The 1,153,433-nt window shown below is 46.2% G+C and overlaps 1 long non-coding RNA gene, 2 other non-coding genes and 1 pseudogene across 5 annotated transcripts; 2 read left to right on the top strand and 2 right to left on the bottom strand.

Moving 5' to 3' along the window:
• Nucleotides 1-308,578: 308,578 nt before the first annotated feature.
• LOC142765266 (uncharacterized) lies at nt 308,579-311,095 on the bottom strand (annotated as a pseudogene).
• A 47,363-nt stretch (nt 311,096-358,458) lies between these two features.
• On the top strand, nt 358,459-358,531 carry TRNAT-CGU (transfer RNA threonine (anticodon CGU)). Its single transcript has one exon. It is a non-coding gene; the product is annotated as a tRNA-Thr (tRNA).
• A 70,041-nt stretch (nt 358,532-428,572) lies between these two features.
• LOC119178518 (uncharacterized) lies at nt 428,573-450,319 on the top strand. The gene is made up of 2 exons (XR_005110725.2): nt 428,573-428,866; nt 450,199-450,319. It is a non-coding gene; the product is annotated as an uncharacterized LOC119178518 (long non-coding RNA).
• A 3,222-nt stretch (nt 450,320-453,541) lies between these two features.
• LOC119177784 (uncharacterized) lies at nt 453,542-1,137,770 on the bottom strand. Of its 3 annotated transcripts, none has more exons than XR_012895298.1 (5): nt 1,137,617-1,137,770; nt 929,236-929,335; nt 911,568-911,780; nt 834,784-836,172; nt 453,542-456,451 (listed from the first exon to the last, which is right to left on the bottom strand). It is a non-coding gene; the product is annotated as an uncharacterized LOC119177784 (transcript). The 3 variants fall into 3 exon arrangements; XR_012895304.1 differs by lacking the exon at nt 1,137,617-1,137,770 and adding an exon at nt 944,240-944,364; XR_012895292.1 differs by lacking the exon at nt 929,236-929,335.
• Nucleotides 1,137,771-1,153,433: the final 15,663 nt, after the last annotated feature.

The raw sequence follows: 1,153,433 nt of genomic DNA, 5'->3' as shown, positions 1-1,153,433 counted from the left end.
TGACTAAAAAAAGACGTCTAACCACTGCCCCGCATCAATGATTCCCTCGACAGACTTCGGTGGGCCAAGTATTTTTCATCAATAGACTTAAAAACTGGCTACTGGCAGATTGAAGTTGACAAACAAGATCGTGAAAAAACCTCCTTTGTTACACTGGATGGCCTATATGAATTTAAAGTGCTTACCCTCGGCCTCTGTTCCGCACCTGCGACATTGCAGAGAATGATAGACACTGTTCTTACCGGTGTGAAGTGGCACACGCGCCTAGTTTATCTGGATGAAGTCGTGTTTTCTGTGACCTTTGAGGAACACCTGAAGCGTCTGTAGACTGCGCCAGAAGCACTCCGTTCTGCCTACCGAACGCTGAAGCCAGAAATATGTGACTTCGGTTATAAAGAACTATTGTTTCTCGGCCATGTTGATATTGCGGATGGTGTTTGACCAGACCCTGACAAAAGCACTGCTGTGGCCTTGTTTCCCTTTCCACGTGATAAGAAGGCAGTACGTCGCTTTCAAGGGCTCTATTCGGGCTATCGCCGCTTTAGAGCCAGTTTTTGCAGGATTGCTGAACTGCTCACTCTAATCACTCGTGAAGAAGTGCCATTTGTCTGGGAAGAACAGGACGCAGCTTTTTGTGAACTACGGGAACGTTTGCAGATACCGCCAGTCTTAGCTCACTTTGACAAAGATACTGATACTGAAAAAGCGATAGAAAACTTTATTGAAGTGTCCCTGCTGGGGTCAAAGGTGGAGGGGGGGCTGGAAGACGGGCCCTTCAGTAACCCCCTTTTTCAGGCAGTGGCCAGGCCTTGAATCCTGGTGGCGTCTTCGGCCAGCTGGACAGCCCAGACTTGGTCCTCTGGGCACGTGGTGACCAGCAAAGCCTTTCACTGCTCGGCTGCGGTGATTGTAAATGTAGGATCTTTTGCTGTGTTTAATGGAGTGACTAGCTGCGAGGCAGGCCCATGTAATATGGTTGAGCTCGGTGTTAGGTGCACCGCACGCTTTGCACTGTGGCGTGTGAACAGTGGGGTAAATACGGCTGTACAATGACAGACAAGGGAAAGTGCGCGTCAGTAATAGACGTCAGGTAGTGGAATGCTGCTTACTAAGGCACTTTTTTGGTGGTGGGTGTTTATGTCTGGCCTTGTGGTAATACATTAGGATTTCTCCAAAGCTAATCATTCTGTCCCTCGCATTGTCGCGAAACGAGGAGACCATCATCTCTCGCTCAGCCGTGTCAGGTAGCCAGGGATGGTGCTCTGTTGGATGACGCGCCCGGTGGACGAGAGCTCGGGTGGCGTCATGAGCATGTTCGTTCCCAGCAAGCCCGAAGTGGCCCAGAGTCCAGATGATCTCAATGCGGCTGCAACGTAACAGAGGTGCACTTGCGAGAATTCAGAGCGCCGTTTGGGCGATCAAACCTTTGGTAAAGTTGCGGATGGCAGTCTTGGAGTCGCAGATGATGTAGGATGCTTGGGTTGATGCGTAAGTAAGAGCGATGGCTGCTTCTTCGCCTTCTATTGGTTTGTTTGGCGAATGGTGCCACTTGCGGTAATTATGCACTGCGGCCCGATGATGACAGTGAGGGCCACGGCCCGATGCGTAGGATATTCCGCTGCGTCTACATACAACACATGCGCGGCTTGCGCGCAGCGCATACCTAGTTGCTTGGTGCGATCTACTCATCTTTCCGGTTTATACTCAGGGTGCATATTGCGTGGTATGGGGGAAATCACGAAGAGGTCGCGAATGTCCGAAGAAATCGGGAGTTTCTGGCAAAACTAGGAGACGTAAGGTATGCCGAGTGTGCACATGACATAACGTCCTGTAGGAGTTTGGCCTAATCGTTTGTAGTGCGATATACGTTGGGCTTCAATCAATTGTTCTATAGTATTAGGAAGTCCTGGGTGATTGAATTTCGCATTAGGCACAGACATGGGGAGATGTAGCGTGAACTTGTAGCAGCGCCTGATCATTATGTGTAGTTTGTTCTTGTCGATCACCTTAAGTTTCATAAACGGAGCAACGTAAAGGATTCTACTCATGAAGAAGGCAGTCACCAGTCGTATGAGATTGGCCTCTTACATGCCCTGCTGTTATTTGGTGATGCGGGAAAGGAGCCTAGTAATCTGATAAACATGATGCTGTAGTGGTTGGAATGTTTCCAAGTGGCCGCCCATCTGCTGAATGTGGAAGCCCAATATGGGAATGGTAGGAACCTTTCTTATAGGGTGATGTTGCACATGCAGATTTATCGTTGGAAGGCCTCTGTTGTAGGGAGATCTAGGCCGATACACGAGTAGCTCTCACTTTTTGGGCAATCAGGGCAATCCTCGTAGTTCGGCGTAAGTTGCGATTCTATCAATAATCAATTGAAGTGCATGCTGTATCTCTCTGTCGCTAGCACTGGTAATCAACAAGGTTATATCTTCCGCGCATATGCTACGTGGACGAATGCTGTGGAGGTCGGGGATAACTTCTAGAAGTGTCGGAAGGTGAAGCATGGCCAGGTTGAAAAGAAATGGAGAGAGGATCGACCCCTGTGGTGACCCTTTCCCACCGAGAGTCATGGAAGGTGCAGGCAAATCGTTGACCGAGAGTGTGGCTGTCCTGTCCGTTAAAATGTTGTGGATGTAGTGGTTGGTACGGGCGCCTACATTGAGCGTGGCGAGGGCGTCAAGGATGGATGAATGTAGCACATTGTCAAATGCTTTGGTGAGGTCTAGTTCTAGAACAGCACGTGTCTCATACCGAGAGCCGTCTTCACCATTGATAATGTGACTCTTCAGTTGCAGCATTAGGTCTTGTGTCGAAAGTTTAGGGTAGAATCCGAACATTGTATGCGGGTAGAGAGCATGCTCTTCTATGTACTTTTGTAGTCGAGTGTGAGTAACGTTCTCGAGTACCTTGCCGACACACGTTGTGAGAGATATCGGCTGAAGGTTCACAATAGTGAGTGGCTTTCCTGGATTAGGTATCAAAATGACTGTGGCGGTTTTCCATATTGTTGCTATTTCTCCCGACTCCCAAACCATTTGCAGATAAGATGTGAGCATTTCAAGTGACTCTTCGTGAAGGTTTCGTAAGAATTTATTTGTAATTTTATTCGGACCAGGCGGTGATTGGGTCTCAGTTGTGAAACGGCGAACCTTACTTCCGCTTTTGTATTCTGGGAATCGAGGGCTCGATTATCCACCCAAGTGTAGCATCAACCAAAGTAGCTCTGACAATGTACCAACTAGATAGGTTCCAGGTAAGTTCTTCATTGGTACCTGGATAATTGTGCAGAGCAGCGATTAGGGAGTGGCGCTGAGCAGATTTTGTCGATGATAGTTTTATAATATGACGAAGAATACTCAAAGTATTGGGCACGTTAGGTAAACGTTCCATAACGTTACAAAGCTGATGCCAGTTTTGTGGGGAGAGTTGAAGAGCATGTTCTTCAATTAGACGCGTTAATATAGTAGTGCGTTTGCGTAATGAGCGGTACAATTTGTTGAAGATATAGCGCTTGTGCAGACCAGTGAGGGCCTCCCACATGAGAAGCAGTTTGGTGTCTACCGCGTCGCCTGCTGCGTCTTCTGGGGGAGTCTTAGTAGGACGCTTAACATCTCGTAGTAAGAAAGCTGTCCATTGGTCGATCGAGGTGGCACATTCTGGAAAGGCCATTGCCCGCGATTCGCGGAAGACATCCCAGTCAACCAGGGCAGGCTGTTTAGATTGCCGGCGCTGCAGGCCAGCCTTGACGATCGTTTGTAATATTGAGTGGTCGCTGCCGAGATGTTCATAAAGCTTGGACCACTCTGCATGCGTAATGTCGCAGTAAAAGTGAGGTCAGGAGATGTGTCTCTGGCAACACTGTTGCCCAGCCGCGTAGGATACGCCGCGTATGTCATAAGGGTGTAGCCAAGATCATGGGTGTCTTGCCACAGCATTCGTCCTTTTCTGGTGTCGTGGATGCAGCCCTTAGCGCGTGAGCGAGCGTTGAAATCCCCTACCACGAGAAGGGGGGAAAATATTGCAACTTCTTGAGATAAAAGAGGAGCTGCTGGAAGCGATGTGGTTGTTGTGTGCTGTTGTAAATATTCATCAAGAACATACTGGTGGGCGTCCGGCAAGATGAAGAGATCATTTCCATGATAATGTGCGAAACTGTATCAGAGAGCGAGAGATGTAGAATAACAGGAATAGTTCGTTTCACGAGGGTGGTAAGGACTTCGCGACTATCAGGGTCTTGAGTAGCCGTAAAGGAGGCTTATCCGACCAGCTTAGCTTGTCCACCCGATTCCTGTAAAGCCATAATATCTGGTGTATCTATTTGTTTGAGTGTCGATAGAAATCGTTGTAGCACGTTCCTCTTGCGGCGGTAGCCACGGCAGTTCCAATGCCAGATGCTGTACTGAGTGTGTAGATTACTCATGGCCATCTTGGTTAATGCGGACATAAGGATTCTGACGTCAGCGTGAGCTAGAGCGATGTGAACACCGTTCAAGCTCCACGACTCTGCTATTGTAGCTGGCTAGAAGACTCGAAAGTGTGGCTTCAAGGTTGTTCTGGGTAATTGTCGCTCAATCTTCCAGCTTTCCGTCGAGCGTTAAGATGAGGTGTACTCAAACTTTCCTGTGAGGATTGAATAGAGGGATCGCTGTAGCGCTTGCGCGATGGTTTGTTCAAGCATTAGCGGTAACTGCCGTTCAAGAACGGATTCAATCGTTGCGTTGAGTTGCTGCTGCGTTACAGATTCTACAGGTTAAATAGATGCTGAGGCGTTAGGTGGTTGCGATGATGGTGTGGCTGGTTCTTGTGTGTCTGGAGCCTTTCCTTTAGGAGGGTGGGGAGTGGGGGAAGAATTGGCGTGGAGGTTAGCAGAATGAAGCAAAGAAGAGGATGGAGGTGCTGGGGAAGTTGTTTCCGAAGAGCAGCATTTTCAACCCGAAGTTCTTGTACTATTGTACGGAGTGAATGCGGCTCCAGTGTGATAGTACTTAACATGGTTTCCTTATTAGGTGTAGTCGTGTGTGTAGCTGCAGGCGCTGTAATATGTATAGAAGGAGATTGGGAGACAATGCTAGCCCCGCTTACCGTAGGGGTAGCGAGGGTGAGACCGGGTGGCCGCTGTTGACGGGGGGGACCACCCGAAGCCTCGGGCGCCCCAGATACCAATAGGAGCTGCTGGAGTTGATTCCTGCACCGCTGCTATGATCGGCTGTGTGAGCCACGACGCTTCGATGTTGACCTGGGACTGCGGGGGCGGGTGTCTCTAGGCTTCACCTCCTGGCGTTTCGCAGGAGCATCTTGAATGGAATTCATGGTTGAGAGGTACTGCTGTTGTTGGAGCTTAGCTTTTTCTTGGTGACGATAAATGAGAAGGCGAGGTGTCTTGCACGTTGAAGGCAGCTTTTCTCACCTGTCTGGTTAGCTTGGCCGCACAGAAGACACTTAACGGTGCATGGGTAAGCGGTAGCAGGGTTGGCTGTGCCACACAGCGTGCAGATTACAGCATTTGGTTTGGGGCAGACATCCAAACGGTCACATTTGGTGTGTATGAAAGCAGGCATTTAGTGTGTAGCGACACCACCGACCTGAGCTAACGGAGCAGTTCTGACTTCCTTTCACACCTAGCCGTGCGTGGCTCCCCTGTGTCCGGGGAAAAGGGGAACCTGGGGGTTGAGTCGACGCCGGGTGATCGGGCCTTTAAGGCCCCCCAGCAGAGGCAACACACCCCTTTGGCGCCGGCATCACGTAGACAGCACCCCTAGGCTGACCCACCCAGGGTAAATCGGCAGTCGCCTTTTCCTATCTTTCTCTCCCTACATCTTCGTCTTTATCTCTCACTTTTTATTTATCCTGTCTTCTACTCTTTTCTGTTTACTTCCAAACTTCCTGGCGGCTAGGGTCAACAATGTGCAAATAGCCTACCTTGGTTTAGGCGCATTAGGTCATAGTTGCGTTGTACGGCTGGCGTCTGCAGGTTTTAGCATCCGCAATTTTGTAGCGTCCCCTCGTTATGCTCCGTGGTGGGTGGCCGCCAACACTTCTGAAGAAAAAGAAACCCTCATGCATACAGCTTTTCCTCCGTTAAATGATCGTACCACCTCAAAGCGCGTAAGCACCGAAGACTTGTGTTTTTGAACCGTTCAAAAGAAAACTTCCCCGATTTTCACGTCATACATAGTGAGAAAAGTGGCAAGCAAGCTAGAACTGTATCAACCTTTTTAGTAGCCAGGTGTCTTACAGAAACTCTTGAGGCCGGGTACAAAGTTACTGCAATCGCCAGCGGAGACCTCCTTCTCGAAATTCAAGAAAAAGAGCAGTTTGAGAAGCTACACAATCTTTCAACTTTTTGTGACACTCCAGTCACTGTAACACCACACAGATCTATGAACACAAGCCATGGAGTGGTATCTGATGCTGATTTCCTTGGCTTGACCAAAGAAGAACTTCTGGAGGTGTAGAAGAATCAGAATGAGACCAATGTAAAAATGATCATCATCAGAAGAGACATCAAGGTAACACAAACAAAACACCTAATATTCACTTTCGCTTCCAGTAATCTGCCAGAAAGTATTCAAACAGGGTACACGAAGACCTCTCTCACACCGTACATACCGAACCCTCGTCGTTGCTTCTAATGCCAGAAGTATGGCCATGGTTTTAAAACGTGTCGTGGTCGCCAGACTTGTGCACAATGTGGAGCTCTAGGCCACGTGTCTGAGAACTGCAAACAACCGCCACACTGTGTAAACTGTGAAGGAAACCATGCTGCATATTTGTGCTCCTGCACCTACTGGAAAAAAAGAAAAACGAGATAACTACATTGAAGGTAAAGCAGAACATTTCATTTAAGGAAGCACGGCAAAGAGTCTCACCCTTCTATGAACCTACATATGCTGATGCGGCGCGTCACGGGAAAACGCCGCACCAGCCCTCGCCACTCCTTCAGTCCGTGCATACCAAGCCGGCGGTTGTGGCACCTGCCCCCAAGGCGGCTGTAGTCCAGACTACACCGCCTACTCCCAAACAGAGACCGGAGACTCCAGAGTCCTCAGGTCTCAAGGCCTCACCTCACCAGGCTAGGCCTAAAATTCGAACTAACAGCTCGCACGTGCGGGCTTCCAGTGCCTCCGAGGAGGTAATGAATACGTCGGTACCTATGGTGCCAAAATAGCGGCGTGGCTCCTTTGAGCGCGCCAAGAAAATAAAAAAGCAGATAACAGGGCCTGGTGACGGCCCTGTTACGTGAATTGAAACTCTCTGCCTAAACAGCCACTCACTTTTCATACACACAGCACTATTTTACTTTCACAATGAACACTCAAATTATACAATTGAATATCAGGGGCTTTCTGAGAAACCTTGACGACGTGCAAGAGCTTTTACACGAACGTTCACGAAAAGTACTTTGTGTACAAGAAACACACCTTAATTTAAAACACACCAACTTTCTTCGTAAGCACATTATTTTCACAAAGGACCGTGATGATGCCATGAAATCATCTGGAGGTGTTGCGAATATAGCAAATCAAGGGATTGCATGCACAAACTTACAACTCCAAACATCCCGATGACGATAGTTATAGCACGAGAACAAAACGACGACACTGAGACAAGAAGGACACGGAAGATACGGAGACACTTCTTGTCTCTGTATTGTCGTTTTGTTCTCGCGCTCTAACTATCGTCATTCCATATCAACTAGCCCAAGCTGCCACACTTTTAAGTCCAAACATCCTTCGAGGCAGTGGCTGTTCAAGCGGTATTTTTCGATAAAGTGATCACAATCTGCTCTATTTACATTCCTCCTAGCTATCAGCTGCAAAAACTTGATTTACACTCTTTAATTGATGAACTTCCGGAGCCGTATATTCTTCTTAGAGACTTTATAGCGTATAGCAGGATATGAGGTGACTCTCGTTGCGACGCGCGAGGTCGACTGATTGAACAGTTCCTTCTCTCGTCGAGCGCGTGTCTCCTAAATCGAAAAAAACCAACTTATTTTAATCTCGCTAATAATAACTACTCGTCTATAGACCTAATCATAGTATCTCCATTTCTTGTGTCTCTACTCCAGTGGAAAGTCGTCAGTAATATGTACGGAAGTGACCACTTCCCCCTAGTTTTGAGCACAACTACAGTAACTGAATGTCCACCACGTGTTCACAAATGGCTCATAAACAGAGCCGACTGGGAACAGTTTTACACCATCGCTCGTTTAGCTTGGAGTGACATGAGCACGTTAAGCATTGATGCGACAGTCACCTACTTCACAGCATTTCTGATTGATGCATCAACAAAATTCATCCCACAAACGAATGCACACCCTGGAGAACGACGTGTGCCATGGTGGAATCAAGAGTGCCGAAATGTGCGCAAGCAGCAAAACAAAGCATCGAGGTTGCTTCGGAAGTCACCTACAGCCGAAAATCTTGACATCTTTAAGAAAATGAAGTCTCAGGCCAGGAAAACGCGTTGGCAGGCCAGCAGAGAAAGTTGGCACAAGTTTTTATCAGGGATCAATTCATACACCCAAGAGGCTAAAGTCTGAATCATGGTTGGTAGAGTAGCAGAAAGACAAGTCCATTCACTTCCACTCGTAAACACTCAAGGTGATACCTTGGAAGATCAGGCAAACTTCCTCGGTGCACACTTCGAAAGGGTGTCCAGCTCATCACACTATACTCACACTTTCCAAAAATACAGAACAAGAATAGAAAAACAGAAACTCGAACACAAAGGTACTAGATAGGAGGCATATAACCAAGCGTTTAGTCTAGCTGAGCTCCAAACATCACTAAACTTCTGCAGTACTTCTGCCCCAGGCTCGGACCGTGTGGTGTATGAAATTATAAAAAACCTACCAATCGAAACACGAAAAACCTTACTTTGTTTGTACAATGCTATCTGGTTTTATGACACTATCCCTACCTCCTGGAAAGAGGCTATTAATATCCCAATTTTGAAAGAGGGCAAGAACCCTCCTTCAGCATCGAGTTATAGGCCTATTGCACTTACAAGCTGCTTGTGCTAAGTCTTCGAAAAAATTATAAACTGGCAACTCGTACACTTCCTTGAAACAAACAATTTGCTCGACCTATTTTAGTGCGGGTTTCGAGAGAGTATATCGACCACAGATCACCTTGTTAGTATCGAGGCACAGATAAGAGACGCTTTCGTCCATAAACATTATTTTCTCTCTGTGTTTCTGGATATCAAAAAGGCTTATGATACAACGTCGCGTTTTGAAATTTTAAGAGATCTGTCCCACAATGGCGTGCGTGGAAGAATTTTTCACATGATCGAAAGTTACCTGTTAAACCGGACATTCCTTGTCCGAGTGGGTAGCATTCTTTCCAAAACATTTGTGCAGGAAACAGGCGTGCCGCGAGGTGGTGTATTTAGCTGCACTCTTTTTCTCATCAAAATGAATTCCTTGCGCTTGTCCATTCCTCGCAATATGTTTCAAGTCAAGGCAAGTCAAGTTTATTAAATAGTTCAGTTGAGTTACATGGTTAGCGTTATTACAGCAAGAGGTCCCAAAGTTTCAGAGAAACTAACAGGGGGACCTCCTATGGCTACGTGGATGGGGTAATTACAAAAAATACAGCAATAGTATACGGGCTTGTGAGTAATAATGAATCATTTTGATTAACAATAAAAATACGGTCAATACACAACATAAATGTAATACTCACTAATGAAAAATAACATGAAAATAGTCAAAAGCAAGTGAAGACAAAAAACTATAAAAATGAACTCTACGTGACAAATGCAACACGTTTCATTATCAGTGTTATTAATTATACAAAGGCAAATTGAAGTAGTAAAAATAGCATCGAACTGTGGAGAGCTATTAACAGTTAATTACACAAATCGAATGAGTTGATTAATTCCTGAACGTAAGATTTCTTACTGCGCGAAGTGAAATTATGGATGTTATGCGATGATTTCAATTCGAAAGGCAACGAATTCCAAATGGCTATGCTAGTAAATAAGGTTGAGAACTTGCCGTACTTTCTCCTTACGGCCGGCAAAAGAAGATTATTGCACTGGGAAAACCGGGTGATGTTACCATTAGTTAAGTGACGATGATCAATGCATGCAATAAAAATGTCATGCGTGATGAGTGTTAAGGCGAAAATGAACTATCTATGACAAAATAATTGTATCAATGGGAGTATGTTAAGCTGAGAAAACAACGAGCTGCAGGAAAAGTAAAATGGGCTGAAAGTCAATAATCTAACTGCTTGATTCTGAAGTCACTGCAAACGTTCGACGTGCGTGAAATATGTGTTGGCCTAAGATGATACGCAATACGAAATATGGCTATGAATATAAGCAAAATACAAAGTACGTATGATGTGAGGCGGAAAATAAGTTCGTGTCTTGATGATAACGTGAATACCAAATGCAATCTTTTTCATTGTACATATGTCGATGACGCCCACCTTGGCTTTAGATCTTGCAATCAGGCAATGTGTGAGCACCAGGTTCAGTTAGGTTTAAACAAGGTCTCCAAATCGACAGAGGAAAACGGATTGCGACTGAACTCACAAAAAAGCACGTGTGTCTTGTTCTCCCGAAAGAGAGGCATGAACTTAGAATCCGGCAATGAACTGAACGGTCAACGTCTGTCTGTCAATGCGGCGCATACATTCTTAGGCTTAATCTTGGACAAGTTGACCTCCGTACCCCACATCAAGTATTTAAAAACAAAAAGTTTAAGCCATGAATGTTTTAAAAGTGTTTTCACGTACTACGTGGGGTAGTGAGAGGCAATGTCTTATGAATCTGTATAGAAGCCTCATTCGCACCCACTTAAATTATGGGGCCGTTGTTTATCAGTCTGCGACTAAAAGTGCTTCGAAGATGCTAGAGCCCGTGCACCTTTTGGGCATCCGCCTTTCTACGGGCGCTTTCGCACCAACCCCGTAGAAAGCCTTTACGTTGAGTCAAATGAGTGGTCGCTTTATCTCCAGAGAACTTACATGTCCTTTTTATATTTCCTTAAGGTGAAAGCAGACAAGTAGAACCCCTCATACTCTACTATTATTGATTTGTCGAGCTCCATCCCTATTGAAAATCTTGGGTTGGTGGATGCTGGAATCATTGGTGGATATGGAGAAAAGAATAGTGGATGTAATGGAAGTATTAGTGGATATGGTGGAAACTGTAGTGGGCATAATGGCTGATGGCGGCGAAAGTAGAAAATGGTGGCAGATGGTGGTGGTGGTGGCGAGTCAATGGTGGTGACGGTGGAAAATGCCGGCTTAAGGTGGCGACGCAAAACGTGTTTGGTGGAAGGCTTGGTGAGCAAGGTGGATGGCGGTGGCATGATGTAAGCTTGGTGGATGATGGTGGCATGATGAAAATCACAACACGCTATGTGAAATCACTTATTCGTAGTGTTCATTCGTAAATGCGCAGAGATATATGTTTACGGTCTAAAGAAACCAATGCTCCTGATTATGTTTTCTAATACGTTTTTTTTATTTCTGTGGTGTCAACAACGCTTCTTTTTTTGTGGAGCATAGAATTTGCGGCCGGAAATATGTTTACATTTCGTGCACGTACTTACATCAGTTTTACATCCACTATGTGTTTTTTGTTGTGTAATTTAGGACACTAGAGTTGTCACTGTGAACATGACAATAAATGTTTTACGTCGGCGAGCAGTTGTCGGCAAATTAATGGGCTCCAGTTCGCAATTGCCTCTTTCAATGTTAGAGCAGAACACAGTGCTTTGTTGATGTCGCCACGGTAGAAACGCAATTCTGGTGATTCTTGCACGCTGTATTGTTTGAGCCGTACCTTTAGGTTGACCAAGTGCATGCGAATATGCATAAACTTTCACTTTTGACATGCGTCGTGATGAGCCCCAGCGAATTTAACTTTCACCCTTCTGTTCTAGCACCATGATTTAAACCAAAGGTTAGTCAACCCGACGGAGCCTCTACAAATGATTTTGGCGCGTCTGGTTTGACGAATACACAATTTTGACGAGTAAGATTGAGAATGCAGCACAGCCATGGCATCATTTACCCTAAATGAACCTTTTTTTATGGTGTACGGTGTCCGCGCAAGATGCGACAAACATCAATGCGACGCGCTTGCAGCACTTCCACCAAAGGTACGCCTCGCCTCACCGACAGCCGCCGATCGCAATCGCCGGCGCTTCGCTGGCTTTTATGCGAGAACATAGACTCATCAATTCGTATGCTTACTAAACCAATATGACAGCATAATGCTTCTGGAACACTGCATTCGTTTTGGACTACCCATTATGTAGCTGTTCCTAGTGACGCAGCAACAGCGGTGCGCTGGCATGACGGCTGTGTGCGTTGCGAAACACCGAAATCAATCGTGTAGGCGTATCTATCGATTGAGCATAGAAGCGTCATAAAGCCTGAACTAATATAGCTCTTTGAAAGTAGCGAGAAAGGGATAATAAACTTGGCAGTAACCGCCGATAAACTCTACCTGCTATTCAGTCCACTGAGTTTTTTTTCTCTTGCGGTTGTATATTGTAACAAAAACTTAGCGCTGTTGCCACTATTGCAGCGACAATTGTTACAGGCAGAAGTTGTTCGTGTTTATCAAATGTGCAAATTTTAGTAGCAGGTGCTGACCCCGTCTCTCTCAAGTAAACGACAAACAGAACTGAAGTTAAACAGTGACTCTGTGAGTTGACTACTTCTTTACCACCCGCACCACCATCTATCAACTTGGCGCAGTGTCAATGAAGAAAAAAAAGTAAGCATGGCGCAGTGGCTAGTGTACACAGTTCAGAATTTGGATGTGCCAGGTTCGATCCCACGCTGGCGCACCTTTTTTACGGGTTCTTGATACTTTCTTTTTTATACAATTGTGTTTATTATTTCTTTAGCGTCAGCTAGTCATGGTGATTCTGACGCTGCTTCGCACTCTCGCATTGCCGGCTAGAGCGCGCCATTCACCATCTGCTCAACCATATGCCGCCATACACAATGTGCCATCATTTCCACCACCATAATCCAACAAAATGATGGATGGTGGAATCCACTATTCCTATGGTGGACGTTTTTTCAATGGGGATTCTGTTTCAAAACAGGCCTTCAATGAGGCAGCCCTTCTCAGTTTGCCTGAAGAACTAGGTGAGGAACCTCGAGTGTCACTTGAACACAGTTTAATGGCTTTTGTAGCATACCCGCCACCGTGGCAATGGCAGACTATAGACTGCGATGTGTCTTTCCTAGAAGTTACGAAATATGCGCCTATTGCCCATATTCGAACATACTTTCTGGAACTTCAACACAAATGCACACGCCCTGAGTTCATTACATATGCCTCAAAGTCTAACTCCTCTGTGTCTTATGCTGCTGTCGCCTATCCTTTTTAGATGCTGGCCCTCTACATCCAGACAGAAGTATCTTTACAGCGGAAGCTTACGCTATACTTGTGGCGGCTAAACACATCATGCAATCACAAATACAAAAAATTAGTCATTTATACGGACTTCCTCACGGTGGTAATGGCTCTGCACACTCTTAAAAAACAAAAAACCCTGTCCTCGTCTCACTTTACTCCATTTTATGCACACAATACACACTCAAACAACATGTTGTAGTGTGCTGGGTGCCAGGGCATCGTGAGATCCAAGGCAACGTGATGACGAATCAGCTTGCTGCATCCGTCCACGAGATGAACTGCTACTGCACCCATATCAATTCCAGCCCTTGATCTTAAGCCGTCTTCTAAACGAAAGCTCAGGGACTACTGGCAGAGCAAGTGGGATAGACACACACAAAACAAACTACACATTATTAAGCCACACCTTGGCCTTTGGCTGCCGGTATCAAAATCGCGTCATACAGAGGTAATGCTAACGAGGCTCAGTACAAGACACACATACACGACACACACATCTATTTTGTCCGGTGGCGATCCAGCGTTGTGCGACAGATGTGGTGAAGCTCTAACAGTTCTTCACATTTTAATCCAGTGTAAACAGTTAGAAACTCTTAGAAAACAACACTTTTCATTACCCTACCGAAAACATATACCTTTACACCATAAATTGTTCGTCGGTAGGGAACCAATTTTTAGTCATAAATCATTGTTAGCGTTTTTAAAAGAAATTTGTAGTTTTCATATATACCCGGGCATTCCGTCGCACGACCTCTCTAGAGAGGTTTTCGCTGCGTTGGCTAGACAACAAAGCACTTGCCTCACGGCCCTTGGACGCAAGGGTATAAACGAGTGAGGCACTTGTGCTAATGCCATACATGTTCACCATCGTTTTCTATTATCACAAACTTTTGTCATTTATTCACACCACACACACCTTTCGCAGCATGGTCTTGATTTTATTGTATGTTTTTACCCGCCTTACCGCGAGGAATTTCATGGTCCTTATACAGCCGCTTAACACAATCATTGTTCATATCTTTAGTAAGATGAACTGGTGCTCTTTCGCCGTGAAATGGCCCTTGCGCCACAGTACATCAAGCATCATCATTAGATTTTTGCGTTGGATAGATGAGGTCTGCTTATTACGATGAGATTAGCTTCAACGCATGTGCGGTAAAGTCCTATTTGAGTAGGGTTGCATGCAGATCCACTTCCTGTTGAATACCATCACGCAGTTTTGCTTCCCCCACTTTGGAGAGGTTGAGGCCGTTTCTCGGGTGAATCAAACTTTTACATGATCATCTAGAAGACGCGGTTGCCTTGGTTTGCGAGGGAGACGCTGGGCAGATTCGTTCGGCATTAGCGTATCGGACGCGCTTCCCTGGCCAGTTGGTGATGCCGGAGTGTTCGATGCATGCTTGCGTTGCTTGTTTCGGTGGTTAGAGATCCATCCGGCTTCAAGAGTGGCGTCTTCAGGGGTGACCTCAGTTCCTTTGACTGCGACCACTTCTATGGTTAAAGAAGAACAGCTATTTGGGCTAGTTGGTTAAATTCCAAGGTAATAAGGGTTGCAGCGCAAGCACGAAGGTTCTAGAAGAAACGAGAAATGAAAGGCGAGGCAAGAAAAGCAAAGAGGACAACACGAGCACTCGTGTTGTCCTCTTTGCCTTCCTTGCCTCACCCTTTGTTTCTCGTTTCTTCTAGCACCTTCGTGCTTGCGCTGCAACCCTTATTACCAAGGAATTTAACCAACTAGCCCAAATAGCCATTCTTCTTCAATGCATTTCTAGTACACAGGGCAGTCCTACCAGCGCTCATGTTGTACTCTTTGCTTTCCTTGTCTCGCCTTTCATTTCTCGTTTCTTCTAGCCCCTGCGTGCTTGCGCTGCAACCCTTATTTCCATGGTTAACACGGCTGCGATTTCAGAAGGTAGAGGTCAACGTGGGCGAGCCAGATGAAGTTGGGTGGAACCGGCGTCGCAGCAAGGAGCAGCTGTTGTGACAGCCTCCACGTCAGCGCCGGGCGGCGCGAGCACTGCGAGTTCGTCATTACGGTTAGCGTCCTCTATCACCTGGGTCGGGAAAAGCTCACTCACTAAAAATATTCCGTGTACAGTGGTTGGCGGCTGATTTTATTGGGTGCTGGGGTGGTTCCAGTCGTCTACAAAGGCGATTGAGCATATACAGAAGTAGGGTATCAACGCTGCCTCTTTCACATGCAGCAGCGAGTGAGTGAGCTGCTGCTCTGCATCATGTCCAAGGCGTTCCTCTACTGATACTAAGACTCACAGTGACGCTAGCAACGTGGGTCTTGGTGCTGTCCTCATCCAACTACAAGAGGGCACGGTGCGAGTGATAGCGTACGCTAGCCGCACTCTTTCCCGCTCCGAGGTCAATTACTCTACATCAGAGAAGGAGTGCCTCGCTGTTGTATGGGCCACGATGAAATTTAGGGCTGATCTTTATGGACGCCATTTCAAAGTAGTGACTAACCATCATTCGTTGTGCTGGTTAGCCAACCAACGGGACCCGTGCGGGTGACTGGCACAATGAAGTCTTCGTCCACACGACTTTCATTGCACGATCGCTCACATTTAGGGTCGCAAGCACGAAGATGTTGATTCATTGTTCCTAGCCCCTGTAGAAGTTGGTGGCCACGACACTGAGGATGATGATTGTTTTCTTGGGGCACTCACTACAACAAATCTGATTACAAGACAGCGCGTGGATGACGAAATCCACACAGCTATCACAAAAACCTTGAAGGACGTAACTCTTCCATACCTCAGTGTATTTCTCGAAGTCTGTCGTCGCTCTGCCTGCGAGATGGGGTCCTGTAAGAAAAATGGCCCCGTATCTGCATGTTACATTGCAAATGTTGTTGAAAGATGATAATGTTGCATCGGGAGAGAGTAAACGAAACGTTTATTTGATGTTCTGTGCAAGAAAAGTGTTGCATGGTATTCTGAAGGCGCCGCGTGCGTCGAGCGTGCAGTGGAGGTGAACGAGCGCATCAAGTCACGTCACACAGTAGACATGAGCGCTATCTGGCAGTTCTTTTGGAAAAAAGGGCGCGCACCGTGCGCGCCTGTCTCTGAGGCAATAGTATTCTGGAGGCGCTGCGTTAGAGTGCCTCGAGCGTGCAGTGGAGGCGAACGAGCGCATCAAATCAAGTCACAAGTGAGACGTGAGCGCTATGTGGCAGTTATCCTGGAAAACGAGGCACACGGGCGCGGGCCCGTCTCTGAGGCCATGAGGTGTAGAACGCAAGGCGACGGGTAGGTGCCAACACCTTGTCGTCTTTGCAAAACGTTGGACACACTTGCAGTTTCGTGCAAGCGTTGCATGGCCAGCACAGCACAGGCAGACGAAGTGAAGAATCACTGGGCGTGAGTTTCCTAGCGCTGCTGTTTTTTCGCCAATTTTCTAAGTTTTCTTACTCGTCTTCTGCACCTTACTGCCAAGATTCGGCCACCACTTTCGCGGTGCACCAGGCGCCACGTCCCCAAGGCGCCGAAGCCTTATGTTAGGGTGCCATGACGTCCGAAATCTTCGGCTACTGGTGGCGGCCATTCTTCTCGGCGCCCATCAGATGAAGACGAAGTGATGAATGCGTCCGAACAGCAAGATAATCACGTGTTTTGCAGACCCTAGGAGGATTGTAACGGCCCCTCGACGACACCTAACGCCGACGACGAGTGTGTTATTTCGAAGAAGGCACGAACTGATAATCAAGAGGATTACCGTGATGCAACAATCATCGACTCCACGGAAATAAACTGTGATGTAGAAGCAGAATACAGACCTTTCACAAGAATCACGTACAAAAAAGTCCGACCAGTGGGGATACGCGTAATTTTCAAGCTGAGAGACCCTAGTGCCTCGTTATGGAAAGTCAATCCGAACAAACTGGCCAGTGAAGTAGTATATGCTGCTAAAGAGAAAGTGGAGTCGTTCCATGTCAACAGAGATGACAATTTTTCCGTAAGTGTCTCTACAGTTACTGCATCCTCCAGACTTCTTGAGTTAACACATGTTGCTGGTCTTGAAGTGGCACCGTATATACCGCACTCGTATGTAAGGAACCTAGGAAAGATTACACAAGTACCAGTGCAGTACAGTGAAGATCACCTGCTTGAATATTTAAGAGACAGCGGTGTAAAATGTCTGAAAACAGACTAAATGGCTCCGTCGGTAAGATGGTTCAGTATAACCACATTTACTCGACAGTGTAATTCTTGAGATCTCCCCCGACAAGCCACTGCCGCCTCGTATTCTCCTAGGCTTCGCAAGTCATCCAGTGGAAGAGTAGCTACAGCCCGCTACACGATGGTACAAGTGTCAACGATATGAACATGTTGCCAAATCGTGCCATGGACAACTTTGCTGCAAAATATGTGCAGGAGCACATGATTACAAAGAATGTACGTCGAGGAATCATCCCAAATGTGTCATTTGCAATAGAGACCAGGTAGCGTCATATGCTGGTTGTGCGAAACACCAGGCAGCTACTCGACCAAAGTGACAAGCAATTTTGCTTGGAAGAGCTCCAAAAAAGGTATCGGCTTGTCCAAATCCTGAAACTGTACATCCTCTACCTGTGTCTTCAAAATCACAAAAGAGTACATTACCACTGTCGTATGCAGCGGTAGCCAAGCGTGCTTCAGCTCAGAAAAACAAAATACAGCCAAAACGGACCGTAGAGGACGATCACCAAGCGTTCAAAGGCAGACAAGCGACAGCAGGACACCTAAACCGTCAGCCACTCAGGATAACCAAGCGTCTACACCTTTCACCTCGCCAAAGCTAAAGGCACAACAGCAACGTGCACCGAAAACAAGTGATGTGGATATGGTTATGCCGATGTTCTTGCTTGCTTTGAAGGCAATCATGCGTGCATTTCCACAGACCAATGACCTACCAGAGGCGAGCGCAGTCCTTTCGTTAGAGCCTCTAGCAGTACAACAAAAAATTGTTGTATAGCAAAATGGCTCTACAAATGAATAACTGTTTCCGCAACACAGCTGTGTTTCAGTGGAATGCTAATGGCCTTAGGTCCAAAAGTGCAGACTTTAGAAAGCTGGTTGATCAGTCTAGCTTCCCCGTTCTGTGTCTAAATGAAACCAACGTTGGCCCTGACTTTAGGATTTCTAACTGTGTTACATATGCATCAAGAAGAAATCCAGGCTTAAGCAAGGCACTGTTATGCGTACGACGCGAAGTACCCTCTTTTGTTTTATACTCGTTGGACTTTGACGTGCCATTATTTTTAGGGTGCGAGATTCAATTCCAAAAACTTACTATCACGGTATTTGTGTTTATTAGCAACCGTCGACAGCATCTCCGAATCATCTCTGGATCATTTCTTGGTTAAAGCCCAGAAACTTACCCTCATCTGTAAAGATTTCAATGCGCACAATACCACGTGGGGCAGTACTCATACCGATTCACGTGGAAGAACACTCGAAAAAGCAATTGATCAATGTGATCTTGTTGTACTGAATGATGGAACAGTAACGTTTTTAAGTGGTTGTAATAATTAAGCCAGCTGTCTAAATTTGGCTATAGCCTCTCCTGACATTGCACGAGATATGAACTGGTGTACAGACCTCGAAACACGAAGGAGTGATCATTACCCAGTTCTTATGCAACACCCAAAAAAGCAAGTGAAAACTACCACAATGATTTCAAAGCTAACCGACTGGAAACTATTTCGTGAACATACTGGACGTGACTTGATGAAAGTCATTAAACTGGATACACTTATGTACTGCAATAAAAGCAGTTACTCCCGTGCGACAAGGTTTACAGCTGTCCCAGCAGGCCACTCAAGTGTAGATGCAGACTTTGAGCGCCTACGAGCTATTAGAAGGCGAGTAGAACGTCGCTATCGCCGCACTGGGAGGCTTGAAGATTATAAGAAGAGTCAGGCCACACACATCCCATCTAACCGGCACATGCAATAGCTAGGTCGGAAAAATGGCATGATTTTTGCAATTTATTGATCCCGTTTACTCCACCTCCGAAAATCTGGCAAACGATCACTGCTCTCAGTCATCGAGCATCCCAGCGAAACCCATTCAGAGCATTGGCCATATCTCTTGAATTATCCCAGCGTGATGTTTCTAATAAGTTTTGCACAATGCTGACTAGAACTGGGCAAATGATTCAGAACACTACTGCACTGCCTAGTTCTGTAAAACAGCAAATCCAAGAAGAATACACTTTATCACATGCTCAACAAGATAACACGTATTCTCTACTAGAGTTGCGTACTGCTCAATCACTAACCCGCGTAAGAACGGCTACCGGTGCCGACAACGAATCGTACAGTGTTCTGAAAAATCTAGGGCCCAATGGCATGTCAGTTCTTCTACGGATGCATAACGACATGTGGACGAAGGCGTACGTTCCAATGTGTAGGAAGGTTGCGAGAATGGTCCCATTACTGAAGCCCGGTAAATCACCGCTTTCGCTTGACTCATTCCGACCAGTCAGCCTCACTAGCGGTGTATCTCAAGCAATGAAAAAAATGGTTGTCAGAAGATTAGAGTGGTGGATTGAAGCTAACAGCTCACTTCGAGAACAGATGACTGGCTTCAGACGACGGTGATGCACCATGGACTGCGTCTTCGACCTCGTTACATTTGTAGAACATGAGATGAGCTGTGGAAACACGGCTGTTGCAGCGTTCATAGATATTAAGAAGGCGTTAGACTTCGTTAGCCACCTTTCTGTGCTACACGGGCTTACCTCACTTGAGGTTCATGGTCGTATCCTTCAATGGATCGCCAACTCTCTATTTAACAGACAAATATATATTTCAACCAATAACGTAGACAGTGATCACTTCAACATGAGCAGATCTGTACCCCAACGAAGCGTTTAAAGGCCTCTTCTTTTCAATGCTGCAATGGCAGGTCTTCCAGAAGTACTGCCCGAAGCCTTGAACATATCCATGTATGCAGACCACATATGCACATGGACGTCTCACAAATCACTAGAACTGATCGATCATTGGCTTCAACAAGGACTAGACGCAATAGGTGATTACCTCAAAAAGCGAGGCACGCAGATTTCTCACGCCAAATCTGTAGTTCTGCCATTCACGAGAAAAAGAGTGAAAAACTTGAAGCTTTTTGTGGATGGTCAGAAAATCGAAATTGCACGAAAGCATCGCTTCCTTGGCGTTACCTTAGAGAGCCAACACAGATGAAGTCAGCATATTGCTGGTCTGGAAAATCAAGTGAACAGCACCATATATGTTATACGTCGCATTACGGGAACAAAACGGGCGGTACATCAGCGTCTCTTCTCCACGTCCATTGTGCTCTAATCCGACAGAAAATTGCCTACTCTGCGCCAGTTCTCCACAACATCTCTCAGACGTCGTTACACCGACTTCAGCTGTTAGAAGCACGAAGCTTACGCTTATGTCTGGGGATTCCGCAGACAAAATCAAGTTCTTTGACACTGGCAGAGGCAAGAGAACCCAACTTTATAGTAATTAGAAGTGTGCCGACATGTAGGCACCTCTTTCGTCTAGTCACGCAACACCCTTCCCATCCGTTCATATCCAACATGGTGAACCGTGCTGAAGCGCAAATACACCATGTGTACCAACAGTACATTTCCAGCCTTCCTGTGTCGACACATTGGCCACAGGACAGAAACTACCCTCCATGACTGCTTTAGCTACTAACTATTGAAACGTCACAAGAAGGACTTCGCAGAAACATGAAGTGCCAACCATCGCCGCTTAGCAGTTGGCATGACATCATCTGTTTGACAGGTACCAACGATACACTCCTATGTACACTGACGGCTCCGTCACCGAAGAGACAATGACATCAGCATTCATGATTCCGGAATTGCACGAACAATATGCATGCCGCTTGGGCCACCTCTCTTCTGTAACAACGTCGGAGCTCGTAGTGATTTTGCGAGCCATAAGCTTTATTAAACTCTCAACGATACGAAGAAAATGGGTGGTAATTTCAGACTCTCTGGCAGCACTGACATGTGTGCAAAGTGCCACGTCAAGACACATTGATGTGCGTATAGTATACGCTATACTAAAAGAGCTCTCAGAAGCTACTAAGTCGAATCATCGAGTGGCATGATGATGATGATATATGTTGTTTAATGGCGGAAGGGCCATAGATGGCCAGAGCCCCAGGAAATGATATCGAATGAGAGCAATGGTTATGGTAAATGGCTGTAAAAAGGCCTAAGATTCTACGCTCCAAAGGTGCGTAAGACACATATTTATTAAAATCATGAAAGTGAAATGAAGCATGCCTGGTGAGAATTAATTTTAAGTTATCATAACATCATAAAATAGGAGCGTTATACTAGCACTGATTTTTCGCCAGCGCCCTTGGTCCCAAGGGGCGGGAGTCAGGTGCTCTTTTTGGATGTAGCATCCGCAGCAGCAGCCTCCTTTCAGAGGCCGTGCTACCGATCACTTGAGTAGATAACATGGAAAGTATTTTCTTCCTTTAAGAATGTATTCAATGCATTATACATAAAAAGAGGTTCGCGACCAATAAACATAGCTGGATGAAGGAGTATGTGTTCCTTGTACGCTAGTGGAAAATGTTTTTTTCTGTTAGCCTCCAGCTCAGAGAATTCAAGGAGTATGTGGAGTATAGTAAGTGAACAGCCATATTTGTGACAACTGGGTTGGTCACCACCGGACGAAAGGTGTGTGTGCATGATGTGTGTGTGTCCTATTCTGAGCCGACAGAGACTGACCTCTGTATGGTGCGTTTTCGACATGGCTGGCCAGTTACCGAGGTATGGTTTAATAAAGTGTAACTTTTTATGAGTTTGTAGATCCCATAACTTCTGCCAGTAAGCCCTGAGCTTTTTTCGTATGTTTGTTTTTAGGCCCATTATAGGGTCAGCAACTGAAGAGTTGGCAGTGCTTCTGTTAATTGACGTGGCGAGCTGGTCGGCCAACACATTTTCTTCGACTTCGCGGTGTCCTGGCACCCAGCACACGACGATATGTTGCTTGGAAGCATAGGCCACGCAGAGTATTGAATAGAGGGTTATAATTATAGGGTTTCTGTGTTTTTTTAGATTTTTCAACGCTTTTACGACACTCAGGGAGTCTGTGTATATAAGTACCCTTGGCGTATTCAATTTTTTTATGTGTTTAACGGCTACAAATAACGCATAATCCTCGGCTGTAAAAATACTTGTGCTGGTGGACAGAACGCCGGCATCCGAGAAGGACGGGCCGACCGCCGCATAAGACACGCCAGTATGGGACTTAGATGCATCAGTATAATATTCTGGACAGTCATATTTATGTTGCAGCTCTAAGAAATACATCCGAAAGTGTATGGGGGAGGCATGCTTTGTGACAGCTACGAAAGATGTGCCACAGTCTATAACCTGCCACAGCCATGGCGGGAGCGGCAGAGCGCGGGGGGGGGGGGGGCTGAGGTGGCATTCAAGCAGTGGGACATCTGTTTCTTCAGCTAGGTCTCTAACACGCAGCGAGAAAGGACGTGCCATTGTGGGCCGATTGCAAAAAAGTTGAGGGCTGGACAGGTCGTTGATGGTGGAATATGCGGGTTGCTCACTGTTCGCACTTAACTTAAGGAAATATATGAAGGAAGAATTTGTTCTCTGCAGATGGAGTTACCACTCATCTAATTCTGCATAAAGGCTTTTAACTGGGCTCGTTCTAAAGGCGCCTGTGGACAGGTGGATACCTTGATGATGAACAGGGTCCAAGATTTCCAGAGCACTTGGCGTAGCAGAGTGATAGACTATCGCCCCCTACTCAAAGCGTGAGCTTATAAGACTTCTATACAGATTCATGAGACACTTTCTATCGCTGTCCTACGTTGTTCGTGACAGCACCTTTCAGATATTCATTGTTTTCAAGCATTTATTTTTAAGATGTTTTATGTGCAGTACAAAGGTTAAGTTCGCATCTAAAATTATACCTAGGAACTTATGTTCTGTGTTTACGGGTAAACGCTCACCTTTTACGACCAGTTCAGGATCAGGGTGCAAGCCTCTTTTTCGTGAAAAAAGGACACAGGTGCTTTTCTGTGGGTTAAGTTTAAACCCGTTTTCATCAGCCCATTTGGATACATTGTTAAGGGTGAGCTGAACCTGTCGCTCACAGGTCCTAAGAGAACACGATTGAAAACCTATCTGCACATCGTCGACATATGTTGAATAAAAGATAAAATGTGGGATGTACAGATGGAGAAAATTCATTTCTATAATAAAGAGCGTACAGCTGAGCACCCCACCCTGTGGCACTCCGGTTTCCTGTACAATTGTTCGGGACAGAACATAGCTCACTCTAACGCGGAATGTACGATCAGACAGATAGATTTCAATGACACTGAACACATTACCGTGTATACCTATGTGTGAGAGGTCTCTCAATATTCCAAACCTCCACGTAGTATCGTAGGCCTTCTCCATGTCGAAGAACACAGATAAGAAAAACTGTTTATGAACAAAAGCCTCACGTATGTGTACCTCGACACGTATAAGATGGTCGGTGGTAGATCGGCCCTCTCTAAACCCGCACTGGTATGGGTCGAGCAATTTGTTTGTTTCTAAGTAGTAGAGTAAGCGGCAATTAATCATTTTTTCAAATAGTTTGCAGAGGCAGCTTGGTAACGCTATAGGTATGTAACTTTATACAGTAGAGCGATCTTTTCCCTGCTTCAAAATTGGAATTATAACAGCCTCCTTTCAGGAGGAGGGGATCACACCTGAAAACCATATGCGATGATAAAGAGAGAGGAGGGTTTCTTTAGTTTCGGAGGGTAGTTCCTTCAGCATCGCATACATTAATTACGTTGTGCGAACCTGGGGTAGATGTATTACAGCAGCTGAGTGCTGTTCGCAGTTCTGCTAAGCAGAATGGTGCAATATATGCCTCATTTCTTGCAGATTTTCTTTCTAAATTTTGTTTTTCTATTTGTGCCTTGTAATTCTGGAAGGATTCGGAGTAGTGTGAGGAGCTCGATATGTGTTCGAAATATGTGCCAAAAAAGTTGGCTTGATCCTCCAAGCTTTCACCGAGGCTATTTACTAGTGGAAGAAAATACGTTTGTTGGCCCTTAATAGTCTTTACCTTATTCCACACTTTTTCCTAATCTGTGTATGAGTTGATACTCATTATAAATTTTGTCCAGCTCTCTCGTCTAGCTTGTCGACGCGTTCTCCTTGCCTGCGATTTGACCCGCTTGAAATTTTCTAGTTTTTTTTGCTGTAGGGGAATTACGAACCCACGCTCATGCTTTGTTCTGGGTGGTCCGTGCTTTCCTGCATGCGTCGTTCTACCATGGGACTCGCGATTCAGCAGGCATGCCGTTCGTTTTGGCAATACATTTAGATGCAGCATCAAGTATGAAAGCCGTAAAATACGTGACATCGTCATCTATGGTCAAGGCAGACAGCTTAGTCTATGTCATGTTTTTAAGAGTTCTATACCCTTCCCAATCAGCTGAGTCAATCTTCCATCGAAGAACTTGCAGGGGAAGTTGGTCCTTGTTCGGTGCACTCAGGATGATTGGGAAGTGGTCACTCCCATAAGGGTTCTTAAGAACGTTCCACTTGAAAACAGGTAAAAGGGAGGGTGAAAAAATGCTAAGATCTATGGAGGAGTGCGTGTTGTTTGCAAGGCTTAAATACGTAGGCTCCTTCACATTTAAAAGGCATAAACTAGAAGAGAAAATGAGCTGCTCAATGAGACATCCTCGTGCATCACAGTGAGCATCGCCCCACACGACATTGTGTGCAATAAAATTACCTAGAACCAGAAACGGCTCTGGGAGTTTATCTATTATTGATTCTAGATCAGGTCTGTGTAGCTGTTGATGCGGTGGTATGTACACAGAACATATGGTAATGAGTTTATTAAAAAGTACAGCTCGAATGGCCACTGCCTCAAGGACTGTTCGGAGCTTCAAGTGCGGGCATGCTATACTTCGATCAGCTATAATTGCCACATCACCAGATGGTACGACAGCATCCTCCCGGTCTTTTCGAAAAATAATGTATTGCCGTAGGAAGTCCTTGTGCTTAGGAGTTAAGTGCATTTCTTTCACTTTTAGCACTTTCGCGTTAAACTTACCCAGAAGTTCAAGGACGTCATCTAAATTTCTAAGTATACCCTTACTTTCCACTGTATGATTTTGTCTATAGTGGAAAAAAAGGGAAAAAGTGGTGTGTGCAGCGAAGACGGAGATTAGCTCATTTTACAGGGCCTTTGTCAGGCCCTGTAATCGGCGTTTTGTCCTTTTTAGGGCAGTCGAGAGAAGCTCGCCGCTCCTTCGGCGCTTCCTGCACCGTTTGGCTTGAACTGGTGTCCATAGCCTTTTGCGAGGCACTGGACGCCCACTCTACAGAGCGATATGTGCGTCGCTTAGATTTCGCCTCGATCGACGAAGTCTGTCCCCACCGAGCTGGTGGTCGATGAAGCTCCCTTGGCCTCGTGATTGCCCTGGCTGCTGCCAGAGCTTGTAGAGGTCACTGGTGTGAACAGGCTGAATGTGGGCAGGGCAGCGCTGGCTGCTCCCGCCGTAGGGGCTTGTGGCATTGGCCTCGGCACGCTAGGCGCGGTCCGGGCAACTGCCAAGGGCCTTTGTGGTGCCGCCCCTCGTTGCACCACTTCGGCAAAAGGTGTTTTTAGTGCCAGTGATAACGAGATCTGTTGTCTTGCTTCCCTGAGTGTCATATTTTCCTTAATTTTTATGGTTAATATTTCTTTTTCTGTTTTCCAGGCTGGGCACGCTCTGGAGTATGCGGGGTGACCAACTTCGCAGTTAGCACAGAGGACCTCGTCATGACTATATTCATCAGCACTGTGGCCATTTGTGCCACACTTAGCACACATCAGCTGTCCTCGGCAGCTCTGGGATGCATGACCAAATTGCTGGTGTTTGAAACAACGCCTTGGGTTTGGTATGAAGGCTTGGACATGGAGCTTTATATAGCCAGTTTCGAGTCTCAGGTGCCCCGCCGCGGTGGTCTAGTGGCTATGGCACTCGGCTGCTGACTCGCAGGTCGCGGGTTCGATTCCCGGCTGCGGCGGCTGCATTTCCGATGGAGGCGTAAATGTTGTAGGCCCGTGTACTCAGATTTGGGTGCACGTTAAAGAACCCCAGGTGGTCAAAATTTCCGGAGCCCTCCACTACGGCGTCGCTCATAACCAAATGGTGGTTTTGGGACGTTAAACCCCACAAATCAATCAATCAATCGAGTCTCAGGTAAAGTAGTTGAGTTGATGGTGAGTATCAAGTGCTTTGTTGCTATTTCGTCCTTGTTACGTCTGATTTGATGCGCAGGACATGTATTACACCTTGGTCCTTCCTTCCATCAAGGAGCTCTTCTTCACTCAGTGTCATCAAATCTTCGTCCGATACCACGCCCTTCACTGTATTCATGGTACGGTGTGCGCTCACAGAGACAGAGATGTTACCAAAGGCTACAAGGTGCAAGAGTTTATTGTACTGTTTCTTGTCTTTTAATTCGAGAAGCAGATCTCCACTTGCCATCTTCGAGGCCTTATAACCGGTTCCACTGGTCTCTCTCAAGCACTTGGCTACAAGGATGGGTGAGATTGCTCTAGCTTTTGTAGATGATTGTTCACAGTGGAGGACATGGTATTTTGGAAAAGTTTCTCTGTTTTTTTGCGAAAGTAGTGAAATTGCGTCGGCGCATACCCTTTTCGAGGCACGATCAGTTAGAGAGGGGGTTGAGGATCCCTTGGTAAAATGTGAATTTTTCGGTAACGGCGCCTACCACCCACCACGAAGTCCAACAATGGGACGTGGCAGAGCATGTGGGCATGTCTGCGCAACGCCAGCAGTACGCTGTTACTTTAACCCAATATGATTTACCCTAGCTTCAATAGCCACACAAAGTTAACCCTTGCCGACAGGAAAAGACAGAAGTAAATTGAAGAGAGGAGAGAACAGAAAAGATTGAAAGTAAGAGGGGAAGATGAAGATGAAGAGAGGGAAAGACAGGAAAAGGCGACTGCCGGTTTCCCCTGGGTGGGTCAGCCCAGGGGTGCCGTCTACGTGAAGCCGGGCACAAAGGGGTGTGTTGCCACCACTGGGGGCCTTAAAGGTCCAATCAACCAGCATTGGCTCAACCCCCATGATCCCCTTTTCCCCGGACCCAGCAAAGCCACGCATGGCTAGGCGTGGGAGTTAGTCGAAACACCCCCGTTAGCTCGGGTCCGTGGTGTCGCTACACACCAAACGCCTGTTTTCACAGGCCCCCCGGCGGGAATCAAGTGGCATTTTAGTTAGTTCCCAGGCACTGCGGATTTAAGGAAAATGAAATGGCGGCTGAGTTGGCGAAAACCGCTCATAATTCTACGCGAACGTGCCTCGTTCCGGTAACTCAATTAGATGTAAATAGAATTTTAAGAACAACAAAACGTGACTTATGCCTGTCTACCTGGTTCACAGACAAAACAAAGGAATCGATCCTATATTCTGTTGATCCTAATGTTGGTTACCAATCAGACCGTGAACTCCCAAGACGTATCGACACATTCATTCATCGCCTACGACTCGGAACTGCTTACACAAAGCATTTCCTACTTCGTAATCATCGTGCAACATCGTCAGCATAATCATGCGGTCAGGACGACGAGGATATCTGTCACCTCTTGCTCGACTGTCCAAAGCACGACACACACCAAAGGCGACTAGAACAAGAACTGCATAGGTTAGATCCTGAGCGACCATTCGCGTTGATTAAAATACTAGGACCATGGCATTCCAAAACAAATGGCGAAACAGTGAAGGTGCTGCAACAGTTCTTCGAAGAAGCGAAGATTTGTGACGAATACTGAGCGGAAGAAAATTTAAAAGTGAGCGTGTAGTCTACGTGTTTGTTCTGCCCATATAGGAGAACTCTTGCTCTCACCCATGTGGGACTTTATATATGTATGCATGCTATTGTTTTTTTCATAGTTTTGTTTGTACCAAATAAATGGAAAGGGGTAGCCATCGCCAAGTAAGGGTGACAAAAACTCCTTCGTTTATTTTATATTTCAATAAAAAACAGCGTTATAAAGGCTACAATTGACAAAATTTCCTTTGTATGCTTTTCTAGTAAAAAATACCCATAAATAGTATTGATGTGTTGTTATGGTGCCTCAGATATTACCAATTATTGCTTTTTATATTGACAGTTGCACAAGTATGAACCATAAACCTTGAGCAATACTGCTGGGCGCTGCGGATAGGGTTGGCCGTTTGGAGTATTGTTTGGTCACTTTGGTGCTGTTTAGGGTACCGTTAAGTTTGTACAAACAGACAACTGTACAGACAGACAGACAGACAAAAAGACAGACAGAAGGACAGAACAAAATGTGTCGAAGGTCCCCAAGAAAGTCTATCGTCTTTAAAACTACAACAGCAATGAGAGAACCTATCTTCTGATCGTGCCAACTGACATGCGTGACGACATTCTTATAGCCTGCCATGATGAGCCCACATCTGGTCACTTAGGTTCCTCTCATACTCTCGCTCGACTTCGACAAGCGTACCACTGACATAAGGTTTCCGCATCCATTAGGCGATACGTGAAATTCTGAAAGTCAACGCCGCAAATCCCCGCCACTGAAGGCAGCGGGGCTTCTTCAAGTAATTCAACCACCAGGGTGCCATTCGATCGAATAGGAATGAATTTACTGGGGCCCTTTTCGCTGTCATCTTGCGGCGACAAGTGAATCGTACCAGCCGCAGACTATTTGACGAAGTACGCCAAAGCAAACGCGCTACAACGTGCTACGGCTTTCGATGTTGTCCAATTTTTTATGGTCCCGATTGTTCTTTGACGCACCCCGTCGTGCGTAATCACAGACAGAGGAACAGCAATCACGATCCAGCTCCTTCATGATGTATTCAAGCTCAGCTACACGAGCCATCGCAAAACCACGGCTTATAATCCGCAGACTAACGGCTTGGCATAGCGGCTCAACAAAACCATCGCGTATATGTTATCCATGCATGTAGGTGTCTACGATAAGAACTGGAACCAGGCGCTACCGTACGCCACATTCGCCTACAATACCGCCGTCCAGGAAACTACGGGATTCACGTCTTTTTGTCTTGTGTATGAATGTGAGGTCCAGAACTTGCTGTATGCATGCTTCCGCACATTTGAGACGCTTTGATCAAGCTTGACGCTCTGCAGCTTACCCAGTACGCGGAAGAAGCGCGCCAGTTAGCCCGCCTACACATTGAGCGCCAGCTGATTGCCAATGCATGCCGCTACAACGCTCGCCATCGAGAAGTTGACTACCATCCAGGCGATCAAGTTTGGGTATGCACTCCTATCTGATGCCAAGGATTCTCAGAAAAACTGCTCAGTCGCCATTTTGCACCGTACAAAGTGTGCGACGCGTGAGCGATGTGAACTACGAGGTAGTCCTTGATGGGGCCTTCTCGCCAAGACGCCGAAGGCACCCCTCGGAGGTTGTGCACGTAGTGCGACTGAAGCTGTACTTCACGCAGTAGAGTGACTGCACATGAACCTTATTGCTCTGTTTTTGTGTAAGCACGTAGTGTCTGATGGTTTGCCCCACCTTTTTTTTGTACTTTAGAGCATCGAAGTGGTGCCCTTTTTTTGGAGGGAGAATAACGCCACTTGCCTACTGAGTACGGTGAGCGTGAGCCATGGCTGCCCGCTATAATGGAAGATGATATTAGGCAGCGCGCACTCTGGCTAATTGTTTGTTATTTAGTCAGCCATCTTGCCAATTTGCTGTGCGTCTCCCTGCCGGCTCAGTTCTTCTGAGTAAGAGACCTTTCGTAGCACGTGACAATTTATATATATATATATATATATATATATATATATATATATATATATATATATATATATATATATATATATATTTGTATTGATGAATGTAGTGGGTCATGCATAGCTCGGAAAACACATCGTCAGTGCTAAGCATGAGACGCTCGCGCCAGACGTTATCGCTGCTTGCGCTGAATAGGCCTACGCTTCTACCTAGTTTCAAACAACAGTTCTGACTGTCACAGTTCTTTATTGTATTTGGTGCAGTTTGCTTGGTCTTCTCGCAATCCTGGAGTTGCGAAGCCGGACTCGACCTGCCACTATGACCACTGCATATGCCACAAGCCTTTCGCCTATATGGGTCCCCAGGCCATCGTATGCTCTGGCGCGGTCCGTCAGCGGAACCCTCCCATATTCAGCGGCACGCACGATCACGACGTCAACGACTGGCTCGCTACCTATGAACTCGTGAGTGTCTTGAACAAATGGGACGAAGCCATGAGACTGGCCACTGTCAGCATTTACCTAAGTGCGATTGCCCACTTGTGGCTTCAGAACCATTAAACCGATGTTCCAACCTGGACAGAATTGAAGACAAAGTTCAGCGAAGTCTTCGGCCATCCTGCTGTTCGAAAACTTTGTGCGGAGCAGTGCCTTCAGTCAAGATCTCAACTGCCTGGTGAGAATTTCACCAGTTACATAGAAGACGTCATTGACTTGTGGAAACGCGTCGATGCGAACATGACAGAGGTGGACCGCATCAAGCATAATTTCAAGGGTATCGACGAGGATGCATTCCAGATGCTCATTTCAAAAAGCCCAGCAACTGTCGCTCAAGTTACCGAGTTATGATGAGCTGCGCCGGCAACGTCTCGTCAGCCGCCGTGCTGTCCCCCATCAGGAATCGATGTCCGGCTTGAATCTCTCGCAAGATCCCGTCCTCCTCTCGCAGGTAAAAGATTTTGTGCGCGAAGAAGTTGCCCGCCAACTGTCACTCATATCTAGTCTACCTGAGCGCAGTTCACCGCTTAGCCTTACACTGCGGACTATTAAACAAGACCAAGTGTCTGAGGCCCTTCCTCCACAGCTGGTGCCACCATTCAATGCGCCATTGACGTATGCCGAAGCATCAGCACGACCACGACCACACACGTTCCGTGCGCCGCCTCCACTGCCTGCTCCTGTTTATACTACCCAGTCGCCACGACCTCCAGTCCACCGAGTCCCTAATCCATGGCGCACTGCCGACAACCGACTGATCTGCATTTCGTGTGGTCTACCCGGACACGTCGCACGTCTTTGCCGCCGCCGGCCGCTCCATTCACGTGAAAACCCGCGTTCATATGAGTATGACCACACGTTTCCGTACACTCCAGACCACGAATTGCACCCTCCTCGACCATGCCAATGACCACCTTCTGATCGCCGATTTTTTTCTCCACGTCGTCGCTCGCCCTCCCCGATGCGCCGACGCCCCCTGACTATGAAGCGGAAAACTAAATTGCGTGGTTCATGAGGCAAGAACTGCGTCCTCGTCGCAAAGCATTAGCCCTCTTCGTTCGCCGCCGAATGTGAATAATGCTGTTCTTGAAGGTTTACCTGTACTTGCCCTTATTGATACTGGTGTCGCCATTTCTCTCATTTCCGAAAAAGTTTGCCGTCAAATTCGAAAAGTGACAATGCCTTACTTGGGTTTGTTTCTTCATACTGCCACTGCACAGCCTGTGCAGCCTGCGACGGAGTGTACCACCAGACTTGTAATTCAAGGAGCGCTTTACACAGCGCAGTTCGTAGTACTCCCGCACTGTTCTCACGACATCATTTTATGCTGGGATTTTCTCTCCCATCACCAAGCCATCATTGATTGTGGCCGTGCCGAAGTTGACTTTTCTCCTCTGGGTGATGCTCAACCTGCAGATGATCACCCTTCCTACGCGAAGGTGGTCATTAGTGACGACACTCGGATCCCTCCGCGCGCTACTGTCTTCGCACCTGTGTCGTGTTCCGCCGTCGTTGACGCTACCGCATTTTTCACGCCTTCCGCTGCTTTCGTTCATCCCCACCTATCACCGCTCCCAACCGCTTTTGTGACTCTTCAAGGGGGTGCGACCAACGTGCCTGTGTGGAATCCTTTCACATTTCCGATTTTGCTGCTTCGGGGCGAATGTATCAGCTCAATCGAATCATTCAAAACCATCGCTACACTTGACGTTCCTGATGGATCATCGGAAGTCAACGCCCTCTCCTGTAGTTCCGGGAATGGCTCTACCACTTCCGACATTCTCAACCGTGTAATCGACGAAGACCTAAACTCACAACAGAGGTGTGAGCTTTTGAGCCTCCTTCAGAGTCAGAGTCAGAGTCAGAAATGATTTTATTATGACATCAGGAGTATTACAAATTATTAGTATACACAGCAAAGGGTACTCTTCTACAAGTTTCAGCCATCTTCTGACGTTCACAGCGCTACCTTAGTTCGAACATCTACTGTATGCCACCAGATCGACACAGGTAATTATCCACCACCACAGCAGTGACCGTACCGTGTTTCACCGACTGAACGCCGTGTCATCGATGAACAAGTAGGTTACATGCTAAAGCGCGGCATCGTTCAAATATCAAATAGTCCTCGGGCGTCGCTGGTTGTTTTAGTTAAAAAGAAGGATGGCACAATGCGCTTTTGCGTAGAATATTGTCGCCTAAACAAAATAACACAAAAGGATGTTTATCCTTTGCCGCGAACCGATGACACCCTCGACTCTTTACAAGGCGCAGAGTTCTTTTCCTCCCTTGGTCTACGCTCTAGGTATTGGCAAGTGCCCATGAATCTGGATGAGAGTCGAAAAACTGCCTTTGTTACACCAGACAGCTTATACGAATTTAACATGATGCCATTCGGCTTACGCAATGCACCGGCAACATTGGAGCGCATGATGGACACTATCTCACGAGGCCTCAAATGGAACACGTGTTTGTCCCTCTTAGATATCGTAGTGCTGTTCTCGCCCGATTTTTCCACGCACCTTCGTCGCTTGGAACAGGTTCTACGCAGCCTTCCTACAGCTGGCCTCCAACTAATCTTGAAGAAGTGTCACTTTGGACCTTGCAAGGTGACCATTCTTGGACACGTCGTGCCGAAAAATGGCGTTCTCCCGGACCCCTCTAAGCTACGTGCTGTTAGTGAGTTCCCGAGGCCCGCGTCTCTCAAGGAGCTGCGTATATTTCATAGGGCTTTGCTCATACTTCAGCAGCTTCGTCCGGGATTTCGCCTTGATCATAGCACCTCTCACATACCTACTTAAGGGAGACCGCAATCTACTTGCGTAGTCTCCAGAATGCGACAGTGCTTTTGCGAAGCTCCGTGAACTGCTAACAACACCACCCATACTGCGACATTTCGATTCAAGTGCTCCCACAGAAATCCACACGGATGCCAGCGGTTTCGGTCTTGGCGCTGTACTCCCCCAACGGAAGCCTGGTTACCAAGAATATGTTGGGGCGTACGCGAGCCGCACTCTTAGGAGTACAGAAGCAAATTATTCGGTAACTGAGAAAGAATGACTAGCAATCATCTGGGCCAATACCCAATTTCGGCCTTATCTGTACGGCGACCATTTCAATGTTGTTACCGATCACCACGCGCTCTGCTGGTTATCCTCCCTCAAGGATCCCTCCGAACGCTTGGCACGGTGGGCTTTACGGCTCCAAGAGTACGACATCCGTGTCATTTATCGCTCAGGTGAAAAGCATACCGATGCCGATGCTCTTTCGCGTTCGCTTGTTTCTGCTGATATTGCGAGTTTCTCCATCCAAGACAACTTACTTCAACTATGAGGACCCATCGACATGGCTTCGGAGCAGCGCAAAGATTCGTGGACTGCATCTCTGATAGATTGCCTATCTGAAACACTCGTCCACCCGCCATCTCGGGCGCTACACCGACAAGCCTCTCACTTCGCGATCCGTCATAGAATACTTTATCGCTGAGACTACCACCTTGACGGCCGCAAATGGCTACTCGTCATACCCAGGCATCTCCGTGCCAGCATATGTGCTGATTTCCATGCTGATCCGCAGTGTGCACACACCGGTTTGTTTAAAACCTACGCCAGGCTACGTTTTCGGTTATATTGGCGCAGCATGTACACATTCATTCAAAAGTAAATTCGATCTTGCACAGAGTTCTAACGCCGCAAGCCCAATTCTAGCCGTCCTACTGCACCAATGCAGCCGTTACTGTGCCCAGTGCGACCATTCAATCGGGTTGGGATAGACCTCTACGGTCCTCTGCCATACACATCAGGTGGGAATCGCTGGATTATTGTAGTGATTGACACCTCACGAGATATGCAGAAACGGCCGCTCTACCAGCCGCGACGACACGTGGCGTTGCGTCTTTCCTCCCGCAACATTTTCTTCTGCGTCACATCACACCACGTGAACTTTTGAGTCACCGAGGCCGCGTCTTTCTAACGGATGTTATTCAAGAACTTCTTGCTGAATGCCACGTGATTCACCACTGTGCTACCGCAGATCGGCCACAAACAAACGGCTTGACCGAACGTTTCAACCGCACTCTTGGCGACATGCCTTCCATGTATGTTGCCTCCGACCACACCGACTGGGATCTTATCCTTTCCTACGTAACATACGCTTACAACACGGCACCTCAAGCGACGACAGGCTTTTCTCCTTTTTTTACTCTATGGTGAAGAGCCATCATCTCCAATCGACACCATTCTCCCTTACCGACCTGACTCATCCGAAGGAACACCAGTTTCCGAAGTTGCTCGGTATGCGGAAGAATGTGATAAATAGCTCGCGCTCTTACAACACAAGAACAAGGGCTACAAAAATTTCGTCACGATGATGAACGCTCCCACTACCAATTTTCGCCCATCTCTCTTGTTCGGCTGTGGGTGCCTCCCACTGCTGCTCTTGGTACATCTACAAAATTCGTCAGCAGGTACCATAGGCCTTATCGCGTCATAGAGAAAACTTCCGCTGTCAACTACCCCATCGAACCGGTCACGCCTGCTCCGGACCTGCGTCACCGAGGACGCCAAATCGTACATGTGGATCGTCTCAAACCGCATCACGAACCACTTGTTCTCACGACACCTTAGAACAACTACTTGGCTCTGTCTTCAACGAGGGGGAAATATGTAATGATGAATGTAGTAGTCATGCAAAGCTCGGAAAACACATTGTCTGTGCTAAGCACGAGACGCTCGCGCCGGACGTTATAACTGCTTTCGCTGGCTAGGCCTACGCTTCTACCTAGTTTCAAAAAACTGTTCTGACTGTCACAGTTCTTTATTTTATTTATTTATTTATTTATTTATTTATTTATTTATTTATTACCTGGCTGACGAGTGACGTAGGTTTGCTCCCCCTTCACTCGCGAAATAGTTCGTACGCCACCGTCGGTAGCCTGGCAGTGTTGAACGGTAGTGATCATACTAAGTATGGTTTATATGCATGAATGTTCGTACCTATCACTCTGATGTTTTGGCATTAGTGCTTTATTGTGCGCTAAGTACGATGATAATTAACCGCCACGATCCGTGCGTAGCCATAGCTTAGATGGGGGCACTGGCGGTTGTTGCTCGATGCGTACAGGGACTTGATTTGAAAGGTAACACACAAGGGTAATTACACACAAGGGTAATTTATTGCGCGAACATCGGCATCGTTGATCAGACGAACGCAAGGAATATTTGTCAGAGACCCAGCAGGAATCAATCCCAACATTCTACGTGGAAATGAAGTATTCTACCACAGAGCCACGCCAGGCCTTGAAACTCTTTTTCAAATAAACACCAATGGTCGTCAACCGTCCGTTGTAGTTCCAGTGCTGGCTAATTTTATAGACATCACATGTGCACACCGTTGACACATTCTTCAGGTCGGGTTATTGTCTAATAGAGTTAGGTGCCATGCGTCGCAATTGATTTGTGTAGCAGTGTCCAGGGAAACCATCCTCGTGTGCTCCAGAGTTTCATATCAGCTTACCACATTGATTGATGCTAATATTTGTACTGCCGGTTGAATCATTACGCAGCTGCAAACAACTGTTCATACTATAAAAAATATGAGGCTGTTAAACGCAGGTTTGTGGCTGCCTTCTACATTTATTTAGATACACTTTGTAAGGTTTCACATACACAAAAATGGCAGATCCCACATGAAGCGGAAATCAATTATACGCAAAGCACACATGAAGAAAGTTGACATGTCACTTTAAAATCAGCCCGACGTTACAAGGCGGACGTAAAATATGCCATACATGACTTCCATAACATGATAATTATGTTTGAATGTGTCATTTATTTTTTCGTCTATTCACGTCACGTGATACCAAGTTTTCCATATGTGGAGCTAGCTAAATTACCGAGAGCACGCTATATGCGTAGCAGGCAGTCATGTCTTACGTGACCAGCATATCAGGATTGTAATATTTGGACGTGTCATTTATCTTCGTCGTCTATTAAGGTCACGTGATAAGAAATTTGGTATATGAACAAGCGAAACGACCGCGAGCGTGCTATGAGCAAAGCATGTAGTCATTTTTACATATAACGCATGACAAGTTTATTATGTTTGGATATGTCATTTAGCTTCGTCACGAATTCACGTCACGTATTACCAAATTTGGTATATGTAAAGCTATCAAAACGGCCGCAAGCTCATCATGAGTGCGGCATGATGTCCTGTTGTTACATGACAAGCATCTCATCATTTTCATGTTTGCATCAGTCATATAACTTCGTCACTAATATATGCGAAGCTTGCGGAACGACCGCGAGTGAACTATGAGTGCAGCATGTATTCATGTTTTACATGACACGCATGTCATAATTTTTTTGTTAGGTTACGTCGCTTGTATTCACTATGCAGTCATGTCTTAGCATACTAGTTCAGAACATGTCATGTGAACGAAACCACCGCAAGAGAAGCCAGACCATGAAACGTAAATTATGTAGTCATGACATATATATCATGATTTTTATGTTATGACTAATCACTCATGCCTGTCACACAGTCATGTTATGGCATCCTATTTTTGGTATCGATAGCATTATCAAAACGGCCAGAGCGCTAATTGTCATAGGCGGCTAGATAGATAGATTGATAGAAATATAGAGAGACGGTCAGACAAATAATTTGATAGATAGATAGATAGATAGATAGTTAGATAGATAGATAGATATATATATATATATAGATAGATAGATAGATGGACAGATTATGTAGATAGATAGATAGATAGATAGACAGATAGACAGATAGATAGATAGATAGATAGATAGATAGATAGATAAATAGATAGATAGACAGATACATAGATAGATTTAAAGTCGCTGAAATTCACAAAGAAATGGTTCGCATTTAAAAAATTACAACACAGCCAGCTTCCATCTGCAAGCTTCGCATGACATCGACCCCCAATGTACTTGGTATCTGCCAAAATTTTACACCCAATGTATGCCGACTGCACGTTGTAAGTGCTATAAAAGATTTTTCGTTTCATAATTGCAGCGAACTGCACCGTGTGCTTTCATGCTGTTGCTATCTCACGTGCGGCCCCTGATTGAGCGGCATGTGCATTGTTCCAGGAATTGAAACTTGAACAGGTTAGCACGTACTCATCTTGATTTGAGCAGCACACTGGAGGACGAGGACTATGAAGTAAAGAGTGTGCACAGCATTCCCGCGTTATATTTCCTCTAAGTAGACAAGCCCCGCATAAGCTTTAAGCACTCGCCACTGAGACGCTCTTGAGATATAAATCTCAAGAGCGTCTTTCGAGATTTCTTCTGTGTGGTATTGCGTTGTGCTGCCCTATAGCATTTTTTGACATTCTGTTTGGTGTTTCGCTTTGATTAAGGGGAGGAAACAGAAAACAGCCTCGCCATCTTTCTTACGGATGCAACGACGTCTAATTCAAATATTCCGAAGAACCTCATCGCAGTGGTATCTTTTATCGGGTTCCCTTTCATGCAGTGGAGACCACTGTAAATGTATGGTTTTGTGGGCTTATCGTGCCTTCCGCAACGCTTCAGTAATTCTGGCCACACATGTCGTGCGCAAAGTTTCAGCTTGTCTGGCGTTTTGAAAATATGCCCATTGATTGCCGATTCAGGAAGCGCAGCTTGTCGCCTTCGATATAAAGCCGACACAGAGCGTCTTCCTTTTTGCGCATTAATGGGAAGTTACAAGGTGTGTACATACGGAATATTTTTCGTTCTCTTTCATTTAGTGCCGCATGCGTCATGGTTGGACTTTTAGGTTCTTCAAGACAGATTTGCCGCGTGCGGCCGCTTAAGCAAACTAAACCACTGGTGTGCAGAAATTACCTGTGTTGCATGCTGGGTGTAGAAAACCTACCTTCTTGGAAACATATGTGCCAACTTGTTAGGCATGCATACATAAGGTTTTAGAAGATGACACATTAATGAAAACTTACCGTATATACGAAGGCATCGATGATGCTCTTTGGAAACACGCCTCTGTGAAAGAAATTTTTTTCACGTTGTAAGACTGCAGCAAAGTTTGAGATGCGTATGTAATTGCGTGCGATGTGCAAGTCGTCTCAAGCTCTGTCAAAAGCAAAGTGCCGTCAGAAAGGAATCGAGATGATCGTATACTGACCACGCTGGGCTATTTATGAATGCCTCTTCTCAGAAAGCGCAGCATTTTAATTATTGCCTAAATAGACGAAGTTTTAGCGCGAAATTCTATAGCAGTTTTACAAATATCAAACCAATTCGTTTCCTGTGAGGTGTCTCACATAGCCTTTTTTACAGTGTTACAAAGAAAGCTTGCCAGATGGGGAAAGAGCCTGCGTGATGGCAAGCTTGCGCACTGGCTTGGTTTTGCTCTGCGACATGCAATCGGTAAACCAGATAACCTGTAGTATTTCATAGACAAAATAATGCTTTGGTGGTACTGGGCCACAGTCACGGATAAGAGCCGCCATCAAAGAATCCCGAAGCCCAGACGCTGAACGCCAGCAAAACGCTCTGCCGTTGTCTTGAAGCACAAAATGAAGAGGGTTAAATTGTTATTTTGTCATTGCAACATCAGATACATTTTCTAATCTCCTATTTATTGGCTCTGTAGCTACTGTATCTGCATATAGGCAACATCTTTCTGTGGTCAGAGTGTCATATCAAGTAATGTAAGGTGTTTAACACCAAGCTTCACTAAGCTTCATGGCGCAGATTACGAATGTGCACTGAACATGTATCTGGTAAACACTTATTTAATTTTATTTCTCCATTTGTGCGACAATACAAGATTGCCAAAGTGCTGGTGACAGTCAGGTGACGTTTCTCACAACGTCACCTGACTACGCCTCTAGCTTCTATACGCGCCCACTGCACCGACTAATCCCGTGCGTATGGTAAGTAATTAACCAAAAATATTTGCATGCATAAACAAGCATTAGAAATAACATGTATACAGTGATGTAACTGCATAAAATGAAAATGCGGCGGGAACACACTGCAAGATACATAATATACACAAATCGAGAAAAAATGGTAGGAAAGCAGACTTACTAACATATCGACAATATTAGCATTGCAAGGCACAAATTACAAAAAATTAGCGAAGAAATACGTAACACGTAGTGAAATTTCTAGACGCCTAAACCACGACAGGCGTCTTGTTTAGGCTTCTAGATGTTTTCCCTCAGTATGGCGAACCAACTAGCTCAGCAACAAGTACTTCTAATATACGTTATAGTTAACCAAATGAAGCTCTCAATCAATAATTTTTCGAAAATCCTGTTTATGAAAGTTCACGAGCATCACAGTAAAAAATTATTTTTGTATTGCTTGCGTAATGCTGCCAGCGTGTGACTTGTAATGTACAGGACATTAAATAGTTGTGGGTATTTAGGAGATTTGGAGTTTCCCAGTTTAGTTACTGTGGTACATAAACTGATCTGTTGTTCGGCGTAACGTATGCAGAATGTCTGAAGTGGTACTTAAGGCAACTGTTTGTATAGGTGAACAGAAACGCTGGATAGTGGGCTGCATATAGAGAACGAATGAGCTCAGAGGGTCAATGAGCATACAATGCACGAATACTGTGTACTGACTCATAATAAAATAGTACGTGATGTGTTCTTGATATGATAAAATATAAACAAAACGGTGAGATTTCTTTTGCAAAATTAGGTTCGTAAAAGTGTTTTGAGATGTAACCCCCCAAACAAGTACTCAGTAGCGAAGGCGAGAATGTAACAAAGAAAAGTAATGCAGTTGTTTGAGGTATGTAGGCAGTATATTGCAAATATAAAAATAATGAAAAGAATGACTGAGGCGAAATAAACAAGGTATGACACAATAAAAACTGCTTCTACTTATGAACTTGCCTAACTCAGATCGGCCAACTCCCTCATGAGTCGACTCATTTGGGCTGACTCAGTTTGAGCCTTGTGCGCGAGTTAGTCCGGCACGCAAAATTTCGGTAAGTTCGAGTGAACCTTGTGATAAGGGACTGTGGGTTATTTGTTAAATGAATAATCATACACATTCCCGCAAGAAGTCGGCCAAGCATAAATAAGTTGGTGTTAGAGTTTTTAAACCCTTTGTTTCATTTTCATCATCATGGACCAACTGTTCTGTCTTCATATAGAACTTGAAACTGTGCAAAACGTTTCTTCTTGATTATTCGAACTTTCGCGGCCTATAGGGGGCACTCGTTGGAATTCACCATGGCTGTCGTTTGGGGGATCGTGACGGCGCGGTACGGGCAGCTGTGTGTCCGTTCCTTCGGACCGCATTGTCGTTCCGGGTACAGCCGTGGTCTTGTCATGGCTTTATTCGGAAGGCCACTGAGCTTAGGATGTATCATGTCCCATATTAGGAGCTCAAAAACGCGCGTGCGCTGTTTAATTGAAGGCGAAGAAGTTCTGAATGCCGGGCACCTTATTCGCTGCGGAGTGAAGGCGTGCATACCATCGTCGTACACCTTACAAGAATTGTGCCTGCAGACATCACAGGTGCGGAAAAACCCACACCAGCTGTGGTTTGAATTAAGCAGCGGCGAAACGATCAAGGTAAGCCCACAACTTTGCTTGTTTGTCCGCACTTATGGGAGTTGTTTTGTTCACCACACAGAGATATTTAAGAAACTCTTGTTGCCTACTGGGCCAGGGCGGATCAAACGCTTGCTGCTGATGCGTGTATGCACAGTCGTTCTCTCCTGGCTCGAACATGCGAGCGGATTGCGGCCCCCTTCAGGAAAGTACGGCTGAAGCACCGCGCAGGGAAGCAAAAGCAGCATATCGGCTGAGTGAGCTGGAGGTCTTATTTATTGTCTTTTCGCCTCGATTAGCGGCTCCGACGGAAGCGCTGGTGCTCTGAAGAGTACGGCCACAGGCTCGCGTGGTTTGAAGTAAACGACTGTGCACAGTTTCGCTCGGCCAAAACTACATTTTCATGGGCTTGTTAACAGAAGACACTTGGTTGTGTCCTACTGTTGAAGCGTGATCTGTTCGGTCGCATTGCACATGGTAAAACTTAAGGCATCCATGTAAGCTGATTTCTACGCCGCACGAGCGCTAATTTCAAATTGAAATATTGAACAGAATTTGGCATGTTGGGAGTCGATTTTTTCAGTACGACTGCATAACAGAAAAAAATAAAAAAGGCTAACAACAATGAAGGGGCACCAATCTAAAAAAATGTTTATTGCACTCATGTGTAACTTCACAAGTAGAGAGCAACGAAGATTTGAAAATCCCCGCTTATTTATTGGCGTGTAGGCTACAGCAATAAAAACCAGTCGCTGAACAAGTGTTAACAGTTGTACATGATCAGTGCAGAATAAATTTTTTCACATAATTATACCCTATGAACCATTAATGCACTGTTGAATATACATGCCTTTCTGAAATGCAGCTAGTGCAACTGTTTTTCTCTCTTGCAGGGCCACTGCTCATGCAAAGCTGGAAACTCTGTGAGATGCAAACACATGATTGCAATGTTATTTTTTACACACAGGTATTCATGCCTAAAGGAGATTCCCAATCCATGAGTATCATTGAAGTTTTCTTTGTTGTTTTTTATACTCAATCAATCAAATTTTTATATCCAGGATTTTGTCACAATTTCTTAGTGTTCCTGCCAGCAAAAAGCTGTTGTAAACAGTTTGAAAGTACCTGAAGGTCGTTCAAAACAGCACAATATACAGCATGAAACAAAATAAAGTAAATAAGCATTCAGGGGTTGTGTAAATCAAAACACATAACAATTAATGCATGACAGCGGTGATTTCGCAAAGTTATTGATTAGTAAATAGCAGCAAAACAATGCGATTTCACATAATCGAAACTAGAATAAAGACAATACCACAAGTGTACCCAGAAACAGGGTGATACGTTGGCAACAGTGCATTAAAACCATGCACTTGTTTTCGTACACAGGTACCACGGATCAGTGAAAAACGAAAAAAATGCTTCCTCAATTTTTCTTGGTTAAAGCATAATGCATGAAAACCTTTGTTTTCATGTTGATTGAAAAATGAGGAGACATTGTAGACTAGTGATTGCATTCGGTAATAAGTACACCTTTTCGGGACAAGCCATCTGTCTTGGTGACAGGTGGGTTGGTCATAAAACTGCTGTTGTAGTCCTGACAGTGGTTTTAAAAAGAACGTTATGGGAAAATAAAATGGCTAGAGATGGGGATAATGTTTGAAGATATGAAGCGTTGGCTATAATCGAAGTGCCTGCTTCTGAAGAATAAGAAGTTTGTGTACGTTGGTATTTATAGTAATGCTTCACACAAGCATGCAGTTGTTACTGTGCGACAAAAATAGTGCGGATCTAATTTTATCTTTTTCGAAAGAGATGATGACATTCTCAAGAGGCACTTGTTGCTGATACCAAGATTTTCGGCATGTTCACATGGGGTGGTTTAATTGGGTGCAGTATTGAAAACGACACCAAATACCTTATGCTTGCTAAATATCTCAGTTGGTACATTATCGAGTAGTAGTTCATCACATGAAGGTAGCTGCCTGACACTGGTCCTAAATTGGATTACTCTTCATTTTTTTAGTTTTGAAGAGAGACGAAAAGGAGCGCATTTCGTTTACAAATGGCCATGCCAACCCCTGAACCAGAGACAAACAGGCTGCTATCCACGTACAGAGCAATTGTTGCCTTGTCCTGCGTGTATATCATGTAGTTAATGTAGATGTCGAACAGAAGGGGACCTAATGTGCTGCCTTTTAGGGCACCTCACCCTATTGCCCTGTAAGAGAGAATTCCACTTCTTACGATCATGCACTGTCTATGATTAAGCAAATATGAGCACAGCAGAGAATGAGGTTACCCGCATACTCCTGCACAGTTTGCGTTTATCGTTGAACGTCAAAATAAGACAGGTCAGTGGACTGCTTGTCGCGAGGAGGTGGAGGTTGCCGAAACTTCCGGAGCCCCTACTACGGCGTCTCTGATATTCATAGGGTGTTTTGGAACGTTAAACCCCACGTAATATACAATCTATTAGTTTTTCCAGTGTGTACTTAAATACCCTATTCCCACTTGGTTCTTGCTTCTTCATTGAAAATGTTTTGTTTACATGTAGTACATTTGTTCATGGCTGCATTGCTGTTCATTGCTGCATTTTGTTCATTGCTGCATTGTTCATTGATGCCATGCTGGCATACACAACATGGACCAGCTCACATCCACCGGTTTGAAGCAGGCGTGGGGGAAACTGAAGACGAAGAGCATATATAAAGCAAGAAAAGTGTACAACAAACACGAAGAATCCAAATGGACTCTAAAACTTGCTGCAATCCGACAGCAGCTGATTGCATCTGCTACACAAAGTTCCTTGGTGAGGCATATGGAGGGACGCTGTCTCTAAAGTTCTAACACAGAAGAAGGTGCCGAGAGCATATTGAATGGCAGCAAATGCCGTGAACCTCAATATTTAATACGGCACTATATTGCAAGTCAATATGTATAGTGATTTGAGGAGCTGCAATTTCATGAAGCCGTCCTTAGAGACCTCGACAAGTTTAAAATATATAGAGCCTCTAAGAAGCACATGAGCCCTGTGAATCTAAAATTTTATGAAGAAATGGTAGCTGTAAGTTCAGAAGGAGCAGCTACTATCCGCACACAGACTGCAGATCAGAACAGCTCTCAGTAACAAAGATAGCGAACGCTTCGAATTACAATGCAAATGCCACGCTATATACAGATTTGTGCCATCACCAGAACGCAGGTGGCCAAAAAAGATAATCAAGCTCCTGACCCAGGACTTTAGAAAGAAAGATGCCATCAGATATGGAAAGGCTTGTCAGCAGCAGCCATTGAAGAATACAAATTGAACACTGGTGAGGAAGTGTTCAATATGGGCCAAGTTATATACCCAATACTTCCATGGCTCGGATTCAGCCCAGATGGAAATTTTTTGTCAAGGAAAGCCATCTGTATTGCTTGAAATCAAAAGCCCAACATATGGGAAAACAGCGAATTTGTGACCTTGTGAATCAGAAAAAAGTGCCTTACATTTTGTGTGACGGCGAAAATTATTCGTTGAGACCCACTCAATCCTATTATTCACAAGTACAGTTAAGGCTATTTCTTTTCAACTTGGAAGAAGCACACCTTATTTTGTGCAGCCAGGCGCATTTACTGGTGATTGTTGTGAAGAGGTCTCTGTCATTTATTGACAGTTTGGTTCAGCGACTACAGTATGTTTATTTTGTGCACTATTTGCCAGAATTAGTCAAGTTTACCACATAGAAGGTCATTATTACCGTCTGTACTTCTTTCTAGCACACCTCTTTTGTCAAGGAAAGGACGCTGCGGTGTTAAGAGGGAGACTTCCCACAACTGATTTTGAGGAACGCTATTGCTCCAGCGCTTTCGGCCACCTGAGGCTATAGACATGTCTTGGTGGAATGCATCACTTGTGCCTATGTGTACACCACAAAAGTAATTCTTTGGCAGTTGACGTTGAACCAGTGAATTGTACGACCATCGGTGTCATGAACCTCGCATGAACTGTTCCACACAACAGATATTCTGCTGAAACACCAGACCCTCCTCATCTAAGCTGGAAAGACCATCAGCACCACTTTCTTCAACTTCCCTACAAGCATGATGAGCAGGCAAAGTCAGCCCAAAACTTCCTAATGGGACTATTTTGTTAACATATTTTTACATTGTAACTAGCTTCAAATACACTTGTACAAGTGCGCTTTGTGATGCACAAGAAACTCCAAAGCAGAAGCATGATCTTTCTCATAATTTTTGTTTGTCTATCTCATGGAGTTTATTAGCATATCACAATGTCTGTGCATTTTTTAAATAATTCTTCATTCAGTGTATAATACTATTGGTGAAGACAACCCAACTAGACTGATTGGTGTTAGCACTGTGTATGTCGTTATTTATCTGTCCATACTCTACTGTTTGTCCTTGTCTTAACTTTCTATATTTCTTGTGCTCCTCTTTTTTATTTCACATATATTTGTCTTTCTCTTAGCTGACTTTCTTATCTCTAGCCAATAAACTTTTTTGATTAAATACTTGTTTGTTATTTGCACAAAATCTCCCTGCCTGCTCAATGAGTTCATCAGTCAATTCGAACAAACCCGTATGATTCAACTGGCTACGGAAAATTTTAGGTGCACAACTTCGAGGCCTCTCGGACGTCACAAGCCTAAGCCAAAGTGGCAGCCACTGCTAGTAATGAATGCCACAAAATATTTTCATGTTATAGAAATACTACCGTAAAAAGCAAGCGAGCCCCCCCTCCCCCTACAATGAAGGATAATCCGACGACGTTTGTCGAGGGGCACTTGCTTGGTCCCGAACCGAAATTCGAGATGGTGGCGGGAGAGCCGCTAAAAATATAAAAGGGCTATGTTTCTATGGAAATATTTCATTTATTTACAGCAAAAATTTTTATAAACAAAATACACAATCAGTGTGCTCAATTAGTGGTACTTTTTGTACTAGCAATGCTCGTGTTGAAGAAAAAGTGGCCGCACTTGCTCGGTCATTGGTGCTTATTTTAAATGATATCATGAAGAAAGGAGGGGGAGTTTGCTCAGCATTTTACGGAATAGAAAGAGAAGCATTGATCTTTCACTCAAATAGCTATGTTTTAACCTGCTTTTGTGCTACCACAGTTACAAAACGTGGTACGCATAGCATAAAAAAGGACGGAGAAACGTGTGAGGGTCTGTGTAGGGAGTGTATATAAAGAACACAGCCACGTAAGGATAAGGCAAGTAAAGAGATGGTGTCACGATGTGGATAGTGCCCGGCATTATTTGCCCGAGTCTGTGGGATCGACACATGAAGGGGACACAGTGTGGCCGAAAAACACACTCAATTTCCCTCAACCTAATACACCTAATACAAATAACACACACAGGAGACTAAAATTACTTAGTATGGACTAGGTTCCCCTAAACACAATTATTAACACATTCTAGCGGGGCCAAGTCGCACGTGCATCTCTAAACACCTCTCGTCTTTCACGGTAACTACCGACTAAATTTATGCCGTGTCGGCCACCTCCGACGATTATTGGTTGCGCTTATATTCAACCGTTGCTCACCACGTCCGTCGGTCCTGGCGTCTCCGCTAGTGTAAAAGCAGCTCCGCAAATGAGGCAACGTGCACAGCCGTTGGTAATGGGACTCATGCCGGCAGGTACTCCATGCACGTCGCAGGCCACTCTGGCTCGTGCGCTGTTGGTATGGCAGACGAGTGTCTGCAAGCCCGGGCTTGTTCAAGGTTGGCGGCGTGATACTGGCCGGTTCCAGCCGCTCGTTGCACCGTCAGCCAACTGGACAACCGGAGCACGAAGACACCAGCTTGCCATGGTGGGAACTCGGGCAGCTTTCGAAGAATTGTAGTGCATGGGCAGGACCCAGGCTGCCTCAACCATCAGCCGTCTTGGCCAACATTCTTTTCTGCACCCACCTGCCTTTCAAATATTATGTTCCTGCACACACATTTCCTTTTTCTCCTCTTATATTTTTTTTCTTGCTCTCGTTCCGGGTTTTTATTTTGTCCCTTTCTACTGAGACTTCACTTGTCAACCATGACAGATGAACAGTTGGCTGAGGTATTTCATTCTTGTTTTCTATATGTATGCATCACAGTATGATGTCGGCATAACATTGACTCGAATATTTAGCTGCGATTCCACATACAAGGTTCACGTTGACAGAAAAAAACTACTGAAATCTGCTGTCCGCGAGCACAGATAAGGAGAGATTAACAATGCCGGCTATAATAATCATTGATTCATCAATGACAGCCAACATTTTCTAGGACAATGGGCCTTTCAGTATTCGGAACAGTTTCAAACGCTGAATTGTTCTTTCCACATGCACGCGTGCCCTAGTGAATTGCAGCGTTTTGGCCGCATTCTGTTTAGAGAACTGTGTCTGCATCCACAGAAACAGAAGCTGCACAACACCATTTCCCATGCTTGCACATGTATCAATGTTAAATCCCTTATCGATCATTACAATGTCCTTGAAAGGTTCTAGATTATTTTAAATATCTTAATCATCCACACACGAATTATCAGAAGCACGACCTCCAAAACAGTCACTCAAAAATGTAACCAGAACACCTGGAGATACTCCAACTAAAACTTTTACGGTATGAACTGCCTAGTAGTGGGAATATGTTAAAATGCGGCATGATGCACAGTGAGATTTTTCCACTTCAACTTCTGTGCAGTCACGCATGATTTTAACATCCCTGTATGCCTCAAAGCATTGAGGCTGATTCTGTTTCACTTCTGCCTTGCCTGGCCTTGAAATAGCTGCTTTTAGGACAGCCGCCAAGGAGCTTATTGTGCCATAAAAATAACGATGCACTGTGTCTTCAGACACTGAAAAAATTGTTGGTAGGCACCTAAAGGATAGAAAATTCTTTAGGCCCCGAGTACTATAGGTACGCGTTCTAGTACACTTCTGTCTGCCTTAAGATCGTCGATCTGTGCCACATGAATAGCAATAGTGTTTAAAACCTCATACTTTCTACACCTGTGAACGCTTTAACACAAGCATCACTGTGAAACAAATCCGTGAGTGTTCGGTTAGTGCTAGGTGCTGCATCTGTGTTGAGCTGCACAGCTTTATGCAGAGATTCCGTCGTCTTGTTCTGATTTAACTGCAGCAGAGACACACCTGCAACACTATCAACGTCGTAAAACTCTGCTGGGTGGGCACCGAAGAGAAGAAGAGTTTTAGCGGCATCATCTTCCTTCGTGTCCTTTGCAGTGCTTTCACTTTCTGAGGCTTACTGTTAGGTAGAGCGGTAATTAATGAACATATTCTATAATAATGTAAGAAAATGTTATATTTTCATTCAACATAAATGAGAATGAATACAGAAAGAATGCAAAATTAAACAATGCAAATGTTTCTGAATAACAATGAAGTTATCACTTGTCTCATATAACAGCAAATGTAGAAGCGAGTTGAACGTTTTGAAAATGAAACCTTTTCAGCCAGTCATGAACACTTAGGAATAGACCTAATTTGTTCAACATAATCAGCTGTGAAGTACGCCATGTTGAGCTTTGAAGGCATGACCACACGCTTACGAGTCCAAACGCACATAGGTGAGGCTGGTGTCGCTTCGTGTTGGTGAAGAAGGAATGTTTTGAACGCCATCAAGTGGATCAGTCGTGAGGAGCCCTGAAATACACATGTATAGCAAATGTCGACATCAAGTGCACTTTTTTGACCTGCGAATAATGACTAGAAATTGCATTTAGAGAATTTCAAAGGTGCATTTCTTGCGTCAAAATGATACCGGAAAAACAATGTTTTAGGCACTGAAAATAGGCATACAAACACGCCTGAAGTCTCCGAGATCTTAAATGTGCAGAATAATTTTTTTTCATAAATGTGAATACTTCAAAATAAAAGCGTGCATGACCTGCATCTACGACAGGCAAGCAAAAAATGTTAATACTATTAACGGCACAAAGTCGCTAACATTGGTCACGTACTGGTCCTTTTTCCACACGGTTGTCAGAATGCTGTTTCTCTCTATATTCTTTAGCATGGTGAGTCAAGTGTCCCCTGTTGAGCCTTGAAAAATCTTTTGTTTCACTTTATTACAACACTTCTGTTTCACTCACAGGTTTAGTTATGCGTGTGGCAAGGCTATCGGTGAACTTCCATAAACTTTGGATTGATCATCTATCCGCCAGCCTGTAACATCAACCATGTGTCTTCGCATTTTACATCTTTCAGACTATATATTTTCTGTTATTAGTAGACACTTGTCTCATGATTTATTATTTTAGCACTCCTGTTTTTTGCGTAAATGTCATTCACAATAGAACACTCTAATACTTTATGGTAAACTTTCCCCGTCCGTGAGCGCCTGAAAGTGCGAATCACTTTTTTTATCTTTGCTCTCCTTTTCCCTGATGACTCTCCGCGAAATGTAACTTAAAATGGCTATTGAAACAGAAAAAGCAGGTCTATTTCAAGCACCACGATTTCTCTGCTGGAGTGAAAAGCTGCCAGCCTAAACTCTCTACAAGCTCGCCAGAGTATGTGAGCAAAGGGTGGCTTGAATTAACGCTGAGGCTCTGCTAGCCCCAGTCGCTTCCCCGAAGTGCAGCAAACTGAATTTCTTGTGTGAATGCAAGAGTGGTAAGATTAGGCTGCTGCACTACAACACTTCTGCATGTACAGCAATGGAGAAAAGTCAGCAACTATCACACTCCGTGAAAGTGCAAAAGCAGTAAAGCTGCATAAAATATTTATGAGAGTCCGTTTTGAATTAAGTATGACTTCTTATTTTAAACTATGCCAATTCAGCAGCACCATGGTACTTGGACATTTTTGCTGCAGTGTGCGATTGGAGACGTTGGTTATGTTGAACAGCTTGCATAGGTGTTGTACCACACCGCAACTCGCTGCCCCGCTTGGCTGCATTACAGTTTAAGACTGCATATTCAACATTCGATCACCTTTGATGCATACCCCCATATGGCAGCCTGGGGCATGCATCACACACTTTTACAAACACAAGTAAGCTGAACTTGAGGTTCACTGTTTCAAAGGCTGAAAAATGTAAGAACCTTTTAACAGGATCGAACTATTTTGAATATCTTAATTTATACTGTCAGTAGCTGCACCTACGCGCACTGATCCCATATCACTCTCACGGTCCCAGTTTTCATGTACACGCTGTCCTAAACGTGCTAGCAAAGCGACTGGCAAAACTGAATCTGATATCAGCTCCAATTTGCTCAACTCGCATAGTAACAAAAATTGTACAGTGACTAAACCCTATACAGTTCTCAGCAGTCACTGTAAGGTCGACAATATAAAAACAGTTTGAAAGGGGACCTAAAATCAAAGTGTGAAGGTAAAAAGGGTTTATATAGGTACCTACGTTGAAAATAGGGATTTTTGACAATATCATCATCATCATCAGCCTGACTACGTCCACTGAAGAACAAAGGCCTCTCCCATGTTCCGCCAGTTAACGCGGTCCTGTGCTTGCTGCTGGCAATTTAAACCCGCAAAATTCTTAATCTCATCTGCCCACCTAACCTTCTGTCTCCCCCTAAACCGCTTGCCTTCTTTGGGAATCCAGTTAGTTACACTTAACGACCAGCGGTTTTCCTGTCTACGCGCTACATGCCCGGCCCAAGTCCAATTCTTCTTCTTGACTTCAGCTATGTATTCCTAATTCCCGTTTGTTCCCTAATCCACTCTGCTTTCTTCTTGTCTCTTAAGGTTACACGTACCAATTTTCTTTCCATTGCTCGATGCGTCGTCCTCAAATTAAGCTGAACCCTCTCTGTAAGTCTCCAGGTTTCTACTCCGTAGATAAGTACCAGCAAGATACAGGTGTTATATACCTTTCTCTTGAGGGATAGTGGCAATCTCCCTGTCATATTTTGAGAGTGCTTGCCAAATGTGCTCCACCCCATTCTTAATCTTCCATTTACTTCAATCTCGTGGTCCGGCTACGCAGATATTACCTGCCCTAAGTAGACATAGTCTTTTACAACTTCATGTGCAAGATTACCTATCTCAAAGCGCTGCTCTTTTCTGAGGTTGTACATTACTTTCGTTTTCTGCAGAATAATTTTAAGACCCACCTTTCTGCTCTCCTTGTCTAACTCCGTAATCTTGAGTTGGAATTCGTCCCCTGAGTTACTCAGCAATGCAATGTCATCGGCGAAGCGCGGGTTAATAAGGTACTCTCCATTAACACTTATTCCTAACCGTTCGCATTCTAGGCTTCTGAAAACCTCCTGTAAGCACGCGGTAAATAGAATTGGATGATTGTGTCCCCCTGCCTTACACCCTTTTTGATTGGTATTCTGTTTCTTTCTTTATGAAGCACTATGGTAGAAGTTGATCGCCTGTAGATTTCTTCCAGGATGTCTATATATACTTCATCGTCACCCTGATTCCGCAGTGTCGGCATGACGGCTGATATTTCTTCTGAATGAACGCCTTCTCGTAATCTATAAAGGTTATGTATAGTGGTTGGTTTTATTCCGAGCATTTCTCCATTACTTGATTGATAGTAGGAATGTGGTCGACTGTTGAGTAGCCTATTCGTAATCTTGCTTGTTCCTTTGGTTGATTGAATTCTAATGTTTTCTTGACACTGTTAGCAATCACCTTTGTAAATAGCTTGTATACTACAGAGAGCAAGCTAATCGGCCTGTAATTCTTCAAGTGCTTGTCATCTCCTTTCTTGTGTATTAAGATGATGCTAGCGTTCTTTCAAGACTCTGGTAGTTTTCCCGTCAGGAGACACCTCGTAAACAAGGTGGCTAATTTTTCTAACACAATCTGTCCTCCACCTTTCAGCAGATCTGATGTTACCTGATCCTCACTAGCAGCTTTGCCTCTTTGCATGCTCTTCAAAGCTTTTCTGATTTCTTCTATCATTACTGGTGGGGTTTTATTTGGGTTACTGCTAGTTCTTATAGTATTAAAGTCGTGGTTGTCCTGGCTACTGTACAGATCTCTGTAAAACTCCTCCGCTATATAAACTATCCCATCCATATTGGTAGTTATGTTGCCTTCTTTGTCCCTCAGTGCATACATCGGATTTTTGCCTATCCCAAGTTTCTTTTTCACTGCTTTGACACTTTCTCCGTTTTTTCAGAGTGTGTTCAGTTCACTCCATTTTAAACCTTCTTACATCAGATACCTTACGCCTATTAATCAACTTCGAAAGCTCTGCCAGTTCTAGTTTGTCTGTTGTACTTGAGACTTTCATGATTTGACGCTTCTTAATAAGATTCTTCGTTTCCTGGGTAAGCTTGCCAGAGTCCCGTCCAACTACCCTGCCTCCAACTTCCACTGCACACTCCGTAATGATACTCGTCCGATTATCATTGATTGTATCTATGCTAAGGTTGGTTTCCTCACTAAGAGCCGAGTACCTATTCTGAAGCGAGACTCTGAATTCCTGTACTTTCCCTCTCAGTGCTAGCTCATTGATTGGCTTCTTGCGTATCAGTTTCTGTCATTCATTTCTCAAGTCTAGGCGAATTCGACACCGTACCATTCTGTGGTCACTGCATCGTACCTTGCCTACCACTTCCACATCCTGCACAATGCGTGGGTGTGCACTCATTATAAAGTCTATTTCTTTCTTATTTTTGCCAGTAGTGCTCCTCCATGTCCATTTGCGGTTTCCTCGTTTTCGGTAGAAGGTATGCAAAATCTGTAAAGTATTGCGTTCTGCGAATTTAACTAGTAGCTCTCCTCTGGCATTTCTAGTACCGATGCCATAATCTCCTACTGCCTGGTCTCCAGCCTGCTTGTTCCCTACCTTTCCGTTAAACTCTCCCATCAGTATTGTATACTGTGTTTTTACCTTACTCATTGCCGATTCCACGTCTTCATAGAAGCTTTCAACCGAAGCGCCATCATGGCTGGATGTAGACACGTAAGCCTGTACCACCTTCATCTTGTATCTCTTATTAGGTTTAATTTTGATACCTACGACACTTTCATTAATGCTCTAGTATTCCTCTATGTTGCCAGCTATGTTTCTGTGAATTAGGAGTCTCACTCCCAGTTCTCTTCCGTCAGCCAAGCCCCGATAGCAAAGAACGTGCCCATTCTGTAGCACCGTATAGGCCTTATTTGACCTCCTAACCTCAGTGAGCCCTACTATATCCCATTTAACACCCTCTAGCTCCTCGAATAGTACAGCTAGACTTCCCTCCCTAGATAAGGTTCTAGCGTTAAACGTTGCCAATTTCAGGTTCCAATGGCGGCCTGTCCGGATCCAGAGATTCTTAGCACCCTCTGCTGTGTTGCAGATATGGCCGCCGCCGTGGTCAGGTGCTTCGCAGCTGCTGGGGACTGAGGGCCGTGAGTTATTTGACGTATGAATGTGGGAGGTAGTGGCCAAATACTGCACCAGGGTGGCCAATCCTTCTCTGGTGAGGCTGAAAAATGTAAGAACCTTCTGACAACTGGACACTTTTCTGAATATCCTAATTTATACTGTGTGTAGCTGCCCCTACGCGCACTGATCCCATATCACTCTCACGGTCCCAGTTTTCATGTATACGCTGTTTATATTGTATTGACACAATAAAACACTAAAAAAGCGTTTTTAACCTGTATTCGTAACTGTATGTCTACGCAGTCATAGAAACAGAAGGAACAAGATTGGTGTTCGCCTATTATTTGGTCTCTAGTAATGACAATGCCTTGGAAGATTCTTGGAATGCTCTGGGACCCTAATTTTACACTAATCTTCCAATGCCTTGGAAGATTAGTGTAAATTAGGGTCCCAGAAAAAAGTTTTACTATTAAAGATGTCAAGCTACATCTTGTAACAAAATTTTTAAATGCGTTTGAGTGTACTTGGTGTGTGATCAACACCATACAACATAGACTTCCAAGTGACTATTTCATGGAAGTTTGTGAATTGCATATTCGCTAAAACGTGGCTTACTTGCTGTTTCTCTTGACGCTGCTCTCAAGGCCCTTTCAGCTGATGCCTGGTGTCTTACTTGGTCCTCGTTATCAAGGCTGCGCACAGGCAGACACTTTGATGGTACTGCAGTCTTCTTCAGCTGCCTCCTAGCTGATTTCCAAATTTGTTGCGCTTAAATATAAGAGATCACAGTCTTCATGAAATAATTTCCACGGTTCCACCTAAAGGCACACACTGCATGCAATCAAAATGAATATACGAGTTGCTTTTTTAGTGCTCTTTAGGCAGTTCTACAGAAATGTTCCTATTCTAATTCACAAACTTCTCACAAATATATTTGAAGTGAATTTAGGATTCACATTTTCAAGAAAGATTGAAGGCAATAACCAGAGACAGGAAGCTGTAACAAATAAAAATAAAGAATACCAAGAAATGTGGTCACATCTACTTAGCATAGATGGCTAGAAACAACCGCACTAATTATGTTTTTTTTCTGGGGTATCACTGAAAATCAAGCACACGCATTTTTATATATTTAGGAGCAGTCATGGCACCTGCTATTCCGTACTGGCGCGCGTGCGTTTGTACGCATGAAAAATTACGTTTGTATGCACGAAAGCAGAAAAATTTCGGGGAAGGCGAGGGGTAAACATTATCTCTCACAGCTTCTGGGTACACCAGTGGCTAGCGCATATACATTTCCTAAGATAAGAAAGGACCTACGAAATGTCCGAAACTTATCGGCACCCTCCGGGCTGCATGCAGCTTATTTATTTTTGTGGTTCGTAAAACCACGCGATGTTGGCTTTCGTTAGAGCTGGTAGCGAACATCTACGTTGATCAAACATGGGTGCTCGTACACTGAACATGTACTTTGGTCCTGCCAAAGGAAACTGTCCCCGTGAAACCTATGATGCATGTGAGTGTGAAAGATTCACTTACCTGCTGTACCCCAGAAGAAATCTTCTGGTACAAAGTGCGTGCTGCAGACCATCATCGTCTTCGTGACTGGCTTTCCGATTCGTAGTTTCAATATCCACTCCTTTTTAACTCGATTGTCACCAGGAAACGTGTGCAGGCTCACCTCGGCATTGACTGCTCGACGCAGCACATTTTGTCACTCTTGTACATCTTACTTATTTTGAGGAATTAACGCAAGTAATAATTGACAATGCGACTCTCAGTACTTTTCTGGTTTCGGTGGTTCACTACCAGGTTGAAAAAACTCACAAAACATCTTCGAGGACTTGAAAAAAGTGATGCCGACCGAACGCAGCAAGCTCGCCAAGCACGGGCAACGAGGACATGGGAGCGGGCTTCCCCGAACCACACTTACGACGGCTGCCGCATGTCGTCGCCACCATCTGTGAAAGTTGCGAATAATGGCCTTGTGGTCCATAAAGTATACCTTTGATAGCTTTTAAAGTAATGGTTGTAGCTTCAAGTAGGAGATTGCAATGTCAATGCACGTTTCTCTGATAGTGGTAGGATGCTTGGAAAAGTACAAAATACACCAGCGAGCGTGACAGAACTCCACATGTTCGACTAGCCAGTATAGTCAATCATGTTTTTCACGTTAAAGTGCCCGGTGAGTACGGAGAGGTTGGCTTTCTATTGAGTTCCAAAACTGCATAACCCGCTAAGCAGTGGCGGCATGGAAGCGCAGCATAACAGACAAGCAGGCGGAACGGGCGCGCATCGGCGCTGCCGCAGCCGCGCGAGCGCTGGGCAGATAGCAAGTGATACTACCACTGCGCCTCTAGCGGGTGCGCCTAGGACAAGCCGTTATGCGTGGGCGACGAGTGGGAGAGGGCTCGTTCATAAGCTGCTTCACATCTAAAAGTCAGGGTTTACGCGGAGGTTAGAAGTGTGGTGGTTTAGGCTAATTGGTATGACAGGACGATAGTTATGGCACGAGAACAGATCACAGAGGATTTCAAGCTGATCGGTTGTTCCGCCCGTGATTTCCGACGCCAGCGTAGCTCAAGCCAACTGGTTAGCCATCCGTAACCTTCTGACGCCGTGCATCCCTCACCGCGTAGTGCCCTGTCCTCGGAGTTCTTCGACCAGCTCCCAAATTTCCTATCTCCTTTTTCTATCGCCTCTTTGTCCTATTTGTTAATCTGTACCTTTTCTCTACTCTTTTAACTGCGAAGCATTTCTCAGCAAAATTTGACGACTTTGAGCCTATCTATCTATCTATCTATCTATCTATCTATCTATCTATCTATCTAGCCACATACGACTTTTAGTTCTCCTGATCGTTTCGATAATGGTACTGATACAAAACTTGGTATCGCATAACTTGGCTGCATGACGAGCATTAGTAACTAGTCTTACATAAAAATCACAAATTATATGTCATGAATGTCATAATTTACACTTCAAGGTCCTGCAGCTCTTGCGGTGGCTACATTCACACGACATGTTGCAAAACCGGCATGGTATGACATGACTGTATGACGAGCACAAGTGACAGACCCTAGCATGAGAATCATGATATGCGTGTCGTGTAAAGACATGATTACATGCCACACTCCTGATGCGCTCGCGGCCATTTCGCTAGCTTCGCATATACCAAATTTGGTAATACGGGGCATGAATAAATGACGAAGTTATGTGACTGGTGCAAAAATGATAATAGTGAGTTGTGTGTCATGAAAAAATATGACTTCATGCGACACTTATGATGCGCTCGCAGCCGTTTCGCTAGCTGCACTCATAACAAATTTGGTATTACGGGACATGAATGAATAAAAAAGGTATGTGACTGGTGCAAACATGATAATAATCAGGTGCGTGTCAAGTAACAATATGACTACATTCCACGCTCATGATGAGCACGTGGAAGTTTTGATAGCTCCTCATATTCTAAATTTGGTATTACGTGACGCGAACGGATGACGAAGGTAAATGACCCGTCCTAACATGATAATCATGGCATGCATTCCATGTACATCATGACAGCATGCTTCCCTTAAAGTGGGCGCATGGTCGTTTCGCTAGCTTTACGCGTTGAAACTTTGGCATTACATGACGTCAATAATTGAGAAAGGTATATAACTAGTGTAAACATGACAATCATCACACGCGTTTCATGCAAGAACATGACAACATACCATGTTCATGGTGTGCTCGCGGCCGTTTCGCTAGCTCCATATATAGTAAATTTCGTATCACCTGATGTGAATGGATAGCGAAGGTAAATCACACGCCCAAACATGATAATCATGACATGGAAGTCGTGTATAGCATAATTGACCGCCGCCTCGTAACATTGTGCTGACTTTAAAGTGATATATTAGCGTTCCTCATTCGTTCTTCACATATCACCGATTCCCACTGTATGTGCGCGTCACTCTGACCGCCCCGGCGTACTCTATAAAAGGCGCTTCACTCCGATCGCCCCGGCGTAAGCTATGTAGACGTCTTGGACCCTTCCACAATAGGTCATTACACAGCTGTTGTGATCACAGAGGGCCGGCACGTCGATAACCTCTCCTTTATAGCCGACACTGCAACTCAAGCAGAGGAGGTTGTCATCGCTTTGGTCGATTTGCATCCACTGCTGGCACTACCTTACCACACTCACGCTCAGCCTGTTTTCGATACTACCAGGGTTACATCACCGTATAGGCTGCTCAGCTCCTTCAAACTGCTACCTGGCGCTTAGCCGCACTCCGTAAGAGTAGCATAGACTCCAGGCCCCACAAGTCTTCCTGGCCTCGAAGGGGCAAATGACAGTGCCCACGCTTCTCTTCCCTGGGCCACCACTCTTCCATATCCTGAGCCGGATCCTGGGAACTGCAGTCTCATACGCTACCGTGATATTCTAGATTATTATCGATGTTGGCGCCAACTTTACCCTGGTCTCGCACGGATTCTCGCGAAAGCAGACGAACGACTGCTACCCCGCCTTCAGACTCACACTTTCCCTAGTCCTGCGGTCGCCCGGCAATTCATACCAGAAATAGCTGGCACGTGGCCAAATTGTCAAGTGTGAGCTGACACTTTCCACGTTGTGGCTTCGTGTCCTGCTACTCCACTCTCTTTCTCATCCCCCATTCTTATTTGATGTAAAAAAGGCTTGGGAGGAGTACTTGCTCGGCGGCTCTACCTTGGATGCGCCACGCTCTTTAGTGGCGCGCGCCCGTGCAGCGGCGATCTCCAATGACGTCCCGAACTAGGGATTGCCACAGAGGCGCACAAAAACTCTCTAGTTCACTTCAAAATAAAAAGTTTACCACCACCGTTTAAATGTTGTTTCGAATCCTGCGCAACACGTTTGTGACAAAAGTGTTTCTTGATTCAAGAAAGTGAGTTGCGCGCGCAATCTTCGGTTCCATTTGTGCCACCGGTACGTATATTGTCGTTCATAGGGTGAACGCGCGAACGCGTAGCTGCTCTCCGCGAAGCGCCACTGCCGTCATCATCGCTGCGCATCGAAAAAAACCTGCACAGGTGTGGCAGTGCCTGCAGGCGTGGCTTTGCGTTGTGTGCTACAATGCTGGGGCTCTTGGGCGCGCCGAGCTTCCACTGCCATGAAACAAACTTTGGTTAGAACGCCATGTACTATCTGCAGTATACGCAACTTTTAGTTTCGCATTATAAAGATGTGCCCGGTGCGAAGCCACCTCCACTTTATCTACACAAATACAATAGTCCCTTCGTGTGCACGTACACATTGTGACAACGGGGAAAAGAAAAGGGCACAAGGCTTCGTTTCGACGAGAATAGTAAGGCTGTTTCCGAACACATGAACACGACGCAAGAGCCGACGACCGACGTCGTCTTCCTCAAAAACGCCAGCAACTGCCGCTCGTGATGCTCGCTTCGTTGTCCTCTGTTGTGCCGATGACTAATAGTAGTGATATTAGCCTCCCTTTCGAGAAGGCATTGTCCCGACGCTTCATCGTCATGGTGCATGGTTTGTAGCCACTGGTGGCCCATGGGTTCATTTGGACAAATACGGCTTCATCTGAACCACGTGCACAACTTCTGGTGCATGTCTTTGACGCCTTGAAAAACGTGGACTGTCGGAAATAACCGCCTAGTTAACATCATTGAAACGTCGGAGGGCTTTACACGGCCCGAAGTATCGTCTTAAGAGCTTCTCTAAGAGGCTACGATGGTAAACTAGGGTCCAGATCCAAACCTTCCCTCCTGGCTCATAGGAGACTGGTCGGTGAAGAAGATTATAGCGCTTTGTGTCATAGTCCTACTGGCAACGAATACGTACGCGGCCAAGAAGTTGAGCTTCTTCAGCAAGCTGAGTTATGTAGTCTGCACTTGTTTTAACACCGTCGCTTTCATGCGGCAACATAGCATCGAGCATAGTTGTGACTTTTCGGCCATGAAGAAAACGAAATGATATAATCTGTGTTGTCTCTTGGTGTGCTGTATTGTAAGCAAACTGGACATAAGCATATCTCGTCACATCTTTTATGTTCCACATCGACGTACATGCAAAAAAATATCCGCAAGTGTTTTATTCAGCCGTTCAGATAGAGCATTCGTTTGTGCATGGTATGCCGTTGTACACCAGTGAGATGTTCCAATTAGGCTTAAAAATGTGCGTGATAGCTCCGCTGTGAATGTTGTTTCCCTCTCAGATATTACTACGAATGGACCACCACGCGTAAGGAATATATTCTCAATAAAAAAACCGGGCTGCTTCACTTGCCGTGCCCCGCTCCAGAGCCTTCGTTTTGGCGTAGCGAGTGAGGTAATTCGTGGCCACAATTATCCATTTGTGACCAGCAGCCGAGTTTGAAATGGTCCTAGGAGACCCATCCCTAATTGAGCGAATGGAATTTCCGGTGCAACAATTGGGTGAAGGAGCGCTTCTGGTTTGATGGCTGGCAGTTTCCTACATTGGCATTCAAGGCAAGCCCGAACGTACTGTTGAACAGTTGCTGTCAGCCTTGGCTAGTAATACTTCTGTCTCACTTGGTGGCAGCAGGGGCAGCGCAAGAAAGCCGTGTTAAGCACGTTCTGTATTTCTTACACAGATAACAGTTCACTAGCACGGATCATCGAAGCAAGACAAGGCAGCGCTTACGAAGCAGGAAGCTGACGACGACGCACCCACCAGGGGATCAGTCCAGCTACCGCTACAAAAAGGCCTGCAACGCCGGTGGAGCTTCACTTAGTGGCAGCAGGGGCAGCGCAAGAAAGCCGTGTTAAGCACGTTCTGTATTTCTTACACAGATACCAGTTCACTAGCACGGATCATCGAAGCAAGACAAGGCAGCGCTTACGAAGCAGGAAGCTGACGACGACGCATCCACCAGGGGATCAGTCCAGCTACCGCTACAAAAAGGCCTGCAACGCCGGTGGAACTTCACTTGGTGGCAGCAGGGGCAGCGCAAGAAAGCCATGTTAAGCACGTTCTGTATTTCTTACACAGGTTAGCACTTTTTTCTCCGTTGGGTTCATGAACCTTTTGTTTTTTTTTGCTGCCTCTCTTTGCTGCCCAATATAGCGACCGTGTGCATGAACTATTTTTCCTTTTCTTTGTTTGCAATTTGTCACCTGAAGCGATGCCGGAAGATTTCCGAGAAGAGCTCAGGAAAGAAATGCGCGATTTCAAAACAAAACTGGAACGCGAACTCAGGACAGAAATGCGTGAATTTAGGAAAAGTTTGGAATTCATGAATGATGAACTTGAAAAGACAAAGAAAGAACAGAAAGAACTTTTCAAAGAAAATAAGGCGCTCAAAGAAGCAAACGCGAAGCTAGCTGCAGATTGTGAAATGCTGAAAAAACAGAGCTCTGAACATGAGCAGCGGCTCACTGCGTCGGAACAGTACTCACGCAACCGAAACATTGACATTAAAGGCTTACCCCAATCGAGTGATGAAAAGCTTCTCGAGACTCTTCATCGTGTTGGAGAACTTTTGAATGTCCCCATTGATGAAAGCGACGTCGAAGTTTGCCACCGTGTTGTCTCGAAGAATGTAAAGGACACTCCAAACATTGTTGCACAATTTAAAAGCCGCTCTAAGCGGGACATGGTTCTTCAAAAGGCAAAGAAAATGCGCATAACAAGTGAAGATTTCGGTCACTCGCAAGGAACGCCTGTGTTCATGAACGAACACCTAAGCCAAGCCATGAAGCACCTGCTTGGCATGGCAATTGCGAAAAAGAAGGCTCAGAACTGGCGTTTCGTGTGGACGAGCAACGGAAAGATTCTCGCCAGAAAGGAAGAATCCGCTCCGGTAGTGCGCATTCGCACTGCGCAGGATGTTGAAAAGATAGTGTGATCCACACCACCCATTTCTATGTGTTTATCTCGTCTTCAAGATGGCTCAATCACCCCATGACGTCAATCAGTTATTCAAATCTCATGCAGGTATCATGCTCACATGTTTTCATTTAAACATTAGCTCGGCAAGGCATAAAGAGGACGAATTATCGGTCCTTTTAGACGCTTTGGATTTTCAGTTTGACATAATCATGTTAACCGAGACCTGGTATGACACAAACAGCAACATATACGAACGTAACGGGTATCGCAGTTTTTTTATAAATAGAGCTACACGTCAGGGTGGTGGCGTGGCTATCTTAGTAAAAAACGAACGAAAATCTGAAATTATTGCGGAAATCTGTACCATTACGAGTGATATTGAGTGTTTATGTATATTATCCCCCCAACAAGTTTTCTGTGTTGCATATAGACCACCAGACGGAAACTCGGCTTGCTTCATCAGTCATTTAGATAAGATGCTAGGCTATGTAAATGACAATAGATATAAAGTAATACTTGGGGGTGACATTAACATAGACCTATTGCAACCTTCCCATAATCGAGCGGCCCTTCTCAGCACTGTCGAGTCAAATGGCTATACGCTTTTAGGAAACACTGCGACGCGCGTCACTCCTTGCACGGAATCATTGCTTGACGTGTTTATCACAAATATGAGCACAGAAAACGTGATATCAGGAGCCTTGTGCTCCGGTATCAGCAACCACTTTCCCATTTACATGCTCGCAAGAACATCAGTAAAACATAAGCTGCAGGATGCAGAAGCAAAAATAACAACTCCGAAAATCACCGCTGAAACATTGCATGCTTTCCTTTCAAAGCTTCGAAAAGAAGACTGGGACGACGTCAGACGTAGTGAAACTGCAGATGCAGCTTACGAGGCATTTATTTCCATTTTTAAACGTATCTACTATGAGCATTTTATCCTAATGACGCAGAATATAAAAAAGGGTAAAGGTCGTAAACCATGGGTAAACCGTGAATGCATAAAAAGAAATAAACAAAAAACGAGATTGTTCAAAAAGTTTCTTAAGAGTAGACTGGATACTGACTTTGATATCTTTAGGCAATATAGAAATAAGCTAACCTCTTTCCTTAGAAGTGAAAAGAACAAATATCTGCATGACCAGTTCCACAGGGAATACTGTAATCAAACAGGAAATGTATGGAAAAAACTAAATAAACTGTTAAACCGTACGCAACCGCCATCGACTGTCGATGATCTCGTTATAAACGGTAAGCGCATATGCGGAAAAGAACTTGCTGAAGCGTTCAATAAGTTCTTTCGGGATGCGGTTAGTATCGGACAGTGCATCCCTCCTGCAACCTATGGTATTAAGGAAAATAAGCACAGTATTTATTTAGAGCCAACGGATGAACACGAGGTGCGAGATATTTATGCGTCTTTCAAAAACAGCAGAGCTAGGGATATTGACGATATACAGATCGAGCCGGTAAAGTTTGTGCTTGACGTCATTGCTTCTTTGCTTGCCCACATATACAACCTTGCAATAGCAACAGGCTGTTTTCCGAAAATGATGCAGATCTCTAAAGTTAGTGTCCTGCACAAAAAGGGCGATAAGAATGAGTTGTCGAATTACAGGCCGATTTCTGTATTGCCTATATTTTCAAAGGGCCTTGAGAAGATTATTCATAAACGAATAACAAAATTTAGTCACGCTTTCAATTTAATTAATGAGTCTCAGCATGGCTTTCTCCGCGGCAAATCAACTGAATCTGCACTACTAACCCAGAAGGAAATCATTCTTAAGGCTTTTGAATTAAAACAGATATGTGTAGGCATTTACATAGATTTTTCTGAGGCCTTTGACCGGATTCAGCATGCAACCTTGTTAGAAAAACTGCAACTATATGGTATTCGCGGCATGCCACTGCTTTTGATAAAATCCTACTTGAAGCATAGGTATCAATGTGTCAGCATAGGAACGGCCGTTTCATCGTTACAGCAGGTAGTCACTGGCGTTCCGCAAGGAAGCATAGTGGGTCCTTTATTGTTCATCCTTTACATAAACGACATGAACACTATCAACAAAACACCAATTTATGTAATTTACGCTGATGACACCAGCTTATTTTTAACTGTAAAAAATTTGCAAATTTTAGCACCTGAAATAAATAACGCCCTTGAAGACATACAAAAGTGGAGTAAAGAAAACTCGCTGTTGATCAATGATAAAAAGACAAAGGCCGTTCTTTTTCATCCGCGTCAGCTTTCAGTCACCATTGATAGTTCTTTATTTTTAGGCACGGCGCCTATAAAATGTGTGAACTCAATAAAAATTTTAGGTGTGCTGTTTCAAAAAAATATGTCCTGGGACGATCATTTCGACCACGTTCAATCTCACGTGGCTAAAAGTGTGGGTGCCATTGCAAAATTTCGACACATTCTTCCTGTATCGATAAAACTCATGCTGTACAACACGCTTTTTTTATCTCACATAAATTATTGTTTTTTGGTGTGGGGAAATTCCACACAGAGAAATAATCATAGAATATTAATGTTACAAAAAAGGGCTCTTCGGTCCATAGCTAACGTTGAATATCATGCGCACACAAAGGATTTGTTTCATCGTTTTAACGTTGCACCCATAGAAAAATTCTATGATTGGAAACTAGCTATCAGATATAAAAAGGCTGTTTATAAAAATCAGCATGACCTTCTAAATCTTGCTAATCTAAGAGGAAATGCTCCTTTCTATTCTCTCCGCAAACAAGACTTCTGGAACATCCCCTTCTGCCGAACTGAATACGGACGACGAATGTTACAGTATTGTTTGTCTCACTTGCTAAATACTCTCCTCAGAAGCGAAATAGAAGTAGAGAAACGCAGTATAAGTCATATTAAAAAACACTTCCTGTAACCAATCACCGTAAAAAAAAAATATTTGCTGTACTGTATGAAGAGAGATATATTTACATTGCTTTTGTTTGTTTGATGTTTGCCTGTTGTTTTTGAATAAATTGTTGGGTCAAATCATTATCTCTATCGATTGACTATCGGCATGAACATTTACACATACCTTGTATCATTGTTGTAACGCGCTGGTATGATTCCGTGAGAGTATCTGTGTTAGTATTTTTTTTTCATGTATGTAACGGGCTAGTTTGTTTTCTGATAGCGTTTTCACATCTTTGTGTGTCTCTACTGTTATGCCTCGTATATGGGGGCTTGGGCTTTCCTCAAGCGAATTGTTTCGCTTTTTCGCCCAAGCTTGCCCACATCTTCAGGTTGTAAATAAACTTTGATTTGATTTGATTTGATTTGAAATAGCTTTCGTGCGTAGCCTAAATTACCAAATGCGGTTCGTCATGGCACGCCTGTACTACTTCTTTCCTGAGTGGCATTGGGATGACAAGTAAGTAGGTGTTTCCACTCGAACAAAAATTTACCTTATGTAGGACCTCGATGCGCAAGCAAAACGATGTTAGCTCTCTTGTGAAGAGCTTTGACATGGCAGATGTGTGTCCCTCAAATAAAATCAATAATGAATTGTAACTCGAGGTAGTCGCGTTGCTGCTGTGCGATCGTAGACGCGTTGACAACACCGACAAATGCGGCAGCGCGTTCTCTTTATCTTCGACATTTGCGTCTTCCTATCAGGTATAATAAAGGCAATCGGCATCAGCATGTCACTTTTCTGACGTGTAAACTATAGCCATATCGAATTATTGAAGCTTAGAGCTCCAGCGCCCCAATCGTCCGGACGTCTTCTTTAAGCTTATAAACCAGCAAAGAGAGTAGTGGTCACTGATCACTTTGAACGGGCAGCCGTACGAATATAAACGGAACTTTATAACCGCCCTCACCACCGGCAATCTTTTTCAGTGGTGAGGTAACTCTCCTCTGTACGGGAGGAAGCCCTACATGCATAAGTAATTACTCTGTCGGCGCCATCTTGCCCCTGCACGAGACAGCTCCTAAGCCGACATTGCTGATGTCGCTGTGAATCGCTGTCGGAAAATTATTGTCGAAGTGTCCGAGAACTGGCGGGCTTTGAAGACGACGTCGCAGCTCGTTGAACGCTGTCATCTGCTCTTGACCCCACACGAACGTGACGTATTCTCGAGGGAGACGTGCCAAAGATGAGGCAATACTTGAAAACTTCTTGATGAAGCACCCGTTATAGGCACAGAAGCCAAAAAATTTTCACACTCCCTTCCTCTCCGATGACGTGTGAAAACTTGCAACAGGGGCTATTTAGTGTGGATCAGACCGTACGCCTTCACTGCTTACAAAGTGTCTCGAAAGAAATAAGTTCTTGGAAGCCAAAGTGACACTTTTCTGGCTTAAGCGTTAGTTCGGCCGATTGTATCGCTTGAAATACCGTGTGTAGTTGCTTCAAGTGCTCGTCAAATGTCGCGGAAAATACAATGACGTCGTCCAAATATACCAAGCAAGTTTCCCTCTTCAGGCCTCATAGGACTGTGTCCATGAGCCGCTGAAACGTTGCCGGTGCTGAGCACACGCCGAATGAGAGAACTTTAAACTCATAAACACCACCACGTGTCATAAATGCTGTTTTTTCTCGATCTCTTTCATCAACTTCTATTTGCCAACCTCCGCTTCGTAAATCCATCAACAAAAAATAACGTGCATGGCGTAGTCGATCGAGGAAATTGTCTATACAAGGTAGCGGGTGAACATCCTTTTTCGTAACTCGATTGAGCTTGCGGCGATCTACACAAGAACGTAAGGTGCCGTTTTAAATGCGAAGCGTTTCTTAGAGAACTTCAGCGACTTTGAGCGTATCTATCTATCTATCTATCTATCTATCTATCTATCTATCTATCTATCTATCTATCTATCTATCTATCTATCTATCTATCTATCTATCTATCTATCTAGCTGCCTACGACTTTGAGGTCTGCTGTGCGTTTCAATAATGATATTGATACTAAACGTGGTATGGCATAACATGACTATATGAAAAACATGCTTGACTGGTCATAACATGAAACTCATAACATACATGCCATGAATCTCATGGTTTACATTTCATGGTCCTTTAGCTCCTGCGGTGGTTTCGTTCACAAGGCATATTGCAAAACTGGTACGGCATGACATGATTGCAAGGTGAACACAAGCGACAGACCCTAACATGAAGATCATGACATGCGTGTCATAAAGCAACATGACTACATGCCACGCTCAAGATGCGCTGGTGGCTATTGTGTTAGCTTCACTTATACCAAACTTGGTATTACGGGACGTGAATGGATGCGAAGGCATGATACTGGTGCAAGCATGAAAAACATGAGATGCGTGTCATTTTACAACATGACTACATGCTACGCTCATGATGTGCTCGCGGGGGTTTTCTAGCGTCACATGTACCAAACATGGTATTACGTAACGCGAACGGATGACATAGGTAAATGACACATCCAAACATGATAATCATGACATGCGTGTCATGTAACAACATGACTACATGCCACACTCATGATTTGCTCGCGACCGTGTCGCTAGCTTCATATATGCCAAATTCGGCGTTACGTGGTGTCAATGGATGACGAAGGTGTGTGACTGGTGCAAACCTAATAAATATGAGATGCGTGTCATGTCAGAACATGACTACATGCCACCGCCAAGGCGCCACTGCATTCCGACATGACGCGGTGTGCGTGCTCATCGGCGTTAATTTCGTCCCGTCACGTTGGCGTTGCCACGCCAGGCGCTGGTCCTGCCATATAGTTGCAGGTGCGCACCGTGCTGCGTTGCTTTGACGCATGAGCGTTTCAGAGCGTCCAGCATCCCTCCTTTACGAAAAGAAGGAGAGGCAGTGTTGCCTGGGTAACGCATCGGCATATAGTAATGGTACTCTATAGCACCGGCACGAAATGCAGTATGTAACATTTCGCACCGGTTGCCGTCGGGCCACGCTGACACGCTGGTCACGCCTGGCGTCAGACTACAGAGTTCTCGCGTTTTGCTAACGTAGCGTCGCTGTGTCCAGCATGCGCGCGTGGCAAGGCTACATCGTAGTTTATCGGGCCCTTCATTATGCGCTCGCCCTCGCTTTGCTAGGTCCACATATACCAAATTTCGTTTTACACGACATCCGTGGATGACGAAATGTATGACTGGTGCTAGCATGATAACCCTGATGCACGCGTTATGTAAGAACATGACGACATATAACGCTCATAGCGTGCTCTTTGTCGTTTCGCTAGCTCCGCATATACTAACTTCGTCACGGCAGCAGCAAGCACAGGACTGAGTTAACTGGCGGAACACGGGAGAGGCCTTTGTCTTGCAGTGGACTTAGTCAGGCTTCTGCTTTTGATGATGATGATGTTGAAGACGTGAATCGATGACGAAGGTTAAAGACACAACTAATTATGATAATCGTGACACGGAAGTCATGTACGGCATCATTTACTTCCACCTCATAACGTTGTGCTGATTTTAAAAGGATATATCAACATTTCTCATTCATGCTTCACATATCATCGATTCCCTTTGTTGTACGTGGGAGCTGCCAATTTTTTTCTCCAACAATACTACCAACGATACTCAAGAACCTTTCGATGGCTGAATAACGTTATCCTGAAACATTTTTTGCATCTTACTTATTATGGCTTCACGTTCCCGCGGAGCTACTAGTTGTCTTGTATTGTGTGAGTTCTGCCGTATAACTCCGGCCATTTCATCCGTAATGATGCCGTGTTTTGTCAACGGTGTTTGGCGAACTCTGGACATCAAAGTAAAGAAGCCCTGAAACAGATTAATCAGCTCCAGAAAGATTTGCTTCTGCGTGAGCAGTAAACTTGGGCCAACATGGATGGATAGAGGGGCTGCTCCGATGAAATCAACTTCCTTCCAAGTCAAGCAGCCTGCAACCTCAGTGAGCTCCTCCACGTACGTGACTGCCATACCTCTCGCAAATTGTCGTCGCTCAGCACTTAGGTTCATAACCAAAACGTGCGTATGTCTGCAATTGATGCTTACGGTAGCTCTTGCGAAAAATAGGCCATGGCTGAACAGCAATGCTCGAATTGGTTCAGTGATGTGGTTGAAGTTGCCTGGCTTGTCGCATGTTAGAGCCACGAGAGTACTTGACCGTGATGGAAGGGTCATGTGACCTTTGAAGACGCACAGATTTTTGCGTCGCCGGTGGGTACATATCGTAGCCCAAACTTCATCTGGGGCCATTTGAAATGAACTGACCTGTCTGGAATGTATATGCCAGCGCCGTTTTCGCACCGACAATTCATTCCCAAGATCAGGTCTTTGCAGCACTTGGGAGAATTAACGATCATGGCAACGAAATCCGAATCACTGGTATCAACTTTGGCAGTAACTTTTCCAGTCAGCTTCATCAGTTGGCCCCACGCGCGCTTTGTATATTAGGCCCCGTTCACGGAGTTTTATTTTTCAAGCCAATCGGCAAGCTTTCGGCTGATGATAGAGAAATGTGCGCCAGTATCTACAGTGCTGTCACAGGATGACCGTCTATGTAAACATCTTGGGCTTGCGATTTCTTTAGGGGTTGGTGGCGTTGCATCGTTCGTCGTATCGTCGTTTCGTACTGGAGGTATGTAGACGTTCTGTAGGGGCAAGCGCAATCTCCAGACTTCAATAGTATTGAGAACACGTGGAGCCGCATTAAAGCGTCGATGTTATCCCAGCAGCTCCTTCGATTCTCGGCGGATGCACTGTGGACCACTGTAGCAAGAAATTGAGAGCAGCTAGAGCCGACCCCGGCCTTTACACATCCTGTACAGCTCTCTTCCAGGCAGATTGGGTACTGAGGGCTTTCATTTACGCTGCCGAAGGCGTCTCTCTTAATCATATGATGGTTTTGTGACGTTGAACCTCACGTATCAAGCGCTGCAGGAGACGCCACACGTCAATAAGGTAAAAAAGCACTCAATATAAAATTTATCGCAAAGCCACGATTCGTGTTGATTTGGTGTCATATAAAAGCACACCCGCAGTTTTTCTCACGTTCATTCTACGACGTCAACAGAAAGTATGTGTGTCAGATAGCCTAGATTTGTTTTAGCCGTAAAAATCTTGGCCATAATGGTTCTTGAATAAACTTTCGATGTCGGTTTTATAACTCACCAATGAGGCATTTTATTGTTCTTGTGAGAAAAAGACGATACATTTGTGGTTATAAAGCACGCAAATGAATAATAATTTTCAGTGAGTTGTGTGCCAAACAGTTGAATTTTCGTAACTTATTTTTGCGCTTTCAAGTGAACAGTCCACCTGTTTTACATATTATTGGATGGTACCACTCACGCCATCCCACGCCTGTGATCACGACCGTAAAACAATGCCTAATAAATAACCCTAACAGGCCGTCTGTAAAAATTCACGCAATATTCTCGTACACGCTAGGCTCGTTAGAGTCGACATATCATTGTCTGTGCCAGCATTGCCTTGCGAAGCATTCTTAATAATGTAGAATATGTTGCCACTTCTCAGTAAAATTTTACTTTTCATTCCCTTCAATTCAAAGCTACAAAACTGAATTTTTCTTACCACAAAATAAACTTCACTAGCGTTCATATTGTGGTCGTCTCCAAATTGCGATACTAAATCCAAAGGCTGTTTAGGCTGCAGGAAAAGCGTCACTTATGTTAACCACAGTTCATTCTATGGCAGTGCAAGCTCGGCACACCATATAACGCGAGCATTGTAGCAGACGACGCGAAGCCACGCCTGCAGGCACTGCCGCGCATGCGCAAGTTTGCTTCGATGCGCGGCCGCGCCAGCGGCATTGGTGCGCCGCAGCAACGTTGCGCCACGGAGTGCGGCCACACACTCGCGCATTCGCCCTTGCAGTGGCGAATACAGTATTTGTATTCGAATTCAGCGCATGTGTGAGATAGGGTGAAAATAGCAACTTATGCTTGTTATTGTAATATGTTGTGTTCGCTAATTGCTTGAAGCTCTTTTAGCGAGCGCATTAACAGAGAAGTGGCGAATCTAGAAAAATATCTGTGAGCTAAAGCTATGACGTAATCATCTGAATGGACACTGCTGCCGCGTAACAGCTGGCTTGATAACTAAAATTGCTTTGTTGTAGCGGCGCCTACTGCTGCTGAATGTTTTTCGCGAAAGAACGATGTGAATTGTGGAGAAAAAATTGTGTGAAGCCGGGAAAGAAAACGTAGCCAACATTTTTTTCACTTCATGCCGTCCGGAGTCAAGTGCTGCGGCAACTACTGCAGTGTTTCGTTGTGCACTATTGATGTGCGCTTACTGCCGTTTTAGTGTTTCAGATCTTTTTATAATCTTGCCTATATGATTATTTCATCTGTGTGTTGCAGGTAGTTATGGGATAGAAAACAAGAGAAAAGTGAGCCCCGTAACTGTCTGCATCAGGGTGCGACACCTCAACAGTAGCTCACAAGGACTGGGGGTGAAGAGGGACTAAAAGGGTTGCATAAAAGGTATATAGAGAGAAAAAGATGCGCGGGGACAGTGAGCAAGGACATATGAGGGTTCTGAGAGATAGGAAAGATGGAAACACGGTCACAGGAGTTCGAGGCCGGGGCACCACTTGCGAGAGCTCTTGTCGGCGTCAGGAGATGACGTAGGACAAGTGCAGTAGGTCAGAGCTACACTGTCGTCGGAGATCGGCGTCAGGAGACGACGTAGGGCCAGCCCAGTCAGCCAGAGCTACGCTGACGTTGGAGATCACGGGCACAATTGGTCGGCACGAAATCCAGCGAGGGAGTGTGTATTCTATGTATTCTATACTCGTCATATGAACGCTGTATCATCGCTTTCTGGGCTGCATTGATTCTATATCTTCGTACCTGCGTTCATTAAACATTGAAAAAGAAAGTGGTCATGGGCTTACAAAGAATGTGACTTCAAAAACATTGTTTTCGCACTTCCTATGAGTCTGCTGTTTCATTTAAAATGTGTGCCTAAACAAGCAGTGACATCGTGTGCTTAACCACTCTGGTGGTGCATCTGACACGAAGTTATTCGATGCATGCAAATGACGTGTCAAAAACAATAAAATATTTCCTCAGAGATGAGCACGATCACAGAATCGGTCTCGCAGGGTGTGTAATTTTTCTAATCGCTATAAAATTGCCTTCATGATTTTAGTTTCTGGGGTCCCTGTCTCTGAGGCTACATAGTTTCCTCACGCCCGCTTGGTGCGCTGCGAACCCAAATTAGCCACAGGGGCTTATGGAGTGTCCTCTCCTAACATTTTATATATACCTTTGTGGTGAAGTAACGTTAACAGTCTTGAAGTACGCACCACTGAGATAATTTAAGACGACGAGGCAGTAGAATCAGGGCATGCGGTGGAGGAAAACCGAAGCAGGAGACGCTAGGCAGACGTGTCTGAATTTCGGAGAACCAGGGCGCGGGAGCAGTGACCTGTCGGGCTGCAGCCCTGGGGCCAAACCAGCCGCCCGATCATCTGGGGTCTGGCCTGGTTGAGACTTTACCAGGACGTTCCCGCCTAGTATTTCTCACGTCTACCGCAGCGAGAGTAAGCCAGCGTGCATGATCAGCGTGGCAGGAGCCATGCGTGCTCAAGGTCTGAAGTAACCAGGGCAGACACTGGCCGGGACCGCAAGTACACTCTAAAAACTGCGGAAGGTATCGTGGAGCAAAAAGGTCAATTTATTCTTCAGTGCTCTACTCTCGCGAAGCACCAGATAGAGGGAAATTGATTTTCAGTATGTATGAAAACAGAGAGTGAAACTGTGTTCTACTCTACATCTCTTTGAAAGAGTTAAATTTCCATTTACTCTTCAGGCACGAGAAAGTAAAACGTGGTTATACTTTTGCTCTTGATTACATTTGTATGCTTCAGCTCACCAAGAGTGATTAGCACCACTATATAACCACAAATATATGCAGTAAAACGTACTGCATTTGTTTGGTGAAGTCTCAGAGAATATTATTAAAAGGAACAGCATTTTTAGAGCACGTCAGTGAAATTCACTGCCCTGGGAAGCACTTGGAACTCTAAATAGTAGCGTTCTAGCCTTGCATCTGTGTAGCGAAATAAGCGAATACTGTCTTATTCATTCGGTCACGATCGAAACTCATTGCAGATGGTTATGAAATGCTGTGTATAATAATAGTCATCGTTTTCACTACGACCACTGCAAACAGCGGACGCGTCTGCAAGCCTAACGCATTGTGTGAATGCAGTAAAGTGTTGTTTTAGTTTTCAAGGTGAACGAGAACGTGAAAAAGAACAACTGAAAATATTGTTGCCCTATGGTGGCAACGTGTGAACAAAGAAGAGGAGAACAAAGTGGTGCCACACTGTTGCAAGAAATTGCGTAACTAAAAGTGCTATAATAGTTTTTTTTTTCATTTGTCGTGGCAGTGAATATTTTTTTTTCAGTACCATCAATAAACAATTCCACAAGTTGACTCTTAACTATCTGGATGTATTGTACGATCAAAAACTGAGCTGGCGTGATCACATTGAACATAATAAAATTAAGGCTACACGCGCTGTTGGGATAATAGGTAGACTTGACCAGCTCCATTCTTGTCTTCGCAAAAATTCGCTGATCATGATTGACGGCATGTATGTTTGTCCTATTCTTGAATTCGAATACGTACTATTCTCTGGCTCACCAGCATATAAAATAAACCCCTTGATTCATTCAGAGCGGGGAGCTCTCCAAAGTTGTTTAGGTGTGCCAAAGTTCACAGCCAGCAATTTTTTTTATCAAGAAGCTCAGATACCCACTGTTGCTGGCGAATTCGGTATTTGAACAGGGAAAACCATTTTAAAATTTTAGAACCTACTTTAATAAGGCACCATTTAGTATTCTTTGCTGATCCCGGTAATTTTTCATTGAGAAGTGGTCCCATGGATATAAACCCCTAGAAGCTGTTTCTTCAAACAATTCTAGAAGCTTTCAATGCTAATATATACGAGATCATACCATCTGAAAAAACAATCAGCTAAGTGTAAATAGATTTTGACGATTTTTTCTCAACGAATGCTAAACACTTGCCAACTAAGTATTTGACTAGCTTATTAGAAGAAGACCTGTCTCAATTAGGTACTAATATATTAATTGCAACGGATGCATCTATCAGTTGCGAGAAAGCACGTGGGTACACACATTTCTGTCATCATTCTGGTGTTTTTCATTACACCTCCCAGATTATACACCTATAATTGAAGCGGATTTACCTGCGGTTATACTAGCTCTTCGAAAAATTCCTGCAACTCATTTGACAGCTGTGATAGTGACTGACTCACTATGCTTGTGTTCATTTTTATCATTTTCATTGGCATCACCAGTACTGAATACCTTTAAATCATTTATCCCTGCGAAAATTCATCTTCTGGGATTGATACGGGTACCAGACCATTCTCACTGACTTGTGGGGTTTAACGTCCCAGAACCAGCATATGATTATGAGTGACGCCATGGTGGAGGGTTCCGGAAATTTGGACCACCTGAGGTTATTTAACGTGCACCCAAATCTGAGTATTTGGGCCTACAGCATTTCGGCCTCCATCAAAAATGCAGCCGCCACAGCCGAGATTTGATCCCGCGACCTGCGGGTCAGCAGCCGAGTACCTTAGAAACTAGACCACCGTGGCGGGGCTGCCAGGCCATTGTAGTATACTTATAGTTCAGATGACTGGCCCACTTGTGCGAGCATCTCTTGAACTTCTGATTATGCCAGTCATTCCTCTTACAGCTAATGTAGCTGCCGCGAGCTTCAGAAAACTTTACCTCCTTCTTGAGGACACATCATTGCTTACGATATAGAATCCAGATTTGTCGCACCTGCACTTCGCATGAAATAATAGGTGATGTCCCACGCGTAGATTGGAAGCTTCCGTAACGAAATCACGTTGCCATGTAACACCTCATAATTTCTACTTAAACGGAGTTGTCTGGTCTGGTGCCATCTCCTCAGTGCTCCAGCTGTAATGAACTTGAAAATATCAACCGTTTTCTTCTCGCATGCCACCACTCCAAAAATCTCAGAAAAACATGTTTCTAAATTTTGTTTAAAAATTAGGAATTTCACTTACTACTCCGAGTATCATGTTCTTTGGAGCTGCTTCATTAGCAATCAGCGACAGGAACGTCTGCGGGAAATTCTGCGAATTGCTATGTGACACAAGGAGATAACCTTGCTGAGCTGACGATCAGCTCTCAATTTTTCACTAATGAATCCCACATTAATTATTTCATTATTACACTGTAATAACATAACCTTCAGAAGAAATTCATATAACGACTACACCTCCGTTATTCAAAAAAATTTTATTATTTCTTTTTTTGCACTTTTTTTAACATTGTGCCTTAGTATACATTCCCGCCATGTCAAAAAGTAATCATTTTCCCAGCCTGGATAATCCTAAGGTATTGACTTACATTAACCACCAGCTTCTTGACAAATCTCTCTTAGTGGTTAAGAGTCACAAGGGAGGATCAAGCAAACAAGACAATTGCTACAGACGCATGAAGACGTGCGAAAAGTCAGGGGTTAGTATATTCAGCCTGGTTTCAGAGTGGTCATTATCCCTTCGACTACCCAATTTTGCATCCGTCTTTGGGGCTGAATTTCTGGCGGTAGTGCTCGCCTTACGCATGTGTGATACGGCAAATACATCAACTGTTTTAATAACCGATTCTCTTCCTCTTTGTGCGGCACTTTCTGGTGGTGCTGGTAACCAAGTAACAAAAGCGTTCCGTGCACTAGTGGCTGCGTATTTGAGAGAAGTCCAATTAGTTTCGATGCCTGGAAACTGGCTTATTTTTTAACAAAATAGCCGATTCCTTAGATCATTAGCTAAGTTGTCATTGAGTGAACCAATTCTACCACACTTTCCATCATCTGCTAATGTGACTGCTGCTTGATTCCGCAGACGTATGCTTATTGAAGGCTTGAGAGGTATAGCGCTTACGAGCTCTACAGAATATCGCCATTTATTACATTTCTGGCAAAGAGCCTTTTGATGAACTCGTAAAGAAGAAGTACCTATCACAGGGCTGCGTTGCTCGGCACCAGGTCTAAATTTCTACAAACATAAGTCTCCTCTGGCACCTTCACCACTGTGCACGTTCTTTGGTGAACTTGAAACAATAGATCAATTCTTTTGGACCTGAAGAAGATTTAAGAAAATGCAGAAACCCTTTTAGAAATACCTTTACGTGGTATTGGTATAAATTTATTAGTACCTGTTTTTTGTCTTTTGGAGCTTCCATTTCTGGGTTGCCTAGTGCAGCAGTATGCGTGGCCAACAAGGACTGTAATAATGAAACTGATAGGTTGACTAATTATTCTGTATTTTTATTCTAACATGTGTACACAAGTATATAGGTGAGAAAGTCACAGTAATTCCCTACTTTAAAAATAAATTCCTTTCACTATTTAAATAAATATATGCACACAATTTTCTAGGTCAACGGTAACCTGCATTATTTTAAAACGACACAATATTTTATAAAAGGACTCAATTCTTGACTAATATTCCAGAGTGTGTATGCACCACAGACAATAGGTGACCAGGAAGAAGAAGAAGATCTACAATAAGTATCACATTATGCGTCGATTTAGCGAGCACTGTGAATTCAGCTTGATGAACATTATCAGAGGATTAGACTTTCACGGTACACACACTAAGAGGTCTCCACTCTTGGTGTGGTGCCGCGAATGTCTATTCTACACTCACTGTCTGAAACTTGCTCGCAATATACCACTTGAACATCACCTTAAGGCCTCATTCGTTTTAAATACGTGCTTATAACGGAGAAAGTCGCTCCCGCGTCCACTAAAGCTTGCATTGTAACATTGACCACAGAAACACATATCTTGTTATGACGCATGCTCGGAGGCCTAGGAGCGTGTAGCTGAAGATTACTGGCGAGCTACACTACATCGGTCACGCGGCCTAGTTTCCTCGCGGTGGTGAAGTGGGGCATCGTCGACGAGATGGGAATCTTCGGTAGCATGAAGGTGGCGGGCGTCAAGCTCTGCACAGACGCCGGTGAGGCAGGGCGGCAATTCGCCCGATGGTTCGGCCTGCTGTTAGAGTCTGAGGGCCAGAGTGTCTCGTCAACGCTCCCATTGCTGCGTCCGTAGAAAGTGTATCACCCATAGAATGGCACGGCCGTGCGATAATGATCAGGTCATAATCAGGTGACATGGCCGCGGAATCTGCTATGAAAGCGTATGGGTCGTTCACGGGGTGTGCTGATGTCCGCAGACAGACGAATCACGCAGCCTTACTACTCCTGAGAAACCGCAGGTCAGATACAAGCGTAGTGACCATACAACTGGTAATACGGACGCATAGTGGGGCTCGGCCCTCAAGGGCGAGGCGTATACTTGTAGGCATCAAGGGAAGCGGCGCTGGTAGTCGTCGCACCAATGTTGCAGGGACGAAAGGGCTGTCGGATATTACGGACTTTTACCTGACCGTATTTTGCCTCCTGCTCTACTCAGCCAGTCGGCGGATACGCCACTGCGCATGCGCTATGCGATCAGGCGCTGAGTGTGAACGGATTGTCGTAGCAAACGAAGGGTCACGTGACACGAGAAGAAACGACCAAATTGGCAGCCTCCTGTGCTGCGAGTCCACGTCGCTCGGGAAACGCAGTGGTTTTTCGGCAAACACGCAAGTGCCGATGGCACTTCAAGACACACAAGGGTCTGTTCCCCCACCGAGAAGTTACCGTAGCTAATCCCTTCGAGAACCCGCGCACGCGGGAGGAAGTTCCACGAAATGATCTAGAGTTGACACTTCAGACCATTAAAGAGGATTTCGATATGCTTCTTTGGTATGTTCACCAAAATAACTTCGCGAATCTTCGATGTAACAATGTAACAGTTTTGTATTTAACAGCAGGAACTCTTCCAACTATTACGAAAAAAAACTTTTTAGTTCGATTTCCCACAAGAGAACGCGGTGAACACTCTGTCTCAGAGCAGGGCGTTTGAAACGCGTTTGGGCTGCCTTCAAAGTTTCGACTGTTGTACATCTTCAAGTGAAGGTAACAAAAAATAATAAAAATGCTCATGCGTCAAACGGTAAATTATTTCGCACTCTTTTAAAAAAATTGCTATCTTGCTGCAAAGTGAGAATCATGTTCATTTGATTTTGAAACGACTTTCATGCACTGTTAGCGTCGCGATAGCGTTGACCGAACGACGCTTGGCTAATACGGAAAACGTGCGTTGCACTACCGTAACGTTGAGCTTTTAAGCGGAACGAGAAGTGCAGTGCTAAATCGGTCAGCTAAAACTGTCGTTTAGGTGCCGGGCGAAAAGCCGCCCCTTGCAGTCGAGCACTTCAGGCAATACTTGTCGAATCACTGACACGAAGTCCGATGGGGCTGTATTCACACCGGCACTGGCGACATTAGTGACGTTGGGCAGGCGGCCAAACTTTACTGTGATTTGCCGTGCTTTCTTCGCTTCAAACGTACGGCAGTGCTTGATGACATCACTTGCAGACTCAGCCTTAAGAATGAGCCCCATATTGTTGAACTGGCCGGTGGCATCCAAGCCATTATACCGACTCGTCCCTTGGTAGGAGCTAAGCCCTGCGTCGACATCTTCTCCAGCTTACTCGGCGAAGGTTGAAGGCTCGATGAATGGTTGCATGCCATAGAAAGCGGGAAGCATGTTGCTCTTTGTCATTGTTTCCTTGAGGCCCCTTCGCTGGTGACAGACGAGCGAGTCGTCGACTTCGGCGAAGCTCCACGTTTTGCGCCTCAGAGGTCGATCAGTGATTGTTCTTCGGGGGTGCCGTTATCGTTCTTCGGGGGTGCCGTTACCGAAACTGTTGTGATGGGGAGTGTTGATTCAAGGATGAATGACGAAGGGTAGCCGCGCCTACACCCAGCTGCTTCTGAGACAGACCACTTTGTTCCCCTCTTCCTTCTTTCAGACGTTGCCGCTTCAGCGTGACAATATCGTAACGTTAAAGTTCTGCAATGTTAACTTTGCGTCTATTGCGTGAGGCAGCCAGAGGGGTCATGAAGACCAACCAACCAACATAGTGAATGGTGGTCGCAAACGATCATGAAGTGCCATACAGGGAACATTTGCACAGCAAAACTACTGCGAGGTGCTCTAGTTCAGTGACAGTGTAATTCTTCTGTGCCTTGCTCAACGAACGACTGGCGTAGGCGATGGTATGCTCGGCGTCATCGAAGTGCTGGATGAGCACGTCGCCCAAACCAATACCATTCGCGTTGGTGTGCACTTCTGTCACGGCAGTAGGGTCGAAATAGCGTAGTATTGGTCCAGACAAGAGAAGAACCTAAGTTCACAAAACCAGGAATTAGAACCCGCTGCCCAGATGAAATCCTTATCCTTATACAACAATGATGTCAAATGGTGGGCAGTATCACCAAACGTGGGCAGAAAACGTTGGACGTATGAACAGAGAAACAAAAAAACTCTCTAGCTCGCGTTGTGACTGCGTCTTTTTGAAATTTCTAACTACAGCAACCTTGTGAGGGTTTAGGCGCACATTATGTTTGTCGACAAGATGACCAAGTACAAGTGCTTCTTTCGTGGAACGCTGAAGGGGCAACAATATGCCCAGGAGGGCGAAAAAGCACTGAATTGCTTAGTGTACACTTCAGAAACGCAATGTTTCATACACAAAAATGACTAACCACTTAGCGAGGTCATTGGGGAGCTTGCATGACCGGCGGCGACGCTATGTACTCCTAGTAGGCTGCCATTTTTTGTCAGAGTCCGTCAGAGAGTGCAAAAGCGCAATAGTGTTTGGAAGCGTTAGTGTAGCTTGCTGGCATGATCGAGGGCGAGCGCAACAAAAATTTAACTGCAGAGAGTATCGTGCACGATGTCAGCCTCACTGGAAGTTTACACCACAATTCTGCGCCAGAAAGAGCTCGAACGGCAGGAAGAAGAGACAAGAATTTGCTAAGTGAACTCTTTGCTCATGTTTGTCCGATATTCACGAAGATCTCGTTCCGTGGACTAGCTTGATTATCTGGGAGTGTTTGAAGTTGAGAAAGACCCTGTAGAGCCACGACTTTGTGACGAGGGACTGGTAGGATAGCCGTGGTGAAAATTCTACTGCCGATATTGTGATCTGTTGTCACTCAAGTAAGACATGTCTAAACATTTGATTATGCCGTAGGTGCTAATTTTTCTTTCTGTCCAAGTTAGCCCCTTCCAGCGCACTAACAAGTGCCCAGTCGACGTCCTGTTCATGGACAAGAGTGATGGCGAGGTCCTCGCCATGCACTGCACAAGTATGGCTGAGAACGGCGAAGCCTGCTCCCATCTCACAGCGCTGTTATTCTACGTGGAGTACGGCGTACGTGCACGAGAAGAGCGCTCCTCAATTTAACACGTCATACTTGACAGACGACAACGATGGCATACGTGGCGACTTTTTTTTCAGCCACGGCTTCCACACCCTGCTGCTCGTCACAAAGTCGTTGCCCTCGAGGTGCTTTGTCGACTTCAATCGCTGTTGGGTAACCAAACTCGTCCTCAGAACAAGAAATTTGTGAATATTGGAGCTGTCGACGCACGACCATAAGTCCACGTCACTTACACAGTCACCCGCCCGAAGCAGCAATGGCTCCACTCAGAAAATTCTTGTCGCTTTTTCGTACCGCTCGAGGTCTTTTTGGCACAACGCTGCGGTGTAGTGAGGCTGATATAGGTCGCGACACTCCTTGGTGCTTAATTTGCGTTGCGTTCGCACTCAATCACGCCTGCAAGCTACGCCAACACTCGGAAACATGACTGCGCTGGTGAAGTCTACAGCTTAGCCACCATACCTCACCCGCCTATGACAAAACATTACTGCCTACCCAGAGTGCATAGCGTTGCCACCGTTCGTGCAAGCTCCCTATAATAGGTCGCGCTATTTGTTCTACTGTAAAAAACATGTCGGATATACATTCTGATCTGGCAAAGCAAATAACAAACACATTAAACACATTAGCTATAGACTGGTGGAATTTCAGAAGCACAGAAACACTAATCTTCACTTCTAAACAAGAAAATGCAGACAGACCACAAACATTACTTATGACAGAAAAAATTATTTCAGACAGTTCAAAAGGGAGAAAGTTTGGGCGTTTTGGTTATTCATAGTGCTGATGATTAATATGAAGGATTCAACGTCCCAAAATCACTATATGATTATGAGAGGCACCGTAGTGCAGGGCCCTGGAAAGCTGGACCACCTGGGGTTCTTCAACGTGCATCCAAATCTGTGTGCATGGGCCTACAATCTTTCTGCTTCCATCAGAAATGCAGCCACCACAGCCGAAATTAAATCCCGCGACTTGCGGGTCAGCAGCCGAGTACCTTAGCCACTAGACTACTGCGACAAAACTAATCATAGTTTTTCATAAAACAGAGCGCACAAAACACGGGACAGAAAGAGATCAGGAAAAGAGCTCACTCTACACTGAAGTTTTTTTTTGCAGAATCAGAGCACATATACACCAATTAACCAAAATAAAGAGGAGAAATCAAGAAAAACAGAAAAAAAGAAAGAAACCGGAACAAAAAACGCTAAACCTTGAGCAACATCGGTGGTCGCTGCGGATGGAGTCAGCTGTTTCAAATAACCGGTGTTGCTGAGAGTGGACAAACAGACAAAAGTACAGACAACAGACAGATAGACCAAAATTTTTGCGTCGAAGGTCTCTAAGAAAGACTATCGTCTTTAAAAACGCCACGTGTCTATGCCAAGAATTCGTGCTCTTTAACAGATAACAGGATCGACGGGATACTAAAACACCTGGCACCTGCGCTTGCTATCTCTGCCACCTCTACGATTTCCCTAGTCGTTTTTTTTTCCGGTGCCGATACAGTTCAACTCTCTTACCGAACAGTGGAACACACTGTGGCCTTGCAAGGCACTTCTTACACTGGCCGACAAGGTGTCCGTATCACCTGGAGCGAAGTTTTTTTTCTTGAAAGTGCACGCAGGAACCCTGCTGGTGGAAACATGTATGCAAGAAAAAGGCTAACTCATTCCTTGGGGTGATGATTGTTTTCTCTGCGACAAACCCGAGGCAATCAAACTAGCTTTCCTTGAATACCTTAATGCAGTCTTTTACTTGAATGCACAAAACAGTCTCTTTCCAACCACGGTGTTCTAGTGGCTAAAGTACTCGGCTGCTGACCTACAGATTGCCGGATCAAATCCCGGCAGTGGCGGCTGCATTTCCGATGGAGGTGACTATGCTGTAGGGCCATATTCTCAGATTGGGGCACACGTTAAAGAACCCCAGGTGGCCGAAATTTCCGGAGCCCTCCACTATGGTGTCTCTCATAATCATATGGTGGTTTTGGGACGTTAAACCCCACATATCAATCAATGAGTCAGTCAATCGAATTTTTTACAAAGGCATTTGAAAAAGGGTCTGCCTCTTGATGCCTACAGCATCAGATTTCTTCCGCTATCAAATGAAAAAATAATACCTGTTGACCTAGTTATATTACGGGGCCTGCACACTATATGGTAATCTAAAATAGTGGTGTGGCATGCTGATGTTAATGCACATCCGGTTCGACAATACTTCTTTCAACTTCTCTATTCATTCGCCTAATCACAAAAGGTTCAACAATATGTGCCAGAATGGCTTCATCAAGTAGAAATAATTCTACAAATGATGGAATTTTAGAAAACCTGTTAACTTTGGCGCTTTTTACCTCTTTTTTACTCATGTTTGTCCTTTGTTTGATATATATTTCTCTTTGAGTATATTATGTGATTAGGCAATAAAAACACAAAAAATTATAAGCTAGTGGACCATCTTTGTGTGTGGTGTAGTTGTTAGTGTGCCGGGCTCGCAATGTTGCAGTTTGTCTAGAAGTCAAGGGTTAGAGTCGCACTCCGTCATGAATTTTTTAACCTTTTCGTAGCATTTTTTGTTGTCGTAGTACTCGTATTTGGCCATACTTACAATCTGCATGCGTGTAAATCCAGCAATATAGTTAAAAGGCTAATGGCAGCTTACTTCCTGCTTTTTTGTGAGATGTACTCTTACTCTTTTCGGTTTGGTCATGCTTCTCTGCTTTGGGCAGCATTGTGTTACGCAGTTGAGCGGAAGTTCTTTGACCATTCTGAAGGAATCATTCTACTCTGCCTCAACAAAAGATAATTTACTCTTGAAAAGAGAGTAAAATATGGGAGAAGACAGTACTCTCCAAAAGAGATTGCCTAGAGCTCCGCGAGTTTTTAGAGTGTAAAATGGTGTATTGCTGAGACATGCAATCGTCGTCTTTGTCAGTCTATGAAGACCTTTGTGCGCACGCCATGCTGAGGTAGGTGCGCAAACGCAGTTCCGCAATTAGCGCAATACAGCAAGGTCAAGATTATGGGAATGGAGTGACAACCACTGCTGCTAACACATCCACCACGTTACAACACCGTCAACAGCGTCCTGTGAACTTTCATACATTGAGCCTTATCTCGGATCTTAACCACTGCTTCACCCTCAGTTGAACTTGCTCTTTTAAATTCGTAGCAATTCTGAGCGAACTTCCGCGAGTTTGACCGTATCTATCTATCTATCTATCTATCTATCTATCTATCTATCTATATATCTATTTATTTACTATCTATCCGCCTTAACGAGGGGAAACCAAAACCAGCATGGAAGGGTAACACGCACTTACGTTTATGACTCGCTGTTTATGACATGCATAATGTCACAATTCTATTGCGTCAAATACTTTCCTGATGAGGTGTGGCACAAGCTTGTGACACAGCTACATGACATGAATGACGAGAATACACATGGGCAATTCTAATTCACAAGCGTTAACAAATGGCCGACATCGATCGGATTCACTCGACGAATGCGAAGTAGAATTGCCAGAGTGCCAGGAGGAATCGAACCCTAGCATGCCGCGTGGCAATCAAGTATTGTACGATAGAGCCATGCTATTTCACGGAACTATTATAAACTCTAATCTTCGTGAAAAGTCCATTGCGCACGGTTGCAGTGCTGGCTAATTCTAGAAACATTACAAAAGCACTGCTACGATGCAGCACTCACATTGGATTAAGCTAGTCGAGCGCCATGTGCTCACGTAGATTTATGTATAGTTGAAAAAACAGGTCACTGACCAATGTCAAACAAAACAATGACGTTTCGGGACCCGTACGGGTCCCGAAACGTCATTGTTTTGTTTGACATTGGTCAGTGACTTGTTTTTTCAACAATGCCTTTACCTGACCAGACGGCATTCCGTCGAACTCTCGACTAAGATTTATGTATAACAGTGTACAGAGCTACCGTTCTCGCGAGTATCAACGCTTTATACAAGCTTGCCGTTTCTATTGTTGCTAATATTCATGTTATTGTAGGCATTGTTACGCAACTGGAAAGAAATGGTTATGTAAAACTTATGCGGATATTTAACTTATGTCTGTGCATGTAATTTGCACACATTGTCGCAGTACAACGCGAACAAAGCACAGGTACGCCTTTGGACCGCAAAAAGCAGCATGTTCTCAACAGCTCAGTCACAAGATTGTCTTCTTCGTTCTCAAGTCAAGCCAGAGGCCCACTACCTGGTGTCCTTTAAATCCCCCCATCATCGTGTTCATCCACATGTAGACACGAGTCATTTGCCTCCCGCTCAAAGAGCATAGATCCGACGCGAAGCCAATAATGCAGTTTTTTTTTAAAAGTACCGTGCAATCACTCGCTGACGTAAGGCTTCATTCACAATACGTGAACGAGTTCAGGATAGTGCTGGCGACGCTTGGTACTACACGAACTGTCGGGAACATCTTTGTAAGCGACATCGCTCAGTTGTCGTAGCACTCGGTATGGCCCGAAGTATCTTCTTAAGAGCTTTTCGTAAAGTACTTGTTTTTGTACGGGCGCCCAAACCCACACATTGTCGCAGTTTGATAGACAACTGTTCTGCGGTGAGCATTGTAGCAGCCTGCATCGTACTCTTTCTGCTGGCGGATCCGTACTTGTGCAAGTTGTCTATTTTCATCCGCGCGTTCCGTACACGTGTTGGCGTATGGGTTGATGTCGTCACCTTCATGCGGTAGCATCTCAACTAACATAGTTTGTACTTCTCGTTTATGAACGAGACTGAACGTGGTCATGCGGATTGTTTCTTGCTTGACTATGTTGTACACCAACGTTATGTATGGCAAGATTTCATCTCAATTTTCGCGTTCAATGTCTGCGTACATTAAAAGCATGTCTTCAATGGTTTCGTGCAGACGCTCTGTCAACCCGTTCGTTTGTGGGAGATAGGCGGTGGTCTTACGATGCATTGTTCCACTCAGCATCGGGACGTGACCCAAAACAGCTGCCATAATTGCGGTTCCTCTATCTGTGTTCACGACGGTTAGTGCACCATGACTCAGTAATTTATTCTAGATGAAAAAGCTTGCCACCTCTACTGCTGTACCCCTCTAGATAGCCTTTGTCTCGGCATAACGGGTCAGATAATTCGTCGCGATGACAACCCAGCGGTTCCCTGCAGTAGAAGTAGGTAGTGGGCGAAAAATGTCCATGCTGATCTGGTAGAATGGAGCTGTTGGGACCTGCACGGGTTGCAGGAAGCCAGCTGGTTTAGTCGGTGGTGACTTGCGTCGCTGGCAGTCGAGACGGGTACGAACGGGGAGCTTCACGGCTGTGGTTAGTCTCGGCCAGTAATAGCTTTGCTGTACTCTGGCCAACGTTCTCGTGTAACACAAATGGCCAGAGATCACATCGTTGAGGCATGCTTTGAGTACTTCGGTACGAAGGGCTGCTGGGATGACGAGCAGATAGGTGGATTCCGTCGACGAAAAGTTTCTGTAGAGTACTCCGCCCCATAAACAAAACGATGACAGCACTCTTGCGAAAACTCTTGGCGCCTTCTGAGATCTGCCATCCAAGTAGTTAAGCCAAGCAACTCAGTGTCGTCACGTTGTTGCTGCGTAATAGCGGTCGTGTCGAGGACACCGAGAAATGCCGTTTCCTCCTCCTCAGGTAGAGTTACCGACTAAGTGGGTGAACAGGACAGGCAGTCAGCGTCCATATGTCGCTTGCCTGACTTGTGTACGATCCTCATGTCAAACTCTTGCAATCTTAGGCTCCAACGCGCTAATCGGCCGGTGGGATCTTTTAGGTTAGTTAATAAGCAAAGGGAGTGATGGTCACAAAGAACTTTGAAGTGCCAGCCATACAAGTACGGGCTAAATTTCATTACTGCCCATACTACGGCAAGACTTTCTGTGTTGTTGATTAGTTGGCCTCTACACGTGTTAACGTTCGGCTTGCGTAGGCGATCAGTTTTTCTGTGTCCTCTTGCCATTGCACAAGCAGAGCCTCCAGACCTACATTGCTAGCGTCTGTGTGAAACCTCGCCGGGGCTTCTTCGTTGAAGTGGGCAAGCCTCGGTACGTTTCAAGACGTTTACGCAGGTAATTAAAGGCAGGCTCCTGTTCTTTCCACACAAAGACTACGTCGTGTCTTGTGAGACGAGTTAGTGGCGATACGATGCAGTCGAAGTCTGCGATAAACCGGCGATAATAGGCACAAAGACCCAGGAAGCGTCTGACAGCCTCATTATTGGAGGGTATTGAGAACAGTGCGACGGCGGCCAATTTTCCAGGGTTGGGCCAGACGCCTGCGTTGCTGACAACGTGACCGAGAAACTTAAAATCGTGAAAACAGAATCGTGAATGACACTTTTCTGGTTTCAATGTTAGGCCCGCGGACCGTATGGCACGTAAAACAACTTCCAGTCTTTTGAGATGCTACTGAAAAGTGGTCGAAAACACTATAACGTCATCCAGACAGACTAGGCACGTCTTCCACTTCAATCCAGAAACTAACGTGTCCGTAAGCCTTTCGAATTTTGCGGGCGCGGAGCGCAAACGAAAAGGCAAGACTTTACATTCATATAAAACATCTGGCGTCACAAAAGCGGTTTTGTCTTGGTCTCTTGGGTCTACCTCGATCTGCTAGTATCCACTCCTCGAGTTCAATGAAAAAAAGTAGCGAGTGGGCCGAAGTCTGTTAAGGGAGTTAACAATACGTGGGAGCGGGTACACATCTTTCTTGGTCACCCGATTCAGCTTCCTGTAGTACACGCAAAAACGCAGGGTGCCGTCCTTTTTCTTTACTAGCATACAGTCGATGGCTAGGGGCTCTGTGACAGTTGAATGACGTCATATTCAAGCATTTTTGTGACTTGTTGTAAGGCTTCGAGTTCTTTTAAAGCTATACAATAAGGGTTCTGCTAAATAGGTCTCGTCATAATCTAGGTGATTATTCGATGCTTTGTCAAAGATGTTCGAGCAACTCGTAATGTCGATAAAAAGCAGTCGCAGAATTCGGCCAGTAGCTGAAGAAGTATCTCGCTCGTCTTTTGACAGAGTGCTGCCAACGTCAAGAACGGATTCAGGTTCTTGATTAGGCACTGCGTTCAATACCGACAAACATACACTGCCTCGCAATTCTACGATATTTTCGTACTAAGCGATAGCTCTGCCCTTTGGAAGGTGCCGGCGCACAACACTGAAGTTGGTCAGAAGTAATTCGTGCGTCCACCAGTGAGACGGACGATACCTCGTGCGACCGAAATGCAACTACTTTTGTTGTTGGCATTGTTACGCAACTGGAAATAATTGTTTATGAAAAAGATGTGCGCATACTTAACCTATGTATGTGTGTGTATTTTGTACATATCTTTAGCGCCAGTTACAACGCAATCACAGTACTTACAACACTATCACCTTCTATCCGCATGCTTCGCATAACGTTAGTTGTCAAGGTACGTGGAATTTTCCGAACTTTTTCTGTGGCATTACCAGCCTATGTTCTAATTTTGTTTACTGGATTTCTTATCAGACCTCCATGAAACATTTCACAAAATTCACTCAAAAGTCCATCAACACGCAAGTAGCTTGCAGTGTGCGGCCATCAACAAACAAACGTACAAAAACAAGTGGTGGGCGATTGGCCCATTTGCGATTGCTCGCTAGCCCGCGTGACCTTCTGCGTGCAGTGTTATGGTGGTCATGCACTACAAAAGCACTGACAAATTCTATATGCCCAAAAAGCAAGGTGAGCTTAAACTGAACAGCTGAGACGATAACAATTAAAGGGGTATATAGTGACAGCTTTTTCTGGAGGAGGCAATGTTATGTATACAGAGAGTGCTCTGAGCTCTGAGTGTGACGCTCAGCAGATGCTAAGATATATATATTTTTGCACTTAAATATTTTCTCGCCGTTCACTTACCGACATCAAACAGTATGTGGGCAACTGTGTGCGCAGGTTAGCCAGATGAGGACAGAGGACGTTCCAGGACAACGAGAGACTTTTATATACACGAAGACGGACAAGGCGTTACACTACATAAACTCACACATATATACACGCGTTCACGGTCCTACGCGGAAGGGAGTTGTTGTTCTTGTTCGTCCACTCACGTTCTACTCTTTGAGCGTGAACGTTGCGCTTGAACTTGAGCTCTCTGGTAGTCAGGAGGCGGTGTGCCTTGTGCTTGCGGAGTTCGTACCGAGGCGGGGCCAGGCCTAAAATATAACCACCAGGGGCATCCCAGTACGGTGGTCAACGCCTGGGCTCGCCTGTACACTACCGAGAACAGCATACCACCGACTACCGGGAACAGACCTGGGACAGCGTCTAGCTCCGAGACCAGAACAACAGCTGGCCGTGACCAACGTTGCTTCAGACCAATCCAGGGTGAGGTGGGGCGATGCCCAGTGCAGGACGCACCCGAGGACTTCAACGCCGAGACGAGGCCCGGACACGAAGGGTCAGAACGAGCAGTCGGGGCGTGGTCCGAACTTGTCCTTGCGCTCTGCCCTCTGGGGTTACCCGAGATGTCCCCGTGGCTCAGCAGCTTTTTCACGAGGTACGCGCAAGAGCACGCACTTAGGCAATCTCATAGCTTCACCTCTATCACGATCATTATGATTCCCGGGCACCTTTAAATACTAAATCGGCCCCGCACACCGATCACAAATAAATCGGCCCCACACACCGATTTCCTACGTCAAAGCATGTCGCACACTCTCCAGGGCACCGTTTTCCCCCACATCTTTCCCCCAGTTGAAGAACAGCGAAACCGTGGGAAAAGAAGGATAGGCATGTGCATAGAGTAGACGATGTAATACTCGCGTCATGAGTTCTTTGTGTGTCTATACGAGTAATCGGACAGCCTAGTCAGTAGTAAGAGATGTGCGGCTAAGATAGTCGGCACCGACATTATCTGAGACCTGAATGTATTCTACGTGGAAGTCGTAGTCCATCAAGAGTAGATTCCCGCGTAGCAACCATTTATTGATTTGTCGGGCCGAGTTTATGTATTTCAGCGGCTAGTGGTACGATTGCAAAATGAAGGGCCTACCTTAGAGGTACACATGAAATTTCTGGACACCCCACACAATGGCGAGGCATTCTCTCTCAATTATAGAATATGCCACTTCACGAGGTAGCAGCTTTCTATTAGCGTAGGATGCTGGATGGAAGAGACCATTGTGTTCTTGTAGGAGGACGGCTCCCAAACTCCGCGATGAAGTGTCGATGCGCAACACGAATGGCCTTTCAAGGTTGGATTCTTTCAGTATGGGTTGCCTTGACATCATTGCCTTGACCTTTCAAATGCATACTGATGCTTGCACGCCAGTACAGCTTATTACGACTTCCTTTTTTGTGATCTCGGTAAGTGGATGTGGAAGCTCGGCATAGTTTGGCACAAACTCTCGGTAGTAGCCGGTAAGTTTGAGAAAAGCTCGATGTTCGTTCTTATTTTATGGCCGTTTCGCTGACACGATTTCGTCTGATGTGTCCTTCTGGGGTTGTAGCAGCCCTTGTGCCACAACGTGACCAAGGAAGCTAGTCGTCGGAGAACCTATCTCACTTTTCTTCGGCTTGTTAGTTAAACGCGCCTCGCGCACACGTTGAAATGCATGGCGTAATGTGACCATGTGTTCCTCACATGTTGCGGTCACAACAAGAACATCATCAAAGTAGTAATAAACATTGGGAATGTCGCCGACGACTTTTCGCATCAATCGGTTTAACACGGCAGATGCAGTCTTTATGCCAAAAGGCATAACCCGGAATTGGTATAGGCCCGAGTCACAGGAAAGTGTTGTAGCTTCTTTTGACGTACTGGCCATGGATACCTGCCAATATCCTTTTGTGAAGTCAAACTTCGAAAAGCATTGACGCCCAGTAAGTCGTGCAAACATTATGTCAGCGCGGGGAATCAGTTCTGCATCCGGAACGACCACATTGTTAAGTTGACAAAATTCAAAGCAGAGGCGCACCGTGCCATCCTTCATCTTGACAACCACAATCGGCGCTTGATAAGCAGATGTAGACTTCTCTATTATGCCCAGCCGTTACATTTCCTGGATCTCTTTCTCAATGACTTCTTTAAAAGCGAAACGTATGGGGTATTGTGGGATATGTATTGGCTGAGCGGTGGTCAATTTCAGCTGGCACTTCACATCATCAGTCTTTCCCGATAAATCAGAAAATAGGTCGTGGTAGGCGGAAAGGAGCTCGTTGACTTGGTTTCTTTGTTCTCTAGTAAGGATAGGTGCTACAGCCACATCCTTCTAATTCTGCGTTTGTGCAATTGCATTTGCGTTTGTGCAAATGAATTCTCTGTGCCTTCAATTTCCACTTGATGGATTGACGTTACAGCAGCAGCTGTCGTCATTGACGTGTCCGAGACATTCCGCAGCTCGTACTTTTTGAGCATGTTGATGTGGAAGACAGTTGTTCTGTGACCGAGGTTCACAGCATAATCCAACGGGCTTTTCTTGTCTATGACAGTAAATGGGCCCTTCCATGTTAGTATCAGTTTGTTGTGATCGGCCGGTAGCAGCCCGAGAACTTTGTCACCCACGCTTAAGTCCCGCTTCTTCCCCTTGCGATTATAGTAAGTCTTCTGGTGAACATGTGCCTTCGCAAGGTCCTGAGATGCTATTCCACAGGTTCGTTGCAGACCTTCCCGCAATTTTACGATGTATTCGTAGGTTGACTTGCTTGCGTCATCCAACTTCGGGTTAGTCCACAAGTCTCTCAAAATCGTCATTGGGCCACGAACGTATCGGCCATAGAGTAACTCGAACGGTGAGTATCCGGTAGTCTTTTGTGGCATCTCCCGATACGTGAAAAGGAGAAGGCCGAGTTAGCGGTCCCAAGTTTTCGGGCTTTCCTGACTCATTTGGCGGAGCCTTTGCTTAAACGTGCCGTTGAATCGCTCCGCTAACCTGTTTGCCATCGGATGATAAGGGGTTGTCGGTAATTGCCTGATAGATAGTAGCCGGCTGAACTCCTTCATAACCGACGACATGAAGCTTGTTCCGCGGTCACTTACAATTTCGCGTGGTAGACCAACTCGCGACAGCATTTCCATTAGTCCCTCTGCCACGACCTTGCTTTCAGTCGAAAGAAGTGCGATAGCGTCTGGATATCTCGTTGCAAAATCCACTATGGTTAGAATGTGCGTGTTGCCCTTGGAAGATGTCGATGACAAAGAACCGATGATGTGGATGCCCACACAACGATTGGCATGGTACCTAGCGGAGACCAACCAAATGGCGTGGGACAGTCCACTGACAGATATGGCAAGACTTCACCAACCTCTTGGTTTCTGATTGAACACCTGGCCAGAAGAACTCGGCAAGAATACGGTCAGTTGTTCGGGATATCCCTTGGTGTCCGGCGAGGATACCTTCATGGGCTAGTTTAAGCACAGTCTCTCGCAGTTGTCTCGGTACGACCAGTTGCTCGAGTTCCTTCTCCGAGAGTAACTTGTGCTTCCGATACAAGATACCGTCGACAAGAAACAAGCAGGTTTCGCGATTCTTTATAATCAACTTTTTACCAAGACTCTCATAACAATGCCGTAAGGACGGGTCATTTCTTTGGTATTTCTCAAGCGTCACTTTATCTTTGTGGCAGTGGCTTTCAGAACAGGTAGCCTGTTTGTGGCGAGTGTTTCTTTCACTGCTGCAGCACTAACACCTAGTGGTACTTGATCTACGGGTCCGTGAGGTGTGCAAATTGTCTCTACTGTCATTGGTAAGTAGCCTCAATTGTTTTCAATATCACTTTGCGTGTTGTCCGCGATGATGGGTGCGGGCGAGTTAGCGAGTTTTCTGCCTACCTTCCCTCCGCTGTAATCACAATGCCTCTCACGATGCTGCTGAGGTTTGTGCGAATATTCTAGCTCTGTAGATCAGGCACCTTCGATGTTGCCTAGCACGACATCGTTTAGAGGGTTCTTCATGCATTTAACTCGCACGACACCGGTGAAGAACGGTGTCTCAATAGAAACGATTGCCTCTGGCAAGTAGTGCACTGTTCTATCGAGCAGAAAAACAGGACTTGTAGTGCCCGTAAACTTCTCTTCTTGGACAAGCCTTTCTCGTACTACTACTGTGTTGCATCCCGTATCTTGAAGTACAGATACAGCTTTGCCCTCAAGCAATCCTCTCACTACAGGCAGAGTTCCGACATCAGCCGCAGTTGGGGTAGGCGTCGGCGTCGTATTCACGACTGGGATAGTCTCCCCAGTCTGTAGTACGACGTACGCCTCATCTGGTCTTTCCGGTGTGTCAGCGTTGTCTCCTTCTTTGGGTGACAGCATGCACGATGCCAACCGCTTTTGCTGGGTTCTAGGTGTCTCTGCAGACGAACCGTTTCTGCCACTCGACCAGCCTGTTGCTGACTGGTTATTTCTTGTCCGAGACCAACATTCAGACGCACGGTGCCCTGTCCTATCGCACAAGAAACACAGACTTTGGCCCTTAAACTGGCGCTTCGCAGTTTCTGCTCTACGAGCATCTGCTGAGCTCTCCTTATACAGCTTGCTCTTGCCCAAATTGAACAAATCTTTGGCCTCCAGAAAGCAATCTGCGTTCTGCGCTAAAGAGTGCAATTTCTTACAGTTCCTCTCCTTCAGAAATACCCTCAGGGTGGGTGAGCATCCCTTCATGAACTGTTCTGAAATGATTACGTCGCGAAGAGCGTCATATGTTTTCTCGACATTTGCCAACTCCATCTAATGGTCGAAATGACCCGCTATGCGAGAAGGATATTGAAGCCCCGTCTCCTTGTGGTTTCGTCTCGCCCTCCGAAATTTCTCGCGGTATCCTTCAGCCGTATACCGGAATCGTAACAACAGTTTTGCCTTCACCTGATCATAGTCGGTGGCGGAAGTAGAGTCAAGTCGACTAATCACAGATAGCGCCTCTCCCGTCAGGCACAAGCTGAGCGGAAAAGACCATTTGCTCCGAGGCGACTCCTGAGACACCGCGACGCGCTCAAAACGCTGCAGATATGCGTCGAGGTCATCTTGCATCTCGTTCAATGGTGGCGATAGCTTGTGCGGGCCACAGCTATCCATTACAGCTGATGACGCTGCGTCGTCACTTACTGGTCACCCTATCTCTCCCGTATTCGAACCAGTCGTCTGCTCTTGCAACTTTAGCTTCAACTGCAAAACGCGGTCCTCGGCTTGCAGCCGTCGTTCCTCCAGTGATATCTTTTCTCGCTGCTCGTCGCGAACTTGCGCACGAAGGCTCTTTCAATAACGCGCTCCGCGTCAACCCATTCCTGTAATGCCGATCCCGGGAGACCCATGTCCGTTCTGATCGCGTGCAATTTCTCTAAATCTATCGGTTCGTCCCGCCCGTCTGGCTCTCGGCAAGAAGGTAAGGTCGATCTATCCTGGCAGGCTCGCCCAAAATTGTGGGCAACTGTGGGCGCAGGTTAGCCAGATGAGGACAGAGGACGTTCGAGGACAACGAGAGACTTTTATACACACGACGACGGACAAGGGGATACACACAGTATAAACTCCCACATATATACACGCGTTCACGGTCCTACGTGGAAGGGAGTTAATGTTCTTGTTCGTCCACTCACGTTCTACTCTTGGAGCGTGAACATTGCGCTTGACCTTGAGCTCTGTGGTAGTCAGGAGGTGGTGTGTCTTGTGCTTGCGAAGTTCGTGCCGAGGCAGCGCCCAGCCTAGAAGATAACCACCAGGGGCATCCCAGTACGGTGGTCAACGCCTGGGCTTGCCTGTACATAACCGAGAACAACGTACCGCCGACTGCCGCGAACAGACCTGGGACAGCGTCTTGCTTCGAGACCAGAACAACAGCTGGCCGTGACGAACGTTGCTTCAGACCAACCCAGGGTGAGGTGGGGCGATGCCCATCCCAGGACGCACCCGAGGACTTCAACGCCGGGATGAGGCCCGGACACGGAGGATCAGAACGAGCAGTCGGGGCGTGGCCCGAACTGGTCCTTGCGCTCTTCTGTCTGGGGTTACCCTAGCTGTCCCCGAGGCTCGGGAGCTCCTTCAGGAGATACGCGTACGAGCACGCTAATAGGCGAGCTCTTAGTTTCACCTCTATCACCATCATGATGATTCCCGCGCACCCTGAAATACTAAATCAGCCCCGCATGCCGATCTCAAATAAATCGGCCCCGCACACCGATTTCCTATGTGAAAGCATGACGCACACTCTCCAGGGCACCGTTTTTCACCACAAAATGATGCAGAATGGGTACTTCTATTTCATTCCAATTCTTTCTTAGGGAATTAAAATTTGCCGAAATTCCATTCATATTTATTCCTTGGAATGAAAAAAGTTAGCGCGTTCCCACTCCTGGAATGGCCACGCAGGTCAACATCATTCCTACTATTCCTCAAATTATACGACACGTATATTTCGATAGTTTTAATTAGCTAAAAAACTGAAAAACTACTCTAAACACGTTAGCACGGTCCTGGATTAGTAACATGTTGACCTACGTCGTGCAGTGCCACACAAACATTTCCCATAGGGGCGGTGCTCCCGCTATCTATGGTGTTTGCATGGTCGGCACAATCTTAAAAAGTAAGTAAACAGTTGGCAACGCATGCATTTACTTGTTTCAGGCATATTCTGCTACCGATGAGGCATCCTGTTATTATGGGCAGCAGCTAGCTAAAGTTCAAACTTCTGCCATTACTGACTAGAAATTATTTCTTTTTTTTAAATAAGCAACTCTTAAGCCACATACGTTGCCAGATCTCTCGAAAAGACCATCGCATGTTTTACAGCAATCGCGAAACTCCTAAGGAATAACTCTTTAAACAAATCTTATTTTGTCATATACATTAGAATAAAATTGTCAAGCTAAGTCATGACACATATATATATAATGAGGCATGCATTCATGTGTAGAAAACGTCCACTGTTTTCCTAAATTATATCATTGCTAACCTGTAATTGATATGCGAGGTTGATCGTCCCAAAATCACCATATGATTATGAGAGACTCCGTATTGGAGGGCTCCGGAAATTTTGTCCACATGGGGTTCTTTACCTTCCACAAAATGTGAGCACACAGGCTAACAGCATTTTCGCCTCCATCAAAAATGTCGCCGTCGCCACCAAGATTAGATGCCACGGCTTGAGGGTGAACAGCTGATTACTTAAGCCACTAGGCCACCGCATAGGGCACTGCTAATCAGTACACCGTGTGCTATTTCAAAATAAGAGTAATGTTAACCTTGTTAGGAACCCCCGACGCCACCACCCTCCTAAAGGCGCAGCTGCTCCGAACTCCGCCTCCAAGGTCACCAGCCGTTTGGTAGCGCGTATTACTCAGCTCGCGACTGCTTCTGCGCAGAGCTGATAGACGAGCGGATGAGATGAGGGTGATATTATGTGAGTTTATGGGTGAGTTCATAAGTGAGACGAGTGGATGAGACGAGGGCAAGGTTTATGTACAGCATAGAAATAGAGGCGTTACAAATTCGGTGCTGGCGCCGACACCTTAGGGACTCAAAGAGCCGAGATGTCTTCTCTCGAATTCATCCGTTGGTATCTCTCTCTGTTACGAAGCGCACCGCTGACGAGGTTACGAAGGGCGCCACTAAACTCGCCGCTGCCAAGGACACCGGCTGTGCAAACAGCGAAAGGGGCTCTAAGCAACCGAGAGGCTTCTCTAACACCTACGTCTACTGCCGGCGGCGCGACGCAGGGCCTTTTTTATAGGCACCGGTTGGATCCTTTTCAGTCACTAGCGTCCAACCAGAAGCGCCCCTGGCCGTGATATCAGAATCCTCCAATGGGGCCCAACGCTGGGCCGCGTCATGCTCGTCAAATCCTCAGCTCCTGTGCTTCGATGAACTCACGGACGAGTGACACCGCCACGCATTGCGTAAGACTCTCCAGACTGGAAGGCGCCGATTGCTTCAACGAGCTCGAGGGCTGAGGAAGCTTTCTGTGTGTTGCGTGACAGACCGGCGCCACCACTTGATGACGTCGTTCAGTTGATCTCGTCAGGCGAGTTCGACTTCTGGCGTTGACACAGATTGCCTTTGCAGAGGCATTGACGTGCGGTGTACACTCGCACGCGTAACAGCACACCCGTCACAAGACAATGCGCCGGAAAGACGAGCTGCTGCCATGTGGCTTGGATGTCGGGCGCGCTCGTTCGCCAGGTCCTTCCAGGTTCACCTCCAGGGCCATGTGGAGAATGTAGCTCCAGACTCTGTTCCTTAAACACATCCCATTCTTGAGGATGAATCTCACTTCCACTAGCTTATCACCCCAACTTGCCCGCCAGCTTCGCTCGTCTCTTCTGACAATTTTCGGTCTGAGCACTTGATGATGATTCTGGAACCTTTCAAGAACGGTTCGACAACAGACAACACATGAAACAAGCAGGTGCCCTCGTCACCCGACAGAACACCAGACAAAGTATAGTACAACATATATACCTAGCTACGTGTCTATCGAAATTTTGTTCCCTCTACATCAAGAGGCACATGTGGGACACAAGACTTTTAAAATGAGAACTCGAATTTGTATACGTACAACAATGTAATGAAATAGAATACAACACAAATTTGGCACTTTGAGATCACTCTGGATGACAGTGCTCAGCCACGGCCGTGATGAGGTGAAAATTTTGCCCCGAATCACCAGCGAGAAACCCAAAGGTGCAGGAAGTACTAACTAAAATGCAAGGTTCAATGCGTCTGCATTAGCGTTTAGCTTTTCTGTTTTGTAGCGAACGTCAAAGTTGAGCTTTTGGAGTATCATGCTCCACCTCGGTAACTGGCGACTTTTAGGCGACATGTTATTTAACCAGGTTTGAGGACAGTGGTCCGTTTCGGCCACAAACCTTGAACCGGAGACATAACAGGCTAGCTTTTGAAAGGCCCACACGAGGCAAGTGCAATCCTTTTCAGAGGTACTGTATGCCTCTTCCCTGCAGCTGAGGTTTCGACCTAAACACAAAACTGGCCTTTCGTTACCAGCATTGTCTTCCTGCCACTCTATAGCTTCCATGCCCAGATCACTCGTGTCGCATTGAATGACAAATCTCTTATAGAAGGCGGATGCAATGAGAACGGGCTTTTTTCTTAGGGCCTGTTTCAGCTTCCGAAACGAATTCTCCTTTTTTTGGGTCCCATAATACTTTAACCGGCTTTAACGCACTTTCTAAGTGCGTCACTTAGAGGGCTAGCAATGCTAGAGTAGTTTTGCACGTAATGCTGATAATATCCAGCTAGGCCAAAGAATGCCCTTATCTCAGATTTAGCGGACGGTCGTGGATAGTTCATGACGGCGGCTACCTTAATTTCTGAAGGTCTACGCTAGCCACGCCCCACAACGTGTTCTAGGTAAGACAGCTCGCCGCACCCTAGGTGACATTTAGTAAATTTCACGGTAAGGCCAGCTTCTTTCAACCTGTTAAGCACGACGCAAAACAGCTCGACATGTCCTTCCTAGTTGTTTGAGATGATGGTGACATCGTCAAGATACGGCAGAGCAAAGTCAGATAGGCCTTTAGGAACGCGGTTCATTAAGCCTCAAAAACAAAAGCGCGCAATTTTCAATTCAAAGCTAAGCTTGAGTGGACGATACGTTCCGAATGGAAAAAAGACTGCGGCAAAGTGGCTAGCACGTTGTAAGAGAGACTTGCCAATACCCTCGCACGAGGTCTAACGTGCAAATATAGCTGAACCCTGGCACAGTTTCGACATTCTTCTCTTGGTTTGGTTTCGGGTAAGTTTGGTCCCGAGTTATGGCTTTAAAACACCGATAATCCATGCATGGCTTCGGATCTTTTCCCGGCACTTAGACCAAGAATAAAGGGGATGTATAGACACACTTTCTACCGGTACTATGACTCCCAACTCCAGAATTTATTGATATCCTCTTTCGTGATATGCTTTTGCACAGTGGAAACACGATGCGGCTTGCTACGGATTGGCCCCTTTCAAGTTAGCTCGATATTGTGTTCAATCACCGTCGTGTTACCAGTATGGTCCAAAAACACGTCTTCCAATTCGGAAACAATCCTTCTCAGGTTCTCCTTCTGGACTTCACTTAACCTAGGCCCTAGGTTCAACTGCTCCAAGATTACATTTGATCCCCTTTCAATTGCTTCACTAGAACTCAAACTTTCTGCTCCCTCTTCCTCTGAAGCATTCAAAAGCGGTATACGACCGCTTGACGTTGAACGCATGTTTTCATCAAGTACTGTGCTAAATTTTGTTCAACCGCCTTCCTAATTTTACTTCATGATTGGTATCAAAAAGCTTCGATAGTACTTTGGCGGGCCCTTCCCAATGAACCTCAAGCTTGTTTTTTTTGAACGGCCGCAGCAGCATTACCTGACCACCTACTACTAAGCTGCGCTTTTTCGCCGATTTGTCGTAGTACTCCTTCGACAACACTTGCACAGCCTTCATGTGACTTTCCACAAGGTCTTTTGTTTTTCAAGCCTCTGAAGGAGGTGTAGAGCATACGCAACTACATTAGGGTCCTCATCAAATCTCTCCCAAGACTCGCGTAGCATTCGCAAATGTGTGCTCAAACTGCTGCCACACACAAGCCCTGCAGGGCTAAAACCAGTGCTCTCACGAGGAGCTGATCTCAAAGCGAACATAGCGGGAGAAATACACGCTTTCCAGTCGCATTTGTGCTCGTAGCAAAAAGTTCTCAGTATCTGTTTCAGAACGGAATGCATACGCTCTACCGGATTAGATTGGGGGTGATGGGTCGAGCTGTGGACTACTTCTATTCCGCATTTATCCAAAAAGTAGAGGTAAGGCAGCTGGTGAAGACACTACCATTGTCGCATTGGATTTCAAAAGGAAATTCGACGCGTGCAAATATAGATAGCAGCGCATCTACGACATGAGAGGATTAATTTCCTTAAGTGGTATCACTTCCAGAATTTTGTGGCTACACAGAGGGCCGTCAGGATCTACCGACAACCTTGCCTTGACTCAGCAAATGGCCCGACGACAACAATTACCAAGTGCCGAAAAGGTTCTGTGATAATGGGCGCAAGCTTAATGGGTGCCTTCCACTTGTCCGTAGATTTCCCCGCTCTCTGTCAAGTGTCGCATGAGCGTACAAAGTCTTCGATATCCTTCCAGCATTTCGGCCAGTAAAACTCAAGGGAAACTCTCGCCTTGGTCTTTTCTATGCCGAGATGTACTGTCCACGCCTTTTCATGCGCCAGTTCAAATAGTTGGCGACGATACTTTTGTCGCAACAAGAGCTGCTCATACATCCTACCTTGCACATATCTGTAGCTCCAATACACGAGCCCTGCCTCTTACAAAAAGAAAACTTTCTTTTTATTTTTTCACAAGTTTACACTTTACATTAGCATTTTATACAAGAGGTCCTCACGCTGCTCTCGAATGAGCATTTCTCGATCAACTCTGGAGCTCACTCCAACTTTCCACTACAGGCGAGAGCGTTGCACCCCTCATGCTCTGACTGAATGGCGCCATGTCGTCTCCTCCGCCGACACAGACCGCGCCAGTCGCTTCAGCCACGGGCCGCGCGAGTGACTGCTCAAACGACACACAGAGAATTTCCTGTCTGAGGTCCCGTCGACTCGCCGCCAAGGCCACACAAATCAGCAGCTTTTGAAGTTGGTGCTTCGTCACATTGAATAAGATCAAGTTCCTTCGAAAGCTTTCGCGCTTGCGATCACGTGAGGGACATGTACGCTAAGAAGAAGAAGAACGATTTGCCCTGTTCTTTGAGAAGCTGGTCCGAGGTATTGGAAAAAAGATAAGAAAAGCGTTCGGGAAGCGCGTCAGACACAGCCGCTTCGGTGCAAAGCTTACCGGTCGGGCGTTCAATGACAAACCAGCGATTAGTAAGCAAGCACTCTGCTCATCGGCGACTTGTTTGATCCACGCGCGTTTTCCTGTAAAGTCATCCGCAGACAAAAAGGAAGGATGGACAACGTCTATGGTCGCCGCTGAGTCTTGAAGGGCTGGACACGTTTTCCCATTCACACCAATTTCTCGGAGATACCACTGTAACAACCGCATGCTCTTTTCCGAATCTCGGATTGTTGCGAAAGCAAACTTTGGCTTACAGTTTACCGCGATGTGCCCTTCCATTTTGAAGTTGTAGCAGATTAGCTGCTTCCGTGATTCGAACTCCCGTGTGGTATCAGTGCGTTTTTTAGGAACCTCACTCGATTTCTCCGCTGCCGTTTGCCCTTCCCCTACAGTGTCCTTCGTAAGAGATGGGTCTTTCGTGAATTGACGGTGCGGAGTGGGTTTCCGCTGATCAGGTTTCTTTGAAAAGCCTTTTTTCCTTTCATTCTTTTCAACGCGCACTGTCCTACTGTGCAACCTTCGGCGAGTGTAATCCTTCTCAGCTAACTCTGCTGCCTTGTTTAGCTGTACTTTGCCAAGCTTGTCCTGTAGCCAAAGCTTCACATCCTCCTCGAGGCAGCGATAAAGTTGCTTCAATGCGATGCACTCTACCACTTTATCGCGATCGTCATAAACAGCTTCGCCCTTGAGCCAATTAACTTAAGTGGCTTTAAGACAAAACGCGAAGTCAATGTGTGACTCATTTCCCTATTTAGCTTGCGAGAACCTTTGCCTGAATGCCTAGGTTGGCAACTTATAACGTCTCAAGAGCACTTCCTTAACCTCGTCACAGCTCTCAAATACTTCCCTCGACAAGAGCGTTATCACGTCGGACACTTCAATGGGAAGGAGGGCTAACAGGTTCTGCACTCAAAGTGACCGCTCCAAACCATTTCGCCCACAGACGTGTTCAAACTTGACAAGATACTTCGCCATGTCCTCGCTTTCTACGAAAGGTCGCAGTTGGTTCCTAATTCTATAACCACTGACCTTAACTGTCGCAGAAGCTATGCTAGGCGCCTGCGAACACTGTATGATTGTCAAATCTATTCAACTCTAGGCGCTCTCTGTCTCTTGGCCTCCTCACGCTCGCAACATTCGCGCCTTCCAGCTTCTTCACGTACTCGAACTTCTCGCCTTTCACCTTTTTCGCGTTCGCGAACTTCTCGCCTTTCAGACACCTCGCGGCGTGTTTGATATCCACCCAGGCCTCGTCGACTTCCTCAGCCGACGTTTCTTCATCCGTTATGATCTCAAGGATCGCTTGCTTTCGTTTCACAGGGCCCAAAGTATTGCCGATTTCTTGAGAAATTTCGATGAGTTCCTTCACTTTTGTGTTCCCTATCGTTCACACTAACATCTTGATTTTTGCGCCTGTTAATAATCTACTTGCCGTGCCCACTATAAGTCTACTAGCTAGACGGGCAAGCAATTTTTTACACTGCCGTGTTTACACCCTCCGCTGTAAATTTGGTTTCAAAGCGCACTGACTTGGCTTGAGATGATCAAAGCTCACTAGCCAAGCTTCACACAGCCCTTCTCTGAACTACCATAACCTCTACTACAGTAGTCTGGTGAACTGAGGGGAAAACATCAGGCACTCACCACATCAATGTCGCTGACGCCAGCCGATCCCGCAGCTGTTATCCACTGTTACGAAGCCGCGACGCCAGCGTGCTCTCGAAGGCGCCACTGCTCCGAACTCCGCCGTCAATGTCACCAGCCGTTTGGTAGCGTGCGTTACTCAGCCCGCGACTGCTTCTGCGCAGAGCTGATAGACGAGCAGACGAGACGAGGTTGAGTTAAGGCAAGGTTTATGTACAGCGTAGCAATAGAGGCATTTCAAACTCGGCACTGGGGCTGACACCTTAGTGACTCGAAGAGCCGAGATGTCTTCTCTCTCTACGCATCCGTCGGCTTCTCTCTCTGTTACGAAGCGCACCTGCGACGACGTTACGAAGGGCGCCACGAAATTTGCCGCTGCCAAGGACACCGGCCGCGTAGACAGCGAAAGGGTCTCCAAGCAACCGAGAGGCTTCTCTGACACCTAGGTCTTCTGCCGGCGACGCGCCGCAGGGCCTTTTTAATGGGCACCAGGTGGATCCTTTGAGTCACCAGTGTCCAAACTGAAGCGCCGCTGGCGGTGAACAGTGGCAAAGGCAGCAGCAGCGACAACACAATGCTCACGCGGTGCTTCTTTTTTGTGCAGTGTCTGGCCAGCCTTGTGGATTCCCCGGCACTCTGCGTGGACGGCGCGGCAGCTCGAAATGCGTCCACTTGCCCAAACGAACACGCTGATAACCGCAGATATATGCAGTCCACCCATCCTGTCTTGCAGCCAAAAAATCGACTTAGTTCAACAATTGTGCCTGCGCTATCCCCAAATATCTACGCTGACTATCAACTGAGTCAACGAACCTTGATCAAGGCCAACTTGACCGCGTCACCAGCATCGGATATAACTGGCTTCCAGCCACAGCGCAGCTTCAGCGGGCAATGCAGCAGCAGCGACAACACAATGCTCACGCGGTGCTTCTTCATTGCGCAGGTACGTTATTTGGCCAACGCACACTCGAACCGTTCAAATGATCGTTTCTTGCTGCTGCTCTGTTGACCACAGACCGTTGTATTACTATATGGTTCCATTTATGCCCAGCTTGTGTACTGTTTGAGTTCTCTGTGCTTGAGTGGAGACGTTGAGCTAAACCCTGGGCCAGGGGGTATAAAAAGTACCTCTGCTAGTAATTTCGGCACTTACTCTGGAGTATCTACTCTTACTCAGTAGGGATGTGCGCGGAGTCATTAGCTACGCGGTACTCATAAATGGTGAACCTTATGTTTATGCCATGTTTCCCAGACTGCTAGCTGGGCAAAATAAAATAGCCCAGAATATTGCTGAGCTTCGTTCTTCAGTAAGTTCGCATTTTGAGGCTGTTGAGTCGCGACTTAACGCTCTAGAGTTGTTCAGTACCATGTCTAACGCATCTAAAAATATCGTAAAAGATTTAAAAAAGCTCAATTTGTCTCCTAATAAAAAGGTGATTACGCTCACGGCTCAGAACGTTGACCTAGAAAATAGACAACGCCATAACAACTTGAGTCTTCATGGTATTCCTGAATCTCCAGTTGATGATAATAAGGCACTGACCAACGTGATCTCAAAATTTTTCACGGAAACGCTGAGCATGGATTGCCCACAAATTTAAAGGTGTCATAGGTCAGGTAGACGTCACACAGGCCGCACCCGCCCTATCAATTTCAGGCTGCTGGATTTTCGTGAGAAAACTCATATTCTTCAAAACGCATCAAAGCTGAAGGGCTCCGATCAACGCATAACCGAATACTATTTTGATAATGTACGTTTCATCAGAAAAAGCTATGAGAGGCAACCAGAAGCCATCGCAACAGCGGCTCTTTCGTGCGCATTGTTTACAACCACGGGTTCATTGATAACATACGCTACAAATGGGACGCGTAGTCTAACACAATTTTTCAGTCCCGTAATCGTGATACCGTGGTGATTGCATCTCTTTCGGCCACTACTACTTCTTGTTGACGCCCCCATGATTTCAATAATAATCTTCGTCTTTTAAATGTTAATGCAAGAAGTTTAGTCAACAAGTTTCCTGGTTTCTTGTCACTAACTTTGTCCTACTTCCCTCATGTCATCGGTGTCACAGAAACTTGGTTTCATAACAAAATTTGTGATGCCAAAATTTCGCTGCCGAGCTTCAATGTCGTAAGAAGTGATCGAATTGATGGTAGAGGAGGTGGCGTTGCTTTATATTTACATACTGATTCCAAGTTTTCTGTTCTTGATGCTCCGTCTCAAACTGAAGGTTTGCTGTAAAGTTTGCTTTGAAACATGGACTTGTGGTATTGGTGTCTTTTACCGTCCACCTAACCTGATCGCAAACTCTTTCGTTTCCCTGAGTGCATTCGTCCAAGAAATAGGTGCTCATTCGTCAAATATAAATCAAAGTTATCGTCCTGTATCTCTAATGTCATTCTGCTGAAAATAATTGAACATATAACTGCCACTCATATAGTAAAGTTTTGGCCCTGCATTCTATTTTGACACAAGTTCAACACGGGTTTAGTAAGAGGTATTCAACAGTAACACAATTGGTTTCAGTAATCCACTCATTTGCACTAAATCTTGATAACAATAAGCAAACTGACATAATTTGCTTAGATTTCAGTAAAGCTTTGACAGAGTACCTCACAATAAAGTGATTCAAAAACTTAAGCGCATTGGCCTTCCAGACATTCTCGTAAACTAGATTCCCGAATATCGAACTAACTGGTCACAGTTTGTTGCCTTTAATGACCACCGTGCACCATTTCATCATGTCTCATCAGGTGTGCCCCAGGGAAGAGTACTGGGGCCATTGATTTTTCTCATTTATATCAACGATATTCTCAATGTCATAACACCTACGGTACAAATTAGATTATTTGCCGATGATTGTCTTGTGTTTCATGATATTTACTCCATTCATGATCAAAACGAACTTAACACAAATCTTTCCAAAAAAGATCAGCGGTGTAATGAATGAAGAATGACCCTCAACGTAGACAAAAGTCCAAAAAAGATCAGCGGTGTAATGAATGAAGAATGACCCTCAACGTAGACAAAAGTGTCTGTATGCGTCTGACGCGTAACAATATCCGCAAGACTATAACTACCAACTAGGGCCGTCAACCCTCCGAGAGGTCACTAGCTATAAATATTTGGGTTTGACCATAACTAACAATTTATCTTTGAAGATGCACCTAGACAACGTATGTTCAGCTGCGCTCCCAAAACTCAGATTTTTAGGACATAAACTGCGTAACTGCCCTCGAAATGTAAAGCTTCTTAGTTATTTTTATTTTGTAAAACCTAAATTAGAATACGGCAGCACAATATGGGATTCTTACACTAAGTTTAATACTGATGAAATTGACCGGGTTCAAAGGAAAGCAGTTCTCTTTATATACAACGAATACTTACGATCTGATTCACCCTCTGCACTAATGACTGCAAATGACACTCAGCCACTTGCTTCGCGCACACTCAAACAACGGCTTGATTTAGTTTTCTTGCTACTTAACAATAAACTCGCCATTCATCCATGACCATATCTATCTTTCCTATCAACTTGGCAGACCCGACATCACCATCCCAATTTGCTTACACCATATTTCGCGAGAACTGATGTCTTTATGTATTGTTTTCTTACGGAAAGTGTCTGATTGGAACAAATGATGTGATCCCCATTCCTTGTGAATTAAGTAGAGTGAGTCGTATTATGTATTGCGCATGTTATTCTTGTTTTTTATTTGATGTGTCCTGCCTTCTTGGACCATTTATGCTTCGCATTATGTGCTAAATAAAATAAATAAATAATTGTAAGGAAGATTTTAATGTCCCAGATATAAACTGGACGTCGTTATCTCTGCTAGATCATGCTTCTCAACCTCACAGAGAAACATTGAACTTTTCACTAACTTCCGGCCGGCCTAAACCAAATAGTCAGTGACGCCACAAGGTGCACGGCGATTTTAGATCTTGTATTCTTCAGCCCTAGAATCTGTGATTATGGTTATGTGTGCAGTGTTGTGCATGGCATATCGGATCATAAAGCTGTCTTTCCATCTATTTTGTGTTCTGTACCGAAAGCCCGATACATCTATTCTACTTTCGGCAAAATGAGACATGCTGATCGTATTAGTATTATTGATACACTTAGCACTTATTTTACCCAGTTTGAAGCGATTAGTATTTCCGAAGATGTTGATACTTTAAAAATTTCTTCAGTGATCTTGTTTCAAAGTGCATTATGCGTTTTGTACCATTAAAAACAAAAAAAAAGACGAATTCAGAGTTGCTTTGTATCACACGAGTAATTTCGCACCTATCGCGTCGACTTGGGCATTTGCGGTGTGCTAAACGCACTGGTGAAACTGTTCTTTCCGCACAGTTCATTGCTCTGAAAGAGGAACTTTGAAGCAAAACAAATGTTGCTCGTGATTTTTACTATCAAATTCACGCTCCAGTTTGCTTAGAAATAATCCACGTGAATTTTGAAAGTCTGTCCTACCAATAGACTCTACCACTGACACATTTGAAATCAATGACACACTTACAGGCGATACAGCTCTTATTGCAGATGCATTGAATCAGTACTTTCAATCTGTTTTTACACTTGATAACTCCGTTGTTAATCCTTTTACTGGGCATATTCGCTGTTATATTGACCATTACGTTGTTTCAAACCAGGGTGTGCTGAATCTCAATTATAAACTTGATCCGAAGAAGAAAAGTAGCCCTTATAATATAGACAACAAATTCCTCATTAGGTACTTCTTATGGACTAGTCGACATTTAGCCATTATCTCTCAAAAATCTCTCTCGACGTTTGTTGTTCCTACAACATGAAAATTGGCAAAAATAATTTTGTTATACAAGTCCAGAAAAAAGCAGTTCTTATTGAATTACAGACCCATATCTATCACATACCATTCTTGTAAAATATTTGAACACATATTTTTTAAGCAAATCCTAGAATTTTTAGATTGAAATAATAATTTATCTGATTACCACTATGGTTTTCGACGCGGATTTAGTACCATAACCCAGCTCAGTGAATTTGCTCAAGACATCCTCCAGGTCCCTGATGCTAGTGATCAAATTGACGCAATATTGATAGACTTTTCCAAAGCTTTTGACACTGTTTTACATTACAAACTGCTAAAAAACCTCTCTGTTATTTTTTAAAAAAACGAAGCATTAGTAAACTGGATTTCTTCTTTCCTATCCTATAGGTGTCAGTACGTACTATTCAAGTGTTTTCATTCCTTCTCTTCCACTGTAACGTCTGGCGTCCCTCAAGGTTCAATATTCGGCCCTCTCTTATTTATAATTTTTATTACCAATCTGCCAAGTAATGTTCGTGTTAAAATCCTCATGTACGCTGATGGTTGTGTATTGTATTATACGATTGAAACTGCTTATGATCACATCATCCTTAACTATTCATTTGCTTCATTTCATTCATGGTGTGACACTTGGCAAATGCAAATCAACTTCCGAAAACGGTATCTATGTCATTTTCTAAGTGTTTTCCTCCTTCTTCGTTTACCTATTTGTTTCATGGTTGCCCTCTCGGAATGGTTTCACAATACAAATATCTAGGTCTCCTTTTCACTCCGGATTCATCTTGGTCTCAACACATCGATCTCATGTGCAACCATGCGCTTAGAAAATTAGGCTACCCACAACGCACTTTACGGTCAGCACCACTCAGCATACGACTCCTCACTTATAAAACACTGGTTCATCCAATATTGGAATATGCATCTGTTGTGTGGAACCCACACAAGATTTCTGACATCAAAAAAATTAAATCTGTTCGGAAGAAAGCTGTACGCTTCATTTATCGTCGCTTTGACAGGTATTTTTCACCAAGTTCCCATCTTCCTATCTTACAGCTTACCAGTCTCTCTTCCCGTCCCCGGCTGCGGCGGCTGCATTTCCGATGGAGGCGGAAATGTTGTAGGCCCGTGTGCTCAGATTTGGGTGCACGTTAAAGAACCCCAGGTGGTCAAAATTTCCGGAGCCCTCCAATACGGCGTCTCTCATAATCAAATGGTGGTTTTGGGACGTTAAACCCCACATATCAATCAATCAATCTGTTCCCGTCGACAAGTTGAATGTTTGAAGTTTCTTTATACCTTGATTTATTCCCCACGGTTCCATCTACTAAGCAAATTTATTGTGCACCCTAGACCAACGACCACCCGAAATTACCCTGAGTTAACATGTCTACTTTTGTTCATCGTACGGTGGCGTTTAAATATAGTTTTTTGTTCATTCTATTGAATTGTGGAGCTTACGTTTGATCTTTATCACTGGATAAATTATTATTGTATAGTACTAACCATTGATGTAGAGCGCACTTGTTATGCTCTTCTATGTATGTACTTGCCCACTCCTGCGATAGCCCTGCGGGGCTGCAGTATGTTGAAATAAATAAATAAATGTCAAAACCCTACAATGGGCCCCACGGCTGGGCCGCGTCATGCTCATCAAATCCGGAGCCATTGCACGTGGTTTCACAAAAGGATGGGTGACGCAGCCATGCATTGCGTAAGACTCGTCAGACCGGGAGACGCCGATTGCTTCAACGGGCTCGTGGGCTGAGGGAGCTCGCTGTGCATTGCGTGACAGACGGGCGCCGCCACTTGATGACGTCGTTGAGTTGATCACGTCAGGCGGGTTCGACCGCTGGCCATGACACAGATTGCCTTTGCAGAGGCATTGACGTTCGGTGTGGACTCGCAGACGTAACAGCCTTCAAATGGCAGCTGTGGTGTACGATACCAGATAAGTGTTGATATTATATGCATACTATGGGCGCGTCTGTGTGTATGTCCTCGTCTGTGATTCTTTCAGGCCTCTATATATGTTGCTGTGATGTGTACTTGTCATAGTACGTAAACGATGTAATTATTGCTCACTAATCAATCCACCTGCACAATTGCACTTCACTTATTGTAACATCTTGATGTGACAATGAACATGCTTCTATAAACACCTGTAAACTGAAGATTTGGTATAGTAATATTACTCGTATTAAAACTAATATTAAATTACTTTGCAAACTGGCACGTTTCACTGATCAGCACTTTACTACCTTCATTTTTAAGAGGTCGGAGTTTTTGTGACGAGTAAATGATTAGTATTTAGTTAGGAAAGGGGGACGAGAAAGCAGGGTTTTTTAAAAAGTACATGTTACACGATTGTTCTAATAACTTTGCCCCGCCGCGGTGGTCTAGTGGCTAAGGTACTCGGCTGCTGACCCGCAGGTCGCGGGTTCGATTCCCGGCTGTGGCGGCTGCATTTCCGATGGAGGCGAAAATGTTGTAGGCCCGTGTACTCTGATTTGTGTGCACGTTAAAGAACCCCAGGTGGTCAAAATTTTCGGAGCCCTCCACTACGGCGTCTCTCATAATCAAATGGTGGTTTTGGGACGTTAAACCCCACGAATCAATCAATCTAATAACTTTCAAGCTTAAGCGCGTTAATACTAACATGACGACTCATTGAATCGTCGCGCAGGCGCTCGAAGAGGCGCCGCATTGGTTACATAGGATTGCCTACTTTCGCTGTGACTCGAACGAATACTTTCAGAAGTCAATCTACCTCTCTCGGTATGGTTCATTTTGTACAACAGTTTATCGCACACTGTTCACAAAGTGCACAATTCATTGTCTACGAATGTGTGCTGCGCTGACCTACAGACAATTTCGAAAGAGCTTCTGGCAAAGGCACCAATGTGTGTGCAGGAGGAAAGTATTGCAAAAATGTGGGAGGAGGTAATATGCAGCGAGATGGCACGCAAGCTGGTATATAAAACTGCAGTAAACAAAAGCATCCAGTATGCGTCCGAGTCGCCGACAGCAGCAGAAGCAAAAATGAAGTGAAGAATACGGAGACAACAGGCAGCTCAAACACCACAAAGGGGAAAAATTCCCAAGATGTATCGTGCAAATACCATGGCCTAGAGCCATGGTTAGGCGAAGAATAAAGGAAAGCTTGCAGCATTATAGTCTATATAGGAACAGAAATATACTAGGTGTGTTGTTTATTAATGTACCATGCTTGTAATAAACCATGCCTTTGTCATTTACCGCTTTATTTTTAAATTCGAGGGTCTGACTTACTAGAATTTGAAAATTCAAAAACAGCCCGTTGACTAAATTGTGTTCTATTATTGCGAAAAGGCGTAATTCCATTCCCTTTGCATTCCGTGAAAAAAAAAACAATATGCCAATATTTCCACTCCTCCAAGCTTTGACGCCTTTCCATTCTATTTCCATTCCGGAGTCTCAAATTTGTGTAATTACTCAGGGTTAATTTGTATTCCGGAGTGACTACTCCGAAAGACCGACATCAACACTATTTTTATGTTGGGCTACGGTACTTACCCTGGTGTCTTCACGCTGCAGTATGGCAACACATTTGATGACATCAAGCACCAAAACACAAAAGAGCAGCTTGCGTGTGATATTGTTGATCGTCTGCTTGTGCCAAGCGATCGTGCGATCACTATCGTCGAGCATACCTGTGAAGCGAGCGATATGGCAGTCTCGAATAGTGTACGCACACGCGAGCACAACAAGTACCCTTATCCGAGGGCAAAACAATTGTTTAATTTTGAATTGGTCAATCAGGCACCAATGTTTTGCCTGATGAAGTCTTGCGCCATTGATACGAAAATAAGAGAGGTAAGTCCCACCGATTTCCGAGAAATCCGGCTAAGAGAAGTGGGGGTCAATGCCGTATGCCGCGACTGAGTCGGACACTAGACGCCAACAGAGCGAACTTCACTGTGTTCGTTCCGAACGCGTAGATGCGCAACATGCAGTTGCTCACCGACTTAGCATTGTCGAAGAAGAACGTTGTGATTCCTTGCCTCGACAGTTCTTACACGGGCGGCACGCAGCAGAAGATGCAGACAATAGAAGAGGCGACGCGTGTACGAAGATACGTCATGAAAACATTAGCGTGCACATACTACCGCTTGGTGGCTCCGGTCACCATGTTGTTCAGTTTGAACTGACACGGTAGATCGACGTGTTTTGCGAGGGCTCCCGATCGACTGCGCAGATGATTGTTTTCGCATGGTCTAAGCTCGCTTTTATAATTATTAAAGCAGCAGAGTAGGACTTAACAACACCCATTATATTGTCACCTGGTACATACTTGTCTGTCTGCGCATGTGTTCTTTGTCCTGCCACCACGTGATGGAGGTACACGTACACCAAATACCCAAAACTTTTAGCATCGCTTAGACTTTTTTGCAATGGACAGGGTTCGTCTTACGCTTCCTTTTGGTACTTTCCTTTTGGTACTTTTGGTGATCGAGTGGTACTATTCAGCCGGACGATTGGTGTCAAAAAGACAAGATTAAAAAGACTGTAAATTGTTCAGAATGCGGTGTGGGTTTCAAAATGAAGGCTAGTGCAGACGCAAATGCAGAGGAGGCTAACGCCAATTGTTGGCAATGTGAAGTCCAGGAAAAAATGTGGAAAATGATGGTTGCCCAGAGTGAACTGCTTACAAGGGTCACCGGGCTGGAGACTGCGTTATCGACAGGAAAAGAAAAATCAAGGGCTATGGAAGAAAGGCTTGGGGCCGCCGACAATGTGCTAGCGAAGGTGAACAAAAGAATGGTCGATATAGAGAACAGAAGGGCACCGGCCTCTAGAACGGCGGGGATGAAAGGGAAAACAAGTTCGAAAAAACAAGCAGATTCAAGCACTTCAACGGTCACAACACCCAGCTTCAGCGAAGTAAGACTGGGGATGGAAGGGGACAAGTAGCCCACGGTACAAGCGCAAGTAACCTCCAGATGCAGGACCCTCTAAGAAAAGTCCGAGCACGGAATAATTGCCGGACACTCAAATTTAATTTGATAAGCAGAAGCAATCAAAAAGAGGGTTACAGGTGACAAGAGGGTTGCAGTACCCGCGTTTCGAAGACACAAGCCGGAAGCAGTGATGAGGCACGCGAGCGCACAACTCACAACTAAAGCTAATGTACAAAACGTCGTAATAATTGCGGGTGGTCTAAACGATGCCATAAATGAAGAATCGGCAGGAGCAGTGACCACACTGGCGAAAGAGGTCGATGGCACGTGCGCCATTTTCCCTCAGGTACAGATAGTGAATTTTTCATTAAAATGATGGTGGCGCAAATGATTTTTTTAAATGAAACGAATTGAGCAATACACCAACACACTCATCGTCAGACTCTGCTACAGATAGTGAAATGTACAATATTTGAGGCGCTGGAGGCGCCGGTGCCTGACGGCAACCTACAAAGTGCGGTCTTCGATGCAAACAAAGATATATGTCAGACGAGTCAATAAAAAGACTTTCAAGTAGTGGAAATGAACCGAGATGCATAGATTGGGTGGTTTTCTAAGCGAGAGAATGCACTTTGATAGGAGGCAAGCTCAAAATGTAGGTTGGTGACTTTCGGGACGCACAGTAGCTTTTTGGGGGAGCACGCGGGCCCTGCGGTGCCAAAGACAGCTAGTAACGAGGAAAACAACCAAGGGGACTCTTTGACAGGTGGTATAGACAAATAGGATTCCGAAATGGCACCAATATCTAAGACAAGTGGAGTACGAGGGAGAAATCAACATAGGCACGAGAAAGGGGGCAGTCTGGGCTAGTGTGCATGACATCACGATAGTAATAGCTCGAGAAGAGAACGACGACTTCATGTCTTTTTTGTACTTCTATTGTTGTTCTGTTCTCGCGCTATAACTATTGTTGGCACGAGGGCAGAGCAAATTCAGATAAGTGACTTGTTGGCTGAGTAGGTTCATTGTTAATGTAGCTTTGCACAAAATAAACACGGGAGGCGGACAAGCGCTTGTACGTCTCTCGTGTTTATTTCGCGCCAAGAGCTACGTTAACAAATTCAGACGTAAAATATATTAACATGCAGGGTGACAGCAAGAGGTTGAAGTGGCGGAGATAGAATAACAGCTAAGGAAGGAGAAGCTAATGGTATATGGGTTTGTAGAAACACATCATCGGGACATGGAACCATCACCTAATAATCTGGACTATGCATGGGAATATTGTAATAGAACAGAAGGCAGCAGAAAGAGGGGTGGTATTGTGGCATTTATTCATAAAAGTACAGACTCGCAAAGGGCGAAGCAGGAGCGCAGGAAACTTTTATGGCTAAAAAAAAAGTGGCAAGGCAGATGACGGTCCTGGGTTTCGTATACTTGTTGAACAGGGCAAAAGTCAGAGAGAAAAACCAAGAACTAGGAATTGACATTGATGAACTAGGAAACTATTGCGTGCTAAGTATATTAGGACATAAGGCTGCGCAAATAGAAGACATGAATAGATATACTGATCCAACGGGCAGAATGCTAATGGGTATGTGTGAAAGGCATGATTTATTCATTTGCAACAGCACCGAGAAATGTGAAGGGCAAATAACATGGGAGGTGAGAAGGCTGCAGTCGACGATATATTACGCAATAATATCATATAGGATGTATGATCAGCTAAGGTTAGTGAATATGGATGAATATAGGTCCAGAAGCTTAGGTAGTGATCACAAACGTATCAAGCTGAAGTTTCGAAGAGAAATTGAATTGGGAAGGCGGCATTACGAGCGACCACACGGTCATATTTATTCAGAAAGTCAACTAAATGTGGCAACTAAAGAGATTGAGAAAACAACCACCGAGGATACTAGCAAAATAGTAGACCTACACAAATCTCACTCGATTGTTTGAGTTAGAGCTTGTAAAGGGACGAGTGAAATGAACCAGGAAAAACAGACACAATCCCAAGAGCTTGTGGGATGAGGAAATTACGAGAGCTATAGTAAGACGTCAGGGAGCCTCCAGGGAACACAGGTATTCTAAACAGAAGGGTAAACCCAATCATGTCAAAAGAAAATAGGATTACTTATTGAGTCGCAGAATGGAAGCTTTCAATCTGATGAGTGAAAACATTAAAAAATGGGGGGCCCAATAAATGGCCGAAGTAAACCAAAAGGATAGAAGGGCAGCTGAAAAGCTTTAGAACCATCTAAATTCTCTGAGTAATCAAACAAGCATGAAACAGAGCTTTATAACTACAGTTCAAGGCGTTAGACTAGAAGGGGATGAGCCAATGGAACATATAAGAACAATGATGGCAGAAAAACCTAAACATTAGGAAAGCGCTGCATGCACCATGCACGATGAGAACGGACCAATTAACGCAGTGGCTGTACAGGGACGAGAGCGGGAAATGGCAGAGAAGAGGGTAATATGAAGTTCAAAGTTCAAATTTTGATCAAAGTTCAAATATTAGATCACAAAAAAGTGTGTACAAGATTGGTAATACATAAAAAGCTCCAAAGTTAAAAGCTGTCGGGGGGGGGGGGGGGGGGGGGGGGCTCTCATACAAGATGGGAACCAAAAAGGAAGGTGTACATTCAATTCCATTCAAATATTTATTTGCAAACTATGAAACATACAGAAACATCACGACAAGTTGGAGCCATAGCCGAAGGCTGGTTAGGGGTCCAAAAAAATAAATAACTAAGGGTTCCATGTACAAAAAAGATATATCACACGCATACAGATAGTTATCATGAATCCTTGATTTACACCAGCGAATCAAAGGGAGAGCGAAAGTGTCGGTAAATGCACGATCGTTTTTAACCGTTTTAACTTACGAAAACACAAGGAAACAAAGCAGATTGTTGCATTGTTATGAAGGTTAAAATATGCATGGCTAATACCGAAAACAAAAACCAAATTACTAGGTGACAATGGTATTTTTATACGATTTCACAAGTTTCTGGCAGACACACATGCATACACACACACACACACGAATGACATCATAATTGTTTTTATTGATAAATATTATACTGTGTAAGTAAGTATTTCTTGAGCACTGATGAAAAATTATTCGACTGTTTTATTTCTGCTGGTAGTTTATTCCAAATGTCTGGCCCTGAAAACTGCAGCAAACGTTGTCCGTAAGTATTCTTAGTTGGAGGAAGATTGAAATTTTCCTATATTTGATTTCTGGTTACACGGATGTGCAAAATAAAGAAACATGAAAAGGCAGGTTGTTTTTGACAACACTGAAAACACACGTGGCAATTTTTAATTCGTGTACCTTATCATAGGGCAAAATATTCATTTTCATACACAAAGGGAGACTTGGCTCATTGTAGCAAGATTGGGGGATTATTCTCAGGGCTAGTTTTTGAAGTTTGCCAACAGGTTCAAGAAACGTTTTATATGCCGTGTCCCATGATTCATTGCAGTATGAGATGTGGCTGTGAATGAGTGAAAAATATAAAGTACGCAGAGTATTGGTATAAAGATGATGACGTGCTTGTGAAAGCGCGTAGTATCCCGAAGAGAGCTTTGTACAAACTGCGTTTATTTTCTCTTGCCAGTGCAGATTTTTATCAAATATCAGGCCAAGTTATTTAAATGAGCTGGCTTTGTCAAGTTGAAATTCGTTTATTCGCAAATCTAGTGATATAGGAGGCATGATATTGTTGCGTGGTCGAAACACTATATATTTAGTTTTTTTGACGTTTATAGTAAGTTTGTTCTTCACGAATCATTCACTTCCTTTTTTAACTCCTTGTTTGCTTCAGTTTGCAGATCTTAAATGTTGTTCACTGTTATAACAATACAAGTGTCATAGGCGTACATCATGAGGTGGTTACAGTATCTTCGTTGAGAAAGAAGATAAACAGTATAAAAATAAATGCAAAATCAAACATAGATATATGTTCAACAAACACAAATAAAAGGGTAAGACGGATAAGTACAATCAGAAGTCACAATACAAAACCTAAATTCAATATAATACGTTTCAAACAGAACTAAATTGCGAGAATGAAGACAGTTGTTGCAAAAGTATTTCTTTTCTTGGTTTTTTAATGCATATTCTGTGCTTGATGGCTCAATAATGTAAGGAAGGAAATCACATAGCTTGATTCTCATAAACGTGGTGGTGAACCTGCCATAGTTCATGCAAGTCTTCGGCAGGAGACAATTATAGAGCTAAGAAAACCTAGTAACGTTTTTATTTGAGAGGTTATCCGTGATAATGCAATCAATATGTGCAATACCACAAAAAACCCTACACATAAAAATGGATAACTTCTGCCTAAATAGTTGATGAAGTGGATGGATATTTAAATTTTCATAAAGTGGCGTTGCGTTGGGTAAAAAAGACTGAACGTCATGAGACGAAGTGCTTGATTTTGTATGCGTTGATGTTGGTTTAGGTGGGTGAAATATGTTCTGCCTCAGGCTGATATGCAATAAGATAGATGGTTCTGAATACGTGTGTGAGAAAGGGAATGAATAATTTGTGGCTGAAAATATGTACGAGTTTTGATTATGGCACGTATTCCGTAGGTTATCTTGCAAATAAGTGATTGCACATGAAGATTGAACTTCATATGACTGTCTAGGATTATCCCAAGAAACTTTCTGCGATCAGACATTGGCATTAGGTTATCGGCCAAACGGACAGATGTAGATTTTGAAAGTACTGACAGTAAGGTATGGAAGACTATAAAAAATGGCAGATTTCACGTACAGTGGAAATCGTTGATATTCGTAGCACGAATGAGAAAATTTTTTGATTGAATGATATGTGGGGTTTAACATCCCAAAACTACCATGTAATTGAGAGCGACGTAGTGGAGGGCTCCGAAAATTTCGACTACCTGGGGTTCTTTAACCTGCACCAAAATCTGAGCAGACGGGCCTAACATATTTGTGCCTCCATCAGAAATGCAGCCGCCGCTGGCGGGATTTGATCCTGCAACCTGCGGGTTAGCAACCGAGTACCATTAGACCACCACGGCGGGGCGAGCACTGTTGATATGTCACTTTAAAACCAGCACAAGGTTATGGGGTGAAAGTAAATGAGGCCGTACATGACTTCCGTGTCATAAATATCATGTTGTATGTATCGTTTACTTTCGTCATCTATTCGCGTCACATGATACCGATTGCAGCATATGTTGAGCTAGCACAACGGCCACGAGCACGCTATGAGCATGGTATAATGTCTTGTTCTTACATGACCCGTGTGTCAGAATTATGAAGATTGCACCAGTCATTTATTTCGTCATCCATATAAGTCACATAGCACGAAATTCGGTATATGTGGAGCTAGCAAAACGGCGCCTGGGGTGGCAACGCTGGCGTGACGCGACGAAATGAACGCCGGTGAGCACTCGCTCCACGTCACGTCTAAATGTACTGGCGCCTCGTTTGTGGCACGTAGTCATGTTCTCAAATGACACGCATCTCATGATTATTGTGTTTTCACCAGTCTAATACCTTCTTCATTGATTGGCGTCACGTAATACCAAATTTGGCATCTGTGAAGCTAGTGAAACGGCAGCTAGCATATCATCAATGTGGCATGTAGTCTCGTTCTTACATGACACCCATGTCGTGATTATCATGTTTGTGTGTGTCATTTACCTATGTCGTTCGTTCGCGTCAAATATTACCAAATTTTATATAGGTGAAGCTAGCGAAACGGCCACCACAGCATAGTGAGCATGGCATGTAGTCATGTTGTTACATGACATGCGTCCCATGATTATCATGTTTGCATCAGTCTTATATTTTCGTCATTCATACAAGTATTTTATAACAAATTTGGTATATGTGACGCTAGCGAAACGGCCCCGAACGCATCAAGAGCGTGGCATGTAGTCATTTTGTTACATGACACGCATGTCAGGATTTTCATGTTAGGGGCTGTCGCTGTGTTCGCCTTGTAATCATGTCATACCATAGCAGTTTTTCAACATACAATATGAACGAAGCCACCGTAAGAGCTGCAGGACCATGAAATGTTTATCATGACATTCATGGCATAAATGCCGTGATTTTCATGGTATGACCAATCAAATATGCTCTTGATACAGTCATGTTATGCCATACCAAGTTTGCTATCGGTACCATTATCGAAACTGCCAGGAGAGCTAAAAGTCGTAGGTGGCTTGATAGATAGATAGATAGATAGATAGATAGATACATAGATAGATAGATAGATAGATAGGTAGATAGATAGATAGATAGATAGATAGATAGATAAATAGATAGATAGATACGCTCTACGTCGCCGAAGTTCGCTAAGAAATGATTTGCATTCAAGGTGGTTTGGATAGATTAAACTTTAATATGTCCTTTGGCACAACGAGCTGATATCATGTAGATCAACATCGAATTTTTGTTGTAGGTCATCGATGTTATTAGTGCAAGTGTAAATGGTTGTGTTACCTGCATATAAGATTCAGCCTGAAGTACTCAAAATATTAGGTAGATCAATAATAAATAACATAAAAAGCATTAGGCAAGGATTCGTCCTTGAGAAACACCTTGATTTACATTCTTAGCAGCTGAAACTGCCGTGAGTTTGAACAACTTCAGTACGGTTGATAAATAGCTGAAAATAGAAAAAATTGATTGATTGATTTGTGGGGTAGAACGTACCAAAACAACCATATGATTATGAGAGAACCCGTAGTGGAGGTCTGTGGAAATTTCGACCATCTGGGGTTCTTTATCGTGCACCCAAATCTGAGAAAACGGGCCTACAACATTTTCGCCTCCATCGGAAATGCAGCCACCACAGCCGAGATTCGATCCCGCGACCTGTGGTCAGCAGCTGAGTACTTTAGCCACTAGAACACCGTGGTTGGGAAAATAAATAGAATGAAGTGGTGGACCAGTTAAGCCATATGATTCAAATTTGTGTATAAGAATATTGTAAATAATTGGGTTAAACGCTTTTTATTAACTTACAAATACGCCACCAACCAGGCGCTTTTGTCAATTGCCTTTTTTTATTTTATCGACGAGGGTTAGAATTGCAAGCTAAGGGGAGTAGCTAAACCGAAAATCATCATACCGTTTAGATGATAATAGGTACAGTTTGTTAGAATGAATACGAACCGTGAATGCATAAGACTTTCGATTGCTTTGCTAAAATAGGAAGAATGCAAATTTGTCTGTAGTTACTGAGAAGTTTGCGGCAACCTTTTTGTGGACAGGTGTTATTCTACCAACTTTTAAGAATTCAGGAAGTACGCCTGCTTTAGGCATCTTCTTAACAATATCTGCAATGATATAAGATATCTCACTGGAGTTATCTAACTTGATGTGGGATGGGTTAATGGAGTCTAGACCGGGTGCCTAGGCCTGAGCGAAGAAATAGCGTGAAAAGCTTAATCAGGATTTGTAGGTCGCGAGTAGAAAGAGTGAGGTTGACGTAGCAATGATGGCAATTGGGGATTTGCCAGAGAAACACAGGTACTGCTAAAGTACTCACTGAATGCATTAGCGATGTTAGTTGGATGGCTGTAAGTTCGAGCTTCAGTTTTATTTCCGTTATTTCCTCACAAATTTTATTACTTAAAATTCATATATGACCTTCCAGTTGCACAGTGGTTACTATCATTATCCAGGATTTTTTTTCTGAAGGTAATCCTGTTTTGTGGACTGAAATGTAGCTGCTATATTGTTAGATTATTTTTTGAACCAAACTCGAAGTTTAAGGTTGAATGGCTCACAATTCACTCGTTTGTGAAGCTGGTTTTTCTTAAGGATGCAGTGAAGTAGCGCTTTTGTAATTGAAGTTTCTTTAGGAGTACTAAACCGGTGAGTGATGGTACTCGTGCATTTGTTCATGCGTTGAGTCAGTAAAGTAAAAAAAAAAGCTGATAGGCCTTCTCTGCGCTGGGTGAATTTATTACTTCAACGCGTAACAATACCACATCAACAGACCCTGACGACCTGCCTATCATGGTAATAAAGGAAATAGGACCAAACTCTAAGCAAATATTATTAGAGGCAGCGAGCAAAGCAATAATAGATGGTGAAGCCACCGATGGGTGGAGACTGAGCAGGATGAGCATGATCAATGAAGGAAAGGGGGACGAAGTTGATATAAACAACTGCCGACGTATAACAAAGACGTCCGTAGTTTACAGGCTGGTGATGCAGATAGTAAAGGAAAGGCTATAGACATGAGGGGAGAGTGAGGGGTTTATGGAAGAACTAAAAAATGCGTTCCGTAAGCGAAGGATGTTGGAGGACAATCTGTTTTCATTGATGTCGTGTATTCAAACAGCAAAAAAGAACACATGTTACTGTTACAGACATTTATAGATATCAAGAGAACTTACAATAGTGTGGTCCATGAAGACTTGTCGGAATACTGGAAAAAGTTGGAAGATGGTATAACTAATCTTCTAAAGGACATCGATAAAAGGAACGAGCTAGGTAAGAAACGGGAAGAATAGGTATCCGAACCTAAAAAAATAGAACACGGGCTTCGACAGGAATGTCCCTTGTCACATTTGGTTTTTTGCTGTGTCTACAGGGACTAGAAGCCAAAGTAGAGGGCAGTCGACAGGGCTTCAGCTTTTGTTTTGCCAAGCAAGGAAAACACGTTCAACAGTCATTGCCAGCATCGATGTATGCAGATGATATAGTATTAGTAACAGACAACAAGGCAGATTTGCAGAGATTTACAAAAATCTGCAGTACTTATCGAGATAGGTTAAATTGGAAGTTCCGTATGGAAAAAAAGGCAATCATAATATTGAATGATAACAAAGGAAGTGCGCATAAGATTTAGGAAGTCATACTAAAAGTAGTGGATGAATAAAAATATTTGGGCGTACGGATAAATAACGTGGCTGAGTACCTAAAGGAGCACGAAGTATACGCAATAACTAAGGGTGGCAGAAATGCAGCTGTAATGAGAAACAGGGCGCTGTGTAACTTCAATAGCAATGACGTTGTGAGAGAGAGTTGGAAAGGTGTCATGGTCCCAGGTTTGACGTTTGGTAATGTGGTCTTGGGCATGATATCTGAGGTATAAGCACGATGGTAAATTGAACAACGTGGCGTAGGTGGACTTGTTTTGGCAGTACAGGGAAACACCCCAAATCATGGGGGGTACAGGTTGACATACGATGGAAGTCGTGAGATTGCAGGAAAGCTAGCAGCAAAGCGTAATTTCAGGAGCGATTGAGAAAAATGGAGAAGAGATTCGGGCAAGAAACATTTCAGCTACACTCTACACTCTAAGGCAAAAGGGTGTTAGAAGAGTGTGTGGTTCCTCCCTTCGGGAACTAATGGGGCTGCCAAAACCATTAATTCTTCAGGGACTAACGGCACATGGTCTAACATTTAGTCCCCACAGACGAGCTCAACGGGCAGACATTCGGTCCTCACATTTACACCTTAGTGAGTAACCGCTAGTCTGACAATTCACCTCAAAGGACTAACATATATTCCTCACATTTGCCCCTACAGGGCACCTACAGGGCAGCTGTTAATCCCCACATATACACCTTACAGGGCAACCGTTAGTCCCCACAGTTGCACCTTGCCGGACGAACGGTTGGTCCACTCAAATACTCTAATCGGATGAACTTTTTGTCGCCAGTTCAAACATTGTTTTTTGTTTATTTTCCGCCAGACCTGATACTTTTTTGCCTGTTTTTCTATGCACTGAGCAACAAATTGCGCAGAAAAGAACACGCCAAAAATTAGTTAGCCACCTCTGTGTAACTGCTTTCACAGTCCCGGCTGCAACAAAAGACAAAAATGACACATCGAATTCATTTATTCTTTTAAGTGAATTCTTAAGTGAATTTCTGGGGAAGTGTACAAGTCCGTTCTTTTAAGTGAATTTATGGGGAAGTGTACAAGTCCAGTCTCGTTGTCAAATCTTGTTCACTCTTTGTGGAGTTACTCCGACAGAAGCGATAGAAGACAGACATTGCAGACGCTAGGGCACGCTGCCTTCCGCCTGCTGTGTTCCCATGGCTGCTCGTACAATAATATCGTAAAGATAGCTAGACACACATGACAGAAGATGAAGATGCACGCATACGGAAAGTACGTGCACGTTGATATAAAAACATGCGTGTAAATTATGACACACAAATAACTTTATCTTCATATGTCTCACAGTTCTTTTGAAGCTGCTCTGACGAAAGAGATGGATGACAGGCAACGCACACGCCAGCGCGCACAGTCTTCAGCACGGTGTGTACCCACGTCTGCAAAATAGGTATGTTTTATAGTGACTCACACGTGACAGAGAATGAATACAAATGCATATAAGAAATACTTGCAAGGTGAATTGAAAACATGAGTGAGATAGGACATGCTAATAATTTCACCTTGATGTCACACATCGTTCAAGGCTTATTTCTGTCCCCGTAGCGACACAGCTGAGGAGGGGTGGCCGCAGCCACAACTCCTCGAACCACCGTGCCGCTAACAAGTCGACGAGTCCTAAGCGAGCGCATCGTTAACCTCGAACAAGCGAACACGAGACCAAACACGGCGCTGCACGCGGAGTGTCTGCCGCCAGCGAACTTCGAACAGGAAAGCGAACGTACGCTTGGCCACCGCCACAAACAGCGGTGACCTGGTTTGGAGCCAGCGCCGAAGAAATCGACGGTAATGCGGCCCTTTTCCACAAACTCGAGCGAGTGCAGTGCGCAAACGCGAGTCCGCCGCCGCGGCCAACGGACGGCGCCGAGCTGCTGCGACCGACTGAGGGAAAGCCAACTATAATGACCACCAATTTTCACTGAGTCCCGTCGTTAGCAAAATCCCCCCCCCCCCCCGCCCGTGCTGGTGCACCTAAAGCGCGACATACTACAATGAAGCTCGTTACGAGAACTCGCAACGTGTTTTCGACGGTTCCCAACACAGTGACGTCTCAGCCCAATATCACCAGCCCGGATGATGATGATGATGATGATATATGGTGTTTTTTGGCGCAAGGGCCATTTGATGGCCAAAGAGCGCTAGTTCATGAGACAGGAATGTGGACAATGATTGTGATTAGCGGCTGTATAAGGGCCATAAAATTCCTCGCAGTAAAGCGGGTAAAAATATACAAATAATAAAATCATGACCATGCCGTGAAAGGTGTGTGTGGTGCGAATAGATGGAAAAAGTTAATGATAATAAAAACGATGGTGGACATGTATGGCATTAGCACAAATGCCTCACTCGTTCATACCCTTGCGTCCAAGGGCCGTGAGGCAGGTGCTTTATTGTGTAGCCAACGCAGCGAAAACCTCTCTGGAGAGGTCGTGCTACGGTATGCCCGGGTATAAGACATGAAAGCTATGAATTTCTTTTAAAAACGCTAACAATGATTTGTGACTAAAAAGCGATTCCCTACCGACGAACATTGCAGGGTGTAAACGTATATGTTGTCGGTAGGGTGAAGGAAAGTGTTGTTTTCTTAGAGTGTCCAATTTTTTGCACTGAATTAAAATGTGAAGAACTGTTAGTGCTTCACCACATCTGTCACACAATGGTGGATCGCCACCGGAGAAAAGATATGAGTGTGTCGTGTATGTGTGTCCTATCCTGAGCCTCGTTAATGTTACCTCTGTGTGACGTGATTTTGATACTGGTGGCCAATGGCCAAGGTGTGGCTTGATAACATGTAGTTTGTTTTGTGTGTGTGTATCCCACTTGCTCTGCCAGTAGTCCCTGAGTTTTCGTTTGAGAGACGGCTTAAGATCAAGGGCCGGTATTGATGAAGGTGTAATGGCGGTGCTTTCGTGGGCGGATGCAGCAAGCTGATCCGCCATCATCTTGCCTTGAATCTCACGGTGCCCTGACACCCAGCACACAACAACATGTCGATTGAGTGTGTAGAGTGTGCATAAAATGGAGTAAAGTGAAACGAGGACAGGGTTTTTTGTTTTTTAAGACTGTGCAGAGCCGTTACCACACTGAGGAAGTCTGTATAAATTACTGCTTTTTGTAATTGAGATTGTTTGATGTGTTTAGCTGCCACAAGTATCGCGTAAGCTTCCGCTGTGAAGATACTTGTGCCTGGATGTAGAGGGCCAGCATCCGAAAAGGAAGGGCCAACAGCAGCGTAGGACACAGAGGAGTTAGACTTAGAGGCATCTGTAAAAAACTCAGGACGTGTGTATTTGTGTTGAAGTTCCAAGAAGTATGTTCGAATATGGGCAATAGGCGCATGTTTAGTAACTTTTAGGAAAGACACATCGCAATCTTTAGTCTGCCACTGCCACGGTGGCGGGTATGCTACAGGAGCCATTAAACTGTGTTCGAGTGACACTCCAGTGTCCTCAGCTAGACCCTTCAGGCGAACTGAGAAGGGCTGCCTCATTGAAGGCCTGTTTTGAAAATGAATGGAGCTCGACAAGTCATTAATAGTAGAGTATGAGGGGTGCCTCTTGTCTGCTTTCACCTTAAGGAAATATACAAAGGACATGTAGGTTCTTTGCAGATGAAGCGACCACTCATTTGACTCAACACAAAGGCTTTCTACGGGGCTGGTGCGAAAAGCACCCGTAGAAAGGCGGATGCCCAAATAGTGCACGGGATCCAGCATCTCCAAAGCACTTTGAGTCGCAGACTGATAAACAACGGCCCCATAATATAAGCGGGTGCGAATAAGGCTTCTATACAGGTTCATGAGGCATTTCCTGTCACTACCCCACGTAGTACGTGACAACACTTTTATAACATTCATGGCTTTTAAACATTTTGTTTTTAAATACTTTATGTGGGGTACAAAGGTCAACTTGTTGTCCAAGATTAAGCCTAAGAATTTATGCTCGGCTTTCACGGACAGACGTTGCCCGTTCAGTCGAATGTCAGGTTCCGAGTGCATGCCTCTCTTTCGAGAGAACAAAACACACATGCTTTTTTGTGGGTTAAGTCGAAATCCGTTTTCATCTGCCCATTTGGAGACCTTATTTAAACCCAGCTGAACCTGCCGCTCACACATGGCCAAGTAGCATGACTTGAAGCCAAGCTGAACGTCGTCGACATATGTACAATAGAACATACTGCGGGGAATGGACAAGTGCAAAGAATTCATTTTAATAATAAAAAGTGTGCAAGTAAGCACACCACCTTGTGGCACGCCTGTTTCCTAGACAAATGTTTAGGAGAGCACACTGCCCAGACGGACATGGAATGTCCGGTTTTACAGGTAACTTTTGATTATATGAAACATTCTTCCGCGCACACCAAGGTGGGACAGGTCTCTTAGAATTCCGAAACGCCATGTTGTATCATAAGCCTTTTCGATATCGAGGAACACAGAGAGAAAATATTGTTTATGGACGAAGGCGTCTCTGATCTGTGCCTCGATACGAACAAGGTGGTCTGTGGTGGATCTATTTTCTCGAAACCCGCACTGAAATTGGTCGAGCAAATTATTTGTTTCAAGAAAATGTACAAGTCGGCAGTTTATCATTTTTTCGAAGACTTTGCACAAGCAGCTTGTAAGTGCTATAGGCCTATAACTCGAGGGTAGAAGAAGGGTCCTTGCCCTCTTTCAAAATGGGAATAACACTAGCCTCTTTCCAGGAGGTAGGAATACTGCCAGAAGACCAAATAGCGTTGTACAAACAAAGTAAGGTTTTTCGAGTTTCGTTTGGTAGGTTTTTTAACATTTCATACATCACACGGTCAGAACCTGGGGCAGAAGTACTGCAGGAGTTTAGAGATGTTCGGAGCTCAGCTAAACTGAAAGCTTGGTTATATGCCTCGTATCTAGTGGATTTGTGTTCGAGTTTCTGCTTTTCTATTCTTGTTCTGTCTTTTTGGAAAGTGTCAGTATAGTGGGACGAGCTAGATGCCTGTTCGAAGTGTGCACCGAGGAAGTTTGCCTGATCTTCCAAGGTATCGCCCTGAGTGTTTACGAGTGGAAGTGTGTGTACTTGTTTTCCTGCTATCCTACCGACCATGTTCCAGACTTTAGCCTCCTGTGTGTATGAATTAACCCCTGATAAAAACTTCTGCCAGCTTTCTCTTCTGGCCTGCCGACGCGTTCTCTTGCCTTGAGACTTTATTTTCTTGAAGGTTTCATGATTTTCGGCTGTCGGTGAGTTCCGAAGCAGCCTCCAAGCTCTGTTATGCTGTTTGCGCGCGTTTCGGCATTCAGAGTTCCACCATGGCACACGTCGTTTTCCAGGGTGCCCATTTGTTTGTGGGATGCATTTTGTTGCAGCATCAATCAAAAACGCTGTGAACTAGTTCACAGCAACATCAATGTTCAAAGTACAGATGTCATTCCAACCTAGACAAGCGATAGTATAAAACTGTTCCCAGTCGGCTCTGTTTATGAGCCACTTGGGAACACGTGGTGGACACTCAGTTACTGTCGTTGTGCTCAAAACTACGGGGAAGTGGTCACTTCCGTACAGATTACTGACGACTTTCCACTGGAGTAGAGGCACAAGAGATGGAGATACTATGCTCAGGTCTATGGAGGAGTAGGTGTTATTAGCGAGGTTATAATAGGTTGGTTCTTTTCGATTTAGGAGACACGCGCTCGATGAGATAAGGAACTGTTCGATCAGTCAACCTCGCGCGTCATACCGAGAGTCACCCGATAGCCTGCTATGCGCATTAAAGTCTCCAAGGAGAACATAAGGCTCCAGAAGTTCATCAATTAGAGAGTGTAAATCGCGTTTTTGCAGCTGATAGCTAGGAGGAATGTATATAGTGCAGATTGTGATCAGTTTATCAAAAAGGACCGCTCGAACAGCCACGGCCTCAAGGGATGTTTCGAGTTGTAAGTGTGTGCATGCAATTCCTTGATTCACTATGATGGCAAAACCTCCGGATGATGTCATGGCATCATCACGGTCCTTTCGAAAAATAACGTATTTACGGAGAAAATTTGTGTGTTTTGAATTAGGGTGTGTTTCTTGCACACACAGCACTTTGGGTGAGCGTTCGTGTAAGAGTTCTTGGATGTCGTCAAGGTTTCTGAGAAGGCCCCTGACGTACCATTGTATAATTTGAGTGTTCATGGTAAATGTAAATTAATGCTGTGTGTACGAAAAGCGAGTGGCTGTTTAGACGGGGAGTTTGAGTTCACTTAGCAGGGCCGTCACCAGGCCCTGTTATTCGCTTTTTTGTTTTTTGGCGCGCTCCAAGGAGCCACGCCGCTCTTTCGGCACCAAGGGTGCCTACGTATCCATTGCCTCCTCGGAGGCACTGGATGCCCGCACGTGCGGGCTGTTAATTCGTATTTTGGGCCTCGCCTGGTGAGGGGAGGCCTTGAGACCCGAAGACTCTGGAGTCTCCGGTCTCTGTTTGGGAGTAGGCGGTGTAGCCTGGGCTACAGCCACCTTGGGGGCAGGTGCCAGAACCGCCGGCTTGGTATGCGCGGGCCGAAGGAGTGGCGAGGGCTGGTGCGGCGGTGCCCCCTGACGCGCCGCATCAGCGTACGTAGGTCCATAGAATAGAGCAACTCTTCGCCGTGCTTCCTTAAACGTAATGTTCTCCTTCACCTTCAATGTAATTATTTCTTTTTTTTTCTGGTATGTGCAGGAGCGTGAGTATGCAGCATGGTTTCCTTCGCAGTTTGCACAGTGTGGCGGTTGTTTGCAGTTCTCAGACACGTGGCCTAGTACTCCACATTGTGCACAAGTCTGGCGACCACGACAGGTTTTAGAGTCATGGCCATACCTCTGGCATTGGAAGCAACGACGAAAGTTTGGTATATGCGGCCTCATAGATGTCTTTGTGTACCCTGTTTGAATGGAATCTGGTAGTTTACTGGATGCAAATGTGAGTATTAAGTGTTTTGTCGGTGTTTCCTTATTATCTCTTCTGATGATGATTATCTGTACATTAGTGACATTTTGGCTCTTCCACCCCTCCAAAAGTTCAGTCTCAGTCAAGTCAAGTAAGTCCATGTCAGATACCACTCCACGAGTTGTGTTCATTGAACTATGTGGTGTTATGGTTATAGGTATGCCACCATAATCTAAAAGACGGTCTAGCTTTTTAAATTGTTCTTTGTCACGGATTTCGAGGAGAAGGTCTCCACTAGCCATTTTGGTTACCTTGTATCCTGTGCCAAGAGTTTCGGTAAGACATCTAGAAACTAAGAAAGGAGAGAGGGTCCTGGCTTGCTTTTCAGTTTTTTCGCAGTGAATGACGTGGAAATGGGGAAAAGTTTCTGTTGGCGGGTTGAAGAAATTTATGTCGTCGGTGCGTACCCGCTTTAGGCCGGTACGATCAGACAGAAGAGGGAATGCTCCATGCATGCCTGTCTTATTTTTGTTCAGCAGCGTTGGCGACCACCCACCACGGAGCCCAATAAGGGGACGCTGCAAGTCTGCAGGTGCTGAAAGCTTGCAGTCGTCAGCCGTACAACACTGCCATAACCCAATGCGCCTAGACCAAGGTAGGCTATTTGCACAGGGTTAACGCTTGCCGCCAGGAAAAATGGAAGTAAACAGAAGAGAGTAGAAGACAGGACAGATAGATAGTGGGAGATAAAGACGAAGATGTAGGCAGAGAGAGATAGGAAAAGGCGACTGCCGATTTCCCCTGGGTGGGTCAGCCCAGGGGTGCCGTCTACGTGAAGCTGGTGCCAAAGGGGTGTGTTGCCTCTGCCGGAGGGCCTTAAAGGTCCAATCACCCAGCGTCGACTCAACCCCCAGGATCTCCTTTTCCCCGGACACGGCAAAGCCACGCACGGCTTGGCGTGGGAGGGAGTAGAAACTCCCCCGTTAGCTCGGGTCCATTTTGTCGCTACACACCAAACGCCTACTTGCGCAGGCGCCCCTGCGGGGACCAGCCCGGATCTCATCGCGGTAGCGCAGACAGGCGAGCACTCGATGAGCGAGCGTACGGGAGGCCGACGGCAATGGCGGCCAAATTCCCGGCACTCGCAAAGCACAGGCGAACTGCAGACGCCCAAGCTGACCTTCGCGGTGCATTTCGTGCGTACGATATACAACACGACCGAGCCCGTTGCGGGCAAGTGCAATCCTTATCACACACGCGAAGAGTAGAGTAGAACAAATAATGATAACCTGCTTGTGAAAGAATCCAGCGCTGATTTCTGCCCTGAGTCGGACTGAAGAATATATCCGATAGGCCTGCTGTCTTCTCGGCCGCCATAATGGCCTTTCCATTTGTTGCTGTCGTGTTTTGGTTGTGACTGTCTTGAAGCTAGAAATATGAACCGTGGCATGGTGACGTGTCGATACTTGCTCCAGATGTCAGAGGTGCAGCGAAACGTAAAAGCAGCAGCCCACGCTCGTCCAAGCATACACAGAAGCACCACGTCGTAATTCCTATATCGTCGAATCTAGGCGGTTGTCGAATCCAGCGAGCGCTACCTAGGCAACGCTTTGCGCACTGCCTGCATTCTCCGGAGTGGTTCATCTCTCTGGAGCATGTTTGGAGACTAAGCGGTTTGTACGTGGCAGGCTTCTTTCTGTGGTTCCTCCTCAACGAACTATCCGTTCTTTGCACGCGCCTATTGGGCTTCGTTACTTGTTTTTCGGGTAATTTTGCCTTAGAGTGTACTTGTACATGAATATTGTTGAAACTAAATGCAGGAAGACAACTCGAAAATTGTCAAACAAGTATTCAGAGAACAATATAGTACCAAGCCTGAGGGAAACATCGGTTAAAAAGAAGGCGAAGGAAACAAAGAGGGACAAGCGGAAGGTTGAAATGCTTACGATATCATCACTTGAAACCTACCGACCTTTCAAGCAAGAAATTGTAAAAGAAAAAAATCTACCATAATTTTAGGGGCACTTCTTTTTTGTTCGAGGCCAGAACAGGAGCATTGTGGACCAAGACGTACCGAGCGGAATACGAAGGAAGAGACACGTTAAGTAATGCGTGCGGGCCCCGCCGCGGTGGTCTAGTGGCTAAGGTACTCGGCTGCTGACCCGCAGGTCGCGGGTTCAAATCCCGGCTGCGGCGGCTGCATTTCCGATGGAGGCGGAAATGTCGAGGCCCGTGTGCTCAGATTTGGGTGCACGTTAAAGAACCCCAGGTGGTCAAAATTTCCGGAGCCCTCCACTACGGCGTCTCTCATAATCATATGGTGGTTTTGGGACGTTAAACCCCACAAATCAATCAAGTAATGCGTGCGGAGAGGTAGAGCAAATGGCGGGACATAAAATGCACCATTCTAAGGTCCATTCTAATGGTGCGCCATTTTTCTAAGAATTGTGGTTTAGGAACAAGTAAAGGCAAACTAGACTTTAATGGTTAGAAATAATTAGGAGAAGGACAACTTATTCGTGGTTACAATCAAGACATGAATGAAATTCAATCATTGACCACATGGTGGTAGTACCTGAATTTATGGCTAGGCGGAATCACTGGTATATGCGTAAGTGTATGCGTCAGTTGTATAGCACACGCATTTCGGATATGACAAAAATAGAGTTTACTCCGTCAAGAAAAAGGAATCAGAATGATTTCTAGGAGCCAATCTCCATAGCCCAACCCCCCTTACAATCGTTGGCGTCGAAAATGTCCGCAGTGCCATCAATGCTCCCGACCCCAGCGTTTCTAGAACCAGGTAAGTTTCGAAGCTCCCAAAGGCCGCTTGCTCTGCGAAGACAATGCGAAGGCCTAGAATGCTGTTTTTTCATCTTTGATGACAGTAAAAGATAGGTGGTCAAAGAACTCACGCATTTGCTTTGCCTATCAACAGCTTCTACCACCTGCGATATTCGGCGAGCAATAAACTGCAACGTGCCAAAAGAGAGCTCAGAAAATTCGCTGCTGATCACAGTTGCCCGATTGAGCGCACAAGGAGGACATCACATCGCTATTACATACTGCCAGCCGTTGGACACGGGTGGTTTTCCTGTCAGCGTGCCCGGACACTGCGTTTTTTGGCGTAGCCGGCATCGCCACACTGCATAGAAGGAGCTGTTCAGTGGCCGTGCACCTATTTTGGCAGCAGTGGTAGCGCAGTGGTCAAGCAACTCACGTATCTGCATTGCCTATTTACAGGTTAGTTCTGGTGCATGGATGGCACTTTCTGAGTCATTTTTCTCGCTGCCTTGTTGCAGGTACTGTTCCTTCGCTTACTAATCGTTTTAAAGGCAAACCTTCTTAAGCCGTGGGTCGTGCGTCCACGATATATGTAGTAGTAGTAAAAGTAGTAGTAGTAGTAGTAGTAGTAGTAGAAGTAGTAGTAGTAGTAGAAGTAGTAGTAGTAGTAGTATAAGTATTATTAGTAGTAGTGGCAGTCATAGTTGGTAGCCGCACCTCGTTTAGTCCTTGGATAGACCGGATGGACGGATTGGATGGATTGATATGGCTGTACCTTTTAGATCAGGCAGTGGCTCATGCCACCAAGCCGTAATACTTAGTTTCCATTGCACAAAAACCCTATTTCAAAAGGGCGCTGTAGCGCAACGGACGCAAACTACATTCTGCCGCCATTGTGAGGGCACTGTAGCAGACGATGAAGGCTGTGTGTCCCAGCGACGCTGATGCGCGTTTCTTGCAGTGCACACAGACACCTCTTGCGTTCCTGCAGGACGCGGACCGCTTCGTGAGGGCACGCCGATGAAAGTCTCTTGCAGAGGGATCCTTGCATTACCAGTCGTAACAAGCCAAACTGCTCGTACAAAACATTGAAGGGTACAAAATATTAGTCATTGTGCAGTGGAAGCAGCTCAAAAAGCTGATCGTAGAGTACTAGGAGCTCGTTCAAGCTAGACAGTGGTGCGATTGCAGCGGATGATAGGGAGAACTAGCCGCCGAAACAAGCATCAAAGCCATCACGCATTTGACGGCTCGCTTTACATGCTCTCATGATGGCACTAGCCATGCGACGCTCCTTTCCGAAGCGAAACTTACGAAAAGCTTACCGTCAGGTGGCGTATTATTGAAAAAGGTCTAAAATTTGGTTTGGACTGTCACGGTGGAGGGACGTGTTTTTTTAGTGCTCCCGATCGACTGCGCATATAAGTTGTTTTGCATGTTTCGAGCTTGCCCTTATAATTATGGGGCAGCAGTTAAAACCCCGGTAGCACTTGTTTCATTGTACGGCTCTTTCGGGGGTCAGTCATCAGGAAATTATTATTTCGTGTGATTTTTGTTGTTTTTTTGTTGCTTTTCTTTTTCTTTTGCCACCCCGTGGAGAGGTGCACGTACACTGAACACGCACTTTTTGTAGTAGAGCTTAGACCTCTCTTTTTCGTAGGGCAGGGTTCGAGTTTTGTAATTATCGAGTGAGACAAGTCATAGAACAATTGGTGCCGGAAGGACCTGGGTAAAAAGACTGTGAAGTGTTCAGAATGTGGGGTTGGTTTGAGAGTAAACCCAAGTGTAGAAGCGGAAGGAGAAGAGGCTGGCGCGATGTGTAGGCAATGTGAGGTCGAGGAAAAATTGGAGAAAATGATGGTTACCCAGAGTGACAGGCTGTTGAGAATCACCAAGCTCGAGACTGCGTTGGCGACAGAGCAAGAGAAAAGGAGAGCAAGAGAAACGAGCCCGCCAAGGAAGCACTAGCCAAGGTAAACAGAGGAACGGCCTACGGAGAGAACAGTAGGGAACCGGCAACCAGAACTGCGGAGAAGAAAGAGCAAGCAAGTTTCGAAAAAACAGGTTCAGCCAGTTCATTTGTCGCAAGGCCCAGCTTCAGCGAAGTAGTGGTGGGGCTGGGAGGGGACGAAGCAGCCGGCGTCACAGGTGCTAGTAACCCCCATGTGCAGGACGCTCCAGCTGAAAAGTCACAGCAAGTGATAATCGCCAGAAACTCGAATTTAAATCGATGCACAGAAGCTATTAAAGAGAGGGTAAGAGGTGACACGAGGGTTGCAGTAGGGGCGTTCCTAGGATGCAAGCTGGAAGCCGTCATGAGGCAAGCGAGTGCAAAACTAAAAACTACAGCTGATAAACGACACCTCGTGATAATTTCAGGCGGTTTAAACGATGTCCTAAATGAAGATACAGCAGGACTAGCAACCACACTGGCAAGAGGCGTCGATGACATGTGCGCAAGTTCTCCTCAGGTACAGGTAGTGATATGCACAATACCGGAGGTACCGGCGCGTGATGGCCCCGCCGCGGTGGTCTAGTGGCTAAGGTACTCGGCTGCTGACCCGCAGGGCGCGGGTTCGAATCCCGGCTACGGCGGCTGCATTTCCGATGGAGGCGGAAATGTTGTAGGCCCGTGTGCTCAGATTTGGGTGCACGTTAAAGAACCCCAGGTGGTCAAAATTTCCGGAGCCCTCCACTACGGCGTCTCTCATAATCATATAGTGGTTTTGGGACGTTAAACCCCACATATCAATCAAATCAATCATCAACCGGCGCGTGATGTCAACCTGCAAAGAGCGGTTGTCAACGCAAACCAAGAGATATGGCGGATGAGTCGAGATAAAGGCTTTGAGGTGGTGGAAATAAACAGAGAGGTGCATAGGTGAGGTGGTTTTCAATGAGACAGAATTCACTTCGATGGGCGGCTAGGTCATGAGGTGGGTTGGCGACTTGCAGGCTGCGCAGTAGCTTTTTGGGGGGGGGGGTGCAAGCAGGTCCTTCGGGGTGCAGGATAGCTAGTAACGAGAAAAACGACTAGGGAGACTCTTTGAAAGGTGGTATGGACAGATATGATTCCCAAGTGGCACCATTATCTAAGATAGCTAGAGTCCGGGGCAGAAACAAACGTAGCCACGAGCGCCGAGCCAATTCAGACATAGAGTATATTAACATTCAGGGCGGTAGGAACAGGCTGAAGTGGGAAGAGTTAGAATAACAGCTTAGGGAGGAGAGGCCGATGGTATATGGTTTTGTAGAAATACATATCAGGGACATGGAACAACCTTCTAGCAATGCAGACTACGCGTAAGAATATTGTAATAGAACAGAAGGCAGCAGAAAGGGGGGCGGTATTGGGGCACTCATTTATAAAAGTACCAACTGGCAAAGGGTCAAGCAGGAGTGCAAGGAACATTTATGGCTAAAAAGTAAAGTGGCAGGGCAAATGACACTCTTTGGTTTCGTGTACTTGTGGACGGGAGCAAAGGCCACAGAGGAAAACCAGGCAGAGGTAGAGTGTATTTTAAAGGACACTCAGGCGTTAGGAGGAGAGTGCGAGATAATTATTGCTAGGAGATATCAATGCACACATAGAAAATATAGATGAGTATGCCGACCCGACAGGCAAAATGATCATGGATATGTGTGAAAGGCTGCATTTGATCATTTGCAACAGTACCGAGAAGTGTGAAGGGCAAACAACATGGGAGGTAGGAAGGCTGCAGTTGACGATAGAATACGCACTGATGTCACATAGGATGTATGATAAGCTTAGGGGAATGCACATAGATGAAGGTGGCTCCAGAAGTCTGGGTAGTGATCACAAACATATAAAGCTAAGTTTTGGAAGAGCAGGGAAAGTGGGAAGGAGACAAGATGAGCAACTACAGAAAATTTTTTATTCAGAAAGGGAAATTGAAATAGCCACTAAACAAATTTAGAAAGTAATCACTGAGGATAATAAAACAGTTTGGACATACACGAATCTAATTAGACTGTTTGAGCTAGAGCTTGCTAAGACACGTGAAAAGTCATCCCGGAAAAAAAGACCCAAACCCAAAAGTTGTAGGGATGAGGAAGATAAGAGAGCTATAGTAAAACGCCAGGAAGCCTCTACGGAAAACAGACCTGCTAAGCAGCGGGGTGAACCGACAGATGATGTTGAAAGAAAATGAGAAATCTTTTTAAGATGTAGAAGGGATGCATCCCTTCTGATCAATGAAAAGATTAGAAGAAAGGAAGCCCAGTGGCTGGCAGAAGTACATAAAATGATAGAAAGGCAGCTGAAAAATTTTGGAACCATCTAAACTCCCTAAGAAATGAGACGAGGCTAGAGCAGAAGTTTATGACTACAGCTCAAGGTGCTTGGCTAGAAGGGGACGAAGCTATTGAATATATAATAACAAGGGTGACAGAAAAATTTCAACAAAGACGTGGTTCGTGCACCACAATAGACAAGGATGAATCAAGGGGCGCAATGGCTCCATTTTCAGAACAAGAGTGGGAAAGAGCTGAGAAAAGGGTTCCTAGTAGTATATCAACAGGCCTAGATGGCATTCCAATTGTGCTGATAAAGACATTAGGTCTGAAGTCTAAGCAGGTTTTGTAGAGAGGCAGTGAGCAAAATAATAATCGATGCAAAAGTTCCCAAAGGATGGAAACTTAGCAGGATGAGCATGATCTATAAATGAAAGAGGGGCAAAGCTGACATAAACAACTACTGTCCTATAACAATGACATCAGTGGTCTACAGGCTGACGATGCAGATTATAAAGGAAAGACTGCAGGCATGGTTAGAGGATGAGTGGATGCTGGGGGAACTGCAGAATGGGTTTCGGAAACACAGGAGGTTGGAAGACAATCTGTTCTCACTAACGCAGTGCCTCGAAATAGCAGAAAAGGAACACAGGCCCCTGTATATCCATTTTTGGATATCAAGGAAGCGTACGATAGCGTGGTTCAAGAGGAATTGTGGGGAATACTGGACACACTAGGCGTGGAACATGCAGTCACTAATCTTTTAAAGGGTGTCTATAAAAATAACAAGGTAGTTATAAAGTGGGAAAAACAGGTATCCAAGCCTGCAGAGGTAAAACGGGGGCTTAGGCAGGGGTGCCCCCTGTCACCCTTATTAGTCATGATGTACCTACAAGGATTAGAGGCCAAATTAGAGGGAAGTGGACTGGGCTTCAACCTCTCTTTCGTCAAACAAGGAAAACTCATTTAACAGGCACTACCAGCATTGATGTACGCAGATCATACAGTGCTAATGGCCGACAACACGGAAGATTTGCATAGATTGGTGGACGTCTGCGGTAATGAGGGAGATAGGTTAGATTTCAGATTCGGTAAGGAAAAATCAGCAGTCATGATTTTTCATGATAATGAAGGTAGTGAGCTTAGAATACAGCAAGCCACGCTAGAGATAACAGATAAACACAAATATCTGGGCGTATGGATAAGCGATGGGGCCGAGTACCTAAGGGAACATGAAATATACGTGTCGACGAAAGGTAACAGGAATGCAGCGGTAAGAAAAACAGGGAACTGTGGAATTACAATAGGTATGATGCTGTGAGAGGAATATAGAAAGGGGTCATGGTTCCTGGTCTGACGTTCGGCAACGCGGTCTTGTGCATGAGATCAGAAGTTCAAGCAAGATTAAAAATTAGGCTACGTGGAATAGGTAGGCTTGCCTAAGGAGCTCACGGGAATACACCAAATCAGGGAGTACAAGGTAATATGGGATGGACGTCATTTGAAGGCAGGGAAACTAGCAGCAATATAAAATTTTAGAAGCGATTGAGAGAAATGGGGGAAGAGCGTTGGGCTAGGAAGGTAATCAGCTATTTGTACATGAAGAATGTCGATACAAAATGGCGGAAGCGAACCAGAAAATTGACTGGAAAATACTTGGAAAACAGCAGTGGCCAAACAAAAAAGATTTATCAGTTAATAGGAAGGTGAAGGAAGCTGAGACCGATATGTGAAGAATCGGCATGATTAAAAAGTGCGCTCTAGAGATCTATCGATTTTTTAGGCAGGAAATTGCCAAGGAAAGAATCTATGGTAATAGTTGGGGTAGTTCTCTACTGTTTGAGGCCAGGACGGAAGTATTGCGAACAAAGACATATCGGGCCAAATAAGAAGGCGTAGACACGGTATGCAGTGCGTGTGGAGAGGAAGAAAAAACTGCGGAACATTTGATGATGTTCTGTAAAGGGCTTCACCCTGTAGTTCAGGTTGATGGCGCAGAGTTTTTCAAAGCACTGGGGTCTAGGGACAGTGAGGGCAAAATAGACTTTAAGCGTGTAGAATTAACTTGAAGGGGGTTATCTGATTGGTGGCTAAAGTCAAGGCACGAGTGAAAATTGAACCCTTCGCTGCAAATTACGAATCCTCAACCTCACTATTTAGGGAAAAAATAATTCTAGTATTTGGTTCATTAAGTATTACGGCTTAGTGGCGCTAGCCACCGCCCGATCTAAAGGGTACAGCCATACCCATCCTTCCATCCATCCATCCATCCATGTATTGTTCGCTGAATGGCAGTACTTCTATATGACTAATATATTGTTACGAGTGACTGTATTTATTTACAGATGAGGTGAAATGGCGTTGTGAAATAGCAAGGTACTTCTGAGACAGGCCTAGAACGCTTCCAATCAACCACACAGTCCAGGCGCCGCTCCACTACTCTTCTTCTTCTTCCGCGCCCCGTTGGCTCGCGCGTCTTCGTTTCATCTCCCCCGGCGGCAGACGAAGCTCGCCGAGCGAGTTAAATAGGCCTATGATGGTACTGTTTGAGGCGGGCAACGTGAACAATTTGCGTAGTGCGCGAACGCCGGTTATTGGCTGTGACTCGGGCGACAACGTAATTCACGTCACTGAGACGAGTGACTATCACGAATGGGCCGGAATAGTTTGCTAGAAACTTCCGGTACAATCCTTTTCTACGAACAGGAGTCCACAGCCACACGTAGTCACCAGGAGAAAACTCTACGGGGATATGCTTGGCATCGTAGCGACTCTTGCTGTGTTCTTACGAAGACAATGTTCGAAGGCGCGCTAGTTGACGTGCTTCTTCAGCGCGACACAACGTCTGAGCGATGGACAGATGAGCGATGGACAGATCTTCCTGATGCGAGAAAGGTAATAGAGTGTCCAGAAAACTCTGTGGATTTCATGCGTAAAGCAGAAAGAAGGGCGAATGTACAGTCACTTCATGCTTGGCGGTGTTACACGCGTAAGTAACAAACGGTAAGACGGCGTCTCAGTTCCTGTGGTCAGCATCAACGTACATTGAAAGCATATTCGTGAGAGTTCGATTTGTTTTCTCAGTGAGACTGTTAGTTTGCGGATGGTAAGGAGTGGAGTGGCGATAAGAGGAGCCACAGAGGCGCAAAATTTCTTTAACCACATCGGCCATAAATTGTCATCCACGGTTACTGATGACAACCCGTGGAGCACCGTGACGCAAAATGACCCGTTGTAACAGAAAAGAAGAAAAGCGGCTGCTGTGGCCGATGTCAGTGCGTCCGTTTCCGTATAACACGTTAAATAATCGACGCACACTATAACATATCGGTGGCCCGATGGGGTCTTAGGAAGGGGTGCGAGCAAGTCGATGCCGACTTTTTCAAAAGGGGATGTCGGTGGAGGGATGGGCTGCAAATAACCTGCCGGGGCAGTGGTGGATCACTTGCGGCGCTGACATATAGCGCAGCTGGTGACGTATTGTTTTGTGGTCTTCCACATTTTCGGCCAGTAGAACCATTCACGTAGTCGATGTAGCGTACGTGTGAAACCGAGATGACCGGATGTTATGTCATCGTGCGCAGAACGAAGGACGACCTGGCGCCGGCTTTCCGGCACCACTAGAAGCAATGGGAGGCCATCGGCTGAATAGTTTCTTTTATACAGCAAGCCATTTGAAGTTTTAAAGTGCTTGTCAACGGAGTTATGTGCAGCTTCAAGAAAGAGTTTCAGAGTAGGGTCGCGCTGCTGCTTACGTTTGAAGCTGCGGGTATCTGGGAAGTCGGACGAGACAGAAAATAAAGAGTCATCAATGTCATTGTCGTCAGCATTGGTGTGTACTGAAGGAAGGCGGGATAAGAAGTCGGCATCTGGTTGACATCATCCGCTCTTATAGGTAACAGAAAAGCTGTACTCCTGGAGGGGCAACGCCCAACGAGCCAGCCAGCCAGACGGGTCACGAAGTCCCACAAGCCAGCATACTGAGTGGTGATCGGTCACTATTGTGAACTCGCGGCCATGTAGATACGGTCGGAACTTCTGAATGGCGAAGACGACTGCTAAGCACTCGAGCTCGGTGACGGTGTAGTTCGTCTCTGCTCGGGTCAGTGTCCGACTGGCATATGCTACGGCGTGCTGGCGACTGTTGCAGAGTTGGACCAGCACAGCACCAACACCTAGTCCACTAGCATCGGTATGAAGTTCAGTCAAAGCATCAAGATAAAAATGTTTTAGGATGGGCCCTGAAGTCAATAAAAACTTCAGTGGTTGAAATGCAGCCTCACATTTATCATCCCACAAGTACGGTGTGTCTTTATGAAGAAGGAACGTCAGTGGTGAAGCAAGTTGTGCGAAGTTCTTAATAAATCGGCGGAAATATGAGCACAGACCCAGAAAACTTCGCAGGTCCTTCACTGTTCGTGGTGGTTCAAAGTTGCGAACCACTGCGGTCTTCTGTGGGTCTGGTCACACGCCTTCTTTATCCACGAGAAAGCCTAAAACGAGGGCTTGACGTTCTTCAAAATGACATTTCTTTGAGTTTAAAACAAGGCCAGCTTCGCGTAAGCATTCAAACACAAGCGACAAGCGGTGGTTGTGCTCTTGAAAAGTCGTGCCGTAGATAATCACGTCATCTAAATAGCACATGCAAATTTCCCATTTTAGTCCACGGAGTACTGTATCCATAAATCTCTCAAATGTCGCTGGAGCATTGCACAAACCAAAGGGCATAACGTTGAACTCAAAGAGACCGTCTGGTGTTACGAAGGCCGTCTTCTCTTTATCTGAGGAATGCATAGGAATTTGCCAATATTCAGAACGCAAGCCAAGAGAAGAAAAATAGGAGGGAGAATGCAAGCAGTCACTGCGTCATCTATACGTGGCAAAAGGCAGACGTCTTTTTTGTGATGGCATTTAGGCGACGATAGTCTACGCAGAATCTCCATGAATTATCCTTTTTTCTCACTAGAAGGACAGGAGCTGCCCATGGACTACACGATTCTTGTATGACGCCCTTCTTCAGCATGTCTTCAACTTGCTCAGCGATTACTTTCCTTTCAGAAGACGATACACGATAGGACTTCTGGCGTATTGGCGGTGCTTGGAATGTATAGATGCGGTGTTGCGTACGTGAAGACGGATGCGTAACGGTAGACGTCTCGTCTTGGGCAAAGTCAAAGGCTGAGGCGTAGCGTGCGATCACCTCCTGCAGCAGCGACCGTTCATTTGATGGAAGAGACTTGTTAATCACACAGTCAATGCTGGCAGAATAGTCGGGGTACGAGTTGGCGTGGGGTTTCTTTACATCCACTGACAGTTGGAGTGACCGTATGGTAAGAGTACTTTGCTCTTGAAAGCTTGCCAATTTAAGTCCTGAAAGCAGATATATGGGCTGCACGGAAACGTTCACAGTACACAATTAGGCACAACCATCGACGGTGAGCACGAGGCAACGAGGCACAATAACGTTTTTCTTAAGTGCGTTACTGAAGTTCGGCTCGGCTAAACCGTAGTAAGAACCCGCACAAGAACGCGAAGAGTTTACACGCACAAACATTGCGGTATGTGGGGCCAAGCAGACGTCTTCAGACACGGAAAACACTTCCAAGCAGTCATCAACGGTATCTTTCGTCAATGGAGACGGCAACACAGAACGAAAAATAATTCCACCACTACCACAATCTAGAGTTGCACCACATTCCCGCAAAAAATCTATACATAGAATGACGTCATGGGTCGCTCGTGCAAGCACCGTTAGTTCAGCTCGAAACGTTTGATGTCCTACAAAAAGTAAAACAGAAAAAACTCCAACCGGACTCAACGTTTGTCCCCCTACGCCGTGGAACGTAGCACTCCGATTCCAAGCAAACATTACTTTCGTCCCAAGGCGACTTTTAAAAGACATGCTCATTATGGAAACGGCAGCACCGGTATCAACTAGTGCAACAGTACTCACCATGTCTAGAAAAACACTCACTTTGTTCTCAACCATTACAACACAAGGGGGTCTTGCGGAAGATGATTTTGCGGCCTCGCCCCCATTGGTCGCACCAGTTAGTTTCCCAGTGGTGGTGGCGTCCCCGAGCGGCGACGCGGAGACGGGGATCGCTGTTGGCGTGCTGGTGGTGGGGTAACGCTGCGGTCGGAGCAAGGCGAGTCAGCACGTGCTGCGTTTTGCTGTTGGAAAGAGCCCTGAAATGGTCGAGACTCGCCAGCAGGTACATAGGGCGTGTACACGTTGAATCGTGGAGCTTGCTGCTGGCGACGGTAGCAGTACCTAGCGATGTGTCCAGGTAGCCCGCACTTGTAGCAAGTACGGGTGTCGCGCCTAGTCGTCCCCGGTGAAGTAAACCTCGTCGGTTGATAAAAGCCGGGTGATGGTGGTCGAGGAGTAAATCGCTGTGACGCAGCTTCCCTGCGTTCCTGGTTTTCGAGTGGTCGTTCACTCCTCCGTTCGAACCGATCGGTGTAATTCGGGCGAGGCTCAAAGTAGCTCTGTCGCATCCGAGGTACCAGTGGTTCACGGGGCCGTTGGTCGAATGCACACTGATGGCAGACACCAGTGGTGTCCACAGCTTCCAGTTGAGCAAGTTCTTCCTTAACCACTCGTCTTATAAGAGAAGAGATGTCGTCCTGCGATGGAAGGTTGACACTTGCAATCGTGGGCACATTCTCAAGATTCCCAAATTTCGGTAGCACTCTCCTCCTCTTTAGCGCTTCAAACGCTCGGCAGTGTCTCCTTAGGTCGGAAGGTGTGTGTAGGTCTTCCTTAGTGATGAGGAAATTGTACACGTCTTCCGTGATTCCCTTGAGCAGATGACCTACCTTATCTTCGTCACACATGATCGCACTCACGATTCCGCAAAGCTTCAAGACGGCCTCGATGTAGGTGGTGCATGTTTCGCCAGGTAACTGAGCTCTGCGTGAAAGCGTTTGCTCCGCCTGCTTGACTGTTGAGTCACCAAAACACCTCTTCAGCTCGTCCACAAAAATGTCCCATGTGGTCAATGCACTCTCATGGTTGTCAAACCAAAGAGACGCGGTGCCGACGAGAAAAAACACCACGTTCTCGAGCTGCTTAGCAGTGCTCCAGCGGTTGCTGCTACTCACTCTTTGGTAGTGCTTGAGCCAGTCGTCAACATGGTCGTCCGGCTGCCCCGAAAAGGTCCTCGGCTGACGTTCCGGCATGCCGCAGCGATCTTGTCCTGGCGGGTGAGCGTGTTGCTCATCAGCAACGAGGTTGTTATGGCCTGCTCCCGCGTCCTCCATGTCTGGTAGATGTGGTGGCAAGCTTGCCAAGCGTCTGCTCCGTCGCAAAATTGGTAGAGCCGGGTACTCCACCGTTTGGTGGAGGTACCCAGCACCTCCACCAAACTGTTACGAGTGACTGTGTTTATTTACAGATGAGGTGAAATGGCGTTGTGAAATAGCAGCGTACTTCTGAGACAGGCCTAGAGCGCTTCCACCCAACCACACAGTCCAGGCGCCGCTCCAATACTCTTCTTCTTCTTCCGTGCCCTGTTGTCTCGCGCATCTTCGTTTCAATATTAAGAAAGTATGTGAGATGGCGGTACATGGACTGTTCACTAGATGGACGGATGGGTGGATAGATAGAAAGACAAGGAGACAAAAGAATGAATGGACGCCTGAACGGATGGATGGACAGGCAGACAGAAAGACAGATGCATGAATGGACGCATAGATGGACGCATGTATAGATGGACGGACGGACGGATAGATGGACAAAAGAACGTACGGACGAACGGATGGATGGCCAGCTGCGTACGCAAGGGTGGACGCACAGGGAGAGGTACGGACGAACACCCGGACGGACGGACGCGAAAACAAACGGCCCGAGAGAAGCGCCGACGGACTGATGGACGCTTTTCTCCACTGATCACCATGCACTCCGTGGATATGCTGCGATATTTTTTCACGTGTATCTGATCCCGTTTTGAGTTATGCAGTAGTTGGTCAACGAGTTGAGGGATGAGCTGAAACAGAAGCTAAAAACTGCTAGCGAGGCAATAGATAGTGACTTCCACGCGCAAGAGAAAGCACTGCGAGCGTATCCTCGTGACCATGCTCGCCGCATCGAAAACACGAATGATGTATTTGAAGATGCGCGGCAGAGTTATGACGCGATCAAGGCAGCAAACGCTGAGCTCACGGAAGAGAACAGTAATCTACGCACTGAGAATGTATAAATCGAGAAATGGCTTGCAGGCGTGGAGTTTCTTTTGCAACACTCTGAAATATTCAAGCAACAAAAACGCTGAAATAAATGTACTGAAAGAGCAACGAGAATGTCACTGCTGTTGCTCGCAAACCAGCAATGCTTGATGATTTCGGGAGTAAACAGAGAAATGTCGCCGCATCGTTCATGCTAGGAACAAGCGAAGCTGCAGTACTCGAAATGGCAGAACTGGCCTCCGCTACTCAACTCCTATGAATCACTTCTCAAATCACGGGAAAGCTTATTTTGTGTCTGCTGTTGAACCCCTCGCGGTAAGGTTTCTTTTTTTTAGCTTTGTATATTTCCTCCTAGAATTTATAATTGTTTTCTATATTACATATCTTTGGTTGGCGATGTTTCATTAGTTTTTCGAATGATAATTCCAATGAAGTGAATTTTAATCCCTCTGTAAGGAAGAGGAAGTACTCCGGCGCAGAGGCAGCAGCATCGAGTCTGCAGCAGCGGCTCGAGCTCGGAAATTGCGGCTGGTGCATTGCCTTCCAAGCCTTCCAAGCATCATCCTTTCTGCTTAATAAATCTCCTTTATAATTGGTGGAGGTGCTGGGTACCGTCCCTTACACCTTCCCGCTACCATCCTGGAACTCAGTTCTCGACGGCTACCTTCTGCTATGCCGGACGCCGATCAGCAGACGCTTCTATCTCTTCCGGCCACCTGTCCAGGCAGTGTTCCTCAGCGGGAGCCTCCAATCTTCAGTGGAACAGATGACAACGACGTTGAAGAGTGGCTCTCGACTTTCGAACGGGTGAGCGCTTTAAACAGATGGACGGACGCGGACAAGTTGACACGCGTTTCGTTCTATCTCGTGGGTGTAGCCAGCCTTTGGCTTAGAAACCACCAGGCAGACGTCCGAACGTGGCCGCTATTTAAAACGTCGATTGTAGCAGTCTTCGATGGACCTGCCGTCCGAAAACTTCGTGCCGAGAAACGTTTACGCACACGCACACAAGAAACGGGTGAAACCTTCACAAGTTACATAGAGGACGTCGTCAATTTGTGCAGACGCGTGAACGCCGAAATGACGGAAGCTGAAAAATGTAAGCACATCCGCAAAGGGATTGACGACGACGCTTTTCAAATGCTCTTGGCGAAAAGCCCGACCACTGTTAACGACGTAATTAGCCTCTGCCAAAGCTACGATGAATTGCGGAAGCAGCGAGCTCTGACAAGACGTCCTCCAGCGCATGATTTGGCATCGCTGTCTAGTGTGATTAGTGGTCATGACCACGCGTCCCTAATGGTCGAAATAAAAGCATTTGTCCGCGAAGAAGTTGCACGACAGCTTTCCTTGGTGCCTTTCACACCAGAAGCTACCACAATTTTACCATCGTCTCTACGTGACGTCATTCAAGGAGAGGTCGCCGAGGTCTTACCAGCTGCTCGCGAGACTAATCTTGTGGCTGCTCCTCTCACCTACGCCGCGGCTGCAGCCATGCCAACTCGCAAGGCGCCTGCGCCTCCGTTCCAGCCTCGCGCGAGCTATCCCCCAGCTCCAGTTCACTGTACCAGCACTAACACCGCCAATCCGTGGCGCACCCTCGATAATCGCCCGATATGTTACACTTGTCGATACCCCGGACACGTCGCAAGGTATTGCCGCCGCCGGACGCATATCACCAATGAAAACCGCCGTGAGCCTTTCTTCCCGCTTGACTCCAACGCGCGATACGGTTCCTCCACTCCAATGCCAGCCCGCTACCAGGACGACCACCGCCCTCGGCCGGGACGTCTTCGCTCGCCCTCTCCACGCCGCCGCTCGCCTTCTCCTATGCGTCGACGGCCCGCACCTAATGAGGAGGAAAACTAGACGACGCAGTTCCTGAGGCAAGAACTGCGCAAGTTTCGGTTTGCCCAAGTCCTCATTTGTCACCTACCATTGTTATTGATGTGTTCGTCGAAAACATCAATAGTGCCGCTCTTGTAGATACCAGTGCAGCTGTTTGGTTATAGATGCTGGATTTTGTCGCTCAATTTGTAAGGTTACGACGCCTTTCTCCGGATTATCGCTTCGAACAGCCAGTGCTCAACCTGTTCAACCGACCGCAGTATGTACAGCCCGCGTGACAATTCAGGACGTTCTGTATACGATAGAGTTCGTGGTTCTTTCATCATGCTCCCATAATAATATTTTAGGATGGGACTTTTTGTCGCGTTATAACGCCGTAGTCGACTGTGCTAGGGCTGAGGTCGAATTTCGCTCACTGGATGACCAAGCGTCCGTCGACTCCCAGTTTGCCGCTAAACTTGTCGTTAGCGATGACACCTACATCCCTCCATGCTTTTTTGCGTTCGTGCCAGTTTCATGCAGCGCCATATCCGACGGCACGGTCTTCTTCACACCATCTCCAATATTCGTCGCCCGAAGAGCCCTCCCCCTGCCTTTTGCTCTCTCGATCTTGTAGAAGGGTCAACCACAATGCCAATTTATAATCATGAGTCGTCGTCTTTATTCCTAATTTGTCACGAGTGCCTCGGCCACGTCGAGACAATCAGTTCTTCCAGAATTACATCCGTCCCCGATGAGGTGCCTTCTACCTTCGTCTGTGAACTGGCTGTCGTCTCAGCGCCTGACTCAACGTCAGCAAACATATTTCAACCATTCATCGCTGCAGATTTGACATCTTCGCAGCGTTCACAACTCCTCACCATTCTTGAGAGCTACCACCACTCTTTCGACGTTGAACAAACATCTCTCGGCCGTGCCTTAGCAGTAGAACACCACATCGACACTGTGTCCCACTCACCGCTGCGACAACGACCATATCGCGTGTCCGCTACAGAACGCCGCGTCATTGCTGACCAAGTAGACGACATGCTTCGCAGAGGCGTCATTCGACCTTCACAGAGCCCATGGGCGTTTCCGGTGGTTCTCGTCAAAAATAAAGACGGTTCTATTCATTTCTGTGTCGATTTCCGGCGATTGAACAAGATCACGCTGAAGGATGTCTATCCACTACCGCGCATTGACGATGCTTTGGACAGTTTGCAGGGTGCCGAGTTCTTTTCGTCGTTAGACTTGCGGTCAGGCTACTGGCAGGTGCCTATGGCGGAGGCCGATCGCCCCAAAACCGCTTTTGTCACGCCAGACGGCTTATATGAATTCACCGTCATGCCCTTCGGACTTTGCAATGCACCTGCAACGTTCGAACGAATGATGGACAACATCCTGCGTGGACTAAAATGGAAGATATGCTTGTGTTACCTCGATGATATCGTGGTCTTCGCCCCTAACTTTGACACACACTTACGTCGCCTTCAGCACGTCCTTACTTGCTTAACTAACGCCGGTTTGCAAATAAACCTCAAAAAATGTCGATTTGCCATGCGTAAACTGAACATTTTGGGCCACGTTGTTTCCAAGGAAAGCATCCTCCCGGATCCCGAGAAATTGCGAGCTGTTACGGCGTTTCCTACACCTGCTACCATCAAAAAACTTCGAAGTTTCATCGGCTTGTGTTCGTATTTCTGGCGATTCGTCCGAAACTTCGCCTCTCACGCAACTTCTCAGCAGCTGTAAAGACCACTTATTGTGGTCCCCTGCCTGCGACGAGGCTTTCACCACCCTGCGACGGCTTCTTTCGACGCCACCCATTCTACGCCATTTCGATCCTGAAGCTCCAACTGAAATCCACACCGACGCCAGTGGTGTAGGCCTGGGTGCTGTGCTCGCACAGCGTAAACCGGAGCATCTGGAATACGTCGTGGCATACGCTAGTCGCACACTTACCAAGGCTGAAAGCAACTACAGCGTCACAGAAAAGGAGTGCTTGGCCATTGTGTGGGCCCTTGGAAAGTTTCGCCCATATCTATATGGTCGTTCTTTTGACGTCGTGACCGACCACCACGCGCTGTGCTGGCTTTCGACGTTAAAAGACCCATCTGGCCGCCTCGCTCGCTGGGCGTTGAAAATTCAAGATTACGATATACGCGTGGTTTATCGGTCAGGACGGAAGCATGCTGACACCGACGCCCTTTCCCGTTCCCCCCTGTCCCAGAATGCCACAGCTGACTCCGCTTGCGATTCCACATTGTCATCGCTTGACTTTGACACCATTGCTGTCGAACAACGCAATGACCCTTGGACTGCGTCTCTCCTCAATCATCTCTCCCACACTTCTGAACTCCCAAAGACGCGAACGCTTCGGCGCCAAGTTCCACACTTCTCGATACGTGACACGCTTCTCTGTCGACGTAACTACGCACCAGAGGGACGCAAGTGGCTGCTCGTCGTTCCACGAACCTTGAGGTCGCAGATTTGTTCCTCTTTTCACGCTGACCCACAATGTGGCCACGCAGGAGTCTTCAAGACCTACGAAAGGCTTCGACATCGCTACTACTGACGTGGCATGTATACCTTCGTCCGCAACTTCGTCCGCTCTTGTGCCGAATGTCAGCGCCGAAAATCTCCACCACACGCCTCCGCCGGTGAACTGCAGCCTTTACCATGCCCTTCCCGACCCTTCGAACGGGTTGGAATAGATATTTATGGGCCACTTCCATTGACTCCGACTGGCAACAGGTGGATAATAGTTGCTATCGACCACCTAACGCGCTATGCTGAGACCGCTGCTCTTAAAACGGCTACAGCACAGGAGGTTGCCACTTTCCTACTGCGTCATTTTGTGTTGCGTCATGGAGGTCTCAAGAACTCCTCAGTGACCGCGGCCGCGCCTTCTTGTCTGAGGTCATTGAAAAATTGCTCGCTGAGTGTGCTATTGTACATCGCACATGTTCCGCTTACCACCCACAAACTAATGGGGCTACCGAGCGCTTTAATCGTACTCTCGGTGACATGCTATCTATGTATGTGACGCCTGACCACTCTAACTGGGACTTAGTTCTCCCATTCAGTACATACGCCTATAATACGGCAACGCAAGTGACAACAGGCTTCTCCCCTTTTTACCTCCTCTACGGCCGTCACCCCTCCCACACCATTGACACCATCTTGCCCTATCGACCAGACGCGTCCGAGTGCCTACCGATCTTGGACGCCGCCAGACACGCAGAAGAATGCCGCCAGTTAGCTCGTCGCTTTACCTGTGATGACCAAAACAGGCAAAAAGCAATTCATGATGCCCAGACCTCAACTTTCGTTTTTCTTCCGGGTTCTCTTGTATGGCTGTCAGTGCCACATCGCACACCTGGGCTCTCTTCCAAACTTCTGCCAAAGTACGATGGGCCATATCGTATTGTCGAACAAACTTCGCCAGTAAACTACCTCATTGAGCCTCTTACGCCACCATCAGACTTGCGACGTTGCAACCGCGAGGTTGTACACGTCCAGAGGCTCAAGCAATACCACGGTTCAACGCCGCCTGCCCAGGACTAAGTCGCCAGGATGGCTCCTTTTTTCCTCCGTGGGGCCATTGTAAAGAAGGGGAAGTACTCCGGCGCAGAGGCAGCAGCATCGAGTGTGCAGCAGCGGCTCGAGCTCGGAAATTGCGGCTGGTGCATCGCCTTCCAAGCCTTCCAAGCATCAACCTTTCTGCTTAATAAATCTCCTTTATACCTCTTACACATTTGCAACTGGCAAAATGTAATGGCTTCTCGAACGCGAATGACCACGAGCACAGAAACACTTATTGATCCCTTTATTACCAAGTTTGATGAGACATGTGTAAACACTCGTATCATTAACTACTTTACCAATGATTACCTTGGCGTATTTATACCTGTGAAAATCTGATCTGAAGTTCATCACCACTCTGAATTAGCCTTAATCTTCTCGTAAAGTGTAATGATCGATACCTGGATAACTACTTTTCTTCAGTCTATCTTACATGAAAATTGGGACGATGTTCTTGAGAAAACAATCCAGAAATAGAGTGATACATTTCTGAAAAATATCACGCCAAATAAGCATGCACACCTTTCACAATAAAAAGTTTAGCCGATCAAATAAAGCTCGTAAGCCATGGATAACGAGTGAACATTTGCTGCTCTTAAGAAAGCGAGACCAGGTGTACAAAAATCTTAATTCAACTAGGTGCCTTTAGGTGCTTAGTGCCTTTAAAATATAAGAATTATGTAACTAAAGAGCTTCGCGCCGCTAAAAACAGGTATTAATATTATCGTCTCATTACTTGAAGCCAAAGTATGGCAGCTTGGGCTAGTTGGTATGGCATGACGATAGTTACAGCGCGAGAACGAAACGATGACACAGAGACAAGAAAGACACGAAGGACACGAGCGCTCGTGCTCTTCGTGTGTTTCTTGTCTCTCTGTCGTTATTTTGTTCTCACGCTATAGCTATAGTCAATGAATTCAAATCTCTGTGGCCATGGGGCGCAAATTCAATATGATAAAGGAAGAGGAACTGAAGATAATACTAAGATAATAATGAAAAGCTTGTAAGTTCCGGTGCATAATTAGAAGGTCCGTTTATTGATTTCTTTCTTCGCATCACACCATTATCTTGCCGAAGTTACAGCTTCCCCTACAAGCAGCCACATTGTGAGCAATGTTTCTGTGGCCTACATCTCAATTTGAAATTTCGCAAACCAAAGAGCGCAGTTACAGATAACAGTGCTTTAGATAAAACCGGTAAAATTTGTTATTGAATTACTCACGCCTTTCATGCTCAATGCACTTACTTAATGGCTCTATTTCGTTTGCTGTATTTCTGCGTCAGATGAAATGTGCTAAATGTACAGCTATCTACAAGAAAGGGATATAAATGACCGGGGATGGATGAATGGTAAAACTTTATACCATCAGCAAGCAACTGCGGACAATTCCATGTTAGATGGCCATCAACCCAAGGTTCACGGCGACCTGTGTGGTCCACTCCATGACCCTTAACTGGACGACTGGATCTGAGCTGGTCAACAATGCGTCCCAGTGCTCAAGAGAGGGATCACGTATATTATCCACCGGCGGCGGCACTATGCTACATTCCTAAAGTATGTGATCATATGTTGCCACAGCCTGGCATCATTTTTATGGTGGCTTTAATTCCTTTGAGTATATTTTGTTCAACACGTAAGGGTTGGGTAATGATCGCGTCTGCAGATTTCTCCAGACGCATTCCTGCACCTTTGTCAAGCGCTTGCGCGGGAGCAGGTAAAACCCCCACTCTAGTTTATAATGATTTGTTATGTCGTTAAAGGACACCAGCTCATCTTTCGCGGACCTCCCAGTAATGGGCGGCTCCTCTGCCCAGCTGACCAAACTTCGAGCATACAGGTGAGCCACATCGTTCCCAGGGTTTCAAGAGTGTGCTGGTACCCAGACAATTTCTATTTCTCAAATTGTTTTTCCCGTGGCCCCGTGTAGAAATCCTGCGGTGGTCGCTGATATCCTCCCCTCGCCAGATTTCGGATGGCTGTCTTTGAATCACTGAGAATCCAGCCAGACTGTGAATTAGTTATAGCTAGCGCTATTGCCGCTTCCTCTGCAGTTTCTGAGGTGCGGGTTTTGACCGATCCAGAAGCGGCTAATCGTCCCAGCCTGTTCACCACCACAATCACAAAAGCGTCTTTGTCCCTATGTTCTGCGACATCTGTACAGCCTGCCGCTTTGTACTCGCCGTACTCCACGTGTAAAACTCTTGCCTGCCTGCGCTGCTCATGGTGAATCAGCTGAATATTTTTGGGCAAATGGTTTATGTGAAGGGCCTTATGTAATTCTCGCCACACCTGAATTTCAGTGTCCCCAACGGAAGCCTCAGCCCCAATTCCAAGAACTTCCAATCTAACCCTGCCCACTTCGGTTGTCGAAAGTCTACACGGGGCCACGGGAAAAACAATTTGAGAAATAGAAATTGTCTGGGTACCAGCACACTCTTGGAACCCTAGGAACGATGTAGCTCACCAGATGCACCTCCCCTTGTTCGTCCAGGGTGTTGTGCACCCTTAGTTTTAACAGCCTTTCTGTAGGTGCGTCGTTAGGCAACCCAAGCACTGCCTTGTAAGCTTGCCGGATCGTAGCCTCGACCTTGTCTTTTTCTGCAGCATCCAACTTCATATAAGGTGTCGCTTAGTAATCCTGCTGAGCACAAACCCCTGTACCAGCTTACCGAGTTCTTTTTCTTAAACTCTGCTCTTACGGTTTGCGATACTCCTGATTAGCCCGACAGTAGCATTGACCATGGTCTCAAATTTTTCAAGGACCACCCAATTCTTCCTGTTAGTTTGCAGACATAGGCCGAGAATTCTAGTCGTTAGAACTTCTGCTACCAGCCTACACACTATTTTTACCTACAACGGCAGTGTCGAAATAGAGTGTCTTGCATGTAGCCCTCTGGGGTTTTTTCGCGTCACAAATAGCTCAGACTTGGGCTGAGAGCATGAAAGTTCCGCCTCCACAGTCAACTCTTTGATGATATTCACTGCCTGTTGTAGTGTTTTTTCCAGATGCGCGTCACGGCCCTTGGTTACCCTTATAGTAATATCATTCGCATAATATGGTGTTTGAGTCGCGGTATCTCCTCCAGCCTAGGCGGTATTTTAATTAAGGCGAGCGTAAAGAGGAACGGCGACCAAACTGAACCGTGCTGCGCCCTTTTGCTTCCAGTGCGAAGGAATTCGATTTGATATGTTTTATTGAAATTTCTGTGGTTCGGCCCTCCAAGAATAATCTGATGTAGCGGAGTGTCCTGGCCCCTGCGTCAATTTTGATTGGTTATTTAATATTGCCACAAGGAAAGCATTGTAGAAAGCTTTATTCAGGTCAAGCCCCAATAAAGCTTTGGTGCCCCTGCCATGCCCGGTATCAACTGCATCATATTTTAACTGTATCATGACATCCTGCGTGAGCAAATGGGCCCTGAAACCTACTATAGTTGGGGGAAAGATCGCATTGTCCTCTGCATAACCCTGAAGCCTGTTGAAAACCACGTGCTCCATCAATTTGCCCACGCACGATGTCAGTGATATGCGACGCAGGTTCTCCAAGTATAATTTCTTGCCTGGCTTAGAATTAAGTATAATTCTAGCGTAGCATTGAGCTGGGATCTCCCTGGCCACCCAATGCTCATTTATCAAGTCAGTTAACGCTCCAACCAATTTGAAACCTAGGTTTGTCAGCATTTTACTACTAACCCCATCTGCGCCTGCGGCAGACATAGTATGCAGCTGCTCCTTGGTAAACTTTACTTCCGCACTTGTAGGTTAATCATCTAGCTTCGAGTTTTCCACCCCCGAGTAGTGTGGTAAGCAACCGCCTACTCCATCAGTTATGTACTCATTCCGTAGTTACTGTATATTCTCTCTAATTCTGCCTTCATATTGAAGCATTATTCGAGTATTTGTCCCCGTTGCGCCGATTTGGTTGCTGCTGGTTTCAAAAGATACCTCAAAAACCGCCATGTCTTTTTGCATCCAAACTGTCCATTCATGTGACCACAAATTGGGCCCTGCTGCTTGACTTGCAAACTCAATTGTATAAATTTCGATTTCACGTTCATACTTGGCAGTCCTTGTGCGAAAGACGCCATTATGCTTTTGCTTCTTCCACCTTTTCAAAAGACTCGCGTGCGCTTCCCACATTTCTAATAGTCTAGAAACCGCCGTAAAGTCCTCCTTCTTGAATGGCACTTCTACCACGGTATTCTTTACATCCTCCTTGAGCGCCTCTACCCATGCATCGAGGTCTTTAATTTTTTCCATTCACTGTGTCTGCTTTGCCTTTCTTAAATCTGTTCCAACCATTATTCTATGCCCCTTCACTTTGTCTTTATCCTTCACAGCAATAAAAGTTGTGGGAAGGATATAGTAATCAGTTCCTAGTGCTTGCTCCGTGTTAATACCTTTTGCATTACTGATACCTCTAAAGAACGTAAGGTCTGGAGAAAAATCTATGCTTACGCTGTTGCCTATCCTCGTATATTCTTGTGAATTGTTTAACAGCGTTCATCGCAGATCCTGGGCAACTTGCCAAATCCGATTGCCATTTTGGCTGGCTCGAATATAACCCTGCTCCGGGTGAGGCGCATTGAAATCTCCCACCACTAGAAACTGAGCACGAGCTACTAATCGTTGTATTTGAAACAGAAGTTGTGGCAGGCCCAATCCTTTATTTTTTGAAGAAATATACACATTTGGTAAAAACAGACTCTTCTCATCCTTTCGTTTAGGCAATATCTCTAGCAGAATTAGGTCTTCCCTGCTGCAATCACGGAATGCTGAATGGCAGTGATGATGCAATGGACAAGCATGGCTGTGAACACGAGTGATACGCCCATTGAATAAATCTCCAACGCTGCAAATGCCTTATATCTGGGTAATTTTACGGAAGCACAAGCCTCCTGTATCATGTCCAGTATACTTTCCATATTTTGCACGTGCAACTGCAAGTTACCCGCTTGTGACGGAAGCCCCTGAAGTTCCACTCCCAAACATCAATTTGCTGGCGAGGCGCCATGACGAGGTACCAGGTTGACTTATGGTGCTTGGCCACCTATGGGACACAGTCTTGCCTCCAATGGGGTACGAAGCTGCTGAAGGATGTCCATGACCAGGGTTTGAGAAGCCCTAAACTCACTGGCAAGCATGCCGATACGCTCCTCTATTGTGTCCAATCTCACTTCAATTTTTCGACTCGAGCCTCCAGCCTATCGTGTCTTTCCCGTTGTTTACCTACTTTATCCCCATTAGTAGTCACATCCGCCTTAGTACTAGTGACCTTAAAAGTAATCTGTGGCGTGTCCACTGGATACGTTTCGGCTAATCATTTTGCGTTAGCTTCCTCATCTACCTGAAGTGGTCTCTCTGCTGTTCCCCGATTCTCTACTTTCATAGCCACACACTCCTGTACGCGAGCAGACGCCTCTTGCATCTTTTTCTGTAGGCCATGCACTACTTGTGCCTGTGTTCCTTGCTGTTGGTGGTTTTTAGGTGTGCGTTTCATTTCTGCAATTCTAATTCCCATTATTTTGATCAAATCGCCCTGCCGCTGAATCAGCGCTTATAACTCCCTCTATCAAGCAGTTCCGTTCTGGGAGGCCGTGCCTGACAAGCTCACCTTTTTGTTGGTGTCGCGCGCGTAGCTGTTGGGACTGGATACTCGTCCGCGATCTCGGCTGCCCCAGCGCCTTTGCAATGGCGGGAAGGAACTCGACCGGTCTCTACTTTTGTTTCTGCCTGCTTTACCCCTTGCTGAGCGCTCCGTTGCCCTCGAGGACCGCTCACCATTGTCAGCTTTGCTCTCTCTTTCGATGCTCTGCTGACGGCTTGTCAGGGGCTTGCGAGCCAGGTGAATCTTGCAGTTCCGCCTCCCTGTGTGATGCGCACCATAGCACATGATGCAGTCATGCGCGCACGTGAGTGGCTCTCTTTGTGGCAGGGCAGCATGGTTCTTCCCGTAACGGTTACATAGGTTTCTCTTTGGACGATAGCAAACGTCCGCTCGATGTCCGTTTCGTCTGCAGTTGTAGCAGGTCTCGACTAAATTTTTATACGACATCACAGCGTAAAGACAGTTCCAGTAAGTAACCTGCCAAAGTATGCATTCTCCCCTGAACGTAATCTGAATCGTCTTTGACTTTCCCAGTTAACTTGCAACTAGAATATCTATGCCTTCATTCTTCTTCAGCCATATCGCCCGAACTTCTTCCACTGGGCATCCATCACAAGCGTTGTAATCATTCCCCGCACGCAGTTTTCCAACGGCGCCACGAACGCTGAAACCGGCCGGTCACGATAACCCAGCATGAGCGTCTTTACAGTCGCATATGCCCCAATGTGATTCCCACAGTGTACTGACCGTCAACGTGTTGTTTGTGCCATTATTCCGCACAATGTCTTCTTCGGCGGCAATCGCACTTGTTAGGCACGCTGCTGCTTTCAATGCAGATCCGAGTTTTTTTGTTGTCACAACCCTCAAGTCCCAGTTATTGGGCCTGTACAAAACCTTGAAATCCGTGGCTGGCATCTTAGAAAACTGTCCATGTTTCTTCCGCACCGGCGCTTTCCCCCGCTTGACTTGCTGCAGTTCGTGCGTCTTGTGCCCGTCGCTGCCGGCATGCGTCTCGCAAGAAGACTCTGCATGGCGTTGTTACCATTCAAATATTCCTAAATTGATCCTGTGCCTTCAGCACAGGTGCGCACTCTCCCACTTCAAAACCTTCGGGCGTTATAGTCACCCCTTCAACGTTGTATTCCATCTTCAGCCTACCAAGGCCCACGGTCACCAGGCGCAAGCCGGACGTCCGGCATCACCGTCCAGGGTAGACCTATAGGAGATTGTCTAGCCTTGCCACCGCGGGGTTGATACGAAAATCTTGAAAACTCTTAAAACGCGGAAGAACTTGCCTATACGAGTGGTGTCCGTAGCTAGAGGGCAACCTGTTGAAGACGAGCTCACTAACAGCAAGTCCAGAACAAAGCGCATCCGCCGATAGTCGGTCACCGGGTTGGAGCTCAAGTGAAGCACGTCCGGACAGCGTCTTCCCGGAGCCGCTTCTCTTGAAGAAGGGTGCTGCTTTCTTTCACCCTCAGCACCTGCTGCAGTCTCAAATGATCCTGGAAATCGTTGTCTAATCTCCATTCTCTCTATGATTTTGAAATCTTTTAGGGGCAAAGCTCCTCAAGGCATAGGCCGAGTGTTCCGTCATAATCGTACGTAGCCACCTCTTGTTAGTTCTTGAACTGGCCGTAGAGTGTGGTACTTGTACATATAATGAAATGTATATACGCTGAAAAATTCAAATGGTATGACAATAGAGGGCGATACTTGTAGTATGAATAATTATGAAAAATCACAGTATATCCAAGAAGTGAATGATAATGAGTGGGGTGAAGTGGTCCGTCATTCTGTCCGTGCTTCCGGCCATCCGTTCGTTGTTGATTCCGCCATCCGTTCGTTCGTGCGTCCATCTGTTCGTTTATCTATCCATCCTTATGTTCGTCCATTTGTGCATCTCTCCATGTGATCGTCCGTCCTCTCGTGCATTCATCCATGCGTCCATCTGTGCGCCAGTCCGTGCGTCCATCCGTCTGTGCACCCGTCCCTGCGTTCGTCCATGCGTCTGTCCGTCCGTGCGTTCATCCATTCATTTGTGCGTACGTCCATCCGTCCAGGCATCCATCCATTCATCTGTCCATGCGACCGTCGTCTCGTGCGTCCTATCCAGACTTCCGTCCATCCATGCGTACATGCGTCGAACAGACAGACAGAGAGACAGACAGACGACGGACGGACGCGGCCATTGGAGGATTCACAAATTGCCGATAAAAAGTATGCGCTGCAACGCGGAGGCGGCTTGTGCTCGAAGTGCGAATTTTGATACGCGAGTGCGCGAGTGCTTCAGAAACTAGGAATGACGTCACACGAAGGCGTTGGCGATCGCGTGTTCGTTGGTGGCGCCATATGTTAGGAGGCGCGTTGTAGTAAAATTGAAGCTGTTTCGGCATGCACGCGCGTTCAGAAGGTCGGCGCATGAACAAGGCTGCAGAACGGTGTGTGCGCAAGGCGGTGACAGCTCGCTTCGAAGACGGAACCCCGATGTGTGGACGCGCGAAGCGAAATCATGCCGTGAAGCTGCTTGGCGGCGCCGAGAAGATGCCGGCGTACGAGAATGAGAGGTCGATGTGGCCCGGCAGTGGCGTGCGGACCACCTTTGCTCCACTCTTCATCATTCACCCCGTAGATATTCTGTCACTTTTCTACATTTAGCCCAATTAGCTTGAATGACTTATCGTTGAAATATATTATGGAATTTACAGGATGGCTTTCGAAAAGATTAATCTACTGAGCTGGCGTTGCTCATGCTAAAAAATAATTCTTGAAATGCTTGAAAGTCAGAACTTGGTCCTTGGTATATTTTGGATCAGCGAAAAGCTTTTGATCTTATTAACCAGTACATACCAACAAAAAATTGGAGCACTCTTGCATTTGGGGAAAAGCTTTCTTGCTTATTTTATTCTATCAGCAGCATCGTTCACAGTTTGTCATGGGTAGTGATCATTACAAGGTTTGAACGCAATGAAAACTTCGTGGTAACTCAAATAAGTATTATTATGACAAGCAAAGCGTCCTTTTTTGATTCATTGTTGTTTAGAGTTCCATACACTGAAAATTCATAATTAAAAAAAACAATGAAAAGAATATATTCCTTCAATCTCCAATTTTTAAGTATCTTTCTATCTTGTTCATAAAGAATTCTTATTTATGACAAAGTTTTTTATCTTTTTGTGTGTTTTTTTTCAGTCTATCTTTGTTGAACCTGAATCGTTTCTATTTTCACACTTTGTAATGCGTATGTTTTCATTCTAATTACAATAAAAATAAAAACAAAACCGAAATGCAAAAGAATATTCTTCATTAAACTAAGAAATATAGGTGTATCAAAGTGGAGAATTCCAGGTCATTCTTTTATGTTCTTCATAATAGCGATATTGTTAACATTGATTATACAGCAAAAGATATATAATATGCCCTTTATACTAGCTTCTTTTTCACTGGCTCGGATGTTTCACGTCGCTCGGATTGGCAAAATGAAGTGCTTCATTCCTTTCACTCTTACGCTACCAACAATGATTTAAAAGTAAACATCAGTAAAACCAGAGTCTTTCAATACATTTACTGGTTGTTAAGCTTCACTGTAACACTAATGGTGAGCTTTGTGCGCTGCAAGCGGATGTGGCGCGGTGGCGCTGCATCACTGCGCGGAACATCTGGCAGACCGAGGCAGCTGGCTACTGGTGCAGCTATGGGATAAATCATCAATGCATAATATCGTGGCGTGCCATCGCATAGTGTTTCACCTTATGAGAACTATTGTGTCTAGTGCGCTGTGCCTGAAGATCGCGAAGGATACCGTATACCCGCTGGGTTGTCTATCTGGCTGGCTTGTCTATCCAGTTACAAAAAAAAAGATTTACAAGTCTCTGAGTTCTCGCTACCTACAGTGATCTGTGGGAAAAGTGGAAGCGTGAAACGCCGTAAAACTTGTGGTTTCATACTTGTTTCCTCAAAGGTGCGGGTGTGCAAAAAGCTGTACGATAAAAATGAGATTGTTCGCGTGGACCAGTGACTTATGGACAGTTTGCAATTATCTGCTAAGCGGCTTTCGTGTAAGGCTTGTATTCCATCAAAAAATTTTCATTCAAAGACTGGTTTGCTCGCTCATTGTGCTTTTAGCTCTCCTAATTTCAGCAAAGGCACGCGAGGACGTGAGTACAAAAAAAATGTCATCTCTCCAATTTCCAGCGAATGCACGTGAGCAGGCGAGTACAACAAAATGTCACCTCTCTGAATTCCAGCGAAGACACGCGAGCACGCGAGTACAACACAATGAGCGAGAAAATAAGTCTGTGGGCGAGAGTTTCTGGTTGGTAAACAAGCCTTACAGGAAAGCCGCCTTGCAAATTATTGTAAACTGCACATTGGAATGTAATTGTTCTGAAACACTCCAAAACGTTTGCCGACGATGTGCCGATGGTTTTCCTCGGCCTCACAGCGTATTTGCATTTTGCAAAAAGGTGCAGATCGCGCCCACCTGAAAGCGTTGACGAGAACCATCACCGAACTGGGTACTGTTGAGGCTGCATTGGACTGTGCATGAGCCATCTTGACAAAGCTGCTATGAATTATGACGCATTTAATAAAGGTGAGCATGCCGACCGCCTCTTCTTTGTTCCATGCCAGTAGGCAATACGGTACTACGATGAATGAAATGGTCACCGTTTTCGCTTATACAGGAACTGAGATGGCCAAAACTGTAAAGGTGATATGCCCAACAGGCGAGGCTGCATGCAGCTCCTCGCAACTTGAAAAATCAAAGCACACATCTGTGGCGTGAAACAGAGGCTTCATCACTACCAATAGACGTTTGCTAGGGTAATGGCGCAAAAGAGGTTGCACCACAATTCTGTTCAAAACCTGCGCAAGGCGTAAAAGCGTAAAGAGCGATTTTCAATATCAATGCGTCACGAGCACGAGAAGATAACTTTTTGCGTCACATGTAGAGGCCTCCAGTGCCAGACGCAGTCGGCAATTACCCCATTTGAGGAGGCTTGTAACCCTTCCGCCTTTACAGCAAAAACAATAAAGGAGGACAGAGGGAACACAGCACTATAAAGCGACACAGTAGAATAAATGACCGAGAAACTTAAAACGCGCTACGTCACCGTGTGATAATTTAACGTAAAACAAAACACTAAAACGAGACATACGTCATATGATGTCACGCTTAATCCTCATCACTTGCTAAATTGGTTCTATAAGTGCGTGGCAGTTTTAAGATATATATCTCCGTATATAAAAACACCGAATGTACATATATAGCATGGAACGTTTGGTATGTGCTGTCGAAAGGTGCAACCTCTGCACTTCCGTGACACGTTAAGAACCACTAAAGTCGTTGAAGAAGTATGTATTGTATACGAATGTTCACTAAATGCTTGAGTAAAAAAAGCATGCTTTTATAGCGGTAGCATACCTTATAATAGAATCGCCATGCCATCAAAGTTCTAGCACCTAGGCCTCATTCGACGCTAAATTTCTCTGTATTGAAGCTTTCCCCCATTTCCCTCGAAGTTAACATCACGCTTAAGGCGTATTCAACCTTCATGGCTTGAATAATTAACGTTTCAAAGCTCCGGCGCGTGTCATACAATTCCAGCGCTGCGGCTGCTCCGATGCCCCGCCATGGTCGAGGGTGCCCCTAGCGGTCGCTCCTGTCTCTACACTGACCTTTCGCCAAAGATTCATGACCAGGTAAATGATTGAAGTACTCTGGTAAAACTAATGCTCTTTTGTTTTACTGACGAAAGAAATGCTGTGCAGTCCCCGGATGAGTGCTCAATGATTCTGAAATAGATGTTCTGAATACTTTCAAAACGCTGGCACATTTTTCTCGAATAAGTTGTCCTGGGATGATCGCCTCAAGTACTTGCTTAAAAAGTTGCCAAAGATACTTGGCCTCATGCACCCACATTGTTTTACCCTACCTCTTTTAGTTAACAGTATTTTATGCAATGCTGTATTTCCCTTTACTATGACCTATGGCGCACTGATGATTGATATGTGGGGTTTAGCGTCCCAAAACTACCATATGAATATGAGAGACGCCGTAGTGAAGGACTCTGAAAATTTCGACCACCTGATGTTGTTTAACGTCCACCCAAATCTGAGCACACGGGCCTACATCATTTCTGCTTCCATCGGAAATGCAGCCGCTGCAGCCGCCATTTGAACCCGTCACCTGCGGGTCAGCAGCCGAGTACCTTTGCCACTAGACCACCGCGGCGGGGCGACCTTTGGTGCACTGATCTGGGAGACTACAACACAATGAAATATAGAAAAAACTTCTCTTACTTCAAAAGCGTGCAATAGGCATAGTTTTTAATGCTACTTGCTTAAGTCATGTGCACACACAGGCCATGTTCGATCAGGATAAATTGATAAGCTTACAAAACATTTGCAATTTCAGATTACTTATGCTACACAAGTTGGAAACAATAAGAAAATTTTCTTTCTAAAGACATTGGCAAAATTGTCAAAAGCCGACCCTGCATACAACACAGCCATCCGAAGATATGAATAATTCGGAAACGCCGCACAATGTATGGAAAGCAAATGCTCAGGTACACATTGCCTACACTATACTAAAGAATTTACTTCACTTTTGATATGTGCAGAATATATCAATTACAGAGAATTAAAATCTATAAAAGTTCTTGTAATTTTCTTGCGTATATGTGGTTTTCCTTTATTGATCCATATGCATGCCTCTTTTGTGCGTTCTATTTGTTTGTGTGTTGCTTTATAGCTCTATTTTTGTTCCAAGTTGCAATTCACACCACTGTATGCTATAGTCTGGTACGCAGATGTAATGAAGCCTTTTCAGGCTCTCTGTCCGAAAACCAAAGATCTTTCAGATGTTGAATGAAATTTAATTGAACAAAAGTTGATTAGAACCTTGCATCATTCCCGACGGGTTGGCCAATCAAGCATCAAGTACGAAGAAACGCAAAACGCGTCAGAAGTGGCTACTCCTCTCGCGTCTCGGCAAGTTGGGGCGGCAGATGCGTGTGGTGGCTCGAAAGTAGAGTGGTGATGCTGTACTGGTTCTAAAAATCTTGCGCCACCCTATCACCTCAATGAAAGCCAGGGCAATCAAGCACTTAGCCCGTATATTGATTTGCGCCCCATTACTAAGGAATTTCGCTAATAGAAGTTTAACTGCAGAAAATACGGAGCATGCGTGCAATGCAGTATGGCCTTTGCTTCTCGGGCAGCCAAGTTTGCTCCGAGCTCACTTGCGGTGGCCGCAGTATGAAGACAGTGCAGAGCGTGTGATAGCAGCATTCATGAAAATGGCTACACGAACGCGCGTGGCATTGGAAACGTATGCGAGACATTTGCAGCGGCTATCAAACAAACACCATAGAGCAACATAGCAGACGTAAAGAGCGGACAGGCTCATTGAACGATGCGGCCCACATGACTGCTAGATCTCCTAGCGGCCTTCGTTAAACTGTCCCAAGGTTCCTTTGCCAGCCTTGCCAATGCGCCATTGTGGTTTCCGTTTCAATTTTATCATTCTTGTGCGAAGGTCGGGTGTTTCGCCTGTTCTTCAGAAGTGCAATCGTTAGCTCTTTTTTAGGGCGAAACAGGCTGCGGGCACGGCTATTGCAAGTACGTTCGTCTGTTGGAAGTTTTTGCGTGAAAAAAATTGCACGCCCACTTTACAATTGAATCGTGTTAAGACAGCATTACCTAAAACCATTATAAATCAGCTAAACAGGCGTTTTTAGTACTAAATTACCTCCCTATGGGAAGTTTGAGAAAAATAATGCATAACGTTCCTTATCTATACAAACTGCAGTGTATTGTGTTTCTTTAGGAAATAACACTGCTATGTAAAAAAGCATCATTACATTGAGTAAGACGTAAAAGAAGGGGCAAAATATTCGCAAGCATACTCATTGTCAACACGAACAATTCAACACGTCACTAAAAATTAAAATGATTAGAAAGAAATGTTATTTATTTTATTTGTTTATATATTTCCAGATACTGTTGGCTTATTGGGCCGTTAAAGGCTGGGGCATAAATTTAATCATTGTTTACATGAAACAGCAAGGCACATCTAATACAAAATATAAAAACTACATTGCGTCTTTACATAAAAACAGTGAACAAAATCTGACATAATAACTATAATGCCAAGCATAAAGAAGCAATGAATAGGCAAAAATTACAAACGTTTTTCATAAAATTGCTTTGATCTACCACCTAGTTTATCCATAATTCATTCACTGCAGAACAGAAATAAAATCTACAAGCCACACTATATGTGTGTGATTCATTCGAAGAAATTAAGAAAAAGCGCTAGCATTCACGAAGATTTAGTTAAAAAATCTTCTGTAGTTTAGAATTAAAATTTTTCACATTCAGTTTTTTATGGTTCTAGAAATATAGGAGTACGCGTATGTGTTTGCACGAAATGAAGGGATTTGAAAGTTGCTGCGGTAGACACTTCCTGGGTTCCTGACCGGTCAGGAAATGAGGTACTGCGCTACATTAAAGTTAAATGTATTTTGAAAAACCAAAAACGAGAATTGCAGTCTGGCTACACGACGGTGCTCAAAGACAATGGGTAGGTTTAATTGTTGTAACATCTCTGTCGCAGAAATAGTTCGAGAGTATCTTGAAATAAAAAATCTAGGCGCTCTTATTTGTACTGTCTCAACTTGATTGATATATATGTGGGGTTTAACGTCCCGAAAACATGATATGATTGTGAGAGACGCCACAGTGGAAGGCTTCGGAAATTTTGAGCACCTTGGGTTTTTTAACTAGCCCCATATCTGAGCACATTGGCCTTCAAAATTTTCGCATCCATCGCAAATGCAGCCACCGAAGCCGGAATTCACTCCCATGACCTGCGGGTCATCAACTCACTCAAATTTATTCTTTAGTGTTTTCTGAAAGTGGTCTCTTATGATACTTGCATATTCTAATGTAAGTCTTACTATAATAAATTGGCTGTTAACTTTACCGGTCTTGATGCAAGAAACAGCGTCAATAATCAGACAAGCTGTAAAAAAGCAACAAAAAAAACTAAAACTTCATGAGTAGTGCTCTTAAAAACAATATGATTCTCACTGCCCCCGACAGCAAGGTTATTGCAATGTTTGATGGTGTAGGCGTTGTTGTCCACAGAATTAACTCCTACTTCTTGGCCATAGGTGCGCTGTAGCTCCTTGACTCCTTGTTTCCGGTAGTTGAGGTGAAATTCAGGGTGGGTGTTTCTCGGTAGATCTTACATGCGTCTTCGAAGTAAGTTGACGTAATTTCTTTCCATTACGGTGGAGCGTAGTGCAGCTGTCTCCTAATGCCATGGCCATTTTCAGTGGTGTGGGCCTGTGGCATTGTGATGGTAAATGTGCCTCAGTTATTTACACGTGTATTCATTTGTGCGGCTTGAACACGGAACCATAATGCTTAAGAAGATTACCTTCAGTATTGTGGTAATATCAGCATTTTTCAAAATTTTCTACAACACTAGGGCGCACGGCTGTCCCAAGATAGCTAAAAATCAATACGCTACCTCGGAAAGCTATCGCCCGTCAGCGCAAGCCAAAGAGAGTGTGCTTTTCCTGCACCCCGCTGATGCAGATGAAGAATAGAGGGGAGAGGGCATTACAACTCACTCACAGCACGTTTGGTTAGTATTCCACATGAGGGCAAGGGTAGAGGAAATTATGGCTCTACCCATGAGTTCTGCCCTTTTCTTTCGCTACCTCTTGCGTGCAGCACGCCCCGCCGTGGTGGTCTAGTAGCTAAGGTACCCGGCTGCTGACCCGCAGGTCGCGGGTTCAATGCCCGGCTGCGGCGGCTGCATTTCCGATGAAGGCGGAAATGTTGTAGGCCCGTGTGCTCAGATTTGGGCGCACGTTAAAGAACCCCAGGTGGTCGAAATTCCGGAGCCCTCCACTACGGCGTCTCTCATAATCATATGGTGGTTTTGGGACTTTAAACCCCACAAATCATTGAATTGCGCGCAGAGGAGGAAATAAGAGGAGGAGGTCATGCGGTCACTCTATTGGCTATTACGAATCACGCCATGAAATTGCACACACCTGCGGCCACGGAGCAAGAATTCTTGAGGAGGCAAAACTGCGCTCGCTCAGGCTCCCTGAAAACGCCACAGAATCGATGGATGGATGGATAGATGTATCCGACTGTGCCTTTTAGATCCAATGGTGGCTCACGCCACCTAGCCAAAAAGGTAAGTACTTTCACTGTGTTTGAGGATTGAAATTCACTTGCACCTTGACTGTAGCCACCAATCAGGTAGCCTCCTCGTGGTTATATTTACCCATTTATTGTCTATTTTTCTTTCACTGTCCCTAAACCCCAATGCTCTCAAAAATGTGGCACCATTATCTTCGACTATAAGGCGGAGCCCTTTACAGAACATTATCTAATGTTCAGCTGTTTCCTCCTTCTCTCCACACGCACTACAAACAATGTCTTGGCCTTCGTATTTTGCTCGGTACGTCATGGTCCGCAATACTCCAGTTCTAGCCTCGAAGAGCAGAGAACTACGCCGAGAATTATCGTAGACCTTTTGCCTTGCAATTTCCTGCTTTAAAGTTCGGTAGGTCTCCAGTGATGCTTTCGTGAGCAATTCCATCTTCCACACGCCCCTCTCTGTCTCAACAACAGAGAGGAACATGGCACTAGCACGCCTGTCATCGTGAAATTCGGCAAGCGCAGGAAGACAACCGTGCACGCGCCTCTCACCGCGCTCACATTCAAGGCCAATCCGCTTCGAGTCGCCGTTCGCACTTGGTTCGCGCTTCACGTCCTCGCGGGCTGCAAAATTTGACACGACAGCGTTAAAAAGCTCGTTTCGCAGAAAGGCCAGCGTCATTGGTTTTGAAAGAAATATCAGCGTTGTCCACGAAATTGAGAAAGGTGCAAATGTCTTACGCATTCGCCGTGGAATGCAACTGTTTGATTAACACTACTGGAAGCTGCATCGAAAAAAAGACAACTACATGAATGTCATGCAGTGTCATGTAACATGACGAACGAAGAAGACTCGCGCACACGCTTAACTTTGAATTAATGTTTATAGTACAGACGAGGTTGCATTAAAATGGTTCAACAACAACAACAACCACACCACCAGCACAAACAACAACAACAATAACAACAACAACAACAACAACAAATGTTGCTCTTAATGAACCATTACTCCTCAAAAGTCTGTCTTTTGATAGCTTTCGCAGCTCTTTCTTTTCGTGCGCCCCTCTCTGCTTGTTTCGCGCTTTCTTTGCGAAGTGTTGTCTCACGTGCATTCACAAGCAGTAGTGAAGAATTTTAGCGACAGCGTCATTTTGTGTGCGCGGCACGAAAACGCGAGGTCGAAGTTTTGACGAAAATTATCAACAGTTTCCCCCAAAACGACGTAGTGGTTCATGTTCTTGGAGAAGAAATCTTCTGCACCAGCGAATCATCTTGTAGAGCCACATCTTTAGATGAGCTAACCCACCTCTTGATTTGCAGATTGTCAGAGATGCATGCGGTAACGTTTGTGTTACCGCAGGAAGTGACTTTTTGCAGAGTTTACACGGCAGTATTGTTTTTATCTTTCTTAACAGAAATCCTGTGATGTAATACGAGACCGCATCGACGAGTTCAGAGCTTCTTTGGCTATCCTGGACAACATCGTCCAAGTCCCAACCTCCTGTTTCAACAAGTCCATTTAACTTGGCCTTTAGCTGTTCAAAAGTGCGAGGGGTCACTGCCAGCTTTCTGGAAGATCTTGCGGAACTCTGAAAGGTCGAGGGCAGGCTTTTCTTCACTAACTTCGCAGTTCCCCAACCTCGGTGGCTTGAGCATGCTGAAGACGGAAAGCACACGGTACGATTGCAGGAACGTTGGCATGTCTTTACGGTGATTTTCACAGGCTGCCTGTCTTGCCTTGCCAAAGTATATCTCAAGGATATCCTGGTTGAATTTCACTGTTAGAACGTATTTGTAAGTGCACTTGCTTGACAGGTACTCAGCGCAAGCGGAAAAGGCATTGTAACACCGAGGACTTGCGCAGTTGTTGGTGTGAGAAACATTTCCTTCATGATTGCGCCCGACTAGAGCTCCCGTTCCCAGTCATCCAGCCACTGAATTGAGTGTCTCTGGGCACAGTGATAATACTGCTACCGTGTCGCATCCCTTCTGTTCAATGTCGTCTATTCATGGAGTCAGAACGATCATTCATTCTTCCACTGAACATGATTGTTCCTGCAGCTTCTTGGGTATTCCAAACCTTTTGGTCAGCGTAGAGCTTGATGCCAGAACACATAGACCAGCTGAAGGTTTGCAACGCTAGCCTAACGCGCATGAGCTCCTTTTGTGACGGGTATATATGGTAGTTAGTTATATTTGGGAAAACCTTCAGGCTTCCTGCTTTCTTGCAGTCTTCTCTGTACACGACCGTGTGCACATTCCATTTCACCCACTGTCCGTTCACCTTGAGGAGACGCTGTTTAAGAAATATGTTTCTTATGCATTTGAATAGATGCGACACATCGAAAAAGGAAAACACAAGGCGCTCCTTATTTACGGGATGCAAAAAAAAATTCTTCGCCTCACTACGGTTTCAGCTGACGCCCAATTGCGTCCACATCTTTCTGCTCATCACCGCTTCGTCACAGATAATTCCATCAAATAGTGCACCAACGTTTTCAAGCATGACGATCACCTGGAGGACTAACTGGCTAAGTACTCACACTATAGTACTTCCTTTTGATGCAAATACACCGATCGGTTGCACGTAACTATCCCCGGAAGGGCGCGTGATTTGCGAGCTCGGAACAATGCGCATCAGCTTCACCACAGTCCACGAGCCCCGTGTAGGTTAGAATTTCGGAGTTCGCACGCTTCCGTTCTCTTCACGAAATTTCGTCAAAGAGAAGCATGCCGTGTCTCACGAACTCAGTTTTGGAAGCCAGTTTTCTATTTAACGCTTGAAAAAAACTAGGCATCGAAGTCACATTGCATCCCAATTAGGCAAGAGACTTTTCGATGGTTTTCACACTATGGGCCGAGGCATAATGTTGTTTTCGCGAAGAAACCGGCAGCCTGATGACGTCCGAATGTGCAAAAGAAGACAGAGCAATCTTGGTGGTAACGGTCTCCTTGCTTCGATACAGCTTTTGCAGCTTTCACACATTCTTTCAGCAGCAAGCAATGCGCAAAATATCATTTTCGCATGAAGTCATCTAAGCTGTTCTCACTCACTTCTCTCAACTGTTCTTTGTATTTCACTAGGTCTGCCTCCAGAGCTTCTTTCCTTCCTAGAACTCTTTTTTAGAGCGAAAGCAGGCACTATACCGATTTCGCAAAGCCTAAGTTTTGCGTTTTTAGATGGACTCACAGGTAGTCTTTCTGTTTTTCTCGGCACTTTTCCTTCAAAATTCGGTGGACCCATAGTGTGTTGTGTAAACTCTTGCACGCACCGCACTGATCTTCTGAACCTTCGCGGAAAATGGCACACCTTCTATGACGCGAAAATCCGGTCGCGTCGACGGAACTACACGCAACTTTGATCCCAAAAAATTTCTCCTGCGTCAAACCACCGCGAAATTCTGGTTTCTTGTTGAAAACCTAAAGCATATGCGTGACGTTGGTGGCAAGCTTGGTTGCTGTTCGAAAGTTTACTATTGTGCTGCTAACTTCTCGCTGAAGCAGGCTTTTTTGTCACCTTTGCACCCTCTTTGCATATTGTGAATTCGAGGCTCTTGTTATAAAAATTGGTGTTTTTTCTGATGCCTTTTTTTAGCTGTATGAAAAGATGATCAGAGCACACGAGCTCCCTCTACTACGTCTCGTCGGCTCTAGGAAGCGCTTGGCATGAAGACACATATGAGATGAATTAGGTTGCGAAGAGTCGATTTGCGTGCCCGTCATTAGCCCTTCAGTGTATCTAGAACTAGTGGCACAGGGACCTTCATCATCGCAGAAACCAGTGCTTTTTTCTTCATAGTTCCGTGCAGTACACTAATAAGAAAAGGAGGCTACAAGACACACATTCTCAATCTCTCCACTTTTGCGAGCAGCGGGCGTGTTTGTACCTTGAGCCACCGAAGCATCTCTTCTTGCATGCTTTCCGTATTTCATGTCAGGTGCAGTTCGTTTTCTTTTTATTTTTTGCGAACAGCAGGCAAGTAGCTAGGACAGCACAGAAAGATGGAAGGCATAGCGTCGGTAACAACACTGGTCGTTTCAGTTCGTCAAGAGGAACTTCACCACCAAGCTCGCCATAATAGCGCCACCAGTCACTGTCCGCGAAGTGCTTCTCACAAACGTAGTCATGAGGTGTCAGCGCGCGGTCTTTCCTTGGTATGGCGCGAGTCCACACTTCCAAAGTCGCAGGGTCACGGAAGGTAATTACCTTCTCCATGAAAGATGCGTCACGAATGTTTCAATTCGGTACAACATATTTCCGCCCCATCCTGATGAAAAATTGCTCAAATTTGGCAAAGCACTATCCTCATTCGTGGTGCGAAAAGCGCGCGTAAATGGTCGCAAAAAGTGCGCGCAAATGGTGAGCGCCACCCGCGCAACTGAAGCCACAGAGGACACTAAAAAAAGAATAGAAAGACGTGACTTCTTGGGGGAACTTTCACTCCCAAGGCCACCCACGCATGCGAAGCCACAACCTGCGAGCGAGGAGCGAGAAGCGCGTGCATGCGGCAGGCGTCGTCTGCTCCAGGCAACTTCTAGCAGCTCGTTTCAAACACTTTGCGGCCGTAGATTTGGCCATATCAGCTAGTAACTACCGTTGAAATATTTTTAAAACCTAGTTATTCGTGTTACACACAAAAATTTAGACATTTTGTGGCCTACAAGGCGTTATCACAATTTTTATGCGTTGCGTCCATAGAAGCGCATGTGGAGGAGGAATAAAGTTTATTATTCAGAAAAGGCAGGGGAAATGGGAGGGAAACGAAGTTTGACGGGGGCTAGGCTGGGGCCCAAGGGGCCACAACACTAGCAGACCAGTTCGCAGCTCGACCTGTATATGCAAATTCGGGCTCCTTAAAGACCCCTTCAAGGCTTTTGGTGAGGGAGATGGCTGCAGGAGCTCCTCGAGTGGAGGGTTGTTGGAGCAACCCCATAGTACTTGGTCATGTCTTGTCACAGAATTTTGTCGTGTGCCTTCTTTTTGTGTCAATATTTCTTAGCGCTATTTTTAGTGCTGCGCAGCATTCCAAACGGCTGTTCTTTTTAAAAGCAAAGTATTTCTTATCGAGCTTCGGTGACGTTAGCGTATCTATTTATCTATCTATCTATCTATTTATCTATTTATCTATCTATCTATCTATCTATCTATCTATCTATCTAACTATCTATCTATCTATCTATCTATCTATCGATCTATGCACCTATGACTTAGCTCTCCTGGCCATTTCGATAATGGTATCGATACCAAACTTGGTATGGGATAACATACGACAGTGTGACGAGCATAATTGACTAATCATAACATGAGAATCACTATTTGTATATTATGAATGACACGATTTATTTTTCATGATCTTGCTTCGATTGTGGTGGTTTCGTTTACATGACCTGTTGCGAAGCTGGTATAGTATCACATAACTGCATCTCGAACACAAGTGGCAAACCCTAACATATATATCATGACATGCATGTCATGCAAGTCATGAGCCATGACTACTTTGCACACTCATGATACACTCGAGGCTGTTTCACTAGGTTCACGATTACCAAACTTGGTATTACAGGACACGAGTGAATGACGATGGTATGTGACTGATGCAAGCTTAATATCAATTGACAACGTGGCTGCATGCTAAGCTCATGATGTGCTCCCGGCCGTTTTGCTAGCTTCACATTCACCAAATTTGGCATTACGTGATGCGAACGAACTGCGAAGGTAAATGACACGTCCAAACGTAATAATTATGGCATGTGTGTCATGTAAAACATGACTACATGCTACGATCATTAGGCGCTCGCGACCGTTTCGCTAGCTTCACATATACCTAATTTCTCATTAGGGGACTCGAATGAACGACGTATATATGTGAGTAGTGAAAACATGGTAATCAAGAGATGCGTGTCATGTAACAACATGACTGCATGCCACGCTCATGATGCGCTAGCGGCCGTTTCGCTAGCTTCACATATATGAAATTTGGTATTACGGGATGTATCATGTAGTCGTGTAGAACACGACTACATGATATGCTGATAGCGCGCTCGCCACCCCTTCGCTAACTCCACATACACAAAATTTGGTATCAAGTGACGTGTATAGACGACGAAGGTAAATGACACGTCCAAACACAATATTCATGATATGCGTGTCATGTAAAACATGACTACATGCTACGCTCATAGCGTTCTCGCGGCTGTTTTGCTATCTAAACATATTGTTACACAAGGCAAGGTAACTTATGGAAGTTTTTAATGGGCCCTGAGTCCGCGATCACAGTATAATGATGATGATTTCCACCGCCATGGCTCGTACCCACTCAAAGGGATCGCAGTGGAGGCAACGTCGTCTTCATTCTACCAGCGCTTCCCTTGTTTTTCCTGGTAGTGATACTTCTTATCATTCCTCCGGTCTCAGACAAAGCCCTCTGGGCGAGTCATTTTTATTTTATTTATTTATTTATCACATACTGCGGACCAAGTATGGTCCATGCAGGAGAGGGCGATACAGTTCAAAATTCTTCTACATACACACACTTCCGCTGCAGTATACATTCACTGCAGAACAAAATTCATGTACATTAAAAATTCGTGAAAAACAAGGGACAAATACAGGCAAAGAAGCAGACTTAAGCGACAAGAAAAGGGTATAGTATCATCTCGGCGTGTCGAGCATAGGGGAATCAAGGGGTAGAACATTCCAATCAGAGACAGTTCTCGGGAAAAATGAATACTTGTAAATGTTCGTGCGTGCAAATATAGGTGTAATGCTACGACTATGGTATGACGTGAAGCCCTGGTTGTGTCCTGTGTTATGTAATCTGGTGCATGCAATCCTGAACCGGAAAAGTATAAAAGGCGGAAAAAGTTAAGCCGTGCAGTTTTCCTTCGATCGGCCAAAAGTTGGAGGTTGGCATCCTGCAACAGGGCTGACGGCGAATCGCGACATCTACACCGGTTGTATATAAATCGAGCAGCTAATCGTTGTAATTTTTCTATTTTCTGTATATTACCAGCTGTGTGGGGGTCCCACACAATGCTGGCATATTTAAGAGAAGGACGAACTATGACTTTATAGGCTCTAAGTTTTAGTGAACTAGAAGAGCGACCCAATTTATATTTTAGAAAGCCTAATTTTCTCCTGGCAGCAGAACATATACCATCAATATGTGCTGTCCAGCTAAGCTTCGATGTAATCGTTGCGCCCAAGTACTTGAATTCTTCTACTTGCCTGATAGCGTATCCACCTACATTATAAGTAAACTCCAGTTTTCTGATTTTGTTACTCAGACATAAATATGCAGTTTTCTCAAAATTGATTACCATTTCCCACTTTTTGCGCCATTCTTTTATGTAGATTAAGTTCTCACACAAGTCACGCTGGTCAGAGATAGAATTTATGGTGTTCAAAATTATGCAATCGTCTGCAAATAACTTAACAGACACGCCAGGTCGGATGGCTTGAACTAAATTGTTATTATAAATATTAAATAGTATTGGCCTGAGAACTTACCCTTGCGGGACTCCAGATAACACCCCCAAATAACCAGAGGTGAAACCGTTTATATCTACGTACTGTTTTCTGTTCGTTAAGTATGCTATGACCTAGTTAATTATTTCCGAAGAAATGCCAATATCCTTCATTTTATCTATTAGCTTGATATGCGGGACCTTGTCAAAGGCCTTGAAAAAGTCCATAAAGATGACATCAACCTGTCCAGACTTGTCCAAAACTTTGGAGAACTCGTTAACAGTTGCTAATTATTGTGTGGTGGTAGATACTCCCCGTCGGAAGGCATGTTGCGTGCTATGAATTACATTATTTTGTTCAAGGAAAGTATTAAAATATTTGCTATAACATTGCCACATTCCATTTCACAAGTTTTTGTTATCGTTACGAAACACCACACGATTCTCGGCGCAAACCGCGCCTGCAGGTTTCGAGAAGGTTCCGGACTGTAGTAGATCAATTCGATAAGACCACGCCCACTGTGCGAACGGTACAGATTGTTCTGGAACCTACGCCACCGCCAACGATAACGCTAGAACATTTGACGGCAAGGGTATAAATGCCGACGCGCTTCGCCGCTTGTCAGTTGTTGATCGAAGGCCGACGCTGCGTTCGCCGCTATCAGTCCGAGACTGCTATCTGTGCAAGACTGCTGCTGTAATTAGACTTTCCCTTTACCGGACACAGGTTCGCTCAAATAAACAGTTAAATCCCAACACGAAGTTTCCTGTCTTTGGCCACGTCACGACCTCGTGACATCTGGTGGAGGTGCTGCTTCGTTCATGTACCGGACGCCCCCGTCAAGCCGTGAACCCAGCCCCCGTCGCGGAGAAGACACCGACGCCAACCAAGAGCAGTGAACGAGCCGCCGACAGCAAGGTCTCCCACCGGAGTACGGCCTTCTACAAGACAAGGCGTGGAAGACCAAGACCATGACCTCGACTGCAGCGACAATGACAACCGGAGCGTCCCAGCCCGCGATCGTCATTCATCAACCCAGGAAACCACCAACGTTCCATGGCTCATCGTTTGAAGACCCGGAAACCTGGCTAGAAACATACGACCGTGTGGCCGCCCTCAACCACTGGGACAACGAAGAAAAGCTCCGTCGTGTGTACTTCTACCTGGAAGACACCGCAAGGACCTGGCTAGAGAATCGAGAGTCCACGCTCCGAACGTGGGATGTCTTCTGCGGCGCATTTCTGCAAACGTTCGCAAGCGTCGCTCGCTAAGAGAGGGCCGCTGCTCTACTCGAGACCCGGGTTCAGCTACCAAATGAAATGGTTGGAATTTTCACAGAGGAGATGACCCGCCTATTCCGTCACGCTGACCCAGACATGCCTGAGGAAAAGAAAGTTCGTTTCCTCATGCGAGGGGTCAAACAGGAGCTCTTCGCGGGACTAATGAGGAATCCACCGAACACCGTCCAAGAACTTGTATCCGAGGCGACAACCATCGAAAAAACGCTGGACATGCGCACCAGACAGTATATTCGTCGCCTGACTCCAGAATGCGCTGCTGCTCAAGCCAGTGACTCCGACGACCTGCGTGAAACGATCCGAGCGATCGTGCGGGAAGAGCCGTGCCTTCGGCGCAGCCTCAAGTGGATTCGATCGCCGACATTGTGCGAGAAGAAGTCCGGCAATCACTTCGAATGCCCGAAACACCGCCGCCCGAGCCAGAAACTGTGAGCTACGCCGCTGCAGTGCGCCACAACGCTCCTCCCAGTCCACGCCAAAACGCCGCCCCGTCACACTTCCGTCGCCAGGCGCCACCGCCGCCACCACCCCAACCGACGTCCTACCGTTCCCCAGCGGGCCAGCGCAGTGCACCGAGGAAAACGGACGTTTGGCGTGCACCTGACAACCGCCCGCTCTGCTACCACTGCGGCGAGGCCGGGCACACATACCGCCGTCGCCAGTACCGACAGATGGGACTGCGTGGCTTCGCCGTCAATGCACCGCGTCCGCAGCCAGGAGATCGGCCACGTGACATCGCCGACTACCTGGCAGGAACTCAATGGACACCACGAAGTCCTTTCCGTTCGCCGTCGCCCAGCCGCCGCATGTCACCGCACCCCCGGCAGTACTCTGGCCCAACGCGGGGCCGGTCTCCTAGCCCGTATCCGGGAAACTAAGGGCAGCAACCGATGGAGGTGCGGATGCTGTGCGATGAACTACCGAAGATCCTCCGACGACGACGCCGACGCGACGGAGCTTTTTGAACACAACACCAACCAGGCAAAGCCCTGAAGGCAAAAGCTCACTTACCGAAGGTGGCCGGACGACGCAATATGGAAGCAGCGGAACAAGCCGACGCAGCCGTGACCCGACGCCAAGCCCTAACTGTAATGCGAGACGGCGAACTAGCGACCTCGACGTTCTTATCGACGGCCACAGTGTGACTGCTCTCGTCGATACTGGAACCGACTATTCTGTCATCAGTGGGTCGTTCGCCGCGAAGTTAAAGAAAGCTAGGACAGCTTGGAAAGACCCTGAAATCCGCACAGCCGCAGGTCTTCTCGTAACGCCTGCTGGAATCTGCACAGCGAGAGTCACCATCAACGGCCGTATTTATCCTACAGACTTCGTAGTCCTACAGCATTGCTCGAGAGATGTCATTCTTGGCATGGACTTCTTATGCCTCCATGGTGCTGTCATCAACCTAAAAACAAGGTCGATAACGTTATCCTCAGAAGAAGCACTACCACCGCGAACGCCGTCAGAACACCATGCCTTGAATGTGCTGGAAGAACAAGTCATCATTCCGCCTCGCTCAAGCGTCATTATTTCAGTCGGCGCTCCTAAATCACCTGACTTGGAAGGCGTCGTTGAAGGCTGTCAGCATCTGTTGGTCACCCGAAATATATCCGTCGCAAGAGGAATTGCAAAGCTGCGGGGAGGCAAAGCAACGGTTATGCTCACGAATTTCAGCAATGAGTACAAACATGTGAACAAAGGAACAACGGTCACATACATCGAAGAAATTGTCGAAGCCAGAAGTGCTTTCGCCCTCGCCGATTCTGTGGAACCTGCTCAGAGGAACCAAGCCCCTCCCATAGCTTTCGACGTCAATCCCAGACTTCCGAACGATAAGCAAGAACAGCTCAAGGCCCTGCTCCTGCAATACGAAGATTGCTTTTCGTCGTCATCGAAAATTCGGCAGACCCCAATCACGAAACACCGAATCATAACCGAAGAAAATGTTAGACCACTTCGTCAGAGTCCGTACAGGGTTTCGACGCGAGAACGTGAGGCAATGAAGAGACAAGTTGATGAAATGCTTTCCAGGAGCTTAAACATCGCCTCCAGACGCCTCCGTTACTTGCCCATTTCGACGAATTCGCCGAGACAGAAAAACATACTGACGCAAGCAGCGTAGGTCTTGGCGCCGTTCTTGTGCAGAGGGCTGACGGACTTGAAAGGGTTATTAGTTACGCCAGCCGATCGCTATCCAAAGCAGAAGCAAATTATTCCACAACAGAAAAGGAGTGCCTCGCCATCATCTGGGCTACGTCGAAATTTCGCCCCTACCTCTACGGCAGGCCCTTCAAAGTTGTGAGCGACCACCACGCCTTGTGTTGGCTAGCCACCTTGAAGGTCGCCTTCAGGTCGCCTCGCAAGATGGAGCCTGAGACTTCAAGAATATGACATTACTGTCATTTACAAGTCCGACAAAAAACACTCCGACGCTGACTGTCTCTCTCGTGCGCCTGTCGACCAACCGCTGCTCGACGACTCGGATGATGACTACTTCTTGGGAACGATAACTACCGATGACATCGCTGAACGACAGTGGGCCGACCCGGAACTTAAAGCCCTAATAGAATACCTCGAAGGCAGGACCGCCGAAGTACCGAAGGTATTCAAGTGCGCACTTGCGTCGTTCTTTCTACGAAACGGTCTTCTACAAAAGAAAAACTTTTCACCGCTTCGAGCTAAGTACCTCCTTGTGGTGCCTTCAGCTCGGCGACCAGAACTCCTGCAGGCCCTGCACGACGATCCGACGGCAGGGCACCTTGGTGTTTCCCGCACGCTCGCGAGGATACAAGAAAGGTACTACTGGCCACGTCTTACCACCGACGTCACTCATTATGTGAGGACATGCCGGGACTGTCAGCGACGCAAGACACCGCCGACAAGGCCAGCGGGACTTCTGCAGCCAATTGATCCACCTTGCGGACCTTTCCAGCTGATTGGTATGGACCTACTGGGGCCGTTCCCGACGTCGGCTTTCGGAAAGAAGTGGATCGTGGTAGCTACCGACTACCTCACCCGCTACGCCGAGACATAAGCGCTGCCAAAAGGCAGTGCATCCGAGGTAGCTACGTTCTTCGTCGAAAATATCGTCCTACGTCACGGCGCCCCGGAGGTCCTTATCACCGACAGAGGAACGGCATTCACTGCCGACTTAACTCAAGCGATCTTGGCATACAGCCAAACAAACCACCGCCGGACGACAGCGTACCACCCACAGACCAACGGCCTCACCGAGCGGCTTAACAAGACGATCGCCGACATGCTGTCACTGTACGTCGATGTCGAACACAAGACGTGCGAACGGTACAGGTTGTTCTGGAACCTACGCCACCGCCAACGATAACGCTAGAACACTCGACGGCAAGGGTATAAATGCCGACGCGCTTCGCCGCTTGTCAGTTGTTGATCGAAGGCCGACGCTGCGTTCGCCACTATCAGTCCGAGACTGCTATCTGTGAAAGACTGCTGCTGTAATTAGACTTTCCCTTTACCGGGCACAGGTTCGCCCAAATAAACAGTTAAATCCCAACACGAAGTTTCCTGTCTCTGGCCCCGTCACGACCTCGTGACAATATGTTCAAGTAATTTGCAACAAATACAGGTAAGAAAGATTGGTCGATAATTGCTGACTAATAATCTGTTACCTTTCTTAAATACCGGAATTACACGTGCTAGCAGCCAATCACTGGCACTGAACTAGTTTTAATCGAAACATCAAATATTATTACTAGGAATCTACATATATTTCAGCATACCTCTTTAGAAAAAGCTGGGATACCGTCATGGCCGGTCGATTTTTTTACGTCTAGCCGCAATAATAGTTCTGTCACCCCTTCCAAGGATATATTTATTAGGCTTGAAGGACCTGGCACCGTCATAATACTCAAGTTTTGTGGTCTTGAGAAAACGCTCTGAAAGTAGGAAATAAATGCGTTTGCTATTTCGTTTTTATTTGTGACAGCGGTTTCTCCGTTCATTATTTCATCAGGGATACGATTGTCTTTGTTTTGTGAGAACTGGTAAAATTTTCGTGGACTCTCTGACGCAAAGCGGCCTAGTGTCTCGGTGTAATAATGTTCCCTAGCCTCCTTCAACTTGGATGCTAAAGTATCTCTTAGATCGTGCAGAACTACATCATTAGCTATTTTTTGCTTTTTTCGCCTTTTAATTTTGCGTTTTAGGTGAATTAGATCGCGCGTTATCCAGGGGTTTGTACGGCCAACTTTTTTAAGTTTATCTGGAACGAAATTGCGAACGCAGAAGTGGCAATAAAATTTGAAACGTGTCCGTAGCGAGTTAACACTGCCGTCGCAAAATGATAGCAAAGCTTCTTCTAGGTAGTGAACAATCTGGAAATCGTCTGCAGCAGAATACTGTTTTACAACTACGGGCTCAGGTCTACATGGCCTTGTTCTACGAGGTAAAGAACAATTGAAATTGACCAATTTGTGATCAGAAATGCCATCCAAAACTGTTACTATACAGGATTCAAAACTTGTGGAACTGAAAACGAGATCTAGTATTGAAGAAGCTGAACGTGTCACGCGCGTAGGATCAAGGACTGTTTGCGTAAGGGAGTAAGCAAGCGACATGTCTAGTAATATTTCAGCACTCTGCACATCAATAGAACCACATTTCATTGATTCGCAGTGCATGCCTGGCATATTAAAATCACCTGCAATGATGATTTTGATTTCGGTATTTTTCTAAGTGCTCGTACACGTCTATCAAGAAAGCCGGTGGGGCGCCAGGGGGCCTATAGACTCCCGCAATAATAATAGGGTTACCAGCAATTACAGCTTTACAACAAAAACACTTTCGTGGCAGCTATTAATATCAGGCAAGGAAACGGATGATACCTCGCGTTTAACAAGGATAGCAACTCCGCCCCCTCTTGTCTGACGATCTTTCCGATAACATGTGTATGAAGGAGGAAATATGCAATTATCTGGAATTTGAGGGTGCAACCATGTCTCCGATATTACTGCTACGTGTGGGTCGTAAGAAAGCAAAAGGAGCTCGAGGTGCTCTTGCTTGTTGCATACACTTTGAGCATTCAGGCACAGCAATCGGAGAGTCTTTTGCGCATGCTCAGTTTTATTTTGGGTTTTTCATTTTTCCGCGCGGGAAGACTTACGTAGAAACACCCTGCGACCAGCTGTGTCGTCCCACCCATAAACGTCATTGTTTAGAAACAACTTGTCATGCACCAATTGCATCTTATCACCAGTACGCTTGTCCTGTAATACAGATTGTCACAACTTATTTCTTATGCGCTGTGTGGCTTGAGAATAATCGTGGGAGATCAACACTTCAAAACCTTTGAGCTTTGGGCAGTTCCTAAACAATTCCATTTTTTCGTTGTAGTCGTACAGCCGGAGGATAACTGACCTGTGGCGGTCTTTTTGCAGCCTTCCTATTCGGTGAATTCGTTCTACAGACCTGACGGAAACACCAAGTGTTTCGCCGAAAACCTTACGCAAAACTTTATCCTCTAGATCCTGCCTTGTTTCTTTTGGTTCCCCAGGGATTCCGAAGACGACTACATTTTTTCTGCGTGAACGATTTTCATAATCGTTCAGTCTCCGGTCCTGCCCAGCCAAAGCCTTCTCCAACCGCTGTACTGTTCCCTCCAGTTTCTGTATCTTTTCTTCGTTTGCCTTCGATATTTTCAGAACCTCGTCTAGTTTTGACAGCTTCGCATTTACCTCAGAAAGTGTGGCATCGCGCTTTGTGTCCGCTTCCTTTAGCTCTTTTAACTGAAGCCTAATATCCTTCAACATTTGTTCTATCTCGGGACCAGGATTACTTCCCACATCGCCACATAACAGGAGCAGAAAAACAGACCAGCAATCTATGACAACATGAATACATCATTGAGGGCACGGCAGCACTATAGCAGTGTATGAACTTGAATGAAATCCAGAAAACGTGTTGCAAAAACTGACCTGCACAACAAGCCAAGCAGAATCAAACATGCTGCTCCGACGAGTGCCGCCATGCCCTCTGAGAAGACAGGGCTCGACCGGAGACTTTATATCCTGTATGGTCGACGTCACTGAGTTGTGCAGCCAATTCGATGTTCCGTCCGCTGAGTCGATGAAAAGATGATCAGTCCGTGCAGGCGTTTTCCACTTGAGCGATAAATCGGCAATCCACAGCGCAGGCCCAGAATGAGCGGGTCATTCTTGTATCCTTCGTGTAAACGGCTTCACGTGGGCAACATGCGTCACCTCTGTCTTGCATGAACATCGGCCACTAGTGGTGACACGTGCAATTTCATAGTTGACCTCGCTGAGACGATGGAGCATCACGAAAGGAATGGCGTAGTGTGCCAGTAGCTTTTGGCTCAAGCCACGTCTGCGTATTGGGGTCCACACCAACACAAGATCACCGGGGGCATAGGTTACATGCATGTGTTGACTGTCGTAGCGAGTTTTGGAGGACTCTTGCGCTGCCAGTGTACGTAGGCAGGCAAGTCGACGTTGCTCTTCCGCACAACACAAAGTTTCCGCAATTGTTAAATCGTCATGGACGACGAAAGGAAAGATAGTGTCCAGCGTGTGTCGAGGTGAGCGAGCGCAGAGCAGCTAGAAAGGGCTGTAGCCTGCCGTTTCGTGTTTCTACGTGTTGAAGGCGTGCATGACGAATGGTAAAACTTCATCCCAGTTTTTGCGGTTGGAGGCGACGTACATTGACAACTTGTTGATCAACGTTCGGTTTGTGCGCTCGGTGAGGCTGTTAGTTTGTGGATGATACGCAGTTGAGTGTCGGATTTTAGAGGCACACAAACGAAGTAAACATTCGACAACATCAGCGGTAAATTGTCGTGCACGGTCACTTAATATCACGCGAGGAGGTCCGTGTCGAAGAATGACTAAATGCAACAGGAACCCTGAAACCTGGACTGCCGCGGGTGGCGGAGCATAAGGCAGCCATCTCGCAGTACCGCGTCAAGTAGTCTGCGCATACAATTATCGACCGGTTACCTTTTTAGGAGCGTGGAAATGGTCCCATAATATCAATGCCGAGCTTTTCAAAAGGGGAACCGGGAGGCTTTACAGGTTGCAGGTGACCAACTGGACCCGAGGAGGACCGCTTGTGGCTCTGGCACTGCGTACAGCTGGCCACGTAGTTCTGCATTGTCTTGCTCATTTTCGGCCACTAAAACCGCTCTTTCGTGCGACAAAGTGTTCGCGTGGTGCTTAGATGGCCAGAGGTTGGGTCATCATGCGTGAAACGCAAAACAGACATTTGGAGGGACGCAGGAACAACTAGCAGAAAGCGGGCGCCCATCGTGGACAATTTTCTCTGGTAAACAAGACCCTTTCGGACGTAGAATCGGCCTCCGCTTAATGAATTTCTCGCTCCAGGGAAAAGAGCTTTCAAGCTTGGGTCATCACGCTGCTCAGCGGCAAAAGTCACGGCATCGGCTAAGCCAGACGACAGGGAAGCAATAAGGTAGTCAAGTTATCACCTTAACAATCTGTCGATGGTAGCGGCATTCTGGAGAGGCAATCTGCATCAGAGTGTAGACGACCATTCTTGTATGAAATGGTGAAGACATGTTCTTGCAAACGAATGGCCCACCGTGCGAGGCGGCTGGATGGGTCACGAAGGTTGAACAGCCAACACAAGGAATGGTGATCTGTGACGATAGTGAATGGGCGACTATAGATGTATGAGCGAAACCGTTGCACGGCAAAGACTACCGCTAGGCATTACTGTTCGGTCACTGTGCAGTTGCGTTCAGGCTTGCTTAAAGAACGACTTGCGTACGCCACAACGTGTTCCTTCTTGCCAGAACGCTGAACGAGAACGGCACCGATACCGATGCTACTTGCGTCTGTGTGAATTTCCGTGGGCGACGAAGGATTGAAATGCCGCAGTATTGGCTACGAAGTTAACAAACACTTCAGCTTGTGAAAAGCGGCATCACAATCGGAGGTCCACTAAAACGGGCTGTTCTTGCGTAGAAGGCTAGTCAGGGGCTGAACGACATCCGAAAACTTGGGTACGAACCGGCAGAAATACGAGAAGAGCCCGATAAAGCTACGCAGTTGTTTCACAGATTTAGGACGCTCGAACGATTCAACGGCTGCTGTCTTTTGTGGGTCAGGTCTAATGCCATCTTTGTCGACGAGATGTCCTAACACCAATGTCTGTCGCTCGCGAAAGTGGCACTTTTTTAATTCAATACAAGGCCAGCTTTTCCAATGCAGCTGAGCACGAGGTCTCTGCGAGTGTTGTGCTCCTCAAATGTACGTCCAAAAATTACATCATCAAGGTAACACATGCATATATGCCATTTTAAACGACGCAATAGAGAGTCCATAAATCTTTCGAATGTCGCAGGAGCATTACATAATGCGAGTGGCATAACGTTGAATGCCGTCTTTTCTTTGTCAGTTCCGTGCATCGGACTTGGCCAGTAACCTCATCTCAGGTCGACATAGAAAAAGTAGGACGTGAAATGCAGGCAGTCTAGAGCGTCATCGATGCGCGGCAGTGGACACACATCTTTCTTGGTAACAGAATCCAGTCGGCGGTAGGCAACGCAAAACCTCTACGTACCATCCTTCTTCTTCACTAGAATGACGGGAGCAGCCTACGGACTTGCCGATTCCTGTAGTATTCGCTTTTCAAGCATTTATTAGACTTGCTCGTTGATGATCGTGCGCTCCGATGGTGCCACTCGGTAAGGTTTTTGCCTAGTGGGATGCGCCGACTAGGTGTGGATCTGATGAAGTATCCGGGACGCTGGGATTAAGGGCCTTTGGCTGCAATTAGAAAAATCGAACACTTTCGAGTGCTTAAATAGAACGTCGAGCAGTGTATGACGTTCACATTGGTCATGTGACAGGCTGACCATTTGTAGTATTTGGGCATCTTCTGAACCTTCTAAGCCTAGATGTTCATTTTAGCTTGTAGCATCAACAGGCGCAACCAGCGTCGTACATGACTCGGGTCTAAATACTGCAAGTTTCATGCCACCTGGCAGATTTGCAGGCTTCATGGAACTGTTCATTGTCCACATACCTGCCCGTCCATCAACGACTGACCCTATACAACAGGAAATGAGAATGTTCTTTTTCAGGCATGCCAAGGGAATCGGTTCGAGCTTGGCGTCAAACGTGCCACAGTTGTTGCTGGAACATGTCACGGGAACACACACAGCAGAAAATGCAGGAACGACTCTATCCACGGAGACAAAAAAGATGCATTCCTCCGGACAGGAATTTTCCAAGAGTGCCGTTGGGAAAGTACCATGTATAGGAAAATGCCCACTTCTGCAGTCTACAGTTGCCTCACACTCACACAAGAAGTCAATACTCAAGACAACGTCATGTGTAGACCACGGAAACCGCAAACTCTGTGCAAAACACCATACCACACAGTGAGACGTCCACAGTACAATATCCCACCGGACACAACACATCACCACTTACACCACGAAATGTCACCCCACGGTTCAGGCGAAACATCACTTTTGGTCCTAGCAGGTTTTTAAAATTTACACTCATCACCAAGACTGTCACGCCTGTATCCACAAGTGTCATAGTAGCCACTCCATCGACAACTACATGAACTTTGTTCTTCAACAAAAATGCTGACGGGGGTATATCTGTAGGTAGCACCTGTGATGTCGCGGCCTCACCCCCACTGGCAGGACAGACTACCGGTTTTCCCGCTCAATTTATTCCAAGCGCCAGCCAAAATAATCTAGGCGCCAGTCAATTTAATCCAGCCGCCACTCATATTATCCAGGTGCCATTCATTTTAATCCAAGTGCCACTGAAATTAATCCAACCGCCAGCCGAATTAATCCGGATGCCAGCCAACTTAATCCTGATGGCATTGTGACTTCAAAACGACCCAGAATTTTCGGGAATGCGTGGAGTGAATAGCTTTGGAGTGAATGTAACAGGTAAATACCGTGAATGAGTCACTAGTGACACAATGTGACTCGCGCGACTTTATCACGTCTATAACCCACGTGAGCACTATTCACACCTTCGACATGCATATCACACGAAATGCCGTCCACACAGTAATAACTTGATACTTATTAACCAGGCCAATGATCTCATCACGAGTGACTTAGGTGACGTCCTCACGCATATCACCCACGCACGCACTGTCTTAACCTTCTGTCATGCATATCAAATAAAACGTCTTTTAAAGGGCAGGAGCTTGATACCTAAAACTTGGCCAAGCTACCGGATCACCAGTGAGTCAGGGGACGTCATCACAAATATCACTCGTGCACGTAATTTACTCGCCTGCCGATATGCATGCCAAACGAAACGTCTCTTGAGAGAGCAATAACGTGGTACCTATGACTCGGCCAACTGACTTGATCACTTGTGATTTAGGTGACGTCATCACGCCTATCACCCACGCAAGCAATGTCTAACCCGCCATCATGTGTACCAAATGAAACATCTTCGAGAGGCTGATAAATTGTACGCTGTGAATCGGCCTAGTGATGTGATCACTAGTGACTCGTGTGACGTCATCGCGCCTGACACCCACACACGCAGTGTCTAACCTGAGTTCATATATATCAAACGAAACGTCTTTGAAAGGGTAATAACTTGAGCGCTGGCACTAGGCCTAGTGACGTGATCACTAGTGAGTGATGTGACGTCATCATGCCTATCAGACACACACACGCAGTGTCCAAACATGTCTTCATACATATTAAACGAAACGTCTTTGAGAGAGTATTAACTTGAACTCTGTCACTAGGCCCAGTGACGTCATCACTAGTGACTTGCGTGACGTCAGTTCACCTAAAAATCATGCAAGCACTCTATAATGTGCTTGATGCATATCAAACTAAAAGTCTTTGAAAGGGTAATAACTTGAACAGTGTTACTAGGCCTAGTGACGTCATCACTAGTGAATCACGTGACGTCATTACGTCTATCACACACGCACGTGGTGTCCTAACCTGTCTTCATGCATATCAAACGAAACGTCGTTGAGAGAGTAATAACTTGAACGTTTTCACAAGGTCCAGTGACGTCATCACTCGTGACTAGCGTGACGTCATTTCACCTAAGACTCACGCAAGCACTTAATGTGCCTTCATGCATATCAAACAAATCGACTTTGAAAGGGTAATAATTTGAACGATGTCACTTGGCCTCGTGTCGTCACACTAGTGACTCACGTGACGTCATCACACCTATCACACACGCACGCAGTGTCTTAACCTGTCTTCATGCATATCAAACGAAACGTCTTTGAGAGAGTAAAAACTTGAACATTGTCACAAGGTCCAGTGACGTCATCACTAGTGACTTGCGTGACGTCATTTCACCTAAGACTCACGCAAGCACTCTCTATTGTGCCTTCATGCATATCAAATAAAACGCCTTTGAGAGGGTAATAACTTGAACAATGTCACTAGGCCTAGTGACATCATCACTAGTGACTCAAGAACGTCATCATGCCTATCACACACGCATGTGGTGTCCTAACCTGTCTTCATGAATATCAAACGAAACGTCTTTGAAATTGTAATAACTCGAACGCTGTCACTTGGCCTTGTGACGTGATCACTAGTGACTCGCGTGACGCCATCACGCCTGACACCCACGCAAGCACTCTGTAACCGGCATTCATGCATATCAAACGAAACGTCTTTGAAAGAGTAATAACTCGAATGCTCTCACTAGGCCTAGCGACGTGATTACTAGTGACTCATGTGACATCATCACGTCTATCACACACGCACGCCGGTCCTAACCTGTCTTCATGCATATCAAACGAAACGTCTAAGAGAGAGCAATAATGCCATACTTATCACTCAGCCAACCAACTTGATCACTAGTGACTTACGTGACGTCATCACGACTAACACTCATGCAAGCACTATCTAACGTGCCTTCATGAATATCAAACGAAACGTCATTGAGAGAACATTCACTTGAAGGCCGTTGCAGGCAGCGTCTGCTAGTGAAAAACCTACTTTTCGCACTGCACAGCCGTTCACCGGCTAACCGGTATATGTAGGCACCAGATCGCGCGTTTCGAATTCAGTCAAAGGCGTCTTTACATGGCTTTTGTTTGACTTGACGCTTTTCTTGACTCGAGTAGATGCGAGGGAAGCAACAGTACCTTCAAGCAGCAGTGAGGTACAACCCAACATCAGCGTCCCACCACTCGTTGAGGGCAACGCTTCTCCTTCATTCAATAAATAGGAATAATAAAGGTGAAATGGCAATTAAGCATTTTCCAAACCATACTTCATTACGCAACATTGAACCGATACCCTGACCTCTCTGCAACGCATTTACTCCTGCTCGTCGTGTGGGAAGATGTAGGCGTCTTTTTTGTTGCATCTGGTGTTTCGTAGAATGCCTTGAAAATGCGGGCAGCCAGGCCGCACTACCGTGAACGGACAGGCGTTCTACACTAAACAGGCACGCTTATTCCAAGAACACTAACGTATAAGAAACGGCGTGGTGTAGAATGTAGAAAGAAAGGCACGAGTCAAGCACAGCATTGAATGGTGCATCAGCAAATGGCCACTTTCAAATAACAATAGTATGTATCTCCAGTATGGGGACTGCCCTGTGTTACAACGGATTTATTTCACAGGATAACCAGACGAAATATTAGTTGGGCCGAAAGAGTGGTAGACAAATCTTTTTGTAGCAAGTTTTAGAGCAGGCAGACCATGCGTCTTATGCTTGATTACGGATATACAGTGTTTTGACTAGAGGCCAGATTAAATGCAAATGTCTGTTTCGTTTCTTGCGCTCCTGTCGTGTCATTGTGACACATGAGCAAAAACTAGTGGGCAAGAAGAGCTTTTATAGTGCTTTTATAGTGCCTATATATGCCTATTTCGGACGTTGTAGCCTCAATTCGTCTAGGTGCCTGTAAATGCTTCTTTTCAAAATCGATGCCTATATAAACGCTAATTAACCTGAAATTTCGCTTTCAAGTGCCACTGGGGCCCGGTATTCATGCTACCCGGCAAAATATAGACTTCTGGACACTGTGGGGTGCAAACTACACTTTATTTCACGAGTTACGTTTAGAACTGTCATGCCCAGAAGGCATTTTGGCCAAAAGGAGGGTACATTAGGCTCTACACTTGTATGCCATCAATGTCGCGTCGTCTGCTCAGCCTCTTTCCAGCGTCCGTTCGGATGCGTAGGGAGCAGGAGGTGCTTCTGTGCAGCAGCAGGATGATGAAGAATGAATGCGAAACTGTGGAGAGTCATCATGGGAAGTAAAGTGCAGATAAAGAAGCAATATCTATGTAGTTTTAGTTTTATTCATCATTTACATGCGGTGGTTTACTGGGTCACCTGAAAATTTTTACTTAGGCAGTGGAAATCGTTGCGTGTCCAATGAAAAGCTTTGTATCACTAGAATTTGTATCACTTGTATCACTTGTATCACAAGTGGCTACCGCGAGCACCAACTTCAACATATGGTGCTCGCGCAGTTTCGGAAGGGCGAAACGAGGTTCTCCAGCATGGCGTTTGTCAACTAGTGCGAAGGGGGCGAATGTAAATGTTATAGCCTGCATGTAAGCGAATGGCATTCTTCATTGGACAATTGTCGACAACGTCCACTGGGCTGTCTTCAATGACTTTCTCGCAGAAGTGTCGAGTAAACTTTCACAGCAGGAACCAGGAATACAGGCAGTGTTCCTGTTTGACAACGCACCAGCGCACCACCGCGCCGAACAGGCTGTCCTCGCGGCAAGTGACCACACAGTCAAGTGGCTACCGCCATACAGCCCTTTTTTCAATCCGATTGAGGAGCTCTTCTGAAAGTTCAAGGCAGGTGTAAAGGGATTCCTAAGTGAGCGGAGGGATGATCTCTTCACGACACCGGGAGAGAACTTCAAGAAAGAACATACCCGTGCTCTGCTGGTTGAGGCCGCGGGGCGCTCTATGCAGCACATCCAGAGTGTGGACTGTGCCACTTATGATAGGCACAATTACACTTTTGTACAAGCTGCCCTCGACTGCCTTGATATGTAGAACACTGCTCAGCAGCACAACTACGGGTGCGTGTTCATGAAAACTTCTTTGCCTGTATAATAATAAATTTTGTTTCTCACGGGCTTGCCGCGGTTCTCTTTCATCACCCATTTCATAACCAATTTAACAAGCTTGACGTTATCAGAACAACATTTTTTTCTTGAGGTACGGTGGATGTTTTAACCAGGCATCATCTTTGCTTCGGCATTGCGAAAACATGTCAGGTAGGTCGCACCTATAGAGGCCAGCTCTATAGGCACCAAAAAACCGGGATTTAGGCACCGAAAATGGGCATCCAAAACACTGTTTTAGGCTTCCGATATTGTGAATAACAGCACAATAAACTTTGACAAAACTCAAAGTTTCCAATAAACAGGTGCGGGACCTGTCTCTACGACATGAAAGCAAGCAAAAATGCTTTAGTTTTTAATGGTACAAACGCGTAATGGTTCAGCGTAAACATGCGTTTTCCCGCGGGGTTCGCAGAACACAGTCTCTCCATTTCTAGTTGAGCATGGTCAGTTAAGTGTGCATCGTCGAATAAACATGCTTCTGGGTCTCTTTCTGTTGGGCATAGCTGAGAAGGGCTTCACATGCGCAAATAGTCAGAGTGCAAAGCACCAGATGGATTTTTTGCGGCGTATTGAATTGGCCTAACCACACAGGCTCAATTTTTTGTCTGTCTGTGAACACCTTAAGGGTCGTTGCACAAATGCAAGAGTTTTGAGAAGCGAAAAGGAATGCATGCACTAGACGCTCAAGATCTCATTTACCAAGATTTGCAGTACTACGCACGTCATAAAGAGGTGATATGCCAAACTGAACACGGCTTCATCTCATGGGCGTGCGCCCCAACATGGTGAAGGTGATAGAATGGTCCTGCATATGTCAATGTAGTACGTGACACTGCGAGAACTATTTGAGACAACGTGTGTAATTTGCACAAACGGTTGCCTAAATAGGAGCTCGAAAGTTGACAAAAATGTTAGAACACACAGACGAAATCTATTCGCCTTATTTATTTAATTTCATATCGGATGCGATACTAAGGTGCCTCCAATTAGTTTGCGTTGGTGTTCTCGCCGTTCGCGCGTCGTGTCGGTGCCAGCATTCACAACGTTGGGCGTGGTTTTGGTGCATCGTCCCTAACCGAAGTTGCAGGGGTGTGACGCTGTGTATCGGGGTAAGGATACGTTATCCAAGCCAGCCTCTCCAAACGTGCGCGCAGATAGGGATCCATCCCAAAAAAACTCGCAGTACAATACAAAAGAACATCGAGACGGCAGAAAACCGCTTGCGCGCACGGGCTGAGATGGGCATCTCATGCGAGTGTAGTTTACGCGCGCATGACGTGCTCATGCACGTCGTGTGATGCTCCAGCTCCGAGTGACTCTGATACCAATAGCGCGGAATGGGGCTTGCGAAGTCTACATAGAGTTAGTGGTGAAGGTTTCAAGCTTACCTCCTGAGATCTTGCTTTCGCAGCTTCTAATGATCAAATTAAAAATTGTAGTGATACAAAGCTTTTCATAGGACACGCAACTATTTTCACTGCCTAAGTAAAAATTTTCAGGTGACCCAGTGAAGCACCGCATGTAATAGACGAGTGAAACAAAAACTACATAGATATTGCTTTTTTATCTGAACTTTACTTCCTATGATGACTCTCCACAGTTTCGCATTCATTCTTCATCATCCTGCCGCTGCACAGAAGCACCTCCTGCTCCCTACGCATCCAAACGGACGCTGGAAAGAGGCTGAGCAGACGACGCGACACGACATGGATGGCATACAAGTGTAGAGGCTAATGTACCCCGTTTTGGCCAAAATGCCTTGTGGGCTTGACAGTTCTAAACGTAACTCGTGAAATAAAGTGTAGTTTGCACCCCACAGTGTCCCGAAATCTATATTTTGCCGGGTAACATGAATACCGGGCTCCAGTGGTATTGAAAGGGAAATTTCAGGTTAAATAGCGTTTATATAGGCATCGATTTCGAAAACAGCATTTACAGGCACCTATACGAATTGAGGCTACAACGTCCAAAATCGGCATATATAGGCACTATAAAAGCACTATAAAAGCTCTCCTTGCCCTCTAATTTGTGCTCATGTGTCAAAATGACACGATAGGAGCGCAAGAAACGAAACAGGCAATTGCCTTTATTCCGGCCTCCAGTCATAACACTGTATATCCGTAATCTAGCATAAGTCGCATGGTCTGCCTGCTCCAAAACTTGCTACGAAAATATTTGTCTACCGCTCCTTCGGCCCAACTAATATTTCATCTGGTTATCCTGTGAAACGAATTCGTTGTATTAGAGGACAGTCCCCATACTTGAGATACATACTATTGCTATTTGCAAGTGACCATTTGCTGATGCGCCATTCAATACTGTGCCTGACCCGTGCCTTCCTTTCTACATTTTACGCCACGTCGTTTCCTATAGGTTAGTGTGCTTGCATTAAGCGTGCCTGTTTAGTGTAGAACGCCTGTCCGTTCACGGTAGTGCGGCCTGGCTGCCCGCATTTTCAAGGCATTCTACGAAACACCAGATGCAACAAAAAAGACGTCTACATCTTCCCACATGACGAACTGGAGTAAATGCGTCGCAGAGAGGTCAGGGTATCGGTTGAATGTTGCGTAATTGAATATGGTTTATAAAATGCTTACTTGTCATTTTGCCTTTATTATTCCTATTTATTGAATGAAGGAGAAGCGTTGCCCTCAACGAGTCGTTGGACGCTGATGTTGGGTTGTACCCCACGGCTGCTTTAAAATACTGTTACTTCCATCGCATCTACTCGAGTCAAGAAAAGTGTCAAGTCAAACAGAAGCCATGTGCTGGCGCCTTTGACTGAATTCGAAACGCGTGATCCGGTGCCTACATATACCGGTTAGCCGGTGAACGGCTGTGCAGCGTGAGAAGTCAGTTTTTTACTAGCAGACGCTGCCTGCAACGGTGTTCAAGTGAATGTTCTCTCAATGACGTTTCGTTTGATATTCATGAAGGCACGTTAGAGAGTGCTTGCATGTGTGTTAGTCGTGATGACGTCACGTAAGTCACTAGTGATCAAGTCGGTTGGCTGAGTCATAAGTATGACATTATTGCTCTCTCTTATACGTTTGGTTTGATATGCATGAAGACAGGTTAGGACAGCGCGTGCGTGTGTGATAGACGTAATGACGTCACATGAGTCAGTCACTAGTAATCACGTCGCTAGGCTTAGTGAGAGCATTCGAGTTATTACTCTATCAAAGACGTTTAGTTTGATATGCATGAAGGCAGGTTACAGAGGGCTTGCCTGGGTGTCAGGCGTGATGGCGTCACGCGAGTCACTAGTGATCACGTCACTACGCCAAGTGACAGCGTTCGAGTTATTACACTCTCAAAGACATTTCGTTTGATTTTCATGAAGACCAGTTAGGACACCGCGTGCGTGTGTGATAGGCACGATGACGTCACGTAAGTCACTAGTGATGACGTCACTAGGCCTAGTGACATTGTTCAAGTTATCACCGTCTCAAAGACGTTTCGTTTGATATGCATGAAGGCACATTAGAGAGTGATTGCATGAGTTTTAGGTGAAATGACGTCACTCTAGTCACGAGTGATGACGTCACTGGACCTTGTGACAACGTTCAAGTTATTACTCTCTCAACGACATTTCGTTTGATATGCATGAAGACAAGTTAGGGCACCGCGTGCGTGTGTGATAGGCATGATGACGTCACGTGAGTGAGTAGTGATGACGTCACCAGGCCAAATGACAGCATTAAAGTTATTACACTCTCAAAGACGGTTCGTTTTATATGCATGAAGACAGGTTAGGACACCACGTGCGTATGTGATAGGCGTAATGACGTCACGTGAGTCACTAGTGATGACGTCACTAGGCCTAGTAACATCGTTCAAGTTATTACCCTTTCAAAGACGTTTTGTTTGATATGCATGAAGGCACATTAGAGAGTGCTCGCGTGAGTCTTAGGCGAGATGACGTCACGCAAGTCACTAGTGATCACGTCATTAGGCCTAGAGACAGCGTTCAAGTTATTACTCTCTCAAAGACATTTCGTTTGATATATATGAACCCAGGTTAGACACTGCATGCGTGGGTGTCAGACGCGATGACGTCACGCGAGTCACTAGTGATCACGTCACTAGGCCGATTGACAGCGTTCAATTTATTAGCCCCTCAAAGACGTTTCGTTTGGTATACATGATTACAGGTTAGACATTGCGTGCATGGGTGATAGGCGTGATGACGTCACCTAAATCACAAGTGATCAAGTCAGTTGGCCGAGTCATAAGTACCACGTTATTGCTCTCTCAAGAGACGTTTCGTTTGGCATGCATGTCGGTAGGCGAGTAAATTACGTGCACGAGTGATATTTGTGATGACGTCCCCTGACTCGCTGGTGATCCGGTAGCTTGGTCAAGTTTTTGGTATCAAGCTCCTGCCCTTTCAAAGACGTTTCATTTGATATGCATGACGGAAGGTTGAGACAGTGCGTGCGTGGGTGATATGCGTGAGGACGTCACCTAAGTCACTCGTGATGAGATAATTGGCTTGGCTAATAAGTAATAAGTTATTACTGTGGGGGCGGCGTTTTCTGTGATATGCATGTCGAAGGTTTGAATAGTGCTTATGCCGGCGATAGGCGTGATAATGTGGCGCGAGTCACATTGTGTCACTAGTGACTCATTCATGGTTTTTCCCTGTTAAATTCACTCCAAAGCTATTCACTCCACGCATTCCCAAAAATTCTGGGTCGTTTTGAAGTCACAATGTCATCAGGAATAAATTCGCTGGCATCCGGAATAAATCGGCTGGCGGTTGGAATAATTTCAGTGGCACTTGGATTAAAATGAATGGCACCTGGATTAATTTGAGCGGCGGCTGGAATTAATTGACTGGCGCCTAGAATAATTTGGCTGGCGCTTGGATTAAATTGAGCGGGAAAAACCTGTTGTTTTCCGTCGGCGGTGTACGTGCGCGTCGCCGTGGCAACGGCGATCGTGGAGCACGGTGAGCTGGTGGTGGCGTCAAACTTCGATCAGAGGCCCGCGAGGGGTAGCCTGACCCGGTAGGTGCGCGTGGTTTCCGTGACGTGGAGTGCGGATGGTCGAAAGGTTGGTGAGACATGTGCCAAGACTGTCGCTGATATGAGTGGTGGTCACGAAAACGTGCAAGATGACCCGGGACGCCACAGTTGTAGCATACCGGAATTGGTCGAGGGGTACGTGGCTGCTCAGAGTAGCGACTCCTCTCGGAAGGCATGGAATAGTGGTGCCACCCTTCAGGGGCACTGTTGGCAGGCGATGTTGGGTAAACAGGCGGGCGAAAACTTCGTTCGTAGTTGGGAGGTGGTTGACGGGGGAATTCGGCCTGCCATGTGCCTTGATATTCATAAGCATCTGCTGCGTTGATCGATGGTTGCCATGGTGGAAGAGAAAGAGGAGTCCGCACACGTTCTGGTTCGTTTGCGCACACATCCTAAAATTCGCTGGGGCGATAATAGGTCTGTTGACATCGAAGCACCTCTTCCCTGACGATCTGCCGTATGGTCAAAGCAAGGTCGTTAGCCGGCACAGTTTCAACACTAGCCAGAGTGGGGACGTTGGACAGGTGGCCGAATTTCGGAGAAATTCGTCGCATTTTGAGGGATTCAAAGGTACGACAGTGCTTCATCACGTCGGACACGGAGTTCAAGCAGTCTTTCCTAATGAAGAAATTGTACACGTCTTCGGCTGTACCCTTAAGAACGTGTCTAACCTTGTCTTCTTCAGACATCCTCCCATTCACGATCTTGCACAGCTTCAATATGTCTTCAATGTATGTCGTACATGTTTTTCCTGGAAGCTGTGCCCTCTGAGACAATGTCTGCTCCACGCGTTTCTTCTTTCCAATATCCGATTCCAATATCCAAACATATCCAATTCAGTATCACCGACTCGAATAGAGGAAGGTACATGACTCGTCCATACATAAGAATTATGACATGTAAGGTATCTATGGCATGATTTACGTCTTCATTTCTACGTTGCGCTGATTTTAAAGGGCCCGTAAACCACCCAGACGCAGAAATGTAGATGTGGTGTTCCTGATGTGTATACGAGTGTGCAGTGAACGCTGGTGGAATTTCACGCATTTCCTCGTTTAGCCTTTTTCCTCACTAGGGAGCGTTCCTGTGACCACCTCTCCTGTGCCCTTCCTTAGCGTCCCAGGTGAAACGCTACAGGCGCGTATGTGCTATAGCAGGAAAAAGGCTTTCTGTTGCCCAATGACAGTTTTTCTGGTACGGAACGTCATTTGTAATATACGCAACGTCAGTTGACGTCATGTCGGCTGTTCTCGATAGAAGAAAGGCACAGAGAGCAGCATGCGAGCGTCCGCTGGTGGTTTACGGGCCCTTTAAAGTGACATATCAACCATCTTCATTCGTGCTTTGCATATCATCGATCCCCAATGTACGTGAGATCTTTCAATTTTTTCTTCTCCTATGTGCGTGCACGCGTTTCTCCTGACACGCCGACTGTGTGTCACAGCGTTCGTGTGCGATTTGGACCACTTGTCACTAGAACGCCAGTGCACGTTCTTTGCAGTGCACTTGGGAGTGTTCCCACACTCTTGTGGGTCGCAGACAACGTTCTCGTCTAAGAGCAACGCTTCAGAGACCTCAGCTGTTATGCGTTTCTTACCCTGCAAGTCCCCAGACATGACAGGGTGATCCTCTGATGGACAATTAATCATTCCTTGAAGTTTGCACACGCCATCAAGCTCGCTGAAACCTCTAGGGACTTCGAGCTCCCACTTGCACAGGGCGCCGAAATAATTGTAGAGTCCCTCCCAGCCACCTCAAATTCTCAATGTGTCGACTCATCTTAACTGGTCCATATCGCTACACCAAAAACCTCAGTTACTCTTTTCAATTCAATGGAACTGTATAGACTTCAAAGATAGGGCCAAACGGGCCCATTTCCGCCTCTATCTTGAAACATTTGAGCACATGTGCGCTGCGCTGCCATTGCCCTTCAAGAGCCCGGTCACGCCGTGCGTTATAACACTTTTAAATGGCACCCATTTACTTGCCTTCTTGTGCATAAAAGCTTAACTACGCAAGACATCGACCTCGAAACTTCAATACCGTACTCGTACACTATGGTCACGGTTCTTCTTCTGCGCAGAACCAAACCCCCTTGCACATCCTCAATATTTAATGCAAACCTAAACTCAAAAACATCACATTCGCTGATATCTTCAGCAGGGCACTGAAGCTCGCCGAGCATGACCCCCTTTTAATGGTGGGTGACTTCAACGCACGTAGCCGGCTTTGGGGCTATCGCATGGAAGACGCGTGGAAGGAAACTTGCGGAGGTTACTTCCATGCTGGGCGTGACTCTTCAATCAGACCCGTGGAACTAACTCGTGTAGGTAACTCTGTCAGCCGCAACACCTGCCTATCATTCACGAGAAACGTCTGACATGCCGACTGGTTCAATACCGAGAAAACCCTCGGTAGTGACCAGTGCATTTTTAACACTACATTTTCTACATGGCCCCTACCATGCCCAATCGCACAGGCTCACCTAGCAAAATGGGAAGCCTTCCGGTGGTTCTTACCTGACTCTCCCACCCTGAAGATCGGTTATTCCCAGTGGGCTCACTTTGTGCTGGAAACAATGAGAAAACACAGGACCAATGTACAACTCACGGATAGTCATCCGGATGTAGATAACCATCTCCTCAATCTTTGGGAGGCCCGTCACAGCATCACAGAGAAACAGTGCCGGAAAAAACACAACCGCAAACTCCACATGCGGATACTGAATCTCACATAGAAGGCGGCCGAGTACGCTGTCCAGCTCGCCGACTCAAATTGGGTAGATCGCTGTAACACTGCCAGCAGGCAAATGTCCAGTTGCAATACATGGAAACTCTTCTGCACTCTGATTGATGCCACTCAAACGTGAGGTCAAACGCAAAAACAATTGCACCCAGCCTTTCACAATTTCCACGGCTCTATAACACAACTAGCCTTATCAATATGGAACCAACATCTTTGCCCTCAGCACGACACGTGAGGCATAGCGTATAGACAGAGAGAACTCGGCACTGGATGCCCAATTTCAATTACACGATCTTCGCGCCGCTTTAGCCATAATGATGCGAGGTACGGCTTCCGGGCGAGAAAAAATTACTGGTAAAATGCAGGCAAATCTACACAATGCAGCACTTCAGTCGCTTCTCGACTATCATAATGCGGTCTTGTTCGGAAAAAACACCCCTCATACTAGACAGGGAAAATGTCTCTCGTAACCTTTATTTCAAAGCCATGAAAACCGATCAACACTGAGAATCGCAGAGCCATTTCTCTTACATCTTGTGCGGGGAAGCTAATGGAATCCTGGTCCTGGATTGTGTCTCTCCCTTCTTGGAAGAACGTCACGATTTCGCCGAATCTATGTGTGGCTTCAGGCCCGAGAAATCTTCGCAGATCATACTCCTACAACTACGCCACGAAGTTTATAATCCCGTAGAACACCCCACAATGGCAAGATCATTCTAGCGCTTGACCTTAATGGGGCCTTCGATAACGTCAAGCACGAACTCATCTTAGCTCATCTAAGTGCTACCAACTCCTGCAAGCGCACCTTCAACTACAACTGAAACTTTCTTATTGCCAGAGCCGCGTACATTCACATCCAAGATTAGGAATACGGCCCCTATTCCCCGGGCACGCGAGGCACACCACAGGGCGCTGTGTTGTCGCCTCTGCTGCTCAACTTAGCCATGGCACAGCTGCCGGCCCGCTTGGCTGTTCTCGACGGAGTAAAGCATGCGCTTTATGCCGATGACATCACTCTGTGGGTCACAGAGGGATGCCTGGGCAGCATGGAGGAGAGCCTGTGAACCGCAGCCTTAATAGTGCACGAATATGCGGTGTACTGCGGCCTCCAGTGCTCCCCACTCAAGTCTGAATTCGTGCACCTTCGGCCATCAGTGAAGTGCACTTCGTCCATGAACCTTTCCTTGCATAGTGGACCTATCAACGAGGCACAGGAGATCAATGTCCTTGGACTCCACATTCGTCGCCGAGACAACACTTCGCAAGCTTTGTAAGTTTGAAGAACAGGTGGGCCACACAGTCCGCAGAGTCTCCAACAAGCGGAGAGGTCTCAAACGAAAGGTTGTGCTTCGTCTAGCATATGCTTTTGTCACTGATTGCATCTTGCATGCGACTCAGCACCTGCACTTACGAAAGCACGATGAAGTGTCCTTGGAGGTTACCCTTCAAGAGAGCCCTAGATCTCCCGATCACTGCTTCCAATGCAAAACTTCTTGCGTTGGGAGTGGTAAACACCTATTGGGAGCTCCGGGAGGCTCACCTAACAAATCAATACACGCGTCTGCCACAGACCCCATCAGGCACACGACTCTTAGATCGCCTACACATTCGGCATGAATTCCACACAGATGAGCGGGTACGAGTGCCCGAACATTGGAAATACGCGATTCATGTTGGACCCCTTCCCACCAATATGCCACGTGAGTCGCACTCTGGCCCTCGAGAGGCAAGGACTCTTGCTCTCCGCAGCCACTTTGGCTCTAAACAAAACATATTTTACACAGACATCGCTGGCCCTTACCGCGGGGGTTGGTATACGGCCGCCGTGGTCCACCAAGATAGGCAGGTGTCTGGACTGTCCTTCCGCGCAACCAATGCTACCCATGCAGATAGTGGTGGCCATAGCTGCGGCTATATCACACGATAGTTCTCAAGTTTTATTATAAGACTCCAAAGGAGCTTGCCGAAATTTTCAACTGGGATGTATCACACCCCTAGCTGCCATAATACTTAAATCTTGTCTGCGAGTAGGTTACCTCTCTCCGCGTTTAATAATCTCGACTCCTGGCCATCAGGGCCTCGCAGGCAATGAGGGGGCACACGTTGTCCCCCAAGCACTCAATACCCATGCCACTGCCTCACCCATAGATGACCCCGGTGTTCCAGAAGAAAGCGCTCCTCTGGTAACCTATAGAGAGATAATTACCCATTACCGACACTCCCACTACCATAATCCTCCGCCCTGCAAAGGACTTATAAAAACAAAAAACATATAAAAGACATCGTTATTACAATTTCGCATTTTCTGTTATACTATCTACTTCGCGCTCACTGTTTCAATATGCAAAGTATCATCATATTGTGCATCATAGTCATTTTATTAGCAGTGCTTTTCTTAGTGTTGTAAATACTATTGTTTCTTATGTATCACAATGTACTGTCACATCTCTTCTCACATATGTATTACATTTCTGTGGTAATTTGAAGTACCATGAGTTCGTGGGAAATCTCTAGTGTTAATAAACATGTTGCAAGTTCCTAGTTTCAATTGAAAATGTGTATTATACTTGGATATATGTTAAACATCTGTATTTATGTTGGCTTTAGTGTTACTGCTGCCATGTGAGGGCCTTCAGGCACATTTCACCTGATAGACCCCCAACAATTTCGCTGGAAAATAAAAGCGTTTCTGATTTCTGATTTCTGACTTAGAAAGGCGGACTAGAGTATTATTCTCCGGCTATTCACCAGTACTTTACTTTGCCCGGCAGTGCTTAAGGACTTTGACTCTTCCTTTTCCGGCCTCTGCCAGTACTGTGTGGAGGTGGCTAACACCTACCACGTGGTATGCGAATGCCAGCTCAATCCTTCTTTACCCCCGAACCCAAATCCAACAAGAGAGGACTGGGAGGCGGTCCTGATCGGTTGCCAGGACTTTGCGGCCCAACGAGCCATGGTCCAGCGTGCCAGGACCGCGGCCACGACCAATGGAGTCCCTGACCAAGGACTCCACTTAGTACTGCAGGGAGGCGGACTCACTAGAGGCTGGTTTCCCTAGCAACCCCTGTTTTTTTTCTAAAGAAGCGTTTACCACTAATACTACAAATTCTTCTGCACTCAGAAAAATGACAAAGAAATGAAAGAAGATGCCTCTGGTTTGAAAACACCGCCTAGCTTAGTAGACCATCCTTGACGCGATGACTGGTGCCATCGTAACCAATAAACGCAGTGCGCTGAGAGGTGTACTTTACTTTTTCGTACTGTTGGCTCATTCATAAGGGGGTGTTGCCAGAGCTCGGGAAGATCCCTAGTTTCGCGAACTCAGGCGAAACTCGCCCTATACTGCATAGTGCCCCATGTTTCAGTCGCACTATGCTGCGCTTCGGGGTCGTCACTTGTGCCGCCTACACTCCCACAACGCAGGCTCATGTATCGCGTTTCGTGCTGACCCAGGAAGACACTCAAAAAACTGTCACTCCGTGAGCCATTAGAGTATTAGACAACACCGAGTATCCAGCAAGTCAAACGAGCGCAGTGTGGATGCGGACCTCAATTATATGTAATTATCTCCCTCGAACGCGGGTGGTGTGTATATAACCAGCGAAGCGCGCGTTGGGAATTTAGTTAGGGCGTTCCTACTTGGATTTCGCTTGACTTGACGCTTTGCTTAACTCGAGTAGATGCAATAGAAGCTACTATACTTTCTTGCACTGGTCGGGCACAACCCTACATCAGTGTCCTACCACCCGTTCAAGGCAACGCATCTCCTTCATTTAATAAGTAAGAATTTTAAAGACGCAATAGCAATTAGGCATTCGCAAACCATACAAAATTACGCAACGTTCAGGCGATACCATCTTCACTCTGCGAGGCACATACTCGAGTTGCCCCCGTGGCAAGAAGCGGTGGCATTTGTAATTGCTATAACCCTAACTTCTACCTTTCAAGAACTACAATGTTTTATCACTGAATGATTTAGAAGTCCGACGTATGTGCGATGGCCCTAAGTTACGTAACGTTTTACTCAAACCTAGCGTCATAGCTGCAGCCATTTCTTTCACAAGTCTTAATACCAATGTGACCCATCAATACAAGCCGTTAAAAAGTGGCATTGAGATGTTTTAGGGATTGTAATGTAGTGAAGAAAATTAGTGCTACTCAGACAAGTAGGGGTATCACTCATCTTCTTCACTAAAATAAATACATTTATCGTTCACATTAGAAACTTTGAATAATCTGGACAGTTATTCGCGATTTCTACCACATGCCCAGTTTGTGAAACAAGTGTCCGACTATGTATTTTTATGTTTTCGCTCTTTGTTGTTCTTTCTTATTGTGTTTCTTGTTACCACTCCTGCAAAGTTTCAAACATGAGACGGGAGAATCTGCAAAAAAGAGAATTGTTAAACCAGCACACCTTAAAGCTCCTACATACCTGAGAAACACCAGTATGGCGTCCAACACAACTTTCGTTGATGTCGGCTTGACAGGTAGCTTGAGGAGCAGGGCTCGGACTTGTCGTCCAGGCTGCAGAGCAAAGGTCAGAGCAAAAGAGGCCCCGTGCGCAGTGAACTGAGTGACCAGCGAGAAGAGAGCGCTCCAGCCCAGGGCTCTGGCCACCAGAGAAGGACCAAGCCTGGCCACGGCGACGGACACACAGCACAATACCAGGAAGGGTGCAATAATGTTCATTGCCTGTGTCAGGATAGGGAGGGTATTTCCGCTATAAAAGAAACAACTTGAGGCCTCCTAAACAATCACTAATAGCTCCACTCTGAGACTATCGCATCATCTGCGGTATTTTGGAAAAGTATCATAGCACAGTGCAAAACTGAGGAGCCAGAGAGAATGCAGCATAATTGACCGGGCGGTAATTGATCTTACTGAAATGGATGAGGAGCGTAATGGTTTCTAACGCTGACCTGAGAATTTTCAAACATCAGAACTTTTTTGCTTGAGCTTGGCTGATGCATTCGACGCTGCCGCTCTCGCACCTATGAAATGCTTTCTTCTGGGATCACGGCTTCTTCCTCGGCAGTACGTTCAGGCGGCGCTTGCTTTGTGTTCGTCGTCGTTTCCACTTCGAACACCATGCTGCTGCCTGCTCCACGATCCTACTTCGAATTCAATCATTGTTTGCTAGTTCTGTTGAGGTCGAGGAAAGACAAGAAAGCCGGAACCAGGCAAGAAAGAGTCCATGGTAATGGATAGAAGTCTCTGCTTTTAAAGAAGAAACGAGGTACCGGTGACAAGGATACAGCTTTCCGATATACATTTGTCATAATTTTCGAGCAAGCTTTTTATTTATTCACGCCACCCCGGCAAGCCCTGGCACTGGACGCCAAGGTCTAGCGACGCTAAACCGGACGCCATTGTTGCCGCCGCCGGGACACCAGCCGACATGGAAATCGATGTCGATGGTGTCGAAATCTTTCTCGAAAAATGAACAGACGATTCCTGGAAACCACCTCAAAATTTCCGAGCACAGGTGAAACGTCCGCACGCTCTGAAGCAAAATACCAAATGAACGACGTGCAAGCAAGGAAAGCCAGAGTGCGCCCATATCAGGGCGTCTGAGATGGCGGGCGTGTGGCGTGTTTCTCTCCGGCAGTCCCGATCGCCGCGCTCCCAAGCAAAATGAACAAGTATCGCCTGGCGCGCCCGGCTACCACAAGAAGGCGTGGATGCTGGAGGCGGTGGACACCGCGGCCGACAGCAGAGCGCATGGAATTCCAGCGTACGCATGTTTTTTTCGCATACGAGCAAGAATCACTGCTAGAATCTTCTGACAGAACTGAAGCAAAGAATTTTTTGTAACTGCACTTATTTTGGTCCAATTTATGGAGAAAACTATGGCCACTGTGACATTTTCCTGGTAGGTAATTGTAGGACGTATCAAGTCGTCTGTGGCAGTATTACCTTTTCGTTCATTACGGTCCGTTTGGGCTCTGTAGTAAACTCCTCGATTTGAGAAATATAGAGTTATTCTAGCATTTCTATTTTCTGGGTACTTGTGTAGGGAGAAACTGGGCTAATTATCGTCGTTGATTCATATTGCTCTTCTATCCTGTCTCATAATTTTACTTTTATATAGCGTGCAGATATTTATGAGGTGGTCAACCGAAGCGCAGTTACGATCTAAGTAACTGAGTGCCCTGGTCATGTTATTGAAATAAGGTGCGTGCGAAGTAATGTTGCCGAAATATTGTATAAGGCGTCGATACAATGTTGTATAGGGCTTCGTGTCTTGGCTTACACGCAAATTAATGGGTCACTTTCTTGTTTATCTCGTGGAACTACCCCTGATTGGTCGAAAAATATGGTTGAAAAATTGACAGATCGAGCGAAGAATCTGATCGTTCGCTTTATGCGTCAATCGAAACATAACGCCGTTTTGGCTAAAGCCAGGAAGGGGCGCCTGACTGCTCACTCTCTCGAGTATGAAGGTCAATAAAAGCCTATTTTTGTGAATGGTCAACAAACACGCGAAAAACAAGCAAGCATGTATGGAGCAGCAATGGCAGAGTGCTTGCGTGTCGAGGGGATTCAACACCTGTAAATTGGCCTAGAAATCGCACTACGTACATTGTATGATCCGAAGTACCATCGTAGATGTTTTTCACTGAGGCTTCGTCGGTATTCGGCGTCCATACTCAGACACGTTCCCCCTGCTGTTATTCCAGGAAGCATCATCGAAGATTGTAAACGCGGCAGTCAGTCGTCTGCTGAATCGTGATGCGCAGGCGGGCGTGTTGACGAGCTTCTTCAGCGTGCGAAAGACAGAGGGTGACGTCAATGTTTTCTTCGTCAGCGACGTTGGGTTGCAATGAGTAGAGCGTCGTTGCCGGGCTCCTTCCATTGATGGAATTGTCCGGCGGCATCACCGTCGTCTTCTACACGGCCGTGTCGCACGCGAAGGTCATGTACGGAATGACGGTGTGCCACGACTTCTGTTCGACGTCGACGTACATGGGCCGAATGCCGCTGATTGTATACTTTAGCCGCTCAGTGACACCACTGGTAATCAACATATTTGCACAGTGCAAAACTACGAGTAGTTATGTCGTAACTACAGAAGAGACAAGGACAGAAAGAGTGCAGCACTGGTGAATGGGCGGGAGGCGTTGGTGCAGTGGTGGCTTGTCTGGCTATGTCTCAATCTCACCTAAGTCAAATCAGCAGTAAAGGCGATACCTCTATCGGTGACTAGAACCTCTGGGACGCCATTGCGAAGGACGATGTTCTCAAGGAATAACTTGGCTACCACTTTGGCACTACCTTTGGGCAGGGCCTTTCTTTCAGCGTAGCGGGTGAGGTAGTCAGTAGCTATGACCGTCCATTTCTTTCTGGAATCCAACATCGTATACGGCCTTAGTAGGTCAATCCCGATTTGTTAGATTGGTCGACGAGGTGGTCCGGTCGGCTGAAGAAAGCTTGCTGGCATATTCGGTGGCCTCTTGCGTAGCTGACAGTCTCGGCAGGTTTTCACATTGTGGGTTACGTCGGCAGTGAGGCGGGGCCAGTAGTTCTTTTTTTATATCCCCGTCAGCGTGCGGCAAAAAACCAAGGTGCCAAGCCGTCGGATAATCATGCAGAACATTCAGAACTTCTGGACGTCACGCAAAAGGTACTACTGGGTGGTTGATCATCCGATGTGGCGAGAAGTTTTTCTTGGCAAGGAGGCCGTCCGGAAAAAAAATAAATCATACCAGTCATCCCGTAAACACCTTTGGAACAACGGCAGCTTTGTCCTCGAGGTACACCACAAAGCCCTTGATTTCAGGGTTGGCTGTCTGTCGTTCAACGAAGTCATCGACGCTTAAGGTTCCCAAGAAATAGTCAGTGTTCTCGTCAGTCTGCAGTCATTGGTCAATGGGGCCACGGGACAGGCAGTCGGCGTCACAGTTATTCGGTTGGGACTTGTAAACGGCGGTGACGTGGAATTCCTGAAGTTGCAGACTCCAGCGTGCGGGGTGATCTGAAGGGTCCTTCAAATTAGCTAGCTAACAGAGAACGTATTGGTCGCTCACAACATTGAAAGGGCTGCCGTAGAGGTAGTGGTGAAACTTGGAGGTAGCCCCGATAATGGCAAGGCACTATTCTGATGTTGTGGAATAGTTGCCTTCTGCCTTTGTTAGCGACCGGCTTGTATAACTGATAACGAGAACAGCGCCTATGTCTACGCTGGTTGCGTCAATGTGGCTCATCGTAACGACGTATTTCTTGCAATACACAAGTATTGCAGGGGTCTACAGGCATCGATCGTTTGAGTTTATGAAATGCTTCAGTTTGCGCCGTTTTGTATTTGAAGTCCACGTCAGTCTTGGTGAGTTGTGTTAGCGGCTCGGCGATCTGTTAATAATCCTTGAAGAAGCGTCTGTAATAGCCGCAAAAGCAGAGAAATAGGCCCACAGCCTTCTTGTCTGTGGGGGGGCGGGAAGGCGGCGATGGCAGAAGTCTTCTGCCGCATAAGGCGCTCTCCCATCTTCCTGATCATGTGAGCCGAAAACAGGAGCTCTTAGTACGCCAAGCTGCATTTCTCTGGCCCGCAGGGGCGCCTGCGCAAGTAGGCGTTTGGTGTGTAGCGACACCACGGACCCGAGCTAACGGGGGAGTTTCTACTCCCTCCCACGCCTAGCCGTGCGTGGCTTTGCCGTGTCCGGGGAAAAGGGGATCCTGGGGGTTGAGCCGACGCTGGGTGATTGGACCGTTAAGGCCCCCCGGCAAGGGCAACACACCCCTTTGGCCCCGGCTTCACGTAGACGGCACCCCTGGGCTGACCCACCCAGGGGAAATCGGCAGTCGCCTTTTCCTATCTCTCTCTCTCCCTACATCTTCGTCTTTATCTCTTACTGTTTATCTGTCCTGTCTTCTACTCTCTTCCGTTTACTTCCAAACTTCCTGGCGGCTAGGGTTAACCCTGTGCAAATAGCCTACCTTGGTCTAGGCGCATTGGGTTATAGTGGCGTTGTACGGCTGGCGTCTGCAGGTTTCAGCATCTGTAAACCTGCAGCGTCCCCTCGTTGGGCTCCGTGGTGGGTGGCCGCCAACGCTACCGAACAACATACAATTAGCATGCACAAAGCATTCCCTTTACTAAGTGATCGTGCCTCCTCAACTTTTTCATGCGGCCAAGACAAACCTTTCCTCGATTCCATGTTATACACTGTGAAAAAACTAACAAGCAAGCCAGAACAGTATCCCCCTTCGTAGTGGCTAGGTCCTTAACCGAAACTCTCGGTGCCGGGTACAAGGTTACCAAAATGGCCAGTGGAGATCTACTCCTTGAAATACATGAACAAAACCAATTCGATAAACTGAACACCCTCACAACGTTTGGAGACACACCCATCAGTATTACACCACACAGGTCCATGAACTCATCTCGCGGGGTCGTATCAGACGTAGATTTGCTTGAGCTGACGGAAGCTGAACTTCTGGAAGGATGGAAGAGCCAGAACGTGACAAACGTACAGCGTATTAAGATCAGAAGAGATCAAAAGGAAATCCCAACCAAACACTTAGTACTGACCTTTGCTTCGAGCGATTTGCCGGAAACTATTCAGACTGGGTACACAAAGACATCCGTGAGACCATATATTCCCAACCCCCGCCGTTGCTTCCAATGCCAGAAATATGGCCATGGCTCCAAAACGTGTCGTGGTCGCCAGACTTGTGCACAATGTGGAGTTCTAGGCCACGTGTCTGAGAACTGCAAACAACCACCACACTGTGTAAACTGCGAAGGAAACCATGCCGCATATTCACGCTCCTGCACATACTGGAAAAAAGAAAAAGAAATAATTACGTTGAAGGTGAAGGAAAACATTACATTTAAGGAAGCACGGCGAAGAGTCGCTCCATTCTATGGAGCTACATACGCTGATGCGGCGCGTCAGGGGGCACCGCCGCACCAGCCCTCGCCACTCCCTCGGCCCGCGCATACCGAGCCGGTGGTTGTGGCACCTGCCCCCAAGGCGGCTGTAGCCCAGGCTACACCGCCTACTCCAAAACAGAGACCGGAGACTCCAGAGTCCTCCAGTCTCAAGGCCTCACCTCCGCAGGTGAGGCCCGAAATTCGAACTAGCAGCCCGCACGTGCGGGCATCCAGTGCCTCCGAGGAGGCAATGGATACGTCGGCACCCTTGGTGCCGAAAGAGCGGCGTGGCTCCTTGGAGCGCGCCAAGAAAACAAAAAAGCCGATAACAGGGCCTGGTGACGGCCCTGTTAAGTGAAGTCAAACTCTGTCTAAACAGCCACTTGCTTTTCGTACACACAGCACTATTTTACATTCACCATGAACACTCAAATTATACAATGGAACGTCAGGGGCCTTTTCAGAAACCTTGACGACATCCAAGAACTCTTACACGAATACTCACCAAAAGTGCTGCGTGTACAAGAAACACACCTTAATTCAAAGCACACAAATTTTCTCCGTAAATACGTTATATTCCGAAAGGACCGTGTTGATGCTATGACATCATCCGGAGGTGTTGCCATCATTGTGAATCAAGGAATTGCATGCACACACTTACAACTCCAAACATCCCTTGAGGCAGTGGCTGTTCGAGCAGTTCTTTTTGATAAACTGATCACAATCTGCACTATCTACATTCCTTCTAGCTATCAGCTGCAAAAACATGATTTACACTCTTTAATTGATGAACTTCCGGAGCCCTATGTTCTCCTTGGAGACTTTAATGCGCATAGCAGGCTATGGGGTGACTCTCGGTATGACGTGCGAGGTCGACTGATTGAAGAGTTCCTTCTCTCCTCAAGCGCGTGTCTTCTAAATCGAAAAGACTCAACGTATTATAATCTCGCCAATAACACCTACTCCTCCATAGACCTAAGCATAGTATCCCCATCTCTTGTGCCCCTACTCCAGTGGAAAGTCATCAGTAATCTGTACGGAAGTGACCACTTCCCCATAGTTTTGAGCACAACTACAGTAACTGAGTGTCCATCACGTGTTCCCAAGTGGCTCATAACCAGAGCCGACTGGGAACACTTTTATACCATCGCTCGTCTAGGTTGGAATGACATAAGTACTTTGAACATTGATGTTGCTGTCAACTACTTCACAGCATTTTTGATTGATGCTGCAACAAAATGCATCCCACAAACAAATGGACACCCTGGAAAACGGCGTGTGCCATGGTGGAACTCTGAATGCCGAAACGCGCGCAAACAGCAAAACAGAGCTTGGAGGCTGCTTCGGAACTCACCGACAGCCGAAAATCTTGACACCTTCAAGAAAATAAAGTCTCAAGGCAGGCGAACGCGTCGGCAGGCAAGAAGAGAAAGTTGGCAGAAGTTTTTGTCAGGGATCAATTCATACACACAGGAAGCTAAAGTGTGGAACATGGTCGGTAGGATAGCAGGAAAACAAGTACACACACTTCCACTCGTAAACACTCAGGGCGACACCTTGGAAGATCAGGCAAACTTCCTCGGTGCACACTTCGAACAGGTGTCCAGCTCATCCCACTATACTGACACTTTCCAAAAATACAGAACAAGAATAGAAAAGCAGAAACTCGAACACAAATGCACTGGATACGAGGCATATAATCAAGCGTTCAGTCTAGCTGAGCTCCGAACATCCCTAAACTCCTGCAGTACTTCTGCCCCAGGTTCTGACCGTGTCGTTTATGAAATGTTAAAAAACCTGCCGATCGAAACGCGAAAAACCTTACTTTGTTTGTACAATGCTATCTGGTTTTCTGGCACTATCCCTAACTCCTGGAAAGAGGCTATTATAATTCCCGTTTTGAAAGAGGGCAAGGACCCTTCCTTACCTTCCAGTTATAGGCCTATTGCACTCACAAGCTGCTTGTGCAAAATCTTTGAAAAAATGATAAACTGCAGACTTGTACACTTTCTTGAAATAAACAATTTGCTCGATCCATTTCAGTGCGGGTTTCGAGAAAGTAGATCCACCACAGACCACCTTGTTCGTATCGAGGCACAGATCAGGGACGCCTTCGTCCATAAACAATATTTTCTCTCTGTATTCCTCGATATCGAAAAGGCTTATGATACAACATGGCGTTTCGGAATTCTAAGAGACCTGTCCCACCTTGGCGTGCGCGGAAGAATGTTTCACATAATCGAAAGTTACCTGTGAAACCGGACATTCCGTGTCCGAGTGGGCACGGTTCTTTCCCAAACATTCGTCCAGGAAACAGGCGTGCCACAAGGTGGTGTACTTAGCTGCACACTTTTTCTCATCAAGATGAATTCCTTGCACTTGTCCATCCCTCGCAATATGTTCTATTGTACATATGTCGACGACGTTCAGCTTGGCTTCAAGTCATGCAACTTGGCCATGTGTGAGCGGCAGGTTCAGCTTGGTTTAAATAAGGTCTCCAAATGGGCAGATGAAAACGGATTTCGACTTGACCCACAAAAAAGCACATGTGTCTTGTTCTCTCGAAAGAGAGGCATGCACTCGGAACCCGACATTCAACTGAACGGGCAACAACTGTCCGTCAAAGCCGAGCATAAATTCTTAGGCTTAATCTTGGACAACAAGTTGACCTTCGTACCCCACATAAAGTATTTAAAAACAAAATGTTTAAAAGCCATGAATGTTATAAAAGTGTTGTCACGTACTACGTGGGGTAGTGACAGGAAATGCCTCATGAACCTGTATAGAAGCCTTATTCGCACCCGCTTAGATTATGGGGCCATTGTTTATCAGTCAGCGACTCAAAGTGCTTTGAAGATGCTGGATCCCGTGCACCATTCGGGCATCCGCCTTTCTACGGGTGCTTTTCGCACCAGCCCCGTAGAAAGCCTTTACGTTGAGTCAAATGAGTGGTCCCTTCATCTGCAAAGAACCTACATGTCCTTTATATATTTCCTTAAGGTGAAAGCAGACAAGAGGCACCCCTCATACTCTACTATTAATGACTTATCGAGCTCCATTCTTTTTCAAAACAGGCCTTCAATGAGGCAGCCCTTCTCAGTTCGCCTGAAGGGTCTAGCTGAAGAAACTGCAGTATCACTTGAACACAGTTTAATGGCTCCTGTTGCATACCCGCCACCGTGGCAGTGGCAGACTATAGATTGCGATGTGTCTTTTTTAGAAGTTACAAAACATGCGCCTATTGCCCATATTCGAACATACTTCTTGGAACTTCAATACAAATACACACGTCCTGAGTTTTTCACAGATGCCTCTAAGTCTAACTCTTCTGTGTCCTACGCTGCTGTTGGCCCTTCCTTTTCGGATGCTGGCCCTCTACATCCAGGCACAAGTATCTTCACAGCGGAAGCTTACGCGATACTTGTGGCAGCTAAACACATCAAACAATCACAAATACAAAAAGCAGTAATTTATACAGACTCCCTCAGTGTGGTAACGGCTCTGCACAGTCTTAAAAAACAAAAAAACCCTGTCCTCGTTTCACTTTACTCCATTTTATGCACCCTCTACACACTCAACAGACATGTTGTTGTGTGCTGGGTGCCAGGGCACCGTGAGATTCAAGGCAACGTGATGGCGGATCAGCTTGCTGCATCCGCCCACGAAAGCACCGCCGTTACACCGACATCAATCCCGGTCCTTGATCTTAAGCCGTCTCTCAAACGAAAACTCAGGGACTACTGGCAGAGCAAGTGGGATACACACACACAAAACAAACTACACGTTATCAAGCCACACCTTGGCCATTGGCCACCAGTATCAAAATCGCGTCTAACAGAGGTAACACTAACAAGACTCAGGATAGGACACACATACACGACACACACACACCTTTTGTCTGGTGGCAATCCACCATTGTGTGACAGATGTGGGGAATACTTAACCGTCCTTCACATGTTAATTCAGTGTAAACACTTAGAAACTCTTAGAAAACAACATTTTCCAATACTCTACCGACAACATATACCTTTACACCCTGCAATGTTTGTCGGCAGGGAACCACTTTTTAGTCATAATTCATTGTTAGCGTTTTTAAAAGAAATTCACAGCTTTCATGTCATATACCCGGGCATACCGTAGCAGGACCTCTCCAGAGAGGTTTTTGCTGCGGTGGCTACACAAAAAAGCACATGCCTCACGGCCCTTGGACGCAAGGGTTTGAACGAGTGAGGCACTTGTGCTATTGCCATAGATATCCACCATCGTCTTTTATTATCACCAACTTTTGTCATCTGTTCACATCACACACACCTTTCACGGCATGGTCATGATTTTATTACCTGTATGTTTTTACCCGCCTTACTGCGAGGAATTTTATGGCCCTTATACAGCCGCTTATCACAATCATTGTCCATATTTTTTAGTAAGATGAACTGGCGCTCTTTGGCCGTGAATCGGCCCTTGCGCCATAAAACATCAAACATCATCATCATGCATTTCTCTGCGTTCTAAGGGAGTCTAGCGCTCCTAATCGCTTGACGTACGGATTCAAGGCGCTAGAGCAGTTCGTCGAAGCTCAAGAAAAACACAATGACGTCGTCCGAGTAAACGAGGCAAGTGTGCCACTTCATGCCAGCCAGGAAGGTATCCATAACTCGTAGGAAAGTTTAAGGAGCCAAGCAAAGGCCACAGGGCATGACCCTTTACTCGAACGGGCCGTCCACTGTTCAGAACGCAGTCTTGGTTTGTCTCATCGACTTCGATTTGGCAATAGCCAATCTTGAGGTTCATCAGCTACGTCACAATGCGGAGTCGATCTAGGGCGTCATCTATTCGTCGGAGCAGGTACACCTCTTTTTAGGGGCGAAGCTCCTTAGGGCGTGGACTGTGCGTCCCCTGTAGCCTGTATGTAGCCATCTCTAGTTTAGTTCTTGCAGTGTTCACTAGATGGCGGTACCGTCCCCTGTATGTAGCCACCTCTAGTTTAGTTCTTGCAGTGTTCACTAGATGGCGGTACCGTCTCCTGTATGTAGCCACCTCTCGTTTACTTCTTGTAGTGTTTACTAGATGGTGGTACTTGTAGCTGATGATGAAAAGATGCAAGATGTTATAAACTAGAAAGCGGTACTTGTAGTTGATGAAAGATGCGAGATCTTATAAAATAGGAATGATGTCACATATGGTGCGTGTCATTGCGTTACGAAATTATGAGAACAAATACAAGAATGGACCATTTGTACTACTTGGAGACTTTAACGTGGCTATCATAGACAATAATTGGCTTATCCAACATATGGCTTCTAGATTTGCACTCAGACGTATATCGTTTGACCATATGAAACATACCACGATCCGAGGAACATGCATAGACCTAGTATTTGCAAATTGCCCAGTGAAACCCATACAGGAACCGCTCTCCCTTCATTTCATAGACCATAAAGCCGTCATAATGAAGGGACATCGCAAGCCATCCATTGTCTAAGAACAAATAAAAGTTGATTTGTGTATATACAAACACAGCGTTTCTCACGTCTTTACATGATGATCGACTGGGCGAATTATACGGAAGATTCACAGTTTACCGATAAATCCCTCCGGAGCTTCGCCCATTCATCATCATTCAACCCGTAAATATGCCGTATTTTTTTTCATGATTTTGTTCAGGTGGCGATAGTCAACGCAGAAACGTAGAGTTCCGTACTTCTTCGCTAACACTACCGGTGACGCCCATGGTCTTTTTGACAGCTGGATGATTGAATGATTTCGTTGCGCAGCAATTTGTTGACTTGTTTCTTTATGGCCTCGCGTTTTCGCGTGAAGCTTTCATACGGGCTCTGACAGAGTGGCCAGGCACTTTCTTCTGTTACAGTTCCATGTTTCTGAGCAGGTTTCTGAGCTCTTGTTTTCATTCGTCGGTAGGCCCGGTTTATCGGCGAAAGCTGTCAGAAGGGATTGAGTTGTAGTAGGTGTTTCAGCACACTGGGCCAAGGTGAAAGCGTTGCTGGCTTCCAATATTTATTCGATATACGCAACCGTTATGCCTTTGCTCACGTGCTTCTACTCGTTGGTGAAGTTCGTGAACATCACTCTTGCAGTTCCTCCTCGCAACTCGGCTGTTCCTCTCTCCACTCGAAATTTGCAGCTAATAGGTGCTGGTCACCTTCAATGATGCCTTGCATGTCTCTTGATTCTTGAGTGCCGACGGACATTCCCACGCTTGTGAAAGAAGGATTGGGAACGCCCTCATACAGCACATTCAAGGCACGCCTTTTTGTTGGCGTTTGTCTGCAGTGCTTTTCCTGTAGATAGTATATTGACTCAGACCTCAGGTCAATCATAGCGCTGTGGTGACTTACGAAGTCTACCCCAAGTATAACGTTTGGAGCAATGTTGCAGAATTAGAAAGATCGCAGAATATTGCCACGTTCTTTTCTCAAGCTTTATTCTCACCTCGTTACGCTGTAAGCGATTTTCAACGCGAACCGCCTACAGTTATTGAGAAGCTTCAGGACTGCAGCAGATCTTTTATTGCGATAGCAATTATATAGGTACTATCGGCTGCATTTCGCCGCCGGTATCGGCATCACACCAAGGACATCGTTGTCATGTACCGTATATATATATATATATATATATATATATATATATATATATATATATATATATATATATATATATATATATACATATATATATATATATATATATATATATATAGATGAAATAGATGATCAGAGTTTCTTCCGGCTACCGTAATAAAAGTTATAAACTTCGAGAATAGTGCAGTATAGGAAACAAAACAATAAAATATTTATTTAATCCTAACAGTTTCGTCTGGTGGACCAGCCTTCTTCGGAGGATGTAAGTGAAATGATACAAGTTCCCGTAGCAGAGGGTCACCCTCACAGTTTAAAAACCCTCCAAAAAAGAGAGAGAAAAAGACAAGCGGGCGAACGAGGTAGCAACAGACAACAAGAAGCAGAAGAAGGAGAGGAACTAGAAAGGAGCGACGGAGAGCCGCCGGAAACGAGCGGGTAATTCTGGCATTGTTACTTGGTATAGGTAAGACGCGCCGCCAGCGGAGGCGACCAAGAAAAACGGAAAAATGTGGAACATGTTGCCGCTTACTCGCATCCCACACATGGATCGAGTTTAAGTTCACGTGGTTCGGCGGCTGGCCCGTGGCATCGGGCCACACACACACACACACACACACACAAGAAGCATACGACCCACTCCAGCTTCCGGAATATAATGGCCACGTTGGAAAGCTAATGTGCCCTCTCCACCTCCCTCCACCTGCCCTCTCTTGCAGAAAAATGTACAACCAGTCATACTGAAAATAAATAAATGGGTATTCTTGTAAAGGATGAAAATATATAAAAATAAATAATACTAAAAAAGTACTCAGAAAGGAAAATAAAGTATAATAATACTAACACAATCCCTTTGGTTCACGTAGCATCGAATTCGTTTAGTTTCGCTATATTGACCAACTTGCGTGTGCAACTTCACGTATGTATAAATAATATGTATTTATTCATACGTGAAGTCGCACACGCAAGTTGGTCAATATAGCGAAACTAAATGAATTCGATGCTACGTGAACCAAAGGAATTGTGTTAGTATTATTAGACTTTATTTTCCTTTCCGAGTACTTTTTTAGTATTATTTATTTTTATATATTTTCATCCTTTACAAGAATACCCATTTATTTATTTTCAGTATGACTGGTTGTACATTTCTCTGCAAGAGAGGGCAGGTGGGGGGAGGGGGAGAGGGCACATTAGCTTTCCAACGTGGCCATTATATTCCGAAAGCTGGAGCGGGTCGTATGCTTCTTGTGTGTGTGTGTGTGTGTGTGTGTGTGTGGCCCGATGCCACGGGCCAGCCGCCAAACCACGTGAACTTAAACTCGATCCATGTGTGGGATGCGAGTAAGCGGCAACATGTTCCACATTTTTCCGTTTTTCTTGGTCGCCTCCACTGGCGGCGCGTCTTACCTATACCAAGTAACAATGCCAGAATTACCCGCTCGTTTCCGGCGGATCTCCGTCGCTCCTTTCTAGTTCCTCTCCTTCTTCTGCTTCTTGTTGTCTGTTGCTACCTCGTTCGCCCGCTTGTCTTTTTCTCTCTCCTTTTTTTTGGAGGGTTTTTAAACTGTGAGGGTGACGCTCTGCTACGGGAACTTGTATCATTTCACTTACATCCTCCGAAGAAGGCTGGTCCACCAGCCGCAACTTTAGGATTAAATATATATTTTATTGTTTTGTTTTCTATACTGCACTATTCTCGAAGTTTATAACTATATATATATATATATATATATATATATATGTGTGTGTGTGTGACGTAAGAAGGCGGGGATGGTTAGGAGAAGTAGAGGAAGAAAAGTCAGAACGGAATAAACATGGCGTATGAGCCAGGCCACGTCGCCCATTCATCATAGCGTCACACTAGTCGACAGGATGAAGACCTGGTGGCCACTTCATCAACCGGCCACCATCTTCGAACGTCTCAGCAAGACACAGTGACCGAACGTGGACCACAAAAGTACATCCCAACTCTACACCAAGACCAGCATCATGACAGCACCATCAGACGACCTGGACATCCCCAAGTACACCGGATCAGCGGACGACGGACCCGTACAGGACTGGTTCAACCTGTTCGAGCTCCACGCTACCGCTGCATCGTGGTCGGAACGGGAGATGGTTACGAACTTCAGCGACTACGTCACCATTGAGGCATTTAAATTTTACCTAACCCATATATTTGAGAACGACGAGTCATGGCAAAAAATCAAAGAGGAAGTGATTACCCGTTTTAACGACTACGACCAAGACCTACTCATTGCCGACCATCTAGAGACAACCGTACACTATTGTCAATTTCCTAAGCAGTCATCAACCATTCGAAAGCCCAGCGCGAATTGACAACTGCCTCAAGACGAAGTGGCACATGAGTTTGCTTACAGAAGGCCATGCGTATATTGGGAAAAAGCCAACCGCCAAGCACGCCTCTCTTCTGCGTGAAAGTCGGCATTTCCGAAGTCATCGCTTCAGCATATGACACGAGACGTCGCTCACCCTACTGATGCCTTTCATGCTTCGTCTCGCATACATGGTCCACCACCTAGGTTTCGACGACGCAGCTCTTCAAAGGCTCCTCAGTCACTATTCGTGTCATAAGGATGCCTTGTTCATGGTAGACCAGCTGACACATGGCGAAAATGCCGAACAACCCCATGACAACCCGAAGAATGAAAATCAGTCTTCACACATTGGATCAGCTTACTTTCCATCTAGCGAAATCGGGCTACCTCCTGGCTTTCCGTCACTTTCCTTTTTCGTCGTTCACAAGGCCCACCTCACATCTAGCACGCTCACAACGGTCGCGATAGAGCTGCGGAGCTCGGAGAATACTCAGCCAAGCCCTGAACCTACCATCCACTATCAGGCGCACGAACCACTCGCAGCAAACAGCGAAGAAGAAGCCCCTGATGATGTATCTATTAACTCTGACGCATTACCTTCATTACCCGAAATGCAGCACAGCAGCCTAGAGACTACTACCTGCCCACTTGACACCACATTCAGTTGCCCAGATAGTCAGTGTCATGGTCAAAAAGGGCTGTCACCGCAGCTCTTTTCGCAGCAACATCATGAATGCCAACAAGTCCAAGAACAACAGAGATTGCAAGGGCTATACGAACAAGGACAACGACGAACACAAACATCATTGGACGATCACTCAAGGGTTAAACGAAGGCGTCTACAAGCTAGTCAAGTGAAGCGACGACAAATTCAATATGTCTCGCTTAAGACAAACAAGTCTTCTGATTCACGATGTTTTCGCAAAAAGAAACATCGCACAAGATTTCTCCAGGAGAGATCAGAACCCAGTCTACAAGCAAAGCTGTTGAGAAAACAGGCCACAAAATGACGAAGAAGGTGCAAAAGCACACCCTGTATTCCGGAAGGACGCAGAAATCAGCCCATCAGTCTTGGACAACAAACACGCAGATGGGGGGCGCTGCATGTGTACCAATCAAAGCAAAGAACACGACGCCTACGCAAATCATGCTGCTGGTGCTCCAAAGCCTTCACACCACGTTCATTCTTTGCAAGTATACAAGCACTTTCGTCATCTGCAGTTTCCACGTTCAAGGTGTACTCGTGTTTTCCAGTACGCAACAGTCAGCCTCGCCCACCAGAACTCCAGCACTTGCCGGACTGCTGCACTCTCCTGTGAAGCTAAAGTATGTTGACGAAAACTTTCTGGGACATGGAACGATCTTCCCCTTTTAACAGTGTTCAGTTATAAGCCATGCATGTTCAATTTTCGTTTCTGTTCGGCTGACGTGACTTCTTTCCGGGGAGGGGGAATCCTGTGACGTAAGCAGGCGGGGATGGTTAGGAGAAGTAGAGGAAGAAAGAAGTCAGAACGGAATAAACATGGCGTATGAGCCAGGCCACGTCGCCCATTCACCATAGCGTCACACACACACACAGATATATATATATATATATATATATATATATATATATATATATATATATATATATATATATATATATATATATATATATATATTGAAACGGGGTGTTTAACCAGCAGGAGTTGACTCGGCGAACGAAAGCTTTATTGAGAGCAAGGGCTAACTGAACGCAAGACTGCGATCACAGCAAGTCTTCTTCCTTTTCTATATTCGAGCTCCATGCCCACTGCCCTCGTTACAATCACCCCCGGGCGATGAGGGAGCCATCCTGGCGACCTAAGGACAGGTGTACACAGAAGGGTCATGGTATGGCTTGAGCCGAGAAATGTGTACAATTTCTTGTCCCCGACGGCGCTTGTCCGGAGATGCATCCAGCGGCTCGACCAGGTAGTTGACAGGGGATGTTTGGCGTATAACTCGATAAGGGCCATGGTACCTGAACGAAAGCTTGTGGGAGAGTCCTGGAGGAGTAGAATGAATCCATAACCACACCAGTGAGTTCGGTGCAAAGCTCATAGGCGTGGCTGATGCGCCGTGGCGATGTTTTTGGCGCGTCTGGTCATGTGACGTGAACGCACGAGCAAGCTTCCGACATTCTTCAGCGTGTGCTGCTGCTCGAGAAACGGTAGTCATCTCTGAAGGGTCCGGTCGATAAGGAAGAATAGTATCCATTGTTGATGATGGCTCGCGTCCATAAAGAAGAAAGAAAGCCGAAAATCCAGTGGTGCTTTGCGTTGCAGTGTTGTAAGCATATGTCACAAAAGGCAGTATGCTATCCCAATTTGACTGGTCGGATGAAGCGTACTTGGCCAGCATATCCCCAAGTGTACGATTAAAACGCTCTTTCATCCCATTAGTTTGCGGATGATAGGCTGTGGTAGTGCGGTGTATGATGCGACACTCGCTCAACAACGCTTTGATAGCATCGGAGAGAAAAACGCGGCCGCGGTCGCTTAGTAACTCTCGAGGTGCTCCATGCCTTAAAACCAGGTTTTGCAGTATAAAACACGCAACGTCTTTTGCGGTAGCAGAAGGTAACGCAGCTGTTTCAGCGTACCGCGTTAGGTGGTCGATAGCGACAATGACCCAGCGGTTGCTACTCGAAGTATAGGGAAGCGGACCGTAAAGGTCGATTCCGACACGATCGAAAGCTCGTGCTGGACATGGCAACGGCTGCAAGGGACCTGTGGCATGCTGAGTGGGCATTTTGCGTCGCTGGCACGTAAGGCAAGACCTTACGTAACGGCGAACGAAACGGTACATACCGCGCCAGTAGTACCGCAGCTGCAAGCGAGTGTATGTTTTTAACACACCAGCGTGGCCACATTGCGGATCATCGTGGAACGTGGCACAGATGTCAGAGCGCAGATGTCGGGGAATGACGAGCAACCACTTACGACCCATCGAACTGTAGTTTCGGCGGTAAAGCAGGTTATCCCGAATAGCGAAGTGTCCTGCTTGACGGCGAAGCGTCCTGGAAACTGGAGCGGGCGTCCGGTTTGAGAGCAAGTCCAAAAGAGAAGAAATCCAAGCATCTTTGCGTTGCTCGGAAGGCATGTCCGAAATGCTGATGGCCAAGGCAGCACTGGTGGAGATAAGCGAGCCGACAGGTTCTGAAGCCAATGGCGAACGTGACAGGGCATCGGCGTCGGAATGCTTACGGCCAGAACGGTAGACAACACGGATATCAAACTCCTGTAACCGCAATGCCCAACGAGCGAGCCGACCATTACGATCTTTTAGTGAAGATAACCAGCAAAGCGCATGGTGGTCTGTCACAATATCAAATGGACGTCCATATAAATAAGGCCGAAATTTTCCAATTGCCCAAATAATGGCAAGGCACTCCTTTACAGTTACACTGTAATTCTTCTCGGCTTTACTGAGAGTGCGGCTGGCATAGGCAACGACGTACTCGTCAAAGCCATCCTTGCGTTGGGCCAGTATGGCCCCTAGCCCGACACCACTAGCGTCTGTATGAAGCTCCGTTGGAGCAGATGGATCGAAATGTCGGAGTATGGGAGGCGTGGCGAGAAGCCGTCGGAGTTCCAGAAATCATCATCACACGCCTGCGACCACGCTGACAAATCAGACCTTCCGGCAAGAAGATTGGTCAAGGGGGCGATAATGGAGGCGAAATGGCGGACATAGCGCCGGAAGTAAGAACATAGGCCGATGAAGCTTCGAAGCTCTTTGACGGTGGTTGGCTTTGGGAACGCCGCGACTGCATTAAGTTTCGTAGGGTCCGGGAGAATGCCGTCCTTAGAAACCACATGGCCGAGAATTACAAGCTTGTGAGCGCCGAAGTGGCATTTCTTCAAGTTAAGTTGAAGTCTCGCCGTTGAAAGGCACGTAAGAACTTGCTCGAGGCGGCTGAGGTGGGTCGCAAAGTCGCTTGAAAATACCACAATGTCGTCTAAATAACAGAGGCACGTTTTCCATTTTATACCTCGCAAGACGGTATCCATCATTCTTTCGAAAGTGGCAGGCGCATTGCAGAGGCCAAAGGGCATAACGGTGAATTCATATAGTCCATCCGGTGTTACAAAGGCTGTCTTCGGGCGGTCACCCTCTGCCATGGGCACCTGCCAGTAGCCGGAGCGTAAATCTAACGAAGAAAAGAACTCTGCCCCTTGTAGGCAGTCCAAAGCATCATCGATGCGCGGCAGAGGGTATACGTCTTTGCGCGTTATCTTGTTGAGTCGGCGGTAGTCAACGCAGAACCGGATGGATCCGTCTTTTTTTTTACGAGAACAACCGGTGAAGCCCTGGGACTGTTGGAGGGCTCGATGATGCCACGTTTCAACATGTCGTCCACTTGTTCGTCGATGACACGGCGTTCAGCAGATGACACACGGTACGGACGCTGCCTTAGTGGGGCTTGTTGACCGGTGTCAATACGGCGAACGACCGCAGAGGTTCGGCTTAAGCCTGACTGGTCACAATCGAATGAAGAACGAAAGCGGAGAAGAAGATTTATGATTTCTTCGCGCTGAGTTGGTGTGAGCTCAGAGTCGATGGCATCCGAGAATACGTCCAGAGCATCATTAGGCGCGTTGGTAGGAGTGACAGCACAAATTGGGAGTGAAACCGTTGAATCGGGTATTGTAGCCGGAAGAATGCACTTGCAAGGTTCGTAGCTTCCCAGGCATTCTCCACGTAGTAAGGATGACGGGCTGTCCGAGGGATTGCACACACAAATGGCAGCGTGACCATTGCTAAAAATGACGACGGCAAACGGAAGCATGATATTTCGACGGCACGCAGATGGGACCGATGGCATAAACAACACAGGCGATTTCGGGGGGGGAGGCACACGACACAGAGACAACAACAGCTGAGAAAGGCGCAATGTCAACGTCAGAAGCAGCAAACACTCTACACGAAGCGCCATCGTCGGGGTCATAGCACGGCACAGATAATGCGAGTTCGGAACGAGCACAGTCGACCAAAGCAGAATTTGACGAAAGAAAGTCCCATCCAAGGATAACGTCATGCGAAGAACGGAATAAAACTACAAATGAGACGACGTACATCGCACCTTGAATGACGACTCGTGCAGTGCACAAAGCTGAAGGCTGAATATGATGGGACGTAGCTGTCTGCAAAGATAGGTCGGTAAGTGGCGTGGTCACTTTCTTCAAGTTTCGGCACAGTTTCTCGCTAATTACAGATACGGCAGCTCCAGTGTCAACAAGTCCGTGCACCTTTATGCCATCAATATAGAGTTCGATTTCGTTCGGGGGACAGCAGTTAGGTCTTAAAATTTTCGCTGCCAACGCAGTTCTTGCCTCCGGAACTGCGCCCGTCAGTTTTCCCCTCGCGGTGGGCTGTTGCGACGTAACATTGGAGAAATGGATCTGCGACGAGGAGAAGGCGAACGGCTTGAGCCGGATGGGCGGCGACCGGTAAGTACGTCTAGAGGTGGATCGGCAGGAACGGGATATCGCGGCTGAATGGGCATGTAGTGTGAGGCCCCTGCAATGTCATGAGAAGGGAAGCTGCGACGGCGGCAGTGACGAGCTATGTGGCCTGGGATGCCACATGAAAAACATATTGGCCGATTATCCGGAGTGCGCCATTGGCTGACGGTAGGGGCACTTGTCGCTGAATAAGGTACCGGAAACGGTCGTGCAGGCGGCGGCTTCATATAAACGTTCCAAGTTGTTTCGTATACAGCCGGAGACGGGACAGTCAGCGGGTGGGCAGGTGGCGTCGACGAATAAACGTGGCGAGTTGCTTCATAGATAACCGGAGACGATGGAGCGCGTGGCCGAGCAACAGCGGCTGCTTATGTTAGTGGTGCGGTAACAGATGGTGGAGCCGGAGCTTGCGGCAATGCTTCGGCAACTTGCGATTCAATGACCTGACGAAGCGAAGGCGATAAGGGTGCCATTGGCTCGGTAGTTCTGGTGATTATAGATAGCTGCCTGGCGACCTCCTCGCGTATGAATTGCTTTATGAGTGGCATTAAAGCAGAGTGGTCGGCAGTGTCATGGCGATAGTCGAGGGATGAAAGGTCCGCGGTGTCTTGAGCAGCGCAACGTGTGGAAGCACGTTGCCTACGCAGCTCATCATAACTTTGGCAGAGCTGAATCACCTCGGCGACTGTCTGGGGACACTTCGCAGCAAGCATTTGGAATGCACCATCGTCGATTCCTTTCATTATGTTTTTTATCTTGCCTGCCTCATCCAGAGTCGGGTTGATGAGCTGGCAGAGGAAGAGCACATCTTCGATGTAGCTCGTGAAAGTCTCATCTGTTCTCTGTACTCTGCCACGCAAGCGCTGTTCAGCACGAAGGCGGCGGACAGCAGGACGTCCAAAAACTTCCAAGAGGGTTTTTGCCAATTCCGACCACGTACTGAAATCACTTCGATGATTTCTGTACCATAGTTTCGCCACGTCGGTCAGGTAAAAATTCACATTTGTGAGCTTATCGGTTGCGTTCCACTTATTGTACGCGCTCACCAGTTCATACTCGGCAATCCAGTTGTCCACATCTTGGTCCTCTGTGCCACCAAATATTGGGGGGTCGCGCTGCCGGAGAGCGCCAGCGCAGAAGACAGGTATGAGTGCGAGAGCTGGAGTGGCGGCCTGAGACGGTCCCGGATCAGTCATCGCAGAAGGTGGTTGGAGTGTGCGGCTACGAAGCTCCAGGGTGAGGACCAGATGTATCCCAGCACTTCCACTACTTGAAACGGGGTGTTGAACCAGCAGGAGTTGACTCGGCGAACGAAAGCTTAATTGAGCGCAAGGGCTAACTGAACGCAAGCCTGCGATCACAGCAAGTCTTCTTCCTTTTCTATATTCGAGCTCCATGCCCACTGCCCTCGTTACAATATTTATATTGAATTAACTTGCAGATAGCACATAAGAAAAGGATCGTATTTACTAACGTTTCGGCCGCGGCACGGCCTTCGTCAGAGTAAGTAGGTATGATACAATGCAGCCACTTTTATAGGCTCACGTGATGAACTCTCGGTATAGCAGCTAGGATAATCAAAGTAAAAAATGGTAATCTGTCAGAACCTTGTGTTGACATGACTGACATGTGACGGGTGCATGAATATACAAGTCTCAAATTTCCTTGCGCATCGACACGCGGGGCACAGTATGGTTGGCAGGACATGCAAAAGAGTTCTGAAGTAAAGAAACCACGGTTGACTAATATACATTCTAATATACACTAAAATATTTTACTAATCTAATAAGTCGTGTTGTTATAGTGCGAGGCAGGTGAGCTTTCCTACGTTTTCATTGATACCTGAACGAATGGTGTTAAATTTATGGATCAAGAAGGATTCCCTCACTTCCCTATCGTGATTTGTCTTGAAACCGGACTGAATAATAGTGGCCCTAATTTTGTCGAAACCATGGCCAGGCATACTGACGTGCTTCGACAGCGGTAGATTAGGGAGGCTTACGGCATGTGCACGGTGATTATTAAAACGAATTCTGAAACTTGTCTCTGTTTGACCAATGTACTGAGCTCCGCATGTTGAACACTCGAGAAGATAGATGACGTTGATACTATCACACGTGTAGTTCCCATTTATCTTTAAAGAAAAACTGGACGATGTACTTAAAACTGTTTTAGATGTCGTCATGTGCGCGCACACTTTGCAACGTGGTTTGTTGCAGGGATGACAGCCTTCATGATGTGAACACGTGGTTTTAGATGAGGTTAGTAAATCACGAAGGTTCCCCGACCGCCGGTAGACCACGCGTGGTTGTTCTGTAAAGATTCCTTTGAGCCGCTCGCTCTGTATTAATATGTTGAAATGTTTCTTTAAGATATGGTTCACATTTGGAGCTGAGGCCGCATGTGTCAAAATTAGATTAGTACGCGAACAGTCTTTGGGTCTTTTGTTAGTACTCAGCAGGTCTGAACAGTCAAGCTCTTCGGCACGTTCGACGGCGTCTGTGATAATGCTGGCCGAAAAGCTCTGTTTTTCGAGCGCACTCCGAAGTTGTTCACAGTGGCGGGAAAATTCGCTGCTATCAGAGCATATTCTTTTAAAACGGACTGCTTGGCTGTAGGGAATACTAGTTTTGTTGTGTTTCACGTGACTACTGCTAATGTGAACATATTGCTGCCTATTCGTGGGATTTCTGTAAAGATTAGTTATCAGCTTCCCGTTACGTAGAGTGACCATGACATGAAGGAAGTTTATGTTCACAGTTGAATATGAGTGCGAAAAAGAAATCGCCGGATGGGCGTTGTTATATCTGCTATGAAAGAAAGAAGTTGCGATTCAGTATGGTGCCAGATTAGGAAAATGTCGTCACTGAACCGCTTATAGTAAAATGGCTTATATTCACAATTTGCAAGAAATTTGTTTTCAAGGAGTCCCATAAATATGTTTGCGTAGTTTGGTCCGATTCTTGTGCCCATAGATGTACCGCTAACTTGAACATAATGTGCCCCATCAAATTCGAAATTGTTAAGTTCAAGAATGAGCTTAAGTAACGTAGCTAACGTAGATGCAGAAACTGGTTTGTTGGCGTCGCAATCGTTGTACGCGCAGATAACTGCCTCGATGCCATCTGGATGAGGGATATTAGTATATAGTGACGTGACATCTAACGTAACGAGAAACAAATTTTGAGGAACCTGTAGGTCAACAATATCTGATAGAAAGTGATTGGTGTCTTTAATGTAAGAAGAAAAGCTGCACGGAATGGTGTTGATGAGGCTGTCTACATAACGGGAAAGGTTCTCAGTCACTGTTCCAATACCAGAAATTATCGGTCTACCGGCATTATCTCTCTTTTGAATTTTGGGAAGAAGGTAAAACCTAACAGCCACTGGCCTCAACGGTATTAGGGATTTCAGAGTGCCATAGCTCATTTCTTTATTATTAAAGAGCGCAGTCAAAGTATCACGAACAATATCTTTGGACTCGTTTGTTGGGTCATGATCTTGCCGCTTGTAATATGATGCATCACTGAGCTGCCTATGGCCTTCGCTGATATATTTGCTTCTGTCCATTACAACAATGGCGCCTCCTTTATCTGCAGGTTTTATAATTATGTCATTACGACTAGCGAGGGATTCAATTGCTTGTTGCTCTCTGTCAGTATGGTTGCGGTGCAATGGTGTACGTTCTTTATATGCCTGCATGACATCGCGTTGTACAGCTCTGATATAAAGGTCCAGACATTTGTCTCTTTGAGAGGGGGGTGTCCAATGCTTGTAAGATGGCAATGATGAGCTATCGGTAGTGTGAGCCGAGGACCGATTGTAAAAGTACTCACGGAGGCGCATGTTACGTTCGAAATTGTGAAGATCCTTCACCAACTGAAATGCACTATAGCCTCCTGTTGCAGAGCAAAAATTAAGTTCTAGAGATAACACACTACGTTCCTCAATTGATAGATCGTAACATGACAAATTTATAATGTTATCCTGTCCAGAAGATTTCCTTCCCAGCTCGGGCTGGCGCATTTCAGCTGTAGTTAGAATGTTTCCGTGAATACATATATATATATATATATATATATATATATATATATATATATATATATATATATATATATATAAGGTTGATTGATTGATTTGTGGGGTTTAACGTCCCAAAGCAACCATTTCATTATGAGAGACGCCGTAGTGGAGGACTCCGGAAATATTGACCACCTGAGTCACCGAAAAGAAAGAAAAGTGGGTGAAAAGATAACTTTCCTTGGGCAGGATCCGAACCTGCGACTTTCAAATAACGCCGTGATGCTATTGACCTGCGATGATATTCGAAAGTCGCAGGTTCAGATCCTACCACGGCAAATTATCTTTTCATCCACTTTTCTTTCTTCTCATTTACATTACAATTGGTCTAATAACTTCCACTATACCTTCCTTGGCATTATTGTGTGTGAGATCTCATTATATTGTGTAAACCCGAAAAAACTAGCCCTTAAGTATACACTTATTTCCCTTATATAATTATATATATGTGTGTGTGTGTGTGTGTGTGTGTGTGTTTTAACGCAACGTTTTGGCTACAAGACCCTTTTCTTACTTGCCGAGCCTCTGCCCCACAACACTGGTCAGACTGATGATGATGAGTATGTACATATGATAAGATGACGCGTATGAATATTGCTCACACCTATTTTCCCCACACGCGTGAGCGGCCAGCCCGGACGCGTCTTAGACGTAAACGGAACGTCGAACGAATGGCTTCAGACGCGATACGTGGACAATCTCCGAACTACGACAGCGACAAGCCGAAGAAAGGTCAACGGGAGTGACACGATAGTTCACTGGGGACGTTTGTTCATTGATTGTATAGGGTCCAACGTAACATGACTGAAACTTGTCACACAGTCCTGGAGTACGAATAGGCGTCCAAAGCACTACTTCATCTCCCTGACTGAAGGAGACGTCGGGATGAGAGCTGTCGTAGCTTTGCTTGCGATCTTGCTAATTGGCTTCTGTATTAGGGCGAGCTCGTTGCCGACATTTCTCGAGCCTTGTGATGAACAGCTCTGATACGGTCGCCGGGGCGTCAGTAGGCACATTTAGGAAAGAGACGTCAATGGTGAATGTCGGTGAACGGCCGTACACGAGGTAGAAAGGCGAGTAGCCAGTAGTTTTTTGAACAGCGCTGTTATGGGCAAACGTCACGAAAGGCAAAATCGTATCCCAGTTGTCGTGGTTTGGTGCGATGTACATCGACAGCATGTTTATTAGTGTCCGATGATATCTCTCTGTCAGCCCATTAGTTTGGGGGTGGTAGGCTGACGTCGTCTTGTGTACTGTGCTACAAGTTGTGAGCATGGTTTCGACTATGGTGGACAAGAGCGTCTTGCCATGATCGCTCAGGGGGAAGCAAGGTGCACCGTGACGCAATACGAGGGCGTTGAGAAAGAAGTCTGCGACGTCTGAAGCAGAACTTGTGCGTAGTGCAGCAATTTCTGCGTACAGTGTCAGGTGATCGACATCAGTCACAATCCATCGATTACCTGCTGGCGTGATGGGGAGAGGCCCGAGTAGGTCTATGCCTACGATGGCAAAAGAAGTCTCGGGACATGGGATAGGTTTCAGAAGCCCAGCAGGAGATGAAGTTGGTCGCTTCCACTTTTGACGCACATGGCAAGATGCAACGTACTTAGCCAGAAAAGTGGAGATGTCCAGCCAGAAGAAACGGTTTCTGATGCGGCTTTGTATTTTGTGAAATCCCAAATGGCCCGCATATGGGTCGTCGTGAAAGGCTTCTAGGACTTGATGACGTGGAGAACGCGGAAGTAGTGGAACCCCGCAGTGTGCTGAGTAGTGTACACGTAACGATGAAGCACATTGTTATTTAGCTTAAATTGCCGTAGTTGTCGGCTCAATGTGAGGTGTTTTGCCATTTAGGCGTTAGATACTACGAATGCAAAATGGATCATCATGGTGGCGTGTGGCGAACTTGGTGGAGCGATTATATATATATATATATATATATATATATATATATATATATATATATATATACCAAAAACAAAAGTGATGCTGGGTCCGGGAAATATTATTCGTATAGGAACAATGCCCTGTTCACCGGGAAAACGACTGGGGTTGGCGACGGTGAGCACATGCCAATCACCGGCCAGCGTTGCATCAACCCCGTGGTTCTCTAACTTTATGCCAGTCTTTGAAAACCTATTGTGGCTCCTCGTTGGCTACGGCTTGTCTTCGAAGCCAGGCGGCGCCACAGAAGCCCCGAGGCCGGGTGTTTTGGTCTTCACATCATCCAGCCGCCAAGAAACACAGCCACGGGAAACCTTCGACAGAGCAACGCATGCCAAAATGGACAAAGCTGCATTCCTTTGATAACTACTAGATGAACGACCGCCTAACGCTCCAGCAAAGTTCACTCCACCCGATAGAAGCCACGGTGTACTAGACAAAGGGGTGAGAGATCTTCCGTCCTCGTTCACTCCTCTCGTTGACCACGTGGATAAAGCGCCATTGGTGATGGTTCCCGAGGCAGGAGTAAAAGTCCCAGCTCTTCTAGATACTGGCTCAGGTGTTTCTGTTTTCGTTGATCGCAACAAGAACGCCTTTAAGGCTTGGCTTTCCTAAGGGTACACACTAATCTGCGCGTGGCCTCTATTGTGCCTGATACACTTGCAGCTCGTTTAGTGGTTACAATCGATGGGCAAAAGCTTCGGCAACGTTTCCTACACCTAGCGGGACTTTTTGCCCCATGATTTTGGGACGAAATTTTATCGCAAATTCGAGAATCGTGCTTGATATCCGTACCGACAGCTACAGCCATGACATCAATGCATAACCATTCACGTTTGTGCCTACTTCACCAAAACCCCTGTCTGATCAGCTTACAACAAATGTGCACACGTTCTTGGACCACAGAGGACTTCTTGACTGTTATCAAGCCCTTCAATGAGACAACAGAGCTAAACGACAGAATTGAAACAGTCCTACAGGCCTTTGCGGCAATGTTCACAGAGGCTCCCGGCAAGGTTAAAGTATTGGAACACAGGATCGAGGCAGGTGACGTCCGCCCTATTCGTTTCAATTCATGTCCACTGAGCATCCACAAGCATGAACGTCTGGACGGCGCCTTCAACAAAGTGCTCGCGACCAGTACTGTAGGAGCATCCAACAATCCTTGGGCGTTCCCAGTTGTTTTGGCCCCCTCCCCCCAAAAAAGATGGCTCCACGAGGCTGTGCGGTAGCTATTGGCGGTTAAACACCAATAAAGTTCGAGGCTCGTTCCCATTTCCATCAATTGACTCCGTTATGTGCTTCCTTGGGGCGGCGAAAATTTTCACTACCCTTGACTATAGCAGAAGCTTCCTGCAAATTTAATTACCAGAGTACGATGCTGACAAAAGTGCATTTACTTGCCACAGGGGATTGTTCGAGCTTTAGAGGTTACCTTTCAGGTTGTGCAATTCACCGTCCACATTTCAGTGTGTCATGGAGATTGTGCTTTGAGATGACAAATTCACTTATGCAATGGCTTACGTGGACGGCATGTTAGTGTTTTCACAAACCTTCAACAACCGCATGATCCACTTGACCACTATAGTGCAAGGAATGCAATACGCCGGCTTCACCATCAATCCGCGGAAAGTTCCGTTGGTCTCAAACAGAATCAACCTCTTAAGTTTTATAGTCGAAAAGACACAATACGGCCAGATGAATAAAAACTTCAGGCCATCCTGCAGTTTCCACCACCAACGGGCGTTAAGAACCTGCAGTGATTTTTCGGTATGATGGGCTTCTACCACCATTTCATTCCTCACTGCGACGATCTGGCAAGATAACTTCGCCAGGTCCTGCGCAGGGGTACCCATTGTTCTTGTACTAACAGGGAACAGGCATCAATCCAGGCTCTGTCAGAGGCTATCGCTGATACAGCGTGGCTGCGCCTCCCTGACCTAAAATTTCCCTTCACTGTGCAGACCGACGCAAGTGAATATGGCCTCGGGGCTGTTTTGCTCCAAAAAACATCAAGGAATGCTTTACCCGCTAGCCTTTGCCAGCCACACGCTAACCGGCGCAGCAAGGCACTACAGCGTAATGAGAAGGAGTGTCTCTCAATACAATAATATTGAAAGACACTCGATGAGGAGGAGACACGTAATGAGAAGGAGTGTCTCTCAATAGTATTCTCAATAGTATTCGTGGTGAAAAAAATTGACATGTTTCTGGATGAAGCCGCATTTACGATTCAAAGCGATCACCACGCTCTGTCATTCAGGATCAGAATCATCCTAGTTTTCACGTCGAAGAAAGGACAGAATACATGATGACTATACACAGAAAGACGTCCCATAGTAAGAACTGAATTGGGACCTGCTGCATATCATAACAAAGTCAACATCACAAATAAATTGGCAATTAACGTCTCAATAGAAGGAATTATATAATAATTTTGGCTAGTTTGAATCGAGTAAGGAAATAACTAACAGCGCTAACAAAAAGCATCGAACATGTAATGTGCCATAGTCAAAGAGAGTAAAAACAAAGCGGGAGACATTTCAAAAAGAATAAGCAGTAATTCAACATAGTAAAGCTCGAACTGATAACCAAAATAAAAAGACAAATGGAGGAAATCACAGAAAAGGGACAGAAGAAGTAAGAAAGATGAGAAGAGGGACAAAAACTAAAGAATGGGAACACGTAAAGCAGTGAAGAACCGGAATCGCACAAATCAAGCAGAAAATGTTTATGTTCAGATTGGAAGTTCAGATCGCAACCTATAAGCATTTAGTGATTTTAGAGTAGATGGTAGCAAATTTTTACAAAGCAAGTGGTGAGAAATGTAGCGCCTGCTTGCCTTATTTGTGCGAATGATGGGTAAAATGAAGTTATTGTTTCTAGCAAATCTACTAATATTAGAAATAATGAGGGATGCTTAGGTATTATAGACACCGGAATATTGTTCTGCAGTGCCCTAAAAACAAAAATGGTTAGATTATATTCATTTAGATTTGACACCCTTACAATATTGTAGGAGGAGTGCAATGAATGATTCGCGTTAACAGAACACGATAAAAACGGTATCAGATGATTGGCCCAGTTTTAAATGGTCTGCAAAGATGCCAGGTGACTGCTGTATGTGCTGCGCCATGAAGCGATGTTGTAGTTAAGGTCATAATGAAGAAAAGCATATAAAGCAGTAGTAAGAGTGTAGGAAAGAAGAAATTCAATTGCGCTTTGATAGGAACGCGTATACCGTGAGCCATTTTCTTTTTTACATTAGACACGTGAACATCGAATTCGAGGTGGCAGTCAAGTTTCATACTAAAAATGTACAGTGATCAGCTGGAGTGGTAATGTGACGGCTGATGGGAATGGATTGTGAAAGACCAGATGGACGTTAGCACGAGGTGAAAATGACAAAATTAGTCTTATTATGGTTTATTTGCAGTTTGTGCTATGTCCCCACGAGCAAATTTTCAAAACATCTTTATTTAGCATAATTGTTACTGTGGATAAGCAGCCGTTAGAAATAAATAATGTCGTGTCGTCCACGTATAGAATACACTTAGATTAGGAAAGGCTAGTCGGCAAGTCATTGATTTAAATTAAAAACAGTAGGGGACCTAAGATGGACCCCTGCAGTGCGCCTATGTTAGTAGTTTCTTCTTTAGAATAAGATCCGCATACATCAACTATTTGTTGTCTGTCCTGCAGATAACTATTGATTAGAAGCAAAGGTAGACCGGTTATTCCAAAGCCTTTAATTTAGGCAAAGTAATGGAATGAAAAATAGAATCGAAGACCTTAGTTAAATCTACAAATATTAATGCTGCAAATTCAGCTCTATCAATTGCCTTTTTGAGGTGATCGGTAAGTGTTATAAGTGCTCGACTTGTCGAAAAGGCAAAACGAAAGCCGAATTGATGGGGGAAAAATACTGAATTTATTCAAATATATTGTAATGCTCTTCTCGATTATTATTCAATAACTTTACTTGGAAATAAGAGAACGCAAATAGGTCATTAATTCTGCAACAACGTACAACCACCTTTCTTGAAAACAGGAATGATGCGTCCGCATTTGAGTTTACAAGGAAAAATACCAGATTTAAAAACAAGGTTGAAGATTGATGAAAAAACATGAGCAATGTGTTCAGAAATCATTTCAGTATTACAAGCTTTAATATTATCAAGGCCAGCAATCGTGGGCCTAAGGATCTTAATAATCAGAATTTCTTCATCAGGAGTAGTCTGCAAAAGAAAGAATGAATGAGGTAGGTGGTTCAAATGCATTTCACAACATAAAGCGGAACCAGAGGCAGTATTTGTAAAGCATCACAAAAGGCATCTGCAATATCCAGTGAATTACTATGCGTCACGCTGTTATTTGCAATCCTCGATATAGCATTCTGGTTACTGCAGTTAAGATACGATTTTCCGTTTCTCGGTAGCATTATTACCAAGCTCAGCAATCTTTACCTCGTCATAAATCCCCCCTTCGCATTCTTCAGCTGAGCAGAAAGCGAGTTAGAAGGTTTCCTATAACAGGCAAGTAATTTGGCATTGAAAGGCTTTCTTTGTTTATTATACTTTCTTTCTTTGTTTCTTTCTTTGTTATACATATTTTCTCAAGACCGCGTAGCTTTCAGAAGGTTATCTGTAAGGCAAAGGTTTTTCGGGGATGCTATCTTTTTTCTGCACTTTTGCTTATCACTATGCGAGCTGAAAAGTGATGATAGTATAGCTGAAAACTGTGAGAACGCTTTCTAAATGTCGATGCACGGTATAACATCTGACCACTCAGTTTTAGCCAGGCTATTCATTAGCTTTGGTTCATGAAGTATATATCTGTAGTACGTATTGTTCTTTGAAGGTGATAGATTTTAGAAGCTTAAAACAATAGGGTAATGATCGGTGATATTAGTTGCAACAACTTTTGCATCAGGTTGTTCAAGTAAATTAGATAATGCATGATCCATCAAGCTGCCATCAGTATTGATTGTTCAGCGCATAGCGAGAGTAATCAAACATTCGTAACCATAGCTATGAAAAGTACAGGACTACTAGTAGAATTAGGTAAAGCAGTATTCAAGAGATTGATGTTGATGTCACTTAATATTATTACGTTGCACTTAGCATGCCATGTTTTTTCCATATCGTGATCAAGAGCACTGCAGAACTCAGATATTGATGAAGAAGGAGAGCGTTCAATACAGCCTACGAGTACGTTCTTGCTGTCTATGTTGAAGACATGCGAATGGAACTCAATTAAAACCGATTAACAACTGAGAATACAAGTTCAAAGTCATGAGGACGTTTATAGGGAAAAGTAGGTGAAACTAAAATAGACGTGCCACCGTGAGCACTAGTCGCTTGATGACAGTATTCAGCAGTAAGATTTATTACAATATAGGTCCTTATTATCATCAGCAAGCCATGTCTTGGACACACACATAACCTAAAAGGCCTTATTAGGTGTCGAAAAAATGTCATCAAATTCATCATGGTCTTTGCGAAGACTTCCAGCGTTCAATTGAATGACACTCAAACGTCAGGAATGTATTCATCGTGGATGGTGTCAGGTAAAAAGCCATGATTGGTGAAGAATGATTATATGCGTGGTGATAGAGGCTATTGGTTGAAAACGGAAAAGTCAGACTCGTGAGCAATACGACAGACACGGCTCTCATTAGCTTTTCTCGCCTTAATCTGGCAATTCTCAGTCCACAGGTGCTTCCAGTTGTTCAATTTTTAATGCAAGTGCCCTGAAAAATATTGCCTTATTCTGAGGTGTCAAGTGGTCAGTAATGAAAATATGGTGAGTGCCATCAAACATCTCGATGTCACCGATACAGAGCCTTGCCTTTCGCGCCTTCCTGGTGAAATCATTCTTTTTTGCCCGAGAACAAAATCTCGCGATTAAGTTCTTCTTTCCCTTATTTTAAGTAGAAACTCGATAAACAACGTCGAAATCTGAGGGAGTAACTAGACATCAAATTTTCTTCGCAATTGTTTCCACTACGACAACAGTCTTCACACTGAGTGCAGGGGATGCTCCTTATGAGCCGAGACTTTGCGAGCAAGTGAACAATTCTCATTTTAAGGGCTTTGTTTTCGTCTACCAGTGCACTGTTAAGTTTGTCAACCAGATCATTCAGGAATTTAAAGTGGACACGAACCTGTCCACGTGCTTCTTTAGCTCATACACATCCACCCCCGGGGACTCCATTTTCTCAGTGATATTGTCAACGATGCGATTGGTCATAAGATCAGATATGCTGAGCAGCCTCGACTCCAGTTCATCGATCCTCTTAGCAAGTTCAGCACAGGCAGGCATCTTAGCAGAACAAAACAATGAAAACCACTGTAGATACAAGACACTAGTAGAAGCAGCAGCTAAAAACTGTTCATGGCAGCAGCGACAGAAATCGGATAAGAATTACAATTGCTATCAAAGCTAAAGATTCATCCAGTCGTCTGGCCCGGTTGGCTTTTTTCTCTGCAGAAGTATAATAACGTAGTTCTGTACAAGAAATACACCAGAAACAATGTGGCTGAGGCGCTTTCCCGGGCGCCATTTTCTGGGGATGGTAAACCAGCCGCCGAAGTCCTGGTCTCAAAAGTGCCTCAAGATGCTTGGGCACCACTAGTCTCACGACAGCAGTTTTTTGACGCTCAGAGAAGTGACAACCAGTGAAAGGAATCATGCAGTGGCCTGGGCGCTGTCAGCCCCACCGGGAACACATGGTCCACAAACGCCCATGGCAAATTCTTGCCGAAGAAAGCCTTCTTTTGCGTTACATGCCCTTACTCGATACGCAGGATGACAAATCCCCGTTCCACGTTTTCATTCCTCGAACTCTAAGTAAAACTTTCTTGGCGTAGTTTCATAAGACACGCCTCGCTGGTCACAGTGATATCAAGAGAACTTTTAAAAAGTTTTGTCGGGTTGTCACATGGCCGCAAACGAGAAAAGACGTCATAACATACGTTCGCACATACCCTACATACCAGACAGCAAAGCCGAGCGGAGGCAAACCACCGGGCCTCATACAATCTGTGGAAAGCAGGTACTCATGAGAAATCGTTGCCAGTGACGCAATGGGCTCATACCCGAGATCAGCTAAGGGGTGTCGGTGGTTGTTAGTAGTCAATGACCATTTTTCGAAATCGGTAGAGCTGTTCCCGTTATGCCGGCTCGAAAGTTATTTGGGAGTGTCTGCTGCCGACATATACTCACTTCGGTGTCCCTAAACAGTTAATAACAGACAATTCCACATATTTCACAGGTAGAATATATTCGGACACTCAACGAAACGACCCTTTACCACCCTCAGGCTACCTTACTGAGCGCGTCAACAGAAACCCTAAAAAAATGTTGGTGGCTTTCACAGAACAGCACAGGGACTGCGAAACCCGCGAACAGGAAGTTGCCTTTGCCACGCGAGCAATGGTGAATCGTTCAACTGGCTTCACTCTGGCAGCCATTCTCTAAGGTCGCGAGTTCCAATTCCTCACCGAACATGCGCTCACCTTTGACTCCAATTCACCGCGCTGCAGCTACGTGATGTTCGTGCAAAACCTTTCCAATTGCTGGAAGGGAACTTTGAACGAACCCAGAGAGAACTTGCAACTAGCCCACCTGGAACATAGCAACCACTATAACAAGGGCAGGCGACCTCTAGAGTTAGCGGTCGGCGATGAGGTGCTCCGCCGCACGCATTCACTCAGTGATGCAGCAAAACGGTTGGCTGCCTCCCTCGCGCCACGATGGGATGGTCCCGACGTTGTAGAAAAGCGAACTTTTACGTTGGCAAACCTTCTCGAAAACAAACGTGTTGGTCAAGTGACAGGCCCTGTAAAGGTGTGTAACCTCGAAGCTTACACTACGAGCGCCCACTAGACGCGAAAGCACAAATCCCCTATCGTAAACATTGCTGCCCAGCGTATGAGTTGTTTATGAATCAAGAGATGTTGCGTTTTTGTGGTCCTGCACTGGTAATCTTGCCTTTAGCAGCACACCCGCAGCAATTTCAGTGTATACAAGCCTGCGTGTGCGCAGGTCCCGTTTAGTACAAATCACGACAAAGACATGTGACGAGTTGTGATGTGGTGCCTGAAAACCTGTGTCGACAGGGACACGCGACTAATAATGAAGTGTTGTGTTGCCCGACGGGCTTTATAGACTAATCAGGGACTGCTTCCTCGTTCACCGTTTTGTATTTTCATAGAGTTCATTACTGCGATCCGTAGTCTGTGCGCACGACATTCAGTGAAGTGTCCATTCTTGTGTATGTTGGGTGAAGGGGGGTGTCGGGTTGACGGGCCCTCATCTGCAGCACGCACAGTGCAGCAGGGCGAAGAGAGCACATGCCCATTGTACATGCAAGAGACGAGCATCAACATTGGAAAAGGCCGCAGGGGGTTGAAAAAATTGGCAGCATATCCACGGAGTGAATGATGGAGAGTGGGGCGAAAGGTTTGTCCGTCCATTCTTTCTTGCTTCCGTCCGTTCGTGCGTCCATCTGTGTGACCGCCCATGCGTCCATACGCCCAACCGTGCGTGCGTCTGTTCGTGCGTCGGTCCCTGCCTTCGTCCATGCATCCGCCCCTGCGTCCGTTCATGCATCCATCCATGCATCAATCTGTGTGTCCGTTATTCCATCTATTCAACACTCCAAGTACCACCATCTCGCATCTTTTCATCATAAATTCCCCATGTAGAAGCACCGCCATCCAGCGGACATTCCAAGGACTAAACGAGAGGTGGCACATGCACACTTTCTTACGGCCTGCGCTTCGTGTCTACTTCCCACCTTTAACAACCTCCAGTTCATGGTATATACTAGTTCACTCTATTCATGGCACTGCGGCCAAACACTCGCTAAACCTTTCTAAAACCAAGGAGGTTACGCCCAGCGAGTAGAACGTAGCAACCTTTTCCTGTCAGATAGTGCTCAATGTACTTGCCAATGGCTGCTAATGGGAAATGAGAGACAGGAGAATTCGGCTTTTACTTTCTAACGGCTTGCGCTTCGTATCTACTTCCCACCTTTAATTACATCGGGTTCATGGTATGTACTAGCTCATTGTATTCTTGGCACTGCGGCTCAACGTTTGCTGAACCTTTCTAAATCTAAGGAGGCTACACCCAGCGAATATAGGGTAGCAACCTTTTTTTGTCAGATATTTTTCAATGTACATGCAAATGGCTGCTAATGGGGATCGCAGCGTGCGCGTTAACTAAAAGCCGAACGCTCCTGTATCTCATTCCCCATTAGCAGCCATTGGCATGTACAATAAGCACTATGTTTATTGTTCAACAACGCACAGAAGGAATATCTTACCAGCACTACTTGGCGGTCAAAATGTTATACTTGTTACACACTACAACGGCTACGCCGGATGAACGGGTGCCGCTATAAGGAGCTTCGACCCTAAAATGGCGGCAGGTAAGAAGCCGTGCGCGACAAACCCGAGGGCTTTGGGCTGGCAGGCGAGCAAGAGGATGTGGCGTCGGTCACTCTAAACGCGAGGGCTGTTTCTTCCGTGCGTGCTACAGAGGCGAGGCTTTGGTGGTTTTGGGGGCGTCGGCCAAAAGGCGAGTCGATGGCCCCTTTTCTACGGCGAGTTGCGTGTGAGTTTTATTTCTTTCTGTTATGTTTCCTTCTGGCTTTCTTGCCGTTGTTTCACTGCGTAAGTTCGATTGACCGCCAGTTTGCGGTGATTGTTCTCTACAGGTTTTGGTCCTTCTGAGTGCGTTAGTGCTGTGTTGAGCCGGTTCGAAAGGCTGTTCGTGACTATCTTGAGTTGCGCCTAAAAAGTGGTTCTTGTTTTCAGCGTTGCTTGCTTGACTCTGCGAATTTGAGTGCTCTGACCCCCCTGAGCGAAAGCGGAGCCTTCAAGTGTCACACTTCAAGAACTCGACGTAATCGTCGTTTACAAGTCTGGAAGAAAACACTCTGACGCCGACTGCTTCTTTCGCGCCCCCGTAGAACCACCGCTGCCCGAAGGCCTACATGACTATAGCTTCTTAGGGACGACAACTGCCGATGACTTCATCGAGCATCAGCGAGCTGACCCGGAACTCAGAATCCTTGTGGAATACCTCAAGGGTAACAGCACGACCGTTCCGAACGTTTTCAAGAGACAACTGGAGTCGTTCTTCTTGCGAAACGTAAATCTCTTAAAGAAGTGCCCACCCCTTCTAGCCAACCGCCTTTTCGCGGTTCCTTTAACAGTGAGACCAGCAGTACTCGAGGCCCTACATGATGACCCAACGGCTGGACACCTCGACGTTTTCCGCACGCTATCAAGAATACAGGAAAAGTACTAGCGGCCTCGACGTACTACCGACGTCACAAGTTACCTCCGGACCTGCCGGGGCTATCAGCGAAAAAAACACCACCTAGGCAAGCCGGACTTCTCCAGCACATCGAGCCACCTCGCCGGCCGTTCCATAAAATTGGCATGGACTTACTGGGGCCGTTCCGGATGTCGAATTCCTGGAACAAATGAATTGTCATAGCTACTGACTACTTCACGCGCTACGCCAAGACAAAAGCCTTGCCCAAAGGAAGTGCCTTCGAGGAAGCAGGGTTCTTCATCGAGAACATTGGCCTACGTCTCGGAGTTCCACAGGTCCTTAATACTGACGGAGGTTTGGCCTCTATGTCGGACCTAACTCAAGCCATCCTGAAGTACAGCCAGACAAGCCACCACCGGACCACCACCTACCATCCACAGACCAAAGGCCTCACCCAACGTCCTAATAAGACCATCGCTGGTATGCAGACCATGTACTTCGACGTCGAACACAAAACGTGGGTTGCAGTACTTTAGTACGTGACCTTCGCGTACAACCGTAACGAGCAAGAAACGACGCAAATGACGCCGTACAAGTTGGTGTATGGAAGCAGCCCGGCCACAACCAGCGGGGACATTTTACCTAACGTGAGCGACGAATAAAACACCGACGTGACTGTCAACATGCAGTGAGCCAAAGAAGCTCGACAGTTCACCTACCTCCGCACCAAAACCAACAGACGACCAACAGCCACCATTACAATCTTCGACAACGCTTCGCGAAATACCAGCGCAGGGAACGTCAATACGTCGACGAGGAGTCAGTGAAAAACTTCTGCAATGGTACTTCGGACCATACCTGATAATACAATGTCTGTGCCCACTCGACTACGAGGTTGTACCCGATGGCATTACGAACTCTGAAACGGCACCAATCGCGAACTAAAGTCGTCTGTGTTGCGTGCCTGAAGCCGTTTTATGAACGTTATTGAACTTACAAAACATATTTTGTAGTTGTTATTATTTTTTTATTGGTTGTTTCTATGGTTGTTGGTTGTTTATGTTGGTTGTTTTATGGTTGATGGCTGTTGGTTTTTTAATGGTTGTTTTTATGGTTGTATCGTGCTTTATTGCTTGTGCTTTGTTGCAATAATAATGCAGTTTTACTGTTTGTTAAAACATCGGGAAGATGCTTTTTTCATAGAGAGGCAATGCCACGTTCCTTCCTCGAGCTTTCTTGTTACCTCATTACGCTGTACGCAATACTCAGCGCAAAACGCGCCTACACTGTTCGAGCAGCTTGAGGACTACAGTAGGTCTTTGTGAAGAAGACTGAGGCGCAAAAAACATACCGTTAAGAACGAAGAGCAGAAGAGTAGAAAGAATAGCGCCGACTACCAACTGTTTAGTGACCATCTAGCAAACGCACAGGAAAGAAGACAAAACCGCACATACGTGCACAGCGAACAAGCTTCGCACAGCGTCAAGATCAAAGCACTAAGTTACCCAAAAACTGCATTTTTGTCCAGTACAACACAATAGATGTATCACTGATACAATCGGGCCCTTTCTTTTTGATAAAAAAGGCTTCTAAGGGCTCTTTAGTTGTTTGTTTTTGCTCCTACCAAGAATCACCGTTTTCTCAAACAATGCCACACATCCCCAGGCTTTACAGTGCGCTGGAAGATGCGCATGATCACTTTTGCCTAAATTATTGGCATGCTCCCTCAGTCTGTCATTAATGCAACACCCCGTTTCACCGATATAGAACTTGCCACAGCCTAAGGGAGTCCCATATACCGCGCCTGGTGCGCAGTGCCTAAAAAGTCTTGTGTGCTGCTTCTGGCAGCCCCTTTGCTCATTGCATGTGATACGCGGGCACAATTGAGCAAGTTTGTTGGAAGCTGAGAAGATGACCGGAACGCCGTACCGGGAAGCCACCTTCTTGAGGTTATGGCTCACACGGTGTATATACGAGACCACCTCAGGCTTAACCCGCTCCTCCTTCGGGTACGCATTTGCATTAGCTACTCTGCCTTTCACCCTCTGCAGCAGGGATTCCACCACGGAACCAACTACGAACTGAGGGTAGCCGGCCTTGGAAAGTCTTTGAAGTTGACGCATAAAGCTAGCTTGCATGACATGCTCCCGCGATCTGCGTAGTGCGAACTCTAAACAAAGTAGAGCGATTCCGCGTTTCAGTCTTTGAATGCGCTGAATCGTAAAGTAGCAACTTCTTACTGCGAGGGAGTCACATAGCATACATGACCAGCAAAAAGTGTCAGGTGTTTTTTGCGCCTCAGTCTTCTGCACCAAGTACGCACCAACTAGCCCAGAAATAAGTCCTGTTGTAGTAGGTCTTTTAGTTAAGAATACGCCCACTTTGTGAGTGTTTCAGAAGATTCTGGAACCTACGTCACCACTGGTGATAACGCTAGAATGTTCGATGCCAACTGCATAAATGAATGCCGACACTCTTTGCTGCTTGTCAGTCGATAGATGGCCGACGCTCCGTTTGCCACTATCAGTGCCAGTGGGCATCTCTGTAATGTGACTTTTAGTTACGGGCCAAAAGATCAAATGAATAAATAGTTTAATCTCGCAATTACAGTCTGCTTCCTTTGTCCACGTCATGACCCCGTGACGACGTGCTCGGTTATTGAGGGTGACTCTTGCGGCGCAAAATTTTGCCAGCGTAACTAGGTGACCTCCAGCAGCACGGATTCCGGGGGCCTTCCCAGGCGGTCCTTTCTTTCTTCAGCTCAGCGGAAAACGGCCCACTTATGACGGAATTGTCGACTCCGGTGTCGACAAAAGCTGCTACGCTGTGGTCATCGATGATGACGTCAAGGTCGCTAGTTCGTTGCCTCGCGTTGGAATTGGGTCATGACATCGGATCACGGCTATGACGGTTGGTACCGCTTCTTCGACGTTGCGTCGTCAGATATTCTGTAGGCTGTGAAGTATCGACGTTGGAGCTGTGCTCGTGGTGTAGCAGGTTTTTGAGGCGTCGTCGCATCGTTGTCGGTGCGGCGGTGGAGGATCTTCGGTATTTTGTTATACAGCAACCGAACCTTCATCGGTTGTTGTCCTCAGTTTTCCTGTAAGGGCTTGAAGATAGGCCACGAAAAAGACTGGCGTTCTTGCGATACGGTGAGGGAGTTGGGGCGTCCGCTGTGCGCTTGTGAGGTAGTGTGCTATGTCGTGTAGTCGTTCGCCCCTTCGTGGACATGGCACGTTCACGTCTAAACCCCGTAAACCCATCTCTGTGTACTGACAACGGTGGTAGGCGTGGCCGGCCTCATCGCAAAAATACCAGAGCGGGCGGTTCAGGGGTGCGTCAAACGCCACATTCACTTGGCGCGTAGCGCTGGCCTTCGGGAGGGCGATAGGACGTCGACGAACGTGGCCGTGGCGGCGGTAGTGTCTGACGGTGGAGCTGCAGTGGGGCAGCGTCTTTACGTGGGCGGGGAGGAGCGTTGCGGTTCCCTGCAGCGGTGTAGCTCACAGAGCTCTTCGCTGGCAGTGGTGGTTGGGAAATTTGAAGCGACTGTCGAAATCGTCGCACAATGTCGGCGATCAAAGGCACTTGAGGCTGCGTTGACGGTAACAGGTTGCGCAGCTCTTTCCGCACAATCGCTTGGATGGTCTTGAGCAGATCACCGGAGTAGGATTGTTCAACTTCTGCGTACTCTAGCGTAGAGTGGTGAATCGATTGTCGTGTGCACACATGCAGTGTCTTTAAATCGTCGTCACCTCGAAGATGAATTCTTGGACACTGCTTGGTGGGTTCTACAGCCGACCCGTGTACAGCTTCTGCTTTACTCCTCGCATGAGGCAAAAAAACTTTTTCACCTTGAGGCGTTTCGGGGTTGCCGTTGTGGAATAGTTTGGTTGCCTCTTTCATGAAAAGCGGCAAGCTCTAATGCTGCAGGCCAATGTGCTCAGATTTGGGTGCGCGTTAAAGAACCCCAGATGGTCAAAACTTCTAGAGCCCTCCACTATGGTGTCTCTCATAATCATATGGTGGTTTTTGGACGTAAAGCGCCACGTATCATCATCGGCAAGTTTTCAATGCGAAGCATTTCATAGCGAACTTCAGCGATATCGAGTGTATCTCTCTATTTACCTATGCTGGAAGAACAGGGCTCGATACCGCTGCTGGGATGGAGCACTCACCCTGTTCCCTCTTCCAGGTTGCCCTGTTGTCAGCGCGTATTTGGCATTCTGTGCCAGCGATGCGCCCCATAGCAGGCGTTGCTTGGATGTATCCGAAGACTCGACGCAAGCGCCGTGGCTAATCAACCAACTTGGCAATCAGCTCCATCTACCGGAACAGATACGACTATCAGCGCTGGCTGGATGCTAGCTACATAAGACGCTTCCCAAACGGAACCCACCGGGGCTCGATACCGCTGCTGGGCTGGAGCACTCACCCTGTTCCCTCTTCCAGGTTGCCCTGCTTGTCAGCGCGTCTTTGGCATTCTGTGCCAGCGATGCACCTCACAGCTGGCGTTCCTTGGATGTATCTGAAGACTGGACGCAAGCGCCATGGCCAATCGACCATTCTTGGCACCAACTTGGCAATCAGCTCCATCTACTGGAAAAGATACGACTATCGGCGCTGGCTGGACACTACATAAGACGCTTGCCAAACCAAACCCACCGTGGCTCACTACTGCTGCTGGGATGGAGCACTCACCCTGTTCGCTCTTCCAGCTTGCCCTGCTTGTCAGCGCACCTTTGACAATCTGTGCCAGCGATGCGCCTCATAGCTGATTGATTGATTGATATGTGGGGTTTAACGTCCCAAAACCACCATATGATTATGAGAGACACCGTAGTGGAGGGCTCCGGAAATTTGGACCACCTGGGGTTCTTTAACGTGCACCCAAATCTGAGCACACGGGCCTACAACATTTCCGCCTCCATCGGAAATGCAGCCGCCGCAGCCCGGATTTGAACCCACGACCTGCGGGTCAGCAACCGTGTACCTTAGCCACTAGACCACCGCAGCGGGGCGATGTGCCTCATAGCTGGCGTTGCTTGCATGTATTCGAAGACTGTACGCAAGCGCCATTGCTAATCGTCGATTCTTGGACACCAACTTGGCAATCAGTTTCATCCACCAGAACAGATAGGGCTATCGGCTCTGGCTGTACATTCCTTAAGACGCTTCCCAAACGGAACCCACCGGAGCTCAATACCGCTGCTGGGATGGAGCACTCAACCTGTTCGCTCTTACAGGTTGCCCTGCTTGTCAGCGTGTCTTTGGCATTCTGTGCCAGCGATGCGCCTCATAGCTGGTGTTGCTTGAATGTATCCGAAGACTGGACGCAAGCGCCGTGGCTAATCGATCGTTCTTGGACAGCAACTTTGCAATCAGCTCCATCTACCAGAACAGATACGGCTATCGGCGCTGGCTGGACACTACATAAGACGCTTGCCAAACCAAACCCACCGTGGCTCACTACTGCTGCTGGGATGGAGCACTGACCTTGTTCGCTCTTCTAGGTTAGTTACTTGGATCGCTGCTCTTGTGTCAAAAGTTCAAACAGAAACCTTTTAGTGGTATCGTGCCCCAGCAATTAGTGTTTTGTTTTTGACCGATGCAAATGCCGTCTTATGTCTAGCCTATGTAGCCTACTCCTAATCTTGTCGGGTAATATTGAAACCAACCCTGAACCGAACACTAATGCTACCCTTGCAAAAGTTTTAGAGACAGTTGAACGAATAGAAACTGGTCAAGACAATATTACGAAGGACTTGCAGGCCCTTAAGCATTGGTAGGCTTCCGTTGATGTGAAAATCAATCAGCTTTCGGCTAAAATTCATGCCATAGAAATCGATGCTGCTAGCCAAAAAGCTAGTCCGGTTGCTGCATAGCTCGAATCAAGTGGTTCCACGTACAACTTATTTGATAAGCGGAAATCGATCGAGAATCGTTGTGACGATGCCGAGAACAGGCTTCGTCGTTCACATCTGCTATTCTTTGGAATTCTTGATAACCCTTCAGAAACATGGACTTGGTCTGAAGGCCATATCATTGAATTGTGCTCGATGTATCTTGAGATCACAATGGAATCATCCCAAATAGACCGTGCTCCTCGGCTTGGCCGATCTCAAGACGGCAAATGCAGGCCTATCATCGCCAAGTTTGTGTTTTGTAAGGAGAAACAGCGTGTGATTGAAAAAGATTTTAAGCTAAAAGGCAGCACATATGTCATACGGAAAGACTTTTTACTTCAAACACGTATCGCAAGAAGGAAGCTGCTGGGATTCGCGAAATCAAAAAGTTTCACTTTGAAGCTTGCCGTCGACAAAATGCGAATCGACAATTCAGTGTACGTGTACGATGCAGCATCGGATACTGTAAGAGCATTAACGCGATTACTATCGCGAAGGTTGAATTCACGATCACCCAACCAACCCATCGTGTCACGTGCCGGAGCAGAAACGAAGCTATATGTATCATTTACAAACATTACAAGCTTGATTCCAAAGCGCATCGAATTATGCTCCTATCTAGGTAACAGTGACTGCGACATTTTACTGCTAACAGAAACCTGGCTTCGTAGTGGCATTACTAACTCAGAAGTGCTAATGGCACCGACAAGTATGTTATATACCGAAAAAACCGCGATATAAGAAGAGGCGGGGGCGTGCTCATCGAGGCTAAAAAGCACGTTTCTAGTTTTCTTGTTGATGTAAGCAGTCCATCGGAAACTCTGTGGATCTGTATTGCCTCTCCATCTTCTAAGTCATTTTTCGCGGTAAGCTACAGGCCACCAGACCCTTGCGATTACTTTTTCTCTGATCTTCATACCAACCTTGCCTCCCTTCGACAAAAGTTTCCTAATGCTGTTATAAACTTCTTTGGTGACTTCAATTTCCCCGACGCTGATTGGATCGACTTAACGTCATGCTCAAGTAGCAATCGCGAATTCATTAACACGACCCTCTATTTCTCGTTCCGCAGCTGGTTAATCAAGCCACACGAGAAGAGAACATATTAAATCTCATATTTACATGTGCTCATCATAACCTGAAAGTATTATCTTATAACTCTGAATTTGGTGACCACTTGCTTCTGTCCGCTGCATTCGAGACACCTATATGCTCACGTAATATATTATAAAAACATGTATTCAATCACAATAAAGCTCAATTTGAAGCCATTAACCAAGGCCTTGAAACGTTTTGTGAAAATGTCTTGTCATTCTCCTCTCGCTCAGTCACGGAAAATTGGTCTCTTTTCAACATAAACTAACCGAAATGGTTCATGCGCACATACCACGTATCTCGCTTAGAGTAACCTTATCTAAGCCAGGGTTCCACAAATCACTTCACACAATGAGAACTAAAAAAAAGGCTCTTCAAGGCGGCAAAGCTCAGGGGAACACCACAGTCTCGCGCTAGACACGAAGCTGCGGAAAAGGCCAGCGGTCGCGCTCTTCGAAACGCCGAACGCAAATTTATGTTCTGTGACCTTCAATCACTCATTAAAAAGAACCCTAGAAAGTTCTGGAAATGCATCTCACCTACTAACGCCATTGGCGACATTTCATTGGTGAATGGTGGCGGGATAAACGTCGACTCCAATGATTATGCCGACATGCTCAATAATTATTTCACGAGTGTTTTCTCTAAGGAAGACCATTCCAACATTCCATTAGCAGAAGTTGATTACAGGTACATAGATACCATAGTCTTCAGTACAGCTGAAATTTCGGCACTCAATAAAGATCTGAAAATATCAACATCTTCAGAAGTCGATTTTATCAATACTAAAATTCTTAAACAGACCGTTATGTTTGCCAGTGTCATACTTGCCTACATCTTCAATCAATCATTATCAACGGGTGAGATACCACATTGTTTGAAAATTGGCAAAATTTTACCTGTATTGAAGTTCGAAAACAAATCTGATGTCAGTAATTATCGCCCCATATCTCTAACTAAAGTCCCGTGCAAACTGCTAGAACATGTCATCGCCTCTAACGTCGCTCAGCACCTCGAAGCTAACAATTTTTTTACTGGAACCAACATTGGTTTAGAAAACGCTTTTCATGTGACCCTCAACTAATGGAATTCACGAATGATATGTTCACGCTCATGGATAAATACCTTGACATTGACTGCATATTCAACGATTTTTCTAAAGCTTTTGATTGTGTCTCACATCGTTGCCTAATATCTACACTATCATCAATAAATATGGACTCCTTAACATTATCTTGGATAAGAAACTTTCTTTCATACCGTAAACAGTATACCGTTGCTAATTCATCTTCATCTCCTCTAACCGATATCACCTCCGGTGTGCTGCAAGGTAGTGTTCTCGATGCTTTGTTATTTTTAATCGACATCAATGACCTACCATCGAATATCTCCTCTAACATACGACTCTTCACAGACGATTGTATCATCTACCGTAAGATAACTTCAACATCAGATCACGTCACTCTTCAGATAGACCTAGACCTCATAACTAATTGGTGCTCTCACTGGAAAATGTCGCTTAACACTGACAAATGCAAACTCATGACATTTACCCGCAACAAATCTTTTTCACTTTTTACTTATACTATTAACAGCTGTCACGTGAAGCGCACATCATCATATAAATACCTTGGCATGCATGTTTTACCCTCAATATCATGGTCCACGCATATAGAGAAAATTTCAGCACAAGCATCCTGCACTCCCGGTTACCTCAAACGTAACTTTCATGACGCCCCAACTTCGACAAAAGCACTTGCATATCTAACCTTCGTTCGTCCTCAACTTGAATTCGCCTCATCAGTTTGGTCACCTCAACAGGCCTACAAATTAACGCCCTCGAAAGTGTTCAAAACCGCACCGCACGTTTTATTGCAAAAGATTACAGCCGACATTCCAGTATCACTCACAATAAATCAGCACTGACAGTTCCTGCCTTAGATTCTCGCAGAAAGATCGCCTTGATCTGCCTGTTTCACAAAATAGCATCCGGTTAGCACGAAACCACCCTCCCTTTCACCAAGCCAACACACACTTCTCGCCGTTTGCACAATAGCCGTTCTTTCAAACGCACTTTCGGAAACACGAACGTATTCAACTCTTCAGCATTACCAGTAGCTCTTGAAATATATATTGGTCTTCCAGATAATGTTGTCAACAATCATGATTCCGTATCGTTTCGTCACGAAGTAACAACAACTTTTTCATCGCCTGTGGCATCAACCTCCCACTAAACTATGTATATTAGTCTTCGCTGTATTTTGTAGTATTTGTTATAGTTATGTGTTGCACGCTTACAAATGAGTTTATCTGCATTTTTTTTACTAATAGCATGTCATGCCCGCTATCGCTAACAAATATATAACGTTACTTTATATTATATAACGAGTATAATCATGTTTAGGTATTTCGATTAGTGTGAATATTGTCACGGGGTCGTGACCTGGCCAAAGACAGGAAACTTCGTGTTGGGATATAACTGTTTATTTGGGCGAACCTGTGCCCGGTAAAGGGAAAGTCTAATTACAGCAGCAGTCTTGCACAGATAGCAATCTCGGACTGATAGCGGCAAACGCAGCGTCGGCCTTCGATCAACAACTGACAAGCGGCGAAGCGCGTCGGTATTTATACCCTTACCGTCGATCGTTCTAGCGTTATCGCTGGCGGTGGTGTAGGTTCCAGAACAATCTGTACCGTTCGCACAGTGGACGTGATCTTATCGAAATAATCTACTACAGTCCGGAACCTTCTCGAAACCTGCAGGCGCGGTTTGCGCCGAGAATCGTGTGGTGTTTCGGAACGATAACAAAAACTTGTGAAATGGAACGTGGCACTGCCCCCCTCTGAAAAAAGGCATCGTCCCGATGCTTTAACTAAAGATGAAGGTACAATAAAAATGCAAGAAAGTACAACGAATAAAAAACAATACAACAATAATATAAAAAACACTGTTTCAGTTTGTTAACGTGCATGAAACGGCTTGAGGCGCGCGACATGGACGACTTCAGGTCGTGATCGGCGTCGTTGAGAGTTCGTGATGCCGTCGGGGACAACCTCGTAATCAAGTGGGCCGAGACGTCAAACCACCTTGTACGGTCCGATGTACCGTCGCAGAAGCTTTTCACTTAGTCCACGTCGGCGTATCGGCGTCCACACCCAAACACGTTCACCGGGCTGGTATTCCACGAAGCGTCGTCGAAGGTTGTAACGGTTGCTGTCGGTCGTCTGTTGATTCTTGATACGGAGACGCGCAAGTTGTCGGGCTTCTTCGGCGCGTTGAAGGTACTCGCTCACATCGAGGTTTTCTTTGTCGGTGACGTTGGGTAACATGGCATCGAGCGTCGTTGCCGGGCTCCTTCCGTAGACCAATTTGTATGAAGATATCTGCGTCGTCTCCTGCACCGCCGTGTTGTATGCGAAGGTCACGTACGGAAGAATGGCGTCCCACGTCTTGTGTTCGACATCGACGTACATTAACAGCATGTCGGCAATCGTCTTGTTAAGCCGCTCGGTGAGGCCGTTGGTCTCTGGGTGGTACGCTGTCGTCCGGCGGTGGTTTGTTTGGCTGTATGCCAAGATCGCTTGAGTTAAGTCGGCAGTGAATGCCGTTCCTCTGTCGGTGATAAGGACCTCCGGGGCGCCGTGACGTAGGACGATATTTTCGACGAAGAACTTAGCTACCTCAGATGCACTGCCTTTTGGCAGGGCTTTTGTCTCGGCGTAGCGGGTGAGGTAGTCGGTAGCTACCATGATCCACTTGTTTCCGAAAGCCGACGTCGGGAACGGCCCCAGTAGGTCCATACCAATCTGCTGGAAAGGTCGGCAAGGTGGATCAATTGGCTGCAGAAGTCCCGCTGGCCTTGTCGGCGGTGTCTTGCGTCGCTGACAGTCCCGGCATGTCCTCACATAACGAGTGACGTCAGTGGTAAGACGTGGCCAGTAGTACCTTTCTTGTATCCTCGCGAGCGTGCGGGAAACACCGAGGTGCCCTGCCGTCGGATCGTCGTGCAGGGCCTGCAGGAGTTCTGGTCGCAGAGCTGAAGGCACCCCAAGGAGGTACTTAGCTCGAAGCGGTGAAAAGTTTTTCTTCTGTAGAAGACCGTTTCGTAGAAATAACGACGCAAGTGCGCGCTTCAATACCTTCGGGACTTCGGCGGTCCTGCCTTCGAGGTATTCTATTAGGGCTTTAAGTTCCAGGTCGGCCCGCTGATGTTCAGCGAAGTCGTCGGTAGTTATCGTTCCCAAGAAGTAGTCGTCATCCGAGTCGTCGGGTAGCGGTTGGTCGACAGGCGCACGACAGAGACAGTCAGCATCGGAGTGTTTTTTGCCGGACTTGTAAATGACAGTAATGTCATACTCTTGAAGTCTCAGGCTCCATCGCGCGAGGCGACCTGAAGGGGCCTTCAAAGTGGCTAGCCAACACAAGGCGTGGTGGTCACTCACAACTTTGAAGGGCCTGCCGTAGAGGTAGGGGCGAAATTTTGACGTAGCCCAGATAATGGCGAGGCACTCCTTTTCTGTTGTGGAATAATTTGCTTCTGCTTTGGATAGCGATCGGCTGGCGTAACTAATAACCCTTTCAAGTCCATCAGCCCTCTGCACAAGAACGGCGCCAAGACCTACGCTGCTTGCGTCAGTATGTATTTCTGTCTCGGCGAATTCGTCGAAATGGGCAAGTAACGGAGGCGTCTAGAGGCGATGTTTAAGCTCCTGGAAAGCGTGTTCCTGTGGCGTTTCCCACTTGAACTCCGAGTCGGCCTTGGTAAGGTTAGTGAGAGGATCGGCGATGCGGGCGAAAATTTTCACGAACCGCCTATATTAGGCGCACAGGCCCAGAAATCGGCGCACGGCCTTCTTGTCAGTGGGCGGCGGGAAGTCGGCGATGGCTGCTGTTTTCCGTGAATCGGGACGAACTCCAGACTTGCTGATAACGTGCCCCAGAAGCAAGAGCTCCTCATACGCAAATCTGTACTTTTCTGGCTTCAGTGTGAGTCCGGACGTCTTTATGTCTTGAAGTACAGCTTCAAGGCGCCGAAGATGCTCGTCGAAACTCGAGGAAAACACGACGACGTCGTCCAAGTACACAAGGCAAGTCTGCCACTTCAATCCTGCCAGTACTGTATCCATAACGCGTTGAAAAGTTGCAGGCGCTGAGCAAAGGCCGAAGGGCATCACCTTAAACTCGAAGAGGCCGTCCGGTGTTATAAACGCCGTCTTCCCTCGGTCTCTTTCGTCGACTTCAATTAGCCAATAGCCAGTCTTGAGGTCCATTGACGAGAAGTACTTGGCGTTATGGAGCCGATCAAGTGCGTCGTCTATTCGTGGGAGAGGATACACGTCCTTTCTTGTGATTTTGTTCAGGCGGCGATAATCGACGCAGAAACGTAGGGTCCCATCCTTTTTCTTAACTAACACCACGGAGAATGCCCACGGACTCTTGGACGGCTGGATAATGTCATCTCGCAGCATTTCATCAACTTGTCTCTTCATTGCCTCACGTTCTCGCGTGAAAACCCTGTACGGACTCTGACGGAGTGGTCTGGCATATTCTTCGGTTATGATTCGATGTTTCGTAATTGAGTTCTGCCGAATTTTCGATGACGACGAAAAGCAATCTTCGAATTGCAGGAGCAGGGCCTTGAGCTGTTCTTGCTTATCGTTCGGAAGTCTGGGATTGATGTCGAAAGCTATGGGAGGGGCTTGGTTCCTCTGAGCAGGTTCCGCAGAATTGGCGAGGGCGAAAGCACTGGTGGCTTCGACAATTTCTTCGATGTATGCGACCGTTGTTCCTTTGTTCACATGTTTGTACTCATTGCTTAAATTCGTGAGCATAACCGTTGCTTTGCCTCCCCGCAGCTCTGCAATTCCTCTTGTGACGCAAATATTTCGAGTGATCAACAGATGCTGACTGCCTTCAACGACGTCTTCCAAGTCAGGTGATTTAGGAGTGCCGACTGAAATAATGACGCTTGATCGAGGCGGAATGGTGACTTGTTCTTCCAGCACATTCAAGGCATGGTGTCCTGACGGCGTGCGCGGCGGTAGTGCTTCTTCTGTGGATAACGTTATCAACCTTGTTTTTAGGTTGATGACAGCACCATGGAGGCATAAGAAGTCCATGCCAAGGATGACATCTCTCGAGCAACGCTGTAGGACTCCGAAGTCTGTATGATAAATACGGCCGTTAATGGTGACTCTCGCTGTGCAGATTCCTGCAGGCGTAACGAGATGACCTCCGGCTGTGCGGATTTCAGGGCCTTTCCAAGCTGTCGTAACTTTCTTTAACTTCGTGGCGAACGACCCTCTGATGACAGAATAGTCGGCTCCAGTATCGACGAGAACAGTCATACTGTGGCCGTCGATAAGAACGTCGAGGTCGCTAGTTCGCCGTCTCGCATTACAGTTAGGGCGTGGCGTCGGGTCACGGCTGCGTCGGCTTGTTCCGCTGCTTCCATGTTGCGTCGTCCGGCCACCTTCGGTAAGTGAGCATTTGCCTTCAGGGCTTTGCCTGGTTGGTGTTGTGTTCAAAAAGCTCCGTCGCGTCGGCGTCGTCGTCGGAGGATCTTCAGTAGTTCGTCGCACAGCAACCGCACCTCCATCGGTTGCTGCCCTTAGTTTCCCGGATACGGGCTAGGAGACCGGCCCCGCGTTGGGCCAGCGTACTGCCGGGGGTGCGGTGACATGCGGCGTCTGGGCGACGGCGAACAGGAAAGACTTCGTGGTGTCCATTGAGTTCCGGCCAGGTAGTCGGCGATGTCACGTGGCCGATCTCCTGGCTGCGGACGCGGTGCATTGACGGCAAAGCCACGCAGTCCCATCTGTCGGTACTGGCAACGGCGGTATGTGTGCCCGGTCTCGCCACAGTGGTAGCAGAGCGGGCGGTTGTCAGGTGCACGCCAAACGTCCGTTTTCCTCGGTGCACTGCGCTGGCCCGCTGGGGAACGGTAGGACGTCGGTGGGGGGTGGTGGCAGCGGTGGCGTCTGGCGACGGAAGTGTGACGGGGCGGCGTTTTGGCGGGGACGGGGAGGAGCGTTGTGGCGCACTGAAACGGCGTAGCTCATAGTTTCTGGCTCGGGCGGCGGTGTTTCGGGCATTCGAAGCGATTGCCGGACTTCTTCTCGCACAACTTCGGCGATCGAATCCACTTGAGGCTGCGCCGAAGGCAACAGTTTGCGCAGCTCTTCCCGCACGATCGCTCGGATTGTTTCACGCAGGTCGTCGGAGTCACTGGCTTGAGCAGCAGCGCATTCTGGAGTCAGGCGACGATTATACTGTCTGGTGCGCATGTCCAGCGTTTTTTCGATGGTGGTCGCCTCGGATACAAATTCTTGGACGGTGTCCGGTGGATTCCTCATTAGTCCCGCGAAGAGCTCCTGTTTGACCCCTCGCATGAGGAAACGAACTTTCTTTTCCTCAGGCATGTCTGGGTCAGCGTGACGGAATAGGCGGGTCATCTCCTCTGTGAAAATTCCAACCTTTTCATTTGGTAGCTGAACCCGGGTCTCGAGTAGAACAGCGGCCCTCTCTTTGCGAGCGACGCTTGCGAACGTTTGCAGAAATGCGCCGCAGAAGACATCCCACGTTCGGAGCGTGGACTCCCGATTCTCTAGCCAGGTCCTTGCGGTGTCTTCCAGGTAGAAGTACACACGACGAAGCTTTTCTTCGTTGTCCCAGTGGTTTAGGGTGGCCACACGGTCGTATGTTTCTAGCCAGGTTTCTGGGTCTTCAAACGATGAGCCATGGAACGTTGGTGGTTCCCTGGGTTGATTAATGACGATCGCGGGCTGGGACGCTCCGGTTGTCATTGTCGCTGCAGTTGAGGTCATGGCCTTGGTCTTCCGCGCCTTGTCTTGTAGAAGGCCGTACTCCGGTGGGCGACCTTGCTGTCGGCGGCTCGTTCGCTGCTCTTGGTTGGCGTCGGTGTCTTCTCCGCTGGGTGCACGGCTTGACGGGGGCGTCCGGTACATGAACGAAGCAGCACCTTCACCAGATGTCACGGGGTCGTGACGTGGCCAAAGACAGGAAACTTCGTGTTGGGATTTAACTGTTTATTTGGGCGAACCTGTGCCTGGTAAAGGGAAAGTCTAATTACAGCAGCAGTCTTGCACAGATAGCAGTCTCCGACTGATAGCGGCGAACGCAGCATCGGCCTTCGATCAACAACTGACAAGCGGCGAAGCGCGTCGGTATTTATACCCTTGCCGTTGAATGTTCTAGCGTTATCGATGGCGGTGGCGTGAGTTCCAGAACAATCTGTACCGTTCGCACAGTGGGCGTGATCTTATCGAAATAATCTACTACAGTCCGGAACCTTCTCGAAACCTGCAGGCGTGGTTTGCGCCGAGAATCGTGTGGTGTTTCGGAACGATAACAAAAACTTGTGAAACGAACGTGACAATATGCACGCTATATACCCCCCTCACACAATACTCCTGATGGAGCCTGTGGGTGTTTTGTGAATAAATGAATAAATAAAGTTAAGCTCAGCGTAGCGTTTACTCGAGTAAACGTTTTGTTGAAACGCAAAGACATGGTAGGTGGCACGCGTTGACGACGCTTGTGCATGGCTTCCTTGCCTCGCGTCTCGTCAGTATTACTACTGAGCCGTCTGTATTTTACAACTTTATCGGTGTACTTGTCTCGCACTTCATCGGTGTCACTGGCCTTCCACTGCTGAACTTGCGTTCAGATTCCCTGGCTCGCAAATCGATGGCTTGAAGCCACCATTCGCGAATGCCATCGGCTTCGCTAAACCTCGCGACGCCGGTGACAGTAGGTAAAGGAACGCACACAACTGCGGAAAGCATGCCGTGATGGCGTTCCACCCGTCGGCGCGATCACGCGTCAAGCAGCAGCACACTTTCCACATTGTCGGCACCGCGAGATTCTCGAGGCGCGCGCAGCGGGGCCACCCGCCGGCTCGCAACTTCTTCAGGCCAACAGAGGTGAAGTGGGTGAGATGATGCCGACGTGGAGGAGTGGCTCGAGCATTGCGAGCGGTGGATAGGGTGAAGCGAGCCAGGCTGTGAGCACACAGCAGGCGAGAGAGAGAGACGTAACCGCACACTGCAAGAAGGGCATGAGCTACTTGGCACTGCTCCAACAACTGCGGCGAGGGTAGCGGTGCGAATGGAGGTACAGCGTTACACAGACTACTCAAAGAGATGCTTCGCATCTAATAAACAATCTGTCTGTAGAATACTGTTAATTTTAGATTGTGAGTCGGTGGTGAGCTGAAAGTGTTGAGTCTCGAATGAGGAACCCTTTCGACAACCGTGCGAGGTTGAGAAAAAGAAATTGTTAGATTCTAAATAAGCATCAACGTTAGAAATTATGGTAGTGGAAGGAGCATTTCTTTTTCCATTTTTGTTTTCTCAAGTTTTTGCCTATAAAGCCTATTATGAATTGAATGATTGAGATGTAAAACTTAACATCTCAAAACTAACATTTGAATATGAAAGACGCCGTAGTGGTGGGCTCCGTAAGTTTCGACCACCTAGGGCTCTTTATTATGCAACCAAATCTGAGCACATCGGCCTACAAGCTTCCCGCCTCCATCAGAAGTGCAGCCGCTGCAGCTGGGATTTGATCCCATGAACTGCGGGTTAGCAGCCGAGTGCCATAGCCTTTAGACTACCGCGGCAACGCGGCCTATCAAAAATGATCAGCGCGAACCGTACCTGCCGTGTTCGAGAAGTTTCAGGAATGTAGTACATCGTTTTATATTAACGTCCACTTCTCGAACATTACAGATTATTCCAGAACCTACGTTTCTGCTACTGATAACGCTAAAATATTTGACGGCGTGTGGATAATTGCCGACACGCTTCACCACTTGTCAAGTGATCGACGGCTGATGCTCTGTTCGCCACTATAAGTGCCAGTGGGTTGATGTAATCTGACTTTTATTTCGGTGGCCAGACGTTCGGCCTAAATAGTTTCATCTTTCATCTGAAGACTGCAGCCTTCGTCAACGTCACGTACAGCATGATTGATTGATTGATATGTGGGGTTTAACGTCCCAAAACCACCATATGATTATGAGAGACGCCGTAGTGGAGGGCTCCGGAAATTTCGACCACCTGGGGTTCTTTAACGTGCACCCAAATCTGAGTACACGGGCCTACAACATTTCCGCCTCCATCGGAATTGCAGCCGCCGCAGCCGGGATATGAACCCGTGACGTGCTAGTCAGCAGCCGAGTACCTTAGCCACTAGCGTACAGCATGACATCGGGTAGAGGTGCTCTTTTTTCATGTTGCGGATGCACTCGTGATGCCGCAAACACAGTACAAATGACAAAGAAGACACTGACGCCAACCCCGCACAGCGAACAAGCCACCGGTAGAGAGGACTGCTACCAGAGTACAGGCCCCTTCCTGAAACATACAGGCAGCCCCGGATCCCGATATCGACAAAAGCAACGATGACCGTCCCCGTGCATCTGCCCCAGACGTTCTTCGGCCGCCCAAAAAACCACCAACTTCCCTTAGATTGTCAATCGATTACCTTGAAACTGGATCGAAATATTGTCACGTTACACTGTAACTGCAACCTGTAGATAATGGCACACAAGGACGTCAGACTGATTTGATCACCGTCAACACGACTTTATCGTCTACCCTGCAAGTTCATCTTGTCTTCTTTCAACAGTGGAACATACAAGCCTGCCAGCATATTTGAAAAGAACACTTGCAGAACTTGTTCTAGTGGCATCACCCACCTTCCTAAAGAACTTCGTCCTAATGTCACAACATAGTTACCAGATGAAAAAAAAACATATACGATAAGCAGTACACAAGAATGTGCTCAAAATCACTGTGTGTCTACTCAAGAAAGTTTGACGAATAGTCAGCGTTGGTGAAGCGGTTTCATTCTCGAAACAAGAACGACGTGTGGCTGTTGTGAATGGCGAGATTAACCAGCCATGTCCTTGTCAAAAACTTCGTAGTGCACTTCGCTGAGACGATGGAGAACTCTATACTGACCAAATAGCGGTGTAAAAACTTTTCCGACCAGCCCTGTTGTGAAATGGGAGTCCAGAACCATACTCATTCTCCGGGTTGGTTACAGACATCACGACGATGAGCGTTGCACCGCAGCGAGTCGATGCATTGTTGCTTGCGGATTCGTTCGAATGCAAGCTTACGAGCTGCGTCCGCCAGTTGGATAAATTCGTTCGTCTTGACACTAATTTGGTGCCTGTCTTGTAGAAGCATGGTATTCAGCATTGCAGTGACCTCCCAGCCGTGAATCAACGAGAATGGTGTGAATCCAGTTGTTTATTGCACATCGTTGTTGTAAGCGAACGTGACGTAAGGGAGGATGTCATCCCAGTTTTTGTGCACATGGATAGCATGTCGGCGATCGTCTTGTTTGGTCGCTCTGTAAGGCCGTTGCTCTGTGAATGGTATGCAGTAGTTTTTCAATGTACTGTGCCGCTAAGTTGCATAACTTCTTGTCATCCGGGCGGTAAAAGCTGTGGCACGATCAGTTATGACAACTACTGGCGCTCCATGTCGGAGGACGACGTTCTTCATAAAAAAGTGGGCATTCTCAATCGCGGTGCCACGTTGTAATGCCTTCGTTTCGCAGTAGCGCGTCTTGTAATCAGTAGCGAGAACAATCCAGTGGTTGCCGTCACGAGACTCGAAAAAAGGTCCAAGCAGATCCATGCCAATTTGTTGGAATGGTTGTGTCGGAAGAGCGATGGGCTTCAAAAATCCGGCTGGTCACTGATGTGGTGCTTTATGGCACTGGCACTTGTGACACGTTTTCATGTAATGCTTCACGTCCCGATTGAGCTTAGGCCAGTAGTAGTGTTGGCGAATCCGGGCCAAGGTACGTGTGAATTCTAAGTGGCGTGACGAAGCATCATCGTGACAGGCGCACAAGACATCGGCTCGTAACGTTGGTGGGATGACGAGGAGGTACTCAGTCGCGTAAGGGTCAAAGTTTGTTTATAGAGGATTTTTCTGCGAACGCAGAACGATGATTGCGAGCGTACAAATGCTGGTGGTGGATGCGGTGTATGGCGTTCAAGATATTCGATGAACTGCTGAAGCTCGGAATCGTTCTTCTGCTGTTCAACCAAGTCGGATACACTAATGGAGCCGAGCAAACACCCGTCGAGATCGTGATCATTTGACGCTGTCGTTAGAAGAGCTCGGGAAAAGCAGTCCGCGTCAGTATTCTTCCAGTCAGAGTTGTACACCTCTGTCAAATCGAACTCCTGACGGGGTGCGCTCCACCTGGCCAGACGTCCGTAAAGGTCTTTAAAGTTCGCCAACCAACAGAGCGCATGATGATCGGTAACAACTCTGAACAGGTGACCACACAGGTGCGGTCAAAATTTTGCTATTGCCCCGACAGCAGCTAGGCACTCCTGTTCAGTGGTTGTGTGATTCGCCTCCACAGATGATAATATCCGGCTCGTATAAGCAATGGGACATTCGACGCCACACTGCCACTGCACGAGGACTGCACCAAGACTGATGTTACTGGCGTCTGTTTGTAGTTCAGTATCGGCATCCTCGTCATAGTGTCCGAGTAAGGGCTCAGCCTATAGACGTTGCTGGAACTCGAAGAAAGCGCGTCTTTGCTGAGAGCCCCGCACGAAGGAAACATCTTTTTTTGCCAGACGAGTGTGGGGTTTGGCAATATTTGCAAAATTTTGCACAAAACGTCTGTAGTATTTGCAGGGGTCTAAAAATTGACGCACATCGCGTTTGTTGGCAGGTAGTGGAAAATCTGCGGCAACCAATGTTTTTTATCTGGGTCCGGCCGGATGCCATTGTGGTTAACAAGGTGGCCGAGGAATTTTAATTCATTGTAACCAAAATGACACTTTTCTGGTTTCAGTGATAGGCCTGCTGCGCGAATCACCAAAAACACAGATCTAAGTCGCTGCAAGTGCTGCTCAAACGTTTGGGAAAAAACAACGACGTTGTTTAAGTAAACAAGGCATGCTTCCCACTTGAGACCGCACAGCACTGTACCCATCATCCTTTAGAATGTCGCAGGAGCAGAACACAGACGGAAAGGCAGCGCCTTGAATTCGTACAGACCATCAGGCGTAATGAACGCTGTTTTCTCTCGGTCGCGTTCATCAACTTCGATTTGCCAGTAGCCGCTGCGTAAATCCATAGAGGAAAAGGATCGGGCAAGTCGGAAGTGATCTAGTGAGTCGTCGATGCGCGGAAGAGGATAAACGTCTTTCTTTGTCATTTTGTTGAGTTTGCGGTAATCGACGCAAAATCGAAGAGTGCCGTCCTTATTCTTCTTCACTAGTACTACGGGAGACAACCATGGACTGTTCGAGGGTTGAATTACGCCATCTTCGAGCATATGCTTCACTTGAGAACGTATTGCCTCTTTTTCCTTTTGTGATACTTGGTAGGCGTGCTGGCGTATGGGCCGTTCAGCATGGTCTGTGACGATGTGGTGCTTCACGGTTGGCGTTTGCTTTATCTTGGTTGTAGACGCGAAGCAGCCGCTAAACATACGAAGCTGTCGCTAAAAATATTTTGCTCTTTCTGCGCACACGACAGCTTCAGATTGACATCGACTGTATCGACTACTGCAGTGTCATTTTCAACGGCTGCAAAAATTTGGGCAATCGTCGTACACGTTTCATCGTCAATGGATTCGAAATGAGCGATAGTTGTTCGCTTGGCCTAATGTTGGTATGCTTCACTAAAATTGGTGACCAACAGTTCAGTCGTTCCACGTTGAAATTCAATTCTGCCGCGGGCAGCGCAGATTTGCTGAGACAAGAGCACCGAAAGGTTGCCTTTAGCGATACCACTACTGTCATAATTTACGTCGCCATGTCCAGTAACGAACATACTGGTTCATGGGGAAGTGTGACGGCGTCGTCGACAATGCGAAGCGCAGTCTTCTGCGGATCGGTATCTCTAGGCTTCGAACCAAGGTGATCAGCAAACGTTACAAGGCAGTCTCGGAGATTGGTAACAGTGCCTTGCTCGCGGAGGAAGTTCATGCCAATGACAACTTTCCGGGGGCATTCTGGAAGCACAATGAAAGAAGCATCGAACGTCGTATCACAGATTGGCAGCCTTGCGGTGAATCTCCCAATTAGTGTCAAGAGATGACAACCTGCTGTTTGAAGGTTTGGTGTATGCCCCCAAGGAATCGTAACTTTCCTGAGTTCAGCCACAAGTTCAGCGCTGATAACTGAGCAGTCGGCACCGGCATCTACAAGAGCAGTTACCGGATGATTGTCGACAAGAACGGCCTTGTCAGCAGAAACGGGTTCTTCGACGATGAGAGGTGTCGGCTGAAAGGAATCGTCGAAGGTCAGTGGATGGGTCGGAGGAGGTTGTTTTGACGATAGCTTAACAGCGGTCCCACGCCTGGAAGCTGCGGATCCTGACTTCCCCAGCGAGTACTTGGGGACCTAGCGAATCGTCCCAGAACAACATCGGCGAATGTGGAGTTTTATTTTATGACGTAGAGCGTCGAGGAGGCGGAGAGCATGATTGGCATCGCTGAAGATTCAGAGACGGTAGGCTTGCCAAGTATCCTGCGATAGCGCGGGGTCGTACCCCATCCCTGGGCTGACGAGCGTCTGGCCGAAAGTCAGGCCGGCACATCTGTCTGTACGAGCACTCCCGATACAAGTGAACTGGCTGACCACAGTGGTAGCAAAGTGACCGATTGTCGGAAACGCGCCACACGCTGGATTTCCGCACATTAGGTCGCGGATTCTCATAGTGTGGCGGGCCCGAGAAGTACTGCAGCATCTGCAGGCAAGTCGGTCACGGGTTTTCATAGGGCGGCAGGCCCGAGAAGTGTTGCGGCGTCTGCAGGCTGGTTGGTCGGGGAAAATGGCTGGCTGCCGGCACAGGAGTGCGTACAGCTTCCGCATACGTTATCACACGACCTTCGGTTGGAGGCGCCAGAAATAGTCGTACCAGCTGCCGTACCTCTTCACGGACAACGTCGGCCAGAGCAGCCACTTGAGGCTCTGAAGGCACTGCGCGAAGCTTTTGCAGCTCGTCGCGCACTATGCTACGAACTAGCTCAGCAAGGTCTCTCACGCTCGTGACGTCGGGTGTTGCCAAGGGTGCTGAAAGACATGTAAGGTTGTCGGAGAGCTCATATTGTGAAGACTGCTGTATTAGCATTCGTCTCCTTGTTGTCGCTTCTCGGAGGAATTCCGCCACGGCAGCGGGAGGTTATTGTATAAGTCCAGCAAACAGCAGCTCCTTGACACCCCACATCAGAAAGCGGACCCTTTTGTCTTATATCATTGCGGAATTAGCTCAACGGAACAGACGAGACATCCCCTCAATGAATATGGTCAAGCTTTCATTTGGTTTTTGAATGCGAAAATCGAGGAGACGTTCTGCTTGTTTTTTCCGGTCGGCGCTACCATACGTGCTCCGCACCTGAGTGCAAAACACCGGCCAGGTTTTCAGGGTAGCCTCGTGGTTCTCAAACTAAATGCGAGCTGAATCCTCTAGGTAGAAATTGACATACCGGAGTTTCCAGAGCTTGTCCCACTCTATGGCGACGGCGACTCAGTCGCATTGGTTCAGCCAGTCTTCAAAGTCGTCGTACGGCTCCCGTGGAAGGGCTTCGCGGTTCGAGGGGCTAGTGACCCTGGAGCTGGCGGGGTCGCGGTCTGTTCAGTCTGGCTTGGAGTTGTCGCACTTTCCATGGTTCTAGAGTCTTCCGGAAGAGGGCCAATTTAGAGTGGTAGGCATAGTTGCCACCGACTGCTTCGAAGGTCGGCTGTTTCTACAAAAGCGTCAAAGTTGGGGCCAAGACCTTCCTCACGGTAACAGTGCATAGACTGTTACCCAGCATCTCCACCGGTGTCACGTTACGCCGTAACTGCAACCTGTAGATAATGGCACACAAGCACGTCAGACTCATTTCATCAGCGGCAGTACGACTTTATCATCTTCTCTGCAAGTCCATCTTTGTCTTCTTTTAACAGTGGCATATACATGCCTGCCAGCATATATGGAAAAAACACTCGCAGAACTTGTACTAGTTGCAATAGACAACCAAGTCACCACCCTGAACAGCTGGGACCACGAAAAAAATCTACGCCACGTCAACTTCTACCAAGAAGACGCCGTCAATACATTTTCAGACAACCGGGAATCCACGCTACAAACCTCGAATCTCTTCCGAACGAGGTTTATGAGTATTTGACAAGTGTCCTCCGCAAGAAAAGGGCTGCCGCTTCGCTGGGAACAAGTGTTTAACTCCCTAACGAAATAGCGTGAGGTCAAGCAAGATTTGTGTGGGGGACTTGTCCGTAACTCGCCCAAAAAAGTAAATGAATTTCTGTTATAGAATTTCATGCTATAGAAAAGGCGCCTGAGATATGAACAACGCAGTACAACCACCGCTCAGTACAACCGACATCTATCTTTGGCGCACCTGCGCCAAAGTGTAATAAAATCAGTGTCGTATGCGGATAAATAATACGGATCCTGGGCCCATATTTATTCACTTATACAAAAGAACTCGCCACATCGGGCCAACTATCTCTTTGTAGTACCAACAGCTTTACGTCAAGAATTTTCGATGCTGTGCATGACGACCTAACAGCTGGAAGTCTTGGATTTTCCGCACGCTTGCGAGAATACGCAAAATTACTACTGTTTTCGCCTCAGTGTCGATGTGCACCACTACATGAAGCCTTGTAGACACGGTCAGCGACGGAAGAACCGCCGACAAGGCCGGCTGGGCATCTGCACCCCATCTAGCCACCTCGCTGGCCGTTCCAACAAATCTGCATGGACTTACAGAGGCGATTCCCGGCTTCCAAATCTGGAAGCATGCGGAACGTCACACGCACTGATTTTCTAATCCGCTACGGCTAAGCAAGCAGAGCCACCAGCAAAGTTCTTCGTCGATAACATTGTATTGCATCCCAGTGCACCTGAGGTGCTCATTATGGACAAAGGTACAGAAAGGTACAGCCATTACGGCGAATGTCACTCACACGATCCTGATAGACAGCCAAACATGTCAATGCCTGATTCTCCCCCCTCCCTACCATCCGCAGACCAATGGCTTCACAGAGCGTCTAAATAGGACCGCCGACGTCGAACACAAGACGTGGCCATTCTACGTCTTTAGTCTTGGTTCGCCGGCATCCAACCAAGACGTGGACGTGGAACGTATGCTGCGGTCTGACGTGCCAGGGCAGCCATGACGATCAGGTTAGTGAGGCGCGAGCTGTGCAAGTGCTTGGACAATGAAGTGAATTCATTGGTTTTTCTGCTCTAATGCAGCAGCCTCTTCTCTCTTTGCCTCTCTGCTACAGTGGTGACTGCGGAACATAGAGCACCTTGTTCTAATAGCTCTCACCGGGTCGCTATTGAACACAGGTTCACCCCAGTTCACGCTACCGTCACTACACAGTGTGGATGCCTCAGTTTGAACTTTAGCATCTAGATATTTGTTTTATGCAAGTAGAGTCCAATATACAAGTGCCTAATGTTACCTCACAGCAATCAAATTACGGCTATGTACTTCGTGTTTTGCCCCACGGTCTTGTTGTGCAACATCCTATTGGTGCCACTGAGTCAGACGCCTTATGGCACGTTGAAGAAGACAATACTTAAGCGCACAATGCCTTCAGAGCGAAGGTGGTTTCAGAGAACTCTGTCTTCATGAGAGCTTGGATCACCTTCAATCTGAGCTCTTAAGACAGATGAAAGCACTTCTCGGCGCTCGGGAGTCATCTTTTGACGACTTACTCTTCATTCGGAACGGTTCATTCGGCAATCGCAACCCCAGGTGCAGATGATTTTGTCAACAGCGTAGGAGCTGTGTGTGTCCTTTTTGGCTTCCCTTGCAGACAAGTCATACGAAAAAGCACCTTCTCAGCTACCGATAGCTGACAAAAGTTCCAAGAATCGCGCATCTACCACGCTTACAGCGACGTTGGCTGTCAGTCAGTCGTCAGCTCTGAATACTTCCTCGTCAAGGCAAGACGACGTCACTAACCTTCGTGTTAACATTCAGTATCTCACAGATGTCATAGCCGGTAACTTCACCACAACGGCGGACGAGCTTCCGGGAAACACTTAACACATGAAAAACGCTGCAGCCGAACTCGATCTGATTCGCCTGGGCATTTCCGCATCCATTTGTGGTGTGACAATCATCAGGCTCTCCGCCATCATGCTGGTACCACCGACGTTTTGGAAGATCTGCAGGATTCTGCGAAATGGCGCCGAGAAGCGCGGACATGTCTGTGTCGGCTTCCTTCTTTATGCTATTTCTTCATTCTGATTGACAATTAGCGCCATGTTTGTAGACTTTTGTGAATCGCCTTTTAGCACTCTTTACGAGGATATGACCATTTCCGCAGTGAGTGCCTTTTTCAAGACTTTATCAGGCTTCCACCAGCCTATTCAATGCGTCGGCTTCTGAGCTTGACCGCGTCTAGGCTTAGCGCAAATAGGACATTGGACCTGACCCCGTCTTTGGCTTGCACGTGGCAGAGCCCGGCCCGGTGAGGTCCGTGTTAGATGAAACCAGACGCATTGCTCGAGACGATCACAGGGGATGGAATGAACGCTACGCAAGAATATCTTTTGGACGCAGGCTGAAATACCACTTATGTTAATCGAAGACAGACGGATCAGTTGAAGAACGCGACGCCTGCGTCTGGCGCGAAAAACGAGCATGCAACCGAGAAAAAAGGACATTACAATCGTACCCGATCTACATTTCAGAGGGTTCTGGTCGGCTCCCGACTCCCCAGAAGTCCGCAAGAACACCTCTATAGTATCGTTCATTTCAAGGGAGGAATGAACGTTTGCAGAGTGGACCTCTTTGCACTCTCCAAGTCTTTATTATGGCCGTAACTCTCGTAGAAAAACAGGCAGAGCAAGAGTCCATTTACTTGAACAAGGTAGTAACATTATCGTCATTTCTGCTCCCGTGACAACCAATGCCAATGCTTATGTGACCATACTAAAAATACGCACAAACTTTGAAGCCTTCGAGGTATCTGCCTACGTAGCGGCACCGCAGAATACTTGCAAAGGGGTACTTGAAAGCATAGATCAATCTATCACTGAACACCCACTCAACGAGGGAATTGTCAACAGCCACAACCCAACAGTAATTGGCGTGAAGAGATTCAAGAACCAGCGAGCCATGATCGTACTAATTGAAGTTTCACGCAGACCGAGGTACGTCGCGTGCGGATCAGCGTACATAGAATCCTTGCTCTACAGAAGGCAGGTGAATGTCTGCTACACTTTGTCACGTCTGGGAGTCGACATCGAACGTCAACGCCTCTGTAAAGGCAACCTGTATCAAGGCCAGCGATCGAGCCCGCCTGATGCGATCAACTCACTGGCGTCATCAAGCGGTGGCACCGGTGTATCTTGCGCAACGCACAGCAAGCTCCCTCAGCCCACAAGCCCGACGAAGCAATCGGCGCCTTCCAGTCTGGCGAGTCGCGCAATGCTTGGCAACATCACTGGTCCTAGGGTGCAACCCATGCAGCGGCCCTAGTTTTCATAATCATGAAGCAGCCCAGCAGCGGGTCCTTATTGAAGGATTCGGACCTCACGGCTAGCGACGCTTCTGGTTGGACGTTGGTGACGCAAAAGGTCCACCCGGTGCCTATAAAAAAGGCCAAGCGACGCGTCCCCAGCAGTTGACCTATGCGCCAGAGAGAAGCCGACGTATGCGTGTGAGAGAAGGCATCTCGTTGCTTCGAGCTCTTTCGCTGTCGGCGCGGCTGGTGTCTCTTCGTAACGGTGGATTGAAGCTGCGGGATCGGCCGGCGTCAACGACATCGATACTGTGTGTGCCTGATGTTTTCCTATCAGTTCACCAGAGTACTCTATCACAGGTTATAGTCGTTTAGAGAGGGTATGTGTGAAGCATTTGTGAGTGAGATTTGGAAGTTTCAAGCCAAGTGGAGCACTTTAATACCAAAGTTAATGCGGAGGGTGTAAACACGGCAGTGTTAATTATTGCTTGCGCGTCTTGCTAAGAGACTTATAGTCGTCACAGTATGTAGATTCTCAACAGAGGCAAACAGCGGCAGGCTAGTGTGAACGATGGAGAACATTAAGGTGAAGGAACGCATCGAAATTTGTGAGGAAGTTGGCCTTACTTTGGGCCGTGCGAAACGAAAGCAAGCGATCCTTGAGATCATGAAGGAGGAAGGAGTGACGGCTGAGAAAGTCGATGAGGCATCGGCGGATATCAAAACTCTTCGCCAGAAGGCTAAAAGGCGTGAAGTATAACATCACGAACGTGAAGAAGCTGAAAGGCATGAAGATCGCGAGCGTGAGGAGGCCGAGAGATAGGAACGCCTCGAGTTGAAACGAATAGAATTTGCAATTCTACAGTGTTCGCAGGCGCCTAGCGCTGCTTCTGCGACGGCTCAGGTCAGATGTAATAGGATTCGGGACCAACTGCCACCGTTCGTAGTAGGCGAGGACATGGCGAAGTATCTCGTCAAGTTTGAACACGTCTGTGAACGAAATGCTTTAGAGCGGTCTCTTTGGGCACACAGCTTGTTAGCTTTTCTTCCCTGTGAAGTGTCTGACGTGATAACATGCTTGTCGAAGGAAGATTATGAGAGCTAATACGAGGTTGAGGAAGTGCTCTTGAGACGTTATAAGTTGCCACCCGAGGCTTTCCGGCAAAGGTTCCAGTACGTAAAAAAGGGCAATGAATCACACGTTGACTTCACATTTCGTGTTGAAGCTGATTTACTCGAATGGCTCCAGGGCGAAGGTGCTGATGACGATCGCGATCAAGTGGTAGAATGAATTGCATTGGTGCGATTCTATCGCTGCATCGTGGAGGATGTCAAGCTTTGGATGCAGGACAAACTTTGTAAAGTACAGCTAAACAAGGCAGCAGTGTAAGCTGGCGAGTATTATATTCGCTGAAAATTGCATGGCATGGCAGTGCGCATTGAAAAGGATATAAATAAAGAGGGCTTTTCAAAGAAACCTGATAAATGTAAACCCACTCCACACTGTCATTTCAGGAAGGACCCGTCTCTAGGGAAGGACACTGTAGGCGAAGGGCAAACGGAAGCGGAGAAATGAAGTGAGGTTCCTAAACAACGCACTGATAACAAACGGGCGTTTGAATAACGGAGGCCGCTAATCTGCTACAACTGCAAAAATGAAGGACACATCACTATCAGCTGTTAGCAAAAGCTTGCTTTCGCAACAACCCAAGAATCGGAAAAGAACATGCGGTTGTTAGAGCCGTATCTCCAAGAGGTTAGTGTGATTAGGAAAACGTGTCGAGCACTTCGAGACTCAGCGGCAACCATAGACGTTGTTCATCCATCGTTGGTGTCTTCGGATGATTTTACAGGAGAATGCGCGTGGATTAGACAAATCGCCGAGGAGCAGAGTACTTGTTTAACAATCGCTGCGGTTGTCACAGAAGGTCCGTTCGGTAAGCTTCACACCGAAGCGGCTGTGTCTGCCGTGCTTCCCGATCATTTTCTTATCTTTTTTCTAATAAATCACAGCAGCTTCTCAATGTGGAAAGTAAATCGTTCTTCTCTAACTTAGCGTACTTAGCCCTCACGCGATCGCATGCGCGGAAGCTTTCGCAAGAACTTGTTCTAATTCAATGTCACGAAGCACCAACTTCAAAAGCAGCTGATTTGTGTGACCTTAGCGGCGAGTCGACGGAACCTCAGGCAGGAAATTCTCTGTGTGTCGTTTGAGCATTCACTGGACCGGCCCGTGGCTGAAGCGACTGACGCGGTCTGTGTCGGCAGAGCAGACGACATGGCGCCATTGAGTCAGAGCAAGAGGGGTGCAATGCTGTCGCCTGAAGCAGAAAGTTGGAGTGAGCTGTCGAGGGTCGAAAAAGAGTGTTTCTTTTTTTGAGGAGGTAGGGCTACTGTATCGGAGCTACACAAATGTACAAGGTCGCGATTATGAGCAGCTCTTGATTGATTGATTGATTGATTGATTGAATGATATGTGGGGTTTAACGTCCCAAAACAACCATATGATTATGAGAGACGCCGGAGTGGAGGGCTCCGGAAAATTCGACCACCTGGGGTTCTTTAACGTACACCCAAATATGAGTACACGGGCCTACAACATTTCCGCCTCCATCGAAAATGCAGCCGCCGCAGCCGGGATTCGAACCCGCGACGTGCGGGTCAGCAGCCGAGTACCTTAGCCACTAGACCACCGGGGCGGGGCTTATGAGCAGCTCTTGATGCCACAAAAGTATCGTCGGGAACTATTAGAACTGGCATAAGAAAATGCGTGGGCAGGGCATATCGGTATAAAAACGACCAAGGCTACAGTTTCCCTTGAGTGTTATTGGCCGAAATGCTGGAAGGATATCGAAGACTTTGAACGCTTATGCGACATTTGTCAGAGAGCGGGGAAATCCACGGACAAGTAGAAGGCACCAATGAAGCTTGTGCCAACAATAACAGAACTTTTTGGCGCTTAATTGATATCGTCGGGCCATTGCCAGAGTCAAGGCAAAATTGTCGGTACATCCTGACGGCCCTCTGTGCAGCCACAAAATTTCCAGAAGCAGTACTATTTAAGAAGCTTAATTCCCCTCATGTCGTGAATGCGCTGCTATCTATATTTGCAGGCGTTGTATTTCCTTCTGAAATTCAATGCGACAATGTTAGTGTCTTCACCAGCTGCCTTACCTCTACTTTTTGGATAAATGCGGAATAAAAGTAGTGCACAGCTCGACCCATCACTTCCAATCTAATCCGGTAGAGCATATGCATTCCGTTCTGAAACAGATACTGAGGGCTCTTTGCTACGAGAAAAAATGGGACTGTAAAGCGTGTATTCCTCCCGCTATGTCGCTTTGAGGTCATTTCCTCATGAGAACATAGATTTTTGCTCTGCAGAGTTTGGCAGAAGTTTGAAAACACCATTCCGAATGCTACACGAGCCCTGGGAGAGAATCGATGAGGACCCGAATGTAGCTGCGTATGTTGTGGGCCTCCTTTATAGCCTTGTAAGAGCGAAAGATCTTTTGGAAAGTCACATCAAGGCTGCACAAGTGTTGTCAAAGGAGTACTACGACAAATCAGCGAAGAAGCGCACCTTTGAAGTAGGTAGTCAGGTAATGCTGCTGCGGCCGTAAAAAAAAAGCTTGCGGTTCATTGGGAAGGGCCCGCCAAAGTAACGTCGAAGCTTTCTGATATCAATTTTGAGGTGAAGTAACGAAGGCGGCCAAACAAAACTTACCACCGTACCTTGATGAAACCGTACGTCCAACGTCAAGCGGTCGTAAACCTGCTTTTGAAAGCTTCAGAGGAAGAGGAAGCAGAAATTTTGACCTCAAGTGATGCAATCAAAAGGTGATAGGAGATAATCTTCGAACAGTTGAACTTAGAGCCTAGGTTAAGTGAAGTCCCGAAGGAGGACCTGAGAAAGATTGTTTGCGAATTTGAAGACGTGTTTTCGGACCGTCCCGGTAACACGACGGTTATTGTACACGATATTGAGCTAACTTGAGAGGGGCCAATCCGTAGCAAGCCATATCGTTTTTCCCCTGTGCAAACGCAGATCATGAAAGAGAAAATCGATAAAATTCTGGCGTTGGGAGTCACAGTACTGGGGCGAGAGTGACTATGCATCCCCTCTAATATTGGGTCAAGTGCCGGGAAAAGATCCGATGCCATGCATCGATTGTCGGCGTCTTAACGCCATAACCCGAGACCCAACTTACCGGATACAAAACCTAGAGGAGAGGGTAGAAGCTGTGTCACAGTCCAGTTATATTTCCACGTTAGACCTCGTACGAAGGTATTAGAAAGCCCCCTTAAGGAGCATGCAATCCGCTATGCCGCATTCGCTACTCCATTCAGAACGTATCGAACACTTAAGGAGAGCTATGTATTGAAAAATGCGCCCTTTTTGTTTTTCAGCCTTAATGAACCGCGTTCTTGAAGGCCTCTTTGAGTTCGCTCTGCCATATCTTGGCGATGTCGCCATCTTCTCAAACAACTGGGAAGAACATATCGAGCATTTACGCGTCGTGCTGAACAGGTTGAAAGAAGCTGGTCTTACAGTGAAACCTACTATATATCACCAAAGGTGTGGCGAGGTGTCTTACCTGGGACACGTTGTGGAGTGCGGCTCGTGTAGACATCCAGAAGTTAAGGTAGCCACCGAGGTAAACTATCAACGACGAACCACAAAATCTGAGATAAGGGCATTCTCGGGCCTAACAGGATACTGTCAGCATTACGTGCCAAACTACTCTAGCATTGCTGGCCCTCTAACTGACGCTCTTCGAAAGTCAGAGCCGGTTAAAGTATTATGGGTCCCAGAAAAGGAGAATGCGTTTCGCAAGCAGAAACAGGCCCTAATCAAAAAGCCCGTTCTCATTGCATCCGCCTCTTTTAAGAGATTTGTCATTCAATGCGACGCGAGTGATCTGGGCAATGAAGCTAAAGAGTGCCAGGAAGACAATGCTATTAATGAAAGGCCAGTTTTGTATTTAGGTCGAAACCTCAGCTGCAGGAAAGGGGCATACAGTACCTCTGAAAAGGATTGCACTTGCCTTGTGTGGGCCATTCAAAAGCTAGCCTGTTATGTCTCCGGTTCGAGGTTTGTGGTCCAAACGGACCACTGTCTTATAACCTGGTTAAATAACAAGTCGCCCAAAAGTGGCCGTTTACTGAGGTAGAGCATGATACACCAAGAGCACAAGGTGTTTGGTCAAAACGGACCACTGTCCTCTAACGTGGTTAAATAACACGTGATCGGTTAGTGAGGTGGAGCATGATACTCCAACAGCACAAATTTGACGTTCACTACAAAAAAGAAAAGCTTAACACTAATGCACACGCATTGAGCCGTGCGTTTTAGTTAGTACCTTCTCCGCCTTTGGGTCTCTCGCTGGCGATTCAAGGCAAAATTTTGTCCTCATCCCGTCCTTAGCTGAGCGCCCTCGTCCAGAGAAATCTCAAGGGGCCAACTTTATATTGTATTCCATTTCATTACGTTGTTGTACGTGTAGCAATTCGAGTTCTCATTTTAGGAGTCTTGCGTCCCACATGTGCCTTTTGATGTAGAGCGAACGAAATTCCGATAGACACGTAGCTACGTATATGTTGTGCTAAAATTTGTCTGGTGTTCTGCCGGGTAACCAAGGACACTTGATTGTGCCGTGTGTTGTCTGTTGTGAAACTATTCTTGAGAAGTTGCAGAACCATCGACAAGTGCTGAGACCAAAAATCGTCAGAAGAGACGAGCGAAACTGGCTGACAAGTTCTGGCGACAAGCCAGTGGAGCTGAATTCCGTCTTCAAGAATGGAATGTGTTCACGATACTGAGCCTAGAGCTACATTCTCTCCATGGCCCTGGAGGCGAACCTGGAAGGTCCTGGTGAACGAGCGCGCCCGACATCCGACATCCACGTGAAAGCAGCTCATCTTTCTGGCGCGTCGTCTGGCAGCGGGGGTGTTGTTACGCCTGGTATTCCACACCAAACGGTAATGCCTCTTCAAAGGCAATCTGTATTAAAACCAGCGATCATGCACGCCTGAGGCGATCAACTCAACGACGTCCTCAAGCGGCGGCGGTGGTCTATCTTACGCAACGCACAGCGAGCTCCCTCAGCCCCCGTACCCAATGAAGCAATCGGCACCTCCCAGTCTGGCGAGTCTTAGACAATCCCTAGCAACATCACTTGTCCTTGGGTGCAACCCCGTGCAGCGGCTCCAGATTTGATAATCATGATGCAGTGCAGCAGCGGGTCCCACTTGGAGGATTCTGACATCTCGGCCAGTGGTGCTTCCGGTTTGATGTTGGTGACACAAAAGGTCCACCTGGTGCCTATAAAAAAAGTCAAGCGGCGCGTCGCCAGAAGCTCAACTATGCGTCAGAAAGAAGTCGACGTATGCGTGCGATAGAAGACACCTCGGCTCTTTGAGTGCCTAAGCTTTTATTCTCAGTGCCGAATGTGTAGCGCCTCTATTTATATGTTGTACATAAACCTTGCCTCAATTCACCATTGTCGTGTGAACTCGTCAATCAGCTCTCCTCTGAAGCAGTCGCGAGCTGATTAGCACATGCTACCAAACGGCTGGTGACCTTGGTGGTGGGGTTTGGAGCAGTGGCGCCTTCGGGACCATGTTGGCGTCGCGCCTTAATAACACCTTGTGGCCAAGTGCAGCACAGAGCCGATGTCTCAGGTGTGGTCCTGTCATGTGAAACTCACTTGTTTGCTTTGTCATGGCAGAAACGCCACTAGCATGGGTGACCCAAACTATAAGAGGCCAAAAGGTACCATTACTTTTAACAGCAAGAAAGCTATTTTGTCAGCTGATACTGTACTAAGACATAATCAGTCATCGGCAGTCTATCTAAGACGGACAGCGGAGTATGCCATCAAACATTCTGTGCTTGGGCAGGTCATGACGATAACTGCCGATACATAAGGGGTATCTTGGATGGTGGCAGTGAAAAATAAATTATCAAGGAAGATCTCGCCACTAAGCTACGACTCAAGATCGTTCGGTGGGCCAGAATCGGCTTCAACGTTTTTGGAAGAACGACAACTTCCAGAGCTGTAAAGTTGAAGGTTGTGTAAGTGCCTATTTGTAGCCAGCACAGCTCGACAGTCTGCATTGCACAAACCATCACAGTGTCATTTATTTTCCACGACGTTTCTACGCCGACCAACGACAACAAATTCATGAAAAGGCTGCGGCTTTAAGGAAACATTATCACTGAATAACGATGCTTCCTTGGAGCAGATGAAGAACCCGGGCTGTCTTTACTCATCGGCTCACATAACCTTTAGAAGATATTCACTACTGAGTGCTTGTGCAGTGCAGATATTCATGGTTTGGTCGCTATGAATTCCCTAGTTGGATGGACTTTCCAAGAACTAACCAAGGAAAGGCTATCCATAAGATGCAATGCGAATTTCATCATCTGTGCACTACACGTCAGTACCCAGCCTGACGACGAAATTTCATCACAGAGATAACAGTCTCCTGGGAAACTCGGGGCAAGTGGTGTCAAGGACGAAAACGACTCTGCAAAACTCAAGACTCTCGACGCACTCGACCATTCAATAGGCCAATCACATGGGTGTACAGTTGAACCGCCGCAGAGTGAAGATAACTAAAAGCAGTCTCTATTCCGATTACCGAAGCAAGGTGAAAGACTTTTTCTGAACCGAGGGCTCCAGAGATACGATGAGATCATAACACACCATCCTTTCTTCAGAAACGTGGTGTTAGTTTCTAAAGATGTGTTTTTCCGAGCCGACATGTCTGTCCCTCATAATAGTGACACCGCAGATCGCGGGATTGAATCCCGGCTGTGGCGGCTGCATTTCCGATGGAGGCGGAAATGTTGTAGACCCGTGTGCTCAGATTTGGGTTCACGGTAAAGAACCCCAGGTTGTCGAAATTTCTGGAGCCCTCCACTACGGCATCTCTCATAATCATATGGTGGTTTTGGGACGTTAAACCCCACATATCAATCAATCAGAATAGGGACACAAAATTTGCTGACAGCAACGCTGAGCGCGCTTGACGCAAGATCTGATGCTTCACCTTTCCCATCTCTCAATTAATTTCTGGACAAAAGGAATAGGCTCAAGCGTTTTAAATCGCAAGATCCGCCAAGATCCACGAGGCCTACCGAGCCAGACGGATATGCTGTTTTCGACAAAAACGTTTCGCCAACGTTTGAATTAACGACCCTTTTTCTTCACGCGGGAGAACCTATGCCAATATACTTGCGTATTTTCTGGTCGGGTGTTCATGATTGCTTCATCAGGTACACACAGCTCTGAGTATGAAGCTAGCTGCGCACAAGCAACAAGGAGCGACCTTACTAAGAAGTTGAGGTATCGTCTGCAACTGCTTGATAACTGATGGATACGATGGAGAAAAGAGCACCTGCTGGAGCTGCGAGCCCTTCATCAGTATCCGTCGCGTATTAGCAAGGACCTAAAAGTGAACTACATCCTTTTCTTGGAGCAGTCATTTGTTTCAAAGTACATTTGGCCTGGCCTCTTGACCATGTGGTGGAAGTTGTTCCCGGTCAAGACGGTGTAGTACGAGCCCGTCGAATCGAGACACAAGGCAACATTGTGTGGCGACCAGTACAAGAGCTATATATGCTACAGATTACCGGCAACTCCTTGGGCCGCGAGGATGAAGAATAGGAATAAACATGCGCAGCATAAGTCTACGACAGAAGACGAGGAACTTGAGGATGCTAAGGCCATGATGGTTTCTTGTCTGCGTTTTCGTGTTGGTGCATACCTTTCTTACACCAACATTGCAATGCACAACCTGTCTGAGTGGCTCGCCGACGTTCCGGGCATTGACCATGCAATCAACGCTGACGAGATCACCATATGTTCCGGGGAAAAACATCTTGGGAAACTGCAGGGCATTCTACAACGAGCACTCGATGTCACGGAGAATTTTCTGAAGATCACGGGAACGCAGTTATCTCCTGATAAGTCAGAACGCCTCCTCCACAAGCGCTTTCCCATGCGGGGGCCGCAAATTGATGGGCAGCCTATTAGCCGGCGATCCAAAAGTGGAAAACTGATTCGCATCTGTGATTCTGGTAAGGTTCTATGCATGACTATTAGAAAGTACTGCAACAACAACACCGAGGCACTAACACGTCTAGAGAAGTGGGTTGACAGCTTCAGTAGTGTTATCACCAGAGTGGGCAACAAAAGATAGGCGCTCATGGAGGATAATCTTATGAAAGCCTTCCATGCGTTCCTCCTCGGCCGCATTATTTACACCGCGTTTTTCCTAAAACTGACAAAGAAGGAACTTAATGGGATCGACGCCCTTATCAGAACGGCACTAAAGTGAGTCCTCAATCTCCCGAAAAGCACCAAGAAGGAGCCGCTCTTACAGCTCACACTGTACAACGCAGTAGCGGAGCTCTTTGCAGCTCACCGAAATGCGCACCTATGCGGATTGTCACTTACAAAAGCAGGCACCAGGATCCCCTGATAAGCTAGGCTACAATCCCCCTTAACGTACCAGAAAAGCAAAGTATATCTGCTGAGATAGAAGGTGCCATGCGTGTCGACCTGGTTCCCAGGAACAACCATCTGGTGCACAACGAAGGGTGCCGACGAGCAAGATTCGAGGCCATCCTGCGGACTATCGGGCTCGCAAGTTCAGCTGCCCTCTTTTGTCGATGACGCCCAATTATGGAAGAGGGATGCGTATGTTGTCAATGTTGTTGATAAGAAAGTATGCCTAGCCAACGCTGCCAGGGTGATCACGCGATTCACTCATGAAGCTAAGTAACTCGCAATCATGGTCGCTCTGAATGACCGAAGAAGGGATGTCACCAACTTTTCGGAATCAAGACCAGCCATCCGGTTCTTCTGAACCAGTTACCTCCGCTGCTCACATCACAATTAAGGTAGGGTCATCACCCTACCTTACGCTACTCGTCGCCCTACACAGGAAAACGAAGTGGAAGCTCTACTGACACATATCGCATGGTTTTTGGCCCATATGGGTCATCTGACGTCTTGTCCGACAAGCAACTCAAACGAGAGAATCAGCAGCTTGCGCGCAAACTAGCTATTCGCGGAAGTAAGCGACCATCTTGGAGGGGTAACGAACGGACACATATAGACTTCAAGTATCCATTGGTTACATTTTACGAGATCACAACTCAAACTATGGCATTGGGTTTCTCTTTTTCTTCCCTAATTTGAGTAAAGGACAAGCAGTTACACTGCGGCAACAGATGCAAGCATACGTCACGCCAACCATATAGATAAACCCGACCTGCATTTCTTACCCCATTGACCGCCCTGCAATGACGAGCACTGTAATCTTGAACACATGCTCTGGTTGCGCTCCTTTCAATCAGGGTCAGAACTACCAGACCGAACCTCCTAGGAGGTTGCCACGAGCAGCACGAAACTCGAAAACCATCTCCTGGCTTTCCGGTGGGCCTGGGCATCACCAAGAGACTTCACCTCCCGGCACCATCATGTGCAGAGCCACCTTGCTGAGCTAGCAGGGCCTCTAGTCCCGTCTAGTATCTGCCATCCTTGGACAAAAATAAAGTTCTCACTCACTCACTTGGGTGATCCGCGTGGCCATACAGCTGTATAGGACCCCGTATCGGTAGCCACTGACAGTGACGACTCACTCCTGGCTGTCTCCCTGTCACCTGTTTTAGGGGCGAATCTCTTTAGGCTGTGGGTCCTTCTCGCTTTTGCAGCCATAGTAATACTATGTAGCAACCTCTAGTTTATGAGTTGCCCCGTAGATCGCGTTGTATGTATATAGTAAAATCCACTGTACACGAGAGGCCAAAACGCCGCAACCCTACAGAGGCTTACGGGTACTGCGAATCGAGCCTTGCTATGAAAGATTATTGTAAAACTACTGACGCCTCCCAGAAATTCATTCCTTGCCTGACGCATCGGGAAGACGCGTATAAGGAGGGGAATTATGCCGCGACATCTTGCCTGCATTAAAATAACGCGTCCATCACCGCGCGCACAGGGACACACATGTGCGACACGTGTTGTACGTCGCAGAGACGAGGATGGCATGAGCATTCAGCTGGACCTGGCTGATATATCCACTTTCCTCAAGTTGGTTATCACCCCGTTACACTATGTTCAATGCAAACTTCTCCCACGATGTTCAAAAGGCTTCGAGGCTGTAGTATATCGTTTTGTTAAGAATACGTTCACAACGTGAAGATTACAAATTATAATGGACCTTCGGGCGCCGCTAGCGATAACGCTAGAACAATCCATGGCAAGTGTATAAATGCCAACGCACTTCGTCGCTTGTAAGTTGATTGACGGCTGACGCTCCGATCGCCGCTATCAGTGCAAGGCTGCTACTGTAAGCCGGCTTTCCGCTTACTCGGCAAAGGGTCGTACAAATAAACAGTTTGTTGTCCGACCTGCAGTCAGCTCCCTTCGTGCACGTCACGACCCCGTGACATCTGCTGGAGGTGCTGCTCCTTTCATGTACCGGACGCTCCCGCCAAGCCGTGAACCAAGCCCACGTCACAGAGAAGACACCAACGTCAACCAGGAGCAGCGACTAAGCCGTCGGCAGCAAGGTCTGCCACCGGAGTACGGGCCTTTACAAGACAAGGCACGGAAGACAAAGGGCATGACCTCGACAGCAGCAACAATGACAACCACTGCGTCACAGCCCATGATCGTGATGCACCAACCCATGGAACTAGCAACATTCCGTGGGTCATCGTTCTTAGACCCGGAGACCTGGCTGAGGTATACGACCGTGTCGCCGCCCTCAACCACTGGCACACTGAAGGAAAGCTCCATAGAGTGTGCTTCTACATAGAAAACACTGCAAACACCTGGCTCGAAAATCGTGAGTCTGCGCTTTAAACGTGGGATGTCTTCTGCGGCGCATTCTTGCAAACGTTAGCGAGCGTCGCTCACAAAGTGAGGGCCAATGCTCTGCTACAGACCCAGGACCAGCTGTCAAATAAAGATGTTGCAATTATCACTGAGGAAGTGACCCGCCTATTCGGTCACACTCACTCGGACATGCCTGAGGAGAAGAAAGTTTGTTTCCTTATGCAAGGGGTCAAACACGAGCTCTTAGCGGGATCGATAAGAAACCCAACGAAGACCGTCCAAGAATAGTTCACAGAAGCGACAACTATTCAAAAAAACTTCACAATGCGCACACGACAGTTCAACCGCCGCTCGGCTCCAGGCTATCCAGAGGTACAATCAGTATGTTTCCATGATCTGCGTGAGACCATAAGGGATGTTGTGCGCAAAGAACATTGCGGAATGTTCTCGTCATGCCAGCTTCAAGTTTAGTCAATCGCAGGCATTGCTAGAGAGGAAATCCAGCAATCCATAGGTATCCCTGAAACATCACTACCGCAACCCATGAGCTACGCTGCTGCTGCCTGACGCTATGCTCCACATCCACGTCAAGAGGCCACGCCGCTGCCTTTTTGATGCCCGACATCGCCGCCGCCAACGCCGACACTATACCATGCACCCGCCGGCCAGCGCAATGCTCCTAGAAAAACCGAAGGGTGGCATGCCCTCGACCAACAGCCTCTCTGTTACCATTGCGAGGAAGCTGGCCAAACCTACCTCCGCTGCCAGTACCGCCCATTGGGACTACGCAGTTTCGCCATAGACACGCCGCGTCTCCACAGTTGGGCGAAAGACCAAGTGATATCATCTACAATCTCGCCGGAACGCAGAGGACACCCTGAGGATTTACTAGTTCACCTTCACCCGGCCGCTATATGTCACCGCACCTTCGTCAGAACACTGGCCCAAGCCGGGGCTGGTCGCCTAGCCCATATCAAGAAAAATAAGTGCAGCAATCATTGGAAGTGCGGTTTCTGCACGACAAACATCCGAAAGTCCTCCACCGCCAACAACACCGCCACGACAAAATTCAAGAAACCGTCTTCACCTCAAGTTAGCCCCGATGTCGAAACTTCGCGACAAGCAGAAGTCCTGATTACGCAACGTCGAAACAGTTGTGTAACCCGTCATACCCGGGATCCGACGCCACGAACCATCCGCAACGCAAGGCGACAAACTAGCGACCTCCACATTTTTATCAACGGCCACAGCTTCACAGCTCTCGTCGACACTGGAACTGACTATTCCGCCATCAGTTGGACTTTTACCGCGAAGTTGAAGAAAGTTAAGACTGCTTGGGATGGCCCTGAGATACGTACAGCCGGAGGTCACCAAGTGACACAAGCGGGAATTGGCGCAGCTAGAGTGACCATTAAAAGTCGCATTTATGCCACACGCTTTGTGTAATGCATCATTGCTCGAGAGATGTCATTCTTGGAATGATATTCTTCAGCCTCCACAGCGCTGTCATCGAGCTGAGAGCAAGGTCAATAACACTATAAAAAATCACTGCCGCCGCACACGTCGTCAGGAAGGCACACCTTGAATGCGCTGGAAGACCAAGTCAAAATTCTTCCTCGCTCCAGCGTCAGCATTTCTGTCGACACTCAAGAATAAACAGACATGCAAGGCGTCATTGAAGGCGACAAACACCTGTTGATCAGCCTCAAAATTTGTGTCGCTAGAAGAATGGCCGAGCTGCGAGGAGGCAACGTAAGAGTGATGCTCACGAATTTCAGCAACGAGAACAAGCACGTGAGCAAATACGCGACGGTTTCCTACACTGAAGAGATACTGAAAGCCAGCAGCCCTTTGGCCCTCAACGTTTCCACCGAATCTACTAGGACGACTGAAACTCTTCAACCAGCTTTCGTCGTTAATCCGAGCCTTCCGACGGGCAAACAAGAGAAGCTCGGGAACCTGCGCCTAAAATACAAGAATTGCTTTTTGTCGTCATCGAGAATTCGACAGACACCTGCCTTTAATCATCGAATCATAATAGAAGAAAATGACAAGCCACTCTGTCAGAGTCCGTACTTAGTTTCGACGCGCTAACGCGAGACCATGAAAAAACAAGTTGACGAAATGCTGCACGACGACATTATCCAGCCTTGAAAGAGTCCATAGGCGTCGCCGGTAGTGCTAGAGACGAAAAAGGATAGAACGATACGCTTTTGCGTTGACTATCGGTGACACAACAAGATAATGAAGAAGTACGTGTACCCCCTCCCCCGATTAGACGATGCCATTGATTGACTCCACCAGCCAAATAATTTTCATCGATGGACCTCAAACGAGGCTATATGCAGATCAAAGTAGACAAGAGAGACCGAGAAACGACTGTGTTTATAAGACCAGATGACCTTTTTAAGTTCAATGTCTTGTCCTGAGGTCTTTGCTCAGCACTTGCAACTTTTCAGCGCGTTATGGACACAGTGCTGGCAAGACTAAAGTGGCAGACTTCTCTAGTTTACTGGGGCGACATCGGCGTGTTTTCCTCAAGCTTGGACGAGCATGTTCGGTGCCTTTAAGCTGTACTTCCGGGCTTCGGACTCTCCCTGAAGCCAGAAAAGTGCCACTTTGCGTACAATGAACTATTGTTCTTGAGCCACGTGATAAGCAAGTCCACAGTCAGACCTAATCCGCGGAAGACAGCCACCATCGCCTGTTGTGACTGGCGCCAGAGCTGACGAGGGAGTAGCACTCTTTGGATCCTCAAAAAATACCCGACTGGCTGGCTGCCTATGACCGCCAGGTATTGTCCCTCCTAGCCGGAGGGTAAGACGTCGTGTCGCCACGACGCCGTGCGCCGTTCGAGAGAGGACAACAAATACATCTTCCTTGGAAGAGACCGCGGCAGCCACCGCAAATCGCTCCGCTAGTTAAGCGAGCAGTTCGGCGGACGATTTGATGTATGCTGTAATGAGCTTGGGACCCCTCGACCAGTTGCCCACACACGACGAGGACGAGCCCCGCTGGCGCCGCCTTGTAGTGCGGTGATCGCGCCCGCAATATTCGACGTTCACGTGGGTCGTGCATGCTCGTCCCCCTCGCCAGTTGTGTATGATCTGTGAATGGACAGTACCAGCTGCACGTGTTCCCCAATTAAGGGATCTGGGGCGATGATACCCTTTATAACGAGCCACCCGGCTTCTTCGAAGGAGCGCCATGTAGAGGAATGTGAGATTTGAGAGCTCGCCTTGTGAGAAAAAGCTCGTCATGTACGAGAGCTCACAATGTACATAATGTAAATAAACCTTCTTCGAGGCTTTCTTCCTCCTGCCTCGACAACTTCATCCCGGACCTCCGGTGCCTGCAAACCGCGGTCGCAACAACTGGTTGGCAGCGTTGGGATACAAATCAGAGACGAAAAACGGCATGGACTGGAGGTCAGCCGAAAGCCCTGGAATTCGGTGGGATTGACGCAGCGTACCACAACCGCATGTATTGGGGTGAGCGTCTGGCTTTGTGCTTGAGTTGTATCTAGTCTTTTAGCCTAGACTCGGTAAAATATAGATATCAACAACAACTGCTTGGCTACTGTGGTTGTTATCTCGCTACAGAGCAGCACCAGATGATTATATAAGCAAGTAGATTAGACAAAAAAGCTTCAATCATTCAGTAGGAGCAAGTATTATTTTGCTGAATGTGTAAGGGTAGGTTAAGGGGAAACATTGAGAAAGAAACAGGAAACAGGTTAAAGAGGAAGGTTGGCCACGAAGTGGTACTAGTGTGCTTAAGCTTGTGGACTCCGCTGTGGAATTCGCCATGCTTCAATTTCTCTAGACCTAGAATTGAAACGCTGGTCGGTGTGTATTTTGTCACCGCTGAGCCAAAGCAAAGCAGTAGTCATGAACCTCATCATATTAATGAGAGATAACTTGCTGAGCCTCCGCTGGGATCTAGATCTAAATTTTGGCGACAATATGCCAGCATCTAAACTCCATGAAGTAGTTCTCAAAAGCAAGAGTAACAAGGAGGAAATCGATCGCAGGAATGAAGAACGTAGAAAGAAGATGCAGGAATTAGATGAGGACATAAAAATAAAGTATCGTAAAGTGGGAGCATTGCAGCAAAGAGGCCAGACATCCGTAGATGTAAAGCAAAAATGGCGCGATGTAGTGGCAGTGCCGTTTAAAGCCGAGGAGAAGGCTATAGGTCGGACATTCGCAAATGTAGCGCACGAGCGGTGTGATGCAGCGGCGGTGTTATTTGAGTCCGAAGAGAAATCTAGTACCTGTGAAGACATGGTTGATATTCTAACCCGTTACGCGAAAAAAGAGCTCGTGGTCAAAGCAGAGTGCGAGGGTTATGTGGTGGTTGAAACGAAGTTGAGATTAGCAGAGCGTTTCACGAGAATTTTTCACAGCCATATAGACGATGTTGATGAGCGTCAGAAGTGGACGAAAGGCTCCAAACTTGGCACCAAAGAGTGTTCCAAACGGAGAAAGTGTCTGAAAAACCGAAGCGTTTGAAAGCTCGCGATCAGAGTGGCGCGTTTGTCGAGGACTTTCAAAAGCGTGGCGGATTCACCAAAACAGGCCCGTTGTCTTCTGATGCTGGCTTGAATCGCATGCGTCTGAGCAGGCGGAGAGTAAGGAAAAGAAAAGCGCAATCTGCACGGCAGCGGTCTAAGGATGAACTGATAGGCAATCATCAAGATTGTCCATTCGAGTCAGTGGAGGAGCATATCGACGATGATAAGCCTCAGAGTGGGATAAAAGGCTCCCAGGTTCATGCAAAGAAGCGTGCGCATGGGATAAAGTGTCTGAAAAGCAGCCGTAAGGCGAGGCTCGCAATGAGCACAATGCGTTTGATTAAGGGCTTCAAACGTCGGTGCGAAACCACGAGAGAAGTGCCGTTGTCATCTTTGACGGGTCTGTATCGTATGCGTCGGAGCCGCTGAAAAAAATCCCATCGTACGCGGCAGTTTTGGAATAATAACTTGCTAGGTAATCATCAGGACAGTGCGCGTGAAAGATAAGAAGCATGTGGGTGCTGATGGGCATCAGATGTGGGCGAAAGGCTCCGTAGATTGCACCAAGAAGCGTCCCCGCAGGGGCGTCTGCATAAGTAGGCGTAGCAACACCACGGACCCGAGCTAACGGGGGAGTTTCGACTCCCTCCCACCCCTAGCCGTGCGTGGCTTTGCTGTGTCCAGGAAAGAGCGAATCCTAACCTGGTGGTTGAGCCGACGCCGGGTGATTAGACCTTGAAGGCCCCTCGGCAGAGGCAACACACCCCTTTGGCCCCATTTTCATGTAGACAACACCCCTGGGCTGACCCACCCAAGGGAAATTGGCAATCACCTTTTTCTATCTCTCTCATTTCTCACTTTCGTCTTTCTCATACACTTTTTATCTTCTTGTCATCTTCTTTCTTCCATTCACTTTCAACTGTCCTGGCGGCAAGAGTTAACCTTGTGTAGGTATCCAACCTTGGGTAAATACATTAGGTTATAGCGACGATGCATGGCTCGTGTCTCCAGGTGTTTGGGAATTAACTTTTGTTGGCCTCGGTGGTGGGTGGCCACCATCGCCACCGAAAAAATACTCTCCGTAAGGCAAATGCTTTTCTTTCCTTTCCTGATCGTTCCCTAAAAAGGTGGCGCACCGAAGAAGCGATCACTCTAACCAAACCAAAGCAGAGCTTCCCAAAGTATCATGTCTTTCATAGTCAAAACGAAAAGAAGAAAGTCTGAGATATTTAACCATTTCTTGGGTCCAAAACTTTTACGGAACAAACTGACCCAGGGTAGAAACTCACAAAGAGGGGAAGTGGCGGCCGCCTAATAAAGGTTCGAGAAAAAACACAATATGACAAACTATCCAGAATTGCATTATTTGGGAACACTCCTGTTTCAGTGGGCCCACACATGTCTATGAACACTGTCCATGGAGTAATTTCTGATGATGACCTTATTGATCTGAGAGAAAGTGAACTGTTAGAAAGATGGCGAAATGGAAACGTTGTGAAGTTACAGAGAATGATGACCAGGCGTGACTAGAAACAGACCCCAACAAAACAAATATTAATCACCTTTGGAACAAGGGACCTACCAGAATCAATAAAAACTGGCTATTGCAAGTTGCGCGTAAGACCCTACATCCCCAATCCTCGTCGATGTTTCAAGTGTCAACGTTTCGGGCATGGATCACAGAGCTGCAGAGGGTGCGCCACTTGTGCCAATCTGTGCATCCATGCAACACATATCCGACGACTGCAGCTCAGAAACAACCCATTGTTCGAACTGCGAAGGAGATCGACCTTCCTATTAATGACCATGCCCCACATAAAAAAACAAATAGTAGAACTCAAGGTCGAATTCAATCTGTCATTCCAAACGTAAGCGTTTCGCACTTCACAACCCCTCTTACCCCTCCTACGCAGATGTGACGCTCCGGGGCGCCGCGCCACATCTTTCTGCAACCGCGATTGTCACACAGAGTGTGACCGCGGTCGTGCCATCAGCGCCGCCGGGTGGAGCTGCCTGTACTGCTCCGCCACCTGACAAACAGGGCCGGCACATCCCCGTGTCTGCTGATTCTCGGACCACTACACAGTTAGGTCCGAAAGTTCTGTGAATGTGCCTGCCCAGCAGGCACCATTCACCAACTCACAAGAGGTGATGGATACAAGTCCCACTCCTCCGGCGCCTCAGACGCTGAAGGACAGGCGCAACTCTTTGGAGTGCCCCGAAAAAGAAAAACCTGGAATCACAGGGCGCCCAAAAGACCCTGTCCCCTAACGTAACACTTTTTTACACGCAGAACCACATAACATATAAATGACACAAATACTACAAAGGAATGTCAGAGAACTGTTGAGAAACCTCGTAGATATCCAGGAACTTTTACACGAACATACACCTAAGGTGCTGTGCGTACAAGAGACACATATGAAACCTCAATGCACCAATTTTTTACGTCATTACGTTATCTTTCGGAAGGACCGGAATGATGCCATTGTGCTATTCGGTGTTGTTGCCATTATAGTCAATCAAGAAATTGCTTGCACACACCCACCATTACAAACCTCCCTTGAGGCGGTGGTTGTTCTAGCAGTTGCTTCGAATAGGCTCGTCACCATCTGCTCTCTCTCTACACACCTCCACAACACCGTCTTGAAAAGCATGAATTCGAGTCCCTCATAGACGAACTTCGAGAACCTCATATTTTCCTTGAAGGTTTCAATGCACATAGCAATTTATGGGGTGACTCTCGCGGCGATGCTCGAGGTCGCCTGATTAAACAGCTCCTTTTTTCTTCGGGTTCGTGCCTGCTGAATCGAAAAGAGCCAACATATTACAACATCGCTAACAATACGTACTCAACAATATACCTCAGCACAACATCCCCATCACTCCTGCCTCTACTTAAATGGGAAGTCATTAATATTCCATATGATAGAGACCGTTTTCCTATCGTTATCAGCACATCAATAACAAATACATGTCCTGCAAAAGTTGCCAAATGGCTCACCGACAAAGCCGATTGGAAAAAGTTCCAAAAAATGACTATTATGTTGGACTGACACGGCGACATTGAAAATAGAGGATGCTGTATGCTACTTTACAGCTTTCTTGGTTGATGCATCAACGAAATGTATTCCCAAACATGTGGACCGTCAAGCAAACGACGAGTCCCATGGTGGAATAATGAGTGCCGTGATGCTCGAGAATAATAAAATAAGGCATGGAAGTTGCTTAGAGACTCACCCACAGCCGAGAATCTTGTATACTTTAAGAACGTCAAGTCGCAAGCAAGGAGGATGCGCCGACAGGCGAGAAGGGAAAGGGCACAAATTTACATCCGGAATTACCTCATACACGGATGAGTCGAGAGACTGGAACAAGGTTGGTAAGGTGCCCGTACGAAAATCACATTCACTCCCTCTAGTGAACACACAAGGGGAGAGTTTGGGAGACCAGGCAAATACTCTCGGAGCGCACTTTGAACAGGTCTCCAGCTCATCACACTATAGTGAAGCGTTCTGAAGATACAAAACCACAATAGAAAAACAGATTAGAGCGCAAACGCACACCACAAGAGGCAAACAATGAACCTTTCTGTTTGGCTGAACTATGAGCCTCACTTTCCTGCTGCAATAAATCTACCCCAGGCCCGGACCGTGTGGCATATGAAATGTTAAAATACCTGCCCACCGAAACCCAAAAAGGTCTCTTCTCCCTGTATAATGCGATATGGTCTTTCGGCGAGCTACCTTCAGCCTGGAAGGAAGCTATCTTTATCCATTCTAAAACAAGACAAGGACCCGGCCTCAGTTTCAAGCTACAGGCCAATTGCATTAACCAGCTGTCTTTACAAGGACTTCAAAAAATATAAACAGGCGTCTGATGCACCTTCTTGAAACTAATGGCCTACTTGACTCATACCAGTGTGGGTTTCGAGAGGCTCGGTTCACCACTTACCACCTCGTTCGTATCGAGGCACCAACTCGCGACGCTTTTGTTCATAAGCAATTTTTCTTTTCTGTGTTCCTCGATATGGAAAAGGTATATGACACTACATGATGCTTTGGCATATTGCGATACCTGTCACGTCATAGGTGTGCGGGGTAGAATGCTGTCAATCATCGAAAGCTACTTGTCTAACCGAACAATATGTGTCCGTGTTGGTACTGTCTTATCTCGAATATTTGTTCAAAAAACAGGAGTGCCACAAGCAGGTGTATTGAGCTGCACACTTTTCATAGTTAAAACAAATTCCTTGCGCCTGTCTCTCCTACGTAACATTTTATTGCATACATGTCGATGATGTACAGATTGGTTTCAAATTGTGCAACATCTCACTGAGCCAATGTCAGAGTCAACTCGGGTGGAACAAGGTATCTCAATGGGCAGATGAGATCGGTTTACACTCAATGTGCAAAAGAGCGCTTGTAATTTGTTTAGCCAAAAGAGAGGCCTCCATCCTGACCCCGACATTGACCTGCATGGTCAGTTAAGACCGAGCACAAGTTTTTTGGTCTCATATTAGACACTAAACTAACCTTCATCCCACAAATCAAGTATTTAAGAGACAGGTGCTTAAAACAATGAACATTTTGAAAATGTTCTCATGCACTACATGAGGAAGTCACACGATGATGATTTGTATAAAAGCCTCGTATGCACACGCATAGAGTACGGTGCTATAATCTATCAGTCGGCAACACCAACAGCTTTCAAGATTCTTGACCCTGTCCACCATCTAGGCATTCGCCTCTCTACGGCTGCTTTCCGAGCTAGCCCTGTGGAAAGCCTGTACGTGGAGTCGAATGAATGGTCGCTTCACCTACAAAGAAGTTTCCTGTCCTTTTTTTGGACTTTTTTAAGGTGAAGGCAGACAAAAACACCCTTCCCATTTCACAATATTGATTTGTCTTGTTCTGGGTTGTTTGAAAACCGCCCTTCGTTTAGGCAGCTCTATGTGCTCCGTGTAAGGGGCCTGGCCGAAGAAACAGGTGTGCCTCTTCTAGAACACAGTTTGACGGCTCCTGCAACATATCTGCCACTGTGGCAGTGGCAGCTTATAGACTGTGATGTCTCTTTATTCGAAGTCACAAAGCACGCACCACTTGCACACATACATGCATACTTCCTAGAACTACAAGATAAATTCACATGCCCTGAGTTATTTACCGATGCGTCAAAGTCCAACACTTCCGTGTCATATGCCGCGGTGGGCCAATCCTTTTGCAAGGCCGGCGTTCTTCATCCTGATGCAAGCATTTTTACAGGAGAAGCTTACGCAATACTGGCGGTAGTAAAACACATCAAACAGATAAAACTACAAAAGGTGGTAATATACATAGATTCCCTAAGCGTGGTCAAAGCCTTGAGAACTCCTAAAAACACAAGAACGCCGTGCTGGTGTCACTTTACTTACTTCTGTGCACACTGTACACATCAAAAAAAATTGCCCGCAGCTTCCCTCGGGGGAACACTGAGGAGGATGCGGAGCGTAACTCACGCTAGCCGAGGGAACTTGACCGGCAATCAACGACTGCTTGCACGTAGCACACACGACGTAGTCGGCATAGTCGGTGCCCTTTCCAAACGTATCGCAAAGAACCGACAACGCTTTCGAGTTGTTCTGAATGTTGCCGATCCGAGTTGAGTTGTTATCGAACCAAAGATGATCACACACCTTGCAGGTGTGGCCGAAGCTTCGGTCGAGGAAGTCGCGCTTGAAGCGAGCGTTGGACGTGGCATACTGCTTGGCGCGCCACGCCGCTACCTCGGCGCGCTTGCGCTCGCGGGCAGCATCGGGATCGGCCTCTCGTCGCCGACGCTTGCACTCGGCTTCCCGTTTACGAAAGTCCGGGTCCTCTTGTCGACGCTTACGTTTCAAAGCGGCCGAATCCGGTGCTGCTGCTCGACGCTGACGTCTCTCAGCGGCTTCACGTTCTCTAAGTTGAGCATCTTCCACTCGACGCCGACGTTTACGTTCGGCGTCGCGAGCTCTTCTCCGCGCTGCCTTGTCTTCGGACGACGACTTGGTTGCGGTTCCGCCAACACTTTGGCCGGCGCTGGTCGAAGGGACGTCGATCATTGCGACCTCGGACGTCGACGCGCCGTACAAACCAACCGACGAGCGGCAACTGAGCGAGCGAGCACCGACCTTGAGTATATATACAGCGCGACGGCGCATGCACTGTCAGCTGTCGAATGTTCGAGAAGGGGGAGAAGCGCAACGGCGCTTGCGCGCGCGTCAGCTGTCGATGTTCTCGAAGCGCGACGGCGCATGCGCGCGCGTCAGCTGCCGATGTTCTCGAAGCGTGACGGCGCATGCGCGCTACATTATACAGCTAGCGAATGTTCGTGAAGAGGAGAAGCGCACGCGGTGTGTAGAGGAGGAAGGGTGCACAGATGGTGGAGGAGTGAAGCGCGCGCGGTGTGTAGAGGAGGAAGGGATGCACAGATGGTGGAAGAAGGAGGAGGAAGCTTGCGGACGGCGCCGCACTACAAGCCTCGAGTATTAGATGCTCCGCATCTAAAAAGCATGTCGTTGTCTGCTAGGTTCCATGGCACCGTGAGATACAAGGGAACGTATCTTGTATCTGGCCCGACTTACCGTCTTACTGGCCCGACTTACCGTCTGGCCCGACTTACCGTCTTACTACAAGGGAACGTTTTGGCGGCCGACAAGCTGGCTGCTTTCACCAAACACACTACTTCCAATGCATCAATACCAATCCCTGCACTTGACATAAAACCTTTTCTAAAACGAAAGCTCAGGGGATATTGGCAGAGCACGTTGGGCAAACACATGGATAATAAACTCCATGCTATTAGGCTGCTTCTAGCTAATTGGCCTCCTCTATCAAAATCACGACACATAGAAGTAACACTAACGAGGCTAAGAACAGGACATACACACTCTACACATTCCTTCCTTCTATCTACCGGCAATCCACCATATTGTGACAGATGTTGAGAATTACTTACAGTTCTCCACATTCTCGTCCAGTGCAATGAGCTAGATGCTTCATAAGGGATCCACTTAAAGATTTTCATAGCTTTCACCACATATTTCGAGATTCTCCATCGCACGACCTCTGTACCGTGGTCGTGGCTGCGGTGGCTACATCTCTAACATGGTTTTATTATCATGTCGTTTCGCCATCCACTTTCAGTGCGCACATCTCACGCCACTGTCATGATTTTATTACTTCCATGTTTTTACCCGCCTATGCGCGAGGACTTTTAAAGCCCCTTTACAGCCACGCATCATATCCTTGTTCACATATCTAGTCCTTCGAAATGGCGCTCTTTGGCCATCAATTGGCCGTTGCGCCATTAAAATCCACTCATCATCATCAGCAGCAGCAGCACTAAGAAGCGTGCAAAACGGAAAAAGCTTTCTTAAAACAGGCGTGCGAAAATCGCGACGCGTTAGAGGGATACAATCCAATGGGGGAGCGAAATTGCGAGAAAATGCCATTTCGCAAGCGTCCGAATAGCCGGAGAGCAAAGAAGAGAGAAAAGTATTGTGCGTGTAAGTGGTCAGATGGTAAAGAACCCTTCCGCTGCTCTCGCGTCGCCTTGGACGGGGTACAGATCACAGAGGTCGGTGGGTTTCGCGAAGTAGCAGGAAGGGACGATGGCAAGTGTGCTTCGAGGAACGTCGCGGGGTTAGGTAGCAAGGCGATTTACTTATACGTCTGCTGTACATCCGCTTGTCGAGAAGATCGTTCCGGGCGTGACCACCACGAGTTCGACTTAATGTTGTTGAGAACAGCTGTTAGCTTCTCAGAGATATTGACTCAGGGCTGTTGAAACAAATGTTTTGTTTGTTACATTAGTTGATTAGTACACAACTATTTTGAACTTTGTTTTCGTTAGCGCTCTATCGTTTTTGGGGCCTATATGCGTTGTATATATATCTATCGACAGAATAGTGATACGAATTAGAGCGAGTTGAAGGGCTTGAGAGATGAGCTCCTTCAAAAAAGGGTGAAGGCAGCTGACGGGATATAGTGCATGGTGTTTCTGTTGTGTGTCATGCGTAGACACAAATAAATAATATGTTAGTGTACCACTAGTTGAATAGTGACTACGTCGCAGTTGAAATCGAAGCCGTATAGCAGACTGCGCCACCTATGAGTGTAACGGCAGGTTCCAGAATGAACTGAGTTTGACAACTGCGAATATTGCTACGCTAAGAGAAGAGGCCGATGAAGGCCAGAATAAGTACAACGAGACGCTGTGCCAGGGTATGTCTAGCGAAACAGCTAAGATAGCTTTAGAACATATGGCACAGACACAGTGCGGCTGTCCTGACGATGAATTTTGCATGCAGGATCCAGACAGATTTTGACCCGCTAGGCAAGAATGCCAGCTTAAGTTAGTAAAGTTCGTGGGCAGTTTACAGAATTAGGCGTTTGTCGTCAGCGCCGGAATTGGTTTGTATGCGCCCGAGTCACCGGACTAAACAAAAACGAAAAAGTGCGTTGGGTGAAAAGGCAAACGGAAAGAAGGAACAGTCAGCCTTTTGTCGCTCTATCGACTGCACGTTTGATGAAACAAGGGAATGCAAGGTCCATGGCTCTCTAATAGTAACTGAGCAAGAGTAAGCACTCTGGTTGCCAGCGAAGAGCTAGGCGGGGGTTGTATGCGAAGCGAATGGGTTTTGCCATTGTTCCACTTTCCGTTCGCCAAGACCGATCCACAGGACGTGATACCACGCGTCCCTATGAAAAGAGAGTAGGCAGCTGCAGGCTTCTCACGATGGTCACTAGTGCATTTGCTTCGTTTTGAGGTTTGCTTGTGACGGTTTAAGCGTGTTTTGGTTTTCCAACTATGTTCTTTAAATATGTCGCCTGCTAGATAGTGTTTTAGTAACCCATTTTCGGTTTTGCTTATTTCTTTGGCAGTGTACGTGTTTCTAAGATAAGTATTGTGCGATTGCATAAACTACACGCATAGAATCCTGCGTCATGGAAGAGACGTGTAAATGAGCAGGGGCGCTGTTACGAACAAGTGGGACTGAGCGCAGAGACGCAAAGATTTTCCTTGCGAGTGTTTCAAGGTTCAAGCGAAAGTTTTTTTTGTTGTTATTTAATGTTTTGCTCGCGTGTGTCCAGTGTGTAAGGAAGAAAAGCTACAGTTCACGAGTTTATGTGCATGCTTTGTGAGAGTAGTAACCGCAAGGAGAAGTTAGGTAGTAGTTTCTTTACGCTGGAGCACTATGACGTGCGTTTGTGGATGTGTAATGTGGATGTTCCTGATGCAGGTGCCGCATGACAGTTGTCTGTTCGTCAGCCCTGAGGGAACTGAAAATTACCTTTGGTGGCACAAAATTTTGGAAACTAAAAGATAGCGCGAAGCAAGAGGCTTTGTTTTATGAGAATGAAGCCTGGTGAGTCACAGCAGACTGCTCACGCTAGCACACATGTATGCCACGAGGAGCACATCATTTCACAGTTAGCTTTCTTGAAGCAGTTAATAAGAAGAATATTCTCAAAACGGGATTCGGAGTTTTGGCGAAAGCTCAGAGAAACGTTCCGATTGCTGCTTAGTGTTTGGTGATGCTTCTTGCGGAAGGTCGTTTTAGAAGATTTTCAGGACTTGATGTGTCTCAATGCAGGCAGGGCGCTCTCACGTGCCTGTGGTGGTGTGTATGAATGCTTTTCCCAAAAGAGAGCCACAAGGAACCAGCGGAAAAGAGTTCTTGACCGGGCGTCATCGGCAGTGGCCTGGAAGACGGGGCCACACTAAGGCCCTTCGGGCAACCTGTGCAGCTGGTCACCCTAAGGTTGAATGTCCCGCCGGCAGACGAGCTGTTGTGACTAGCGCCAGACCTGACGAGGGAACGGCGCTCTTTGGATTCTCAAAAAATAGCCGACTGGCCGGCTGCCGATGACCGCCAGGTATTGTCCCCCTTAGCTGGAGGGTGAGATGTCGTGTCGCCACGACGCCGTAAGCCGTTCGAGAGTGGACAACAAATACAGCATTTTTCTTGGAAGAGACCGTGGCAGCTGCCGCAAATCGCCACACTAATTAAGCGAGCACTTCGGCAGACCTTTTTATGTATGCTGTCATGAGCTTGGGACCCCTCGACCAGTACCACATACATGACGAGAACGATCCCCGCTGGCGTTACCTTGTAGTGCAGTGATGACGGCTCCAATATTGGACGTTCACATGGGCCCTGCATGCTCGCCCCCTCGCTAGTTTTGTGTGATCTTTCATTAGACAGTACAATCTACACGTGCTTCCTTATCAAGAGATATGGAGAGCACATACCCTTTATAATGAGCCACCCGATTATTCGGAGAAGCGCCATGGAGAGGAACGCTGGATTCGAAAGCTCGCCTTGTAAGAAAGAGCTCGTCATGTAAGAGAGCTCAAAATGCACATAATGTAGATAAACCTTCATCAAGTCTGTCTTCCTCCAGCATCGACAACTTCATCTCGGACCTCTAGTGCCTGCAAACCCCAGTCGTAACATTGTGCGCCTGATACGGCCGCTTTCTCAAAAACTGCTCGTATCATTGAACCACTTACTAACCTTACAAGGACTGATGTTGAGCTAAGTGGGAAACCCCACAGAAGGAAGCATTTGGGGAACTAAAACGACACCTAAAGATGCCTCCGTTACTCGCGCATCTCGACGAAAATACCGAAACATAAGTGCACACTGACGCATGCAGCGTAGGACTCGGCGCCGTCCGTGTGCCGAAACCTGACGCACTGGTGAGGGATATTATTTATCATAGCGGGTGACTATCCAAGGCAGAAAACAATTATTCCACAACAAAAAAGAGGTACCTTGCCGTCATCTGGGCGACGTCGAAGTTTCGTCCTCGTCTCTACAGCAGGCTCTTCAAAGTTGTGAGCGACCACCACGCCTTCTGTTGCCTAGCTCACTTGAAGGACATCAAGTCGCATCGCCCGGTGGAGCGTGAGACCTCCAGAATACGACATACCGTCATCTACAAGTCCGACAGAAAACACTCTGACGCCGACTGCCTGTCGCCAGCCCCATCAACCCAGCACCATCCGAAGACCTGATTGACGACTTCTTTTTGGGAACGATAACTGCCGACGACTATGCTGAACGCCAGTGGGCTGACCCAGAATTAAGGAGGCTAATGAAATACCTCGAGGGCAGAACCTCCGTCGTTCTATACGTATTAAAACGCGCATTTACGTTGTTTTCACTGTGAAACGACCTGTTGCGAAAGAAGAACTTCGCGCCGCTTCGAGCAAAGTACCTTATTGTGGTGCCTTCAGCTCTACAACTTGTACGATGACCCAACAGTAGGACATCTTGGTGTGGCCCGTACGCTCGCGAGGGCACATGAAAGGTACTACTGACCGTGACTTACCACCGACGTCGCTTACGTAGGGACACGCCGGGACTATCAGCCACGAATTACACCGCCGACAAGGCCAGCAGGCTTTTTCAGCCGATAAACCATCTCGCCCAACGTTCCAACAAATCGGAATTGACCTAGTAGGGCCGTTTCTAATGTCGAACTCGGGAGACAAATGAATCGACTACATCACCCGCTACGCTGAAACAAAGGCCCCACCCAAAGGTAGCGCCGAATAGGTAGCTAAGTTCTTCTTTGAGAACATGGCTGTTCGTCATTGTGGCTCACAGGTCATTACCAATAGAGGTATGGCCTTTGCTGCTGAATTGAGTCAAGCGACCTTGAGACATAGTCAGACAAGCCACCACTGCACTAACGCCTACCACCTACAGATAAATGGTGTCATGGAGTGGCTACACAAGACAATCGCCGATATGCTGGCAATGTACGTCGATGTCGAGCACAAGACGTGTGACGCCATCCTTCCGTACATGACCTACGCATACAACACGGCCGTACAGGAGACGACGCAGATGCAACCAGAGAAGTTGGTCTACGGAAGGAACTCGGCAACGACACTCGACGCAATGGTGCCCAACATCGCTGACGATTCCCTTCGGGGAGGTAGGGGCATTCTATAGCTGCTATTGTAAGTCATATCACCCTCGTTGCATACTTTCTTGCGCACTACTGACTCCTGTTTGACAAGGCAAAGAAACAGATACTAGATTCCAGATACTGATTTGGTCCAGATACTACTGGATCAAATGCACCTGGCGTGGTTTTCTTCATGGAGTGATTTGCCTTCACGGTAGGCACTCTCTTCCACAACCTTACACCGCAATAAATAAAAAGTTTTTATCCCTTACCCGAGTACCCATCTTGGCTAAAACTGTCCACCACGATTTCGAACATCACCTCATGACTAGAAGCCCACCATGCCGTGCATCACCTCATCACGTGGCACCAGAAAAATTCATCATAATAATAATAATCATCATCATCATCATCATTATCATCATCATCATCATCATCCTGACTACGTCCACTGCAGGACAAAGGCTTTTCCCATGTTCCGCCAGTCAACTCAGTCCTGTGCTTGCTGCTGCCAATTTACACTGGCAGATTTTTTAATCAGATGTGCCCAGCTAAAAAATCTTCTGTCTCCCCCTAACCCACTCGCCTTCTCTAGGAATTTGGTTAGTTATACCATATTGACCAGCGGTTATCCTGTCTGCGTGCTACATGCGCGGCCCAGGTCCCTTTCTTCTTCTTGATGCCATTTATGATATCCTTAACGTTGGTTTGTTCCCTAATCCACTCTGCTTTCTTATTGTCTCTTAAGATTACACCTACCTTTTTCCTTTCCGTTGCTCGCTTCGTCGTCCTCAATTTACGCTAAAGCATCTTTGTAAGTCTCCAGGTTTCTGCTTCGTAGCTAAGTACTGGCAAGATGCAGCTGCTACATACCTTCCTCTTGAAGGATAGTGGCAATCAACCTGTCATAATTTGAAATTGCTTGCCAAATGTGCTCCACCCTATTCTTATTCTTCTAGTTTCTTCACTCTCGTGATTCGGCTCCGTGGGTATTACCTGTCCTAATTAGACGTAGTCTTTTACAACTTCAAGTTCACTATTACCTATCTCGAAGCGCTGTTCTCTTCTGAAGTTGTTGTACATTACTTTCGTTTTCTGCAGATTAGTTTTAAGACCTACTTTTCCACTCTCCTTGTCTTACTCCGTAATCATGAGGTTCAATTCGTCCCCAGAGTATCTCAGCTATGCAATGTCATCGGCGAAGAGCAGGTTACTAAGGTACTTTCCATTAACTCTTATGCCTAACTGTTTAATTCACAGTAATTAACCATAGCCAAAAACGAGTTCGGACATAACTGGGAGTTTGATATTGATCATCGTTTATGTAATGCATGTTCCTCACCGCTATACCTAGTGCCCAAAAAGAGCTGTGACTGTTGTCCATGTGTAGTTTTTCGCGCTTCGAATTCCGCCACAATTCCTGATAGATACCTTTTATCACACATTCAGGATTTTACGGCCAGTCTTCACGGAGCCAATCTTTTATTCGATTGATCTGGTTAAGGCGTATTATCAAATTTCCATGGCTCCGGAAGGTATCCCCGAAATCGCCATCCCAATGCCATTTGGATTCTTGGAATTTCTGCGCGGGTCATTGTGTCTCAAGTATGCCGCACACAAATTCCAACAATTCACTGACGTAGTCATCCGTAAGCTGCATTTTTCTTCAGTTTTATTGATGACATTTCGGTAGCCAGCTAATCAAAAAAATTCATCATGAACTGCTTATCTTGCTTTTAAACCAAACTCAGGCATACAATATTGTGGTTAACTTGCAGAAGTGTCAATTTGATGTGGGCTCCCCGGAGTTTCTTGCACATGTTGTAAACAGCGATGGCATCAAGCCCATTCCTGCCAAGATTTAAGCCGTAGTAAATTACCGGTGTCTAATCTCAATCCAGCCACCCCGAAGTTTTCTCGGCTTAGTCAATTGTTACATGCATTTCATACCATCTTTTGCCACAACGCTTAAGCCGCTCGAAGACCTGCTTGTTCACACAAAATAAGCGGCATCAACTCCAGCCTGAACAAACGTCGTGGAATATGCTTTCTCTGGCATAAAAGACCAATTGGTTGAAGTCACGCTTTTAACGCATGCGAACCACGATGCCTGCACAATTTTTTGCGCAGATGCTTCTGGTGTGGCAGTTGGAGCACTTAAATAACGGCTAATATTAACTCTCTCGGACTTTTCTCGAAAAAGTGTCCGCACCCGAGACGCACTACAGTGTTTTCTGGTCGGGAACAATTTTCTGTAACCTCGCCGTGAAGCACTTTTACTATTTTTTCGAATGACGTCATTTCACGTTGTTTACCGAACATAAGTCACTGACCTGTACGTAGAACACTGGAGAAACAAAGTATTTACTGGGAGAAAGCAGGTAGTTAGTCAAAAATGTTACCTTGCCAAATTTTCAAAAAGATTGAGCCCATTAAGGGCGCAATGAGTATTCCGACCAATGCATTGAGCCGAGACGAAGGAACAAAAAAACGCGCAGGTGAAAGACGTACAGGTTGCATCAGCACAGGTGGAGGATGAAGAACTTCTGGGCATACATACACCTAGGGGTTGCAGTTCAAAAACCTCCCTTTATCAGGCACTTTCCTAACGCTAGTGCGCGACATGCGGTCAGTGGTGGCGCGAGCAGTCTAAGCACTTGAACTTCAAGATAAATCAGTTGGTTTTCGTGTTACAATGTAGCAGCATTCTTCTGCCTCTCCACTACACGTTTAACGCAGCCGTCCAGGGAACGACGCAGATGACGCCATGCAAGCTCTTCTACGGAGAGGCCAGCGACTACGCTTGATGCCATGCTACCGAAAGTGACCGACAAAGTAAACCTCTACGTGACTGTCTACGTCTAGCAGGCCGAAGAAGCCCGACGCCGCATGAGAAACCAACTGACGACCGACAACGGCCGTTGTGATGTTCGATGGCGCTTCATGAAATATTAGCCCGGTCACATGTTTGTGTGTGGACACCGATACACTGAAGTGAACGCAATGAAAAACTTTTGTAACAGTACTCTAGATCACACAGGCCGTCCAACATCTCGACTCAATCGGACTACCAGGTTGTCAACAATGGCATCACGAACTTCAAATCGTGCCACGCGAAACACGAAGCCATTCATGGCGTGCACCTCCAGCCGTTTAACGCGAACGAACCTAAAGACTGCATTTGTTGTTGCTGCTTTTTATCGTACTTCAGTGCATTCACTTTGTTGGTTTATTATTCTGCTTCCTCATCTCTGAAAGCAGTGGGACGATACTCTTTACGATAGGGCAATTCCATTCGTCTTTCTTATGTTTCATTATTGCACCATTACGCGTTTAAGCGCTGCATTGCGCGAATTACGCTGATAGGCTAAAACCACTGAGATAATCTTGCAACCTTGCAATGCGAATACGCGCACAAGGCACCACAACAGACTCTTTTGGAACTTACTTGGTCCCTAGCGTTAACGTTAGAATATTTGACAGCCCACGTATAAATGCCGAAGCGCATCATCCGCTTGCGATTTGATCAACAGCTGAGGTCCTGTTCATTGCTATCAGTGCTAGTGTGTTGCTTTAATCTGACTTCGTGTTTTCTGGTCCTAGGTTTGGCAAAATCAACAGTTTCATCATCGACAGACAGTCTCCTGCTTTCGACAACGTCCCAAGCAGGTATAGTCAGCCAACACTTTAGCTATTGTGTGCAGCAGCAACTTTTTGTGCGTCAGGGACATATTACGGAATGGTTCCAAAACATTGCTTCGTGGGCTTGTGCTTTGTGGGCATACCAATGTCCTCTCCTTTTTTAACTTAAGTCAGTTTTATGACAAAGATACACAAAAAAATTGCCAATGGTGCACAGTACCTAAAGGTTTGGTGGATTGTACGTGGCAATATCGCCAATGTTGAAATTGGGAATTCTCAAGCTTTATTTCTTTTTGTCTCCTTAATAGGTTTAATCCCCAGTCGGTTCATTTTAACGCATATTCTTTAAAGAACGCTTACTGTTTTTTTCACTGCCTCACTGTTTAATTCACAGGTTTGCAATTTTAGTTTTAGTAGTAATATTTTAGGGTGTAACGTTCACACAAACCCACGGTATCGTTAGGAGAAGTGCCGTAGTGAAGGGCTTCAGAAATATTGATCCCCGGTGATTCATTATCATAAGGTGGTTTTGGGATGTTAAACCCCGCATATTAGCATCTAGACCACCACGTCGAGTAACAAAATTTAGTCTGTGCTTTTTGAAGAGTTTTCTTATTACGGCATTTCTGTCTGGTTTGCTAAAACATCCAGTTGTACTGTATTTTGGTTTGATTTTATTACGCCTGCTGGTCAATACCCCTGATAAAATATGCTAAAAAATCATTTTGTAAATAGATCTTACAGCTCTGGAGATGAACACTGATTATCTAGCCTTTTCGAAATTGTGAAATTCACTTCTAGTTATTATTTGAGTGCTTGGATTTTAGCCTTGGCGTGATGGCACATGCGCCGACCCCTTTAATTATAAAAAACACGTTTTGTGTTTTTCGACTTATTACGCGTTCTGGTCGTCGTTAGAATTTCAGTGCAACAAGTCATTTCTTGTACCATATTTACTCGCATAATTTGGACAATTTTCTCGCGATTTCGAGGCCTTGAGAAGGGGGTGCGCGAATTGCGCGGAGATTTCGCAAGCGCATAAGAAATATTGTGTCACAGTGCTAACACGCACAGCTTATGCATTTAAAGAAAAGAAGAAATAAATCCGAACGAAGAAGACTTCGGAATTTTTAAACATTTAGTGCGTACATTATTCAGTCGCATCCTGTCACGCATGGTCTAGCACGAATCACTGACCGCGAAGTGCGGTTGGGAATCATCGTCGCGGCCGCTGTCACCACAGTCCCTTAGCGCGTAGTCCTCGGTTTAGTCGAGCACGTTGGAACGCTTCAATTTCAAGCTGTTTCGATGAAGCTGGGAGAACCTAGGTCCCAAGACACGGCGATACTGGAAGAACTAAGCATCAGCACATATTTGAAAGACCTCCTTCAATAAAAGAAAACTTGAATTAGCGAGAACGCACTCTTCTGCTTTCTCACGTATACCGATTGCACTGGCCATCACGTTGAAGTACGTCTCCTTGAAGTGCTTTGCGGTGGCATGCTTCCAGTTTTCTTTGGCAAAATTTACAACAGGAACATTTGGTTCCGCCGTATAAGCAACTACTGTAGCACATTGCAAGAGAACTGTCAAAATGCGTCGGCCGGATGGCGAAACCTAAACTTCTATGTTTTTACCTGCCCAGGCGCCAGAATTTTTTAGACCTTTACAGCCTCTTATCACAATCATTTTTCTCATCTCTAGTCTCGTGAACTGGCGCTCTTTGGCCATGAAATGGCCCTTGCGCCAAAAAGTACCAAACATATTCATCATCAGCTCACGTCTTCGATTCTGCCTGAAAAAAAAATTCTTACCCCAGCTATGTCTTCTAGTGTGCTAGTAGCCGATGGCTGTCGAACATCAGTTCTTGATACGTGCACTGCCCGCGTCACTATCACCAGCCTTCAAACTTCACTCTCCTTCGCTGCTCTAGACGCTTGCCCACACGACGTAACTGTCGGCATTGACTTCTTGACCACCCACTCGGTCCTCATTGATTGTTCAACCGGCACTTTACGGGTATACAACTGCCTTTATACTCTGATGTCCCTCCTGCAAATCGCATAGAAATTCCACGGGTAGAGTCCGTGGAGTGTCTACGATTACCGCTTCAGGCCACTGTGCAACTTTTGATGTCAGCGTTCCCATCTGTTCCCGATGGCGACTACCTGGCCGCTCCAGTCATTGAACTTATCCTTTCCCGGAACAACATATGTTCTCATACTGTAGTGAGGATTAGTGACCGCAAGGCAGTTCTCCCTGTCCACAAGTTCTGTGTGTTGACCCAGGTCATTCTTTTGAATATTATCGCAGCAGAACTCTCCGCACTGGAGAAATCTACAATTTGATCTTGATCCTTCATTCCTGACGTAAGACCATAGTCGAACCTGTCGCAGCCGCGCAAAATAGAGCTTTCCTGGACAAAATATTATCAAACGACCTGTTGCCGCCCCAAGTTGCAGCACCCCGTAGTCTTCTATTTTATTTTCTAGACGTTGTTGATATTAACGGCCGTACCTTGGACAGCATGACCGTCGTCGCTCACCGTATCAACACTGGCAACGCCAGTCCCCTTCATAAGCGCCCTTACCGGGTGTCTCAATAAGAGCGCTAAATTATCCAGAAGACGGTAGAGAAAACCCTCGACAAAGGCGTTATAGAACCTTTATTCAGTCCTTGGGCATGAACTCTTGTAATTGTTAAAAAGAAGGAGCAAACGTGGCGGTTCTGCGTCAACTATCGCCATCTCAATTGAATAACCAAGAAGGATGTCTATTCTCCCCTGCGAATTTATGGTGCGCTTGACTGCCTCCATGGTGCCAAGTATTTCTCTTCACTAAACCTATGATCTGCATATTGGCAAATTTCAGTCGATGACCGTGATCACGAGATGGCAGCATTCCTTACACCCGATGGGCTTTACCAAATTAAAGTCATGCCTTTTGGATTGTACCAACTTTGAACGCACGATGGACTTCCTCCTTCGTGGTTTTAAATGGTTGACGTGCTTTATCTAGAGGATGCGATTGTTTTCTCGTCAACGTTTGAAAGCCATTGTCTATGTCTGCTGGCCAATATTGATGTGTTTTGCTATGGTGGCCTACAGCTTAACGCGTCAAAGTGCACCATTGAGCACCATCAGATCAAAATGCTTGGCCACTTTGTTGACGCTACTGGCGTACGAACCAACCCTTACAAAGTGCACTCTTTACGCGAGTTCCCGGTCCCACGTTCTACGCAAGAAGTCCGCAGCATTTTTTTAACTCTTCTCATATTTCCATCGTTTTGTCAGCAACTTCGCGGAAATTGCTCGGCCTCTCACGGATGTCCTTGTGGCTTTTTCATCGAGTGAAGACCAAGAACATTCCGTTGCGTTGCTGATTTCTGCACTAACATCACCGCCTGTTTTGGCTCATTTTCAACCAACCACTCGAACCAAGCTTCGCCCCGACGCAGGTAACCAAGGCTTAGGGGCAATACTCGCTCAATTGCAGAATGGCACAAACCGTGTCATAGCGTACGCTAGCCGCCCACTTTCCCAGTCAGAAAGAAAATTTTCTATTACTGTGTAGAACTACCTGGCTCTCGACTGGGCTATCTCAAAATTCTGTCCATATTTATATGGATGCCCGTTCGCAGTCATCACAAACCACCATGCGCTGTGCTGGCTGTCAACACTTAAAACTCCTACAGGAAGACTCGGGCGATGGGAATTTCGATTGCAGGACTACACGTTTTCGGTAGTGGACAAATCTGGCAAGCTTCACAGCAATGCCGACTGCTTATCTCGACACTTTCTTGATCCACCCAACTTCTCTGAGTTGAAAGCCGATGCCAACATCCCAGCCAAAGCAGATTTTCTTCACATGACCGACAAACAACGCCGAGATTCATCGATGCTATCTATGATTGACCGTCTTCAATCCGGCCATAAAGGCCCTTCACAGAGCCTGTTTTTTTTTCTTAAAGACAACGTTTTGTAGCACCGCATCTTACAGCCCAAAGAGCGCGGTACCTTTGCTCGTCATCTCACGTCATCCGCGCAAGGACATTTTGCAAAAACATCACGAAGCCCCAACGTCTGCACATTTAGGTGTCTCCAGAACCGAGACCGCGTCTGCCGACGCGTATTCTGGAAGCCTCTTTATCGTTCTGTTCACCGCTATGTTGCAGCGTGGGGTCTGTGTCAGCGCCGGAAGAAGCTTATATCTCTCCCTGCCGGTCACCTACAACCTAATAAAATCATAGCCCAGCCATTTCATCAAGTGGGTTAATATTTGTTAGGTCCCTTCCCAACATCGGCACTGGGAAGCAAGTGGATAGCAGTAGCTATGGATTATGCCCCTAGGTATGCAATTACTCGAGCGCTAGCGACCAGCTGCGTGACGGACGTCGCAGATTTCTTACTCTGTGACATCATCTTTCAGCATGGCGCTCAGGGACCGGGACCACTGCCTCCTGTCTCGTGTGGTTGACAACCTTCACGAAATTCACAATGGTCGGGTTCAGTTGATTCTTCTTTCTAGAAAGTGTAGGAGCCAGTGGTAAATCACCTTTTCGAAAAGTTTAGACAGACACCATGCCAATGCGATCGGCCTGTAACTGGCTACAAAAGATAAATCATTTTCTTGCTTTACAATCTTAATATTGATGGCTTCTGTCGAGGCAGGCGGAATCTCGTCAAAAAACCACACGGCAATATAGAGGGAGAAAAGTGCTTTTCGCATTTGAGAAGGGAGGTGTTATAACATTTCATTTACCATGCGGTTGGAGCCCGGGACTGAGTTACTGCTGCAAGTTAGCTGAGCTAAGACAGCTGTAGATAGTTAGCTGTAGCTGAGCTAACACAAAAGGTTCATCTTATGCTTCATGTTTCATGAATTCACGCTGTAATTTGTTTTTTTTTTGTTATTGTGTTGTATCATTGGAAATATGTGGTATATTGTGACGAGCAGGATACGTATTGGAAGCGTGTGCCGAGAAAGGTCGCCTGGTCTTCCAAGCTGTCTCCTTGTGTGTATACAAGAACTAAACGAGATTGCCGTCCTGGTGCATCATCTACCATGTGCGGCACTCTGGCTTCTTGTGTATATGAATTGAGTCTTGATAAAAATATTACGCCTGCTAGCACTTCTCGCCTGTCTGCGCATTCTTCTGCCTTGAGACTTAATGCTCTTAAAACTGTCATGGTTCTCCGCTGCATGTAAGCAGTGATGCAGCCTGCGGAATCATTTTGTTTTTTTGAGCGTTTTGACGATCATAGTTCCACCAAAGGACACGTCGTTTGGCACACAGTTCTGTTTATAGGATACACTTCATGACAGCATCAAAAATAAGAGGTGTAGAGTACTCTACAGGTGCACCTGAGCCTTATTCACGCATATCAGACAAGCGTATGTTAGTAATTTTTGGAACTGTGGCCAGTGAGCATCGCCTATCAGTCTTGCGGGAATCTGCGCAGGACCTTCATAATCAATTTGTTTGCTCAAAATCATAGCAAAGTGGTCACTAGCCTAAACATTTTAAAAGACTTCCTTTTTATTTGAGAAGGCATACACGCGTTGGGAATATGATGCTGAAATTTACGAACGAGTTCGTATTTTTCACCAGGATACAATATGTTGCAGAACAGTTTCTTGAAGGGCTAGTTGGTACATGATACTGAGGGGAACAGCGCAAAAACAGGGCGGAAAACGATTGAACACGCGACACAAGTGCTTGTGTCGTGTGTTCAATCTTTCTTCATCGCGTTTTTGCGCTGTTCCCCTCCCTACATTGAGTTGGCTGCTCACGACTCAGAGGACACGTGCCGGAGAAGAAATAATTTTGTTCGATTAGACGTCGTCGTGCAACAGAACGAGAATGACCCGATCAACACTATGTGCTATAAAGTGCCCAAAAACCAGATAAGGTACTTGAAGCTCATTTATTAAGACCTGGAATTTTTGTGTGTGGACCTGATGAAGTGAGGTTGTGTAGAGAGAGGAAATTGTGATGAGTTTTATGAAGAGGACAGCTCGGGCAGCGACTGCCTCAGGGCACAGTTTCAGTGGTAAGGGTGAGCATGCAATTGCTTAGTTAACATGCCTTGCTACGCGACAAGATGACGCAGCAGCATCATCCCGATCCTTTCAGACAATAACATAGTGGTGAAGAGAGATCGTGTTCTTGGATTTCAAATATTTCTTACACAGACATCCCTTTCGTCAAATGTTGCAGTGAAAGTTCTTAGACTTCATCGGGGTTTCAGAGTAGTCTCCTGACATTGCATTGTAGAATTTCTGTCCCCATTTTGTGTGTAAATAATTCCTTTGTGTACTGCAAGACCTGAACAATATTTATTTTCGGGACACTTCTTAGGACCCGTTATAGTGATTTTTGTTCTCTTGACGAGCGCCAATGAGCTGCATCAGTCATTCGATGCTTCAGACGCTGTCGAACTTGCTGTTATACCCATCGCTTCGACAGAGGCTATTTATGCCAGCAGGTGGGTTACGTGCGCAGGTGTCATACTTGTGGGTCTTCCTCCTCGATCGGGAATTCAGATCCGCGTACCTGCATGTTTTTAATGGCGGAGAACACGGACTGTTGCTTTCGCTGTTGGGGCGCACAGCGCTGCCACCCGCCCACTGTGTGGTACGTACGGGCACCGCCAAGCTTTGTGGCGCTGTCCCATTGCGTCACACGTACGCGAATGAAGCATTCTGACCAAACGTTTGGCGTTTCAGCGTTTCCTTGAATGAAATGTTTTCTGTTACCTTCAGAGTTTTGGAAAAATAACTGTTTATTTCATCATCATTCATAAGTGTTATATTTATTTTTCTTTTTTTCTTTGGGGGGGGGGGGGGGGTATTAAGACGATCGAGACCAGGGACTGCTTCGAACGAATACGGTTTATTAGAAGTAAATTAGCGCGTGCTCGCTCCAGGCAGCAGTCTTCTTTCTTCTTCTTCCGGCCTTTGATGATGATATTTTATAGGCTCCCGCCCGCCCAAGTTGAAATGTGATAAGCTCTCGCGGGCTATTTGAAACAACTTTCCATTGGGTATGTGTGGTTCACCGATCTTCTTAGAAGGTCTTTTTTGCCTGCGCGAAGGACACAAGCTCTTGTTTTTCCGTCTCGCCCAGGGTAGAGTTTTTCCATCCAGCACATTTTCTAAAATGTTCTTGGAGCCTTGTCCTCAACCAACACGCAGTCACCCTGTGAGACTGGTTTTGCTTGCCGTGTCTTGACTTTGACCATAGGTCCTATTTCCTTGATATGTTCTTGATGTCATCTTTTCCACCAAGCGCGCATGAGTTTGCATCTGCGGCGCTATGCGTATTCAATGTCACCGTTGTACAGTCTTGTTTGTCCGTCTTGAAGCTGTCGCCGTTCACCTATAATGTCTGCCGGCGTTAGTGGCATTGGATCGTCAGGTTCTCCATATACGTAAGTCAAAGGCCGATTGTTGAGTGCTCCTTCAACTTCTGCTACAATAGTTCGTAGCTCCTCTACCGAAGCTGCGCTTTTCTATATTATTTTTTGCATCGACGTCTTCAAGCTTCTTATGAGGCGCTCGTAATCCTCCCCACCATGGCGCGCACTCGGCTATCGTTTTCTATTGAATTTGTTGGCCACTGCAGTAATTCTTTAAGACCTCTTTTTTAATTGTTTCGAGCATTCTGTTGATTTCTTTTCCAGCTTTTATAAGTGTTTTGGCGTTGTCCGAGTATATTACAGCTGGTATTCCCCGTCGAGCTGTAAATCGTCGGAATGCTTGTAAAAAACTTGACGATGACAAATCATTGGTACCTTCCAAGGGTACTCCTTTTGTTACCGCGCAGGTGAATATCAGTACATATCGCTTCACAATCTGGTACTTGTCTTCTGCGTAAAGAGGTCCTGTGAAGTCAACTCCCGTAACTTTAAATGGCTCTGCTTCAGTGACTCTGTCTCCCGGAATCGGAGGCATGTCTTGAGTCGCCGGTCTGGAGTTATGCCTCTTGCAGACGACACATTTGTTTAGAACTCTTTGCATGTCTACCCTGCAATATCCAGAACTTAGTTCGAAGTTGCGCTAGCGTCACTTGAACTCCTCCGTGTGATACCATTTTATGCACGTGAAATATTAGCAGTTCCGTGATATGCTCATCCTTTGGAATTACTATTATGTGCATGTTGAATTCTTGGCTGCACTGGAATCGTCCTTTCTGTCTGATGATTCCATCGTCATCAAGGTAGACTTCGTGTCCATTAATTACAAATGTTCGATTGTTTGAATAGGCCTCACCCTTTGTTTGTTTCAGTGATATTTGGGTCTGTCTTATCCAGTATTTCTCTGCCTTTGTTACCTCTTTTCCTGTCAACGGCCCTTTGTGATTTTCCTTTCTTATGTTGTTTATAAATCTGAACACCCATGCTGTCACTCTTATAAGCTGTCCGCATGATGAATACCTTTCGATTTCCAAGATTGGCGCAATTTCAGCTCTTCCCTGCATTGGTGACATTGTGTTTTATGCTGGTCTTCCACGTCTCTATTTACGCCAGTTATGCTTACTAAGTTCTTTTCCAGCGATGTTATCTATTCGGGATCGTTCCACCATAACTTTGACGTTATCAATGCCTTTGCGCTTATTCCTCGTGTAAGTAGGTCAGCAGGGTCATCGTCACTTTGAACGAATGACCAGCTTGCTTGAAGTGTTTTTTCTCTGATTTCTGCGATTCTGTTGCAACAAACGGATCTCTTTTGCTTGTTCCCTTGATTCAGTGCAGCACAATCATCGATTCCGTCCAGCAGTGTATTTCCTGAAAACTTTCGTTGAAGTGACCTTTGATGTAGTCGCATAATCTTGATGCTACCACTGCTGCCATCAGTTCAAGTCGCGCAAATGTCAGCTTTTTATTTGGAGCTACGCGGCTTTTTGCTGTTACCGGCCTTGATTTTTTGCTTCCATCGTGGTATACTGCTATCAAGTATGCTGCCGCTTCGTATGCTAATGGGCTCGCGTCGGCAAATACATGCAGCTTGTATGCTTGTACTGGTTGACTCTTCTTGCGTAGCATCGTGGGATTTCTAGAGCTCGAAAGTCCTGCGCTTCAGACATAAGGTTCTTCCATTTGTCGCATTCATCTTTAGGCAGCTCTTCGTCCCACGTGACGTTCATTTTCCACAGTTTCTGCAGTCCTATTTTCGATCGTACTGTGAATGGCGACAACAAAACGATATGGTCAAATATCTTCGCTGTGGTTTGTAACACAGCCCTTTTTGTCAAGTGCGTTGTATCTGTTAATAAATTCCACTTTTCCATAGGGAAGCAAATCATGTCCTTAGAGTGTTTCCATATCAAGCCCAGAAACATTGTAAATCCTCTAGATCGAATATTTATGTGTAAATCGTCTCTTTCGTTTTCATCAATTATTTTGTTTAATCGCTCTTCATTGGATGTCCATTTTCTCAAATTCATCGCTGCTTCTCTGAACACTTGCTTTGCCTCTTTGTACAACTTACCTGCTTCATCAAGCGTTGCTGCTCCCAGAATAACACCAACCACGTAGATCGCTTTCTGCAGTGTCCTTGTCGTACCAGGAAACTGGTCTTCCACTTGTTTTAATTGGTGTTTAATTGTATCTGCCAGTATAAACGTGCTTGGTGTTGTTCCGAACGTTACTCTTGTCATGCGCCATTTTTGCACTTCATTCATAAACCTTCTTTCAGCGTCATGCTTCCACCACAGAAATCTCATTGCATCTCTATCCTCTTCATGTATAGAGATTTGTAGAAATGCCTTTTCAACATCTCCAACTAACGCCACCTTTTGTTTTCGGAAATTAATGAGCAACAATAGCATGCCCTCATTCAAATTGGGTCCTGCCTCTAGGTTCTCGTTTAAAGACATGCCTTTTCGAGAATGTGATAAGGCGTCAAACACTACTCGAACCTTTGTTGTGGCTCGGTCCTCTCTAATGATCGCATGATGTGGCATGTAGTAGCAAAGTGCATTTGGCTGTGATTGATGGAGCTTAACCCCTTTAAATGCAAACTCGTTTCTTTTCAACGCCAGCATAATCCCTTGCATTTTTCTTACGTAATAGCTAACTCTACTCTTGAACAAATTAAATCCTATAAATACCTAGGCGTCACCTTATCCAGTGATCTTTCATGGCACATGCATATCACGAACGTCATATCATCAGCGAACCGAAGTCTGGGTTTTTTGAAGCGTCATTTGCGTCATGCCCCACCTGACATCAAACTTCTCGCCTATAAATCTTTAATCCGAACTAAACTACAATATGCAGCTCCCATATGGAGCCCGCACCAGGTATACTTGATAAATGAATTAGAGTCTGTGAAAAACCGCGTCACTAGGTTCATACATTCTTCATATTCATATAACATAAGCATATCATCCCTTAAACGTGAAACTGGTCTTTTGAATCTTTCAGTGCGCCGCCGCATTACCAGCCTTTGTTTGCTACACAAGTTCTTTCACAGCCCTCTTAATCAAGCACCCTACATCGTCTCACCGGCACGCATATCTCACCGCACTGCCCACGCGTTTCAAATTGCCCGTCCACATGCTCGCACTACTACTTTTTCTGCCTCTTTTTCCCCCGTGTAGCAGTGGACTGGAATGGCCTTCCCTGTGACGCTCCAGCTATCACGTGTCCATCAACATTTAAAGAGAAGGTCACGACGCACATTTCCATTTGAAAACCTGTGTACATTTACCTGTAACCCACCCCTTATGTAATACCCCCTACATGGGGGTCTTTAAGGTATTAAAGTGATGTGATGGTGATGTGGCTGTTCTGATGGCTCTTGGACCTCCTCTGCGACTCCTAATGGCATATACTCTGATATAGCTTTGTCGTAGCGATACAGCATGTCTTTGTTTTTTTGCAGCCTTTTAGTGAGTTGCTGTAGTCTTTTTATCGCAATTTCCTTCTTGCTTTCCAAGTTTGCGTCCTGTTTCCATGGCAAGCTGATTTGATAGCGACCGTTTTGTTGTACAATCTTGTGCTCGAATTCTTCGACCACTTCATCTCCGGTGTTATCCAAACTATTTCTTGTTATCCCCTTTGACATCAGGCTCCAGAACTTCTGTAGCTCTTGCTGGAGTTCTGTCTCCGCAGCTTCGACCTTCAGAACCATGACTGCTTGATTATGCGTTAGTTTTGTCTTGCTTTGCTCTGACGGCCCTTGCAGTACCCATCCCAGTATAGTTTCTACAGCCATCAGTCTGTCCTTGATTCTTTGAGTTATACCAGTAAAGAATTCCCAATAATAGTCTGAGCCGATCAGTAGTTCTACAGAATTTGTTGCAGTCGTCTTGTTCCTGTGATCAGCCACTTGCATATTTAGCTGGTTCACTTTCTCGCTGAGTTTCTTAGTTGGAGTGGGTATACAACTGTGCGAGATAATGTCGACTTGTAACGCTTCAATCAATGTTGTCGTGCTTGTTTCTCGTGATCCTACAGTCACTTGCATTACGTTCATTGGTTTGACCTTTTCGTCTCCTCCAAATGAACCAATCGTCAGCCTTTCCTGTCGCAACACCTTCGCACCTATTTCTTTCGCTAATCCCACTTCAATAAATGAACGTTGACTTCCGCTGTCTAATAACAAACGGCATTGTCGGCCACATGTTTCTCCTTCTACGCACGCTACAGCCGTCTGCAAAAGCACAAACTTATGCTTGATATTTTCGGTTGCTTGTAGCGTAGACGTCGTCGCTTCGGCTTGCGCTGTTGAGACCAGCTTTGCCCTTGTTTTCTGCATAACCGTTCTACATACTGACGTGGCATGTCGTCCCTTGCATTGCTTGCATTTTACTTGGGCCTTGCAAATGCGTGCAGTGTGGTTTGGTCGCATGCATCTGAAGCATGCTCTATTCGCGGTAAGCATAGATTTCTTTTCATTCATTAGAATGCTCCTACGACAGTTTTCAGTTGCGTGGGTTTTCTGCTTGCAGAATAAGCATATTCTGTCCGCCGAGCTATAAAAGCTTGAAGTTGTGCGCATCTGTCCGCGGTTCTCTCTTGGTTTTGCAGTTATCCTCTCTTGTTCACGTTGGATTTCTTCACGAAAAGCCGCTTGCTCTCATAAGAATAACATAAGCCTGTCCAGCTTTTCCTCGCACGCTTTTCCCGTTGCGTTGTTTTGCTCGCCATTTTCTGAAGCTGAGCTGTTTCTCATAGCCTCTTTTGACTTGAATTGCACAGATAATTCTGGTGGAATTTCTCTTTTCAATACCGGTAAGAACATCGTCGCATAGCTCTCGGTTTCCACATTTAGTGACTTGAGTGCCAATATGTTAACTCGCACTCTCTGCACTTGCCTATTTAAGTCATTGGTATCTTGAACAGACCTCACTTTCTCCAAACTCAAGAGCTCATTCATGTGCATTTCAATGAATTGTTCTCCATTGACGAACATTTTTTGCAGTATTTTGATTGCATTACCATAATTTTCCTCTGCCGAGTACTGAAGCCCTTCAATAGCAGCCGCAGCTTTTCCGGTTAGTGATGCTAACAAGTAATTGAACTTCTGTCCCTTGCTTATGTTCGGTCTCAGGTGAACTGCCTACACGTACTGAGACCAAAAGCGGTTCCACTCTAAAGTTTTTTTGCTCAAACTTTATCATTTCAAGCTTTGGTAGCTTAACTAGTTCGATTGCTTCTTGTCCTGTGCTTGAGGGCGTCACCTGCCGTGTCCTATTGCTTGAATCTGATTGTTCAGGCTGTCGAAGTCTTATTTCTAATGCAAATAAGATCGTCGTTAAGTTCATGTCGTACTCTATGACGCTTTCGAATTCAACTTCGGCATTGTCTTCTATTAGAAACGTTTCCATTTGCTCGTTCACGCTCTTGAGACTGTCGCTTATTGCTTTAATCGGCGCCTGCTTTGTAAGCAGCTGCTCCCGGTTAGCTCAATCATTAATTTGCTGCTCGGCTGCGTTAATCAGTCGCACGATCTGGGAGTGAAGCGCTTTCCTTTTCTTCGTTATCACTTCTTTGCTCATATTGAGGCGGTCAACAATTACTCCTTACTTGTCAATCGTTCGTTCTGATGCTCGTACTGTCCACCGTGGTCTCGTCGCTCCATCCAGGTCGATTCTCTGCTCCTCCGCCGTTTTCTTCTCTGCTGCTCTGTGGCAGGTTGACCTTTCTTGCCGGCGAGGAGGTGGTATCCTGGTTCACGGCACCATTATTAAGACGATCGAGACCAGGGACTGCTTCGAACGAATACGGTTTATTAGAAGAAGTGAAGTAGCGCGCGCTCGCTCCAGGCAGCAGTCTTTTTTTTCTTCTTCCGGCGTTTGATGATAATATTTTATAGGGGGTACTCGAAAGAAACCCACCACCTAACTCTCTACACATTAGTAGTAAGAAGGAGTCCAGGCTGCTATGTGCAGCTCGGCGACCGAGGTCCAGAAATAGGTCCTAGATTGGGCGAAGAGAGTAGCGGAGACCTACGCTGGGTAGGCTCCGCTGACACTCCGCCACCACACATTTTCCTCTTGGGATAAATAAAGCATTTGTACTCTTCTTGATGAGGAACAGGACCGGGTAGACATTAGATGCCAAAAGTCGCAATTCGCACCATTGAGGGGTTTCACACAGTTATCTTCAGAGTTCATTTCAATAAAACTTAGCATAGGTTGGTGGATGGCCGCAACAGCTGTGGAAGCCATGAACATTACGTTGGTACTTGGAGCGATGCTGTAGGTCGGGTATGTAGGGCTGCACGTTCAACTTCAAGTAGCCCGTTTTGACATAAACGGGAAGGTACTAGTGCGAAAATGTCTCAATAGGCGGTTTTGCTACGGCTTTTTTATTATCACGCCTGCTTTTTGGTCTTCGTACTTTAACACGTGCTGGTACTTCCAACCAACCAAGAGCTCATCTCTTCTTATTGTAAGATAATTAGCGCAACCTCGACTTTCGCAAACACTCACACAATCACTCACACAACCACCCGAGTAACACACGCAGCATACAGCGCTCACTACCAACTGTTTATTGCACCGAAAGGACCTTCTTATATACGGACAACAGAGTGCACAAAGCCAACAAAGAACAAAGCTGTGCATGTGATAAGCCTTTAACAATCGCGCAACCACAACCGCGTCAGGCAATCGCGATGAATATAGCACCAACACACAAAAAAGAACAATAAGAAAAAATACGAAAAGGAGGAAACACCAGCTAGAAGCACTAAATCCTCGCGTCGAGAAAATATATTTCCTGTTTATGATCACCAAAGACGGCTTGCTAGCACAGATTTCCTTATTTTTGTCTATAAAATATGCTTACAACAGAACGTGCAGATAAATTGAAGCTTCTTTCGAGAACCTGCGTGTCTGTGAATCGTGGTTCACACCCACATTCGGCGGTAAGTGCCCCAAGATGTCCGTACTTATCCTCGTTTCTCTCAATTTTTAGCAAACGCTCCCTAAGTCAGTCATTTAGGCATCTCTTGGTTACGCCGATATACACATTTCCATAAGATAAAGAAATGGAGTATACAACTCCCATGGAACACTTGACAAAGGCTTTATCATGTTTGTTTTTTTTTCGGCAACCGCGTCTCTTGCCATTGCAAATGCGCGGACACAACTTGGCTAGCTTCTCTGGCACCGTAAAGACCACAGCGACACCACAGCGACCTTCTTAAGGTTATGAGAGAGCTCGTGCAAGTACGGCAGACTTGTGGCTTGGAACCCAATGGATCCCAAGCAGCTTCATCTCTTTGTGTTCCACGTTTCATCTTCTGCATTAGTGACTCGGCGACCGCGTTTATGACCGACGAAGGGAAGCCCGCCGCCGTCATTCGGCTGATCTCATAATAAAAACTAGTATGCATGTGGTGTGAACACGACTTCTTCAACGAAGGTTCAAGGCAAAGTGAAGCGATTCCTATTTTAACTATCTTAGAGTGCGCAGAATCATACGGCAACAGCCCCCTTTTCACACGAGGATGGTAATACCAAAAAACGTGCTCACTGTCCCACAATAGCTTGAGGTCTGAAAACTGAAGAGAAGTCTCTGTGGGTACCTCGGTAGTGAAGTTAAGTCCACGTCCAAGCTCTTTAAAAACGCTTAACACTTCCTCACAATAAATACGCTCTACTTCATAGAAGGCATTCTCACGACACACACTTGTCATGAGAATATATATATATATATATATATATATATATATATATATATATATATATATATGACCAGGGCCAAATACGAAGGGGTAGACCAACACCACCTAGAGCAAATTCTTTCCAGGCCGGGGGGCTGCCTCTGTGACGTAGCCGGGATGGGGCTGACGGAAGCGGGGAAACGCTTGAACAGAAGTCCTTATATTGTTCATTGAAACACCCTCAGGGCGCCGGAGGGCATTACGGAGGGCATAAGATGTACGCTTGGCTGACGTTTTTTGCTGCTACACGTGTAATATACTAATATAACAATATCTGGGGTTTAACGTCCCATAACCAAGATATGATTATGAGAGACGCCGTAGTGGAGGGCTCCGGAAATTTTGACCACCTGGGGTTCTTTAACGTGCTCCTAAATATAAGTACTACACGTGTAATATACTGAATAAAATTAGGAAGGAAAAGACAGAAGAGACCACTGCTATTTACACCCTTCGCCATTTTATTCATTTATTTCTTAGAGTTTGCAACTTCCGCTTCTTAGACTTGTTGTCCGGGTCCGAAACTTTGTTGTTCAATCGCCGGCAAAAGTTCTTCAGCAGAATGTTCGTGCTGCACCACAATATATATTTGAGCACCACTTCACTTGCGTGTCCCTTTTCACAGACGTCGAAATCTGAAGGCTCCTCGTCGCTGAGCAGTTGCAGTGTTAGTTCTGTGGCCACTTGACGTTGGTTTTGAACTTTCTAAAATTCGGCACATTGCGAAAGCTCTTCCACAACAACGTAATTATGAGCCACCGCATTCACAGCTGGCATTGCTGGGTAAACAAGCCCTCCCCTGTCAATTTCTTTGACAAGACTGTACATGCGATTTTCCGGAGAAACTGCGAACGTCTTGTCAATTGAGAGGATCTCTCTGCATTTTTCACATTTTAACCTCTTCAGAGCGATGTGCACCGAGTAACCAGGAACATAAGTAACCACTGGAATGACATGCTTCAGTTTTGATAGCGCCTCCTGGGTTACAACAACGTTGAATTTTCCACGTCGCACTGCTGCCTGCGTTTGGAGCTCTTCCCAATTTTCATTTTGGTCGTTGTCGATTGCGGACGCCGTGCTGATTTGTGGTAGTGTGGTTTGCAGTCGCAACTTGTTCTCGCACTCGTAAATCTGTCTTACAGACAAATGATACTGCGAGCCAGCCAGTCATCGGTAACAACCTAACATTCTCCCAGAAGGTCTGTTTGGAACTTCCCAAGAAGCACAAAGGACATCTTGAGCTCCTCAAAGCAATATGCGCAGATTTCAATGAACGACCGAGTCGTCTGAATAAGAGCCCCATCTGTCTCATCAGACAACTTACAGGCATCCGCTCTCCTTTCCTTCCACTCCTCCAACCAGTCCAAAAAACGTTCAAGAAGGAAACCTTGGGGTCGAATGGAGAAGGGTAGACTGGCTTTTGCAAGTCATCCCTTAGTCTCAGTCCTTTGAAAGGAGTCTTTACGTTGACAACCTTCCACCATCTCACTATTACATCAATTAAACTGGCGGTTTCTTCGTAGTGCTTCAGGTTGTGTTTGGCTCCAATGACTCGAAGTGCATTCGGTCCGTACTCGCTGAATACCTGCAAAGCAGGTTTAACATCCTGTTTCTCAATGTCCATTGGGAAAACAGCTTTTCTGGACAAAGTGTAGCCGTACCGGAGTAACTGCTCACTCTCTAATTTATATGCGTCTTTAACTGTCTTGAAATACGCATACTGCATGCGCCGCTGCCCCGTTGTGCTTGGTTCGAACTGAGGTAACCAGAAACACTGGTCATTTAGTTTTAACCAGTTGCTGCGCACGCACTTCAGTAAATGCACTGGGTCGATGACGAAGAACAACGGCCTGTGGGGATCTGATGGGGGCGGACACACGAAATCATTTGCCAGTGATTTTTTTAAACGGCTTGAGCGGCCTTGCTCACCGAATACCTAAACGGCACCATTGCGCTTCGATTCACGGCGTTGTTGTCGGTCACGACACACATTACTTTGTATCCAATTTTTTCTAAGCCACGAATGACGTCTCCTAAAATGTTGTGCAGAAATTCTCCATTAGCCTTTTAAACGGGAACAATGTGCGCTACCTCCTCAAACTTACACATGAGGCTGTGTACCATAAATACAAATGCACTATTTGCTGCTTCTGCGTTGTTCAACGTGATACCAGCGATGTTGCCTCCCTTATAGTCAAAAAATGGCTTTAGATGAATTTCGTCCACCATCAAAGTCACGTAGCGTTGCTGCTCATTCAACTCGAATATCTATTTGGCCGTGTAGCGGAGGAATGTATTGTCTTGATGCTCTAGTTGGGGGTTCATTCCGAAAGACGAACATATTGACTTAATGGTTCTTGGGTGTGGCATGATGATGCTCCCGTGACTGCGCATGTACTTGTACGCGTGAGGCGGTATAGTAAATAGTATGCAGCAGTACACCATAAATTCTACAAAGTAGTGCCGTCGTTGTTTTTTTGTTGACATTAACTTCACTTTCTCAGTGAGCAGTTGAATGATCGGGGTGTTATCGCTTTCTTGTGCTGTGTATATTTCGTTCAGAAGAGAAGCGACAGTCTCGAAGATGTCTGCGGTTGAGTTTTCAGAGCTTGACCTCTAGGCACTGTCGAAACCCTCGATTCCTTCCAGCAATTCCAGCAGCCGTCGTTTGCTGTCGATCACGGACGGAACTACCGTTTTGGACCCGAGCTGCTTCACTGATACTTTTGCGACGTTTACCGTAAGAGTTAGGTCAGTTTTTACGACAACAGAGTACTTAATCAAAGGAGCGTCATCATTGCAAATGTGAGCCAAAATGACGTGGTCACTGCATTCGATGACATGCGAAATTGTCAGCTTCTTGCCTCGAACAAAGTTTGCGACATCTTTCCAATCGCAAAGCTTTTCTGCTTCTTCCTCTTTTTTGGCAGTGAGAATTGACTCGGCGAGCACTTTCTCAAGGGAAGCGGCCTCTAAGCGCATTCGCTTGCTATCTGGGTCCTCTCTTCTAGAGCTTTTTATAGACAGGTAGCTTGGGAAATCAGGGAATACCGGCGGTACTGCCTCAGCTCGAAGCCGCAAACGTGAGAGCAGTGCAGTAACTGTGCGGCTGGTGGCTTGGTCAATATAGCTTGTTTTTCGATCGATGTCTTCGGCTTTAAAGTGACGTTCGCACACCTAAACAAAAGAAACATATCCTAGAATCAGTACGGCTACCTCGAAGCAGCAACAGTATATTCAGGCCTTTGCGTGAAGCGTTTAGGCGTAACATGCTACAAACTACAAGGCTCGCCAGGCAACGGTAGGACCAACCTGCATGAGAAAATTTAAAGCATTCAAAAATTCTTACCCTGGCATTCGCTGACACGACCAGGTTTTCACGTGGAATGGCACGTATCCACGCTTGCCTTGCTTCGTCGGCCTGAGGGATCAAAAATACGTGCACCTTGGGGCCTGTCTTGTAATTGTGTTGCACCGTGGCACACAACACTTTCCTGGCATTTCGGCACTGATTCTAACTCTGCACGAGCCTGTTCGCCCCACATAACACGCGATAAACACTTAGGTCACTCGCCGTTGCCTAACTACGCACAGAAACGAATATCCAAGCAGCAACGTGCATCCGCTCCACGAACGCTCACAGCGCGTCCAAACGTGCCCGCCACGCCGAGGCTGCCGAGGCCCCGCTGCTCAGGGGACCAACGCCATCTAGCGGAGACGTGTGACTGGGCCCCTTACTGATGACGTATATTCACGGCCCCACGGGAGCCCCCGGCCTTGAGTCAGTCTCAGTGGTGTTGGGTAGACAGGGTATGCAGTGCGTGCGGAAAGGAAGAGAAAACTGCCGAACACTTGATAATGTTCTGTAAAAGGTTTTACCCTATAGTTCAGGATGATGGCGAAGAGTTTTTTTAAAGCACTGGGCGTTGGAGACAGGGAGGGCAAAGAAGACTTTAAGCGGGTAGAAATAACTAGAAGGAGGCTATCTGATTGGCAGCTAAAGTCAAGGCACGAGTGAAAATAAACCCTTCACTGCAAAGTACGAGTCCTAAACCTCACTTTTGAAAGGAAAAAAAATTTACTTTTGGCTCACTAAGTATTAAGGCTTGGTGGCGTTACCCACCGCCCGATTTAAAGGGTACAGTCATATCAATCCATTCATCCATCTTTCTATATGGGGTCCCGGCGTCGCCGCACGGTAAACGCCTGTCTGCACAGATCCACTTCCGAGGCATTTAAAATCGGATGATTTAACGTCACTGTGCCCACGACTCAATGGGATTCGATATTTGTAGCTGAAGAAGTGAAACGAGAGAATTGTCTGAATTCATTGTTGGCGGCTGGAAAACGAGTAGACTGATGTGGTTTGAAAACCGGTGAATACGTCCCCGTGCTCATAACGAAGTTGGGTACGACAGTTTCACTTTTGATGATGATCTTTCTGTCAAGTCGGAACTCTTCATTTGAGACAAAAATGCTAAACCACAGAACAGGTTTGCTTCTCCCCGCAGGGGCGCCTGCGCAAGTAGGCGTTTGGTGTGTAGCGACACCACGGCCTCGAGCTAACGGGGGAGTTTCTACTCCCTCCCACGCCTAACCGTGCGTGGCTTTGCCGTGTCCGGAGAAAAGGGGATCCTGGGGGTTGAGCCGACGCTGGGTGATTGGACCTTTAAGGCCCCCCGGCAGAGGCAACACACCCCTTTGGCCCCGGCTTCACGTAGACGGCCCCCCTGGGCTGACCCACCCAGGGGAATTCGGCAATCGCCTTTTCCTATATCTCTCTCCCTACATCTTCGTCTTTATCTCTCACTATTTATCTGTCCTGTCTTCTACTCTATTCTGTCTATTTCCAAACTTCTTGGCGGCTAGGGTTAACCCGTGCAAATAGCCTACCTTGGTCTAGGCGCATTGGGTTATAGTAGCGTTGTACGGCTGGCGTCTGCAGGTTTTAGCATCCGAAAACTTGTAGCGTCCCCTCGTTGGGCTCCGTGGTGGGTGGCCGCCAACGCTTCTAAAGAAAATTAAACTGGTATGCATAGAGCATTTCCCTTATTAACTGATCGTACCGCCTTAAAGCGCATACGCACCGAAGACATAGGCTCTTTCAACCGATCAAGTGAAAACTTGTCCCATTTTCATGTTATACATAGCGAGATAAGCAGCAAGCAAGCCAGAACTGTATCCCCCTTTGTAGCAGCCAGATGTCTCACAGAAACTCTTAGAGCCGGGTACAAAGTTACCAAAATGGCCAGCGGAGACCTCCTCCTTGAAGTCCGAGAAAAAGAACAGTTTGAAAACCTACAGAATCTTTTAACTTTTGGGGACACTTCCATCACTGTAACGCCACACAGATCTATGAACACAACCCGTGGAGTAGTATCTGATGCTGATTTCCTCGGCTTGACTGAAGAGGATCTTCTGGAGGGGTGGAAGAGTCGGAATACGACCAATGTACAAAGGATCATCATTAGAAGAGACAACAAGGTAACACCAACGAAACACCTAATACTCACGTTCGCTTCCAGTAATCTGACAGAAAGTATTCAAACAGGGTACACGAATACGTCGATCAGGCCATACATACCTAACCCACGTCGTAGTTCTAAATGCCAGAAGTATGGACACGGCTCACAAAGCTGTCGTGGTCACTAAACTTGTGCACAATGTGGAGTGTCAGGCCACAATTCTGACAATCGCGAAGAACCATCACACTGTGTGAACTGTGGCGGAAATCATGCCGCATACTCACGGTCTTGCTCATTTTTGAAAAAAGAAAATCATCACATTGAAAATAAAGAAAATTACACATTCAAAGAAGCTATACGAAGAGTGTCTCCAATTTATGGCGCTACATATGCTGATGCGGCGCGTCAGGGGCCAACGCCGCACCAGCCCTCGCCACTCCTTCGGCCAGCTCAGAGCGAGCCGTCGGCTGTGGTGCCTCCCCCGAGGCGGCAGTAGTTCAGTCTCCTCAGCCTCCTAGCGAATTGAGGCCGGAGACTCCGGGGTTCTCTGTTCTCAAGGCCTCCCCTCACCAGGCGAGGCCTAAAATCCGAACCACCAGCTCGCATGTGCGGGCACCTAGTGCCTCTGAGGAGGCAATGGACACAACGGTATCCTTGGTACCAAAACTACGGCGCGGCTCCTTGCAGTGCGCCTAGAAAAATAAAATCCAATAACTGGGCCGGACGACCGTCCTGCCACCTGAATTAACGAGCTCACTCCAACACAGGATACTCTTTGTACACACAGCAGCATCTCTCTTGTTTAAATATGCAGACAGAAATATTACAGTGGAACATTCGAGGCCTTCTTCGAAACCTCGATGATTTACAAGAACTCCTCCATGAACACAATTCAAGAGTGCTGTGTGTACAAGAGACACACTTAAAACAAACAAACAAACTTTTCACGTAACTACGTAATCTTCCGAAAGAATAGAGATGATGCCATGCCACCATCCGGTGGTGTAGCGGTTATAGTTATTCAAGGTATAGCATGCACACAATTACCCCTTCAAACTTCACTCGAGGCGGTGGCTGTCCGAGCAGTTATTCTAAAAAAACTTGTCACTGTCTGCTCTTTGTACATACCTCCGCACAACCGTCTTGAAAAACTTAAATTCCAGTCATTAATAGACGAACTACCTGAAGCTTATCTGGTCCTTGGGGACCTGAACGCACATAATAGTCTGTGGGGTGACTCTCGCTGTGATGCACGAGGTCGTCGCATTGAACAATTCCTCATTTCATCAGGTGCTTGTCTGTTAAGTAGGAAAGAGGCAACATACTATAACCTTGCCAACAAAACTTACTTTTCCATAGACCTCAGTATCGCATCTCCTTCACTTGTATCATTACTTCAGCGGAAAGTCATAAATTATCCATTTGTAAGTGACCATTTTCCTTTAGTTTTGAGTACACCAATAATATATGAATGTACTCCACATGTTCCCAAATGGCTGGTAAACAAAGCCGACTGGGAACAATTTCAAAAGATTACTCACTTAAGTTGAACTGACAAATGCGGATTAGGCATAGATGAAGCTGTGCAGTACTTCACGGCTTTTCTTGCTGACACAGCAGCCAAGTGCATTCCACAAACATCAGGACTGCCCGGCTAACGACACCTCCCATGGTGGAACACTTAGTGTCAGAATTCGCGAAAGAAACAGAACAGGGCATCAAGGTTGCGGCGGAACTCGCCGACAGCGGAAAAGCTTGAAAACTTTAAGAAAATAACATCTCGAGGGTGGAGAACGCATCGGCAGGCCAGAAGAGAAAGCTGGCACAAGTTTTTATCAGGAATAAATTTATATACACAAGAGGCTAAAGTCTGGAACATGGTTCGTAGGGTAGTAGGAAGACAAGTACACTCACTCCCACTCGTAAACACACAGGGTGACAGCGTGGAAGATCAGGTGAACTTCCTCGGTGCACACTACGAGCAAGTGTCTAGCTCTTCACGCTATACTGAAGCTTTCCAAAGATATAAAGCAAAGATAGAAAAGCAGAAACTAGAATACAAGTGTACAAATCATGGGGGATACAACCAACCTTTACACTTAGCTGAGCTACAAACATCACTAAACTCTTGCAGTAATTTTGTCCCAGGCTACGACCGTGTCACGTATGAAATGTTGAAAAACCTGCCGCTCAAAATGCAAAAAACTTTACTCTCTCTGTACAATGCTATGTGGCTTTCTGGCACCACCCCTGCTTCCTGGAAAGAGGCTATTGTTATCCCTATTTTGAAACAGGCCAAGGACCCTTCCTAAGTTTCAAGTTATAGGCCCATTGCACTAACCAGCTGCCTGTATAAACTTTTTGAAAAAATGATAAACCGCCGACTTTTATATTTCCTTGAAACACACAATCTGCTTGACCAATACCAATGTGGGTTTCGAGAGGGTAGATCCACGACCGACCACCTGGTGCGTATCGAGGCACAGATCCGAGACGCTTTCGTCCACAAACAATACTTCCTCTCTGTGTTTCTCGATATCGAGGAGGCTTACGACACAACATGGCGTTTTGGCTTATTAAGAGACTTGTCTCACCTGGGTGTGCGCGGTAGAATGCTTTTCATAATCGAGAGTTACTTGTCCAATCGGAAATTTCGTGTCCGTGTGGGCTGTATTCTCTCCCAAACATTTGTGCAAGAAACGGGAGTACCGCAAGGTGGTGTACTTAGTTGTACACTTTTTATTATCAAAATCAATTCCTTGCACCTGTCTATCCACCGCAACAAGTTTTATTCCACATATGTCGATGACGTCCAGCTTGGCTTCAAGTCATGCTATCTGGCAATGTGCGAGCGGAAGGTTCAGTTAGGTTTAAACAAAGTCTCCAAATGGGCAGAGGAAAACGGATTCCGACTGAACCCGCAAAAAAGCACGTGTGTCTTGTTCTCCCGAAAGAGTGGCATGCACTCAGAACCCGACATTGAACTGAACGGTCAAAGTCTGTCTGTTAATGCGGAGCATAAATTCTTAGGATTAAACTTGGACAACAAGTTGACCTTCGTACCACACATCAAGTATTTAAAAACAAAATGTTTAAAAGCCATGAATGTTTTAAAAGTGTTGTCACGTACTACGTGGGGTAGTGACAGGCAATGCCTCTTGAACCTGTATTGAAGCCTCATTCGCAACCGCTTAGATTATGGGGCCGTTTATCATTCTGCGACTCAAACCTTTGAAGATGCTGGACCCCGTGCACCATTTGGGCATCCGCCTTTCTACGGGTGCTTTTCGCACCAGCCCCGTAGAAAGCCTTTGTGTTGAGTCAAATGAGTGGTCGCTTCATCTGCAGAGAACTTACATGTCCTTTGTTTATTTTCTTAAGGTGAAAGCAGACAAGAAGCATCCCTCATATTCTACTAATAATGATTTGTCGAGCTCAATTCTGTTTCAAAACAGGCCTTTAACGAGACAGCCCTTCTCAGTTCGCCTGAAGAGTCTAGCTGAGGAAACTGGAGTCTCACTTGAACACAGTTTAATGGCTCCTGTAGCATACCCGCCACCGCGGCAATGGCAGACTATAGACTGCGATGTGTCTTTTCTAGAAGTTACAAAACATGCGCCTATTGCCCATATCCGAACCTACTTCCTGGTACTTCAACAGAAATACACACGTCCTGAGTTCTTTACAGATGCCTCCAAGTCTAACTCCTCTGTGTCCTACGCTGCTGTCGGCCCATCCTTTTCGGATGCTGGCCCTCTACATCCAGACACAAGTATCTTCACAGCGGAAGCTTACGCGATAGTTGTGGCAGCTAAACACATCAAACAATTACAAATACAAAAAGCAGTAATTTATACAGACTCCCTCAGTGTGGTAACGGCTCTGCACACTCTTAAAAAACAAAAAAACCCAGTCCTTGTCTCACTTTACTCCATTTTGTGCACACTCTACACACTCAAACAACATGTTCTAGTGTGCTGGGTGTCAGGGCACCGTGAGATTCAAGGCAAGATGATGGCGGATCAGCTTGCTGCATCCGCCCACGAAAGCACCGCCATTACACCTTCATCAATACCGGCCCTTGATCTTAAGCCGTCTCTCAAACGAAAACTCAGGGACTACTGGCAGAGCAAGTGGGATACACACACACAAAACAAACTACATGTTATCAAGCCACACCTTGGCCATTGGCCACCAGTATCAAAATCACGTCACACAGAGGTAACATTAACGAGGCTCAGGATAGGATACACATACACGACACACACATATGCTTTGTCCGGTGGCGATCCACCATTGTGTGACAAATGTGGTGAAGCATTAACAGTCCTTCACATTTTAATTCAGCGCAAACAATTGGACACTCTAAGAAAACAACACTTTCCATTACCCCACCGACAACATATACCTTTACGCCCTGCAATGTTCGTCGGTAAGGAACCGCTTTTTATACACAAATCATTGATAGCGTTTTTAAAAGAAATTCATAGTTTTCATATCATATACCCGGGCATTCCGTAGCACAACCTCTCCAGAGAGGTTTTTGCTCCGGTGGCTACACAACAAAGCACTTTCCTCACGGCTCTTGGACGCAAGGGTATGAATGAGTGAGGTACTTGTGCTAATGCCATACATGTTCACCATCGTTTTTCATTATCACCAACTTTTGTCACCTATTCCCACCACACACACCTTTCACGGCATGGTCATGATGTTATTACTTGTATGTTTTTACCCACCTTACCGCGAGGAACCTTATGGCCCTTATACAGCCGCTTGTCACAATCATTGTCCATAATTTTAGTTAGATGAACTGGCGCTCTTTGGCCATGAAATGGCCCTTGCGCCACAAAACATCAAACATCATCATCATCATCATCATCATCATCGGGTTTCCTTCTTTCATTGTAATTCTAAAATTTATTGAGTTGTGCTGACATCTCCAGATTTGCTCAAGCTTATTAACATAAGTGTGCGTAGCACTATCAGCAAACGGACAATGCTAGAACCTATGTCTTATTATGTCTTGATCTCTTTCTTAAAGAGTAACATTTGAACAGCTGAGCGCGCCAGCGGGCCTAACGGAGTAGTAGAGGGGCCAGCGGAGCGCTCGACAAAAGAAAGAATGATAGCCAATCGACTGCTCCACTTGTTTCAGCGAAGACAGCTAAGTGCATGGCTGGGCCACCTGTGAACAAGATTGAAGCTACTGCCGATCTAGCAGAGGCTTTGCTTGGAGAACGCTCGCATTATGGTGCGCTCGCTTGTCTCCACCACGCTCCGCTGAAGGAGCGAAATGGGTGTGTGAGCAGCTGGTTACGGCTGGCTAAGCGTGCCGCACATGCGAAGTAATCATCTCACTTGTTTGCTCGGCCGCAGACCCGCCCAACCACCACTCTATATTAACCTCATCATGGATCCGTGGCTTCGCGATGACGTGGATGACACTGATCTTTTAATGCTCTTATATTGCCACGTTCCTTCCTCAAGTTTTGTTATCGCCCCGCTGTGCTGTTCATATTTCAAAGCGCAAACCGCACCTGCAGTGTTCTAGAATGGCTTTCGGTCTGTGGTAGGTCGTTTTGTTAAGATTACACCTACATCGCGAACACTACATATTATTCTGGAATCTACGTGGCCGCTAGCGAGAACGCAAGAATAATGAATGGCACGCGTGTGAATTCCAACGCGCTTCACCGCTTGTCAGTTGATCAACGGCCAACGTTTTGTTCACTGCTTTCAGTGTCAGTTTATTGCTGTAATCTGTTGGTTCTTTTTACGTGGTCACAAGTTCGACTGAATAAACGATTGAATCAGAACATCCAGTCTGCTCTCTTCGTCTGCATCACGACCCCGTGACATCTGATGAAGGTGATGCTCCTTTCATGTACCGGGCACCTCCATCAAGCCATAAGCCTAGTGCCAGTTTCGAAGAGATGGACAACAACCTTAAGCAGTAAACGTGCCACAGGCAACAAATCTGCCACCAGAGTTTGGGATTTTACCTGAGAAGACCAGGCAAACCAATGTCATGTCTTCAACCGCCGGCATAATGACCACCGCCATGCCACCTGCACTAATCGTGCTCTGGCAGCTCAAAGAGTCACCAACATTCGCCGGATCATCTGAAGACACAGAAAGCTGGCTGGAGACATACGACCGAGTCATTTCCTTGAACAGAAAAAATTGACGGCAGATCAACGAGGTGAAAGGTGATGAGATTGGGCAAAGCTCATAGAAGTAATACCGTGAAATTTTCTTCCGTTAATTCACCTGGCAATATGCGCGCTTCCTCGCCGCTTCCCATTGTCGAATGTTTTCAAGACCTGCTTCGCGACGTTGACGTGCTGCCTCGGCCTCTCGTTCCCGTACGGAAGGATCTTGCCGACGCTGACGAGTTGCTGCAGCTTCTTGTTTATGTACGGTGGGATCTTGCCGACGCTGCCTTGCTGATATGACTTTTTGTTCCCGTACTGCAGGATCTTGGCGGCGACGTCGCGCAGCTTCCCGGTGCGCTTCTTCCTCGCGTGCTCTCACATCAGGGTCCTGTCTGCGAGCGAGCGCCGCAGCTGCCCTGCGCGCCCACCTTTCGGCATCCTTATTCATACGAGCACACACCGACGGCAACGATCAACGGCAACTACAAACCTGCATAGATATGGTTTTGATTATAAAACCATTGCTTTAGAAAACACCTGGCGTCTTTCATTAAAAAGCTGGCGTCTTCTTTTTGTTTTACTTTAGAAACATCTGGCGTCTTTTCATTTTGCTTTTAGAAAACATCTGGCACCTTTCGTTGGTTTATTTAATCAATCAACGGCATTTTGGACACAAGTTTTTTATTGTTTATTCACGCACAGAAGAAATCTCACCAGGCACTACCTTGGAGGTAAACAACGACTGCTGCTGGGAATGAGAGACAGCAGAAGTCGGCTTTTAACACTCCTACTTCTACTAACATTTCCTGCTGGAACATGCCAATGGCCGCTAATGGGGCATGAGAGACAGTAAATTTGGCTTTTAGGTAGCGCGCACGCTGCGAATATTTTTATTGTTCAACAATGCACAGGAGCAACGTCCCATTGGCACCACCTTGGAGGTCAAAGCATATGACTGGTTACACACTACGACTACGACTATGATGAACGAAAGGGTGACGCTATAAGAAGCTTCGCCCCTAAAACTGCATAGCGTGTACTTTTATCTGGAAGATGCCGCAGAGACGTGGTTAGAGAGCAGGGAATCCCTGCTACGAAGCTGGAATAGATTTCGGATGACGTTCTTCAGGACGTTCATGAGCGTCATCCACAAGAAACGTGCCGCTACTATCTTTGAGACGCGTGTTCAACTCCCCAACGTAAACGTGACCGTCTTCGTTGAATAGAAGACACAGTTCCTCGGTCACCATCGCCGAGAAGAAAAAGTGTCGATTCCTGGTGCGAGGTGTCAAGAAAGAGTTGTTTGCGGGGACTGTATGCAACCCGCCAAAACGGTTGGAGAATTCCTCACCGAGGCAACCACAATCGAGAAGGCACTTGAAATGTGCACATAGCAGTATAACGGCCACTCAACACAGTCAACTACTCCGAGGCTCATGTCCTAAGCACCAACGACCTGCGGAATACAAAGCGAGTGATCGTGTGGAACTAACTGCCGAAGCCATTACCCTCATCACAGCCGCAAGTGCTCTCCGCTGCCAACGTGGAAAAAATCCAGAGATCGCTCAGCACTCCTGAACCACCAGAATCACAGCCGAAATTAGTGAGCTACGCTGCAGCAGCAAGACTTCGCGCTCCCCCTCCGCGTCCACGTGAAGTAGCCACACCGTCGCAATTTCGGCGCAAGACACCGCCGCAACCGCCGTCACACCAAGCATGCACGCACCAGCGCAACGCTTCAAGAAAAACCAACAAACGGTGTGGCACTGATCACCGACTACTTTGTTACCACTGCGGAGAAGCTGGCCACACCTGCCGCCACTTCCAGTACCATCTAATAAGACAAAATACACGCCTAAAGAGGACGTGTATTCTGTCCCCATATACACGACGCACTGGAATGGCTCCACAACGCGAAGTACTTTTCGTCGATGGACCTCAAGACTGGCTAATTGCAAATCGAAGCCGACGAGAGAGACTGAAAGAATATTGTGTTTATAACACCAGACAGCCTCTCCTAGTTAAGGGTCATGCCCTTGGGTCTTTGCTCGACATCTGAGACATTCCAACGTGTCATGGGTGCACTACTGGCAGGATTGAAATGGCGGACTTGCTTAATACTTAGACGACGTCGTCGTGCTTTTCTCGAGCATTTTCGGCGATTTGAAGCAGTACTTCAATTTATCAAGACCTCCAGGCTAACCCTGGAGCCAGAAAAGTGCCGATTCAAGTACGAGGAGCTCTTGGTCCTCGCACACGTGAGTAGCCCGTCTGGAGCCCGTCCCGACCAACGGAGAACAGCCACCATCGCAGAGTTGCCGCCACCCACCGACAAGAAAATAATAAAATAACTAGCTAGAGCTTAACAAAAATGACAAGGAAGAGTGCTTCATTTTGATAGGTTTCATTGAAAATGGCAATAATTTCTCGTGTGCAAATAGGAAGGTCGTGATAAGTGTCATCTTATTTAGTTGAGTCCGAAGTATCATGGTTTAAATTATGATTACATTAGTAAGGTTTCATTATCATGGTTTTACTTAGTGTGCTCGCCGCCTCTGGATTGATGGCTTGTCGTTGTTGACGGCTAGCCTGTGCCGCTTCCGGTTCTCGAACTCTCCTCTGTGAGTTTTGGCCGCAAGCCCACGCTGCACAGCCGTGAGCCCTCTGCTCCGGCGTCATGTATCCTTCGTGCTAATATGATTATTAGAGACGTGCACAGACTGACAAGGGCCGAGAGAGAGGGAGAGAGAGCACATCCGGGGGCGCGTATACGAGTGGTTTGAGCGCCGCAGAGACGTCTAGTGCGCGCTCGAGTACTAGCGGCTGGCTACGACGCAACAATAGACATGCCTCAATATCAAGGTGCTTCGCCCTAGATAAGTTTTGTAGGTGAAGTTGTGAAACGAAAATGATGATGATGATGATGTTTGATGTTTTATGGCGCAAGGGCCATTTCACGGCCAAAGAGCGCCAGTTCATCTTACTAAAATTATGGACAATGATTGTGATAAGCGGCTGTATAAGGGCCATAAAATTCCTCGCAGTAAGGCGGGTAAAAACATACAAGTAATAAAATCATGACCATGCGGTGAAAGGTGTGTGTGATGTGAATAGATGACAAAAGTTGGTGATAATAAAAGACGATAGTGCATATGTATGGCATTAGCACAAGTGCCTCACTCGTTCATACCCTTGCGTCCAAGGGCCGTGAGGCATGTGCTTTCTTGTGTAGCCACCGCAGCAAAAACCTCTCTGTAGAGGTCATGCTACGGTATGCCCGGGTATATGACATGAAAGCTATGAATTTCTTTTAAAAACGCTAACAATGATTTATAACTAAAAAGCGGTTCCCTACCGACAAACATTGCAGGGTGTAAAGGTATATGTTGTCGGTAGGGTAATGGAAAGTGTTGTTTTCTTACAGTGTCCAATTGTTTGCACTCAATTAAAATGTGAAGGACTGTCAATGCTTCACCACATCTGTCACACAATGGTGGATCGCCACCGGACAAAAGGTGTGTGTGTGTCGTGTATGTGTGTCCTATCCTGAGTCTCGTTAGTATCACCTCTGTATAACGCGATTTCGATACGGGCGGCCAATGACCAAGGTGTGGCTTAATAACGTATAGTTTGTTTTGTGTGTGTGTATCCCACTTGCTCTGCCAGTATACTCTGAGGTTTCGTTTGAGGGATGGTTTAAGATCGAGGGCCGGGATTGATATGGGTGTAGGGGCAGTGCTTTTGTGCACGGATGCAGCGAGCTGATCCACCCTCACGTTGCCTTGAATCTCACGGTGCCCTGGCACCCAGCACACTACAACATGTTGTTTGAGTGTGTAAAGTGTGCATAAAATAGAGTAAAGTGAGACAAGGACTGGGTTTTTTTGTTTTTTAAGACTGTGCAGAGCCGTTACCACACTTAGGGAGTCTGTATAAATTACTGCTTTTTGTATTTGTAATTGTTTGATGTGTTTAGCTGCCACAAGTATCGCGTACGCTTCCGCTGTGAAGATACTTGTGCGTGGATGTAGTGGACCAGCATCCGAAAAGGATGGGCCAACAGCAGCGTAGGACACAGAGGAGTTAGTCTTGGAGGCATCTGTGAAGAACTCAGGACATGTGTATTTGTGTTGAAGTTCCAAAAAGTATGTTCGGATATGGGCAACAGGTGCATGTTTTGTAACTTCTAGGAAAGACACATCGCAGTCTATAGTCTGCCATTGCCACGGTGGCGGATATGCTACAGGAGCCATCAAACTGTGTTCTAGTGAGATTACAGTTTCCTCAGCTACACTCTTCAGGCGAATAGAGAAGGGCTGCCTCATCGAAGGCCTGTTTTGAAACAAAATAGAGCTCGACAAATCATTAATAGTAGAGTATGAGGGGTGCTTCTTGTCTGCTTTCACCTTAAGGTAATAAACAAAGGACATGTAAGTTCTCTGCAGATGAAGCGACCACTCATTTGACTCAACATAAAGGCTTTCTACGGGGCTGGTGCGAAAAGCACCCGTAGAAAGGCGGATGCCCAAATGGTGCACGGGGTCCAGCATCTTCAAAGCACTTTGAGTCGCAGACTGATAAACAACGGCCCCATAATCTAAGCGGGTGCGAATGAGGCTTCTATATAGGTTCATGAGACATTGCCTGTCACTGCCCCACCTAGTACGTGACAACACTTTTAAAACATTCATGGCTTTTAAACATTTTGTTTTTAGATACTTGATGTGCGGTACGAAGGTCAACTTGTTGTCCAAGATTAATCCTAGGAATTTATGCTCCGTATTAACAGACAGACGCTGACCGTTCAGTTCAATGTCGGGTTCTGAGTGCATGCCTCTCTTTCTGGAGAACAGGACACACGTGCTTTTTTGTGGGTTCAGTCGGAATCCGTTTTCCTCTGCCCATTTTGAGAGCTTGTTTAAACCTAACTGAACCTGCCGCTCACACATTGCCAGATTGCAAGACCTAAAGCCAAGCTGGACGTCATCCACATATGTACAATAAAACATATTGCGAGGGATGGTCAAGCGCAAGGAATTCATTTTTATGAGAAAAAGTGTGCAGCTAAGTACACCACCTTGTGGAACGCCTGTTTCCTGGACAAATGTTTGAGAATGAACCGTGCCCACTCGGACACGGAATGTCCGGTTTGACAGGTAACTTTTGATTATATGAAACATTCTTCCGCGCACGCCAAGGTTGGATAGGTCTCTTAGAATTCCAAAACGCCATGTTGTATCATAAGCCTTTTCGATATCGAGGAACACGGAGAGAAAATATTGTTTATGGACGAAGGCGTCTCTGATCTGTGCCTCGATACGAACAAGGTTATCTGTCGTGGATCTACTCTCTCGAAACCCGCACTGAAATGGGTCGAGCAAATTGTTTGTTTCAAGAAAGTGTACAAGCCGGCAGTTTATCATTTTTTCGAAGACTTTGCACAAGCAACTTGTAAGTGCAATAGGCCTATAACTCGAAGCTAAAGAAGGGTCCCTGCCCTCTTTCAAAATGGGAATAACAATAGCCTCTTTCCAGGAGGTAGGAATAGTGCCAGAAGACCAAAGAGCATTGTACAAACAAAGTAAGGTTTTTCGGGTTTCGTTTGGTAGGTTCTTTAACATTTCATACATCACATGGTCAGAACCTGGGGCAGAAGTACTGCAGGAGTTCAGAGATGTTCGGAGCTCAGCAAGACTGAAAGCTTGGTTATATCCCTCGTATCTAGTGGATTTGTGTTCAAGTTTCTGCTTTTCTATTCTTGTTCTGTATTTTTGGAAAGTGTCAGTATAGTGGGACGAGCTGGATACCTGTTCGAAGTGTGCACCGAGGAAGTTTGCCTGATCTTCCAAGGTATCACCCTGAGTGTTTACGAGTGGAAGTGTGTGTACTTGTTTTCCTGCTATCCTATGGACCATGTCCCAGACTTTAGCCTCCTGTGTGTATGAATTAACCCCTGATAAAAACTTCTGCCAGCTTTCTCTTCTGGCCTGCCGACGCGTTCTCCTGCCTTGAGACTTTATTTTCTTGAAGGTTTCAAGATTTTCGGCTGTCGGCGAGTTCCGAAGCAGCCTCCAAGCTCTGTTTTGCTGTTTGCGCGCGTTTCGGCATTCAGAGTTCCACCATGGCACACGTCGTTTTCCAGGGTGTCCATTTGTTTGTGGGATGCATTTTGTTGCAGCATCGATCAAAAACGCTGTGAAGTAGTTCACCGCAACATCAATGTTCAAAGTACGGATGTCATTCCAACCTAGACTAGCAATAGTATAAAACTGTTCCCAATCGGCTCTGTTTATAAGCCACTTGGGAACACGTGATGGACACTCAGTTACTGTCGTGCTCAAAACTACGGGGAAGTGGTCACTTCCGTACGGATTACTGACGACTTTCCACTGGAGTAGAGGCACAAGAGATGGAGATACTATGCTCAGGTCTATGGAGGAGTAGGTGTTATTGGCGAGATTATAATAGGTTGGTTCTTTTCGGTTTAGGAGACACGCGCTCGACGAGAGAAGGAACTGTTCGATCAGTCGACCTCGCGCGTCATACCGAGAGTCTCCCCATAGCCTGCTATGCGCATTAAAGTCTCCAAGGAGAACATAAGGTTCCGGAAGTTCATCAATTAAAGAGTGTAAATCACGTTTTTGTAGCTGATAACTAGGAGGAATGTAAATCGTGCAGATTGTGATCAGTTTATCAAAAAGAACCGCTCGAACAGCCACTGCCTCAAGGGATGTTTGGAGATGTAAGTGTGTGCATGCAATTTCTTGATTCACTATGATGGCAACACCTCCGGATGATGTCACGGCATCATCACGGTCCTTTCGAAAAATAACGTATTTGCGAAGAAAATTTGTGTGTTTTGAATTAAGGTGTGTTTCTTGTACACACAGCACTTTTGGTGAGTGTTCGTGTAGGAGTTCTTGGATGTCGTCAAGGTTTCTGAGAAGGCCCCTGACGTTCCATTGTATAATTTGAGTGTTCATGGTGAATATAAAATAATGCTGTGTGTACGAAAAACAAGTGGCTGTTTAGACGGGGAGTTTGAGTTCACTTAACAGGGCCATCACCAGGCCCTGTTATTTGCTTTTTTGTTTTCTTGGCGCGCTCCAAGGAGCCACGCCGCTCTTTCGGCACCAAGGGTGCCGACGTATCCATTGTCTCCTCGGAGGCACTGGATGCCCGCACGTGCGGGCTGTTAGTTTGGATTTTGGGCCTCGCCTGGTGAGGGGAGGCCTTGAGACCCGAAGACTCTGGAGTCTCCGGTCTCTGTTTGAGAGTAGGCGGTGTAGCCTGGGCTACAGCCGCCTTGGGGGCAGGTGCCACAGCCGACGGCTCGCTCTGCGCGGGCCGAAGGGGTGGCGAGGGCTGGTGCGGCGGTGCCCCCTGACGCGCCGCATCAGCGTATGTGGGTCCATAGAATGGAGCGACTCTTCGCCGTGCTTCCTTAAACGTAATGTTCTCCTTCACCTTCAATGTAATTATTTCTTTTTCTTTTTTCCAGTATGTGCAGGAGCGTGAATATGCGGCATGGTTTCCTTCGCAGTTCACACAGTGTGCCGGTTCTTTGCAGTTCTCAGACACGTGGCCTAGGACTCCACATTGTGCACAAGTCTGGCGACCACGACAGGTCTTAGAGCCATGGCCATACTTCTGGCATTGGAAGCAACGACGAGGATTTGGTATATACGGCCTGATAGATGTTTTCGTGTACCCTGTTTGAATGGAATCTGGTAGTTTACTGGATGCAAACGTGAGTATCAAGTGTTTCGTTGGAATTTCCTTATTATCTCTTCTGATGATAATTCTCTGTACATTATTGACATTTTGGCTCTTCCACCCTTCCAAAAGTTCAGTTTCGGTGAGCTCAAGTAAGTCTGCATCAGATACCACTCCGCGAGTGGTGTTCATGGATCGGTGTGGTGTTATGGTGATCGGTACGTCACCAAACGTTGAGAGGCTGTTTAGCTTTTCATATTGTGCTTTGTCCCGAATTTCTAGAAGAAGGTCTCCGCTCGCCATTTTGGTTACTTTGTATCCAGCCCCGAGAGTTTCCGTAAGACACCTGGCAACTACGAAAGGAGATACGGTCCTGGCTTGCTTTCCGGTTTTTTCACTGTGAATGACGTGGAAGTGGGGAAAAGTTTCTATTGGCTGGTTGAAGAGTGTTATGTCGTCGGTGCGTACCCGCTTTAGGCCGGTACGATCAGATAAAAGAGGAAATGCGCCTTGCATGCCGGTCTTATTTTTGTTCAGCAGCGTTGGCGGCCACCCACCACGGAGCCCAACAAGGGGACGCTGCAAGTTTACAGGTGCTGAAAGCTTGCAGACGTCAGCCGTACAACACTGCCATAACTCAATGCGCCTAGACCAAGGTAGGCTATTTGCACAGGGTTAACCCTTGCCGCCAGGAAAATTGGAAGTATACAGAAGAGAGTAGAAGACAGGAAAGATGTAAAGTGAGAACAAAAGACGAAGATGTAGGGAGAGAGAGATAGGAAAAGGCGACTGCCGATTTCCCCTGGGTGGGTCAGCCCAGGGGTGCCGTCTACGTGAAGCCGGGGCCAAAGGGGTGTGTTGCCTCTGCCGGGGGGCCTTAAAGGTCCAATCACCCAGCGTCAGCTTAACCCCCAGGATCCCCTTTTCCCCGGACACGGCAAAGCCACGCACGGCTAGGCGTGGGAGGGAGTAGAAACTCCCCCGTTAGCTCGGGTCCGTGGTGTCGCTACACACCAAACGCCTACTTGTGCAGGCGCCCCTGCGGGGGCGTGTGAAACGAAAAGATTATCTCAATAAACAGTTGGCACCAGGAACGACAAGTAGACTGATGTTATTAGAGATTTTAGTCTGGCGCCACACACTTTACTGTTGTTCTCCTCAGAATTAGTAGAGGAAATGCAGTCATCTACCAAGGTATATGCTCAGCCTATGTGATAAATTACTCTCTCATAAACAAAATGCGTGAAGTTATCGGAAAAAGTGGAGATCCTGCTGCGTCCTCATCAAGCCATGATTTGGTACCAATCTTTACACTTGGTATAGCTCATGGTGAAAAAAATTCTCTACAAGTCCAAAGGCATAGTTTTCCATGAAAAGTGCTCTTTTAATAGGTCATTGTCGCTCGCTATGATATTTTACTTTGTTTCGTCCCGACGCTGCTAAAGTGTGATTTGTAAATTAAGAGTGCTGACTAATCCCATGTTTTCTGTTGGCGCTTCGATCATTTACATAATGATGGAAGCATCTCACGATTACACTCGCACCAATGTGTCGGTGGCAGCACCTTACCTGAAGGAAAATCGTGCCTGGGAAATAAGCGTAGCTGACGAGGTGGGGCATCGTCTCGTTGAAACGGGTCCTTTCGATCGCTCCCACAAACAGCCCAAGCGCCAGAGCTACAAGGATGAGTAAGGTGAAGGTCCATGACATCAGAAAGGCGGGAATAGCACTCGCCTTAAATGGGGCCTGGTTCTTTGTTGCGAGAGCACTGTGCAGCCTTCCATCTATGTAGAGAAACGGAAAAGAACATGTCAATCATCTTCGCACCTATGCTGGTCGACTAACGTTAAAACTTAATCTGGATAACTCCACGTCTGTTACACCCTTATGAAGCAGCGAATTATTACACGAATAATTTCAACATGAGAAGCGTATTCATCGGAATAATCATACGTTACTGGTGGTCGAGAAATATAGCCAGCCAAAACCTCTTACCCACTACGTTGCACATAGAAAATATTATACGCGGTGTGTATACCCCGCAGACATATCATCTTGTAGTTCGACATCATTATTGAGACACAGTGACAGGTGAGTTATGGGTGCAGCTATTTCATTTGAAGGCAAATAATAGGCGCTATTGCATAGAGGTACCCAGCATTGCTTTAGTTGTGATAACAGATATGTTTTAGGCGACAAAGATGGTTTTTAAATTGCAAATGAATGGATGCAATGAAATATGTTGGCAAGTTGTACACGGCTTTGAGTACATTTTCTCTGCTGGCGATAAGTAGGTTTACCAGTAGTAACCTCGGTTTGCATGTCAGTATATCTCGTAGCCTACCAAACACTCGTCAGGCGGACCGAGGCTACGGAATTACAGTCTGGTTTTCCCACACCCAAACTAAAATAAAGAAAAGAAAAAGGAAGCATATGTGCTATACAGAATAGCCCGACGATTTTGGGCCCATGAGGTAGCTACGAGCTTGCACTACGGTGGTCAAAACACGAACACAGGCAAAGCGCGGAACAGCAGCGTTGATCACTACGGCTAAAACTGCGCGAGGTGTCAGAAACGCATGTTGGATATTTGCAGCGATTATCACAGATACAGCACGTATGAACACTTAAGCGTCCCGATTCAGTCAATTATTCAACGGTGCAGTGACGTCGGCGTTATCTTTTTGCCAACTCAACATCGCGTCTTCCACAGGCATGTTCGTGGCCATTTTTCCTTTTACGGGCAGGTTCTTTCGTCGATTTGCACATACTTTCAAAGGCAGCGAGGGTGCACACGCTGCACTCTCATGCTGCTCGTTTCGCTTGTATCAAGTACTTCTGGTAACTGTAAGCAGAATATGTCACCAAGAGCACTCGCAACACGGCGGCAATGCGGCTGTGAGTGAATACGTCGTGCGTGGTTGTCACAGAACGAGCGCTAAACAAGAGCGCGCCGCCAAATCCTTGCGACAACGGGCGGCAGAAACGCCGCGAGGTAAAAAGAAAAAAAAAGAAAGCCAACATCCAGGGCTCCCGGGCGCGCGCTCTCCCCGCAGAAGCACGGCTTCGCAGACGATCCTCCTCACCCCACATCGGCGGCCCAGCAAGACCGCGATTTTTCTCGAACGAAGGAGGCGGGGTCAGACCGAGTGAATCATCCTCGGGAGAGGGCAGTCGAACCGTCTCGTGCCTCTCCCCAGCCTTCGCGGCGTATCGCGCCGACGAAATGACGAGAAACATCTGGAAAGTCGCGCGCAAGGTATTTAACCGAGCAGCCGAGACGAGAAATGAGGAGGAGACGGAAAGTTAGCGCCGGAGCGCGTAGGAATTCCGCCGTGTAGTCGGCGAAGGTTCTGCCCGTAGTGACAGAACAGGAGGAGACGGAAGTGAGCGCCAGAGTGCGTAGAGAGTCCGCCGTGTAGTCGGCGAAGTTTTTGGTCCGTAGGGACGGCTCGAGCTACAGGCAAGAGCGTGGGTTTACCGCTATCGAGCGAAGACGCGGGCAACAGCTGCGTGTGTGAAGCCGACGGATTTCCGGCGAAGAAGTTTGAAGCTTGGAGAGTGGCCATTTGAGGACGCGAGGTTTCCTGGAAGAGAAACTTCGAGAACTACGGAACGACAACAACGCTGGACTTTGAGTGAGTGATTCTCGGAAGAGTATCATTCAGACTTTTGTTCCAAGGACTTTGGACTGAATAGGTTTTCTATCTCTTTAGTCCTTAAGTGTCTTGGTTGTTCAATGCATGCGACTGCATTGTAGTGCGTATGGTTGTCTGTGTCCGTTGTTTTGAGTGTGGCTGATTGTGCTGTGTAGTACGTTGTCTGATTGGTGACGTATTGTATGTAACTATTGTGGAGTGTGCATTTTTGTGTATTATTTTCGATCTGCCATTATTGAATATAATTTTGTTTGTTTATCAACTCTCGGCTCTGTCTTGTTCTTTGGGCCACAGCCGGCGTCCGCTGGCGCACCAATAAGGACCACTTCTAAATTGTCCACGCTTTCGTGGTGCGGTTCGGGGGGCCGATACTTCGGCTCTTGGAATTAGCCCGGCGATCGCCTCCCTAATAAACGGGACAGGTGTGACAATTAATCTGGCGTCCGCGATACAGGACCTTTTGGTGCACAGTGTGTCCAAAGTAGTGAGAAAGAGCCTCGAGTTGTTGATAGTGCTATCGGAACGATTTTGTGTGTTGTTCAGTGTTCTCGTTAACGAGTGCAGGGGAGTGTTCCGATAGACTGATTTAGGCAGATACTTTTTGTACGCGGCAAGGTTTTATTTGCGAGTTGCGAGACACAATGAATCTCGAAAAGTTAGTTGCGCTTGGTGAGAAGATGGGTCTTTCTGGCGCCGAACTACGGAAGTGGGTAAGCCAGAAGGAGAAAGAGGCGGTGGAGAGAGAGAGGTTGGCAGCGGAGAGAGCCAAGGAAGAAAAAGCCGCTGAGTTAGAACGAGAGAGGTTGGCAGCGGAGAGAGCCAAGGAAGAAAAAGCCACTGAGTTAGAACGAGAGAGGTTGGCAGCTGAGAGGGCCAAGGAAGAAAAAGCAGCTGAGTTGGAACGAGAGAGGTTGGCAGCTGGAAAGGCGAAGGAAGAAAGAGAGCAACAATTGAATCTGGAGTTAGAGAGAGAAAAGCTTGCAGCTGAAAGGGCTAAAGAAGAAAGAGAGCAGCAATTCAAGTTGGAGCTGGAGCGAGAAAAGTTGGCAGCCGAAAGGGCGAGAGAAGAAAGAGAGGCAAAAGAGCGCCAGCTGAAAGAAGAAAGAGAGGAAAGGGAGCGGCAGCGGCAGCACGAGATGGAACTCGAGCGGCTCCGTTTGCAACAGCGAAGCGAAACTCCCGTCCAAGCTAGAGTTGAAAGCAGCGAACGGGAAGATCACGGCTTCCGCTTGAACCCAAGCAAGCTGCTCGTAGCGTTTGATGAAAGGAAGGACGGCCTTGACGCGTACCTTCACCGATTTGAGACGATTGCGAAGAGCCAGAATTGGCCGGAACATCAATGGGCAACTGCTTTGAGTACTTGCTTGAGTGGTGAAGCGCTCAGTGTGTACGGTAGGCTGACGCCGACCGATGCAGCCAACTACGCAAGGGTGAAAGCTGCTTTGTTGAAGCGTTTTAGATTCACTGTGGAAGGATTCCGGGACAGATTTCGGACAGGAAAGCCAGCTGATGGTGAGACGGCTACGCAGTATGCCGCCCGACTTTGCCATTATTTCGACCGATGGATTGAACTTTCAGGGACAGCGCAGGAGTACGATGAGCTTAGAGAGCTCCTAATTAGAGAACAATTTCTTACTAGTTGCCACCCGAGCCTGTCGCTGTATTTGAAAAAGAGGAAGGCGGAGTCATTTGAAGGAATGCTTGAATTGGCTGATCAATTCTTAGAAGCGCAAGGAGGAACTAATTTGGCCAAGGTCAAGAAGGATTGTCCCGATGATCCGAAGAAATTGGCTCCTGAAGAAAAGAAGCGTGCACCAGAGAGCATTCCGCGATGTTTTCTGTGCAACCGAGTGGGTCATCGCGCGAAAAACTGTCGAATGATCTTTACGAGCCCTACGGCTGTAAAATGTTTCAAGTGTGGTCAGACTGGGCACAAAGCAGATGCATGTCGGAACGGAGTGAGTCAAACTCACCAGGTATCCTGTGTGCAAGCAGCACCGAAATCTGATAATAATGCCGTCACTGATGGATTCGTAGAGTTGAAGAATGGGGAGAAAATTCCTATTGTGGGGGCTGTAGTGTCAAAACAGCCAACCGGTGTTACGAAGGGAATGCCAACACTTCCTGGAAAGATTGCTGGCAAGAAGATTACGGTTCTAAGAGACACCGGTAGCTCCACGGTTATCGTGAGGAGAAATTTGGTACGGGAAAGAGAGTTGACAGGCAGAACGAAACCGGTTTGCCTAATTGACCGTACGGTCCGGATGCTTCCCGAAGCAGAGATTGAGGTGGAAACCCCGTTCTTCAGCGGGAAGGTTACTGCTTTATGCATGGCGACCCCCCTGTATGACCTTGTCATCGGAAACATCGACGGGGCGCGAGGGCCAAGTGATCCAGAATGTTTGGGAGAAGACCCGAAGATAGAGCCCTCGCCAACACAGCGGCCGCGAGATAAAGTGGAGGAGCATCCCGTGACGGATCTCACTAGAGCCCAAGGTGAAGCTGCGGCGCAAGAGACAGCGAAGGAGAAGACGATCGTGTCGAATAAGTTCACGGGCCGAGCAACCGGACTTACGTCGGCACGACCTCAACCGACCGACAGTGTAAGGGAGACGGAGTCGGCCAGCCGGGAAAAATGTAGAGGCATGATCAAGCGGGTAAATAAACAGACAGGACCCGTCGAATGTAATGACGCGTTAACGGTGTCGGAAGAGACAACGATGGCTGAGACGACGCCTCAGATATCGTCGTTGGAAAGGGCTCGCCGAAAAGGAACGTGGAAACACAAGAAGAGATCGAGCGAGCACCGCAAAAAGGGGCGCAAGCGCTGCTCGAAGTACTCAGGATAAGTGCCGAGGTCGAATCAGAATATGTTTGGCAGTGCTGAGTGCCATATGTTGCGTTAATGTTGTGTTATCCTGTGTCACAAGTGTCGAAGTGTCTGTGCTGTGATGTGATGTATAGTATTGTATAATTGTGGTAATGAGAGAACTTTATGCATTCGTATTGTTTGGAATGTGTGGTGCAATGTTGTACTCATGTGCTTGTGGTGGTGTTTTCACGTGTTGTTTAATTGAATTACAATGTACAATTGTATTAAGTGATCTATTGTGAATGTGAAGTGTCATGAGCGACTGATGGTGTTACAGTCTGTGAGAGTGTGTGGTGACTTTTCGCGCTCGTTTGTGTGGTTTTGAATATTATGAGATAATATTCTTAAAGTGGGGGGCAGTGTCACAGAACGAGCGCTAAACAAGAGCGCGCCGCCAAATCCTTGCGACAACGGGCGGCAGAAACGCCGCGAGGTAAAAAGAAAAAAAAAAGAAAGCCAACATCCAGGGCTCCCGGGCGCGCGCTCTCCCCGCAGAAGCACGGCTTCGCAGACGATCCTCCTCACCCCACATCGGCGGCCCAGCAAGACCGCGATTTTTCTCGAACGAAGGAGGCGGGGTCAGACCGAGTGAATCATCCTCGGGAGAGGGCAGTCGAACCGTCTCGTGCCTCTCCCCAGCCTTCGCGGCGTATCGCGCCGACGAAATGACGAGAAACATCTGGAAAGTCGCGCGCAAGGTATTTAACCGAGCAGCCGAGACGAGAAATGAGGAGGAGACGGAAAGTTAGCGCCGGAGCGCGTAGGAATTCCGCCGTGTAGTCGGCGAAGGTTCTGCCCGTAGTGACAGAACAGGAGGAGACGGAAGTGAGCGCCAGAGTGCGTAGAGAGTCCGCCGTGTAGTCGGCGAAGTTTTTGGTCCGTAGGGACGGCTCGAGCTACAGGCAAGAGCGTGGGTTTACCGCTATCGAGCGAAGACGCGGGCAACAGCTGCGTGTGTGAAGCCGACGGATTTCCGGCGAAGAAGTTTGAAGCTTGGAGAGTGGCCATTTGAGGACGCGAGGTTTCCTGGAAGAGAAACTTCGAGAACTACGGAACGACAACAACACTGGACTTTGAGTGAGTGATTCTCGGAAGAGTATCATTCAGACTTTTGTTCCAAGGACTTTGGACTGAATAGGTTTTCTATCTCTTTAGTCCTTAAGTGTCTTGGTTGTTCAATGCATGCGACTGCATTGTAGTGCGTATGGTTGTCTGTGTCCGTTGTTTTGAGTGTGGCTGATTGTGCTGTGTAGTACGTTGTCTGATTGGTGACGTATTGTATGTAACTATTGTGGAGTGTGCATTTTTGTGTATTATTTTCGATCTGCCATTATTGAATATAATTTTGTTTGTTTATCAACTCTCGGCTCTGTCTTGTTCTTTGGGCCACAGCCGGCGTCCGCTGGCGCACCAATAAGGACCACTTCTAAATTGTCCACGCTTTCGTGGTGCGGTTCGGGGGGCCGATACTTCGGCTCTTGGAATTAGCCCGGCGATCGCCTCCCTAATAAACGGGACAGGTGTGACAGTGGTGAATTTGAATGCAAGGAATCGTATTCACGTGACAATATAACATTTACTTCTGCGCACGTGTGTCCACCGTCTGCGTGATAAAGCTCGTTGATTCTTAAACTCGTTGCTTCTGAAAGGCCCAAGTTTTATTCATGACTGCCATTACGACGGCGTGACTCTCAAGCGTTTGATTTCATGGACGCTTAGCAGCAGCTTCTTTTTATTGTTATTCCATAACCGCTGTCTTCGATCGAAAACGTTTGATTTCACTAGAACCAGCGCAGTTCCGACGAACTCTCCCCTCTCCCAGCGCCCCTTCCACGCAGATGGCGGTGAGCTATCGTGCAGTTTTGGGCAAAGCGTCGCCTCCTCGGCCGAGCCACGATGCCGTTCCAGAGAAAGCTTAACCTTCTCCGCCAGGCACCGGAAAACTGGTCTCGTAGAAGAGACCAAAACATTTTTTAAGGCCGTGCCGGCCACATTTTTAAGGGATTTTGCTGCAGCCGACGTTGTTGTGCTGGCCAGCTCTGTACGAACTATAACCTGCTATATTAAACGTTTCTACGTGTTGCTGTTTTCAAAACCGATTGCCTCCCTATTCCGCATCTGGGCGAAGGATTCAGCCAAGTTCGTTCGACTGCTAACTGGTTTCGCCTACCGCTATCATTGCAACACAGCGAATGTTTAAAAGAGGCGTTAGCTGTTGGATATCATTGAATCCGACTTTATAACAGTAACTCGCAGCTTCGGGATACGCTACGCTACGTTTGGTACACTGTATCGAGCCCCTTAAAACTCGAGCACGACCGACCTGAAATCAGCGTTTGGATAAGCTGGGATACGCTACCCCTGTACTCAATGTTTTGCTGCTCTGGGACTCGCTACCCCGAACTCAACGGCTGAAAAGTGGGATCAGATCCCTGAAAGCCTGAGGACGACCAGCCTGATATCAGCGTTTGGATATGATTGAGTACGCTACCCATATCTTCAACAATTCCCTGCTGTGGAACCCGCCACCCCAATCTTAACGGCTCGAAGTTGGAGCGGATTCCTGCTGGCCCGAGGACACCCACGACACTGTTCGAAGGCAGCCATCAGTTGTATCTCATTGTCGGCTACTTTGGTGGAGCGAGTGCCCAACGTTTACCAGACCTCTCTAGCACAGGCAGCTGTTAAGACAATGTTTTGAGTTTTGTTGGTTGTAATTTAATATTCACCTGCTTTAAACCATGCGATTAGTTTTAGAGTACGGTGAACATCAGTAGTAGAGCATCACGATGTACGAGATCGCGATAGAGCAGTACCTTGCGCAAGACCTCCTTGAAATTCGTGGAGGCATGGGGATTTTCGCGGGGTCCGGAAGTAATTCTCGAGATGATGCGGGCAAGTAAGGTGATGGCCGAGGAAGCTAGAAAGTTTTGGAAGCTCATTTGTGAGGGGAAGCAGAAGGCCGAAGAGCGAGAGGCTAGAAGTCACAAACAGTGGAAGGCCGAGGAGAGTCAAAAAAAGACAGAACATTCTCTCAAAATAGAAAAGCTTAATTGTGAAACTCATGTACTTAAGTGGCAGCAAGCGAAACACCAGCTCCACAGCTTTGAGATAGGCGAGAATATCGCTGGTTCTCTTGTTGCTTTTGAAGATGTCTGCGGTATGGTTGGTCTTTACCGCGACGTTTGGGTGGAGAGGCTCGTCACGTTGTGTCCGCGCAAGATTGAGCACATTTTGCATTGGTTACCCTCTGACGAAGCAGGAAAATTTAGTCATGCTAGATTTGCTTTGATAAGATTTTTTTTCTTTCAAGTCTTGCTGACTGGGAAAGTCCGAGCTATAGAGACTGTGCTTAAGCGCGTCGTAAAGCGCCAGAGGTAGACGCTCGCCGAAAAGAGCGAAACAATGAGGTGCATTGTAGAGCACTGCAGAACTACGCGCGGTGTAGAGCGATCGAGGCTGAGGACCGTCGCGTAGCACTTGAAGAAGACGCTCGCCGAAAAGCGTTAGATGATAAAGAGAGACGGAGAGCGCAGGAGACTGAGTCCCATCGCTACGCACAAGCCGCTGAAGTGCCTCGGACAGAGCCGAACACTGAGGAGCATCACGAGGAGTTAGGGGCGGAGGCCCATCGAAATCCTTGGGATGCAGGGGCGCATCGTAAAGCGCTAGAAGTGGAGGCGCTTCGCTGAGCACGTGATCAGGATGAATCACGTCAAAGAGAGCGTGAGGCCGACTACGAAGACCTGTGAACAAGGGTTATTTCTGAAAGGGAAAGAGAAGCCTTACGAACTGAAGAGACACCTTCAGGCAAGATGGTTAGCCTCAAAGGCATCGGGAATCCCGTTCTGTTGCAAACAGAGACAGCTAGCAACAGGCTCGAAAAAAAGCTAGCTGACCAGTCTGGAGCTTTGACTCCACAAAGTGAAGGCAGCATACATGCGAGTATGACCACCATTGTTCTGAGCACGGCTAACGGTTTCGTTAGGAATAGTCGTCGGCGAAAACATAAGACAAATTCACTGGTCACTGGGTTACTGGGAGTCAAAGGTCACTGGTTTACAGGGAGGAGTAAACGATGCAGTACAGATGCCCCCTTGTTCGAGTTAAGCGGCTGTACGTCTAAAGTCGCTCCTACTAAGTTCAGCGAACAATTTCGTTCGTCGTCCCTTTGTCCAGACCGCAGCGCTCGAAAGCTATAAAGTGCGCGACTCCCCAGAGTTCGTCTGACAGGCGCCCATCTTGCTATCACTAAAAGCAGATCTTGTATTAGGTTTTAAGAATTATTTTTCTAATTTTGTCATCAGACGCTGAGCAAGGAATGCATCTGAAGTTTTACCTTCCTTCTCATCGAAGACGCTGACATTGATATGTTTGTTTGACTAATTTTGTTTTCATAATATTTCGAAAGGCAACAGTTAGTGTGTTTTACTTTAACAGAGGAGGCTGTGTAAGAGCCCATGTCAAAAATACCTTTTGTGTTTGGCATTACGTCTTATTATGCGCGTCAGTGTAAATTAATTTTTACTTTGCTTTGAACGCTGCAAGTTAGATATACAGTCTTATTTTCTTGTGTTTTTTTTCAAGCGTGTTTTCTCTTGTTGTGAGGATCATTGGCTACGCGCATTGAATGAGAGCTTGTCGGAGGGCTAAATTTGTTATGATTAAACACTCTGACGCTTTGAAGCGACGCCCATGTGCGTGATTGAAAAGTGCTTGATTTCTAAATTGTAGTTTCAGCGGAAAATTGAGTTAACCTCAGCAGATTCTATGGTCCCTAATCTGCCTGAGTCACAATCAAGAATCGGTCACCGAAAAAAATCTGTTTGGTTAAGCAGTGTCCTACACTGTAAAGGAGTGTTGGCATTGTGTATTACCCCTGAGATACGTTTCTCGTGATGGTATTTTTATCTAAGCTCTATCTCGACGAAATGTTTTTGTTTCTGCTGGTTTGCGATTTGATCAGCATATGGAGGGCACTTGCTTTGGCCAGAATTGTTTGGCTTTGTGATCGACTCCGTCGTTGCAGCGATCCCCTGCAAGGCTTTGAAAGTCACCATGGGTGGAAAGAGCAGAACAGCTACAATTATCAATGGGCAACCAGCTCCTTCTGAGCCGCGCTAGACAGCTCTAAACGTCGGATGCATTGTCTGGCGGCGGGGGTGCTGTTATGCCACAATCATGGCCCTCGTTCGGAAGCGCTTATTCCCACGAGAACCAGCGCAGTCCCGGTGAACTCTCCTCCCTCCCAGAGCCACCTTCCACGCAGATGGCGGCAAGCCACCATGAAGTTTCGGGCAAAGCGTCGCCTTCTCGGCCAAGCCACGATGCTGTTCCGGGTTAACCTTCTCCGCCAGGCACCGGCGAACTGGTCGCGTAGAAGAGACCAAAACGTTATTTAAGGCCGTGTCGGCCCCGTGTTTAAGGGGTTTTGCCCCAGCCGACGTTGTTGAGCTGGCCGGCTCTGTATGAATTATTACCTGCTATAAAAACGTTCCTACCTGTTGCTGTTTTCAAAACCAATTGCCTCTCCACTCCGTCTTTGGGCGAAGGCTTCAGCGAAGTCCGTTTGACTGCTCGCCGCTTTCGGCTACCGCTACCCTCCTAACACAGCGAGTTCCTAACAGTAGTGGCAGTGGTGGGATGCATCAAACCCGACTTCATAACAGTATATAAAATAGTTTGGTCATGTTGGACTACTTGTGCAAGGCTGGAGCCATAGGAAAGATTGTGATAAAAGATAATTTACCTTCTTCCAGCTTTTTAAGTCAGTCGTCTACTCATCTGCTTCATCCGCTATGAAGTTAAGACTGCATGAGCTCTGTGTTAATTTTGATTACACTAATTGAACATAACACTGAAGAGTTTTGTCTTTATTGATATAGTTTCAAATAAACGGTAATAATTTCTCTGGTTCAGTGTTGTGTGCGAGTCTGTTCAGGCCACACGAGATTCCACCGCCAGTAGACCACCACCAGAACGCCGAGCAGCAGCGCATGCGCCAAGGGCACGCTGCCATCTCCCCCGAAGCTCTGCCTTTAGGTATTCCAGTGTACTTTTAACAAATGAATCAAAGAGGCGTATGTAGCCAAAAACGTCGTCGCATATAGCCATGAAACGGGCCCCACTACAGTTTCTGCGCAAAAATCATAACGGAAATTTTCACCTTTAAACGCATGGTTCTGACTCTTCCGTTAAGCTCAATAAAGGCCGTGATAATTCTCTTGAAGTATGTTACAGTGAAATTCAAAGCGTCAAACTTGACGTCATCGATGACCGCAGAACTCACCATCATACATGCAGCACTAGAGTTTTTTTGTTAAATAACCTTCGAAAGTTTGGTTTATCTACTCGGACTCTAAAGCATCTTTTTATAGTGTCATGCCACCCTTTTGCCATGAACCGAATGAGCTGTTAGTAGCCTATATAAGGCTTCACCACCACCTAGAACTCAAAAAACAACACTGCGTCACGTATCAAACGATTACAGGTTATTGCATCATATGTATATGACAATTACCACGCAGATCAAGCCACTATATATGACCATGACGGTATGCAATACTCTGTCATACCGTTTGAAAGAACCAGAACAGCTACAAAGCTTTGTTTGCTGTCGCCTGACCTCAAACTGGCACAGTGAAATTTGTTTAAATTCCAAACGCTCACCTAAAATTTGAATCTGAACCTCAAGCTTTTATTTCCCTCAGAATATATTGACCCTAGGAAAAACTTCGACCACCAACGGTTTTTGAAAGAGCACCCTAAACTGAGCACACGGGCCTACAACATTTCCGCCTCCATCGGAAATGCTGCCGCCGCAGCCGGGATTTGATCCCGCGACGTGCGGGTCAGCAGCCGAGTACCTTAGCCACTAGAGCACCGTGGTGGGGCACCTTGAAAAGCAATACTCTGTCATACCGTTTGCAAGAACCGAAACAGCTACAAAGCTTTGTTTGGTGGCGCTTACCTAAAGCTGGCACAGCGACACTTCTTTGATTTCCTAAACGCTCACCTAAATGATTTGAATCTGCACCTCAAGCTTTTATTTCCCTGAGATTATATTGACCCTAGGAGAAACTTCGACCACCAAAGGTTCTTTACAGTGCACCCCGAACTGAGCACACGGGCCTGCAACATTTCTGCCTCCATCAGAAATGCAGCCGCCGCAGCCGGGATTTGATCCCCTGACGTGCGGGTCAGCAGCCGAGTACCTTAGCCACTAGACCACCGCGTCGGGGCACTTAAAAAAGTAGAACGCGATACCGATATCCTGTACCAAGTGCATACTCTAAGCTCTTAAAGCATGAAATATTTTCGAACTCTCTATGCACCCAATAAGCGGCCTTAACTGAACAGGTACAGTAACGTGTGTGCCTCTTGTACTGGTTGGCCGACATTATACCATCAAACCATTAAAATAATCGCATATTCGGACACCCGGTGTCAATGTACGCTTGTACCTCGCATTATTACTGCAACAATTCATGTTTTATTGTGAAGCACCTATTCAGGCCGCGTGTGTTTGTAAGGCATGAAAGTTACTTTCACTGCATTTCTAAACAGAGCAGTTCAGTTTCAGTGTATTCGGAAGCCTACGCGTGCCTTGTACCAAGAAAAAGACTGTACAAAGAATTGATTATTGTATTGATGCCAGCAGCTGTATAGAAATAACTAAAGAATAACTTCCCCGGGCAAGTCGTGCGAAAGAGAGGGAAGAGACTGACAGGGGATCTAAGCTTCTTCATTTAGGGGAAGGCATCCGCTTGAATTGGTCATTTCTTGCTCTCTATGCCCCGGCGAAAAAAATTCGGGAGGAGGGGGGGGGCATGGGACCGGCGTTCCACCCACTGGCTACGCTCCTGCATGAACGCAAACTGCACTCTGTGTAACAAATGGAAAATGATCGAACACGACGCATGAACTTCTGGGATTCAATCTTTTTAGCGTATGTTACAAAGAATCTTGCAGCTAGATATGCCAATAACACCTCATGGATTACGTTGTATATATTTACAGAATCAGCGTGGTGTTCTATATAATATGGCATTGTTACTGCGCCTTTGCTGTCTATAGATAATATGCATGACTATAAGGCCTATGAATTTTAAAGCAAAGTCAGCAGGGGAAACTTTCCTGAATGTGTAACACATTTGCGCGAGATATATCAACCGTTGAATGAACCTCCAGATTGTATTGAGGTGTTGGATAAATTAGTGAGAATGAAGTATTTTTAAGTCATCACAGTGGTGGAATGGACCAATATGTGGTTTTTATGAAGATAAATTTCGTAATTTTGAAATTAAGATGCTATAACAAAGAGGTGCGTGCCTGTGTAGTGTAACACCAGCTTTCTGTGCAAACACCCCGGGTGGATTTCCAACTGTGATCCAAAGTTTATACCTTTCGTTTCATTTGAATATTTCTCAATTTTCACGTCACGTACAGTATGATAATGTTTCATTAATAACCAACTACGCCGACGCCAGAATTCCTGCTAAACGAGCTTTTTAACGTTGTCGCGTTAACAGTGGGCACGGATGCTGAGCCGCAAGAAAAGGCAGCTCATTCACAAGTCCAAAGTATGTGAAGAGTATATTGAGGTGCACGATATTGTAAAATATTATAGCACATTATAAATACAACATAAATATTTTTGCTTCGAGGAAAAGGGGTGCGAGAGGCATTGCGTCACCTTTATCCCGGTCGCCAGAGCACATACCCACAAATGATGACAATGACAAAGAGGTCGCCAAAAAAGTGCGAGGATGACTTGATGACAGAAAATGAAATAGGGCTGTGATCGAGTCGGTTGAGTAATTCTTGCGACGACGATTGTTCAGGCGTCTCAGACGTCACGTGAGCTACACCGTTCGCGTTCAATGAATTCAATGGTCAATGTCTCGTTGCTTTCCGCGTTTTGACGCCAAGATTTCACCGGTTACGCCGTGTCTGGGATGACGTGAGGTGTTTTATACTGCGAAACTCTTGTTCCTGGAGAACTTCTCGTACAAAAAACTATTATTGTTGAATGAGGTGGCAGCTGCACTAATAACGGCTACAACAAAGTGCACAAGCAGCCATTGCTCACTGTGACTACTATCGCCCATTCGCGATGTTTAGGTAGACTTGCTGAACATCTGTGGAGGCATACCACGAGCCGAGAATGTGAGCACAACCGTTACTGCTCATCATAAACACTACACAGTGTTTACAAAGTGGCCCACTTGCTTTCTCTGCTGCGTGTACAGAGACGATCGCGAAGCTCCAAAGGTGGTGAAAACCAGAATACAAAGGTTCGCAACTTCTGAGGTATGCACGCGTGCGGCTGCTGCAAAAAAGAATGAGGAGATCGTGACTCTTAAGCGACAGCTTTCCGCAGTTTCAAATGACGAAATAAAAATTGCCCTCACTGAGCTTTCTCCTTTGTTAAGGCTATCATTTATGACGCGTCTGAAGTAATGAGTGACGGGTAATAAACAAGCTGAAGTATGCGAAAGAGATGGCTAATATTTTCGCAATCTCTCTCACGAGTTATGGCAGATAACTGCGCTCTCTAATTAATCTCATGAAGTAATTCTTGCTCGGCAAAGAGGGCCAATCGCTATGCGTTGCAAAAAAAATGTTACTACTAGAAAACTGGATTTAAAAAGTGCTTCCATGATAGCACAGCGGTCATTTTTTGAGGAATTTTACAGGCTCAAAAACACCAGAGAAGACATGAAAGATGTCCAGCTAATTGGAAAAAATATAAACCACGCTTAAGATGAGTGACCAGAATAAGAACGACCGCGGACTAACAACTCGTTCAATGTACTTCTATTCTTGTGTCTCGTCTTTGGCGCAGTATATTTTTCTAATTATGTCTTACTAACTAGCACGTAACGCAAGGTTCTCGGGCCCAGCCAATTTCGCCTAAAAAAGCGTTCCGGGGACTGTCGAAAAATACGTAAGTAAAAAATAAATAAAAATAAGTTCACCGTTTAAGAACGGTTCCTGAATGTTAGTGGTGATTATGGAGGAAATGTTTTACAAATTTTAGTTTTTGAAGCCGCTGAGTTCACTGCGCAAGTGTCCATGACGAATCTCGGTTCTCACGACTGCCTAGAGCTGCGACAATAACGCGAACCATTCGCGCAGCAGGAGACGACGCGCGGGGCTTGAAGCAATAAGGCACAGCAGCGCCACTAGTTCTCGTGTCAGCCACCGCGGCCACTTCAGAGAGCGCGCACCTACGGGGAACTGCGAAACTGTCCTGGTTCTAGTAACGTTGGTTCACAGGGTGCTGGATATAAGGACAGATTACGGGATGGGGCTAGACGTCAGCTAAAGACTAGGCTGGCTGTAGCCGTCTCAACTTGAACGGTACGCGCACGGGAGTGAAATACCTCTATGGCCCATACTGTATTCGCGCACTGAGACGACTTCATGGCGCAAGACAGCTGTAGAGCCCTTGCGGAACAATTGCTAACAGCTGATGCACACTGCAAGAACACTCGCGCAATGTGTTTCAAGCACAAGTGTAGAATAATAACTTCACCTTTAGATGGAGCAAGCCGCGGCAGCAACTGCGGACTCTGCATCATTTCTTCTTTGTCTTCCCTCTGCTACTGCACACACTATTTAACGGAGGCTGGGTTTAACGACATGATTTATACTTTTCGCAAGTGCGTATTCTTTTAGAAAAAGCTGCTTTAAATGACCGAAAGACAGAAAGAACCAGCAAGACATATTTAAACATATTTTTTTCACAAAGACCTTTGTCTCACATATGCCCAATAAAGAGGCTGGGGGGATAGCCGCCGTGGTAGCTCAGTGGTATAACATTGAACGCGCTATTCGAAGGTCACAGGTTCGGTTCCTGCTCACGGCAAATTATCTTTTCACCCACTTTTTGTTCTCCCCATTAACATTACAAATTGGTCTAATAACTTCCCGTGTAGTTTCTTTGGCATTATTGTCTGTTATATCCCCTTATTATTGCGTCAAAACAAGTGAAAACGAAACATAAGTATACACTTCTTTCCCTTATTCATTCACGAGGCTCTCGTACTGGAAGACATGGTGCCTATAGGTTGTATACGAGGGCCTATTGGTCAGCTACCAGCTCAAAATGAAATCACGTGCAACGTGACGCCAAAGCAGGCTCGTAAAAAGTGTGCCACACTCGCCGTTATGGCTACTGGTAGCGCAGACTGACACTCCCACGTTTAAATTCACAAGTATACCCAATAACGTATACCAATAAAGTCGTTGGGGGGACAGCTGCCATGGTAGCTCAGTGGTAGAGCATCGAACGCGTTTTTGGAAGGTCGCACGTTCAGTTCCTGCTCACTGCAAGTTATCTTTTCGCCCACTTTTTCCGCAATAGTATTACCATTTGGTCTACTAACTTCCTGTATATTTTTCTTGTATTTATTGTCTGTTAACACACATATATATATATATATATATATATATATATATATATATATATATATATATATATATATATATATATATATATATATATATATATATATAACGTATGATGGAGTGAATGAATGCTTCGTAAAAGCAGATGAGGAAAAAGTGATACTAAAATAAACATGGCGTACAAGCCAGGCTCTGTGTATCTTCTGTAAGGAGGAGGAAACAATCAGTCTTTGGTTTCTATTCTGTCGCCGGTATACGTCAATTAGAAAAAGATACATAGCACCACCACTTCGAAGCTTGGGTCTGGAAATATCTGAATCAATTGTTCTATCATGCGGTGCCTTTACTCTGGGCTACAGTCACAGCAGTGTTTACTACGCCACAGAGGACTTTATCAGTCAGACTAAAAGAATATAGAGGCCCTGCCGCGGTAGTCTAGTGGTTAATGTACTCGGCTGCTGACCCGCAGGTCGCGGGTTCGAATCCCGGCTGCGGCGGCTGCATTTCCGATGGAGGCGGAAGTGTTGTAGGCCCATGTGTTCAGATTTGGGTGCACGTTAAAGAACCCCAGGTGGTCGAAATTTCCGGAGCGCTCCACTACGGCGTCTCTCATAGTCATATGGTGGTTTTGGGACGTTAAGCCCCAAATATAAATCAAAAAATATAGGGCTAAATTCTTCGTTCTTTTAAACATTTAACTATTATTATTGAGTAATTATTTCTCGTGAAACCTATTGCTACCGTATACGAGTAGTATTGCGAAGAAACAAAAAATCACTAGCACTCGGCCAATCCCCTTCATTGGGTAAGATCCATGAGAAGAAGAAGAAGAAGAAGAAGAAGAAGTCAGGCCGAGCCATCTCCCTTATCCAGCTTTTGTACAGATCAGGAATCAATAGACCATTATTTTTTGTCATGTCGTCGTTACAGTCTATTAAGAAAACGTCACCTTGTCATCCCAATTGCTAACCTTGGGCTGCCCTTCATCATTGAGAATATACTCTCCTTTGGTGCTTCTGTTCTGGGCCACAGCCGAAGGAATGCCTTTAATGCCGTTTGCAGTTATCTTTGTGAAACAATACGAATGCGCTTCAAAATTTCAATTTGCACATTTCTTATTTTAATACTATTAAGCAAATTCTAAACTTCAATTTTAAACGTTTTCAAAATTACTGAAATTTCAATTCGAGATGTATATTATTTTGTCTGGTCGAAATTGCAAAAAATATTGCACTCTTTCTGTATTTACGTGTGCTTATCCCTTTTCTTTCAGGATTAAGTGTCATTAGAAAGGCCCTAACTTTTATATCTTCCATTCTTGGCCGATCCCCCTGAGTGGGCAAGAGCCATAGTGGAGGTATCGTCATTATCATCACCATGAATTGGAGGCTACAAACAAACAAACAAACGTCTTCCAGTCAACATAGCGTCACACAAGTTGACAGGATGAAGACCTGGCAGCCCCTTCATCTGTCGCACATTATCGACGAAGTCCTCTACAAGGCTCTCTCACTGTAAGTGGACTACCAAAACAGCTCCTAGCAGCAAACAGTGACCAACATTATGACTGATTAATCGTCTAGGCTTTGACATCCGCAAGTACACCAGATCAGCGCACGATGGACTCGTACAGGACTATGTCAACTTGTTCGAGCTCCACGCCACTGTTGCCTCCTGGTCGGAACGGGAGGTGGACACCAACATCAGTGACTACGTCACCGGTGAGACCTTCAAATTTTACCTCACCCACACCTTCGAAATCAATGAATTGTGGTAAAAGATAAAAGAGGAAACGATCACCTGGTTTCAAGAATACAATCAGTATTCGATTACAACACGCACTCTGAGTGCATTACAACTCATTCATCGCAGTCTTAGGCAGCCTTCACGCATTCGAGCACAGAACATGAATTTAAAATTCCCGCCAGGTCAGGTTGGCCACATGCTCACGAAAAGACAACGTGGTCGTTTTCCCAACCTTCCACATTGTTTCACATCTGCGCAAATATCGCCAATGCTTAAAGCTTCAGTGCATAGAAGAGACGTTGGATCACCGGATTTTTTCGAAGCGACGGCCACCCTTGAAAGCAAGCAGTACTGGAGGAAAAGGTTATTACTCGAGTCGTGGTACATACAAAGGACAGCCCATAACATCAACCGCTCTCTCGGAACCCTTCCCCCAGTGTATACACATGGACTACGCTCAATGGCAAAACAAGAGAGAGAGCGGGGGTGGGGGGTCATATCCGCCCCGCGAGTGCTTTGAAGACGCCGCTGCTACGTAGTCCCGCGATCACCCCTGAAGAAGGAACCAAGTCGGTTTCTAAACGTCGGGTTTCTTCAAAAGTTTTGGTCGTGGTCTAAATCATTTCCCAAGAATTGAATCCACTATGGATGACTCAGATTCATCTATTACTTTGTGCCGCATGCGTACTTTGCAAACTGACTTGACATTACCTGTCATCAACATTACTGACAAACCTGATGAAGCACCTCATCAGATCGTTGCATTTGCGCATGACGAGGTACTAAATCAGCACGAAACCAAACCAGACAACGCATGTTCACACAAATCTCATTTGTTCAAAGTATTCAGCTCAGCAGTTCCTAAACCACATAAGAATTCTCAATCAGCACATCGTGAGAAAAAGTCTTCTGCAGAAGCATCCAGTGTTAATCAATCACAAGATCGAAGCTACATAAATTTAGTATAGAGCCCCACTGCCAACAATGTAAACAAAAGCACAGGTGCAAGTTCTGGCGACAAAAATACCCTTCATGCAACCGCCAACGATGAGTGCTTTATAAATACAGAAAATTCAAGTGCACAAAACCTCCAACATCGCCTTGCCCAAGAAACAGCTGCATTGGTTGGCGTCGTAGAAGCCTGCGGAGGACTTGCTAGGAAGGCTGGTACAACAAGATCAATGTCACACCACAAGCAAAACGAGGAAACCAAGAAACTACAACGTCAACGTTTACATCAACACTGTAAATGACGAAAGAAAACTTCATTGAAACCACTCTTGAGGCTTAAAGAGCTGACGATAATTATAGCGTGAGACCACAACGACGACAAAGGTACAAGAAGGAAACGAAAAGGAGACGAGCGCTAACCCATTTGTCACCGTTGTGTTCTCGTGCTATCACTATCGTCATGTCATACCAACTAGCCTGAACTGTCACACTTCTAACCTTAAGGATTTAGCATTGCACAAAGACAGATAGTGGTGGCTATATTCTTCACCAAAGATCAAGATCGCGCCTTCGATCAAAAGATCTGCGACATCGCCATAAGAAAATCCCAAAAAGCCACAAAACATTGGGAGACCCTTAAGGTTCGCCTTCAAGAGTTGAACGCGATAGCGAAACCCGGCCCCTAGTCCAACCTTCAACCAACTTCAATACTTATTCATATGTTTATTACATACACACACGAACAAAAACATGCACACAGTAGATCGGACGAGAGCGCGCTATTATTGCCAGAAGGGCTCGTTCTTGTCTTGACACCTGCCGAATACAATGGGTTGAAGGGGCCATGAAACACTTTTTCAACTAACCACGGAATAATTTGACTAGAAGAGCTCATTGTCTCTTAAATTTAACTTCGCAAAAGTTTTAAGAATCCGTCCAGTTCGAGTGAAGTTACCAAGGTTTATCTCATGCTGCAATCACATTATCTCTTTTTTTGCCACGACGACAGCGCTAGAAGCTAAGCAGGGAGGGGTGGCATTACTATGAGGGCCTGGTGACATAGAGCCCTTTTTTTCTTTGATTGCGCGGCTTTCTCAGAGTGGTCGCGCGCGCATGCGTGGACAAGTAGCGGACTGCCGCGGCTATCTCGGTAAATTGAGTTTTCGGTCACAGACGCACAGACGATTTTTCGCTAACAACAAACGGGGCCGACGCTGGCGGTTGGTTTTCTGCGACACGAGCTCTTTAACGATATCGCGTTAAAACCACTCCTTGTACTCGGCAGAAACACAGGCGGCGCCCAATAACCTCAATCAACGCGCACGCAAGCTTCGTTCGATTTTCACAAAATGCCCGCAGTGATTTCCCTATCTCTACGTCCAAAGCACTCTTCTGTTGCCTAAACCGCAACCACCAGATTCGCCCGCATGATCTCTTATTGATATCACCAGACTGCTGCACTCTTTCATCAAGTTTCTGGGACGAAGGTTATGACGCGTGCATTTTAAAATTTTATGAATTATCTATTGCTTTTGGCGTTTGTATCTTCTAAGCCACTCCTCATTTACTTTATCTTGTTTGTAAGTTGTAACTCATACCTTCTTTCGGGGAAAGTGGAATCATGTGACGTGGTATGGAATGGATGGTTTGTAGAAGCAGATGAGGAAGAAGTGAAAATAGAATAAACATGGCGTACGAGCCTGGCCACGTCTCTCAGTCATCATCATGAAACACACACACACTTACACAGACACACACACACACACACATATATATATATATATATATATTATATATATATATATATATATATTATGAAGTCTTGGTTTGGATTACCTTTTATTAGGACCGAGGAACCGGCAGGCGACAGCTACGATGAATGAGCCAAGATGATGATGCTACGCGACAACGATGAGGATGCATGAGCCATACATGATAATGATGATAATGTACCGGTGAAGAGGATGCGTATACTAAATGCCCACATCAATTCCCCCCACGTGAAAGCGGCCAGCCTGGCCGCGGCAAGTCAAGGGGACAAAGAACGTCGCATGAAGGGCTTCATACGGGAGACATGGACGACCTCTGTAGTTCGATAACGGCGATCTGCTGGGGCTACAAGTGGCGTCACGCGATAATTCACTGGTGAAGTCTCTTCAAGAACTGTGTACGGCCTAATAAACCGAGGCTGACATTTGTCGCACAAACCAGGTGTGCGAACAGGCGTCAAAAGGAGCACTTCGTCTCCAGGTTGGAAGGATATATCACGATGCGATCCATCATAAACTAGCTTTCTGTCTTGCTGGCGGGCTTCAGTGTTTATACGAGCTCGTTGGCGGCACTGTGCGAGTCGTGAAACGTATTCCTCTGAAAGGATGGAGATAAATTCGCTTGGCAGGTAAAGAAGGAGACGTCCAGGAAAGAAGTAGGGGAGCGTCCATAAACTAGGTAAAATGGCGAGTAGCCGGTTGTTCGCTGAATGGCCGTATTGTAGGCGAAAGTGACGAATGGTAGAACAACGTCCCAGTTTTTGTGGTCTGGTTGAATATAGGCGGCGATCATATCAGCAAGAGTGCCGTGGAATCGCTCAGTGAGGCCGTTAGTCTGGGGATGATAACTAGAGGCAGTCTTGTGAGTTGTGCCGGAGGCCTGAAGAAGTTCGTTCACTAGTTGTGAAAGAAAGGCCCTTCCACGGTCACTGAGCAACACACGTGGAGCACCATGACGCAGTATATTGGCTCGGAGGATGAAATCAGCAATCTCAGAAGCTGAACCTGTAGTAACGGATGCCGTCTCGGCGTAGCGCGTCAAATGGTCAATGGCTGTTACTATCCACCGGTTTCCACCAGCACTGACTGGGAGGGGGCCATAAAGATCGACGCCTACATTTTCGAATGGTGTGGCTGGGCACGGAAGAGGCTGTAGTTTACCAGCGGGAGCAGATGTTGGTAGTTTTCTACATTGGCAGGTAGTGCAGGACCCGACGTACCGAGCTACACTAGTGGTAATGCCTGGCCAATAAAACCGACTTCGAAGGCGATCGTAGGTTTTATGGTAACCAAGTTGACTAGCAGTCGGATGGTCATGAAGTGCCCTGAGGACTTCGGACCGAAGCGATCGGGGTAGAACGGGAACCCAGCGCTGAACGTCAGGATGGTAAATTTTGCGGTACAGTACCGAGTTGTCCAGCCTAAATTGCGAGAGTTGGCGACGGAGCCTTGCATTAGGTGGACGGGAACTGCCAGTGAGGTAGTCTATAATACGTCGACAGTATGGGTCAGCCAACTGTCGAGAAGGAAAATCGTGCGGGTCATCCGAAGGCAGCTGGTCCATAGAGGCGAGAGAGGAAACCGCCGTAGACGTGGACTCCGAGGGCGTGTTGTGCAAATTGATTGCGGAAACCCCGAGTGGAGTCGCTGGTAGTGGGCAGCGAGAAAGAGCATCGGCGTCGCTTAGCTTCCTGCCACACTTGTACAAAATCTCAAAATCATATTCTTGGAGGCGTAGAATCCAGCGTCCGAGGCGTCCCGACAAGTTCTTGAGTGTCGAAAGCCAACATAAAGCATGGTGGTCGGTCACAATGGTGAAATGGCGGCCATGCAGATATGGACGAAATTTCTGTACTGACCAAATGATGGCGAGGCACTCCTGCTTGGTGATCGTGTAGTTCCTCTCGGCTACGGAGAGGACGCGGCTGGCGTATGCAACGACTCGCTCTCGCGAAGAGTTGTCGCGTTGCAGGAGCACGGCTCCTAAACCGCGGCCGCTAGCGTCTGTGTGCAGGAAGGTCGGTGCATCATCGTGAAAATGAGCAAGTGCAGGGTCGGTCGTAAGGGCACTCTTCAACCTGTCGAAAGCCGATTCACATTCCTGAGACCACTGAAAGGGCATACCGGAAGCAAGTAGCTTATGAAGTGGTGCCGCTATGGAGGCAAAGTTTTGTATGAATCGCCGAAAGTAAGAGGCGAGACCAAGGAAACTTCGCAAATCTTTTGGTTTGTCAGGGCGAGGGAATCGAAGCACTGCAGCAGTTTTATCAGGGTCTGGGCGAATTCCGTCCTTGCTCACAACATGACCGAGTACCTTGATAGATCTGCTGGCGAAATGGCACTTCTTGGTGTTAATTTGAAGACCAGCGCCCGCAAGACAAGTCAGGACCTCGTCCAAGCGTTGCAGATGTTGATGAAACGTCGATGAAAAGACAACAATGTCATCGAGGTAACATAGGCAAGTCTTCCATTTCAGGCCACGCAGCACGGTGTCAATCATGCGCTCAAAAGTTGCGGGCGCATTGCATAGACCGAACGGCATAACATTGAATTCGTATAGGCCGTCCGGGGTTGCAATCGCAGTTTTTTCTTTATCATCTTCGTGCATGGGGATTTGCCAATAGCCGGAACGCAAGTCGAGGCTGGAAAAGTATTCAGCACCCTGTAAGGAATCTAGGGCGTCGTCGATGCGTGGCATGGGGTATACGTCCTTTCTAGTGATCTTATTGAGTGCTCGGTAATCGACGCAAAATCGTACGGAACCGTCTTTTTTACGCACCAGAACCACTGGAGACGACCAAGGACTGGTTGAGGGTCGGATTATCTCCCGTTGCAGCATATCTTCTACGTTTTCCTCAATGATTTTCCGTTCGGCTAGGGAGACGCGGTATGGACGATGATGCACAATGGATGTTCTGTCGGTCTGAATACGATGTGCTGTAGCAGTTGTCTGGCCCAGGGTGGATGAATGAACGTCAAAGGAGTTTGCATGCTTTTCCAACAAATCAAGCAGCTGCTGCTTCTGTGAGTCATTCAAGTCTTTGTTGATGGCTGCTGTAAAGGCCGAGGAGCTAGCATGATCTGCAGGATGGCCTTTAGAGGAGACAGGGGTAAGAGGCACAACGCACACAGGCTGCAGATCGGCAACGCAGGCGACAGTAGTGCCCCGTGGTAGTAAAAGTTTATCTTGTGTGGTGTTGGTAGCAGCGAGAACAGTTGATCCATTGTTGAACCGAGCCACACCTGATGCGAGAGCTATGCCTTTATTAAGGCAACACGGTGACGGAGTGACCAAAATGTCACCAGAGTCGACGTCGTTGGACAAAACTGTCACTAATTGATGTTCGTTTGGTGGTAACTCAATGTGTACTGCAGCGATGAGTCGAAGTGGCCTGTAGGTTTCGTCGTTGAGCAAGTGGTCCGTGTCAGTAAGATGGACGACACGTTGTGCACAGCAAATAGCCGCAGAAGCAGAGGAAAGAAAGTCCCAGCCTAAAATGAGTTCATGGGAGCACGGGGATAGCACAGCAAATTCTATATGATGAAGAATTTCGTCGATTAGTACACGGGCAGTACAGAGAGCGGAAGGGTGAATCATTGTTCCCTGGGCTGTAACCAGTGTCGGTCCATCATAAGGCGTTGTGACTTTTCGGAGACGGGCACACAAATCAGCACGAATAACAGAAAACGCAGCCCCAGTGTCCACCAAAGCATCAACGTCCACTCCCTCAACTGTGACCGCAATCATATTGTAGGGGCGCGCTGGAGGAATTGGAGTCCTGTGTTGGAATGCAGTTTGTCCTCCAAAAACTGCATCGCTTAGTTTTCCGGACGCCGATCAGAAGTAAGGGAAGCAGGCTGAAGAGGAGAAGAAGAGCGCCGATAAGGCGACGGTGAACGGCGTCTGGTTGATCGATGACTACTGCGCAGTTCACCCGATGCTGGCGGAGATGGAGACCGACGCGGTGGTGACGAATAACGGCGACCCTGGTACAAGGCTCCTGCGGTATAGTCCCGTTCGCGTATGTCATACCCTCGGCGGTCGTCTTGCTGGCGCTTGCGGCAAAAGCGTGCAATGTGACCACGATAGCCGCAATAATAGCACGTAGGCTTAGTCGATCGATGAGGAGGGTAGTAGCTTGCGCTAACTGCACCAGGAGAGAGAGAAGTCAGAGGGACAGGTGACGGCTCACGCGGTGGTGATTAAAAGCCCGTGGGAAAGCTTGTGGGAGGTGCGGCAGCAACCGACGCGTACGTTCGTGGCGGGGACGTCGAGTTGACGGTGCCTGGTGGTGCGGCGGCGGTGTGCGGGAACGATGGTAGAGTACGGGAGACAATGGGCTGCAGGTTGGCCATGTGGGTCATGGACGTGAGCTCCTCCCTGATGACATCCCGCAATGACGTTGAAGAGGACTGAACGGGACACACTGAAGGTAGCGTGAATCCCATTGATTCTAATTCTTCACGTATAATCGCCCTTATCGTGTCTCGCAGGTTTGGATCAGTCGTAATACGGGTCGCGTCACTGTCTGATTGTAGGCGCATAGACTCAAGTTCTTCGAGGCGCTGACAGGTTGTCGCAACGTCAGCAACGGTAGCCGGATTCTGGATCGCTAGGGCATTGAATGCGGCGGGTGCAATCCCCTTAAGAAGCTGGCGCACCTTGTCTGATTCAGTCATTGGTGTGTCAACCCGACGGCAAAGTGAAAGAACATCCTCGATGTAGGATGTGCACGACTCCCCGATGTGCTGTTTCCGAGTCGCGAGAGCTTTCTTTGCGAGAGCCGAACGAACAGCCGGTGTGCCAAAGACATGACGAAGCTGATCTTTGAAGGCTGACCAGTCGGGGATGTCAATGAAGTGGTTGAGGAACCACGTCTTCGCGACACCCATGAGGTAGAACGACACGTGAGCGAGTTTGTAGGTGTTATCCCACCGGTTAGCAGCGCCGACACGTTCGAAATCGTCCAGCCATTCTTCCACATCTTCCCCGCGCATACCAGCGAAGGGATCGGGCTCACGCTGGAGGCTGTTGATGACGTGAGAAGGCGCGGCACGCGGTGGTTGTGTGGGAACGGCTGCAGCACCGGCCTCATCTTGGTGCGACATATTTCCGGACACCTGGCCCAAGCGGCGACCTGAACGTAGCTCCAGGGGGTAGAGTGGTCGAGAGGATGGCGAGGATCTAACAGCACTCTCCACCACGTATGAAGTCTTGGTTTGGATTACCTTTTATTAGGACCGAGGAACCGGCAGCCGACAGCTACGATGAATGAGCCAAGATGATGATGCTACGCGACAACGATGAGGATGCATGAGCCATACATGATAATGATGATAATGTACCGGTAAAGAGGATGCGTATACTAAATGCCCACAATATATATATATATGTATATATATATATATATATATATATATATAATGAGATATAACAGACAGTAATGCCAAGGAATGTACAGGGGAAGTTATTAACATTAATGGAATGTAAAATAAGAAGAAAGAAAAGTGGATGAAAAAATTACCAACTGTAAGCAGGAATCGAACCTACGACCTTCGAATTACGCGTTCGATGCTCTAACCACTGAGCTATTACAGCGGCACTCCCTCCATCCACTTTTTTTGGGTTTATCTGTGAATTTAGAAGTAGGAGCGACAGTCAGCGCCATCTATAAGCCAAACAACGAGTGTGAAAACACTCTTATGCGCATGTTTGGCGTCACGTAGCACGTGAACTTATTATGAGCGGGCAGCTGATTAATTGTCTCTCTTATACAACCTAAATACACCAAGTCTGCCAGTACGAGACCCTCGTTCAATGAAATAAGGGAAAGAAGTGTATACCTAAGGGCTCGTTTTTCCGTGTTTTTAACACAATAATAATGAGATATAACAGACAGTAATGCCAAGGAATGTACAGGGGAAGTTATTAACATTAATGGAATGTAAAATAAGAAGAAAGAAAAGTGGATGAAAAAATCACCAACTGTAAGCAGGAATCGAACCTACGACCTTCGAATTACGCGTTCGATGCTCTAACCACTGAGCTATTACAGCGGCACTCCCTCCATCCACTTTTTTTGGGTTTATCTGTGAATTTAGAAGTAGGAGCGACAGTCAGCGCCATCTATAAGCCAAACAACGAGTGTGAAAACACTCTTATGCGCATGTTTGGCGTCACGTAGCACGTGAACTTATTATGAGCGGGCAGCTGATTAATTGTCCCTCTTATACAACCTAAACACACCAAGTCTGCCAGTACGAGACCCTCGTTCAATGAAATAAGGGAAAGAAGTGTATACCTAAGGGCTCGTTTTTCCGTGTTTTTAACACAATAATAATGAGATATAACAGACAGTAATGCCAAGGAATGTACAGGGGAAGTTATTAACATTAATGGAATGTAAAATAAGAAGAAAGAAAAGTGGATGAAAAAATTACCAACTGTAAGCAGGAATCGAACCTACGACCTTCGAATTACGCGTTCGATGCTCTAACCACTGAGCTATTACAGCGGCACTCCCTCCATCCACTTTTTTTGGGTTTATCTGTGAATTTAGAAGTAGGAGCGACAGTCAGCGCCATCTATAAGCCAAACAACGAGTGTGAAAACACTCTTATGCGCATGTTTGGCGTCACGTAGCACGTGAACTTATTATGAGCGGGCAGCTGATTAATTGTCCCTCTTATACAACCTAAACACACCAAGTCTGCCTGTACGAGACCCTCGTTCAATGAAATAAGGGAAAGAAGTGTATACCTAAGGGCTCGTTTTTCCGTGTTTTTAACACAATAATAATGAGATATAACAGACAGTAATGCCAAGGAATGTACAGGGGAAGTTATTAACATTAATGGAATGTAAAATAAGAAGAAAGAAAAGTGGATGAAAAAATTACCAACTGTAAGCAGGAATCGAACCTACGACCTTCGAATTACGCGTTCGATGCTCTAACCACTGAGCTATTACAGCGGCACTCCCTCCATCCACTTTTTTTGGGTTTATCTGTGAATTTAGAAGTAGGAGCGACAGTCAGCGCCATCTATAAGCCAAACAACGAGTGTGAAAACACTCTTATGCGCATGTTTGGCGTCACGTAGCACGTGAACTTATTATGAGCGGGCAGCTGATTAATTGTCCCTCTTATACAACCTAAACACACCAAGTCTGCCAGTACGAGACCCTCGTTCAATGAAATAAGGGAAAGAAGTGTATACCTAAGGGCTCGTTTTTCTGTGTTTTTAACACAATAATAATGAGATATAACAGACAGTAATGCCAAGGAATGTACAGGGGAAGTTATTAACATTAATGGAATGTAAAATAAGAAGAAAGAAAAGTGGATGAAAAAATTACCAACTGTAAGCAGGAATCGAACCTACGACCTTCGAATTACGCGTTCGATTCTCTAACCACTGAGCTATTACAGCGGCACTCCCTCCATCCACTTTTTTTGGGTTTATCTGTGAATTTAGAAGTAGGAGCGACAGTCAGCGCCATCTATAAGCCAAACAACGAGTGTGAAAACACTCTTATGCGCATGTTTGGCGTCACGTAGCACGTGAACTTATTATGAGCGGGCAGCTGATTAATTGTCCCTCTTATACAACCTAAACACACCAAGTCTGCCAGTACGAGACCCTCGTTCAATGAAATAAGGGAAAGAAGTGTATACCTAAGGGCTCGTTTTTCCGTGTTTTTAACACAATAATAATGAGATATAACAGACAGTAATGCCAAGGAATGTACAGGGGAAGTTATTAACATTAATGGAATGTAAAATAAGAAGAAAGAAAAGTGGATGAAAAAATTACCAACTGTAAGCAGGAATCGAACCTACGACCTTCGAATTACGCGTTCGATGCTCTAACCACTGAGCTATTACAGCGGCACTCCCTCCATCCACTTTTTTTGGGTTTATCTGTGAATTTAGAAGTAGGAGCGACAGTGTTTAGGTTGTATAAGAGGGACAATTAATCAGCTGCCCGCTCATAATAAGTTCACGTGCTACGTGACGCCAAACATGCGCATAAGAGTGTTTTCACACTCGTTGTTCGGCTTATAGATGGCGCTGACTGTCGCTCCTACTTCTAAATTCACAGATAAACCCAAAAAAAGTGGATGGAGGGAGTGCCGCTGTAATAGCTCAGTGGTTAGAGCATCGAACGCGTAATTCGAAGGTCGTAGGTTCGATTCCTGCTTACAGTTGGTAATTTTTTCATCCACTTTTCTTTCTTCTTATTTTACATTCCATTAATGTTAATAACTTCCCCTGTACATTCCTTGGCATTACTGTCTGTTATATCTCATTATTATTGTGTTAAAAACACGGAAAAACGAGCCCTTAGGTATACACTTCTTTCCCTTATTTCATTGAACGAGGGTCTCGTACTGGCAGACTTGGTGTGTTTAGGTTGTATAAGAGGGACAATTAATCAGCTGCCCGCTCATAATAAGTTCACGTGCTACGTGACGCCAAACATGCGCATAAGAGTGTTTTCACACTCGTTGTTTGGCTTATAGATGGCGCTGACTGTCGCTCCTACTTCTAAATTCACAGATAAACCCAAAAAAAGTGGATGGAGGGAGTGCCGCTGTAATAGCTCAGTGGTTAGAGCGTCGAACGCGTAATTCGAAGGTCGTAGGTTCGATTCCTGCTTACAGTTGGTAATTTTTTCATCCACTTTTATTTCTTCTTATTTTACATTCCATTAATGTTAATAACTTCCCCTGTACATTCCTTGGCATTACTGTCTGTTATATCTCATTATTATTGTGTTAAAAACACGGAAAAACGAGCCCTTAGGTATACACTTCTTTCCCTTATTTCATTGAACGAGGGTCTCGTACTGGCAGACTTGGTGTGTTTAGGTTGTATAAGAGGGACAATTAATCAGCTGCCCGCTCATAATAAGTTCACGTGCTACGTGACGCCAAACATGCGCATAAGAGTGTTTTCACACTCGTTGTTTGGCTTATAGATGGCGCTGACTGTCGCTCCTACTTCTAAATTCACAGATAAACCCAAAAAAAGTGGATGGAGGGAGTGCCGCTGTAATAGCTCAGTGGTTAGAGCATCGAACGCGTAATTCGAAGGTCGTAGGTTCGATTCCTGCTTACAGTTGGTAATTTTTTCATCCACTTTTCTTTCTTCTTATTTTACATTCCATTAATGTTAATAACTTCCCCTGTACATTCCTTGGCATTACTGTCTGTTATATCTCATTATTATTGTGTTAAAAACACGGAAAAACGAGCCCTTAGGTATACACTTCTTTCCCTTATTTCATTGAACGAGGGTCTCGTACTGGCAGACTTGGTGTGTTTAGGTTGTATAAGAGGGACAATTAATCAGCTGCCCGCTCATAATAAGTTCACGTGCTACGTGACGCCAAACATGCGCATAAGAGTGTTTTCACACTCGTTGTTTGGCTTATAGATGGCGCTGACTGTCGCTCCTACTTCTAAATTCACAGATAAACCCAAAAAAAGTGGATGGAGGGAGTGCCGCTGTAATAGCTCAGTGGTTAGAGCATCGAACGCGTAATTCGAAGGTCGTAGGTTCGATTCCTGCTTACAGTTGGTAATTTTTTCATCCACTTTTCTTTCTTCTTATTTTGCATTCCATTAATGTTAATAACTTCCCCTGTACATTCCTTGGCATTACTGTCTGTTATATCTCATTATTATTGTGTTAAAAACACGGAAAAACGAGCCCTTAGGTATACACTTCTTTCCCTTATTTCATTGAACGAGGGTCTCGTACTGGCAGACTTGGTGTGTTTAGGTTGTATAAGAGGGACAATTAATCAGCTGCCCGCTCATAATAAGTTCACGTGCTACGTGACGCCAAACATGCGCATAAGAGTGTTTTCACACTCGTTGTTTGGCTTATAGATGGCGCTGACTGTCGCTCCTACTTCTAAATTCACAGATAAACCCAAAAAAAGTGGATGGAGGGAGTGCCGCTGTAATAGCTCAGTGGTTAGAGCATCGAACGCGTAATTCGAAGGTCGTAGGTTCGATTCCTGCTTACAGTTGGTAATTTTTGCATCCACTTTTCTTTCTTCTTATTTTACATTCCATTAATGTTAATAACTTCCCCTGTACATTCCTTGGCATTACTGTCTGTTATATCTCATTATTATTGTGTTAAAAACACGGAAAAACGAGCCCTTAGGTATACACTTCTTTCCCTTATTTTATATATATATATATATATATATATATATATATATCTGTGTGTGTGTGTGTGTGTGTGTGTGTTAATGCGTCTTTAGCCGGAGACACGTTTATTGGGGAGAACGCAGAGGCAACCGACCAGCCGTCAAGCGCAACGAGCGCGAGCAGCAACAACACTCTTCCTTCTTTTTCCTCGCTGGTACTCCTGCCTGTGTCATTTATGAATGCTACAAATTATATTTGTTGTAACAAGACAATATAATGTAAACAGTCAAAAAAAAGAGATAACGCCCTCGCTGCGAGCCAGCTCTTCTTATTCTGATCATTGTCTTTCTCTTCCAGTATGTGCTATGGCCAAGGAATCGCATGCACCCGAGCCCTGCTTCTCCTACATTACACTTGGCGCGCTGCGACACTGCACAGGAAGCACGCTTAGTGGTCTCTGGAGCCTAAAGTACGCATTTTCGGGTCGGCTTGGCAACACGTGTTCACGCAAGACGCTCGACAACACGTGTCCGTGTTGTCAAGCGTTATGGATCACTGAAATTAGGGTAGCCTTGGTTGTTGCCTGCTAGATGGGCTGGTTGTGATGTGCTTCGATTTTAGGAAAAGCTAGTTTCTGTTTCACGTTAAATATTTCCGCCTTTAGGTGGCACTACCTTGGGTATATATGCGCGCCATTGTATATAATATAACAGTTCCTGCGTGGCTACCGGCTACTCCGTAAGTCTTGTCGGTGGTGCTTCAGCGCCGCGCCCTGTGTTCTCCATGCGTCATGTCCGACGCACGATACTACAATTTGGCGACGAGGATCTTCAATTCACGAGCATCAGAGATCACGTGGACATTCAGCCTTCTTCCTCGGGCTGTTAACTCAGCACGCCTTCAAGTTGTCCCACCGGTACTGTATTGCCTGCATCCAATTCTACTTTTCTACACCTTCCGTGCCAGTCCGGTCACGAGGCCTAACGACGCGCGTGTCTCTCCTGAACTGCGTTCTCAACGCTCTCTTCGGAAATCATGAATGCGGCTATTCCTTCGCCTCCGTTTCTTCAGTGCCCCGGTGTACCACTTATTCCATGGAGGCAGTATCGTCCTGTGTTATAGGGGTACATCGACGCCATTGCGAGGGACGCCACGCCGGAGCACAAAAAAGCGCTGCTCCTGAACGCCTTGGGCGTCGAGGGACTCAACACTTACCTGCGTACGGCCAAAGAAGAGCAGCAGCCGGGAGCTTACCAGCGAACTCAGGAGACGATACCGGACGTGTTCGCCGTAGCCCTTCCACTGCCTAATGAACACTTTGACCTTTAACTGGACGTGGCTTGTCTGTACGCCCACTTCAAAGCCTTGTGTCAGAGCCCAGACCAGTCGGTAGAAGAATTTATTCAGGAAGCACGCCGAGTAACCAAGCTGTGTGGATTCGGCGTGGCGGGCAATATCCTCGCATTCGACAAGATCATCTCTGGCATCACGTCGCCACACCTTCAAACAACTTTTTTCAAGATGGGCAAGGACTTCACCCAACAGAAGGTGCTTGACATAGCGAGAGAGGATGAGCACGTTGACCGTGCGTTGCTACCGTTATCGGGAGTACAAGTCGACGCCGTGTCATCACGTCCAGTTCAAGCTGGCGGCTCAGCTCGCCGAATTCTTCGAGATGCCAGGCCAAATGGCGGCCGTCCTCCACAAGCTCCGGTGCAAGATGGCGCCGGCTGGACTTCTCCTGTGTGCACCTCCTCGCCCTTCGCTGCTGCGGAACCTCCTCTCCAGCTTCGCCACCGGCTCGCGCGGGTGCCTGTTGCCGCTGCGGCTCGACGCGGCATTGGGCCAACTCAACCACTTGCCCTGCCAGGAGCCAGACGTGTTCGCGGTGCAGACGTCGTGATCACTTCGCGTGGATCTACCTCACTGCTACGGAGTCTACCAGTAATGCTCATTGACACTGGGGCAGCTGTTTTATTGCTCGACGTCCGAGATTAGAAAAGGAACCCTTCACATATCGGGCTGGTACTTTCGCACCTTGTTCTACAGAATAGCATGGCTATTTCAAGGCAACGGTCTTGTACAACGGCAACGGTGCCACGATTATCTTCTGCGTCACGGAAAAAGGCACCTCGCTTCTAGGATTAGATGTCATCCGAGCTCTGAAAATAATCATCAGGGGTGGGACCCTCACTTGTTCTCTCGTCGACTCCTCGGTGGCCCCGGCGAACGCGCCACCGGAGTATCACCACTTGTTTTCGTTGGACAACGCCACCGTCCGGAATCATATTCACCGCGTCCAGCGTCGACCTGGTGTGCAGCCAGTAGCGGCGAAACTGAGTCGTCTTCCCTTCTTGCTGAGGCAACAATTTCCCAGCGAGCTGCAACGACTATAGTGGACTGGCATTATTGAGAGGGTAGATGCTTCGAACTGGGTGTCTCCTTCCATCGTCGTCAGCAAAAAGGACAATTTCATCCGACTGCGTGTTGATCTCCGTGAGCCGAACAAAGCCATTGTGGTGGATGGGTTCTCTCTGCCTTACATCGAGGAACTATTACAACAGGTAACAGGCGCTAATTTTTTTTCTAAACTTCATCTTTCAACCGCATACCACCAGGTCAAGTTAGTGGAAAAGAGTCTGATCTTACTACTTCTGTAACACATCAAAGACTTTACAGACATCGTAGTGTGTGCTTCGGGCTCGCATCTGCTGCAGCTATATTCAAAAAAATGACGAGCGATGTACTGAAGGGGTGCCCAGGTGTCGTCTGTTACTTAGACGACATTTTCGTCTGGAGCCCTATACGGGAAAAGCATAATGTTCACTTGAAAAATGTGTTGCCTAAAATGAATTTCTGCGGCATGAAGCTTAATGACAAGTGTGTATTTGCTGCTGCTGAAATCGCGTTGTTATGACATAAATAAAGAGCTGGCCGTTTATAACCAGTTGAGCCTAAGGTCACTGCCATTCCTGATGCCCGTGTTCCTACTCATGCTAAAGCACTTTATTCTTTCTTGGAGTTTGTTGGATATTATGCAAAGTTCCTACCACAACATGCTAATGTTGTTGAGCCTCTGCGCCACATGCTCCGGCAAGGTCAGAGTTTTAAATATTCCGCTGAGGCCAATAACAGTTTCAGCCAGGTTAAAGAACTACTTGCCGACCACCCGGTCAAAAATATTTTGATAACCATCTTCCGCTGGTGGTTACCACCGATGCATTCAATGTCGGCATCAAAGCAGTCCTTCAACAGCAGAGAGAAGATCAGCTTCTGACTGTTGCTTTTGCATCTAGAACATTGTCCTCGGCGGAACACCGGTATTCAGCAGGAGAACGCGAAGCTTTTGTATGTTCGCGTAGAAAAATGGCATGTGTATCTTTAGTGTCTGTATTTTACAATACGGACTGAGCACCAGGCTTTAACTCCTTTGCTGTCAGCTGGCGTGGGGTGGCGTTGCCTCTTGCGAATTTCTCGATGGTGCCTCACGTTGTTATATATAACTTTTCTGTACAATATTGCATTGGTGCCGATAATGTCGTAGCGGGTGCTTTTATCCCGGCTGCCAGTCCACGTTCCACCAGCAGAGGTGCAGGAAAAAGAGAAAGATTCTTTAGTTGCTCCTTGCTTAAGTAGGGACGAGTTACAGGCGGCAACTGCTGTTGATGGTACCTCCCTGCATGCTATTCAGTACATTGCTGAGAGTTGGCCTCCAAAGAATCATTTGACTTCAGTACTTGTACCTTACTTTGCAGTGAAAGACGAACTGTCTTATGCTGATGGGCTCATTTTTCGCGGACAACGTGTTGCTGTTCCAGAAACTTGCAGGGGGCAAGTATTTCAGTTATTCCACGAAAATTATCTAGGCATAATTCGTACAGATCAGCTGCTTCGTAACATGTATTGTTGGCCATGCCTTAACAAACAAGTGGAAAGTGCAGTTCGGAACTGTTACTTATATCAGGCTGCCAACAAATCGATGAACTTGTCTTTCTACCCCTACAACCAGTGTCTTTTCCTGAAAAACCATGGGAGAAGTTAGGCATGGACAATATCGGTCCTCTTTCAAATGTTCCCTCAGATTGTCGCTTTGCAGTCACTTAGATTGACTATTACTCCAATGGCCTGAGGTTTGTTTTGTTCGAGGCGCTATATCTGATGAAGTCATCACCTTCTTGACTTCAGTCTTCTGCCGTGAAGGTTTTCCAGCATGCTTAGCAACAGACAACGGTCCCCAGTTTAAGTCTCGTTAGTTTGAAACTTTTCTTTCCAAACGAGATATAGCACCCCTGTATTTCCAACTACTGTCCTCAATCGAATGTGCAGGTTGACTGATTCAACAGGGTCCTGAATTAGACACTCAAATAGCCAAACCATAACAAAGTCCTCCAAAGATTGCAAATATGGAGTAATTGGGTACATGCCGTTTTTTTGCTCAGGCAACTACGGAATCGTCTCCCACGGTGTTGCTTAATGAGCGTCAACCTCGCACTGCGGTCAACATAACTGATCTGCCGTTACCTTCTACTTTGCAGTCATTTTCGAACAATACCATAAGGACGCGAGTTTTTTATAGGCAAGAGTAAATGAAGATTTATGGGAATCAGAAGTGAGGATCCAAACTTTCAGTCATTCAGGTTGGTCAAAGATTCAAAGTACGTGTTCCAGGGGGAAACACAAGTTTAGAGGTCCTTTTACTGTTAGGTCTGTAGTGGTATTTCAAGCATTTAAGCTCATTTATGGGTCGCTTTGGAATGCTTCTAAACATGTAATTATTCATTCCGAACGGGAACCCCCTTCACGCTTGCACCCTTCGATACCTTTGCAGAACCAGCCGCAATACTCTGCCTTGGTTCTTCCAATGGTTTTTATCCCTATTCTTGCAGCATCACTATTTTTCGCGAGAGAAAATGGTATTCAGGCACCGGTTGCAAGTCCAGATATGGTGCTCAGCCACCAGGAAGTTTAACCGTTCACCGAGTATGCTTCAACGTCCTCGGACTTTTCTCAGGCTCTGTATAAATACTTCAATGACGAGCCTGGTCTCCATGTCAGTGCCCTTCCTAACACTAATGAACATGCATCTGGACCTTAAGCTTCCCATGTTTTGCGCCAGGGTTCTTCGTCCTCAGCTGCAACTCAGGGACGTTTAAGCGACTCGTCGGATTCCAGTATTTACTTCACGCTCTCGGCTGTGCCTGAGCAGTGCCTAAGCAAGCCAGTAGGCTCATCCTCACATACTGAACTTGCTGCTCCACAGGGGAGCATTTCAGAGCGATTGATTGATTGATATGTGGGGTTTAACGTCCCAAAGCCACCATATGATTATGAGAGACACCGTAGTAGAGGGCTCCGGAAATTTCGACCACCTGGGGTTCTTTAACGTGCACCTAAATCTGAGCCCACGAGCCTACATTTCCGCCTCCAACGGAAATGCAGCAGCCGCAGCCGGGATTCGAGCCCACGACCTGCAGGTCAGCAACCGAGTACCTTAGCCACTAGACCACCGCGGCGGGCCATTTCAGAGCGAATGGTGCTTCGGTGTTTTAAGCGTTCACGTAACAAACCATCCAAATTTAAGGGCTTCGTGTCCTAAAGTTGTCTTCTTACTTGTACGTTGGAGCCTGCGCCATACGTACGATGTGGTGTATTTCGGTTTCAGGAAAAGCTAGCTTCAGTTTAATGTAGAGTATTTTCGCCTTTAGGAGGCGCTACCCTGTGTATCTATGCGCGGTATTGTATATAATAAAACAGTTCCTGCTTGGCTATCGACTGCTGCGTACATCTTGTCGGCCGGCGCTTCAGCGTCGTGCCCAATGTTTTCTGTGCGTCGCGTCTGACGCACGGTACTACACTGAAATACGCAGGGACTTGACTGGATGAGATGCGAAACAAGCTTCTGGTGGTCGGCCTTGGCTGTGCCTTGAAAACAACATTAAAGGCGGCATGCTCGGAAGAAGCTGCCCAAACTGCATCCTAGGAGGTATGAGTGTCTATGTGGCTTGTCGATGCTTCTTTTCCACGTTTATGAATTCAATCACATCCGCACCACTGTAACAAGCGGTAGGAGGAATATCAGGAACTTGATCCAAAAAATTAATCAGTCATGGCTTTGGGGTAGACGAGGAAGCGTTTTCTGCATTCTCAATATGCACGCTAATAAACAAAGTGCTCATAGGCTAGTCAGTTCGCAGTAGTTGTAGTGATTCTGAAGCTTCCTTGCACTTACCAGACTGATCTGCTATGCTCAGTGGAGCTTGATCATGTGCCATCGACAGTTTTGCAGATGACTCTCGAAACTGCTGAAGCTGCTCCAGTTTGTCGGTAAGCACAGCAATGAAAGCCACTGGTTCATTTGTGGCCTCGTCTGTAGGCGTGCCGAACACAACAGGAACTGACAGCTGCTCGTGTAAACACAAAGGTGACTCTGAAGTTCACCTTAATTTCTTTGGCTGAGGAGTAGTATAGCTCTCTCGGTCCGGCGTGATGTCGGATGCCAGTGTGCGATTGCGACGAGCAGTGGGGCGGTTTCGTAGGGCGGCGAGGAGACGTCTTTGTTTTGAGGCTCGATGTTATCGATATGCGGCAAAGGTGGTGTTTCTCATGATCATCATCACAGAGAGCAGCACAGAGGGGGATGATTTCGGCTCTTCTGGCTGGACAGGGACCATTGAGTCTACACGCTTTTGTGTTGTCACACTTGGAGCTGGGTTTCCCAAGTGTTGAGGTTCAGGGGTAGTCACGTTGTACAGCGTTGGGTTGGAATACAGCAATGAGCCATCAAGCTGGCATCCTACGTGAACTCGATGCCTGCAAGTAGGTATGTTGGTTAGCTTGAAGAGTGCGAACACTGCTAAGTCGCACTATTTACAATCTCGTTCACCAATAAAAGGCAGGGGGGGTCAAGAGCCGAAGTGCCTTCACAGTGCATCCTTTTCCTGCAGTATGTTTCAACTAGCCCTAACACAAGCTTTTCTTAATGCAGTGATGGCTATCCGCAGTTTCGTAAACATTACATATTGCCGCTCATATGTGCCAGTGGGGAGGACAAACTATAAGTGCGAGAAAACTGTGTGCCAATCAAGGATCTAGCAATTGTCACTGCTCTTTTTGCAGATTATGATAAAGCCTATTTGTTTTTCATCTTCCGTGTGATCATCAGTCCCACGCCGACACACTGGTGGAGGTGCAGGGTGAGCTTCATGCTTGGCGTTTCTTCGCGGGGCCGACCATCAAGCCAGAAATCACCCTGAAGTGTTGAAACACCGGTGCACTGTTTGAATAGACATCTACTAGGCTTTGCACCCGAGCTTAATTTTGTACCGGAAGCTTCCAGCAATTGTCTGCCAAACACCATGAACATTTCAGTTCCGACGCACTTGAGCCTGCCAAATCCTATGAATCCCGCATTGTTTGATGGATGAAGCCTATGAAGACGCCAAAGACTGGCTGGACCAGTTCGAAGGCTGCGCGAAGTACAACCAGTGTGCCACCCGAGAAGGCAAGTTTTCGAATGCCTACGTTATCTCAAAGACAATGCCTAGACATGACGCATCAACCGGGAGAGAAGCTTGGCTACGTGAGACGATTTCTGCATTCAGCTGCTCAACACCTTTACTAGTGCCATTAGAAAGGTCAATCCGCAACGTCTCCTAAAGTCTCCTAGATTGCGAAAACCAAATAAGAGCGTTGCTATGTTCGCCGACAACATAGGCCGTCTTTACTTCAGGGCAGATCCCGAAATGCCAGAATGAAGATAGTTGCAGTATCTTGTGCGAGCAGTGAAAGAGGAGTCATTTGCTAGGCTAATGAGAAAACCAGTGACAATTGTAGCCAAGTTCACAAAAACAGAAAAAACAGCATATCCGCAAAGTGAAGGATGATTAGTGGGGCGAAACGCTGGAGGGTTGCATCGCTAAACCGTGAACCATCCACGAATATCACCCACTACATGATCAAAGACGTGACAAGCACTCTATATATTTACAAAAGAAATTTTATTATTCGTAAGTGGTAACTATACTTCGCTTGCGTTCCCCCTACATTATAACTGCTTTATGGTAGGTGAAGTGATTGTTCGATGAGAGGGCGCAGTAGAATGTTTGCAAGGACAAAGTAGTGCGCACGGTTCAAAGATGGAGCTATAGGTGGTTACAAACAAGGAATAGACACAATAGCACTTTCTATGGTTCTTTACCGCGCACCTGGATACAAGTACACGACTATCGTACATTTCATATTGTCTATTTTTCAACAGTATTTGCTTTATGGTCGGTTAAGTGGTGGACTGTTGATGGGGCGTTGTGGGATGTTTGCAAGGACGAAGCATTGGAGAGATGGCAAATGTAGAACTGTAGGCAGGTGGTCGCTTTACATACATACAGACATACATACATGCATACATACATACATACATACATACATACATACATACATACATACATACATACATACATACATACATACATACGTACATACATACATACATACATACATACATACATACATACATACATACAAGGAATGGCCAGACGTCCACCTTCAGGAGCTTCGCCCCTAAAAAGCCCCAGCGGTTGAACGGGCCCTACAGCAACGTTACTGTCAGCATGACAATTAAGACGGACGACTTCTACACGAATACCTCTCCTGGGACTGCGACAAGCCTCTGGGGAAACGACAAGCCTCTACCTGAATTTATCTGACATTCTGTGAGAGCAACTTTTTCAGCTCGGTTTATACCACCAATAGAACCGAAGCTAGCATTGTCGTCTGTCGCTGACACTGACCAAGAAGAGGTTCGTGAAGTTCTTTGTTCACCGGGCTGTCGCCACATGCGATGGCACCTTACCTATGCTGATGCTTTCCGATTTTCAGTCGTCGCTGCTCGGTCGATGCCGCCTCCAGCGACACGGCTACCACTTATGCATCGTCGCCGCCACTGGTTTTCATCTCACCGACACGAACACTGCCGTATGGTCGACACCTGACCATTGCAAGGTGATTCAATGGAGAACCCTCCATTGAATCAGGAGTGCCGGAAAACCGAGTTGTGGTGCACCGCTGCCCGTCTATTGGTGTGCTGTCATTGTGGCGAAGCGGGGCACGTTTACCAAGTTTGCCGCTATCGTGACACTAAACACTGGCGATTTTCTCCTCAGGCGAATCACGCTGCGTATGACAGTCTGCATACATACAACCCCAGGCAGCACACCGGCGTTGGATCAATCTTGGACCCGTGTCAGCTAATGTCGGCCGCAATATTGGCCCAAGATTTTCAACTCGGCCAAGAGCAGCTTCTTCCCATGCAGGAACGATGTTCAATCCGAACTGGGGCCGACGTTCTGCCGTTGCATTTGCCAATATCCGCCGACACCGGCCCACTCTACACATGCCAATGAAGGCCCCTCCTTTCACCGACGTAAATGCCAACATACATCAAGCATAGGACCATTTTCGGGCCACTTTGTTGCCAATGAAACGCCATGATTACGCCAGCATTCCCTTTACGACGAATGCCGGCTACCATTGGCTTACCAGTAGTCCACTGTTATTATTATGGGCTTTTTACCACTGGCATTCCTTAGCAGGTAAGCTTCACATTATGCCCCCATAACTTCCCCTAGCAACTTATAGCAGCCCCGTACGAGTTTCACGGTGTAGTATACTTCAAGGCGATTGGCCACTGAATGACTAGTCTAGAAACACTACACCATTTCTCTAAATTGTGCATTTTTCGATTTTTTTGCATTATCTATTACCCTCCCCAAATGTAGAGCATAAGACTGCACAAGTCTATTTACTGTCTAGTTTTCTCCTCACACTCCTCTTCGGTTTCGCGAGAAATTGTAACAGGCTGTTCTATCAAGTATTAGCTAGAAAACCATAACTAAAATAACTGCTTGGTGCAAATATTCCACACACAAGCAATATATAAATAAGAATACAAGAACACAATTTTTGTAACTTTATACCTGAACATACCAAGTCAAACCATTTATTTTTTAGTTCAGTTTTTCAAGTTAATGCTGTTCAGTTATGCAGCCCAAACTAGGAGGTGAGTTGAGCAAGACTTTATGGGCATAGGGCTGGCCAGGGCAGCAGAGGTGGGGCGACGATTTAGAGGCTGCAGCAGGAGATGAGGCAATGACGGTGGGCTACCCAGGGTCCTGCAAGCAGCGATTGGGCAGGAAACCAACCGTCACAGGCTGCCGCAGATCATGCTCTGAGGGGCATCAGCAATCGGGCTGCAAATCTATGAACACACGTGTGAAGTGCCTTTCCTAACCTCCTTCGAGGCCAACAAACTTCAACGGCCACGTCTTGATGAAACGCTAATTTTTTTCACACACCTGCATACGTAAATAGGAATAAACACCTTGAAATAAGCTCTAAGCATTGCAGTATAGCATAAATGCAAGCTAAAACAATAAAAAACAATAGAGAACAATGACAGCAGGCGTTATAATGAACTATCAAAATCAAATGCCATGTGGCCATTATGAAAAGAAATGAACAAATACTTCAACAGTCACTGTGCAAAAAAAAATCTGCCACAGACAAAAATGTTTAGGAATAGGTTTCAATGAAACTTGATTAAAACAAGCTTGTTTGACTAATTTACAAATAAACACAAGGTATTTCATGATTTATAAATGTAGTGAAGAAGAGGAGCTTCAGTGGCAATTCTCGGCGCCTCAGGGGCATCGCCATCAGCATAAGCTCGTGCTTGCTGCGCTTGGCCGGACGCTGCTGACTGCTTCGCTTTCTGCGTTCTGCTCTGCAAATAAACCCCGTTAAAAGTGGTGGAGTCTGCTAGGTTTCGATCACCCTGGAGCTTCGAAATCGCATTTTACCATCCATTATGCCTACCAACGCAAGCGCCGCTCCAACTCCTCCACCGGCACCGCCTACTATTCTCCACGCCGGTTCTCTGCGTCTGCGAGATCCCCCTGTTTTCTCAGGCACAGAAGACAAGGACGTTGAAGACTGGATTTAAATGTACGAGCGAGTAAGTACTCACCACAGATGGGATGGCACCACCAAGTTGGCCTACGTCTTCTTCTACCTGTCGGACGTGGTCAAGCTGTGGTTCACAAACCACGAAGTGGAACTCCCTACATGGTCTGTCTTCAAAACGAGCCTCACACAAGTTTTTGGACGGCCTGAGGTACGCGAACGCCGTGCCAAACAACGCTTGCATACTCGGTCCCAGCAGCTTGGTGAGAATTTCGCAAGCTATACTGAAGACGTTCAGGACCTTTGCGAGCGAGTCACCGAGTTGATTTCCGAAGAGCTTAAGATCAAGCACATCATGAAGGGCATTGAGGACGACGCTTTCAAAATGTTGCTTTCTAAGAGTCCTCACACTGTCGTAGAACTGACAGAGTTATGCCGGAGTTTTGAAGAGTTGCGCAGGCAACGTCTTTCCACCCGACCTCCCTCGGTGCTCGACGACTCTTTGTCCAGCCCAACAACCCTTGGCATATCAGAAGACCATGCTCCTCTTCTCTCTAAGATCCAAGAGTTCATCCGAGCTGAGGTCACTCGTAAACTCGCTTTGAAGTCCTGCGTACCCGATCAACTACGCAGATTGACGCCCACATTCCGCGACTTCATTCAAGACCAAGTCGTACAAGTTCTTCCTCCCGCCCGTGAACCGCCGCCAGTTGCCGCACCTCTCACGTATGCTGAGGCCGTTGCTCGACCTCGACAGCCTGCGTTCCAGCCAGCGTCTATGTATTCACCGCCACCCTTTTCGCCGCCGACCTATTCACCGCCGCCTATGTCAATACCACCTCGGCCAAAGTTTTCTGCCCCCTAGCCGCAAGTCGGCATCTACTCCGACCAATCTCGGACCTACGACAACCGTCCGATATGTTTTGCTAGTGGCGGTGTTGGCCACGGGGCACTTTAATGTCGTCGTCGCCAGGCTGTTCAGAACATTCGACGAATGCCCTCTTTCGACCCTCAGTTTTCTTCTACGCCTTCAAGCCCTCCTTCCTCTTCCTTTCTTCCTGATCGTCCACTCGGCCCCACCCACCGCTTCCCATCTCCACGTCGACGTTCGCTTTCCCCTATGCGTCGCCAATCCAGACCCACCGACCAGGAAAACTAACGCCGCATTTTCCGAGACACGAACTGCGTCCCCGTTGCCATGCACAAGTCCTCGCCCCTGTCCAGCTAACGTCAATGAAGTGTCAGTCGATGGTATCGTCGTCGTGGCGCTTGTCGACACCGGAGCCGCTCTATCCGTCCTTTTCATCAACCTGTGCCGCAAATTCCGCTAAGTTCTGACGCAATTATCCAGCCTCTCTCTTAGAACGGTTAACGTACAAAGTTAACACCTCTCGCAGCTTGTACCACACGAGTCGTCATCGAAGGGATTGTGTATATCCTCGAATTCGTAGTGCTGTCCTCGTGTTCCCATGACATGATACTCGGCTAGGACTTCCTTGTGAATAATAATGCCATCAGTGACGGCTGTCGCGCTGAACGTGAGCTATCTGCACTTCCCGATGTTGGTGCTGTTGAAGCCTCCCTGCAGTATTATAAAATCTCTGTTTCCGACGACACTACTGTACCACTGCGCTCTTCTCTGCTGGTGACTGTGTCGTGTGATGCTATTTCCAACGGTCATGTTCTATTTACGCCCTCTGCCCTGTTCATTCAACGGAAACGTTCTCCACTGCCTGTTGCTCTCCTTACTCTCCACCATGGCGTCACGAAGACGCTCGTGTACAAAATGCTAGAAGGGTCTTTACCTTTATTCCAAGGAGAATGTCTTGGTCACGTGCATCCGATCGACGCCCGTCACATTTTTGACGCTCCGTCTAGTTCACTTTCTATGGACCTCAGCACGCTAATTTCTGACTCTGTTGTTGACCAGTCACTCCTTGACGGTTTCCGCCGCTCCATCAATGTCGCAACGTCTTCTTCAGAACGAAGCCAGTTGTTCAACCTGCTGCAAAAGTTTCGTACTGTTTCGACAGCTACGCTTCTGGCCTCGGTTGCACATCAAACATATCTCACAAGATTGACGCAGGAAGCCATACGCCTCTTCGACAGTGTCCCTACCGAGTCCCAGCGTCGCAGCGCCGTGTTATTGACGACCAGGTTGCTGACATGCTCCAGTGGGGTATTGTACAGCCTTCTAACAGTCTCTGGGCGTCACCGGTCGTTCTTGTTAAGACGAAGGACGGCTTCATTCAGTTCTGTGTGGACTACCGACGTTTCAACAAGATCACCCGTAAGGACGTTTACCCGTTACCGCGGAATAGACAACGCCCTTGACTGTTTGCAGGCAGCAGAATACATTTCTTCACTGGATTTACGGTCTGGATACTGGCAAGTTCCTATAGAAGCATCTGACCGAGCGAACACGGCATTTGTCCCGCCTGATGGATTATACGAATTTACAGTTATTATGCCTTTCGGCCTTTGTAATGCTCGAGCCACATTTGAAAGAATGATGGACACTATTTTACGAAGCTTCAATCGGAACGCATGTTTATGCTACCTCGATGACGTAGTTGTCTTTTCCATGGATTCTGAAACCCATTTAAGTTGTCTCGAGCACGTCCTCACACGCCTCACCGACGCCGGCCTTCAACTCGATATCAAGAAGTGTCGTTATGGTGCCCGGCAGCTCACCAATCTTGGCGACGTCGTATCGCGAGACGGCATACTGCCCGACCCCACGAAGCTTTGAGCAGTCGCCGATTTTCCGAAGCCAAAGAACGTAAAGGAACTTGGAAGTTTCGTCGGCTTGTCGTCATACTTCCGACGCTTTATTCGAAATTTCGCTTCCGTATGTGCGTCCTTTACGGGCCTTGTTAGCGGTGACAAGGACCTCTCCACCTGGTCACCTGCATGCGACGATGAAATCACCAAACTACGCCGCCTGCTTACTTCACCACTTATTCTCCGCCACAACTATCCTGCCGCTCCCACGCAGGTTCACACTGATTCCAGCGGTGTTGGACTTGGCGCTGTGCTCGCGCAACGAAAGGCAGGGTTTGATGGATATGTCGTCGTCTACGCAAGCCGAACTTTGACGAAAGCCGAGGCTAACTACTCCGTGACCGAGAAAGAGTGTTTAGCTATTATTTGGGCCCTTGGAAAATTTTTCCCTACCTGTATGGTCACGCACTTGACGTCATCACTCACGACCACGCCCTTTGTTGGCTATCCACACCTAAAGACCCTTCCGGACGACTTGCTCGCTCGGCGCTCAAACTTCAGGAGTACGACATCCGCGTTATTTGCGGTCGTGATCACACGGACGCCGAGGCCCTTTCTCGCTCACCAATATTGAATGAAGGTGTTTGCCTCACTTTCCTCGAGCCTGCACTGGCGTCATCTGCTTTGTGCAACATGGCAGTGGAATAACGAAAGGATCCCTGTATCAGTGGCCTCGTAAGCATGATTTCTGATCCTCTCACTCTTTCGCCGTCTCGCGCTCTCCGCCGCCAGGCTACCAACTTTTGCCCAAGGGATGATCTTCTTTATCGACGCATCTACCTTTCCCATGGTCGCAAGTGTCTCTTTGTGACACCCCGCCATCTTCGAGCTGTTATCTGCGAAGGTTTTCACGCAGACCCACAGTGCGCACACGCAGGCCTCTTCAAAACGTACGCTAGGCTTCGACTCAGATTTTATTGGCGTGCCATGTATAACTACGTGCGGAAATTCATTTGCGCGTGTGCTCAGTGCCAACGACCAAAGTCACCTCCCTGGCAATTGTACCCGTCACCAAGTCTACCCGTCACCTAGTCGACCTTTTGATCACGTCGGCATTGACATTTACGGACCACAGCCTTCAACTCTAGCTGGTAATCGCTGGATTAATGTTGCGATAGACCATCTGACACGCTATGCCAAAACAGCCGCGCTGCCGACTGCCACAGCCCGTGACGTTGGAACGTTTCTGTTGCAACGTTTCATTCTACGTCATAGTGCCCCTCGCGAGCTCTCAAGTGACAGAGGCCGTGCCTTCCTTCCTGACGCTTTGAAGGCATTACTCAAAAAATGCCTAATCGTGCTCCGCACAAGTACAGCGTAGCACCCTCAAACGGATGGCATGATGGAGCGCTTCAACCGTACTCTTGGCAATATGCTGTCGATGTACGTCGCCTCTTATCATTCAAATTGGGACCAAGTTTTCCCATTCGTCACTTACCCCTATAATAATGCCGTACATGCTACTACTGGGTTTTGCCGTACTTTTTTCTATACGGACGAGAACCTTCAAATACAGTAGACACTATTCTTCCATATAACCCTTATGAGTACGAAAGTACAACTCTGTCTGAAGCTGCCCGACATGCTGAATAATGCCGCCAGCTTGCCCGCTCTTTTTCTACCCAGGACCAGTGGCAGCAGCAATCCCGCCAGACTGGAGACCGTTCGGCTCCAAACTTTCCACTTGGTTCAATGATATGGCTTCGGGCACCTGCTAACGCACCTGGCCGCTCCGGAAAACTTCTTCCCAGATGCCTCGGGCCATACCGCGTTGTAAAGCAAACGTCACTCGTCAACTATATCGCGCAGCCCATCATCCAATCCACAGACCTACGCTACCACAGCCGCGACACTGTCCACATCTCTCGCCTCAAGCCATACTATGATCACTAGTCGTTTCTTCTCCCTAATCCGCCAGAATGGTGCCATTTTCTGCGGAGGGGGATTGTAGTGAAGAAGAGGTGCCTCAGGGGCATCGTCATCAGCATAAGCTCGCGCTTGCTGCACTTGGCCGGACGCTGCTCAGTGCTTTGCCTTCTGCGTTCTGCTCTGTAAATAAACGCCGTTACATAAACATGACTTACAAGGTTGCAAGCCAGGTGAACTCGTCTGCAGCTATAGCCTACGCATATAAATTTATAACAAGATACACGACTGCACAAACTTTCAACTTTGAATTATTCTCGAGCACACATCAGCTTATACTGCACAAGAGCATGACTGACCACCAGATAGACAACACAAGATGAAAGAATCTATGAAAACCCGATTCCAGCACTGACACTAGTGGATTATTGCAAGACTCCGGTATCAATTTTAAAACGGTATCTCCAAATGCAATGAAAGATGCGCTGATGTGGTTTTCAAAGTTGTTCTTTTCGCATTAAATAGAAGTCCGAAATTTCACATGCTCTTTGAGACTTGCTTTGATCCGAAGTCTTGGTTTCATAGGAGACCAGGACTGGATAGGTGGCTCACCAAAAAACAGCACTTGGCAGAGTGTCGCTATGCAACTCGGCCATTCGCGCCCAGACCACCGGCTGCAGGAAGAACACGCATTGTGGCTCTGCCGTGCTTCAATTTTGGAACAAACAACTCTAAAAACCATTGCGCCAGTAATGTTGCACTGTGGTTTAAAAAAACTGTTTGAAGGCTACTCTCACATAAATAGCACTTGAAAACAAAAAGAAGCTCTGCAAAGCGGTCTGCATCTATGCATGTGGCATTAAAGAGATAGTGTTGTGCAGTGATGGCAACTCCCTCGCGATCATTTTCTGGTTTGAATTTCGTGTTATGGTAGTACCGGCTTATATGCCCGTGCGGCGAGGGTACTACACTGCGCACTTCTGTAGTAAAAAAAATGAATAAGTAGTGGCTGTGGCATCACTTTTTTTTTCTGGCGGCATATTGCTACCTGGAGCTGGCAAGCCCTAGCGAACCGAAAAGGGCAAAGAGAACGAACAAGTGATTGTTATGGCTTCGTTAAAAAGATACACGCTCGTGTCTTTCGGCCCCGCTGTTTCTGTCTTGTCTTCATGGTCTTTGGTGCATGACAAACTAGTGGACAGGCTGGGTAATCTATGCACCATATCCCTCCACATAGCTAGAAGTAGAGCGTCGTACCGGTGGTCACTCCTGTGCACCACGCCAGCAGAGGAATTCGAGGGTAATCTCCTGAATTTGGGCTGCTCGCAAACAACATGACAGCTGCAACCAGCTCTACTGACAACAACCCAAATGGTATGAACGGCACAACACCGCTTCATTGCACCTTACTCACACCGCGAACGCCATATCCTTTTCATGGCACTGCACTGGAGGATGTCGAAGACTGACTTGTTCCTTACGGGTTCGTTACAGTGCACAACCAGAGGGACTACGCAGACAAACGGCGGCACGTCTATTTCAGTCTTTTGGACGCCGCACGTGTATGGTACATCATGGGAAGACTTCAAACGCCAACTTCTTGGGACTTATGCCAGCCCATACCGTCGGGAGAGAGCTGAGCGCGATCTGCAGTCCGCATACAACTGCCGAGTGAAGAGATTGCGATGTATGCCGAAGACATGACGCGTCTTTTCCACCGAGCTGACCCCGGCAAGCCAGAAGTAAAGAAGGTACGGTGCCTCATGCGCGGGGTGAAAGCGCAGCTTTTTGTTGGGCTTGTGCGCAGTCCGCGAAAGGCTGTATCATAATTTCTCACAGAAGCCATCACCTTCGAAAGCACTCTCAGGCACCGGGCCCCGTCATACAAACGGCACGTCAGCGCTTCAACTACGCACTACTTGTGAACTTTCAGTGGCCAAATAGATTTCTTCTTAGAGCTCATATGTTCAGTCATCCGCGAAGAACTCCAGAAGCTGTCAGTGCCCTCGAAGCCCACTATCTCCTCGTTGTCCAGTGTTGTCCAAGATGAAGTTCAGCATGCCTTAAGAGAAGTGCCTTTGATGCGGGATTATCAACTACCCAGTGACTTCCCCCGCATATCGTATGCTCAAGCTTTGCGGCAAGCAATTACAACTGCAATTGCGCCTCCCATCGTGGCTCCAGCTATGCTGCAGACGGTACAAACGGCGTCATATTACAGCACACCTCGCCTGATCTCGCGGAAATCAGACGTCTGGCGTGCGCCAGATAGACGTCCTCTAGGTTTCCACTGTGGCGAAGCTGGGCATCTTTACCAACACTGTTCTTACCGACAACTTCGACTACCCGGATTTTTGACAAACTCACTGCCACCAAGGTTCGGTCAGCGGTCCCTTGAAATTCAAGAGTATGTGGCTCAGCAGCTCGGAACTTCATTATCCTTGCAGCAGTCACGCTCCTCGTCACCGCGGCGACTTTCTTTTAGTCGCCGTACCTATTCAAGCGTGGCGCCGAGTCGGTCACCCAGTGTACGCCGGGGAAACTAACCACAGCGACCTTCGGGTCGAAGCCGCTCATACTGGAGAAGCTCAAGACCTCCTACCAACGCTTCCGCAAACTGACGATACCCCCCCTACGACGACACCATCTGGTTCCGCAAATATTTCATTAGACAGTCCAGTGCTGCTTTACGGTTGCAAAATCAGTGCTTTAGTTGACACGTACGGGCGTGGATTTTTTGTAATAAGGGGAAAACAGGCTGCTCTCCTGAAGAAAATGACGATGCCTTGAAACCTCAGGCCAATTCATACTGCTGGCGGGCATATCGTCACGCCACTTGGCGTTTGCACTGCACGAATACAGATTCGGGGTTCTACCTTTGTTGTCAGCTTGAGCGTTTTTCGTCAGTGTTCTCGAGACCTGATAATTGGCATGGACTTCCTGAGGAAACACGGTGCTATGATCGACATCCGACAACGCCTCGTCACGTTCTCAAAAAAAGCACCACACCAGAATATAATCCCAGCCCCGATTGAGTATGTCTGTGTGTAATGGACGATGCTGTGACGATATCACTGCGCTCAAGTGTTATGGTTCATGCGGCGTGTAACAAATCAGCACACGGTGAATTGATGGTGGAAAGCAATGATACCTACTCTTTTCACAAGGTGTCTGCGTAGCATGAAGCCTAGTAGACCTCCAGGCTGGCCACTGCGAGGTTCTTGTTACAAACTTCAGCTACGAGTGCCAACACTTTTCCCTGGTACTGTCATCGCCTATGCCTACCCAGTAACCAATGTGACTGAGTGTTTTGCTTCCGAGGCAACCGATAATGCCGAAACACCTCTCTGGTTTGTCCACATAAATCCAACGCTTTCTGACGAAAACAGAAGGTGGCTTAACAACCTGCTGATACAATTCCACGCCTGTTTTGCACGTTCATCGAGAATCCGTCAGACATCAATTACCAGACAACGTATTATCACTTACGGTGACGCGCACCCTATACATAACAGCCTTACAACGTTTCACCAACCCAACGATGCGTGATTCAAAATCAAGTGAAGGAAATGCTTCAAGACGGTGTATTACAGCCATCAAGCAGTCCTTGGTCATCGCCAGTGGTCCTTGTAAAGAAGAAGAATGGTACACTTCGCTCTAATGCCGATTATAGGAAGCTAAATAACGTCACAAAGAAAGACGTGTACCCGTTACCTTCAGTGAGTGATTTTTTTGTCAAGCTGAGGTGAGCAAAGTATTTTCCCTCAATCGATCTCAAAAGTGGTTACTGGCAAATCGAAGTCGATGAACCTGACTGCAAAAAAACTGATTTTGTAACTCCTGACGGTCTGTATGAATTCCAAGTGCTCCCATTCGGTCTCTGTTCCGCTCCAGCCACATTGAAACGAATGATGGATACCGTTCTCGCTGACCTCAAGTGGAAGAGTTGACTAGTCTATCTAGATGATGTCGTTGTCTTTTCAAGAACGTTTGACGAGTACCTTCGTCACCTTCGGAGTGTTCTTGAAGCTATACGATCCGCTTACCTTACCCTCAAGCCTGAGAAGTGCCATTTCAGCTATAAAGAACTGCAGTTCCTGGGTCACATTGTGAGCGCTGCAGGCGTTCGGCCCGATCCCGAGAAGACTGCCGTTGTGGCCGCTCTTCCACCTCCGACAGACAAGAAAGGTTTTTGATTTCTGGGGCTCTGCGCATATTATTGTCGCTTTATTGAAAACTTCTCTAAGATTGCCGAGCCACACATCAGACTTACGCGTGATGACACCCCATTTCTGTGGACTGACGAACAAACGACTGCCTTTGCGGAACTGCAACAACGATTGTCATCCCCTCCTGTATTTGGTCATTCCGATGAGGATGCTGACACAGAGGTTCCCACTGACGCAAGCAACAATGCTCTCGGAGCTATCTTGGTGCAAAGACAAGATGGGACCGAACGTGTGATTGCCTACGCGAGCCGCACTCTGTCACGTGCCGAAACCAACTATTCCACGTCAGAGAAAGAAAGTCTGGCGGTAATATGGGCGATTACAATGTTCAGGCCTTATCTCTATTGGCGCCCATTTAAAGTTGTGACTGATCACAACGCTTATTTTGGTTGGCTAACCTCCGAGACCCCTCTGGGCGATTAGCACGATGGAGTCTGCGACTTCAGGAGTTGGATGTCACCATCGTTACAAGTCGGGTAGAAAGCATAAACCCGCCGACACGCTACCACGAGCACCTCCGGAATACGACCATAAAGCTGTAGAAGATAACAGTTTTTTCCTGGGGACTCTCAGTGGGGCACACCCCCTCAGTAAGCGACGAGCGGACCACAATCTAAGGCTCATAAGCGCTGCCTCATGGCCCATGGTGCCTTTTTTGCGACACGTGGAACCTGCCAATAGAGTGCCTCCGGACTGCCCCGTCACTCGTCTCGGTGATGGCCATGGCGTATTCAGCGGATTTTCGAATGGCCTGCCACGTGCTGAACTACTGATTGAGGTCATTGTTGTTCAGCCAATCACCGGTCACATGCGGACAGCGACGTCTACATGAGAGACTATAAAGGACATCCCGTCAGCACACTCCTTCAGTGGACAGAAAAGCGGTGACGCCGGAACGATGCCTAATCACTGCTTGTTCTTCGTGCAACTCCTCGGATTTTTCCATGGCTTCTTCTGTGACGGCGCTGCCTCATCGTCTATGGTGCCTTTTTCGTGACACGTGGAACCTGCCGATAGAGTGCCTCCGGACTGCCCCGTCACTCGTCTCGGTGATGGCCATGGCGTGTTCTGCGGCTTCTCGAACGGCCTGCCACGTGCTGAACTATTGATTGAGGCCATTGTTGTTGGGCCAATCACCGGTCACCTGCGGACAGCGACGTCTACATGGTAGACTATAAAGGACATCCCGTCAGCACATTCCTTCAGTGGGCAGAACAGCGGTGACGCCGGAACGATGCCTAATCACTGCTTGTTCTTCGTGCAGATATCGTGCATCAAGCATGCCTATTGTAATCGATCAGATGACCGCTTTTTGTTACTGCTGTTCTCCTCGAGCAGTCTTGTTGATTTCTGTTTTCGTATGTTGCATTGCTACGATGACCTTCTCTTGAGTGGGGACGTTGAGCTCAACTCTTGGCCTAGTGGGATGCCTTCAACAAATACATCAAAGGCACAGGGGGCTAATGCCAATAATACGAGTGTCAATCACTGCTCAGACAATCCCACTCCAGAAACGGCTAATCTCCTCGCGCAGTTGTTGGCTGGTCAAAAGCAAATTGCTAGTGACACAACTGATATAATAGAGTCTTTTAATTCTCGCTTTGATGCCCATGAAGCGCGCGTATCTTCACTGGAATCTTCTACAGCTGCTGTTGACTGCAGTGCAGTGTACGACGAGCTTAACTCTGAAATTGTCTCTCTTAGGCAATCAGTCTGTAAAAGCGCTTTGAAATCCCATGGTTTAGAAGACCGTTCGCGCCGGAAAAACATCCTTTTGCATGGTTTACCAGAAACTCACGACGACAATACTGATTCTTTATTGCATACTGATTCGCAAATAATAACAGAGCATCTTAAACTAACATGTTCAGATATTGAGCGCTGTGACCGTGTGGGCCGACCACGGGATGGGAGACCACGTCCTCTTATACTGAAAATTTTTGACTTCAGGGAAAAAATGCGGGTTATGAAAAACGTTACAAAACTGAAAGGTTATGGTTTTCATATCACTGAGGACTTATCACCAAACGTGCGCGCCTTACGTAAGAAACTGGGGGACGCTACGGCAAGTTTTCGTGATAAGGGATGCAGAGTTAAACTACGCTATGATCATGCTTATTTTGATGATGTACGTACGCTACATGTGGGACACTGATACAGACACGCTAAAGCGCGTTACCAACAAAGTTGCTTAAAACACTTCTACTTCTACGGCTGGAGCAAGTTCTTGTTGACTGCAGCCATGTAAAAGCAGTATAAGTTTTTTGTGTTTGAATGCAAGAAGCATTGTGAACAAGTTTACACCTTTACTCGCTCTTGTATCATCAGATTCACTCCATGTAATTGCGAAAACAGATACTTGGTTACACAGCGACGTGTACGATTGCAAATTTAAACCCCCAGGCTATGTAGCAATACGGAACGACCGATCTTATTATTTATTTTATTTAATAATTTCCAAATACTGTTAGCCTTTCGGTTGTTACAGGGGTGGGACATACTAAGAATGACAAACATTAATACATTCAAATCATACAGCAAGTTAAACAGCAACACTAGAACTTGGAAATGTTACAAGACATACATTGGAAACACCAGCATTGAGGCTGAAGGAAAAGCAGTGCTGTCGTAGTAAGCATACAAATGAATTGCAATAAATGAACATAGTAGACCATGCTTACAGAAAAATATCTTTCAGCCCGTTCTCAAATTTTTCCAGTGAATCAGAATGAACCAGTGGTAATGGCAAAGCATTCCACTGACGAATTGTTTTTGGAAAAAATTAATTCACATATACATTGACACGCTGTTGTGGCACTTTGTATGTGTAATCATTTACTCTTCTTAGGTTTATTCCGCGGCGTGGCGTTGAGTATTTTGTTGTGTTTATGTTTAATTTATTTTTGACAATAAAAACAAGAACTTCATCTTTGCTAATTGCCGTCGTTCAGTTAAAGTGGGCAGTTGAAGAGTGGGTAGCATTTCTGCTACTGACTCAGTTGAGGAGTACTTTGAAAGAATAAACTTGGCAGCTGGCCTTTGTACTCTTTCTAGCATATTAATGAGGCTGATTTCCGAGGGATCCCACACAATGCTGGCATATTCCAATGTTGACCGAATATACGTAAGATATGCTGCTAGCTTAACGGGAGCCGTAGCAAGTCTCAATTTTCTTCGCAAGTACCGTAGTTTTCTCTCCGCCACCGCACAAATGTTTTCCAAATGGGTCCCCCAATTTAGATTACTGGATATTGTTACACCTAAATATTTTATTTCATTGACCGTAGACAGGCGGGTAGAACATAGAGTGTAATTGGAATAGGAGACACGATTACTTTTGTTTGTGACGCGCAAAGGAACTGTTTTCGTTTTATTTATTTCCGTTTTAGATTCAGTGCACCAATTACAGACAGCATCAAGATTATCATTAAATGTTTTTTGGTCAGCTTCACTGTGTATTTCTTTATAAATTAGGCAGTCGTCTGTAAAAAGTCGCACTGTAGTACTTCTATCTATGCCGCATGAAATGTTATTTATGTGTGTTATAAATAATATTGGTTCTAAAACGGAACCTCGCGGTACCCCTGAGGTAACACTTAATAACTCATATTTGAAGCCGTTTATTTCTACATATTGTGTTCTGCCTGTCAAGTACGCACTTATCCACTGTATTAAGTTATAATTTATGCCTAGGTGTGCTAACGTATTGATTAACTCCCTGTGTGGAACCTTGTCAAAGGCTTTGGAGAAGTCGAGACATATTGCGTCAATCTGAACCCTTTTAATTAGGGCACACGTGAAGTCATTGACTGTTTTTATTAATTAGGTTACAGTGGATAAATTCTGCCGAAAACCACACTGATGAGGAAAAAATGTTTTTGTGTCCTCAAGATACGTATACATAGCTTACTTAGTATACATACGTAGCAATCTTGTGGTAAAGGGGGTGGTGTTGCTCTTCGTCTTCGATCGGACATAAAATTTTCTGTGCTCCCTGATACGCCTAATATCGAAATTACTTGGTGTAAGCTATGTTTAAAAGGGCTGTCTATAATTGTTGCTTTGTGCTATAGAGCACCTGGTTCTCCAATAAAAACTTTAGAAAAGCTTACCTTGTTCATGCACGAACAGGGCTTCGGCACTTCGGAGATTGTGTTCGTGGGAGATTTCAATGCTCCAGGTATTAATTGGCAAACTTTGTGTTGCTCCGGCCATGATCCGGCCATTTGTAGAGAACTTTTATCTCTTTAATTATCGCTTGGTCTTACTCAAATCGTGCTATCACCTATCCGAAACACATCTGTCCTTGATCTGGTCTTCTTAAGTTCTCATCTAAAGGAAACTGGTTTTCAGTACGAAGTAATCAATGGTATTTCTGATCACAAAGCTGTGTTCGTTTCAATTCCCTCTCCAATGACTAAAGTACAGCGCATTATTACTCAATTCCCTGACATTTCTCGTGCTGATGACGCGTCAATAACGGACACCCTTGCATTTAGTTTTGATTCTTTTCAAGCGCTTCGTGTTCTCGAAAACGAAAACGTTGATAAAATGGTTGTAGAATTTGAGCGCATCGCTGAACTATGCATTAATAACTTTGTCCCCCTTAAGTCTAAAAAAAGAAATCCCAAAGTCCTTTGGATGAATCGCACTCTACTGCATACATTATGTCGCGTTCGTCGTTTGCGGCGCCAAAAAAATACGCAAGATTCTGACGGTATCGTTTGATTTAATAATACCGTGCTGCAACTACGTACCGAATTGCAAAAAGCTAAAGACTTTTATTTTCAAGTTGAGCTTCCAAGATTACTTCAATCGAACCCACGCAAATTTTGGACTTCCATATCACCAACTAAAACTGATACCATATCGATTATGCTAGACGGTAAGGCTATTTCAGACTCACTTGAAATAGCTAATGCTTTCAATGTCTACTTTCAGCCTGTATTCACGCATGACAACAGTTCTCTCCCAGTAATCAGAAGTCCTAATCCTGAGCTGGCTATTGATGTTGTCTTGAGAATGGCATACTTAACATGATACTTAAGTAAGACACAAAAAAGAGCACCGGTCCCGACGACATTCCGAACAGCTTTCTCGTACGATACTCTTTGTGGTGTGCAAGTTTTTTGTCAATCATTTTTTGAAAATCTGTATTTTCAAGCACTGTCCCCCAGTCCTGGAAACTAGCGAAAGTCTTGCCCTTGCATAAGTCTAGTAACAAGCAAGTCCTGTCCAACTACAGACCGATATCACCTACTTCAAATTCCGGTAAACTGCTTGAGCATGTCATTCACAATCATATAACGGAATATCTTGAGTAAAATAGCCTACTCTCGAACATTCAACATGGCTTTCGTCGTGGTTTCAGCACACAAACACAACTGGTCGAATTCGCGCATGACATATCCAGCAATCTTGACATTGGCAATCGGATTGACGCGTTATTTATAGACTTTTCCAAGGCCTTCAACACCGTTTCACACAATGAGCTGCTAAGTAAAATTGATGCTATTTTAAACTTTCCTCGATTAACCAACTGAATAGCTAGCTTTTATAAATCTCGATCTCAATATGTGTCATTCCACTCCTCTTCGCCCTCAACTGTCGATGTAACTTCGGGTGTTCCACAGGGATCCGTTCTAGGACCTTTATTATTTTTAATATTTATAATTGACCTTTCGAACAGTTTGAAGTCTCAGTTCCGTCTTTATGCCGACGACTGCGTCTTATATCAAGTAATTTCTTCTCCTAGCGATCATGCCTTACTTGAGGATTCCTTCACCAGCTTTTGCACATGGTGAAGGCTTTGGCAGATGCGCATTAACTTTCAGAAAACTGTAGTGGTATCATTCTCTAACAGCCATTCTCCGTAGCTGCGTGATTACACTTCCGAGAACAAAATAATTCCCCGGGCACAAGAGTATAAATACCTTAGGATTAACTTATCACACAACTTACATTAGTCGCGGCATATTGGTTACATCACATCCAAAGCGCTGAAATAATTAGGTTACCTGCGTCGTACGTCATCTAAATGTCCAAAATGCACCAAGTTACTGTTGTATAAAACGCTCATACGCCCTATGACTGAATATGCTTCATGTGTCTGAAACCCGTATATAAAAAGCGATCAACAAAATTGAATCTGTTCAAAGGAAGGCGGTTCGTTTCATTTGCCATAGCTACGATCATAACTTTTCACCTTGTTCAGCAATGACTTCCTTGAACTTCCCTTTCCTATCCACCAGACAGGACACCGATTCTTTGAAGCTATTGCATTCATTTCTTCACTCATCTTGTCGACTATCTTTAGATGATTACATCTAATATGCTGATACTCTTTCAACTATACGTTACCACAGCCTCAACTCAAAGCCTTTTTTACACACACGAACATTTTCAAGAACAGTTTTTTCTTAGAGTTATTGAAATAAGGAATGACTTACGCGGTAGTATTTGTGAATTATTTTTGTCAGAATTTGTAGACGCACTGTTATAATATTTTTTTTATGTGAACCTTGTAATCTGTGTATTTTGTTCATGTAAATGCACCCCCTCCTGCATTGGGCTGCAGTATTTGAAAATAAATCAATAAATGAATAAATTTAGAAGGCAGCACCGCGCCTGTTCCTCGTCAACTTTCCCGTACGTTGCCATAATTTTGCTTACGACACGGCATATTATACAAGAACAACGCCATTGTCGGCAGCAGATCTTATCTTGTAGTCGTTCCACAGGACCTTCGTGATGACATCCTATTAGCCTGCCTCGATGAGCTGACATTCGGCCATCTTCGGTACTCACGGACGCTCGACCGGTACGACAGCTATATTTCTGACCAAAACTCGCAGCTTGTGTCAAACGCTACGTGAAAGGATGATGCGGGTGTAAGCGTCGCAAGTCACCACTTGTAAAGCCTGCCGACCTCTTCCTACCCATTGAGCCACCACGCACGCCGTTTGACAAAGTTAGGATGGACCTCCTTGGACCATTTCCTTTGTTTCACGCTGGAAACAAGTGGATCATCGACGCAACTGATTACTTGATGCGTTACGCTGAAACGAAGCCACTGCCACGTGGTACAGCATCTGAAGTCGCCAAGTTTTTCATGCACCACATAGTGCTTCGTCAAGACGTCCCTTCATTCATTATCACTGACTAAGGGACAGCGTTTAGCCCCGCCGCGGTGGTCTAGTGGCTAAGGTACTCGGCTGCTGACCCGCAGGTCGCGGGTTTGATTCCCGGCTGCGGCGGCTGCATTTCCGATGGAGGCGGAAATGTTGTAAGCCCGTGTGCTCAGATTTGGGTGCACGTTAAAGAACCCCAGGTGGTCGAAATTTCCGGAGCCCTCCACTACGGCGTCTCCCATAATCAAATAGTGGTTTTAGGACGGTAAACCCCACAAATCAATCAATCAAGGGACAGCGTTTACAGCAAAACTGTTGGACGACATTTTCAAGCTCAGTTACACGAACCACCGTAAGACCGAACCACCGTGCAAACCATGTTGATGCCATGATTCCTTGTGACATCGACCAGCACGAGCTGCTAACTCCTGATGTCAAGGATTACATTTAGCGTGCAGTGGAAGAAGGTCAATTAGCTCGCGTGCACATAAGATCACAGCAATGCGAAGACGCCCGAAGGTACAATATCCACCAACGATCAGTCACCTATCAACCTGGCGACCAAGTCTGGGTTTGGACTTCTGTTAGACGGCGAGGTCTCAGCGAGAAACTCCTGAGCAAGTATTTTGGACCCTCCACTCTAAAAATTTTTACACCCGTAAGGGTGTATTTGTTTTGTCCCATGGGCAACACCCTGTCAGGGTGTCTAGAAACCCCCTAACAATAAGGGGTTCCGAAACACCCTGAAACCGTAGAGTGTAAGGAAACATTACACCCTACTTTAATAGGTGTTTATGAACACCCTTAAACTATGGGTCTTGGATGAAGCTACACCCATGCGAGATAGGTGTAACACTAAAAACCCCCTTGAAACGATGGCAGTTATATGTATAAGCATACTTGATCAAAGAAGCGCAAATAACGGGACAACAAAAGCAGAGACACAGAAGGCGACGCTTAGTCTTGTGTGTTAAGGAGAGCCGTTCATAACACTTCATTTCATCAAATATGCATCACCAACTGGCCCAAGCCTCAATTTGTCTCAGGGAGAAGCATATATGAACCTTCTTCACGGCTGAAAGGGAAGAATGAAGATACTGGTGTCACCCGCGGCAATTATACCTGCATGCATGCAGCTGATAAAATAAAGTGTCGTGGTCTTGAATGAGCTGCATAAGACCAGTGTATATATATATGTAGGTAGACCGGGCCGAAAACGACAAAGTAGGACACGGAAGGCACTTACACATACAGACGCACACACACACACAAACACACGCACCACACCATAGTATTGGAAGCAGTAACCTGTAGCTTAAGGTTCAACCGAAGATAACGCCGAAGCAAAAAACAATTAAGCCCTTGTATTCACATCTTATTTATTATAAAAAACTGCAAGTCTGACAAACAGGGCTTTATTAGCATTCTGCAAAAATTTGAAATATCTCACGTGACCAAGTTTTTTTCTCTATATACAAGAAATTCATTGTTTTCAATACAATAAATCCCCACAACTTTCGAAAACATTTGCGCTAGTCGGACAAACGACTGAGATGTATGGCGTTGATTGACACCTATACAATAGAAAAACATGTAGAAAGAGTAAGCGAGTTTCTGCAGTCCCATTTACAACCTATTATATCTCGCAGTACAAATTTCGACATTAAAAATTGAGAACATTCGACTAGGTAGTGTAAATGAGGTTGTATCATTGTAATGTCCTTGGTATATATCTAACTGCAAAACCACTTATCAATGCGGCTGGCACAATCATCTTCAGCTGCTGAGATGACTGGTGCCTTCGAGAGAAGTGGTACGAAGCTGTTCTTTCTGTACAGGAAATTCAATCCCGGAAACCTAAATAAATACACAAGGAAGAATGACCGAAATTTCACAAAGAGTGGTGCAACATACAGTATGCACCCTGCATAACTAACTGCTTTCTTATGTGTAAGAATAAATTGAGTACATAGGAAGCATACGCAGTGGCATCGGGCTCCGCTGTAGTGAGAAATGCTAGAAAAGGTAGGCTGAGCAATAAACGTGATAAAAAGCGCGCTGTGGCAGAATCATTATACCTTTCGTGCCGTAGATATGAACCTTACTTTACCCTTTCAGTTTTCTCGCGCAGGCAAATATCTGAGGAGTGAATACTTAATCAACATTAGGTATGTTTGGAGGAAAAAACGTTTTAGACCTCTCAATCTGTCAAACTTTACAAAACATATCGCGAATTTCATAAAAAAGTTGTTCTGTCTATAATGAGACGCAACTTGCACCATTTGGTGGTTGAAATAAAATAGACTGTACCTAAGTCGAAAGCAAATAAACAGTGCTTTTCATGCACCAAATTTTGTCATAGGAATTTATGTTTTGAGAAAAAGATCACAGCATATCCACGGAGTGAATGATGATGAGTGGAGCGTAGCGGTGGTCCGTCCGGACGCAAAAACGGATGGTCAGACAGTCTGACGCTAGTATGGACGGACAGAAAGACGGACGGACTCACGGACAGACCGACACACGGAAGCCCAGACGGATAGATGCACAGACAAACGGGCGAAAGCACAAACGTACGGACGAACGATTCACCCCACAAATGATCATTTTGTCTGTGTATAAGCTGTGAAAACCCCAAACGCAATCTATTGTGCAACTCATAATGTGGATACATATTACTAGTACGACTACAGAGAAGGGAACGACCCACGGCCTCATGAGCTTTGCCCCTAAATAATTTTTGAAGTTCCAAGTTACCCATTTATTCTTTGGTCATACGGCAGCCGACGCCTCAAAGTTCCCCAACGCGGTTGGTGGGAAAGTTCAAAAAATGTTACCTACAAAGAACTGTTTATTTGCTTTCAATTTAAGTAAAAGGTGATTTTTAATTGAATCACCACATGGAGCAAATTGCGTCTCAATACGGACAAAAATCACAATTCCGTGGAATGAGTCATCTTTTCTCGTAGAGGTTAACAGCTTAAAATGTCCAAGAAGAATTTTCTATCAAAATATCTTTTCTGCGAAGTAAGTAGTCACAGCTGCGATATTCATACAAAGTGCAGTATCGCAATGAGAAAATGCAAACATAATACTTTTTGGCTAAATTCTTGCAGACGTATGTGGCCGTAAATTTGTATTATTATTACTGGGTTTCAAACACCTTACATAGCCACTTTACCTAACATGTAACAAACTTGGTATAAAAAAGAGCAGTACCTGTAAAATTATTTATTTTTCACAAACAACACTCAAATAACATTCTGGAAAGTTTAAAAAGCAAGCACGTGTCCAAAATTTTTTTCTCTCTGAAGTATTCAAGCAGTTCGCTGTTTTCAGTTCATTAAATCAGCAGAAATTTTTTTCAAACACATTTGCCATATCCGCAAAATTGGCGGGGAAATTTGGAATAAAGTGACCCTGTTACTTTCACTCAATGATCATCGCATACTGCTAAATTAGGGCCATTTGTTTCAATCATGCTGGCAGGCTGAGAAAGCATAACTCCTTCCCGATGCAGCGTAGGCTGTCCAGTGGCTATGCGTGTTGTGCTTCCATGTAAATATGCTGCCAAGTCTTACAATTTGGCTTCAACACATGCTTAGATACCATGCAGTGTGTATAATATAAAAGTGTTTTTGTGCAGCAAAAGAAAACTAATATTACGCTTCACATAGCCGAAATACCTTTAACATCTGAAATACTTAGCGAAGTTAAATGCCAAAGCGAGGCGAAGGCACTAAAACTGTAAATAATAAAAATATTTTGAAAGTTACACATGATGGAAACTATCTGAATAAAACGTGCTTGGACTTCAGCAGTTAAGTTCAAACAACCTTTTGCACTTTTCAAAAAGGTGATAAGGCCACACACACAGACGAAAGGTCTGTTCAAACAAAAGTCAAGCTTTAGTGTTCGATACGCTAAACCAATTTAACAGACCAATTTAACAAAGACCATTTGAATTGAAGAGCAATATAACAAAATTGAATGTATTAGCAAATAGACAAACTTCGCGAGGCGCACCTAACGCGAAGCAATATGCTGTGTTGGCACCCGATGCATCAATCCGAGTTATTATGGTAGTGTTACCGCACAAAACAAAAAATAAACAAAAAGAACGACATGGACACCACGCCCTTGTTTTCCTTTCCCGGTCTTTTTGTGCCATAAGTAATAAAAGAGAGCAAATGAACTAACAACATGCCCAAGCATATGCATCTTAGATACGGTTGATGCTTAGATATAAAAAGCGCCGTCTCCACACATGCATTAATTAGTAAACTAAAATTGATCTGTCCCCCGAGCGAGCCCCGTTAAAAACGGCTGCCAACAAAGGGCACCGAAAAAATCTGTTCAATTTCTTTGCTAAACCTCAGCTGCGCACGCTCACTCTGCTTTGTACTTCCAACAACTTAAACAAACTAACAAAAAAACTTGCCCACAATCAAACTTCACCGTCATCTGCGTAAAACAGTTCGAACAAATATTCTCGCTAAGTAAAGAAATGCTGATTTGTCATCAACTAGTTGGAAACAAAATTGTTTGAAAGCGTTATTCTCGTGCTCACGCAGTTAACAAAGCGCTGAACGGAACAACGTGAGAGCAGTAGTCACTCTTTCACTTCGAGTGCTCTACAATATGGATTCACAGGTCCAGTCTTCAGGATGGTGCACCTTCGCAATAATCAGCACTGACAGAACACACAGGTCGAGCACAGAGCACTGGCACATTTCAAACTAAACACCGAATAATAAACTCTACCGATCGAGAAGCGACGCGCACCACACGCACACAAACGGGAGGGTTTTTCGCCAGTGCACGCAGTGACATGTAAGACGATGCCGCTCCCTTTCCCGCGCTCTGCGCCGGGCGCGCAGCAGTACCGGGCAGCCAACGTTGTCTAGGCGACGAGACTTCATGGCGTCGGTGCGCTCTCAGACCGGCTAGATACGGTTTAACGCTAGCTCCGGCCCGCTACTGATAGCGCGGGTGCTGATTTTTTCTTCAATTTTTGCGGCAGTGATCTGATGCGTTATACTCGTTCTTTAACAGTACATCTGAATCGCAGTGAACATTGTGACGGGGTAGTGCGACCAGCACGAGCTACTAGTCAGAACGCGCATTTGTGATATTCAGGAGCAATATTTAGCGCACCTTCACCGACCTAATGTAGTGAATACTGGTGAAAAAGCTAAGCTGATGCTTTTTGTTTAGCTACGTAGTCGATAGTTCGACGGAATGCCGTCTGGTCAGGTAAAGGCATTGTTGAAAAAAACAGGTCACTGACCAATGTCAAACAAAACAATGACGTTTCGGGACCCGTACGGGTCCCTGGTTCACAATGGAACGACGGCTGAGCAACAGGTTTTTATGTAACGTTGAGCGCATGACGCAAAGTCCGGGAGTACACGTGGTTTAGTGTGCCAGATGATCTATTGATTGTGTTACTTGTCGTCTGAATGATTAGTGATTCGAGGTTCAGTCTGGTTGTAAAATTCTTCTCCGTGGCCACGATGCGTGCGTTGTCCCAGCTTATCTCGTGGCCCGTCTTCTCGGCATGCTCTGCGAGTGCATTTGTCACTGTGTGGCCCTTGGCGACGTCATTCTTGTGTTGCATCAGACGTTTGCAGTAATTTCCACTCGTGCCGATGTAAACCGATTCGCAATCGGCGCATGGTATCTTGTAGACCACACCAGGAAAGTGTTGCCGAGAGAGAGGATCCTTCACATTTAGCAACTCAGCCTTAAGCTTGCTTGCTGGAACATGCGCGATCTGTACACCACATTTTCTGAATAGACGGGCTAGGGCTTCGCTTATATTTCGAATATAAGGAATCGATGCACGCTTTTTTGTAGACGATGTGTTATGCATGGCTTGACTAGTTGACTGCAGTTTATGCATGACGGATTTAGTTGTTTTCCTAATAAAAATCTTGGGGTATCCATTCTTGATCAGGTCATCTTCAATGATCCGGAGCTCCTCCTGCAGGCTTTCTTCATCGGAACAAATGCGAATCGCACGTTGAACTAAAGACCGAATCACTGAGCGTTTGTGGGCTACCGGGTGGACTGACTCAAAGTCGAGGTATCTACCGGAGTGCGTTGGCTTTCGGTACACAGCGAAGGCGAGGCCTGTGGGAGTACGTTTTACAACTGCATCCAAGAAAGGGAGGCAACCGTCTTTTTCTTCTTCCACAGTAAACTTGATGGAAGTCTCGACGCCATTTAGGCAGTCAAGGAAAGCTTGGACGTCTTTCTTCTTTATCACGCAGAAGCAGTCGTCGACGTATCTCAGAAAAACCTTGGGTCTCGGCTGAAATGTTCCCAATGCTTTCTGCTCAATTGCTTCCATTGTGATATTCGCAGTTGTGACCGAAATCGAAGCTCCCATTGCGGTACCGAAAACTTGCCTGTAAATTCACACTTGTACGAGAAGTAAGTGTTGGATAGTCGAAACCGTAACAAGGTGCATAGCTCGGTGACGTCGAACGGTGTGCGATCGGCCAATGTCGTGTCCTTGTGAAGCAATTGTCTGGAAGTGTCTACAGCAAGGTCGACGGGAACACTTGTGAAGAGGGAGCAGACATCAAATGAAACCAGTACTTCGTCGACATCCACACTGATACTCTTCATTTTGCTTATGAAGTCATTTGTGTTCCGGAGGTTAGTTTCAGTCTTGCCTGCAAGGGGAGCCAGAATGCCGTGAAGATACTTTGAGAGGCTCTATAGGGGTGACCTAGTGAAATCTACTATGGGCCTTAGAGGCGTCCCGTTTTTGTGAATCTTCGGTAAACCCTATATCGCTGGAGCAGAACCACTGGTGCACAGCAGCTGGAAGTATAACCTTTTTGCTGATGCAGGAAGCGTCTGAAAAATACTAGAGAGCATCTTTTGCAGGCCCGTTTGGACTTTTGAGGTAGGATCCTTGTTAATCTTGGCGTACGTTGTACAGTCCCCCACTATCTCCGTCATCTTCGACTCATACGTCGACCGGTCAAGCACAACCGTCACGTTGCCTTTGTCCGCAGGAAGTACGGCAATCTTCTTGTTTTTGTGCAATGCCTTAATCGCTTTTTCCTCGTCTTCCGAGAGGACTTGCTGGCAGCCAGAGTTTCCGGAGCTCTCCGCTATGCAGTTTAGCTCCGCTTTTGTTTAGCTTTATGGGTCTTTAAGGACTGCACACTCAGGGTCAAGCAGGCGATATTTATTCAGCACTTTCATTTCGTTAAAGACATTGCAATCTTGCATGCATCGGCCGTCACACTATTTGATGAGAACATATTGCCACGACCATACTGCTAGGAAGACGAAGAGGACAGCGCATACGCGCGTCTGCACGCTTTTATGCAGCAAGCAATAACAAGAAAGAAGAGGAACGCCCTCGCGCGCAGTAAATAAAAATACTGACCTGCTGCTACTTTCTGAACCGGTTAATTGCTACTTCTGTCTTCACGTTGCGACAATACATTTGTACTTAGCTTGTTAGTCCTTGGAACAAGACCACGCCTAAAATATTTCATCAATGTTGTTTTCTCACTACCTACAAAGTTGAGGCTTTGACCAAAGCACGTCTGCTGGGGAAGTTACACAAATTAAAAGAAGGGGATCCACAAAATAAAACTGTGAGAGAGAGAACTAGAGAATGCGTTTCGGCTCCCCTGAGGGGAGCTTCGTTCGCAATTTAGTCAACAAGGTTCCCGCCATTGTGACGAAGGCTGCGTCAAGGTCACCAAGATATTTTTATTCTACATTTTTTTTTACGGTCGGTGTCCTCTTCCCAATTTCTATGACGCACTTTTAAGGACACATGAAGACGAACATTCGCTACAGTAATTAAATAAAACGTGCCTGCTAAAAATACATGACGTCAATGTTCATTTCTAAGGGACCGGATGGCCTTCTGACGTTGTGGTTAAGGCTAAACAACTGTGCTGTTTTTTTTTTGGCAGGTGGCGTACGTTTTATCCCCAGCTTTACAACCTGAGATCTTATGAATAACGGAGGGAAGGGGAGTGTTTTAAGCATTTCTACACTAATGTGGGCAACTTCACTTTGTTCAGGCAAATCTGTGCCTTTTGTGAGTGTTGACTAATCACGTAAATGACACAGATGAAAGAAACAGATACAGGAGAATTGACCCTTGCTCTACTGAACAAGCGGCGCTTCTATTGTATCTTCCGTCTTATAGTAGTTTGCGTGCTTTATCGATGAAAACTGCGTTTTCGTCACAATACTTCCTGCTTCGAATCATTACTAGACCCGCAAGCAGCTAGTAGTAGTAGCCTTGCTGCTATCAAGATCGTTCATGTTTACTGACAGTATAAGCCAAAGTGCCCGAAAATGTCGTGCATTTGTAGCCTTGTAGGCACGTGTGCTCAAATTTGTGTGCACGTTAAAAAACCCCAGTTGGTCGAAGGTTCCGGAGCACTCCGCTATGCAGCGGCTCTCATAATCATATGGTGGTTTTGGGACTTTAAACCCCACATATCAATCAATCATTTGTAGCCTTCTTCATAACACCCCAAATATAAGGGTTACATTGGGTGTTTTTAGGATGTTTTATTCACGAACACCTCAGAATAAAAAATAGAGTGTAAAAAGGTTGTTCATACAGGTGTTTTATAGCGTACAACCATTTTGCACCTTTCAGGGTGTAAAACTTTTTAGAGTGTACAATTTACTACGACGGTTGAACGAGGTCAACTATGAAGTCATTCCAGACGGGGGCTCGGCAATGACCCAGCGCCGCTCACCAGCAACAGAGACTGTGATATCGCCCACCTAAAGCTTTATCTTACGCGGTAATACTCGCCTTATTGTGCCCGGGCAGCAAACATTTTCTTTTTTGGTACGTTGTCCGTAGGGTCTCGAACGAACTTTGAACTGTGTTAATGTTTTTTTTTCTTTATGTTCAACCACAGACTTCTTTGCGCGCCTGCATATGCCCTGTGCACTGTAAGTATCGTTTCTCTCTTTCTTTATTTTTTCTTTATGGGCCCTGCTCTTCCCTTATGTATGAGCATGGAGTTGATACTCTAGTGAGAGGGGGAATAACGCCACCTAGAGTTGTGAGCCGGCAAGCCCTAGCGAACCAAAAAGGCAAAGAGAACGAATTAGTGTGTGTTAGGGCTTCATTAAAAAGATACACGCTCGTGTATTTCTGCCCCGCTGTTCGTGTCTTGTCTTCACGGCTCTTGATGCGTGACAATATGCACACCCTGTCTGCAGTACGTAGACGTTGATCAAGCAAACCACTGTGACAGCATAGCACGGGTGCTGTCGCGGTCTAATGCTTGGTAGCGCGGGATGGGTCTCCGACCACAATGGCTGCATTCAGATGGGGACAAAATATAAAAAGAACACCCGTGAACTAAAAAATATGTGCGCATTGGAGAACCCCAAGCGGTCACAATCTTGGTACGCACCCTACAGCATACCTCAGAATGATATCTTGTTGGCGCAATAAAGCCTAGCAAGAATCGAGGTTGAACAGACATGTTCATTTTAGGCCGACACAGGCAAGCGGAAAAAACTGAAACTGTGTGTTAGGTGAACTAAACAACAAGTGAACATAGAACACATTTGCTACTTCTCTAGCAACGCATAAATTCCGATGTTACTTAGCCACGGCACCAAGTGAGAAAACGCTTACCGAATTGGCTGGCTCCATAAAGCTAAGCTCTGAGTAGTCGACTTCTTCGTTCGTAACAAGAACCCTGTTTTTAGCAAAAATTAAGTTAAACAGAGGCACTTCGGCATTGATTTTTCACCGCTAGAGTATCTTTTATTACAGTTCATATGCGCATGAACGTGGCCCTGCACAAGTGTTGTGGGCAACGCAGCTTTCCTTTACAAGCAACTGTTTACAAAAAAAAGACTACCTTCCTAACGTTTCGTTCACTACACGCAGTAGCATCAAATAGTTTTGTGGTGATGGTGAAATGTACGAACGCTTGAAAACTTTGTTAGTCTTGAAGTTCACTACTCAACGCTCAGTGGGCGAAATAAAAAAAGTTTACAGTGCCGTTTGTTGCATACTATGCTCCTTTCATTTCCTACAAAACAACATTTAAACTCCACTGTTCGGCCCTGGTTTCCACTGATGGCTGTCTTCACTATCAAAAAAGTATAGCAGACACGTGCCATCCTATTTAAAAACGAGCCCGACAGCACTATAAAGGAAAGCGAGAGCATAATTTTGCTCGGCTGACCGCTTGGATGCAACGCTGCCTCCTCTTTCTACATTCTCTCTTTCCTCTATACGTCCTCCTTTTTACATACTGTTGCTCTTGAATACGCAGCAGTACCGCCAGCGCCCTTTGTTTCTTTTTCTTGAGAGAAATATATTTGCTTAGTGTGCAGGGAACGTTTCAGAAAGAAGATATAGTATTGATTGATATGTGGGATTTAACATCCCAAAACCACCTTCATTATGAGAGACGCCGAAGTGGAGGGCTCCGGAAATTTCGGCCACCTTGGGTTCTATAACGTGCACCCAAATCTGATCCCACGAGTTTATACCATTTTTGCCTCCATCGGAAAAGGAATATATAGCAGAGATATAGGACAGAGCGCACACTTACAGCAAATTTTATTACACAGATGGCGGGAATATATACACGATCAAGAGGGCGAGGTGATCACGCACAGAAAAAAAGACAAATGATGGCGCATGCACCAAACCACCTTATTTCAGTCTTAAAATGACAACTTAACTGAAAAGATACCTGTATTCATTGTTCGACAGATTGGCAGGTATCTTTTCAGCTAAGTTGTCATTTTAAGATTGAAATAAGGTGGTCTGACGCATGTGACATTATTTGTTCTTTCTTCTGTGTGTGATATTCTCCCCCTCTTGGCTGTATAATTTTTCCCGCCATCTGTGCAATAAATTTAGTTGTAAGTGCGCGCTCTGTCCTATCTCTCTGCTATATCTTTCCTCTAAAACATTCTCTGCACATTAAGGAAGTACATTTCTCTAAAAAAAAATGCAATACCATCCAGCCCAAGAAGCCACTTGTTTGGTTCTGTTACGACGATGCGCGCACGCACCATCTCTACCAGCCACCCCTCTCGTCTGCGGGAGCAGCTGAAAAGTGCGCGCTCTAACCGCCAGGGTGGGCGTGGCAACTCCAGCGCTGGTTTTCTATACTAGCAACGTATAGGATTCGATGGTGTGGGTTACGGAGAAAAAAACCTTCGAGAAGGACAACTTCAACATAGCAAACATTGAACGACCCCTTTATCTGGGAAGAGCGACACAAGTTGTATGTAATGGACACATCATCAGCACTATAGAGAGGACCCTAAAGAACTGGAGATGACCGGACTGTGATGACGCAATTTTGCACTCGATTGAATTCACTAGGCAAACAAGGTATCTTTGAGGTAAAACATCTTGATTGAGGAGGTATATGTATGTATAAATTTTCATACATCTTTGAAGCTCTAGAACAAAAACCAGTTGTAGATAACTCAAACGAGCTTTTCATTGTGTAACTTTGTGCTAGCCTTTATTTTCCGAACATATTCAACCAAAACAACTTTATCACAAAGCTGCCCCACACGATGTAGAGTCATTCGCCCCACCTCACCTCCCCACTTCAATGGAGCCATTTGTTATATTAAAATGTGGATCAGTAGAACCCTCCGTAGTGCGAGCAAAGGTTTTATAAAAGTTCTGCCATTAATTATTTGCCTTTATGTTGACGATTCTTCAGCAAGAGAAACAAAACATCAAAAATCTGTCACAAAGCACCCCATTTCACAGTAGTACAGGTCTTTGACATCTAAGCTAAATTCACTGCATGTCTTCGGATCATTCTGCCGCAGAAATATCTCAATCGCCCCTGAATCGGGCAGAAGAGAGGGATCATAATAACGCTATGCCATGCCCCAAAAAGAACTCATGAATGCTGTTAAGGCGCTACAGCATGAAGTCAACGACAAGGCCATGTTCAACGAAGTGATAGGACTAAAATGTCAGTGAACCTCTGATGTTTTACTTGAATAAAATCAAATATTGCTTCAAAGCAGTGTTTGCAGGGACTGGTGTTGCACCAACAGTTGGCAATATTTTCTTAAAGGTACACTTAAGAGAACCAATGTCTCAGTTTAGACTGGCATGCTGCACACTGAGACCTCTCATGCCACAAGTTCATTATCAGCGGAGAAAATTAGGGTTGAACTGTATCTTTTAATTTTGTGATGCTGAAATTTTGAAAATGTATTGTATTTTTGCAACATTGGCTTAATGAATATTTCTGAAACTTCGTATCTTAGGTCCATTACTCCACCAGATGACAGTGTACTTAATTTTGATGAAATAATATTTACGTAAAATCCAGTACACGCATTTGAATTTTATGATGTCATGTGGTTTCGTGCGAGAAGATCAAGGCGGCATCTCAACCCACATTTCTTTTTCGCGCGTTATTTTGTTCACCAAGCGACGTTTCGCGGTAAAAGTGGTATTTCCTGGATTGAGAAATTGTACTTGACTAATACGCGAAAAACATTTTTGGTTTTAACGTTTTAAAGGTGTATCGAGACAATTCTGAGACATCGCAAAAGGGACATTTTTAGTTCCTTCGGTATTCAAGTAGTATTAGCACTTAGTACACAATGTTCAGGCAGCATACATAAGATAGTTACTTTGATTTCAAAGTTTTTGTTCCAGAGTATCGGCAAGCAATGGAGTGGACATTATCATGAAAAGTCAACAAGGTTCCTCCGAGTTTGCAAATGGAGTTTCCATGCAGCCTGAATCACAGAAATTGCTTTCATGGTCATAGGACAATGCACTCATGGTTGATATGTACCACGAGCAGATCACTTATCTGCCATTACTACGTAGCGAATTCCGAAGTTTCTGCAACGTCACACTGCCTTGTCTTGTCATGTAGAAGCCACCCACTTGATATCGAAACTGAAAGTGTTTTTTAAAGGTAGAAGTATTAAAAACATATGCAATGCTTTTCCACGCAACACAAACTCTCTTTTTGAAACCAATCGTCTTCTATAGAACAACAATTCCTAAATATTGAAAATTCGTCTCCGTAATCTTTTAAGTGATGCCAGCAAGATGAATTGGGACAGTAATATTAGATGGTTTGGCAGTATGTATTTCGGTACATGCACAATTACCTGATAAATTGTGAAGGGAACACTATTAACGAAAGGATGGTAGGAGGGACAGCATACGATGGGGAATCTCATTGCTGTTGTTTTCCCACCTGTTCGAAGCGTACCGTGGCTGAATATCAACATTGACAGTGAAGCTGGCTGCACCCAGCGCCTTGCAAGAGTGCTGCACTGGCCGACCAGCTACGTTTTTGCGCCCGGCACCTTACCACGTGACAACAACCTCCCCCGGCCCTTCAAAAAGACAGTGGCAACGCCTCCCTCGATGACTTCGCAGCAGGGACAGCATACGACGAGGACGCTCATTCCTGTTGTTTTCCCAGGTGTTCGAAGCGTACAGTGGCCGACTCTCAAAATTGACAGCAGAGCGTGCTGCATCCAGCGCCTCGCAAGAGTGCTGCACTGACACACCAGCTATGTTTTTGCGCCCGGCACCCTACCACGTGACATCAGCCACACCTGGCTCTTCAAAATACCGCGGCAATGCCTCCCTCGATCACTTGGCAGCAGGGACAGCGTGCGACAGGGACGTTCATTGCTGTTGTTTTCCCAGGTTAGGCATTTGCCCTCCTGTTTTGTATAGTTCATCCGCTATCCTGGTTCTCTCTCTGTTGCCTAATTGAAAGTTCGTACTTGAATCTGTAAACTGGCCTTTAATCAAGGGTACTGAGTTCTTGGACATAAAACGCGACATTCAGAAAGTAATCAGAGACTTAAATAAAAGCCCTGACAACATGAACAAAGACTATGAAAATATGAAACAACTGTGTGCTGAAATTAGGAAGGAAAACGCTGCTCTCAGTGCGTCCGAAGAGGCAATGCAAAGTGAGATAGTTTGAGAAAGTTGGTGCACGAAAATTCCACGCACCTATCTTCTCAGGATCAACACTCTCGAAACAAAAATATAGAAATCAAAGGGATTCCACGTGCCCCTAATGAAAACCTTGTGCAATTGCTTGCCAAAAATGGGGATGCCTTGGGGGAGCCAATAAGTGAACAGGACATAAAAATAAGCCACCGTTTGCCAGCGAGGAGTGCCGCATCACAAAGTAACATTGCACCAGACACAGGTGTTGCAAAGAGCAACGAGGTACGCCATCGTGCAAGCGCTGTTCCCGATCGGGGTAGCAGAGCAGGCAGAGACGCCCCCTTGAACGAAAACATCGTGGTTGTTTTCACTCGCCGAGCTAAAAGGGAGGTCATTGTTAGGAAAGCATGGAGAACTCAACTCACAGCTGAGGAACTGGGATTCACAAGTAAACAGTTTGTTTTCGTAAATGAGCACCTTTGTCCCCAACTGAAAAATTGCTTGGCATGACGATGGCTCGGAAACGGGAAATGAACTGGCGCTTCGCATGGGCATGTGGTTGCAAAATATTTGCGCGTGAAACAGAAACATCTCGTGGAGTTCAAATCACATGTCAAGCCGACTTGCATAAGATGCGCACGGCCGCTTCAAGCAGCCGCGGGACGTCTAGCATGCCGCAGGCATATCTGATTAGCGCTTTCGTTTTTTCGGCGCGACCATTTTATTTTTACTTTGTTTTCTTCCTTCTTTTTCCTTTTGTGAATATTACGATATTACCACGTGATATCCGTATACCTAACGCTAGTGAATATTGCAGTATCATGCACTTAAATGCTTCATCAGCTCGCAACAAGCACGGGGATATAACTACGTTTCTCGACGAATTCTCGTTTCAATTCGACATCATCATGATTTCTGAAACCAGGTACACGTTCAATAACGAGGTACTACGCTTGCCAACGTACAGATCGTTCTTTCTTAACAGGCCCTCTCAACAAGAGGAGGTGTGTTGCAGCTAATTGCTGACCATTTAGTTTGCAGCCTTTTAGTTTGCAGCCTTCTCTCAGACTTTTGAGTGATTACACCAGACTATGAAGCAATATCGCTAGCAAGTAACAAGATATATGGTAGCTTATCATCCACCTGACAGAAAAACAAAAGTTTTTTTTATTTATTGATAATATGCTTACGTATGCGTGCTCTAACGAGTTGCACAATATCGTAGGGGGCGACTGCAACAATAACCTTCTACAGCAAACTAAAAGATCTGGTAACTTCATACTACTACTTGATTTTTTGCGTGTGCTAATATTATTACTAAGCATACACGTGTCACTTCAGGTACTGAAAGCCTTATCGACTTACTTATTACAAACTACATAAGGAATGGAACCGTATCTGGAACAGTTATTGCCGATATTAGTGATCACTACCCTATTGTCACGCAGCAAAGGACGACGCAGTTGTCTATAAGGAAAACAAGTTTATTGGAGCGAACTTGTGCTCCCCTAACAACTGAAAAAATACACAGGCGGCGAAGCAGCGGTCGGCAAAACGACGTGCATGCTAGTGAGCGCCGGCGATCGAATGTCGCGACATCGGCTGTGCGGGAATTTATATTCCTCGGCGCGAAGGTTTCTCGAATAGTCGAATTGTATTGAGAACACTTTAGAAGAACTGAGATTATGCTAAACGGTTCAGGTTTGTTCGAAACGCTATCCCTATCACAAGAGATAATACATGCCGCGCACAAAGAACAGAATACGTGCTTGACACACAGCCAACAGTGATAGCACAGGCTGGCCCAGCCAGGACGAAAAAGCAAAACACAAATAAACCAACCCAATGCATGCTTTGCGGCACTATATACATGCTTCAAAATCACAACGAGTATTTTAATCGTGGAAAAGTATCAACTCCAGAATTTTACAAAATACAGGAAATTAGTAACAAAACATTAGACACATTTAGGCGTGAAACTACCCAGATTAGTTGGGATCCTGTCTGTAAATCAGTTAACGCTAATGAGGCGTATGAAATATTCATGTGCCTGTTAGCAAAGACTTACCATAAGTGCTCTAAATCTAAAACGGTCAAAACCCTCAAGAAAGGTCGGAAACAATAGATGACGTGAAAATGTCTAGAAATGATTGAGAAAAAAATCTACTGTACGCGAAATTCGTTACAACAAGACTTTATAAAGATCTTTCGGATTCAAGCGGTACAGAAATTTCGTTACGCAGAACCTGATAAAAACTAAGGATGCGTACTATGAAGCTCACTTCAAGAGGAATAGCACTCGTGGCGACTTGCTTTGGCGAGAAATAAAAAGCTTCTAAATAGTCGTTGCTCTCAAGAAAACGCACTTGAGTTCAGCATAGTTAATAAAATGGTAAAAGTGATGAACTTGCTAATAAATTTAACGAATACTTCACAATGCTGGTGTCCTCCGATATATCAAACTCTTCTCTTGCTTGTAATAGCGACTACAGGGATGTTTTAGGTGTGCCGAACTTGAGCACGGCATATTTTTTAAACACAACTCCTGAAGAAGTATTCTCTCTACTTATATCACTATAGACACTACTGCTCGGGACATAGATGACCTACAAATCAAGCCTACTAAAGCAGCACTTTATCTTTTTTTACCCGTTCTTACCCATCTGTTTAATACCTGCTTATCTACGGGAGTTTCCCCAGAAAGAATGAAGCGTGCGAGAGTTAGTGTCTTGTACAAATCTGGTGACCGAACATCTTTTCTAACTATCGTCCAATCTCCATAGTTCCTGTTATGTCTAAAGGGCTAGACAAAATCATATATCAACGTGTCATGTCTTTTTGTGAAGAATACTCTATAATATCACCGCATCGATTTGTCTTCCGACGGGGCATGTCCACGGAACTGGCTCTCCTCACACACACACAAAAAAAACTCATACTTAACTCATCTGAAAAGAAGCTGTTAACACTGGGTGTTTTCATTGACTATCCCAAAGCATTCGACAGAATCAACCACGAAATACTCTATGCAAAATTGCGTCATTATGGTTTTCGCGGAACCCCACTTGACTTTTTGAAATCGTGTTTATTACACAAAAGGGAATCTGTAGATAAAAATGAAAGCCAATCCTCCTTACTAACAATAACCTGAGGTGTACCTCAGGGCAGCGTATTAGCGCCCCTACTGTTTAATATTTATATAAACGACATAACAAGTGTCAGCAAATGTGTGGACTCTATATTTTATGCAGATGACACTAGTATAATTTTTCGTGGTAATGATTAGGGTAAGATTGAAGACACTGCAAAAAACCTTCTTACCGACATCTTCATATAGAGCACTGCAAATTATTTAATGATCAACACAAAAAAATCCGAAGCTGCGGTATTCGCACCAGTTCAGAAGGCTGTCTGTCGTGGTTTGAATATACACCTTGGGCCTGAAACAATTGAGGTTTTCAAGAAAGTTTCATCATTAGGGGTAATTTTTATAAAAATCTTAGTTAGCACGAACACGTTAACAAAGCAACTAGAATGATAGCTAGTACGTGTGGTACACTCTCTGAACTTCAACAGATGCTTCCAGTAAATAATAAGCTTTTACTCTATATTATGTTGTTTTCATCTCACATAAACTATTGTAGTCTTGTGTGGGCAGATACATCTAAAGAAAATCAGAACAAAATATTTTTGCTGCAGAAAAAAGGGATTCATCATATTGTAAACGTACCATACGACGCACATACGAGTAATTTATTCAGAGAATATAGCAGTTTACCGATCGATCATATACACAATTTTAACCTTATTATGAAATACGAACAAAGCTTGCTACCAGACAACAATTGTTTCCTTCACGTGTGTAACCTCAGGAAAACTACACGATCTCATTATGACATTCGGAAAAGGCCTTCCTGGTTCGTTTCTTATTCGCGAACTAACAATAATTTGAGAAGACTTGAACACGGTATTCCTGCTTGTTCTAATATGTTTGAAAATAAGAACATCGTCATCTTTAATATACATAAAAAATAACTTAGGAAGCTTCTCATCTAGAATGGTGGCGTGTAGTTTAGCTTCTCTTAATTGTCCGGCTAAAATACTATATCTAAGAGAAACACCCTATAGTAGTGCTCGTGTGTAACATGGTATCCTATCATGTTTGCTTTCTTTGCCATTTTTTTACAAGTAAAACATGTAACATTTCACTCATCAGTGTTTCTCTTGTACATCAAAACTAGTGCTTTTCGGATACCCAGTGTTGTAGACATTTTATAATTATTTTGTAATACTTTTTTATCCATTTAGCAACGTGTGCATTGTTTTGTAATTGACCGTACGCTGTTTTCTTGCTTTATTTCTTTTTTTTTCTTTTTATGGTTTGCTTATTTTATGTAAACCTGAAACTGATGTAATTTGATGCATTTTCTTTTTATTTCCTAACTTCTTGAAGTTTGAAAATCGACGTCAAATTGCTTTTTCATGTTTGTGCTCTGCGGATTTGTAACGCCAAGTGAAAAGGGGTAGGAGCCTGGTCATTCTGCTCACATAGCAGCTTTTTGCTCTTATCTTTGCTTTTTCTTACCGTAACTCTGTGAAGAAAATGCTAAATAAAACTGAAACAGATTACGGCCAGTCTATAGGCGCTCGCTCGCTCCCTGTTTTTACGGCCTAGGAAGCAGCCGGGAGTAAAATATAGTTGTTTTTATACAGTGACAGTGCACTCAGCATGAGGGCGTCGAGAGCCTACTCTTCAAAACGCATTTTGCCGCATACGCATTGCATTGTAAATCAGCTGTCTCCGGCCAATTTTGTGTGCCAATTACTTTTCAATTTGTAGGAAGCAGTGAGAGTAGTAGAGGTGTGTGGGCACAGCCTGCATTTTTCGGAATTTATTCGCTGGGTAATGAATACGCACACGCAACTGCACAAAATCTTTTTTAAGGCTCAAACACATTCTATTTAAGGAATTCGAAAACGTTTGAGGCTCGTGTGGTTGGATTTATCATTTAGGTGCACGTTAAAAAACTTCACATGGTGGAAAGTCCCAAAGCCTTCCACTATGGCGTCTTTCATAAACATATCGGTGAAATACCTTCTTCGAAGAAAAATCCTTGACAATCACAGTTGATTTTCGAGCCATACATTGAAAATTCACTGCTACTGGCCTGTCCGTATAGTGTGAACGAGAGTCACGCAGAAGCGTCCGCGCTAATTGCTTCTGAAACGTTTCTCCGGATAAAAGTGAAACGAATCCAAACGACATGTCGTCTGGCTTTGTTTACAAGCCCACACAAAAGCATTTCTGGTTAGAAACAATGTCGCTACTTCAGCTAAAAGCATCACGACAAAGTTTTGCCAACAGTGTTTTTTTTCCTTCAGCTGCAATGAAAATATATTAGTACTAATGAGAACATTTTCAGATTCTCTGAAATTGTATTGTTCCCCTGCGTCTCTGGCAACCTTATTGCAAAATAAAATGTTTAACAATTTTTCATCGGCACTGAAGATTGCATCTGGGATTGTGTGGGCTTGGGGTTTTTTTCTTACTACAACTACTACTCAAAACTGTATCACTACATGCTCTTTCATGTTTTTGAACTTTTTTGTTTCATTTTGAGCAATTATTATTTTCATTGACAATCTTATTACTATTCCTATTACTCCTGCTATTGTGTGTGCTATTCACACCTACTTGTGAAAAATAGTGACCATCCCTATTATGCTTCACTTTCACCTTTTTGGAGTACTTATTTCAATAAACACGAAAAGTGATACCTGAAACAAAAATGTGCAAAAAATTATCATTTTCATGGGCACTGGTGGACGGCATGTGGATTAGAAATAAACGTTCCCAAAACTATTTTTCTCAGAAAAAAAAGATTACGTTGTTTGTCGATTCGTCTGCCAGGCAGTGACGGATCATGTGGCCCAGCCTTCTGAACGCGACGCACAATTGCACATGCGTGCGGAATGGAATATTTATCAATTTACTCTTGTCTTGAAGTATCATAAAGAGTTGTCATATAAGCTTCCTACCATGTGTCTATTGCATTGGTACCACCAGGAAGTGTGACAGTGGAAATGAACCAGAGCATTATTTGAGTGCGCCAGCCTTTTTTTTCAATCGACGGTGGTGAGTTAGTTTGGAACGAGATTGTGGCGATAGGTAGAAGCACAGCCTCCTTCCTGTACGCAGGCCGTAGAGAAAGCGAGCGTGCTCCTCCAGACCGACCGCAGGTAGATATGCTCGGGACAATAAAGAGAAAGAATGATTTGACTTAGATTAACAAACCGTGTTCTGAGAAATACTAATGCTACAAGTTTCACTATCATTTCGGTAATAATGATGAAAATGAAGGTCAAAATTTCAATGTTAAACTTCGTGCTTAAACATTTGCCAGGGGTGCAACAGCCGAACTAGAATTTGGAGCAATTTTAGGAGCAGCAAAATAATACTTTTGCATCACTAAAACTGAAATTCGGAGCAGGCTACAAGCGAAAAAACATTCATTTTTTTTACCACGAAAGATCGAATTTCGAGCAGCTTAGTAAGAAGGCTTTTATATGTATATATATCCCCTGATGAAGGGAGGACCCCTCCCGAAACTGTTGGGAAATAAATATATTTATCCTTGTTGACAACGCTCCCGTTGTGCCAAATCCCATACCTTATATATATATATATATATATATATATATATATATATATATATATATATATATATATATATAGGCAGGCATGGTGGTTGAGTGGCCGTAGCGTTGCATATAGTCCAGTAGATCCTCCGTGAGCGGTCACAACGTGGTTTATTTCGATGTTTCGGCCTAGAGTCTGGCCTTCATCAGGATTAAAGATACAGTTTGTTGGTGCTGAGCATTATACAATCTCATATCAGAGGGCAAGAAAAGAGGGGAAAAAGACAGAAAAAAAGAAAAAAAGAAAATGAAAGAAAAAAACAAAAAAGAGAAAAAGAATACACGGTGGACGCCCCTCGGGTGCCCCTCTTCCACTCTTCCTTCCACTTCCCCCCTCATCTCTCTCCCTCCTCTCCCCTTCACCTTTCTGATAACAGTCTGTGTATGTTTCCGTTCACTAACGCATTCCTCCCGATCAGACGGCCCCTCCTGGCACTGGCGGTTCGGTGTGGGGCAAAAAAGAGCTTTTCAGGAAGTCCTAAGCCTTAAACTACTCGGGGTCCCGTAAACAATTCGTCGTAGAAGGACGGGGGCCGCGTATTGTGGCAGAGGCTGGTAAGCGGGCATTTTAGGAAGTTCTAAGCCTTTAACTACTCCGCGCCCTGTCAACATTTCGTCGTAAAAATAGGGGTGCCCCGTATTGCGGTAGGCTGTGCAAGCGGGTGCAATGCGAATTCCTTGCGCGCTTCTAAATTACGCGTGTAGTGGGGGCCTCCCGGCTGTGCACAGGGTTGCTGTTGGGCATGTCGTGCATGGCACAATTAATTGGGTAGTAAAATAAAATAAAACAGAAAACAGACGACAGCTGCACTTATGAAGAGTAGTTACACTTGGAATTGTTTTGGGTTGTCCAGTGCCCTTCGCAGCTGCAGTGCCGTGAACTCAGTTGCTATTTTCATTGTTGCCGTTATTGTTTTCTAATGCATAATTTGCTGCAAGTGTACCAGGATTCTCATTTATTCCTCTATCGAGGGTGTTAAATCGGTGGACAAGGTATGACTTTCGTTGTTCACGTTCTCGATTTGATTTAAATCCCGTCTCTAAGAGTGTTACTGATAGTTTGTTGAATGCATGGTCGGGAAGATTGAGATGTTTTGATAGAGGTAGACTTGGGGCTGATTTCGCATGGGCTCTGTGATTATTGAAAGCAAATCCTAAATGGTGTTTCTGTTTGTCCGATGTAATGCATACCACACACGTTGCATTCGAGTAGGTACACCACAATAGAGGAATCGCATGTTAGGTTTCCTCGTATGTTAATCGAAAACTTGGATTGCGTGCTGGTTGCTTTGTCTTTTTTTCGCATCGCCTTACATACAAGACATCGTGGCTTTAAGCAAGGGCGGCATGAATTATTGGGAGGTGATGTGTTAATTTGGGAGTGGACAAGGGTGTCTTTGAGGTTACGTGGTCGTCGGTAAACGACGCCTGGAGCGGATGGGAATGCGCGTTTCAGACGTTCACTTTGTTCCAGAATGTTGTAATTTCGTTTAAGGATTTTGTTTACATTGGGGAAGTTTGTGCTGTAAGTCAAGCAGAGGTTTGTTCGTCGTGGGTCTTCTCGTGGTGGTCGCTTCATAAGTAAGTCTTCACGCTTTAGTTTTTCAAGCTTTTTGAACAGCGTCAATAATTACATGTGCGGGGTATTTCTGTTTCTCGAGCATAAGTTTTAGCCTTTGTGAGCTCGTGTCAAAGTCAGCGTCTCTAGAGCAGATTCGCTTAAACCGGTGAGCCTGGCTGTATGGAATACTGTTTTTACAGTGGCGTGGGTGATCGCTTTGGTATTGAAGGTATTGTTGTCGATCCGTTGGTTTGAGATATAGGGTTGTAGAGAGCTTCTCTTCTTCTATCGTTATGGTCACATCAAGAAAATTTACGGTAACTTGCGAGTATGTGTGTGTGAAGTGTATGTTCGGATGTACAGCATTGTAAGTGTCGATAAAGCTGAGAAGTTCGTCCTCGCTGTGGGTCCAAATAAGAAAGATGTCGTCTATGTATCTTCTGTATACCATTGGTTTCAAGGAACTTTGTGCAAGAAATTCAGATTCTAGCTTTCCCATAAATATTTTGGCACAATTATGTGCCATTTCGGTGCCCATAGCGGTCCCGCTGATTTGTCGAAAACACTCTTGGTTAAATTCGAATGAATTTAATTCGAGGACCATCCTCGTCAATGTTGCAATGGCAGAAAAATCTGGGGCGTTAGATTGTCTATGGTTTGTGTACATGTTTTGTAATGCAGCTATGCCGTCATCGTGAGGAATATTTGTATATAATGAAGAGACATCAAGAGTAACCAAGAACGAGTTTTTCGGTACACAGATACCCGCAATGTCTCGAAGAAAATCTGTGGTGTCTTTTATGTACGACGCGAGGGTGCATGGAATGTGGCTTATTAGTTTGTCCACGTACCCTGATATGGGTTCAGTTATTGTACTGATGCCTGATATGATTGGTCGACCTGGGTTACCGGGTTTATGAATTTTCTGGAGGATGTAGAAGTAACCTGGACGAGGGTATGCTGCTTGCATCAGTTTGTGGTCAGTGTTGGTCATCTTTTCTGCATCCAACAGTTTCTTTAGTTCTGTTGATACGATACGTTTGTATTCGTCTGTCGGATCACCTGGAAGGCGTTCGTAAAATCTTGAGTCGTCTAGTTGGCGGTATGCTTCTTGTAAGTAGTTGGCTGTATTAAGGACTACAATCGCTTCTCCTTTGTCAGCGGGTTTTATTGTTATGTCTGTCCTAGATGCCAAATTTTGCATACTTATTTTTTCAGATTTGGTCATATATATATACTGTATACTTATGGACTCGGCTGCGGCGGCTGCATTTCCGATGGAGGCGGAAATGTTGAGGCCCGTGTGCTCAGATTTGGGTGCACGTTAAAGAACCCCAGGTGGTCGAAATTTCCGGAGCCCTCCACTGCGGTGTCTCTCATAATCATATGGTGGTTTTGGGACGTTAAACCCCACAAATCAATCAAATCATACTTACGGACTATATATATATATATATATATATATATATATATGTATATATATATATATATATATATATATATATATATATATATATATATATATATGTTTGTGTGTATGTGTGTGTGTGTGTGCGCGCAAGCCATTCAATATTCCCTAAATCATGCACACTGAATATGAGCACTGATATTTCATCGAAATATTATGTTCCTTAATCACCCAACTCAGCAAGCAATGATGAGGTCCAGATTAGAAGTCACCAGCCCTGTCAAATTGTTTGGGAATTCAAATGTGGATTTTCCAATATGGTGAACATGAGATTCGTAAAACTGAAAAAAAAACTGTTTGACTTTTTAGAGCTGCAAAAATGTCATATTGTACTCAAAATAATTTTGCCAGTAACGTTTTTATACATCAGTGAGCATATTAGTTCTCACAAATATGTGACATATACATACATCAGTCATTGTACAAACTGTGCAGTGTCTAGAGACTACAACTATCAGGACTTTCTAAATATTATAACGCTTTTCCGCAGGCCGCCCATGTACAATGGCGAAAGTGGCTTTAGCGGTGTTTCTACACAGGTTAGAAGAAAGCCAAAACATTTTCGAGCCACAACCCTTAACCCCCCTCAATTTTTTCCATGAAGAGGTTAGGTTTAGGGCACAACTTTTTGGCTTGCTTGCAAGGCGCGTTTGACCAAATAAAGTAATTATGGCACGTGCCAGTTGGCCTCGCAGTGGCACCGGATATATATCGCATGTGGCGTTGCTATGGCAACTGACGTGGTCACAGCATGAACTAAAGCTGGTAGTGTACAAGATCGATATGCTGAGAGTTTGTAAACTTCCACCTTTAGTTCCTTGTGATTCCTAACATGCCATGGCCGCACTTGCTGACAAGAAAATTTATATTTCCAACTAAGTGTTGCTGGCTACGGCAACACATCTCTTGTGTTGTAGTTGCATCGTCCCGTCGGTAAATACCTGCTGTGGTCAGCAGACCGACAGGCACGCGGCGTTGTGACTTCATTTCGTCGATCGAGTTTCGCGAGTGTCTTGACCTAATGAGGAGCTATCTTACACTGCGGTTTAAGGTTAGGGTCTGCCAGCATAGATTCATGATGCAAACTACAAGTGGCTAAAGTGGTCTTCATTTCTCGCTCAAATTAAGACAAATGACAAAATTTGGAGGCTGGTCGGGCATTTTGGCACAGCGTGGTGCAATTTAGGCAAATTTCATGGTTTTCGCACAGCTCGGCGCACAAATGAGGAACTTTATTAAATTGGCGCAAGCAGCACAGCTGTTGCACCCCTGCCTTTGAGCATCACGTAGCAAATTTCAAATTGGCTTTTTTGTATTTTCACGACATTGCCTCAATGAAATTTTACAAACCATCGTATGCTAGGTCTAGCACCCACTAAACACAATGTACTTCATTTTTATTGAGTAGAAGCTATGTGGAACTCCCCCTGTAGACACCTTCAATATTTCGTACGTCTATGTGTTTGGCACGGCAATCTCAGTGGAATCTCCACCCAAATTTTCTTCTTGCATGTTTTCTCCGTTGCCGAGCATGATGTCGCGGCAAGAGAGGTGTTTTTGGGATAGTAAAATTACAGTTACTTATATGCGAAAAATTGTTTTGCTCTTTAGTGTCTCTTTGAATAGAATGAAAGCGTACTTCACTTTAGGACAGAACTGCCGCAGGAAGTAAACCTTCAATTTTTAGACCCAAGGCTAGCGATTTACTCAAACTGAGGTGAGACGGCTGAAACTAAATTGGGAGCAGTTTTTGGAGCAGCAAAGTTTCGATTTTGGACCAGTTAGCAGCCTTTACTAATTTGTCCCAGGAGCTTAAACATACCAATGTTTAGCCACGTGGGGACACCAGTGCATATTTTAATGGTCCTATAATACACATTCCACTGAAACAGATTTGGAAGGAAGTTTTTGAGCAGATTATTGCTAGGTATGAACAGCACTACTTTTTTCACATACCACAAACGTGACCTATCTAGCCCTCGTAACACGTGAAATAATATCTAAAAAAGGTTTTGTTGAAAGCTAGGTTCCGTGGAAACATAAAAAACACATCACCCCCCAAAAAATTAAAAAATTGTGATTGCACAAGAATCTTAGTCGTTCGCTTAAAAAAAGCCTTACGTGATCGCGTCAAGAGCTTTTGACAAACAAAAGCATGCTGCACTGCCGTTTGCGGCCTACCTCATGCAGGACGACCTCCAAGAGTGCAGCGGGTGAGCCAAGAAATTTCGCCGCCAAGACTATCTCGCAAAGCACGTGCATATGGAACTAAGTGATAAGCGAGTGCTACTGATAAGGCTTCTCTACATGAGCAACCACGTGCTATTATTATAACCCTAGTTGGCCACTTTTATATTTTTTCAATATGTATAGGTCATCACCGTCGATGAAGAACTCCCAATAATTCATCGACTTGAGTTTGCTGCCCGCGCCGCTCCATGACTCGCGTAAAGTGCTCGCGCACCATGGCGAAAAAATTCCTGTCCACGCAAACAAACCGCTGATCCTAGAGAGGCAGGTTTTATTGCAAAAAAAGAAGAAAAGAAAGAAAACGAAGTCACTCTGCCACTGACAGAAACACCGGTTGAGTTAAGCCAAAAGCTCGTGCAGCCCTGGGCCGGCATGCAAGCAGCGACACCTGTTTAGGCACTTTTTGCGAGTTTCAATTACAAAAAGAAGCAGTGGCATATCGCCAATAATGAAAATTGTGCCAAGTGATTGCCGATGCGTAATGAGTCACGAATAAAACACAGAGGGGCCCGTTAATATCATTTACAATGGTTTGAACATTCGTTTTGTCACTGCGACTTCGCATGTAACCAAGTGTTTCTCTATACCTGCAGACACTGATGTGCGGATTGCACTTGCAATGGCTTTTTTAAATGCAAAATGCAATGAGAACTCACCTGTCTAAATAAAGTAGTAGCTAAAGGGTGTAAACCGGGAATAGGTTGCACACAATCTGCCACTCACGGAACACATTTTGAGAGCCCATGTGCACGTGCCAGAGCATCCGAGGGACGCGTCAGATGCAGGGAAAAATTTACAGTTATTCACTCACAGCAAACACGTACTCATAGGTGACCGCATGCAGCAGCGTCGACATGAAAACACACTTGTTAAGCTCGAGGACAAAGGCAAAACCAAAAATACGTGTTTAGTTCAAATGTTTGAAAAAAATTATTGGAGGTAGTTAAGGGGCCCTTTAAATGGACTGGAGCGGTCACTGGATTTTAAAATTAGGATTGCTTTAGTTATTTGCTAATAATGGGAAACAATGAAGGGCGGCTGAGAAGAGGCTATAGCGAGACTCTGCTGGAGACTAAGGAAGCTGTGTTACACCATCGCAAAGCGTATTTTTACTAGAAACGGCCTATGTCTACGTGGGGGTTAATTTGTAAGCGTTTTATTCGGAATAGGAGGAGACAGATTGAAAGAACAAGAGGAATCAAAAAGCTTGTAGGCAAGCTAAGAGAATTTGGAATTGCTTTCAACACACGCAAAAATATAAATGAATACAGCACATCATCATCAATATTGGCACGTATTGTTTTTCAAAGCTTGAGATAGTGACTGGGATGGCTTCGGCCATTTATTTGTGTCTTAAGTAGATGCTAGGTGGTGTTGCAATTAGGAGGAGTCATCTTGTTGTGATTTTCGCAGCAGGATTGTGGTAAGTAAGGTGCAAAACAGGCTAATTGGATTCTTTGGGCGCAAGCGCTTCATTTCAATCGAATACGTGTTGTTCGGATGCCATTTTGTCTCCATTTTATTGACGCAATGTGGCCTCCACCCGCTCTATGCACCTTCCGTGGCTGTTCTCATGTCTTGACCATGAGAATAGCCTTGACCAATCTAGTGTGGCTCCATTTCATTGTTTTGTTTCGTGTCTGCCCTGTTCTAGATAGAATACTTACAAAATAGCCCCTCCGATATATCACACATCGAACTTGAAATGAAACTTTTTACTACTTGTTTATATTTCAAATAAATAATGCTTTGCTGCTGTAGTAATCAACGTACGCTATATATAGCATTACCGCACAAGTAATTTTTTTTAACTTTTAGTCTTCTGTGCGTGTAAAAGAAAAATGGAAAGCATATCAATAAAGTAGGTGCTGAGTAGCTGATATTTCTATGAATACCCTTTTTTGGGGGGGTGGGGGGGCAGTGGAGGCATGTGCCCGCAAACAGCACAGTAGATGTAAAATATTTGGGTTAACGTCATAATTTTCGGGGCTTATTTGCACCTTAAAATCTCACGCCGTTTGCAGCAGGGCAGTTGTGTATCGCCTACTGAACATTTGCAAAACCACCTTTGTGCGTAAACAGTTGGAGCACACCCAGAGTTAAGGGTAACAAATTAGCCAGAACAGCATTTTTTCAGTTTTGAACAATGTTAACACACTTGAGACACATATTACCGATTTAGGGCACACGAAGGTGGATACAAAATTTCTTATGAAGAAGGATCGTCATTTGGAATAACATATTTGCTCTTCTTGGGCGGTAAAACATAATAATAACAGAGGGAGGGTCACAGCATTAGGTTTGCCCTTATTGAATTAGCTGCCCCTCTGAATGAGCACATAGAATGCTTGAAAAGCACACATAGTGAAGTAATACGCGTGCAAACCACACCACCAAATGTTACCTTATTAATCTCCACAATGAACAAGTAACAACAAACAACATGTTCGAGCACAACCAGTCCATTAGATGAGAATCGATGACATGCAGAAGTTACGCGGCTAAGATATAATTGTTATCGCAATGTAATCAACAAGGTTATGCTGTAAACAGCACCATAGGTAAGCACTAGTGCCCGTGATGCAGCTTTGAAGCTTGTGCACAAGGCCGGTTTGTGTGTGCCTGCATTCACACGATGCAAAAACTGTTTCTTTCGGGCATGGCATGAAAGAGCGTACTGTGATGAGTGCCTATGCTGTCCCACATCTGGATAGAACGGGGAACATATATAGGCATTTAATTGTAAGCAGCAAAATGAGCAACAGATCTGGCCCTTCGCGTCAGCCACGAGGAAGTCAAATAACTTAGAGAATAATTTCCTGTAAAAATTTTACCATCCCAATCTCCTCAGTCTGAGCAACATGGCACACGAAAATTTGTTAGCACTGCCGCCCCTATCTGCCACCACACGTTAATATGGACATTCCGTGCCTGCACAGGTGGAGCGCGCCCAGCCTTCAACATTGCAGAAATGCGCTCGGTGTCTGCTAGATGGCAGCAGATTCTACACAAGGTCTGGACAACGCTGTCGGGTGTTTCAAAAACACATCAGTTATCAAATTATTCTTTTTTAGCCTAGCAAGTATTGTCGTCCTGCCATGATAACAAGGAATTCCTTTTTTCTCGTACAGTTGGCCTGTGGTTCGCATTGCAAGGCTTGTTTAGTGCAGTGTGTCGGCTATCGCTTGGACACCAATGCTAGTACAGAGTGGCAAGTTTCAAAATGTCTCGTAAGTGCTTTCTATTCACAGAAACCAGAAAAGCTGAAGTCTTAAAGTGACGCTTCCTTTAAGAGCTGAGCTCCTGGTAGTCGCTTTCTCTTTAAAGCAGAGCATTTTTAGCGAACTAAAAGCCCCTATTCATATCTGTCTGTCAGTCGGTCTGTGTAGTATCTATCTGATCGATCGATTTAATCTAGCATAATGAGTTTGGGTGCTCTGTGATCGTCTCCTTAACTTGACACCTTAGGTCAGCAACTTACTTATGAGTTTACTTGGTCGGGACTCCCTCATACTCAAATTAGGCAATGTGCTTCAGTGAGTAGAGTCAGTAATATTTTAGCGAGCTTGAGGCCAAGCGAGTCTGGTTTATGAAAATTTTGGTGGGTCAGAATGAGCCCCAGGCGCCAAGTATGTATAAGTGAGTTTGAGTGAGCATTAATTTTTTGCAACTAATGTTTGACGTGAACTAAAACTTGCATGACAGGACAGAATATCTTAGAAAACGGTTTGATTCAGCAATGCACTGACATTTGGTTTGTATAATATACAAAATGTTTATTTACAGTACGTACAAATGCTTTAGACAGCCAAGAATCTTTGATTGACTGTTTTCGAAAAGCCTCTTGTCACTGTCTTTTCGACCACTGATTCACCCTGCACCGACCACTCTTGTCTTCCTCTATTGCTTGCTGCACCGTCCAGTGTACAAAGGGTCGGTCATGCAGTTTCCCTAACACATTGGGCGTGAGGCTCATCACCGGAGGCACGAGTGCTGCAATCGCTGTGACGTGCAGGGTCGGATCACGTGATCTCGCCTCGCGCTGGCAAAGGAAAGCCGGCAGTTGCATATGTGAATTTACCGTGTCTTTGCAGTGTCTTCATTTTCGAACAGCGTTGTTTTGCTGTGGCTTCATGTGTGCGGACTTCTGCAGACTACACAATCCGGAAAGACAGCAAAAGTTACTAGTGGCATGCCACACTGCGCTACATACGTGACGGTACTGTGACGGCGGCTTGCAGTGCCACTGTCACCTCTCTCTTTTTGTGTTGTGGTTGATATTCAACTATGGGGTTAACATGAGCACCGACCATGAATGCTCGCATAAAAGCGGAACATTTAGGTGTCCGCATGGGAGCCACGCTCACACCTAAAAATAAATGTGCGAACAGTTCAATTATGTATATTTCAAAATAGGATGTAGGTGTGTATATCTCGGGGAAGTTGCTGTCATTTCCATTACACACAAGAATGTGCCCCGTTGTTGTCCGAATTGTCAGAGAGTCTAGATATAGCCCAGAAGACCAATTCTTTTCCCATTATTTTAGTAATTTCACCTTATTGCAGTCGATTTTGTTATCAGTTGCTTCTGTGTGTTCGGCCAGTACGTTGGATGAAACCTTCTTTCTTAAATCATACATGTTCCGCTCCAGTTACAGCTACTTCTTTCGCCAAGGTAACCTAAAAGTAGCCTGTGCCACTACGACCCTCCTTCCCGGCTCTCCTTCTATGTGTGTACTCGACCACACTGGTTTCCATCCACCAGTAGCGTAGCCAGGTGGTGGCACACCAGGCCCGTGCCTCTGTCCTCCCTATATTTTTCTATGGTATATAGGGGCGCAGAAAATAACGGTCTTACACATCTACTTGCCTAGCTAGGACCCATTCTAATCAGGGTTGCGCCCCCTTCGAAAAAACTTTTTGGCAATGCCTCTGCCATCTGTGACCTTAGCTGACAGGGTTCTTTGCTTATAGATGACGTCTGTAGGATGGGCTCATAGCCACTGTCACTTCCTCTCAATGCTGTTTTGATCTACAGGCGAGAACTTGGTAAGCTTCGAAAACTGACTCATCTTCTCAGAGCTGCCGTAAAATATCGCCCAGTTTGTGAATAAAGCTTTAAAAAAACTGGATATTTACTATTTAATTGAAAGCTCTGATCCCCCCCCCTTTTTTTTATTGACTTGCAGTTGCGTCGGGCCGGCTATGGTTCTGGCGCTCGAAAACTGTGGTACTATCGCTAGGTCAACAGGTGCACGCCTTTGTTACTTTACCTGGTCGAATGCGCCTTCAAGGGAGAGCAGAAGCGGTACCTAACCCCACGTTAGAAAAAACAAAGCAAAAAACAAGGTGGAAAGTTGGGGAAGGGGAAGTGTAGTGAATAGAAAATTTCTTGACTTGGGATTCTAACCCATGCAGGGAAACGTGAATAGGCCACCTTTGCAATTTTATAACGGTGCTTTTCGGAAAAGCGTATTAGGATTTGGAAGGGACTATTACCCATAGTCACGCGACACTGCCCATAATGTTCACTTACTAATGCATTTGTACGCTGCCTAATTATGAGTATCAGCGCAATCACTAATGTTTAAATATGCTACTGGAGTTAATTTGAAGCAGTGTATGACATTTCTGCTTCCCTTAAAAACAACCTGAATTTCGCACAAGTTTTTTTGTTTTTTTCTCACCACCTGTGCTCTTCCGTTTCAGGAATCTCCCAAATTTCACGGTCGCAAGCTTGACAGATCCGTATTTAAATTCGTGGTGTCTGTGAAATGATTTTACAGGCACTGCAAATGCTAATATGAACTTTATCATTGTTGGCTCAGTGGGGTGATTAAAAATACCACTTTCATTGAAGTAGCAGTGCTCATGTTCACAGTGCGCCATTTAGGTAATGTCGAATGGTTTATACATATTTTGTTTCTAAATGTAAGCCTTCTTTTTTATACTGCTCAAAACTTGGTATCTAGTGATGAAAATCGCATATTTTGTTCCTGTAACCTGCTCGAGATTTAGTGCTCCAAAAGTAATATTTTGCTGCTCCTAAAATTGCTCCAAGTTGTATTTCGGCAGTTGCACCCCTGATTTTGTTAAACAGTAGCTTTCAGTGACGCTGTGTTCAATAAGCAAACAAGTTTGATATTTGGACATTCTTTTCGCATCTTTTCTGGTGCCCCCGTAACCTAACATGCACCTACCAGTCTCGCATGACTGAGGAATCTTGTACACTACTCCTGTAACACAAGGAATGGAAGAGCTTCGGTGTTTCTGACCACATGTCTGCAAAATGCTGCATGATCAATGATTCTCCACGTGGCAGCGCAACAAACCGCCAGTGCTCCACAAATTCCGAGAAACAATCCCCCATGCCTTTCAGGCTGGCACGTGACATCAATAAGTTGAATCTGACGTGCAGAATAAATATGCTGCTATTGGTAAAGCAAGTACCTATGACTTCCTGTTAGCTTGCAAGAAGCTGTCCACGCCACTCATCGTTTGTCGTGATGCCCACATGCATGCACGTGCTTGCAAATGAGTACTGCGGTCCATAGCACAGGGTTCATACCGGCACTATTCGTATAAGCACTGGCTGGCACAGCAACAGCGATTCGCCAACAAGCACACAGTTGACAGAGGGTGGAGTCGCGGCAACCGTAACAAGGCAGTGTTTGGAGCAATATGTCATCGATGATGTATGCCGCGCAAGAATGAGAGAGGTGCTCGGCACGAGTGCACAGCGGCTTCTGGAAAGGTACCAACGGAGGGTAGTGAAAAGAAGAATGAAAAAAGTGATTACTGTGCTTAGATAATCAAACGCATTTAACTCCGCTATTACAGCACCGTTTTAAAAAAAGTTTACGGCTTTATGGTTGTTGTGCACTTGCGCACAACTTCTTCACCACAACTAAATTTCCACCTCTGGGTGGTTAAATAATGCATATGGTTTCTGGCTGCATGCAGTATAGCACGTATTGCGTGCCAGCACTGTTCAGGTAATAAAATAATCCTTGGTGTATGGCTGTGAGATTGGTGGCTTCAAAATCAAGCGGCAAATGTTTATACCAGCAATGCTATTTCCACTGATACACACTGTCAAACGTGAGACTGTGGTGCAGCATGACATAATCTACATTGATTTTATTAGGATGGTGCAGAAAACTTATTTTGGCTCATTTGAGCGCAGAAGCAGCATCACTCTATGAGGAATGGGGGGCGTTTACATTATTAAAACCACACGAAGTTAACAAACAAGGCAAACATAGGAATTCAGATGAATTATTACTTGCAATTTCATATTTTCTTTTTTACTCGCCACAAGTGAATTTTCAAAACAAACCGAGAGGTCTTGTTGGTCTTGCAAAGTAAAAAAAACGGGAAAGTAACCCAGACCTCTTTTTGTTGTCTGCCAAGCTAACCCCGCTAAAAGCAACATAATCACCACCACAACTTTCTTTGCTGCGAAGTAACTGGCCTAAATGATGATGCCACTTTTATTTACTCTTATTGATATCACGAAGCTTTTAAACGTCTCTGCTCATTATATCTAATGTAGCTAGCAAGTTTCATAAGCCTTGTCTAGCGTACTGACCTCCCACACAGAGAACTGCCTCTAGTTGCAATGGGCCACGCTCCACTTAATGGCCACGCTGAACCCACGGCAAACTGCAGTAGTTGGCCTTCTGTTAATTGCATTGTAAAGACGCGGTTACGCAAAATGGTGCGACATGCGCCACGTGTATGCACCATTTAGCTCACACTGCCGATCCACTGCACAAGTTTGACACCCAGGCACATAAAATTACCATTGGTGACAGGCAGGCACTTTTCTAAAAGATACCCACAATATAGGCAGATGACATAGGCTCCCGTCATGTTGCGGTATGCTTAGACAAATTGCAAATTAAAGATTACCTGTACTCTACAATGTAGCCTCGAATCGAAAGAAAAAAGATTGATCTCTCGGGTCCCACGTACGCGACTAGCCGCAGCTGTTCGTCCTGCTTACTCACCAAATACCCACAGACTACGGAGAGTGGTTAATTAAGGTGCATTTGACAGGTATGAACAAGAAGGCACTCGTACTACAGAACAGTAACTTATACTTACAAATGTAATCCTGCTCGCCGCTGGCGTTGCTGAGGCAGCAGATATTTTCTTTTCTCTAGCCAGAACCTGGATGACAAAATCAGTGTTGCCAGTTCTTGGTAAGAGAGCGTCGACGTAATCGGACAAAATCGCCCGAAATGTGGCCAGGAAAGTATTTTCTCACAATAAAACTAAAGATGAGTTAAAGCCTCGTTAACAAAAGTGATATTTAGCACTCAGAAAGGCAGCGACGGTGTAGTCAACCAGCAAATGTCAAAATTTACTGTCGCTCAGCTTGGCGAGCTGGTATCACGACCGAGGTCGTGGTTGGCGCAAAAGACTGTGAAACGAAATTTTTTCAATGAAGTAGCATGTAGGTAATAGCTTTTTATACAGCACCAGCTGTATTTAAAACCAACTAAACAAGCGTACTTGTGTAGTACTTTTTACGACTGCGCTAAGCTTGCGTTGCGGGTCACACGGACACCTATTACAGCGGAGGGAATAAGGTGGTCGCAATCTGCGCATCGCAAGTTCTGACTTTCACGCCATGATTCAGCGAACGTATTTGCCAAAAATTTGCTTTATTTTGCGCCAAACACAACCTAAGGGTCTGATCATGATCTAAAGACTCCGTTAGAAAAAATCGACAAGAAAATCAGGTGATCCTCGCAAAATCGCAAAAACCAGCATCAGCTGATTCGATTGCAGCATATATTTTATTTAATTGTGCCGGAGTTACGGACGATACGCAGCTGCAGTAGTTTTGAACTCGACATGCGTGAAAAGCCACGGTTGTACAGCGGTGAGCACTGTTGGGGTGAACACGCGAGCGCGTGGCCGATGGCACTGTCAGCGCCCGTTACGGTCATCACTGAAAATATTGCGCATGCGCATCACGCCTTCCGTGAAATAATTGTTCCACCGCGCGCATGACGTCAAGAATGCACTTGTTCGTCGTCTGCTAGCCGCATTTTTGTTTTCCAAGCCCATGCATCCTGCATTTTAAGATTTCTTTAAACATCTGTGCTTGAACAGAACAAGACAGAAAAACTTGTATATCTATGCGTGGTGTCCATGCATTTCCTTCAAAGTTGTTGTGCATGCAACGCCGTATATAAAACAACCAAACATCTTTTTCAGCCGTTCATTCTGTCGCCAGATCGTGTTATGGCTAGGGTTTCTGATGATGAACGGTGCTCAATTGTCGATCTTTCCCTGAAAGGTTATTCCCCGCGGTATATTGGCACTTTAGTTAATAGGCCCCTGAAGACTGTGAACAGGATAATTCAAGCACACAAGTATGAAGGTCGCATTCAGGATGCACGCCGCGCGCCCCGCTCTAAAGCTACCACAGACTACGAAGACGCCCTCATAGTTGCAGCTGCTGTTCGTAACCCTTTCTTGCCAGCCCCAGCAATACGTGAGGGCTTGGATTTTGACGTTTCGGACACTACTGTTCGACTTCGCCTGACTGCGGGCCTTCGCAGTCGCGTCGCAGCGCAGAAGCCATTACTAACGGCGGCACACAAGGACGCACGACGGAAGTTCGCTGAGTTGAACAAAGCATGGACATCAGAAGAGTGGGGTCGCATCATCTTTTCGAATGAGTCGATGTTTTCGGCGCGACAACACCAAAGATTGCGTGTTTGGAGACTACCACGCACACGGTGAGGAAAACTTCCTGCTTTGAAAAGCAATTTCTTTAGTCAACGTCCAAATGCCACGCAGGAACGACCCAGACAACGTGCATGGTGTTTGTGCCAGTGGGAGATTGAGTGTGAGCGTGTGGTGTGCTGTTTCAAGATATGGTTTTGAGCCCCTGTAACTTATACCTGGACACTTATCGTCAAAACTTACTGCAACATTTTGAACAATGTGCTGTTGCCATATGCGAGCAGTTTATTCCCAGACGGTGATTACCTGATCTAACAGGACCGGTCCCCGTTACACATGGCGCGGGCTGTCAAGGAGTTACAGGCGAAGCAGCACATGCAGCTACTGGGATGGCCTCAGAAAGTAGCGGACCTGAATTTGATAGGAAACGTGTGGGGCCGTCTGAAAGCTTCTTTTGCAAGAAAGCCCCTTTATTCCCCGACTTCGGACCAGCTGTGGGCGCAAGCCAGCAACGAGTGCGAAAAGCTGAAAGCCGATCGGGAATATGCTCGATCACTTAACGACTTGTTACCGTCCAGAATAGCTGCAGTCGTTGCTGTAAGTGGTCACATGACTCGCTATTAGATTTTCTCATGTTCTTATATTTGTTCTCATGGTCTTGTTTAACTTGAATTGCTGCAGTACAATTTTCTTGAATAAAAGGTTTAATAATTATCTCTCTTACACTCACTTTTTTCCTTCACGCGCCAATCTTCAATCCAGATGGACCTTGAAATGCAGAAGGTATCAGCTCAGCGAACAAAAATGCGGCTAGCAGACGACGAACAAGCGTATCGATGACGTGATGCGCGCGGGGGAAAGTGTGTTTCGCAAAGCACATGCTGCACATCTGCAATGTTTTCAACGATGGCTGTTACGTGACGCTGATAGTGCCGTCGGCGACGCGCTCGGGTGTTCACCCTGACCGTGTTGACCACTGTACGTGCGAGAATGACGCGTAAATACCAAGCGAGAACGATGGCCGTACATTCTAAGGCAAAATAGTGTTAAAAGGTTGTGTTGTTCGTCCTTTTGGTGACTAATGGGGCTGCTACAACCATGAATCCATTCAAGAACTAACGGCACCGGGTCTAGCAGTTAGTCCCCTCAAGGGTATAACATTTAGTCCTCACGATTACACTTTGATGAGTAACCGTTAGTCCCACTGTTCACCCCAAAGAACTAATAATTATTCCTCACACTTGCACCTTATACAGCAACTGTTAATCCCCACATTTACACCTTACCGGGCAACCGTTAGTCCTCACAGCTACACCTTGCCGGACGAACGGTTGATCCACTCTTATACTCCTATCGGGTGAACTTTTTGTCCCCAGTTCAAACATTGTTTTTTGTTTCTTTTCCGCCAGACTCAAAACATTTTTCGCCTGTTTTTCTGCGCAGTGGGCAACAAATTCCGCAGAAAAAAACACGCCAAAAAGTAGTTAGCCACCTATGTGTAACTGCTTTCACAGTCACGGCAACAACGAAAGGCAAAAGTGAGACATCGAAATCTTTTATTTTTCTACATACACAGGAAGTTTCCCCATTCTTTTAAGTGAGTTCATGATGAAGTGTACAAGTATAGTCTCGTTGCCATCTCTTGTTCGCTCCTTGGACAGCTCCTCCGACGGAAGCGATGCAGGCGCCAGCGCACGCAGCCTTCTGTCTGTTATGTTCCCACGGCTGCACGTACAATTATATAGTAAAAATAGTTAGGCACACGTCACACACGTCACAAAAGATGAAGATGCACGGATACGACTAGTATGCGCACGTTAATATAAAAACAAGCGTTAAATCATGACGCACAAATAACTTTAACTTCACATCTCGCACAATTTTTTTGAAGCTGCTCTGACGAAAGAGATGGATGACGGGCATCGCAGACGCCAGCGCACAGTCTACAGCACGGTGTGTGCCAACGGCTGCACAATAAGTTTGCAAAATAGTGAGTCACACGTGACGGAGGATGAATACAAATGCATATGAGAAATACGCGCAAGATGAAATAAAAAGATAAGAGAGATATGACATGCTATATTTCTAAAAGCTGATTCGAGCGCGAAAACTTGACACGATCACTCACATACGCACACACCCATGCATCAAACACACAGCGCTCACTTCCAACTGATTTAGTCATAGCTCGAAGGCTTGAATATATACAGGACACATTGCGCGCACACAAACCAAAGAAGGCCAACAGATTACATTATCAAAACGTACAGTTAATCAATGTCATAGCCTTAGAGCGATAAACTGAAGCTCGCTTGGTAACAACGAAATGGAAGGGGCGCTTACACAGTGATCTTTATTTTTTTTTTCAATGAAAAAGGCCTCTAACACTTCACGTGCAGTTTTACTTGCGCTTCTGCCTAGAATCTTCGTCTCAGAAAATCGTGCGTCACAACCAGACGAGATGACATGCGCAACCAGGTGCGCATACTTGTCTCTTTTCGTTAATTTTTGGGCGTGTTCCCTTAATCGGTCATTAATACACCGTTCGGTTTGTCTAATGTTCACTTTTTCGCAGGATAAGGGTATGGAGTGCACAACCTCATGGAACGCTTAACAAAGGCCCTCTCATATTTCTTCTGACAGCCGCGCTTCTTTCTATCGCACACACGTTGGCACAGTCTTCCAATTTTTTCTGCTGCGGAAAACACCATCGGTACGCCGTGCCTGGCCGCGACTTTCTTAAGGTTGTGCGAGATCTTATGGATATATGGCACAACTTGTGGCCTAATCCTTAAGGGCTGGGTAGCAGACATCGCTTCCCGTGTTGCAAGTTTAGACTTCTGCGGAAGTGACTCAGCAACGGCCGTAATGACCGATCGAGGGAACCCAGCAGCCTCTAGTCGGCTCACCTGTTTAAGTAAACGAAGTTTCATGCTGTGTGGGCTAGACATTTTTAGCGCTGATTCTAAACAAAGAGACGCAACGCCCCTCTGCACAATCTTTGAGTGGGCAGAATCGTACGGCAACAGCTGCTTCTCAACACGAGGATGATAAGACCAGCAAAGATGCTCATCGTTCCACGTGAGGCTTAAGTCTAAAAACTGCAAACGAGCTTCTTGAGGCAATTCAACAGTAAAGGAAAGCCCTCGTGCTAGTCTTATGAAAACGTTTAAAATAAAATCAGCGGATGTAAGGTCACCCTGTTTATCTAAAAGAATTAAAAAATCGTCGACGTACCTAAAAACCTTTAAAACCTCCCCCCCACCCCTTTGAAAGAATTGTCCAAGTCCCTATCTACATCCGCTAAAAAAACATCGCAAAGGACTGGTGTGACACAGGAACCAATGCAGATTCCTTGCCGCTGAAGAAAGGGCTTTTCGTCAAACATAATAAAAGTTTGAATTGAGATAAAATTCTAAAAGCGATAAAAAATTGTCTACATTAACGCTCGCGTCATTGATAAAATCGACGTCCCCATTCTCTTCTATGCAGGATTGTACAGAGGCTGGAAGCTTGTCATGCGGCACGGAATAAAACAGATCTACAACATTCACTGAAAAGGCGTTGTCTGTGGTAACGCGAGACCACAAAAAGTCGCACACATCACTTGAGCCCTTTGTAAGGCAAGGGTCATTCACCGCGAGATTCTTTAGCTTGCTCTGAAGAAATCTGCTAACGTTAATCTGCCAAGACCCTCCCTCACTAACAATAGTGCGAAAAGGTACATCCGGTTTGTGTGTCTTGGCGGAGAAAAAAACGTTCAGGTTGCTGCCTTTGCTGTTCTTTATGTCATTAGCTAACATTGTAAGCCCAGCATTCTTGCAAAAATGAGCAAACATGGAACTAACGCGAGTCGCTCCCTACCTAACTGGGCGGAAGTTCTTCTTGATAGCAGCTAAAGCCTTTTCTTTGTAAACTCCTTCAGGCATGACCACAAAGCAACCTTCTTTGTCGGCTTGCAATAACGTTAATTTGTGGTTTTTAAAGAACGACACGATGTTATTCAAGCCTTTAACTTTAGGTCTATCTTGATTCTGCGGTAAACATTTTGATACACAGTTCATACCATCTTGTAGGCATCTGTTCCGGTCTTGGTTGGCCTTCACAGACAAGTCCCTGTTTAGTCCTACAAGTTCATGGGCAGAAATGCGAGGCGAGACGGCAAACTTTGGTCCCTTCCGAAGCCATCCCTCGATTTCTGCTGGAATGTATGCGTCCTGTAGCACCAAAATGCGCTTCTCTTCTTCCCTTCTTTGCTTGTCAAACACCTTGAGCAGCGGGTTCAAGACCTGCTTCCACCTCACTTCCGTGAGTGCGCCCAGTTGCTGCCCCAGCCATCGAAGGTGTTGAGCAGCCTGCCATTGCGGAAGAAGACTGTAGTGGACCACGTGGAGCGAGTCTTGAAACAAACGCACCTGACGTCAAAGTTCCGCTTTGAGAATCTTGAAGACTCTTTTGACATCTCTCCAGGATGGTTGAACACCTCCGAATAAGGCACAAACTTTCTCAGCTGGAAAACCCTTGCGTATGCAGAAGGCACACTTTCTAGCTTGGAATGTGGCCTCGATGATGTTGCGCACAAGTCCATCAATAATTGCCACAAGGTCTAACGAGTTGAAACAGACGCCCACTGTACGAGAAACGTATTCTAAGAGAACTTGTTGTTGGGCTAGTTGGTAGAGCATTTCGAAAAGTTAATTCGAGCACGAAAACTTGACATGATCACTCATACACGCACACACCCCTGCATCAAAGACACAGTGCTCACTTCCAACTGATTTATTCATAGCTCGAAGGCTTGAATATATACAGGACACATTGTGCACACACACACACACCAAAGAAGGCCAACAGCATACATTATCAAAACGTACAGTTATTCAATGTCATAGCCTTAGAGCGATAAACTGAAGTTCGCTTGGTAACAACGAAATTGAAGGGGCGCTTACACAGTGATCTTTATTTTTTTTCAATGAAAAAAGCCTCTAACACTTCACGTGCAGTTTTGCTTGTGCTTCTGCCTAGAATGTTCGTCTCAGAAAATCGTGCGTCACAACCACAAGAGATGACATGCGCGTGTGCATACTCGATCTCTTTTCGTTAAATTTTGGACGTGTTCCCTTATTCGGTCATTAATAAATCGTTCGGTTTGGCCAATGTTCAAAGAGATGACAAGTATGCGCACCTGGTTGCCCATGTCATCTCGTGTGGTTGCGACGCACAATTTTCTGAGACGAAGACTCTAGGCAGAAGCGCAAGTAAAACTGCACGTGAAGTGTTAGACGACTTTTTCATTGAAAAAAATAAAGATCACTGTGTAAGCGCCCCTTCAATTTCGTTGTTACCAAGCGAACTTCAGTTAATCGCTATAAGGCTATGACATTGATTAACTGTACGTTTTGATAATGTATGCTGTTGGCCTTCCTTGGTGTGTGCGCGCACAATGTGTCCTGTATATATTCAAGCCTTCGAGCTATGAATAAATCAGTTGGAAGTGAGCGTTGTGTGTTTGATGCATGGATGTGTGCGTGTGTGAGTGATCGGGTCAAGTTTTCACGCTCGAATTAACTTTTCGAAATGCTCTACCAGTACGCCCAACAAAAAGTTCTCTTAGAAGACGTGCTATAAATTTAATCGTGATATCGCACATCGTCAAAGACTCAATTCGATCCCCGTAGCCCAACAGCTTAGGAGCGGCAGCCGCAGTCACAACTCCGCGAACCGCCGTGCCGCTAACAAGTCGGCGAGTCCTAAGCGAGCGACGTCATTCAGCTCGAGCAAGCGAACGTGAGACCAAACACGGCACGGCACGCGGAGTGTCTACCGCCAGCGAACTTCGAACACAAAAGCGATCATACGCTTCGCCGCCGCCACGAACAGCGCCGAGCTAGTTTGGAGCTAGCGCCGAAGAAATCGACGGTAATGCGGCCCTTTCCCACAAACCCGAGCGAGTGCAGCGCGCAAACGCGAGTCTGCCGCCGCTGCCAACGGACTGCGCCGAGCTGCTTGCGACCGACTCACGGGGAAGCCAACTGTAATGGCGACCAATTTTCTGTGAGTTCCGACGCCAGTTAAAGCGCCGCTAGCCCATGCTGATGCACTAACAGCGCGCGACATACTACAACCAAGCTCTTTACGAGAACCCGCAACGTGTTTTCGACGACTCCCAACACATTGACGAGGCCCCCACCCTATATCGTCAGCGCGGAGCTCATCGCGGCGGCGAAGACAGGTGAGCACTCGGTGAGCGAGCGTACGGGAGGCCGACGGCTTTGGCGGCCAATTGCCAGGTGGTCGCAAAGCACAGGCGAACTGCAGACGCCGAAGCTGACCTTCGCGATGCATTTCGTGCGTGCGATATTAAAACACGACCGATTCCGTTTCCGGCAAGCGCGATCCGTATCGCACACGCGACGAGTAAAATAAAGAATGATAACCTACTTGCCTTAGAATCCACCGCTTTTTTCTGCCATTAGTCGGACTGACGTATATATCCGACAGGCCTGTTCTTCTCGGCCGCCATATTGGCCTTCCCAACTGTTTCTGTCGTGTGTTAGCCGTGACTATCTTGAAGCCAGAGATATACAGTGTGGCGTGGTGACCTGTCGAGCCTTGCTCCAGACTTCATGGGTGCAACGAAACGCTAAAGCAGCAACCCACGCTCATCCAGGCGTACACACAAGCACCACGTCGTAACTCTTCAATCGTTGAATCCAGGCCGCCGTGATCGAGCACCCCGAGTGCGACACTACGCAACCGGCGCCGGCCAAATACGGGGAAAGACTGAGCCCACAGAAGAGGAGAATGACATGTGTTCTGTGGAGAAGGAGGGTTGATCAGCTTGGCAAAGCTTTTCGCGCTGCATGGAATGGCCGGGCGGTTCATTTCTAGTGGAGAGTAAGTGGTTTTGCGCCGCACGCTTCCCTCTGTGGTTGCTCCTCAACGGTCTATCCGTTCATCGCGCGCGCCTATTGGGCTCCGTTACTCCTTTTTCGGGTAATTTTGCCTTAGAGTGTAAAAGGCGAAGAAGCGCACAATTTTCGTCCTAATTAAATTAGGTGGTACTATAGGGTGCTAGTCGTTACCACAAATTTGGGTTCAAGCTATACAAGTAAATACAATAATACCGGTTCAGCCACACCGTGGGTTCGACGCCTCACCCAGATATAAACACTGGAAACCCTTGAAACCTAACCTAGCATGGTCGCATGTGTGTGTACTTTCAATCTCAGATACACCTCGCTCTGACTGCGATGTACGCCAGACCGCGTGAACACAATACGGCAGCTGATAAAATACAATACCAAACTGGTTGCATGTGTGGGTACTTTCAATCTCAGATACACCTCACTCTGAATGCGATGTACGCCAGACCGCGTGAACACAATACGGCAGCTGGTAAAATACAATACTAAGCGTATGTACGTGCATAGTTTATTAGTAAGAAATGCGCAAAGCCACAAGAGCCCACCTACGCCTGTCCGTTATTAACTTCGTCCTACCATTATTATATTTATACGCTCTAGAAAAATACGTTACTATGCTACCAGCGAGAATATAAGCAAAACATCGCAAAAGTAACGAGGACTATGTTAGAGTGTGCAAAACACGAGCGCTATTTTAAACATTATTGACAGCTTAACCACCAAGGAAAGCTATGCATCGGTGTGAAGCGATCGGTCAAAATATTACTTGTGTTTCAGGGCATAGCAATTTTACCTGCTTCTTTTTGTTGCAACGATAATATAGCATACTACATCATCACTGTTTCATATATTAAGCCGCGGAGCCACTACAACAGTATGGGATGGTTCTTTGAGAAAGAACCCCAGTCTCAAGATCTGATGACAGAGAAACAAAGAAGAAATAATTTTGCATATGACAACTCAACCATGAAATTGGTGTGCTACATAAATTATATTAGAAGCACTATCTCGATTGGGCTGCAATTCAAAAGAATTTTTGAGGCAGCCATACAAATTTAAGCATATATTTACAGATTTCGCCAACTTCACTAAGCCCAATGTGTGCTGTGTGTTGGTGTTCTTGTGTTCTGCAAGACACCTTATGCTGTTTGCCTGGGAAAGTCTTTGGATTTCCCGTTTTCTTGGGTGTATGTGAAAGACTCTCTAATTGTGGTACACCTAATTGTGCTTACAAGTGGGCATCAATGGTAAGTGCTTATGTCATTACATTATTACATGAAAGAAGTTACGTGATTTCTTTTTCATAGACTACGTGAGTACATCTCTTATCACCACATGTTACACTCCCTTAGTTACAATCGTTGCATTCATATTTTCATGAACTGCAGCAGACCAAACATATCCGCAACATATAATAGTAGCTGTACACATTGTCGTTGATGCCCTGTCACATAGCCCAAACAACATGTTAGCCTGTCCCAGAGAAATCTACACCTTAAAAAAGTGGGGACTGGTTGACAAGACAACAAATTCTGCCATCTGCAAGAAATATAAGCTTCGACGCTGCTAGACATTAAGAGGTGCAGGGTCGTTTGCCAGTCACAGGAGACATAGTAGCTTCAAAACATGCTGTAACCCAAGAACTGACCATTTATGCCCACTTGCAAGCAAAATTAGGCATATTACTAGACTGTCCTTCATGCCCAAATCCGCGGGAAATCAAAGGCTTCCCCTGGCAGGTAACGTAAGGTGTATGGCATTGCGTGGGTTTACGTACCACCTGTGTTGAATGCTTTGCAGAACTTCAAGATTCAGTCACATCGTGACATTGCTGGATATGTTTGTAGGCCTAACCACATGATTCAGCGACGTTTCTGAGGATCTTATTGTGCCATTGACTATACTGATGCCTCCTAAAAGACAAACTCGTAGACTTGTGTTGATTGCTTGGTTCAGCGTTGGGTAGAATATATTCTTACTCCAGACATTTCTAGGTAACGCAAGGTTGCTCCTGCTTTTGTAGCTGCTGGCTGCATCACTGATGTCATCCTTGGTCCCAACAGATAAAAAAAGGCAATATGGAGCAACAGTATTCCACCAAGCCCTACCTCCCAATGAGAAATGGAATTATATAAACGTATATGCATGACATTCAAGGCAGACATTTGTTGCAGCACTGTAAAACTTGCTTTAGGCATGGCTGTAGGTCTACCCAGTGACCGTGTTCTTTTACTCTGATCGAAAAGAAGCATACCTTCCTGCCAGTGACTACACATCTCGTCTATGTTACATCATAAAGAAGCTCGACCTATAGCTGTGTGACAGCGCATTAGAAGGCACATATGTTAGAAGTGAACTTGACTCTTGTACACGCATGCATAATGAAATGATATGAGCTAACCATCCCTCATTGGTGTCAAGGTGCCAATTATAAAAAAAACCTTTCTCTCAAGTAACTTTTACTGAAGTTTCATTAAAACAGGGCAGATGATTCACTTCCTATGCAGAAGCTATGATCAGAGCACAAATGGTCTGAATCAGCAAAAATATCCCAGTTACATAACGTCAATAAACATTTCCCACATTGGCATGCATAAAAGTACATGTTAACTGGTTGTCAAGTCAAAATAGCTAATAAAAGCTATACCAGCAACATTTCTTCAGGCAAAGTGAAAATATTTTTCTGTGTTTTATATATTTGTTATATTTGAAGTTATAATTTATGTGCGAAACCCATGCCCCATTGAATTTGTGACACCTGAGTTATGATGGCTACAAAAATTTTTGATTAAAAGCTGTAATGTTATCATATGATTCAGTAAATATATCTTTTGCAAGGGTTTGCAAATGTGCTAAATCTTGAGTGCCACAAATAGAAAGTAAGAATGTAATTTCAATTTTTTATTGCCTGGTACTTACGCTCAAGTGCTATGAAGAATAAAGTGTATCTTCATGTTTGCTGTAAGCTTGACCCCCGCAACCAGGCCTCACTTAAAAAAGGTTGAGGCACTATTCTAAATACCTGAATTTTTATTCAGTTGGATTAAAAGATGGCGTAGTGTTGTATCTTGAGCTTTGTTTCATTTGTAGATCAACAAGCTCGTGGTCGTAGGTCATGCTTAATTGTCTTTCCTAACTCATTCACATCATAAAAGCACTCAAGCCACATATGCAAAAATAAAGAATAGGACCATGCATGTGCTCGTGAAGAGCAACAAGTATTGTTCACGTACCCATTGTGATGAATGCTGTGAAGTCTGTCGTACATCAAACGGCCCTCTGAACATTTTGGGAAGGTATGCTTGGTCATAACTCTGACATGGTTTAGTAATACAACTATAGGAGCCAGAAAGCTTAAATATGACTGACAGATTAAGTTGGTAGGAACTCATGATAATAGAACAGTACAACGAAGAAGTTTAAAAACAAATTAGCCACAGGAACACAAGCGCCGATTCACGGCTGGAGTTTATTCAAAATTACAGAAAAGATATATGCTACACCCGCATGAAAATACGCAAAATTCACCAGCAATACCAAAAAATAAAAACAAGTTGTATAAAATACTGAAAGATTGGTTTACCCTGCAGTATACTCGAAAAAAAGCTGATGCATGATTGTTTTTCATTTCGACTGTACCTTCTCAAGTAGTTCCTTTTTTTTAAAACTCGGAAAGCCTGTGCTCGCGCACGTTACTCAAAGGTCTTTTTTTCCTTCTTTGTCGTGCCAATCTGAAAACCAGAAAGCTTATTGGATCTCAAGATTAGTTATAGTAGTTCTTTCCCTACTTGTTTATGTGAAAATCTACTAGTATGAGCTCTTTTCCACTCCATTGTTGCCATAATTGCTGTGTATCTTCTGCATGAGTAGTTCTTTTTTGAGTCAACTCTATCACACTGAAATTAAGCTAATATTTAGAATTCCGGCAGCTTTAGTGCAATGAGCTGAATTTGTCCCTGACAGTAAGGCAATGCAGCAAATTTTCCTACAGTTCACTGAATCAAACATACATTCACGGCAAATCAAGTAAGAGGACAGCTAGTGATGGCATTTATCAAATCGAAAAAGTTTTTGGAGGAAGGCACAGCATTAGATTTTAAGAAAGGCCATATAAATTGAGGAACATGGGAGCCCTATCTTTATACAATTAATAATAATATTCATTATGAACATGAAAGCCGAGTCTGACAGAGGCTATACAAGAAAACACGATGATTGTCATTCTCTGATCATCTTCCAAGCCTCACTTTAGCTTAAGCAAGCCAGGCTTTATCCACTCATTCCTTGTAGAAAATAGTAGAAACACAGTACAAATATTTCTTTATCATATACACAGTGTCCTTATAGCAACAATGTGGTTTTTTCATTTCTAACACAGTTTCAATTTGCAATAACTAAAAGATTTTTCAAAGTCTACATGCCTCTCTTACTGATCATTATGTCTTTCATGCCATTCATTAGGCACAACTACCACACTAACATGTCAACGTGAATATAACAAATGGCTCAGACGTGAAAGGTGGTCAAAAATTACCATGAAGGCCATTGCTCATTTATTCGAAGAACGCCATCTGCATGCAGCCCCACAAGTGCCTTGTGTCTCCTTTAATTTGAACACACTCCCAGCAACGATGATGGTGGTGAGCTTATTATAGAGAAATTTGGTGAGACGGTTTCTAAAAATCTGGAAGCAAGAGTATTTTATACATCAAAAGATGAGTTGTGTGTGTGTATATGCCCCTGTTTCACATCATGGAAATGGGCAACAGGTCATCGTAACATTCTTATCGTGTTTGTGAGGCCAACATTTCGGTTGGGAACATTGAGCGTTCCCAGTGTTCAAGATTTCTTGCGGCATCCACTCTAGCTTAAGTGCATGCTTGGTGGTTGACGTGTTCCTTGTGCCGCATTGTAGTCTACCTTCATGTCTTGTCCACTTGCAGTCAGCACTTTAAAGGTATGTTCAAAAGTTGTACTGAAGTCATTGTTAGGAAGCCAGGTCCGAGTATCTTCCATCAGTGGATAAGAGCCGGATTTGAGTAATGGCTTTCTTCTCCATCAGTGTGTATTCCTTTTATTGTTCTTGTGCAAGAAATGCATTGGAGGTTAGATTTAATGACTTTTCAGTGCTGTGCATGAATTGCTGACATGTCTGAAAGGTTTTTCTTTTTGTTCTGTTGTTGTCTCAGTCAGGGCCGCACAGCCTCCTGTTGCTTCATTATATTTCACTTCGTAGAATTGCTGTTTGCATGCTTCTTCAATACTTTGTACTATTAAGAAAGCAGGTACTAGCAGGTGTTGACTGTAGTGCTTTTAATTGGTGTTCCACATGCTTCTCGCTTGATTTATTTACACACAAAGCAAGAAGTCAAAGTATGGTAGTAACATTTGCTTTGAGTTTTCTGTTCTTCTTATTGTATTTTAGTCAGGGTCGGTGCCAGGATTGGTCCATACCGGGGGTGCACTAATGATAAGCGAGGTCCTTAGGAGGAGCAGAGAGGTGGGGAACTTGGCCATTGTGTTACGAAAATGTTTTTTCTTGGGAACATTGTCGTAGCACATAGCCATAACACAACACAGGGGTCAGGAAAAAGTTGAAGGAGGGGGGAGGGGCTCCAGACCAGCCTCCTTGTGCCTACTTTGGCACCACCCCCGATTCCAGCCTGTGTCATTTGACTGCTCACGACCTTGTGTGACAGCTCTCCCTCGCGCACTCATTGTTTGTCAGTTTACTTTCTCGCCTTATCAGTTGAAAGCTGTTCATGTGATGAAGACTAACCTCCGTCGGTTCTTGTTTTGTCATTACCTGATGGCGTATCGTCAGCATCTTTTTTCAGTGTACCCTTATTTTACTTGGCTGGAAGATCAGCAACGTTACAAATTTGAACTCTTAGCATGTTTTTATGGACTCTAAAATTAGTCGCCGCTTTTTTCTCTGGCATTTTGTTTTGAATGGTTGGCACGTCGGTACTTCTCCTATCAGCTGGTGAGTGTTTTGTAAGTAGGATTTTTTCGCTTCAGCCTCCTGGTACTGGATGCAGTGCTCACTCAGCCAGCCTTATTGGCACAGCAGAAGACATGAAAAGTGTGGACCAAGCACTGCAGGTGTGCCCTTTATTGGTTTCGGCTGGTATATCTTTGCAGTGGGGATGTCCTCAGTATGTATTACTAGCTCGGCTGACATAGCCTCTTCTTTTAGTTAGCTGCAAATCACGTGCAATGAGTACTGTTAACACTTTCTAAGATTATAGCCCCTTTTTTGTGAATTATGAGGCACTGTCAACAATTATGGCGAAATCAGATAGCACAATCACAAGGCACTCAATATTTCATTCCAAGGAAGAAAATGATGTGTTCTTCTGCGTGAGCTTCAGCAAGCCATTACAATTTTTATGAAATTAAATACTTCATCATTCTGCTGTAAGTTATCTTTAATTGTAATGTAAAAAAGAGTGAAATCATAAGCTCCTGATGTGTGCAATTTGTTTTTCATTGCATTAATTTCGGAAGAATAAAAGCAACAGTCGACGTTTGTTTTAGAACATGATTTGAACAACCCATCAAAAATAACAGTTTTTTCACTAGAGTGATCAGCTACGGTTGTGCGCAATAGACTGAGGTCAAGTCAGAACACACTGACTAGCGGGAAGGTTCATTTCATCTAACGAACTATGTATTACACTCGATGCTGGCCTCAAGTTGACAATGCTAGCATAAACATATTGCTTACACAAATGTGGCCACTGATGCTAAAGGATTATATTTTTTTCTCCTAGAAAAACGTTTTCATTTGAAATCATAAGGACGCATAAACCTTTACAAATTGCTTGTACATGTGCCATGGACTTATAACCTGTGATATAGGTGAAACTTTGTGTGGTGGAGGTATGGGGGGATGACGTGCTTGGTCTTCAGCGCAGGCAAGTCGAGTACGTGTTATTTGGTTCTCGGTATCTCATTGCTGAAAACTTCAGGGGTGAACCATTGCCCAGTGTCTCATTTCTTGGCTACTCCACTGCATTAACTACGAAATGCTCATCTTGCACTTTTGTGCCTTCAGTGACTCACCAATTAAACTGACTCTCTGGTGGACGTGACCATTCCAGCCGTTGATAATACAGATAAGCTAAATATCTTGATCTGTATGTCAAACTGAAAGTGAAAAGGGTCGTTTCAGATTGAAAAGCCTTGAGAAAACATAATCATATGTCACATGAATATAAAAACCAATCAGAACTTCGTGTGCGTAGGGCAATATAAGTCAAAAAGATATAAAATATGGGAAGAGTGATATGCGCCAGCCACTTTGGTCAACTGAGCCGTTCCTTGCTTTTAGTTCTGTTTCACTCTCCCACTGATTATAGAACGTCCTGAAGAGACATACACCAGAAAATCGAACATTGAGTATGTGATAATTAAGACAAATGAACTAGTTATTCGTTGATCACAACAATCCTGTTTGCTCTTGTGCACTGAGTCTGGAGAAAGGAAACTAAAAAAGTATGACTGAGCTAGATTGAGAAACACTGTGAGAAAGAAATTACGAGATCTCACATGCCAAATATACGAAAAATGCACAGCTGCTGACAACACAGGCAACAGTCTTCAGTACTACAAACAGTCTCTCACTTGTATCTTAAGATTTATTCAATGATATTGCCTTTTTGTTGTGAGGACCAGTCCTGACAGCAGCTGTCAAATGATCCTCCTCATGTTCTGAAAATTACAGCAATTTTTGATACATTTTCCGGTTTGTAACGTGTACGTCCATTGATTTCACAAAAGACAGCCAGCTGGCCTTAGCCACCCCTCTAAACGAAATAATAATAAAGGACAGCGAGTTTGAAATAAAACTCTCTACTTTACAGGAACCAGATTGCCAGATCTGTGCAGAGCACTTTTCTTTCCACAGACATAAAAAAAGCAGGAGGAAGGAGAGCGGAGAGGGGTCCGTGGTTCTGTATTTGATAAAACAACACGACGCCGTAAGCGTGCGTGTTTCTTGTTTATAAACGATTTAGCCTACGTGTTATGTGTTCTGTGCATCAGCACATAAGAACTCACGGAAACGTTTTTTTTTCGCGCGTCGTACTGCGGGTTCAATTACGTCTACATACTGAGTAAGCTAGAGATGATGTTTTGGCTACAGTAGGGCAATGTATATATATCAAAATATTCAACAAATAACGTTCCACAACAAAATTGTTACTCGCGACGACCCACGGAGACAAGGTACCCGACGCCAACGCACTCCACCGCACTTTACCAACCGCTCGCAGCAATGTTGTAGGTAATTCGTGTGGTCATTTCGATACAGGATGCGAGCTTCAGTGCGTGTGTCAGACTACGGCAAATGCGTGTGTTCTACGATTCATTCACCGTAACGCTGCTGATAACTCCAGTTCCCACACGTCAAGAACTTTTTTGCCGTAAACTGGTACAGCGCTGTGACCACGAAAAAAAAAAAACTAAATTGGTCGTGGTGATAGCATAGCAGCACACACTACACGATGAGCTTTGCGTCCGTTATGCAAGAAATCGAAAGCGCTTGGCGTGGCATCGCCGGCGTGATGCGACGGAACGAACGCCGGCGTACGCGCGCGCCGGGTCACGTCGATGTGGGTCACGTACCGCAGTAGTGGCATTCGCGGTTGCTTCATCGCACAGATCTGCACGATTTTCATCTGGGAAAGCACGTGATCGGGCGTCTAACAGGCGACAAACTCGATTATTGTTTATCAGTAAAAGAGTCTACCTTGCGCAACTTCAATGAACAATCATGCATATCAACTAGGTGTGCATGGTTTAATGACACATATATATTACTCATGCGCCCGGCGTATTACTCTCTCGAACTTGAAAAATCGACACGTGAGTGAGACCAGAACAGCGCCAAAAGCAGCAGACGGAGAAATTAGTTCATACCGGTCCATTATTATGCCAAAGAAGTCGATTCTTTAGCCGTTACCGGCAATAACGTTCGAGCGACGGGCCAATAATGCCACCGTATTTGCATGGCTCCGCCCATATTGGCTGCTGGTTGTACAACTCGGTCTAATGTGGCCGTTCTAATACGCTGGCACGGGTAATAATGGTAGGAAGTTCTGAATGCTGGTCCAACATTACCGTTCTATTCGGCTGGCACAGCCATTATTGACGAAACGTTGTCAATGCTGGTCGAACATCGCCGTTCTATTAGGCTGGCACATCCATTACTAGCGTTACGTTGTCCATGCTGGTCCTACATCGCCGTTCTCTTCGGCTGGCTCAGCTATGGTTGCGGTACGTTGTCAATAGGCCATTCTCGGGCCATGAACTGTCAATCTATCCCCAACATTGGGCCAATGTTTTGTGCTGCATGAGACGATGACGCTGCGTGTGACAGTCGGCGCATATACAACAACGACGCTACGTTTGACGCTCGGCGTACAGACCATGACGCTGCTCCGAATTGCGCACCGCGAAATAAAACCACACATTTATCATGGTCTCCATCTGCAGTGCGGTACAGTCTACCGTATTGTTGCAGTTTCGCTGTCATCACTCAGCACCGGTCCCCTATCTAGCAGTAAAACTAGACGCAGCGACCCGTTACAGACGAACGACCAAGCGAAGACACTGAACCTGAAGATGATGATTACAACGAGGAACACGACAACTGTAGATATACTTAGTCTCGAGCGCCATCAAATGACGACTCTTGTTGACACCGGCTCCCACTTTTCGATAATATGGCAGCAACTGGCCGACAGGTTAAGGAAGGTAATGATGCCATGGTACGGGCCCAACATAACAACCACCGTAGGCCAGTTCATAACACCTGTGGCTGGACTCATAGCGCTGTTGAACCGTCACGCCAACTTCGTCATTCTTCATAAATGCTGTACAGAGGACGCATTGGCAATATATTTTTTGCGAGAATACGGAGAAGTAATTAACGTCCGTGCAAGGGGCGTAACGTTTCCTACCAACTCGGGCACACCTGACCGTGAGGAAAATCAGCCACCTCGTTTAAGTATCACTAATGACGACGTCATATCTCTGCAACGAAATTGTTACCTCGTACCCGTGCATTGCGACAGCCTACAGAGCCAAACAGGCGTTGCTGAACGCTTCAATGACCTAGCGTTCACTTGTGGCACTTCTATCGTCAGGGCTGTCATTATTGCCGTCGATGGGTGCACCTCGGTTTTGTTGACAGATTTCAGCAAGTCACGCTGACACACTGTGGAGCCATTGCAATTACGTATTTCGATGAAGTTGCGCAAATCAAAAATTGCCATCTCGCAGAGGAGGTGGCACCATCTGCTATCTCAACATCAATACGAGCTCACTTTAGTCCGACTTTATCAACCACAAAGCAAGACCGTATTACTCAGTTGATCAACAATAGACCTCTTCCTGTTTGTAAACAGTGTGACGTCACTGCGGGCACCCCGCCCACCATACCCTCTCTTACAGCAGGTGCTGGTTGGCAAGAAAGCTCCACCAGCGGCATCTTTCTGCATAGCAAAGCTGCGTGTCTGCATTTCTGCGACAGAAATTTCTACATTTCTATGTCTAAAGTCACAGCTTTTGAAAGAAAAGGGTCGCGAAAGGGTAACTGTTCATGGTGTGGAAACTTGATCGTCGTAGATGGATTGGTGAAGAAACTTTATTGAGTGTATTGAGAGACGCGACTAGCACGCATTTGGCTTCACCCACATAGATGGCAGTCATAAAAAAATCTTCATCTTTTTTGAAAGCGAATGTTTTGAATGTACACGGGGACTGGCACTTTGAGAAATATTTACATTGCATGGGTGTAAACTTATTCAATTTCCTTCGTTGCATGCGCGATGCAGTTTTTAACGAAATACAGCCCTGGCGGCAGCGTTGTTCTGAGCTTCTGTGCGCGACGTCACGGATAACATTCTTACTCTTTGCGCAAAGGTCTCATCGGAGATGAATGAAAACAAAAAGAAGCACTTCTCGCCGTGCGTTAGGTTAAGGTCAACATATCCTCATGAGAATAAAGTAAAATTCTGGAGCGGCGTTTCCCAATCACCCAGCGAAAATTCATGTGATGTAACACCCGACATCTCAATCATATATAGTATTTTCTGGTACAGTTGCCTTGCTGCGTTTGACACCTATAACGTGTTTTCATACTCATATTGCTCCTTTAGGCCTGATACACGAACTTCTTATGTGCGTTGGGACGTTACAAGGATCGAGTCGTAAAAGCACAAAGTAGATAAAAAACTAAAATTTTCGCCGTTTCTATTAACACGTATCAGGTATCCAATAATATGCGTTTAAGCCATGTTGAAGCACAGATTCAGCAACGCTACAATACTCTTATAGCTCTTGAGTAGTCGTACATATCACCCGAAGATCATGCACTTCTATTTTTCTGCACACCGCGCATATTCTGAGATGTACCCACTGGCAGATGAGTGGGTAAAATGCAATTTACCTTGACTAAAACGTCGTATTTTAAAGTTCCATTGACAACCAGTTACTGTAACCAGCTCACAACGAATATCAGTGTTTGCGCAAACAGGACGCATTGCGTTATTCACACTGCACAAACCACGCACAATTTTCCCAGTTTCCCCATTTGTAAAGGTGTACCAATAATGTCGATGCCTTTCAACGCACATTACACGCCACAGTTAACACAGCACATTTTCGAAGACCATGCCAAAGTTGCTAGCACAGGCCGCCGGGTGTATTCACTCCTTCGAGATAAACAGCCAGCCAGTGTAGCAAATAATTATTCACGCACTTCACCGCACACGTAGATGTTCTCTGACACATACCACAGCAAATATTGCCACTGTGAGATCAATATTAAGCGTTCAAATTGAAAAAAAAAAACTTCTCCCAAGCCAACAAACGTCGTACCAAGCACCAATCGACTGCACTCCACTCAGCCACCAGCAAGAGTGTTTTGCCAACCACCGCCTTGCACGTGCACCGGTGACATCACGCTGTGACATAGCCCGTTAGAGGTCTATTTCCGTGTCCACTTCTCCTGAACTTTCAGAGTTAGCTAAACACCGCTCACGAAACCCCGCTTTTTAACAGAATCTGAGGCCAAACCCATCCGGCCAATTCCTTTTCACGTTGCACTAAGGGAGCGCGAAGTAATTAAAAAAAATTCACAACATATCTACGGAGTAAATGATGAGTGTTGCAAAGTGTTCGTCCATCCGCCCATCCGTTCATCTGTCTGTATGTCTATCTGTCTGTTCGTCCACTCCCTTCCCAGTTGAGCACACTTGGACGGACGCATGGGCGGAACTTCGCCCCACTCACCACCATTCACTCCGTGGGTAGGCCGGGAATTCCTTCTTTACAGCGCCAACCATTCTCTTTATTCGTACAATATAGGAAAACTACCAACCTCATCTAATGATATTATTTTCATTGGCATATACACACAACGCTACCTATTGAGCTATTCATAACCTAGATGTGGCCACATACATACTACATGAAAACGGACTACATTCATACGGATAAGCCAACGACCCACACCCTAATTTCTTTCGCCTCTAAAACAGGTTTGAAAATGATGCTGGAACACGGCGTTATTTAGCCATCCTTGAAGTATCGCCCGTAATACTTGTTAAAAAGAAGCATGCCAGCTTGTGTATCATTGTCGACTGTTGAAAGATAATCCAGATCACAAAAAATTGGCAGATCCCATGTGCAGTGGGAATCCATGATATGCGAAGCCAGAATGAGAAATGTTGGTATGTCACTTTATTATCAGCACTACGTTTCGAGGTGGAGGTAAATGATGTCGTACCTAACTTCCGTGTCATGATTACGATGCTTAGATATGTCGTTTACATTTGTCATCTATTTACTTCACATGATACCATATTTAGCATATGTGGAGCTATCGAACAGCCGTGAGCACGCTATGAGCGTGGTATGTTGTCATGTTCTTACATGACACGAGTTTCAGGATTATCATGTGTGCACCAGTCATTAATTTCGTCATCCATTGACGTCACGTAACACGAAATATGTGGAGCTAGCGAAACAGCCGCGAGCGCATTGTGAAAGTCCCATTATGCTCCAATGTAGCGTCGATGCGCACGCACGCTGGGCACAGCGACAGTACGTTAGCAAAACGTGAGCACTTTTTCTAATAGTCTGACGCCCGGCGTGACCAGCGTCCGTCAGCGCGGCCCGATGGCAACTGGCGCGAAGTGCGACATGCTGCACTTCGCGCCGATGCGTTACCCAGGCCACAATGCGTCTCCCTCTTTTCATGACGGAGGGACGCCGGATGCGCTGAAAGGCGCATGCGTCAAAGCAACGCAGCGCGGCACGTGGCTGCGAGTATATGGCAGGACCGGCGTGATGCAACGAAATGAACGCCGGCAAGCACGCGCACCGGGTCACGTCGAAGTGTATTACCGCCTTTACTGTGGCATGCGGTCATGTTCTCACATGACACGCGTCTCATAGTTTTTATGTTTTCACCAGGCACATACTTTCGTCATTTATTGGCGTCCCGTCATAACAAATTTGGCATATGTGAAACTAGCAAAACGGCCGCGAGCCCATAATCAGTGTGGCATGTAGGTATGTTGTTACATGACACCCATGTCATGATTATCATGTTTGGATGTGTTATTTACCTATGTCGTCCGTTCACGTCACGTAATACCGAGTTTTGTACTTGTGAAGCTAGCGAAACGGCCACCAGCGCATCATAAGCGTGGCTTGTAGTCATGTTGTTACATGACACGCATCTCATGATTATCATGTTTGCAGCAGTCGCATACCTTCGTTATCCATTCACGTACAGTAAAACCAAATTTGGTATAGGCACCCGGCAATGCAGTATAAGAGATCTGATGGTAGCGCCAAAACACAGCCTATAGCGAGTAGGCACAGTAAAACCGAGTTTCCCAATGCATAGCCTAGCGAGAAGACGCAGCTAAACTGAACTTGCACGTGCCTATCATTTTCTTTTCTAATTGTGAGCAAGGGGGTCACGGCTGATTATGTAAGCGCCCAGGAAGCGTTCTTTAAAACCGTGCGAAAAAGATCACTGACACTTCAGCGTGTTGCTGTGTTCAGCCCATGTTCCATTTTCTTAGTATCCCTGGCTGTCGGTACCGACAATGCTGAGAGGGCCCGAAGAGCTTTGTCGTGCCCTCTATGCCAGTGTCGGGTGCCTATACGTGACGCTTGCAAATGGCTGCGAGCGCATCATGAGCGTGGCATGTATTCATGTTTTTACATGACACGCATGTTATGATTTTCATGTTAGGGTTTGTCGCTTGTGTTTGCCATGCAATCATGCCATACCATACAAGTTTTTGCAACATGCCATGTGTACAAAACTACCACAAGAGCTGCAGAAGCATGAAATGTAAATCATGACATTCGTGACATACACGTCATGATTTTGATGTTATAAATACTCAAATATGTTCCTCACCCAGTCATGTTATGGCTTATCAATTTTGGCACATGTCTCTTTATTCAAACGGACAAAAGAGCGATAAGTCGTAGGCAGCTGGCTAGACAGATAGATAGATAGATAGATAGATAGATAGACAGATAGATAGATAGATAGATAGATAGATAGATAGATAGATAGATAGATAGATAGAAAGATAGATAGATAGATAGATAGATAGATAGATAGATAGATAGATAGATAGATAGATAGATAGATAGATACGCTTAAAGTCGCCGAAGTTCGCTAAGAAATGCTTCGCACTTAAAAGGGCGTTTATCCGATGCCGCATATTGATAAATCCTGAAATAGGTTACGAAAGGCGCACTACTTTTCGCACATGGACTTGATAATCGGCTATTGGCAAATTGAACTGGATGAAAGAGAACGTGAGAAGACCACCTTTGTGACGCCCGATAAGCTTTACAAATTTCAGATGCTTTCCTTCGGTTTGTGCTAGGCACCAGCTACGTTTCAGTGTCTAATGGACACAGTACTTTCAGGACTTAAGTTGCAGGCCTGTCTGGTGTACTCTGATGACGTGATTTCTTTTCTGGGATGTTCGAGGATCTCTTAAAAAGGCTAGAAGCAGTTTTTGGCGCATTTGGTTTGGCCGGCATTACCCTGAATACCGGAAAATGTCACTGTTGCTTTCATGAACTGCAACTCTTCGGTCACGTCCTCAGCAGCCAAGAGATCCAACCCGATCCAGATAAACTTGCTGTCCTGGTGAATTTCGAAACCCCGCCCGACAAAAAATGGCGTTTCTTGGGACTCCGTGTCTATTTTCGGTGATTTATTGACAATTTTTACGCATCGCATGGCCTGTGACACAATAGACTAGGGAAAATATCTTCTTCTCACGAGGCGACGACCAATTAGAGGTTTTTCATAAATTTTTACAGTGCAGGCAAACGCCTCCCGTTTTCGCCCACTTCTAAGAAGACGCGCCGTGCGTGTGTATTCTGCTACTAGCGAGTCTAACCCCAGGATCATCGTGCACACACAGCTGACATGAGGTGCTGCAGGATCAAGCCGGAGCTTGGCAAATAAATTATAACTCGGCCGGCTAGCCAGCAGTCCAGCCCAGCCCAGCCCAGCCCAGCCCGCTAGTAACCGAACACGCGGCCGAGCTTTCTTTGCAACACTAGAACCAGATATGTAACTGAACACGTGGCTGAGCTTTCATTGCAACAATAGAACCAGATATGTAACTCAACACGTGACCGAGCTTTCAATGCAGCAATGGAACCAGATATGTAACTGAATACGCGGCCGACCTTTGATTGCAGCAATGGAACCAGATATGTAACTGAACACGTGGCTGAGCTTTCATTGCAACAATAGTACAGATATGTAACTGAACACGTGACCGAGCTTTAATTGCAGCAATGGAACCAGATACGTAACTGAACACGCGGCCGAGATTTCATTGCAGCAATGGAACCAGATATGTAACTGAACACGCGGCCGAGCTTTCATTGCAGCAATGGAACCAGATATACAACTGAACACGCGGCCGAGCTTTCATTGCAGCAATAGAACCAGATATATAACTGAACACGCAACCAAGCTTTCATTGCAGCAATGGAACCAGATATGTAACCGACTCAACGGCACTATTCATATGAAGACGTCTTGGTCCTTGCTTCACCATACGTTATACCCATGCTCCTCGCGATCTGGAAGTAATAATAAATTACTAAACACTTGTTTGAAGCAGAAAAACAAGGGCAAGATGTTGAAACAGCCCTTGAAACTACGTATTTCTCTGGCCCAAGGTGACAATCGTTATCTACCTACAATGGAGCTCCCAATCCAGACTTGCACGCACAGATTGCAGAGTCGGAAGTTTGGGCTGCACTAAGCAAACTTCGCAACACATCCGCTCGAGGACTAGATTGAATGATGGATAAGACACTCCGAAATTTAGACTGCAAGTCAGCGGCCGCTCTAACCGATACATGAATCAACAATGGAAGCAGGGCACGCTGCACGAGGAATGGAAATCAGCTAAGGTGACTTTCATACCCAAACATAATAAGCCGTTATACCTTAATATTTTGAGACCGATCTCTCTTACATCATCTACAGGAAAACTGATGGAGCTTGTAATTCTCAATCACCTTTTTCTCTACATGGAACAAGAAGAACTCTTTCCCTCCACCATGTATGGCTTCCGACCGGGACTTTCCACTCAGGATGTCATGCTGCATCTTAAGGAGGACGTGCGAAATCCTACTTTCCAACGCATCATCAGAGCCATCCTTGAATTGGACCTGACTAAGGCTTTCGATGATTGTGTCTCACTTTTCAATTTTACAATCTCTTAGCGAACTAAACGTAGGCTCTTGCACGCACAGGTATGTCGCTGCCATCCTCAGCAACAAGTTCCTCCGCCTACAATTAGGCACTTTCAAAACCGATCCCTTCACGCTAGGTAGCATGGGAACGCCCCAGAGATCGGTTTTGTCCACGTTCCTTTTTAACGTTACTCTCATGCCACTAGCGTGAGAACTTGCCAAACTTTCTTTCATCAAGCACTCCTTCTACGTGGATAACATCACCATCTGGGTCAATGCTGGCAACCATTGCGAAATTGAATCGAAGCTTCAGTTGGCCTCTGACGCTGTTGTTTAACTTGCCAACAGTATTGCCCACCTGCTCGGCAGCTAAATCGAAACTTCTAGTAATTCACTTTAAAAAACAAGATACACGTCACATTGAAGTCATGCTTGATGACACCCCTAATCTCAGCATCAATAAAATCAAACTTGAGGTCTTAACTATTCTGACAATGGTTCGAACGCTGACACCATAAAGTTAATTAGCACTTCCGTTATAATACAGCTTCTCTCATTAAGCGCATTTCCAATCGTCATCGCGGCATGAGGAAAGCAAGCACACGCCGCCTCATTCAGGCAACTTACCCATGCAGAATTACCTATTTCAACACCTACCTCTATCTCACACCAATGGAGACTGAGCAACCTAACAAATTCATTTGCACTGCCTATAAAACTGATCTCCATCGCCCTAAATGAACAGCCACGAATAAATTACTTCAACTTTGGGTGCACAGTATCTGGGAGAGCTTTTAGAGGCGCATCTTTTAAGCCAGTATCAAAGACTATCACTCACAGAAACAGCACAAGCACTCCTGCACCGAGTTAGAATCGACGTTCCTGGTCACACCATGGCCACGCACGCAGTTGCCGTCTTTGTTGGCAGAAACTTATTAATCCTGCCTTCTCCTCAAAAATACTCACCAAGATCATAATCGGGTGCGACCGGAAGCTCGAGCCAAGTCCCTTCACAAGCGCTTCCCTCCTAGTTTCCCCGCACTCTATGAGGACGTGGCCGAACATGCTGATCATCGAGCTTTCAGGATAGCCGTTGTAAACTGATTTCAAAAGCTGGTCGCTAGTGCGTCCCTTCCAAATTCGAGAGAATCCCTAGAAGCAGAGGACGCGGCAATTGCTTTAGGCATTGTTCACTGCTCCGCTGAGTATATTTTTTTCCGATTCAAGAACTGCAATACAGAACTTCGCCACATTAAAAATTCATTCTCCGGCTGCTATAATTCTTGAATCACCTTCTCCGCCTGATCGCCTCATCACCCTCCTCTATGTCCATGCGCACAGTGGACGCCCAAGCAACACGGCCATTCGCACCGAAGCCCGAGCACTCACCAACCGGACTCACAGTGACCTGCTTTCGATTCGAGGTGCCAGGGAGCGACTCCTCAACTATCATGCTATCACGCTATTTTATCAGGCGTCTACTTTGGCGCACTTAAAGATGATGGACAGAAATGATAAGCGTGAACTTCCACTGCGACAAACCAAAAAACTTCACGTGGCAGTATAAGTGAAGCCAGTGAATCGACGGTGGGTGCACCATGTACGTGGCGTGTTGTCATGACTTACATGACATGCATGTCATGATTTCTACATTCGGTGGTCTAGTGGCTAGGGTACTCGGCTGCTGACCCGCAGGTCGCGGGTTCGATTCGCGGCTGCGGCGGCTGCATTTCCGATGGAGGCGGAAATGTTGTAGGCCCGTGTACTCAGATTTGGGTGCACGTTAAAGAACCCCAGGTGGTCAAAATTTCCGGAGTCCTCCACTACGGCGTCTCTCATAATGAAATGGTGGTTTTGGGACGTTAAACCCCACAAATCAATCAATTGATTTCTACATTAGGGTCTCTCACTTATGTTCGTCATGCAGTCATGCCACACATTATCAGTATTGAAATATGTCTTGTGAACGAAACTACTGCAAGAGCAGGAAGACCATTATTTGTACATCAGGACATTCACGACATACACGTAAGGATTTTTAAATGCGACATTCCTTAGCGAAATTCGGCGACGTCGAGTCCGTCCATCTATCTATCTATCTATCTATCTATCTATCTATCTATCTATCTATCTATCTATCTATCTATCTATCTATCTATCTATCTATCTATCTATCTATCTATCTATCTATCTATCTATCTATCTATCTATCTATCTATCTATCTATCTATCTATCTATCTATCTATCTATCTATCTATCTATCTATCTATCTATCTATCTATCTATCTATCTATCTATCTAGCTAGCTAGCTAGCTAGCTAGCTAGCTAGCTAGCTTAGCCGCTTACGTTTTCGTGCTCTCGTGGTCACCTCCTTAGCGTGAACCAGAATTAGCTTAGTTTGACAAATATTACGCTCTGGTCAAGACATGAATAATGCACAATCCCATCGCATACGTTGTCAGACACTTACCGCCAGACAGTAGCACATATCCATGGGGAAATATGTGCCGTTGTTATGCGGATATGTGCCACAGGTGATTGACAGTATCTACGCAGGAACGACGAGAGCACTCATGGACAATATTAACGCGCAATTGTTAAAAAATACACGACATCGCTGGCGTCGACTACTTCTCTTCTTCAAGGCTGCAGCTTTCAAAAAGACAAATAAGGTTGTGGAAATCTCGTGTCAAGCGACAATGCATAATCATGAATTTTCCAACAGAAATGTTGTTTTTCTTTAGCCTGACTTTATCTGTAAGCTGTGTTATATGCAGATGGTGATAGGGATTTTTGGCAGTTTCAATGTGCTCTACTAATGTATCACAGGTAAGATGCACCTAAAGTTTAAGAATGAGGCTACCTCGAAATATAAAAAATTCAGTGTTTTTCCATATATATGAATAATTAGGTTCACCAGCCACTTTTGGTCAAAAGACCCAGCCACACAGATTTCTGTCGAATACATTTACCTTTAAATTGTGTCACTTAACTCATGAATGACTTGTCCCATAACACTGTGCCTATGTCAGCAAACTGGAACTACATTCTGCATTTCTAATAAAGATGGCTTTTTCAAGAAGCCTATGATAGTTTTTTGCTGCTCATCGTTGTTTTCTTTTTATTTTTCATGCAATATGTGTTTGTAAAGCTATTTCCACTGACAGGTGTTATGTGTTTATCTAAGGGTAACACCTGAGTCATTCTAAGCCAAGTGTTCCAACCATTTTGGTGGCCATGTCAAATGTATGTCATATCAAGCGTACCTGGTTGATTTTTGACCATCTCCGATTATGCTAAAAAAACAAGAAATGTGCAGGTATATGTAAACGTGAGTAGTAGTTGTTGATACAATATATTTTGCGAAATAATTTTGTGTTGCCTAGGTAGATGGCACTTTAGCTTTTAGGCACCTAAGTGAAACTGTGTCACACTAAATAATTCATATAATATTGCTGGTTTGATCCCTTATAATGATACAGTGTTTTCGTTAGTGCCTAGGTGTTGCTCTTTCAAGACTCTGATAGGTTACTGATTTTATCTTTTTTTTTGCTTTGGCAAAAAGTTGCAATATGCTGCTTGTTTAGCATTCCTATAAAAAGCACAACTTGTTCGCAATTCTGCAATTTATTATTGTTTTCTGTTTTATATGTTCCTATATTTTCAGCTTACGACAAAAACCATTACATTTACTGCACAAAATTTCTGTCTGGTGTTCTTTAATTTCGTAATGCAGTGTCTGTATCACACAAGTTAGTTAAGATGACACATTTCCGGCGTTTCACTTCTGAAGCCCAAATATGTGATTGCCACAGTTTATAAGGCATGGATTTATTTTGTCATTCTATTTTTGTTCCCAGGTACAATGGGCAGATCATCCCGACTAAATGCTGTGGTAAAGGCAGAGTCAGTGGAGTGGCTCGAAGGGTGCTCAGCCTTCTCAAAATACTTTGAAGAATAAATGTGCGAGTATTCACAAAAGCTTTTGTTGCATATTTTAAGCAATGCTACCCACGTCCAATGACAGTGGCATGGCGAAGTGAACTACTCTACAATTCATAATGACACAGAATACAATTGTTCTCATGAGCCATTATTGACAGTGCATTGAGAGCCTGCTGTCACCTTACGAAGAAAATGCTACATTGATGGTCTAATAATAGCTTTAATTGACAAGGCGATGTTAAATGACACTAATTAGTAATCACTTTCCTCTAAAATGTAATTTTTGACGGTCAAAGGTTGTCAATCGGACAGTTCAGTTGTGTATGAAGTTCACTAAAAAACATCAATATGATGAAAGAATACCGTCATTTGCAAATGATGACCTTTAGGTATTTTCACGTAAATGTTATCTGCTTGACGGTTTGCTTATATTTTAAAATGACGGGAAACACATCAAAATGACAAAATTGTGTAGTCATTTGAAAATAGTGGCCTGTGGTTATTTTGATGTTTATGTTATCAGTTTGATGGTGTGTTTGTATTTTAAAATGACGGGAAACACATTAAAATGATAAAACTGCGCTTTCATTTGAAAATGACGGCCTGTCGCAATTTTGATGACCATAAGCTTGGAAACAGAGCTGCTGGTATATTCACCGTCAATTTGACAAAACTTTTTACACTGTTCTGCATGACAATGTAGCATTTTACCATAGAGCCACACCAGGTCTCGGGACTACTTTTCAAATAGACGCTAATTCTTGTGAAATGTCAATAGTGGTTGCAGTGCTGCCTACGCAATTTTATAACCATTACATATGAACTCTGTTGGGTTCGAGCTTGGTGCGTTACCCGCCCCGCTGATTATGAGCCCACGCCGTGACGGAAGTGGTAACACTGAATTAGCGGAACGACGGCTGTCTGTTCATCATAAAAGATGCGAAGACTCACGTCTCCCAAGGGGCTTAGTGGTAGCGCCTTACTGGAGACAAGAGCCGAGTCCGGCTGCAAGGGAGGAAAGTGTACTTGGAAGGTGGCAACCGAAACAAGCGGCAGTGGTGGCATTGATACAAGGGCCAGTTATACTGATGGCCTGTCAGCCCAGCATTGCAGGCGCGTACCTGGGAGGTGCGTTCTCATGGCCCGTCGACGCCGGACGCCGATAGTTCTGGGAACCGAATTGAAGGAAGCTGAACGGCAGCGGCGGCGAAGAGTCGAGTGGGTGAGAGGCAGTGGTTCTTAAAGGAAGATCCGAGGAGGTAGGACACTGCCTGACACTTTCGACGGCTGCCAACCAAGAGTCAAAGAGAGAGACAGTCCTGTGTTCCTATTAGATTGTAAGAGTGTTTGAATGGGGAGTTATGGGATAAAACCAGGGGTGCAGGGGACAGACCAGAAACGAATTAACGTCTCTATAGAAATGATGTCCGAGCAGTGCTTTCCTCAAGGTGCCAGCAGATGAAACATCTCGTCTTCAGCTTTCTTGGCAGCAGCAGTAAATGTCGCAAAACCAGCGAGGCGAGTGGAAGAACTATAAAACGGAACTTGCACAGTCGAGCAGGATCTACGTGGCTGAACTGACGAGGACGGTGACGAGCGGCATTGACCGAGACTGGCTACAGTCACTTTAACTGACAACTACGCTGCGGTATCAACAAAGCAAGGCTAGTGCACTGGATTCCGAGGAGGAATAATGCACTGCATGGCTGCTTCAGGCTGGAACCTCTTGATTTTCTGTTGGGGGCAGGCTAACTCGGAAATGGACGGCGATGGGGCAGAAAACTGGAAAGCGTTGGCAGTTGGCGACACCAGCTTGGAGGGTCACGGTAGTGCGTCACATACGGCGTCGGAACAGCAGCTAGCACTGCTTCAGCTGCAATTGAAGCTTTCTAAAGCGGAAACGAAGTAGCAGCGCTTGATGCTAGAAAGCCATCAGCTATGAGCCCACTAGGGACAGAATTCAACGAGGTTGGGGACAGCGTATCACTTGGAAGAAGGCTACAGGAAGACAGGTGACTGAAATGTGCAAGCTTCCTAAAGGGTGTACTGGTACCAATGGCGAACCAAATGGCACTTGCGCCAATGTGGTTCAAGGATGTTGAGGCAAGGCATTGTATACCGATTCGTATGAAGCCCCGAACGAATGGTAGGCTGGGCTAGTTTTATCACAGTTGAGTGAAAGGACACGTGGGAAGGTTGACTGCAGGTGAGTGAAAAGTTTACGTTAAGCTTAAGTCGATCATTTTGGAGGGTCTGAGGTTTTTGGCGGTGGATACAAGAGACTATTTGCAGGTTAAAAAAGGGAGACAAAGAAGTCCTGGGATCAGTTTGCCGTGCACCTTGGAGATTATTTCGAGTAATATGTCCAGAGTTCAAAGGTAGGCACGTTCGAAGAACTCACGCAGCTAGTTGTCGCGAATCGCTTAAAAGAATATTCGATATCGCATTTGACATGTCGCAGTTGATATGTCACAGTTGGCACCGTTGTTCCATGGGCAAAAAAAACTGGTTATATAGACTTCTGTAACTGTTCAACATAAGTCTGTGCGTGCAGCGTTTGTACATATATTTAGTGTCCATTCATGACGTGTCGCGCAATACAAAATTGCTACATGGTCCCCTTCCTTACACATGCTTCGCATAACGTCTATTCCCAGGTACGTGGTATCTTCCCTTTTTTCTTGTTGTGAATAGTAACTTATGCTCGTCAAACAGTCATGTTAGGCCATACCAATTGCGGTGTCGATACCATTATCTTAATGGCCAAGACAGCTAAACGTCATAGGCGGCAAGATAGATAGATATATAGCTAGATAGATAGATAGATAGACGCCAAAAGTGCCTCCATTAGGTAAAGAAATCCCTGAAATTCAATGTGAAAATATAAAATTTTGAAAGGTTTGAGCAGTGAACCTGACCAAGCAGATCTCCACTACGCTCAACCTTCTACGCAGATGTGCGTGAAACACAAACTATAGACGTACACCAGGATACACAAACGTGACTACCGATGCTAGACACCGAAAATGAGAGTCGCGTATACAGAAATATGTATTCTCCTGCAGTGTCAAATAATAGAAGGACGCACAAGTTTTATCTAAGTTGAAAAGATTATACACGCTATCGTCATTTTTATTACCAAGGCGTTGCGAAGTTTTTAAATGGGCACTCGTCTTGCTGAAAAAGCTCCTCGTATAACTCAGTGAACTTAGTTTCCAGCAATGCTAAGGCAGCCAGCTCTGTAAGGCCAGTCACAAACCATAATTTTTTCGTTAAAATGCAAGTTTGCCGGGCATTTCTTGATGAATGGCACAAAATTAGAACAATGAACAAAGAGGTTACAGTCAGTGGGGTGGCGAAAAAGTCCAAATGTGGATTTGCACAAAGGAGCCCTTGTTTTCAGCAGCATCGTCCCCTGCAATGTTGACCAAGTTTGGGGTGTTTGAGTCGTAGCGGCATATGTAACAGTCATTTCTGACGTAGTAGGACCTCGAGGTTCCAGCACTGCCTTTCCACTGTACTTTTCTCTTTGCGTTGTTAACTGAATCTTGGCTTGATCACCCGTTGTAATAAATATGTTTTCGCTCTTGGGAGAGACAGTACGCTCGCCCTTGCGAATGGTACGTTCCGGCGAGAGCAAAGTGGCAGATTCACTGGTAGAAGACGCACTTAGCTTTAGGTGATCTTCATCTTCCCATTCTTGGTTACTGGGTGACGTTAACTGTGACGCTATAGATGACTCAGAAACCTGTAGTTTTGTTTCTTCGTTCACATCTGATTCTGTTTTTCTAGCACTTTTTACGAGGAGAATGTTTGCGCTTGTTGACGTGCCCTTGACTCCGGTAGTGAGCGCTTTTTTTGAAAAAAAGTGTAGTTCTTTTGATTGATCAGTTACCCTTTCTTCAGAAGTGGCAGTGGAAATTTTCGTCGCCGTCTCGGTTTCGGAACTTGTTTTTTCTCGGAAGCGTGCCGACAGATGAACAGTGACTGAGGGCTTAATGATTTGATTTTGCCCGGAAGATTTTAAGAGGTGCAGTTCAGACAAGGATAGCGAAGCATTGTGATTGTCTTCTTGAAAAGTCTGTAAAATTGCCGTATAGGTGCTATTCGTTTTATTTGCTGTTGCCCCACTTGTGAAGGGCTTTTGCTTACTCATTCCTGCAAAATATGGCCTTTTCGTTGTAGGGTTGCTACGCGCAATATGCGGCACTTCTTTAGTTCCGCTATCAGGGCCAAAGAAATCAAAATCTGACCATTTACTCACAAAAAGATTAGCCACTTCAGTTGTCGGTGAATCCATGAAACTTCGGGTTGCTCTGTACGTTGGCAGCATATCAAGCTGATTGCGATTACCAATAGTGGCTAGCTCTAGCGAACCATTATTTGACAGGGAATGGCTATAGTCGTCTGAAAGCTCCAGCGATGATGTGGGAATGCTTTCAGAACTTGACCATTGAACTGCCGATTGAAGATTTGAACCGCTAATTGGTTTCATGGTAGCAGACGCACTTGCTCTCGAATTTGGGATTAAACGTTTCTTCTCCCATTTTTCATTGTTGTCCAGATAGTATGCTTTGGTTGGGTAATACAGTGCTAAGAGGTTTCCTAAGTTATTACTTTTTGTATTGATTGCCACATTTACTTCATTTTCAAACTCTTCTTCAGACTCAGTTTGAGAAAGCCGTGGTTCGTTTTGTGTGTTTCTCTGAGCACCTGTTATGACTTCACCATTGTTCCTATGTAGTTTCGCAGTTTGCATTGTCACTATATATGAGTGACAATTAGATCGAGAAGGGCTAAAAGTCAGGCCTCTCGTACTCATTGGTGTGCTGAGTGCAGCGTTTAGCAGTGTGCGGCGGGGATACAAAGTGACACCATCTTGACTATCACTACGGCCATCCTTAAAATGTTTTACAGGAACTGGCGACAGCCCTTTTGGGCTTAAAATAGTTGCTTGTCTTACGTCACCTTCCCTTCTAACTTCAGCTTTGGTGTGAGAATGCATTGGTGAGTCACTGTTTAGAAGTGATGCGAGAAGACTGCCAGCTTTTAGTGTTGGCGTCAGAACCGGCATTGCGGTTTTTTCGTCAGTCCAGGTAAACACACTGTTAGCACCATTATGCCCTTCGGGAGATGTTTTGCTGAAATCGGTTGCCACAATCTGCGGATTTATTATAACTTCTGTTTTAGTGACATGAGCCTCATTTTTTTGTTGTGCACTTCCACCGTTCACCTGCAGTTCACTAGTAGGAAATGAAGTGCCTTCAGTGTTTCCACTAGTCTGCCTTGGTAGTGCCGAAGCAAGTTGTGGTGACGGCGATGTAGACACTAACATGTCTACGTCACCACTAGAAGCAGTTGGAAGTAGGGTTGTTTTTGAAATGGATTCAATAAAAAGTGGAAGAGTTGTCTTTGTGTACTGACTACTGTATGGTATTTTGTCATGCGTAACAGAATACTGTGCTGCAAAAGCAGTGCCGACCTCAGTGGGTATTGCGCGGTAGCTTTTAGTGTATTGGTTGTTTACATTATAGATATGCGCTGACACGTAGCCTTTATCCTCTTTTGTCGAGTTAATATTCTGGAGTAATGTAATAGTGGTGTTCGTAGCTACAGATGATTGAACAGATTTGTTCACTTCCACATTATCGGTTCTCCGAAACACTGCTGATGGTGCAACAGTGGTGGTAGAAGCTAAGGTGGCCTGTGTATCCTGAATGGAAACGTGATCGGTAACAGCTGGAGTGGTTGTCTCAGTAGTGACCTCTTGATCAGCTGAATTCATCGAAGTTCGTGTCAGTTTCGTCTGTTCTGAATAATGACTGTGTGTGCCCTTCGGCGTTGCCCAAGTTAAGTTCGTTGATTTCTGAGCTTGTGGCACTGTTGTAAGCATGTGACTCGTCTTAGAAGTTTTGCTTGTGCTACTTTCAGTACTGGGGAATACACTGTCAGCTGTAATTGACAGTTCTTCAACTGGGTTTCCCGTCACCTGTTCCGCATTTGTTGCCTCGATGGAAGGTTCTTCAGACGTGACTCCTACAGACGATTTTGTGGCAGGTCGGATTGGCTCTGGATGGAACAATGTGCCCAGTATTTCATCGTTGACACTTTCTTCACTTTCATACATTTTAGATGTTTGTAATGGCACCTTGCCTGAGTTGTCGGTATCTGAAATAAACAAAAATAAAAATAAATGGGCATTTATACTACGCATAACGATGTTTGCTAGGCTGGAACGCTACAAAGGCACCACTTGCAACGAAACAAATATGTTCCCCTCACACTTTCTTTCCCTTTAACAAATAGAGACCCTGACAGCCAATCCATTATTGTGGCGGAAAATTTTTCACCAGCTGTTAGGAACGTCGGTAAACACCATGTCGTCTTTGCTAAAGATAAATGTGCACCCTATTCCTCCCGTTTCAAAACATTCTCCATGGGCCCAAAGTGGCACATACAAGATGAAACTTCTCAAACAGTCAAAAAAGCATAGCAACCACAAGGCAAAGCAAAAATAATCCGTCGCCCCAAACCAACATGCAAGTCACGTCTTCCTATCTCAGTAATCTTCACTAGTATACGCAGCTTCATTTCAAAACCCGAACAAGTTTAAAACCTTGCACTGACTTCTAATAGCAACATGTTAATTCCTACCGAAACTTGGCTTGGCGACCACATTGCAGACTCGGAAGTACTGGCCTATTTGCCCAACTTCAGCGTGTTTCGTGCTGACCGTCTGGATACACGATGAGGTGTTCTCATAGATGTCAGCCAAAAATTATCGTGTTCCATTTTAAGTATCATGTCAAACTTACAATTACTTTTCATTCATTGTCACACAGCTCCGCAATCACTACTAGTGGGTGTTTGCTATCAACCCCCTTTCCCTCGCGGTAGCCCGGATTTCACCATTGAACTAAACAATGCCCTCTGCGATATAACATCAAAGCACACCAAGGCTAGCCTTCTGCTTTTATGAGACTTTAATTTTCCCGACATTGATTGGCATAACTTAGCTCCCCACTTAGTAACTCAGACAGAGGTAAAAAACTTTCTTGACCTTTGTCTTGATTTTAATCCTTGTCAACTAGTGTCCCAACATACACATATCACACAAGACACAGCTAACACATTAGATATATTAATAACAAACCAACCAAAATACCGTCAATCATCTATCCTAAAGAAATCAGTGACCGTAATGTCATTCACGCGTCCTTCGAATTCGGGGCGATTCCGTGCCTGACATGAAGTACAAAAAACTATACAAGTTTACAAAACAGGAAACTACGAAGCTATGTCGAATAACCTGTGTGAGTTTTTAAGCCTCATTTTAGGCGTTTTACAAGGAACTTACTATCAACACAAACTGCGAAATAGCTACAGAAACATTAAACAGCCTAGCAGACAGGTATATTGCAAAGATAGCATTACGAACGCAACCAGAAAAACCATGGTTCAGCAATTCTTTGAAAAGGTTGGATAACAAAAAAAAACGTTTATACCAAGCAGCAAAGGATACAACAAATGCATGCGCATGGAATAAATATTACACAGCGGAACGCGCATACTTATCAGCTGTCCGGCAAGGGAAAAAATCGTTCTTTCATGAAGACCTACCCAAAATGCTGGTCAACAATCCGAAAAAACTCTGGCAGGTGATTAGTCCTCGAGGTAAAAAAAAGCAACACGCTAATTAACAAAGACGACGAAAAAGACGGTTTGTCTTTATTAACAACGGTCAACGACGAAGAGTGTGCTAACAAATTTAAAGCAGTATTTGGGTCAGTTTTCACCAAAGAAGCTAGCCTACTGTTTGTTTATGCAGCGACGAGCACACGTAATTGCATGCCAGCGATAACTTTTCATGTCGATGGTATCTTCTCTTTGATTGACAATCTCAAACTATCATCTTCAGCTAGAGTCGTTAACATAAACTCAAAAGTGTTAAAAACTAAAGATATCAGTGCTGCTTAATTATGTCTATTGTTTTCTCAGTCACTTTCCACCGACATCATACCTCATGATTGGATGGTGGGAAGGGTTATTCCAATCTATAAATCAGGGAACAAGAATTCCCCATTTAACTATCGCCCCATCTCACTTACCAGCGTACCGTTCAAAATTATAGAACATGTCATTCATACAGAAATCATTAAAATTTAGACTCGAATGATTTTTTTATCTTCAACAACACGGACTTCGCAAAGGACTTTCTTGCGAAACCCACTTGGCGGCGTTTCCGCATGATTTTCACACAAATCTCGGTACTAATCTATAGACAGATGGCATATTTTTAGACTTCGTGAAAGCGTTTGAAAGGTACCACATCAACGATTGCTACTATAACTATCTTTGGCAAATTTACACCTCAATATCTTACGATGAATCGAATCATTTCTTGATAATCACTCTCAGTTTGTCTTTATTAACAACAACACCTCTGATTCACTACGAGTAACTTCCGGAGTTCCTGAAGGATCTGTTCTTGGGCCTCTCCTCTTTTTAATATATATTAACGTTCACATAACTTGTATTATCCGTATGTTTGCAGATGATTGCGTCAATTACAAAACCATTACTAATACATTTGACCAAATTTCTCTTCTCACAAATAATAATTGTCTGAAACAATGGGGTGAATGTGGGCTAACAAAACTAAACCCCGCTAATTGCAAAGTTTGGACATTCTCCCGACGACGTAACCTTTTGTTCTATTCATATTCAGTCAATAACATAGCATTAGAAGCTTCGCCCTCATAAAGATACCTCGGTGTTACCTTAACTAATTTTTTTATCTTGGAACGCACAGATTACTAACGTCATCTCATCTTCTAATAAGGCACTTGGTTTCCTTAATCGCCCCACAAAACAAGCCTCAAAGCATGTCAGACTATCAGCCTATCAAACCATAACTCACACTAAACTCGAATACGCAAGCGCAGTATGGAACCCTCCAAAAACTTATATAAGCAACGCTCTCGAAACCGCGCAAAACCGTGCTGTGAAGTTCATACACTTTCAATATTCATATCATGTCAGCGTGTCATCATTGCGAAAAGACTTGGGTCTGCCGACCCTTCCTTCTCGTCGCCGTGTATAATCCTTATCTCTCTTTCAGAAGTTTTATCATTGTTCACTTAATCAACCACCGTATATTATTCCCGCTGGTTGAACTTCACATCGTACTGGCTACTATAACCGTGTGGGTCGCCCCCGCACTCGTACTACCTTTTCAAGTTATTTTTTTCGCACAGCTACATATTGCAACAGCCTGGCTCACCGAATTGCTACCCTAAGCAGCGCCCCCGCATGCACACAAGAGATATCTCACCATTTTTCATAAGAAAAATTACTGTATGTCCTTTTCATCATTCCAACTGCTTGTGTATATCACAGAATCACGTACGCGTGTATATCACAGAATCACGTACGCGTGCACCCATACTCTGTTTAATATTGCTTACTGAAATGGTGTTTCTAACAAGTATAATAAACATACATAAACCTACCCCTTATGCAATGCCCCTGTTGGGCTTTCAAAGTAATAAAATGAGTTGAGGTTCTAAAGTTCTCTGTAACAGATTCACCAAGAAAGGCAGGCATAACGAATATGGTGCATTCTGCATTCTTTTTCGAAACTTTTAAACAACAGCAACGCGGAAATGGACGTTTTGCGCTTCAGCAAGACGTTGGAGCCATGAAAACGCGTACTGCGTGTGGCTCGTGCACTTTCTGCTGGCGGCATGGGCCGCACTGATGCCTTTGTCATGAATTTTTTTAGGATTTTTTGTCAATAAATATGTTCTTTGGTTACGCGGACATGATTGGTTCGAAGCGCGCTTTTCGGGAGGCTTTCCGTCCTGTCACCATGTGTGAAGACCGGCGAAATGGTTGAGGGCTGTGTATCGTGTGACGTCAATGAACCTTAAAAAACACCGGGTGGCCAAACTTTTCTCAACTCTCGACAACAGCGTCCCTCGTAATCATATCGTGGTATTGGGAGTGAACCCTGTGTAATGATATTCTGCGTCAAGAAACACGGAGCGACAACTCTTTGATTCGCCTGAAAAGACAAGGCATGATGCAAACACGGACGCAGAAGAGAAGGCGCCACAAATACCGACTAACAACAATGGATAAGTAGAGAGGCATATCTGTGAACGCTCATGCAGAAGGCGAACCTATCAATACGGCATGCGTGGGGGTCCATGGAAAGGATTCGTTTATTCGTTTATTCATAACTCAAGGGTCCTGAGAAACATCACATGATGGGTGGGCAATAAAATTTTAACAGATGAAACAAAAAAGAGCAAGTTGGCATAAACAATAACAAAATATAGAAAAAAATTATAAAGATACAATATGGTGTTTTACGGCTTTTTTAAATTGATTGAACTGAGATGACATGGCGTTGTGGGCGGGAAGGAAATTCCATTCATGTGCTGTCTAGAGGAAAAATAACTTCTGGAAGGTCTTTGTTTTTGGGCGTACGGAATATACTGCTTTGGGGAGATGATATCGTGATGTCTGATGAGCAGGCCTGATTAATGTATTGCCAGGAGACGAGGAATAAAAAAACTTATGATACAAGCACAAGCGTGAAATTTTATGGCGAGAGGCAAGATGAGGAAGCTCAAGCTGGTGTTTGACTGCTGACACACTTATTTTATTTGAATAACTTGAGATAATAAATCTGGAAGCATGGTTCTGAATTGATTCGAGCATAGTGTTAAGGTTAGCTTGATGAGGATCAAAATTGGCATTAGCATACTCCAGTTCAGGCCTGGTGAGTTTTTTATAAGCTATTAGTTTAGTAGCAGCAGATGCCGAAGCAAGGTTGCAACGTAGGTATCCAAGAACTTTATTAGGTGAGATAGTTATGCTAACGATGTGTAAAGTCCATGTTAGATCACATGAGATGTGAACACCTGAGTATTTGGTAGTGTTCGTAGCGGCTAAATAGTAGTTGTTTAGAAAGTAAGTGTTAGCGATGTAGTTATTACGATGATGAATAGTCATTAGGAAAGTTTTGTTGACAGTTAGCGACACTAACCAATCTTCACACCATTGTTGTATAGTGCAAAGATCTGACTGTAAAACAGAAGAATGTGAGGCATTATTTACAGGGTGATACGACACGCAATCATCGGCGAATAGTCTAATAAATGAGGTGATGTTACGTGGCAAGTCATTATTGTATATTGAAAAGCGAAGGGGACCAGTACAGTACCTTGTGAAACGCCAGAGTGAACGGGAGAAAGGCGAGATTAGCAAGAGTTAGCGATAACAAACTGTCGGTGACTGGTTAGAAATTCAAGAATTCGGTTCAGCACGGACGAGTTTAAGTTAAGACATAAAAGTTTAAGCAGTAAGTGACGATGGGAAACCTTGTCAATTGCTTTTTAAAAATCAAGGAATACCGCATCAACGGGATATTTTTATCAAGGTGAGAATGAATTTTATGCAAAAAAAAGGCTCGTTGGGTTTCACTAGAATGGCAGGGACGAAAACATGCTGATTGGGATGGAAAAAGTTATTAGTAGACAAAAAAAAATGCGCTACTTCAGAGTACACTATATGCTCCATTATTTTGCAAGAGACACTAGTCATACATATTGGACGGTGATTGCTAGGAGAGGACCGATTACCTTTCTTGAATGCAGGAACAACCTTCCCGATCCACCAGTCCTCTGGAACTGAACCTGAATGTAATGATTGCTGCAATAATAGTGATCAATTGATACTGATTACATGTTTGGTGTTTTTGAGCACTTTGGTATTGATACCATCAGTTCCAGCTGCGGACGAGTTTTTCAAGTTGTTGATGATGTGCACAATGCCACTCCGAATAAAGGTAATACAATTCATGAGCGAATGCACGTAAGGCGAATATGAAGAAAGCTTCTGAGTGAACTCACGGGTGAAAACCAAGCAAAACGTGTTGTTTAGTACAACAGCGACATCCTCTTCGGCAATGGGACAGCCATCGGAATCTATTAGCGGAATACCTTCCGTTTTTTCGGGTTAAACAGTTTTCCAGAACTGTTTATGATTGTTGTGCAGTGAAGAAGGTAGCGTGGTCCCGTAAAAGTGACTTTTGACCTGCGCGGTGGAAGTTAAATACTCGTTAGCTGCAGCGAAATACTTAGCTCAAGCCGTTTCAGTATTGGAAATCTTAGCCGATCTGAATTATCTTTTTTTCCTATTGTTGAGTTTTTTTTATTTTACCGTTAAACCGCGAGGACTGTGCTCGCTCTTTAGCAATAATAATGGGTTTATAATATGTGGTTACACGCAAGATCTAATTTTTAAACATAGACCAGTTAGTTTTGATTGAGCGTGATTGATAGTGATTTTTGAAATCATCACTAAGGACAGCTAACTCATCAGTCGTGGAAGCGTAGTCCCCTTTGTCATACAAAATCGAGGTTTTATAGTTTTCTTGGTATTAATTACATACCTAGTCAAGGTGCCATAAACTACACAGTGATCACTCAGTGGTGGGAGATAAGTTAATGAGGAACAGATGTCGGCGTGCGTTGTAAAAAGTAGGTCGGCAATGTTTGAAGAATGAAATGAAACACGTGTTGGCAGCGTGACTTGTTGAGGTGTGAGACGCGTGTGAGTTGAGATGTATGGGAGAGTTAGGATAGGCTTCATTTATGGTTTGCAAGCATACATGGAAGTTTTCAATAAACGAGCTGACACTATTAGGGGGTCGATAACAGACACTGATATGCCTATGCAGCAATATAGCATCACAACATATCCATAAGAATTCTAAATTTGATGATACGTTTACTAACGTGCAGAGCAAAGATCGGTTAGCAGCAATAAGAACGCCACCACCACGCGAACCATCGGGTCTATTTTTACGAAATATATCAAAATTAGGAAAGGCTGGTAACAACTCAGAATCAAGGATAGACGTGTTAAGCCACGTTTCGGTTTGCATGACTACATCGCTTGAGGATGAAGAAATTAGGCTACGAAGCAAGTAATGCTTGGGTATCAAGCTACAGATATTTGTGAATAGGAATGACAGGGGTGTTATAAGAATGACAGGGGAGTAGTTGGACTTGCCGCGGGAAAGCGTCCTACCAGCATATGCGATCATCCGCTCAGCTGATCCTTGCCACTGGACGAGTACAGCGCCTAAACCCACGTTGCTGGCATCTGTGTGGACCATAGTAGGAGCGTCCTCATCAAATTTAGCAAGCACAGGCGGTGTCTGCAGGCGTTGTCAGAGATCGTCAAATGCCCCTTGTTGATCATCGCCCCAAATGAACGAAATGTCTTTTCTTGTTAGTCGTGTTAACGGCGAGGCTATGCGTGAGAAATTGGCAATAAACGTTAGGTAGTATGCGCAGATGCCAAGGAAACGCCTGACTGCTTTCTTATCTGTTGGCGCCAGAAATTTTCTGACGGCCGCAATGTTATCAGGATTAGGTCAAACACCATCGTGGCTCAAAACATGTCCTAAATAATGGAGCTTCTTGACACCGAAATGATACTTCTCGGGTTTTATCATCAGACAGGCAGACCTTATTGCCCTGAATACCGATAGCAGCCTGCTCAGGTGTTCCTCAAATGCTTTTCAAAAAATACTGACGTCATCCAGATAGACCAGACATGTCTGTCACTTAAGGCCTGACAGAACGGTATCCATTAGTCTCTGAAATCGTGCGGGGGCTGAGCACAATATGAAGGGCGACACTTTAAGTTTATTAAGCCCGTCAGGCGTTACATAAGCCGTTTTTTTCTCTATCTCGCTCGTCGACCTCAATTTTTCAATACTCGCTTTTTAAGTCCATTGACGAGAAGTACCGTGTATACCTCTGCCTGTACAATGGATCATCGATGCGCGGTAATGGGTATACGTTTTTCTTTGTTACATGGTTGAGCTAGCGGTAGTCGACACAAAATGACAAGCTTCCGTCTTTCATTTTGACCAGCACTACCGGCTATGCCCAAAGGCTTCTTGACGGCTGGATGACGTCATCGTCGAGCATTTTCTTCACATGTTCCTGAATTACTTCACTCTCTTATGGTGCTACACGGTATGGGTTCTGTCGTATTGGTCTTGCCATCCCCTCCGTTATTATCCGGCGCTTCGTCATTGGCGTTTGACTGGCCCTCATGGTGGATGAAAAAGAGTACTTGAACTGTTGAAGAAAATCTAGGAGACGCTGTCTCTGCGCTGGTGATAAATTTATGCTTACGTTAATGGGTGGTGGGACTGATGTGGCTTGCGGCTCGTCCTGTTTTACTACGCAGCACTCGCGCATTCCGGTGATCTCGTTGAAGTAGGCAACAGTAGTGCCTTGTGTAATGTATCGTCACTCGTTGCTGAAATTCATCAAAAGAACCTTTGCTTCATCGCACACAACATTGACGACACTTCTGGCAATTGCAACACCGCGAGAGAGTAGAAGCGTCAATACTTGTTCACCAATTCCTTCCCCAGTATGCTCCGCGCTGCACGTGACCGAAACAACGTGGCACGATTATGGAGGTACGGCCATGTCGTCAATGACGCGCACGGATTTTCGGTGTAGCGCTGCGCTTTGATCTGCTGAAAAGGTCAGTAAACCGTCCAGTGTATTGATGATGGCACCATATTCACGCAAAAAATCCATCCCTAAGATTGCCTGTCTGCAACACTCGGAAAGAATAACAAAAGTTGTGACGAAGGATGCATCCCCTATCTTATTCTGGCGCTGCACTTACCGGTAGATGTGAGTAGCTGCCCTCCAGCCCCTCTAGTCTGTGGTCCCATCCATTTCATTCTAACCTTCCTCAGCTTGTCTGCCAGACTCTCACTCATTATTGAGAAGTCCGCGCCAGTCTCGACCAATGCCATAACATCATGTCTGTCAATCGTAATTGCAACTTCGACAATAACAACCTAATCTTTCGTCGAGTCATTGAAAATTAATGTCTCTTCGCTCAGCAGTATTGGGGATTTTCATCAGTTCGACGATTCGCAACCATCCCCTTTGTGGTTCCTGCTTTTACTTTCCCCGTCGTGGACTGGGAAAGTTTCCTCTCGGCATGTCAGTGGTGCTCCGTGTAGAGAATGGAGAAAAACGCCCAGGAGAGTGTGAGCGCGACCGAAACCCAAGAGGAACGTCGCGAGAGGTCATGACAATCGTGTAGACGTCAGGCGTTTCATTGAAATGGCGCCGACAAATAGTGGAAAGGAATCATTAGTACGCTTCGACACAATATGGGCAATACCGAACGATGTGGCCTGCTTCTCCACAATGAAATCACCGGGGCCTATGGTCAGGGGTACGCTAGATGTCAGTTTTATGAAGTGGTGGCCGAACACGTCGAGGAACGTCTGTCGGAACTCGTCCCAAGACTACCACACGCGATTCGTAAACCATGTTCGGGCTCCGTCTTCAAGCGGAAAATACACGTAGCCCAATTTCTGTGTGGTGGTCTACCCGTTCGCTTTCGCTGTGTGCTCGTATTCCTCGAGCCAGTCATGTTTCCGTGGAAGTCCACCGGAGTTCAAGGGTTCAAAACAGTCACCTGTGTCATGCTTGGGCTGGACATGCTGAGACCAGTGCTTCAAGGCACCGTCATGCTTTCTGTCATGGTTACCTTTTCCGGCAATGGACCGAACTCTGAGCTTAGGCCGAACAGGTGGTGGCTGCTGCTGTGAACGGGAGTGTCGATGCGTGGAAGTCTTTCTGGGCTGGATGCGGGACGGTTGTCATGTGTACCGACTGTGTAACCAGCACCTCCACCAGTATCACAATGCAGAAACACCAGCAGTTAAATACAGAACAACTCACTTTATTATACCAAAACACTGAAAAACTGATCAGATGAGAACCTCGTCTTTCTCTCTCGCTGCGCGTGCTCTTCATTGTTCTCTTGGTGCACCATATTCAATGCGGCAATATGATTATGAGAGATGCCGTAGTGAAGGGCTCCGGTAATTTCTACCACCTAGGGATCTTCAACGAGCACCCAAGGCTCAAAGCACAGCTCATCAAGAAGTGAACTTCTTTGACGCTAACAACACGGAAAATGAAAAAAACAAAGTTGAGGAAATAAACAAAGCGGCGTCAATCTGTTTCTTTCCTCACCTTCTTTTTTTCTCTCTCTAATTAGTCACCTTCTTTTTTTTCTCTTTTTCTGTATTGTTCGTGATAAAGAAGTTCACCTATTGTACTATGTACCGACTAAACCCAACGCAATGTTTGCTGAACGCACGGGCCTACGGCAGCTTCGCCTTCATCGAAAATGCAGTCCCCGAAGCCGGTGTTCACTTCTGCAACCTGCGGGTCAGCAGCCGAGTACCTTAGCCACTAGACCACCGCAGTGGGGCGAGTCTGTTCCAACTAGCCCAGCACTTGTGTAGTGCAGTCTTTTGTATTTTTTTGTTCTTTTTTGTGCGCTGATCATAAGGGGAAAAGTGACAGCCACAGCAAATAAGCAAAGCTCAATAGATGAAGACTGCAAGCTCTTTACCAAGAAATTAAGTTCCAGAAAACTGCGCAGCAGCTGGCAGACATGAAAGAAGCGAAACAAAACAGGTGAGTGCACGATGTGACGATAGTTATAGCGCGAGAACAGAACCACGACACAAACAAAAAGGACACGATGGACACGAACGCTAACTTCCAACTGAGTTCACTGCGCAGAGCACGAAAACTTATAGAAGAGACAGTAAGCAATGTGACAAATCCATGTGGCACAAAGAGCAGTACATTGGTAAGGGAAAAAACGAAAGCAAAGAAAAAGGCGAGAAAAGTATACAAAGAAACAAAACAGAAAAGGAAAAGTAATATAACTACTTGCGCACACCGAAACCTTCGAAGAACTTAGAAGTGTGGCAGCTTGGGCTAGTTGGTATGACATGACGATAGTTACAGCGCGAGAAAAGAACGACGACATAGAGACACGGTGTCCTTCGTGTTCTTCTTGTCTCTGTGTCGTCGTTCTGTTCTCACGCTATAACTATGGTCATCTTCGAGGAACCTCAGTTCCTTCTCGGACAGAGACACAGAGGGCTTGGTAATGCAAGACACCTGTTCGCGTGCCATCTGCACGGCCTCGACGATGACTCGGGTGCGCTAATTCTTATGCTTGTACCGCATCACTGTGACGTTGAAAAGGGGCACACAGTGACTCAGTTAAGTGCTGAGCAAGAAAATCACCTGTCCGTTTCTAACATTGTTAGCGTGTTCTCTCAGTCGATCGTTTAGGCACCTTCCGGTCGTTCCGACTTAACCAAAACCGCATGAAAGGGGGCTTCTATAGACAGCTTCCCGGGAGCATGCCGCATACCTGCTTCGATGCTGAACTCTACATTCCTTTGATTACTGCGTTTTTAGGGGGTTTGTAGATTTTGTGAGACTGATTATTGACTCATTTCTGACGAGAATCTAGTAGGCACTGATAGAATTTTTCAAACAGTCAAATCAATCTAATGTATTCGGTTTTTCAATTGACATAAAGACCTACGCTACTCACTGCCTCACGAGGAGGTATTCGAATGAATAAGGGATAACAAAAAGTCTTAGGGGAATTGAAATTACAATAAAAAATTGGCATCAGTGCGCGAGATTTTCTTGACCATGTTTTGCTGTACGTTACCTCTACTGTTGTTCAATAGAATGATTGCAATTATCTGAAGAAAAAAGGTGTTTCAATCGACTCATGCATAGCACCTCTTCTCGGTGATCTAATGTTGGTGAAAATGGGCAATAAACTGCTGAAAAAGTTAGAGGGCACACATGTCGTATAAGTATCCAGACACGAGGATGACTTCTTGGCTCTCCTAAATTGTAACCCTTCTACATTCCACTCGATTGTGGCTGAAATGACAGGCGTGTTTGAAGATTGTTTAAAGTCTCTTGTGTTGACCCAGAAATGCCCGAGAGTGACAAGTTACGCTTTCTGGATTTAAGACTCTTATTTAGCTCACACTACATTTGTTTGTGTTATGAACCACGTGCGCAGAAACATTTACTTCTTTTTTCTTCCGCTCACAGCAACTTAGTTAGCAAGGCATAGCACAAACCTGTGTTTAAAATGCCTTAAATAGGTCGTGCGTTCACAACATCTCAGCAAGCTTCAAAGCTCGTTTCCCGGCTTAAGGCTTCGGGTATTCTTGAGGCCTTTATCAGTTATGTTGCTGAGACTATCTTGCGGACTAATAGGGCAGAGCAGAGACAGCGACAGAATCTGAGCAACACGGATACAGAGAGTGAAAGAATATCTGCGGTTCCATACAAACACAAGGTAACTCACAGCCTCAAGGAAATCGGAAAGCAAGCGGGAGTTCAGGTTCTGTTCTCTACACCGTTCAAATTATTCTTCCTCACCAAACCTACAAACCGCCTGAAAACGCAGTCAGCAACTGAATGTACAGTTCAGCATAGAAGCAGATATGTGGCATGCTCCCGGGAAGTTGCCTATATGATGTCACAGAACGAGCGCTCAGAAAGGGCGCGCCGCCAAATTCTTGCGACGAAATGCCGGAGTGGCACCGCGAGGACAACGATGAAGAAAAAAAAGAGAAAACAAACATCTAAAGACTCCCCGGGTGCGCGACCCTCCCCTCTCGGAAGCGTAGGCTCGCCGACGGACCTCCTCACCCCACCACGGCGGCCGAGCAAGCACTCAAATTTTCTAGATGGAAAGGCGCGTGGTTTATGCCAGGTTGAGTCAACCGTCACGGACGGCATTCGAACCGTCTCGCCCTCTCCCCAGCCTTCGCTGCGTATCGCGCCGACGAAATGACGAGAACTTTCTGGAATCTCGCGCGGAAGGTATTTAATGAAGCAGCCGAGGTGAGAGATCAAGAGAAGACGGAAGTTAGCGCCAGAGCGCGTAGGGATTCCGCCGTGTAGTCGGCGAAGGTTTTGTCCGTGGAGCCAAAGCAGGAGAAGATGATTTCCACCTGAGAAGTGACGACTCGAGCTACAGGCAAGAGTGTGTGTTTACCGCTATCGAGCGAAAACGCGTGGCAACAGCTGCATGTGCGAAGCCGACGTGTTTCCGGCAAAGAAGTTTGAAGCTTGGAGAGTGGCCTATTGAAGGCGTGAGGTTTCCTGGAAGAGAAACTTGGGGGGCCGCGGAACGACAACAACGCTGGACTTGGAGTGAGTGATTCTCGGAAGAGTATCATCAAGACTTTTGTTCCAAGAACTTTGGACTGAATAGGTTTTCTATCTCTTTAGTCTTTAAGGGTCTTGGTTGTTCAATGCATGCGACTGCATTGTAGTGCGTATTGTTGTCTGTGTCCGTTGTTTCGAGTGTGACTGATTGTACTGTGTAGTACGTTGTTTGGTGGGAGACATATTGTATTCAACTATTGTGGAGTGTGCATACTTGTGTATTGTTTTGGTCTGCCAATATTGAAAATATAATTCCGTTTTGTCTATCAACTCTCGGCTCTGACTTGTTCTTTGGGCCACAGCCGGCGTCCGCTGGCGCGCCAAAAAAGACCACTTCTAATTGTCCACGCTTTCGTGGTGCGGTTCGGGTTGCCGATATTTCGGCCCTTGGAATTAGCCCGGCGATCGCCCCCCTAATTAACGGGGCCTGTGTGACAATTAATCTGGCGTCCGCGACTAGGACCTTTTGGTGCACAGTGTGTCCAAAGTAGTGAGAAAGAGCCTCGAGTTGTGTATACTGCTATCGAAATGATTTTGTGTGTTGCTCAGTGTTCTCGTTAACGAGTGCAGTGGAGTGTTCCAATAGACTGATTTAGGCAGATACTTTTTGCACGTGGCAAGACTTCATTTGCGGGACACAACGGATCTCGAAAAGTTAGTAGCTCTTGGTGAGAAGATGGGTCTTTCTGGCGCCGAACTACGGAAGTGGGTAAGCCAGAAGGAGAAAGAAGCGGTGGAGAAAGAGAGGTTGGCAGCTGAAAGGGCCAAGGAAGAAAAAGCAGCTGAGTTGGAACGAGAGAGGTTGGCAGCTGAGAGGGCCAAGAAAGAAAAAAAGCAGATGAGTTGGAGAGAGAAAGGCTGGCCGCTGAAAGGGCGAAAGAAGAAAGAGAGGCAAACGAGCGACAACTGAAAGAAGAAACATATGAGCAATTGAAGTTCTAGTTGGAGAGAGAGAAGTTGGCAGCCGAAAGGGCGAGAGAAGAAAGAGAGGCAAAGGAGCGACAGCTGAGAGAAGAAAGAGAGCAGCAATTAAAGTTGCAGCTGGAGAAAGAAAGACTGGCAGCTGAGAGGGCGAAAGAAGAAAGAAAGGAAAGTGAACGCCAGCGACAGCACGAGATAGAACTCGAGCGGCTCCGTTTGCAACAGCGAATCGAAACTCCGGTCCAAGCTAGAGTTGAAAGCAGCGAACGGGAGGACCACGGCTTCCGCTTGAACCCAAGCAAGCTGCTCGTAGCGTTTGATGAAAGGAAGAACGACCTTGAAGCGTACCTTCACAGATTCGAGACGATTGCAAGGAGCCAGAATTGGCCGGAACATCAATGGGCAACTGCCTTGAGTACTTGCTTGAGTGGTGAAGCGCTCAGTGTTTACGGTAGGCTGACGCCGACTGATGCAGCCAACTATGCAAAGGTGAAAGCTGCTTTGCTGAAGCGATTTAAATTTACTGTGGAAGGATTCCGGAACAGATTTCGGACAGGAAAGCCCGCTGAGGGTGAGACGGCTACGCAGTATGCCGCCCGACTTTGCCGTTATTTCGACAGATGAATTGAACCTTCAGGGACAGCGCAGGAGTACAATGAACTTAGAGAGCTCCTAATTAGAGAACAATTTCTTACTAGTTGCCACCCAAGTGCGTCGCTGTACTTGAAAGAGAGGAAGGCTGAGTCACTTGAAGGCATGCTTGAATTGGCTGATCAATTCTTGGAAGCGCAAGGTTGCACTAATTTGGCCAAGGTCAAGAAGGATTGTCCCGAAGATTCGAAGAAATCGGCTCCCGAAGAAAAGAAGCGTGCACTGGAGAGCACTCCGCGTTGTTTTCTGTGTAACCGAGTGGGTCATCGCGCGAAAAACTGTCGAACGATCTTTACGAGGCCTACGGTAGTAAAATGTTTTAAGTGTGGTCAGACTGGGCACAAAGCAGACGCATGTCGAAACGGAGCGGGTCAAACTCACAAGGTATCCTGTGTGCAAGCGGCACCGAAATCCGGTAATAATGCCGTCACAGATGGATTCGTAGAGTTGAAAAATGGGGAGAAAGTTCCTATTGTGGGTGCTTTAATGGCAAAACAGCCAACCGGTGTTACGAAAGGAATGCCAACGCTGCCTGAAAAAGTTGCGGCAAAAAGGCTACGGTGTTAAGAGACACCGGTAGCTCCACGGTTATCGTGCGGAGAAATTTGGTACGGGAAAGTGAGTTAACAGGCAAAACGAAACCGGTTTGCCTAATTGACCGTACGGTTCGGATGCTTCCCGAAGCAGAAACTGAGGTCTAAACCCCGTACTTCAGCGGGAAAGTTACTGCTTTATGCATGACGACCCCCCTGTACGACCTTGTCATCGGAAACATCGACGGGGCACGAGGGCCGAATGATCCAAAACGTTTATGGGAAGACTCGAAAATAGAGCCCTCGCCAACCCAGCGATCGCGAGATACAGTGGAGGAGCATCCCGTGATGGATCTCCCTCGAGCCCAAGGTGAAGCCGCGATGCAAGGGACCATGAATGATAAGATGATCGTGTTGAATGAGTTCACGTGCTGGGCAGCTGGACGTACGTCGGCACGACCTCAACCGACAGGCAGTGTAAAGGTGACGGAGTCGGCCAGCCGGGCCAAATGTAGAGACATGAACAAGCTGGTAAATAAACAGACAGGCTCCGTCGAATGTTATGACCCGTTAACGGTGTCGGAAGTGACAACGATGGCTGAGACGCCGCCTCAGATACCGTCATTGGAAAGGGCTCGCCGAAAAAGAACGAGGAAAAACAAGAAGAGGTCGAACGAGCACCGCAAAAAAGGGCGCAAGCGCAGCTCGAAGTACTCAGGATAGGTGCCGAGCTCAAATTGGAATGCGTTTGTCTGTGTTAAGCCTCAATGTGTTGTGTTTTGTTATCCTGTGTCACAACTGTATGTCGAGTGAGTCAAAATTTCTGTTACGGTGATGTGATGTATAGAATTGTGCAATGATTGTAATGAAAGAAATTTGTACATTTGTGTTGTCTGGAATATGTGATGGAGCATTGTATTCATGTACCTGTGGCTATACTCTATGTGTTATGAGATTGAATTGCAATGTACAGTTGTATTGAGTGATATATTGTGAATATGACGTGTCAAGAGCGACGGACTATGTTACAGTCTTTCAGAGTGTGTGGTTACTGTTCGCGCTCGTTTGTGTGGTTTTGAATATTATGGGATAATATTCTTAACGCGGGGGGCAGTGTCACAGAACGAGCGCTCCAAAAGGGCGTGCCGTTAAATTCTCGCGACGAAATGCCGCAGTGGCGCCGCGAGGACAACGATAAATAAAAAAAAGAAAACAAACATCTAAAGACTCCCCGGGCGCGCGACCCTCTCCTCTCGGAAGCGTAGGCTCGCCGACGAACCCCCTCACCCCACCATGGCGGCCGAGCAAGCACTCGAGTTTTCTAGATGGAGAGGCGCGTGGTTTATGCCGGGTTGAGTCATCCGTCACGGACGGCATTCGAACCGTCTCGACCTCTCCCCAGCCTTCGCTGCGTATCGCGCCAACGAAATGACGAGAACTTTCTGGAATCTCGCGCGGAAGGTATTTAATGGAGCAGCCGAGGTGAGAGATCAGGAGAAGACGGAAGTTAGCGCCAGAGCGCGTAGGGATTCCGCCGTGTAGTCGGCGAAGGTTTGTCCGTGGAGACAAAGCAGGAGAAGAAGATGATTTCCACCTGAGGGGTGACGACTCGAGCTACAGGCAAGAGTGTGTGTTTACCGCTATCGAGCGAAGACGCGTGGCAACAGCTGCGTGTGCGAAGCCGACGTGTTTCCGGCAAAGAAGTTTGAAGCTTGGAGAGTGGCCTATTGAAGGCGTGAGGTTTCCTGGAAGAGAAACTTGGGGGGCCGCGGAACGACAACAACGCTGGACTTGGAGTGAGTGATTCTCGGAAGAGTATCATCAAGACTTTTGTTCCAAGAACTTTGGACTGAATAGGTTTTCTATCTCTTTAGTCTTTAAGGGTCTTGGTTGTTCAATGCATGCGACTGCATTGTAGTGCGTATTGTTGTCTGTGTCCGTTGTTTCAAGTGTGACTGATTGTACTGTGTAGTACGTTGTTTGGGAGACATATTGTATTCAACTATTGTGGAGTGTGCATACTTGTGTATTGTTATGATCTGCCATTATTGACAATATTATTCTGTTTTGTCTATCAACTCTCGGCTCTGACTTGTTCTTTGGGCCACAGCCGGCGTCCGCTGGCGCGCCAAAAAGACCACTTCTAAATTGTTCACGCTTTCGTGGTTCGGTTCGGGTTGCCGATACTTCGGCCCTTGGAATTAGCCCGGCGATCGCCTCCCTAATTAACGGGACCTGTGTGACATATGACCCCCCTTTTATGCAGTGCTTGTTATGTCGGATCGACCGGAAGGTGTCTGAACGATCTACTGAGAGAACACGATAACAATGGGGTGCTTCGACTTTTAGGCCTCTGGCAGCTCTCTTGCAGTCAGAGCTAGCCAGCGGGTCAGTCAGCTAGTTCCGGTCTTGGCAGGAAACGGCGTCGTGGTCATGTGTGTGGGGATCCCAAGACAACCCGAAGCTGCCCGAATATCAGAAAATGGAACGCTGGCACAGCCAGCGTAAACAACAAACTCTACCGCTGTTGAAGCAAAAGAAAAAAATGCGCTGCATGAGTGTTGGTGTTTTTCTGATTTGACCGCTTGGAAATAGGTGCCTAAGGTAGCCAAAATGCTGAAATAATATCCTTGAGCATGCACTTCGTACATTCGCAAGATCACTCGTCGCGTCCCGGAACAAAACAGCCTGCTGGCGCACGCCGCCTTGAGAACGATGCAAGGTGAGCTGCTGTGATGCTGACGTCTTAACAAGCTCACGTCTCTTCAATACTTGTAACAGTCACGTCACAAAACAACGCGAAGGTTATCGTGTCCCCAAAAGAGCTTGAGGATATATGCTTGCTCAGCTATCCTGTAATATACGTCCAAGCACGTGTTTACCAACGTAGGTTTTTGGCTAAAGTTTAGACATTCACAGGTATCCGTACCACGAGTGCGCGACGTATATAAAATGAACATTTGTAGAACACAATTTCAACCCATTTTAGAACTTGCTTTGGCCTGTTTTTTAGTTCTAAGTGGCAATTACCAAATGTCATGTGTATCAGCTTTGATTTGACCCACTAGGTCATAGTACATAGTGCCCCGCCGCAGTGGTCTAGTGGATAAGGTACTCTGAAGCTCACCTGCCGGTTGCGGGATCGAATCCCGGCTGCGGCGGCTGCATTTACGATGGAGGCGGAAAGGATGTGGGCCCGTGTGCTCAGATTTGGGTCCACGTTAAGGAACCTCAGGTGGTCGAAATTTCCGGAGCCATTCACTACGGTGTCTCTCATAATCATATAGTGTATGGGACGTGGAACTCCACACATCAATCATAGTACATACTGCGCGGCATTATTACAAAGAGGTGAAAAAAGACAAAGCCAACAATGAAGTGGGTAACGAAAGGATGCATACAATTCTGAATCCAATCTTCTTTTTTTCTTGTCGTATCGTATAATATCATGCCACAATAAATGGGTTCGCACACAGCTCGCAACCCGCGAGCACCACGAACAGTTGCAATCTAGGGCTTTCTATTACCTTCGAAGATCAATCGAGTAGTGAAAACAGGGGTTTTAAGAGGTTCACGTGCTCAAACATACAATGGGGCGAGCTAGTTCGATCACAGTTGTCTTCGCTAAGTGTACAGAAAGCAGGCACTGCTCCACAAACGACTACTACAAAAAAAGAAGATTCCGAAGTTTTTTTCATGCGTGCATTCGAACGTGTAGTACATAACTTTTGAGGCATTTTCACGGCGCAGTCAGCAGGCAACAGTTCGCCGCGTTGTTCACAGGAGGAATCTTCACGAGAAACGTAACAAAAGCGATGAACAGTAGCTTCAAACACTCGCCGGCACTCGTAATCGCCTCATATTCCAAGGCGGAACAGGCTTTATAAGATAACGCCACGCGTAATGACAAGCGAAGGAGCAGTTCTCAAGCGCCCACATTGCAATCCATAGAGTCCTCACAAAGATGGAACCGAGCGCATATCGTAACTATTCGGCGTCTGCTAGCCCGAAACCTGCCCAAAACCTTCCAGAGAGCTTCCACGACTAAATTTTCCTGAAAGCGTCTGGCGATCCTCGGGCTCCCCGCGGGTCGCCAGAACCGTCCAACCTGAGAAAAACGAACGCCAACCGGAAGTGCGCCGCGGGGGGGACGGGCAGCCCGAGAAAAACGAGCGCGCTTTGGTTGGCTTCGGCAGGAAGCGGGTAGCCAGAAGTGGAAAATCGAAGAGCCCCAATGTTAGAAGCGGGAAAGATTGTTTCTTTGCCCAGCACTACACTGAGTGCAACTGTGTGCGCCTTTTCAAGGACACAACGATGCGGTACAAGCACAGGAATGAGCGCACCCGAGTCATCGTCGAGGCCGCGCAGATGGCACGCGAACAGGTGTCATGCATTAGCAAGCCCTCCGTGTCTCTGTCCGAAAAGGAACTAAGGTTCCTCGAAGTGTGGCAGCTTGGGCTAGTTGGTATGACATGACGATAGTTATGGCGCGAGAACAAAACGACCACACAGAGACAAGGACACGAAAGACACGAGCGCACCGAAACACGAGGTTTCTATGCTCGCAAGTAATATGACTTATTTTTTCTGTTTTGTTTCCTTGCAGATCTTTCTTTGCCTTTTTCTGTGATTTGGTTTTTTCCCTTACTCATGTATAGCTCTTTCTGCCACATGGTTTTTGTCACATGGTTTACCGTCTCCTCTATAAGTTTTCGCGCTCTGCGCAATTAACTCGGTTGAAGTTAGCGCTCGTGTCTTTCGTGTCCTTCTTGTCTCTGTGTTGTTGTTCTGCTCTCGCGCTATAACTATCGTCACGTCATGCCAGCTAGCTCAAGCTGCCACACTTCTAAGTTGAGAGCAGACTTCAGATTCTACTTATTCGAAACCAAGTTCACGCTAGTATCTTGCAAAGAGCAACGTGTCACAGCCAAAATTGATCAGCGTACCGCAAAAAGCGCGCACACACAAAAATACTTATAATAATAACAAACAAGTGCAATTGTAAGGCCGATTATGTCAACGGAAGCATATATACCTCAGATATGCATGTTGTCATCTAGGTGACGGCTAGCTGGCCGTTGCACTGACTAGGAAAAGGTAGACTACAACTGCAATAAAATAGAAGTACTTATTTGGGCTGACTGTCGCGCAAAAGCAAGCTTCGTAGCTGTCATAGCGTATGCTTCTCACGACCCTGTGGCGCTAAAATTGACAATTGCGAAAATAGGAGGCCGTGAAACGCTTCTTTGGCTTGTTTTTGCCACAAAACACAGCAATAGACTTTGCATGCTGTCATCGAGAGACTCTTACCCCCGTATACTCAAACACTCCTCGACTCGACCCTTGACTCGAAGCGCTTCTTGAGTAGCGTTTTCCCATTCACCAACCGTCCTTCACTTGAAACGCTTCCTTCAATTGAGAAAATCTCGAGCGTTTCCTCCAGATTGTCAAGGAAGCGATCGAGCTACCTTGAATCGTCCCTCGAGTGAAGTCTCTGCGCCAACATCACGTCCATGGTGGAGCCCGTCTCGCATGGATGGCGTTTCTTGATAATTTAGGCTGCCACCGCCGCGTTATTTCAACAGTGACGGTGCACGTTCGCCACAGAGCTGTCTTGAAACGGTTCGACAACGGCTACTGTGGCGCCGGGACAGGCAGGCGTGGTGTCAAGTGGAGCGCTCACCAGTGCCGTGATGTGTTGTGTTTCATGCATAAGCCAGAGGATTACCGGCCTTCGGGTGTGCGTATACTCGTCGTGCGAGTGCTCCAAGGCTTACTGCGGATGCCAGTGCTTTCAAGTGTTTTGATGTAGCTTGCACACCACACCAGTTCAAGCGTGGTGCGAAAGCTTGACAAACAAGCAGAGAGGAAACGTAATAGCAAACTCTTGAAGCACTGCATTCACCATAGTCCTGAGCGGCTTCCTCTCCAGTGAATCTTTGCTACTCTAGCCGAAATATACGGCGAAGCACACTTTCGTTAGATGATCGTCTGTATCTACGAGAAGGTAACTTCTCGCTTTCCTTTTTTTTGTTCACCCCCCCCCCTCCTGCTCAGGTTAGATCACTATTAGAGACAGTTTAGGAAGAACAAAACACAATGCAATTGGGCCCAATGCGTAAGCTGTTGTTTGTACTACACGTGAAACTTAGCTTCAATATACAGTGTCTATGCAGCTCACAATACGAATTAACAACCACACCCAGCTTTAGAGAATCAAACAGAGGCTCGTGCTCTGTGAAACGTGCAAGCACGCACGCATGCTTGAGGTGTCGTATAAAAACGCAAGCATACGAAATAGAAATACAGCAGATACATTATAAGGTTGTTTTTTTATGATTGAACCCCCTCCCCCCTCCGAAGAGACATTGCTGACTACGCCATAGATTCGTGCAATTAGGTGATCGAATTACATAACCATATGCCTGATGAGCTGCCCAAGTGCCTGAGCCAAACATGTGTCAAAAATGCCAAAGCTCAATAACTCAACCATGTTGGTTCTTTAACGCAAGAAATATTATGAATGATTGCATCACGAGAAATAAAAAAAATGCGGCTTTGGTGTTCGGGCTATTACGTTTTTCTAATATTATTTCTCGCCTCTTTTTTGCAGGGGACCAGCTGCCGACAGAAGCACACAAAGCAAAGATCTCTTTAATTGTGCCGTATTATCAATGTATTGCAGGGTTTTCACGACTGTATACAAACGCACAAAAACTGCAGCGAATGCGTGCAGCTACACTGCATTAAGCGCACTATGGTGGCTACTTCCTCGATCTTATTTATGATAATCTCCGAGCTCGTACTTTATCTTTACAGTGGGTAGGTGTCTTACGTTTGATTGATGAACACTTTGCAGTTGCATTCTTATGTTTGCCACGTTGCTCTTCATCAGCCACATGTGATAAAGGTTCATTTGCCATTCACATTTTTTGTTTTGTTCATTTATCAATACAGAATTATCGTCGTGTTTGTCTTTTCATGATGAGGCAGGACTGCAACAACCATTTCTCCGATTTTTCAGGAAAGCAGTTATAGAAAAACCAAACTTGTTATATATAAAGCAGCACCACTCCTCTTCCACGGAACTGAGATGGCGTGGTTCTAACGGGTAGACGTGCTAATGATGCACCAATAGCGGATATTTTATTTACAATGTTCTTATCAGATGTATCCGCGATGACTGAAATACTCTTGAGCATTTTTTACCACTTTGTTGCACTGGCCTTCAATAAATCAGCAAAGTAAAATGCGCTGCTTCTTGACAACGCTTTCTCGAAGGTTGAGAGAACCCACAAGATTTTTTTTTAAACAGAGCAGCGGCAAAAGTCAGACGCGGCTTCAATTTTATAATTTCCAAATAAATAGAACATCCTCTATAAATTGTGTTGTGCCGGGGCTTTAGAATGCAGCACAGACACCGCGACCCTTTTCAACACGTTTTTCCAGTAACTATATATACCAAATAAAATGCAAAACATTAGTGCGAAGGTTATTCGTACACTACTGAATATGCTTCTGAGCTTGCATATGAAGGAGACGGGAAAAAAATTGAAGACGTTGCCACTGTGTGAACTTGGAGACGAAAGCTACACAGATTTAAAGGTTACGCCTATGCCAATTTGTCAAATCAGACGCACAACAATTGTAGGGCAAATAGAAGAACAATGCAAAAACAATAAGTGATTCCTTGAAACTCTAAAATGTTAAAGTTGGCACACACACACACATACACACACCAGTCTCTGTTAACCAGCTAAATATGCTGACACTTGAAGAAAACGACCTTAAAATGCATTTTTAGCCAAGTTCAAGAAACGCACACGATCGCTTTTCTTACTTCTGTTACAGTCTATTTTGAACGCTCTGCTACGAGTAAAACATGTCTTGTTTTTAGCTACCCTGGTATAACCTTGAATAGCAGTTGCGAGCATTGTCTTCCAAATTTCCTATTATACGCAGAGGAACAACTACGAAAACTCCACGTTCAAATTCGCAGTATATGAGAAAAATAAACATTGCACAGGCCCCTGAAATGAAGAACTGTGTACATAATCCTGTTGCGAGAACAAACTTACGTAAGAGTAGTCCTTATACATATTGTGGTGGTGAACTCTAAAGCGCACGATATATAGTAAAAAATATTCACTCCACCACGTTATACATTTGGTGGCTACATTAGTGATCAGAAGGCTCTCATTTAAGCGAAAGTAAACAAAGCAACAAACCATCGGTTGCGCTTTCTGTAATCACTTACGTAGTTCGTTAGTCACCCCGGCGAAAGTCAGCTCTCAAACGACACACACGCAGACACTACCATAAATATAAACTGCAATTTATAGACACATACGGGACAAAATAAACTAAGCAGGTAGACACGTTCAGCAGCAGACAAAATGCCATCAGCTATTCGTTCAGCTGCCTGGGTGCGACTGTTGCCAGACTTGAAGCGGGGGTTTCGCTAACTCTACCAGCAGAAGGCTTTGGAAAACCACGCTACCACACTAAATGGATGCGTTTCGCTGTAATGTGAATTTATAAAAAAGAATAACTAGAAAAAGCGTTCGTTTATTGTACAGAGATAGGCAATTCCTAACTATAACTACGAATACTCTCGTTATCAGGCGTTTTGCTCAGCGAATGCAGTTCACTCAAGTGAAGGGAGCATTTCCAAGGCCTCCCTTGGCGAAGGAAGTGTGGAGGAGTGTTCGTGAAGCGCAACGGCCCCTTGAGCGTGCTCCTCCACTCAAGGAGCCGCTGCATTTCATGAACGCTCCTCCACACTCCTCCAAAGGACAGCTTATTCTGTAGTACAGTATAGGCCTCATCTGTCCTCCTGACCTCACTGAGCCCTATTGTATCCCATTTAACACCCTCTAGTTCCTCGAATAGTACAGCTAGACTTCCCTCACTAGATAAGGTTCTAGCGTTAAACGTTGCCAAGTTCAGGTTCCAATGGCGGCCTGTCCGGATCCAGAGATTCTTAGCACCCTCTGCTGCGTTGCAGATCTGACCACCGCCGTGGTCAGTTGCTTCGCAGCTGCTGGGGACTGAGGGCCGTGAGTTATTTGACGTATGCATGTGGGAGGTAGTGGCCATATACTGCACCAGGGTGGCCAATCCTTCTCTGGTGAGGGAGTGCGTTTTCGGCGGTGGTTACCGGTGAGGCCGCACCCCAGGCCTCTTAATGCAGTTCCATCAACACGCGGATTTTTTTTTTAAAGTCCGGTTGGGAACTGCGCGGCACCGGGATTTGAACCACGGACCTCTTGCATGCGAGGCGGATGCTCTAACCACTACGCCATCGCCGCGCCATGTTTTCAGTGGTGCATTCTAAAGCTTTGGCAGTACATAATTTATAGGAGATGTTTTATTCTTTTGGAAATTTTAAAATTGAAGGCGCTTCTGACTTTTGGCGCTGTAATGTTTTAAAAACGACCGTGGTGGTTCCCTGAAACTTGGAAAAAGCGTCGTCAAGAAGGAGAGTATTTTACTCGGCTGATTTCACGAAGACCAGTGCAACAAAGTGGTAAAATTGCTCAAGAGTATCGCAGGCTTCGCGGACACATCTGAGCAAACCCTTGTAAAAAATATTCGCTATTGTTGCAAATTTAGCATATCTACACGCTGGGACCACGCCATCTTACTTTTGTGGAAGGGGAGCAATGCTGGTGCATATAAATCAAGCTGGATTTTTGTAGAACTGCTCTCCGATAAAATCAGATAAAAGGTTTTCGGGATTCTGTCTCATCTTCAAAAGACGAACATGACGATAATTATGAATTCAAAAACGAACAAAGTAGAAATCTCGAATGGCGAAATAAAACTTTATTACATTTGGCTGATAAGAGGCATGTGACAATCACAAGCGTGCAACTGTAAAGTGTGCATCAATCAAGCATATGCAGCCGACACAATGTCGAAATAAATATCCAGATCGTACGACATCATAAATAAGATCGAGGTAATGGACAACATAGTGTCTCTTATGTAGTGCAGCTGCACGCATTTGCTGCAGATTTTGTCCTTTTGTACACACTCGTGCAAACTCTGCAATGCATTGCGAATACGGCACGTTTTAGGAAACCTTTCCTTCATGTTCTTATGTCGGCAGCCTGGCCCCTGCTCAAAACAGGCAAGACGTAATATTAGAAAAACGCAATAGCTAGAACACCAAAGCCGCATTTTTTTATTTCTCGTGATGCACTGATTCATTATATTTCTTGCGTTTAAGAACCAGCATGATTGAGTTAGTGAGCTTTGCCAATTTTGACACAAGTTTGGCTCAGGCACTTGGGCAGCTCATCAGGCATATGGTTATGTAATTCGATCACCTAATTGCATGAATTTATGGTGTAGTCAGCAATGTCTCTTCGGAAGGGGAGGGGGGTTCAACCATAAAAAAACAACCTTATGTTATATCTGCTGTATTTCTAATTCTTATGCTTGCGTTTTTATACGAAACTCCGATCAATCATGCGTGCGTGCACGTTTCACAGAGCACGAGCCTCTGCTTTATTCTCTAAAGCTGGGTGTGGTTGTTCATTAGTATTGTGAGCTGCATAGACACTGTAGAAGCTATGTTTCACGCGTAGCACCAACAACAGCACACGCATTGGGCCCAATTGCATTGTGTTTTGTTCTTCCTAAACTGTCTCTAATAGTGATTTAACGTGAGCAGGGGGGAAGAAGAACAAAAAAAAAGAAAAGGAGAACTTACCTTCTGTAGATACAGACGATCATCTAACGAAAATGTGCTTCACCGTATATTTCGGCTAGGTTAGCAAAGATTCACCGTAGAGGAAGCCGCTTAGGAGTAAGGTGAATGCAGTGCATTCTAAGGTTTGCTATTACGCTTCCTCTCCGCTTGTTTGTCAAGCTTTCGCACCACGCTTGAACTAGTGTGGTGTGGAAGCTACATCAAAACATTTGAAAGCACTGGCATCCGCAGTAAGCCTTCGAACACTCGCACGACGAAACACAGCATATCACGGCACTGGTGAGCGCTCCACTTGACAACACGACTGCCTGTCCCGGCGCCGCAGTAGCCGTTGTCGAACCATTCCAAGACAGCTCTGTAGTGAACGTGCACCGTCACTGTTGAAAGAACGCGGCTGTGGCAGCCTAAATTATCGAGAAACGCCGTCAAAGCGAGACGGGCTTTGCTATGGACACGATATTGGCGCAGAAACTTCACTCGAGGGACAATTCAAGGTAGCTCAATCACTTCGTTGACAATCTTGAGAAAACGCTCGATATTTTCTCAAGTGAAGGAAGCGTTTCAAGTGAAGGGCGGTTTGTGAATGGGAAAACTCCACGTAAGGAGCGTTTCGAGTGAAAGGTTGAGTCGAGGATTGTTTGTGAATACGGGGTTAAACTTCTCGCAATTCTTGGCTATGCTTGCGATAGTTTTCAATCTAAGAAAAATCACACTTCATCGCCCACAGGTGGTTGTAGCCATCGGGACGCGATAGCAGGAAGGAGCAAGTTAGTCGCTGTCGCAAGTCGCTATCACACGAAAATCGCATGCATGTGGTTGGCCATTAACACGCACCTCTGGGCGATGACGAAAAGAGAACAGCGTGCTCAAATGGTGGCTACCAGACTTGATTGCTTGATATGGGGGGGGGGGGGTGGATTAACATCCCAAAACCACCATATGATTATGAGAGAAGCCGTAGTGGAGGGCTCCGGAATTTTCGACCAACTGGGGCACTTTAACGTGAACCCAAATCTGAGGACACGGGCCTACAACATTTCCGCCTCCATCGGAAATGCAAAGGCCGCAGCCGGCATTCGATCCCGCGACCTGCGGGTCAGTAGCCGAGTACCTTAGCCACTAAACCACCATAGTGGGGCGTGAATACCAGACTGCCCGCCAGCGGACGCATGGATTCCTCCTCTATTGATTGCGTCGCGACATATTCGGGAATCATAATGGCGGCTACGCTCGATGACATGCGAGGCACGGGGGAGAAACGCGCTAATTATGCTTCCTGTGGCGCAAACTTAAAAATTGCGCATCCTGAAACACAAGCTTTAAAAAGCGCCATCCAACCTAAAACTGCTATGCCTTGATACCTTAATGATAACCAAATTAAATTATGCATGTATCGCTTGGGATCTGTACACTAAAACAAATTTCAACAACCTCGAGAGAGTGCAGCGAAAGGCAGTTAAATTTGTATTAAACAAATTCTCAAGCAGAATTTTTCAACAGAACTCATAGAAGCTAACCGCATTGAACCACTCGAGTTGAGGAGACGGAAGCACAGACTGGAATTTCTTAAGGAAAGAAGCTCCTCGAAAAACTTTCTCTTGAGATATTCGTAACAGCTTCATGAAACTTTCACCAGTTATAGAGTTCAAGCTCCACTTTTCAAATCTACTTCTAATTTTTATGGCTCATTTAGCTAGTTTTTCGCAGACCATGCATTTTTAAAAACAATGCATTTTTGTGCGAGCTTAGGCAACAGTAGTAAGCACAAGAAAGCTCGAAAGATTAGCAAATGTTGCTACTAATAAATTGCAGAATTTGACAAAGCAAAGAAACATTGTGTAACATTTGTGCGCTGGCCTAGAAAAAAATTGTCATGCTGAATTTCAGTTTTACCATATTCAAGAAACAAGCTTCTGAAAGTATTTAGATGAATTAAACTTAGGCAACAGTAGTAAGCAAAAGAAAGCTTTAAAAATTAGCAAACGTTGCTCCTAATGAACTACAGAATTCAACAAAGCAAAGAAACATTGTGTAACATTTATGCGCTGGCATAAAAAAATACTAATGCTGAATTTCAGTTTTATCATACTCAAGAAACAAGCTTCCGAAAGTATCTAGCTGAATATGTTTTGTAGACTTCTGAAAGTTGCTTATTTGAATTCAGGACGTGCTAAGCTTTAAGCATGCCAAGTTTCATAGCAATCCGACTACGTGAAGCGTACAATGTATAGTGCACAAGCTCTAAAAATACGGACAACGAGGAACTGAGAAAAAGAGGTTTGAAAGTTCGAAAACATGTTTAACAATATACTCTTCCACCAATCTGCATGAAATTCACAGAGAATGTAAGCAAAACTATCTTGAAAAAGTTGAGTTTCAGAATAATCTAGCACTATGTATTGGACCTTTACAGTCTCTGCAAGCTGCTTCCTCCCCACGGGCTTTTTTTTCGGTACTGTGGCGATGGGCTGTCTCTCTCGGGCGCGTGCGAGCTTTTCGGCGGCGGTATGCACTTTCTTTTGCGAATGGCAGTTCGTGTGACGCATTGGTTTTTGAACTCCAATGATTACACAAAACCGCACAAGCTGCTCGTGTCCGACGCTGATCGCACGCGTTGCGACCACCGACTTAACGCTCACAGCGAAGCTGTCCGGGGCACTGCCGCTGACGGGCGTCTCCTCGTTACCGTGTGCACTGCATGACAAATACACGCGACTTGACGTGTACGTAGATGAAACAACAGTTGCAGCACATGCGTCATTTAAGCACTCATGTTCCGAAAAATATGCCAGCCCTTATCGTCTACTTGCCATTACTCGAAGGGACAGCTCGCACTGCCCGCAGTTGGGGCATACTGCGCCGCTGACGAGGTTCTGCATGGCATCGGTCTCACAAATATATGTAATTCCCCGTTCGTCCGGACACTTGCTTTTGTCGTCGAATGTATTTATCTTTCACTCTGAAGCACTATACACGAAGTCATTGGCGCTAGGAATGAAACTCAAACAATCTAAATCGGGTGCGTTGCTGCTGCCACGGCTAGGCTTAGAAGCAGACAAACCTTTCGTCGGCACTCACTGGGCCTCTTCGATTGTCGGATTCCTGGGCTGGTTCTGGAGACCCGCGGGCTGCCCGTGGGCTCCACAAAAGCTACCGCTGCAGCCGGCTCTTATAGGAAATGACGTAAGCTGGCTACGCGCCCGCCCGGCGACAGCCCGAAGGTCGCAAAATCGAACGCAGGACAGCCAGCGTGTCCCGAAAAGAGCTTGAAGATATATACCTGCTCAGCTATCGCGTATCGTACGTCGCAAACACACGTTGACCAACTTACATTTTTGTCTAAAGTTTATGATATGCGCAGGTATCGGTACCACGAGTGCACATCGTATATAAAATAAATATTTACATGACACGTTCTCGACCCATTTTTAGAACTTGCCTTGGCCTGTTTTATTGTCCTAAGTGGCACTTAACGAATGTCATGTATATCAGCATTGATTCGACCTACCAGGTCATAGTACGTACTGCGCGGCATTATTACGAAGAGGTGAAAAAGACAAAGCCGACGATGAAACGGGCCACGAAAGGATGTATACATTTCTGATTCCATTCTGCGTTATTTTTCTCGCGCCGTATCTAATATTATTGGCACGCGTCTTCGGCGATGGTCGAGCTGTATTACCGTATGCTACATTGACACCATATTACCGTATGCTACATTTGCATACAATACCGCAGTACAAGAGACAACCCACTTCACGCCATTTCAACTTGTTTATGGTCGGACAGTAATAGCGACATTAGACGCGATGCTGCCTCTCAACAGCACGAATGAAGAGGACCCTGACATAAGCGAATATGTAGAAAGGACAGAAAGGCGCGACAACTAGCACGGAATCGCATCATTCAACAGAAGGACGTCGACGGGCACTGTTACAATCTAAGAAAAAGGGACGTTCAGTACTCCCATGGAGACCAAGTGTGGGTCTGGATGCCTGTACGTGCACGTGGCCTATCAGAAAGGCTTATGCGGCGCTATTTTGGCCCTTACTTCTTCGTCAGCTACGCCCATTAAACTACGAAGTGATCCCTGAAGGTCAAGTATGCACAACACGACGCAGGAATCTCCCGTAAGTTGTACATGTAGTACGGATGAAACCGTACTATGACAGGAACTGAACAAGTAAACTGACTCACGTCGTCTAACACTAGGACAAGCCTATTGTTTAGAAACTTTCAGCCGGCTCTACGCATCGGGGCGATGCGTGCTAGGAGAGGGACTAATGCCACAGCGCGACCATCGCAGAAGACGCGTGCCACCATTCGCGTTCGTAATAGCCACCAAGCAAGTAGCAAGAAAGCCGCGCCATGGAACGCCGTCTCGCACGCGCCACGATGCTACGCAACGGGACTGGCACGAGACTCGAGGGGCAGAGGAAGAGACCAACGAAATTGGAGTCAGCGAGCAAGAGACAATTTTGGCTGACCCATTTTAGATTTGAGTTTACGGGCACAAGTTCGCCCTAAATAAAGAGTTTATATAGTACCAGGTGCTATATTTATTCGTAAACATATCATACCACCTATGCTGGCTCATAGATGGAAATGGGTTCGCACACAGTTCGCAACCAGCGAGCATCACCAACAGTCGCGATCTAGGGCCTTCTATCCCCATCGAAGATCAATCGTGTAGTCAGGACAGATGTTCTAAGAGATTCACGTACGCAAACATACGACGGAGTGAGCTAGTTCGATCACAATCGTCTTCGCTAAGTGCACAGAAAGCATGCACAGCTTCACAAACGGCTACTGCGAAAAAAATTAACTCCAAAGTTGTCTCCATGCGTGCGTACGAACGTGTACAACGTATTGAGACATGTGCACGATGCAGTCAACAGGCAACAGTTCACCGCGCTGTTCACAGAAGGAAGCTTCACGGGAAACATAACAAATGCGATGAACAGTATAGCTTCAAACACTCGCCGCCACTCGTAATCGCCTATCACAAGGCGGAACAGGCTTTAGAAGATAATGCCATGCGTAATGACAAGCAAAAGCGCAGTACTCAAGCGCCCACATCACAATCCATCGAGTCCTCACAAAGATGGCACCGAACGCGCATCGTACTTTTTCGGCGTCTGCTAGCCCGAAACCTGCCCAAAAGCTTCCAGAAAGCTTTCACGACTAAATGGTCCTGGAAGCGTCGGTGACCCTCGGGCTCCTCGCGGGTCGCCAGAACGCCCAAACCAAGAAAAACGAACGTCAACCGGAAGTGCACCGCGGGGGGAGGCAGCAAACCGAGGAAAACGAACGTGCTCGGGCTGGCTCCGGCTGCCCGCGGGTAGCCAGAAGTCGAAAATCGAAGACACCCACTGCTTGCGTTAGGGGCGCCTTCTCTCGTACTGGTGCGGCGTAATGAAGTTCCGTGAACGCAAGTAGCGTTTATCAAAGGCAACCATGGCGCGGAAATAATAAATTGTTGTGTTCGTTGATGTCTCGGCAAAAGCAGAAGGAAGTGAGCGCTCGCATCCGAGTGCGCTGCGGAATGCTCGTAACCAATGGCAGGGCAATGATCATACCACGTGACTTTAAAGGCCCAATCGCCACGCTACAATGCAGTGAGAAAACTATTTTTTGCTGTATTTTTAGCGTAAATGCTGCTCTGCTGAAGTGGGCTCTGGGAAAAAGGGTTAGGCCTACATGCCGGCGATGTACGTGCGCAAAAATTGGGTAATTTCGCACTTCCATGAGCTACCATAGGTGCTTTATTGTATGTTTCGATATCTTCTTGTTGATTCCCAACTTTGATTTTTTTTATACTAAGAAGGCGTGGAGGAATAAAAAACACAAGAAAACACAAAATCAACATTTCTGAAAAAAATTGCGGTTTTTACACCCGTATCTTGAAACTAGTTTATACGGACAATTCACCACTAAACTGATGCCTATATCTATCGCACCTATTAACCCGAACCACTCGTCACCACAGAGAAGATGTTTTAACGCTCTACTTCGCGAGGGTGAACACTTCTGGGAACTGTTTTTCATCTCGTACAATAACCAAATGTAATTATGTAATCGAATTAACGCCAAAATGCTCATTACTATTACTTAGTTCGTATAGTGTTTTGCCAAACCCATTAACTGCATTTTTATTAGTGTTCTATTTTCATTTCTTCTTTTCAAATGTGAAATAATTTCTTAGTCGGGCTATGTTGTCCAGCGCTGCTAAGCTATCCGGCGATGTCCGCAGCGGTCTCCTTGCGCCACGAGATGTTATCTCTCTGCTCTCACTCCCTCTCGCATAGCAACAGCTACAGGTGCGAGCGCTTATCCCCAATCTAGCAACCGGAGCATGTCTTGTGAGAGAGTGTAGGAGAGGGTTGGTGCTGTGCTGCGCCATTCCTCCTTTTGCCGTTTGCTTTCTCCCCTCCCTGCTCCCCACTTTCCCGTCTGCTCACGCCTCACTTTCGACCATTCGCTGGCTGGGTGCGTATGAGGAATATCCGGTAATGTGTGCTCGAGGGGCCACTGTCAAACGCCAACGCCAAGCCAAGAACGATCTTTTTCTTCACTTCGTAGTACTTTTTAACCGTGCACGCTGGCCACTAGAGCTCAAAACGCATATAGCGCTTCTGGCGACAAAAAACGCCACGTGCGGCAAACGGCGCTAATGGCTGCATAGTTTATAAAAAAAAGAAAGCATTATTCTTTCGATGCTGGGTACTCACGTTCAAAACGCCGTTATGAACGCTATGCAATACACTCGTATTTCGTCACGATTCCCTTAGGAGAAGGGGGGGGGGGCATGTGTTTTTTTCAGCGTTTTCATTATTGTACCACTTTATTTGTCCTCCCTGCTTGGCCTACGTTTCCGCAGTATTCGATAAATAAACAAACAAATGAATACATATTCAAATAAAAAAAATATAGTTTAGTCCACTTCGGTGTTCTGAACGCACGAGGTAATATACTCTATATCTGATATTGCCACGTGCGCACCTTTTTACACTTATCTTTTATTTGTTTAACGCCCACAAAGCCTATCTGGACTGCTCAGCGAAAACTAAACACACCATTCTTGATGGCTCACCCCATGACATCTGGTGAAAGTGCTCTTTCGTTCATGTACCTGACACCCCCGTCAAGCCGTGAACCCAGCTCACGTCGCGAAGACACTGATGCCAGCCACAAGCACTGAACAAGCCGCAGGCGGCAAGGTTTAACACCGGAGTACGGGCCTTCTCAAGACAAGACTTGAAAAACTAAAGGGAGCGACGGTTGGAAGTGCGGTTGCTGTACGACGAACTGCCAAAGATCCTCCGCTGCCGACGCCCCGCCGCGGTGGTCTAGTGGCTATGGTACTCGGCTGCTGACCCGCAGGGCGCGGGTTCGAATCCCGGCTGCGGCGGCTGCATTTCCGATGGAGGCGGAAATGTTGTAGGCCCGTGTGCTCAGATTTGGGTGCACGTTAAAGAACCCCCGGTGGTCTAAATTTCCGGAGCCCTCCACTACGGCGTCTCTCATAATCATATAGTGGTTTTGGGACGTTAAACCCCACATATCAATCAGTCATCCGCTGCCGACGACTACGCCTCGAGGAAACATCGAGAACTCGCCGCAGCGTCAACGTTTATATTCTCAATATTCAAACGTCATAGCCAGATGACGACTTGCTAACACAACGTCGAAGGAGCAGTACAAACCGTCGTAGCCGTGATCCGAAGCCATGACCTAACTGCAACGTGAACCGATGAACCAGCCACCTAGGCATTCTCATCGACGGATACAGCTCTCGTCGACACTAGTACCGGCTATTCCAACATCAGTGGGACGTTCACCGCGAAGTTTAAAAAATATCACAGAATATCCACGGGGTGAATAATGACGAGTGGGCGAAGCTCCGGAGAAAATCACCAATACAACCGTGAATCTTCCGTGTGTATATCCCCCAGTCGATCAGAATTTAAAGACATTTTGAGAAACACTATGTGTGTGTATATATAGAAATCAACTTTTATTTGTTCTAAGGGACGATGAATGGCTCGCAATGTCTATTCATTACGACAGCTTTATGATCCGTGAAATGAAGGGTGAGCGGTTACTGGGTAGGTTGCAGTGGGTATGTTACTTGCATCGTGGTTGGTTTCTATGGTCATATGATAAACATCTGAGAGCATATCTAGAACTCACTTGTTGGATAAGCCAATGATAAGCCACCAATGATACGCAACATATGTGACCTCATTCATATTATATTATCTCGCATCTTTTATCATCGACAAGTTCGGTCATGTAGTTTTACATTTATCGTTTTGAACTTATCAACTACAAGAGAGATAAAATAAAATATTTATTTCGAACCAAAGAAGAAATGTCGGTGAGTGGGGTCCTTAGTCCGGGACCTCATTTGCACGGGTCGCTGTCCTCGCTCGTCTCAAGAGGCCCTCTTGAATCCTCATTAACCACAAGTATAATCATTTAGTTTAAATTTTATCAAGTACAAGGTTTATAAACTACAAGTACCACCCCCTGGTTCCTCATGCAACCACTTCAGAATCACTCAACAACTCCAAGCACGCCAGCAGCGAGTGCATGTTACTACAACGCTCTCCATGGGAGATGATTTAGACTCCAACCAAAAGTTTTAAAGAAACCCGACGTTACGAAACCAACTTGGTTCTTTCCTCAGGGGTGACTGCGGAGACTACGTAGCAGCGGCGTCTTCAAAGCACTAGCAGGGCGGAAAGTTACCCTCCCCCTCTCTCTCGCTTGTTTTGCCATGGAGCGCAGTCCATGTGTATACACTGGAGGAAGAGTTCCGAGCGAGCGGTTGATGTTATGGGCTGTCCTCTGTATGTGCCACGACTCGATGATAACCGACTCCTCCAGTTTGCCTCGCTTTCAAGTATGGCTGTCGCTTCGAAATTTATCTGGTGATACGACGTCTCAGCATGTTCGGCGACTGCGTTGCGCTCTTTGTTGGCGTGTTGCTTCTGTCGTTGCGGCAGGTTTTTTGTCTTGCCGATAAACAAAGAGAGGCACTCGGCACACGAAATTTTCTAAACGACACCGGGGCTCCTATCAATTGTTGGCCGGTCTTTCGGGTCGGGGGAGGAGGCGGAACAGCGTACACGAAGGCACGTGCGCGATTTAAAACCCCTTCCTACTTGAAGATCCTTGCCAACATCTAGCTGGTTCTCTGAACGTATGGAACCGGTACGCGTTTCGGGAGGCTGCCAGTTAAGGTTGATTGGGATTTTCGTACCCTCTGTTGCTCTGCGCCATGGGTGGCGGCACGAACAAAATTTTTGGGTATCCGCTTTTTCTGAGGCCCGCAATTACGCCGGCCTCTTCTTTCTTTCGATCTGTGTCATTTGAGCATACGTTCTTAGCTCTCTCGAGTAGCGTGGTTACAACTAAGGTCTTGTGACAGGCGGTGTGGGAAGAATCAAATTGAGAGTAGCGGCCAGTGTGCGTTGGCTTCCTGTGAATGGAAACTTCAGGCCGTTGCGGTTTCTTCCCACCTGGACGCCGAGAAAGGGCAGGCAGTGGTTGCTTTCACACTCGGTCGTGAATTTTATGACTGGGTGCACGAAATTTAGATGTTGTTTGAAGCTTTCAACTTCAGACGTCTTAATTTCACAAAACCAATCGTCCATATAACGCAGAAAAGGATTGGGTCACGGCGATAAGGAGCTGAGTGCTTTCTCATCTATGTACTCTATGGTCAGGTTTGCCATCGTGACGAAGATAGAAGCTGCCATCGTGGTTCCAATATTCTGCATGAAAATAGTTCCTTTGTAGGAGAAGTACATCCTGGACAGGCAGAACTCTAGTAGACGGCTGAGCTCGTCAACCGCCAAACCAGTCTTTTCCTTCAGGCTTGCATCCCCCTCAAGTGCAGAACGGGCAGAGGAGACAGCTAAGGGAACTGGTGCCAGTTCTCTTAGCTCGCAGCCATACAATTTCGTGCACCCAGTCATACGATTCACAACCGAGTGTGAAAGCGACCACTGCCTGCCCTTTCTCGGCGTCCCTGTGGCAAGAAAGCGCAACTGCCTGGAGTTCTCTGTTCATTGGAAGCCAACGCAAACTGGCCGCTACTTTCGATATGATTCTTTCGACACCACCTGCCACAAGTCCTTGGTTGTGACTACGCTACTCAAGAGAGCTAAGAACTTATGCTCCAATGACACAGAGAGAAAGACGAAGAGACCGGCATCATTGAGGACCTCAGAAAAAGCAGACACCCAAAAAACTTCATTCGAACTGCCACCTGCCACGCAGAGCGACAGAGGATACGAAAACCTCAATCAAACTTAATTGGCAGCCCCCCGAAACGTATACCGGTTCCATACGATCATGGAACCAGCGAGATGTTGGCGTGGATCTTCAAGAAGGAATGAGTTCGCATCGCGCACGTGCTTTCATGCACGCTGGGCCGCCTCCTCTCCCGCCCGAAAGACCGGCCAGCAATTGACAGGAGCCCCATAGTCATTTACTAAATTCCGTACGCCGAGTGCCCCTCTTTGTTTATCGGCAAGACAAAAAACCTGCCGGAAAGACTAAAGAAAAACGCCAACGATGTACGGAAGTTCTACGAAGAGCGCAGTGCAGTTGCCGAACATGCGGAAACATTAAATCACCAGATAAACTTTTAAGTGACCGCCATTCTTGAAAGCGAGCAGAATTGGAGGAGAAGGTTATCACTCGAGTCGTGGCACATACAGAGGACAGCCCATAACATGTACCACTCTCGCGGAACCCTTCCCCCAGTGTATACACATGGACGGCGCTGCACGGCAAAATGAGAGAGAGAGAGAGAGAGGAGGGGGTCATCATCCGCCTCGCGAGTGCTTTGAAGACGCCGCTGCTAAGTAGTCTCCGCAGTCACTACTGAGAAAAAACAAAGTTTCGAAACGACGGGTATCTTAAAACATTTGGTTAGAATCTGAATCATCTTCCAGTTTCATATCCAACCTGACAGACTTCTGTTGAATGTTTACATTCAACGCTTCCTCTAGCATACATCGCCGAATGAATGCCTTCTACCTACGATACGCGCCATATGTGACGTCATTCATATTTTAACATCTCGCCTTTTTCATCATCAACGACAATTAGGTACCGGTATGTTGCTTTAAATTTCGTAACTACAATCCTTATCAACTAGAAGTATCGCCATCTAGATTAAGGTTTGTTAAATACGGAGAGAATAAAACATTTATTTGTGACCAAGGAAGGAATTGCAACAGAATCGAAAGTTGGGCTTGGTATACGAAGGAAGGAATGTCGGTGAGTGAGATCCTTAGACCGGGATCCCATTGGCACGGGCCGCTGTCCTCGCTTGTCTCACGAGGGCCTCTTGGGTCTTCGGAACAGAGCTGGACTCAGCTGCCTCCCACCCTACAGTGTTAAGTTGTGCTCTGGGCTGTAGAGGTGGATTGTGTGGGCATTTCCATACCACGTGGTACAGATTGGCTGTTTTGTTGACGCAGAACCTGTACTGTGGTGCGTATGTGTCGGCATCTATCTCAGACAGTATGTATGGATTGGGGTACGACAAGGTCTGCTGGTGACGCCACGCTACCTGAGATTCTTTACTGAGCTTTGGCCTTGAGGGTAGAAGTTTCCGTCTTTCAAATCTCTGATGTTTTAAAATATCTGTGTATGTTAGGAGTGGGTCCATACATATAGCCGAGTGTGGAAGCTATATGCCAAGGTCAGAGAAGCCGCAGAGTAATTCTCGGGCCGAGGCATGGGTGAGCTCATTGCCTCTAACTCCGCAGTGGCCGGGTATCCATATTGTCACGTGGTCGCGACGTGAACAAAAGGAGCAGACTCCTCGTCGAATAAAAAACTGTTTATTCAGGCCGAATTTATGGCCACACAAAAGGAAATTAATACACTGGCACTGATAGCGGCGAACAGACCATCGGCCTTCGATCAACAGACAAGCGGCGAAGCGGGTCGGCATGTACACCCTTGTCATCGAATATTTTAGCGTTATTGCTAGCGGTGACGTAGATTTCAGAATAATCTCTATCGTTCACGAAGTGAGCGTAATCTTTACGAAACGATCTACTACGTCCTCGATGCTTCTCGAACGTCGTAGGCATGGTTTGCACTGAGCGTAGTGTAATGAAGCGATAATGAAACTTGAAAAAAGGAACGTGGCATGGCCCGCTCTGAAAAAGACATCGTCCTGATCCGTTAAAAAACGACGGTACATTTAAAGACAATAAACAATAGGTACAGGCGATAAAGCACAACAACAACAAAGTGCAGTCCTCAGGTTTGCGCATGAAATGGCTTGAGGCGCACGACATGGACGACGTCTGGTCAAGCACGGCACGATTGAGAGTTTGTAATGCCGACAGGAACAACCTCGTTGTTGAGTGGGTTTAGACATCGAACTACTCTGTACGGTCGGAAGTACCGTCGCAGAGGGATTTCACTGAGCCCACTCACGTTGGCGTATCGGCGTTCATATCCAGACTCAACGAAGCTTCGTCGAAGATTGTAGCGGTGGCTGTCGATTACCTGCTTATACTTGATGCAAAGGTGGGCGAGCTGACGAGCTTGTTTAGTGCGCTTAAGGTAGGCGGTGACGTGGAGGTTCTCTTCGCCATTCACGTTTGGAAGCAGAGCGTCGAGCCTCGTTGCCGGGCTTCTTTCATTGACCAACTTGTACGGCGTTATCTGCGTCGTTTCTTGACCGGCCGTGTTGTACGTGAAGGTCCCGTATGGAAGATTTTCATCCCACGTCTTGTGCTCGACGTCGACGTACAAGGCCAGGATATCAGCGATGGTCCTATTAAGGCGTTTGGTGAGGCCGTTGGTCTGAGGATGGTAAGCAGAAGTGACTTGTCTGGCTATACCCCAGGATCGCCTGAGCTCGGTCCGCAGTAAAAGCCATACCTCTATCAGTAACGTTGACCTGTGGAGCTCCGTATAGCAGAATAGTGTTCTCGATGAAAAAACACGCTACCTTGAAGACACTGCCTTTGGGCAGGGCTTTGTCGCGGCGTAGTGTGTGACGTGGTCAGAAGCTTCGACGACCCATTTGTTCCCCAAATTCGATGTCGGAAACTGCCGTAAGTCCATGCCGATTTTTGGAACGGTCGGCGACGTGGGTCGATGGGTTGGAGAAGTCCGGCTGCCCTAGTCGGCGGTGTCTTTCGTCACTGACAGTCATGGCAGGTCCTGACGTAACGAGTGACGTCAGCAGAATGTCATGGCCAGTAGTACTTTTTTGTATTCTTGCGAGCGTACGGAAAACAACGAGGTGCCTAGCCGTCGAGTCATCGTGTGGAGCTTCAAGTACTTCAGGTCTCACTGCTGAAGGAACCACGAGAAAGTGTACGGCTCGAAGTGGCGAGAAGTTTTCCGTTAAGAGAAATTTGTTTCGCAAGGAGAACGACTTGAGTGCCCTCTTAAAAACATTCGGAACATTTGTTACCCTCAAGGTATTCTACAAGGCTTCTGAGTTCCGCGTAAGCTTGCTGTTGCTCGGCAAGTTGTCGGTAGTTATTGTTCCTGCGAAGTTGTCCTCATCAAAGTCATCGGCGGCGTTGGTTCGATGGGGGCACAAGAGAAGCAGTCGGCGTTAGACCCTTTTCTTGTAGACTGGTAAGCGATGGTCACGTTGAATTCTCTGAGTCTAAGGCTGTACCGTGCGAGGCGACCCGAAGAGGCGACTCGAAGACCTGCCGTAGAAGAAGGGGTGAAACTTTGACGCTTCCCAGATGATGGCGAGGCACTCCTTTTCTGTTGTGGACTAGTTGGCTTCAGCATTCTATAGCGACCGGGTCGCATAAATGATAACCCTTTCCACGCTATCAGTCTTTAGCACAAGAACTGTGAGGAGTCCTCCGCTGCTTGCGTTGGTGTATACTACTGTTTTGGCGTATTCGTGGAAATGCGCAAGTATCGGTGGTGTCTGGAGGCGTCGTTTAAGTTCCGGAAATGCTTCCTCCGGTGCCGCTTCCCACCTGGATCGACGTTGCTTTTCCTGAGGTGAGTTAGCGGCTGGTCGATCTGTTAAAAACGTTTGACGAAGCGTCGTTATTAGGCGCACAATACGAGGAATCGTCGTATAGCCTTCTTGTCAGTGGGCTGCGGGAAATAGGCGATGGCGGCAATTTTTCGCGGGTCGGGATAAACTCCAGACTTGCTAATAACGTGTACCGGGAATAACAGTTCCTCGTACGCGAAGCGCCACTTTTCTGGCTTCAGGGTTTGTCCAGAGGTGTTGATAGCTTTAAGTAACGATTTAAGGCGCCAGAGAATATCTTCGAAGCGAGGTGAGAACACCACGGCGTCATCCACGTGCACGAGGCAAGTCTGCCATTTAAATCCAGCCAGCACGGTGTATATAACGCGCTGCAGCGTCGCATGCGCCGAGCAAAGACCAAATGACCTCAAACTCGAAGAAGCCGTTCGGGGCGATAAAGGCCGTCTTCTCTCGATCTCTCTCGTCAACCTCAATTTGCCGATAGCCCATTTTGAGGTCTATTGAGGAAAAGCACTTCGCGTTGTGAAGTCACTCAAGGGCGTGGTCTATACGTAGAAGAGGCTACACGTCCTTCTTTGTAATATTGTTCAGGCAGCGGTAATCGACGCAAAAACAAAGACTCCCGTCTTTATTTTTCACCAATACCACGGGTGAGGCCCACAGGCTCTTGGACGGCTGAGTGATGTCGTCGCGTAGTATTTCGTCCACTCGTTTTCTCAAAGCCTTGCGTTCGCGCGTCGAGGCTTGGTACGGGCTTTGTCGAACTGGTCGGGCACTTTGTTTTGCGACGGTGCGATGTTTCGCGACTGGGGCTTGTCGAATTCGTGATGATGACAAGAATCAGTCCTTGAATTGCAAGAGCAGGGACTTTAGCTGGTCTTTTTTGCACTACGAAAGGCTCGCGTTGACATAAAAATCTGGTTAAGGACCTCGAATCGTCAAAGCACCATCGGCAGCATGAAAGAGGGAGAGTGAATTGCTGGCCTCCACGAATATATCGATATAGGTGACCGTCTTACCCTGGTCGATGTGACTGAACTTTGTCAACACCACCTTTGCGTTGCCATCACGCAGCTCAGCTATGCCTCTTGCGACGCAAATTTGACGGTCCAGATGATGGCGCTGATCACGCTCGTCAAGGCCTTCAAGGTTTCCGGCTTTTTCAGTGCCAACAAAAATGACGACGCGGGAGAGGCGGCACGGTGACCTGCTCTTCCAGCTCATTCAATGCCTAATTACTGGGCGTTGTAGGTGTCGGTAGCGTGTTTTTTGAGGTTAGGGGGATTGACTCAGACCTCAGGTCGACGACAGCGACGTGTTGACTTCAAAAGTTCATTCCAAGTATAACATCAAGAAAGCAATTTTGTAAGATGACAACGCTCACAGGATAAGTCTGGTTATTTATGGTGATTCTAGCTGTGCACACTCTATGAATAGATGGATGGATAGATGGATGGATAGATGGATGTGGCTGTACCCTTTACATCGGGTGGAGGCTCACGCCACCTAACCATAATACTTAGTAAACTACCCATTAGATTTATCTCATTTTCCCTTTAAATAGTGATGTTGAGGATTTCTACTTTGCAGTGAAGGGTTTAATTTTCACTCGTGCCTTGACTTTAGCCACCAACCCGATAACCTCCTTCTAGTTAAGTCTACCCGCTTAAAGTCTATTTCGCCCTCCTTGTCCCTAAACCCCAGTGCTTTGAAAAACTCTGCGCCATCATCCTGAGCTATAGGGTGAAGCCCTTTACAGAACATTATCAAGTCTTCGGCAGTTTCTTCTTCTGCTCCACACGCACTGCATACTGTGTCGACCACCTCGTATTGGGCCCGATATGTCTTGGTTCGAGATACTCCCGTCCTGGCCTCAAACAGTAGAGAACTACCCCGAGTATTATCATAGATCCTTTCCTTGGCGATTTACTGCTTAAAAGTTTGATAGATCTCTAGTGCGGACCTCTTAATCATGCCGATTCTGCACAAGTCAGTCTCCATTTCCTTCACTTTCTTCTTAACCGATAGTTCTTTTTAGTTTGGCCACCTGCTGTTTTCTAAGTACTTACCAGTCAATTTCCTGGTTCGCTTCCTTCATTTTGTATCGACATTCTTCATGTACAAGTAGCTGAAAACCTTCCTAGCCCAACGCTCCTCCCCCATTTCTCTCAGTCACTTCGCAAATTTTATCTTGCTGCTAGCTTTCCTGCCCTCAAATGATGTCCATCCCATATCCACTTGTACTCCCTGATTTGGTGTATTCCCGTGAGCTCCTAAAGCAATCCTACCTATTCCACGTTGCTTATTTCTAATCTTGCTTGAACTTTTTATCTCATGCACAAGACCGCATTGCCGAACGTCAGCCCGAAACCATGACCCCTTTCTGTATTCCTCTCACAACCTCATACCTATTGTAATTCCACAGTGCCCTATTTTTCACCACTGCTGCATTCCTGTTACCATTAGTCGTCACGCATATTTCGTGTTCCCTTAGGTACTCGGTCCCATTGCTTATCCATACGCCCACATATTTTTATTTATCTGTTATCTCTAGCGTAACCTCCTGTATTCTAAGCTCACTACCTTCGTTATCATTGAAAATCATGACTGCTGATTTTTCTTACTGAATATAAAAACTAACCTATCGCCCTCATCACCGCAGATGTCCATCAATCTCTGCAAATTTCTTGTAGTCGGCCATTAGCACTATATCATCTGCGTACATTAATGCTGGTAGTGCCTGATCAATAAGTTTTCCTTGTTTGACTAAGAAGAGATTGAAGCCCAGTCCACTTCGCTCTAATTTGGCCACTAATCCTTGTAGGTACATCGTGAATACTAAGAGTGACAGGGGACACCCCTGCCTAAGCCCCAGTTTTACCTCTGGAAGCTTGGATACCGGTTTTTCCTACTTTATAACTACCTTGCTACTTTTATAGATATCCTCTAAATACTAGTGACTACATTTTTCTCGCCTAGTGTGTCCAGTATTCACCACAATTCCTCTTAAACCACGCTATCGTACGCTTCCTTGATATCTAAAAATGATAGCCAAGGGGGCCTGTGTTCTTTTTCTGCTATTTCGATGCACGGCGTCAGTGAGAACAGATTGTTTTCCAACCTCCTGTGTTTCCGAAACCCATTCTACAGTTTTCCCAGCACCCCCTCATCCTCTATCCATGCCTGCAGTCTTTCCTTTATAATCTGCATCGCCAGTCTGTAGACCACTGATGTCACTGTTATAGGACGGTAGTTGTTTATGTCAGCTTTGTCCCCCTTTCCTTTATAGATCATGGTCATCCTGCTAAGTTTCCATCCATCGGGAACTTCACCATCAATTATTCGTTTCCTCACTGCCTCTCTCAAAGCCTGCTTAGACTTCGGACCTAATGTCTTTATCAGCATATTTGGAATGCCATCTAGGCCTGTTGATGTACTACTAGGAACCATTTTCTCAGCCCTTTCCCACTCTCATTGTGAAAATGGAGCCATTGCACCACTTGATTCTTCTTTGTCTATTGTGGTGCATAAAGCACTTCTTTGTTGAAATTTTTCTGTCACCCTTGTTCTTATATAATCAATAGCTTCGTCCCCTTCTAGCCTCGCACCTTGGGCTGTAGTTATGAACCTGTGCTCTAGGCTCGTGTCATTTCTTAGGGAGTTTCGATTGTTGGAAAATTTCGTAGCTGCCTTTCTATCTTTTTTGTGTACTTCTGCCAGCCACTGAGCTCCCTTTCTTCTAATTTTTTTCATTGATTAGAAGGAATGCGTCCTTTCTACAGCTTAGAAAGGTTTCCCATTTTCTTTTAACATCATCTGTCGGTTCACACCACTGCTTAGCATGTCAGTGTTCCCTAGAGGCTTCCTTACTTCAGTCGGCATTATTAAGCGACCTCTAGCGGTCCATATTTCAAGGCCTTGCCATGCAGTTCTCACGTTTTTCAACATCGTCGCAAAAGACCCTTTGACGACGGAATAATTGGCTCCAGTATCGACGACAGAAGTGACCAGGTGGCCATCGAATATTACGTCGAGTTCGCTGGTTCGTCATCGTGCGTTGCGGTTGGGTCGTGGCGTCGGGTCACGGCTACATCTATTTGCTTCGCTGCTTCCACCTTGCGTCGAGCCGTCTTCATGGTGTGAAAGTTCGACGTCAAGACCCTTTTCATCTTCCGAGGGTGCTGCAAATTTGTTGCGGCGTCGTCGTCGTCAGTGGTGGAGGATCTTCGGTAGTTCGTCGTAAAGCAACCGCACCCCCATCGGTTGTGCCCTTAGCTTTCCGAGTATGGGCTCGGAGAACGGCACAGAGTAGGACTGGTGTACTGTCGGCATTACGGTGACATGCAGTGGCCTGGCAATGGTGAACGATAAGGTCGTAAAGGTGTTGACTGCGCTCCCGCGAGGCAGTCAGAAACGTCATGCGGTCGTTTTTCCCGTTGTGGGCACGGTGCGTTGAAGTTGAAGCTCCGTCGGCCCATTTATTGATACTGGCAACGGCGGTAGGTCTGCCCGGCCCCACCGCAGTGGTAGCAGAGCGGGCGGTTGTCAGGTGCATGCCAAACATCGATTTTCCTCGATGCGCTGCGATGTCCCGGTGGCGAATAGTCGGAAGTCGGTGGTGGCGGTGGCGGCGGTGGCGTCTGGTGACGGAAGTGTGACGGAGCGGCGTCCTGGCGTGGACGTAGAGGAGGGGCGTAACGCGGGCTGCAGAAGCGTAGCTTAGTACTTGCAGCTGCGATTCTGGAGGCTAAGAAACGCCCAGCGCTTGCTAGATCTCCTGGCGTACGACGTCCGCGATGGAGTTCACGCGAGGCTGCGCTAAGGGAAGCAATTTTCGCAGCTGTTGCACGATCACTCGGATCATCTCACGCAAGACGGCGGTTCCTAGCGCATGGATGTCAGCGTAGTTCGCAGACAAGAAGCAGACAAGAAGTTGTGTTGCCACGCCTGCATCTCGAGCGTCTTCTCTATTGTAGATGTTCCGAAATGAATTCGGTGACAGATTTGGAAGGGGGGGGGGAGGTTCCTGATCAGCCTTGCGAAAAGTTCTTGCTTGACTCCTCGCATGAGCAGATGAACGTTTTTCTCCTCGCACACGTCGAGGTCAGCGTGGCAGTAAAGGCGGTTGATTTCTTCCATGAAAATAGTGACGTTTTCACTGAGCAGCTGGATACGAGTCTCCAGCAACGCAGCGGCCTTCTTTTAGTGAGCGACTGTCGTGAATGTTCGCAGGAATGCGCCGCCCGAAAGATTCCACGTTTGAAGCAAATACTTCCTATGCTCGAACCACGTGCTTGCTGCGTCTTCCAGATAAACTAAGACGCGACAAAGCTTCATTTGTCCGAGTAGTTGAGGGTGGCCACTTGGTCATGGGTCTCTAGCCAAATGTCTAGTACTTCAAACGATGACTAATGATAAAGAGATGGTTCCCTTGGCTGCTGCATCACAATAGTGGGCTGTGGCGCTGCAGTCGTCATAGTTGCCGCAGTCGAGGTCATGGCCTTGGTCTTCCGAGCCTTGTCTTGTAGAGGCCCATACTCGGGAGGTAAACCCTGCTACCTGTGGCTTATTCTGTGCTCCTGGCTGGTGTCGGTGTCTTCTTAACGCCGTGGGCTGGGTTCACGGCTTGGCGAGGGTGTCTGGTACATGAACAAAACAGCACCTCCACCAGATGTCACGGGGTTGTGACGTAAACAAAGGGAGCGTACTCCACTCCGGAGAAAGAACTTTATTCGGGCCGAACTTGTGGCTATGCAAAAGGAAAGTAAGACACTGGCATTGACAGTGGCGAACAGAGCGTCGGCCGTCGATGAACTGACAAGCGGCGAATCGCGGGAGCATTTGTACCCTCTCCATCGAATATTCTAGCATTATCGCCAGCGGCAACGTGGGATCTAGAATAATCTGTAATGTTCACGAAGGGGCGTAATCTTGACAAAACGATCTACAAGGTCCTCGCAGCTTCTCGAACAGCGTAGGTGTGGTTTTCGCTGAACGTAGTGTAACGAGGCGATAACAAATCTTAAGGAAAGGAACGTGGCAATATCAGCTGTTTCCATTCGCCGTTTGAGCGTGAGGACGAAAGTTGTGTAAGAAGACGATGCGCAATAGGTGTAATGTAGCCTTTACAAAAATTTCGGTATGCCGCTTTTGATTCTGTCAGAATTAAGATGGACCTTGGGTTTCCTAGGGTGGTGGCATCATCAACTACAAGTACGGCCATCTAGTTCTTCATACAATCACTTTAGAATCACTCAACAACTCCGTTTGCGCACCTATAGCGAGCGTATTTCATTACAATGCTCCCCTAGCGTACGTCGCTGAACGAATGCCTTCTACAAATTATACGCGCCATATGTGGTGCAATTCATATTGCGACATTCAACCTACAGAGAAGAGCTCGAGCAGCAAGAAAGAAAGACGAAGTTCTTGCCCAGTTCTCTTTACGAGCACCTTTCTTTTTCAAAAAAGTGAGCTCTTCTACATCAGATTTCTGCTGTGTCTGCATTGTGACACTGGTGGAAGAGCTGGATACATGTCCAGGACACCCCCAACAGCCCGGGATCAAGTCCACAAAGGCTACCACTCGTCGAAACACTCGTTCACCGCGTCAGCCACTGCCTGTAAGGCCTGAGCTTAGAGTTCGGTCCTTGGACGGAAAACATTACCGCGCCCGAAAGCAATTTCCCCGCCATGACCAGCCGAAGCACGACACAGGTGACTGTTTTCACCCCTAAAATTTCTGTGGAAACACATATGAGGACGCAAATGAATGGCTTGAGGAGTTCGAGTGCACAACCAACGTTGTTGGGTGGAACGCCGCACAGAAAATGGGGGACGTGTATTTCCCTGTGAACCCTGTGCGTACAGGGTTCACGAATTGCGCGTGCTCAACGTGAGACGAGTTCCAGCGTAAGTTCCTAAACACATTCGCAAACACCGAAAGGCGGGAGCATGCACAACAACTCCTCGAATCACGTATTCAAAAGCCAAAATAATCTGTTGCTATGTTTGTTGAAGACTTGTCTCATCTCTTCCATCGAGCAGACCCCGATATGTCCGAGAGCAGAAAGATCCACCGCCTCATGCGCAGTGGTGAAGAGCAGCTCTTTGCTGGTCTCGTGTTGCTGGTCTCGTGTGTGAACTGGAGGACAGGTCGCGACGCAATAACATCGTCCTACGAGGTATGCCGGACGACCGCGAAACGTGGGAGGAAACCGAGGTGCACGTAAGGGAAGTCTTGCGTGACGTTTTAGACCCGTTACCCGAGACTGCAATTGAGCGTGCGCATCGCTTGGGGCAATATCATCCAGGTAAATGTCGCCCAATTTTTGTGCGATTCTTGAACTTTAAGACTAAAAACAAACTACTCTCCGTGCGCAAAAAACTGATGGAAAAAGACGTCTCAGTAAGCGAGGACTTTCCGCCTCCACGCGTCACGCAAGAAAGAAATTGTACGAATTTGCCAAGACTCACACAAACGACTTCCAGATTCGGTACAAGAAGCTCGTAATTAACAAAAAATACTATATTTACAATTCTGTAACTGATACCGTGAGTGCAACCGCTACCCCTGTAGCGCCAGTAAAACACCAAGGGAGTGCTGCGCATTCGTCTAGCGCATAGGGGGCGTGAGGGGCGGTGGTCGCCACATTCCTTGCGTATCAGTTCTCTTCACCAACATTCGCAGTGTGATTAACAAACGCGATTCCTTGGCTTCTGCCATAGATACGACTTGCGCCGATGTTTTCGTATTAACGGAAACTTGGCTGCACTCGCAGGTACAAAACAACGAAATTTTTCAAACCACTCGTAACTTCACAATTTATCGCTGCGACAGAAATAACCGTCAAGGAGTGGTGTCCTTTTGGCAATTTCGGAAGACCTCAAATCCCACTATATTCATATCCCAAGCAACTTGGAAATTTTATGGGCCATCATTGAACTTGGTTATCAGAAAATAATCGTGGGCGTTTGCTATCGTCCCCCTGATCACACTTCCGACTTCATAAATGACCTTCATGACATAACACATACAGTTTCTTCTCGTTGTCCTAGCCTGCCTTTATTTTTATTGGGTGATTTCAACATTCCTAATATTAATTGGGCTACCGAGCCACCTACCGTACTTCCACTATCAATATTAGCCAAAGAATTCGTCGACCTGTGCTCTGTATTTTCTTTCTCTCAAGTAGTTCACGAACTGACAAGAACAACATTTTCAACAGCCAATACCCTTGACCTCGTACTAACAACCAGTCCTGACGTTGTTTCGAACATTACCTACGTACCAGGCCTTAGTGATCATTCTTTATTGTCGTTCAACATTAAGCTCCCGCGTCCGAAGCCGCTTAAGAGCTCCAAAATAATTCGCGATTATAATAAAGCAAATTTTGAAGGCATTAACAATGACCTGTGCAATTTTCTTGACACTTTTCTGGAGGGTTTCGATGAACGCACAGTCCAAACTGATTGGAATCTGTTTATACGTAAGGTAGATGAACTGACCAACAAATACATTCCCGTCCGCTTTATCACTACAAACCTACACGCCCCCTGGTTTAATAACCACATTAAACGGCTATCCAACAAAAAGAAGCGTCTATACAGATTAGCAAAGCGTTCTAACAACGCTGCCCGATGGAATGCCTTCAAATCAGCGTCTGCTGAGTACATCAGGGTCATCCACTCTGCTAAAGACACATTTATCAATACAGCTCTTCCATCCATGCTATCCAACGATCCTAAAAAGTTTTGGCGCGTCATAAACCCAAGTAGTGAACAAACGATAACCCTTATCAATGGCTCTGGAGACGCTGTAGCCCCTGAGCAGTGCGCTTCATCTCTCAACATCTCTTTCACTGGCAATTTCTGTGGCACTATTAATGTTCCTCTGCCACCTAAGATATGTTATAACTACCCAATCATGTTACCAATTATGATAGATTCTGTTGGTGTAGAAAACATAATTAAGTCCCTCAAACTTTCATCCGCCCCGGGCTGCGACCTGATTACCACCAAGTTTCTTAAAGGTACCTGTGCTTACTCATCCATTATTCCTACTAAAATTTTTCAACAGTCTCTTCACGAAGGCGTATTGCCAATCGAATGGAATATTGGCAAAATTGTGCCATTTCACAAGTCCGGTGACAAGCATTTCCCATTAAACTATAGACCCATCTCACTTACTAGCATTCCATGCAAAATACTGGAGCACATTTTGTACTTTAACCTTGCAACCTTTCTTGAGTCTAACTCGTTGTTTACGCGTCACCAACATGGCTTTAGAAAAACATTCTCGTGCGAAACCCAGCTTGTAGCCTTTACACACAAATTAAACGTTATTCTCGACCAAACTAGCTCTGCCGACTGCATAATCATAGATTTCTTCAAAGCTTTTGATAAAGTCTGTCACAACTTGCTGTTGCACAATTAAATGAACTTAATATAGATCTCAGGCTTCTAACATGGCTCAAATGTTTTCTAAAAAATCGTTCTCAATTTGTTTCAGTTAATAATGTAAGCTCTGAACCAAGTGCCGTTCATTCCGGCGTAACACAAGGCTCCATACTAGGCCCACTGCTCTTCCTTATATACATTAATGATTTACCGTCTTGCATTACCTCCAATATTCATTTATTTGCGGATGACTGCGTAATCTTCCGAGAGATAACTTGTGATGGCGATATTACCTCTCTTCAACATGATCTTAACTCCATTTCTCTTTGGTGTAAAACATGGCTCATAGAATTAAACAATAAGAAAGGCCAATTTTTACGTGTTTCGAAAGCGAACCATCAACATCCAAACTATTACCTTGATAACACCTCTCTTCAATCCGTGACAAACTATAAATACCTTGGGGTGCATATAACAACTGATCTGACCTGGACTGTTTACTGTAATTACGTCATTAAAAATGCTAACCGAATGTTAGGTTACCTCCGCCGCAACTTTTCAATGGCCCCTTTTTTCTTGAAACTTCTTTTTTACACTACACTAATACGACCGAAACTTGAATATTCCGCTGCAGTATGGGATCCTAGTCATGCCAACCTAATACACTCTCTTGAAATGGTAAAGAATAACTCAATTCGTTTTATACTTTCTAATTACAACAGGACAGCTAGCATAACAGCCATGAAATCTAGCCTCAACTTACCTTCACTTTCATCCCATCGTAAAATGTTTCGTCTCCACTAGTTTCACAAGCTGTTTCATCACACATCGCTGCGGGACGGTCTTATCTTGACTCCTAGTTATATCTCACCCCGGCTGGATCATTCCCATAAGGTCGGGTTGCCTTCTTGCAGGACTCGCGCCTTTTCTCAGTCTTTCATACCTCGCACCTCTGAGGACTGGAACCGGCTTCCCGCATCAGCGGCAACCATTGTAAATCACCTTCATTTCAAAAGTGTCTTAGCTAGTTATGTGTAATTACAGCCAACAAAGTATTGTAGTACCCAATGCTGTATTGTTTCTGTACAGTATTTATTTTCTTGTCGTTTTTTCTGTCTTGATGTAATTCTCATCATTCCCGCGTTTTTGTTTGCTATAAAGCTTGTTAGCTAACCTGTATAAATAAGATTTCTGCTCGATGGAAGATTCGCCGCTGCATTTGTAAAAATTTTTGTTTTTTCTTTCGCAACCACTCCCCTCTGTAATGCCGTTTGGTCCTGAGGGTATTGCAAATAAAAAAAATAAAAAAACCCACCTTCAAGCGTCGAATAATTTCCGAAGGAGGTGACCGCAGTCGAACGCGCATTACAGCTACGCTACCGCTAGTACGACCGCCCAAACAACAGTGGACAAATCAGCGCAACCGCCGTGACCACTGCGACACCTGACGAACCTTCTTTGCGTGACCTGATACTTGAAATTGTGCGAGAAGAGATTAAGAAGCTCGCCACCACACCTAATGACGGCGCGATTGCTCGGTCACCGATATTGTTAACTAAGAGATAACACAAGCGCTTTCACTTCCCGAGTAGAACACTGGCATAGTTAGGCCAACATATTGTCACGTTACTCTCGACAAACTTGATAAAAAATGGGCTCGTTTAGTCGACTACTGAAGCAGCGGCTCAGAGAGATCGTCTTTGTCTTCTTTCACTCTTCGATCTCACCCAAGCAAACCATGTGGCAATAGTCCCCCCCTTTGAAAGCATCGACTCGATGCTCGTAAATAAAAAAAATGAAGGTATACACACGCAGATATAGAGAACCAAAAGAGGGAGAGTGCCACTACTCGCAGCGCAAATGAGAAAGTTTCGCCAACGCTTCCGCCAAGCGCAAAAAGAAAGGGCACAAAAACACACGAGAACACAAACAGCAGCGGCAACGCAATGTCACGGCATGTCGTAGCATGTGAAACCACAAGGGCTACTGTGTGAAGTAGGGCTTCAACCGAAGGACATGCACGGTTTCGGGCCGAAGCTGTCGACGAGAAGACGCTGCGCCGTCCGGATATACCTCGTAGGTAAGATCTGTGATTCGTCTAAGAACCTTGTACGGTCCAAAATAACGGCTTAGGAGTTTTTCGGATAAGCCTGGTCGCCGGACAGGGATCCACACCCACACACGGTCCCCAGCGTGATAGGTGACATTTCGATGGCGGAGGTTGTAACGTCGCGCGTCTGCATCTTGTTGGTGCCTGGTGTTTATGCGAGCTAGCTGACGAGCTTCTTCGGCGTATTGAGTGTATTGCTCAGCATCTTGAGCAAGTTCATTGCTTTCGTCGCACGGAAGCACAGCATCGAGCATGGTTCGCACGTTGCGTCCGTAAAGAAGTCGGAAAGGCGGAAATCGCGTTGTTTCTTGCGTTGCCGTATTATAAGCAAACGTGATGTATGGAAGAATCTCGTCCCAGGTTTTATGTTGTACGTCCACGTACATTGACAGCATGTCCGCTATGGTCTTGTTAAGCCTCTCTGTCAGTCCATTGGATTGCGGATGATAAGCCGTTGTTTTCCGATGACTTGTGCAGCTCAGTTTAAAAATGTCCTCCATCATTCCGGCTGTAACCGACGTCCCTCTGTCCGTAATCACGCATGACGGGGCACCATGCCGTAGGACGATTTGGTGCACGAAGAACTGCGCGACTTCAGAGGCCGTGCCACGGGGTAACGCTTTTGTTTTAGCATAACGCGTGAGATAATCTGTCGCAACTATAATCCACTTGTTCCCAGAGGACGACAAAGGGAAGGGCCCGAGAAGGTCCATTCCCACGAGGTCAAACGGTGTCCGTGGTGGTGCGATCGGCTGGAGCAGGCCCGCGGGTCTCACAGGCGGAGTCTTGCGGCGCTGGCACTCACGGCAGCCTTTCACATATCGATGTACACTAGTTGATAGTGGCGGCCAGTAATACTGTTGGCGTACTCGGGCGAGAGTTCGCGAATAGCCCAAATGTCCTGACGTGGGCTCGTCGTGGCACGCCAGAAGGATTTCATCACGCATGTCGGTAGGAACAACGAGTAGGAAAGCCTTGTCGCTACCACGGGCGTTTTTCTTGTAAAGAATGCCTCTTCTTAGGCAAAAAGAGGACAGTTCGCGAGCAATGTGTTGAGGGACCTTAGAGCTGCGGCCTTCCAGGGAATCAATGACTGGGCGTAATTCATCGTCTGCCCGCTGCTTTGACATAAATTCGGAGTCACTAACTGCTCCGAGAAAGGCATCTTCATCTTCGGAGCCCCTGACAGCGTTCCCCACAGGTGCTCGAGAAAGCGCGTCGGCGTCTTCGTGTTTGCGCCCTGACCTGTACACAATCGTAATGTCAAACTCCTGCAAACGCAAACTCCACCGTACGAGACGGCCGGATGGATCTTTGAGATTTGCCAGCCAGCAGAGCGAGTGGTGGTCAGTCACCACTTTGAAGGGACGACCGTAGAGGTAAGGCCGAAATTTGGTCGTCGCCCACACGACTGCGAGGCATTCTTTTTCTGACGTAGAATAGTTGGTCTCAGCTCGAGAAAGAGTACGACTGGCGTAAGCTATCACATGCTCAACGCCGCCGTGTCGTTGTACAAGGACAGCGCCAAGTCCGACGTTGCTGGCATCTGTATGAATTTCTGTAGCAGCGTCCTCATCAAAATGGGCAAGAACAGGGGCTGTTTGCATTCTCTGTCGTAACTCTGTGAACGCTGTATCTTGTTCTACGCCCCAACTAAAGGGTACGTCATCTCGGGTGAGTCGCGTAAGAGGTTCAACTATCTTAGAGAAGTTGGCGATAAATCGGCGATAATACGCGCACAAGCCGAGGAAACGGCGTACTGCTCTTTTATCTGATGGGACAGGGAAGGCGGCGACAGCAGCAGTTTTGTCTGGATCAGCTCGCACTCCGTCTGCACTAATGACATGTCCCAGAAATTTCAGCTCTTCATAGCCGAAATGGAATTTTTGGGGTTTCAGCGTAAGTTCAGCTGTGCGAATGGCTTCCAGAACCTTTCTCAGACGCTTCAGATGTTCTTCAAAGCTCTCGGAAAAGATGACCACATCATCGAGGTAGACAAGGCAGCTTTGCCACTTCAAGCCAGCAAGAACTGTGTCCATCATCCTCTGAAAAGTGGCTGGTGCAGAACAGAGGCCGAAGGGAAGAACTCGGAATTCGTAAAGTCCGTCTGGAGTCACAAACGCGGTTTTTTCTCGGTCTCGTTCATCCACTTCAATTTGCCAATAGCCACTCTTTAGATCGATGGACGAAAAATACTTCGCACGTCGTAACCTGTCGAGGGAGTCGTCTACTCGTGGAAGCGGGTAGACGTCCTTTTTTGTGACGCTATTAAGCTTCCTGTAGTCAATACAGAATCGCAGCGTTCCGTCTTTTTTCTTTACTAGAACGACTGGCGAGGACCAAGCGCTGCTGGATGGTTGAATAATCCCGTCATTGAGCATCTCTTTTACTTGTGTCTGAATAGCCTCGCGTTCTTTGGCAGAAACGCGATAAGGCTGCTGCCGGATGGGGCGGACGTCATCGTCGGTAATAATTCGATGCTTCGTGAGGTGAGTTTGACGGACTTTAGAAGAAGAGGCGAAGCAAGATCTAAACTCCCTTAAAAGGTCATGAAGTGCAGCCTTTCTCTCGTCTGACAGCGTCGACTTGATGTCGATGTGGTCTAGAAATTCCTTATCCTCATGCGTTTCCTCGGACGCGAAGCACTCCGTGACGTCGGCGACAGGTTCTCCATAGGCTAGGGTGGTTCCACGGAAAAGATGCCGGTGCTCGTAATTGAAGTTCGTAGCTAGTATCGTTGACTGTCCGTCACGGACGCGCACTACACTTCGGGCGGCGCATACACCTTGGAGCAGCAGAAGTGATAAGTTGCTTTCCGCCACCACGTCGCCGTCTTGGAAGTCTTCACAAGTGACTTCGATGGGAACAGTTGCTCGAGGTGGCAGCGTCACACTGTCGTCAGCAACACGCAGCGCAAGTCTACGGCAGTTATCGGCGTCTTGATCTGTTGCGCCTTGAGTCGAGAAGGTCACGATGCGCTCACGGAGATTTATGATGGCACCGTATTCCCGAAGGAAGTCCATGCCGATAATCAGCTGACGCGAACAGTCGGGGAGAACGAGGCAGCTGAGCACAAACGTTGACGCATGAATTTTCACTCTTGCGGTACAGCGACCCAGCGGTGTTACAACGTGTCCTCCAGCTGTTCGAATTCGCGTTCCATTCCACGGCGTGATCACTTTTCTGAGATCTTTCGCTAGCCTCCCGCTGATGATCGAATAGTCTGCACCAGTGTCTGCCAATGCACTGACCTGAAGACCGTCAACCAGCACAGGTATGTCGAGCGACACGCGGTCACTAAGTTCAGATGCGGATGTCGGCGTTTCTTCGGCACTGCGATTATTCTCTGACGAAATGCCTTCGGCATTGCGTGCAAGCATCGATGGGAGGTCTTCCGCACTTTGAGTCCCAGCGACCTTGCCCCCGAAGGCCGCTGCCTTCAGTTTTCCCGACGAGGGCTCGGGGAGCGTTCCCGTGCCGTCACCCCGAAACGTGGCCCAGTGGCTGCGGGTCTCCTCGGAGATGGTGACCGCGATTGCCGTCGTGTAAAGGGTGCACGCTGTTGCGCGAGATATTCTTCGATATCCCTTGGCCTTTGACCAATTCGGGGACGAGGGGAATTGACGGAAAATCCGCGCAGTCCAAGTTGCCGGTATGGGCATTCGCGGTAAATGTGACCAGCCTCACCGCAATGATAGCAGAGGGGTCGTCTGTCTGGCGTACGCCAGAGATCAGACTTGCGCGTCGGTGTACGGTGACTATCGATGTCCAAATCAGCGTGCGCTGACTGAATCGCGACTGACGGCATCATTGTCTGGATTGGGACGTATGGCATTGTCTGGATCGGGACGTGCGGCACTGTCTGGATCGGGACGTGCGGCACTGGCTGGATCGGGACTCCTTGACCCGAAAGAGGAGTGGCAGATCGCAAGGCTTCCGCGTACGTACGACGGCGACTGTCAGTAGACACAGGAGCCGTTTCCGGATCAACCGACATCAGCGGAAAACGATGGGCGTGCAACACCTGTTGGACCTCGTCACGGATGACACTGGTGATAGAACCAACATCGATTGGTCTTGTCCCGTACATCTTTTCCATTTCTTCCCGGACGACAGATCGAATGATCTCGCGAATCCATTCGGGGCTCTTGCTCCCAGGGGTGGCGAAAATCTCGGGAGTTGAGGCAGCATTCACTTGACGGTCAAACTGGGCAGACCGTTGGTGCAGTACTCGCTCCATTGTTGCCGCTTCAGTAAGGAACTCAGCAACACTTTTGGGGGGACTACGCACCAAACCAGCAAAAAGTTGCTCCTTCACACCACGCATGAGGTGGCGCAACTTTTTTTCTTCTGCCATAGCAGGATCCGCTCGCTTGAAAAGCTGTGTCATGTCCTCGACGTACATCGAGACGGTCTCGTTGGGCATCTGGATGCGTGATTGAAGTGCACGCTCCGCCCGTTCGCGGCGGTCGGGACTCCTGTAGGTCTCCAGGAGGCGACGCTGGAACTCGCGCCAAGATGTCAGAACATCAATCCTGTTCAAAAACCACGTCTTGGCACCGTCTTTTAGGCACGTGTACACGTTCCGGAGCTTCGCGGCATCATCCCAGTAATTGATCGCTGCGACACGTTCGAACTCACTCAGCCAGTCGTCAACATCTTCATGCTGCGCTCCGTGAAAGGGGCTAGGCATGAGCGGGTTCTGGACGGTGCAGTAGATCGGCGTGGAAGGTGTCGGAGCTTGCATGGGATCTTGTGTCGAAGTCATAGTCGCTGCGTCAGTGGTTGGTGTCTCAGGCGGTAGGCCTCGTTGGCGGCGGCTTACTCTATGAACAGGAGTGTCCACGGGTGCAGGGCTTGTGTTCCGGCTGCTGGACGGGGTCTTGGGCATCGGGTGGATTGCGAGACGTTGTACCCAGCTCCTCCACCAGTCTTGTCACGTTACTCTCGACAAACTTGATAAAAAATGGGCTCGTTTAGTCGACTACTGAAGCAGCGGCTCAGAGAGATCGTCTTTGTCTTCTTTCACTCTTCGATCTCACCCAAGCAAACCATGTGGCAATATGCAGATATTATCCGTCGACAGCCATCTAACGTACCACCACGTCAGCATGACCACCAGCAATAGCCGGCGACAGTGCTTTGGTATTACAGAGAAACGTTGACGCCGATGCGACCCCCACTCCACAAATCCGACATCTGGCGTACCCCTGACTACAGGCCCTTTTTTTGTGGAGAAGCAGGCCACATCGCACGGAATTGTCCTCATCGCGTCTCCGGGTACCAAGAATTTCTATCCACTAACCCTCAGCGCTATTTCGACGGAAGACGCAACGTTGATACTAGCACGATAATCCCGCGGAACGTTTCTTCTGTGTTCCGGTCACGCTTGCCTTCTCCTGGTCATTTTCCTCAACCTATAGAGGTAGCACGGACATGCCGAGAAGAAGATTTCCCAGTCCACGCTGGGGAAACTAAAAGCAGCGACCTGAGGGGGGAAGCTTGTGAATTGCCGAAGAGTTGAAAATCCCCCATTACCGCCGCACGAAGCGCCATACATTTCGAATGAATTGACGAAAGACTAGATTGTCACCGCCAACATTACAGTTTCAATTGACGTTCACGACGTGACGGCACTGGTCGACACTGGTGCGGACTTTTCCATAATGAGTAAAAATCTGGCTGACAAACTCCAGAAGGCGAAAATAGAATGGACGGGGCCGCAAATTAGAGGAACCGGAGGTCAGCTGCTGACGCCTACCGGAAAGTGCACCGCACGAACCAAGATCGGGGATTCATCATTCGTCGCAACCTTCGTTATTTTTTCTTAATGTTGTAAACAGGCCATCTTGGGTATGGATTTCTTGCGGTAGTACGGTGCCATCATAAATATACCCGACGGTGTACTGACCTTCTAAGCAGACCATAGCGCAGCGCTGCAGCACAAGCCCATGTGCGTCATAGACTACGTGACCATGCCACTGTTGTCATGCCGCCTCGTCTCTGTCGCTTGTAACACGAAGCATACTGGAGAAGGTGTTGTGGAACAAGTATCGACGCTTTTACTCTCTCGGGGAATTCCTACTGCCAGAAGTCTCGTCAGTGTAGTGTCTGGGCAAGCAGAGGTCCTGTTGACGAACTTCAGCAACGAGCGTCGACACATTACAGAGAGTACAACAGTTACTTCGAAGACATTGTAGAATTCGGTGCGTGCTTCGCAATACAACAGGCTGAGACTCCGGGCGCTTCAACAGCACCGCCTATCGACATGAGCACAGAATTTTCGCCAGCGCAGAGGCAGAGTTTTCTAGATGATCTCGGCCAGTTCGAAGATTGTATTTCATTGACCTCGAGGGTTATTCAAACGGCACTGACAAAGCACCGAATTAAACGGTAGAGACATCAAGACCGATTCGACAAAATCCATACCGCGTAGCACCAAAAGAACGCGAAGCAGTCCAAGAACGAGTCCAGAAAATGCTCGATGATATCATTCAGCCGTGAAAAAGTACTTGGGCATCACCGGTAGTGCTAGTTAAGAAGAAAGGTGGCAGCTTACGCTTCTGTGTGGACTACTGGAAGCTGAACCACGTGACAAAGAAATACGTATACTTATTACCGCGTATGGACGATTCGCTTGACAGGCTGAGGCATGCACGCTTCTTTTCGTCGATGGACCTGACAAGCGAAAATTGGCAAATGGAGGTTGATGAGCGAGACAGAGGAAAAACTGCTCTTGTTACGCCTGACGGGCTTTACTAGTGTAATGTCTCTTCCTTCGGATTGTGCGCAGCACGAGCAACATTTCAGAGACTGATGGATACCGTCCTATCAGGCCTTAAGTGGCAGAAGTGTCTGGTATACCTCGAGAATGTCATTGTTTTCTCAGCAAAATTCGAAGAACATCTAAGACAGCTGCAATTAGTATTTCGAGCAATACTGTCTGCCGGCCTAATGCTGAAACCGGAGAAATGTCATTTCGGTCCCAAGGAACTCCGATCTTTAGGGAATTTGGTGAACCATGAAGGTTTTTGTCCGGACCCCGACAAGATTGATGCCGTCCGAAAATTTTTGGTGCCAATGGATAAGAAGGCGTTGAGACGTTTTCTTGGCCTTTGCGCCTACTACTGCAGGTTCATCGCCAATTTCCTGCACATAGCGTCGCCATTAACATGCATAACGAGAAATGATGTTCCATTTTTATGGGGTGAAGAGGATTAAGTAGCATTTCACGATCTACGACAGCGACTGCAGACACCACGTGTGCTTGCTCACTTTGACGAGGACGCTTTTACCATAATCCACACCGATGCCAGCAACGTAAGTTTAGGCGCTGTACTCGTCCAGTGGCAAAACTCAGCTGAGCGAGTGATTGCATATGCAAGTAGGACGCTTTTCCTTACCGTCCCAATATTCCACAAAGGAAAAGAAATGTCTTGCTGAAGTATGGGCGGTTATGCAGTTTCGCCCATACCTCTACAGCCGTCCCTTCGGCGTAGTCAGCGACCACAACTCTCAACTTGGAGGACTCAACTAGTCGGCTAGCGTGCTGGAGCTTAAACCTACAAGAATTGGATATGACAGTCGCCTATAAGTAGGCACGGCAGCACTCTGATGCTGATTGCTTAAACCCGTCACCTATATAGCAAGACAATGTCTCAGAAGAGGATGACATGGTGTTTTTAGGAGTGGTTGACACGGTCACCATTTCGTCTTAGCAGAAAGAAGACAGCGAGTTGCTCCCTCTTAATAATTTTCTTAACGGCAAGTCTACAAGCGTTCCCAAGACATTTGCAAGGAGCCTGCCATCATTCTGCTTGCGCAGTGGTGTCCTGTATAAGAAGTTTTCCTCCAGCGGAATTGCTCACTTACTTGTTGTCCCGACATCCAGTCACGATGAGATGCTGGGCGCTTGCCACGATGAGCCAACCTCCGGCCACCTCGGATATACGTGCACGTTGGCCAGAATCCAACAGGAGTACTACTGGCCGAAGCTTCCAGGCACTCTAACGCATTACATCCGCACGTGCCTCGATTGTGAATGACGAAAATCGCCACCTTAAAAACCAGCCAGATTGTTGCAACCAGTTTAAGTGCCCACCATACCTTTTCCACAAATCGAAATGGACTTCCTTGGACCATTTGCGACCTCGCATACTGGAAACAAGTTGGTAATTGTTCCTACCGACTATCTTACTCGCTATGCAGAAACAAAGATGTTACCAAGCGGAACCGTAGTAGAAGCAGCACAATTTTTCTTTAAAATATCGTTCCGAGGCATGGTTCTTCTAGAATTATAATATTGGGCAGAGGTACCGCTTTTACGGCCATGCTCCCTAAGTCAGTGCTTGAGCTGAGTGGAACAGCGCATCAAAAAGTACCTCCTAACACCCACAAACGAACGGCTTAACAGAACGCCTCAACAAGACGATTGCCGATATGCTGAGTATGTACATCGACATTCATCATAAAAATTCGAATGGCGTTCTGCCATACGTTACCTTTGCCTACAATACGGCATAGCAGGAAACTACCCGAAGTACGCCATTTACTCTTCTCTATGGCCGTGAAGTGACGTCAATGCTTGATACCATGTTGCTGCACAACTGCGACGATACAGACACGGATGTTCAAGCCTTTACCCAATGAGCTGAAGAGGCGTGGAAGCTAACACGCGTGCGAATCGCCAGGCAGCAGAGTTACGACGCACAACGTTCCAACCTGCAACACCGATACGTCACTTATCAACCAGGCGAGAAAGTGTGGCTCTGGAGCCCTATTCGCTGACACGGCTTTCTGAGAATTTACTGAAGAAGTACTTTGGTCTCTAAAATGTTGTACGGTGCCTAATTGACGTGAATTATGAGGTCATCCCTGGTAGTTCCTCGCGAACTCGCCAGCAAAAATCAGAAATCGTACACGTTCTGTGGATGAACCCATATTGTAGTGAGCCAGTTGCATAATACGTTAATACACCGCAGATTTTGTAGCAGAGCATTGGGACGATGCTCTTTCTGGAGGGAGGCAAATGTCACATTCCACATGCAAAGAAGAGCTCGCGCAGCAAGAAAGAAAGATGAAATTCTTTCCCGGTCCTCTTTACGAGTGCCTTTCATTTTAATTAACGTGAGCTCTACTATATCGGACTTCTGCAGCGTCTGCGTCGTGACAATATTATAACATCCTGCGTCTTTCATCATCAACGACAATTAGATACCGCCATGTTGTTTTAAACCTATCAAGTTTTAAATTTTTCTACCACAATCCTCACTACATACAACAATCGCCATCTAGTTTAAATTTTATCAAATACACAGAGAACAAAAGATTTATTTGTGACCAAGGAAGTAACGTCTGTGTGTGGGATTTTTAGTCCAGGATCCCATCGGCACAGGCCGCTGTTGTCGCTCGTCTGATGAGGGCCTCTTGTTTCTTCGGGTCTGAGCTGGACAGAGCTGCCTACCACCCTGCAGTGTTTTGTTGTACTCTGGGTTGTGGAGGTCGATTGTGCAGCTATTCCCATACCACGTGGTACAGGGTGGCTGTTTTATTGACGCAGAACCTGCACTGTGGTGAGTATGTGTCGGGATCTATCTTGGACAGTATCTATGCATTGGGGTAAGACAAGGTCTGGAGGCGATGCCACGCTACCTGATATTCTTTCATGAGTTTTGGCCACGAAGCGAAAGTTTCCGTCTTTCGAGCCTTTGATATTCTAGAATATCCGTGTATGTTAGAAGCGGGTCCATAGCCCCACCTCAGTGGTTTAGTGGCTAAAGTACTCCACTGCTAACCCGCAGGTCGCGGGATCAAATCCCGGCTGCGGCAGCTGCATTTCCGATGGAGGCGGAAATGTTTTAGGCCCGTGTGCTTAGATTTGGGTGCACGTTAAAGAACCCCAGGTGGTCAAAATTTCCGGAGCCCTCTACTGTGACGTCTCACATGATGATATGGTGGTTTTGGGACGTTAAGCCCCAAATATCGATCAAGGAGCGGGTCCATACGCATAGCCAAGGGTGGGTGCAATATGCCGGAGTCGGAGGTCTGGAAGAGTAATCTTCACGCCGAGGCATGGGCGAGCTTATTGCCTCCAGCTTCGCAATGGCCGGGTATGTATATCAGCTGTTTCAATTTGCGCTCTGAGTGTGAGGACGAGAGTTGTGTAAGAAGCTCATGCGCAATGGGGCCAATGTAGTCTTTACAAAAATATTTGCAGGCTGCTTTTGAATCTGTTAGAACGAAGGTAGACCTTGGGTTTGCGAGGGTGAGGGTGATTCCTGCTTCTTCCGTACTAGTTGTGTCTGTGTCATGGACTGATATGCAATCAACTTGTTTTCCACAATGAGCGGCACTTGCTGTACATTTGCCGTTCACTGGTCCAGCTGCATCAACAAAGAAGGCGCCCTCAGTATATGAGTAGTTGTCGTGAACTAAAATCCTCATCAGCTACAAGTATCGCCAGCTAGTTTAAATTTTATCAAATGGAAGCGTCATCAACTGCAAGTACTTCCATCTAGTTGCACAAACAAATACCAAAGTTGGTGACACATACCTGCTCTACAGCGGGTATGCGCCACCGGTAGCTGCGTATATCACCAACAACAAACCCCATGGACTATACACAGTCACGTCCTAAGGAGCTTTACCCCCCAAATGTTATGACAGCCTGGAAAGGCCTCGACTTCCGTACAGATTGAGAATACTTAGTTACGCCGGCAGGAATCTGCACAGCCAGAGTCACTATTAACAGCCAGATTTATCCCACAAACTTTGTCGTACTACAGAAATGCTCGAGAAATGTCCACCTTGATATTGACTTCTTAAGCTTACATGGTGCTGTCATTAACCTGAGAGCAAAGTTGATAACAATATCTACCGAAAGAGCACTGCCGCCGCACACGCCTTCAAGAGGGCACGCCTTAAATTTGTTGGAAGCTCAAGTCGCCTTTTCTCCTTGCTCCGGCGTCAGCATTTACGTTGGCAGTGAAGAATCAACAGACATGCAAGGCGTCGTTGAAGGCTACCTGCACCTATTCATAAGCCGCCAAAATTGCGTCGCCGGAGCAATAGCCTAGCTGCGAAGAGGGAACGCAGAGTGATGCTTCTGAACATCAGCAGTGACTTCAAGCACGGGAGCAAAAGGATGACGAGAAACTGGAAATCAGCAAAGTTTTCGTGATCACTGATTCTGCCGAAAGTACACCGACGACTCAAGCCCTTGAAATGGCCTTCGACGTTATTTCGAGCTTTTCGATGCATAAACAAGAACAACACAAAAACCGGCTCCTGTTATAAAAGAACTGATTTTAGTCACCATCAGGAATTCTACAAACTCCTGTTGCAAAACATCCAATCGTACCAAAAGAAAATGCCAGGCCACTCAGTCACGGCACGTACAGAGTTCCGACGCGTAAGCGTTAGGTCATGAAGAAGCAAGTGGACTAAATGCTGCGGGACGACATTACCATTATTCAAAGAGTCTATGGGCGTGACCGGTGGCGTTGGAGAAGAAATGGGATAGACCACTACGCTTTTGCGCTGACTCTCGGTGCCTCAACACGATTATGAAAAAGGATGTAAACCCCAGTAACATATTCTTTTGGGCTAGTTGGTATGTAGCTGTGTTGGTGGTGTTCTGTGGTGTGGTGTACAGCTGTGTTGAAAGAAGTCTTTTGTTTTCATTTAAATTTACGCAAATGATGTTTTACATGAGGACGTATACCCTCTTCCCTGAATAGATGATGCCTTTTACCAACCCCACAACGCAAAATACTTTTCATTGATGAACCTCAAGACAGGCTTTGGCAGTAGACAAGAGAGACAGCGAAAAGACTACCCTCTTGTATTTGCTTGGCACCTGTGACGTCACAGCAAGTTTGAACACCATGCTGACAAGATTGAAGTGGCAAAGTTGCCTACTGTAATTGGGACGATGTCATCGTGTTTCCCTTAAGTTTCGGCGAGCACATCAGGCGTCTCGAAGCTGCCCTTCAAGGAATCAAGACCTCCAGACTCACCCTGAAACCAGAAAAGTGCCGCTTAAATATTAAGAACTGTTGTTCTTGGGAGATGTTATAATAAAGTTTGGAGTACGCCCCGACCCACAGAAGGCAACAGCCATCACTGAATTCCCGCCACACGCCGATAAGGAGGTCGTGCATCAATTTCTTGTCCTGTGCATATTATACAGGGGTTTTATATAAAATGTCGCCCGCGTCGCCGAGCCACTCGCTAACCATACAAAGACCAACATGAAGTTCAATTGGGGAACGCCGCAGAAGAAAACAATTCGAGAACTAAAACGACGCCTGTAGACACCGCCGATACTTGCGCATTTCGACGAAGAAGCCGACACGAAAATCCACACTGACGCAAGCAGCGTAGGACTCGGAGCCACCCGATGCAGAAGATTGGTGGACTTGAAAGGGTCACCTGTTATGCGAGCCGGTCACTATCTGATGTGGAAGTCAAATATTCTAAAAGAAAAATACGTCGACATTTTGCCATCATCTGGGCTACCCCCAAGTTTCGCCACTACCTCTATGACAGGCCTTTCAAAGTTGTGAGTCACCACCATGCCCTCAGTTGGCTAGCTAACTTAATGAACGGTGGAGTCTGCGACTACAGAAATTTGACATCACCGTCGTTTACAAGTCGGGACGAAGGCATTCCGATGCCCACTGCCTGACCCACGCCCCCGGTGACCCACCACCAGAAGACAACGCTTTTTTGGAACCCTAAGTGTCGATATCCTTGCAGAACGACAACGAGCCTACCAAAAATTAAAGGCCTTGTAGAATACCTCCAGGGCAAGGCTGCTGTTGTTCCAAAGGTTTTCAAGCGAAGACTAAGGTGGTTTTAGTTGTGTAACTGCATCCTCATCAAGAAATACTTCTCGCCACAACGAGCCAACTACCTCACCAAGGTACCTTCGGCATTATCTCAGCATGGCGACCCGACTGCTGGACAACTTGGATTTTCACGCACAATAGTGAAGATAAAGATAAAGCATTACTGGCCCTGCCTCCCCGCTGACGTCACCCACTACGTCAATACCTGCCGACACTGTCAGTGACGGCAGACACCGCGAACTAGATGAGCTGGACTTTTTCAGCCTATCGAACCACCTCACCGGCCACTCCTGCAAACTGGCATGGACATAAAGGGACCTTTCCCGAAGTCAAATTCTGGAAACAAGAAAATCGTCATAGCTACTGACTATATAACGCGCTACGCCCAGACAAGCGCGCTGCCAAAAGGCACTGCCACCAAGGTAGCAAGGTTCTTCATCGAGAACATCGTCCTCTTTCATGGTGCTCTTGAGGTCTTTATTACCAACTGAGGTACGGCCTTCACTGCGCAGTTGACTCAGGCAATCGTGGCATAAAGCAAGATAAGCCACTGCCGAGTGACCGCGTACCATCCACAGACCAATGGCCTCACCGTGCACTTAAACAAGACCATCGCCGACATGCTGGTGATGTACGTTGACGTCGAACACAAGACGTGAAATATCATCCTTCCGTACGTTACCGTCACATACAACACTGCCATACAAGAAACGGCGTAGATGACACCATACGGATTGGTTTACGGAAGGGCCCTGGCATTCACCCTCGACGTCATGTTACGCAACTTTACCGACAAAGAAAACCTCGATGTGAGTGAATACCTTCAGCATACCGAAGAAGCCCGACCACTCGCCCGCCTCCGCATAAAGAAACAACGGACGACTGACAGCCGCCGTTATATTCTTCGACGACGCTTTGTTGAATAGCAGCGCAGTGAACGTGTTTGGGTATGACGCTGATACGCCGACGTAAAGACTCAGTGAAAAAATTGGCCCCGTATCTGCGTGCAATCTGCAAATGTCGTCGAGAGCCAATAGCCTTGCGTGTGGAGAGTGAACAAAACATTTACTTGATGTTCCACGAAAGAAAATTGCTGAATGGTATTCCGGAGGCGCTGCGTTAGTGCCTCGAGCGTGCAGCGGAGGCGAACGAAGGTATCAAGTCACGTTACACGTGAGACATGAGGGTCATTTGGCAGTTTATTTTGGAAAAGAAAGCGCGTGGCCTTGCACGCCCGTCTCAGAGGTTATAAGTGTAGAAGTGAGGCGACGGGTAGGTGCCACCCCTATCTCACCTTAGCAAAGCGTTGGAAACACTCCCCATTCCGTGCCAGCGTAACATGGTAAGCTCAGCGTGATAAGCGCTACGGTCCCTAAAATTACTTATGTATGCATTTTCTAGTAAGAGATGCATATGCAGAATATATGCGTGTTGTTATGGTGCATCAGACATGCGCAATAATTGCTTTTTAATTGACAATTGCACAAACATGAACGCTCAACCTCGAGCAATATTGGTGGTCACGGCTGATAGGGTCGGCCGTTTCTAGTACGCGATGCTAGTAGGAGTGGACAAAAAGACAAACGTACAGACAGACCGACAGACAGACAGACACAGACAAAAATTTTTGCGGCGAAGGTCCCCAAGAAATACTATCGTCTTTAAAGCTTCTGTGACGGTGCTGTGGACCACACAAGGTAGTTCAACGTCTCGGCTCAGTCGACGTCTCGGCTCAGTCGACTACGAGACTACGAGTCGACTACGACTACGAACTCTCAACGGCAGCGTGCGCGACCCGAAGTCGTTCATGTCGTGTGCCTCAAGGTGTTTCATGCCCGGACTGTGCTCTTTGCAGTTATTTTTATTGCGACAGCAGTTGTATGGACACTCTCGGTTGGAGTTTACCGCCAGCGTCGGCTTTGACGTCGATGTCATGCCCTGTATATGTATACGCATCTATATATGTGAATACGCAAGAAAGAGAAATCTAGAAAAAAAAACGCTCCACCGAGTGCAATCGAACGTTGGACCTCTGCGTCGAGAACGCGAGGTGTAAACCACTGAGCCACCCATGAAAACGTTGTTCACCGTTGACATGGCAATCTAAATATATCTACCACTTACAACATGCTCTTGAAGGTGTTTTCAACACTTTGCTACGACACCACGGTGGTGTCACCCACCCGTCGCTTTGCGTTCCACACCTTATCACCTCCCAGACTGGAGCACATCTTTTTCCGCGGGCTGCACGCCTGCGTTTTCAAAGATAACTTCCAGATGACGCATGTGTCTAACGTGCCTCATTGCGCTCGTTCGCCTCCGCTACACGCTCGAGGAACTCTGGTATGTGGGTTTTAACGTCCCAAAACCACCATATGATTATGAGAGACGCCGTAGTGGAGGGCTCCGGAAATTTTGACCACCTGGGGTTCTTTAACGTGCACCCAAATCTGAGCACACGGGCCTAAAACATTTCCGCCTCCATCGGAAATGCAGCCGCCGCAGCCGGGATTTCAACCCGCGCCCTGCGGGTCAGCAGCCGAGTACCTTAGCCACTAGACCACCGCGGCGGGGCTCAGCGTAGAAACAAATGAGACGCTTATTCGTGTGCATCCGTACCTGTCAATACGGTTTGTGCGTAATTTGTGCGCGAGAAACGCGGGGAACATTTCGATCTGCTTTCCATTTTGCGCGTGACCTTTCAAATTGTTGCTCTCGTGTTCATTGCTTCGCCTTTGCGGCAAAGCTGCTACCTTTTCTATTGTGCTTTATTGTTTGTAAGAATATATTGTGCTTTTTTACTTCATTAATGTTTTTATTTTAATTATTCATGTATTTACCCCGGTGTAATTTTTTTTTAAGCATCGGGACAATGCTTTACTAGAGGGGGGCAATGTCACGCACGTTTCTCATTTACACTAATGCTCATTCGATTTTCGCCCCCAAAGCCTGCCTGGAAGGCTCAGCGCAATCTGCGCCTCACTGTTTTAGAAAGTTAACCATTATTGTGAATCAGTTTGGTAAGATTAAAGCCACTTTGTGAACATCCCGGTTTGTTCTCAAACCTACTTTGCTGCTAGCGATAACATTATTGAATATTCGATGGCAACTATTTAAATGCCGACACGCTTTACCGCTTCTCAGTTGGTCGACAGCCGACACTCTGTTCACCGCTATCAGTGCCAGTATCTCACTGTAATCTAACTTTCCTTTTGCGTGGCCACAAATTCGGCCAAAAAAAAGTTTCTTCTTCGACCTGAAGGGTGCTCTCTTCGTTCACGTCACGACCCCGTGACCTCGTGCGGACAATTATAGGCGGCTCACATGCTTCTTCTTTTGCTATAATGTAGAAAGGCTCTATTTAAAAAAAAAATAGTAGTTGAGTCGTCTGTCCCATATGTTCTTTTCCTGTGTCCCTTCCACTGCGCAGTTTGCTAGAAGATGAACGCTTGTTTTTTTTTATTTGGAAGATGACTCGCAACGCCACCTTAGGTATTATTGCAGGGGGCACAGTGCCTCGTAAAATGAATCCGCAGTCCTACGGCCAACTAAATCAGCTGGTAAAATATTTTATTTGACAATGGCTTGCGGAAAAAAAGAATGCTTAAACAGATCCGTTCTGTGGTTCTATGGCCGTACTTTAAATTTGTGGTCATGACGAGAGGAATGATAATGCGCTGGTTTTAAATATTCTGAAGGATTAATGCCTGTTTTAATGGTATAGATTGAATAAAATAGTTTCAATCTCAGATTACTTCTTCGATCTTGTTAGTATTACCAAATAGGTTCTCTTTACATACATTGTGAGCTTTCAGTTTGGTCATATTTTCCCAGTACAAATCTTGCTGTTATCGACTGAATGCGCTCTAGTGCATGAACGTGTACTTTGTGAAACCAATCCAACACAGGACAGGTGTATTCCAGTATTGGTCTGACATAGGAGTAATTTGCGGCCTGTTTAACCTCCTTGGTTACATGTTTAAAATTTCTTTGCAAGAAATTTAGGGCTTTTCCAGCTCTGCTTAGAACACTGGCAATGTGTTCTGACCATTCCACATCTTCAGAAAATGTGACACCCAAGTAATTGTATTGGTGTTCTTTCCTAATAAGTTCATTGTTTAAGATGTACTGATTTGTAAACATGTTGACCTATTTGGTGAAACTGGCGTGAACGCATTTATCAGTATTTAGTACCATATCATTATTTTTACACTATATCTACACGTAATTAGGGACATTCTGAAGCTGGGCGAAATTCGTTTGGTCGGTCAGTTCAGTGTACAACACAAATTCATCAGCAAGCATAATATTACGACACTTAAGTGAGTCCGTAGTGTCATTATTAAACACAGGAAACAGAAGTGGGCCGAGTACGGAACCCTAAGGTACCCCTGATGTCACCGAAACTAAACATGAACATTATCCACCTTACACAACCTTCAGTTTTCTTTAAGTTAAATAGTCCGCAATCCATCGGCAAAAAGTTTGTTGAATGTTCAAGTTCTGCAGTTTTTGAATCAGAATCGAGAGTAATACCGTATTGAAGGCCTTTTTGAAGTCAAAAATAAACAATCAATCTGTCCTAGATTATCTGAAACTGATGCTATATAATAATAGAATTCAACTATTTGCGTTGTACATGAAAAACCCTGTTTAATTCCATGTGGTTTAGGAATAAAAAGTTATTTGAAGTCAGGTGATTAATTAAAGCAGAAAAAGAACATGTTAAAGTACTTTACAACAAATCGGCGTCAGAGAAATTGGTCTGTAATTTTGTACGTCGGACTTTGAACCATTTTTGAAAATGGCCTTAACATAAGCTATTTTCTAATCACCAGGAAGCTTGCCTTCATTTAGGGATTTTTTGTAGATAACACAAAGATAACAAGCACTGCCTGAGAGCAGTGTTTTAAAACTCTTGATGAAATGCCATTTGGGCCAGTTTCTTTACTTTCGTCAATGCGATGCAACAACCTCACTATGCCGTTGAATGTAAACTCTATCTCACCCATAGGCAAACATTGTTCTTTTTTATTCTCGACAATCACTTGTGTAATTGGGCGGAAAAACGGTTTAAAAATTGTTGAAAAGTGTGACTTTTTCTCTATCTTCAGTTACAATCTTGCCACCGTTACGTAGATTTGGTGGGTTAACCTTCTTACTACCGCATTGTCTTATATACTTTCAAAACCTTTCTTATAAGGAAATTCAGCAGCCAAACTTCTAAAATACTTTTTGCTCCTTTCAGTTTAATTTTATAGAGTGATGTCCGATCTTTTATTTTGTTAAAGTTTTCAGTGGTTTTATTATGGCTATATTGGGGAAACGCCCTATTGCGTTTTTTGATAAGCTTAATAAGACGTTCTTTAATCCCATATTTCTTTATTTTGGTTAGTTAATTGCTTGAGACGCTCGAAACATGGCACCGACAGAGCCCAGTAATGCGTTCCTTAACCACATGCCATAGCTGCTGAACAGTTGCTTCGTCTACACTGCATTAAAAAGACAGAAATTGATGCTCAAGTCCCGGTGATATTTGCTCATAGTTTGCTTTACTATAAAAGAAGATTTTCCTAGATTCACATATCTTTGCATTTACACGAGATCTTGTTAGCTTTGCAAAGACAGCGTTGTGATCACCAATACCGCGAATAACGCGTGTCTCATTAACGACGTCAGGGGTATTGCAAAACAACAAATGCAGAACGTTGTCACCCCGCGTAGGACTTGAGGCATACCGCACAAGGCCGAGCACGTCAGTCAAGAAATGAACAGTTAAATTCGCTTATTAGGGGCTAGGCCATCGTGGTCTGTCTGGGTAAACTGCTCTCAGTGTTCATCTTACAAGACTTGCTCCTGTTGCTGTGACTTTGTTTTTTCTTGTCGATACGTGCTGAATATTTTTTACGCTTTTAAGGAATAAAATTTTGTTGTTAGTCAACGCCCATGCCTTGTGTTTTCCATTCGTTACCGTCTAGACACGCTGTTGTCGCCGTGGCAAGTACTTGGCAATACTTGTGCTGCTCTGCAGAGAAAAATTGCGCAGTTAATAAAAAAGAACATGCGGACTAACCAATGTTTTCTAAAGCACACCGTTGAATTTACTGATTAGCGGCAGGTGCGGTACATAAGGTTCCTTTTAGCTTCAGGCGCTTTTACCTGCGACAGAGAAGTCACTTCGTTAAGCAGAGGTTACTAGAGTATAGCGGATCCCTAAAAAGTGGATAGCCTTCTATTCTATGATAATATATACAAAAACGTAATTATGCACCAAAATGTGATAAAGTAATAGTTTTTATGGGCATAGGCTTGAAGACACTGGTCTAAATCAAGTTAAACTGGTGCGTGCATACAAGGACAAAGGCAGGCCCAGCCTGTCCCTGTTCTGTCGTTCTGTGTCCTTGTCTTTGCTTGCGCACACCATATTACAGTAGCTGTATGAACCAACTCTCTCCGCTGTGAATTTTACCGAACTCGTCTAAAGCTTTAGGCATTACATGTTGACAACAGCAGTAGCGTCGACCTTTGGTTAACTAGCATAAAGAAAAAATCTATTGTCTTGAATAAAGTTGTCTTTCACGTAGACCCCCACAAATGCTACAATTAAAGGTTCACTTTTTAAATATCCATGCGCAGATAAGTTTTTATGCCTTCTTTTTTTATCCGCAAATGTCCGTCTCTTCACTGGTTCTAAAAAAACAGTGGAAAGGGGAACATGGAAGCTTGGGATGAAAGATCCGCAAACAGGAGTTGTGTCAAGCCGAAGTTTTGACAAGCGGACTTGTCTTCCGCAAGGCTAGAACAAAAGTGATTCCTTTAGCGCTAGCGTGGATATGCTTCATATTCTCTCTTCCAACCTAACAAACAAGAGGAAGGTAAACATTGAAAACGAGGCTGTGCGATAGCAAGGGAGGGGCGGGGAGAGGCAGCGCTGTGACAAACTGTATGAGTCGAGGAGAAATAGGTATTACGTTATTAAAAAGAAAAAAAAGAAAGCCGTGAGAAGGTAAGGTGTACACGTGTCACTGAGTGCCAGTTGTCGAACTGATTCGAAGAAGTTAACAATGACATGTTCAAAATGTTTACACCTAATGCTTAACTCACGGTAATTTTCTCTGAATATGTACAATACCGAAAGGATTCAAGAGTTCTTAGAGACGTGTAAATGGTGAATGTTACGGGGAAAAGTCGTCGGAGAAATATATTTACTATCGAGAAAACAAACAGGCATACAAGATGGAATCCAATCTGCGCGAGAGCTCGCACTAAAAATTGTCCACTTCCCTATTATGTTCATCTGTGGCACCCCGTAGAAATATCTACTGGCAGGAGTGTAATCAACTTGTGAATGAGGTGCGACTTTGGAATTTTTTTTTGTCTTGCGAACCAAAGGCTTCACTGAAGTATGCAGAGTTTTCGGTTGTCAAAGTTGTGTCCTACTACTTTAAATATTTGTGCCACTGCTTTCGGCCATTTCTTCGCCGTGTCCGCGCGATGAACATTTATTATAATGTTAACAAGATGTCTTGTTTTGCAACTGTACTGTTTATCAGAGCATGGACCTTTCGTCATTTAGATAACGTTTTCACTTGTTCAAAACATTTGGCTAGTATAAAACTACATTTTATATATAGTGGACCTAATCACTTCCGGTGCTTTTAAGTATGATGACATCTTGAAGTTGTTTGCAAGTCTTGCATCTTGGGCAGGAGCAAGACGTTATTTGGCGCCATTGGAATCAGAGGTCACTCTACATGCAGTTACATGTCCTTAAAATTTTAATATGTCGATTAACGACCTTTGGTACTTCGGGTAATGCTTTTTAACGCGCTTGTTGCTTGCCAGCATTGGATAATACTTACAAAGGATATATTTGTCTTAGAGCTCATTTGAGTATTGGGTGATAAATGCTGGTGGTTGGTTGGTTCTGCTATGGATTTTCTTTTGTTGCTACTGTTGCTTTCCATTCATGTTTACATGCTTCGTTGTAGAATTCGGTCAGGTGATCTTCTGCGTAAACTTTTTCAACTCCCGTTTTGTTTAGGTAAGGTGAGTGGTGCAGGTATCCACCGTCATCGCATCAGATTCTTATTGTATGCCTCACTTGTCCGACAAAAATTTCCTTGTTTTCAGTATCGCTGGTGGGCACTAGTGTAATTTGGATACAGTCGGCTGCTTATTCAAATTTATAAGGTTTAATGACTATTTGAAATAACAACAGGTTACCTCTTATTGTTTGAAATATTACTCATTCCTGATTGTTTTGAATTTAATTTATCCTATTACTGACAATGTTTTGGCACTAGTATGGGAACCCATTTTTCGCCAACATACAACAACGATAATATGCGACAATTAGAATCAGCTCGCTCGATATCATCTCTATCAAAAGTTGAATAAGTGAGGCATTTGGTACGTTCTTACATACTGAAACCTCTGAAATATCATGAATGCATGAAATTCGGGCACCCCAGATAAGTTTGCAAGAGTGTGGTAACCTGCAAGCATTGCGGTGGATTTTGTGTTGATGATAACCGTACATCTGCGGCTAAATGTTCAAACTGTTCAGGCGCCCACGAGACAGCGTCAAAGGAATGTTCTGGAATAAGAAATGAAATAGGTATTTCGAACAAGATGTTTCGAGACCACTGCACTCACAAAGAAGTTGCACATATCCAGCTTTTCTGGACCCCAGTGGTTTAGTTCGCGTGAACGGCACCACGTGGCGTTTCAACCTTGAAAAATTCAAAAGTCCCGCCATGACGTATGCAGTGACGTGCAAGGAATAAAATATGAAAAAATGGTACACACACCCTGTGACGGTCGCTTCGCCTCAGTGCGCAGATAAAAGTGCGGTGTGTCTGCGTTATCTCGATGGCGACGACTGGCAACGATTTGACATTTTTTCTAGACCTACCGTGCCAAACAGCCCGCAACATTCCGCGCGAAGTATCTGGCCGTCATAGACGCACCCTTGATGTATCAGAAAAAGCGTATTTGTTTTTTTTCTTGTTTTTAGTTTCTGAGCTGCCGTATCAGTGGGCATACTAGAGAAGCATGCTGCTTTCAGGGTTTTGTGTTCACTGAGCGTGAGGCATTATGCTTGGGTACAAACAGGACATTGCGGTTGTTGAATAACCAATTTTTTATGCGCGCTACTTAAGTTATGCTCGGTTGCTCATTGCGTTACGGTTAAGTAAAACTGGATAACTATGAGAATGCCAGAAGTGAGAGTATGAAAACGAAGTGTAAGATATCTGTTTTTTGTTTTCAATTAGCTCTTGTCGAAATGACGCTAATACCTCCAGTATGGTGCCGTCAAAGGGGCTGTGGCTCGAACTTACGCAGTCAGGTTTGCTTTCACACCGCACCATGACCTCGGTGCCACACGGGCATTTTCGCTCACGATCAAGGCTGGTACGGATGGAGTTCGGTTAAGAAGTTAGGCACTCAGTGATTGAAAGTCACCATTGCGTCATGTCAGGGGAATAACAACATGGAGCAGCAGTGCTCTGACCCTGACAAACATCACCTCAGACTATGTCGTGATCAAACCTGCGATCAAGCGTGGCCATGTCAGCCAGTCAACGCTGTTGGGTCCGCGTGCTCCACACACTGTAGTTCCTAACCACACGAGCAAAAAAAAAGAGAAAAAGTAACAATGATCGCCTTAGTTAAAAGCTTACAAAAAGGAAGAACATAAAATTATATTGGATCATTCGCAATTTTTGAAAACCTCCATTAATATAGTAGGGTACTTGAGGGAGTTTTTATCTAATGAGGGAGTTTTATTGTTTACTAAAGTGTCATTCTTCAAAAATACATTCCAGGTTACGAGGAGTTCTTGAGGGAGCAGTAACCTTGCTTTTTCTTTTTAATATATTGCTAAGCACAACTCCCTGTCATGATGAAGTGTACCCACATGTATATGCAGATGATATAGCATTTTGTGCTTCAGAAAGTGATATACAATCGATATATAATTGCTTACAAACGTATAAGTGAGCAAATAATAACCGGTTGCAGGCTACTCATTTAGGTCTTAATGTTTCAAAAACGGCAATTAAAATTTTACCTTTAGATAATCCAGTCACTATTATCTAGAATAACTTGCATCCTGCGAAATATATCACAGTTGAAATTGGTAAAATATTGGAGAACATCTTAAGATTACCACCTCCTTTAGCATGCGACCAAGAAAGAAGTACGGGTACTGAGAATCTTAAGATGGCTGTGCCGTCTTCGATCAGGGATGCGGAGAGAACCAGTAATTATGTTTTACAAAGTCTACAAACATGTATCATTTCAGGACACCAGTGGTTTATCCCCGTATTAGCATTCGGATGTGTTTTATATGCTGGCGCATTGGCTTAAAAATTCCGGAAAGGGAGGCCCAAATTTATTCTTTGGAGAACCGAAATTCACATTCAATAAGGTACTCTACTTAGAAGCGAGGTTGTCCTCTCGTTTGTGCAGATTTAGGATACTCACTGTGCATTCATTCCCTAAAATTTATAGGAATTCTATAAAAATAAAAATTATTCTAATGAGTGCTCTTTATGCATCCTATTGACTTCAGTTTCATACAGCATGGTTGGGCTTCGTAGAAGCATTTGTTGAATCATTAGATGTTAAACTGAGTGAAGTTCCTTGCACGGGCAATGAAAGACAGAAATTTAAAAAGGTTTTTAAGATATATATTCAAATCTTGCAAACAGTTTGCATTACTACATATTATTCTAGCATTTGCAGAGGCATTTATAGCGGACAAATGTAAAAAAACAAATATCACAACTACAGATGCGTCACACTAGGGAAAGAAACCGGCGTTGGTATTTTTTCTGCGATGTTCAATTGTACACTCTCAATAAGACTTCCAAATTTTTTATCAAATTCTTCAGCGGAATGGCATTATGAAAGCTCAGCCCATCAATCTGAAGTGTGACCATAGTTACAGATACAATATCTGTGTTCGGCACTCAATAAAAATAGGTTTTTTCATTTATCACGTGGCTTTGGGACGTTATTAATATTTTATGCTTAATTACATCACGATCTTTTCATTTTCTGTTTCTTACCCATATAAGTCTAATCAGGTTAACCATGGTACTGGGCCACAAAATGACAAAGATTAGTGAAAATGACGAAATAGCGGACGCTCTGACGAAAGGCGCTCTCAGTGCTCCGGTATTCTCAATGATTTTGACAAGAGCCCTCACGATTCGTGACATATTGAGAAGGCGAGTGATAACTTGACCCTGTGCAGTCATTTATCACTCACCTATACGAGTACTGACACCTATGGTTCCCTTGGCGTAGCAATTTCCGTTCAACGCAAAAGTAGTATAGTTACTTTTACCAAAATATGTATGCTCTCAGTTTTCGAAATTTAACTATAGTACATATGCACAGAGGTGGTCTAGCTCCCTCCCCTATTTTCTAGTGTTGTAACAAGGACGATACAACTGAAAATTATTTCTTATCACGCATCAACTTCAATTTACTAAGGGGAAACATATTCAAAACAGCGTTTATTCGAAGCGAATTGGACATCGTCAGTTAAAATATTCTATCCTTAGGGGCCCCTCATCGTCATTTCACCGTAGACCTCCATTCTACAGTGAAAGTTTTTGAATCATTCAGGGCGATGTTGACCTGAACTATCTATGTTGGCCTCATTAGGTTGGCTTAGCTGTCATATAGTTTTTTAGTCATACAAATATTTCGTGAACAGTTTTTAATATAATTAATTCACTTCTTGGCCAGCCCAGAAGAATGGGCGCGAGCCATATACCAGTAATCATCATCACCATCATCACCATCATCATCATCATCATAAAAAAGTGGAGCAGCTCTAGGTGGAAAAAATAAGAAAAGCGATGACGAGAAACAAACAATAGCAAAAATAAAAGTGGCTTTGTCCCGTATACATTAGCGTACCTCCAGAAGAGGAGACTAGAAAACGAGTAAGCACCGCTTGACGCAGGCTGCACCAGAATGTTTTGCCACTTTAGCGATTGTTATAAAATGTTCTGGATAAGATTGAACGCAGGACACGAGTAGTAAATCTTGTTCTCGAACTTACGTGAACACCAGAGATTACACTAAAAAGTTTGATCACAGGTGTATAGAGTATTTAGAGAAACCAACAATGCGTTTTGGTACCGGTTCAATCACGACGCGCATGTGCTCTCTATGCTTTATTAGCCGATACATGAGTCGTTCCTACCACAGGGCATACATTAGAATTATTTTGGGCTGACGGTAATGCAAGTGGGAATCACTTCACAATATAAGCATGAACTGCATGAGTAAATTTTAATTCACAAGTTGAAAGCGGCTTCTAGGAGCCTAAATGAAAACGCTGGTAAATTGTCTAGCGTGCTTGCATAATACAGCAACGCTTCCTTGAATTTGACAATAGTATTCAGTGCTGCCCCACCGTGGTGGTCTAGTGGCTAAAGTACTCGGCGGCTGACGTGCAGGTCGCAGAATTGAATCGCATCTGCAGTGGCTGCATTTCCGATGAAGGTGGAAATGTTGAAGGCCCGTGTGCTCACATTTGGGTGCACGTGAAAGAACCGCAGGTGGTCGAAATTTTCAGACCCCTCCACTACGGTGTCTCTCATAATCATAGGTGGTTCTGGGACGTTAAACCCCACACATCAATAGTATACAGTGCATGCAAAGTTTCATGCTGCCACAGACTATCTCTGTTTGTGTGGGCAATCATTTTGTCACAAAAGTGTTACTTTTTGTTGTAGTGCATTGTCTGATTTTGTTCGCAGAGAGCAGTCCTTTGCTATGTATACGCTTTTCACGACACCAATGAATCTAATAAGTGCTATGTCTGGCAGTATCTCCTTGGACAGAGGCACGGTTTTTTATCTAACGGGTTAAAGGTTTTTGTGCCATGGCGATTCCCATTGCAGTGTTGTGTCCAACACGCACTGCTCCCTATGCCTTACATCTTCCAACTTAAACAGTGTGTTTAGCGAAAGCGCCAAGTAATATTAAATTACACGAGAACACAACACGTATCTAATTAGTGCAGTATGCTTCTGCGCCATATAGAGCATGTCAGAATATTTTTTTAGTCTTTCAAGCTTTGCCATTCACAAAAATTGCCTAATGAACATTGTAAAAGTAACTCTAGAGAAAAATCTTATGTCCAAAATTTGTAATGCCTAAACAGAAATAATAGAATTATCATTGTTTGGTAAGACAACTCCACTGCCTAACTTTCGCCAGCTTTGTTTTAAAATTCCCGAAATTGAAACATTATCACATCACTGCCGTCTGGCGCACTGCGTTTTCAGTGTCCTCAAATATAGGTTCAAGGAATCATAAAGTACTGTTCACGAAGGAAGGTCGTTTTAACAGACAATGGGTGACTAAAATGGACGTTAAGCGATGGCAGAATGGTAACGATATAAAGAAAGAAACAAAAACGTCGACGGAGAAGCGGCCGCCACGTGCGTATGTGATGAGAGACCGCTGGCAGAATTTGACAAAGCGCCGGCATTTTTTCTTTCTTTACAGCAATTAGCAAGCAGCAGAACGTTGGTGGTGAACTCGAGGCAGACAAGCAATGTGCGCTGATTTGTTCCTGAGCTGATTGATTGATTTGTGGGGCTTAATGACCCAAAACCACCTTATGATTATGAGAGACGCCGAAGTGGAGGGCTCCGGCGATTTCGACCACCTGGGGTTCTTTAACGTGCACACAAATCGGAGCACACGGGCCTACAACATTTCAATTTCCATCGGAAATGCAGCCGCTCCAGCCGGGATTCAATCCCGCGACCTGCGGTTCAGCAGTCGAGAACCTTAGCCACTACGCCACCGCGGCGTTCTTGAGCTGATGAACCATTATTGGTTTGGCTCACGAACACTGTGTGGAGGGCGGTCTAATGAGCATCGAACACTTGGCTTATTGAATCTATAGGCAGAACATTATTGCGAAAAGTGCTTGTTGTGTTCAACCTTCATTTTCGTTGTTCTCATTTACTCTGTTGTATAGTGCTGACATACGTATCTGTCCCGAGTAAGTCAGAAGATATGATGCATGTGATCTTGCCTGAACTCAGCCTCTTATATAGGGATTACTCTTTGAACGGCGTAAAATGGCATTGCGGCAACGAAACTAGAGTGTCATCGGCTAACAGTCTCGACGAAAATATGCTGATCAGGAGATCGCCGCATTGAAGCAGTGGTTGTGCAGCTCGGCTTCTGACCTAGAGGTCCCGGGTTTCATACCGTCTGGGGCGGTCGCATTTCGATGAAAGCGAAATGGTAGTGGGCCGTCAGCTGTACAATGTCAGTGCACAATAAAGAACACCAGATGATCAAAACTACCAGAGCCCTCCACTGAGGCATCTTTCACAATGGTCTAGTGGTTTCGGAACGTAAAACCCCAGATAATATTATGCTGATCAGGAAAGCAAAGTAGACTAAAGAAAGAACGTGTTCAACGAGTGTTGCTCCGCCTCACAAAAATAGTCTTTAAATATTACGTGCCTCTCGATTGTAATATTGACGCACTTCCACTACTTTAACTCACGAATGGCAAGCATGTTATCAGCTCGAGAAAATTTCTTTGTTTGATAGGAAAGTGGCAAGCACTGAGAATTCAAGGAACGTAACACAAGCCAGCAGCAAGGAAGCCGATGGAATATATTTTTGTCGTTACTATGGCAACTAGTGAGTGGGCACGGGAGCAGCGCATCAAGCATGATGCCTGATCTGCGTGTTTTTCTAATGCAGGCTGCGCTTGCGCTGTTGGTGGTCTGGCTACCGGCTGTCTCTTCTGACTCGGCGTGTTCGCATCTGCTCTGGCAGGTGCATTGTTATGGCGTCAAAACCACAAGCAGTGGCATATTCTTCAATGCAACCTCATCGGCGAAGCTCGACCATCATCTACCAACAGCATCGACAATGACATCGCTCCCCGGAAAGCACAAAAGCAGCTTGCGGACCAACCTGTTCCTCAGTGGGCACGGGAGCAGTGCATCAAGCATGATGCCTGATCTGCGTGTTTTTCCAATGCAGGCTGCGCTTGCGCTGTTGGTGGTCTGGCTACCGGCTGTCTCTTCTGACTCGGCGTGTTCGCATCTGCTCTCGCAGGTGCATTCTTCTGGCGTCAAAACCACAAGCAGTGGCATATTCTTCAATGCAACCTCATCGGCGAAGCTCGACCATCATCTACCAACAGCATCGACAATGACATCGCTCCCCGGAAACCACAAAAGCAGCTTGCGGACCAACCTGTTCCTCAGTGGGCACGGGAGCAGCGCATCAAGCATAATGCCTGATCTGCGTGTTTTTCCAATGCAGGTGTGTAGAAAATATTCTATTTATGCTAAAAAATCGAATAATACCTGCCTTTTGCTGTTCCCGTGCCCATGGGTTTTGTTTGATACCATTTGTGACTGCTTTTCCACTGCCTTCCTATTATTGTGTTGCGGGGATATTGAAGCTAATCCTGGGCCAACAACGCGTTCTGAAGCGCTATTGCAACTTGAAACGCTACCCGAGAACCCCGCTGAACAAATGAGTGTGCTATTTCAGCTCCTTAAAGACGTTCATGCGCGTTCTGTTTAAAGTTCGAAGAATCACGCTGATCTAGCTGCTGACGTAAAAACCATAAAAAACGGTCAAAAGGACGTCAAGACGAAAGTAACCGGAATACTAAAAAGACTAGATGAACTAGAAAACAAATCCAAGATTGTCGAAAACTTCAAAAGTGAGCTATCAAGCATGCGTAGTAAGGTATCAGAAACTACTGCTCAAAACAGCTTGTTACAGGCTCGCCTGGCCGAGCTTGAAGATAGGTCTCGACGTGACAATTTAATTTTTCATGGGTTTCCAGATGTCAAAGAATCTTGGGAAGAAATTGAAGCAAAGGTGGTCACTGAAATTACGTCCGTCATGAGGGCATTTTCGCCGAACTCGATTCATCGCGCACACCGACTAGGCTCATTTTCGTAAAACCAATGCCATTCCATCATTGTAAAGTTTAGCGACATTAAAACTAAAGATAAAATATTGTCTGCACGCTCCCAATTTAAAAAAAAAGACATAGGCATTAGCGAAGACTTCTCGCCCGCTACGCGCATCATCCGAAAAAAGCTCACTGCTTTCGCAAAAAATCTGTCAGAATCCCCCCAATTTAACTCGCGTTACAACAAGCTATATGTTAACAAAAAGGCTACATGTTTGATCCAAACGCTGGACAGGTTATTGAAGTAGAACGGCCTGGTCGAGGTTTCGAAAGTAACATCCAGGCACGTGTCCCTTCCTAGGAACGCGCGAGGGGTAGTGGCCCTAAATCTAACCCAAGGATTTCTGTTCTGTTCACGAACATAAGAAGCCTTCTTAACAAATATGATTCTTTATCTTCCGCAATAGATACCAGCGATGCTCAAATAATTGTGCTAACCAAAACGTGGCTCCATGCGCATGTGCAGGACTCAGAAATTTTTAATCAAGCGAATCATTTTGCAATTTATCGTTGTGATCGAACTGCGCATCGGGGTGGTGGTGTTCTGTTAGCGATATCCAAAAACATATCTTCTTTTTGCATACACATTACCACCACTCTTGAAACTATCTGGGCTTTGCTCACTTTAGGCCATCAAAAAATCGTCCTAGGCGCATGCCATCGTTCCCCTTTGTCGTCCTCAACATTTGTTAACGAACTCCATGACGTTATGAACCACATCGTAACACATTTCCCCAGTTATCCCTTATTTTTACTCGGCGACTTTAACTTTCCGAACATAAATTGGACTACACAACCAGCTTCCATTTCTCTTTTTTCGACACAAGCTTCTGAGTTTTTTACCTTTTGCTCTATCTTTTCTTTAACGCAATTAGTAGATTATTCAACAAGAATATCATCTCACGCAGCTAACACTCTTGACTTAATCCTAACTACGCGGCCCGATTTTACTTCCGACATAACGTACTTGCCCGGAATCGGCGATCATTCTCTTCTCAGTTTTTCTTTTAATGCATCATTCCCAAAAGTTTCAAACAAAAAAAAGTAATTCGTGACTACAAAAAGGCGAACTTTCAGGCTATTAATCACGAGTTATCCATCTTTCTTGATACTTTTTTGGCAAACTTCGATGATCATTCTGTTCAAACTAACTGGGACATATTTGCGTGTCGGAGGCGGAAATGTTGTAGGCCCGTGTGCTCAGATTTGGGTGCACGTTAAAGAACCCCAGGTGGTCTAAATTTCCAGAGCCCTCCACTACGGCGTCTCTCATAATCATATAGTGGTTTTGGGACGTTAAACCCCACATATAAATCAATCAATCATATTTGCGTGTAAAGTTTACGATCTAACAGAAAAATTCATACCGAAACGCACTATCACGTGTAATCATCGCGCCCCGTGGTACAACGCCCACTTGAAAAGGCTGTCTAACTGTAAGAAGCGCCTTTATCGTTCTGCCAGGAAATCGCCAACTGATTCCCGATGGGAAGCTTACAGGTTAGCATCGAACGCTTACATATCTGCACTAAAAGCTGCTAAATCTTCATTTTTATCCCGAACCTTGCCATCCATGCTTAATAATAACGTTAGAAAGTTTTGGAAAGTCATAAATCCGCCACATGATAACAGTATTTACTTAGATGACGCATCGGGCAATTCCATTTTCTTGAGTGATTGTGCGGCTGTGCTCAATGATACATTCACGAAAAACTTTTCTGTTCCTTCCACAATCAATGCTCCTAGCGTGCAGACATATAATTTTCCTGTAATGTACTCCATTTATATCGAAGCGCCAGGTGTGGCTAAGTTGATTGCTGGACTTAAATACCATTCTTCTCCAGGTTACAATTTAATAGACTCGAAGTTTTTGAAAAATACAAGTTCATTTAGTTCTATTATTTTAACAAAAATATTCCAGCAATCACTTGACACATCTACGCTACCCATACAATGGAAAATAGGTAAGATGGTTCCACTCTTCAAATCTGGCCAAAAAACATCCCCCGCAAATTACCGCCCTATATCTTTAAGTAGTACCTGCTGTAAACTACTGGAACATATTGTCACAAGCGTCCCGCGAAAAAGACGAAGGCGACAGCGCATACGCGCATCTGCACGCTTTTATGCAGAACGCAACAACGAGAAAGATAAGGAACTCTCTCTCACGCGGTTAACAAAAAGACCGACGCGCTGCTGTTTTCTCAGCGTCTTCGAGTACGACCTCTCTCTTGACGTCGCGACACTGGTGGAGGTGCTGGGGCCTGCAACCTGATGCAAGAAAGCGTTGTTCGGGACCGTACACCCAGTCCGGAGCCTCAACGTCTTGTTGCGACTCCAGTACATCGATTCAGCCGGCGCCTATTAGGCCTAAGCCCAGAACTCTTGACGGCATCTCCTGTTACCAACATGGCGGCCCCTTCAGCGTCTGCGAATCTTCCCCCGGCCCTGACGACTCACCCTTACCAGGTAACTTTTGAGACTCATCGTGTTCCCGAAGTCTTCCGTGGAGAACCGTATGAAGATGTCGAGGACTGGCTCGACCAGTTCGAGCAGACCGCTGTGGTGAATCGTTGGAGCGTGCAAGAAAAACTTGGCCGTGCCTACTTCGCAATGGAAAATAGCGCTCGCACATGGTACGAGAACAGGGAGTCTACTTTCCAAACCTGGGACAATTTCCGCCAAAAGCTTCTCGAGACGTTCCTGAGTGCGGACCGACGGGATCTCGCAAAGCAGATGATCGAAGCCCGCATGCAAAAGCCGAACGAAAGCGTGGCCATGTTCGCTGAGGATATGGCCCGCCTATTTCGCCGCGCTGACCCTGACATGCCCGAGGCAAGGAAAGTTCGTCATCTGATGCAGGGAGTTAAGGAACCGCTTTTCGCCGGCCTTGTACGAAATCCGCCAACAACAGTGGATGAATTCATCAAAGAGGCGACTGCCATTGAGCGGGCGCTCCGGCAACGAGGCCGCCACTTTGACCGCCTGCCCGACCAAACGCCTGTTGGTGCCTCCGCTCAAAACGCCGCCGTTTCTGAAAACTCTTTACGGCAAATGATTCGACAAATCCTGCGGGAAGAGCTGCGGGCCCTCGGCCTTCCGTCTACCGATCCCCCAGTTGCTTCTGTTGCAGAAATCGTGCGCCAGGAACTACGGCAAGCCTTTCCTTCAACGGCGCCACCACCCGAACCACGTCCACTGACCTATGCTGATGCCGTCCGCCGTCATCCGCCTGCCTCAGAAGAACCACCCTTTCAGCCACGGCCCGTTACCTTGCCGTGGTGGCAGCGTGAACCTGTGCGGCGACCACCAGTACGTCGGACCGACTTGTGGCGCACCGCCGACCGTCGACCCCTTTGTTTCCACTGCGGCGAACCAGGCCACATCTCGCGCTACTGCCGTCATCGAGAAACCCGGTTTGGAAACTTTTCTCGGCCCGCTTTTTTTTTATTCTGGAGACCCTCGTGACCATGGTGCTGATCACCTACCGACCAACCAAGCGTCTTCACCAAGTCGTCGCTGGCGGTCTCCCTCACCTGCACGAGGTCAGAATTCTCCGAATCGCCAAAGATACGCGGACGCCATCAGAAACCGCTCCCCAAGCCCGTGCCAGGGAAACTAACTGCCGCGACCTCCGGGGGCAAGGTTGCCAATTGCCGAGACGCCAAAAAGACCCCTTTGCCTCTACACAAAGACGACGTGACGATGGTGATGACGAAGACGACAACAACCACGAGTACTACTGCCAATGAATTTGTACGTGCCGACCTCACCGTTATTATAGACGGACACCACGTAACAGCACTGGTTGACACTGGTGCTGACTTCTCTATTATGCGACAAGAGCTCGCCGACCGCCTTAAGAAGGTTAAGACGCCGTGGAGTGGGCCGAGCATAAGGAGTGCTGGTGGGCAGCTAATGACGCCAACCGGTAAATGCACCGCTCGGCTCGTAATCGATAATTCGAACTTCGTCGCCACTTTTGTCGTTTCACCGGACTGTTGTAAAGAGTTGATTTTGGGTATGAATTTTCTGCGAGAGTACGGTGCTGTCATCAACATCCCAGAACGTATCGTCACCTTTTCCGCCCATCCTTACGTCGACGCCACCACTGAAGAACAACTGCAACGTTTACGTGTAGCCGATGATGTGATGCTCCCGCCGAGATCTTGCTGCCTTGTGTCGGTGTTGTGTGAACGGCCATGCCGTAATGAGGTGATAGTGGAGCGAATAGACACGCTATTGCTTACGCAAGGTGTTTCAATAGCGAGAGGCATTCTGGCACTAATTGATGGGCGGGCAGAAGTCCTCATCACCAACTTCAGCAACGAGCGTCGTCACATCCAGAAGGGCACCGCGATTGCCTACTACGAGGACGTGGACCAAGCCAGAGATTGCTTCGCTTTGCAACCGGACGAGGCGACCATCCCAGCCTCGACACCTTTGTCTGTCAACATTTGCTCAACCCTGTCAGCCTCGGAAAAACAGCGCCTACTAGAGCTGATACACCAGTTCAAAAATTGTTTTTCGTGCACGTCGAAAGTCAAGCAAACACCACTGACCCGGCACCGAATCATCAATGAAGAAAATACGAGACCGATCCGTCAAAACCCATACCGTGTGGCTCCGAAAAAACGTGAGGAGATCCAAAAGCAAGTTCAGAAGATGCTCCAAGATGACGTAATACAGCCTTCCAAGAGTCCCTGGGCATCCCCCGTGGTATTGGTTAAAAAGAAAGACGGCAGCTTGCGTTTCTGTATAGATTACCGCAAGTTAAACCAAGTAACGAAGAAAGACGTCTACCCACTGCCACGTATAGATGACTCTCTTGATCGGCTGCGGCATGCACGCTATTTCTCATCGATGGACCTGCGAAGTGGCTATTGGCAAATAGAGGTCGACGAGAGAGACCGTGAGAAAACTGCTTTCGTGACGCCCGACGGTCTTTATGAATTTAAAGTGCTTCCATTCGGGTTATGCTCAGCGCCAGCCACTTTTCAGCGTTTAATGGACACTGTGCTATCAGGACTTAAGTGGCAGACATGCTTGGTTTAACTAGACGACGTTGTCGTCTTCTCAGCTACATTCGAGGAACACCTAAGTCGATTATTCGCAGTTCTAGACGCTATACGTTCGGCTGGCCTGACTTTAAAGCCAGAGAAGTGCCATTTCGGCTTCAACGAACTTCGCTTCTTAGGCCACGTGGTCAGCCACGAAGGTGTTCGACCTGACCCGGGCAAAATCGACGCTATCGCAATGTTTCCCGCACCGCATCACAAAAGAGCAGTGAGACGCTTCTTAGGCCTCTGCGCTTATTACCGACGATTCATCGCCAACTTTTCGTCTATTGCGGCGCCTCTGACGCGGCTCACACGAGAGGATGTCCCCTTTCTTTGGAGCGAAAAGGAACAAACAGCGTTCAACGAATTACGCCAACGCCTCCAAACACCTCCGGTTCTGGCGCACTTTGACCAGGAAGCGCCAACAGCACTTCACACCGACGCAAGCAATGTAGGCCTGGGCGCCGTACTGATACAATGGCAAGATAACTCCGAGAAAGTGATAGCCTATGCCAGCAGAGCTCTCTCTCGCACGGAAGAGAACTACTCGACTACCGAGAAAGAGTGCCTCGCCGTGGTTTGGGCGGTTCTCAAATTTCGACCGTATCTGTACGGCCTCTCATTCAAGGTCGTCAGTGATCACCACTCGCTTTGCTGGCTTACTAACTTGAAAGACCCATCCGGCCATTTAGCACGCTGGAGCCTTCGGCTTCAGGAGTTTGATATGACCATTATTTATAAATCAGGGAAGAAGCACACCGACGCAGACTGTCTCTCGCGGTCACCCGTTGAGCCTGCCGCTATTAATGACGAGTCTATGGACGCCGCATTCTTGGGAGTCATCAACGCGGCCACTATCTCACAAGAGCAGCGCCGTGACCCTGACCTGCTTTCGCTTATCGATTTCCTAGAAGGACGACGGGAAGACGTGCCGCGAATTTTTGCGCGAGGAGTGCTATCTATTTGTTTAAGGAACGATGTCCTATACTAGAAAAACTTTTCTCCCACCGGCAGCCCATACTTGCTCGTCGTCCCTGCATCACTGCGAAAAGAAATTCTGGAAGCCTGCCATGATGAAGTCACCTCTGGTCATCTAACGCGGTTACACTCGAACATTGTCCCGTCTGCAAAACAGTTACTACTGGCCTAACCTACCTGCTGTGAAACATCATGTCCAAACATGTGCCGACTGTCAAAGACGCAAAGCACCACCCGGCAGGCCGGCAGGCTTATTACATTTCGTTCAAGTGCCAGCAAAGCCATTCGCCCAAATCGGAATGGATTTCCTGGGCCCATTCCCAACTTCTACCACAGGGAACAGATGGATCATTGTCGCCACTGATTACTTGTCTCGCTACGCAGAAACTAAAGCCATGCCGAGGGCCACAGCAGCAGAAGCGGCTCATTTCTTCATAGAAAACGTCGTCCTTCGGCATGGTGCTCCAACAGTTCTCATCACGGATAGAGGAACTGCGTTCGTGGCAGAACTTTTGGAGTCGGTTCTCAGGCTCAGTGGTACAGCTCACCGGAGAACAACGGCGTACCACCCACAAACGAACGGACGAACAGAGCGGCTTAATAAGACCCTCGCAGACATGCTCTGCATGTATGTCGACACAGCACACAAGAACTGGGACGAAATCTTGCCTTATGTGACCTTCGCCTATAATACTGCCCGGCAGGAAATCACCGGAATGACGCCGTTTAGTTTAATACACGGGCGCGAAGTCACTACAACGTTGGACGCTATGCTGCCGCACGAGTGTGACGACACTCACGCTGACGCCGAAGAATTTGGTCAGCGTGCCGAAGAAGCCCGACAGCTAGCCCGCGTGCGTATTTGTCACCAGCAACACAAAGAAGCGAAACGGTACGACCTACGACATAAATTGGTAACCTACAAACCAGGCGACAAGGTATGGGTCTGGATCCCAATACGTCGACGCGGACTTTCAGAAAAGCTATTACGATGATACTTTGGCCCATATCGAGTCACCCGACGATTGAACGACATCAACTACGAAGTTATTCCCGACGGCGATCGCAGTTCCAGTCGCCGAAACTGCTCACCCGAAATCGTGCATGTCATCCGGATGAAACCCTACTTGTCCAGCTAACTCTCGTTTGTCCTGTGCGTGCCGGTGCATATGTGCGTTTTTATAAGTAGAGTGCCTTGGCTGCGCATCGGGACGATGCCATTTTTGGAGGGAGGCAAATGTCACATGCGTCCCGCGAAAAAGACGAAGGCGACAGCGCATACGCGCATCTGCACGCTTTTATGCAGAACGCAACAACGAGAAAGATGAGGAACTCTCTCTCACGCGGTTAACAAAAAGACCGACCCGCTGCTGTTTTCTCAGCGTCTTCGAGTACGACCTCTCTCTTGACGTCACGACAATATCATATTCTCACATCTAGTCAATTTCCTTGAATCAAATTCGTTTTTTACATCTGCACAGCACGGTTTTCGCAAATCGCTCTCATGCGAAACACAGTTAATATCTTTTACTCACAAGCTACAACGCATTTTAGACCAATCATCAAAAGCTGACTGTGTTTATTTAGACTTTTCCAAAGCCTTTGACAAGGTATGCCACAAGCTGCTACTACACAAACTAAGCAAACTCCAACTTGATGACACCATAATGAAGTGAATTGTATGTTTCCTTAAAAATCGCTCGCAATTTGTTTCAGCTAATAATCATAACTCTTCACTCAGCCAGGTTTCCTCTGGTGTCCCCCAGGTATCTGTTCTTGGACCTCTTTTGTTTCTTATTTAAATTACCGATCTGCCTTCTCTTATATCCTCTAATGTTCATTTGTTTGCTGACGACTGCGTAATTTTTCGGGAAATAACTGCTGACAACGACTCCTACTCTCTCCAATCAGATCTAACTAGTGTAAGCAACTGGTGCAAAGAATGGTTAATGGAACCTAATGTCACTAAATGTAAAGTAATGCGTGTATCGAGAACTACTAGTTGTATGCCTATACATTACCTGAACAATACACCACTAGAAATCGTTTCCTCTTACAAGTACTTAGGTGTTCATATAACCAACAATTGAACTTGGACGAAACACATCGAATACATTATTAACAAGGCAAACCGCATGCTAGGTTATTTACGTCGAAACTTTTTTTTCAGCCCCGTCTTCTTTAAAACTTCTTCTATACAAAACACTAATCAGATCAAAACTAGATTACGCAACACCAGTATGGGATCCTTGCCACAACAACTTACTCACCGCACTTGAACTTGTTCAGAATAATTCAGCCCGTTTCATTCTATCAAATTACAATAGAACGGCAAGTGTAATGGCAATGCAAAGTAGTATCGACCTCCCATCTTTAGCATCACGACGTCGCATTTTTCGCCTAACTTTATTTCATAAGGTTTATTACCATGCTTCTCTCCATGCTGAACTGCTTTCACAACCTCAGTACATATCATGTCGAATTGACCATAATCATAAAGTTGGATTTGTTTCATCTCACACTAAATATTTTGCTGAGTCTTTCATTCCAAAAACATCCCGAGAGTGGAACCACCTTCCCGCCGATGTTGTTTCCATACGTGTTAATCACCTGTTTCATCGAGCCTTAACTAATATTGTATAATCAGGATAATCTATGTTTTTTCTATTTAAACACATGCTTTGTTTTTTCTATGTTTGTACATCTTGTTACTCCCACTCCCCTCTTCAATGCCCATGACCTTGAGGGTATAATAAACAAATAAAATGAATAAACTACGTGCATTCACACTTTGTCGCGTTTCCGCGTCAGCTTGCCTTCCGTTTCGCGGTCTGTTCCGGCACATAGGCCCTCGCCGCCGTCGCAGCTGACCTCCGCCAGGCAGCGAGGCAAAGGGGGAGGGTATTTGTACATATTATTTACGCTCGTGCGTTTATTTGTATATGTGCCTGTCAACACATAGGAAAGTTTCAAATATTCATAGGAGTTCAAGCACGCCCTCCTTTGTCTATACGTTTATGTTGACAAGTGAGGAGTACATCACAGCAACGCGCCATCTCTGACGCCTCAGAGCGGCAAATCTACGTGTATGTACATCGTTACTGCCACCGTTTTCGAATAGTAGAAATCGCCGTAGGTCGTTAGTTTTTGCCAATAATGTTATTATGTGTTTTGTCCTACATTCGCATACGCAATTGCCTTTTTTGGTACCCTCAATGAGTACAGGAAAGATAGAAGCAAAGTGAGCCTGTTCGCCACGGCAGCTGGTATTGCAGTTAACTTAAAAACCTCCGCTTCACATCCGTTATTCTAACGAATGTTCTGTAAGTAGGCTCTACTTTGTAGAAATGCTGCTTTTATACCTGCAGGTCATTTTTTCACTTACGTCATGGACGTGGATACGGTAAAATAAATGTAATACTGTAGGCACCTCCAGAGTGATCGCAAGGGCGAGGAGTTGTCAGCAATGCACCAGTGGCGCCCGCTTTCTATCCAGCTTCTGCCGTGGTGGGATTGGGTACGTTGACACTGTCATGGCACCATATTCACTCAGACAATGAATAAGCGCGGCATAAATATTTATGAATATAAAGTGTGACTTTAACCGTGCACATTAGGCCTGGAACACCGAGGATAATGACAGCTTCATCCTCAATGTGTGATATGTTACAATTAGGGCTCCGTGACTTCGAATAAATAAAAAAACAATGAACTCACGCCTGTAAAATGTTTCACCATTCTGTTTTATTCATGAACTCCCATTTTAGCGCAACAGCGTTAAATAGCTCGTTTTGCAGAAATTCCGGCATAGGTCTCGGCTTCGGCGTCGTTGGTTGTGACCGAAAAATCATTTGCGTCACCGAAGTATCGATAACGATGCAAATAGGATACGCTCTAAAACTTTTACACCCATAAGGGTGTATTTGTTTTGTCCCATGGGCAACACCCTTTTAGGGTGTCTGGGAATACCCTAAACAATAAGGTGTTTAAAAACACCCTGAAACCGCAGGGTGTAAAGAAACGTTACACCCTACTTTATTAGGTGTTTATGAACACCCCTAAACTATGGGTGTTAGATGAAGCTACACCCATGCGAGTGGGGTGTTCTCTGAAAACCCCCTTGAAACGATGGCAGTTATATTGATGAGCATACTTGATCAAAGGAAGCGCAATTAACGGGCAACAAAAGCAGAGACACAGGAGGTGACGCGTAGACTTGTGTGCTGAGAAGAGCCGTTCACAGCGCTTCATTCTATCAAATATACATCACCAACTGGCCCAAGCCTCAATTGTTTTCAGGGAGAAGCATATATGAACCTTCTCTGCGGCTGACAGGGAAGAAGGAAGATACTGGTGTCACCCTCTGCACTTATACTTGCATGCATGCAGCTGATAAAATAAGTTGCCATGGTCTTGAATGAGCTGCATGAGACCAGTGTGTATATGTGTACGTAGACTGGGCCGTAAACCACAAAGACGAGGAAGTCACTTACACACATGCACGCGCGCACACGCGCACGCACGCACGCACACACACACACACACACACACACACACACACACACACACACACACACACACACAATGCAGTAGTGCAAGCAGTAACCTGTAGCGTAAGGTCCAACCGAACATAACACCGAAGCAAAAAACAATTAAGCCCATAGTTTAACATCTGGCTTTATTATAAAAAAACTGCAAATCTGAAAAATAGGACTGTGATGGCCTTCTGCAAAATTTTGAAATATGTCAACAGGCCAAGTTTCTTTCTCTCTCTACTAAAAATCCATTGTTTTCAATACAATAAATCCCCACAACTTTCAAAAAATTTGCGCTAGTCGGGCAAACGACTGAGACGCATGGCGTTTGATTGACACCTATACAATAGAAAAAAACGCGTAGAAAGAGTGAGCGAGTTTCTGGAGTCACATTTACAAACTGTTACATCTCGCAGTATAAATTTCGACATTAAAAAAGAGAACATTCAACAAGGTAGTGTAATTGTGGTTGTATTAATGTAATGTCAGTGTTGGTATACTTCTAACTGCAAAACCACTCGTCACTGCTGCTTGCACAATCATCTTCAGCTGCTGAGATGACTGGCGCCTTCGAGAAAAGTGGGGCGAAGCTGTTCTTTCTGTAAAGGAGATTCAATCCCGGAAAAATAAAATAGATACACAAAGAACAATGACTGAAATTTCACAGAGAGTGCAACATACAGTGTGCACCATGCATAACTAACTGCTTTCTTATGTGTAAGTATAAATTGAGTGCATAGCAAGCATATTCAGTGGCATCAGGCTCCACTGCAGTGAGAAATGCTAGAAAATGTATGCTGAGCAATAAACGCCATAAAAAGCGCGCTGTGGCAGAATTATTACACCCTTCGTGCCGTAGATATGAACCTTACTTTACCCTTTCAGCTTGCTCGCGCAGGCAAATAAAAAAATGCTGCTCCAAGTTGATAATGCTCCATAAGCTGCATGCAATGACCAATCTAAGTGAATGTCAAGTTTTATGCTTAAGTATGCATCAACACAGCTGCATGTGTATTTCTGCAGATCTACCATGGTACGTATTCGATTAGTTTATTAAAACGAATACAGTACGACGCGCAATAACATATACATATTCTATCTGTATTGCAAAAAACACAATGCCACTGAGAATCCATGACGGTATGTGCATTTAGAAGGTATTCAGTGCAGGTAACTTGTAAAATTAAGTACTGTACAGTTACTTATTAAAATGCGAATGATACTAGTGTTTTCGAACGGGCTCACAATGACACGATTGTATAATGGAAGAATTGGCTATTGGGTCATTCCACATCAAACGTCCCAGCCATTTTGGTGACCACCAAAAGGTAGCTGCTAGAATATTTCACAGACAAATAATTTATTGGTCACGTGGCTGCCTCCTGAACTTCCTGGAATCTCGTCTGGGTGTTTGTGAAAAAAAAGTATTTCATAAGTATCTCTTTCTCCGTGCCAAATTTGGTCCACAAGTTAAGTGAAGGGCTTGCGTAAAGTGTTTGTAGCTCAGTAATATAATTACCATTTTTCGACCACATACGCCTCATATAATTTAGCCGAAATGGGTTATATCTGCATTTTTATATATCAATACTGCAGTGTGAACGAATATCTGAGGAGTGAATGCTTAATCCACATAAGGTATATTTGGAGGAAAAAATATTTTAGACCTCTCAAACTGTAAGTTTTACGAGCAAAATCGCAAATTTCACAAAATAATTGTTTTGTCTAAAATGAGACGCAACTTGCACCATGTGCTGGTTGATTTAAAATAGACTTTGTACCAAAATTTAAGCAAATAAACAGTACTTTTCATGTGCAAAGTTTTGTCAATTTTTTCAATTCAATTTTGAATTTTCAAAATTTGTTTTATTGTTTTCTTGTACAAGTCACAAGAAACAAAAGAATGTTGGGGCTAAAGACATATAGCCTGACAGAGGACCCAGCACCCTTGTACACAGTTCGTACATCAAAAATATAGAAATAAAAAACAGCTTTTGCGGCATCCAGACCTTCTTAAACAAAAGAAGCAACAGAGCAAAGAATAGCTGACAAAAATATCATGTTACATTGAATCTGACTGATTATACAAATCTTGTAACATACTTACTACATAACATACCTAAATAACAATCACTCGGGAAGGAATGAGACCAGAACATTAGAGACATGTGATACATACCATTATATTTTATAGTTATTAAAATACATGCAGTACAAGATTTCCATCGCCCGACTACTACCATTGCTAACATTAGTATTTTTTATGATCCATCAAAAAGTATGTTTTCCTGCATTAGCACTTTGTTAACTTTTACCTAAATGCTTTTTTCTGTACAGTCAAAATTAAGCTTATGTTCTAATTTGCTTAATATGCAAGTTTTTTGATGGTTAAAAGTTTGTTTACTATTATTTGTTCTTGTTCGTTGTGGACGGCGTAAGATTTGGCGGATTGGATAAGTGTGTTGTCTAGCTCCTTCGTTGGGCTCATACAGTTTTCTGCTGTATATGATTTGCAATATTTTCATATAATAGGCTTGATCGGCCCGAAGCATATGATATTTTTGAAATAAAGGTGCTGTCCTCCAGTTTGCGTAATTTCCTTGGTGTTTGCAGTATATGCGCAGAACCCTTTTTTGTAGAAGTACAAGTTTCTTGTAGTTAGTTTTGGTAGTTGTTCCCCACACCAGAGCTCCATAGCACAGCTTAGAATAAAAAAGGCAATTGTATAGCTGTTGTTTCAGCCACTGGGGAATCAGTTTAGAAATTCTGTACATAATACCAATGGTTTTTGATAAGTCTACACGTAGTTGGCTAATATGCGCGTTCCAGCTTAACTCTTCATTAAACATCACTCCAAGAAACTTCTGGTATGTCACTTGCTGCAGTTTCATTCCTGCATAAATATTGGTTATTTCCTTATCGATGGGTGTATTGCGCGACCTGAATATAATGTATTTTGTTTTTCAGCGTTTAATTGCAATTTATTTCAATTCATCCAGCAAGCTAGTGATACAAGGCAGTGATTCACACTGTATTCTAATTCATTCAGGCCCCGTGATTTAAAAAAATAGATTGGTGTCGTTGGCGTACATTATTAGTTCTGGGGAATGAGGTATATTAACTATATCGTTTACGAAAATTATGAATAATAACGGACCTAGCTTAGAGCCCTGAGGGACGCCTCGTTCAAGCGTTAGATAACTAGACGAAACATCCTGCATACGTACGAACTGTTGACGATTATTTAAATAGTTTTTCGGCAACCGACTTGCAACACCCCTAATTCTGTACTTCTCTAAATTCTGTAACAAAATTTTGTGATCTATACAATCAAATGCCTTCTTTAGAGCTAAAAATAGACCAAGCGTTTAATTTTTGTCTTCAATATTACTTATTTTATCTTTCGTCTACAAGAGTGCTTGTTCAGTGGATTTATTCTTTTGGAAACCATACTGACTCGTTGTAATTACCTTGCGTGCGTTAAAAAATGTAACTAATCGGACGTAAATTATATCTTCGAAAATCTTTGAAAACACAGTTAAGATAGATATTGGCCTGTAATTACTAAATTGTCCATTATTCCCCCTTTGGGTATTGGCGTAACTCGGGCTATCTTCACTTCTTCCGGGAAAATCCCACCACTTATTGTTAAATTTAGTAAATATTCTAGCACTTCGCTGATCTCATGCGCGACATGTATTGCTGCATTCGAAGTATTTCCGTCTATACCCGCAGCTACATTTCGTTTTAGCTTTTTTGTTACTGCTACTACTTCATTGGGATCTGTTGGTCTCAAGAAAATAGTTTCATTGACATCGGTTATAACTTCAATATTATTTCTACTGCTTTCTGCACCAGGTGGATAAGCCCCCGCTTTTATGAAATGTCTGTTCATATCGTCAACTAGTTTTGTGTTTTCTGCTGTCGTCAGGGCTGTGTGGGATTGGTCACTTCTTGTTCTTCCTGCTAAATTGTTAACTGCTTCCCACAATTTTTTTGGTTGATTTCACAGCCGATAGAAAAGTTCCTCAAAGTACGCGTCTTTCGCCCTTTTATTATCGCTGTTTAATTTATTTCTATATTTCTTATACTCCTTTAGCACTTCTGGATCACGATTTCTAAGAATTTCGTTAAATATTGAATTCTTATGTTTTATACGTTTATATAGGTTTTTATCTACCCATGGCTTTCTTGCTTTTTTGTTTCTGTGATAAGCTTGTTGCAATGGAAAAGCAATGTCATAGTATTCACGCATACGCTGCAAGAAGATACTGTAAGCCCTCCCAGCCTCGGATTCACAATAAACATCTTGCCATCGTTCTTTTGACATCAACAGCCTAAAATTCTCCAATGTTTGATCATTATTCTTGCGATGAAAATGAGCTGGGCGACGTGCATTTCCGATACTGTAGCTGATTTTGATAATTCAGAAAATCGGAAGATGATCGCTTATACAGAAACTAGAACACCTGCTTTGATGTCACTACTGCATATGTTTGATAGGCATACGTCTATTAAAGTACCAGAAGTTGCTGTTATTCTTGTGGGCAAATCAACAAAGTTTTTGAAAGCATGACAATGAACAAGATTACTTATCTCTTGTGACCATGTGTCTTTTGAGGTCATGTTTATGTTAATATCACCCATGATAATGGAGAGTTCACTTGTTTGGTATTGTTGTTGAAGTAACCGCTCTAAAAATTATTAAAATTAATTTTTTGCCCGTTCGGGGGCCTGTAAATTTCAGATACTGTTGTTTTTCCTATTCGCAGCGTTAAACACTCGCCACCCTCAATAATTTCTGAGCGTTCTTCAGCCACAGAGTAAGAAAGGGTGTCTGTGACATATATTGCCACTCCGCCCCCTTTCTTTTTGTTCCTCACCAGGTGTTCAGAATGATAGGCAGGAAAAAATGAAGTTTGATCATGTACCATCATCCAGGTCTCGGTTATACAAATAATACCAAATTTTACTGCTGTCGATTCGAAATAGATGCTTTGAACTTCTACTTTATTTCTCCTGCTTCTCGCATTAATATGTACGGCTCTCAAAGCATTCTCTTCATTCAACTCTTTCGCAAGTCTACCCAAGGTGTAGTATCCGTTTTTTTTTTGTTTTCGATTGCGACTTGGAAATGCCTCTCACACACTGCCCGTCTATTTTAATGGTGCCATTTTGGACAGATCGTCTAGACTAGTTATGCGCAGAACAGAAGTGTTGTCGTCCCTTCTTGCGCATACCTTACCTCGACGTCCAAACGTACTTCCACGCTACTTCTCTGTTTCTTTGTTTTGCGGCTGCAAGCAACTTCTTGTTTGCCTGTGTCAGGTGCTCATTGACGAACACATTATTTGTAGTCGTATATCCCAGTGTTGCTGCAATCAACCTCTTTTTCTTTGCCAGTGTGAAAACCTCATCTCGCTTACTTCTTTAAACAAAACGAACAATTATATTCTTAGTTCTTGCCTTTGGAGTCTGCACCCAGTGGCAGGTGTCAATATCAGTCGGACTAATCGTGGCACCAATGCACTGCCCTATCCGTTCCACAACTTTTATGGGGTCAGCCTGTTCTGTTATTTCCTTCTTTTTCCAGATTGTTCATGCGTTGAAACTGTTCAAAATCGTCAATTCGTTGTGACAGTCTTTCATTTTCCGTTTTCAATTTTCTGTTTAGGGTTGTCATTTCCCTCACTCCTCTCTGAGTGCTGCAATCTCTTTGCTCAGGCCCTTCACATCATCACATCTGTCCGAGCAATACTTCATGGTGTCCTTCAATTCCCTCATTTCTGTTCTCAAGTCACGCTTCAGATTTTCAATGAGCTTCCCAACTTCTTTTATGTCCTTAATATCAGATGGTGCCAAGACTAGTAACAAGAATGGCAGCACAACAAGAGAGAAAAAAAGACACTTTGTTCGGCAGCAGTGCGTTTTGGTAAAGACAGCTACGCAGTACAATAAATATTTAGGTAATTCTCACCTGCAAGTGCAGACAGCTCAGACTAGATGCGTGCTGTATTCGCACCGCTGCCGAACTGTTGAACGGGTCAGTCAGTCCATCATATTTGAAGCCGCGTCTCTATGGGCGTAGTTTCCAGACCGCAGTCGGTCACGTGTCGTGGATATGGTGATTGCTCTCACTTCTTGGGTCGTAGTGGCTGTCACATCAAAAACGACGCCTCTGCGCTCCGGATGCGTTGGTCGCTGCTATCTGAGATACCTGCAAGTACAGACAGCTCAGATTAGATGCGTGTTGTATTCGCAACGCTGCCGAACTGTTGAACGGGTCAGTCAGTCCGTCATATTTCAAGCAGCGTCTCGGTGGGCGCAGTTTCCGTACGCAGTCGGTCACGTGTCGTGGATATGGTGATTTCCCTCACTTCTTAGATTGTAGTGACCGCCACAACGAAAAACGACGCCTCTGCGCTCCGGATGCGTTGGTCGCTGCTATCAGAGATACCTGCAAGTGCAGACAGCTCTGATTAGATGAGTGCTGTATTCGCACCACTGCCGAACTGCTCATTGCATAGCATTGTGTGTTTGAGAAAAAGATCACAGCATATCCACGGAGTGAATAATGACGAGTGGGGCGTAGCGTTCGTTCGTCCGGATGCAGAAACAAATGAACAGACAATCTGACGCCAGTATGGACAAACAGAAAGGCGGACGGACTCACGAACAGACCGACACACGGAAGCCCGGACGAATGGATGCACAGACGATTGAACGAAACACAAATGTACGGACGAACAATTCGCCCCACGAATCATCATTCTGTCCGTGTATATGCTGTGAAAATTACTAACGCTTTCTATTGTGCAACTCATCAAGTGGCTACATAATACTAGTACGACTACAGAGGACGGAATGACCCACGGCCTCAAGAGCTCTGCCCCTAAATGATTTTTGAAGTTCCAAGTTCCCCATTCGCCATATGGTCATACAGCAGCCGAAGCCTCGAAGTTCCCCATTGCCGTGGATGGGAAGATTTAAAAAATATTTCATTCCTTGAAATAGAAATTGTAATGATGAAACTTGTCACATACAGAGAGCTGTTTCCTTGCTTTCAATTTAGGTTAAAAGTGATTTTTCATTGGACCACCAAATGGTGCAAATTGCGTCTCAATAAAGACAAAACTGACAATTCTGTGAAATGAGTGATCTTTTCTCGTAGAGGTTAACAGTTTGTGTTGTCTAAAAATAATTTTTCATCAAAATATCTTTTCTGTGAAGTAAGTAGTCACAGCTCAGATATTCATACAAAGTGCAGTATAGCAATGAGAAAATGCAAACATAACACACTTTGGCTAAATTCTTGCAGATGTATGTGGCCAAAAATTCGTATTAGTATTGCTGAGTTTCAAGCACCTTACATAAGCCCCTTTACTTAAAATGTACCAAACTTGGTATATATAAAAGGAGCGGTACTTGTAAAATATTTTTTTTCAGAAACCACATTCAAACAACAGTCTGGAAATTTGAAAGGCAACCACGTAACCAAAAACTTTTTTCTCTCCAAAATATTCAAGCAGTTCACTAAAATCAGCAGGATTTTTTTTCAAACACATTTGCTATAGCCGCAAGACTGGCTGGGAAATTTGAAATAAAGTGACCCTGTCACTTTCACTCAATGACCATTGCATACTGCTAAATTAGGGCCATTTCTTTCAATCATGCTGTCAGGGTGAGAAAGCATAACTCCTTCCCGATGCAGGGTAGGCTATTCAGTGGCTGTGCGTGTTGTGTTCCCAGATAGATATGCTGCCCAGTCTTACATTTTGGCTGGAACACATGCTTAGATACCGTGCAGTATGTATAACATTAAAGTGTTTTTGTGCACCAAAAAAAAATAATACGCTTCACCTAGTGAAAATACCTTTAACATCTGAAGTACTTAGCGAAGTTAAACGCCAAAGCGAGGCAATGGCAATAAAACTCTGAAAACAAGAATATTTTGAAAGTTACACATGATTGAAACAATCTGAATAAAATGTGCTCGAGCGTTAGCAGTTATGTTCAAACAAGCGTTTGCGCTGTTCAAGTAGGCAGTTCGACCACACACACAGACGAAAGGTCTGTTCAAACAAAAGTCAGGCTTCAGTGCTCGATCCGCTACACAGGCACGGCTGTCGGCAGTGTCACGCTACGTTGCGGGTGAACGAAAAATACCTGTGAAAACAAATTTAACAAAACTGAATGTATTAGCAAGTAGGAAAACTTCGCGAGGCGCACCTAACACGAAGCAATATGCTGTGTTGTCACCCGATGCATCAACCCGAGTTATCACGGTAGTGTTACCGCACAAAACGAAAAAGAACCGAAAAGAATGACATGGACCCCCCGCCTTTGTTTTCCGTTTTCGGTCTTTTTGTGCAATAAGAAAAAAAAGAAAGTAAATGAACTACCGTCATGCCCAAGCATATGCGTCCTACATACGGTTGATGCTTAGAGCTAACAAGCGCCGTCCGCACACATGTAATAATTAGTAAACTAAAATTGATGTGCAGCATATGTGGGGCGTGGAACCGGCAGTGCAATGGCAGTGCCGTTCACGCATGTTCTGCTTCTTGTGCAGGTTGCATATAGTTCCGGGGTGCTTTCAACGGACCACGCTGTCAACTACGGCATTATCGTCGACGTCGCCGAAGGATTCACAGGCAACAGCGAGAAAATCTGCGAAGCGCTCAATGGGGAACCGTTGACGCCCACTGCAGCTGAATCCGACATGTGTCCAGCAACAGTCTACGAACCTTGGTTCACCGCTATCACCGCCCTACAAAAGACGATCGACTGCAGTGCATCTTTGGGGCGTGGAACCGGCAGTGCAATGGCAGTGCCGTTCACGCATGTTCTGCTTCTTGTGCAGGTTGCATATAGTTCCGGGGTGCTTTCAACGGACCACGCTGTCAACTACGGCATTATCGTCGACGTCGCCGAAGGATTCACAGGCAACAGCGAGAAAATCTGCGAAGCGCTCAATGGGGAACCGTTGACGCCCACTGCAGCTGAATCCGACATGTGTCCAGCAACAGTCTACGAACCTTGGTTCACCGCTATCACCGCCCTACAAAAGACGATCGACTGCAGTGCATCTTTGGGGCGTGGAACCGGCAGTGCAATGGCAGTGCCGTTCACGCATGTTCTGCTTCTTGTGCAGGTTAGTGAATGTTCCCTTTGTAGACAATTTGCTCTTGTTATCCAGCCGGTTCCACCCCATATGTTGTATAACTGTGTGCGCGTGCATTCCGATGCTGGAAACCACTCAAAGCGTCGGATTTTGCTGCTGCGTCGTTTTTGCTTTTATTTTTTGTTATTAATTCTCTGCGGGGATATCGAAACGAATCCTGGCCCTGTCGTTGATGCGACGCTACAGAAAATTTTGGATGGGCAAAACGCGATTGTTCGAAAGCTTAATACCATTGAAGCGAACCAAGCGGAACATAAGGCTGCTATAAATGACTTGAGTGAACGAGTGTCGTCAATAGAAGGAAAAATGTCAGTGCTGTCAAAATTAGAAGCCGCTATCACTGAGTGTACTGCGCGCTGTAATACCCAGCATGGGGTGATACAGTTGCTTCAAAATAAGATTGATGATCTTGAAAATCGTAGTAGACAGCATAACTTGGTATTCTATGGCATACCTGATACAAGTGTCCGCGAATCTTGGTCACAATCTGAATCGCTTGTGAAAGAAGTATGCTCGACAAAATTACAAGTTAACCCCGAAACGATAGAAAAAGCTCATCGGCTCGGGAAATTTCGAGAGGGAAAAACGCGGCCCGTGATCGCAAGGTTCGGGTCATTGAAAGAAAAGCACCTGATTTTAGGAAAGGCCAAGAATTTGAAAGATACAGGTATCGGTATGTCGGAAGACTTTTCTGAACCAGTGCGAAAGAAAAGGCGAATTTTGTGGCAGTTTGCTAGAGAAAATAGAAGCGGGGACGCACGAGTACAGCTAAAACACGATACCCTTCACATGGACGGCATCAGGTACACTTACGATGATACCTCAGGCAAGGTTGTGCAGTGCAAGTGACCGACTAAGTTCTTATGCTCTTCACTTTCCTTTTTGTTAGTAAACTGTAGGAGCATTAAAAATAAAGTTGACATATTCGATGACTTAGTGCGCATGACCAAACCAAGTGTAGTTATCGGTACTGAATCATGGCTGAATGAAGACGTGGCAAACACCGAGGTATTTCCAGATAACTTTACTTGTTACAGGAAAGACAGGAACTATCATGGAGGTGGTGTATTTATCTTGGTAGATCAGCGCATTCCGTCTATAGGCATAAGCACTACAGACGATACGAGTGAAGCTGTTTGGTGTCAACTTAAGCTCTCGAATGGCAAATCACTATCAGTCTGCTCTTTTTATCGACCGCCAACTGGTTCAACTAAGGAATTTAGTGAATTCACTGCTACAGCTACAAAAATCGCCTCTGATTACGTCGTTGTAGGTGGGGATTTTAACCTGCCTGATCTCGACTGGAATGAGCAACCAATAGCTTCTGGAAGTTCTCTTAGTTTTAAATCTGAAATGGCTGATTTCATGAACCTCTTGTCTTTAACACAGACAGTGTTGAAACCAACTCGAGGAGGTCATATCCTTGATCTATTTTTCACAAATATGCCAGAAATGGTAGAAAACACTGAAGTATTACCAGGGATAAGTGACCACGAGGTTGTGCTAAGTGAGATAAATATGAAACATACGAGTGCTTACAGTGAAAGGAGTCGGTGCATGTACAATTACGCGAAGGCTAATGTCCAAGGAATCAACACTGCATTGGAGGCATATTTCATTGTTTTCGAAACACTTGCCGATGATTATTCAGTAGAAGAGCTGTGGAATTTGTTTAAAGACAAGATTCTAGAGCTGAGAAACCGATTTGTTCCGACATGGGTGCTAACTAGAAGGCGTAATAAAAGTAAACCATGGTTTTGTAGAGAACTCGACGTTTTGGTCAAGCGTAGGCAGAGAATTTACCGTTCATTTAAAAGAAATCCCTCGGAAGAGAACTCTTGCAAACTGAAGCTGGCAACGCGTGAAGTAAATAATGCTACAGTCGAAATGAAAGTAGCCTACTTTAAAACAATTGAACGTAAAATAACGCAAAACCCGAAAGAACTTTGGAGGTATATCAAACGAAACAAGAAAGACAACATTTCAATTCCCGCTTTGACCAGCGGTGATATTACCGTGAGCGATACGACAGAAAAGGCTAAGTTGTTCAATTTATATTTTACGTCAGTGTTCTCAGCCGCTACTGACCCCCAAAAAGACTTGAAATTGTTGGTACACAAATCCACATCCATGCCTGATGTAGTACTTGACGCTCGTGGCATTGAATTACTACTTAGAGATCTAGATTGTGCGAAAGCAGTGGGTCCTGATTGCTTGCCTAATTTTATGTTGAAGTCTTCTTCCCATGCAGTGTCTATGTACTTGAAAGTTATTTTTGAAAAATCGTTAAAACAGAGTTCTCTCCCAACTGATTGGAAAATGGCGTCTGTTGCTCCTATACATAAATCTGGCCCGCGCAATGCTGTGAATAATTACCGCCCTATCTCACTCACTTCTGTGTGCAGTAAAATTCTTGAACATATTTTATATACTGCGATTGTAAAGCACATAGATAGTAATTCCCTATTCAACTCTAACCAGCATGGATTTAGGCAGGGGCTATCATGCGTCACACAACTGGTAGAGTTCACCCATGTTTTAGCAGCAGCACTGGACGACAAATTTTCGGTCGACTGTATTTTCCTCGACTTTCAAAAAGCGTTCGACACTGTATCACACTTCTTATTGCTGAAAAAACTAACCAGCTTTAATATTAATCACCAAGTTATTGCATGGATTGCTGAATATCTACATGAGAGGCGACAATATGTAGTTGTAAACGGCGAACAGTCTGAAATAACTAGTGTTACGTCAGGGGTACCTCAGGGATCAGTTCTGGGACCATTACTTTTCTTATTATATATGAATGACATTAACGAAAACGTACAATCCCATATTAGGCTATTTGCAGACGACTGCATTTTATATCGTCAGATTACCTCTGAAACTGACTGTTCCGTAATCCAAAACGACCTATGTGCAATATACGCGTGGTGCCAGCGATGGGAAATGAAACTGAACCTTAAGAAAACTGTATGCATGAGGTTTTCCAGAAAAAGAAACCCAGGTGAATTTGAATACACAATAAACAGCTCTCCGGTAAAAATGGTGCGCGAATACAAATACCTAGGTGTTTTCTTTTGCCCCTCTCTATCATGGAATCGGCATGTGGATTACACTGTAAATAAAGCTTGTCGGAGCTTAGGATTCTTAAAAAGAAACACACGTGCTTTTCCACAGCAAACCCGAGAGGTACTATACAAAACATACGTGAGATCAGTACTGGAGTACGCATGTTGTGTGTGGGACCCTGCAACATCATCAAATAAAGAAAGATTAGAAAAAGTTCAGTCTATGGCGGCGAGATATGTGTTTAATGCACCTATGTACGACAGACAATTCAGTGCGACGGAAGCTAAGCTGAAGTTAAAATGGAAGTCTCTGCAGCACCGAAGGGCATCGTTTCGACTGAAGCTATTGCACAGCATATTTTATTCTCATACTCGAATTCCCTGTGACGTATACATAAGCCGGCCTCACTACATTTCAGCCCGCAAAGATCATGAACACAAGATAAGAGAATATAAATGTAATACATCGTCCTTCAGCAACTCTTTTTTTCCGAGAACTATCAGTCAGTGGAATCGACTTCCTCCCACAATTGTAGAAATTTCTTCAACGGATGCGTTCTTTTCTGCAATAAAAATGATTGAATCTTTGGACCGCTAAGCCCTGTAGACTACGTGTGTGCGCCTGGCAGTCGCCATGATCTATACGGTATCTTGGTTGTAAGCTATGTTGTTTTGTTTTGGTGTTAATTTGCCCTTGTGCTAAACGAATGCTGCACTTTGTCTTAATTAACATTAGATTTTCATCAATTTTTTTTGTGGTTTTTTTCTCTAATACATATGACTCTTCTGACGCATCTGTGCTCGGTGCAACTGTGTATGTTTTTGTATTTTGGAAATCTACTTCTTTTCTCTTTTTTACCTATGTGAATGCAATTATGTGAACTTATGTGAACCTGCAATTTTCATGTTCTTTTCTGTACCCCCCCCCCACTATAATGCCTGTATGGGCGCTGTGGGTACTAATTAAATAAGTGGGCCTCGTTAAAAACGGCTGCCAACAAAGGGCAGCGCGAAAATCTGTTCAATTTCTTCGCTGAACTGAGCGGCGCACGCTCACTCTGTACTCTAAACAATCTAAACAAACAAAAAAACTTGCCCACAATCACACTTCGCCATCTTCCCGTGAAACAGTTCGGACAAATATTCTCGCTAAGTAAACAAATGCTGATTTGTCATCAACAAGTTGAAAACAAATATGTTTGAAGGCGTTATTCTCGTGCTCACGCAATTAACAAAGCGCTGAACTGAACAACGTGAGAGCGGTACTCGCTATTTCACTTCGAGTGCTCCACAATATGAATCCACAGGTCCAGTCTTCAGGATGGTGCACCTTCGCAATAATTAGCACTGACAGAACAGACTGATGGAGCAAAGAGCGCAGGCACATTTCAAACTAAACACCGACTAATAAACTCTACCGATCGAGATGCCACACGCACCACACGCACACAAACAGGACGGTTTTTCACCAGCGCACGCAGTGAATTTTAAGACGATGTCGGTCCCTTTCCCGCGCTTTGCGCTTGGCATGCAGCAATACCGGGCAGCCAAAATTGCCTAGGCGACGAGACTTACTGGCGTCGGCGTGCTTTCAGACCGGCTAGATGCGGTTTAACGCTAGCTCCGGCCCTCTGCTGATAGCGCGGGCACTGCTTTTTTTTTTTGTGGCAGCGATCTGTTGCGTTATACTCGTTCTTTAACAGTGCATCTGAATCGCAGTGAACTTTGTGACGGTGCAGTGCGGCAAGCACGAGCTGCTAGTCAAAACGCGCATTTTTAATATTCAGGAGCAATGTTTAGCGCAGCTTCACCGACCTAACGTAGTGCATTTTGGTAAAAAAAGCTATGCTGATGCTTTTTGCTTAGCTCTGTAAGTCTTTAGCGACTGCAGCCCCGCCGTGGTAGTCTAGTGGCTAAGGTACTCGGCTGCTGACTCGAGGTTTGCGGGTTCAAATTCCGGCTGTGGCCGCTGCATTTCCGATGGAGGCGGAAATGTCGTAGGCCCGTGTGCTCAGATTTGGGTGCACGTTAAAGAACCTTAGGTGGTCGAAATTTCCGGAGCCCTCCACTACGGCGTCTCTCATAATCACATGGTGGTTTTGGGACGTTAAACCCTACAAATCAATCAATCTTTAGCGACTGCACATTCAAGGTCACGAAGGCGATATCTTATCAGCACTTTCATTTCGGTAAAGACATTGCAACACCGCATGCATCGGCCATCACACTATTCGCTGAGAACATATTGCCACGTGCGTACTGCTAGGAAGACGAAGACGACAGCGCATACGCGCATCTGCACGCTTTTATGCAGCAAGCAATAACAAGAAAGAAGAGGAACGCTCTGGCACGCAGTAAATAAAAATACTGACCTGCTGCTACTATCTCAACCTGTTAATTACTACTTATGTGTTAACGTTGCGGCAGTACAATAGTACTAAGCTTGCAGTCCTTGGAACAAGACCACGGCTGAGAATATTTCATCAATGGTGTTTTCTTACTACCTACAAAGTCGAGGCTGTGATCGAAGCACGTCTGCTGGGGAAGTTCCATAAATTAAAAGAAGGGGATCCACAAAAGGAAAACGAAGAGAGAGAGAGAGAACTAAAGAATGCGTTTCGGCTCCCCTATGGACCGCTTTGTTCGCAATTTAGTCCACAAGGCCCCCGTCATTGTGAGCAAGGCTGCGTCAAGGTCACCGAAATGTCCTTATTCGGCATTTTTCTTTACGGTCGGTGTTTTCTTCTTAATTTTCATGACGCACTCTTAAGTACACATTAAAAGGAACATTCGCTATAGTAAATAAATAAAACGTGCCTGCTAAAAATACATGACATCAATGTTCGTTTTTAAGGGACCTGGCGGCCTGCTGACGCAGTGGTTATGGCATGTAACTGTGCTGTTGTTTTTTTTTGCAGGTGGTGGGAGTTTTATCTCCAGCTTTAAACGCTTCGATCTTATGAGGGATGGGGGAGGGGGGAGTTTTCTATTCATGGCTACACCAATGTGCGCAACATTACCTTGTTCAGGCGAATCGGTGTACTTTTTGAGTGTTGACTAATCACGAAAATGACACAGATGAAAGAAACAGGTACAGGAGAATTGGCCCTTACTCTATTGAACAATCGTCGCTCCTATTGTATCTTCCATCTTATAGTAGTTTGCGTGCTTTATCGATGAAAACTGCGCTTCGGTCACATTACTTTCTGCTTCGATTCATGACTAGAATTGCAAGTAGCTAGTTGTGAGAGCCTTGCTGGTATCAAGATGGTTAACGTATAGTAACAGTATAAGCAAAATGGCCCGAAAATATTGTGCATTTGTAGCCTTGTAGGCGCGTGTGCTCAGATTTGGGTGCACGTTAAAGAACTCCAGGTGGTCGAAATTTCCAGTACCCTCCGCTACAACGTCTCTCATAATCAAATGGTGGTTTTGGGTCATTAAACTCCACATATCAATCAATTATTTGTAGCCTTGTTCATTGCACCCCGAATATAAGGGTGTAAATGGGGTGTTTCGAGGGTGTTCTTATTACGAACACCTCAAATTTTTAAAATGGGGCATAAAACGGGTGTTGATATGGGTGCTTTTAATGCGTACACCCAATTTACACCTTTCAGGGTACAAAATATTTAGAGTGTACATAACGAAAACTCCTAGACCAGAGTGGAGATCAAAACCGGGTCGTTTGGGTTCAATTGGAAATTGAACTAGCGTCATTTTAGGGTGAAGCGGATGTTCTACCACACAGCCAATTGTCTGCTTGCAAATACACAGAAATTTTTTCCTCTGCTTGGAAATGCAGTGAAAGTGACACATGCTTTACAAGAATACGCGCCCTTTATACATGCTTCGCAATGCAACATTAAACATTGCAGTAATATTTTTTTCTATCAATTAATAAATTGTCATTTAAATGTTGACAATGCAGGCATTCTTCGGTATTCTTCCGGTTACGCAACTCGCAAGCGACATAGTAAAACGATAACTCCTTTACCTTCACGGATTAACTGCCACAAGTATTCGTTCTTCCCTAGAACTATTAATGACTGGAATAGCCTGACAAATGATGTCGTTTTACAGAAGAAACTGTCATTGTTTGAAAACAGCATCGCCTAAACCATCACTACACATTGCATTGTATTATTTGTTTTATTGTAATTATTGTGTTAGTCTATAACCCGTATTCTACGTGTTACGTTAATATGTGTTATGTTACTCGAAAAATTTGTTGAAATAAGCGTTTGTGAACCTTCGCCTTGTATATTCAAATCGTACGATTTATTGTGTTTTCATTATTTTTTTGTATGTACCGATTCTCGAACATTTTTTTCCCACCCTGCCATGATCTTTCAGCTGAAGGATCGCAGTATTTATAAACAAATAAAATAAATAAATATTGCGTGGTACAAGCGCCCATAGAGATTAGGTGTCAGAACTTGTGATTATCATAATGACTTCTTAGTTTAAAGGCTGTAACACACTAGAAAATGCACACACGATACTGCGTCTGTTTCCTTGAGCTATGTAAAGGGTGCATAGGTGGTTTGAAAAAAATCATGTCTTAGGTGTTTGAAGTTGCACTATAAGAACAGAAGATCGCTATCACGGTGAACTCCTAAAAGTGAAGCTTTATGATCCCTTTATGACCACTGTAATCTTGTTCCGCTTTTATGCAATGAACATGATCTAAAACGTCAGCCGCAAGGGCATAGACAGATTTTTTTTTTGGGGGGGGGGGTAGTTGGTACTTTGATATGGGCCTGTTAGGTCGAGTATGTCATAGCGAAGAAAAAGTTCGGGAACGAAGCGGGGGACTGGGGGTACACGGGCCGGGTGTGGGGCGGCGACATGGCTATGCCATCGGTCTACCCATTCCCATTCGGCTACTATAAACGTCACCTTAGTTTTGCTTTGATTCAACGGAATTTGGCTGATGGATCTTTTGAATCCTTTCATATGAAGTGTCCGGTGGCACGCACGATGCCAAGTACTGAATAACTGTATCAGTAATATAAAAAAGCAAAGAAAGTGCAATATGTAATCTTGCGAATAACAATACGTAAACAGGGCTTGTGTCGAGACTTGTCTTGCTCGAAGCTATAACAGAACTGATTTTGTGCCCCACCGCGGTGGTCCAGTGGCTATTGTACTCGGCTGCTGACCCGCAGGTCGCAGGTTCAAATCCCGGCTACGGCAGCTTCATTTTCGATGGAGGCGGAATTGATGTAGGCCCGTGTGCTCAGACTTGGGTGCACGTTAAAGAACCCCAGGTGGTCGAAATTTCCGGAGCCCTCCACTACGGCGTCTCTCGTAATCGTATGGTTGTTTTGGGAGTTAAACCCTACATATCAATCAGCTGATTTTCTAGCGCTAACGTGTCTACGCTTCACACCCTCTCCTCCATATATAAGTAACTATATGGAGATGATGCGAAAGATATTGTGTCAACAGAACCTTGTATAAAAAACTGCCCCATCATCAAAATCGACGAGTCAACGAGGGTTCGCGGACAACAAGCAGAGGCAGTTTTTGCAACCATATGTGGCGAGGAGATTTTTAGGCGTAGGACCACCATGATGTACTAACTGGTGGTTCAGCACAGCAAAATATCACTTAGTGTATGTTGATGCCCCCCCTTTTTCAGAGGCCGGGAATCACTACTCGAAAGGAGTGCGCTTCCATCACTGACAACAGCCTCGTAAAATACCCTTGCATTGATTACACGTATACATTTGCGTATATTAGGATTGTTATATTGACAAATTACTGTGTTCAAGTATATAAACTTAATTTTACTTGTGTTTGTGCGTGCCTCCCTGACAGGTAAACTATACTCCAATTGTTATGATGTTCTTGTCTTGACATACCAAGAATGCGATTTTGGAGCAAAGTTGGAATACTGAGAAACAGACGAAAATTTTTCACACAATTGAGGATATGTAATATATAAACTGCGATGAAATAGTAAAAACCTCCGAAAAACACCGTGAGAATTTCAAGAAATTAGCAACTTAAAGAACATATATTAGGAAAAGATGCACCCCGAACAGCGATAGTTTGTTAGCCCTCATAAAAGCCTTTCTCGTTCATTGAAAAGGCGTTATCCCATTTGGGGGCGCCTCAATTCTGGGTGGCTCGGAGTTGAAGCCACTCTCATCAGTTTAACCTTCGCTCAGTTGGAATATTGTGTTTTTTTTGGACAGACGTTGATTATTTCATTTGTTGTGCTCGTTCCAAAGGCAGTCGCTGTCCATTATTCTGTCAGCAGCATCAAAAGATATGTAGAATGGATTATTCGTTGTCACAGTAGTCACAGACTGCGGTATCAGTCACCTCAATGTGGAAAGCGTAGGACAGCTGGCTATACTTTCGAGCATAGATATATGTATACGCGCTTTTCACTAAAGAAAGGAAAGACGGAATAGAGCAAATGAAACAAGCAAAAATGTAGATACGATCATACAAGTTCACGAAATTTGGAAACGCGATAAAAGTGCGCTTGTTTCCCTGCTCTTTTGAGATATGAAAAAAACTTAATCGTGATCGTAAAATATGTTCTATTGTTGACGGTTTGTTGTTTCCTCTAACAGCTCCAGAATCTGGAACTTTCTAAAAGCTTTGATCTACATACGTCTTATCACACAGAATTATCTGATGAGGCGCACAGAGCTTTATGATGGTCAAGATAGAAGTCATGCACAACGTTTTCTATTCACGCACCACTTTATATATGACAACGTATGACATAATATCACAATTTCACCGCAAAGATGATGTAGTGAGTGCGGTAGCAACAAATTAAGTACGGCTACGTTTTTACATCCAGCGTTGCGCAACTCTACAAACGCAGCTGGAACAGAACAGAGCCGCTCGCGGTAAGAAAGAGGAATCCACACAGTCGCTTATTGTTGAGAGCGAAGAACGTAGAAGGGTATACAAGCCATCCGCTGATGCCTATCAGTATAGCATTTGTCACCGCGTCCTTATAGTCAACGTTCAAAGCCGCTGCTCGAACGCTCCTCTCCCATCCCCACTTTCACCTCCGTGTCTTTTCATGCACCTTAAAAGCAAACATGGCGTTTACCTTTTGCTTCTGCAGCATTTGATGACATGCTTCACCCACGGGTTAATTTTATCGCATGCGCCCTCTGATAGACGGAGATGGGCCGATACGTTTGATCAGCCGTGTCTGTTCCCGCCGTTCACGCGCTTTTACGCGCGCGTAGATCATACGGTACACAGGGGAATGACGTCGATAGGGACTTTTTTATAAACATGATGGCGGTTGCGACGTCAATGGCGATAGCCTATCGATAGTGTCCATATGGTTGATATCGCGATAACACACGGTTTAGATAAAACACGAAATTATAGGTTTTCTACAATGCTATTTTTTAACCTCTCCGAAGAAGCCCTACATATTGGCATAAGTTCCGATTCCATAGACAGAAGGAACTTTTCGTCATTTTAATTGGCAGATCCCACGTAACATGGGGGTCAATGTAAATCGAACCATCTGCAAGGAGTGTGACCTTGTTGTATTTTTCTGTTATGCCAAACATTAAAAAATTGTGCTAAATACATGTACAAATCTTGTCGCTCAGGCAAATGGTAAACAGTAGCGTATGTTTATATAACCAGATGTTTACAGCTGTGCAAGAATGGCAGCAGCAACATGGTTATTACCAACACAGAACAGGTAAGCGAATACGCAGCGCTTGTGCTTGCGAGGATGGTAACTCTGGTTAGCGGTGCTGAGACCAAATTCAGCAGATGACGATGAACTGCACAACTGACGCTGAGCTGACGTCAATCCTGTGTCATAGGAGCACATATATGACGTTTATAAATTTCCAAGGCGAGCAGCGCAACCAAAATTGCCATTTCGCTAGCAATAGGGTGTTTTTCCAAAGCAGTTTGGAGACCTAACGTGGCGCTGTGGTACTGTACTTCTTCGCCACACAGAATGCTTGGTTCAAATTCCTGCTGGGACCCTAATAATTAACTTTTGAATTCAGCGGGTCTCCTCATTTCAGTTTTTCTTGGCACTATTGCAGTTCAATTACAAATCTCTGTTCCCACCGCTCCAGGGTAAACAAACTGTCAGTCCCCTATGCCGTATACCAGCATACTGCCACATGGGGCATGCGGGTATGTGCCACAGATGTGTGGAGAAAAAGGTTGCTTGACGAACGTACGCAACGGGACTTGAGGGTTGATGATGTCGTGCATGACCAGTCAAGCTTATTCGTCAAGCTTTCTTACCCATCAGTACAAATTCTGGTTTACCTCAAGATAAGGAGGCGATACACGTAGTGTATATTACGGTATATGATAAACGGCAATTTATACTACGTGTATCACCCTTTAAGCTTGCAGACAAATATTAGTATTGGATACACGGTAATATATACACTCCCAGCTAGATAGATAGATAGATAGATAGATAGATAGATAGATAGATAGATAGATAGATAGATAGATAGATAGATAGATAGATAGATAGATATTACGCAAAGAATCACTTCTCATTCAAAAAGCAATGCCAAAATGTATGATTTCACAAATACTATGCCTTGCTTCTCTGCCGTCTTAGTTCGTGTTCTTTACATTTGTGAATTGTAGGGACCTGAGAAGAGCATAACAAAATCACGAAAACGGAAACGTTTAGGCCACAAGCGTACAAAAAAAAAGAAGGAGCTTTGTTTACCTTACTTGAACGAACATTGTTTTTCTTAGGATGTGTAAAAGATTGATTGATTGATTTGTGGGGTTTAACGTCCCAAAACCACCATATGATTATGAAAGACGCCGTAGTGGAGGGCTCCGCAAATTTTGACCACCTGGGGTTCTTTAACGTGCACCCAAATCTGAGCACACGGGCCTACACCATTTCCGCCTCCATCGGAAATGCAGCCGCCGCAGCCAGGATTTGAACCCGCAACCTGCGGGTTAGCAGCCGAGTACCTCAGCCACTAGACCACCGTGGCGGGGCATGTGTAAAAGAATAAAGTAAGAATTACAAATGTACATTTTAAGACTGTGATGTGTGTGGATTTAAAAGTACACTAAAAGTAATGAAAATGAAAAAATAGAGGACTCCTCAAAATCACAGTGATGAATTGAAACTGATACAGAAACTTGTTTGGTTTGTGTTGGTGGTGACATCTTGTGGGATTCTGTAAAACTAATGCATCGGCTGAAAAAAAATAATGCTCTGACGCTTGGCATCCAACTTATGACGACGCTCTGATGTTGCGCCCCCGCCACTACGCTATTAGGGCGCTAGGCCATGAATGCCGCTCAGTCGCTGGCGATAAGAAAGAGCTTAGTAATATGCCACAGGAATTGAAGGACTGCGTCACAAAAAACGCGTTATGGAACAATGATATGCCAATAGCCGAACGTTGAGAATGGCTTCAATCAAAAGCTGAGTGTTACGACTACATACGGTGCACTGATCAGTAATAGAGCCTGCTTAGTTTCACTGCAGTGAACGTTTTTATCTAAAAAAAAAAACGGCCACTTTTTTGCCGTTTCCATACACTCCCATTGTACGATCTTTAACTACTAAGAGAACAGAATTGAAACTTACCCCAACATGATCACTGCAGCCTTGTCGTTTGTTTAGGTTCTCAGACGTGCTCTGTTATCTGCGTTTTTCAACATTCACCCTCTAAAATAATTATTCAAGAAAAACTCACTGCTTCCATTGAAAACGTGCTAGCTTCGAGCAGGTACCGGTAGGGGCGCTGGCTGTTGGTGTCCAGAAAAGCTGGATATGAGTGCTGTACGGTGTCGAAAACATTTTCGTTAGACCAACATAAACGAAGCCACAGTGCCCATAGTGTATAAATATATATATATATATATATATATATATATATATATTTATAGAGAGAGAGAGAGAGAGAAAGAGAGAGATAGCTTTATTTACCGAAAAGCAGAGAGGTCGGCCTTTGCCATAGCTTGCTCTAGCCTGCTACTCTACACTGGGGGAAGGGAACGGGGAAAAAGATGAATGGATGACGATGGTGAGATAGAGAGGTGAGTATGTAGTACTCTTTCTAGCTGAGACAAACTTTATAGCCGCCCATGTAGGGCAGTTGCTTCCAAAAAGGTTTTAGCCGCTCCTATGACCACAATTTTCTAACACAATCTGTCCTCCATCTTTCAGCAGGTCTGATGTTACCTTATCCTCACCAGCAGCTTTTCCTCTTTGCATGCTCTCCAAAGCTTTTTTGACTTCTTCTATCATTACTGGTGGGGTGTCATCTGGATTACTGCTAGTTCTTATAGTATTAAGGTCGTGGTTGTCTCGGCTACTGTACAGATCTCTGTAAAACTCCTCTGCTATTTCAACTATCCTATCCATATTGGTAGTTATTTTGCCTTCTTTGTCCCTTAGTGCATATACCCCACTTTTGCCTATCCCAACTTTCCTCTTCACTGCTTTGATGCTTCCTCCGTTTTTCAGAGCGTGTTCAATTCTCTCCATGTTATACCTTCTTACATCGCATACCTTACGCCTATTAATCAACTTCGAAAGCTCTGCCAAACTATTTCGTCTGTTGTACTTGAGACTTTCATGACTTGACGCTTCTTAATTAGGTTCTTCGTTTCTTGGGAAAGCTTGCCAGTGTCCTGTCTAACTACCCTGCCTCCAACTTCCACTTCCCACTCCGTAATGATACTCGTCAGATTATCATTCATTGTATCTACGCTAAGGTTGGTTTCCTCACTAAGAGCCGAGTACCTGTTCTGCAGTGACACTATGAATTCCTGTACTTTCCCTCTCAGTGCTAGCTCATTGATTGGCTTCTTGCGTATCAGTTTCTGTCGTTCCTTCTTCAAGTCTAGGTGAATTCGAGACTGTACCATTATATGGTCACTGCATCGTACCTTGCCAACCACTTCCACATCCTTCACGATTCCTGGGTGTGCAGTCATTATAAAGTCTATTTCGTTCTTATTTTCGCCATTAGGGCTCCATGTCCACTTGCGATTTTCTCGTTTTCGGTAGAAGGTATTCAAAATCCGAAAATTATTGCGTTCTGCGAATTCTACTAGTAGCTCTCCTCTGGTGTTTCTATTGCCGATGCCATAATCTCCTACTGCCTGGTCTCCAGCCTGCTTCTTCCCTATCTTTGCATTAAAGTCAGCCATCACTATGGTATACTGTGTTTTTACCTTACTCATTGCCGATTCCACGTCTTCATAGAAGCTTTCAACTGAAGCGTCATCATGGCTTGATGTAGGCGCGTAAGCCTTCATTTTGTATCTTTTATTCAGTTTAATTACAATACCTACCACCCTTTCACTAATGCTATAGTATTCCTCTATGTTTCCAGCTATGTTTCTGTGAATTAGGAACCCTACTCCCAGTTCTCTTCTGTCTGCCAAGCCCCGATAGCAAAGGACGTGCCCATTCTGTAGCACAGTATAGGCCTCATCTGTCCTCCTAATCTCACTGAGCCCTATTATATCCCATTTAACACCCTCTAGCCACCCTGTTTACGAAGTGTCTCCTGACGGGAAGGGTACCAGAGTCTCGGAAGAACGCTAACATCATCCTGATACATAAGAAAGGAGATGACAAGGACTTAAAGAATTACTGGCCGATCAGCTTGCTCTCTGTTGTATACAAGCTATTTACAAAGGTAATTGCTTACAGAGTAAAGAAAACATTAGAATTCAATCAACCGAAGGAACAAGCTGAATTTAGAACAGGCTACTCAACAATTGACCGCATTCATACTGTCAATCAGGTAATAGAGAAATGCTCGGAGTATAACCAACCACTATACATAGCCTTCATAGATTACGAGAAGGCGTTTGATTCAGTAGAAATATCAGCCGTCATGCAGACACTGCGGAATCAGGGCGTAGATGACGCATATATAAACTATCTGGAAGAAATCTACAGGGGATCAACTGCTACCATTGTGCTTCATAAAGAAAGCAACAGAATACCAATCAAGAAGGGTGTAAGGCAGGGAGACACAATCTCCCCAATGCTATTTACCGCGTGCTTACAGAAGGTTTTGAGAAGCCTAGAATGGGAACAGTTAGGGATAAGTGTTAATGGAGAATACCTTAGTAACTTGCGCTTTGCCGATGACATTGCATTGCTGAGTAACTCAGGGGACGAATTGCAACTCATGATTACGGAGTTAGACAAGGAGAGCAGAAAGGTGGGTCTTAAAATTAATCTGCAGAAAACGAAAGTAATGTACAACAACCTCGGAAAGGAGCAGCGCTTCGAGATAGGTAATAGTGCACTTGAAGCTGTAAAAGACTATGTCTACTTAGGGCAGGTAATAACCGCAGAGCCTAACCACGAGATTGAAGTAACTAGCAGAATAAGAATGGGGTGGAGCACGTTCGGCAAGCACTCTCAAATTATGACAGGTAGTTTGCCACTATCCCTCAAGAGGAAGGTATTTAACAGCTGTATCTTGCCGATACTTAGCTACGGAGCAAAAACCTGGAGACTTACAACGAGGGTTCAGCTTAAATTGAGGATGACGCAGCGAGCAACGGAAAGGAAAATGGTAGGTGTAACCTTAAGAGACAAGACGAGAGCTGAGTGAATTAGGGAACAAACAGGGATTAAAGATATTATAGTTGGAATCAAGAAGAGGAAATGGACATGGGCCGGGCATGTAGCGCGTAGACAGGATAACCGCTGGTCATTAAGGGTAACTAACTGAATTCCCAGAGAAGGGAAGCGGGTTAGGGGGAGACAGAAGGTTAGGTGGGCAGATGAGATTAAGAAGTTTGCGGGTATAAATTGAAAGCAGCAAGCACAGGACCGGGTTAACTGGCGGAACATGGGAGAGGCCTTTGTCCTGCAGTGGACGTAGTCAGGCTGATGATGTTGATGACCACAATTGCACTGTGGGTGTCTGGCCAAGGGCACAACACAGTCTCATCAGGTAATTACCTACTGCGTCATTGTTCAGTAGAAGATATCAGTGTTTGTCGTTCATGTGCGTGTGCTGGGCAGACACAACACACGTGCTCAAGTGTTTCTGGCACATCACAGTGTTCACAGTTAGGACTGGTGTTGCTGCAACCGATGATATGTGCGTAACGTCTGGTGTACGCCACACCAAGACGAATGCGGTGGATCATACTTGTGATTTTAATGCATAGAAATCAACACACGAAGCTATGCCCTCACGAACTCCTAGCTTACTTTTGTCGGCCAGAAAAAACGAGACAGATGCTTAAACGAGACAGATTACAATCCATGTGAGTTTATTATTTATTTATTGAATACCTGCATCTCACGATTGGGCATTACAGCAGGGTGGTTACTTACAAAAATATACAAAGCAAACACTATCATGTTTACAACGTCAGGTGATAGAGCGTTTCATTCTCTAATGGCTTGTGCAAAAAAGAATAATTGGAGACATCACCTTTAAAAGAGAATTCGTGAACTTTCAATGCACGATCACGTCTCGACGAGATTCAAGTGGACGACTCATTATACTTTTCTCCCTCAATGCCGGTTTGATAATGGTGTACAGCGTGAAAAAAATTTAGTCCTAGGTTTTTCCACTGATCTTGCAAAGCCTGACATAATAACTTACACTTGCTTTCTCTCATTCTTCAATCTTCTTTAACTGGTGAGTACAAACCGAACCGCCTTATTTTGCACGCTTTCAAGCTGCTTTGTGAGATAAGTTGTTGTGTGCAGATCCCAACAAACAAAACCGTAATCAAGTATGCTGCGAACGTACGTGAACTACAGATGCTCTTTCAATTTCTGTGGTAACTGACTAAAATTACGGTGAAAAAAAACACAGTCAACTTTTTGTTTTACTATTATTGTGTCAAATGTGTCTGTTTCCCCTACAATCAGACGTTATAAAATACCTAGATATTTATATTCTTCAGATTTACAAGGGTCATAGTATTCAGCGTATATCTGCATGACTGAAATATCCGTTTCCCTGAAAAGGGAACATGAACACATTTTTGAGATTTAAGGACATTTCCTATTGATCACACCGTGATGCTGTAGTGTCTACATCAGCCTGTCGTAAAATTATAACACTGTTTTTGGTCTAAATCTTTAAATCACACAGTCATCCGCAAACATTCTAAATAAAACTTGACGTTATTTACACAGTTTGTATTAAAAAGAAAAACAAAAAGGAGACACAGAACCAGGCTGTATGATACGAACACTTTAGTTGGGGACACTCGCGAGACGCGATCAACCTCATAATGTAACAGCGACGCGCGTCCATCGGACCACTGCCGGCAGCGTTGCTATACCAAGCGGTCCTTCGCGGTAAATTTGAATTTATTTGACCAAGAGGGTTGTTCCTGCCAAAGAGTGAAAACTGATTGCTGTTGTCTGCAAGCATGACAAGAGCCTGAGTCACGTGGAGAGCACGATCTACATGCCTCTCTAGTGAACGCATGCCGATATTTAAAGTGGTTCTCATACGTCCTGAGAAATTATTACTGCTTGGGGCATAACGGGTACGCACTTAACTGACATGCTTTCCGAAATTTCGTATCAAGTGGTTCTTTATTTAAATGCGCTAGTTTTCATGCACTCGCTGGTGGTAGGTGGGGCACTCGTGTCGGTAAGCTCGATCTGCGAAGCGCGCGAACGGCGTGGGGAGACGCACATTCTTTTGATGACGAGCAAAGCAGAACTTGAATAAGATGACGTGACTGCTCGTAAAAAGGGAATCAACCACTAAGATACCTTGACCAATTAGTTGGCTTGCATTGTGTAGATACTATGCGGTAATGCGCCAACTTGTAATTTTGAGGCACTAATGATAGCTATGCGGCGAAAAGTTCACGACCATGTGATTACCCGCTGGGAGACAACTTTACCGGGGACCCTGCGCATATCTTCTCGCTGATTTCACCATCGCTTCTTACCGCGCACGGAAAGAGGATTACAGTATTTTTTTTTTTCGCGTTGAACATTGAGCGGACCTTTTCAGGAGTACTACTGAAAACTTGCTCACGAAAAGCACTCAATGCACAACGTTACACAGTAAAAAAAAGCTCAATACATCTGTAACAGAAAAAACACTATTGCACGAACCATTGCGTCGCATAAACATAAAAAAATGGTCGTGCAGCGAAAATATTCCTTCACATTTACGACGAATTATCTCATCTGTGAAATGTTTGCTGCAGACTGCATCCTTTGTGCAGAGCGGATGGTCCTTCCTGGGAACCACTTGACTGCGTGCTTTGAGGCGTTTGGGACCAGAAGGAACATTGAATAATATTAAATTTTTTCTTAGCACGTAGGGTAACCTGACTGCCAGCCATTAGCGAAGCGCTTTATTACCATATTCACTCACTGTGTAAACATCTTCTTTCAGCCGATTTCATTCATGGTGCTCACCACATCACAAGTTCATTTCGCAAACGAGAAGGAATAAACGCCACTTATTAATTCATGAAACGCGCTAAAGGCGTGCTAGCGACTGAAGTGGCCGAATGAATTGTTTTTGCGAATGAAAAGCGCGAAGCTTTCGAAACGCCGGCATTGACACCAGCCTCACCACTCGCTATAGCGATGGTGCGTGAATTTTTCTTTATATTTTTAAGTGGCAATGGCTGGCTGATACGTGCGCTGCCAACAGCGGTTCAATGGACGCGTGTCTCTGTTACTTTATCTGGTCGATCGCATCTCATAAGAAAGCCGAGAAGTGTTCCCACCTAAAGTGCTTCTATCTTATAGCATGCCCAGAACTGATGTTCTTCTGGTGTTCCCTGTGAAACACCAAAAGTTACCGGAGCATATGCAGAAAAGCAACCATTGAGCCCCACTGATTGCTGCCTTGCACAAAGATGGCAGCGCATGCAACAGCACTATCATCTAACTTGTATGATTGTAGTTTTCAGATGAGAACATTGTTCGCAACTACATGAAACGCTTTTCTAAAACGGAGGAATATGCAGTCAATTTTTGGCGTCTTATCTATCCCTCAAACCTGATCATCAAGAAATTTCACCAGTGAGGTGGAGCTTGAAAGACCTTGACGAGAATCATGCTGGCTAAAGCTTAGAAAGTTGTTTTTTACTAAATATGAACTAATCGAAGTATGAATTACGTGCTCCATTAGTTTACATGTTATATTTGTCAAGGACACCAGTCTGTAGTTTTCAACGGTAATCCTCTATCCACCTTTGTGAATCGGTGCAACACGTGCCAGCTTCCAATCGTGTGGTAATGAAGACTCAGATAAACAATTTTAGTAAATGAACAAGGAAAATAGAAACACAATTACCCAGAATACTTTTCAAGAATAGCTGCTGGATTATCATCCGGACCGCATGCAGTGGAAGGCATCATTTTCTGTTATAAATTACTCGAATCATCTACAACGAAAACAACCTTGGGCAACCCCGCCGCAGTAGTCTAGTGGTTAAGGTACTCGGCTTCTGACCCGTAGGTCACGGGATCGAATCCCAGCTGCGGCGGATCCATTTCCGATGGAGGCGGAAACGTTGTAGGCCCATGTGCTGAGATTTGGGTGCACGTTACAAAACCCCACGTGGTCAAAATTCTTGGAGTCCTGAACTATGGTGTCTCTCATAATCATATGGTGGTTTTGGTACGTTAAACTCCACATATAAATCAACAACCTCGGGCATTGGGTTATTGCAAGCCTGCCAGGTTACAATAACGATTCGAGAGATTTTAGCCGGAACACTGAGGAGAAAAAATACTATATATTTTTATTTTATCACTAACTGTAGCTTCAGAGAGTTTTCTATGGAGGAATAGAAACTTTATCGTTACCGTTACACCCAACAAACTCAGAAGTTCTTTGGAGACCCTGACAAGCTTTTTGCCAAGATCTTTCTGGAACTGATAGGTTTTGAGCATTTTCATCAGCATGAAAACTTGTTGGTTGCTTAGACCAGGCAGCATGTTGACGGTCCTTACAATACCAGGAAATTACATGAACGCAACTTGGGTATATTTTCTGTACCGTCATCACGTGATACACCATGAATGTATTGCTGCAGTGCAAAATCACTGATAATATCAAAAAAAACGCTGAATAACTAGAGCCAGGGACAGATCCGGCAGGATAACCGCTAGACCAGTCTACACTTGGAAGATTGAAATCTGCGCCCCTATAATAAATGATTGATTTTTGGGGTTTAACATCCCACAACCACGCTATGATTATGAGAGACGCCGTAGTGGAGGGCTCCAGAAATTTCAACCACCTGGGGTTCTTTAACCTGCACCAAAATCTGAGCACACTGGCCTACAACATTTCCGCCTCCATCGGAAATGCAGCCACCGCAGCCGGGATTCGATCCTGCGAACTGCGGGTCAGAAGCCGAGTGCCTTAGCAACCGTCCTATATTATGATAATATTGTTACGAGTGGATGTGTTTATTTATAGATCGGATGAAATGACGTTCGGTAAGAGCAGCGTACTTCTGCGACAAGCCCAGTACGTTTCACACAGCCACCTCTATCGCAAAAAAAAAACAGTGGCACTGGCCCAGCATCATATCTGATTACTGGACCAGTGTCCGTGTGGCTCTGACGCTGAGACAGTGCCACGCTGCACGAGGCACGCTGGTACTGCACACTGGGACACGCATTATCGGCAAAAATCTGGCTTTTAAATTGTGTTTAAAATTTGTAATCTTGTGCACATTGTAATTAAGGCTGAAACACGCATTCAGTCAAAAAAAATCCACTGAACCGGAGAAGAGCAGTCGGTTTTTCACCTTAACATCATATTACACCTCAGCACATCACATATTGTAAGCCAGACATGCTGCCCACTACTCCACACCTGAACCACGAGAATGAGTTTATTTTTCTTCATCTTAAAAGTAATTCAGACATCCTTTATTTTGAATTTGTCGTTTACATACGCAGTGTTTCGTCTCTTGATGCTCGCGCCAAACTTGTGCTTGTTAGCTCATTCTTTGCGGGTTGCCTTGGATAACATACATCTGGCACGTTTTGCCGCAAAGCTTGTTAGCGTAGCTGCAGATGTGTTATGGCAATCGTAGTGACTCGCTATGCGGTTAGTCATACCTATGTATAAAACAGAGTGCATCTGAAGTGCTCACTGAACACTGTAGATTTCACCCCTCGATAGTTTGGAAGTATTTTCGGTCCTCCTTGTTTACGTTGCACGAACGACAGCTGCAACAGTTCACTCTAGCCGAAACTACCACTAGGTTTAGGGCAGTACTTCTTGTGCCACGGTTGCTGTGAAGGTCGTAGATATTCAGTTAGAAAGAGTCTAATAATCGTTACAATGTAGTTTTAATCATAACTGACCCATGAATGGTCATATTTTCAACCGATTCACAAATCAGTACATTCGATTACACAAATCAGTAGCTAAAAACACCAAGATTGGGCAATGCAGTGGATAACTGTGGCCGGGGACGTGCGGCTTTCTACGGTACGAGCCGCAACGACTCACTGCTAGAGTAGTATAGTCTTGATCATCAGAATGATATTACTGTCATAATGTATTCTGAATGCTCAGTTCTATCGATGCCGTTTACCAAATACATTGACGAAACTCAATCAAACTTCAAGGAAAACGCACCCGCGCCAAGAGGGGTATCCATAGGTGTCTGGAACCTTGTTTCCTGAAATTCTAGCATGCCCCCCGACCTTTGCCCTCCACCTCCAGGAGCAAGCATAGATAAATCACGATGCACAAGTTCTGTGCTCCCTGCCTCTTGCAGGAACAAAGTTGTCGTTTGTCTCCTCAAAAAATATCCTCGCAGCGCCTCTGACCCATGCGATCAACATATCAATGATTTAGCGTACTCGTATTCATTGCCTAAGTAAACTGAAGCTATATATGTGTAGCACATAGATGAAAATACCGTCATATTCGGTGAATTTTACGCTTGATATATCGCGATTCAATATGATATCTTACAGAGAGGGCGCCGATCGCACCTAGTTTCTACCAATGTGCCGCTATCGTTATTAGTATGCGGTCGAGACTGTACAGCGTGACCAGTGCCTCTCAGCGCCGCTACGCTGTACAGTGTGGCCCAGTGCGTTTCAGCGCACTGGGTGACACTGGCCACGCTGTACATTGTGTCAACAGAAGCGCGCTGTAGTACATTGGGATACACTGTACAGCGTTTCCAGCGTCACCCAGCGCACTAAAACGCTGTTTCAGTGCGCTGTTTCAGTGGGGATACTCGTAACGCTGTTTTTTTTTCAATAGGGACACAGTCCAAGTGCCGGCTTTACTACTCTTCTTCTTTTTCCGCGCCCCGTAAGTTCGCGCATCTTCGTTGTACTTTGAAGTCGGCTACGTGAACAACTTTCATAACGCTCGTACGCCGGTTATTCGCTGTGACTCTGGCGACAATGCAATTCACGTCAACGAGACGAGCTTTGAGCACTAATGTGCCGGAAAAGTTTTCTCGAAACTTGAAGTACAATCCTTTTATGCGAAAAGGAGTCCACAGCCAAACGTAGTCGCAAGGAGAGAAATCTATACGGGTATATGATGGGCACCGTAGCGACTTTTGTTTTATTCTTGAGAGGACAATGTTCGAAGGCGCACTAGTTGACGTGCTTTTTCAGCACGACACAATGTCTGAGTGATTGACAGATCTTCCTGATGTGAGAAAGGTAATAAGGTGTTAAGAAAACTGCGAGGGTTTCGTGCGTAAAGCAGAAAAAATGACGAATGTCCAGAAACTTCATGCTTGGCGGTGTTATATGCTTAAGTGACAAACGAGAAGACGGCATCCTAGTTCCTGTGGTCAGCATCAACGTAAATCAATAGCATATTCGCAAGAGCTTGATTCGTTTTCTCGGTCAGATTGTTAGTTGGTGGATGATAAGGAATGGAGCGGCATTAAGAGGAGCCACAGAGGCGGAAGATTTTTTTAGCAACATGGACAATAAATTGCCATCAATGGTCACTGCTGGCAGCCCGTGGAGCACCTAGACGCAGTATGACCCGCTGTAACAAAAAAGAGGAAACAGCGGCTGCTGTGGCCAATGTCAGTGCGTCCGTTTTCGTATAGCGAGTTCAAGAATCCACGCACACTATAACATATCGGCGGCCAAATCTGCTTTTAGGAAGGTGTCCGAGCAAGTCGACGCCGACTTGTTTTCAAAGAGAGATGTCGGTGGTGAGATGGGTTGCAAATAACCTGCCGTAGCAGGGGTGGATTTCTTGTAACACTGACATATAGCGCAACTGGTGACGTACGGTTTCGTGGTCTTCGAGTGTTTTGGCCAGCAGTACCTCTCACGTAGTCGATGTAGTGGATACTTGTAAAAGCAAGATGACCAGATGTTATGGCAGCATTTATTCAACGAAGGATGATCGGGCACAGGCTTTCCGTCAGCGCTAGAAGGAACGGGAGGCCGTCGGCTGAATAGTTTCTCTTGTACAGAAGCCATTTGAAATTGTGAAGTGTTTGTCGGTGGAGTTATGAGCAGCTTCGAGCAAGGGTTTCAGGGCACGGTCGCGCTGTTGTTCACGTTTGAAGCTGCTATTATCAGGGAAGTAGGATGAGATAGAAACCAAATAGTCATCGATGTCAACGTCGTCAGCATCGGTGTGTACTGAAGGAAGGCGGGAAAGCAGTTGGCAGCTGTGTGACATCTTCCGCATTGTTAAGCCACAAAAAAGCTGTACACTCCTTATCAACTCCTGTTTAAACTACCAGCCTATAGCCTGTAAGCGAGACGAAAATTCTAAGGCCTATACATGGTTCGTTTAGCCGGCTAGATCTGTAAGCGGCATCTCTGCTCAGCAGTCCATGTCATTGGCGGAACTGAAATAGGCCGGAGATTTTTCGCCTCGTGTCCCGGCTAGCCAAGGGGCTCACTACAGCGGTGTCCTGCGTACGATTCGTCCCAGCTACTGCTTGTCCTAGCTATAGGCGACCTTTGAAGCGGCGAAAAAATTTTTGAACCCAATATAGGGTTCCAACCAGGCTTTGGGAGGTTCAGGTGCATTGTTAATTACATAAGTAAGCCATGCGCGCGTTATGCAATCAGAAATATACCACAGAAAGTTTACAACAAACATACCGTGATTAAAACTCGCAAACATTGAATCAGCAAGCGCGTACGCTAACCACTGAACCACATAACGCCACGGCGGGGGACAGTAAAATTACGCGGTTGCATAGACACTAATAAGTCGCTTCGCGTTGTGAAGTATTAGTGGAGTAAATTCGTTATTATTCGCGAGGCGTTCAAAACTATACGTAAAACAACATCACCGTGTTTTAGATATACTTTCGCTGGCAGCACCACGCCCACCGTTGCTGGGCCCCAGTAGCCGACTAAGTAAGCCTATTCACTTTATTTCGGAGCAAAGTATTCGACAGTGCCTCAGAAGAAACTTCTGACGCTCATAGGCCTTGTTGTTTTACTTTTGACTGTTGTTATCTCGACACTCTTCTCGCGATAACTGCATAATGAAACAAATCGCGCTCGCAATCGTGCATGGTATTGTCGGCAATCTATATATGCGAACACACCCGTGCAGGTGCGGTGCGCCGTGAACACACTGCAGCTGCACTTCATTCGCAAAGAAACTCTCATTTGTTCTAAACATTTCAAAGTGAACATGTCCTTCCTCACAAATGAAAGACACAATCCCCGCAGACTTCATATATCCTTCAATAAAACGCGCGGCCCCCGTCCGTTTCAACCGTCAAAGCGAGATGCTGGCGCTGTTTGTTGGTGGCTTCTACGATGCCTCGATGCCCGCTCCTAGCACGCATAAAGGCTCCCTAGCGTCTTCTCAATCGCTCGGTGGCCTTAGTCCCGGAATAAATGTAGTTTCCTTTGGACGCCACTCTTGTGATAGACATTGCTTATAAATTGGGCTGGTGGTTTTTTTCTTGCCCTTTTTTCTTCAAGGTCGAAACATTGCGCGGCGTCCATGAAGAAGCGAGCTGTCACCGCTTGCAAACCGGCAGCTCGTCCTTCACTAATCTCAGGCACGTAATACGCGTAGGCGGCTATGGACGTGCTGCTGAAATGAAGTGGAGCTCGCGTGTGTCTGTCGCAGCTACACGCATTTATGAAGTCGCAGGGTACTCGCATCACATCTTTGACATCGAGAGAAATACATTCATCAGCAAGCTTAACTTGAAAATTACGACGCGAGACTTCGATTACTTCGACTGATGTCAGCCGCGAAGCACTGGGCCCTGTTGCCGAGGTAATATATCGGTATGCTTGGATAGTATGTTTGCATGCATAGGCAACATCTCGGAAACAGATCTCAAAGCTATGCGTTGCTAGCTTAAATCAAGCTGCTTCAGGGTACGCTGTGAAGCGTTTGTGTTAAGCTTGCTGACAGCTGTATGTCCTTGCAAGATTGCTAAGTACCGGCCCACACTGCACGCTCAATGAACCATACCTGCTTACAAACGTCCGGCGCTGATGTGGAATGTGCCACAACTTACCCGTTTCACGCCAAATACGCAACTTTGGTAGCGGCGAGGACATACTGTGGCGCCATCTGCCGAAATCGTTCTGTGAAGTATAAAACGACATCACGTAGTACCGGCTGTGCAAAGTGTTCGGCAACTCTTGTGATTCAGGCTGTTCACGCTTCGCTAGTGTCGCTTGTGTTTGTATTAGCTGCCAAACAACCTGGAATGTTTCCCAACAAAAATTTTTAGGGAGCCTACATAAGGTCATCGCCACGTCGTGCACTTTGGATGGAGCTCGTACGCTTGGTGCCATGGACGCACAACTTGAAGAAGCACTACAGGGAACGTGCGGTACCTACAGGTGGCATGCTGATGCAGTGCGCCAGCGCACCATCAGCACCACGATTGGCCTTTGAGTTGTTAACTGACGTGGGACGCATTCTCGTCTCTCCTTCTGCTGCACCCGCGTTTTGCCGACGTGCGTGCGTGCGATGGCTACTGGTGTTATAAAGCGCGCCGTCTTCAAGGAAGTAATAAGCGCAGGCTTTTCCAGACCCTCAAACGAAGACAAAGGAGGCAAATTATGCCGCAGCAGGCACGTTTTCGACGTGACTGAAGAAACCACGTTCGGACAGAGTGTTCTGAAAGGACGGTGTGTTCGACAAGCAACGTGAACCAGGAAGCATACGCCGTCATCATCGAGGTTTGTGCAAACGCCTTTTCATCATTTTACCTGCCTACTACCGAGCAAACGATGGAATTAACGTGAGACATGTGCAGTTGTTTGATGTTGTCTTGAGGGCAACAGAGTGTGATTGGCGCTAGTACGTACTGTACAATCGCCTTCCGTGTTGCGTTTAGCGACTTCGTAAAGATTGTGCGAATCTTACTATGCTGCATTTCCGTATGTGGACGTTGCCCGAGCTGCACGAGTGATTCATTAAATCTGTTACGAGTCCTCTTTGCAAGTGATATCTCAGCCGTCGCGTAGCATAAAAACATCGTGTTATGGCTCTGCTTGTATGCGCAGCGCTGTCAAGGCGCAAATGCAATACAGGTGCAATAAATGATTCGCGAAGTCCTCTGTGCATTGTGCCGCGCTTCCCGATCTTGTTTTTTACTGCTGCCGTTTACGAACTATGCTGTCTGATTGTACGTAGAGCGTTTAAGTGACTTTTTTTACCTGAAAACGAGTGTGAATGAATAGTGCCAGCCTTTGGGCACTAATTAACTGTCTGAACAACGCTCCACGTAACAATAACGCACGTTAAGCCAGCGACAGTGTCCAGTAAATTGACATGATCATCACCGTGAACTACAAGATAACTGTTGGCTGATGCAAGTCACTTTAACTGCACGCGCTTTTTAATATGCATGTCGGTACTTTTCAGCAGTAATTACTTAAGGCAGCTAAGACCGAAAATGCGTCTTTTCAGTCACGCTGCCCGTAGGCCGGGTGTAACTACGTATTCTATTTTTCAGCTTGATGCAACTAGCCTGATCACCAGAGCTCACTGCAACTGTAGGAGTGGTGTTGAAGGTCATTGCAAGCACGCAGCAGCAGTTTGGCTTTTATCTACAATGAAGAGTCCATCAACAAGACGTTACAACCAAACAAACGGAAGTCACCATCGAACAACTAAATGAAGCTGTACACAAAAGGCGTCGGATTTAAGAAAATGTTCCAAATAAAGAACATCTCCCACAGTTCTCCCTTCCTATATACGACAAGATGTCGTCAATATGAACAGTCCACAAGAACTTATGCTGAGAGCATTTCTTGATTTGAAAGAAAATTTAAAGAGGCTTGAAGAGCTACTTTCAAAGATTTTGTGTTCAGCCATTTCTTATTATTCACAAGAATGTGAAATAGAAGATGTTGGAAACATGGAACACATCGTGATTTACACGGACATGTGCTGTGCTGCAAAGACCATTTAGAAAAGCTCGTGCCCAGAGTGGCACGAACACAGGAAAGAAAGACTTCCTGCGAGCTCCAAAGTCCACAGGGTTCGCAAACGGGAAAAGGATTTTGAGAAGCTCGCCCACGACCTTGTGCGCCATAAGCACTTCTACAATGAAACTTGCAGGTATGTAACTGCAATGGAACCCACTGCCAGGAAATTTGAAATCAGCATAAAAAGTTCCATAAATAGCTCAAGTTTCATTGCTATAGGGTAAATAATTAAAATAAGTGTCTTCGAGTAGCATCTCCCCTTAAACAATAAGGGCCAAACAGAATGGTTACTATGATACCACGCTTCGGAAATCGTTTTTTTAGCCTGGTGCAAAGGCAATTGGCTCTATTACCTACATATCGGCAAAGTACACCATCATACTTACCGAACAATTGCGAATGCACGGGTGCTTAAAAAAAAAGTGGCCCCCGAGCCAGCTTCACGCTTTAGGATAAAGGTTGAGTTCTTTCATAATGACAACCCAGCACAAAAAACAGCAGAAAAGAAAGGAGGAGACACGACAGAGCTCTTGCCTAAGCTTTAACCTTCGCAAGTTTTATTTCTAGTACACAGGACAACGCTCTGTCCTGTCTACTCCTTTCTTTCCTGCTGTTTTTTGCACGGTGTTGCTATATATGTGAACCAACTCGCCCAAGCTTTAAACTTGGTGAGTTTTTTCGCCAATTTCGGTTCTATCAGTCCAGTGTATCGGTGCTGCGACGTTTTGGGAGGGCTCATTCACTATAGGGCTAACTCTAATGCGTCCGGCACTGCGGCAACAGGCGTATAAACAAACCTGTAAGTTAGAAAATGAACTGACTCGAGGTTGCAAGCACTCGCTGCACTGACGACGGCATTGGCAAGTCACGTAATGTCGTTTGCTACGTCGCAGCGACAGTATAGCGCTAGCCTCTCAAGTGGTCGACTTCCCTCACAACTCCTAACCCACAATCTCACCTTCTTCCACACGTGTTTTGTTTTTTCTTCAATCCACGCATGAGAACGATGTGCGATCACGCGCTCATTGTCACAAGGGTGACTCTCCTCCTCTTCACGCGCACAGGAAAGGGTGTATAGTCAGCCCCGTGTATACCTCCTTGAAACATTCCTTCACCCTGCGGCTTACGCTACTTGCGCATGCGTATCACCGATACTTGCACGGTATGCCCCGACAAGAACGGCAGCTAAATAAGAAGCACTCATTTTGAAAGGGCAACGCAACGACACGAAGAAAAAACACAGAGAGGCAAAGAGTACTGACTAACAACTTATCATTTATTGCCGTCACCAGTGCATATATATGTGCCACAACAAAGAGAGAAAAACGTGAATATGATGAAGGTAAACTCAAAAAAACATGACAGCTTTCAAACAGATAATGAAAACGATAAGCTAAATGATAAAAAACATTTTCAAAATTCATGCTAGCGTTTGATGAGAAACAACAGTCTATGACAAAACAGGAAAACAAAAATAATGATCGATAATCAAACAAAGCTTCTAAAAAAACGCGATTTCAGCATCAGAAAAAGATATGAAGGCCTGCTCACGCATTTGTCACATGCTTGGTGAATGAAAAAAGCCTCGACAATCTCACGCTCTAAATTATCTCTTCCCCTCATTGCCCCACAGCGAAGGTCTAGTGGCTAAAGTACTCGGCTGCTGACCCGCAGGTCGAGGGATTGAATCTTGGCTGCGGCGGCTGCAATTCTGATGTAGGTGGAAATATCGTAGGCCCGTGTGCTCAGATTTGGGTGCACGGTAAAGAACCCCAGGTGGTAGGAATTTCTGGAGCCCTCCACTACGGCGTCTCTCATAATCATATGTCCCGCCGCGGTGGTCTAGTGGCTAAGGTACTCGGCTGCTCACCCGCATGTTGCGGGTTTCAATCCCGGCTGCGGCGGCTGAATTTCCAATGAAGGCGGAAATGTATTAAGCCAACGTGTTCAGATAAGGGCGCACGTTGAAGAACCGCAGGTGGTCGAAATTTCCGGAGCCCTCCACTACGGCATCTCTCATTATCATATGGTAGTTTGAGGACGTTAAAGTCACATATCAATCAATCAATCCCTTTCCCTCACTAAAACTGAGTGCTGCAAACGCCAGGAGAACACCCGCAACGCCGGCATTGGTCAGCCAAAAAACCACTAGTCCTCTTTCGTACATTAAAAGCATGCTCATTCACCCTTTCATTAAAACGCCTACCAGTCTGACCCATAAACACACGTCCACAACTCAAAAGAAACCTGAAAACCACAATGAAAATGCACTCAGTGAACCTTTTCCTGTGTATGGTTGAGCCACCAGGCCGTTTACCTCTGTTCGTCATTCCACATAGCCTTGAAAGTTTGCAATGCTCGGACATTAAAAGCTGAAAATCATGCTTTGATGCCAGTCTCTTAAAATTATGCGACATTTTATGAATCTATGAAATAATGTGAATATGCTTCATTTTTCTACTAAGTTTCTCTTTTGCTTGATCACGTTTTATGTCTTGTATTGGGGTTTCACAAGCTGAAGAAATTCATTCAGGGGGATATCCCGCCTGCTTTTGTCTGGAAACCTGTGCAACAAAGCTAGACGGCTAAGCATGCACACATGACTTATTCAGAGCCGAGTTCAAAGAGTTCATTGTGGTGGTCCACTTAATAAGCTTAGAATGAGCGCTCTCTAGAGGTAACGAAGGTTTCTAGGATCTTGGATTGTACTTCCAACAGATATGGTTATCCGCAAAAACAGGCAAATATCAAGAAACTGCTACGTTTGCTTATCAGGCTTTCTTGCGCGAATATTAGGCTTTAACTTTCAATTCGAAATACATGCAAGAGGTCATCGTTGAAGATGTCAAGGTCCGCCACTTCATTCAAAGTCACTAGAAAGTTATCAACATATATAAATATTTTGACAACTTGCGGTACTTGCAGTTTATTTTGAAAACGGCAACCAACAGCCGACCGGAAAAGACCACACAGAACTGGAGCCACCGCCGACCCATTACATATGACCTTTCTTTGAACATAGAAGTGAAAATCATCAATAACAACTGTAGACGCCAAAGAAAATTTCAAGAGTCTGACAACGTCATCGGCAGAAACACCGGCTTCACCTGAGAACTGCAGTTCACCTTGTTCCTTAACTCTATCTCGGAAAGCAAGTAGCAATCCTTCGGGTGGAACTGAATAATAAAGTTCTTCAATGTCAATGGAGAAGCCATTAAAACAACCAGAATTCAAACCTTGAGGATTTAGCAGAAAATCCTCAGACTTGCACATGACGAAGGTATCATCCATCACCAAGACTTGAAGGTTCCAATACAGCTACTGGCTAAAGTGGCGTTGCCAGATCACGGGGATGCTCTCAAGAAACAAGCGACTGCATCTGCTGGGTTGCTGGGAAGACCATCTGCTGGGAAGACCAAGGTAATCACCTCGGCTGCAGCGACAATGACAACCGCAGCGTCCCAGCCCACGATCATCATGCATCAACCCAGTGAATTACCAACTTTTCATGAGTCATCGTTCGAAGACCCGGAGACCTGGCTGGAAACATACGACCGCGTGGCCGCCCTCAACCACTACTACAATGAAGAAAAGCTCACACATGTGTACTTCTACCTGGAAGACACCGCAAGGACCGGGCTCGAAAATCGGGAGTCCGCGCTTTAAACGTGGGTGGTCTTCGGCTTTGCATTCCTGCAAACGTTCGCGAGCGTCGCTCACAAAGAAAGGGCCGCTGCTTGACTAGAGACCAGAGTTCAGCTACCAAATTAAAATGTTGCCATTTTCACAGAAGAAATGACCCCCCTATTCCGTCACGCTGACCCAGACATGCCCGAGGAAAGAAAGTTCGCTTTTTCATGCGAGGGTTCAAAAAGGAGCTCTTCACGGGACTGATGAGAAATCCACCGAACACCGTCTAAGAAATTGTAGCCAAAGCGACCACTATCGAGAAGACCCTGGACATGCGACACAGACAGTATAATCATCGCCTGACTGCAGACTGCACTGCTGCTCAAGCCATTGACTCCGATGCCCTGCGTGTAATGATCCGAGCAATCATGCGGGAAGAGCTGCGCAAGCTGTTGCCTTCGGTGCAGCCTCAAGTGGACTCGATCGCCGACGTTGTGCGATAAGAAGTTCGACAATCGCTTCGAATTCACCAAGCACCGCTGCCCGAGCCGGAAGCTATGAGCCACGCTGCTGCAGTACGCCACAACACTCCTCCCCGTCCACGCCAAAACGCCACCCCACCGCACTTCCGTCGCCAGAAGCCACCGCCGCCACCACCCCCACTTACGTCCTACCGTTCGCCAGCGGGTCAGCGCAGTGCGCCGAGGAAAACTGACGTTTGGCGTGCACCTGACAACCACCTGCTCTGCTACCACTGCGGCTAGGCTGGACACACATACCGCCGTTGCCAGTACCGACAGATGGGACTGCGTGGCTTCGCCATCAATGTACCACGTCCGCAGCCAGGGGAACGGCCACGTGATATCACCGACTACCTGACAGGAACTTAGTGGACACCACAAAGTCTTTCCCGTTCGCCGTCGCCCAGCCGCCGCATGTCACCACGCCATCGGCAGTACTCTGGCCCAACGCGGGGCCGGTCTCCTAGCCCGTACCCGGGAAACTAAGGACAACAACTGATGGAGGTGCGGTTGCTGTGTGATGAACTACCGAAGATTCTCCTCCGACGATGATGCTACGACAGAGCTTTCCGAAAACCACGCCAACCAGGCAAAGTCTTAACAACGAAACCTCACTCATCAAAGGTGACCTGACGACGCAACATAGAAGCAGCGGAACAAGCCGACGAAGCCGTGACCCGACGCCACGGCTTAACTGAAACGCGAGACGATGAACTTGCGACCTCAACATTCTTATCGACGGCCACACTGTGACCACTTTCGTCGATACTGGAGCCGATTATTTCGTCATTAGTGGGTCGTTCGCAGCTAAGTAGAAGAAAGTTAGGGCAGCTTAAGAAGGCCCTGAAATCCGCACAACCGGAGGTCATGTCGTAACGCCAGCAGGCATCTGCACAGTGAGAGTCACCATTATTGGCCGTATTTATTCTGCAGACTTCGTAGTCCTACATCATTGCTCGAGAGATGTCATCCTTGGCATGGACTTCTTATGCCTCCATCATGCTGTCATCAACCTAAGAACAAAGTCGATAACGTTATCCACAGAAGAAGCACTACCGCCACGCACGCCGTCAGAAAACCATGCCTTGAATGTCCTGGAAGAACAAGTCACCATTCCGCCTCGCTCCAGCATCATTATTTCAGTCGGCGCTCCTAAATTACCTAACTTGGAAGGCGTCGTTGAAGGCAGTCAGCATCTGTTGGTCACCCGAAATATTTGCGTCGCAAGAGTAATTGCAGAGCTTCGGGGAGGCAAAACAATGGTTATGCTCACGATTGAGTACAAACATGTGAACAAAGAAATCACGGTCGCATACACCGAAGAAATTGTGGGAGCCAACCGTGCTTTCGCCCTTGCTGATTCTGCGGAACCTACTCAGAGGAACCAAGTTCCACTCACAGCTTTCGACGTCAATCCCAGACTTGCGAACCATAAGCAAGAGCAGTTCAAGGCCCTGCTCCTGTAATACGAAGATTGCTTTTTCTCGTCATCAAAAATTCAGCAGACCCCAATCACGAAACATCGCATCATAACCGAAGAAAATGGCAGACCACTATGTCAGAATCCGTACAGTTTTTTGACGCGAGAACGCGAGGCCATGAAGAGACAAGTTGATGAAATGCGGCGGGATGACATCATTCAGCCGTCCAAGAGACCATTGGCGTCCCCCAGGAGTTAGTGAAGAAAAAGAATGTGACCCTACGTTTTTTTGCGCTGCTTATCGCCGCCTGAACAAAAATCGCAAAAAAGGACGTGTATCCTCTCCAACGAATAGACGACGCACTTGATCGGCTTCATAACGCCAAGTATTTTTCGTCAATGGACCTCAAGACTGACTATTGGCCAATCGAAGTCGATGAAAGAGACCGAGAGAAGACGGCGTTTATAGCACCGGACGGCCTCTTCGAGTTACAGGTGATGTCCTTCTGTCTTTGCTCAGCGGCTGCAACTTTTCAACGCGTTATGGATACAGTACTGACAGGATTGAAGTGGCACACTTGCCTTGTGTACTTGAACCACGTCGTCGTGTTTTCTTTGAGTTTCGACGAGCGTCTTCGGTGCCTTGAAGCTGTAGTTCAAGCCATCAAGACGTCCGGACTCACACTGAAGCCAGAAAAGTGCAGACTTGCGTACGAGGAGCTCTTGTTCCTGAGGAACGTGATTATCATGTATGGAGTTCGTCCCAATCCACGGAAAACAGCCACTGTCGCCGACTTCCCGCCGCCCACTGACAAGAAGGCGGTGCGCTGATTTCTGAGCCTGTGCGCCTATTATAGGTGGTTCGTGAAAAACTTTACCCGCATCACTGATCCACTCACTAACCTTACTAAGGCCGACGTGTATTTCAAGTGGGAAACCCCGCAGTAACACGCTTTCCAGGTGCTTAAACATCCCCTATAGACGCCTTCGTTACTTGCCTATTTCGACAAATTTGCCGAGACAGAAGAACACACTGAAGCAAGCAGCGTAGGTCTCAGCACCGTTCTTGTGCAGAGGGCTGATGGACTTGAAAAGGTTATTAGTGACGCCAGCCGATCGCTATCCAAAACAGAAGCCAAATATTCCACAACGAAAAAGTAGTGCCTCGCCATCACCAGGGCTACGTTGAAATTTCGCCCCCCACCTCTAAGGCAGGCCCTTCAAAGTTGTGAGCGACCACTACGCCTACGACCACTAAGCGGCTAGGTACCTTGAAGGACCCTTCAGGTCACCTCGCACGATGGAGCCTGAGACTGCAAGATTATGGCATTGCCATCATTTAGAAGTCCGGAGAGAAACACTCCGACGCCGATTGTCTCTCTCGTGCGCCTGTCGACCAACCACCACCCGACGACCAAGATGATGGATACTTCTTGGGAACGATAACTACCAACGACTTCACTGAACGACAGCGAGCCGACCCGGAACCTAAGGCCCTAATATAATACCTCGAAGGCAGGACCGTCGAAGTCCCGATATTATTCAAGCGCGTACATGCGTTGTTCTTCCTGCGAAACGGTCTTCTCCAAAAGAAAAACTTTTCACCGTTCAGAGGCAAGCGTCTCCTTGTGGTGCCTTCAGCTCTGCGGCCAGAACTCCTGCAAGCCCTGCACGACGATCCGATGGCAGGACACGTCGGTGTTTCCCACCCGCTCGTGAGGATACAAGAGAGGCACTACTGGCCAGGTCTTACCACCAACGTCACTCCTTATGTGAGGTCATGTTGGGACTGTCAGCGACGCAAGACACCACTGACAAGGCCAGCGGGACTTCTGCAGCCAATTGAACTGCCTCGCTGAACATTCCAGCAGAATGGTATGGATCTGCTGGAGCGGTTTCCGCCATCGTCTTTCGAAAACAAGTGGATTGTGGTAGCTACCGACTACCTCACACGCTACGCCGAGACAAAAGCCCTGCCCAAAGGCAGTGCATCTGAGGTAGCTAAGTTCTTCGTCGAAACTTTCCTACATCATGTCGCCCCGGAGGCCCGCAACACCGACAAAAAACGGCATTTACTGCTGACCTAATCAAGCGTTCTTGGCATACAGCCAGACAAACCACCACCGGACGACAGCGTACCACCCACAGACCAACGGCCTCACCAAGCGGCTAAACAAGACAATCACCGATATGCTGGCAATGTACGTCGACGTCGAACACAAGACGTGGGACGCCATTCTTCCGTACGTGACCTTCGCATACAACACGATGGTTCAAGAGACGACGCAGATATCTCCATACAAATTGGTATACGGAAGGAGCCTGGAAATGACACTCGATGCCATGTTACCTAACGTCACCGATGAAGAAAGCCTCGATGTGAGTGAGTAGTACCTTCAACGCGCCAAAGAAGCCCGACAACTCGCGCGTCTTTGTGTCAAGAATCAACAGGCGACCGACAGCCGCCGTTACTATCTTCGATGAAGCTTGGTGGAGTAGCAGCCCAGTGAACGTGTTTGGGTGTGGACGCCGATACGCCGACGTGGACTCAGTGAAAAGCTTCTGCGACTGTACTTCGTACCGTACAAAGTGATTCGGCGTCTCAGCCCACTTGATTACGAGGTTGTCCCCGACGGCATCACGAACTCTCAACGACGCCGATCGCGACCTGAAGTCGTCCATGTCGCGCGCCTCATGCCGTTTCATGCGCGTTAATAAACTGAAACAGTGTTTTTTTGTATTGTTGCTGTATTGTAATTTAGTCATTATACTTTCTTGCATTATTGTTGTACCTGTAGCATCGGGACGATGCCTTTTTCAGAGGGGGGCAAGGCCACGTTCCATTCCTCAAGTTTTGTTATCACCGCAATGCACTACACAACTCTCAGCGCAAACCGCGCCTGCAGTTTTCGAGAAGCCTCAGAACTGTATGTAGATCATTTCGATAAAATCTTGCCCACTCCGAGGACTGTACAGATTATTCTGGAAACTACGCCACCGCCAGCAATAACACTGGAACTTTCGATGGCAAAAGTATAAATGCCGACGCACTTCACCGCCTGTCAGTAGCTGATCAACGGCTGACGCTCCGTTCACTGCTATCTGTGCAAGACTGCTACTGTAATCAGACTTTGCGCTTACCGGGCACAGGCTCGCCCAAATAAACAGTTGAATCCCAACATAATGTCTGCTGTCTTCGGCCACGTCACGACCCCGGGACAATATTGAAGAACTTTATTATACTGTTCCACCCGAAAGATTGCTACCTGCTTTCCGAGATGGAGTTCAGGAACATGGAGAACTGCAGTTCTCGGATGAAGCTGGTGTTTCTGCTGATGACTTTGTCAGCCTCTTAGATTTTTATTTGGCGACTACAGTTGTTATTTATGATAAGTTCTATGTTCAAAGAAAGGGCATATGTATCAGGTCGGCCGTGGCTCCAGTTCTGTGCGGTCTTTTTCTGTCGGTCATTGGTTGCCGTGTTCAAGATAAACTGCAAATACCACAAGTTCTCGAGATATTTAGATATGTTGATGTCTTTTTCGGGATTTTGAGTGGTATAGTGGGCCTTAAAATTATCATTTATGAAGTTTTGCATGTATTTCAGAGTGGAAGTCAAGGCCTTATAATAACGCATGAAATGCCTGATAAGCGATCGTTGCAGTTTCTTGAAATTCGCCTGTTTTTTTTTGCTGATAACTATATCTGTTGGAAGTACAATTCTAGATCTAAGAATCCTTTTTTACCCCATAACAGCGCCCATTTTACGCTTGTTAAGCAGAGCATTGCAATGAACTGTTTGTATTCGCCTCTGAATAAATCATGTGTGCATGCTTAGTCGTCTAGTTTTGTTGAACAGGTTTCCGGACTGAAGCAGGCGGGATATCGCCCTGAGTTAACTTCTGCAGCTTGTTCAACCCTATTAAAGGATGTATGACTTGATGAAACGAAAGAGGAACTTGGTAGAAAAGTGAAGCACGTGGACATTATTGCATACATTCATAAAATTTCGCATAACTTGAAGAGACTTGCATCAAAACATGACGTTGACCTTTTTCTGTCCGAGCCTAGCAAACTTTCAAGGCTATCTGGCATGCTGGCATGACGAACCGATGTAGACAGCCTGGCTGCTCAAACAAACACAGGAAAAGGTTCATTGAGTGCATTTTCAATGCGGCTTTTAGGTTTGTTTTGAGTTGTGAACGTGTTTACGTTGGCCAAACTGGCAGGTGTTTTAATGAAAGGTCGAACGAGCTTGATTATAATTCACAGAATACAACTAGTGGTTTTCTGGCTGACTATTGCAGGCGTTGCGGGGGCTCTCCTTACTTTCACAGCACACGGTTTTTAATGAGGGGAAGAGATAATTTAGAGCGTGAAAGTGTCAAGAGCTTTATTCATCATCAGGTGACAAATGCGTGAGCAGGCCTTTCATATCTTTATCTGACGCTGAAATCGCGTTTCTTATAGGTTTTGTTTGATTGTCGTTCGTTATTTTTCGTTGTCCTGTTTTGTCATAGACTGTTGTTTCTCATCAACACGCTAGCGTGAATTTTTAAATGGTTTTTATCATTTTAGCTCATTATTTTTATTATCTGTTTGAAAGCTGTCAGGTTTTCTTGATTTTACCTTAGTTACAATCACGTTTCTCTGTATTTGTTGTGGCACATATATATGCACAGGTGACGGCAATAAATTATCAGTTGTTTGTCAACGCTCTTTGCCTTTCTGTCTTTCTTTCCTCGTGTCGTTGCGCTGCCCTTTCAAAATGAGTGCTATGAAATAGCTAGCTCAAACCAACGCACTTTTCGCGTAAATGAGAAGAACTGCGCTCACGTGGCCCACATTTTCAATGCTCGCGGCCTATAGGTGGCACGCCGTGCAATTAGAGAAGGCTGCAGAGGGATGATCAACACGTAAACTCACATAGGAAAAGTCAGGACGCTCGGACGTACTTGCCGTACCGTTTTTACCGAATGAACTCTTGATATTCAAATGAGTACATATCGGACCAAAGTACTTTCCCAAGCTATGCCCCGCCGCAGTGGTCCAGTGGGTAAGGTACTCGGCTGCTGACCTGCAGGTCGCGGGTTCAAATCCCGGCTGCGGCGGCTGCATTTCCGATGGAGGCGAAAATGTCGTAGGCCCGTGTGCTCAGATTTGGGTGCACGTTAAAGAACCCCAGGTGGTCGAAATTTCCGGAGCCCTCGACTACGGCGTCTCTCATAATCACATGGTGGTTTTGGGAAGTTAAACGCTAGAAATCAATCAATCAATACTTTCCCAAGCTATAGGAACTGGTGTATGTTCGCTACCTCATTTCTTGCCGCAGTTGAAGGGTGATGGTGCCAGCTGATCATCTGTGTATCAACGATGCTTTGCGTAATCCTATGCGTGCCACAGAAAACTGTGTGAACTAGAATACACGTATCAGCTGAACGGCACTCCGAGATAATTTGTGCCAAGCCTGCTTGGTGAATTTACCGCTGTAGTAGGCCACAAGAAAGTAGTGCGCCGTCGCGACTCCACAGGACCGAATGTATACTGTAGGGATGGTTTGCAAACATTACGCTGTCGTCATTACTTACGCTGTAATGCAGCTGCTTCTTCAGTAGAGCGCAATCCTTGATTTACCATTATGGAGCGCTTGTGTCACAACCATGGTCAGACTCCAACAGTGCGCCATTCGCGGCACTCGGATGTTGCAGGTTCCATCGGCGTAATCGAAACAAGTATATCGAAACGAATGCACGCGTACGCGATTCATGCACTACAAAAGCACTGACGAATGCTCTACGCACGTAAAGCAAAGTGAGTTTCAACTGCACATGTTAGACAGTGACATTTACCCGTCAAACGTGGCTACACAAAATCTCGCGAAGCATATATGTGTACTCTACAAGGTATATTCGAAAGCGCAATTTTCTACGTATTTTCACGAAAGCTCCGCCTCTCACAAGAACGAATCAGATTTATTGTGCCACGGATTATGCGGTACAATCAGTGATACACGCTAGATGAAAAGTGGCTTGTGTTCGTTTCCTACAAACGCGTTAACACTGCGGCTAGCACCGCCAAACTAGAAGCGTTGGGAGCGTCTGCGTTCCGATAATCCTTGAGATGACGCTCCTGAATTCCACTTGGCGGAGCGACAGTCTATGAACATTGCGAATAGCAAGCGCGGAGCTGTCGGTCACCTATAAGGCGTGCTTGGAGGGTGCACCCTTTTCTTTTTGCTCTGTCACGGCTAACTCTTGCCGCATGGCCTCCTGCAGCCGTGACTTTTTCTAAATTTTGGAGCATCCCACCTACAAGACGGGCGCGAGCCAGGACTTGATTAAGAGTTTACTCTTGGAGGCGCTACGCCCAACGAGCCAGCCGGCCAGGCGAGCCGTGAGGTCCCACTGGCCAGCATAGTGACTGATGATGGGTCATTGTTGTGAACTGACGGCCATGTTGATAGGGTTGGAACTTTTGAATGGTGAGTAAGACTGCAAACACTCGAGCTCAGTGACAATGTAATTTTTCTCTGCCCTGGTTAGTGTCCGACTGGCATACGCTACGACAGGCTGGCGGCCGTGGCAGAGTTGGAGCAGCACAGCACCAACACCTAGCCCACTAGTTTCAGTATGCAGTTCAGTGAGAGCATCAGAATTGAAATGCTTCAGGATAGGTCCTCAAATCAATAAAAACTTCAGCTGTTGAAATGCAGAATCACATATATCATCGCACAAGTACGTTGTGTCTATGGAGAAAGACGTTAGCGCGGAGGCAAGTAGTGCGAAGTTATTAATAAATCGGTGCAAATATAAGCACAGACCCAGAAAAATGCGCAGGTCCTTCACTGTTAGTGGTTGCTCAAAGTTTCAATTTACTGTGGTCTTCGGTGGGTCTTGTCGTATGCCTTCTTTGTCCTAGACAAAGCCTCATACGAGGGCTTGACGTTCTCCGATATTGCACTTATTTGAGTATAAAACAAGGCCAGCTTCGCGTGAGCATTCAATTACAATAAACAAGTGGTGGTTGTACCTTGAAAATCTTCCGTAGATAATCACGCCATTTAAATCATAGATGGCGTGCAGCCGTAGATAATCACGCCATCTAGTCCACGGGGTGCTGCATTCATAACTATCTCGAATGTCACTGGAGCAAAGCACAAATCGAGAAGGGCATAACGTTAAACTCCTGAAGACCGTCAGGCGTTACGAAGGCCGTCTTCTCCTTGTCTAAGGGATGCATAGGAATTGGTAAATACCCAGAACGCAAGTCCACAGAAGAAAAATAGGAGATAGAGTGGAGGCAGTCCACGGCGTCAGCTATACGTGGCAAAGGGTAGGCGTCTTTTTTTAATGACATTTAGCCGGCGATAGCCTACGCAGAATCTTCATGAATTGTCCTTTTTATGACTAGAATCACAGGATCTGCTCAAGGACTACACGATTCTTGTATGACACTCTTCTTGAGCATGTCTTCAACTTGCTCGGCGATGACTATCCTTTTGAAGGCGATACGCAGTGTGGCTTCCAGAGTATTGGTGTTGCTTGGCCTGTATAGATGCGGTGTTGCGTACGTGAAGACGGTGCCGTGACGGTAGACGAGACATCTTGGGAAAAGTCAAAGACTGCTGCATAGCCTGTGAGCACTTCCGTTCAGTTGAGGGAAGCGACTTGCTGATCCTGCATTTATTGTTGGCAGAATAGTTGAGGTACGAGTTGGCGGAAGGATTTTTTATGGCCGCCGACAGTTCAAGTGACCAGATAGTAAGAGTACCTTGCTCTAGAAAGCTTGGCAACCTAAATCATGCAGGCAGACATATGAGTTGCGCGGACTCTTTCACAGTTGGCAAATCGGCACAACCATCGACGGAGAGCACGAGGCAACGATGCACAATAACGTTATTATTAGGTGCGCGACTAAACGTTGCCTCGGCTATACCGTAGCAAGAACCTGCACAAGAACGTGAAGAGTTTACGCGCAGAAATATTGTCGTATGCGAGGCTAAACAGATGTCTTGAGACATGCAAAACACGTCCAAGCTGTCATGAATAGTATCTTCCGTCAATGAAAAGGGTAACACGGTACGAAAACAAGTCGCACCACTAACGCAATTCAGAGTGGCACCGCGTTCACACTAAATATCTAAACCAAGAATGATGTCGTGTGTCGCACGTGCAAGTACCGTTAGTTCAGATCTAAACTTTCGATTTCTTAGAGAAATCAAAACTGATTATACACCAACCGCGCCCAACATTTCTCCCCTTACGCCGCGAAAAGTAGAACCCCAATTACAAGCAAACATTACTTTCATCCCAAGGAAATTTTTAAAAGACATGCTGACATTAGAAACCACAGCACCAGTATTAACTAAGGCAACAGTACTCACACTGTCTACGAAAGCACTCACTTCGTTTTCGACATTTACAGCACAAGGAGGTCTTGGGGCAGATGATTTTGCGGCCTCGCCCCCATCGGTTGCATCAGTTAGTTTCCCAGTAGTGGTGGAATCCCCGAGTGGTGACACGGGGACGAGAATCACTAGAGTTTTAGTGCTGTGTACAGAAGCTCTTGGAGCGTTGCGGGCTTGGGGCTGCGCGGCGTTGCGTACCCAACCCGTACCCAATGGGAATGCCTTATAGCAGTGCGCGCACAAACGCGAGCCGCACGAAGGTCACATACGTTCACAGCGCCATATTGTCTTGTCGCGTATGTATTGTTTATTCAATTTTACGATTTAAAATGTTGAAATAAACATACATAGTGACATGATGTAAACTACTTTCAACAAATTATTTTATTTAATATGACAGTTATCGACCGGAAACAAAAAAAGTTTTTTTTCGTATGTGCCGCAGTTGCGACTGCAGCCAGCACCGTCGATGCCAAGCAATCCAGACGGCCGGTCGTAGTTTAACAAGCGCGACAACAGAACAACAACGTAACGTGTAATTCTGTGTAACTTTTAACTTGTACATATACTTGTTTACTTTAACGTGTAACCGGATACCAATTTGCGTTTACTGTCTTAACGAAACGCATGTCTTCCAACGTTTTGAGCTCCTCATATGTAAACGTTTGCGTACGTACGTAAACGGATATATCTTTACGTTATCGCGAATCATAAATGGTGATGCTAACTGCATTTAACTTACAAAATTTTGAATCGCCGTTGGTGGTTTTGGGACGTTCAACCCCACGAATCAATCAATTGAATCGCGCGGGGGCAAAATACCGAGACTTTTTTTTTATCGTGTACAGTATCCTGGTATAGGCAAAAAGGTGAAAAATACAAGGTTACTGTAACGATAGCGTCGACATCTCGTGACAATTCGTCCAACCACAGTCATCAACACGTTAGCTTGCGCGTAATGTTTTCGAGGTGAAAATGATTAAAATGGTAACTCATTTTTGCACGAGACATACAATGCAAAATGTTTCCGCAATAACAGTTTTGTGAATTCTGGTTCATTATGGCCCTGCTAGATGGTGCCACCTATTCAGCTGGTTGAGGGCTCGCACGTTTTCGGCTTGTGTTCTAGGTCATTCTAGCTTTGGTAATCTGGCTGAAACAATTCAATCACTATTGCTCGAGCGCCAGCACCTCACGTAACAGAAAAATGCCCACCTCGGGCGTGAAGTAAAACCTTGCTCGCGCTACTTCGCCCGAGGCGGCATCTTAGAAGGCGGCCGATCTGTGCTGTCAGAGATTTGATGCCTTTTTGCTATGATAATTGTGTCAAGTTGGTAGCTATGGTCAGCCTTGGCTTGGCTTGCCGTTAAGGTGAATGACATCACGGTTAACATGATGCGCCCGCATGAGGGCCAGGGCAGCCTATATCCGCCAGGGAGCGAGTGGTGGCAGCGTTGTTAATGGCCGCGCGGACGCATGGCCCCAGTGCCCCAGCGATCTTGCGAAGCATCTGCTTGGGATATCGCGCATGCACAGTGCCGCCACCCTGACGTCCTGGGTACGCAAGCCGCTTGGGTACCCAGCACTAAAAGTCTCTACTGTTGGCGTGCCGGTGGTGGGGTAACGCTGTGGTCGGAGCAAGGCAAGTCAGCACGTGCCGCGTTTTGCCATTGGAAAGAGCTCGGAAATGTTCGTGACTCGTCAACAGGCACACAGAGAGTGTACACGTTGAATCGCGGAGCCCGCTGCTGGCGACGGTACCAGTACCTAGTAATGTGTCCAAGTATCCAGCAGTTGTAGCAAGTACGGCTGTCGCATCTGGTCGGCCCCGGCGAGGTTTCAGTTTATTCAGTTTATTCATTCATTCAAAATACAAAATTCGTAGAATGTAGTAGGAAGACGAGGGTCCCAAAGTCAAGCGACTGCACTAAATTTCGCAAGGAGTGTGAATTCGTGTTCATAGTTTTTTAGAAGTACTGCGCTTTATATACTTTCGACTTTTGTACTTCACAAGGACACCTTCTACACTCAGCGGGAAGGAGTGTGCATTGGATCTTGTTTAGCTCCGGTTTTTACTGACCTTTTTCTCGCGCAATATGACACAAGTCTGGTGGCTAACCTTCCTCAGACAAGCACAGTGAAAGTGTTGTTCCGCTACGTTGACGACTTTTTAGTGTTTTACCCCATCGACCAATTTGAGCCCCGACGAACCACCAGCCAGAATTTTTACGTATATCGGCATGAAATCAAGCAACTTAAATTAACGTTGGAGCTGATTTCTGATGACAAGCTACAATATCAAGACTTATAAATGCTTTTTTTGGTGGACCATGTCTGTTGGCGGTACGAGCCACGCTCAAAGAAAAGCCTTCTTTCTTTTACGTTGGCCCTTTATAAGCTAGTCAAGCGTGGCATCGTTTTTTCTTGCCTAAAGGCAGCTCTAACTCGCTCTTGTCACCACCAGGTAGAACGTAGTCTTTCTAACCAAGTTCATCGCCTTCACCAAGAAGGTTTTTCTAATCCCCTGCTAACTTCCATCACCGGGACTCTTCTTACGTCTCTAAGAGTGCCTGATAAGGGACAAAGCAACAGCCTACTGAAAAAACCACATTCCAGCACGGCTGTTATTCCTTACGTACACGAGGTTTCCCATAGGCTAAAGAAGGTTGCTGGCAAAATAGGTGTACAAGTTGTGTTCTGCGCACGCGACAAACTTGCCGGGCCAAGTGAAGAGTTAATATTGAAGGACCAAAGAAAGAAGCATGCGCTAAGGAACACTCTACGCGCTATGTCGAATGTGTTTTAGTGATTGTATACAAGATATTGTTTACATGCGGGCTATGTTACATTGGCCAAACAGGCCCATGCATTAATGATCGCTTGAGGGAGCCCGCTTACTCTCTAAAAGTCTCCGTTACCAGCCACTTGGTGAACCATTATAAAAAATGTGGTTGCCAGCCAATTTTTGACAAGTGTTTGATTAGGGGGTGATATAAAAATCAGCGCGAGCGCGAGATTAGCGAAGCCTTCCCCATTCAACAATTCGGGGCTTCCTTTGTTAGTGTACCTTCGAATTATTTTCACGGCTGTGAATTTTGTTATATAATGTTTCCTGATATGACTGACGTTAACCACTGAACCACAGTGGTTAACGTGGTTCAGAATGGGAACAGTTAGGATAAGAGTTAATGGTGAGTACCTTAGTAACCTGCGCTTCGCCGATGACATTGCATTGCTGGGTAACTCAGGTGACTCATGATTACGAAGTTAGACAAGGAGAGCAGGAAGGTGGGTCTTAAAACTATTCTGCAGAAAACGAAAGTAATGTTCAATGACATCGGCACTGAAGAAAGAAAAGCAGTGGCAGTTCCTATGGGTGGACAACTTCGCATCAAAGCAAGAAAGTTCATGGACAGCCAAGTGTACCGCATCTCCGGTGTTAGTGATCTGGCCATTTTTTCATATAGCATTTAAGCATTTAAGCATGATGATTGTGAACCATTATAGCGACACACACTGTCCTCGAACTGAAGCAACTTCTTAGTTCGTTTAACACCCGAAGCTTACCGAAAAACTTTGATGACGTTGATAATTTCCTTTCTTTGACCGATCATCACTTCTCGCTCATATGTCTACCAGAAACATGTCTATCTGCAGCTGATGGTAGCATGTTTTCCATTCCGGGCTATCGTGCTGAATTTTTTCATCGCCTCGGTGACTATCATGGTGGATCAGCCATGTTCATTTCTAACGCATTGTCATATAAACGACGTACTGATATCGCGTTTTCTGTGTTGAAATGTGAATCAGTCTGGCTCGAATTTGACCGTGATTTCCTTCCGTCAAATAAAAGAACTATCATTGGTTCAATTTATCGGTCTCCATCATCATTTTACGGTGACTTTTGTGTTGAGCTTGATAATTATACTAAGCTCGTTTATTTCCGAAAATTATAACGTGATCATTTTAGTCGAAATTAACATTGACATTACAAATATTAACGACGGTTCTTGTGCTCAATACTCTAACTGCTTCAAGGGTCATGGGTTCACATCTATGCTGAATTCTCCGACACGATGTGCTCCTTCTGGTCGGAACACGCTTATCGACCATATAATCAGTAACGTTATGTCAGTTCAGGAGACCGGTGTGGTCAATTTTGATCTAACAGATCATTATCCAATTTTTCTGTAATCAAAAACACAAACTAATTGTAAAAATGAAATGATCAATGAATGTCGTTTCGATTTTGCGAAGTTCGTTGATTTGGTATCCCGCTTTGACTGGGGGAAACTATCTCAAGAACCTTATGTTAATAAAGCGTTTAGTACCTTGACTGAAAAACTAACAGGTATCATAAACTCGCGTACATCTGTATCCACCAAATCGCGTTGGTACTCAGCCCCTAGAAACCTATGGATTACTAGAGGACTGCTGCGTAGCATAAATAAAAAAAGATAACCTTTACAAAAAGTAAAACTTCAGCCATTCAACCTGTCCCTCAGGACCCGCTCTAAACTAACTCTATTCACAAACTCTTACTGTCTTACTCAAAAAAGCCAAACGAACCTACTATCAAAATAAAGTGCTCGAAAACGGGAATGACAGTAGGAAAAAGTGGAACGTCATGAAGGAATTCTTGCATCCTGATCAGCCAGACGCACTTGAGACCGAATTTTTGGATGACACCAGCGTTCAACTTGCCCTGTCACTATCGCCAATTCTTTTAATGAATCACTTTTCAGCAACTCAGTATCGGCTGTCACTAACTTACCTTCGTTGTCTCGCTTGCCTCACTCTTTTTTCTTAAAACCCACGTCACCTGCTGAGATTCTTTGCACTATAACAAGTTTGAAGACGACAGGATGTGGCCTTGATTCAATTTTGCAGCTAAAATCTGACTTGTTGCTTGTGAGTTATCTCCTGTGCACTCAGAGCTTATTAACACCGCATTTCGTTCAGGCATTTTTCCTACAATCCTCAAACAAGGAAAAGTAATAGCTGTGTTCGAAAAGGGAGACCGAAAAGTTTTTCTAATTATCGGCCTATAACAATCCTCCCATTCCTTAGGAAGGTAATTGAGAAGCTCATTGTGAATAGCCTAATGGACTACCTAACAAAATTTAACATTTTGTCACATAAGCAGTTTGGTTTTCGTGCTAAGTTTTCTACCGAATTAGCACTGAATAAACTAACAGATAGCATAAAACAGTCCATCGATAAGGAGCTCAGGGCAGGGGCGTTATTTATAGGTTTAAATAAAGCCTTCGACACTATAAACCCCTCTATTTTGTAGGCTGAACTTAATTTCTTGGGAATTTGTGGGCCTACTTTAGTCCTTTTACGAAGCTACCTCGCCAACAGAACCCAGGTTGTCAATTACAGCGGTGTTTTATCCTCACCAATAATAACTAACCAGGGAGTCCCACAAGGCTCAATTCTGGGACCTCTCATGTATCTTATCTACATTAACGACTAACCATCATCACTTAACTCATCTGACTGCAACCTTTATGCTGACGACACCACGATATTTTCAAGTGACAAAGATCTTAACAATATACTAGCAAAAATAAACACTGATGTCGCGAAACTTGTTTCATGGTGCAAAAACAACTTATTGAAAATCAACCCTGTTAAAACAACTTTTATGTTATTTCCTTCTTCCCAAAAAGCGTTACGATTTCACCTGAAATATACATTGGTAACTGCGTCAGCACCCCATGAAAGTTCACTACTTTTTTATTTGTCACATTAGACCCTCAACTTAAATATAACAGTCACGTGAATTCTATCGTCAAGAAGACTGCTTTTGGCATCCGCATACTCATTCACACAAGGCATAGTTTTCAACAACACATTTTAAAATCACTTTGCTATGCTTTCATTAACAGTCACCTAACCTACTGCATTTCATCCTGAGCCAATACCTACGCCACACACCTAAAATTTCTCATTCACTTTCAGAAAAGAGCAGTCCAAATTATCACACATAGTTCCTACACAGCATCAGCAGCACCCCTCTTTTGCACACTCGAAATTTTACCGTTCGTTTCCATCTTTCAATTCAAACTTGGCATTTCATTATTCAGAAGTAGAGTCGGTGACATTACCACTGACATACTTCCCCTCACACATCTCCACAATACTAATAACACACGGTTTTCCGGAAATAATAACCTTCTGCTTCCAAAAGTAAGTACTAACTACGGCAAATTGACAGCCTTGTTTTTTGCAATTTCTTTCTGGAACTCACTACCGTCAATTATTAAATCAAGCCCCTCATTACAATTTTTCCGGCGGCATCTAAAACAGTTCTTACTAACAACATGCGAAACCTGAATATATATGTATGTATATATATATATATATATATATATATATATATATATGTGTGTGTGTGTGTGTGTGTGTGTGTTTATATACGGTTGTATGCATTTATGTGTACTTGTATAGGTTCTAAAGTGACACTGTATTAGTTAGTGATATGTATGTGTTATGTTATAGTAATTTAATGCAATTAGTTATCCCCTGTTTCATCACTTACATGTAAATATTTTGAACTACCATAAGTTTCAATAATAATTTTCATTAAGTTCATTTTGTTTTATTCGCTTGCTGTTTTTTCCTTAGTTGCCAATCTTTGTTCTATACTTTTATACATGAATTCGCAGGAGCTCCCCCTGACAGTTTTTACTTTGGGACCTCCTTCTGTATTATATAAACTTTTTACTTGCACTGTATTGTACTGAATAAAGAGCCTTATATGTAAAAAAACAACCTAGGAAGATAGGTATTAGTGCACTTGAAGTTGTAAAAAGACTATGTCTACTTAGGGCAGGTAATAACTGCGGAGCCGAACCGTGAGATTGAAGTTAGTTACGTTGGGTTTTATGGCGCAAAAGCAACAATGGCTATGATGCACCAGACACTGGGTGATTTTGATAATAAGGTTAAAATGTGAGGTGAAAAACAGATTTCTGTTCACAGTTTGTTTAGAAGACCTGCGGCCTCTAGAAACCTAAAAACATCGTGTATGGGTTTGAGTGCATTTTCTGATATAATTAACAATAGGTGTAGAGGTGTTTGTGTTCTGTAAAATTCTTTAAAATAAACGTGTCTACTTTTTTCAAAGACTGGGCATGTTATTAAAATGTGATTGATAGTCGGAAGTTCTTTGCTATGTTCGCATTTTGGCTGATCTTCTCCGCGCAACAAAACGTTGTGGGTGAGGTGAGTATGACCTATCCGCAGGCGGCATCGTGTTACTTTGATGAAGCGCTTTTGGTGATTGCAAGAATTCCATTCTTGTAGAATAGGCTTGACAATTTGAAGCTTGTTATGCACTTGAGCCTGCCACTCTTCTTGCCATTTTGCCCCAAAGGCTGTCCGACAACTGTTGAAACAGTTCTGAATGGTGTCCTTATTTCTGCTATGCTTTGTGACCTGCCCTTGTTGCTACCCTGTCTGGCTTTTTGTTTCCTGCGATACCAACATGGCTCGGCACCCATAAAAGCCGGATTGCCTTGCCATTTTTCTCAGCTCTTTCTAGCTTCTGCAAAATGTCCCCGAAAAACGGTTCGTTTTCCGACCTTAAATGTAGGACTCTTAATGGCTAAAAGAGTCAGTGTATATGACAGCTTTTTCGTGATTTCTTGATAAAATTTCTTCGAGAGCAATCAAAAGAGCATTTACATCTTTTGTGATGATAAATACCAATGGTGGCAGTCTTATACATGTTTCTGAGTGTTTTGGTATGACAGCACTTGCTGTATAATCTAGTGTTTTGGATCCATCAGTGTAGTATTCAAACTGTGTGTTATATTTTTCTTGTACGGCTAGGAATTCCTGAATAATTTGTTCCCGTGGAGTTTCCTTCTTCCATAGATGAGCTAAGGAAAAGTCAGTGTAGTGCGAAAAGTCCAACCATGGAGCCAGTCTTTCCGGCATTTGGACAGCGCTTAGTGCCTGATTCGGTACTTCGTAGTCTAGACATATTTCTTCAAAGCACAGGAGAAGTGGTCTTAACGTGTGCGGTCTGTTGTATTGTATTCCGGTACCGATGTGAGAGACAATAGTGTGACATGTGTGGCTTGGTTTCGATCTGGTTCTTAAAACATAGGATACAGTAAGTAGCGCCCTTCTTTGTTCTAGGCACGGCTCGTTGATCTCAGCATATAAGCTCTGGACAGGTGAGGTTCCATACGCGCAAGTTGCCAAGCGGAATTCATGATGATGTATTGGGTCAAGACGTTTGAGGTAAGATTTTCTGGCTGAACTGTAAATAACGCTGCCGTAATCAAGTATGCTGCGCACGATCGAGCGGTATATGCGTAAAAGGCAGACTCGAGTGGCGCCCCAGTGTTTCCACAATAGTATTTTCAGAATGTTAAGCGCTTTGTTTGTTTTTCTTTTTGTGTAATTTGAGTGGGAAATGAAGTTTAGTTTCCTGTCAACGACTAAGCCTAGGAACTGGTGTTCTGACTTGAGCGGCAGTACACTGTTGTTGATTTTAAGAACGGGGTCCGGATACAAGCCGCGCTTTTGTGAGAAAAGTAGGGTAACGGTTCTCTGGGTAGAAAAGCGAAAGCCGTTTTGATCTGCCCATTTGGTCAGTTTGTTGATGGTTAGCTGCAGCTGCTTTACACGTGTGTATATGCTTGAAGCTCGGCGTGCTATCTGAAGATCGTCAACGTATAATGAGTGCATGATGAAGGGTGGTATTACTTCATTAACTGACTTAATTTTGACTACGAAGATTGTAGTGCTTAACACGCAACCCTGCGGCGCACCATTTTCTTAGACAAAAACGCGCGATAGTGCGGAGCTCAACCGTACCTGAAAGTTTCGGTTTGATAGAAAGTCAGGCAGGCAATTAAGCATTGTTCCGCGTATTCCGAGATTCGCCAGGTCTCTCAGTATAACGCACCTCCACGTAGTGTCGTAGGCCTTCTCCAGGTCAAAAAACACTGCTAGGCAGTGTTGCCTATGTAAGAAGGCCTCACGTACTGTGTGTTCGAGGCGAACAAGATGATCGATCGTTGAATGGCCTTTCTTATATCCACACTGATGATCATCTAGTAGGTTGTCTATTTGAAGGGTGTACGTTATTCTTATGTTTATTATGCTTTCGTAGGATTTTGCCATGCAGCTTGTAAGTGCTATGGGCCTATAGCTACCCGGTGATGTGGGTGATTTTCCAGTCTTTAGAAATGGCACTATGGTTGCCATTTTCCATTTTGTGGGCAGTTTGCCAGTTTTCCAAATCACGTTAATGAACTTTACTAATGCTTGCAACGGCAGCTTGAGACAGGTGCGCGAGCATTGTGTCATGAATTCTGTCTGGCCCGACTGCTGTCTTTTTTTCCGCCGAAAGCACAGTGCTTAACTCTTGGAGTGTCAAGGGAGCATTGTACGGCTCATCTAGGCCACCGGTTACTGGTAGTTTTTGTTTTTTGGTTGTCTGTTTGTATGCCAGGAAGGACGGCGTTTAATTAGCGGAACTGGATATAGTGTAAAACTGTTCGCCTAAAATGTTAGCCTGCTCCTCTAGAGATGTCTGTGTGCCTGGGTCTGTAAGTATGGGTATTGCGTATGAGTAGTCGCCGCTGAATCTTCTAACCTGGTTCCACATTTTCTTGGAGGTGGTTATGCTATTGATTATAGATATGTAGTTCTGCCAGGACGATTTTTCTGCATCTCTACGAATATAACGTGCTTTTGCTTTAGCTTGTTTGAACGCGAGGAGGTTGTCACATGTGGGGTACCTATGGAAGTTGCACCATTCTTTACTTTGTAATTTTTGGGCTTTTGCACACTCACTGGTCCACCATGGTTTTAGCTTTCTTCACACTAGTCCTGATGACTGGGGAACAGCTTGGTCTGCTGAAGACAGTATGCAATTGGTGAACTTGTCATTTATTTCATTTACTGTTAGGTGTTCAGAGAACTCATCCGGTAGATTAGTTCTTTCTGTAAACAAAGGCCAGTTAGCTTTGTGAAGCTTTCAACGCTGTGGTAGAGAGCGTATGGTCTGAAGTGGTGATGTTTGTTTTATTATCGACAGTAGATGGTCGCTACCGTAAGGGTTGTTTATTGTTTCCCATGTAAAATCAGCAAACAGTGACCAAGAGCACACTGCGAAATCCAAGCAACTCATAGCTCCTGGGCCTGGAGAGCAGTATGTTGGTGATCTAGTGTTTAAAAGACGCACATTATCCCAGCTGCGGCGGCTGCATTTCCGATGGAGGCGGAAATGTTGTAGGCCCGTGTGCTCAGATTTGGGTGCACGTTAAAGAACCCCAGGTGGTCTAAATTTCCGGAGCCCTCCACTACGGCGTCTCTCATAATCATATAGTGGTTTTGGGAAGTTAAACCCCACATATCAATCAAAAGACACACATTGTTAGTAAGAATAAAATATTCAATTACCTGCCCTCTACTGTCTGTCTTTACACTACCCCATAGTTTGTTGTGCGCATTGAAATCTCCTGCCATTAAAAAAGGTCCGTGAGAGTAAAGTATTTAGAAGAATAAGAATGGGGTGGAGTACATTTGGCAAGCACTTTCAAATTTTGACAAGTAGATTGCCACTATCCCTCAAGATGAAGGTATATAACAGGTGTATCTTGCTAGTAGTTAGCTACGAAGCAGAAACCTGGAGACTTAGAGAGAGGGTTCAGCTTAAATTGAGGACGACGCAGCGAGCAATGGAGAGAAAAATGGTAGGTGCAACCTTGAGAGACAAGAAGAGAGCAGAGTGGATTAGGGAACAAATGGGGGTTAAGGATATCATAGTTGAAATCAAGAGAAAATGGACATTGGCCGGGCATGTAGCGCGTAGCCAGGATAACCACTGGTCATTAAGGGTAAGTAACTGGATTACCCGAGAAGGCAAGCGAGTTAGGGTGAGACAGAAGGTTAGGTGGGTAGATGAGCTTAAGAAGTTTGCGGGTACAAATTGGCAGCAGCAAGGACAGGACCAGGTTAACTGGCGGAACATGGGAGAGGCCTTTGTCCTGCAGTGGACGTAGTCAGGCTGATTATGATGACGATGATGATGATATTGATGATGGTGATGATGATGATGATGATGATGATGATATGACTGGCTCTTGATTAGGTGAGCCGTTCGGCACATGTATGTCCGATTTTGCTGATGTTGCGTGGTTTTGAGCAGATTATGTTTTCCTATATATTGCAGTTCGATTGCATTAAGCTTTGGTTGCTAGTTCAGCGCTCTGCTCTCGTCTCTTCTATTCCCTCCTGTCGTTTGCGCTGTTAAGCACTTTCTTCGTCTACCTACCTTATCTTCGTCAGACATGACCTCAATCACGAATCCGCAAAGCTTGAAACAGCGTCGATGTAGGTGGTACATGTTTTGCCAGGTAGCTGAGCTCTGCGTTAAAGCGCTTACTCCGCCTGGTTGACCTTAGCACTAGAGTCACCAAAACACTTATTTATCTCGGCCAAAAAATGTTCCGTGTGGTCATTGCACCCTCCTGGTTGTCGAACCAAAGAGACGCCATGCCAACGAGAAAAAATGTTACGTTGTCGAGCTGCTTAGCAGTACTCCAGCGGTTGCTGCGACTCACTTTTTGGTGGTGCTAGAGCCAATCCCCAACATCGTCATCCAGCTCCCCCGAAAAACTCCTTCCGCGTCTTGTACGATCGCGCATATTCGTTCCAATATTATTTTCAAGTGTATTGAAAAAGGTACACAGATGAACAAAGTAGTCGTGTGACGATCCAGAAATTATTATGATTTAATAGCTGATACTATGATCCAATAACTAAAGTTATTCCAGTACGCAGCCTTAATTTGCAAAAAATACAGTCTATCAGGTAGCTGCGGAGCATTCTAGTGGCACATATGACAAGGCTGAACTAACAAGAATAAATAGCCTCCCTCTCTTGCTCCTCGATCATGTCTGAAACAATAGTAGGCAGTGCGCCTGCAGTCCACTACCAAAACACTGGGGTCCTCCTTAATCCCAGCATCTGATAATGCTCTCGTATGCTTTACTTCGTTGGTCACGCTATGAACTTGATAAGTTTGTTGCCCATGTAGAAAGTGTCAAACTTGAGCGCTGCTTTGTTTCCGTTTTGCCTATACTGTTTGCAAAGCAGCAAAAACGATTTCTTTTATCTCTCACAACTCGGGAAAAATCCACCTAAACGCTGAAGTTCAAGACTTTTAACTCACGCGCATCTGTTAGTACTAGCTGACGTTTCATGTAAGAAGAAAACTTGGCGATAATCAGGTGTTTTATCTGCTTGATAGGCTCCGATCCTATAAGCAGGTTCAAGTACAGCTGAATAGAGATTAAGTTTTGCAGTGCACAGACTCAACACAAGGTTTTTCACGTTCTCATTTACATGAGTATGAGCTAGACCTTGAAGATAAGTTGTCCCATCTTTGATGATTCTCAAGATTGTCGATTTTCAAACGCAAAGCCATCACAGCTGTCTGATCCCGATGTCACTGTGCTTTAACGTTAAAGGGTCATGAAACGGTCGCTTTACAAAGACAATGCGGCACCATCGGCAGCCACATGCGCTAACTATATCATCAGGCCGAGTGGACCTGCATAGACGCTTTGCCTATCAAGGAACGCGGAACTATATATGGCATATCGAGCGCGCGGAAGAGGCGCTCATTGGCGTCTGCCATACGTCATCCGCGTCCCACAAAAACGCTGCTTAATATGAAGTCAGAGTTCAAGGTAGTGCCGATTGCGTATGACAAAAACGCTGATGGGTGTCCCGGTTTCACACACTCGCAAGTACCGAAGAGTTCCGCGTTCTTCGATAGGCAAAGCATTGCTTATGATGATGTCACCTAGATAGTGCGTTGAACGCCGGTGGCTTCGCACTGTCGCCTTAGAGCGAGCGTTTTACGACCCCTTTAACTATTGCTGATTGAATGCCATCCACTTCCGAGATTTTTTCCTCAAGTGCACAATACGGGTCTTTAGTTCTTTGATTTTAACTGTGAACTTGCTCTCCATTGCAGTGAACACTTCCACTATTGAAATCACGCTCTCGGTGTTAAGAAAGCGCTGACAGCAGAAATGTAGTACATGCTATCGTTTAGTCTTTGGATTTCCTGCAGGATGGCGGTACTTGTATATGATGTATATATGATAAAAAGAAGCGAGATGGACGTACTTGAAGTGTACACTAGCTGAACAGACAGATGCATGAACGGGCGCACGTACGCACGGACGGGTACACGAGCAATTTGACGGACGCTTCGCTGCACTTATCGTCATTCATTCCGTGAATATACTGCGATTTTTTGTTTCGAAGGCAGCATTTCATCGGCACTGCACACACAAACGAGAGGTGTATCGCAAAGATTAGCGCTGTTATCGGTGCTATATATTGTGCTAATGAGCATCATATTGATTGATTTGTGAGGTTTAACGTCCTAAAACCACCATATGAATATGGGAGACGCTAATGAGCATCATAGGTAGCCAGGATATAACAACTTATGTTTATGCAGACAATACCACCTTCTTTGCAACGGCAGAATTCGTTTAGACGTTATACAACCGCCTGCAGTCTTATCCTAACACCCTGAAGAACTGGCTTGATGACAATCACTTCTTACTGAATCCGAGTAAGTGTGCACTTCTTGTTTTCTCCTTGCAGTACCCCGTTCACATCTCATACCACAGGTGGAAGCTACTAAAGATCTTCGGGTAATTTATAAGGCATCTTTTAACAACACAATGAACACATAGCTGAAAGGGCGCACGAGCCATCGACATGTTACGTAGGGTAAGCAACTATCGAATAGGCATGACTAGAAATACACAAGTGTTGATATATTGAATGTATGCTCGTCTTATTCTGGAATTCGGATGCGAGATTTTAGCTGGTGCTCTAGCTTACAAAACCCGGCCTCTCGTTCTTTTAGAACGAGCATTGTTACGCTTATGCTTTGATCTCTCAAATACGGTTTACAACTGCAGTTTATGCCTAGCATCTAGAGTTCTTTCTCTTTAATGCAGGTGTTGTATCTTGACAGTTCAGACGTTTTTTCAGAATTTACGAGTCACCACTACAATAGTCGGTGACACTATGCATACCAACTACTTTTCAAAAATAATTCTTTCCTCGAAGAGTGCGCAGATGGCACGCACTGCCTGATGAAGCTACATCATCCAAAACTGTTTCTTCTTTCATAAACGCGATAGCGAATGTGCCAACTATAATTTCGTTGATTTGTTGTCGTCATTATTATTATTTTTAATATTATTATTATTTATATTATTATTATTTATAATAATATATTGGCACTTCATCTAAATTCTTCTGTGTGTATGAGTTCTGTTGCTTTATCTTGTTAGGTGCTAGCTCGTACTTATGTTCCTTCGTGCGCATTTTTTTCCTCGTTGTGTCAATTGGTTAATTTGCTCGTTTTCACGGAGGGCTTTGCTGTATCATTCGCTCATGCTTTTTTAGGCAAAACTCGCTCATGCTGTCCAAAGGGGGCAAAGCGTGTTACATTGACTCATGTTTTTACTGTTGCTAACTTGTAACTTTCCTAGATTTTTTCCTTGACGCATTGTTTTGTTATTAGTCATCTCTGTTGTTGTCTTCCGTGGTAAAATGCTATATCAAATGCACATATATATATGTGCATGCGACTCATGCCAACGAATTTGTGTAAAAGTTTGCAGTATTAACTAAATAAATATATAGATATCTTTTTCGGAAATATTTTTGTGTTAGATGGGCACGGTTTCATACCCCACAAATTATATTTGTCAAACGCTTACTGGAGCCGCTGATTCCACATGCAGGCCAACTAGAGATTATTCCCCTCATGTGGATATTGAATTGGGCGATATTTTTCTTAATAATGCAAAGTTACTCCCCCAACACACTGTAGATAGTTTCATTCAATGACACTTGCAGAGTGTGAAAACAAGTGTAATTACTGGCACAGATACGTCATATTGTGACGAAAAGTCAAGTTTCGGTATATTCATCCCGGCCTTTGATTGGTCCTATTCGCTCCGACTACCATGCTTCATAACCGTATTTGTGGCTGAGTTTCTGGCATACTCGACCTATGAAAGTGACACGCAACGTGGAAACTACATTGGCTGTCATAAATACAGATTATCTGTTTCCTTGCGCTGCACTTTTTGCAAGTGTTAAATCACACACAATAAAAGCGTTTCCTGCATTAATGCCTCCACATTTAAAAGAAGTTAGGTTAGTTTGGGTGTCGAGTCATAAAGAACTGCTCCTAAACGAAATGGCCCATTATTTAGCAAACTCGTCAATAAATGAACCAGTTTTATTGTGTTTTCCACTATTCATCTATGTTACGGCTGTGCCACTTCACAAGCGTACCATTATGGAAAGCTTTGCAGGTACATTACTCACAAATTCTACAAAATATCGGCCCTTTTATATCCCCGGCACCGATCCTTTTGTGACACATGTAAACTAGAAGTCGCAATAGCAGGCATGCACTGCGGGGGGCGGAAACTAAATTTCTACCAACACAGGTCTGGTCGGGCTCTTTCTCTAATGTACGCTTCTTGTTGTGAGCTAGAATGTACGGATCATTCCTTTTTGACCTGAAGGCAATTTACTACAGCTCGAGGATTCAAGTTCAAAAGTCGTTCACATGCTGTTGAATTGATTTTATCCATGCCAATGGTTTTGTCTTTTGTAGCCTCTATTTCTGGGTTTGCCAGTGCGACATTTTGCCTGGCCGTGCGGAACCTTCTGAAATAAACTAAAAGAGTAACAAACTGATCTCTATTATTTTCCTTCTGTGCCAATTTACACATAACGTTTCTTACTTTTGAAGTTAGCTTTTGATTTGTGTTTTCATCTATACAAAAACTTGTTAGGTAGATTTCAGTGAGCATCAAAGTTTCTTCTAATATTTGCAAGTTTTCTTTTTAAAACTTCCTTTACTCCAGAACTGAATAACATTTTATAAAACTACTTAATAATTGGCCAGTCCCCCAAAGTGCGTATGAGCCACACGAGAAGGTCAATACGAACAAGAACAAGGCTGTATGCCCGCTTATAGTGGAATGTTACATTTGCGCAGTCTCGCAGAGTAGCGGCCTCTACTATGTGGACAGCGCTGAGAGCATCGAGAAACGCAAACCACCAATCGTATTTTTCAACGTGTGAAGTGAATTGAGACGTGAGGTATGTTTTGCCTGAAAGCATTTGGACTCTCAAGCTTCGTGAGTTCATCACTCAGAAGGCAGGAAAGGCACTGCAGGAGATCAGTGTTCAAGCATTAGTGAAGATATGATGAAGCATTCCAAATTCCAAGAACAAATTATGGTGCCGCTGGGGCAGCTGGAATCAAGAACTTCATCGAGCCAAACAGGTACCTCCTTAAACTCGGGCTTCTAGAAATGCTTCGCTTGCAAGAGCGACACGCCGAGTGACAACAGAACTGATGGAAAATCTATCAAGAGCTATTCGTGCCCGCCCACGACAAGACAAGCAGAGGGTAAATCCCAAGATCTTCGACGGGAATCCTCAAGCCCAGAGATTTGAATGGAGGTCTATGAGCTAGCGTGTAAGGAGAACTCCTGGCATGAACCTTACGGGCACATTAGAAATATGTGCCAGTTTCTCAGTGGACTTGCGAAGAGGTGGTGCGACATCCACTACACTAGACATAGGACAAATACTTGAAGCCAGTGTAGAGCAAGTTTTTTTTGGCAGCCTTTGAGGAAAACCTAATTAAAAGGCAGGAACAAGCTAATTTTCTATAAATATCGCTCAGGAAAGCCCGTAGAATATTTTATGAGAACAAGCTAATTCCTCGCATGGTAAATGCAGACAAACCAGAGTCTAGTTTAGTGCCATTGATTATCTATGGCTTACCTAAAGAACTGCAGAGGCAGATGTAAGTAAAGTCACCTAAAAGCGTCGGGTGGCTATTGGGATGTTTTTGAAACACCTGTACTGATTTCACACCGCGAAATGTGCGTCGGAATGATCATACTTTTCAAAGAGCACCGTGGAGGTCTTCCGAGCACGAAACTCGTCATGACTGAAATCGAGTGGTCAATTTGATCTCCGATACCAGCAATGATGTGGAAGAAGCCATCTCGCATTTAGAAGCAAAACAAAAAAAAACTACTAAAAGAGGGTGTCCAGAGCCACCTTACGATGAAAATTGAGAGTGTTTTTCTAACCGCCCTTAACCCTGTTTATATCAATCTTATTATCAATGGTAACAATGTTTATGCATTGGTTCATAGCGATGCCCCTGCAATGGTGATAAATCGGGCACTTCTTAAAAATGAGGAAATAATTAGAGGGAAACCAGGGCCGGCAAAGAGTTTCGACGAAACAAGACTAGTATACATTGCATGGTAGAAAGGAACTGTTTCTTACCAAAGCCGTACGGCTAATACTGACGCTTTTGTCGTTAGTAAATTAGATTACGAATTCCTACTTTCAAGGCCTTATATGCAAACGCTGAAGGTAAATCTTTATTGGAACGATTAAGTAACTATGGCACAGTGAGCGTGCGCGTCGTTTAACGTTCCGGACCACCTTGTTAGTGCGAGAAAGAGGAACGTAAAAAATTTGCTGAACTTGCCTGTCTAGGCCACTAATCATCGGCAACCTTTGCTCTTCCTTTTAAGCTGAGAGATATTACGCTGGTCAGAAAAAAGTCTTACAGCACACGTCCCACAAAAAGAAACTTTGCTTTAAATCTGAAATCCAAATTATGTTAGATGCCGGAATTATGCGGCCGTCGGTATCTACGTTCGCGTCGCATTACTTTGGCTTCGAAAGAAGGTAGATGTTTGCACCTGTGCACTGATTACCGGTTACTATATAGCTAAACAGACATATTTCCTTTTTTAAGGTCCAGAATTCATAAAATAAATGAAAAAAAACAAGATGTTGCGAGATATTTTCTTGTATAGACCTCTGCAGAGGATTTTGGCAGATTCTGCTGCAAGCAAAATACGAAATGTACACGGCGTTTGTCACACCATTTGACATGTACGAACACAATCGTTTACCTTTCTTGAAGGAAAACAGCGCAGCACGGTTTGTAATAGTGTTTTCAAGCCATTCCTCAAATTATTCTGCAATTTATACGTAGACAATAATATAGTTTAATCGAAGGACGAAACATCACACGCAGAGTACTTGACATCTGTTATGATGACATTAAAGGATGCCAATTTGAAAGTGAACTTCAAGAATATTGAATTGTTTAAACAGAGAATTACATTTCTCAAAAGAAATTTCGACGGCTTTGCAAAGAGTACAAAAGAAGAGTCGAAGCAACGTGTACGATTGATGAAGAAGCCAGACAATGTACAGGCAGTCAGAGTGTTTCTTGTCCTCGCCGGATACTTTAGAATCTGCACAAAAGATTTGTGTATCTTTACACATTGTGATTGGCGGCTTCAATGCGCATTATTCTTCTAGGGGCAACACAGCAATGAATGGTTGCGGTAGAGATTTCGTCAAGATTATGTGCAACTATGAATTGAGTGTGCTCAATGACGAATTACTTACATTTATTCGTAGCAGGGCCTACAGCAGCTGCCTCGATTTTTTTTGTTTTCAGAAGCCTTCTGTCTTCCGCATATTGGGGCAAAATTTGGAAACTCACGGCAGTGACCACGTTTCAAGTTATGTTCAGTTTAGGTGGTTTCACCGCACACGCACACACGCTGCATCAGTCAAACCATGTATACACTGTTCAAGACATTTGTAAAGACCGGTTGTGAGCATATGACTGATCCATTCGAGGTAGAGGACATCATTGCGTCTTTATTACGTGACACAACCAGACAGGTTAGCTTACCGATACAGAGATCAGCAGTTGACTCCAAATACGAGGCCCTTCGTGAAATTTGTCACCGTTCAGAACGCGACACAGACGAATGAAGTCGCCTTCAGACCTTTGCATCTGTCAACGAGCTCAACGACACGTTTTTTTGGCAGGCTGACAAAATTGGCAGGCAGCGTTGGAGAAAATACTGTGGATCTCTGGGCTCTAGACAAGCTCTATCAAAGCTGTCAAATATTTCAAGCGGGGACTCCACATCAAGCTCGAACAGAAGTTTAAGTAGCCAATGACTACTGTAGCCTCATCATAGACACCACTGATGATCTTACCACCAATGAGCCTCTTACTACCATTGAGCCTACATCTTCTAAGCAGCGCCTTTATTAACACGTTACAATGCACGAGCTTGACGCTTTGAATTTAGCCTTCCTACGCTCATTGGCACCGGGACCTGACAAAATTACGTATGCTACACTTTACCATCTTGGTACAGAAGCGCGACATATCCTGTTGGCTCACTGTACCAAGCTGTGGGAGCCAGGCGAAATCCAACCTAACTGGAAATTCAGTCCCATTATTGCCTTGCTTAAACCGGGGAAACGTCCTTATGCACTTTCTTTCTACAGACCAATCGTCTTAGCCAGCTACGCCGGGAAAGTATAAGAAAGAATGGCATGGTCAAGATTAGAGTTGCTTCTGGAGAGCAACAACTACTTTCCTGAATTTATAAACGGCTTCAGCAGAGGCTGATCTGCCATTGATGGTGTTGTCGACTTGATTGCGAGCGTTGAAGAGGAAAAAAGGTGCCGCAGACTACTGGTGGTGGTCTCCAAGAGTGTCTACGATAATATGCTGCATTATACGATTCTTGTTGCACTGGAAGATGTGGTAATCCGTGGACGGACTGTATGCTTGGATCGTTAGTTACCTTAATGGTCTCGCCATTTTGTTTTTCAGCAAGTAACAGAGACACCGATCGATATAAGATTAATCCTGGTTTGTCCGAAGGGGGAGTTCTCTGTCCAATTTTATTCAACGTCACAATGATCAGCCTAGCAGTTGAACTTCCTTCGTGGAGAAGATCAGTGTTTATGCTGGTGACATATGCATTTGTGCATCTGGAACTACTCACCGGCGATTGATTGTTCGACTATAGCGTGCAGTAACAATCACAGCCAAAGACCTACGTCGTCAGGGGCTCACTCTTTTAATTGACAAACGCGCAGTGCTTGCGTTCACCCGCAGGCATATGTCACAATACCCAATGCTTATATTCGGACAGCGATAGCTGTTGTAATGCACAACAGGTTTCTCTGGCTTGTCATAGAAAGAGATCTATCATGGATGAGACACTTCGCATTACTTAAATCCAAATTGAAGAGCTTTATTTTTGCCTTTCGCGTCCAGGCAGGAGCAATGTGGGACCCATGAGAATCATTGCTACTTCGATTGCACAATGCCCTATTTCTGGGATGCTTACGATACAGCATGCCGGTGCCCTCCAATATGGGACCTAGTTGTGTGAATACGCTAAAGAGTATTGAACTTCAAGGCTTGCGATGAGGGTGCCAATGCTGGCTTGTAGGTGTGGTAGCGTGATAATATATTTTAGCACATACAAAGGACCTAGACAAGAGAAAAGCACATTCAAGACAGCACAATGCTAACTTTCACCTAAATACACACCTAAATTTAAGAAAGCGGTTATCATGAGTAGAAGTGCGAAATGACATGGTCCTTAATGGAGGCTGGCAGAATTTCAGCGATTGGTGACGCTTGCGTTATCAGTGCATCAGTGATGTTGACAAATAAGGAACTCGAATACATGTCTTCACGATAAACGGTTTTTTTTTGGTTACGCATTAGGAAAAAGGAAAGCGTGCGATACAGTGTTGTCAAGTGTTGATATAGGCGCGTTGGTTGCTATGTATGTTTGTGAGATCAATGCCCATGTGACGTATGACGTTGTGGTGCACATGTACAGGGGATCTGCAAGTAATAAAGTGTTGTTGAATGTTAGCGCTGTGTTCTCTTCAATGTGCCCTCTCTTGTCCGTGTACTTTGTCTGCGCAACCATATATTGTTGAGCCTTGAGAAGATGCTTGGATCTACCACACTGTACTTCATAAATGGAACCATCGAGAAAGCTCGGGCTTGGCCCATCGATGTATACATGCTCTACCAGCCACTTAGAGTTCACGTTCAATCGCTGAGCCCACACAGGCAGCACCCACTATCGGCACTACCCAACACTCACTCAGGCTGCAGTTTCTCAAGAGTGACATCGCGACGTGAGAATATTCTACCATCAAGGTTTTCTCCGTGGAGTGTTCCTGCAGTGACTCGACTGGTCCTCACCTGTTAGTCTTACCATTCCTGGGATTACGAAGAAATCCCTCGTTTCTTCTGCCGGCCTCAAACAATGGGCCATAGGTTACATTTATACAACGTAAGGTGATTCTCTGCACGTGTACAATGACGGGTCTCCTGCACTAGACACCTCTGCTGCACCCTTTGTCATCAAGGACATGAATATCACTCAACGATTCAAGGTAAATCATAAAACCACATCAACTGCCGCAGAACTTGTCGCTATCCGGGTGGCAATAATATTTACATCTGTATAGCAACCTCGAGCCCGGACGATCTTATGCGATGCCGAACTCGGTTTGCAAACAAGAAATTGCGTCATGAGGTAAGGTTTGTATTACTTCTTGGCTACAGAGATTGCAGAACTTATTCAGGTTGTTTCAACAAATGACCACTTTCCTGTATATTCCACACACTGTAGCGTGATGGGAAATAAAGTGCCAGTCGCTGAAGCGAAAAGTGTCTTGACAGTGCGCCTGAAGTACGCATTGTGTTTTCGCACGCTGAGATGAACGCCCTGCTTCGCTGCGTGATGCGCAGCTACACTTCACTTTTATTTCCTTAAAGACCCCCTGTAGGGGTGATGCATAAGGGGTGGTAGATAACGAAAAAGAGAACTATACAACAGTGTTTTAATGGCTTCTACAAACATAGATGGCTTGGTGATGGCACAGATGGCGTGAGGAAGGCCGTTCAAGTCCTTCGCCGGATGAGTCTTTTTCCGGTTCGGTTCGTTTCAGCAATGAACCGAACCGGAACGGCGACAACAGTGACTTCACAAAAGGAACCCAGATTGAGGTTCTAAATGCCTCCTAAATCGAAGCGGTACACCGCAAGTCCACCGCGTCTGTTTTTGTGTGGCGTACATCAGAAGTTGCGCACATATCATTGGCCACAGTTACATCGGTCCCAATTGTCAACACTTTGATATGCCAGAAATATTTGGGCACATATTTCTTCATTGCCCACAATAGGCACATGAACGACAAACATAGGTCATTAGCTCATGAGACCGTGTTGGGCCCTTGGCCTGACATCAACGGATCAACTGTAGTCAAAAGAACGGCTATAGCCTCTTTGAAAGCAAGTGGACTATATGCGTGGCTATAATATTTTTCCTAGGTGGAAAAGATTGCCTATACTCCTCTTAACCTCACCATCGTTATCCATTAATTTTTCTCGTCCCCTTTCTCCTCTCCCAGTTTAGAGTAGCAGGCTAGAACTGACTGCCGCTTAGGCCAACCTCCCTGTTTTTCTTTAAATGAACCTGTCTCTCTATCTATCTGTACTAAAGCTTTCTACCTATCTCCGCTACATAGACGGCATATTTACTACACGGAAACATGGCATAAGTGAACTAAATGAATTCATTGATCACTGTAAGAAGTTTCAAGCTAGTATAAATTTATTATGCACCATTCGCCCGAATAAATTATCTTTCTGGAAAGGACAGTATCTATTGAAGCAAAAAAGATAAACACGACCCTTTACAGAAAACCGACCGGCAACAATATGAATAATACACTAGTCACCATCCGCAACAATGCAAAAAAAGGTTTTTGATCGGTCAAGCGAAGCCTATAGGAAAGATCTGTAGTGATGACGGTGAATACGTTCACTACTTAAGTAACCTGAAAGAACCAATACTAGTTGAAAGAAATTACCCAGAAGACACCCTAAAGAAGGCCGAATACAAAACAAGTAAACTGGATAGCAAACCAGCACTAATTAAGAAAATCCCCGTAGAGCAACCCAAGTAGCCGCTAGCATTTAAAACAAAATACTCAAATGTGCTAACAAACCTAAATAGCATCCTTCGTAAATATTGCCCCGTTCATTTTCTCAAGTTTTGTTATCATCCCGTAACACTACGTTCAGCGCAAACCACGCCTAGGATGTTTGAGAAGCTTTGAGGCCTTAGTAGATCACTTTGTTAAGATTACGCCTGTTTCAGGAACGTCACAGATTATTCAGAAACCTACGTCACCACTAGCGGTGACGCTAGAATATTCGATGGCAAGGATATCAATTCCGACACGCTTCGCCACCGGTCAGGTGATTAACGGCCGACGCCGTTATCAGGGCAAGATTGCTACAGTATTCGACTTTCCATTCTCTGGGCACAGGTTCGCCCAAATAAACTGTTTCTCACACGACTCGCAGTGTATTTCATTCGTTCACGTCACGACCGTTTGACATCTGGTGAAGGTGCTGTTTCTTCCTTGTACCGGACGCCCCCGTCAAGTGGTGAGCCTAGCCCACGCCGCCAAGAAAACACCTACGCCAGCAACGAGTTAGCCGCAGGCAACAAGGTCAGGCACCGGAGTACGGGTTTTACCGGACAAGCCTCGGAAGACCAAGGTCATGACATCGACCACGGCAAGGACGATAAGAGCTGCCCATAGCCCGCAATCATCACGCAGCAGCCAAGAAACCACCGATTTTCCGTCGGTTCTCGTTTGAAGATCCAGAGACCTGGCTGGAGACCTACGACTGGGTGGCCGCCCTGAACCACTGAAACACAGAAAAAAGCCACGCCGCGTCTACTTTTATATAGAGGACGCGGCTAGGACCTGGTTTGAGAATCTGGAGTCTGACCTTCAAACATGGGATATTTTACCCGGCGCATTTCCGGATACGTTAAGGAACATCTCCCGCAAGCGAAGAGCCGCGACGCTGCTGGAAACGAGAGTGACGCTCCCGACTGAAAATGTCACAATCTTCATATAAGAAATGGCGCGACGTTTCCACTACTATGACACCAACATGCCCAAGGAGAGAAAAGGTCGTTTTCTTAATCCAGGGGTCCAGCAAAAACTTTTAACTGGACTAATCCGAAACCCCCTGCATACCGTTCAGGAATTCTTTTCGGAAGCAAGTTCAACCGAGAAGACGCTGTAAATGCGAACGCGTCAGTATAATCGGCAAACAATGGAAGACAACCCAGCTCTTCATGCTCTCGGCTCTGATGACCTTCGCGAAACGATACGAGTGATCGTACGGGAAGAGATGCGTAATCAGTTGCCGGCCTCACAGCATCCCGTTGACCCGATCGCAGACGTTGTACGCAAGGAAGTGCAGCAATTTTTCCGGACACCCAAACCAGCACAGCCTGAGCCACAAGCCATGAGCTATGCTGCGGCAGCCTGCCATCACGCCCCTCCTCCACGCCCACACCAAAATGCCGCCCTGTCGCACTACCGTCGGCAGACGCCACCGCCACCACCTCCTCCACCAACGTCCTATCATTCGCCTGCGGGCCAACGCAGAGCGCCGAGGAAAAACGACGTTTCGCGGACACCTCACAACCGCCCGCTCTGCTAACACGGCTGCGATGTCGGGCACACCTACCGCTGTTGCCCGTGCCGACAGATGGGTCTACGGCGCTATGACATCGACCCGCTGTGCCCACAACGGGATGAATGACCGCATGAAATCGCCGACTGCCTCGCGGGAGCGCAGTCGAAACCTTGACGACCTTATCGTTCGCCGTTTCCAGGCTACTGCATGTCACCGCGACTCCGACAGTACACCAGTCCTACTCGGGGCTGTTCTCCAAGCCCATACTCGGAAAACTAAGGGCAGCAACCGATGGAAGTGCGGTTCCTGTACGACGAACTGCCGGAGATCCTTTGCCGCTGACGACGACGATGCCGCAACGAAATCGCGAGCACCCGCCGCAAGATTAAAAGGGTCTTGACGTCAGACCTTCGCACCATGAAGACGGCACGACGCAACGTGAAAGCAGTGGAGCAAATAGACGTAGCCGTGACCCGACTCCATGGACCAACTGCAACGCACGATGATGAACAAGTGATAGCGTAATATTTGATGACCACCTCGTCCCTGCTCTCATCGGTACTGGAGCCGACTATTTATTTCATCGTCAAAGAGTGTTTCGCGACGAAGTTGAAAAACTGGCAGATCCCACGTACAGTGGTAATCGAGCATATGCGAATCACGAATGAGGAAGGTTGATAGGTCCCCTCAAAATGAACACAACGTTACGAGGCAGAGGTAAGTTATGTCGTAAATGACTTCTATGTCATAATTTTTTATCTATTAAAGTCAACTGATACCAACTTCGGTATATATCAAGCTAGCAAAACGGCCGCGAGCATGCTATAAGAGTAGCATGTGATCAAGGTTTACATGACATCTATATGATGATTATCATGTTTCGACATGCCATTTACACTCGTCGTCCATTCACGTCACGTAATGCCAAGTTTAGTATATGTGGAACCAATGAAACGGCTGCGAGAACGCTGTGAGTGTAGCATGTAGTCATATTTCACATGAAACACTATGATTATCAGGTTTACACGTCTCTTGTACTTTTGTCGTCTATTCCTTCCCGGTAATACTAAATTTGGTACATGTGAAGGTAGCGAAACAGCGGCGAGCGCATCATGAAGGATCCAGTATATTTCGACGCAACGTTGACGAACGCGAAGGCTGGGCACAGCAACGCTACGCTAGCGAAACGCGAGCACTCCATAGTCTGACGCAAGGCACGACCAGTATCCGTTGGCGCCAGCTGGTGGCAACCGGCGCGAAATGGGACATGCCGCATTTCGCGCCGACGACGTTACTTCGACAACACCGCGTTGGCCTCTATTTTAGACGGAGGGACACTGTGTGCGCTCAAACGCGCATGCGTCAAAGCAATGCAGCGTGGGCCTGTGAGTACATGGCAGGCAGATCTACAATGGAGGTCTGTGGACAGATCCACTTATCTCTATTACAGGGATATTGGCGCCTGGCGTGGCATTACAGGCGTGATGCGATCAAATGAACGCTGGCACGCACGCGCACCAGGTCAAGTCGAGTGTAATGGCGCCTTGAGCGTGGCGTGTAATAAGGTTCTTACACGACGCACATCTCATGTTATCATGTTTGCACCAGTCATATGCCTTCGTCGTCAATTCATGTGACGCAATACCAAATTTTGGCATATGTGAAGGTAGCCAATCGGGCACGAGTGCATCATGAGTGCGGGACGTTGTCATGTTGTTACATGACATGCATGTTATGACCATCAATTTTGGACGTGACATTTAACTATGTCGTCCACTCGCGTCACGTAATACCGTTTTTGATACATGTGAAGCTAGCAAAAAACTACAAGGGCATCATGAGCGTAGCATGAAGTCATGTGCTTACATGACGCGCATCTCATGATTATTATGTTTGCACCAGTAAAATACCTTCGCCATCCATTCACGTCCCGTAATGCCGAATTCGGTAGATGTGAAGCTAGCAAAAAGCCCCCAAGCGCCTCATGAGATGGCATGTAGTCATGTTGTTACATGACATAAATCACATGATTATCATGTTTGCACCAGTCACATACCTTTGTCATCACATCAATTCATGTCCCGTAATACACAATTTGGTATATGCTAAGCTTGCGAAACGGTCACGAGCACATCATGAATGTGGCGTGTAGTCATGACTTACATGTCACGATTACCACGTTGGGGTCTGTCACTTATGTTCGCCGTGCAGTCATGTCATACCATGCCAGTTTTGCAGTACGTCATGTGAAGTAAACGACAGCAGGAGCAGTAAGATTATGACATGTAAATAAAAAAAATTCATGACATTCAGGCCATGTTTTTCATTTCTTACTAGTTCGTTATGTTTGTCATACAGTCATGTTATGTCATACCAAGATGGTATTGATACGATAATCCAAACGGCCAGGAGAGCTGAAAGTCGTAAGCGGCTAGACAGACAGATAGACAGATAGATAGATAGATAGATAGATAGATAGATAGATAGATAGATAGATAGATAGATAGATAGATGGGAAGGAAGGAAGCAAAAACTTTATTCTTAAGGGTTCGGGACAGGGTCATGAGCTTGATGCGTGGGGCCCCAAGTCAAGGGCTCCACTGGCGTCTGCCGCCTGCCCGACGTGACGCAGAAGTGCAAGCTGGACGTCTTGGTCAGATTTGGCGAGCTGTGCCTGCCATTGCTCGAAAGTATTACAAAGCTTGTACTGACCTAAAAAGGTATTTAAATTTGGTGGTCGGTTTAGGCATCCCTACGAAATGTGGTAGAGCCGCCACACCACGGACACGCATGCCCATACAGCGTTGAAACATTTTGTGTAATCTTTGAAGATTTAGAAAGATTCCCGTTTGAATTCTGCGGATGTCAATCGTGTCCTGCGTTTCGAATGGTTTGTAGGTACGCTGTGTTTTCGTCGCATGCCTCGTGGTTAGAAAGAATTTCACGAGGGGCCCTTCAGGATGACTCATTATCCTCCTCGATAGCTTTCTCCTGGAGTGTTTGAAATGATGAAATGTGCTGTCGAAGCTCTGCTCAATTTGTGAGCACTCGAGCACGAGCGTCGCCACTTTTGTTGACCTCCAGGCCGGCGTGTCCTGGACACCAGATCAGCCTGTATTTCTTCGTCAATCTCCCGCCTGAAAATTCTCTTATTTTTTATCGAAAGGCGGCCTCTCAAAAAGAAACGGCACGCTTCTTGCGAGTCGGAAATGAAAATTTCTTGTTCATCTCTCTGTTCCTTCGATTTGATTACAAGGGCAATGACAAAGCATTCCGCCTTGGCGATCGAGGACGTGTACAGCGATACGCATGTCACCTTGCAGTTGTCGTTGCTAAGTTCTGATGCAACTTACCATTTCAGATTGTACCTTTAGGCGTCCGCATACAAATTATTTGATTTGTTTTTTAATGTTTTTCGGAGCCATCACACTCTCTTCTCTCTGCGCTTCCTGTTTGTTTTCAAGTTCATGTTCCTGGGAAGCGGTGAGATCGAGATCTTGCTGCGGACGGGATCCGGAATTTCTACGAGAACCTCGTCGAGGTTCGGGGTGTATGTATGGCGGAAAGCTCACCCTAGCAAGTATCTCTCTCCTCACTTTCGTTTGACTTAGACGATTTCTGTGCGCAGTCAGTCCCGCTGTCTTTAGCTCCTGGTATGTATTATATATACCGAGATCGAAAAGCTTTTGCGTTGGTGTGCTTACCAGTAGCCCTATAACCACTTTGTAGGCGCCCCTAATTATAGACTCGATGGTTTCTTCTGTTTGTTCAACGCGTGGAAAAGTAGACTATGCGTAACTTTACACAGTACAAGTGCCTGTACTATTTTAATTATGTCTCCTTCCTTCATTCTCTGTTTGTGGTATGTTATTCTATGGATGACTCGTGTAACTTGTTTCGTGGCTGATTTTATAGTGTTTAATGTACGGTTCACTCGTTCATTACTTTGAACCCAGTAACCCCGAATACGTGTGACTGTTATCTAATGTACTTTGACACCTAAGAAGTGTATGTCAATGTTTCCATTACTTTTGTACCTTTTTCCATGGACCTGATAATTTCAGATTTTTCTGGGGCACAGCTGAGCCCGCTTGCCTTCGCAACGTTTTCAACTGCTGTTGCAGCCTCTTGAAGTGCCTGCTCTTTGTTATTCAGAGATCCACGTGTTACCCAGAGGGTGATACCATCCGCATAGTGAGTGTATACTATGTGCGGCACTTCATTCAGAGCTCGCATGAGTTCTAACTTGGCGATATTAAAGAGCAGGGGAGAGAGATGGCTCCTTGAGGGGTACCTTTGTTTGGCATCTCAAAAGCGTCTGACGTGACTTGTACTACTCTTATCGAAGCCCACCTTTCTGTGAGGAATGCATTGATGTAATTTTGGGTGTTTGCCCCATCTCCGATGTTGTTTAATTCTGTTAGGATGGCCTTATGCGAGATATTGTGGAATTCTCTTTTTAAATCAAGGGCTAGTATTAGATGTTTTCCTCCCGTAGGTATATAGCTGAAAATATTCTCTTGTAATAGGAGAAACGCGTCTTGAGTGGAGAGGCCATTGTGTAAACCCAGCATAGTGGCTAGAACAAGGCCATTGTCCTCTATAAAGTTTTGGAGCCGATTATTAACAGCCCTTTCGAAAAGATTTCCAATGCTTGACGTCAAACATATGGGTCTGAGTGCCTGCAGAGATGGCTTCTTCCCGGCTTTCGGTATCGTAATAATTTTGACTACTTTCCCTTCCTCCGGTATATTTCCTTTGAGTAAATAGTTGTCATTAATATGATTTGTCAGTGCCTCTGTGACCTTGACGCTGAGGTTTCTTACCATCGCATTTTTGGCCAGGGGCAGAATTTCTCTTGGCTACTTGGGCAGACGCAAATATCTCTCCCTTGGTTATTGGGGCGTCGAGTTTCTCGTTTTTTGCACCAGTGTTCTCATTTTCAATACTGAAACTATCAGTATTCTCTCCTAAGTATCTGTCCCTAAATTTTTGTATTAACTGCTTCTCCGTGCCCGGAAAATCATGCATAATTGGTTGTAGTGTTTTGATCGTGGCCGATATTAATTTTTCTGGGTCAAGCATGTTCTGTAGGATGGCCCAAGTTTTCGCAGTGGTCAGAGTATCCTGCAGTGAACCGCAGAACAGGATCCATTGCTCACTTGCAATTTTGTTATCGTATTGATTTACCTCCTCTCCTAGAGCAACAATTTTGCGGAGAAGGTTCCGGTTGAGTCACTGGTTTTTGCACCTTTTCAGGATACGCGCCTGCTCTCCCACAGGTGGAGCAGGTGCCTGTCGACTGCTGGTGTTTCTGCTGTTCCTGCAATACGTTTAGATGTTTGTTTGTGAACTGCGATTATGTACTCTGACCATTCCTCAATCGAATCTGGTTCAGAGTCAGGTGGGGGATCGCGTTGTCTGTACCATTCCCAGTCAATGATCACCACGTCTGCTATGACCCTACGTAGTTTTGGAGTGCATATATTTTTTTAATATTTTTTTCAATACCCTCAGGGCCCGAGGGCATTACAGAGGGGAGTGGGTTACATTTTAACACAACCTAATGAAAAAGCAAAAAATTGATGGTTACATGGATCAGTGAAAGAAACCAACAAGAAATAGTGCAAATTATAAGAACAAAAACAGGCATTACAGAACTACATAGCTTAACAGGTATAGTACTAAAAAAACCTAAGATCTAAAAATTATGGTGACAGGTTAGTTATAGCAGCCTTAAACATGGAGTTATTAGTAATATCGACTACATATCGGAAAAGGTGATTCCAACTTGATGACGCACGAGGGATGAATGAATTGTAAAAATGGTTATTGTGGCACGTGGGAATGCCAACCCTATGACGATGGTCGATGAGAGCGGATACATAAGAAGAAGGGGTTATCAATTTATTCCTAAGGACTGAATTGTCATAATATATCTTGTGAAACAGGCAGAGGCGAGATATTTCTCTACGTTGGGAGAGCTGAGGCAATGATAGAGCTGTTTTCATGGAAGTGATGCTTGAGTGGCGATGGTAGTTAGAAACAATGAAACGAGCAGCCCGACTCTAGATGGATTCAAGCTGATGAATGAGTATTTCTTGGCTGAGGTCCCACACAGATGCAGCATATTACATTTTGGAACGAAGTAATGATTTATACAGAAGTAATTTTACTGGAAAGGAAGAAAAAAGATGAAAATAACGGCATATAAAGCCCAGCGTGCGATTAGCGTTATCGGTTACATGTGTTACAAATATCTTCCAGGAAATATCAGAAGTGATGAGTGCGCCTAGACATTTGCAACATGACACAAGTTCTAGGTTAGTATTATTAAGATGATAAGAGGGTAATGTTGTATCGCGACGTGAAAAACGCATGTGCTCGCATTTGTTAGTGTTTAGAAATTGCAAGCACATGTTCCTCGTGTTAGTCCAGTCACAAACACGGTGTATATCTGATTGAAGAAGATCAACGTCAGACTCACTGTTAATAACACGGTATATAACACAGTCATCAGCGAACAGGTTTATTGAAAAACATATATTATCAGGTAAGTCGTTCATCTAGATAGGGAAAAGCAAAGGTCCAGCACAGAGCCTTGAGGCACGCCCGATTGAAATGCAGATGTGATGTAGGAGGTGTCATTCACAGTGACAAATTGGTAACGATCAATGAGAAAAGAGTGAAGCCATTGAAGAACGTTAGGATGTTTACTGAGTTTTAAAAGAAGCAGTTGATAAGAAACCTTGTCGAACGCTTCTGAATAGTCTACGAATGTGCAGTCGACAATGGAACCTCTGTCAAAATTGGAATTCAGGTCATGCGTGAATATCAAAAGATGTGTTTCACATGAAAATGACTTGCGATATCCATGCTGGTGATCTGTTAAAAAAGGAGTTTGACTACAGAAAAGATGCGAGATGAGAGCAAATAACATGTCCCATAACTTTACATGAAATGCATGTGGGTGAGATTGGTTGATAATTATATGGAGAATGCCTATCTCCCGACTTGTGCAAGGAAATAACCTTCCCTACCTTTCAGTCATCCGGAATGCAACCGGTATGAAGTGATTGCTGAAATATATTAGTGAGATTAATGGCACTGTACACTTCAGTACTAAGTAAAAACTTTGAATTGATGCCATATACACCACATGATGATGAAACTTTTAGATTTTTTATGATTTGTTTATTACCGGCAGCATCAAAGACATTGGGGTCAATTGTTAGGAAATCCAAACTAGCATATGTGGGAGTTACGGAACACACAATGTGTGAAAAAGCACAAACAAATGCAGAGTTTAGAACACTTGCGGATTCAGCAAGTTTGATTATGCGATTGTTTGCATCTTTAAGGGTGATTGATGAATTGTCTCTTTTATTCATTAGATTCCAAAATTTCTTATGGTTCGTAAATAAAAGAGATGGTAATGTAGTATTTAAAAAGAATTTTTGGCATCTTTTAGGGCTTTTTTGTATTTCGTAGCTACGGCCTGATAATCACTCCAACGTTCTTGAGTGCCAGTTACCTTTGCAGAGCTGAAAATGCGTTTTTTCTTATTGCGTAGTCGTTTAAGCGTTTGACTGAACCATTCTGATTGCAGGTTAATTGTGATGACTATGCGTGGCACATATTTTTCTGAGTGACAGAACCTTTTCTTTGAATAAAGTACAAGTAGTGATAACGTAGCGATCATAAATTTGTGCATGTAATCACTTCAAAATGCTGAAAGATCACGATTAATAGCATCAAAATCTGCACGCTTATAGTTCCGGATATATTTTTGTGGCTCCTACTGTGAGGTACTGTGCAAGTCAAAGAAAAATGAAAGAGGAAGTGGTAGCTTAGCCCCTGTAAGTAGGATATAGAATAGAGCAGATCAGGCGCAGTGGTGAGCACTAAATTCAAGCGGTTAGATGTAGTTGACCTAATTCTTGTTGCCTGTGTCATTAGCTGGGACAAGTTAAAATCGTTGCACAAATTCAAAAATGCGTCCCCGCTCCAGAGAAAGGATGACAAGTGGAATGCACCTTTGACTAAACTATGATCGCGAAATTGAAGTCGCCTAGTAAAAGGAGCGGACTATTCGGATATCGCACTGTTAGCATGGAAATGACATCATGAAGCTCGTCAACAAAAGTGGATGAACAGGATGGTGGTCGATAACAAGCGCCCAATATCAACTCTTGGAACACGTTTGTATTTCAACAAAAACAAGTTCCAAAGCACTACTAAAATGAATAGGAAAAGACGAAATCGTGTCTGAAACCGCAATAAGCACACCGCCGCTACACCGAACACCTCTGTCACAACGGTAAATGTTGTAGTTTTTTTTGCCATCAAATAATTCACTGTTATCAACTTGCGCAGACAACTTGGTTTCAGTAAGGCAGATTATGTCGGTGTTAGAAGCATCGATAACAGAGCAGAGATTGTCGCGTTTTGGAATTAGGCTTCAAATATTTGTGAAAAAAAACAAAAGTTGGTTTGCGACTGGTAGCTTTGATCGAATTTCCCTCGCGTGGCGCTATTCGGCGTTGTGCGACACAGATGCATGCGACGACTCATGTGAGAGATGTGAAGTTTTGACTGATGACTTGAAGGATTAGGAGATTCCACGCACGCAATCATCAGAGGGGTTGTAGATGTAGAACTTTCTATTTACGTACAGTTCGTTAAAGTGAAGCTTTAATCTTGAGGATTGGGTCATTCCAAATTCAGCCAGTGTCTTTCTGGCAAGGTGAGTAGCTGGCGAATAGTCCTCACTAACGGCAACATTCACTTCTCTGAGCTTCGAACTACTCATAAGTATGTGCTGCTTGAGCTTGAAGGAAGAAAATTTGGCAATGATTGGCCGGCACTTATTGGAAGAATAACCACCAAGCCTGTGTGGTCGTTCGATTAGTATTTCAGAGGGTGCTATTTCTAATCTGGATGAAAACACATTCATCAGCTTTTCCTCTGACAGGGCCCAGGACTCTGACTGGGCATCAGGTAGCCCATAGAATAAGAGGTTGTCTCGCCGCTGCATATACTCGAGCTCACCTTGCCGAGCAGGCACTTGATCGTTTTCGCTGCTAACATGGCTAATCGAATGGTGAAAACGCTGTATCTCTTCCTGAACTTCCTCAAGCGTGACCGTCTTGCACTCTACTTCAGTTGATCGTTTGTCTAAAACAGTGAAATTTTCTTGAAATGTCGCCTGTGTTTTTTAAGCTTATCAACAGATTTGATTAGATCGGTGTGGACTTCTCCATTTTTTCGGTACGCGTGTTTACAGCTTGTAATCTCTTCAACATATAATTAAACTTCTTAGTCTGTGAATCAGTAAGAAGACTTTGAACTTGGGCTCTAGTGTTAGGTCCGCGATTGAGCTCAACATCACCGGGCAACATAAGTAATTGAGTTACAACGTCAAAACAATCATGAAAAACAGAAAACAAAACTGCCGGCCATGGGAACAGCAACAAACAAACGTTATTTGACTTTTTAGCATACAGAGATGTAACCGAACTAACCTGAACAACAAAGCAGAATGGATTAGTGAACTGCATCGTAGGGCTGTTCACACGCCTACTAAAGGCGCCGGGAATCCACCAGCTCAACATATAGGCAGCCGTTGATGATGTTGTCGTCGATCCGATTCCTTCGTTTGGCAGAGGAATGACCGTAAACATGTCGCTGTAGCACGCGCAGGCTGATACTTTTATATCGTTGAGATGGCCGGACCACCTGCTGGTGTCGCTTATTGCTGAAGATATTGGTACGGCGGTGAAGTGAAGCCATGCCGTAACCTGAACGACAAAGCAGAATTGATTAGTGAACTGCATCATAGGGCTGTTCACACGCCCACTCCGACTTGTGACAGGAAACGCTGATTTTGTAGTGATCGCTGCTGAGATTCTCTTCCATGTTTGTCCAGTTAATGTCGTTAATATTACGTGTGAATGTCAGATCAGGGAACGTGTCTCGGCTTAGGCTATTACGCAGCCTCGTAGGTGTTGTGGGTAGAGTAATTAAGGTCAATCCTAGTTTGGATACGGCATGTTTGAGACGCGTTCCCTTAGGGGAATCTCTCGAATAAGCCCAGGTGGTGCTGGGTGCGTTAAAGTAACCCGATACCACAAGTCGATCTCTCGCCGCTGCAATGCCGACGAGATCTTTAAGCAGTGAACCAAAGTCCTCGTGTTTATCTTTGGGAGGGCTGTATATATTTGATACTACGGTTTTCACTTTGCCTCTTTCAGAGGAAGGAGGGTGATTATATGATGATTTATCCGCAAACTTTCAATGTGCTCAACCTTTGCTGCAATTACTTTTGCTTAGCAGCGAGGCTACGCGGGGATAATTTGAATCTTTTAAACAATAATATCAATGCAGTTTGACCATACTAGGTCCAACCTCCTGGAGGCATATTACGTCTGGCTGAATCGGCACCGAGTTCATGTAATTTTGGAGCGCTATGGTGCGCTTGTAAAAAGTGTGACAGTTCCACTGCCAAATCTCTAAATGCTTTAGAATTTTAATATTATTTTTGGCCACGCTGCCTGGTCATGTCCACGTTGTCGCGACCCACTTTAAATGATTTGCCAGTAACTGATACTGACAGAGAGCGTTTGTTTAGTGCCCTCAACAAGCCTGCCATTGCATCGTTAACATACTGCCTGTGAGTTTTCTGATCTCCTACGACAAACGTTTTTATTTCCACCTTGAAATCAGCTAGAAGTTTATGTAAAGTAGCTATGCTTTCCCTGTTTGCTTGTACCTGCGTCTGTACTTGCTTTACTAGTTTACTGCTTTCTGATTGGTTAACGACCGAGTCTTGGTCTATCGTTTCCTCGCTCGTTTACACGCTATCCTTCATGTCGGCTAGATGCTCTCGCACCTCTTTATCGCCCTCAGAGGGGTTACCTACCGACCCTGGTTTTTTATTTTCTCAATTGCAATTTCTAATTTGCTTTCCATTGACGAGATGGCCAGTTTATACTCTCTACACTCCACAGCCATTTGATTAATAAGCTGTTTAATTTCTTGTGTTAATCTTTTGTTCTCCTCTAGAATTTTCTTATACTGGGGGCTATCAGTTACCGGAACACTGGGAGGCACTGGACTTGCCAAGCTAACCTTGTTTGGTTGGTTGTTTTGTACGTCCTCCGTACTAATTAGTTGATATGTGGAGTTTAACGTCCCAAAACCACTATATGATTATGAGAGACACTGTAGTGGAGGGCTCCGGAAATTTAGACCACCAGGGGCTCTTTAACGTGCACCCAAATCTGAGCCCACGGGCCTACAACATTTCCGCCTCCATCGGAAATGCAGCCGCCGCAGCCGGGATTCGAACCCACGCCCTTCGGGTCAGCAGCCGAGTACCTTAGCCACCAGACCACAGCGGCGGGGCGTCCTCCGTACTAAGGCCAGTCGTTGCTGCTGGTGCTTTCTTTTTCTTGGCATGGGCGGAGCCTGTTTTCGCAGCTGCTGCTCGGAGTTTTTTTCAAGTTTGGCTTGCCAGGGGCCTCCGCAGGCTTGCTAATGTTTCGCTGTTTCGGGTTCTTTGATGTCTATCTCGATCTGTATCGTGATCTCGAGCTAGATCTAGATGTCTGCCGCTTCTGGAGCGTCGCTTCCTCCCGGTCTGAGCTGAACCAGCGAGGAGGTTTCTGCTGGTGTTGCTCAAGTTGTGGGAATTCTCCTCGGCGTAAGTACACTCTGTCTTCGAGGCGTCTCCACTCGTGATATTCGGCGAGCCACAATATTCAGTTTCTTTCTGCACGATTTGTCTCCTGTAGCATGCTCTTCACCGCATATGGCGCAGTTCAGGGCACATTCGTAACCTTGAGTAGAATCACACGTTTCAAACTTAAAGCACACGCTGACGTTCGAAGTCGGGCACACATCGGTTCGGTGTCCAGTTGATCGATAAATCTTGCAAACCTGTACGGTAGGCTTGTATGTATAACAGATCACTTCTGCACCCGTAAAATAGACACACCTGGGGAGCACGTCACCCGTAAAATTTATTATTGCTGACTTCGAAGAGCCCATCATCCTGGCTTTCTCTATCTGCACCCCTTGTGTCCGTATTCGTCGTTTTGCCATCAGGTCAGCCTGAGTGGTTCCGGGCGGTAGTCCGTGAGCGATGCCTTGCAGCGCGTCTTCTGGGTCGGCCACGTACGCATTGAAGGGGCGAATCCGTCCTCTGATTTTCAAATGGTTTATTTCTATCAGCCTACCCGCCATTTGTTCGTGTGGCGTGGACAATATTGTCACGTCGCTCCAGGGGTGTCAACAAGGTTTATTGACGTCTGAGCAACAGGGCTCTGACCAAGCACGTCGGTTGGGCTTGCTGCTGCCGATGATTATGAAGATTCTTGATACTCTGGCGCACACCCACAAAAGGGGATCGGCCAAGAACCGGGCGGCAGGATCCTAACTCAAAGGCTTATGGTTTTTCAAACACAACGTATTTTGGGCTGAAAAAATATATAGAAAGAAAAGCCGAAAATCAAAAAAGGAGTATATCTGAGCAGGGAGCGGTGCAGGCTATCAGATGCGACTTGAGACAGAGGTAATGGTGGGTCTAAAACGATATATATATATATATATATATATATATATATATATATATATATATATATATATATATATATATATATATGCAGATAAAAATGGCAATCGCTTTGTTTCAATTATGTATTCAAATACCGCAGAGCAGACGTCCCTGTGGCTATAACCGAATTTAATGCTGCCAAACGACAAAATTACTGCCACATTTAATTCTAATCCCAATTTTTCAAGTGGAGCTACCAGGTATCTTTTCCGCTGATGAGAATATCGGCGACAGAACAAAAAGAAGTGATCAATCGTTTCCATTTCTTCGCAAGTCTGACATAAAGGTGACGCCTTTAGACCAACTTCATGCAAATAATAATTCAGTTGCGGAATTCTGCAACGCAATCTTGTAAAAGTAACTTCAAAGTGCCGTGTTGCACAACACTGTCTATTCCAGCGGTATCTTAGATGTGCGAATTCTCAATATTTATCCAATGAGTAGCAGTCGTACTCATGCAAACAGAGGTTTCTAAAGCTTATTGCTGTCGCGTAAGCCGTATCAGGCAAAATCCGGATAAGGGTACCGCTAAGAGATACCGTGGCTAGTTCATCCGCCATCTCATTGAGATATATGCCACGATGGCCTGGTACCCATAAGAGCTGCAGTTTTTTCAAGTTTGTCGGTATGAGTTGTCGAAACATGTGCATAAGTGTTAAGTTGGCTCCTGAAGACAGAGCAGCACATACTGAAAAAGAATCTGTAATTAAGACTGCTTCCGATTCTCCCAATTAAAGTTTTCGTAGTGCCGGTACAATAGCAAATAATTCTGCTATGATTACTGGTGTGTAATCTGGGAGTCTAACCGAAAAGGACCAGTCAAGGGAACGTGAGATGATACCTGCTTCAGCCTTTTCATTTGATACGGATGCATCAGTCGCAATTATGTTGTTCATGCTCACGTGTGCCAAGTAACCCTGCAGCCGATCATTTAAATATTGAAATGGCATTTGCTTTGCGTTAGAGGAATAAATATTCTTAAATTCTATCTTAAGATCTAAATTAACGTTTCTTGTTGGGAAAATATGTTTGATTTTGACGTTCAGCGGTTCTAGCAGCGCTAGAACGAACAAGATCTGTGGGTAGTGGAATCGCGACCACCAAGTTTCAAAAAGTAAGCTTGGTTCTTTAATAAACGCATAAAACGGTGCTCTTTTTGGCACAGTGAATAGTTTTAAAAATGTTTGGATAGTAAACATTTCGAATCTATTCAACATTGACGGTAGACGCGCTTCCATGTATAGCACATTGTTAGCAACAAGCTTGCGCAGTCCAAGGCACAGTCCTAAAGCCTCCCTTCCTAATAGTATTAGCGGTCTCATTTTATATGTCCCACTGTACCGAAAATAAGACACAGCCGAATTCCATGATAGGACGAATGTACATTTTATAGACCATTACCAATGTATTTCCGCTCAACCCCCTTTTTATGTTGCTGAGCTTGCGTAACCACCCCATGGCTCGTGTTGCTCTGGACGCAATGTGATTGATGTGGCTTTTCCAATTTAACGAGCCGTTATATATGATGCCTAAGTATTTGAGTAAATCCACCTGGGCAATCTGTTCTGTGCCATACATCAAAGAGATGTTGACAGGATCCCTGAACGATAACGCTGGAAGCGCGCTTTTTTTACGTTTAGAGACATTCCAATTTTTTCAAGTCATTCCTCTGTCATGTTTAGGTAATTCTCTAATGTCTCATAAAGTAATTGCAGATCACTGTTTGTCGCAAAGAAAGCAATGTCATCTGCATACATATATAAATCAATATCGCTATGTGTGGGAATCGAACTGAGGAAGATGTTAAACAACACCGGTGAGAGCACTACCCCCTGAGGTACGCCACGGTATTGTCGATATCTGTTAGAAAAACAACCCCTTTGAAAGCAATAAAACTCTCTCTCCCTTAGAAACTCTGCTACCCTTGCTGTCATGTAGCTTGGTAAGTGTAACGTTTCTATCTGCTCTATTAGTATTTTATGCACCACTTTGTCATACGCCTTGGCCAAATCCACAGTAACTAATGCACAATACTCTCTTCTACTCCTAGCCAACTGTATACGACTCTCCGAATCCGCGTGTGCGCTTCATATGGAGCATCCTGATTTAAAGCCAATTTGACTGGGGTTCAGTATTGATTTCTCCTCAATGTATTTTATTACACGTGCATTCAAAACTTGCTCGCCAGAGTGGGGGCCCACGCGCACTTCTTTCTTTTTGGTGGTGTGAGCCTTCGCTTTGGCACACGACTCACTACTAGAAGTAGGTGGCAATATTCCTCTTCAACAAAAGAGTAAGAGCATCGTCCCTATGCTGTAATGTTATTGCAAAAAAACCAAAACAACGTAGCTTAAACATTGAAAAAGGGCACTAATAATCAAATGTTACACGCGATAAGTTAACCAATCATGAAGCAATTTTCAGAGCAAAAAAAAACACAGAAAAAAAGTGGTCGTTTAGGAACGCGCAAAGGCTTCATGCGCACCATGTGAACTATGTCAGAGGTCAGTTGTCTTCGTTGTACCCATCGTGACGACGTAGCGTCCGGAACCACATTGTAGTTTACGTCACTCACGTGGCGTAATACTTTATACGGACCAAAGTATCTGCTGAGCAACTTTTTGGAGAGGCCACGTCGACGAACAGGGGTCCAAACCTAAACTTGTTCTCCCGGAGTGTAAGATACGTCATTGTGGCGCATAATGTAACGTCGTGCATCGACCTGTTGCTGCTGACCACTGTGTAGCCGGGCGAGCGGGCGAGTTTCCTCGGCACGCTCTGCAAATTCTTCTGCGTCAGTGGTTAGTTGATCAGCGTCTTCACAAGGAAGCATTGACTCCAGCATGGTCTGAACTTCGCGGCCGTAGAGAAGGCGAAATGGTGTACATCGGGTTGTTTCTTGAACGGCGGTGCTATAGGCGAACGTCACATAAGGCAAATTGCGGTCCCATGTTTTGTGTTGGACGTCGATGTGCATGGAGATCATGTTTGTGACTGTCTTATTTAGTCGCTCGGTTAAGCTGTTGCTCTGCGGATGGTAAGAAATCGTCGTTCGAGGCCGAGTGTTACTTAGGTCAAAAAACTTCATCAATAAGCTGTGCAGTGAACGCTGTTCCTCTGTCGGTTATCACTAGGCTTGTGCGAATATTTGAGTGCTTCGAGTATTCGAACGAATAGGTGAGTATTCAAATTCGCTTCGATTCGAACTTAAATTATTGAATATTTTCGCAGTATTCGCAATAAACAAATGAATGTACACTAGTCTGCCTGTAGAAATAGTTTCACTGCAATGTAGTAATGCAAAACCATGAAAGCACCTACTCGAGAGAAATTTGCTTTGCCGCGAAGCCCCCTTCAGATTTAAAGGGGTCCTGCAACACTTGTGGAGCATGGTCAGAAAACGCTGCCGATCGGTAGTAGAGGCTACCGAGAACACGCGAGGCAAGAATTATTGCGCAGCACGCGGCCTGAAATTCACAATAATTTTTCAAAGTTAAAAATTGCTCTCTTCCCTCAGCAAATGACACTACAAGCTAAAAAATCACTTGTCACAGCCAAGAAAGAAAATACGGCTCTGGTTACAGTCATTGGCTCATTTGAGCATGGCGCGCTCATCGTTATCGGACCGCCGCGTGAGGCCGTTGCTTGTCCACAAGCACGTGCACGATCGCACTGAAAGGCCTCGTATTCGAAGAAAAAAAAGAGAGAAGAGATGCTCAAGGTCGGTAGGCGCTCATGACGTTTTTTTATATTCTCGTGCCATCCTTCCATACTTAGCTTCCAAATCTTTTGACGAGTCGAGAATGGAGAATGCAATTGCAGCGTGTGACAAATTTTCGGAACTCCGCTCGTACTAGACCAATTCTAGAAACTTTGAGGCGGTATATTTGTGAGGCGACAAGCATGTGTACTGGCTCCTTGGATACTTAAAAAAGTGTTGCAGGGCCACTTTAGAGGAACATGTTACCCTCAAATTAATCCATTTTATTAAGCTTGTCATGATGGTATATATGATTTAGGTATAATAAATTTTAAAACGTTACATATCTTACAGGTTATCACTCGGATCCTAGCGAAACTATAATCAAGGTTGTTTCGACTTCCTTTCAATGAACAAAATGGCATTTGCATAGAGCCCCTATTTATATTAAAAAGAAATATCGTGCAGGTTAGTTAGGTTATGATAAATATACCCTTTTTTATATGTCATACAAACAATTCAAATTCGATTCAAAATTATTCGACCAAAATCACTATTGCCTTCGAATTTGCTCCGACCCTGAACTTCACTATTCGCACAAGCCTAGTTATCACTGTAGATGGAGCACCGTGGCGCAGAACAATGTGGCACATGAAGAACTGTGCTACCTCAGAAGCCGTTGCTCGTGGTATCGCCTGTGTCTCAGCATAGCGTGTCAATTAGTCAGTTGCAACAATAACCCATTCGTTGCCGTCGGACGATAAAGGAAATGGGCCGAGAATGTCCATGCCGACTTGGTCAAATGGCTTGGGAGGTAGATCAATTGGCTGAAGTAATCCAGCCGGTTTGCTTGGTGGCGACTTTTGACGCTGGAATTCACGACAGCTTTTGACGTACTGCTTCACGCTTGCCGGAAGTCCGGGCCAAAAGTACGCCTCACTTACTCTGGCGAGCGTTTGCGAATAACCTAGATGACCAGATGTGGGCTCGTCATGACACGCGGAGAAGATTCGTCCCGCATGTCCTTCGGAACGACGAGGAGGTAAGCGCGGCTCGGGGAACAGGCGTTTTTTTTGTACAGGAAATTATCTCGGAGGCAGAAAGACGTCCTGATGCGAGATAGATGGCGAGGTATAACGGCGCTATGACCCTCCAGATAATCAATGAGCGGTCGAATCTCTCCATCCTCTCGCTTGCGTCTGCTCAAGTCAGATGAGCTAAGGGCGCCCAGAAAACCGTCATCGTCCTCTTCTTGATTGACTAAAGGTATGGGTGCACGCGGCAGTGTATCAGCGTCTTTATGCTTCCGTCCAGACTTATATACGCTGGTCACATCAAATTTCTGTAGACGCAAGCTTCATCTGGCCAGTCGTCCAGAGGGATCACGTATGTTTACCGACCAGCAGAGGGCATGGTGGTCCTTCACCACTTTAAATGGACGACCATAGAGGTACGGGCAAAACTTGGTGATCGCCCACATTACTGCGAGGAATCTTTCTCTGTGGTCATGTTATTATCCTCGGTACAGGACAGGGAGTTGCTGGCATAGGCTATGACTCGTTCTTTGTCGTGTTGATGCTGGACGAGCACTGCGCCGAGGCCGATGTTACTGGCGTCAGTGTGCACCTCTGTGTCAGCATCATCGTCACAATGCGCAAGAACAGGGGCTGACTGCATCCGCTGTCGTAGCTCGGCAAAAGCAGCCTGTTGCTCGGTGGCCCATACAAACGGTGTGTCGTCACGTTTAAGGCGAGTCAAGGGTTCCGATATCTTAGAAAACTCTCCAATAAAATGTGGATAGAAGGCGCACCTTCCCAGAAAGCGCCGAACAGCCTTTTTGTAGGATGCGGAAACGCGGCTACAGCGGCAAGTTTGTCGGGGTCGGGTAAGACTCCTTTCGCGTTGACCACATAGCCAAGGAATCTGAGCTCTTCATAACCAAAGTGTCACTTTTGCGGTTAGAGTGTAAGATCTGCTGATTCAATAGCCTGTAGCACACTCCTGAGGCGGTGAAGATGTTGCTGGAAGGCTTCAGAAAAAACGACAACATCATCAAGGTATACGAGACATGTTTGCCACTTCAGACCAGTAAGCATAGTGTCGATCATTCGCTGGACAGTTGTGGGCGCTGAGCACAAACCAAAAGGAAGTATTTGAAATTCACACAGGCCATCAGGGGTCACAAAGGCCGTTTTTTTTGCGGTCTTGCTCGTCAACCTCAATCTGCCATTACCCGCTTTTTAAATCCAAAGAGGAAAAATAGTGGGCGCGGCGTAATCTGTCTAACGAGTCGTCGATGCGTGGCAGGGGGTAACGTCCTTTTTAGTCACGCTGTTCAGCTTCTGGTAATCGACGCAAAAACGTAACGCTCCGTCTTTCTTCTTGAATAGGACGACCGGAGAGGACCACGCACTGTTTGAAGGCTCGATGACGCCGTCATCAAGCATTTCTCGAACATGCGTACGAATGGCTTCGCGTTCTTTAGCTAACACGTGGTAAGGCTGTTGGTGTACTGAGCGGGCGTCGTCGTAAGTGATGATTCTGTGCCTAGTGATCGAAGTCTGGCGCACCTTAGAGGAAGTAGCGAAGCATGACTTGAATTCAAGCACAAGTTTTCGCAGTGCTGTCTGGTTTTCCGGCGTGAGGTTAGAATTAATATCGATATTGTTTAGAGACGTATCGGCGGCCTCCACTGCGTCCGACGAGAAGAAGATGGGAACGGTTCCTAATTCTTCTGCACAAGCTAACGAAGTGTCATGGAAAAGGTCTCGGTGTTCGTTGCTGAAATTTGTAACGAGCAGTTGAGATCGGCCATCACGTAGCTGTAGATACTCCTAGCCACACAAACACTTTGACTCAGTAGCTGTTCAAAATTACATTCTGCAATCGCTTCACCATTTCGCAATCCACAACATGTGACTTCGACTATACCACTGGCTCTTGGAGAAAGCGTTACACTTTCAGCAAAAACACGAAGAACGGCGGCACGTTGTTGGTCGTCCTGCTTCTCGATTGCTCGGTCGGCTGAGAAGGTGATGTGATTCTCTTGAAGATCAATGACAGCTCCATACTCATGCAGGAAGTCAATACCAAGAATAACATCGCGTGATCATTCACGGAGCACAGGGAAACTTGCTAAAAAAGTATAACCGCAGACCCGAACTCTACTCGTGCAGGTTCCAAGTGGTGAGACGGTGTGGCCACCAGCCGTTGAAATCATGGAGCCATGCCAGGGCGTGATTACCTTCTTTAGTAGTCTGGTCATTTTCCCGCTTAGTATCGAATAGTCAGCCCCGGTATCAACTAAAGCACCTACTGCGTAGCCGTTCATCAGCACCGGCATATCCAAAGAAAGCCGCACATATCGCTCAGTCGAATCTACACCCCTTTGTTGTCACGTCGCTCCAGGGGTGTCGACAATGTTTATTGACGTCTCAGCAACATTGCTCTAACTAAGCGTGCCGGTTGGTCTTGTTTGCCCAAGCGGGGGCCCACGCACACTACTTTCTTTTTTGTGGTGTGAGCCTTCCGCTTGCCATACGACCCAATAATAGAAGTAGGTGGCAATATAATGACGTTCGATCCGGGGTGGACCCACAGCAAAAAACATTTTCTTCCAAAGGTGTTCCGGCAGGCCTCTATCACTGCCATAGAGAGCTCTGATCCAAATAGATTTTTAACTGTGAGGCCCTTGTGCGGTCTCAGGATAACCTTAATGTCTTCTTCAAGAAGGGGCGTCAGGCCTCGGCGTTTTCTGCGCCGGAAATTCCGCTTCACTTGGCTGTCCCGTGCTGCGTCGACTGGTGGATGGCCTGCTGACTTTTCGTTTTAGGGGCGAAGCTCCTTATAGCAGCACCTATTCGTTTCTCGTAGTCGTCGTCGTAGTAGTAGTAGTAGTGTAACTAGTCTTACATTTTGACCTCCGATGTGGTGCCGGTGGAAAATTTCTTCTGTTCGTTGTTGAACAATAAAAAATTCACAGCGTGCCCGTTAACTAAAACCAAACTCTTCTGTCTGTCATTTCCCCTTAGCAGCCATTGGCATGCACATTGAGCACTATGTGACAATAAAGGCTGCTACGTTACACTCACTGGGCATAACCTCCTTGGTTGTAGAAAGGTTTAGCGAGCGTTGGGCCGCAGTGCCATGAATACAGTGAACTAGTATATACCATGAACTCGAGGTGGTTAAAGGTGGGAAGTAGACACGAAGCGCAAGCCGTAAGAAAGTGTGCGTGTGCCTCCTCTCGTTCAGTCCTTGGAATGTGCGCTGGATGGCGGTGCTTCTATATGAGGAATATATGATGGAAAGGTGCGAGATGGTGGTACCTGGAGTGTTGAATAGGTGGACGAACGGACACACAGACAGATGCACGCACGGATGCACGGATGGCTGCACGGACGGATGGACGCATGGACGGACGCAGGAGCGGATGCATGGACGAGCGCAGAGACGGATGCACAGATGGACGTGCGGACGCACGATCAGGCGCACGCCCGGATGGGCGGATCGACGCACTGGCAACCACACAGACGCGCACATGGACGGACAGAAGCAAGAACGAATGGACGGACGGATGCTTCGCCCCACTCTCCATCATTCACTCCGTGGATATGCTACCCTTTTTTTATTCTCTTATTCCTTCTCGGATTCTTTCCGGCTTTGTTTACGATTCTTTTTTTTTCTGCGTGAGAGGACGTGTGCCTACCGTCCTCCGTCCTAGTAAGAGACAGACCCGCGTCGTCGTCTTTCTTGTTATCGATAGACGCGTCGCTACAGGAATATAGCTTTGACGTAACAAGCTACAGGAATATAGCTTTGACGTAACCTATAGGTCGGGCCGAATGCACCAGGATGCTGACTGTCTATCTCGCCATCCCGTCGATCCCTCTGACCTGTCAGAGCACCATTCTGATGCCCGTGTTTTCACCATTTCTGGTTTCATGGATATACGTAGGAAACAAATCAGTGATGCCAATTTGCGGTCTATCATACACCGTTCTCCTTCTGACACCTCGGATTTTTCCTTTCGCTTGTTCACGCTTCATGACGGAATTCTCTATCGGTGCAGCAAAAGCACTGAAGGCCCACAACTTCTTCTGGTAGTTCCTGCATTGCTTCGTTCCACTGGGCTCGAACAACTTCATGATGCCCCAACCACTGGACATCTCGGAGCAGCCCACACGTATCACCTCGTACGGCTTCGATTCTTCTGGCCCGGCTTTTACCGCTCTGTGCGCCGATACGTTGCATCACGTGAGTCTTGCAGCGCCGCAAGCATCCTTTTTTGGCACTACTTGGCCCACTTCAGCTTATCAAAATTCCAACAGACCCGTTCTACCGCGTCGGCTTTGATCTCATGAGACCATTTCCAACGTCTCTCAGTGGAAATAAGTGGGTAGTGGTGGCTACAGACTACTCGACACGGTTCGCCACCACGCGAGTGCTACCAACAACCTGTGCTACTGATGTCGCGGATTTTATCCTTCATGACGTTATTCTTCACCATGGAGCGCCACGTCAACTTCTGACCGACCGGGTTGTTCATTTCTCTCTAAGGTCGTGGACGACATTCTTCGCTCGTGTTCCACACGTCAAAAACTCACCACAGCCTACCACCCGCTAACAAATTGACTCACCGAGTGCCTTAACCGCACACTGAAGACAATGCTATCTATGTATGTCTCCGAAGATTATCATGATTGGGATGCCACTTTGCCTTACGTGATGTTGGCCTACAACTCGTCACGAGACGACACCGCTGGCTTTTCTCCCTTCTATCTCTTGTACGGCCGTCACCCCACTTTGCCTTTTGACGCTCTTCTGCTGTCGAAAACTGACACTCCGACCAAGTACGCTCGCGATGCAACTACTCGGGCTCGAACGGCCCGCCAGATTGCCCGGTATTGCCTTTCTGCCTCGCAGCTCTCTCAAAAGGATCGCAACGACAGTCGTCAGTGAGCTGTCTCTTACTCCCCAGTATTGTTGGTGTTGCTCTTGACTACCTCCCGTCACGTTGGCCTGTCGTCGAAGTTTCTCGGTCGCTACAACGGACCTTACAAAGTCTTGCGCCAACTGACCGAGGTTATCTATGAGATCGCCCCCTTGGACACTCCATGCTCATCGTCTCTGCCGTCCACTGATATTGTACACGTCTCCCGCCTTAATCCGTACTTTTCTGCCCAGGATTGCACGTATTCCTAAGCGCAAAGACGGCGCTTTCACCGGTGGCAGCTATATCATACAAGTCATCATTAACATCAACGAATGCACCATAAAGTGACAAAGATGATGATTGAACAAAAACTCGTGTTGTTGTTGCCACTCCGCCTTCTTGGTTCAAGGACACTGTGTACTCCGTGTACAATCTGTAAATATATTTCTACCCTCTGCCTACTCTCAGCGCGTGACAATATGGTGGTTTTTGGACGTTAAATCCAACATATCAAACATTGATATTCGAAAACCTTCGAGGCCCGCCGATTACACCCACTTCAGGAACGTCACAGATTATTTGGGAACCTACTTCGCTGCTAGCTATAACGCTTGAATATTCGATGGCAAGGGTATAAATGCCGACAAGTTTCGCCACTTGTCAGTTGATCGACGGCCGACGCTCTGATCGCCCCAATCAGTGCAAGACTGGTACTGCAATCCGACTTTCCGTTTACTGGGCACAAGGTCGCCCAAATAAACAGTTTATTATCTTACTCGCTGTGTCCTCCATTCGTCCAGGTCACGACCGCAAGACAGTATTATCGAATCCTGACAAAGAACGAGTGCCTTAGAAAAGCGTTTTCCCAAAGTACCAAAGGTCAGGTGTCGCCGGAAAAGGAATCGTAAGGACACAAGAATGTCTGGTTGGCAAGTTGGTACTGATCAATAATGTATTCCGCAAAAAGAGAACGAAAAAACGCAGTAGAGAAAAAGGTCAGGCAAGAGCAGACTATCAACTGAAGGTTTACTGAAAGACCAAGGCAATATTTAAAAGATAAAAAGCAAGGGAGGGCAAAGAGGGGGGAGAAAAAGGCACAAGGAGCCAAATAAACAAGACCTAGGCAACAACAGGAATAGCACACACGTAATCAAAAACCTATAAATCTCAACTTCTTATCGTGCATGGTCACAAAGGGAACACTGACGCACGACTCAGAAATGTTGTGAATATGCGCAGACTCAATGAATTCGCACACCCTTTGTTTTTTTGTATCGAAACAACTCAGAAGTATCGTCAAAGAGCGGCACGCAGCCGCATTCTCTACAGTGGGCTGCTAGATCGAGGGAGGAGAAGCCTTTCGGAAAATAAAATGTTGTCGAAGTCCAGCACTTACACATCCACCTGTCTGATCCACGTATTCACTATTGCATGACAAGGGTATGGAGTAGACAACAGGATACAGGATACATAAATGTGATTATGTCTAATATTGCATGTATCTTGGTGTACATATATCTGATTGGTGACTCGTCTACCTACTTTGGCACACAGAAATAACCACTCGGATGTCATATCTCAACTTCACCTTATTTAGGTGGTGGGTAAAACAGTGTGCATATGGAAGAACAGCAAATTTCCTATGCTTTGAATTCTCATCCAAGTTGCAACCAACACCAGGGCCTCTTTTTATTTTCCTACTCCATTGTTTACAGACGTTTAACAATACATCCTGTGGAAAGCCTACTTGTCTAAATTTTCGCACCTGCCCAGCAAGACTTTCCCAACTAAATGGGTGCAGGATTTCTTCAGTGCAGAGCTAAACAACAGAGTTCAGTGACATTTTTAACCAGTTTCGTATCGCCTGACTTACAGTTCAGCACAGGGTACACAGACCTGGGGGTACAGCACCAACACACATGCGTGGGAGAAAACTATAGCTGAAGATCAAAAATTGGATGCATTGGTCCTTTAGGTAATCCGAAGCAAACTTCTGGCCAAAACCTCGCTGCTCAACCCTCTTTGTAATACCTGCTGACTTATCTTCAGTTCTCTTACTAAAAAAAGCAATGTAGTGATCGATATAACAACAAATAATTACGGAGGCCTGTAAAACCTGTTAATGCACCCGATCAACCCTACATAGAAAAATATTGCTTAAAGCCGGTGCCACCCTAGACCCACTAAATATACTTCTCTTCTGCAGGTACACCTCTCGTGGCACAGAAATAAATAAAGACCCCATGCAAATTACCACAACTTCCGTGAACGATTCTACTGACATGCCACTTTACACCTATGAACGCAGGTTTATCATTGTGACACGTAATGCATTCTTTCACTGTGGTCAAAAGGCAATTATGCGGGAGAGAATAAAGAAGGTGCTCTACGTCAATGCTCACGGCATCACAATAAACGGGGTTGTCATCAAGCAGGAATGGCACAATTGTTTCTGAGTGAGGTGCGACGTATGGGTCATATACGTGTAGAGGCGATAACAAGGCCTGCAGAAAACCAGACAAGAAAAACTGCCACGTGTCACGTTCCCTGATAATTTTGCGAAAAGGCACCCCAATCTTGTAAATTTTCACAGTGTAATATGCGGCCAGGACCGATTTGTCTGCTCATTCTCAGAGTGCGCAAGTTTCGGCAAGTTCATTCCAGCAACATGTCCACAGCATGTTTTTCCTTTTCATTGGCTTGACCGGCGTTGTGCAGTAATTTTTTCACACAGCTTGTAATGCCATCTCGCAATACACGCCTTGCGGCAAAACAACGAACTGACCTCCTTTGTGAGAAACAAGTAATCTAAGTTCATTCTGAGCTATAAAATCCGCCATTTCTTTCCAGTTAAAGAAGGCCCTGGTCTTACCATCGCCCCATCGATAGCGTGTATACACTCTTCAATGCAACGGTGCTTTTCATACTCAGGTACTTGGCGGGAAATATCGTGCAAAAGACTGACCTGTCTACATTCTACAGACGAAGCTCAAAAGCAAACTTAGGTCCTCGCTCAAGAACCCGCCTGTGTTGAAGCAGAAGTCCTTTCACGCGGAGGCAACCGTCAAGGAACTATATTCCAGAGCAACCCAGTAGCTAGGTCGGCTATAGCACACCAATGTCTGTGGAGTCGATTCCTGTAGAACTGGTGGGTGTGCGCACCGCTCCTCACACTACACCATACACTCAGGCAATCCTTGTAGTACCGGACCTGACGCCACCACTCCAAGCGCAAGATGTGGCACAACCGCTTCGAGTGGCCTGGGGACGGCTGCATCCACGCACATCAGGCTTCAAGCTCGGTCGGGCACGTGCCATGTCTGATGTGCCAAGGTTTTCATAGGTCTTCGGACGTGCCGTTTTTTTCCCTAAGAGAACTGAAGATATGTCAGCAGGTATCCTGAAAAGTTTTCAGCAGTGTGTTTTTGCCCTGAAATTCACTTTGAAAAACTTAAAAAACCAAAGCATTCCATTTTCTCAACTTCAGCTAAAGTTCTCGCCGACGTATGTGTGTTGGTGCTACACCCTTACGTCTGTGAAACCTGTGCTGAACTATAAACGAAGCCATACAAAACTGATCAAAACTGCGAATCAATCTCCTGGTATATTTATTTATTTATTTATTGTGATTTACAGATACTGCTGAGTCATGTTTGAGATATTGCAGGATTGTTTAAAGAAACAATAAAAAACAGCAGAAATAAAAAAAACAGAAAAAACGTAATTAGTCACCTGTTCAACAAACCATAATTGATCAAACAAAAGGAACAACAGCATAATAAAAACATCGAATTATATAATTGGACACTTGTTTAACAAACAGCGCATGTGGTAGTCGTTTCAAAGTAGTGTCAAGATTATTCCAAGTGTCAACTCTGCACGAAAAAAAAAGAGTATTGCTAACAATCAATAAAACATCAGAATGGCACAATGTCCAATGAACTGTATCGGTGAGTCACATTGTAAGGATGATTGGTGAACGAAATGGGTGGGGGTACGCGCACAGAATTGCGCACGATGTTATGTACCATGGTAAGCCAATCACACATAGGTCTGTGTTCTAAATGGTTTAGCGATAAAGCATGGTAGTGCTCCGAAGGGTAGAAATCACGGTCATGGAGGTTAAAAATGAATCTAAGCGCTAATCGCTGGATGGCCTCAAGCTCATTTATGTCAATTGCAAGATGTGGTGACCACACAACAGACGCATATTCACGAAGAGGCTTCACAAGGCATTTGAAGGCTATAAGCTTGCATTCTTTTGTGGCGCCCTTTAGCGTTATTCTTAAGTAACCTAGTTTCTAAAGCAATTTTGCAGAAATAGGTTCAATGTGTTTGTGCCACTTCAAGTTTGGAGAAAATACAACACCAAGATAACTAAATTCTTGAACTTTTTCTAGCGTGTGATTGGAGTCGCCATATCTATAGTGCAATGACTTGTTTTTAATTGTAAAAGTTATTGTCACGGTTTTCTGAAAATTAAGCTCCTTTTACCGAGTTCTACTTCATTCGCAAAGGAAGAAAACACATCATTCAACAAAACTTGGTCAGTTATGCTACGTATATTGGAATACAATACACAGTCATCGGCGTATAGGCGGAGCTTAACTGGAGTGTTAATGACAACCTGAGTGACATCGTTAATGTAAAATATGAATAGAAGGGGTCCCAAGACAGAGCCTTGTGGAACTCCTGAGGAAATATGAGCTTGTGACGACAGTTTGTGGTTGTAGCGAAGAAATTGACTCCTCAGATGCAAATAATCCGTGATCCAATCAAGTAATTTGTCAGCATATGGACCTGTGAGAAGGTTACGAAGATTGAGCAGAAGTTTTTTATGACATATCTTGTCAAAAGCTTTACAGTAATCAATAAAACTGGCATCGACTTGTTCGTGGTAATTAAGTGATGAGGCGATGTCATGTGTGAATTGAATCAATTGTGTGAGAGTGCAAAAACCGTTGCGGAAACCATGCCGATGCAGTGAAAGGATATTGTTTTCAGGTACCTATTGAATAATGTGCTTGTGAATGATGTCTTCGAGTAGCTTGAAGCGCGTGTATAATAATGAAATCGGTCTCTAGTTTGAAATGAATTCCTTCTGACCCGATTTGACATCGGGTAAGAAGAAACTTGAGGAATGGAACGGGCAAGGTCACGTTCCATTCCTCAAGTTTTGTTATCACCGCAATGCACTACACAAGTCTCAGCGCAAACCGCGCCTGCAGTTTTTGAGAAGCCTCAGAACTGTAAGTAGATCATTTCGATAAGATTACGCCCACTGTGCGAACGGTACAGATTGTTCTGGAACCTACGCCACCGCCAGCGATAACGCTAGAACATTCGATGGCAAGAGTATAAATTCCGACGCGTTTCGCCGCTTGTCAGTTGTTGAACGAAGGCCGACGCTCCGTTCGCCGCTATCAGTCCGAGACTGCTATCTGTGCAAGACTGCTGCTGTAATCGGACTTTCCGTTTGCTAAGCACAGGTTCGCCCAAATAAACAGTTAAATCCCAACACGAAGTCTCCTGTCTTCGGCCACGTCACGACCCCGTGACACTATATCCAAATCGGGTAGGAAGGAATTCATTTCTAAATAGAGACCGATTTCATTATTGTACACGCGCTGCAAGCTACTGGAGCACATCATTCACAAACACATTATTCAATAGCTAACTGAAAACAAAATCTTTTTATAAGCATCAACATGGTTTCCGCAGCGGTTTTTGAACTGTCACACAATTGATTGAATTCGCACAAGACATCGCCTCATCCCCTAATTAGCACGAACAAGTCGATGCCATTTTTATTGATTACTGTAAAGCTTTTGACAAGGTATGTCATAAAAAACTTCTGCTGAATCTTCGTAACCTTCTCACAGGCTCATATGCTGACAAATTACTTGATTGAATCACGGATTATTTGCATCTGAGGAGTCAATTTCTTCACTACAACCACGAACTGTCGTCACAAGCTCATATTTCCTCAGGTGTTCCACAAGGCTCTGTCTTGGGACCCCTTTTATTCATAATTTACATTAACGATGTCACTCAGGTTGTCATTAACACTCCAGTTAGGCTCCGCCTATAAGCCGATGACTGTGTATAGTATTCCAATATACGTAGCTAACTGACCAAGTTTTGTTTAATGATGTGTTTTCTTCCTTTGCGAATGAAGTAGAACTCGGTAAATGGAGCTTAATTTTCAGAAAACCGTGACAATAACTTTTAAAATTAAAAAGAATGCATTGCACTATAGATATGGCGGCTCCAATCACACACTAGAAAAAGTTCAGGAATTTAGGTATCTTGGTGTTGTATTTTCTCCAAACTTGAAGTGGCACAAACACATCGAACTTATTTCTGCAAAATTGCTTTAGAAATTAGGTTACTTAAGAAGAGCGCTAAAGGGCGCCACAAAAGAATGCAAGCTTATAGCCTTCAAATGCCTTGTGAAGCCTCTTCGTGAATATGCGTCGGTTGTGTGGTCACCACATCTTGCAATTTACATAAATAAACTTGAGGCCATCCAGCGAAAAGCGCTTAGATTCATTTTTAACATCTATGACCATGATTTCTACCCTTCAGAGCACTACCATGCTTTATTGCCAAACCGCTTAGAACACAGACGTATGTGTGATTGGCTCACCATGGTACATAACATCGTGCACAATTTCGTTCGCATACCCCCACCCATTTCGTTCACAAATCATCCTTACAATGTGACTCACCGATACAGTTCGTTGAACATTGTGCCATTCAGATGTTTTATTGACTGTTAGCAATACTCTTTTTTTTCGTGCAGAGTTGACACTTGGAATAATCTTGACACTACTTTGAAACGACTACCGCATGCGCTGTTTGTTAAACAAGTGTCCAATCAAATAATTCGATGTTTTCATTTTGATGTTGTTCCTTTTGTTTGATCATTTATTGTTTGTTGAACAGGCGTCTAATTACGTTTTTTATGTTTTTTTATTTCTGCTGTTTTTTTATCGTTTATTTAACCAATCCTGCAATATCTCAAACATGACTCAGCAGTATCTGTAAACACAATAAGTAAATAAATAAATATACCAAAAGATTGATTCGCAGTTTTGATCAGTTCTGTATGGCTCCGTTTATAGTTCAGCACAGGTTTCACAGACGTAAGGGTGTAGCACCAACATACATACGTCGGCGAGAACTTTAGCTTAAGTTGCGAAAATTGAATGCTTTGGTTTTTTAAGTATTCCGAAGTGAACTTCAGGGCAAAAACACACTGCTGAAACTTTTTAGAATACCTGCTGACATATCTTCCGTTCCCTTAGGGAAAAAAACGGCACGTCAGAAGACATGAAAAACTTGGCACATCAGGCATGGCACGTACCCGACCGAGCTTGAAGCCTGACGTGCGTGGATGCAGCCGTCCCCAGGCCACTCGAAGCGGTTGTGCCACATCTTGCGCTTGGAGTGGTGGCGTCAGGTCCGGTACTACAAGGATTGCCTGAGTGTATGGTGTAGTGTGAGGAGCGGTACGCACACCCACCAGTTCTACAGGAATCGACTCCACAGACATTGGTGAGCTACAACCGACCTAGCTACTGGGTTGCTCTGGATTATAGCCCCTTGACGGTTGCCTCCGCGTGAAAGGACTTCTGCTTCAGTTAGACACGTTGTTACGTTGGGGAATGTGCATCTTCCGAACAAACCAAGGCGGGTTCTTGAGCGAGGACCTAAGTTTGATTTTGAGCCTCGTCTGTAGAATGTAGATAGGTCAGTCTTCTGCACGATATTTCCCGCCAAGTACCTGAGTATGAAAAGCAGTGTTGCATTGAAGAGTGTATAGACGCTATCGATGGGGTGAGGGTCAGACCAGGGCCTTCTTTAACTGGAAAGAAATGGCTGATTTTATAGCTCAGAATGAACTTAGATTACTTGTTTCTCACAAAGGAGGTCAGTTGGTTGTTTTGCCGCAAGGCATGAATTGCGAGAAGGCATTACAGGCTGCGTGGAAAAATTTCTGCACAACGCCGGTCAAGCCAATGTAAAGGAAAAACATGCTGTAGACATGTTGCTGGAATGAACTTGCTGAAACTTGCGCACTCTGAGAATAAGCAGACAAATCGGTGCTGGAGGCATCTTACACTGTGAAAATTTACAAGATTGGGATGCCTCTTCGCACAATCATCAGGGAACGTGATACGTGGCCGTTTTGCATGTCTGGTTTTCTGCAGGCCTTGTTATCGCCTCTACACGTATATGACCCATACATCGCACCTCACTCAGAAACGATTGTGCCATTCCTGCTTGATGACAACCCCATTTATTGTGATGCCGTGAGCATTGACGTAGAGCACCTTCTTTATTCTCTCCCGCATAATTCCCTTTTGACCACAGTGAAAGAATGCATTACGTGTCATAATGATAAACCTGCGTTCATAGGTCTAAAGTGGCATGTCAGTAAAATTGTTCACGGAACTTGTGGTACTTTGCATGGGGTCTTTATTTATTTCTGTGCAACGAGAGGTGTACCTGCAGAAGAGAAGTATATTTAGTGGGTCTAGGGTGGCACCGGCTTTAAGCGATATTTTTCTAGGTAGGGTTGATCGGGTGCATTAACAGGTTTTACAGGCCTCCGTAATTAGTCGTTGTTATATCGATCACTACATTGCTTTTTTTAGTAAGAGAACAGAAGATAAGTCAGCAGGTATAATAAAGAGTGTTGAGCAGTGAGGTTTTGGCCAGAAGTTTACTTCGGATTACTTAAAGGACCAATGCATCCAATTTTTGATCTTCAGCTACAGTTTTCTCCCACGCATGAGTGTTGGTGCTGTACCCCCAGGTCTGTGTAGCCTGTGCTGAACTGTAAGTCAGGCGATACGAAACTGGTTAAAAATGTCACTGCACTCTGTTGTTTAGCTCTGCACTGAAGAAATCCTGCACCCATTTAGTTGGGAAAGTCTTGCTGGGCAGGTGCGAAAACTTAGACAAGTAGGCTTTCCACAGGATGTATTGTTGAACGTCTGTAAACAATGGAGTAGGAATATAAAAAGAGGCTCTGGTGTTGGTTGCAACTTGGATGAGAAGGCAAAGCATAGGAAATTTGCTGTTCTTCCATATGCACACTGTTTTACCCACCACCTGAATAAGGTGAAGTTGAGATATGACATCCGAGTGGTTATTTTTGTGTGCCAAAGTAGGTACACGAGTCGCCAATCAGATATATGTACACCAAGATACATGCAATATTAGACATAATCACATTTATGTATCCTGTATCCTGTTGTCTACTCCATACCCTTGTCATGCAATAGTGAATACGTGGATCAGACAGGTGGATGTGTAAGTGCTGGACTTCGACAACATTTTATTTTCCGAAAGGCTTCTCCTCCCTCGATCTAGCAGCCCACTGTAGAGAATGCGGCTGCGTGCCGCTCTTTGACGATACTTCTGAGTTGTTTCGATACAAAAAAACAAAGGGTGTGCGAATTCATTGAGGCTGCGCATATTCACAACATTTCTGAGTCGTGCGTCAGTGTTCCCTTTGTGACCATGCACGATAAGAAGTTGAGATTTATAGGTTTTTGATTACGTGTGTGCTATTCCTGTTGTTGCCTAGGTCTTGTTGATTTGGCTCCTTGTGCCTTTTTCTCCCCCCTCTTTGCCCTCCCTTGCTTTTTATCTTTTAAATATTGCCTTGGTCTTTCAGTAAACCTTCAGTTGATAGTCTGCTCTTGCCTGACCTTTTTCTCTACTGCGTTTTTTCGTTCTCTTTTTGCGGAATACATTATTGATCAGTACCAACTTGCCAACCAGACATTCTTGTGTCCTTACGATTCCTTTTCCGGCGACACCTGACCTTTGGTACTTTGGGAAAACGCTTTTCTAAGGCACTCGTTCTTTGTCAAGATTCGATAATACTGTCTTGCGGTCGTGACCTGGACGAATGGAGGACACAGCGAGTAAGATAATAAACTGTTTATTTGGGCGACCTTGTGCCCAGTAAACGGAAAGTCGGATTGCAGTACCAGTCTTGCACTGATTGGGGCGATCATAGCGTCGGCCGTCGATCAACTGACAAGTGGCGAAACTTGTCGGCATTTGTACCCTTGCCATCGAATATTCAAGCGTTATAGATAGCAGCGAAGTAGGTTCCGAAATAATCTGTGACGTTCCCGAAGTGGGCGTAATCGGCGGGCCTCGAAGGTTCTCGAATATCAATGTTTGATATGTGGGGTTTAATGTCCTAAAACCACCATATGGTCACGCGCTGAGAGTAGGCAGAGGGTAGAAATATATTTACAGATTGAACACGGAGTACACAGTGTCTTTGAACCAAGAAGGCGGAGTGGCAACAACACGAGCTTTTGTTCAATCATCATCTTTGTCACTTTATGGTGCATTTGTTGATGTTAATGATGACTTGTATCATATAGCTGCTACAGGTGAAGGCGCCGTCTTTGTGCTTAGGAATACGTGCAATCCTGCGCAGAAAAGTACGGATTAAGGCGGGAGACGTGTACAATATCAGTGGTCGGCAGAGACGATGAGCATGGAGTGTCCAAGGGGGCGATCTCATAGGTAACCTCAGTCAGTTGGCGCAAGACTTTGTAAGGCCCGTTGTAGCGAGCGAGAAACTTCGATGAAAGGCCAACGTGGCGGGAGGTAGTCAAGAGCAACACCAACAATCCTGGGGAGTAAGAGACAGCTCACTGACGGAATAGATGAGCCTCGGCTATTGGCAGGAGCCGACATCGTGCCTTCCAACGCACTTTTTTTTACTTTGATAGCCCACCGCGGGTGTGGTTCCAGACGTACAAAGCCGAACTACCAGCTGGGACACTTTCAAGGAGAAGCTCAGTGACCTTTTTAGAAACCCAGCAGCACAGCATATGGCTTCACGAAATCAGTTAGCTGCTCGGGCACAGACTCCTATCGAATCGTACGTCACGAATATTTACGACGCCCTTGCGCTTTGCTGCCTTGTTTCCGATCACATTGCAGAGAGTGGGAATGTATCGCATGTGCTGACCTGCTTGTCTACGCTAACGTTGCCACCATCGATAAAATTATCAAATAGTGCCGGCGGTTCGAACACACCAAGAGCCGCCGTATCACGCAGAGCTTCACACGACTGCGCAACATGGCCAGAACTTCGTCATGTGAAGTCACGAGCCAGCCACCCACCTATGACCACGTAACTCGAATCATTTATCGAGAGCTTGAAGCTGCCTGTTCAGCTTCGACTCAAAAGCCTGTTTTTACAACCCGAGCCACTGCCCCATCACAGCCATCAGTAGCGTAATTTCAAGCTGTGGTCAGGCAAGAGTTTGCTTATCTTATTCTTTTGTCAGCGTGTCCTCTGACTCACTCTAAATTGCACCCTTACAATTGCTCACCATCTCCTCCAACAATGCCCATCTGGAACTTTACGGAATGGCGAACCCCTGACGACTAGCCTATTGGCTTTTCCTGTCGTCAACCTGGGCAAGATTCTCGTTATTGCCTTCGCCGCTCGTCCTACCCACCATGCCAGAGCTGCCCTACTTATACGCGCTCTAGCAATTCTAGACGCCCAGCCGCTGCACCTTCCAACTACTACTCGCTGCCTTCGAATTAGCCTTTCCTCACTGACGCCCCTTCCTCCGGTCGCCGCTACTCACGCCGCCACTCCTACTCTCCCACTTGAACGCTTTTCCTCGCCCAGCTTCTCTAGACAATTGCAGAAAGAAAACTGGATAGTTATCTTAAGAAAATGAAGCCGCAATATTAACGACCCCCGCAAATCCTCTTCTGACGCTTCTTACACGCCACAGACTTACCGAAATAAAACTCGACAATGTTCCTGTGACTCCCCTTGTTGACACTGGCGCCCAACTATCTATTATGAGCGCTCGTTTACGCCACCGTTCGCCGAAGATTATGACGCACTTTACGACTCAAGTCATGCCTGTAGCCGATGGCGGCACCACATAAGTCGTCGGAAAGTGCACTGGTCATGTCAGCATTGCTGGTCGTCACACTGTAGCTCTTTCTGTCATGTTTTCTCGCTGCTTTCAAGACCTCATACTTGGCCTTGATTTCCTTTCAGCACAATCAACCTTATTTCACTGTTCCTCTGGCATGCTCAGCCTTGACCTTACCATTCTCTTGTATTCCTTTGAAAAGCCTGTCAGCCGCTTGGATCAAACCACTTTTGTTCACTTGTCGCCTCCAGCAGTGGCATACGTCTGTTTGTCATTGACTCCTCCAGTTCCCGACAGAGACTAAATAACCACACCGATAACAGACGCACGACTGACGCGTTGTTACAGTTCCGCATAACATCGCCACCGTAGTGAAAAACGATGTGTTCCTTCCGCTCCTAAATTTCAGCGTTATTCCTTAAGTGTTGCGTAATTAGATGTTCTAGACCAAGCTGAAGTCTCACGGTTCTACTGTTCTAACGAAGTCATGAATGTTTCAAATTATGACTTTGTCAGACCCTTCACCTGACGAGGCCGACGCTCTGCTTCAAGTTTTCGCCTTCTATAGTGACAATTTTGATATCCGTGGTCGTCCCTAGGGCCAGACTAGTATTGTGAAGCACCGAATCACCACTGGTGACTGTGCACCCGTCCACCGCCGGCCTTGCTGCGTGTCCGCATCAGAACGAGCAGTAATTCTGAAGGAAGTGGTCAAAATGCTAGCAAAACGCATCATCGCACCATCATCCAGCCCTCGGGGCTCCCCAGTGGTCTTGGTAAAAAAGAAAAACGACTCCTGTACTCCTGGCTTTCTGCATTCGTTATCGGCATCTCAACAAAAACCAAGAAAGACGTCTATCCTTTTTACGCATTGACGACGCACTTGACTGCCTTTATGGCGCCACCTTTGTTTTTCATCTCTCGACCTCCGATCTGGCTACAAGCAAATTGCTGTAGATGAAATTGATCGTGAGAAAACTGAATTCGTTACCCCTACGATCTTAACCATTTCAGTGTCATGTCGCTTGGTCTCTACAACGCCCCAGCGACTTTTGATAAAATTATGGATACGCTGCTTCCAGAATATAAATAGGTGACGTGCTTGTCCTACTTGGATGACGTGGTAATATTCTCTTTTACCCTCCCCACACACCCTGAACGTCTTTATACCAATCTATCAAAAATTCCAACAAGCCGACCCCAGCTAACTTCCTCTTCGTGAAATTACTGTGTCGCCTTCCTGGCGCTATCGGCGTACGACCAAACCCAACGAAAACACGTGCTGTAACAACTTCCCTGTCCAACGCTCTGTCTATGATTTTCGCAGTTCATTGACCACTGCTTCTACCTTCGGCGGTTCGTGAAGAACTTTGCGCAAGCGCACGGCCACTCACCGACCATCTCAAAGAAGACGTCCTATTTTAATGCAGCCCTCTACAAGCTGACGCTTTCTCTCAGCTAATCACCACTCTAACGACACCTCTTGTGCTTGCAATTTTGAACCGTGATGCCCCTACAGAAGTGCACACATATGCGAGTGGTCCTGGCATCGGTGCAGTACTGGCGCCAACTCAGCGCGACAACAACCATGTAATTTCGTATGCAAGTCGTCTCCTTTCGAAGTCTGAATGCAGTTACTCTATACAAAACGGGAAGGTCTCAAACTCCTCTGGGTGATTTGGAAATTTCGTCGTCACTTGTACGGCCGCCCTATCCGTGTCGTCACGAGTCATCAGTCACTGTGTTGGCTTTCTTCTCCGAAGAACCCTGCTGGACGACTTGGTCATTGGGCGTTGCGTCTTCAAGAGTACTCCTGCTCAGTTGACTACAAGTGGAGGCCTCCATGTGGACGCCGATTGCTTGTCGCGCTACCCTGTTGACCAACCAGATGGATTGATTGTCGAGCCTAGCCCATGTGTCCTGCCCATGTCTAGCTTTCTTCAGATTGGTTATGAACAGCGTCGTGATGCTTCCCTGCGGTCACTCATCCACCATCTCAAATCTGCTCCAAACGAGGCGTAACTTCGCATGTGCTTCCTCCTGAATGGCACGCTGTACCGTCGTAGCCTCCAGCCAAATAAGCTCCTTTTAGTCCTGCCGGAATATCTGCGTTCCACCTTGCTGCATGAGCTCCACGACAAACCAGCTGCTGGACATCTGGGCGTATCTCGCACGTCTGACCGTGTTCGTCGCCACTCCTTTAAGAGCGGTCTCTCAAGGTTCGTTCCCCACGACGTGTCCTTCTGCGATAAATGCCCAGTGAAAAGCGACCTACTGCGCCTCCTGCTCGACTTCTTAAACCGATTTCAATCCCAGTCGAACCTTTATTTCGGGTTGGTATAGATCTTCTTGGTCGTTTTACTGAGACAAACTCTGGTAACAATTGGGTCGCCGTTGCTATAGACAATTTGACTAGGTATGTCATCACTTGAGCGATGCCCACCAGCACCGCTACTGACCTTGCGGACTTATTGCTCCATGATGTCATTGTGCACCGTGGTGCTCCTCGCTGCCGCACATATCTGTCACGAGTAATAGGTGGCCTTCTGCGCTCTTCCTCGAAGCAACACAATATGAGCAGTTCCAACAATCCCCAAATAAATGGCCTCATCGAGCACCTAAATCGCACCCTCACGGACGTTCTCACGATGTATGTGTCGTCCAATCACCATAACTTGGACCTGGCACCACCTCACGTGACCATCGCATACAATTATTCGTGCCTGACACCACTGCTTATTCACACTTTTGTTTTATGGCCGTGATCCCACGTTGTCATTGGACACTACTTCTAACCATAACAACCCCGCCAACCAAATATTCATGCCACGCTACTGCTCGCGCCAGCCATGCACGTCAGATTGTCCACTGTAGACTTTCGGCTTCCAAAGCCACCCAGAAAATCATCTATGGCAGCCGGTATGTCGACGCTCGCTTCTCAGCCGGTTATCTTATTCTGCTGAGGTGCCCACTTTGTCAAGTTGGATTATCAGGGAAATTGTTCGCTCTGTACATGGCTCTTTACCGTATTGTCCGCCAGATGACCAACGTCACCTATGAGGTCATTTCTGCAATTGACACCACCCTGCCTTTAACCACGCCCAGGGTTGTATAGTGCACGTCAGTAGGCTAAAAACCTACCGCTTGCCTTCTGAAGACCGTACTTATAGTGCACCGAGACAGCACTTTTACCGCCTGGGGGTAATTTTAGGTAGCTAACATATATACGAGTGATCAGAAGACGACAACAAAAAAGTGAACTGGCTCACCCGCTGTGTGTGCTGTGCTTCGTCTTGAATGGTGTCAATACACTGGTGAATGGTCACGTCTCGTCTCATTTTGGGTAACAATGTTATGGTTCTCCTTTAAACCAATAAATCCAATGAGTCATAAAGATCGCGCACACAAGAGGGCAAATGCTTGCTAATCAGCAAATGGAAGGAGGAGCTGAACTTTTTGCAAACTTTTTTTCAAATGGCTATATAAACAGTAACAAAGTGCAAATATTGAAGTAACAGAATATTAAAAAAAGACGGTTCTGACAGGCCAGCTGTGTTTTCTGAGTATGTACGCATATGGTCTAAGAAAACTGGGGAGCCTCTTACACTACTGGATACAGATGGTGTTCAATTGCATGCTGTGGCTAAATGCTTTTGAAATGCAACTTTTATTCATTTATAGGGCCTCAGATTCCAGCGCTGAGATCGCACAACACCCGCAGGCCGATGGATTGAATCCTAGCCATGGCAGCCGCATTTTCGGTGAGAGCGATAAAATTTGAGGGTCGTGTGCTTAGGTTTAGGTACACGTTAAAGAACTCCAGTCGCTCGAATCTTCTTCACTCTTCAGTAAGGCGTCTTTTATATTCACATAGCAGTTTAGGGTCCTTGAACCTCACCAAATTTTATTAATATAGTAGGAGATCAAACAATAGCCCAAGATCCGCTTTCACGTTGTACAGACGTGACGTTGTATTAACTATAGAATATTGGAACACAAGAGATCGCTAACCACAGAATAACCTTTTCAGAACGTACGCCCACGTCAATCTTCGATGTATCCGCAGCTTTGTACTGGTATAACAATGAAGAAACGAGTCTGATGATTCAGGCATAGTATATCGATAATAGTGGTAGCGCACGCATGAGCTCATCGTCAAATAAATGGCATAAAGAATAAACACAATACCTTCATAAAAACCGAATCATGTAGACCACCTGCATGCCAGATTGTTAGGTTTGCGTAATATATGGGCATGCACAGGTAAGCTTTCTTTTATTCTTTCTACTCTTCACAAAGAAACAGTTGGCTCGTTGATCGAAAACTCACGCCACCTTGTTTTTGCGCATTTTTGCAGCGTGAAACAAGATTCCGCGCTAAACATAGGTTCGGTTCATGCAGCAGTGGTCATCATGGTAGCCGCGAGACATTGCGCTACGAGCTTGCACAGTCATCAACCTGTCTCAGTCCAATTTCTCAGCTACAGCTGCGTTGATCCTAAGGGAAGACTTATTGCATGGTTTCGAACTCACCTCAGCTATTGGGTTGCAGGCAAAGTTGTCCGTATGTGGAGGCTGCACTTTGAAATGAATTTCGACTAATTTTGCCATCTGAAAGAAGATTGCGCTGGGAGATTTTTATGGTGCATTGACAAATCTAGCTAAATGGCAGTAAACACAGACGCTCTATGTCGAGAGAACCACTTCAAATAATGTATTTTCTATATCTGCCACTTGCGCCAATGCTGAAGGGGCGTTCAGCATCAGATTGGCAGAAATATATTTATGTTCACCGTCGAAGTGAGAGATATCTGTATGGTGATTCTGAAATAGAGATCAGAGGACAAATCGGAGATTTGGAGGTAAGTGTTCGTTCCAATAAAGTGGGCGTGCAAAGGCGGACACAAAATAGAAAGGAAGACACCACATGAATGAAAAATTCGTGAACATGGGTTGTGTGGAGCCGACGTTTCGACAACGGTGTCGTCTTCCTCAAAACTAGACCAGGACTGATCTCTCTAGCGCTATTGTGTCCACGCTTCGTGCCCTGTGCTTCATGCTAACAATAGAGGGGAAAGGGCAACATTGAATACGCACGTAAGAGACCGCCGAGGAGGAGGGGGGGTGTTGCGACAAATCGCAAAGAGTAAGCAGAAATAGGTACTTCGAGAATAAAAAGAAAAAAAAATAGTTTGTAGGTAAAGATGTACATGTGTCGCCTAATGCCAGTTTTTGAACTGGCTGTCAGTAGTTAACAATGGCACGATAAAAATTTCTGGATGGAGGGCTCAACTACAAGTGGTTTTCTTTGTACACGTACCATATCGAATGCATTCAAGAGCCCCGCTGGAAACCTTTATACCAAATGGCTAAAGTGTATTAAACTTGCAATTGAGGCTTGACTCTGTGTTCCAAATGCCACGGGCTGTATAGTTAGCGTGCCGTGGAATTAAAAATGACTGCCGGAGGATGATCAATCGGTGAACTCGCATAGAAAATATTGCCACCATTTATGAACGAACCACGGTGGCTCATACTCGTCTTGGGCTGAGAAGAAGAGAACATTTTCGCTGCTCTTGTTCAGGTGAACTCCTGGCTGTAGGTCTTGTTTTCCTCGTGAAATTACTGGTGGAGATGCTGGGTACGCGTTCTTCGGCTGTGTCGGCCATCTTGGAGACACCTACGTCTCCCTAAGCAAAAAGCAGCCACCGCCTGCGTGGATTACCCCCTGATTTCGGTGCCTTGGCATCGACACACAGAAAGATGGCAAATGCAACGACAAGCCAGGCGGTCCAAATCAGCGATGCCCATGGTTATCTTCTCGCGCATGTTTTTCACGCACCACAGACACCAAAGCCGTTCCATGGAGACATCTTCGGCTTTTGTGTATCAACGAATGGGACGATGTTCGCAAGCTGCGCCGAGTTTACTTCTACTTGGAAGATTCTGCAAAGACGTGGTATGAGAACCACGAGGGCTCCTTTGCAACCTGGCAAGAGTTTAGCCGACAGCTCCGTGACCCCCATCGCAACACCGAGAGGAAGAAAATGGCCGAATAAGCCATCTGCAGAAACCAGCGACTGAACGAACGAGTATTCATGTTTGTCGAGGTTATGCTTCGGCTATTCAGGCGCACGGACCCTGCCATGCCGGAGGAAAAGAAAGCGCGGCGTTTGATGCGCGGAGTAAAAGAACAGCTTTTCGCTGAGCTTGTGCGTTATTAAGCGACGACAGTCGCCAAGATTATCGACGAGGCAACCACGATGGAACGTACTCTGCAGCAGCGGTTGTCACATTACGAACGCCGGATCCCAGCCAGCGCATGCTCTATCGGCTCTGACACTGAGAGACAGGCCCTCGCAGACTTCATTCGAAGTATCGTTCGGGACAAATTGCCACAGCTCAGGCAGCGGGATCCCATATACCTGTGTCAGCCCTCGGGGATGTAATCAGAAAAGAAGTCTGGCAGGCCATCACACCCCTGGCCCCAATTGTACAACCAATTCCCCAGGCCCCAGTCTTGATATACGCAGCATTGCGATCCCCTGCGCCACCGGCTACAGATCCTACAATGCGGCCAAAGTACCTGGCTATGCAACCATTCCAGTACACTACTTCGAGCCCACCTCTCGGCTTGAGGTTTCCGAGCACACCCCCCTATCTGCCGTCTGCCTCAAGACAAAGTGGCAGCAAGGCAAGCACGTAGCGCACCTTGGATTACCGTCCACTCTGCCATCACTGCGGCGAAGTCACGTATACCGGAACCGTCAATACCGGCAACTAGGTTTCCGCGACTTCTACCGTGATGCTTGGTGCCCACGCTACGGTGAGTGCCGCCGCGAAATCGTAGCCTTGCTCACGGGTCAGCGAACTCCTTCGTTTATTCAGTACCACCAGTAGAGGTCACCATCGCCTCGCCGGTCCACGTCAACCCGTCTGCCATCATCGTCTTCCGCTTCTTTCAGGAACCGATCATCAAGTCCCCGAAGGGGAAATTCAGAACGGTAACTTCTGGGAGTAAAGTCGCGGTCCGGCGAACTGTAAACGACCCTCCTTCGACGCAATGACCCGACGATGACCATTCCGGTTTCGCAGTGTTCTCCTATGCAGAAAGATCGTTTTGGCCGAAACCACCGTCTTCAGCGACAATCATGCTGTCAACGCTTTCATCTACACTGGCGCCGACTATTCTGTAATTAGCGCCACACTGTCATCTGAACTGAGGAAGGTTATCACACCGTGACAAGTACCCCGGTTGTGCAAGGCAGGTGGCCATCTGGTGATGCCTACTGGTCTGTGCACGGCACGCATTTGAATACGCACGTCGACATTTGCGGGTTTCCTTCTTCGTATTGCGCGTGTGCTCTCGGCCAATCATTCTAGGAATGGACCTCCTTCTTGAATACGGCGCCTTCATCGACCCGCGTAAATTACTTGTGTCGTTCGAGGATCTTTTTTGCACTGCAACTGACAGTACGCAATTCCAGAAAAGAGTACTCCGTGTTACAGACGATTCTCGACCCTCCCACCTCGAAGCAGCCACTTTGTCAATGTAGAATAGAGACAGGACGTCTCTGACGCAGTAATTGCAGAGGCCAATTTGGATCTCCTTATTTCGCAACAAATCTGTGTTGTCCGTGGAATCATTAAGCCTAGCAACAGGCGTGTTCACCTGCTGGTCATGAAATTCAGCGACGAAATTCACCACATAACGAGACACACTGCCATTGCATATTTTGAAGAACTTGCCGATGGCAAAGGTTCGTCCACGCTACCTTCATTTTAATGGATTGATCACCCTGACGAGGCCTTCTCGAGCACTCTCGACGTAAGCGAGACTACCTTCGGCTCAGCGAAAAAGCCTTTTGCGTATACTAGGTTTATTTCAAGACTGCTTTGCCACTACGTAAAGGGTTAAACAGACACCACTTGCTCAGCAGAATATCATCACGGAACCCACCGAGAGGCCCATCCGACAACGTGCTTATAGGTTTTCGCAAAAAAAGCAAGTACGCTATTCGTGCCAAGTCTAGCAGATGCTTCAGGACGACGTCATCCAGCCATTTACCAGTCCCTTGGCTTCGCCAGTTGTGCTAGTAAAGAAGAAGGACGGTACGTTGCACTTTTGCGTTGAATACCGTAAACTGAACAAGGTCACCAAAAAGGACGTTTATCCTCTACCCCGGATAGATGATTCGTTGGACCGTGTACGCAACTCTAAATATTATTCCTCCATGGATTCTCGCAGCGGCTACTGGCAAATCGCAGAGGATGAGCGCGACTGCGAAAAGACAGCTTTTATTACTCCCGACAGCCAGTACGATGTTAGTGTTGCCTTTCGGTCTATGATCAGTCCTAGCTATTTTCCAAAGAATAATGGATGTGGTTCTCACGGGGCTGAAATGGCAATCATGTCTTGTTTACCTTGATGACGTCGTGGTCTTTGCAGACATGTTTGAACTACACGTCCACCGCCTTCAGACAGTTCTTCAGGCAATCAGTACAGCGGGGCATATCCGACCAAAGTACTTTTCCAAATGATAGAAACTGCTAAATTTTCCCTACCTCGTTTCTCGCTGCAGTACGAAGGGTGGTTGTGTTGGCTGAGTGACCATGCAACAACGATGCCTCGCATAATCTTGTGCTTGCTACAAAAAACTGCGCGAAGTAAAACTGACGTATGTGCTGAACGTCAATTCAAAATAATTTTTGCCGAGCCTGCTTGACAAATTTGACGCAGTAGTAGGCCACTACAGAGTAGCACGTTGTCGCGCCTGTACTGGACCGAATGTTTACTATAGCGATGGTTATTAAACGGAACACAAGACTTTAGCTTCCCTTTAGGTGGCTCTTGTGTCACAGTCGTTATCAGACTCTAAAAGTGTGCGATTTGGAAGTTGCGGGTTCTATAAGCGCAATCACAACAAGGATATGGAAACGAACACACGCGTGTGCTTTCCGCAACGTCGAAATAGTGAAAATTGGTCGAACCACAACTCCTTTGGGCTGGTACCAGTGAAGTGCAGAAGTTAGCAGAGAGGCGTGGATTGTAGTCGTAACTGCCCGTTTCATCGCTCGAACCATTTCGATTCACTGGTAATAATCATCATCATAATTTATTTACTCTTAAGGGCCCCTCATCAGGCATTACGTAAGGGGGGGTGTAACGATAAGTAACTCCGGGTCACAAGGAGGCATAAATACTGCTAGGAAAAACAAAGCAGACAAACAAGAAAAAACAAGAAGAAAGAAATAAGAAATAAAAAAATCAGGAAATAGATAAACTCGCAAGTAACAGGGCTGCTATTCGGCCTGCTGACAGTAGTGGTGCAAATATAAATCTTTATATTTAACGTAATTACTTTCAATAACGATATCGTCGGCAAGTGCAATCCAATATGATATGGCAGTCGGGGGAAATGATTTGTTGAAGGCGTTAGTCAAACCAAGGATGCGTTAAACACTTTGGCAGTTAAACAGACGTCGTGATGATCTCGTGGAAGGTACGTTTAGGCTCTCGCGTAGTTAGAGGATGTTAGGGGAGTTAGGGGGATGGAGCTTATGAAAAGTCAGAAAGTGGCTATTTTGCGAGGGGTCCAGGAGTGTTAGACCAATCGAAGTTTTTATGCTAGTGACACTCAGTCTTAAAGTCATATTTTGAGGTTATAAAGCGAGCAGCTGTGTTTAGACCAACTCAAATTATCTGAGAATGGTAGGCCGAGATACCTATAGGATTCCACCTGTGCTATCATGGAATTTTTATTGTGTATGAGAAGTGAAGGTGATGGTTCTTACGGGTGACGTGCATAAACTTACATTTTGATACAATTACCTGCATGAGCCATGTCGAGCACCAGTTTTGAATAAAGGCTAAATCATCCGGCAGTAACGCCTGATTGTTAATATTCGGCACAAAACGCAGTCATCCACAAACGAACGGATGGTTGATGAAATTTGAGCAGGAAGGTCACTCATGAAATTTAGGAACTGAAACGGGCCAAGAACGGAGCCCTGTCGGACTCCGTAGGTAACGTTTGTAGCTACAGATGGATGGTCTTCAATGATGGTGTACTGAAAGCGATCAGTTAAAAGCAGTCAATCCAAGACAATAACAGGAGATTGATTAAAGCAAGAAAGTTTAGTCATGAGAAGCCAATGAGGAATGCGGTCAAATGCCTTGAAAAAATTAAAGTAAATGACATCGGTCACGAAGGATGAGTCTAGGTTCAAGTGCAAGCCAGTTGTGAATTCAGCAAGCTGAGATTCGCATGAATAGTGGGACAAAATCTGTGTTATTTGGGAAGACGAATGAATTTTGGTCCAGGTGCTTTGTCAGGTGAGAGTAGATTATATGGTCAAGTTTGCATGCAACACATGTTATTGCGATTGGATGGTAGTTAGATGCATCAGAGCAGCTTCCTGCCTTTTAGACGGGTAAAACTCTGCTAAACTTCCACTCGGACGGAATTTCGCCGCTGAAAATATATTGCGTGAAAATGATTTGTAGGACGTGACTAGACATTACTTTTGTACTTTTATTAATTTTGAAGGTATGTTGTGAGGTCCAGGGGCACTAGTTATCTGTAAGTTATCAAACAACTTACAGATTTCTTCAGCCGTAATACTAACTGGAAACATTTGAGAAAAATTTGGACCATGCGGTACAGCAATGTTTTCATCTACTTTGTGGGTGCAAACTGAGGTGAAGTAGCCATTCATAGCTTTAGAACGAAAATCCTTCGGAACGACAGAACCATCTTGATTTACTAAAGAGGTGGTATGCGAGACACTGTGGTTGGGAGTTAACAAAGTCTAAAGCTTTTTTGGATTAGTTCGAAGAATGTCAAGTAAGTCTGTGTTGTTGAAGCACCGTTTAGGGCTCCTCTGTAATTCAGTATATTCATTCAGACATTCGAAGTACTTTCCCTATTTGGTTGCAGAAGAGAAGTGCTTCGCTTCCCTGAATAGCGGCCTTTTCTTGTTGCACAGTTCTCATAATGAATTTGGAAACCATGATTTCGGGACATCACCATGAATGCAAAATAAAGGTGCATAAGATCCTATTGAAGAGATATTTATTTCTTTACACAAAGACCATCTACAGTTCTGTAAGAAGCCGATTTTTCAAAGTGTTGAAGAAATACTGCCATTTTTTCATTTATTCTGAAAAAAAATCAGCTTTTTGGTAGTCATGAGTGTACTTGACTGAACGCGGTCATAAAAGAATTGAAATTGCGAGGCCGAAAACTACTAATTTATTTTCCCTAAGACCATAAATGAATGATAATTGGGTTAGCTCATGATTTGGCACAAGGACGAGATCAAGAGTGTAACTGCCACGAGTTGGTATTTCCACAGATTGAGCAAGATTAAAAGAAAAACAAGATCACTGAAAAATCTCTGGAATGACGCGAAGGTGCTTTGAAAATGACTCTATTGATGCCTGAAAAGTTGAAATCACCGCAAACCATGAGTGTTGCTCTAGGAAACTGTTTCTGCATATAATGTAGAATTCAACTGAGGTCGTCAAAGAAAAAGTGATCAGAATCAGGTGGCCGGTAGCAGGCTTTATTTATAGTGTTGCGATGAGCTATTGAAATGTTCGCACAAAGAAGTTCGCTTTTACTCACAATTGCGACAAAATAAGAAATCAGGGTACCCTTAACAAGAACCATCAAGCCACCTCCCCTGCGATCAAGAGTGTCACGCCGAAACAAAGTGATCGATTGATTATCTTGCAAAAAGTTCGTCATTTCGTATATCAATTGTGAGCCAAGTTTCAGTAAATACGGCAACATCGGTTCCGTTAGCTTTCAGTACGCCTTCGACAGCGTCTTTTTTTTTGGGAAGTAACTTCGTATATTCGTAAGTAAAACAGATACCGACTTATCTCTTGAGGCAGGGGTTGTAGGTGTTGTAGTTCCCAAAGGCTGTAGTGCGAAAGACATGGGTAACTGTTGTGAGTGCTATGAACTAAACTCGACAAGGTAATCAGTTCCAGCATCATAAGCAACATATTTGCACAGCTAAAGACTACGAGTAGTTACCACGTAACTACCAAAGAAGAGACAAGGATAGAGAGAGCGCTGACTTCAACTGAAATTCTATTAGTGGAAACGCAGAAAATCTATACTCGTGACAGAACATCACCGCGCAATGGCGCAACCTATTGCATCACAGCAAGATAATGATCATCTCATTATATGGTTGCAACGCCACAGCTAAGAATAAATTCACAATCTATTGTGTCAAAGTCAGAAAATCGATTTCTTTTTTATTCCGTGCAATCGAAGGCATGCTGATACATCGATCACCAAGCATTTGCATTTCATTCGCCTCCATAATCTTTCGCAGTTTTGCGCTGTGCAAATATGTTGATTTTCAATAACCCAAGTAGCCCAAGCGTTTGTCTTATCAATAATAGCAAAAGTTGGGCTTCCCAAATCTGTCTCATCGTAAGCAAACTGTTTGTTGCTCACGATGAGCTTGTCAAAGCGGATTTTAAAAGAAGTAAGACTCTGTTGCCAAACGGAAAAAAATTCTTTCTTGACAACCGACACGCAGGAAATAATCTTCCCGGATAGAAAAAGGCGAGCTTTTTTATTTTGAAGTAGCAGACAAAATTTTCCCTTCATTTTCGCATCATGAATTTCACAACTATGGGGCGTTTTTTTTTTCGACTAAAATGGCGATGTCTGTGTACTCGCTCAATATATTCACTTTCAATGGGGATGTCGAGCTTCTGAAAGCATAATGAAAGGATACCCGACTCAGAATGGGACCACGTTTCATCCTGCTTATCGGCAATACCGAAAAGCAGCAAATTCTAGCGTCTCAGAAGACCCTCAGCACTGTCGCACTTGATCGAAAGTACCCTGATATCTTAGGCCAGTTTATCAATAGTTGTGTCGGCTGCAGAGCTTGGGCTGTTTGACCGATTTATTTGTGCTGTTTTTCCGAAGGCCTCAACTCGAGAAAAAATATTGGAAATTGGTTCCTAAACAATTGACTGCGCAGCGCGAATCAGCTCAAGTTCGGTTAACACAGTATTTTGCGAGCTTTCAATGTGGGTTATGGCTCTAGCGATAGACTCGGACGAGGGCTGAGGGGTACTATATGCTTTCGGTCGAGGATTCAATTCAACGTCCCCCGCTAATACCAGCAGTAGGGAAACAACATAGGCGTTGATACAATGGTAGCAAATAATCGACAATGATTTCCTGTACAATTTAATGGCGTCAGTGGGGCACAACATTGCAAGGAGAAATCCAATGTCGGAGCGAATGCAGGTCGAAATAGGCAAGTAACAAACCTGCATAAAGACGAAAGGCATTTTCGTGACCAGCGTAGGGGCGGTGGCATGCCTCGAGGGCTTATATCGCGTAGGCAGTATTTGTAGTCCTTCCGATGCGGCTGCGCAGAGCGTTTCATTTGGATGCCGGACGTGGAAACGATCACTGGTTAAAGGCAGCGGGTAAGGCACGGCATCGCTTGCGTTGACCTAGGCGTTAACCAAGGCGAAATGTTAAAAGACTTGGTCTTCCAACATTTCGTTGGAAGACCAGGTCGCAATCGCTGCCGCGGAAGAGCAAGGGCGTTGATGCAGTGAGCTCGAGCGTGTTCGTGGCCTGCGGCGGACCTTAATATCCTCTGTATACTAATAACACTCATTGTTGGGCTAGTTGGAGCATTGCTTAAAAAATTCTAATCAATAAACTAACGAACACAGGAAACGAAAAAGGATACAGAAAAGCGGCTAGATTACGAACTGTTTATTAACGTACGCATGGCTCAAGTATATGTACTCACCCAGTCTCATGGTCAATCTACTAGCTCTTAACAAAAACTGCAAAATACAATAAACTGACGCACATTACCTTAATGCAATCTTCGCCACACTAATAACTGAAGATTACAAAAAAGATTCCAGGAAAGTTTTTTTCCTGGAATGGCAAATAATGGTGAAGCATTGTGCAATAATAGGTCCATGGCACTGCGCAGGAACAAAAACTTACCTGGAATCTTCATTTTTTGTAATCTTCAGTGACGTACGTGAATAAACAGTTGAAACACTCTTGGTCGAATCCTGGCTAGACTACACGCCTGCAGGCAGAAAATCAAGTCAAATTATCACCGCTTCCACACGGTTCAACAGCCGTGTCCCAGAGAAACCCGGTCGATTTCAAGTGGCCTTTAGAATAGCCGGGATCCTAGGTACAATTTTTTCTGGCAAAATAAGGACTGCGGTTAGGCGCCACATTTCCTTTGGCGGCCAGTTTCTGGTGCGGTGAAAAAAAGCATTATTTTACGCTTTTGAGAGCAGTTTCTCGCCGATAATGCGGCGGACATAATGAATAAAGGTAATTGGAAGTTCAGTAATCTCACAACTATCTACATTTGTGAGACTGACATGCAAAGCACGCAGAGCCCTAGAATCGAACTTCAGACCGCATGCACGTGAAGCAGATATGTTGTCCATTGCACCCCAGCGCAACCACATGAAGGCGAGTCTTTTGGCGGTGTATATATCTACCAAGTGGCTTTTTGCAAACCGTCGGTAGAACCTTGAACTGTTTTTGTGCCAAATGCCTGCATTTGATCAGCAGAATAGTTTGTAGGGCTTCACGAACTTGAGACAACCACGGTGAGCGCTTTCGGCTAAGACTTCGGTTCAAGGTGCGCTGTTCCGCAAGAACGAATAACGTGTATTTTTGAGTCGTTTTAGCACTTCCCCGTGAACCACCGGTTTTACGCTCACCAAAATTCGCGGACGAGGCTGTGTTCGGCTGTCGAAACCTACGTATGTTTCTCGCACGTCAGTGTGCTGTGAGCAATTTCGCTTAATTGTGTCGGGAGGTACGCGCGTGTCAATGAGAGCAGCCTATTTTCCGCTGTTTGAAAACAATACGCGTTCGCACGTAAACGTTGCATAGTTGTTTTAGCGTGCCTACTCTAATATTTGCATTTCGTACGCGCGAACTGCCGCGAGCTGCACGCTGGGGCAGTAGCGCCTTTTTAGCTTTTCGACGATTACTTACTTATGCAATCGCAATTTGTGCGCAATTATTCGCGATATAAAGTGGTTTTACTCATTTTAATTTTTAACTGATCTTTTTTGTGGGGAGTGGCTACTCTTACCTTTATTCATCATCCCACCGCTGTTTAGGTGAATGCCGAAATGCGCGCCAAGGTCAATTATGACGTACAAAAATTAGCGACGGACGAGTTGGTCTTCCTCGAAGTGAATAATGCTTCTGCATATCTCTTTCACGAACGTCGGCATGCAGTTGGGGTTAAGAAATGGTTCAGAACAAACCTCAAAATCTTTATTCTTAATGCAGGCAGTTGCTCTTCAGAAAATGTCGATTTTTATAGCTGGTACATTATCTCCACAGCAGCACACTGGTCGTCTTGGTCTGGTTCACTGTTATGAATTCATGCTGGAATAAGAGACCTGTACTTATTATTCAGAAGAGTGAGCGAATGTCTGTGACACAGGCTCTCTTGCTGACTTCTGCACCTGACTTCTGTACTCGATGTTCATCATCAATTTACGCGACCACTGATCAAACATCAACAAATCAATTTTCAATTTCAATCTCTCTCTCGCTGCCTTCAGTTTGTTTATTTTTTGCCATGCCTTCCTGAAATCATCAGTTCAACTTATTTCGTAGAACACCAGCGTCAGTGTTTCCGTAAGCAACTGCACATGCACTAGTACTCTTTCATTAAGTGTACGACAGAATGTCATACCTCGGCAACTGATACACGAAAAGTTCTTTGTATTCTTTTATTGAAATTGAAAGGGTAACACGGGGACTGCACATCCCAGTGTTTGCCCGAATGCTAGGAGACGTATAATATCTTGAATAAAGTGTTCCATAAGGCACTGGAAGATCTTTCCGTCTCAGACCATCTTGTGAAAAAACGACCGTCACAAGACAGCGGAACGAAACGACGCCGCACAAAAGCCATGGTATGCAGGCGACACTGAACGTGATGCCGGCGCCGCGCCAAGCTGGCAAGGTGGTGGCAGGTCAAGGGGGGGGGGGGGGGCGTTTTTTTACAGTTTTTTTTTCGCACTCGCGCTTGTCGCTGAACAGTTTTGCGCAAGTTGATGATGGCTCCTGGCGCCGGGCTGGTGCGACAGAGACGGTGGCTCTCCTCTTTTTTTTCCTTTTTTTTTTCTTGTGCCGTATCTTACCGGCCATAGGCGTTACTTCCAGGCCGCTCGCTGTCGCGGGTATTTTTTATGACTGAGCTTTCTATGGAAATTATTTTAGTCAGCACGCAGGAGCGTGCCACTATAAGTGGTTTGTTATCCGGCACATCACCGAGAGAGTAGTATAGCCGCTTTCCTGTCTCCTTCTTCGTTTCCTGTGTTCGTTAGTTCATTGTCTAGATTATTTTTGAACCAGTCTTTATTTGGGCTACATGCAATGCGCAAGAAAGGCTAGGCTTTTATTTTGAACTTGCTGAACAATATTACACATTATACGGAAAGACGGGCTAGTCGGTTCTAATGTATACTGAACATTATACAATAAATGCAATCAAAGTGACTTGCGAGCATAGAAAAACTAACCCACGAGGGGAGTTGTCTAACTCGCTGCTCGTGAGTAAGCAGGTACTCGTCATCATCGTTCTCACTTTCGGTGCGTTCTACGTCCAGTGAAAAATTTGCGAAGTCAAGATTGTTTCTTTGAACATCACTGTTGAAAGTAACCTGAAAAATTATCATCGTGGAAGGACTTTGATAACACCAAGAACACGTCACTGACCACCCACAACAGCAACACGGCTTATCACCATGCTTATCTGGGCGCGCAGAACATTTCGTTCTATTACCCGGCAAGAAGCGAATCACTTGCAGTGTGCTGCCACCTATCTACGAACGTAAAAAAGAAGTGGCGCAGCGTTGGCCACGTTTGCAAAAGCAAATCGCGAGCATGCGCTACTTTCCGCGTACAGAATGTTATAGAATTGATGCATTATAAAATCACTGACGAACGCTACGCACACCGAAAACAAGGTGGGTTTCCGTTTCACTGATCAGACGATAACAAACGCTTGGGCTAGTTGGGTGATTGAAAATCAACATATTTGCACAGCGCAAAAGTGCGAAAGATTCTGGAGGCGAATAAAATGCAAATGCTTGGTGATCGATGTATCAGCATGCCTTCGCTTGCTCGGAATAAAAAAGAAATCGATTTTCTGATTTTGACACAATAGATCGTGAATTTACTCTTAGCTGTGGCGTTGCAACTATATAATGAGAGGATGATTATCTTGCTGTGATGCAATAGGTTGCGCGAGTGCGCGGTGATGTTCTGTCACGAGTATATATTTTCTGCGTTTTCACTAATAGAATTTCAGTTGAAGTCAGCGCTCTCTCTGTCCTTGTCTCTTCTTTTGTAGTTACGTGGTAACTACTCGTAGTCTTGAGCTGTGCAAGTATGTTGCTTATAATGCTGGAACTGATTACCTTGTCGAGTTTAGTTCATAGCACTCACAACAGTTACCAATGTCTTTCGCACTACAGCCTTTGGGAACTACAACACTTACAACCCCTGCCTCAAGAGATAAGTCGGTATCTGTTTTACTCACCAATATACGAAGTTACTTCTCCAAAAAAAGACGCTGTCGAAGGCATACTGGAAGCTAACGGAACCGATGTTGCCGTATTTGCTGAAACTTGGCTCACAATTGATATACGAAATGACAAACTTTTTGCAAGATAATCAATCGATCACTTTTTTTCGGCGTGACAGACTTGATCGCAGGGGAGGTGGCTTGATGGTTCTTTTTAAGGGTACCCTGATTTCTAATTTTGTCGCAATTGTGAGTAAAAGCTAAATTCTTTGTGCGAACATTTCATTTGCTCATCGCAACACTATAATTATAGCCTGCTACCTGCCACCTGATTCTGATCACTCTTTCTTTGACGACCTCAGTTGCATTCTACATTATATGCAGAAATAGTTTCCTAGAGCTACACTCATGGTTTGCGGTGATTTCAACTTTCCAGGCATCAATAGAGTCATTTTCAAAGCACCTTCGCGTCATTCCAGAGATTTTTCTGCGATCTTGTTCTTTCTTTTAATCTTGCTCAATCTGTCGAAATACCAACTTGTGGCAGTTACACTCTTGATCTTGTCCTTGTGCCAAATCCTGAGCTAACCCAATTATCATTCATTTATGGTCTTAGGGAAAATAAATTAGTAGTTTTCAGCCTCGCAATTTCAATTCTTTCATGACAGCGTTCAGTGAAGTACACTCATGACTACCAAAAAGCTGATTTTGTTTCAGAATAAATGACAAAAATGGCAGTATTTCTTCAACACTTTGAAAAATCGTCTCCTAACAGATCTGTAGATAGTCTTTGTGTAAAGAAAAAAATATCTCTTTAATTAAATCTTATGCACCTTTACTCTGCATTCATGGTGATGTCCCGAAATCATGGTTTACAAATTCATTATGAGAACTGTGCAACAAGAAAAGGCCGCTATTCACGGAAGCGAAGCACTTCTCTTCTGCAACCAAATAGGGAAAGTACTTCGAATGTCTGAATGAATATACTAAATTCCTGATGAGCCCTAAACGGTGCTTCAACAATACAGACTTACTTGACATTCTCCGAACTAATCCAAAAAAGCTTCAGACTTTGTTAACTCCCAACCACAGTGTCTCGCATACCATCTCTTTAGTAAATCAAGATGGTTCTGTCGTTCTGAAAGATTTTCGTTCTAACGTGATGAATGGCTACTTCACCTCAGTTTGCACCCACGAAGCGGTTGAAAACATTGCTGTACCGCATGATCCAAATTTTTCTCAAATGCTCCCAGTTAGTATTACGGCAGAAGAATTCTGTAAGTTGATTGATAACTTACAGATAACTAGTGCCGCTGGACCTCCCAACATACCTGCTAAATTTTATAAAGGTACAAAAGTAATGTCTAGTCACGTCCTACAAATAATTTTCGCGTAATATATTTTCAGTGGCGAAATTCCGTCCTAGTGGAAGTTTAGCAGAGTTTTACCCGTGTAAAAGGCAGGAAGCTGCTCTGATGCACCTAACAAGCATCCGATCGCACTAACATGTGTTGCATGCAAACTTGTTGACCATATAATCTACTCTCACCTGACAAAGCACCTGGACGAAAGTTCATTCTTCTTCCCAAATAACACAGATTTTGTCCAACTATTCGTGCGAATCTCAGCTTGGTGAATTCACAACTGGTTTGCACCTAAACCTAGACTCATCTGTCGCGACCGATGTCATTTACCTTAATTTTTTCAAGGCATTTGACCGCATTCCTCACTGGCTTATCATGACTAAACTTTCTTGCTTTAATCAATCTCCTGTTATTGTCATGGATTCACTGCTTTTAACTGATCGCTTTCAGTACACCATCATTGAAGACCATCCATCTGTAGCTACAAACGTTACCTACGGAGTCCGACAGGGCTCCGTTCTTGGCCCGCTTCAGTTCCTAATTTTCATCAGAAACCTTCCTGCTCAAATTTCATCAACCATCCGTTCGTTTGTCGATGACTGCGTTTTGTGACGAATATTAATGATCAGGCGTTACTGCCGGATGATTCAGCCTTTATTCAAAACTGGTGCTCGACATGGCTCATGCAGGTAATTGTATCAAAATGTAAGTTTATGCACGTCACCCTTAAGAACCATCACCTTCACCTCCCATACACAATAAAAAATTCCATGAAAGCACAGGTGGAATCCTATAGGTATCTCGGCCTACCATTCTCAGATAATTTAAGTTGTTCTAAACACATCACATCACTTTCTGCAAGCGCTTCCTAGATCATCACGTTTCATTAGACGGTTACTTACATTTGCTTAACCCACAGTCGGACAAATGCCTCACCAAACATTCATACGCACTAAACTTGATTACGCATCACCTATCTCGAAACCCCCTCAGGAGTGCTGAACCATGAGTTAGAGGCAATACGAAATCGAGCTGCTCGCTTTATAACCTCAAAATATGACTTTAAGACTGAGTGTCACTAGCATAAAAACTTCGATTGGTCTAACACTCCTGGACCCCTCGCGAAATAGCCAGTTTCTGACTTTTTATAAGCTCCATCCCCCTAACTCCCCTAACATCCCCTAACTACGCGAGAGCCTAATCGTACCTTCCACGAGATCATCACGACGTCTGTTTAACTGCCAAAGTGTTTAACGCATCCTTGGTTTGACTAACGCCTTCAACAGATCATTTCCCCCGACTGACGTATCATATTGGATTGCACCTTCCGACGATATTGGTATTGAAAGAAATTACGATAAATATAAAGATTTATTGTTGCACCATTACTGTCAGCAGGCCAAATAGCAGCCCTGTTACTTGCGAGTTTATATATTTCCTGATTTTTTTGTTTCTTATTTCTTTCTTCTTGTTTTTTGTTGTGTGTCTGCTTTGTTTTTCCTAGCAGTATTTATGCCTCCTTGTGACCTGGAGTTACTTATCGTTACACCCCCCTTACGTAATGTCTGAAGAATGGCCCTTAAGAGTAAACAAATGATGATGATGATTATGACCAGTGAAGCGAATTGGTTCGAGCGATGAAACGGGCAGTTACGACTACAATCCACGCCTCACTGCTAACTTCTGCACTTTACTGGTACCAGCCCAAAGGAGTTGTGGTTCGACCAATTTTCACTATTTCGACGTTGCGGAAAGCGCACGCGTGTGTTCGTTTCCATATCCTTGTTGTGATTGCGCTCATAGAACCTGCAACGTCCAAATCGCACACTTTTAGAGTCTGATAACGACTGTGACACAAGAGCCACCTAATCGAAGCTAAATTCTTGTGTTCCGTTTAAGAACCATCGCTATATTAAACATTCGGTCCTGTGCAGGCGCGACAACGTGCTACTCTGTAGTGGCCTACTACTGCGTGAAATTCGTCAAGCAGGCTCGGAAAAAATTGTCTTGAAGTGACGTTCAGCACATACGTCAGTTTTACTTCGCGCAGTTTTTTGTAGCAAGCACAAGATTATGCGAGGCATCGTTGATGCATGGTCACTCAGCCAACACAACCACCCTTCGCACTGCAGCGAAAAACAAGGTAGGGAAAATTTAGCAGTTTTTATCATTTGGAAAAGTACTTTGGTCGGATATGCGCCGCTGTTCTGATTGCCTGAAGAACTGTCTGAAGGCGGTGGACGTGCAGTTCAAACATGTCTGCAAAGGCCACGACGTCATCAAGGTAAACAAGACATGACTGCCAATTGAGGCCCGTGAGAACCACATTCATTATTCTATGGAAAATAGCTAGGGCTGATCATAGACCGAAAGGCAACACTTTAAACTCGTACTGGCTGTCGGGAGTAATAAAAGCTGTCTTTTCGCAGTCGCGCTCATCCTCTGCGATTTGCCAGTAGCCGCTGCGAGAATCCATGGAGGATTAATATTTAGAGTTGCGTACACGGTCCAACGAATCATCTATCCGGGGTAGAGGATAAACGTCCTTTTTGGTGACCTTGTTCAGTTTACGGTATTCAACGCAAAAGTGCAACGTACCGTCCTTCTTCTTTACTAGCACAACTGGCGAAGCCCAGGGACTGGTCAATGGCTGAATGACGTCGTCCTGAAGCATCTGCTAGACTTGGAACGAATAGCGTACTTGCTCTTTTTGCGAAAACCTATAAGCACGTTGTCGGATGGGCCTCTCGGTGGGTTCCGTGATTATATTCTGGTGAGCAAGTGGTGTCTGTTTAACCCTTTACATAGTGGCAAAGCAGTCTTGAAAAAAATCTAATTTACGCAAAAGGCTTTTTCGCTGAGCCGAAGGAAGTCTCGCTTACATCGAGAGTGCTCGAGAAGGCCTCGTCAGGGTGATCAATCGATGAAAATGAAGGTAACGTGGAGGAACCTTTGCCATCGGCAAGTTCTTCAAAATATGCAATGGCAGTGTGTCTCGTTAAGTGGTGATATTCGTCACTGAATTTCATGACCAGCAGGTGAACACGCCTGTTGCTAGGCTTAATGATTCCACGGACAACACAGATTTGTTGCGAAATAGGGAGATCCAAATTGGCCTCTGCAATTACTGCGTCAGACACGTCCTGTCTCTATTCTACATTGGCAAAGAGGCTGCTTCGAGGTAGGAGGGTCGAGAATCGTCTGTAACACGGAGTACTCTTTTCTGGAATTGCGTACTGTCAGTTGCAGTGCAAAAAAGATCCTCGAACGACACAAGTAATTTACGCGGGTCGATGAAGGCGCCGTATTCAAGAAGGAGGTCCATTCCTAGAATGATTGGCCGAGAGCACACGCGCAATACGAAGAAGGAAACCCGCAAATGTCGACGTGCGTATTCAAATGCGTGCCGTGCACATACCAGTACGCATCACCAGATGGCCACCTGCCTTGCACAACTGGTGTACTTGTCACGTTGTGGTAACCTTCCTCACTTCAGATGACAGTGTGGCGCTAATTACAGAATAGTTGGGGCCAGTGTAGATGAGAGCGTTGACAGCATGATTTTCGCTGAAGACGGTGATTTTGGCCGGAACGATCTTTCTGCATAGGAGAACACTGCGAAACCGAAATGGTCCTCGTCGGGTCAATGCGTTGAAGGAGGGTCGTTTACAGTTCGCCGGACCGCGACTAGTTGCCGTTCTGAGTTTCCCCTGCGGGGACTTGATGATCGGTTTCTTAAAGAAGCGGAAGGCGATGATGGCAGACGGGGTGACGTAGACCGGCGAGGCGATGGTGACCTATACTGGTGGTACTGAATAAACGAAGGAGTTCGCTGACCCGTGAGCAAGGCTTCGATTTCGCGGCGGCACTCACCGCAGCGTGGGCACCAAGCATCACGGTAGAAGTCGCGGAGACCTAGTTTCCGGTATTGACAGTTCCGGTATACGTGACTTCGCCGCAGTGATGGCAGAGTGGACGGTAATCCAAGGTGCGCTACGTGCTTGCCTTGCTGCCACTTTGTCTAGAGGCAGACGGCAGATAGGGGGTGTGCTCGGAAACCTCAAGCCGAGAGGTGGGCTCGAAGTAGTGTCCTGGAATGGTTGCATAGCCAGGTACTTTGGTCGCATTGTAGGATCTGTAGGCGGTGGCGCAGGGGATCGCAATGCTGCTGCGTATGTCAAGGCTGGGGCCTGGGGAATCGGTTGAACGATTGGGGCCAGGGGTGTGATGGCCTGCCAGACTTCTTTTCTGATTACATCCCCGAGGGCTGACACAGGTGGATGGGATCTCGCTGCCTGAGCTGTCGCAATTCGTCCCGAATGATACTTCGAATGAAGTCTGCGAGGGCCTGCCTCTCAGTGTCAGAGCCGATAGAGCATGCGCTGGCCGCGATCTGGCGTTCGTATTGTGACAACCGCTGCTGCGGAGTACGTTCCATCGTGGTTGCCTCGCCGATAATCTCGGCGACTGTCGTCGCTTAATTACGCACAAGCTCAGCAAAAAGCTGTTCTTTTACTCCGCGCATCAAACGCCGCGCTTTCTTTTCCTCCGGCATGGCAGGGTCCGTGCGCCTGAATAGCCGAAGCATAACCTCGACAAACATGAATACTCGTTCGTTCAGTCGCTGGTTTCTGCAGATGGCTTATTCGGCCATTTTCTTCCTCTCGGTGTTGCGATGGGGGTCACGGAGCTGTCGGCTAAACTCTTGCCAGGTTGCAAAGGAGCCCTCGTGGTTCTCATACCACGTCTTTGCAGAATCTTCCAAGTAGAAGTAAAGTCGGCGCAGCTTGCAAACATCGTCCCATTCGTTGATAAACAAAAGCCGAAGATGTCTCCATGAAACGGCTTTGGTGTCTGTGGTGCGTGAAAAACATGCGCGAGAAAATAACCATGGGCATCGCTGATTTGGACCGCCTGGCTTGTCGTTGCATTTGCCATCTTTCTGAGTGTCGATGCCAAGGGACCGAAATCAGGGGGTAATCCACGCAGGCGGTGGCTGCATCTTGCTTAGGGAGACGTAGGTGTCTCCAAGATGGCCGACACAGCCGAAGAACACGTACCCAGCATCTCCACCAGTAATTACACGAGGAAAACAAGACCTATAGCCAGGAGTTCACCTGAACAAGAGCAGCGAAAATGTCCTCTTCTTCTCAGCCAAAGACGAGTATGAGCCACCGTGGTTCGTTCATAAATGGTGGCAATATTTCCTATGCGAGTTCACCGATCGATCATCCTCCGGCAGTCCTTTTTAATTCCACGGCACGCTAACTATACAGCCCGTTGGCATTGGGAACACAGAGTCAAGCCTCAATCGCAAGTTTAATACACTTTAGCCAGTTGGTATAAAGGTTTCCAGCGGGGCTCTTGAATGCATTCGATATGGTACGTGTACAAAGAAAACCACTTGTAGTTGAGCCCTCCTTCCAGGAATTTTTAACGTGCCATTGTTAACTACTGACAGCCAGTTCAAAAACTGGCATTAGGCGACACATGTACATCTTTACCTACAAACTATTTTTTTTCTTTTTATTCTCGAAGTACCTATTTCTACTTACTCTTTGCGATTTGTCGCAACACCTCCCCCTCCTCCTCTGCGGTCTCTTACGTGCGTATTCAATGTTGCCCCTTCCCTTCTATTGTTAGCATGAAGCACAGAGCACGAAGCGTGGACAAAATAGCGCTAGAGAGATCAGCTCTGGTCTAGTTTTGAGGAAGACGACTCCGTTGTCGAAACGTCGGCTCCACACAACCCAAGTTCACGGATTTTTCATTAATGTGGTGTCTTCCTTTCTATTTTGTGTGCGCCTTTGCACGCCCACTTATTTGGAAGGAACACTTACCTCCAAATCTCCGATTTGTCCTCTGATCTCTATTTCAGAGTCACCATACAGATATCACTCACTTCGACGGTGAACATAAATATATTTCTGCCAACCTGATGCTGAACGCCCCTTCAGCATTGTGGCATGGGGCAGATTTAGAAAATATATTCTTTGAAGTGGTTCTCTCGACATAGATCGTCTGTGTTTACTGCTATTATCTAGATTTGTCAATGCACCATAAAAATCTCCCAGCGCAATCTTCTTTCAGATAGCAAAAATAGTCGAAATTTTGTTCAAACTGCAGCTTCCACATACGGACAACTTTTGACATCTACGCAATAGCTGAGGTGAGTTCGAAACCCTGCAATAAGTCTTCCCTTATGATCAACGCAGCTGTAGCTGACAAATTGGACTGAGACAGAGAGGCTGATGACGGTGCAAGCTCGTAGCGTAATTTCTCCCGGCTACCATGATGACCACTGCTGCATGAACCGAACCTATGTCTAGCACGGAATCTTATTTCACGCTGCAAAAATGCGCAAATTACGGTGGCATGAGTGTTCGATCAACGAGCCAACTGTTTCTTTGTCAAGAGTAGAAAGAATAAAAGAAAGCTTACCTGTGCATGCCCATATAATACGCAAACCTAACATTCTGGCATGCAGGTGGTCTACATGATTTGGTTTTTATGAAGGTATTGTGTTTAATCTTTATGCCAATTATTTGACGATGAGCTCATGCCTACGCTACCACTATTACCGATATACTATGCCTGAATGATCAGACTCGTTTCTTCATTGTTATACCAGTACAAAGTTGCGGATAAATCGAAGATTGACGTGAATGTACGTTCTGAAAAGTTATCCTGTGGTTAGCGATCTCTTGTGTTCCAATATTTTATGGTTAATACAACGTCACATCTGTACAACGTGAAAGCGGATCTTGGGCTATTGTTTGATCTCCTACTATATTAATAAAATTTGGTGAGGTTCAAGGACCCTAAACTGCTATGTGAATATAAAAGACGCCTTATTGAAGGGTGAAGAAGTTTCGAGCGACTGGAGTTCTTTAACGTGTACCTAAACCTAAGCACACGACCCTCAAATCTTATCGCTTCCACCGAAAATGCGGCTGCCATGGCTAGGATTCAATTCATCGGCCTGCGGGTGTTGTGCGATCTCAGCGCTGGAATCTGAGGCCCTATAAATGAATAAAAATTGCATTTCAAAAACATTTAGTGACAGCATGCAATTGAACACCGTCTGTATCCAGTAGTGTAAGAAGCTCCCCAGTTTTCTTAGACCATATGCGTACATACTCAGAAAACACAGCTTGATTGATATGTGGGGTTTAGCGTCCCAAAACCACCATATGATTATGAGAGACGCCGTAGTGGAGGGCTCCGGAAATTTTGACCACCTGGGGTTCTTTAACGTGCAACCAAATCTGAGCACACGGGCCTACAACATTTCCGCCTCCATCGGAAATGCAGCCGCCGCAGCCGGGATTTGAACCTGCGACCTGCGGGTCAGCAGCCGAGTACCTTAGCCACTAGACCACCGCGGCGGGGCAGAAAACACAGCTGGCCTGTCAGTACCGTCTTTTTTTAATATTCTGTTACTTCAATATTTGCACTTTGTTACTGTTGTGAGGAGCTTTATTAGCCGTTAAAGACAGCGACGAGACAGCGTGAAGAACCGTCCAGCGATCGGCACAGCAACGATTCGAAGCACGAGCCGAGAGAGCCGGGCGTTGGCAATGCTGCTCGCTGCAGGCACATCTTCTTCTTCACAATCGCCCCCGCTGAAAGAGGAGCCATCCTGGCGACTTAAGAAGTTTCAGGCAAAAGCTCATGGTACGGTTTCAGTCGGGAAACATAGACGATGTCACGTGCACGCCGGCGCATGTCGTCTGATTGGGAAACTGGTTCCATTAGGAAATTAACCGGAGAGGTTTTCTCCAAAACGGTGTAAGGCCCCTCGTACCGGGGGACAAGTTTCGAGGAGAGTCCCGGTGTTTGGTATGGGATGGCAAGCCACACAAGAGACGCTGGGGCATAGCTGGGATCCGAAAGAGAGCTGCTACGGGTTTCTTTCTGGCGTTGTTGCTCTTCCGAGGTGAACGCACGGGCGAGCTGGCGGCACTCTTCGGCTTGTCTAGCAGCATCGAAGATAGGTGGACACTCGGAAGCATCAGGACGGTAAGGAAGTAGGGTATTAATTGTATGGGAAGGCTCACGTCCGTAAAGAAGAAAGAAAGGTGAGAATCCCGTGGTGGTTTGTATTGCGGTGTTATATGCGAACGTGACGTATGGGAGAACACGGTCCCAGTTGCTATGATCAGATGCCACGTACATTGAGAGCATATCACCTAGCGTGCGGTTGAACCATTCCGTTAGTCCGTTAGTCTGCGGGTGGTATGCTGTCGTTTACCGGTGAATGACGTGGCATTCCGGAAGCAGAGTTTCAACGACTTCGGAAAGGAAAGCGCGGCCTCTGTCACTAAGGGGCTCTCGAGGTGCACCATGTCGAAGGATAAAGCGTTGCAAAATGAAACAGGCGACATCCTGAGCTGTAGCGCTCGGCAAAGCGGCTGTTTCGGCGTAGCGTTGATTGATTGATTGATAAGTGAGGTTTAACGTCCCAAAACCACTATATGATTATGAATGTTTCGGCGTAGCGTGTCAGGTGGTCAACCGCCACTATTTTCCACCGATTACCATCTCGTGTCAATGGAAGGGGACCGTAGAGGTCAACGCCGACGCGATCAAATGGCTTGGCAGGGCACGGAAGTGGCTGCAGTGCGCCAGTCGCACGTGGCAGTGTTGATTTACGTCACTGGCAGTCAGGACAGCACTGCACGAATTTACGTACAAAATTGTCCATGCCGCGCCAGTAATAGCGATGGCGAAGGCGTTCATATGTTTTGAACACTCCGGCGTGGCCACATTGCGGATCGTCGTGAAGGGAGGCGCCTACTTGCGATCGTAAAGTGCGTGGAATGACCAGCAACCACCGGCGGCCATCGGGAGCGTAGTTGCGTCGATGAAGAAGTTGATCGCGGATGGCGAAATGGAAAGCTTGACGTCGGAGGGATCGAGATACTGGAAGGTTGGGCGTGCCAGATAAATATTCGATAAGAGAGGCGATCCACGGGTCACGACGTTGTTCGGTGGCAATCGAGTCGAGATCTAGCGATGACAAGGTCTGGAGGCAAGTGTTTCCGCACGTCTGATCTGGTGGTAAAGGTGAGCAGGACAGGGCATCAGCGTCAGAGTGTTTGCGTCCGCAGCAGTATACGACGCGAATGTCGTATTCCTGGATGCGGAGTGCCCATCGCGCAAGGCGGCCAGAAGGGTCTTTCAACGTGGAGAGCCAGCAAAGCGCGTGGTGATCAGTTACTAGATCGAACGGGCGGCCGTATAAGTACGGCCGGAACTTTCCAAGCGCCCACACCAGGGACAAACACTCTTTTTCTGTCACGCTGTAATTAGTTTCGGCTTTCGTCAGAGTGCGGCTAGCGTAGGCTACAACGTATTCTGAATAGCCAGGCTTTCGTTGAGCGAGGACCGCGCCTAGCCCGACGCCGCTGGCGTCGGTGTGCACTGCGGTAGGAGCCGTCGGGTCGAAGTGGCGAAAAATAGGTGGCGAAGTGAGCAGATGGCGCAGAGTAGTGAAGGCAACGTCACATGCAGGGGACCAGGAGGTGAGGTTCACGTCACCACGAAGAAGCTGGGTTAACGGTGACATGATAGATGCAAAATTGCGAAAAAAGCGCCGGAATTAGGAGCATAGGCCTACAAAACTGCGAAGTTTGTAGGCCTATGCTCCTAATTCATGGTCGTCGGCTTGGGAAATTCTGCGACTGCTCGAAGTTTTGCTGGATCTGGTATTACGCTGTGCTTGGACACGATGTGGCCTAGGATGACGAGCTCGCGTGCAGCGAAGCGGCATTTTTTCAGGTTAAGCTGCAGACGAGCGTTGGTTAGACAACTCAAAACGTGCCTGAGGCGAAGGAGGTGCGTAGGAAAGTCATGGGAGAAAACCATGACGTCGTCGAGGTAACTTAGGCACATATTCCATTTGAGGCCACGTAGCGTATTTGAGGCCACGTAGCGTATTATCCATAAGACGTTCAAACGTGGCAGGCGCGTTACAAAGCCCAAAGGGCATGACGTTAAATTCATATAGTCCGTCTGGTGTAATAAATGCCGTTTTTTGGCGATCGGCTTCTGCCATTGGGACCTGCCAGTAGCCAGACCGCAAATCTAGCGACGAGAAAAATTCCGCTCCGTGAAGGGTGTCAATGGCGTCATCAATGCGCGGCAGAGGATAGACGTTCTTGTGGGTTATCTTATTCAAACGACGATAGTCCACGCAAAATCGGATAGATCCGTCTTTCTTACGCACCAGGACGACGGGAGACGCCCAGAGACTGTGAGATGGTCGAATGACGTCTCTACGAAGCATATCTTCGACTTGATCGTTGATGACACGGCGCTCATCAGCGGAGACATGGTATTTTCTTTGACGCAGTGGTTGGTGTAGGCCGGTGTAAACATGATGTTTGACTTGTGATGTGCGGCCCAGTTGAGGTTGCGACACATCGAACGAACTCCTGAACTCATGCAGAAGATCCAGCAGGTCGGCATGTTCGGTGGGAGTGAGAGTGTCGGCGATGGCGCTGGAAAACGTATCATTGGACGACTCCCCGAGTGCCGACAGTGCTTTCGGGTGGTCGCAGTAGTCGTCCGGGACATCAAACGAAAACGAAGGGTCGAGATCCTGCACGCGGCCGAGACATTCCCCCGCAAGCAATGTGACAGGTGTGGAAAGCGGATTGCTTACGAACATGTTGCTTCTTCCGGCGGCAAGGTCAATTGTTGCGAAAGGCAGCGGCAAAGCTCGACGACATTTGAAGATATTGGAAGGCGTAAAAAGAACTGTAGCGTCAGTGTAGGCGTTGCATGAAACGGGAACAAGGGCGAAATTTCCAGGCGGAATATCGGTATCTTCATGAACGAGCAACTTCGGCGACTGATGAGGAGCGTCCAGTAATGGGACATCACACAAGGGTGAAAACTCAACTTCGGCGCGTGCACAGTCTATGACGGCATTATGGCGGGATAGGAAGTCCCATCCGAGGATGACGTCATGCGAACAGACAGGAAGAACAATAAACTCCACGATGTAAAGATTGCCTTCGATGGAGACTGTTGCAGTGCAGGCTGCGAGAGGTGTTACTTGCTGTGCGCTTGCGGTGTGAAGCGACAGTCCCGAAAGCGGCGTTGTTACTTTGCATAATAAACGGCAGAGATTAGCGGCAATAACAGAAACAGCGGCGCCAGTGTCCACAAGGGCGAAAGTACAATAATCTTCAACAGTTACTGCGACCACGTTAGCAGGAGAGGAGCGAGGGCTTAGACAGTTCAAAAATGGCGCAGTTCTTGGCTCTTGAAATGCGTTGCTTAGTTTCCCTGGTCGGAGGGTCCGGGCCAGCGACGCAAGGGGGAAGGCGATCGCCGACGAGGAGAGGGTGCGCGTTGCGGCTGGAAGGCAAGGTGGTCAGTAGGCGCATAGCGAGGTGGCAAGATCGGCTCGTATTGGACGAAGGGTTGGCTGCCAGGATGCGACGACCGGGCATAGTTGCCGAACGTCTGAGGTCGACGGCGGCAGTAGCGAGCAACGTGTCCGGGAGTGAAGCAAGCGTAGCAAATCGGTCGGTTATCGGGCGTCCTCCAAGAATTGGCGACTGGTGCTGCCGCCCAAGGTGCAGTATAAGCAGCCGGGCGTGCGGGCTGTGAGCGCGTGGTGTAGGGGGGTTGTGGGAGCCTACGTACAGCGTCTGCAGATGTGAGCGGCGCGGCTACGGGCTGCATCTCTTGCGAAAAGGCGACAGGAGGAGCCACAGGCTGCGTTGCATAGGTTAGGGGCGCGGCCACAGGCTGAACGGCTGGCGGATAGGCGACAGGAGCACCTACCGGCTGTGTGACACCCGGGCAGTGACCACAGCTAGATAGAGGGGGCTCGTAGTGCGCAAGAGGAACAGCTTGTGCAACCTCTTCCGATATAGCAGTGCGAAGCGGGGCAGGTAGACGGGTGGTGGTCTCGTGAGTAAAGGGCACTAGGGAAAGTTGGCGGGCGACTTCCTCACGGACGAAGGCTCGGACTTGCTGAAGCAATGGTGAATTGTCGGGCATGAAGTCGAAACTGGACAGCGACTCGCCACCAGGCACAGGCTGCCTAGTCAGAGTGCGTTGCTTCTTCAACTCGTCGTAGCTCTGACACAAGCTGACGACTCCAGAAACTGTGCTTGGATTACTTGCCAAGAGCATTTGAAATGCGCCGTCGTCGCTACCCTTCAGGATGTTTTTGACCTTGTCAGATTCGGGCATGGTGTCATTCACACGTCGACAAAGGTCGACGACGTCCTAAATATAGCTGGTAAAGGTCTCGCCAGTCTGCTGAGAGCGGACGCGCAAGCGCTTTTCTGCCCTCTGCTTGCGGACAGCCGGCCGACCGAACACTTCAGCACATGACGTCTTGAAGACGCTCCATGTGGGGATGTTGTGTTTGTGGTTATTGAACCACAATTCGGCGACGCCAGTGAGATAAAATATCACGTGGCCAGCTTGTCGGCTTCATCCCACTTATTGTTGGCGCTCACCAGTTCGTAGTGCTCGAGCCAGTCTTCAACGTCGGTCCCATCCGCACTGCTGAAGACCTTCGGCTCCCGTAGTGTAGGATGGCCAGGGCAGTTGAACTGGAGCGAAGGCGTCGATGTAGTGGCGTTGGCAGTCATGACAGGTGGTAGCGTGCGGCTTCGCAGCTCCAAGGTGTAGCAACAAGGATTAACAGCACCTTCCACCAATTGTGAGGAGGTTTATTTGCCGTTAAAGACAGCGACGAGACAGCGTGAAGAACCGTCCAGCGATCGGCACAGCAACGAACCGAAGCACGAGCCGAGAGAGCCGGGCGTTGGCGATGCTGCTCGCTGCAGGCACATCTTCTTCTTCACACTGTTTATATAGCCATTTGAAAAAAGTTTGCGAAAAGTTTAGCTCCTCCTTCCATTTGCTGAATAGCAAGCATTTGCCCTCTTGTGTGCGCGATCTTTATGACTTATTGGATTTATAGGTTTGAAGGAGAACCATAACATTGTTACGCAAAATGAGACGAGACGTGACCATTCGCCAGTGTATTGACACCGATCAAGACGAAGCACAGCACGCACAGCGGGTGAGCCAGTTCACTTTTTTGTTGTCGTCTTCTGATCACTCGTATATATGTTAGCTACCTAGCATTACCCCCAGGCGGTAAAAGTGCTGTCTCGGTGCACTATAAGTACGGTCTTCAGAAGGCAAGCGGTAGGTTTTTAGCCTACTGACGTGCACTATACAACCCTGGGTGAGGTTGCAGGCAGGGTGGTCTCAAATGCAGAAATGACCTCATAGGTGACGTTGGTCACCTGGCGGACAATACGGTAAAGAGCCATGTACAGAGCAAACAATTTCCTTGATAATCCAACTTGACAAAGTGGGCACCTCAGCAGAATAAGATAACCGGGTGAGAAGCGAGCGTCGACATACCGGCTGCCATAGATAATTTTCTGGGTGGCTTTAGAAGCCGAAAGTCTACAGTGGACAATCTGACGTGCATGGCTGGCGCGAGCAGTAGCGTGGCATGCATATTTGGTTGGCGGGGTTGGTATGGTTAAAGTAGTATCCAATGACAACGTCGGATCACGGCCATAAAACAAAAGGGTGAATGAGCAGTGGTGTCAGGCACGAAGAATTGTATGCGATGGTCACGTGAGGTGGTGCCAGGTCCAAGTTATGGTGATTAGACGACACATACATCGTGAGAACGTCCGTGAGGGTGCGATTTAGGTGCTCGATGATGCCATTTATTTGGGGATTGTTGGAACTGCTCATCTTGTGTTGCTTCGAGGAAGAGCGCAGAAGGCCACCTATTACTCGTGACAGATATCTGCGGCAGCGAGGAGCACCACGGTGCACAATGACATCGTGGAGCAATAAGTCCGCAAGGTCAGTAGCGGTGCTGGTGGGCATCGCTCAAGTGATGACATACCTAGTCGAATTGTCTATTTGCAACAGCGACCCACTTGTTGCCAGAGTTTATCTCAGTAAAACGACCAAGAAGATCTATACCAACCCGAAATAAAGGTTCGACTGGGATTGAAATCGGTTTAAGAAGTCGAGCCGGAGGCGCAGTAGGTCGCTTTTCACTAGGCATTTATCGCAGAAGGACACGTCGTGGGGAACGAACCTTGAGAGACCGCTCTAAAAGGAGTGGCGACGAACACGGTCAGACGTGCGAGATACGCCCAGATGTCCAGCAGCTGGTTTGTCGTGGAGCTCATGCAGCAAGGTGGAACGCAGATATTCCGGCAGGACTAAAAGGAGCTTATTTGGCTGGAGGCTACGACGGTACAGCGTGCCATTCAGGAGGAAGCACATGCGAAGTGACGCGTCGTTCGGAACAGATTTGAGATGGTGGATGAGTGACCGCAGGGAAGCATCACGACGCTGTCCATAACCAATCTGAAGAAAGCTAGACATGGGCAGGACACATGGGCTAGGCTCGACGATCAATCCATCTGGTTGGTCAACAGGGTAGCGCGACAAGCAATCGGCGCCCATATGGAGGCCTCCACTTGTAGTCAACTGAGCAGGAGTACTCTTGAAGACGCAACGCCCAATGACCAAGTCGTCCAGCAGGGTTCTTCAGAGAAGAAAGCCAACACAGTGACTGATGACTCGTGACGACACGGATAGGGCGGCCGTACAAGTGATGACGAAATTTCCAAATCACCCAGACGAGTTTCAGACCTTCCCGTTTTGTTTAGAGTAGTTGCATTCAGACTTCGAAAGGAGACGACTTGCATACGAATTACACGGTTGTTGCCTTGCTGAGTTGGCGCCAGTACAGCACCAATGCCAGGACCACTCGCATCTGTGTGCACTTCTGTAGGAGCATCACGGTTCAAAATTTCAAGCATAGGAGGTGTCGTTAGAGTGGTGATTAGCTGAGAGAAAGCGTCAGCTTGTAGAGGGCTGCATTAAAATAGGACGTCTTCTTTGAGATGGTCGGTGAGTGGCCGTGCGCGTGCGCAAAGTTCTTCACGAACCGCCGAAGGTAGAAGCAGAGGTCCATGAACTGCGAAAATGATAGACAGAGCGTTGGACAGGGAAGTTGTTACAGCGCGTGTTTTCGCTGGGTTTGGTCGTACGCCGATAGCGCCAGAAAGGCGACACAGTAATTTCACGAAGAGGAAGTTAGCTTGGGTCGGCTTCTTGGAATTTTGATAAATTGGTAGAAAGACGTTCAGGTTGTGGGGAGGGTAAAATAGAATATTATCACGTCATCCAAGTAGGAAAAGCACGTCACCTATTTATATTCTGGAAGCAGCGTATCCATTATTTTATCGAAGGTCGCTGGGGCGTTGTAGAGACCAAACGACATCACACTGAATTGGTTATGATCATAGGTGTAACGAATTCAGTTTTCTTACGATCAATTTCATCTACAGCAATTTTCTTGTAGCCAGATCGGAGGTCGAGAGATGAAAAACAAAGGTGGCGCCATAAAGGCAGTCAAGTGCGTCGTCAATGCGTAAAGAGCATAGACGTCTTTCTTGGTTTTTGTTGAGATGCCGATAACCAATGCAAAACGCCAGGAGTACAGGAGTCGTTTTTCTTTTTTACCAAGACCACTGGGGAGCCCCGAGGGCTGGATGATGGTGCGATGATGCGTTTTGCTAGCATTTCGACCACTTCTTTCAGAATTACTGCTCATTCTGATGCGGACACGCAGTAAGGCCGGCGATGGACGGGCGCACAGTCACCAGTGGTAATTTGGTGCTTCACAATACTAGTCTGGCCCTAGGGATGACCACGGATGTCAAAATTGTCACGATAGAAGGCGAAAACTTGAAGCAGAGCGTCGGCCTCATCAGGTGAAGGGTCTGACCAAATCATAATTTGAAACATTCATGACTTCGTCAGAACAGTGTAACCGTGAGGCTTCAGCTTGGTCTAGAACATCTATTTACGCAACACTTGAGGAATAACGCTGAAATTTAGGAGTGGAAGGAACACATCGTTTTTCACTACGGTGGCGATGTTATGCGGAACTGTAACAACGCGTCAGTCGTGCGTCTGTTATCGGTGTAGTTATTTAGTCTCTGTCGGGAACTGGAGGAGTGAATGACAAACAGACGTATGCCACTGCTGGTGGCGACAAGTGAATAAAAGTGGTTGGATCCAAGCGGCTGAGAGGATTGTCAAAGGAATAAAAGAGAATGGTAAGGTCAAGGCTGAGCATGCCAGACGAACAGTGAAATAAGTTTGATTGTGCTGAAAGGAAATCAAGGCCAAGTATGAGGTCTTGAAGGCAGCGAGAAAACACGACAGAAAGAACTACAGTGTGACGACCAGCAATGCTGACACGACCAGTGCACTTTCCGACGACTTATGTGGTGCCGCCATCGGCTACAGGCATGACTTGAGTCGTAAAGTGCGTCATAATCTTCGGCGAACTGTGGCGTAAACGAGCGCTCATAATAGATTGTTGGGCGCCAGTGTCAACAAGGGGAGTCACAGGAACATTGTCGAGTTTTATTTCGGTAAGTCTGTGGCGTGTAAGAAGCGTCAGAAGAGGATTTGCGGGGGTCGTTAATATTGCGGCTTCATTTTCTTAAGATAACTATCCAGTTTTCTTTCTGCAATTGTCTAGAGAAGCTGGGCGAGGAAAAGCGTTCAAGTGGGAGAGTAGGAGTGGCGGCGTGAGTAGCGGCGACCGGACGAAGGGGCGTCAGTGAGGAAAGGCTAATGAGAAAGCAGCGAGTAGTAGGTGGAAGGTGCAGCGGCTGGGCGTCTAGAATTGCTAGAGCGCGTGTAAGTAGGGCAGCTCTGGCATGGTGGGTAGGACGAGCGGCGAAGGCAATAACGAGAATCTTGCCCAGGTTGAGGACAGGAAAAGCCAATAGGCTAGTCGTCAAGGGTTCGCCATTCCGTAAAGTTCCAGATGGGCATTGTTAGAGGAGATGGTGAGCAATTGTAAGGGTGCACTTCAGAGTGAGTCAGAGGACACTCTGACAATAGAATAAGATAAGCAAACTCTTGCCTGACCACAGCTTGAAATTACGCTACTGATGGCTGTGATGGGGCAGTGGCTGGGGTTGTAAAAACAGGCTTTTGAGTCGAAGCTGAACAGGCAGCTTCAAGCTCTCGATAAATGATTCGAGTTACGTGGTCATAGGTGGGTGGCTGGCTCGTGACTTCACATGACGAAGTTCTGGCCGTGTTGCGCAGTCATGTGAATCTCTGCGTGATACGGCGGCTCTTGGTGTGTTCGAACCGCCGGCACTATTTGATAATTTTATTGACGGTGGCAACGTTAGCGTAGGCAAGCAGGTCAGCACATGCGATACATTCTCACTCTCTGCAATGTGATCGGCAACCAGGCTGCAAAGCGCAAGGGCGTCGTAAATATGCGCGACGTACGATTCGATAGGAGTCTGTGCCCGAGCAGCTAACCGATTTCGTGAAGCAATATGCTGTGCTGCTGAGTTTCTATAAAGGTCACTGATCTTCTCCTTGAAAGTGTCCCAGCTGGTAGTTCGGCTTTGTACGTCTGGAACCACACCCGCGGTGGGCTATCAAAGTAAAAAAAGTGCGTTGGTAGGCACGATGTCGGCTCCTGCCAATAGCCGCCGCTCATCTATTCATACACGTCAAGCCACTTGTTAAGGTAGGGGCCATCTTGCCCGGAAAGTAAGCCAGGATCACGAGCAGGAGGTAGGAAAACGTGGTTAGCAGTCACAGATGAGACGGCGGGTGGTGAAGACGATGTTCCTTCAACCTGTGACATGGTTCAACCCTTCATGATACGGCCGTTGCGGAGCTTCGTGAGGGGTACAGGAAAAAACCAGCACCTTTACCACGTTATGTTACTAAAAATGAGACGAGACGTGACTATTTTGCAGTGTTTTCACACCGATCGAGAAGGAGCACAGTAATGATGTTGATGATGTGTGGTGCTTTGTGGCGCAAGGGCCAATTGATGGCCAAAAAGCGCCATTTCGATGAGTAGAGATGAGACAATGATATGTTGCGTGGCGGTATAGGGCCTTGAAATTCCTCGCGATAATGCGGGTAAAAACAAAAGTATTAAGATCATGGCAGTGGCGTGATATGCATATTAAAAGGGGTGAGAAAGATTTTGATATTAAAACATGTAAAAACATTTGGCACTAGCACACGTGCCTCATCAGCGCCCTAGTGTCCAAGGGCTGCGAGGCAAGTGCTTTTAAATGTAATCACTGCAGCAGCAATCTCTCCTGAGAGGTCACGCTACGCAATGCCTGGGTATATTACAAAGTAAAAATTGACATCTCCTAAAAAAGCTAACAATGATTTATGGGTGAAAAGTGGTTCCCTACCGACAAACATTGCGGGGTGTAACGGTATATGTTGTCGGTAGGGTAATGGAAAGTGTTGTCTTCTTAGAGTGTCTAACTGTTTACATTGAATTAAAACGGGAAGAACTGTCAATGCCTCACCACAATTGTCACAAAGTGGTGCATCACCACCGGACAAAAGATGTGTGTGTGTCGTGTATGTGTGTCCTATCCTGAGTCTTGTTAGTGTTACCTCTGTTAGACGAGATTTTGATACTGGTGGCCAATGGCCAAGGTGTGGCTTGATAAAGTGTAGTTTGTTTTGTGTGTGTTTATCCCACTTGCTCTGCCAGTAGTCCCTGAGGTTTCGTTTGAGAGACGGCTTCAGATCAAGGACCGGGATTGATATGGGTGTAGGGGCAGTGTTTTTGTGGACGGATGCAGCGAGCTGATCCGCCCTCACAATGTCTTGGATCTCACGGTTCCCTGGCAGCCAGCACACTACAACTTGTTGGTGGAGTGTGTAAAGTGTGCAAAAAGTAGAGTAAAGTGAGACAAGGACAGGGTTTTTTGTTTTTTAAGACTGTGCAGAGCCGTTAGCACACTGAGGGAGTCTGTATAAATTACCGTTTTTTGTATTTGTAACTGTTTGATGTGTTTAGCTGCCACAAGTATCGCGTAAGCTTCCGCTGTGAAGATACTTGTGCCTGGATGTAGAGGGCCAGCATCCGAAAAGGAAGGGCCAACGGCAGCGTAGGACACAGAGGAGTTGGCCTTAGAGGCATCTGTAAAGAACTCAGGACGTGTGTACTTGTGTTGAAGTTCCAGGAAATATGTTCGGATATGAGCAATGGGCGCAAGTTTTGTAACTTCTAGAAAAGACACATCGCAGTCTATAGTCTGCCATTGCCACGGTGGCGGGTATGCTACAGGAGCCATTAAACTGTGTTCAAGTGAGACTCCAGTTTCCTCAGCTAGACTCTTTAGGCGAACTGAGAAGGGCTGCCTCATCTAAGGCCTGTTTTGAAACAGAGTTGAGCTCGACAAATCATTAATAGTAGAGTATGAGGGGTGCTTCTTGTCTACTTTTACCTTAAGGAAATACACGAAGGACATATAAGTTCTCTGCAGATGAAGCGACCACTCATTTGACTCAACATAAAGGCTTTCTACGGGGCTGGTGCGAAAAGCACCCGCAGAAAGGTGGATGCCCAAACGGTGCACGGGGTCCAGCATCTTCAAGGCACTTTGAGTAGCAGACTGATAGACAACGGCCCCATAATCTAAGCGGGTGCGAATGAGGCTTCTATACAGGTTCATAAGGCATTGCCTGTCACTACCCCACGTAGTACGTGACAACACTTTTATAACACTCATGGCTTTTAAACATTTTGTTTTTAAATACTTGATGTGTGGTACGAATGTCAACTTGTTGTCCAAGATTAAGCCTAAGAATTTATGCTTCCTATTTACAGACAGACGTTGACCGTTCGGTTCAATTTCAGGTTCTAAGTGCACGCCTCTCTTTCGGGAGAACAAGACACACGTGCTTTTTTCTGGGTTCAGCCGGAATCCGTTTTCCTCTGCCCATTCGGAGAGCTTGTTTAAACCTAACTGAACCTGCCGCTCACACATTGCTAGGTTGCATGACTTAAAGCCAAGCTGGACGTCATCGACATATGTGGAATAGACCATGTTGCGGGGGATGAACAGGTGCAAGGAATTCATTTTAATAATAAAAAGTGTACAACTAAGTACACCACCTTGCGGTACTCCCGTTTCTTGCACAAATGTTTGGGAGAGAGTACTTCCCACACGGACACGGAATTTCCGTTTGGACAAGTAACTCTCGATTATGGAAAGCATTCTACCGCGCACACCCAGGTGAGACAAGTCTCTTAATATCCCAAAACGCCATGTTGTGTCGTAAGCTTTCTCGATATCGAGAAACACTGAGAGGAAGTATCGTTTGTGGACAAAAGCGTCTCGGATCTGTGCCTCGATACGCACCAAATGGTCGGTGGTCGATCTACCCTCTCGAAACCCACACTGGAACTGGTCGAGCAGATTGTGTGTTTCAAGGAAATGTAAAAGTCGGCGGTTTATCATTTTTTCAAAAAGTTTACAAAGGCAGCTGGTCAGTGCAATGGGCCTATAACTTGAAACTGAGGAAGGGTCCTTGCCCTGTTTCAAAATAGGGATAACAATAGCCTCTTTCCAGATAACAGGGATGGTGCCAGAAAGCCAGATAGCATTGTATAGAGAGAGTAAAGTTTTTCGCGTTTCAGGCGGCAGGTTTTTCAACATTTCATACGTGACACTGCCGTAGCCTGGTGCAGAATTACTGCTAGAGTTTAGTGATGTTTGTAGCTCAGCTAAGTTGAAAGGTTGGTTGTATGCCTCGTGTTTTGTGCACTTATATTCTAGTTTGTTTTTCTATCCTTGCTTTATATCTTTGGAAAACTTCAGTATATTGTGCCGAGCTAGACACTTGCTCGTAGTGTGCACCGAGGAAGTTCGCCTGATCTTCCAGGCTGTCAACCTGTGTGTTTACGAGTGGGAGTGAGTGTACTTGTCTTCCTGCTACTCTACGAACCATGTCCCAGACTTTAGCCTCTTGTGTATATGAATTTATCCCTGATAAAAACTTGTGCCAGCTTTCTCTTCTCGACGCGTTCTCCTGCCACGAGTTTTTATTTTCTTAAAGCTCTCAAGGTTTTCCGCTGTCGGCGAGTTGCGCAGCAACCTCTATGCCCTGTTCTGTTCCTTTCGCCCATTCTGACACTCAGTGTTCCACCACGGGACGTGTCGTTTGCCGGGCAGTCCAGATGTTTGTGGAATGCACTTGGCTGCTGCGTCAGTAAGAAAAGCCGTGAAGTACTGCACAGCTTCATCTATGCCTAATCCGCATATGTCGGTACAACTTAGTTGTGTAATCTTTTGAAATTGTTTCCAGTCGGCTTTGTTCACCAGCCAATTGGGAACATGTGGAGGGCATTCATATGTTATTGGTGTATTCAAAGCTAAAGGAAAATGGTCACCTCCGTATGGATTATTTATGACTTTCCACTGAAGTAATGGTACAAGTGAAGGATATGCGATAGTGAGATCTATGGAAAAGTAAGTATTGTTTGCAAGGTTATAATATGTTGCCTCTTTTCTGTTCATCAGACAAGCACCTGATGAAAAGAGGAACTGTTCAATGAGACGAGCTCGTGCATCACATCGACAGTCACCCCATAAATCGCTTTGCGCATTCAGGTCCCCTAGAACCAAATAAGGTTCTGGTAACTCATCTATTAAAGACTGGAAATCATGTTTTTTCAGGCGGTGTTGCGGCGGTATGTATAGAGAGCAGATGGTGACGAGCTTATTCAATAGAACTGCTCGAACAGCCACTGCCTCTAGGGATGTTAGTAGTGGTAGATGACTGCATGCTACTCCTCGATTAACTCAAATGGCTACACCACCGGATGACGCCATAGCATCATCTGTGTGCTTTCGGAAGACAACATATTGACGCAAAAAATTTGTATTCTTGGATTTTAAGTGTGTTTGCTGTACACACATCACTTTTGGAGAATGTTTGTGTAGAAGTTCTTGGACATCGTCGAGGTTTTGAAGTAGTCCTCTGACGTTCCGTTGTATATTTTGTCTCCATTATGGGAGCAAAGAAGTGCTGTGCGTACGAAATGAGTGTGGCTGGTGTCTAAAGAGAGAAGTGGCTTATCTTACAGTGCCTTTAGAAGGCCCTGTAATTACCGCTTTGTCTTTTTTATAGCGGTCGAGGGAACCCCGCCGCTCCTTTGACGCAGTCTGCGCCGGTGCAGTTGATGTGTCCATCACCTCAGGAGAGACGACAGATAATGTTGTTTTTGTTGTAGGCTTCGTCGTGACAGACGGAGCCTTAAACCCCACCGGGCTGGAGGTCGAAGGGACCTCTTTAGTTTGTGTGGTGCCCTGGCTGCTGCCAAGGTTCACAGAGGCCTTCGGTGGGGCTGTACTCAAGGAGGGTGGGGCAGCCGAGGCTGCTCTCTTCATGGGGGCTTGTGGCGTTTGCCTCGGCACGCTGGGCGTGGTCCAAGGCATTGCCGAAAACCGAAGTGGAGCTGACCCCCCTCGCACCACTTCGGCATACGATGTGTTCCCAGCAAAATCCGGGGAGACGCGCTGCCGCGCGTCACGGAAGCTTATGTTCAATTTAAACTTTGTTTTAATAATTTCTTTTTCCATTTTCCAGGCCACGCATGACCTGGAATATGCTGGATGGTCACCCTCACAGTTTGCGCAGTGCACTTGTAGCTGACAGTCATCGTCAGCGGTATGACCTTTGGTGCCGCATTTCGCGCAGGTAATCTGTCCTCGGCAGCTCTGGGAGCCGTGCCCGAACCTCTGACACTTAAAGCAGCGCCGAGGGTTGGGTATGTATGGTCTAACTGGCAGTTTAAGATATCCTGTTGCTATTTCAGTGGGGAGGGTGGTAGATGCGAAAGTTAGTATGATGTGCTTCGTTGGGATTTCCTTATTTTCTCTTCTTATTTTGATACGATGCACTTGAATGACGTTTTCCTCATTCCAGCCTGTTAGAAGTTCATCATCAGAGAGGTCCATCAGGTCTCCATCTGATACAACACCCTTCACTGTGTTCATGGTTCGATGCGGTGTGAATGTGATAGGCTGATCCCCAAATGCTGTGAGTTTATGTAGTCTTTGGTACTGTGCGTTGTCTTTTATTTCAAGTAACAGGTCACCACTGGCGGTCTTTGTGGCCTTGTAGCCTGCGCCCGGCGTTTCTATGAGACATTTGGACACAAGGAAAGGTGAAATACTTCTAGCTTTCTTTTCTGTACTTTCACAGTGGATAATGTGGTACTTGGGGAAGTTATCTTTTTTGCTGGGAACAAATTCAAAAATTGCATTGGTGCGTACCCGCTTTAAGCCGGTACGATCAGACATTAGGGGGAATGCTCCATGCAAGCCTTTCTTATTTTTGTTCAGCAGTGTTGGCGGCCACCCACCACGGAGCCCAACGAGGGGACGCTACAAGTTTACAGATGCTGAAAACTGCAGACGCCAGCCGTACAACGCCACTATAAGCCAATGCGCCTACACCAAGGTAGGCTATTTGCACAGGGTTAACCCTAGCCGCCAGGAAGTTTGGAAGTAAACAGAAGAGAGTAGAAGACAGGACAGATAAATAGTAAGAGATAAAGACGAAGATGCAGGGAGAGAGGGATAGAAAAAGGCGACTGCCGATTTCCCCTGGGTGGGTCAGCCCAGAGGTGCCGTCTACGTGAAGCCGGGGCCAAAGGTGTGTGTTGCCTCTGCCGGGGGGCCTTAAAGGTCCAATCACCAGGCATTGGCTCAACCCCCAGGTTCCCCTTTTCCCCGGACACGGCAAAGCCATGAACGGCTAGGCGTGGGAGGCAGTAGAAACTCCCCCCTTAGCTCGGGTCCGTGGTGTCGCTACACACCAAACGCCTACTTGCGCAGGCGCCCCTGCGGGGAAGGAGCACAGTAAGCACAGTGGGCGAGCCAGTCAACTTCGTTGTCGTCTTCATATTGCTGGTACATCAGCTACGTAGCATTATTATTTTAAAGACTTCAACGTCGCAAACCCCCATATGATTATGAAAGACAGCGTATTGGAAGGCTCCGGAAATTTCCACCACCGGGGGGTTCATTAACGTGCACCAAAATATAAAAACACGGGCCTGAGACATTTTGGCTTTGATCTAGAAAGCAGCCGCTCCAGTCGCGTTTCGCTTTCGTCACCTTCGTGTTTAGTAGTCGAGCGCCATAAGCAAGAGACTAGCGTTGCGGCGCCAAAAGCAAACAAGTGCCAGTATTAAATGCGAGGCATTTATTAGCAAAAATCGGCGACCATGAGCTTATCTATCTATCTATCTATCTATCTATCTATCTATCTATCTATCTATCTATCTATCTATCTATCTATCTATCTGCCTGCCTGCCTGCCTGCCTGCAGCCACCTGGGACATTCAGCTCTCCTGGCCGGTTGAATAACCGGATCTATGCCAAAATTGGTATTACACAACATAACTGTTTGATGACCATAAGTGACTAGTCATAGCATGCACGGCAGCACTCATGGAATGCAGTCCCCAACAATCCGTTTGCCTTCATCTTACAGCTCATTCTCGGACTGCCGCTACACGCTGGTCCGGGTCTTGAGCCACCAGGAAAAATCTGAGCAACCAGCGGCGCCAATGTCACTGTTGTCCGTGCACAGGATTCCGGGCTGATCAAGTTATGGGATACAACGCTGTATCACCCTTCATTTACCTGCGCGGACTCCTGTCGCATAACCTGTGGGCATCGCCTGCGCTCAGTGCTACCACTCAACCGAGCTCTTGTTCTCGGACTGCTGCTTCACGCTGGTCTGGATCTCGAGCTACCAGAAAATATCAGAGCAAAAGCGGCGTGCAGCTTTTTGTAAGATACTTTGTAATAGTACTTACATATGGGTTGGTTGTGTTTATTGAAGTCCCAATTCGGGGGTGATTCTATCAGTGATATTTACGATTACATGCAAAGTCATGCATCTCGTTCAAGTGTTGTACTCATGGGCAATTTTATTCTACCATATAATAACTGGGATAGTATGCGCTATTCGTCAACAGCTTCGGACATGCTGTTTCACCTCATGCTCACCTTCAATCTTCATCAGGTTGTTTCGCACCCTACCCGCTCGCATGGGGTAACTCAAAACATGCTTGATTTTATATTTTTCAGTGACCACTTTTACATAAACCACATAAAAGTACCGGTGAGCGTGCTCCCTGTTTGCTATATCATAACCGCACATTGTTCTGCATTTCTTGTAACAGACTTCTAAAATGTTATGACGGTAGCGTACAAACTTACCTTGCTCATGAATTTCAAAATTTCTCAGAAATGGGCTCGAATACCTCAGTAGATTTCGATTCCCTTTAGCTTCTCTTCTAATCTGCTGTACTATTTTGTAGCGCTCATTACGTACGAACAAAGATCAAGCGTCCACCAAAAAAGTATTCTTGGATCACGCACGACGTCATTCAGGCAAAGCCTTGTTTGAAAAGTTTACGCAGAGCAATAAAAACGAAAGACAGGGGAGAATCGAGAATTCAGAAGCTACCAGATGCCATCGCGTAATTCAAGCTTAAAGCTAAGCTAGCTAACCAGCATTATTTCGACGTGAGGTTAATTACTTTATTTATCAATAATCCCCACAGGTTCTAGAATCACTTTTGCACCAAGAAAACAACAACATCTCATCTTCTTTCTGAAGGAAAAACGGTTAAGGCCAACACCTTTGACGATTTCTTCTGATCTGTGTTTACTGTATATGATAACGTTATTCCACCAATCATACAGCAACATAGCATAGAATTCGACCAAAAAGATATCGCTGATGCTGGTATTTTCAACCTGCTGCTGAAACTTGACTACAAAAAATGTAGCGGCCCCGACGGCATACCTAACAGTTTGCTTAAGAAATATTCCGAATGGTGTAGTCAATATCTAAGTATCATTTTCCGAAAATCACTCAAAACTTCCCAACTACCTAACGATTGCAAAGTGGCAAAAGTGATACCAATACACAAAAGAGGTGACACATAGTTACCCTTAAACTTCAGACCTATCTCATTGACCAGCACTTCATGTAAACTCCTTGACCAAATAACCCTGAAACACAAGATTTTATTCTCTGAGCACAATTTTTTTCTTTCAACCGACATGGCTTTAGAAGTGGCTTGTCAACAGTTACCCAGCTTACTAATCTAGTTCACGATATTACTGCTAGTGTCAACAACCGTGGCCAAACTGCCTTATTTTACTCGACCAAGGCGGTTAACTGGGTATGTCACAGCATAATAATAGCTAAAATCGAAAGTGTTTTGGGAATGGGGGAAATGTTGCCTGAATAAAACGTTTCTTAGTTTGCCGGGCACAATTTGTACTTTACGAAAAAACGTTTTCTAACACAGTTGCAGTGGCATCTGGAGTTCCTCAAGGCTCTGTGCTTCGGCCTCTGCTCTTCCTAATCTAAAATATTGATCTTACTGATGACGTTGCTTGCAACATAAAATTATTTGTGGACGACTGTGTCATTTACAAAGAGATATATATTTACAGCGATCATATCCAGCTTAATGATTCTTGAGCCGTCTCAGCTGATTGGTGCTCTAAATGGCAGATGAAAATAAGTATACAAAATCGGGGATATTGACTGTAATCAGGAAAACATAAAAATTCAACTACACATACACTACTAACGGCACTTCACCTAATAAAGTTGAGGAACGTAAATACCTAGGCGTAAAACTCACTTCTGATCCTAAATGTGACAAACACATAGACAATATTACTTAGAAGACACTACGCAAACTATTTTTCCCAAAACAAAATCAAGCGCTCTCAACAGCATCAACGAAGCTGTTCGCTTACACAACATTTGTGAGGTCAGTTCTCGAATACGCCAACACAGTGTGGTTTCCGCATACGCAGACTAACATAGGCCAATTAGAAGCAATACAAAGGAAGGCTGCTAGGTTAATCTGCAACAAATAAAAACGCTCATATTCGCTATCACATCTTCTATTCAGTCTAACTTACAAACACTGTCCACGAGAGCGAAACATGCTCGTATAAAATTTCTGTTCAGGCTTCTCAAAAATAACTACAGGATAGATACCTCCAAATGCGTCTCACGTTCCCAGGCTAGACAAACACGTAATAAGCATGCACACACATTGACAGAAAACGTATGCGAAAACGACGCATTTGAGTATTCATTCTCCCGGCTCGCAATAGCTGAACTGTATCAACTTGATGCTGCTATCAACAACACAGAATTATTACTTGAATTTTCGTCACAAATAGAAAAAACGGTGCGCGTATAACAGGAGCTATGTATAAAGGGTCCCTGCAGCGATAAAGAAACACAGGTACCGTTCCTGTTTCTTTGTTCACGTCTGCACTGAACAATAATTTAGACACTTTCAAACAAGCTCTCAGTGTTTGCAAATGAATTTTAATTCATTTTAAGTCTCGATACCGAAGTTATTGTAAAAACCTCTGTCTAGTCTTCATTTAGCGCTATTTATTTCCTCTATTTTTGCATTCAGTTTGATGACAGCATTGCATGATATTTAGACCTTGCAATATATTTTGTGGTCATTTCATATGTTAATTATTATTAAATTCGATTCCTGGATTATTTGATTGCTTGACAATATTCATAATTTACCTTTATGCTTTTAAGTATTTGTTTACAACTATGTTCTTTTTCGCTTTTTTTATTTTTGTGTGTGCGAAACCAATGTACTGGCCAACTGCCACGCTTACGAAAAAGAGTAGAGTTAACCCCAGATATAACAAAATTGATAAATTTTTTGGAAAAATTATTATAAAGAGGATTTCACTATATGCAGGTTCTAGACAAAAATGTAGAAAACAAATGCGCAAATAAAAAGGCGGACTGAAGGCAGAGCTAACCCAAACCGCTTATTTTACAGTAAAAAAATCACCCCGTATCTGCATGCAATCAGCAAATGTCGTCGAAAGATGATAGTCTTGCGTGTGGAGAGAGGGAACAAAACATTTATTTGATGTTCTGCGCAAGAAAAACGGTGAATGGTATTCTGGAGGCGCTGCGTTAGAGTGCCTTGAGCGTGCAGCGCAGGCGAAGGAGCTCATCAAGTCACGTCACGCATGAGACATGAGCGCCATGTGGCAGTTTTCGAGGAAAACGGAGCACGTGGTTCTGAGACAGGTGTTCGCATCCGTCTCAGAGGTGATAAGGTGTAGAATACAAGGCTACGGGTAGGTGCCACCACCGTCTCGTTTTATTAAAGCGTTGAAAACACTCGCCTGTTTGTGCAAGCGTTGCATGGTCAGTGCGGCGTGATAAGGGCTACGGTTCTTAAAATAACATATGCGTGCATTTTCTAGTAAACGACGCACATGCAGAATATATACGTGCTGTTGTGGGGCCCCAGACATGCGCAATAATCACTTTTTAATTGAAAATTAGCCTCTCTACCACAAACTTCGGCCAGAAGACAATTACAATAGAGCCTTTCTATCTCATCGTGCCGCTTTTATCAGTCTCGATTATATCGAACATGGCCATTATCTATTAGGCACACGGGGTTCACCCCAAGGTGCAGTCCGGTCACCCCTACTCTTTAACCTGGTCATGAAGAACCTCCCCTCATATCTGCGCGAGGTCAAGCGAATACACCACGCCGACGATATTACAATTTGGACCAACACCCAGCCCCAGCCCAAATCGAAGAGTGCCTACAAAACGCTGCCCTTCTGGTGAACGCCTACCGGGTCCCCACGCAGCGTGTTGGGAGTATCCATGCAGGGTAAGCTTCACCGCTAGGGCGACGCGTCACAGCCCCTCGAAGCCCGCCTGTACCCTGTTTAGCTACCGGTGGGTGGCCGGCTGGCACTGGGGATCGAACCCCGCACCTCCCGTAGCTGAAGCGGACGCGTACGTGTAATGCCACAGCTACGATTCTGGTGAACGCCTACGCTGCTTCATGTAGCCTAGAGTGCTCTCCAGCTAAATAGGCTATTCTCTCAGTATCCGTGTTACCTCCCCCCCCCTCCCACCCCCAGGTTTTGCTTCCGTCTGGTCCCGTTCCACGAATCGAGAACATTCGAGTTTTTCGGCTTCAGATCACTTCATCTTTGATCCCAAGGACAAAATAGCAATTAAGCCTCCGACGCATGAGCAAACAGGTGAACCGTATGATATTTTTTTTATTCATAAGGCGGGTATCTACCAAGCGCTGTGGCCTCCGTGGGACAGAGTTCATGCGGTTGGCTCATGCGTTTGTGACCAGTCGCGTCCTGTACGCCTCACTTTACCTTCGCCTAGGTCGACACCACGAGCACCAGCTAAACGTCCTCCTTCGTTCAGTATACTAACGTGCACTCTATCTTCCCATTGCCACCTCCAACAGCCGATTCGCGGCACTGGCGGTACATAACTCCTTTGCAGAGCTGTGGGAATCTCATCGTGTTAGCCAAATTATTAGTCTCTCGCGGACGCCCTCAAGGCAACGTCTACTACACAGGCTCGGCCTCAATGCGATCTCCGATCAAGACAGTCGACGCCCATACCGGAACTTTGGCGGCAAAAACTCTAGGTGGAACCGCTACCCCGTAACATGAACCCCGAGCTACATCCCGGCCGCAGACTAGCACGTTCCGCAGCACATCAGGCGCGACACTCCGATCACCCTGGCGTTTTCTACGTAGACGTCTCGGGCCCCTCCCCCTCAGGTCATTTCACGGCCGCCGTGATCACAGAGGGAAACACGTTATTGGCCTCTCTTTTAGAGACAACACTGTGACGCAAGATGAGGAGGTTGCCATTGCTTTGGCCGCTTCACATCCCACCTCAAGCATCACCCTGATGGACTCGTGCTCGGCCTGTTCTCAATACCATCAGGGTTGCATCGCACCGCTGGCAGCTGACCTACTTTGGGCAGCCTCTTGGCGCTTTAACCCTCACCCCATTCGTATAGTATGGACCCCAGGCCACTCGGGCCTGTTCGGCAACGAGGCGGCGAACGCTACTGCCCACGCTTCTCTCCTCCGGGCCGTTGCCCCTCCATGTCCCGAGTTGGAATCTGGCAATACGAATCTGACGCGCTTTCGCTAAATTCTTGCCTATTACCGGGCTTCGTGCCGCCGGTACCCGGACCCCGCAAATGGTCTCGAGAAAGCAGACGAATACTTCGCCGCCTCCAGACGAGCACCCGTATCAGTTCGGCGGTAGCCAGGCATTTTTTTGCCAGAAATAAGTGGCAGGTGCTTGACCTTCCAGGCCCTGGCCGACACCTACCACGTCGTCGCTTCATGCCCTACTAATCCCCTTCATTTTCTACCCCCTTTACTCATTCGAACTACAGAGGCTTGCGAGGAGTACCTGTTCGGCTCCTAGATCTTGGATGCTCAACGCTCCTTGGTGAGGTGCGCTCGAGCAGCGGCCAACTCGATTGGCATCCCGGAATAGGCTCTTGCCCCTCAATCATGCAATATGCCACAACTCTCTCGTACATTTTCTGTGATAAAGTATTTCTACCACCACCACCTGCTAGCCTTACCTCTTATGATGATGATGGTGTTTTTTAGCGCAAGGGCCAATTGATGGCCAAAGAGCGCCAGTTCATGAGACAACGAATGTGGACAATGATTGTGATTAGCGGCTGTACAAGGGCCATAAAATTCCTCGCAGTAAGGCGGGTAAAAACATACAATAAAATCATGACCATGCCATGAAAGGTGTGGGTGGTGTAAATAGGTGACAAAAGTTGGTGATAATAAAAAACGATGGTGGACATGTATGGCATTAGCACAAGTACCTCACTCGTTCATACCCTTGCGTCCAAGGGCCGTGAGGCAAGTGCTTTCCTGTGTAGCCACCGCAGCAAAAACCTCTCTGGAGAGGTCGTGCTACGGAATGCCGGGGTATATGATATGAAAACTATGAATTTCTCTTAAAAACTCGAATAATGACTTATGACTAAAAAGCGGTTCCCTACCGACGAACATTCCAGGTGTAAAGGTATATGTTGTCGGTAGGGTAATAGAAAGTGTTGTCTTCTTAGAGCGTCTAACTGTTTACATTGAATTAAAACGTGAAGAACTGTTAACGCCTCACCACATTTATCACACAATGGTGGATCACCACCGGACAAAAGATGTGTGTGTGTCGTGTATGTGTGTCCTATCCTGAGTCTTGTTAGTGTTACCTCTGTTAGACGTGATTTTGATATTGGTGGCCAATGGCCAAGGTGTGGCTTGATAACGTGTAGTTTGTTTTGTGTGCGTGTATCCCACTTCCTCTGCCAGTAGTCTCTGAGGTTTCGTTTGAGAGACGGCTTAAGATCAAGGGCCGGGATTGATATGGATGTAATGGCGGTGCTCTCATGGACGGATGCAGCGAGCTGATCTGCCCTCACGTTGCCTTGGATCTCACGGTGCCCTGGCACCAAGCACACTACAATATGTTGTTTGAGTGTGTAAAGTGTGCACAAAATGGAGTAAAGTGAGACAAGGACCGGTTTTTTTTGTTTTTTAAGACTGTGCAGAGCCGTTATCACACTTAGGGAGTCTGTATATATTACTGCTTTTTGTATTTGTAATTGTTTGATGTGTTTAGCTGCCACAAGTATCGCGTAAGCTTCCGCTGTGAAGATAATTGTGCGTGGATGTAGAGGGCCAGCATCCGAAAAGGATGGGCCGACAGCATCGTAGGACACAGAGGAGTTAGTCTTGGAGGCATCTGTGAAGAACTCAGGACGTGTGTATTTGTGTTGAAGTTCCAGAAAGTATGTTCGGATATGGGCAATAGGTGCATGTTTTGTAACTTCTAGGAAAGACACATCGTATTCTATAGTCTGCCACTCCCACGGTGGCGGGTATGCTACAGGAGCTATTAAACTGTGTTTAAGGGACACTTCAGTTTCTTCAGCTAGACACTTCAGGCGAACTGAGAAGGGCTGCCTCTTCGAAGGCCTGTTTTGAAACAGAGTTGAGCTCGATAAATCATTATATGTAGAGTATGAGGGGTGCTTCTTGTCTGCTTTCACCTTAAGGAAACAAACAAAGGACATGTAAGTTCTCTGCAGATGAAGCGACCACTCATTTGACTCAACATAAAGGCTTTCTACGGGGCTGGTGCGAAAAGCACCCGTAGAAAGGCGGATGCCCAAACGGTGCACGGGGTCCAGCATCTTCAAGGTACTTTGAGTAGCAGACTGATAGACAACAGCCCCATAATCTAAGCGGGTGCGAATGAGGCTTCTATACAGGTTCATAAGGCATTGCCTGTCACTACCCCACGTAGTACGTGACAACACTTTTATAACACTCATGGCTTTTAAACGTTTTGTTTTTAAATACTTGATGTGTGGTACGAATGTCAACTTGTTGTCCAAGATTAAGCCTAAGAATTTATGCTCCGTATTTACAGACAGACGTTGACCGTTGGGTTCAATGTCAGGTTCTAAGTGCACGCCTCTCTTTCGGGAGAACAAGACACACGTGCTTTTTGTGGGTTAAGTCGAAATCCGTTTTAATCGGCCCATTTGGAGACCTTATTTAAACCCAGCTTAACCTGCCGCTCACACATGGCCAAGTTGCATGACTTGAAGCCAACCTGAACGTCGTCGACATATGTACAATAGAACATAATGCGGGGAATGGACAAGTGCAAAGAATTCATTTTGATAATAAAAAGTGTACAACTAAGCACACCGCCTTGTGGCACGCCTGTTTCCTGGACAAATGTTTGGGAGAGCACACTGCCCAGACGGACACGTAATGTCCGGTTTGACAGGTAACTTTCGATTATATGAAACATTCTTCCGCGTACACCAAGGTGTGACAGGTCCCTTAGAATTCCGAAACGCCATGTTGTATCATAAGCCTTTTCGATATCGAGGAACACAGAGAGAAAATATTCTTTATGGACGAAAGCGTCTCTGATCTGTGCCTTGATACGAACGAGGTGGTCTGTGGTGGATCTACTTTCTCGAAACCCACACTGAAATGGGTCGAGCAAATTATTTGTTTCAAGAAAATGTACAAGTCGGCAGTTTATCATTTTTTCGAAGACTTTGCACAAGCAGCTTGTAAGTGCTATAGGCCTATAACTTGAGGGTAAAGAAGGGTCCTTGCCCTCTTTCAAAATGGGAATAACAATAGCCTCTTTCCAGGAGTTAGGAATAGTGCCAGAAGACGAAATAGCATTGTACAAACAAAGTAAGGTTTTTCGGGTTTCGTTTGGTAGGTTTTTTACCATTTCATACATCACACGGTCAGAACCTGGGGCAGAAGTACTGCAGGAGCTTTGTCACGAGGCCGTTTAACGGGCATGCACTCGTGTAGGTTCGTGTAAAAGCAAAAACCACCGACGACATAACCATCATCGGGAAATGAGCTGACGAGACCATTTGCTCCCACCCAAATCTCCAACAGTCAATATATTTACAAACCCCTAAATAACAAATAGCAGACAAAGAACAAAGCATACATAACTAGAAAGAGGTTGGCAAAAAGACCAAACGGCTAAAGACGTGAACAGTGCATTACATAAATGTTCAGTTCAAAAGAAACTTTGTCACGACATAGCTGGAAGAGGTGCTTGCAGCGAAAGCTGTGCTACCAATGCATGGACGCACTCACGTAAACGACGACAGCGGGGATGCGGGGCTTGCAACTGATGCGACCGAGTAATGGTGAAGACGCACTTGTGTAGTAGGTAAAGAATGGTGATTAGCTTGAGACGCTCACGTGGTTGACTGGCACGGCAGGATGCGTCGGGCTGGTCGAAGTCAGTGACCTTTCGGCGTTCGGCAACCGCAGCTCGCACACGAAGCCGGAGACGTTTCTTGGCCAACGCCAGAAGACCAGAACAAGCCTGGCCCACGTCAGGTGACGAGAAGAAGCTTAGTGTCCAGGTGGGAGCCCGCTGGGACCTTGATGCAGGAGCTCTGCTGGCCGCCACTCCCGCACCCTGGCCACCTTCTTCACTCGATCCCGACTCAGCCACGTCTGCCTGGCTTTAGGACTGTGGAACCGTCGGTGACGAGAGAACGCAGGCTGGTGGCGACGCGTCAGCGAACCAGGGTCAACCTGGCCAAGCAGCTGGGCGCACAGCTCAGGCCCGTAGCCCGACGGCTGTTGCTCGCCTGTTGAAATCAAAGTCCGCAGGTCCTAGGAAGGAGTTCAGGACCGGATGGCCACGGTGCTCTCGAGCGGGAACACGACAGCAGGAGGCCCCGGCCGGTCGAAGTCCTGCAGGCTCGGGTCTGACGCCCGACGGCCCATCTTCAGCGCCCGGTCCGGTGACGACCTTCCGCTTGCCCCGTCTTCTTGAACTCCCCTTGATCTGCTCTGCTCAGGCTTCTGCTGCCGCTCTCGCCCACTTGTCTCGTCCCGATTGGAGATTCTGTACTTTCGTGGTACCCAGCCATTGGGCCTTGAAATCTCCGTGGAAGGACCTCATTGAAGCAAAATTTTCACGCCCACACGTGCCACAACCGAGCGTTATCTTCCTCTTCTTCTGGCTGATGGAGTGGCGCACTTTTTAAACGCGCGCAATCACATCACAAAGCCCCACTTTCGAAAAGTTTTTTCCCGTAATGAAAAAACTGCAGATAAGTGCGCGTTTCACCACACACAACACATATGCTGTCCAACGTTCACTGCCATCTTGCAATCAATCCACTTATTATACCTTAAGCGTTTGGACCGAATTTCCTTAAAGCCCAGTGCAGAGTTCACAGCCAAGCTACGGCGTGTCCTGCCCAAAACTAAGAAAATCACACTCCTTGTGAAATAAAGTTTTAAACACAGCATATTTACAACCAATGTAAGTCCTTGTGCAAGTCGTCTAAATCTAGATGTAGCGGCCGGTTATTTGAACTGAGCTCTCAGCTTATAGCGTCCCACACAAGGCAAACAGAATTATTGTTTTTTTCGTCTGAATGGAAAGCGAAAATCTTGCAGCATTTTCGATCACAAATATGCCTGTAGTTCTGCCTCAGAATTTTATCCACATGGACATCAGCCCTGCCAGCGGCATCTGTCACTACAGCTGGCGCCATGCAGACAGACGCTGCTACAGACCCCTCCGAGTTTTTTATTTGGCTTGCAAACAAGTCACATGCTCCTTCATATAACTTCTTTTAGTTTTGCAAACTCAATGATTTCGTCGTCGTTTCCTGCTCTTTAAACGGAACGCTACAATATTTACTTTGACATGACGTAATCATTACGCCATGCTGAGGCGAGATAACTATGTTCCTCAATCTTGCCTGTGCCACTGCTTACATCTGGAAGTGTTACGCAGGATGACTCTACGGCTACCGCCTCAGAGTTGTCTACAAGGCATACGCTTCTTGCTATGTCACTTGTCTTACTTCGTGCACTGGAAGAATCGGCATCTCGTCTAGAGACTGTTACTTGGTTTTCGGATGTGCACTCTTCGTGAACATCAACCGCCCTTTCGTCAGGGTTGTCTAGAGGACTCCATACCTCTTCTATTAATGTGCATTCCGTTGCACCGATTCGCGTAGCCATTCGACTATACAATAAACTTGACTGTTCCTTCTCTGACACTTCCTGCGAAGCCATGTTGATCATGGTCACCAAACCTTTACTGGTCTCGCCCTCGCTCTTCCCTTCGACTCTGCCATCCACTATTAAGAAATTTGCACCTAAGGTTTCATCACAAGCGTTCTGAAGACTGCCGTCGAAAAGAGAGACAGAATTACGCATAAAAGTGCTTGCATTTGAGAACAAATAATTTATCTGCTGTTTGGAACTCAGACACAAATATTCCTCTCGCCAGTCTCTATCTTTTAGTGTGCTCACTTCGGCAAGTCTAAGACGCAGTTGCAGGTTTTGGTTCTGTAATTCAAGCTGCTCCTTCTTCGTGCGTGTCTCCAGTTCGAGCTGTTTTTCTTTCTCGCGCGTCTCGAACCCAAGCTGCTCCTTCTTGGCCTGCGTCTCCCGTTCCAACTGTTCCTTTCAAACTCAATCTCCGCCTCCCTCTCTTTGCGAATGCGCCTCTCGCGTTCCTCACACCAAGCCTCCATTTCATCGCCTTTTAGACCCATGCGTCTTGCTAACTCCTCTAGGTCTGCCCTACTCATGGTCGTGTTCTAGTCTGGAGAGGTAAGTGGTAAAAATGGTCTCGTCCTGCCGGGGACGCCAATTGTCACGAGGCCGTTTAACGGGCATGCACTCGTGTAGGTTCGTGTAAAAGCAAAAACCACCGACGACATAACCATCATCGGGAAATGAGCTGACGAGACCATTTGCTCCCACCCAAATCTCCAACAGTCAATATATTTACAAACCCCTAAATAACAAATAGCAGACAAAGAACAAAGCATACATAACTAGAAAGAGGTTGGCAAAAAGACCAAACGGCTAAAGACGTGAACAGTGCATTACATAAATGTTCAGTTCAAAAGAAACTTTGTCACGACATAGCTGGAAGAGGTGCTTGCAGCGAAAGCTGTGCTACCAATGCATGGACGCACTCACGTAAACGACGACAGCGGGGATGCGGGGCTTGCAACTGATGCGACCGAGTAATGGTGAAGACGCACTTGTGTAGTAGGTAAAGAATGGTGATTAGCTTGAGACGCTCACGTGGTTGACTGGCACGGCAGGATGCGTCGGGCTGGTCGAAGTCAGTGACCTTTCGGCGTTCGGCAACCGCAGCTCGCACACGAAGCCGGAGACGTTTCTTGGCCAACGCCAGAAGACCAGAACAAGCCTGGCCCACGTCAGGTGACGAGAAGAAGCTTAGTGTCCAGGTGGGAGCCCGCTGGGACCTTGATGCAGGAGCTCTGCTGGCCGCCACTCCCGCACCCTGGCCACCTTCTTCACTCGATCCCGACTCAGCCACGTCTGCCTGGCTTTAGGACTGTGGAACCGTCGGTGACGAGAGAACGCAGGCTGGTGGCGACGCGTCAGCGAACCAGGGTCAACCTGGCCAAGCAGCTGGGCGCACAGCTCAGGCCCGTAGCCCGACGGCTGTTGCTCGCCTGTTGAAATCAAAGTCCGCAGGTCCTAGGAAGGAGTTCAGGACCGGATGGCCACGGTGCTCTCGAGCGGGAACACGACAGCAGGAGGCCCCGGCCGGTCGAAGTCCTGCAGGCTCGGGTCTGACGCCCGACGGCCCATCTTCAGCGCCCGGTCCGGTGACGACCTTCCGCTTGCCCCGTCTTCTTGAACTCCCCTTGATCTGCTCTGCTCAGGCTTCTGCTGCCGCTCTCGCCCACTTGTCTCGTCCCGATTGGAGATTCTGTACTTTCGTGGTACCCAGCCATTGGGCCTTGAAATCTCCGTGGAAGGACCTCATTGAAGCAAAATTTTCACGCCCACACGTGCCACAACCGAGCGTTATCTTCCTCTTCTTCTGGCTGATGGAGTGGCGCACTTTTTAAACGCGCGCAATCACATCACAAGCTTAGAGATGTTCGGAGCTCAGCTAGGCTGAAAGCTTGGTTATATGCCTCGTATCTAGTGGATTTGTGTTCGAGTTTCTGCTTTTCTATTCTTGTTCTGTATTTTTGGAAAGTGGCAGTATAGTGGGACGAGCTGGATACCTGTTTGAAGTGTGCACCGAGGAAGTTTGCCTGACCTTCCAAGGTATCACCTTGAGTGTTTACGAGTGGAAGTGTGTGTACTTGTTTTCCTGCTATCCTACCGACCATGTTCCAGACTTTAGCCTCCTGTGTGTATGAATTAACCCCTGATAAAAACTTCTGCCAGCTTTCTCTTCTCGCCTGCCGACGCGTTCTCCTGCCTTGAGACTTTATTTTCTTGAAAGTTTCAAGATTTTCGGCTGTCGGTGAGTTCCGAAGCAGCCTCCAAGCTCTGTTTTGCTGTTTGCGCGCGTTTCGCCAGTCAGAGTTCTACCATGGCACACATCGTTTTCCAGGGTGTTCATTTGTTTGTGAGATGCATTTTGTTGCAGCATCAATTAAAAACGCTGTGAAGTAGTTCACAGCAACATCAATGTTCAAAGTACAGATGTCATTCCAACCTAGACTAGCGATAGTATAAAACAGTTCCCAGTCGGCTCTGTTTATGAGCCACTTGGGAACACGTGGTGGACTCTCAGTTACTGTCGTTGTGCTCAAAACTACGGGGAAGTGGTCACTTCCGTACAGATTACTGACGACTTTCCACTGGAGTAGAGGCACAAGAGATGGAGATACTATGCTCAGGTCTATGTAGGAGTAGGTGTTATTAGCGAGGTTATACTAGGTTGGTTCTTTTCGATTTAGGAGACACGCGCTCGATGAGATAAGGAACTGTTCGATCAGTCGACCTCGCGCGTCATACCGAGAGTCACCCCATAGCCTGCTTTGCGCATTAAAGTCTCCAAGGAGAACTTAAGGCTCCGGAAGTTCATAAATTAGAGAGTGTAAATCGCGTTTTTGCAGCTGATAGCTAGGAGGAATGTAAATAGTGCAGATTGGGATCAGTTTATCAAATAGAACCACTCGAACAGCCACTGCTTCAAGGGATGTTTGGAGTTGTAAGTGTGTGCATGCAATTCCTTGATTAACTATGATGGCAACACCTCCGGATGATGTCATGGCATCATCACGGTCCTTTCGAAAAGTAACGTATTTCCGAAGAAAATTTGTGTGTTTTGAATTAAGGTGTGTTTCTTGTACACACAGCACTTTTGGTGAGTGTTCGTGTAAGAGTTCTTGGATGTCGTCAAGGTTTCTGGGAAGGCCCCTGACGTTCCATTGTATAATTTGAGTGTTCATGGTGAATGTAAAATAATGCTGTGTGTACGAAAAGCGAGTGGCTGTTTAGACGGGGAGTTTGAGTTCACTTAAAAGGGCCATCACCAGGCCCTGTTATTTGCTTTTTTGTTTTCTTGGCGCGCTCCAAGGAGCCACGCCGCTCTTTCGGCACCAAGAGTGCCGACGTATCCATTGCCTCCTCGGAGGCACTGGATGCTCGCATGTGCGGGCTGTTAGTTCGGATTTTGGGCCTCGCCTGGTGAGGGGAGGCCTTGAGACCCGAATACTCTGGAGTCTCCGGTCTCTGTTTGGGAGTAGGTGGTGTAGCCTGGGCTACAGCCGCCTTGGGGGCAGGTGCCACAACCGCCGGCTCAGTATGCGCAGGCCGGAGGGGTGGCGAGGGCTGGTTCTGCGGTGCCCCCTGACGCGCCGCATCAGCATATGTTGTGCCGTAAAATGGGGACCCTCTTCGTCTTGCTTCTTTGAATGTGATGTTTTCTTTGACTTTAATAGTGATTACTTCTTTTTCTTTCTTCCAGTTAGGACACGAACGCGAATACGCGGCGTGTTCCCCATAACAATTCACGCAGTGAGGCGTAGTGACACAGTTATCAGATGGGTGGCCATGGCTACCACATCTTGCACAAGTTTCCTGACCCCGGCAGTTCTGCGAGCTGTGACCAAATCGTTGACATTTATAACACCGTCTTGGATTGGGAATGTAGGGACGGACAGAGAGTTTGATGTAGCCTGTGTTTATAGATGAAGGCAGTGTGCTAGATGCAAAAGTGAGTATTAAATGTTTGGTAGGTATTTCTTTGTTGTCGCGTCTGATGACGATTCGTTTCACATCAGTGACATTTTGCTCTTTCCACCCTTCAAGCAGTTCCTGTTCAGACATTTCAAGAAGGTCTGCTTCTGAAGCAACTCCGCGTGAGGTGTTCATTGATCTATGAGGTGAAACAGATACTGGGATATTACCAAATGCTACGAGACTGCCAAGTTTTTCATAGTGGTGTTTTTCAGGCAGCTCAAGGAGAAGGTCTCCGCTAGCCATCTTTGTAACCTTGTATCCTGGGCCAAAGAGCCCAGTCAGAGATTTAGCAACAAGAAATGAAGATATGGCTCTGGCTTGTTTTGCTGGCTTTTCGCTGTGCACTACATGAAATTTTGGAAAGCATTGTCTGGGTTAGCTGAAAATTAATATTTCATCGGTGCGTCCCATCTTAAGCGGAAGACGATCTAAGAGATGGGGAAATGCAGGTGTACCCATAGTAGTGTACTTTTTTTTCGGCAGCAATGGCGACCACCCACCATGGAGTCCAACCAGGGGACGCTGAAGCACTTAATAGCATAAGGCTGCAGACGCCAGCCGTACATTGCCACTATAACCAAATATAACTACCCAAGGTTGAGTAATTACACAAGGTTAACCCTTGCCGCCAGGAAAAATCGGAAGTAAATGGAAGAGAGAAGAAGACAGGATAAATTTAAAGACGAGAAAAGAGTAAGATGTAGGAAGAGAGAGATAGGAAAAGGCGACTGCCGATTTCCCCTGGGTGGGTCAGCCCAGGGGTGCCGTCTACGTGAAGCCGGGGCCAAAGGGGTGTGTTGCCTCTGTCGGGGGGCCTTAAAGGTCCAATCACCCAGCATTGGCTCAACCCCCAGGATCCCCTTTTCCCCGGACACGGCAAAGCCACGCACGGCTAGTAGGGGAGGGAGTCAAAACTCCCCCGTTAGCTCGGGTCCGTGGTGTCGCTACACACCAAACGCCTACTTGCGCAGGCGCCCCTGCGGGGTAGCCTTACCTTTTAGAACATTACAATTATTCGAAATCGCGTTCATTGCATCGCTTTCAACGCACCGTCGTGTTGCCAGAACTAATCGGCTAATCGCGGAAGTCACCAGCCTATGAACTCGCGCCGTGGCGGAAGACAGGACAATTGTCTTTTTTGGGAAACTTCAACGGAAAAATTTTGGTCTGTCTGTGTGTCTGTCTGTCTGTCTGTCTGTATGTCTGTATGTCTGTCTGTCTGTCTGTCTGTCTGTCTGTCTGTCTGTAGGTTGGTTGTCTGTTTTTCCGCCCTCAAAGATACCTCAAACGGCGCAAAACAGCCAACCCCATTCGCAGCGGCCACCAATATTGCTCAAAGTTTAGCGTTCATTGTTTTGCGATTTTTAAATAAAAAGAAAATATTGCGCATATCTGAGGCGCCATAACAACAAGTTTGTTTTCTGTGTCTGCCTTTTTACTAGAAGAGGCACACACAAGTAACTCTAAGGACTGTAGAGTTTATCGCAGAACGCTGACAGTGCAACGCGATGCTCAAAAAGGTAAGTGTTTCGAACGCTTTCCTACAACGACACGATGGTGGCACCTGCCCATCGCTTTGCGTTTTACACTTCATCACCTCTGAGACTGGCGCGCATCTCTCTCCGCGGGCGCGCACGCCTTCGTTTTCTAAGATAACTGACAGATGGCGCTTGTGTCGAACATGCCTCGATGCGCTCTTTCGCCTTCGCTACACGCTCGAGGCACTTTAACGCAGCGCCTCCAGAATACCATTCACCAATTTTCTTGCGCAGACCATCATATGAACGTTTTTTCCACTCTCTCCAGACGCAAGACTATCGTCTTCCGGTGACATTTGTGGTGTAACATGCAGAATGGGGCCTTTTTTTCTTGAGTTTTAGATATTCTATACGTATAGTGAATGGTGCCGGCCGCGGCAGAAAAAAGTCACAGCTTTGCCGCAAAAATGAAGCAATGAACGCGATAGCAACAATTTGAAAGGTCACGTACAGAATGGAAAGCAGATTGATACGTGCCCCACGTTTCTAGCGCACAAGTTACACACAAAACGTACTCACGGGTACGAATGCACGCGAATAGGTGTCTCATTTGTTACTGCGCTGAGTCTGAAAAGCGCGCGCTTTTCGCGAACGAAGACAGCAATCATTGGAGTGACTTTTGTGCGCCCCCTAACTTCAGCAGAATAGTTCAACGTACAGCCCGAGGTTAGCCTATGCGTACGATCCTCCCCTCCTCGCCACTGCTAGTTAAGGCCGCGGGAGGGAGCGTTGCTCCGCTTCTCTAAGCAGAGAAAAGTACGCGTAGGAGATTATAGAGCGGGCGCCGCTGTTGAGGTGTCGCTCGCTAAAGCAGACAGTTACGGGGCTCACTTTTCTCTTCCTTTCTCTTTTCGAACCATTTAATAGTAGCTGCGTGATGTGGCGACGTGCGCTCTTTGCGCCATGTTTCTGGTAATGCCCAAAACGCTGCAGCGGTAAGTGGTAAATATATATAGCTTGCTGTTTGAACGGTGAAGAACGTTTTCAGGGGTGGCTCAGTGGTTTTGATTGATATGTGGGGTTAAACGTCCTAAAACCACAATATGATTATGAGAGACGCCGTAGCGGAGTGCTCCAGAAATTTCGACCTCCTGGGGTTCTTTAACGTGCACACAAATCTGAGCACATGGGCCTACAACATTTCCGCCTCCATCGGAAATGCAGTCGCCACATCTGGGATTCAAACCCGCAGCCTGCGGGTCAGCAGCTGAGTACCTTAGCCACTATACCACCACGGCGGGGCATGGCTCGGTGGTGAGCGTCTTGCCCTCAAGGCGCAGAGGTCGCACGTTTTATTCCACGCGCCGGAGTGCTTTTTTCTGGATTTTTTTTCTCCCAGTTTCATATATATAGATACGTATACATATATGGTGCATGACGCCGACGCTGGCGGCATAATCTAGCCTAGATTGTCAATATAGTTTAATAAAAAATACAGCCGAGCCTGTTCATGTTTTACTATCGTGATAAAATAACAGCAAATATTAACATCGTTGGGAGCCGCACAATACGTGCGCAGAGAAACTATGCACGTGCACACGATATCGATTGCAGAGCGAACGACACGGATGCCGCGGAAAACTACTATTTGGTAAAGCGTCCTGCATATGCAGCGCAGCCCCACATATGTCACTTTAACTAATAAATGTGTGGCATTGTCAACGCGCAAAAGTTTATTTTTTTTATTCTCGTTTGGAGCAGGGGGGAGGCACACCCGCACATAGGGTGGCGAGAACGGCGGCAAAGCCGGCTCCTAGGGTGCAGGCCCACCTGGCCGCCTCGCCCTCACCCGTGCGAAAAAACCAGCGCTCGCTCTCGCCTGGTGCGCCAAGCGCACCGGCGCCGCTTCGGGCTTCCTGGGCGCTTGGGCAGCCGCGGAAGATGCATGCTCGAGCATAAAAGAGGTTCGAATTTCTAGATTGCCCATGGAGAAAATTTGTTATATCAAGGTAGTCTCGCGCTGTTACTTTGTTACATAGAGGTGGCAAATACATTTGCTTCTAAGGAGCAATAGCGGGGAATAGAAACCCTTCTTTACATCGAAAAATACGTTATGTGGAGGTTCGTTATAAGCAGGTTTAACTGTAGCAGTATTGTGATTAAAAAAATAAATATCATGAAATTCATGACACATATGCAATGAATGTTATTATTTACACGTCTTGGTCTTGCTGCTCCTCCAGTGGTTTCGTTTACAAGACATATTGCTAGACTAGTATACTATGACATGACTGCATGGTGAACATACGTGACAGGCCCTCACGTAGAAATCATGACATTCGTGTCGTGTAAATAAAGATTACACGCCACGCTCATGGTGAACTCGTGGTTGTTTCGCAGGCTTCATATATACCAAATTCGGTATTACGTGACGTCAAGAGATGATGAAGCCATATGACTGGTGCCAACAAGATAACTATGACATGCTTGACCTGTGAAACCATACATGCCACGTTCATAATCCACTCGTGGTCGTTTCACAAGGTTCACATATACCAATTTCGGTATTCATGACGTTAATGAATGACTGAAGTATATGACTGGTGTAAGCATGATAATCATGATATGCATGGAATGTAAAAACATGACTGCATGTTATGCTGTCGATGCGCTCACAGCCATTTTGCTAGCTTCAAATATACCGATTTTGGTATTGCGTGAGGTGAATGAATGACGAAAGTATAAAACTGGTGCAAACATGATAATCATAACATGCGTGTCAAGTAAGAACAAGACTACATGCCACGCTCATAATGCTGTCGTGGCCATTTCACTAGCTTTACATACACGAGCTTTGGTATTACATGACGTTAATGAATGACGAAGGTGCATGACTGGTACAAGCACGGACAATCACGACATGTGTTCTTGTGAGAACATGACTACGTGCCATGCTCATGAAGCACTTGTGGTAGTTTCACTCGCTTCACATATAGGAAATTTGGTATTCGGGATGTGAATGGATGGCTACCCTATTACAAAAACAAGCGGCACTGGGTACCAGCGTCCAGAATCATGCCTGATTATGGGCCCAGTATGGCGCTAGTACCAGTGCCTCCCAGCGCAGGTACTGGGACGCTGGAGCGGCAGCGTCTCTCTGTGCTCCGCGCAAATTGGCTTCACATGGTTGAAACGGGGGCGCCCATTAGCCATAAATAAATAAATAAATAAATATATATATATATATATATATATATATATATAGTGAAACAGCGCGCGTAAACAATGAAAATAAAAAATAATGAATTAAAAAAAATACAATGCTCTTTCACGGGAGTCAAACTGGCCGTTTCCTGATTTTTAACCGAGTGCGCTACTCGCTACGCCACGCCAGAACATTCCTTTGGGGTTGTGAGGTGTCTATTTATCCGAAGAACGCGCCGTTCAACTTCATGTTTATAAGTCGCACAGTCAAGACTGACACAATATTCCTTTCCTAATAACAATTGCGTCTTGATTCGACAGTGACGACAAGCTTCCGGGTACCAAGTGACGTGCGAATATTAGCAAGAGCACAAAGTTTTTTGAAGCATCTACGTCTAAGCTCTGAAAAATCTCGGACTGACTGGAGGAGCAGCAACAGATTGTCAGATGTTGCTGCCGATAGTTTTTTTTTTTCTGTGATAGTGGGTTCTCGCACTTGCTACTGGTCAACATGTACAGATGATTTAAATGTCTTTCTTCGGTAGATATCCGCGCACACGACTGAGTATTGAGTATTTTTTTTCGTGGAAGCGACGATGTAGCGGTACACATCCGGCGTGCCAGATTACATAATTGCAGTTATATCGATACCTGCAACTAAGAAACCGCCGAAGAAATGACTGATGCAATTTGCTGAAAAAATATGCCAGTATGTTAGTTCACTAATGCGTAATAAATAACCTACTCAAAATTGCGTGATCTTACATACGAGCTAGACAAGTACCGGCTCTTGCACTCAGAAGGAAGCTTTCGGTGACAGCCTACGTTTCTGAAAGTAGGACACATTGATCATCGCCGCTTCTTGTGCGGGTACCGCACACGCGAATAAATGGTTGATTTAGGCTCATGGATAACTAAACTGTACTTTACAGTCATTCTTACACTTTAGAATTGTGCCTACTTAAAGTAAAAAACGCCGGCAGCATGTACACCGATGCGGCCAGCCCGATAGGCCTCGCTGCGACGGGGCACTGCAAAGTTTGCTCTCGAAGCAGCAGAGTTGCGATGCTTGAATTTTCTGAATTTGAGCTTTGCAACATTTCTAACTGTTACCTAAACTGTACCTGAAGAAAGTGAAAAGTCAATCAATGCCAGAAATGGATTTACGGAATGGCGATGCCGAGCGACAGCCATTTTTCTGGCCTCCGCTGGCAGTATACAGCGGGCATGCCAGTGTACAGATATATGCAGTTATATCAACACCAATATTTAAAAAAACACCCATAGAAATACCAATGCAATCAACTGATTACGTATGCCAGGGAGTCAGTTCACGAAGGCGTACAAAATTACTAACTAAAAATTGCGTGTTGTAACATATCAGTCAGAGAAGTACCGGCTAATTGCGGCCAGCTTTCGGTGACAGCCTGCGTAGCTCAAAACGCAACGTTCGATCGTCAGCGCTCCTTGTGCGAACATCGACACAAGACAAAATAGTTGATTTAGGTTCATGGATGTCTAAACTATACTTTCCAGTTATTCTCACACTTTAAAGTTGTGTGTACACGAAACAAGAAGCGCCAGTAAAATATATACCATCACGGCCGGCAAGACAGGCGTAATGCTCGCTGGGCCGGACACTGAGTAAACCGCTCCCGACGCTGTGAGTTGGTATGGTTGAAAATTCAGCATTTAAGCTTCGGAACATTTCTAATTCTTACGTGAAGTAAGTAGAAGAATGAGCATGGCCAGACATACATTTATGCGGTGTGGTGGAATCTAACAATAGCTTTTTTTCTCGCCTTCGCTGTGAAACCTTGCGATGCATTCGAGCAAAATCATTTACGTTTCGTCAACTCTGAGGCAAAAAGAATTTCCCGTTTCTGTTAGGAGTGGCGTGTAGCTCTTGGCTTACAAACACTGCAACTTGGAATCATTACAGCAATACACGGATAATGCGAATATGGCCGGTATACGTGGGGGCATATGCGAAAAAGGTGCATTATAATTGCTGCGTTACGTACGTGCACCGCAAAAATATCGTATACTCGATATCTGCAACGGTATCATCTCTCCGTGCCATCAAATCAAGCGTTTTATACTCAACGGCACCGAAACATACTACGGCACGCGCTACAATAACGTGCACGCTGCGCCGGTAGAAACAGCTCGTACTCCAGTATTCACCAGCGTTTGTCAGTGAAAATTCCAGCGCTTCCAGTGCTTTGCATTGCGCACCAGCGTCACAGCGGTTGAGCCAGCGCCCCTACCATGCGACACAGCTTTTTCCCTGTGCGCCCAGTGAAGTGCCAGTGATTACAAGCGTGTACCAGTGTCTCCAGCGTGTACCAGTGCCAAAAACGTACTGGCATCACGCCATAGGGTAAGGTATATGGCTGGTGTAATCATGACAATCATATGCGTGCAATGTAAGAACATGACTACACGCTACGCTCATGGTGCACTCGCGGCCGTTTCGCTAGCTTCACATACACTTATTTTGGCATTGCGTGACGTGAATGAATGATGAAAGTATATGACTGGTGCAAACATGATAATTATAACATGCGTGTCATCGAAAGACATGTCTACGTACCACGTTCATGATGCACTCGCCGTCATTTCGCTAGCCCTACATATACCAAATTTGGTATCACATGAAGTGATTCAATAATGAAGGTGTATAACTGGTGAAAGCATGACAATCATGACATGTGTGTCATGTACGAACATGACTACGTGCCACGCTCATCATGCACTTACGGTAGTTTCACTTGCTTCACATTTCGTATTTGTGATGTGAATGGAGGACTAAGGTATATGACTGGTGCAAACATGACAATTATAACATGCGTTTCATGTAAGAACATGACTACATGCCACGTTCATGATGCGCTCGCCCTCATTTCACTAGCCCTACGTATACCAAATTTGTTATTACGTGACGTCAATGAATGACGAAGTTATATGACTGGTGCAAACATGATAATCATGATATGTGTGTCACGTAAGAACATACATGCCACGCTCTTAATGTCGTAGCGGCCATTTCACTAGCTTCACATACACGAACTTTGGTATTACCTGAAGTGAATGAATGACGAAGGTGTATGACTGGTGCAAGCACGACAATCACGACATGTGTGCCATGTAAGAACATGACAATGTGTCACGCTCATGGTGCACTTGTGGTAGTTTCACTCACTTCACATATACGAAATTTGATATTCGTGAGGTGAATGAATGATGAAGGTGTATGACGGATAGGAACGCGATAATCATTATATGCGTGTCATGTAAGAACATGACTTCATACCACGCTCAAGATGCACTCGCAGTCATTTCGCTGGCTTCACATATTTGAAATTCGGTATTATTTGACGTGAATGAATGGCGAAGGTTTGTAATTGGTGCAAGCATGGTAATAATGACATACGTGTCAGGTAAAACGTGACTGCATTCTACACTCATAGTGCGCTCACGGCCGTTTTCCTAGCTTCACGTATACCAAATTCGGTGCGACGTGAACGAATTATGAATTCAAATGACTGGTGAAGAGCAGATAATCATGATATTGTCACGGGGTCGTGACGTGGCCGAAGACAGGAGACTTCTTGTTGGGATTTACCTGTTTATTTGGGCGAACCTGTGCCCGGTAAACAGAAAGTCAAATTACAGCAGCAGTCTCGCACAGATAGCAGTCTCAGACTGATAGCGGCGAACGGAGCGTCGGCCTTCGATCAACAACTACTGACAAGCGGCGAAGCGCGTCGGCATTTATACTCTTGCCATCGAATGTTCTAGCGTTATCGCTGGCGGTGGCGTAGGTTCCAGAACAATCTGTATCGTTCGCACAGTGGGCGTGATCTTCTCGAAATGATCTACTACAGTCCGGAACCTTCTGGAAAACTGCAGGCGCGGTTTGCGCTGAGAATCGTGTGGTGTTTTGGGACGATAACGAAAACTTGGGAAAGGGAACGTGGCATTGCCCCCCTCTGAAAAAAAGGCATCGTCCCGATGCTTTACCTAAAGATGAAGGTACAATAATAATGCGTAAGTACAATTACGATGAAACAATAATACAAAAGAAACACTGTTTCAGTTTGTTAACGCGCATGAAACGGCTTGAGGGGCGCGACATGCACGACTTCAGGTCGCGATCGGCGTCGTTGAGAGTTCGTGATGCCGTCGGGGACAACCTCATAATCAAGTGGGCCGAGACGTCGAACCACCCTGTACGGTCCGAAGTAGCGTCGCAGAAGCTTTTCACTTAGTCCACGTCGGCGTATCGGCGTCCACACCCAAACACGTTCACCGGGCTGGTATTCCACGAAACGTCGTCGAAGGTTGTAACGGTGGCTGTCGGTCGTCTGTTGATTCTTGATACGGAGCCGCGCAAGTTGTCTGGCTTCTTCGGCGCGATGAAGGTACTCGCTCACATCGAGGTTTTCTTCGTCGGTGACGTTGGGTAACATGGCATCGAGCGTCGTTGCCGGGCTCCTTCCGTAGACCAATTTGTATGGAGATATCTGCGTCGTCTCCTGCACCGCCGTGTTGTATGCGAAGGTCACATACGGAAGAATGGCATCCCACGTCTTGTGTTCGACATCGACGTACATTGACAGCATGTCGGCGATCGTCTTGTTAAGCCGCTCGGTGAGGCCGTTGGTCTGTGGGTGGTACGCTGTCGTCCGGCGGTGGTTTGTTTGGCTGTATGCCAAGATCGCTTGAGTTAAGTCGGCAGTGAATGCCGTTCCTCTGTTGGTGATAAGGACCTCCGGGGCGCCATGACGTAGGACGATATTTTCGACGAAGAACTTAGCTACCTCGGATGCACTGCCTTTTGGCAGGGCTTTTGTCTCGGCGTAGCGGGTGAGGTAGTCGGTAGCTACCACGATCCACTTGTTTCCACGATCCACTTGTTTCCGACCTCCGGGGCGCCATGACGTAGGACGATATTTTCGACGAAGAACTTAGCTACCTCGGATGCACTGCCTTTTGGCAGGGCTTTTGTCTCGGCGTAGCGGGTGAGGTAGTCGGTAGCTACCACGATCCACTTGTTTCCGAAAGCCGACGTCGGGAACGGCCCCAGTAGGTCCATACCAATCTGCTGGAAAGGTCGGCAAGGTGGATCAATTGGCTGCAGAAGTCCCGCTGGCCTTGTCGGCGGTGTCTTGCGTCGCTGACATTCCCGGCATGTCCTCACATAACGAGTGACGTCGGTGGTAAGACGCGGCCAGTAGTACCTTTCTTGTATCCTCGCGAGCGTGCGAGAAACACCGAGGTGCCCTGCCGTTGGATCGTCGTGCAGGGCCTGCAGGAGTTCTGGTCGCAGATCTGAAGGCACCACAAGGAGATACTTAGCCCGAAGCGGTGAAAAGTTTTTTTTTTGTAGAAGACCGTTTCGTAGACCAATTTGTATGGAGATATCTGCGTCGTCTCCTGCACCGCCGTGTTGTATGCGAAGGTCACATACGGAAGAATGGCATCCCACGTCTTGTGTTCGACATCGACGTACATTGACAGCATGTCGGCGATCGTCTTGTTAAGCCGCTCGGTGAGGCCGTTGGTCTGTGGGTGGTACGCTGTCGTCCGGCGGTGGTTTGTTTGGCTGTATGCCAAGATCGCTTGAGTTAAGTCGGCAGTGAATGCCGTTCCTCTGTCGGTGATAAGCACCTCCGGGGCGCCATGACGTAGGACGATATTTTCGACGAAGAACTTAGCTACCTCGGATGCACTGCCTTTTGGCAGGGCTTTTGTCTCGGCGTAGCGGGTGAGGTAGTCGGTAGCTACCACGATCCACTTGTTTCCACGATCCACTTGTTTCCGACCTCCGGGGCGCCATGACGTAGGACGATATTTTCGACGAAGAACTTAGCTACCTCGGATGCACTGCCTTTTGGCAGGGCTTTTGTCTCGGCGTAGCGGGTGAGGTAGTCGGTAGCTACCACGATCCACTTGTTTCCGAAAGCCGACGTCGGGAACGGCCCCAGTAGGTCCATACCAATCTGCTGGAAAGGTCGGCAAGGTGGATCAATTGGCTGCAGAAGTCCCGCTGGCCTTGTCGGCGGTGTCTTGCGTCGCTGACATTCCCGGCATGTCCTCACATAACGAGTGACGTCGGTGGTAAGACGCGGCCAGTAGTACCTTTCTTGTATCCTCGCGAGCGTGCGAGAAACACCGAGGTGCCCTGCCGTTGGATCGTCGTGCAGGGCCTGCAGGAGTTCTGGTCGCAGATCTGAAGGCACCACAAGGAGATACTTAGCCCGAAGCGGTGAAAAGTTTTTTTTTGTAGAAGACCGTTTCGTAGAAAAAACGACGCAAGTGCGCGCTTGAATACCTTCGGGACTTCGGCGGTCCTGCCTTCGAGGTATTCTATTAGGGCCTTAAGTTCCGGGTCGGCCCGCTGTCGTTCAGCGAAGTTGTCGGTAGTTATCGTTCCCAAGAAGTAGTCGTCATCCGGGTCGTCGGGTAGCGGTTGGTCGACAGGCGCACGAGAGAGACAGTCGGCGTCGGAGTGTTTTTTTGCCAGACTTGTAAATGACAGTAATGTCATATTCTTGAAGTCTCAGGCTCCATCGTGCGAGGCGACCTGAAGGGTCCTTCAAAGTGGCTAGCCAACACAAGGCGTGGTGGTCGCTCACAACTTTGAAGGGCCTGCCGTAGAGGTATGGGCGAAATTTCGACGTAGCCCAGATGATGGCGAGGCACTCCTTTTCTGTTGTGGAATAATTTGCTTCTGCTTTGGATAGCGATTGGCTGGCGTAACTAATAACCCTTTCAAGTCCGTCAGACCTCTGCACAAGAACAGCGCCAAGACCTATGCTGCTTGCGTCAGTATGTATTTCTGTCTCGGCGAATTCGTCGAAATGGGCAAGTAACGGAGGCGTCTGGAGGCGATGTTTAAGCTCCTGGAAAGCGTGTTCCTGTGGCGTTTCCCACTTGAACTCCACGTCGGCCTTGGTAAGGTTAGTGAGAGGATCGGCGATGCGGGCGAAGTTTTTCACGAACCGCCTATAATAGGCGCACAGGCCCAGAAATCGGCGCACGGCTTTCTTGTCAGTGGGCGGCGGGAATTCGGCGATGGCGGCTGTTTTTCGTGGATCCGGACGAACTCCGGACTTGCTGATAACGTGCCCCAGAAACAAGAGCTCTTCGTACGCAAATCTGCACTTTTCTGGCTTCAGTGTGAGTCCGGAAGTCTTGATGGCTTGAAGTACAGCTTCAAGGCGCCGAAGATGCTCGTCGAAACTCGAGGAAAACACGACGACGTCGTCCAAGTACACAAGGCAAGTCTGCCACTTCAATCCTGCCAGTACTGTATCCATAACGCGTTGAAAAGTTGCCGGCGCTGAGCAAAGGCCGAAGGGCATCACCTTAAACTCGAAGAGGCCGTCCGGTGTTATAAACGCCGTCTTCTCTCGGTCTCTTTCGTCGACTTCGATTTGCCAATAGCCAGTCTTGAGGTCCATTGACGAAAAGTACTTGGCGTTATGGAGCCGATCAAGTGCGTCGTCTATTCGTGGGAGAGGATACACGTCCTTTCTTGTGATTTTGTTCAGACGGCGATAATCGACGCAGAAACGTAGGGTCCCATCCTTTTTCTTCACTAACACCACGGGGGATGCCCATGGGCTCTTGGACGGCTGGATAATGTCATCCCGCAGCATTTCATCAACTTGTCTCTTGATGGCCTCACGTTCTCGCGTCGAAACCCTGTATGGACTCTGACGAAGTGGTCTGGCATTTTCTTCGGTTATGATGCGATGTTTCGTGATTGGGGTCTGTCGAATTTTCGATGACGACGAAAAGCAATCTTCTTATTGCAGGAGCAGGGCGTTGAGCTTTTCTTGCTTATCGTTCGGAAGTCTGGGATTGACGTCGAAAGCTATGGAAGGGGCTTGGTTCCTCTGAGCAGGTTCCGCAGAGTCGGCGAGGGCGAAAGCACTGGTGGCTTCGACAATTTCTTCGATGTATGCGACCGTTGTTCCTTTGTTCACATGTTTGTACTCGTTGCTGAAATTTGTGAGCATAACCGTTGCTTTGCCTCCCCGCAACTCTGCAATTCCTCTTGCGACGCAAATATTTCGGGTGACCAACAGATGCTGACTGCCTTCAACGACGCCTTCGAAGTCAGGTGATTCAGGAGCGCCGACTGAAATAATGACGCTTGAGCGAGGCGGAATGGTGACTTGTTCTTCCAGCACATTCAAGGCATGGTGTCTAGACGGCGTGCGCGGCGGTAGTGCTTCTTCTGTGGATAACGTTATCGACTTTGTTTTTAGGTTGATGACAGCACCATGGAGGCATAAGAAGTCCATGCCAAGGATGACATCTCTCGAGCAACGCTGTAGGACTACGAAGTCTGTAGGATAAATACGGCCGTTAATGGTGACTCTCACTGTGCAGATTCCTGCAGGCGTTACGAGATGACCTCCGGCTGTGCGGATTTCAGGGCCTTTCCAAGCTGTCCTAACTTTCTTTAACTTCGCGGCGAACGACCCACTGATGACAGAATAGTCGGCTCCAGTATCGACGAGAGCGGTCACACTGTGGCCGTCGATAAGAACGTCGAGGTCGCTAATTCGCCGTCTCGCATTACAGTTAGGGCGTGGCGTCGGGTCACGGCTGCGTCGACTTGTTCCGTTGCTTCCATGTTGCGTCGTCAGGCCACCTTCGGTAAGTGAGCTTTCGCCGTCAGGGCTTTGCCTGGTTGGCGTGGTGTTCGGAAAGCTCCGTCGCGGCGTCGTCGTCGTCGGAGGATCTTCGGTAGTTCGTCGCACAGCAACCGCACCTCCACCGGTTGCTGCCCTTAGTTTCCCGGATACGGGCTAGGAGACCGGCCCCGCGTTGGGCCAGAGTACTGTCGGTGGTGCGATGACGTGCGGCGGCTGGACGACGGCGAACGCGAAGGGCTTCGTGGTGTCCACCGAGTTCCTGTCAGGTAGTCGGCGATGTCAGGTGGTCGTTCTCCTGGCTGTGGGCGCGGTGCATTGACGGCGAAGCCGCGCAATCCCATCTGTCGGTACTGGCAACGGCGGTATGTGTGTCCGGCCTCGCCGCAGTGGTAGCAGAGCGGGCGATGGTCAGGGGTGCGCCAAACGTCAGTCTTCCTCGGTGCACTGCGCTGGGCCGCTGGCGAACGGTATGACGTCGGTGGGGGTGGTGGCGGCGGTGGCGTCTGTCGACGGAAGTGCGATGGGGTGGCGTTTGGGCGTGGACGGGGAGTAGCGTTGTGGCGCAGTGCAGCGGCGTAGCTCATAGCTTCCGGCTCGGGCAGCGGTGCGTGGGGAATTTGAAGCGATTGCCGAACTTCTTCTCGCACAATGTCGGCGATCGAATCCACTTGAGGCTGCGCCGAAGGCAACAGCTTGCGCAGCTCTTCCCGCACGATCGCTCGGATCGTTTCACGCAGGTCTCCGGAGTTACTGGCTTGAGCAGCAGCGCAGTCTGCAGTCAGGCAACGATTATACTGTCTGGTGCGCATGTCCAGGGTCTTTTCAATAGTGGTCGCTTCGGCTACAAATTCTTGGACGGTTTTCGGTGGGTTTCTCATCAGCCCCGCGAAGAGCTCCTGTTTGACCCCTCGCATGAGGAAACGAACTTTTTTCTCCTCAGGCATGTCTGGGTCAGCGTGACGGAATAGTCGGGTCATTTCTTCTGTGAAAATGGCGACATTTTCATTTGGTAGCTGAACCCGGGTCTCTAATAAAGCAGCGGCCCTCTCTTTTCGAGCGACGCTCGCGAACGTTTGCAGGAATGCGCCGCAAAAAACATCCCACGTTCGGAGCGTGGACTCCCGATTTTCGAGCCAGGTCCTTGCGGTGTCTTCTAAATAGAAGAACACACGACGCAGCTTTTCGTCATGGTCCCAGTGGTTGAGGGCGGCCACACGGTCGTATGTCTCTAGCCAGGACTCCGGGTCTTCGAACGATGACCCATGGAAAATTGGTGGTTCCCTGGGTTGATGCATGACCATCGTGGGCTGGGACGCTGCGGTTATCATTGTCGCTGCAGTCGCAGTCATGGCCTTCGTCTTCCGCGGCTTGTCGTGTAGAAGCCCGTACTCCGGTGGTAGCCCTTGCTGTCGGCGGCTTGTTCGCTGCTCCTGGTTGGCGTCGGTGTCTTCTCCGCGACGTGGGCTGGGTTCACGGCTTGACGGGGGCGTCCGGTACATGAACGAAGCAGCACCTCCACCAAATGTCACGGGGTCGTGACGTGGCCGAAGACAGGAGACTTCTTGTTGGGATTTATCTGTTTATTTGGGCGAACCTGTGCCCGGTAAACAGAAAGTCAAATTACAGCAGCAGTCTCGCACAGATAGCAGTCTCAGACTGATAGCGGCGAACGGAGCGTCGGCCTTCGATCAACAACTACTGACAAGCGGCGAAGCGCGTCGGCATTTATACTCTTGCCATCGAATGTTCTAGCGTTATCGCTGGCGGTGGCGTAGGTTCCAGAACAATCTGTATCGTTCGCACAGTGGGCGTGATCTTCTCGAAATGATCTACTACAGTCCGGAACCTTCTGGAAAACTGCAGGCGCGGTTTGCGCTGAGAATCGTGTGGTGTTTTGGGACGATAACGAAAACTTGGGAAAGGGAACGTGGCAATATGCATGTCACGTAAGGAGATGACTACATACCACGTTTTGATGCGCTCGCGGCCGTTTTGCTAGCTTCACATATACTGAACTTGGTATTACGTGACGTGAATATACGACGAAGAACATTGACACGCCCAAACATGATAATCATGACTTGCGTGTCACTTAAAACATGACTACTTGCTACGCTGATAGCATGCTCGGGGTCGTTTCCCTAGCTTCACATCTGCCCAATTTGACATTACGTGACATTAATAGACGACAAGCACAATTTCCAGGTGCAAACAAGATGATCATCTAATGGAAGTCATTTGCGGCACAATTTACGTCCAGCTCATAAGATTGTGCTGATTTTAGAGTCACAATGCAATTTTTCTCATTCGTGCTCGCATATTACCGAATCCCACTGTACGAGGGGTCTACCAACGTTTTCTTAGTGAAAGAATTATAACAAGAAAACCTAAGCATGCTGCAGTCAATCACAGGTGAACTTAAATGACAAAGAATAATTCTGTGCTCACTACCTAAAGTCACCCGCATAGGACGCTTACTCGTGCTGTGAGAATTCAAACAGAAGTTCGCTGTCTGACTGCGCTCAACAGTTTTTTTTTTTCGCTGACCACAGATCATGACGCCTTTACTTCTAGTTTTTTTCAGCGATCCACGCATACTGCCTAGCGTCGAAACAAGTTTAGGGCTGACAAAGTACACCGAACGTTAGGTTTGAAGAAATATATAGGACAGTCACTTAACTAATTCCAGAAAGAAACGTCAAGCAAGCTAAAGGACCTTCGAAGAACAATTAGAGGTACAAAACAGAGACTTTCGAAAACGAAAGAACAACTTGACATGGTAGACATCTTACATGAAGACGTCGAAAGTGTGAATTAAGTACTGCAACAATCACACGCTCTGTTAAAGGCCTTGAAACTACTCGAAAGAAAACAGATTTACTGGTCGATAACCTGAATAACAGAATGCCAAGGAACAACCTTGTATACAAAGGTATTCCGGAGCAGACAGCGGAAAAATGAAAGGGCACAGAAAAAATACTCTTTGAATTCGTCACACACTTTCTGGACATAAAGCTGGGTTGAATTGAACGTTCTCACACAGTAGGGTGAGTCACAGATCATGAAGTTCGGCCGACTGTAGGGACATTTTTAAACTTCGAAAATAAGTGTGGCGTTCTAAGAAATGCCTACAAGTTAGATAAATTATCTTTACCCCAAGTCTGGGCAGAGAAGGACTTCTTGCCAAGATCACAGATCATAAAAAATAAACTTCGCGATTTTTCAAAACATAAAACAAACCCTAGCGAAAAGTGAAAGCTGTTCTTTGATAAAGTTATCATGCGAAAAAGATTGCCCGGATGACTGAATCTTAACGACGACAACACAATGGTTTAAATACTAAGGCACGAACCTTGTGTGAACTCGGCTTGACGCAGGAATCGTTGTGCGCATATATTATTTCTTATTTTATCGATTTACGCAGCACCTATAACGAACATTATGATTTTGCCACAGTTTTTGAATGCTGCAGTGAGGATATAGTTCTGGGTACAGAGGTGTCGTTAGATTCTGTTGTGTTTACTGGCGAACTCTCCTTGTCCGCTTAATTCAAAATCCCCAGAAAGACAGGTCATACCAGCGTTGTGGGGGCGTACTGATTGCCACAAAAAGTACTTTTTCAAGGCAACAGTTACACACACACACCAACACACACAGACACACACACACACACACACGTATTGTGGATTTTACTACAATTGTCGGCAGGTGTAACTTGTACTATCGAGGTGCACCAGTGTACCATCGTCTGCCAGGTGCTTCTATCGAATTTGTTGATAGTTTGACGACTTACTTAGTTCTGTTCAATGCAAACATCCAACGTCGCCAATAGTAATTGCTGGTAAGTTCAATTATCTGAGAACAGACGGGCAGACATGCACACCTACAGGTAGAAGAAGTAGAGATGAATGTATTGGATTTCTTTATACGCTCTCACTATTTAACATGACTCAATTGGTTTCTCTACTACACGCGGCAGTTATATTCTTGACTTAGTGTTCACTACTGAACCTGCATGTCCATGCAATAGATTGTATTGTTCACCACTCTAATGTGGATTGCAAGGCCAGGAGAAAGGTTGTGAAACCAGAAAAAAAAGGAGATATCCCACAATTACAAACTAGCTGACATAGTGAACCTTCTGTGTTACCTGTCGTCTTTCTCTGATCATTTGCTCACCAGTCTTCACTCTTGTGACACTAATTAAAACTGGCGAATGGTACACAAGAAAATTATACAACTAAAACGAACACATTCATACAATCACATCTGCGAATCACAAATTGTGGCTTACCACTCATGTGAAGCAGTATTTAATTGATTGGTATATGGAATTGAACGTCCAAAACCACCATAAAGTTATAAAGATGGTGTGGTGGAGGGCTTCGATAATTTCTAGCACCTGGGGTTCTCAAACACCCACCTCAATCTGAGCGCATAGGGCTACAGAATTTTCGCTTCCATCGAAAATGCAGCCTCTGTAGCTGCGATACGATCCCGCGACCTGCGGGTCAGCAGCCAAGTACACAAGCCACGAGATCACCGCAGCGGTGTATCAACAAAAAAACGCTTGTACTCCAAAGCAATACTCTCGGGCACTCATGCTGCTTGGGAAAAATTACGCGATAAAGAATGCATCATAATCAGTCTGACTACGCCCCTTGCAGAGCAAAGGCCTTTCTAATGATCCCCCAATCAATCCGGTCCTGTGATTTCCGTTGGCCCGTTATACCTGCGAATTTTTTATTCTCATTGGGCCACCTATTTTTTGTCTTCCCTTCGTGCGTTTGCCTTCTCTAGGAATTCAGTCAGTTAACGTTAATCACCAGTGGTTATCCTGCCTACGTGCTACGGAACCAGCCCATGTTCTTTTTCTTCTTGATTTCAATTATGCTATCCTTAACTCCGGTTTTTCCCCTGCCCCACTCTGGTCTCTTCTTGTGTCGTTCGGTTACACCTATCATTTTCAACAGGATGGAAAGGTGGGCTAGTAGCTAATTCATGATAGTTCAGCATGGGGAACCGGTTTGGTGTGCGCATTCTTTTCTCTGCACCCAATAAGTTGGGCCTTATATGCGGCATGGTTCATAGGAGGGTGCAGGGCACGTCAAAAAAGCAGAGGATGTTTGCAGAAACCTGGAAAACAATTTGTTAGGTGTTTTAAGAGCAGTGGATAGCATACAGCTAACGTGCGGTTGCATGTACATCGGCCAGAGCAGGCAATGTTTGAATATACGCCTGAGGGAGCACTTGAGTTCCTTGAAAAATAGTCTTCCTTCCGTTTTAGCTGCACATTGCAATTCCTGCAAGTGTCAACCGTTGTTTGAAAAACAATTGTACTTTTCCGGCATCCGCTTTAAACAACTCGTGAAATTCCCTAAGCATATCACATTTCTAGAAATAACCATCAGTGTATTATTCATCCGTCATTATCATTACTTGACCGCGAGTTTAACTATACTGATAATTCGTAGACAAGTGCTTCGAATGAACGCCACGCTTGCTCCTCACACCATCATCTTATTTCTGTTGACATGCGCACCTTTTTGTACTTATATGTCCTTCAAACTTGAGAATAAACCAGTTGTTAGCTGAGTGCTCGTGCTGTGTGCCTCCTCTTTGCTTTGTGTCTGTGTTTACCTCCACGCTTCCAGTTCGCTGAACCACCTATCATTTTCTTTTCCCTCGCTCGCTGCAGCGTGTCGTTCCCAATTTAGGCTTAAACCTCTTTGTAAGCATTCTTGCGAATATTGATTGATATGAGGGGTTTAACGTCCGAAAAACACCATATGAATATGAGAGACGCCGTTGCGGAGGGCTTCTGAAAATTTTGCCACTAGGGTTCTTCAACGTACACCCAAATCTGAGCACACGGGCCTACCGCATTTCTGCCTCCATCAAAAATGCTGCCGCCACCTTTTTGTAAACAAATAGAAAGTGCTATACACAAATTTTAAACTGAGGATATACCTGCGCTGCTAACAAACACTACTAAAAATTTAGCAAAGTGATAGATTTCGGGAATCGTTCGGGACCGCCAATTCAAATCACTAAAGACGATAAACTGTTGTCACCGTCAAAGGCTGCAGAGGAACTGAACTTAACCTTTGGATATGTTTTCATAGAAGAGGAGCCCATCTTTGGGTATTAAAAGTGTGACTTCGTAACCACCACCATGAATTTTATTGTGGTCATTCCAGAAGGTATAAAATCAATTATTGAACGCAAAGTTGCTTAAAAGTACCAAAACGGTCATATCCTGTGTTTCTAAACATTATTCAAGCAATCAATTGATACTGGATATGTTCCTGACACTAGGAAAGTGGCTCGTGAGGAGTCAATATTTAAATCTCGTAAATCATCGATGCGATCAAACTTCAGGACCTTTTCATTCACCAGCATATCCTGCAATACTGGAACATATCATATCATCTAGAGTTAATACTTAACCGAGCATAACAACTCTATTTCTAACCAACTTGATTTCCAGCTTGGGCGTTCATTCAAAACACATGATTCGAGTCTGTTACTGATTTCCATCATATCAGTCATGCATGTGCAATAAATGATTCCATATTTAGCGACTTTGCCAAAACGTTTCACAATGTTACCAACAGTCGTGTATTTATGAAGCTGAACTGGTTTGACATAACCCAAAACGTTACCAGCTGCGTAAATAGCTTACTGTGTAGGCGTTATCAATTCGTGACTGTAAATGACGATTCGTCTGCATTTATTCAATTTAATCTTTGTGTACTACAAGGCTCCATACTTGAACTGATACTACTTTTTTCATCTACATCAACGACATTCCTCATATTCTGGTAACTACTACTTTCTTATTCGGCGACAATTGCGTGAATTGTACACATGTTACCAACCCAAACGACCACAATGCTATACAAAAAGATCTCGATTTCATCGCTATTTTGTGCGATCAATTGCAAATGAAAATAAACCCTTTTCGTAAAAGGGTGCCCCAAGCGCTCATTACGCCGCCATGTATAGGGCACTGGATCATACGACACCAACAGCGTTCTATGTAGACGCTGTTGCTGATCTCAGCGCTGTTCACCAATTGTCGCTTCGAATCCCAACGCGGTTCACCAGTTGATGAGGACCGGAGTCTATTCAGTCTCTTGTGGTAGCTTGGTGTTACTTCGGGTTGAGAAAACGAATGCTGACAAGACGGGGATACAAAAACAAACAGGTTTATGGCACCCTTTACACTCATTTACAGCATAGAGCGGTCAGAAGTTTCACAAACCACAAGCGTGGTGGTTGAACAGTTGCATGGTTCAAAGCGACGTCCAGCACACATTCCAGCGTATTTTTAAGCCCCATCAGGCTACTCGCCCCTGACTGAAGCACCAATTGCGCACAAATACAAGATACGGCTCTCCAGAGCAACAGTTAAATACGCACAGTCCGCCGAATAGTTATTGCAGCTCTTGGCGCAATACTCTTCCGGTCCGTGTTTCATTGAGGAGAGGGGAAATGGGGTTCTCTTCCGGAAAAATTTGGCGGTTGGGTTCCTTCTTCCGCCCCTACATAGAAGGGCAGCCAAGAAGTATGTACTTGAACCGCGAAGACACGATCGGTGTGGTCGGTCTGCTTCGGCTTCTCGCTAAACAAGCCGGCCCGGAGGAATTGCTTGTTGGGACATTGGCTCACAGACCGTCTTCTAATTTTTTTGTCGCTCCCCGCCGCTTGACATTGGTACCCAGAGAACTGGGGTTCCGGGCATTCGAGCGCTGCCCGGCTATGTTTCTCAGGGTCAGCATGGCGCCTACTGACGAGGGTCATAACAGCTTCCCCCTCGCCAGATCAGTGACGTTAGGCAGCAGTCACCGCTGCTGCTCGAAGGTACGACAAACGGGTCCGCAGTTGAATGCCAGGAACTCGCTTTCGCTTGTCGGCATGTCTGGGTAATTGCCGAAAACTTTGAGAATGTCTTTGAAACTAGACCACATGGGCAAGCATGCACTCTGCTCCCTTCGATTAAACCAAGCCAAAAGTGGGATGGCAAACCAATTTTCATTACTACCTTTAACAAAAAGCTCACACTCAAAACTCTCAGGACTCACTTGCGCGAAGAAAACAGACGTGCTACCTTACAAATTCACATAATACGTTGCACGAAAAGAACTCAAATATATATTTATACATTTTCAAGAGCACTTCTGAATTGCTTGGAAAGAGTGGCTGAGCGCGTCAGCACTTCCATTGAATTTGCCCTCCTTATGCCTAATGTCAAAATGGTATTGCTGCAGAATCAAGCTCCACCTCAAAAGGCGCCTGTTCTTCAATGTCGTGGTTTTGAGCCAGACAAGGACACAATGGTCTGTATCTACTGTAAGTTTAGCATCTCCGAGGTAACACTGCACTTTATGAATGGCCCACACAATGCCAGTGCACTTCACTTTTGAAGCACAGTACGCCATCTCACGAGAGCTCCATTTCCGGCTGAAGTAGAGCATGGGATGTTCTTTACCAGCGTAATCATTCTGACATAGAACGGCTCCTAGACCTCGTTCACCAGCAACACACTCGACCGTGAGTTCGCGGTCGTAATCAGGAGCTTTCAAGACCGCACGGCGCTGATCAATGTTGCCTTCAGTTTTAAGAAGGCAGTTTCTTTCTTTTCATTCCAGACCACTTTCGTCGGCCCTGTCCCGCGGAGAGCATTTGTCGAAGGGCTTGTAAACGTTGTATATTCTGGGATGTAATGATTGTAGTAGCCTGTGAGTCCTAGAAACACCCTGACGTCAGTCTTTGTTATCGGCCGGGGATAGTCTGGTACTGCTGAGATATTTAGCTTGCACGATGTCCTGAAACCTTGTCCGGCGTTGTGGCCTAAATAGCCGACGTTTGCTCTCGCAAGACAACACTTCTCAGCCTTTACGGTAAGCCCTGCTTGACGCAACTGGCTGAGCACCTCTCTTAACTACATCAAATGATCCGCCCAGGCATCGGAGAGTACAGTGATGTCATCCAAGTAAGGTACGGCGAATGCCTCACAGCCCCTTAAAACCTTGTACATAAGGCGCGAAAAACAAAACGGGACCTTTTTTAGACCGAAGCTCACCTTAGTGGTTTGATAGGTGCCCACCGGAGTAACGAAAGCCACGTATCGCCTGGCACGCTCAGTGAACAGCACTTGCCAGTAACCTCGACTGAGGTCTAACGTAGTCACATAGGCTGCTCGGCTCACCTGTTCTACTCTGCCTTCAATGTTCGGAATCGAATACACCTGATCATTTGTGAGAGCATTTACCTTCGATAATGAACTACAGGTCTCGGGTTTGCCAGGAGCTTCTCCCAAGATCATTGGAGAAGCGTATTCACTCTCTGAGGGTTTAATTACTCCAAATTTCAGCATGCGTTTTACTTCTTTATCGAGAATATCTTTCTGTCGTTGAGATGAACGATAAAAGTTTGACTTCACAGGTTCTCCGGAAGTCAACTAAATGTCGTGCTCAATCAAATCAGCCCGACCCGGCTTGTCGACAAAGCAGTCGTCAAACTCTCCTATCAGCTCGCGGAGATCAGAGAGCTGGGATTTCTTAAGTTCCTCTATTTGCTTAGTTTTACTAAGGAGTTCTTTAGCGCTGCCTTTTCCTCCGCTTAGACCAACAAAGTTATCCTCCATCTCTTCAGGAAGATTCAGGGTCATAATCACCACATCCTTTCTTTGCACATAAAGCTTCATTAGGTTGCAAGGATAAATGCGCAGCTCTTTACGTCTACTTGGAATTTCCGCCCCGTAGTTGGTCATGGATAGCTTTGCATTTACTTCCGCAGGCCCTTCCCACTGTACTTTGAGCTTGTTCTGCCTTGACACTTTTAACAACATGACCCGGTCAAGTAAATTAAAAGTTCCACGACGAGCTGTTTGTTCTATCATAGTAAATTTTTGATCAGGTCTGGGCTGATTTCATGCTGACCTCCACAAGTTCTTTAGCGTTATGTTGCCGCTCCAGTCGATTCAGAATGAACTCTACCACGACAGGATCTTATCCTTGTCCTTCCTTCTTTTCGCGCACCATTCTCAAAAGTGAGCGCAATGACCCACCGTGCGCAAATTCGGCGGGGCTAAAACCAGTGGATCCGTGGGGTACCGTTCGCAAAGCAAAAAAGTGCCGCTGGGAGGCACACGTCCCAGTCCTATTTGTTCTAATAACACCATCCTCGAAGGACGCGCTTCAGGACCGAATTCCAATTTTTTATGCTGTTGCTCCGAGGCTGATGAGCAGAGCTGTGCACTATTTTTATGCCACATCGCTCGAGACAGGAGGTCGTGAGGACAATAGTGAATACGCTTCTCTGGTCCCTCCGTATCTCTGAAAAAAAAAACCTACTCGTGAAGAGACGTACAACATGGAATCCAGAATACTCTGTGACGTTACCTCGCGTAGTACCACCCCCTCAGGAAATTTAGTGGCTGGACATAAAATAGTTTTATTGTAACAACATCCTCTCTTTGTCACTGGGAGTGGCCCAACTATATCGATCGCTAGCCGTTGAAACGGCTCTGTAATGATTGGCATTAACACCATAGGTGCTTTCCACTTATCCTGCGCCTTTCCAACTCGCTGGCATGTGTCTCACGACCGCACAAAATTTTTTACGTCCATGAAACAGCCAGGCCAGTAATACTCTTGTAATAGCTTCAGCTTAGCTTTCCTATGTCTAAGGTGACACGACCACGAACTGCCATGCGAAAGTCGCTGAAGGTCTGCGCAATATTTCTGGTGAACGACTAGTTGTTCTCGTTCCAATTCGCGCTTATCCCTGTATGAGCGATGAAACATGCCATTTCTAAGATTGAATGAAACGTTTTTCTGGCCTGTTTACCCCTTTTTTGGCGCTCTCTGATGTCCCGAATGGTGGTATCCTCTAACTGCTCAGTAGCCAAGTTATATCTGTTCGCACTCAGAAGTAAAGCTAGGCTGTTTGATGCTGGCGACAGTAACGCACACTCAGGTTCATCATCGTGAGAATCCTCCTCTGGCTGACTGATCTCTGGTGCCTGCCACGGTTGCCTGAAATGACTGCCTTTGCTTGCACCTTTGTTACATCATGTGCTTCCTCAGTGGTATTTCGCTGTGAGGTTACCTGAGTTGCCCATTTTCGCGCATTCGAATGGGTTAACGCCTGTGACGGAAGAGAATGTTCTTCTCTCGCAATAACATATCCGACTTGTTTGAAAACAAGTACGGATAAAATTTAGGAAGTTATTCTGAAATTGCCGTCTTATTTGTTAACAAGAGTGGCAATTTGGGCTGGCTGGTGAAGCATTTGAATGAAATTTAATAGCGCGAGGCCCTACATAAAGGTGTCAGTTTTTCGCCTCGCGCAACATAAATTTCTTTCTTGATTGTTAGTTCACCAAAAGGACCCTCAATTTTTTTTAATTTTCTTAATTTTTTATTTAAAAAAAGACTGCAGGCTAAGAATAGCCCAGGCATGAGTGGAGGTGGTACCGTATGAGAATATGACCAAAAATGCAACAAGACAGGAGGCATAAACTAAAAGGTAAATATACAACATCTGCTAGCCCGTAACAAACAGTTGTGACGGGCAAGCATGCGCTCTGCTCTTCCACCACCTGGTGGAACCCCGAGCATTGTCCTGTGTAGTCGGATGGCAACATATACGACGGGTGGACAGCATCTATTGATGCTGCCGAGTCACGCAGCACTTTGCATGGCTTTCAATTCACCACCAGGTCATGCATGCAAGGCTCCAGTAACCTCATGTTTTCTTCGCAGTAAATGAAATGTGAAAATACCATCTTTTTTTTTCGGCAGTTCGTGGTTATGTGATCAGTCTCATTGCATTGATTGATTTGTGGGGTTTAACGACCCAATTCCCCCATATAATTATGAGAGACGCCGTAGTGGAGGGCTCCGGAAATTTTGACCACCTGGGGTTCTTTAACGTGTGCCCAAATCTGAGCACACGGGCCTACAACATTTCCGCCTCCATCGGAAATGCAGCCGCCGCAGCCGGGAATCAAACCCGCGACCTGCGGGTGAGCAGCCGAGTACCTTAGCCACTAGACCACCGCGGCGGGGCAGTCTCATTGCATTTCAAGAAAGTGAACGGTTTCTTAACTTCAAAAGCATTTTTCGCTTTTCGCGCGTTTTTTACCTTCTCGCCCAGGTCCCTATCGTCCTTCTTTTGGATTTGGTCAGGAAAAACACTCATTTCCCCCTTTTCATGTCGAGACCTCCAAAAAATGTTTTTGTACCGTTTACTTGAATTTCGCTTGGATTTGTAGGCTCCGTCTGCACCCACGTTATTGCTAAAATGTCGGCGCGACGCGTACTTCTCCACATGTTCGGCAGCTTTTGACGCAGAACTTATGTCACCCCGGTCCAGTAACCAGTTTTTTTCCTGCTCTGGAATACAGTTCAAAAACTTCTCTAATGAAATCCTTTCCATGCAGCATTCCTGTCACTGTATGACTCAGTGATCCTAAGCCATTCTGTCAAATTTGCTCTCATTTTGTACAGAAAGTCGGAAAAACTCTCACTCTTAGTCATTTTAGCACCCCTAAATCTTTGTTCAAAAGCCTCTTCGCAAAGTCCATACTCTCTCAGAAGGCAAGCCTGGACCTTCTCATAGTTGTCTGCATCGTCCTTGCTCAGTCGCGCGACAACCTCCGCTGCTTCGCAGGGCAGAACTATGAGTAGCCTTTGGGACCAGGTGTCTTGCTGAAAGGACATTTCCTCGCACATCCGTTCAAAAAGGTACAGACCAATATACCCTGACACCACGTGTGGCTGGATGTACTTAGACATCTTGAACTCTGCCTCCTTGTTGGGAAGAGCTTTCACTTCCTGGAGACAACTGCCCGGCGTCTTTCCCAGCTCAAGTTCTAGTTTTCATGTCTCGATCTCACGCGTCCGTCTTTTTGCCTCACGCTCACGTTCCATGCGTCGTACCTCTCTTTCAGATTCTCTTTCGGTCTCTATTGTGGTAGCGTGGCGTAAATTCGGGTGGAGTAAATGAACGCTGACAAGACAGGGATACGAAAAACGAACAGGTTTATGGCACTATTTGCACTTATTTAGAGCATAGAGAGGTTAGAAGTTTCACAAACCACGAGCGTGGTGGTGGAACAGTTACATGGTTCAGAGTGATGTCCAGCACACATTCCAGCGTATTTTTAAGCCCCAACAGGCTACTCGCCCCTGACTGAAGCACCAATTACGCACAAATACAAGATACGGCTCTGCAGAGCAACAGTCAAATACACACGGTCCGCCGAATAGTTATTGCAACTCTTGGCGCAATACTCTTCTGGTCCGTGTTTCATTGAGGAGAGGGCAAATGGGGTTCTCTTCCGAAAAAAATTGGCGGTTGGGTGCCTTCTACCGCCCCTCCCTAGAAGGGCAGCCAAGGAGTATGTACTTGAAGCGTGGAGACACGATCTGTGAGGTCGGTCTGCTTCGGCTTCTCGCTAAACAAGCCGGCCCGGAGGAATTGCTTGTAGGGACATTGGCTCACAGACCGTCTTCTAATTTTTGTCGCTCCCCGCTGCTGGACACTGGTTCCGAGAGAACTGGGGTTCCGGGCGTAGTAGCGCTGCCCGGCTACGTTTCTCAGGGTCAGCATGGCGCCTACTGATGAGGGTCATAACAGCGCAGACGCCGCTCAGCGTTTGAGGTACACGTAAGAAGTACACGTAAGAATTGCCTTGTGCAAGGCAGCCCTTGAGTCATACCAATCATTGTTGGACAGAACGCCCATCAATATTCCTGACCTGTTACGGTTTCTTCAGTTCTGCTTAGAGAACACCTACTTCATATTCAGGAGCAAATATTACAAGCAAGTGCATGGCATTACGATGCAATTGCCAAGGGCCATTACAATGCGTCCGTCACTGTCGGAATCCTTAACATAGAGGCTGTTGAAAACGAGGATCTCACTTCATTTGCGGCCCCTCCCGAGACTTTTCTTCGATATGTGGATGATTATTTCTGTGTTTTGCAACGAGATGCCCTGCCAGTATTTTTAGAACAGCTAAATTCTGTGCGGGCCATGATACAATTTACCGTGGAAGAAGAATCAAGCGGCTGCCTTCCGTTCCTCGACGTCCTCGTGAAACGAGATGGTAGGCGTCTGAATTTTAGGGTCTACCGAAAAGAAACACACACCGGTCGTTTCTAAGCTTCCATTCTGTGCACCTATCCTGCCATAACCGTTCTGTTGTGTCTACACTCGTAAAGTGCGCTTGGAAGATTTGTTCTAAGGAAGAATACGCAGTAGAGGATGTAGAGTTTGTTCGACAGGAGCTGGCTCTTGCGGATACCCGCTTTCCTTCATGATCTCGGTGCAGTGACAACTGCAGTGCCCGACCCAATCACACACCATTGCTACAAGAAAACGCGCATCGGTGCCTTACGTCCCACGCTTCAGCGAAACCCTCGCATGGGTTTTGCGTGGCTACGACATCCAAGTGGCTCACATTCCGACACGAAAGCTTAGAGACCATCTCACAAATGTCCAAGGTAAGTGGGACAGACATGATTTTTTCGGTGTGGTGTATAAAATTTCTTGCAAAGACTGTGAATACGGATACAATAGCGAAACGGGCAAAGACAAAAGAAGGCTCCAGGAACATTTTAATGACGTCAAGAACAAGAAAGTAGCTGCTAATGCCCTCGCAGAACACGTCGCGTCTACTGGGAACACTTTCGACTGGTATAAACCCTGCATCACTGCCATGGAAAGTTCTTACCACGATCGCACACGGAATCTCTGGCCATTTAAACTACTGCGCACATGTTGAACAGAAATATTGGGACACTCCCCCCCCCCTCCTGTGTACGCGCGATGTCTGCAACACGTGATGAAACGTGCATAAGAACAGCGCACTACGCCATCTGAGGTCACTGTGAACAAGGCTCCCGCGTGGGGAACCAAAACGTCTTTTTAACTTTTGTGTATTTCACCTTGGTCGGTATTTTTGTTACTTTGCACTATGTTCTTCCCCGAACAGACGGGACTTCATCGGACTCTTGACTCTAAGAAGGCGGGACTTCCTCGTACGCTCAGGAACGTCGAGTCACTACGAGTAAATTAAGAGGAATATGAATATCTTGCTGGTGCGAGTTGCGTTTAGTTTCAAATAGCTTCACAAAAAACTTAACGGGAAATTTTTTATTTCACATTGAATTAACAGGTGCTATTGTGGAACTACTTTCACTGGCGGTAAGATGCACGTACAAAACGCGCGCACACATCACGTGCCCTATAAACGGTTCCAGAACCCTTTGCAAAGTTGAAACTGACGGGAAACTCACCCTCAGGCAGCGTGCTTAGGAAAAGGGTCTAATAATGCTTGTAGAACTTTTCCATACACTGCCTACCCTTGTTAAAATGTGGAGCCTCCGTTGTCCTTACCTTAACTACGAACGGGACGCGGCAAGACCAATACTCACAGTTGGAACCCAACGCGTTTCTTATTTTGCTTCCGCCCGTTGGAATAGCATGGTGGACGTAGGTCTGATCCTTCTGTTTCTGTTGCCGAGTTTCCGTGTGACAAGCGTAAGATATAATTTTAAATGTGAAGCATTTCTTAGCAAACTTGAGCGACTTTGAGCGTATCTATCTATCTATCTATCTATCTATCTATCTATCTATCTATCTATCTATCTATCTATCTATCTATCTATCTATCTATCTAACTATCTAGCTATCTATCAATTACTTTTAGCTCTCCTGGCCGTTGAGATATTGGTATCAATAACAAACTTGGTATGGCGTAACATGACTCTATGTTGAGCATATTTGACTAGTCATAACATGAAAATAATATGTATGTCATGAATATTATGATTAACTTTTTATAGTATTGCTGCTCTTGCGTTGCTGCTCTTGGGGTAGTCTAGTTCACATGACATGTTGCAAAATCGGTATGGTATGACATGATTGCATGGCGAACACTAGCGACAGACCCTAACTTGGAAATCATGACATGCATGTCATGTGGGTCATCAGTCGTGACTCCATGCCACGCTCATGATGCTCTCGCAACCGTCTCGCTAGCTTCATATACACCGAATTCGGCGTTACGTGATGCGAATGGATGACGAAGGTGTGTGACTGGTGCAAACATGATAATCAAGAGAGGCGTGTCCTGTGACATCACGACTACAAGCCACACTCAAGATGCCTTCGCAGCCGTTTCGCTAGCTTCACATACACCAAATTTGGTATTAAGGGACGTGAATGGACGTCAAGGGGATGTGACTGGTGCAAGCATGATAATCATGTGATGCGTTTCATGTAACAACTTGACTACATGCAATGCTCATGATACGCTCGCGGCCGTCTCGCTAGCTTCACATGTACCAAACTCAGTATTACGTGACGCGAACAGACGACATATGTAAATGACATGTTCAAACATGATAATCATGACATGTGTGTCATTTACCAACATGACTAGAAGCTGCACTCATGATTAGCTTGGGGTCGTTTTGATAGAGTTATATATGCCAAATTTGGTATTACGTCACGTGAATTTGTTGACGAAGGTATGTGACTGGTGCAAACAGATGCGTGTCAAGTAAGAGCATGACTACATGCTACAATCACGGCGCAAATACACTTAGACGTGGCACAGTGCGCGTGTGCTCAAGCGTTTGTTTCGTCGCGTCATGCAGGCGATGCCATGCCAAGCACCAATCTGCCTGGTACATACTCGCATGAACGCGCCGCACTGCATTGCTTTGACGCGTGTGCGTTCGAGCACACTCGGCGTCCCTTTGTCACAAAGCTAGGCTTACGCGGTGCATTCTGAGTAACGTCATTAATGCGAAATGCAGCATGTCGCATTTCGCACTGGTTGCTGCCGGGCTGCGCCGACAGACGCTGGTCGCATTTGGCGTCAGACTATAGAGTGTTCGCGTTTAGCTAGCGTAGCGTCGCTGCGCATGGCATGCGCTCGTCAACGTTACGTCGAAGTATATTGGGCCCTTCATGATGCTCTGTTCGCCGTTTCGCTCGCTTCACATATTCCAAGTTTGGTATTACGGGACGTGAATGGACGACGAAAGTATGTGACGAATGTATGGACGACGAAAGTATGTGCCAAAATGATAATCTTGAAATGCATGCCATATAGCAACACGACGACATGCCACGCTCACGATGCACTCGCGGTCAATTGTTTAGCTTCACATATACTAAATTGGTATTGCATGACGTCAATAGACGAAGTTAACTGACACTTCCGAACATGATAATCTTGATATGCGTGTCATGTAAACATGACTACATTCTACGCTCATAGCACGTTCGCAGCCATTTCGTGAGCTCCACATATACCAAGTTTGGTATTAAGTGGCGTGAATAGATAATGAAGGTAAATGACACGTCCAAACATAATAATTTTGGCATGTAAGTTATGTACGGCATAATTTACCTCCGTCTCGTACCGTTGTTCTGATTTTAAACTGATATACAAACCTTCCTCATTTGTGCTTCACATATCATCGACTCCCACTTGGCGTGGCATCCGCCATTTTTTATGGGAGGGCTCTTGTTGCGTGGTATTTGGTTTCTCTTCATGGCTCAGGCAGATGAAAAGCAGTTTTATTTCGGGACTGTTTTTCATAACGGCAAAAAAAAGCATTCAGCTCTCCAGCCGGCAAAACAGCTGCTGGCACAGCAGCTGCTCACATCTCACTTTGTCGCTTAGTTGTTCAACACGCCTCATAGACCACTTGAGCAGCCCGCCCCTGGACCCACATAGAGTAAGTAGGTCACAGCACCGTTCGCAGGTCCAGTTATTCACGTATATGGGCTACGAAGGCGCGAAATTGGTAGCTGGCATCCTAGACGAAATAAACCCCTAGGCCAAAGCTACTGGCGCTTCGAAAGCGTACATGGTTGCTCGAGTCCAGCTATTCGCTTTACGGGATGCCGCAGTACGATAGTGGAAGCTGCCACCGCCTTTTGCCACATGGTCATGTTCTGAAAAAAGCTACCGTGGGGAATTTATACCCCCTGAATACAAGCCGCCAGTCCAGAGTCAGCTCGAACTGAGAACCCAGCATCCGGACCAAACTATGGTTTAGTACGACTGGACGCAGGACGGCGCTGTGATTACTAAGGTGCACAGACGTGTGTGCATCGGCTCCCGCACTTTCAATGCTTCCGCGGTGCAATAGGCTAAGAATTCTGGAACTTTTAGCATGAAAAGTTATGTGCAGTTTCAGGAATACCAACTTTGGAGGTGGACTACCTTCTTTGGCGATTCCGTGAGGACGTTTGTGTTGTGGTCACGCTGCAGATCAGCTCAGCCTACGCGACGCGTACAGCGTTCACGTCAGCTGCTCACCGAAGCGCAGGCGCGGCGCCTGCAGCGTTCGGTTGGCCGACTGCGTCGACGCTAACCAACCGCAGGTCAACGATTGAGTACCAGGCTTCCGACGAGGATATTAAGCCGGCAGAATTGCTCGCTGGATTTCGTGCCGACCAAATGTGCCCTCGCAATCTCAGACGACAGTGGAGCTATGGCCGACTGAACTCGCCCTACGCCATCTCCGGACGCCGACAAGAGATTGATGATTGATGACTTATTTGTGGGGTTTAACTTCTAAAAACCACTATATGATTATGAGAGACGCCGTTTTTCAAGGGTTCGGAAATTTCAACTACCTGGGTTTCTCTAACGTGCACCCTATTCTGATGACGAGTGGTATTTAATGGCGCAAAAGCCAATTGTTGGCTAAAGAGTGCCATTTAATAGACTAGATATATGAACAATGATATGATGCGTGGCTGTAAAGGGGCCTTGAAATTCCTTGCACTAACGAGGGTAAAAACATAGATGTAATAAAATCATGACAGTGGTGTAAGTTATGTGCAGTGAGCCCAGCCGCGGTGGTGTATTGTCTAAGGTACAGGTACTCGGCTGCTGACCCGCAGGTCGCTGGCTTGAATCCCGGCTGCAAGGATGCATTTCCGATGGAGGCGGAAACGTTGTAGACCCATGTGCTCAGATTCGGGTGCACGTTAAAAATCCCCAGGTGGTCGAAATTTCCGGAGCCCTCTACTACGGCGTCTCTCATAATCATATGGCGGTTTTAGGAAGTTAAACCCCACATATCAATCAAGATATGTGCAACGAAAGTGGATGGCACAATGTCATGATGATGGAAACGTGATGAAGATGTAGTCAACGCAGCCACGACCATGGTACAGAGGTCATGCTACGGACGTGGAATCAAATACCGGTTCGATTAACGTGCATGTCGCGAATACCAGAACCCATAAGGACCCTCCCCACCTTGAAAACAATGATATGTTAGCTATGGTTTTTGCAACAGTTCAAAGAATTGAGTCTGGCCAAGATAATATTCGAAATGAACTTCACACAGTTAAACAGTGGCAAACGTCCGTTACACAGTGGCAGGCATCAGTTGATACAGAAATAAAACAACTATCTCAAAAAACCCAATCAATGGAAAATACTGCTTTGGATAGCAGTGGCTCACCCTCAGTGCCTGCCTCTCCTGAATCCCTCCCGAAAATCATATCCGACCAGCCGAACGCCATCGTTACAAGTTGCGACAACGCCGAAAACAGGCTTCGACGTAATAATATTTTTCTTTTTCGGCATAGGTGACACACATCCTGAAATATGGCCTTCATCTGAAGCCAAAATAATAGAATTCTGTTCGCAACTTCGCAGAATAGCACTTCAGCCATCCCAAATTGAATGCGCTCATCGGCTTTGTCGTTACAACTCTGCGAACTAGAGACCCATAATAGCTAAATTCACTTTTCACAAAGATAAGCAGGCTGTCTTGGCAAATGGACATAAACTCAAGGAAACAGGCTTTGCATACGCGAAGATTTTTGTTTTGTTACACGGCTATGAAAGAAAAAGCTCATAGAATACGCTAAAGGGCACGTCGCTTCATACAAACTTCGCGGCAACAAACTACAAATCGGAGATAAAATTTCTGTGTATGATGCCTCAAGTGACAGCGTAACGCAAACTTGTAAATAACGACAACAGCTGAGTGCATCATGCGGGTTAAAAAATCATTGGGAACCTCCGTTCAATACAACCAAGCAGCACCAACTTTCCGTATCTTATTCCAACATGCGCAGTATTCTTCAAAAACGTACAGAATTGTGCTCATATCTCGATAACACAAACTGCGACATTTTAGCCTTAACTTAAAACTGGCTGTATCCTGATATTACTAACAAGGAAGTACTGCCAGACAGCTGCAATTTCGCTATTTACCGGAAAAATACGACTACCAGAAGGTGCGTAGGTGTCTGTTCGCTGTGAAAAGGCATATTACTTCTTTTCTTTTAGATGTAAGAACTCCCCTGGAGTTACTGTGGATTTGTAATACGTCGAAATCTTCACAATATATTTTGGGTGTTTGTTATAGACCACCTGGTAGTCCTGAGACCGTTCTTTTGGATTTCCACTTTAACCTTCTTGAAATTACCACTAAATTTCCAAAGGCCAAAACGCTCGTGGTCAGTGACTTATTTTTCCAGGATATTGACTAGCCTAACTTAATTTTCAGAACTAGCAAAACAAGTCGATTCTTAGAACTCACACTAGATTTCTCCCTATAGCAATTAGTAAAGGAACCAACAAGGAACTCAAATACATTAGACCGGGTATTTGCTTCAGCGCCCGATAGGGGGAACCAGATTTATTGCTCGGATGGAATTAGCGACCACAAACTCCTGGAGTTCGCGATTACTACGCCTTTTACCGCACGAGTCACCACCCCCTAGGAAATTTTTGATTACGAAAACCTGACTGCGATTCCATACGCCGTGGCTTGAAAGAATTCCGCACTTTTTTTCTGGATAATTTTATAAATCTTTCAGTAAATGATAACCGGTCTTTGTATAAGACAAAGTTATTGGAATTATTTGACACTCATATCCCACGTATATCTTGCCGCGTTAGTTCTTCAAAGCCATGGTTTAACAAAAAATTTTGCACTCTTCGAAATAAGAAAAAGCGGCTGTTTGCTACAACGTATTTGCTACATGACCTACAATCATGACCTACAAAATGTATTTGCTACATGACCTACAATCTTCAATAACGCACAACCCTGAAAAAATCTGGCGAACATTATCACCTATTAGCGCATCTGATCACATTTTCCTTCGCAATGACACTGACACCACGATAACTCAAGAAATATGCCCCCGAGTTTTCAACAACTTATTTTCTGAGATGTTCACGAAAGAAGACTACTCCAGTATTCCATTGGTTTCAGATGTCGACTATCCCTTTATGAGTCCCATAGATATCACCATCGAAGGAATTACGTCACTAATTAAAAATTCTAAATTGTCCACCTCGTCTGGAATTTACGCCACCTACACAAAAATTTTCCAGCAGACCAATCCCTTTTCCGGCATCATACTGTAGTATATATATAAACAGTCCCTCGCATCAGAAGAAATTCCGTTTGATTGGAAAATTGCAAAATTAGTACCGATATTTATATCCGAGGACAAAAGCAAAGTAGAGAACTATCGGCCCATCTCACTAACACGTATAACGTCGAAACTCCTAGAGCATATACTTGCCCCCAAAATCGCGCAGCATTTGGAAGATAAACACTTTTCTTTCCCGAAACAACGCGGCTTTAGGAAAGGTTTTTCTTGTGAAACACAATTACTAGAATTTACTAACAATTTAATTTTTAAAATGGAACAATATCTTCGAACTAATTCTGTATTTATTGATTTTTCTAACGCATTTGATCAGGTACCTAACTGTCATCTAATCGCCAAACTATCATTCTTGGATCTACATTCATTACCTATCTCATAGATAAGATTTTTTTTTGTCATTTCGCAAACAGTTTACAACCATTGACAACAACAATTCCCCGTTATGTGATGTTACATCTGGGGTACCAAAGGGTAGCGTTTTAGGATCCTTGTTATTTCTTATTTATATAAACGACTTAGCCACTAACTCTACCTTCTCCATCCGTTTATTCGCAGATTATTCTTTAGTTTATCAAAACATTTGTTCTCCAAGTGACCACATTGCTCTTCAACAGGATCTAGACAGGGTTAGGGAATGGTGCCTATCTTGGCAAATGTCTCTTAATAATTATAAGTGCAAATTATTGATCTTTAGTCGCAAACAATTTAACTCTACCTTCACATATAACCTAAAAGAAAGACCCTTGGGCCCTGCACACAGTTACAAGTACCAATGAATACAATTCAGCCCTAACCTCTCTTGGTCCACTCATGTAGAAAAAACCACCGCTAAGGCCTGCCGCACTTTCGGTTACTTTGAACGAAATTTGCGGGGCTCCCCAGCCACCACTCGTCTAATAGCGTATAAATCATTCGTTCGACCCTATTTTGAGCTTGCGGCATTCATTTGGTCTCCTCACAAGGCATATCTTATCCGTGTCCCGAGTGCGTACAGAACCATGCGGCGCGTTTCGTCACTGGTGACTATTAGCGAAACACTAGCGTCACGAACATCAAGCTCTCCCTCTTTCAACTTACACTGCAGACACGTAGGAAGGTAGCCTTTCTCGCTCTTCTACATAAAATACACTACAGTCAAAACCCTTTCGACCTACCCTTAACAAAGCCATCCCGTAGATCATGTCGTCTTCATAATAACCTCAGCTACCCACGCTTTCTTAGCCGCACTAACGCCTTCAATTCATCAGCCTTACCTTGCGCGATAATACTTTGGAAAGAACTTCCAGATTCCACTGTTAACATCCGTAATCCGGTAGTATTCAGAAGCGAACTGAGCAACTTTGTGTGCTTGGTACATTTTATTGCCAAGTTGCTATGTCCTTTTATTCTATGCTTATGGGCATTCGTCATATTATTGTTCTACATTACTGTAAACATAGACTGCCTTACCTGCAATATCTCCGGCCTCAAGTGTTGATGTAATTTACTACTGTATAAGTATGTACCTTTTTAGCAAGATCACTACCTCTGTTGATTATTTTCTAGCCCTCCCTCACGCAATACTTCTACTCAGGAGCCTGTGAGGTCTCTGTGAATAAAATAATAATAAAAATAAATTACCTCAAAATATCGGGTGAAAGCTATGAACGTTTTTAATAACGTGAAAAGCAATTGCAGTTTAAAAAGCGGATCCCTGCCGATGAACGTCCCAGGGTGTAGTGGGAGCTGCTGTAGGTAGGGCAGTGAAAAGTGTTTTTTACTTAGAGCACCCAACTCATTGCACTGGACGAGAATGTGGAGAGCTGCAAGTGGTTCTCCGTATCTGTCACACAATAGTGGATGGCCGGTGGACAGAAGATATGAATGTGTAGTGTGTGTATGTCCTGTTCTCAATCTTGTAAGTTTTACTTCTGTGTGTCGTGGTTTTGAGAGTGGCGGCCATTTACATAGTTGCGGCTTAATAGCATGGAGTTTATTGACTGTGTGTCTATCCCACGTGCTCTGCCAATACCTACTGAGCTTTCCTTTTAAAAAAAAGGTTTCAAGTCAAGTAAAGGAATCTGTATTGATTCTGTGGAAGTAGTGTCGTTGGCGGAAGCAGGCAGCTTGTCGGCCAAAACGTTCCCTTGTATATCACGGTGACCTAGCAGACAATGACATGCTGTTTTGATTTGTAGAGTGTGCACAGAAGTGAGTAAAGTGACACCATCAAGGGTTTCTTGTGTTTCTTAGGAGTTTTTAGAGCTTTAAGCACACTTAAGGAGTCTATGTATACACCGCGTTTTGCAACTTTATCTATTTGATGCGTTTCACGACCGCCAGTATTGCATAAGCTTCTCCTGTTAAAATAATTGCATCAGGATTAAAAATGCCAGCCTCGGAAAAGGATTGGCCTACCGCCAATTATGACACAGAAGTGTTGGACTTTGAGGCATCGGTAAAGAACTCAGGGCATGTGTATTTATGTTGTAGTTCTAGGAAGTATGTATGTATGGGTGCAAGTGGTGTGTGCTTTGTGAATTCAACAAAAGAGACATCACAGTCTATAAGCTGCCACTGCCACTGTGGCAGATATGCTCTAGGAGCCATCAAACAGTGTTCGAGAAGAGACGCCTGTTTCTTCAGCCAAGCCTGGTACAGGGAGCAAGTAGGGCTGCCTCAACAAAGCACGGTTGTCGAACAAGTCCAAACAAGGCAAATCATTTTTTGTAGAATGAAAGGGGTGTTTCTTGTCTGCTTTTACCTTCAGAAAACTGATGTAATGGTGTTCTGTGGCGCAAGGGCCAAAGCTGTCCAAAGAGCGCCATGTCAATTTATGTTGGGATGTCGACGAATCATGAGTAACAATATGTAATGATATCGTGGCTGTAAAAAGGCCTAAAAAAGATATATACAACACATGGAAGTTTGGTTAATTTACTGGTGTGTGCAGTGAGCTACATTTTGAAGTGGTAGGAGGTTAAAATCGAATAAAAGTAGTTGACAAAAAATTAAAAATTGCAATAATATTTCGTGAAAATGGCTCCATTGCCTCAACAGGTCCCTTGCTTGACCTCAAGGGCTTGGAGACATAAGCCTGTTAAACCTACCGCAGCCGCAACCTCTCTTGAGAGGCTGAGCTACGGAACTGTTGGGGCAATGACACGCAATGTTTGAGCTTCACTTAAAAAGCCTAAAATCATGCCTATGCTGCATAAGGGGTCTGAATCAAGGAATAGCACTGTGTGTAGTGGTATATTTTGTTTATACGCCAGGAGAAAGTACTTTCCTTGTGCTGTGTCAAGTTTCCGGCATTCCAATAATGTGTGAAGGACAATTAGTGTCTCATCACACTCACCGAAAATAGGAGGATCATTGCCGAAGAGCAGGTGGGTGTGCGTATCGTATGTATAGCCTATTCTACGGGAAAGCGTGACCACTGTGCGTCGCACTTTACTACAAGGAGGTCAATTTCTATCTGTGGTTTATTAGGTGCAGTTTGTTCGAAGCCCTGGTATCCCACAATTTCTGCCCGTAGTCCCTAACCTTTCTACGAAGAAATGTTTTAAAATCGAAGACAGGAAGGCCTATAGAAAGGTTTCTAGTTTCCGTTCCTATGTATAGTAGCCATTATGTCAGCAAGCACATTGCCTTCAATGCTCCTATGGCCAGGGACCCAGCATATTATAACACGTTTTTCTGTTAGATACGATTTTCACAGACCTAAAAAGATTTCGACAAGAATTAGATTTTTGTCTGTTTTGAGTGATTTCAAAGCTTTAACCACACGAAGCGAGTCTGTATAGACAACCGCCTTTTGGAGCTTCACACTCTAAACATACCTAACAGCAGAAAGGAGTGCATATGCGTCAGCTGTGAAAATACTCGTCTGTGAGTCTAACTTCTTGCATTCCGAGAACGACAGACCCACCGCGGCATAGGACACGCTGACGTTAGATTTTTATGCGTCTGTGAAACATTCAGAGCATGAATACTTGGACTTTAGTTCTCGGTAGTGCATTTCTTTGTGTATTTCTGGGGCGTGCTTAGTTACCTCCTCAAAAGACATGTCAAACTTTAATACCTGCCACTGCCATAGTGGCAAAAGCCTCGCGGGGGGCAGTAAAACATGTGGAAGGGGGACATTCATTTCTTCACTTAGGTTTCTCACCCGCAATGAGAACGGCTGTCGCACTGGAGGTCGGTGTGCATACAGTGTGGCTGAGCTCACATCACTTAGAGTGGTGGAAATGGAATTCTGTGGATTAGATAGTATTTTAGGAAAGTAGATAAAGCCCAAATATGACCTTTGCAAGTGAAGTGACCATTCGTCACATTCAACATAAACGCTCTCTACTGGACTTCTCCTGGATGCTCCAGGAGCCAGCCGGATACCGAGATTATGTACTGGATCGAACATTTTAAAGCACTTGGAGCAGCAGAATGGCAAGTGACAGAGCCATAGTCTAAGCGTTTGCGTATGAGGCTTTTGTAAAGTGTTTAAGACATTCTCAATCACTGCCCCATGCCGTGTGTGACAGTACTTAAAAAATATTCATTGTTTTAAAACACTTGTTTTTCAGGTACTTATTGTGGAATAAGAAAGTCAGCTTTGGGGCTAAATGCACACCTAAAAATTTTGTTCTTTGTTCAAAGGAATGTAGTGCATTTGTTTGTGAACATCAGGGGGACGAATCAGGCCTGTATTTCTTGAGAGAAGAACGCAGGAGCTTTTTTAATGGTTTAATTAGATGCTATTCTCACTGACCCAGGTGGACAGCTTATTGAGACCTAGCTGTATCTGCCGCTCACATACTGAAATATACAGGATCTAAAGCCTATAAAAACATCGTCAACGTAGACTGAATTAAACATTTTTCTTGGAATTATTGACCATAGAGAGGTCATAGTTACTATGAAAAAGGTACATCAGTAGTCCGCCCTGCAGTACACCAGTCTCTTGGATAAATGGTTTAGACAAAGCATTGCCTATTCTGACGCGGAAGGTGCGATCGCATAGGTAGCTTTCTATTACGCTTAACATGTTGCCTCGAATACCAAATTCTGAGAGGTCTCGCAAGAATTCAAATCGCCAAGTAGTGTCACATGCCTTATCCATGTCAAGAAACACAGAGAGAAACATTTGCTTGTGGATGAAGGCATCCAGAATGTAGGCATCAATGCACACGAGATTGTCGGTTGTGGAGCAGCCCTGTTTGAAAGCGCACTGATACATATCAAGAAGTCCATTAGTTTTGAGCAAGTACGGAAGCCGGCGGTTTATCATCTTTTCGAATAGCTTACAAAGACAGCTTGTCAGGGCTTAGGGCCGGTAACTTGCTGCACAAGATGGTTCTTCGCCCTATTTCGGGACTGGGATTACGATAGCCTCTTTCCATGCCAAAGAAATACACCCAGATCTTGTTGTAGAGACTCAAAATCACTTGCGCATCGGGATGTAGATGTTTCAACATTGTGTACATGATTTTATTGGCCCCCGGGGAAGAGTTATGACAAGCGTTCAAGGAGCCATAAAATCAGCCATGCCAAAGGTACGGTTGTACTGTTCATTTCTATTAGACTTATGGTTCAGCGTTTTTCTTCTGCTATTTCTTTGTATTTACGGAAACTTGCTGAGTAGTTTGAAGAGCTAGACACACGCTCGAAAGGATCAGCAAGTGCATTTTTTGGTCTTCAAGGCTGTTGCCCTGGTTGTCAAGAAAAAGTAGCCCGTTCAAATGCTGATCTGGTAGTTTTCTCAACGTATTCCACACTTTTACTTCTTGTGTGTACGAGTTGATACTCGAGAGATAGTCCACCTAGATATCTCTTTGTGCATTATGAAGAGTGCGCCCGCCCTCGAATTTTACTTGTTTAAATTTTTGAAGATTTTCCGACGTCGGATGCTGGCGTAGCAAACGCCATGCCTTATTTTTTTTCCGTGCATTTCTGCAGTGGTCATTCTACCATGGAACACGCTTTTTTCTTTTGGCCCCGTTTGTCATGAGAAAACACTGTAGTGCAGCATTAACTATACAAGCGGTAAAATGTGCAATAGCATCGTTTATGTGTAAATCATTAAAATCATTCCTAGGTATACAAGGTATACGAGAGAACTTTTCCCAATCTGCGCAACCTAATTTCCACAGATGGTTATGTGGTATAGAATGCTCCTCTGTGGTCTTGAGGCATCTAGGAAAGTGGTCACTACCGTAGGGGTTTTGAACAACATCTCAATCTAGGCAGGGTAAAAGAGTGGCTGAGCAGATTATTAGGTATATCACAGAATAAGAGGGTGTGTGGTGCTGTAATATGTTGATTGTTTTTGTTGAGAAGGCATGTGCTAGAGCTCAAGGGATACCGCTTTATCAAGTGGCCGCGTGCATAACATTGAGAGTCTCCCCAGAGTGAGTTGTGTGCATTGAAATTGCCAGTTAAAATAAATGGCTCTGGTAGGTGGGTAACTAGGCCTTCAAAAACAGCCCTGCTATGCACCCTATTCAGAGCAGACAGTTAGGTTCAAACGCCACCCTATTCAAACGCCACCCTATTCTTAATAGGGTAGCAAACGCCACCCTATTCTAAACACAGGCCTACAGCATTACCGCCTCCATCAGACACGCAGTCGCCACAGCGGGGGTTTGATCCTGCGACCTGCGGGTCAGCAGCCGAGTATCTTAGCCACTAGACCACCGTGCCGGAGCTGACGCTGACAAGAGCTGTCGTCGAGTGATGGCCCATCCTCGGACTCCTGCGACCATGTCCATTTTTCCTGTCTTCTCTTTACTTCCGTCGCTCGCAGTCTCTGTGCCTCGCTCTCTCCTTTCTCTCTCAAATTATACCTTTTGATCCCATCCTTTAAATATCTCCGTATCCCCATTCCTTTTGAGCTACTGTTGAGTTGTCGCAGCTGATGCAGACAGTTACGGGGCATACTGTTCGCTTCTTTTCTATTTAAGAACCACATAAGAAAAAGAAAGAAAACGCTGAGGCCACAGGCTGGAGAACAGCCATCGCCCGTAGGGTGGGAGCTCAACGACGCGACGGTGCTTCGTTTAATGGGTCAGCGTTGGAAGGCGCTCCTTTTGCGTCTTCTTTCACGTTGGCGCCAACAATGTTTTACACAGCTACACACCAATTAGCCCAACAGCAAACGCTACTGAGCTACTCCCGAGACACGAGTCAAAGGCACAGTCAATAAAGCTATCAGGATGCTACCGCTTCCACGAGAAGAATTCAGTATTGTTATCACGTCCTAGGGAGCACTCGATATGCTCTAGATTGATACCCCGACGGTCACGACTGCTCTTTTCGCAGTTGGTGGAATTGCGAGTGAGTCTAGCAGGAAATACACGGTCTGCCCGAACCCAGGACTGAACATCGTGGTTGTTAGTTCACCAAAACGCGTTCACATAGATCACTACGTTCACATGCGCCAATGGCAGATTCGAGAAACGATCTACAAAGTGGACGTGTTTGAGACGTTCCCGACAGCACTGCCAAGGGAGTGATTCATGAAATTTCCGTTTAAGACAGACTTCAAGAGACCGACCGCAAGATTGTCAACTCGAGAAATCCAACAGTGCTAGCATTCAAACGCATAGGAACGACAACCACTGATAGTGGCGTTTGACGGACTGAAGGAGCCAAGTTTTCTCAACTATGGCACAGCGCTGTTGAGATGCTTGGTGCACTGTAAAATATTGGTGTGTGCTTTAACTGCGGTCAGGTTTTCATGAAAGACGGGAGTACATTTTTTTGCTCCTCTGAGTTCCCAGTTCTTTTCAACTTTTTGCGCTCACGTGCGCGAATTTTTAAAAATTTTATTCTTAGCCTTGTATCGCACCTTGCGTGCAGCCCTCATTAGGGCTACAAGGTTCGGAATGTAATCGTTCATCCCCATTTTTTTATCCCCCCTTCTTTTTTCCTCTCATTTTTATCCTCATGGCACTGCATTCAGCAGTCCCACGTCGCCACCACTAATGGCTGATGACCTCCCCGAGGGCTTTCCTTCGGGATATTCACTCGACTAGGCTGAGCGACTCGTGGCCTGTGACCTGCTGCAGAAAACTGCCGCACAGGTCCTACACACTGGAATGACTGGCCAATTAAGCCCGCCGCGCCGATCACGACCTTGACAAGACAATCCCGAGGGGAAGGCTCAAGGCAACTGGGGACCTCCTAGTCATTTCTCAAAAGGCCAAACGCACCGCGGAACCAAAGCCCAGAATACGCCCGGCAAAGCATCTAACACCGAAAAATCGGCCAGCCACGAGACTTAAGACGGCTGCCTCCGCCATGACAGCCTCCCCTCCAGGCCAGTGGAACCTGTCCGAGCCTACCGAAACCACCAGCGGTGAGATTGAGTGCCAAGCAAAACAGGCAGAGCAGCAGCGCCCCCCCCCCTCCAAAAGAATGACACAAGGAGTACGACCAGCGGAGGCTCCTCCTTCCCTATGACTGACTTCTCGTCACCCACCACGTGAACCTCGTCATGGTCACATGACACAGCACCCTTCTCTCCAAGCACCTCGGAAAAAGGGAGCAGCTTTGGCAGCTGGAAGGAACATGTTTCTCCCACTTCTTCAGCCCCCGAGATAAACGGACCCCCGATGAACGTGGCGCCCCTCTCTTCAAATCTCACTCAAAGGAGAAAGGAAGCAACCCACCCGCTCCAGGCCACACCCCTCTCAAGATGGTCAATTCGGACGCATCAAGCAAAGAAGCAGAGCGGTTCTAACAACAGCGCCCGGTATGCTGCGGTCCCTGTTATATTGTGAGCCGACACAACACGAGGGGGACTCATGCCAGCTTCCCCCTTCTCTCCCCCACATCTGACGGCGTCACACTCTGCGCCCCACTAGACTCTGCACTGCCCCTGCACTGTCGGAAAACCCTGGGCACCCACGCAGCCAACGCACCACGTTGCTCGTCCTGGCAGCTACAGCGACAGACAGCCTTCCTTCTCGTCACTTCAGGCCGAAAACCAACGCGCGACCAAGCCATCCAGCAAGTCACGGCTAAAGCACCTCAATGCGAGGCTCCAACCCCAGCCACCACCCGCCCTGGCCGTTCCTTTCGCGACGCCCTCAAGGGCAACTGCAACGCGGAAACCACATCAGAAGACACACAGACATCTGGTGCCCAAACTCCTCAAGAAGATCCGAGGGATAGGGTGATGGAGACGCTGGCAGCGGCTCTTCGCGCACTCGTAGACACCGCGGTGTGCGACCCAAAGGCGCGCGAACTGTGCGTCGCGGCCCTGGATGGCCACGAGGATATCGCACACCATGGCTAGTGCATCGATTAAGCGGCGGCCACGTATCTTGCAGTGGAATGTGCTTTCCCTCCGCTGCCGTCAACCTGAGCTCAACCGCTCACTCTCCCAACAACCTCGACGTTATTGCATTCTAAGAGACGCAAGTTTGAGGGGGGAGCACAATATCTCAGGCTACCTGGCATACCACGGCGTAACATCTTGCGAGAGCAGTGTGTGCCTCAGCATGCATTGCTTGGATTCAAGGTATGGTCCCGGACGTTCAAAGGCGTCCATCTACGTTTGTGAACAGCTCCCGCAGATGCCCATCGACGTCTTTGACATTCTCTTTGCTGGTGTCGAGTGCGCGGCAGTTAGAATGCGTGTCGGTGCGGCAGACACTTGTGTTGCTAGTGTTTACGTGAACTCACCACGAGAGTGTGATCCCGAGTTCGTCGTGCGCCTCGGCGGTGACTCGGTGGTGTGCGATGACTTAATTCGCATCACACGGCCTGGGGCTGCACGTGTGTTGACGCCAGTGGCAGAGCCCTCATGGATGCGATCGAGACGGCCGGGTTCTGCTTCCTGAATGATGGTCGCCACAACTTTGTGCGCTGCGGTGCCGCTCGAAGTGCTCTCGATCTCTCGCAGGTCTCGGAGGAGTGCCACTACACACGGCGACGCGTGCCGCACACCGAGGGCTTGGATCACTATCCTATCCTCCTCGAGCCCCTCTATGCAGGTGCGCCGCACTGCAGTGTTTACAGTGTGGTAAACTGGCCCCGTTTCCACGAATTGTGTGCTACAGTTCCAGTCACGGAAGAAAGACTTCCTACATCACATTATTGAGAGTGCGAGTGCCGCCACGACGGTGTGTCGAGTGCCGTCCGGAACATCTGTGTCAGACATCAAGCTGCTCAATCTTCAAGCAGCTCGCCGCTTGGCCCAGCGCCGAGCGGAACGCTCGAATGAGGCAGAGGACTTGACCGTTTACAGCCGCCTCGACGCAGTTTGTCGGCGCCACGTCCACCAACAACGGGATCGTGGCTGGTCCAGCTTCTACCAAAACTTTCATGATCCGCGCTGCCATTGGTGTGCCTGGCGCATTTTCCAAGAGCTCTTGCAACCACGAGTGCCCCGTTAGCCCGAGCTCTTCATCGCGGTGGCACTCTCTGTCTCCGCCGCACAGCTGGCTGAGCTACTGAAAGATACCTTCGCAAGCCTCACTGTCAACTCTGCTTCCGTCCCTCAGCTCCCAGAGCATGCTAGACCCGAAATTTTTGCACGTTTCCGGTATTTCTCCACGCCGGCCATCGTCGAGGCGATAGCGGAGCTCTGCTCGGCGGATCTTACACTCACTGAGCTGCGTGTGGTGCTTGACAGCTGCAAGCGCCAATCAGCGTTCGGCAACGACAGCATCACATACAAGATGCTGCGCAACGGCAGCCTTCTGCCGCAGTTTCTAGGCGCCTTCAATAAGATCTGGCACACTGGGGAGCTCCCTGCTTCGTGCAAAGAGGCCCTGGGGATCCCGATCCAAAAGAGGGGAAAGGCGACGTGAGAGCCCGCATCCTACCGCCCAGTATCGCTCACTATCGGCCGCGTGGAAAACGTTCGAGCCCATGCCGCTCCGGTGCCTACAGTGAATAGCAGCTGCACTTGGTGTCCTCGCGGCCGAACAGAGCGGCTTCAGAGCTTATGGGGCGACTGTGGATTCAATCTCCGACGTGGTCAGCCTTCTGGAAGAGACCAGGCATCGCAGGGAGGCTGGCTACCTCGTTTTGTTCGACGTGAGGAGTGCCTTCGACTCTTTCCGCACCCTACCGTCATGGATTTCTTCGTGACATGCATGCGTGCGGGAGCATGTGGAGATATGTGGAGACATTCCTCCGTAATTGCTCATTTTGAGTGCGCGTCAGCGGTGAGCTCAGCAGGCCTCAATCTGTGACTGCTGGTGTGCCGCAGGGCAGTTTGTTGAGCACTTTTCTTTTCAACATAGCCCTCGTGCGCATCACCGACTACATCCCACGCAGCACAACCCACGAAGTGCGTGTGATCGTTTATGCCGACGACGTCGCGCTCTTCACGAGTGGACCTACCTCCCATGGTCGCCAAGTTCGTGAGAGCCTCCAAGCTGCCATGAATGCCGTGTACAACTTGAAGTGGCGGAGACTTCAAGGCGTGGGCCTTGAAGCCTCCGCCACTAAGACCGGCGCCCTCCTCTCCAACCAGTGCCAAACAGGCCACTACAACATCCTGAAGCTGAACTTTCGTGGCCACCAGCTGCCATGGAAGAAAAGAGTCCGATACCCCGGGCTCACAATCGAACACCGCCTCAGCTGGAAGCCCAAAATCATTGATATCCGAGAGGGATCGCGCAGGATTGCCGGAATGGCCTCTGGCTTCATCGCGGGTGGCTCAGGCTGCTCCTTGCACATAGCTTTGCGCCTGTACAACGCAGTGGCCTCCGCCAGAACGCTCTATGTGGCGCCTCTTCTCGGGCTCAAACTAACGCAATGGGCGACGCTCAATGTTGATCATCGCGGCGTCGTGCACCACTTCTTCGGCTTGCCGCGATCCTTGCCAATATCCTCGCCAAGTTACCGTGATGTCATTTTTCAGTGGATGCCTTCGCACATTGGACAACGTGGCAATGAGGCCGTGGACGCCCTCGCCAAGGAGGCCCACCACCCGTCCACCCCCGTTAATAATTTCGTCCGCGCGGGTGATGTAGCACACATTTGTATTGCGCGCCATGTGCGCGCTGTATATTCCGACTCATGTGTGGCCCCGACAAACCCCCCTCGACCGCTGCCGAGGACCGGCATCGGCAGGCGTGCTCGCGCCTTCCTTCTCCGCCTGCGCACTGACTGCAGCCGCACCACTAGCTGCAATTTCGCCGCACCAACAGCGCGAGTCCGGCGTGTGCCGAATGCCCGGCAGATGAAACCATCGAGCATGTTCTGCTGCAGTTCTCCCTTCTCGGGTGCATCGCTTCACCTCCGGCTTCTCGGCGGCCTTTCGGTAGATTACGTGTGCTGCGTTTGGTTTCTTACGCTCATGGGTAATGCGAGTAATCTAATGCTTTTTACTGCCCTTATTCTACCCCTTTCTTCTCTTTCTTTAATTTTCTTGCCCCCCTTCCCTGCGCTGAGTTGTGGAGCATCCCGCCATCGAGAGAGGCAGTAACGGAACTGCGCTTATTTCTTCATTTTTCCTCTTTTCAAAGTCACTTTATGCTTTACCTTCCATCTTGGCCGCCGCATGAACATGCGCCCCAATCCAAGCAACACTGTGCCTTTTCGATTTTCAGGCCTCTGGCAGCTCTCTGAGAAGGTCAGTCAGCTAGTTCCGGTCTGAACAGGACACAGTGTCATGGTCACGTGTGTGGGGAACCCGAGGCAACCCTAAGCTGCCCGAAGATAAAAAAATTGAACGCTAGGACAGCCGGCGTAAACGTAATCAAACTCTATCATCATGGAAGCAAACGAAACAATGCGCCACGTGTGTTGATTTTTTTCTGCATTGACGGCTTGGAAATACGTAGCTAAACTCGCGGAAAAGCTGAAATATTATCCTCGACCGTACGCATTTGGTGTACGACTTCTTACGATCACTCGCCACGTCCGCGAACGAAACAGCCAGCTGGCACACGCTGCCTCGAGAACAATATATATTGATTGATATATGGTGTTTTTGGCACAAGGGCCATTTGTTGGCCAAAGAGCGCCATTTCATCTTACTAAAAATATGGACAATGATTGTGATAAGCGGCTGTATAAGGGCCATAAAATTCCTCGCGATAAGGCGGGTAAGAACATACGAGTAATAAAATGATGACCATGCCGTGAAAGATGTGTGTGGTGTGAATGATGACAAAAGTTGGTGATAATAAGACGATGGTGGATATGTATGGCATTAGCACAAGTGCCTCACTCGTTCATACCCTTGCGTCCAAGGGCCGTGAGGCATGTGCTTTCCTGTGTAGCCACCGCAGCAAAAACCTCTCAAGAGAGGTTGTGCTACGGTATGCCCGGGTATATGATATGAAAATTATGAATTTCCTTTAAAAACGCTAATAGTGATTTGTGACTAAAAAGCGGTTCCCTACCGACGAACATTGCAGGGTGTAAAGGTATATGTTGTCGGTAGGATAGTGGGAAGTGGTGTTTTCTTAGACTGTCTAAATGTTTACATTGAAATAAAACGTGAAGAACTGTTAATGTCTCACCACATTTATCACACAATGGTGGATCACCACCGGATAAAAGATGTGTGTGTGTCGTGTATGTGTGTCCTATCCTGAGTCTTGTTAGTGTTACCTCTGTTAGACGTGAATTTGATACTGGTGGCCAATGGCCAAGGTGTGGCTTGATAACGTGTAGTTTGTTTTGTCTGTGTATCCCACTTGCTCTGCCAGTAGTCCCTGAGGTTTCGTTTGAGAGACGGCTTAAGATCAAGGCCGGGATTGATATAGATGTAATGGCGGTGCTCTCATGCACGGATGCAGCGAGCTGATCCGCCCTCACGTTGCCTTGGATCTCACGGTGCCCTGGCACCCAGCACTCTACAACATGTTGTTTGTGTGTGTAGAGTGTGCACAAAATGGAGTAAGGTGAGACAAGGACTGGGTTTTTTTTTGTTTTTTAAGACTGTGCAGAGCCGTTACCACACTGAGGGAGTCTGTATATATTACTGCTTTTTGTATTTGTAATTGTTTGATGTGTTTAGCTGCCACCAGTTTCGCGTAAGCTTCCGCTGTGAAGATACTTGTGCGTGGATGTAGAGGGCCAGCATCCGAAAAGGATGGGCCGACAGCAGCGTAGGACACAGAGGAGTTAGCCTTGGAGGCATCTGTGAAGAACTCAGGACGTGTGTATTTGTGTTGAAGTTCCAGAAAGTGTGTTCGGATATGGGCAATAGGTGCATGTTTTGTAACCTCTAGGAAAGACACATCGCAGTCTATAGTCTGCCACTGCCACGGTGGCGGGTATGCTACAGGAGCCATTAAACTGTGTTCGAGTGACACTCCAGTGTCCTCAGCTAGACCCTTCAGGCGAACTGAGAAGGGCTGCCTCATTGAAGGCCTATTTTGAAAAAGAATGGAGCTCGCCAAGTCATTAATAGTAGAGTATGAGGGGTGCCTCTTGTCTGCTTTCACCTTAAGGAAATATACAAAGGACATGTAGGTTATTTGCAGATGAAGCGACCACTCATTTGACTCAACGTAAAGGCTTTCTACGGGGCTGGTGCGAAAAGCACCCGTAGAAAGGCGGATGCCCAAATGGTGCACGGGGTCCAGCATTTTCAAGGCACTTTGAGTGGCAGACTGATAGACAACGGCCCCATAATCTAAGCGGGTACGAATAAGGCTTCTATAGAGGTTCATGAGGCATTGCCTATCGCTACCCCACGTAGTACGTGACAACACTTTTATAACATTCATGGCTTTTAAACATTTTGTTTTTAAATACTTTATGTGTGGTACGAAGGTCAACTTGTTGTCCAAGATTAAGCCTAGGAATTTATGCTCCGCATTCACAGACAGACGTTGGCCGTTCAGTTCAATGTCGGGTTCTGAGTGCATGCCTCTTTTTCGAGAGAACAAGACACACGTGCTTTTTCCGGGGTTCAGCCGGAATCCGTTTTCCTCTGCCCATTTGGAGACCTTGTTTAAACCTAACTGAACCTGTCGCTCACACATTGCTAGGTTGCATGACTTAAAGCCAAGCTGGACGTCATCGACATATGTGGAGTAGAACATGTTGCGGGGGATGGACAAGTGCAAAGAATTCATTTTGATAATAAAAATTGTGCAACTAAGCACGCCACCTTGTGGCACGCCTGTTTCCTGGACAAATGTTTGAGAGAGCATACTGCCCAGACGGACACGGAATGTGCGGTTTGACAGGTAACTTTCGATTATATGAAACATTCTTCCGCGCACACCAAGGTGGGACAGGTCTCTTAATATCCCAAAACGCCATGTTGTGTCGTAAGCCTTCTCGATATCGAGAAACACTGAGAGGAAGTATTGTTTGTGGACAAAAGCGTCTCTGATCTGTGCCTCGATACGCACCAGATGGTCGGTGGTGGATCTACCCTCCCGAAACCCACACTGAAATTGGTCGAGCAGATTGTGTGTTTCAAGGAAATGTAAAAGTCGGCGATTTATCATTTTTTCAAAAAGTTTACAAACGCAGCTGGTTAGTGCAATGGGCCTATAACTTGAAACTGAGGAAGGGTCCTTGCCCTGTTTCAAAATAGGGATAACAATAGCCTCTTTCCAAGAAGCAGGGATGGTACCTGAAAGCCAGATAGCTTTGTATAGAGAGAGTAAAGTTTTTCGCGTTTCGAGCGGCAAGTTTTTCAACATTTCATATGTGACACGGTCGTAGCCTGGAGCGGAATTATTGCAAGAGGTTAGTGATGTTTGTAGCTCAGCTAAGTTGAAAGGTTGGTTGTATTCCTCGTAATTTCTGCACTTGGATTCTAGTTTCTGCTTTTCTATCTTTGCTTTGTGTCTTTGGAAAGCTTCAGTGTAGTGTGACGAGCTAGACACCTGCTCGTAGTGTGCACCGAGGAAGTTCGCTTGATCTTCCAGGCTATCACCTTGTGTGTTTACGAGTGGGAGTGAGTGTACTTGTCTTCCTGCTACCCTACGAACCATGTTCCAGACTTTAGCCTCTTGTGTATGTGAATTTATCCCTGATAAAAACTTGTGCCAGCTTTCTTTTCTGGCCTGCCGACGCGTTCTCCTGCCTCGAGATTTTATTTTCCTAAAGCTCTTAAGGTTTTTCGCTGTTAGCGAGTTCCGCAGCAACCTTCATGCCCTGTTCTGTTCCTTTCGCGCATTGTGGCACTCAGTATTCCACCACGGAACGTGTCGTTTGCCGGGCAGTCCAGATGTTTGTGGAATGCACTTGGTTGCTGCGTCAGTAAGAAAAGCCGTGAAGTACTGCACAGCTTCATCTATGCCTAACCCGCATATGTCAGTCCAATTTAGGTAAGTAAGCTTTTGAAATCCTTCCCAGTTGGCTTTGTTTACCAGCCATTTGGGAACATGTGGAGGACATTCATTTGTTATTGGTGTACTCAAAACTAAAGGGAAATGGTCACTTCCGTATGGATTATTTATGACTTTCCACTGAAGTAATGGTACAAGTGAAGGAAATGCGATACTGAGGTCTATGGAAGAGTAAGTTTTGTTGGCAAGGTTATAGTGTGTTGCCTCTTTCCTATTCAACAGACAAGCACCCGATGAAAGGAGGAATTTTTCAATAAGACGACCTCGGGCATCACAGCGAGAGTCACCCCACAGACCATTATGTGCGTTCAGGTCTCCAAGGACCAGATAAGGTTCAGGTAGTTCGTCGATTAAAGACTCGAATTGAAGTTTTTCGAGACGGTGGTGCGGAGGTATGTACAAAGAGCAAACAGTGACAAGTTTGTTTAGAATAACTGCTCGGACAGCCACCGCCTCGAGAGAAGTTTGAAGGGGTAATTGTGTGCATGGCATACCTTGACTTACTATAACCGCTACACCACCGGATGGTAGCATGGCATCATCTCTATCCTTTCGGAAGATTATATAGTTACGTAAAAAGTTTGTGTTAGTTCGTTTTAGGTGTGTCTCCTGTACACACAGCACTCTTGGATTGTGTTCATGGAGGAGTTCTTGTAAGTCTTCGAGGTTTCGAAGAAGGCCTCGGATGTTCCACTGTAATATTTCTGTCTGCATATTTAAACAAGAGAGATGCTGCTGTGTGTACAAAGAGTATCCTGTGTTGGAGTGAGCTCATTAATTCAGGTGGCAGGACGGTTGTCCGGCCCCGTTATTGGTTTTTTATTTTTCTTGGCGCGCTCCAAGGAGGCACCCCGCTCTTTTGGTACCAAGGGTACCGTTGTATCCATTGCCTCCTCAGAGGCACTGGGTGCCCGTACATGCGAGCTCGTGGTTCGGATTTTAGGCCTCGCCTGGTGAGGGGAGGCCTTGAGACCAGAGGACCCTGGAGTCTCCGGCCTCAATTCGCTAGGAGGCGGAGTAGCCTGAACTACTGCCGCCTTGGGGGCAGGTGCCACAGCCGTCGGCTCGCTCTGCGCTGGCCGAAGGAGTGGCGAGGGCTGGTGCGGCGTTGCCCCCTGACGCGCCGCATCAGCATATGTAGCGCCATAAAATGGCGACACTCTTCGCCTTGCTTCCTTGAATGTGATATTTTCTTTAATTTTCAATGTGATGATTTTCTTTTCTTTTTTCCAAAATGAGCAAGACCGTGAGTATGCGGCATGATTTCCACCACAGTTCACACAGTGTGATGGTTCTTCGCAATTGTCAGAATTGTGGCCTGACACTCCACATTGTGCACAAGTTTGGTGACCACGACAGCTTTGTGAGCCATGGCCATACTTCTGGCATTTAAAACAACGACGTGGGTTAGGTATGTATGGTTTGATCGACGTCTTTGTGTAGCCTGTTTGAATACTTTCCGGGAGATTACTGGAAGCGAACGTGAGTATAAGGTGTTTTGTTGGTGTTGCCTTGTTGTCTCTTCTAATGGTGATCCTTTGTACATTGGTCACATTCTGACTCTTCCACCCCTCCAGAAGTTCCTCTTCAGTCAAGCTGAGCAAATAAGCATCAGATACTACTCCACGGGTTGTGTTCATGGATCTGTGTGGCGTTACAGTGATGGGAGTGTCACCAAAAGTTGAAAGATTCTGTAGCTTTTCGAACTGTTCTTTTCCTCGGACTTCAAGGAGGAGGTCTCCGCTGGCCATTTTGGTAACTTTGTACCCGGCTCCAAGAGTTTCTGTGAGACATCTGGCTACTACAAAAGGTGATACGGTTCTGGCTTGCTTGCTGCTTATTTCACTATGTATAACATGAAAATGGGGGAAGTTTTCACTTGATCGGTTGAAAAAGCCTACGTCTTCGGTGCGTACACGCTTTAAGGCGGTACGATCACTTAATAGGGGAAATGCTTTATGCATGCCAGTTTATTTTCTTCAGAAGCGTTGGCGGCCACCCACCACGTAGCCCAACAAGGGGACGCTACAAGTTTGTGGATGCTAAAACCTGCAGACGCCAGCCCTACAACGCAACTATAACCCAATGTGCCTAGACCAAGGTGGGCTATTTGCACAGGGTTAACCCTCGCCGCCAGGAAGTTTGGAAGTAAACAGAAGAGAGTAGAAGACAGGACAGATAAACAGTAAGAGATAAAGACGAAGATGTAGGGAGAGAGAGATAGGAAAAGGCGACTGCCGATTTCCCCTGGGTGGGTCAGCCCAGGGGTGCCGTCTACGTGAAGCCGGGGCGAAAGGGGTGTGTTGCCTCAGCCAGGGGGCCTTAAAGGTCCAATCACCCAGCGTCGGCTCAACCCCCAGGATCCCCTTTTCCCCGGACACGGCAAAGCCACGCACGGCTAGGCGTGGGAGGAAGTCAAAACTCCCCCGTTAGCTCGGGCCCGTGGTGTCGCTACACACCAAACGCCTACTTGCGCAGGCGCCCCTGCGGGCCTCGAGAACGATGCAAGGTGAGCTGTCGTGATGCTAACGGCTTAACAAGCTCGCGTCTTTTTAGTACATGTATCAGTCAATGCACAACAAGACGTGAGGTCACGCGAAAGTGATCGTGTCCCCAAAAGAGCTTGAAGATATATACCTGCTCAGCTATCGCGTATCGTACGTCGCAAAGACACGTTGACCAACTTACATTTTTGTCTAAAGTTTATGATATGCGCAGGTATCGGTACCACGAGTGCACATCGTATATAAAATAAATATTTACATGACACGTTCTCGACCCATTTTTAGAACTTGCCTTGGCCTGTTTTTCTGTCCTAAGTGGCACTTAAAGAATGTCAAGTATATCAGCATTGATTCGTCCTACTAGGTCATAGTACATACTGCGCAGCTTTATTACGAAGAGGTGAAAAAAGACAAAGCCAACGATGAAATGGGCCATGAAAGGGTGTATACATTTCTGAATCTATTCGTGTTTTTTTTTCATTACACGGTATCGTATAATCGTATACCACATATGAACACTCATAGATGAAAATAGGTTCGCACGGCATTCGGGACCAGCGAGCATCACCAACAGTCGGGATCTAGGGCCTTCTATCACCATCGAAGATCAATTGAGTAGTCAGGACAGAGGTTCTAACAGGTTCACGTACGCATACATATGACGGAGCGAGCTAGTTCAATCACAATCGTCCTGCTAAGTGCACAGAAAGCAGGCACAGCTCCTCAAACGACTATTACGGAAAAAAATAATTCCAAAGTTGTCTCCATCCGTGCGTACGAACGTGTACTACGTACATAAATTTTAAGGCATGTGCACGATGCAGTCAAAGGCAACAGTTCACCGCGTTTTTCACAGGAGGAATCCTCACGGGAAACAAAACAAATGCGATGAACAGTAGCTTCAAACACTCGCCGGCACTCGTAATTACCTCATATCGCAAGGCGGAACAGGCTTTAGAAGATAACGCCCCGCGTAATGACAAGCGAACGCGCAGTTCTCAAGCGCCCACATTGCAATCCATGGAGTCCTCACAAAGATGGCACCGAGCGCACATCGTACATTTTCGGCGTCTGCTAGCCCGAAACTTGCCCAAAACCTTCCAGAAAGCCTCCACGACTAAATTGTCCTTGAATCGTCTGGTACCCTCGGGCTCCCCACGGGTCGCCAGAACCGTACAACCCGAGAAAAACGAATGCCAACCGGAAGTGCGCCGTGGTGGGGACGGAGCACCCCAAGAAAAACGAGCGCGCTCTGGCTGACTCTGGCAGCCCACGGGTAGCCAGAACTGGAAAATCGAAGAGCCCCATTGTTACGGGGTTGGGGGCGACGCGGATCAATGACATAAATGCAACCGCAGGTGCGGCTTGTGTGGTGGAGCACGCCGGACTGCCGACAAGAAATGCTAGGCTCGATACAAAACTCCACACCTGGTTCGCAAAAGAAGATAGGAAAAGCAGCAAGCCTAGCAGAGCCTGCCCACAATGAAAGAGTTTCCGTCCCTGGGGCACCATTCAAAATTGACATCCAGGAAAAGATCCCGGAGCCCTTCACCGAGCCATTTCCTGAGCTAATCCAGAAGCAAGGTACGACCTAGTTTAAGGTCCACATCCTGCAAGCGCTTCAGCGTTTCTAAATTGGTTAGATAAGCAGACGCGGCTGGGGCCACCTCGCTGAGTCTATCGGGTACGCACCCAGAGTATAGAAATACCTTTACTAGTGTGAGGAAGCAACAGCGGTGCTCAAGCACTGGCTCGAGCTCTGCTAGCCTGAAGCGGAAGAAAAAAAACTCAGAATAAAAACAGCTGGTTTGGAGAACAGGCGCTCTGTCTTGCTCTCTTCCTTAACATGCGCAGTACGTCAAGTGAACCTCACAAGCAGAAGCCACATGTGCTTTAGCGTTTGCGACGTTACGGACCCGTCACTCTAGGAACGCTTGCTAAGCCATGGCGTCCGCAAGAATTCTGCCGCAGGGAGCTAGTTCGGGGTGGCGTATAGGCTTCCTGGGTACCTGCAGACCTGTCGGTGCTACAAGCGCCGTCTAGGTACAGCGTTCAGGCCTCCTCGTGATCTCGACGTTATATGCCGATGCCTCCATGATTCAGGACATCGCCGGGCTCATGGCGGCGAAAAGAGAATATTCCTCGGCCACCGCAAATGGTTCCCCGGGTGGCTTATCTTCCGCGAGGCCGCACGCTTGACTCACCAACTGGCACCTCAATACTACCGAGTCTGAACCACCACCAGTGACTACCGGGGCTTCGTAATCTCCACGGTCATCGCTGTTGGCTGCTCGGGCTCCGCGCACGCTCTACCTGCGCACGTTATGAGGGCAACATGCTAGACTATCCAGAAGCTAGGTTGTTTCACCAAGCGCCCGACCAGGTTCTTGTACTCAACACTATCATCTCCAGTTGCATCGGAACTACCGGATTTCTGAGGGTTCTAAGACGACGCCGCTCTGTGGGTGGAAACTGTGAATGCTCTTGGCACCCACTATGCCTGCCTGGAGCGTCATAAATGGCTGGTGGCCTTCGACCACTTTTGCGATGCTGCTAAACTCTGGCACAATTAGGAAGGCGTGCAGCTACAGTCGTGGCTTCAAGGCTGTACCAAACTCACTACCGTATTTCGGACGCTTTCGAAAAAAAGTGCTGACCAATTCCGACTCAAGTTGTCCCTCGTGCGCTAAAGGCGAGGCCCACCATCCCGACGTGGCACTTCGGCTGTCAACCACCCAACCTTCTCCATGTGAACGAGGTTTTGAAGGTTGCGCACAGCTGTGCCCCTTACCGATGCGTCCACTCCTAGGCATCAAAGTCGTGTGGAATCCGAACTTGGTGTCTGATAGCTGCCTTCCCGCCCGACGCGAGACAAGAGGGCCAACTTCGAGCCTCAGCACTTGACAAAGACGCCTCCAAGCTCGACACCACACGGGCATCGGGAGTTATCGGCCCCTGTACTGCAGCTAGAGCCGAAGCCATTCCTTTCTGTTCTCTTTGATGAATATCACGAGGGGCATAAACTCGCTGCGAAAAATACCCGCAGGAGCCCCACCAATCAAGGCTTCTCAGAATGTCCCGCGACAAACAGGACCAGACGCCAGCTTTGTGCTCCACCCTAAATGGGAGAAGCTACATTGCCATTTAATATACCAGAAAAGACTTACAAGCCACAGTAGTTGGCGAGGCCACTTCCAAGCTCGCCAGTGCTTAAGCATATGGAAGGGCTGGGTCTGGTCCTACCTCACATGCCCACGTATTCTACTGGCAACTTGGAGACATGACCACAACTATTGGACCTCTTTCACATGTCCCTTCTGCGAAGCCCTGAAACAATAGACGCCCCTGCCTCGGCAGCACCGTACATTACGAATTGCTCGCGTCGTGGCAGTGCATCGACACGAAGCGCATGCAAGGCGACGCTTGCTACTATTGAAGTGCCCTCCCTAGTCACTATCGGCAGTTACACGAGCCAGATGCACACATGGCCAAGAGTAGCAGCCACTAGGCAGCAGTCAATGGCGGCCACCTGAGACTTCCTCATTTCAACATGATCTGTCGTGGCGGGCTGGAGAGAGACCGCCCAGGCACAATCAATAACGGCTGCCAGAGACATTGTTGTCACATCATACGACAAACTCGCTGCGTGTACTAGAAAAACCGGTGCGCAACAGTCAAAGAGGCCCACAATACCTCCACGGTCCACTTCGCAACTGATCTTTCAATGTCGCAGCGTGGCCGAGTATAAGGAAGTAAGAGTAGTGCTCAGGCACTGGCGGGAGCCCTGTTAGCCCAAAGCGGGAGAGAAAGAAGCCTGAATGAGAAAAGCCGGCCTAGAATACACGCGTTGTTTCTTTCTCTCTTCCTCACACTAGTAGTAACAATAAAGCAGTGGACAATAGGGCTAATAAATGTTGAAGAAACAAAATAAAGCTATGCATGGCGTAAATCAAAAACTTACGAGTGAAGTACATGAGCTTGAAAAAACATGAGTACCCTGCGATGGCAAGCCTGCTAACGCATCTGCGAGTTCCTTAACATTCAGAACAGGTACACCCGCCGCTAGAAAGCGGGCTCTGCAACCCTCAAAAGATGTAAGCCTCATGGGTCAAGTTAGATCCGAGATGAAAGATATGATGATGAAGATGCAAAAAAAATATTAAAAATTTTCGAATGGCCATAGCCAGAAGTGTGGCAGCTTGAGCTAGTTGGTATGGCATGGCTATAGAAATAGCGCGAGAACAAAATGACGACGTAGAGACAAGAAGGACACGAAGGACGATGCACGTGTTCGCGTGCCATCTGCGCGGCCTCGACAATGACTTGGGTGCGCTCATCTTTGTGCTTGTACAGCGTCGCTGTGTCTTTGAAAAGGGGCACACAGTTGCACTCAGTGCAGTGCTCAGCAAGAAAACCATCGTTCCCGTTTGTAACATTGTTAGCGTGTTCTCTGAGTCGATTGTTCAGACACCTTCCGGTCGTTCCGACATAATAAGCACCGCATGAAAGAGGGAATTCTGGGGGGAATTGAGCTTCCAGTTGAAAACTTGCATCAGTGAGCGAGATTTCCTTGACCTGGTTTTGCTGTACCTTACCTCTACTTTCCTTCAATTGAATGATTTCATTTATCTGTAGAAAAAGGGTGTTTGAATCGGCTCATCCATAGCACCTGTACTCAGTAATATTGTATGGGCAAAAATGGGCAAAAACTGCAGAAACGTTAGAAGGCTCTCATGTCGTCAAAGTATTCAGATACCTGGATGATTTCTTGGTTCTTCTAAATTGTAACCCTTCTATGTTCCACTCGATTGCGACTCAAACGATAGATGTGTTTGAAGATTGTTTAGAGCCTCTTGTGTTAACACAAGATGTGCCCGAAAATGACAAGTTACGCTTTTTGTATTTAGGAGTCTTTTTTAGCTCCCAACACATTTGTTGGTGTTAAGGACCACGTGCACAGAAGCTTTTACCCCATTTTTTTCCCGCTCACAGCAAGTTAGTTAAGCGAGACATAGCACGAACTTGTCTTGAGAATGCCTTAAATAGGTCGTGCACCCATAATATCTCTGCCAGCTTCAAAGCTCTTGTTTCGCGGCTTAAGGCTTCGGGTTTCTCCGAGGCATTTATCGCTTCCGTTCCTGAGACAATCCTGCAGACTTACAGGGCAGAGCAGAGGCAGTGACAGAATCCGAGCAACACGGATACAGAGCGTGAAAGGATAGCTGTGATTCCATACAAACACCAGATATCACACAGGCTCAAGAAAATTAGAAAACGAGTTGGATTTCGTGTTTTGTTCTCGGCACCCTTCAAATTATTCAGCCTCACCAAATCTACAAACCCTCCGAAAACGCAGTCATCAACGGAATGTAGAGTTCCAAATAGAAACAGGTATGCGACATGATCCCGGCAAGTTGTCTATAGTACTCCCCTTTTATGCGGTGCTTGTTATGTCGGAACGATCGGAAGGTGTCTGAACGGTCGACTGAGAAAACACACTGGCAATTTTATAAATGGGAAAGATGGTTTTTTTTTTGCTCAGCACTGCACTGAGTGCGACTGTGTGCCCCTTTACAAGGACACAGCGACGCTGTACAAGCAGAAAAAAGAGCACACCTGAGTCATTGTCGAGGCCACGCAGATGGCACGCAGAAGCCCTGCGTGTCTCTGTTCGAGAAGGAACTAAGGTTCTTCCAAGGTTTCGGTGCGCGCAAGTAGTTATATTACCTTTATTTTTCTGTTTCGTTTCCTTATAGACTTATCTTAGCCTTTTTGTGCTTTTGTTTTTGTTTTTTCTTACTCATGTTTCGCTCTTTGTGCCATATGGTTTTTGTCACATGGTTACTGTCTCCTTTATATATTTTCGTGCTCTGCGCAATAAACTCTGTTGGAAATTAGCGCTCGTGTCCTTCTTGTCTCTGTGTCGTCGTTTTGTTCTCGCGCTATAAGCTATAACTATCGTCATGCCATAGACAGTATTGTGAACAAGGTTACAAGCATAGAGTGCAATACGAACAGCATGGTGGCTACCAGTCAGCAGCAGCTACAGCATATTGTACAACAGCAACAATTTAATGAAGCTGAAGTCGTACGACCCTTGCATGGTGGGCAGAGTGCCGGCTATTTAAACACCCATTATTGCACCTCTCAATAACAGTAATCTCGTTATATGTCAGTGATACCGCATGGAGTTCGCTAACAAGAAGGCAGTTTTGCAGGAGCAAAATAGAGGGGTGGACTGCAAGCCAGCAGTCATCTCCCTTCAGGAGACTCTCAGCACTACAGCCAAAATCTCGGGGGTCAAGCACGTAGCTGTGACTGAGGGTTGGCATACAATCACGCTCGTTCAAATTCGGTACACTGTAGTGATTCACAAAATCAAAGAACTCAAAATAATTCATTTTGATGAAGCTGCTTCTAAATCAACGTATGAAATGCAGCATATTTATAATAAATGGCTACAGTAGTCCATCTAACTACAAGCAGTGTTTTCTGGCACTTTTTAATGAGGCCGCCGCCGTGGCGAGTAGCAAACGACTTCAACGCTCCCAGCAAGGTGTGGGGCTACGCATATGATACTATTAAAGTTAGGTAGTTCTGGCAAGACACGACTGAGCTAGGCTACACATTAGTGACCGACCAGACCAACGCGAAGAGACTGGGAGCATCGACGTGCCGAGACACCACACCCGACCTCACGTTCACCAGACACGCTGGGGACACCGTGTGAAGAAACACCGTGGCTGTTCTTGGCAGTGACCACATAATCGTTGACCACACCGGAACAGAAATGTTGGTATAGGCATGAATTTTGGTGGACAGACTCAATGAAGTTTCAATCCAAAAAGAGGTGCAGCAGTCAAGTGACCATTCCATCACCGACATTGGCAAAAGGATGCAGTTACTCAACGCGAACGTCAAACGTGCAACTAGGACAATAACGACTGATGTCCAAACTGATAGAATGAACAGCCAGCTGTTACACATAATACAGCTGTCACACAGCTGTCACACATAAAGACGATAGTCTTGCCTGTAGAGAGTGTGAACAAAATTTTTATTTGGTGTTGTGCTCAAGAAAATTGGTGAATTGCATTCTGGAGGCGGTGCGCTAGAGTGCCTCGAGCATGCAGTCGAGGCGAACGAGCGCATCAAGTCACGTCAAACGTGAGACATGACCGCCATCTGGCAATTTTTTTCAAAAACGAAGTGCGTGGCTCTGAGACGGGTGTGCGCGCCCACATCAGAGGTGATAAGGTGTAGAACGCAAGGCGACGAGTAGGTGCCACCAACGCCTAGATTTAGCAAAGCGTTGAAAACACTCTCCTTTCTTTGCAAGCGTTGGATGGTCAGCGCAGCATGATAAGCGCTACGGTCCTTAGTATTACTTATGTATGCCTTTTCTGGTAAAAGACGAACATGCAGAATATATAGGTGTTGTTGTGGTGTCTCAGATATACGCAATAATTGCTCTTTGTTTGACAATCGCACACGTATGAACGGTGATTCTTCAGAAACATTGGTAGTCACTGCGGATGGGGTCGGCCGTTCGGGGTATCGGCTGGTGGTGTTCAGAATTCCAAGTTTCCGGTAGTCGTGGACAAACAGACAACTGCACAGACAGACAGACCAAAATTTTTGCGTCGAAGGTCCCAAAGAAAGGCTATCGTCCTTAAAAAGAAGGTTGCCAAGCTAAACAAGGCAATCGAGCAACACTGCAGCACCCTGTGTAAGCAACAATAGAATCAGATTTGTAATTATGTTGAGGGTCAGTCGCCCAACAGGAAGACATGGCAGATTCTCCGACATCAGCTTGACAGTCCAATGACGAAAACCCATCAGAGGCATTGTCTCGTCAGGCTTCTCCACACAAGATGTGAGAGGCAGGAGAGCAGGCAGTCAATGAATATCTTCTGTTGGATCAGGCTGTCACAGACGCGGATTCTTGCGGTGCAGCAAGCACATCACTGGATAAGAGTTCACCAAGCAAAAAATATGAGCAGCACTCCACTTCCTCAACGGACGCTGGGTTCCTGGACCTGATGATGTTACCAATAAGACGCTGGGGAACATTAGTGAGAACTCACTCATAAAGCTTATGGAATATATAAATGAATGTTTGAGGGCGGGAAACATACCGATGCAATAGAAGATGGCCAAGACAGTCCTATTATATATGCCTGGCAAATTTCCCGTCTCGACTCTCTTCGACCTATCTCCCTAACCTCGTTTGTAGGACAGGTAATGGAGCACGACGTCCTCAACCGTGTCATCAACTACCTCGAATCTGCGGGAGCATACCCACACGCCATTGTCGAATTCTGGGCACAATTGTCGATTCAGGATGTGGTGCTTCAGCTCAAGCATTAGTTCTTCGATCACAAGTCTCGCCGCACCAAGACGATCCTGAGCCTGAACCTGGAGAGTGCTTTCGACAGTGTCCACCATTCCACAACAGATCTTGAGCTCGTTTTTGGTGAGAGTATGTACAACTATGTTCGAGATTTCTTCACTGGAAGAAAAGTCATCCTTCTAGCGGGCAATATCGCAAACGACGAACAGGATCTCGGTAACAGTGGGACATCACAGGGTTCGGTAATCTCTCCTATAATATTTAGTTTGATTATGATAGGCTTTGACAAACATCTCCAAACAGAGAATTACGTGAATCATACAATAAATATATGTAGATGACCACATGATCTGGTCCTTCAAGGGTAATGATGGCCAGAGTGAGACGGCCCTCCATGTCGCCATTGAGGTTGTCGAGGACTACCTGGCTATCACCGGTCTCCTAAGTTTTTCCGAAAAGCCTGAAGTCTCGCTGTACCGGCCTATGCTTAAGCAAAGGCCACCCAAGTGTTTCGTTGAAACAAGAGCGAAAAGAGATACTTATTTACACTAAAAGACGGGACAGCATTGCTATAGTCAAACGCATTCGAGCCTTTAGAATAATTATTGAATCCAATAAGGTGAGTGGCGAAACTGCAAACAAGCTCGCTCACAAGGTCACCAACGCTGTAAGAGGTATGAAGCGAGTTAAAAATAGAAGGGGTGATCCGAAGAATGCCAGCCCTATCAGGCTGATACACCGCTTTGTCATTTGTCACATCGCATATACGTAAATTAAAGGCACAATTGGTTAAAAGCGAAAAAAATAGGATTAATGTCACCATCCAAAAGCATACAAAGTCACCCTCGGCCTACAGAATCTACAAGCACTGAGGCGTTACTCCAACTAGGAATTCATAAAACTTTGGATGAAATAGTGGAAGCACAGCGAATCTCACGCTTCGAAAGGCTTACTCTCACCAATGCGGTAAGGCATTTATTACAAGAGCTGAGAATCACATATCACCTACAGCATGGTGACATGATAGACATAGCTAAGCAAAGGAGCGAGAAATACACGTTGTGCCTATTTCAAGAAACATGAACCTGATTTATAACCCAGGCAGCAGAAAAGCCATTGCTCCACTTCTACTGAAAGCATAATGCAACGATAAAAACACGCGTTTCACTGAAGCCGCGTGCTATCCGGATGGAAGGCGGTTCGATAGCGTCGTGATTAACACCGACAAAATTCCAACGTGCTCAACCGTATCACTACCGTGTCACCGTGTCACGACCGTGTCTCAACCGTGTCACCGACAAAATGCCAACGCATGCAGCTAGTGTCAAAACCCGACACCCGGAAAAACCTGAAGAAATACCTATTGCTTTGGCTATAACTCACCGTGAAGTTCAAACTGGGCTCAGTGACTCGCGCTCAGCAGTGCGGAATTTCGGTAAGGGTCAGGTTCCGACTGGAGCGCTTCACGTCCTCGTGCATGCCCACCAGATTTGCCAAGCTACCTTGATCTGGATACCTACCCATTAGGTCTGAGTCTGCCCCCACTTTCCCACCCTTAACGAGGCAGCGCACGCCGCCGCATGCAATACAACAAATCGTGCAGTAGGCGATGGCCTTGTTGAAGAATACGTTTACTGGCAACGACTTACGGGATACAATGAACTGATCAAGGTGTTCTACTTGGCCCACCGATGCTATCATCCACCTCATGACAATTTATGCCGAACTCAAGCAATTACCTGTTAATCGCTGCAAACAAACACTTACCCTAATACACTGCTATATCACCAAGTATACTCCGCGACCTATAGCACCAACTATGTAAAACCTGCCAGACAGACACAGCTACGGTAAACCTCATGCTCTGGGAATGCGAGACTTCAGCAAAGGGTGTTATTCCAGATGTTTTTTTGGCGAGGTGAGAAGCCACTCGGCGGAGCAGCACGCTCACTGACCAACTCTTGGCAGTCCAGCAGGCCCATGAAACTGTGAAGAGGCGAGGCCTTGACGTCCCGACATAAGATACCTGGCCCGGGCCATTAATCTGGCGGACAATTATTAAATTTTTCCAACACCAACACGTCTGGAGGATTTGGAAACTGCATCGCCGTTGAGCACCGACTGCAGCGGAAAGAGACATAGTTACTCGGGTCCTTCGACAGAGTCATGCCAGATTTTGGACATTTATTTACGGGCGCACATTCGAAACCCTTGAGCATCTCGGATGGGCTTACGAGACGTTCTGTCAGCTGAGAGCACACACATGTCACCGCCAGCGGCTCTATCTGCTCTCCAGCTCTCACTGGCTTGGCGTGCCCCGTTGCCACTTACTCATGTGACCTGAAGAGCCCATTCGCAGTCACGGTAGTCTCCTTTTGTGCCCTGAACCCCTCGCGTATGAGCAAGGGCGGGGCGGGGCCCCATTGAATACCTTATTTGGAGTCAGATGTTCCTGGGAGCAAGCGCCCGTAAAGCGGGGTCATAGCGCAGAGCGCTCGCTCCTTACTCGAGCCAAAGAGCATAATCGGCTGGCCCCCCAGTCCCGATATTTCAGGTTCACAGGTTCTACACGAACAAACTGCGATAGGCGCTCCTGTATTCGGCACTCCGGGGGCCACTCCGCCGAAACGCGTGACTTCAGTAATCGGCTACCTGGCCAACGCACTGATGCGGAAGTCGTATGCTACCAGTGAGGTGAAACTGGTCACGTGAGGCGGCACTGCTTGGCTCGCCGTAGCGTAAATACGAGTCATTCGGGAAACTGCTGCGGCCGGCGACACTAAACAATGGCAATGTGTTGAAGCCTACGGCCATTATTGCCAGGAGCGTGGGACGCTGCCCGGTACTTGCAGATGAGGGACAACAAGCTAACGAGGGGTTCACGTGCGACATTGTGGCAAGAGGCTACCACATTTAATGACAGAGACAAAGACCTTTTCGGAGAAAAGAGACTCCATGCCGATACCAGGAACAACGTATGACGAGGGAACCACGCGAACCAACCCTGCCGTCAGCTATGCTGTAGTCCCTCAGGAACTTCACGAGCACGCGCAGAACACCAGCGGAAGCAGTTAGAGACCGCGCTCACACCGTTTTCAGGAACGTTCGCATAACGTCCGGGTAGGGCTGATGTTCTAGTGCTACGAGCCAACATTCCTGACGCCCAGCCTTGGCATTTTAAGGCGAGACCACTGAGCCAGCACAAGCGAGCCCTTCTCGTTAAAGTGCTGGACGAGATGCTGGACGAGATGCCGAACACCAGAGCCGTGCGACCCTCGGAAAGTCCATGGGCCTTCCCAGTTGCACTGCCACAAAAGAAGACGGTACAGCACAACTCAGTGTGGACTACCGCAAGCTCAACGTGGTCATGGTGAAAGCTTATTATCCTATGCCAGCAATATTCTCTTCGAAACCTGTAGTTCTCACCACAATAGATTGCGTTCGTGGGTACTTGGAAATCAAGGTGTAAGGAAAGAACTTAAATACGCCGAGGAACGTCAAACCAGAACTGAAGAAGACGAGCGGAGGGCAGGTGGCACGAAGGCGACAACAAGAAATGAAGAAGAAGAGAAGAAGAAGGCACGTGCAATTACGAGGCAACTGTGCGCTAATCATCTGATGACCAGTGGTGGCCCATAGGGGTGGCGTGCCACGATTGGGCCACGTGCGACCGTTACGTGGCAGTAGGCTGTGTGGCTGGGGACGAGCCGGAGCCGTGCAAGGTCCAGGGTGGCCGAGGATCTAGGTGCCAGGGGAGTTGCTGGCTGAGTCGAGGATTGCCGAGCGGTGCCGAGCCGTGCCGAGCGACGCGCCAGACTTGGACTTGGGCCGCGAGCTCATGAGCTGTGCACCCGAGGGTACCTGGCGGTGCCCTGGTCAAGGCGAGGAACGCCGGTTACTGAGCTGCCACACCGCAGCTGTGGCGAGCAGCATTTCAGCATGGCACAGAGAGTGCTGTGCTAAAAGTGAGTGAAAGTTAAAGCATTGAAAGTGAGAGACGGGAGACAGCGGGCCGAAGCGTCGGGCGCAGGCGATCCAGGTTCCGGCCAGGGAACGCGGCCTTCCACGCTGCTGCCGTCCAACCACCAGCTTAGGCGGCATTGCCGGCACGAGTACTGCATCTCGGGGCGCGGCCTGGCCTGCTGTTCTCTTCCTTGCCGAGGGCATCGCGGATCTCGGTGAGGCGTCTCCACGGTCAGCCGTTCGACACAGCGATGAACGTGGCCTGGCTAATGGTCACGGTTGCGTCGAGCATCGCGTCTCGGCGCACGCTCATCGCTGGACGGGCTGGCCATTCCCCGCATGGAGCATCGCGTCTCCGATGCGGGTTGACCGCTCAGCAGTCGCACCCACGCCATCAAGCGCCGGTGTCACCAGAGTGTCGCACATCGGCAAGGGACGAGCGAGACGTTCTGCAGGGCGAGTCGCGGGCGTGTGCACGGAGGACCACGGAGCTGGGCGAGGTCCAGGGTGGCCGAGGATCCAGGTGCCAGGGGAGTTGCTGGCTGAATCGAGGATCGCCAGCGGTGCCGAGCCATACCGAGAAACGTGCGAAAAGGAGCTCGAGGTTTGAGGCCACGAAGGCAGACGAAGCAGTGCGCCGCTCGAGAGGACGAGTTCCTGGGAGCGTTCCTGAGCCGGACGTGGGACCCGTACGTGTCGGCCAGGTCGAGCTCCGGTGTGTCCGGTTGAGGTCGAGTCCGTCGGTCTGTACAAGGTCCAAGGACGGGGCCTGCTGAACGGCTCCTGCCTGGGTGCAGTGGCCGGGAGCAGGTTCGTGGGCGAGGCCTACCGGGCGTGGTCCTCGGGAGCCGTGGCCTGACCCTGGGCTTTAGGAGTTGCGACCCTGACTGCTGGGTTGGCCGCGACGTCCGACAAAACGGCGCTGCACACGGTAGCGCATCCGTGTGCCGTCAGCCGTTCCAGCCGTGCCACCTTTGCCCTCACGCACGTCGACGACCGCATCATGTCGGGACGACGAGGACCCAAACTGTGAGGCAGCGGTTTCTGTTCGCGAACCGAGAACTATACGCGCTGAACACTGAGTAAGCGTAGCCGCGAGCTCTCCGCATAATAAAGGTCTGACTCTCGTGCAGGTGGCGTGATGCTTGGCGTGTAGAGTTGTATATATAGTTTTATTTTCACCTGCCATTTCCTCTCTATTGTGCAATATGAAGCTTCTTTTGTTCGCATCAATTGTTGATGTTAATCCTTCTTCGTCCGCTATCAGCAAACATAATGACGAACGTCCATAACCATCACACAAGGATCACCCTATCGGTATCCCGAAAGCGGCATTCACATGCCATAGAGGTTTGTTTGAGTTTATGCGTATGCCTTTTGTTCTATATAACAGTCCGAATTCTTATCAGCTCATGATGAATATGGCTTTGAGTGGGCTCCGTCATGGTGGTCTAGTGGCTAAGGTACTCGGGTGCTGACCCGCAGGTCGCGGGTTCGAATCCCGGCTGCAGCGGCTGCATTTCAGATGGAGGCGGAAATGTTGTAATCCCGGATGCTCAGATTTCGGTGCACGTTAAAGAACCCAAGGTGGTCGAAATTTTCAGAGCCCTCCACTACGGCGTCTCTCATAATCATATGGTGGTTTTGGGACAATAAACCCCACATATCAAATCAATGGCTTTGAGTGGTGCAAAGTTTATTATGCACTTCGGTATCTTGATGACGTGCTCCACCGCGGTGGTTTAATGGCTGAGGTACTTTGCTGCTGACCCGCAGGTCACGGGATCGAATGCTGGCTGTGGCGGCTGCATTTCTGATGAAGGCGGTAATGACATTGGACCGTGTGCTCAGATTTGGGAGCAGGTTAAAGAACCCCAGGTGGTCGAAATTGCCGGAGCTCTCCACTAAGGTGTCTCTGATAATCTTACGGTGGTTTTGGAAAGGTAAACCTCACATACCGACCATTATCTTTATGATGTGACGTTGTTTTTTAGCACACTCAAAGAGCATCTTGAACACTTGCATACGGTTCTACAGCTCATGTCAGCAGCCGGTCTAACGGTTCATCCCGGAAAATTGCAGCTCGCTACTAACAAAGTCAACCTGCTTAAGTTTGTTGTCGAGAATGTAGAACTAAAGCCAACCCCATATAAGCTCCATGCAATTGCAGATTTCCCGCCGCAAAGTACTAGGAGTTTGCGAAGTTTTCTGGGAATGATTGCTTTTTATCGTGATTTCATTGCACAGTGCGCAGACATCGCATGACCATTAGCACAGCTGCTGCAGAAAGGGGCTAATAGGCTCCAGAGCAGTGAGCAACAAGGAGCGTTCCATAACCATCAATGCATCCCTTGAGCTGCCAGATCTAAAGGAAACTTTTACAGCGAAAGCTGTTATGAGATTAAAAATCGGTTCCCGCGCGGAACAGTAGTTGTCCACCGCCGCCACCGCCAGTGTTGGTAACCACATCGAATGAAATTAAAAAAAACAAAGTAGTACCAATGACACAATAGGGCTCGAACACAGGTTCACTGGGTGCCAGCAAAGTATTCTCGCTGCCACAGAGCCATGCCGGTGCTTGGGACTTGTTGGCAAGCTTGCCTTAGGCAGGCTTGATGTCGGGAAATCAATCGTGTCAAAGCGACCTAAAAAGCATTTTAAAACAGCGAAAGAACAACCAATGGTTCGCGCCATGTGAATAGCGTAACGGATGGGTGGTTCAATGCCCCAACCCAATACAATGGCTTGTTATTGTTCATCAATTAACTGTGCCGCATACCTACTTCAAGCATAAGTCCTCGTCATTGTCAGTCACTGCATGAACAATTGGCACAAAACTTTTTGCGAATGTTTAGCGAATTGTACGCTTGTCAGAAGAATGACAAAAATTGCTTAGAAAATGCCCGCCTACTACCCAAATTTTTTTATTAAAAATGCCGTAAGGGGTATCAAGCAAGTTTTGCTGCAGCAGTTACTAAATGAGCGTTCGGAAAAGGCTCTGAAAGGCCACTCTTCAGCTTTCGCTGTGACTTTGGTGCGCCTTCCGGGCAGGCCTGACTTTTTTCGTTACAGACCGATGCAAATGAAAATGAACTTAGCGCCATATTTTTCCAGGAGTGCGACGGCGCTCTGAGGTCTGTTGCTTTCGCAAGCCACACTTCAACCAGTGTGGAGCACAACTACTCGGTAACAGAAAAGGAATGTCTGGCCATCAATTTTTTATTTTATTTTGAATACCCTAAAGGCCTCGAGAGGCATTACATAGGGGGGAATACTGTTAAAAACAAGGTACACGTCAATTCATATAAAAGGACCGCACACAGTGATCAGACATAACTAGGTAAAAGGTACATTTTACGACAAGGATGTAACACATGGCTCATTTCACATCTCCAGTACATTTCAATTCCGGGAATCCGCATGGCACTAGTTCTTCATCGTTTCGCTGGTACACAAGATATAACAACAGGGTAAGATATAGTAGCAGTAGACATATTACACATGAAGAAATGTACGCAGCACTGATTGGAATGCAGACTGATCACTTATCATCACAATCTCGCTGGGAAGCTCGTTCCACTCGGTTACAGATAACACAAAAGGAGAATTTTAGCACTTTTTGGTCCTTGCAATTATGGACGACACTTTACGAGCATGGTCAGTGCGATTGGACACATAATGGGCCGGAAAAATATAAGCGCATGAAAACGATGTAATACCAAGATAGCGAGAGTGAAAAAAGGTCAAGCGGAAGAATTTACGACGAGTGCTAAGTTCTGAAAGATTAAGAATCTGTTTTAATGCTGAGACACTTTGGTGTGGCGAGTACGAGTGCAAAATGAAGCGGGCAGCCTTGTTTTGCATAGATTCAATACAGTCGGACAGTATAGCTGTGTGAGGGTTCCAAATAATTGAAGCATAATCGAGGGTTGCACGTATGAGGGAAGTGTAAGCGCGAAGTCTAGTTTTATGGTTTGCGAGATATAAACGGCGCTTAAGAAAGCCAAGTTTTTTTAGTGCCTTGTTTGTTACGTGTTCAATATGCATGGCCCAGTTTAAATCAGGAGTAAATATCACGCTAAGATACTTGAAAGAAAAGGTTCGTTTAATAGCCAAACTGCATAACATGTATCGATTTAATGGAGCATTTGTATTCGAAGAAAATGACATGACCTTTGTTTTATCTGTATTAATTTCCATTTTCCACGTGTGGCACCATTTAGCCATGGTATTTAGATCGCTTTGCAAAATAGCTAGGTCATCAGTGCATGTGATCCGTCTATAAATTATACAGTCATCGGCAAACAGTCGAATTGTTGAAGTTATATTTTTCGCAATGTCATTATTATATATCAGGAATAATAAAGGCCCTAACATTGATCCCTGTAGTACTCCTGACCTAACGACACAGGAACTGGAGAGATTATTATTTATATTTACTTTTTGAGAGCGACCAGATAGAAATTCCTGAATCCAGCGGGTAGTTTTTATGTCTAACTTTAGGCAGTTTATTTTTTGGATGAACCGTATGTGGGGAACACGGTCGAAGGCTTTAGAAAAGTCGATAAATACAGCATCTGTGTAAACCGATTTGTGCAAAGAGTCATGTAAATCGGTAGATAATTCAAATAACTGTGTCTGTCAAGACCGCTTGTACCTGAACCCATGTTGATTTTCGAATAACACTTTATTAGTATTAGGATGTCTCATTATGTGGGAGTAAAATATATGTTCGAGGAGTTTACAACAAACTGATGTGAGTGAAATCGGGCGGTAGTTTTTTGGACTTGAGGGATCACCGGATTTATAAATGGGTTTAACGTTACCAGATTTCCGATCGTCAGGAACGCACCCAGAATCAAGCGATTGCTGAAAAATTAAGGACAATAAAAACGATGATACGTGACTAGGTAATTTCAGTAGTTTTGAGCTGATGCCGTCAGGTCTAGGGCTGGACCGAAGCGGAAGTCTAGCAATTGCACGTGATACACCAACTTCCGTTACGATAATGGGCTTGCTTGGGCAAGTAATCGGAGTAGGAGTGACGGAACAGGACTCGTCAAGAGGTGGTTCGTCTGCAAAAACTTCTTAAACACATTGTTTAAAACCTCAGCACATTCATTGAAGAAGTTGGACATGTTTTTTGATGGAACTCAGTTTGTTATTATAACTGATCATCAAGCCATATATTGGCGGTACGGCAACCTAACACCTCCGGACGATTAGACCGGGGAGCGCACACGTTAGACCGCTAAGATTTGTGATCGAGTACAAGGGCACCACTAACAAAATGTCTGACGCACTGTCACGTGCGCCGTTGCTCATTGAACCCCAAGTACAGCCGGAAACAATGTGTGTGGTTGCACCACCTAAAACTTTGCATTCACATTGGGGTACTTTGGTGAGTACACAGAAGCTTTTTGCAGCACAGCAGAGTGATAGCCTCTGTCGTAAAGTGTCAGACAAGCTTGGGACTCGTGATCTAGCTGACACTAACACAGAAAGCGGAGAGGAGACGAACTGCTACCTGCTGGGAGAAGGAAGCCTTTTGTTCCGGTATTTTACCCAGCTTGACGATAGCAATCGCTGTTTTGAGTTGTTATTCCTCGGAAACTCCATAGATACTTGGTAGCGTACTAACACGACAATGCTTTAACTGGTCGCTCTACAGGGCAGAAACTCACGAGAAGTTGTTTCATATAGTAACTTGGCTAGGCATGAGAGAGTATGTGTGTTACACTACGCACGTTCTTGTGCAGTTTGTCTAAGGGTAGAACCAAGAGGTGGTTTACCACTAAGACCAATGCAGTAACTTGAGAGTACGCGGCTTGGCGAATAATAGTATGGGACGTAATGGGTTCGTTTCCCATGAGTACGCGACGAAACCAGTACCTGCTTGTTATGACTGACCTTTTCACAAAATGGGCCAAATTCTTTCCTTTGTGCAAGCTAACTTCGCAGAAAGTATGAAACTGCCCTCTCGAAACCTTCACCAGGTTCGGAATTCCTGCCCAGCTAATCATGCACAACGCAATGTACTTCACCAGCAAGGTGTTCATGAATTTCTGTAATGCCCTGGGAATTCGTCAAAAGCGCACGTCTGTGTTTCACCCGCAAGCCAACGTCACCGAAAGGGTAAAGCAAAGTCTTAAATCTATGCTGGTCGCGCATACTGACCATCACAAAGACTGGTATTTGAAACTAGCAGAGATAGTATTCGCGACCCTGCCAGTTCGCGACTCTGCCGAAAAATAGAAAAAATAAAAAATACGGGATAACGTTATCGAAACACTCATTTGTCTTGTTGTGCAGACAACAATGCGTCTGCGTTATGTGGAATTTTTGACCCCTAGCCAAGGGGAATAAAGCATGTCTTCACAAAGCACCCCACAAAAAGGTTTGAAAAGACATCCGAGAGGCCACATCGAGGGCATTCAGGTGCTGTAGTGCTTCCTCGTCGACCTCGATGTAGGAAGAATAGGACTGAAATTTACTTTGAAGGCGCCGGCAAATGATGAGATGCAGGTCCACTGAAGTAATGAGTTGTTTTATGTCAGCAGCATGCAGTAGTGTCCGGCTGACTTGGCCGGGCTCCACCTGGCAGCTGACGTTCTGGAGGAGGATGTGTCGATGCAGCATGTGGCTGTCCTTTGTAACAGCAAGTCAGCGCTGCAGAACCTGGCCAACACCCGGCGTGCTGGACTGACCACAAGCCCCCTGTCAGCAAAGTATCTGACGCTTGCTGCTTCTGGGGCATCTGTCTCCTTCCACTGGCTTCTGTCTAACGTGGGCATAGACGGCAATGAGGAGGCGGAAACGCTAACCAAGGCCGCACACAAGCCTGGCACCTCCGTCTCTCGGGCTGACGCAACCGGAGACTACACGCATGCACGCATGAAGCGGATCCTCGTCACGGTCTACTGAGACTCCCGGGTGGCCGATGGACAACGGCCCAAGCCGTTGCTCCAGACGAGCCTCACCAGAAGAAACCATGCCAGCCTGCTGCGCCTGCAGACTGGCTGCGTATGGACTGCTCCCCGCTGCAACGCCAAGCGTCGCTGTGCCTCCCCTGCGTGCGGTCGTTGCCGGGACCCTGTGACCGTCGAACACTGCCTCTGTGCCTGCCTAGGCTTGTTACAGGAACGCTCAAGGGTCACAATGACCTACCGGAGACAGGGCTTGCCTGCCTCCAGTCTGGAACATCTGCTCTTGCTGTTCCGTCCTCATCTGCACTCCGGAGCCCAATCGAGTTCGTGGATAAGACGGGAAGTGCTTTCGTGTCTTTCTTGTCTGTGCGTCGTCGTATTGTTCTCGCGCTATAACTATCGTCATGCCATACCAACTAGCCCAAGCTGCCACACTGCTGCCTACCATTGAGCTGGGACCTCCTGCCTTTCCCCTGCTCACAACTGTTTGCCGCTCCAAAAATGACAAAAACGCCTCGACTTTCTACACATATACACACATACAAAAGCTCTATCCTTTTCGTTTCCTTTTTTCCTTGCCCTACAAGGCACTGTACCGTGTCGCACAAGAGGCAGACAGAAATTAGGTGCCTTGTTCACTCCTTATAGAATCACTCAATTATACGGTTAGCGTTTTCAAGTTCTTGGGGAGGGGGGAAAGATGCCTTCACTGGCACGACAGCCCTGAGGTTTGCCGCCACTTCACACAGGAAGCGGATCACTTCCCGAACGGAGGCGATGACGCGGGCTTGTTGTTCAGCACTATGGAACTAATCCTCACGAAGGCGCTTGTTTTCTTCGCGCATGGCTTTAGGCAGAGGAACCGCGTCGAGGAGGAGGCGGCGTTGACCGGCTAGATCGCCACTCTGAAGAAAGCACGTGGAGAGAGAACTGGTTTGAGAATTGCAACGCTCACCACAGCTACAATACTAAGCACTGTACCAGTGACAGCATGCCGCTGAGTCGTCTTTGTTTGGCTTACCATCAGCATCTGCGGCAAAAGAAGCATGATCCATACTTCAAACGTTTCCGCTCTGCATCAGCCCACGTTACTCACTTCACGTCAACAAGTTTAGAGCCGCTTTCACAGCGGAAAAACTGCTGCTTACCGAAAACGAACAGGATCGCTGCAAGCATGCGTCCCGGCCGGAAGCCATGCTGAGGGGCTATAAATAATAATAATAATAGTAATAATAATAATAATAATATTAATATTAATAATATAGTAATATAGCATATAGCAAAAATGCATATACAGTTTGTACTATAGCCTATAAAGCACAATAATAATAGCGCAAGCGGTGGCCAGAACGAAGCTCCAGTGAGTAGACGTTGTGAGGAGAAGACCGGTGATCGGTAACCTACATGGACCAAGTATGACGACTTGGTTGTACCGAAGTTTATTGGCGGTGAACTCGGGAGCGAACATTGATATGTGGGGTTTAACGTCGCAAAACCACCATATGATTATGAGAGACGCCGTAGGGGAGGGCTCCGGGAATTTCGACCACCTGGGGTTCTTTAACGTGCACCCAAATCTGAGCACACGGGCCTACAACAATTCCGACTCCATCGGAAATGCAGCCGCCGCAACCGGGATTTGAACCCGCCACCTGCGGGTCAGCAGCCGAGTACGTTAGCCACTAGACCACTGCGGCGGGGCATGAAGCGCATAATAGATGCGTGCAATAGTAATAATAATAATCAATCACCAATTTACTTAACGTGCCTTGGGACAACCACGAGCTTTTTGTGAAACACGAATGAAAATAAAACAATACAAACTCTTTCGAATGAGTAAAGAATGGGTGAAAACGCACAAAAAATTTGCGCCAAATGTAAAAAATAAAAATACAAGACGATAGTTATAGAAATGAAGTGAAGAATAACGGGGAATGTGCGCAAATATGTCGAAAACTTCCTGAAAGACGAAAAAGAGAAGACTGTATACATTGTGAAAACTATTTCAAGACAGTGCAGAGCTGAGACAAAACAATGGCAGTGGACTGAAAAAACATCAAAATCTTGAAAGTTAACGCTATAGAGAGACTATACTCTGTGAACAGTAGATGGTTGAAAGAAGTTGGCAGATACATGCAATGGTCGATTCTCTTCCGGTAATTTACGCGGAATCCAAAATTTTGCGCAACTGAAAAGGTAAAGAGCAGGGTATCTTTCTTTGAATTAATTTGCAAAAAAATACTAGGTCAGCGCGATTTCGTCGGCAGTGAAGTGATGACAACGATAATGATGTGGCAATGCTGGTAAAAGTTCCAAACTTATTTCCAGCAAAATCTTGATTCTGAATGCTCGTTCAATGGTGTCACTGTCATATTTACCAATGCAATTCCAGATCACAGATGCATATTGCCGCGAACGTAATAACAGACAGCGACGAAACGACGTCTTGCTTGCCCTCAGACCAGGACGCAAAAGCCCTCTTCTTTCTTCACTTCAAAGGGATTCCGCCTACAGTTGATGGCTCATACCCATTACCTGTGACATTACTCCCTCTCCTCGAAAAGCATCGGCTCGATGCTGGTAATGAGCGATGAGAAGAAAAAAAAAGAGAAAGAAAAGATGCTACCATGGAACCCAACGACTCCGTCGTAAGGGAGAAAAAAAAAATGGGCTGGCGTCCTAGAAGTACTCAATAAAGAAAGGAGTAAGTACACAAGACAATAAAAAAAACCAAAGGGACAAAAAATAGTCATTGGATGGTAAGTTAGTCCACGTTCGATGGATGACGCGAGAAATATGGCTTGAGTCTTGACACGTGCACCACATCACTTTGTGGAAACCGACGGGAACGTCTTGAGGCGCCCTCAGGGAGAACTTCATACGTAACGTCACTGAGTCGGCGCAGAACTTTGTAAGGGCCGAAGTAGCGCCGAAGCAACTTTTCAGAGTGACCACGCTGTCGGATGGGAGTCCACACCCAAACTTCATCGCCTGGTTGGAAGGTAACCTCTCGGTGTTTAAGGTTGTAGCGGTGTGCGTCGGCAGTTTGGCGAGCCTGAATACGGCATCGGGCGAGTTGACGGGCCTCCTCGGCGCGTTGAGCGAACAATGCAGCGTCCGTGTTGAACATGCTCAAGTTGTTGGGAAGGAGCATTGCGTCGAGCATTGTGGTGACCTCTCGACCATGAACTAAGCGAAATGGGGTGAAACCTGTACTCTCTTGGACTGCTGTATTGTAAGCAAAAGTTACGTAAGGGAGTATATCATCCCAGTTCTTGTGATCAACGGCCACATACATTGACAGCATTTCTGCAATGGTCTTGTTCAACCGTTCAGTGAGCCCATTTGTTTGGGGGTGATAACCCGTGGTTTTCCGATGTTGTGTACCACTTAGTCTCAGCACTTCTTGAAGCATCTCTGCAGTGAAAGCTGTACCACGATCAGTAATTATCACAGCTGGCGCTCCGTGACGAAGTACGATGCTGGTGACAAAAAACTGTGCAATTTCGGCTGCGGTAGCTTTGGGCAGGGCCTTTGTTTCGCTGTAACGCGTTAAATAATCGGTGGCAACCACAATCCACCGGTTTCCAGACGAAGAGGTGGGAAATGAGCCGAGCAAGTCAATGCCAATTTGATGGAATGGTGTCTTCGGCGTGGCGATAGGCTGTAATAGTCCTGCTGGTCGGACAGGCGGAGTCTTACGGCGTTGGCAGTCGCGGCATGTGCGGACGTACTGCTTGACTGTCTTCGCGAGGCGGGGCCAGTAGTATGAGCGGCGAATTCTTTCCAATGTGCGCGTGTAGCCAAGGTGTCCGGATGATGGTTCGTCGTGACAAGCATGTAAAATATCGTCCCGAAGCGAGGTCGGCGCAACCAGTAGGTAAGTAGCCTGGGTATGGTCGAAATTTTTCTTATAGAGGACTCCATCCCTGATGCAGAACGAGGCCAGTGAACGTGCGAAGTTTCGAGGAAGGCTGCGTTTTCGGCCTTCGAGGTAGTCAATCAGCGGGCTTAGCTCCATGTCGTCGCGTTGTTGTTGAGCCATGTCGGTTGCTGACACAGAGGAAAGGAATGTATCGTCCTCTTCAACGTCCGCGTTCGTACTTCGAATTGGTGCACGCGAGAGACAGTCAGCGTCAGTGTGTTTGCGTCCTGACTTGTGAATGACTGTAACGTCGAATTCTTGCAGCCGAAGGCTCCAGCGTGCTAGACGACCGGAAGGGTCTTTGAGGTTGGCGAGCCAGCATAAAGAATGGTGGTCGCTAACTACCCTGAATGGTCGACCGTATAAATAAGGGCGAAACTTTGTTATAGCCCAAACAACGGCTAAGCATTCTTTTTCTGTTGCAGAGTAGTTTTTCTCTGCAGATGATAGTGTTCGACTTGCATAGGCAATCACGCGCTCTACGCCATTTTGCCATTGAACCAGTACAGCTCCAAGTCCGACGTTGCTGGCATCCGTGTGTAGCTCTGTGGCAGCGTTATCGTCAAAGTGACCGAGTACAGGTGGGGCTTGGAGATGGTTTCGTAGCGTGTCAAAGGCGTGATGCTGATCATGACCCCAAACAAACGGTACGCCGTCTTTCGTAAGTTCATTTAGCGGTTCAGCGATTTTAGAAAAGCCTTTGACGAAGCGTCTGTAATATGCGCAGAGTCCCAGAAATCGGCGGAGGTCGCGCTTGTTCGTTGGGACAGGAAATGCGGCAACAGCTTTCGTTTTCTCGGGGTCTGGGTGTATACCGGCGTGGCTGACGACGTGACCAAGAAATTTTAGTTCCTCGAATGCAAAGTGGCATTTCTCAGGTTTGAGAGAAAGTCCAGCTGTTCGAATCGCCTGAAGAACTGCCTGTAAGCGCTGGACGTGCTGCTCAAACGTGTCCGAGAAGACGACCACATCGTCAAGGTACACAAGACACGATTGCCATTTTAGCCCAGAAAGAACCGTGTCCATCATTCTTTGAAAAGTAGCTGGTGCCGAGCATAAGCCGAATGGAAGGACCTTGAACTCGTAGAGTCCGTCAGGAGTAATGAAGGCGGTCTTTTCGCGGTCGCGCTCATCAACAGATATTTGCCAATAGCCGCTGCGTAGATCCATGGAAGAAAAGTAGCGAGCATTGCGAATGCGGTCCAGCGAGTCGTCTATTCGTGGTAAAGGATACACGTCTTTCTTCGTGATCTTATTCAACTTTCGGTAGTCGACGCAAAATCGCAGAGTACCATCTTTTTTCTGACTAACACAACAGGGGACGCCCAGGGACTGGTCGATGGCTGGATGACATCGTCCTTGAGCATCTGCTGGACCTGTTGGCGTATAACGTCTTGTTCTTTTTGCGAGACCCTGTAGGCATGCTGTCGAATGGGTCTCTCGGTAGGCTCGGTGATGATACGATGCTTGGCAAGCGGTGTTTGGTTAACTTTCGAAGTCGTAGCGAAGCAGTCCCGAAATGAGCCGAGTAGCTTCAAAAGACGTTCCCGTTGTGCAGACGGTAGACCCTGGTTTACGTCCAGAGTGCTTGCAAATGTCATGGCGGAATCGTCGCACGACGAAAGAGCAGATAATGTTGAGGGACCAGGGACGTCGGCAATATCCTCAAGGTATGCGATCGCAGTGTGTTTGGTAAGATGGCGATACTCCTCGCTGAAATTCGTGACGAATAGGCAAGCCTGCTTTCTGCTGGGCTGAACAATACCGCGGGCAACGCAGATTTGTTGTGCAAAAAGTAGGGACAAATTTCCTTCTGCAATTACAGCATCGGGGACGTCTTGGTCACATTCAACGTTGATAAAAAGGCTGCTGCGGGGAGGCAGAGTAACAGATTCAGAGGATACACGTAGGGCAGCCTTCGATGAGCGGGCGTTTTCCGGTTCAGGATGAAACGGGTCCTCGAACGACACCTGCAAGTCTCGTAGGTCAATAATTGCGCCGTGTTCGCGAAGAAAGTCGAGCCCCAGAATGAGTGGACGGGAGCACACAGGTAATACGAGGAAAGACCCTGTGAACGTCGAAGCATGGACTCGAACACGGGCTGTGCACATTCCAGTAGGCGTGACGAGGTGGCCCCCTGCCGTGCGCAACGGTGGTCCTTGCCAAGGGGTAGTTACCTTCCTCAGTTGGGATGCTAGGGTGCTGCTCATAACTGAATAATCGGCGCCGGTGTCGACGAGGGCAGTGACGACGTGATTATCGACGTGTACGGTGATGTCGGCGGAAACAGTCTTATGACTTTCGGAAACGACTGGAAAGTCAGAACGGTCTTCGTCGGATCTTTGCGTCGAAGGAGGCTCTTTGACAGTTCGTTTGGACGCGGCTTCACCCCCAGGAGCCGCGGTTTCTAGTTTCCCCTGTGGGGACTCGGTGACCGGCCTCTGAAAGGAGCAAAAGATGACGAGGGAATGCTAGGTGACGTGGGGCGGCGAGGTGATGGTGATCTTGAAATGGGGCGTTGACCAAGGCGAGGAGCTTGCTGGCCCGTAAGGTACGCTTCAATGTCGCGGGGACGCTCACCGTAACGCGGGCACCGAGCATCAGGGTGAAAGCCACGGAGACCAAGTTGGCGGTACTGGCAGTTACGGTAGACATGACCCGCTTCGCCACAGTGGTAGCAGAGTGGTCGGTTATCGGACGTACGCCACACGCTGGCCTTTGTGGCGTTCTGCCGCGATCCAGACGAACGATAAGTTGGTGCACTCGGAAACCTTGAGGCGGGTGGTGGAGTCGAAGAGGTGCCCTGGAATCGATGGCTAGCCTGATCCATTCTCCCCATGGTGGGATCAGGGCCATGTGGTGCAGGAGATCGCAGAGCCGCCGCATAAGTCAGTACAGGGGCCTCAGGCCTTGTTGGCGCGAGTGGGGTGACCACCTGTCGGATCTCATTTCGGATTAAGTCTGTGAAAGCACTTACGGGTGGTTGGGGTCCCGCTGCTTGGAGTTGGCGTAGCTCGTCCCGCACGACGCTTCTTATGAACTCAGCGAGGGCATGCCTCTCGCTGTCAGCCCCGATAAAGCATGCAGCAGGGGTCACGTCGTGGCGTTCATACTGTGACGACCTATACTGGAGAGTACGCTCCATTGTGGTTGCCTCATTTATGAACTCTGCCACAGTCGTCGGTGGATTGCGCACGAGTCCGGCGAAGAGCTGCTCTTTTACCCCACGCATTAAATGCCGCACCTTCTTTTCCTCGGACATTGCAGGGTCAGCACGCTTGAAGAGTCGCAGCATGTCCTCGACAAACATCGAAACTCTCTCGTTGGGTCGTTGGTTTCGAGACGAGATAGCCTGCTCTGCTCTTTCTTTCCTTTCAGTGCTGCGATACGCATCACGAAACTGTCGGCTGAACTCATGCCAAGTCGCAAAGGAACCCTCGTGATTCTCGTACCACGTTTTGGCAGAGTCTTCTAATGCAAAGTAAACTCTCCGCAGCTTGCGAGCTTCATCCCATTCGTTGATGTTGGCAACTCGATTGAAGTGGTCAAGCCAGTCGTCAACATCTTCATAAATATCTCCATGAAATGAGCGTGGTGTTTGCGGCGCATGAAAAACATGCAGGAGAAAAGAATAGGCGTCGTTGGTTTGACTCGCCTGGTTGTTAGTAGAAGTTGCCATCTCGTCTTGAGAGAGGGGACCGTACTCGGGAGATAGTCCTCGCAGGCGGCGACTGCTTCTTGCCGTGGGAGCTGTAGCTGTCTCCAAGTAGCTTGGTGTGTCAGCTGAAAATCTGCAGCCAAGGCGCATTTACCCAGCACCTCCACCAGTGCCGCGAACGTAATAACAGACAGCGACGAAACGACGTCTTGCTTGCCCTCAGACCAGGACGCAAAAGCCCTCTTCTTTCTTCACTTCAAAGGGATTCCGCCTACAGTTGATGGCTCATACCCATTACCTGTGACAATATATTCAAGATGAGGAATACGTGAGGCGGTGTATGACGATATATGTTGTTTAATGGCGCAAGGGCCATTGATGGCCAAAGAGCGCCAGGAAACGATATCGGATGAGAGCAATGGGTATGTTAAATGGCTGTAAAAGGGCCTAAGATTCTGCGCTCTAAAGGTGCGTAAGATATATTTATTAAAATCATGAAAGTGAAGTGAAGCATGCCTGGTGAGAATGAGTCTTAACTTATGATGACCCCATAGAATAGGAGTGTTATATTAGCACCAATACCTCGCCGGCGCCCTTGGTCCCAAGGGCTGGGAGACAGGTGCTCTCTTTGGAAGCAGCATCCGCAGCAGCAGCCTCCTTTCAGAGGCCGTGCTACCGATCACTTGAGTAGATAACATGGAAAGTATTTACTTCCTTTAGGAATGCATTCAATGCATTATATTTAAAAAGAGGTTCGCGACCAATAAACATAGCTGGGTGAAGGGGTATGTGTTCCTTGTACGCTAGTAGAAAATGTTTTTTCCTGTAAGCCTCTAGCTCAGAGCATTCAAGGAGTATGGGAAGTACGGTAAGTGGACGGCCACATCTGTGACAGCTGGGTGGGTCACCACCGGACAAAAGGTGTGTGTGCGTGCTGTGTGTGTGTCCTATTCTAAGCCGACAGAGACTGACATCTGTACGGCGCGTTTTCGACGTGGGCGGTCAGTTACCGATGTATGGTTTAATCAAGTGTAACTTGTTATGAGTTTGTTGATCCCATAACTTCTGCCATAAGCCCTGAGCTCTTTCCGTACGTTTGGTTTTAGGTCCATTATAGGGACAGCAACTGAAGAGTTGGCAGAGCTTCCGTTTATTGACCTGGCGAGCTGGTCGGCCAACACATTTCCTTCGATCTCGCGATGTCCTGGCACCCAGCACACGACGATATGTTGCTTGGAAGCATAGGCCGCGCAGAGTATTGAATAAAGGAATATAATTATAGAGTTTCTGTGTTTTTTTAGATTTTTCAACGCTTTTATGACACTCAGGGAGTCTGTGTATATAACTACCCTTGGCGTATTCAATTCTTTGATGTGTTTAACCGCTACAAATAACGCGTAAGCCTCGGCTGTAAAAATGCTTGTGTTGGTGGACAGAACGCCGGCATCTGAGAAGGATGGGCCGATCGCCACATAGAACACGCCAGTATGGGACTTGGATGCATCGTATTTGTGTTGCAGCTCTAAGAAATACATCCGAATGTGTATGGGGGAGGCATGCTTTGTGACAGATTCGAAAGATGTGTCACAGTCTATAACCTGCCACTGCCATGGCGGGAGCTGCAGGGCGGGGGGAGGGGGGACTGAGGTGGTATTCAAGCAGTGGGACATCTGTTTCTTCAGCTAGGTCTCTGACACGCAGCGAGAAAGGGCATGCCATTGCGGGTCGATTGTAAAAAAGTTGAGAGCTGGACAGGTCGTTGATGGTGGAATATGCAGGTTGCTCACTGTTCGCATTTACTTTAGGAAATATATGAAGGAAGAATATGTTCTGTGCAGATGGAGTGACCACTCGTCCGATTCTACATGAAGGCTTTCAACTGGGCTTGTTCTAAAGGCGCCTGTGGGCAGGCGGATGCCTTGATGATGAACAGGGTCCAACATTTTCAGAGCGCTTGGCGTGGCAGAGTGATAGACTATTGCCCCATACTCAAGACATGAGCTTATAAGGCTTCTATACAGATTCAAGATGCACTTTCTGTCGCTCCCCACGTTGTTCATGACAGCACCTTCAGGATATTCATTGTTTTGAAGCATTTATTTTTGAGATGTTTTATGTGCGGTACAAAGGTTAACTTCGCATCTAAAATTATACCTAGGAACTTATATTCTGTGTTTACGGGTAGACGCTCACCCTTAACGACCAGTTCAGGATCAGGGTGCAAGCCTCTTTTTTTGTGAAAAAAGGGCACAGGTGCTTTTCTGTGGGTTCAGTTTGAACCCGTTTTCATCAGCTCATTTGGATACCTTGTTAAGGGCGAGCTGAACCTGTCGCTCACAGATCTCAAGAGAACACGATTGAAAACCTATCTGCACATCGTCGAGATATGTTTAATAAAAGATATTACGTGGAACGCACAAACGGAGATAATTCATTTTTATAATAAAGAGCGTACAGCTGAGCACCCCACCCTGTGGCACTCCGGTTTCCTGTACAAATGTTCGGGACAGAACATTGCTCACTCTAACGCGGAAGGTACGATCAGACAGATAGCTTTCAATGACACTGAACATATTACCATGTATACCTACGTGTGAGAGGTCTCTCAATATTCCAAACCTCCACGTGGTATCGTAGGCCTTCTCCATGTCGAGGAACACAGATAAGAAAAACTGATGATGAACAAAAGCCTCACGTATGTGTGCCTCGATGCGTATAAGATGGTCGGTGGTAGATCGGCCCTCTCTAAACCCGCACTGGTATGGGTCGAGCAATTTGTTTCTAAGTAGTGGAATAAGCGGCAATTAATCATTTTTTCAAATAGTTTGCAGAGGCAGCTTCTTAACGCTAAGGGTCTATAACTTGATACAGTAAAGGAATCCCTTCCCTGCTTCAAAATTGGAATTATAACAGCCTCCTTCCAGAAGGGGTGGATCACACCTGAAAACCATATGCGATTATAAAGAGAGAGGAGGATTTCTTTAATTTCGGAGGGTAGTTCCTTCAGGATCGCATACATTACATTTTCAGAACCTGGGGTAGATGCATTACAGCAGCTGAGTGCTGTTCGCAGTTCTGCTAAGCAGAATGGTTCATTATATGCCTCATTTCTTGCGGATTTTCTTTCTAACTTTTGTTTTTCCATTCGTGCCTTGTAATTCTGGAAGGATTCGGAGTAGTGTGAGGAGCTCGGTATGTGTTCGAAATGTGTGCCAAGAAAGTTGGCTTGATCCTCCAAGCTTTCCCCGAGGCTATTTACTAGTGGAAGGGAATACGTTTGTTGGCCCTTAATTTTCTTGACCTTATTCCACACATTCCCTCATCTGTGTACGAGTTGATACTCGATATAAACTTTGTCCAGCTCTCTCGTGTAGCTTGTCGATGCGTTCTCCTTGCCTGCGATTGCACCCGCTTGAAATTTTCCAGGTTTTCTGCTGTAGGGGAATGGCGAAGCAACGTCCATACTTTGTTCTGAGTGGCCCGTGCTTTCCTGCATGCGTCGTTCCACCACGGCATTCGCCGTTTAGAAGACATGCCGCTCGTTTTGGCAATACATTTAGATGCGGCATCAAGAATAAAAGCTGTAAAATACGTGACAGCGTCATCTATGTTCAGGGCAGACAGCTCAGTCCATGTCATGTGCGTAAGAGTTGTATATCCTTCCCAATCAGCTGAGTCAATCTTCCATCGAGAAAACTGCGGGGGTAGTTGATCTTTGTTCGGCGCACTCAGGATGATTGGGAAGTGGTCTTTACCATAAGGGTTTTTAAGAACGTTCCACATAAAAACAGGTAAAAGGGACGGTTATAAAATGATAAGATTTATGGAGGAGTACGTGTTGTTTGCAAACCTAAAATACGTAGGCTCCTTTATATTTAAAAGACATAAACTAGAAGTGAAAAGGAGCTGCTCAATGAGACGTCCTCGCGCATCACAGTGAGCATCGCCCCACAGGACATTGTGTGCATTAAAATCACCTAGAACCAGAAACGGCTCTGGGAGTTCATCTATTAATGATTCTAGATCAAGTCTATGTAGCTGTTGATGCGGTGTTATGTACACAGAACATATGGTAAGGAGTTTGTTAAAAAGTACAGCTCGAATAGCCACTGCCTCAAGGGCCGTTTGGAGCTTCAAATGCCGGCATGCTATACTACGATTAGCTATAACGGCTACACCGCCAGATGGTACGACAGCATCCTCCAGGTCTTTTCGGAAAATAATATATTGTCGTAGAAAGTCCTTGTACTTAGGAGTTGAGTGCGTTTCTTGCACACATAGCACTTACACGTTAAACTTACTCAGAAGTTCTTAGACATCATCTAAATTTCTAAGTATTCCCCTTACGTTCCAGTGTATGATTTTGTGCATAGTAAAAAAAAGGAAAAAAGTGCTGTGTGTAGAAAATACGGAGATTAGCTCACTTTACAGGGCCTTTGTCAGGCCCTGTAATCGGCGTTCTGTCCTTTTTGGGGCGGTCGAGAGAAGCTCGCCGCTCCTTCGGCGCTTCCTACGCCGTTTGGTTTGAAATGGTGTCCATAGCCTCTTGCGAGGCACTGGACGCCCGCTCTAAAGAGCGATCTGTGCGTCGCTTAGACTTCGCCTCGATCGACGAAGTCTTTGTCCCCACCGAGCTGGTGGTTGATGAAGCCCCCGTGGCTTCTGATTGCCCTGGCAGCTGCAAGAGCTAGTAGAGGTCATTGGTGTGGACAGGCTGAAAGTGGGCAGGGCAGCGCTGGCTACTCCCGCCGTAGGGGCTTGTGGCATTGGCCTCGGCACGCTAGGCGCAGTCCAGGCAACTGCCAAGGGCTTTTGTAATGCCGCCCCTCGTTGCACCACTTCGGCAAAAGGTGTTTTTAGTGCTAATGATAACGAGACCCGTTGTCTTTCTTCCGTGAATGTGATATTTTCCTTAATTTTTATAGTTATTATTTCTTTTTCTCTTTTCCAGGCTGCGCACGCTCTGGAGTATGCGGGGTGACTACCTTCGCAGTTAGCACAGAGGACCTCGTCATGACTACATTCGTCAGCACTGTGGCTGGTTGTGCCACACTTAGCACACATCAGCTGTCCTCGGAAGCTCTGGGATGCATGGCCAAATCACTGGCATTTGAAACAGCGCCTCGGGTTTGGAGTGAAGGGTCGGACATTGAGCTTTACATAGCCAGTTTCGAGAGTCTCAGGTAAAGTGGTTGAGTTGAAGGTGAGTATCAAGTGCTTTGTTGCTATTTCATTGTTGTTACGTCTGATTTTGATGCGCTGGACAAGTATTACACCTTGGTCCTTCCATCCATCAAGGAGCTCTTCTTCAGTCAGTGTCATCAAATCTTCGTCCGATACCACGCTTTTCACTGTATTCATGGTACGATGTGCGCTCACAGAAACGGGGATGTTACCAAAGGCTACAAGGTGCAAGAGTTTATTGTACTGCTCTTTGTCTTTTATTCTAGAAGCAGATCTCCACTTGCCATCTTCGTGGCCTTATAAGCGGTTCCAATGGTCTCTCTCAAGCACTTGGCAACAAGGAAGGGTGAGATTGCTCTAGCTTTTGCAGATGATTGTTCGCAGTGGAGGACATGGTATTTTGGGAAAGTTTCTCTGTTTTGGGGACAAAGTAGTAGAGTTGCGTCGGTGCGTACGCTTTTCGTGGCACAATCAGTTAGAGAGGGGGTCGAGGATCCCATGGGAAAATGTGGATTTTTCGGTAACGGCGCCTACCACCCACCACGGAGTCCATCCAGGGGACGTGGCAGAGCATGTGGGCATGTCTGCGCAACGCCAGCAGTACGCAGTTACTATCAAACAATATGGTTTACCCTAGTTTGGATAGCCACACAAGGTTAACCCTTGCCGCCAGGAAAAACAGAAGTAAACGGAAGAGAGTAGAAGACAGGACAGATAAATAGTAAGAGATAAAAAGGAAGATGTAGGGAGAGAGAGATAGGAAAAGGCGACTGCCGATTTCCCCTGGATGGGTCAGCCCAGGGGTGCCGTCTACGTGAAGCCGGGGCCAAAGAGGTGTGTTGCCTCTGCCAGGAGGCCTTAACGGTCCAATCACCCAGCGTCGGCTCAACCCCCAGGATCCCCTTTTCCCCGGACATGGCAAAGCCACGCACGGCTTGGCGTGGGAGGGAGTCGAAACCCCCCCCCCGTTAGCTCGGGTCCGTGGTGTCGCTACACTGCTTGCGCAGGCGCCCCTGCGGGTGACGTTAGGCGGTGTACAATTTGTGGAAGGCTGTATAATTGCTTAATTCTCGAGAGATTCTACAAACACATTTGAGAGAACGATGGCCACGCAAGGCCTTCGTTCACCAGGCTGATAATAATAATAATAATAATAATAATAATAATAATAATAATAATAATATAATATTATATCATATGAATAAACAGAGATTGATTATATTATTTGCATAATAGTGATATTACTTTCATTTGCCAGGCTAATTTCACTGCATTGGGGCAGAGTCATTCCCTTCCCAGTTTTTCCTCAGAGGGGCACTATTATTAGGTGGTACTCTTTTTTTTCTACAAATCCCGTGAGAAGCCGTTCATCAGAAATACGTTAATAACTTTCACAAACCAAAATTATAGGGCATCTTTGAAGCAAATGTATCCCTGGTACATGTTGCATTAGACCAGTGGTGTACTTTCTGCTCCTTGCTGCACCTAGTGCATGTGACAGAAAGTTGTTATTGTAAGGAGGGCAAGGGACGTGCTTCAGGCAAAGAAAGGTCAGAGAGAACAGCGTCGTCCAGCGCAATTTTACGGCCAATTTGTCATGACAAAAATGAATTGCGACAGCAAGACGCGCCCGATATGTCAAAATAAGTATGAATACCATTTTTTTTCATCATCAGCCTTCGAAAAATGCAGTTGTTGAAGACGTGACCCAAACGCCACAGAGCCTACCGACAAGGACGACGTTTCCTTAAGCATGGCACCCACAGAAACCAACAGGTAATTGGACCGGCGAGAACCTATCACAGTTTTCGCCCCCAAAACAGAAGAAAACATTACACATTTAAAAAACAATTGCTTGTTACAGAAAATCAGACAGACTTCTGTCGAGTGTTTATAATAAAGAATGTAAATAATTTTGCCAGATGGCAGTGCACACCATCCGCCCTGCTGCAAAACATATATGTTGCAGCCAGTATACGCAAAAAATAAAAGTTGATAAAAACCGTGAAGAATTCTGATGACAAAATAAAAACAAAAAATACGAACATATGCAGTACGCGATAATAAAACCCATCAGCTTCCTCTAAAACAAAATGTTTGCAAGCTTCTTTCTCCTGAACAGTCCCTTTACATCCCTTTACCCTGTCAGTTCGTGTGTGCGGAAGTTACCATCCTTCAGTAAGGAAATTATGCGTACTTCTCTTTTTCAATCAAGAAAGGTTGCTTAAGAAGGTAATCCTCCTGGTTACATCAGCACCTTTCATGCAATAATGAATGCGCAACTAAGAGAAATCGAAGAAAAAAACTGATCGGTGTGGCTGTTCTCTACCAGCCGTCTCTTGAGTGTACTTGTATAAATTTATTTCAGTGTACAAAAGGACACTCGATATTCTTTAGTATTCAGCGTTTCCTATAAGTGCACTATATAGCGAGAATTTCGGTGCTAGTGTTCATGACAGCAGCAACGCAAGATGCTTCAGCTGATGGGTAGCACACAGGTTTGTCTAACATTCACTCTTTGGACGTTGTTTCGCTTCTTGTCGTCTGAATTCGCTTTGCCTCAAGATGAACTTAAAAAAAATTTCATCACTTACGCTTCACAACTTTGACGTTCTTAGACTCATCAAATTAGTTTACAGCGGCCCGTTATTTTATTCGGAACAAAAGCAACACACAAAAAATTCAGGCATATACAAAAAGTGAACGAATGATGAAGAGGGGGCGAAGCAGTGTGGTTATTCTGTGTTACTCTTAATCAACAGTGACATTGACCACTCACGCATGTAAATGAGTGTCAAAGTGGTGTTTATAGATATATAGGGTTTACTGCGGTGAAATGTATGTTGTGTTGAGTGTTGAATTCATGTTTGCTTTTATTATTTTGTTTTGTGGTATCCAATTGAGCGTCAAAAACAAGGTCTGTGCACGCTCCCTTGGCAGTTCTTGGTTGTTTCTCGTCATGGGAAATGCATATTAAAATATATGAAGACGTCGAAGGTTGCACAAGCTAGCTGCTGCTCGTGAGCATTATCGTCATTGTCATGGCATAAAGAAGGTATTTTATATATGCTGTGCTGTGATGGCAGAAATGTATTGTCTGGAACGCGCTCGCTCTTCATCGTGATCAGCTTCATTTCATGACATATAGTGGGTAGCTTTCATGTGCTGCATTAACAATGACTACGGTGTGACGGACGACAGGACTCGTTCGTAAGCTGCTTCGCGTCTAAAAACTAATTTGCTCTGTGCGTTCGAAGGCGCATCAGCACTAGGCCAATCCGCCTACAACCCATGGTCATCCTTATGTTGGGTGAGCGATCGCAGCCAAAGAGAATTGTTGTATCCGGTATATAGTACCTGTAGTCTCGGTTTCTGTGTTTGAGTTGGCAACACTGGGTCCTTGTGATTGTATATATTTATGGAACGTTTAATAAAAAGCAGAGTATGCAACCGCTACCCGTGAGTGCGAGGCACGTCACTCGTTCACTACAATGGCGACGAGTGTTTGAACCCCGTCTGAGATAGTTCCCTGCGGATAACCAGCCACGCCCCCAGATGGCTTTCGCTGGCATCGCCCCACCGGATCTATCCTTTCCGACACCGGGTCGTCCCGTGCAGCCATGGTTCCGATGGCACGACATGTTCAAGGTCTATCTGCTGGCGTCCGGTGCTTCAGAGTTCTCCCCAGAGCAACGCCAGGCTCTTCTACTACATTCCTTGGGACCCGAAGGTCAACGTATCTTCAATACTCTGTCTATTTCGCAGGCGGCCGAAAAGACTGAGGAGGAAGGGACCTAAGCTACGCCCGACGTGTATGACTCCGCGGTAGCGGCACTGGCTAAGCACTTCGATGCCACCTGCAACCTGGTCGTCGAGCGCTACCAATTTCACAGTCGAACTCAGTTCCCAAGCGAGTCTATTCAAGAATACGTGACCGCGCTAACAGATTTTGCCGTGATGTGCTCAGTTATGTCGGAAGAAGAGTCACTACTTGACCAGTTTGTTGCCGGTGTGTCTTCGCATCGTATTCGGGAACGTCTTCTGTTAGAAGGGTCTTCGCTTTCGTTCAACAAGCCAGTTGCTCTCGCGAGTCAAATCGAGCAGGCAGCAGTGGAAATGAAGGAATGGAATTTTCCGTCTCTGTGCAACCAGTATCTGCGCAGTCTGGCACAAAAGGCGGTTCATCGTTGCAGTCACCGAATTCACTGCCGCGTGCTCGCACTTTCAGTCAACGCGATAAGGCAGGTGCAGTGGGGAACCGCCCCCCATCTCGACAGCGCTCTCCATCGAACTCGCAGCAACACGCGAATTCTTCGTATTGCTTCAGGTGTGGTTCTAAACTGCATCGCGCTTCTTGGAAACGCTGCCTAGCTAAAGGAAAAAAATGCTTCTTTTGTGGCCGTATCGGACATTTTGAAGACGTTTGAAACCAGAAGCGGTCGCAAGCAGCTGTCTACGAGGTTTCAGTACATAGCCCGTTGCAGGAGGAAACCGTCGAGGTTCTTGTAGTTCAACAGCCTCTTTCATCCGGAATTCACATCAACATTCAAACCAGGCAGGTCGCTATGAAGCTGTTAGTCGATTTTGTCTCGTACGTTTCCATTCTTTCAGGCAAGTTGTTTGACCAACATTTCTCTGGATTGCCGCTTCTTGCTGTTTCAAATGTGACGCTTCTACATTATTCCAAAAGACCAATTTTGGTTCGAGGCTCCTTCTTTTATGAAGTAAATTTCGAGAATCGCAGCGCACCACTTTTGTTATAAGTCGTCGAACAAGGTACTTCTCTCGTTGGCTTGGATGGTATGAAGGCCTTAAAGCTGTGTATTGAAGACTCTCAGCTGCAGTGTTTTCAAACCAGCACGGTACAGAACGCCGAAATAGCTCGGACATGTTCAATAGAGCCATTCATGCAGCTGCCATCAGCACTTCAGCAAAAGTTTTGCTCGCTCTTCACAAATAAGCTGGGCCTTGCAAAAGGTTTTGTTCACAGGATTAAGACACGTGTGGGTGTTCAGCCAGTAGCAACAAAACTTCGCCGGCTTCTTTTCATGTTACGACCACGCGTGTCTTCCGAACTGCAGCGCCTGGAAAGCTTGGACATCATTGAATGTATCGACGCGTCAGAATGAGTGTCCCCTATTGTAGTCGTTCAGAAGAAAGATGGAAGTATTAGGCTTTATGTAGATTTACGCGAACCTAACAAGGTCATCGTTCCGGACAGCTTTCCGCTGCCTCACATGGATGAGTTGCTTCAAGCCTTGGTGGGTGCCACGCACTTTTCCAAACTCGACTTAGCGTCTGCCTACCACTAAGTTTCGTTGGATCTTGAGAGCAGGGACTTGACAGCTTTTTTAACACATGAAGAACTGTACCGGTTCAAACGCGTTTGTTTTGGGCTAGCTTCAGCACTTGCTGCTTTTCAGAGTATGATGTCTCGAATCCTTTGCAATTGTGCGGGTGTCTTCTTTTACATCGACGATCTTATTATTTTTGGTAAATCAGCTGACGAGCACCTCAAGAACTTGGAGGCAGTGTTGCAGCGTATCAAAGACACAGGTCTGAAGCTCAACAGCAAATGTGTGTTTGGAGTTCAGGAGCTCGAATTCTTGGGCCACAAGGTGACACCTTGTGGTATATCGCCACTGTCAGGGAAAGCGGACGCAATTGTGGAAACCCCAGTTCCAAGAAACGCCGCTGAACTCCGCTCCTTTCTTGGGTTGGTAGAATACTACGCCAAGTTTGTGCCACACTTGGCCGAGATGGTAGAACCAATGAGGGCTCTTCTTAGGAAAGGCGAAACCTTCACCTGGTCTGTTGAGGTGGATACCAGTTTCTGCGCGGTAAAGGAGGCATTATGGTCAGATCTTATCTTGCACATGTTTGATCCAGCGCTTCCAATTATCATTTACACTGATGCATCTGAATATGGCCTTGGAGCAGTCCTTCAGCACCACGCCGATAACAAGCTTCGTACTGTTGCTTTTGCATCACGCACGATATCTCCGGCTGAAAGAAAGTACGCAGTTGGCGAGAAGGAAGCACTTGCAGGCATTTGGGCATGCAAGCATTGGCAAGCATACCTGCGGGGACTGAGCTTCACTCTCCGAACAGACCCCCAGGCCCTCATTTCGCTTCTGTCTTCGCAGGGCTCAGGCCAACGCCCACTTAGAATTGCACGTTGGTGCACAAGGCTACTACGTTACAATTTCACGGTGGAGTACCAGAAAAGCTCATCTAACAGAGTAGCCGATGCTCTTTCGCGGTTACCCGTTCATATGGCAGATGATGAGCTGACTTTTGAGGAGGAAATTGTTTCCATGATTCAACCAAGTTGCCTGACCGAAGAGCAGTTTGAACAAGCGGTTCTTGCTGATGCCACTCTTCAAAAGGTGAAGGAGTTTGTAAACGTAAATTTGTGCTGACACTCGTAGATTACTTCTCAAAATGGCCAAAAGTACAGTTTTCAAGGGGAATTTCTACAAGAACCGTGACCGAGTTCCTGTTCAACGTATTTGCACGGGAAGGCTATCCTGAAGCGATAGTCTGTGGTAATGGGCCCCAATTCACGTAAAATAATTTGTCAACTTCCTACAAGAACGAGCGATCCGCCTGTCGCACTCATCTGTTTATTACTCGAAGGCAAACGGACAGATCGAGCGGTTCAACCGCACGTTCAAGACTTACCTACAACTGGCCCGTCTAGAACAACGTCCGCTGCGAACTGCTGTACGGGATTACCTCGCCGCATACAGGTGTACACCACACGCCACAACAGGAGTGGCCCCTGCGGTACTTTTACATGGAAGGCTGCCAAGAGCGAAGCTTGACATCTTCGGCTTATCGACCGAGTCCTTCGCAAAGGCACCCTACCAGGCGCTGGCCAGGCTGAGGCAACGTGTCAAGCGCAGGCAAGAGTACAGCAAAGCCTACACCGACAGAAGGTGAGCGGCAATACCGACAACAGTGACAGTAGAAGAAATGGTGAGAGTGAACAAACCATCGGTTTCAATCAAAGGTGACATCTCTTTCTCGAAGCCAAGGAAACTCATCGAGCCATGCGGCCGAGCATCCTTCATTAACGACGACGGCAAAACATAGATCGCGGCAAAGCTGTGCAAGGCGCCTGCTCGGCGCCCTGGCAACAATGGCCTTCAGCAACATTCTGCGGGGCGTGAATATTCATTCCATCACAATCCCGGTGACGCGACGCTTGTCGCTGCAACATGGCAGCCAGCGTCCGCCGAGGCAAGTGCTCCCGCAGCGAAACCTGTGCCTAGTGCAGATTACGATTCCCGCTCGCCAACAAGACCCGCCGCCGGACAGTTTCCTGCTTCAGAAACTATTTCACGCCCCCCCGTGAACACCACAAAAGAACCTGTGGTGTCGTGCCCACCTGGTCGTCGCATTCAGCCGCACCGAGAAAGACGGCGACCGGACAGATATGGTTATAAAATGTGAATGTGTAAATATTCCTTAGTTGGTGCACCTGTTACTTAATGTATTCAATATTTATGGCATGTGTATAGATAATTTTGTGTGTATATATTGATGTGTATTTCTTGTTGTGTATTTCTCGTTCCACATATAAACTGTGCGCGCTAAACCTGTACTAAAGTGCTAACACCTTCCCAAAAAAATGATTGAGGGAGGGAAAAGGTTGTATCCTGTATATAGTACCTGTAGTTTCGGTTTCTGTGTTTGAGTTGGCAACCCTGGGTCCTTGTCATTGTATATATTTGTGGAACGTCTAACAAAAAGCAGAGTATGCAACCGCTACCCGTGAGTGTGAGGCACGTCACTCGTTAACTACAGGAATCTCACCAGTTCTTTCCTGCAGGTAATTCTAGGAATCTTTGTGCTTCGGCGTATTCTAAGGACGATATTCTTACTCGGGGAGCTTCATCGCAAAAACATTGGTCTGTCTGTCTGTACATTTTCTGTCTGCCCACCCTTAATGGTACCGGGTACTCTAAATGGCACCAGACGATACCCTGAACGGCCGACACCATCCGCAGCGCCCACCAATATTGCTCAAGGCTCAGTGTTCATACAAGTGCGATTTTCCATTAAAAAGCAATATTCGCGCATATCTTAGGCACCATAGCAACACGTATATATTCTATATGTGCGTTTTTTACTAGAAAAGGCATACATAAGTAATTAAAAGGACCGTAGTGCACGCTGCGCTGACCATCGAACGCTTGCACTCAAAGGCAAGTGTTTCCACCGCTTTGGTAAGACAATATGGTAGTGGCACCTACCCGTCGCCTTGCGTTCTACACCTTAACACCGTTGAGCCGTGCGCTTCGTTTTTCAAGATAACTGCCAGATAGCACTCATGTCTGACGTGTGACATGACGATGCACTCGTTTGCCTCGACTGCACGCTCTAAGCACTCTAACGCAGCGCCTCCAGAATGCTATGCAGCGATTTCCTTGCGCAGAACATCAAATAAACGTTTTGTTCACTCTCTCCAGATGCTAGACTATCGTCTTTCGACGACTTTCGAAGTGTAGCATGCGTACACGGGGCCATGTTTTTCTTTTTTTGGTGAACACATCTAACATGAATCGCACCTAATTCTCCTAATAAACGCAACTTCTTGCGCCTGCTGAAATTGTGCTGTCCAAAGGCCTTTTGTTGTCTCTCAATTGCGTAATATCAGAAGTGCCGCGTCTCTAGATAATTCTGCGCCCGGAGAGGCAAGCATGTGGCTGCAGTCCTTTTAAACGAAAGTGGGCTGGAAATCTTTACCTACTTCATGCCAGCAGTTGAGGCATTCACTTCTGTCCATAGCGGTGGTGAAGAGGTTACGGTGCTGGGAGGCTGGTCCTAATTCGCATTTCAATGAAGGTGAAATGCTAGAGGACAATGCATGTCATTATATGTTATAGAAAGAACATCTGATGGCATGAAGCCCTCAACTATGGCGTTCCATATAATTTAGCGGGGCTAGGGAAGAAGCCACAGCTAATATTTTAGTTATTATGCCTTTCGCTTCTTTATGGCATCGCTGTTTAAGCGTTAAAATTGCTTGAAAATAAAAAAAAAATTTCTGCACTCCCTTACCAGACTTTTTGCACACCTAGGACACTAACTCGATTCTCTCGCCAACCACTGTGACACTCCTCACCCTGAGGTGCACGCACTAACCTCTGTGCTGAATAGGAAAGCGTTCGCACGTGGTTTGAGATTGATTTCTTAAATCAATTCAAGTCAAAGGTTTATTTTGCATAGCGTGGTTACAGCGTGAAAGGTAAGGAAGAGGTTACCAAAGTCAAGGGACAATCTAGGACTCTCCTTATACTGAAGCTTTAGCGTGCACACGCGAGGACACAGACAAAACAATCACAAGGACCAGCGCAGTGATCTTTTCCTGTATGTCCTCTGTGTGCACCCTAAAGCTTCAGTATGCTTAAAAGCCAACTAGCTCTTCTTCCGTAGTATTTCAGGACCCTCTGTACAGAATTATAAAGTACAAACAACGAATATCCACAAAAATGTAAAAATATTTAGGTTGACAACAACAAAAACAGCACACACATATGCAGGGCTCGAAAGGTTAAGCAAAATGTTCGCTGCGATATTAGGTGACAATAAGGAAGTATTTTAGTACATACAACTGCTATTTTATCTCACAATACTGCAATAAAAATTCACTTTAACAATGAAAACATGCAGCCAAAGCCATCACGAATTGTTACAATGCAGCTAAGGTAATTTGCTATGTAATTAAACACAAAAGATAAAAAGCGCCATAGGAACACACTACATGCTATCATCAGTTATTGGAACAGAAAATGAGCTTGAAGTGTTTTCAAACGCAGTAAGAGATGACAAGGTATTGCGGGGGTGAGGAAGAGAATTACACAACTTTCCAGCATAGAATGATGCTGTCATTTTGCCGTCATTTGTAAATGTTTTGTCCAGCAAGCAGTTAATTCATTAGCAGAACTTGTGTGATTGTATTTCTACAAGGAATGCAATGAAACAAACTTGTGGAAGAGATCCTAAAACATCAACTTGAATATTATGGTGATTATGTTGAGTGTGAATAAATTGGTAGTTGAGAGCACGTTGTTTTCCGTGCGTATGTTAGTAAGGTTATTGCGACTAAAGTTCGAAAGAGTGCGCAGAGCTCGGTGTTGTAGGTGTTGAACAGATGAGAAGTGGCACTGATGCGTGTTGCTTAGGCAGCAAGTTCGTAACTAACACAGTAATGAATGAATGCATGGTAAAAGGAAAGTACAGCAGAAGTAGGTGAGCATGCAATATTTAGGTTTTACTAGGGCTCTTAAACTGGAAGAAGTTTTTTCCTAACCCTTAGAATAATGTATATAAAGTTTTAGTGGTTCATTGACATATACACCGAAAATGGAAGACAGTCACCAGTAGAAGTGAAGTGGGAGTCAAGGGTTACCTTTGATTAAAAGTGTAGTCGTTTTTGAGGAGAACGGAAAACCATGAATTTAGGTTTATTTGAATAAGAGGTCATATTATTATTGTGACATTAAATAACATTGTTAGTTATTGCAATATCTATTTATTAGTTAACTATGTTTAAGAAACATCCCAGTCGGAAGCAGTTGTATCATCCGCATAAAGCATGCATTATGAGGGTGAAACGTGTTGTTTAATTGAAACTTCACGAAACACTATAGGTTCAGTAGGCCGTCCTTATCCTCTGCGCGCAGCTTGACCTATGCTGTCGCGTTTAGAATGCTACAGAGCAGGTCTTGTTCTAGTGTATTTTTTCTAAGCATCATCTTTTTGTAGGCTTTAAGCCACAACTGCGCTGAGCGCTGGGAGGTGAGTAACTTTCAACACATACAACGACGATGCTAATCATTGCGAGGCTCTAGTTGGATCAGAGAAAAGAAGTACACTCTGCCTTAGGAGTCCGCTAGGGGGCCAGGCAAGGCTGACGTGCCTCGCATGGGCTCCGTATTCTACGAAGTTTTTGTCGAACCAAGACAGCTTTTTTGGTGCCAACAGTGGTCTCTCTTGAACTTCAGCAAGTTGCCGAGGCTGCTGGTGAGTGCCTCAAACCTCTTTGTTCTTGAGGAGCTTTGCAAACATCAACTCTTGCTGAGCGGGGGAACGCCGCCTCGTTAGCCCTAACGCCACTGGCACAGGCGTCGGGCTCGTGCTTCGACGCGCGTGCACAAGTTTTTCGGCAACGCAATGGCATACATGGTGAGTGGCACGGATTTACCTGCCACAGAATTCAACCCAGAAGAATGGAGTGTAGTCCTGAATGCCCGACAACGCTCACCTCGACAACAGTCAAAAGAAACTGAAGGAACGCAGTCAAGTAAAGCGGCGCCAGCTGCCGAAACGCCAGCACGCAAAACGGAATCACCGCCCAGCGTTTCCTCAAAGCTCGACAGCACAGCTGTGGCGCGTCCTCGCTTAAAACGACTGCCACGGTTGCCAGTCGATGACTTCAAGATTGTCTTTCGTCCGAGTGCGGGCGTAGATCTGGCCCAATACAACAACGTAGAGATACGAGTGGCTGTAGTCGCCAAAAGCGGACTACACTCTGTGGTTGCCGACGAAGGTCTTGTGTGCACCAATCTGGCCAAAAATATTTTCACCGTGTCCACATCTTGCGCCGACCGAGTTGCCAACTATGCAAAAATACGAGAACTCACGCTACGTGGTAAAAAACTGGGATTTCACGCGTACATAGCTCCCCCGGACGGGGCACGGGCGGGGATCATCTACCGCGCTTGGAATGGTGAATCACCTCAGGACTTGCTTCAAGAATTACGTCGGGCGAATCCCCTTCTACCAATTGTCCAAGCAAGAGAAATGGGGCGTACCTGACGCTCAGTGCTCATTCACTTCATGGCTGAGGAGCTTCCTCCGTCAGTCAAAATGTTTGGCATCCTCTACGCCGTTTTCAACTTTCGACCGAAGGTGGAAGCGTGCCTAAACTGCAGACAAGTCGGCCACCGACGAGATGTATGTCCTCTGCCAAATCGCCTCACTTGCTCAAACTGCGGACAGAAACACCCGGAGGACTATCCCTGCACCCCGCAGTGCGTCATCTGTGGGGACGCTCACAAGACGGGTGACAGGGCATGCAAGCAACGCTTTCAGCGTGGCTTCAGCCGTCTCTCTCGGCCACGACAAAGGCCGCAACAAGAGCACCAACAGGAGCAGCCCGAGTTCCAGCTCGAGAAGGAGTCTTTTCCAAGCATCGACGATAGAAATCGTAGCAGCAGAAGCAAGAGTCCTGGACGAAACCGTAGCAGCAGAAGCAGGAGTCCTGGACGAAACCGTGGCAGCAAAGGCAAAAGCCCTGGACGAAGTGCATCACAAAGCCGCGACTTCAGCACCAAACCCGAAAAGGTGAGCTGGGCAAAGCAAGCCTCCTGCTCGTGTTGTATGCTCTCTGACGCTAAAGAAAATTCTAAAACTCAGGAGACTATCGAACGTCTAATGCGAGAGAATCAAGAGTTAAAACAACAGTTGGCTCTGGTGCTGGAACTTTTAAGTACACTTACAGCTGCCCCACCCGCGTCTTCTCCACCCCTATCTATCTCCCCCTCTGTCATAGAGCCTGATATGGCAGCAAAATCAGGGACCGATATTATAGATTCCTCTCCAAAGCCAGCAAAAAAGAAAAGGACAGAGCAACCCGAGTCATCGGAGGACGATTTTAAAAGCACCAGTCAAAAAATTCGGAAAGAACACCGTGAACTCAAACAAAAGGTTGATTTAGGCTTTACGCAAATTGCTGAACGCTTCAATAAAATAGAGAGTATTCTAGACGTGTTAGTTGCTCGGCTCGAATCTCTCCCACAATCTCAACCCTCTCCAGCGCCTTCGCAGCCATAACCCCCTCCTGCACCCTTGCCTCATCTTCACCCTCTTCACTCTGCATATGGCAATGGAATTGCCGTGGATTAAGAAACAAAAGAGACAACCTCTCACTTTATATACAGCGGTCTACACGGGCCCCTGATGTCATCTCCGTACAGGAGCCTTTAAAAGCTTGCAAACTCGTCGGCTATCAGGCTGTACATTCGCATCCTAGCTCCCCATGGGCTACCACATATATACAGAGGAATATCTCGTTTATAGCGCATGATCTTTCCGATCTTTACAGTGACTGCCTTCTTCTTGAACTTCTTCCACGTTGTACAGGACAAGGCACATACTTTATTTTGAATATTTATTCTCATCCTAGAGATGGCCTCACTGCTGTTTTTGAAGCAATTGATAGGGCCATTCAAATAGCATACTCTGCTCCCATACTTGTAACGGGTGACTTTGATGCCCCGCACGTAGATTGGGGTTACAGGAGAAACACTCGGAAGGGCACCAGCCTTCTTCAATACATTCAGCGAAACAGGTGCACTCTAGTCACTGACTGCATGCTACCAACACGAATTGGCAACAGTGTGAGCAGAGATACCCCCGCAGACCTTAATTTCACTAAAAATGTGCGACAAGCTAACTGGACACACAGTGGGGTCAACCTCGGCAGTGATCATTACATCCTAACAATTACACTGCCCCATGCCAATTTTCGTCCACAGTTTCATTTAAAACATATTGTTGACTGGGATAAATTTCGCAAAATCCGAGACCGAAACCCGAAAAACGAAATTCAAGACTACAAAAACTGGGCGTCCCAGCTTAAACAGGATGTAGCTCTTAGCGAAAAAGTAGCCTTCGCAGCACATATCCGTGATCCAGTAGACAGCAGGCTACTCCACCTATGGGAGGCCTATCAGAGCTTGGAGAAACGATGGCTCAAGCAAAAATATAATCGTAAACTAAAACGCAAAATGTCACAAACACTCCAGCTTGTAACTGAACACGCGGCCGAACTTTCATCGCAGCAATGGAACCAGATATGTAACCGGCTCGACGGTACTCTACATATGAAGAACTCTTGGTCCCTGCTTCGCCATATGTTAGATCCATGCTCCTCGCGAGGTGAAAGTAATAAGCGAATCACGAAACTCTTGTTTGAAGTAGAAAAACAAGGGCAAGACGTTGAAACTGCTCTTAAAACAACGTATTTCCCTGGCCCAAGGCGAGAATCGTTACCTACCTACAATGGAGCTCCCAATGCAGACTTGGATGCACCAATTGCAGAGGCGGAAGTTTGGGCTGCCCTAAGCAAACTTCGCACCACATCTGCTCCAGGACTAGATGGAATTACTAACAAAACACTCCGAAATTTAGACTCCAAGTCAGTGACAGCTCTTACCGATTACATGAATCAACAATGGGAGCAGGGCACGCTGCCCCAGGAATGGACGTCAGCTAAGGTGACTTTCATACACAAACATAATAAGCCGTTAGATCTTAATAATTTGAGACCGATCTCTCTTACCTCATGTACTGGAAAACTGATGGAGCATGTAATTCTCAATCGTCTTAATCACTACATGGAACAAGAAAAACTGTTTCCCTCCACCATGTACGGCTTCCGAGCGGGACTCTCCACTCAGGATGTCATGCTGCAGCTTAAGGAGGACGTGCTAAATCCTACTTTTCCACACATCACCAGAGCCATCCTTGCATTGGACCTGACTAAGGCTTTCGATAATGTTTCTCACTCCTCGAGTTTACAATCTCTTAGTGAACTAAACGTAGGCTCTCGCACGCACAGGTATGTCTCTGCCTATCTCAGCAATAGGTCCGTCTGCCTACAGTTGGGCACTTTCAAAACCGATTCCTTCATGCTAGGTAGCAAAGGAACGCCCCAGGGATCGGTTTTGTCCCCGTTCCTTTTTACGTTACTCTCATACCGCTAGCGCGGGAACTTGCCAAACTTTCTTCTATCAATCACTCCTTGTACGCGGATGACATCACCATCTGGGTCAATACTGGCAACCATGGCGAAATCGAATCGAAGCTTCAGTTGGCCGCTGACATTGTTGTTAAACACGCCAACAATATTGGGCTCACCTGCTCGGCAGCTAAATCGGAACTCCTAGTAATTGACTTTAAAAAGCAAAATACATGTCACATTCAAGTCATGCTTGATGACACCCCTATTCGCAGGGTCAATAAAATGAATATTTTAGGCCTTAATATTTTCGAAAATGGCTCGAACGCTGACACAATAAAGTTAATCCGCACCTAAGTTCAAAATACAGCTTCCCTCATTAAGCGCATATCCAATCGTCATCGCGGCATGAGGGAAGCAGACACACGCCGCCTAATACAGGCCTTTTGCCTATGCAGAATTACCTATTCTATCCCCTACCTCTATCTCTCACTTACGGAGACCGAGCAACTTAACAGACTCATTCGTAATGCCTATAAAACTGCGCTCCATCTGCCTAATTCAACAGCCACGGATAAACTACTTCAACTTGGGGTGCACAACACTCTGGGAGAGCTTGTAGAGGCGCATCTTTTCAGCCAATATCAAAGACTATCACTCTCAGAAACAGGACAGGTACTCCTGCACCGACTTAGAATCAAAGTTCCTGGTCACACCACGGCCACGCACGCAGTTCCCGTCACTGTTAGCAGCAACCTATTAATTCCGCCACTCCCCAAAAATACTCACCCAGAACATAATCGGGCGCGACGGGAAGCCAGAGCCAAGTCCCTTCAGAAGCGCTTCCCTCCTAATTCTCCCGCAGTCTATGTAGACGCGGCCGAATATGTAGATCACCGAGCTTTCGCGGTAGCCGTCGTAGATGGATTTCAAAAACTGGTCGCAAGTGCGTCCCTTCAAAATTCGACAGAATCCCTGGAAGCAGAGGAGGCGGCAATTGCTTTAGCCATTGTTCACTCCTCCGCTGAGTATATTTTTTCTGATTCAAAAACTGCAATTCGTAATTTCGCCACTTTCCGAATTCATTCTCCGGCTGCTAAAATTCTTGAATCATCTCTTCCGCCTGATCGCCTCATCCCCCTCCTCTGGGTCCCTGCGCACTGTGGACACCCAGGCAACACGGCCGCTCACACCCAAGCCCGAGCACTCGCCAACCGGGCTCACAGCGACCTGCCTTCCGTTCGAAGTGCCAGGGATCGACTCCTCAGCTATCACGATATCACGCTATTTTACCGAAATTCCCGCCTAACGTATCCCCCGCCACATAAATCTCTCTCCAGAAGTGACCAGGCTTTGTGGCGCAGACTTCAAACGGCCACAGTAACGACTTCTTTTCTTCTGTCTCTTTTTACACATGGTGAAACCTCGCCTCATTGCAACTTATGTCCTAGCACCAGAGCCGACTTCCACCACATATTTCTGAATTGTCCAAACAAACCCAAGCCTCCGTGGCAAGGGTCAGAACACCAGGAGCGATGGGAGGCTGCTCTGTGCAGCTCGCAACCGGGTTTACAGCTCCGGACAGTGAGCTGGGCCAGAAGGGTCGCCGAAGCACAGCAGTGTCCGGCCACCTAGAGCGGCCCGAGGGCTCGTCGTCATCCTTATTCCATTTCCCCAACCACAACCACCCTCAAATAATTCCTTCGTGAATCAATAAAGTTGATCACCTACCTACCTGCCTTATCAAGTCCAGAGTTCCTACCACATAGACGGCCTCTCAATTAAAGTTTCGATGTGGCGTTCAGGCTAGGCCCCTGATAAAGCGACGTGGAGATGTGGCATGCCCCATGGAAGTGACCCGCGAAATTACTCTGAAAATTGTTTCGTTTCTGTGAACCCAAAGAAAGTTACTTGTACCTTCAATTGAAATTCAAGAGTTTCTCCACCCTCTGCGGTGTAATAACGTTAAATCTGAGTGTAATCACTTGACATACACTTTGAAAATTTTACACCCTAAATGGTGTAAAACGGGGTGTACGCAGTAAAAGCACTCATTAGAACATCCTTTTCACACTCCAGTTTCTAAGTTTAAGATGTTCGTGAATAAACACCTTCAAAACACCCCATTTACACCCTTATATTTGGGGTGTTATGAGCAAGGCCACAAATTATTGATTGATATGTGGGGTTGAACGTTCCAAAACCATCATATGATTATCAGAGACGCTGTAGTGATGGGCTCCGGAAATTTCGACCACCTAGAGTTCTTTAACGTGCTTCCTAGTCTGAGCACACGCGCCTACAAAGCTACAAATGCACGACATTTTCAGGCAGTTTTGCTTAAACTGTTAGTATACATTAACCATCTTGATACCAGCAAGACTTCTACTACTGGCTTCTTGCGGGTCTAGTAATGAATTGAAGCAGGAAGTAATGTGATCGAAACGCAGTTTTCATCGTTAAGGCACGCAAACTACTATAAGACGGAAGATACAATAGGAACGCCGCTTGTCCAATAGAGTAAGGGCCAATTCTCCTGTATCTGTTTCTTTCATCTATCATTTGCGTGATTAGACAACACTCACAAAGTGCACTGATTTGCCTGAACAAGGTAATGTTGCGCACATTGGTGTAGCCATGCATAGAACACTTCCTCCCTCCCCCCGTCCACAATAAGATCAAAGCTTTTAAAGGTGAAGATAGAACGTCCACCATCTGCAAAAAACAACACCATAGTTGTTTAGCCAAAACCGCCACGTCAACAGGCCATCAGGTCCCTCAAAAACGAACATTGTCGCCTTGTATTTTCAGCAGGCATGTTTTATTTAATTACTGTAGCGAATGTTCTTCTTCATGTGTACTTAAAAGTGCGTCATGAAAATTAGGAAGAGGACACCACACATAAAGAAAAGTGCAGAATAGAGACAATTCGGTGACCTTCACGCAGCTTTGCCCACTTTGACGGGAGCCTTGTTGACTAAATTGCGAAAAAAGCTCTCCTCAGGGGAGCCGAAAGGCATTCTCCAGTTCTCTCTCTCTCCGCTTTTTTTTTTGTGGATACTCTTCTTTTAATTTTTATGTGTCTTCCCCAGCAGACGTGCTTCAGCCAAAGCCTTGTGTTTGTAGGTAGTGAGAAAACATTGATGAAATATTTTCAGCTGCGGTCTTGTTCCAAGGGTTGCAAGCTAAGTACAAATGTATTGTCGCAACGTGAAGAGAGTGAGTGAGTGAGAATTTATTAGAAGACAGAGAGGTCGGCCTGAGCTAGTTCGCTCTAGCCTGCTACTCTACACAGGGGATAAGGGAAAGGGGAAGGAAAGAGGGATGAAGGGGGATGATTGGGACAAGAAGAGGTGGTGCGTATGTACAGTAGCCACTTAGCATAGTACCCTACAGTCTAGTTTCTAGTTCAGTGGTTTTTATAAAGTCTAGAACAGACTTTGTAGCAGTTTTTGGCACTGTTTGGTCGTTCATTGCTGACAATATGTGGCTTTCACTTAATGGTGTTCGTCCAATGCTTGCCAACGTTGCAGTTAGCATTTTTCTTTGCGCCACGTATAATGCACAGTCACAAAATATGTGAGCTATAGTTTCGCGCACTTGGCAGCGTTCAAAGTTTGGGCTGTCCGCACGGCCGATTAGATGCGTGTAGTGGCGCGTGAAGGCGACGCCCAGGCGAATTCGGTGCAGTATATTAGCATGTCTTCAGCTGATTTTATCTGGAAGACGAAAAGTCATACGTGAAGAGAGAAGCAGTATTTAACAGGTTGAGAAAGTAGCAGCAGGTCAGTATATTTTTTACTGTGCGCCAGAGCGTTCCTCTTCTTTATTGTTATTGCTTGCTGCATAAAAGTGTGCAGATGTGCGTATGCGCTGTCGTCTTCGTCTTCCTAGCAGCACGCACGTGGCAATATGTTCTCATCGAATAGTGTGACGGCCGATGTATGCAATCTTGCAATGTCTTAAGCGAAATGAAAGAGCTGATAACATATCGCCTGCGTGACCCTTAATGTGCAGTCTCTAAAGACCCATAGAGCTAAGCAAAAAACATCAGCTTAGCTTTTATACCAGTATTCACTACATTAGGTTGATGAAGGCGCGCTAAATATTGCTCCTGAATATTACAAATGCACGTTCTCACTAGTAGCTCGTACTGGCCGCACTGCACCGTCACACTGCTCACTCCGATTCAGATCCACTGTTAAAGAACGAGTAAAACGCAACAGATCACTGCCGCCAAAAAAAAAGCTGCGCCCGCGCTCTCAGTAGAGAGCCGGAACTAGCGTTAAATCGCATCTAGCCAGTCTGAGAGCGCACCGGCGCCATGAAGTATCGTCACCTAGACAACCTTGGATCTCTGGGAATGCTCTGCGCGCGGGCGCAGAGTGCGGGAAAGGGATTGGCATCGTCTTACATGTCACGGCCTGCGCTGGCGAAAAAACCTCCCGTGTGTGTTCATGTGGTGCGCGTGGCTTCTCGATCGGTAGAGTTTATTAGTCGGTGTTTAGTTTGAAATGTGCCTGCGCTCTCTGCTCGACCTGTGTGTTCTGTCAAAGGTGATTATTGCGAAGGTGGGCCATCCTGAAGACTGGACCTGCGGATTCATATTGTGAAGCACTCGAAGTGAAATAGGGAGTACCGCCCTCACGTTGTTCCGTTCAGCGCTTTGTTAACTGCGGGAGCACGAGAATAACGCCTTCTAACAATTTTTTTTCTACTAGTTGATGAAAAATCAGCATTTGTTTACTTAGCGAGAATATTTGTACGAACTGTTTCACGGGGATGATGGTGAAGTGTGATAGTTGGCAAGACTTTTTTGTTGTTTAAATTGTTTGGAGTACAAAGCAGAGTGAGCGTGCGCCGTTGAGGTTCAGCGAAGAAATCGAATAGATTTTTGCAGTGCCCTTTGTTGGCACCGTGTTTAACGGGCCCGCTCGTGATGCACATCAATTTTAGTTTGCTAATAATACATGTGTGGGGATGGCACCTGTTAGCTCTAAGCATCAACCGTATCTAAGACGTATATGTTTGGGCATGTTGGTAGTTCATTTGCTCTCTTTTTTTCCTTATTGCACAAAAAGACCGAGAACGTGAAACAAGGGCGAGGTGTCCATGTCGTTCCTTTGGTCCTTTTTCGTTTTGTGCGGTAACACTACCGTGATGACTCCGCTTGATGCATCGGGTGACAACACTGCATATTGCTTCGCGGTAGGTGCGCCTCGCGAAGTTTGCCTACTTGCTTATACATTCAATTTCGTTATATTCGTCTTCACCGTTATTTTCGTTCACCCGCACCGTAGCGTGACACAGCCGACCGCCGTGCCTGTGTAGCGGATCGCACACTGAAGCTGGAATTTCGTTTGAACAGACCTTTCGTCTGTTTGTGTGGCCGAATTGCCTACCTGAACAGTGCAAACGCTTCACGAAACACTATAGGTTCAGTAGGCCGTCCTTATCCTCTGCGCGCAGCTTGACCTATGCTATCGCGTTTAGAATTCTACAGAGCAGGTCTTGTTCTAGTGTATTTTTTCTAAGCATCATCTTTTTGTAGGCTTTAAGCCACAACTGCGCTGAGCGCTGGGAGGTGAGTAACTTTCAACACATACAACGACGATGCTAATCATTGCGAGGCTCTAGTTGGATCAGAGAAAAGAAGTACACTCTGCCTTAGGAGTCCGCTAGGGGGCCAGGCAAGGCTGACGTGCCTCGCATGGGCTCCGTATTCTACGAAGTTTTTGTCGAACCAAGACAGCTTTTTTGGTGCCAACAGTGGTCTCTCTTGAACTTCAGCAAGTTGCCGACGCTGCTGGTGAGTGCCTCAAACCTCTTTGTTCTTGAGGAGCTTTGCAAACATCAACTCTTGCTGAGCGGGGGAACGCCGCCTCGTTAGCCCTAACGCCACTGGCACAGGCGTCGGGCTCGTGCTTCGACGCGCGTGCACAAGTTTTTCGGCAACGCAATGGCATACATGGTGAGTGGCACGGATTTACCTGCCACAGAATTCAACCCAGAAGAATGGAGTGTAGTCCTGAATGCCCGACAACGCTCACCTCGACAACAGTCAAAAGAAACTGAAGGAACGCAGTCAAGTTAAGCGGCGCCAGCTGCCGAAACGCCAGCACGCAAAACGGAATCACCGCCCAGCGTTTCCTCAAAGCTCGACAGCACAGCTGTGGCGCGTCCTCGCTTAAAACGACTGCCACGGTTGCCAGTCGATGACTTCAAGATTGTCTTTCGTCCGAGTGCGGGCGTAGATCTGGCCCAATACAACAACGTAGAGATACGAGTGGCTGTAGTCGCCAAAAGCGGACTACACTCTGTGGTTGCCGACGAAGGTCTTGTGTGCACCAATCTGGCCAAAAATATTTTCACCGTGTCCACATCTTGCGCCGACCGAGTTGCCAACTATGCAAAAATACGAGAACTCACGCTACGTGGTAAAAAACTGGGATTTCACGCGTACATAGCTCCCCCGGACGGGGCACGGGCGGGGATCATCTACCGCGCTTGGAATGGTGAATCACCTCAGGACTTGCTTCAAGAATTACGTCGGGCGAATCCCCTTCTACCAATTGTCCAAGCAAGAGAAATGGGGCGTACCTGACGCTCAGTGCTCATTCACTTCATGGCTGAGGAGCTTCCTCCGTCAGTCAAAATGTTTGGCATCCTCTACGCCGTTTTCAACTTTCGACCGAAGGTGGAAGCGTGCCTAAACTGCAGACAAGTCGGCCACCGACGAGATGTATGTCCTCTGCCAAATCGCCTCACTTGCTCAAACTGCGGACAGAAACACCCGGAGGACTATCCCTGCACCCCGCAGTGCGTCATCTGTGGGGACGCTCACAAGACGGGTGACAGGGCATGCAAGCAACGCTTTCAGCGTGGCTTCAGCCGTCTCTCTCGGCCACGACAAAGGCCGCAACAAGAGCACCAACAGGAGCAGCCCGAGTTCCAGCTCGAGAAGGAGTCTTTTCCAAGCATCGACGATAGAAATCGTAGCAGCAGAAGCAAGAGTCCTGGACGAAACCGTAGCAGCAGAAGCAGGAGTCCTGGACGAAACCGTGGCAGCAAAGGCAAAAGCCCTGGACGAAGTGCATCACAAAGCCGCGACTTCAGCACCAAACCCGAAAAGGTGAGCTGGGCAAAGCAAGCCTCCTGCTCGTGTTGTATGCTCTCTGACGCTAAAGAAAATTCTAAAACTCAGGAGACTATCGAACGTCTAATGCGAGAGAATCAAGAGTTAAAACAACAGTTGGCTCTGGTGCTGGAACTTTTAAGTACACTTACAGCTGCCCCACCCGCGTCTTCTCCACCCCTATCTATCTCCCCCTCTGTCATAGAGCCTGATATGGCAGCAAAATCAGGGACCGATATTATAGATTCCTCTCCAAAGCCAGCAAAAAAGAAAAGGACAGAGCAACCCGAGTCATCGGAGGACGATTTTAAAAGCACCAGTCAAAAAATTCGGAAAGAACACCGTGAACTCAAACAAAAGGTTGATTTAGGCTTTACGCAAATTGCTGAACGCTTCAATAAAATAGAGAGTATTCTAGACGTGTTAGTTGCTCGGCTCGAATCTCTCCCACAATCTCAACCCTCTCCAGCGCCTTCGCAGCCATAACCCCCTCCTGCACCCTTGCCTCATCTTCACCCTCTTCACTCTGCATATGACAATGGAATTGCCGTGGATTAAGAAACAAAAGAGACAACCTCTCACTTTATATACAGCGGTCTACACGGGCCCCTGATGTCATCTCCGTACAGGAGCCTTTAAAAGCTTGCAAACTCCTCGGCTATCAGGCTGTACATTCGCATCCTAGCTCCCCATGGGCTACCACATATATACAGAGGAATATCTCGTTTATAGCGCATGATCTTTCCGATCTTTACAGTGACTGCCTTCTTCTTGAACTTCTTCCACGTTGTACAGGACAAGGCACATACTTTATTTTGAATATTTATTCTCATCCTAGAGATGGCCTCACTGCTGTTTTTGAAGCAATTGATAGGGCCATTCAAATAGCATACTCTGCTCCCATACTTGTAACGGGTGACTTTGATGCCCCGCACGTAGATTGGGGTTACAGGAGAAACACTCGGAAGGGCACCAGCCTTCTTCAATACATTCAGCGAAACAGGTGCACTCTAGTCACTGACTGCATGCTACCAACACGAATTGGCAACAGTGTGAGCAGAGATACCCCCGCAGACCTTAATTTCACTAAAAATGTGCGACAAGCTAACTGGACACACAGTGGGGTCAACCTCGGCAGTGATCATTACATCCTAACAATTACACTGCCCCATGCCAATTTTCGTCCACAGTTTCATTTAAAACATATTGTTGACTGGGATAAATTTCGCAAAATCCGAGACCGAAACCCGAAAAACGAAATTCAAGACTACAAAAACTGGGCGTCCCAGCTTAAACAGGATGTAGCTCTTAGCGAAAAAGTAGCCTTCGCAGCACATATCCGTGATCCAGTAGACAGCAGGCTACTCCACCTATGGGAGGCCTATCAGAGCTTGGAGAAACGATGGCTCAAGCAAAAATATAATCGTAAACTAAAACGCAAAATGTCACAAACACTCCAGCTTGTAACTGAACACGCGGCCGAACTTTCATCGCAGCAATGGAACCAGATATGTAACCGGCTCGACGGTACTCTACATATGAAGAACTCTTGGTCCCTGCTTCGCCATATGTTAGATCCATGCTCCTCGCGAGGTGAAAGTAATAAGCGAATCACGAAACTCTTGTTTGAAGTAGAAAAACAAGGGCAAGACGTTGAAACTGCTCTTAAAACAACGTATTTCCCTGGCCCAAGGCGAGAATCGTTACCTACCTACAATGGAGCTCCCAATGCAGACTTGGATGCACCAATTGCAGAGGCGGAAGTTTGGGCTGCCCTAAGCAAACTTCGCACCACATCTGCTCCAGGACTAGATGGAATTACTAACAAAACACTCCGAAATTTAGACTCCAAGTCAGTGACAGCTCTTACCGATTACATGAATCAACAATGGGAGCAGGGCACGCTGCCCCAGGAATGGACGTCAGCTAAGGTGACTTTCATACACAAACATAATAAGCCGTTAGATCTTAATAATTTGAGACCGATCTCTCTTACCTCATGTACTGGAAAACTGATGGAGCATGTAATTCTCAATCGTCTTAATCACTACATGGAACAAGAAAAACTGTTTCCCTCCACCATGTACGGCTTCCGAGCGGGACTCTCCACTCAGGATGTCATGCTGCAGCTTAAGGAGGACGTGCTAAATCCTACTTTTCCACACATCACCAGAGCCATCCTTGCATTGGACCTGACTAAGGCTTTCGATAATGTTTCTCACTCCTCGAGTTTACAATCTCTTAGTGAACTAAACGTAGGCTCTCGCACGCACAGGTATGTCTCTGCCTATCTCAGCAATAGGTCCGTCTGCCTACAGTTGGGCACTTTCAAAACCGATTCCTTCATGCTAGGTAGCAAAGGAACGCCCCAGGGATCGGTTTTGTCCCCGTTCCTTTTTACGTTACTCTCATACCGCTAGCGCGGGAACTTGCCAAACTTTCTTCTATCAATCACTCCTTGTACGCGGATGACATCACCATCTGGGTCAATACTGGCAACCATGGCGAAATCGAATCGAAGCTTCAGTTGGCCGCTGACATTGTTGTTAAACACGCCAACAATATTGGGCTCACCTGCTCGGCAGCTAAATCGGAACTCCTAGTAATTGACTTTAAAAAGCAAAATACATGTCACATTCAAGTCATGCTTGATGACACCCCTATTCGCAGGGTCAATAAAATGAATATTTTAGGCCTTAATATTTTCGAAAATGGCTCGAACGCTGACACAATAAAGTTAATCCGCACCTAAGTTCAAAATACAGCTTCCCTCATTAAGCGCATATCCAATCGTCATCGCGGCATGAGGGAAGCAGACACACGCCGCCTCATACAGGCCTTTTGCCTATGCAGAATTACCTATTCTATCCCCTACCTCTATCTCTCACTTACGGAGACCGAGCAACTTAACAGACTCATTCGTAATGCCTATAAAACTGCGCTCCATCTGCCTAATTCAACAGCCACGGATAAACTACTTCAACTTGGGGTGCACAACACTCTGGGAGAGCTTGTAGAGGCGCATCTTTTCAGCCAATATCAAAGACTATCACTCTCAGAAACAGGACAGGTACTCCTGCACCGACTTAGAATCAAAGTTCCTGGTCACACCACGGCCACGCACGCAGTTCCCGTCACTGTTAGCAGCAACCTATTAATTCCGCCACTCCACAAAAATACTCACCCAGAACATAATCGGGCGCGACGGGAAGCCAGAGCCAAGTCCCTTCAGAAGCGCTTCCCTCCTAATTCTCCCGCAGTCTATGTAGACGCGGCCGAATATGTAGATCACCGAGCTTTCGCGGTAGCCGTCGTAGATGGATTTCAAAAACTGGTCGCAAGTGCGTCCCTTCAAAATTCGACAGAATCCCTGGAAGCAGAGGAGGCGGCAATTGCTTTAGCCATTGTTCACTCCTCCGCTGAGTATATTTTTTCTGATTCAAAAACTGCAATTCGTAATTTCGCCACTTTCCGAATTCATTCTCCGGCTGCTAAAATTCTTGAATCATCTCTTCCGCCTGATCGCCTCATCCCCCTCCTCTGGGTCCCTGCGCACTGTGGACACCCAGGCAACACGGCCGCTCACACCCAAGCCCGAGCACTCGCCAACCGGGCTCACAGCGACCTGCCTTCCGTTCGAAGTGCCAGGGATCGACTCCTCAGCTATCACGATATCACGCTATTTTACCGAAATTCCCGCCTAACGTATCCCCCGCCACATAAATCTCTCTCCAGAAGTGACCAGGCTTTGTGGCGCAGACTTCAAACGGCCACAGTAACGACTTCTTTTCTTCTGTCTCTTTTTACACATGGTGAAACCTCGCCTCATTGCAACTTATGTCCTAGCACCAGAGCCGACTTCCACCACATATTTCTGAATTGTCCAAACAAACCCAAGCCTCCGTGGCAAGGGTCAGAACACCAGGAGCGATGGGAGGCTGCTCTGTGCAGCTCGCAACCGGGTTTACAGCTCCGGACAGTGAGCTGGGCCAGAAGGGTCGCCGAAGCACAGCAGTGTCCGGCCACCTAGAGCGGCCCGAGGGCTCGTCGTCATCCTTATTCCATTTCCCCAACCACAACCACCCTCAAATAATTCCTTCGTGAATCAATAAAGTTGATCACCTACCTACCTGCCTTATCAAGTCCAGAGTTCCTACCACATAGACGGCCTCTCAATTAAAGTTTCGATGTGGCGTTCAGGCTAGGCCCCTGATAAAGCGACGTGGAGATGTGGCATGCCCCATGGAAGTGACCCGCGAAATTACTGTGAAAATTGTTTCGTTTCTGTGAACCCAAAGAAAGTTACTTGTACCTTCAATTGAAATTCAAGAGTTTCTCCACCCTCTGCGGTGTAATAACGTTAAATCTGAGTGTAATCACTTGACATACACTTTGAAAATTTTACACCCTAAATGGTGTAAAACGGGGTGTACGCAGTAAAAGCACTCATTAGAACATCCTTTTCACACTCCAGTTTCTAAGTTTAAGATGTTCGTGAATAAACACCTTCAAAACACCCCATTTACACCCTTATATTTGGGGTGTTATGAGCAAGGCCACAAATTATTGATTGATATGTGGGGTTGAACGTTCCAAAACCATCATATGATTATCAGAGACGCTGTAGTGATGGGCTCCGGAAATTTCGACCACCTAGAGTTCTTTAACGTGCTTCCTAGTCTGAGCACACGCGCCTACAAAGCTACAAATGCACGACATTTTCAGGCAGTTTTGCTTAAACTGTTAGTATACATTAACCATTTTGATACCAGCAAGACTTCTACTACTGGCTTCTTGCGGGTCTAGTAATGAATTGAAGCAGGAAGTAATGTGATCGAAACGCAGTTTTCATCGTTAAGGCACGCAAACTACTATAAGACGGAAGATACAATAGGAACGCCGCTTGTCCAATAGAGTAAGGGCCAATTCTCCTGTATCTGTTTCTTTCATCTATCATTTGCGTGATTAGACAACACTCACAAAGTGCACTGATTTGCCTGAACAAGGTAATGTTGCGCACATTGGTGTAGCCATGCATAGAACACTTCCTCCCTCCCCCCGTCCACAATAAGATCAAAGCTTTTAAAGCTGAAGATAGAACGTCCACCATCTGCAAAAAACAACACCATAGTTGTTTAGCCAAAACCGCCACGTCAACAGGCCATCAGGTCCCTCAAAAACGAACATTGTCGCCTTGTATTTTCAGCAGGCATGTTTTATTTAATTACTGTAGCGAATGTTCTTCTTCATGTGTACTTAAAAGTGCGTCATGAAAATTAGGAAGAGGACACCACACATAAAGAAAAGTGCAGAATAGAGACAATTCGGTGACCTTCACGCAGCTTTGCCCACTTTGACGGGAGCCTTGTTGACTAAATTGCGAAAAAAGCTCTCCTCAGGGGAGCCGAAAGGCATTCTCCAGTTCTCTCTCTCTCCGCTTTTTTTTTGTGGATACTCTTCTTTTAATTTTTATGTGTCTTCCCCAGCAGACGTGCTTCAGCCAAAGCCTTGTGTTTGTAGGTAGTGAGAAAACATTGATGAAATATTTTCAGCTGCGGTCTTGTTCCAAGGGTTGCAAGCTAAGTACAAATGTATTGTCGCAACGTGAAGAGAGTGAGTGAGTGAGAATTTATTAGAAGACAGAGAGGTCGGCCTGAGCTAGTTCGCTCTAGCCTGCTACTCTACACAGGGGATAAGGGAAAGGGGAAGGAAAGAGGGATGAAGGGGGATGATTGGGACAAGAAGAGGTGGTGCGTATGTACAGTAGCCACTTAGCATAGTACCCTACAGTCTAGTTTCTAGTTCAGTGGTTTTTATAAAGTCTAGAACAGACTTTGTAGCAGTTTTTGGCACTGTTTGGTCGTTCATTGCTGACAATATGTGGCTTTCACTTAATGGTGTTCGTCCAATGCTTGCCAACGTTGCAGTTAGCATTTTTCTTTGCGCCACGTATAATGCACAGTCACAAAATATGTGAGCTATAGTTTCGCGCACTTGGCAGCGTTCAAAGTTTGGGCTGTCCGCACGGCCGATTAGATGGGTGTAGTGGCGCGTGAAGGCGACGCCCAGGCGAATTCGGTGCAGTATATTAGCATGTCTTCAGCTGATTTTATCTGGAAGACGAAAAGTCATACGTGAAGAGAGAAGCAGTATTTAACAGGTTGAGAAAGTAGCAGCAGGTCAGTATATTTTTTACTGTGCGCCAGAGCGTTCCTCTTCTTTATTGTTATTGCTTGCTGCATAAAAGTGTGCAGATGTGCGTATGCGCTGTCGTCTTCGTCTTCCTAGCAGCACGCACGTGGCAATATGTTCTCATCGAATAGTGTGACGGCCGATGTATGCAATCTTGCAATGTCTTAAGCGAAATGAAAGAGCTGATAACATATCGCCTGCGTGACCCTTAATGTGCAGTCTCTAAAGACCCATAGAGCTAAGCAAAAAACATCAGCTTAGCTTTTATACCAGTATTCACTACATTAGGTTGATGAAGGCGCGCTAAATATTGCTCCTGAATATTACAAATGCACGTTCTCACTAGTAGCTCGTACTGGCCGCACTGCACCGTCACACTGCTCACTCCGATTCAGATCCACTGTTAAAGAACGAGTAAAACGCAACAGATCACTGCCGCCAAAAAAAAAAGCTGCGCCCGCGCTCTCAGTAGAGAGCCGGAACTAGCGTTAAATCGCATCTAGCCAGTCTGAGAGCGCACCGGCGCCATGAAGTATCGTCACCTAGACAACCTTGGATCTCTGGGAATGCTCTGCGCGCGGGCGCAGAGTGCGGGAAAGGGATTGGCATCGTCTTACATGTCACGGCCTGCGCTGGCGAAAAAACCTCCCGTGTGTGTTCATGTGGTGCGCGTGGCTTCTCGATCGGTAGAGTTTATTAGTCGGTGTTTAGTTTGAAATGTGCCTGCGCTCTCTGCTCGACCTGTGTGTTCTGTCAAAGGTGATTATTGCGAAGGTGGGCCATCCTGAAGACTGGACCTGCGGATTCATATTGTGAAGCACTCGAAGTGAAATAGGGAGTACCGCCCTCACGTTGTTCCGTTCAGCGCTTTGTTAACTGCGGGAGCACGAGAATAACGCCTTCTAACAATTTTTTTTCTACTAGTTGATGAAAAATCAGCATTTGTTTACTTAGCGAGAATATTTGTACGAACTGTTTCACGGGGATGATGGTGAAGTGTGATAGTTGGCAAGACTTTTTTGTTGTTTAAATTGTTTGGAGTACAAAGCAGAGTGAGCGTGCGCCGTTGAGGTTCAGCGAAGAAATCGAATAGATTTTTGCGGTGCCCTTTGTTGGCACCGTGTTTAACGGGCCCGCTCGTGATGCACATCAATTTTAGTTTGCTAATAATACATGTGTGGGGATGGCACCTGTTAGCTCTAAGCATCAACCGTATCTAAGACGTATATGTTTGGGCATGTTGGTAGTTCATTTGCTCTCTTTTTTTCCTTATTGCACAAAAAGACCGAGAACGTGAAACAAGGGCGAGGTGTCCATGTCGTTCCTTTGGTCCTTTTTCGTTTTGTGCGGTAACACTACCGTGATGACTCCGCTTGATGCATCGGGTGACAACACTGCATATTGCTTCGCGGTAGGTGCGCCTCGCGAAGTTTGCCTACTTGCTTATACATTCAATTTCGTTATATTCGTCTTCACCGTTATTTTCGTTCACCCGCACCGTAGCGTGACACAGCCGACCGCCGTGCCTGTGTAGCGGATCGCACACTGAAGCTGGAATTTCGTTTGAACAGACCTTTCGTCTGTTTGTGTGGCCGAATTGCCTACCTGAACAGTGCAAACGCTTCTTTGAACATAACTGCTAACGTTATAGCACATTTTAATCAAATTGCAGCATCATGTGTAACTTTCAAATTATTCTTATTATTCAGAGTTTTATTGCCATCGCCTGGCCTTGGCGTTTAACTTCGCTAAGTATTTCAGATAATAAAGGTATTTTCGCTATGTGAAGCGTATTATTAGATTTTTGTTGCATAAAAAACTCTGTAGTGTTATACACTTTGCATGGTATTTAAGCATGTGTTGCAGCCAAATTGTAAAACTGGGCAGCATATTTATTTCGGAATACAACACAACAGCCACTAAACAGCCTACGCTGCATCGGGAAGCAGTTATGCTTTCTCAGCCTGCCAGCATGATTGAAAAAAATGACCCTAATTTTGCAGTATGCAATGGTCATTTAGTGAAAGTATCAGGACCACTTTATTCCAAATTTCCCAGCCAATGTCGTGGCTATGGCAAATGTGTTTGAGAAAAAATCGTGCTGATTTTTTGCACTGGAAAAAGTGAACTGTTTGAATGTTTCGGAGAGAAAAAAAACTTTTGGTCATGTGGTTGCCTTTTGAACTACCCAGAATGTTGTTTGAGTGTTGTTTGTGAAAAGAAATATTGTACAAATACCGCTACTTTTTTTATACCAAGTTTAGTACATGTTAAGTAAACGGACTAATGTAAGGGGTTTGAAACTCAGTACTAATAATACAATTTTTCGGTCACAATCGTCTGCAAACATTTAGCCAAAATGTGTCATATTTATAACTTTCTATTGCAATACTGCACTTTGTATAAATATCTGAGGCGTGACTACTTACTTCACAGAAAAGATATATTGATGAAAATTATTTTTAGACATCCTAAGCAGTTATCATCTACCAGAAAAGATTCCTCATTTCACAGAATTGTGATTTTGTCCATATTGAGACGCAATTTGCATCATGTGGTGTTTCAATTGAAAATCACCTTTTACCTAAATTGAAAGCAAATAAACAATTCTTTGTATGTGACAAGTTTCATAATTACAGTCTCTTCTTCAAGAAATAAAATTTTCAAATTTTCCCATCAACGGCAATGGGGAACTTTGAGGCGTCAGCTGCCGTATGACCAAATGGCAAATGGGTAACTTGGAACTTCAAAAATCGTTTAGGGGCAAAGCTCTTGAGGCCATGGCTTGCTCCCTCCTCTGTAGTCGTACTAGTATTATGTACCCACTTTATGAGTTGCACAATAGATAGCGTTAGTGGTTTTCACAGCACATACATAGACAAAATGACGATTCGTGGGGCGAATCGTTCGTCTGAGCATTTGTGCTGCTTTCGTTCGTTCGCCTGTGCTTCCGTCCGTTCGTCTGTGCATCCTTCCGTCCGGGCTTCCATGTGTCGGTCTGTCCGTGAGTCCGTCCGTCTTTCTGTCCATCCATACTTGCGTCAGACTGTTTGACCATTCGTTTGTGCGTCCGGACGGACGGACGCTACGCCCACTCGTCATAACTCACTCCGCGACTATGCTGTGATCTTTTTTCCAAAACATATAGTTCTGTGACAAAATTTTGCACATGAAAAGAACTCTTTATATGCTTGCAATTTAGGTACAAAGTCTATTTTAATTCAACCACCAGATGGTGCAAGTTGCGTCTTACTATATACAAAAGAACTATTTTGTGAAATTCGCGATTTTTTCTCGTAAAGTTTGGCAGCTTTAGAGGTCTAAAATATTTTTCCTCCAAATATATCTTATGTGGGTGAAGTATTCACTCCTCAGATATTCTTTCAATGTGCGGTACTGATACAGAAAATTGCAGATTTAACACATTCCGGCTAAATTATTTAAGGCGTATGTTGTCGAAAAATGGTAATAATATTACAGAGCTTCAAACACTTCACGCAAGCCCTTTACTTAACTTGTAGACCAAATTCTGCACGGAAGAAGAAGAGGTACTCATGAAATAATTTTTTTTTCACAAACACACAGACGAGATTCCGGGAAATCCAGGAGGCAGTTACGTAACCAAAAAGTTATTTGTCTGCGAAATATTCTAGCAGTTAACTTTTAATGCGGTAAAATCAGCGCGATTTTCTTTTCAATGTATTTGAGATGGTCGCCAAAATGGCTGGGAAGACTGACGTGGATTGACCCAATAGCCAATTCTTCGTGTCAATGTGAGTCAGTTCAAGAACACTAGTACCATTCGCTTTCTAATACGTAGCTATACAGTACTTAATTTTACATGTTACCTGCACTGAATACCTTCTAATGCGCATACCGTCATGTATGTTCAGTGACACATTGCTTTTGTGTAATACAGATAAAATATGTATAGGTTGTTGTGCGTCGTACTGCATTTCTTTTATTAAACTAATTGTATGAGTACCATGGTAGATCTGCAGAAACACACATGCAGCTGTGTTGATGCATACTTATGCATGGAACTTGACATTCACATAGATTGGTCCATGCATGCAGCTAATGGAACATTATCAACTTGGAGCAGTACCTTTTGATTTGCCTGCGCTAGCAAGCATAAAGGGTAAAGTAATGTTCATATCTACGGCACAAAAGGTGTATTGATTCTTTCACAGCGCGCTTTTTATAGTGTTTCTTGCTCAGCATACCTTTTCTAGCATTTATTACTGCAGTGGAGCTCAATGCCACTGAATATGCTTGCTATGCACTCAATTTAAACTTACACATAAGAAAGCAGTTAGTTATGCAGTGTGCATACTGTATGTTGCACTCATTGTTAAATTTTGGTCACTGTTCTTTATCTATTTATTTTAGGTTTTCGGGATTGAATTTCCTGTACAGAAAGAACAGCTTCGCCCCACTTCTCTCGAAGGCACCAGTCGTGTCAGCAGCTGAAGATGACTGTGCAAGCAGCAGTAACGAGCTGTAGTGTTGCAGTTAGAATTTTACCAACACTGACATTGTATTATTACAACACAATCACACCAACTTGTCAAATGTTCTCAGATTTAATGTCGAAATTTATACTGCGAGTTGTAATAGGTTGTAAATGTGACTCAAGAAACACGCTTACTCTTTCTACATGTTTTTTCTGTTGTATAGGTGTCAATCAATGCCACACCTCTCAGTCGTTTGCCCGACTAGCGCAAATGGTTTTGAAAGTTGTGGGGATTTATTGTATTGAAAACAAATAATTTCTAATATAGAGAGAAAAAACTTCATCACGTGAGATATTTCAAAATTTTGCAGAATGCCATCAGAGTCCCGTTAGTAAGACTTGCAGTTTTCTATAATAAAGGCAGATGTGAACATATGGGCTTAATTGTTTTGCACTTCGGCGTTACGTTCGGTTGAACCTTACGCTACAGGTTACGTCTTGCACTACTGTGGTGTAGTGCGTGTGTGTGTGCGTGTGTATGTGTAAGTGCCTGCCGCGTCCTACTTTGTCGTTTTTGGCTCAGTCTCATAACACATATATACACTGGTTTTATGCAGCTCATTCAAGACCACGGCACCTTATTTTATCAGCTGCATGCATGCATGCAGGTATAAGTGTTGTGGGTGACAACAGTATCCTCCTTCTTTCTTGTCAGCTGCTGAGAGTGTTCATATATAGTTCTTCCTGAGAACAATTGAAGCTTGAGCCAGTTGGTGATGCATATTTGATGGAACGAAGAGCTCTAAACGGCTCTCCTCAACACACAAGACTAAGCGTCACCTCCAGTGTCTCTGCTTTTGTTGTCCTGTTATTTGCGCTTCATTTGATCAAGTATGCTTATTCATATAACTGCCATCCTTTAAAGGAGTTTATTAGTGTTACACCTCACTCGCATAGGTGTAGCTTCATCCAACACCCATAGTTTAGGGGTGTTCATAAACACCTAATAAAGTAGGGTGTAACGTTTCTCTACACCCCACGGCTTCGGGGTGTTTCTACACTCCAAAGAAATGTTGAGTAAAAAGGGTGTCTTTTTGTCAACAATAATCGTCATCAGGCCTGCGTGGGCTTCCTTTCTTGAAAACTCGGCGCTTTTCACTTTCCTATTGAGAATGCAATGTAACTCTGATAATGGGCATGTAGATCGTGAGCGGAATGTACCGGGCGCGGGGCGATAGCGCAAGGATGGAACGCGATATAGATGATGATTATTGTTGTGGTACAAAAAGACACCCTTTTTACTCGCTCTTTTTTAGAGTGTACACACCTATTTTTAGTGTGTTCCTTGACAGCTTAAAAGGGTGTTATTCATGAGATAAACAATATACCCTAACGGGTGTAAAAAATTTTAGAAAGTACCATACATTTACTCCCTCGTTTGTGCGGCTTCTCGAACCAGGTGTTTCACATTCTGCGGCTTATTGGCTCAATAATAATTACGATTGAGCTAACGTTCCTCAAACAGGTGATTTCAACTAGTTTTTACTGATGTTTGCTCTACGTTATCTATTACAAGCCAAAGGGTCTGTTAAAACGACCCTCTTTGCCTTGTAGTGCTCATGGTGTGACAGCGTACCAGCTCTATGCATATTTTTTAAGAAGTCGTGAACAGTGCATAAAAAGGTTGATCTTGTAGTGAAATAGCCATTAAATTGCGTGATTTGCAATAAAAGAGATGTTCCTGCGTTGCTAACAATAGTTGATGGCATTTGGTGCCAGACTTACCGGTAAGAACAAGGAGACCTTGGTATGATGTACCCTCACTTGACTGATCTCGTTTTCCTTCAAGCTTGCCGCGCTGCAGTCGAAGAGCTTGTTTTGCGGGTGCAATCATGCCGTTTGAGGACGCTAATGGTGTGGATTCCATTACATCGTGAGCAACTGTGGCGAAGCCTGTTTCCATATGCCGGAGTTGCTTCTGTGTAGTTTTGCTTTTTGTGTTTTCAGAGATAGCACCTTTTGACGAATCTTGCGTTGTGTTGACTCTTGGGTTGTGGTGCGGTCGCAGCACAGAAGCTCTAGTGACCAAAGTATTTGTGACTCTTCCACAATCAGCGTAGCATGCCGTTGATACTGGAAATAATTTTTCAACAATTAATGCGTCTAGTTTTGTTGCAGGCGCTTTTGACACCATTGACATCTTTAATGCTGCGACAGAGTCAGATCTTTCTGCGCCAAAAGTCTTTTTTGTTGCAGACACTTCTGAAATTTGTGCCTTTGTTCGGCGATGGGCTGTGGTTACGTGCACTGTCTCCTTGGTACTTCTTGTTCGTGTTAAGAAATTGTTTTGTGCTGTTGAGCTTTGCAAGTCTGAATGTTTATGTGCCGTAATATTTTCTAGATCATCCGAAGAGAGATGCGACAAAACTGCATCTGAAGACACAGCTTCCCCTCTTGACTTTGTAAGTAATGTGCTTGAGCTCAACTTCGGCAATGATACCGTAGAGCTGTTGGGCAACTTTGCCGTCTTTGAAAACTTTTTTATTGTTGATTTAGAGTCAACTGCAGCTGAAGTCGAAGCGAATACGCTACTTCTTGTGGTCATGCTAGCTTGTGCACGCACTTCTTCACCTGAAATAAATGTTTCGGTGTTCATATTCTCGATTTTTTGCGCTGTGTATTGGGTTCGTGAAAGGGGCCATAATGGTTTGTTTCTTCTCTTGTCTTGCGGTGAAGCATAACTGTTTGAGCACCGAGGATTATTGCGGGCACTTGAAGTAGAAGTCCGGAATCCACTGATGATTGGAGACTTCTGCAGCGATGCTGCTACTAGAATTGGCTTCAGTCTTTTCAGGGCAGGAATTACGAGTTTCTGCAAACACCCGAGTGAGCTCACATCGCTTTGACCACCCGCAGATGCACGCATTTTCTTCTCTATTGAAATAGTTGCTTGAGGCGTTTCTTGTCTGTGATCTCGAAGAAACGCTTGCGTATCGTGTATAATTTTGGGCATTTTTTCTGTCTGCCTGAAATTTTCGATGGCATTTTCATTGACAACATATTTTTTTTTCTTCTTGCTGGTGATTTCGCTACCAGGGGGTATGGAAGAACTTAAGTAATCAAGATCTTGCTGAAGGTGATTGTTGTTAGATGAAGACAGTACTGGAGCCGTACCTGCAACGAAATAGATTGAAATATTTCTTTGAAACACAGCAGCAGTGAATGATACATTTTTACGATAGTTCGTTTTGTTGTCTTGTGTTTCTTTTTATTGTTTTTCACGCAACTTCTCAGCCGCGAAGCATAAAGAGCTAGATGCATGTGAGCAATCAAGTACTAAGTTGAAAATTGTGTTCAGCAAGCCAAAGAGTAATTTATTCAGCTTACATACGTAGTTAGTAAAACAATAATAATCAAAAAGCAATCAAAATAGTGTTTGTTTCAAATAAGGCCCTGCTCATTGACCAATAAAACAAATAGCAAACGCAACAGAGAAGTTGGGAAAAGTGAACCCAACCTTCATGAAAGAGGAGTCGCGCCGAATAAGGCAAAGCTAGTGCACCAATCCAAGACATATCCTGAGGTGAGGTACGTCTCAGTATAGTCCCACAATAAGACCTACACTTCCATAACACAGAAAAGCCGGCCCCATCTGCTGTGTGATATCAGTGCACGTTGAAGAGCACCATAAGGCCGAAATTTCTGGATCCCTGTAACACGGCGTCTTCCGTAATGATATCCTCGCTGTAGGGCGTAAATTGAATGCTGTTTTTCAGATTTGTAATGTAAGCTACTAGCATCTCGGCTTTTTATTACCTGAAACACAATTAACAAGAACACATATGCTGCTTAGAAGAAGTGTGCTTCGTTGTTCTAGTTAGCCACGCATTGTAAAAGATAACAACAGAGTAATATAAACGAGATGAATTTATAATCACACTGAACGAGTGCCGGCTAACAAGTGACTACTTTATTACTTCACTGCAAGTTATACGAGAATCTGCGTGTTAGCGGGTCCTATGAAATTTCAAGCTATTAGCCATGGTAAAATATGTTGAAACTATTTTGCGATTTTGTGAGTACACCAAGGCACATGAGAGATGTCTTCATTGCTTAGTATTAAGAATTGTTCGGTAACACATGCGTCACGCCTGGGTTTCAACGCAGAACTCCTAGGATAGGGGACGAGTGTGCGCGTTTTGTATTTTTCTATAGCTTAACAGTCTCGGGCCTCTGGCATGCACCCATACATGCTACAGGGGAGCGCCATGCTGCTGCCTTGTTTCAGGCTATGATTGTTAGGAAAAATTACCAGCGTAGGGGCTAGTTGGTTGTACATAGTTGACACTTGCGTCACGCTCTTTCAAAAAAGAACACAAAAAGCACAGCTAGGGCACACACGAGTGCGAACTAACAACCCACGCTACGCGACGCTAGCCTCAATTGCTATGATGTTCGCCGAATGACATATAGACCGTTATACAATATAGGCCTTCATACAGGTCAGCGGGACTTGACAGATGAAGTAGACCGTCCATCCTACAAACGTTCGTATGGAGTTCATTGTACACGAAGGCTTCCTGCGTCACTTCCACGTCCGAGTTGATCGCGAATTTCTTTATACTGTGTGACGTAGAGGTTTCTAAAGGAAAAGGGAAAAAATAAGCGCCGTATTGTTACTGTCTCCCTCTACGCAGGACACTTCCACACACCGTACAGGAAATGGGGGAATGGGAATGGAAGGAACCAAAGAAAAATGCCCCTACCTTTTTGAAAGAAATCGCGAGGAAATGCGAATGCCCTTCTTGTGCCGAGAGAGGGCACCGTTGCTGTCAGACATTTGCCTTCACGGACTTCTGCCATCACCTTGACAGGGGCCTAGCTAACGAACCATTAAGAGTAATTGATTGATATATGAGGTTTAACGTAGAGAATGTGAAATTATGTAATGCTGAAACACATGTAGAACCTTATTACAGCTTCTGTGTATTTACTGTGTTTTAGTAGTTTTTGGTAAATTTTCTTTTTTGGTGTTTATTTAGGTATTTATTTTTATCTTTCTGGTCTTCTTCATTTCCTTTCAATATACAACTTGTACTTGACGTTGCCGTTATGCTGCCCAGTGCTTGGGGGCTTGTAGCTCTGTCAAGCTGTCGATTTATGACAACTTTTGCTGCTCGCTTCCAGCGTCATGTACGTTATGCAAGATGCGAATGAAACAAACAAACAAACAACGTCCCAAAACGACCATATGATTATGACAGGTGCCATAGTGGAGGGCTCCGGAAATTTCGACCACCTGGGTTTCCTTACCGTACACCCAAATCTTAGCCAATGGGCCTACAAGAGTTCCGTCCCCATTGGAATTACAGCCGCCGCAGCTGGGTTTCGATCCCACGACCTGCGGGTCAGCAGCCACGTACCTTAGTCTCTAGACCAGTGCTAAGGGGCCGTCGAGAGTGAGGAGCGAGCGGATGGGAGAGTAGGGCACCACCGTTCTCTTCTCTGCATTGGCGTTTCACAGAGGCGTCCAAAGCACACATTTCGGGATGTTCTTGAGAGAGGGTCAGCCAGCAAATGGTCTAGAGTGAGGCGCATGTGGTCGAGAGAGTGAGGCGCGGAGAGGAGAGTGAATAGCGAGAGAAGGAGCAGCAGGGCACTGCACCTACCCTTTCCTTCACTCTCTCGCACCACATGTTCCACTTGCCTGGGGCAATGATGAGTGCGTGCACCCGCAGCTGTAGCTATGGGAGAGAGAGTGAGAGTGGTATATGACACCTGGCAGCGCGCCGTTGCCGCCGCAGACACCACCGCCGGATGACTGACATAGCTCGACTAATATATGCAGTCGCACCTAAAGAAAGAGAGGGGTAGGAAAAAAATCACAGCATATCAATGGAGTGAAGGATAGTGAGTGGGGCCAAGTGTCCGTCAGCCCGTCCGTGCCTCCATCTGTCCGCGCGGCCGTCTGTGCGTCCGTCCATGCGTCCGTCCGTCTGTCCATTCATTGGTGCGTCCATCCGTCCCTCTGTGCATCCATCTGGTGAACAATTGAAGTCCCGCCATCTCCCATCTCACATTCTCTGCGGCACATATCCGCTCTAGAGCGGTTGTGTGCCACCGGTGGGTGTAAAAATACATACATACATACATACATACATACATACATAGAGAGAGAGAGAGAGAAATAATTAAAAGGAAGAGACAGGGAGGTTAACCTAGACGAACTAGTTTGCTACCCTGTACGGGGGTGGGGAAAAGGATCGGAAAGAGGATACCTATAGATAGATATAAAATAAATTAAAAACAAAAAAGAACACATGCGCACACATTCAGGGAGTTCCGATCACAGTCGCATACATACATACATACATACTATGATCTGAATACAAGGTCAAAAGCGGTAGCAGCGCCGGTACAGAAGCAGCAAGAGCTGGCCGGGTGTACGGGCAGTGTCGCAGCAGCAACCAGGCTGCCTTTGCTCACGCCTCGTGCCAAGGTGTCGATGTCACTGCAGCAGTGGGCATTCCTCTTCACTACATTTTGTCCCCCGTCGGAAAAGGAGCCATCCTGGCGACTCACGGAGAACAGAGTGTGAGCGCATCGTAATAAGGTTTCAACCGCTGTGTGCTTGAGCAGTTTTACTACCCCGAAAGCACTGGTATGTGGATGGCGTAACGGGATCTACGATGTAGTTAACAGGTGACCAGCTGCGAGACAACGCGGTAGGGTTCCTGGTATTTTGAAACAAGCTTCGAGAAAATGCCTTTAGGGACAGCGAGAATGCAAAGACCCGCAACAGTGTTCGAAACAAAGTTATAGTATGGCTGGTTATCGTCACGTCGACATTTTTGTCTCCATTGGTCGATGATTTTAAAAGACTGGGCGAGTTTACAGCATTTCTCGGTGCGGCGGGCAGCTTCAGATATAGGCGTAGACTCGGAGGAATAAGGTGGTAGGGTAGAAGAGCTGGCCGGGTATATGGGCAGCGTCGCAGCAGCAACCAGGCAGCCTTAGCGTCATCCAGTGCGATGGAAGGGTCTCGGCCTTATAACAGGAAAAATGGCGAAAAGACCGTAGTTGCCTGTGGAACAGCAATACATGTGTGCGCCACAAAAGGCAGAATGAGGTCCCAATTGGAGTGGTCTGAGGCAACATACTTAAATATTATGTTTCCTTGGGTACGGTTGAATCTTTCCGTTAATCCATTCGTCTGCGGATGGTAGGCGGTGGTAGTGCGGTAAATTATACGGCATTCGGCAAAGAGTGCGTTGAAAACTTCACAGAGGAATAGACGTTCTCTGTCTCTGAGAATCTCACTCGGTCCATCGTGACGTAGAATGAAGTTCAACAGGAGAAAAGATGATATGTGGTGTGCTGTGACAGGAGACAAAGCGGCTGTTTCTGCATATCGCATCAAGTAGTCGATAGCGACAACGATCCAATGGTTTCCAGAAGCCGTGAATGATCGAGTCCCATATAGATTGATTACATTGCGGTCGTAAGGCCTATATGGGCAAGGGATCGGCTGGATCGAACCAGAGGCGTGATGAGAGAGAGCGTTGAACCATTGGCACTGTGGGCGTGACTGAAGGTATTTGCACACAAATGTATACAGGCCTCACCAATAAAACCGGGAGGAAAGCCGAGCGTCCGTTTTGAAGACTCCCGCATGTGCGCACTGACGGTCAGCGTGGAAAGCTGAACGTATTGCAGCACGGAGATAGCGAGGTATGACGTGTAACCACTTTCATCCGTCGGACTTGTAATTCCTGTGATAAAGGTGGTCATCGCGGACTTCATAGTGAGCCGCTTGACGGCGCCACGCTCAAGAAAATAGAGAAGTCGACGGGTCTAAAGGGAATCGCAAAAGAGCGCTGGTCCAGTGATCCTTACGTTGCTCGACCGCCATGTTGCAGTTTTCTGGGAACCAAATCATTTTGTCCACGGCAGACAATAATGCAGAACTTTAGGAGAACAGAGATGAACGTGATGGGGCGTCCACATCAGTGAAACGTCAGTCAGACCTGTAGACAACACGCATGTCGAACTCCTGCAACTCAAAAGCCCAGCGAGCAAACGGCCGGAGGGGTCTTTCAAGGTGGATAACCAACAAAGCGCATGGTGATCGGTGACTAGGTCGAAGGGGGGACCATATAGGTACGCGGTAAGTTTACCTAAAGCCCATATAATTGTCAGACACTCCTTCTTTGTCACAGAATAGTTCTCCGCTTTGGTGAGTGTGCGGCTTGCACATGCGACTACGTACTCCTAGAATATCGATTTGCACTACACGAGCGCGGCGCTGAGTCCTACAGCGCTGGCATCGGTGTGTACCTCAGTCTGGGCAGTCGGTCGACGCGACGCAAAATTGGCGGCAAAGTTAACATGTGGCGTAACTTTTAAAAAGCATCGTCCCAGGCGGGTCACCAAGCGAAACTTTTAGAGCCGCTGCATAGAAGTTCAGTCAAGAGGGCGGTGATTATCGCAAAATTCCCAATAAAGTGGCGGAAATATGAGCAGAGGTCCAGAAAGCTGCGCAGACCATTCAGAGGCGCAGGTTCAGAAAACTCCGCAACTGCCTGAAGCTTGGTGGTGTTAGGAAGAATACTGTCGTTAGAGATAACATGGCCAAGGATGGTGAGCTGACTTGCGCCGAAGCGGCATTTATTCAGGTTGACCTGAAGAATGGCGTCGATTAGGAACTTCGGTACTCCATCTAGTCTGCGTAGCTGCGTTGGAAAATCTGGTGAAAATATAACCACATCATAAAAGTAACACAGGCATGTTTTCCACTTCAGGCCACACAAAAGATTGTTCATCATCCGCTCTAGTTTTGCGGGCACGTTGCAAAGATCTAAAGGCATGACACAGAATTCGTAAAAGCCATCAGGTGTGACAAAGGCCGTCTTATGTTGATCTTCAGGAGCCAGAGGGACTTGCCAGTAGCCACTCCGTAAGTCAGTCGCAGAGAAGAGCTCCGCACCTTGGGGGAAGTCGAGGGCATCGTCGATTCTCGGTAAGGGGTAAACTTTTTTTCGTCCTATTTTGTTAAGACGACGGTAGTCAACACAGAAGCAAATTGACCTGTCCTTCTTCTTAACGAGAATGACTGGAGATGCCCAGGGGCTATTAGAAGGCTGGATGATGCCAAGCTTGAGCATGTCATCTACTTGGTAACCGATAACCTGGCGCTTGGCTACGGACACGCGATAGGGTCTTTGACGCAATGGTGCATTGGTACCCGTGTTGATGCGGTGACACAGAGTTGACGTGTTACCGGGGGGAGTATGCTGGCAGTCTAAGGAAGAACGCAACTTGTCCAGCAGTCGTATAAGCTGAGCACGTTACGAAACGGTTAACCTCTCGGCGATGGAGCTGCTCAGTACGTCAGGCCTAGTAGTTTGCGGAGAAGAGGCACAGGTCACTCCGGCGACTTCGTGTTCGGTGGAAGAACCCGTCGATAGGTCGATAATTGCAGAAAGGTCGAGACTGTAAACACGCCCAACGCACTCACCCTGAAATAGTGTTACAGGGCATGACAAGAGGTTCGAGATGAGCAGTCTGCTGACGCCGTCAGTAAGTTCTAGAAGGGCATGGGGTAGCGATGGACGGTTGCGATGAACGAAAAGGGCAGATGCCGTGAAAAGGGCGCTCGATTCTGCGAGCAAGTTTCAAGACACCATGGTAAGGAAAAAAGAGAGTGGCCGTATGATGATGCTTCAGCAACAAATAGTTTGTCCCCGGTCTCAAGAGTATCATATAATGGAGCGTCGACAAACACTTCAAATGCCACCTCAGCGAGAGATTATTCGTTGACGGCCTTATTAGCGGAGAGAATGTCCCAGCCCAAAATGAGGTCATGGGAGCAGAAATCCAACACTAGTGATACTCGGACATAGATGAGGCCATCAATCGCGATGCGAGCAGAGCAGGCAGCAACCGGCGTAACGTGCTCTGCGCTGGCTGTACGAAGTAATAAACTTGCTAGTGGCGTCATAACTTTTTTGAGCAAGCGGCAGAGGTTGGCATTGATCACTGAAACTGCGGCACCAGTGTAAACAAGAGCGAGTGCAGCGACGCCGTCCACAAAAACGTCCAGAAAATTAGTTGGTGAACAGAGAGGCTTTGGTCTTTTCGCTGGCGACGCAGTTCCTGCCTTTGGAACTGTGGCAATTAGCTTTTTTGCTCTGGAAATGAAGGACAACGCATAGGCGAGTGTGAGCGGCGGTTAACAGGAGGGTGGTGGTCGGCGTACGATGACATCTTGTCAGGGGCTGGGAGCCTGTGAACGAAGGGCGCAGTGGCACATAACGGGCAGGTTCGAAGCTCCGGTGGTAAGTCTGGTGGTATACAGGGACGCGCCAACGGCCGTATCGCACTATGTGGCCAGGTAGGTCACAGGCAAAGAATATTGGCCGATTGTCGAGTGTACGCCATTGTCCACTACTCTGGACAGATCTTGGCTGAGCGAACCGAGGAGTGGGTCGCAGCGGCACGGCTGGTGGTAGTCACGTAAAAGTCTGAAGAGGTGGTCGAGCACCCACTTCAGCGTAGCATGGAGGTGCATTTACCTCGGCACTGGCGACAGGGGTCGGCAACGGTGAAGTGTCACGGGCAGATGGCGGAGCTGCGCAAACTTGCTCCTGGATGACCTGGCGAATGTTTGCTGGCAGAGGTGACGTTCGTTGGCCGGCTGTTAATAGCAGCGATAGCTGACGAGTGACCTGGACATGAACGATCTGCTTTATCTGCGATAGCAGCGACTTAAGGTCAGAAGTGGTGGTCAGGCGGCTTGAGAGGGTGTCATCAGGGACGTTAGGGCGTCGCCTGAGAAGACGCTGTCGCCGGAACTCGTCAAAAGCCTGACGCAACTCGATGAGCTCAGAGACAGTGACAGGGTTCTTTGAGAGCAGCATTTGAAACACGTCATCAGAAATGTCTTTTATGTTATGTCGTACCTTGTCTTTTTCCGCCATAGCCGGGTCGAGACGCCGGCAGAGGTCGAGGATGTCTTCGATGTAGCCATTGAATGTCTCACCAGTTTGTTGGGACCAGCTTCGTAGGCGTTGACCTGCGCGAAGTTTGCGCGCACCAGGGCGTCTAAAAACATCTGCGATAGAGGTTTTGAAGGTCGTCTAAGTGGGAATATCCGCCTCTTGGTTTCTCTCCCACAGCTTAGCAACATCCGGTAAATAAAATATCATGGCACGAAGCTTCGTTGGATCGTGCCATTTGCTGATCCTGATGACCTCAGATGAATGGCGCTCACCCACAGAGAGGGACGGGAAAGGAAGCGGGCGGCAGGGCACACAAATGAAACTAAAATGAAAAAAACAAACCTGAAAAATTTGTTTAGTGATACAACTACCGATAAACAAAACTGTGTGCTGAGCAAGCGGTCAAACCAGCTCTTGTTTTTGACAGACATTGCCATTGACATTGACATTGCCATTGCCATTGACAGAATTATAAACAGAAGATCTGAAAATGTTAGAGTTCACTAGCATGGTAATCTTTTAGTTGCATTGATGTAATCACATATAGTGAAGCAAATATTCCTGTGGCACTAACCAAATGCAGTGCCACCAAGTGATAAAAGTACTGGTAGATTTACTTGTATTCCTAGCTCTTGCAATGTGGCTACTAAAAATCTTTTTCTCTGATAAGAGTGATGACGACAGAATAAAAGGGCATGTTCAATCGTTTCATTTTCGTTGCAAAAAATGCAAAGCGATGACGCCTTGAGCCGAGCCTTGTGAAGGTAATAATTTAGTTGGGGAACGGTACAGCGCAATCTGGTATAAGTGATCTCTAACTGGCGAGATACACGCCACTGTTTATTCCAGCAATACCTTAAATGCTCTAAATCTTTATATTTATCGAATTTACCTATTCGCTATTGAAAACTAGTATTTCGGAACCTTAGCACTGTCACTTACGACGTATCTGGCAAAACTGGAATGGTGGGCTCACTCAGGCATACTGGTGCTAATGAGTCCGCCATTTCGTTCAAATATAACCTGCGGTGGCCTGGTACCCATAGAAAATGCAGATTTTGTACGTTTTTTGGTACTAAATGCCAAAACATATTCATCATTTCTGCATTTGCTGCCACAGAAAGTGGATTACATACTGATAACAAATATGTAATGATAACTGCTGATGATTCGCTTGAGGGCAATTTGTGTAGGGCAAGAACAATAGCCAATAATTGCTAGTAGCACTGGCTCGTTCATAAGTTTCCAGCCAATCCTCAACGTCTTTCTCGTCGGTGCCGTCGAAGATGTCGGGTTCTCGCAAGAGCTGGGCACCGGGACAGGCCCTACGTGGCGAAGCCGGTGAGGGTGTGAAGACAGCGTCGTCAGGCATGACGGACGGCAGTTCTCGGCTACGCAATTCCAAGACTGGGGAAGACGGCAGCACTCTCCTCCTAAGTATAATAAAAATGCAAGGTCAAAAGCGGTAGCAGCGTCGGTGCAGAAGCAGCAATAGCTAGCCGAGCACACGGGCAGCATCGCAGCAGCAACCAGGCAGCCTTAGCTCGCGCCTCGCACCAACATGGCGATGTCGCTTTAGTAGTGGGCATTCCTCTTCACTACAATACATACATACATTGTTAAGAATTTTATTGGCGGACACTCGGCGATGTTGCACGCCAGCGACAGTCAATGCGGGCTGCTCTCCTTACGAAAAAGACGACCCACTAGACGGCGCTGGAGACGATGACCCGCACTTCGAAGGCTTCGCCACAACATACATACATACATACATACACACACACACATACATACATGCATACACATACATACATACATACATCCGTACATACATACAAACACACACACACATACATACATACATACATACATACATACATACACACACACACACGGAGGAGCGACACACCCACGTCCTAAGGAGCTTCGCTCCTAAAAGCATTCGATCGGCCCCGCGTACGCCTAGGCGCCACAGGCAGTCTACCGAAAAGACCACCAACAAAGCCGGGGGTACAGTGATGTAAACGTTTTAACACAAACAAGACGAAGAACGGGGCTTTGCCACCTCACCAGGTGTGTCTAACGGACCCGGAGGAAGCGCAGCTTGAGAGGTCACACTGGTGAGCCCGGGACTCGAAGGCGAGCCGGGGCAAAATGCGAAAATTGTGCTCGTGGGAGCCAACCAGGAGGGCCTCGATTGCCATGCGTGTTCCCGGAGCAAGACCAGTCAAGATTTTATTCCTGGTTGGGATGTCAGGTTCCAGCAACTTCGTGGCAGCGAGTACTGTCGTCGTCGCACTCTTGGGGATGGTGGCAGAAGCCGGCGGTTACGAAAGGCATGTGGTGTCTGAGGCCGGCTGAGTTGTGGAAGAGGGTGAAGTCGTGGTCGTGTTTGTGTGGAAGACTGGCGCACTCGTTTTAGGACGAGATCGGCCTCCAAGGTTGTGCGATCGGTACCAGCGGTGGCACCTCTGAAAGAGTGTACCTTGATCTTAGTCGCGCAACTATCGGTAGTCCTAGCCTGTTCGAAAGCATGGTGGCGGGTAGTGGTGAGTCATGGTGCCGTTATTTAGGAATATGATGTGTGACCACGGCTTTTCACTGCAATTGCCAAGACGGGCAGCGCGGCTTGGTTGAGCCTTGTTTCCCGCGACAGTTTATGCAGCGAGGATGCTGTGTTGCACACTGGCTTGGGGCGTGCTTGAAGCTTCAGTGCAGATACCATTTGTCTCGCGAGCATGTGGCGGTTGTGACCCCGCAGCGGCCGCAACAAGAACACTGCAGGGACCGGGGCTGGCAAAGAGAGAAAGGGCGCCTTTGCTTGTGGAGCAGAATATTGCTTTGCTTGGGAAGATAGTGGTCATCGCGAAGGTGAGAGTGAGCAGTTGACTATGCGGACACGAGACACAAGTGGCACTGGTGACGCAATGTTGTCGGTGAGGTCCTCGAAGGGGATCGTCCGGTTCACTCCAAAAAGAATGCCGACACAAGTGTTTGTAGTGCCATCATCGTCATCATCATTTATTTACAACCACGCCACGCCTCTCACGCAGCGGATGCCGATACAAAGCTGCAGGAGAACAGAACGGGTTCACGCACCTGGCTGGTCGGATGCTGGCAGCCAACGCCGATGAGTGAGTCTCAGGAATAAAGTGGCAAAACATGGCACGGCCCCGTCAGCCGCTTTCACTATGTCGTCTCAACTCTCTCGTTTTCTCGCCGCAACTGGTTACCTGAAAAACGCGCCCTTCGATGAGTGGCCGCTCTGATGCTTCCGAACCTGTGCCCGCCAGTGAAGCTTTTCTACCCGACCTACCCGCGAGCATGATTCATGCAGCTCGACGCCACTCTCGCGTTGAATGGCGTGTCGGAGCAGGCGCTGATGCACGCCATCATTATCGACACCTTTCCGGTAGAACTGCGTCATCTCGCTGCCACTTCAACCTCCAGCCCGCAGCCGTACAATGACCTCTGATCTGCGGTGCTGGCGTTTTAACGCCTCACCTACCGCCCGCTTCCGTTGAGCCGCAGCTTCCCGGTTTCTCGTGAGCCACAGCAAGTGGTATAAGCAAGCCATCATCCCTGCCTTGACCATGACCTAACTGCGAGAAACGAAGAAGGGGACCCGCAACCGATCGTCTGGCTGCATCGAAGGTCAAAAGAACAACTGAGAGAGCAGGCGCTCCTGGCTCGTGCCCGCTGCCCCTTTTTTCAACTTTATTTGCAACACACTTCCGCGGCCGGCAAACTCGCGACAACGTTCGGGTGCACAGCGCGTGAAGTTCAGGCGCACATTTGTGAGCAAGATGCGAACAATACAAAGGGTGAGTTGTTAGATGGTGACGATGGAGGACTTTGGGGAGGCGGTCACGCCTGAAAAAGCGGTGGCTTGTCTTGTGGGGTAAGTCGTGCAACCTCGCTATGATGTCCAGAATATTTGGTGGACACGTTGTTAGCCATTTTCAGGTCATTGTTGGGGCTTTCGCTCTTCTTCCGCCGCTTGTTGTAGGAGGAGTCTGATCTAGGCCTGCTTTCGTAAACTCTCGAGGTTTGCTAATACTTTGTGTGCCCCTTGGGAGGAATATTCATGATCTGCTCCTGGTTATGCATCTGAAACTTCTGTCTCTGCCGCGCGATCATGCGCTGCTTGATCACTTCGGGTGCTAAGTGGTTCTGAGCACGTGCTTCCTTCACACGTGCTGCTGAGCCGCACGAGGAGTGGAAGATCAACGATGACTTTTTTTCTCGTTTCAAGAGGATGACGATTATGCTGAAGCATTTTGGTTCATTCAGGCAGTGACAATGCCAAAGGCGTCAATCTCGATCGCACTTGGAGGCAGTGGGGATCTAAGGCGCGCTCGCTAGAATTTCGTGGGCGTTGCGCCAAATAGCCGCTTCTTTTCCTTTCCTGTGCTCCGGTAACGGCGCGTGGCGACAGATGGCGCCACACGAGATCGCGGCGCGTTGTGTCGGAGGCTGCGATAATCAGTGAGGCTGACTCACGTGCTCGACGAAAATAGCCTGTCTTTAATTGGCCAGCACCCACTAGGCACGTGCTTTTTCTTCATCCGCGTCCACTTTGGGAACCACCGGACTGTAGCCTGTCAGCGTGCGTAGTGTTGGAAGTGCTCGCACTACGTTAAGCCGCACTTGCCGTAGTCCTGCGCGTACGAGGTTTGCCCCAACTCTCGCGACGAGGCCCAGTGGCCGTCACGGGAGTGAGCAGCGTAGCCGCGAGGGACTTCTTCCCGACCGGTGTATCAAATGTCGCCATTGCCAGCGGCGATGATCTCGCGGTTTCCCCTATTGTGAACGTCCGCGTGCGGGAGTCTTTGCTTTCCGCAACGTGGTAGCGAAGTTGTACTGTTGTTCGGGGGCAGCCAAAAGCAATAAAGTAACAATACTTTTTTTGCAGACTAGTTGGTTCATACTTGAAAAATTGATTTGCTGCACAAACTTGAAGGAAAACAAGAGAGACAGGAAAGAGCGCAGAATACCAACTGTTTATTGTCATTTCTTGAAGCTAAGATATACGCATGCTACGCTGCGCTTCCACGATGCGCACAAAACCAAAGATGCCGCAAACAAAGCCATCCCAAAACAAATCAATTCAAAAGTGATTGCCACCACAATGACAAAAGCGAAAAATAGCACACTACAAAAGTGATACCCACCACAATGTAAACTGCGTATTGCCAAGGTGTGCGCTCTTATGTAATCTAAAGCTTAACTTTTATTTTTTTGTATTTTTATTGCACCAAACATCCACAAAGGCGTGAAAAGATGAAAACGTACTCTATAAATTTTTGTTTAAAAACGTTTAAAATAGCGCTTTGCACCGAATAAAACATTAAAATAGCAATATTATTGTCACTTCAACCAGCCCCAAGTGAGCAAATTCGAAGAAGCAGTACGCCGAAAAAGTAAAAAAATATAATAACAAATATGAAACCTTACAAAACATTACGTAGCATCGCATTTGAAATAAAACAGGAACACTTATGAACAAAACAAAAGAAGAGAAATGGAAGATAACACAATGCAAGGCGTTACCCACAACATTACATTGACCATGTAGGAAGACCATTTCCCTGTGCGAAAGTGAAAATGAAGGCATGCTTATGCACTTGTCATTAAATTGCCTGATGAAGTACGCTTCGATAATCTCCCTTTCGGTCTTTTCACGTGCCTTCGCCATGACTGACGCATTCTCAAACCGGGGGGTGCATCCGCATGTCCTACAGAGGAAATCTAAATGACCACCATTTTTTTTCCACTTACGGCCAGACTGCACTCACGAAAGCGTTCATTGGGGCAACGCCCCATCTGCTCTATGCAAGCAAGCAATGTGACGCTACAGTCATTTTTCACCTGCAAGACGCACAAGTGTGACTACCCGATACGCCTCATTGTGTCCGAGAAGGGCAGCTGGCAAAGGGTAGTGTCACGGTACCTACAAGGCATACTTGGTTCTCTTAACAGTGCTCACCCTTTCTTAGTGCGAAGCCTTACGGTTCATCTTCAACTCCTATTCTGGAACTAAGTCCATTAGTGAGCTTAGAGACAAAGTCGGTTTAATGATGGTGAAACGAAAAATGCAACATAATCGACTGATATTTTTTTCACATATTCAATGAAGACTACAAGGTTCAACTAAAGGAGCACATCGCACTACAGCCATTTACCACATCCAGAACAAAACACTCGAAACATATCACACCAATTAGCTACGGAACAGATTTATTCAAGGATTCATTTTTGGTTCGGAGCATCGATGAGTGGAATGAATTACCTCAATACATAGTCGAACATTGCGATTTACAAAGGTTCGAAAAGGCTTTGTCAGAATATTTGTAACCAAATGGCTTGTTCCTTGTTGGTTGATTATGTTCAATGTACTATATCAATATGTTGAATGTGTGCTATATCACTTGAAATCTTTTTTCTCTTTTTGGTGACGTGTACGAGATGTATTCGAACATGTTTTTTATCCGTGACCTATGCGGGATGTATTCTTATATAGTTTTGTGTTTTTGTTTCGTTATTTCCATATAATGTGCGTCTTGAGCGTATAGTGTGAAACTTGTTTCCACGTGTGTTCTTTGTACATGCCAGATATGTATCCCCAACTCCTGTATCGGCCCTTGGGCTCACAGTATGAGTAAATAAAAAAAATAAAATAAAGTTCTTCGGACATCGCTTCTACTTTGAAGGAAGGCTTACCAGTGGCGTTTACGGCTTTTTGAAATAATGTGGAAAAACTTTTTAACTCAATTCCACATGCCGCACTTTTTGATGCTGTCAGGAGTGCAATCGATGAATTCGCGGAAGTTACTTTCCAAAACAAGCTTGGTATGTTCGGGATTAACTTTTTGAAACTTTTGAAATTCTAGTTTGGGTAATAGAGCGGTTGACTGGGCTAGTTGGTATGGCATACTTGGGTTTTAGCAGCGCGAAAAATGCACAAAAGACAAGAAAGGGACGAGACAAGCACTGACTTCCAACTAAAATTTTTTATTGACGGGAAGACCGTTAATATGCAATGGAGCACAAAGAGTGAAAAAATGACGTATTTTAAGATACAAATTATCAACTAACGCCATGCCTGCTGCGCCTACCCTCGCATCTCAAGAAACATATCTCTTTATCTGAAAGGGCAACTGAAGGCTTGCTTACACATGCGCTGCTTTCAAGCTCCATTTGAGCAGCCTCATAAATTATACGCACGTTTTCCTCTTTAATCTTGCATAGAACTGTTGTTTTTTCAAACACCGAGAAGCAACCTACCTTCCACTCCCTTCTGTAGCAACAGCCGCTACGCAGCTTGGAGAGCTCTGCTCACGGGAACAGAGGGAGTGGGTAGAAGGTTGAGTTTTACTGTGTCCGTCCTGTTTTGTCGTGGCTGCTGCTGCTTGTTCGGGGATTGAGGCCAGTACATTTCAAACGTTACAACAACTCGACTTTATATACAGAAACTTAAGTACATATTTACAAGACTTGACTGTCGAAACCGTCGCATGTTGCCTCGGCAGAGCCGATAGTGCAGAGCACTCTTTGTTGCGACCCGACTCTCCTGCGAGGACTCGGAAGCCAGGTTTTAATACCTCGGTTGCCCCTCCCGATTCTCCTCAAGGCCAACAAAAGCAATTTAGTCCGTTTATTGGACAGACAACACACTTGTTGCCGTCCCCTCCTCTCGCTTTCTTCTTCCCGCACTCGACTGCTCGGTCGCAAAGTGAGAGACGAAAGGGCCGGCCTGCACACAACGTTCCGCGAACTGTGCGAACGCTCACAATGGTGGTGCCTTTCGGCTGCGGGCCTCCGCATTACCGCGAGATGACTACGCTGTCCAGCATGACAGCCGTCCCGCGGACTCTACTCCTGACGGATGGGTGGCTATGCACTGTCCTCCCGTCACCCGCCGGCAATCCGCAGTCCGGGGACCATTTAGCTGGTTGCTAGAAGCGGCGACTGACCGCGGTATTCTTGCCAGAAGGGGCGCGCTTACATCGAGATTATCATCTCCCGAGAATAGGCTTTTTGGGAAGCGCGCCCTTTTGAGACCGAGAAGACTCGCTCCCATGGCCTGCGACGCCAGACCTTACATGACAATAAACAGTTGGTAGTCGGCGCTCTTTCCTTTTTCCCTTGTTTTCCTTCAAGTTTGTGCAGCAAATCAATTTTCTGGCAATAAAGTGTTTGTGTACTGCTGTTAATTGAAAACTGTCTGTTTTTCCAAGCCGCGCTAACCACTTTGTTAGTTGAGCGCGCGCGGACCGGTGCGCTACACGTGAGTAGGCGACGGACATGCAGCGCTGTGGCTCGCTAAGCCTGAACCCGTGGTGATCATCCGCTACGGTGAGTAACGAGGTCACCACACTGGCGCTCAATGCGGTATCAAAGGCTGATTACGACTTTCATTAGACAGACAAGTCAGCCCGTCTTTGCGAGTTAAGCTCGCCGTGTTTGCTCACATTTTGTCTCCTACGCATGAGTTCTGCCCGGTGACCCTTTTTGCAGATATCACACTGCTTGAGAACTGGCCAGTGCCCCCCTTGAGCATCACAATTCAGGACCCTCACTTGTCACAAGCCCCAGTCGGGAAGACCCGAGACGCTAAGTAACAGCTCCTACTGAAGAGGTAGTGTGTTTTGGGTCAGGGGCCATACTCCAATCAAAACAGTACACACGGGCCTACTGGACTGCTACTGCTCCGTTTTGAATGCATGGTAGTTCTATGTCGCAGCACTCCGAAACGGCTCTCAGTGGAGCTTTCGGGGCGCAGATCGGAAACGCGGCCTCAGCCGTTGCCGAATTTCGCCCGCTGCTGCTACGTAACCTAACAGACAGGCTCAATTCGAGCACGTGCTTGTACCGCGAGTCGCAAGTAGCCTAGCTATTTCATGTGAAGCGGTCCCAAGGGGCAGCTGTGACCAACAAGCGCTCCGCAATGGCGCGACGGCCGGTATCCATATTGAAACCACGCCGCTTGCTCGGAGACAGTTTCCCGTCGCTCACCCGCGCCGCCGATGCACCCGCTGCTTCCTTTAAAGTGGGTGCACAGAGGCAGCTGCGAAATGCCGCCCAAGTCATTCAGACACTCACGGGGGAAGTCGAAACGCTTTCGGCCATGCCGAAACGCCCGCATCCCGCAGTCATGTTGCCGTTCCGACCTACAGCGGGTATGTTGATCTGTTCAGTGCAAGAAATTACCTGGACTACCTCACACGTTACCAGAAAGCCATGGGTCTAGACGACCATAAAGTGCTCGGACGCGTCGTCCAGGCTGCACTGACTGATACGGCGGCTAGGTGGTATCACCTTTCCGGCCACTAAGCAGCAACCCTCGATGAGTTCCGCGCAGCCTTTCTGCGCGAATTCTTACCCGCTGACTACGAGAGTAAGATGTGGTGCAAGCTCCAGCTCCGCACACAAGCACCTGATGAGTCATTTGAGGAGTAAGTACGCGCGATGAAAGATTTTTCCTCTATCGCTGAGGCCGGCGCCTCAAACGAGGAGCGCATCGAACAGGTGATCAGGCAAGCACACGTGACCTTTTCAGCGTTTCTTCGCGGCGGCCGTTTCGGTGATTTGGAGGAGATGGCCATTGAGGCAAAGCGCATTCTAGGCGACATTGTCACCGCGACTGCCTATCACCCGAAACCGCCAGCCAGCAAGGCCCTTGAAGCGCTATATGCGTGGGGAGGGGCCATGACCCTTCCCCAAAGACAGCAGCCCGCTGAAGCTGTCTTTTCGGCTATCCCTACAGGTGGGCGAAATTGGGAGATAAGCGCTCAGGCTTAAGATCCCAACACCTACGGGAAGTGCGCAGGCTGTGCAGCATCGCAACTCGAAGCGCGCAAGAAGGGACGAAATTTGACCCAGTGCATTGCTGGTGGTGATGCTCCTCAGAGCAATTACTTTATTCTTGGAGTGAACCGACCCCTGCAGCATGAAGCTGCTCCGTCTCGAAAAAGGAACCGCAATATTTTGCGCTGCTTCCGCTGCCGTTCACGAGGGCACGTAGCGAAGAAGTGCTCGGAGTTTGTGCCTCCTTTGTGCCAGGAAAACGGGAGTGCAGGCCATTCGTGAAGGCACGAGCGGCCAAACCCTTGCATCTCCCGTCTGCGCACCAGGCTAGCAGTCTTGCTGGTGCGCACGCGCCATTTATTTCGGTCACCATTGCCAGCCGCAAATTATCGGCGTTGCAAGGCACAGGCTCAAGCACTTCATTGTTTGGCGAACAGGTGTTGTCCCACTTCTGAAACCACTCGATGCGCTTGCGGGACAGCCGAACGACATTTACCCTCGCGAAAGGCTTGGCCAAGTCGGTGGGCGCCACGAGGTTGATTGTCAGATGGGGAGGCCGAAAGAGACGTGCACGTTTCCTTCATCTCCTAGGACCCAGTGTTCCTGTGATTCGCGATCGGGACTTTCTCCTAAAAACCAGTATCGTTGTGGACATTGCAAATGGAGGCTATCGTGACAGACCTTTTTCCGAGCTAAAGCCATTCATCAGATTACCGGCGTTTCCTGTTGCCTGTGCAAAAGAGGCGTCGAAACTGTTTCGCGTGTAAACTTTGGGGGCAGACCCCTGGGCTGTTCACTCGTCGACTAAAAATCACCATCGTGATTGAGCGGCACTACACAAAGAGGCTCCGCATCCTGTGATCCCCTGTGCGATTCGATTGGATGATACGCAGAAGGCTCGTCTGTCGGCACTGTTACGCGAATATGATGAGCTCTTCACGAACCACCCAAACTCTACCGATTTGGTGAACCATCAAATACGAACTGGCGACACGCTTCCTTTGAGGTGTAACCCGAGGCCTGTCAGCCAGGCCAAGAGACAGGTAATTGACGGCTTGCTGGAGGAGATGCTCTCTGCTGGCATTGTTCGCCGTTCGTCCAGCACCTGGGCGTCTTCAATTGTGTTCGTGCTTAAGAAAAACGGCAGTCATCGCCTGTGCGTAGACTACCGCCGTTGAAACGAAGTGACTCGTAAGAATGACTTTGCGCTCCACACAATTAGCTCCATCGTAAGAAATCTCGGCATTGCGCGATAGGTGCCTCCAAATGTTACCTACAGGCCTGAATGGATGACCGTGACCAGCGCAAGACCCTAGTTCCCCTCCCACAGAGGGTTATTTGAGTTCACTCGTATGCGCTCTGGTCTTTGCAATGCTCCTGTGATTTTTCAGACTCATGAACCATGTCCTCGTGGAAGCGAAATGGTCTTACTGCTTGTGCTACCTCGATGACACTGTGATTTATTCACGAACCTTCGAAGAACACTTGGCCCACATTGACGATCTGCTCGAAAGGGTAAGAGCCGCCGGGACGACGTTAAAATCTAAGAAGACCCAACTATCGTGAACTCTAGTTGAGTTACGTGGATTTACGCTTGGCGAAGGCTCCATTGAGCTGAAACGGGAACAACTTCAAGGAATCTTCGATTTCCCCTTGCTCAAGCACGTTCGCGGCCTGCACCGCTTTCTCGGATTGGCCAGTTTTTACCGGTTGTTCATTTCGTGCTGTGCCGGAGTGCAGGAGCCCTTGACCAAGCTCTTGGTCAAGTCATGTGAGTGGCGATGGAAACCTGAGCAGCAAGAGGTGTTTTGCCGTCTGTCTAGCGCCATTGCGGCGACAGTGCAGCTCAAACTCTCCGACCTGATCACACCGCTTGTTGTCCAGACTGACGCGAGCGATCTGGGATAAGGAGTATATCTACAGAAATACGATGGTGTGTTGAAGCCTTTGGCAATGGCTAACCACTCGCAGGCCAGACAAGCAGCGTGCCGCGAAGAAGGCGAGAGGGGCCGCGAAAGGGAAGCGAAATTATGCCGTTGATGCGAGCGGGTGCAATGGCTGCTTTCCTGAGTGGGAACGATTCCAGACGTCCCTTTGGGAGAATAGGAGTCGCTTTCAGCAGACAAGAGTTACTGAAGGCCCAGCAAAATGATCCGTTTTGTCGCGAGTTTTGCGAAAGTCCGAGGGAGACGGAGCGCCGAGACGCTGCTGGTAGTGGGGCGGGCCTAGAGGGGCGGGAACTATCGTGTGTTACTGGGTTCCTGTGGCTACACACTTGTTAGACCATGATGGACTCCTGCTGAAATACATAGTGACCGATAAGGAGTCCGTAGACCCCTTAACGTGGTTAAGCCCAAATGCCTAAGAGGCGCACAATTGGGAGCCCCTCACGACAAGCCCATGGCCGGTCACTTGAGCGGCTCCTAAGTTTTTGCAAAACTGAGCAAGGTTGTGACTTGGCTTGTCAAGAAGCGTGACATTTTTCGCTGTTGCCCTTCCTGCCATGTCTGTCAAGCGGTGAAATGAAGCGGTGGCAAGCCGCCCGGCTTGATGAAACCGATTATCATTGAGCGTCCGTGGAAAATAGCCACCTGCGATCTAATGGGGCCGTTCCCCAGAAGTAATCAGGGGTTCACACATCTGATAGTAGTCGTTGGTCAATTTTCAAACGTGTGGAGTGCTTTCCGCTACGGAAAGTGACAGAGCGAGCGCTGATAGAAAGGCTACAGGAAGTGTTTTGTTGGTCAGCCTTTCAAAAAAGATGGATAACGGACAATGCGTCGTACCTCACCGCTCGGGAGTTTGGTGATAAGTGCCAATCCCTAAAAATTGATCACTGCCCCATTTCGTCATACCACACCCAGTCGAAGTTGACGGAGCAAACTAATCATACGCTCAAACCAATGTTCGGGGCGTTTCACGAAAGCAAAGGACTGGGCAGACCATTTGAGTGAACTCGTGTTTGCAATCCGAACCTCCGAGGGTCACTCTACCGGGTTCTCTTTCGCTTTCCTAACTTCGGAAGGAGTTGGCAAATCCGGGAACCAGTGTCATGCAACTCAGAGACGAGGAAGAACCGGCACATTGTTTTTCTTACGTTTTGACACTTCAGGACTGGCTTTGTTGTGCTCTCAGTATACATAAAGCAAGGCAGAGTTAGGCATCGGCCAGGGCCGAGCAAAAGGCTCAGCATGACCGGAAACATCGCCACCTTTCATTTAAGGTAGGTAATCTTGTCCTGAAGCGCAACCATGCTCTTAGCGACACGAGCAGCAGGTCCTTAGCTTCGATCGCACCTAAGTGGCTTGGCCTTTACCGACTGGAAAAAGCTTGGACTCTGTTTGCATACTTGCAGAAAAACCCCGCTTAGAGAAAAGTAAGCCGTGCCCACATTGCAGATCTAGAAGCCTTTGATTCGAGGTCCGCGTCCGACAAGCCTGCGCCAGCGCTCAGTGGGCATCGTGAGAGTGCGCAGCACTGCCACCAGACACGTTTTCCCGACCGGTGCGTCAAGGGTTGCAATTGCCTACTGCGACGTGCTGGGGGCTTCTGCTTATCGTGAACGGCCGCGCGCGGGAGCCTTAGCTCTCCGAGTCATGGCTGCGGAAGTTGTACTGTTGTTCGAGGGCCGCCAAAGGCAATAAAGTGTTTGTGTACTGCTGTAATCGAACACCTTCTCTTTTTCCACGCTACGCTAAACAATTTGTTTAGTTGAGCGCGTGCAGACCAGTGCGCTACACGTGAGTAGGGGATGGAGACGCGGCCCTGTGACTTGCTAAGCCTAAACCCGCGGTGATCATCCGCTACGGTGAGTTGCGAGGTGGTCACAGGTTTTGTCTACGCGCTCTGTGGCCGAGAGCAGATTGTCGGCGTCCGTGTCGGCGTCTTGAATGATTGCGCACATCGAGCTGATGTTTTTGAGCGCTTGAGTCTGACGAATGGCGGCGGTTTCGGAGCAATCGCTTATATGCATAGCCGCAGGAGTTTCCAGACGACCGGTGCATCACAGTACTTTGCGCTTCGTAAAAGTCCTCGTTTCCGCCGGTTTTGTGTTGAGGTGCGTGGTGTAGGGCGGAAGCTGTGCGGTCTAGCTCTCGTACATCCAGCCCAGGTCTCTGGTGTCAGGCGCCATCTTCTTGTGATGTTTGGTGACGTCGTAGACGGTCATGGGGCCCGTGAACCTGGTTGAGTGTGGCTCGTAGCAGTGCTTTCGCAACACTCCCGATCGTCGACTTGCTTGGGCTTCAGGAGAGATGAACTGGAGACCCTACAACAAGAATTAGGTGTGAGGCGCATGTGGGACCAGAAGTAGGGCTCCGCGTGTTGTTCACTAGGCAACTTCTGAAAGCTCATGGTGCCGTGTGACGGATAGAACATCCGTTCACTCAGTTGATATAGGACGTATCACTGCCTTGGTGAGGTGTAGTTCAGGCCGTGAAAACCTGGGTCCTTTTAGTCTATGCGTATAATGCATCCGGGGTTTCTTTTGGTGATCGAAGTCTTTGCGTTGTGCCTTGGGGGCAACTTCTTGTACAGAAGCGCTGTGCATCGCGTGGAAAGCGATTAGTTTTTCAGCTTGTGCCCCAAACTCGTTGGAGTTGGAGTTGCCGTTGAAGTTGTGAGGCTGTTGAAAGCGAAGTCGCAGCCTGGTGGCGACGAGGAGGCGAGAGCAGCCGTGAGGGGGTCCATGGTGAAGTCGCGGCTTGCTGTAACGTCGAAGTGAGAGGAGTCAAAGCCAGTTGAAGGCAGAAGTGCAGCCGGCTCCGACGTTGAGGCGAGAGGTTTCAGGAGGCCGGTCGAAGGCGAAATCACAGCCTACGATGAGGATGCGAGAGTGGTCGAAAAGCTGGTTGAAAGAAAAGTTGTGGCCCATTGCGACGACGATGTGAGTGTGGTTGAGAATTCGGTAGAAGGCGAAGTTGCGGCCTGCTGTGACGTCGAAGTGAAAGGAGTCGAGAGGCCGGACGAAGACGAAGTTGCTGCCCGTTGCGATGCTGAGGCCAGGGTGGGTCGAAAGGCTGATCGAAGACGAAGTTGCTGCCTGATTCGACGTCGAGGCGAGAGGGGTCGAAATGCTGATCGAAGACGACGTGGATGTGATGTGACTGCGAGATATTGCTGGAATAAACAGCTATTTTCGTTTTTCCAATCAAAGATTCCGTGCACATATCTATTATTTACAAGCTTCAAGATATTCCACAAGTACAATCATTGAAATATCTTGGAGTTATGAATAATGAACATCTAAATTGGCGCCCTCACATTGAATACATCGCGACAAAAGCAGTACGCGCTATGGGCGTGTTGCGGAGGTTGAGCAATTGTAGATCAGGTATGAGAAGAAAGGCACTTTTGATTATATATAAAATGTATGTCGGACATGTGTTGGAGTTTGGCTGCATTCTTTTTTCTGGTGCGCCAGCCTACAAACTTCGGCCGCTCGTTCTGTTGGAAAGAGAGAATTTACGGCTCTGCTTAGGATTTCCAAAGTATACTGCAAATGCAGTGTTATACCTTGAAGCACGAATACCAACCTTATTATGTCGCTTTAACATTCTTACTGTGCAGACCTTTTTACGACTATATGAAGCACCGTTTAACCCTGAACAAATTATTTTTATTTCCAATCCTGACCTATTCTTCTCCGTGCATTGGCCCAGATTTACCAAACCACAAATAGTATTTGTTCAATCGTTACTTGAGCCCCTAAATGTACACGTTCGTGATCTGATTTCTTTAACTGAGCAACAAAATTCTCCAGAAATTGTTTACCATGATATCTTCCCAACTCACGCTAAGCTATTACCTACAGGCATTTTAAATGGTTTATTGCAGGACCATTCAAGTACTCTGCCAACAAAAGCCATTATAGCAACGGACGCATCTCAATCACATGAAAAATCAGGCGTTGGAATATATTGCCCCGTACTTGATTGGTCATTTTCACTTCGCTTACCAGATTTTCTTCCTGTCTTTCTGGCTGAATTCATGGCAATAATGTTAGCTTTGCGAAAGGTAAATATTTCCATTCCAGTCGTAGCAGTCATAACTGATTCATTATCAGTGTGCTCTTCTCTGTCCGCATCTGGTCACTCACCTATAGTGAAACATTTTAAATCGTTGATCCCCTGTCATCTCCGAAGTATTCATTTAATCTGGACACCAGAGCACAAAGGTTTGTTGTTAAACGAAATAGCTGATTCTCTTGCGAAGGCATTCCTTTCGACACCAATTATTCCTATTTTCCCTCATACAGTATACATTACGGTGGCACGATGTCGCACACTTAAAATCAGGCAAAATTTATCTGACCCTGCACTGATGACTTCTCCAGAGTACAAACAATTGTTACTTCCGTGGCGCAGTGAACTGACTAATTCAAGGTTGATGGAAGTTGTCATCACGAAATTTCGTTGCCGCGTTACCTCCCTCAATTTTTACTTGCATAGATCAGGCATATTGAATTCCCCTATGTGCATTTACTGTAATCAAGAACAAACGATCAGTCATTTTTTATTACATTGTCGCCGTTTCGATTTATTCAGGCAAAGCATACTAGCACCACCTCTTCAAAGACTGGGCTTGCAACTATCACAACCTGATCTTCTTTCATTTGGAGCCTCTACACTGGGTTTCAGCCACAGGGTTGTTTTATTCGCCGTTCAAGAATACATCACTGCGACTAAACGATTTTCTTGGTAAATTGCTGTCTCACTATTTTTCTTCTTTTTTTCTGCAAACTTGATATCGGTATTTCAAATCAAAATGAAGGTACAAAAAATTTGTAGGAATGACGCAATGCTGAAAGTTTAGGGCAAATTCACCTTATAATCGGCCAATCCCCTTCTTTGGGTACGAGCCATTTGCACAGGGAAACAACAACAACAACAACAAACAGCGGTGTGTATCTCGCCAGGCTGAGGTCACTTATACCAGATTGCGCTGTGAAGTTCCACAACTGAATTATTACCTTAACGAAGCTTGACTCAAGGCGTCACCGCTGTGCATTTTTGCAATGAAATTGAAACAATTGAATATTTTTTTTTATTCTGTCATCGTTACTCTCATCAGAGAAAAAGATTTTTAGTAGCCCCATTACAAAAGCTAGGAATACAAGTAAGTGTACCAGTACTTTTCTCAATTGGTGGCACTTCATTTGGTTACTGCCACAGGAATATATGCTTAACTGTGTTTGATTACATCAACGCAATTAAACAATTACCGCGCTAGTGAACCCTAACCTTTTCGTATCTTTAGTTTATAATTCGTAGCGATGTCTGTCAAAAACTAGAGATGTATTGACCACTTGCTCCGCAAGCAGTTTTGTTTATTAGTAGTATTATGTGTAAATAATTTTTCAGATTGGCTTTGATTTCAATTTATTTTCATTTAAGGATCCTGCCACCCGGTTCTCGGCCCATCCCTCTCTGTGGGTAAGCGCCATCCATCTGAGGTCATCAGCATCAGCATGAGATACGGGTGCGGTTAGTGGCCATGGTTTGGCTTCGGGACAAACTCTTGCTTTAGCGTGAATGACTCTGTGGTGTCATGCGAAGCTTGTGTGATGTCACGCTGATATTGCCGGTGCATCATGGCTATATAAACGCTGTGAACTGGGCGCTCAGTGTTCTTTTACTGCGCAGTGGTCGTGTACTAATAAATCGTTTGCTGTTCTTCGTTCACGGCCACTCTGTGTTTTCTCGTCTCTCGGGGCTGCAACAGACTGGCGACGGGGATAGAAATCAAATTCCACTGGGCTACAAGACACTATTAGCGGCGGTGCTGAAGCACTGCGAAGATACAGACAGGGTGACGACGTCGGGAACGTTCAATCAGTTCATCGTGCACTGTGACAAAAATTTTCAGTCCAACGTGGAGCAGTTCGACCACTCTCTGAAAGCCTCCCTGGTGAGCAACTACCTGAAGGTGTCAGTGTTCATAACGGCAATAGGGAAGAAAGCCTACAGAACTCTGAAAACATTGCTGGGGCCAGAAAAGCCAGAAAACAAGACGTACACGTAGTTAGTACAGACACTGAAAAAGCAGTACGTTCCCATAACATCAGTGATTGCCGAGCGTTTTAAATTAGATCGTTCTTTTCAACAAGATGCGCAAGCAGTGACAGGCTTCGCAGTAGAGTTGAAGTGGTTAGAGACATGCTGTAGTTTCGGTACGTTTGTGAACGACGCTCTTCGCGACTGGTTTGTGGCAGGACGTTGTGAGAAAGAAACGCAGGCACAGCTATTAAAGACAAGAAAATTGTCTTTTAAAGATCCCTATGATATCGCTAGGAGTATCGAGTTGTCCCGGTAAGAAAGCCAGTATTTTTAGCCCCAGTCGGTGAAAGGAATAATCAGCGCCTTTATTAAAGAAGAGATAGCGGGAGACGGAAATGCCCACCGCGTGGGAGAGAAAAAACTGCGGCGATGCCTCCAGGCACTATTGGAGCGGAATCGCTGCATTGTTACCGATGCGGCTCAGAGTATGCAGCATCTATCTGCAAATTCCGCAAACACCGTTGTCAAGTGGGTAAACGGGTTGCACACTTAGCGACGATGTGCAGCGACAGAGGTAACTAAGCTGTGAACGTGATAGACGAGAAAAGTGACGCAGGTGATCATGTGCTGTACAATATTTATTTCTGTGGTGGGGCGTACCAGAATTTACAAAATTTGCCTGAGGCTAGATCAGAAAAACGTGCGCATGCAGATTGACACAGAAAGGTCTGTGTCAATTGTACCACAGTCAGTGTGCAAGAAATACTGGCCTACCCTGCCGTTAGAAGCACGTATTCTTGAACTAAAAACCTACGCAGGCACTCCAATGACAGTAAAAGGGAAGGTTAACGCTTCTGCAAAGCATTATAGTCAGCACAAGCAACTTCTGGTAATTGTCTTTCAAATAAACGGGAGTACTAACACTATGCTGTGCGAGCGAGACTGGCTGTCGGCACTTAAGGTAAACTGGGCTAGTGTGCATGGGGTTTGCTTGGACAAAGTGGCATTGTTGCTTGAAGATTATGCCAAGATTTTTGAACGTGCCTTGGGTCTAATCAAGAAGAGGGCAATTAAGTTAACGCCTAAAGAGAATAACGCACCGGTTTTTTGTAAAGCGTGATCGGCACCAATCTTGATTAAAAAAGCAGTATCTTCTGAGGTGGAGAACATCATGAAAACAGGAGTGCTATTACCTGTGCAGCAGAGTCAATGGGCGACGACAAAAGTAGTGGCGCCTAAACCAAACAACCCGGACAGGGTGTGTGGGGATTTCAAGGTGACACTAAACTCATGCTTAAGCACTGATCATTAACCCCTTCTCGTGATTGAGGATTTGTTTGTAAAGCTGGCCAGTTGCAAATATTTCATGGTGTTAGACTTGTACACTGCATACCAGCAGCTGGAACTGCATTCCCAAGCGCAGTCACTAGTCGTTATCAACATGCATTTGGGGTTATTCAAGTATACGCGCAAACCTTACGGCATAACGAGTGTACCTTCGATTTTCCAGGAAGTCATGCATGACGAGTTGGAAGGACTTGATTGTGTAGTGCGATATGTGGACGACGTGGTGATAGCAGGAGCTACATTTGAGGAATGTTTCTATAAAGTTGAAATTGTGCTGTGCCTATTTCTAGAATAAGGCACTCGAATAAAAAAAGAAAAACAATTGGAAGTTTTTAAAACTTTTCTGTATTTGGGGCCCGTTCTGAACAAAAATGGGATACGCTCGTCATATGACAAAGTGAAAGCTATAAAGGAGGCTCCTTCACCCTCTAATGAGGCACTGCGGAGAGGTTACTTAGGGTTGATAAACTATACTGTATGTTCGTTCTGAATGTAGCCACAAGACGCAGACCACTGTATGACGTGACTAACCAATAAAAAGGCTTCGAGTCGTCGCATGAAGTAGAGTGGCCCCGCAGGGGCGCCTGCGCAAGTAGGCGTTTGGTGTGTAGCGACACCACGGACCCGAGCTAACGGGGGAGTTTCGGCTCCCTCCCACGCCTAGCCGTGCGTGGCTTTGCCGTGTCCGGGGAAAAGAAATCCTGGGGGTTGAGTCAATGCTGGGTGATTGGACCTTTAAGGCCCCCCGGCAGAGGCAACACACCCCTTTGGCCCCGGCTTCACGTAGACGGCACCCCTGGGCTGACCCACCCAGGGGAAATGGGCAGTCGCCTTTTCCTATCTCTCTCTTCCTACATCTTAGTCTTTTCTCGTCTTTAAATCTATCCTGTCTTCTTCTCTCTTCCATTTACTTCCGATTTTTCCTGGCAGCAAGGGTTAACCTTGTGTAATTACTCAACCTTGGTAGTTATATTTGGTTATAGTGGCAATGTACGGCTGGCGTCTGCAGCCTTATGCTATTAAGTGCTTCAGCATCCCCTGGTTGGACTCCTTTGTGAGTGGTCGCCATTGCTGCCGAAAAAAAAGTGCACTACTATGGGAACACCTGCATTTCCCCATATCCTAGATCGTCTTCCGCTTAAGAGGGGACGCACCGATGAAATATCAATTTTCAGCCAACCCAGACAACGCTTTCCGAAATTCCATGTAGTGCACAGCGAAAAGCCAGCAAAACAAGCCAGAGCGATATCTCCATTTCTTGTTGCTAAATCTCTGACTCAGCTCTTTGGCCCAGGATACAAGGTTACAAAGATGGCTAGCGGGGACCTTCTCCTTGAGCTGCCTGAAAAACACCACTATGAAAAACTTGGCAGTCTCGTAGCATTTGGTAATATCCCAGTATCTGTTTCACCTCATAGATCAATGAACACCTCACGCGGAGTTGTTTCAGAAGCAGACCTTCTTGAAATGTCTGAACAGGAACTGCTTGAAGGGTGGAAAGAGCAAAATGTCACGGATGTGAAACGAATCGTCATCAGACGCGACAACAAAGAAATACCTACCAAACATTTAATACTCACTTTTGCATCTAGCACACTGCCTTCATCTATAGACACAGGCTACATCAAACTCTCTGTCCGTCCCTACATTCCCAATCCAAGACGGTGTTAAAAATGTCAACAATTTGGTCATGGCTCGCAGAACTGCTGGGGTCAGGAAACTTGTGAAATATGTGGTAGCCACGGCCACACATCCGATAACTGTGTTACTACGCCTCACTGCGTGAATTGTGACGGGGAACACGCCGCGTATTCGCGTTCGTGTCCTAAATTGAAGAAAGAAAAAGAAATAATCACTCTTAAAGTCAAAGAAAACATCACTTTCAAAGAAGCAAGAAGAAGGGTGTCGCCATTTTACGGCGCAACATATGCTGATGTGGCGCGTCAGGGGGCAACGCCGCACCAGCCCTCGCCACCCCTTCGGCCAGCGCAGAGCAAGCCGTCGGCTGTGGCGCCTGCCCCCAAAACGGCAGTAGTTCAATCTACTCCGCCTTCAAGCAAATTGAGGCCGGAGACTCAAGGGTCTTCTGGTCTCAAGGCCTCACCTCACCAGGCGAGGCCTAAAATCCGAACCACCAGCTCGCATGTGCGGGCATCCAGTGCCTCTGAGGAGGCAATGGATACAACGGTACCCTTGGTACTAAAAGAGCGGCGCGCCTCCTTGGAGCGCGCCAAGAAAAATAAAAAAACCAATAACAGGGCCGGACGACCATCCTGCCACCTAAAATAACAAGCTCACTCTAACACAGGACACTCTCTGTACACACAGCAGCATCTCTTCTTTTAATAAGCAGACAGAAATATTACAGTGGAACATCCGAGGCCTTCTTCGAAACCTTGATGACTTACAAAAACTCCTCCATGAATACAATCCAAGAGTGCTGTGTGTACAAGAGACACACCTAAAACGAACAAACACAAACTTTTTACGTAAGTACGTAATCTTCCGAAAGGATAGAGATGATGCCATGCCACCATCCGGTGGTGTAGCGGTTATAGTTAGTCAAAGGATAGCATGCACACAATTACCCCTTAAAACTTCCCTCGAGGCGCTGGCTATCCGAGCAGTTATTCTAAACAAACTTGCCACTGTCTGCTCTTTGTACATACCTCCACTCCACCGTCTTGTAAAACTTCAATTCCAGTCTTTAATAAACGAACTACTTGAACCTTATCTGGTCCTTGGGGACCTGAACGCACATAATGGTCTGTGGGGTGACTCGCTGTGATACGCGAGGTCGTCTCATTGAACAATTCCTCATTTCATCAGGTGCTTGTCTGTTGAATAGAAAAGAGACAACATACTATAACCTTGCCAATAAAACTTACTCTTCCATAGACCTGAGTATTGCATCTCCTTCACTCTTACCATTGCTTCAGTGGAAAGTCATAAAAAATCCATACGGAAGTGACCATTTTCCTTTAGTTTTGAGTACACCATAAATATATGAATGTCCTCCACATGTTCCCAAATGGCTGGTAAACAAAACCGACTGGGAACAATTTCAAAAGCTTACTCACTTGAATTAGACTGACATATGCGGATTAGGTATAGATGAAGCTGTGCAGTACTTCACGGCCTTTTTTACTGACGCAGCAGCCAAGTGCATTCCACAAACGTCTGGACTGCCCGGCAAACGACATGTCCCGTGGTGGAAAACTGAGTGTCAGTATGCGCGAAAGGAACAGAACAGGGCATGGAGGTTGCTACGGAACTCGCCGACGGCGGAAAACCTTGAGAGCTTTAAGAAAATGAAATCTCGAGGCAGGAGAACGCGTCGGCAGGCCAGAAGCGAAAGTTGGAACAAGTTTTTATCAGGGATAAATTCATATACACAAGAGGCCGAAGTCTTGAACATGGTTCGTAGGGTAGCAGGAAGAAAAGTACACTCACTCCCCCTCGTAAACACTCAGGCTGATACCTTGGAAGATCAGGCAAACTTCCTCGGTGCACACTTTGAACGGGTATCCAGCTCGTCCCAGTATACTGACACTTTCCAAAAATACAGAACAAGAATAGAAAAGCAGAAACTCGAACACAAAACCACTAGATACGAGGCATATAACCAAGCTTTCAGTCTAGCTGAGCTCTGAACATCTCTAAACTCCTGCAGTACTTCCGCCCCAGGTTCTGACCGTGTGGTGTATGAAATGTTAAAAAACCTACCAGCAGAAACACGAAAAACCCTACTCTGTTTGTACAATGCTATCTGGTTTTCTGGCACTATCCCTATCTCCTGGAAAAAGGCTATTATTATTCCCATTTTGAAAGAGGGCAAGGATTCTTCTTTGGCTTCAAGTTATAGGCCTATTGCTCATACAAGCTGCTTGTGCAAAGTCTTCGAAAAATGATAAACTGCCGACTTGTACATATCCTTGAAACAAACAATTTGCTCGACCCATTTCTGTGCGGGTTTCGGGAAAGTAGATCCACCACAGACCACCTTGTTCGTATCGAGGCACGGATCAGAGACGCCTTCGTCCGTAAACAATATTTTCTCTCTGTGTTCCTCGTTATTGAAAAGGCTTATGATACAACATGGCGTTTTGGAATTGTAAGAGACCTGTCTCACCTTGGTGTGCGCGGAAGAATGTTTCACATAATCGAAAGTTACCTGTCAAACCGGACATTCCGTGTCCGTGTGGGCAGTGTTCTCTCCCAAACAGTTGTCCAGGAAACAGGCGTGCCACAAGGTGGTGTACTTAGTTGCACGCTTTTTATTATCAAAATGAATTCCTTGCACTTGTCTATTCCAGCAATATGTTCTATTGTACATATGTCGACGACGTTCAGCTTGGCTTCAAGTCATGCAACTTGGCAATGTGTGAGTGGCAGGTTCAGCTGGGTTTAAACAAGGTCTCCAAATGGGCAGATGAAAACGGATTTCGACTTAACCCAGAAAAAAGCACGTGTGTCTTGTTCTCTCGAAAGAGAGGCATGCACTCAGAACCCGACATTGAACTGAACGGTCAACGTCTGTCTGTTAGTACAGAGCATAAATTCTTAGGATTTATCTTGGACAACAAGTTGACCTTCGTACCGCACATCAAGCATTTAAAAACAAAATGTTTAAAAGCCATGAATGTTATAAAAGTATTGTCACGTACTACTTGGGGTAGTGATAGGCAATGCCTCATGAATCTGTATCAAACCCTCATTCGCACCCGCCTAGATTATGGGGCCGTTGTTTATCAGTCTGCAACTCAAAGTGCTTTGAAGATGCTGGATCTCGTGCACCATTTCGCTTTTTGCACCAGCCCTATAGAAAGCCTTTACGTTGAGTCAAATGAGTTGTCGCTTCATCTGCAGAGAACTTACATGTCCTTTGTTTATTTCCTTAAGGTGAAAGCAGACAAGAAGCACCTCTCATACTCTACAATTAATGATTTGTCGAGCTCAATTCTGTTTCAAAACAGGCCTTGGATGAGGCAGCCCTTCTCAGTTCGCCTGAAGGGTCTAGCTGAGGAAACTGGAGTCTCGCTTGAACACAGTTTAATGGCTCCTGTAGCATACCCGCCACCGTGGCAAGGGAAGACTATAGACTGTGATGTGTTTTTTCTAGAAGTTACAAAGCATGCGCCTATTGCCCATATTCGAACATACTTCCTCGAACTTCAGCACAAATACACACGTCCTGAGTTTTTTACAGATGCCTCCAAGTCTAACTCCTCTGTGTCCTACGCTGCTGTCGGCCCATTCTTTTCGGATGCTGGCCCTCTACATCCAGGCACAAGTATCTTCACAGCGGAAGCCTATGCGATACTTGTGGCAGCTAAACACAACAGACAATTACAAATACAAAAAGCAGTAATTTATACAGACTGCCTTAGTGTGGTAACGGCTCTGCACAGTCTTAAAAAACAAAAAAACCCGGTCCTTGTCTCACTTTACTCCATTTCGTGCACACTCTACACACTCAAACAACACGTTGTAGTGTGCTGGGTGCCAGGGCACCATGAGATTTAAGGCAACGTGAGGGCGGATCAGCTCGCTGCATCCGTTCACAAAAGCACTGCCACTACACCCATATCAATCCCGGCCCTTGATCTTAAGCCGTCTCTCAAACGAAACCTCGGGGTATACTGGCAGAGCAAGTGGGATACACACACAAAACAAACTACACGTTATTAAACCATACCTTGGTCATTGGCCGCCCGTATCGAAATCGCGTCATACAGAGGTAATATTACGAGACTTAGAATAGGACACACATACACAACACACACATATCTTTTGTCCGGCGGCGATCCACCATTGTGCGACAGATGCGGTGAAGCCTTAACAGTCCTTCACACGTTAATTCAGTGCAAACACTTAGAAACTCTAAGAAAACAACATTTTTCATTACCCTACCGACAACATATACCTTTACACCCTGCAATGTTCGTCGGTAGGAAACCGCTTTTTAGTCATAAATCCTTGTTAGCGTTTTTAAAAGCACTTCATAGTTTTCATAACATATACCCGGGCATTCCGTAGCACAACCTCTCCAGAGAGGTTTCTGCTGCGGTGGCTACCCAAGAAAGCACTTGCCTCACGGCCCTTGGACGCAAGGGTACGAACGAGTGAGGCACTTGTGCTAATGCCAGACATGTCCACCATCGTTTTTCATAATTACCAACTTTTGTCACCTATTCACAGCACACACACCTTTCACGGCATGGTCATGATTTTATTACTTGTATGTTTTTCCCGTCTGTTGCGAGGAATTTTATGGCCCTTATACAGCCGCTAATCACAATCATTGTCCACATTCTTTGTCCCATGAACTGGCGCTCTTTGGCCATCAAATGGCCCTTGCGCCAAAAAACACCATATATCATCATCAAGTAGAGTGAGGGGTTGACAGACGTAAAAGTAAGACGTCGTTGAAAAAAGGAAACGTTGTGACATACTACGACTCAACGAAAAAGATAGGGCTTGTGTGTGACGCATTCATGTATGGCGTGGGCGCCATTTTCTTCCATTAGACTGATGAAGTAAAAAAAAAACCTATTGCTTATGCTTCTAGCGCACTGAGCAAAGCAGAGAAAAGTTCTGCTCACGTTTAAAAAGAGGCTCTCGCTTTGGTATTTGGGATGAAGAAATTCCACAAATATCTACTTGGGCGTAGTTTTGTAATTTATTTGAATTACAAGTCATTAGACAGCCTTCTGAGGTGTGACAAACCAGTTCCAGTAATGTTTGCTGATTGCATTGAATGATGGGTTTTGCTACTGGCGGCGTACAATGGCAGATGGATATGCCGTAAAGGCAGCAACATTGGAAACCCTCACGCATTTTCATGGTTGCCGTTGGCAGAGGAGCGAGATGTCTCAGATTACGTACAATTTTTCTCTATTGTCAGTGAACTTCCACTCTCCGCTGACATAATCAGCAAGAAAACGAGTACTGATAATGTGCAATCGAAGGTGTTGTGGTAAACGAGAAATGGCTGGCCTGTGCTTGTGACTGATAGCGAATTGGAACTGCACTTTATTGGCCGGTAATAACTATCGGTAGATCAGCAGTGCGTTACGTGGAGAAATCGAGTAATTGTTCCACATTGTATGCGCAAACAGGTAATGGCACTTTGTCATGATGGTGACACCAGAGTTACGCGTATGAAAATGCTCGCGCGTCGCAATTCTGGTGGCCTCAGTTAACCCAAAATATTGATATTGTTGTTAAAGGTTGCTTTACTTGTCAGTTGACGCAGAACGCTTCACCGAAGACCACACAACAAACTTGGAGTTCACCGAGCTGCAGATGGCAGCGAATCCACCGGGACTTTGCATTTGGAGAGAACGAGTGGCTCCTCCTACTAGTGGATGCACACTTCAAGTAGCTCGAGCTGTTTCTGATGAATTCAACAACGACCGAGAAGTATATCGAAAAGCCTTGTGGGGTGTTCGCATCGTATGGCCTTCCAGTGGAGGTTGCTACAGACAATGGGCCTCAGTTGACGACAAAGAGCTTCACGAATTTCCTGCTCAAAAACGGTGTGTGGCACACCAGAACACCTCCGTACCACCCTGCGTCCAATGGAAGTGCCGAGAGATTCGTCCAGACTGTGAAACGGGATTGCACGCGAAAGCTTCTCGACGAAAGGTCATCGGGTCAAAGTAACACCCTACAGCACCGCATATATATATTTCTGTTTAGGTACCGGAACATACCGACCCCAACCACGGGGCAGACACTAGCACAACTGTTCGTGTCGTGATAACCCCGCAATCACCTGACTATGCTACAGCCGGAGCTGAAGAGATCGTGTTGTGGTAACCCCGCAATCATTTGACTATGCTACAGCTGGAGCTGGAGAGACGGATGAAAGAACGTTTCTTGAAAGTAGTGGCCCAAGTAGCGAGAAGAAGAGGGTCGAAAAGAGTTCACAAAGAAGGAAAAAGTGATGTGGTTCAAGACCTTCATCAATAGGTTCCCAAATGACTAATAGATGTCATCCAAAGAAGGTGCAGTGGCGTTACCTACCTTGTGCGCGTAAATTCCGAAGACAGGTTCATGCATGTAGACAACTTACGTCCGCGCTATATTGAGAGTGTCGTAAAAGGCCCCAGTCAGCGTCCCTATTTCGTGCCCAGCTCATTTACAGACTCTGGGTCTGTAGATTCTCCTCCTACCAGCCCCTGTACCTTTACTGTTCCTACGTCACCCAGCTTTGCTACCGACCCACCGGAGTCACGCGAAGACTCGGTCCCTTCGAAACAACCAAATGCAAGTCCACATTAAGACTCTGCACGGCAGCGTCCTCTCTGGTGCTCAGTTGCGTCACCTAGGTGCTCAGATTCTTCAACGCAGTGCTGCGAGCAAAAAAAGCTCCCGATTGGTATAGGCCTTAAACATTGTGGGAAGGAGTGTGGTGCCATGCGAAGCTTGTGTGATGTCACGCTGGTAGAGCCGGTGCATCATGGCTCTGTGAACCGGGCTCTCAGGGTTCTTTTCCTGCTAAGCAGTCATGTACTCATAAACCGTTTGCTGTTCTCCGTTCACGGTCACTCTGTCTCTGCTCGTCACTCGAGGCTACAACAGACTCCATTCTCGAACTCGCTTGCTGTGGTCAGGTCCACCACCAACTCCCCGTCATAAAGCGCAGCTCGGATGTCCTTGTTAATGTCCATGAGTTTGGCGTCCTTGGCGACGATGAGGGCGAGTACATTTTCTATTTTCTCAACAGGTGTTGACGAGTCCTTCAGCAGGGCATCGAGTGATACGAGGTGTTGCCTGACGGCGTTTTGGACGAAGTGGTGCGTAGTGATGAGTTGACTCATGGGCGAGAGTCGAGGTCCAGACGACCGGGTGGGTTTCGGCACCAGAATGAAGTACGAGAAACGAAGAAGGGGACGCGGACCCAATCGTCTGGCTTGAACGAAAATCAAGGGAACAGCTGAGCGAGCTAGTGCTCCTGGCTCGCGCTGATGCCCGTCGCCCCTGCTTCCTTTGCAACAGTAACTGCCCTGTCAACGACTACTACTTCAGATCCGGCCGCAAGTACATCTATTCCTGCAGCCCATCGCGCCGACGAGATAGGCGATGCCCACACGACGACTGACCTCGCCTCCGACAGGCGCGATACCTCAAAGCCCACGTACGAAGATCCATCGCACGTGCCCGCCTCTTGCATGCATTCCACGACATCGACGGCGCCACGAGACTACATGATGTCAACCTTGCCACATGGCTCGGAGTCTGGCGCAGGCAACCTCTTGCCCGTTATTGACTTCCCCACCACGGATCACTCGCCTCCGACAATTTTCAATAAACAAGACTTCTTATCCACCTCTTGTCTAGAGCGATCCCAACATGTTCGTGCTGCGTTCGACCATTCAGACGCGAAGTGCGTTTCTTCGAGGTCTTCGGACGACAATACTTCAGGCATGCTCAACAGCCACTCATCGTGCTCGACCTCCATGGCGCACCACGACCCCACTTACATGTTAGGCTGCACGACAGCTACATCGCCACACGCCGTAGTCTGCCACGGCCACAACAACGTCAAGCCCGCTATTCGCCCGCCGTTCGTGGAGGCATCGCCGTCGACGTTGTCCAAGCAACCCAACTTTTCACCGACTTTGCCATTCTTTGCATCTTGCCGGCAGGAACAACTATCGTCCTTGAAGTCTACTTCAGCTGTCGTTTGCGCTAGCAACCAACTATGGCTCACCTTGCGTGATGCTTCGACGATGGTGGAAAATCCCGAGGACCCGCTGCTGGCCCGCAACAAGTAGTACAGGCAGCGTATGCCCTACCGAGCACGTAGGTTGACGCTGCACTCCATGTCTCAAAAAATTATACAAAAGTGCGCACAAGAATAGCCATCATCGCAACAGCCTGTCTATGCGCACGTTTTGTTGTGCCACGCTATGGAACTTCACGGCTCGCTACCCATTTGCACCATGTTGTTTGCGCTCGCTGCAGCCAACAGTGCGCCTTCGTCGGGACCCTGGCCTGCTGCGATTCTCTCCGAGTCACCCACGGATACCCACCATTTACCAATGGCTGATCCACGTTGACAACCTACCTTGACTTCTCAATTGGACACCTTATGAATTGTCGTTCATGTGCATAGTATCTGTCGCTCACTCTTTTCCATATATATTCAAATTGCACAAATCGCCAGGGGGGAGAGCTCCATAGTGCATTCATCCTCAATATTGTCATTTCTTGACCACAACTCCACGCCCCTCGAGCACGGATGCCGCGACCAAGCTGCGTGAAAACAGAACGAATTCAGGCACCTGGCGGGTTTGACGCTGGCAGCCGCCGCCTTCGAGGTTCGACCCGAGTAATAAAGTGACGAGATTTGGCACGGCCCTGTCGGCTAGGTTCAACCCGAGTAATAAAGTGACGAAATTTGGCACGGCCCTGTTGGCTACCTTACGACTTGCTCTGACGTCTCTTCTGTTCTCACCACTACATGTTCAGGTCCAGTTGTTTGACCCGGTTTTGAGCCTCGCAGATTGTCTCGTCCCAACCTGGAGTAGGGTGGTCAGATCGGTGGTGGGATGGGTGTCGACCACAACTGCGTAGCACATGAAATGCGCCTCAACACACTGGGTGGCCGGGAACACCGAGGGGAAGGCGGAAATTGCGTCCCTCGACACATCCAGGAAGTTGCTCTTTTTTCAGGCTGGCCGATAGATGATGGTGGCCGCGTGGTCGTTCGGAGTGAAGTCACCAGCGAGGTTGGGACCTTGTGGGCAGGGACATGGGTTTGGAAGCACCTGCGCACTTGGGGCGAGCGCCGCTTGCTCGGCACTCGCAGTGGTTGAAATATAAGATCTGGAGATGTTGCTGCGAGGGGGGGAGGGGTATCTTTTGCAGAATCAAAAAGAATGAAGTTCCAGATTGTAGTGCTCAGATTTGGGTGCACGTTAAAGAACCCCAGGTGGTCTAAAGTTCCGGAGCCCTCCACTACGGCGTCTCTCATAATCATATAGTGGTTTTGGGACATTAAACCCCACATATCAATCAATCAAGTTCCAGATTGTACCATCCTTTTGCTGGGAGCCCGTGAAAGGGAGGCCATGTGATGGCTGCTGTCCTTCAGCAGGTGCGTTTTTTTAGAGCGTGCAGGCTTGAACTGTGCCTGCTGCTGCTGGGTTGGAACTGATGTCGATGCAGAGACTGCCATGGTGGCGTCCTGCTGTAGTGTTTTCTTGCGGTCGCCTCTCTGTGGTGCCAGTTGTTGCCCTTGAAAGAGCTGCGTTCAAAGAGCTTGAAGCGAGGATAGACATAAGGTCAGGAGCGCAAAAGCACCCGTCCTTCTTGTTTATATCTCACTCGGCATTTCTCATACTGTGTGACATACCATGATTTTATGGTATCGCATTCTTCGTGAAAAAGCTATCAGAGGATCGTAGACGATGTCCCGCAGGGGCGTAGCGAGAATTTTTTTTGGGGACGGGAGTCTCACCGACCTGAAAGAGGGAGGGGGGACAAAGGCGTCAGCTTTCCTTTGTGACGTGACTATCAATGGTAGTTTGAGCAGACATTCTACGTGTATATCAAAGTCACGAGCCTTTCCCCATCTCCTCACGCATAAGCTTGTGAAGAGAGTAAGTAAAAGTCAAGTAATCTCGGTAAAATACAGTAAACTACAGGTACAGAAACTATATGTACCAACGGCCTCTCGTCGCGCTACTGCATAGACTATAGTCATCAAAAGCGTGTCATTGCAATAACTCGCCCAATCGAAAAAGACATCACGCTAATCGACAATTTCTGATAGGGGTAGATGGCGTATATATACCCTCGTCGTTTCGAAGTGCATTCCACAAGTCAAGGACAGGTCTAGTTACAACGTGGAATGAGAGCTATACGCAGCATGTTTTTCTACATTTCTAGTTACATTTCGGTTTTCCTTACTTTGCTAAGCAAATAATTTCTTATGTCAATCTTCTTGACTTTATGCCTATGGTAAGAATTTTTACGTTAAGCTCTCTATGTGCAGCCGCCCAGACGCAGAGATAGCTTTCAGTAAAATGTTTTTCATTTACTGTTGGTTTCCCGGCAGCATGCTTGCGATACCAATGAGTAAACGTTGTAAGATAAGCTGAACGTTGACTTTAATTTCCGGCGCACTTTCGCACATTCTTGGTTGAGAATACAGTTTGATTCAGTACCACTTGAAAACAATGAAGTACTCTAATCGTAGAGGTTTTATCGCGCACTCTGCCAGGACAAGACAATAATTGTTGAGAAGTGTTCATTTGGTTTCAATCAAAAATCCACTTCGGACCCGACTACTTACTCACAAAAATAGCTCGTTGGCTGCGTACTGTTGCAGTCGGGGTTTTCAGGCACCGGATGTCCCGGATTAAGTTTTCGAGGCAGGAGGAAGAGAGACTTGAAGAGGGTTTGTTTACATTATGTACAAGGTGAGCTCTCGTATATGACGAGCTCTTTCTTACATGGCGAGCTTTACAATCAGCGTTACTCTACATAACGCTCCTTCTAATGAGCCGGGTGGCTCATTATAAAGCGTATGTTCTCCCCACATCCCTAGACCAGGGAACACGTGCAGATTCTACTGTACAATCACAGATCACACTCAACAGGCGAGGGGGACGAGGCGAGGGGGACGAGCATGCATGGCCCACGTGAACGTCCAATATGCAGTCGTGATCACTGCACTGCAAGGTGGCGCCAGCGGGGCTCTTCGTCGTTGTGTGTGTGCCGCTGGTTGAGGGGCCCCAAGCTCATGACAGCATACATCAAAGGGTCCGCCGATTTGCTTGCTCAATTAGCGGGGTGATTTGCGGTGGCCGCCGAGGTCACTTTCAAAAAAGGTGCAATATTTTTTGTCCTCTCTCGAACGGCTTACGGCGTCGTGGGGACACGACGCCTCACCCTCCGGCTAAGAGAGACTATACCTGGCGGTCATAGGCAGCCGGCCGGTCAACTACTTGTTTGAGGATTAAAAGAGCGCTGCTACCTCGTTAGCTTTGGCGTCGGTCTCAACAGCCTCCCCCTCACCAGATGAGTTATTGAGGGCAGCAGTTCACGCTGCTGCTCGAAGGGACGACGAAAGGGTTCGTAGCTCAATACAAGGAACTCGCCTTTGCTTGCCGCATGATCTTGGTAATTGCTGAAAACTTCCACAGCATCTTTGAAACTGGACCACGTGCACAAGCAAGCACTCGGCCCCCTTCGAACAAACCAAGCCAAAAAAAGGGGTGGCAAACCAATTTTATTTACTAGCTTTAACAAGAGCTCACACATAGAACTCTCAGAGCTAACTTGCACTGAGAAACCAGACATGCTACCTTACACATTTCACATATTAAGGTGCACAAAAAAACAACTGAAATATCAATTTTGATGCATTGTCAAGAGAACTTTTGAATAGCTTAAGAATAGCGGCTGAGCGCGTCAGCATTTCCATTCAATTTGCCTTTCTTATACTTAACGTCAAAATGATATTGCTGAAGAATCAAACTGCGCCTCACAAGGCGACTGTTCTTCGATGTCACGGTTTGCAGTAACGTAAGGGGACAAAGGTTCGACTCTACTATAAATTTAGCCCTCCCAAGATAACACTGCCAATGATGAATGCGCTACCCGAGGCAAGCGCGCTACTTTCCTGAAGTGCATTACGTCTGCTTTCGAGAGCCCAACTTCTGGCTTAAATAGAGTGCATCTTTCCTCATTACCACTGTCGTCTTGACATGACACGGCACCAAGGCCTCAATTTCTTTTTCATCACTGACCACTTTCATCGGTTCTATCCTGCTGAGACTATCGGTCAAACACATGAACGCTCAACGATCTCGGATTAAGCGAGCGCTACAATTTTACTAACGTATGTTTTTTCTACGGCCTCCAATAACCGTCTACTGCTGAGACATTGGGCTCACCAGCTTCCATAAACCCTAACCTACGCTGTGACCTAACGGTCTACCTCGATGTTTAGGGAAAGCTTAATCATTCGCATATATCATCACTCGATCAATGATTCTTCAAAGAAATAAGCAGCAAAACATAGGAGACGAAAACTGCTTTCTTGCAGGTTCGTTTGGTTAATGTTGATTGATTTGATTGATTGCTTTGTGAGGTTTAACGTCCCAAAACCACCATATGATTATGAGAGACGCCGTAGTGGAGGACTCCGCAAATTTTGACCACCTGGTGTTCTTTAGAGTGCACCCAAATCTGAGCACACGGGCCTACAACATTCCCGCCTCCATTGGAAATGCAGCCGCCGGAGCCGGGATTCGATCCCTCGACCTGCGGGTCAGCAGCCGCGAACCTTAGCCAGTAGACCACCGGGCGGGGCCGTTTGGTTAATGTTATCTGATCATGCGAACGCTTCTGAGAAAAACCCACTGGGCTCTCCGGAGCGCTTTAGTTACTCTCATTTCTACAGCATTGCAAAATGCAAAGAACTGCTAATCAAACACCTAATCCCTCACAGTTTTTCTAACATTCTTACGTTACGTTGTAACACTTTGTGCACAGCACAAAACAACACCCTAGAATAATTCACATCAAAAGCCTCTCACAACAACTGCGCAGGTTTTATGCTAAAACCGTGCACCGGTGGCTCTCAATTCACGCTGCCCGCAACGACAGCTGCACAGTGTCTCTTCAAGCTTAATCATTTTACAAAATCATTTGGTCTATGCTAACATCTTGCTACTTGAAATGCTCATTCACGTCACATCCAGATGACAGTGAAAGCATACGACATTACACTTAACCTTTGAACATACTAGAAATATAACACAATTTTCTAGTTATCACCTTCTGCACATATTCGCCCTAATGATGAAATCACTTCAATGCTATATTTCAGCCTTTGGTTTGGCGGTTTTTCTTCTGAAATATTTTTACCGCATCACATCACATACAAAATTCAAAGGACTTGAATACGCATTTTAAATGCAACACTGAGTAACTATATTTAACACGCCTGTGCAAAAGTTACTTGAACTGACCGTTTCGCCTTTCTCAACTTGATTTTTTGAATTGTACACGATGGGCTCGCCGTCCTGGTGCTTTTCGAGCACGCCAAAGGCTACGAATTGCACAAACACTAGGCAGTGTCCTGCTGTCACGCTTCATTTTGCACTTCGGCCGGCTTTCGTCGGGAATGTTAAAGGCACGCCAGAAGCAGGAGGGAGGGCTGTGCCATTTTCGTTTTGTGTTTTCCACTACGTGGTATTTAGCCACTCTGCCCTTTCGACTTCGACTTTTCGGGTAAGGTCGCTTTCTCGAAGTCGTCGAACTGAAGCGCGTGCTTCATTCGGGTGACGTACCTTGTTTTCTCTCTTCACACCTGTCTCGCCACTTGCACCTCAATGAACGCCCCCATTGACGTTTCCTGAAGCGTACTGACAGCCTACCCTTTCGTCTTTCTCGCGATGGGGTGGGACCTGTCCTAGGCTCACGCAGTGCCGAGCGCTTCCGTTTTATTTTTCGGCGATGTTTGCTTGCCTCCTTTCTCTCGATGCCATCATCATGTCGCGTCGGGAACTGAGGGGTTGGGAAGCTCGTTGAAGCTTGTGCTACATTTTGCCTCGCGCTTATACTTTTCAACTCTGCATCACGACGCACTTTCGGGCCAATTATCTTTCTCAACGCTGATGAAACCATTGACTGAACCCTCTTCGATAGCATCGCTGCATTCCCGAAGCGTCGCATTCTTGCTCTGATTAGCCACTGCGCTAACCATATTTACATGTGACGATCTCGGGACGTCCTCTCGGGACATGAGGATGGTTTTCAGCTCCTTACTGAACCAATTAGGGCTGCTGGCACCCACATCATTCTTGCAAGGACCATCTTTTAATATCGTCTCTACCTCCAGACCAGCCAAAGCATCATTCTCTACATGCTCTTCATCGATGCATTCTAGGATATGTGGGCTCTTTTATAGTGCGATCTCTGGTTCTAGCGTTTTTTGACGCACTTCAACGTCCAGCGCTTTCCGACGCGCCTCGCTTTCAGACCCATGTCTTTCTGTTTCGCTCTTTGTTTCAGACGCCTCTTTGGGCTGCTTTTTTTTGCCGACAGAAGTTCCGATTATCCGAAACATCTCTGCCTCAACTTCCTCGTAGTTGTTCGCGTCCTGCTCACTGAGTCACGCAACAGCATCATCTGCCTCGCAAGGCAGAACAGTGAGTAGCCTTTGACACCATGCGTCTTGCTTAAATGACTGTTCCTCGCACTTTCGCTCAAAGATCATAAAGTACAAGCCAGTATTCCCTGATTCTGTATATGGCTGCATGTACCTAGACATACAGAACTCGGCCTTGAAGTTTTGATTAGGTACCACTTGCTGGGGACTACTGTCCGACCTATTCCTCAACCCAAGATCTCATTTGCAGATCGCCATCTCGTGCGCAAGTCTTTCTATGGTACGCTTGCTTTCTAAGCGGCGTTTCTCTCTCCCAGACTGTTGCCTTTTTGTTTCATGCCCGTGTTCTGAGCGCAGTTCCTCTCTTTCACGCTCACGCCTCTCCTCCTCTTTTTTCTACTGTCTATTTTTTTGACTGATGAGGTCTCAAGCTTCAAAGAACTCTTCATCATCAGCCCCCAAATCATTATTCACTTGAATGTTCATGGGTTTTCGTGCCCAGTGCTTTGTATCGATACTAATTTCCTCACACAACAGTAACAAGTCCGGCTTCGGCAGCTCCTGTAAGTCCATGATCGTACTTGGTGCTCGCTACTTCCAGAATAATTTCCCGAAACGGGGAAACTGAGTTATTCGGCAAAGTTAACTACCAGTTCTAAAGTTTACCCTCTTTTAGAACCTGATTCACTGAAAGGAAAAGCCAAGCACTTACCCATACGGAACCTATGTCTCGAGCCAGCTGCTTCTCGTGGGCCGACTGTTGTTGTCACTTGTGGCTTCGATCCCGCCGAATTCCAGGGCTTTCGGCTGACCTCCGGTCCATGTCGTTCTCCGTCGCTAAGTTGTATCCCAACGCTGCCAACCAGTTGTTACTACAGGGGTTTGCAGGCACCCGAGATCCGTGTTGAAGTTTTCGAGGCAGGAGGGAGAGAGACTTGAAGAGCGTTTATTAACAATATATACAAGGTGAGCTCTTGTACATGACGAGCTCTTTCTTCCATGGCGAGCTTTAGAATCTGCGCACCTCTACATGGCACTCCTTTGTATGAGCCAGGTGCTCATTATAAAGGGCACGTTCTCCCAAAATCCCTAGATCAGAGAACACGTGCAGATGATATTGTCCAATCACAGATCACACACAACCGGCGAGGAGGACGTGCTTGCATGGCCCACGTGAACGTCCAATGTGGAGTCGTGATCACAGCACTGCAAGGTGGCACCATCGGGGCTCTTCCTCGTCGCGTGTGTGGCGCTGGTCGAGGGGCCCCAAGCTCATGACATCATACATCATAGGGTCCGCCGATCTGTTCGCTCAATTAGCGGGGCGATTTGCGGCAGCCGCCACGGTCTCTTCCAAGGAAGATGCAGTATTTGTTGTCCTCTCTCGAACGGCTTACGGCGTCGTGGTGACATGACGCCTCGCCCTCCAGCTAGGATAGACAATACCTGGCAGGCATAGGCAGCCACCTGGTCAGTTACTTGTTTAGGATTAAAAGAGCGCCGCTCCCTTGTCAGCTCTGGCGTCTTTCACAATAGTACATGCGTTATAAAACTTATTACGCGCCAAAGCACTACATGTCGATTTTTTTTCTTTTTTTGTAGATTTTGTCGGCCTGCTTTGTGAAACAGTATTATTAGAGCAAGGTGTCTTCTGTTGTTTGCAAGCGCAGAACTGTAGTTTTTTTTACGCCAACATAATCAGTACTGCACAGGATATTTCACCCCAAAGCATAGATATGCCATGTACACACTGTTCTAACAAGTACAATCTAAGCCACAAAGAAGCGAAATGGTAGTAAGTGCTGAATTTCGTCGCTGCGACCAACAGTTAGCACGCGAAAATATTAACTTCAAGACGAGGGTGCCGTTTTCAAATGAAGGGAGGCACTGTCAGACCATGCGAAGCAGCGTTAACTTTCGATAGCACTTGCCGGCAGAGTGGTGGCCTCCAACGAATGGCCAGCATGTGTGTAAGCAAATTGTTCCCCAAAGAAATAACCTGGTAACAGTTTGCTTTAGTGCAAGTGGTCGTGAGAACTATGGTAACTAATTCGAGAGCAAAGTAGTCTTATTGGTATAGCATATATATAAGCGATTGTGGAATCCGTCCTTTAAAAAATGTTCGTGCTAAAGCTGCATCAATGTGCGGCGTGGTGCTCTCAACAATCTAACCCTTGTTTGTGTAGCGGTATGTTGTGAATGTGTTTTGGTTGCGTGGTTGCCACAGTTGCCCCTTGTGTTGCACTGAATTATCTTTGCGCTGTGGTATACGTGATCCGCTGCTGAAATGGTATGCTACACTATCGAAATTCCATGTGCCGACTAGGATGTCGCTTGAGAGGTGAGGGCTAACAAGGCTGTCATCACTTTGCGAGACTCTGCCTCTGTGCTGTTGGTATTGTGACAGGACAACAAAAAGGTTCGGTGGAGGATGGCCACAGAGAATCAACAGCCAAACAAGATGTTTGAGTCACCTCTCGCGCAAGCGCTTAGCGCATAGTCCTCTTCGTCACCCTCGTTAAGTGCCACGCTTGCTCCTGCCGTTGGTGCAACGTAACCTCACTCCCCTGTGGCGGAAGCGCGGTCACAGCGCTTGTTGTGGTGGCTACGAGCTAGCAGGGCGATGCTGTTTGAGTCTGAAAATGTGGACAATGTCTGTCTGGAGTGATGAGGCCGAAAAGTCATTGTTCATGGGTGCCATCTCGTAATTCATGTAACTGAGATGCCGTAAGACTTTGTAGCGGTCATTGTAGCGCGGTAGTAGCTTCTCTGATAAGCCAACTTGATGGTTTGGTGTCGAGAGAAGGACCAGAGACTCTGGCGGAAAGTGTGCGCTTTCGTGGTGACTGTTATAAGGGTATTTTTGGTGCTCTTGCGACAAGTAGAGCCGGTCATGGGCAAGCTGACGGGCTGCATGGGCTCGAGAAACGACATCGCTGGCGTACTCAGTAGAAAGTAGTCAACCGAAGGAAGGAGCGTGACAAATTGTAATCGTGAATTCCAGCCAAATAGCGCATAAAACAGCTAATAACGAGAAATGCCATGCCGTGAAGAGTTGTACGCAAAGCTGATAAAGAGGAGTCCTCTGTTCGAGTCACAGTTATCTGGTAAAGTGTACAATGGCAGCATCTGGGTCAGTGTTTGGCTCAGACACTCGGTCAAGTCCTTCGTCTGTCGATCATAAGTAGTGGTAAGCTTGTGCTCAGAGGTGCAGACTTGGAGGATATCTTCAACACTACGTGAAAGGAAATACCTCCTTCGGTCAATAAGAACCTTCCGCTGGGTGCCGTGATGAAGAACGACTTTATTCAAGAGAAAATCAGCCAGGTTAGTGGAACAGTGTGTTGGCAGTGCTCAAGTGATGGCGAAGCGTGTGACGTAATCTGTGGTGATGACTTATTTATTTTAAGAAGTTGACGTAAGAAACGGGCCCAACAGATCAAAACCAACACCTTCAAATGGTTTCATTGGTATGTTGATGGGCTGTGGAGGCAAGCCAGTAGCACAGGGAGGGGGGGGGCATGCTTGCGGCGTTGGCAGTGGTCAAAAGCAGTGAGCAGCAAACCGCAGAACGATACAGGCCGGATCAAAAAAAAAAGCGACGCCGCACATGATCGTAGGTACGAGAGACGCGTAGGTGACCTGCTATGGGTACGTAGTGGAGTTGTTTGACAACGCTGGTACGCAGATGATTGGAAAGCATGAGTAGTAATACCGCACAATATGCGTTGAAGCTGTAATACTATAGAAGGTCGTCGTGCAATTCTAACAGGAGAAAAAAAAAGGTCTGGTAAAGCAGAGGTGAGACGCTCCACGATGTAGAATAACGATGGCTCACGTCATTTCGGTGGAAAAATCATTGAAAACGTGGATGGGGAGTACGCAGGGGTCTCATTCAAGATCTGTCAAGTCGGGCGTTTCAAGCGTATGACGTGACAAACAGGTGTCATGGCTGCAGTGCAGCTGCCCCGACTTCTTGATGACTATAAACGAGTATTCTTGCAGAAGCAGCGCTGAGCAACTGAGATCTCCGGAAGGCTCCTTCGGTGATCAGAGCAATCGTCATGCTCTGTAACACCGGAAATAGTGCGGCCATAGAGGTAGGGCCTTAATTTTGTGACAGCCCACAATAAAGCTAGACATTCACGCTCAGCCATTCAGAACTTCCGTTCGGTAGGCGAAAAAAGACTGTTTTAGGCAATTACGTGGTCCGTTTCGTGCAGTCTTTGGCCAAGGACCACGCCCATTCAATGGCCACTGGCGTCGGCGCGAATATTTGTTTGTGATGCAGGTTTTAAATGGTCGGTTATGGTGGGTGGCGTGATCTGCAGATGAATAAAAGCTGAAAAGGCGTCCGCTTTCTAGACGCCCCACACGAAGGGAGTGCCTTTTTCTAAATGATCAGAAAGCAATTGGGCGATGCGCGATACGTTGCGGACAAGTCGATAAAAATGGCAACATAGCCCAACTAAACTGGGATATCTTTGGTTCAATACGGGCCAGGAAATGATTGGACTGCACGCACCTTGTCGAGACCCAGTTGAACACAAGTGGCACTGATAAGGTGGCCGAGTATGATGACTTGGCGACGTCCGAAACGGCATTTTGCAGCATATACCTGGAGAGTGACACTTTGAAAAACATCCAGAACGACCGACAGTTGTGTGTGATGGCTGCCAAAGGTAGGCGAAAAGATGATGACATCGTCTAAGTAACATATGGAGATTGACTACTTATATCCTTAGAGAAGCGAGTTCACCATGCGATGAAAAGTTGCCGGCGCGTTACATAGTCCGCACGGAATGACTTTGAACTGGCAGAGGCTGTCGGGCACATTAGAGTGGTGTATCCATGGTCTATAGATCCAGCGAAAATTAGCGAATAGCCAGACCGAAGGTTGATAGATAAAGTGTACTGGTCACCATGGAGGCAATAAAGGGCGTCTTCAATCCAAGGCAGCGGGTATACGTCTTTATGAATGACTTTATATAAATGGCGATAGTTCACGCAAAAGCACCAGCTGCCTTCCTTCTTTTCAACGAGCACGAATGCGGAGGTCCAGGGACTGGATGACGGTTGTATGACGTGTTTAGTGATTATTTTTTTCAACTTGTTTTTGAATTACTTGGCGTTCCTGTTGAGATACTCAATATGGCTGCTGCCCTATAACAAATGCATCACCCTTGTTGGTCCTGTGTGTCACGACAGATGTTTGACCAAAAGGGTGGTGGTTGAAGACAAAAGTGACTCTATATGGTGTTAGTGACAATAGAGGCTGGTGGCTTGCGCTGGGGTGAGATTGGGAGCAATCATCTTGTTGATGTCATTAACAGGCAGAGTGTAGTTGAGGCCGGGACAGTCCAGTGTAGAAACGGTGCTCAAACCACTAACATTGCAGTTGTCGAGCGGTGTGGCGATGAAGACTAGTTGGTATGACATAACGGCCGCGAGAACAGAACGACGACAAAGGGACGAGAAGGAGGTGAGTGCTGGTCTCCTTCTTGTCCATTTGTCTTCGTTCTGTTCTCGCGCTATAACTACCGTCATGTCAAGCGGAGATAGGGTGACCAAAAACATGTCTGGCAGTCGAGAGACTGACATTGAGTAGGAGTATGGCCACTGTATTATAAGCGATAAAGACAACAATGTGAGCGAGCAAGGGTGACGCCTCAGGCCATCAGAACGCCAGCAGTAGGAGTGGCGAGGTATTCACCTTCGGGAACAGCGCGTGCACACGACAAAGTAATGGTCACTCGAAAGAGCTTTTCGGAGCAACTGTGCAGTTACACCGAAAAGGGCTCTTAGTTCCTCTTAAAAATTAAATGCGTGGTGAAGATTGCACACGCAACGGCAAGAGGGCACTTTCCTCAGAGTAACTGCAGGAATGCTGAAGCCGTGTGCAAATGATGCGTTGGTGCCTACACAAGCCTGTTTCTTTAAGACGGTGTCGTAGCGTGGATGGCGTGGTATAGTGGTTAGAGTACGGGCATGCTCACGGAGTGGTCACGAGTTTGAATCCCGTGTGTTTGCTGCAAATTTCCCAAAATTTGTTCTAAATTTATTGCTAGCAGATCACTTGCACATCTAATAAAATATATACACGCACTTCAAAAGACTGGTTAAGTCAACCAAAACCTAGTTTTGCTTTGGTGCAAAACAACTGTTGCTCCATGGAGCAGTAACCGTGAGAGCGTGGTTAGTCTTTCGCAGTTACTCTCAACATGGCACAAAGGCTGTGACAGGTTAGTTACTTTTCTAAAGGCGCAAACTCGATACCTGTTTTCCTATGTAAAAAATCGTTGGCGCAAACTTGAAAGAAGACAAAAGAAGAGACTCGGAAAAGCATACACTTGCAACTGACTTTTATTGAACGGAAGCTCACCTTACGAAACCCTCACGCATGTATACAAACACACGAAAAGCCCAACCAATCATGATAACAACCTATCAGATAGAAAAGCAATATCATTATCATACAATGTCAGGAACGGAACACATACATTGTTCGCCAAATTGCCTAATATACATCAAATATGAAAATTCACGAGCAACTTTGTCTTTGCTTCTTGGCAAGATTCTCGTGCAGTGCAGTAGCGCTTCACACGAGCACTCTTTACAATGCTACGGCAAATGCGAACCCGTGCTGCTTCTCATTGATAGCGCATGTTCCCTTAAGTGATCGTTTACACATCGACCCGACTGACCAATGTACATCTTGTCACAACTGAGCAGGATCAAGTACACAACACCCACCAAAGAATTCAAAAACTTTCTTTTCTGCTTTTTTACACAATCAGCAGTCGATACCCCACACGAACGAGCACAAATACGTGAAAGCTTTCGAGGTGCCAAGAACACGACAGGGACTTCTAAACGAAAAGATAGGTAAATATGGGGGGTTTAACGTCCTAAAACCACCATATGATTAAGAGAGACGCCATAGTGGAGGACTGCGGAAATTTCGACCGCCTGGGGTTTCTTAACATACACCCAAATCGGAGCACACGGGCCTACAACATTTCCGCTTCCATCGAAAATGCAGCCGTCTAAGCCGGTATTCGATCCCACGACAGAAGAAAACGAGCGGCGACGTTCTTCAATTAATGAGCCGATCTGTGTACACATAATTATAACATGTCACTTGTGTGTTTTTTCCTTTGTTGCTGATTCGGCAGTGGCGTCATTTCAAGTTTCTCAGTAATGCTTCGCCTACTGACGTTGGCACTTACAAAGGAAAATCCGCAGACACGATCCTGAGTATTTTCACCCTGAAACTCTACCCAAAAAAGTCGCGGCAAGACCTGGTAAAAGCCAACTGTAAGCTCGTGCTAGCAATGACCCTTTTCACTGCCTTAGAATTGGCGGCAATATACGGCAAAAGAGCCTTCCGAGCACGAAGGTGATAAATCCAACACACATAGTTTTTGTCAAGCATGAGATGAAGATCTAAAAACTGCAATTCGTCATTGACAGGAAGCTTATTGATAAATTTGAACCCTTGTTCAATCACTCTAAACTTATTTAAAACAAAAGTGGCACGTGCAGAGTAGCGTTCATCTGACTCCTTTTTCAAAAGAACCAAAAAAATCGTCCACGTATCCAAAAACTTGTAACACCTTGCCTTTGGGTAAAACAGTGTCCATGTTTTCATTAACCTGAGCCAGGAAGATATTACACAGAACATGACCTACACACAAACGAATACAAATACCCTTTTTTGTGAAAGACAGATAAGCCAAAGCGAAGTTCCCTGGTGTGGTGTAGGCTGTCCCTTGCGCGGATTGTGACGATGTTGGGGAAAGTGGTGACTTGCAACGACGCCTCAAACAGTATATTTACGACGTTACGAAGCAACATGTTAAATCCAGTGCCTTGGCCGAGCATTCCTCAGGTGGTAACACAATAGATTAGGGGAAGGCACGTGTTCTCGCTAGAGAAAAAGTACTGTCACGGCATCTTTATCTTTAGTCACTCGCGATGCAAACCACTCCGTGTGCTTGAAAAAGGAGCGATGGTAATCTGCTCTCAGTTTATGCGCGCTGCCTGCGTGTTATATTGAAACATACATAGGGCGAACTGCTTTACGCAATTTTTCATTTCACTGTGAACAAGGCTTTCATTCGGGAGCCGAAACGTCTTTTTTGTTTTTTTAAACGTTTACTTTGGTCGGTGCAGTGCCTCCAGGTTTTTTACCTTCAACCACGTATGATTACGACCAGACGGGCTTCTGTCAGACTTTAAACGTCATACCTTCCTTTTGTTCAAACAACTCCATCGTCTTCGAACGGAATGAACGTTGCTAAATGATGAAATTTCAAGAGGGTCGAAAAACTGTCTACCGGAACTCCGGCATGGGTATTGAAAGACACAGACCCATTGTTCTTTGTGCAAGACTGTAAGCACCCGAGTGACTCCCTGTGTGGTACAGAATAAAAAAAATCCTCGACATCGACAGAGCTAAAAATGTCCTGCAGAGCTATTGTTCTGAAGAAACTCAATTATGCCACAGAAATTTTTGACAGCGAACGGTTCTTAACGTAACACAAAAAGTGTTCATTTGTTTCAACAAGTTAGGAGTCACTATTACTTGCCACGTACTATTTTTGCTGACACTGGTCCTAAAAGGCATTAGGGGTTTGTGAGTTTAGCGCTAAACATACAGACAAATGACTTGTCATGCACTCACTAATGCTCTTTGCCAGCATAGTCAGTTCGTGCTTATTACACAAGGCAACAGCCTAAGACTTTACCTTGGGGGTGGAAATCCGCACTTCCTTGAAGTTCTTCCGTATGGTGTCAGTGGCATTGACTTCAAAGATCCATTTTTTTCATGAGCACAAATCTGCCCTCGTTGTCCGACACTAACAAGCGCAAATCATTTTTCCAGAGGAAGCAGACCACTCCCTGCATGGGGTCAAGCCTATTAAGACTTTCTTTGGAAGCAGTTCTTAGCAAGCTATCAGTTCCACCCAGAACACATCTCTGCTGGCCGTCAGCTTTCAGTTTGCGCCAAGACGTTTTACACATCTACACACCAACTAGCTCGACAGCATACGTTACCGACCTCTTTTGCTCCTCTATTTCTTTGAGTATATGTAGCAGCTTGCGGAGCAAGCGAATGTAGTGGCGATAGCTAGGACGTGGAGAATGGTCAGCAGGAAAATTGGCAAGCTGTGGCAGCTCAAGCTGAAAAGAACCAGTTGCACAATCAATGAGCACAGAATGACGGGACACACAATCTAAATATTATGTTGTGATGACACATTTCAATGACAACAATTGTAAGGAACGTAGGATGACCAGCAATAGACACACGGGCCGTGCACATCTCTTGAATGACAAGGGTTCTCCTATCAGCCACTCGGAGTGTGCAGAAAGCGGCCGGCGTGAGTACTTTAAATAGGAGTCGGCGAAGCTTCTTGCTCATTACAGAAATGTGTGCTCAGGTATCGATAACGGCAGAAATAGACACATCATCAACGTTCACGTAAAACTTTGTCTCGTCGGACGCGTCGAGAAAGAATTTTTGGAGGAAGCGGATAATGCAGCGTCGACTCCAGGCACTTCACCATTTAGATTCGGATAGGCAGGGTTGAGGTTGCATGGGACGGCGGCCTGCGAGTATGCAGCGAGCGAGACGACTGGTGACGTCCTGGAGGCAAACGCGTCTGGCAAACATGCGGTGATGGTTATCAGCTGTTGAACCTTCTGTAGAAGTTTGGCGAAGAAGACTGTATGATAGTTGCAAAGTGGCTGCTGTCCTGTTGGTAGTAAAGTTCGAACGACGTCCGAGGTGGCAAGGGCGAGCAGGATTGGCAGTAAGCCACGACATAATTGATATGTTGACAATGAAAACAAATTGGTCTGTTTTCGATGGTTCTCCAAGAAGCAGGGTCATGAGATCGGACTGTAAAATGCTGCTCGTAATAGGACGACGGCGGACGCCGTGGAGCTCGGTGCGGGTTCGAAACAGCGCACACCGAGAGAATACGTATGCTGGCCTGTTCCTGGTGGATGATAGCTTGAATCATGCAGTGAGTGGAGTCGTGTCACTTCGACTGAGTCGTACATCTCGTAATAGAGGTGTTAGCATTGTAATGTAAAGCCGATGCCGAGATGCCGCAGGCTGATAAGGTAGCACATATTCTTCAGGAGATCGTCGATGACGCATTTAACCTCCTCCCCTGCAAAAATCTACGGTTGACGCCATTTTAAAGGAATGCCGGCGCTTTGAGCAAGTGAAAAGCCGGTGGATTGACAGCGTTTTTGTCCGCCTTCCGAATACGGCTGCAACGTCGTCTTGCGAAAAACATGCAAGAACACAGCCACCACCTTCAGTTTCATGAGATCAGGAGAACCGCCTTGCACGGCGCGAACTTCAAGCCATTGCCCCTGCTTCAGCTCACTCTGAGGCCGTCTTTTTTTGCAAGTCTGTGCCCGAGACGCAAGCAATTTATTCGCTGCCGTATTTCACCCGTAGGGCTTCTCAAGCATTTTTTACATGTCGTCCAACTTGTAAGTTTAGTTTTGCGGTTCTCGCAACACATTTTGGCAGTTCTCTTGAGGTAAAAATATGGTAGGCCTGCCTAAAAGGCGGGCCCAAACCGTTGCGAGCACTCACGCGTTCGTACTCTGCCAGCCATCCTCCACTCCACTCCACTGGAGTCACCGGAACCGCTAAACATGGCAGGATACTGCAAGTTTTCCCGCATCACGATTGTTGTAGCATGAGAAGATGCAGTCGGTGCATCTTCCTCATGAATTTCAGGGCGGCCGGTTGGAGATGGAATAGCCGCGTCTTCCGGCGTTGTTATAGCGAGATCCTGGAAACGACGACCGCTGCCGAGTTCCGTTGCGAGATGTGTCGATACCCGGCAACTCTATCAGATCTGACAAGACGAGGTTCAATGTATGACGGCCAAAAAAATCTGGCAGCCAAACAAGATGGCCGAGTCGCCTCTAGCGCAAGCGCCTAACGCACAGACATCTTTGTGGATGTGAATGATGCACCGTAAAAATATGTAACAAGCACCGTTTATTTAACACTCAAGTTTTGCGCGAACCAAACCCGCATAGTTGATGAGCTTGCGCTACACAGCATTACGAGTGGTGCCCCATCTGCTATTAATAACAAATGTGATGGCTGAGTCATGAAACGTGGTAGCCTCAATGAGGACTCAACATTAGTTGTAGCAAGTACAACTGTTCAAAAATTTCATTGCTTTCAGTTCAGCACAATTAAGCATTGTACACCAGATATTTCCGCACCTTTTAAAAAGAAAACTCGCTTTAACTTCACACATTGTCATGTTTTACTAGGTAAACAACTTGTTTAGGACGATCAGCTGTTAACATCGCATGTCCAGCTTGAATTGGCACCGCTAACAGAGGCAGTCGGTGGGATGCTAGGTATGTTCTGCTTTTAGATCTTTAAAACGAAGAGGAGGCTTTATTGATACCTAAGTGAGCCCATAAGCGTATAGCAATGAACGCTTAAAGCGTTAAACTTGAGAACATGCTTCTTGAACTTTATAACACGTTGCAACATGATGGGTTCTGTGAAAAAGCAGTTTTCCTCCAATTTTTCTGCGCTTGGACGTCACTACAAGTTCACGAACACTTATGACGGGAATATTAAATGTTTATGTGATTAACGTTTCAGAAAATTGATAACTGAAAGTGGTGCGCCTTCCAAGGAAATTCAAAATCTTGCATTTATGAACACACTCTCAGCAGTGGTTGATGGTTCTGATGCACTTCCTGAAGTCGGCTGCGCAGCGTTCATTTTAATAAATAATTGTTCATTATACAGTCTCTTCTAAAGTGCCTGAAGCTATATTGTCTTTTTTTGTGATAAAAGTTACCCAACCAATGTGTGGGCACGGTGGTGCAGAATTTCCATGAGTCACTGAATAAACTCGGCTGTTTATTTAAAAGGTTTTGTCGTTTTTTGTAATTAAACAGACATTTTTGCTGAACGACATTACAGACTGTGTTCTTTATTCTAAGAAGCGAACAAGCTGGTCACAGCGACGGTAACACATATGGGAACATTTATATACACTCGTCAAGCACACACCTTTGCTTGAGCCGCGCGCACATTAATATCTGTTTCACGCCTTATACATTTTCACGAACGTCATCAACAAATGATGGCTTGGCAAACGCTGAAGGATTAAGTTCAATATAAGAAGTCTACCTAGTTTGACCAACATGGCAGAACGCGAAGTGTCCAGACAATGTCTACATATTCCTGGTGAAGATACCTGTACACTGAACTGGAGTGTGGTATTGTGGTTAGCGTACGCGACTGCTGATTTAATGGTCACAAGTCCGAATCCCGTATAGTTGTCGTGAATTCGCTGTACTTTTCCTGAATTCCACACACAAGTGATGAGTGGAATCACCTTCCTTCAGATGTTGTCACCATCAAGGATACTAACCAACCTAAAGTAGCTGTACGTGATATATTTCTCAGAGGTTTCTTTTTTTTTAACTATGCACCGCCATTTATAGATATATCATGCGCCTATCTCCATTGATACACCAAATTTTGACTCTCGTTTATATTTACCGTATTCTTGTATTTTGTTTTGTTTTTTGTGCCGCTATTATTTGTGTAACCTCTTGTATTCTTTTAGAAATGTACTTGAGAATTGTTTTGAGTTCTTTTCTGCATTTTTTTATTTTGTCCTGTGACATTTTTTATCTTTACCTCCAATTTTCTGTATTTTTGCCCCACCCCCTCTGTAATGACAGTGGCCCTCAGATTATTCTAAATAAAAAATAAAAAATAAAGTAACATCTTTTGTATAGATTGCATAATTCCACTTGACCGCTAGGTACGGCGAGCGCATGCCACGGCTGCTCGCTAAAATGGAAGACGATCATCACAGGCAGCGCGTGCTCTGGCTAGTTTTTGTTGATTATTGAGGCAGCCGTCTTCTTCCGAGTCGAAGACCCCGTGTAGCACGTGACATCTGGTGGAGCTGCTGGGTAACCCCCAGCCAATGTTCCAAACGCCTCCAGGTAGTTCTGTACCTGCAGCGACAACACCTGTTCACCGCTCAAAGCGAAGACTCTGAGGACTACCACCTGAGCGTGGACCTCTCCCCAAGATGACGTCAGTGACACCTCCGAAAGGCAAGGAAGACGCTGCAGCCTCCAACGCTCTGGAAGGTGCTGCAGCCGCGCCTCATACGATGTAGAAGCTACGTGTGCCGAACGCCTTCCATGGTTCTCTTTTGGAGGATGTTGAGGACTGGCTGGCTTAGTTCGAATGGTTCTCCAGTTACAATAAATGGACCAACTTCGAAGAGATGACGAACGCGTATTTCAACCTGGAAGACGGCACTCGTACTTGGTACGAAAACCGTGGGCTTTTTTTTCTACAAGGAGCGTCTTTTGCCGTCACTTGCTGGCAACTTGGGCCAATCCCGATTGCCGTGAAAGGAGCAGCCTTTTGCTGCTCTCGTTCGCTGTACCCCAAAGGCCGTGGCAGAATTTTCTACTGAAGCCACAACAATGGAACAAGTGCTATAGCAGCTCTTTACTGTGAACGAACGGCAAGTGAGTGTCGCTTCGTCAGTAGGCCAAATTGAAGGTGCAAGAAGCAGCTTCAAGATCAAGCCTTTCTGCGACCTCGATCGATCGTTGGTGCGCGATGAGCTACAAAAGATTTGCCATCGACTGAGCTATATTTGCCTTCGATGAGCTACAGGGTTTTGTCGTCGACTCGCCATGGCCGAGATTCGGCGAAAGACCAAGATCTATTTCAGATTACCTCTTACAGCAGCGCATGCCACTGTGGTGGCAGTCGCAGTCCAAAACCGCAAGGTGATTTCCAAATTTTCGGAGCCTCTTAAGGGCGGCGTAGGCACGCTCGCCAAGCCTTAGACGAGAAAACTAATAATAGTGACCTTCGGGAGCGAGGCCGCTGACCCTCGATGCAAGCAAGGCCTCCTCCCAGCGTGAGCACGGACCTGCAGCAATCCCCCAACGACAGCGACGAAAGGCGGAAGCCGATTTTCTTTGATATATTTATTTATTTATTTATATACCTTAAGGGCCTCTAGGGCATTACATAAGAGGGGTTTCATACAGTAATCCTTGACAACAGCAATTTTTAACAAGAAAATACGACAAGAAAACTTGCGCAGGATACACAGTCCATCAACCAGGATAACCGAGACATAACAAAGCAACGTTTTCACAAGCGAGCACATTGAAAAAGCTGCACGACACGTTATACAGCAATGCCTAAGATTGTCCAACACATTGAAGGAACGCGAGTAATGGAGACTGAAAAGATGATTGCTATGTATGCGTTACAATGCTGGCAGGCAGAGCGTTCCACTTGGTTATCGCTAAGACAAGGGGTGCGTATTGGTGTTTTTGTGCGAGAAAATACAGGTTCAATTTTATGATCATGGTCAACGCGTGCGGAGATGTACGAAGCGGGGTGAATGAATGTATGGCGGAACGGCGAATCACTGTGGTATAATTTGTGGAAGAAAGATAAGCGGAAATATTTTCTGTGCATGAAGAGAGGGGGGAGATTTAATTGTTTCATAATAAATTACACGCTTTCATAGAGAGAATAACATGACATGATAAATCGCGCGGCTTTGTTTTGGACAGTTTCGAACGTATCAGTAAGGGTTGCTGTGTGGGGGTGCATACTATGGAAGCATATTCTGGGATGTGCCGGATAAAAGTATTGTATGCGGGAAGTTTGGTGTCTTTGTTTGCAAGTTTCAGGCGGCACTTAAGAAGGCCCAGTTTCCCTAGTACTTCGCGGTAATGTATCCTACGTGGCTAGTCCATGTTATATAAAACTGGAGAAAAATACCCAGATATTTAATAGATGGAACTGTCTGAATTAGCATGTTGTTGGCTATCAATACTCGTCGACTACCAATACATGTTGTAGTCGACGGTCACCACGACGTTAGTGCATTATTGGACACAGGAGTGGACTTTTCGATCATGGGCGGAAAACTAGCAGCGCACATAAAGTTGTTACGCCTTAGTACGAAGCACAATTTCATACTGCCGGCGACTCGTAGTTACTCAAACGGCATGTGCACTATCAGGGTGAGCATTCGAGGTCGTACGTTTCTCGCCAACTGCCTCGTACTTTGTGACTGTTTCCGACACTTAATCCGGCGAGTCGACTTTTTGCGGGAGCACGGCGCTATTATCAATACTTGGGAGCGTACCATGACGTTTTCGACAGCTGGATCTACCGACAAGTTAGACGACAGCCATGACAACACGTTCTGCGTTTCTGCCGACAGTACCACGTTGTCTACGCGTTCCAGCATTCTAGTTGATGTGGTGCCCGACAAGTCACGCGATTGCGAGGTTGTCGCCGCAGGCAACTTGGCGCTTTTGTTCGCGCTAGGTGTCTGCGCGGCACGCAGCATCGTCACGCTTCATGACAAACACTTTGCCCTACTTGTGCCTAACTTCAGTCACGAGTACTGACACCTGTTTCGTCATACCACCATCGCTCTCACCTATCCTCTCCCACACGTTGCTGAAAATTTTGCATCTACATCAGCCAATGACGGGCTTCGACCGACACTAAGCGACGTGACTTCGCTACTTGCCAAAGTTGATGTCAACTCGACCATCTCGAAACAAAAACAGACCGAGCTACGTGAACTGCTATATCATGTGCTTCGCGTCTACCTCAAAGGTTCGTCAGACACCGATCACATAACACCAAATAATTTCGTATACCGACGCCTCGCCCATAAAACAACACTCCTACCACGTTTCGGCAAAGGCACGTGACGTAATAAATGGTCGATTCAAAGACATGCTTCAAGATGACATCATCCAACCTTCGAATAGTCATCTCAAGCCGTGCTCGTGAAGAAAAAGATGGATCACTGCGCTTCCGCGTAGACTACAGAAAACTTAACAGCAATAGGTGGGACTCACAGTTGGTCCTAACGCAGTCAGTTCCTCCCATAAGTGAGTAACATTTACTCATTGACATTTTGTCTCTCAAAGCTGCTGAGGACTAAACAGTTCATCCCTCGACAGTTACTCTCAAAAAGAAGAATCATTCATTCTTTGGAGAGTAATGGTTATGGATATGCAGTTACCCAAAAAAAGACGAATCATCGACCCTTTTTCGCTCTTTGCGGCTTAGAGTGTACGTGCATTCATGTTTGCAGCACTTACGCTGGCGCGAAAAGGAGCAGCCTCATACCACACAATATCTTGAATGATTGGTTCACTATAGTGAGCAAGGAATGCACTCCGGTCTCGTTTTCAGCATAATTTTACGCGGCCGTGACGTGGTTGAAGGCAGTACACTGGATGGTCAGATGGTACTGTTTGTTTGGGCTAACATCTGCCTGGTAAGCGGAAAGTCGGGTTGCGATAGCACACTTGCACTGACAGTGTCGAATGCAGCATCGGCCGTTGATGAACTGAGAAGTGGCGAAGCGTGTCGGCATTTATACACTTGCCGTCGAATATTCTAGTGTTATTACTAGCGGTGCCATAGGTTTCCAAATAATCCGTGACGTTCTCGAAGCGGGCGTAATCTTAACAACACAATTTACTGAATGCCTCGAGGCTTCTCGAACATCATTGGCACGATTTGCACTGAACGTAGTGTAACGGGGTGATAAGAAAACTCTGAGGAACAGAATGTGGTATTGGCATTGCCCCCCCCCTGAAAAAGGCATCGCCCCAATGCTTCAGCAAAAGACGAAGGTACAATAATAAAGACAAAATATAAGTACAGCAACAAGAACAAAGTACAGTCCTCAGGTTCGCTTATGAAATGGCTTGAAGCGCACGACATGGGTGACTTCAGGTCGAGCACGGCGCCGTTGAAAGTTCGTATTGCCGCCGGGAACAACCTCGTAGTCGAGTGGGTAGAGATGTTGAACTACTCGGTATGGTCTGAACTACCGTCGCAAAAGTGTTTCACTGAGCTCACGTAGCGCATCAGCGTCCATACTCAGACACGGTCCCCGGGCCTGAATTCAGCGAAGCTTCCTTGAAGATTGTAGCGGTGGCTGTCGGTCACCTGCTGATTCTTGATGCACAGGCGGGCGAATTGACGAGCTTGTTTCACGCGCTGACGGTAGTCGGTGACGTCGAGGTTCCCTTCGTCAGTGACGTTTGGAAGCATAGGGTCGAGCGTCAATGGCGGCCTCCTTTCGTAGACCAACTTGTACGGTTCATCTGCGTCGTTGCCTGAGAGGCCGTATTGTACGCGAACGCAACGTACGGAAAAATTTCATCCCACGACTTATTCTCGACGTCGACGTGCATAGCCAGCATATCAGCGATGGTCTTAATGAGACGTTCGGCGAGGCCGTTGCTCTTTGGATAGTAGGTGGTGGTGCGGTAGTGACTCTCCTGGCTGTACTTCAGAAATACCTCAGTTAAGTCCGCCGTAAAGACTGTATCCATATCAGTAATGAGGACCTGCGGAGCCCCATGTCGAAGAACAATGTTCTCGACATAGAACATTGCTACCTCGTAGACACTGTCTTTGGGAAGGGCCTTTGTTTCGGCAATGCGTGTGAGGAAGTCAGCTGCTAGGACGATCCTATTGTGCCCGGAATTCTACGTCTGTAACGGCCCCGGTAAGTTCATGCCGATTTGCTGGAACGGTCGGCGAGGTGGCTCGATGGGGTGTAAAAGTTCGGCTGGCCAAGTCAGCGGTGTGTCTTGTCATTGACAGTCACGGCCGGTGCTGACGTAGTGAGTGACATCGGCGGAAAGTTGTGGCCAGGACAACTTGCTTGTATTCATGCGAGCGTTCGAAAAACACTGAGGTGTCCAGCCTCCGGGTCGTCGGTAGTGCGCTGAGTACTCCTTGTCTCACTGCTTAAGGAACCACGAGAAGGTGGTTGGCTCGAAGAAAAGTTCTTTAAGAGAATTCCGTTTCGGAAGAAGAATGACTCCACTGCTCTCTTAAAAACACTTGGAAGATTGTAGCTGCTACCCTCGAGGTATTCCTCAAGGCTTCTGAGTTCCGGGTCAGCTCGCTGTTGCAGGCCGAAGGCGTTGGCAGTTATTGTTCCTAAGAAGCTGTGCTATCAGGCCATCGGGCAGTGGGGGTTCGAAGTGGGTATGAGACAAGCTTTCGCCGTGGGAGTGTGTTTTTCCATACTTGTAAAGAACGGTCACGTCGAATTATTGAAGTCTGAGGCTCCACCGTGCGAGGCGACCCGAATGATCATTCAAGTTAGCTAGCCAGCACAAGGCGCTGTGGTGGCTCACAACTTTGATAGGCCTGCCGTAGAGGTAGGACCGAAACTTCGACGCTGCCTAGATGATGGCAAGGCACTTCGTCTCTGTTGTGGAATAGTTTGCCTCTACCTTAGATAGCGACCGGCTAGCATAACTAATAACCTTCTCCACGCCGCCGATCCTTCGCTCAAAGACGGCACCGAGTCCAACACTGCTTGCGTCGGTGAGTACTTCTGTTTCGGCGTATTTGTCGAAATGCGCAAGCATCCGTCGTGTTTGTAGGTGTCGTCAAGGTGCCTGAAATGCCTACTATTGTGCCGTTTCCTACCCGGCTTCGACGTTGCTTTTCTTGAGGTGAGTTAGCGGGTCGTTGATCTGTGAAAAACGCTTGACGATACGCTTGTAATAGGCGCACAATACCAGGAATTCTCGTAGAGTCCTCTTGTCAGGGGCTGCGGGAATTAAGCGATGGCGGATGTTTTCTGCGGGTTGCGACGGACTCCAGACTTACTTATCACGTGCCCCAGAAACAACAGATCCTCGTACACGAAGCGGCATTTTTCTGCCTTCAGGCTTATTCCAAAGGTGTTGATTAATTGAAGTACCGCTTCAAGACAATGAAGATGCTCGTCTAAGCTGGAGAAAAACATGAAGACGTCGTCCAAGTACACGAGGCAAGTCTGCCATTTTAATCCTGCAAGCAGGGTGTCGGTAATGCGCTGCAACATTGCAGGCGCCGAGCGAAGTCCAAAAGGCATGACCTCATACTCGAAGAGGCCCTCTGGTGTGATGAGGGCCATCTTTTTTTTATCGCTCTCATCAACCGCATTTTGCCAATGGCCCGTTTTGAGGTCTATTGAAGAAAAGTACTTCGCGTTGTGGAGACGGTCCAGTCGTCTATACGTAAGAAAGGGCACACGTCCTTCTTTGTGATTTTGTTCAGGCGGCGGTAATGGACGCAAAAATGTAGGGTACCATCCTTATTCTTCAATAATAACACGGCTGACGCCCACGTAATCATAAATGTCTAAATGATGTCGTCACATAGCATTTCGCCGACTTGTTTCTTCGCGGTGTCACGTTGGCGTGTCGAGACTCGGTACGGGCTTCCTCGAACTGGTCGGGCACTTTCTTCTGTTACGATGCGATGTTTCACGTCGGGTGAGGGAAGTGCAATGGGGCGGCATTTTGGCGTCGGCGTGAAGGAGGGGCGTGATAGCTCATGACTTGCAACTGTGGTTCTGGAGGCTGAGGAACGCCCAGCGATTGCTAGATCTCCTGGCGTACTACGTCCGCGATAGACTCCACTGAATGCTGGGAAGGTGACAGCAAATTACGGAGCTCTTCCGGTACGATGACTCGGATAGTCTCGTCCAGGTCTTCGGTTTGAAACGACTCAATCTTTCCGTAGGTCGTCGTCGTCGGAAGGTGGCCGGCATACTGCCTCATGCGCATATTATGGCTTTTTCAACCATCGTGGTCTCCGAAAGGAATTCCGTGACCCTCCTTGGAGGGCGTACAAGGCCGGCGAAAAGGGCCTGCCTAACTGCCCGCATCAGGAAGCGAAGCTTCTTAGCCTCGGACAAGGCGGGATTAGCATGACGAAACAGGAGTGTCATTTCCTTGGTGTACATTCCGACATTCTCGTTGGGGAGCTGTACAAGGGTCTCCAGTAAAGTTTTGGCTCTTTCCTTTCGGACCGCACTTGTGAAAGTGTCAACAAATGCGGCAAAAAAAATTACTAGGTCGAAAGTGTGGCTTCTCAATTCTCGAGCCATGTCCGAGCTGAATATTTTAGGGCGAAGTAAACGTGTCACAACTTCTCACTGTCAGCCTAGTCGTTAAACAGTGCAACAGTGAACCTTTCACGCCAGCTTTCCGGGTTTTCGAGTGGCGAACCACGGAAAGTTGGCGTCTATTTTGGTTGCCGGATTAGGATTGGTGCAGGTGGCACATGGACTGCCATGGTCACAGTGGTCAAGCTGAGCCTTCCGGATTGAATCAGGTAGAAACCCAAACTCCAGTGGGAGCCCCTGCTGCCGGCTGCTGGCTCGCTGCTCAGCGTTGGTGTCGACGTACCCTTGACTCTGTGCGCTTGGCTCACGGCTGGAGGGAGGCGTTCATGGGCCGGAAAGCACCTCAACTAGATGTCACGGGGTCGTGACTTGGTTGAAGGCAAGAGACTGGACGGTCAGGTGAAATTGTTTATTTGGGCGAACCTGTGCCTGATAAAGGAAAGTCGGGTTACATTGGCGTACTTGCACAAATAACGGCGAATGCAGCATCGGCCATCGATCAACTGACGAGTGCCGAAGCGTGTCGCCATTTGTACCCTTCCCATCAAATATTTTAGCGTTATCTGTAGCGGCGACGTGAGTTCTCGAATAGTCTGTGACGTTCCCAAAGCGGGCGTAATCTTGAAACGATTTCTAAAGCCTCGAGGCTTCTCAAACATTAGAGAGTTTTATGATATTGTTTGCAAGCGCTGCGGGCGTCAAATGAGTTTTAAAATAGCGTTTTCCCTGCTGCGGACCGCAACGCACGATCGCAGCGACACCGTAGCTTCGAAACCAGCGCTTGCGTGCCACACGCGGACCGCCTTCACCACCCGTAGCTTCTAAAGCAGCGCTTGTGGGCCACATGTGGGCCGTCAATACCGCACGCAATTTCGGATTTTTTGCGTGTGGCCCAGAAACGCGAACGCCGACTCGTGTTACGAAGCATGCGCAGTGGCAGCGACCGCACCGCAAGGGCTCGTTGTAAGCTATTCTACAACTCCTTAATGTAGGCGTGGTTTACGCTGAACATAGCGTAACCGGGTGATAACAAAACTTTAGGAACAGAACGTGGCAATACAGTGTACCATACAGAACTTCCGAGAACATGTGAACTCCAACAAGAACTGCCAGCACATGCGACGCGAGTTAACCTACACTGTATTCTGTGCCCCATCCGTGCTTGTCGGTTGCCTGTTTCGAGCACTGTGATGCAATTCGCTTAAGTTTGACAGCTGGCAGCAACACATTAGCGTTCATTCACGTTTGTAGTATCACATCGCAGCGCAACAGAAACTACCAGCCTTCTGTAGGGCCAGAGTCACTAACATCAGACGTTTTGCATGCACAGTAAGATATTGGGTGAGCGTAACCTTATCGGCACCCGAAAGGAAGAAGGATTGCATACCCGCGAATCCTTCTGGCAGGAAAGCAACGTGCGCTATTACATAAGGCGGAATTTCAGTGGCCGACATGTATCATCGCTGATGTTGTCGTTTCTCTCAATCTGTTCCACTGCCCGAACTTTGCTGTGCCCGTTGCCTCCTCGCAATGCGAAGTCACCCCCTTCAAATATGTTGCCTACACGTATCCGTGCGTAGTTCGTGTTCTGTGTCAATCAACGTCCTTCTAAGAGACTCAATGGCTGCTCCGTAATGCCATAAGCCAGTGCTTGATGATCATTTCTCGGAAGGCTGCGCTGCTCCTAGTGCACACTCGACAAAAAGCGGAAAAGCTACTGTAGCCAAAAGGCTGTTGCCAGCTATTACCCTAACAAAAATTGCATATATTGACCTATATAGAAATTCTCATACATGAGAAGTTGCGCATATTAGGCCTATATGAATGCCTCATATATGTGCTGTATATTACCATACATGCCCATTCCTTATGTGGCCATATAGGGCAATTTACAGCCTGATGTACTCAATGCCTAATATATTCATATATGAAACAAGCTATGTCCGTTCGATTCACCTGCACCAATTAGAACCTGTTTACGGCTGTGCACGCGAAGTTCAGAAATTGTGCAGCGCGAGTTCAGCGGTGCAGGCACAGTGCGACCCCTGAAACGAGTGACGATGTGCCAAAAAGGTGCAGGCCTTATTTCTGTTTTCTTAATTTACACCATTCAGCTAACACTAAACGATGGCAAACCGCACATCTGGACAGTTTATGAGGCGCAAGCATCTTGGCAAAACACACTGCATTAGTAGAGGCGGGTATGGCGTCTACGCCTTAGTGCTGCGTCGTCTGCTCAGCTGCACGCACGGCTGCACCAAGCCGGCACCATCAGCGTAGGAGGTGCACTAAAACCGTGAACCAATGCTGAATCTCTTCTGCAACTTTTGAAACAAATGGCAGTGTTAAAAGGTCGTCAGTGCTGCACCACTGAAACGGATGGCTAAGTGCAGCACCCCGTGAACTGGATCTCGTGGTGCAGGTGAATCGAACGGACCTGCAATATATAGTAATCTATGGCAGACATCCATATATTGCTATATATTCAAGCACCCATTAAGGTTATATATGGCTATAAATGGATATAAATGGCAAGGTAAATTAATGGGGGCTATTAATGGGCCCTGAGTCTGCTATCAACGTCTAATGATGATCATCTCCACCGCCATGGCTCGTACCCACTCAGAGGGATCGCAGTGGAGGCAACGTTGCCTTCATTCTCTACCCACGCTTCCCTTGTATTTCCTGATAGTGATACTTATTATCATTCCTCCGGTCTCAGACGAAGCCCTCTGGGCGAGTCATTCTTGCGTCCTTCGTGTAAACGGCTCCAGGCGGGCAACATGCGTCACCTCTGTCTAGCATGAACGTCGGCCACTAGTGGTGACATTTGCGATTTCATAGTTGACCTCGCTGAGACGATGAAGTATCACGAAAGGACTGGCGTAGTGTGCCAGTAGCTTTTGGCTCAAGCCACGTCAGCGTATTGGGGTCCACACCCACACCAGATCATCGGGGGCATAGGTTACATGCCTGTGTTGACTGTCGTAGCGAGTTTTGGAGGACTCTTGCGCTGCCAGTGTACGTAGGCTGGCAAGTCGACGTGTCTCTTCCGCACGGCACGAAGTTTCCGCAATTGTTAAATCGTCATGGACGACAAAAGGAAAGATAGTGTCCAGCGTATGTCGAGGTGAGCGAGCGTAGAGCAGATAGGAAGGGCTGTAGCCTGTCGTTTCGTGTTTCGACGTGTTGAAGGCGTACGTGACGAATGGTAAAACTTCATCCCAGTTTGTGTGGTCGGAGCCGACGTACATTGACAACATGTTGATCAACGTTCGATTTGTGCGCTCAGTGAGGCCGTTAGTTTGTGGATGATACGCAGTTGAGTGCCGGAACTTGGAAGCACACAAATGAAGTAATGATTCGACAATATCACCGGTAAATTGTCGTCCACAGTCACCTATTATCACGCGAGGAGGTCCGTGTTGGAGGATGACTGAATTCAACAGAAACTCCGAAACCTAGACTGCCGTGGCGGAGCATAAGGCAGCCGTCTCGTAGTACCGCGTCAGGTAGTCAACGCATACAATTATTCACCGGTTACCTTTTGAGGAGCGTGGAAATGGTCCCATCAGATCAATGCCGACCTTTCCAAAAGGGGAATCGGGAGGCTTTACAGGTTGCAGGTGACCAACTGGACCCGAGGAGGGCTGCTTGTGGCTATGGCACTGCGTACAGCTGGCCACGTAGTTTTCGATTGTCTTGCTCATTTTCGGCCAACAGAACCGCTCTTTTGTGCAACTAAGTGTTCGTGCGGTGCCTAGATGGCCAGAGGTGGGGTCATCATGCGTGAGACGCAGAAAAAACGTTTGCAGAGACGCAGGAACAACTAGCAGAAAGCGGGCGCCCGTCGTGGACAAGTTTCTCTGGTAAAGAAGACCAGTTCGGACGCAGAATCGGCCTTCGCTTAATGAATTTCTCGCTCCAGGGAAGAGAGTTTCAAGCTTGGGTCATTACGCTGCTCAGCGGCGAAAGTCACAGCATCGGGAAAGCCAGACGACAGAGAAGCGATAAGGTGGTCAAAGTTATCGCCTTCACAATCTGTCGATGGTAGCGGCATTCTGGAGAGGCAGTCCGCATCAGCGTGTAGACGGCCAGTCGTATGAAATGGTGAAGACATGTTCTTGTAAACGAATGGCCCATCGTGCGAGGCGGCCGGATGGGTCACGAAGGTTGACTAGCCAACACAGGGAATGGTGATCTGTGACGATAGTGAACGGGCAACCATGGATGTATGAGCGAAACCGTTGCACGGCAAAGACTACCGCTAGGCATTCCTGTTCGGTCACTGTGTAGTATCACTATCAGGAAATACAAGGGAAGCGCGGGTAGAGAATGAAGACAACGTTGCCTCCACTGTGATCCCTTTGAGTGGGTACGAGCCATGGCGGTGGAGATGATCAACTCACGCTCTCAATTCAATTCACGCTCAACAACCACGTCCTAAACGCGCGTTTTGACGTGTTTGTTGAGCGTGAATTGCGTCAGCTGTTGGCGAAGACGGGCGTTAAAGAGCCAGCAAGTCCTATCAAGACGTTATATGATGCAGCGACAGTGAGGGTCAGCACGTTGGTGGGATAACAACATACCACACTCGTTTGGAGAAGTTGACACCAGAGTAGCTAAGGGCGAAACATGTGGGGAAAGGACGGCTAAAAGCTTCTCGAGTGCGGCAGTTGCGTTTGTGTTAGGTGGCTAGGATGGAAGCGGGCAACGCGAAAGTGCGTCGGCATTTGGATGTTGCTTTCTCGATTTGAATGAGAAGGATGAAGTCATTCTTGTAAGTGAAGAATTCAGTGACCAAGGCGGTCGAATAAGTTCTTGATTGTCGAGAGCCAGCACAAGGCATGATGGTCCGTAACCGCAGTTATGTGAGGACCTTGGAGATAAGGTTGAACCTTTTTGTATAGACCATACGACCACTAGGCACTCTGTTCGGTGATGGTATTAGTGTTTTTGGCAGGGGTCAGTGCACGACTAACGTAAGCGACGACCTTCTCACGTGAAAAATTGTCACGCTGTAGGTGAATATCACCAATGTCCTGTCTACTAGCGTGTGTAGGGAGAAGCGTAGGCGCAGTTTTGCCGAAATCACGGAGAACTGGTTCGGATTTTAATGCACACTTCACTTGCCCTGACTACTAGCGTGTGTAGGGAGAAGCGTAGGCGCAGTTTCGCCGAAATCACAGAGAACTGGTTCGGATTTTAATGCACACTTCAGTTGAGCCAACGCCGCTTCACATTCAGGAGACCACACAAAGGTGACGCCTGATCCGAGCAACTTCTGCAAAGGCGAAGCTATTGAGGTGAAGTCTCAAATGAATCAGCATAAATAAGAAGTGAGGCCGAGAAAAATGCGCAAATCTCCGGCTTTTTCAGGACGCGACAAGTGTTCGAAAGCAGAAATCTTGTCTGGGTCGGGACGAGTGCCGTCTTTGCTTATGATCTGTCCTCACACTTTAGTTGTCTTGCTTTCAATACGGCATTTCATGGTGTTTACCGGAAGGCCTGCGTTTGCAAGGCACGTGAGAACTTTGTCAAGTCGTAAATGTGCTGAGGGATGGTTGACGAGAAAATAATGATATCGTCTGAATAGCCCAAGCAAGTCTTCTATTTTAAGCCTCGTAAAACTGCGTCGATCATCCGATTAAATGTTTCTGGAGAATTGCAAAGGCCGAATGGCATGACGTCAAATTCGTACAGCCCATTTTGTGTGGAAAACGCTGTCTTTTCTTCCTCATCCTCGTGCTTCGGTATTTGCCAGTAACCCGAAAGCAGGTCTTGGCTTGAGGAGTACTTGACACCCTGAAGTGAATCCAAAGCATCGCCTAGGCATGGCATGAAGTAAACGTCCTTGAGAGTAATGCTAATAGGTGTCATGTTGTCTACGCAAAACCGCACGGAGCCATCTTTTTTCCTTACTAAAACAAGCGGGTATAATCAAGGAATCGCGAAGGGGCGTATGATGTTCCGTTGCAGCATATCGGCTTCAATTTCTTCATTTACCTCACGCTCAAATGAATAAACGTGATATGGTCGACAGCGTACGATGAAAGTGCCATCGGTCTAGATATGATGCGTCATAATAGGCGTCTGTCCCAGAGATGAGGAATGGGCATCAAACAGTCTCCTGTGCTTTTGTAGCGAGGCAAGCAACTCATTTATGGAGAGGACAGCTGTGGACTAATTGTCACAGCAAGAACAGAAACGCATGATGAACGTCAAATAGAGGGAAGGTCAGAACACGCTGGCATAAACAGGACAACAGATACAGGCTGTGATTCGGTTACAGAAGCCGTTGTGGTGCCTTTAAGAATGAGCATTTTCTCAGAATTTCGGCCCGTCGTCTAGCTTAGAGAAGTCCGGAGCCATTTTGGAACCGCACTAGTCCTGAAGCAAGGGCTATACCTCTTGCGAGACAGCGTGCAGATGGTTGGACAAACACGTCACTCGAGTCAATCACGTTAAAAGCGATGGTAACTATCCGCTGATGACCAGGTGGTAGGCCGGTATCCTCCGCAGTGAGCAAGTGAATGGGCTTGTCATCCGCATAAAGGGCTTAGTCAGTTTCCATCATATGAACAACAATTTCTCGACAGCGCATGGAAGCGTTCTCTGTGGACAGAAAATCCCAGCCTAATATAAGCTGGTAAGCACATGAACTCAGCATGTCGAATAGTACAATTGGAGAAGACCAGCAATTAAAACACGAGGGGTGCCTATAGCGGCAGGCCTAATGGCATCCCCTTGAGGAGCGAGCAGTGCGAGTAAATCGTAAGGGGTGGTGACTTTTTGCAGACGTGAGGAAAAGGAACGATAATTCACAGACAAACAAACACCAGTGTCTTATAAAGCGCCCATGTAAACAACTTCTATTAAAACAGATATCATACTATGTGGACGCACAGGAAGGATTTCTGTCTTTTCGTTCGATGCAGTTTTTCCTGCAAAAGCTGCAGAGGTTAGTTTTCTGGGCGTTGGTTGGTGAATTGCGAGACAAGTCACAGTGAAAAGGTGGAGTGGCGGAGGGGTGATGGTGAGCGCCGTCTAGTAGAGCGGTAAAGAGGGGTTAGCTCAGAATTCACAGTTGGGGACGGTGAGTGACGTAGCGCCGGATCACAAGAACAACTTTGGAAAGTGGACCCGCTTGTCCCATTATCTCGTCAATAGTGGTTCTTACGCCTGGGAGCCGAAACCGAACAGCAATGCCTCTGCAAAGACAATCTGTGTCAAGGTCAGCGATCGAGCCTGCCTGACGCGATCAACTCAACGACGTCATCGAGTGGCGGCGCCGGCCTGTCGCGCGACGCACAGTGAGCTCCCTTATCCCACAAGTCCTAAAAATCAACCAGCGCCTTCCAGTCTGGCGAGTCTTACGCAATGCGTGCCAACATTTCTCGTCCTTGGGTACAACCATGCGCAGCGGCGGGTCCCCGTTGTAGGATTATGACATCACGGCCAGCGGGGCTTCTGGTTAGACGTTGGTGACGAAAAGATCCACCTGGTGGCTATAAAAAACAAAGCGGCGCGTCACCTGCAGTTTACCTATAGGTTAGAGAGAAGCCTCTCGTTGCTTCGAGCCTTTTTGCTGTCGGCGTGGCCGGTGTCCTTGTAAGCGGCGAGTTTCATGGTGCCCATCGTAACCTCATCGGTGATGCGCTTCGTAACAGTGGATGGCAGCTGCGGGATAGGCTGGCGTCAGCGACATTGATGCGGTGAGTGCCTGATATTTTCCGCGTAGTTCACAAGACTACTTTAGTACCGGTTATAATAGTTTAGAGAAGGGTTATGTGAAGCATCAGAGTGAGGTTTGATTGTTTCAAGCCAAGTTGGAGCTTTTTGAAACCAAAGTTAATGCGGATGGGGTTAGCATGGTTGAAGATTGCTTGCGCGTCTCGCTAGTTGACTTATAGTGGGTATGGCATGTACATTCTTAACAGGGGCAAACAGCAACAGGCTAGTGTGAACGATGAAGAACCTTAAAGTGAAGGAACTCATCGAAATTTGTGAGGAACTTGGCATTACTTCGGGCCGTGCAAAACAAATGCAAGTGGTCTTTGAGATCTCGAAGGATGAAGGAGTGTCCACTGAGGAAGTCGATAAGGCATGGGCAGATATCAAAGCATGCCACGAGGAGGCTGAAAGGCGAGAAGTTCACGAACGTGAAGAAGCTGAAAAGCGCGAACGACGGGAGCGTGAGGAGGCTGAGAGACAGGAGCGCCTCCAGTTGAAACGAACAGAATTGGCAATTCTACAGTGTTCGAAGGCACCTAGCGTAGCTTCTCCGATGGTTCAGGTCATAGAATTTGGGACCAACTGCCACCGTTCATAGTCGGCGAGGACATGGCGAAGTATCTCGTCAAGTGTGAACACGCCTGTGAGCGAAATGCTTTGGAGCGGCCACCTTCGGTGCAGAACCTGTTAGCTCTTGTTCCAGGTGAAGTGTCCGACGTGATAACTTGCTTGTCGAGGCAAGCATTTGAGAGCTATGACGAGGTTAAGGAAGTGCTCTTGAGACGTTATAGGTTGTCACCCGAGGCTTTCCGGCAAAGGTTCCGGTACGCAAAAAAGGGGAATGAGACATATGTTGACTTTGCCTTTCATCTTAGAGCCGATTTATTTGAATGGCTCAAGGGGAAGGGGTTTATGATGATCGCGATAAAGTGGTAGAAAGCATTGCATTGGAGCAATTCTACTGCTGCATCGAGGAGGGCGTTAGGCTTTGGCTGCAGGACAAACTTGGTAAAGTACAGCTAAACAAGGCAGCAGAGTTAGCTGAGGAGTATTACACTCGCCAAAAGTTGCATAGTAGACAGTGCTCGTTGAAAAGGATGAAAGGATAAAGGGCTTTTCAAAGAAACCTGAGCAGCAGAAACCAACTTCGCACCATAAATTCAGGAAGGACCCGTCTCTTACGAAGTACACTGTAGGGGAAGGGCAAACGTAAGCGCCGAAAATGAGTGAGGTTCCTAAACAACGCACTGATACCACACGGGCGTTTGAATCACGGAAGCCGCTAATCTGCTACAACTGCAAAAAGAAAGGGCACATCGAAATAAACTATAAGCAGAAGTTCGCTTTCGCAACAATACATGAATTGGAAAAGAACGTGCGGTTGTTAGAGCCGTATCTCAAAGAAATCAGTGTGAATGGGAAAACGTGCCGAGCACTTCGAGACTCAGCGCCAACCATGGACGTTGTCCATCCTTCGTTGGTGTCTCCGGATGACTTTACAGGAGAATGCGCGTGGATCAAACAAGTCGCGAGGAGCAGAATACCTGCTTACCAATCGCAACGGTTGTCATTGAAGGCCCGTTCGCTAAGCTTCGCACCGAACGGCTGTGTCTTCCGCGCTTCCCGATCGTATTGCTTACTTTTTTGTAATAACTCAGAGCAGCTGCTCAAAGAGCAGGGTAAATCGTTCTTCTCCAACTTAGAGCACATCACCCTCACGGGATCGCAAGCGCAAAAGCTTTCACAGAAACTTGATCTTGTTCATTGTGGTCAAGCACGACCTGCAAAAGCTGCTGATATGCGTGACCTTGGCAGCGAGTTGACAGAACCACAGACAGGAAATTCTCCGTGTGAGTAATATGAGCAGTCACTCGAACGGCCCGTCGCCGAAGCGACTGGCACGGTCGCTGTTGGCGGAGGAGACGACATGGCGCCATTGAGTCAGAGCGCAAGAAGTGCGACGCTCTCGCCTGTAGCGAAAAGTCGGAATGAGCTGTCGAGGGTTGATCGAGAAACGGTCATTCTAGAGCAGCGTGAGCACCTCTTGAATTAAGCGCTAATGGAAAGCGTAAACTCGGAAAAAAAGAAAAGGAATGTTTCTTTTTTGAGAAGACAAGGCTCCTGTATCGGAGCTAATCCAATGTGCAATGTCGCGAGTATGAGCAGCTCTTGGTGCCACAAAAGTATCATTGCCAACTATTGGAACAGGTACAAGAAAATGCGTGGCAGGGCATCTCGGCATAAAGAAGACTAAGGCTAGAGTTTCTCTTGAGTTTTATTGGCCAAAATGCCGGAAGAATATTGAAGACTTTGTACGCTCTTGCGACACTGGTCAGAGAGCGGGGAAATCTATGGACAAGTGGAAGACTCCCATGAGTCTTGTGCCAATGATCACACAATCTTTTCGGCGCCTAGTAATTGAGACCGTTGGGCCGTTGCCAGAGTCAAGGCAAGGTTTTCGGTACATCCTGACGGCCCTCTGTGTAGCCACAAAATTTTCGGGAGCGATACCACCTAAGGAGCTCGATTCCCCTCATGTCGTGCACGCACTGCTATCTATATTTGCGAGCGTTAGATTTCCTTCTGAAATCCACTGTGACAATGGTAGCATCTTCACCAGCTTACCTTACCTTCACCTTTTTGGATAAATGTGAAATAAAGGAGTGCACAGCTCGATCCTTCAACAGCAATCTAATCCGGTAGAGCGTATGCATTTCGTTCTGAAACGGATACTGAGAGCCGTTTTCTACGAACACAAATGCAGCTGGGAAGCGTGTGTTCCTCCCAATATGTTCGCTTTGAGGTCATCTGCTCGTGAGAGCATAGGTTTTAGCCCTGCAGAGTTTGGCAGAAGTTTGAGAACACCATTGCGAATGCTACGCGAGTCCTGGGAGGGATTAGATGAGGACCCTAATGTAGTTGCGTATGTTCCAGACCTCCTTCAGAGGCTTGGAAAAACGGAAGATCTTGTGAAAAGCCACTTGAAGGCTGCACAAGTGTTGTAGAAGGCGTACATCAACAGATCGGTGAAGAAGCGTACATTTGAAGAAGGAAGTCAGGTGATGCTGCGGTCATTCAAAAAGTCAATTATTCCAGTATGGCTCTCAAAACCGGTGCCAAATCAATTCGAGTACTTTGTTGTCAAAGCTGAAGGACATGAGTCTAAAGTGAACGGAAAAATCAGTTCGGAGCTTGTGAGCTAGAGCGCATGGCAGCCGCTTGATGGATTCGAGGTGATTGACAACTACATTCGCAAGGGCAGCCATGTTAGTCGGAGGCTGAAATGCCTCGCCGGCGAAGCTTGCTGTGCACTTTGAACAGCTCTCCCGTATCAGGGGGTGGCCAATGGTCTATGACACTGCGCCGTTACCGCAGGCTTGCCGCTAGCGTAAACAGGTGAGTCAAAAAGGTGCCTCGTATCTGAAAACCGTCAGGCCTGCGCAATACGAGCAGCACTGTCGCAACAAAAGCTTGAACGTCAACGGGCCAGCGTCATGCAAGTTACCTTGGTGAGCGACAGTACAGTAAACGTAGAACGTTTTTTTTGCGAGGATAGGTTTTATTTTCTTGTTATACCAATTTCTATTACAAATGAAGCATCTTTTTTGTTGTTGCTATTTTTCCAGTTTATGACCTGGCAGCCTTGCATCGCTTTCCTTTTAGCCGTTGTGTTTACATTGATAAAACTGCTAGACTAACAGTTGCGCTGTGGTACATTTTTATATGTAGAAAGGGCTGATACGTGCAAGCTTTTTGGGTATTAGACTCATCACCTGCAGTTTAGGCTGTATATAGGTTTAAATATTTGTGAAGAAAATTTTTATAACATAATGTAACAAAGTTCCCTCTTTCAATAATTTTCATTTGAGAAGGCTTCAGATTTTTCGAAGTATAAGACCAGGATTTTAAGAATATTTTCCCTCATCTATAAATGCAGGCATAGAGAAACACCTGTATAAATTGATCCACTGGTTTTGACTAACAATACGTATAAAATAACTGATACCTGCAAGCAGCCTTGAACATATACAATTATTTATGTATGATTTCTTGCGAAAGAAGCACCTTCCGACTGAAACTGAACATCCACTATGAAGTGGTTTGTCAGAAGCGACTGAAAAACAACGTAGCCTCACGTGAGGCGCACGAAGTCGCTCATGTTGCCGAAATACGTTGACTCCAGGCTTCTAATCTTAGACATTGTCAATTACGTTTATATATCGTTGAATCGTATGACTCACATGCTGAGTTCACTACATGCACCTACAGCAGTGCTATTGTAAATATTGAAAGGCGCAACCTGGCATTGCCTTATTCAGGCACACACACGAAGGCAGGTGAAAACACGCAGTGCCGGGTGTGTTCATCTTGCGTGAATGCATGTGTAAACGAGGGAAGACCAGAGTGCCACACCTTTATTCCTTATAACGAGTCAGCAACAAATTCAACATCAACTTGCAATATTTGCAAGTATAGTCGCATCAGAGGGCCTTCACTATATAAACTACCTACTCACCACTGTCATGATTGCCAGCCTGAGCATTCACGCACTGCCTGGCATGTACGGAGAATATTCGACCCACGCCGCACAGCCGTTGTCTAAGTGCTCCGCTAGAGCATGCCATATAGTAGGCCCCACCACGAGGATGCAAGAAGTTCTGGCCTTCGTCGCATCTCGAACGAAGCCTTGACAGGATTCTTCCAAAAGTCTGCTCCTCGTATGCCATACCTGCGAGGTAAAATGACTCGGTAAGGCGATAACAAAGAAGTCTGGCAGTTTGTGCTAGTTGGTGTGACATGACGATAGTTATAGCTCGAGAACAGAACGTCGACAAAGAGACAAGAAGTTACAAGAAGTTGGAAGTTTGCTCTCGTGTCCTTCTTGTCTCTTTTTCATTGTTCTGTTCTCGCGATATAACTATCGTCAAGCGATGAAAAAACAACAAAACGAATCGGGCAAGTCCCACGACTTGAATTAATCTGTTCGCTGAGCGAAGCAGTGGGCAAGTAGTTTGCCGTACTGCATGTTTTTGTTTTTGAGCCAAGCGTTACATAATAAATCAGAGCATATTTGTACACCATAAGCTTACCATACATGCCGATTGCACTGATGTTTAAAGTATTACCCATGATCGGCCTTCACTCACGTTAAAAACAGAGATGATGACGATGCTTCGACGATTGGCAGATTCGGAAGGAAAAGACGCAGTCAGCAGCACTGCCAATGCTTGGCCCACTCACCCCACATCTCTCTTACGAGACGCTGCTCCGCCATAGCTCAATGTATTGTGTTGTATCGTAGTCACTACAGAAACGTATTGTCAAAGTTTTTTGAAACATTCAAAATTCAGATGGAAAGATTGGCAGGCCGGTGTACAGCGAACAGGGTAAACCAAGGAAATTGTTTTGAAGGCTTGTAAAAGATGGGCAACCCTCAAGTTCCGCCTTTAAGAAATCAACGCGAGTGCGTACGTCAACTTCTGAGGGCATATTTTTTATCGTGTGATGTTACTCCACAAGATAAAATTTTTGACTACTACAACGCAGTCGATAAAATTGAAAGTGGCTTGTGTCAGTGAAGTTTTCGCACATGGCTGCATTCTGTGTTGTGTGTAGAATGCCTGAAACTATAGGCAATGTGCGTGATCTGTATTCGAGCTTGCTATGTAAGTAATCATAAGGGAATACGCGCAGCAACTTCTGTGCCTTTCGTAGTGGCTGGCCATCTTAAAGAAGACGTTACGATATACACATACTCTGATGCGCGATGGTAATGTGCGCTTGTAAAAGCAATGATACTGTGGTAATAAGCGTGAAGCCTCTATTCAGTAGTTTGTGTTTGTAAACCATTACAGCTAATTTCACTGCATTTCACAGCTGAAGCTGTTGCCACTGTATTTCTTAGCCGGCCTCTTTCAACCAGGTTTACTGTTCTCTTCCGCGCCGCCCACGCCTCTCTCTTTCTAACCTTGTTTACCTTGTAGATTTTTACGTAGATCCTAAGTTTATGACTCACACCCGCCCTGGAGAATCAGCCAATAATCGGGTAGCTAAAAAAGTAATATATATACCTAAATACTAGCGAAAAGAATGCTAACAAAATATTTACTTTTGGCAAATTACTCTCGAGAAAACAATACGAAGAATTAGTTCCTACTTAAGAAGAAATAAATGAGTGATATCAAAGAAAATTTTTGTGCAGCCTACATGGATTAACTCAGAACCTTTTGGTATTGAGGTTATGGAGTAATTTTCTTTTCATAACTTCGAAATCTTAGAGCCAAAACATACAGGGACAAAAGGACGGGACGTAGGCAACATGAGCGAATACTTCAAACCACGTTTATTTAGGAACATACTTGAACACATGTCAGCTCAATTCATAGTGCGGGAACGTTTACGTGGGCTTAACTGGGCGACGTCTTAATATCTACCTACGCGAGCACTTAGGGCAGGTAATAACCAGGAAGCCGAACCACGAGATTGAAGTAACTAGAAGAATAAGAATGGGCTGGAGGACATTTGGCCAGCACTCTCAGATTGTGACAGGTAGATTGCCACTGTCCCTCAAGAGAAAGGTATATAACAGTTTATCTTGCCGGTACTTAGCTACGGAGCAGAAACCTGGAGACTTACAAAGAGGGTTCAGCTTATATTGAGGACGACGCAGCGAGCAATGGAAAAAAAAGTGGTAGGTGTAACCTTAAGAGACAAGAAGAGAGCAGAGTGGATTAGGGAACAAACGGGGGTTAGGGATATCATAGCTGAAATCAAGAAGAAGAAATGGACATGGGCCGGGCATGTAGCGCGTAGACAGGATAACCACTAGTCGTTAAGGGTAACTAACTGGTTTCCCAGAGAAGGAAAGCGGTTTAGGGGGAGACAGAAGGTTAGGTGGGCAGATGAGATTAAGAAGTTTGCGGGTATAAATTGGCAGCAGCAAGCACAGGACCGGGTTAACTGGTGGAACAGGGGAGAGGCCTTTGTCCTACAGTGGACGTAGTCAGGCTGATGATGATAATGATGATGATGACGCGAGCACCACAGCTCATTGTAAGGTACGCCATCGTCCCGCTTGCCATTGTATTGCCGTCAGTGGGGCTGCACTCCACTGTTTGACTAAGCAGCTGTCAACTGTTGAACAAGCAGCTCATTGATTGATATGTGGGGTTTAACGTCCCAAAACCACTATAATATTATGAGAGAGGCCGTAGTGGAGGGCTCCGGAAATTTTGACCACCTGGGGTTCTTTAACGTGCACCCAAATCTGAGCACACAGGCCTACAACATTTCCGCCTCCATCGTAAATGCAGCCGCCGCAGCCGGGATTCGAACTTGCGCCCTGCGGGTCAGCAGCCGAGTACCTTAGCCACTAGACCACCGCGGCGGGGCTGTTGAACAAGCAGCTGTGTTGCTTGCTCTGTTGCACTGTTGAACAGCAGCTGCGTTAACAAGCAGCTGTTGAACAAGCAAAGCACTGTTGAACAAGCAGCTGTGTTACTTGCTCTCGTCACAGAGAGCAAGTAATCCATGAAATAATTGAGGCCTGCATCAGCCAAAAATATGGCACCAAATGCGTGAGTCAATGGACTGTGCTTCACCATGATAACGGATTTTCATTTCCTTTTTCACATATTTTCTTAGTTTCACCAGGATACGCCCACGCAATGGATGTTTCAGTTTTCACATGTAGGGTATTTTCCGAGGGACTTCTGCAAGTTATTTTGTAAGCTTTTTTGTTCGAATTACGCATGCGTGTTTCCCTGTTTACTCCCTGACTATACGTTTCTTGTTTTCGCAAGATGTTTGTTAGTACTCTATCTGTAACATTGGAAGGTATAAGAATGCTCTGATTTGAGTTGATATATATTCATGTGTGTTCCCTAACAAACCTGCTTTGATGTTTGCGCTCATGTTGTATACGACTTTTCCTTTTGTCTCCGTATTTTCTGGTGCTAAGATTTCCAAGTTACGCATCTTCACTAATCCGCACAATTCGCCGCACGCACAACTCGCCACACGCACAACTCGCCACACTCTTTGACTGCTCAATGAAATCTCGCTCGGCCTCGTACACTTTCTCATTGCGGTGCCGGCATCTCGACGCGTAACGGCTTTCATGCGATATATTTCTTAATGCTGAAAACTTTGTACAAGAGATCAAGAAGTGGCCCAGTTTTCTCTTCTCCACTAAAAGAACCCAGTGGAAATTGATTGATTGATTTGTGTGGTTTAACGTCCCAAAACCACCATATGACTATGAGAGACGCCGTAGTGGAGGGCTCCGGAAATTTTGACCACCTGGGGTTCTTTAACGTGCGCTCAAACCTGAGCACATGTGCCTACAACATTTCCGCCTCCATCGAAAATGCAGCCACCGCAGCCGGGATTCGAATCCGCGACCTGCGGGTCAGCAGCCGAGTACCTTAGCCACTAGACCATCGCGGCGAGGCCAGAACCCAGTGGGAAGGCAGTCAAGCCTGCTCTAAACAAAAAAATAAAAATAAATAAAGTAATACGACAGCGTAATCGAGAGATTGAAACTTCCAGACACCGGTTATGACATGAGTAAGCTTTCCAAGGTGTCATTAGATGGTTTAAATCCGGCGAATTTTTAAAGATGGTGGAGATAATTTTCGCACCACCACTTCTATCTAGCCGCTACTATAAAAAATCTAGCCGCTACTAAATTTAGCCGCTACTATAAAAGCTGTTGTAGAGGTAATATTCATAGCTTATCTGTGAAATGCCGCTTTCGCTGGTGCATCAGCTATTTCGTATAGAGTTATGCCTCTATGCCCAGGCACCTATACTATACACCCCTGAGTTAAGTGATTCGGAACTACGAAGCTGAATTCGTCTAATGCTTCCGAATCATCGGAAGCCGTGAGCGTAGTGCAGACTGACAAGAAATCCAATATTATTACGGCGGAATTTATTGATGTTGACAGTTTTCGAAGAGCCCATAAAACAGCCAGACATTTTGCGATAAATATAGGTGTGAAACCAAGAATCCGGAGCGAAAAGGACCAGTATAGAAAAGGGCTGAATATACCGATGCCCCCGTTTTCACCTCTCTGTGAACCGTCCGTCGCAATGATGACCTGTGCTTGCATTCCTAGCAGGTAGTCCTGTAAAATAGCTCCGAACATATTACTCGGTAGGTGTTTAGCACTATTAGAGAAAATGTCATCAAAGTATATTTGGAGAGAACTTGTCGAGCTACAAATTGGGAGAACCTCCATATTTAGCGCGAAAAGTGGGTTGAACAGAGAGAGTAGAAACTTTAGTTGAGGTGTGGGAAATCTAAGCTGATGACAATAAAGAAAAACCAGGTTGCGCAATGAAAACTGTTTCTTTACCCCTAGAATGAGATTTATCAATACTATCATCAGCCTGACTACGTCCACTGCAGGACAAAGACTTCTCTCACGCTTCGTTAGTCAACTTGATGAAAGAAGATTAATGCCCTTAAATATGTTTGTACAGCCAATATTTTGAATCTGGTGAGGAGTCAGCGAATTCGAGCTTCCATATATAAAACGTTATTCGCTACAAACTTAGGTAGCCCTAAGCACATGCGCAGTGCCTGTTTCTCCTGAAGAACAAGAAAACGCAGCTTATAGGCAGGTGCCCCGGAGTATAAGACATGTGACCATCCAAATTCCAGAATCGGCATTACATGCATGTGCTATAATTATAATAACGTGACTCTGCGCACTCCTTGTTCCCGTTCCTTGTCTTCCGTCATGCACAGACTGCCTGAACACCCTTTGCTGCAATATATTTGATGTGGTTTCGACATACTAGAGAGCTTTCGTATATCACTCCTACATATTTGACGCTTTGAACTTGTGGAATGCTATCAGTTTTGTATGAGAGAGATATGCGTACTGGGTCTTTATAGGAAATACTAATAATGCACACTTTTGCACGTTTATATAAATATGAATAACGTCAAGCCAATACTATATTTCAGATAAGTACTTTTGGACTATCTGATAGAGAACGGAAATGTCATAAGCTGAAGTAAAATATGCGTTTTCATCAGCATAGACACGCGTGTGAACATTCTCTTTACATGGGATTGAGAAAATTAAAATATTGAATAGTACCGGAGGCACAACAGCGCCTCGGGAAAATTCTTTTTTCTCTCTATCAGAAATTTACGAAACACAATGTTGTGAACAGTAAAGTTTTCTATTTCCCTAAAATTCCGTAATCCGCACTTCCAAGTAATCCGGCAAATTGATTTCTCTCAGACGACTGACTAGTACACTATGTTCAACACTATCCTACGCCTTTGTGATTTCCAGGGTAACTTTACGCTGAGCCAGATGTACGCGACTCTCAAGGTCAATAAGGGCTTGCCATATAGAACATTCAAGCCTCCAATGCATCAAATTCGACATCGGCGAAACTTCCTTTCTCTGTCTGGAAATTTCATTACACAAACATGCACTACTCTTTCTTTTGCCTTGACAAAATTGTAGGTTATTGCAATTGGCCTGATATTGTCTAAAACGTAACTTTCGCCTGCCTTTTTGGGATATGTATAATTTTCGCGATTTTCTATACAAATAGCATCCAAGCTTCTCTTATCAAACACTTTATTACATTAGGCATTAAGCACATCTTCCCGTTCCACAGAATAAATTTTTCAACATTGCTCAAGTAACTTCATCTGGGCCTGGACCCACCATAGGAATTTTTCTTGTAACTTCTGATACATCCTCTATTTATATTTTGGAGAAACTGTCACCGGAGTGTGAGAGTACTGAAAAGGAATAGATATTAGTGGAAAATTGCTTTTACAAATCTTGAGCTATGCTCGCTAATGACTGCTTCAATTCCTGAGGCGATATAACTATAAATTCAGGATTTACTGCTTGATGAATTAGTTTCTTATGTCTCAGCAATCTAAAGACAGTTGTTTTGTTATTTGATTTCGAATGAAATTCAAAATGCTTTTCATCATTCTCTGCATTTGCTTTAGTTACCGTACGTTTAAATGTAACTGCAATGTATACATATTGTGACCAGTTTCAGGACACTGATTGTGTTATAGCTCCTCCGAGGCAGCTTTTCTACACCTAAAATTTCTAGTGCTGTCATCATTCCACCATCGCGACAAAAGTTTTTGTTCAATTGAGTGAACCTCAAATTCTGCTTTGCTACGTCACTCATGTAAAACTGAACAGATCCTCGATGCATTTTGCTTAACCGTTACTCCTGACAGAGAACCCATGAAGCATCACAAGCTCCTTTTAAAAATACTGTAATTTTTATGCACGTGAGTCGTCGACAAGGAACTGATAATAGTGGTCATACGATGTCAAATATTACTGGAATGTGATCACTGTTAGTCACAGAGTCAACAGTCGATCATCATGAGATGAGAAGGCTGATTTCGAAACTGTCAAGTCTAAATATGAGAATGACATCCGTCTGTTAAAAGCGGGAATGCCGGAGTTATGACAAGTGAGAATATTACTCTGAGACCAGTTCCATAACTGAGTACCACATGAGTCTGCCCTTAAGACCAAAGTAATATGATGGGAGTCCAAGTCTCTCGCCAATAGGACATAATTATCTCTAATAGAAATGCACAATACAAGGGATTTGTGCCATGAACCCCTGGCGTATAATATACATTTGCTATGTAAAATGGTATATATGAAGGGAGGCACGAATCAATAGTTAAAATTTTGTACTCTTGCGTCAGAAGCTGATTGGTTTCATTGATATGTGAGGTCTAACGTGCCCAAACCACCACATGATTATGAAAGACGCCGTAGGGGAGCGCTTTGGAAATATTGTCCACCTGGGGTACCTTAACGTGCACCAAAATCTGAGCACACGGGCCTACAACGCTCCCGCCTCCATCAGAAATGCAGCTGCTGCAGCCGGAATTCGATCCCGCGGCCTGCGAATCAGCAGCCGTGTACCTTAGCCACTAGACCACCACGGTGGGGTGGTGACAGAAGTTGAAGTGTTATTTTCGGCTTGTGGCAAAATCTGGGAGAGACTAGAGAATGTAACCCGCCCTCTCTTGACAATCAATTTACATGAAATTATTGATAGTTTTAACAGAAAATACTGATACAGAAAAACCAAGTTTCTTGTAACAATATTATATGAAATTTTTAACCGTTGAGACAAGATAAATCTTTGGAATCCGTAAAAATAGAACGTTAACTCTACAGCGAGACATTTAACGGCTCAATGGTAGGTATACGAGCAGGCGAAATAACCTTCTCAACTATGCTGGCCTTTACGAACTTGCTAGGCAAAATTTTGATTGATTTTGATTGTGACGACATGGAAGATGAGTTCAAAATATATTGACTACGTTTCCGGGCACACGGAATAATTTCAACATCAGTATTGACACACAGATATATAGTAGGGAGGTGACCTTCTTTCTGTATAGGTTTATTAGCATCCGGAGTGTCTTCTGCGGCAACTTGCTGTGACTCGTGCTGCATCCTGCCTCCTACTTAGATGTCAGCGTAGAACTTGTCTGAGGAGAAGCTGCTCGGTCGTTCATAAGCTAAGTTAACTGAGCGCTCATTATCTCGTACAGACATTCTGAGAGTCTGGTAAATAACATCTCCATTGCTTTTGATACAGACTTTTCTACGGCGGCTTTAATTGTTTGGGCGAAGCCAGCATTTGCCATTCCATTTTGTCGAGCGGTAACACCAGCATACCCTTGTGTGCTTTCCTTGATGACAGCCATCGCCTTTCTTCTTGAGCATCGTCGCATGTTCATCACTTCCAACAGTTGCTTCTCTTGAAAGTGAACGGGACAACTGGATTAATCTGCTTTTTGAGCACGCTCAGAGTGGCAGCACTTCTCAGCTTTAATCGTGCAATCAGCGTTTGATTGACCCTGACCACAAATGCAACACCGTGTTCCGGGTTTACACCCACCAGCACTATGGCCAAAACGCCAACAATTTCTACAGTGCAGGAGACGCGATGCTGATGATTACACCCTGATGATTAGTGGCCAAGCTTTTATTTCAGACGGGCACGATGTTCCGGCGAAAGCTGCGATGACTGACTCGGTGGGTATATCTTCACGTTGTCTACACCTCCATTACACCGCTAGTTAGCTATTACCCCGGCCAAAGACACTTTCTCAAGCGTCTCCGGTGGGCTTAGTTGCGAATCAACTCCACGTACAACTCCATTGGTGCATGCAAGCTGAGGTGGGATATTTGCACTTCAAAAGCATGAAAGGGTGGGCAAGTTGGTATTTCATGATTGTTCAGGGAATTCGGAGCACGGGAGCAACATAGACACGGAGCAAAGAGGAGGCACACAGCAGAGCGCTCGTGCTGCGTGCGTCCTCTTTGTTTTGTGTCTGTGTTCCTCCCGTGCTCCCGGTTCGTTGAATAACTATATATGCATCACCGGGATAGAGGCGAATGACGAGTAATTAAAAATAATCGCTACATAATCTTTGTCTGGTGATCTGCACACGATACCTCCGCGGCCAAACTGTCGTATGTCGGCGATGCTTTCATACTCGGAGGTTATCGCTCGAAGTTGCTCCTGAATCACGGCTCTTTTCACGTAAATATCACGGAACAATGTTTCTTATACTTTACGAGTGGCACCAAAACCACAAGCTACTGCCATAAATACTAATTGAATGTTGCCGCCATATTTTAGGTCAAGACGAGGCACTGCTTACACAAGAGGTGTTTACTCTAGCTGTAGCAGAGTTCCAACATGCCCCCTTTTGCCTTGATATACATAAAGCATGGACAACATAAACCACACTGCTTCATTAGGGAAGATGTATGAAACTATGTGTAGGGTGGTCCCTCGCACACTACGTCCGCCACTCTCTCAGTTACCGACAATTCAACTAGCTATGAATAATTGCACTACAACAATGCATGAACTAGGATCAGGAACACTGCAAAGGGCAGTACCTTCTCTTTTACTTTTTACTCTTGCACTAAAAATCTTCCAAACGAATTTAACTTAATTCCAGAACTTTGACACGTCCTCTGTGTCTGTGTTAGCATGCTTGGTACACGGCAGGTAACAATGGTGAGCAAGAAAACACACTTCAGCAAGAAATAAACACTGTTTCACACTAACTCGCCAGTGTCTGGCTTGAGTGCTCCCCGGATAAATTTGAATAGATAGTAGTGCTGAGGAACCATATTAAAACAGCAGAAAAACGACGACACCCAATCGAGCTTTACGTGTGTGGCTAACCGATCCTAAAAAAATATTGTGCGATTTTATTGGCAGCTGGTTAGCAAGTAAGACATGTGTATGCAACAAAAAGCAGTAGTAGCATACCTATGCCCAAAAGAAGAGCCAACAAGAACAATAGAGACACAGATGCTGAGCTGCGGCGGATCGCAGAAGTTTTAGTGTACACCAGGTTTATTTATGCATTTCCATACATGCGCTGCACCGCAACCAAATTACGCTACAACACCAACCTCCTTCAAGGTATCACGCGCATAATCATTGGGGTACCAAACTATGCACCACGTGCCTTTGTGTATCCGACAGCCATATTGACTTGAGCGGACCATTAGCTATGCATAAAATAAGTCAAACACGCCATCTGACAACTTCGTGTGAAGCGACCAATAGTCAAACAGTTTTTGGTTTCGCTAATTTAGTACTGTGACTCGTGTGACAGTTGCTACTCCGTGAACATTAGACTTAAATATCACAAATGTTAAAACTACAGTACTACAAGCGGGAACACCAGCATTAGGTATAAGTGATCACTGTCCTATATTTGCTGCATTTCACTCTATGATTACTGACAAAAAACATCAGTTATTCAGCACATATCTCAAAGCGCCTTGCAGTGATTCGGGCACAAAATTTGTAGGCGCGATAGGTCCCATGTTGCGTGAACGTCAGACGCAAATAAGGTCTATTGAAGATTTCTTCAAACCTTCATACGCAGCTGTGCTAATAACTTTTAATTCAAAAGCAGTAAGATCAGAAAAGATGGGTAACAAGTGCGCACCTAATTACGACGAAAAACAAAAATAAACTGTATGATCTATTTCTGCGCACTTGATGACCGTCACAGCTGACAGAATTGAAGCCAATACAAAATAGGTTCAACGGTGAGCCTAAACGTGCTGAAATTGCTCGCTATCAATTTTTGAGATATCACAAAGAAACGCCCATACGCCGGGGGAAGTTAATAACATCCGGTTCGGGTCACGACAAGAAGCATACACTGTAAAAAATGGGAACCCTCCTTCACGGAGAATGCTGAAGGTATAGCGTTGCCGACCAATTCCGTGAGCAATAATACAACTATCTCCCTAAGACGTAGCCTATTTACGGAAGCCATGCTTCAGCACAGTTACCACAGAACCCGTCACTCTAATAAAGCGACGAATATGATTCTGTGATCAGAATACGTTGAATTCCTTAGAACAAGGCAATCTTACCTATTAGATACGTTATTGCAACGTATACAAAAATGTTTGTCTTGTTCCACACAAAAGTCTGCTGTCTTGTTCCGCACAACAGTATGCCGCACCACAGCTGTACCATGCAGCCTGCTTGCAAAATATAGCAATGGAGGATGTCATTTGTGTTCTTCGTGCCTGCGAATGTGAGTTATTTGTGTTGTTTGACGGAGATTTTTGTTGGCTGGACACGCTGTTAATTTAGTTTCTGGACACACCTTCATCCGCAAGTAAACACGGGGTTCATGGAATGATTACAACGTGCTATATACTTTGCACAGGTAGCTTGATTTTTCGGAATGAATGCAGTAATTCACGACTAGCTCGTTAAAGTACCTGTTTGCTTTGTACACAGCACAAAATTCAACAGGAGTCCAGTTGAACTGAACTCTACACAAAAAACACAAGAATGTAGTGTGTAGCAAACAAAGGCACAAAAAGCGCATGACAAGTTCATAGAGGTAATTGCGGCACTGAAATGACGAAGATAGGACAGGCCGAACTTACACAAGCCTGTCCCATCCTTGTGGTTTGAAGTGCTATGATGAACTTTATCAAATTGTTACACTATCAAGACCAAAAATTTACCCGTGCTAAGTCCACATGACATCCTCCCTTTCCAAATTTTGCAGATTTCTTTCTGTTGAGCCAATCTGTACATGCAAAGATGTTGCAAACTATGTGTGAAATAATGAGTGTAAAAAGTTTACTTGGACTTGCAATTAATAAAAAATGCACAAAAGTGTTCCCACCTAAGCAGATGGCAGCATATGTTGGCAACAAATCAGTGAAGGTTGACCAGTTATTTAGCAATATATATCCTCGTGAACATCTTCTTGGAAGTTAATGGTTGACAACAAATCAAGCAATATTCTCCAAGCCCCCCCCCCCCCCCGATCTGTCTCCAAGCTACTTTCCAGTGCTGCTTATATAGACGCTAAGCCAGCAGTTAAACTCAGTCTCGGAACAAGCTGCACTTGTGGCAGTAGCAGCACCCCCCCTTCGCAGTCTCTAAACCTCTGAAATCTTTCTGCCCATTTCGCTAATAGGAGTGGTGTTGCAATACCGCAGTGTACTTTGGAGAAGAAATTCCTCCGATCATGCGCAGGAGTGCGGTCCAGGAATGTATATCCCAAGGTACACCGAAAAGCACTCGAGATTTGAGTGAGATCATCGGTAAAGTATAAAGCGAAAATTGCGATGCAACTTCCACGGGCAAAACAAATGAAGAATGGTCACGAAACTTACAGATTGTAAAGAGGATATTGCTTAAGTTTTCCATGCAACATGTTCTGACACAGCTTGTTGAACGCTGCTGAGTCGCAAGACATAGCTGCAGCCTGAACAAGTTGACTATGCCACCTCGTGTACCAAGGTGGGAAAACAGAAAACTTCTATAGCCCCTTCAGGCGCGAATTAAATCTGACGTAGCGAAAAAAAAATTTTGTTCAGATTATGAATACATAACGCTATTAAAGAAGGAATCCACAAGAAATTCAGAAAAAAATTCATTGGTTCAATTTTTCAATGGCGTCCACATATGTGGACATTGCGCCTCAAAGCAGTCATATTGTCACGTGACCGTTACCCAAGCGCGCGCACGAAGACGCAGGGAAAGGAAGACGACGAAGGTGCGCCATGGCTTGTGCGTGGGTTTTTCGCCATACTGCCTGTTGTATAGGCTCTAGTAAATACATATTTTACATCTCGCTTTCCTTGTTGCAATACCCATGAACGGTGGAGAAGAAGAAAACAAACGCTTTTATTTCGGAGGCTCGCAAATAATCATTGCAGGAACACTGCTTAGGAAGTCTTTTCCGCAAAAATAATCAGAAAGAGTCTATTTGGTATGAAACAAATAAAAACAGTCGTTCTGAGATGTCAGACAAAGGAAAATGTTGCATTTCCTGCAGCGGACACGGCTTTTGGATGTGCATTCCTCTCTCCGGCAGCGTTGTGCGTTAGCCATGTTTACTTGCTGCGGCCAATGATTAATCCCATCATAGCGAACAGTGCTGACTGGTAGTGGTGAAGCATTGGGTACCTTCTTTTTCACTGTTCGGGAGTTGTCATTGCTCGGACGTCCACGCTTCTTTTGTGGCTTATTGCTGTTCAGCAGGCAATTCGCGACGTCTGTTTGGAACGCCATCATGTCCAGTGTCTCTTTTCTTAGTAGCCCTGCTTTATTGGCATCCCTTAAGTATTCAAGCCAACTGTTGGAGAGCGCAAAAGATGCAAAATGGGAAATCACTCTCACAGGCCACTTTTTCGTTCGCGTCCGCATTGGGTAGAGGGACATGATGAAGTCTAGTTTGTCTACTCCACCCATGTATTTGTTGTAGTCCAGGACTACCTCTGGACAGTCAATGTCAACGTGGACCTTTTGGGATTCGCTCCATCTTCTCACGGTGCCAATATTTCCAACTCCAAGGTGGGTAGAAGCCATGTTGACGGTCCCGTTGTCTTGCCAACGAACAAGGACAACTTCGTCGTTCTGGGAAACCCGCTCATCATAGCTTCCCCGTCCTTCTTTCTTCATTTCCTTGTCTGTTTTCATGACGCATCCTGCCAAGCGGTTTCCCCTAATTGTGCCACTAGCCAAAATGCCGATCTTTTTTAACTCAAGAAAGAGCTTCACGGACGTAAAATAATTGTCCATGTAGCACTTGATGTTCTGTGCCTTCGGGAGGCTTTCAACAAGGCGCATTACGACGGAGCCACCAAGGCCAAGATGTGCATGTTCTTTGCTCACTCCCGTTCCCTTCCCTTGGTAAAACTCAAAGTCATGTGCAAGACCGTCAAAACTGCAGCGTACAAAAACCTTCACGCCTTCTGGGTTCGGTTTTCCTTTCACAAATTGCTTTGCAGCAATGCGTCCTGTGAACGGCACCATCTGTTCATCGATGCTATTCTGTTCCAAGGGAACAAGCTGTAAGCAGCGGCTTCTGACAGCTTCTAGCAACGGCCTAACTTTCCAAAATTTGTCTTGGCTGTTCGGGTCCCGTTCTTCATTAGCGTCGCTTATGTGGAGAGCGCCTCTGATTTTGAAGAATCGCTTCACGCCCATCGAATCGGCTATTGCGGGAATCCTCGTTGCAGTTTGCCAATACATTCTGACGCGTGGGTATTTCAGAACACCCATCAGCATGAGCATTCCAAAAAATATTTTGATCTCTTCTTTTGTAGTGGCTAATACGGCACCGTCTCTTTGCAGGACATACCTGTTTGTGAATTCAGCAAGGTCTTCAAATATCTGTTCGGTGAAATACTTGCTAAAATACACAAGTGGCTGCTGGCATGTCGAGGCTACTTCAGGATTGTAGTGGCAGTCAACATCACTTGGAGCAAAATCTTTCTTCACCCATTTGAACTCAGCCTTCGTAGATGCCGCAGGTGCGTTCGAGCTGACCGTGGCATCTGGTCGTGCAGGCAGTGCAGCTGTGGTCGTGGATGCGGTCACCTGACCATTGGCAGGCTGAAACAAACAGCGTAAATTAGGGTCAAAGTACCTTTAGACAGTTTGGTGCCATATGTTTCCCGAGAACACAAAATAATGTCTCACAATCTCGAGCAAACTTACTATGTTTTCTTCATTTTCTGCTTCCAATTCGTCATCTGAAAAGTCGCCATCTGAGATATCTCCATTTGATATTCTCATGAGGATTTCTTCTGCTGTCGCATCATCAACTTTCTGACGTTTTGAAGCATGATCTTCAAGTCCTGGAGACAAAAAATCACACATAACCATCATATCTGCGCACACGGTGCGAAATGGCTGCCCTGCAACAAAGGCAGCACTAAGGCGCAATGTCCACGATCGTGGACGCGGTATTTTACGCACCCTTTTTGACGTTATAAATAGTTTCTAGTTGCAAAAGTCTTGTTTATTGGCATGAGGTATCTCTTAGCTCTTACTGACAAGTGCATAATTTCATGCCACCTCGAATGAAACATAGCAAGGGCTTGAAAAGTGAGAGCCACTTACGTGCGCCGCCGTAAAACGTGGAGGCGTCCATCTTTGAGAGTTGTTTTTGTAGTTATTTTGTGTCAGCTGCGGCAGATGGCGCCACGGGTCGCTGCAGCAACATGTAGTGATAGAGAGCACTGGTTGCGCGCGAGATTCAAAGTAAATTTCGAGATATTGAGCTGTGAAGTTGGCGTCCACAAATGTGGACGCTGCGCCTGAAGGGGATAGTCGCGGTCAATTTGTGACCATGTATCAGCTTTCAGAAACCCAGGCCTTCTATATATAAATGTTTACAAGAAAATATGTGACCTGTGGACTGGTTGAACTTTGCACACCTGTTGCTATCATACACTGAGAATGCTACTTGTATAGATGGCAAAGCTTTCATGTCATTTTTTATTATTTGTTGTAGAAGGTCAGAGTATATAATTTACAGTTAAACCACAAATCCAGAGTGTATGTGAGGGTAGTTTGTGTGTATGCACTGTGCTGCGTTATCTTGCAGATGTGTCAGTCATACCTGCTGCAGCATGCTAAATGATCAATGAAATGCACTACTACACGCTTCTTTGAACACAATTTTGGCAGATGTATTCAGAAACATAATTGTCAAAAGTGCGCAAAGCCCTCTTATGAAACTGTGTGCATGGCCCATGAAAAGCTCCACTTGGCTTCTTTCTGTGTGTGTGAAATGAAGTACAAAAAAACTATTGTAGCAGCAGCAAAGTTCAGAGTTTAAACCACTATGGTGTCTACTACATACATCACCTCTGTTCACACCACTATTTCATCAATCACAAAAGCAGACGGTATTTCTGGACAAGAAATGATCACATGCAGAACAAGCAGCATGATGCTACGAAGACTTTTTGCTATAGTAGACAAAAACTCAACGTTAAACACACTATACTCTAACTGCAAAAGAATTCATAGACTTGCATAACAAATTCCATTTAATTAGTGCACTGGTGGGGGAGTTACAATTTCTGTAAATACTAAAACCATGGACAGTTATGGGGGGTGAACAAAGAAATTTTGCTATAAATTATAAAATTTTACACAAAACAAAGCATATTGTAGACCACTGCGAAGGCCTACGTGCGGCAGGGAATATATTGTAACGGAACCTTTGAAGCGAGAAAGAGGAGCTGTGAGATAAGAGGATCAAGACTTCGTTGTCGTTTCCTACCCTCAAACCATCCAGCACTCTGTCACTGCGCATGACAGGGTGCTGGATGGGTACACGTCGCCTTATTTACAACATCAAGGTGGAGGTATTGGCCTATAAAGACAATGAATAACGCATTGGCACAAATGGTGAGCTATAAATAAAGTAGCAAGGCTTGCATATATAGTTTTTTAAAATTCTAATAAACACTTCATGACAGTTGTACGTCTCATTACGGCAGCAGCTAACATGAAGTTGGGAGCTTGAATGAATGTCATTTTGCTAAATTAAGTGTGTTTTTCGAGCCAATGTTTGATTAGGACAATTTGTCTAAGTTCTGGCAGCAACCTTGATGCAGTTTGCTGCCTCTGTAAAGAAAAGTTCTGTTGTCGAACAAGAAGCTCTAACAATCGTTCAATGATTTTTATTCATCAGGTATGCATCTCAACACATTCATTACAAATCCTCAACTTTAACAAACGCTTCTATTGTAACGATACTGGGTGCAAAATGTAAGCTGTAGAGGACAAGACACTTAGCAGGGGTCTGGTTGCTCAACAGTTTAAAACAAAGTTCATGATGATGAAAATGAATGATTCAATAAGAAGACATCCATTTACCAGACCAGCTAACCGTATCAAGATTACTGCCACGACTTAGACAAACGCTTTTGCCCAAACATTCGAAACAACCTGATATTTCAAAATCTTAATTGGCTCTAAAAACAAACTTTAATAATTTGACCCTTATTCAAGCCCCCCCCCCCCTCTATCATCATCTTATTTTCTGCCATAATAAGACAACTGTCATGTAGTGTTTGATAGACTTTTATGATATACACAGTAAGCCTTGCTTCTCAAATTATTGCTCACCTTTTGTGTTTTATTGACTGTCTTATCAGCCAAATAACCCAGGGTAAAAATGTATGTAGGTGTCTTCAATTTTTAGGGTCAGAAGTATTTTTACCTTTTGGTAAATGCCCTTGAAACAAACAATGTAATTTTATTCTACAAGAAAGAATAACTGTTGTAAAAATATACAAAAACACTGCATTTTGTCGTGTTTGATTTGATTGATATGTGGGATTTAACGTCCCGAAACCACCATATGATTATGAGACGCCGTGGTGCAGGGCCCCGGCAATTTCGACCACTTACAACATATCTACCTCCATCAAACACGCAGCCGCTGCTGCCGGGACTCAAACCTTCGACCTGCTGGTCATGAGCGAGTACCAAATTGCCATGTTTTTTCACGACCAGCATTAGCATAAATTGAAACAAAAATTATTTTGATTCCTTAGCCATAAAATTTTGCTGACAAAGAAACAAAGACTGTGGTAAAAGCATGAAGCAACAATCATGTGTCAGTTATTTTTCTCCCATAACTCAATTTGTTAGCACACGGTTTCAAAGAACTCTGCTGTATTACAAAGTTTTTCCCGAAAACTAGTGCTGGAACAACTGCTTTCCACATTGAGGCATCAAAGCATTCGTTTTGAAAAATATTGCAAATGCTCAAGAAACCACTTAACAGACTAACATGACAAGTCCATGTACTTGCAAATACTTACAGAATGAGGCTCAGTCACAAATTCTGAGGCAGCCTGATGGTTTCTGTGTGTCTATCTGTACAGCCTTATGTTCGCCTTTTGGCCAGTTTTTGTAGAATGTCTGCCAAAAAAAACATTAGAAACAATTCACTTTTTTTAGCATGCCCTATGTAAAACAGCTTGTTTTTGTCGGCCTCATGAAAAAGCATCCTCGAAAGCATGCTCCAAAATAATGCCCAGTCATTGTTAAGCAAGACATCTAACAGAAGAAAACAGAAGCCTTTTACACTAGACATAAATTTAACTCCCCAATACTCACTGAATACCCTTTTTCCTCACGCATGATATGCACACATGCTGAAAAGACTGGGCACGCAAACATGGCTGCAGGTGAGTCAGGACATTTAAAATTCCAACTATCAATTAGAAGGCAGACTAACAGAACATATAGGGCAGTTAACCAGAGCTCATCATTAAGCCTATCGTCATAACACGACATAAATGCATACCAAAATTAGCGTCATGCAGTTTCGTACAAGCACAGAAATGAAAAAATGCATCTAATGGTTGAGGCTTGGCCTAGCGACATGTTCTAGTGCAAGTGTGAGACAACCATCCAATACCCCAACGAAGAAATCAAGCGCTGAGCAATTATCTCTCACATAGACCAACAGACATGCCGTCTTGATTATTATCTCCACTTGCCTTGTTTCGTTTCTAGCTTAATGTCAACTTTTTCAGTAGGTGTTTGTGGTGTCTTGACTACTCTCTCGAGTCCAAGTTTGCATGCCCTGCCTTTTTAACATAAATACCTATCTACTAAGCAGCTCACCTCTCCTAATTGAAATATGTATACAGTCTATAAAATATTTATGCAATCTAGAATTACCACTTTGTTCACTTGATGTAACAATAATAATGGGGTTCTGAGTGTGAATGTTAAATCAAAAGCACTCAGGCCTCTAGCATTTTTGCTTCCTTCAAAAGTGCAACTGCTGCCCTAAAAATTGAATCCATTCATGTGCAGGCCATGCACCTCGGCAACTGTTCAGCTTTTATTTCTGAACCGAAGCTTAGTAGAGTCATTATTGATATGTACCGATTGCTCTGAAAACAGCAGTTTAGTTGCGAAAAAGTAAAAGCAAAAAGACCAAAAAAAGGCTCCACGACTAATAAAATATTAAACGCTTATTGATGCAAGTACACCCAAAACACCGTATTGATGTGCTGGTTGAATAGACATTAGGTAAACGAAGCAGCAAAGCAATGAACAGCCAGCTATGTAGCTGCAAAAGCAGAGAAATGAGGTGGATCTAGTGCCACGAAAAATCCATGAAAGTACTACGCAGAGGAAAAGCTTTGTAGATGTTGAATCCACAACAAATGCGAATTTCCGCTACGTCGGTACTTAACGCTTGTAATCAGACAGGTGACGGCATAGGTCGGAATGCGAAGTGCAGTATGTAATATTTCTTTCAAAATTACATTCTTAGGCAAAGTGACAATTTAGCTTCTCCGAACCCTTCGTGTCCCGCAAGCTTTTGTTTTTTATGGTACATATTATCACGTGATTACGGAAAGACCACAACGCCTGTTCACAGGAGCAGCAGCAATGGACTTCGAGCCGAATTGAACGTTACAGCACGAGCACACGAACAGTTCTTTTTTTTTTCACACCATGGCACATACGGGCATTGGCATGGCTAAACCTTGTTCTATGCCTCTGGCATTACCCTCCCCCCTCTCTTTCCAAAGAAAAGTACTGCCCTGATGATCAATGCCGATTAAATAATAAAGTAATAGCGTACATGCTAAAAGACGCATGATGAGGCAGTTTCATGTGGCTCGGGGGTAATGTTGCTTCATCCGTGGCACATGAACAATGTCGACCTGCTGGGAACATTGAGATCGCCGAGCTGTGTCTTCAAGCAGAATTTCGTAGTTGACATTACTGAGGCACCGTAGTACTCTATAAGGACCAAAGTAGCGGTGAAGTAACTTCTCGGAGCGGCCCCTTTGGCGAAAGAGGATCCACAGACACGCCAGATCAACGGGTTAGTAAATAACATGGTGATGACGGGAGTTGTGCCTCTGCGAGTCGATGCGTTGTTGTTTTCGGATCCGCTCAAGTGCAAACTGGCGCGCCGCGTCCGCGAGCCGGATAAAGTCGTTCGCATTCGTAGGAATATCGGTCATGTCAGGCAAGAGCATGACATCCAGCATCGTAATTGCTTCTCGGCCGTGAAGCAACTACAAGGGAGTGAAACCCGTATTCTTTTGAACCTCAGTGTTGTGAGCGAACCTTACGTATGGCAAAATTTCGTCCCAGTTTTTGTGATCGCGGTTGACGCACCTAGATAGCATGTCAGCGAGCGCCTTGTTTAATCTCTTCATCAGACCATTGGTTTGTGGATGGTATGTGGTCGTTTTGCGATGAGCTGTTCCACTAAATCTCGTGACGTCTTGCATCAATTGGGCTGTAAAGGCTGTTCCACGGTCAGTGATAAGAACTCCTGGCGCTCCATGGCGAAGGACGATGTTGTTGATGAAAAACTACTCAATCTCATCGGCGGTGCCTCGTTGTAGGGATTTCGTTTCGCAGTACCTTGTTAAATAGTCAGTAGTGACTACGATCCAGCGGTTGACATCATGTGACTTCGAGAAGGGCGCAAGCAAGTCCATGCCGATTCGTTCAAATGGTTGCGAAGGGGATGCAACAGCCTGCAATAAACCAGCAGGGCGCCCAGGTAGGGCTTTACAGCACTGGCAATGATTGCACGTTAATGTAATGCTTGACATCCTGGGTGAGTTTTGGCCAGCAGTAGCAACTCTGAATCCGGGCAAGGGTACGTGCGAATCCTAGGTGGCCGGAGGAAGGCTCGACGTGGCAGACAGATAAAATTTTTATTTTATTTATTTATTCGAGTACCTACAGCACCCAATTTGGGCATTACAGTAGGGGGGAGGAGACATAAAACTTGAAATTGATACAGGGTATGAATACCATGAATACCGATAACAAAACAAGTAAGCATGCTCAGCTTATACATTGTGTACACATTCTCGGGAACATGAGGCAATCAAGGAAAAGTAAAACACAAACAGAAATGCAGACAGAAATTGACATCTTTCATTTCAACAAAAATTGTGACAGAGCATTATGAAATGAGGGTGGCGGGGTGGATACAATATATTCTGGTAGGTTGTTCCATTCGCGTGTGGTTTTCGGGAAGAAGGAGTTTTTGTAAGTATTTATGCGGCATCGGTAATCGCGAACTTTGCGGGAGTGATCTAGGCGAGAGGATACATAAGTGGGATCTTTAATGTACACGTGTTTATTTAAACCAGTGCTACCAATATAATTATTATGAAATAGATTTATTCTTAAGAATTTGCGCCTGTCCTGCAGGAATAGGCCAACCCAAATGTTTACGAATGCACGAAGAGAGGTTAGTGAAATCATAGTTACCAGACACAAAACGCGCTGCTCGTTTCTGAACCCTTTCTAGCGCATTAGTACATATTTTAGTGTCTGGATCCCAAGCCACACAACCGTACTCTAAAATTGAGCGAACGTTGGAAAGATAGAGCATATCCTTTAGTTTAGGTGGGGCCTGTTTAAAGTTACGCTTCAGGAAGTTCAATACACGGCTTGCTTTAGCACCGGCGTATTCAATGTGGTCGTTCCAGGATAGGTTGCTCGTAAAGAAAACGCCTAGGTACTTATATTTAGACACAACTTCCAAACGATTGTCTCCAAGAAAGTAATTCGTATTTAGAATGTTCTTTTTGTGTGTGAAGCGAACGGTATTACGTTTTGAAAAGTTAACTGTCATGTTCCATGTGGTGCACCATGATAACACAGCATTTAGATCACTTTGTAGTTGAGCAGAATCTTGAGCGGACGTGACGTCACGATATATGCAGCAGTCATCTGCATACATGCGCATGCGGCTGGATACTTGTTGGGTTATATCATTTATAAATATCAAAAAAAGAAGGGGTCCCAGAACAGATCCCTGGGGGACCACTGATAAGACATCGACTTCAGATGAATTCACTCCCTCGAGAACAACCCGCTGTTTTCTACCAACAAGACACGCTTCAAGCCACTTCAACAAACAGGGAGGGATATTTAGAGCAGACAGTTTAAGTAATAATAAATTGTGTGATACAGAATCAAACGCTTTTTGAAAATCTGAAAATACACAGTCCACTTGGCATCCATTGTCGATCGAGGCAGCTATATCATGACTAAATTCAATTAGTTGAGTATCACAGGACAACCCTTTTCTGAAACCGTGTTGCGTAGTGCAGAAAAAGTTATTGTCTTGAAGATGGGAGATTAAATTGGTATAGATAATGTGTTCCATCAATTTACATATTACAAAAGTTAGCGACATCGGTCTGTAATTTTTGTTCGCGTTTTGTCTCCTGCTTTGAAGATGGGGGCAACGTTGGCACTTTTCCAGTCGTCAGGTAAACAGCCAAGCTCCATTGATTTTTCGAAGAGCAAGAATAGGAATGGTACAAGTGCGGCAGCACAGTTTTTTAAAACATAATTAGGAATAGCATCAGGACCAGGTGCCGCATTTACCTTAATTTTTTGTATCAGAGCTAAGACTCCACGTTCAGTAAAACATATTTCAATCATTTCTGAGTTTTTTCTGACTAACTGAGGGCCGCTGGGTAGGCAAACTGATTGGGTGAAAACAGACTGAAAATAAAGATTGAATCTCTCAGTTTTGCCCTTTAAGTCTGCGCTAAAGTTGAGGTCATCTATAACATCTGGAATCGTTTCCTTCACAGCCTGCTTGCTTTTAACGTACTTCCAGACTTCTTTCGGGTTATTTTTGATCCTATCAGTTAGGCGACCCAGATGCTCAAGTTCAGCACAGCGCATCTGTTTAGCAACACTCTTGTTTAGTTCTTTTAACGTTTCATGTAGCTCACGTTGTGGTGTCTGGCGGTACTTTCGATGCACGCGGTGCCTGCAATTAATCAAGGCCTTGAGGGTGCTGTTCATCCAGGGCTTACTAGTTCTACGCTTTGAGGAAAGCACCCGTGACGGAACATTAGTGCGTATCAGTGATCAAAGCTTAGTTTTGAACAAGTGCCATGTAGTATTCAAATCCAGGTTGGTAGCATGTTGTCTGAACTCCGGTAAAAACTGATCTAGCTCTCGGGAAAGAGAGACATAATCACCGCGACTATAATAAAACACTTTTCGCGGTAACAGACTCGGGCGGCGCATGATATCGCAACTTATTGTTCCAACAACGACTTCGTGGTCGCTTATACCTGGTATTGTTGTGACAGAAGAGATTAGAGTTTGGTCATTGCAAAAAATTAAATCAAGCACATTATTGCAAGAGGAATCTAGTCTGGTAGGACGAGATACAAATTGAAATAGCGAATGAGCATTAATCATTTCAAAAAAAGCAGAGTACAGAAGCGACGACGTGTTAGATTTAGGCTGAAGATGGACCCATTCGATGTTTGGCAAATTAAAATCGCCCGCCAAAATAACGCGCGTTGCATCTAGAGCTAGTAAAATATTGCTAAGCTGAAACAATGACTCGGGGCCTTTCTGTGAAGGTGGTCTGTAAAATGACCTGATAGCCATTGCGGAGCCGTTAGCGAGGATAACCTTACACCAGACCGTTTCGCATGATGGAGTAGTTAGATTTATTGGCACGCTACTGATAGCACTGTGGACAAGGACGAAAACGCCCCCACCATGCACATTGCGATCTTTTCGATATGCCGTATAGTTCGGAGGAAAAATTTCGCTGTCAGTTATGATGTCATCCAACCACGACTCAGTGCCCACAACGACGTGTGGCTTTACTAATTCAACAAGTGCACCAAACTTCTCCTTTTTGTTCTTGAGGCTATGGCAATTTACAACAAGTATTTTAAGTTCCGTTACAGCATCTGTCTTTTCGCGCGATAGAAGTTGAATTCGTGGCTATCGGACATTGCACTTCACGCTATCACTAGCCGCGTCATACCTAAAAACTTGTGTGCCAATCTTGAGCTTATTGAAGTTCAGCTTGAAATCACCACCGCGTTCTCCAGCAAACTGGAGTAACTTTTTACGCTCCAATCTAACCTTTTCAGAGTAGTCTTCGCTGATAGAATAGTCGGTTCTCTTTAGTTTTCGCGCAGCGGCAAGCACCCGTTGTTTTTCTTTAAATGACACGTACTTCACTATTATCGGCCTGTTGTTTTGCTGTGTAAAACGCCCAAGCCTGTGGGATCTTTCTATCGATGTTACAGAAGCATCAACGCTTAGTTTTTTGGAGCAAAAAGTGAAAATTCGTTCCTCAGATTCCGCCGACGTTTCACCAGCGGTATCATCAAGACCATAAAATAGCAAGTTATTTCGGCGTGATCTGTTTTCTAGATCGTCTTGGCGTTCGCGCATGGAGGCAAACAATGCAGCAAGTGATTCAACGCAAGCCGTCACTCTCCGTACTGCTTCTTTCAAAGGCGAAACACATGATGCGCTGGCTTCAGCACGCTCGACCTTAGCCGTGAGATCAGATACGTTTTGTTTGATAGCTTGTTGCTCACAGCGTAGGGTGCGAATTTCATCAAGAATGTCTGACTGCTTCTGCAACATCTGAGGGATTTGCATGATTGCAGAAAACATTTTTTGTTCTTGCTCCTCGAAAAGGGGGCCAGGATTCTGCTCGATATCGCCGGACAGCAGCAAAAGTAACCCAACAATAACATCTCCGCTTTCCGAGTAGTTTGTAACAACATGAAATAAATCACAAATAAGCACACTGACACATGGGGGATCTGACGCCAGCTTTCTAAACGGTTTTCCATATACACAACGATAGGAATAACCAACCTGCAGAAACAGTAGGCGTAAATGCCTGGCGTCCATGGCGGCACCAGATCCCGGAGTGGCAGGTTGAGGTGCCTGCTTAAGTAGTATCCCATCCTGGTGTGACCAAGGTTGCCAGAAGATGAGACGATCGGCTGCCGGCAGCGCTGTCATGTCCAGTGGCGGGTTGCGATCCCAAGGGCATATGAAAGCGGGGCACACGTGATTCATGTCGGCATTCTTGATAGAAAACAAGCGCGCTGAGTCGAAGGTGCCGCAGACGGTAGTCATCACCTGCATCAGCTGCAGAAACAGTAGGCATAAATGCCTGGCGTCCATGGCGGCGCCAGATCCCGGAGTGGCAGGTTGAGGTGCCTGCTTAAGTAGTATCCCATCCTGGTGTGACCAAGGTTGCCAAAGGATGAGACGATCGGCTGCCGGCAGCGCTGTCATGTCCAGTGGCGGGTTGCGATCCCAAGGGCATATGAAAGCGCGGCACACGTGATTCATGTCGGCATTCTTGATAGGAAACAAGCACGCCGAGTCGAAGGTGTCACAGACGGTAGTCATCACCTGCATCAGCTGCAGAAACAGTAGGCGTAAACGCCTGGCATCCATGGCGGCGCCAGATCCCGATAAAATGTCAGCACCTAGCCCTGGTGGACTGAATTCAGTCGCTTAAGGGTCGAAGTTGTTTTTGTAGACGATGTCGTTGCGGAGACAAAATGACCCTGAACGTGCGAATGCCAATGGTGGACTCGAGTTAAGACCTTGAAGGTATTTGATAAGTTGTCGGATCTCTGAATCATTCCACTGTTGTTGGGCCAAGTCAGATTCTCTGACTGCACGAAGAAAATGGCTATCGGTATCATCGTCACTCGATGTCATCGCGAGGGGAGCGCGCGAAAGGCAATCAGCATCAGTGTGCCTGCGGTCCGACTTGTAGACGACTGTAACCTCAGATTCTTGGCGGCGCAAGCTCCACCTCGCGAGGCGCCCTGAAGGGTCCTTGAGATTGGCCAGCCAACAGAGGGCATGATGGTCCGTAACTACTCTGAATGGACGGCCATACAGATACGGTCGGAACTTTGTTATCGCCCAAATAACAGCAAGGCATTCTTTCTTCTTGTTCGAGTAGTTAGTTTTCGCAGATGACAGAATGCGACTAGCATAAGCGATGAGACGTTCAGCGCCGTCTTGCCACTGGACGAGCACTGCACCAAGACCACGATGTTGCTTGCGTCAGTGTGAATTTCATTGGCAGCATCTTCATCAAAGTAACATAGTAAGGGTTCACTCTCAAGGCACTGTTGAAGCTTGGAAAAAGCGGCTCTCTGCTCTGGGCCCCACACAAAAGGAGCATCCTTCTTTGTTAAGCAGGTAAGGGGTTCAGCGATGTTGGCGAAGCTCTAGACAAAGCACCTGTAGTAGGCGCAGAGAACCAAACATCGGCGCAAATCCCGTTTGTTCGAAGGTGGAGAAATGCAACAACGGTCATGGTCTTTTCTGGGTCTGGTCGAATGCCATTGTGACTGACAAGGTGGCCGAGGAACTTTAGTTTTTCTTAGCCGAAATGACACTTCTCCGGTTTTAGCGATATGCCTGCGGATCGAATAGCGAACAAGACGGACTGAAGTCATTGTAAATGTTGCTCAAATGTTTTGGAAAAAATAACGACGTAGTCTAAATAGACGAGGCAGGATTTCGACTTCAGACCGGACAGGACGGTGTCCATCATCCTTTGGAACGGTGCCGGTGCAGAGCACAATCCAAATGGCAACACTTTGAATTCGTAGATGCCATCGGGAGTTATGAATGCTGCTTTTTCCCGGTCGCGTTCATAGACCTCGATCTGCCGGTAGCCGATGCGTAAATTCATTGATGAAAAATATCGGGCATGTCGAAGTCGATCCAGTGAGTCATCTATGCGTGGGAGGGGGTAGACGTCTCTCTTCGTGACTTTGTTGAGCTTCCGGTAATTGACGCAAAATCTAAGAGTGCCGTCTTTCTTTTTAATAAGTACGACAGATGACGCTTATGGACTGTTAGAGGGTTGGGAAACGTCGTCGTCGAGCATCTGTTTCACCTGAAAATGTATTGCCTCTTATTAATGTTGCACGGTGGGATTGTTGGTTATTCATGTTGTTCGAGGTATAGCGCATCCAGGATGGAACAGAGAAAAAGACACAGAACACATACACGGCGCTAACTTTCAACAATGCGGTTTATTCCGAGAAACAGCAATACTTATACCAAAATAAGAAAAACGTGGCAAAGGCACAGCCTGAGGTTTTCTTTGCAATTCACTGCAAAAAATGTGGGTGTCGACCCCTCTTCATTAGCACCAGCATAATTGGAAGAAGCACTAACCAAATAACAAGGCTCATTATAGAGGCGAACTTCATTGCTAAGTTTGGGGACGCAAGTATAAGTAACCCATCGGTATCATTATCATTGAAGGAATTGCATTATTCGAACATTGCCTGAGTTGCAGTAGATCACAATTTTTTGGTTCTAGCACGTGGTTGTGACGCGCCATGTTTTTGTATAAGTATTGCTGTTTCTGTGGGTAAACCGCATTGTTGAAAGTTAGCGCCGTGTATGTGTTCTGCGTCTTCTTCTCTGTCCCGTCCTGGGTGCGCAATACCTCGAACAGTATTGCCTCTTGCTCTTTTTGCGACACGCGGTAGGCGTGCTGTCGTATAGGCCGTTCGGTAGGGGGCGTTATAATGCGTTGCTTCGCGGTTAAAAACTGCTTGATTTTGGAGGAGCCCTCATGGCTAAAATAGGAACGAAATAGACTTTATAATGAGTGCACACCCTGGAATCGTGCAGGATGTGGAAGTGATTGGCAAGGTACGATGCAGTGACCATAGAATGGTACGGTCTCGAATTCGCCTAGACTTGAAGAAGGAACGACAGAAACTGATACGCAAGAAGCCAATCAATCAGCTAGCACTGAGAGGGAAAGTACAGGAATTCAGAGTGTCGCTGCAGATTAGGTACTCGGCTCTTAGTGAGGAAACCATCCTTAGCGTAGATACAATGAATGATAATCTGACGAGTATCATTACGGAGTGTGTAGTGGAAGTTGGAGGCAGTGTAGTAAGACAGGACACTGGCAAGCTTTCCCAGGAAACGAAAAACCTAATTAAGAAGCGTCAAATCATGAAAGTGTCAAGTACAACAGACAAAATAGAACTGGCAGAGCTATCGAAGTTGAATAATAGACGTAAGGTATGCCATGTAAGAAGGTATAACATGGAGAGAATTAAACACGCTCTGAAAAACGGAGGAAGTGTCAAAGCATTGAAGAGGAAACTTGGGATAGGCAAAAGTCGGATGTATGCACTAAGGGACAAAGAAGGCAAAATAACTACGAATATGAATAGGATAGCTAAAATAGCGGAGGAGTTTTACAGAGATCTGTACAGTAGCCGAGACAACCACGACTTTAATACTATAAAAACTAACAGTAACCCAGATTACACCCCACCAGTAATGATAGAAGAAGTCAGAAAAGCTTTGGAGAGCATGCAAAGAGGCAAAGCTGCTGGTGAGGATCAGGTAACATCAGATCTGCTGAAAGATGGAGGACAGATTGTGTTATAGAAACCAGCCACCCTGTTTACGAGGTGTCTCCTGACGGGAAGAGTACCAGAGTCTTGGAAGAACGCTAACATCATCTTAATACATAAGAAAGGAGATGACAAGGACTTGAAGAATTACAGGCCGATCAGCTTGCTCTCTGTAATATACAAGCTATTTACAAAGGTAATTGCTAACAGAGTAAAGAAAACATTAGAATTCAATCAACCAAAGGAACAAGCAGGATTTCGAACCGGCTACTCAACAATTGACCACATTCATACTATCAATCAGGTAATAGAGAAATTCTCAGAGTATAACCAACCACTATACATAGCCTTCATAGATTACAAAAAGGCGTTTGATTCAGTAGAAATATCAGCCGTCATGCAAACACTGCGGAATCAGGGCGTAGATGAAGCATATATAAACATTCTGGAAGAAATATACAGGGGATCAACTGCTACCATAGTGCTTCATAAAGAAAGCAACAAAATACCAATCAAGAAGGGTGTAAGGCAGGGGGCACAATTTCCCCAATGCTATTTTCCGCGTGCTTACAGGAGGTTTTCAGAAGCCTAGAATGGGAACAGTTGGGGATAAGAGGCAATGGAGAATACCTTAGTAACCTGCGATTCGCCGATGACATTGAATTGCTGAGTAACTCAGGGGACGAATCGAAACTCATGATTACGGAGTTAGACAAGGAGAGCAGAAAGGTGGGTCTTGAAATTAATCTGCAGAAAACGAAAGTAATGTACAACAACCTCGGCAAGGAGCAGCGCTTCGAGATAGGTAATAGTGCACTTGAAGTTGTAAAAGACTATGTCTACTTAGGGCAGGTAATAACCGCAGAGCCGAACCACGAGATTGAAGTATCTAGAAGAATAAGAATTGGGTGGAGCACATTCGGCAAGCACTCTCAAATTATGACAGGTAGATTGCCGCTATCCCTCAAGAGGGAGGTATATAACAGCTGTATCTTGCCGGTACTTAGCTACGGAGCAGAAACCTGGAGACTTACAAAGAGGGTTCAGCTTAAATTGAGGACGACGCAGCGAGCAATGGAAAGAAAAATGGTAGGTGTAACCCTAAGAGACAAGAAGAGAGCAGAATGGATTAGGGAACAAACGGGGGTTAAGGATATCATAGCTGAAATCAAGAAGAAGAAAGGGACATGGGCAGGGCATGTAGCGCGTAGACAGGATAACTCCTGGTCATTAAGGGTAACTGACTGGTTTCCCAGAGAAGGGAAGCGGGTTAGGGGGAGACACAAGATTAGGTGGGCAGATGAGATTAAGAAGTTTGCGGGTATAAATTGGCAGCAGCAAGCACAGGACCGGGTTAACTGGCGGAACATGGGAGAGGCCTTTGTCCTGCAGTGGACGTAGTCAGGCTGATGATGATGATGATGATGATGATGATGATGATTTTGGAGTTCGACGCAAAGCAGTCAGTATACGTACGTAAAATCATTCGAATCTGCTGCTGCTGCGCAGAGGATAGCTGGCAATTCACGTCAACTGTACTCGTTAATGCAGTATCACCCTCGGCAGCTGTGGCAACGGAGCGATAGTGGAACATTCTTCATCATCAATGGCTTCAAGATTCCTGATCGCTGTTCGCTTTGCCAAGTGTTTGTACAGGCTGCCAAAATTCGTGATCAGAAGCTGGGTCCTTCGATGTTTCAGTTGGACGATAGCGCGCGGCACAAATCTGCCGAGCCAAGAGCACCGAGAGGTTCGTTTCCGCGATGCCACTACTCTTGTTGTCACAGTCTCTCTCCACATTTACCAACATACTGGCTCGCGGCGGAAGTGCGATGGTGTCGTCAGCAATTCGAAGTGTTGTGGTCTGCGCAACTGCAGCCTTTTGTAGGGCTGTATGGTCGTTAGAGAACGTTATGAGCAGGTGGCGAAGGTTAATAAAGGCTACATGCTCGCGGAAAAAATTCATTCTGAGAATAAGGTTTTGGGAGCATTCGCGCAATACGATGAAGGAAGTAATGTATGTCGACTTACGAATTCGGAGGCGGGCAGTGCATAGTCCCAGTGGGGTCAATAGGTCGATCAACAGCGGCCTCACCCATAGAGATCGCTGTTCTTAGTTTCCTGGCGCGGGCTTGTGGATCTTGGCGATCTTCCTGCAAGGACGCCCGCAAAGGTCGAATGTTGGCCAGGTGACGTGCAACGCCATGGAGACGGTGAGCGGGATTGGCGACGCGAAAGGGCTGAGCATTGCTGGCTTGCCAAGTATTCGGCGATAGCACGGGGCCGCTCATTATCTCTGAGTCGACGAGCATCCGGACGAAAGCCAGGAAGACCCATGTGCCTGTATGCGCACTCACGGTAGATGTGACCTAGTTCACCACAGTGATAACATAGAGGCCAGTTGTCGGGAGCACGCCATACACAGGATTTCCGTGTAAGGGGTGAGTTGCTGTACTGCGGTGGTCCTGAGTAGAGTGACGGCGCTGTCTGCAGGGTGTACGGACGGAACGAATAGCCAACAGCTGGTGCAGGAGTACGTATTGCTTCCGCGTACGTTAATAGCGGAGCTTCGGCTGGACGCGGGGCCGTCATGGGTTGGACCTCGGCTGCACGCAGAGCCGTCATTGGGTGCACCAGCTGCTGGATCTCTTCGCGAACGACATCCGTTAGAGCAGCAACATGGGGCGAAGAAGACACCACGTGCCGCTTTTGCAGCTCCTCGCACACAATACTGCACACGAGCTCCATCAGGTCTCTTATAGTCGTGAGGTCAGGTGTTGGCAGGGCCGGCGACACTGAGAAAAGGCTGCCAGGACGACCATACTGATACGAATTCTGCCTTAGCATTCTCTCCATTGTCGTGGCCTCACGGAGGAAATCCTCTACAGCGCTGGGAGAGTTCCGCCCTAGTCCAACGAACAGCTGCTCTTTCGCTCTCCGCAATATGAGGCGAACCTTCTTCTCTTCCGTCATTGAGAAGTCAGGTCGCCTAAACAGCCGCGTCAGGTCCTGAACGAACATGGCAACACGCTCGTTCGGACGCTGATTTCGAGAATCGAGTAGCCTTTCCGTTTTCTCCTTCGGTTAGAGCTTCGGAAGGTATTTCGCAACTCGTTGGAAAACTCTGGCCAGGTTGTCATAGTGTCTTTATGGTTTTCGAATGAAGTGCGCGCAGAGCCCTCCAGGTAAAAGTAGACATACCGAAGCTTTCGCTGCTCGTTCCACTCGTTAATGCTGCTACAACGGTATCAGTCGTCTAGCCAGTCGTTGACGTCCTCGTAACAGTCACCGTGGAACGGCTTCGGGGTTCGCGGGGCATTGAAGAACCATGGAGGAGGCAGCATTGATGTCTCTTGGGTTTGTGTTCCCACATTAGCCATAATACTGCCGAGTTGTGGAAATGGTCCGAATTGAGAAGGTAGGCCTAGTTGTCGCCTGCTACACCGTATTTCAGCTGGTTATTCTAAGTCGCGACTAGTGTCTGGAACTTGCTGCTGATTGCAGTGCATAGAACACTACCCAGCACCTCCACCAAAAATGTCACGTGATTACAGAAAGACCACAACGTCTGTTCACAGGAGCAGCAGCACTGGACGTCGAGCTGAACCAAAATATACAGCGCGAGCGCACAAACAGTCCTCTTCTTTTTCACACCATGGCCCATGCTCGCATTCGCAAGGCTAAACATCGTTCCATGCCTGCGGCAATAGTGAACATACAGAAGGTTTCGTATAATGAACACATCAATATTGACAGAAGCTGCAGACTAGTTCACAGACGAGCATCGCAAAATATAAATCAATAAAGTCATGCAATGTATAAATTAACCTCTCTTGATTTAAGCGTAAAAAGCTACCATACAACCCCCGGTGACCATCCGAAATTTCTGATAACTGCGAAATTGTAAAATGTCAGCACGTTGCCACAAATGTTGTGTTCACATGATGAAATGATGAAGTCATAGCAAATAAAACACACATTGTAGCTGTTTTCAGTTTCTCACTTGGCTTCTACATTGTTCTCATTTTGAAAAGGGGTGCGCATATGTTACCATCGTGACTACAGTCTCAGGGCAACAAAGCACGACGTCAGTGATTGTGCTATAAACATGCAGCCATCAACTAAGCAAGGCCTCGTTTATGTTCCACTGGGCTACATCGGCATGGTGAGGAAGTACAGTGCAAGGCATAAGTGAGATAAATAATTATGAAGCACGACTCACAACTACACAACGTATACGGCGTAATTTTAGGTCCAAAACACTATTTCATATTGCAGAGAAAACTAACCGACAGTCAGTGTAAAATCACATCAATTCACTAGCGAAGAGTATACACTGTTCAGGCATGAAGGGTTCACCATAATTGTTTTACGAAATGAAGTTTCTGTGATAATCACACAATGCGATTGCTCCAGCACTCTGTATGAATTAGCAAGGTGGTCTGGAAGGTGATAAAAAAGAAAGACAAAGCCAAAGCTGTCTAATGGCACTTTGAGAGAATGTAAGACACACTGTGCAGGAAATTACTTTCGCAGGCATATTCCTATGAGCTATAAAACTGACAATGAAGCTTGTCACTCTATGCAACATAGGAATGTCTGACACCTTTGTAAGAAATTTACTGTGGTGGCTGTACTGTCTGTGTAGGCTAGAAGCAGCCGGCCCATGGCTCTCAGGCATCTGATCCGTTCATTGAAAAGAACTTGTGGCTCACCTGCTTGTAGCAATGCTTTTGGGAGGTGCTTCCTGTGATAACAAAAGTAGCACAACACAATTATGCCCTGTAAACACTCATATGAAATCCACGTTGCTGCCTTTAAAGAACTTTCAGCTATAAATTGAACCACAGCAATACTCTCTTCTGTTAGAGTTTAGCACCTTATTGCTTTTCCTGGCCTCTTTTTTTTGTTTTCACCCATGAGGCAATCCAGCAGAAGCTAAGCTTTAGTTGGGAAGGAAGCAGTCGAAAAGCATAAATTTAATATACAATATAAAAAATTATAGAATAATTTTGCATGATATTTGAAATTATCATGTTTGTAATGTCACACCACCAAGAAATGAGCGAGCAAGCTGTGACGTTAAGATGTCCCAAAATAATGGAGTTTCTGGAAATGCAATACACAGCTAGGTAGTTCTGCTATGTAATTGTGCTGTTACTACTGACTCTGTAGCTGCAAGTGCCTGCTTAATCTACTCAAGTGCATTTAGCAAACCAGTGTATTGATACTGACAGACAGAGAAAACCCAGTTCTCACTTAGCTGCCCCTATTACAGCATCACGTTGCTTCACATAAGGGTCCCTGGTACGTAGAATGCAGAAACATGAACTTTGTAACTATGTCATACCACAGTGAACTTGATCGACATCTGCTCAAACTACGCAACCAGATGAAAAATTTTCCATCGTGCAATTAGCTGTAACAATGCAGTATTGCTAGCTACCAGTCGCTTCACCGTGCACCCACAACAAGTTTTGGCACTAGCAAGGTTTCGCATTGTAACAAGCGTCTGAACACAGTATTTATTGCTACCAGCTGCATTCTCTGTTTTTATTTCTAGATGCATAGAACGTCTACACAGTATCAATAGTTGCGCCAAGTAGAAGAGTCAATTTTAGGTATTCTATAAAATTCATAGACAAGAATCAGGCACATCACTCAAGGCTGTTGTTTAGCATAATAGGTGAAAGTGTGCTTGCAAAAGTACACAGAAAATTAGCAATTGTCTTTGAAAAATGGTGAACTCTAGGTTTATGTTTGGCAGAAACAAATCGCATACAGTAAAGACAGTCCAAGACACTTCAATGATAAGGTTGTAAATTTCAAAGTGGGTCACTATTCTTCACACTATGCAGTCATACTACAATATACCAGAAGTGCTAGCGATATCACTGCAAGTATTGAGAGAAATGACGACGGCATATCTCAAAGACCTTCACAGTCTTTCATTGAGCTTGAGTTCATGGCGGCAGACGCTAAATGAACTTTGAACTGCTTCTTTCAGAAACCGAGTGAGCTGCTTTCTTCAAAAAACTTGTGGGAGCAAGGTGCAGACATGGGCGAAAGTAGATATAGCGCCGGCAACAGAGACTATACTGCTCGGAGTTGATGTGCCGGCACTCTTGCCAAACCGCTACAAAGAAGGCAGCTTCTTCGTCCATTTTTGCCCTATGTGCTTGTGAAGCGCCCATGCTAATGCGCTGTGCATCCCTCGGGGTCGCTCCAATCAGGCGATCGCTTTCCTATAGTGCTTCCCTTTTGTTCTTCTTTAGTACATTTTTTTCTGATAGCCAAATAGCGAGAGCCGCGAGGCACCACAGCTTAGTTCACTGGCGCCCAACCGAGAAGAAAAAATTACCAACAGACACTGTGAAAATAGCGAGAGCCAAAAGGACAACAAGCTGAACGTAACTTAAGCAACTACTGGCGGCATCCGACCTGCAAACGGTAAAATTAACGCTGCAGGCAAAATATGCCGTGCTAATATCCATAAGTGCATTATTGATATCAAATACAGTACAGCTGTCACACCCTTGCTAATCAGAGTGGCTTGTTATAACGCAACTGCAACGTAAAGGATGGAATGCGCAGTTTAGTCAGTCACTCACCCGGGACGTAGAGGAATTTTTGTCAACTCTAGCGCAATGCGTACTGTAACACGACACTTGACAGCAGCTATCAAGCCCACACCACTAAACTCCAGGTAACCAACTTCACGGTCAGGGGCACGCGACACCATTGCACAGAACTCGCAAGTACGCGAAGCCACCCGCGCAAAAAAAGCCGAATTCAAGTAAGCCTCCGTTCGACTTCGAATCAACGTAAAGCGTTCAAGGCATGAGGCAGTCGAACAGGCTGAAGACGGGGAAAATTCGTGAGAGCCGTAAGATAGTACTTACTTGATAGCGAAATTCACAAAACTTGTTCGCTGGTCAGCTGGGTGGGAAAGCTCCGACACAATGGTGACTCGAAGCAGTGATGTTAACGACACCTTGCGCAAACTTCTGGTGCCATATTGTCCGACTTCACGCAACCACAGGTTAGCCGATCATAATAAGACAACGAATACACGTCTTGAGGTAGCAAATCACCATTGAACATGGTCGTTTCTACCGAGTCCTCGACCGCGACGTTCCGTTGTGTTGCGCCATGACAAGCGTTCATGTTGGCTGGCGAGCGCCGCGCATGCGCGACCTTGCATCCATCGCGTCAAGGAGGAAGGACATTTTCCTTCCTCCATGCGGCGCGTACATACATCACGTGACCACGTCGGAAAGATGTTATCGCGACCCGGCCCGCCGCACAACCACCTGGATCGGCGCTGGTGGTGTTCTGGTGTCGCGAAGGGGCCCATGCTCTGAGGAGTTTCTTGTTGAAAAATTATTGAAATCATGCTTTGCGGTTGCGGTATAAGCTCGCTGTATTCGCTACGCCTCCACTGGTGTACAATAACCTGTGCACTTAAAAATAAAACAGTTCGTGGAAATAGTGAGCCTGTGGTAGTTAACTTTCGCACGCAAAAATATTATAAGTACACCATGAAATTATACGTACACGCTGTTTGACAGACGAGATGAACTCACGCATTCAGTTGTAAAAAGCACGTATGCGCAATTTTTTTGCCTGCAATTCCGACCACTTTTTTATTGTGAAGCGAACAAAACAGAAAACTTCCTTATTGAGAATAAAAAAAAAGATTGTGCACCAGCTCTGATAATTTCAACGCACTTAGTTTTTTATTTGTTGTTGTACGTGCAATCTGACAACCCTGAAAGGCTTGATTATAGGACACAATTTTCATATCAGAGGAATCACAATAATTCGAAATATTTCCGCAAGCTCATAACAACGTGTGGAACCCACCATTACCTCAATACTGGTTTCAACGACATATAAGTGATTATAATGAGATGGAAGCACCAATGTTTATATGCTCTCTATGGCAAAACAAATCGCTTACAACAATACCGACGGAAGCAGCAAACGTCCGATAACCAGATGATATGCCCAGTCACTTATCAAGACCTAAAAGGACATTCTACTGTTCCTTCATGGGTTCGGTCAACAGAAAGTTAACGTTCCATTATTCGCGTGAAGCACTCAGAACGAAACTGTCTCCGATTAGTTAATGTGAACGTCCGAAGCGTAAGCAATAAAACTGAACTCATGTAAATTGCCTTACTTGAATACGATCCTCATGTAGCGATTGTGTCTGAAACATGGTTGCACCCTGAAATAGCTGACGATGACGTATTTCCACCCTCGTATAAAGTGTTTAGGAAAGACAGAGCTACAAGGGGTGGTGGAATAGCCGTCTTTGTGAAAGAGACAATACAGGCTACAATTATCGGGAGTGTCAATGAACTAGAGTGTGTATACATCAGACTGTCTTGTTGGAGCCATAGCTTCATTTTATATGCCGTATACAGACCCCCTGAGGCTACGTTAGAATGCATGGCAAAACTACGTGAACATATGTGCCTGTTTCACAACCAGAAAATTTTATTAGCTGGTGATTTTAACCTACCTTCTGCTGACTGGGAACGCTTTACGACAGGGCCCTTGAACAAAAAAGAGACGGACCCTTTGTTCGAAATCATGCTTACTCATAACCTGATGCAAGTTGTGAAAGAGCCAACCCGTGTGCATGGGTCCAGTAGTTCCATTCTTGATTTGGTATTTATAGGCCGTGAACTAGTGCAGCACACTGTTTCCGTGGAAAAGGGCCTGTTCGATTACGACTTGGTTAGTGTATCCGTTCCCCTTACCAGATGCGCGAGCGATAAAAAATCATCGGTTTGTTATTTCAAAGATTACTCACGAGCAGATGACGTATCTGTGATAGACTACATGGAATCGTGTTTTGGTGTATTTGATGCTGAAGATGTCGGAGCAATGTTGAACCGATATAAGGAAATGTGTCACCATTGCATAGACGACTTTATTTCGAATAAACGTAAGGAGGTTCACAAAAAAACTCCTTGAATTACGCGTGATATTATTCATATAAAGCGAAAAATAAAGCGATTACGGAAAAAGCAAGCGCAGACTAGGGTTCGTTCAACCCTCAAAGTCAACCTTGCATAGCCCGTACGCTCCTCTAAAGATTGCTACTTTATGACACTGCTGCCCAATTTCATAAAAAATGACCCAAGTAAATTCTGGAATTACATTGCCGACAAAAAGAAACCCGTGACTGAAATATCAATTGAGGGCGTGATTGTTACTGACCAGAAAGTGGTGGCTCAGCATTTTAGTACGTATTTTCAAAGTGTGTTTTCTCGTTCTAGTACATAAGTACCAAGCGGTAAAGGGTTCGATTCCTCTGAAGCATCTTTTGTGTCTTACTCTGGTGTATTCGCGATGCTTTTAAACCTTAAGTCCAAAACATCATGTGGACCGGATGATCTGCCAATTATGTTTCTGAAAAGTTATGGTGAACATGTCGTAAAATTCCTGTATAAAAGTTTTGTGTTTCATTGTTGTCATCAAAGCTACCAGGTGACTGAAAGGCCGCTTGCATTGGTCCCGTATACAAAAAAAGGGACCGTCTTTCTTCTCAAAATTTTCGTCCTATATCTCTAACGTCATCCTGCTGTAAATCAATTGAACATATTATTACCACCCAAATAGAAAATTTCTAGGACCAACATTCTTTTTGAATACATTTTCAACGCGGGTTTAGAAAGGAATATTCAACAGTAACACAATTGGTTTCAGTAATCCACTCATTTGCTCTAAATTTTGATGACAATAAGCAAACTGAGATTATTTTCTTGGATTTCAGTAAAGCGTTTTACAGAGTATCTCACAATAAACTGATTCAAAAACTTAAGCGGATTGGCCTTCCAGACATTCTCGTAAACTGGATAACCGAAAATCTTATTAACTGGTCACAGTTTGCTGCGAATAATGACCACCGTTCACCATCTCTTCATGCCTCATCAGGTGTGCCACAGGAAAGTGTACTGGGGCCATTGCTTTTTCTCATTTATATCAACCATATTGTCGATGTCATAACACCTACAATACAATATAGATTATTTGCCGTTGATTGTGTTTTGTTTCGTGAATAATTACTCTGTTCATGATCAAAACGAACTTACCACAAATCTTTTCAATATAGATCAGTGGTGTAATGAATGGGGAATGACCCTCAACATAGACAAAAGTGTCTGTGTGCGTCTGACACGTAAAAAAAAATCCGCTGGACTAAATCAACCAACTAAGGCCATCAACCCTGAGAGAGGTCACTAGCTATAGATATTTGGGCTTGACCATAACTAAGAACTTATCTTGGAACGTCCACATAGACAACGTATGTTCAGCAGCCCTCCGAAAACTCGGTCTCTTAAGACAAAAACCTCGCAACTGCTCTCCAAATGTAAAGCTTCTTAGTTATTATCATAGTGTAAGGCCGTAATTAGAATACGCCAGCACAGTATGGGATCTTTGGACTAAGTTTAATATTGATAAAATTGAGCGGGTTCAAAGGAAAGCAGTTTGTTTCATATACAACAAATACTTGCCATCTGATTCACCCTCTGCACTAATGACTGCATATGAAATTCAGCCACTTGCTTCGCACAGACTCAAACAAAGGCTTGATTTAGTTTTCTTGCTACTTAACAATAAACTCGCCATTGATCCATCACCGTATCTATCTTTCCTATCAACTAAACAGACCCTACATCACCATCCCAATTTGCTTACCCCATATTTCACAAGAACTGATGTCTTTATGTATTCTTTCTTTCCACGGACAGTGTCTGATTGGAAAAAGGTATGTGACTCCATTGATTGTGAGTTACGTAGAGTGAATTGCATTATGTATGGTGCATGTTATTCCTGTTTTTTATGTAATGTGCCCTTCCTGCTTGGACCATTTATGGTTCGCAGTATGTACTAAATAAATGAATAACATTTATACCCAACTGGAAAGCAAGTTAGCAGTTCTTTTGATATCCCAAGTTTTATTATTACAATTTTTGTTTCGTGGAAGAAAATATTTGCGAATTTTCCGATTGGTGGCTATCTTCCCCTTTGGTCATATGGCAGCTTCCCTCTTGTTTCCGTGGCCCCAGCATTCCTCAAGACAGAGAGGGCGTTTCCTCTCTGCCTGAGTATAAATCGACGACATGCCTCGCACGCAGGTGATGTTATCGCATGCGGCCTTCGGGCGACTGAGATAGGTCGGCTTGCTTCCCGTTTGCTTCAGCTGCGTTTGCAGTTCTCGCTCGCGTTCATTTACCCGCGGCTAGTACACACAATTTCCGGGGGCCTTAAATCGATTTGGACTTTATATGGTGCGTGACGGCGATGCGGATATCAAAAACACATCAAGGGTATTCATAACACAGCAAAAAGATTAAAGAGGAACTATGAAAAAAGGAATGTTAATTACACGCAAGGCTCTCTGTCAACACATCGTGCCCCGAAAAAAGTGGCCTCGTAATGGCATTTCGACTGGAAAAAAACTAATCGCATCAGCCAACTTTTAGACTTTTTTATGAGGTACCCTGAAGATGGAAATTGTCTCCGTACCTACAATAACAGCACTAGATCAGTTGGCATCCACGGCCATTTTCTCCTTCTTCCCACGAACTGAGGGGCACCCGTGATCTTTACGTCGATCTTTTTCGTCCCTCCGACGGCCAGTTTTCACAGTGTATAACTGTAGAAATTATCTCGGTTGACGCAAAACATGTTACTGGCACTATGATGGCTGAATAGTTTAACGAATACTTTGAGAATGCTATCATACCTGAGTGTAAGGCAAAATATAAGACCTTGTCACATACTAAATTCTTGGAATAACAGTGTATATGACAGTTTGTTTTAAACTCCAAGCGATTAAGATGAAATTGTTCGAACGTTCCAGAACCTCACAAACAGCAGGGTCGTATATTGATTGATGATTGATATGTGGGGTTTAACGTCCCAAACCCACCTTATGATTATGAGAGACGCCGTAGTGGAGGGGTCAAGAAATTTCGACGACCTGGGGTTCTTTAACGTGCACCTAAATCTGAGCACACGGACCTACAACATTTCCGCCTCCATCGGAAATGCTGCCGCCGCAGCCGGGATTTGAACCCGCGACCTGCGGGTCAGCAGCTGAGCACCTTAGCCACTAGACCACCGCCGCGGGGCAGCAGGCTCGTATATGTAAACAACATACAGATGCTTCACTGCCTGCGTCTCCTCTGTGCTAAAGCATGTCTTCAACCTTGCACTAGGTTCTTGTACCTTCCTCTAAGAAATGAAGACAGGAAAAGTTTCCGTAATTCACACAGCAGGTGCATAAATGCTAAAAACTAATATCCGTCCTTTCAGTTTTTTTTTGTTTTTTTCAAAATGTTTAGAAAAATACTTGTAATTGTATAACACGTTTTTACAGCGAAAGCTGCTATGAGATCGCAACTAAGATCTCGCGCAGCGCCGTAATTGTCCGCCGCCACCACCGCCGCCGGCAGTGTCTGTAACCACATCGCGCGAAATTAGAGAATAACCAAGTCACAATGACACAGTGGCACTCGGACCCATGCCGCTGAGTGCCCCCTCAATATTCTACCACTCCCTCACGCCAGTGCTTAGAACTTAATGGCAAACTTGTCTTAGGCAGGATTGATGTCAGAAAAGCAATCGCGTTAACATGACTTATAAAGCATTTTAAAACAGCGAAAGAAAAAGCAATCGTCCAATGCGAATAGCGTAACAAGTGGGTCGTTCATTGCTCCAACCCAATACGAAAGCTTGTTTGTTTTTCAGCAATTAACTGATGCTGATGATGATGCTGATGACCTCTGATGGATGGCGCTTACCCACAAAGGGGGATGGGCCAAGAACCGGGCGGCAGGATACTTAAATGAAACTAAACTAAAAATGAAGCCAATCTGAAAAAGTAGCGTAAAATAATACTACCAAAAATCAAAAATGTGTGCTGAGCAAGCGGTCAAACCATCTTTTGTTTTTGAAAGACATTACTATGAATTATAAACTAAAGATCTGAAAAGGTAGTGGTTCACTAGCATGGTAATCTTTTAGTTGCGTTGATGTAGTCAAACACAGCGGAGCATACATCCCTGTGGCAGTAACCAAATGAAGCTCCGCCAAGTGATAAAATTACTGGTAAATTTACTTGTATTCCTAGCTTTTGTAATGGGGCTACTAAAAATCTTTTTCTCTGATAAGAATAACGACGACAGAATAAAAAGAAATGTTCAATTGTTTCAATTTCGTTGCACCAAATACATAGCGGTGACGCCTTGAGCTGAGCTTTATTAAGGTAATAATTTAGTTGTGGAACTGCACAGCGCAATCTGGTATAAGTGATCTCTAACTGGCGAGATAAACACCACTGTTTATTCCAGCAATAGCTCAAATGCTCGAAATCTTTGAAGTTATCCAATTTACCTTTTCCCCATTGCAGGCAAGCATTTCGGAACCTTAGCGCGGTTACGTAAGCCGTATCTGGCAAAACTGGAATGGTGGGCCCACCCAGGGATACTGCTGCTAAAGAGTCCGCTATTTCGTTCAAATATAATCCGCGGTGGCCTGGTACCCATAGCAAATGCAGTTTTTTTACGTTTTTCGGTACTAAATGCCGAAACGTATTCATCAGCTCTGAATTTACTGCCGCAGAAAGTGCATTACAAACTGATAACGAATCTGTAATGATCACTGCTAATGATTCGCTTGAGGGTAATTTGCGTAGGGCAAGAACAATGGCCAATAATTCTGCCATGAATACCGGGGTATAATCTGGGAGTCGAATCGAAAAGGACCAGTCCAAAAAAGGAGAGAAGATGCCAACCCCAGCCTTTTCTTTTGACACAGATGCATCAGTCGCTATGATATTGCTTATCTCTAGGTGGGCTAGATAATCTGCTAACTGGTCATTTAAATACCTATATGCCAATTGTTTCGCGTTATGAGGAAATATATCATCGAATTGTATGCTAAGCATTGAATTTAGATTGTGTATTGGACGAATATGTCTAATTTTTACATTCAGTTGCTTTAGTAGCGCTTGTGCAAATACTATTTGCGGGGTGTGTAGTCGCGACCAATGGGTTTCGAAAAATAAAGTCGGTTCTTGAATGAAAGCGTAAAATGAGAGTCTTTGGTGTGAACTGTATATCTTTAAGAATGCTTGCACAGTAAGAATTTTAAACCTATTTAGCAGAGAAGGTAGGCGAGCTTCCATATACAACACGTTGTTTGCAACAAACAATTCCATATACAACACGTTGTTTGCAACAAACAATTCCATATACAACACGTTGTTTGCAATTAACTGTGACGCTTATCTGCTTCATGCATAATTCCTCATCGTCGTCAACCAATGCATGAACTACTGGCACAAAATTCCTTGCAAGTTTTCAGCGGATACCACGCTTTCCAGAAGAATGGCTGAAATAGAATAGCGAATGCCGGCTACTATACTAAAATTTTTATTAATAATGCCATGGTGGGCATCAAGCAAGTGTGCTTGCAGCAGTTGCCCAATGAGTGTTTAGAAAAGGCTCGGAAAGAGCATTCATTTAGCTTTCGCTGTGACTGTGCTGCACCTTCCCCGCAAGCCGTGCGTTTTCCCTAGCAAGCGTAGCCTATCATAATCCCTGTTCATGCTTCGGAAAAAAGGTTGACTGAAACAGCCCTACTAACAACGAAAGCAATCATAGTCCACGACATCAATAACTGACCTAGGCCTCTTCAGATGACACACTAGGCCTCTTAGATTTTCACGCGATGGCGTAAAAGAGCTAGTTTCGCAAAAATTCTGGCATCAACATCGATGTTGTTAGTTTTGAGTGTAAACTCATCAAGTTATGCACCGAAAGTTGAACAACAATGCTAATAAAATAAATTTATTTGCTGAGTGGGGACTGCATAACAATAGCAGGGTTGTTGTGTTCCTAGTGGTAATCGAACCCGGGTCATTTACGTGGCAAGCGGATGTTTTACAGCAAGGGCACGCCTCTGTTTGTGAAAACAGTGAGAATAACTTCTTGTGCTTGGAAATGCTGTGAAAGTATCTTTCATGCTTCACAAACACACGCGTCCTATATACATGCTTCACAATGCATAATATATAAGGTTACAGCGCACCACGACAAGGACACAAAAAGAGAGACGCACGCACACGCGTCTCTCTTTTTGTCTCTCTTTTTGTGTGCTTGTCATTTTGCGCTTTGCCCTTATAAATGACGAACCCCAACCAACTAGCCCGGCAACGTGTCTTAGCAAATTTCACAATGCAACAAGGAATACTGCAGTGATAATGCGTGATATAAGCGTACATTGCCAAATGGAATCAAAACATGTGAACTTCATTGTGGCTCCGTGGTTGAAAGCCGTTACCGTTACCCCACTACAAGTTGCACAAACGCTACTGCGTGTACTTCCTTAAAGACACGTAGTGGGTGCATAGAAAAGTTACAAAATTTTCATCCGCTAAGTGTTTAGAATATACACTAGAAACAGGACGTAGCTATCGTGTTCAACACCTAAAGGCGAACATTTAGGGTCCCCTAAGTTTTTCTAATTCTCTTCGCTCAACTATGGCGTTCTTGCGGATATATTGCTTGCGTGTGGTGTTCGTGGTATACCATTAGATTGATTGAATTCTTACTTTCGAAACCGCGAGCAATACATATGTCAGCAGAAATCAAAGTTGCCAAATCTTTTTATATCAAGAGGCGCAGTACCGCAATGATTTCATTTATACTCAAGTGACCTCGTAAAGATTGATAGATCAGCGGAATTTTTACACATGCGGAAGACAGCACCATACTATTTTCGGGCCTAATCTGCGTGATCTGGTATGTAAATGCAGTAACACACTATACCTATGAACGTAAGAATTCGCTTTGGTAGGCGAATATAAAGTAATCGGAGTTAATTCTTCCTCTCACCTTACTTGGAACTCGCACGTAGGAGAGTTGAGTAAGAGACTCCCGTCAATCACTGCAGCATTATTGTTGTGTGAACGCCTGCTTCCGACAATGATAAAATTCAAATATACTACGCGCATTTATCATCCCGTCTAAATTACCGCAATCTTGTTTGGATACCCAAAAGCAAACAGAGCCTGAGTAAAATATTTTTTGCAAGAGAAGTCTCCCCGCCATCTTGCAAACATTCCCTACCTGCCATCAACTAGAACAGTCTTTCAAAAATGCTATGTAATACGCGTTTAGCACTTACAGGAATCAAAGATTTTGCAGGTGTTTTACTTTTTCGACACTTTTAAAGAACTCCTGGCCAATGTGATCACACCTGAAATCTAATCACACTACTATACGTACGCGACATATTTAATTTGGTTTGTTTCTCTTTGCCGTACTGCCAAAAACTCACAAACGCTGCATTACTTTTTGTTGTTCATCCTAAATGAATGTGCCAACTTCACTACTCCTACATACCGGCAGTTGTGCAAATTTTTTTTGCATTTGCGTTGCACTTCAATCATTGGCAGTAACAACAGTGCAACAAACACATCGTTCCTGGCCTCACGCACGATTTTTTTTGCGCAGTTATCCGTGTTTCAAAGCATCGACAAGGAGCCGTGGACGCCAGCCGCCTTATTTATTTATTTATTTATTTTCATACCTCAAGGGCCTCCTAGAAGGAGGCATTACATGAGGGGTGGCACAAGTGACAGACTAGAACAAAAAACGAGGGTAGGGGTGAGGGGGAGGTGTGCTACCAACATAACTATATACAAGCCCGTTACAACAATAAATAAGTGAAGAAGCATAAAAGAAACTACATGGCCGGACACGCTACATGTTTTACATTAGGACCAATCAGAGTCCAAACAGCTTGGATAACCACGCTTTACAGCAGTACAATGGTGCAAACATACAAGTCAGAATGCAAACAACGGCAATGAGCTAGGTAGCCATAAATTTGGTAAAAACAGAAAACAATATGATGTCAGAAGGCAACGCTCCATTACTTCGCCTGCACTGACAACAATGAAAGTAAAAAAAAAACGGGAACCATGAAAACAACATGAGGATATTACACAATTCCGGGCGCGGTAAGCAGCGATTTAAACTGGTCAAGGTCTTTGGTCTGTACCACGTGAGCGGGAAGATTGTTCCAGTCTTTGGCTGACCGAACAAAAAAGGATTGCGCGAAAGTGTTATTTCGTGGGTGGGGGTATGAAACTTGATGTTCGTTTTTGGTGCGAGTGTATACATGCGATTTTGGCGTGATGTAGGAGTTTGGTGATAATGAGTAATGAAACCTATGGAGTAATGCTGGCCTTGCTAGTTTCCTACGGTTGTTGAGGGGAGGAAGGGACGCACGCGACTTGAGATTTGTGACGCTAGTGTATGAAGAAAAATCAGAGAAAGCAAATCTAGTAGCCCGGTTTTGGATGGCTTCTATGTTGTCGATGATGTAACGTTGGTGCGGGTCCCATATAGCGGCCGCATACTCCAGCTTCGGATGGATAAGGGTTTTATAGGCCAACAATTTTAAGTCTGAAGGAGCAAATTTGATCGTGCGCTGCAGATACCCGAATGATCTACTGGCGCTGGCGATTACTTTGCACACGTGTACTGTCCAAGATAGATTGTTGGTGATATGGACGCCTAAGTACATGTACTCTTTTGTGGATTGTAATGAAGAGCCTTTAAGGGTGTAATTGTGAAATAATGGGCATGGACGCCAGGAAAATGACATTAGTTTGCATTTTGATACGTTTAAGGACATTTGCCAAGTTTTACATCAATTTTCAATACGAAAAAGATCAGATTGTAGATTAATTTGGTCTTGCTTACATGTAATTTTGGAATATAACACACAATCATCCGCAAATAGGCGAATGTTATTAGAGATGTCAGAAGGTAGATCATTACCATAAATTAAGAATAGCAACGGCCCGAGTACTGTACCCTGTGGTACACCGGACAGAACGGGTGCTGTGGTAGACTGTGCGCTATTTATTTCGACAAATTGCTTTCGTTCCAGGAGGAAGTTTTCAATCCAATTAAGTGCAAATGGGTCAAGATTCAGCAGTGATAGTTTGTACATTAAGCGACGGTGGGGTACCTTGTCGAATGCCTTTTCAAAATCTAGGAAAATTACGTCTGTTTGGATGTTTCTGTCAAGGTTTAAGTGCAAATCACGTGTAAATGAAGCAAGCTGGGTTTCGCAGGACAGCCCCTTGCGAAAACCATGTTGCGATGTGGAGAGAATGTTATGGCGTTCGAGGTGATTAATGATGTGCGAAAAAATTATATGTCCCAATATTTTAGATGGTACGGACGTAATTGAAATGGGGCGATAGTTCAACGGTGATGACCTATTGCCGCTTTTAAAGGTCGGAACAATCTTACCTAGCTTCCACTAAATGGGGATACAGCTTGACGTTAATGATTGGGAAAATAGCAAAGCGAGCTTGGCACTAATTGGTTCTTTGGAATTTTTCAGCCTTTTAGAGTTAATTCCGTCCGGTCCCGTAGCAGATGATAGTTTCATTTTATCAATTATGTTCATTATTCCTTGAGCTGTAAATATTATCGGGGGCATTTGTTCATTAATGACCAGATCCGAGGAAATGGGGGTGCTCATGCTGGCTTCTTTCGTGAAAACCTAGGAGAACGCCACGTTGAGTACTGCAGCTGTCTCACTATCACTAAGTTCTACGTTTTGATCGTTATACAATCTTATTGGGGTGGCTGGAGACGGGTTTATAGCTTTCCAAAATTGTTTTATATTAGTTTGTAGCATATTAGGCAATGTTGTCTCAAAAAAATTACGCTTGGCAATACGAATTGTTTTCGTTAGCTTCTTTACTGAGCCTTGATATGCCTGCCATTCGGACGGACTATTTGTGGCTTTGGCTTTTCTAAACAGTCGCTAATTTCTGCGTATTTCTTTGCTAATTGAGCCAGAAAACCACGGTGCCGATTGTTTGCTTTTAATTTTTACTGTTGGAACATATTTATCAGTTAATTCTTGAATTTTCTCCGAAACAAGTTCCAGTTGTGATCTACAGAGCGGTCATGGAAACCTTCTTCAAAAGAAAAGATGAAGCTTTGTAGCTCAGCCGTGATTTTTGCGTAATTTTCCTTGTCATAAAGTCTTATTCGTTTTGCTACTGGTTTTTCTGTCTGAAATACTGAGTGAAAAAACGCTAGGATAACTTTATGATCAGTTATTTCCTTCAGGTAATGTACTGACAGGATACCGCTCGGGTCGAACGTTAGAATTAGATCAAGAATGTTTGCGGTATTTGTGGTCTGTCTGGTAGCTTGGGTTATGATTTGTGTTAATTGAAAATCCTGTAGGATTCTTAAGAACTGGCTGGGTTCACCGATAGTTACACGATATTGGTCACTCCAATCAATGGTAGGGTAGTTGAAATCACTGCATATTATTAGGTTAGCCAGGGGATACTTTTTGCTTATGAAGTCGAGAGAGTCGTTAAGGAGCCTGCAAAAATCGGCGTCTGGTTGTGGGCGGCGATAGCACGCTCCAATTATGGTAAATCCTGATAGCGTTCGACATGCTACGTATATTATCTCTAGGGGGCTCTAGTGTTCTATTTTAAAGTGAATAATCGAATTCTTTATTCCAATAGAAACTCCACCACCTCGGCTTAGCAAACGATCACGGCGGTAAACGGCAAATCAAGGCATGTACGGAGCAACTTCCTCGTCAGAAATATGCAATGAAAGCCATGTTTCGCTAAGAACGACAATATCACAATCACATGATTGAATGACGGTGGATACTTCTTCACGCTTTGGAATTATACTGCGAATGTTAGTGCAAAGAATCCAGTATGTGACGTCGTTAGGGCGTAGCGACGCGCGTTTTGGTGTGTTGCAGGGGTGCGGTTTGGAAAGACAAGGCTCCGTTATATTATCTTCATGCTAGCTCGCCCGTGCTGTTCTTTCTTTAACCGCCTTATCAGCGGTGTCATAGTAGTAAGTTTTCTTGTCGGTTATTAATTTTTTGTAGCGTAGCTTGAAAGAAACTTTCTGTTCTCGGGCGAAACGAAGGAGCTCGCGATGTATTGAACGAGTGGCAGCACAGAAATCCACAGAGATACTGACTGTTGTGCCCTTGAGCTTGAAGGCCTTAGATAAAATATCATCTTTAGTCCTAAAAGAAGAGAAATTAACAATAATGGGGCGTTTTTTGTCACGAGCAATTTCGCCGATACGATGTGCTCTGTGAATATCTTTAGGTTCGAGTGCTATCTTCCAATTTTTATTGCAAATATCTGTGACCAGTTTTTCGCTATCGCTCCAGGATTCAGACTCGCCTTCACTGATGCCATAGAAGACAAGGTTGCAGCGACGCAACCTATCCTCTGCGTCATTCAACCTTTCCTCAATGCCGGCGATGCTATCTGATGTCTGGGTGGATGAGCGGAGTAGAACCTCTACATCAGACCGCATATCGGGTAGCAATTTGCACTGGTCTTCCGTCTGCGCAATCCGCGCAACCAAATCGGCAAGGGTTTGTTCCGTGCTAGTCAGGCGAGTATTGATAGCCTTCAGTTCAGCCAGGATGGTGGCCTGGCCGGCTTCTAAGGTTGTTAGCAAAGCATACATCGTCTGGTCACTCTGGGTAGTAGAGCTACGTGTGGTTGGACCTGGGTTTTCCTCTATGTCGCCTGACAGCAACAACAGCTCATGCACAATGTTCACACAATCACACAATAACAACGCAAGGCAGCGGGGGCTCGGCAGCTGCTCCAGGTAACGATTGCTAGTCTTCTTAGCAAAAAGAGAATTGTAATGGCGTACCTGCGCGATAAACGCAAACGGTGTTACCCGCTGGACCATGGCGCAGCTGACGAGCCCACAAAGCGCCGGTTGCAGGGTGTGGTCCTTTATAGGCGATGGAAAGGCTGATGTTGATGATCCCGGAGATGCCGTAGGTTCCAAGAGTCGCTCGCTTGAAATGATGAAGGCGCCATCTTTCGGCCCAGCTGTTCGGTCTGGTGCTCCCAGATACAGTGAGCATCCGGCAGACGGCGCATGCGCACTGGCTCCTGGATTTCCGGGGCTTCCAGTGTGCAAAGCGCATGTCACATTGCCGCAGGCGTCGACGAGGCCGATTGCCGCAAAGACCTGCACGATAAACGCAAACGGTGTTACCCGCTGGACCATGGCGCAGCTGACGAGCCCACAAAGCGCCGGTTGCAGGGTGTGGTCCTTTATAGGCGATGGAAAGGCTGATGTTGATGATCCCGGAGATGCCGTAGGTTCCAAGAGTCCCTCGGTAGAAATGATGAAGGCGCCATCTTTCGGCCCAGCTGTTCGGTCTGGTGCTCCCAGATACAGTGAGCATCCGGCAGACGGCGCATGCGCACTGGCTCCTGGATTTCCGGGGCTTCCAGTGTGCATAGCGCATGTCGCATTGCCGCAGGCGTCGAAGAGGGCGATTGCCGCAAAGACCTGCGCGATAAACGCAAACGGTGTTACCCGCTGGACCATGGCGCAGCTGACGAGCCCACTATCGTTGAAGCAAGCCTGCTGCACTGTCATTGACGACACGTGTGGAGCTGTGGTCATTCTTCTGTCTTCGCACAGCAGGGATAGTTGCTCTGGGGATCCGCTAGACGGCTTAACATTGGCTGGTACCACCATATAAAGAAACCAGATCTCGCGGCTAGGCATCATTGGGAGTGACGACAGTGCAACAAACACACCGTTCCTGGCCTTACGCACGATTATTTACTGCACAGGTTAGTACATTTAACAGGTTTTTTGCCGTTTGCTCTGTCGTTACACTGTCGTTGTTACCATATTGATAAGACCATCCCTTTCTGTGACTTGTCGTTTTGCGCATATCTGTATTGCTTTGCTGAATTCTGCGCAAGCCTACAGTTGCTGAGCTGACCAAAAAATTTATCGAGCTTGAAGCAATACTCAACCAATGTCCTGATAATTTCGTTGACGCTATCTTTAACTAGTTCATCGTCAAAGCACAGCTATCTGGTGTGAACTTCTCTGAAATGAAAAAACAAATGAGCGAGTTGGTAACCAGCACTGAGCACATGAATGACATCGTGGAAAGCTTGCAGAAAGATGATGTATCTTTAATTGCAGAAAACAAGGCGCTAAAAGCACAAAATGCGGAACTATCCCGTAAAGTGACGCAAATGGAACAATATTTACGAATTAGCAACGTCGAGATAAAGGGAATTCCGACAACAAAACCGGAAGACTGCGCTACAATTGTGCAGGTGAAAAGATTATTTGTAAACTAGCACCCAGTGATCTCGACATTGTTCACCGTGTTTCAAGAGTGAAAGCTGGCGCAAAGATCCTGCTTGCTCACTTCTGCTCTCGGACGAAAAAGGCTAAATTTGTCAGCGAGGCTCGGAAGGCCAATTTATGCTTAAGTGTCAACGGACTGCCCGGAGCCGCCAACAACCCTGTCTTCAATAACGATCACCTCACCCCCGAAAACAAGGCACTCTTTTCTCAGGCTCTTGCTTTAAAGAAGGCGAACAACTGGAAATTCTTGTGGACAGATAACTGTCAAACCAAAGCCAGAAGGACAACGGAGTGCAAGGTGCTACGCATCACCTGCGAAGCCGAATCTGCTAGCGAACCATATTGAATTTCGATTTCTGCCTCTGTTGCACTTAGGTCTATCCAAATATGGCTATTTATTTCTCAACAGATCACCTCAATTGCTTCCTTTCACCTGTCTCCCGCTCTGCGATTCATATTAACTCAAGAAGCATCCGTAAACACTTCAATGACATACAGCTTCTTCTCTCTGCTCTTGACAATCCGTTTTCGCTTATCGGTGTCTCTGAAACCTGGCTTAGCGATGATGACAAAAATTTGTTTGGTGTCCCCTCATACAAGTCTGAATACTCACATAGGCCTATCAGCAATCATGGAGGTGTCGCCGTTTATATTAAATCGAACGTACACTACATACGACGACATGACATTAAGTTAAAGTAACTGGCTGCGAAAGTGTTTGGGTACAACTTAACCAAGATTTTCTTAAGCTAGACAGCAAGAGATTCATCTTTGGATGCATTTATTGAGTCCCATCCTCATCGGTCATAAGTTTCCGTGAAGCCCTCCACAAAGTATTATACACACTGTCTCTTAGTCTTACATATGTAGTGAGGATGGGTTTCTTTTCTAGTTCTTTGAATTACTCCAGTGTTTATCGAAGTTTCGGCTATGAATGTTTAATCTCCCTTCCCACAACCTGCATGAATGGGGCAAGTACCTTGATTGATCACGCACTTTCTAATTTATCACAAGTGCCGGAAGCAGGAGCTCTTAGTGTCAACATCACTGACCATTACCTGATTTTCTGCGCTTCAACTGTATCTGTGCACTGACTAGCATATCTTACTCCAGGTGTAATCAAGACAAGGAATTGTTCATTGATGATATCATGAACACTGATTGGTTGTCAGCAAGGCCCTTGGATGATCCACAAATTGCATTTTCAGAGTTTTCATCCATATTATTGTTACACATTCAGCGTGATACTGAGGTTCGCAAATTTGAAAAAAACATACGCCAGTCCTCAAAACCCTTCGGTTACTGAAAAAATTATGAAGGAGCTGAGAGACAAAAAAAACCTTTATAGAAAAACAAAACGGAAGCTTTTTATTTTAAAATTACTCGCGCGTGACAACAATTCTGCGATTCTTTACATTGCGTCTGAAAAACGCAAACAAGGTTTATGATGAACAAAAATTGAAGATGCTGCTTCAAATGTTGAGAAAAAATGGGAAATCGTCAAATCATTCCTGAACAGGAATGAAAAGCATTCTAGCATCACTACTATTCAGTATGAAAACGTTACGTATGATACCCCGTTAGAAATTGCAGAGGCCTTAGTAACTACTTTTTAAACTTTGATGAGATCCCGAACGCTGACTATCATTGTCCCCTTTTTCATATGTCACAATTTTTCTTCCTATTTCCTACCACATCTTATGAAGTACACGATCTCATTCGTCACCTGAACACAACAAGTGCTGGCCCTGATGGTATTTACCCAACCTACGTAAAAATGATTGCTCATGTTGTTTCTGATCCTTTGGCATCCATCATCAACCAAGATTTCAAAACTGGCATCTTTCCTGTAAATTGAAAAGTGGCAGAGTCGTCCCCGTTTTTACGAAAAGTGACCGTACACTAATATCCAACTATCGACCCATTTGCACAATACCAATTCTCAGTAAAATATTCAAAAAATTTCTCAAAATTTGTCCGACGAAATACTTTATTAGGTTGCTGATTTTTTCTCTTACCCAATTTGGTTTTCGCGAAGCATATTCCACTGACCTCGCTTTGTTATTTTTAACTGAAAGGAGTTGAAGAAAAGAATTGATGGAGGCTTCTACGCAGGTTTCGTTTTTGTAGATTTCACCAAAGCATTCGACACCATCAAACACCACATTCTTTTTATGAAGCTTGAAGCAATAGGCGTAACTGGTCCTGTACTATCAACAATAAAAAACGACCTACTCAATAGAAGCCAAGTTGTCAGTCTGTCAGGTCATACTTCTATACCTGAAGTAACAAATATAGGAGTACCTCAGGGTTCTTTTCTCGGCCGACTTCTTTTCATCATTTACACAAATGATTTGCCATCTTGCCTTGCCAACTCGGAATGCTTATTGTATGCAGACGACACAACAATTGTGAACACTGATAAATGCCTCCAATCTCTGACACAGAAAGTAAATCATGACCTTTCAGGCTTGGCTGCGTGGTGTATCCATAATAAATTATCAATAAATCTCACCAGAACAAAATTCGTTGTTTTCCACTTTCGCTAACGTGAACATAATTATATCCCGCCAATATTCCTAAATCAATTTGCAATTGAAGCAGACGATGAGGTGACGTTCTTGGGAATGAGACTGGGCCGTCATTTGAAATTTCATTCGCATGTTGCATTCCTGCGAAAAAAATGGCTTACAGCATACGTGTTCTAAATGAATCCCGTGATATATTTTCCAAAACCACATTCCTTTCATTGTACAACGCTTCATTCATTCTCATATTAATTACTGTATCACATTTTAGGGCAATACCTACAGCAGTCATCTCGTCTCCCTTCAAACTATGCAAAATCACTCTATTTGAATTCTTACCCACAGTCATTATCGCAGTGATGCGAAAGCACTCCTGCATGCCGGCAACAACTTAACAGTGGAGAACCCCGCAGGGCGCGGGTTCGAATCCCGGCTGCGGCGGCTGCATTTTCGATGGAGGCGGAAATGTTGTAGGCCTGTGTGCTCAATTTTGGGTGCACGTTAAAGAACCCCAGCTGGTCTAAATTTCCGGAGCCCTCCACTACGGCGTCTCTCATAATCATATAGTGGTTTTGGGACGTTAAACCCCACATATCAATCAATCAATCAATCAATCAACAGTGGAGAACATTTTCAAATATAATCTAGGCATACTAGCTTTCAAGCAAATACCAATTCGGCTTCCTTTGTGTATAACCCCTCCATCTAGTCAAGAGAATACAAACTGGACAAGGTTTGCACAAAATCACAATTTTATTTTACCCATAGTTGATAATCACTATAAGAAACTAACAGCCCACTTCACTAGAATCCGTCTCTAGAATACTCTGCCTTCAGGAATAAAAGCCTCGGAATCAATCGGCATATTCAAAAAAATATGAAGATTTTCCTCTCATCCATTTCATTATCTGAATAGTTTTGGTGACTTCTATTACTCCCGCTCTCTTTCTTGCTTTCTCACAACCTAACGTTAACAAAGCATCACATCATCATCCTACATTGCTGATATCAGATGTCAGGGTTCAGTTTTCTTTTCTCGTAGTTTATTTTTACTATCTTTTGCCAAAGTAAATATCTGAAAACAACTTAGGAGAGTTAAATTACCTCTAGTTTTTTATCTTGCCTCATTTCAGTTTTAGTTGATGCTTTCTGCTAATGTTTTTAAGTAGAAATCCTTCTCGTTTTTTCCTGCGGTGTATTTCATTACCTGTTTTCTGTGCCACTGTTTGCTGCATCAATTATTTTTTTTATATTCACTACTGTAGGAGGTGCCGATTCAGCCTCTGACTATGGGACCTTCTTCTGTATACACGAATGTTTGTAATTGATTCGATGACAAAATAAAACCACTTCTGAATCTCTCGCGTCCGCATGGCTTGATGATGCAAACTTTTGCGTATTTTGTTATACCGTATTGCTATGTTATGTCTCGTCATCTTTACACGATATCTAATCCTGTGATGTTTGAGTACTTCCTATAAGCATTTCAAGTTAGAAACGCTGCTCTCATTTCTTTTATCTTCAAATGACAGTACATTTTTTAATATACACTTTTCAGGCTGTACTAAACATCTATTTGGAAATTTAACTACGACTCATTGTGTATTTTTGACAATTGCTGTAATCCTTGCTACGACCCTCGCTGTATTGCTTGCGTATGTAAAGCCCCTTCAGGTCGCCTCGCACGATGGAGCCTGAGACTTCAAGAATATGACATTACCGTTGTTTACAAGAGCGGCAAAAAGCACTCCGACGCCGGCTGGCTCTCTCGTGCACCTGTCGACCAACCACCACCCGACAACCTGGATGAAGGCTACTTCTTGAAACGATAACTGCGAACGACTTCGCTGAACGACAGCGGGCCGACCCGGAAATTAAGGCCCATTATAATACCTCGAAGGCACGACCGCCGAAGTTCCGAAGGTATTCAAGTGCGCACTTGCGCCGTTCTTCCTCCCAAACGGTGTTTTCCAAAAGAAAAACTTCGCACCGCTTCGAGCCAAGTACCTCCTTGTGGTGCCTTCAGCTCTGCGACCAAAATTCATGCAGGCCCTGCAGGAAAATCTGACGGCAGGGCACCTCGGTGTTTTCCGCACGCTCACGAGGATACTAGAAAGGTACTACTGGCCACGTCTTACCGCCGACATCACTCGTTATGTGAGGACTTGCCGGAATTGTCAGCGACGCAAGACACAGCCGACAAGGCCAGCGGGATTCTTCAGCCAATTGAACCACCTCGCCGACAATTCCAGCAGATCAGTATGGACCTACTGGGGTCGTTGCCACGTCGGCTGCCGGAAACTAGTAGATCGTGGTAGCTACCGACTACTTCACCCGCTACGCCGAAACAAAATCCCTGCCCAAAGGTAGTGCATCCAAGGCAGCTAAGTTCTTTGTCGAAAATGTCGTCCTACGTCACGACGCTCGGAGGTCCTCATCACAGACAGAACAACGACATTTACTGATGACCTAACTCAAGCGATCTTGGCATACAGCCACACAACCCAGCGCCAGATGACAGCGTACCACCGTAAGACTAACGGCTTCACCAAGCGGCTAAACATGACGATGGCCGACATACTGGTTATGTACGTTGGTGTCGAACACAAGACGTGGGATGCCATTCTTCCGTACGTGACCTTCGCATACAACATAGCGGTGCAGGAGACGACGCAGATATCTCCATGCAAATTGGTTTACGGAAGAAGCCCGTCAACGACGCTCGACGCCATGTTACCCAACGTCACCGACGAAGAAAACCTCGCTGTCAGTGAGTACCTTCAGCACGCTGAACAAGCCCGGCAACACGCGTGCCTCCGTATCAGAAACCAACAGACGACCGATAGCCGCCGTTACAACCTTCGACAACGCTTCGTGTATTACCAGCCCGGTGAACGTGTTTGGGTGTGGACACCGATACGCCGGCGTGGACTCAGAGAAAAGCTGAAAAGCTTCTGCGACGGTACTTGGGACCGTACAGGGTGGTTCGACGTCTCGGCCCACTCGATTACAAAGTTGTCTCCGACGGCATCACTAAGTCTACACGACGCCGAACGCGACCTGAAGTTGCCCATGTCGCGTGCCTCAAGCCGTTTCATGCGTGTTAACGAACTTAAACAGTGTTTTTTTCCATCATTGCTGTATCGTAAATTATTCCTTGTACTTTCTTGCATTATTGTTGTACCTTCAACTTCCGTTGAAACATCAGGACGATGCCTTTTTCTGAAGGGGGCAATGCACGTTTATTTCTCAAGTTTTGTTATCGCCCTGATACTTTACGCAATTCTCAGTGCAAACCCTGCCTGCAGTTTTCGAGAAGCTTCAGGACTGTAGTAGATCATTTTAATAAGATCTTGCCAAATCCGCGAACTGTACAGATTATTCTGGTACCTACGCCCCCGCTAGCGATAACGCTAGAACATTCTATGGCAAGTGCATAAATGCCGACGCGCTTCGCCGCTTGTCAGTTGACCGATGCCTTAGGCTGCATGCACCGTCATCAGTGCAAGTGTGCTACCGTAATCTGACTTTCCGTTTAGCAGGCACAGGTTCACCCAAATAACAGTTTGATCTGAACCTTGCGTTTCCTGCCTTCAACCAAGTCACGATCTCGTGACAATAGTATTAAAAGGTATAGAGAAGAGAGAGAGGAAGGGGAGAGTGAGGCGCATGGACAGGGAGCGACGGAAGTAAGGAGAGGACAGGAAAGATGGATACTGTTGTAGGAGTCCGAGGAGGGGGGACCACTGGCGATAGCTGTTGTCGGCGAGAGGAGATGGCGTAGGTTTAATACAATCGGCCAGACCAACGCTGTCATCGTCGTATATAACCGGCGTCAGGAGGTGGCATAGAAACAACCCAGTCAGCTAGAGCTGCACTGTCGTCGAAGATTGTGAGGGCACAACCGGTCGGCACGGAATCCAGCGAGTGAGTCTTGCACCCAGGACATCGGAGCGCAGCACCAAGAGAAGGAATAGGTCTGTCACGCACGAATATTTGTCACCAACTCCTAATTTACACATAGATACATATGGTACATAACACTACCACACGAGGTGCCACGTGACATCAAAACAAAACTGAAACTAAACTAACAGCACGACAAACACCATCCTCCATTGCAGAAAAGAACATACACTCCCAAGAAAAAATACAATAAAACAGTATAAACAGCACACTACACTGAGAAAAAAGTAAGAAGTAAGGAAAACTAACATATATACACGGAACACAGTGCAGAATGAAAAACATTGTACAGCATGCACACAAATTACATAGCAAGGCACATTGCCAATTCACATCACATCAAACACTCCCTAGAAAGAACACTGTTTACCCACAAAGAAATTAAAAGTATATCACTGAATAAGAAGCCCGCTGAAAAGAAGTACGCACATGAAACCAACGCACGTTGCCAAAATCACCACCACATGATCTTCTACCCAGAAAAAAGGATCTCCACGCAGTCACTGGAGTGCTTTAGAGTACGGCGTCGACCCCTCTACCATTGCTATTTTCTTGAAAGGCGTCTCAGGCGCAACCACAGACAACAGTCTGGTTAAACAAGAAAATTGGCCCAAGAACGTGCGGTATAGTGCACCTTCGGCTCAGTGGAGGCCGGAACACACAGGTAGTGATGACGCTGTGGGAAGGAGGATGAATCGGCGCCACCAATGCAGGAATCGTGCGGGGAGGAGGAATGAGAACGGTCAACGCAACCTCGATTGGCGAATCAATGATTGAAGTACGCGGAACCTGAACTCCCACAGGAGGCTCGGCTGTTGCGCTCGGTGGCTGCATCTCCGGCGGACGTAGAACAGCTACAATCTCCGGAACAGTATCACCGGTCATAGCTTGTATAGGAACAGACGGAACAGGAGTAGGTGTTTCGGCTAAAGTATCGTCATGAGCAGAACACACAATAGGAACATTCATTCTAGCAACAGCAATCCCAGTCAAAGAAGGCAGAACCAGGGTATGCTCAACAGCAGGCAGCACTGCAGAAGCAGGAACATCCGTAGCACGGAACAGTTCTGTAGAAGCTTGCTCACGGATTAGAAAAGAAACGTGTCGAATTCCAGTACAAACTGAACACACATGAGAAGACGCACCACTTCATTAACAACTCAGTTCACGGGCGAACAGTGAATGGAATTCATTGGGCGATGGAGCAGGAGGATAAGGTTCATAGATTGTGTGGCAACCATCCACATTCAAAATGATGACCGTAATTACTGGATCTCTACTCGAAGTAAGCGAAGGGACTGTACTGTCGCGAAGGCAATGTCTCGCGGAGAGCCTGTAGCGCCCTCGTTCGGGCGGCGCGCAAACCGGAGAGCGCGCGATGGCGACAGAGGAAAATAAAGAAGGCGCTAGGCCGTGGCACGTGAAGCCACGGCTCGCGTTCCTGGCTGGCATCGATTATCGTTCAGGCGTGTCTTTCTTTCGCTCCTGTGGCATAAGCCTACAAGTGGTGACCTCGGACGAAGACAATGACTGACTCGAATGCACCCTCAACCGAACAAGCCTCACGTCCGCAGGACGTCTCGGCCGTGCAACTGCGTCTCCCATCTTTCTGGCCACAGGACCCGCAAGTTTGGTTTCATCAGGTCGAGGCGCAATTCTCCCTGTACCGCATCAATGAGAACGAGCTGACACGCCTGGCGTGGCGGACGCTGGTAGCCGACGTGGCTCCGCTTCAGGCCTGCAATAAAGTGGCGAGATCGGCACGGCCCAATCGGCCGCCTTCGACGCCGTCTCACGTCTCTCCTTCTCTCCCCGCTACATTTCTTTTTCGGCTACAGTTGGAGTTTGTTCTTTGCCAGATTCTCTTGTTGGAGGCGCTATGTAACGACTTGTTTCGGGGAGGGCGCCCTGAGGAAGAATGAGACTGAACAGAAAGGGCTGCATTCCGTCGGTCACAGTGCGCTTCACGCCAAAGCAGGCACCACGCCGTGATTTTGACCACATTACAGAAATTAGGTGCCTTTATCCTTCTGCTAACCACTGTGCCCACCACGCTTCAAATGAACGAGCTGCCGCTTAGCTCCTCCAGGGCAAAAAAGGACCGAAATTCGAGCACTTTTTAGCGCGTCAAGGCCGTTTTAGAGATTGTGCCCGTTTCCAGAAGCTGCCACAGTTTTGTTCCGAGGCAGGCTTTACGCGACCATGAAAACTCGTGTTTGATTGGTTATCCTCGGCTTGCCTGATTGGTCCGCACACCCGTGGAAGCTCGAAAACCCTATTTAGGCAGCGACTCGGGCCCTTTTTGGGGTGAACGGACTCGGGGTCAACAGCGCATCTCACCACCGGTAACCAGTCATGCCGGCCGAGGGGTATGCCATCTTTTTCCATGTCTTGTATTTGTGACTCAGTGCATTTTGTAAAGTTAAGATGTATTATAAAAAAAATACCTAATGAGTGCTCCCCGAAATAATCGCGTCGATATGTCATCGCTTGCTTGTGCGGAATCGCTCCCACACTTCTTCGTCCGGGTGGTAATCAGATGTGTCTAGCTTAAACAACCCCGAAGTTTCGCTACAAAGTGGTGGAGGTTGTTCTGTAGCGATATTACCACTCTAAAAGTATGCTCCGAGTCACTAACAAGCATCAGGAAACAACCTCGGACTTCTCTACAATGGCGGAACTCACCTTTATCTCCGCTATGTAATCCCCACAAGCAATACTTTTTGTGGGACCTCCAGTTTTAAAGGCTCGCCGGAGAAATCTATTTCTGAGTGACTACTTTGCTATGAGCACGTAGCGCCATTGAGCAATTGGGACCAAGCTACAAAAGTTAAATTTTTGTATTGATCTTAGACGGTGATGCAGAAAAGTGGCACACTACTCAAATTTTAACGGGTGCCCCAAGTTCATGAGAAGAGTGGGCGATGCTCTTGAGTACTTTGTTCACCATTCGGCATTAGATAAAGATGGCCCATTTGCGGTTACAAAACTGGACCCAACTGATGTCTGAAACCCCGAGCACTATTATGAAGTTAGTCATCTTTGTGCTTGGGTAAACCCAACGATGACAGAGGAAGACTAGTTGCGGCACTGTTTGCGCGGTTCGTGCCCGGATATTCAAGAAAACATGATAATTGCAAGTCCGAAAACCTGCGCTGCTTTCCTTTAAATTTTGCAGCGCATTATTTTGGCAAATGTAATTAGTCGTACGTCAAGGCCGCAGCCCATTGGCACCTACTATTCTCCGGCATGCAGTCACGGACGCAAAACATCGCACCTCCGGTTGGCAAAGCACCCGCCGCAGCAACACTACAGCCCTCTCCGTGTGTCGCCAGTTGCGCCGCGGCCGAGTTGCGTTGCCCGCGGGAGGCTCTTGACCGCTAAAGGGACCTGAAGACAATAGCTGACCCCATTTTGTCGCTTTCTGACTGGCTCAAAAGCATCGAGGAAGAGATGCGCCACCACCCAAATGCCTTAGCCACCGCGAAATTTCCGCACCAACGACGGCCGTCCCCGATGCCAAATTTGCCGCCGCATAGGCCACATAGCGCGACAGTGTTGGCAGCGGTTTTGAGATGGCAGGAACGATCAAGCGACGCGTGTGGAGAACCAGAATGGGCAGCATAACCCTTCGGGAAACGAAAACGGCTGTGCCTAGGGGACCAGCCCGGCCACCCCATCGGCACTTTGTCGGAACATCAGCTTATTGCAGTCCCCACACGAGCCAATGGTACAGATGCACAGCTCGTAATTGACACCGGCTCCTCCTTAAATGTAATCTCAAAAAAGTTAGCCTACAAATTACGTGCTGCATACGAATTGAGAAAAGTCCTATTCATAAAAAGAATTGGCGGAGGTGTGCTCGCCTCTTACTGTGAAGCCGAACTAAGACTTGAATTTGGCACCACCAATATTCTTACGACATTTTTTGTAGTGTAGGATTGCCCGTACGAGCTGCATTTCTTTCTGTAGAGCAGCACGACTTCTTATTGATTTTTCGAAGAAAGAGCTCGAACTCAATGGTGAGGTTTTTTGGCTACGTGTAAACTCAGGTGCCCCTGAACACAATGATGACCTCACAGTGTGGTGCCACGAGCACATTCGTAATGAACCATGCACAGATTTGGCTGTTGAATTGAAAGACGCAAGAGACGGAGTTCACCTGGTCAAACCGAACAGTACGCTCAGAAGCACACTCCAAGTGGCACGCACAGTAACAAAGATTGTGTATTGGAGATGCCCCATTCGTATTGCTCATCCCACCATGTCGCCAGTGAATCCCCTCAGTAGAACAAAGCTCGGATGGGTTTCATCCATTCATGACGCACAGCTAGCGATTACGGCTCCACAAAATGATCAAGTGCCGCAAGCATTTGACGCAGAGACCGGGGATCACCTACAGTTATGTGAACGAGAGAAGCTGCTGTTGCTCATTGAGAAGTACCGTCATCTTTTCACAAACACTGATAACCCCATCCGGCAAACGCATGTCGCTGAACACGTGTTCGACACAGGCGATTCTCGACCCATTCACCAGCACCCATATTGTCATTTCCCTTTTGAAAGGCAAGATATTTACCCACAAGTTGAAGAAATGCTTCGCGATGGGATCATTAGAGAATCACACAGTCCTTGGTCATCGCCTGTTGTCTTCATGAAGAAGCCAAATGGGACTTGGCATTCCTGCGTTGATGTCCGACGGGTTAACGGGATCACTAAAAAAATGTGCACCCCCTGCCGCCTATCGATTGCATTCTTGGCATACTTCACGGGTTAAAATACTTCACCACACTTGATCTAACATCAGGCTACGATTGATGATAGATATGTGGGGTTTAACGTCTCAAAACCACTATATAGTTATGAGAGGTGCCGTAGGGAAAGGCTCCAGAAATTTAGACCACCTGGGGTTCTTTAACGTGCACCCAAATTTGAGCACACAGGCCTACAACATTTGCGCCTCCATCGGAAATGCAGCCGCCGCAGCCGAGATTCGAATCCGCGCCCTGCGGGTCTGCAGCCGAGTACTTTAGCCACTAGACCACCACGGCGGCGCTAGCATCAGGTTATTAGCAAGTGGGTATCGAGGAAGAAGATAAGCAAAAGAGCCTGTGGACCCGGCCTCTACGAATTCAACGTTGCCCTGTTCAACCTGTGCGATGTCCCGGCCACATTCTGTAGAATAATTAACAAAGTCCTTAGCAGCCTGCTCTAGAGGGTTTGTTTGGCCTATTCGACAACAGTGTAATTTTCTCCAAACCCATGGCAACACATTTGGAAGATTTAGAAAGTGTTTTTCGGCGTTGGACTCAGCAAGCTAGCGACTGGAGTCTGAAAAACGTAGCTTCTCCCATCAGGAAATTAAATATATCGGACACACACTCACAGGTGAATGCATCTGGCCAGACCCAGACAAATACGCAACCATCGAAAAGTTCTCCAAGCCACGAAATAAGAAGGCTGCGCAGAGTTTTCTCAGAATACCTAACTACTATCGGCGTTTCATCAAAGCTTTTTCTGACATTTCGCGACCTCTGACAAACTTAACTCAAAAGTATGTTCCTTTCATCTGGGATGCGGCTTGCAAAGCGGCGATGCAATCCCTCAAAAAGATGCTGATCACAGCCCCAGTTTTGCGTCAGTTTGAGCCGGGAAAGTCAATAGAGGTGCACACTGATGCCTGCAATCACGGCATTGGCGCCGTCCTTGTTCGAAAAATTTAAGCTCAAGAGCAAGTCATCGCCTATGCCAGTCGCCACCTTAACAAGACTGAAATTAACTAGAGCACGGCTGAAAAAGAATGCTTCGCTGTCGTGTACGCCTGCGGACCCTTTCGGCCGTACATATTTGCCGCTGAATCCAGTGTCACAACTGATCAAGTGAGCCTGGCTTGGCTGATGAAAGTAAGAAATCTCAACGGTCGTCTTATGCGTTGGTCACTATCTTCAGGATTTCGACATAACTTTGCAACACCGCCCTGGCCTCAAGATTGGAAATGCCCACACGCTCTCCCTCCTTCCTCATGATCCCGCGCAGTTAAGCGAAGAAAATCCTTTACGGTTGGTGGTCTTGGATCAGGTTGATGTTGGGAAAAAGCAGAGGGAAGACCCTTGGATAAGAGTTATCGCACAGCACCTCAAGCACCCGGATATCCCCGTCGTCAGGAAAACTAAAAGAACGGCACGAAGCTTCTGGTTGATCGACGGTACTGTATCGGAATGCGAAAGGCTTCCAGGCAGATCGCGCAGCACTCGTGGTCCCTAAGTGCTTGATATCCGAGATTTTGAGACACTGCTATGACGACCCCATGGCAGGCCTTTTGGGCGTTAAGCACACTTGGGAAAACGGCGTTGCTGCTATTTATGGCCGAACATGTTCTCGTACATCAGCAAGTATATACTCTCTTGCGCGACACGAAAGCAACCACCTGGAAGGCCAGCCGCTTTTCTCAACAGATCCCACCTGCAGGTCGACCCTTTCAACAGGTGAGCATGGACTTTATTGGACCCTTCACTAAGGCCAAATCAGGGAACCGCTACATTGTCGTGATTACCGACTACCTCACGAAATGGGTCGAGGCTGTTGCATGTCAGGCGGCCACTGCCACAGAGGCAGCAAGGGCGTTCGTCGAAGAGGTCAGGCTGCGTCATGGTGCACCAGAGAAAGTGATAAGCAATCGTGGACAACATTTCATCGCCAACTTGACCTAGGAAAATTTCCGGCTCGTGGGTAGCGAACCTGCCACCACAACAGCATACCACCCACAGGCCAACGGCTTGTGCGAGCGTTTTTACTGCACGTTAGTTGAGACGCTCAGCATGTACGTTTCCTCGCACCACTGCGACTGGGATGAATTTTTGCCGTACGTCCTCTTTGCGTACAATTCTTCCACTCACGAGACGACCGGATTCAAGCCCTTCTTTCTGCTCCACGGGCATAAGCCAATGCTACCTGTAGATGTTGGGTCGGGCGCACAGCATGGGTTCGACTACACCCTGGATGCTATCAAAGTGGCTCGATGACTCCGGCAGGCTCGAAGACTTGTAAAAGAACGGGAGAGGCATCAGCAGGAGAAGAACAAACACAGGTGTGATGCTAAAAGACGAAGTGTTGTTTACCGCGAGGGCGACTTGGTGTACTTGTGGACTCCCTCCCGGGCCAAAGGAAAGACAACCAAGTTTCTTCCCAGATACCACGGACTTTTCCGTCTCGTGCGCCGGGTAGCCGCGAATAACTGGTACGTAGTAGACCAAACTGAACAAAACGTACATTGGTAACGTGAAGCGTTTCAATTCCTGCTACGTCCGGTGCTCTTCCGATGCCGACGACGCAGATGATGAATTCGGAGATAATCAGGAGGTGCGCGATCGAAGTGGTGATGTGCGTGAGTGCAGTGCAAGAAGTGATATCCGCAAACAACATCGAGTTGTTCACGTGCACGAGTGCAGTGCGAACAGTGATGAACAGGGATTGCATACAAGTGTTGTGCGCCAGTGCAGTTCGCAAGTGGGTCAAGAACTCCGCTTGCGACATGATGTGCGCGGGACAGAGACCAGTGTTCCAGTACGGCAGTGCGAGGGCTACAACACTGACACTGAGCTTCACTCCGTCGGGAACACATTTCCAAGTGGTAGCAACGCACAACAGAAGGTCGGCGCTTACGACACAGACACTGAGTTAAACGTAAACATTTTGACAGCAATCTGTCTGGCTGGGTAGAAAAGTTTAGAAAATTGAAATTGCTCCAGCCACAGTTCAAATAGAGCCCGACGTTTCGGGACCGACTCGGTCCCTTCCTCAGGGGGTGACTGTCTTGGTCATGGAAATCCTCCATGACCAAGACAGTCACCCCCTGAGGAAGGGACCGAGTCGGTCCCGAAACGTCGGGCTCTATTTGAACTGTGGCTGGAGCAATTTCAATTTTCTAGACACTGAGTTGGATTACAGTGCCGACGAGTGAACTTCATTGATTTCTGTTTCGCGATGATTTTTGTTTTCACTTGCAGTTTTAAACTTGTAATTGTTTTAAGCTTTTCACCTTTCAGATACACATATAAGCATCTTTAAATAAGCACCTCACACACTTGTTAAATGCAAAACCTTTTTGTGTTTTAGCCTATTTGTTTGCGCGTTTTGCAAATAAAACGAGTGAATCACTCTTTTTCGTAGGAGGGGAGGTGTCGCGAAGACAATGTCTCGCGGAGAGCTTTTTATTTTTCGGCTACATCTGGAGTTCGTTCTTTGCCAGATGCTCGTGTTGGAGGTGCTATTTAACGACTTATCTCGGGGAGGGCGCCTTGAGGAAAACTGAGAGTCTCAACAGAAAGGGCTGCATTCGGTCGGTCTCTGTGCGCTTCGCGCCAAAGCAAGCACCGCGCCGTGCTTTTGACTGGACTGCAGAAATTAGGTGCCTTTCTCCTTCTTCTAACCTCTGTCCCGCTATGCTTCGAACTAACGAGCCCTCGCTTAGGTCCTCCGGGGCAAAAGGGGACCTAAACTCGAGCACTTGTTAGCACGTCAAGGTTATTTTAGAGAATGTGCCTGTTTGCAGAAGCTGCTACAGGTGAAGCCGTGCTGCTAAAGGTGAAGCCGGGAATGAAGGTGGATGACCTGCCCTCTAAGGTGCGAGTTACCGATGAGTTGGTCCTCGTCGAAGTTTCTGGGCTGGCGATGCAGTGCTTGCGTTGCCACGGCATGGGCTACGTACTCCAAGATTGCAGGGTGCCCCAATGCCCGAAGTGCCGGCGTTATGAACACGTGGACGCGGACTACGTCGGTACTTACGCGTCGACGACCGGGATTCCTAGGGCTGACGAGCACGGTGAACTCATGGATGTCGTCGAGGCTGAGGAAGCGGCCATGGGAACCGATGAGACAAGAAAGCAGGCGGGGCTTTGCGGTGGTGACGCCCCGAAACGAGGTACTCCGGCGGACCGACAGCCTGAATCCAACACAACTGGACCTCCATGCACCTAACCAGTACACACTAAACTGATTCTGACCTATAAGAGTGTACAAAAAAGTGCAAACAACCTAAGCATGCCCTTTGATTCTTCTACTCGCGCCTCAGCATCCCACAAGTGGAACCAAAAGGGTACATACATCAAAAGGGTGCAAAAAGGGTGCAACAACTAATGGGTGCCCATTAGCACCCATTTGGGTGCACGTTCGCCGACAAAACCTTGTTGGCAATGTGGTCATGGAGGATAACCAACAGCTTTTAGAGGTCCCCTAGCTAGACGCCATAGACTCATTAGTAGCTCCACCACCGTAGCAGATATCTGAATAGTGGTAGTGCCCGGCCGAACGTAAGTGCTACATTGGTTCTGGCATTCGTGCTGCCTTCTTCTCGTCGCCTCGCGGCGAGCGCTGGCCAGGCTATGCGCTACAAGCTCAATAGCCAATGGCGGAGTACGCAGCAGGTAGTGCTACCACAGGATTTTTTTACACATATAGAGCTCTTGGCCTCGTTTGCGCCTAACATTGCAAACAAAACTTTGTCAATGACAGCATATATATATCAAACATTTGTGAAAGCAAAAGAAATAGAAACCAACAAGACCGAGGTAGAGAAAATAGTTTTTGTGTTGTACACACAATTGTTAAAATTACAATGTATCAGATTGACACGTGTTACTAATTTTATTGACAGGCTATGGATTCTGATGTTCTGTAAATAATGTTAAAAAAACTTTTTCTTGATTTTTTTACAGAAACCTTCTTTAGAGCAAGTTTGAGCCTTGAGTAGAGCCTCTTCCTAAAAGAAACTTTAACTAAAGAAAGCTAAAATAATGTTTGCTAATCATGCACCAGAACGCTTATTTTGTTGTGACCTATTTTGCTTGCTGCCTGTAATAAATACTTAAAAACAAGAATTTTCACACTGTTTTTCACAGTAACCTAACCATTCAAGCAATGTACAGATGTTAAAGAGGTATCGGTATAAGGAATACACGAACAAGCAAACGTTTCAAGTTTCGCGCGCTCTCAGACATTTCAAATGTTGCACGAATACGCGTTGTGTTTTTTTTATCTTTTTCAAAGTCAATTAATATTATATGCAATACATACTGGCGTACGTTATATTTTCACTAATTTTTACTGTATTTTTTTCAGAAGAAACGATTTATTTACTTATGTTAAAAATATGTACGAAAATGTGCATACGTGTCGTCAGAAGAACAGAAATGGTGGAATCTTCCTAGAGACCACAACGGCGTGTGCGGAGCGTTTAAAATTAATTTTTGTTCTTGTTCAAAGTGTACTTCCACTGTCTTTTGTGTTCTGTCGGTGCTGTTTATTACGTAGATGCACTATACTCAAGTGAGAACCAGCTGCTTCGTATCGTCGAGCGCTTGCCAAACTAAAAAGGTAGATGGATGTTTCTGCTGTCATCGCTTAGTTTTTTTTTTTTTTGCTTCTCCCGCTAAGGCCGCTGTGTGCCCGATCCAGGCGGCCGTGCTCCCACTCGCGTCGTCGGCTCCTCCCGCGGTAAACACCGTGAGCGCTATAGTATAATAATGTTGTGAGCTAAGGTTGTCCAAGCTAGTAGATGATGAGTGGGTTTTTATTAACGTAGCGAGCCTGTTAGCGTGTCTGATTTTATTAGGCTGAAGTCTAAGCTCAGTGACGTTACGCGCAGACAAGCTTCTTTATTTGGGAAGGGGGGTGAATTTAAAGCAATGTGCACTGTACGGCTGTGATGCAGCTAGCACTTTGAACAGAGGTGGGGCGATGCTATGCATGCTATAAATCAATATATTTTCGCTATGCCATCGGGCGCCATTCGGGGACTGCGCCTGTTAGCCGTAAGCGTCATCTGTTTGTCTGTCGCGTGCGTTTGAGGATGCTGGTGATTCGCGTTGAATCACTACTTAGCGTATTTATTTACCAGAATGGTGAAGAATGACATAGTACTCGCATTGGTATTTACCCGGCCTTGCTCGTTTTCTGTGCCAAAAAAGCATCTGGAGAAGGTTTTACATGTTACACGTCTTTCTTTCAACAGCAACATGATCGATTATATTGTGTGACTACTATAAGTTAGATGTGTTTTCTTGTGTGGCCAAATGTGTTTGCATCCAACGGGCACATATAATAATAAACTACCATGATATTAGGCCTAATTGAGTGTGCGTAAACTTGACTCAGTGTGCTGTAAGTGCGGTTTTCAAACCGTGCAATTACTAGGCCTGGGTTAATACAATTTGTCTATGAGTGGTCGAATAGCCATACCTTAGCTGTGCAAGCACTAGGTTGAGCAGTAGTTCACTCGTTCGAGTGTATGCTGTATGTGACATCGTAAATTTTTTATGTTCTTGCTGCAGATTTACAAGTGACCTGTGGTATGTGCAGTTTATGAATACCTCATTTATTGCTAAAAACACAAGAAAGTTATAAATCACGGTATGCATGCCTAAGGCGTGCATATGTTGCTGCTGAAATGCATAAAATAGGCATTGTATCTATCTGAGAATGAAGAAATGTAGACTGCCTTTTTTGAAGATGTAGGTATGGGACCAATTGAATAATGTCAGAAATAATCTTCACCAAGTGATTGTTGTTTATTGGCTCGCGCCGAAGTCACCAAAAAACCACCTTCTTTGTACTTAGAGCACATGGTAGGTTGCAAGAATCATGACGTCGTATTGAATGTTATTGTTACAGGATTTGCAAGGTAAATTGTTATTAGAATACAGACGTAAATAAGGTTGTGGCCTCATCATTATCACAATAAAGCCGGTTAGGCACAATGTGATTTTTAGCCTTTACGTCGTGTTGGGAAACCATTACGTTATGCAGCTATCAGTAGTTTTGAGATCCTAGTTGCCGGAAATTATCGCAGAAGCTTGCTTGTTTTATGTGGTTTAAGATGGATGTTTTGTCTTAGCGTTTCTACTTTGACAAGTGAGGAGTATTGCCTTTTTAGCCAACCAGAACAATTTACATGAATGTTCACATTGAAGCTGCACACAATATTTATTTACTGAACTCAATTTCAGGCAATATATAATCGTCTGAATGTTAGATGCTTGAAGGAAACTGTATTTGCTGAACTCTTGTGAAGAAATGGTTGGGAAGAAAAGGCATGAAAGTTAGCCAGATCAGCACTACCGGTTTGCCACCCTACACGGGGGAACAGGAAGATTGAAGTCCGGTCACGGTGGTCTAGTCGCTAAAGTACTCGATTTCTGACCCGAAAATTGCGTGATGAAATCTTCGCTGTGGTGGCTGCGTTTTCGATGGGAGTGAAAATGCTGTAGCCCTGTATGCTCAAATTGGGGTGCACTGTGAAGAACCCCAGGTGTTCAAAATGTCCGGAGCCCTCCACTACCTTGATAAAAACTTTTTTTCAGTATTTCTTTATTTTATGTTTTATCTGCAGTGGATGCATATGTGCATACTATATTGTATGGGCAAAGGTATAGCGATTTTATGTAACAAAATATTCCTATAGTGCAAATTGCATGGCTTTTACTTAACAAACACATCACATGAGTATGATAACTAAAAATGCAAATGTGCCTTTGTGGATGCACTCGTGCATGTGTTTGGCCAGCTGCAAGAACAGAATTTATTGATCGTGGGCAACATTATTATCATCATCATTTATCGAACTCTTGAAGGTCCCTTGCGGGGTATTACATAAGGGCGAGGCAAAAACACAATTCCACAAATGCATGATTGTCAATGGTACAAAGCATGATCGAAAGTGAACTACATCATAAAAAACAATGGCACCAGAAGGAAAAATATATATATACGTGGAAGAAAACGGCAACAATTGTAAATAAACTAACTATCAAGTGATTAATGATTAGGTGTTTAAATTTCATGGGGTTTCGTTCGTGCACTATTGATTCAGGCAGGTTATTCCAGTCTTCAATGGCAGTAGGTAAAAATGATTTATTGAAAGCGTTAGTTGAACCATGTAAGCGCTGTAAACATAGAAAGTTAAAGAGGTGACGCAATGAACGGTCGGGAGGTAGAAGAACGGTATTGCGTTGCGACGGGAAATTATGGTATTGTTCGTGCAGAAGGCAGAGCCGAGTGACCTTGCGGCGAATTTCTAGAGGAGGGAGGTTGAGGGATAGTTTAATACTGGTAATACTTAAGCGAGAACTGTATTGTGAGGTGATGAATCTGGCAGCGCGATTTTGAATTGCTTCTAATGCCTCGATTAGGCAATCTGGGTGAGGGTTCCAAATAGCAGAAGCATATTCATGTTTAGTACGCGTGAAGGTTTCGTAAGCTAATTTTCGGATTTGTGGTGGGCAGGACGTAAGCGATCTTTTAATGTAGCCAAGTGATTTTGCTGAAGCGGAGACTAGTTGTTTTATGTGCTCTGACCATGTTAGTTTACTTGTTATTATGACGCCAAGATAACGATAGGAGTCGACCTGGGTTAAGGGTTGAAATTTCACAGAATACTAAAAGGAAAAGTTAGTGCGCTTGCGCGAAACTTGCATGAATTTACTTTTTTCTTGTACTAGGCTGCATTAGCCACCGCGAACACCAATTATGTATGTTAGACAAGTCATTCTGGAGTGTAATTCGGTCAGTGCAACATGAGATGCGACGGCAAAGCACACAATGCATGCTTACTTTTACTACTCATGCATGCTTATCTTTTAATTACACGCAGTCGATAAAACTAAAAGAGGGTGTCTTCGTCTAAAAGTTCTAACTTCTCGTTCGTGCTTGAGCGAGCTATAAGGTTCAACGAAAATTCACATCTATGACATTGACCATATGAAAAGCTCTGCAATAGCACGTTTTTTTGTTGTATTTATTCTTCTGCATGTCATTTTTGTATTTCTCAGTTGCATGCCACTAAATATATGTTAGCCATGCATTGCTAGCCATTCACTGCAACTTGGCAAGCAGCGCAAACAGTCTTCACAAAGCTCACCAAGTAATTTTTTGCACTGGTGCGAAAATTCTTCGGCACGGTCTGTCGTTTCGCCTTGGTGAGGCTGCTCAAATAAGTTCCTGACAAGGTCAAGGGGCCCAACACCACCAAACTCTGAACCAATGTTCCAAGCATCAGCTGTGCTCATCCTGATCATTCGATGTGACTCACCAAGCTACTGGACACTGCCTACATATCGGAATTGCTCTCCATATTTTCCTCTGTTTGGCAGAAGTGTGTGTGGTCTTCGCAGTGTTTGCCAAAATATTTTTGCACGGAAGACACTAATTTCTTGCTTTAATTCTGTTAGTATTACTGCATGCACTTCTGCCAAGCAAGAGTACCCATGTTTCCTGTGAATTATTTGTCATGGCAAGCAAAGGATTTTAAGCACAAAATTAATGCTCAACTTTGCTCCTTCAAGCAGTGTGGAACAAAGCTGATGACAGTGTCAGCGCGCTCTCTTTGGAAATAATGCTTTGCCTGAAAAACCCGTCGCACCGTGAAAGAGTCACAAAAACTTCCAGGTGAAAATAAGTAACTTCAGATAAAAATTTCAGAATATACACTCTATTCACAGTCGAACTGTCTTGACATCAATGGCGTCCCAGATGAGCGTTTGCCTTTCGACACTGTCCAAAGATTTTGTGAGCTGATGGAAAAAAACCATTACCTTGTGAGGATATTGACATTACAGACAGAGTAGGAACAAACAAACCTAGTTTGAAAAACATAGTAGTGCATTCTACTCCATGTCACAAATGAAATGTTGTTCTGGATAAGGCAAAAAAGGTACGTCTGTCTGCAGTGGCCGTCTGTTTTACATTAAGTGGTCTTACTTATGTCAATGAACACTTAACAAGACAAGGTAAGCAGTTAGTGACAGCACAAATGTAGAAAACGAAGAAGTAGGATGAAGGTTCAATTGGATGCAAGGCACAAAAATTAAAGCGAAAAAAATTAGAAACATTAGCAATTTCAGGGACTGCCTTCTTCGAAAATCTGGACAAACCGCTGTGTCGATGACTTCACACCCACTCTTTTCTTTAGCTTGCAATGTCGGTAAACTATGACTGACATGGCAGAACTTTCATACCTAGATAGTGAAAAATTCAATGCTCAAGCTTAAAGGCCACCAGCGATCTTAAAGGCGTTTCACTTAAATGCTCTTAGCAATAAAATAAGACTAGTAGCCTGTGTATCTATTTTGATGACATGTCTGTAAAATTTGATGCCAATCTCTTGGCATAGTCCTGGTTTTCTTCGTGCAATATAGCCCACCAAAATTACTAGGGCACAATTATCATGACAATACGTGGTCCATGAAATGAAGAGGAGGAAGAGCACTGTACATTAAAAGTTAAATTGTGGCCGATGTCAATGAACTTCCGTGTGTTTAGACCTGAGTTGAATGCCCAGTCGTACGAATTGAGGGTTTTGTTTTGCAGCAATTCGCACGCGTCATTAGATCGGAAGCAGGAATTCTTCGAGTTTCTGGAAACTTGGTAACTTGATGTTTCAGTCAGAGACGCACAGACGATTTTTCGCTCACAACCAATGGGGCCTACGACGGCGGTGCGTTTTCTGCGACACGAGCTCTTCAACGCTATTGTGTTAAAAAGCTGACATAGGCAGAGTTGACCACATGAATGCAAAGAACTAGGTCAAGTGTCCCAGCAGAAATTGAACCCTAGTATTCTGCTTTGCAAATAAGTATTGTACCAAAGAGCCATGCCCAGCCTTGGTTATACTTTTCAAATAGACCACAATGTTCGTGTAGCATCAACTGTCGTGGCAGTACTGGCAATCAAATTTTATAACAATTCCATATGCACTCCTATGATACAGCCGTGATGTCGAATCAACGTCAACTGTAGTCAGGCGCCATCCTGTGAGGTATTTGTGTAGCAGTGTTGAGGGCTACCATTCTCGCGAGTCTCAGCGAAAACACCAGTGCTTCATACCAGCATGCCACTTCTAGTATGGCTAATATCTATGTTTCTGTTGGCATTGTTGCGAAACTGCAAATAACTGCTAATGTTGTCATGGGTGTAACATCTGCTTATAAGAAAGAAAACTTATGCGGCTGTTTAACGTATGTGTGTGCGAGGATTTGTACAAATTTTAAGCCTCAAATAATGAGATAACTCCATAAAACATTGAAATACGTTCACTTTGCAGCCACGTGCTTCGAATAACATCGATTCTCAAAGTATGTGGAACCTGCCAAATGTTTAGCATCAATTTTGTAACTTCAATGCTACTATAAACAATTATTTATTTGAATATGAAGAACAGCTGGGCTGCAACGTATTAAGTTTTATATATTAACAAAACTAAACATATTCATGACTACAGCATACCTAACAGGCAAGGATTAGTACCACATACATGACAAACTACAGTAGAGCTAGACTAGAATATTGCATGTTGGCACTTTACGATTCTTCAGAAACCCTAATTAACTTCAGTGCCATATTGCTTTGTTCAAATCGCATGTGCGCAATTACCCGGAGGAGACCCGACAAGCATGTTTCTCATTGGAAACAAAGTGCATTCTGATGCTGACTTTCCCACACACAGAACTAAGAACACCCCAGCATGACTGAGCATATTGTATCTAGGACACTCTGTCTTGTTAAACTCTTGGTGATTATTTGTCTTTATTTTAGGCTTCCGGGAACGGACGGCCTGTAGAAAAGGAGCTAAAGTCACCTGGGCAGCTGGCTGAAGATGAGTTTTGCATGTGTTTGAATAATCACGTTACAATTATCTAACACCACTTGCATTATCTTTTCAATATTTGTGATTTTGTAACACACACACACACACACACACACACACACAAACACGCACATCTTTCTTGTTCGGCTAGCCGGTGTGCTGCGCTTGATTTTTCACTGAACGCCGATTGGCGTATTGTGTGTATTTACTCGCCTAACAAAGTTGAGGAAAGGGGTCACTTCTTTCTCGGCTTAAACGATCGACTAGCTTTAGTAAAGCATTTGGTAGTGCTTGGCGATTTCAACTGTGTCCTCAGTGCGCGAGATAATACCAGCACTCGAGCTTTTAAAGATGAAAGTACCGGCTTTCTTACGTGCATAGTTTAAAAGTGGGACCTTCAGGATGTCACGGAAAATTTCTGTTGCTTGGGTTCAGTAACGTACACGCGCTTTGACGGCTCTAGCCATGCATGACTGAACCGAATTTATTTGCTTTTGGAGATCCTGCCGAAATGTTTCAGTTATGAAGTAGTTGCCGTTTCCTTTTTGAACTATTGTTTAGTCCAGTGCTCTATTTGAAGTTTATTGAAACGCAACACCTTTTCTTGGAATCTATGGAAACTAAACAATAGACTGCTGCCAGACTAAATTTTTATTCAGGCAGTATATGAAGAGATTGGCCACTTAGATCCCAGGAAAAGCCTGCACAGTTGGTAGCAACTCGAATTATGTAAAGAGACTTCAAAAATAAACGCGATAGAAAACGCAACGCGTATATGGTATGATGACAAAAAGAAAGAAGCGGATTTCAAAGCACTGCTCGATAAGCTCATAAAGCATGAATACCAAAAACCCGGCAAATTGTCAGAAGACGTAAAAAAGTGAAACAAAAAGTATAGCGACTGGACGAACAGTGTTATCGCGGGGCCCTGGTGAGTGCAAGGGCGGATGACACAGCTGCTGGTGAAATGCCCTCGAAGCGTGCCCTCGGCTTGGAAAAAACACTAGCCGAGAGGAACCACGTTTGTGAAATCGAATGAGGAGAAAAATTATGAACTGATACAAACGATATCAAAACGGCGTTCACCGAGCATTAAAGGGCGTTGTTCACTGTGCGGGACGCAGATTTTAAGAAACTTGAACACGAATTTCTGCCTTTAATTCCTCGCATCGATGACGAAAGGAAAGAGTACTTAGAGCGGGAAATAATGGAAGTCGAGGTAGAGGAAGCAATTGAAAAGTTAAATCCTGCAAAATCACCTGGACCTGATGAGTTATTTGCTGCTTTTTATAAAACGTTCAAGCACGACGTGAGCCCGATACTGACAGTTGTTCTCATTGAAGCATACAATTCGATTGTGTTGCCTTCGATGTACCGGTCGTCCCATGCTGTAATAATGCCCAGAAACCGATGACGTCGAAAAACTAAGATCCGTCACAGCGTATCAACTCTAACGTCGAATATAAGATATATATATATGTAAAAGTATTAGCACGCAGACAGCAGAAAGTGAGTCAGGGTACCGTCGTACTTCATCAAACTTGTGGTATTAAAGGGCGGTCTGTTGTCACCATTATCCACAAAGAACGAAGCATACTGCAATGCTTTGATTATTCACTTGGGCGGGTCACCATCCTACAAATTGATTTAGAGAAGGATTTCGACTGTTGGGACCATAGGGTTTTGTTTGCGATTTCAAATCACCCTTATCTTGGTTCGGTTATCTGCGAGGGGGTGGCTTGGTACCGAAACAGCGGCGCGCCTCCTTGGAGCGCGCCAAGAAAAACAAAAAACCGATAACGGGCCGGACGACCGTCCTGCCACTTGAACTAACGAGCTCACTCCAACACAGGATACTCTTTGTACACACAGCAGCATCTCTCTTGTTTAATTATGCAGACAGAAATATTACAGTGGAACATCCGAGGCCTTCTTCGAAACCTCGATGACTTACAAGAACTCCTCCATGAACACAATCCAAGAGTGCTGTGTGTACAAGAGACACACGTAAAACGAGCAAACACAAACTTTTTACGTAACTACGTAATCTTCCGAAAGGATAGAGATGATGCCATGCCACCATCCGGTGGTGTAGCGGTTATAGTTAGTCAAGGTATAGCATGTACACAATTACCCCTTCAAACTTCCCTCGAGGCGGTGGCTGTCCGAGCAGTTATACTAAACAAACTTGTCACAGTCTGCTCTTTGTACATACCTCTGCACCACCGTCTTGAAAAACTTCAATTCCAGTCTTTAATAGAGGAACTACCTGAACCTTATCTGGTCCTTGGGGACCTGAACGCACATAATGGTCTGTGGGGTGACTCTCGCTGTGATGCACGAGGTCGTCTCATTGAACAACTCCTCATTTCATTAGGTGCTTGTCTGTTGAATAGGAAAGAGGCAACATACTATAACCTTGCCAACAAAACTTACTCTTCCATAGACCTCAGTATTGCATCTCGTTTACTTGTACCATTACTTCAGTGGAAAGTCATAAATAATCCATACGGAGGTGACCGTTTCCCTTTAGTTTTGAGTACACTAATAATAATAGAATGTCCTCCTCATGTTCCCAAATGACTAGTAAACAAAGCCGACTGGGAACAATTTCAAACGCTTAGTCACTTAAATTGGACTGACATATGCGGATTAGGCATAGATGAAGCTGTGCAGTACTTCGGCTTTTGTTACTGACGCAGCAACCAAGTGCATTCCACAAACATCTGGACTGCACGGCAAACGACACGTTCCGTGGTGGAAAACTGAGTGTCAGAATGCGTGAAAGGAACAGAACAGGGCATGGAGGTTGCTGCGGAACTCGCCGATAGCGGAAAACCTTGAGAGCTTTAAGAAAATAAAATCTCGAGGCAGGAGAACGCGTCGGCAGGCCAGAAAAGAAAGCTTACATTATGGGGCCATTGTTTATCAGTCTGCGACACAAAGTGCTTTGAAGATGCTGAATCCCGTGCACCATTTGGGCATCCGCCTTTCTACGGGTGCTTTTCGCACCAGCCCCGTAGAATGCCTTTACGTTGAGCCAAATGAGTGGTCGCTTCATCTGCAAAGAACTCACATGTCCTTTGTATATTTCCTTAAGGTGAAAGCAGACAAGAGGCACCCCTCATACTCTACTATTAATAATTTGTCGAGCTCCACTATGTTTCAAAACAGGCCTTCGTTGAGGCAGCCCTTCTCAGTTCGCCTGAAGGGTCTAGCTGAGGACACTGGAGTGTCACTCGAACACAGTTTAATGGCTGCTGTAGCATACCTTCCACCGTGGCAGTGGCAGACTATAGATTGCGATGTGTCTTTCCTAGAAATTACTAAACATGCGCCTATTGCCCATATTCGAACATACTTCCTGGAACTTCAACACAAATACACACGTCCTGTGTTATTTGCAGATGCCTCTAAGTCTAACTCCTCTGTGTCCTACGCTGCTGTTGGCCCTTCCTTTTCGGATGCTGGCCCTCTACATCCAGGCACAAGTATCTTCACAGTGGAAGCTTACGCGATACTTGCGGCAGCTAAACACATCAAACAATTACAAATACAAAAAGCAGTAATTTATACAGACTCCCTCAGTGTGGTAACGGCTCTGCACAGTCATAAAAAACAAAAAACCCTGTCCTCGTTTCGCTTTACTCCATTTTATGCACACTCTACACACTCAACCAACATGTCGTTGTGTGCTGGGTGCCAGGGCACCGTGAGATTCAAGGAAACATGATGGCGGATCAGCTTGCTGCATCCGTCCATGAAAGCACCGACATTACATCCATTTCAATCCCGGCCCTTGATCCTAAGCCGTCTCTCAAACGAAAGCTCAGGGACTACTGACAGAGCAAGTGGGTTACACACACACAAAACAAACTACACGTTATCAAGCCACACCTTGGCCATTGGCCACCAGTATCAAAATCACCTCATACAGAGGTAACATTAACGAGGCTCAGGATAGGACACAGATACACGACACACTCATATCTTTTGTCCGGTGGCGATCCACCATTGTGTGACAGATGTGGTGAAGCACTAACAGTTCTTCACATTTTAATTCAGTGCAAACAATTGGACACTTCATGAAAACAACACTTTTCATCACCCTACTGACAACATATACCTTTACACCCTGTAATGTTCGTCGGTAGGGAACCGCTTTTTAGTCATAAATCATTGTTAGCATTTTTAAAAGAAATTCATAGCTTTCATGTCTTATACCAGGGTATTCCGTAGCACGACCTCTCCAGAGAGGTTTTCGCTGCGGTGGCTACACTATAAAGCACTTGCCTCACTACCCTTGGACGCAAGGGTATGAACGAGTGAGGCACTTGTGCTAATGCCATACATGTCCACCATCGTTTTTATTATCATTAACTTTTTTCATCTATTCGCACCATACACACCTTTCACGGCATGGTCATGATTTTATTATTTGTATGTTTTTACCCGCATTACCGCGAGTAATTTTATGGCCCTTATACAGCCGCTAATCACAATCATTGTCCACATCTCTTGTCCCATGAACTGGCGCTCTTTGGCCATCAAATGGCCCTTGCGCCAAAAAACACCATATATCATCATCATGCGAGGGGGTGGCTCTGGCGTATCAAAACTGCACTACGAGATTGATTGTAAATAAACTACTGAGGGCACCCTTCTGGTGCAACGTTTGGTTCGGCAGGGCTGCCCCTTAGCACCCTCCTTTTTGTATTTATATTGAAACACTAGCGCATGAAAATATTAATAGACGATGGTATTCTTGGTTTTAACTTACAAGCAGCAGTAGTGAAACTGCTGGTTTTCCAAAGGCTGTCCAAAGTATCCGCACGTTCAGCCAAATTACTGGTAGTGGCCTGAACTGGGGCAAGTGTCTTGGGCTCTGGCATGGGTTGTGGCCAGCGAAACCTGACCACTTTGCAAACATGCCTTGAGTGAGGACACCGGGCAAGTTCTTAGGCGTTATACTAGGCGGTTATGGGGACAGTGATCATTATTAGAAACGGCAGGGTAAAGATACACAAGAGGAGTGGAGAAGTGAAAAGGAGGCGCCCGTTAGATCTTTGTCAGAGCCACTATTTGCAACTTGTATTTCATAAGCAAGCTGTGGTATGATATGCAGGTCATGCATTGTTCACGAACTAAGTGCAGAAACTGCACAGGGTATTTGCGACATTTATTTGGGCTTCTAAATCTGAGTGATGACTTCGCACAAACTTGTTTAGACGGGTGAAACACGGAGGTCTCAGACTAGGCTAGCTCTTTTTACGCCAACTACTTCACCGATTTTTGTTTTTCAGAGATGCGACAGACTCGTTCCTACACACACTATGTTAACTAACTCTAGCTAGAGCACTCCGTGAATATGTTGTTTCAACCCAACCTTGTGTGGAATGAATCGGGGATATTTATAAAAAATTGTGATCATTGTAAGAGTTCTCGCTTCTCGCTGTACGTTTTTCACGAGAATATCTGGCTACTGTAAGACAAAAATGAACTTTATTGGGCGTTATGCGATATGGTTTTTCCAGTGTCTATGTACCGACCCTAATTGAGGGGAGGCCCAGATAGGGATATTTTAAAGAGGGTAAAAAATCCAAGTCACGCGCAGAGGCAAAACCTTTTCTTCAACCTGCATTGTGAAGTCTGCCTGTTGAAATATTTTTGGAGAAAAAGAGGTGCTTTTTTCCTTGGGGTACGCATTGTTTTATTTGTAAGCTGCCAGAAATGGTAGACCATGTTTTTTTTACATTGTTGAGAAGGCGTTCATTTTTGGGGACGTTTTGCAGAGATCAGTTAAAAAATAATTCCCATTAGACCCGCATGGCATCAGGTTTGTAAATGGAGACAACGATGACGGGGCTCCTTATGATGCAGTTATGTTCATGGTCCTCCATCGCTAATGGAGAGCGAGAATTACAGGTTGCCACTTTCATAGAAATGCACGGCCAGCATGTGTATATTTTAGAGAAAGCATTCACTGGTTTCTTGAGATTTATAAAGTGGCACCGGAGCCACCAGTATGGCTTCAACGACTGGAGCCTTTCATGAGCTTGCGTGATATTTAGCTTAACAAAACTAGCACCTTCACATTTTGGCTGTTAAGTCATCATGTAAAACCATTTTCCGCGTACTTCACATTTGATACTTTCTTACCAGTGTAGCTTGTATTATGTGTTTGGTACCAACATCAGGTATTAAACAAAAAAAGTGGGCTTAGTGCAACGGTTAGTGTGCTCAGTTGGGAATCTGATGAAGACAGGTTCGATTCCGCACTGTCACACATTTTTTACGGTTGCTTTCTACGTTCTTTTCTATACAGTTATTTTTATTATTTCTTAAGTGGCAGCTCGTCAAAGTGGTTCTGACGCTGCTTCGTTCTCCAGAACTGCCGGCTGAATTGCGCCATCCACCATCTACTCCACCATACACCATGTGTCACTAACATTTCTAGCACAATTTTCCGCAAAAATGGTGGAAGGTGGAATCCTTCATTCCCATGGTGGACGTTGTTTCAATAGGGTTGTTTACCACGCCGTCATTGTTGTATCCGGGGTTGGCTGTCGCCACGAAGCCGACGGAGAAGAAGAACGAAGACCGCAGCAGACCGACGCCACCGGCGGCAGCCACCCACGACTTCGGCGGCCAGCGCCCAGAGAAGAAACACTTCCGTCTCGCACGTAGCGTTGACATCGACTCCTTATTTACACAATAAACATATAGTACATAACACTCCCACACGATGCACCACATGACATCGAAACCGAAACTGAGAGGAAACGAACAGCACAGCACAACACTTAATCGAAACAAAATTATTTTCTATAGCCTCTGCTGCCTTCAAATGAAACGTTCCTCTTGTAAGAACTGCGAAACACCATTTTTTGTCAGCTTTTAAAAGGGAAATATTCTTTTCCCTACACAACGCTACTGTCTTTTGCATAACCTCAGCTTTATGGCGCTGCCTAGTACCTGAAACAGATTTTCCCATGCTATCTACACCACTTACCAGACACCTTTTTTTATCCTCTGCTGATGCTTTGATAGCCACACATGTGGTGAATGCCGCTATTTCATGCACAGGAACACTGACATCAAAGTAATGTTTTGGCTCCTTAGAAAGAAACGTTGCCAGGTTCTCCAGTAGGCTCGCGTTTCCTGACATCACCACTTAATTTAATGACATCTCTGTTGATTTATTGTCCTTGCTAATTTCACAGCGTTGCCCTATGATCTGCTTCCATCAGTGCAGAAGACTGAGGCGCAAAAAACATAACGTGCAGCAGGAAGAGCAGGAGAGAAGACAGAACAGCGCCAATGTCTGGTGGCACTGTTCTGTGTTCTATCCTGCTCTTCCTGTTTCACGTTATGTTTTTTGCGCCTCAGTCTTCTGCACCAAGTATGCACCAACTAGCCCAAAACAAGTTCTTTTGGCTTCCACCAGTATTCCGTCATATGATGGATAGTGCGTCTGGAGGTTCTTAACTTCTCTCTCGCTTCACATGAAAAATCATTGTTCAGGTGCGTAATGCGTAGCCTGTCGTGAAGTAAGCATACTTGTCTCCCCAATTCTGAACGCAGATTTTTGCACAGCCAAGCATTGTGGCCCCTGGAAGGGGCAACATTACCAGAGAGGGAACCCACTTCCGGTGGCGTTAGTGCTTTTTTTATGCAGAAACCGATGTATATTGCACAGCAGGTAGTTGCATCGATGGAACTGACGATGATGTCGATGCTAGATAGGAAGCCCGGAGAAGACACACATGACGAGAGGCCATTTGCACTATAAATATATTATAACAATACTGATTGTTGGCCTAGTTGGTACTTGCTTAATGACGTGATTTGGCCGCAAATAACACAGGCACAGAGTAAAGGAACACTCAATGACAAGCACAAGCGGCGCTTCCAACTAAAGTAGACCAGGCTCAAACCCACACTTAAGAAACAGCATACAGGCATGCGCAGTCTTCACAGAACCTCATGCTATCCAGCGATCAAACATTCTCCACTTCGATACGTAAAACGTCACCGACCGTTCGCTGATACACCTTTCACCTTTATTTTTAATGTAACAGGCTTCCATCGACTCACGCGCAGTTTGGTACCTACTTCTACCTAGAATCCTCAACTCGTTAAGACGTGGTACACACCCGCAACTTTGCAATGCCTAGGCAAATGCGCCAAGCCACGCTTCATGAAATTTAAATCAAGCTCCCTAACCCTTTAATTAATACAGCACCTGGTACTCCTGATGTACAAGTTGCCACAAAAAAGGGAATCTCACAAACAACGCCTTTGGCACAATTCCCGTACATCGCGCCATATTGCTTGCCGTATCCCTAACGGCTCGCCTCCACCCTCCGAGCAGTTCTCGGGTACAGCTGAGCTATTCTTAAGGGCGCGGAAAAGGCGAAAGGTTCTCCAAACCGGCCTGCTACCTTTTTCAGGTTCTGGAAGACCTTATGAACATATCAAATCACTGCAGGTCTTACGGTTTCAGTTTCTTGCTCCCATAGGGCAGCTCTAGCACCTTTACTTTTTGCTTTCCACAAAAGTGCTTCGGAGACAGCTGTCAATAACGAGTCATGGAAATTCGCAAATTCAAGTCGCTTGATCGGTTTTTCGAATGATGCCTGCATCTTGTGCTTGCACGATTTTTGAGAGTAGATCCCGCGTAGAGCATAGCAATTGCCGCTTGAATATTTTTTCGATTGGCAAAACTCATATAGTATTTAACACTTTCTTTGCGCGAGGAAAACCTTGCCAGCATGTTTGCCCTCTACGGAAAGTTAAAAGGAAATCTAAGACCTAAAAGGTGTTCGTCACGGCAGTTCTTTTGTAAAAAAACAGTCTTTACCGTGAATCCTGAAAAAGATAATTCAAAATATCATCTAAGCGCGTCAAGGAGCCTTGTCTGCTAAAAAGAATTAAAAAGTCATTCATATACCTAAAAACCTTAGCGAAATTCACGGCGCTATTCAGATTAAAAGGTTCGTCGAGACTTGCATTGTGCTGCTGCTTGGCAATATATATTTATTTAGTGGTGACCGATTGCTCGATGAAGCTTTTAATCTGGATAGCACCATGAATCTTGCTAAGGTTTTTAGGTATATGAACGACTGTTTCATTCTTTTTAACAGACGAGGCTCCTTGACGTGCTGTTATGATACAATAAATATTGTTTTAGCACGGAAAAAGACTGGTTTTTACACATGAACTGCAGAAAGAAAACACCCTGCAATTTCTAGATCTCCCTTTAACTTTCTATACAGAGCGAACGTGCTGGCAAGATTTCCCTCGCGCTGAGAAAGTGGTAATGCGCCCCGCCGCGGTGGTCTAGTGGCAAGGTACTCGGCTGTTGACCCGCAGGTCACGGGTTCAAATCCCGGCTGCGGCGGCTGCATTTCCGATGGAGGCGGAAATGTTGTAGGCCCGTGTGCTCAGATTGGGGTGCGCGTTGAAGAACCCCAGGTGGTTGAAAATTTCCGGAGCCCTCCACTACGACGTCTGTCATAATCATATGGTGGTTTTGGGACGTTAAACCCCACAAATCAATCAGAAAGTGGTAATGCCGTATGACTCTTGCCAATAAAAAACAGTCAAGCGCGGTAATGCTACGCTTTGTGTGAGATCTATTCTCGAAAAATCGTGCACGCACTTGATGCAAGTGCCATCGAAAACCAGATTCAGCGACTTGAAGCTGCGAATTTTCTTGACTCGTTATTGACAGTTGTCTCGGAAACGCTTTTGAGGAAAGCAAAAACTTAAGGTTCTAGAGCTACCACGAAAGATCAAGGAACTGAAACCGTAAGACCTGCAGTGATGCCCTATGTTCATAAGGTCTCCCACGACCTGAAAACGGTAGAAGACCGGTATGTGGTACCTGTCGCCTTTGCCGCACCTGTAAAACTGGCTCAGCTGTGCCCGAGAACTGCTCGGGTGGCAGATTGATTGATTGATAAGTGCGGTTTAACGCCCCAAAACTACTATATGATTATGAGAGATGCTGTATTGAAGGGCTCCGGAAATTTCGACCACCTAGGACTCTTTAACGTGCACCCAAATCTGAGCACACGGGCCTAGAACAATTCCGACTCCATCGGAAATGCAGCCGCCACAGCCGAGATTTGAACCAGCGACCTGCGGGTCAGCAGCCGAGTACCTTAGCCACTAGACCACCGCGGCGGGGCTCTCGGGTGGTAGAGGCGAGCAGTCAGGGTTTCGGAATAAACATGGCACGATGTACGGGAAATGTGCCAAAGGTGTTTATGATATTCCCTTTTCTTGTGGTAACTGTTACATCGGGAGTACTGGGCTCTGTATTAATGAACGAGTGGAGGAGCATGAATAAATATAATGAAGGATGACTTGGCGCATTCGCCTATGCATCGTAAAGCCCACGGCTGTGTACTAGATTTTATCGAGTGTAAGATTCTAGGTGGAAGTAGGCATAAAAGTGCGGGTGAGTTGATGGAAGCCTATTGCAATAAAAAGAATAGTGAAAGGTGTATCAGCGAACCGTCGGTGACATTGTAAGTGCCGGATGATATGTGGGGTTTAACGTCCTAAAACCACCATATGATTATGAGAGACGCCGTAGTGGAGGGATCCGGAAATTTCGACCACCTGGGGTTCTTTAACGTGCACTCAAATCTGAGCACACGGGCCTACAACATTTCCGCCTCCATCGGAAATGCAGCCGCCACAGCCGGGATTTGAACCCGCGACCTGCGGATCAGCAGCCGAGTACCTTAGCCACTAGACCACTGCGGCGGGGCCTTGTTTGTAAGTGCCGGAGAAGAGATTGATAGATGTATAGCGTAAATCTGTGTGAAGACTGCACATGTCTGTTGTTACCTAAGTCACGGTTTTCACCCGGTCTCTTTTGTTGTAAGTGCTCCTCGTGCTTGTCGTTGAGTGTTTTTTACTTTGTAAAAAACACTCAACGACAAGCACGAGGAGCATGTCGATAAGATAAGTTGAAGGCCCCAATCAGTTTCCGCACGTCCGAGTTTGAACAGAGGAGACTGCAACAGTTCCTCACGGCTGCAGAGCTTGGCGTATTTTGACCGTCACTGCTCCGGCGTCGCTTGCACCAGCTCCTAGGTGGGCCCTTCGTGTCTCAAGAGCACAAGCTGTTGCGTGAGTTGTTCCTCAAGGGCTTACCGCAGAGTACGATTGCGGTCCTCGTGGCTGAAGGAGACGTCTCATTAGACCCGTTCGCTGAAATGTCTGATGGAGTAGCCGACTACTTACAGGGAAATAGCCTCAACGCGGTCACCACGGTGCCACCGGCCAGCGCTGCAGACGCTGACTTTGCGAACATCGAGAACCGATTCGACGCCCTTGCAAAGCGTCTCGGTGACTCTCTATCACCGAATCGCCGACCATCATTCAGGTTCTAGTTATATAGTCGCTCCTCGTCTCCACCAGGCTCTCTGAGACTTCAGCCAACCGACGCGCCACGTGGCGGCTCTTCCTCGACGATGTGCTGGTACCACCCCCAACTCGGTGCCACTTCTGACAAGTTTACTCACCCATGCTCCTGGACGATAAATGCAGCGCCGGCCAATGATAGCAGCAAGTTGTCCAAAGTTACGCCACGTTTTATAAGTTTCTGATAGGAGCACTGGCGCTCGCGTCCTCGTCGACACCGGAGCCCAGGTTAGTGTCATACGGGCCTCGTGTGCAGATCGTGGTCCCAATGAACAGACGTGCCCGCTCCAAGAGATCAACGACTCCGCCATCAACACGTAGAGCCAACGGTGTGTTAAGACCATTTCACATGACACAAAAAGTACCAATTTCGAGGATTCGAATTCACTCGCAGTGAGAAAAAATGGGCAGATCCCACGTACAGTGGGAAATGATTATATGCGAAACACAACAGAGGGAGGTAGATATGTCACATTACAGTAAATTATGCCGTACATGAGTTCCGTGTCAGGATCATCATGTTAGGACGTGTCATTTACCTTCGTCTTCCATCAGGTCACGTGATACTGAATTTGGTATATGTGCAGCTGGCGAAACGGCCGCGAGCAAGCTGTGACCGTAGCATGCAGTCATGTTTCACACGACAAGCATAGGATGAATATTATGTTAGCACGTGTCAATTATTTTAGTCGTTTATTCACGTCACGTGATACCGAAGTTGGTATATTATTTATTATTATTATTATTTCGACATACTGCCAATCCCATCAGGGATTTTAGCAGGAAGGGCGTGAACATAAAAATTCGAATAAGTACACAATAAAGACATACATCGTGATAAAATACAGAATGAAACTAACAGAATCGGATCATTTAACAATTTCAGATCAAAGAAGGCATAAAACATTAGTGTAAAGAAAAGTTGTCAGGAGAAAATAAATGCAGCGACTTGGTTGACACATTGGTTGACATATTGGCATATGCATCAAGAAACACAACAAGAAATTACAGCAATAAGAAACTACCCTACAATATGTCGAGGTATTTCAAGGAAGGGCAAATTTATACACACTGAAAAACAGAAATATGTTCAAGAATCAACAGAGCGATTTCTCTTCACCTGGATTCAGTATTAAAAATTGCTTAAAGAAAAAAATATGATGACATGATACTTCGCTCGTACAATGTTGACACGAAACACTCATATTAAAATCAACCAGGTGATTCCGTTTGCATATTACAAAGTTTATTTTCGACAAGGGTTAGAAATTTTGCTAATTCGGTAGTGCTGGAGATACTCGGATCCAGTTTACTCCATTCTTTAGTGGCTATCGAAAAGAATGAGTACTTAAAGCAGTTTGTGTTGAAGGAGTATTCGTGAAGTTTGGCGTGTTGTTCTAGTTTGATCAAACGTAAGATAGGCGGATACATCAATGTTTAAACGACTATGGATTAATTCATGTATGAATTTTGCACGTGCTAACCTTGTTCTATTCATTAGAGTAAGTAATCCAGCTTTTTTAATTAGTTTAGTCGGAGAATGTGTATGTCTGTACTTGTTGTAAATGAACCTCATAGCGTTCCTTTGCATTCCTTCCAGTTTCGTGATTTGCTGATTTGTGAATGGTGACCAAATAATATTACCGTATTCAAGTAATGATCGCACAAGGGAAGTGTATGCAAGCAGTTTTAGAGAAGGCGGGGCCTGACGAAGCCGGTATCTGAGTGCAAACAAGCGGCGTAGTGCAGCTGAAGTAACGTAACTTATGTGTGCGTCCCATCTTAGATCTTCAGTTATAATAATTCCAAGATATTTATGCTGATTTACTCTAGTTATGGGAATGTCATTGATAGTGTAAAGAAAATTTGACCTAGTTTTTTTTTCGACTTACTGATAAAATTGTACACTTGTTTGCATTAAGTGACATCTGCCATTTACGGCACCAGCAGGAAACATCTTGTAAAGCACTATTTAAAGCTACATGGTCCTCCGCTGAGTTTATTTCTCGATATAGCTCGCAGTCAACCGCGAATAATTTGATTTTTTCCTTAATATTTGTAGGCAAATCATAAATAAAGAGAAGAAACAAAATTGGCGCCAGCACACAGCCCTGCGGAACTCCAGATGTGACGGAGGTGGTAGCAGAGTTTCATCATTAAATTCCACATACTGTGTACGATCAGTAAGATAATTTTTGATCCAGTTAAGAACAGTAGAAATTCCTAAGGTGGCTTGAAGTTTTTGGAGTAGTTTCTTGTGTGATACCTTGTCGAATGCTTTGGCAAAGTCGAGGAAGATTAGATCAGTTTGTTTTTGGTTGTCATTACTCTGGGATACCTCATGTGTTAATTCCACTAATTTGGTTATGGTTGAAAGACCTCGGCGAAAGCCATGCTGATAGGGAGATAATATACGTTTTTCTTCTAGGAAAACAGTTATTTGTTTAAGAATTATGTGCTCCAAGATTTTACAGATTGTACATGTCAGGGATATAGGTCTAAAGTTAGATATATCATTTCCGCTTCCTCCGTTATGCACAGGAACAACTTTGGCCTTTTTCCACTCCACAGGTAAAGAGCACGTTGATAGTGATTTGTTAAACATGACGCACAGATATTTAGCTAGCAACTCTGCATATTTTACAAGAAAGGTGTAAGGAATGTTGTCGGGCCCTGCTCCTTTTTTGCGTCCAAGTTTAACAAGAGATTTATGACACCGGCCTCATTGATAACAATTGATTACAGGGTATCTTCCGCACTAGAGTCGATGTCTGGAATGTTTCCGTCATAGACAGTGAATACAGACTTGAAATAGCTGTTCGTTTTGTCTGCAGTGGTCGGGTTATCTTTTTCCGGGGGTGTGTTACTTTTGTTGCTTTTTGCAGGCTTTAGGTAGCTCCAAAACTTGCTGGGGGAATTTTTTAGAAAGTTTAGCAGCGTTTTAGTCAAATAGTTGCTCTTCGCTGTTTTGATTTTTGTTTTTAGGTCACTCACAGCAGCAGTCAAATTATTTACTGTTACTGCTCCGGGTTTTTGTTTCATTCTCTTTCGTATTCGCTTTACTTTGCGTTTCGCATGTATTACCTCACGTGTTATCCACGGGTTGTGTCTCTTAATTTTTTTCACTCTAATAGGTACAAAGGTATTAATACAGTGGTGCACAATTTCTTTTAACTGAGACCATAATATTTCGATGGTCGTGGAACAATCATCCGACAATTGTTCGAAGGACGGAAACTTTATAATTAGATAATTTAGTATGCTAGTGTCGTCAGCATATTTAAAATTCGGGTAAGTAATTTTTTTGTTCGTTGGTTCTATTTTATCACGAAAGGAGACAGTGCACAAAGTGAGCTTGTGATCAGATATGCCATCCATAACTTCAATCTTCGTTTCATCGGCTGGGAAGTGGTTACTCAAGAATATAAGGTCAAGAATATTTGAAGTTTCTCCCTGGACACGTGTTGGTTGGTTGACTACTTGGTGAAGAATAAATCGCAGCATTGTGTCGATAACGACATCTGAGCATGCGGAAGGAAATTTCATGGATTGCCAGTCGATATCAGGATGGTTAAAATCACCCAACAAGATGAATCTTGCGCTTTGTATGTTTTGTTCATTGTAGTTGTAGAGCGATTGCATGCTATCTTCGCCAGAAGTAGGACTGCCATAGCAGCAGCCCACAATTGTTGTGTGAAGCTAAATTTTAGTTTCAAAAAGACAGCTTCTATGCCTTCAACCTCTGGCAGCACAGTGTATTGTATTTCGCGTTTTATCATTAACGCTACTCCACCGCCTCGTGTCGGTTTGTCCTTCCGTATTATATTGTAGTTTGGGCGCGTTACTTCACTATCTAAAATGTCATTATATAACCAGGTTTCGGTTAAAGCAACAAAGTCTGGCTCAAGGTCGAGAAGTAGGCATTCAAGGGATTCTAATTTGTTTAAGACGCTTCGGCAATTCACATTTATAAACCTCAACTAGGGCGGTTTCGAGTGCGAGACGCCGGCCCATCGCTTGGCAGGTTTTTTTTTTCCCAGTTGAGGAATTTTTTGTCTCGCCAATCATCACTTTATCGTTTACGGTGTCATCCCAGCGATAAAGAATACGGTCTATACTAATTTTGTCGTAGACAAGATGTACCTTTTGCCCGGATTCCTTATTTGGTTTCGCCGAGTCCCACAATTTTTTCCTTATATTACGCACACGCTAGGAAAAGTCTTCGCTAATTTATATGTCGGTATCCTTTAGTTTATGACAGTTTTTCAAAATTTTTGTTTTGTCTCGATCATCAAGGAGTTTGAAAATTATTGGTCTAGTTTTGTTCGCGCTTGGTTTACCGAGCCGATGTATCCTTTCGATTGAAACAGGTTCAATTTTCAGAACACCTTTCGCAACTGTATTGTTTATTACTCGCTTTAGTGATTCCTCATCTTCTCTTTCATCCTCAGGGATGCCATACACTATCAAGTTACTTCTTCTTGCCCGGTTTTTTAAATCATCCAGCTTTAATTCTAGGCCTGATACTACTTTTCCTAAGGCGGAAACTTTTGTGGTGCAGTCCAGTATTTTTTCATCTAAGGCAGCCAGTTTTTATAATTTGGACTCAATAGCAGTTAGTCGTTCTTCTTTAATTTCTTTAATATCACCAGCCATTTGCGTTAGTTGTTGAGAAATTTGTTTTAGTTCGGGCCCGGGGTTTGTCTCGACGTCACCTGCTAGTAATAACAGGTCCCTCAAATAGCAGGACAAGTTACACAAGGGATCACAAAGCAACCTTGGGCACGGCAGCACAATCAAGAAGAGGCAGTCAGAACGCATCCATTAGCCATAGCGTTTTCTCACCTGTACGACATACAAGAAGGGATTAGCGCTCTGCATGCAGCGGGTGCCGCCGTGCCCATTAATCGCCGTCGCTTGGGGGGCCGTATTTATGTCCAGGGTTGTTGACGTTGAGTGAGGTACCGAGGGGGCGCTGAAGATGGCGTTTGGCGCAGTACGTCGCTGAACCCAACGGGTCCAACTTGTAGGACCGACCATCCAGACCAACCGGCGCGTGTGGCACGTGGCGGGCTTTATCACGTGAAGCTAGCGAAATGCTCGTGGGCGGGTTATGAGCGTAGCATATGTAATCCTGTTTTACACCACACGGATGTCATGAATATTATGTTTGAACGTGTCATTCACTTTCGTCGTCCGTTCGCCTCCCGTGATAATAAATATGGTAGATGTGGAGCTAGCGAAACTAACATGAGCACTCTATGAGCGTAGCATGTAGTCATGTTTTACATGACAGGCATATCATGATCATCATGTATAGACCTGTCATTCACCTTCGTCATCTGTTAACGTCACGTTATCCAAATTTGGTAATTGTGAAGCTAGCAAAACGGCCGTGAGCGTGCTATAAGCGCAACTTGTAGTCACGTTTCACATGACACGCACGTCATGATTATCATGTTTGGACGTGTCATTTACCTTCATGGTGCGTACGCGTCACGTTATGCCAAATTTGGTATATGTGAAGCTAGCGAAACGCCCACAAGCGCATCATAAGCATGGTATTTAGTCATGTTCTTTCATGACACGTATATTATGATAATCGTGTTTGCACCAGTCATATACCTTCGTCATCCATTAAAGTCGCGTTACACCAAGTTTGGTTTATGTGAAGCTTGCGAAACGACCATGAGCACACCATGAGCGTATGGCCTATGATAATGACCTATATGACATGCATGTCATGATCTCGACGTTGTGGTGTGTCTGTTTTGTTCACGATGCAGTCATCTCATACCATACCAGTTTCGCAATATGTCATGTGAACGAAGCCATCGAGAGAGCAGCAACACCCTGAAAGTTAAATCATGACATTTATGACAGAAATTTCACTATTTTTAAGTTATAACAAGGTACTTAGGCTCGTTATACAGTCTTGGAATGCCACACCAGTCTTGGTATCAATACCAGTTTCGAAACGGCCAGGAGAGATAAAAGTCGTAGGCGGCTGGATAGGTAGCCAGGTAGATACGCTCAAAGTTGCCGAAAATTGGTAAAAATTCTTCGCACTTAAAAAGAGCACTTGCTTTTAGCGCAGCTGTTTGTGACGAGTTACCAGCACGTTAGAAATTATCGCTCTCATCACAGTGGCGGGAGCGATTTGTGGTCTGGGCTCATCCAAATAGGGCTGCTCCGGCAAGTCCATTAAAATTCACTCGACAGGTTTCTGCTGGCAATGACCGACACTGCAATTTAAAATAAATTTAGACGAAAATGTGTTCTTACATGACGAAACAAGCTGGCCCTTCATTGTAGTTCATGGAAACCTAATGATGTCATAATGCAAAGATCATGACATTACATTCGTGTTTGCCACAAAGGACGATGGCAAAACTTGTCGCTCCAGTCGCAGAGTGAAAGTGAAATGTAAAATGAAAGCGCCCTCAGTGACGGTTGCGAAAGAAAAAAATAGAGCGAACGGAACAATTTTTTTTCATTGCAATCGCGCATGAGAAACAGTCTTTACATTTGGTCTCGGACTACGCCATACGCCTCGCTGGATTTTTATCTTCACTGAAGTCTCGCAAGCTGTTTTTGAGGCTGGCTTCCTCAGATTTATCACCTTTGACGTAGACATGCATGCTCATCGCCTCATTGATCTCAACATGCCCCTCTCCATCATTGGTATACTCTGTGCTTCTCTGTCAACAGGACTTCGAGCCCTCACTCCCACTTCGCCAATTGCGAAAGTACTCGCCAACTTTCCCAACATTACGAAGCCACACACAAGAGAGTTACCGCCGTGAGTGTGAGCACAGGCTTGCACTTTGCATTGTGGGCATTCCTCGAGCAACTGGGTATCGCTAATCCGCATGGTTCATAAGAAAGGTCCTGGCGACTGGCGGCCATTTGGAGATCAACGCGTGCTCAGTGCCCACACTTCACTACTCAGTGCACTTCGCATTCATTTCGGCTTGGGGAATGACCTTTTCTAAAATTGACTTAGTGAAGGCTTACCATCAGATTCCTGTAGAACCCACCAACATTCCAAAGACGGCCATCACCATCGTCTTCGTTCTGTTCGAATACTGAAGGATGCTTTTTGTATTGCGCAACGATGCACAGGAACATCAATGCACTAGCAAGGAGCTCACGCGAGGTCTTGAAATGCTATTTGCCTACTTTTATGACCTCCTTGTCGCAAGCTCATCCCGCCCTGAGTATTAAGCCCACCTGCGCACTCTGTTCTACTGCCTGGATGATTATCGCCTCGTACTTAATTTCAATAAGTACCTCTTCTATGTCGCTACATCCGAGTTCATATGCCACTTTGTCGCTTCTCATAGTATGGCACCAGCAAAGTTCAAGCCCAACTTAACCTAAAGGACTCTGAGCATTGCTGCGCCTACTAAACTTCTATCAGCGCTTCCTTCCAAAGTGTGCCACATCTCTAAAGCCCTTGATTGAATTATTGGCTAAAATAAATGACACAGCTGAATAGAATCTGCTTTCGTCACGGTCAAGACGGCTCTGGCAGACGCCACTATGCTCATTCATCCCGTTTCTGATGCACCAATTTCTTTCATCATCAATGCGTCGAGCGTGGCAGGTGGCGCCATCTTTGTGCCGCAGATAACCGGTTGGCAGGCCCTTGTATTTCTCGCAAAAACTTAAACCACCGGAAGCAAAACACAATAAATTTGCCCTAGAATTCGTTGCGGTGTGCCTCGCCATCAAGCATGTTCGTCATTTACTGGAGGACCGGATTTTCCACTTCATTACAGACCGCAAGCCTCTGACGTTTTTCTTTCATTGCAATCACAGCAGTTATCACACTGCACAGGGGCTCCGTCAACTACGTTTTACCTGCGAGTTCACCGTGGATCTCAGACATGTCCGTGAGTCAGAAGATGCTGCCGCTGATGAACTCTTCCGCAACATTGCCACCACTAGACATGGAAGAACCTGCTGCTGCCCAGAGAAACAATCCTGAGCTGCATCCACTTCGTTCTTCATTTACGTTTCTATCGTTCACGGAGGTTCCACTTCCAGTTTCTATCTCAATGATGACGTGCGAAACGCATATTGCTGTGCCTAGGCCCTTCGTGCCGTCAGCTTTTCGCCGTGCAATTTTGGATCAGATGCACAGCATAGATCATACTTGTATTCGTGTGACTCCAAAGCTAGTCACATCTCATTTCCTATGAGCAAGCACAAATTCTGACGTGTGACGATGGGCGAGTGCGTGACTGCAGTGACAGCGTGTTAAAGCCTACCGCCCAACAGCCACGGCAACATCCCCTTTTGGGCCTTTAGACGCAAAGTTTACGTTCATCTGGATATTATCGCTTTTCTTTCACCATCACAAGGGAGCTGCTGACAAGTGTGGATAGCTTCATTACATGGCTAGAAGCGTTTCTCATTTCCGACATGACAGCACTGACAGTTGCTAACTTTCAAAAACGGCTGGAAGTCGCGCTTTCGATGCCCCATATCCAGCCTTTAGGAATGCTGAAGAAGTGGGTGTATCCGGTTGGTTATGCCCTTTAGATCGGGTAGCGGCTCACGCCACCTAGCCATAAACTCAGGTACTATAACTCTGTGTGGAAGGATTGAATTTCACTCGAAGCGTGGTTGTAGTCACCAATCGGTTAGCCTCCTCCTGGTTACTTCTGCCTGTTTGAAGTCTATTTTGCCTTCTGTCTCAAAACGCCAATGCTTTGAAAAATTCCGCCCCTTAAACTGAACTAAAGGGTGGAGCCGTCTTCAGAACAATATCTAAAATTCAGCCATTTCCCCATCCTCTCCAGACGCACTACATAACGTGTCTGTGCTTTTGTATTTGGCTCTGTACGTCTTGGTCCGCAATATTTCCGTCCTGATCTGGAACCGCCAAGAATTACCCCTATTGTTATCACTGGTCTTTTCGTTTGCAATTTCCTGGTTGCAAGTTTGGCAGGGCTCCAGTTATGATTTCGTAAGCATTCCAATCGTCCACAAGTCCCTCTCTGTTTCCTTCACCTTCTTCTTAACCGATGTTTTCTTTTGTCTTGGTATTCTGCTGTTGTCTAAATACTTGCTAGACAATTTTTCAGTTTGCTTTTTAGTATTTATATTCTTTGTGTACAAGTAGCTGAAAACTTTCCTAGCCCAACACTCCTCTCCTTTTTTCTTAATTGCTCACCAAATTCTGCCTTCCGGCTAGCTTCCTCGCACACGATTTTCATTCCATGCCACCCAGTGCCTCTGGTTTAGAGTATTCGCACGGGCTCCCAAAGCATGTCTATCTATGCCACGTTGCTTAATTTCTAATCCTGTTTGAACCTCTGGTTTTATGCAGAAGACTGCATTCCTGAACGTGAAACCAAGGACCATGATACTGCTAAGGGGCGCCACAAATGAACTTTATTGGAAAGAAGACGAGGTTTAGGGCGACGTCATGCAGACTGAGCTCCAAATTGTATGCATGCCTCTTTACCTAAAGTAAATGTATTTTCATACGCCTTCTCTCTGTAACATTTTGGTGGAGAGTGCGGGTCTTCCCAAAGTCAACAACCGCGGTGATTCTACGCATCAGACATTCCTTGGCTGCCTGTGTGATGGCTGATCAAGACGAGAACGAAGATTATTCGGAGACGACCCACACCGTGCTTCGTCTAACTACGCAGCAACCAACAGCACCGCATCCACCCGCTGCTAACAGCACCATCGTCTTGAACCAACCTCGTGACCCAGGTACCTTTTCGGGCAGTCACAGTACTGACGCAGAGAAATGGGTTTAGCTGTACGAATGAATGAGCGCTGCGTACAACCGGGATCCGATGCTCATGTTGGCCTATAACATGCTCTACCTTGATAGCACAGCTAGAGTTTGGTTTTCCAATCACGAGGAAGATATCACGAGTTGTGACATCTGTCAACAGAAACTAATCGATCTCTTCGGCAAGCCCACTGGACTTCGTCGTGCTGCGCAGAAGGAACTAGCGTGCCGACTTCAGTCCTGCACAGAATCGTACGTTGCATACATACAACATGTGCTTGCCCTCTGCCGGAAGGTTGACGACAAGATGCCGGAATCTGGAAAGGTCGCGCACATCTTCAAAGGAGTCGCCGATGACGCCTTTAATCTCCTCGTGTTTCGAAACTCATCGACCGTAGACGACGTTAATAATGAATGCCGATGCTTTGAAGGTGCGAAAAGTTGCCGTATCGCTCCACACTTTTTACATCTTCCCAACACGGCTGCAACATCTACCTGTGAATACGCTTGTTTGCCACCAGCCCCTGCTGCTTCCGACTATATCGTGCGAATCGTGCGCCACGAAAGTGAGGCAGCATCTCCCCTGTCTGACCAAGTCTGGACCCCCGAAGACTCTCGCGCCACGATTTCTTCGTTCAAGAGTGTTCTGCGCCAGGAACTGGCCAACGGCAGACTTCAGACGCAATCGCCCTTTGATCGACCGGAATACCGACTGCCAAGTACAGCTAATATGTCGCACGGACCGAACAACCGCCCACGTTACCAGAACTCGGCAGAATGGCGAGCCTGTGATGACAGGCTGATCTGCTTCAACTGTGGACGATTCAGACATATTTTACGTCATTTCCGCAGTTCCTAGAATTGGCAGCCATGGTCGCATTATGACAACACCCGACGCCCACCTGCTGGTTCTCGGATGCCGATCTACGTGGAACAAGACGACGCTTCACTATCCAGAACCGCCCAACCAAACCGCTCCCCATCACCCTCTGGACGCATGTCCCACTCAACTAACCGACGTCGTTCACTATCACCCTCTTACCAACAGTCCCCGGAAAACTGATGGGCGCAGCTCCTTGAGGTGAGCCTGTTTTGACGACCCGTCCCGAAATTCCTCTACACACGTTACTCGGACACAACAACTTGATTAAAATAAAAGTTGACGGTACTTCTGTGGGAACACTCATTGTCACCGCTGCGCACATATCAGTCATGCTCCACTCAAGAAAGTGCTCACTCGTGCTCCGATCACTGTTGTCCGAGTAGCTGACGGTGCAACACCAGCAGTCACTGGAATGTGTGCCGCCCACGTCACTGTTGCTGAACGTCATACCACTGTTCTGTTTTACGTAATGGAACACTGCCCACATGACATTATTTTCGGACTCAATTTTTTGTCGGAGCATTCTGCCCTAATTGACTGTTCTGCTGGTGTGGTTCAGCTCGTCCTACTACACGCCGTTGACCCGTCTGATCCTGCACCGTCAAAACTATGCTCCGCCGACTTTGTTCGCCTATCTTGTAGAGCTCTCACTTATATCGGCGTCTCTTCAGATCCACCTGTGGCTGACATCGATTATGTCATTTAACCTAATCCTACAGTCCTGTGTTCGCTCATTGTTGCGATCCCCCGCACCATCATCACAATGAAGGACAACGTGGCATGTCTCCCTATTGTGATTTTTGGACTTTGCTCTGAAGTGCCGTTACGAGGGATATTCCTTGCAACCTTTGCCCCGGTCGACGACTATCACATACCCGCCTTAACAGAGGAAGCACCGTCATCTGCCAGTATTCAGTCGGGCAGTACACTAGACTACATAACTAGAATGTTTGCCTCTGATCTCACGGCCGAGCATGTGTCTGCGCTTGGTGACCTTCTTGCGTTGTACCAAGACGTCTTTGATCTCTACGACCGACCCCTTGGTCAAACAACCGTCGTAGAGCATCGGATCAACACCGGCGATGCAAATTCAGTACACTGGCCACCATATCAGGTTTTCTCCACCAAGCGCCACGTGATCCAGCAAGAAGTCGACAAGATGCTTGCCCGAGACATCATTGAACCTTCTTCAAGTGCTTGGACTTCATCCAATGTGCTTGTGAGATAGAAGAATAACAGCTGGCGCTTCTGTTTCGACTACATAAATCTTAACAACGTTACAAAAAAAGTCTTGTGTCCTCTACCACCGATAGATGACGCTCTTGACCGCCTTAGTGGAGCAAATCATTTCTCTTCCATCAATTTTCGTTTCGTGTACTGGCAGAAAACAGTTGATGATCTGGACCGTGAAAAGACAGCATTTATAACTCCCGACGGGCTATATCAGTTTAAAGTAGTGCCGTTGGCGTTATGCAATGCCCAGGCTACATTCGAACATATGATAGACGCTCTTCTTCACGGTTTCAAGTGGCACCTGCTTATGCTACCTTAATGACGTCATTGTTTTTTCGCCAACTTTCAAAACTCACCTCAAGCGTCTTTCGACATTTTGTTCGGTTTTTCGCAAAGCAGGGTTGCAACTAAGCTCGTCGAAATGTCACTTTGGCCGTCGGCAGCTCACTGTCCTTGGACACCTTGTCAATTTTTCTGGTGTTCATCCCGATCCAGGGAAAGTCTGTGCCGTCAAGGCTTTCCCTGTGCTGGCCTCTGCGAACGACGTTCGAAGCTTTGTCGGTCTTTGTTCTTACTTTTGTAAATTTGTGCGGAATTTCGCTGACGACCACGCCCGCTCACGGATTTACTAAAAAAGTGTGATTTTTGTGGGGGGACCTGAACAAGCCAGAGCATTCGTTGAACTGACGACCAGACTTACGACACCACTGATTCTCAGCTACATAAATATATGCGCTCCAACGGAAGTGCGTACCGACACCAGCGGCCAAAGAATCACAGCCATTTCGGCACAACGACAGCATGGCTGCGAGCGCGTAATTGCATACGCTAGCCGTCTTTTATTGCCAGCCGAGCGAAATTATTCCATCACAGAACGCGAATGCATGGCGCTCGTCTGGGCAATGGCTGAATTTCGGCCGTATTCGTATAGACGCTCGTTCATGGTTGTCACCGATCACCCCGCCTTATGCTGGTTGTCATCTTTAACGAATCCTAGTGGACGTCCTGGCTGATTGGCTCTACAGCTATAGGAATATTCCTACACGGTTGTCTACAAATCAGGCCGCTACCACGAGGATGCTGATTGCTCGTCGCGTCATCCAGTAGACCCAGCAGGCCTTTCTGAGAGCGATGAGTGTACTTGCGTTTTGGAACTTTCCACGTTCAGCAACATCGGAGATCAGCGACGCCGTGATCCTCACCACAAAGATATAATGCTTCGGCTCGGTGGTCCCAAAGCTCCTCCGTCTCTCCGTATGTTCCTGGTCCAAGATGGCGTATAATATTGCTACAGCATGCATCCTGACGGACCTGAGCTGCTGTTCGTCATACCAGAACATATGCGTCCGACTGTCCTCGCACAGTTGCATGATATTCCGACAGCTGGTCACCTGGGAGTTTCAAGAACTTATGACCGCGTTGGACGTCGGTTCTTTCGACCCACTATTTACCGATTTGTCTGCCGTTACGTCGCCTCATGAAAATCTTGTCAACACCAAAAAAAGACAAACCAGCAACCCTTCCAGCGGGATGCCTTCAGCCCATTCAGATCCCATCCGCACCATTTTATAGGTTAGGTGCTTACTTACCAGGATGGTTTCTTTTATCAGCCAGCGGGAACAAGTGTGTAGCAGTAGTCACAGAAAACACCATTCGGTATGCCATCACGCGGGCTCTTTCTACCAATTGTGCGAGTGACGTCGCTGACGTTCTCCTACAAGACGTCAAACTATATCACCGCGCTCCTCGGCAACTGCTTAGCGATCGGGGTCGCTACTTGTTATCACAAGTTATCCAAGACCTACTACAGTCTTGCGCTACAAAGCACAAGTTCACAACGCCGTATCAAGCTCAAACCAACGGGCTCACGGAGCGGCTAAATAGAGCCATCAGGGACATGCTTGCCATGTACGTTTCTTCCCACCATCGTGACTGGGACTCCGCTCTTGCATTTGTAACATTTGCCTACAATACGTCCCGGCATGACACTGCAGGTTTCTCACCATTTTTCCGCCTCTACAGACAAGAACCTACGTTTCCTTTTCACACCCTCCTTCCCGCCGTTAGCCACACACCCGATTATGCCCGCGATGGGATCTACAGAGCTCTAGAAGCACGTGAGATGGCTCGCCTGAGTCTGAGCGATTTACAGAAACGACAACGACTAGTCTACAACACGTGCCATCGTAATGTCCACTCCAGTCAAGTTGACACAGACCTTCTGTGGGTGCCGCCATGGTGAGTCGGCCTGTGCGAAAAGCTGACTTCGCAGTACCCGGGTCCGTACCGTGTGGTGCGCCAATTCACCGACGTGACATGTGAAATCGAACCTCCCAACGCCGCGAGCACGCGATCGTGTTCTGACGTTGTTCACGTCAGTTGACAGAAGCGATATTACTCGGACCAACCAAGCACCGAGATGGTGCCTTCGCCGCCGAGGGTGATGCTACGGGGCGCCACAAACAAGCATTCTAGGAAAGAGGACGGTGTTTAGAGCGAGTCATGCAGATTGGGCTCCATATTGTATGCTTGCCCGTTTACCTGAATAAAGGTATTTTTCAGACACCTTTTCCCGTAAAAATACTTTTACAAATCCCTCCCAGAACGTCATATCTATCGTAGTTCTACAGTGCCCTTTTTTTTATTAGAGCTGCATCCTTGTTACCCTCAGTCATTACGTATCTTTCGTGCTCCCATAAGTACTCAGCCCCGTTGTTAACTCAAACGCTGGAATATTTGTATTTATTCAGTATTTATAGCGTGCCTTCCTGAGTTATATGCTCAGTGCCTTCGTTATCACTGAAAATATTAATTGCTGAATTTGCCCTAGAGGAATCCAAGGGAACGCATGGTGGCGCTACGACTCCGGACAGGCAGCGCCGTCTTTGGTAGAAAAGTAGAAATCGGAAATATATATCGCGCGTTTTTCCTTGCCTCCAAGGCGCTGTCGCTCACTTACGTGCTCGTGCCGGAGCATGAACAGCGTTTGAGTCACCTCACGATGTACCACCTGAAGTGCGGCTTCATAAAGATCTTTGAGCTAGACAAATACTTCCGAGAAGCAAATCGAACAAAAGGGGGAAAGCTCGTTAGTCAACTTCATGATGTCGTGCAGACGACGGTGAACGAGAACGCCCGAGTCACTGCGAAATGCATTTCTCGGGTCCTCCGTAATATTACCGTGTAGGACGTATGCATCAAGGTAAGTCACCTTCTGCAGACAAGAAGCCGCGTACGCTATCGATTGGCGGTGCTGACGTTTATGTAAACCATATATTTGTTGTTTTGATGTGGTATCTAGCAGTACCAGCCATATACTGTCATGTGCAAACGTTTGCGGCGTGCTAAAAATAAATAAACATTGAAAATATACGGCCATAGCATTAAAATGCTCAAGAAGGTTTAGAGTCATGTCCTCCGTCCCGTGAGTGCATGACCCGCCGACGTCATGCGAAGCAGCAAGCTGAAGAATAAACACAGCGAATAAAGTCAAAGTGCTCGCCACGTTTTTTTTCCGGCTCTCGTGTCATGTTTGCTATAGCTTTCGCAAACGTGGCTGTGTTCGCCGGCTGGGACTTGCTAGAAAACGGACACAGCTTTACACGTGGAGGCCGTCCCTTGATGTGGTGTGCACTGTTTTGGCAACGCACAACACGACAATATATCGGGCCTCGCCGACGCTTTCGTGGGGCTGCTTCTTCCTTCGCGGAAAGGCAAGTTCGCACAGCGAGCGTCTCGCTTTAGCGCGCCAAGCTCACGGCATGGCGTTTAGGTTCACCGCACCGACTGCAGAACGCATTGCGTGCGTGTCGCACGCGCTCGCGTTTGAGCGAAACACACTGACTCGTCTGTGGCCTCTCTCACAACTCCCCTCAAGTTTTCCGGAACTCGCCACCAGGGCCTGGCGTGGCGTGGTCGTCGCTGTGCAAACTTAAGCTTTGGTTTCTTATTGAACTTCAAGTATAACCTACCTCCCTCATCGCCGCAGATCTCTATCAATCTCTGCAGATGTTCGTTGTTGTCAGCCATTAATAATATTTCATCTGCATACATCAATGCTGTTAAAAACTGTCCAACGTGTTTTTTTTTGCTTGGCGTAAGAGAGACTGAAGCCGAGTCAGCTCCCCTTTAATGTGGTTTCTAGTCCCTGTAGATACAGCATAAACAACAAAAGTTACAAAGGGCATTCCTTTCGAAGTCCCCGTTATATCTATATAGGCTCAGATACCTCTGTTTCCTGTTTTACATCTGCCTTGTTACTTTCATAGATATCCTTTGAAAGAGGTTAGTTATTCGATCTTTTACATCTAATATGTCCAGTATTCCCCAAAACTTGAATCACACTACCGTAAGCTCCCTTGATAACTAGAAATGCCAGCCACAGAGGCGTGTGTTCTTTTTGCGCTATATCAAAACACTGCAGCTATAAAACAGATTGTCCTCCAACCTCCCTCGTTTTCGGACCTCGAATTGTAGTTCCCCCAGCACCCGCTCCCTCTCCACTCATGTCTGTAGTTTTTTACCGGCATTTAAACCGGCCTTTAAAGTACTGCTATCACTGTTATCGGGTGGTAGATGTTTATATTAGCTTTGTCCCCCTTTCCTTTATGAATCATGTTCAGCCTGCTCAGTTTCCACCCATTTGGGGCTTTACGATTCATATCTACTTTGCTCGATGCCTCCTATAAAGTTTGCTTAAAGTTTGGTCTTATTTCCTATTATATAAAAATTGGAATGCCGTCAGGGCCTCTTCAGGTACTATTAGAAACCCCCTTCCCCACTCTTTCCCACTCTCCTTGTCCCAGTGGTGCCGTTGCGCTAATTGGTCTATCCCCTGGAATAATGCGTGCAGCACTTTCTTGGTGTTTAAATTTTTTGTCATCATTGTTCTTATATATTTCATTGCTTTATCCCTTTCTATTTTAAATCCTTCAAATAAAGTTTTAAACCTCTGTTCAACGCTTGTCTTATTATTCAGAGAATTGAGATGCTTCCAATTTTCTGCAGCTACCTTTGTAACCTTTTTGTTCATTTCGGCCATACACATTGGGCCCCCTTTTCTGTTCACTGATCAGATTGGACGATTTCCTTCTGCAGCTGAAAACGTTATCACATATTTTTACATCATCTTCAAGTTCACCCGTCTGTGTAGAATACCTGTGTTCTCTGCAGGTGTTCTTACGCCTTACTATAGCTCTCTTAACTTCCTCATCCCACTAGCCCTTCGGTCTGTGTCTCTTTATTCCAGTTGATTTGAATCGTACCTTAGCAAGCTCTAACTCAAACATTCGAGTTATATTTGTGTTCGTCAACTATATTTAAGTATGCTCAGTGGTTGTTTTCTCATTCTCTTTAGTTGCTATTCGTATTTGCCTATCTGAAGAAAAATTACCATGTGGCTGCTCATACAGCCTCCTTCCCGTTTTCATTTCTCTCGGAAAAATCAGGTTGATACATTCTTGATCACTACCCAAGCTTCTGGAGCTATACTCATCTATGTTCATCACCGTCAGCTGATCATACATACTATGTGACATTATTTCCTAATCTATCGTCGACTGCAGCCTTCCCACCTCCCATGTGATCTGCTCTTCGCACTTCTCGATAATATTGCAAATGAATAAACCATGTATTTCACACATATTCATTAGCATTCAGCCTGTGGGGTCAATATATGCATCCATATCTTCTATGTGTGCTTTCATGGCTTCTTGTCTAATTGCCTCACACCCTTCTCATAATCCTTCAATGTCATTTTTTATGCACTGCACCAATTCTTGGTTTTCGTCTCTGGCTTATGCCCCTGTTCAGAAGTACACACAACTCAGGAGCGTCATCTGCACAGCCGCTTTACCTTTCAGCCGAAATGTTCCCTGCACTCGTGCTTGACCCTTTGCCAGTCTGTACTTTTATGAATGAGTGCCCTAATAGCACCTCTCTTTCTGCAGTCTTTTGTTCTATTACACTATTCTTATACGTAGTCGGCATCGCTAGGTGGTTGTTTCACGTCCCTGAGGTGCATTTCTACAAACCGGTAAATATCCCCTTCTTTTACATTAGCTGTTCTTCGTTAGTACACCACCTGATCAGCGCTTTTAGCGGCGAAGGCTTGAAGCTCTCACGTTCTCAATGCGATGTCGTCTTTTTCGACAATGAAAAATTGTGGAGGAAGAAATTACAAAACTTTTTAAAAGGACAAGTTCCAAGCGCGGTACTGCACTTCACAAATGCAGCGTTGTGGGCGTCAAGGTTTCCAATTGTGTTCCCATCATAAATAAGTTTACAAAACGGGACCCTACGGAAGCTAACAAAATCGTTCCTTGTTTTGCGGGACGAAAAAAAATTGGTTTAAAGAAACTAGACAGAAACCTGCAAATTTTTCGGAGATATATATATTACGAAGACTAAGCTCTGATTTGGGGTCCTCATTTATGTTTCTGAGAGACAAAAAAATACGTTCTACAATGCAGTTTTTCAGAACACAGACGCATTTTCAGCACGTGTCTTGGGCCGCTTGGCTACAGATGGCGCTGACTGACACTGCCGCGTCTGAATTCACATATAAACCGAAAAAAGTGGAAGGAGGGAAGGCCGCTGTGATAGCTAAGTGGTTAGAGCATGGAACACGTTATTCAAAGGTCGTAGGTTTGATTCCTGCTCAGGGCTGGTTATTTTTCTACCCACTTTTTTGTTCTTATTTACATTTCAATTGTCCTATTATGTTCCCCTATACATTCCATGGCAATATTGTCTGTTAGATCTCTTTGATATTGTGTCAAAACAAGCAAAAAAGAACCCTTAGGTATATACCTCTTACCCTTATTCATTAAAAAGGTCTTGTACTGGCAGACTTTATGTCATTAGGTTGCATACGAGGGACTATTGTTCAGCTGACCGCTCGTAATGAGTTCACGTACTACGTGACGCCACACATGCACATAAAAGGGTGTTTCACACTCGCCGATTGGCTACAGATGGCACTGACTGACACTGCCGCGTCTAAATTCACATATAAACCCAAAAAGTGGATGGAGGGAAGGCCGCTGTGAGAGCTCAGTTGTTAGAGCATCGAACGCGTTATTTGAAGGTCGTAGGTTTGATTCCTGCTCATGGCTCGTTGTTTTTTCAGCCAATTTTCTTTCCTTCTATTTACATTCCGTTTGTTTTAATAACTACCCCTATATATTCCCTGGCATTATTGTCTGTTAGATCTCATTGATATTACTTCAAAAAAGGAAAAAAGAGCCCTTAGGTATATACTTCTTTCCCATATATATATATATATATATATATATATATATATATATATATATATATATATATATATATATATTCTGTTGATAACGCTCCCGTAGTGCCATATCCCATACCTATATATATATATCTATATATATATATATATATATATATATATATATATATATATATATATATATATATATATATATATATATATATATATTGTCAAGACGTTTAGTGGCGGACACTCGGCGATGATTCACGACAGCGACAGTCAATGTGGGGACTGACTCTCTGCACGAGCTTCTCTTCCTATGAAAAGGGCGACCCACTAGAAGGCGCTGGAGAGGTCGACCTACTGTTCAAAGGCTTTACAACAACTACACCGGGTACGAAAAGGGAGCTGCCTGGTGACCTAACAGCTGGTTACAATGAGCAGGTCGTGGTAGGCCTTGAGGCGCTCCACGTTAACAATGTCGCTTATTTGACGGCGCATGTCCGAAGATAGTTCGTTGGTTTCAATCAAGTTGACAGGGGAAATCATTTGACGACACGGTAAGGGCCTTCGTATTTGGGCAATAGACAGGAAGAAGCGGCCTCGGTCACTGAGCAGTTCGTGGGGTGGACCGTGTCACAGAATGAATCGTTGCAGAAGAAAAAAGGCCACATCACTCGCTGCCGCCATGGGGAGAGTGGCCGGTTCGGCGTATCGCGTGAGGTGGTCCACAGCGACAATTGCCCAGCGGTTACAAGCCGACGTTAGTGGGAGTGGCCCATACAAATCGATGCCAACGTGCCCAAAGGGCCTGGGGCAAGGTAGAGGTTGACAACCTACTGGTGACAGGTGCGTTGAAGCTTTGTGGCGCTGACATTCTATGCAGGAGCGAACGAAGTTCTGCACGTAGCGGTACATGCCACGCCAAAAGTACCGTTGGCGAATGCGGTGGTAAGTCTTCGATACCCCGTAGTGCGCACATTGCAGATCAGAATGAAAGAATTCGCATATGTCAGAGCACAGACTGCGATGTATGACTAGTAGCCACTGGCGGCCGTCATTGTTGTAATTGCGCCTGTAGAGGAGGTCGTCGTAAACGGCGAAATGGTGGGCTTGACGAAGCAACGCGCGAGTGAATGGAGTGAATAGATCAGTCAGCAAGTCTATCAGTGAGGCAATCCATTGATCCTTGCGCTGTGCAGTAGCAACGGCATGAATGCTAATCGAAGAAATCGAAAGGTAAGACGCTGAGTTGTGGACACTGTCATCAGACGAGGGAGAGCGCGACAGGGCGTCGGCGTCAGCATGTTGCCCTCCATTGGGGTAGAGCACGCGGATGTCGTAGTCTTGCAGGTGTAGTGCCCACCAGGCGAGACAACTTGAGGGATCTTTCAATGACGACAACCAGCATAGTGCGTGATGGTCGGTGACGACATCAAACTGGCGACAATACAAATAAGGTTGGAACATTGTAACGGCCTTTGATGTGATTGTGCGCGTTTAAAAAGTGCGCCACGCCATCAGCCAGAAGAAGATGAAGATAACACTTGGTTGTAGCACGTGTGGGCATGAAAATTTTGGTCCAATGAGGTCCCACCACAGAGATTTCAAGGCCCAATGGCTGGGTACGACGAAAGTATAGAATCTCTATTCGGGACGATACAAGTGGGCCAGAGCGGAAGCAGAAGCCTGAGGAGAGCAGATCAAGGGGAGTTCGAAGAAGACGGGCAAGCGAAAGGTCGTCACTGGACTGGGCGCTGAAGATGGGCCGTCGCGCGTCGGATCCAAGCCTGCAGGACTTAAACCGGCCGGGGCCTTCTGCCGTTGTGTTCCCGCTCGTGAAGACCGTGGCCGTCCGGTCCTGAACTCCTACTCAGGGCCTGCGGACTTTAGTTCAAACAGGCGAGTAACAGCCGTCGCGCCACGGGCCCGAGCTGTGCGCCCAGCTGTTTGTCTATGTTGACCCTGGTTCCCTGATGCGTAGCCACCAGCCTGCGTTCTCTCGTCACTTACGGGTCCACACTCCTAAAGCCAGGCAAGGCAGACGTGGCCGATTCGGGACCGAGTGAAGAAGGAGGCCAGGGCGCGGGAGTGCCGGCCAGCAGAGCTCCTGCATCAAGGTCCCAGCGGGCTCCAACCTGGACACAGAGCTTCTTCTCGTCGCCTGACGTGGGCCAGGCTGGTTCTCGTCTTCTGGCGTTGGCCAAAAAACGTCTCCGGCTTCGTGTCCACGCTGCTGCTGCCGAATGCCGAAAGGTCACTCACTTCGACCAGCCCGACGCTTTCTTCCGTGCCAGTCAACCACGTGAGCGTCTTAAGCTAATCCCCATTCTTTCTCCTGCTGCACGAGTGCGTCTTCACCGTTACTCCATCACATCAGTTGCAAGTCCCACATCACTACTGTCACCATTTGCGTGAGTGCGTCCATGCCATGGTATACGAGAGCCTCCGCTGCAAGCACCACGTCCCGCTATCTTGTGATAGAGGTTATTTTCCACAGAAGATTTATTTTCATGCACTGTTCGCGTCTTTAGTCATTCGTTCTTTCTGTTAACCTCGTTCTCTTTTTGCATGCTGTGTTCTTTGCTGTTTACCATCTTCTGGAAGTTTCGTAAATATATTGAGTGGTGGGAATTTCGTGGTAACGAATGGTCTCGTTGGCTCATTTCTCGATGATGGTTATATCATTGGTTGTTTTTGTTTTACACGAAACTAAACGAGAGATTGGCCCTTAAACAGCCTCGTGACAGGGCTCAGACGAGTGCCAAACATTCTTTCTCGGTGATGGTGCATTTAGTCTCGGCCTTATTAAGCATAGGCTTTGAATACGCCACGACATATTCCGGGAACTCTGCTTTGCGCTGCGCAAGGACAGCGCCGAGGCCGACACCACTGGTTTCCGTGTGTACCTCTGTAGGGGCCGTAGGATCGTAGTGGCGGAGTATGGGAAGTGATGTCAACAAACGACAGAGCATTGTGAAAGCGTTGTCGCGCTGTGATGACAATAGATGGAGAAGCCCGTTACTTCCAAGGAGCTTCGTCAGGGGCGATATGTTAGTCGCGAAGTTTCGAATGAAGCGCCGACAGTAGGAACACAGCCCTACGAAACTGCGCAGTTCCTTGACGGATGTCGGCTTGAAGAACTCGGTCACGGCCCGAAGCTTGGTTTGATCAGGGAGAATTGCGTCCTTGGACACGACGTAGCCGAGTATTTTCAGCTGCCGAGCTGCAAATCGGCACTTATTTGGGTTCAGTTGCAAAATGGCGTCACTCAGACGCGTTAAAACATTCCGAAGGCGTTGAAAATGCGTCGAGAAGTTAGGAGTGAAAACGACGACGTCATCCAGGTAGCACAGGCACGTGTGCCATTTCAGGTAACGCAGAACAGTATCAATCATGCACTCAAAGGTGGCGGGCGCATTGCACAACCCAAACGGCATGACGTTCAATTCTCACAGGCCATCGGAGGGGACTAAAGCGGTCTTCGGTCGAGCGTCCTCAGCCATAGGTATTTGCCAGTGCCCTGTGCGCAAATCGAGGGATGAAAAGAATTCAGTTCCTTGCAGGCTGTCAATCGCTTAATCTACCCGCGGTAGTGGGTACACGTCCTTACGAGTGATCTTGTTGAGGCGTCGGTAGTCCACACAGAACCGCACTGTACCGTCTTTCTTCGTGACCACAACGGAAGGAGATGCCCAGGGGCTGCTAAAGTGTCGAATAACATCGCGGCGAAGCATGTCGTCGACTTGCTCGTTGATTACACGGCGTTCTGTGGGAGATACGCGATATAAACTTTGCCGCAGTAGTGGCTGTGCGCCTGTGTCGATGCGATGCGTAAAGGTGGGTGTGCTGCCTACAGAAGGTTGAGCGACATCGAAAGAAGAGCGGAATTCTTCCAACAGGCCTACACGCTGATAAAGGTAGCGCGGCGTAAGGTTGTCGGAAATGGAGGGACCAAATACATCATCGGATGATGAAGCAGATGTCCACTAAGCGTACCGGAACTTGAGCAGTGCATGTCATCGGGTTGATCCATAACTTGTGCGTCTTCGATGGGTTTCACGCTGCCGAGACATTCCCGTCGTACGAACGTAACGCTCCGCGGGGATGAGTTCACAACAAAAATAGTGGTGCTGCAATGAGTGAGTTGCACGGTCGCGAAACACACCAGTAAGCCTTTTCTGATGAAAACACGATGAGATGGCGAGAGGAGTGAAGCGGTGTCAGAAAGGCTTGCGCACTAGACGGACACCGCCACGGACGAACTCGCAAGCACTTGGGTGTCGTCTCTGACGACTAACTTGCTTGCAGCAGATGGACTGTCGGCCGGCGTCAAAGAAGAGAATTTCGTGAGTTCTATTTCTGCTGGTGCGCAATGAATGACGGCGTCGTGGCGGGAGAGAAAATCCCATTCTAGGGTGGCGTCGTGAGAGCATGAAGGAATTATGAGGAATTCGACCGCATACATCACGTCCTGAATCGAAAGGCAGGCAGTGCACATCGCTGTAGGGTGAATGCTTGGGGCGCTGGCTGTACGGAGAGAGAGCCAAGAAAGTGGCGTGGTCCATTTGCGCAGTAATCGGCTAAGTTGTGCATCCATGACGTATACGGCGGCTGCAGTATCTACAAGGGCAGATGCACGAAATCCATCCACAAGCACGTCTATTAAGTTCGATGGGCTTTCCTGAGGGCTTCCGCACTTTGACAGCGTCGCAGTCCTTGCCTCGTAGACTGCAATGACTAGTTGTCCTAGTCGCCCTAGATTGGACGTGGCCGCATTGGCGACAGTGAGCGACGTCGCGGAGATGGTCATCGGTGGGTAGACGGAGTGGGGCGCGACGACGGTGACATAGGCGGCGGTTGGTCATAAGGGCGGCTTGATTGGCTGGGAAAGTTAGAGGCGACCTGCGGTTGCTGCACACGATCGCAATAACGGGCTACGTGACCGACGCAACCACAAGCAAAGCAGATGGGGCGATCGTCAGCAGTGCGTCATCGGTTCACGGGTCCCATTCATGTCACAGAAGGCGAAGGGCGAGCCGGCTGCTGATTTGAGTGCATGGTGGGTGGCACTCCGGTCACGTGGCTGACGTCGGCGTATGTAGGCGACACAGCTTCTCTGAAGGCCTGGGGCCTCACGATGGTTTCGATGTAACTTAGGGGGCCAGCCACAGAAATCGGTAGGGGCGGCCTGGCGACACTTGGGCGTAGCTGAGTCGTGCAGAAACAGGAGGTCGCTGGTGGTATTCAGGAAGGACCTGCGCGATTTCCTGCTGAATGGCTCAGCTTAGTGGTGGTAGAAGTGTACTTGATGGCTGATGATTGATTGATATGTGGGGTTTAACGTCCCAAAACCACCATATGATTATGAGAGACGCCGTAGTGGAGGGCTCCGGAAATTTCGACCACCTGGGGTTCTTTAACGTGCACCCAAATCTCATTGATGGCTGATGAGCATGTTGCGTGGAAGCAAAAGCCAGTAAAGAGACCTGACCGGCAACGTCCTCCCGCATGAACGAATTGATTTCTGCGAGCAAGGTTGTGTGGTCAGAAACTGTGGAGAAAGCCGAGAGATCAGCATCGAGTGGTGGCGGTCGACCAGTCATCAAGCGCTGCCGCCGCAGCTCATCGTAAGTTTGGCATACCGTAATGACTCCTGCCATAGTGCGGGAGTTCTTGTTTAGGAGCATAGTGAAGGCATCTTCGGCGGTGCTTTTTAGAACATGCGTGACTTTGTCAGCCTCTGACATGTTCAGGTCTACTTTCTTGCACAAGTCGAAGATTTCCTCGATGTAACTTGTAGAATGCATGTTGAAGGCTTTGCCACAACCCGATCATGGTAACCAGCTGTTAGGTTGCCAGGCGGCTCGCTTTTGTACCCGGGATAGTTGTGGCAAAGCTTTCGAACAGTGAGTCGTCCTCTCCAACACCTTCTAGTGGGTCGCCCTTTTCATAAGAGCAGCAGCTAGTGCAGAACGTCGGTCCCCGCATTGACTGTCGCTGTCGTGAATCATCGCTGTGTATCCGCCAATAAACGTCTTGACTATATATTGTATATATATATATATGACGTATGAAGCGATGGCTAGGAGAAGTAGATGACGAAGAAGAAGTAAGAGTAGAATAAACATGGGGTAGCGCCAGGCCACGTCGCCCAGTCATCGTAGCGTCCCACGAGTCGACAGGATGGAGACCTGCCTGCCCCTTCATCAGTCACTCATCATCGACGCAGTTCTCCAGAAGACACCCTGACCATACATTGACTACCGAATCATCGCCTAGAAGGACGATGACCAGCACCATGACAGAACCATCGGCTGACTTTGACATCCCCAAGTACACCGGATCAGCGGACGACGGTCCCGTACAGGACTGGTTCAACCTATTCGAGGTCCACGCCGACGCTGCATCCTGGTCGGAACGGGCGATGATCATCAACTTATGGAATCCATTAACGAAGTTAGAGAAGCGCAAGTGTCTCTTGAACAAAAAGTGGCAGAATTAGACAACCGATTATGCGCAGTTGAGGAATGTGTCCGGGTCTCAGACAGCGAGCCGAATCGTCAACGGGTACCGGAGGTACTTTCGGTTAACAAGCGCCTTGACAAACTTGAAGATCGTTCTCGCCGAGAAACCTTGATTTTTTATAGAATAGAAGATTGCGATTCGGAAACGTGGGCGCAATCAGAAGAAAAAATTTGCCAAATCCTCAATGAAACTCTGAAGCTAAACTTGGGAAGTAGCGACGACCGCATATCCCGCGCGCACAGGCTAGGCAGATTCGTAGTTGGCAAATCTCGACCAGTGATCGTAAAATTTGCTTCTTTTAAGTTCCGAGAAAGCATACTGCAGTCTAGAAGTAGTTTTCGTGAGTCTCATGTGTCAATCAGCGAGGATTTCTGCCGCGCAACAAGAAGCGAGCGCAAGAAGCTTTTTGAATTCGGCAGGGCGAGTGGCGAGAAGTATACCGTCAAGTACAATAAGCTTTACATCAACAAAAAGTGCTTTGTGTACTCTCCGGTGACCGACAGCGTTTGTGAGCCGCATACAAATGCGCAGAACTCATCAGAAGTTTCGTCCTCCGCTACGCATGCCGACGAAGATACGCTCTTATCCTGACAAAGTTCACCCCTCGGCTACTTATCCTAACTACTAAGTTTTATATTCTAACGTACGAAGTGTTCTTAACAAACGGGATGCATTATCTTCAATTTTTGATGACTGCGCCGCCGATGTTGTAGTGTTAACGGAAACCTGGCTTACCCCTAACATTGCAAGTGTAGAGCTGTTCGATTGTGAAAATAATTATACCATTTACAGATGTGATAGAGAAGAATCGCCAGGAGGTGGTGTACTTATAGCCGTAGCTGATTATATAGTTTCTAGCCATATAGTAATAGCATCACCTTTAGAATTTGTCTGTGTTTCCCTCCATGTCAACTATCAAAATGTCATATTTTGTGGCTGTTACCGCCCTCCGAGTGCGACGCCAGTGTTTTGCGAGCAACTGCATGATGCTTTGAATGATATTGTCAAAAGGCACCCGCATACGCCTGTTTTTATTCTAGGCGATTTTAACTACCCGAAAATAAACTGGTCACTTCCTTCCTGTTCATTAAGCTCACTTTCAGCCGACAGTTTACAATTCGTGGAACTGTGCGAAGACTTTAACCTTACCCAACTCGTAACGCAACCAACAAGAATGGGCCCCACTTCATCAAATGTTCTTGATCTGATTCTCACTACTGTACCTGACCTTGTCCATTCTATTTCATATATCCCAGGCATAAGTGACCATTGTTTCGTGCACTTCAATCTAACAGGTTCTTTAAGGCGTCAGTCAAACAATTGGAAAACAATAAGAGACTACTCACGCGGCGATTATGACTCAATCAACAGTGAACTCGAATCGAATTTTGAGAGCTTTGCTTATGGCTTCTTTGATCGCAGCGTTCAACAAAACTGGAACTTGTTCAAAATGAAAGTTGAATCTTTAATCACGCGATACATTCCCACATACGTTATCAAGGGTTGCCAACGCCTTTCTTGGTTCTCAACTGACTTAAAAAAATTGCGGAATAAAAAGAAACGGTTGTTCCGTCAGGCAAAGCAGACTAATTCGTTAGCCCGTTGGCACGTGTACAAATCTGTCCTTTCCGAATACAGAGCAGCTATCAAGGAAGCCAAGCGCGTTTTTCTTAATAATACCCTTCCCTCAATTCTTGTAACCAACCCTTCTAAGTTTTGGAAAACTGTTAAACCTAGGGAAAAGAAAAACATTTCGCTTACGAACTCAGACGGGCAGCCAGTTTGCTGTGAAGAGTGTTGCATTGCATTAAATGATTTTTTGTTACTTCTTTTTCAAGTTGTTCTGCTTCTGCGTTGCCGCAAATGCCTAGTCGTGATTTTTACCCATGTATCCTGTTACCGTTGATGCCGTTGGAGTGCAAAATTTAATTCACAAGCTTAAGTTATCCTCTTCTTGTGGCGTAGATGAAATCAACTCAAAGTATCTAAAAAACACTGCATTGTATTCATCAATTTACTTGTCCTTAATCTTTTCGCAATCTATTCAGACCTCCACTTTGCCGCTTGAATGGAAAGTGGGGAAGGTGGTCCCTCTGCACAAATCTGGTAACACACATTCTCCTCTCAATTACAGACCAATTTTTCTAACCAGTGTTCCTTGTAAAATGTTAGAACATATAATTTACTCCAACCTTGTCTCATTCCTAGAATCAAATTCTTTTTTTACTCCCTACCAGCACGGATTCCGAAAAAGTTACTCATGTGAAACCCAACTTCTCTATTTTACTAATGACATAGCATCGGCTTTAGATCGCGGCTCACTTGTGCATTGCATTTTTCTTGACTTTCAAAAAGCTTTCGATAAAGTACCTCACCAATTACTCCTCCTGAAAATTAGTGCCTTAAACATTGACCCGAACATTCCTAAATGGATTGAATGCTTTCTGACTAATCACACTCAGTTTGTAACAACTAATGGCTATAACTCACCTCTTTCTAAAGTAACATCCGGCGTACCCCAAGGTTCCGTATTAGGCCCTTTACTTCTTCTTATATATAATAATGATCTCCCAGACAGCATTAACTCCGCTATAAGGTTATTTGCAGATGATTGTGTAATTTACCGCGAAATAAACAATGAATATGATAACCAATTTCTACAGTCAGACCTTGACACTGTCTCAACTTGGTGCAATAAATGGCTTATGACTCTCAACTCTAACAAATCTAAATGCATGTCAATAACCCGGCGATCTATTTCTTCCCCCTGTACCTACAGAATTAACGCCGTTCCCCTCCAGCATGTCTCTTCATATAAGTACCTCGGCGTTTACATTACCAACAATCTATCTTGGCACACGCATGTTACCTACATCTGTAATAACGCTAACCGAACGCTAGGATACTTACGCCGCAACTTTTCTCGCGCTCCGCTGTCCCTCAAAATTCTATTATACCGATCACTAATTTGCCCAAAGCTTGAGTACGCGTCCGTTATATGGGATCCCGTGCAGCAAAATTTGATTAACGCGTTAGAATCTGTTCAGAACCGCTCAGTTCGGTTCATTTGTTCTAATTATTCCCGTACTGCTAGCATATCAGAAATGAAATCTAACCTTGACCTACCCAATTTAACTGTCCGGAGGAAACTGGCGCGACTGCATTTTTTTCATAAGATATTTTTTCACAATCCATCAATGAAGCGAGACCTCATTTCACAACCGTCATACCACTCATCGCGCATTGATCATCAGCATAAGGTTGCCATTGCGTTTTGCCGCACCAAATTCTTTTCAGCAGCCTTCTTACCGAAAACAGCCGCCGATTGGAACCACCTTCCCTCTTCCGTTGTAACAATAACAGACCCTTTGTCATTCAAGACTGCAATTTCTCAGCAATGCTTGTAACTCTACGCAGTTTCCATTATCTATCTTTGTCTTGTTTGAGCTTGAATTCTTATACATTTTTAGTTGACTTATGTTGCCTTCCTGATTTGCGCATCTGACACTTGTTTCTTTATTTTGTCTTTTTTTTCTTGTGTGTTATATATGTTGTACCCACCCCCTCTGTAATGCCCTACGGGCCCTGAGGGTATTCTAATAAATAAATAAACTTCACTGACTATATCTCCGGTGAGGCATTTAGGTTTTACCTCACCCACATCTTTGAAAATGACGAGTCTTGGCAAAAGATAAAAGAAGAAATGATCGCTTGTTTTAGAGGCTATGACCAAGACCTACTTATTGCCAACCATCTCAAGAAAACGCGACATAATCGTCAATTCCCTAAGCAATCATCGAGCATTCGAAAGCCCAACGTGAATCGACAACTGCCACAAGACAAAGTCGCACATGAGTTTACTTACAGAAGACCGTGCGTATTTTGGGAAAAACAAAACCATCGAGCGGGCCTCCCTTCTGCACGAAAGTTGGCATTTTCGAAGTCATCGCTCCAGCACTTGACACGAGACGTTTTTCAACCACCTGATGTCCTTCACTGTTCGTCTCGGATGCGGGGTCCACCACCTGGGTTTCCATCACGCGGTTCTTCAAGCACTCCTAATACTCACCATTTGCTTTATAAGGACGCCGTATTCATGGTAGATGACCTGGCGCATCGGGAAAATGCCTTGTCAAGCCACTGCCGTTTCGAAAGCCACTGTACTTCAGGAACGCGTACCTCAACTCTCCCGCAAATAAACAAACATACGAAATCGCAACTACGTCAAGCCATGTTTGCGGCAATGTCATCCTCGGGAACTGGACCAACCCAAAGTCGAAACAGTATGGAGGCACCCTTGAATTCAAGTCTCGTTCATAAAAACGAAAATGCATCTACTGCTTTCCTTGACACAAATGATGCTTGCAATGCACTCGTAAATAACGCTGGGACTACCGCCAGTGTCTCCTCCTTCAATGACGATGACCAACCACAATTTTCTCAGTGCCATCACCACACCAAGAAAAGACGACGACCAACAAAAACTTCAAACCATCCACAGACAACCGCACCCAGTCGTCACAGTCAAAAGCAGCCTTCACGCATTGACCAACCTCCTGCTTTTCTGTCGCGTAGATCTTCGGTTGCTCACAACGCCCACCTCGCGTCTCACGCGTTCACTATGGTCGGAATAGAGCGGAGAAGGTCCGAGCATACTCAGTCAAGCCCGTCACCCACAGTTCACTTTCATGCGCCAGAAGAGCTCGCATCGTTCGTTCCATAGAAAGACAGTCATTCACAATTAAAATATGACCAAACCGATCCTTCCGCAGTGTCGCCGTCGAATTCCCAGCCACCTGAGAGCCCAACCCACACAGGAGGCTCAGAAGGATCAACTCTCAAGCACTGCCCTGTGCCAGAAACATCCATCAAAAAAGGCGTTGCAAGAACCTCAGAAGATTGTTCCGCCAATTCTGGCGCACTATCTTCAATGCCTGACACAAATCGCGACACCCTAACAAGTATCAACTATTTGCTGGTCACGTCAACCTACAAAGAAAAGCGGGCTCGTGGTTCCAAAGGAAGTCCACCTCGTCAGACAGTGCAGCATCAGCAATGCCAACAAAAGCAACAAGTGGAACCCCCACAGCTAAAACGCCCACACCAACATCGGCAACACACAACTAAAACTACATCGCAAGGATACTTGCAGCCTGATGAGTGTCGTGATCAACATACACTAAAGAAAAGGCAGATTTCGCATCTGAGCTATCTTCGCAGAAAGAAAAGTCAAGGAACTTTTCTGCACCAGCGTTCAAGATTGCACCTTCGCTCTGAACATCTGCGTCATCACCGCAGAAAACTCCCAAAAACCCACAAAACAACCACTTGTGCTCTGCAGGAACACAAGCAGCGCCTAATCAGCCACGATCAACGGGCGCGCAAATTACATGCACGACGTTTGTATGACCAACGACGAAAAATGCGACGCCTTCGAAACATTAAATCCTGCAAAGCGTTCCAACCTCGTTCGTTCTTTGCAAGAATACCGGCTGTATTTCCATCTGTTTCCATGTCCAAAGCATTTTTGTGTTATCAAGGACGCAACCACCAGCCTCACCCACCAGAACTCCTGCCTTGACCGGACTGCTGCACTTTCTCCTGAAGTCTTTGAAAGTTTACGGAATTCCCCTGGAGCATAGAACCAATTGTGAATTATTGACATTTGTAGCTTTTTAACCTCTACTTGTTAACTTTTTCTTGTTCGTAATCTATGCCTTCTTTCGGGGGGAGAGGGAATCGTGTGACGTATGAAGCGATGGTTAGAAGTAGATGAGGAAGAAGAAGTCGGAGTAGAATAAACATGGGGTATGCGCCAGGCCACGTCGCCCAGTCATCGAAGTGTCACACACACACACACATATATATATATATATATATATATCCTCAAGCATCTCCAGGTACGGGTTTCTGCTCATTATAACGTGACATGTTCTGATGGAGGTGCTGGGTAGCATCCTATGCACTGCGACCAACACCAACATCATCCGGAAACAAGTAGTGACGTCTTAAAAGACTCTAGTTATCTTTGACGCCATTGGCGACTATTAGGCCCACTGCCTCGGTTCGGCCCTCTTCAAGAACGCTTCAGAAACATGGCAAGCGCAAGAACGGTGATTCCAAATTCGCAGGCTCCAACACCGCCTGCTCCAAGGCCTTTCAACGCCTTTCTCCCAAGCGGTTCAATGGCGTCCCTTTTGATGACGTTGAAGACTGGCTGGACCAGTATGAGCGAGTCACCGTCACACACGAATAGGATAACCGTCAAAAGATCGGGTACGTCTACTTCTGCCTAGAGGATGTGGCATGTATTTGGTCCGATAACCATAAAGCTTCCCTGACAACCTGGTTGGTGTTCTGCACACAGCTGCAGAACACGTATTGATGATCTGACCGAAAAGAACAAGCAGATCATCTTCTCCCAAATCAAAGACCCAACGAAAGCGTTGCGATGTTAGTTGAGCAGATGTCTCAGCTGTTACGGCAAGCCGACTCCGCAATGGCGGAAGAGAAGAAAGTATGCTTCTTGATGTGGGGCGTAAAGGAACAGCTCTTTGCGGGACTCATGCGCAACCAACCTTGTACGGTAGCGGAATTTCTCTGTGAAGCTACAGCGATAAAGCTGATGCTAAGGCAGCGGTCATCGCAGTAGGATGGGCCGAACAACGTAGCCAGCCTCTGTTCATCTGCGGCAACCCTCGATGTCACCACCACCGAAGACCGTGTGGATCTTTAGCGCAGCATCATACGCGAGGAGCTGCAGAAACTTCAATCATTGCTTCCCCAGCCCGACGTACCTGCTTTACCTGACGTCGTCCGCGAAGAGGTACGGAAGCTGGTACAACCATTAGTGACGCAACCAGCCGAAGCTCCACTCCTCACGTACGCAGGAGCCGTACGCATTTCCGCGCCTGCAGTAAGCTAGTCCTCCCAGCCATACTCTCTGCGGCGACGAAGTACTTCGCGGTCCCGTCATGTTACGACACCCCACGAGTTAACGTGTCAAAGTCCAGTGTGTGGCGGGCTCCCGACAATCAGCCCCTTGGTACTATTGCGGTGATCCAGGGCACCTGTACCAATACTGTACGTAACGACGCATGGGCCTTCCTTGTTTTCGACCAGATGCCCATCAACCTCGCAATGGCGAACCGCCCCGCGTCCTTACAGAGCACCTATAAAGTATTCAGTCCCCGAACTTTCACTGACACCAGTCACGCTCGCCATCTCTACGGCGCTCCACATCATTGGGTTGACCATCAAGTTTCGCTGATGTCGTGGTGGGACGATCACCTAGGTCCCTAGGCACATGCCGGAAAAACTATAAAACTGCCACCTCCGGGTTGGGGCCACTGCCGAGCCATCGGTAAAACAACCTCATTTGTCTAGTTCTTCGACTTCTGATGACTTCGTTTCTCCGTCATTTTCCACTGACGTCAAACGCGTATCTGCCGACATATCTGTTCGAATCGAGACCATCGGGTTATTGCTCTGGTGGACACTGGTGCTGACTTCAACGTTATCAGCGCTGAACTCGTCTCTGAACCGAAAAAAAAACGTGATTACTCTCTGGGAGCATGGACTGATCTTCCGGTCAGCAGGAGGTCAACTCTTGGCACCGATTGGGTGGTGTACTGCCAGATTGCAAATCCGTGAGTCCACTTTCGTCACTTCGTCCATCGTGTGGCACGAATGTTCTCGGAAAGTCATCTTGGAATGCATTTTATGCGCGAGCACAGAGCCGTTATGACGTGCGAGAATCACTTGCGATGTTTTTCGGCGCAAGCCCAGACGCCGAGAGATACTGCTACGCAAAAAAGAGCACTTCACAATGTCGACGATGCCATCACACTTCCGCCACGAACCAGTATGTTCGTAACTGTAATGAGCGATATATATAACAGTAGTAGTATCACCAAAGCAAGCTTGTTGGTGTTATTAGCTCGGCAAATCTGCGTCGCTTTCGGGATAGCCCAGTTAAAACGCAGGATGACTGAGCTTATGGTTATGAAGTTCAGCAGCGAATACCAGCACTTGACAAAGTGAAGGACGATAGCTGACTTTGAGACCATCGGCTGTGAGGTAAGTTCAGCAGTTGCTCCGATTTCCGAAGCCGTAAAGGTGACCTCACGTTTATCATACAGTTGACGTCCATCAGAACCTTCCGTGTGAGCAGAATGAGCAGATATTCAGTATTTTAGAGAATCAGTGACTGCTCCATATCCACGTCAAAAATAAAGCAAAGCAAACACAGACCGTGAAGCACCGCTATATAACAGACCCAACTAAACGGCTAGTCCGTCAGCACGCCTGCCGAGTGTCGCAAAAGGAACAAGAGGTGATACGCTCATAAGTGAAGCACAGGTTTGACGACGATGTACTCCAACCCTCAACCAGTCCATACGCATCTCCCGTCATGCTTGTAAAGAAGAAAGACGGAACTCTAAGGTTCTGCGTGGATTATCAGAAAGCTAACAAAGTGACCAAGAAGGACGTCCCTCTATTTCGCGTATTTACGACTCACTAGACCGCCTTCGACAAGTCCACTATTTCTCCTCGATGCATTTTCATTCATTCATTCATTCATTCATTCATTCACTGTTTATTCAGGCAAAACCAATGATTGCCTTGACTGAAGGGACTAAAGGCAGATTAGCTCTTCCTGACTAAGGTCCCTCAACCCATACATTTGCTCAGGTGAAGTGGAATAAAGGATACTAATTTCATTCTGTTTTCGAATGAGGGGACACAAAATTCAAATTCAACAAGTATAACAGATGTCGACACATACGTTTTAAAATAACATGTTACAGTCATCACCAATTTGCAGTACCAATATAAAATATATATATGTGACGCCACGATGGATGGGAGACGAGGCCTGGTTCATACCCCATGTTTATTCTGTTCTGACTTCTTCTTCATCGGCTTCTACCAACAATCGCTTCATACATCACACGATTCTCCCTCCCGCCGAAAGAAGACATGGATTACGAACAAGAAAAAGCAAACAAGGAGAGGTTAAAAAGTCACAAACGTCAAAATTCAGAATTGGTCCTATGCTCCAGGGTAGTTCCGTAAACTTTCAATGACTTCAGGGGAGAGTGCAGCAGTCCGGTTAACGCAAGAGTTCTGGTGGGCGAGGCTGGTGGTTGCGTCCTGGATATCACAAAAATGCTTTGGACGTGAAGATAGGGGTAATCACAGCTGGTATTCTTGTGAAGAACGAATGAGGCTTGAACATCTTGCAGAATCGACAGTTCCGATATTGTAGGCATCGAATTCCTCGTCATGGGTGATACACAGGCCATGCAGGCAGTTTGCGTGCGCGTTGATCGAGGTTGATTGGGCGTTGCCTGTGTTCCTGCCGAGTACAAGGGGTGCTTTTGTGGCTTTTGGAAAACTTTCCCTAGCGATGTCGCAGATGTTTTGATCGAAGGCCCATTTTTGATCTCTGGTGGAGAATGTATCTACGACGATGGGCCTTTTCACTATGTTCTTTGAGCCTTAAGAGTGGTTTAGATGAGGTTTTCTTTCGTCGTTGACAATGTTGAAGCGTACGTTGACGTTGTAGTTTCTTGCTTTCGTCGACTTGCTTGGGGTGTGACATTGATCGTGGTGTGCCATGATTCTTAGCGATTCCTCTGCAGGCTTCTACGACGCCAACCAATGCAGCTGATTTTGGCGCAAGACAATGTGGGGGGTTTCGCGCACTTGAATCTTCTGTATTCATAAACTGCTCATTGTTGGTGGTTGCCTGAAGAGTACTTGTGCCATCCGAAGTAGCATCTGGGCTTTTATTTTCATCGTTGGCAGTGAGGTTGTATACTAGATTAACGTCGCTTTGATCTTTTCATTGATGAATACCAGACGCTTCTGCAAAATACTTTGCTTCACAAGATGCTGATTGTGAATGCTTTTGTTTTTGTTGACCTGCTGAGCTGAATACTGTGACCGCATAAAATTTCTGTGAACATTCGTTGTCTGGTTTTGTTTCGCGCGGATTTACTAACTCATCATGCGTAAATGCGACGGTCTTATGAGGTGCTTCCTCAGGTTTATCAGTAATGTTGATGACAGGTGATACCAAGTTAGTTTGCAAGATACGCATGCCGCACGAAGTATTAAATGCACCTGGGTCATAAATAGTGGATTCAAATCTTTTATGCAGCGAAGAGTTAAGCATTGGCGATAATTGCGCTGATGAGGAACCAAGTGGAAGGTTGTGAAAACGATTGCGTGGTCTTTCCGTTAGCACGTGGCTAGCTTCACCTGACGGGAATAGTAAATCCATGGTCCGTGGTCGAATGCGTGAAGGCTGCTTATGACTGCGATGACGGAGTTCGAATGCAGTGAGAGTGCGTGTTTAATCAAATCTTCATTATAGTCTTGAAACCAGATGATCATTTCTTCTTTTATCTTTGGCCAAGACTCATCGTTGTCGAATATGTGGGTGAGGTAAAATTTAAATGCCTCACCGGTGACGTAGTCGTGGAAGTTCGTAACCAACTCCCCTTCCGACCATGATGCAGCGGTAGCGTAAAGCTCGAGCAGGTTGAAACAGTCCTGTACAGGTCCATCGTCCGCCGCTCCGGTGTACTTGGGGATGGGAAGGTCAGTCGATGGTGCTGTCATAATGCTGGTCATGGTGTAGAGTTGGGATGCACTTGTGTGGTTCACATTCAGTCACTGCGTCTGGGTGAGGTGTTCGATGATGATGGCCGGTTGATGAAGTGGCTACCAGGTCTTCATCCTGCCGACTCGTGTGACGCTACGATGGATGGGAGACGTGGCCTCGCTCATACCCCATGTTTATTCTGTTCTGACTTCTTCTTCATCAGCGTCTACCAACAATCGCTTCATACGTCATATATATATATATTTATATATATATATATATATATATATATATATATATATATATATATATATATATGTATATATATATATATATATATATATATATATATATATATATACAGGAAAAATTTTAGACAGAATTACTAAGTACCATAGAGAAATACATTTGAAAAGAAATTGAGAAACTTTCATCTAATATGCAAAAGTACGAAAGACACAAAAGAAATATTTATAATAAATAATACAATTAGGGCTCCTTAGTAGGAAGCAAGAACATCCTAACTTTTTTCTTCACACTGTTTTTAGTGTTATGTTCTTTCAAAAGTTCACGGACATAGCTATTTTCGTGGAGTAGTTAAGGTATTTGATATGATAAAGTTTGCTTGCCTTATGTTGTTCCAAAAAAAAGGCAATCGAAAACGATCAAAGCGTAGTTCATAGGGAGTATCGCTTGAATAGCAATGCTCCATATAGGTGCCAACGATGTTTCCTATTTCATTAATGACATATAAGCTGAGTTTAAGATTGTATAATTGGTAGACAGTAAGTATGTGAAGCTTGCCAAAAAATGAAGGAGTATGTTCTCTAGGTTGCAGATTTTCTATGTAGCGTGCAGACATTTTTGTAAAACTAACAGCCTGGCAAGATTGGTTTTTGAAGTTGTGCCCCAAAATAAAAGACAGTAATGTAGATGGGAAGGAACCAAAGAATTATATAGCTGGAGTTTTAACCACTTTGGAACTAGAGACCAAAGTTTATTTAAAACCAGAATCGATCGAGACATATTGGCGTGTACTTTATTTATTTGAGGTATCCAACTCATGTGCTCATTAAAAAAAACACCTAAAAATCTAAACAAATAGACTCGTTGGATTTATTATTTTTAAACCAAAAAAATCCTGTGATCTTCACAGCTGTTTTTGCTCTAAAATAAAATAAATTTAGTTTTACTAACATTCAACTGTAGTTGGTTTGAATCTAGCCAGTAAGAGAGGAGACCAGGCATTCATTCGCTTTCTTCTCAAGAGCAATACTCTAGACCAATACCTCGATTGCCATAATACGGTAATTTTTTAACACAATATTATGCATAACCGAATCGAATGCCTTTTGAAAGTCTAAAAATATTTACAGAGTGAACTGCTTGCTGTCTATAATTTGAGCGATTTGTTCTTTAATGCCAGGTAATGCCATTTCTGTGGATTTCTTTGCTCGAAAGCCGAATCGCCCACAGACAAGTAGTTCTTGATCATCGAGAAACTTGGTTATCCTTCTTTTTATTACATTTTCTTACACTTTCGAGAAGAAGGGTAACACCAATATCGGTAGGTAATTATTTAAATCATTGATAGGGCCACCTTTATGTAAGATTGTTACCCTCACAGTTTTGATAGCAGCTGGGAAAATGCCTGTAACTAGCGCTCTGTTGCAGATACGTTGTAAAGATGCCGCAAGTAATTATGCAGCAAACGTTATTAGATTGGCTTTGATTTCATTGTTACCGGCCACCGTATTTTTATTTAGCCCCTTAAGAAAATAATAGATCTCCAATTAACTACATGGCGATATAAATATAAAATTTATACAAGAGGAAGCTATGTACTTTTCAACGTTCAATTGCTTGGCGGAAGACGAATATAAACCAGAGGTTAAGAAGTATGAATTGAATTTATTTGTCAAAGCCTCTTTACAGTATGAGGCACCATCAGTCATCAACATGCTAGGAATGGTATTTCTTCTTGACCAATTAGAGAACGTAATGTGTTCCAAACTTTTTTAGGTTCATCAGAAACAACATGGATTATGTTTTTATAATATTTAGCCCTAGCTTTCTTGAGGTAAGAGTTTGACTTGTTTCTCACTTTCTTATACTCGTTAAGAAGCGCTAAATCTTTTAAATAATGAATTGATGGCACATGATATCTCTTGCTTTATTTCTCCGATGTAACTCTTTTGTTAACCATGGTTTTATACTTTTTGTGTATTTTCGCATAAAGTTTAGGGAAAGCTTCCTCGTAGCAACGCTTGACCCCTTTTAGAAATATATCGTATGAGAAGCTTGGGTTTTCTTCCTCGAGAACATTTCCCCAGTCAACAAGCTCGATCATTGAGCGAAAGGCATAGAGAGGTGTTTCATCAAACCTACAATAAGGAACAGGAGCAGTACGAGTTTGGCATATTCTGCTTTTTTAGGAAAAAAGATGCAGAAAATGGGAGGGTGGTCACTCAAATCGCTCACGAAAATGTCAGACATAACATCACTTTTTTCACAGTTAGTAACACACAAATAAATCAGGGTTTCACTTAATCCTGTTTTTCCAGTTGGTGAATATATTACATTTCCATGGTAGTATGATTCCATCAAGTTTAATAATTGATCTGATTGTGGAGTGTTTCTCAATATATCAATATTAAATGCACCAACAAGAACAATAGGCAACATTTATGTAGACACATATTCAAACAGGGATGTAATATATTCAAAAAAAGGTTTAGTATCATATGAAGGGGGGCGGTAAACCAAAGCAATAACTGTTCCTCCATCTCTACGATCAGATCTATAAACACCTTCTGATCTATAAAGAGAAAAGTGTACAACATCCTGATCATTCTGTAGCCAAGTTTATGTAAATCCCATGAATTGAAATTGAAATCAAGCGACTCAAAAAAATGAATCAATTTTTGGTTGTTTGTTCTTAAAGCTTCCAACATTTACATCGAAAACAGACAAGACATCATCTCTACTGCTCACGTTATCTGCTAAAGAATTTAACGAAGAAACATCGTGATACACAATCTTAGTGTGGTCAGCCATCGAAACAGAAAATGCAAAAACGGAAAGCAAGAACACGGCAAAGTTATTTGCGCTCAAGCAATTTTATCAAGATCCGCTTCGCATTCGATGCGCAATGCACAATGGCCAGAAGCTTTACGTACAAAAATTTTCCATCCTTCTGCCACACAAAAACGTAGTGCATTTCCCGGGCCTTCGCCTTTATCATCCAGAGAAGTTTTTGTTCTGCGGCGTCAAATTGTCTCTAAATTGAACCGCAAGTTTAGCATATCTAAGTTCAGTTCTCTTGGATATCCACTCATCACGTCAAACACGTGAAGTGAAACTAGGTAGTATTGCGGGATTGTTTCCAGGCTTAGCTGGCAGTCTGTGTAACGCCTCAAGGTCAGTGCGGGTCAACGCGGGAAAGCGAAGTCTGTTAGCCAGTTCGTTAATCCTTCCAAGCAAATCCTCTTTATCGACAGCCGGCATGCCCTGTATTTCTAAATTATGTCATCTACTGTATTGTTGTAGAGCTTTTACTTGTTTTTTTTCAATTCAGAAACTTCCTGCATACTGTTAGTCGATTCCACAATTTCAACTTTCTTGCTTAGGCTTGCGATTTCAGCAAAATGCTGTTTCAATTCTGCAAGCACCGTGTCGTACTCTTTCGACAGGTACTCAATTTAGTGCTCCAATTTGTCGACAGATTCTTTGACAGAAAAAAGGGCATCCACCCCGCTCTGGAATATTGGTAACTGAGCCTACTTCTCGTTCATTTCAGTGAGCACTTTTTCGAGTGCTTTTTCATCTCTCAGCCCACCCCCCGAAGACTGATTGCTACGAGCAGCTGAGACGACGCACGTCTGGCACTTCCATGTTTTTTTTTCATCGCGTCATCCTTACTCTTGAAGGCGGTTTTGGTTAAACCCGAGCATAAACCTAAATGGTAACCGTAGTTACATTCGGAGCACGTTAGATACGAGGCATCATCAGGTAGATCCTCCCTACAAACCAAACACAGCTCAGACATTTCGATTCACACAGCAAAGTGGTTAAAAGAAACTACAGCCCAGAAAGTACAATAGATGCAGCGGCGGTGGTGGCAATACGTTAAAGGTAGTCAGTGAACAAAAAAAAACAAACCTGCAAAAGCAGAAGGTAATGATCACTGAAGATACAGACATCTTTCTTGTTGCCACCACCGCTGAGCGAATAAATGCCCATCGACAGGACTTCCGCCGTCTGTTATCTTGTCCAGGGGTGACGTAGGAACGGTGGGCGTAAAAATCGGGGTCGATAATGGCTCACATCTGGAAGCTACAGCAGGCAGTCGGCGTTCTTCAGTCTGGCTGATTTCCTGACGGGAAGTATCTGCAAAAGCAGAAGATCACGAGCACTGCAGATCCAGACGTCTTTCTTGTTGCCACCACCGCTAAGCAAATGCCTACGTAGCGGCTGTTTGCAGGTCGAACTCGATGAGCATGACCACGAAAAAACAACAATCACATCCCCTGATGACCTCTACGAATTCAAAGCGCTGCCGTTTGGTCTGTCTTCTGTTCCTGCAACGTTCCAAAGAATGATAGATACAGTGTTGCCAGGCCTTAAGTGGGAATCATGTCTTGTTTATTTAAACAACGTCGTTGTATTTTCACGAACCTTTGATCACTTGGAGCGACTTCAGTCAGTCTTTCATGTGATTTGAGTGGCAGGCCTCTCATTAAAACCAGAAAAGTGCCACTTTGGTTCCAACGGAATAATGTTCCTCGGCCACCTTGTCAACCATGAAGGTATTCGGCAGGATCAAGAAAAGGCATAGGTTGTTGCTGGATTTCCGCCACCTGCCAACAAACGTGACGTACGTCGATTTTTGGGCCTCTGCGCATACTACAGACGTTTGTGCAAAAACTTTCTAACATAGCAGAGCCATTGACCCGTATGACTAAAGTTCACGTTCCCTTTGTGTGGGGCCCTGAGCAAAGAGCCGCTTTCTCCGGCCTTCAGCAGCGCCTGCAAACTCAGCATATCTAAGGACATTCTGATGAAGACGCCTCTATTGAATAGCACACTGACGCAAGTAACATCGGCCTTGGCGCAGTCCTCGTTAAATGGCATGAGGGCGTCAAACGTGTTATTGCTTATGCTAGCCAGGTATCGTTAGGGGGTTGCTGACTTGTGTAAAAAATGCATTTACGGAGGAAAAACCACAGACAAGAGTCACACAACCGGGCGTTGGAGCACCGTTTCGGTGCGAGTTTGGATAAGTGTGACAGAAGTAGGGTTTCATGTGTTAAACACGAAAAATGTAAGCAAGTGACGAACTTGGATGACGTATTGGGGTGCAATGGCGCTACCTAGTCGTTGACGTCGCTAACTTGACGTAAGACTAGGTTGGCTCCTGCGTATCAGGACAAAAGCTTTCCGGAGAGACCTACACGGTGACGCGGGGACCACAGGAGCACGCGGTCACTTGGGGCAAGCGTTATATTACTATGCCGGTAGTCGCAGCGGGTTCATATCCTGTGACCTGGTGAGGCGAGACTGGGCGAATGGACGAGCCATGTGAGCCCGATCAATGGCCTCACGAGCGTACTCGGAAGCAGAAGGCTTGAGAGGCAAGGTGGCTTCAAATAGCAATACGGGGTCACGACCACACAAAAGATAAAAAGGTGGGAAATGTGCGGTGTCATGTCGAGAGGAGTTATATGCGAAAGTCACATACACCAACGTGGTTTCCCAGTCATAGTGATCTTCGGAGACGTACATCGAAAGCATCTCTGTGAGCGTGCGGTTGCAACGTTTAGTTAAACCAATAATTCGTGGGTGGTAGGTGGTAAATAGCTTATGCGCTGTGGTACACGATCGAAGGAGGTCATCGACAACTTTGGACAAAGAAGAGCGGCCGCGGTCCATAAGCAGCTGTCGGGGTTAACGTGGTGTAAGATGACGTCATGAAGAAGAAAATCCGCGACATCAGTGGTGCAACTGGTTGGCATGGCCTTTGTTTTCGCGTAATGGGTCGCATTATCTGTGGTAACGGTGATCCATTTTTTTCCCAGTGTCATCGTCGGAAAAGGGACAAAAATGTCGAGTCTCATGCGAAAAAATTGTTCAGAAGCGACTTCAGTTAGGTGAAGATATCCAGCTGGCAGCAAAGAGGGTCTTTTCCGGCGCTGACAGAGGTCGCAATGGCGACATATAGACGCACGTTGCGATACAGTCCTAGCCAGAAGAACTAGCGTCGCACGCGGTTGTATGTGCGGGAAACACCGAGGCGTCCCACTGCTCCGTCGTGAAGTTGTTCAAGTACGGCAGGCCGTAGATCACGAGGAAGGACCAGCAGATGCTCAGGGCCTTCAGTGCTGACATTGCGGCGGTAGAAGATGCCGGCATGTAGCACGAACATGCGGGATTCTGCGGCATGGCTGTCAGACTAGATGGCGTCAATGATAGTGCGCGCTGAGTCATCCCGTCGTTGTTCAATGCGCATATCGCTGATGTCAGCAAATGCTATTACGCTGCTCCCCAGGTAAGGCGCAACGAGATCAGAAGGATACACCGGATGACGAGAAAGACAGTCTGCATGCTTGCGCAAAAGGCCAGACTGGTAGCTGACGCTAAACGAAAATTCTTGGAGCCTCAGAACCCAGCGACCCAGACGTACAGTCAGGTCCTTCAGAGAAGTAAGACAGCAGAGGGCGTGGTGGCCCGTAGCGACGGAAAATATGCGACCACATAAATATAGACGGAACTCTGGGATGGCCCAAACTAAAGCTAAACACTCTCTCTCGGTGATGGAATAATTCCTCTCAGAAATAGAAAGCAGCAACTGGCATAAGCTAAATTAAAAAAAAAATAACACCCCCCTAGGTAACACGGGCAAAAAAGAACTTGCGCAACTTGCAGCTCAATGTGGAGTGCTTGCGCGTGCATGTCTGGCTATGAAAGATTGTCGGGACGACCTCAAAAGTAGGGATCGTTGAAATAATCTTGAATTTCATGGTTTCCCGATATGATTGATTGATTTGAAAGTGGGGTTTAACTTCCCAAAACCACCATATGATTATGAGAGACGCCGTATTGGAGGGCTCCGGAAATATTTTATAGTTTTCCAGATAATGAAAACGAAACGTGGGCACACTCAGAGAAAAAAATTATTTTTTTTTGTTCTAGTGACTTACAGCTCAAAATTGCCTCTGACGCAATTGAACGAAGTCACAGAGTAAGGCGATATTCAGCGGCGAGGAAAATGCCCATCATAGCAAAGTAAAAAAAAGAACTTGTGATGAAGGCTTCTAGCAAGCTAACGGGAACCAACTTTAGAATCAGTGAAGAGTACTCAAAGTCAGGCTAGAGAGGCAAAAATTGATACAATACGATAAAGGAAGTGGTGGTGGTTTTAAGCTTCATTTCAATAAGTTATTCATGAATGACCAAATATTTCTGTATAACAGTGCTGAAGGTACAGTTGTGCCTAGCCGTAGATAGCAATCACCTCGAAATGCCGTTTTACTGACTAAAAAATTGAGAAAAAATGAACTAACGTGCATCGTAGGTAACTGTCGCAGTTTGAAAAACAAAAGAACCGAATTTCTTTTGTTATTAGACATGACTAAACCACACATAGTTTCTGGCACGGAATTGGCTCGATACCACCATCGCAGATCATGAATTCTTTCCGTCGACCTATGCAGTATACCCAAGGGACCGCAGGGGGTGGTGTATTCCTAATGATCCATAGCAGTGTCAGTAGCGTTCGTATTCATGGTGTTAGTGACTTGTGTGAATCTGTGTGATGATGAGTAGTTTTTAGTGGCGCAAGGGCCAATTGATGGCCAAAGAGCGCCATTTCAATTGACTACAGATATGAACAATAATATGGTGCGTGGCTGTAAAGGGGCCTTAAAATTCCTTGCTCTAACGCGGGTTAAAACGTGAAAGTAATAAAATTATGACAGTGGCGTGACATATGTGTAGTGATAGCGGATGGCAAAGTGTCATGAAAATAAAACCATGATGAAGATGTAGTCACCGCAGCAACGACCACTCTATAGGGGTCGTGCTACGAATCACCTCGAAATATCGGGTGAAAGCTTTGCACATCTTTTAAAAACGTAAAAAGTGATTGCCATTTAGAAAGCGGATCCCTACCGATGAGCATCCCAACGTGCAGAGGGAGCTGCTGTCGGTATGGCAGTAAAAAGTGCTTTTTTCTTAGAGCATCTAGCTCATTGCACTGGACGAGAATGTGGAGAACCGTAAGGGGCTCTCCACATCTCTCACAATATGGTGGATCGCCGGTAGACAGGAGAAATGAATGTGTAGAATGTGTATGTCCTGTTCTAAGCCTTGTTAGTATTACTTCTGTGTGTCGTGATTTTGAGAGTGGCGGCCAATAACCTAGTTGCGGCTTAATAGCATGGAGTTTATTATCTGTGTGTTTATCCTGCATGCTCTGCCAATACCTTCTGAGCTTTCGTTTTATAAAAGGGTTCAAGTCAAGTGCAGAGACTGGTGTTCATGCATTGTCAGTAGTGACATTGGTGCAAGCAGCCAGATTGTCGGCCAAAACGTTCCCTTGTATTTCATGGTGCCCTGGAGCCCAGCAGACAACGACATGCTGTTTTGATGTGTAGAGTGTGCACAGAAGTGAGTAAAGTGACACCAGCACGGGGTTCTCGTGTTTTTTAGGAGTTTTCAGGGCTTTCACCAAGCTTAGGGAATCTGTGTATATCACCGCCTTTTGTAGTTTTATCTATTTAATGTGTTTTACGACCGCCAGTATTGCGTGAGCTTCTCCTGTGAAAATGCTTGCATCAAGAATAAGAACGCCGGCCTCGGAAAAGGATTACCCTACCGCAGCATATGACACAGAAGTGTTTGACTTTGACGCATCGGTAAAGAACTCAGGGCATGTGTATTGCTGTTGTAGTTCTAGGAAGTGTGTATGTATGTGTGCAAGTGGTGCGTGCTTTGTGACATCAACAAAAGAGACATTACAGTCTATAAGCTGCCACTGTGGCAGATATGTTGCAGGAGCCATCAAACTGTGTTCAAGAGGCACACCTGTTTCTTCGGCCAGGCTCCTTACACGCAGGGCGTATGGCTGCCTAAACAAAGGACGGTTCTCGAACAAGCTAGAACAAGACAAATCTATAATTGAGAAATGCGAAGGGTGTTTCTTGTCTGCGTTCACCTTCAAAAAGTACAAAAAGGACAGGGAACATCTTTGTAGGTGGAGCGACCATTCATTCGAATCCACGTACAGGCTCTCCACAGGGCTGGTGCGGAAAGCACCCGTAGAGAGGCGAATGCCTAGATGATGGACAGGGTCGAGAATTTTCAAGGCTGATGGTGTTGCCGACTGATAGATTATAGCACCGTAATCTAGGCGCGTGCGTACGAGGCTTCTATATAAGTTAATTAAACATTTTCTGTCACTACCCCATGTAGTGCGTGACAACAATTTTAAAACATTCATGCCTTTTAAACATTTTGTTTTTAAATACTTGATGTGCGGTACGAAGGTCAACTTGTTGTCCAAGATTAGGCCTAAGAATTTATGCTCCACATTTACAGACAGACGTTGACCGTTCAGTTCAATGTCGGGTTCTGAGTGCATGCCTCTCTTTCGGGAGAACAAGACACACGTGCTTTTTTGTGGGTTCAGCCGGAATCCGTTTTCCTCTGCCCATTTGGAGACCTTGTTCAAACCTATCTGAACCTGCCGCTCACACATTGCCAAGTTGCATAACTTGAAGCCAAGCGGAACGTCGTCGACATATGTACAATAGAACATATTGCGGGGGATGGATAGGTGCAAGGAATTCATTTTGATAAGAAAAAGTGTACAACTAAGTACACCCCCTTGCGGCACGCCTGTTTCCTGCACAAATGTTTGGGAGAGAGCACTGCCCACATGGACACGGAATGTACGATTGGACAAGTAGCTTTTGATAATAGTAAACATCCTGCCACGCACACCTAGATTGGACATGTCTCTTAATATTCCAAATCTCCATGTCGTATCATAGGCTTTTTCGATGTCGAGGAACACAGAAAGAAAGTATTGTTTGTGGACGAAGGCATCTCGGATCTTTGCCTCGATACGCACGAGATGGTCAGTGGTGGATCTACCCTCTCGAAACCCGCATTGGAATGGGTCGAGCAAATTGTTCGTTTCAAGGTAATGTACAAGTCTGCGATTTATCACTTTTTCAAAAAGTTTACACATGCAACTTGTAAATGCGATTGGCCTGTAACTACTAACGGATGATGGATCCTTGCTTTGCTTTAAAATCGGAATAGTAATGGCTTCTTTCCACGCGGAAGGGATTTCACTGGTAAACCAGATAAAGTTATACAGGGAAAGCAGGGTTTTTTTGGGTTTCAGAAGGCAGTTGTTTTAATGTTTCGTATACTATACTGTCCAAACCTGGAGCTGATTTATTGCAAACATGTAGCGATGCCTGTAACTCGGTCAAACTGAAAGGGTTGTTGTACGACTGATATTTAGAGGATTTTCGCTGAAGTTTCTCTTTTTCGATTTTTCTTTTGTGTCGTTGAAAAGCTGCAGTATAATGCGACGAACTGGACGCCTCTTCGAAGTGGGCACTGAGGAAGGTCACCTGGTCTTCCAAGGTGTCTTCTTGTGTGTCTACGAGAGGTAGTGAAGATGCGTGTCGTCCTGTTACCTTGCGAACCATGTTCCAGACTTTAGTTTCTTGTGTATATGAAGTGATGCCTGATAAAAACTTAAGCCAGCTTTCTCTACTAGCCTGCCGGCGCGTTTTCCTGCCTTGGGACTTGATCTCCTTAAAACTTTCAAGATTCTCTGTCGTCGGCGAGTCCCGTAGCAATCTCCACGCTTTGTTTTGTTGTTTGCGTGCATTGCGACATTCAGTACTCCACCATGGGACACGTCGCTTGCCAGGCAGTCCAGAAGTTTTTTTCGGGATGCATTTCATCGCAGCGTCAGTCAGAAACGCAGAAAAGTATTGTACAGCTGCATCTATGTTTAAACCGGATAGGTCAGTCCGACTTAAGTGACTAATCTGCGAGAACTGTTCCCAATCAGCTTTGTCAGTGATCCATCTGGGGATCTGTGGGTGATATTCACTTGATATGGTTGTGCTTGGCGTTACAGGAAAGTGGTCACTTCCGTAAGGGTTATTGATGACATTCCATGTCAGTAAAGGAAGGAGGGATGGTGAGACAATGCTAAGGTCTATTGATGAGTAGGTATTGCTGGCAAGGTAGTAATATGTGGGCTCTTTCCGATTCAAAAGGCACGCGCCAGAAGTAAAACGGAACTGTTCGATCAGGCGACCTCGAGCATCGCAGCGAGAGTCACCCCATAGATTGCTGTGTGCATTGAAATCTCCAAGGAGGATATAAGGTTCTGGAAGTTTATCTATTAGGGACTGGAATTCACGTTTTTCCAGATGGTAGTGTGGAGGTATGTAGACAGAGCAGATGGTCACGACTTCTTTCAGGAGGATTACACGAATAGCCACTGCTTCAAGAGATGTTTCGAGTGATAGATGAGTACATGCAATCCCTTGATTTACTATAATAGCCACACCACCAGATGACGTGACGGCTTCATTCCTGTCCTTTCGAAAAATGATATACTGGCGTAGAAAATTAGTAGTCTTGGGTTTTAGGGTGTTTCTTGTACACAGAGCACTTTTGGTGACTGTTTATTTAAAAGTTCTTGAATATCGTCAAGGTTTCTCAGTAGTCTTCTGACGTGCCACTGTAAAATTTGTGTCTCCATTTTTAATGTAGTTAAGTGCTGTGTGAACAGAAACGTTGCCTTGAGCTACAGGGCTTGTTGGGGCCCTGTAATACGGGTTTTCTTTTTCTTGCTTCGCTCCAAAGAGCTGCGTCTTTCCTTCGGCGTGTGGGGCGCCGGAGGAGTATGGCTTGTGTCCATCACCTCTTCTGAGGTTGTGAATGGTGCCTGCTTGGCAGGCACGTTTATGGCAGTTTCGGACCTGACTGTACTTGCAGTGGTCCGTGGTCCAGCAGTCTCTGAAGTCTGCCGGCTCTTTTGAATAGGAGGCGGAGCAATTCAGACTGCTGCAGCTGGAGGCGCTTCTGGCACAACTGCAGTCACAATTGGTGTGAATCTCGCGGGTGCCGAAAGACGTGGCATGGCGCCTCGACGCGCCACGTCGGCGAAGGAAGGTTCAGAATTATTGTGTGTAGAAAAACGTTGACGCGCCTCTTGAAATTACAGGTTAAACTTTACCTTAAGTTCTAATATTTGTTTCTCTTGTTTCCATGCAGGGCATGATCGGGAGTAGGCAGCGTGATCTCCTTCACAGTTAGCGCAACAGGCTTCTGAAGTGCACTTTTCGGATACTTGTTCACAAGATGCGCACTTCGCGCACCTAGCGCGCCCTCTGCACGTTTGGGATCCGTGTCCGAAGCGCTGACACTTGAAACATCAGCGAAGATTCGGTATATAAGGTCTGACAGGAAGCTTGCAGTAACCAGTTTCAATGGAGTCGGGAAGGTTGCTTGTACCGAAGGTGACTATGATGTGCTTTGTTGGGATCTGTTTATTATCTCGCCTGATTATTATTCTTTGTACTTTTACTACATTTTGTTCTTGCCAGCCTTCGAGCAATTCACTTTCAGACAGCTCGAGGAGGTGATCATCAGATGTGACACCACGCACTGTGTTCATCGACCTATGTGGGCCCACTGATATTGGGATGTTATCAAATGAAACGAGTTTTGTGAGCTTGTCGTACTGAGTCTTGTCGCGGACTTCTAGAAGGAGATCGCCATCCCCATCTTAGTTACATTATAGCCAGGGCCAATTGCATCTGTGAGCGTTTTCGAGACAATAAAAGGTGAAATAGATCGAACTGTTTTCTTATTATTTTGGCTGTGGATTACACGGTACTTGGGGAAGGTCTCTTTAGGCTGTGCAGTAAAGAAGCTGTCATCGGTGCGCCACCTTTTCAGGCGGCGATCAGGGAGTGCAGGAAAAGGGTTTTCCATAAGAAGCATTTTGAGTTCGGCGGCGATGGTGGCCACCCACCACCGAGCCCAACAAGGGGACGCTACAAGGTTGAATAGTGAACACTTGGAGACGCCAGCCATGCATCGCCGCTATAACCGAATATAACTACCCAAGGTTAGGTAACTACAAAGGGTTAACCCTTGCCGCATGGAAAATTGGAAGTAAACAGAAGAGAGTAGAAGACAGGACAGATAGATAGTGAGAGATAAAGACGAAGATGTAGGTAGAGAGAGATAGGAAAGGGCGACTGCCGATTTCCCCTGGGTGGGTCAGCCCAGGGGTGCCGTCTACGTGAAGCCGGGGCCAAAGGGGTGCGTGTTTTCTCTGCCTGGGGCCTTAAAAGTCCAATCACCCAGCGTCAGCTCAACCCGCAGGATCCCCTTTTCCCCGGACACGGCAAAGCCACGCACGGCTAGGCGTGGGAGGGAGCCGAAACTCCCCCGTTAGCTCGGGTTCGTGGTGTCGCTACACACCAAACGCCTACTTGCGCAGGTGCCCCTGCGGGGGTGTGAATCTGTGTGGTGTAAGGTTATGCTGAGTGGTGGCTCAACTGTGGCTGTTGGTTTCTTCTACAGGCCCCCTAGCCATACAGCACCCGAGCCTTTATTTACTTTAAGCAATATTTTGTCAACCCTAAATACAACAACCATACTGGTTGCCAGTGATTTTAACCTACCCGATGTCCTTGGTCCTCATTCAAACCGATAATTCACAGTGAGTCACTGCTGCATAGAGCTATTCACGAAATATTGAATGCCCATCAGTTATATCAGCTTGTGACAGCCTCCACGAGGGTGTGCAGTACTAGCGCAAACGTATTAGACCTGTGTTTTTGGAATGATCAAGTGCTTGCTTCCTCTGTTGTTACAGTACCAGATATTAGTGATCACGAAGTTGCCCTTGTTAAAATGTGCTTAGCTGTAGCTCACGACGAGCTTCGGGGCCCAGAAAGGTGTTTTTATATGAAAAAGGAGACTACGCTTCTATTTCAGCAAAACTAGACGCTTATTAACCTAAGTTTCAAGAAATATGCTCGTGTTCTGACGTGAATGGCTTGTGGAATTAGCTAAAAACAAAACTGTTAACTATAACTCAAAATTTTGTACTATCGCGAGTCATATCAGCCAAACAACGAAATGGTAAACCATGGCTAAATAAAGAAGTATGAGTGCTCATAAACAAAAGAGATCGTCTATATCGCAAATAATGTCACACGCCAGACCTTGAAACATACAAACAGATTAAACTACTTGGTAAGAAGATAACAAAAGACCTGAGGAAAGCAGACACAGCATACTTGAGTGATCTGAGTATTAAGGTGAAAACTAACCTGAAACTCGTCTGGAAATACGTTAAAAACAGACAAAGGTTCTGGTGGTATTCGTGATATAAACGATGGTACTAAATTCTTGTTGGACACTACAAGTAAAGCTGAATGTTTTAACCGGTACTTTCAGTCTGTGTTTTCAGTTTTGTCAGTGGTTCAAACTATAATGTGCTACACAGTAACGTTATCGGAATAGGTGGAGTTTGAAATTTCTGAACAAGGTGTTGCATCTCTTTTTAAAAACCTCAGTGCGAACTCGGCATCAGGGCCATATCAAATCTCAAACTTCATATTGCAGAACTGTGCCCTTTCAATAAGCCCATTTCTTACAGCTGTGTTCAGAAATTCTTTTTGCAGGGTGCATTACCCGATGACTGGAAACAAGCAAATGTAATTCCTATTTTCAAGAGTGCTGACAAGTCAAGTACTTGCAACTATCGGCTTATTTCATTAACGTGTGTGGCCTATAAGACACTTGAGCATATTACATACTCGAACTTGGCAAAGCATCTTCAGTCTAACAATGTTTTCTGTCCAACGTAGCGCGGTTTCCGGAAAGGGTCTTCCTGTGATACGCAACTCGTAGAATTTACACATGACATCGCCGCAACGTTAAATTCCGGTAGCCAAATTGATTGCATTCGTTCAGACTTTAGCAAGGCTTTTGACACTGTTACACACTCGCTCCTTTTACTCAAATTATCGTGTCTCAATGTATCTGCTAACACTCTGGCATGCTACAAGCTCAATTCGCATGCAAGAAACAATGAACCATCATCAATAGCGCATCGTCGTCAAACGTAGACGTCATTTCAGGGGTGCCACAAGGCTCCGTCTTGGGGCCACTTCTTTTTTTATTTATATTAATGATTTTGCTGAATGATTGGACTGTCAAGTGAGGTTGTACGTAGATGACTGCTGCATATATCGTGAAATTAAGTGCACTCAAGAATCCGAGCAACTGCAGAAAGACCTTGACTGAGTAATAGCATGGTGCACTACGTGAAAAATGCAGCTTAACGTGTCATGTCAAAGCGCTGTGTCCTTAGGTTTACCAAGAAAACCAGCCATTTATCACAAATTGCTTCATGAAAAGGATACCATCATCCATGATAAATGAATACAAGTATCTTGGCGTTATCATCAACAGCACACTATTGTGGAATGATCATGTTCGCATGGTATCAGTTAAAGCCAGTCGCGTGCTGATCTTTCTACGCCGCGATTTCAGAACCGCCCCCTCTGTTCTCAAACTAGTTCTTTACATGTCAAATGTACGTCCGATTTTAGAATATGCTTGCACTGCTTGGGATCCGGCCACAAGGATAAATATTGATGCATTGTAGCGCATTCAGAAACGTGCCGCCCGGATTGTGACGGGTGATTACGACTTCACCAGAAGGTCCAGCAAAATTATTAGTCCACTTGGTTGGCCGTTACTCTTCTTAAGGCGTAAGTATGTCAGGCTATGTCTTTTCTACAACCTAATAAACAAAAAAACTGGGATCGATAAAAATAAATACATCAGACCACCAACATACATCTCATCACGACAAGACCATCCTTTGAAAGTGTGTGAATATATGTGCAGAACATCAACGCATGCAAATACTTTTTTTCCTAAAACTATTCACGAATGGAACAGTCTTCCATAAAACATTGTGACCGCCCCTTCCACAGCGTTTCTTTCGCTTTTAAAGAAGTATGGGGTCACACATTGATATTGTATACTGTGATTTAGGTAATTTTGATTTGTTTTTATTTTTTCAGATCCGTGCTGTTGAACTTGTGTCCACTGATTTAATTGTACTTTGATTTTGTAAACCACCTTACAACAATGCCCCCAGAGGGCACTGTAGGTATAAGTATAAATAAAAGTTATCACGCACTGTCTGCCTTGGTACCGTTGAGTGAGAACTGCGCTCATACTGTGGCCACTGGCGTTGGTGAGAACTTCTGTGGCAGCAGAAAGATTAAAGTGGGAAAATATGCGGGGGGGGGGGTGCGTAGTTAAGTAACCAACGAAAGCGGTGAATGCTTGAGCCTGCTCAGGGCTCCATGAAAATGCGGTATCCTTCTTCAGCAAATCTGTGAGTTGCCTGGCAGTGTCGGCGAAGTTTTTACAAAACCACAAAAGTAGAAACACAAGTCGATGACGCTCCGAACGTCGGATGCAGAATGGCGCACCGGAAAGCTACGGACGGCGCGGATCTTTTCGGGATCTGGTTGGCCGCCATCAGCGTTTACAAGATGGCCCGGAATGGCAATCTGACGGCGGCCAAAAGGACATTTTTTTAAATTGAGTTGTAGGCCAGCTGTCCTCAAGACCGCAAGAATTGCAACTAGACGGGTCAGGTGGCTATCAAAGTAGATGAAAAGGCTATCACATCGTCTTAAAGACAGAGACAAATAGACCACTTATAACCACGCAGGAAAAAGTCCATCATTTGTTCGAATGTGGCAGGGACGTTACATAGTCCAAAAGGCATGACCTTAAACTGGTATAAAGCATCCGGTGTAATGGAGGCCATGTTCTCGCAGTCCATCTCTTCGAGAGAAATCTGCCAGTAGCCGGACCAAAGATCAATAGACGAGAAGTATGTAGCACCGTGCAGGCAGTCCAACGCGTCATCAATGCGTGTTAGTGCGTCTACGTCTTTTCGCGTGATCTTGTTGAGGTGGCGATAGAAGGGCGACTTAGTGGTTTTATGACACTTTTGTTGAGCATTTTGTCAACTTCAGCTTGGATAACTCTGCTATGAGTGAGGGAGTCCAATAGGGGCGTCGGCGAATAGGACTGGCGCCACCACTGTTTATACGGTGCTGAATGGTGGATGTTTGCCCTATAGGTCTGTCGTACAAACCGAAAAGTCGGTATATGACGTGAGAAAGCGATGGATGGCGTTGGCTTGCGCAGAATTGAGCTCAGATGCAATCATCTTCGAGAAACCATTCGGCAGATAACAGGTGCTGTTAGCTACAGGAGACTCAAGTAAATCGATCCCGTTAGTAAAAGTTGCTATTTTAAATTCATCAGCATTATATACGCTGGCCTGAACGTGCCACGAGGAAGCACTTGAGCACACAAGCTGAAATTGAGAAGTGGAAGTGAGGTACAGTTGTCAGTGACAGTCATAAGCGTATGGAGAATGGCGATATTGCGGCTCAAAAGCCCTTTGGCGATAAAATGGAGGACATATTGACCATCGGAAACCTGTGGCTGCGCGATCAAAACGACGTACGCGGCTGCCTGAGGGGACAGTCACACATCCTGAAGACAGCACAGGCATGGCGGGGCAGTGTGGTGTTCAGCGACTATCCGAGGCAGCTCTAGCTGAAAGACGCTAGTAGCACAATCGATAAGAGCAGAATGATTCGAGAAGAAGTCCAGACCTAGGATAACGTCACAAGGGCAGTGGTCATTCACGCTAAAATGGCAGAAGTAGTGTGTCCTTTATACTTAAGCGGGCATAGCAAAGACCGAGAACCATCGACGTGCCGCCATCGGACACAGGGAGCATTTGTGCAGCCGCTGGTGTTAGAACGTTCCCTAAACGTGTTCGTAGGCTTGAACTCAAGACTATTATGCTTGACCCGGTGTCCCCAAGTGATTGTAGAGGTGCGCCATTGACTTAACGTCTATTACCATTCGTCTGAAGGGAACGGAGAGAGTATTTGCTGCTGAAATTGTCATGCAGCACCATCTCCGGGGGCTGCATTTTTCAGTTTCCCGAGATGATGCGGCCAGAAGTCACGGGGAACGAGAAGCACCGTGCTTGCGGTGAACGGGACGATGGACGACGTATTTACGGTGAACGAGACTCGCGCCCACGTGTTGAAGGCTGTACCAAGTGCTCCGAGAATGGTCAATGGCATTGGACTTTTGGGCAGGTAGAAAGGTGTGGGCGGTACTGTCAAAAAGGGTGGCATTGGCCCTTGCATGAGGTGCTGAGGAACATGTGTCACGGCAGTATTAAGGAATATATCTAATGCGGTGGCAGTTGAAACATATACAGCGGTCATCTGGAGTTCGCCACTCAGCCGGCTTGCGAGTACGTGGAGAAAACCATCAGTCGGAGGAGGGCAGCGCGCAAGGGCGTTCGCTGACTCTGAGCGTGGTGACAAGGCACACGGAATGCCCTCCGATGTTTTCAAGCTCCTGGCGCACGATGGCTCGATCAATAGGAACGGTAACGGGAGTACTATCGGTACTGCGCCAATAGAATGCCGAGGGCGCCAATGCTTCTAGTTCGCGACGAACAATGCGTGTCTGGGCTCCCGGTGGTGATGGACGTTGTGGTGCGGACTGGTCCTCGCAAGCCGATCTTGCAGCGGTGCTTGGATGTCGGGCGAATGTTTGCAGAATGCGACGACTTTACACTTGCTCAAACTGACGACATTCTTTGACGTTTGCTTCCACTGTGAAACAGCCCTTGCACATCAAGATATTGAACGCGTCATCAACAATCCCTTTCCGGACATGCCCGACCTAGTCACCTTCTGTCATGTCACTTTAGGCCTTTTGGCAGAGGGCCAGCACGTCTTGAATATATGCAAGGTATGAATCCATGGGGGAATGGCACGGCAGGCCAATTCCTTTTTGGCGGTGATCTTACGACTGGTGGTTTCACCAAACACCTCTCTCATGTTTTCTTTGCATTAGTCCCGGCTTTTGAGCTCTTCGATGTTTTCATACCACACTTTTGTCGTGCCTCTCAAATAAAACAACACATTAGCCAACTGAAGTGTGGGATTCCATCTGTCCGGCACACTCACTCATTCAAACATGGCCAACCAATCGTCAATGGTCCCGCAGAATGTACCGTGATCCTTAGGTGGCGTGAAAACGTATGAGTGCGACGCCATGTTCGTCGGAGACGTTGTTCTCGACGCGGAGGGCTCAGCATTGGCCATGGCTGGAAAATCGATGCGACGTGCGCGGCAGTGCTACGTTGCCTTAAAGTTACTAAGCACCTCTCACCAGTATTTTACGGGTTTGCTGACTTCTGTACAAAATGCATATACAGCGGAAAACTACAGGCAAAAGTTACAATGGCTGATTGGCACACTCGCGCACCTGTCAGCTGCTTGTGCCCTTCGTCTTCCTTTACTTCATCTCCGTAACAACATTATCTTCTGCGGAGGCAAATTATTCAACCACGGCGAAAGAATGTCTAGATGTTGTCTGGGCGATAGCGAAATTCTGACCATACCTCTACAGCCGCCCGTTCAAAGGTGTTGCCGATCACCACGCTCTCTGCAAGCTTGGGAATCTCAAAGGCACTTCAGGACGTCTGGTCAAGTGAAGTTCACGCCTTCAAGAATTTGGCATAACTATTGTTTACAAGTTTGGCCGGAAGCACACGGATATAGATTGTCTTTCGTGTGGTCCACTTACAACGACGACCACAGGCGATGGCATAGACGGTCGTTTCCTTAGCGCTATCAATGCATCTTACTTACCACCACAACAGAGGCCTGATGCCGAGCTTCGACAATTCATCGAATATCTTGAAGGGTGCGATCCGCACCTTCAACGAGCGTTTGCGCGTTCGCCATCATCCTGTTGTTTGGGCAGCAATGTTCTTTATAAAAAGAACTTCAAAGAATATGTGACTGAACTCGTCGTTTCATCCGCGCTACCTGCAGATATTTTATCAGCCTGTCTTGATGAGCCTTCGTCCGGCCAATTGGGACTCACACAAATTTTGACTCGGATTCGTTAGACCTACTCCTGGCCAAAGTTCGCACAGCACGTTAAGCATTGTGTCAGGGTGTGTCGTGAATTCCAGTGCCGTGAAGTACCACCTCAGCGCCTAACCGGTTTCCTAAGACCTATTGTCCCGCCAGCAACGCCATTCCAACAGATTGGTACGAACCTGCTCGGACCTTTTCCCAAAACTCACAATTGCAATCTTCACTGTATATAAGACACAATACTGTGAAACTAAAGCATTACCACGAGGCACCACCAGTGAGGTTGCCCTCTTTTTAATGAAGAACATAGTTCTCTGCCACGGAGCCCCAGCAGTCGCCTAAATTGATCGCGGAACAGCTTTTACCGCCCAGATGAAGGCGGATGTCCTGCAGCTTCGTGGAACCACACAGAGGAAAACGGCTGCATACAACCACAAAGCAATGGCCTTACCGAGAGGCTAAATGAGACAATCATCGACATGCTTTTCATGTATGCTGATTGAGACCACAAAAACTGCGATAACGTTTTGGCATGTGTCATATCCGACTACAACACAGCTGTTCAAGAAACTAGCGGGATCACACCGTTCCGTTTGCTCCACTGCAGAAAAGTAGTCACTTTGCAGGACGTCATGCTTCTACCTGACCGGTGCGCCGCTAAAGTAAACACCAACGAATTCATCCGACTCGCGGATGCAGCTCGGAAACTCGCACTCGAAAGACTCCACAACCAGCACTGCATTTACTTCCAGCGGTGCAAAGATCGTCATCGCCAGGTGATTTACCAACCCGGCGATCAAGTCTGGCTGTGGACGCCCATACACCAACGAGGCCGTTCAGAAAAACTATTGCACCGCTACTTTGGTCGCTGTAGGGTTTTTAAGCGTCTCAGCGAATTCTTCCTGAAGATACAGCTCGTCGACCCTGTCGTTCACCGCAGCTAGACATCGTACACGCTTCGAGGATGAAGCCGTTCTACCAACGTTGACTAACCGTTAAACTTATACGTGACTTTGTGAACGCTCCGTCACCGTCAGCTTGTGTGTCTGCATGCTTCTCTTGTAATCATGCACCCGCATCGCGAATATTCTTGTTGGAAAGGGAGGGTAATATGGCACGAGCGTGTATTGCGTGGTATCGTTTTTGGAAGAATTGTTTCTGCCGCTATACAAAAGACCATGAAGAACAGCCCGCGAATGTCCCCGCCGCAGTGGTCTAATGGCTAAGTAATTTGAATGCTGACCCACAGGTCACGGGATCGAATTCCGGCTGCGGTGGCTGCATTTCCATTGTAGGCAAAATAGCTGTAGCGGTGTGCTCAGATTTGGGCGCACCTTGAAGAACCCCAGGTGGTCAAAATTACCAGAGCACTTCACTACGGCGTTTCTTGTAATCATGCGGTGGATTTGGAACGTTAAACCTCATATATCAATCAATCAAACCCGCGAAAAAAGATGATGCCTTTGCTGATTACGGGTTTCTGCTCTTTAAAACGTGACAATATATATATATATATATATATATTTGCGCACAGTTGAAACGTTGACTAATACAAATTTATTTATGTAATATTTTATTTATTTGTGATACCTCAAAGGCTCTAAAGCAACTGGTTTCAAATGAGGTGTGGGCATATCTACAAAAACATTTTTTATATGATGCGTTTGAACATGGCTTGGTCAGAATGAAGCACTGCCTTGGTGGGAAGGTCTTTCCAGTCCCTTGATGTCTGGTTGGAGAATGAGGAGGCATGAGAGACAGTGTGGGCTTGAGGGGGGTATACGGTCCTTTTGTGGTTGGTCCCGCTTGAGTGGCGGTGTGTGGGAACTATGAGATCAGCTTGGGGCGACTTGTGAAAGAACTTATGAAAGAGGGAAAGGCAAGCGACTCGACGGCGTGATACAAGGCTGGGAAGGTTGGCTTGGGATTTGAGTTTCGATGAGCTAGAGTTGTAGGAATAGTCCGAAAAATTGAAACGTACGGCACGATTTTGTACTGATTCAAGTATGGTAATATGATTATGTGGGTATGGGTCCCACAGGGCGCATGCATCTTCGAGCTTCGGCCTTACTAAGCAGCAGTACGTTAGAAGTTTGACTGAGGGGGGTGCTAATCGGATATTACGCCACAGGAAACCGAGAACGTGATTAGCAGAATTCGTTATGCTGGTTATGTGGGTGTGTCATGATAGGTCAGAAGTGAGGTTGGTTCCTAAGTATTTGTAGGTGTTAACTGGGGACATTAAAGTGACACTTAATATATATTTGCAAGCCGGGTATGACTTCTTTCAATGAAAAGTGAGAAGGTAGGTTTTTGATGCGTATATAGACATAAGCCACTTGCGGCACCAATCTTCAATTGGACTGAGGTCAAATAGATAAACGGGCAAACTTGTGCCCCACAAACGAAAAGTTAGAGAAAAATCTTTACGTCCAGAACACCTTGGCTTCTTCAAAGCTCGGCACTTCGTCGTCTTCTCTTATTCCGCGCAGCGCGCACGCACCCGAGTTGTCAATGTCAATCCTGGTAGTCCCCACGCGTGCTTCGCTTGTTTTCTTTGGTGCGCACACCACAGACAACATTGAGGGCGTAGTTTACGACTGGCGTGAGAACTTCAATTGTATGTTGCGTCATTATCCCCCTTCCGAGAATGCATCGTCCCGATGCTTGTTTAGGATCCAGTCTGGTATTGTATAGTACTATATCTGTAGTAGCAGGCATCATCCAGCGGTGTTGCTTCATTGCGCATTGTCTTTCATAATATGGCTTCAATCAGATGACGCATACAGGTTCTGTGTTACGCCGCCATCTAGATAATGTTGCTTGCTCCTCTGGGACAACTTCAAAGTTCGAATGGCCAAGCTGGCGAAGCACCTTGTAGGGGCCAATATAACGCCTAAGTAGCTTTTCAGAGAGCCCACGTACGCGTGCGGGTGTTCATACCCATACTTTGTCTTCAGTAGCGTACTTGACGTCCCTTCATCACAAATTATACATGTCGGCGTCACCTTTTTGTTGATGCTGAATGCGATGTCGTGCCAGCTGCCTTGCCTCTTCAACTATTTGCTTGCTATGGTCATGGTAAATGTTGTCATCTACAGGTAACATTGAATCTAGGGGCGTCGTGACTGTTCGGCCAAAGACAAGTTCAAAATGTGTCATTCGTGTTGCCTCCTGCGCAGCGCTATTGTATTCGAATGTTGCTTACGGTAGTAGTCTGTCCTATGTTCGATGCTTTACGCCGAAGTGCATTGACAACATGTCAGTTAACGTTCTGTTGAGCCGTTCTATCAATCCATGTGCTTGGGGATGATACGCCGTGGTATTCCTATCACTTATGTATGTCAACCCCATGATGAAATGTGTCAGGGCAGCTGTAAACGCTGTTACAAGATCCGCGATATGCATGGTAGGAGCTCCATGCCGCAGTATAATGTTGGTCACGAAGAATTCGACTACTTCCACAGTCGTTCCCCGAACAAGCGATGCTGTATCCCCATATCTAGTTGAATATTCTATTGCAACAATGATCTGTCTCATCCCTGATAACTACGTCGAAAATGTGCCAAGTAAGTCCATTCCCACTTGTGTGAAAGGGGCATCTGGCGGCGCTATAGGTTGGAGGAGACCAGCTGGTTTAAATGGTGTTGTTTTGCGCCTTTGACAATTTCGGCAATTTTAACGTAGTGCTGCAGAGAATTCAGCAACTTTGGCCAGTAGTATATTGTGCGAATGCGTGCCTGCGCTCGGCTCACTCCCAAATGTTCTCCTGATGGGTCATCGTGGCATGCTTCCAAGATATCGGGTAGTAGCGCTGTAGGAACGACTTGGAGGAATTCATCCCCACTATGATCGAAATTTCTCTTGTAAAAGGCGTCGTTACGGAGGATGATCGATGACAGGCTACGGGAACGAACACAAGAAAGGTCGACGGGTTGTTCCTATAACTACTTGAGCAGCAGCACCTACGCAAAATCAAATTTCTGCTGCATTTCAATCTCTGATGCAGTGGCTGCTCCCAAAAAAGGAGCACCCTGTTCGCTTTCTGTAGAGGTTGCTTCCATAGAATCAACCAGTGCACGTGACAAACAGTAAGCACCACTTTGCTTGTGACCATACTTTTAAACCACCGCTATGTCGTATTCCTGCGTTCGTAAGCTCTATCGCACAAGACTGCCTGATGGGTATTTGAGATTTACCAGCCAGCACAGTGAATGTTGATTACTGATGGCTCGAAAAGGTCTTCCGTTAAGTATGACCTAAACATGCTTATTGCCCAAACCACTGCAAGCCATTATTTTTCTGTCGTTGAGTAATTGGCCTCAGCCGTCGAAAGTGTACGACTAGCGTACGCAATCACCCACTCTAAACCATCCTGCCGCTGAACGAGGACGGCCCCGAGACCCAAGTTGCTTGCGTCAGTGTGATTATTAGTCTCGGCTTCCTTGTCAAAATGTGCGAGGACTGAATGACTCTGAAGGTGCTGTTGCAGCTCATCGAAGGCATTCTCCTATTTCTTCAGCCAAATGAAAGGAGCATCTTCCTTTGTAAGTCATGTTAGAGGTTCGGTGATCTTTGAATTTTTTTACAAGGCACCGCTAATAAGCGCAAATTCCCAGGAACCGTCTAACTGCCTATTGGTTGTTGGTTTTGTAAATTTTTGTACTGCCGCGTTATTTTCAGGCTCCGTTAAAATCCCTTCAGCACTGACAACATGCTCAAGAAAAAGGCGCTCTTGGAAGCCGAAGTGACATTTATGCGGCTTTATTGTCAGGTCCACCAAACTAAGAGCTTCAAGCACATATCGCAGTCGTTCAACATGCTGCTCGAAGGTAGCCCAAAAAACTACAACATCGTTAAGATAAACGAGGCAAGACTACCACTTCAATCCAGAGAGCACAGTGTTCATCATCCGCTGAAATGTCGCGGGAGAGAAACAAAGACCTAATGGTAGTACTTTGAATTTGTATAGCCCGTCAGGTGTCCCGAATGCTGTTTTTTCACGATCTAGTTCGTCAATTTCTTTCTGCCAGTACCCACTTTTAAGGTATAGGGAAGAAAAGAACTTCGCATCTCGCAGCCTATTGAGAATATCGTCAATCCTGGGAAGATAATAAACATCTCGATTAGTGGTCGAAGTTCAGCATTCGGTAGTCTTTGCAAAATTGTAAGAACTGGTTTTTCCTCTTTACAAGTACCATCGATGACGCCCATGGAGTCCCCGACGGCTGAATTACATCGTCTTTGAGCTATTCATGGACCTGATTTTCGATCGCTTCTCTTTATTTTAGTGACACCCTGTAGGGGTGCTGGCAGATGGGTCTGACTGATTCGTCAATAATACTGCGGTGTTTTGTAATGGGCGTTCGTCGGACTTTGGATGATGTTGAAAAGCACGCGGCAAACTCGCTTACGAGGTTTTCTAGTTGTCTCTTCTGGCTTCGCGACAGTCACTGGCCTAGGCGATAGATTTCACTACAGCATCCACGTCTTGGAACTCAGGTGGGGACGTCTCAGAGGTGCTCAGGTTCGCGACTTGGACGAAATCATGAATACTTGCTATAACGGTCCCCTTCGCAAGGTGCTGTACTTCAATTCCAAAGTTTGTCAGCAAGACTTTAATACATCTGTCACGAAGCGGCACAAAGCCCCTTGCCACGCAGATTTCTTTTTCGAGTATGAGTGCAGTGTTTCTGTCAGCAAGCCCTATATGGTCACTAAACGTATTGCTTCTTACTCGGACAGCTATGCTGCACGTTGGGGGTACTACCACGTCGTAGTCTGCACTACACAGATCAGTGGCTTTTTCTTCCGTTTTGAACGTTGCAAACGCGTGCATGGTTCGAAACAAGACGGATGATTTCAGCAAGTTATATACAGCATTATTTGTTTTTAGGAAGTTCATACCAATAATCACGTCTCGAGAACACTCCTGCAGCACAATAAAACTGGCGACATATTTGGAACCTCTTATTCCAATTCTTGCCATACACATTCCAACCGGGTCGACGAGGTGTCCCCCTGCGGCGTGAACTTGAGGTCTTTCCCTTGGAGTCAGTACTTTGTTGAGTGTTCTGGCGAGCTCACTACTGATTACTGAGTAATCCACACTTGTATCCACTAGTGCGTTCACTTCATAGCTGTCAACAAATACACGCAAGTTGGAAGCGACGTCATGACTGCTGTATCGGCTTCTCAGTTCATCGTTATCACGCCGAGTCAGTGATGGAGGTTCTGTTTCAGTATCAGCAGCGGCCTTACCTCCACAGGTCGCTGGCTCTAGTTTTCCCGACCTGGGCTTGGTGAATGGTGCCTTGCAGTGGAAGAGGCTGATGATCGACGGGGAGTGGGTGACTGATATCACAACGGTGCTGCCAAGAGAGGCTGATGTGGCTGAAGGTCGTGAGAATACTGACGAGATGACAGGTACTGCTCTATCTCGAAAGGACGATCCCTGTTCCGAGGCCTAGGTGCATTCACTGCGAATCCCCGAAGCCTTGTATGGCAGTACTGGCACATTCAATACAGGTGGCTGGTCTCTCCACAGTGGTAGCAGAGAGGTACCCTGTCAGGAATGCGCCATATATCAGTCTTCCTTGGTATCCTTTCCAGTGGCAGGTGTCTGTTTGGTGAAGCAGTGCTTTGCACCGAAGTGGCTGTGATGTCCGTACTCATGGGGGGTCCTTGCAGTAAAGCGTCGGGATAAGGGACTCTCTGCAATAACGATGGTGCCACTTCTGGCTGGGCATACTGCTGACGTTCCCGAATGGGCTGTAGATCAATAACCGCCAGTCTGACTTCCTTACGCACGAGACCGGCTAGTGACGACACAGCTGTGGTCGAGGCGCTGCCTCTGGAGCTCCTCTCGCACCACAGACCTCACGAGTTGACGTACAAACTTCATGCTGTTTTCCAAGACAGCGGCTGCTGCGTCAAAGGAGGTGATGCCCAGATCTCGGCTGTACGTTCTCACTCGTTGCCGAAGTGTTCATTACATTGTGGATGCCTCAGAACAGAAGTCCACGACAATTGCCTGCAGATTCCTAACCAAACCAGCAAAAAGTTCGAGTCTTATGCGTCGCTTTAGATGGTGAAGGTTTTTTTTCCTCGTTCATGTTCGGGTCTGCTTGGTCGAAGAGGTTGGTCATGTCCTCTACATACATGCGTCACGCTTTCATTTTGCCGCTGGTTCCGAGCTTGGAGGGCGGTCGCGCCTCTTTCCTTGCGATCCGTACTCGGGTAGGTGGCAAGTAGCTCCAGTGGAAAGTCATCCCAGGTCGAGATGGCAGCCTTGTTATTTTCCAGCCACATTCGTGCAGAATCCTCTGACACAAAATGAACACGTCGTAGCTTCCGGGCATTATCCAATCCATTGACCCTTGAGGGGTCCTCTCCACTTTGGCGATGGCTGCTGCGCTATTGAACAGGGGTCAGCTCAGTGGGTCCGCGAATGCTTTTTTCCGAGTTGCCTTCTCCGACTTCAGAAGAGGTTGGGTGCGTATCCCGACTGCTCCACCAGAATTTTCACGCGCAATTGAAAAGTAGGCTTCAATACACATAGATAAACGGGCGAACGTGTGCCACACAAACGAAAAAATTAGAAAAAAGTGGTTCTTCCAGAACACCTTGGCTTCCAAGTACGGCCCCTCGTCGTCTTCTCTTTTCCCGCGCAGCTCGCACGTTCCTGAGTTGTCAATGTCGATCTTCGTAGTCCTCACCTGCACCTGCACTTTGCTTGTTCTGTTTCGAGAGCACACCACAGGCATCATTGAGGGCGTAGCAAACAATTGGTGCGCGAACTTAACATGCATCTTGGCTTGCGTCAACATATGTATATATATATATATATATATATATATATATATATATATATATATATATATATATATATATATAAATATATATATATATATATATATATGTGTGTGTGGAAAAACGAGCCCGTAGGTATACACTTCTTACCCTCATGTATATATATATATATATATTGTGATATATTGTGATGAGCGAGACAGAGAACAAGAGACAACACCCGATCCTAGGCCAGCTAATCTTATTCTGACTTCGTCTTTCTCCTCCTCGCCTAGCATGTGTCTGTGCCAGAGTGCCTGTTTCGGCCTTCATCGTCACACTCGGCCATAACTGCAAGCATTGTCGAGGGGCCACACGACAATGTTCATGTGCGTGAGGCTAGCTGCAGCAGTTGACATTGCTTCAGGTGGGCGGGGTGGGCTGCATCGTCGTGGTTGGCCCCGACCACGCTGGAAGTTTGTCGAAATTTGCTCCGGCGGCCGACACTGGCTATGTCGCCCGCGTCGTTCGCCATGTCGTTGTGGGGACTGGGTCCTGGCTGGTCCCTTTGTTGATGACTCCGCCGGACGACATCGACTGTTGTGTGGCAGTCTACAGCCTCGGCGATGCTGCGACTTTTCAGAAAAAGTAGTTCGACTCTGGTTTTCATTTGGTGGACCGAGCAGGGATTGTCGTGGTAGACATTTCCTGCGGTGGTGTGGTTTTCTTGGAGATGGTTCTGGCGGGCGGCCCCGACTGGATCGACATGGTCGCAGGTTGATCACAGAACGCTTTCCTTTGTCCCACTACAATTTAGAAAACAGGGCAGAAAATGGTGGATCCGGCAACGAAACGAGTGCCATCTTTAGCAGCCGTCTGCGGAATTTTCTGCGGATCGAGAGTTGTTTTTCGGTGCGATTAGACATCTGCACAAACTTGGGCTGAAGTGCTCGTGCTGACCTGTGGCGTGGCTTCTGCGCAGCGACTTGCGTAGTCCGTGACTTGCGCAGCGTTGTCGCTATGGGGCTCCCGGACGCTGTAAAGTCAGCGATTCTTGAAGCCACGCTGCGTACTGGTGGAAGATCCTCGACGGAAACCGTTCCGAAAATCGGAGACTCTATTGATTCAGGCAGTGCATGCGTTGCACGCATATCCTTTTCCGTCTGGTCAGATGGGATGTTATTAGAGTCAGCGGAAAGACCTGTCTCATTAGGTGGTAAAATGTCCAGTAGGATGGGGGCCGGTGCCTCTAAGTGGACCGGACGCCCTGCGTTGGGGCCTATTGCGGAGCGTCGTGCAAAGCTTGCCATCTTGGACCCGCCGGACACAGCTGCGCCGTCGGGCCGGTGTTCCTCAGGAGGTCTGAATACGACTGCAGAAATGTCTGTGCAAGGCAGAGTTACACGATCGTGCTTGTTCCCTACATCTTGGTCACCGAGAGATGACAGGATGGTAGGGGCTCGCATCGCATCCACTAGATCGGGCTTTTCCCGAGTTCCGTCCTGAGAGAAGGTCGAGTTACCTAGGCACGTGCCCCACAGGAGCGCCTGCGCAAGTAGGCGTTTGGTGTGTAGCGACACCACGGACCCGAGCTAACGGGGGAGTTTCGACTCCTTCGCACGCCTAGCCGTGTGTGGCTTTGCCGTGTCCAGGAAAAAGGGAATCTTGGGGGTTGAGCCAATGCTGGGTGATTGGACCTTCAAGGCCCCCCGGCAGAGGCAACACAGCCCTTTGTCCCCGGCTTCATGTAGGCGGCACCCCTGGGCTGACCCACCCTGGGGAATTCGGCAGTCGCCTTTTTCTATCTCTCTCTTCGTACATCTTAGTCTTTTCTCGTCTTTAAATCTATCCTGTCTTCTTCTCTCTTCCATTTACTTCCGATTTTTCCTGGCGGCAAGGGTTAACCTTGTGTAATTACTCAACCTTGAGTAGTTATATTTGGTTATAGTGGCAATGTACGGCTGGCGTCTGCAGCCTTATGCTATTAAGTGCTTCAGCGTCCCCTGGTTGGATTCCATGGTGGGTGGTCGCCACTGCTGCCGAAAAAAAGTACACTACTTTGGGAACACCTGCATTTCCCCGTCTCCTAGATCGTCTTCCGCGCAAGAGGGGACGCACCGATGACATATCAATTTTCAGCCAACCCAGACAATGCTTTCCCAAATTCCATGTTGTGCACAGTGAAAACCCAATAAAACCAGCCAGAGCCATATCTCCATTTCCTTTGCAAAATCTCTGACTGAGGTCTTTGGCCCAGGATACAAGGTTACAAAAATGGCTAGCGGAGACCTTCTCCTTGAGCTGCCTAAAAAACACCACTATGAAAAACTTGGCAGTCTCGGAGCATTTCGTAATAGCCCAGTATCTGTTTCACCGCATAGATCAATGAACACCTCACGCGGAGTTGTTTCAGAAGCACACCTTGATTGATTGATTTGTGGGGTTTAACGTCCCAAAACCACCATATGATTATGAGAGACGCCGTAGTGGAGGACTCCGGAAATTTTGAGCACCTGGGGTTCTTTAACGTGCACCCAAATCTGAGCACACGGGCCTCGACGTTTCCGCCTCCATCGGAAATGCAGCCGCCGCAGCCGGGATTTGAACCCGCGACCTGCGGGTCAGCAGCCGAGTACCTTAGCCACTAGACCACCGCGGCGGGGCAAGCACACCTTCTTGAAATGTCTGAACAAGAACTGCTTGAAGGGTGGAAAGAGAAATATGTCACTGATGTGAAACGAATCGTCATCAGATGCGACAAGAAATACTAACCAAACATTTAATACTCACCTTCGCATCTAGCACACTGCCTTCATCTATAGACACAGGCTACATCGAACTATCTGTCCATCCCTACATTCCCAATCCAAGACGGTGTTATAAATGTCAACGATTTGGTCATGGCTCGCAGAACTGCCGGGGTCAGGAAACTTGTGCAAGATGCAGCCACGGCCACCCATCTGATAACTGTGTTACTACGCCTCACTGCGTGAATTGTGACGGGGAACACAGCGCGTATTCGCGTTCGTGTCCTAACTGGAAGAAAGAAAAAGAAATATCACTCTTAAAGTCAAAGAAAACATCACATTCAAAGAAGCAAGACGATGAGTGTCGCCATTTTACGGCGCAACATATGCTGATGCGGCGCGTCAGGGGGCAACGCCGCACCAGCCCTCGCCACCCCTTCGGCCAGCGCAGAGCGAGCCATCAGCTGTGGCACCTGCCCCCGAGGCGGCAGTAGTTCAGTCTACTCCGCCTCCAAGCAAATTGAGGCCGGAGACTCAAGGGTCCTCTGGTCTCAAGGCCTCACCTCACGAGGCGAGGCCTAAAATCCGAACCACCAGCTCGCATGTGTGGGCATCCAGTGCCTCTGAGGAGGCAATGAATACAACGGTACTCTTGGTACCGAAAGAGCGGCGCGCCTCCTTGGAGCGCGCCAAGAAAAATAAAAAAACAATAACGGGGCCAGACGACCGTCCTGCTACCTGAAATAACAAGCTCACTCTAACACAGGATACTCTTTGTACACACAGCAGCATCTCTCTTGTTTAAATATGCAGACAGAAATATTACAGTGGAACATCCGAGGCCTTCTTCGAAACCTCGATGACTTACAAGAACTCCTCCATGAACACAATCCAAGAGTGCTGTGTGTACAAGAGACACACTTAAAACGAGCAAACACAAACTTTTTACGTAACTACGTAATCTTCCGAAAGGATAGAGATGATGCCATGCCACCATCTGGTGGTGTAGCGGTTGTAGTTAGAAGTGTGGCAGCTTGGGCTAGTTGGTATGGCATGACGATAGTTATAGCGCGAGAACAAAACGACGACACAGAGACAAGAAGGACACGAAAGACGCTCGCGTCTTTCGTGTCCTTCTTGTCTCTGTGTCGTCGTTTTGTTCTCGCGCTATAACTATCGTCATGGTTATAGTTGGTTAAGGTATAGCATGTACACAATTACCCCTTCAAACTTCCCTCGAGGCGGTGGCTGTCCGAGCAGTTATTCTAAACAAACTTGTCACAGTCTGCTCTTTGTACATACCTCCGCACTACCGTCTTGAAAAACTTCAATTCCAGTCTTAAATTGATGAACTACCTGAACCTTATCTGGTCCTTGGGGACCTGAACGCACATAATGGTCTGTGGGGTGACTCTCGCTGTGATGCACGAGGTCGTCTCATTGAACAATTCCTCATTTCATCGGGTGCTTGTCTGTTGAATAGGAAAGAGGCAACATATTATAACCTTGCCAACAAAACTTACTCTTTCATAGACCTCAGTATCGCAACTCCTTCACTTGTACCATTACTACAGTGGAAAGTCATAAATAATCCTATGGAAGTGACCATTTCCCTTTAGTTTTTAGTACACCAATAATAAATAATGTCCTCCAGATGTTCCCAAATGGCTGGTAAACAAACCGACTGGGAACAATTTCAAAAGCTTACTCACCTAAACAAGGACTGACATATGCGGATTAGGCATAGATAAAACTGTGCAGTACTTCATGGCTTTTTTTACTGACGCAGCAACCAAGTGCATTCCACAAACATCTGGACTGCCCGGCAAACGACACGTTCCGTGGTGGAACGCTGAGTGTCAGAATGCGCGAAAGAAACACAACAGGGCATGGAGGTTGCTGCGGAACTCACCGACAGCGGAAAACCTTGAGAGCTTTAAGAAAATAAAATTTCCATGCAGGAGAACGCGTCGACAGGCCAGAAAAGAAAGCTGATACAAGTTTTTGAGAGATAAATTTATATACACAAGAAGCTAAAGTCTGGAACATGGTTCGTAGGATAGCAGGAAGACAAGTACACTTACTCCCACTCGTAAACACACAGGGTGACAGCCTGGAAGATCAAGCGAACTTCCTCGGTGCACACTACGAGCAGGTGTCTAGCTCGTCACTTTATACTGAAGCTTTCCAAAGACACAAAGCAAAGATAGAAAAGCAGAAACTAGAATTCAAGTGCACAAACTACGAGGCATACAACCAACCTTTCAACTTCGCTGAGCTACAAACATCACTAAACTCTTGCAATAATTCCGCTCCAGGCTACGACCGTGTCACATATTAAATGTTGAAAAACCTGCCGCTCAAAACGCTAAAAACTTTACTCTCTCTATACAATGCTATGTGGCTTTCAGGCACCATCCCTGCTTCCTGGAAAGAGGCTATTGTTATTCCTATTTTGAAACAGGGCAAGGACCCTTGCTCAGTTTCAAGTTATAGGCCCATTGCACTAACCAGCTGCCTTTGTAAACTTTTTTGAAAAAATGATAAACCGCCGACTTTTAAATTGCCTTGAAACGCACAATCTGCTCGACCAATTTCAGTGTGGGTTTCGAAAGGGTAGATGCACCACCGATCATCTGGTGCGTATAGAGGCACAGATCCGAGACGCTTTCGTCCACAAACAATACTTCCTCTCAGTGTTTCTCGATATCGAGAAGGCCTACGACTTAACATGGCGTTTTGGCATATTAAGAGACTTGTCTCACCTGGGTCTGCGCGGTAGGATGCTTTCCATAATCGACAGTTACTTGTCCAATCGGAAATTATGTGTCCATGTGGGCAGTATTCTCTCGCAAACATTTGTGCAAGAAACGGGAGTACCGCAAGGTGGTGTACTTAGTTGCACACTTTTTCTTATTAAAATGAATTTTTTGCACCTGTCCATCCCCCGCAACATGTTCTATTCCACATATGTTGATGACGTCCAGCTTGGCTTCAAGTCACGCAACCTAGCATTGTGTGAGCGGCAGGTTCAGTTAGGTTTAAACAAGGTCTCCAAATGGGCAGAGGAAAACGGATTCCGGCTGAACCCAGGAAAAAGCACGTGTGTCTTGTTTTCCCTAAAGAGAGGCATGCACTCAGAACCCGACATTGAACTGAACGGCTAACGTCTGTCTGTGAATGCGGAGCATAAATTCCTAGGCTTAATCTTCGACAACAAGTTGACATTCGTACCACACATAAAGTATTTAAAAACAAAATGTTTAAAAGCCATGAGTGTTTTAAAAGTGTTGTCACGTACTACGTGGGGTAGTGACAGGCAATGTCTCATGAATCTGTATCGAAGCCTCATTCGCACCCGCTTAGATTATGGGGCCATTGTTTATCAGTCTGCGACTCAAAGCTCTTTGAAGATGCTGGATCCCGTGCACCATTTGGGCATACGCGTTTCTACGGTTGCTTTTCGCACCAGCCCCGTAGAAAGCCTCTACGTCGAGTCAAATGAGTGGTCGCTTCATCTGCAAAGAACTTTGTATATTGTCCTTTGTATATTTCCTTAAGATGAAAGCAGACAAGAGGCACCCCTCATACTCTACTATTAATGATTTGTTGAGCTCCATTCTGTTTCAAAACAGGCCTTCAATGAGGCAGCCCTTCTCAGTTCGCCTGAAGGGTCATTTGAGGACACTGGAGTGTCACTCGAACACAGTTTAATGGCTCCTGTAGCATGCCTTCCACCGTGGCAGTGGCAGACAATAGATTGCGATGTGTCTTTCCTAGAAATTACTAAACATGCGCCTATTGCCCAAATTCGAACATACTTCATGGAACTTCAACACAAATACACACGTCCTGAGTTCTTTACAGATGCCTCTAAGTCTAACTCCTCTGTGTAGTACGCTGCTGTTGGCCCTTGCTTTTCGAATGCTGGCCCTCTACATCCAGGCACAAGTATCTTCACAGTGGAAGCTTACGCGATACTTGTGGCAGCTAAACACATCAAAAAATTACAAATACAAAAAGCAGTAATTCATACAGACTCCCTCAGTGTGGTAACGGCTCTGCACAGTCTTAAAAAACAAAAAGTCCTCGTTTCACTTTACTTCAATTTATGCACACTCTACACACACAACCAACATGTTATTGTGTGCTGGGTGCCAGGGCGCCGTGAGATTCAAGGCAACATGACGGCGGATCAGCTTGCTGCATCCGTCCATGAAAGCACCGCCATTACATCCATATCAATCCCGGCCCTTGATCTTAAGCCATCTCTCAAACGAAAGCTCAGAGACTACTGGCAGAGCAAGTGGAATACACACACACAAAACAAACTACACGTTATCAAGCCACACCTTCGCCTTTGGCCACCAGTATCAAAATCACGTCTAAAGAGGTAACGTTAACGAGTCTCTGGATAGGACAGACATACACGACACACTCATATCTTTTGTCCGGTGGCGATCCACCATTGTGTGACAGATGTGGTGAAGCACTAATAGTTCTTCACATTTTAATTCAGTGCAAACGATTTGACACTCTAAGAAAACAACACTTTCCATCACCCTACCGACAACATATACCTTTACACCCTGCAATGTTCGTCGGTAGGGAACCGCTTTTTAGTCATAAACCATTGTTAGCGTTTTTAAAAGAAATTCATAGCTTTCATGACATATACCCGGGCATTCCGTAGTACGACCTTTCCAGAGAGATTTTCGCTGTGGTGGCTACACAATAAAGCACTTGCCTCACGGCCCTTGGACGCAAGAGTATGAACGAGTGAGGCACTTGTGCTAATGCCATACATGTCCACCATCGTTTTTATTATCATTAACTTTTGTCATCTATTCGCACCACACACGCTTTTCACGGCATGGTCATGATTTTTATTAACTGTATGCATTACCGCGAGGAATTTTATGGCCCTTGTACAGCCGCTAATCACAATCATTGTCCGCATTCCTTGTCCCATGAACTGGCACTCTTTGGCCATCAAATGGCCTTTGCGCCAAAAAACACCATATATCATCATCACCTAGGCAGGTGGCAAAAGGAATCGGACCGAAAGCAGCTATGAGATTGACACTCCACTCCGCCCATGACTGCTGCTTCTAACCTTCATACCGGTGCCACGCCACTGCACCTTCCCGAAGATGGTCTATGGCCACATACCCTTTCCGATTCTGTGTCTAGGCCACGCACATTGCTAGCGCGTTGACGGTTGCCACCCAGCTGTCGGCGTCGTTCCGAACCCCGTGGAATTCCGGCAGTTCGTAGGTGAACGGCGATTGTGGGGCGGCATGTGAGAATGCGGATATCACTGAGACAACGCCGTCGAGCTGGTCTGAGAGCTGCAGGACGGTGCGCCAAAGCTTCCTGTGTTGCTCCAATAGGCTTGCCTCAAGGTCCTGCGAGGCAGCTATATCCAACACGGCGTTAGTGGCACGCAATTCTGGCAACATTGTAGGAGCTCGCTCGGAGATTGACGCTGTCAGTTCGTTAGTCTTGACGCGGAGTAGCGCGATGGTACGCCGCAGGTTTGGGGCGCTATCGTGTGTGAAGTCCGAAGCGTTGGTGATCGTGGTCTTCGAATGAGTACCGGTCGCAGCACTCACGCCGGTGAGGTTGACGAGCATAGAAGCCTGGACGGCGTTCCCTGGCAGCTCGTATGTTGAAAGAGTGCGGCAAAGGGAATGTAGGCCATGGGAAGCGTGAACGGCCTTCCCAAAGGACAAGAGCCGGTGCGGATCCCTACATCGAAATGGCTGCAGGGTGCCAATAAGGTCATGCCCTACAACCACAGAGGAGGCCTGGACGCCGTTCCCTGGTGGTTTGAATGGTAGCTGAAGCGGCGGGTGAGACCCCATTGCTAAGGAAGTGTGAACGGCGTTCCTCGATGGAGAAGCCCGCACTGCCGACGAACCACGAAGACACGTACCGGTGGCTTCCCGCAGAGGGTTCACTTGTCGTCTTGCGCTGGCGGCCGAATCCATAGCCAAGGACGCGTGGATGTCGTCCTTGTGAAATGGTACCGGTAACGTGTACTGCAGCCGCCGAGGAGGCCTTGACGCCGTCCCCGAATGGTGGTGGCAGTGGCGGCAGGTGAACAGCTGCCGAGGAGGCCTTGACACCGTCCTCAAGCAGCGCTTATTGCGGCTGTCCTGGATGACGAAGCCGGGACGTAAGAATTCTTCGTCGGCTGCGCCATTGTGATGAGCGAGACAGAGAACGAGAGACAAAACCCGATCCTGGGCCAGCTGTTCTTATACTGACTTCGTCTTCCTTCTCCTCGCCTTGCATGCGCGTCTGTGCAAGAGTGCCTGTTTCGGTCTTCGTCGTCACAATATATATATATATATATATATATATATATATATATATTGTGAAGAGGTTTATGAGTAGTTAACGACAATGGCAAAACAGCGTGATGAACCGTCCAGCAGCGACCGGCACAGCAACGAGCCGAAGCACGAGACGAGAGAGCCGGGCGTTGGCGATGCTGCTCGCTGCAGGCACATCTTCTTCACAATCGCCCCCACTAAAAAAGGAGCCATCCTGGCGACTTAAGAAGTTTAAGGCAGAGGCTCATGGTACGGTTCCAGCCGGGAAACATGGACGATGTCACGTGCACGCCGGCGCATGTCGTCAAATTGGGAAACTGGTTCAATTAGAAAATTTACCGGAGAGGTTTTCTCGAAAACGGTGTAAGGCCCCTCGTACCGGGAAACAAGCTTCAAGAAGAGTCCCGGAGTTTGATATGGGATGGCAAGCCACACAAGAGACCCTAGGGCATAGCTGGGATCCGGAAGAGAGGTGCTACGGTTTACTTTCTGGCGTTGTTGCTCTTCCGAGGTGAACGCACGGTCGAGCAGGTGGCACTCTTCAGCTTGTCGAGCAGCATCGGAGATGGGTGGACACTCGGAAGCATCAGGACGGTAGGGAAGTAGGGTATCAATCGTATGAGAAGGCTCACATCCGTAAAGAAGAAAGAAAGGTGAGAATCCCGTGGTGGTTTGTATTGAGGTGTTATATGCGAACGTGACGTATGGAAGAAGACGGTCCCAGTTGCTATGATCAGATGCCACGTACACTCATAGCATATCACCTAGCGTGCGGTTGAACCGTTCCGTTAGCCCGTTAGTCTGCGGGTGGTATGCTGTCGTTTTCCGATGAATGACGTGGCATTCTGAAAGCAGAGTTTCGACGACCTCGGAGAGGAAAGCGCGGACTCTGTCACTAAGGAGTTCTCGAGGTGCACCATGTCGAAGGATAAAGCGTTGTAAAATGAAAGAGGCGACATCCTGAGCTGTAGTGCTCGGCAAAGCGTCTGTTTTGGCGTAGCCTGTCAAGTGGTCAACCGCCACTATAATCCACCGATTACCACCTGGTGTCAATGGAAGGGGACCGTAGAGGTAAACACCGACGTGATCAAATGGCTTGGCAGGGTATGGAAGTGGCTGCAATGCGCCAGCCGCACGTGGCAGTGTTGATTTGCGTCGCTGGCAGTCAGGAGAGCAATGCACAACTTTGCGTACAAAATTGTGCATGCCGCGCCAGTAATAACGATGGCGAACGCGTTCATATATTTGGAACACTCCGGCGTGGCCGCATTGCGAATCGTCGTGAAGAGAGGTGCATACTTGCGATCGTAAAGTGCGTGGAATGACCAGCAGCCAACGGCGGCCATCGGGAGCGTAGTTGCGTCGATGAAGAAGTTGATCGCGCATGGCGAAATGGAAAGCTTGACGTCGGAGGGATCGAGATACTGGAAGGTTGGGCGTGCCAGATAAATATTCGGTAAGAAAGGCGATCTACGGGTCAAGACATTGCTCGGTCGCAATCGAGTCAAGATGTAGCGATGACAAGGTCTGCAGGCAAGTGTTTCCGCACGTCTGATCTGGTGGTAAAGGTGAGCGGGACAGGGCATAAGCGTCAGAGTGTTTGCGTCCGCAGCGGTATACGACGCGAAAGTCATACCCCTGGATGCGGAGTGCCCATCGCGCAAGGCGGCCAGAAGGGTCTTTCAACGTGGAGAGCCAGCAAAGCACGTGGGGATTAGTTACTAGAGCGAACGGGCGGCCGTATAAGTACGGCCGGAACTTTTCAAGCGCCCACACCAGAGCCAAACACGCTTTTTCTGTCACGCTGTAATTAGTTTCGGCTTTCGTCAGAGTGCGGCTAGCGTAGGCTACAACGTATTCTGAATAGCCGGGCTTTCGTTGAGCGAGAACGGCGCCTAACCCGACGCCGCTGGCGTCGGTGTGCACTTCGGTAGGAGCCGTCGGGGCGAAGTGGCGAAGAATAGGTGGGGAAGTGAGCAGACGGCGCAGAGTAGTGAAGGCAACGTCACATGCAGGGGACCAGGAGGAGAGGTGGACGTCACCGCGAAGAAGCTGGGTTAACGGTGACATGATAGATGCAAAATTGCGAACAAAGCGCCGGAAATAGGAGCATAGGCCTACAAAACTGCGAAGTTCTTTCATGGTCGTCAGCTTTGGAAATTATGCGACTGCTCGAAGTTTTGCTTGGTCAGGTAATACGCCGTGCTTCGACACAATGTGGCCAAGGATGACGAGCTCGCGTGCAGCGAAGCGGCATTTTTTTAGGTAAAGCTGCAGACCAGCGTTGTTCAGACAAGTCAAGACGTGCCTGAGGCGAAGGAGGTGCGTAGAAAAGTCACGGGAGAAAACCACGACATCGTCGAGGTAACAGAGGCACATATTCCATTTGAGGTCACGTAGCGTAGTATTCATAAGACGTTCAAACGTGGGAGGCGCGTTACAAAGCCCAAATGGCATGACGTTAAATTATTATAGTCCGTCTAGTATAATAAATTCCGTTTTTTGGCGATCGGCTTCAGCCATTGGGACCTGCGAGTAGCCAGACCGCAAATCTAGCGACGAGAAGGAGAGAGGCGGCTGGAGCGAGACGCTGTGCGGACGTCTTTCGCATGAGCTCCGGCCCGGTGACCGACTATCGGCGGACGCGCTTTTTTCTGGACTTGCTGTCAGTGGGATCGTCTGCAGGAGGTTGCCCTTTACGTACGGACACCACTCGTTTAGGCAAGTTTGTCCCCGTTTTTGGAGTTTCCGAGATTTTTCTATCAACCCCGCGGTGGCAAGGCTAGGCCTATCGCCTAGGCCAAGCCTGGCCTGGGCCGCGTCGCCCGGCGTCTGACTTGCGCCCGGTGACCATGGGTCTTGTTGGGCTGAAGATGGAGTACTACGTCGAAGGAGAGACTATAACACCCGAAGATCTTGAAGCGGGAGAATGGGCTCCAGTGCTGAAGGCACAGGACCAATTTAAGAAGACTCAGCATGGCGACAACGCCAAGAGTAAGCCTTGCTAGACGCAGGCCGGCAGCGACGGGCGCAAGACGCATGGAGCGCAGCAAGTCAAGTGGGGGAAAGCGCCGGTATAAAAGAAACGCGGACCGTTTCTCAAGTAGCCGGCCACGGATTTCAAGATTGTGTACAGGCCCCAGAATTGGGACTTGAGTGTTGTGACAGCGAGAGAACTCGGATGTGCACTGAGAGCAGCAGCGCGTCTAACGAGTGCGATTGCCGCGGAAGAAGACATTGTGCGGGTTAATGGCGCAAAGAACACGTTGACGGTGAGCACACCGTGCATAAATCGCAGTGGGGCATATGCGACTGTGAAGACGCTCAAGCTGGGTGATCGTGACCTGCCAGTTTCTCCGTTCGTGCGCCGTTGGAGAACTCCGTGCGGGGAGTGATTTAAATGCTTATGATGGATGCCCAGCGGAAGAAGTTCGGGCGGGATTCCTGAAGAAGAATGAAGGCATAGACATTCTGGATGCGAGACCTCTGGGAAAGTCAAAGGCGATTCAGATTACGTTCGGGGGAAAACGCATACCCCGGCAGATTACTTATTGGAACTGTATGTACGCTGTGATCTTGTACAGAAATCTAGTCGAGACCTGCTGCAACTGCAGACGAGTTGGACATCGAGCGGACGTTTGCTATCGTCCGAAGAGCAACCTATGTCACCGTTGCGGGAAGGACCATCCTGCCCCGCCAGAAGGAGAGCCACCTACATGCACGCCGGTCTGCATCGTGTGCCATGGTGCGCATCACACAGGGAGCCGGAACTGCAAGTTTCGCCTGGCTCGCAAGCCACCGACAGGCCGGCAGTAGAGCATCGAAAGAGAGAGCGAAGCTGGCAACGATAAGCGTTCCTTGAGGGCCACGGAGCGGTCACCGAGGGGTAAAGAAGGCAGAAGCAAAAGCAGGGACCGGTCGAGTTCCTTCCCGCCATTGCCAGGACGCAGGGGCGGCCAAGATGGTGGACGAGCATCCAGTACCAACAGCTGCGCACGCGACACCAAAAAAAGGGTGAGCTTGTCAAGCACGGCCTCCCAGAACGAAACCGCTCGAGAGAGGGAGTTAGCAGCACTGGTTCAGCGACAGGGAGACTTTATTAAAAGAATGGAAAACAGAATTGCAGAGATGGAACGTGCACTTAGAAACGACCAATGGCAGGGGACACAGGCACCAGCAGTGCAAGGCCTACAGAAAGCGGCGCAAGAGGCGTCTGCTCGCGTACAGGAGAGTGCAGCTATGGAAGTGGAGAATCGGGGGACAGTGAAGAGACCACTGCCGGGGGATGAGGTAGCTAACGCAAAACGATTAGCCGAAAAGTCACCAGTAGACATGCCACAGCCTGTTTTTAAGGTCATTAGTCTTAAGTCGGATGTAACAACACTTGCGGATAAAGTAGGCAAACCAGGGAAAAGACAGGATAGGTTGGAGGCTCGAGTCGAAAAGATCGAAGCCAGATTAGACACAATAGAGGAGCGTCTCGGCATGCTCTCCACTGAATTTAAGGATTCCCAAACCCAGGTCATGGGCATGTTTCAGCAGCTTCATACTCTATTGGAGGCAAGACCACCTCCCGTGGGTGGCCAAGTGCCATTAGTCAACCTGGTGCCTCATCATGGCGCCTCGCCACGCCAGCAAATTGAGGTTTCGCAGTGGAACTGCAGGGGCTTTCGTCAAAAGCGGGGTAACCTGCAGTTGCACGTACAAAATCTGGACAGTAAACCAGACATTTTAGCCTTACAGGAGGCTAGTGGTTCCGTAAAATTACCTGGATTTAAGGCATTTACAGCGCCAGGAATTGATTCAAGGGGTGTATCACGCGTCTTCACAGCCGTGCTAGTCCATCGCAACATCACTGCCATTCAGCATTCCGTAGATAGCAGCAGAGAAGACTATGTCTTGCTTGAGATTTTGCCTAAACGAAAGTATGAGAAGAGTCTGTTTTTACTTAATGTGTATAGTTCTCCTAAAGATAAAGGATTGGGCTTGCCACAACTCCTGATTCAAACTCAACGGTTAGCAGCTCGCGCTCCGCTTATAGTGGTAGGAGATTTCAATGTGCCTCACCCGGAGTGGGGTTATATTCGAGCGAGCCCAAAGGGCAGTCGGCTTTGGCAAGTTGCCCGGGATCTGCGATGGACGCTGTTAAACAATCCACAAGATCATACGAGGATAGGCGACAGCATAAGCATGGATACCTCCCCAGACCTTACGTTTTTTAGAGGCATCAGTAATGCAAAGTGGATTAACACGGAACAAGCGCTAGGAAGTGATCACTATATCCTTTCCACGACGTTTAGCGCTGCGAAGCATAAAGACAAAGTGAGGGTACAGAGAATTACAGATTGGGACAGATTTAGAAAAAACAGAGCAGCCACTGTAAACAGGAAAATTAATGACCTGGATGCATGGGTACAGGCGCTCAAGGAGAATGTAAGTAATACCACGGTAGAAGTGCCAGTCGAGCAGGAGGAGTTTACCACTGACTCGAGACTATTACACATGTGGGAAGCGCACGCGAGTCTCTTGAGAAAGTGGAAGAAGCAAAAACATAATGGCGTCCTTCGCAGAAGAACTGCCAAGTTAGAACGTAAAATCAAAAATTATACAATTGAGTTGCAAGCCAAGCAGTGGAGCCAGATTTGTGATCGCGGTAATGGACAGTTTGGATGCAAAAAGACATGGCAGCTGTTAAGGCATCTTTTGGATCCGGCAGCAACAAAATCGGCGCAACGGGGACAAATGACTCGGTTAATGCATCAATATGAAGGCACAATTGGAGAGTTTATACAGGAACTCCGGAATCAGTACATAACTGATGGAGTAGATGGTTGCTTACCACACTACTCGGGGGTGGAAAACTAAGACCTAGATGAAAAGTTCACAATTGCGGAGGTGGAGTTTGCCATAGGGCAGCTGCGTACTACGTCTGCCGCAGGTCCGGATGGAATTACTAATAAAATGCTGAGAAACCTAGATTTGAAATCGGTCGGGGCGATCACTGACTTCATAAATGAGTATTGGGTGGCCGGGGAGATCCCAGCACAATGGAAGCATGCTAGGATTATATTTATTCCGAAGCCAGGCAAGAAACTCTGCTTGGAAAACCTGCGCCCCATATCGCTGACATCATGCGTGGGCAAATTGATGGAGCACGTGGTTATCAACAGGCTTCAGAATTATGCAGAGGACAAGGCCATCTTTCCCCCAACTATGATAGGTTTCAGGGCGAATTTGTCCACACAGGATGTCATGATACAGTTAAAACATGATGTAGTCAATCCCGGGCATGGCACGGGCACCAAAGCTGTATTGGGGCTTCACCTGAATAAAGCTCTCGACAATGTTTCGCATGAGGCAATATTGAATAACCTATCGGAAATTGGCCCAGGGGTCAGGACATTTCGCTACATCAGATCATTCTTGTAGGGCCGAACCGCAGAAATTTCAATATTAGATATCAAATCGGAAACGTTCGCGTTAGGAGGCAAAGGGACGCCGCAGGGTTCAGTTTTGTCACCGTTCCTGTTTAACATCGCCTTAATTAAAATACCGCTGAGGCTGGAGGAGATACCGGGAATCAAACCCACATTTTATGCAGATGATATTACTCTATGGGTAACCAGGGGTAGTGACGCGCATCTGGAAGAAACACTGCAACAGGCAGTAATTATTGTCGAAGAGTTGGCAGGGGAGGCGGGACTTTCATGATCTCAGCCAAAGTCCGAGCTCTTTGTGGTTCTGGACAAACCCAGAGGGCTACATGCAAGACACTATATTCCGCCACCGCCGTTAGAGGTAAAGGTAGGGGGTAGGCCAGTAGCTGAAGCTCAAACGATTAGAATTCTTGGCCTATATCTGCAAACTAACAGGAAGAATAGGGTGGCCCTTGAAAAAGTTAAGACCACGTTCAATGCTACTGTCAGGCTAATCAGAAGAATCGCTAACCGTAAGAGCGGGGTTAAAGAAAGAGAACTTTTTAAGCTGGTACAGGCGTTTGTGCTCAGCAGGATTACTTACGTGACACCTTATATGAAGTTGGATGCCGCAGAAAAAGGTAAGGTCGAGGCTATGATCCGGAAAGCTTACAAGGCAGCGCTTGGGTTGCCTAACAACGCGCCTACAGAAAGGCTGTTAAAACTAGGGGTACACAACACCCTGGATGAACTATGGGAGGTGCATCTGGTGGTGCAGCACGCAAGGCTTTCGACAACCAAAGCGGGCAGGATTACATTGGAAAGAATTGGCATTGAAGCAGAGGCTCCCACTGGGGACACTAAAATTCAGGTGCGGCGAGAGTTACATAAGGCCCTGTACATAAAACCTTTGCCCATAAATATGCATCCGATTCACCATACGCAGCCCAGGCAGGCAAGAGCCAGAGCTTTACACGTTGAGTACGGCGAGTACAAAGCGGCAGTCTATACAGATGTTGCGGAATATAAGGACAAAGACGCTTTTGTGATTGTGGTGGTGGACAGGCGGGGGCGCTTGAACGCTTCTGGATCGGTCAAAACCCGCTCCTCGGAAACTGCAGAGGAAGCGACAATAGCGCTAGCTATAACTAATTCGCAGTCAGATTTATTTTCAGTTATTCAAAGACAGCCATCCGAAATCTGGCGAGGGGCAGAATATCGGCGACCGCTGCACGATTTCTGCATAGGGCCACGGGACGAGAAATGAGAAAAATAGAAATTGTCTGGGTACCAGCACACTCTGGGAACCCTGGGAACGAGGCGGCTCACTTGAATGCTCGAGGTTTCGTCAGCCGGGTAGGTGAGCCGCCAGTTCCGGGGAGGTCCGCGAGAGATGGGCTGGTGTCCTTTCATGACATAACGAATCATTATAATCTAGAGCGGAGGTTTTATCCGCCCCCGCACAAGCGGTTGACTAAGGCGCAGGAATGCGTCTGGAGAAAACTGCAGACGCGATCTTTTCCCAACCCTTACGTGTTGAACAAAATGTACCCGGAGGAGATTAAGCCGCAATGCAAATGGTGTCAGGCTGTGGCAACATATGATCACATACTTTGGGAATGTAGCATAGTGCCGCCGCCGGTGGATAATGTTATGGGTAACTTATTTAATAAATTAAATACGATGCACTGTGCTCGGCGAACAAGATGGCGACAGTTCATCAACAACCAGCCACCAACGTCGTCTTTCTCTTTCTTCCAGACAGGCTGTGCCGGCTGTTGCGTATCATAACCCCCCGGCGGTATAAGCACCGTCTCGGTGCTTGAGCAACTCGGATGCGGTAGAAGGAGGGTGATAGGGCTTGAGTCGAGCTATGTGCACGATGTCACTCGAAGGTGACGCTGATGACGGTGAATCGGCTGGAACGATCTCGTATGTAACGTCAGTCACCTGGCGAACGACGCGGTATGGTCCAGTGTAGCGTGACAGCAGTTTTTCAGAAAGCCCTACACGCCGAGTGGGGGACCAGAGGAGGACAAGGGAACCCGGTGAAAAGTGCACGTTTCGATGATGGTAATCGTAGAGCTGTCTTTGGTGCTCCTGTGAAGCCTGCAGGCGGCTGCGGGCGAGTTGGCGTGCATGGTCGGCTCGCGCGATGGCTTCGCCGGCGTACTCGGTGACCGAGGGCAGCAAGGCGTCAAATGGTAGGGCGGGTTCTCGGCCATAATGATGATAGAATGGTGAATAGCCGGCAGTGTCGTGACGTGACGAATTATATGCAAACGTCACAAATGGCAAATGAACATCCCAGTCCTGGTGGTCGGCCGCTACGTATTTAGAAAGCATGTCAGTTATGGTGCGGTTGAGGCGCTCCGTAAGACCGTTCGTTTGCGGATGGTACGAAGTGGCAAACTTGTGCTTGGCAGAGCAAGAGCGCAGGATTTCTTCAACGACAGCTGATAGGAAGGTGCGGCCCCGGTCAGTGAGGAGTTGGCGTGGAGCTCCGTGTACTAAAATAATATCATATACCAGAAAGTCCGCCACATCGGTTGCGCAACTCGTCGAAAGTGTTGGTGGAGGTGCGGTGTTGCGACCCCACACCTCCACCAATAATGTTGCGGGTAAATTATTTATTATATTAAATAGGATGCACTGCGCTCGGCGAACAAGATGGCGACAGTTCATCAACAACCAGCCACCAACGTCGTCTTTCTCTTTCTTCCAGACAGGCTGTGCCGGCTGTTGCGTGTCAATATTATGCGTGATCCCTCTCTTGAGCACTGGGAGGCCGTGTTGTCCAGCTCAGACCCAGTCGTCCAGTTAAGGGTCGTAGAGTGGGCCACACAGGTCGCCGCCAACCTTGGGTTGATGGCCATCTAACACGGAATCATCCTCAGTTGCTTTCTGACGAAATAAAGTTTTTCCATCCATCCATCCATAGCGACGAGAAAAATTTCGCTCCATGAAGCGTGTTAATGGCGTCATCACTGCGCGACAAAGGATAGACGTCCTTGCGGGTTATCTTATTGAAACGACAATAGTCCACGCAAAATTGGATAGATCCGTCTTTCTTACGCACCAGGACAACGGGAGATGCCCAGGGACTGTGAGATGGTCGAATGACGGCTCTACGAAGCATATCTTCGACTTGATCGTTGATGACGCGGCGTTCTTTAGCGGAGACAAGGTATGGTCTTTGACGCAGTGGCTGGTGTAGGCCAGTGTAAACATGATGTTTGACTTGTGATGTGCGGCCCAGTTGAGGTTGCGACACATTGAAAGAACTCCTGAACTCATGCAGAAGATCCAGCAGGTCGGCATGTTCGGTGGGAGTGAGAGTGTCGGCGATGTTGCCGAAAAACTTATCATTGGACGACTCCCCGAGTGCCGACAGTGCTTTTGGGTGGTCGCAGTAGTCATCCGGGACATCAACCAAAAACGATGGGTCGAGACCCTGCACGCGGCCGCGACATTCCCCCGCAAGCAAAGTGACAGGTGTGGAAAGCGGATTGCTTAAGAACATGTTGCTTCTTCCGGCGGCAAGGTCAATTGTTGCAAAAAGCAGCGGCAAAGCTCGACGACGTTTGAAGATATCGAAAGGCATAAAAAGGACTGTAGCGTCAGTGTAGGCGTTGCATAAAACGGGAACAAGTCCGAAATTTTCAGGCAGAATATCGCTATCTTCATGAACGAGCAACTTCGGCGGCTGATGAAGAGCGTCCAGTAATGCGACATCACACAAGGGTGAGAACTCCACTTCGGCGCGTGTGCAGTCAATGACGGCATTATGGCGGGATAGGAAGTCCCACCCGAGGATGACGTCTTGCGAACAGACCGGGAGAACAATAAACTCCACGATGTAAAGAAGGCCTTCGATGGAGACTGTTGCAGTTCAGGCTGCGAGTGGGGTTATTTGCTGTGCGCTTGCGGTGTGAAGTGACAGTCCCGAAAGCGGCGTCGTTACTTTGCGTAATAAACGGCAGATATTAGCGGCAATAACAGAAACAGCGGCGCCGGTGTCCACAAGGGCGAAAGTACAATAACCTTCAACAGTTACTGCGACCACGTTAGCAGGAGAGGAGCGCGGGCTTCGACAGTTCGAAAATGGCGCAGTTCTTGCCTCTTCAACTGCGGTGCTTAGTTTTCCTGGTCGGAGGGTCCGGGCCAGCGACGCATGGAGGAGGGCGATCGCCGACGAGGAGAGGGTGCGCGTTGCGGCTGAAAGTCAAGGGGGTCAGTAGGGGCATAGCAGGTGGCGAGACCGGCCCCTATTGAACGAAGGCTTGGCTGCCGGGATGCGACGACTGGGCATAGTTGCCGAACGTCTGAGGTCGACGGTGGCAGTAGCGAGCAACGTGTCCGGGAGTGAAGCAGGCGTAGCAAATCGGTTGGTTATCGGGTGTCCTCCAGGGATTGGCGACTGGTGCTGCCGCCCAAGGTGCAGTATAAGCAGCCGGGTGTGCGGGCTGTGAGCGCGTGGTGTAGGGTGGTTGCGGGAGCCTACGTACAGCGTTTGCATGTGTGAACGGCGCGGCTACAGGCTGCATCTCTTGCGAAAAGGCGACAGTAGGAGCCACAGGCTGCGCTGCATACGTTAGGGGCGCAGCCACCGGCTGAACGGCTGGCGGATAGGTGACAGGAAGGCCTACCGGCTGTGCGACACCCGGGCAGTGACCACGGCTAGATAGAGGTGGCTCGTAGTGCGCAAGAGGAACAGCTTGTGCAACCTCTTCCGATATTGCAGTGCGAAGCGGGGCAGGTAGACGGGTGGTGGTCTCGTGAGTAAAGGGTACCAGGGAAAGTTGGCGGGCGACTTCCTCACGAACGAAGTCTCGGACTTGCTGAAGCAATGGTGAATTGTCAGGCATGGAGTCGAAACTGTACAGCGACTCACCACTAGTCTGAGGCTGCGGAGTCACAGTGCATTGCTTCTTCAACTCGTCGTAGCTCTGACACAAGCTGACCACTTCAGAAACTGTGCTTGGATTCCTAGCCAAGAGCATTTCAAAAGCGCCATCGTCGATGCCCTTCAGGATGTGTTTGATCTTATCCGACTCGGGCATGGTGTCATTCGCGCGTCGACAAAGGTCGACGACATCCTCAATACAGCTGGTAAAATTTTCTCCAGTCTGCTGAGAGCGGACGCGCAAGCGCTGTTCTGCTCGCTGCTTGCGGACAGCCGGCCGACCGAACACTTCGGCACACGACGTCTTGAAGATGCTCCATGTGGGAATGTTGTGTTTGTGGTAATGAAACCACAATTCTGCGACGCTAGTGAGATAAAATAAGACATGGCTCAGCTTGTCAGCTTCATCCCATTTGTTATTGGCGCTCAACAGCTCGTAGTGGTCAAACCAGTCTTCCACATCGGTCTCATCCGCACCACTGAAGACCTTCGGGTACCGTAACCTAGGATGGCCGGGACAGTTGAACTGGGGCGACGACGCCGATGGGTTGGCGTTGTTAGTCATGACGGGCTGTAGCGTGCGGCTTCGCAGCTCCAGGGTGTAGCGACGGGGATAAACAGCACGCTCCACTAAATGTGACGAGGTTTATTAGTAGTTAAGGACAACGGCAAGACAGCGTGATGAACCGTCCATCAGCAGCGAGCCGAAGCACGAGACGAGGGAGCCGGGCGTTGGCGATGCTGCTCGCTGCAGGCACATCTTCTTCTTCACTATATATATATATATATATATATATATATATATATATATATATATATATATATATATATATATATATATATATATATATATATATATATATATATATATATATATATATATGACGCTATCATGAATGAGCGACGTGGCCTGGCTCATACACCATGTTTATTCAATTCTGACTTCTTCTTCCTCTACCATCAGTCACCGCCTCTGCCTTCCTACGTCACAGGATTTCCCCCCCCCCCCAAAGAATGCGTGAGCTACAAACTATGAAACACGAAGAAGTGGTGTCTCATCATAGGAAAAAAATATCACAAAATGAAGTTGTTCCATGTAACATGGCAGTTCCAAGCACTTGCAGAGAGACGTTCAAAGGAAAGGCAGTCCTGTGACATCTTAGAGACCTCAGGTGGGCGAGGTTGGCCGTTACGTTGTGGAGAGCATAATCATGCGTTCGACGTGGAAAATGAGGATGACACAGCCTGGATAGTAGTGAAAAACAAACAAGGTTGGGAGTCCTTGTAGCGTTGGAAGACTAGATGTCTCATGCGTCGAATTGTGTGTCGTGGCGGGAACAGTTGGTGTGCTTCCTGTTTGCGAGTGCGATGGTCATGGCTGACGGAATGGTGTCTTGGTCTCTGAGTTCTACAGATGATGCCTTTTCGCCTCTTGCATCGTTTTCCGTGGCTTAGAAGCTGTAATCGTAGGCGCAGTATTCATCTCTTGTGCCAAATGCATTTGTGATGCCGATACCTTATGCGTATATGCCTCACGTCTTGAGTTTGTTTCAAGAGGCTCGCTTTGCGTCGTTGTCCTTGTTGGTGTATCTGTTGGAGTGCCTCGAATCCTTGGACTAGCTTTTGCTGGCGTTGCTATGGTTGTATTGGAACCTGCTGAGGTGGGAGTGCTTCTTTAACATTATGCCTGTTTTCTTTACAATTTGATGAATTGTCCAGTCGGCAGCTGTTGCAACACTTTTCAGGCAGCGAAGTTGGTAGGGCAGATTTTACTGGAGGAACAACAGAAGTGCCTTCGACAGCATTGATTATGTAGGCTTCTGGCACCTGTCAACCAGTCGGAGTCGCTTCCGGGCCTCCTGTGTTTGGGCTTTCAGATGGCTGCGCTCTAAATGGCGACGCCACAACAGGCGTGTTTTGGTGAAATCCCAGTTGGGAATGGCTGCCTTTTTGTGCAAAGCACGATGCGCGCTCTTCTGGTGCGTGAGACTGAACTGTAAGTGACGGGCTTGACTGAGTATGCTCGGAGATTCTCCACACTATTCTGAACATAGTGAACGTGTGAGACGTGAGGTGGGTGTTGTGAGCGTTCAAAGATGCACGCGATGGAAAAGCAGGAGGTGGGTTCATGCGTTAGGACTGCTTTTCACTGTATTGACCGAGCGCGATTTTCTGTGGATGGTGGGTAATAAAAAAGTCTTCGCCGTAGACGTCTTTGTATTTTTTAAACCAAACGATCATTTCTTGTTTGATCTTTTTGCATGACGCGTTGGTTTGAAGTATATGGGTGAGGTAGAATTCGAGCGCCTCACTGGAGACGTATTCGGTAAAGTTGGCGATCATCTCCTGTTTCGACCATGATGCAGCGGTAGCGAGGAGCTCGAACAGGTCGAACCAGTCCCGTACAGGTCCATCGTCCGCTGCTCTGGTGTACGGAGGGATGGGAGGGTCAGTAGATGGTTCTGTCATGATGCCGGTAACTGCATGCGCCTGAGATCGCCTCTTCGGTGGTCGATATTCAGTTGAGGCGTATTGCCGGTGGCCTAGTGAATGATGTGAGGCTGTTGAGTGGCGGCCAGGTCTTCATCCTGTCGACTCGTGTGACGCTATGATGAATGGGCAACGTGGCCTAGCTCATGGCTCATACACCATGTTTATTCTATTCTGACTTCTTCTTCCTCAGCCTTTACCATCAGTCACTGCCTTCCTACGTCACACACACACAATCATATGTATATATATATATATACATATATATTCTAGTAGATCCTCCGTGAGCGGTCACAACGTGGTTTTTTTTGACGTTTCGGCCTAGAGTCTGGCCTTCATCAGGAAGGCCAGACTCTAGGTCGAAACGGGAAGGCCAGATTCCTGATGGCCATCAGGAAGGCCAGATTCCTGATGAAGGCCAGACTCTAGGCCGAAACGTCAAAATAAACCACGTTGTGACCGCTCACGGAGGATCTACTAGACTATATGCAACGCTACGGCCACTCAACCACCATGCCTGCCTATACATATATATATATATATATATATATGTATATATATATGTCACGCGTATATGTGTTGAAGCCTGGTTCGCTCGTTGGGCGTTACGAAATGAACCATAGAGCCTGATGGTATGAAACGATAACTATCACTTCATTACCATGACAATCACAAAAACGAAACAACACAAATACGCACACGTTGAAAAACGAAGAAAAGGAAATGTCTTAATGACGCACGTTTCAACGTCCGCTTACGTTGGCGTTCTCTAAGTCTCGAACTTACATTTGTGGCGTGGCCTCTGGTCCACTGGGAGTCCCTCTCAGGCGTGATGAAACGCCATATCGATGCTCAACGGTGGCGACGATGTTGAAGAACCACTGCAGCGGTAGCTCCAGTGGTTTCTCGCCGAGGCAGGTGCTCGGGCGGGATACACTGCAGACCAGGGTCGGCGGTGGTTCCGGGGCTGCTCGCCGAGGTCGGTGCTCGGGTGGGTAAGTGGTGGTTCCAAGGCTGCTCGCCGAGCTCGGTGCTCTGGCGGGAAACTGCAGCCCAAGATCAGAGGTTGCTCTGTGCGCTGCTCGCCGAGTCAGGTGCTCGGGTGAGAACTACCGTCCAGGATGAGCGGTTGCTCCGTGAGCTGCTCACGAGTCAGGTGCTCGGGCGAGAACTAGGGGCAGCGGTACTTCCTTGCGCTGCTCGCCGAGTCAGGTGCTCGGGCGGGAGCCTGGTGCGAGATCCAGTCCGAACTTCCGCAGCCCTTCGCCCCTCGAACGCCACATCCCGGCTCTGACGTTCCTCACTCGCCTCGCGCCCTCTTCTTTTTCCTCTTCTTCTCCCTCATTCCAGCATATTCAATTACCTATTCAAGACAACTTTTTTTTCTTCCTCTTTTCTTCGTCTTGTCATTCTTGACAATGACCCCCGATTTTTTGAGTTTTCGCTCCACGAAAACTGTCGTCCCTACTAGCACCATACACTTCACTGTAAAGCACAACACTTCTCTGCACGACAAAGCACTTCACTTCACGGCCCATCTCGGCACTTTCCTTTACCGCACAACACTTCACTTCACGGTACACCACGTCACTGCACGGCATACTTAAATCCACAGTGGCACCACTACACTTGCCTACACTAACACGCACATCCCTCTTCGTGAGTCAGCATCACAATTCACTATCACCCCACATCAACCATGAAACAATGATGCTAGGTATGTGTCCGCACAAAGTTTCCTCTGTGGGATACTGGTTTTATAGGTCCTACAATGTCCACTGCGACTCCTTGAAAAAGTTGCTCAATAATAGGCGTAGTCCTCGAAGGTATCTTCGTGACCAAACGTTTTGGTGTGGTTCTCTGACATGTGTCACAAGATCGCACAAACCTTTTAATGTCGCTTTGCATGCACGGCCAAAAAAACTCTTCAGCGACCGTGCTAGTTGTCTTGCTTACTCCCTGATGACCAGCCATAATAGTGTCATGTGCCAAGTCTAGAACAGCCCTTCGTAAACTGACCGGCACTGATAACTGTCTCTTTTCCCCTCCCTCATGGGTCTTGAATATTCTGTAAAGCAGCCCTGAAAGCTACTCAATCTTGTGCTCGACCCGACTCCTCTTACAATAGATCCATTTGCCTTGAATCTCAAAACACCGTCGCAGCGTACTGCCTGCTTCCTGCATTCTCCCCATTTCTGCTGCAGTTATTTCCATGGCTGCTACTGAGTTGTTCTCCTTGATGCCCTCCTTCTCCTTTTCACTCTTGTTCCTCGTAGCTTTCTCCACGGCATAGGCGGAATCTTCCCTGGTATGCTGATCAACACATCTCTCGTCACGTTTATCCATAACCTTATGAGGTTTGAACTCCGTACTCTCAGCGCACGTTGCAGTAGGCAATCTCCAGAGGGGATCCGGATCGTCAACTCCTCTGACCCCTGGCATATTACTGAAAATTACGTCGTAAAGAGGGTCTTTGACACATCGGGCTTCAATCCAACTGCAGTAATACGGCGACAAAATCAGTACCCTAGAAACTGGCATCCGCGGTACTGTTCCATCAGCCAACCGAACCGGCTGTGCTGTACCCGTGATATCTATTTCTGGCACCATGGATTCTCTTACAAGTACAATGTTGGAGCCCGTGTCTCGAAGTACCGAAACTTTACGTTCGTGCAACATCCCCACGAACACTGGTATAGCATCTTGGGCTTCTCCCGCCTTGACAGAAGTCGTAACAGCACTTGTCTTATCTTTGTGCTCCTGGTCACGTTGCTTTTCCCGGTCCGCATCAGCAGAGCTTTCATCTGCAACGATGCAAGCCGTTTTATTTCCTGACCAATCACGACAGGTTTCTGTTGTGTGCCCACGCTTTTCGCACCGATCGCATTTCGACGATGAACTGTGAGTGTAACCCGCGGCACAATTTGCTGCTCTATGCCCAATCTTGTCACGGAGGTAGCATTTAACTGCGCTCCGGGTTTGCTCTTTCTTCTCCAAACCTCTCTCATCTTGGGCTTTCTCTAGATTTCTGTGACCTTGAGCTTCCAAATAACGGTCGGCGTGTTGGAATAGCTCAGCCACCGTCTTCAAGTTCCGGTCCTTCAGGAATATTGCCACTCCCTTGTGACACGATGCCGGAAATTGTTCCGCAATCATGCTATCTCTTAGATCCTCGAATGATCTCTCTATGTTAGCCATCTCCAACCACCGATCGAAGTAATTGGAGATTCGAGCAGCGAACTGCTCGCCTGTCTCATTTCCCTGTGGTTTCGAGCTCCGGAATTTCTCTCGGAAACCCTCGGCAGTTAATCTGAAGCGTTGGAGCAGAGCCCTTTTTACCTTATCGTAACCTAGCGCACCGCTGCTGGCATACGGCTAAAAACAGCCAACGCCTCTCCCGCAAGGCACATGCTCAATCCAGTCGCCCAATTCCTCCTGTGCCAGAATTGTCCTATCGCTATTCTCTCGAACCACTGTATATAAGCATCGAGGTCATCTCGCCTTTCGTCAAAAGGTGCGATTAACTTACGCGGGCTCACTTTTGGTGACTGGGGTACCATCTCTGACCTATCTGGTACTTCCACACTAGTGCTTAGGCGCAACAGCAATTTTTTTCAGAGAGCTCCTTTTCCAGCATTAAGTTTTTATAAGATCGCTCGTCAGCGGCTTTCGCTCGCTCTTCATCTTCTTTCACGACCTCTCGTGCCTCTGCACGCTCTTCACGTAATCTTTTATGTTCCTCATGCGAGAGCGTCTATATAGCCTTAGCCGATAATCCCGCAGCACTACCGGCTGCCATCAAGCGTTCCAGATCTATCTCACGGCTCCTGACAGACCTAGGCGTGTGAGAAAGTTACATGGATCCTGGCAGGCTCACCATTATCACGCGTATATGTGTTGAAGCCTGGTTTGCTCGTCGGGCGTTGCGAAATGAACCATAGAGGCTGATGGTACGAAACAAAAAATATCACTTCATTACCATGACAATCACAAAAACGAAGCAACAACACGAATACGCACACGTTGAAAAACACAGAAAAGGAGATGTCTTAACTACGCGCGTTTCAACGGCCGATTCCGTTGGCGTTCTCTAAGTCACACGCTTACAGTTGTGGCGTGGCCTCTGGTCTGCTGGGAGTCCCTCTCAGGCGTGATGAAACGCCATATCGATGCTCAACGGTGGCGACGATGTTGAAGAACCACTGCAGCGGTAGCCCCAGTGGTTTCTCGCCGAGGCAGGTGCTCGGGCAGGATACACTGCAGACCAGGGTCGGCGGTGGTTCCGGGGCTGCGCGCCGAGGTCTGTGCTCTGGCGGGAAACTGCAGCCCAGGATCAGCGGTTGCTCTGTGCGCTGCTCGCCGGGTCAGGTGCTCGGGTGAGATCTGCCGTCCAGGATCAGTGGTTGCTCCGTGAGCTGCTCACCGAGTCAGGTGCTCGGGCGAGAACTAGTGGCAGTGGTACTTCCTTGCGCTGCTGGCCGAGGGAGGTGCTTGGGCTGGAGCCTGGAGCGAGACCCAGTCCGAACTTCCGCAGCCTTTCGCCCCTCAAACGCCACGTCCCGGCTCTGACGTTCCTCACTCGCCTCGCGCCCTCTTCTTTTTCCTCTTCTTCTCCCTCAATCCAGCATATTAAATTACCTATTCAAGACAACTTCTTTCTCTTCCTCTTTTCTTCATCTTGCCATTCTTGACTATTTATATATATATATATATATTTATATATATATATATATATATATATATATATATATATATATATATATATATATATATATATATATATATATATATATATATTTATATACCTCCCACATGCATACGCCAAATAACTCACGGCCCTCAGTTCCTGGCAGCTGCGAACAAACTGACCATGGCGGCGGTCAGATCTGCAACGCAGCAGAGGGTGCTAAAAATCTCTGGACTACAGGCCGCCTTTGAAAATGAACTTGGCAACGTTTAACGCAAGAACCTCATCTAGTGAGGGAAGTCTAGCTGTACTATTCGAGGAGCTAGAGGGTGTTAAATGGGATATAATAGGGCTCAGTGAGGTTAGGAGGACAGATGAGGCCTACTCTGTGCTACAGAATGGGCACGTCCTTTGCTATCGGGGCTTGGCGGACAGAAGAGAACTGGGAGTGGGGTTCCTAATTCACAGAAACATAGCTGGCAACATAGAGGAATACCATAGCAATAGTGAAAGGGTGGTAGGTATTGTAATTAAACTGAATAAGAGATACAAGATGAAGGTAGTACAGGCTCACGCGCCTACATCCAGCCATGATGACGCTTCAGTTGAAAGCTTCTATGAAGACGTGGAATCGGCAATGAGTAAGGTAAAAACAAAGTATACTATAGTGATGGGAGACTTTAATGCAAAGGTAGGGAAGAAGCAGGCTGGAGACCAGGCAGTAGGAGATTATGCCATCGGTACTAGAAACGACACAGGAGAGCTACTAGTAGAATTCGAGGAACGCAATAATTTGCGGATTTTGAATACTTTCTACCGAAAACGAGAAAACCGTATTGGACATGGAGGAGCCCTAATGGCGAAAATAAGAACGAAATAGACTTTATAATGACTGCACACCCAGGAATCGTGCAGGATGTGGAAGTAGTTGGCAAGGTACGATGCAGTGACCATTAAATGGTACGGTCTCAAATTCACCTAGACTTGAAGGAGCGACAGAAGCTGATACGCAAGAAGCCAATCAATGAGCTATCACTGAGAGGGAAAGTACAGGAAATCAGAGTGTCGCTGCAGAACAGGTACTCGGCTCTTAGTCAGGAAACCAACCTTAGCGTAGATACAATGAATGATAATCTAACGAGTATCATTACGGAGTGTGCAGTGGTAGTTGCAGGCAGGGTAGTTAGACAGGACACTGGCAAGCTTTCCCAGGAAACGAAGAACTTAATTAAGAAGCGCCAAAGCATGAAGTGCCGAGTACAACAGACAAAATAGAACTGGCAGAGCTTTCGAAGTTGATTAATAGGCGTAAAGTATGCGATGTAAGAAGGTATAACATGGAGAGAATTGAACACGCTCTGAAAAACGGAGGAAGCGTAAAGCAGTGAAGAGGAAACTTGGAATAGGCAAAAGTCGGATGTATGCACTAAGGGACAAAGAAGGCAAAATAACTACCAATATGGATAGGATAGTTAAAATAGCGGAGGAGTTTTACAGAGATCTGTACAGTAGCCGAGACAACCACGACCTTAATACTATAAGAACTAGCAGTAACCCAGACGACACCCCACCAGTAATGATAGAAGAAGACAGAAAGGTTTGGAGAGCATGCAAAGAGGCAAAGCTGCTGGTGAGGATCAGTTAACATCAGAACTGCTGAAAGATGGAGGACAGATTGTGTTAGAAAAACTAGCCACCCTGTTTACGAGGTGTCTACTGACGGGAAGGGTACCAGAGTCTTAGAAGAATGCTAACATCATCTTTATACATAAGAAAGGAGAACACAAGGACTTGAAGAATTACAGGCCGATCAGCCTGCTCTCTGTAGTATACAAGCTATTTACAAAGGTAACTGCTAACAGAGTAAAGAAAACATTAGCATTCAATCAACCAAAGGAACAAGCAGGACTTCGAACAAGCTACTCAACAATACCACATTCCTACTATCAATCAAGTAATAGAGAAATGCTCAGAGTATAACCAACCACTATACATAGCCTTCATAGATTACGAGAAGGCGTTTGATTCAGTAGAAATATCAGCCGTCATGCAGACACTGCGGAATCAGGGCGTAGAAGAAGCATATATAAACATTCTGGAAGAAATCTACAGGGGATCAACTGCTACCATAGTGCTTCATAAAGAAAGCAACAGAATACCTATCAAGAAGGGTGTAAGGCTTGGGGACACAATCTCCCCAATGCTATTTACCGCGTGCTTACAGGAGGTTTCCAGAAGCCTAGAATGGGAACTGTTAGGGATAAGAGTTAATGGAGAATACCTTAGTAACCTGCGCTTCGCCGATTACATTGCATTGCTGAGTAACTCAGAGGACGAATTGCAACTCATGATTACGGAGTTAGACAAGGAAAGCAGAAAAGTGGGTCTTAAAATTACCTGAAGAAAACGAAAATAATGTACAAAAACATCGGAAGGGAGCAGCGCTTCGAGATAGGTAATAGTGCACTTGAAGTTGTGAAAGACTGTGTCTAGTTAGGGCAGGTAATAACCGCAGAGCCTAACCACGAGATTGAAGTAACTAGAAGAATAAGAATGGGGTGGAGTACATTCGGCAAGCACTCTCAAATTATGACAGGTAGATTGCCACTATCCCTCAAGAGGAAGGTATAAAACAGCTGTATCTTGCCGGCACTTAGCTACAGAGCAGAAATCTGGAGACTTACAAAGAGGGTTCAGCTTAAATTGAGGACGACGCAGCGAGCAATGGAAAGAAAAATGGTAGGTGTAACCTTAAGAGACAAGAGAGCAGAGTGGATTAGGGGACAAACGGGGGTTAAGGATATCATAGTTGAAATAAAGAAGAGGAAATGGACATGGGCCGGGCAGGTAGCACGTAGACAGGATAATCGCTGGTCATCAAGGGTAACTAACTGGATTCCCAGAGAAGGGAAGCGGGTTAGGGGGAGACAGAAGGTTAGGTGGGCAGACGAGAATAAAAAGTTTGCGGGTATAAATTGGCAGCAGCAAGCACAGGACCGGGTTAACTGGCGGAACATGGGAGAGGCCTTTGTCCTGCAATGGACGTAGTCAGGCATAGGATGATGATGATAATAATGATATATATATGTATATATATGTATATATATTGTAATGGAGAGGAAGTAGATCGGCGGAAGGGCAGCATCGTGTGCAGCAGAGGTTTGAGCCAGCGGACTGTGCTCGGAACGGCGCGCGATTGCTCACAGCTCTTCTACAGTAAATTACCTTTATAATGTTACGAGTAACTTGTTTAATGATCTATTTACAACGCACAGAACTCGACGAGTAAGATGGCGCCACACCAGCATCCAACGAAAAAACCCACTTCGTCCTCCTCTTTCATGCAGCCGTGTTTAGCGGCTGTTTTGTATCATAACCCACGGCGGTATAAGCACCGTCCCGGTGCTAAATTTACGCAGACGATGTCGAAGGGGGGTAATAGGGCTTTAGCCCAGCCACGTGAACAATGTCGCTCGGAGCTGACGATGACTTTGTTGGATCAGTTGGAACAATCTCGTACGTGACGTCTGCCACTTGGCGAACGATTTGGAGTGGTCCAGTGTAGGGCGAGAACAGTTTTTCCGACAGTCCCACACGCCGAATAGGTGACCAGAGGAGCACTAAAGAACTCGGAGAAAAGTGCACGTCCCTATGCGCGCCTGTGAAGCCTGTAGGCGGTTACGGGCGACTTGGCGCGCGTGGTCAACGCGGGCAATGGCTTCACCAGCATATTCAGTGGCCGCAGGTAGTAACGTGTCTAAAGGTAGAGTTGGGTCCCGGCCATATAGTAGATAGAAGGGCGAATATCCGGCAGTGTTGTGACGAGATGAGTTGTAGGCGAACGTCACATACGGCAAATGAATGTCCCAATCGTGGTGGTCTGGCGCAACGTATTTGGCAAGCATATCGGTTAGGGTCCTGTTAAGGCGCTCCGTGAGGCCATTTGACTGGGGATGGTACGACGTAGTAAATTTGTGCTTGGTATGAGAAGACCTCAGGATTTCATGAACGACAGCTGATAAGAACGTGCGGCCACGGTCGGTGAGAAGTTGACGGGGAGCATCGTGCACTAATATTATGTCGTACAGCAGAACGTCCGCAACGTCGGTAGTGCAGCTGGTCGGGAGTGCTCGTGTGATTGCGTACCGCGTCGCGTAGTCAGTGGCAACAGCAATCCATTTATTTCCGGCTGTGGAGAGTGGAAAAGGGCCCAACAGGTCGAGACCAACTCGAAAGAAAGGCTCGTTGGGAACGTCGATCGGCTGAAGGTAACCGGCTGGGAGGGCAGACGGCGTTTTGCGACGCTGACAGGGCTCACAAGCGGCGACACAGCATCGAAGAGAGTGGGCAAGTCCAGGCCAAAAAGCCGACGTCGTACTCGATCGTACGTGCGAGAAACGCCCAAATGGCCCGTTATGGGAGCGTCATGGAGTTGATGCAGGACAGAGGAACGCAGGTGCGCTGGGATGACAGGAAGTAAGTCTGATCCGAAGGAATCAAGGTTTCGGCGATATAGGATTCCGTCTTTCACCAAAAACATTCGTAGGGACGAGTCGCGAGGCGTTGACTCCAGTTTGTCAATGATGGTTCGTAAAGAAGCATCCCGACGTTGCTCTTCGCCAATGTTTAACAGCTGCGACACGGAAAAAACGTCCGTGATAGCGTCGGTATCGGTTGCTTCGTCAACAGGGTAGCGGGATAAACAATCCGCATCCTGATGTAATCGCCCTGTTTTGTACATTACAGAGAACGTGTACTCTTGAAGGCGTAGAGCCCAACGAGCGAGACGTCCCGTGGGGTCCTTCAGGGAGGCTAGTCAGCAGAGCGCGTGATGATCCGTGTCAACATGGAATGAGCGCCCGTACAGGTAAGGGCGAAACTTGGCGACTGCCCATACAAGGGCGAGGCACTCGCGCTCCGTGATGGAATAGTTGCGCTCGGCTGGAGATAGTAGTCGACTTGCGTAGGCTATAACATGGTCGTGTCCGCGTTGTTGCTGCAATAGCACAGCTCCTATGCCGTGTCCGCTGGCGTCCGTGTCAACCTCGGTTGGGGCTAATGGATCAAAGTGAGCCAAGATTGGTGGCGTTGTAAGCAGTGTCGTAAGTTGCGAAAATGATGACGCTTGATCATGGCCCCAGGTAAACGAGGCGTCTTTCTTCAAGAGGTCTGTGAGTGGGCGTGCAATGGTCGCAAAGTCCTTAACAAAGCATCTGAAATACGAGCACAACCCCACAAAACTGCGGACATCCTTTGTGGTCCTCGGAACGGGAAAGTTCGTGACTGCACGAATTTTCTGTGGGTCTGGACGCACGCCTTGGGCATTGACAAGGTGACCAAGCACGGAAATTTGGCGGCGAGCGAAGTGGCACGTGGAGGCGTTAAGCTGGAGTCCGGCTCGACCAAAAACGTCCAAAATAGCTGACAAACGATCAAGATGCGAGTCGAATGTGGGCGAAAAGACAATAACATCGTCAAGGTAACACAAGCAGGTGGACCATTTCAACCCTTGGAGCAATGAGTCCATCATTCTTTCAAATGTGGCTGGTGCATTGCAGAGTCCGAAGGGCATCACCTTAAACTGATAAAGACCATCAGGAGTGATGAATGCGGTCTTCTCGCGGTCCATCTCGTCGACGGCTATCTGCCAGTACCCTGACCGAAGGTCAATAGTTGAAAAATAGGTGGCACCGTACAGGCAGTCGAGGGCGTCGTCGATGCGAGGTAAAGGATAAACGTCTTTTTGGGTAATTTTGTTAAGGTGACGGTAATCGACACAAAAGCGCCATGTCCCATCTTTCTTTTTAACTAGGACGACTGGAGAAGCCCAGGGGCTGCATGAATGGCTCGATAATGTTTTTCGCAAGCATTTTGCCGACTTCAAGTTGTAATATTGCACGCTCCGACGCCGACACACGGTAGAGGCGTCGGTGAATGGGGGTTGCATGGCCAGTATTTATGCGATGGGTTAAAATGGTCGTTTGGCCTAAAGAGTTGCGGGCAAAGTCGAAAATGCTACGATAGCCCTCAAGAACGTGGCAAAGCGCTGAAGCTTGCTCAGACGTGAGGTCCGATGACACTATTCGCTCAATGTCGGCACCCCAAGAACGTGATTGAGTGGAACCACTGACTAAGCTGCAGCAATCGTCAACTCTGAAGGGCTCGACATGGTCATATTGGAGAGCAGTAATTTTGGCCAGGGAGATACCCTGTGGCAGAACTTGGGTGGTGAGTGAAAAGTTGACCAGTGGAAGGAAGGTGCGGTTTCTCTTAATCGTCAGAATCATATGCGGCACAGCAACCCCATACGTAAGCATCACTGCAGGAATCGGGGCCACCATGTAATCACCATCAGGTACTGGCGGCGTGGAGGATAAGTCGACATGTGTGACGGAGTTAGGAGGGAGACGCGTGAAATCAAGGCAGCAGAGGCTGGTTTGCGGTGGGCTAGGCGGGTCGGAAAAGAGGGGTAAATCAAGCTAGAGAGAGCCAGCTGAACAGTCTATGAGGGCAAAGTGCGTGGCTAGAAAATCCATACCGAGAATGAGTTCATGAGGGCAATGTTCGATAACGGCGAAAAGAACGACAGTGCTTCTCTCCCCAATAGACACTCGCGCAGAGCACATGCCGAGAATCGCGGCAGTTCCTTCGTCGGCGACTCATACAGCTCGGTTGAGGGCGGGCGTGGCAACTTTTCTAAGTCGGCGGCGAAGGTTAGCACTCATAATGGACACATGCGCGCCAGTATCTATCAACGCACTGACACCAACATTGTCGACAGTAACGTCCAAAAGGTTCCGGTTTGTTGTTAACGTTAATCGAGGATTTCTTACGAAGGTAGTCAACGCAGCTCCACCTTCAGAAGCTGCACGACCTAGTTTTCCGGTCGGAGATGCTGCGGCTAGGTCGGGGAGGCAGCACGGCGTTGTGGGGGCGACCGGGACTGACGACGAGCAGGGGACGGTGACCGGTCGTAGCGAGGTCTGCTGAGAGGTGCTGTAGGAGCGGCAAATGTGGTCGGCGTTGATGGAGAAAGTGATAGGGACGATTCGCGAGCAGAAGTGGTGTAATACTGAGGTGCATAATGGTACGGTGGAGCCCAGCGGCTGCGGCAGTGACGTGCGATATGACCAACGCGTCGACAGTTGAAACATATGGGCCTGTCATCAAGGGTACGCCATTCGGACGGATTGCGTTGTATGCGAGGAGCAGAAGGGGGACGAAAAAAGGCGCAGCGGAGTATACGGCAGGCACAGGATGTAGGCCGACATTCGATAGCTCTTGACGAACAACGGCTTGTATCAAAGAAATCGTGGTCGGGGAAGGCGTAGGCGTCGGTAGTGGCGTGGCTACCGGTTGTGCTGCCTCGACCTCTCGATGAATGATGCGTGTGGGGTTGTCACATGGAGGGGCCTGGTGGAAGACGTCGTCACACGAAGAGGTGGCCGCTGTGTTCGGAAGGCGCACGATGTTTTGGGCTACACGGCGGGCTTTAGCTTGTTCGAGACGTCGGCATTCTTTAAGGATGTTGTCGATGCTCGAGATGTTAAAAACCAGCAGGTTGAAAGCATCGTCGGCAATGCCTTTCAAGACGTGGTTAACCTTTTCGTCTTCGGACATGGACTGGTCGGCCTTGCAACAAAGGGCCAAAACGTCAAGAATGTAGGAGACGTACGATTCGGTAGAAGACTGTGCCCGTGTGGCAAGAGTCTTCTTCGCAGCGAGCTGACGACCAGATGAATCGCCAAACAGGTCACATATCTTTTCTTTGAAGAGATCCCAGCTCGTTATGTCGGCTTCGTGGCTTTCAAACTATGTTCGGAGAGTGCCGTCCAGGTAGAAAAGCACGTTGGCGAGCATGAGGTGGGATCCCAGCGGTGAGTTGCACTGACGCGCTCGTACCGCTTCAGCCATGTGTCGAGATCGATCGTACCATCACCGGAGAAAGTGCCGGGGTCCCGGAGGTGCGGGAGTGTGACGTAGGTGGTGGCTTGGACTGACGAGGGCAGCGTAGAGGAAGTACCAGCAGTCGAAGCAGTCTAAAGCTCGCCGATGGTGCGACCGCTGCGCGTATCCATCGAGGTACAGGGGTCGTACACCTCCACCAATAATGTTACGAGGAACTTGTTTAATGATCTATCTACAGCGCACAGAACTCGACGAGTAAGATGGCGCCAGACCAGCATCCAACGGAAAAACCCACTTCGTCCTCCTGTTTCATGCAGCTGTGTTTAGCGGCTGTTTTGTATCAATATTTTATCGTTTTTCTTTGCCATATAGGAACTCCGTTCTGGGAAACTACGCTCTACCATGCAGGACGCTCACCAGCAGACACTTCCTTCGCCGCCAGTGACCTGCGTTGGCAGTGTTCTTCTGCGAGAGCCTCCCACTTTCAGCGGTAGCGGCGATGACGACATTGAAGCGTGGCTGTTGATTTAGCAACAGGTGAGCACTCTAAAAAAGTGGGACGACGCGGAGAAGCTAACATGAGTTGTGTTATATCTCGCGGGTGTTGCCAGTCTATGATTCAGAAATCATGACCAAGATGTCCGCACGTGGTCGCTCTCCAAAACGTCAATCACGGCAGTTTGATCGACAAGCCGTCAGTTAACTCCGAGCCGAACAGCGTTTGCGCTAGCGTGCACAGGATGCGGGTGAAACGTTCACCAGTTACATAGAAGACGCTGTCAATCTGAGCACACGCATCAACGCTGATATGACTGAAACTGACAAGATAAAGCACATCATAAAATGGATTTATGATGATGCCTTTCAGACGCTGCAGGCGAAAAACCCGGCCACAATCAATAATGTTGTTAGCTTGCACCAGAGCTACGATGAATTACGTAAGCAGTGAGCTCCGACAAGGCAAGATGCACCGCCTAATGCGGCGTCACTTGCTAGCCTTACCATCAGCTCGAACAAGTGTCGCTTTCTACGGAAATCAAGGTCTTTGTCGGCGAAAAACTCGCAAGGCAGCTAGCTTTCTCTTGTGCCGTTCACCCATGACCCTACTACAAGCCTGCCGTTCTCCATCTGTAACGTCGTACTAAGATAGATCGTTGCAGTGCTGCCGGCTGCTCGCGAGCGAAATCTTGTGGCTGCCCCACTAACCTATGCTGCAGTAAATTCCATGCCCGCCCATTGAGGACCAGTAGCAGTACGTCCTGTGAGCCACCCCCCTCCCACTCCTCTACCTGTTTTCTGGCCTGACACTGCCCCTGTAAACCCATGGCGCACGCTCGACAATCGCCCTATATGCTTCAGCTGAAGGTACCCCGGACACGTCGCCAGACATTGCCGCCCCGGGCCGTCGGCGCTCGCCGTCTCTGATGCCTTGGTGACCACCTTATACCGACGAAAAAAAACTAGAAGACACAGTTACCGAGGTACAGCTGCGCAAACTTCGGTCTTCCCATGTACGTACCATTGTGCTTGATGTACTAGCTAAAAATGGCGCAACAGTCGCTTTTTTCTATTCTGGTACCGCATTATCTGTAATCGATGGCAAATTTGGTCGTTCAATTAGTAAAGTTATGACGCCCCTTTTCGGATTGTCTATTGGAACAGCAAGCACTCAGGCCAATCAAACAAACGCAGCGTGTACAGCACGTGTGGCCGTTCAAGACACTCTGTACATATTAGAACTTATTGTGCTTCCATCATGCTCTCATGATATTATCTTAGGATGGGACATCTCTCGCGCCATAACGCCATAATTGACGGCGTCTGAGCTGAGGTTGAATTCTCCGCCCTCGCCTACCTAACGTACGTCGGCAATCAATCTTACGCTAGGCCTATTGTGAAGCAAGACATCGATATCGCACCGTATTCTTGGACCTTCGTACAAGTGTCAAGCAGTTTCATATCTGACGGAATGGTCTTTTTCATGCCATCTCAAAACTCTGTTACACGAAGAGCCATTCCGTTGTCTTTCGCTGTTCTTGATTTAGCCGCAGCATTTTGGGCGATGCCCATTTAAAACCATCTTTTGTCACCACTGTCATTGCCTCGTCGAAAGTGCCTTGGTAACGTCAACTTGATCAACTCTGCACAAATACTTTCCGTCTCCAACGACGCATCTTTTAAAGTCGTTTATTAGCTTGGTGTCCCGGTATGCCTGATTCAGCGTATATCAATGTACTCAGCCGGTTCATCATCGAATATCTGACGCCTTCACAGTGATCGCAGCTCCTTACCGTGCTTCAGCACTTCCATTCTTCTTTCGACGTTGCACAAACTTCGCTAGGTCGTGCATGCACAGTTGAACACCACATCAACATTGGCTCTAACCCGCTGCTGTGACAAAGGCTATATCGCGTGTCCTTCATAAAATGCCGAGTTATTGCAGAGAACGTCCACGACATGCTTCACTGAGGCATCATCCGCCCTTCACAGGGCCCGTGGGCTTCTTCAGTGGCACTCGTCACAAAGAAAGATGGTTCCATCCGCTTCCGTGTTAATTTTCGGAGATTGAAAAACATAACGCTACAACATGTATATTCGCTGCCACGCATTGACGATGCTCTTCACTGTTTACAGGGTGCCGAATGCGTTTCCTCGTTAGACGTACAGTTGGGCTACTGACAGGTGCCGATGGCTGAGCCGATCGCCCCAAGACCGAATTTGTAACGCCGGACAGCTTGGATGAATTTACCGTCATGTCTTCCGGACTATGCAACGCGCCTGCTACGATTGAAAGAATGATGGACAGTGTTCTACGTGGCTTTAAATGAAGGATCTGCCTATTTTACCTCGGCGACATTTTTGTGTTCGCCCCTGAATTTCCAACTCGCTTGCAAAGACTTCAGCCTGTGCTTACATGCATGACTAACACCCGCTCACAGCTGAATCTAAAAAATGCCGATTCGCCGTACGTCAGCTCACCATTCTAGTACACGTTGTGTGCAAAGACGGCATTCTCCCGGATCCTGACAAACTTCGCGCCGTTACAGATTTTCCTAAACCTACCATCATCAAATATTGTCACAAAGACACAGGCACGTAGGTACAAAATAGGGCGTTTACTTTCGTAACCCAAGGGCCAGAAACGCGAACACCAGAGCACGCGCACACAGAACTACTTCGTTGTCCTCTTCAGAGGCTGGCTACTATAGTTGCCAGCCTACCTTGCGTCAATTCTCCACTTTCAAGAGCGACCGTCTCGGTCGATTGACTGAGATGCTAGAGGTGGCCATGAAAGAAAAAAAAATGATCACGTCAATGAAAAAAAAGCCCACGCTGTTGTGGATAATAAGGAAAAAGTTCGAAGTGTTCATAACTCGCGGGCGTGGTACGGTTTCATCCGTACTACATGGACTACTTCTGGACGTGGACGTCTACGGTTTAAACTGGTGTCGGAGCTTTGGGGAACTACCACGTAATTCACGTCACTGAGGCAGCGCACAACTTCGTAAGGGCCAAAGTAGCACCGCAATAGCTTCTCCGAAAGCCCACGATGTCGAACTGGTGTCCACACCCATACATAGTCACCTGGTTGATAGTGGACGCTCCTTCGGCCTTGGTTGTAACGGCGAGTGTCGATATCTTGCTGGGCGCGAATGCGGTTCCGTGCAAGCTGGCGGGCTCCCTCGACTTTATAAACAAAGTCGTCAACACTGTCATTTCCGCTGTTGTCCTGGTCTACGGGGAGCATAGCGTCTAATGGTGTTGTGACGTGACGGCCATAAACAAGCTCAAAGGGTGTTAGGTCTGTGGTCTCTTGCACAGCGGTGTTTTAAGCAAACGTGACGTACGGCAAAATTTCATTCCACGTTTTGTGCTCTACATCAACATACATAGATAGCATGTCGGCCAATATTTTGTTTAACCTCTCCGTCAAGCCGTTCGTTTGGGGATGATAAGCTGTTGTTTTCCGGTGGTTGGTGTGCGTCAGCTTGGTGACTTGTTGCAATAACTCTGCCGTAAAGGCTGCTCCGCGATCGGTTATGAGAACAGCAGGTGCACCATGGCGCAAAACACTGTCGTGGACAAAGAATCTGGCGACTTCAACTGAAGTTCCCTTAGGCACAGCTTTGGTTTCTGCATAGCGAGTCAGATAGTCGGTCGCGACAATTATGCACTTATTTTCTGAGGATGACGTAGGGAAGGGACCAAGAAGATCCATCCCTACTTGCTGAAATGGTGCTCGAGGTGGATCTAAAGGTTGGAGGAAACCGGCGGGCTTTGCGGGTGAAGCTTTACGCCTCTGACAGTCACGGCAGGTGCGGACATAGCGCTGAACGGACCAATACAGCTGTGGCCAGTAGTACTTCTGTCGGATGCACATTAATGTTCTAGCAAAGCCTAAGTGACCGGCCGAAGGATCGTCGTGGCACACCTGCAAAACTTCCTCACGAAGTGCCATTGGAATGGCGAGGAGGAAAGTTTCCTGGCTGCTCTCAAGATTTCTCTTGTAGAGAAAATTGTTCCGCAGGCAATACGTAGTGAAACCACGCGAGAGTCGGCGTGGGACGATAACGTCTTCTCCTTGAAGATGCTGGATGACGGGAAGTAGCTCAGTGTTCTCACGTTGAAGCTCAGCCATCCGCACCACATCGACAATGCCAAGAAAGCCCCGCCGCGGTGGTCTAGTGGCTAAGGCACTCGGCTGCTGACCCGCAGGGCGCGGGTTCAAATCCCGGCTGCGGCGGCTGCATTTCTGATGGAGGCGGAAATGTTGTAGGCCCGTGTGCTCAGATTTGGGTGCACATTAAAGAACCCCAGGTGGTCTAAATTTCCGGAGCCCTCCACTACGGCGTCTCTCATAATCATATAGTGGTTTTGGGACGTTAAACCCTACATATCAATCAATCGACAATTCCAAGAAACGGTAAATCTTGTTCAGTGTCAGATGACGTCGAGGAAATAGGAGCACGAGACAGGCAGTCAGCATCTGTATACTTATGTCCTGATCGGTAGACCCCCGTTATGCCGTACTCTTGAAGGCGGAGGCTCCAGCGGGCGAGGCGGCCTGATGGATTCCGTAGATTGGCAAGCCAACAGAGCGAATGGTGGTCACTGACCGCTCGAAATGGCCGGCCGTATAGGTGAGGTCGAAACTTGCTAATAGCCCAAACGACTGCTAGGCACTCTTTTTCGGTGGTAGAGTAATTCGCCTCTGCTTTTGTGAGACTGCGGCTCGCGTAAGCGATCACACGCTCTGCGCCGTTCTGCCATTGAACTAGAATGGCTCCGATTCCCACGCTGCTGGCGTCTGTGTGGATCTCGGTGTCGGCAGTGTCGTCAAAATGTGCCAGCACTGGAGCTGTCTGCAGTCGATTGCGCAGCTCTACGAAGGCTTGTTGTTGTTCTTCCGTCCATACGAAAGGTACATCTGGCCGTGTCAGTCTTGTAAGAGGTTTCGCAATTTTCGAAAATCCTTCGACAAAACGGCGGCAGTACGCACACAGTCCGAGGAATTGCTGAACAGCCTTTTTGTCTCCAGGACGAGGGAAATCGGCAACGGCTGCCAGCTTCTCCGGATCTGGTCGAACACCCCCCGGGCTAACCACGTGGCCAAGAAACTTGAGTTCCTGATAGCCAAAGTAGCACTTTTCGGGCTTGATGGTAAGGTTCGCTCTCCTTATTGCAGTGAGGACACTTTTCAGCCTTGAAATATGCTCGTCAAATGTGGTTGAGAACACAACGACATCATCCAAGTATACAAAACACGTCTGCCACTTTAGTCCAGCTAGTACGGTATCCATCATGCGTTGAAACGTGGCGGGAGCGGAACAGAGACCGAAAGGCAGCACTTTAAATTCGTAGAGCCCGTCAGGTGTCACGAACGCGGTTTTCTCACGGTCGCCCTCGTCAACTTCAATTTGCCAGTACCCTGACTTGAGATCTAGTGATGTGAAGAACTGGGCGTGGCGTAGACGGTCTAAGGCGTCATCAATCCGTGGCAGGGGGTAAACGTCGCGTTTCGTGACTTTGTTAAGCCGTCGATAGTCGACGCAGAAGCGTAGTGTGTTGTCTTTTTTGTTTACTAAGACAACAGGTGACGTCCACGGACTTGTCGAGGGTTGGATGACGTCATCATTCAGCATTTCTTGAACTTGATGCTTAATCACCTCTCTTTCCTTCGGGGACACACGGTATGGATGTTGGCGAAGAGGCCGCGCCAACTCCTCGGTAACAATGCGGTGTTTTGTAACGGTGGTACGCTGAACTTTCGATGCTGTGGAGAAGCAGTCCGAGAATCCCCTCACAAGGTTTAGCAGCCGCTCTTTTCGTGAATCTGGCAAGTCTGGATTAACGTGAATGCGGCTTCCCAGGTCAGCATAAGCTTTTGCATGCGGTGAAGTCGTATCCAATGTGCCGATATCGAAAAAGTCGACAATGTCACTGAGGAAAGCGACAGTAGTCCCTCTAAGAACGTGCTGAAACTCATTGCTGAAGTTGGTCAGCAGAACTCGAGAGCGTTTATTCTCTAACCGAACAAGATATCGGGCTATGCATATGTTTCCTTTAAGCAGCAGCGGGATATTTGCCTCAGCAATACCTTCATAGTCGTTGAATTCGTCAAAAACGTCGCAGGCTGCCAAAGTGAACACGCTACTCTTCGGCGGTAACGAGACGTCATCGTCAACAATTCTCAAAGCATTGACGTAACTGCCGTGAGGGTTGCGTGCTAAAGCGTGTGCCGTAGAAAACGCCACTTGCGACTGTTGCAAATCAATCACGGCTCCATTATCACGCAGAAAGTCCAGTCCGAGAATTAGGTCCCTCGAGCAACTCGGCAGTATTAGAAAATCTCCGAGATACGTAAATCTCTGAATACTGACTCGCGCTGTGCACCGCCCCACCGGAGTAAGAAGATGGCCTCCTGCCGTACGTATCTGCGACCCAGCCCACTGGGTAGAAACCTTCTTCAGCCTGCAGGCAAGACCCATGCTCATAACGGAAGTGTCTGCTCCAGTGTCAATTAGCGCCATTACTTCTTCGTCGTCCACAGTTACCGCAATGTTTGGTGTCACCACTCTTCGCATCACGTTTGACTGCGTCTGTACATCTTTTTGCTGCTGTCGCTGTCGTCGTAGTGGAGGATCTTCCGTAGAGTCAGCGTCAGCGGCCTCACCTCCGGAGGTCGCTGAACTCAGTTTTCCCGACTTGCAGGACTGGGTGAACGGCGTCTTGGAGCGACGCGTGAGTAGGCTGGGCTCGGTGACCTGTAGCGAGCAGGTGACGACGAGCGAGGCTCTTGTGACCGATGTTCGATACTGCGACGATTCGAGATGAAACTCTCTATTTCCTGTGGTCGCTCGCCAGGTCGTGGACGAGGGGCATTAGGCGAAAATCCACGGAGACCCACACGACGGTATGGACATGTTCGGTAGACGTGTCCGGCTTCCCCGCAGTGGAAACAAAGGGGCCTGTGGTCGGGTGTACGCCAGATGTCACTCTTTCTCGGTCTTGCATCGGTGATCAACGGTGAGCTGCGAGGGCGGAAGCCTACCTCCATTTGCTGAGCGTGTCGCTCATTGGGGTAAAATATGCTGGTTGAAGTGCACGATGGAAGACGTCGCACTGCTTCCGCGTAGCTCATCTCGACGCAGTGCCTCTGTTGTGGCGCCTCGGATGGTTGGGGAGCGTGAACGGCTTGCCGTAGCTCGGCGCGTACCATCTCCGCAATGAAGAGCTGCTCTGCAGGTGAAGCAGTCACCTGCATCTTTTGTAGCTCTTCCTTAATGAGAGCTCTGATAAGCTATCGCAACGCACTGATGTCATTGCCGAGAGTGACAGAAGTGACCTCACTTGGGTTTACACCACGGTTATACTGCCTGGCACGCTGTTGAAGGGCCCTCTCCATGGCAGTGGCTTCCTCATGGAACTCCGCAAGAGTCGCAGGCGGGTTGCGAATCAGGCCGGCAAAAATCTCTTCTTTAACACGACGCATTAGGTGGCGAACTTTCTTGGATTCGGACATAGAGGGCTCCGCACGCTTGAAAAGCCGATCCATGTCCTCTACGTAGGTTGTCACTCTTTCGTTAGGGCCTTGAATCTTGCCTCTATAGCACGCTCCGCTGTCTCTTTCCTGTCCTCTCGGGCAAATGCCTTGAGGAACTGCCGTTGAAACTCCTCCCATGACGTAAGCGCTGCTTCATGGTTCTCAAACCACGTTTTCGCGGAGTCCTCCAGGAAGCAGTACACATAGCGTAGCTTACTCTCTGGGGTCCAATCGTTGATGACGGCGACCCGGTTGAAATGCTCGAGCCAGTCGTCGGCATCTACAAAAGCAGCTCCGTAAAATGTCTTCGGCGTCTTGGGCTGGTTGATAACCATGTGCGCTGGTGCTGGCGCGGTGACGACAGGCGGTGTTTGATTCATAGTCCTCTGACGTTCAGGCAGCAAACCGTGCTGTGGCTTGAGTCTCTGGAGATGACGGTTGGAACATACGTGCACAGGGGTAAGCTTGGCTGAGATACTGGATGGACTTGCGTCAGGGGTGCTCTCAGGGGACCGTATCATCTATCGTACCCAGCACCTCCACCAGAAAATGTCACAAAGACACAGGCACGCAGGTACAAAATAGGGCGTTTACTTTCGTAACCCAAGGGCCAGAAACGCGAACACCAGAGCACGCGCACACAGAACTACTTCGTTGTCCTCTTCAGAGGCTGGCTACTATAGTTGCCAGCCTACCTTACGTCAATATTGCAGAGTTTCATTTACCTAGGTTCATATTTCCGGCGCTTCGTTCCAAAATTTCCATCAATTATATCATCTCTCACACGACTCTTTGGTCACACTCAAGACATGTCATCAAGTTCTCCAGCCTGAGACGAGGCTTTCACCACATTGCGAAGTCATCTCACGACACCGCCCATTTTTCGCCACTTTGATCCTCAAGCTCCGACAGAGGTCCACACCCACGCAATTGTTGTAGGCCTGGGTGCTGTTCTCGCACAGCATCAACCTGGTCAAGCAGAATACGTTGTGGCATACGCGAGTCGCACGCTCAACCAGGCCGAGTGCAACTACAGCGCTAGAGAAAAAGAATGTTTGGCCATTGTATGGCTGCTTGGAAAGTTTCGCCTATGTTTATAAGGTCATTCATTTGACGTCATCACCGACCACCATGCACTGCGCTAGCTTTCGACGTTGAAAGACCCATCAGGCCGTCTTGCTCGCTGGGCCCTAATAATTCAGAAGTACGACATACGGGTGGTTTATCGTTCAGGGCGGAAACATTCTGACGCTGACGCGCTTTCCCACTCACCTCTCACTCTGACACCTTTACCCTGCTTGCGAGTGAACCCTGCTTGCGAGTGAACGTGGGCATCTCTCGAGTTTGACAGTGGCACTGCTCAACAACGCAATGGCCCTTGAAGGCATCTCTTCAAGACCTTGTCTCTGATACTTCAAAGTCCCACAAACGCGAACGCTCCGGCGCCAAGTTATCATTTTGCGATTCGTGATAAGCTTTTCTATCCCCACAACTATGCTCCGGGGGGGGGGGGGGTGCGCTAATGATCGCTTATCGTACCGCGAGCCTTGAAGTCCGAGATCTGCTCCTCGTTCGATGCTAACCCACAGTGTGGCCCCACAGAAATCTTAAAGACGTATGAACGAATTCGACACTGCTACTACTGGCTGGTATGTATAAAGTTCAATAAAGTGGAATGCTGTGGCAGTTGGCGCAACATAATGTGGAAATATGTTAGCGTGCAAGGTAGAAGGAAAAACACTTGACTGGAAATATGCTCCTTACAACTGAACTTTTATTAGGAAACATCCACTGCACGAGAACACGAACGCGCAGGAGCAACCTACTATCACTTCAAGGTGTCACACCCTCCCTCCGCCAAAGGAAAAGAAGGCATACGTTAGCTACTTCAACAGCTCAAAAAATACACCTATTTTTCACTTATTGCTACCGAAGGAACACTAATACACGTGCTTGCATTCGCCCTAATCTGTTCTGCTTCCATATTTTCTGTGGTGAGTCTGTGCTTTGAGTTACACAGAATTCTTGTGCTTCCAAACTGCGGATTCGAGTCACAATTTCTGCAGTGCATTGACAAGTGCCTGCCATCTGCGAGAACCTTCAAGGACTTCGGATGTACTCGGAGTTGATTATTTAATCAATGACCTGTCTGGCCATTGTACACTTTTCCGCAGCTCAAGGGGATTATGTACACAATCCCTGAAATACACAGTACAAACAGCGTGGCATGTTTTTAGTGCATCCGCTCTTGTTCACCCTTCCACAATTTTCTATCATGCAGCACAGATTTGCCAGTTTGAAGAGAGCCGTGAGAACAACGCGTACTCCGTGCTTACGCACAATCTTCATTAGAGAGTGCGAAATCTTGTGCACCAAGGGCATAGCTACAACCATTTTCGTTGGCCTTGTTTTCGCCATATTAGTGGTAATTAGCCTCTTTACCTTCTCTAACAAGGTGCTCCCTACTTCCACAAGCAAGCTGTCCGGGTAACCCGAACTGAGTAGGCGTCTTACTTGATTCCGGAAACTACATTCCATTTTATGTGGACATGATTTGCCGAGTGATAAACTAAGGCAGGAATTAGCTATCGCCTTTTTTACTATCTTGCTGTGAGAAAAGTCAAAGGGTAACACGCCCTTCTTTGACCGTGGGGAAAACTCCCAGCAAACGTGACCAACTGAACTAAAACCAATGTTGATACCTAAAAACTGCAAAGCCTCTCTGGCTAGATTGTTTTAAAAAATGCACAAGTTCATTGTCATTCACACATGAACAACCAGCCAGAGAGGCTTTGCAGTTTTTAGGTCTTAACGTTGATTACGGTGGCGATAGGCCACTTAACACGCTATGCCGAAACTGCTGCTCTTCAGACGCTAACTGCACAACAGGTCGGCCCTTTCATACTGCACCGTTTTGTGATGCGTCACCGAGGTTCTCAAGTACAACTCCGCGACCGACGCCGCGCCTTATTGTCTGGGGATGTCGATAAACTGCTTGCTGAATGCACTGCTGTTCATCGCACATGTACCGCATAGCATCTACAGACCATCGGCACTACAGAGCATTATAATGAAACTCTTGGTGACATGCTCGCTATGTATGTCACACCTCATCACTCGAATTGGGACCTCGTTCTTCTGTTCATAACCTACGCATATAATACCACGACGCAAGCGAGAACTGGGTTTTCCCCATTTTACTTGCTTTGTGGCCGTCACCCTTTGCACACGATTGACACCATCCTTCTCTACAGAGCGGGCGCCTCCGAGTACCCGCCTATCTTAAGCGCAAACATACACGCTGAAGAATGTCGCAAGCTCGTCCTTCACTTTACCTAAGACGAACAGACCCGCCAGAAAAAAATCCTGATGCCCTAACTCTACACCCAATTTTCTGCTCGATGCCCTCGTGTGGCTGTCAGTGCCGCATCGCACACCAGGACTCTCGTCCAAACTTCTTCTGAGGTATTGTGGGCCTTACCGAGTTCTCAAACTGACCTCTCCTACCAACCTATTTTACCCCACTCTTAACAAAGCACATTGCACCACCTGCGGGGCACCCGGGGCTGATATTTTCCACTGCTTGTGGAACTGCCCAAAGCCCATGGCGGTAGACTCTATCCCTAACCCTTCGGCATCGTCATGGGAGGCTGCTCTTTGGGTCACTGGCTTGGACGACCAGTTGTGGCTGGTGCACCAGGCCTGCCTAGAGATGTCGTCCAGGGGGCTCCCGGACGTCTCGGGGCCCAACCACAATTACTTTGATTTTTTTTCAAATAAAGCTGTATCCTCCTTCTCCTCCCCGGCCAACTACCTCATTAAGCCTCTCACCCCATCTGCTGATATGCGACGTCATAACCGCGAGGTTGTCCACGTTGAAACGTTCAAGCCATATTACAGTTCCCCAGCCCCTGAGGGTGACTGAGTCGCCAGGATGGCTCATTTTTTCGCAGGGGGCCAACTGTAATTAAGGGAAAGTAGATTGACAGAAGGGCAGCAGCATCGTGTGTGCAGCAGAGGCTCTAGCTACCAGACTGTGCTCAAAACTGTGCGCGATCGCTCAACAGCTCGTGTACACCTAATCACCTTTGCAATATATATATATATATATATATATATATATATATATATATATATATATATATATATATATATATATATATATATATATATATATATTGTGAGCATTGTTTATGCGTCCCATCTTTTCATCTGTACATACTCATCATCACTAGTCAAGCTTAGGTTGTGGGGCACATACTCGAGACAAAAAAGAAGAGTCTTGGGGGTACTAGACGCCATCTAACGAGTGGTGGAGAGTGCTGCTCGATTCCTACGTCCTCTCGCTCTCTCGGACAACCCCAGCGTCATCTAGAACACATCCCTGGAGCTCCCTTCAGGCCGCCGCTTAAACGACCTGGGTTCGGTAATGTCACAAGCCGACCAGCACAGCGCAGCAGCTGCGCCACCGCTCCCACCGCCAAGAAACCCTTCTCACCTGGTCACCAGCCCTCAAAAGGATCTTCCACTGTTTGCAGGGCTTCCGGGTGAAGACGTGGAAGACTAGCTCGAGAAGTATGACCGCGTGAGTGCCATCAACAACTGGGATAAGCCTGCGAAACTCGACCACGTTGCATTCTATTTGAGCGGCGTCGCAAAAACATGGTTTTTAAACCACGCTAGAGATTTTTGACATGGCCCGCCTTTACGCGCCTGCTCCGCCAGATATTCGCCAACCCGGTCAATATTCGGTGCGCTCAGATATTGCCAAGAAAAGGCTTGATGCACGTGGTAAACGACCCGGCGAGTCTTACACTTCTTACATTGAAGATGTTCTCGCCCTTTGCCGCCGCATCGACAACCATATGGAGGAAAACGACCGTGTGTGCCACCTGGTAAAAGGCATTGCGACTGTCGCTTTAATGCGCTTGTGGTGCAGAATCGCCAGACCGTAGCCGATGTTGTAGCTACCTGTCAGCGCCTCGAGGAGCTTCAAACCACTCGGGTGCAACCTAATATGCCTGATCTAAGCTCGAGTCATGACACAGCAGAGCTGCTTGCATTGATCCGCTCTATCATCCACGAGGAACTTCATGCACAGGCTTCACCTCGCCCCCTTGATATCCGAACGACGCCGCCTGCTACTAGTTTACGCGACGTCGTGAGGGAGGAACTGGCATTGATCACAGGTACACCAGTTCCGAGTTAACTTCCCGTGCACATTGCAAGTTATGCTCACGTTGCTGCAACGACACCTGCGCCCCAGCAAAGCCTGGCCTCGATGACAATCTCACCAGTTCCGAGCTCACATCCTGTGGCCATGCCAACTTATGCTCAAGTTGCTGCTAGGACACCTGCACCCCAGCCAAGCCCAATGCAGCTACGAGCCGCCAAATTGCATGGTTCGCTCAACTCAATCTCACGTCGACAATCTTCCCAGCCTTAAAACGACTGGCGCACTTCGCGGCCGACTTGCTTCTATTGCGACATCCGTGGTCACGTTTCAAGGTTTCGCCGACGCCGTCAGCGAGACGAAAGACGAAGCTACGATAACTTTGAACGGGACGACTTCTACCCCACTGGACCACCCTATCGCCGGCTGTATCCGAACAGCACACGTCGGTCGCCGTCTCCGCAGAACTTTGGCTCAGTTGGCAGTTCCCGTTTCTCACGTCGTCGCTCACCTTCCTCGATGCGGCGTTCCTCTTTTCCTCTCCGACTTTCTACTTAAATTCCTGACCGCCAACTGGAAAACTAAACAGTGGAGCTTCAGGAGGGAAAGCTGCATCTTTCGAACTGCGTCAAACTCCTCCGGACAGCCCATCAAATGTTTTATTAGTGTACATTGAAGGTATACAGACAGAGGCACTGGTAGACAAAGGCGCATCACTTTCCGTAATTCGTGCAGACGTTTGTGCCCGCTTGAAAAAAGTTAGGATGCCATATGATGGCCCTTCCTTTCATTGCGCAGTTGGAGTCCCTATTCAGCCTTCAAGTGTTTGCACAGTCTGCGTTTTCATAGATGGCATCCTTACCACATTCAGTTTCTTGTACTTCCTTGGTGCACTCACACAGTAATTTTAAATTGGGACTTTCTTTCTTCGGAATCAGCTTTCATATCGTGTCGTCAGCGAGTAATTGAAATGTCAGCTACTGAGAAATCATCCGACGTCGATCCATACAGCTTCCGTTTCGTTGCTGCCTCTGATTGTTTCATTTTGCCAGGAGATGAAAAAATTCTCACGATCACTTCGGATACTATAGTTAACGGTGACGTGTTCATAGCCCCATCAGTTCGCTCCAAACCTGCGGGGCTTACCATAGCACCCGGCCTTGTGCGGTTTAATGGCAGTAAAGCATTTGTCACCGCCTTGAACCCAACTTCATTGCCATTGATGCTGCCCCAATGCACTGCTGTGAGCTGCTTCGCTGACAGCGAGCCTTTCTCGCTGGTTCCCCTTCACGCAGAATCAACGCCTTTGTCTGCGACAACTGATATGAAGGCTACCACTGTTGCTTTAAATGACACCATAAGTCCTCGCCTCACAGCCGAGCAAAAGAGAGACCTCTTAGACCTTCTCCAAAAGCACAGCCTTTTGTTTGACGTACATTCCAAAGTTCTCGGCTGCACCTCCGTTGCAGAGCACAGCATCGAAACTGAAAGCAGCTTCATTTTACGCCGCCGCCCATACCGTCTGTCTTCGGCGGAACGGCAAATCATTAAGGAAAACGTCACCGACATGCTCAAACGGGATGTTATTCGACCTTCATCCAGCTCTTGGTCGTCTCCTGTGGTGTTGGTCCGGAAAAATGATGGCTCTGTCCGCTTTTGTGTTGATTACACAGCGCTCAATAAAATCACGAAAAAAGACGTATATCTGTTGCCACGCATAGATGATGCCCTGGACTCCCTTAAAGGCGCAGAATATTTCTCCAGCCTCGACCACCAATCCGTGTATTGGCAAATACCTATGCGCGAAGCAGACAAGGAGAAAACAGTGTTTGCGACGCCTGACGGACTTTACGAATTTAACGTTATGCCTTTTGGCTTATGCAACGCTCCAGCAACCCCGCAGGGGCACCTGCGCAAGTAGGCGTTTGGTGTGTAGCGACACCACGGACCCGAGCTAACGGGGGAGTTTCTACTCCCTCCCACGCCTAGCCGTGCGTGGCTTTGCCGTGCCCGGGGAAAAGGGGATCCTGGGGGTTCAGCTGACGCTGGGTGATTGGACCTTTAAGGCCCCCCCCCCCCGCAGAGGCAACACACCCCTCTGTTTCTGCTTCACGTAGACGGCACCCGTGGGCTGACCCACCCAAGGGAAATCGGCAGTCGCCTTTTCCTATCTCTCTCTCCCTACATCTTCGTCTTTATCTCTCAATTTTTATCTGTCCTGTCTTCTCCTCTCTTCTGTTTACTTCCAAACTTCCTGGCGGCTAGGATTAACCCTGTGCAATTGGCCTACCTTGGTCTAGGCGCATTGGGTTATAGTAGCGTTGTACGGCTGGCGTCTGCAGGTTTTAGCACCCGCAAACTTGTAGCGTCCCATCGTTGGGCTCCGTGGTGGGTGGCCGCCAACGCTTCTGAAGAAAATTAAACTGGCATGCATAGAGCGCTTCCATTATTCAGTGATCGTACCGCCTTAAAGCGCGTACGCACCGAATACTTAGGAATTTTCAACCGATCAACTGAAAACTTCCCCCATTTTTATGTTATACATAGTGAGATAAGCAGCAAGGAAGCCAGAACTGTATCCCCCTTTGTAGTAGCCAGATGTCTCACAGAAACTCTAGGAGTCGGGTACAAAGTTACCGAAATGGCCAGCGGAGACCTCCTCCTTGAAGTTCGAGAAAAAGAACAGTATGAAAAGCTACAGAATCTTTCAACTTTTCGTGACACTCTCATAACTGTAACGCCACACAGATCCATGAACACAACCCGTGGAGTAGTATCTGATGCTGATTTGCTCGGCTTGACTGAAGAGGAACTTCTGGAGGGGTGGAAGAGTCAGAATGTGACCAATGTACAAAGGATCACCATTAGAAGAGACAACAAGGTAACACCAACGAAACACCTAATACTCACGTTCGCTTCCAGTAATCTGCCAGAAAGTATTCAAACAGGGTACACTAAGACGTCGATCAGACCTTACATACCTAACCCACGTCGTTGTTTTAGATGCCAGAAGTGTGGCCACGGCTCACAAAGCTGTCGTGGTCACTAAACTTGTGCACAATGTGGAGTGTCAGGCCACAATTCTGACAATTGTGAAGAACCGTCACACTTTGTGAACTGTGGTGGAAATCATGCCGCATACTCACGGTCTTGCTCATTTTGGAAAAAAGAAAAGGAAATCATCACATTGAAAATAAAGAAAATATCACATTCAAGGAAGCAAGACGAAGAGTGTCGCCATTTTATGGCGCTACATAATCTGATGCCGCACGTCAGGGGGCAACGCCACACCAGCCCTCGTCACTCCTTCGGCCAGCGCAGAGCGAGCCGACGGCTGTGGCACCTGCCCCCAAGGCGGCAGTAGTTCAGTCTACTCCACCTCCTAGCGAATTAAGGCCGGAGACTCCAGGGTCCTCTGGTCTCAAGGCCTCCCCTCACCAAGCGAGGCCTAAAGCCCGAACCACCAGCTCGCAAGTGCGGGCACCCAGTGCCTCTGAGGAGGCAATAGATACAACGGTACCCTTGGTACAAAAAGAGCGGCGCACCTCCTTGGAGCGCGCCAAGAAAATTAAAAAACCAATAACGGGGCCAGAGGACCGTCCTGCCACCTGAATTAACGAGCTCACTCCAACACAGAATGCTCTTTGTACACACAGCAGCATCTCTCTTGTTTAAATATGCATACAGAAATATTACAGTGGAACATCCGAGGCCTTCTTCGAAACCTCGATGACTTACAAGAACTCCTCCATGAACACAATCCAAGAGTGCTGTGTGTACAAGAGACACACTTAAAACGAACTAACACAAACTTTTTACGTAACTACATAACCTTCCGAAAGGAAAGAGATGATGCCATGCTACCATCCGGTGGTGTAGCGGTTATAGTAAGTCAAGGTATAGCATGCACACAATTACCCCTTCAAACTTCCCTCGAGGCGGTGGCTGTCCGAGCAGTTATTCTAAACAAACTTGTCACAGTCTGCTCTTTGTACATACCTCCGCACCACCGTCTCGAAAAACTTCAATTCCAGTCTTTAATGGACGAACTACCTGAACCTTATCTGGTCCTTGGGGACCTGAACGCACATAATGGTCTGTGGGGTGACTCTCGCTGTGATGCACGAGGTCGTCTCATTGAACAGTTCCTCATTTCATCGGGTGCTTGTCTGTTGAATAGGAAAGAGGCAACATACTATAACCTTGCCAACAAAACTTACTCTTCCATAGACCTCAGTATCGCATCTCTTTCACTTGTACCATTACTTCAGTGGAAAGTCATAAATAATCCATACGGAAGTGACCATTTCCCTTTAGTTTTGAGTACATCAATAACAAATGAATGTCCTCCACATGTTTCCAAATGGCTGGTAAACAAAGCCAACTGGGAACAATTTTAAAAGCTTACTCACCTAAATTGGACTGACGTATGCGGGTTAGGCATAGATGAAGCTGTGCAGTACTTCACGACTTTTCTTACTGACGCAGCAACCAAGTGCATTCCACAAACATCTGGACTGCCCGGCAAACGACACGTTCCGTGGTGGAACAATGAGTGTCAGAATGCGCGAAAGGAATAGAACAGGGCATGGAGGTTGCTGCGGAACTCAACGACAGTGGAAAACCTTTAGAGCTTTAAGAAAATAAAATCTCGAGGCAGGAGAACGCGTCGGCAGGCCAGAAAAGAAAGCTGGCACAGGATTTTATCAGGGATAAATTCATATACACAAGAGGCTGAAGTCTGGAACATGGTTCGTAGGGTAGCAGGAAGACAAGTACACTCACTCCTACTCGTAAACACACAGGGTGATAGCCTGGAAGATCAAGCAAACTTCCTCGGTGCACACTACGAGCAGGTGTCTAGCTCGTCACACTACACTGAAGCTTTCCAAAGACACAAAGCAAAAATAGAAAAGCAGAAACTAGAATCCAAGTGCACAAATTACGAGGAATACAACCAACATTTCAACTTAGCTGAGCTACAAACATCACTAAACTCTTGCAATATTTCTGCTCCAGGCTACGACCGTGTCACATATGAAATGTTGAAAAACCTGCCGCTCGAAACGCGAAAAACTTCACTCTCTCTATAAAATGCTATCTGGCTTTCAGGCACCATCCCTGTTTCCTGGAAAGAGGCTATTGTAATCTCAATTTCAAAAAAGGGCAACGAGCTTTCCTTAGTTTCAAGTCCAGGCACCATCCCTGCTTCCTGGAAAGAGGCTATTGTTATCCCAATTTCGAAACAGGGCAAGGACCCTTCCTTAGTTTCAAGATATAGGCCCATTGCACTAACCAGCTGCCTTTGTAAACTTTTTGAAAAAATGTTAAACCGCCGACTTTTACATTTCCTTGAAACGCACAATCTGCTCGACCAATTTCAGTGTGGGTTTCGGGAGGGTAGATCCACCACCGACCATCTCGTGCGTATCGAGGCACAGATTCGAGACGCTTTCGTCCACAAACAATACTTCCTCTCAGTGTTTTTCGATATCGAGAAGGCCTACGACACAACATGGCGTTTTGGCATATTAAGAGACTTGTCTCACCTGGGTGTGCGGGTAGAATGCTTTCCATATTCGAGAGTTACTTGTCCAATCAGAAATTCCGTGTCCGTGTGGGCAGTATTCTCTCGCAAACATTTGTGCAAGAAACGGGAGTACCGCAAGGTGGTGTACTTAGTTGTACACTTTTTATTATTAAAATGAATTCCTTGCACCTGTCCATCCCCAGCAACATGTTCTATTTCACATATATCGATGACGTCCAGCTTGGCTTTAAGTCATGCAACCTAGCAATGTGTGAGCAGCAGGTTCAGTTAGGTTTAAACATGCTCTCCAAAGGGGCAGAGGAAAACGGATTCCGGCTGAACCCAGAAAAAAGCACGTGTGTCTTGTTCTCCCGAAAGAGAGGCATGCACTCAGAGCCCGACATTGAACTGAACGGCCAACGTCTGTCTGTGAATGCGGAGCGTAAATTCCTAGGCTTATTCTTGGACAACAAGTTGACCTTCGTACCACACATAAAGTATTTAAAAACAAAATGTTTAAAAGCCATAAATGTTATAAAAGTGTTGTCACATACTACGTGGGGTAGTGACAGGAAATGCCTCATGAACTTGTATAGAAGCCTCATTCGCACCCGCTTAGATTATGGGGCCATTGTCTATCAGTCTGCGACTCAAAGCTCTTTGGAGATGCTGGATCCCGTGCACCATTTGGGCATACGCGTTTCTATAGTTGCTTTTCGCACCAGCCCCGTAGAAAGCCTTTACGTTGAGTCAAATGAGTGGTCGCTTCATCTGCAAAGAACTTACATGTTCTTTGTATATTTTCTTAAGGTGAAAGCAGACAAGAGGCACCCCTCATACTCTACTATTAATGATTTGTCGAGCTCCATTCTGTTTCAAAACAGGCCTTCAATGAGGCAGCACTTCTCAGTTCACCTGAAGGGTCTAGCTGCGGACACTGGAGTGTCACTCGAACACAATTTAACGGCTCTTGTAGCATACCTTCCACCGTGGCAGTGGCAGACTACAGATTGCGATGTGTCTTTCCTAGAAATTACTAAACATGAGCCTATTGCCCATATTGGAACATACTTCCTGGAACTTCAACACAAATACACACGTCCTGAGTTCTCTACAGATGCCTCTAAGTCTAACTCCTGTGTCCTACGCTGCTGTTGGCCCTTCCTTTTCGGATGCTGGCCCTCTACATCCAGGCACAAGTATCTTCACAGCGGAAGCTTACGCGATACTTGTGGCAGCTAAACACATCAAAAAATTACAAATACAAAAATCAGTAATTTTTATAGACTCCCTCAGTGTGGTAACGGCTCTGTACAGTCTTAAAAAACAAAAAAACCCTGTCCTCGTTTCACTTTACTCCATTTTATGCACACTCTACACACTCAACCAACATGTTGTAGTGTGCTGGGTGCCAGGGCACCGTGAGATTTAAGGCAACGTGAGGGCGGATCAGCTCGCTGCATCCGTCCACAAAAGCACTACCCCTACACCAATATCGATCCCGGCCCTTGATCTTAAGCCGTCTCTCAAACGAAACCTCAGGGTATACTGGCAGAGCAAGTGGGATACACACACACAAATCTACTTGTTATTAAGCCACACCTTGGTCATTGGCTGCCCGTATCGAAATCGCGTCATACAGAGCTAATACTAACGAGACTCAGAATAGGACACACGTACACGACACACACATATCTTTTGTCTGGTGGCGATCCACCATTGTGTGACAGATGTGGTGAAGCACTGACAGTCCTTCACATGTTAATCTAGTGCAAACACTTAGAAACTCTAAGAAAACGACATTTTCCATTACCCTACCGACAGCATATACCTTTACACCCTGCAATGTTCGTCGGTAGAGAACCGCTTTTTAGTCATCAATCATTGTTAGCGTTTTTTAAAGAAACTCATAATTTTCATATTATATACCCGGGCATTCCGTAGCACGACCTCTCTAGAGAGGTTTTTGCTGCGCAGGTTACAGAAGAAAGCACTTGCCTCAGGGCCCTTGGACGCAAGGGTATGAACGAGTGAGGCACTTGTGCTAATGCCATACGTATCCACCATCGTCTTTATTATCACCAACTTTTGTCAGCATTCACACCACACACATCTTTCACGGCATGGTCATCATTTTATTACTTGTATGTTCTTACCCGCCTTATCGCGAGGAGTTTTATGGCCCTTATACAGCCGCTTATCACAATCAGTGTCCATAATTTTAGTAAGATGATATGGTGCTCTTTGGCCAACAAATGGCCCTTGCGCCAAAAAACACCATATATCATCATCATCAACGCTCCAGCAACATTCGAGCGCATGATAGATACCGTCTTACGTGGTCTGAGATAGAAAACCTGTTTATGTTACTTAGACGACATCGTAATTTATTCTTCTACTTTTCCTCAGCACCTTAAGCGTTTGGACAAAGGTCTAACGTGCATTTCGAACGCTGGTCTACAGCTCAATACAAAGAAGTGCCACTTTGCCAGCACAAGCACCTAAGTATTGGGTCACCTTGTCAGCAAAGATTGCGTCCGACCCGACCCCGACAAGGTTGCTGCCGTAATTAGTTTTCCACGTCCGGGCAATCAAAAACAATTGCGAAGTTTTGTGGGCCTGGCGTCTTACTTCCGCCGCTTCATACGTCACTTTGCTGCCATTTCGGGGCCGTTACACAAGCTTCTGACGTCAGGAACGGCTTTCACGTGGACCGACGAGTGCGAGTGTGCTTTTCAAGCCCTTAAGCCTGCTCTGACATCAGACCCCGTCCTCCGTCACTTCGATGAGAGTGCACCCACTTTCTTGCTCACAGATGCCAGTGGCCACGGAATCGGTGCTGTCCTCCTCCAGCGCGATGAAACATCACGTGAGCGAGTAGTTGCGTATGCCAGCCGCACACTAACACCTGCGGAGCAGAACTACTCGATAACAGAGCAGGAATGTCTCGCTGTTGTTTTGGCCATCCAGAAATTTCGACCTCATCTGTATGGATGCCACTTCACTGTGATCACCGACCACCATGCCATATGCTGGTTGCCCTCGCTGAAGAATTTGTCTGGGCGCCTCGGTCGCTGGATACTGCGTTTGCAAGAGTACACTTTTGACGTTGTGTACAGGTCTGGCAAACAGCATCAGAATGCTGACGCTCTCTCTCGCGGCCCTCTGCCTCTTTCCTCTCCAACCACGAATCCTCAATGCCCCTCAGGTGATCAAGCGGCTTCCTCTTCACCTACGTTATCACCCCTGGCAGTTGCTGGGTCAGTCTCTTTAAACAGCAGTGCCCAGTTTGCCACGTGCCAACGTGACGACCCCTACTGTAACCGCATCATCGGATACTTGAAAGGCCCGTCTTCTGCACCTAATGCTAGACTACGTCGTCAGCTATGGCAGTTCAAGCTAGAAAACAACGTCCTGCAGCGCTATACTTACAATGCGCATGGGCATCGGTGGGTGCCAGTACTTCCCCGTTCTCTGCGAAAACAAGTTCTCGAAGCATTGCACAATGACCCATCAGCTGAACACTTAGGATTCCAAAAGAGCTACAACCGCGTTAGGAACCGTTTCTTCTGGCCTGGTCTTTCTACCTTTGTGGATAATTATGTCGCTTCTTGCACACTTTGTCAACGCCGGAAACGACCAACTTCAGCTCCTGCTGGCCTATTACAACCCATTCCATGTCCAGATACACCTTTTGTCATTGTCAGAATAGACTTTGTCGGGCCACTTCCCGTAACGTCAGCGGGCCACCGCTGGATCGTCACAGCTGTCGACCACCTCACACGATACGCGGAGACTGCTCCTCTACGCACTAGCTCTGCATCAGACGTTGCCGCCTTTTTTAGAAGCCATTGTGTTGCGTCATGGTGCACCTCGCGCGTTGTTGAGTGACCAAGGCAATGCCTTCCTGTCCACAATTCGTGATGAAATCCTAAAAACTTGTGGCACAGTCCAGAAGACCACATCCGCTTACCACCCGCAGACAAATGGCCTGACAGATCGATTCTATTGGACTATAATCGACGTGATATCCATGTACATTGGACCAAACCACGATAACTGGGACAAAATCTTGCCGTTCGTAACATTTGCACACAACACCGCTGTTGTTGTTGTTGTTGTTTTCCTGTGCAAATGGCTCGTACCCAAAGAAGGGGATCGGCCGATTATAAGGTGAATTTTTCCTAAACTTTCAGCATTGCGTCATTCCTACAAAATTTTTTGTAACCTAATTTTGATTTGAAATACCGATATCAAGTTTGCAGAAAAAAAGAAGAAAAATAGTGAGACAGCAATTTAGCAAGAAAATCGTTTAGTCGCAGTGATGTATTCTTGAACGGCGAATAAAACATCCCTGTGGCTGAAACCCAGTGTAGAGGCTCCAAATGAAAGAAGATCAGGTTCTGATAGTTGCAAGCCCAGTCTTTGAAAAGGTGGTGCTAGTATGCTTTGCCTGAATAAATCGAAACGGCGACAATGTAATAAAAATTGACTGATCGTTTCCTCTTGATTACAGTAAATGCACATAGGGGAATTCAATATGCCTGATCAATGCACGTAAAAATTGAGGGAGGTAACGCGGCAACGAAATTTCGTGATGACAACTTCCATCATCCTTGAATTAGTCAGTTCACTGCGCCAGGGAAATAACAAGTGTTTGTACTCTGGAGAAGCCGTCAGTGCAGGGTCAGATAAATTTTGCCTGATTTTAAGTGTGCGAAATCACGCCACCGTAATGTATACTGTATGAGGGAAAATAGGAATAATTGGTGTCGAAAGGGATGCCTTCGCAAGAGAATCAGCTATTTCGTTTAACAACAAACCTTTGTGTCCTGGTGTCCAGATTAAATGAATACTTCGGAGATGACAGGAGATCAACGATTTAAATATTCAATGAACCACCGGGTATTCACCTTACTTCCTCGTCTGTGGTCGTGCGCCGACATTCACCATTGGCGCCTCCTTCCTCCATGTAACGACAAAAACGTCCACGACTACGTCAGAACATTTCGTTTCCAGGCTCTCTGAGGCACGGCAACGTGCTCAACTCAACATGGAGGTCATTCAACAAGACCGCAAGCAACGCTATGACAGCTTTCGTCGAGACGTCACTTTCCGTCCTGAAGATGAAGTATTACTTTGGATGCCTGTTCGCACTCCAGAATTGTGTGAAAAGTTTCAGTCACGCTTTCTCTGACCTTACGTTATTTTTGAACGGACATCCCCTGTCAATTACCTTGTCACTCCCGTCGAGGGTTCCTCGGACCGTCGTTACCGTGCCTCCGAGATAGTCCAAGTTTCACGTCTTAAACCCTTTGTTCGCCGTACATTTTCCGCCTAAGTCTCGACCGGGCCGGCCACTCAAGTGCGCGGGGAAAATAAGTGTGAGCATTGTTTATGCGTTCCATTATTTCATCAGTACATACTCATCATCACTAGTCATGCTTAGGTTGTGGGGCACATACTCGAGACAATAAAGAAGAGTCTTGAGGGTATTGGACGCCATCTTACAATATATATATATATATATATATATATATATCTATATATATATATATATATATATATATATATATATATATATATATATATATATATATATATATATATATAGCTAAAAAAGTCGAGTGAAAAGATCCAGGTAGCAAACAATCATCTGCCAAATAAAGCCGCGAAGAGTATATTGCCACGTTCCTTTCTTCACTTGTTTGCACTCATTGCTGAAATTCGGGAGCATAACTGTTGCTTTGCCTTCCCGCAGCTCTTCAATTCCTTTTGTGACGCAAATATTGCAGGGTGACCAACAGCTGCTGGATGCCTTCATAGACGCCTTCCAAGTCAGGTGATTTTGGAGCGCCGACTGAAATAATGACGCTGCAGTGAGGCGGGATGGCGACTTATTTTTCTAGCACAATCAAGGCGTGGTTTTCTGATGGCGTGCGGGGTGGCAGTGCTTCTTCTGTGATTAACATTATCGACTTTGTTCTTAGGTTGACGACTGCACCATGGAGGCATAAGAAGTCCAAGCCAAGGATGATATCGCTCGAGCAACGCTCTAGGACTACGAAGTCTGCAGGATAAATACGGCCGTTAACGGTGATTCTCGCTGTGCAGATTCCTGCCGGCGTTATTAGATGACCTCCGGCAGTGGGAACTTTGGGGCCTTTCCAAGCTACCCTAACTTTCTTCAACTTCGTGGCGAACGACCCACTGACGTCGGAATAGTCGGCTCCAGTATCGACGAGAGCGGTCACACTGGGGCTATCGATAAGAACGTCGAGGTCGCTAGTTCGCCGTCTCGCGTTAGAGTTAGGCCGTGGTGTCGAGTCATGGCTGGGTCGGCTTGTTCCGCTGCTTCCATGTTGCGTCGTCAAATAACCTTCGGTAAGTGAGGTTTCGTCATCAGTACTTTGCCTGGTAGGCGTCGTGGTCAGAAAGCTCCGTCGCGGCGTTGTTGTCGTCGTCGGAGGATCTTGAGTAGTTCGTCGCACACCAACCGCACCTCCATCGGTTACTGCTCTTAGTTTCCCGGATACGGGCTGGGTGGTGCACGAGACGACGCAGGTATCTCCATACAAATTGGTTTATAGTAGATGCCCGGCAATGACGTTCGACGCCATGTTACCCAACGTCACCGACAAAAAAAACTCGATGTTAGTGAGTACCTTCAGCGCGCCAAAGAAGCCCGACAACTCACGTGCCTCCGTATTAAGAACCAATGGACGACCGACAGCCGCCGTTACAATCTTCGACGACGCTTCGTGTAATACCAGCCTATTAACGTGTTTGGGTGTGGACGCCGATACGCCGACGTGGACTTAGTGAAAATCTTCTGCGTCGGTAATTGGGATGGTACATGGTGCCCACTCGGCCCACTCGATTACGAGGTTGTCCCGGACGGCATCACGAACTCTCAACGACGCCGATCACGACCTGAACTCGTCCATGTCACGCGCCTCAAGTTTCATGCGCGTAAAAGAGCTGAAACAGTGTTTTTTCTATTATTGCTGTATTATAGTTTATTGCTTGTACTTTCTTGCATTTTTGTTGTACTTTCAACTTTTATTACAGCATCGGGACGATGCCTTTTTAAGAGTGGGGCAATGCCAGGTTTTTTTCCTCAAGTTTTGTTTTCACCCTCATACACTACGTAATTCCCAGCGCAAACCACGTTTGCAGGCTTCGAGAAGTTTCAGGATTGTAGCAGACAATTTCGATAATATCACGCTCACTCCGCGAACTATGCAGATTATTCCCGAGCCTACGCCACCACTAGCGATAGCGCTAGAACATTCGTTGGCAATTGTATAAATGCCAGCTCGCTTCTCCACTTGTCAGTTGATCGACAGCCGGCGACCAGCTCGCAGCTATTAGTGCAGGTCTGCTACTGGGATCAGAATTTCCGTTTACCGGGCACAAAATCGCCCAAATGAACAGTTTACCCTTCATCGTACTGTCTGCTTCTTCGTCGACGTCATCACCCTGTGACAATATGCATGCATTCAAATATTGCAAGTGCATTGCCCAGCTAGGATCACGTGTCAATGGATTCCTATAAGCCATTGTGTATAACGAAGACTGCCGTGGAGTGGTGAAATTAGGCCATCGGGACGGCCAATTGTCGGAGCGCATGTGCAACGAATAGACGAAAACTACAATCCTTCATGCCGGCGGTCGAGGCATCGTCTATACGAGGCACCGAAGTCACTCGAAGTCCTTTCTGTGGCCGGTTTCATTTTGTGGCCATCCAGAATGTCTTGTTGCGTGTGGGTTGGTTTTTTCATATCTTCGTATAATCGCATGCCTCAAAACAGCCACAAATTGTGCATCGTTGATGCAGGCACGTTTTAATAGTCGAAACGCGTTCCGTCTTATGGAATTGATTGGACAAAAGTGACCTGGGAAAGCGCGGATCTTTGCCTAAACAAGCCCAGTTTTCACCGTTGTCACTCGTGCAGAGCATGCCTGCTTTGCTGTAAGGCCGCGCATGATTCTGTGCGTGTGACGTCACAATCAGCGATGGCCGCAAGGTATCGCACCGCACAGGAAGGCCGGCTGCTCGCGCGATATACAGAGGCGTGGTGGCATCTGTACGTGTAGTTCATGTACGCACGCGCAAAATAATACACACTCTCGTCAACGTTAAATACAAATTACGAAAAGAGTGCTTTCCAGGTGCTGTTTGCGAGGTCCGTGAGCGAAGTGCAGTCGTGTGTACATCGTTTATTCCGGTACCTTCGATCAATCGCTGAAACAGCACAGCAATAAAGCAAAACATGAGAAAATGTCATAAAATGCCTTCGCAAAGCATACGCAAGCCCCAAATTATAAGATTGTCTGACGCAAGGCACGTGTCGTCACTAACAAGAAGGATTTTACTTTCAGATTGTATCTGGAGTCTCAATCAAAACAAACAAGCAAACGCAGGCTCAACCACAGGGATGGTAATCTGCCCCCTCCCCCCCGCATACGTGAGATGCTTAGGCCACGTGCTGTCGACTAAGTAAACATTAAGCTTCTAACTTTCGCTTTTATTATGAACAAGGCTTTCTTTCTTGGTGCCGAATCGTCATTAAATTTTTTAAGGGTTGGTCGGCGTTTTTGCCTTTCGATACATTGATACTTCCCGACAATACGGGCGTTCCTCGAAGTGTTGAGTTCATTTTGCCAGTACGTACTTACGGAGCAGAAACTTGGAGGTTTATAAAAAGGCTTCAGCTTAAATTGAGGACTACGCAGTGACCGATGGAAAGAAAAATGTTAGGTGTATCTTTATGGGACAGGAAAAGGGCGGATTGGGCGAGGGAACAAACCGGAGGGTAAAAAAGGATGTTGAAAAATGCTGTTGCTCTCCGGACTAGACCTGCACTTCTGACGTTTTAAAGTGCACCGAGTTTGGATCTCAACCGATGAACCCATTTATTCCAGTTCATCTCGTTTGCCTGAAAGGCCCAGTTTGTGGTGTAGATTCAAGCCTGTGTGCCTCAGAGGTCTTAGAAATGTTTTCAGCTGCAGGGTCCATATCAGTGTGTCATGCTCATGAGTCTTGAAATAAAATAGAATCCCCACAGAGTCAGTCATTGTAACATTTGCAGGCGTAAGGAGGCCAACAGAGATTAAGACATGCCAGTTAAGTTATAGAGCTGGGGATTTCGCTTCCCGCCTACTTCAAGGCACCTAGTGCTGGTGATATGGCCATACCGTTAAGGGGTGCCGATAGTCTTTCCGACGCTGCAAATGCGGAGAAGTGCATGAGCCGAAAAAGTGTTGTTCGCAAAATGAACGATGCTGTCTTTGCCAAGGTGCTCACGCTGCTCATTATTCAAACTGCCCGGCTAGATATCAAGAGCTCCAAATATTAGAGATAATGGAAAGGAAGCGATGCTCACGGCATGAAGCTCGAGCCACAGTATTAGACAGATCGTGCAGGTACGCTGAAGCTCCAGCTCAACATTCAAAATCTTTGGAAACCTCTATAGTTCCGGGAAGATGTGGGAAATGCTGTCGAAAAGGCCATGTTAAAAGCACTGAACACCCCGTTTTCGACCCTGTCAGAGACAATTGGCAAGCTTTGACAACTTAGATGAAAGGAATCTTTGTTAGTACCTGGAATCCTACTCTCAATACTGCTTTCGCACTTACCCACGAAGAAATAGATGAAACCACGCCAGAAACATTGTCTGGTGCAGAAACTGCATTTGTGTACACTGATACTTTTCTATCTCCTTTCAAACAGGACGGTGAGAGTGATTCCGAGACAGCTTCACAAACTGTGTAAAATATGGATTCGGACAATAGAGCCCCGAAACGCCGGGCTACCCTATACTCACCGAAATCCAGTATTCTCCAATTATTGAAGTATAAAAAAGTGCCAAGACAGCAGTCTGCTGACGAAGGTTGATTTCTAAAAGGACAACATCATGCAGAAGGCAGTTGAGGCCGCTGGTCTATGTACAACATAGGGTCATTAAAAGTGCCTCAGTGGAAGTGTCGCTCAATTCTCACTGCAGCTATTGATTTTTCTTATCTTTGTTCCAAATTTTCTGCTCAAATATTTATAGTCTAAGAAACTTGGTTATCTACGGAAAAACGTTTTATTCTTCGAGACTGTCACTGCTTTCGTATAGATTGCCGAACATGTAGGGCGGGGTAGCAATTTTCCTGTCTACGAGATTTGTCCATAGAGCAGAAATTGCATATAAGTTTACATGAACAGAGAGGTAAATTTTAGCAATAGATATATCTATTTCCGGTTGTACATCATTTTTAATAATCAGTGCTTGTTTCCCCATAGGTGTTATAAATACTAGTTTACTAAATACCGCAGTAGCAGTGTGCAAAAAGAATATAATCATCACAGGAGATTTTATTTCACACTATATAACATTGAGAATAGATCCTATCCCTGTGAAAAACAGTTATTAGAATTGACCAATCTGGATGGCATTCAGTGTGTGAATTCCAGATCTCCCACTAATGTATCTAGCCTATCAAGTCCTGTCATATACCTGACTTTTTTGACTCAGGGTGTAATTTTCATACTGGTCCACCATAACATCGGCCACAAACAGTGGATGATGTGGCCGAATAGTGGCTTTTAAATATTTTTGAAATAATATTCCCGCTTGCTTCGACAAACAAATATATCCGGAAATATGTTAATTACACCAAATTGAAAGATATATTACGATTGAGCTTAAGTGAACAGGCACGACAAAGCGAGCAGGCAAGGGCCCTTAATTTATGTCACCTATTAGATGCCACTGTGAATAAAACCCAATTCAGTAAGCCGTCAACTAGAAGTAATGGTCATTCACTATGATGGAACACTCACTGTGATCTCGACTATACACGACCAAAAACAGCATGAAATAAACTATTCTACAACCATTGTCCACGTAATTGGAAAGACTTTAAATATGTTGCTGCTCAATTCAGGCAAACGATTGAGACAGCAAAAGAAGAGCACGACTCCAGGCATTACAGTTATATGTCATAGACAAAAACTCTAGGAGCCCTTTTTAGGTTCTTACGACACAGAAAGATTGTTCCTTCACACATAACACTAGAACCAATTTATTTATCACCCGCAGAATTGTCACAGTCATAGGAAGCAATCAAGAAAGGCTTAAAAGATCGCTTTACATTTGTGCTACCCCACCTTTCGGCGGAATCAGAAAAAGCTAATGAATTCCAGGCAACAACACTTGAAGAGATATCAGAGATAGTACCATCACTACCAGCTTCATCTACAGGTCCTGATAACATAGCTCCAGTTATGATCAAATTTATGTTTGATTTGTCTGCCAGCAATATTGCTAACTTTATTATAGAGTAAACTTGCTTGGCACAAAAACAATACGCCAATCTGGTGACCTTAGGTAGTGCTAGGGCGTACGACAGGGTGGAGCACGTCATTTTGATAAGTAAACTTTAAAGTGTTCCCGCTCCCGAATATATACCCGCATGAATTCAATTTTTTAATGAAAGTACATTTCCTTTTTCGCAGAATGAACTACCTTCAAAAAAATACAAACAGACAACAGGAGTTCGTAAGGAATTTGTTCTTTAGCGCATTTTATTCAATATAATAATAAATTCTATCCCTACTCACCATAAAGTGCATATATATGTGTACGCAGACGATATAGCATTATTTTTAGCTTCCATGGACATACACTCGTTACGCAACATTTCACAATCATATATAAATGTTCTTTAGGTATGATTCAGGGACCTGAGCATGTCCCTTAATGATAAGAAAAATGCTCTTCTTGCATTTCCATTGAGTTCTCTGGTGAGAATAGCTTTAATTTACGGACAGGACTTCATTCCACAGGTAGACTCATTAAAGTACACTATACACTGCAAATATTATTGTAGTTCACATATTAGGTACATTGCGTCTAAGGGATTACGTGCAATTGGTTTGCTCAAGCGCATCAGCAATGGTTGAATGGGATTGTGTTGAACAGCTTTGTGAAAGACATATTGCATGTATGTCTGCCCAAAATTAGAGTTTGGGTGTGTGTTGATCTCTGGGGGACCCACTTATAAATATGTCCTCTGCTTTCAGTAGAGCATGAGGCATTGCGCCTATGTTTAGAAATCCCTTAGTTTGTCCCAACTAATGTTCGTTATCACGACGCGTATCTGCCTTCTCTACATACCCGATTTTGCATATTGACTGCTCAAGTATTTCTGAGCATCTAAGCCTCCCCACAGAGACGCTCGCAATATGTATTTAAAAACGAGCCTTCCATATTTTTTTTATTGTGAGTGGTCTCGACAGCGTCGACCTCAAGTAGATTATGCGCAAAACTTCTTAGAGTCATTACGGGTAAAAATCCATGATGTGCGATTCTCACAGGTACGGAATCCTACGTAATTATACAGTTTGACGATATATTTTATAGATATTCTAAACTTTTGCCGACAACTCATTTGAATGGGTTGCTCAAAGACCATCTCAATAGCCTAGAGATAAGTTTACTTAGAGCCACAAAAACTTCCTATGATGCCGAGAAAGCAGGAGTGGGCATCTACTCAACAGGATTATTTTTTTTATATTTTTATTTAATTTATTACATAATGCGGACACTAAGTGATCCAAGCAGGAAGGGCACGTCACGCATACCACAGGCATAATGACGTACATCATACGAAATACACACTTTGTTTTACACGCTACAATACACTTCGTTATGTAACAAGATCACGCTTCGCTCTATACACTACAATAAACTTCAATATGCAAAGCAACAACACACCCGGTTCTACAACACTACATTACACTATGTTCCACAACACAAGTAGTAACTTACGCCAAACAACGACAATACATTGCATACCTCATACTATATTTTACAATACGTTACACATACGTTACAATGAATGAGGTTCGCATAACTTGTTCCAGTCCGACACTGTTCGCGGAAAAAAAGAATACATAAAGGCATCGGTTCTCGCAAAAAATGGGGTTAGCAAATTGGGATGATGATGTCGTGTGTTCCTCGTTGACAGAAAAGATAAGTAAGGCGATGAATCGATTGCGAGTTTTTTGATTAAGTAATAATTGAAGGAAATCCAGCCGTTGTTCGCGTCTGCGGGATTCAAGGGTCTGAATGTCGTTTGCAGACATCAGCGCGGAAGGTGAATCCGATGGTAAGTATTTTGAATATATAAACCAAACAGCTTTCCTTTGAACCCGCTCAAGTTTGTTAATATTAAGCTTAGTGTAAGGGTCCCATACAATGCTGCCGTATTCCAGTTTAGGTCGTATAAAAGAATAATAACTAAGAAGCTTTACATTGGCAGGACAGGTACGCAGTTTATGTCTTAGAAAACCAAGTTTCCGAAAGGCAGCTGAACATATGTTGTCTACATGCATGTTCCGAGACAAATTACTAGTTATAGTTAGGCCCAAATATTTGTAGCTTGTAACCTCTCTAAGAGTTGAAGACCCAAGCTGGTACGTATAATTTAGTGGAACTTTCTTACGTGTCAAACGCATGCAGACACTCTTTTCTGCATTAAGGATCATTCCCCACTCATTGCACCACAGATGAATATTATGAAGGTTTGAGTTAAGTTCATTTTGATCATCTAAAGAGTTAATATCCCGGATATATATAGGTTGGTCTTACTCCCTGGGACTGCCAAACTTTATGCCAATATTACAGGCAGAATTATTGTCAGTGATTTTGGCCATACGCAATCTCCCAACATTTATCTCTTCGGTTGTTGTGCTGACCTTTGCTTTGTCAGGTTGCACCACTCGGACATCACCAATGACATCAACTTGTTTATTAAAATTTCATACAATATACCCAATCACTTTCGTAATATCTGATTGGTTTTGGGTGCCAGGTCACACTGGACTAATACTAAATGAAGCGGCGGACACACTGGCAGCAGAATAAATTCAGAACCCCGTTCTCAATATTCTAAGACCCTGCTGCCTATGTACAATCACGCGAATTCAAAATTTCCGTATACTGCAGGAATACACGAATTCTTCTATTCTAAATGGCACATATTTCCAGCACCTGAGGTGTCAGTGGTACAGCGCACGGTGTGCAACAAGACAATTCGAGGTAGCATTCACTAAATTGCGATGAAGAATTCTACCTTTAAACTTTTATTTACACAGAACTACTTTTGTTTCTCCCCTCCCCCATTGTCACTATTGCAGGCAAACAGAAACTATAGAGCACTTTTTCACAGAATGCCACAGGTATCAAAATTTAAGGCAAAAATTTCTAATACCGGTTTTCCAAAAACACGAGCTTGAGCTGTCCGAAATAGTACTACTCTCCTAGGAATTCTGCAAAAGGTCATTGCACACAGGGACATATATGGAGCGATATATACCTACATAAAAGAATCAAAACGCCCCGCCATGGTGGTATATTGGCTAAGGTACTCGGCTGCTGACCCACAGGTCGCGGGATCGAATCCGGCTGTGGCGGCTGAATTGGCGATGGAGGTGGAATTGCTGTAGGCCCATGTGCTCAGATATGGGTGTACGTTAAAGAAGCCCAGGAGCTCGAAATTTCCAGAACCCTCCTCTACGGCGTCTTGCATATTCATATGGTGGTTTTGGGACGTTAAACCCCACGAAACAATCAAAGACCTAAAACGGTTACCATGCTGATCTCACAAGTACATTTTCTACCTATTTTTGTCATTATTCTCTTTTTTGTATTCCTTAGTGTATGTATTCATTGATATTTATATTTTTTGTATTTGTTTCACATTTAAACAATTTATAATTGCCTCTTATTACAACTAAGCTTTTTGTTCATATAAAAAGTATCTCCCAGCCCCCTCCTTTTTTCGTTACGAAATCCCACTGCCACGCGATTCATGGTCGATTCTACGGGGTCGGTTGAGCCATTCCTCTTGGGTCCAACCAACTGAGCAAACGATGATAGCCTGTGGCTGAGTTATTACGCACCTGTTAACATTTTAGTGTTCTCATAATTTTGGTGCCAAAAACCCACGTGTGGACAAGTATTCCCTGAACGCACGGCGCACAGGGCTTCTACGCTCGCTTCGCGTCGCGGGGGGTGAGGACTCAACTGATGAATGCGAGGATCGGCGTTGGACGATGTCAGCCAGCAGCAGTGATCTCGGAATGGATCGAGTCAAAGGCAAGCGACTCGCACGACGCGCGCAGATCACAAAGAATATTCAGAAAGAGCGAATTTTACTTCACTGCGCTAACGTCAACATCACGAAGATCACAGCCGTAATGCAACAACTCTCCGCTAGCAATGATAAGCTGTCGCAGATTAACGAGCAGTATGACCAGTATATCCCAACCAAACATATTGAAGAGGAGTACACAGATCTCGCAGAATAACATGATAAAGCGCTGAGCATGCTCACTGAGAAAAGTTGCAAACTTTCACAAGTAGAACGAGCACAGGCTGGGCATGCGCAAGCGGCCAGCGGTGAAGGCACAGCAAGATTTGCTTTCAACCACGAGGCTCCTGCAAGATTTATGACACGACGGTTGCCACAGCTTCAGATCCTAACATTCAAAGGTGACATTGCACAGTCTACAGGCTTTTGGGAGCAACTTGAACAGCTAATAGGCCGCAATGCTGTCTTGACACCACCCACAAAGTTTAGTTCCTTAAGAGCTTCGTCTCTGGTGACGCAGCGACAGCCATCGCGGGTTTGCCCACGACTGAATCTTCTTACGCCGACGCCATGCATACTTTGAAGGAAAGATTTGGCGGTAAGACGATGATTATTCAGGATCATCTGAAGGCACTGAAAAATCCCCGAAGGGTTACAACCGCCAACAACATCTTTGATTTGCGAAGGTTTTACGACGCCACGCAGTTGAATATTCGCTGCTTTGGAGCCCTGAACGTGCCGACCCTAACGTACTCAGCTGTGCTCGTCGATATCTTGCAGGAGGCTCTTCCACAAGACGTCGGTCTTTCTTTCACCAGAGAAAAACAGTACCGCGCCTTGATGCTGAAGAGTGGCCGCGGCCTGCCGAATTCCAGGGTCGTTCAGTAGGTTTTTGAAAGCCCGGGACGTGAAGGGCGTGCCACGGTCAGTGATTAGCAAGCGTGGCGTGCCGTGCTGAAAAATGACGCACTCGTTGATTAACCTGAGTAAGCGCAGAGTCGAAGAGTCGGGGACGGCTCTGACCACGGTTCATTTCGTGAGATAGTTCGTGGCAACAATGATGAACTTGTTGCCACACGACGAACGAGGAAACGGTGCCTTATGATCAAGTCCCAGAATCTCAAGAGTTAATTCCAGAGGAGGGATGAGTTGCATGTGGAGCAGTTGCGGATTTGTGAAGGCCTTACGTGCTTGACACACTGTGCACGACAAAACGTAGCGGGAAAAGTCACCGTGCAAGTGCCGCCACCAAAACCTCTCTTTGATGCGTGGCAGCGTCTTGTGCAGCACGAAGTGACCGCCAGTCGGAACGTCGTCGCACACAAATAGCACGGACTGTCGCAAGGCTACCTGCTCTACAGGCACGCATGACCGATCCCGATGATTTCGGTGATAAAGAATTTCCTCTCGGATGGCATACAATGCAGAAAGACTTTCATGATGGTGCTTGGAAGTGCGTACTTCCCCGTATAGTCGGCGGGTTATATCGACAATGGGTGTGCCTTGTAGCTGCGTAATTCGTAAAGCAAGCAATGCAGAGACTGGGGAGATGTCATTGAAGCTGTCGGATGGCGAGAAAGGGAGTCAACGTTTTGATGGCGAGCGCCACTGTGGTGGACAATAGAAAACTTGTATACTTGCAGTTTACGAGCGAACCTGGCGAACTGAGCATTGAGGTCTTTTTTTGTTTGAAGCCAGCGAAATTCCACGTTGTCGGTAACGACCGTGAAGCTTCTACCATAAACGTACGAGTGAAATGTTTTGACTGCCCAAACCACCGCCAAGCACTCAATTTTAGAGGCGTGGTATCTATTCTCTGGTTCACTGAGCAGGCGGCTAGCATAAGTGACCAGTCTCTCCTGCCTGTCCTCGTTAATTTGCAAGGGAATAGCTCCGAGGCCATTACCACTGGCATCGGTGTGTAGAATCGTCGGGGCATTTTCGTCATAGAGCGCAGGCGTCGGTGGTGCTCGAAGGGTGGTCTTGAGGTCACGGAAGGCAGCTTCTCGTTTGGGTCCCTATTTCCAGCGAACTTCTTTCTTCAGTAGCTCGTTCAGGTGTACCGCACGAGAAGCGAAGTCAGGGACAAAGCGTCTGAAATATGAAGCGAATGCCAAGAAACTTTAAACCTGTTTAGCCGTGGTGGGAGGTGGAATACAGGCAATGGCTGGAAGCTTCGTGGGATCAGCACTTATGCCTTTGGCGCTGGCTACATGCTCCAAGTAACTAACTTCTGAAAAGCCGAAAAAGCACCTGGAAGGTTTAATGCAAATACGAGTGTCTTCGAGAGCACGCAAGGGCATTTTCAAACACCTGAAGTGGTTGAAAAACGTGGGAGCATAGACAACTATGTCACTAAATTATACCAAAGCCATCGACCCCTTGAGATGCCCAAGAACCTGGTCCATTAATTGCTGAAAGGTAGCGGGAGCGTTGGAGAGACCAAATAGCAGGCGATACAACTAGTATAGGCCATCCGAAGTTATAAAGGTGGTCTTCTTAGTGTCATACGGGTCTAGTTATACCTGCCAATAGCCAGAAAGAAGATCCAGCATAGTGAAAAAATGAGCACCTTGCAGGCGGTCAAGGGCATCGTCAAGACGAGGAAGCGGATATACGTCAGGCTTCGGGACACTGTTTAGCCGTCGATGATCAACATAGAAACGAATTGTGCCGTCTTTCTTCCTCAAAAGAACTACGGGGGACGACCGCGTACTTGACGAGCGCGATATGATACCATGCTTAAGCATGTGATCCACTGCGCGTTCAGAGGCAGAGACTCGACACGGGTGATATCGAGCAGGAGCTTCAGTGCCGATGTCAATTTTGTGCAGCACCAACGGGGTGTGACTGAGCTCACTGGGTGACATCACCACGCAGTCACGGAATTTCCGTAGAAGCGCTTGAATCTCAGCTTTCTGCTGCGGAGTCAAGTCGGGGCTGAAGTTGAATTCATTCCAGTCTAAGCATGATGCTGTTGGTGGTGGTGGTGCTACGGGCTGTACTACTGCTACGACATACGGTGCTTCCATGTAGGTAGGTACAGATACCGAGGACGGTGCCTGACGGCACGAGCAGGATACTGTCGGACAGGTTGAAGACAAGCACTGCAAAGGTTTTGCCGGAACAGCAATGGAGGGCCCGCGGCATTGCGAATTCGCCTCCAGGCCGAGAAAAAACTGTATTTTCTACAATAATGTCCGTGTCAGCAAAGGACTTGTCGGGACTGTAAACAGGAACCCACGCAGCAGAAGACAAGGAGATGGTAACTGAGGTTGTTGTAATCACAGAATTGAAAAGCAGAGATGGTTTTCCGATTTCAGGTTGTTCACTTCTGCTTGTACCCACGGCCGTATTTGTGCCCTTTGTTGGATTGCCGACTTTCATACAAATTGTAATAATCAGACTTTTCATCATGGGGTAGTTGTCAGAGCGAGCACGGAGCGCGCTTTGTCATCAGTTCTGTAAATGACATGACTCAACGGGAAATACGACTGCTTAGAGCAAGCTTAAATCGAAGTTTCAACAATTGCTCGAATTGGTGTCGAAGCGATAGATGTCAATTCAATGGTGGAATCAGTGCCGTTAAACTGCAAAATAATGCTGAACTCTGCGCACCCATTACAGCCTAAGATCACTGGCACACACGTTTGGGACAACAAAGAACCGCTGTCTCACTGTCTTGCCAAGTGCACACACATTCAGGCAGACTTCGCCGAGAGTATGTTGAGTGGCTCCGTCAGCTAGGGACGAGATGAGGTGATCGACTTGCTCAGGACTCACCGTCAACATTCAAGACAAAAACTCATCGCTAAAAAACTAAATGCAGCCCTTGTGTCCACTCGTGCTTCAACGTGCTGTGGCGGATCTCCAAGCTTCACCAGCAGAGTTAGCATCTCGGTGAAAGGGCCTAGTGAAAGAAGATGGGCTTCATCTATCATGCAGGGTCTTGCCCTCGATGACCTGCATTGTAGTTTCCCAAGGAAGACTGCATAGGAAGAGCTGAGTTTGTCAGCGACTCGGTCACCCGTGGGCAGTTCCGAGCGAAATGCCCAACATCGTGGCAGCGGCAGCACCGGAGTACCACTGCAGAGTTGTGAAGCTGAGTAAGAGCCAAATGTCGGGTATGGGATGGTGCGTCCGGGTAGGCGGGCCTCCGGTATGAATCCTAAGCTGCTTGCGAGCGTTCTTGTTTATCCGCCTCAAGAGCAGCAGCTAAAGCTGATCGTACGTCGGTCGGATGAGCGAGGTGGACGAAGTGCTGGACGCTTTTGTTATCAATGGCATCAACAAAGGCATTGGCAGCAATAAGGTTTATGGTTGCGGTAGGGCAACCCGACAAGGCTTTCCGGGACAAGCTGTCGACGTGAGAATCGAGCTCTTCAAGGTCGCGGTGACCTTGCTGTACGTGTTTCAGTTGTGTGAGGTAGAGCTGAAGAAGATGACTATCACCAAATCTGGTTTACAGCGCCGAGACGACACCTTCATAGTTCGAATGGATGACTTGCGGAATGTACTTGAGGTTATCAACCACGGCGCCATGGAGCTGCACATCGAGCATCTGAGCTTTATTTTGAACTGTCCAGCCGTTTAGAGCATCATCAGACAAAACTGCTGCCTATGACGGGTTCTTTCGAAGGTAAGCGGCAAAAGTTGTGCTCCCAAATACCAAGGCGAAGCTGACAGAGGAACGTTTTGTTCGACCACGATAGACACACGTTGCTAAAAATCAGACTGCTTCTCAATGACAGAGAGCCACGCAGATAGGTCGGCAACGACATCTGCCATGGGGGCACAATGGGCGAGTGTGGCCTCAAGAGAGAACAAGCGGGTAGCGAAGCAAGTTTGAAAATCTTGCATATGGGTCGTCTGTCAGCCTAACCTTGAGAAACAAGGGCTTGTAGGCAGTCAGCTATGGGTAGACTGGCACCAGCGCTTGACATTTGAGGGTGATTTGGCGTATCCTGGACATCATACTCCGAAAGAAGAGGCTGATGGGACGCTGGTGGCGGGTTGTGTGATGACACCATGCTCCCGCGGTCTGTGCCAAGCTTTTTGCATAGTCAGGACAGGAGTTTCTAGGGCCGTCGACGACGTGTCGTCTTCTGTTGGGTTCATCTGTGAAGTGACCACTGTTGTTGTCATCGTGGCAGTCTTACTCCTTGTAAACTTGACTTAACGTTGGCACCGCTGCCACGAAATGTAACGTACAAGAGCCAATCAATCGAACACAATCCGACACAACACTGTCTTCGTCGTTCTCTTTTTCCCGGTTGACCCCTAACGCGCCCGCTCACCCCGTTGCTACGATCCACTACAATATATATATATATATATATATATATATATATATATATATATATATATATATATTATATATATATATATATATATATATATATATATATATACATATATATATATAGTGGGGTGAAATTCAATGGATCCGGTGGGAAATTCGGTATAAAAAGAGGTCGACAAACGTGCAAAAACACAAGTTTTACTAACGTTTTGGCAGGTGGGCCTGGCTTCGTCGGAGTGAATCAGGAACCCTTAATCAGCGACCCTTTTTCTACCGTATATAATTACATATATATAAATATATAGGAAAAAACGGCGGCAGAAAAAAGCAGGCGAGATTGTCCGCCATGATTTTATTGCGAAAACAATAGAACAATTATTAATATAAATAGATAAAGCGGACTAAATAGTAACCCTTAACGAAAGATGGGCTCGTACTGCATCTATAACCCTGTCTCAAACGAAATGGACTTTGAACCGTTCAGATGACCCACGCGTATTTGTGATAGGGCGTAGTGAAAAGATGATGTACGAATAAAATAAACTGTGCAGCCACAATTAGTTCATAGTTTCAAATGTTAAAACCAAGATGTTTTAGCTAACCTGACGTTTCCGGTACAAATCAGTCCCGAAAGGTCGGGCTCCTTTAGGTCATTATTTTAACACTAATAATTTTGAACTAAAAGCGGCTGGGAAGTTTATTCTATTCGTATGAATTTTCCCCAAGCTAAATAGATCTCCGTCGAATATGCTCATTTTTAGAAACATGATGCTGATCTAAAAAAGACCATAGAATATTTATAGTAAACCCTAAAGTTTTTCACTATCAGAGTACAAATACGACCACACAACGAAAAAGTAAGACTAGTTGGAAGTCAGCGTCTGTCGTTCCCTTGCGTTTCACATAAATTTCGGTGTTCTTTTTATTTTTTCGCACAGTGAACCAACCTGCTGGAGACATAACTTTATCGTGGTAAACGTACCTTTACTAGATATATTGTTACTGTTTCATAAAAAGAAATTCGGCCCTAGTAGTGACAACTGTCTTACACGCGATGTGATGCTGCATGCGTTTTTTTACATTGTTTGCAGACCAGTTACTCCGCAAATTTGCTATAATTATAAACACTAGATTTCAGTGATTTCGAAGCAAACATTCATGCAAAGTCACTAAGCACATTGATGAAATGTTCAAGTACTGTGTCAAATATATCTTAATAAGTTCAAGGTATGTGAGGTGCACTAGAAGAAGCTCAATTTAGTTTGTCAGCATGCTATTTTCATTTCATTCATGTTCTTCACACGAAAGCAAAATACTTTTATAGAAGAAATTATTTAAATGAAATGTTGTAGCACACTGAGGCCAGCAAGATAAGGCTATAATTGTTCAGACACTATCTTACATCTGATTTTTGCCTTCATTCTGTGTGCTTAGAGCAAGGATATTAAGAAACACGTAACGACCACGACAAATTTACAAGCTGCTGGCCAGCGAATTGCTCAGTAGACCTGAAGACGGTATCAAAATTGTTATCAAATAATGGTATCATTGTTGTTTCGGTAAGACTGCTAAAACACACTACTAACTTTCGTCGCAACAAAAGCAGCTTTGTCTAAACTTGCTTCATTATGCGTGGTTGTGTAACGCACAGAGCGAATATTCTATGAACATAACAGACTGACAAATGAGTATGACTTAGCTAAAACACACTACTAGCTTTCGTCGCAACAAAAGCAGCTTTGTCTAAACTTGCTTCATTATGCGTGGTTGTGTAACGCACAGAGCGAATATTCTATGAACATAACAGACTGACAAATGAGTATGACTTAGCAAGCAATGTGCTATATATGTAACAAGAGTTGATACATGATAGATATGGGATACAAGCATATAGTTTTATAGGGTACAAGCCTCAACAGTGGCATTGCAACACGAAGTTTGTATTATCAATTATTCCCCATTAAATTTTTGCATATGACACGGCACTGCGGTTGCATACTAAGAACTTTCTAATGTTAAGAGTAGTCTGTTCTCCTCTGCCAAACTCTTGCTATGAGCAGCGAGTGATTCGTTTTTGTTTTCGAAAAAAGGCTCATTTTATGCAGTTTAAAGACTCTGCAAAGAGGGAAAGTGTGCTACTACTTCACGCTACGACACTTTTCGCTAACGTTACGAACAGGAAGATTTTCTAATGTTTGGACCCTCCACTACGAAATTTTTCATAATCACATCATGGTACTCGCGCGGTAAACCACACGTAATATAATTTATTGGCTAATTCTTTGCTAATGCGTGCATATAGTTATGCCGAGAGCAATCTTTCCACTCACCACCTACAGAGAGGGAAAGCAGGATTGGAAGTAGCCAAGTATTCATTGCCATTACTCCACCGTCCTCGTATTCAAACTAAACGGCGTCGTTCATTTGTCGTGAGTCCACTCAGAGCACCACTCTTGTCAAGCATCTAACATGGGCCATAAAGTTGTGGGGCAGATTCCGCGCTTTTGCTGCGGCAATTCGATAACACGGGAATTGCGGGCATGCCTCTTACCCAGCAGATGAGAGAAATGTGGCGAGAGTTTGTGACGCCACTGTGAAGAACATCCTGCTCAGAAGATAAGCAAGCCTCCCAGAAGAATGCGTCGCCACCGTAATTGTCGGTCGGCGGCGTATGTGTTGGAGGGGGAAGACAATGCCCCCACTCCGTGTGCACTACACATTAACGTTGCTGAAGCAGCCCACCTGAGTGCTTTACACGGGGTAACTGGCGTATTGTAGCATTTTTGCAGCACCGTCGCAAAGTCGCCATTTGTATATCAGGTCGGAGTAACGGCAGGGAAATGTTACAGCGCTAGGACACCGGGTCTCGTACTTGTATACTGGCACGAGCCGTTCACCAGTCGCGCGCAGTTGTAGCCGCTGCGGTAGCTACCTCGATAGACTTGAAACTTTACTGTTCTGAAGTCGCTCAGCATACCCCGCTTCTACTATGCCTGGTGAAACACGGGTAGATGCCAACAAGGGCGCCGCCGGGAATCACTCGCTCACAGCCTTAACATTTAGAAAAAAGGTATTATCATTATTCTTTCTTTTGTAGGAACCTCTTCGCGCCACCGACTAAATAGGCCCTTGAAGCCGCCTTACTACATGAAGTATTTTCTAGTAGGCAGCCAGAAAGAGGTCAGTTGTGGACAGCTAGGAGCAGTTTGTTTTTGAAGGCATGTTCGAACTGTGCTAAGTTAGAAGCAATAAACACGTCCACACACTTCTCCCAAAAAAGTGCATTTCTTGAATGCACCGCATATACAAAAAGGCATTAAGGACTAATGGCACCAATATTCTTGCTTGATAAGCGTGTCAACTTCAGTTTGTTGCTTCGCCCTGTTTTCTAGAATCTTGCGGTCTGGAAAAATGTAGGATTCTCCCGCTGTCGTGTAGTAGCTGAGGTGCTTGCCCGCTGACATGAAGGGTGAAGGTCTGAAACTGGCTGCTGAATTTTGATATAGGTGAAATGGCAGACACCCTGTGCAATGTCAGTGCACGATAAAAAGCGCGAGATGCTCAACATTTTCGGAGCACTCAAAATGCTACAATTGCCATTATTCTTGCCAACTACTATAAAGTTAAAAATTTCTTTTTCCACTGTCGTTCAAAAATTTGTTGTAATGATTGTATTCCATTGCATAGAAAGCCGCTCCCCCTTGACCGTGCTCACGCATGCTTATCTTGGCAGTATTCTTGGTGACCATTGAAACTGGCAGTGCCACCTCAAGATCTGTGTTTGAAGTCAGCAGCTACATGTTTCGCACTCTATCGAATAAAGGATGAGTTTTCAACAAATACCATCAACATCTTGTACTTTTTGTCTCTTCTATCTCGTCTAACAGACTGTATGGATTCATGGGCATGGGTATTCACTACCCACCTAGAACCTATCCGACGTCTGAAGAAATGATCTGTCCGAACTATTAATTTCTTGCGGTGAAAGGAAGCCCACAGATCAATGTTTCATCATCATCATCATCATCCTGACTACGTCCACTGCAGGACAAAGGCCTCTCCCATGTTCCGCCAGTTAACCCGGTCCTGTGCTTGCTGCTGCCAATTTATACCCGCAAACTTCTTAATCTCGTCTGCCCACCTAACCTTCTGTCTCCCCCTAACCCGCTTCCCTTCTCTGGGAATCCAGTTAGTTACCCTTAATGACCAGCGGTTATCCTGTCTACGCGCTACATGCCCGGCCCATGTCCATTTCTTCTTCTTTATTTCAACTATGATATCCTTAACCCCCGTTTGTCCCCTAATCCACTCTGCTCTCTTCTTCTCTCTAAAGGTTACACCTACCATTTTTCTTTCTATTGCTCGCTGCGTCGTCCTCAATTTAAGCTGAACCCTTTTTGTAAGTCTCCAGGTTTCTGCTCCGTAGCTAAGTACCGGCAAGATACAGCTGTTATATACCTTCCTCTTGAGGGATAGTGGCAATCTACCTGTCATTTTTTGAGAGTGCTTGCCGAATGTACTCCACCCCATTCTTATTCTTCTAGTTACTTCAATCTCGTGGTTAGGCTCTGCGGTTACTACCTGCCCTAAGTAGACATAGTCTTTTACAACTTCAAGTGCACTAATACCTATCTCGAAGCGCTGCTCCTCTCCGAGGTTGTTGTACATTACATTCGTTTTCTGCAGATTACTTTTAAGACCCACCTTTCTGCTCTCCTTGTCTAACTCCGTAATCATAAGTTGAAATTCGTCCCCTGAGTTACTCAGCAATGCAATGTCATCGGCGAAGCGCAGGTTACTAAGGTATTCTTCATTAACTCTTATCCCTAACTGTTCCCATTCTAGGCTCCTGAAAACCTCCTGTAAGCACGCGGTAAATAGCATTGGGGAGATTGTGTCCCCCTGCCTTACACCCTTCGTGATTGGTATTCTGTTGCTTTCTTTATGAAGCACTATGGTAGCAGTTGATCCCCTGCAGATTTCTTCCAGGATATTTATATATACTTCATCGACGCCCTGATTCCGCAGTGTCTGCATGATGGCTGATATTTCTACTGAATCAAACGCTTTCTCGTAATCTATGAAGGCTATGTATAGTGGTTTGTTATACTCTGAGCATTTCTCTATTACCTGATCGATAGTATGAATGTGGTCAATTGTTGAGTAGCTTGTTCGAAATCCTGCTTGTTACTTTTGTTGATTAAATTCGAATGTTTTCTTTACTCTGTTAGCAATTACCTTTGTAAATAGCTTGTATACTACAGAGAGCAAGCTAATCGGCCTGTAATTCTTCAAGTCCTTGTCATCTCCTTTCTTATCTATTAGGATGATGTTAGCGTTCTTCCAAGACTCTGGTACCCTTCCCGTCAGGAGACACCTCGTAAACAGGCTGGCTAGTATTTCTAACACAATCTGTCCTCCAGCTTTCAGCAGATCTGTTGTTACCTATCCTCACCAGCAGCTTTGCCTCTTTGCATGCTATCTAAAGCTTTTCTGACTTCTATCATTATTGGTGGGGTGTCATCTGGGTTACTGCTAGTTCTTATAGTATTAAGGTCATGGTTTTCTCGGCTACTGTACAGGTCTCTGTAAAACTCCTCCGCTATTTTAACTATCCTATCCATATTGGTTGTTCAAATTGCCTTCTTTGTCCATTAGTGCATACATCCGACTTTTGCGTATCCCAAGTTTCCTTTTCACTGGTTTGACGCTTCCTCCGTTTTTCAGAGCGTATTCAATTCTCTCCATGTTATACCTTCGTACATCACATACTTTACGCCTAATAATCAACTTTGAAATCTCTGCCAGTTCTATTTTGTCTGTTGTACTTGACACTTTCATGCTTTGACGCTTCTTAATTAGGTTCTTCGTTTCCTGGGAAAGCTTGCCAGTGTCCTGTCTAACTACCCTGCCTCCAACTTCCACTGCACACTCCGTAATGATACTCGTTGGATCATCAATCATTGTATCTACGCTAAGGTTGGTTTCCTCACTAAGAGCCGAGTACCTGTTCTGCAGCGACAATCTGAATTCCTGTACTTTACCTCTCAGTGATAGCTCATTGATTGGCTTCTTGTGTATCAGTTTCTGTCGTTCCTTCTTCAAGTCTAGGCGAATTCGAGACCATACCAATCTATGGTCACTGCATCGTACCTAGCCAACCACTTCCACATCCTGCACGATTCCTCGGTGTGCAGTCATTATAAAGTCTATTTCGTTCTTATTTTCGCCATTAGGGCTCCTCCATGTCCACTTGGGGTTTTCTCGTTTTCGGTAGAAAGTATTCAAAATCCGCAAATTATTGCGTTCTGCGAATTCTTCCAGAAGCTCTCATCTGGCGTTTCTCTTGCCGATGCCATAATCTCCTACTGCCTGGTCTCCAGCCTGTTTCTTCCCTACCTTTGCAATAAAGTCGCGAATCACTATAGTATACTGTGTTTTTACCTTACTCATTGCCGATTCCACGTCTTCATAAAAGCTTTCAACTGAAGCGTCATCATGGCTGGATGTAGGCGCATAAGCCTGTACTTCCTTCATCTTGTATCTTTTATTCAGTTTAATTACAATACCTACCACCCTTTCATTATTGCTATAGTATTCCTCTATGTTGCCAGCTATGTTTCTGTGAATTAGGAACCCCACTCCCAGTTCTCTTCTGTCTGCCAAGCCCCGATAGCAAAGGACATGCCCATTCTGTAGCACAGTATAGGCCTCATCTGTCCTCCTAACCTCACTGAGCCCTATCATATCCCATTTAACACCCTCTAGCTCCTCGAATAGTACAGCTAGACTTCCTGCACTAGATAAGGTTCTAGCGTTAAACGTTGCCAAGTTCAGGTTCCAAAGGCGGCCTGTAGTCCAGAGATTCTTGGCACCCTCTGCTGCGTTGCAGATCTGACCGCCGCCATGGTCAGATGCTTCGCAGCTGCTGGGAACTGAGGGCCGTGAGTTATTTGACGTACGCCTGTGGGAGGTAGTGGCCAGATACTGCACCAGGGTGGCCAATCCTTCTCTGGTGAGGGAGTGTGTTCCCGGCTTTGGTTACCGGTGAGGCCGCACCTCAGGGCTCCTAATGCAGTTCCATCAACACGCGGATTTCTTTTTCACGTTAGGAACTGCGCGGCACCGGGAACTTTAAATCCTACCATTCGATTTCTTTCACAAGTTGAGAGTGACAAACTCTATTACAGAATAATCAACGACAAATATTGCTTCAAGATACTAATATTGCATAAGTGAAATCGCCCGACAAGAAACAATTTTAACATACCATTGACAATATATATATATATATATATATATATATATATATATATATATATATATATATATATATATATATATATATATATATATATATATATATATATATATATATATATATATATATATATATGACCAGACGCAAGAGGAACGTGTAAGGATAGAACTATGGAATGACATACCACTTGAGGGAAAACCAACCAGAAACGTATAGCACGGACCAAAAAAATATCTACAGCACATGTATTCTAGGCATGTATAGACACGTAAGCCGAATACACAGCCTCCAAAAATATTGTTACATGCATCTTTTGATTCCCTTTTTTGCTTACCATATTTTTGTTGTTACCATACTAGGTATTATGACTGACATTTAGGTTAAAACGATAGGCATTGTCGGTCTCGCTTGTATTTGCTATGTCTGTTTTTTACAATACTTATATTGTAAGGAACCAACATCTGTACTGCTGCACTGGCGCGAGCTTCGAGAAGACAATAACAAAGTCAGATAATAGACCAATCCCCAAGGTGAGTATTAGCCACAAGAAAGGAACAAAAACAAGAAGAACCGGCCAATGAGCGGGCGTATTTCAGCACAGCCGTTAGACGGAGTCACGATGGCTATTTCATTTCAGTTCATTTCATTTTTCTTTCCTAAAAGACCCCCGAGAGGGTATACATAAGGAGTGGGTAACATACAATTGATAGTTTTGTCACAATGATCAATAATAAGTTACAATTATAATATTATGCATGAAGCTTGATAGAGAGGTAATTGTGGCGATATCAGGGGAAAGGCCATTCCAGTCTTTTGCTACTCTGGGAAAAAAAGAAGCAGAATATGTTTTAGTATGAGCATCTGGGCGAAAAATTTAAAGCACATTGTCGGTTCGTTGAGATGTGTGAGCTGCAGAGATAATGCAAGGAGGGTGGTTACGTGGAGAGAGAAAAAACTTGTGAAATCATGAAAGGGTTGATTTATTGATTGATTTATATGTGGGGTTTAACGTCCCAAAACCACCATATGATTATGAGAGACGCCGTAGTGGAGGGCTCCGGCGATTTCGACCACCTGGGGATCTTTAACGTGCACCCAATTCTGAGCACACGGGCCTACATTTCCGCCTCCATCGGAAATGCAGCCGCCGCAGCCGGGATTTGAACCCGCGACCTGCGGGTCAGCAGCCGAGTACCTTAGCCACTAGACCTCACGAAGGGTTGCAATGCGTCAGTGACATGATAGAGGTGATACGGTACTCATTGTTTTAAGGGGGAAACACTGACGTCGTAAGAGTATGAAGCATGATTGAATCTAGCTGCACGATTTTGTAAGGATTCAAGAGAATTTGTAAGACCAACTTCATGTGGGTTCCAGATGGAATATGCATTATCTAACTTAGTCCTAACTAATGATGTATAAGCAAGAACTTTTACATGACACGGAGCGCAGCGTAAGTGGCGTTTTAAGAAGCCCAGGGTTCTGTTAGACGTTGATACAATTTTATTGATGTGAGTGTTTAATGACAAATTGTAAGGTAGGGTGGCTCTAAGGTATTTGTAAGTGGTTACTGATTCGACAGGGACGTTAGCTGTGTTATAAAAAAAGCGAAGAGGGTTTAGATGGCGAGTGAGTGAGATTAGTTTGCATTTTAAAGGGTTTAAGGTCATAAGCCAGTCATCACACCATTGTAGGATGTAGTTGATGTCTTCTTGTAATAACATTTGGTCGGAAGAGTCAGTGACGGTGCGATAAATAACACAGTCATCAGCAAACATGCGGCATTTTAAAGATACGTGCATCGGAAGGTCGTTAATTTAAATTAAAAATAAAATAGGACCAAGGACAGAGCCGTGCAGTAAACCCGATGTTACCGGAAGAGGACAGATAAGCTATCATTTGTGAACACTGATTGCAGTTAAGTACGTATGTGTGAAAGTTTAACGAGGACAGTTTTAATATTAAGAGTTTGTGGGTTACTTTACCAAAAGCTTTCGCAAAATCAGAGAATATAGAATCGGTTGGTTTGTTAAGGTCGAGGTTGGCTTGAAGGCCATGCCCCATCGCGGTGGTCTAGTGGCTAAAGTACTCGGCTGCTGACCCGCAGGTTGCGGGTTCAAATCCCGACTTCGGCGGCTGCATTTCCGATGGAGGTGAAAATGTTGTAGGCCCGTGTGCTCAGATTTGGGTGCACGTTAAAGAACCCCAGGTGGTCGAAATTCTCGGAGCCCTCCACTACGGCGTCTCTCATAACCATATGGTGGTTTTAGGACGTTAAACCCCTGGAGGCGGAAATGTTGTAGGCCCGTGTACTCAGATTTGGGTGCACGTTAAAGAACCCCAGGTGGTCTAAATTTCTGGAGCCCTCCACTACGGCGTCTCTCATAATCATATAGTGGTTTTGAGACGTTAAACGCCACATGTCAGTACGTTAAACCCCACTTATAAATCATGAAGGTCATGAACAAAAATGGCAAGCTGGGTTTCGCAAGAGTGTCCCCCACGAAACCCATGTTGGGAATGAAGGAATAGGTTATGGGAGTCGACAAAGTTCATGACGTAAGAGTAAATGACGTATTCCATGAGTTTGCCGGGTACGCTGGTCAAAGGGATTGGTCTGTAGTTTAGTGGAGAGTTCGTGTTACCAGATTTAAAGACAGGAATGACCTTTCCCACTTTCCAATCGTCTGGGATGATGCCTGTTGAAAGAGATTGCAAAAATAACAAAACAAGAGACTTCAACGCAATCGGACGTATATTTTTCCACAGTTTGACATTAATACCATCTAGTCCAGATGCTGATGATAGCTTCAACTTTTCGATGAGGGATGAGATACCGTCAGCAGTAAAACTGATTTCAGGCATGTCAAGAGTGATATGAGAAAAAAATACAGGTAAGGGTGCGTTTGAATTTTTAGTGAATACGGATGGGAAGGCGTTATTGAAAGCATCACCACACTCAGTCTCTAAAAGGTCCTCCCCAGATTCGTTAGTTAGGAGTGAAGCCGATAAATGCTTTAGGGTGAATTACCTGCCAGAACTTTCGGGGATTGTTAGTTAACATATTGGGCAAGTTGTTGTTAAATAACTGGGACATAATGTCACGGATAGCCGCCAGGTAGGTCTTTTTCAGCCTCGCAGTACTTATCCCAGTTGTGGTATCCTCTTTTCTGCTTGGCAGTCCAAAATGTACGCTTTTTCTTGTTGTCTAGTTGGTACAAAAATCTATTAAACCATGGCTTATGACTGTTAACACGAACAGTGGTTTAGGGATGAAGTTGGCTATTAGGTCAGTCAACATTTGTTTGTAAACTAGCCAGTTCTCCTGAATAGATCAGTGGTAAATTTATGACTGTAATGTTGGAAGAACTATTGTAAGTTCCTTAGTTAGAGCATTGTAGTTACCCTTACCGTATAGGAGTATATACGTATAAGGTTATATGCTGAAAGTGCTAAATAAAGAATGCCAAGATATTTACTATATGTATTGATTTACTTATTCGGAATGGCATGCCTTTTCTCAGAGTGAAAGATGCGAAGGTGATACCTTTATTGAAAATTTGGATAACGGATGTGTTTTGTCTTCCGGGCTCGGTGGCGTTAGTTGTATTACTGTGCCTGCAACTTTTTGTTGGCTCTGTCTTTGACCGCAAGAATAAGCAGCGATGGCTGCACTGGATTACGGAGCTGCGGTGCCATTGGAACTATTGTCCAAAGACGGCGGCCCATAAAGATTTTCGCCGGGCTAGAGCCGAGGACGCCTGGAATTGCCCTGTAGGCAAGCAGAGCCAATTATGGGTCCTTGGATTTGAGTATCAGGTGCGTAATTGCTTGAACCATGCGTTCTACTTCGCCATTAGCCTGAGGGTACCTAAGGCTTGCAGTGACGTGACCAAAGCCATAATCATGGGCAAACTTCTCAAACTCGGTACAAGAAAACTGTGGTTCATTATTTATTATCACGTTCTCCAGAATGCCATGACGTGCAAAAATGCTTTTTAGCATTTCTATAACCACACCAGTTTTTTTAGGGAAAAAGGGCTACTTCCGGATATCGCGACAGGTAGTAAACCACGACAAGGTAGTGAGAATTGTTGACAAAACACAAGTCGACCCCAACTTGTTTCCATGCGAACTTGGCGTTAAGAGTTCAATGGCTCACAGTTCTGGGTGAAGAACCGTGCACAAGTAACACATTCTTTCACTTGCCGTGCCGTAGTTGCGCCTAGTTGCCCAGTTCCGCCTTGTTGCGCAACTAGCCGTTTGGTGTGTAGTGACACCACAGACCCGAGCTAACGGGAGAGTTTCAGCTCCCTCCCACGCCTAGCCGTGCGTGGCTTTGCCGTGTCCGGGAAAAAGGGGATCCTGGGGGTTGAGCTGACACTGGGTGATTGGACCTTTAAGGCCCCCCGGCAGAGGCAACACCCCTTTGGCCCCGGCTTCACGTAGACGGCACCCTGGGCTGACCCACCCAGGGGAAATCGGCAGTCGCCTTTTCCTCTCTCTCTCTCCCTACATCTTCGTCTTTGGTTCTCACTTTACATCTTTCCTGTATTTTCCTCACTTCATTTCACTTCCAATTTCTCCTGGCGGCAAGGGTTAAACTAGTGTAAATATCCAACCTTGGGTAGATATATTAGGTTATAGCAGCCATGTACGGCTGGCGCCTGCGCCTCCTTCGTGTCTCGCAGCGTCCCCTTGTTGGGCTCGGTGGTGGGTGGCTGGCGTGGCCACCGAATAAGCTATCAAATTTATGGAAACCCCTAGCCCTCTCACAACTAATCGCCTCTCCAAGAGGTGGCGCACCGATACAATTTTTGAATTTGTTCTAAACAAAAAAGATAACTTCCCCAAGTACCACATTATCCACTGTGAAAGTACAGAAAAGAAAGCTAATGTATTTCACGTTTCCTTGTGTCCAAATGTCTCATAGAGACTCTGGGCGCAGGCTACAAGGCCACAAAGACCGCCAGTGGTGACCTGTTACTTGAAACAAAAGACAACGCACAGTACCAAAGACTACATAAACTCACAGCATTTGGGAATCAGCCTATCACAATCACACCGCATCGAGTCATGAACACAGTGAAGGGTGTTGTATCAGATGGAGACCTGTTGGACTTCTCTGACGACGAACTTCTAACAGGCTGGAAAGAGGAAAACGTCATTCAGGTGCAGCGTATCAAAATAAGAAGAGAAAATAAGGAAATCCCAACGAAGCACATCATACTATGTTTCGCCTCTAGCATCCTCCCCACTGAAATAGTAACAGGATATCTTAAACTGCCAGTTAGACCATACATACCCAAGCCGCGGCGCTGCTTTAAGTGTCAGAGGTTCGGGCACGGCTCCCAGAGCTGCCGAGGACAGATTACCTACGTGAAGTGCGGCACCAAAGGTCATACCGCTGACGATGACTGTCAACTACAAGTGCACTGCGCAAACTGTGAGGGTGACCATCCTGCATATTCCAGGTCATGCGTGGCTTGGAAAATGGAAAAAGAAATTATTAATAGAAAGTTTAAATTGAACATAAGCTTCCGTGAAGTCTGGCAGCGCGTTTCCCCACATTTGGCTGGGAACACATCGTATGCCGAAGTGGTGCGAGGGGGGTAAGCATCACTTCGGTTTTCGGCAATGCCTTGGACCACGCCCAGCGTGCCGAGGCAAACGCCACAAGGCCCCATGGGGGGAGCAGCCTCGGCTGCCCGACCCTCCTTGAATACAGCCCCACCGAAGGCCCTTGTGAACTTTGGCAGCAGCCAGGGCACGACACAAACTAAAAAGGTCCCCTCGACCTCCAGCCCGGTGGGGTTTAAGGCTCCGTCTGTCACGACGAAGCCTGCAACTAAAACAACATTGTCTGTCGTCTCTCCTGAGGCGATGGACACATTAACTGCACTGGCGCAGTCTGCGCCAAAGGAGTGGCGGGGCTCCCTCGATTGCTATAAAAAAGACAAAACTGTAATTACAGGGCCTTCTAAAGGCTCTGTAAGCTAAGTCACTTCTCTCTTTAGACACCAGACACACTCATTTCGTACACACAGCACTTCTTTACTCCCATAATGGAGACACAAATTATACATTGGAACGTCAGAGGACTACTTCGAGACCTCGACGATGTCCAAGAACTACACAAACATTCTCCAAAAGTGCTGTGTGTACAGGAAACACACTTAAAATCCAAGAATACAAATTTTTTGCGTCAATATGCTGTCTTCCGAAAGGACAGAGATGATGCTGTGGCGTCATCTGGTGGTGTAGCCATTATAGTTAATCGAGGAATAGCAAGCAGTCATCTACCACTACTAACATCCCTAGAGGCAGTGGCTGTTCGAGCAGTTCTATTAAATAAGCTCGTCAGCATCTGCTCTCTATACATACCATCGCAACACCGCCTGGAAAAACATGATTTCCAGTCTTTAATAGATGAGTTACCAGAACCTTACTTGGTTCTAGGGGACCTGAATGCGCACAGCGGTTTATGGGGTGACTGTCGATGTGATGCATGAGGTCGTCTCATTGAACAGTTCCTCTTTTCATCAGGTGCTTGTCTGTTGAATAGAAAATAGGCAACATATTATAACCTTGCAAACAATACTTACTCCTCCATAGATCGTAGTATCGCATCTCCTTCACTTGTAACATTACTTCAGTGGGAAGTCATAAATAATCCATATGGAAGTGACCATTTTACTTTAGCTTTGAGTACACCAATAACATATGAATGTCCTCCACAAGTTCCCAAATGGCTGGTGAACAAAGCCGACTGGGAACAATTTCAAAAGATTACACACCTAAGTTGGACCGACATATGCGGATTAGGCATAGATGAAGCTGTGCAGTACTTCACGGCCTTTCTTACTGACGCAGCAGCCAAGTGCATTCCACAAACATCTGGACTGCTCGGCAAACGACAGGTCCCGCGGTGGAACACTGAGTGTCAGAATGCGCGAAAGGAACAGAACAGGGCACGGAGGTTGCTGCGCAACTCGCCGACAGCGGAAAACCTTGAGAGCTTTAAGAAAATAAAATCTCTAGGCAGGAGAACGCGTCGGCAGGCCAGAAGAGAAAGCTGACACAAGATTTTATCAGGGATAAATTCATATACACAAGAGGCTAAAGTCTGGGACATGGTTCGTAGGGTAGCAGGACGACAAGTACACTCACTCCCACTCGTAAACACACAGGGTGACAGCCTGGAAGATCAGGCGAACTTCCTCGGGGCACACCACGAGCAAGTGTCTAGCTCGGCACACTATACTGAAGTTTTTCAAAGATATAAAGCAAGTATAGAAAAACAGAAACTAGAATATAAGTGAATAAAACACGAGGATACAACCAACCTTTCAAATTAGCTGAGCTACAAACATCACTAAGCTCTAGCAGTAATTCTGCACCAGGCTACGACCGTGTCACGTATGAAATGTTGAAAAACCTGCCGCCTAAAACGCGAAAAACTCTACTCTCTCTATACAATGCTATCTGGCTTTCTGGCACCATCCCTGCTTTCTGGAAAGAGGCTATTGTTATCCCTACTTTGAAACAGGGCAAGGACCCTTCCTCAGTTTCAAGTTATAGGCTTATTGCACTAACCAGCTGCCTTTGTAAACTTTTTGAAAAAATGATAAACCACCGACTTTCACATTTCCTTGAAACACACAATCTGCTCGACCAGTTCCAGTGTGGGTTTCGAGAGGGTAGATCCACCACCGACCATTTGGTGCGTATCGAGGCACATATCTGAGACGCTTTTGTCCACAAACAATACTTCCTTTCAGTGTTTCTCGATATCGCGAAGGCTTACGACACAACATGGCGTTTTGGTATATTAAGAGACTTGTCTCACCTGGGTGTGCGCGGTAGAATGCTTTCCATATTCGAGAGTTACTTGTCCAATCAGAAATTCCGTGTCCGTGTGGGCAGTATTCTCTCGCAAACATTTGTGCAAGAAACGGGAGTACCGCAAGGTGGTGTACTTAGTTGTACACTTTTTATTATTAAAATGAATTCCTTGCACCTGTCCATCCCCAGCAACATGTTCTATTTCACATATCTCGATGACGTCCAGCTTGGCTTTAAGTCATGCAACCTAGCAATGTGTGAGCAGCAGGTTCAGTTAGGTTTAAACAAGCTCTCCAAAGGGGCAGAGGAAAACGGATTCCGGCTGAACCCAGAAAAAAGCACGTGTGTCTTGTTCTCCCGAAAGAGAGGCGTGCACTCAGAACCTGACATTGAACTGAACGGTCAACGTCTGTCTGTCAATGCGGAGCATAAATTCTCAGGCTTAATCTTGGACAACAAGTTGACATTCGTACCACACATCAAGTATTCAAAAACAAAATGTTTAAAAGCCATTAGTGTTATAAAAGTGTTGTCACGTACTACGTGGGGTAGTGACAGGCAATGCCTCATGAACCGGTATAGAAGCCTCATTCGCACCCGCTTAGATTATGGGGCCGTTGTCTATCAGTCTGCTACTCGAATTGCCTTGAAGATGCTGGACCCCGTGCACCATTTGGGCATCTGCCTTTCTACGGGTGCTTTTCGCACCAGCCCCGTAGAAAGCTTTTATGTTGAGTTAAATGAGTGGTCGCTTTATCTGCAGAGAACTTACATGTCCTTCGTTTATTTCCTTAAGGTAAAAGCAGACAAAAGCACCCCTCATACTCTGCTTTTAATAATTTGTCGAGCTCAATTCTGTTTCTAAACAGGCCTTCGATGAGGCAGCCCTTCTCAGTTCGCCTGAACAGTCTAGCTGAGGAAACTGGAGTCTCACTCGAACACAATTTAATTGCTCCTGTAGCATACCCGCCACCGTGGCAGTGGCAGACTATAGACTGCGATGTGTCTTTTCTACAAGTTACAAAACATGCGCCTATTGCCCATTTCCGAACATATTTCCTGGAACTTCAACACAAATACACACGTCCTAAGTTCTTTACAGATGCCTCTAAGACCAACTCCTCTGTGTCCTACGCTGCTGTTGGCTCTTCCTTTTCGGATGCTGGCCCTCTACATCCAGGCACAAGTATCTTCACAGCGGAAGCTTACGCGATACTTGTGGCAGCTAAACACATCAAACAACTACAAATACAAAAAGCAGTAATTTATACAGACTCCCTCAGTGTGGTAACGGCTCTGCACAGTCTTAAAAAACAAAAAAACCCTGTCCCTGTCTCACTTTACTCCATTTTGTGCACACTCCACCCACTCAACCAACATGTTGTAGTGTGCTGGGTGCGAGGACACCGTGAGATCCAAGGCAACGTGAGGGCGGATCAGCTCGCTGCATCCCTCCACAAAAACACTGTCCCTACACCCATATCAATCCCGGTCCTAGATCTGAAGCCGTCTCTCAAACAAAACTTCAGGGACTACTGGCCGAGCAAGTGGGATAAACACACACAAATCAAACTACACGTTATCATGCCACACCTTGGCCATTGGCCACGAGTATCAAAATCTCGTCTAACAGAGGTAACACTAACAAGACTCAGGATAGGACACACATACACGACACACACACATCTTTTGTCCGGTGGTGATCCACCACTGTGTGACAATTGTGGTGAGGCATTGACAGTTCTTCACGTTTTAATGCAATGTAAACAGTTGGACACTCTAAGAAAACAACACTTTCCATTACCCTACCAACAACACATACCATTACATCCCGCAATGTTTGTCGGTAGGGAACCACTTTTCACCCATAAATCATTGTTAGCTTTTTAAGAGATGTCAATTTTTAATATGTAATATACCCAGGCATTGCGTAGCGTGACCTCTCAAGAGAGGTTGCTGCAGTGATTACATTTAAAAGCACTTGCCTCGCAGCCCTTGAACACAAGGGCGCTGATGAGGCAAGTGTGCTAGTGCCAAAAACTGTTACATGTTTTTATTATCAAAATCTTTGTCACCCCTTTTAATATGCATATCACGACACTGTCATGATCTTAATACTTATGTTTTTACCCGCATTATCGCGAGGAATTTTAAGGCCCCTATACAGCCACGCAACATATCATTGTCTCATCTCTACTCATCAAAATGGCGCTCTTTGGCCCTCAATTGGCCCTTGCGCCACAAAGCACCACACATCATCATCACTTGCCGTGCGAGTTGTTCGCTGAGGCCTGGCCACAAGACTAGTTCTTTCGCCAAAGCTCTTGTCTTTGAGATGCCGTGAAGCCCATCATGGAGCTTAGTTAGTACTTTTTTTCTTGGGCATTGAAGTACCACCAGTCTAGTCCCCTTTAAAAACATGTCATTGCATTCGACAATTACGACACGTTCCTGCCAGTATCGAGCTAGGTAGCAAGGAAGTTTTGGTTTTTCTGGCCAGCCTTGGCGACATAACTTCAGCAAGGCCTAACAAACAACGTTCGTCTTTTGAGCATCACATACTCTGTTAACAAAGTTGTCGCCCGTTTGAAGCCCTTAAATACAAGATTTAACAAATGGCAAGACTTCCGAGACGGTCAGTCCACCAGCGAGTTTATCTGCTTACATCGGCGCTCGTGAAAGAGCAGTCCGGTTTTCCGAGGTCGGTTTGGATCCCCCTTCTGACACCATGTCGCAGCGGCGCCCGCCACTATCAGTCAGTGATCGGTGAAAGAAAGGAGTCTATGGCAGTCCAGGCGATATGCAAGCAAGAAAAATCCCCGCCATTTATTTCTCAGTGGTTTAAGTAGCAACTGTGACGTCAGTACCACGTCTTTTCATACATGAGCTGGGTACTGTGAATCGGCGCGTCATGAAGGAGCGCGCTTTCAGCACACGGGAAACACATTCCGGCACACAGCAGGGGTTATAAAGCGCTGCTGCTGACTGGAAGATTGCGGGTTCGATCACGGTGGCGGCGGTCACATTTCACTTAAAGCGAA

Source organism: Rhipicephalus microplus, chromosome 1, assembly GCF_043290135.1.
Source record: "Rhipicephalus microplus isolate Deutch F79 chromosome 1, USDA_Rmic, whole genome shotgun sequence".
NCBI lineage: Eukaryota > Metazoa > Arthropoda > Arachnida > Ixodida > Ixodidae > Rhipicephalus > Rhipicephalus microplus.
Note: the sequence above shows the minus strand (reverse complement) of the source record. Positions and strands in the feature narration are given on the sequence as shown.